General features: G+C 35.9%; 2 protein-coding genes, 1 non-coding gene and 2 pseudogenes across 3 annotated transcripts; 4 read left to right on the top strand and 1 right to left on the bottom strand.

Annotated features, from left to right (window-relative positions):
• Positions 1–14,143: 14,143 nt before the first annotated feature.
• NKAIN2 (sodium/potassium transporting ATPase interacting 2) lies at positions 14,144–960,515 on the top strand. The gene is made up of 7 exons (XM_090280635.1): positions 14,144–14,465; positions 457,758–457,895; positions 525,630–525,710; positions 799,895–800,095; positions 937,588–937,648; positions 955,995–956,076; positions 960,390–960,515. Exons 1-7 carry the CDS (start codon positions 14,412–14,414, stop codon positions 960,397–960,399), a joined length of 627 nt encoding a protein of 208 aa, XP_090136761.1. The 5' UTR covers positions 14,144–14,411; the 3' UTR covers positions 960,400–960,515.
• Positions 80,920–81,397, top strand: LOC150007711 (large ribosomal subunit protein eL30 pseudogene; annotated as a pseudogene).
• On the bottom strand, positions 456,226–456,359 carry LOC150007712 (small nucleolar RNA SNORA42/SNORA80 family). The gene has a single exon (XR_016512144.1). It is a non-coding gene; the product is annotated as a small nucleolar RNA SNORA42/SNORA80 family (small nucleolar RNA).
• Positions 681,174–681,334, top strand: LOC150007713 (U2 spliceosomal RNA; annotated as a pseudogene).
• Positions 960,516–999,795: 39,280 nt separating the features above from the next.
• On the top strand, positions 999,796–1,000,451 carry LOC150007714 (profilin-1). The gene has a single exon (XM_090280636.1). The coding sequence runs from the start codon at positions 999,918–999,920 to the stop codon at positions 1,000,338–1,000,340; it is 423 nt and encodes a 140-aa protein (XP_090136762.1). The 5' UTR covers positions 999,796–999,917; the 3' UTR covers positions 1,000,341–1,000,451.
• Positions 1,000,452–1,058,886: the final 58,435 nt, after the last annotated feature.

The raw sequence follows: 1,058,886 nt of genomic DNA on the forward strand, positions 1-1,058,886 counted from the left end.
TCGGTACCATCATGTTGACCCTGCTCTTTCTGGCCATTTTCTGTGTCTTATAGTTCTTCTTCAATATCTATTTACTTCACTTCTCTGTCACATGACTTTTACTGAATAAATCTTTTTTCACTACATAACCTGATTATGTAATCCATATTAGTTAGATCATGGACTTTTCCCAGTGTTTTTTATAGACAGATTTTGAACAACCCTCTGTGAACTTGCCCCTCCCCTACTCAAGTTATTGCAGAATGGTTAATTATTTAACTCTAGGCCAGTGGTTCTCAACGTTCTTAATGCCGCGACTCTTTAATACAGTTCCTCGTGTTTTGGTGACTCCCAACCATACAATTATTTTCATTGCTACTTCATAACTGTAATTTTGCTACTGTTATGAATCATAATGTAAATATCTGATATGCAGGATGTATTTTCATTGTTACAAACTGAACATAATTAAAGCATAGTGATTAATCACAAAAACAATATGTAATTATATATGTGTTTTCCGATGGTCTTAGGTGACCCATGTGAAAGAGTTGTTCGACCCCCAAAGAGGTCACGACCCATGGGTTGAGAACTGCTGCTCTAGACATGCATGATACCCATTGTTATCTCATCTTAATCCAATATCTAATGGGAGGAAAGCATGAGACAAGGATTATCAGCTAACCTTGGTCAGCTAAATACTAACGTGAAGACCCTGGAATTTCTGCTGAATTCCTCCAAGGCACTGACTACTCTATTTGAGTAAGGAGAGTGTCACTGGATGACTAAAATACTTTTAAAAATAATGTCTCTTTTAAGAGCACAGTGAATCCAGTATTTGTTGTTCCAGGCTCTAGGGACAAGCACACTGTTTAAAGTCAAGTGGGTTAATATGGCTACTTAAGTGTAAACTACTAACTATGTATCTCAGGAAAAATTCCAAGGTGTTGCAATACAAATAATAAGTGGTGTGTATGGTGGTCTCTCTAATATAGGCTGTCCATTTTTTCTGGATCTGGGTTTGAGCGCTGAAGCAGCAGCAGGATAAGTGATTCAGTGGCCTCTGGGGAAACTCGGAACCACAGACAGCACCAGCACCCGCTGGCAAAACAAGTTCCACCAGAAGGGATCCCATGTACTTACGTGGGTTCAGAAAAACATCACTTGTGTGCCTTCAGTCCACATTGTGCAGTAGGTGGTGGTTTAAATATGACCTTCTGCAAAGATTATAATATCATGAACATTTTTTGTAAGTTATGAGGCCATGTTTATTTGTTTATTATGGTGTGGTGTAGTTAGCATGCCAATACTGCCCCATAGCAATATGCAAACAATTACTACCCCCAGGTCTTAAAAATGTTTACATTAATATAATTTTTCAGACAATTATGTGATGTAATTACTATGTTATTTTTTCCATATTACAATAAACTTACACAGGGTTAGAAAAATTAAATGAGATGTCTACAGGAAAAGGACAAATTGAATGTAGTAGTAGCTGACTCCAAAGCCCATGTTATATATATTGGCTTACCTTGATATTTGTATTTTTTCTTAGAAATTCTGTGCTAGAATCAGAAAATTGGACTCTGAGTCCTACTCTGACCCTTCTAACTTCTTGATGTTCTTCAAATTGCTTATTTTTTTCAAGTTTCAGTTTCCTGGCATGTAGAATAGGGAAAATAATATTTATTTCAGATCCAAATATGAGGATATATATGAATAATTAGTTCAATACTTGAAACCTGATAAGCACTCAATAAATAGTAGTAGGAAGAAAAAAGGAAGAAAAGTAAAAATAAATTATAACACTTTGATGAGAGAAATTGATAAAATTAAATTCAAAGGTGTATTATGTTTATGAATTGTAAGAATTAATATTGTTAAAATGTCAACATTATTCAAACCCATCTATAGATTCAATATAATCCCTGTCAAAATTCCAATGGAATTTTTAACAGACATAGAAAAAGCAATACTAAAATTTGTATGAAACCACAAAGACTGCAAATAGTAAAAGCAATCCTGAGAAAAAACAAAGCTGGTGTCACACTTCTTCATTCCAAATTATATTATAAAGCTTGCAATCAAAACAATATGGAACTGGAATTAAAATAGAGACAAAGAAAGATCAATGGAACATAATCAAGAGCCAGAAATAAACCTGCACATATATGGTCAACTAATATTTGACAAGGAAGCCAAGAATACTCAATGGGGAAAGATGGTCTGTTCAATAAATGGTGTTGCAAAAACAAGAAAACCATACGCAGAAGAATGAAATTGGATCTTTCATTAAAGATGTTATCATAAAACCTGAAACCACATAATTCCTAGAAGAAAACATATGGAAAATGCTCCTTGATGTAGTTTTGACAATGACTTTTTTTTGGATAGGACACCAAAAAAAAAAAAAAAGCAAACAGCAAAGAAAAACAAACAAACAAACAAACAAGCTAAAAAGCTTCTGCACAACACAGGAAACATCAACAAAATGAAAAAGCAACCTCCTGAATGGAAAAAACATATTTTCAAATTATATGTCCAATATGGGATTAATACACGAGATATATAAAGAGTTCATACACATCAGAGGCAAAACAAACAAAAACAAAAAAAGGGAAGAGGAACTGAGAAAATATTTTTGTTTCAGGAAAGACATACAGATGGTCAATAAGTACATGAAAAGGTGCCAACAATATTAATCATCAGAAAAATGCAAATCAAAACCAAAATGAGACATTACTTCACACCTGTTCATATGGGTATGATCAAGAAAAGAAGAGACATGTGTTGATGAGAATGTGGAGAAAAGGAAAACTTTGTGCAGCATTGGTTGGAATTTAAACTGATACAGACACTATAGAAAACAGTAAGGAGGTTTGTCAAAAATTAAAAACTAAAACTACCATATGATCCAGCAACTTTACTACTGGAAATATATATTTAAAATGAAACCAGGATCTTGAAGAGGTACCTGTACTTCCATGATCATTACAGCATTATTCACAAAAGCCAAGATATATAAACAACCTACATACCTGTCAGTGGATGGAAAAATAATGTGGTATATATCTATAATGGAATATTATTCAACCATGAGAAGAAAGGAAATCTTCCCTTCCTTTTTTTGTGACACATACATGGATTTTGAGAATACCATATTAGGTGATAAGAGTCAGACAAAGACAAATACTGTGTGATATCACTTACATGTAGAATCTGTAAAAAAATCAAACTCATAAAACCAGAGTGGAATGGTGGTTACCAGGGGCTGAGGAATGGGAGAAATGGGGAGATGCTGGTCAAAGTGTACAAATTTTCAGTTACGTGATAAATAAGTTTTGGGGATGCAAAGTACAGCATGGTGATTATAGTTAGCAATACCATATTATATACTTAAAAGGTTGCTAAAAGAGTACATTTTAAATGTTCTCACTACAAAAAAGAAAATGTAACCATGTGGTAATAGAGGTGTTAGCTAATGCCATAGTCTTAATCTTTTAACAATATATAAATTTATCAAATCAACATGGTGCACAATTGAAACTTACACAATGTTATAGGTCAATTATATCTCAATAAAGCTGAAAAGGAAGGAAGAAAACAAGGAAGGAATGAAGGAACAAAGGAACAAAAAAGGAAGGGGAAGTACAGGAATGTTATAAATCAAATGATTTGATGCTAGGAGTTCATCATCTAGAGGAACTTTGCAGTAATATTATTTTTCTAAAACTATTATTACTACTTTGATTTAAAGACCAGAGTCTCACATTGCAACTTTTTGATTGTTTCTAGAGTACCCTATTAATTTTCCTTGTTGATTTATCTAACATGCCATTGTATTATTTAGATTCAGAACATGCAGAAAACTGGGAGACGCAATATCTTCTGTGATGTTGGGTATTTTTGATTTTGATGGTCACAGGTAATATATCCTGTTTTATTTTACAATATAATATTAAGCAGTGAAAGATGAAATGAGGGATGGTGATAGGAAAAAAAGGTGTACTCTGCATTCTATATGAACAGGGAAAGAAGTAAGATTTTGGTGTTCATAATCAAAGGATATGTCATAATAAAAATATGTGAAAAAGTTTTTAGTGTATGAATTTTGTTGTAAACTATATATTAAATAGTCAAAATAGTGAATATTTTGAGTAAATAATCTTGAAAATACTTAGCAACTTGTTGAGAACTATATATATAATATATATACATATATATTATCGTCGTCGGCAGCCGTCCGTCTCGAGAGACGATGGCGTAGCTTCCCGAGAGTCTATCTGCACCGCCGAGAATGGCTGTGCAGTCCGACTCGGGAGTGACAATCCCTGCCGCACTTGGTACAGGTGAAGGCAGATGGCTGTTGTTGCTGCTGTTGACGTTGCTTCCGCCTCGATCTTTTCTGGGCCGCCTCCTCGTTGCGCGCAGCCTCCGCACGTGACGTACCTTGCCTGACCGCGAGCCTCCAGGCTAGGCGGTCGTCTGCTTGAACTTCCCATGTGTTGAGATTGATGGAGCATTGTGTCATGTCCTTTTTGCAGATGTCTTTGAACCGCAGTTTTGGGCGCCCCGTCATCCTCTTGCCTTCTGCTAGCTCGCCGTAGAGGAGGTCTTTGGGGATATGGCCTGCATCCATTCTTTTGACATGGCCGAGCCACCTGAGGCGTCTCTCGCTAAGAACTGCATGCAAACTGCTCATATTGGCTCGCTTCAGCACCTCGGTGTTGGGGACCTACATATATATTATATATATATATACATATATATTATATATATACATATATATTATATATATACATATATATTATATATATATACATATATATTATATATATATACATATATATTATATATATATTTGCTAATCACTACCATCACCCACTTTTACTGACCACAAATGCCATTCTTCATTACAATTTTATCTATAAAAATATACATATAGTATGACTTTTTCTTGTACTTGAATATCGAAGGCATTTTACACTTTGTGATACTTTTCCCTTTAGCAAAGAAAAAAAAACTACAAAACTTGTTTTAACTTGTTTTAAGAGCTTTTTACTAAAATAGCTCTTCAGTTAAAAAGATTTCAAACATAAGACAACATGACAATTTGGTCACTAAGCAAATTGTGAAAACTGTAATTAACATAAAACATTTCACAAAAGTATGTGACAATATAAATGTCACTTGGGCAATCAAATCTTGAAATCCTGTAGGAGAAAGGAAAAAAGGCATTTAGTGTTCCATCTTCATAGTAACCAAGAGTCTATCATAATTTGGTATTACTACAATACTGCTAGAAAGAATACAATCAACTCTAAAAACTATGAACTCCAATAATTTTTATTGTATCTTAATTACACAAAAATGTTCCTGGCTTTGCTTTTTATTCCACACAACATAAACACATCCTCTAGTACATTATTTTAGAATGATACCCTTTAGTCCAACATTGATAGCTAATCATATATTTTTATTCAAAAAAAAACACACTTAATTTCTATCTTTTCATCCAAATAGTCACATTTTAATGGGAATATATTAAAAACACAGTATGTTACATGTTTAAGTATATTCATGTCTTAATTCATTTAAGCTTTAGGTACAATAAACTTGAAAGACAAAAATATAAGTTCCATGCTTTATTTAGAAATGAATCTCATGGTATATTTGTATCTGAGTATGGTGATACATATGTGACTATAACAACTGAAAAGAAAAGTGTGCCCTCTACTTTTTAGAATTCAAATATTAAAATATTTGCCAAAGGATGTTAGAAGCAAATCCATCATACACATTTACATTGGTAAAAAGTTGAAAAAATAAGCTACCTCTAATATATTAAGTAAAAATACAGTTCTAGATGTCTTGGCCTTAGTATACAGCATGGAGCAATAATGGCTCTAGTTTGGGGGATCCTACACCTACACTCCCTCCCTTTCAATCCATTTTATACACAGCTGTGAGGTGAATCTTCCTGAGGTATAGTGCTTGTAATTTCTCTGCTCAAGAACTATAATGGGTTCTTTATTGCTTGCTCATTGAAGTCCACATTCTTCAGATTGACATTCCAGCAGCACTGCTCCCTATCCTCCTTGAGTCTGCCTATGTTGCCACTAAACCAACTGACTGGCTGAGTCTGGATCTGTGATTTTTCTACCTCTAAGACTGGAGCCATCTTAAATACTCTGTTCCTGATTTACCCAGAGAGAGAAACTTCCTCTTATTAGAACTGCCACAGCCCACAGACCTCACCTCTATGAATATATGGCTCTTAATAATCTTCATTTTGCTATGATAATTTTTTGAATTTCTCCCCACCTTCCAGTTGTCTGTGTATCACTCACCTTGTAGCTGTTAACAGGTGTTAAGGACTTTGTTTCCTTTCTCTGGCTTGGCTGCTCTCTTCCTGTACCCCACTCTCTATTGTCATCCCCTCTTGGAGAAAAAAGATATTAATCAGAGGAGGGTGCTCACTAGACAGAGAGAAGAGAGGAAAACTTACCATTTTGTTCTTTTAAAAGATTTTATTTATTTATTTTTAGAGAGAGAGGAAGGGAGGGAGAAAGAGGAGAGAAACATCAATAGGTAGTTGCCTCTTGTGCACCCCCAACTGGGGACCTGGCCTGCAACCCAGGCATGTGCCCTGACTGGGAATCAAACCAGAGACCCTTTTGTTTTCAGGCCAGTGCTCAGTCCACTGAGCCACACCAACCAGGGCAAAACTCACCATTTTCAATCACTGGAAGGATGGTGGAAAGGAACGGAGGACCTGACAAAGGGGAAGGTGTTTCATTGTCTCTTCCCCACCTGCTCTGGTTGAGGCTACATTACTTGTGTGGTGAGAATAGATGGAGTACAAAGTCTAAAAGAAAGTTGTTGCTACATTTCCCACTGCAACCCTAACATAAGGCAACAACATCAAAGTAAAATTAACAAGGTGATGTGGTTGGACAGAGTGAAGGCCTGGTTAGCTTTTCAGTGTCCCCTGGACTCCTAAGAGATGAGCACAGTATCCAGAAATTTTCTGTGGCCCCAGAGAGGGTTCTTGAGTCAGGCTGGCAGGTTTGGAGGGAGGCTCACAACGACAATTTTGTGATGCCCAGGAAGCTGGCTATTAGGCTGAACAGCATTATGACTAATGAGAATTTTATTGGGATTCAGTTTGTACTTATGTGGTTTTGCCACAAAGACATAAGTGAAGACAAAAATATTATGGGAGGGTAAGATCATTGGCCATGTCCCATTCCCAAGACCATTTTCAGACAGTTTCAAAGAAACACCCATATTCACCACAAAGCACGCAGGGAAAGCTTCTTGGAAGTATCTCAGAATTAGTGTTCTTTACTGGACGTTGCAGTGTGGGCAACGGAGCCTGAACCTACAGGAGGTCATAGTTTCATACCCCAGCTCACAGCAGCAGAAGGTAAACTGAAATATCTTTCTCCTTCACCTACCTCCAGATTTAAAAATGACAACTTAAATTCAGTATCCCACTAAAGAATTCACTCCCTCTCTTTTTAAATGGGAAAACAAACATTTGATTAGAATACTATATTTATATTACTGAATGTCTTAACTATAAAAATGACACAACTGTGTTTAGATTTTATTTTTCTTAGCTCCAGAAGCTTAAAACATACCACTGTGTAAGGGTTTTTAAATTAATCCTATTATGAGTAAGTACACTACATCTCCTTTTCCTAACATTTCTCTTTGTCAGTTTCTTATATTCTATTAAATTGGTATTTATTAGGGTTGTCGAAGGATAAACTGGGGAAAGCACAGCAAATAAAGACATTTTACAGTAACTACATTATCTGGAAAGATACTTTGAAACTGTGTAATAAATCTTAATTACATCGAAAAAATGTAGAGTACATATTACATTTGCCTCACTAAAGACTAATCATTTGTTTAGTCGCATTCTATTGTATGGCTTAAATACTCTATTTCTCATCACATAATTGTAGAAAATGAATTCCAACTTTAACTTGCTCCTGAGAATGTGAAGTCATTTGAATGCAGAGAATATATACTCTCTATTTGCCTGGTCCACAGTATATGAAACCCAAAGTCAAATTGTTATTAATCAATACATATTGTAGTGAATGCAGAGCAACACTTTCTTTTATATGCAGTCATCTGATTCCACTGAGATATTAGTATAAAGGTAACTTTTTTATTGTGACACAATAACATTTATGTCTAATTTTAATATTTTACTTAATTTCCAGGAAAAGGCAAATTTTCTTTAATTATGCATCAATAGTTAGAAAAGAGGTTTGGAAACATGGTGCTCAACTTCTTTAGCATTCCTCCATTAACAAATGGGCATCTAGGTTTTCCTCCTTTCCAGCAGGATGGGATTGTGATTACCTTATTAGTTAATAGAATATGGTTGAAGGGGAGCTGGGTGACTTTTGGGGCTGGGTGATAAAAGACAGGGCAGTTTCTGCTTGGGTTGCTGTAGACTTATCCTTGGAACCTTCAGCTGCCAAGGTAAGAAGTCAGACCACTCCGAGGCAGCCATGTTGTGAGGAAGACAAATTACAGAGGAGAGTTGATCACGTGATCACGTCTCCACGTTTTTCTGGCCCATGTGCCAAACATGTGAGTAAATGTATCTTTAGGTAATCCCTGCCCCCAGCTACGAAGCCACCACAAGCCTTGGAGTCTTCCCAGCTGAAGTCCCAGACAGTGTGGTGCAGAGACATTTGCCACTGTGCCATCTTTGAATTCCTGATGCATAGAATCTGTGAGCATAATAAAATCATCGTTTGGAGTGGGTTGTTACACAAAAATAGCACCTAGAACACTAGGCTTATCTTATATTTATTTACTAATTCTTCATTTAAAAAAAAAAACAACAACAGCACAAATTAGAGGAAAACTAAAAAGATGAAATATGGCTTTTCTAATCTAATGAATGTTTTTAATCTGCAAATTACATTACTATATGAAATAACTTACAGCAATAATATTTATAACAGTCTTATATTTATAAAATAATTGTATCAATATAGTTTAGAACATCTCATATAAAATAAAATATGATTGAAATATTATAAATATTCAAGTCAATGTATGCAGCTGATCACCAGCAAGTACTGAGAGCCCAGCATATTCATGGTACTTTACTTGATATTCTATAAATTTTATATAAATTACAAATTAAAATAATTTAATTTAGAAGGATATAACTCAGAGGGTATTTAATATAAAATCATGATTGGTTAGGCATTGAGCATAACTACAGCTCTGGTCATTATCATGGCATAGTCTGTCTTCTTGGCTTATCATCATATCTTCAAAGTGTCCTCTGAAGGCCAGCATTTCTGTCAAATAGATAAAAAGACTTATATTGCTAAGGTTCTATGGATACTATCTATCATGGGATGATATTAATAGAAATGGAATTGAACTTTCAAGAGCTATCATCACAGAAAGGTGAGGGATAATATATGATAGTTAGAGACCTCAGTCCATCTTAGCACATTTAAATGGTCTCTAGTAAATAATTATTATATAAAAGAAATGCAAGTTAAAATGCAAGATGAAAAAATCTTTTAAAAATTTGATAATATCCATTCCTGATGTAGACATAGGGAAAATGGCAACCACAGTCTTTCTAAGTATAAACTGATTGATACAACACCTTGGAGGAAAATTGCTATCACTTATAAAAAGCATCATAATTTTGCTCATTCTTTGACTCCTAAGTGCACTTCTAGAAGTTTATTATAAGAAAGTATCAATACAGGCAAAAACATACCTACAGATTTAAATATTGTAATATTTATAACACTGAAACATTGGAGACAAACTGTATTGACTTGCTATTGCTACTATAACAAATTGCCGGGTATTCGGTGACTTAAAATGACACATTCATTATACTACAGTTCTATAGTTTAGAAGTCTGACATGGGTCTCAGTGGCTAACATCCAGCTGTGGGCATGAATACATTCTTTTTGAAGGCTATAGGAGAGACTCCATTTCCTTATGCTTTCGACTTCTGCATTCCTTGACTCAGGGCCTCCTTCCTTCATCTACAAACCCAGCAATGGCAGGCTGAATTTCTTCTCACCTTGCATCTCCCTGACCCTGCTTCCACTTCTGTTATCCTCTCCCCCACACTCCCAAGCTGGGAAAGGTTCTCTTTTTAGAGGCTCAAGTGATTAGATTGTTCCTACCTAGATAACCCAGACTACTCTCCCCATCTCAAGGTTCTTAATCACACATTCAAAGTCTCTTTTGCCATGTAAGATGCCATATTCACAGTGTCCCAGGATTGTACTTTAGCTATAATTGAGGGGCCATTTTTCTGTTCACCACAAAACCTGTATGTCTAAGAAAAATATCTAACTAAATAATTGTGATACACTCTTACATTAGAATGTTATATAGTTGTTAAATCTATATTATATGCAGAATAATGGTAACTAAGAATTGTAAAATGTTAACTATGTGCTAGGCACTCTTCTAAAAGCTTTACATATATTGACATTTCCTTAATCCTCCCAACAACCCTAATATATATACATTATTATTCCCAGTGCCCTGCTTTATAGCTTAAGAAAACTAAGATACAAGAGAACTAAATGATTTGTTCAAGGTTACATAGTCCCAAAACAGCAGAGCTTGGACTATAAAGTCAAGTTGGCTGCAGAGTCCATGAGCTTAATAGTTAATGAATTGGGCATATGTTCTTGATTTATTGTTAAGTGAAAAAAAGAAGACTAAAACTCATTCTATATAATTCCATTTTTGTACAAAATTGTGCAAAAATGAGATTAATCCAGGGTAAAAGATTATAAGTGGTAGTTTTCTTTTAAAAATATATTTGAAAATGCTATAATTTTGCAAACAAAAAACCACAAGTTTGTGTAAAATATTCAATGATTAAATTTGTTGGTTTTATAACTGTAAAGATAATTGCAGCCTTAGTGCTTTTAAACTATAATGAAGTAAAACTCAGAGTGAAATGATCAATGTTACTACAAACCCAGGCTTGAGCTTTTGCTCTTGCTGAAATGACAGTGTCCAGCAGATAGAATTTCACCTCGTGCCTGTGTACCTATTGCATTCCATGAGTTGTTCTGAGACATATATGATATAATAGGTGTGAAATAAACTTCAAAAGTCTTTTAAAGCAGGTTGCTAAGGTCAGTCAGATGGAGATGTGTATTATGTAACAGTGTCCCCATAGAAATAAGAAAATTAACAATACTTACATCAACAGATTAATAAACTAAAGTCATATAACTGAATAGTGTATGACTTCTCAATGAAAGTGCAATCAATATTCCAACTTGAGATCTCTCTCTTCTTCATGCACTTCTTTGTGACAATTGATAAGTCTCTTTATCATCTTTTCCACTAAGGCTCTAGGCTTAATACAAAATGGAACAAATAGGGCACAGCCACCTTAAGGAATGGCACTGAATTTCTAACTAGGGCACCTTTATATAAATCAGGTATTATTCACTCTTCTGAGGGGACCACTATGCCAATGACGCTAGGTCAGGAATAAAAGCATTGCAGATTGCCTGACATTGGTTTCTCAAGAGGCAGCTCTGCCACAAATATTTGAGTGAAGTGGTTTGTTTTGGAGGTGACCCCAGGAAGCACTGGCAGAGGAAAAGGGAAATAAAATAGGAAAGGAAGGAAACCAGTTGAGTGCATCAATGAGCAGGTTACCACCATGGGCAACCGTGGATTTGATGGGCTCAACCATGGTGCAGTGTTCCCATCTCTGGGTTGAGAAGCTGGGGTATTTATCCATCAACTCCTACCCATTATGGGGTGAGAGTTGTTCTCAGGGTTGTAACTTGACTCTTGAATGAAGCAGCTCTTATGGCTAGAAAAAGCCCATGGAGAGTCCCAAGTGATTGCAGAAAAAAAGATGGGCGTGTACTAAAATGCAAGTATCCAGGCAGTAGGGCAAGGCACTGAGAGTCAGCTATGGATAGCATTATGCTTCCCTTTTACCTATATAGCTTAGAGATCATTCAGGCTCTTGCTGGCAGCAGGGAAACTACGGCAGGATTATTGATGGATCCACATGAATGCATTGTTGCAATTATGAATTTACAAAGGTAATCATAGAATGCTTTTCACAATTGGCAGCAGCTTCTTCAATATTCAGCATCAATTTAGAGCTTTCTTTTTGTTGGGCAATACAAGATACCTGCATCCCCAGTAGCTACTAGACAGTTAACATGTGTAAAGATAGAACAACGAAAAGAAACACTTGCCACTAGATACCTCTGCCTTCAGTTTCACCAAGGGTTGTGGAGCAACTATTACCTGCCAGGTCCACAGTGGATAAGAGCATGTATTGGGCTTTTGTAATTTCATTAAACATTGAAAGGGATCTTTCAGAGAAAAGCGTTTACAAATGGGATGGTTGAAAACAGGCACTCATTATAGTAATAAAGTACCCGCATTCCATAAATTTAACAAGTCAAATTCCTTTTAGACTTTCTGTGTTTGACACAATATTTTTGAAAATTTAGTACCTGGCTTCTGGAGACTGGGGTCCCTAAGCCCTATTCGCTTCCTTTATGTTTGGTTATTCTGATGCGCCATAATATTTATTCAAAGGAAACCATCACTTGGAATCCTTATTTGTGATTCTTAGCATGATGTTATCCTACACAAGTAACATTTTCTCAATTTGGTCAAATCTCATTTACTATGGAAAGCTCTTTGCTTGATGTGGTTTCTGTTTTAATCTCTTGAAGGGGTGTGGGAGTTTCCTAAGCCGTTCTCTTTTCTTATCAATCTCGCATCTCGTTCCAAGGACTCGCCTCAGCAGATCTCACGCCTTCACTTCCTGGGATAGTTAGGAATGCTAGTTGCCCGGGGATATAAAGAAACTGGACCAGAGGCCGCACCCGGGACAGACTGCTTCGCTCTTCAGATTCAACCCGCAGGTGGCAGCAGCGGGCTCCGTAGCGTGTCTCTGCAGGTTACCGGAATCGCTGCCCAGCTTTTGGCTGGCGCTCATCAACTGGGGTTGCAGCATCGACCTCCAGAAATCCTCACCCGGCCAGGACGGTCCATAAGGCCGAAGTACTAGAGTGCTAAAATTGTTTTTGTTCCTTTCCTTTTTTGGGTAAAAACAACAACAGTTTGAAACAGCAACGGTAACTTTGCGTCCCCACTACCTCCGGTTCCCAATTTCCCTTCCAACTACTGCAGCAACCTGCTCCCTTTTCCAGAGCAGCGTGTGCTCCGTGACTCTCCACGCCCCGGCCTTGCAGTTCCTCGGGAACCGGGTGCTGGGCGGCTGCAGTGCGTCGGTTGCCGCGGAGCCCCTTTTCCTCCTAGGCTCCGACTCTCCCCACGCGGCTTTCTCCAGACGGTCGGGATGCTTCGGTTGCACCCGTTTCATCACCCCATCCCCCTTCACTAACCCTTCTCTTCGTCCCTTCTAGCCTGAACACACACACACACACACACACACACACACACACACACACACACACACACACACACACACACACACACACTTCGCTTGCTAATTAATAGTGCTCCAGGCTCGACTGTGGGCGCGGGACCTTCAACAAGCCCAGCAAGCCACGGACATGCCGCCTGAACTCTTCGCCCCTCGGACACCATCGCCGCAGCCGCCGTTTCTGTGCCTCTCCTCGCCTAGACACTGCTGCCAACGGCCCCCGCGGCGGCAGGCCGGCCGGGCTGGAAGAAGTTGACGTCTTAGGAGGGGGCGGCGGGGAGCAGGTTGAAGGATTTGTTGTATGAGGATTAACACATCTGGGCAAGGGGAGGGGCAGCTCCGCTGCAAGACGCGCTGCTGCAGGACGCGGCGCGGAACCCGCATCACTGTGCGCAGCAGCCACCGCCGCCGCCGCCGCCGCCTGGGACCGCGGATCCCGGACGCCCCCTCCCGGTCTGAGCCGCGACCCCCGCCCGCCTGGCCCCGCAGATCCCGGAGCACAGGAGCGGCGAGCGGCGCAAGGAGGCGGGCAGCCGCCCCCAGAGCCGGCGGGCGGAGAGCGTGTGGCTAGCGCGCGTTGGGCGGTGTGGAGCGAGCCGGCGCGAGGAGCGGCGGGGGCGAAACTTCGCGGCCAGATGCCCGTGGGCGCGGCGGCGCTGCGAGGCTATCGCTGCTGCCCCTGCGGGCCCTGGGCGCGTCTCCACGGGCGGCATTGCCCGCGGCGCGGCGTGTGCAGTGAGCAAGTGAAGGTATGTGTGGCGGGCGCGGCTGGAGCTGCCGCCGCCGCGGCGCCAGCAGGTCCTAATGCCTGTCACTTCCCAGGACGCTGGCAGCAGCAGCCCGGAGCCCCCGAGCCCTCGGCAGGTTTGCCTGTCCTTCCCGGCGATCTGATTGGATAAAGTGGGGGCTCGACGGTGGCCGACGTGGGACAGTTTGACTGTGGCTGGGGTCTCGGAAACCATGGGTTATTGCAATGGCAGGTGCACGCTTATCTTTATCTGTGGCATGCAACTGGTAAGTCACACTTGGGTCCTCTTATTCTGAATTGTGCCTTTGAGATAGTGGACAGGAGGGTTCAGTAAAGGGTCTGCCATTGATTAGAATGGAAGAAGAAGTAAAAGAGAAAAGGTGACAGATATATTGCCTATATTTAAAATTATTTCAGGGAGAGGCACTGTGGGGTACAGGAGAGGTGAGCCTTTCTGCCCCCACCTATTTCTACCCATATGAAGACAGTTTGGCGGGTGCGGGTTAAACTTGTCTTTAATTTGTTTAAGCAAAGCAAGATTTAGTCTTGTTCCTTTATACTTTGCATTCCTATTAATGTAACAACGTGATCGTCACATATAGTTTAGTATACAGGTGTTAAACGAGAAATATGGAATTTTTTACTTTTCTTTCATATACTAATTTTTGCAGTATCTTTGTTCATTGACACGAGTTATTTTTTCATGGAATATATTGTCTTATAAGTATAACACTGTAACAAACAACTATGTAGGGCAGATGGTATCCTTACAGCATTCTCATCTGTAAGCCACATTGAGTTTTAAAAGTATGTAGATTCAAGAGAAATACTTACATGAATTCACCAATACCATTGCCATGGACTGGACTAGTACCCTTCAAATCACAATTATTACAAACAATTCTAAGGAAAAAACATTCTGTCTTACATTATGTATGTAATTGCTCCTGAAATAGATACTGTTGTCTGATCCTATAGGATGGAGAATTACATGTACTTTTTGAAGAATGTTGTTCAGTTGTAAAGAGGCAAGGAGCCAATAATGCAACAACGTCATGTCTCTGAATTTAAATTCTCTAAGGGCAATAGAAAGAGGGGCTGAAGATACTTTCGAGGTGAAAAATATACCACTGCAAGTGGTTAATCTGAGGTAGAAGATACTTGCTCACCCCAGTTATCAAATAGCTTTTCCTGGAAAGTATATATTAAGCTGAATAGCCTCTTAAGTTTCCAACAACTGTTTCATAAAGGCTGAGAGGACTACAAGACTGAAGGAAATTTCTGAGAGCCCAATCAGTAAAGTGTTCAAAAGAACAAGAATTTGCTATTGAAACTGATAGAATTCCTTAAGTGTTCTTTGTTTATCAGTTGTCATGAGTGGTGGTTGCTGTTTAGCTGAAGTAGTTCTTTTTCTTGTATATTATCTCAGGATGTTTTTCTTTCCCTGGAAAGTTATCCGATACTGTATATATTTTAACCGTGAATTACTTGGTTTAGGAAAAAGAAAATAGACATGTAAATGTAATTTTAAGAATGTAGTATTTTCTTGATGATGTGTATACCACTTTATTTTTTCCTGCCATGTATTAATTTAAAATTTGCAATAAAGGATTTTTACTCAGAATGATAAAACTAATCAGAAGAATAAGCTAGCTTACTTTGTTAAACTACATTAGGTCAAGTATGCCAAATCGCATAAATATTTTCAAAACATTTTTATATTCACACATTATACAGAAAAGAATACGTTTGCTTATTCATTGTGTAAAAGCATGAAACTGAGAATGAGTGGGTGGGCAAAATAATTCATATGCTCATTTTAATTTTCAGTTTTAAAAATATGATTTAACTTTAATCATTTAACATAGCAGGGCTTTATTATGACAAATGTAGCCATTAGATCTATATGGTGTTTTGTGTGAATACAAACTCCTAAAGAGCTTAAACTGTTTTAGAAAAACATAAATAACAAATAAGGAAGCTAAATATAAAAGTAGCAGAGTAAGTCTAAAGCTTTCTGTGTATGTGTATGTGTGTGTGTGTTCATGTATACATACAATGGGGTGTTGGAGAGGTGCTACATCATTTATGAAACAGAAATTCTGAATTAGAGCTAAGTTCTCTAACCAAATAGAATTCCCTGCAATATTAGAGTGCTCAGTCTAAGCAAGTATATACATTTGAATTCCAAGGAATATTTTATGCTCCATAAGGATCATGAAGTTTTTCCTATTCAAATTTAGGTGCCACTAGGATAATATAATTAGCAGCCATGTTCATGCAGATGCCAAACAAAAAACAGGATGAAGAATACCACATTGGTTTGATAAGGTGAAACAATCACATTGAAAAGACGTTAGAGAATTCTGGTCATCATTGCTTCTTAAAAATATAGGATTTTATTTTAAATAAAAAAATATATTTTGCAAGTTAATAGGTGCAAAGCACTGAATTAAAAAATTAGGTGGGTGTATATATTTTCCTTTGCTCTTGATATACCTTTAAAAACTTTTTGTATCTTTGAGCTATTATGACTAATGATTGTTTTATAAGTATCCAGGTTTCCAGAAAAAGTTCTGACTCATGTACCCATGATTGACACAAAAGTTCACTTAGTTTTGTTTTCTTCTCAAGTGTGTGGGTTCTTGTAACATTTGGGTATAGTCTTATTGTAGCTGTGCATAAAATTTTTAGTTTATTAAAATTAATTGAACACTGATAGTCTAAGAAACTTTATTAATTTTTTACTAAGTAACTTTATTAAGTTTCTGAAAACATTTACCTTCAATTCTGTAAGTAGGGTATATTTTTATTTGACTTAAAGACATATTAATATCAACATAATCCTGCAACTCAATCTTAGCAGAAGATGAGGTCGCTTTTAGTATTGTGGAAATGGGAACTTCATTCTTTATTTTATTATCAGAGCAGACAGTGTTATGATCCTTCAACAAGCAGATGACATACTAGTCCTCTAGAAAAAGTTACCTGTCAAAGTCCTATATGTTTGCTTTTAATTATATTAAATATATTTTCAACTTACTGTTTGGCAGACTACAAGTGTGGATAGACATACATTCTTTTAAAAAACAGGAAATCAGCTTATAAGACAAGAAGTTAGGATTTTATACCATAGAGATTTAACACAAAACTTCCATTTCATGAAAAAGTGTTTCTGTATACATAAATCAAGGTATTCGAGCTGTATGGTTATTTCAACTTAAGATTTTAGGGTGATTCCTGCCAAAAGGGGTGTGATCTCTGGAATATGGTTTGCTGCATGTGCAGAATCAAGAGTTTAAGCTCATAAGCTCAAGAAGGTAATTTTCTTTTTATCATTTCTGTTCTTAATGCTCAGAAACTGAAGATTTCAGATAGTAACAAAAATCATGGCATTTGCGGTGGTGGATATAGTGGGTACAGGATAAGAACAATTTAACTTCTTATTTACAACTTGCAGTAGTTTGAAAGATTTTCAGCTTTTAAAAGAATGGTTGAATGAAAAAGTTCTTTATATAAATATGAAAAATATTACACAGATATTTCTCAGTGAAAAATTGCTCAGTTATAATAGGAAGAATATAACTTTGTTTTCAAGTAGGGAAGTTCAAAATTGCCCACATTTTTGTACACTGGGCTCCTATGTGGCACAAAGCAGCAGAGTTCTAAACTATTGAAAGGAAGTACAGATTTGCATTCAGCAGACTAACACTTGGAAATATCATTCTTGCCATGTGCTCTATGAAATATCGCTACCTTGGAGCAGGTGCAACTAACAATTAGGTTAGTACACATGTGTGTGCAGCTGTGTGAAGAAGTACATTTGAAACTTAATTAAGAATGATCAGTTACTTTTTACTGTACAGTTACTAAGCATTTTCAGAGGTACATAGATGGATTATATGCAGTATTCATACTTAAATGCTCTTTAATTACTACTTAGAAAATAAAGCATTATATACAATGCCTTGAAAAGTGCAAGTAGAATGTTTGATTTTCCCAGGATACTCTGCACAAGTTTTAAAATTCTACAGAAGTGTAGAACTTTACCTGTCAGAAACACTCCTGCTCAGAGAATTAAATGTTTTATATTCAAATGTCATTGATAATAAAATCTTGAGGTCATTAACCAGTCTGATTCCTGGAGAAGACTAAAAATTTCTGTGTGATCTTTTAGAAACTTATCATGTAAAAATATGCTCAGAATTTGCTAAGATGTAAAATAACTTTCTTCTCTTGAGGGGTTTTCTACATTTGCACACCAATATTTTGACACATATGTGTATATGTATATATATATGTGTGTAGGTATATATTTACTCTTTCATTGTAATTCAGCACTATTCTCCTCTAATGTTTGCCAAGGAAGATGGAGAAACTTATTCCAATGTCCAGCTCCAACTGGCAGCTTTTTTTTCATACACCCGAAGTTTCAAAGAGCCAATCTGTGCAGAGCTGTTTGTTTTTCTCAAATAAAATAAAGGCTTGGATGGGCAGCATCCCCTGTGCAGAATGCCAGAATCATCTCTGGCATGGGGCCCATATGTGGGCAATGGCCCAGAATTGAAAACAGGCATTGCCACCTCCTTTTCCCTCTGATACTGCTTTACTTTGGGGTCAAATTCTCTTCTTGCCCAGTCAAGAATTTCAGAATGGCAGCCAGGGACTCTTTAAAATAGGATGTTTTTATTTCTTGGTCTGTTTCTTTTTTATGCATGTGTGTTCTTGCCAAAAATAAAATCTGAGACAGAAGCACATTTTAACATTTCTGCATTTATACTGGATATAAAAATATTAATAAATATGGCATTCATTGCATTACATATTTGTATATATGACTAATGGCCAAAATTTAAAAGGATATGTTTCTGTTATTTAGCAGAATTCCAAGCAGCTCAGTGTAATTTTTCCAAAAGTATCTTTGAAACTAATATTGCTAATAATAGAAATTATCCTATTTCCATGCCTTATACCATGCAAATTTAAGAAATCAAGCACATGTGCAGGAGAAATATTTCTAGTCTGTTTTCTCATCTAGATAATGTACTCTTCCAATTTTGGTCCACTTTCTTTCCCATAGAAACTTGATAATTGTTTATTTTCAACATAACAAAATACATAGACCATCAAGGTTTGATATTTATCTAGGATTCTTTTGCTTCCCATAACAACAATAGAAATGAGTATTCTACTTACACTTACTTCATTTCATAGGGTGGAAATAACAGTGTATGAAATATTCGTTCTTACCTACCCCAAGAAATTGAAAGACATTTAAAAATTATATTGTTTTCTCTGTCCAGGTTGGGTGGAAAGTGAAATTTATAAACTGTTTTCTCTTCTTTTAATATTTCAGGTGTGTTTAGATTATAAAACTCTTACTATTTAAAGGTAATTACTTGCTCCATTTTCTTGAAAGCAGCATCCCCCCCGCCTCTTTTTGTTTACTTAAACTGGGTCTAACTGATAGAAATAGTTGTAACTTTTTAAATCTAATGCAAGTCATAAACTTTTTTTTCAACCTAGAGTAGGAGTAGTGTGACTTTAAATGCTACTAAATTTTACCTTTTAAATTACTTATGGATCACACACTTTGATCCCTCTAAAAACACTTCTTGAAAAGTTACAAATAAACTAACTTTTATATGCACTTTGAAAAATGTTATTTTTTATTTTATGTTTTCAAAATTTGTTATACTTCAATAATCTAGCTTGGTAAAATACTTAATGAAAACTGTTAGAATTTGTTGTTCTGGGCTAAATGCTAAACATGCTGTTTTCACTGATTGCTTTCTAATAATTATGTGAGGTAGGTAATCGATATTAATATCCCCATTTTACAGAGGATGAAATGGAGGCTCTGGAACTTTAAGGAACTTTCTTAAGTCACCCTCTTAGTAAGTGGGAGTGCTTGTACTTAAACTCAGGTCTGTCTGACTTTAAGACAGACTGAGTTTGTGCCACTGAGCTACACTGCATCCTTTCTATGTATTACAACAGCATCAAGTAGCCTACACTTGTTTTACTAATAAAAGCAGCATTTACCCACTAAATACTGGTTGACAAGTAGTCGACACAAGATTAAGCAGATTCAGGAGCACAGGAAGGGGTGGTTGATGCCAGGCTGCTATCCAAACCTGACTGGCCCAGGCGGGCTCAGGCTTCACAGCTATGAGCTGCTGTTGTGTGGACTGGAGAATAAAAGGAGAGACCTCCCCTTGTAGAATCCCCTTACTGTGTAAGTGTTAACACTGCAAAGCACTCCTATAGTTCTACTCTACAGAAGTCATCTCTGGTAATAGCTTGTGCTTCTGTTGTTTAAGGGTGGTTAGAAAAGCTACAGCTTCTATGCATTGCTGGCCAACTACTGAGAAATAACCACTCAGTAATGGCTTGGAAACCTTCATAGGTAAGCTTTAAAAAGATTCTATGGGAAGAGGAAATATATTCTTTTTTTTTTTTTTCAATTCCTGTTCTTTTTGAAATGAATCTCTGTTGAATAGTTAATGTAGAGTAATGTCATTTGCCTGTAACATGTCCCAAATCCTAAGTACATCAAGCCCACTATTGGTGAGATTATTACTTAAAGTTATTATTGTTGGAAATGACTTGGAGTAATAGGTTATTTAAATTATGCATTGAATATCTTACAACACTTCTGGAACTGGCGTGTGCATCAGAATCACCGGCAGGCCTTTTTCTACCCAATCATTGGGCACACACCAGAATTTTGGTTCAGTAGATGAAAGGTAGAGCTTAGACCTAGAATTTGCATTTCTAATGAGTTCACAGGAGACACTGATGATGCTGGTCAGGGGCCAGAACTCTTCTCCTAGAACATAGGTCTTCATTCAATGGTGTATGAATTCTTCAACTCAGCTACTGTATATATAATTCGCTCACTTCTTCATTTGGCCTCTTGCTTATGTGAAAGAAACAGGACCAAGTGCACCTATTTCTGACTTCTAGCTTAGTCCCTATTCAGAAGTTTAAATAAGGGGAAAGGAAGGTCTTTTCACAGCATTTGTTTCTCTGCAATAAATAGTGATATCGAAAAATCTGAAGGGGATTCAGTGTCTCTGTACCCTCTGTGCCTGGTGATGCTGGAGCGGAATTGGTTTTTCAGCTGCTGCTCTTTGCTAGCCTAGCCCCTCAATCTACATTTCTGGAGGAGCTTCTCACTGTGCCTGGGGCAGAGAGAGAGAAAGAGGAGGGACTATGCTGAGAAAGCACTGGACTAAGAGAGAAGGCAGATTTTTCTATGCCCGGTCTAGGGCTTTTACTCTGGACAAGTAAATAACTGTGACTTTGCTTACACCATTTATATTCCTGAGTGTCATTTCCTCATTTGAAAAATGGGGCAGATAATTCATGGCCTATTTACCCTACGGAACACTTAGGAGCATCTGGGGAGAAAACGTGCTTAAAGTTTACATGAAAGAACTTTACAGATGTAAGCCTTTGTTGTTGCGTTACTTCCAATTCCAGGAAAACCTTTGTAATTGTTAATAGTTTAATCTTCCAGAACTGTTCATCTAGCAAAGAACAGGAAAAGTTATAGGAGTGTTTATATATCATTTGACCAGTGGCCCTAGTTGCAGGAACTAATTTTGTGTAGAAACTTTTTTCTTTACTACATTGCTTTCGGGGGACTACATAAATAAGGATTTTAATACTAGGTACAAGTTGGTTAAATTGATAAACCAGTCAGCATGCGTTATCTTCAAGCCAGCAACTCTAAAACTGTGTTCCATGGGAGCTAGTTCTGCAAAATGTTCTACTGAACATAAGCTAGGAGATTAAATAAGTTCCCTAAGGCTGCGGCTGCAGGTTTATCCCCTCTTCTACCTTACCCCCCACTAAGGGTCATAATAGCAGCTTCAGGAAGTCCTAAATGAAAGAAACTCTTGCTTAATTCCATTTACCTCTGCAAATAGTGCTTACAATGAAACAAGAAACCTCTTTTTTTTTTTTTTTTTCTGATATTCCCCTATTAATCTTCCATGGAACTAATAACTTCAGAAACACTTTTCAGTGAAACTTTTCTCTAGGCCAATGATACAGTCTAAACAATATTTTCTAAACAATATTTAGAGGCTAAGCATTCAGTATAGAAACTCTCAACCCACTAAACAGGTATCTAACAAATAGTAATAAATGAAGTTGTTTAAGAATATTATTATCACATAGTTCAAGTAAATGAAGGAAACTTTGTTTTCAGGTACTGGGCTGTTATTTTTACATGTACTTCAGTTTCTTGAAGTTACGTTTCAGCCACAGAAATCGCAATTCTTAGCATTGAAATTAAGTCAAGTCCAGTTGCTGATGTTGCAAAGAAGATGACATGTCGTAATATTTCCAAAGATAGTTGGAACTTGAGAACACCTGGCAGAGGGCAACTGCAGAAGAACTTTATTTTAAAAGCAGTGGGTGAGGATTGTCTGTACCCTCCATCTAAAACCAAGCTCACTCTTCTAGCATCATATCCTAAATGTTTGCCCTTGCGGGCTGGGTGGTGAGGAGTGAGTCCTCATACTGGCTTTTGTTTTCTAATCAATGCCTACACTCTAAAACAGTAGCACATTTAAAAACCCCAACAATGTTTCATTCTTTGAAAACAAATGGGTCTTAGTTTGGAATGGAGGGATCAAATCTCTCCTGTTAACAGAAGTCTTTGTATACATCTGTATGATGCTAATCACACAACAGAATAAGGTGTTTCAAATCCCTTAACTGACAGCTGTGTGTCAAATGATGGAGAGTCGATGTTATGTCTGAAATGTCTAGTGATAGGGAATTCACATGAGCTTTATCTGTATGGGCTTCGAGTGTTACTTTTATAAATGACAGTCTCCGATGGCACTGGGGAACAAAAAATGGGGAGGGCTTCTACCAGCTCCAGGCAGAAGAGAACATTATAGCCTGGTGGTATGCTGCCTTCTTTGGTCTTGGCCCCTGGAGAAGGGGTCTGCTGATTTGCCTTGGCATTGAGCACCTCCTTTTTTGTCTGGCACCCACAGTCATGGGAGGCAGAGTGCTCCTGGAGGTCATCATTCATTTCTGTAGATATGGGGATTCTGACTTCATTCTCTTTATGAGATAAGGATCACGTATTCTAGAGGATATAGTGTATCTAGGCGCTACCTGTTTGTTCCACTTGATTACTCTGAGGTGCAGAGACAAGATTGGGTCAGTGAATGTGTTTAACTGTAGGTATTGGGAGCAGTGAGTGAGCTAAATATTTGAAAGCTCTAAAAGCTATTGTGAATTTGATATTACACAGGTAGTATATAAAGAGTCCTGGGTCTCTTTTATCCTTTCTTTTTAAATAAAGCTTGCTCACAAATTTGATGATAGTGAACCTGTAATTTATGATTTTCTAAAATATTGGAGCTGTGTTTTGGATTATTTTGTAATCCTATCAACAGGAGTTAATTTTTTAATAGAGGTTTCATTTTTTTGTCCCCTTTTCACATAATATGTTTCCTTTTCATTAGATCAAAGGAATGTGGTTAAATTCTAGCTGTTCAGTAACATTTACCAACCTGAGTTTTGCTTTGCTTTTGGCCTGATATTAAATTATCCCTCTTCCTCTACAGGATTGGAGGTCCAGTGGGGTTGGCTGGCCCCTGAATGTCTTAACAATTCAAAAGCAAGTAATCCTACTCTACTTAAAATGATGGATATTTTTTTAAAGGACATTCTAGAGAAGTCTGTGAAGTTGACTGTGAATTCATTAATGGTTTTCTTAAGAACATATTTCTGCTTTTATATACAACATTCCTGGGAAGTTCCACAGGCACTTGATATGTGGGACAGTGCTTTTCCTAGGATCTCAGATTAGATTTGTTTTTATACAAAAAAGCTGCCCTAAAAGTCAGGCAAATGGTGTTAAGTTCAGTTTACATTTAGTAACTATAAATCTTGTAACAGTGCTTGATGACCTTTAATGATGTATCTCTCTTATTTTAATCCTTAAGTAAAACCTGCTGGTTTTCATAAGAATGAAGTAGTGATGATGCCCATTACTGCACCTGCTTTGATGCCAGGGTTTTGTTAACTATCAAAATGGCTTAAAATGTTAGCTTATCGCTAATATTGAGAGAAATATACCCCCATGAGTATTTAAAAAAAGATTTAGATAGCAGTTTTATGTAGACTTCAAACACAAAAGAGTTCTGTTGTATGTTTGCTCCTGATAGGCCCATCTTTTAATTTAATCTTTCATAATGTGAATAAAAAGTTACATACTGAACTTTAATAGAAAACCATGGATGAAAAATGTTAGCAAATTTATTGACAGAGGCAGTGATCTCACTTTAGAGGAAGAGTGTCACCTTCATATTTAAAAAAAAATAATTCTGTGAGTTTAAAATGTCTTATTTACAAAACCCATCTCTCTGAACGCCCTTCTGACATAGTTTGGAGGCCACAGTGGGCGGGCCCATTACCAGTCATGTGCTGAGAGTCAGGTGGGGCCAGGGCCCTGCTTTGAGGTATTGGGAGATGGAGAAGGCCCAGAACAACTCCAAGTATCAACCAGGAGTTGATTCCTCACCTACAGTGCTATTATGATTGTTCTAAAATGAATGAATGAATTAATTAATTAATGAACTGTGAGAAGAAATTAAGTAAATACTAAGTCAACTTCATCAAGTAGGATTTATGAAATGTCTATCCATGAATAGCATAATCACATGTGCTGAATAAGTGTATGTTTCTACCCTTTTGTCAAGTAGGATATGATTTAACTGAAAATGTCAAACTGTGTTTCTATCATAAATTGATCTAATATCTAGTGGTTGTAGTAAGTGAAAATTGATTTAAATTGCAACTTTATTCTTATTATTTATTTACTTACTAGCCATAATACTTATTTAATATGATAGCAGCTAAAAGTGTTTTACTGTTCTCTGTTCATTATGTGTTATAAGATCACATTTAAGCTTAATATAAATAAAACCAGTGTTGGTGGAAATAAATGTTGATGTAATCTGGGCCATCATGGTCCATTTTTTTAAAATGTGAATTTATATAGTTTAAATTTGTATTATCTAGCTTTATTTAATACAACTGATACAACAGTATTTACACATTACAAAGGATATGTTAGATGTGAGTATAAATAATGAAGTGAATTCTGTTTTTATATTTCATATCTCCAGAGCAGTAGTTTTTAACTCTTTTGTGTGTGTGTCATGGGTGCTTTTCAGAATCTATTAAAATCTATAACTTTCTTACTAGATAACACTTTCTCACCAGAAAAATACTCATATAACTTGAGATTCACAAATTTCTTACCCTATCCATAAGGCAAAAACCCTTATAATTTTTCTCTTTCTTTCTTCTTCTTCTTTTTCTTTTTTTTTGGTCTATCACCTTATCAAGAATTTTAATTCAGTTACTTTGAATTTGGAAAACATTTGAAGAGATTATATATATATACATATATATATATTTATGTACATTATATTATATTGTAAAGATACATGTACATACATATATAAGAACATATATGTGTGTGTATCTATGTGTGTATAATGCAGGGTTTAAGAAGCAGAGTTCAACAGTGTAAACAAACTTGGCCTCTGTCAAGGAGAATAAACGATATCTGTAGATGCAGCATAATATAGAATCATAAGAACAGTAATAGAGGTAAGACTAAAGTACTACAGAGATATGGGAGAAGCTATGACTTATGTCTCCATAGGCTGATCACACAAGGTACTAAGGGCTAATATATGATGGGTACGATTTCTACAACTAAAGACTAGAGAAAAGAGAACTCCAGGAGGAAGAAAGGATGGTAGCACAATGATGAGAATGAAAGGGTATCTGTGTGGGACAACGAAGAGTCAGTTTGACTGGCCAGTGGGGGAAAGTTGGGAGATGAAGCAGGGAGTGGAAGGGGTAGGGGTGTAGTTTGTGGATGAACTTGAGAGCACCTATGGAGGGAGTTCAAACTTTATTGGACAGGCTATGCATTTTCGTAGTTGTTAATTCTCAAGATGAATAGCCCAGTTCCCCATAGTAGAAAAAGAAACATCATGAGGTGAAAGTGAGAGCTGGGGTTTGCAGCAAGCCCCGTGGGGACTGTGAAGGCAGAGCAGCAATGAAAGGATTGTTGAATTGCACCAGAGACCTCAGTGAAACTGGCTGGCATGTATTTGTAGGGGAACCAATTACTTCTCCATCGTTCTCCAACTTTCTAACAACTGGATTGGAAGAGCAGAAAATGGAAGTTCCATTGTTCTTAGATTGAACAAAACTGAGGATTTGTGAGAGCATTAATTATGGTGTCTTTGAGAATTAAATGTTTGGTCACAAGTAAGACAGGGTGGGAATGAATGATGTCAGTTAGGTTACTGAAATGCCATTGCAAACACTTGAGAATAGCAGGTGGGTACAGCAGAAGGGAAGTAATAGAAAAGGTGGGAGGTAAGATTGGTGAGAGATGAAAAGTACAGTTTAGATCTTGGAGAGACACACTGCTTGGGTGACGCAGAAGCCCTGACTGACCATATAATTGGGCAGAAGGCTTAGTGGAAGAGAAGGAAGAGAGGCAGTAAGGTCCAGCTGTTAGAGACATCTTTGTATATTTGAGCCTTATCAAAGATGATCAGAAATAAGGGGCTGAAGAAGAACACACCCAGGGGAGAATGCAAATTTGGGGACAGTTTGGTTTAAGTAGGTGATTAGAACTGGAAAAAAGAGGTGGTCAGGGACAGTCTGGATACCGCTGTGGCTGGGAGGTTGAATCGAGAGGAATGGAAATGTTTGTTTAATGCGTTGGTGAGTGGAGTGATTAAGGAAGAGGAAAGATAAGTTCAGGCAAAGCACTTTCTTCAACAATATTGCCAGTTTGGATTCAATAATTCTTTGTTATGGGGAGCTACTCTATGCATTACAGGATGTTTAGTGGCATCCCTGGTTTCTACACTCCAGATGCCAGTAGTATACTTCCAGATTTGGCAAACAAAAAATGTCTTTAGACATTACCAAGTTGCAAAATAGCTCCCCTTGTTGAGATCCATTGAGCTAAAGCAAGGTGCTAGAAAGATCACTTAGAAATAGCAGCAGGTTTTTTCATAACAGATTTGAGTTGTCCAGAGTACAGGGAGGTAGTCATGACAGGAAGACTAGCCTTGAGCCGGATCTTTGTGAAACTGTGAGAATAATGTCCTGCTCACCATAGGTCAGTATCATGAGGAGCTTTCTAAAAAGTCAACAACAGCACTTCTTCCTCCAGCCTCTTGACCCGTGGAAATAAAATCTTCAGGGAGGCAACCTAGGCATCTAGACATTTTGGAAACTCTCTAGATGATTTTATTGTGCTTCCAGGCAGGTAGTAAATGCAGGCTGATGGATTAGTGCTTATGAAGGCATAGGGAAAAGCAGAAGGAAAGAAAAAGGCGACTGGGTGGCAAGTTCACATACATTAGGGAGGGGGAGCACTTAGCAAGCATTTGTTGGAATATTAACTGGAGAAGCAATGTGGAATCTACATTTATTTGAAAGCTACTTCACTGGGGAATACAATTTTCATTTAGTTAGATCTCACACTTGTTTTTGACTAACTTTTGGCATCTGAATCCTAAAATGACCCCAGTTTTTTTCTGTCACGTCAGCTTTTTAAGGTACAGGATACCTTTGCTTTGTCCCAAAAATCATACAAAATGTACATACAAAGGAAAATAAAAAAAAATTACCTGAATAGACTGTTTATTTTGAGTTATTTTATTCATATAAAGGCTATGTATTGTTACTGTAAGTCAAATTGTGTACAAGTAGTAAAATTCTGCTACCAAACATACATATTAAGGTATTTTATGTTTTCAAACAACAGGCTAGGAAATGCCAAAATGAGATACTTGAAACAGTCTGCTTCAGTTGGCAAAGCTTTAACAAATTGCTTCATGAGACCCAGTTTTATGTGCAGAGGTGGGAATATAATGTTCTTTCTGTCAACAAGTGGCTCATGTAAATGTTTGTATCACCAGGTTTGAGGTCAGATCTTGGAGGCCAGTTCAACTCCACCCAGTGCTTCTCACGAGCTTTGCTGTTCCACATACACAGAAAACAGGGATACTTGGTGTATCCACGTTGCTGACCAAAAAGGAAGCAGACCATTTTAAGGTCAACACAGATGATCCAGTTGTGCTTGTGATATTGCAACAGATCAATGACTCTCTTTATGTCTTCACATTCTTTATGAAAACAAAGTGAATGGCCAATTGGGACTGCACCAAATAAATTGCCATTGTGGAGGAGGACACACTTCAAGCTCTGCTTTGAGTTATCCATGAACAGTCGCCATTCAGTTGCATTATAGATTGGAATTCCCAATTCCTCCATTAAGCTAGGTATGTTATGGCAATATACAAAGCCACTATCACTATGAAAGTACTGCAGAAATGCACTTTCTCTTGATTGAAAGTAGGATACCTTTGCTCCTTTTTCAAGCAAGTTTTTCTCATGCAGTCTTGATGCTAGGAGTTCTGAAGCCTTTTTTGGATAGTCCCAAATCTCATGTCAAATCATTCAACTCATGCTGATCAAATCCCTTACGAACTGAGTCATCTTCAACTTCAAAATCTTCATTGTTGCTGTCACTTAGTTCTTCACCACATTCCTGTTTTTTGAAAGAGGGTAGTTCAATGAAAACTGGCACTGGGCTTTCAGCTGAATGAGGCTTTGGGCGTATAGCTAATAGTAGACTAGGATACTGTATTTTACATTTGATTTTCTTGTTATATCCTGACATTTTCACTATACAAAAGTAATAGTCACTTGAATGATCTCTGACCTCTCGCCAAACCATAGGTATACCAAGTGGCAATTTATCACGTGTTTCCTTCGTCCACATCTGTAAATTCTCGACACACTGCTTGCATACCCTGTGAGGGCCCCAAGACTTAATTTGATCACCAAGTTTTACTTTAAAATATGCAAAATAGGCTTGCCTGACAAATGCACTGATGTTTGTCCTTTGACTGGGAATGGTGAAACTGCCACAAATATAACAAAATGAATCAGGGTTGTTTAGGCACTTACGACAAGAAATAGAGGCAAACATGACCTGAAGGAAAGGAAATAAGTACATATGTAAATAAAACAATAAATTTTGCTAACTCCTTGTATACAGACAAGAACTTGGACTATACTTCGGAATACGATTCACTATATAGAGCAGCACACAACCTCTCACCACACTGTCTCATGTGTAACTGAATAGCCTAGACAAGTATGGACCTGTTGCTGGTCTCCAAGGTCGTCCTGCGCCCCTCCTGACTAGAGGAAGGTTTGATCTCAGCCAATAGGAGAGCACTAGTGCTTCCCTCGATCCAGGCTAAATCCAGCCTAGAGTGGTAGCATTGAGATAAGCTGTACAGAGAAAACTTGATGTGATAGAAGAAAACTAACTGCAGTTTTGAAATCAACATGCATATTTAAGTTTAAAACAGCTGAAAATTTGAACTCAACAGGAATTATGTTAAAAATTGTTCTGTGCTTTTTATAGGCAGTCATGTGCTCATCCATGCCACTGTATTCTTGGCTGTTTTGCTCATTTCAGTTTGAGCCAGGTGGCTATTATCTAAGACTTGGTGAATGTCATGTTTCCTTTGGTGCCAGTAGACTCTCAATGAATATTTGACACTTTTAATTTCTTGTCTCCCAAATCCGATAATCTGCTAAAAAGTGCCATATGTGTGTAGCTTCATGAAATGTCTTAAGAAAGATTTCAGATAAGGAATACATGTTAATTATGAGATAGACATGTATTTATTTACATGAAGAGTGAGCTGTGAGAAGTTTTGGGTCAGATTGTGGGTTTTTAATTTAATAAAATATTTGGATAAGAGTTAATGACAATAAAATAAAAAGTGAACCTTTTTTTAAACACTTTAAAACATTTGGAAACCTTTTCTGACTCTTATGGAAACACACACACACAAACTTATAACAGTGCCTTTCAGAAACTTACAATTAAAAAAATACTTAATCAATTAATTTTCATAGGTGATCCCGCAAGCCCAAGAACATTCAACAGTATTTTAATATTTGATGCTCTGATTCACCAGAAGGCCAAGTTATTTCTAAAGGAGTATAGTAAAACAGCAGACATTAATCTTTTAAATTGTTCTGTCTTAAACTGTATAATTTCTCTTGGCCCAGCTTAACTCTTTTGGTAACTCAGTCTTTTGGTAGACTTTAATTTGCATGCATGGAGGGAGGGGAGTAAATTACATGACTTCTTGAAGGTCTTTTTAGTATTTTTTTTTATTAAATCTTGCATTTAACAATGTCTTTTTCTGGGAGATCCAGGCTAGAATACACTCTTCCAGCTCCATATTTGTAAAGAACTCAATTAATATATCACCTCATGCATATTTTTCTTGAACACAATACGGGACAAAATAGCAGTAAAAGAGGCCAAAAGAAAAGAAAACTTGAACAAACTTACAAAAAGATGCATATGAAGCTTTTTAAATTTGCAGTTACGTGTAGTCCTCCTAGAGATATACATGGGTCCTATGAAAGTTTAGGGGTGTGGAAGTGGTGTGTGTGTGTGTGTGTGTGTGTGTGTGTGTAATGGCAATAGTGGTGTCATATGGGATGAAGGGAAAAAAATTAAATGATGCTTTTCGTAGAAATTGACTTAGGTGTTCTGGATATATGTGAGAAGAAGGATATGGGTTTTCTTCTAATACACTGCACTTCTTAGTACATTGTTTTTCTGGATGTAGTAGGTTTTCAGTAGGTCTTCTTACCTCAATATCTGTAGTCCTCAGGGTGAAAAACAGGAGCCCTCATAAAACATCAATGGAGACTGAAATAGAGACAGGGAATGAAGAAGTCTACTGTATTCAGATGAAACCAGTGGAAGTTTACGTAAGCCAGATTGCTGAGATTCCCCCCCCCCTGGCATTTAGCCAAGGCACACATTAGTGCATGCTACGGTTCTGTCTAGCCTAATTAAAGGATTGTTGAGAACTAACAAAGTTGGCTGACTTGCAAAAGTCGGAGCTTGCTAAAATTTGTAAGTTGTAAGTGCTTAACAGTATGATCTTATTTTATGCTGGGTCATTTTATTAATTAAAGTTTTCTCATCATCTAATTATAAAATACAGTATTAACTGAACCTGGAGGATTCCCAGGCTTACTTGCTAATTTAAATAAAAGTAATGCAGTAGAAAGCTAGATTCTGGACATGCCTTTGGAGATGTCCCATACCCCTGGGGTAATTATTTAGGATGTACTTTCAGTAGAGACATTAAAGGCACACCAGTGAGTTAGCTTTTAAATGCAGAAATCTGTGCCAGACCCCAAATTAACTCTTGGACTAGAATATGAGTGCACACTGGAGAGCTGGAAGGCATGCCCAAACTACCGTTTTAAACTAAGCTGTTTGATCATTGATATTATGCCTTATTTTTCAGCTCAAATAGTACTTTGTCAAAATAGCAGAAAGAGAAGGCAAAGTCTGATATGATTTTAGATGATCATCTGATACTTAAAAACATCACTTCTCAGAAAAAGTGTAGGTGAAATATTCTATGTGTTTTCTACATGAAAGATCCTGTGAGATGTCATGTTTAAGTAATTAAAAGCTTGGACTTTAGTTGTTATCAGTTTCTTTATAATCACACCATGCTAAGAGTGGTGTTGTATCAAAAAAAAAAAAAAAAAGAGAGAAAGAGAGAGAGATAAAGATTTCAAAACATTTTATTAAACATCTGTATCTGACATCTACTGGACTAAGCAGAAAGTAGTAAAACAAGGAGAAAAAGGATGCAACCAATGAAACAGATACATGAGTCAGTGGATGTCTGGAAATTGAGTAATCATAGTTTCTCATTCTCCCTCTTTAGTAGCCAAAAATTCACTCACTACTTCTCTACAGGCATTGGAAAATAAAATATGGATATAAAGAGTACTTTTTAAAAAGAACTTATTTCTCATAACTGAACAAAAAGGATAGAAGGGAACTTTTAATTTGTGTTGGAAATGTTAAAATAAGCTGCCTGTATTCTAGGTAGTCTTGATCAGTTCTCTGTATATGAGTCTGTGGATCCATTTCCCCTTTGTGTGGCAGCAGCCAAGTGCAGCTTCGTGGGACACGCATGTTCCTTCTGTCTCTCCATGCTGACCATCCAGGTGCTTCACAGCTGAACAAATCATGTAGCATCCAGGTGGCTGTGCCAGGTCATAATCTCTCCATGACAGCCACTTTGTAGATTACAGGTGAAGATCATGGGTTGACCAGAGGTACAATATTTCTGTGTCTTATAGCTGAATTGAATTTAAAAAAAATTGATGCTTGCTTTGAAATGAATTGGGGTATTGCTATTCAGCCATACCCTCCCAACAAGTTTTGTTTTTTTAAAACCTAGAGAAAGACTCCACTTAATATTTAAAAGTAAAAATATAACATATACCCATTGTTGTATAAGATATTTTAAAATAATGCATGTTAAGTTGAAATTGCAGTTTTAGGCCTCACTCAAGAAGCAGACAGAATGACTATATCCCAAACCATGCAGGATAGAACTTCTTAGTTGTTTCACAGTGATTTGGCCTTAAAAACAAAGCAGCTAATGGTTTATACCAACGACATTGCTCAGGATTCATTTGGGCTCTTGCTACTGTGTTTTTGATAAGTAATATTACATGCTAGGCAGTCACATATTACTAGATCATTATATAATTGACAATATAGAAGAACATTAAAACACTACCTGAAAGCATATAAGGAATGTATTTATGTAGCCAATGGATATATATGTGTGTGTATATATATATATATATATATATATATATATATATATATATATATTTTACACACACACATATGCTTTGATATATATATTGATAAATCCATTTTTAATTGAAAAATTGAAATAATATTTTAATGAAACTTGGCCCCTTCATATTGTTCCTCACTATTTTAGATCAAGTGTCTTATTTTTAGTTTGGAGGATGAGAGCAGCTGGTTCAGGCCAGGGGCTGATAGTACTGATGTTGATGTAAGATACTGTTCAGATGGATAGTGTGAAGGGAATCATTGTCCCTTGATTTGATCATGCTGGCTCTAACATTTATTTTTTTGATCTGGCATTGGACTTAGCATTATACTGAGACTTGGAAATCACAAAGCTGTGCAGCTGCAGAATATATATATACACCCTGTAACATTACCTCACACATCCAGCACTCAATGTTAGCAGCCTTTGTAAATGGAAGATTCTGTCATGTAACAAAAGCCAGTTATTTTTCTTGTAACTGTAGAAGAGGCTTATAGTTTGAGCCCACTGTGGGTGTGAGAAGGGGATAATGGGTAGAGAATTGGGGCAAGGGATTGGGTTGTGGGAAGTTGGAGAGCCAGAAAGTTGATGAATACATTTTCTTATAGGATCTCCTTGGTCCTTGAATGTGTGTATGGATAAAGTGATTTTAGCATCTGATCAGATTTTTAGTATTGCTTTTAAAGCTGGTAAGAGTAAAGGGGTTGAACTAGGAGGTCTGTCCAAAAGGTATCCAGCCACGTAATATGAAAAATAGAGACACTTATTGAAGAAGATACAAGAAACATTGTACATAAGACAATGGTGCCTCTGTCCCCTTCAAAGTAGGCTCCTTTGGACCTCACACAGTTCTCCCAGTTGCCATCAGCTGCCCCATCATATTTTCCTGAATCTCATCCCTTTCAAATGTGATTTTAGTTTTGGGAAAAGGCAGAAGTCACAGGGTGCCAAATCTGGGCCATAGTGGGGTTAAGTCACTTGGGTGATTTGATGTTTCCCTGAATAACTCTGCAGAAGATGTGATGCATGAGCGGGTGTGTTGTTGTGATGAAACTGCCAATCACCAGTTACCCATAGCTGCGGCCTTCTGAATCATCTGAATAGTTTCTGTGGAAAATGTTCAAGCTTAATGCAAAATTGATATAGATTCATTCACTACTGGCTCAGTCATTTTGAATGTGAAGGCCACACAGTACACATGCTCACTCAACAGCATCTACCACCCCCACTGACTAGTACAGTGATGTCATCATTGTTCATGCATGTGCATTCCAGTCCACTCTCCTTGGCTGTCAGGTTACATTGATGTTACGCAAAGTGTTCTTGTATTCACAGTGTCTGGACTTTTTCCTGACAAACTTCATGTGTGAAAACAGATGTCAGTTATTTTGCATAGTTAATTGGATTGGAATACTTTTCCTGTCATGCTTTTTAAAAATTTGTTGATTTTTAATAGAGAAGATATAATTGAAATCAAATAACAATTTATTTAAGAAAAATTGTTTCAAAACTTACATGCAATTAAAAAATCAATACTTTGAAAAGTATTATTTTGCCCCCTGTTACCACATTGAATGAGATGATGATTCACCATATTTGGTAAATGCCATAATTCTCTGCAATAGCATAGCTGTGAAAAATTTCTTCCATGCTTCCGATAACTTATTTTTATGCCTCCATTGTCTCCAGATCTCTTCTTGCTTTCTAATTTTGGGCCTAGGTCTCTCTTGGCGGTATTTTAAAATTTGCCATTGGAACTATATATTCTTTTTAAAAAAATATGCTTTATTAATTATGCTGTTACGGTTGTCCTGATTTCTTTTCCCTTTGTTCCCCTCCACCCAGTGACATCCCCACCACCCAGTTGCCCCCCCCCTTAGTCCATGCCCATTGATTGTGCATATAATTCTTTTCAAAATCTTCCTGTCTACTCCACTCCCTCTTACTATGCTTCTTAATTCCTGTACCATCTCCCTCTCTTTCCCCCCTTTCCCCTCCTTGCTGACCTCCCCCCATATTGTTCCCCATACCTATAATTATTTCCCCACTCTCGTTCCTACTTAGTTTGCCTTTGTTTCAGTTCCCTAGCTTCTGTTGTTGGTTGTTATGATACATTTTTCATTTTAATGTTCATAGTTTTGATCCTCTTTCTCCTAAACAAGTCCCTTTAACATTTCATATAACAGTGGTTTGGATCTGATGAACTCCTTCAGTTTTACTTTGTCCTGGAAGCACTTTCTCTGCCCTTCTATTCTGAATGATAGCTTCGCTGGATAGAGTAATCATGGCTGTAAGTTTTTGCTTTTCATTCCTTTGAATATTTCTTGCCAGTCCCTTCTTGCCTGCAGAGTTTCTTTTGAGAAATCAGCTGATAGTCTTATTGGGGCCCTTTTGTACATAATTCTCTTCTTCTCTCTTGCACTTTTAAGATTCTCTCTTTATCCTTAATTTTTGACATTTTGATTATAATGTGTCTTGGTGTGGTTCTCCCTGGGTCCAGATTTTTGGGAACTCTCTGTGCTTCTTGGACCTGTAATTCTATTTCCTCTCCAAGTTAGGGAAGCTCTGCTTCATTATTTGTTCACATAATTTTTCAATTTCTAGTTCTTTTTCTTCACCTTCTGGCACTCCTATGATTTGGATGTTGGCCCACTTATAGCTGTCCCATAGGTTTCTGAGCCTCTCCTCATTTTCCTCACTTTTCGTTTCCTCTTTCTGCACTGGTTGACTGTTTGCTCCTTCCCTCTGTCCTGATTTATTGATTTGATCCCTGTTTTTTTTTTTTTCCCTCACCACTAGTTTCATATGTGTTTTTGTTCATTTCAGCAAGACTAGCCTTCATTCCTTCCCCATCTTGTTTAAGATCTGCTGTTCGGTCTGTAAGCATTTTTATAATGAAAGCTCTTAACTGTGCCTCAGAAAAATTTCCTGTCTGCTGCTTCATTGGATTAGATGTTTGCTGTCTGGTCAGCTGTGTCACAGGGATCTCTATCATGATCTGTGCCATCCTGACAGTTTTATGTTTACTTTTGCTTCCTGGGTGGGGCTATCACACCTCCTATCCTATAGGAGGTGAAGCCCTGTGCACTCGTCACAACCGGGTGACCCTTCTCACCATACTGTGGCATTTTCTGTGGGGGTGGGGGTCCAAGATGGATTCTTGCTGTTCACTCTTCGCTGAGAGACCAGGAGCCTCCTCCTCTCTCCCCACCCCTTCCTGGCCTCACATTCCAAGACAATAGGAGTCTGCCTTCCCTGGCGTTGTTATCACAAGCTGATAGGTTTAGTCTGCAGCTGGGGGTGCTCCCCAGGAGCTTCTCACCACCCCTTAAATACAGGTGTCTGTGCTTACACTGTCCCGCTGCCATTGCCACTGCTGCCGCCACCAGCACAGCTTGATCTCTCTGCCCCAGCTTCGCACCTCCTACCCATCTGGATGAGCACCACTTCTTTATAATTTTATACATTGGACTTCCATTTATTTTCTGGAACTTCTGATTATTTCTGGTTTTGCGGTAGTTATATTCCTTCTTAGTTGTGGAGAGAGATGGAGCGTGTCAGTCTAGGCCTCCATCTTGGCCAGAAGTCTCCTGTGTGTGTTTGCCTCTGTGTCTTAGGAAGAGCTGTCACTCCTGTTATGTTGTAAGGGGCAGAACCTTAAGGATTTGTCAGTACAGGGTGATCTGTTTCACCATGTTGTGGTGCTTTATGTGGGGGAGGGGTCTGAGAAGGAACAATGTCGCTTGCTCAGCACTCGCCTCTTTTCCAGCACTTCTCCCACTTCCTTATGGGACTTGCGCCTCTCTAGCTGTTTCCCTGGGTGTCGTTTCCAGAGTGGATAGGTCTGCGGATGTTCTAGGACTGTGGGGGCCCTTTAAACAAGCAGACTCTGCTGAGAGACTGGCAGTTTCTGCCTCCACCCCAGCCCCCACTGGTTTGCATAGTCAAAAGCAATGAGGCTTGATTTTCCCCAGTGCTGGGACAATGAGCTATGTGGTCTGGTGAGGAGCTGGGAACGCTCCCCAGGTGTCCCTTCTGACTTTTTAAAACGTGTCACTGTGCTTTCCGCTGACCTTCCACTGCCACTGCTGCCACTGCTGCCACCACCACACCACATCCTCTCCACCCTGGCTCTGCCCTTCCTATCTGTCTGAATGAGTATTTCTTCTTTTTATCTTTGTTTGCTGGACTTCCATGCAGTTTGATTTTCTGGAACTTTCTTGGTTGTTTCTAGCTTTGAGGTAGTTGTATTCCTTCTTAGTTGTGGAGGGAGATGCAGCATGTCTGTCTATGCCTCCATCTTGGCCAGAGGTGAGAATTATATATTCTTGAGTTGATAAATATGTTGGTCAATAAATATTGATTCAATATATACAATGGAAATTGTACTTTGCTTGACATTGTAGAATATGTAGAGGAGGAAAAAGATTTCCTCCACCCTCTTAGGATCCCTGGCTGGATTTCAAAACTAAATTGACACGCAGAATAATAGGAGAAAATCATACAAATTTATCTGCTATAAGTTTCATGAGAAATAAAAGCCTTCATAAGGAAATTAAGCCCTGAAGAAACAATTAGAACTGAATATATTTATGTTAGGTTCAATGACGTGTGGATAGCCATATAGAAATATGATAGATTAAGGAGTTTGAGGTATTTGTCGTAAACTGGGAGAATTTTGGCAAGGCCTGTGTATTAGGATTCTTCTAGGCATGCCTTTGTCTTCAGAGAGAAAGATAAGGATACTTCTTTGCTCCTGGTATACGGAAGGCACCTGCTACATGAGGGTTTTATGACATGTTTTAGGGAAGAAGTGTGAGGGGAAGGTCAGAGTGACCGTGCTTCTGTTGTTTCCTCAAACTCCTTCAGCTTAAAATATTCAATATGCCAACCTGACATACTTTGGGGGTAGCATGTTCTGATCCCCATCAAATAAAAGGAAGGAAGATAACAATATCGAACTTTCCGTCTTGTCAGCAATACTGGAATGGTTAGGCTGTGTTAGGGAATTTTCATTGATGTGGTAAGTCTAGTTCAGTGTTGAAGTTGGGGTAAAATTTAGATGATTTAGTTTGATAATAGTCCTATTCATTTATTTTTCCCTTTACATACCTTGCCTTTGGTGTCAGATTCATAAAATGTTCTCTTAAGACCATGGTTTATAAGTTTAGTCCCTATGTTTTCTTCTATGTAATTTATTGTTTCAGATTGTATATTTAGGCCTTTGATGCACTGTGAATTAAGTTTTGTACATGGAGACACGGTGTAATCTATTTTCATTCTTTTGCATGTGGTTTTCCATTTTCCAAGCACCATATATTGAAGGGGCTCTCTTTTCTCCATTGTATGTCTTTGACTCCTTTTTCAAAAAACATTTGCCCTTATACATGTGTTTTTTTAATTTTTATTTATTTATTTATTTTTTGTGGGCTCTCAGTTCTGTTCCATTGGTCTGTGTCTCTCTCTTTTTTTTTCTTCTCAATTCCATGTTGTTATTGTTTTTTTTAAAATAATTTATTTGTTTGTTTATTTATTTATTTCTAGAGAGAGGAGAAAGGAGAAAGAGAGGGAGAGAAACATCACTGTGTGGTTGCCTCTCACTCATGCCCCCAACTGGGGACCTGACGTGCAACCTAGTCATGTGCCCTGACTGGGAATCGAACCAGCGACACTTGGTTCACAGGACAATGCTTCCATGTTGTTTTGATTATCGTAGATCTGTAGTATAATTTGAAGTCAGGTCAGGTAGTATGACACCTTTGGCTTCAAATAGGAGGGAGATAATATTTTTAAACAACAACTCTAACAAGGGGTTAAAATCCAAAATATATAAAGAACTCAGACAACTCAACATCCAATTAAAAAATTCATAGATGACCTGAATAGATACCTCTCCCAAGAAGACATACAAATGGCCAACAGATATATGTAAAGGTGTTCAACTTCACTAGCTATTAAGGAGATGCCAATCAAAACTACAATGAGATACTACCTCACACCTGTTAGAATGGCTATTATCAACAAGATGGGTACTAACAAGTGTTGGAGAGGTTGTAGAGAAAAAGAAGCTCTGATTCACTGCTGGCGGAAATGTAAACTGGTACAGCCAGTATAGAAAACAGTAGAGCTATTCCTCAGAGAACAGAGTTACCATATGACCCAGTAACCCCTCTAATGGGAAATCTACCCAGAAAACTCAAAAACATTTATTCACAAAGATACATGCATCCCTATGTTCACTGCAGTGTTATTCATGGTGGCCAAGACATGGAGACACCCAAAGTGTCCTTCAGTAGATGACTGGATAAAGAAGGGGTATATATATCCAATGGGATACTATCAGCAATAAGAAAAGATGAAATACTGCCATTTGCAAGAACATGGATGGACCTTGAGAGTATTATACTAAGCAAAATAAGTCAGAAAAAGCTAAGAACCATGTGATTTAACTCATATGTGATATATAAAACTGAAACTCAGAGACACAGACAACAGTATTGTGGTTACCAGAGGGAATGGGGTGGGAGGGGTTAGTAAAGGATAAAGGGGGCCAATTATATGGTGATTAAACTATGGTTTGACTTTTGGTGGTGGGCATACAATGCAATGTACAGATCATGTATCACAGAACTATACACTTGAAATGCATATAATTATTCATCAATGTCACCCCAATAAATTTAATAGAAAAAGAGAAAAACATCAGAGTGAAAAAAGGAGGCATGAGGCTTGATTGATTGGAGACATGACTCCCTAATTTAAACTGAAATATTTATGTAAGTGTAGAGGAGGGTATGAATGTATAGTTAGACTTAGTTAAGGTCATGGATTTTTAGAGTATAATTTAGTTTTTAAGAGCTTAGCTACCGGTATCAGACTCTTAAATGGTGACTCTACAATACATGTCCATTGTACAAATTACCAAACCCCTCTGTGCCACTTTTCTCATTCTGTACAGTGATTATGATAATAGTATTTACCTCGTGCAGCTGTTGGAAAAATTAAAATACACATAAAATGGTTATAACAGTCACTGGCACCTGTTAAGCACTCAGTAAATGCAACTTTTGTCATGATGAAGAGTTTTGAAATCTAACCAAAGTGTTTAAATTTTATGTGATAAGTAATATACAGTCAGGAAAGTTTATTTTATAGTGACATGTTCAAAGTGACACTTAAAGAAAAATAGCTAGAAAATACAAGACCAATTCACACAGAGGAAGGTGCCACCAGGGAGACCACCTTTGAAGTTGTGGTAGATAATTTCCGGTTGTAAGCTGATGGGAGCTTAGATACAGCAACAACAATGATGATAGCAAAAACAAACGAAAAATACTTTTCTTTACAAAATAATTGGACCTAACGTTACCTCTAATGATACAACAATACCTCCAGTTCAGGTATGAAGAAAGGGAAGCTTGGTGCTGGCTTCCATCCTGTGGTAAAAGAGGGTAAAAAGCTGATATCAGAGGCTCCTGAGAGAAGTAATTGTTGGTATGGAATAACACAGGCTGGCTGGACAGTGGTTGTTAAGAGGACGCCAGGGAGGGAGGGGAGGAGTGATATTGTAGGGAGGTAATCATGTTGGGAGAGGAACTGGCTAAGTGAGAATGAACAGGAGGTTGCTTTTGAATTCTTCTGCAGGTAGTGACAGTAGTAAAAGGATGGTGCTGTCCCCCAGGCAGTGGCAGAATTTATTGAGAGGTCAAACAGTAAACCAGACTTGGTCTGTTCTGACTTCTGGGAAGCGAGAGGAGGGCTGGGGACTTTGTTTTTAAGAACGCCACTCACGGGTTTTGAAGAGAAAAGGAATTATTGAAGAACAGAAGAAGAGTTCCTTACTTGGAGTAGCAAGGCAAGGATCAGGTAGTGTATCATTACGGGGTGACACAGAGTAGGGAGGAGGCTCACCCGGAGGGGTAAAACCCTGGAGAGGAAGTAGAGGAAGAGGGCTGGGCTAGCATTTGGATTCAAAAGTCAGGAGACTTTTGATAAAATACTTTTGTTAGAATGGGGAAAAGCAACTTGAGGGATTTAGGAATAAATAACTGGTTAGGAAAAGAAGACAAAATACATACAATATTTCTTTAAGCAGTTAAAACATGCTGAACTGGGAGGCAGGATTCTTGGAGTTTAGCTCTGGATTTGCCATTAACTGCATGACCTTTGACACAGTGTAACTAATAGAATCTATCAGCACATAACTGAAAGCACTTATTTTGATATTTAGGAGGCACTTTTGACCCTTTTGATAGCCTTAATGGGTGCAATACTATAACGCATAGGATCCTGACAGGAAGTGAACAACGCCCCTGGGCATCCAGGCTGACCGATGTCATAAAGTCTATACATCAAAGCCCATGCACCCTACAAATAAGGGAGAATCACAGGCCTTCATGGTATTGCCTATGCGTAAGTTGAAACTAATATTCATGAATGTGATTATCTGGTGTCGTAAACTGCAACAGACCATTTTTAGGGGCAAGGTAAAGAAAGAGCTTAGTGGCAGGTACAGTGATGGCTATGACAATCACTTTACCTAGTAAAATCCTAACAGGGCAAAAGATAAGTCTAACAAATTAAAAAGTGTAGCAGTATGGGGACATTTGGGGGAGGGTACAGTCAGCTTCTTTTCACCTGACTTGCCTTTGAAAGGCATTGTTGTAGAAGCTTATAGTTTACAATTTAAAAGTTACTGTTCCATAACCCACTTAACAAGTGAAGAGTTTCCTTTTCAGGACTAGATCTGATATGGAATCAGGACAGCAGGCTGGCTGCCTTTCTGCTTTTCTGCCTGAAGGAAAAGTTTGGTTCAGAAGTCAAGAAAGTGCATGATATGCTTTTTGAAAGATTTCCAGTTAGTAAAGCTAATCAAAATTGATTTTTTAAGAGATAATCTTATATTTTCTGGGAAATAGCAACTGTATTCAAAAGTTGTTTTTAGCTCAGATTATTGATACTAGCTAATTGATACAATTTGTCTAAAATTCTGTTTTCAGAATATACTAACTTATTGACACCTATTTTGACACAGAAATGGGTACTAGTATAATATCATAATCCTAAATGGATCCTATGTCCCTCAGCCCCAATTTGCCAATTATTGCTTACCATTCTCATTGCTAACAATGGGTAATTTTTTTCTATTTTTCTCAGATACCATTCAAGGGATTTTTAGAGTATTCAGGATGGGTTGCATGGGCAGTCATTTGCCCTAGGGTAAAATCTGATGTTGAGGCTGGTTTTGAAAATCACTTAAACTGACTGTATAATCCAGTAATATCAGACCACTTTATTTTGTCGTCATTTAAAATCTCCCACAGTGTCTGTTTAAAGATTTCCTTTGCTTTACAAACAATGATAAAAACCCTTATCTGGCATTCAGAATGATATGTGTTTTCAAACAGCAGCCCAGCTCATTTCAAGAGATGGAATAAGTATCATTAAAATGGTAACTCAAATCAGTCAAAGCACTTTTCTGGAAGATTGAGATGAAAAGTGATTAAGAACTGCTGTGGTTTGCCAATAGACATTATTGTGTGTTACATTAATTTCCTCATTTAAAAATAGATGACTGCTCTCAGTGCTTTAGGAGAACATTTGGTATCCTCTGAAATGCGTAGGATTAGATGGTGATCCCATTATGTGGCATCTTTGGCCTGAAAAGGACAGTCCAGATAGAAGATGTTCCAGCAAGGTCTTTTTCTCAGCATCAGCAGATCCACGGTGAGGATTGCAGGGAGAGGAGAGGTTTGTTAGCTTGTGCCTCTAGATGGGCCAGGAGAAATCTGAAGAATAAACATGTAGAAAATAACTGAGCAGTCCCCAAATGTCACTTGAACAGAACCAGTTAGATGTTTCGCCTTGAGAAGTGCTAATAATCTTGGCAGGAGATCAGGCAAATTGAACAAATGGGTTTTATATCCAAATGTCTGCTTTGCTCTAGAAACTCTGGAATGACTTTGCCACTTTTATTCATTTGCTTAATCTAGGCTTGTTCTGGGGTATTTATTGTTCCTGTATTTACAGTTTATATAAAAAAGATAAAATTCAACTACTGGATAGATTTTATTCTTAATGAAGTTAGTGGTCAGAATTATCAAATTGCCCAGTTGATTAGATAACTATGTATTATTACTTTGCACATCATTTTTTTTAAAACAAATTTGATTTAGAAGAAGGTGGAATACGTAAAATTATTTATTTATATATACCTTTTCTTTTAACAAAGGTATCATTTGCATCTGAGCAATCTTTTTATGAGATGATGTTATGAGTAACATACTAGAAAGCAAAAATACTTTAAAATGTTTTCCAAGGTCTTTTATATTTCAAAAGGGCAAAGGCTAAATCTAAAGCAAGGAAATGAGAATGAAGAAAGAAAAGGGAAAAAAAAACAACAACAACTGTGTTTTCTATTAAAGTATTTGGGTTGTAGACTTAGGCTTTCAAAACATTACAGAATAGCGGCCTCCTGCATTTAAATTACAAAGATCCATTGGAATTGTTACAATTGTTACTAGAAATGAAGCTTAAGAGGAAAAGGATTAAATTACTAACTATTTAAAAGATTTTCTCATGTTTTAAAATATTGATAGTAACACACAGGAGCCTAATTAATTATGTGTGCTTTAGCTCCAAATGTTGGGAGACATTTCTGGTAAGACAGACACCAAGGTTCACCCTCTCATTGTGCTTGTGTTTACCTGACAAGTCCTAAATTTTGTTGTGCTTCTAGCAGGGCAGTGGGAGGTGTTGTGGGGCATGGAATTCGTAATCTGGAAGATGAGCTGAACATGTCCCGTCACAAATCTTTGGGACCTGGCAGTAAGGGTCAGCATATTCCAAGGATCCTTTCATCAGCTTTATATTCTGAATATCTATTGATTTCTCCGCAGTGCTTGGTAATTTGTAAGATATGGGAAAATCTAAGACAAGACAAGTTAAATATTCACTTCACTTAGTAGTGTATCAGCTGTATAAATGCCTGTGGGAAAAGCTTGGGAATGAAAGGGAACTTAGAAAAATGGCGTGCTCACTCTATGGCACCTCACCCAAACTACTCAGAACTTAATGACAAGTATATAGAGTAGATATTGTTAACTTTAGTAACTTGATTAACTCTGAGTCAGCCTTTTATCCTTTTTTCCTCCTAAATACCTATTAAGAAAATGAGTCAATACTTATGAATTTACTAATTAATATGATGTGAAGTCCTGATTATACATAAAAGATTACTTAGACCAACTCTCATTTTATGGTTAAAATTATGAGAACTCAGAGGGGTGAAGAAACTTCCCTGATAAGACCTTGTTCCTTTTATCCTTTATAATCTTATGAACAAACCAAATATGGCTACTGAAATTGATTCCGATGATGGAGTTTAATTTAGTGCAAGACTAAAATACTGAGAAGCAGCGTTTTTCCATAGCTCCTCTATAGACGTCTTGATCTAGCCACCGTGCGGTACGAGGGAGGTGACGTCATGCCCTGGGTCCTGGTGCTCCCTGTGGGAAAAGCTGACAGAAATGGGGATGTTTCCTCTTCAACTCAAAGCTTTGATGGCCCAGCCTTTCATTCCTAGGTAGAGATTTGAATCTAGAAGAAATTAAAACGTAATCTCCGTTTTTAAACAAATATTATTGAATTTACATTTGTAGGTTTTACTTTTTCCTCTGAACAGTTTGTGAAAACCATTTAAAGTTCATTTTACTAGTGGCTATTTGCTTCAAGAAGTTACATTTACAAGGAAAAGTAAAATTGTGAAGTCCTTTATTAGAACACAAGTCATTTCCCCTTTATTTGAAAATTAATTGCATTCAAATTTGTTAAACAATGCTATCACAGTAGAAAACTATCTAGCCAACGTGTAATGTAATGTGTTCTGTCTTGTGATGGAGATGTCATTAGGATGTTTTTGTAGAAATGTCCAGAACTTGTCTGTGAGCATAACTCTTTAGACTATTAAGTAAAAATGTTCTTTTAATGAACAAAAAGCTAAATGATTGCATGGGCGTTCTCAGCTAATTTTTAAACCAGCAGTAGAAGAAGCTCAACATTTTTCTAAATGATATATACTCTATCTCTTTTTTTGTTGCCTAAAAGGAAAGACTCTATCTAATCTTCTGCAGAGTTTAACATTGATACACGGGATAGGCTAGATGGGGCACTGGGTGCGCAAGGAGGAGGAGATAATTGTGCTGTGCTACTATGATTTATAATGGTATAAACTAAAAAACTTACAACTTCTCTTTTTCTTATTTATTTATTTTATTTAGAACAGCCTGCTTCCTTTTGTAAAAAATTCTGCTCAGGTAATCCCAGTGCAGCTACCCACCTATTTTAAGTAACTATTGGAAGCTTTCTCTTGTGCCTGTAAAACTGAAAAGATTCTGAAAGGCAAATGTAACTAATGGCCCATAAATATTCTGTTTTCACTGCCTTCTGAAGTTTAGAGCAATGGTGGTAAAACCTTTAGGCTTTTAAAACAATTTAAAATTAAGATATATTTGGACAGAACATATATACATATATATATATATGTGTGTGTGTGTGTGTGTGTGTGTGTGTCTGTATATATATATATATATATATATATATATATTTAATCTTCTACTTTACCTTCTGAATTTGCCATGGAACTCTAAACCAGAGATTTGTAAAAAAAAAAGTTTTTACCCCTGCAATAGTATTTACTAGTAAAAACTGCAACTTATTTTGCAGGTAACCCTCCAATCTACTTTAATTAAGTATTTTAGCATATGCTAAAATAATATGCTTGGATTACTTCAGTCAGTCTTTTACAGTTTCTCATTCTTTGAAATAACCCTTGATGTTTTTATATAGGTTCTTTTCTACCTTCCTTATTTGTCATTTTCCTGTCTTCAAGAACGAGGTAAATTATTTCTCTTTGTTCATTGTTTTTGAGCAGTCCATTTCTCCTTTACTGAGAGAGACCACTATTCTCCTGAGTAATAAAATGAAAAAAATTGAAAGTAATACTTATGTAATAAAGTTGCTTAGAACTATATAATTTTAATTTAGTTGCAGAAGAAGTTCAAAAATGTGTTCACATCAGACACTTGTAGAATCATGAAAGATAATTTTTTGAAGCCATTTTCCTGCCACCTTCAATAGGAACAGGATCATTCTACAGAATTTGTTATTACTTTCTTTACAGACACTTAGTTACCCTATTACTGTTTCATGGTTGCTATTGGAAGATATGAGACTTGTGGGTCAGAGATAGAGGAATCCATTATTCACAACACTCTAAGCAGCATGAGCTTTATTATGAGATTTAGATTCCCCTGCATCCAAGTCCTAGGGAGGGGATCGAGGGAGGTATGACTTCATGGACCCAGATGGATGCTATACAAGCAGTAAAACTCCCTTTCCCAGATTCCCTTTCATGTGGGAGGAATCCATGTGCTGGTTCTGACCAATGGGCTCTACAGGGAAGTAAGGTAGCTTCTCACCAAGGCAGGGTATGTGATGACAAAACAACAAAACAAAACAAACAAACAAAAAAAACACACACACACATGTTTTGAGATGCTGGTGACATAATAGAGAGAGACTGGGGGAAGAAATTGTTAAAACTTCGATTTCTAACTTCGATTTCAAATTACTTTAATTTCTTTTAATAGGAAATTTCTGTTTTGCATGACTTTGATCGTGTGTACATATATTAGTGATAAGACAAGGTAGACATTTAAGATATGAACTCAAATAGTTTTAATTGACAAGTATATGTGATAAAGACCATTTCGAAGACAGGAGGCTCAAAGAATGCTTTTTTTTGTAATTAAATGTATTTATTGAGTATCTATTATATGCTTTGCACTGATCTAGGTGTTTTAGTTACTTCAGTGAACAGGACAGATGAAGATTACTCTTGCACCTGCCTTAGTAATGGAACTTATTTACATGATAATCTGAAAAGATGGAATAAATAATAAACATGTATAAAATATATATTATATTAAAACTTAAGTGCTATGTTAGAGAAAACAGAGCAAGGTAAGAGAGATGAAGTTTGCTGTGTGTGTCATTTTATGAAGGGTTATCTGTATGCAAAATTCTTTGCCTGGCTTAAGAGATCATTCTAGAATCAACCTACCTATTCTATTCAGTGTTTACTCCCTTGTGATTGTTATGAAATTTTATTTCTCATCTGACTTTGCTTTTCTCTGACTCTGGAGTGCCACTCTCAAGCATCATTTGTTAAACTTCTGTTTAAGCATTACAGTCCTGCTCAAATATTGTCTCCTCTTTGAAGCCTTCCCTGAGGCTTCCATCTGACCTCTTCACTTATTGAGTAGTTAGCACTTATAATATTGGCTTATTGTTATTTTTCTCTCTACCTCTAAACAGTGAGCTACTTGAGGACAGGTGATGAGTGTAACTTTTCTCTGTATTACCTGATTCATTCAGTGTTTACTGAATGCACAGTGTTGAGTCATTAGATAAAGGTAATAAAGGGGCATAAAGAGCATTCCAAAATGTGTTGATGAAGTTCTGTAGAAGCTATAGTGACATTATGATGCTGACTGAAGAATATTTATATAGGTCATTTATACAATGCAGTTAAAAAGGAACCTCAAGCACTGGCATGCAAACCAAAAGGTTTCTGGTTCAATTCCCAGTCAGGGAACATACATTGGTTGTGAACCAGGTCCCCAGTTGGGGGCACGTGAGAGGCAACCACACATCTATGCGATGGTTCTCTTCTTCTTTTTCTCCCTTCTTTCCCCTCTCTTACTACAATAAATAAATAAATAAATAAATAAATAAATAAATAAATAAATAAAATCTTTAAAAGAAGGGGTTGGATCTCAGGTCTAACTCCAGTATATGGAGAAACTCACCCACACCAACAAGCAATTCTCAGACAACAGACACCAGCAGGTATCTGAGGAATTAGCTCAGTTCTGGCATTACCTATCCAGAAATAGAATCAGATTCCACAGGTAAATGGCTGAGTTCCAAAAGACTGCCTTCCACGTCCCAAGCCCCCGTTGTTACCTATACCTCTGACTGACGGGCTATGAATCAGATGTTTCCAGGACTCCCTCCTTGATAAATTTGTTCATAGAACTCAATAAAACCCATTTACTCACTGTATTACCTATTTATTACAAGGGATATTTAAGGAAAGAAACCAAAAGTCAGATGAGATACATAGGGTGAGGTCCTGAACAAAGGAGCTTCTGTCCTCGTGGAGCTTGGGGCCTGGCATGGTGGCACCAGGAAGTATTTTGGTTCCTTAATGTGGAAGCCTTTGAACAAAGGACCAATGAATGAACTGTCCTCCTCAGTTTTTATGGAGGCTTCATTACATATTCATAATTTACTAAGTCATTGGCCAATGGCAATTGAACTCAATCTCCGGCCCCTCTCCTGTCCATAGAGATCAGGGTGTATGTGGATGTGTGGGTGTGACTGAAAGTCCCAAACTTCTAATTGTGTGGCAACTGGCCCCTACTCTTGTGTGGTGTTCACACGTCACCTCATTAAGAGAACAAAATACACATCACTCAGAGTATTTAGGAAATCCAAAGGTTTTGAGACCTGTGAACCCAGAACTATAGATGAAGACCAAATATATTATAAATCACAATATCACAGCAGTATGATTGAAATAATAAAAGAAAGTTTAAGTTAACAATAATTTTTATGAAAGTGTTTGACACCTGGAGGAGTTTTCCCTTGGAAATAAAATACGGTACTTAGATTGTTAAATAGCTCATAAGAGTGCACTCTTAAAATTGCAAACATGAAACAAAATCTAGAGTGACTATTCTGTGCCCTTTCTTTGCTTAAAATCATCAAATTGTCTTTCATCACTTCTGATAAAGTCCAAAATTAGTAATATAGAACCTCAGGGTTCCTGAATGATCTGACTGCTACTTAACGTTTGGTCCTTCTTTCTCTGTTACCACATCATCACTCTTTCACTTCCTAAAATGTCTCAATGCTTGTCTACATTTTAAGAGTTTCGCACACTGTCCCCAGCCCAGGAATGGTCCACCTGCCTTCCTCACCCCAGCCAGCCTAAATCCTACTAAGCTTTTAGGCCTCAGCTGAAAAGATTCTCCACAAAGCTCTCTCTGAATTTCAGACCCAGTAGGGTCCACTGTTATAAGCTTTAATAGCAATCTTTTTGAGAAGTTGATAAACATTGCATTTGTGTGCCCAGACAATGCTTGGCATACAGTAGGTTCTCTATAACTATTCATGGAGTAAAAGCAAGAATGTAAGAAAGCTGCTTAATTATCATGGAGTAGATGATACTTCTGGATAGAAGTATTGATGTAAGAAATGTGCAAACCTGCAGAGAATTTCTATCAGTTTATTTGAGCTAAAACGATGACAATTGCCAGAAGCAGAATCTCAAGGGATTGAGAAAATGCTCTGGAAAATAGCAGTTTGCAGCTTTTTATATACATTAGAGTAAAAGGAGGAGAGGTAAGGAGGGCTACATGAAATCACTCATGGTAGATTAAATCATTGATACCAGGGCAAAGCAAAGTGAGGAAATCTCTGGAATTAGATAAACAAGCAAATAGAGAAACACATACTTTTTTTTACATTGGTGGCTACAAGATATTTAATAATTAACACTTACAGCATGTAGAGATGGCATGATGGGGCACAAAATAACAAGGAGGGGTTCTTTGGTCTCCTGCTTTTGTGCTAGTGGTTATGCCTTGAGGGGGTCTAGAAGAGATGACTCATATTTTAAAGGTATGCTATCTGAGATGCAAAAAGACAGTAGACAGGCTCACCTAAAGTAAAGACTGACCTTCGTCGAGGAAGCTACAGACCTAGAACTTGACTACCTGCAAAGACCCGCTTTTTATTAGGAATACTTATGTTTAGACAATCCTGTGTGGTTTCTTTTGGTCTCTGAATTTGTAAGACTGCTCAGGTTTAGTGTGTGTCCCCTTTTTCATCCATACCAGTAACCTCTACGCCTATAAGAAAATAACTTTATACTCTGTCCCTACATGAGTGAAATCTTTACCTTTGAACTATCTAAGAGTCTCTCACCTTCTACTGAATTTTCTCCTTAAGCAATTTCATCCATGTCAACAGCTTTAATTATCATCATTACCCAGTTGACTCTAAAATTAACATTTTCAGTGTTCTCCCTTGAGCTCTAGATGTATTTATTTAATCTACCTGACAGTTTCCTGTGGATGTCTCAAAGGCACAACAACCCCTACGCATTAGTTAGGTTATTGCTAGCTGTTGTAACAAACAGAGTGCAAAATTCCAGTGGTGTAGCCTAATAAAACTAGATTTCTTCCTCATGTAACAGCCCCATCCGGGTTTTTTTTTTGTTGGTGACAGCAGACTCCATCCTTCTTGTAGCTTTACTCTTTTAAGGTTTGCAGAATTTTGCATGAGTCCAGTGGATGGGGAATGGACAGATGGAGCAAACACTACCCACTTCTTAAGATGATGGCCCAGTACTGTTTATTGTCTGTACTCCATTAGTGGGAACCAGACCACTTGGTCCCAGCTAGATGTAAAGGAGCAGGGAGGCTAGGGAAATACAGTACTCCGTAGATCAGCAAATTTCCACAGTAATCCTCCACTATGAAATGTCAAGTGCAAATCTTTGGCTGAGAGCTCGTCATCTCTGACACATTCAACATGACCAAAATTTGTCTAATTCTTCAAAGTAGCCAAAGTATCCAACCAATCAAGCAAACAGACAGATGAATCCTTGTCTTCTTCCAGTGTTCCTTATTTCAAATAATGCCTCATTTCTACATGAGCCAGAGACATAGATGTTGCTTTTGACCTCCTCTCTTCCTCAACTCTTCTGTGAAAGAGGTCTATAATTTGCCTGCTGCTTCAATTAATGACCACAAATCTAAGGAAAAAAAAAAAAAAAAAGACTTTTATGGTCAGGGAAATGGGAGTCGAAAGCTCCAGAAGAGTCATCCCTGACTCTTCCCTCACCCCATGTGCTGTCATTATGAGGTCCTGTTGATTTTTCTCCCATGTGTGTATATTGACTGAGTGCATGTCTCTCCTGCTACCACCCTCCTCTTCAGGACTATGAAATAGCCTGTTCTTGTCCTCTGGCTCCTTTCTTGTCTTCTTTACACAGCAGCCAAAGTGAACATTTCAAATGCAGATCTAATCGCATTATCCCCCTGCTGTTAACACTTCAATGCTATCCTGCTGCTCTTGGCATAAAGGCAAAATTTCTTAACATGATTTACAACACACGCATAGCCTGGCTCCTACCTGGATCCCTCTCTGAACTGTTTTCTATCTTTTCTAGCTACACTATATTCCAGTGTTCATCATGCTGCCTTCTGCTATAGAGCCTCACCTTCAAATTATTTTCTCTTTTTCTCATCTAGTTAACACACACATACACACACACACTCCTTGATATCATTGTGGAGTGTCACTTCAGAAGGAAAGCTTTTCCTAATCACTTTAATCAGATCAACTTCACCCATTTAAAGCAACTTGTATTTCTATTTTGTTGCACTTACAAGAATGAAATTCTTACATTTATGTGTATGATTATTGGATTAATATCTGTCTGCCACTGGGTTTTATTTTCTCGGTGGGCAGGGAATGTGCTTTGCTCAGTTTTCTCTTTGGTGTCTGTATCACAGTGCCTGACAAACGATCAACATTTAATATGTTTTTTTGAATGAGTGAATCAGTGAATGACAAGTGAATGCATGAATTTTTATACCAGGTGTTGTCAGCTGATGAATGAAGGGTCATTATCTTCACAGGTATATAGATATATTGATTTTAGAATTTAAGCAATCCCTAATATTTTTGTAACTACATGGTTTTATGACTTGTATATTTAGGATTTTTAATGAAACTGCAAGTCTTGCAAAGGTTAGAGTGTAAGGCCAGACATGAGTTTGTTCTGCTTAGAGATTTACATCAAATCTTTACATTTCTTTTCTTCTACTTTTCACTGGGTTTCCTAGCAACATATGTTGCCATTATTGTAAGACATTCTATAGATAGTGATATCTTAGTGTCCTTCTGGAGTATTGCATTTATCTACCCTGAAATAATATACTCAGCAATTGCATTTCCTAAATGTTTATATCTAGCTATATGTATATATGCATATTTATGATATTTGAAAATAGTAGCATATGCATATTGTACAATTTAAATTTTTTTGTAGTTATGAGTCCCAAAAGTTTCCTTGGCAATAACATTTATTTTTAATTTCTGGGAAAAGTTACTCCAGTATCTAAATACTGAGATTTAACTTCCTCCCCCTACTCCTGTTTTTTCCTTTTCTGTTCTTTTTTATTTCTTTTTTTGTTTTGGCAAGATAGCCACACTTTGTTTTAACTATGGCAATTATAGGGTTAGATTTTCATCTCAAGTTCTCTGATTAGGTATTTGGATCCGAGGTCTTTATAAAGCATATTTGTGGTATCTTGGCCTTTAGACTACATTTCTATGCTGCCTCTTGGACTCCATAATAAAACAAAAAGTCTGTTTTTTTCTTAAGTCTGTTTAATCAATGTGGAGTTTAGAAAATACAGATTTTTAAAAATTATTATAACATATTTGACATCTATAGACTTTTTAATTGTCCATTCATTTTTCTTTAGATACACAAAGGAAATAAAGGCATGTGGAAGGTGATCACTTACCTTAACCTTGTCCCGAGAATTGATGTTATTCTTTCATTATGTGATTCTGAAAAAAAACAGTATTGCACATGAAAGCATGAATAGACTTTTTTATTAAAGTTTAAAAAGAAAACATTTTCAGCAAAGTGTAGGGATTCAGAATGAACTATAGTGCTTGTAAACTCTATGTTTTGGTTTCAGAATGTAAAAGTCTTTCCTTAAAGGTCATTCTATGCTATGTAGAAATACAATTAGAGCACTCTCTTTTGCTTCTGGTTCCCTGTATTCTGAACTAAGAGCATAGAGTATTGGTATTGCTTGCAGGTCTCCATACCTTGACGCTGTTCAATATCTCTGGAATGTCAGCCCTCCTGCTTACTGTACTCTTAGTAAACTGGGCCCAAACCTGTTCCCTTTACTTAAGGCATCACATAAACTGAGGTAAGGTTCTAAGGCAACTAATAGTTTATATTAAGATGTGTATAATAGTTTGGAATAAATGAAAGGTAAATATGTTTTACTGTTTTATGTGTTTTCTTGATTTCTACCCTTGTGATACAGTTTATTCTCAACACAGTAGCTTGAGTGATTTTATTAACAAAAAAGTCGTATCTTTTCTCCATTCAAAATCCTCCATTGGGTACTCTTATCATTCAGAATAACAACAAAGTTCTCACTACATTCTGCCATTTTTTCCTGAGTTTCTCACAATTTGTTGTTTATTTTAGTGTTGGACTTATTTTGTTGTTTATTTTAGTGTCTAACTTAGAAGATACCTGAGAGAGTTTTCAATACTGTTCCATCCTGAAACATTGTGCTTTGTGGAAAGTGATGTGAAAACTGCCTTTCAGTATATTTTTTCCTTAAGTTCCAGTGCATGGAAATAATGGCACTAACTGTGCGCAGTTTTGTAGGTGGAACTTGGCTTTGATTATGAGAAATAAGATAAGTTTATAAAAAAGGTATGCAACTGTTCCTGGTCAATAGCATCTTAAGAAAGATGCAAGACTTTGAAACAATGGCAGATGATAGAAGGAAAAGTATACCCTAAATAGTATTATCCAGCAAAGATTAGAAATCTAATACAAAAGTTTGTTTCATGAATGCAGAAGTGATTAAATGAATTTTAATTTTCCCTTTATCTCTGAGATAAATAGAACTAGATCAAGATACATATGATGTTCTAATAAATGATAAGTAGAAGCTAAAGACCTGAAGTCAACCTTTTTTTTCTAATATATATGAGAAATTAACTGACATGGATTTGAATCCTACTTTATGAACTCTCCTTTATGAATCTACATTTTTCAGCTTTTATTACCTCATAAATTCTGAAGGATGATTTATGTAATTTAACAATGTCCTTGTCCTTTCATTGTTGATCAAGAGAACACTAAGCCAGTCTTTGATATGAAAGTTTTCTTATTCATATCTGCTGCCATCTGAATGAAGGTAGTCATTTATTATTTGAGTTATGTCAAATTTCTACTCTTAGGAAAGTGTTTGAATTTATATTTGAGAAAAACACACTGTAAAATACCATTTGATAAGAAGTAACTAATATGTTTATTTCATTTTTTATATAGAGCAAAAATAAATATGCCTTAGGCAAAACAGTCTATCACCAGAAACACAGAAAGCAAACAAAGCACATGGAGGGAACATTATGTCAAAGAGTGTTTTTTATTACAATGATATTGAAGGGAGCTGGGGATCTGGGAATCTTTTTAAAGGGGTAATTTTCTTTTACATGTACATTTGAGGTCAAATGTTTTTCAAAGAATGTGAGATTTCACCCTATGTGCCAGAAAAAGGCAATTTACTTCCCAAGGTTAGAGAATTCATTCATTTTTTTGTTTGTATGCACAAAGATGCTGCTAGCAGTGTGCTTTCTTGCTATGATATGGATGAAGATCCTCTCTCACAATTTAACCTGCAGAACTTCTACTCATGCATGGCTTTCAGCTTCTTCAAGGCCAGAGAGCAGAGCAGCTCAGGAACTGAGGGCAGCAATCGTGCTGTCCTGCTTAGGTTCCCCTCTGCATGTCCTGTTTGCTCAACACAAGAGGCTGTCAGGACAGAGCGCGCCCTTGCATCTTAAATTTGCAGAAGGCAGAGTCATGACAGGTTATAATGCATCAAAACCCAAACGCACCCCCCCAAATTCAAAGAGTCCATCTCAAAGTAATTTTCCCAGTTGTAAAATTTATAATTGATATAATTTTTTAGTAATTTAAGAAAAACACAATGAAGTTATTTTAAATGCTTTATAGACTCCTCTCATGTAAAAGTTCTACTTTTATTTAGACTTGATTTAGAGTGTCTCCATTTATGAAAATGTTGATAGCAGACAACACTTAGATGCTTAAGTGTGTAAAGAGATTGCACTCCAGTCCTATCCTTTATATAGTATTACAGCTAAACTCTAAAAAATAAGCATATATCTCTTTGTTTTGTTTGATATTTTAAAAGTTTATGCAGTTTATTCTTACCATTGTTTTTCTCACTTTCAAGATTTATTTTCACATGCTGTTATATCTTTCCTCTGCCATGCTTTTTCTTCTCCTTTGCACTGTTGTTAGCTAATAATTCTAGTTTTAATAATTGAATGGTTAAAAGTAGTTGCAGTCTCACCCTGGCCGAGTGCTTCAGTTGTGTGAAGCATCATCCTGCACACCAAAAGCTTGTGGATTCAATTCTTGGTCAGGGCATATAATAGGTTGTGGGTCCGTTCCCCGGCCAGGGCACATATGGGAGGCAACCGCTGGATGTTTCTCTCACATCGATGCCTCTCTGCCTCTGTCTCTGTCTCTATCTCTCTGCCTTCTCTCTCCCCCTCTCTCCCTTCCTTTCTCTCTAAAATCAATGAAAAGCATGTTCTCAGGTGAGGATTTTTTAAAAAGTAGTTGTAGTTTCCTTTTTTATTTGCAAGGTATTCCTTGAATGCTTAATAACAGAGAATATAAGATTGACTATGAAAGAAGATGTTCCTATGCTCAAAATATCACCACTTAAAGGATAGAAGCAAATTTACTTGGAAAAATGTTTCAGGTATCAAGAAAAAAAAAAAAACACTAAGCATAACCTCCTTAAAAATAAATCAACCATTCAAAACTGTCCCTATAACTGGACATGATTAAAAACAAATTGGTTTGTTACATTTTACTGTTTTGTTTTCCATGGTTTTAATTAAGTAGATGTTATTATTTATGATATAAAATTGTGGATAACATAATAAACTGTAAAACTTTTTTCTTCCTTAGTTTCTTTACAATCTGTTGAATTCTTAAATATTGCAGGAACTAAAATTGACAAAAACTTTGTGCATGTCTAAGTATGTATGATTTTTGTGTGTTTAATTACTGCTATTATCCAACGAGTACTTAGGCAAATGCTGTATTCTTTATATGATTATATGATGGTTCTAAGACTATTTAGTTTTAAACTATTAAAGTTGTACTCATAAATTACCATATGAATTTTTTTTCTTACCTTGGCTGGTATGGCTCAGTGGACTGAGTACCGGCCTGCAAACTAAAGGGTCATCCGTTCGATTTCCAGTCAGGCATATGCCTGGGTTGAGGTCCGGATTCCCGGTTGGGAGCCAGATTCCCAGTTGGAGGCATGCGAGAGGCAACCACACATTGATGTTTCTCTCTCTCTCTTTCTCCATCCCTTCCTCTCTTTCTAAAAATAAATTTAAAAAATATTTTTTTTAAAATTATATCTCTTGTGCCAAGAAATTATCTAACACAGGAAGAAAATGAATCAAAGTTTTTCCTTTCACTTAGCGATGGATGTTCAAGCTTGCAAAACTGTAAGCAAAATAACGCACATAGTTATGCCAAACGTTATGTTAGATTGAGGGCAAACTTATAATTGTTTTAGCCTGATTATATTTTTATAATTCCAAGTAATTGTTTATATAATAATTGCCAATCTCAAAATAAAGAACAAAGGACTTATTGGTGTCAAAGATCTAAAATATATTTGAGGTACTTTTTCCAGTTTTGAAATACACACTATTAAACTTTTATCATACTTAGAAAAACATCACTGCATTTTATAGATATTTTTGAATATTCAAAGTGTACCCTGGTTTATGGGACCAAAAAGGTGAAAAAGGCATGCATAAAGGCTTTATTTTAGCATCCTGGGATTTGGATATGGTAGAAAGGACCCCTTCATTACTTTTATTTGGTGCTTTAATAATGTATATACCTCTTTTGAATGTTTCCTATATGGCTGTTAGAAAAATATTCAGGATATATTCTAGATAGGATTTTATAGCTTTATGTAAAATGAAAATGAATTATTCTTTTAGAAGTATTACTGTACTTTTCATTTCACTATTGGCTGAGGTTACAAAATAGTAGGACTTCCCTTTCTGTGTTTTAAGTGCAATGGTGAGTCAAATAAAAATCCTGAGATGCAGGTACTTTGGACTTTAGCACAACTGTTCTTTTGCATCTGTACTGAGAAAGATGCCTAGTTTGAGAGTTATGAGTAGAGCAGTGAATGTACACAATAAAAGAAGAAGCTTAAATTTCTTCCTTTTCTTTTTGGGCCATGTCTTTGGGAACTTTAACATAGCACTCTCATTGGGACCGATTTACAGGTAAGATCATCTTGTAACAAGGTGCTTTAGATATACTTAATTAAATTATTTTGGACAGAGTCCAAAATAAACTGGCCTAATACCAAACTCTACCCTATGGTGAATGTTGTGATAGTGAGATGTCAGAATAGTGTATTATTTCTAAGACACAATAATTAAATGTGGAGAAATAAGGCTGAAGGAAGTGACCTGTTTTATAATGCTATATGATGCAGCTCCTTTGGAAACTAGGCAGGCCTCTGCCCTTATAACTGCAGGAAAGACTTATTCAGTTTTGATGGTAATTCATACCTCAATAACTTTTTTTATGGCATCCATCCATCATTAACTGCAAGGCTATATACCATCTAAAGAGGTTTCCTAGATGTGACATTCTGGGTAGGGCTCCCATCTCCTGAAGACGGTAATGCAACCAAGAGCCAGAAGAACCACTTCACTTCAACAACTGCTGCGACAGTCCTAAATAACCCTCAATGCCCAGACTGCTGAAGATTTTTAGGACACTTCTGTCATTTTCATCAGCAAAAGGAAAAACAGCAGAGCTAACGGTAGCAATAGTCAAAGGATCCTTTATCATCATTAAGACCTTGGCTTGAGCTTTTTGGATCAGTTGTTGTATAACCCTGTCAGTCATATTTTTTGGAAGCAGCTGTAGCATGACTTTTACAGAAAGACAGATGCGTCGTGGACTCAGAAAGCCTCACTGTGAGCTCAATTTTATTGTCCACTAAACTGTTGGATACTGTTAGCAGATAATGGGTGAATTCCACAGCAGATGAAATGGAAGTGTTAGCTCGCTATGAGTTTGGGAGCACGAGGTCTGTCCAGAAAGTATCCATCCATGTGCTATAAAAATAGAGACATTGATGAAGAAGATACAGGATACAAGAAACATTGTACACCTCAGTCCCCTACAAAGTAGGCACCTTGGGACCTCCCACAGTTCTCCCAATCACCATCAACTCTCCCATTGTATTTTCCTGAATCTCATTGATGGTCTGAATCATCTTTCAAAGGTGATTTTAGTCTTCGGTAAAGCTAGAAGTTGCAGGGCACCAAATCTGGGCTGTAGTGGGGCTGAGTCATCTGAGTGATTTGATGTTTCACCAAAAAACTCTGCACAAGAGAGATGTGATACATGAGCTGGCATTTATCATGATGAAGCTGCGGCCTTCTGAATCAACTGAATAGTTTCTGCGGAGGATTGTTCAAACTTAATGCAAAATTTGATGCAGATTCATTGCTCTAGTCCCTCAGTCATTTTGAATGTGGCGGCCACACAGTACACATGCTCATTCAATGACGTCTACCGCCCCTACTGATGACTATATTGAAGTCGTCTTTGTTCATGCATGCACAGGCCAGTAATGATAAGAGTTTGGCTGCCAGCACAAACTGTTATCATTATAATAACAGTGGCTGGACTTTTTCTGGACAGAACTTGTATATGCGTTTTCATAATAGATGAAATAACTTTTAGGCCATGGAAGTGAAAATTAGAACCAGGACAGATGTATGAGGTAGAGGGGACAGGATCCAGTTGTACCTCATGGACATTAATGTGTTTGATCGTGAATGTCATTGTCTGAAGAAAGTTAGCATTCTAGATTTGATGGCAAAGTTTACATATTTATATATAGTACACTGGTGGTATTAAATTAATTACTGGAAGGGAGCTAAGAGATCATCTAATCCCTAACTTTGCTGTGCCAGACTAACAGATGTGATAATTTTTGAGGTAAAATTTTGAGTTCTTTCTATATCACCATATGGCTTCCATAGTTATACAGTGTTAGAGATACACTCTTCCTCAAGAATTATTTCTAGTGTGAAATTATTTGAGGAGATATTTGCTATTGTAGGCAGGCCTGTGGATAAATCTCAAAAATTGAAGCAAAACTAGATTACTTAGTTTGAGTGACAGAGAGAATATTAAAAAAAAAATTTCCAAGAAGAAATATGCAATAAGGGGTTAATTAGAAAACAGCTTTATTGTCCAAGTGAATAGATAATTTTTTTATTTTTAAAGGGTCATTTTAGATTTTTTAAATTTAAAAAAATTTTTTAAACAACTATTGAGTTTATTGGGGTGACATTGGTTAATAAAATTATATAGGTTTCAAGTGTGCAATTATATAATACATTGTCTGTATATTTTGTTGTGTGTTTACCACCCAAAGTCAAGTCTCCTTCCATCACCATTTATCCCTCCTTTACCATCTTCTACCTCCTCCCACATTTTTTAGGCTTTTGAGACTAAATGGATGTTGAAGTGGAGTATTCTGATTACCATTGCCCCTTGAACGATGTGGGAATTCAGAACACCAACACTTGCACAGTTGGAAATCTGTGTTTAACTTTCATTATTCCCCCCAAATTAACTACCAACAGCCCACTGTTGATTGGAAGCTTTACAGATAATAGAAGCACTTAACACATATTTATTATATGTATTATATACTGTATAATACATATAATAAAGTAAGCTAGAGAAAAGAAAATTTTATAAAGAAAACCAAAGAAGAAAAATACATCTACAATGTTTATTGAAAAAATGTGCATATGTGTGGATTAGAGCAGTTCAAACCCATATTGTTCAAGGGTCAAGTGTATATAGGTTTATATACTTAGAGTAAAATCAATATAGGTACTTTTTTTCTTTGCTGATAGTGTGCTACATTTCTGAATTAGATCTGAATACAAATACTGTCAACTGTGATATCTTCTATAACATACAACAATTCAATAATATAAAGAACCCAGTCATGTGTGATAGTTCAAGAAAGAGCATGAAATTCAAATAGCTTAAAAGTCTTTTGACAGAAATAAAATGTAATACTTTTTAAACATTCCATAAGTAGACATGTAGTTGTCAAAAACAATGATACAAAAGGGGCATGAAATGTAGAGATTTAACAATTTTTGTCTTATGTGATGTATTTTCCTTTTATACTTATGCCAAATATTGTATTATTTATCTCAAGTGACTTGCAAATTTTGTATTACTCTTCATTTTCTTAGTTTTATTATATACCTCATACTTCTTATAGTTAAAAGGCCATATCAGTGATGATAAAAGGTCCTAAATAAAAAGACTATTGACAATAATATAAAGTTTTGGTTTCTATGTTCAACTTATATATAAACCAGCTTTCTTTCTTTTTTCTTCAGCCTTTTCAAGTACTATCCATTCTTCTGTGAAAGCTTTACTAAGTCTCCCTGACTCATGCTAATCTCTCTTTTTGAATTCTTCCCATTCTAATTTCATAACTGTTCTTTTAGAAGCTTATAGTTTTACTTGAATGTTTCATATGTATCTTATATTTTTCTAAATAGAAACTCCTTTTTTTAGCCCTATTAATGTGCTGAACTTGGAGCAGAACTCAGTGTGTATATGCTGAGTTGGAATTAAGCTTTCAACCCTGTTATTTCTAGGTGTATGTAAATCTAGAGGTGGTAGAAAAGTCTGGGAAACTGGCTTGAACAAATTGGTTGCCTTGCTTACTTAATTCCTCCTTTTTCCATTCCAAAGCAGGGCCATGCTTTTATCTCACTGCTTAATAAGTGAACCCAGCACTTCTATTCTTGTCAGAACATGGGGTTAAGTAATGGAGAGATGTGTGTAGCAATGTGCTGTTCTTATTTGAAATTTCTACCCCATGAGCTTTCCTTGAAAATATCTCATCTAACTGGTAGACATCTGTAGCATAGATTTCTAGTCCTTTGTGTTCTATATTTTGCCTTTTAGTGGTGATATTATCTCAATTGTGATGAAATGAGAGATGTTAATAGGAACAAAATGATTCCATAGCAACATTGCTTCAAGGAAAATTTGATTGATACAAGATGTGAGAGCAGGAAATTTTTCAGAGGAAAAGGTAGCAAGCAGTATTTGCTCATGGATTTATCATTTCAATATTCTTTAAATCCTGGCTTCCTGGTGAGGATGTAAATGGAAAAATACCGTTGGATATCTCTTCCTTGAGGCATTCCCATTCTATTGCATGTGTGTGCATGTGCGTGCGCGCATACACACACACACACACACCTCTTGATTATTCTTTTTTTTTTTTGGTTCAGGTTCATATATTTATTTCCAAGCTAAGCCCTGCTGCCTTTATTTTTTTAAGTATATTTTATTGATTATATTGTTACAATAGTTCCAATTTTTTCCCCTTTGCTCCCCTCCACCCAGCACCCCCCCTACCCCAGCAATACCCCCCCAAGTCCGTGCCCATGGTTCATACATACAAGCTCTCCCACGTCACCCTTTCATATATTCTTCTTTTTTAATAAATAAATGATTAATTAATTATTTTAACAATAAAAAATAACAATCCCTCTCAGGTATTAAGACCCTTTATAATCTTATAAAGGACAATGGGTGAAGGTCTCAAGCTTCTCTAGCTGCTTCAAGCTGGACATGGTCATCGTCTTACCTACCCTTGGGTCCAGAAATCCCTAATAAGAGTGGGAGTGTGGAGGGGAGGGTGGCTGATTATTCTTTCATTCACAAATACATAGTGAGTACCCACTCTGTGCCAGGCACTGTACTGGAGGTAGGAATAGAAGGTTGAATATGCCCTTAGGGATTGTTCAGTATAGACTGTGTAGGATGGTTAAGAACTGACATTGTTGATTAGGTACAAATCTTTTGCCTTGGTGTTCTATATCTAATAATTCTCAAATGTGCTTACATCTCTTTTTAAATCAACCTGTGTTACCATTATCAATGCATTTGTATCCACCGTAGTAAATAAATATACACACATAATGAATACATATAGGGGAAACATAGTCTATAGTCTTCGAAGGTATTTTATCACAAGCTACTTGAGAGAATTCTTACTATATGAATGCCAATTTGCTGAAAGATGATGGAAAGGCATTAAATATTACAGTAATAATGATCTTCTTCTTAGCTAGCATTAAAACATTTCAGCCAAGCAGAAAAAGAAATTAATGTACACAGATGGTTGCACTATTAAGCAAAGGGGTCTGAAAGGTGTTATTTTTTTTTTTTATAGACCTGATCATTTAAGGCAGTTTTAAGTTCACAGCAAAATTGAGAGAAAGGTACAGAGATTTCCCGTATACGCCATGCCTATTATTAACATGCCCCACAGGAGTGGTACATTTGTTACAATTGATGACCTTACATTGACACATCATAGAACCCAAAGTTCATAGTTTACCTTGGAGTTTACTTGGTGTCATGCATTCTATGAATTTGCACAAAATTGTAATGACACCTACTCCCCAATATAGTATCATACAGAACAATTGAACTGCCCTAAACATCCTGTGTTCTCCAGCTATTCATCTTTCCCCTTCCATTAGGATATTATACTTTGAAGCCTCAAACCAAGCAGTATATTCCTTGACAGATGGAACTCTGTACCTGCAAATAGCAGTTGTGTCCTGGTTCTATTTATTATTCTACCACCTCACATACATCCCATGCATTTTCTTAGGATTTGTTTCCTCTTCTTTAAAATGATTTTAAAAAATACTAATTTTGTCTCACAGGGATGATGTTTGTGCGAATACTTTATAAGCAATAGGATGTATACAAATGTATCACTGTTTTTAACTGTTGGACCAACTGTCACCCCACACTCTCAATTTTTATATTAAAATTAATGTACCTCAGATTCAGACCTATCAATCTAAAGTATTGGTTACATTCGGAACCACCTAAAGAACCTGAAAAAAAAAAAAAAAACATTCCCTGGGTAATAGGTTTGGCTGGAGTGAGGGAGTTGGATTTTCTTTTTTTAACTCCCGGGTGATTCCCCTGTGCACTCAGCATGAGAATTGTTTGTTTAAATATCAAGTCCTTCAAATGTGCAAACCTGTTTAAATGGTCAAGCAACAACATTCCAGCCCCTAGAGCAGTGAACTCCATCTGTAGCCAAGAAATAAATAACAAATATTCTTTGTCAGAAAGCCATCGTAATAGTGGGCACTGTTAGATGAAGATAGAAATACCATCTCAGAGTAAGAATAACACTGTGGTCGTGGAGCCATATCCGTCAATGTCTGGAGTATTTTACTGTTATCTTGTGGCCTAAAGATGAAAGGTGCTTTAGAAACTGTACTAGGGCATATAGTTTGGGTTGATTAAATAGCCACACGTAACAATGGGGTACTAAGGAGAAAGACAAAAGGCATCCCCAGGCTAATGCCAACTTGCATATGACTTTAAAGTGTGAGTGTTTGCACACTGCCACAGTCCATTTAAGGACGAGCAATGATTTGACTGAGACCAGGGTGTATGCTCACTTCCAGAGTGCACCTGCATTTCAGAAGAGAAATAATTCTTATAGTGGGCAATATTTCTTCAATATACTTCATACCAGCATTCGTATTTGGAGAGAAAAGACTACAAAGCACAGCATCTCAGCTAATTTTGAAGAGACATTACATCCATAAAGAACAGAAAAGTAGCAATTAGTGATATTTTTACAGAATTATTCAATCTAAACTTTTAAAATTATATTACATGGATTCTTCTTAAAACCTTTCAAATGGAAAACCATTTTCTATCAGAGAAGGTACAGCCCATTTTCCTGGCACTGAAGACCCTTGATAAATTGGCAACTTTATTTCCCTTTACTTGCAATATAGCAGGTCCTTGAATAACGTAGTTTTGTGCAGTCAGTGTCATTTTGCTGGAATATTGGTGTGATGCTATAGGAACTTAGCACTCGTTTATAGCCTTTAGCCTGTGGTAAATTTGGCTTCGTTATATTTCATTTTGCCACAGTTCTAAGAACTGTTGATGACATTAAATGAGGATTTACCATACTTGCTCAATGATTCTTATCATTTTTGTATAACTTTTAGAAGTATTTCATTTATCTTTGTATTATTTTCCATCATCCTTAGTAATCATACATATAATACTATGAATAGTTACCTGTCTCCAGAAGCTCTCCCTGAGGTGGGATGTATGTAAGAGATTTCTTAGCAACTATTCCTAGAAAAATCTGTACAGGGTGGGGAAGCAGATGTGGAATGGTAAGAAGAGAAGCAGGGCAAGATATACAGGAAAATCTCACAGGGGGTGGGCTAGCATGGCTCAATCTTGCAGGATAGTTCTAGAAGCAGTATGAGCACAAGACATGTGGAACTGTTCCAATTAGGAGGCAAGAGGACTTGAGTATTCACATGTCTTTAGTCATTGGCTAAGGACTCAAGGTAGGAAGGTGACAGGAACTTCCTGGTGCTTACCATTCAGTGGATGTAGGCAAAGGCATTCTGATAGTCAGTGGCCAGCCTTCCAGTGAGGAGCTAGAGATGCTGGTGTTGGGCTGCGAGTGCCCTTGGAGCTGGCGTGCAGGAAGCTGGTAAAGGGATCCAAGGGGACACTTGGATTGGAAGTTCTTTAAAAGCAGATATGTTATGCCATTTCTTTGCTATCACTAACCACTACAACACCTTATCCAAAATACTTAAAAAAAGGTGGCTTTATAAATATGTATTCAGTGATTGAATGACTGATCCGTGATATACTTTTTTCCCTTTTCTTCAAATGTTTCTTTATATGTGTGCCGGTCCTGAACATCAAGCTGCAGAACATGTATACTGGGAATGCTATTGGATGTGATCAGAATTCCTTCATGGCTCTCATTACAGAACACCCCCCTGGGCCCAGTCAAACAGCAAGAATGGCAGAAATCTAGATTAGCTGTTATTTAGGGAGCTCATTTTAAGATGCCTCAGAATAAAAAGGACAAAATCGTGTTCCCCTACATAACAGGGGAAGACCAGAAAAAAATGCAGATAATAGCACCCAAAATGACATATATGTTGATCTAGAGCCAATGATGGGTCTACAAAGTAATGTCACCAACAGAGACAAGCACTTTGAATTTAGCCTTAAGCAATCAAAGGACTTTGTGCTCATACTCATTATGGGAACAATTTTTTAACTGCTGCTTGGTTTCTTTAACTCTTCTTTGCATGAAACAATCCCATGGTCTTTTACTAGAGAAGCTCCTTTTTCCAAGAGTTCACTTTGAATACTTTCTGTCTCTCTCATACACACTGTCATGGAAAACCCCTTAAGAAATTTTGCATATGTGTAGAATGGAAGTGTTTCTCCAAATAACTCTTTGGGATCAAGGAACAAGTCAAACCTGTTTCATGATATGGCACTAGTTACACTAAAAAAAACAAAACAAACAAAAAAACAGTTGCACCATCTTTTAGAAACTCAGATGGTAATACCAGCCATCTGTTTATACTATGTACCACACTGTACAAAAAATACAATTACATATTTTAATGTGAATGGCAAAATTTTGATCAGTTTTCTACAACTGTTAGTTTTAGTTTAAAAAATGTTTTTTATTATGATAGTCAGAATTTAGTAATTACCCTCTGAGAAAACTTTTTACTTTAAACTTACTCAACTTGAATGAACATGTGCCAAATTTTAGTAAAATGTAGTGCTCTTTTTATACATAATTCACAAATCTACAATAGAAAAACTCAATGATATCTTTAGCCTGTAGGCAGAGTATGTTAATAAAAATATTTCCAAGGAAGAATTTGCTCAATATTTCTCCAGTGAAATGGTCACAAAAATGAGAAAACCTATAATAAATTTAATATTAATCAAAAGAAAAGCAGAGAATTATATCTGACATTTCATTCATTTATTCCACAAACATTTATTACGCTATAATGAAATTTTGGTTATTGCATTATCAGTTAAGCAGAAACAAGGCGCTATGTTAGACACACTAGCCTTTCCATTATATTTATGAAAATATATGGAAAAATATACAGATGACACTCAGGTACTTCTAGTAATGACAAAAAGGAGAATATTCAGTAAAGAAATATCAAACTAATAAAATAATTCATTTGTGTGATTTCTAATGTTTATCTGCAGTTTGCCTTTGGATGGAATTGTAAAGGAGAATTTTCTATTGTTATTTTTCTCTTAGAGCAGGGTAGGGGGGTTTAAAGATGAACCATCAGAGAAATTTAATTTCAAAGATGTATGGCAATCAATGCTTTCAAAACAAAATATAATATACTTTGCCATGCCTTTTTATACTGTACAAAATACATCATTTATAAAGCTACTGATTCTGACAGTGCCTGTCTGCAAGAGGACATAACATAGAGCAATCAAAAGGCATTTTAATTTTTAAAATGCTCTCATCTGCTTTTTCCATTGCCTTTTGTAGCTATACAATTTTAGAACATATGCTACATGCCAAGTTGTCTGGCTTTATCTTCTCTATAGAGGAAAAAATGTCACCACAGCAATGCCTGACTGTTTGCTGGAAATAGAGATTATTCCATGGATCAAACTTATTGCAGATATTAAATACTAAGAATTATCATTACTAGCTAACAATTATTGCTACAATTAAATGCTTTTTATATGCTAAGCTTTTTATATGTGACATACTTTGTCACATTTTATCTTCAAAGCAACCTTACAAAGTAATCATCAATATCCACATTTTACGGACCAGGAAGGCATGACTCAGTGTGCACAAATCACTTGTGTGATGTCCATGATCTTAATAGAGGAAAGCTGAAGGTCCAAGCCCCTGGGAGGAGCTCCATCATCATGAGAGGGTGTGTGACTTCCTTGAACTTTTCTGGGATAGAATCATAAGGTCATTAACTTAATTGGATCTCCAGGCCTTTCAGAGAAGGATGATGAACACTGAGGCAGATCTAAAGTAGCTTTCGTTTTCTGGACCTTTCCTTGACTGGCACAGGACCTCAGCGTCTCCGACTCCCTGTTTTCATCTAGTCTAGACTTGTCTCTGAAACAGAAATGTTCTCTTTAATGTCTCTGGTGCAGCCTTCATACCTCTACTTTATCCAGAATGTCCCTAGTCTAAGATCAAAGTCAATCAGGTAGAGTTAAGTTTGGGAAGTGATAAAATGGAACATTATAGTAGGAAATGGTATAAATGTATCCCTTTACAGAAACAAATTTACTATCTTATGTGAAATTTGCATTATCTGAAATCCTTATTAATCACTCCATTGCCATAGGTTTTCAACTTAATACCATTTATGAATTTTCCTAATAGCATCTCATTTCTAATTTTGATGAATTAAAATATTATGAACAAATATTATTGCCCTTCTATCACAGTACATATGACTGAGGCAAACTTAGTGAAAACTATTCTTGGATCTTTTAAGTCTGACATTTAGAAACTGGGTGGCACGTATAAAATACTGCCAAGGTAACATCATATTTTCTACTGATTCTGGAAATCAATTCAAATAGCAAAAATTTAAATGTGTATTTTCATCTGAATGTTATTTAAGAGGTCTTTGACTACTGCAAATTAACCCAGGAGTGATACGTGAAAAATAATGTTGTCTTGCACTCATTTTTGTCTGCTTAGGCGTCTCCATACTTCTCAGATCACCATGCATGCCACCCGTTCTGGTCAGACTGTTGTAGACCAGCCAGGCTTACTCCTGTTTACTGTCATCCCCCTTTATTGTTCTTTATGTGCCATGACTGAACGTGACAGAATGAGACAGATGTGCTGTTGTTGTTGTTTCTTTTTTAATTAAGGAGGTTATTTGTGTACCAGGTATATAAATATTGCTTGATGATGTCTGAGTTCACATGAATTCACTGCAGAAAACCTGCATAAATGCCAGAGAATTAATTGTATTGCTTAAACTTATGGTGAAATGATTAAAATAATAGCTATATTTTTAAGAATCGTAGTTTGGCTTTATTAGTTGTACCCTGCAGGCTATAAATGCATGTTAGGTATTATCAGGGTAATATCATTTTGAAGTTATACAATTAAGTGAATTTTATCCTTCCACAATATATTTCAAAATTTTATAGTTTCAAATGACCTATTATTTCGATGTAAAATTGGAAATAATGGTTAAAATGTTACCTATATCCTTGATTTCTTATTCTTTCACTAATCATAATGAGCTGTCAAATTAATATGGCTTGTTTATTTTAGTCCTTGAAATAGACATGTAAAGCTAATTGAATGTTTGAGAATTAACTAGAAATCTCACAATTTTTCTGAAACCTTAGTGATCCTGTAACCCCAATATTATAGGGATGTAAAATATGTTCTTTTCTAAAAGTATATTTCATTGATGATGCTGTTACAGTTGTGCTAAATTTTCCCCTTGCTTCCCTTTACCCAGTACCCCCCTTCCCTCCAGAAATCTTTCCCTTTAATTCATGTCCATGGGCCATGCATATAAGTTCTTTGGCTTCATCTTTTCCTATATTATTCTTAACATCACCCGGTCTATTTTGTACCTACCAATTATGCTTTTTATTCCCTGTACATTTTCCCCCATTCTTCCCCTTCCCCCTCCCCACTGATAACCCTCCAAATGGTCTTCATATCTATGATTCTGTTCCTGTTATAGTTGTTTGCTTAGTTTCTTTTTGCTTTTGTATTTTAGATTCAGTTGTTGATAGTTGTGCATTTGTTGTCATTTTAATGTTCATAGTTTGGATCTTCTTTTTCTTAAATATGTCCCTTTAACATTTCATATAATAAAGGCTTGGTGATGATGAACTCCTTTAGTTTTACCTTGTCTGAGAAGCACTTTATCTGCCCTTCCATTCTAAATGATAGCTTTGCTAGATAGAGTAATCTTGGTTGTAGGTCCTTGATTTTCATCACTTTGAATACTTCTCACCAGTCCCTTCTGGCCTGCAAAGTTTCTTTTGAGAAATCAGCTGATAGTCTTATGAGAATTCTTTTGTAGGTAATGCTCTGCGTTTCTCTTGTTGCTTTTAAGATTCTCTCTTTATCTTTATCTTTTGGCATTTTAATTGTGATATGTCTTGGTGTGGTCTTCTTAGGGTCTAACTTGTGTGGGACTCTTTGTGGTATGTCTATTTCCTTCACCACATTTGGGAAATTTTCTTTCATGATTTTTTTTTTAAAGTAAGTTTTCAATTTCTTGCTCTTCTTCTCCTTCTGGCATCTCTGTGATTCATATGACAGTCCTTCTGGAGATGTTCCAGAGTCTTCTTATACTCTACTAATTATTTTGAATTTTTTTTCTTCATTCTGTTCTAGTTGAAAGTTTCTTTCTTTCTTCTCTTCCAAATTATTGATTTGAATCCTGGCTTTCTTCCCATCACTGTTGGTTCCCTGTGATTTTTCTTTATTTCACTTATGCTTTTCTTATGCTTTTGCTGTAGTTAGTGCGTGCTCTGAGCATCCTGATCACCAGTGTTTTTAACTCTGCATCTGGTAGGTTAGCTATCCCCATTTCATTTAGTTCTTTTGGGGGGGAGGTTGTTATGTCCTTTCATTTGGGCCATGTTTCTTTGTCTCCTCATTTTGGCAACCTCCCCGTGTTTGTTTCTATGTATTAGGTAGAGCTGCTATGACTCTGTGTCTTGGTAGTGTGGCCTAATGTAGTATGTGTCCTGTAAGGTCCAGTGACACAGCCTCTCCTATGACCCAAGCTTGGTACTCAGGGTACACCCTTTGTAGAGGCTGAGTACACCCTTCTCTTATAGTTGAGACTTGGTTGCTGTTGGCAGATCAATGTGAGGGATTTACCCAGTCCAGTCAGCTACAAGGACTGACTGTGACCACTGACCACCAACCTCCACCCTCTGTGGAAGATAAGCTGTGCAGGGGCAGGGCGGTGGTGCTCTGATGTGGTCTGTAGCTGTCCACTGGGTGCATTGGCCCTGGTGTTTCCTGGGTGGTACAGACCAAGGTCAATCCCCACCTGTGTTTTGCCTAGGGCATTCTGCCTGAGCTGTAAAGCAACTTGAGATGGCTGCTACTTGTGTTGGGCTTGGTGATTCCAGGAGAAGCCAAGCTGTTGAATCTAAGTTGGCTGCTTCTAGTGCCAGGCCTGGGGCTCACTGAAGATAGCTATTGCTTGTTTGGTAAGATTTAGGAGGTTGTCAAACATGAGCCAGGACCAGCCATTCTTATGGAAAAGCCATCTTGGGTGGGCCTGTAAATTGGGTGGGGAAGAGTCTCTGGAGATCTCCAAGGTGGATCAAACAGTACTATCCCGGTTGATGGAGGATCAGATATGGCACCAGCTTGCATGCTCCATTGGGGGAGGGTTTAGCACAAGGACAATGGCCTCTGCTTGCCTTCATGCCAGACACTTCAGTTTCTCCCTGTGTACCATTGGTGCCTTTCAAGTTGCTACCCCAGTGCTGGAGCTCAGAGGGAATGAGTCTAAGTAGGTGAGTCTGTGTGTGGGTTCTTTAAAAGGAACTGCTTGGGACTCCCAACAGTTTCTCCCACTGACTCAATTCCCACTGATTTTTGCATCCAGAAGTTGTGGGGACTTACCTTCCTGGCACTGAAATCCTGGGCTGGGGGGCCTGGTGTGGGGCTGGGACTCCTTGCTCTGAGATATTCCTTCCAAATTTGTATCCATCTCATGTGGGTTTGGGACCAGCCCATTCCATGTCTGCACTAGTCTAGATGGATGTGATTTCTCTAAGTCTGAAGTTGTCAGATTTACATTCAACTCGATTTTGTAGTTGTCAGACTTTCATTCCACTTAATTTCTGATGGTTCTGAGTGATGGTTGTTCTATATTTTTCATTGTAATCTTGATGTTGTGTGAAGAGGTGAGCCATGTCTAACTATGCCGCCATATTTGGGTGTTCCTAAAATATGTTCTTGTTAAACGGAGGCACAGCCTGAACTACAAAATACATTTTATTTATATTTTCCCCTTTAATCTCACAGTACATATAATCTAAAATTTGGATTATCTGGTTTTCACTCATTTCTGCCTTAGTGATTGATAGTTAATAAGATGACATTTGAGATTATCATTTGATATCATAAAAATTATTGAAGGTAGCATTGACATGTAAGTATTTTTTAATAGATTTATTTCATATTATAACATCTATAAAAACTTCAGTTGCTTTTTGGGAAAAAAATGCTAATAAACAGAATCTTGCTTCAGGGTGCCTGGATTACAAATTACAACATAGCCCAGATCATTGAAAGAGAAATTGTTACTGGATTGGAGGAATGCAGTGTTTCTCACCAGGTATTTTGCTGACTACTTATATCTGTAAACCCCTGTGCTTGTTAAGCAGGCAGATTCCTGGTTTCACCACAGTTCTGCAGAACCTCCTGAGTATAGTAAGCCCCGGATGACTGAGCAACACTTAAGTTTGAGTATAGCTGATATTTTTCAGTATCCTCCGCCTCTAATGGAGTAAGTTTTGTTACAATGGCAATATAAATAACTTTGTGATTTCTGAAAAAAAATATGGAAGGAGGAAGAGACAGATAGGTATATTGAAACACCTATTTTGCCTGACCACAATAATTATATCTCAGTTTAATTCTTTATCTTCTTACTAATATTTTTATTTTTTGTAGTTGAAGTATGGTACTCTCAATCTTTTATTTATGTTTTGATGGAGCCATATGATGGGTGCTTTAGCAGTCTAAGACAGCTTTGGAAGCACGGTTCAGTAAAATGCCTATCCCAGTTTTTGAATACAATGCCAGGGTTTAACAGAATACTTAGAGCTTACTTGATTTCTAATGGACCCGGTGTACATTATGCTAAATGAAATAAGCCAGTTAGAGAAAGACAAATACCATATGATTTCACTCATGTGTGGGATCTAATGAACAAACTGAACTAACAAGCAAAACAGAGACAGACTCATAGAGAGGGAGCAGGTTGATAACTATGGTGGGGGAGGTGAGGGGGTGGAGGTATCGAGCAAAAAGGAAAAAAGACTCATGGACGTGGACAACAGTGCGGTGATTGCTGGGGGGAGGGCGGTATCAGGGGGACTAAATTGTAATGGAAGAAAAATACAATAAAAATTTTAAAAAAGGAATCTTTATAGCAGTAGGACCTCCTAACCCATATTTAATATAAAACAGCCCTGTAATTTAGAGATTTATTTATTTGTTTTATATGTGATAATTGTTGGGCAATGTAACCAATAATTTTTCAATGTATATATTATTTACTTATAGGCTATAATGGATCCTAAGAAGCTATGAGCATGTAAAGTTATAATTATAGAATTTTAAAATTATACAGTTCTGCAGATATTTCATAAATGGTAGTAAAGTGTAAACATGTGATTATTTTTTTAAGTTATATTTATTCAATAGGCCATGGAAATTTCAAAAATTTATTTTTCCAGTTGTAAGAAAGACAACCCAGAGAAAATTTCACATTAAAGCAGAGCACACTGTCAAATCAATATGGATGTACCTTATAAGACATGATAAAATTTTACATTAAAAGACATTTTTTCAGTTCTTTTGGATATATACCCAGAAGTGGGGCTGCTGGGCCATATGGTAGTTCTATTTTTAATTTCATGAAGCATCTCCATACTAGAGTGGCTCTACCACTTTACATTCTCTCCAACAGTGAGCAGGAGCTGCTATTTCTCTTGAAGTGTCTAAAAGTGTCTCTTGGTACATTACTGTACTCTATTTGATATATTTAAAAAAAATCTGCCTCTGTATTCTCTAATTTTACATATGAGATTGATTTATATATTAATATTTGTATCACAATTATCAGGTTTTGATATTACATTTATGCTTACCTTAAAAATAATTTGTGGGTTTAAAAAATATTTTTCTCTGGTCTAGACACTTTAAATAATTTTGGAATTGTCTGACTTTTTAATGGTTACAATGGAATCCTTTTGATATTTAACACAGGACAAAACACACACTTATTCAATATAACTTTTCTGAAGTTTCAACATGCTTAATAGGGAGTTGTTTAACTAACTTTTTTTTTAAGGAAAAAAGTCCACATATAGTGAACAGAGATCTAGCTATCAGTTGTATTCATCAGATACACTATGTGCCAAAAGACCAAAGCTTCTCCTTTCATAATTCCATTTAATGTCTCCAAAATGTAGACAGCTGTTTCATATGCTAGTACAATCTTAGTTGAAGAGTGAGAACTACACAGATTATTGGCCTGATAAGGCTAACATGCTAAACAGACAATCAGATTTAACTGATGATTTAGAAAGATAGTGTGGATGTGTTGTTTCTTCTGTCAAGAGTGTATTAAGGAGATATTAAACTGATCAAGGAAAAGTATCTGCTCATGGGAAGAAAGGGATTTAAATGTATTGCATGTAGTATGGACTAAAATGTTCTTTCTAGGATTATCTTTTTACTTCTAAACCTGTTTTACAGATGAGGCTATTAAGGCCAGGAGTTTTAAGGGGCAGCATAATTTGCCCAAGTATATGTGTACATTTCAGGGAGAGGACAACATGGATTTATAGAGGAATGCAGGCTAGATCTCATTAAAGCATATAATATTGTGTTTAGAGCCATACAGATTCTTCTCTCTTGGCATTAGAACTCCAGATCCTAGGCTAATGGACTTCAAGTAAGACTGTGTGGATCAAAATCAGACCTTATTGGGCCAGTATCAGAAAATAGTGAGCAGAAAGTGAGTTCTACACACTATTGAAGACGGAAGGTTGTAGAGGCAGCTGAAGTCAGTATCAGGAAATTCAGGAAAATGGCGGGTGTTGTACCAGGAGCTTTAGTCGAGGTCAAGGCTCTGAGGATCCCAAAAGCTCAGATAGGCAAACTCATTTTTAAAAAGATATCCTTACCCAAAGGATAAGATTTTATTGATATCTCTTTATGAGCATAAACATATATATGTTGTATGATTATATATATGTGTGTGCATATATATAAATTATGATTACTTTTAGTTACTAGAAGGTTAATTTACTGTTTTAAATGAAGAAGCACCTCACAGGACACGATGTCACAGTTTAGTAAGAGCTCATTATTGTTGAGTGATGTAAGAAAGTAAATCACAGGCCGAAGTTATTCTTTTGAATCTCTGTAAGAATTCACGGTCACTGTGAACAGAAATAACAAATTCCATGTGATCAGTATGTTCTCTGTATAGATATACACACTGGAAAACACATTATAACTTAAAATGTATGTGATGTGTTGGATGCTTCAATGGGGCTGGTCATGACAGAAATACTCCAATGGACACACTGAGTTCAAAGACACAACAGCAAAAATTTCCTGGGACTCTTAAGTTGCAAGAACTCGTTTTCAAAGAGACAACTCAATTTGAGACTTGACAGTTTTCCCCAAATCTTGTTGAGCAGCATTTTTAAGAACATGTTGAGAAGAAATATTTTAGCAACTGGCTCACCATTGGTTTTGTCGTCTGCCCTCTGTATCATCTGCAGCACTCTCACATTCATCATGCTATGAGAACAGTAATTAGCCATATATTTGCCTGTCAGCTTTGGAGAAGAATTTACTGGCCAAAATGACCCCTTCTATTTAGTTAGTGAACTGATTTATCTTTAGTGCTGCACTGAACACCCTAGGAGGACATGGTGTCTAGTTCTCAGTATCTCACCAGACATCAGCAGAACATTTTCATGCCCTTATGCAGAAGCTAGAGAAAGATCCATGTGGTTAAAATGATGCACCATCTTCCTTGAACATATTTCTCAAAAAATGAAAAATATGCTCAGAGGTATCCAGACACACACACACACACAAACAGACACACATATATAGCTTCTAAAAAAGGTAAACATAAGGCTGATAGCATGAATTTGCTTGAGAACAAATGGAACCAATGAGTTTCAAAATTTTTATATAGTAGTATACCTAATAATTTCTAATGATAACCCCAGAGATTTCTATATATGAAACGTGATCTTTCTCTCCTGTCTCTCTCTCTCTCTCTCCTTTCTCTTTTGTACTTCTCTTCTTAATACAATATTTCTTTGTCTCTAATTAAATCTAATTTGGTGTCTGCCTCCTTGAGGAAGCTAATGGAAACAATATTAGTATTTTAGAGTGATCCTCACTGTTCCAGGTGCATTGCCAGGTGCCTTCCCAAAGTCTCTATTCCTCACCTAGCACTGCCAAGCAGGTATTCTTCACATATATCTAGTTGGGAATGGAGGATTAGAGAGGCTGGGTGGAGGCATCCTGACCAACTCCCAAATCTGTGTTCTTTCCACTGTATGTCAACCCCTGTGCCTATTAAAGTACTTAGGATAGATCTTGGGACTGATAATGGTTTTTGTATAAATGCTCAGTTCACAGTCACCATCAAAGCGTCTAAATCTGCGTCTTCTTTTAGTAAATACTTCTAATAAGTCATAACCAGAAGAAGGAAAATAAATGTAAACTGAAGCCAGAAACAAATAAGAGGAAGTCCATTTTATTTCAGCAGCATTTCTTAGTGGTCGTGGGCAGTATTCTGAGTTTCTGTTCAGGGTCTGATATTCTATTGTATGTTTCTCAAAATCAAATAAATCTATAAATGGCAGTTATGTAAAATACATTTCAAGTTAAAATTTATTATATGCCATAATGTGACATCTCATTAGCTTATAACCCTGGTGATACACTATTGGAAGACATTTGGTAGTGCTAAAATAAAGTCAGAAAATAAAGGCAGATTTCATAATTTCTTTATAGAAATAACCTGAAAGTAAAACAATTTCTTTGAAATGCTATCCATAGGTAACATTAAAACATGTTATTTTCTATCTCAAATTCTGTCATATTAGCAGAGATATCTAGAAAATGTCAAGTAACCTAATAGGTGATTCATTTCATTGTTTTAATTTATGTAGAAAACACCAGCATATTTCAGTACAGTATTCCCTTACTTATTGTGGGTATTACCTTCTAGACCCCCCCAGCGAAGTAGAAACCTTACTTCTGTAGTCCCTCTCTAAATCACAGTTCACTTATTTTGGCCTCACTGTATCACGGGATTTTTAAAAATATTATATTTATTTATCACGGATTTTTTGCTATATTGCGGGATTTTGAGGTACTGTATATGTATGTTGTTAAAGTTACATAGGTTTAAGAATGTAGAATAAATGTAAGGTTCCTGCTTTGAAGGGTGGTCTAGAATGTAATACCCATGCTAAGTGAGCGAATACTGTAAACATAACCTCTACGTTTTTTTTCCCTAGACTGTCCTCCTATCCCAATTTTGAGTATTGTTATATCACATATTTCTAATTAAATTTCCCTCTTTTTATTTTTTAAAATTTGTTAAGAACATTGATTTGCATCAAAATCTTATTTGTACTATAACATTTCCAATTAACTGTATATAACAGAAGTGAGGAAAATTAGATAAGGTTAATAGATTAAAAATGCATGCATTTGATGTCAATTATAAATCTGTATGTCTGGAAATAACCTTGAAATAAAAAATTATGGTTCTGTTATTAGTATTAGTATAACCATGCATGCCCTACTAGAAGTTATGATGTAATTAATCCAGATCCTAGCTTTGATACTTACTACAGTGGGAGTTGTCCATCTTCTCTAAGCCTCAATTTCCTTGCATGCAAAATGGGAGGATTGTTTTTCATTTGTTGTGTTGAGGAGTCAATAACATATATAAAGAGCCTAAGAAGGTGTGTAGTACTTTCGTCTCACTGAAACTCACTATCTCAGAATTGTCATTGATGTGCCCTTCTCCAGTGTGCCAGTAGCCAAACATTTGCAAATCCAGGTGTGTTGCTCTTGACCATTTTGATTATCATCACTTTATTCAGATCCTTATTATGGCTCGATTGGACTACGGTGATTGCATCCTAATGAGTCATTCTGTCTCCTCACTCCCCCATCTCAGTTCATCCTCATTGCTGTTAGATACCATTCATGATAAATAAGTACAGTAATACCTTTACCTTGTTTAGAATCTTTCTAATACTGACTTTTGCCTGAGTTCAAATGTAGCCTCTTAACATCCATGGCCTTCTACAATATGACCTCCCACTGTATCCACTGTTGCTCTACTGCATATACCCTGAGATCTTAAAACTGTACTTCTCTCTGTTCCTACTTATTCTTCCTTAGTCCTTACTTTTGCTTCTGTGGCTCTTTCTGACTACAATAGCCATTCTTACAATCCATTTCTCATAAATTAGTTTCATACTGGATTCCACAAATGCATACAATATCATCTTCTTTGAACCTTCAGATTCTTTGGCTTCCTTTCCCTTGTGGTATATATCTTATCTTTTTGTAGCATGTTTTATTATCAAACTTGTATCTGTCTTTTCCCTCTTACACTATTGTAAAATCTTTGTTGAGGAAAGACTTAGTTTTATTTACCATTGAGTCCCTGGGACCATTCAGGGCAGTACACACAGCAGGTGGCCAGTGACTAATTGTTTAATGAATAGCTATCTCTACCTCTTTCTTTGCCTGTTACTAGTTCTGTCAGTTTCTGTAGGTATACAAATCATCATCATCATCTTCATAAAAAGCTTTAAAAATAGTTCTTCTTTAATACCAGCTGGCCTCTACAGGGATCATGAAGGACAAAGCTATACGGTCAGAGTTCTTGGAGATGGAGCAGGAAACATTTATGTTGAAAGAGCTTCTGGGTGGAAGTATATATTAAAATTGAATATTATTTTATTTTCTAACTGAATTATTATAGTTTGGAGGCTGTCTGCAGTGATTAATATTTGTCCTAGTTAGGTTTACAGGTAACTGTAACAATTAATACCATGGTCGGAACTTCAAATTTGCTTAAATCCCTCACTTTTAGTTTTTAGAGAAGTTTTGTTTTGTACCTTATTTATACAGACAACATCTATGAACACTCCACTTGCACTAGCAAACTAGAAAATTAAGGTGCAGAATGTTGAAAAAGTCTCCTAACTTCTCTTCTTGGACTTTCCAGTGTATCATTAGTTAAGTTGTGATCAAATGATCTCACCCTGAGAAGACTGTTCATAGCTATAGCATTAATGACAGAAAAGCTGATTTGTGCTCAGGCTCTGACAGCCTATGGGCAATGCTTAGAGCAGAGCTGATACATTTCTTGGAGCCTTCATTGCCTGATGTTCCTTCTGGGCCTAGAAGAACACCTGTGACTATGCTTTGTCCTAAGGGCTCCCGTGCAGTGTGCTGAAGGTCAGAACTTGTCCCCATCTAATAAATGCATGCCTCATCTTCCTCTCCTGTTAACCTTGACTTTTTAAATCTCAGCTAAGGAAATGATGCTAATTCACCAAAGCCTAGGTATTCTGCCATATCAATAAAGCTATGTTATAAGTCAAATCATATAGTTACCATGAAAGGTATACTTAAATGAGAAGAGACAGTTTGTCATTACATTTGTACATACCTTTTTCCTTCTTTGAGCTATAAATATCAAAATATCATAGCACATATGATAATCCTTTGGAGACAGATATTGCCTTCTCCAGCCTGAGTTTTTATTCTGTATGTGTGTGTGTGTGTGTTTGTGTGTGTTTGCGTTCTCTTGTTACTGGTTTTCTTGTCTTGTTTTTCTTTTGCTTCTCTTGTTGAAAGCGTGAGGAATCTGTAAAATAGTTTCAGAATCTGTCAGTTAGCGTTTTTCAGATTGCTACAGTCTGCTTTAAATATACAGGAACTAGTGAGATTATAATTGGTTCCAGTATTATGAGCTTTATACTGTAAATAAACAGGCAGGACATCACGGGTAACTTAAAGAGTGGATTTCACTGATCCACACTCCTGTTTCAAGATCAAATAAATCACCCTTCATCTCTGGATTTTTAAATTCATTCATTCACAGATATTTATTGATTGTCTTCCACATACCAAATACTATTGTGGGAGCCAGAGATAGAGTAATAAACAAAACTAAGTCTCTACTCTAACGGAGCTGTCTTAGTCTGCTTGGGCTGTTTTTACAAAATACCATAGACTAGATGGCTTATAAATGATAGAAATTTATTCCTCACAATTTTGGATGCCAGGAAGTCCAAGTTCAAGGCTCCAGAAGATTAGATATCTGGTTAGGGCCTGCTTCCTAGTGGCCATCTTTTTGCTGTGTTCTCATATGATGGAAGGGACAATATTTGCTCCTGAAATTTAAAAATTGTGCCAGCTGAATCCAAGTTAACCTCCTAAAAATTAGTTAGTTATATAGAACAATTAGTAAAAGCATTATATCAACCTTTAATAATTAAACTTTCATACAGCAATACTCTGCTTAATTATCTTTGCTTTTGTTGAGACTTTATTGCATTTTTATGGTCATCTGTGCTCCATGAATATGTTCACATTTTTCTCTGTTCTTTTAAATTGAGTTAAATGAACTGTCCTAGAAAATACCAAGTATGCTTAGGAACTTTTTAGTCAAAAAAAATATTTATTAAAATTGTCAGTAGGTCAAACACAGCTTCTTTTCATGTGAGGAATGCATGTGTATTGACTAATACATGTCTGTTGTATCATTTATGAAATCAGTCTCTTGGAAATTTTGGTAATTTAACCCTGATGCTTGAATTTTTCTCAAAGCAATAAATATTGCAAGAGATTGAAGAAAGTCATTAAATGTTAATAAAAAGCTATATCTGATACTATATCAGGATAAAAGGTCTTTAATTTAGTTGATTCTGAGAGTGTCCTGATGGAAAGACAACTCTAGAATGGCATTTATTTCAGCACGAAAAATTTTATTATACACTGTCTATTTATTCTTTTGATTTAATCTTTATTGTATTATTTCCATTATCATTTAGCCCCTTATAACCCCTCACCCCCAGCAATCACCACACTGTTGTCCATGTCTGTGAGTCCTTTTTCCTTTTTAATCAATCCCTCCACCCCCTAACTTCCCCCTACTAACTGTCATCTGCTCTCCATCTATGAGTCTGTCTCTGTTTTGTATGTTAGTTCAGTTTGTTCATTAGATTCCACATATGAGCGAAATCATACAGTAGGAGCCTTCCTATATTTCACTTAGCATAATGTTTTCCAGGCCCATCCATACTGTTGCAAAGGTAGAATTTTCTTTTTTCTCACCAAGTAGAATTCCACTGTGTAAATGTTCCATAGTTGCTTTATCCACTTGTCTATTGATGGATACTTGGGCTGCTTCCATATCTTGGTGATTGTAAACAATGCTGAAATGAACAGAGGGATGCTTATGTTCTTTCAAATTATTGTTTTGGGTTCCTTTGGATATATTCCCAGAAGTGGGATTGCTGGGTCAAAAGGCAGATCCATTTTTAATTTTTAGACGTATCTCCATACTGCTTTTTACAGTGGCTGCATCAATCCACATTCTTACCAAGAGTGCAAAAGGGTTTGCCTTTCTCCACATCCTCACCAGCACGTGTGTTTGTTGATTTATTTACAATAGCCATTCTGACAGGTATGAGATAATATCTCATTTTAATTTTAATTTGCACTTCTCTGACGATTAGTGATGTTGAGAATGTTTTCATATGTCTATTGGCCATCTGTATGTCCTCTTTGGAGAAGTGTCTATTCGGTTCCTTTGCCCATTTTTTTATTGTGTTGTTTGTTCTTATGATGTTGAGTTTTGTAAGTACTTTATAAATGTTGGATATTAACCCCTTATCAGATGTATTGGTGAATATGTTCTCCCATGCTGTGGATCATTTTGTTGATGATTTTTTTATTTGCTGTGCAAAAGCATTTTAGTTTGATGTAGTCCCATTTGTTTATTTTTTCTTGTTTCCCTTCCCTGGGGAGATAAGTCTGATAAAAAAATTCTGCAAGCAATGTCCAAGATTTTCCTGCCTATGTTTCCTTCAAGGATTTTTATGGGGAATCCAAACTGGGCCATGAAGAGCTTTGCATTGTGGGAACTTCTTCCTTTCTGACTCCCCGGCCATCTTGGCTGCTGCGCTTGGTAGGGGTCCGTCCTGCATCTAAGGCAGGAAGATGGTGGCCGCAAAGAAGACGAAAAAGTCGCTGGAGTCGATCAACTCTAGGCTCCAACTTGTTATGAAAAGTGGGAAGTACGTGCTGGGGTACAAGCAGACGCAGAAGATGATCAGGCAAGGCAAAGCCAAACTGGTCATCCTTGCCAACAACTGTCCAACCTTGAGGAAATCTGAAATTGAGTACTATGTCATGTTGGCCAAGACTGGTGTCCATCACTACCGTGGCAATAATATTGAGTTGGGCACAGCGTGTGGAAAATACTACAGAGTATGCACACTGGCTATCATTGATCCAGGTGATTCTGATATCATTAGAAGCATGCCAGAACAGACTGGTGAAAAGTAAATCATGCAAAATTTTTCTTTAATAAAACTGTCCAGATCTTGGTTTAAAAAAAAAGGATTTTTATGGGTTTGGGTCTAATATTTCAGTCTTTGACCTATTTTGAATACTTGTGTGTGGTATAAGAAGGTGATCTAGTTTCATTTTTCTGCGTGTATCTGTCCAATTTTCCCAACACCATTTATTGAATAAGCTATGAAAATCTCTAACTCATCTCTTAACTCTTTCTTATAGCCATGCTTATTTTGAATTGCTTCTAAGGATACTAAGAAGGATTCTGTAATTGTTTCTGGAGCTTTTCTCTCTAGAATAAACCAACAATATGATTTATTACTTGAGTAAAACTGGCTTTTACTGTGACTGATATAGATTGCTACAGGTCAATTTCCCTTGATCATTTCACTCAAGGTTTTTGCTTATTCACTTTTCATTCTCTCCTGTAACCTCAATTTTTCCCCTCATATTAACATTGTTCTCTTCCCCTTCAACCTCTGCCCTCATTTTACTTTTATCTTGTCTCTCTCCTACCCTTGGCAGTCAAGTTTCTTAAAAGAATAATTTACACTCATCGTTTCATTTCTTTAAGTCCCTTTCTGTCTTCAACCTATTATAATCTCCTTCTTCCCAGACTCTCCAAAGGAAGGTTTTGAGGAAACAACTAGGATCTTAATTAGCAAACATGGTACATGCACTTGTACTTGCATCTCTTCTTGTCTGGGCAGCATTTGACAATGGACTTTTCGTAGTAAAAGTTTCTCGTATCCCATGGTTATTATACCCATTACTTTCTTTTTCCTGTTTGCTCCAGCCTTTCTGGGTTGCTACCTTTTATCTTAAAATAATTAGTTATTTTTCAGCCCCATAAATTTTCTATTTCTACAGATTTTACTTCTATCATCCCACCATCTCTCCTATTTATTAAATTGCCATGCTTTTATATGATGAGTTATTTTCATAGCTATACATCTCTTAATATTCAATACATATTTTTCTCTAGACTTTTCTTCTGAGTTCTAGAGTACCACCAACTTATTGCGCAGGCCATAACCCAGGGAGGTATCTCAGCTGTCTCTCTCACTATTCACACCTAATCAATTATGAAGTCTTTTTGATCTTACCTGTTGAAGCTCTCCTGATATTAGGTATTTCTCATTTTTCATCTCCATTGTTACCCTTGGGTCTTATTTGCTCTCACCTGGAATAGTATAGTAATTTTCCTTCAACATATATAATCCCCCACCTTAAAATTTGTTAGTGGCTACTTGTGTATTAGGAACAAGTCCATGCTCATCAGCAGAATATTATATCATTATTTCATCATGTTTATATCCTTTTCTTTAGTCACTTTATTTTTATTAACCTTAAGAAAATCCATTGTATTGTTGATCAGTTAAGAGCAAAAGTTGTGAAACCGTACTACTTGAGTTCAAGTCCAAATTATTTGTGAATTGCCCAAGTTATGTAGCCCTTTTGAACTTTTGTTTTCTATAAAAATATGAGAATGGAAACATTTACTTCACAATATCATTAAATGAATGATTATTTGTATGTTTGGTACATAAATAGGTACTCAAAAGTATTAACTATTGTTAATTATTTGTGATTTCCAGGTTCTTTTATACTATTTCAAATATTTATGCCTCTGCATAAACCATTCCCCATTCAAGAATATACTTTTTTACCTTCAGTTTATTATTCAAAATGTAGCTCAAGCATTTCCAATTCTCTCCAGTTTTCCCTAAGCACACTGTATCCCAGCCCCATTCCCCTGCCCCCCCATACTAGTTCAAATATAAGTTTTGGCGGCTTTGAGAATTCTTCTGTTATTCATCATACAAGGTTGGCAAAAGTAGATTTATTCTTGTAAGTATGAGAAACAGTTTGTTGTTGTATTATTATTTATTAATTAGTGTATTACTTTCCATATGAACAACTGTAAACCTACTTTTGCCCCACCATGTATACTGGGTTCTAACTGTTGGTTTACTCCAGTTTTCCTTTTGAAGTTGTGAGCTCCTTAGGGGTAGGGTTATGTCACATGCATCTCTTAACCTCCAGCATTGCTCAAAGTCTGCTGATACCAAATAGGTTCTCAATGAAGATTTGAAGAAAAAAATGGCTGTCTAATGGAATAAGTTAATGGAAATCTAGCAGATGATGTTAGGAAATGATGCTGAGAACGTTACAAGAACAAGCAACAGCTACAGAAAGATGCTTATAAACAAAGCCAAATTCACCATGTCATTCTATAAAAGATCTTTTTCCCACTGTTTGGCTTTTTTGTTGAAAGGATTTCTTCCATATTTGACAAGAGGAGATTTTACAGGATGTGAACATTTGCAAGAATGCTTGATGTCATCACCTAGCGTGATATTACTACAATTTACTAGTTGTGACTCATGGCCTAGATCAGTGATTTTCAACCTTCTTCATCTCATGGCACACATAAACTAATTACTAGAATTTTGTGGCACAACAAAAATACATTTTTTTTGCCAATCTTACAGAAAATAGGTAGAATTTTGATTCATTTACACTGTATGGATATTGTTTTGTATTGGCTGTCATCATTTTTTTTTAATTTGACAATGTAAGGGAAGAGAGGTCAGTGTCCCTGACTGAATAGTCAGGTATTGCATGTTTTAAAAACTCTTGTGGCACACCAGTGTTGAAAATCACTGGCATAGATTGTAAGCTCTTTCAGGGCAAGGCTCTTCTCCTGCACATCTTTATAATCCCCTACAGCAGATTTCAGTGTTTGTACTTGTAGGTACCTAATAAATGTAATATTTGATAAAATTAAAAAAATATATATATATATATATACAAATTAAGTTTAGCAGGTACATTTTTTCCTTGTTGGCTTGCCATTAGAAATAATTTTATTACTTATACTTGATTTTTAATATCAAACTGCTTGTGATATTTTTCTGAATGTTTAAAATGAAAGTAATCTATTCTTCTTAATTGTAAATAAGATGTAGTCCCAAACTGAGATTTTCTAGTAAAACATGCATAGTTCACTCATAATCACTTATTCGATTAATGTGAACAGACAAATAGAATGGTTTAGGAATTAATCAATTTCAAAATTAGTTGTAAATCTCTGCCTTTACTTTATATGACAATGGTGTAAGTAAATAAAGTTTTTACAAACCAAATCACCCCATTGGTTTATTCACTGAAGATCTTTCACATTTTATATAAACATAGTTACTTCACCATATGACCCACTCTGTCTTGTACTCAGAACTCTGAGTAATGTTAGAAAATAATAGTAATAATAATAGGTTGATGATAAAAAAAAAACCCTAGTCAGTTCTTGTTTGTATTTTGAAGATAAAGAATAGTTAAAAAACAACAAAGAATAAAAAGGATAAAAAGGAAAGTAAGGAAACTACCTACTAATATAACAGCTTATCAGGAGAAATTTTCTTGTTCCAAATAAAGCCCGTTATTGTTTCTTTAAATTTAATTTTTCAATTACAATTTACATTCAAAATTATTTTGTATTAATTTTAGGTGTATGTATAGTGGTTAGACAATCACATACTTTACAAATTGTCCCTTCAACCTTTCAGGTACCCAGCTCACACCATACGTAGTCATTACATTATTATTGACTCTATTCCCTGTGTTGTACCTTACATTTCCATGACCAGTTTGTAGTTCTTCACTGTTTTCACCCAACCCCTTAGACCCCTCCCCTCTGACAACCATCAGTCTGTTCTCTGTATATTCTTGTTTTAAATCTGAAATGTCCAAAGAATTAGAAGACCCTGCAGAGTTAGTTGGTTTTATCCTAAATTCAATGAACTTAAAGACTAATTAAAAAAAGAAAATAACCAGGAATATGTACTTTCAACAAAAAAACAAAACAAAACACCTTAGAAAAATGAAATTTGCTTTCAGTGGCTTTATTTGTAATTAAACTCAGTAATTGTATCTATTAAATACATAGTAAATACTGGATAAGATCCAGACTTGTACATTACCAGCCCTTAATTGACTCTTATCAGAAAGTGCTCAGTATGTTCGGGTATGAAAAGGTAATCTACTGAGGGTATTGCATGGACCATTAGCTCTTTACAGCTTTTTTATCTTTCCGTCTAACCAACAGAATGAGTAGGTCCCTGTCTTCAACACTTACATTCCCTTCCAGAATGCTAAGTTCAGGCAATTATGAATTGATTTGAAAGCTGAATTATTACCTCGTTAATCTTGCATCAATCCTGAGTTACAGTTTGTACACAGAAGGAATAGGAAAAACGTAATGATTCTCTTGTCATTAAGTGGGAGCTAAACAAATGCACAATTCAGGATCCACAGGGACACATTTTAAGTCACTCAAGTCAATTCATATCCACTTCTTGAATGACTGTGTGAATTCAGGTGCTTTCTCCTGGGAAGACTTTGGGGAACACATGCTTTTCCATTTAGTTACCTACGAAAACTTCCCCTCAACAGTGGAATTGTTCTCTACTTATGGCACCCACTTTCCACAACAAAGCATTCAGTAATAGCTGGTTATTAGAAAAAGTCAATACTTTGAAGGATAACCCTGGTGAGAGCAAAAGTAAGTTAACTTTTAAGACAGGGCTATAAGGCATTCTTTCACACAGTCTTTATGAACTAGTTTTAAGGCCTGGTTTTCCATAAAGGTGTTTTTATCTATATTGTCTTTTATGATACACTGAAAATTTTTTGACAAAACTTGATAATCTCTACAACATTTTACAATGAGTAGCTAGAATTGATGATATCATGTGGAAAAGAGCTCAGATTCTAGATTCATGGATTTTCAAGCAAACTCAACAATCTTTGACTCTATTAGGAGCACTGATGAAAACACAGATAAGAGGCAAAATTCTTGTTCTTATGGAGTTTACATCTAATTGATGAGATAGATAATAAACACTAAATGAATGAATGATGTTGTGTGTTAGATTAAGAAGTGCTGTGGATAAAAGAAAACACCCGTGAGTCAGAAAGTGCTGCTGCTGCTGTTGCTGTGTGTGTGTGTGTGTGTGCGTGTGTGTGTGTGTGTGTGCATGTTGGGAGGAAGAAAATTGGTTTCCATTTCACATAGGTTGGTCAGGAAAATTCTTCTAAGATGGTCATATTTGTTCACAGACCTGAAGGAGGTGAGACAGTGAGCCGTGTGGATTTCCAGAGAACAAAAATTCCCAGCAGAGAGAACAGAAATCTCACCACTGTTTCTTTTTGGGTGTGAGATTTCTGAGCAAAGACTAACATTTTCTAAAATGCAGTTAATTCCCTTCTCTATAATATGGGACAATTGTAGTACTTGACTCAAAGAGAAGCTGTGATAATTAATAAATAATATCTGCATTACAGAAACATAATAAACGCTGGATGAATGTTGGATATTATTATATTGGTATTTGGAAATAGTTTATTTTTCAAATCACTTTATTCAAAGCCTTTACATATTGATTAGTGCACTGTAGGATTCCTTATTTAAATTAATCAGCTATAATAGAAAATATTCTAGTCTTTTAGTGGATATAAATAACATTAAATGCTCAAGTGCTAGAAGAGAGAGAAATTGCTCAAAGTTGTTTTCTTCTTTTGAATTTTTCTTTTTGCCAGTTACATATGTACAAAAACACTAGTCTTTTTTCTTGCCTCTATAGTTAATTTTCTGATCTTTAGAGCTACTTTCAACTCTTTTAGCTATTTTAAAAAATTTTTGTCTTTGTACATTTAAAGAACATGTTTATGTTGCTGCTTCTTGATTTTAATTTTAAATATTATCTATCCGTTTTCCACTATAATTAGTGAGGGTTTGGCTCATTTACGCCATCATATATGTACACTTTTAGTCCCTCCATTCTACCAGTTTAGTTGTATCATAATTTTGGTTAGATAAGTATTCAGTCGTTATGGTATTGTGACTATGAAGTGCTATTCACAACTGCATAATGAATATTTTAACTTTCTTGTGTGATTTTTGTTTCCTTTAGTCAGTAATTGTCTTTTCTGTTATTAATTTTTCTCATTTGTTTACCACTTTACCCCCAAGTACTCCCTCAGAAATATAAATTTCCTTAAAATATGCCTGCATATTTTGGATATCTTCTCAATGCAGTCTTCTCAGAGGTTCTTTGCTTGCCCATTCCAACTAGCCATTTACTGGCCTGGCTGTTCTGTAACTTGGCTTCCGAGCCAATTTTTGTCACTATCATCTCCTGGAGACCCCCTTTGCCTCCTCTCTTTAGTTGGATCCTGTTTCTAGAATATCATATATTCCTTCTTGCTTTGTTCTCTTGTTTTAATGAAGTTCACACCTAAGAGCTTCCTGGGAAAAGGTGCATGAGAAACATTTTCTTGACACTTTTCACTCACAATTAATAGCTGGCATGAGTATAGAATTATATTATGGAAGTAATCCCTTAGGACTTTGAAAGTATTTCTTTTCTGACATTAACTTCTAATATTCTATTTAAATGTACGATGCCATTCAGATTTTAAAAAATTAACCTGAAAGCAATTTATTAGAAAATATTCTTAGGAGAAATTGGTAGAAAAGTGAAGAAGTGAGCCTAGAAAAGGAAAGAGGCCAAACAAGGATGTAATGTTGAGTGTAGTTCTACTGAGGAAGCTTTAGAGAAAGTGTATCACACATCCTAGAGTTATTCTTACCAGGACCGAGGGAGCTACATTGCTTATACTCCTGCACCCTACAGTCAGTGCTTAAGGCCAGCACCAGGAGGGCATAAGTCCCCAGGCTCTCTGTCAGCTGAGGCAAGGTGAGAGCCAGCAGCCTGAGGTAGTTCTCTCATGGACAAGATGAAGTGGTGATATTGGAACTGAAAGCACACTAGCAACTGATGTTCACAGAAATGATGTAGAGATCTGAGGGAACATGGGCAGACCTCTAACTCTGTCTGTCATATTATTTTATTAAAAAATAGCTGATAAAAAGCATTGGTCTGTGACTCTGGTACTCTGACACTAAGCTGACACTCATTAAGCATGCTGAAAGTGAAGTTATGTCAGGTTCGATCAGACATTCGTGGCCCTTAAATCACTTAACTCTTATATTCAATTATGGAGGAATAAAACAAACAAAAAGATGTTATTCAGTGCTGGCTACATAATCAAAATTGTCAAAAAAGGGAAGTGTAATTAGTTATGGGAGTCTATATTTTTAACTCTCTAAGAAATGAATCCTTATTATACCGCCTGAAATTGTTATTGGAGTCAGGTATTTTTCTGTTATATATGTTTTCTAAAACATCTTATACTTTCAAGTATTTGATTAGGACTTACCCTATGTTAGGCACTAATTTTGGTGCTGGAGTTAACAGTTTGAACACGATGAATAAGGCCTCAACTCTTAGGGTGCATACATTCAGATAAGGAGAGACAATGAGTAAGTAATAAGTGTAAGGAAGATACCAGATAATGATAAGAACTGTAAAGGAAATACAATGGAGCGAGGTGAAACTGGGGTACCAGAAACCTGTTTGGATGATCAAGAAAGACCCTTCTGAAGAAGTAGTATTTAAGTTAAGTCATGGTAATAAGAAGAGGCAACATGGAAACTCTGGGGAAAATTTACTCAGGGAAGAAGGAACTCAGGGGCACGGGGAGGAATGAGCGTGGTGTGTTAGAGAATCTGAAAGAAGATGTGTCTGGAGCATCAGAAAAAACAAAAGAAATAAGGTTTAAAGTTACATAGGGCCAAATCATGAATGGATTTTGCATTTTATTACTTTGTTTTAAAAGTCATAGAAGCCATTGGAGAATTTTAAGCAGGGAAGTGACACATCTGCTTTATATTTTTGAGATCTCCACTGAAAATGTTACGGACAATGGGGGTAAGAGTAGAGACAGGGAGAATGTGTTGGAGGGCACCTCTTTAGTCTAGACAATGAAGTTGGAGAGAAATAGGCAACTTCTGAAAATTATTTACCAATGGGGAATGGATATGGGGCTGAGGAAGGGTGAAGTAATATTGACTTCCTAGGTGTTTGGCTGGAGAGACTGAGGAGATGATGGTAAGATCATTTTCTGACTTTTTCTTATTTCTTTACTTATCAAGTATGTGTTCATAATAATGTTGCTTTACTCTTCTTCAGGCACAGAGTTTAACTGTAGGAAATTGTGACTATTCACCAAATCCTCTTTGTACTTCATAAATGATGATATTTTCCCCCTTTTCTTGGTTTTAAATGTTGAGTTAAAATAATTTTTTTGACATACAGGAAGGGCAAGAAAAGTTTTGCTCATATCATGCCATCTGTTTCTTTTTATTTCTTTTCAAGAAAATTCTCCAAGGAAATGCATTGTCTTTTTGATGCCAATTTTGTTGTCAGAGAGACTGTTACATCCAAGGTGTGAATACTGACTGGTTGTGTGGCCATCAGTACTGGCTTACTGGGTACTTCCTTTCAACCATGGGGAACATCTGGCTATGCATCATGCTGAGCCGTGAGAAAGATACTTTCCTTCCCTCTTCTGATGTGGTTAAAGTTGGGCTGAATTCCTAAATCCTAGTTTGTGATATAATTATATTGTATCTGTATCTTGGTAGATCTGTAAACTATTTCTGGTTTAAAAAATCACATTACAAATTTTCCTGATGACCTGGTTTATCTAAGTTATCTCTTGTTTTTGAATGCTGCATCCTAACTTCAGAAGCATGTTTACCTGTTTGCAATTCTGATTTGGAAAAGGCAAAATTAAGGGAAAGCAGAGCTTGTATACCATCATTACTGAATGCATCTCAGCAGTATGTGAATGAGCACAGTTCCTAATACAGAGCCTACAGGTGTACTACTTAAAATGATTTCTTAAAAATGAAAATATCAATGAAATTTAAAAATGTAACTATTTGCTCTAGAAATGTATTTTTTAAAATTATTGATTCTCATTACAATGAGATGCGGTATTACACTGAAAAAGGTTCATAAAAATTGAGTAGGTATATAAAAACATTTATTTTTATTATAAGATGTGTCTACTATAGAGAACTGAAGAAATATATATAAAGTTGTGAAAAAGAAAATAAAAACAACTTGTAAACCCACTGCCAGAGAACAACTACTGTAGCTGTTACTGGTTAATTCTTTGATATTTTCTCTCTATACATATGTGTCTGTATGTGTGCATACACACAAGTATCTGTATAAAACATAGGAAGAATATAATTATATAGAGAGTTCAAAAATTTGAGATCATTATGTTTACACTCTTTGTATCCCACTTTTCTATATAATGATGGGTATATATTCTACATACCATAATATACTTTACCTATCCCTCTATTTTGAGGACTTTTAAGTTGCTTTCATTATATTTAGGCATTGAGGTTGTTCAGTAATAAATTATGCTGAAATGAAATAGTTTTAAAAATATATATTTAACAGAATTTCTGATTTTTTAATAGTATAAATTCCTAAAATAAAATTTTTGGTTTAAATGTATGAACATGTTAACGGTTCTTTTTATAAACCATCAAATAACATCCTTTGTGTCTACAAACAATATATTTATTACATTTTGATAATTTGATATATTTTTAAATATAATTTGCTTATTTCAGTCTGCCTTTAATTATTGGTGAGGCTGAACATTTTATCTTATAAGCATATGCATTTTTTCCTGTGAATTTTACACCCATATTTTTATCCATTTTTCTTACTGGGTGGTGTTTTTATTGCGATAATACTTTATTTGTTGATTTGTCAGGAAAGCACACCTTTATTATATGTGTTTTAAGTTTTTTTCTAATCAAACCTTGCTTTAAATTTTGTTCAATACATTCTTGATATATATATAGATTTTAAGTTATATATAATTAAACCTATTTACCTTTTCTTTTGTAATTTTATTTCATATTTTTGTGTTTAGGAGACTTGAAAATATTTATCTGTCTTCTATAGTTTTATTGAAAATTTTAATTCATCTAGAATATTTCTGACTTAAAATTTGGGAGATGCAAAAACAGGATTTTACTACTTTGATTAACAAACTTTCCCAGGATTATTAGCTGGACAATCTAACCCACTGTGAAATTTCCTTTGGGAAATTGTTTTTATTGTTGTTGCTGTTATTATTGTTACTATTACCACATATCAAGTACATATATTACCCCCAGGAAGTTTCAGGGCAATTTCTTTAGTTCTCCTATTCTATTAATTCTTATGTGTTGTCATGTTGCTTTAATTGTTTCAGTGTGTGTATATATATCCTTTAGTCATTTTTATATGTTTAGCTATTTGTTAATTTAACCTAACAGATAAATATTGCTGAGATTCCTAATTATTTTTGTCACTAGAATTTCATTAGATTTCACTGAAAATTACTGTTATATTCTCAGAAGTCTGCCTGCTCATATCTGTTTTCCACCCTCAAATATAAGATATTTTTCCTTTTTTTTCAGAAAAATTTTAGTGTCCTCTATAAAATCCTATTGTATTTATCATATTCCTTTTTTTTTTTTTTTTTGCAGGAAAATTTTAGATCACTTACTAGTTTTATGGAGAAATTTTATTTCTTCATTTGTAAGAATGTAGGATGAACATTAATTTTTATAATTTTAACTTACTGTATTTTCTTACTGACTTTAATGCGTAAAGTTTTTCTCATGCATTTCCAGGCATAAAAATGATCTGGGAGTATCAGTAATGTTATCTTCTTATTTCTACTACTTCTTATTTCTATTTCATATCTGATAGCATTTGCTAAAATTTCTATAAAGTTATCAAATAATAATAAAATATTTTTGTTTTGTTTTTTATTTTATCAGAAATGCATATTTTGTTTTCTCTTTTAGCATGATATGTATGTAATATTATTTAAAATACAAGCATACCTCATTTTATTGTACTTTGCTTTATTATGCTTTGCAGATACTGTGTTTTTTACAAATTTATGGTAGGTGGCAATCTTGTGTCAAACAAGTCTATCAGTGCCATTTTTCCTATTGTATTTGCTCACTTTGTGTTTATTGCATTTTGGTAATTTTTGTAACATTTCAAACTCTTTTATAATTATATTTTTATGGTGAACTCTGATCAGTGACTTTTCATGTTACAATTATAATAATTTTAGGGCATCAGCAACTGTGCCCATAAAGGATGGCAAGCCTATTTGATAAATATGTGTATTTTGACTGTCCCAACAACTATTTTCCCATCTCTCTCCCTCTCCTCAGTCCTCTTATACCTGGAGATACAACAATATTGAAATTAGATTAATTAATAACGATGGCCTCAGAGTGTTCAAAGTGAAAGGAAGAGCCTCACATCTCTCACTTTAAATCAAAAACTACATATGATTAAGCTTTGTGAGGAAGGCGTGTTGAAATCCAAAACAGGCTGAAAGCTAGGCCTCTTGTTCCAAACAGCCAAGTTATGAAGGCAAAGGAAAAGTTCTTGAGAGAAGTTAAATCCAACACTCCAGTGAACACTCTAATGATAAGAAAGCAAAATACGGTTATTGCTGATATGGAGAAAGATTTAGTGGTCTGGATAGAAGATCATACCAACCACAACATTCCCTTAACTCACAAACCCAATCCTGAGCAAGGCCCTAACTCTCTTCAATTCTTTTACGGCAGAGAGGTGAGGATGCTGCAGAAGAAAAGTTTGAAGCTAGCAGAGGTTGGCTCCCGAGGTGCAAGGAAAGAAGCGGTCTCTGCACAGTGAAACAGCGGCTGCTGATATAGGAGCTGCAGTTAAGTTATCCAGGGGTGTAGCTAAGAGAATTAGTGAAGGTGGCTACACTAGACAACAGATTTTCAGTGTAGACAAAACTGTGGTCTCAGACTTTCATAGCTAGAGAGGGAGAAATCAATGACTAGCTACAGAGACACTCTTGTTAGTGGTTAATGAAGTTGGTGACTTTGAGTTTAAACTAATGGTCGTTTACCATTCCAAAAGTCCTAGGGTCCTCACTGATGATGGCAAATCTGCTTTGCCTGTGCTCTTTTGATAGAACAACAAAGCCTGATGACAGCACATAGGTTTGCAAAATGATTTACTGAATATTTTAAGCCTGTGTTGAGACCCGCTGCTTAGAAAAAAAAGATTCTTTCCAAAATACTACTGCTCAGTGACAATGCACCTGGTCACCCAAGAGCTCCGATGGAGATGTACATGAGATTCACGTTTTCTTCATGCCTGCTAACACAACATTCATTCTGCAGCCCATGCATCAAGAAGTAATTTCACCTTTCAAGTCTTGTTAAGATATACATTCTGTAAGGCTGTTGCTGCCATAGGTAGTGATTCCTCTAATAATCTGGGCCAAGTAAATTGAAAAACTTCTGTATATGATTCAGTATTCTAGATGGCATTAAGAACATATGTAATTCATGGAAGGCATCAAAATATTAATATTGACAGAAGTTTGGAAGAAGATTATTCCAACTATCACAGCTGACTTTTAGGGATTCAAGACTCCAGTAGAGGAAATAGTTGTAGATGTGGTGGAAATAGCTGCAGATAATAAGATAACTTGACTTTGAAGTGGAGCTTGAAGTTGTGACTGAATTGCTGCAATCTTATAATAAAACTTTCATGGGTGAGGACGTGCTTCTTAAAGATGAACTAAGAAAGTATTTTCTTGAGCTGGACTCTACCCCTGAAGAAGATGCTGTGAAGATTGTTGAAATGATGACAGAGGATTAAGAATTTTACATAAACTTAGTTGATAAAGCAGTGGAAGGGTTTGAGAAGATTGACTCCCATTTTTAAAGAAGTTCTACTGTGGGCAGAATGCCATCAGATAGCATGGCATGCTCCAGAGATGTAATCAGTGAAAGGAAGGGGCAGTCGATGAGGCACACTTTGTTGCTGTCCCATTTAAGAAACAGCCACCCCAAACTTCAGCACCCACACCTTGATCAGTCAGCAGCCATCAACATTAAGGCAAGACCCTCCCACCAGCAAAATGTATGACTCACTGAAGGCTCACATGATGGTTATCATTTTTAGCAAAACTTGCATACTAAATGAACTATAGTATAAGTAAATATAACTTTTATATGCACTAGGAAACCAAGAAAAAATTGTGTTTCGCTTTCTATGATATTTGCTTTATTGTGGTGGTCAAGAAAAAAATCCACAATATCTCTGTGGTATGCCTATACAATAAATTATTTGTTTTCTTTCTCTTTTCCTAAAAAGTGTGTTTAAAATCAAGAATACATATTAAGATTTATTAAATGTTTTTTTTTAATCCTATTGAATCTGTCACTTTTTCTTTGACTTTTTTTTTCTGTGTTATATTTGATTGGTAGATTTCTTAATGTTAAGCCATTCTTGTGTTACTGGAATATTCCTTATGAGGTCAGGGTAGCTGCTGATTTCACTATATTATTGAATTTGGATTGCTTGCATTTAATAAAACACATATTACTCTCTAATCAGAACTTAGATGTGCATATAGAGTTTATGAGAAATAGATTCCAGGCCAATTACAATTCATTTTCAGTGGCAAGACGTATTACTATGTTGAGAAATAAGAGGTTTCAGGTTCAATTCCATGTACTCTGTAGATAGTGATGGAATAGCCGTAGATTGTGGCAGGGTACTCTGTAGATTGAAGACTATTTTCCTCCTTTTCTCCTTCATGTCTTACCCTCCTCCTTATCTTTTTTCTCCTTCTCTTCCTTCATGTGGACCTGTAATGCTCTCCTCCATCCTTCTTCCACATAGCCCCCCACCCTCCCACCTCAAGTACACACTCATGTCATTGCCTACCTAGTAAACCATTATTCCAGACTTTATTCAAAAACAACTTCTCTGGAAGATTTTCTTGGCCTGACTAGTAGGGATAATGCTTCTCTCTTCCTTCTGGTATTGTGCCCCAATTCCTGTTTTCATTGTTGAAATTGTTTGAGTAGTTTACTTTTTTTCCCCTAGAAGATTCTGTTTTTTTCATCTTTTAAACTCTAAAGCTTAAAAAGCACCATAGTGTATGCATATAATTTTATTAAAAAATCATATTAAATGTATTCCTTTTCTAGGCATTGACTTGCTCTTGGGAACTGAGTTAGACTGTAGGTGCTATGAAGTCATCAAGAGTTCTACCACCAGTTCAAGATCAAATGGAACTCAACACAGATAATTCCAAAATTTTTTCTGAATGTATTATATGTCTGTTTCTCAGTTAGATGTATTGTCTACTTAAAAAGCATGATTATCTTTTAACAAATATGTAAAAACTATGGACTTAGTTGATCTAAAATGAAGAATTTTATATTTTCCTTCATGCTTTGTTCTATGCCATTTCATATTAGAGTGAAGGATGAGTTGCTATAACAAAGAAACCGTGAAATACAGTGCTTTAAGAACACATAAATTTTGTATTACTCATGTAATATTCTTGGGAGGAGCGGTTTAGGTTGTTGGCACAGCTCTGCCCCTTGTGGTCATTCAAGAACTCAGTTTCTTTCAGCTTCATCTTTCCAGCATCACTTGAAGGCATCGAGACAACTGGAGCATGAGCACTTGAATACTCTAGGGGGAATAGAAAAGAAAGAAAAGGGAGAACATTCAGGGCCCACATCACTTCTGCTTACATTTATTTGAGAAGATTTTAGTACCATGGGAATACCTGCAAGGGAGACGTGACAATATATCAGGGGAAGGTGTAGCAGCCTTACTGATGGAGGAGAGAGTGAGTGGGATTTAATGGTGCTCTAGCTCCCCTCCCCCTTAACACAGCTTTACTCAAAGCCTGCATATTTGAAAAGGGAAATTTGGGCCTCAATATATTAAAAAGAAACCTAAAAAGTTTATCACTGCTTTATCTAAAACTTGCAGTAAGAAAAATAATGCTTATATAATGTATGTCGGTATGTTTTTGTTGAATGACCTGGATACAATCAAAGGTTAAGGTTTTGGTTTTCAGAAGGTATAACCTTGGACAATAAAGATTAATTTTTTTATGTCATTTTGCATCTTTAACTCTGTTTTAACGTAAAAAGCTGTATTTGACAGAAGGATAAATATTTACTGAAAACATCAAATTTGAAGTGGTTCTTTAGTCAGCTTTAGTGTAAGTGACCAAAATTGCCAGATATGATTCTGAGATTTCCATCAAAGTCACATTAAAGGATAACAAAGCTGTGAACAAGAAAAACGCCCAACAGGGACTGCTAATAGTGTCCTGATTAGGCTATGGCCAAGGAGGGATCTCATTCCAAAGAATGAGTCAGAAAAATAGAAACAAGTGTGTGTGTATGAAGAATAGTTACACCTCTTCTGACCAGTGAATGGGAACCCAAGGAGGGCAGAAGGAGAAGTACTACAGTATGTGAAATGAAATGAGGCCAATTATAGCAAAACCTGATGTAGTGTTTCTAAGTGTCATAATTTGGATTGCTCAGTAGGGAACTAGCTTGGCTTAACCTGTAAGAAGAGATATTAGCCAACTGAATGCATAGAAAATGCATTATCTTTCTTAAGGAACTGTTTCCATAATCTGTCTTGTGTGTATGCCCATTTAAAATATTGTGCATTTTGTATATAATGCTTCGCTTGTGGTAATAAAAATAAATTGCAGTTCAAAGCATGAAATCCTATTAAGATAGTTACCTAGTGTCTAATATGATAGAAATATGAGACTGATTTTTTCTGTAAACCACTATCATGATATAGATATATATTTCTTTCACATACATCATATATATATATATATATATATATATATATATATATGAAAGAAAAACAGACATTTTATATTGACCTATCATACATAAAAGAACTGGAATGAGCAGGATACTTTTAGATGTATTCTGTAAATCTTTAGTAAGGTGTTGCCCTTAAATTAAAATAACTATTACTATTATTATACATGATATGATTGTCAAAATTCAATAGACCATATTACTAAAATAGAAGATGCCATATTTACAATTTTGTATTATCTTGTATTTGATAGATTTTATTTAACTTCACCTAAAAGATGAATAGACAAAATGTCTGAAATTTTTTGTAATTTAAAGAGATTGTTAAAAGATTGTTAAATCTTTTTAATATTGCTAAAGTATATAATTGGTAATTTTCATCATCTAAAAATTAATTCCTTATTATTTAATATTAGCATTTGTTTTAGTTTTTGCATAGTAAAGTATATCAATTATATATGTAAAATAAGTTTATATGTATTATACTGTCATTATTTTGGTAAACTCCAGGTATAAGGCATTAATTAAGGAAAAATATCACTACTTTGAATATAATGTTGAAATAAAGGACAGAGTGTTCTTTCCATTCTGAAAAAAAATTCTCTCAAACTACTTGAAAATAGAGGAAGTAATTTTATTATAGCTTTCAAGAATCATCTATGAGTCTTCATTTAAAATAAATAAAAGTAGTTTAAAGGTGTTATCAATGAAATTGAATGCAAAATATTTTGTATATGTACTGTTGTGAACTGACTACTAATAATATAGACCTTATTAAAATGGAATTTACCTTTTACTCAATATTAAGATCAGGGTGTGTGTGTGTGTGTGTGTTGTTTGGGGGACACCTTACTTTTATGTTAACAAAAATCTTCCCTCCAATAAAATAGTCCATTTCCTATCATGTTATTGAAGTAATTGTGAATTAAAGATTTGATAACTGGAACCTTATAGCACACATTTGTTGTTCATTAATCATGGTGATTTGTTTAACGATTTAAAAAGAGTGCTCTAGAGTCTTGTAAAAGTTAAAATTTAAAAAGCCACTGTTTAAAGAATAAGAAAATTGAAACAAAATATATTGGTATAGTTGCACTCCACATGCCTGTGTTTTATCATGTTTCATGAATTTAAAACACACCAAAATTTTTCAGAAACTAAGCTGTTAAAACTTGGTGGCTTTTTGTTTTGTCTGTATTGTGCTCTTGTGTGTGTTTATGAACACATAGTATGTATTCCATCCTTTTAAGGAAGCAAATATAGAAATGAAGTAATTGGTTTTTCAAACCAGTTGTGTGTGTGTGTTTGTGTGTATTCTTTATGCTTTGGGAAAATAACTTCTCTAAAGGAATTTCTTACACTTTTGCTTTTAGCTTAATTAATACTCTAATTATTTGGATTGTGTAAGAGAAATTTAGTAATTATAAAATTGGTTGGTTGCTATTTCTACATTTCTATAATTCTGATATTCTGTCCGGATACTTCCTAGGTTAACAATTCACAGGCAGTAAAAGTAACACATTACAAACAATTCATTCCTATTGGTCATAATAGCAGATAAAGCATTCATTCAACTCAGTGTAGAGACCAGTGGCTAAGTCTGTGACAAAAGGAACATGGTACAATATTGTACCTCAGATTGCTATTACAGCTGAGAACTGGCAGTGTCTTTATTTTGCCCTGATCATTTCAGTTGTTTTAACAAAGTCTATATTTCTATATAATTTACTGTATTAAATATACAGCCCATTCTATTCATTATCCATCCCTGTTCAATCTGTCCATTAGATTTCTCATTATCTCAGGTGCAAATAGGAAGCAATTTTAACATTTCACAAGGTTTGTTCAGTTTTAAGTGATAGAAGAAAGTGATTGATAATATATTTTTCAGTCATATTTTAAGTACCTTATTCGATTTTGGACCTTTTAATAGATTTATTCACATAGAAATATGTTAGGATTTTTCTTATGCATATTTACCCCCAAGCCCTGTATTCTGGATACCTTTCTTTCTGAACAATGTCAAGAGGTTCCAGTGTGATTTAACTTTTTAGTCAGGCTGCAGGGACAGTTGGCCTCTGATAGGATTACAGGATAACTTTGTATGAAATTTGCTTCTGATTAGCAGCTACACGACTTGGCCTCCTACAGCTTTTGTGTTTATCTTTTATTAGTTACTCTGATAGTCCCTGTACAATAACTGTATTTTCATCATTTCTGACACAATAAAAAGGGAGAAAAGGGATGTTTAGATTAAACATTTTCTTGTTAATCAGATTTTGTACGCTTAATTTTTGCTTGGAAATAGTTGATATTTAGCTTGAAAATACTCACGTATAAATAATTAACAATAGGAAAATAACAGTGGCTACAGAGGTTTAAGAGCAATTAACAATGAATCTCTAAATTCTAAATGAGAGGCAAATATATTGCCTGTGAATCATGAACAGCCGATGTTCTAAGGAAGTACAAGAGAGGGATGTTTAGATTGCTTTGCATTAGTTTTATAGACTACATTTGCCTGCCAAGTGAAGGTTTTTTAGTTCATTATTGCCTTTTATTTTGTACAAATGTTTCATTTTGTACACAAGGACAAGAAAAGCAACCACAAAATGGTACTTTTTGTTTGTTTGCTTGTTTGTTTTTAGTTCATCTAGGGCAGTGGTTCTCAACCTTCCTAATGCCATGACCCTTTAATACAGTTCCTCATGTTGTGATGACCCCCAACCATAAAATTATTTTCATTGCTACTTCACAACTGTAATTTTGCTATTGTTATGAATCATAATCATAAATCGTAATCATAAATATTTGATATGCAGGATGTATTTTCATTGTTACAAGTTTAACATAATTAAATCATAATGATTAATCACAAAAACAATATGTAATTATATATGTTTTCCGATGGTCTTAGGCGACCCTGTGAAAGGGTCGTTAGACCCCCAAAGGGGTCACGACCCACAGGCTGAGAACCGCTGGTCTAAGGCATAGTACTTTCCTATACTTTTACTTTATGGTGCTGTTTTCACATCAACTAATAAGCAGTGAAAAAAACAAAATGGCAAATATATGGACAGTTGAAAGAAGATGAAAATGTTTAAATTCACTCATAATAAGACAAGCGTATTAAGTCATTGTTACCTATAAGTTTAGCCATCACAAAAGCATACTTGTCATATATCATCTGGCAAAAGGAAATGTCCATACAACGTTCAAGTCAAGACTTTGGCAGATATTAATGCAATCTTTAAAACTGGTCATACTTTTTGATAAGGGTATTTTATTTTTAGAAACTTCTAAAGGAAGAGTATGGATGACAAGTTGTTTATAAATATAACTTAATAGAGTATTATGTTACTTTCACAAGACACTTTTTCTTTTGCAGGTATTAAACTATTTTGGAAGAATAGTAAAGAATTGGAATATGCTCAGTATATGATGATAAATAAGAAACAAAGACACCAAATATACATACATTACTATCTAAAGTCTGTAGAAATATATGTATATTGGAAAAAGTGTGGAAGGAAAATAGAGAATACTGTCAGGCGTGTGTTGTGCCTAGGGTTATGATGAATTTCGTACAACAAATCTGTGTTAATTCTAGTGTAATAATGGAAATTGCATATAAAAAGAAAATTGAAAACTAAACTCAAGCAAGTAAATAACCTTTGTTTCCACCTGGAACATGTTGAATAGAGAAAGGGAAGTATATAAAGTTAATTTTTAATGGACTTGTCCACAAAAGTAGCCAAACAGTTTTTTTAAAAAGGAAAATCAATCAGTTGGTCAATTCTTCAGAACAGTAAAATATTTTCTCAGTTGTTCCAATGAAATTGCTTTTTAATTGACTATGTTGACTAACTGTTTTGCAGTTATTTAGACATGTCTTTGGAGAAGAAACTATTGTTGAAAAACACTTAGTGAAACTTAATAACAGGACACAGTGGGAGATCATTAAAATGAATCTTCTTGCTTCATTGAGGTGATATATTGTAATGCAGATTGTATTGATTTACTGAAAATATCTGTATAAAATCAGTGTTTCTTAACATGAGCCTATATATTAATATCTGTCGATTATAAAAATCAGAATGCAAGTTTGGTTGATACTGTTATACCAAACAACCAAGCTAGTTAGATTATCATATTATTATTGGATCATCTTTAGATTTCTTTCTAGCATTACACATGAATTCATTAACTAATTACATTCTCTATTTTCTATCCCTAGTGGGCACTTAGAAGAATGGGCAATTCAGTACTTCTCCTCTAAGCTACTTGCAAAGATGTATTTGTGACATAATGGAAATATGTTATCCATTCATAGTTTGCCATGGTTAAGGAGCAGCTAATTCTTGTCTGCTCCAGCTTAAGTGTTTGGTTTATTTACGTATATCTTTACAGTAATCATTTTACATTTATCTTTACACTGAGCAGCCATTTTGAACATTAAAAACAGATGGAAAAGTCAGGACTAATTAGTGGGAAGCAATGGCAAAAAGTATTAATTTTAAGCAGGTTGTGCTGTATCCTTGTCTGTATATCTTCAGCACTTGGTGTCTTCAGCCTTTACACTCCCAGGTTTTTGGAACTCTGTTGCTGATGTTCTTAACTATTGTAAATATATTGAAGAGCAACAGTTCTCTGAATTATAGAATTTTATAAGAAGAGATCTTAATAAAGACCTTTCAATTCCTTAATGAAGAATAAGAGGTTCAGAGGATTTATGGAAATTGCCTAAGATCTGATGTAGTAAGTGACAAAATCAGAATTGTACTTTTGTTCTGTCAATTATTCATCATTTCCTTTTTCTTTGAGAGGCTGCAAACAATTCCTCTCAATAGCATGGCAATTAAGACCATAAACTCTGAAGCCAGACTCGATTTAAATTTTGGCCCTGTTCATTACTAGCATTGTAACTTTGGGAAAATCACTTCACCTTGCTGTCCATAAGTTTTCTTCTTTGTACAATGAAAATAAGAGTACTACTCATTTTATGGGGATTATTGTGATAAATGAGCTAGTATTTGTGAGGTGCATAAATAGCACCTTGGATAAATTAAGTGTATATGTTTCTTAATATAAATACCAAGAGGAAAAGAAATCTATACAAAGAGGACATATTATCCCATACATGCATATGTCACTTTTAATATTGTAGCTGATGTTTAATAACAATAACTTAATGCAAGAAAATATGGTCACTATTTAACATGAGTTGTAAAGATTAATAGAGGTCATGTATGTTAGCTTTACTTAATATCTTCAACCCATGTACTTTTCAAATACACTGTTTTGCTATTACATAGAAATATTGTTCAATTGGGCCTTTTTTTGAGTTGATAGTTTCTACTATGCACTTTTTGAAAACAAAGATAAAATGTTAAGCCTTACCAGAAAATGATCGGAGGGACCACAGTGGGAGAAAGTGCTGAGCTATATCTAACACTTCATAATGCTTAAGTTTGTTCCTTTATAAGTCAGCATTTGACAATATTGTATTTTTAATCTTCTGTATTTCCGTTTAATATTCTGTGAGAGATACTACTGACATGTTCTAGTAACAATATGCAATCAATATTAAAGTTCTTATACAATATCTTGAATGTGCCTAAGAATATTTTCCTTTGTTCAAATTAAGAAAAAAAAAAATACCGGTCTTTGTTTTCTTTGGTTTGAGTTCAGTCTTTCTAACTAGTTAGTGGCCAAGTAATTCCTCTATATTAACTATTTTTTAATGACCTCTACAGAGAATATTTTCGAGGGATGTTTTAACTATTTCTTTTAGGGACTGTCCAAACTGGAGAAAAATAGCCTCAGACTTAACATTTTCTACGCGTGTTTGAAATGATAAGTGCACCATCATGCAGGCTTCACATTCTTGAGCTATTTTCAGCTGTGGCTGCTTTTAAAGCAGAGTGGAGAGCGAAACAGCAGCTACAGAAGGGCGGGCTGGATCGTGCACTTTCAAGTCTAGACCTGGCCTTCAAGAACAATCTGCTGAATAGCATTAAAAGGATGAGACCCAGAAGAGATATTATTTTCTCTATTTTAATGCTTGCTGAGTGCCTTGAAAGTGATACTTGACCTATATATCATAAATTCAAGCCAGAACATTTTAGAAGAGTCATTTATATCTAGCTTTTCATTCTTCCATTGCATCCCCTGATAGTGCATATCATCATATTATTAGTTAGACTAAGTGCTTCTTAGGATGCACTGTGAGTTGACATATGTGGAGCTTGTTGATCTAAATGGCATATTCTAAAGGAGGTGTACCACTTAAGTGACTAAGAATGGTTTCAGGGTGACCATTATTGTTTGCCCCTTTCTACATCGGAATGATCTAAAACAGAAGATGACTGGGTTCATTCTCCTAGAGTGACTTCTTGCTCTGCCCAAATTTAGATTTGTTGGCATTTATTCCAAATACCAGAAGAGAGGATAGAAGAATCAACTGTGTGGTCTGTTTACTAATGGTGACAGGAGCAGGCTGTCTTTATGTGAACAAAAGATAGAGAATGCAACGAAGAAGAAAAGGGAAAAAAAAAGAATTTTGGGATGGTGGGGAAATACTCTTATCCTACACTTTACATGAATGTCCTATATACCTCAAGTAAAAAGGACTAGAAGAAAAGACTTATTTCAAGCTTCTCTTTGAAATACTAGTTTGCAAAAAAGAGAACATGATTAAATAAACATTGATTGAGTCGTTAAGTTTAAAATAAAGTTGAATCAACTCATGAATGCTGGGAATGTATTAGAGGTCAGGGGTCATATGAGTCACATTGCTAACCTCTATGTTATCACCTGTTTCAAAAATAATTCTGTTTCATCTTTGAATTTTTAAATAAACCCAGGACATAAAATTAATATTCTAGGTATTTTAGTTTCCTTTTAATTTGGAAGTTGATTCTTGCTATGTTTTCTTATTTGTAAGCTGCAAAGATGACATAATTTTTATGTTATATATGTATGGCTGTCATTCATGTATACATTTTCATTAATAAACATTTGTCACTCCTCTATCCAGCCCATTCTCTAGTCCATATTTAAAAGTGTCTTGCTGTGGTTACAGGTGATCAATTTGGATGCTTTTGGTCTCATATTCCAGAAACTCCATCAACAATGGCTTAAAAAATAGAATTTATTACATAAAAAGACATCCACAGGTAGAGTGCATTCTTTGGTTGACTAATTTTGGCTTGAGTACATCAAGGACTCATATTTTTTCTGTCTTTCTGCTTTGTCATCTTTGGAGTTTCAGTCTTGTCCTTAGGCTGGTTCTTCTTCTAGTTATAAGACAACTCAAGAGCACACAGGACAGCATGTTCTCTATTTATGGTGTTGGAGGAGGATGGTAAGGTAGAAAGAGAGATCAATTGTGGAACATCTTTTTAAGGCCCTTTAAAGCCTTTTTTGTCTGACTGCATCCATCTTGGACCAAAATCACTAATGGGGAATACTATGAGCCAAGTGACTGACTAATCAGCATCACCATCTGGGGCTGACAATGCAACTGATACTTTGGTATAATGAATTCTTTAGAAGGGGGGAGAAGAAATAGATGTTGGGTAAGTAAGTATTTATCAGTGTCTATCTTAATCATGTCTTATTTAAGAGACAATATAACCACTTTATATGATTACAATGACTGTTATAACAAAAGAAAATAGCTAGTGTTGGCAAGGATTTGAAGATATTGAAACCTTTGTGTATTACTGATGGGAATGTAGTGTAACCACTGTGGAATAGTTTGGAAGTTTTTCAGAAATGTTAAACATAGAATTACCATAACCCCACTCCTATGTATTTACCTGAAACAACTAAAAGCGGGGCTTAAACAGATACTTGTGAAGTCATGTTCATAGCAGTATTATTCACAATAGCTAAAAGAAGGAAATAACAAATGTCCATTAACATAGCTGAATGGATAAACAAAACATCATATATAACACAGTGGGTTATTATTCAGCCATAAAAAGGAATGAAGTTCTGATGCATGTTATGACATGGGTAAAACTTGAAAAAGTTATGCTAAATGAAATACATTACACACAAAAGAACAAATGCATGATTCTTCTTACATAAGCAACCTAGAATATAGGCAAATTCATGAATCAGAAAATAGGAAACTGAGTCATAACAGGCTTTTAGTGTTTTTCAGGATTCAAGAATAACTGAAGAAAGTCTAGACACCACTACCTTGGCAGTGAAAGAGAAGAAGCTGAAATGGCAGAGAAGAGCATGGGTTGTGAGATTAGAGAAGTTTATGTATGGTGCACAATGATTTAAAAGACTTGTGAAACCTGAGAAGCATTCAAGGAAGGGGATGAGGCAGAAGCTACAAGGAGAAGAAAAGCAGAGGGAGAAAAATGAAGAGATTCCACAAAGAGGAGGAGGAGTGAAGAAGGATAATCAATAAGAGGGGCAGCAGAAAAACAGGCTTTCTGAGCAGAGAAAACTCAGAATTCTGGAAAATGAGTCATTTATACCCCAGGGTTCTTAAAAGAATATCATGTCTCTACAATCTGGTATGTGGGGGGAGGGAGCAGGGAATGAAGGAAGAGATACACCCAAACTTTATCTCTAAGGTCCATCAAAACATGGCAAGCATCGCAATTCAACATATTATAAAACATGAACTTGATGAAGGCATTATAAGTTGTGTTTTAATGCCACTGTAATGTATCATTCAGGCTCAACTGATTGGAAGACAAAATATTGTCTTGATTTGTCTCAGGAAAAACGCACAGTGGATGTGGAGCTTTAAAAACCCTAGGGGCTCAGGGTATCTTTAGAAGTTAAAGTGTTTCTTGTTCACTGTTCACTACATCCTCCTCTCTGTATCGTTTCTGGTCCCTTCACATTTTGAAGTATATGTGACATTATTTCACCTATTAGCTCACTGCTGGCTGACATAGTTTCTTCATGTTTTCCTTTATGCACTTTGAAAACAAAGACACTAAATGACTTAGCTCACCCATTCAGATCTTCCCATAGGCTATGCCACATGCCAGAGTATAAAGCAGCTGTCCATTCTTCTGGTGCTGATTCTTGAGCCACTCACCTGAGGAGAGGACAGAGCCAGGGTGGGGTCACAGTCCTACGAAATGTGGATGCTTAGGCAAAAGACACTGGCATTGGGATGCAGAGTTAGCCAGTAGAGATCCTTTGACATCTCTTGTGCAGGCTTAAGCTCTAAAGTATTGTAAGAGAAAGGACACAAATGCAGTAAACAGACCTGTGTTCTACTATTGTAGAATGCAGTGTGGCACAATGCAGATCCCAGATCTCATTTGTAAAAGACAAGGCCAAATACATAAGAAAGTTGTTAGCTGTAAAAGAACAAACAAACGTTGAACTTGAGACGTTGATGAATCACTGTAACATTTGTTCAGCTCCCTTCTATGATACCAAATCTTAGAAAGGCAGCTGTTCACATTTTTTCTGGATGCCTGATAAATCATCTTAAGCTGCTGTAGATTCAATATTATGCATGTGACAAAATAAGGCAAGTCAACTGTGTTACATGAGTGGCTAATTTTGCCTGATGTTCTATTACATTTGTAGCTGCATCTGCATATCAGACACGTAACATTAACTGATGTTCATAATGATAACCCTGAGTCATTAAGAAAACGTTGTATTATGTCTGTTATAATGCAATTGAGAAGTAAAGGGAGGCAATGGAGAAAGACCTATAACCTAATGAATCCGTGTGAAATTGCAGACACAGGAAGATGATATGTTTTACATTTGTTTACCTGAAGCAACAAAATCCTATGATGCAAGTACACTTACACTCATTTTTCAAGTCACAGAACATATTCAGATAGGTTTAAGTAAATTGTCCAAAGTCAGGTTAGGAATCCAAGTCCATCTTATTCCAGAACTTGTGCTCTCCCCCTTAGACCTCAAAATTGTTCAGTTCTTTTTAATAAGAAGTTTTCCCTGGCTGCTGTAGCTCAATGGATTGAGCGTCGGCCTGCAAACCAAGTGTCTGTTGCTGGTTCGATTCCCAGTCAGGGCACATGACTAGGTTGCACATCAGGTCCCCCATTGGGGGCACATGAGAGGCAACCACACTGTGATATTTATTTCCCTCTCTTTCTCCTTTCTCCTCTCTCTAAAAATAAAAATAAATAAATAATAAAATTGTTAAAAAATTTTAAAAAGAAAATTTCAAGTCAGAATTTACTTGAGTAATTCTTAGCTAGTCCATGTCAGCTCATCAATTCCTCAGACCTGAAATATCCACAGGAAAGAAGAGAACTAACATTGAGTACATGACAATGTGTGAAGATTTACTACCCTGTGAGCTAGGTGTTGCTATCCCCCAAGTTATGCATTCAGGAAATTGAAGTTCATTGAGCCGAAGTGACTTGTCCAAGGCCACACACTTAGAGATTTGTGGCTTAGTCACATTTGCAAACTTCTCTCTCAAATCCACTACTTAAATTAGTTTTCTTATGTGAGTTCTGACTTCAGCCCTTTTTTCTTCTGCTTCAACATACCTTCTTAAAGGTAGTTTCAGATATAGTAAGTCCAAAATTTACAACTTTAGACCTCATCTCTCTCTCAGGTTCCCTACCTAACTTAGATACTTTGCTCTTTATATCTTTTGGGATATTCAAACTCAAATTATGCACTTTATTATTTTAGTTTCCAAATGTGCCTTGCATTCTACATCCCTTGTCTCAGTGAATAGCCCTCATTTATCAAGTAAAAATCTATGCAATATTCTGTTTGTGTCAATAATGCTGATCAGTAGTCTGGTTATCTTTGATATTAATCTTCTTTCTATTCCCATGCCATTTCTCTAGTTTAGAACAGTCCTATATAGTCGTAGTAGTCTTATTATCTTTCTCAATACCATTAGAGCGATCGTTCTTTTGAAAATGTTTGATAATCTCACTTTCTTGCTCACAGTTCTTCAGTGGCTCCCCAAAGCCCTAAGGATAGCATCCATACTTCTATGCATAGTACTCATAACCCTTCATGATCTGACTGTTTGCCTTCCTAATCTTGCCACCAACTCCAACCCTCATGGTGTAATTTAAAGATTCTTATGGTTCCCCAGACATACCAAATGTTGCAGTTTTCTGACTTCCGATGTTCTCCTCACTTGCTGGTTCACCTATTTGCCAAGCTTTATCTCAAATGCTATTTGATTTCTAATCCATTCCATTTTATTTCAGGGCCAATACTTCTCTTTATTATACTTTCAATATAGCAGGTGGATTGGTATGCTATAATTACATATGGACCTTTGCTCCCCTGACTGATAATACTGACCTGAGAAGCAGCATGTATTAGAGTGATCATACTGTTATTTGTGGTAGGCATCCTTTAGGATTGATTGGACATTTGTTCTGATTTGTCAGTGCTCATGCAAGACAGTTTTTAAATATTTTGAATATCAACTCCAGCTTACTATCGAGGAATGAGTGGCATAAAGAGGGTGATCAAAATACCTGTTTATTCTTGAATTATGAATGAGTGAATACTTGAGTTATGGCTGGCTCCAGGGCCCCACATCACCCCCTTTCTCTCAGTGCCTCTGGCTGTACTGCACTGAACCAGATGGGTTCCTGTAATATATCCACCTGAGTTGGCTCTGTTCTTAGCAAAGCAAAGAATTATTGTATCTTATGAGAAGTTTTCAATTATTTGAAGAAAGTTTGCAGGTCTCATTGAAGCTTTGTTGTTAAGCTAACATAGTCACTTCCCTCAGTTGTTTCTCATAGTTTTAAGTCCTCGTAGTATCTGTAGATTGTGCTCTAACCACCCAAATTTCTACTTACAGCACAGACACAAGAACTAAGAATAATAAATCATTGCAGGATGAAGTAAGATGATTGGTCCCGTTAGTTGCAAGGGTACTGGTTGACATTGGTGCAGACTTGATGACACTGGCTCCCTTCACATGAGTGAACTCATGATAACTAAAGCCCAGGGTTTTATTTTATGTTTTCCATATGAGTTGCTAAAAGGACAGACTACTCTACTCCTATACTTGTGCAATTGATTCTTAAAGTCTAAATGCAAGGCTTTAATTGTGTCCCTGCTTAACCTGCATGCATACTGCCCCTGTGCTCTCCATCCTGGTTTGGTATTATCTGCAGTGTGACAAGTGTGTTTTCTATATCATTCTTACAAATTGCTGATGAAAATACATAAACAAACAAAGTAATTCACAAAGCTCTAGATTACATCACTTTTTCTCCAACTTCAAGTAGACTTAATAATCAACATTGTTTGGGTGCAGAATGTTTGGATATAAATTACTGATTATTGGAGTGACCTTTATTTCCCCCTGTCTTATTCTCTACCTTGTCTATGATATAATTAGAGACATTAGAGACTTAACTAAATGTTTTATCTAGAATAATGAGCACCAGGTCTGAAAGTTTATTTTATCACTTAACTACCTTTATTGGAAACATATCATCATCATCATCATTATCATCATCTTTATCACCCATCCTTTGGAATCAATTTACATATGTAAAGCCCAGTCTTAGTTTTTAGATGGGCCCATGACCTATATTTTAGAGTGATTTTTAATTTAGATTAAGCTCCTGTTTCATGGTTAGCAGAGCACAAGTTCTCTCCAGGTGCTGTCATGTGTCCCTAAAGAGCTCACTCATCTGGCCTCCTTTGCCTCAGTCTCCTCTCAGCTGCCCCAGAAATTCAGATACAATCTAATTTCAATAGGCATTGTTGTTATTATTCTGAGATTTCTGTCATTGCCACAAATAATATTTTCTTATGGGTCAGAAATAAATTTATAGCAGGCATTTCCCTTCCTGCTGCCTCTACATATCAGTCATTTTCTGCAAAGAAAATGAAAATTTATTGAATGGGAAACTTTGAAACATAACCCAATTCTCTTTCTCTGTTGTGGGCATATTTTAAGTCTTTGAGTGGAGACTTTTGTTCATTCTCATTTTATGAACAATAAACTGTTGTTATAACTGGTCTAAATTGTATTCAAAGATATAATTAATTGATAAGTTTAGAGAATTGAGAAAAAAGGGATAAATTAATTTAGACTTGGGTACAATCCTTTCTTTACCCTGAGACTTGAAGAACTTGAGTAAGTTTAAATAAGGAGGCTGATACTAGTTTTCTTGGTATGCTTTTATTTTATTTTGGTTGGCTGCTAGACACATTTTGTGCAAATAAAACAGTCTATGATAGTCTTTGTCTCTATAGAAGCACAGCCTTACATTTAAAAGGGTGGTAGGTAATTTAAATAGTGATGGACACAATTTATCAAACGTAGGTCAGGTGCAAAATGGCCTTGTAAAAAGATGATTCTATTATAAAAGGACATAAGCCATTTAGTAAAGCTACATGGGTGGAAACAGATACGATTACATAAAACCACCTTACTTGGGACCAGAATGGATTTGGTGGTGGAAATGAGTGCCTCTTAGGAACGGAAGTCTTTGTGCTTATACTGCCTGTGTGCCTCAGAAGACAGTCTTACCCAACAAAACCAAAATGAAAAAGGCCACCGAAGATATTTCATTTTATTTTGCTTTAAAACAGGAATTCCTACATATAGTGTCAGCCAGGAGGCTCAACTACTTCAGTGTGTTCATTATTGATATTAATATATTGCATTACTATTTTTACATTAAATGGCACTCTAAAAATATGACCTTCCTAATATTGATATTGAAACAGCACTATTTCCAGTCATGCAATTAATCCTAATTAAACATTACTGCAAGACCTTGGTGATCAGGAAGTTTTTAGTGCTGTCTTGAATCTTATGATTGCAGAATTGGTTTAAGAACCCTGCCTGGAGATAAAACATTCCAAAAAAAGAGATTTAAAGAAACATCAATCTATTCAAAGGGGTTATATCTGCTTCATGTGCATTCTCCAGTGGTATTCAGGAAACAGATGTCAGATAAATTACATAAATACATGACAAACAGAACCAACTTATCTTTGTAATTGATTTTAATCTAGCTTCATCTAGGCAGCATAATGTTCTTCACTGATAGTGGATGAATGATATGTGTGCAATTACTAAGCAATTCACCACAACTTAAAAATACACAGAGCTTTCATCTATTGCTAATACAACCTAATGTCCAAAGTGGCAAATTATCAGTAAGAGCTTTTGAAGATCAACTGATAATTAGTCATGCTGCTTTGTTCAAGTTTAATTTCAAGAAACAAAGGAGGAGACTTGATTACTGGTAGTAATAGCAATGACTTATGGGAAATTGCAGCTGAAAAAATTATTGATTGATAGTGACTGAAAGTCATTATCTTCTGATGGCTGTTGGAACAGCTAATGTGAAACAAGGCAACTGATGTCGGTCACGAAACCCCTGCCATCGTAGCTCTTTCCTAATTGTTGCTTTTAGTCCTTGCAGCTGAAAATAGAAATTAGATGGAAAAGTCATGAATCTGTATTTATTTTTTTCCTGATGGAAAAAGTACATTTCAGTTTTAAATGCTTTTCAGAATGATAGAGAACAGGTTTTATTTCGTTACATGAAAAAATATTAAATACTAAATAATGAAGAATATCAAGGTTCCTCAGTCTCATGATGTGTTTTGTAATATTCAACATCAAAAGTTAGTGCAGGCTCTTCTATAAGTTGAGAGTGGCCCATGATTATTGCTAGCTCTCGTGTAAAAAGAGAGAAAGTTGACTCGTTGACTCTGACAGCTATTATTACTGGTTATTTATTTGTCTTTCAAACTTAGCCCTCTCTCTCACTTTATTGGCTGGATTTCTCTTGAATTTTGTATTGTTTACTGTGAGATGTCAGCAATACATAAGGTTTCTGGATAGGATTAATAGGAAAGACCCAATTATCTTGATATGCTATATATTGGAAATATGCAGAGGATATAATAAAAGTGTAGTAATGTCATTTATCTATTCAATTTTAGACATGGTTAGTAAACACTAGTTACATTGTATTAATGTGATGAAAACTCATTTCTTGAATATTGTCAACTGATGATTTTTATCAGTAAACTGTACAAAGCTATTCTAATTTATTATATGGAATTTTCTATAAAGACAACAAGAAGCAATTAATTAAATATATCTGATTTAGGAACTGAATATTGACAACTTTTATTTTCTAACAAATTTGGTTCATAATGAACATTTATCCAAATATCAAACAGTTATCAAGATGCAACAGCAGGTTACCTTTGTGTTCCTGTCATCTTCAAATTGATCAAATGTTTATTATCTGCCTGGTTTGTACACAGAACTTGACCAATATCATAAGCATATTACAGTAGGCTTACCCAATAGATCCAGTTGGTTGTTCTTGAGGTTACTATCCTCATACCCTTGCACCATTCAGCTTTGCTTTAACAATTCTCATAATACACAAGTGCATCTTAAATACAACACTGGACATTCGCCAAAAGGGTTATATATGGGAATGTATGGGGGAGAGTCTGTAATTGAGTAGTTAATAGGCTTATCATTTACTGAACATGTCCATAAGTCTGGTATGCATTTATTTTGACATCTCAGAAATGATATGCTAAGTGACCTCTTTTAGTTGTTGATTAGCAAGATTCCATCTAAAATTTTCAGTCAAACTTTTCTCCCCCTCTCTTGGATGTAAAATTAACTAGCTGAACTGAATGGAGATGAAAAGGAGAGAATGGGTTTGGTAGGGGCACCCTGGTTTGACCTATTTTGGGGGTATGCCCTGTAAATTTTAATCCATCTGAGCTCAATATCCAGTAATTATATTTTTTCAGAAATTATTTGTCCTGAAATTAATGATACAAATAATTACTGAAGGGGCCAGTTCCTATTTTATAATCTTCAAAACTAGAAAATGGAAAATTCTAGAAAAAAATTAATTCTTTTTATGAGAAGTGTTTGGTTCCTATTAAGAATGAGAAAGGTCTGAGAATTTATCCTACTTTCAGGCTAATGATTTCATCTGCAAGTTTCATGGCAGGTTCTGGCAGATGGCATGATATTCTTGGATCAGAGTTAAACATCTTATCTATTACAACACAGGAGGCAGCATGAACTTGATTATCTTTCCAAGTGCTTTCGGAATGGCATGGAGGGGACCAGAAGAATACTGTTTACACAGTGGGTCATTGTCACAGCTAAGGAACCTTGTATTTGGGAAACCCAAATCTTTTATAATGAACACTAGGCAAGTCTGCCTAAACTTTGTTCTGGAAAGAGCCATTATTTTGATTTTACTGGACAGTAAACAAATCTGCCCCCAGATCCCATAGGAAACACTATCTTCCAAAGCTGTTAACTCTAGGACAATTACTATCCTCTGCTCTCAATACATAGAGATATGAGAGACCTGTCGGTATCTAGCTTCTAATGTATCTCCTATGCACTAGAGATGATGCTAGTTTATGGTACGATGAGAGCTTGCATATGGTATATATTTCTGACTCATAAAATAAAGGGGATGTATGTAGGTGAATGTGAGCTAGTTTTACCAGTAAAATTTTCCAAATTTGGTAAGTTTACCAAAGACAAGAATACCTTCAACTCCAGATTTAATTAATATGCATTGTTATAAATAGAGTGTTACTTTTTAATTATGTATTTGAATACATATTTTTATCTCATATTGTTATTTTAACACATGTATCTCATATATAACAAATTAAGATTGGTTTTGGAATTGAGTTCTGCCATTTAAAATGATATAATTTAAAAAATAAATCCTGCTATACAAGGTTTTGATTGTCTTTTAACAGTCCATGTTAAAACTAAGTACTGAAATTCACACATTATTATGAGAGTCAGTCTAAACCATTTCTTTAATTATATAGTAATAAATAATATCTGTGTAAAATTTTCCTTGATCTCAGTTTTTAGATTATTTAAAAAATTGTTTGCCCTTCTATAACATTGTATAATCCTTCAATGGCTTTGGTAAATTATATTTTAGTGAAATTACCCACCTTAATTATCTCCAATTTCTAAGCATAAGTTAAAAAGCTTACCTTCACTGAAAATATCTCCATTACCACATTCCTTTAAACTCATCAGATTTTTATCACCTCCCATAGTAACTGTGTGTTAAATGAGGTTTAATAGTCAAATTTGATATATGTTCTTTGGTAGGTTATTATGGAATTTTTATCTGATAATAAGATTTTGCATCAAATTACTTTATAATAATTTCTCATTTACTTAAATAATTTCATAGTACTCAGGTTAAATAAGCATTTTAGTGAACTGAAAATTATCGATATTTATAGCACACCATTTATAATATCATAACAAACTTTTTAAAGGATCAAAGCCAAGTATGTTTTAAACTAAGGTTGTGATTTGATCTTTCTCTTCCATTTTATCTGTTCTTTTATCATGAATAATCATGATTTTTAAATAGTTAAAATATTTGACCACATTTTAATTTAATCCAGTATTTCATTTACTATTTGTTCCTTCCTCTTATTACTATGATTACCATCATGTTTTACTTTTAAAATTCTGAATAAAAAATTAATGGAAAAAATACTGGTTACTTCTATTTTATGTTTATTAGCATTTCAGATGTATAGGAATTTTAATGAACCAAGTTTTCCCATATATATTTTAATATAAATATGCTGCAAATATTTAAAATTAATAAAAATTTATAGTCATAGGATTAAACAATGGTCCAGCCCAACATCTTTGTTTTACAAGTGACCAAATTAGGGTTTAGATAAATTACTAGACTAACTACTGGTTTCTCAGATTATTATTTAAAGAGCTGAGACTAGAACTCTTCCATCTGTCAGTTCATTGCTCTCATAACCTTATTATACTGAATCTAATATGACATTAATTGTAATATGTACCATCATTTCACATAACACTAAGAAAGTAAAAAAGCACTTCCAATAAAATTATGACATTTTCATTAATGATAGTCCCACCCAACTCATGAATCTATCACATCTGTCCCTCATTGCTTTGAAACATTTTTTCATCAATTCTGAAGGACAGGGCAAATTGTCTTTTCTTCAACTTCACTGAATAGCACTAGAGACAATTTTTTTTGCACAAATATCAGTAACAAAATATAATAGCTTCATATTATTATAAATATGTTTCTTATGTTTCATAGAGCACATGTTTGTTGCTTTGCAGAAAATCAGAAATTGTGATCATCCCTCCAATGAAGAATACTTTACTAAGACCAAATTTATATCCTGTCATTTGTTGCCATGCATTTCAGGATAAACAATAAGTCTGTTTCAGTGATGAATCATGATATAAACATTTCGAAGATATTTTAAACAGCAGTCCAGCTAAACATGTATTGTATCAACAATGTACATGGCTCAGTCAGGAGAAGACAATTTGCTTTTCTATGGTCAAGAGCACGTAATAACAACCATATAGTGACTGTCCCTTATGTCTGTCTTTCCAGCATTGAAAGACACTATAAATTGTAAGAGGCATCTTGATTTCAGAAGTGTTAAAATGTAAAATAATAATAATAATAAAGTCAGAGTCTCATAATTGGTGAAATATGATACCTCCTGAAGATCTGCTAACATATGCCTCTGAATATTTCTTCTTGAATGTTATTTTTGCAGAATCCTATGATTATTTACCTATAAAAGTTTTTTTTTCTTGTTAGCACATCCAAACATCTGGTATTTTGATTTCATGTATACCCCATTATATTTTTATACTTTGCAAAATCTAATAGGTTGCTTAGTAATTGCTCCTAATACACATGTCCAAAGTCCTAACTTTTGTTTGGTAGGGTGCTCTTATTTTAGAAAACTTATTTACATGTAATGAATGCCATTAGTGACCGTGGACTTTTAAAATTGAGAGTGGTTTTATTCTTCATTATTCTTCAAAATTAAAATGTATTTCAAGTGAGCATGATTTCAACACCATTAAAACACTCAAAATATACTGTTTATCTGAATCATGTTATTGAATATTCAGTAATAAAGACTTTGATACATTTTTTTTGTTTGGTTTTTGAAAAAATACTTCAGTTCAGAATATACTGATTCCACATAGATGACAGGAATTTAATTTCAAGTAAGTGTTCAGACATTTTCTAGCTCACCAAGTCATAATTACTATTTTGACAGTTATGTCTCATAGACATTTATTTTAATTGCATATGTTAACAATTCATTTTGGCATGACAGTCTCTGCCATTGTTGTGTTGCTGAATTATGCTTACAGAAACTATGTCAGAAATTCAACATGTGGAGAACAGTAATTAACCTGAAACATCAATTAGCTTTTGTGAGTACAGCTGTCCTATGAATACACTCTAGTTGTTTTTTTTTCTTTTTAATTTAAGTAAAACCTCACTAATCTCTTCTCACCCCCTATTTCTAAGCCATCACTAAGGGTTCTTGACTTCTTTCCTAAATATGTTTTGGGCCTGTCCTCTTTTATTTCCATTATTATTACTCATTATGCTCATATATCTTAACATTAGTTCTCATTTGGGTTCTGCTTATAACCTGGTGTCTCCATACGCCCACTCTTGCCCCCTCCAATTCATTCTTCACATTGCAAAGAGAGGAATATTTATAAATGGTAGTTATGCCTTGTCAGACCCACTTGCATGAAATGACCCAGGAGTCTACCCCAAAGGAAAAAACTAACGTCTTTAAGAAGAAAGGTCACAAGGCTGAGCATAATCGATCCCACTGCCCTCTATGAGTCCTCCCATGGGATGCCATTTATGACCACTAGCCACGTTGGCCTGTATTCAGTACCTTGAGGGAGGACGCCATGCTTCCTCCTCCACAAGGCCCTTGCAGATATGTTTGTTTCCCCTGCCTAGGTTATTCTTTCCACCTGACCGACCTTTTCTAGGACAGCCTGCTCAGTTTGCACATCGAGTCACTTCAAACATTGCCTTCTCTAACCACTCAGACTAGATTAGGTCTTCTTTATGTGTTTCAGTAGAAATTTGAACCCATCCTACGTCACTCTCATCATAGTGCGTGAACATATATTTGTGTATTTATTTTAATATGGTGTCTGTGCTAGATTACAGTGAGCTTCAGAAGGTTAAGGACTCTGTCTATTTACCATAATAGGCCCAGCCAATTGGTACAGGAATTGGCAGATGGTATGTGTGTAATAGTTGCTTTTTAAATAAATAATAATGTTATTACAATAGAATGGATGGTTATTAAATCTGGGCTAAAGTGAAGTTAACCCTTAAAGAAAAATTTGCCATGAAAAATAACATGACCAATAACATGGTCCTTTTAATTGTCCTTTGAGGTCCTTTTAAATGGCCTTACCAAAACATTTAGAAATGCTCTTAATTAAAACAATGTATCTTATTTGTGAGTCAGAAACCTTATATATGTTTGTTTGAACAGTGATACTTCCTGACTATGTGAAAGTGAACAATTAATTGCCTTTCTGAATTTGCTTCCTGCTTTTCCTGCTCTAAATATTTCTCTGACTGTTGTAAAGAGAAAGCACTTGGGGGTGGGGTGTGAATGATAAAACACTGTTTATTATAAAGTTTAACAATTTAGCAGATTCACTGGCAGCCATTGACTTGGTTTTTGCAATGTCCTTCAAAATAACTTCTAAAATGCCTTTAAAATGTTATGCACTTCATATTGTGCACTAATTAAAATAAGCTTTCTTTAAAGTATTTTAAATTCTTACGTACTTTAGGATATCATATATATTTGTTTCATTAACCACCATTCATTTTGAAGAAATATGTTAAATATATGCTTTTAAATTTAGACATTTTACTTCATCTAAAGCAGAGCTTCTAATAAGTACAAAATAACTTCACATTTAAGCTTTTTTCTGCTGTCATATAAAAATCCTTATTAAACTTTCAGCTCTTTCTTGAAGCTAACAGGATGAGTAGTCATATAAATTACAGAGGATGTTATTAAACTTAGTCCAGTCGTCGGCAGCCGTCCGTCTCGAGAGACGATGGTGTAGCTTCTTAAGAGTCTATCTGCACCGCCGAGAATGGCTGTGCAGTCCGACTCGGGAGTGACACGGCATCTGTCTCCTCCCGTGTTGAATCGACATCTTGCGATGACGCTGGAGTGTCCTCTCCAGTGGAGCTGAAGCTACAGAGCCTGGGCAGGGTGATATGGAGGGTCCGCTGTTGCCCATGCAGCAGACCCCCCCTCTCTTCGCAGCTGAAGGGTCCAAGGGAAAGACGGAGTCAATACAGCTTGGCTTCAGGTGCGCCGCAGGAGTTGCCAGTGTTGACTACAACGTCAAACCGCCTTAGGGACTCCGGCTCCGGATTTTCTGTCGGGGTTTACTCCCTTAGCCTTTCCCCTGAAGAGGTATGCCGCAAGGCAGCGGAGGTTTTTTGGAGTCAGAGTTTTCCTTCTCTGATGTGCCCTGACTGGAAGATCGAACCAGCGACACTTAGCTCGCAGGCCGACGCTCAATCCACTGAGCTAAACCAGCCAGGGCTACACTTGGTGATGATGGCTGCTATAACTGAGACCATCATCATCCTCATCGTTATCATCAGGTTCAGAGAATGAAAAGAGGTCTTCAGCAAAACATTTCAATATCCACAGATTAAGAGCGGCAGCTCACAACCTAAAATTTGGTTTTCTCGTTCCTTTATCTTTCTGTTTCCTTGTCTCCCGGGCAACTTCTTCTCGAGGTGGCCTGACCACCAGCCCGCCATCGGGCGGCAGTATAGAAATGGATGTTAAAAACTCAGACAAGGAAACGGGAAAAGCTAGTAACAGGGAGGAGCTTGAAAACCAGACTGGCACGCCTGTGCTGGCATCTGATGAAATGGGTGAGTGCCCCCTGCTGCTTGTGTCCTCTGACATGGATCACACACTGAACCCTCCAGGGGGCCTGTGGAGGAGCAAGGGTCCAAGGCGGTGGCTTCCGGGAGCTGAGTGGTAACACTGCATCATTTGTCACATATAAAGATGGCACAATCCGTCCATAGTCACAAGCACAGAAGCCGTGGGGACCCCTGGAGACGGGTTTGCAATGATCCTGTCCCAAGCCTGACCACCCACCACACCCCGCATTTGTCCAAGAAGTGTGGCATCTGCTTGCAGATCATCTGGAGAAGTGAAAGGACAGTCAGTGACCTGAAATGGAGAGAGAGGCCGAGAGGGCCCAAGGGTGCAGCTTGGGCACCGCCAGCCTTTAGGGACTTGTGAGGGCTCACCCTGCGTTGAGCTTTTGATTCATCTGACATTATAATGCAGCTGGACGCCTCCAGCACAGGGCAGTGACTGGAAGTAACCGGAGGTGGCACTTAGTCCAGTGATTGTTTTAATAATGTATATGTATTCAGCCCAAATGCTGATTAGGCTTTTATCTAGATTAGCATGTTTGTATATTGTATACATATGTCCTATATTATATACCTATTTTTTAAAATATAGATATAAATGCAAGGGATATGTGTATACTTTTAAAACATTAAACAGTCTTGCAAATTTCTTTCTGACTCTGTCCATGCTATTATCTTATATACACATTTGGAGAAGTACTTGGAGTGCCTATTTGATTAATTAATCTTTATCTTTAGTGCTTTACAATGCTAGTTTACAGCAATAAGCACAGTCTTCTTACTTCTGTATTGCAATAAAATAGCTATGAAAATTAAATTGAATAAAATACTTTATATCTGAAATTAAAAATATCTTTCCTTGGTCAAAAATATTCTTGAGTGACATATAACACTAATGATTGGAATGTAGATATATTTTGCAATACATAATGGTTTATGTAGTTTGAAATTTGTATATATGTAATAATGTAATTTATAACACACTTTAGTAAAATCATAACATTTAATTCTGGCTCCATTTCAATTTGAGCTGAGTTACCAGTAAATTTTCAACCTAAATTGTGTTTGAAATGTATTTGCTTTACTCAAAAGATGATGTATTTTTGTTTTTGTTAAGGAATTGAGTTCAAAATTATCTCTTTTATCTAATATTGTATTGACTTTTGCACACTTTTTTTTATAAATATCTATTAAAGAAACTATTAACCACTGTGCTTTAGCTTAAAGCTACTTGTTGAGGAGGTTATATGTATATTTATTTTAATTATCCCTAAGTAGAAACCTGTAGGTTTCTTAGACATCCCAATCAAGGCTTCTGAAACTACTGAATCTGAAATTATAATACCTGCTAGAGCAGGTCAGTGTGCACACTCCATTCTGCATCATGACGGCTAATTTCATGAAAATATTTGTGAAAATATCACTGCAGAAGCTAGGGTTTGGGGAAACCTCACATCTTCACCCAGGTTAAATTGCTTCCTAAGTGACCTCCTAACATGCCAGGGGTGGGGGTGTTGAAAACAGGTGTGTTTAAAGGAATTGATTAAAACCAATGAAACCTGAAAATCAACCATTTGATTCAGAAATAATCAGAGAGCCATATTTTTATTGACCATGCTGTAGATAATTCAGGGAACACTTTGTTCTTTGACAGGTGGTTGGTATTGCTAAAAAAGGAAAAATAGTAGTTTTACTTCTTTCATAATATTGAAATTTTATGTGATTGTAGATTTATATCCATCTTCAAAATGAATATTTTGTAAGATATATATATATATATTTATATATAGTATTAGTCAACACTTAATATTTACTATATGCCTGAAACAATTCTAAATACTTTATATACAGGGTGGAGCAAAAGTAGATTTACAAATGTTCGTATGGAAAATAATACAATACTGAATGAATAATATAAGAATAAGCTGTGTTTTACATACTCACAAGTGTAAACCTACTGTTGTACAACCCTGTATATTATTTTATTTTATCTTTACAATAATGCTCTGTATTTCCTACTCTGGCTGCCATAGCAAAATACTGGGTGACTTAAAGAAGAGAAATGTATTTTCTCACAGTTCTGGAGGCTGGGAGTCTGAAACCAGAGTGCCAGCATGATTTGTCTCTCTTCTTGGCTTGCTGTCTTCTCGTTGTGTCATTGCACAGCCTTTTCTTTGTGCACACATGGAGAGAACAAGTTCTATAGAGTCACTTCTTTTTTAAAAAAAATTAATTATTTAGTTGTTTGTTGATTTATTTATTTACTTTTAGAGAGAGGAGAAAGGAGAGAGGGAGAGAAACATCACTGTGTGGTTGCCTCTCACTCGCACCCCCAACTGGGGACCTGACGTGCAACCCAGTTATGTGCCCTGTCTGGGAATCGAACTAGCGACACTTGGCTCACAGGCCGACACTCAATCCACTGAGCCGCAGCAGCCCGGGCTATAGTGCCACTTCTTTGAAGGACACTAATCTTATCAGGTTAGGGCCCCACAACTATTACCTTATTTACCCTTAATTACTTCCTTAGAAATCCCATCTCTAAATACAGCCACACTGTGGTTAGTTTCAACATGTGAATTTGGGGGAACTCAAACATTCATTCCAGAACACTCTCCAAAGCAGGTTCTGTTACAATCATCTTTAGTTTACAGAAGAGACAATTGAGACAACAGAGAGTTTAGTGATTTTCCAAGTGCCACACAGGAGCAAGTATAAGAGTTAGTATTTAAACCCAGGTAATCTCATTCAGGCCTCATGCCCTTAATTGTAACTCTGCCTCTGCTTTGCCTGAGATCACATAGAAAAGGTAAATGGAGAAAACATATTTTGTGATATGAATAAGAGATGAGAAATGGTACTTGAAGATTCATTCATATGTCCTACTTAAAGTAATAGAACTTGTGGAATTGCTCTAATCTAGAATGAATATTCACTTTCATCTATCTATTTATCTATTGATCTATCAGACTTTAAATTACTGAAACTGGTCATCTCAGAGATATAAACTTAAGATGTGATATTGATGTCATTGTCAGTGTTCCCTATAGCTTTTCTAAATTGTGAAGTTGCTGAACACAAGAAGGTCTAATACCCTGAAATGTGTGAAGAGCACTGTCATAAATTAGAACATGTGGAATTTTTATTTTTACTTTTAAGTTTGTTATTTTTATGAGTGTTCTTAGAATCTCTTCTTCTAAAAACAGATTTAGAAACTTTCTGTAAAGTTCTCCCCTATCCTAGGGGAAACAGAGGCAGCTGCCTTTATTGTAAAGTGTTTTTAAGAGACAAATTCTTTTAATAAATTCAATGAAAGCAAGTGAGCTTAGATTTCATCCCTTTTATTTTCCATTAGTAAAATATAACATACTTCAAAATTCTTATGTGCCTTAGGTTGTGACTATAAAGCTTGCATCCTCTGTAGGCTAATATAATTTTTTTGAAGTAGATATAAGTATATATCCTAAGAATGCTTTTCTCAAATTTGAGCTTGAAATCACAAACCTTTCGTAGAATGTGTACTTCTAAGCAAAAACTCTGAATTCTATACAAATGTTTACAGTAAAACTGAAACATTGAAATTCTTCAGTCTTTACATTCATGTCATAGCAATGTGTAACCATATATGAAAGGCCATCCTTAACCTAAATTTTCAGTTTGGCACATTTCAAGTCCATGAAAGATTCCTCGTGGGTCTATTTCCTTTTCCACTTGCATTTTTCCCCCAATATCCCTTCATATGTCTCCTCACTATCACGGTTCATCAAAGCCTGCCCTCAGGAAAGGATCTGATAGGCGAGTTCATTATGAGTGTTAATAACAGATAAGGCTGTGCACATTACAGGAGGAGTTCATTATATTTTATTAATGCGAATCCTTGATTCCAAGTGAATTAACTTCTTTTTGTACTAGCAATGATAGGGAATGGTAAAGCGGCAGTGACTTGCTGGAGCCAGTTTGTGCCAGCTCACAAAAACTTGCTTGTTAAATTTGTAGAAATTGTTGTGAGCTGGTTGTCAATACAGGTATTACAAAAAAATTATATAATCTAACAATTAAGTAAATCTTATTTTTTCTTTTTATTACATTTATTGGGGTGACATTGATTAGTAAAAGTATATAGGTTTGAAGTATACATTTCCATGATATATGATCTTCATGTTGCACTGTGAGCCCACCACCCAAAATGAAATCTTCTCTCACCGTATATGTGACTCTCTTTACCTTTGACTGCCTTCTCAGCCCCCATCCTTCTGATAACGACCATATGGTTGTCTGTGGTTGATGAGTTCTTTGTTTTTATTACTTGTTCATTTGTTGCTTTCAGTTTTATAGCCTACATATTAGTGCAATATGATTCTTAACTTTTCTTTCTGACATATTAGTATGATATTCTGAAGGTCCATCCATGTCATCCCAAATGGCAGTATTTCATCTTTTCTTAAGGCTGAGTAGTTTTCCATAGTATATACGCACCACTTCTTCTTTATCCAGTCATCTATTGAAGGACACTTCAGCTGTTTCTGTGTCTTGGCCACTGTGAATAATTCGGTGAACTTAAGGATACATATGTCTTTGCAGATAAATGTTTTCAAAATTTTTGGATAGATCCCAAGAAGAGGAGTCTTATTAAAAACAGAGATTCTACTGAAAGTTTTTTATGTGTTAATTATACTACCACTTTTTAATAGTATCTGTGCTTTTGAGGATAGTTCCTTTATTGGATCAGTGGGTTCTATAACAGCACATATTTTTCCTAACTTTGCACCAGTGACATATTGGTAGCTTGAAATTGGCAGTGGTAGGGGTATTTACACTATAGAAATTAGCAAATATTCCAAACTAGAATTTGGCTTATTATTTTGCTAATTATTTAGTCCTGGGTAAAATACAAATGATTCAGACTAAACTTAAAAGTGTGCTATAGCTATAGGTTTTACATTATTTAATAGCACAGAATTGAGAAAAATATTCTTTTTGTATTTGTAAACTGTTATCCAGTTCAGCAAAGAAATCACTTATGTCATTCTAAAACAAATTTTCTTCATTTCACTTTTGTAGTATTCACTAAGGTAAGAGGAAGTATCAACCAACATTCATGATGAAAATACCACGTTTGCCCATTGCAACCATAGGTTGGATATTGTCACAGTTAATTTCACATGTCAAATAGGCTGGATTATGATACCCAGATATTTGGTCAACCATTATTCTAGTGTTTCTGTGTAGTTATTATTTAGATTAAATTAACATTTAAATCAGTATATTTTGACTAAAGCCAATCAGATGTTCTTACTAAAAAAAAAAAAAAAAAAAGTGACCATTCAAAAGAATAGGGGATACTGCCACCCAACTAAGTTCAGACTGCAGCCTCAATTCTTCCCTGGGTCTCCAGCCTGCTGGTCTGCCTTCCAAATTTTGGATTTGCTAGCCAGCATCATTGTGTGAGCCAATCCCTTAAATAATTTAACATCTCTCTTTATCTGTCTCTTTTTAATATAACTCATGTATAGATCTTATATATCTTTCATATGTATGTGTACATATATATATCATATATATTCACACACACATACACAGACATACTTTTATATACATGCATTGGATCCATTTCTCCGGAAAATCCTGACTAGTACAGAGATAAGGTGCTAAGTATTCTGTAGTACACCACTGATAAGACTATATGTGAGTTCTTTAAATAAGATTATCTATGTGTGTGAGATTTACTAAAAAATTAGAGTTCCTTAAATTTTATATTTCTCCCAGTTTTTACCAAACATTTTAATACAGGGTAAAAAAAATTCTAATCCATTATTGCACATTAATTGAAAGACAGATGTGAAATTTGTATTTTCTAGATGTGGAAAAGCTAATGTTAACCATATCATCTCTTTTAATGCACAACTCTGAAAGAAGTTAATTATGGTTTAATAAGTATAATATTTTAACAGGCAATGCTGTCAGGATGGGATACTTTTGCAAAGGCAAAGTTTAGGTGTGAATACCTGCAGGTGTTCTGTTTTCAAAGCCTCTGAAAACACTTAAACACTGAAACCTACATGGTATTTTATCTCCTGAAGAGATATGTAGTTTGAGTGGATTCCACAGTTGTTTGAAGTATGTAGTTTCATAATGCCCCAGCATTTCACATTCAAAATTTAATAATCTCTCACCTGCCAAATCATCAAATGCCCTTTCATAATGGGATGCTGCAGTACCATTCATTTCGATGGCAGCCACGGCATAATATGGTCTCAAGCCATTGATATTGATAAAGAACCTGCGGAGCATGGCGGGGAGTGGGGGGAGGGAGAAAGACAGATCCAGCCTGGATTTAATATGTTTTTGCTCCTTCAAATGGCAGGAAAATATTAACTTTTATTTATTCAGTTACACATTTTTTCAACCTGTAGAATTATATAATGTGGAAAATAAAATAAAAAGGATATATATGCAAAATAGTAGTAAGCCCTTTGTATGAACAGTGCTTTCTTAATTTTCAGTTATTGATTTTCTTTGCGTGACTTGACTTTGCAATGAATATGATGGAAAGGCAAAATCAATGTGAAATAAAATTTACATAAGGGCTGTTTTTTGTAGGATACAGATTTTATGCATTTCCAGAGTATGTAGGTTTGTCTTTGCAAAGCAGTTTAAAAAGAAGTACACAAAGTCAGTGGCAAAAGCAATGTGACAGAATAAGTACTTTACTTCGAGAATGGTGGTGATAGACTTCTGCTTTATAATTACTCCTTTATAGCATCGACAGGTTTTAAATTGGGCTGATTTGGAGCACATACCCCTTTAACTATTCATGGACTTTAGCCCTATAGTTAAAGCCAGTGCTACTTGTTATTTGTATATAGTTATGAACAAAACATTTCCATTGCTATTTATTTTACATGCACAAAACCCTAAGATGCAGGAGAGGACAAATTGCTGCCACCATTCTTTAGTTTCCATGTGAGAATCTGGCATACAGGGATGTAATTTCAGGTCTCACACTAAAGTTTCTTTATTCATTGTCTTACCCTAGCCATCCAGTCTACATCATCACTGTTTGCTCCCCTATATCCCAACCAAGAGTAATGAAAACAACTTGGACTCCTTAAATCTTTATGTAATACTCACATTTCACATTTTGGCTACATCTATTCCATTGTGACAGATTCACATTGGACCATATTATTTAGCTTTATTAACCCCCACTGTCTATCAAGATGACTTTAATGAACAAAAACAGAAAATTAGCCACATCTTTGTCATTACTCGAATCATCATCTTTGAAGTCATAAAAATAAATGTGCCAGTATCGTAAAAGCAGAAAGAAAAAGAATATATATGTACATATGAATGGTGGCTGTAATATAAGAGCACTTTGGTCCTTTTCACTCCTGCTCACCAGGACCTGGATTGTGACTGTTGTGGAGCAGTAAGAATAAATGAATAAACAACTGGAGATTTGTTCTGTTGTAACAGTACTTGCGCATATGTGAGGATGGAAATAAGAATGGATTTTCAGGGCAGAGGGAAAACACCAGAAATTAGTAGCTTCAATGAGACACAAGAGCACACAACTAAGAAACTCAATGAGGGGAGGAAATCACAGCATCATAAGGATTTTTAAAAGTCAGCTAGACCAAATGCCCATCTGTGGAGTACTTCTTTCCGTAACAGCCAAGAAAAATGGGCATAGCTTTGGGGCACACTCGATCTTTAGAGCCAGCTTGTTCCACTATTGGACAGCTATAATTTGTAATTTTTTCATACATTAAAGCAAAATTTTGCCTTCCCATATCTTGTACATAATTCTGTGCGTCTAGAGTAGTTTTTTTGCTCTGGAAATTATCAAATGATCTGTATATTAATTGATTCATCCCTTTAGTGTTAGAGTCAATATTTCAGGAGTACTTACAATATGTAAGGCATAATGCCAGGTGCTGAATGTATTCAGCCCTTCTGTAGGAAAACCTTTCAAATATTTAAGTTCCTACCGCCCTGAAAATATTTATATTTCTCAGATGGCATAATTCTTTGTCTTTCACTGTTCTGGTCTCTCTCTTCTGCTTGCACCCAATTTGTCAGATGAAAATGGGAAGATGACAACTGGAGGCCACATAGTGTGTGTCACATATGAGAATTCAAATCTGGGTATTGTCACTTTGTGGCCATTATTCCATTGGTTTATTCAAAAATTGCCTAATTTGATGAATTTTAGTAGTGTATAAATTATTGAGTGCTTTTATTTTAAGATGTGTGACTGCTATTATGCAGCACCCATTAATATTCTTAGGATATCTGATCTTCAATCTTCATTACAGACACATCTGTCCAAATGTTTCCTCTTAAAAAAAAATCAGAGTGAACTTGTCCAGCAGCTTAATTCTCTTTCATTTCTCAAGAGGTTGCATGCATATTTGAAAATTTTAAATATTCTTAGTTGATAGGCAGCTTAAAATAGTTAAACAGGTTTCCAAACTTCTCAGCTATTGAGCATTATTTTATTTTAACTTCATGCTGTGTAGATTCTAAGAAAAAAATATCTGTGGGAATGAGAAATGGAAAGCTTATAGTCAGGCTATGAAAATAAATCCTTACCTGGTTAAGTGTCATCTGTATGTGTTATAAATCATTGGGGAGTGACTGTTGTACATATGACAATTCTGTTAGGCTTTACTAACTTCTTGGTGCATATTGATTTTTGTAGGACTATGTCCAGACCTGAAAACCCCTTAGATAGTAAACTGTTAGATTAATATTGTAAACTTCCTATAATTTTTTTCAGTCTTTTCTTTACCAGGTGCCTAGTTCTAGTATTTTCCTGTATACAGCTATTGGTCAGCTTGGGGGTGGGAGAAGAGCAATCCAGATTTAGAATAATATGCTATAGTCATTATATAAAGTGTCTGACTATAGCAATGATGGGGCTCACTTTTTTCAGTGTATATGGATTATAGTGCATAAGAATCCAGTTTATTTTCAGTTATATTTTTCAATTATTCTTTTGTTTTGAAAGTATGTATTAATAGAAGTGTTAGAAAACTAATATTTTATAGAATCAGTCTTTTCTTTATTAAAATATAAACCATAATTTTCTTCTAATATTTTATTACAGTTAGAACTCAGCTCATTTACCATCCACTTCTGATTAAATATTATATATATTATTTTAGTACATGGGTTTTTTCTTAGGCCATGCTTAGCTTCTTTCTGTAGGTAGTATTTAACTGGTGTGAAAGTATAGAGTTATGGCTAAATACATCGGCTCTAGTCAGACTTTCTGATTGTCTTCCCTCCTGGGTTAATGCCTTTGTATTTCATTTTCCTCTTCTGTTAATGGGGTCTATAAGAGTGATTTATGGGGTCACAGAGTTATTGATGGGGCTAACTGATATTATACATATAAATAGTCATGTTAGTGTTAGCTGCCATCGTTACTTTGAGGAAACAACTTATTAAATTTGCCCTCTTACTTTTGGTTCTAGGAAAAAAATAAAGTAGATGATTATGACAACTAAATAAAAGCTGTGTATGTTTTGGTTTGTATTACAGTTGACAGCTCTAACTTTTGACTATAAACTTAAGAATTTTTTTTTCACAACTGAAGTGAAAAATATAGTTAGCAATGATTTAAGCATCACTTGTGAGGGCAATTTGAAAGTATGCTCAACTGACTTATAAAATTCCATCAAGGACACAGTATCATTAAGTCTTTGCTTTCTGCCCTCATATTACTTCCATAGCTTGGTAGTGTAAACAGTCATCATCTATTTAATCTTGCATATATGTAGAATATCAGAAAGAGTTCTAACTTCACCACCTGTGGGAGTTTGAGTAAATCACTTAACCATTCTGAGTCTGTTTTCTGATCTATGGAAAAGAAATAATCTTTCTATTATCACATCTCATAGATTTTTATAGAAGAAATCAGAACTTTATAATTTATAAGGAGTGATGGGTTTATAAAACGATTTTATTTTATGAAACTTGTAATATTCTGCAGAATTCATTCATTGCCCCAATTTGTTTTTGTAAATGCGGCTTCAGCATACAGTAGAAAGAGAATAGAGATGGGATTAAGTAGGCCTGGAACATTTAGTTAAGTTTTGTGTCTTCATTTCTTAATCTCTTGAATGAATGGATTGGACTTGATAGTGACTAAAGATTCCATCTTTCTCTAAATTTTAACTACAATATAATTTTACAGTATTTTCTTAATTTGCTCCAGACATTGTTTCTTTTATAAAATCATAAAATGAAGGAAATGCTTTTGCTCTTCGTACATACTTCAAAAAAGAATGAAACTAGGAGATAACGTGTTACACTTGAAGATTGTAATATACCTATATAACTAATGTAAATGTCTCTTTATATATGAATAAACCATATAATTAGGCTTTATTAATAAGCAAAATATTATAATTATTTTATAATTGAAATAACTATAACTAAAGAAAATACATTTATGAAGAAAATATAAAATTTTGAAGTATGTTTTATTCAGTATTGAATTTTCTGATTTTCTAATTACTTGTCTAAGCGACCATAATTTTTTATTGTAGATGCTTCAATGGGTGTGTTTATTTCAAGTGCTCACTTTACTTATAAGTCGGTGTATATTTTTAAACAGTAAATTATTTGACTGCAGAAGAAGTCAGTTGCCCCATGTTTTTATACTTAACACAAATTTTGAATGTAAAACATTGTGTTATAAATAATTTGTGTTCAAGGAAAGATAGGATCAAGACCCAAATAAAAAAGCACTGGATCTAGAAACACTAGCAATATTTTAGAAACATCCAAAAGCTATACAACAAAGTGGATTTGACTAAAACTGTTTTCAATTTGCACTTGCCTCCTGGGTATCTGTTCAAACCTGCTTATGAATAGACTTTGACTGATCTGTGAAGGGGATTTGGGTTTTGTTCAGGAGCAGTGTGAAGCATTCCCTGCTTTGTTATACATTACGCTGCAATTTTTTTTCCTGTAAATGTATTAAAAAAGTCATAAAGCTATTGTAAAATGCCAACTGGTCTTTGTTGCTTTGGTTAGGTTTGCATATAAAATAGTTCCAAAGTCATTATTCTGACTGTATTAGTGAGGATTTAGGGGACATTTTTTGGTGAATATCTTTCTGCTCATAGCATTTCTGTGTTCTCTTCAAAACTATCCAACTGATTTCTTAGTTTTGTTCACTGATTCTTTGGGTTTTTTTTTTTCCTCTTCTCCAAGCACTGGCATTTTCACATACTACTTATCCTTCATTCCCTTTACTTCCTGCTCTGTTCTGCTCATAGTTTTAGCCATGGCTGTATGACATGCTAGCTCCCTCATGGATATCCAGGAACACATTACAGCTGTCTTTGGAACATTTTTATTTAAATAATCCACAGCTATCTTTATACATCTTGCCTAAGCCTGACTCTCAATTTACTTTCCCCCAAATTCCTGCTGCAGTGTTTTCTGTCTTGGTGTCTTAAACTCAAACCTCAAGTGAGCTTCACCACTTCCCTTTTTTCTACCCTCCACCAACACCCTTTTCATATTCTCTTTAGAGATATTGTCCACATTTCAGCCCTCCTCTCTATTTTCAAGGACACTGCTTTGCTCCAGACTATGTAAATGCTTCCTTATCTCAAATAGTGTCCTCCTAAAACCTTTCCTTAGCACCTGCTCATCTCCAGCCAGTCTTCGGGCATTCATTCAGAGCAATTATTACCTTGTTGCTTAAAATGTTTGTTTTGTCACTTAGTCTTTCAGATCCTTCATAATCTTCACCTTTAACCTTCATAACCTGACCCAAATTAATTTCTGATGTTCATTTTCCCTCTTCTGTTTGACTTCTCATTTATCCTAACATGGAAGAAGTTGCAAGGGGTTTACCCAAGTCCAATCTATTTTTCCTGGACACAAGGCAAGACTTGCAGCATTTTTGCAGTTAGAGGTGTGACAATGTGATTAAGTTCCTGGTAATGAAATGAGAAGCGATATGTCACACTTCTGGGTTTATATTCTAAGACATTGGATACATTTTCTTTAACCCCTTTCTTTCTTGCTGGGTAGATTGTGAGGCCACCATTTCTACCATGGAGAAGGTGACAATGGAAATAACCTAATTACCTCAATGATTTTTTGGAACTGAGCTGCCTCCTCCAAACTTGACTCTCTACCTTGGAATGATTATATAAAAGTGAAATAAACTCTCTTCCTTTTAATCATTAAATTCTTTATACTCTGAGTCGTCTAAACAGTATTTCATGATTTTTCATATAAACATTCTGTTTTTTCTCTGGGAATTCCAAATCTTTGCAACATGGAGATAAATCAAAAACCTCATGTTCGTCAATGAAACTGTCTCCAAGAATAGCAAATATATTTTGTAGATATGCTTACCTTATATTCCATATAAGGAATTACCTATATTTTCATGATAATAGAAACCATAACCTGGGGCCCTGAACTATTTTAGACATCTCCAGTTTCAGCTTTTGTATGTTAGGATATCATTTAGTATGTATGCAGAAACATGCACGTTAGCATATTATTTAAATTATTTTAACAAACCAAAAGAGATATGGTTAAGCAAGAGAGTTGTGTATTTATAGAGTAAAAATCTAAAACAATATAAGTAAATATGCAAAATTCAATAAAAAAATTCTCTTTTCAGTTAATGAGAAGGGAAGACAAAGTAGAGAACCAGCCATTGTTACTGAGACCATGACCTGTAACTTACAGAATAACTTCTTCCCAAATTCCATTGTTCAGAACTTAATCACATGGCCATACCTATCAACAAGGGAGGCTGGGAAATGTAATCTTTAATTCCAAGGCCACAAGCCCAGTTAAAACTTTGTTCATTCTATATCTAAAAAAAATATGAGGATGGGTATTGGAAAAAAGTACTGATATCTGACACACTGAATGACTCTAAAAAGCTATAATGTTAACTGCTAGATCATTCCTAAATGGAAAATGTTTTTCTTTATAATTTTCTTGATCTTGGCAAGCAGCATCAACATCCACTTAGTCAACAAAATAAAAAGCCCTGAACACTTCTTAATTTCTCTATTCACATCTAACCCATGGCACATCCTGTTGATTCTGTCTCATGTAGACATCATGTTTCCTCTTCCTTTCCTCTCTTCTGTAAAGATCGCAGTGTAAGTCATCATAATCATCACGCTCTTTGACTATTATAGTGGATCTGTAAACAGCTTTTAATATTGTTTCCCTCGAATTTGTCCTTTGAAACCATAATGATCTTTCTGAAATTCAAGTATGATCATTTTACTCCTCTGCTAAAAGCTCTTTGATAATTTCTTATTATCTATGAAATTAAATCCCAAATCCATTGCAGAGCATGTAAGACACTTTTTATTTTGCATTATTTATTACTTTTTATTTTGGATTATTTTCATCCTTATTGTTTATAATCTACATGTGTTGCACCACCCCCATCCCAGTTTTCTAAATGGTCTGCTAATAAAATCTTTGATGACTTTACTCACAATTTTTCTCTCCTGGGACAGTTTTTCCCTCCTTGGTATCCCTGGCAGAAAACTATCTTTTAAAGGCCAATCTTAATACTGTTACTTTTATGAAGAATTTTTTGACTCCTGTGTACATCTAGCTTTAGCAACTCACCCCTTAATATTTGTTGTCTCCTATATAGTTATTCACAGTGAAGATCAAGTCAATCACATACTTGCTATGGAGGCAGAAACAGGATTAAGATTGCACAGATATTTATATTATAATATATTTAGATTGATTTTTTTTTGCATTTAAAAAATATGTGTTACCTTTATTTGCCTGAAAAGTCCTCAAAAGAAGGTTCTGTCCCTTAGCCATATTTGCAGGCTCAGAAATTAACATGGTTTCTGGAATATAGTAAGTATACAATAAATGGTTCTTTAAAAACCTAAGAATATACTTTTTAAATGCTAATGGTGGAAAAGTGGATTGGTACAATCTGTAGAGCAGTCTGGCAGTGTTTACTAAAGTAAAACATAGTCTATTGTATGGCCCAGTAATTTCATTTCTAGTCATGTATCCAATATAAATGCATTAATAGATATGCCAAGAGACATGGACAAAAAATGTCCATAGCAACATTGTTTCTAAAAGCTGAAAAATGGAGACCAAAGCCCAGATGTTTATCAATATTATAATGAAGATATTGTGATATATTCATAAAATAGAATTTTATACAACAAAGGAAATAAATAAGTTACAGGTATATACATTAATTTGGGTGACTTTCCCGACAATAAAGCAGAAATAAAGAAAAAAACCTGAACTGTATGATCCCATTGGTATAAAATTATAAAACAGAAACTACAATCCCCTTGTCAGTACAGAAGGTACTGGTTCTGGTTTATGCAATGTTTTATATCCTGACCTGGAACTTGGTTGCCTGTTAACTTTGTGATAATTCATTGAACTGTGTTTTATACTTCAGCAAAAATGCTGAAAAATGAATAATTGAACGATTGATATTCTAGAGTTAAAAAGGATCCAGAATGGGTCAGATCTAATTTGGTGACATGATTTTTTTGAATGAGTGTGCTGATAAGTCCCTCTGAGCTTCACCTTCTCTTGCAGAGGGTAAGGAAGATTGATCTATGGTCCCCAATGTTCATTCCAGCTCTGGAATTTTATGCAGAAATTAAAGATGAAAGGTCTCTTTCTCATGTCTTTTCTGAGACTGCTTTATGTATTATCTCAGGTCAAATTGAAAGAAAAAAATTCCAACTTTTTGCTATGTGTTCATTCTTAAGTGAAGTCAGAGTTCTGAGACACCTTGATTGTGAGCAGCCTAAAAAATTAATTCATTATAAAATATTTGTACTGTTATTGGTGCTTTGATTATATTGCAGATCAAATAAATTTCTCATTTGACCTAGTGAAAAACGTGTAAGTCCTTCACTATAGCATATAGAGCACACATTGTATAGATAGATCTTTATCACTTACAGTTTGCAAGTGATTGTGGGGGTTTGTATAGTTAAAATCTACTATGAATAGGAATCATCAACCTCAGTAGTTTCAGTTCATTCAACATTTAAAACCAAGGTCAATGTACAAACTATCCAAAATTCAAGTGAAAGTGAAATAATTGTCATGTGAATCTGTGCAATAATGACAGTCAAAATTGTTAAATCATTTCCAAAATTCATACTTTTAAATACAAATTGAAATAATTTACTAATTAAGAAAAAATAGTCATTTATTGAATACTTCAGAAAAATCATTTTCCTCCAATTATTTGTATAATTCTTTTATTCATAACATTTTTAAATATAGATTTATCTCAATTACATAGTTATTTAATCTACTTTCTTCAACTTTTTTCTTCATCTTTAGTCCCCTTGATAGATTTGGGAATAAAATGTAGAATAATTAAGCTTTTAAAAAATTATACTCTATACTCAATCATTAGGCCTGTCTCTGCTGCTATAATCTAGAATATACTGTATCTTAAAGGATAATGTTCTATAAACTCTTGAAAGCTAGTGAGATAAAAAATTACTTTTAACTATGAAGTGTATATTTTGAGTTCTACAAACATTGCTTCTGTGATATCTTGTTTTCTACAAGTCATGTATTAGATACACAATTTAGTATATTAAATTGAGTGGAATCTATCCTTTCTATGTATTTGTAGTACTTCTCCCTCTTCTTTTAGTCAATTAGGAAGTCATTATTGTAAGACTACTTGCAGGTTCTTGGAAAGACACAAATTAAGAGTAGGGTATGTCTCCCTATCTTTCTTAACTTCTAGTCAGGCACATATAAGACTCAGGAAAAAAAAAATACACAAGAGAACTTAGTATAGACGAATGTATAGTAACATGTGGAACAAAGTATAAGGATAATGGTAATTCAGGAAAGTGGATGGTTAGTGTGTAAAGTTGCAATCTTAGGTGATTTCAACAGAAAAACAAGGTTAAAAAATAACTAGGTCTGTTTTGCCTGAGGTAAGGGGCTGGGTGTTCCAGGCTGTGTGAATACACAGTCAGTTAGAGCCTATTGATCTTTTCTTTATAGAGCCTTTCACAGATGTTTTTACCTTCTCTCTCAGCAGGTGAGGTTATCTCTTAACTCACTGAGACCATAAAAGCTTTTGGCCTGAGTTCTGTCATATAAAACAGTTCAATATAGCATCTACTAATTTGCATAGCTCTGTAGTTTCACTTGTTCTTTTTTATGCTGATCTTTGAAGAAGAGGTGTTAATATTTTAATTCTTGGTCCCTTTTCTCCCATTCTAACACAATCCTTGAGTAACCTTTTCAGATTCTTTCATTTCTCACTCTCCACTTAAATATTTACATGACACTTTAGGATTAAAAAATAATTTGGCTTTTTTATGTCTTCATTTTATTATGACCTTTACTAGATTATGCTTTGATATTTAGTTACAATGAAATTGTAAATATAACCCCTACTATAACTTTCTGGGGCAGCTCATGTAATTTCCTTCTTGCTTTTCCTCATGGTACCATGCATATGACAGATACATATTGTTGAATAAATAAGGGGCTACACATTTGTTCATGCTTCATCATATTTTTATTTTTATTTTCTTCTATTCATCCATGTTTTCCTTGATTATTACAGGACTGTAGATGGTGTACAAAAATAATGAAAACATTAAGTTAATGGTAAAAAATTACCATTAATAAAAACATATTCAAAATGTGTTAATTTACCTTGAAAGTTTTTACACTGGATTCTACTAACCTCAGTCACATTTCTTTTATTTAATTTTATGTTTATAAAATACATCTTAAAAACTAGCAGTCTAGGGAGGGGTCAAGATGGCTGTGTAGGAAGACCCTGAACTCACTTCTGTCATGGACACAACAAATACACATGTACATGTAGAGCAGTTCCTCCTGAAGAGCAGCTGAGAGGTGATTGCCATCTCTTGCGCAATGAATGAAAGATGAACCGCACAGAGAAGAGTAGGAGATTTTAAGATGTGGCAGCAGTGGGAAACGTGCAGTAGGTAGAGATATCACTGAGAGCTCATGCAGCACACTTCCTTGCTCAGAGGCACAGTGATAAAAAACAATGATTTAAAAGACACCTAGGTAATACCTAAAAAATCTATTCACTAACCCTAAGGCATCTGCCAAGTGGATGGGAAACTCTAGGAAACCCCTGGCATCTGTGGGAATTCTCCAGGGTCCAAGGTGCTGGCTGGCAAGAACTGTTGTTTACGTTACCCTACCACCTAGATAGCATGTGTGGGAGCTCAGTCCAAGCACTCTTTCTGCCTTAAAATACCTTTACAATGTGTCCTGGGTCTCCTCAGCTAGAGCCCAGGGCAACCCTGGCAAACTGGTACCTCAGGCCATCACAAGAGTTTTATGCCCTGGGCCACCTCAGCTAGAATCTGCTGAAGCTCTGGCCAGTAAATCCCCTGGGTATTGCCAGAGTGTCACACTTTGGGCTACCTTACTCCTGCAGACTGCAGCTTCAGCCAACTGGGCCACCAGGGTACACTAGGCACAATATGCACCTGCTTCAGCTTTAGTAGCTTGCCCAAACCACCTGGCATACACACTCTACACAGAGGAAGCTCCTACAGGGGTCCATTTGTTCAAGATTAAGAGAGATACTTTGTTGAGTTCATAGAAACAAACATGCATGCGCACACACAGAGAAGTTTGAAGAACATGTCCAAATGGGAGAACAAGGAAAAAACAAACAAACATGGTAGTCCTAAGAAATGGAGGTAAATAATTTGTTTGATAAAGAATTCAAAGAAAGGGTCATGAGCGTGATCCACAAACTTGAGAAGAGGGTAAAGGAACTCAGTGATAAAATTTCAATAAAGAGTTAGAAAGTGTCCTGGAAGCACTTTCTTTGTCCTGGAGAAAGTGCTTCCAGGACAAAGTAAAACTGAAGGAGTTCATTAGATCCAAACCACTATTATATGAGATGTTAAAGGGACTGATTTAGAAGAAGGAGGATCAAAATTATAAACATTAAAATGCAAACTGCATCACAACAATCAACAACAGAAGCTAGGGAACAGAAACAAAGGCAAATAAGTAGGCAACGAGAGTGGGGAAAGAATTATAGGTATGGGGAACATATTGGGGGGAGGTCAGCGGGGAGGGAGAAGGGGAAAAGTGAGGGAGATGGCGCAGGAATTAAGAATCATAGTAGGAGGGAATGGAGTAAAAAGGAAGAGGTTGAGAAGAACTATATGCACAAGCAATGGACATGGACTAAAAAGTGGGGACAACTGGAGGGAGGGGGGGTCACTGGGTGGAGGGGAGCAGAGTGAAGGGAAATTGGGACAACTGTAACAGTATAATCAGTAAAAGATATTTAAAAAATAATAACATATTACAGATTTTCAAAAAAGTTAGAAAATGTAATAAAGAAGCAATTAGAGCTGAAGAATACAATAACTAAAACAAACAAACAAAAAAAAATGCTAGAGGGGATCAACAGTAGATTAGATAATACAGAAGTACTGATTAGTGACTCAGAAGGCAGAATAGTGGCAATCACCTAATCAGAACAACAAAAGAAACAACAGATTAAAAAAAAAAAAAACAACATCAACAACAAAAAACAAGTATTATATATCCCTCGCCAGTGTTGCTCAGTTGGTTGGAGCATTGTCCCATAAACTGATGGTTGTGGGTATGATTCCCAGTCAGGACACATGCCTGTGTTGTGAATTCGGTCACAAGTTGAGGCACAAGCGAAAGCCAACTAGTCAAAGTTTCTGTCTCACGTTGCTATTTCTCTCCCTCTCATTTTCCCTCCTTTCTCCTCTCTCTAAAGTCAATAAGCATGGCCTCAGGTGAAGATTAAAGACAAAAATCAAGTATAATTGAAGGGACGTTGGGAATACCATCAAGCACACTATCATTTGCATTATAGGGACTGCAGGAAGAGAAGGAGATAAAGAGACTGAAAATTTTTGAAGAAAAACAACTAAAAACTTTTCTAGCCTAAGGAAGGAAACAAAAATCTAGGTCCGGGAAACAGAGATTTCCAAACTGAATGAACCCAAAGAGACCCTCACCAAAACATAGTCTAATTAAAATAGGAAAAGTTAAAGATAAAGAGAGAATCTTGAAGATGGTATGAAGAAGACATCTAATCATATACATAGGAGACCTCATAAGGCTTCAGCTAATATCTCAGCAGAAACTTTGTAGGTGAGAAGGAAGTGGCAGTATATATTTAAAGTGCTGAAAGGAAGGAACATACAATAGAATAATCTACATGGTAATGTCATCTTTCAGAGTTGAAACAGAGATAAAGAGTTTTCCAGATAAACAAAAACTAAGTGTTCATCACCACTAAACCAGCTTTACAAGAAATGTTAAAGGGTCATCTTTAAGTGGAAAATAACTTAAAAATTCCACAAACAGAAATTTAAGAATATATGAAAAATTCTCATGAGTATATACAATATATAGTAAAGGAATTAAATCAGCCACTTAAAAAGCTAGTATGAAGGTTAAAAGACAAAAGTAGCAAAACCAACATATGATGTCAGTAACATAAAATGTGGAGTGGGGAGTAAAAATATAGGGTTAAAAGATATTAGAAAAAATTAAAAAATATCTTGAGACAAATGAATGGACATACAACTATCCAAAATCTATGGGATACAGCCAAACAGTTCTAAGAGAGAAGTTCATAGATATTCAGACCTTCCTCAAGAAACAAGAAAAATCCTAAAAAAGCTATGTAAGTTTTTACCTAAAGGAGAAATAAGAACTAAAAGCTGCAAGTTAGTAGAAGGAAAGACATAATAAAGATCAGAGTGGAAATAAATGAAATAGAAACTTTAACAAAGCAATAGAGCCTTGGTTGGTTTGGTTCAGTTGTTTAGAACATTGTCCGGGACACCAAAACATCATGGATTCAATCCCCGGCAGGGGCACATACTTGTGTTGTGGATTTGATCCCTAGTCGGTGCGCTCAATGGTCAGGGCACATCCATGTTTTTCTTTCTCTCCCTCTTGCTCTCTCTCTCCCTCTCAGTCTCCCTCTCCCTCTCTTGGTCTCTCCCTCCCTCCCTTTCTTGCTCTCTAAAATCTATAAGCATGTCCTTGGGTGAGGATTGAAAAAAAGCCCTAGAGAAGATCAGTGAAACTAAAAGCTGGTTCTTTGAAAATATAAAATTGATAAACCTTTAGCCAGACTCATTAAGAAAAAAAGAGAAAGGGCCCAAATAAATAAAATCAGAGATAAAATAAGAAGTTGCAACCAACAACCTAGAAATAGGATTATAAGAGAACACTAAGAAAAATTATATGTTAATAAATTGGACCTAGAAGAAATGAATTCATTTCTGAAAACACACAACCTTCCAAGACTGAACCAGGAAGAAAGAAAATCTGAACAGACTAAATACTAGAAACAAAATGAAATCAGTAATTAAAAAAAATTTTTTTCTAACAAAAGTTCAGGACCATATGTATTCACAGGTGAATTCTACCAAACATTTCAAGAAGATTTAATATCTATCCTTCTTAAACTATTCTGAATATCTATGAGGACAGAATGATTCCTAAATCATTCTATAAAGCAAGCATTACCCTGATACAAAAACCAGACAAAGACACTACAAAAAATATAAAGAAAGAATGAAAATTACAGGCCGATATTTCTGGTGAACATAGGTACTAAAATTCTCATCAAAATGTAAACAAACTGAATTCAACAATATATTAAGAGCCACACACCATGAGCATGGGGGTTTATTTTAGTGGTGCAAGAATGGGTCAACATTCACAAATCAATTAACACGATACATCACATCAACAAAAACAAGGATAAAAATCATATGATCATCTCAATGCACGAAAGCATTTGACAACATTAAACATCCATGTTTAGTAAAAACTCAGTCAATAAATAAGTGTGGGTGATAGTGTGGAGAAATGGGAACTCTCATGCACTATTGGTGGGATTATAAATTCAAACTATGGTAAATGGTAGGAAAGTTTCTCAAAAAATTAAAAGTAGAACTACAATGCAACCCAACAATTTCATTTCTGGACATTTATCCAGAGAAAATGAAAACAATAATTCAAAAAGATATATGCACCCTTATGTTCATTCACTTAAAAGAGCTAAGAGAGGGAAGCACCGACGTGTCCATTGATACAAGAAAGAAAGAAGATGTTGTATATGTAGACAATAAAATATTATTTAGCAATAAAAAAGAATGAAATCTTGCCATTTGCAAAAACATGAATTGAGCTATTATGCTAAGTGAATTGAATTAAGTCAGACAGACAAATAATGTATGTGTGGAATCTGAAAATAAAATAAAAACAAGCAAACAAGACAGAATTGAGGTGGGGTGCACGATGGGTGGAAAAGGTAAAAGGCAGTAAGAGGTATAAACTTTGCTTTATAAAATAAATAAGTTATGGTGATATAATGTACAATAAGGTCATATGGTTAATAATATTGTATTAATTCTGTATGGTGACAGATGGTTACCAGAGTTATCATGGTGACCATATCCTAAGATATATAAAAGTTAAATAACTATGTTGTACACCTAAACTAATATAATGTTGTATGCAAGTATACCTTAAATTTTTTTTTTAAATGAGCAGCACAACTGCAGCTTGAATTTTATCACCACCCACTCAATCTTTAAACTCTCTAGTCTGATGGGTTTTGAAAAGTGACTCTCCTGAAAGCGCTTCCTCCAAGGTCAGTTATGAATATGTACTTAAAAATTCAAAACACTTTTTGTCATAGTCACTCTCTTTGTTCTGTGGCATACAACACTGTTCTGCTCTTTTTTCTTAAATGCATCATTATCTAGCTTGGTTCTCCTACGAGTTGCTACGCCAGCACTCCTGACATCTGTGGCTGCTCCATCTCTGTCACAAGTACAGGTTGCTCTTTTCTTCTTGCTTCCTAAGCAGTGGTATCATATAAGGCTTTGGCATCTGTGGCTTGCCTTCTCCCTCTACAATCTTCCTTCAATGGTTTTATGTAATTTCGTAGAGAATCTATATGTCCATAATAGCAGCCTGATTTCCCTTCAGTTCAAGTCACTGTCCAACGGGCCAATGGACAATTACTCTACAATACCTCTCTTTTATTTAAAAGTAAGAGTGTACGAAGTGGAAACTTTTGATTCTTTATTTCTTTTGACAGCACTGTTGTTAGCCAGTCACCGAGGTTTCAACATTTGGAGATACTTTTTTATTTCTCCCTTTTTTTCCTGCCATTTTGAGTCACCAGTGCTTTCTTTAGATTCCCCTTTTCCTTAATTGCTTTCTTCTCTCTTTCCTTTGCACTCACTTCAGTGTAGGTCTTTATTCCTCAACATTTTATTATAAACATCTCAGGTGGGTTTCTCTACATTTCTCTTACTTTAATCAGGACTCCACTGATTAAACCTCATGAAATAGCTGCCTTTTCAAAATTTTTTACTATCTCTCTATTACCTACACCAGCAGCCGTGATAATCACAGTTATTTATGCTGGGCTAATTTCATAATTTGCAGGACCCAGTGCAAAATGAGAATGTGGAACCCCTTGTTTAAAAATAAGTGCCATTACGGGACATAGACTATAAAATTTTTCTACTCTTTCAATGTTTCTCAGCTTGTCATGTCTTTTAAAGATTTTCTATTTAATGTCATGCTTAGTAAAGGAAAATTAATGATTTAAATTACTAGCATGATTTTTAGCATTTATATTGTACAGTGACAATTTTAAATGCAAATATCAAACCATTTCACTTATATGCAGAAATGTTGATGTTACACAATTTGTGTATTTTTTTCTTACCTGAACAGTGGACATGCTGCATAAAACAAATTGAAATGTTTTTATTCAACTTTGTGACACATTTACATTTTAGTAGCACTGTAATTTATCTTACAAGTGAAGAAGGAAGGACTGAATGTTAAAAGATAGTATGGTGATTGCCCATTTCTTCCACGTATCATTTTCAGAGCAAATGGTTGGCTAATGGGGAGAAGCAGTGCGAACAAGAAAGGATATGATCATTTCTGTTGCTTAGCGTGATTGCTTTTTTTCTGCCTTCAATGCAAATTTTATATATATTTTTTATTATTTTATTTTATTATTTGTTTTTAGAGAGAGGGGAAAGGAGAAAGAGAGAGAGAAACACCAATGTGTCATTGCCTCTCATGCATCCCCAACTGGGGACCTGGCATGCAACCTAGGCATATGCCCTGAATGGGAACTGAACCAGCGACACTTGGTTCATGGGCCAATGCTCAATCCACTGAGCCATACCAGCCAGGGCTCTTCAATGCAAATTTTTATTTTAGCAGAAAGTATTGTCTCTTTGCGACTGTCAGAACTCCCCGTTTACTCAGCAATAGAGGTAGTATGCTTACCTGGTATTCACTTTGAGTCTTACTTACTGAACTCTGCCCCCACTCCACACACACACATTTTGGGTCCAGTGTTATTCTGTGCTTGTGGGCCATTGTGAACACTATACATACTTGTGTTGACAAGGAATGACAGTAGATAAAAGATTAATGATAAAACTATTAAGAATTTCATGATGGCTACAGCAGAATATTCAGCTCAGTTTGGACCTTATGACCATGGGGCCTGCCCAGGTTGCATGCTGATAATGCTGGCCCTGTATTTGAGGATCCTTCTTAACGTTGTCACAGATCCCAACCTCTGGGAATCAGAACCTCTAGAGTGGGTTCTACGCATGCATATTTGAAGCTAGTAACAACCACAAGGACAAAAACAACAGCTTCATAAGTGGTTTTGTGAGTTAATGTAAGTCCATATATTCTTAGGATAGCATTGAAAAAATCTTTATATTCAATTTGTTAACTACTTACTTAATTTTATACTACTTAGTTTGAGCTCTTGTTTATGACCCAGTAGGACTATTTGATTATCCAGGTTACATTTCCTGTTTTTGTTTACCCTGTATCGCTCACATTGTTTGCCCCAATTCCTTTTTCTTAAACTCATATGAAAGCCGAACTTCTCTATAAAATATTTCTCTATGACTCCAGCTCATGGTGAACCCTCCTTTTCCCTAGTTTTTATAGACCTTATGTTCTAGGCCATTTATTTAATGTGCAATATTCTGCAGTGTGCTGTTACTTACCCTTTTATGTTCATGTTCTTTTTTTCCTCACGAGACTTAATGTTTCCTGAGAACCTGGTCTTCTACTGAGATTTGAAATGGCCATGTTAATATCTAAGAATTAGGAGTGTTCCTAGAAAATTTTAAAGAATAAATAACTTTAATATATAATCTGGTTTCTGTATCTAAATTTGGTAGGACTATAGTTTATACTTATCAGAAAGGAATTTCTATTCAGAATTTATTTTTGTCAGTTACCATAACAGCATCTTTAAATTAATTTTTTGTAATTTAGATAAAAATTCTTGAAATTCATCTGAAATGTGATGCCTTAGCTTTGTTGTCACATATCTCTATAAAAGTTGTTAAATCCATTTTTCTATCATTTCCCCCCTCAAAATGACACATGAGCAATTTTTCTAGAAGAATTTTGAAACAAAATTAAGAAGCTCTTTTTAATGAATTAAAAGGTGATTTTATCAGGCTTGTTTCTGTAAACTTGATTTGGAACCAGAAAGAAAGATATGTAATTGGAATAGTTTACTCTTATCTGTTTTTATCCCTGAAAATAATTGGCATTATAGAGGAATCTTATGCAATGATGTTTTTTCTGGAGAAGAAATGTGAAATTATAAGGCTGTACACAAGTGGTTGGCTTACAATTTCTGTGACTATTGTCAAAGCCATTTTTATAAAGTTAATTTAAGTAGTAAGGTATGTTCCCCACAAATAATCACACACAAACATGCATATCAAATTCTTATGATAAATTAATTAAAATTACCACATTTTTAATAAACTATCAGTATATATGGATAATTTCTAGATATTTTATGATTCTAAGATTGTTAATGTGTTTTTTTAAAGCTTAGTCCAAAGAAAGCATCATTACATATCATAAGAAGGAAGGTGTTTTTAAAGATAAATATATTCCATTATTATATCAAATTAGAAAAAAATAAGTTATGTATTTACATATCAGTTATCTAATGTCATTTAATAATATAATTAAAATGTCCCTGAGTTGTAGCATACGATCCTCTTCTAATTAAAATATTAAATTTAATTGTCTACCCATGTAAGCTGTGCTACATTTGTAATCATCAAAAGCATCCTGGAGGTTCATTTGTGCTTTTTTTCTTAGGCCATTTAGGGAGACTGATAGCCATCCTTTCTTTCCATGGCTATGCTTTTGTTCATCTTCTCTTTAGGAGGGGAAATAGACTAGAAAAAGAATAAAAAGAAATTCATCTTTGCCATGGCATTTCATGACATTTCTGCATTTGAACATCTGGAAAGCCTAGAGTGAAAGTGACAACGAAATTGACAAAGCTGCTGACTGCATCTAATATCACACACAAAAAGATATATAGGCACTAAAAGCACCACTTTAGTTCTGAAAAGCTCAATAGAGTCTCCCCCTTTTGGCCTTGAAGACAGAAAGAGAAGCCACATTTATTTTGAAGATGCATTCTGACTATTGTACATCACGCACTTTGGAAAACAACAGTTCCAAGGAAATGAACATGCATTATAGAAGAGAAGAGAGCAGCTGCAGAACCCGTGCTAATTGCAGATCCTGGGTGGAGTTGATAATCAAATGACTACTCTGCATAAACTAGAAGTAAAATAACAAAACATTGATTACTCCTATTATTGCTTTTAGATATTGAGATGTGGGACAAAATAACCGCACAAAACATTTTGAGAACAGAAATCTGAAGGAAAATAAAATTTCCATATTGAAATATCTGCAATGGTGATGAAAAGATATCACAGAAAGAAATGAGTCCTAAAATAAAATGCTGACAGAAATAAAATAAAAGTTACATATCTATAAGATGCTATCACTTAAGTTACAAAATGAGGGGAGGTAATAATATAAAGGTAATATGTTAAGTGATTGAAATAAAATGCTTACTGTGTATCTTAGTCTGTTTGAGCTGCTACAAAAACATAACACAAGTTAGGAAGCTTATAAACAACAGACATTTATTTCTCCCACTTCTAGTAGCTGGGAAGTCCCAGATCAGAGTGCCGGCATGATCGCCTTCTGGTGAGGACCCCCTTGCTTATCACCTTTTGTCCTCACATGATGGAATAGGCTAGGGAGGTCTGTGGGATCTCTTTTTATAAGAGCACTGATCCTACGCATGGGTGTTCCACCATCATGACCTAACGAATACCACCAACAGCCTCACTTTCTAACACTAAACATCACATTGGCTTTAACATTCCAACATGTGGATTTCAGTGGTATGTGGTGGGGGTCAGCACAAGCATTCTGACCATAACACAGTGAAATAATTTGGTTAATTGGCAGGAATTAAGCAAGACTTCTGTGGTGTTAGGGCTAATTATGCTGAAGTATTGTTACTTGTGTGCCAGTAAATTTTATGCTTTACCTCAATAAACTGTGCCTGAAATTGAAGGAGCTATGAGTCAGTAAGCAATGAATTAATGAATACAAATGAATCAATGTTATAAGCTATGATCTGTAATACTATTCTAGAGGAAAGAATTCCTTGATTTGCCAGTTTTTTTTTTTTTTCCTGAAATGAAAATCTCTTCATTAAAAATGGGCATTCTTCTATAGTAACTAGAATCTGGAGATGAGTTTTCAGTTAAGTTCTAGAGAAATCACAACTAGCTTAGTGACAACTATACACTACTACTGCTCCTATAGGCAGCCAATTCTATATGTTAAGGAGCAGTAAATCACCACCACCATCACTATTGTCACTACCACAAAAGGGAGATGTCTTCTGTTTTATTGATTCTTCGATAAGGATGTTTTAATATAATGGCCATATGGAAGCCACAATTCTAGTCCTTGCTCTGGACATTAGGAATCACCTCTTAAACCCTTTTAGAAGGTTAAAATCATTCTTTGAGCCAGAACAAATTTATCCTGAAATATAACTTAGCTCTCATTGGAACTGTTTTGTTTCCATAAAAGTTTTTGAATTCCGGAAAATGTTTTGATTTGTTCAGAATTTCTCCGTTGATAAGAAGCAGAATTTGATCTTCAATCTAGGTATTCTACTGCCGATATTTTGTTTATTTTTCTAGTTATTTAAACACTTTTTAAAAAAGAGCTGATGATGTAGACCACTCTTGGGGAATTAGTTATTCAAGTTTATATGATAAAAACACTGAGGATATACCATTATATATAAAAACAAAGATGACATTTTCTAAAAATTGTTTAGTTACCACCTAAGGGCTACAAAATGTTTGGTAGCACCTAACAGTTCACATTAAAAAGACTCAACTATTCATAAATATAGACAGAAAATATCTACATTCCTTGAACCATTGACTTTGTAGCTGAAGGTGATATTAAGTGATAAACTCTTAACTGATAACTTAATACTCATTTCCACTGTCATCATTCTTAATAGAACTCTATTGGTTTTGGATGGTAATAGCACAAGCAATGAATCGTTATCTATCTTACTTAACTTTGACAATTTTTTCTCTAATTTGTGCAGTCTTATTTGCAACTGAAGGTGTCCATGTAATCTAGCCTGCTTGCTTAATGGTTTCTTAAGAAGTGCTGTTTTCTAGATGAAAGGAGTCAGATGTAACCGGCAATGTCCTTTCCGCTCCCGTATCTTGTGCTTTGAGTGTAGGTCTGATGTACAGAGATTCACAAGGAAACAAGCATTGGGAAAGGACTAGAGAGTCCCAGAAATATTAGCCCTGATATTTTTGAGTTGCTGGACTTGTAACAGCAGCCATCTACCTCCACCTTGTCTTCTTTTGTGAGAAAAATATATCCTTATTTGTTTAAGCTACTGTTAGCTGAGTTTCCTGTTGCTTGTAGCCAAAAGCATTCCTAAGTAATATCACATGGCTTTGAATTAAATAAACTCATTTCTGACAACAGGGGAAGAGATAAAAGGGAAAGGATAAATGCAAGAAAAACACACTACAAAACTTGTTTTGATTTCTTTGAAGTTCATTTGAGCATTTTGTGCTTCACTGTGATTACCTTTACAATTCTTTTGTCAAGTGCCCAGAGATAGAACAATCTGCAATTGCCATAAAACTAGAACTCATTTGCAAGGGCAGTTCTTAAAAAATATAATTCCTATTCTTAAGCAGACTCAGAGAATGACCTGCATTTGCTGAGTATTGCAAGCCTACCACATACAAGAAGCTGGGAGGAAGTGTCCATATGGAATCATGGAAAGATAGGGTGGAAGTTGTTTTAACTTAGGCTCTGTCGGATATATTCAGAGTTCCTCAAGTTAGCAAAGTTAGTGAAGAAAAAGTGAACACTGGCTATGAAGAACTGACCCATATGGTGGGTTAGTTCTTGGAGGAGCAGTCATCAACGTTACAAGAATATCCAAAGAACATAGTAATTTCCAGGCTTTTCTTTTAGGAAATTAAATTTTGTTGGCTAGGATAAGGCAGAAGGAGTGCCCCGGAAGCAGGCAATGATTCTTGAGTACCAGGTAGGCATTATAGCTGTAGCTCATTTTCAGAGGAGATCACTAGGCAGACTTTGAAAGTTTAAACAAAGTTTCTGTGTGATGAGAGGAAGAGTCTGGAAGATTCTAGGCAGAATGCTAAAGCTTGAACCAAGAGAATTTGGGATCTCAATAAGTCTCCAGTCTTGATGAAGTCACGGAATGCTGATCAGAGTAATGAACCAGAACCCAAAGCCAAAATAAGCTAATAAGGATGGTGGTGGTGGCAGATCCAGGAAGTGCAGATCATTCTAAGAAGCACCAACAAACAATAGGAGTCACAAGAATGGGGAGACAGAGAAACAACCCCCCATCGAAAGGAAAGGTAGAGTCCCCAGAAAGAGTGCTAAATGAAATAGAGGGGAGCCAACTATCAGATACGGAATTGAAAGCATGGATTATGGAGAAACTCAATGAGCTCAGCGGAAACTACAAAGAACTCCAGGAAAGCTATAGTGAACTCCAGAAGAACTATAAGGAACTTACTGAGAATTATACCAGCATCAAAAAGGACATGGAAGCTATCAATAAGAGCCAGGAGGAAATGAAGAATACGATCTCTGAATTGAAAAAGACAGTAGAAGGAATTAAAAACAGGCTAGAGGAAGCAGAAGATCGGATCAGCGAGCTGGAGGACAATGTAGACAAAAACTCCCAGACAGTGCAACGAAACGAAAAAAGACTGAACAAGACTGAAGAGGCTCTAAGACAGCTAGCTGCAGGACAACATGAAACATAATAATATCCGTATCATAGGAATTCCAGAAGGAGAAGAAGAAGAGCAAGGGATAGAAAACCTCTTTGAAAAACTAATGACAGAAAACTTCCCTAACATGAGGAGAGAAAGAATCATGCAAATCCAGGAAGCACAGAGGGTCCCAATGAAGATGAACCCCAACAGGCCCACTTCAAGACACATCATAATTAAAATGCCAACATTCAAAGACAAAGAGAGAATCCTAAAAGCAGCAAGAGGGAAATAACTAATAACATACAAGGGAGCTCCAATAAGGCTATCATCAGATTTCTCAGCAGAAACACTACAAGCCAGACGGGAATGGCAAAAAATATTCCAAGCAATGAAAAACAAAGGCCTACAACCAAGAATATTCTACCCAGCAAGGCTCTCATTCAAAATGGAAGGTGAAATAAGGAGTTTCCAAGACAAAAGAAGGCTAAAAGAATACATCTCCACCAAACCAACATTGCAAGAGATGCTAAAGGGTCTGCTTTAAGAAGATGAAGAAACAGAGAGAGACAGAGAGGAACACGAGTACAAAGGGGAAAATGACAATGAATAAGTACTGAAAGAAAGAAGGAACTTCTACCATTTGCAACAACATGATTGGAACTAGAGAGAATTATGCTTAGCGAAATAAGCCAGGCAACAAAAGAAAATTACCTTATGCTATCACCTGTTACAGGAAACTAATGAACAACACAAACAAATGAGCAAAATTGAACCAGAGGTATGTAAACGAGGAATAAACTAACAGTAACAAAGGGGTAGATGGAAGGGAGAGAAGGGGTAAGAAGGGGAAGGGTCTAGTCAAAGAACATGTATAAATGACCCATGGACATGGACAACTGGGTGGAGACTGAATGTGGAAGAAGAGGGGGGCAGGGTGCAGGGAAGCAAGAGGGGGAAAAAAAGTGAGACAACTATAATGGAAAAACAAACAAACAGAAAAATTTTTAGTGGGGGGAAAAAATAAAAATATAAAGAATAGAAATGCAAGTTCAGTGAATATTATTAGAAGGACAAGGATTTTCCTTCTGATAAGACAGTCCTACAGATTTAAAGACTTGTATGTGGGTTATGTTACATAAATTAACATGTGTTTTCTGTTTTCAAAGGGCATAAGCCTACGATCTCATTACCTGAGTGATTGTATGTATAGGCCTCACTTAATCCTGTCTGCACCGCTGCCTCCTGAGACTCAATGGTTTGGCTGAACTAAGTGGCTGGGTTGGTGAAGAATGGGGTGGTCTGTGGGCTTCACTTTAAAACTGTTTTCTCTTTTCTATCCTAATGGCTTGGACAGAAAGAGCCCAGAGGCCTGAGAGGGGGGAAACCTAAAATATTTCCCTCAGTCCAAACTAAGTATAATGGGCAAAAGGGTTTTGGACAGGTGAGATGTACCTGGCACACCTTCCTCCAAAGAAGCCCTTATTTTCCCTAATGTGGGACATTGAAAAATTAATACCTGTCTTTTGTCATCTAGTGGTTACGGATTGAATGATGTCCTTTAACCCTGTTGCCCCCAGAATACAACAAGGATGCCAGCCTGTTAAACCAAGCATGCCGTTGTCCAGAGACAGCCAACCAACCTGGAGTCTGCACGATCCTTCCCCTTGTGGGAAGGCCACCCTCCCCTCCACACCTCCACTCTTATTAGGGATTTCTTGACCCACGGGTAGGTAGGACGACAACCATGTCCAGCTTGAAGCAGCTAGAGGAGCTCGAGACCTTCGTCCATTGTCCTTTATAAGATTGTAAAGGGTCTTAAGTCTGAGAGGGAGGGATTGTTATTTTTTACTGTTAAAATATTTAACTAATTAATTAATTATTTTTTTAAAAAGAAGAAGAAGAATATATGAAAGGGTGAGGCAGGAGAGCTTGTATATACGACCCATGGGCATGGACTTGGAGAGCGGATTGTTGGGGAAGGGGGGTGCTGGGCGGAGGGGAGCAAAGGGGAAAAAAATGGAACTATTGTAACAATATAATCAATAAAATATACTTAAAAAAAAAAAAAAGGATGGTGGTGGTGATGCTTGTGCACACAGGTGTCCAGTATTCAACAAAGTATAGACGATATGAGTCCCGAGAGGATAATAAATGTCTTACCACACACATTTCTCAAGTTGGAATTTGTACCAAAGCGGTCATTTCTGTGTTCTCATAGCCCTTTTTCCATGGAGAGTACATTTCATGAAATGAAGATGCCAACCTGAGCACTGCTTTGTGGTAGTTTGTGTTTATGATATTGGCTTTTACACAGTTTAAAATGTGACCAAGACTTGGCTGGTGTGGGTCAGTGGATTGAGTGATGGCCTACAAATGAAAGAGTTGCCAGTTTGATTCCCAGTCAGGGCACATGCCTGGACAAGAGGCAAACATAAATTGAGGTTTCTCTCCATCTCTTCTCCCTCCCTTCCCCTCTCTCTAAAAAATAAATAAATAAAAACCTTTAAAAAAATAAAATGTGACCCATGGTCAGACATTATATGACATAGACAGACATGAGAAGTGAAGAAAAAAATGGATGGTCAATAGTTAACTTTGTTGTTAATGGCACACTGTGATATTTTCATATTCAAATTTATCCTATTATTGCATGAAAAAAAAGATTTTGATCCACAAAGTAATTTCATGACCCAATAATAAGTCAGGTCCTATAGTTTGAAAAGTCTGGCTTAGTTCCCAGGAAGATTATGCCTAATATCCAGTTTTGATGTTCTCTAGTTCCTCAGTCAGAATCCCTCTGGCAGCAGTAAATTTCAGGTATCAGGGATGCTAGGGTTTCCGCAGCCTTCTGGGCTTCACAGAGTCAGTGGTGCCTATCATAATGCTGGAGACTTTCACCAGTCATGATCATCCTGAAGATCTTGACCTAGCGTTTTCTCAACCATTTTCTGGAAAAACCTTGAGCCATCTTAACAGTCATATTGACAGTCAGTGTTATGCGTTTCCTTTGTTTTCTGCTAGCAAATCTAGCCCATGTTTGTCAGTCATGATGGGCCAGAACTGTTTAACAGAACTTAAATTAAGTATCAGAAAAAGACACATAGTGAGAGAATCATACACTGATGAAAATACTGCACCCAGGATCAAGTTGGAGAGACCTACTGGCTGAGAGTATTAGCAGCCTGGTGCTCATGGACCAAAAGTTTTCAGTCAGGTTCATCATTGTTGGCTGAAATCATGCAAAAACAGTTAAAGTGCAAGAAATAGCCACTTTAGCTGTGAACTCCATGGATTACATTTATACATATATAGTTTTAAAAATATATATTTTATTGACTATACTATTACAGTTGTCCCAATTTTTTCCTCTTTGCCCTCCTCCACTCAGTACCCCCACTCCCTCCAACAATCACCCCCTTAGTTCATGACCATGGGTCATGCATATATGTTCTTTGGTATCTCTATTTCCTTTACTGTTCTTAATATCCCCCTGTCTATTTCATACCTACCGATTTGTGCTTCTTAATTCCTGCACCTTTTCCCACATTTTCCCTCCTTCCCCCTCCCAACTGATATCCCTCCAAATACTCTCCATACTTATGATTCTGTTCCTGTTCTGCTGGTTTGCTTAGTTTGTTATTTGGATTCAATTATTGATAGTTGTGAATTTATTGCCATTTTAATGTTCATTGTTTCATTCCTTTTCTTTTTCTTATATAATCCCCTTTCGCATTTCATCTAATGGCTTGATGATGATGAACTCCCTTAGTTTTACCTTCTCTGTGAAGCGCTTATCTGCCCTTCAATGCCAAATGATTGTTTTTTAGGAAGGTATTTCAGAGACAAACATTGTTAAAGTTAGCACAGCAGCATCAGGCCGAACGCTTATGTGATCTGCTCTGCTGCTACCTAACTTCTGGAAGCACCATTTCTTACTCCACTTCAAAGTTCAGAAAGAAGTCTAGATAAGGAAATGCTGTGAGGAGTTTCCTTGTGATTTTCTCCTTTCTGCCACATTGTGGGCTTGTGCCCATGCACTGTTGCCATGGTCCACCTCTTCTGTCCCCAAACCCTTCTTTGCAGACTCTACCTTTGGGCGTCAGCTCAGTTTGACTTTTCTTTACTCTGGTTCCACACACCAACTCCAAAGTGTCCGAGTAAGATGTTCACCATAAAACAGCTAGTTGACTTTTGCTAACATCATCGTTTTATGCATGTGTATAAAAGTAGATCACTTTATTTTTTTACATGTTACTGATGACTTCTTGGAATAATTGCTCCTATGGTTTCACTGAAATTTGTTACTAATTGGTCCATGAAAAATAATATTTTTGTTTATGAAATGAAATAAAACTGAGCATATTGGAACACAATGTTTATTTACCCTTTAATCAGGAATAACCAAAATAATAAGTAATTTTAAAAGAAAAAGATAATATTAATGAGATTTAATAACTAAGCGAAAACCACTGATAGAGTTTTTCTGCCTATACAGTAGTTCTAGAGAGTGCAAAATTCCTTTAAGAGCATGATAAAATAAGATTAAAATAAATATTGTAAAACTATTTGTCCCTGGAGTAAAGTTCTGAATTATACTAATGAGATACTGTTTAGGGATTTCATATTCTAAGTTATGTTCTTTGAGTTTTACTGTGACACAAGACTGAATTTTACCCTGGAGCTCAGTATTATTTTCCGCCATGTGTTAATTTCTTGCATGAATGCCTTATTTACCTTCATTTAGACTATGCTGCAGGTGGAACACGAGCAGTACTCATTGCTGATATTTCTGTTGGCCGTAGCTGAAGGACAGCTCAGGGTCTTGCACAGCTCTAGGGTTTTATGCCTCTGAAGACAATTTTGAGGTGTGATTTGTGATCATGGAAGAAGATTGGTTTCTCAAACATTATCCTTTGAGCCACAATTTAAATTAATATGTGTTCTCAATAGCTTCAGAACAGTCAGTGTCTGTTTTAAAGGCCCCACTTTTTATTTAAGACTTCATTGTAACAACAATTGAGTTCATTCCTGTAGGAGTGCTTATTTATATAATTGAGTCAAGTACTCTAGCAAACCATTGTTAGGTTTGAGCTGCTATATTAGAAGCTATTTTTTTCTCTCTGAAAGCAGCCAGCATTTACATGTTATTCAATCCCATGTGCATTACAAAACATATGGCCATAAATATTACAATGTGGTGTGCTTTAATTCGGTTGCATTTACTTTGGTAGTTTTAATAGTTACATTTTCATCAGGGATTCTTGGGAAAGAATACAGTTGACAAACCATTATAGTAGGTTCACATCTACTGGGCTTATAAAAGAACCTATTAGTTATCTATGAGCTGTGATTAGTAAGTATGTACAATACATCTAGATCTTTCAGAACTGCTTATCACCTATTAAATATGACATTATTTCCTTAAATGCTTGTAAATCAGTACAGATTCGTAGAGCTTCCTTTCATGCTAAATGGTAAAACAGTGCTTAAAAGGAATTTTATTTGACTTGAATTATTATTTGAGTCCTTCAGGAGCAATATTCATTAAACCATGTTTAACAATTCTAGTATTCCTCTGGAAGTGATTCTTACTCTGTCCCCTTGTGGAAAGGGGACATGCTTTGGAGTCAGGAATCTTGAGCTCAATTCTTTGTATCCTCCAGATTTATTGAGATGTAATTTATATATAATATTGTGTAAGTTTAAGGATTTAATTTGATGCATTTATATATTGCAAAATGATTACTGCCATATGTGAGCTAATAGTTGCAGCCTGTCACATAGTTACCATTTCTATTTTATAGTGAGGACATTTAAGATCTACTCTCTCCTGGTATTATTAGCTATAATCACTATGCTTTTATAGTCCCTGAACTTGTTAATCTTATAAGTGGAAGTTTGTACCCTTTGAGCAATATCCCCTACCCTCAAGCCCCTGGTAACCACCACTGTACTCTCTGTTTTTCTGAGTCTGGTTCATTTTGATTTCCACATATAATTGAGATCATACAATATTTGTCTTTCTCTTCCTGAATTATTTTAGTTAACATAATATCCTCAAGTTTCGGTCAAATTGCCCCAAATTGCAGGATTTCTTTTCTCTTGGCTGAATAATATTCCATTGTATATGTATAACACATTATCCATTCATCTTTGACAAACATTTAGGTTGTTTCAGTATCTTAGGTGTTGTGAATAATGCTGTGGTGGACATGCGGGTGCAGATATCCCTTTGAGATCCCGATTTCAATTGTTTTCAGTATATGTTCAGTTCAGTTCAGTTCTTGACTCTGCCTTTAAACTCAGCCTCAGTATTCCAGTTTGTAAAATGGAAATAATGTTCATCTCATCTGGTTGTTGGGAGATTTTAGGAGAAACATACATGGAGTAAAGTAACTGATCACAGTAGATATGTTATAATTGTTAGTTTTCCCTGTGAAAAAAGTTTGACTTTAATAGTCATCTCCACTTCATTAAAAATTAGATTTTAATGTAACTTGGACTCATTGGTTATTCCATTATTCTAAACATTGAGCTGAACTCAATAGTTGGAAGAAAAATTTAGAGATGCTTTAAGCAGGTCAGAATATTTTAGCTTGATAATACCATTTTCATTTATTTGTCAATGCTTAGTGATATAGTAATAGCTTTAAAAAACAAACACAAACACAAACACATGATCTGTTTACAGGCTGTGTTATTGGACCTCACTGAATCCAAGTATTTACCTGTCAAATATCTTTGAGTGACTTCTTACATAAATATTTGTAGGCACTAATTGATTCCAAAGGGATTCTCTGAAGTTTAATCTATAGTCCTGTGGGATAATTTTAGTTTCTTTCAAAATATGCTGGACCTGAAGCAAAAAAAATGGCAAGTGTCAGTCCTTCTTCTCCCCACACTTGTGCTTTCCTCTTGTTTATCACTTGTGGGGTGCCTTTTTCCCAAGTTTCTGATGCAAGCAGTGAATTATTAACCTTATCAGCAGCCCCCTTGTGAGCTCATCCACACTCTGGTAGAATTCAGAATTACATCATTTTTCCAGATGGTCGAACCCGTGGCTTACACTGCGAAGGTTGTAAGATTCCCCTTTTAATCCAAAATCAGATATTAGACCTTGAACCTCTACCTCAAAGGGTTACCTCCAAATCAGCTTTTTCCTTGAGTCTCTGCTCTGTCATTTTGATCCCCACCCCCTCCATGTAACTTTATGTTTTGGTTTCTTATTCCTCAGCTAGTTGAGGAAGTTACCTAGTATCATGTCTTCATGGTCACAAAGCCTTAGTGACCAGCCATTCTTGGAGCTAATATCACCCCCATTATTGTAGCCTTATTCCATGCCCTACTCTTACTCTTAGTCTTGCCTAACAAGAAACATAAGCCTACTCTACTTGTACTCCATCTCAGTGGCAAACACTTTGATGAGAAAACACATAAAACTTGAAAAATTATTCTCTTGTTTAATAGGATAACTTACTTTTGTATAAAATAAAACTATGAAACGATCACTTGAACTTTTGTTATGCAGATATAGTGCAGTAAATAGCAACTTCTCACAATGGTTTACCGTACCTCGGTGTTTTCAGAACTCCTTCACTGAACTCCCTAACTTAAGGTCTTATTTTAAGATGTGGATAGAATTTTGCTTTAGTTTGTTGGGTTTATGTCTATATATTTTCCACCCTGATATCTAAGGAATTAGAGTAATGCCAACTGTGTTTTAGGACCAGTCAAGTCACATACACAAATACACATACACACTGATATACATATATAAATTCTGTATGTGGAAAACTCAAGATTTATGAACCATAATTTAGATATTTGCACAAAATTACAAAGGAAGGGTAAAATAGAGGTTCTGCATAAATTATAGATGTTGTTAATGTTAAAAATGATAAAGTGCTGACTTTGAACTCTAGTTTTTTTCCCTCAGTATTTAGTCCTGGGTCAGAATAACTGCTTATATGTGAAAAAACAATTAATACGCTAAAACCCTTTGCTCTGATGGTTAGTACCATTAAACTTACTAATAATGGTATTTATGACAATATCCTAAAGCTAACCAAGTCTAGAACTTTATCTCCAATATCTGTTTTTCTTTGTTCCTGGGTTTACCAGGGCATCTCTGAGGTCAAAACTGGTCCAGCTACATTCATTGTTGAGGCTCCTGGTACATTAGAACATAAAGAAATGTCTAATACTCTCATTAAAATTTTGGTACATTGAACATTTTAACTGAATGAACACTTTTTTTGTTCAATTATTTCAGCATATCCCATATAGACATATCTTCAAAGTCTAAATCTGAGGTCCTTTGAGAAGGTGAGGTCCAGACTACATGGCCCTCATAGTCCCCTCGGTGTTCAGCCTGAGCTTCTCCCACAGTGATTGTGTAACTGTGAATATGTACCTTTTAGTCTCTGCCACTGTTCCCGAAATCTTCCTGTAGCTCTGTCACGAGGTTGGCAGCTGTGCACCTGCCACCATTGCTGGATGCACCCTGTTCTGTTGTGTTAGACTCACTCGCTTTTTCCCTCTCCTTGTGTTTTAGCAAGTAAACCTTTGTAACTTGTATTGCCATGAATTATCCTGGCAAGTGAAGTATTTCTAAACAACAATTGAATTTATGAGCTAATTAATCAATTGTGTCAAATTAATCATATATAATTCAAGTGAGATGGAACCATATTTAGTATGTTGAGCTCTGATTCCTGTTGGGTAAGTGAAAAAAAAAACCACTATGGATGACTGAGCCTGCAGCACAATTTCACCCTTAAATTATTAGACTGTGATTTATGATAACACCTGTTTCTGATACCATATCATTTCCTTAAATTGCATATTTTCCTTATGTCAAAATCAGGTTCATTTGATTTTTATTATGGTTTTGGAGAATAATGTATAATTAGTAACAGTTATTTCAAAATCTGTAACCACCTGTGTAGTCTTATTTGCATAATAAAAAGGTAGTAGGGTAATCAGCAGTGCAACAATGATTTTGTACTCTGGTAGGTTAATGGGGAATTTAGTTGGTGAGTACAGAAAAGTAAAGTCTTTTGGAATTAAAATAAACCTTGCATTTAAATAATGATTTTAAGAATGAACACCTATAATTTCAGTGTCACACATCACTAATTTTCTTGAAATTGTATTTATTGCCTATCACTTGGGACACCTATAATAGAATAAACAAAAATAAAAAATAAAATTAAAAGATACTCAGAATAATATAAGTTGTATAAATGAAGCATTAAATAAAATGCAGAGAAATTAAACAAAAAATATATTTTCTCCTTTAATGTTGATCATATAAAATATTATTAAAATATGTTTCTTTGAAATACCTTACTCTGATATGCATGTTAAGGTGGATGTGCCTTAAGTGAAAATTACAACTTAATTTTTAAATCTAATTTACATGGAACGTCAAAACTCCCACTGTGTTAATAAAATTATCGCCTTGGAAATTTTATGTTACCCTTAAGGAACTTGAAGTCGTTTCATCATTTTCAGATGATTTGCCTTATAAAAATTAATCATGTTACATTATGTTTGATGATTAAGCCATTGATTGTATTGTACAAAGGAAAAACAATTGGAATTGGAGGTAACCTGCTGAATTGCTGTTAGTTCTAAAGAACAAGCTAACTCTGATAGAGTAAAACCTGTAAATTCTGTAAGCCAATTTGTTTAGATTTCTAAGAAATCTATGTTGATTCTCTCCCCACACCCCTTCCTTGCTGTATGGTAAAGTGTAAAAGTAAAGACCAGTCGAACCTGTACTCTAATCAAAGGACTTCTTTCCTGCTGGAACTTTAACTAATCTGTTGTATATCTGGTCCCTCCAAACTTGTCTTCCTACATTGACCAACAGGATGGAGTCTCAGACATGTGAGTCACCTTTATCTGGACCACCATGCCTTCGGGGATCATCGCCCAAGTTGATGTGAAAAAGTGATAGAGCTGCAAAATTCTGTTATTCTAGCCCTTTGTTTTCTTTGTCAGAATTTTGATCAAGGAAGCATGTTATAGCTAATGTCTATCAAGGTTTACACATTTCTACTTTTTCTTGATCTGTGAGCCTGTCCAGCTTAAACTGAACATGTATGTCTCTCTTTTTCCAAGAAAATCAGAGATTTGGGGATTGGAGAATGAGATAATGGCATTTCAAATATATTTGTGAAAATTAACCCATGTTCATTTATCTCAAATACTCTTTCATGTTAGCCCCCGACCCCTTTGTATACTACTAGAATATCACTTAGATCCTATGGTGCAGAGAGCTTTAATTCAAGACATGGTTAAGGATTTAAGAGCATATATCTTGCACTGTAAACTTTTATCCTGAGAACCAAGGGCGATGGATTGCTGAGGTTTCAACAGCTCTTTATCCACTCCTGCTCATTCCCTTTCCCTATCTCCCTCAGCTGCCTCAGTCCCAGAACATCATAGCTGTTGAATCCAGGGTCTTCGGGCCCTCTCTCTGGCTTGTGTTCTTTGTTGGGTATCACACTGCCTTGTCCTTTTCTGACATTTCATCTCAGCATTTGAATACTCTGGTACCCAGGAACTGAACTTCCTGACCAGGGAATGAGGAGGGGGAGATGTGTTAAAAACATTTCCAGTGAAAGAGGCTGGAAGCAGAGAAGAAAAGAGTGATTCGGGGGAAGCCCTATCTAGGACCTTTGATCTTGATCTGTGGAGATGTATTTAGGGGAAAAGGTAATGAAAGTGGGGAGTAGGGGAGAAAGGGGTTGAGAGAGGGAGAAGGGGGGCATATATAGATAGAGCTGCAGCAAACATTTATCATATGACACATACATGGTTATAGAGTAGAATTGTGTATAGCTAACTCTCAAGGAGATAACTGAAGGGCTTGGAAAAACAAAAGTCAAAACTTCATTTGGCTATGTAAATTTAAAACTGATTATATTAATTAATGAGAATTGTTTATTATTTGTGGCTAATTGTCATAAACAGCTCATGATTATGGACATCATGAATGTTCTTATTTGACTGTTTTACTAAACTGTTGATATATGTAATTTACTTTAACTTTAATGCTTGATTGCTCAGAACACAAACGTGTAGGTCATTTGCATGAGCACTATTCATTCTTAAAATGCTTCATTACTAAAATAAATAGGAAAGCTTCAAAAATCAACTATATAGTCATGTTATCTCTTAGAATCGCTGTGGGGTTAAACATATATATATATGTATATATATATTTATTTATTTAAAGGCATTATTTTATTTATAAACTTGATTGTAATTAAATATAAAATGGTGTATGTATTTCTTTATACTGAGATGCTTGGCTTGGAAAGAAAGAAAGAAAACCAGTTTTTGACCTTTATTTCATAAATAATAACATCTGTCTGGAAGATTGGTGAGTTTTAACAGGGGACTATTCACTCCTTTGCTGCCTCTTCATTTTAATTCAGATGCATCAGATTCTCAGAATTTTCTGGGAGTAGACATGTTCCTGGCTCTTCTATCCAAGTCATAAGCTAAATCAGGAGAAAGAAAATACTATACTTCATATCTGATATGTTGTTTATTAGTGTTTTACTCAAGAGATAGAAGTACCCTCTCTGTAGGCCAATGCCAAAAGAATAAAAATAAATTTAGCTAAACACTTCTATGATTCTACTGTCAAGTCTCTGTTTAAAATCAATTATTTTTTAACACGTAAAACTTGGAGTCAAAATTGGCTGTAGATACATAGCATTCTATACAAAAAATATTATTAGGTTACAGAAAAATAATGTGAATTTAAATATTCCACCAGTACTCAACTGAAAAATAGATAAGTGACTATCACTATATTGAATTGCTAACTTGATCTCTCTTTTTGTATTTGAAACCTTTATTTCATTTTTATTTATTTTTTATTAAACTTTGGGGATAACATTGATTAATAGGATATCTTTTCAAAATATGTTACACTAAACCTTCTTCTTTGGGGCATGTCTGAGCCTTACTTTTTGTATCATCAGTACCTGCCACAGTTCTGGTTACATCATGAAAACTCAAGAAAAGTACACCGAATAAGTTAATGCAATAAGATAATATCTATCTATGTTTTTCAATAAATGGTATTTTCAATTAATGTTATGTTTAAGAGGTCTAGATCAAATTAATTAATTTTGAAAAATTCTTTAATTATAAGTGGTTATTATACACCTAAGTATTGTTAAGGTTCTCAATTCTAAGATCAGTTCTTATTTTCCTGATATATTTTTTGTTTTTAGTTTAGATGTTTACAACTGTATTCATGTAGTAGGAACTTGAACTACACAATGGATTTATCTACTTTGTGATACAATTTAGAGGGCTTGTATCTTTGCAATTGTTTAAGTTAATATACTGTTGAAATGATGACTTATTTCTTGATATAATTGAGAAGAAAAGAGGTTAAAATGCAATTTTAAAATTAAATTTCTTTACAGTAAACCTTACTGTTTTCATTACATGACTTTTTTTTCCTGTTACTGAAATTCTAGTCATTTAAAATATTCAATATGGGCATGACACTGTTATGGTTAGGTTATGTTTTATAGAAGGAAAATATATAGGTAATACTTGCAAAGTACAGTGAATCATGATACTGATAATATTTTTAGGAGTGGAAGGCATATTTGCTGCTAGTATGTCTTCCCTTAATCATAACTATTGTTTTTTAAACTTGGGACCCTGAAAAGGCAGAAAGAGGAGAGGTATTAGGGTCTCAGCTTCTCAATATCTTGTAAACTGGGTAATATAGGAAGATACCCTTAGGCCCTGTGGGTGCTGCTGTCCTTGTAACCTGGGAAGTTGAAAGAGAGCTTTTGTAGGATAAAGGTAATTTGTAACTCATCATAAGTCATGAGAAAAGGAAACAGGGTTACTAAATGGAACCTTATGCTATCCTGTCTCTAGTCCTCATTCCTATGAAAGCAATGGGCAATTTCAGTGAAGCAAGACACCCCAAGGACAGCAATATCTACTCTGTTCACCTGTCTTCTCAGGGAACCATCTGTCATGCCCTGGCCATCAGTGCCCAAGTAAAGTAGTTAATATCTGAGTCTACCTGAACTTTAGATTTCAAGTTCTTCAAGTTGGATATAAGTTGTTTCCCATTAGTTTCCTTCTCTGTTCAATTATCTTTCACTTTACACCACTTGATGTAGGATATGCCAGAGTTAAATACTTGCCCCATTGAAATTAGATTAAATTTAAATTTTCTTTTAGTATGGTTTGCAAGGATTTCCTTAGTCTGATCTTGCCCACAACTCCTTTCCCAATGCCATCTCCAATTCTACATCATGCCCCAGTAGGAAATAATTGAATACAAATAGAAAACCAACTACTATATTACATTATACAAACTTATTTGATGACAACTCTAAACCTTTTTCCTCTATTGATTAACATATCCTATTGGCTCTATATTCAAAATATTTTCCTGACTGCACTGCTGCTTTTTATGTGCATGGCTCTGATCTTAGTCCCATTCATTGTCATTGTCTCTGTGCTGGGCTTCTTCAGTAACCACTCTTTCATGCTCTGTTTCTACTGTCTGTCTTCCACCAAACATAACTAGTGATCTTTCAGAAACATAGTCTGATCATGCATTGGGTGAGAATCTCTTGGTGGCTTATTGTTACATATAACTCTTCTTTGTAGCCTATAAAATCTTAGGAGACTTTGCTTCTGTCTTCTGATTTCCCTTCGTATCACTTCCCGTCACTCACTCCTATCCAGCCAGGTGGTCTTGACCATTATTGCCATAAGAACTTTCCAATATTGTTCCTTTCAACTAGAATATCCTTACCCTAGACCTTCACTTTGAATCTATTCTTTGCTCAAATGTCTCCTCCTCTGAAAGTTTTCCCAAACCACTTTATCTAAAATAGCAGCCTGCATTGCCTATCCTATTTCACTTTACTTTAAAGCACTTACCACTGGCTGACATTATATATATATTTTTTCATCTTGGTGACTGTCTTAAATATAAACTTTGGGAAATCAGGGGTTGGCTGAATCAGGTACCTCATTCTCAGAATTTACAAGAGAGCTGGACGTGTAATCAGCACATCAGTAAATATTTGTGGAGTGAGTGAAAACTTATTCTTTATAAAATGAAAGAAATCTGTACAAATGAAAATAGAAATTCCAAATGGCCAGTAATTTCCTTAGCAGTTATTGGCCATTGTTTTTTTAATATGTGACTTACATTAATGAGGGCTTTTCCTTGAGACCAACCCCAGTGAAGCTTTTACTCTTAGGTAACTGGAAGGTTTACTCAAGTTATCAGTGTGAGCATTAGGGAGCTTGGGACTTAGAGGAGGAGATGATACAGGAAAGAAAGAGTTTATGAGAGAGAGTTTATATAGACAATAGGTCAATGGGTCTAGAAAATGAGCTATGTTTTGCCAAGTCTATATGGCAGTAGAATTAGAGAATGACATTCTCCCTTTGGGACCATTTAATACATTGACACGGTAAGGTCCTGAGTTTGCTGTAGCCCAAGGAGTGAACCTGTCTCTATAAATGCCTCCTTTAAGATTACTGAGACCTCATGGAGTTGTTTCCCCTGTAGCACTCAGTGGAGTCAGAAGGCACAGGGTCAGAGGCCCATGTCTTTCTGCATGTGGCAGGCCTGCCCTTCAGGTGACTGGGAGAAAAGAAGACAAATGAGAAATATAGATTTAATATTGGCAACCACTGTACTCATTTTACAATGCTTATTTTGAGAATGTGGTTATTGTAAAAACATTTTTAGACATCCTTGAACATAATATTCCTTTGGTTTCTCTTGTGATTGCCAAAGGGATATATTCATATTCCTTTCAAAATGAAGAAACAGATTCTCCAGCTCAAATTGGATTTTTTGTTTCTTAAAACTGTTAGCATCATGCATACAGTAGAAATATATTAACTGAACTATGAAAATACTTGCTAACTTGTTGTTCTGGTTCAAGATTACTAGGAAAATTATGTATTTAATTTTTTCCCCAAAGGACATATTATCAGTTCAGGCAACTAAATGAATATCATAAACTGGGTGGCCTATAAACAACAGACTTTATTTCTTACACTTTGGGACCCTGGGAAATCCAAGGTCAAAGTACCGGCTGATTTGCTTTCATCTTGGTTTACAGATGGCTGTCTCCTTGCTGGGTCCTTACATGGTGGAAAGGGCAAGGGGTCTCCTCCATCAGGGCACATGATCTCATTACTCCCAAAGGCCCCACCTGCTAATACTATCTCATTGAAAATTAGGATTTCAACATAGGATTGAGGGTAGGGAAACAAATATTTAGCACATACTTCTCTTGATCTATCTTTTCTCTCTTCCTTTTTATATTATAAACATGAAAAAAGCATAATTCATTGTCAGGAGTTGTGTAAATCTAGGAACTGAGAACTTGTGCATTTCTAATGAGCTAAACACTATGAGACCCAGCTGATTATTGTCATGTGGGTTTGCTGTTATGCAAGATGATATGATTTTTTTAATGAAGTGGAAATATTACATGAAAATTCTATGTATTAATATCTGCATCTCATTTACTTTTCATAAGAAAGCATTTGCAGGTCAGCAGTGGGCAACATACCCCACACTGAAGATACCAATGAGCTGCATTTTGGCTTATGGCCATGATCTTGCTGTCTCTCATTGAAATCTAATGGCATCCATCTCATGAGTTGGTCCCATCCACATCCCCACCACTGCATATGTGCCCAGCAAGCCCTTGCTATTGCCATTCACTTTGTGGAGGGACTACTCTTTCCCCTAGATTTTCTATATTCTTTCTCCCTGAAATATTTAGCCAAGTCTCTGTCACTAACAGACTTTTCTAAGAAGCTCTGACCTTCTATCCAGAGAATTCCTTATTCAGAGGGCTCAGCTGGATCTGGTGAGCAAAAATGGAAGCCCTGCCTCAGGTATATACCTCCTTGACCATTCTGAAATGAGTTCTGCACATACTTTCAACTCCGAGGTCCTCTTATGGGGTACCTTTTGAATAGATCTCCTTTCCGCTATAACCCCTTCATGTGTTCTCCCCTGCTCCTGTGCCTGGGCCACAGGTATTTGCCACATGTTTTCATTAGGTGGAAGCATAACCTCAGCCTTTCAAGGTGAAAATTCATATATGGTGAGAAGCCCACATTAGGCTCTAGACCCCCTTACTGTATAAACGTTCCTTAGACTCTCTTTCTAGATGAAAGAGAGCCCTAATGAAGGACCTCTCTGATAAGTGGTGGGAAGCAGCCCTTGTGTTTTTTCTTTCCAGGGATTACCAATCTAGGCAATAATATCAAGATGTTTTTGGACACCAGGCAGAGAGACATGCCTTCAACTCTAGTTCATATTCAAAAAACATAGTTGTGAGTGACATTTCCTAGCTTGCCTATCTTTTCCAAACACTGATACTGTGGTATTAGAGGCACATGCAGTGGCCGACGCAAAGCAGATGTGTGTGTGTCATTCCCGTCCCTTTCTGCAGTCTGCAGTTATAGCTATTGCGCTCAGTCATCAGAAATGCACGTTGGTGACTCTAAACCTAGAAGTGACATTCTAGTAAAGGAGACAAAGCAGAAGGAAAAGAAAAATAGTGTCATAAATGCAGTGAGTTTCCTCCTGTGTCCCATTTTCCATAACAACCCCAAAATAAGTCTTAAAACTGTACATAAAAGCTTTCTCATTGTATACTACTATTATTCTTGATTCATTAAATACTTTTGCTGCTGTAATCAAACTTGTTTAAAGTTCACATTGCTCTTGGGCTAGAAAAACACTTTAGAAGAAATGTGAACAATCATAGCACAATTGCCAGCATATCATTATTGGTGTTTTTCAGCATAATGCAGTTTCTGTTCTAGTCTACTCGCCTTTCTGCACATTTTATGTCTGTAGGCATATACGGATGCAAATCCTTAATATAATTCTTATTGTGTAAGCACTAGGACTATATTTAAGTGCCAGAATATTTATAATATTAGGTGTCTTGTAAAAACCTTTTTATTTTATGGTTGAGATTGTATTGGAGAAATGATGATGTAAACCAAGAACAACCACTACTACTTGCCATTTGTGGAATGGTAGATAATAGATAAGCACACATCTTTAACATCTAGTAATAAAACCTTTCCCCTTTCTGCAACTTCTTAAATTATACTGTTAATGTTGATAAACATTAGTGTTGAATTTCTTTAGTTTGACATAATACTTTACAAGCTTTAGCTTTACACCAACCCATCCTCTTATCCATCCTTACCACATGGTATCCCATCTTGTCCCATTCCCTTCCATTCTCTCTGCACACACACATGCACACACAAGAAATGCTGTTTGCATAATCATGAACCAAAATTTCTACAAGGTGAATTGTTCAAGAAGAAACTGGTTCTTAAATGATTACTTGAAACTAGGGACCCTATTTTGGTATACACTGGGTGAGACAAAAGTAGGTTTACATGTAAAATTTGTATGGAAAATAATACAATGGTTAATAATATAAACATGAACTCTTTGTTTCACATACTCATAACTATAAATGTACTTTTGCCTCATCCTGTATGTGATGCAAAGTAAAATTCAGTGTTTTTCAGCCAGCAGTAGAGAGGGGGCTTGAAAAAGTAAAAAAAAAAAAAAAAAAAAAAAATGCTAAATGTATATACGCACCAGTATTATGCACTAATGATTATAGACTTAGAGCACTTGTAAGTCCAAGAGGCAGTAGAAACTGGAAATATAAATAAGGCTATAAAGGACTCAGAAAAAAGTCATTGATTCTAAACACCTATGTACAGAGAGCTAAGGAAATAAGAAAAATATCTGATTTTGAAATGATGAAGGTCAAATGTGCTCTTCCAAAATTCATTAATCCTCTCGTTCAGAGACTTTACTTCAGACGATAATTCTAGACTAGATGATGAGTGGTGGGACTTCATGTAAAATATATTAATACACCACCATATGTTCTAAAATGACCGAGTGAACAACAACATAATCTTTCAGAGTAAATAAGATTTGGGAATAAATGCTAAGTATTTGATTTGTGTGATACTGTTAGAGCAGCAATTTTCAAATGTGTACCATGAGAATTTTTAAAACATGCAATACCTGACTATTTAGTCAGGGGTACTGACCTCTTTTCCCCTAAATTGTCAAATAAAAAAAAATGGCAACAGCCAACACAACAATAGTGGCCTGGTGTAAATGAATCCAAATTATACCTATTTTTTTGTTAGATCAGCAAAAAATATAATACATTTTTTTTGGTGTGCCACAGAATTTTAGTAATTAGTGTATGTGTGCCATGAGATGAAAAAGGTTGAAAATTGCTGTGTTAGACGTTTTCATTCAGATAAACTAAATAAAATGTTTATTTGCCAGTTGTCTTATGATTAATTATAAAATGGTTAGATTGTATATAAGAATAATTTTATCTTTTGGTTTTCATTAATGTACAGTATAAAAAGGGGATAAAGTAACAATGTGAATATCTAAGCTGTTTGATGTAGAGATTTAACTAGTTTACTTTTTAATTACTTTTTCCTGTCTCATTAAAATACTAATTTCAATAAAGCTTCTACTGGTATACTTCCACTATGTTATAAAATCATATATTAAACTCTTTTTCTCTATCCTGAAAATAACTGAATCTCCAGTCACCAACAGTTATGGAGTAATGCTAGTCAAATAATGGAGGCTTTAAACTATGTTTTGCTAAGTTACATATATACAGTATGCATGTGTATATACACATGTAACATGTCTCACATGCACACATGTGCATATTAGGTATAATAAGGCTTTGTGATTATATACAGGCGTTGGCCAAAGTAAGTTTATAGTTATGAGTACACGAATGCTTTTATTCTTGTATTTTTATTTATTAATTATTGTATTATTCATTTGTATCAGTATTGTCATTGTAAACCTACTTTTGCCCACCACTGTATATTGAAAACTATTACTCTTGCATTAAAACAAAGGGTATATTTATTTTTCCAGTAAAATAAGAAGTGCTTATACATATTGATTGTGCATGTGTTTATATGTGTGTATATACCATTGGTAGTCAGACCAAGTATATATCTTTTTCTTGCTACTTAGAAATTTGACATGTTTTTAAGAAAGTGGTTAATACAGACATTTAAATTGTATTTATGCTAATATAACTGTCTAACATTCATCATTATATGTTTTATATATATATGTTATTATTTTACAGGGTAAGACAAAAGTAGATTTAAAGCCATGGTACATGAAATGTAGTTTATTCTTGTATTATTATTTATAAATTATTGTACTGTTTTCCATACGAACAACTGTAAACCTACTTTTGCCACACCCTGTAATATTGAATAGCAATCACAATAGGAAAGTAAAAATTTAAATTAGTCCTGGGCCCCAAATCTTGTAGAGGTAAAGAAGGAATAGCAGGTTGTTCAGGTCTCAATGAAGACCACATTTTCTTATATTCTTTTCAGATGCATCCCGTGAGAATAATGTGCATATGTATATTGGCTCATTGTTACCATAAGCCTGGTGGTCAAAGCTTGCAGTGGTGGGTGAAAACATTGCTTCATTCAGGAAGATATTGTTTGTATAAGAAGAAAGACATTGTATGGGGAGGAAAATATTGATTTGACTGATGTTGTCGAAGCCACAGCTTCCTACAGCACCATCCTCATCAGGGCTGAGACCTTCTGCAGCATAAGCAACTGCATATTAGACAAACTATTTTTTCAAGATTTTCTGTATTTGTTCTTAGAGAGGGAGGGGAGGGGAGGGAGAAAAAAAGGGAGAGAAACATTGATCAGTTGCCCCTCATATGCACTTGACCCAGTACCGAACCTGCAACCCAGGCATGTGCTCTGACTGGGAATCAAATAGGTGAAATCTCACTTTTCAGGACAATGCCCTAACCAATGAGCCACATGGGCCAGGGCTGGACAAACTTTTTAAGTTGTCCTTTGATGATCCACTTTTACCTTCTAGGTAATATTTATTGTTTTTAGAGTGAGGAAGTAAAAAGGGAAGAGGTGAACTAGAGAACCAACGATAGGTAAAGCTTTTCCCTTCAAATCCCCACAAAAAAAGTTGAAGTGACTTTTTGAAATGAAAATCTCCACTTTGAACACAGCTCAAATGCCATTGGAATGCTTCTGCTTGTCACAGGGAAGTTTTGAGAGGAAAAGCACTTGTCCAGGGAAGTAGTGTAGTATAGTTGTTTGGATCCTGGTTTCAAAATCTGGCTCTATCCCATATTGCTGTGTGACTTTAAAAGTTGCTTCACTTCTCTCATTATAAAATGAGTGTAATAATTGCATCAATGTAATAGCATTGTTATGAGGGTTGAATAAATTAGTACCTATAAAATATAGATAGAAAAGGAGATAGATAGATATAAATAGAAAGTAAAAGTAAGAAAGCAGATATTCAAGCAAACGTCTGTCACATCTGTTTTCAAGTCCCAAAACTAACCTTCCAAAATTGTCCATCTGAATTCTAAAAAGACACTTAATATTGTTGATTAAATATTTAAATTATATTTATTATATCTCATATATCCATTTTTTGATAGGTAAGTCTTATGAGGCATCTAAGTTGTAATATTATGTGGGCTGTGTACAATTTTGCACTGCATTTGGGTCTGTTGTATAATCACCATGTACTGTTCATTTAAGCCTATTTTATAAGGAGTAGGAATATAATGATGATACTTTAAATTATTATATAGATCTAACATTGTTCTCTCTTTGCCTTTATAACATATTGTTGATTATATCTCTGATTTATTTGAAAATAAATCCTTGTTCAGGAACAAAATATGCAATTACAAAATTATTCCTAGGGGAAAATACAAGCTGTTTTATGGTATGATTTCCAAGAATGCATTGTGGTATAAAGTAGAAGCAATTTTTTAAATTTATTTGAAGACTATCTCTGCTTTCAATTTTACCTTCTTTGTTCTAGTAACCTATACTTTAGCAAGTCAGCATTTCATCACTCTAATACAAGTCTTTATTCATCCCTTGATCCTTCCGTTGCCTTTTCTTGAACCTTCTCTACTTTCATTAGATTTAATTAGTATCAATTTTCTGTGTCAGCAACATTGGATTGCTCTATAAGGCTGTATGAATTACCTCTGATGGTTTTAATGTAAATCCTAGTCATCCCAGCTCAGATGTAGAAAAAACTGTTTAAAAGTGGTCTCAGCTATACTACATAATTTCTCTCTCATCTTTATATCATTTCTCAGTTTCTTCATTTCATTACAGAAAGGGCATGGGGAGGTAGAAAGGACATCTATAAGAGTTCCAAAAATGATTAAAGGTTTGAAAAATAATTCTTAAGCAAAAACGTCAAATGGATTTTGGAGTGTTGCCCAGCCACTTGCCCAACTCACATTCATTCAGTATCCATGGCATCTTCCTTGCCCCATCTGGAAGCTCAGCTTCACTCCTGTTCCTGGCACCAGGCCAGCCCACATTGAAAACTAAATGAGCCCTTCATCCATTTCTTACCTAGCAGATTCAAGCTAAGCATGTTTCCCAGTCCTATTGTCTGGACTCTTCTTGTTTTGTTCCTTTGCTCATGTTCTCATCTTGTACCTGCCATCAATCTCCTATCTTTCTGTCTAAATTTGAGTCCTTGCTTAAATGTATTAACCAGGTAACCATTTTCTCCTGGATTTTCTTAACCAGGTAACCATTTTCTCCTGGATTTTCTTGTTGTTGTTACTGACTCTCTGTTTTGGGGGCCAACCTTCCTCAATCCTCCTTTTAGGCAGAATATCTGTGTGTTTAGCTTTCACTGCACTCAGTATTTAGAATGTCTTGATAGCACATGTGATCTGTTTTTGAGAGATAATATCCACCCCATTGCCACTGGCAGTCCCTGAAGTGAGATCCTCCCCAGTCAGCCATGTAGTTATTGAATGCAAGAACATCCTAAGACGGCCCGGGATGCCAAAATAAAAGCTGGACTCTGATATCTTGGATGTGGTTATCAAGAAGTAGACACAAGTTTGTCAGCAGTAGGTGACTTTTAGTTTACAGTGAAAGGGAAGGTTAGAAATATTCTTACGGTGTTTGGAGATTAGCTTTATTGAGAGGTTAGAACTGGAAATTTAGTTTTGGGGATGATCACACTTATTGTATCATATTAACCCCCTTACTCCAGGTTCAGAAACCTCAATTGTCTTCCAGTGCCACCAACATATTGCTCATAGTTCTTAATATTATTCAAGACTCTATAATCGGTATTCATTCTTTTGAATCCCTGCATGCTGCTTTCCCCTACTCATATCCTGCTATCTAATAAAACTAAACTACTTTATTTCCAAAATTCTTTACAATGGGCACTTTGGTGCTTTTGTTCATTTTTTTGCCTGTACTTGGAATTATCGCCCCATTTCCATCTATCAGAATACTATCTTTTGAAGGCAGATTCCAAATGCCACTCACAATAAAATGCAGTCTGATTAATTGGAGGGGCTCAACATTCTTAAATGCTAAAACACTTAAAATGTTAGCACACACTATTGAGAGATTAACACATTAACTCTAGGCAAGCTTGAGCAGCTAGTAGGAATGTTTCTTAAGGTAGGGCTGACCCCTAAAACCACCCCTCCGGTCTTGGCTGTAGTTTGGCGCCACCTGCTGGTCAGGATTGTAAAGGCTTGACTATCAGTGGGGATGATTCTGGGTCCTGTGGTTGGCTGAAACGTCTAGGACAATGGCGCCATTTCCAGGAATCTTCTTTTTGGTTAATGCTCCTTTTTTCAGTCTCACCCAGGGAATTCTGACTGGGAGAATACTGGACATGCAGGGGCACTTCTTTGCTTTCTTGTTTTCTGAAACTTAATTGCTTGACTAGTTCCAGTTCTGCCTGCTCTTCTTCCACTTCACGTGAACTGGTCACCCCCCAAGAAGAGAACTTTAATTCTAACTGTGTCCTCGCTGCACTATTTTGAGGAGGGAGCCCAGGTGGAGTGTAGAAGCCAACTGCCAGTTATTTAACATCCTTATTTGCATCACTGCCAACATACCTTTTCATAGAAATTTACTACATACATATTGTATTGCACCAGGGCAATGATGACCTTTGTTATCCATCAGCCAGGGGCATATTGTATTGATTGACTTTGTGCTCAATAGGTTGTTAACTTGAACCTGAGACTGAGCTCTCCCAGGAAGACAGTTGTAGATGGTGGATTTTCTTAGGAAAAGTTCCTGATATCAACAGAAGGAAGACACCACAGACCATTTTTTTGTGTAGCAAGAACACCCAATATAGTTAAGCAAATCACATAACTTGGAGACTCAAGATCATCATTTTTAAAATACTAACATTAATGCCTCCCACAGAAGACCATTTTTCACTTAACAAATATTTATTGATCATTTACCATGGGCCAAATATTAACAATAGTTAAGTGAAAACCACAGGTATAGTTCTAGATCTCATGGCATTCTGTAATCTGAAATAGGGATATTTAATGCTTTAACTATTAAAATATTAAAAACATGGTTTACATAAATATTATAAAAATCCCTCTAGTCCTACAGAATTAAAAAATTCTCTGACTTTCATGTAAGGGTATCTATACTTATATTCCCTTTCAGTAAGCTCCAAAAGTATTTGTCCAGCTGGAAGGAAACACAAAGCTTCTGTTAATATAAGTGTAATAGGCAACACTTCTGTTATGTTTTGAGAAGCACTGGAGTAGCTTCCTGATAATTTCCTTCTGAAACAGCCTTATCTACATATTCAAAGGCCACTTTCAGAGATACACTGTGCCTGTGCACATGTATAGGTCTCTATTTTAAGACATGTCAACTCCGAGAGTTTCATTCTAAATAGAAAATGCTCTGCAGGGAATAAAAACATTATCAGTTATAAATATAATTAGTTTCTTTGATGCTTCTCTTCATGGCACCTGCCTGAGATCACTGTAAAGCCAGCTAGCAATGCACTAAGCAAGCCCTGTTTCTGTAGTTAAGAGACTTAAAATGTATCTTTTTTGTACCCTACTACTCTATGTTAATTCTTTGTTGCCTTGTCCTATCTGTCATTTTAGTTCTTCATGTCCTCATTAATGATTGAAGTACACTTAATCAGAAATGGTGCTGGGAAAATCTGGCTTGTGGCTTTTCACCTCCACCTATGGGAAGCAGTCTATGTAGAATACAGAAGTGTAACATGGCCAATGTTTTATCACTTGGTGTTAAACACCATGACAAAAAATTCATATATGTGTTTATACATATATTTATGTCGTCGTCGTCGTCGTCGTCGGCAGCCGTCCGTCTCGAGAGACGATGGTGTAGCTTCTTAAGAGTCTATCTGCACCGCCGAGAATGGCTGTGCAGTCCGACTCGGGAGTGACACGGTATCTGTCTCCTCCCGTGTTGAATCGACATCTTGCGATGAAGCTACAGAGCCTGGGCAGGGTGATATGGAGGGTCTGCTGTTGCCCATGCAGCAGACCCCCCCTCTCTTCGCAGCTGAAGGATCCAAGGGAAAGACGGAGTCAATACAGCTTGGCTTCAGGTGCGCCGCAGGAGTTGCCGGTGTTGACTACAATGTCGAACCGCCTTAGGGACTCCGGCTCCGGATTTTCTGTCGGGGTTTACTCCCTTAGCCTTTCCCTGAAGAGGTATGCCGCAAGGCAGCGGAGGTTTTTTGGAATCAGAGTTTCCTTCTCTGATGTGCCCTGACTGGAAGATCGAACCAGCGACACTTAGCTCGCAGGCCGACGCTCAATCCACTGAGCCAAACCAGCCAGGACTATATATTTATGTATATGTGACATATTTGTGTATATATGTGTAGGTGTAATGTATACACACACATATTATTTCTTAGCACATACTTTCTCCTTAGAAGCAAAATAGCAAAATATAGAATTGGCATTCTTTTCTTTCACTGAGCCAACTTTGAATATGAGCAACCCACTCTGAGATACTGAAAGTGCTCTGAGGAACTGGTGTGCCTAATCTCCATGGTGTCACAACACAACTAATTGTGTCTATAAAGTAACACTCTGAGGGCTCCTTATGAAGAGAAGAGGGTTCAGGTGCCTCTCGGGATGTAAAGTGATGAATTCTGGATGCACATTTTCAACAGATGGACATGGCATTAAGGATGCAGCCACAAAAGGCAGCAGGTGGTGGAGGCAGCGGGAAAGTAATGCCACTTGCAGGAGCACTTGACATTAATTATACCTGTTGAAATTTGTGCCCAACCTTTTGTTTTAAAATGTGGTCTCAATATAATCACTGTGAGGGGGGAGGGCAAAGAAAAGAAGCTGAGAATTGTAGGCAGGAAATGGAGCACTAGTGCTGTAAGAACACGGTGAGAAGGGGTAGGTGGGGGGGTTTCTCTGGCTTATGTCCTCCAGTTAATCAAATGTGCAAAAAGAGAAGTCAGGCATGTGCTTACTTATGGTGATTCGGTAATTCCATCTTGGAGCTTAGCAGGACAATTTAGAAACTGAATGTTTAAAGTTGGAGTATGCATTAAGTTCTTCAGAAATTAAACATGTTCCTCTGTATGTGAAGAGATTAAATATACACATTTTTTATTTTGGATCATCTAAACACGTTTAAAAATACTTTTTTGTTGTTGTTGTTGTTTGTGTTTTTCTCTTAATGTTTAAGATTCTTCGTTCATTTATGCCTATAGAATTTGATCCAAATTTCCCCTAGGCTGTGCCCTTGTCAACCAGCACAGCCTGCATCTCCCACTTCCCTATGGCTCACACTGAGGTTCCATTCATAATATATCTTGACCATTGTCTGAAACTACCTGGGTGCTTCTTGTTTTTGCTTATGCCATTCTTTCTTTCTGGAAGGCCTTCATCTGCTTCTCAAATTTCTGCTCATCATTAAATGTCAACTCAAGTGTTAAATCTTCAGCAAAGATTTCAGTGCTTGTCCCAAGTAGACCCAAGTCTCCTATCCTCCCCAAAGTCATAGGACCTGCACATTCCTCTCTGGAGTATCTGGCACCGGGCAGTGTGCTGTCTCCCCCGCCCGCCCCCGGGGCTGAATTCCATGAGGAGAATCCACTTCTACTCTTCTGTGAGTCCCCTCTCTACCTCCTAGCTCAGAATCAGCCCTTGATTTACTTTCTGAGCTTATCCTTTTGTCCCTTAGTTTTCTCATTTGAGAGATTAGGATTTCATGTTAATTTATTTTTTCCACTATTTAACAATATTAGTCATTTTGTAATCAGATATGGTTTTTAAAACTTTACTGTTTGAATAATAAACCATGGTGATCATATTTTCTGTAAAGTAGCAAAATTACTTGTTTATTTAATTCCTATTTACTAAATACTTACTATATGCCAGAAGCTGTTTTATCATTGGAAATATAGTACAAAAGTGAACATCCTTCTTGGAATGAAAATAATATTCTAGTTGGGGGAGATTAATAATCAGTACTGTATATACATAATATATCAGTGGTGATAGATGCATAAAGAAAAATGTAGCACAATTAGAGAGTGCTTAGGACAGGGTGACAGGACAGCCAATATTACATTAGATAGATGAGTTTTCTCTCACAAGGACACATTTACCATGGAAAGAACATAAAAGTAAAATATCTGTCCTGAATGATTTATTATATATATATTACATCTAATATATATTCATTGTAATCATTTTAACTGCACTATATTTATTTTTTGAGATTTTATTTATTTATTTTTAGAGAGAGGGGAAGGAAAGGAGAAAGAGAGGGAAAGAAACATCAATTTGTGGTTGCCTCTCACGTGCCCCTAACTGGGGATCTGGCCCGCAGTCCAGGCATGTGCCCTGATTGGGATCAAACTGGTGATCCCTTGGTTCTCAGGCCGGCACTCAGTCCACTGAGCCACACCAGCCAGGGCTGACTGCGCCATATTTAAATACAGGGTTGTGTATGCTTCTCTCGCGTTTGCTCATTCTTACTGCACACACAGATCTCCTGGAAATACTCCTGTCCTGTTGAGATGGATACATTTCTTCCTTTCTAGTCCATCTCTTTGTGTTAGTTTGGATGCAAACCTGTGGTTTAATCCCTGCACATTTAACATTCTAGGCTGGTATTCCTGAAGTACTGTGGTAAAAGTATCTCCTTTAGACAGGCTCTTTGCCCTCTTCACATCTGTATTAAGCAGTCATCTGATACCGTGTTGGCTGGTGTTGGGAGGTTTCAGAGGATTTTCTTATCAGTTGTCTCCTGCCTCCTGGAGAAATGAAATGTAATAAGATCCAGATAGGTTATATGTCCATTTTCCACTTGAAAGCTAAGCTCTTGTGTATGAAGATTAATATGGAAGTTGATATATTCCTGAAAAGGCTTTAAAAAGGTAAAAACAGGGCTTTAAAAGTTAATTGTGTTCTGGAATGATCTGGTCTATATATATATGCTAGTATTCATATTTGGTCAGTGTGAATTTTTAATATGTCTTTGATTTTAGGTTATCAAAGAACTCCAGGGGTTCTTGTGACAAATAGCACAGTGGAAGGTTAATTGCAAAATGCAAAGGTCTTAATATACTGTGGAAATTGACAATAGGAACTAAGTTTTAGCCATCTCAGTAACCGAGAATACTGCCATTCGGCTCAGTGTCTGAAACATGGATATTATTGAATGACAGAAGGACAAAAATACATAATTAAACTGTGGGATTTTTGGATGTTGTAAAATGCTCCACAGATAGAAGAGACCATGTTATCTTGGATCCCTCTTGACCCATTAATATTGGCATGTCCTTGCTCCTACTCAGAAAATACCCACCATTGTTAAAACCCACAAATATTTTCATAAGCCTATAGTATTTTTTCTACATTTTTCCCTCAATCATTTACTCTTTGGTTTCTAGTTAAGGTCCCTTTTCCTTCTGTGCAGATCATAAGACTGTAGTTTTTGGCCTGTCATAGATGGATATGTGGTTGTTGTGTGGTCTACATAGATGATAGAAAATATATACTTTGCTTAGAATATTGCCTGATACATGGTAAGCACACAGTACTTGTAGATTTAATATTATTAATCAAATAAACCAGGGACTTAATACTATCAAAATCAGAGATCAAGGTATTTTATAACTTTTATGTTTGCTTCCAGATTTTCTTTGTTCTTCAGATACCAAAGCAAACATTGTGTTTGAACAATCTAACATTTAAAAAACTGACCCCAGAGAGTTCTGGCTTCATCTTAAGCAGTCTTCTCTGTGCCGTCATATCATCTGGGAGGAGGGCTGTTAGCTTCCAAATACTTTATTCCTGCTAGAAGCCATGAAGCCTATTTTCTCCATCAGACCTTACTGCCTTCTATCTCTACATGCTCAAGTTATACATACTCCTCAAAGCTAACAGCTTATTATTGATAGTTAAAGACAACAAGTTAAATAAAATATTCCTAAAGAATAAGAGGCAGCTTAGGACTTGAAGTATGAAGAGAATTTGGAGAGTGGAAGAAATTAGGGCAGATAGCAGGAGAGAGGGAAGAGATACCAAAAGGGCAAGGGAAGGTATCCAGCCTTATGTAGCCTACATCTTTCTTGTGTATGGAACGAGTTCTGGCCTGTTTTTTATAGAAGAGAAGAAAGTCACTGGTTATAAAAAAATGATTCAAATTGAAGATCTTACTACACTTCACATTCAAGGGTAAGAATCAGAATTTATCACCATAGCAGCAGGACTATAGTTTGCTTCCTAGGTTCCTATCTACTCATAATGCTAGGTTCACAGTTTTTATTCATGAAATACTATGGGCTGGTTTACCATAGTTATGAATCCTGCTATACTGTTAGATTCTTGGCCAGAATGTTTGAAGAATTATTAATGGATAGAACTCTTCTTGTGTAGCTTGGTGTTGTGCTAGATTCACAGCCCTAAAAATAAAATGAAATTATTTTAAAATAGAAGTCCCCTGCATTTTTTAAAAGGCTTAAAACCTGTAGTTAGAAAAAAACGTTCATGGAAATTTTTGATATTATGGTTAAAAGTCATGAAACTTTTTTACTGTAAGAAAAATGAAAAGTGAAAGTAGAAGTGCTTTACTATAAATGAGGAAAATGAGTCTATAATACCTATCTGTTCATCTATAGAGACTGTTATTAGATCAGAATGAGAACATCCTAACTAAGAAAGGAAATTGAAGAGATACGTTATGAAGCATCACAGGATGCACAGAAATGATTTGGGTCTTCCACAGCTGCCCAAGGTGAGCGCCATTATGACTCCCAAAATCAGTGAAGCTGTAATTCTTCTAAAAAAGGATATTTTATCTGAAAAATGAGAAAAAGTCAAGAAATACGGCCTTTTTTTTTTTTTTTTCAGATGAAACTTTGAAGTAAGGATAGCATTAGGTTTGATCAGTTCCTGCTGTGTTTCTTTTTCCTTTAGATTAAACCTATGTATGTTTAAAGGGAAATGGCTGTATCAGTTAAAATAAAAATTAGCATGGTCCTTGCAAGGATCTTTTTTTAATGACTTCAATAGAGGCTGTGAAGTTTTCAATACATACCATAGACTGTGTAAGGCTGTCCGCCTCCAATGCCCCGGCTTGGTGGGAAACTCCCTGTCCAGCAGAGGTTTTGGGATCATGCCGAGAGAACAAATTTACCCAGGACACTGTATTTTGTTTGTAGGGACAAGAGGTGGCAAATCTCTCTAGTGGAGAAGAGCGTGAAACGCTTTCTCCTGGTCCCTTTTATTAAGGAGGGGATTCGGGAGTTACAAGGTCAAGACTTATGAATCATCAATAAGCTTTCAGACGCTTGGGTTACAGTTGACAGTTGCTGATTATAGATATCAATGTAAAGAACACAGTGACCAGTCTGTGTCAGGGTCTGCTAAACATCCCAACGCCATGTGATATCAGGTGCAAGACTTCGTATGTTTTTAGCTACACACTGTTTATAGTTAACTAAGAAATAAGAAAAGCAGAGCAAGCACCAAAGCATAATATGCATTCTTTAAATCCAATTCCCATGGGACCCCTCTAAGTGGCCTTCAATCCTGTCTGCCCTTGCCTTCCTGGTGTTCCACTCGAGTCTGATGAGACCCCCAGCAGGAGCCTGGCTCATGGCTTCTGGGGTACAGTTCTCGAAACCGCACAGGACGGTCTCCTACAACTGTGCATATAAGTATCAGATTCTGTGAATAACTGGAGAAAAAACTCATGTCAGAATAAAAGCTTACTGCATCAGCATTTTGGTTTGAGCATTTTCAGCTTCTGTAAGCAAAAGGTTGGCTGTTGAATTGAGGAATGCGGTTTTTAGTATAATCAGTTTTTGCTAAGGAAAGGTCAGCTGATCCAGAGGTTAAGATTATGCAACTAAGGTGGAGCACATCAGTGGGGGCTGTTGAAAAGAGACTGATATTATGGCAGACGATATCTTTATTCAAGTTTTAACAGAAAATTTAATAGAACTTAGAGAAATCTAATGTTACTGCCTGCACACCTCTTATGAATATTTGTCTTCTTCTTGAGAGAGTGTGTCTTGCAGAAGGTAAGAGAAGATAAAGCACTTGTCATGCTTATAATAATGAAATGTTAGTGTGCTTGACCTCTGCAGCTACCCATCATTAAAGAATTAATTTTCTGGACCTGAATCCATTTATTTCCTCATTTTAGCTTATATTTAGTTATTAAGAGGAGCAAAGAGGAAAACTTTAAAAATGGAAGCAAAAAATAAAGTCATTAACCTATCTGGCTAACAACCCATTACAAGTAATACAGAAAATATTGAACTACTTGTTAGGTATTCTTTCTGTAAGGTTAAACAGATAAAATAAAATAATATGGTTCTAAAAAGTAACAAGTGGTGACTAAACTGGTTTTGAAGAAATATTATAATACATTTTTTAAGGGAATAGAAATACTCAGGGAATCCATACTCAATTTATGTTTCCCTTTTGTCTCCTGAATGTGAAAAAGGTACAGAATTTCTTATTTCCATGTGGGTAAGAGGCTGCATAAATGAATCACACCACACCTAAGATATTCTCCGGTTCAAGGAGAGCTTTCTGAATTACTATAACTCAATTATGAATAAAAATATTCCTCTATGGGAAAATTTTTAGAAAAGTTACTGGTCTATACACCATTTATTAGTCAGATTTTTCCAGTGAAAAGAAGCCAATAGGATATGTGTATAAAAATATATCAATATATAGAAAGGGATTCATTGTAAGGAATTGGCTCAGGTGATTATGGAGGCTGGTGAGTTCAAAATCTGCAGTGTGGGCTGGTAGGCTGAAGACCCAGGATAGCCAAGAGTCTACCTGACTATTTTCATCTGACTTTTTCCAGTTTAGAACAATCAAAAAATATGAGGGATATTAATATCCCATTCATAAATTTGTTTTAACATTAACATGATAAGTTTAGGAAGTCAGATTTCTATTACTGGTTTAAGAATTGAAAGAAGAAAACTTGTTCAGGCTTATAAGGACTCTATATAAGGTGTTGTAGTACTTTGTGGTCGAGGGCATGCAAGTAATTCCAGCAGACAGAATGTGGGACGGTCGGAGGGCTGCCACTCGCTCAGGCAGGACCAGCACTGAGCAGAGCAAGCACCTTCCTTTTATTGGATTTTGCAGATATGCTAACCAACAGGGAGGGTCCAGGAATGAGCTCACAGGCACATCCTGGGAATGACTACAATGTAATTGAAACTTAAAACAGAGGAGGATCAACTGAAGAGAACACTTCCTGACAAACAAGTCTACATAGCATCTATAGATTCAAAACCAGAAAAACAGAAATCCAATCACTTATTCTTCCAAGGCTAAGGAACGGATGCACTGTTCCTCAAACACCAACAGAAAGCAATCAAGGTTAAACACCATTTGTACTTAGTTTTGTTTGATTTCCTTATCAACATCAGGGAAGATGGAGTATTCAGCAAGATTCTTTTTAAGTCACAGGATGTCTTTAAGATCCTGAGGCCTGAGCAGTCAGAGACTGTTGGCACCAGGGAGTCCAGCTCGCTACTCGGATCCTTAAACACCTGGGCCGAGAGGCATGTAAACATACCTCAAATCAGAAGTCTTGATTTCCAGCATCAATAAGGACTATATATACTCGTATATAATTATTCTCGACCAAGAGGAAGTCTGTAACTCGGTAGTAGAGTTATGGGATATATCTTATTTAGGAAAAATATGCTAACTGACATGTAAGACAAATTTCTTTGCTAATTACTTATATCTTATCAAAGCCCTTTCTCCAATAGTTAACTTAATGAATGCAGAGCATCTTTGTTCTGTAATCTTGCTCATGTTCGCACTTCAGACTTTCTTGGGCAATTGGAGCAAGAATAATGATGGGTTATGCAGACATATTTTCTAAATTCAGAATGTACACCCCCTGGCATAGAAAAAAATTCATTATGCATATTTTTCTGTTAAGGAGTTGATTCATTTTCCTTCCTTCTATTTTAACTCCCATTGGATGAAAGCATATATAAGTATTTGTATTCAAATTTATTTGAACAAACCATCAAATTTCCCAGATAGACAATATGTTGTAAAGATTGTAGCTCATGTATTTTTGAGAGGCACTACATGATACTAGAAGGGCATGATAAGCAATGGAAAAAATGTGTGTATCGATTTAAAAATGTTAAAATGCTGCTTTTCACTTACAAATATTTACCATTTTTTTCTGTATTATCATTACAAATAGTTCTTCCCTTTCCTTAAACTTCCATTATACATTAATTAAAAAAACTTGTAAGAATTAATATTTTTTTGTTTGTGAATGTTAGATGCATATCAAATAAGGTCTTGAATGTACTTGTTCAATTGCAATTGCACGCTGCTGGATTTCTCACATTATATTTAGGTCAATAAAGTAAAGAGTCCCAGAGGTCTCCAGGAAGCCCGAGATGTGGTGGTTAAAATATAAATTAAAGAAATCACTAATATGTGTACCATATTCCCTCTTGAATTGGGAGTCTGTAAAAAGCATTAAAATTTGCAACTTTAAGTCATTTTACAGTTGTCAATTTAACTTCATCCTTGGGGATAAAATGTAAATAGAGTGTAGCCTGTTAACAATTATTAATATTATGCAGGGCAAATTAATCAACAATAATGACTGTTCATCTTAACTACCTGTGTTTATATATAGTGTTCAATATGCAACTTGTCTTTATCATAGTCAACCAGAAAGTGAATGTATCATTGAACAACTTAATTAAAAAATATATATAAATGTAACACTAAGGATTTTTTTGTTTGTTTTCTAATTTCTAAAGCTCAAATATGTATGTGTTTGTGTATGAGTAAGTAAGCACACACATATTACACATATGCATTATTAAGACTTGTCCTCAACTGATTGCCTTGCTTCTACAAGGCAGAATATATTGTCAATAAATCTAAGAATTCAATATTTATTAGGTCAATTAGCTTCATGGTTAAGTAGTTATGGACTGATTGCCTTCTCAATAAAAGATAACACATTTTCACTTTTTAAACTTCATCACAAAGCAAATGTATGTAACTGATTAGGACTTTATCTTATAGGTATGGAAAAGTGTTGCATTTAAGCAAGTTTGAATATGGATGAACTCCACACTCTGCTTAGGAGACATACTAAGACAGATCCTGTATAATTATTTATCACTAGCAAGCATAAATTCTGAGCAATTATGCTTTTTACTATTGCCTAGTATTACTACATAAACATTTCTTTTATTGCCTTCATCTCTCCCTATTCTCTGTTTTAAAGAAGTATCAGACATCAATTCTGACTTGAGCTAGGCAGTGCCTAACTCTAAGACAAGCTTATGTACTTTTTTTATCGTCACCCAAGGATATTTTTTCCATTGCTTGTCGAGATAGAGGAAGGGAGAGAGAAACACTGATGTGAGAGAGAAACATTTATTGGTTGCTTCCTGTAAGCACCTAGACACAGGATCGTACACACCCAGACTGGGAATCGAGCCTGCAACCAACTGAACCATGCTGGCCAGGGCAAGCCTATGCATTTTTAAAAATTATTATTTTAATACCTTGTCAGTAGAAAATCATCAATTTAAAATGTCTCTTAGTTGCTGGCAAGGTGATGACATTTATTATCAAATGATTGAGCTCCTCTTTCAGGACAATATGTATGTAGGGTGCGGGTGTACATGTGTGTGCACAAACATAATGCATTTCTGGCCTAAATTATCTACTGTACTTCTGGACTGTCACCAAGACTTCTTGGACTTCACCAGTATTCTGAGGTGTTTGAAAATCTTTCAATCTATTAGACACAAAATGATGTCAGAGCCCAAATCCTTCTTAAGTGCAGTAGTTTATGCCATCCAACATCCCAGAGAATTCTCTCTCCAGGTATTTATTTGGTTTACCTTTAAGAAGGCCCACTTACCTGACTAGGACAAAATATGAATGTTATTAAAAATAAAACCCCACTGCACTGCACTGCATTGTTTTGCTCTTCATCTGTACTGTGGGTTGACTTATGATCCTCATTGCCCCATTTCCTTTGGAAGGTTCACTTAACTCAGACATGCTTTACTGAATGAGGTTTTAGTTTTGGTATCTCCTCAATACCCTCCTGAGCTCCCCCTGGTTTGAATAAATAATGAGGACAAGACAGTGAAACCTGAGCAAAGGATATAGCTCTTGTTTGTCTTTGTTTTTCTCTTTGTACTTAAATGCCATCCAATTATCTCTTGCAACTATCTATAGAACTCTTAGTCAACATTATGATACAGGTATTAGTCATTTGTCTTATTAGTTTTGTGAATATTTGCATTTTCAGAGAGCTCTTAATAAATAAAAAATATTATTTAATTTGACGTCCTTATAGACTTTTTGAATCCTTGGGGACACTGATAATTGCTGTTAAGTTTTTGATATAGAAGCCAGAATACTTCTTGCTAATAATAACACATAGATAAACATTATTCTAGTCATACCACCAAGAGTAAAGCAGATTTTCTAAGCATCTCCTGAAATAAATGTCTTCTGAAGATTTCAGTCTGTGAAGCTGTTAATGAGATATGGAAGGGACATTTGTAAAAGTGACAAGTTATTTTAATCAAAAAGGTCATGCATGTCAGGTAGCATTATTGTTTCCTAAAGTGGCTTGACTTTGCTTAAGTCAGTGAGAATTAAGATTTCAATTATACATCACTAATAGCTAGGACAGAGCGTGAGTGAAGTAGAGGTTTAAAAGCTAAGCATCTGAAACGTTGTCTTGATTTACTGGTATCACTGTTAAGTACTCTGTAAATGCCAGAACTTTATACCATGTCACTAATACCCAAAAGTAATGCCATGTTAGAATTACAAAGCAGAAGGCATTCTGCAGTCAGGCAGCAGAGTTAACTTCCAGACCAGATCTGAATACTAAAGTGAATGCCATCTTTGAGAAGGACAGGCTTTCAAATCAGTCAGTTCTGTTTAATTGTTTAAGTGAGGCTTAGGGGATACTCACTCTCTCTAGAACTTCTGATCCCTTAGTGGACTTCCGTAGTGCTCAGTTGTGATCCAAAAGAATGGAATGAAAAAGAGATCCTGGAATTAAGTGGGGGAGTTCTCTGTTACTTTAAATTATCTATTTTGTTTGCTACTTCTTTCTTGTTGGGTGAACAGGGTACAGACTTTAATGAAGATGATCTCTTTATCACATGAGTCCAATAATATGTATGTAAATGTTTTAATTTACATAGATGGATTAACCAGTGCTAAAGGAATGGTGTCATCTAAGATTTATATCTAGACCAGAATAGCCCTGATCATTCAGAGCCTTTCTGACCAAGAAAAGTGAGACATTTTCCAGGTTGGCTCGTGTACTTCGGCATGCCCCACTGGCTCATGTACTTCAGCATGCCCCACAGGCTGAATTCTGCTTAGCATAGGTCCTCTGTAAACGCAGACCATCCTGTTTGCTACTCTCTGGTCCCAGTTACTTTGGCTCCAGAAATTAGAGAAATCAAACTTGATGCCCTCAGGAGACGGAGAACAAGTGTCCTCTGTTGTGCAGCTTCTGGTGTTTTATTTCTATTATAGGACTAGGCTGGTACTCCTTCTAATGGCAAAAGAACTAAAGTCACAGAAGGGTGAAATAGTGTCCAAATTACTTTACTGATAAAAAATTGCTGGGTGTTGAGAGAGTACTGAACCAATGAAGAGGGTTAAGTCCAAAACACTACAATTTTTCTGAGATGTGTCTGTGTTTGTGTGTGTGTGTGAAAGAGAGAGAGCATGGAGGCGGGGGTGGGAAGAGAGAGAGAAAGGGGGGAGGGCGAGAAAGAGAGAGATATTAAGCAGAGAAACAGAAAGTAGGGAGGAGATGTTTTTTTGGGTCCAGATCAGTATGTCTTACTAGGTTAGTATTTATTGACTTCGGTCAGTAACAGATTGTTCTGGGGGGTGCTGCTCAAATTTGAAGATCACTGGAGCACTGCAATGTTGTGTGAAGAGTCAAGTTAAAAATATATAACCCTTTCTAAAAGCTTAAACCATTTTCTTTAGGCTTATCAAAATGTTAATGTCATGCAGCTTAATTTTGTCTAGAACAAAATTTCCAGGTTACTGTGCACCAGGTAGCCTGACATTTACAGAGCTGTTGTTCACTCTGATACAGATATTGGAAGCACGTGAGAGGCAGGTCCTGGTCTGCCTTATGAGAAGCAGACACCCTAGGGAATTCTGGAATGTAAAATTGTGTGCCAGTATTAGTGATGTTCAGATTAAAATGAACACTGTCGTAGACTTCACATTTTGTGAACACACAAAGAGGATGGAGTTTCTTAATGGTGAGGGTGTCAAAGGAGGATTTGTAGAGGTGACTTTTAGGTTGACTTGCTAAGAAGAGATTTAGCCACATGGGGTTTATATAAGAAGGAATCGGGTTATGAGATTTCAATTTGTGAATACAGAACAAAGAATGGTGGCAAGAACCCTGAGTCCACTTCACCTGTGCCTTTGTCTGCCTTTGGTGTAGAGGGGAGTAGAGAAAGGATTGTGTTTGAGGTTGCCAGAGATGGGAACTATAAAAGAATACTAAGAACAGGATTTTAAGGCTCTAAATTAAGCTAGGGAGTTTGAACATGATTTATAAATAGTGGGATCCATTAAATATATATTTTATACAAGAGGTGACCATTACTATAAAAAATACTGTACAAGAATGATAAATTTAATGGTAGGGTGACAGTTTTGAGAGATGAGGGAATGGTGGACAGGTGGCAGGAGACAAGTTAGAAAGCTATTGCAATAACCCAATAAAAAAAAAATAGAAGTGCCTGTCCAAGGGTCATCAGTGTGGAAATACAGTAGAAACAGTCCATGCGGGCCTCTGTTTAAGCCCCAAATTGAAAGAAACTCCCTCCTTTTCCTCTACCTCTCCTATTCTTTCTCTTCTTCCCTTCCTCCTTTCTTTCCTTTTTTTTTTCCTTTTTCACTTACATATTGTTATTCAGTGCCCGCTGTGCCAGGTTGTGGGTGTGGAGAAGCCGGTGGATCAAAGATAATGCCAGAAGGTCTAGCTTGGTGAAGTAGGAGAGTGGTTAACTATGACAGGGAACATTTAGCAGAAGAAACAGTTTCACAGCAGGGAATAAAATGTTTTGAATTTGGACAGATTGATTGGGGAAAGCCTGTGGGACTGTCTCACTGAGATATCCAGCAAAGAGCTGAAAGTGCTCCCTGACATTATTGTGTGGAATAAACAGTCTGCCAGTGAGCCTTGAACTCCTGTCAGTAGGGAAAGACATAGCTTGGTCAAGTGGCCTTGGGTCAGGCTTATTACATGGAAGTCTGATGTAAGATTATCAGTGTACTTGATAGAGTGACCTTCTAATGATACAAGTCTGTAAGTCTGTATATGCAGTGTGTGTGTGTGTGTGTGTGTGTGTGTGTGAGAGAGAGAGAGAGAGAGAGAGAGAGAGAGAGAGAGAGAGAGAGAAAGAGAAACAGAGACAGAGTAGAAAGAGAGACAGAGAGACAGAGAGAGGGAGAGAGAGACCTTGATATATTTTCCTTATCTGTGACCCTATCTTTCTATCCTACTAAGAATATTCTAATACTTGCTATTTCCCCAGTAACCACTCACTTCTTGTCTAATTAGCAGATATTCATGGTATTTGCTGTAATCTAAATATGATTTGATATTTCATATTCTGAACCAAATTAGGGTCCATAGTTGAGGATATATTTTCTATTCATAAAATTAAGTGTTGAATATTCTATTATTAATTAAAATGGAAAAATTTACAGAGTATTATTCTCAATTATTTTCTTTTGTTCGTTAATTTTCTTTTTTGTAAATAAGGGTGAACCAATATTTTGTCAGAGACTGTTCTTTAAAGCGAAAGCTCAGATTGTATTATTATTATTAGTGTTGTTACTTCTATTAATTATTTAGTTCCCACTTTTTAAATGGTAACTTTACTTAATTTTTTACATGTACTTCTATGGACTTCCAAGGTTTTGGAAAAATGTGTGCAGTGGCATGGTATTTGTAACTTCAAAATATGTAAAAATACAATTAACATCTTATATAACAATCCAAAAGTGGGCATTGACCTACACTGTAATATCAAAATTTAAAAAATGGTATGCTATTGACCATCTTATTTTTAATTCATACATGTATTGCTGAAACTCTTTGCCTCCTACACATGAAAATTAATTTTATATTCTGTGAAATTAATCCAGTATTTTACTGTGTTAGATTTGGGGTAGAAAAGCAAATGCCTAAGAAAGCTGTTACTAGCATTCAGTCATCATTTATGAATTTAATAGATGAGTTAAGATTTAAAATTTTGGGCTAGAATGCTCTTTTGCACTAATCAATTTTCATCATTGTATGGTCATTATTGAATAATTCATAGAGGTTGATACATACATTCATTAACTTAAATATAAATTACTTTAATAATAAATAAAAGAAAATGGTAAGTATTAACATTTAATAAATAAAAGAAAAACTATTGACATTAAAATAATTCATATTGTTGATAGAAATATAAATTAGAAAAATATCTTGAAAAATGTGTCAAATTAAAATTATAAAATTTTGGACTCAGTGATCCTACCTAAAGTCCTCTGAGCAAATAAATGTACTGGTGACCATATATGTAAGTACAGTAGTCCCCCTTATATGCCAAGTATATGATCCAAGACCCTCAGTGGATGCCTGGATCCATGGATAGTACTGAACCTTATATTTACTATGTTTTTTTTTTTTCTATATATATGTGCCTTTTCACTTACAAGAAGCACTGTATGGCTTTTGTTTGACATATCCAAGTTGTCAGTATCAATACTCTTGTGCTTTGAAGCCATTACTAAGTAAAATAATGTTACCTGAACATAGGCATCAAGATACCAAGACAGTCTACCTGATAACTGAGACAATGCTAAGTAATAAATGGGTGAGTAGCCTACACAGCTTCAGTACGCTGGACAAAGGGGTGGTTTACACCGTGAGAGAGATGAGTAGGACAGATCATGCAAGATTTCATCATGCTACTCACATACAATTTAAATTTTATGAATTGCTTATTGCTGGAATTTTCCATTTAGTATTTTCAGACCACAGTTGACCATGGGTTGCTGACACTGTGGAAAGTGAAACTGCTAATGAAATGGGACTATTGTTCAAGGAATTGTACCATAAGTTCTACTGGTAAAAGATTCTATCAAGCTAATTGGTAAATACAGTAGAGTATAAGCAAAAATAATGGAGTTCTATGAAGTTAAAGAATGAGTTAGATCTACATGTACCAACTTGGAAACATTCATGACATCCTGTTGAACAAAAATTAAACACAACATACATTGTGTGATCCCATTTACAAATATATTTATATGCATTCAAAGTATGAAAAGATACATATTGCACTGTTAGCAATTTTTAACTCAATAAATATTTAATGAGTCCAGTTATGCACTAAGCACCTAAGAGATCTATTTAACAGTTAATTAAAATTGACCTTGATGAGTTATGGTTTGTTTGGGTTTTTTTAAATGTATTTCTTTTGTTCATATGCATTTTTATATGACTTGCTTTTTTTGAAAATAATTTATTGCTATGTGTACATATTGGTCTACTTTTTCTCCTTTTTATTGAATTTATTGAGGTGACATTAGTTAATAAAATTATATATAAGTTTCGGAGGTACAATTCTATAATACACCATCTGTATATTATAATGTGCTCACCACCCAAAACCAAATCTCCTTTCATCACTGTTTATGCCCCCTATACCTTCTCCTACCTACCTCTACCCCTCTTTCACTCGGGTTACATTATCATCTGTAACTCAGGGTCTCCTTGCAGGCTCATGTGCTTATGGCAGAGTTCAGTTTCTGGAAATGATAGAACTGAGATTTTTGTTGCCTTTCTGGTTATTAGCCAGGGCTGCTCTCAGCTTTTAGAGGCAACCTGCCTTCCTTGCCAGGTGGCCCTCTGCATCTTCAAAGCCAGTGACAGAGAACTTCCCTCTCATGCTTCAAGTCTCTAAGTTCCTCTCTCTCTCTCTTTCTCTGATGTCTATGTCTAGACTTAAAGGGCTCTTGTGATTGGACAGGGCTTACTGGAAATACGTACTGTCTTCTAGTCAGTTGTACCAAAATACCTAATCAGAGGAGTAATGGCCCATCATGTTCACAAGTATCTCTCACAACAAAGTTGGAAATGATTCTATAAGGATGTGTGTCACTGAGGATCAACTAAGAAGGCAACCTGCTCTTGCATAAAGGGTGTGTGGATAGTGTCCGCTGGTAAGGTGATCTTAAAGCAAGGAATGAGAAGAATATCACTACTTCACTTTATCAGTGAGTACCTATTCCATTTGGTATAGTGTATAAAGGTATTGTTGGAGAGGGGAGATCAGCCTTAAGTTAGTTCTTAAAGGAAAAATAGGGAATAAAAAGCATAGAAGGATATTAATTCACAAATAAATTATAAGCTTTATTTTGCTTTATGGTTTTAATGCCTAGCAAAGGCTATATGCTCTCTTATTTATCATTTTATTCCTTTTCATTCTTAATAAGTAAAATTTCTCATATAACTCAATTCCATGACAAACATGCTAAAAAGACAAAGAAGGAACAAACAAACAAAAAAGCAACCAACTTCCTAAAGGCGTTACATTTCAAAGAAAAAGGTTGACATGCACTTGTTTTTTGGAGGTTGTGATGTTTAATATAAGAATCCAACAATAGCTTGATGCACTCTCAGATGTACTAATTGTATATGGTTGTCTCCGTCTCATAGATTTACTGCAGAACAAGGAAAGTCTCCTAAAGCTGTAGTTTTACTCAGCACTTGCACTAAGTACATAGCTGCTTTCTTAATAATTCTCTGTAACTCTTTAAGAAATTTTAGTGTTCATAAGAAACATTGTTTAGGTTTGAGGCAATTTTCTATTTCTCAGCACGAAACTAAGGAAATACATCTAGTTGTTTTCCCATAAATTGAGTGGGCATTGCTAATAATGCAATGTCTTGTTTGGCTAATACAATCTTGCTGAAGAAAATAAAACAAATCCTGGCATTTGGGGGAAGAATTTTTGTGCATAATTTGTACTAAAACTGAATGCATTGCCATAAATATTTGAATCATTAATGAGGTGTGTAGGTGGGTATCTAGAGGATGTGAGTGTGTGTGTGTGTTTGCTAATGAAGATAGGAAGATCCTTGGGAGAGCTTTCCTTTAAAGGTATTTGATCCAGATTACTCTGTGCTCTGTTTTTACTTACTGTTATACTTTTTGGGAGACTGAACATATCCAAATGTAATACAAATTGCCACTATACTCTTGTGCAATGGACTTCAAACTGGAGTGTGCATATCCCTGGAGCTATATGAGGATTTTTCATAGACTCAGAGAGCTTTGAGGATACACACACACACACACACACACACACACACACACACACACACACAAATCAAAACGTGTGAAAGAAAAAGATAATTTGTTTGCTATAATATTGACAGATGAAATGACTCCAATGACTTGGTAACAAATCTATTTGCAAGTTTTGTGGTTTACAGTTCTCTACTTGAAGCAAAGTTACAGAAGGACCTAATTGAGTTGTCAGCTAATATATGATTAGAATAATTTTTGATGAAAGATCAATGACTTTTGGCATATAACTGAAAAGAAGTTCAAGGAATTGAGTGACATTGCTATAATGGAAGGAGTTTCTTTTATTCTCATCTATTTATTTATGTGAACAAAGAATCTTCACAGTTATATTAAGAAAAACATGAACAAAAAAATAATTGATTATGGGCCCTGTCTTCTTTTAGTAATGGTAATAGTAATAGTCACTATGGAATAAATGGGGAAAAAAAAAGCCAAATACATATATCTCAGTAAGAGATTCACTCCCAGTAATTGTGTGCTTTGTTTAATGATTATTTATCACAATTTTAATAATTGTTTTTGATAATTGTGCTCTTCAAATAATTTTAATTATAAGTCAGCCCAGAAGAAATTTTTTTTTTTTTACCCTTAGTGGTCAAATAGTCACAGGAAATGTTTTACAAGTCATGTTTAAATACCTATTTTTGTTGCAGCGAAATATCAGTAAAAAAACTTTCAAGCATAAAACTTATTACATTAGTATAAAATTCAGTGACGATGGAAATATGAATTCAAAAAAATAGGAATGAAGCAAAATTTCCAGCTGTAAAATAGATTTTGTTCATGTAATTCTCTTGAGTATTTGGATTAATTGTTTCATTAAAAAGTATGTATTTCATTACAAAACATGAATATTTTAGTATGCTACAGCTTCTGTCCCTTGCTATTTAAACTTATGAAAAAAATTAAATGTCAACTTCAAATTATGTGAGGGGCGTTCTAGAAAAGGAGATCGAAGACTAGTGCTGTTGTGGAACGTACTATCCATGCAACCATTGGCTTTCTCAATGCAGCAATAAGGGGTTTGGTATAGGGGCTAAGGTCCCTGGTGCCTGACATTGACAGTAAGTCCTTTCTGTGAACACCTGTGGCCTTCACAAATAATCTCAAACATTCAGTGCTTTTTAGGTTGCTGATGTTGACTCAACGTTTTGGTCATATGTTAGATTGAATAATGGCTACATTTGGGGCAAGCCTTTAATGCACAATCAAAATAATGTTGCAATTGGTTTCAATGAAATAATTAACCAGTTGGTTTTTAAATAGTAAAGTACATTTCATTAAATGTAATTACATATTGTCCTCTAAGTCATAAAACTAAGGTAATGATCATATATATCCAGAATGAGTTTATGTATATGCATATCATAAGTTTTAATAAGAGTGAAAATAGATGGCACAAGTAATAGTAGTAAAGAAATTAAGAAAAGTTCTTCATTTTTCTGAAAACATAAAAGATTAATTTGAGCTAGTGTTTATTTAAGGAATGTCAATTTGTTTTATTTAATGCAGTTTAAAAGCCTACAATTACAATTTTGATTAACAAATGCATAATGAGTAGTTAAATACTTGATCCTGTGTTCCCTGAAGAGATCTGCCTTTTAAAATCATCAGTCCTTCCATTTGAAGTCAATGACGCAGAGATGGCATTTGAAGTTACTGGCAGGAAGGGAATGGAGTAGGCAGGAAACATACTGTGAGAATAGAAGTGAGGTCCTCTGATATCAAATAATGCTGGGGAGAAGTGAAGTTTAGAAGGGTCCTGAGAAGTGCAGTTAGAGAACAAAACTTGGAGCATGTGGGGATTCCCAAACAGCAGGGAGAAGTAGTGCTATGGGATGCTTAGTGGTTAACATGAGGAATGAGGAATGAATATGTCCTCTGGATTTTTTTAACTTAAAATATTTCCAAGGGCATTTAAAAAAATGCAAAGGGTGAACAGAAAGCCTCATTTTCTGAAGGTTAGCTATATTTAGAAAAAAACTTGAGTGGTCTTTTGTGGTCAGTTTTGTCCTTTTATGTCATACTGCTAGTGAGAAAGAAAGCAAAGAGGTATTTTTTATGGTCTCTGGTATGAGAAGTGTCTCTGGGCTGGCAACTGAAGGAGTGGTGGAGGTGGAGAAGGTGTGGAACGCAGGGGTTTGGGGAAGAGGTAGAGATCTCCACTGACCTTGCTTCTGCATCCTTTTGTTTTTTTTCTCTTCTTCCAAGAGAGAGAACAATGCACATGAAAGAGGAGGGGAAACAGACCAGCCATAGGCAAAGGAATGGCAATTACACATCCTAACAGGAAGGAAGAAGGAATGGATAGCATGTAGTCATAGTGTGTAGGTAGAAGAAAGGTTTCTCTATCTGCTTATGAAAATAAATAGTTCTATTTTCTTATGGAATATAACCTGCTGGAAATGAAGGTGTGGGGGTGGGGCTGAGTCCCAATCATTGTCAGAGGTTGAAGACGGTAGAACTTTTGGGAGAACATGGGCAGAGTGGGAGAATGATTGGTCTGGTAATAGATTGGGGTTGTTGGACTTAGTGGATGAAAATATTAAAACATTAACCAAAATCTTGAGTCTTCCTTCAGAAGAAAGTAAATTAACATGAAGGTGTATACTAATAGTCAAATCAGTACAGCAGGTATTTGATGTTAAGACATATTGAATGTAATGATTTGAAGGATGAGATATAAACTTATGAATAGGTATGTAACAGAAAACACAAAGATTGCCTTTATGAATAGAAATTACTTAAAGCAGATTATTTGTAGAACAGTTAATGGCAGTCAGATTTGGAGCTGGAAGGACCAAAGCTGGGATGATCTTTATTAGGGAAGTTAAGTAGAATCACTTCTGGATATATTTACTGTCTCTTTTTGTTTTTCCCTTGTGATACCTAAATAAAGGCTTCTTGCTTTGTCTGCCTCTAAAATAAGCTATATAACAAAAATTGTTATGAGCTCATAATCTTAGTCATACTACACAGGTTTGAAAGCCAGCTCTACTACTTAGCAATTCGGAGAACACAGACAAATTACATGAACTCTCTAAGTCTGTTTTTCCTAAATAGAAAAACAGGAATAATATTACACCTACCTCATAGGTATGTTGTGAGAGTTAAATAGGATAAATCACACAAGCTTTGCATACTCTATAGCTTAAGAAAACTTACTCGATAGTTATCATTATTAACTTTCTTGATAGAGCTCTGAAGGCTCAAGGGTATTCACCTATCTCTGTTCATATCATTCTCTGTCATTGTTGTACTGTGCTAATTAATCTAATTCACTTCATTATAATTAATAAGTGATAATACAACTGGGGTATGAAAACCTCATATGGATAATTACAAGGGAATCAATATGGCAACAGCTATTCAGTTTTGCAGTCTGACCAATATTAGATGAAAATCAATAGCAGCCTATACATTTTAAAACTTGATAAACAGCATTAATATATTAAATGTTTTGTTTTTTAATGTACTGAAAGAACACTATTCATGTTTTAAGATACATATGGGCATAAGACATAAAATGTCTTTCATTGGTATATAATTTGCTGACTTACTATTCTTAAATAAAACATTTAAATGTTGACTCTTGCTGTTGACAATGACAATATCACAGATTAAATGAAAGCTAAGCAGATAGTTATTTTGACAGTCTAGGGTGAGCCACATCAAGTGTGCATTCTCCCCAGAGTTACATTACTTATAAATTTTATGATTCATATAAGCTTTATGTTCCAATATTTCTCCAAAGGACATCCTTTATGTCCATGTGCCTGCCCTCCATTACATGCGTGACTGTTCACTTTGTATTAAGGATTGCACTGAAAGTGGTCTTCATGATATTTCTAAATTATGAAAGAATTTTATTCCTTTTCCAATCATACTATGCTGCAGCTGAAATATATATTATGGATGTGCAGTAAGCTAATTGTAGAAAAAATAATAACTTGGGTGGCCTTCCATGATATTGGAATGGCTAATAAAACTCACTTATTCTTGGCTAACTGTGGATTTCAGGTGTAGTGCCAGATTCCCTACAGTCATCTATGCTATGACCCCAGACGAGTTCAAATTGTTGAAAAGTTTTCTATTTAGACTAGAATGTGTCGTTCCTTGGGCTGTAGTGGCTCTAAATTTGGTTGTTTTTCCCACAGGGCTTTTGAAGAAAGGAGAGGGGCAAAGAAACCAAAACAAAAAAATTTTTTTTCCAGGTTCTGTGATAGCAGCCACCAACCTGCTCAGTGTACCTCTGGACCCAGAATAGTGTAGAGAAAAGCTGTTTTGTTTTTGTTTGTTTTAAAATTTGATCTGGTCCTAAACTTCTTCAAATATTTACTACTAGGGGAGGAAGGAAGGAATTTTTTTTTCTGTCAATTTTGCCCTGGGGATAAAACATTTCCGTGCTCTCTCTAGCCCAAAAGGGAGAGTATGATTAGAGTGTCTGATCTAGACATAATTTACCACTTTATTGCAGATCATGCTCAGCTGATGTATAAGCAAATAGGCTCCTAGGACATTTTCCCCAGAAGTCAGTAAGCTCTCCACTTACACCAGGAAGAAAGCATGTGATTAAAAACTGCTGTCCTCTTACAACCTCCCCACTCCCCCTTCAATAGGTGGCACCCAAGCAAACTCCAGGTGTCTTTCCCTTCCTTATCTTGTTTTTATGCCTTAATTAAAATTAACACATTGAGTGTTTTTTTTTTAAGCATTAACAATAGATTTACTGTTAAATGTGAACTCCCTCTATGTAAAAGACCCACACACCTTTGTGTACCAGTGTTATAGTTGTAAAAATTATTTAAAACTGGTGAACTACATTACTCTGCTCTGTTATAACAAGGTCCCAGGAAACTTTATACTTGGCCAGTTGATAAAAAAGGACAAAACAAGCAAAATATTTGGAAATGGGAGACTATAACAGAAAAAAACTGGCCTTCAGAAACAATCCCTCCCGATGACTGAAGTATGAGCTTGTTTTCTGAACATTAAAAATAGTTAATAATTATTACATACTAAAGGATTTCCTGAGGGATAAATAAAATAATTTATGTAAGGCACCAAGCCAGGTACCTGGAGTTGCTCAAAAAGAGAAAATTTCCTTTTATTCTCTTCCACTAGCCCCTTAATAGTAACCTCACTATTTTAAAGATGATTAATTTAAATGTGATTAAAAAATGAATGAGTAGTCATATGATTTGGCACTATTTTGATGCAGTCAACTCCATCAGATAGAAGTCAAAAATAGCCATCTTCGTTATAAAGTTAAGGTATTAGAAATTGCTAACCCTCTTTAAAATCTACATAAATATTTTATTTAGAAGTCTCTCTTGAGTATTTTCTTGGTAGATGCTTGAATATTTACTCAATAATCCACAGATTGGTTATAAAAAAATTGAAAGTCTCCAATATGATCAGTTGGCTGAGTATACATTATGTCACTTATTGTTATTGTTTTCATTGTTATTTTAACAAAGCATTAATAAAATTTATGGCTGGAGTCAAGTACCAAACATACTCAAATGAATTTATTTTGATTTTTCAACAAATTAGCTTATAATCTTGATAAATGGGAAGGTTTCACTTTCAGTAACAATCTTCATGAATCAGTGAGATCTAGGTATAAAAATTTAAAAGCTTGCACCTTGACAATATCCAAAGCAATAGAAGGGTGTCTAAGAAGGGAAAGCAATCAAATATATAGATGATACCTTTTCTTAAATGTTGTTACTTTTAAGCCATCTTTCCTTCTTCTTTTCTTCCTTCTCTCTTTCTTCCTTGCCTGCATTGGCTTGTGTTCTCTACTGAAAAATAGAATAAATGCCAGGTCTTATAATAAGGGTAAACAGTAAACAACACTCCCCCCACCCCAAGAAGTTTCCCATGACTTGCTCATTAATATTTATGGTAGTCTACTATTCTCAACAAAATTCAAGTAAATATTTAGCCATTGTACTCTTAAATAATAGGTTATTTTCCATTTAAAAACACAGTTTCCTTGGTAGTTGGAAATTGGAAGTTAGCTAAAGTGCAAAGAAGAGCACATGATGACAAAATTTATATTTTAATTTGAAAACTTAAAGTTCAAAGGTGACATTTTGTTAAAGAATTTTAAATTACCAACTAGTAAACAAAGTCTTAAATATAACTTTATCATATTTAAGTGACAGATGCCTTGCCTTATTTATGCCTGGGGCATCTGAATATTCTTTGCTCTTATTGACAATATGGAGTATTGATTGTTTCTCTTTAATCCTAAACTCCTTGATTATTTGAGAGTAGAAGAGTGAGAAATATTTTAGTATGTATATCTTGTCAAACCTTGGAAACACTGTTTCTTGAAAGATGTTTATTTTGATTAAGGCGCCATTTGATCTTTGGTTCAGCACATACCTACTTAGTGAAAGATAATTTTGCCTTACTAAAATGGTAAAATACAATAGAATCTTTTATGAATAGAAACATATTTTATTAATAGTAGTGAATACCTTCCTTTTGATACTATCATTTGAAATAGTTGTTTATAAATACAGACCTGTATTTTTTCCAAATTATATATATATATTTTGCTATTTATATTTTATTGATTATGATGTTACAGTAGTTCCAATTTTTCCCCTTTGCTCCCCTCTCCCCAGTACCCCCCTTCCCTCCAGAAATCCCACCCCACTTAGTTCATGTCCATTGGTCGTGCATATAAGTTCTTTGGCTTCACCCTTTCCTAGGTTACCCTTAACCTCCCCCTGTCTATTTTGTACCAATCGATTATGCTTCTTAGTCCCTGCACCATTTCCCCATTTCTCTCCCATCTCTCTCCCAGCTGATAACCCTCCAATTCATCCCCATACCTATGATTCTGTTCCTATTTTGGTTTGCTTAGTTGGATTTTGTTTTTATTTTTTAGATTCAGTTGTTGATAGTTGTGAGTTTGTTGTCATTTTAGTGTTCATAGTTTTGATCTTCTTTTTCTTAAGTAAGTCCCTTTGACATTTCATATAATAATGGCTTGGCGATAATGGACTCCTTTAGCTTCACCTTGTCTGGGAAGCACTTCATCTGCTCTTCCATTCCAAACGATAGCTTTGCTGGATAGAGTAATCTAGGTTGTAGGTTGCTTTTCATCACATTGAACACTGCTTGCCAGTCCCTTCCCACCTGCAAAGTTTACGCTGAGAAATCAGCTGATAGTCCTATAGGCACTCCTTTGTAGGCAACTCTCCGCCTCTCTCTTGCTGCCTGCAGGACTCTCTCTTTATCTTTTATCTTTGGCATCTCAGTCATGATGCATCCTGGTGTGGTCCCCTCTGGGTCCAGCTTTCCCGGGACTCTTCGTGCTTCCTGGACCTGTATGTTCATCTCCTTTGCAAAATTTGGGATGTTTTACTCATTTTTTTCAATTCTTGTTTCCTCATTCTGCACTGGTTGACTGTTTTTTTCTTTCTTATGTTCCAAATCATTGATTTGAACCTGGTTTCCTTCCCTTCACTATTGGTTTTGTGTGGATTTTCCTTCGTTTCTCTTAACGTAGCCTTTACTTCTCTTACGCGTTTGCCGTACTCAAGCATATCTGTCAAGCCTGTGAGCATCTTTATCACCAGTGTTTTGAATTCTGTGTCTGTTAGGTTGTCTATCCCTTCATCTGTGAGGTTGGCTGTCTTCTTGTCGCTTAGTTCTCCCATTGGAACCTTGATCTGTTCCCCCTTTTGGGCCATACTTCTCTGTCTTCTCATTCTGACAGGCTCCCGGGTTTGTTTGCCTCTGCATCCCAGGTAGAGCTGTCACTACTGTTACATTGTAAGGGGCAGAGCCTTAGGGATACATCAGTACAGGGCGACCTGTTTCACCACGTTTTGGCGCTGTATGTGGGGGAGGGGTCTGAGATGGAACAATACTGCCTGCCCAGCACTTGCCCCTTTTTTAGGCACCTCCCCACTTCTGCACCAGACTGGTGCCCCACTAGCTGCCCTGGCTGTCGTTCTCAGAGTGGGTAGGTCTGCGAACATTCTAGGACCATGGGGGCCCTTTAAACAAGAAGACTCTGCTGAGACTGGCAGTTTCTGCCTCCACCCCAACCCCCACTGTTCTGCACAGTCAGAAGCAATGAGGCTTGGCTTTCCCTAGTGCTGGGACTGTGAGCTTCGAGGTCCGGTGAGGAGCTGGGAACACTCCCCAGGTACCCTTCCTGACTTTTTAAAATGTGTGACCACGCTTTCTGCCAGCCTGCTGCTGCCCCCACTGCTGCTGCCACCACACCCCATTCTATCCACCTCTGCTCCACCCCGGCTCCTCCCCTCCTGCCTGTCTGGATGAGTATTTCTTCTTTATATCCTTGTTTTCTGGACTTTCATGCAGTTTGATTTTCTAGAACTTTTGGTTATTTCTAGTTTTGAGGGAGTTGTATTCCTTCTTAGTTGTGGAGGGAGACACAGCGTGTCTGTCTACACCTCCATCTTGACCAGAAGTCCTCTTTTTTTCTTAAAAGAATGTTAGAGAGTAGATGTAATTGGGCTATGCCTATGTGATGGGTAGCACCCATTTGTCAACTGTCAGTAAATCTAATATAATGTATGAAGATAAAGGTATTGTATTACGGCATTTAAATAAACTTTTATTTATTTTAGGTTAATGTGTTTTTAATAACAAACTCTAGTTTTCATAGATCTCATGCATTAAGTACAATCTATTTCAAGCATTTTCTCATGTAATATTTCTGTGTCTGTTGTCCATAAACATAGCTAAATGGAACCGGCCTTTAAAATGTGTTTCATCTAATTCACTGCTACTCATTTATGGCTTTACCATGTAGTATGAATCGAGAAACATCAGGTCTGCCATTCCTGTAACAATCAAGTGGCCTCCAGGTGATAGGCTTGGCCAATTGTCTTGACCCAAGGTCAATTCACAATAGTCCGATCAACCAGGACCACTTAGCAAATTACTTTGAGGCACTGAATGATTCATGTGGAATAAGAAAGAATTTTGCAAAGTAGATATTTTTAGATTCTTTTATCTGTGAACCAGGATGTGTCACTAGCTGGAGTCTGCTGGTCTCTGTCGAAACAATAATTTGCTTTTTGGCCTCTCTTGGTTGTTTCAGGTGGAGTGCTGAAAATAGTTTTGTGCAGATCTCTTAGTCCTTTATTCCTGTTCCCTCTGCATTCCAAACCCATTAATTTTTTTTCTTGTTTGCTATTTATTTTTTGACCACATGCATTTTATGTTAATTAAAATTGTGGGTTTTACTTCTTAAATAACTTAAATTGGTTTGGCTTTGGTTCTTTGACATAACAAAGACAGACAGAAGGAAAAAAGGCACCTTACCAAAAGTATAATTCATTGATATAAACGTATTTTCATTCAGTTATATGTTCTCCTTTTACTTAGAAGAAATCCCCCAGAGGAAAAAATAAGTCTCTTTATATCCTTATTGAGACACATTATGTACTATATTAAATAATAAATATTAATAAGCATATATAGGCTATGTCAAATTAAACAATGAAAAATATGTCCTCCTTTTGTGGTGAAGTTTGACTCTTTTCAATTCAGTTCCCCGAAGCAATGAAAACTGGAGAAATCAATGCTGTGCTGCATGTTTTAAAATAAAATATCTGAAAAAAATGGAATCTTCAACAACTTCAAAATTAAAGGTGAATCTAGGACCTGAAATCAAAGGTTCTTCTAGGGTGTTGGCAATGGCACCTATTGGCAAATATCATAAGGAGATATGACTAAATTAGAGAGTTCTTGTCTGAGGAATTTATAGACAAAATATATAAACCATGGAAAGTATTTGTACTACAAGGCATTTATAATCAGAATTATAAAAAAATGCAAACAGGTATTGTCACTAGTTAAGCACCGTTTTAAAATATTCAGTTATACTGGCCTAAATCCTAGACTCTTTGAAGTAACATTGCTCCTGGTTGATGTAAGTTAATATTACAAGGCCTCCTGCCTCCTGAACTCCATGATGGTATAAGAATCAGACTATATTTTGGTGTGGGTGCACTGATAACATCAAGAAAGTGAAATTGGTGTCCCTCAATTATTTCTCCTCATCTTAAGTTTGACTTTAGCTTACATTTTTCAAAATTAAATACCACCATTTTTATACTTTCATTATTTAAGACTTTATAGCTTTAATTTTATTTTAATAAACTTAACCATTTGCTTGGTTTTTAGAGACAAGCTTAGGTTCCTAAATAAATAGTTCATTAATTTTTTTGTCAGCCTTGGTGCTATTTACATGCATACAAATGAAACTAAACTACCCCAGGGAACTTGTAAAGGGTAGGTTTCAAACTCATGAATTAATGCAAATGGTAAGGTTACATCATTTGGGTATAAGCAATAAGCTTCGGAGAATAGAGAATAAGCAACCAAGGTAAAATAGCTCTATAGCTTGCATTATTTATGAAAATGAGATCCTGGCATTTATATTCTAACATGCTGTTATAGGAGATAAAGCTACTTATTTGTGCAGGTGTGCGACAGAGGTTACTGTGACACGTGGGCAGGGAAATCACTCCGCTGCATCTCTATTAACAAGAAATCCACAGGGTTTTCATTTGACCTACTATATTTCTAATGGTCGTCGCTACCACATCTGAAATCCCTACAGCTTCACAGCAATTATATTTCATCCGTCCTAGAGTGTCATCAATTCAAAGATGTATTAGGTTCAATTTACCACTGAAAAAGGGATAGTACTTCCAATTAAAGTATGAGTTTTGATTAACTGAAGATCCATCCCCATTTTAATGCTGTGAACATGTAAAGAATAAAGAGTCACCTTCGCGTGGTTGAAATACATTACTGCATTTATTTTGTCACATGTGCTTGCTAGCTTGGAGGTAAAGCTTGAACATTTCTTTCAGAGGGCTGTCTGTGTTAGATACAGATATTATCTGCAGGGAATGTGAGGTCAGAGACTGCATCTCTCCCATTAGCACATTAGAGAGAGAAATGTGGGAATGTTAGGGTTTTATCTGATAGGGTGCTTACGATCTCGGCCTCTATCTCTGTCTTATATTTAATCACTGCCAGTGAGTTTTAGTATGACATAAATAGACATATGAACGCATAGACAAGTTCACATGCAATTTTTTACTTCTAAATTTTCTCAAAATAAAGAATGTAGACATTCTTCATAGAAAGCCATAATGAGATGTATTTCTAGTAACTTGGTTAATAAAACAAGCAAAACCCTGATCTTCCTCACATCTCGTTCTACTCCAAAAAGCCACTTTCTTAGCCTCATCAAAGTGACAACTGATGGAACAAAGAATAACTTCTGTTTTTAAGAGACCCAAAATTTCAATTCTACTACAAGTACTTTATTAATTAAAGCCAGACTCCTCAGACAAAAAGTAGCACTAGGAAATTGAATTCTAATGAATGCAAGTGAGCCAAAAGTGAGAATAAGCAGCTGAAGGTCTGGGACAGGATATTTGTATTTACCTTGATATTCATTAGCTTTTACTCAGAAGCCTGAGGGGTAATGATAAAAAGTATGAAATTATTCCAGGAGTTTGGCAACTAAGGAATATAGGTCATAGGTACTTAAGATTTTAGTATGGGAAAACAGTATACATTCCATGAAACCAGATGAGGAAAGAAGAGAGCCTTGTCATCATTTTTCCATTTTATTTCAATCCCCACCCCCGCCATGTGTTTTGGAATCTGGGTTCTTAAATTATCTCTTAAAAATACTCTGCGGGATTTATAGCCTTCACATAAAGATAGAAGTGAACATGTTATTCTCACCAGGTGATGGGTCACATCATTTTAACCCAAACAAAATCATACCCAAAGACAGCACAGTTATCAGTTAGTGGCAATGCTGTGAGGTGTCCCATCTTTCATCATGGTATGATTCCTTGGTTAATTGTCTTTCTGCTCCAGTAAACTGTACAGTTTATAAAGATAAACTCGTTGTTCATCATTGAGCTAAATGATAAATCCCTAGCATTTAGCACAGAGTCTGGAACATAGGTGATCAAAATATTAAAATATCATGTGACCTCGCTTCAGTAGCATTGAAGCATTGACATGTTATCATACATATTTTCAGAATGATCTAGACCAGCCAAATTGAAGATGCTATTTAGTGATGTTGAGAAACTCCCATTATAATCTCTTTTTGTTGTTGTTGTTGCTTTGGAGTAACTTTGTTTTGGAAATTTTACTTTTCCTTCACATCCATTCGCTAAGGGAATGGCTTTCAGTGTCAGATTATAAATTAGACTATTTAAAGAACTATTCAATTTTGAAAACTGTGACTGACTAAAAGTATATCTACATAGAGGGTGGAAAGAAGATGAGAAATTTTGAAGTAGACTTCAGCTTGTTTGACCAATAATACAAAAAATGCATTTATCCAGAACTATTAAGATAATTGATTTAACTTCTCATTTTTATATAAATACTTTCAACAATAGCATATAGAACAAAGCAACAAATTTCTTAAATTGATATCTGCCTACTCAGCAGAGCCTCACACACCGCTTTTCATTTATAAACCATTGATATTTCAACTAATATATATGTGTGTGTGTATATATCGTCGTTTGCCCTGGCTGGTTTAGCTCAGTGGATTGAGCGTCGGCCTGCGAGCTAAGTGTCGCTGGTTCGATCTTCCAGTCAGGGTACATCAGAGAAGGAAAACTCTGACTCCAAAAAACCTCCGCTGCCTTGCGGCATACCTCTTCAGGGGAAAGGCTAAGGGAGTAAACCCCGACAGAAAATCCGGAGCCGGAGTCCCTAAGGCGGTTTGACGTTGTAGTCAACACCGGCAACTCCTGCGGCGCACCTGAAGCCAAGCTGTATCGACTCCGTCTTTCCCTTGGACCCTTCAGCTGCGAAGAGAGGGGGGGTCTGCTGCATGGGCAACAGCAGACCCTCCATATATCGTCGTCAGCAGCCGTCCGTCTCGAGAGACGATGGTGTAGCTTCTTAAGAGTCTATCTGCACCGCCGAGAATGGCTGTGCAGTCCGACTCGGGAGCGACATGGTATCTGTCTCCTCCCGTGTTGAATCGACATCTTGCGATGACGCTGAAGCTACAGAGCCTAGGCAGGGTAATATGGAGGGTCTGCTGTTGCCCATGCAGCAGACCCCCCCCCCTCTCTTCGCAGCTGAAGGGTCCAAGGGAAAGACGGAGTCGATACAGCTTGGCTTCAGGTGCGCCGCAGGAGTTGCCGGTGTTGACTACAACATCAAACCGCCTTAGGGACTCCGGCTCCGGATTTTCTGTCGGGGTTTACTCCCTTAGCCTTTCCCCTGAAAAGGGATGCCGCAAGGCAGCAGAGGTTTTTTGGAATCAGAGTTTTATATATATAGTCTGTCCAGAATGTATCCAGCCATATAATATGAAAATATATACATTTATTGAAGAATATGCAGGATACAAGGAACATTGTACATAGGACAATGATGCCTCAGTCCCCTTCAAAGTAGATGCCTTGGGAACTCACACAGTTCTCCCAGTCACCATCAGCTGCCCTGTTGTATTCTCCTGAATCTCAATGGTCTGAAATATCTTTCCTTTCAAAGGTGATTTTAGTTTTGGGAAAAGCCATAAAGTCACAGGGCACCAAATCAGAGATATAAGGTTCTGAGTCACCTGGGTGATTTGATGTTTTGCCAAAAACTCTTCACGAGACATGATGCATGAGCAGGTGTGTTGTGATAAAGGTGCCAATCACCAGTTGCCCAGAGCTGTGACCTTCTGAATCATCTGGATAGTTTCTGTGGAAGAATGTTCAAGCTTAACGCAAAATTTGGTGCAAATTTGTTGCTGTACTCACTCAGTCATTTTTAATGTGAAGTCCATACAGTACTGTACACATCCTCATTCAACGGCATCTACTGCCCCCACTGACCAGTACAGTTAAGTCATCATTGTTTACAATATGCATTTCAGTCCACTCTTTTTGACTGCCGGCTTACTTCAATGTCACACAGACCTTTCTCAGCATATTAACAATGGCTGCACTACTTGGGGGATTGACCCTGTATGTTATGGAAATACGGAGTGTCAACTCTTTAATAAGGAATGAGAATTGGTTGGTGGTAAATTGAGAGATTTTAAGGAATTGTTGCTTAGAAAGGTGAACAATGAGTCATGCACATAAAAGTCTAGTGAATTCTATAAGAAAGTAGTGGTATACAGTATTTAAACTACTTTTTATAACAATGTGTAAGATGGTCTCTTAGGTTCTGATTATACATACAAGCATAAATGAACTGCAAATAAGTGTTACCCAAAGGAAAAACATCATTTGCCTTTTATTATGATAATGTTGGTATTTCTACACTGAATCATGATCACTGCTAGTTTGAATGCATTTTTTGCAATTTAGAGATTTAATATTTATTGAACCCAAGGACTGCATCAGAGTGCTACACCACAGTGAGAGAAAGACAAATTCATTCCTAAAAGAGTTCACTTAAAGGAGGGTATTTTATATTTGACTTCCAACAAAAAAAGTTAATATATAACAATAATAAGCAAGTTTTGTTTATCATAATTTGTACCTTTGCTTCTCAGGTGCTCTCTTGAGTTAAATGCTCCAGGTATATCTGAAGCTTCAATATTATGAACATCCAAGACTACAATATGATCAGGGATAGAGGGAAAACACTAAAAAAGGTAGTTAACAATATAAGTTTATCCTTATCCTCAGGTTCCCTTTCAATGGTCTCAGTTACCCATGGTCAACCTCAATCTGAAAATATTAAATAGAAAATTCTAGAAATATGCCATTCATAAGTTTTAACTTGCATGTTATTTTGACTAGCATGGTGAAATATTGCAAGGTACCACTCTATCCTCCTAGAACAAATCACCCTTTGTTGAGTGTATGCTATCTGCCTGTTCATCACTTAGAACTGTCTTAATGATCGGATCAACTGTGGTGGTACAGAAGTGCTTGAGTTCAAGTAACCCTTATAGTAGCTTGAAGCTACATCACAATGTTTACACCATTCACGTCACTTCATCTCATCACATAGGCATTGCATCACCTCACATTATCATCACCATAAGAAGGGTCAGTACAGTATAAGACATTTTGAGAGAGAGAGAGTACATATTCATATAACTTTTATTACAATACATTGTTATAATTGTTTTATTTTATTATAATTGTTAATCTCTTACTGTGGCTAATTGATAGATTAAATTTTATCATAGGTATGTGTGAATAGGAAAAAACAGTATATATAGGGTTAGGTACTGTGAGATTTTAGGCATCCACTGGGGGTACTTGGAATGTGTCACCCATGGATTAAGAGAGAATATTGTGTAAGGCAGAATAATTTGAGACAAATAAATGGCCTATGAACAAGTAGAAGAACTTTATGCTTGTGCTGGATCACTGAGGTAATTACAGAGAACAAAGTATTCCTTTTTTGTCTGTTTTTAAATTTACTTTTTAAAATTAAAGTTATTTGGGTGATATTGGTTATAAAATGATATAGGTTTCAAGTATATAATTCTATGATACATGACCTATGGAATGCATTGTGTGGCCGCCACCCACCATCAAATCTTCTTCTATCATCATATATTTGTACCCCTTTGCCCTTGACTAGCCCCCTACTCTCTTACCTCTGTAACCACCATGCAGTTATATGTCTGCGTTTTCCTGCCTGACCCTTACTTTTTTTTCTCCCTAATTCACCTAATTCAGACTTTTATTTTCTTTCTGAATTATTTTTTAAATTACTATCCTAAACCATAATCCACCCCACATATCATCACCAAAATAGTCTTTGATAAGTCAGCCTTCGCTCTCAAATATAAGCTCTACCTGCTTTTCTTTGGGATTTAAGGTACAGTAGTTCAAAACTTGGCCTGACTATAGTGCTCATTTTCGTTTGCCTTGGCTCTACTGAGAAGAAAGTGCTACATCTCTTTCCTGCTTACTGCAAAAAAGAATTAGAAGAGTAATCATGAAAACAATTTAGTGAGGGAGAATTGACAACCCTTGCAGTATTATATTCTATTTGAATTTTCAAATCCACTGAGAATGAGAAACGGCTCTGTGTGGATTATAAATAGACTTTGGCAAGCTTTGAACTGCCCACACTGTGTTCTAAGCTTTGAGCAAAGCTCTGCTGGCATGCTGAACCAACTTAAGCTCTGATGTGAGTTATAAAGACACAAGGATGAGTGGCTCCATTTGGAGCATTATGTTAGCCAAGTATGTAAATTCCACATCCACTTCATTCTCATAGGATAATTATGATATCCCTTCTTGACCCAAAGCAGATAAATTCTGCTATTCTTTATGAAAAGAATGCCTTACTATTTTAAATAACAATGTGAGGCACCAAGATGCATTTCATAGTCAGTCATCTATCAAAAAATGGTAACATCAGGGGTATAGAGATCCATAATTACATTTTCATAGATTTGCTAATTGATATAAGTTTGAATGAACACTTATACACCTTACATTTTTCTTAAAAAATAATGTTAATGTGTGATGATTTTATATATTCTATGTTAACATTATGCTCTCGCCATGATGATATATCCATAAAGATCATGTTAATATGTACTCATCATTAAAGAACCCAACTATCACCTTGGACAATTACCACCATTTCCTACCACTTGATGCTGTTGTCTTTGATACAACCAAACTTGTTCAGAATTTTCTGATGCAATGCAGTTGTTTACCAAACATTTTTCTGTGGTGCATTCCATGTGTTTGGTACTGTTTTACCAATTGGGTGTTCTGCCCCTAGGGACATTGATAAAACACAGGATTTTGTACACACCAAGACAGGGCAGGTGTGGCAAAGTGAATGAGAATGACCCAGACTATACCCTGAAGGGCTAAGCACATTTGGTGTTGGGGGAAGATAACTGCCCACAGTGCAGTCCCTGCGTGCTGACTGCACAGGTACAAAAGAGTAAATAACACAGTGTGCAAAGGGCACCACCTCCTCCAGGCAGCTGCACAGCTGCAGAAGCTCCAAATGCAGCAACAGGGGTCCCCACGGGTCAGGGGAGCTCAGCAATAGGTATCAGTGGGGCAGGTAGGTGATCACCATCAGGCTTTGGTCAGACCTCCAGTCTTCAAAGGGAGCATGAGGAAACTAGACCGAACATTGAGGCAGGAAATTCTAATACTGGAGGTGAAAATGCGTGGAGGAAGTGGATTTTTGTGTGCATGCCCATACTTTGTGTGGACTGAAATAGTAAGCTAATTCCAAAGTAGGTAATATTACCTGCTAATTATTCTCTTAGTGACTAACTTTTTCACATAAATGATTTTCCAAACTGGGGACATAAGCCACTTTTAATACATTGGAAAAACTTATTTGGATGCTACACCCCAGAGGAGACTTGAGATGGCTATAGCATCCAAATAAGTTTCTCCAATGTATTGTTCAATTGAATGAAGAACCAAACACAATAACGTTCTTTTATTCTAAAATATCTGCTTATTTGATTGATCTTCAGTGAAGAGCACTCACATATACATTTGTTAGAAATAAAAGAACTTATTAGTAACCACATGCCAGCAATGAAATTCCCAGAAAGAGGACAGTTCAAAAGAAAAAATAAATGAAGAAAAAATAAAAGGAAAGGCAGGCAGAAAAGAGACGGGAAATGAAAGAACTAAAATGTATCAACCACTTTGTTTTTTAAGGTAAACTTAAAGGTTGAAAAAATGTTCAGGAAAACAGAATAATGTATTTCCATTTATTATCTAATTCAGAAATACAAATTCTTTCCTAAATACCTAATTATCAATGCAAAAACATCTACGGGATGATTATGAATACTTGCAAATATTTAAAAAATACTACTATAAATGCATTCTTCTTAGAAACCAACTTAACACGTTTGAATTTTATTAAAGTGTATATGTGTATATCATAGAATGTTATAAATATATGCATTTTTATATATATCATGTGCCATGTCATAGTAATGTAATGAAGTATGTCCCCTAGATTTGACATACTTTATGCCTGTGTTTATGTCTCAAATATTATTACCCTTTTCATCTATTGTTTTTGCACCAATTCTAGCAAAGTGCCTACTTTATTTGGAGATAACACAGTCATTTAAATATCAAAAATAAAATCACAGTCCTATGTATTGCTATTGCCAACTCCATCCATTTGTTTCCTAAAATAATTTTAGTTCTGATAGTCTGGTATGATAGAACATGATTCATAAGAGTTAGTTTTTGCTACTGTATCTTTATGAAGCCACTTCAACCACTGGGGCAACCTGTCACCAATCTCATCTATCTCGCCAGAAGTTTAGAGGTTTCATTCCTAACTGTCCATCACTCTTTGAGGTGGGCCTTTGTCCTCTCACCATGGGATTTCTGTGATAGACTCCTACCGGTCCCTCTGCATCATCCTTTTTTCCCCCTGCTCATCATCCGTATACTCTAACAGGCTTAATCTGTTCAAAAACACTGCTGTTATACAGGAGTGGGCAAAAGTAGGTTTATAGTGGTTTGTATGGAAAAAGACATGCTGGTTACAATTAATAATAATATAAGAATAAACTCTGTTTCACATACTCACAACTGTAAACCTACATTTGCCAACCTCAGCATATTGTTTGTGTAGAATTTACTTTAACTAATCCTTCTGTCTGTATACTGTAAAAAAAACCTCACAGTGTTTAAGGAGGAAACTGAGGTGCTCCCGAGAGCAGGGATGCTGCAAAGATTTTAAAAAGAGCGTGCACTTTCCACAGGGTCTTTAAGAACAAGTAGAATTCACACAGGCATATATTCCAGGGATAAGCAATGTCATGAGCAAGATTTCAGCACTCCTGGCTATTTCAGACAATGCTGAGTAAAATCAGAGGCCCCAGCATTTGTGGGAGATAAACTTGTTGAGTCACGCTAATCCAGACTGTGCACAGAAGGGGCAGGGTGTCATGCCAAATTGGAATTTCATTTTACAAGGTGGGGGGAACCGGAATTTATTTATAAAAAGCGTGTATTTATTCTTACATGTTTAAACTTCAACACCTTCAAAGTACTCTCCATTTGATACAATACACCTATTGAGGCGTTTTTTTCCACTGCTCAAAATAGTTTTTGAACTTTTTTATTTTGATGACTTTGAGTGCTTCTGCCCCCTTTTTTTGTTTGTTTGTTTGTTTCACCTCTTCCACATCGATAAAATGTTTCCCTCAGATGACTTTTTTCATCTGGAGAAACCAAAAAAAAGTTGCTCAGGGCAAGATTGGGTGAATAAGGAGTGTGGGGCACAGAGCTCATGCCATTTTTGGTCAAAAACTGCTGAACATCCAGCAAGGTGTGGGCAGGTGTGCTCCTAAATCACCCACGATGAAATGGGTAAACGTGTTAAAAGTCTTCAAAAAAATTCATTGAAGCCAAATGTAGCCTCTCACAACACCACCAGCCAGTACATGGGTACAGTGGGGTTCCTAAAATATTCACCTAGTGAGGGAAGCCTGTCCAACAAGGCCCCTGCCATCCAGAAGATAATTCGGTTTTTTGAGGGTCCCTCCCTCATGAAATAAGTAATTCCAGGCATTTGTTAAGAGAATATCGTGAGTGAAATAACCGTGCTTAGCTGACCTAAGCAAATTTGGCCAATTAATAATAAAGTCTTCTGTGGTTAGGGACAACTGGACTCTATGCCTGCTGCCTTCACAACCTTGCCATTGTAACCAGTGGGCCTGCACACTGAAAGCAACACTCAGATTGCATTTTGGTAAATACACAAATATTTATTGTCAAACCAGAACAAAACAGTCCCACACAGTTCCTTCTCGTCGCTCAGGAATGGCTGTACTCTGCCCACAGGCACCTGCCTAGCACTCTGTATTGACGTTTACTGAGACAGATGCAGTGATACTTTTAAGGCAGGATTGGTTAAACCTTCTTGTTAGGTCAAGTGACAAAGTCTTTAATGTAGAGTGACACAGGAATAATGGGAATCTAGACCTCCACCTGCAGTGATGTTTGTTATAAGGGAGTTTGCCAGACTGATGGAAGGGCAGACCATTTTACCCAACCGCTTTCATTGAACACTTCTTAATACATCAATGAAATATGATTTTTTATATCCATTATACTTTCTGTTGTAGACTTTTTAGTTTTACTACCCTCGGGCCCAATCAAATGCTAACCACCCTGAGAATTTGGATTAGAGTTAATTAAAATATACAAATCTAAGTTTAAATCTATTTTTTTCAATTTGTCATTGGTTGATCATGATATCAGTTTTCTGGGTCATGACCATCTTTTAAAAAGTAAAATAAATATACAAAACAGAATTTTTTGGAATAATACATGTAACAAGTGTAAGGACTGTTTTGTGAAACTTTAGTTTCAAGTTTTAAAAATCTTATTTGTCATAAAGTATATTTTTGGTGGGCTGTTAAACAATGTTGCAAAAGCCACTAATTTAAATAATGTGGGTGTTTTGTTCTCCTACTTTGTTATTGGCACAGCTACTAGTTGGACTTTAGTAAATACTTATGTTTTAACACAGTTATTTTATGTGTTTTTTAAATGTTAGATTGGAATGTGTTTATATTATATCTGTAGGTTATTTTCACACAAAATGTATCTGATTTTGTCATAGAATAAGTGGAAAATTGAATTTGCTTAACAAAGTTATAATTAAAAGCACTTCTGCTGGAATGCACCTATTTTCTTTTCCTCTCTCATTCACTGTTCCTGTCCCTCTTTCCCTTCTTGCTTCTTTTTTTTTCTTTCTAATAATTATTGAATGCTAAGCACTTTATAAATATTATCTCATTTCATTTTCTCTTCCTGAGGCATTTAATATTGTCCACATTTTGCAAGTGGGATTATTAGGATTGAGAGACTTGATAGTACCTTTCCCAAGGTCACCAGTTAGTATATGAACCAGGCAGTTTGACTCCAGAGCCTGTTATTCTCATTCACATGTTTTTTCACAGTCAGAAGACCAATTTGGATCACTTATCAATGCCTTCTGTACCTACTTTCCCTGAACACAGGGAACACAGGAAAGAAAAGCTCTGGTGTCTCCATCCATTTAGCTCTACTATACTCTGCCAACTCCACAGCCTCATGTCTCCAGGGCTTTGTTAGAGTTTGGGGATTCCAAGTCCAAAGTCAAAGAAATGAACAGGGTTATAAAAGATTTATAGGTCCAAAGACAAAGAAATGAACAGGGATATGAAATATCAAAAGCAAGTTGTGCACCTGTTAATTCAAGAAAGCAAACAGACAGTGACGTATAAGACCATGTCCTTTTTAAAACCCACAATCTCTTGTTGGTCTTGCTGACTGCAATCACCCATTAAGTCCAGGGCAGAGGGTACAGTCATGAGAAAGAGTATCAAGGTTTGGTCTTTTTTGTTTGTTTGTTTTCGTTTTTTAAATTTGAGCTCTCCAATAGCTGTGCTTTGGTCAGATGTATTCAGTGGTGGCAAAAAGGGGAATGTGTTCTTTTCATCTCAACTGTTCTTATTTTTCTTTCATTTTGCATTCCCACCCTGGCAGTCAGGGTATATTTATATTTTCTTAACAACTAAAGAGTAGAACTGTTGTACAAACCAAACCAAATGCAAACACTTTTCTTCAAAGGGTAGCAGATAATCTTAGGTCATGACTTCTTTTATAAAAAAAATAGAACTGTGTATTATGTACAGCTCTTTGTAAAATATTTGAGAATTATTAGTTCAGTAAACGTGTAAATGTGAAATGCATTGTTGTGTCTTTTATTCCCTAAAGAATCAGTATGCCCTGGGAGCCCCTTGGGTAGGAGAGGAAATGGCATGTGTGAAGTAGTTCCAAGAGAATCAGAACAAATCCCATTATGCAGCCTTAGGGAAGACCAGCTTGAAGTTAGTAATCTAGAAGTAGTAGGGACTGTGGCAAACGTGTTTGCTTGGGTGAGTGTTCATGAAAACTTGTGTTGATCCCCTAGATTCCAAAGGACACATTCAATAGCTAGAAATTGAGTCAAGCTTTTATTTATTTATTTATTTGTTTGTTTGTTTGTTTGTTTATTTATTATTTTAAAGTATATTTTACTGACTGTGTTGTTACAGTAGTTCTAATTTTTTCCCCTTTGCTCCCCTCTGCCCAGTACTCCGCTTCCCTTCAGCAATCCCACCCCCCTTAGTTCATGTCCATGGGTCATGCATGTATGTTCTTTGGCTTCACCCTTTCCTATATTATTCTTAACTTCCCCCTCTCTATCTCATGCCAACCGATTATGCTTGTTAATCCCTGCACCATTTCCCCATTTTTTCCCCCTCCCCCCTCCCAGCTGATAACCCTCCAAATGATCCCCATACCTATGATGTCATTCCTATTCTGGTTTGCTTAGTTGGATTTTGTTTTTATTTTTTAGATTCAGTTGTTGATAGTTGTGAGTTTGTTGTCATTTTAGTGTTCATAGTTTTGATTTTCTTTTTTTTTTAAATAAGTCCCTTTAATATTTCAAATAATAATGGCTTGGTGATGGTTCCTAAGCTTCTCCTCATTTTTTTCAATTCTTGTTTCCTCATTCTGTATTGGTTGACTGATTTTGTCTTCCTATGTTCCAAATCATTGATTTGAACTCTGGTTTCCTTTCCTTCACCATTGGTTTTGTGTGGATTTCCCTTCATTTCATTTAGCATAGCCTTCACTTCTTCCCTTATGCATTTGCTGTACTCAAGCATATCTGTCAAGCCTGTGAGCATCTTTATCACCAATGTTTTGAATTTTGCGTCTTTTAGGTTGGATATCTCCTCATAGCTTAGTTCTCCCACTGGAACCTTGATTCATTCCATCTTTTGGACCATACTTCTCTGTCTCCTCATCTTGACGGGCTTCTGTGTTTGTTTGCTTCTGTGTCGTAGGTAGAGCTATTGCTCCTATTATGTTGTGAGGGGCAGAGGCTTAGGTATTCCTCAGTACAGGGTGACCGGTTTCACCACGTTGTGGTGCTGTATGTGGGGGAGGGGTCTGAGAGGGAACAATGCTGCTTGCTCAGCACTCGCCCCTTGCACTTTTCCCACTTCCATGTGGGACTGACTCCCCTTCAGCTGTTGCCCTGGCCGTCATTCCCAGAGTGGATGGGTCTATGGATGTTCTAGGACCATAGGGGCCCTTTAAACAAGTGGACTCTGCTGAGACCAGCAGTTTCTGCCTCCACTCCAACCCCTAGTGGTCTGCACAGTCAGAAGCAATGAGGCTTGATATTCCCTGGCGCTGGCATGGTGAACTGTGAGGTCTGGTCAGGAGCTAGGAATGCTCCCTAGGTGTCCATCCCAACTTTTTAAAATGTGTAACTGCTTTTTTTGCCAATTTGCTGCTGTCTGTCGTTGCTGCTACCACCACACCGTGTCCTCTCCACCCCATCTCTGCCCCTCCTACCTATCTGGATAAGTATTTCTTCTTTATATCTTTGTTTGTTGGACTTCCATGCAGCTTGATTTTCTGGAACTTCTGGTTGTCTCTAGTTTTGAGGTAGTTGTATTCCTTCTTAGTTGTGGAGGGAGACCCAGCTTGTCTGTCTAGGCCTCCATCTTGGCTGGAAGTCCCCTGAGTCAAGCCTTAAATCTCATGTTTGTCATAAAACATGACCCTGATAAATGGTTGTTGGCAACTGACAACATGTTAAGACTGACACTTGTTGGATCAGGGAAATTCTTAATGCAACCCAGGTGAACTGTAGCATTGTTGCTGCATGGATAAAGCCTCTGAGGGCTGATAAATGTAACTGAAGGAATTGACATGCTGCTAATCTCTGTGGTTTTTCTTGGACAAAAGGTGATACACTTCTCATGAGTTTGGGGCATGTGCTTTTAAAGACGGTTTTCTACATTTCTGCATATGAAGGAAAAATTTTCATTAGTTACAAAGACATAAGGTAGATTATTGGGCTCGGTTTGACATGTCAAAATTAATATTGATCATCACAACTTTATACTGAACTGTTGTAATCCTGAAATCTGTCCCTCCTCTGGTTGGTAATTCAAGGTGACTGATCCTCATATTCACTGTTTCTCTCTCTTCTGTCTCTGCCTCTCCTGCTTTCTCTCTGTTTTCTGTCTTTCTCCATCTGTCTCTCTGTATCTTTTTCCTCAATAAGCCTCTTATCTTGTCTCTTGTCTCTGTCACTTTTTATTTATGTCTCTGTCTCTCTTTTTCTTGTCTCTGTCTGCCTCTGTCTCTCTGAAGAAGATTGCCCAGTCTACATATTTATCTAGCTATCTAGCTGTCTCATATTTTTAACTGATACTGAGAACGTATACTTTGTAAGCATAATGGTAAGTAGTAATCAGAGCTGATTACTGCATTCTCAGGAAGTTCTACGTCTCGAGCAGTCAGCTTTATTGCTTACCTTTCCAAGAACAGAGCATTCCCTTTACATGCACAGAAATAATGCTGGGTGGTAGCTGGATAGCAGCAGAAGAGGACCAGCTGCGTCTGTCACTCCCTACACTGCAGTGTCCCATTCCTCTTCCTCACCATTGAGACCTATAGATTGTTCTTTTACAAAATGGGTAATAATGACTTTTACTGCTTGTATTTCCACGTGTGCCTTCATACCTCTGAAAACATAAATGAACTCTGGTTAGGTGTAATCACTTTATGTGCAGAGTTTTTTTAATTCTGAAGTTACTTGTTTTGAATTTTATAAAACAAGTAGTAGGAACATTATGAATGAATCAGGGCAATGGATGGTACTGAGTGGGTTTTAGAAACTTCCCACTAGTTTTTGGAAAGTGTCTGCTTTGCATGTGGTATCCCTTTGCCCCATTCCTCCTTCTTTCATGCTCTCTCTCACTCACATAGGGAGTGTTTTTCCATAAATCTGAAACTCTGTTTTTACTAGCAACAGTCCTAACATATACACATATGTAATTTGAAGGGGGATGGTGTGCCTTTTATTTTCTCCCTAATATTCAAGAATTTAAGATTAGAATATTAGTAGTACTCTGTAAAGGTATACTTATTTACTTGTTATTCTTGTCTTAACGGCATCTCTCAAACTATGATTTGTGAATCTTTCAAGGAGTCAAGAAGGTCAAACTGTTTTTCTAATAATACTGTGACATTATTTACCTTATTCATCTTGTTGACGTTTACGCTGATGGTGCAAAAGGTAATGATGTCACAGTCACCTCAGCATGAATCAAGGTGGTAACACTAAACTGTATGGTCACTGTGTTCTTCACTACCATGCACTCACAGTATAAAACAAGCAAACACAAAATCCTCAAAACTCTTGACGAAGCAGTAAAAATGATGAATTTTGTTCATCCTCCACCTCTGAGTGCGCACAGCACTGAAGTGCGATTGCTGTCTGGAGGAAAAGCACTGTGCTCTTGAGCTGTGAGCTGAACCAGATGCTTTTTCCATGTTTAACACCATTTTTACTTGAAAAACAATTGACGGATGAACTATGATTATTTACGATAGGTATTTTGAGAATGAACAAGTGAGATTGTCACTTCAAGGAAGACAACTGATAGTATTTTTTTTCAATGATAATATCCGAGTTTTCATTTTTTTCAAAAACTTTTAGAAAACCTGTCTATGCTATTGTGAGTTTTTCAACGTCCCAATACTTGAGGACTTTTCTTATGCAATGCATGGTTGATATTAATGAATATGACTTTTAAATATTATTTAATGAAGTTTATTAACTTTGGTAAATCTGAATCAGGAAACCATTATTTTCAAATTACCAGTGCAGGATATTACTAAATTATTCATGGGCAAAAAACCCATTCAAAGTGCGAGATATACCAATTGATTTTAATGATACAAAATATGAAAATTTTATTGGCATAGTTTCAGGTCCACATTGCAACATCCTTTAAAAGCCTATGACTTTCAACTGCTGGTGTACTATCAAAGAATATTGAAAGCCTAATATATTACTTTCCCCTTTTCCAACTATATATCTGTATGAAACTAGATTTTCTATATATTCTTCAACCAAAATGGCATATATGTTGAACCAATATCAGAATCATATTTTCATTAAAGCCTTCTATTTTTAAGTATGTAAAAAATATAAAAATAACAATTTTCTTACTTTTTAAAAATTTTGTGAATCAGTTCTTTCATAAATATATGTTTAAATTAAAACGGGTTTATTTTGTTATTATAAAACAAATACACATTTAAAAAAATTCTAATTTCTGATATGGTAGATATCAATATATATAACTTATATAAACCTCTTGGATCCTCAATAATGTTTTAACACTATAAACAGGTTCTAAAGCCAAACAATTTTGATAACAACTGGTATAATACATTCATATTGAAGTAATTGATTTTTATAACAATATTCAGAATTGTAAAGGAACATAATGGAGGTTACTCAATAAGCAAAGAAATTAAATTGATTTAACAGCATATGAAAAGTAAGGTAACCTTCTATAGAAAGTAATATCTTGCCATAGTCTATGTGAAATGTCTTGAAAAATTCTATCATCATCCAAGGTACAGCTTTGACCTTTTTTTTTTTTATGTTTTATTGATCATGCTGTTACAGTTGTCCCAATTTCTTTTCCCTTGTTACCCTCCACCCAGTGACACCCCTCTCTCCAACTGTCCCCTGACTTAGTCCATGCCCATTGGTTGTGCATATAGTTCTTCCCAACATTTTCCTATCTACTCCACTCCCTCCTAGTATGCTTCTTAATTCTTGTACCATCTCCCTCTCTTTCCCCCTCTCCGCTGACCTCCTCCCAATATGTTCCCCATTCCTATAATTCTTTTTCCACTTTCATTACCTACTTAGTTTCCCTTTTTTTCGATTCCCTAGCTTCTGTTGTTGATGGTTGTGATACAGTTTTCATTTAATGTTCATAGATTTGATCCTTTCTCCTAAACAAGTCCCTTTAACATTTCATGTAACAGTGGTTTGGATCTGATGAACTCCTTCAGTTTTACTTTGTCCTGGAAGCACTTTCTCTGTCCTTCTATTCTGAATGACAACTTTGCTGGATAGAGTAATCACAGCAGTAGGTTTTTCCTTTTCATTACTTTGGATATTTCTTGCCAGTCTCTTCTTGCCTGTGGAGTCTCCTTTGAGAAATCAGCTGATAGTCTAATTGGGACCCCTTTGTACATAATTCTCTTCTTCTCTCTTGCTTTTAAGATTCTCTCTTTATCCTTAATTTTTGACATTTTGATTATAACGTGTCTTGGTGTGGTCCTCCCTGGGTCCAGTTTTTTTGGAACTCTTTGTGCTTCCTGGACCTGTAATTCCATTTCATTTCCCAAGTTCGGGAAGTTCTGCTTCATTATTTTTTCACATAATTTTTCAATTTTTAGTTCTTCCTCTTCACCTTCTGGCAACCCTATGGTTCAGATGTTGGCCTGCTTATAGCTTTCCCATAGGTTTCTGAGCCTCTTCTCATTTTCCTCACTTTTTGTTTCCTCTTTCTGCACTGGTTGACTGTTCCTTCCCTATGTTCCGATTTGTTGACTTGATCCCTGATTTTCCTTCCCTCACCACTTGTTTTGTATGTGTTTTCATTCATTTCAGCAGGACTAGCCTTCATTCCTTCCCTGTCTTGTTTAAGATCCACTGTTAGGTCTGTAAGCATTCTTAAACTATAGCTCTGAAAGATTATCTATCTGCTGGTTCGAGAGGTCATCTATTTACTGTCTGATCAGCTGCGTGATTGGGATCTCTATCATGATCCCTGCCATCCTGACAGTTTTTTATTTCCTGGGTGGGGCTGTCACACCTCCTACTCTATAAGGGGTGGAGCCTCATGCACCTATCACTACTGGGAGATACTTCTCACCACACTGTGGCACTTTGTGTGGGGGCAAGGATTCAAGATGGATTCCTGCTATTCACTCTCTGCTGAGAGTCCAGGAGCCTCTTCTTCTGTCCCCACACCCTCCAGCCCTCACAGTCCAAGGCAATGGGGGTCTGCGTTCCCGGGCATTGAAATTGCGTGCTGACGGGTTTGGTCTGCTGCCATGGGTGCTCCCCAGGTGTTTCTGGCCTCCTCTTAAATACAGGTGTCTGTGCTTACTGCTGTCTTGCCGCCTGTTGCCACAACTGCTGCCGCCAGCACAGCTTGGCCTCTCCTCCCCGGCTTCGCTCCTCCTACCCATCCAGACGAGCACCGCTTGTTAATAACTTCATCCATTATACTTCCATGTAGCTTTATTTCCTGGAACTTCTGGTTACTTCTGGGTTTGTGGTAGTTGTAGTTCTTCTTAATTGTGGAGGGAGATGGAGCATGTTAGTCTAGGTCTCCATCTTGGCCGGAAGTCTAGCTTTGGCATCTTAATGCTAGTTCTTCCTCAGAGTACATCAAACACACACAATTGGCATCTGAAGGATACCAGGGTCTTTTAAATGATTGTTCCAAGTTTTGATTTAGCCTCTTACAGGGCCCAAACTATAAAATCCATTCCTTTTTAATTTTAAGGAAGTTCAGTTTCTATGGTGAGAGACAGACATTTCCCTTTGAACAGGATGGACCACTCTTACTTTAATTGAGAGGTTGCTGTCTGAAGAAATTAAAAATCAAAGTGACCTTGTAAGATGACATTACTCTCCCCTGAGTATAAATCAAAGTAGCCCTTGGTCTTTTTTTTTTTTTTTTTTTTTACTGATGAGGGTCTAACCTACTGTCAATACTGATGGTCAGTTAAAGTAGAAAAGTATGTAACAGTAACTGTATGATCATCACTCAGAAATTCAAAGTAATGGTGTTGATGAATTTTTACACTTTTTCCCTCCGTAGTTCAATTTTATAGGTAACATAATTATTTTGTATGCTTTCGTTCCAAATTTAAAAGATGATCCTGGAGTCATCTTGAAAAAGTTGGGGATGTGAAGCTAGATTCCTTTAGAGGCATAGTTACACCATAGTGTCATTGCTAACAGTAGAACCTAGGCTCAAACATTAGTTATTTCACTCATTAGTTGCTTAATCTTTCTTTGCCTCAGCTCCCTTATCTGGGAAATAGGGATGACAATAGTGTGAATATAAAAATAGCTCTATGAAGGTTAAAGTGCATGTGTGTGTGCTTACTTTAGTGACTAGAACATAATAAGAGATCAAGTAAGCTATTATAGTTATTGCTGTAGCAGAACATTTATGATGATACTTTCTGTTCTTAGACTTTGTGTTTAAAAAAACAACAGAATGGAAATTGGCTGGGATTTTTTTTTTTTCTGTTTTCTTTTATGCAGTTTTTAACCTTCAGAATGACATATACAGTTGTCCCTCTCTGTATCGCAGTTCATTTATTGTGGCCTCATGTATTGTGGGATTTAAAAAAATATTATATTTAGTTATTTATCGCGGATTTTTCACTATATCGTGGGATTTTGTGCTACTGTATATGTTGTTAAAGTTATGTAGGTTTAAGAGTGTAGAATATGTTTAAGAACATAAGTAGTGTTTATAAAAGTGGAAAAGGTTAATAAGGGGTGGAAAAGGTTAATAAGGGACTGGGAAAAGTTAATAAGGGACTGGGAATGGTTTATAAGTGTGTGGGAAGGGTTTCTAAAGCCTCAAAATATATATAAATACTAAAATAAATGTAAGGTTCCTATTTCACAGACTTTCACCTATCGCGGGGGCATCTAGAACGTAATACTTGTGATAAGTGAGGGAATACTGTATTCTTTCTTTACTTTCATAATTTTTATTGATCTACCCACTGATAAAATTTTAGGTAGTAATCCCTAATCACTGTCTCCACTTTTTGTTTTGTTTTTAACTCCATTTCATTGATTAAACTGCTTTTGACCAGATTCACTCCCAAGGCTGTGGCAACTTCCCTCACCAAGTTCTATAATGTCCATCTACTTGCTAAATCCAAAAACTGCTTCTTTATTTCATTTCATTTTATTTTAGTTGAAATATTTATTTTCTTTTTTATAAAGTACTTTTATTTTTGTTCTTTTACAGTTGTTGCAATTTCCCTATTGCTCTCCCCTGACCCACCCACCACTCCCACCTGTGCCCTCAAAGTTAATCCCCACCCTGTTGTCAATATCCTTGGGTCATTTATACTAGTTCCTTGATTCAACCCTTTTCCTTCTTCCCCCTCTCCCCTCCTCTCTAGTCACTGTCAGTCCATTCCTTGTTTCCATGCCTCTGGTTCTCTTTTGCTCATTTGTTTGTTTTCTTCATTAGGTTTATCTCATAGGTGAGAGCATATGGTATTTGTCTTTTGCCACCTGGCTTATTTCACTTAGTATAATATTCTCCAGTTCCATCCATGCTGTCACAAAAGGTAGGAGTTTCCTCTTTCTTTCTGCTGCAGAGTATTCCATTGCAAAAACTACTTTCATTTTGATTCACAACCTTTTGGCTTCCTGATCTATCCTGCTATTGTTAAGAATATTCCACCTTTGGTTCTCCTCTGTCTCTTTGGTGCTTCTTAGTGTTGGATAAAGTCTTTCTCCATACACAATCATCCAACCTTGATGAGAGTTTCTAGAGGCCCAACGGAATTCACCTTTTTTTTTTTTTTTTAATGTTTTATACACTCTGCTGGAGTGATACTGTGCATCTTTTTATTTTGAACTATTATAGTAAAGGTGCTTACTCCCCAATCTATATTTCTTGTCCCAAATTTATTTATTTAATTTATTTATTTATATTGTTGACACTATTACAAATGCCCCTGTTTTCCCCCATTTTGCCCACCTCCACCCAGTCCCCACCACCCTCCTTCCCTATGGCTATCACCACAGAGTTGTCTACGTTTATGGGTTATGCATATATGTTCTTTGCCTAATCTATTTAAGCTCTAGATTCATATTTCCAGCTGACTGCTAGTCTCTATCTGAATATCTTCCATGTACCTCATAGTCAACACGTCTAAACCTAAATCATCATCTTCATTGCTCAAACTTGTTTTTTATCTCAATCTCAGTAGCATCATCATACTGAGCTTCCCATACTTGGCTCATATTTTAGCCATACTCTTCAAATACCCTCACATTTAATGGTTGATCAATTCTTATAGACTGAGTTCTTACACTTTATGGGAATATCTCAAACCAGTTTCCCCCTCTTTTTCCATTAGTCCTGCTTAGCTTAGGCCTTTGTCAGATTTTAATTAAAGAACTATATAACAACGTGTTCCTGCCACCATACTCTAATCATTCAAGTTCAGAATCTGTACTGTTTGCCTTATGACCTTTTTCTTAGTGGTCTGATTAGATCACTCCCATTTTTCAATCTCAGTTGGCTCCCCATTATACACACAGAGCAGTATTCAAAATTGAAACAGTTTTTTATGACAATTTGAGTCTTAGTTTATCTGTTCTGCTTTATCAACTACTCTTCCTTCTATTCATACAAGCAACTTATCTTTTTTTTTCTGTATTAAAAATATTGAGCTATCATTAACATGAAATAACATGTACATAATTTAAGTATACTATATGATAAATTTTGGGATATGGATAAGCATGAACCCTTGACCATAATCAAAATAAGGAATATATCCATCACTTCTAAAAGTCCCTTTTTGCCCCATTGTTTTCCTGTCCTCTCATCTTTCAATCCTAATCTCAGATAGCAATTGATATCCTTTGGGCCACTATAGATTAGTTTTCATTTTCTAGAATTTTATGTAATTAGAATTATATAGTTTTACTTGTTCTTTTGTGTGGCTTTTTTCACTCAGCATAATTATTTCAGAACCATTATTTTACTGTTGTACATATGAATGGTTCATTGCACTCCACTGTGGAATAGTGTACTATTGATGGATATACAACCGTTTGTCTACCCTCTCATGTGATTATGGACATTTGGATTGTTTCCAGTTTGGGGATTTCAAAACATAAGCTTCTGTTAGTATTTGTGTTAACATTTTGTTGTCAAACACCTTGAGTTACATAAAAAGTTTTAGTATGACTATTTAACAAGCTATCATCACTATTTTATGTAATTACTTTGAAAGGCTACATACATATTATTGAGCCATATAAACATGTTATTGTTTAATACATCTGCTAATGGATACCTTTTTTCATTATTTTTGATTTTTAAATATCCCTGAAATCAGAAGTCTTATATGTATACTTTTTACATTGTATTTGATTATTATAATAAAAATTTTAGAGGTAAATTTCCTATTCCAATGGGATATGTAATTTGAAGAACTGCAATTCATATACCTGTATTTTCTTCAAGGAAATTTTAATGCAGATAATAAATGGCACAGCATGAAGGGAATATGCTGCCTGCCTGCTGTGGGGCATTTCTCCCATTTTCTTTACCTACAGAACACATACTGTACTTGGGTTTTGGCAGCTCAGGGAGAAGTATATTTTTCTTTTCTTAAGGGTAAATCTGATTGGTATAAGTCAACCATGGTTAATTCTCTTCCCTTAGTCGGTGAATTATTTAGCAATAGGACTATACCTTAATCTTGGCCAAAATCTTTTTTTAAAAAGGTTTCTTTGCTTCTCTTTCTCTCCCTAAATTATATTTATCAGTATTGCTGATAGTTTTCATAAGGTCTTAGTCTTAATTTCTTATTTCTTTACATTCTAAATTGAGTCATGGCTTCTTAAATCCAATCACTATGAAGTAAGTCACACAGTGCTCCTCATGCTTGATAGGATCTTACTGGATCATTTCATAGTTCATTAAAAGAACCACATTTTAAATGCTTCAGTTGAGAATAAAAACCACCATGAGGCATTGCAAAGCTGTTCTGTATGTTTAGCATAGCTACTTAGGCCTCTGGGTAGCCATAAAATCATTATCTGTGACTGGGTCATTAGTAATAACAACATCTCCATCTATAGTTACATCAGTCCAAAGAAGTTCTGTTCATTTACTCTATGCATCTTATATAGTCAGTATTTATATGGTCTTTTCTTGAGAAAATACCGTTCTAGTTTTCCTTTTAATCATCCCCTTAAGTACACTGGGAGATATTCCACGTCTTTAATGACAAGCACGATGGACTGGTATGACTATTGGATTTCTCTCTTGTAATACACCTTACATTGTCCCTCTCCCTCTAAATGTGCAATTTTGATCAGTCTATGCTGATGAATTTCCTATAGTTCACAGTTTGTACATTTCTAGTTGAGTAAACAATAAATCTAAGATTTTTTCTTTCCATCAAATATTTTCAATTTTGATCTGTGGATTCAGTGATCAAATTATAGAACAAGTTTCACATTTGAAAAGTTGCATGAAAACTATTTAGGTCTTTTCAGATATTTACACTTTAAATTTTACTTTAAATTTTATAACACAAAATTCAAGACACAAGTATTATTGAGCATTTAAGACATGGAGAAAAACTGCCAGTTTATGTTATATGTGTAAAAAAATGCAAATATTATTTTATAATTATTAATGAAGGCCAAGGAATCATGGTCAGGTTTTGTTATAAAACTTGCAAATTTAACTATTGAGGAACTTTGTTAAAGCCTCAAGAAAATGTACTCTCAAGGACTAGTTAATCATAAATAAAATAATATGAATTGCTGGATATAAAAAAAATGCATTTGCATTTATATGCACTGCCTGATGTACCTTGATGAACTTGGCAGTTCAGTGCATGCTTTCCCTGAAAGCAATGATCAGTTTTTGCTCAAAATAGATTAACTGCTGTATGAATTCATGCCACAGTCCACAATGCTAATCAGTTTCAAAGAAGCAGAAATTATGTTTTAAGTTGGCTTTGAAATAAAATTATTTTGCTTAGCTTTCTTCCCTCAAATAATTTCACTTTCTCAGAGGCTACTTCCCTGGACCACAGATCTCTTCTATCTCTATATATAAATTAGCCACCCAGCAACAGCATCAGCCTATCCCTCAACTATTGAGACAGCTTATTAGTCATCCATTTTCTTCCATGCACAGTTTTAAGTCCTTCACATCTTTTTTTTATTATAGTGCTTAAAGCTTTCATTATTTCTATCTTACAAACTAAGAAAAATAACCAAAGTACAGTGGCTTTAATTAGTTTGCCCACCTAAAGAATGCATTGGAGCCAGTGATTGAATTCAGGTCTGTGCTGCTACCAATGCCCAATGCTTGTGTTTGAGTCAGGTCACACTCCAGAACATCAATATGCCTATCAGAACATCACACCTACTCACTCTGGTATGGTTTCTCACCATGAAATTCAACCAGCTGGTTACATGTGTTGTTTTCTTAACATCCTCCCCTTAATGTGAAGTTTTTGAGCTACATAATTTAAAGTGAGATTGCCTTCATTTTTCAAAGCATGATCTCTACCTACCTCACTATCACAGTGGAAAGGAAGCATAATTGAAGTAAAGCAAGGTAATCATTGTCAGCTGAGTCATAAAAACCTTTAAAATTTTCTTGTTTTAAGGTCTTTGATACTAGTTTAATTTGAATTGAAAACATAAGATTTTTTTTTCTGAATCATTTTGAGTATTTTCCAGAGCAATAAACTCTTCTTGGTTGCCTGTACCTAATGTTCTCATTTTCTTTTTTTTTGTTGCTGGGTACAGTGAATTTTGTTGATGGTGCATGACAAGGTAGGGCTCCCTAAGCCCCTCTGCTCTTTAGGGGGCCTAGGATAGAAACTGGAGGTCAAGAAATTCTCAGAGTGTTTTGGGGATGGATTTGGGGTAAGGACTCCCCAGAAGCTGAAGGCCTCTCTTCCTGTTGCTGGGACTGGTGGTCCATGGGGCTCTTATTCCTTGGTGGCCATGTGGACCATAAGGTCCATCACCCTGTTGCTGTAGCCAAATTCATTGTCATACCAGGAAATGAGCTTGACAAAATGGTCATTGAGGGCAATGCCAGCCCCAGCATCAAAGGTAGAGGAGTGGATGTCAGTTGTTAAAGTCACAGGAGACAACCTGGTCCTCAGTATAGCCCAGTATGCACTTGAGGGGGCCCTCTGATGCCTGCTTCATTACCTTCTTGATGTCATCATATTTGGCAGTTTTCTCCAGGTGCAGGTCAGCTCCACAACCGACACATTGGGGGTGGGGTCAGAGAAGGCCATGCCAGTGAGCTTCTCATTCAGCTCAGGAATGACCTTGCCCACAGCCAGGGCAGAACCAGTAGAAGCAGGGATGATGTTCTTGGAATCTTCTTGGCCATCACACCACAGCTTTATAGAGGGGCCATCCACAGTTTTCTGAGTGGCACTGTTGGCATGGACTGTGGTCACGATTCCCTCTACAATACCAAAGTTGTCATGGATGACTTTGGCCAAGGGGTGCCAAGCAGTTGGTGGTGCAAGAGGCATTGCTGACAATCTTTGTGTAGTTGTCATACTTGTCATCATTCACACTTATCACAAACATGGGGGCATCAGCAGAAAGGGCAGAGATGATGACTCTCTTGGCTCCATCCCTCAAGCAAGCCCCAGCCTCCTTTATAGTAATGAAGAAATCAGTGGACTCTTCAACATATTCAGCACCAACATCACCCCTTTTGATGTTGGCAGGATCTTGTTCCTGGAAGATGGTGATAGACTTTCCATTGATGACAAGCTTCCTGTTCTTAGCGTTGTCTGTGCCTTTGAACTTGCCATGAGTAGAATCATACTAGAACATGTAGACCATGTTGTTGAGGTCAATGAAAGGGTCATTGATGGCAACAATATCCACTTTGCCAGAGTAAAAAGCAGCCCTGGTGACCAGGCACCCAACATGGCCAAATCTGTTCACTCCGACCTTCACCATTGTGTCTCAGGGTTAAGGCTGGCACTGTGCAAGAAGACAGGGCTTTCTGTCGAACAGGAGGAGCAGGGAGCTAATGTTATCATTTTTGTAGGGATAAAGAGAATCTCAGTAAAAATTTAGTTAATATCATAGATCATCTTATTAAAAAGATAAAGATTTTAGATCCATTTCAATATTTGGAAGGAAATGTGCATTTCAGGCTTGGAAATCTAGTTGTTTTGTTATCTGTATTTAGATAAATCATGAATTAGTATTATCAAAAACTGTCAAAAATTCTCAGCATGATCACAATTAAAAATCAATTACCTCCCTATCCCAGTTGGACATAACCACTTTTTCCCAGTATAACTAAACAGACTTTATTATTTTTTAATATTGAAGTCATTACACATAGAAACTCAATTATGATGAAAAACAGTGTTCAATGGAAGCTATTAAAACATATTTTATTAATTTTTTTAATAAACGTGAATCCTTTAGGTGCTGTAGAAGATGGGCATCTTATTTCATATTCATTTATTCATTTTAATATATATTGTTTACTTCAACATGGAATAGTATTACTTTGTGTGAGCTCTTTATTCTGCTTTAAAATAGTGGAACAGAGAGGGGAACAGGAAGCAGTGATGACTTTTCCTTGAGATGCTGTGAAGTGCTTAGATATACCTGTGCTGTTTTTATTTGTTCTTTGTTTTTCCAAAAGCTAATGTGAAAATGGGTCATTCTTTCTTGGTGAAAGAGTCATATTCTTTCTACAAAAAATAATGGATATGTCATTGATCAATATCCTTTGTATATTAATATTAGAATAGAGTTTTGACACTTTTTAAAATTGGACTCATTCTCTTAGCATTTTTTTCTTTCTATGCAAGTTATCCAAAATCGGTGATCAGCAATAACACTTCCTAGAGTTCTAACTTTAGTGTTTTTATCTTTAGAATAGGCTGAAATATAAATAATATAAATAAGAATTTCTTGCCCCAACTTCTCTATAGTTCAGGAAAAGATTTGCTAATCATTTGAAGGAAGAGAAAACACAACATAAGGGAATTTATCTTTTATTGCCTTTAAGTGAAATAATGAACCAAGGATTTTCATTCAGCCAATACTTGTTGAGCACCACTATGTTCTAGATACAGTTGTAAGCCCTGAAGATAGTCTGAAGAATTTTTTTAAAAAAGGTCTTTTCAGAAGCTTACCATCTAGTCAGAATTATTACCTATATCATTTCAATTTGTGTAACATATATTTCCTATATTACATCTCTGAATATTTTAAATACAATATGCTCTGAATACTATTCTCTAAAATCATTAGAAATTTTCCCTTCTAAAAGTGACTCATAAAGAAAGCCAAGTTTCATACACTTTTACCTTCACTTTTTATGGAATTTGAAATTGCATAAAGGTTTTTTTCTTAAAGCTACTTTTATTTTTAACTTTTGCTTTATGGGTTTGGGGTATAGGCATATATTTTGTATGTCTTTTCTGGGAAATTTATTCAGAAATTATCTTCTTCCTGTTTAATTACATAACTGGGTCTTCATGAGATTTCTTTAAAAGTTATAGTAACTAAATACATGTACAATCTAGTTATTTTATGACTGTACTCTTTAAATAGGTGGATATAAAAATTGAGTTCCAATTGTAGTGTGTCTAAATATTTTTGACCATTATTTTTGAGATGAAATAAAAGGAGGGTAAATGACAACTTTTCCCATTCTTTTCCAATTACAAGCAAGGGTTAGAAAAGCCAAGTTCAGTCAACTAAAGATGAGTTATCTACAAATGAGCCTACTTGGAAACAGATTAGCAATTTAAATGACTAAGTTAATAAGATCCAATTATAGTTAATTTGCCCATCCTTTTTTCCCTTTGCCCTCCCACAGGTTTCAGAGTGTGAGTACTTTGCATGAATTACTGGGAGCAGGGGTTGAGGAAATTTGTAGGACAGGAAATTTTGTAAGGAAAACTAACACAGTCACAGTTATTACACCTGTCGCAGCTAGCTCTGTAGGCTCTGCTGCCTATATATATATGTGTGTATATATTTATTTTAGTTAAACACACATATGTATTCATATACATATGTGTGTACATCTGTGTTATATAATGTGTATGTGTTCACATGTGTATATTATATAATGTGTATATGTGAGTTTATGAACAGGGTGGGGCAAAAGCAGCTTTTACATTTGTGAGTACACAAAGTATAGAGTTTATTCTTGTATTATTTTTATTAATTATTGTATTATTTTTGTATGAACAATTGTAAACCTACTTTTACCTCACCTTATATATGTATTATACAATGTATATACATGTGCATATTAAATAATGTGTATGCATACATGCAAACACACATGTATGTCCATGCTCCAAATGATACTCCGATTGTTGTTTTTCTTTATCACCTGTTGGTTCACCTTTTCCTAACTATTCCTTCAATTCACTTTTCCGAGTTTGTTGACATACTACCCACTTACCTTTATTTTTCAAAGCTTTTCCCCTTTTATTATTTAATTTAGTCATTTTTACTTATCCCACCTTACATTTCAATTACTAACTTTCCTTGCCTGTGCCTCAATTTTTTTTAAAGTACTTTTGTTCATTTTTACATCACCATATATTCATCTGAAAGGGTAGCTCATTGGTGTAACATTACTGTTATCTTATTTAAGAAATGCTGGTGTTATCAGTAACAATATATTTAAAAGAATGTGTGAGATTCTAGAGAATTTCTCATTATTTCAGGACAGATTAACTTTATATTGCTTTTCTCATTACCTCAGCTAAAATACAGATACAATCGTACTAAGCACTGTGTTGCTCAAAAAAGATAGTTATATGCTAGCATTAACATTTTTGAAATTGAAAAGCTATAGGATATAAAGCCAAATCATTGAAGGATTTGAGGTAAGCATTACCAAGGAAAACTAACAAATGTGGCTTCGAGGGTTTAGAAGTTACCTCTGTTTGTAGAGTAGCAGCCGGAATAAGGAAAACAAAAGACTGATACTGAAGAGCCAACTGAAATTGATGCTTAGAGATGCAATAGAACCAACTGTAATATCCCTAAGATATGTTAGGAAATCTTTAAAATGTGTTTCACGTTAAAAAATTTAAAAACAGGATTATGTGTTACAATTAGGTTTTTAAAATTGGATAGTAATGATTAGTCAATGGGAGAAACTAGGTCCTACACTAGAACAGTGTCCAGATGACTTCTGGTACAGGAAGAGAGTTTCACACTTTCTGATTGTTTTTAGCATGATAGACGATTTGTTTCTATCAGGAGGTTATATTCCCCTGATTTGGGAAGTGTTAAACATATTATTTAATGTGTATATTAAATCAAATCTATCTGATTAGCCCTCAAAAGTTTACTAATCTATACATCAAGATCACTTATATTTTAACATTACCCAGTGGCTTTTATAAAATGATATGTAGTTACTTAGAACACACAGAAAAAGAATTGTAGGAAAACTCACCTGCTGCATGTGGGGGTCCCAATGCTACATGGCACAGGCCAAACATGTCCTCTCACACTGGGGAATTCTAATTTTAAAAATAAGGAAAGGGAAAAATTAAATGAATATTTAATGCAAGAAGATATATGAAATAACATATGGATTTCTTTACTGTACACTCACTGACTTATTTTTATATTTAAATTATTGACTTTAGATAAAACAAGTTTTGAGATGATTAGTTGTTTGTGATATTATACGTGGTTATTGGACAATAATTATGAAAACTTAAAAAAAGAAAATTCACAACTCTGCCACTTCAACAGAGTGCTTTTCATAATTAAACCATTTAAGTATATTTTATGATAATTCATTACTAGGATGCATCCATTTCCTAAATGGCCTGTGTCAAAGATAAGCTGTCTCACTACTGTGTGTGTAGTAAATGCAAAGTACAGGGAAATACGTTTTTCATTAATTAACCCATGGCCGATTTCTTGGTATAGCTTTAATTCCCAACTCACTAATACATACCTATTATTTTTCTGTCTTTTCTCTTGTTACTGAGATTGAGTTTATTGAGGCAGCTGTTACTTTTTCCAGTACTCAACTCAGATCATCTTATGTATTGATTGGTTGGGATAAGTAATAGGAGATTCATATCCATGATACATGAGGATCTATTCTTGTCCCAATCCAATGTATCTATAATTCTAAAGAAACAATGATGTTTCAACAGTATTAAAAAAAAAACCCTCATAGTTTCTTAATAGCTAAGTCAAGAGAAGGGGTGATAAATTCATTTAAAAAACAGTATCAGAAAGAATAAATGTCCTAAATGAATGCCAGTGTTCTCTTTCTTCTCTAGCTTTTTTCAAAGTCCTTCAAACACATTGTTAATTAGGAAAACAATGCCTTGGTGTCCATATTTGTATTTCTCTGATGTGCTAGTAGCCAGTTTAGCAGATTCTAGGTTAGCCTATTTCTATAATAGCTCAGTTGATTGTTCACAGAAACTGCTTGATTACCTTGTTCTTCAGTTGTCCTTTCCTTTTCAGGAAGCCGTAATGTTTACCAGCAAGACCAGTATGCACCGCATCTGGGAATAACCCCAGACATTTGGAGTGAGCCTGTGAAGGAAAGGCAAATCTGTGCCACTATTCCCCTCGCTGCTTGTGGCAGACACTCATCATCAATCATTGCTTTTTTATAACCTTATTGAACTATACAGGTGCCACCGTTGTTCTTGACCTGTGTTCCAATAGCTACGACTGACCAATATTAGCAAGAAAAAAACCCACAAAGAAGACGCATTTTATATCTTTTCTGTAAACTTGTTAGACTTTCCATCCTAAAACAAAACCAAACCCTGACCCCACCTTGTACTTCAGCTATTTTCTCTTACCTCTCCTTTTGTTAGTTAAACTCCTTGAAAGAGTGTCTACACTAGCAGTCTCAGCTTCCTCCCTTCACAAGCACCGCTCAGCCCTGTGTGCCTACCTCCTCTGTCCTGTCCTCCACTGAATCTGTTGGCAAGCCTCAGGTAATACCGAGGCTGCCCTGCCATTCAGCCCTTGTCTTCCTGCTGCTGCCTTTATTCTCCAAACGCCTTCTTCCTCACCTCCCTCCTCCTGTCTCTTGTGTTTCTCTTTCTGCCTCGTAAGCTGCCCACTCCTTAACAGTTGTTTTTCTGGGATGTCCTTGACCCACTTTGGATCTTGTTCTCTATATCAACTCTCAGGGTTTAAATTATTTTACTTATACTGTGAAGACTCTTGAATCTGTATTCTCTACCATAGCCTCTTTTCAGATATTTATTTAGTCTTGTATATATTAAAACTCCCAGTGGCCATATCTCCTCAGGTAACCCATAAGAAACTCACATGTAACAAACATTTACACCTGCCAGAGACTCCTTTCTGAGGATATTATCATCATCTAGTCAAACCTGCTTTGCAGGACACAGACATTGGATAGAACTCATATATCAACTTCACCTCGACTGAATCAACTGCCGAGTTTCACATGATTTCCAAATAGTTCTTAATTCTTTTACCCTTCTCCATTTCTTGTCATCACCCCCCCTAAGTCAAGGGTCATCACCTCCTAACTAGTCTTTTAACTTCTCATTCTGTTGCCCTTATACTCTTACTGCAGGTAAAATAAATAAAAAGGTATATATACACCCTAAATGAAGATCCAGCCCTGCCATTCACCCAATGAAAGTCTTTAAATGCCTCCCTCATACCTATAGAAAAGGCCAACCTCCTTCATGTAGTACATTCAGCACTCCATGATCCAATTCTTATTTACTATATCTTTGGATCTTAGACTAGTGACACTGGAAGATGTTGGCGTTTCATGACATAATATCTTTATCCTTAGCACTATCTAGAATACTCTCTCCTTCTTTCTTGGCTGGCTAACTTATACATCCTTTAAGATTCTGTATATGTTCCATTAACTCTACAAATTCTTCACTGAGGTCTCAATCTATCCTTAAAGCCTCTTCTCTGAACCTCCATAGCATTTTTCAACATGCGGTGGGTTGCATCATACTCACATAACTTAAGGTGTCAATTTTAGAATCTAACTCCCAATAAGGAATGACACAGGATTTGACCTATAACAGCCAGTGTTCAAGAGCCTGAGAGTGATGGTTATTAAGTGAAGCCACGGTGGTACCAGTTTAGAAAGACAGAGAAGCATATGACCAGTTTTTCTCTGTGTTTTTCAAATGCAGATCTTATAAAGATTTGTTTCACATCCAGCAAATAATAATTGAATATCAACTGTATGCTACTTAAATTAGATACTATTGAATATGTTATCATGTTTTAAATCTCATAAAAACAAAAAAAGTCAACCTATGCTTAAAGAGGTGAAGTTCAATATTAAAAGATAATTTACTAAGCATGTAGGTAAGCAGGGATTTTTTAAAATTCTCTGCCATCTCCCCATTCACTTAATAAATCTTTTAGCTTTTTCATACTTATTTTATATTTTTTATCATTTTTTATTTTATTGTTCAATTATAGTTGTCCCAATTTCACTTATTAATTTAATTGGTATGAAAAGAAATGTTGACTATCCACTCATTTCTACAAAACTTGTTTTTGATTGTTGAATGAAAAATCATGCAGACATTGTTGGTGTGTAAAATGGTGTATAATGGATTTCATGGATGATTTAATGAACTTAAAGGGTAATTTTGTCTCTATATACCAAATGTGCTTTCTTTAGAAATGAATCTCACTTAAGATGAGATGTCAACTGTGACATAAATCCTTGGTGCCCATTTAGTGCCTGGAATGAATTAGGTGCTCAATAAATCTGTTCAACTGAACTAAACTGGGAATCAACACTACTAGTGCTTGAAATGGAAGAATGCCACCTGCTTCCTTTTAGTGATTATTAACTACAAAATGATTCTTGTGCTGTTTCTACTTGGGTGGCTCTTCTCAAGAAGAACCAACAAGGTTCTCTGGTGTGTGTGGTGGAAGAGCTGGAAGAGGCCCAGAAGAAAAGAAGAAGCACTTTTTAAATCATTTGCTGGAAGAGAGCAAAAATAAGAGATTAAGCTAAAATGTGGGTGGGATGGGGGTAAGTGGGTTTAAAGAAAGTACCAAAGACGGATGAAACACAACTATAATGCCAAATACTTAGGATACTAGATGACCACTATTACTATACTGATATGTATGTTTCAGTACAACAAGGGATGGCCACTGTGATCTTCACTATTCTGCCTCTAGAATGTTGAGCCCATCTTTTTAAAAGTCTTCAGGGAGAAATCAATGATTATCTGCCTGTGGAGTTTTAGAACTTCACCTAGTGAAAGCACCATCTCTTTATATACCTTTCAGTTTCTTGTTGTTGTCATTTTTACTATCTGAGAAAAGTAACTAGGTAGGTAGGCAGATAGCTAACTCGTTCATATTGGAACATTTATTAAAAGGCCAGCAAGAAAGGCATATTAAATACAAGGGCAGGGACTACGAAGGAATGTAAAAAACAATCAAGATGGCCATGTTGGTGTGATAATGAAATTATAACATTTTAAAAATAATTTGATATTTCCCCAATTAAAATAATAATAAAAATAATAAAAACTGCAAAAACAGAACATTCAAAAGCAAGAGGTTTTCTTTTCGTTTGTGTGATTTTTTTTTGTTTGTTTGTTTTCCTGAAAGATATATCTATTTATCTAGTCCTTCAGTGTATTGGCATGGCTGCAAACAAGTGAAGGTTAAATAGCAATAGTATAACATTATTTCCTTTCAGGTAATGTCTTTTTTGCTTAGTGCCCTATTTTTGCCTATAATACTTTGTGTTGGTTTGTTTCTAGGGAAAAAAAATCAATAAAATGCCATTGATTAACAACACCAAGTCTACATGTTTTAGTAAACTGAACCACTTTGCCTATTGCTGGAATGATAGACACTCTCTAATATAAAATGCTGAACCAAAGGAGAACAAGAATGTTCCTCTTTCTTTTAGCAAAAATGTAGAGAACACAGAAGCAAGTGATTTACAATATAAAAAGTTTTAGAAAATCATTGCAAATCACTTGATGCCTTAGCCATTTATGGCTATGCAGGAGTAGCATATTGTCTAGTTCTTGGGACTTAAAAAAGGACAAAGATTAGTGTTCTATTATGTAAAGTTAAATGTATTGCATTAATACCTTAAAATAACTTGGAAGATTATGTAAAAACCTGTTAAGTTTTTAAATACCTGTTAGAACATATCTCAGTGAATGATGTTTTTTTTTTTTCCTTTTGGGATTAGTTATACAATTTAAAAATTTATTTCAAATGAATTAGTGTTATACAAGTAGGTGGAAGAAAGCCAACCATTGTGTTTTATGCAGCTGCTTATCCAGAGTCCTTGGACATCAATTGTATCACAGTTGTAGTGTACTTTCTCACTAGCATCCTGTGTAAAATATTCTGATAATTGGTTAACAAAGCTTAAATCACATTTGGGACATTGGAAGAAAAAATTGATGAACAGATTGTTGATAGGTGATTCCATTCTCACTAAGAGAACAGCCCATCAAAAGAAAGAAAACCTCTTCATTATTTAAAGCCTGTTCTGTAACACTGTTGGGAATTTGGTTGGGTCATTAATGCTGGCAGGTTGTCAGGGAAACAGGAATAATGCAATTGAATACATAGTCTTCTTGCAAAATGGTTTAGCATTGCTACTTTGGATTGTCTAATGGCTGATCTGGAATTTCTAAAATTAACATTAATGAAGAAAACATATTTTCCAGTTTAATTGTATATACCTCTCTGTTGATATACTAGTAATAAAATATTTCTCTAGGTATAGATTATTCTTACAATCCATAAGGAAATAGTTCTCATGACTAAAGTTTGAAATCAGATAGTGATTAAGCTTTTTTTAGTAGTGATGTGAAGGTTTATGTTAAAGGCAGCCACATTCACATTCTCGTGACCCTTTTTCTAATCACTGCTGTTTAGAAAGAGGTCTTGGAGAGGCTATATCCAATGTATGTTCTCTGAGAAAAGCAGACTTCCTGATAGTTTGATCAGAACCCCAATTGGAACCACAAATACATGAAGATGAACATCTAATACTGTTATTCTCACGTATATTTAAAATGACTCAAATCTCCAGAAAGCAAGAAAATAAAGAAATTGGACCTCTCTTGCAAGAAACTAATAAAAACTGAAGTGGAGAAGATCTGTTAATTGTTCATAGATTAGGGTTTGATCTTTCCAAACCAAAACCAATAATTGAGTCATAATTAGTTAAATATTTATATTATAGGTCTAAGATCTTTGCACATGAGTTTAGAAAGCCTTGATATTAAATTAGAGTATATTTTGTGGATATATTTAGTTTATCTTGAAAAATACCTTTTTCATAAACTTGCTTAAATAAGCCACCTTTAATATCTCTTTAACATTGTGTTGGCCAAAAAGTCCATTTAGTTTTTTCCATAAAATAAAAGACATATTTTTCATTTTCACCAATAAATATTGATTTTGATATTTAAAGTATGTCGGCTATCTCCTGCAGGGTATATTGTTGATTGTTCTCAATTGTCTGCTGACCATGGAGCAGCATTGCCCAGTGAGAAGTCTCCAGCACAAAACTTCACAAACCACTTTTGAAATGTTTGATCAGTCATAGCATCTTCTCCATACACTACACAAAAAAAAAAAAAATGTTTTGCATTTCAGTTGGGTTCTTACCTTCTTGAAAAAAAAATGCGTAATATGATGAAAATGTGTATTTTATTCCATCTTCAATATTAAAATGGCTACAAAAATTCACCGATTTTGATTTTTTTTTAAATGCGCACTGATAGGACAGCTGTCACAATACAATCTAACAAAATTGTTTCAAAAGAAGTTAAAGACAAATGAAGTACTACTAGAGCCATCGGACAGAAAACAAACGAACAAAATTTTTGGCCTACCTCAACTTGTAGAATAAAAGGGTAACCTTCATTTTATCATGACATTCAGGACCTTGCATAAGCTCCCATCAAAACCATTCCCAGTTATTCCCCTTGTGTTTCCTAGTGGTGCCTTATTTCTTCAGATGTATGGTGGTCTTTCCTAGCTTCTTCACCAGCTGTGTAATTCTGTTCAAGTTATTTCATCATTATGTCCCTGTTTTGTCTACAAGTTGGTCTAAATAACCACAAATGTGCTTAATAACTACAAACCAATGTTTCTATTACTGTTCCCAACTATGTGATTGAATCATGCTGTATCTGCTGAAAGTGCTTCACATCCCTTTCACCACCATTGAAACACTCCCATGCTTTTAAGTAATAATAGGACACCTTTATGTAATATTGTGCAAAAGAAATTTAAGACATTGTCACTATAATTTAGTACTGCTTGTAAGCTGGACATAATGCGTGTGATGTTTCCCTGGGATAGCTGAAAGGGCAGGCCAACTGTCCCAAAGGAACTTGTCAATCAGGAGTATTGATGATAATACTAGGGGGAAAATAACAAGGATGCCAGAAATATGTTTTGAAAAACTTGCCACTGAGATAATGTATAAACAAATTAGAATTATGAGATATTAAAATAATAAACAATGGCCATTGTCTCTTCCTTAAGATTGATGTCATGTGGAGATTATATAATTAGAAATTCTGTATTATATCTCAGCCCACTCGTTATATCCATAATATCATTCCTCTGATAGCCACAAAACCCACATTGTTATCTGGTAGGTCGGGCTTTTCTCAAAGCCATACTTCCAATAGGAAATCTTTTACTATATTGATGTTGGGGACACGATCTTGACTTTACCTATTTTTCTCTTTACAAACTTGAATGGCCTTTGAATCTTGTATTTTAGTTTATTTGCTTGTTCTCCTCCCTGTCCCCACTTCCTTGCTGAAAATTGAGACTTTTAGATTCACCTGTTTGCCATTCCTATTTCAACTTCTCTGTAGTCTAGTCCAAATATTTTTATACTCTGTTTATTTAAAAGTGAAAATGGTGTCTTTACACCAAGCGTAAAGGGATAGTTTCTTTAAAAAAAATTTTTTTTATCTCCTTTTTCTCTCCGAATATAGCAGATACTTATCTTTTATTGAGGGAACTAAATGAACAGTTCATCAGCTAATCTCTTTCTTATATATCTATTTGGGTTCCTTTACAAACAGAATATTTTACAAGCCAAATAGCAGTTAAAGAAACTCCTGACCTTGCCTACTTTTTAGACTGGGAAGTTAAACTACACCCCATAGCAATCAGGCATCAGAATCATTTCTTTTCTACTTCAAAAGTGTGTATGTGGTTGTTTAAATTGCTAATGAAAGCATTACAAAGATTAGCTTTTGAAGTGGTGAGCAGCTTTCATTTATTTTCCTTCTGGTATTCCCTCTGCCTCAAGCTAAAATTTAGAACCTTAAAAATGTTGCTCTTTGTTGCTAAATTCAGTTGATATTCTATCAAAGTGCATTTGGATTATATAAAGCTTTGTTCTTATCTTGCAGCTCAGTGTTCCTGAGAGAACACTCGTCAGGTTAGAATTGACAAGCCCCTATTTGGTACTTTCAAACTAGTATGCGCTCCTGCCCCTACTGGGGGCATTGTTTGACTCTTCCTTCTGTTTCCATGCAGGGAGATGAGTGCCCACACTGTGATGATAAAGGAGGCAGTGTTCATTTGCAATAGACAAAAGAAAATCTTTGTTAATACGGCGATTTTCAACTGCTGTGCTGCAAGAATTTTTAAAACATGTACCTGGCATTTAGTCTGAGCACTGACCTCTTTTCCCTTAGATTGTCACATAAAAAGTGACAACAGCCAACACAACAATAGCCATCTGTTGTGAATGAGTAGATGAGTGGATAAAACAACTATGGGGCATTTACATAATGGAATACTATTTGGCCATAAAAAAGAATAAAATTTTACCCTTCATAACAGCATAAATGGACATAAAGAACATTGTGCTAAGTGAAATAAGCCAGCCGGAGAAAGACAAATGCCATATGATTTCACCTACATGTGGAATCCAAGTAAAACGACTGAACTAACAAGCAAAATAGAGAGAAACTCCTAGACAGCAGGATGACAGCTGTTGAGGGATTAGTGGGCAGAAGGATCGAGCAAAAAGGAAAAAGAGCTCTTGGACATGGACAACAGTGTGCTGATCTCAGGGGAAGCGGCATATATGGGCCTTAAATGGTAATGGAAAAGTATAATTAAGAAGTCTTAAAAATAAATAAACACATTATAAGTACAAAAATTATCCTATTTTTGTCAAATCAGCAAAAAATATATTTTTTGGTGTGCTTCACAATTTTAGTAATTAGTTTATGTGTGTCATGAGATGAAAAAGGTTGAAAATTGATGGCTTAAAACAATGGGAGAGAGTCACACAGGAGTTGCCAGTAGGGAGAGATATATGATGCTTTAAGTAGATGCATAAAACTCAGGAAATTGAGAAACTTTGGCTGCATTGTATTTTTCCCTGAAGAAAAAAGCCTGATTTTTCAGTTCCTTTAATGGCTTCTGAAATGAACACATTTGGATATTCCAATAGATATTTTATATCCATTGTCTTTCTCTTCTTAAATGTCATAAATTAACAACAGTAAAATTTGTTTATGTAATATTTTCCAGGTCTCATTCTTTTGAATTCGCATAACTACTGGCTCCTTAAAACTGGGGTAATTTGGGATTTCCTAGCATTTGTCTTCTTTTAAAAACTGAAACATATGAAATTTAATTATATATATCAGATTAAACTAGTATTATATCCCATGTGCACCAAATAATATCTTGAGGCAGATTTGGATGCTTCATAACCTTACTTTGTGGTTTTGTTGACCCTTGGGTGTTATATTATAGTAATATAATCCAAAATCTAGGCTTTGGAATCTGTAATTGTCTGGGATTATAAAATGGGTAAATTTCTGTAATGTGATGGGAGCAAAGGTCAACTTTTTAGGTGTGAAAACAGAGTGATAATATAAAAAAGAAAGTACCTAGCAGGAATCTTGTATTCAGTGAGCTTGGGAACACAGGAGTCAAAGACTGGCAGACATTAGAAGGGACAGCAAGAGCAAATGGAAACAGAGCTACTTTGTAGAAGTCAGGGTCTTGAATGAGTGTCACCTGGACGTGCTTTCCTGAACAGAGGGCAGTGAAGCTGGGGCTTAAGGAATCCCTCTCATTAAGATCTTGAAATGAGCCAGGCTGACTCAAAATTTCATGGTAATTTGCGTGAGGCCGAAACATGGTGGGCAGTTTACTGAGATGGCCCACAATTCAACTGATTTGGGAAGTTTCATTTTGACTTGGTTGTTGATCATTAAAGACCCAAGCTTTCACCTAGAACTGACCAGTACACTTAAACTTTGTACTCACAAGAGGAAATATGAGTCCCGAGAAGGACTGTGTCTAAATTTTGGCATATTTAATAACCTTATATTTGGTACTTTTTTGAGGTAAAGTATGAGAAATCACTAGTGGACACAGAATCCTGATTTTTATCATAACATATAGGTAAGAATTTTCTACTTTTCCACTTCTACTTTCTCCCCCACCTAGTCTTCCCCCCTCTTCTTCTCAAACAGACTCATTACCTCCTATAAATTTAGCTTATAGTTCCTATTCCAGAACTGGCTTAGATAAGAGAAAAATTAAAGGCAATTTCTGTGATTTATAACTTGGGTGAAATGTACCCAAGCAGTTTTATTTTAATGGGTAAGCACATGAGATCTTGAGACCTTTACTTAGGACTGTGTACACACTGACAATTTCTAGTTTCATCAAAAGCAAATTAACAGAAAAGTTCAACATTTTATGAGTTGCTGCACTTAGAATCAAAGGTATTTATTCAGCAGTGTTTTTCCTCTTTTAGGAAATCTCTGACAACTCTGATAATTTTAAATCAAAGACTCCTTTTGGACAAGTTCTTATGGTCATGGATAATAGTTGGGAGCCTTTTTATTCTCATTATATCCTGAACTTTTCATACAAAAACAATATTCTTTCATAAGTTTTTTTGATACCTGTTAAAAAAGTTTTTAAGTATTAATTGATACATGCTTATTTTAACATACAAAAGATTGCTAAATATTACCAATAAGATTTTTTAAAATAATTTGAAATGCTAGCACATAGAACTCTATACATATGTCAGTCCATAGGTTCTCTTGTAACACAGAATTATATTGTTTTAATGATTGTGCTTTCTATTATTACTTAATATATGACAGGGCACGTAGCCCTCACCAGTCTTCTATTTTAAATATCAGGTCTGACTTAGAATGTTTTAGGAGTTACAAAATAAACAATTTCTCTTTGATTACTGGATAATGTATTATATATTTAAATATGTATGCATATTTATATTATATATAATATTGAACTTGGTCATTCATTTATTCAGTTATGTTTTTACGTCTTCATTGGACTAGATAATTTTTTTCTTGTTAATGCTGTATATTTTATGTTTTAGATGACTATCATTAATTGAATATTATATATTTTTCCTATTTTTAGTCATTCACCTATTAGTTTATTCAATTACTCTCTATTGAATGCCTTTCAGAATTTAGGCACTTAAGCATAGAGAAGAGGTGAGTCTTCTTTTTAGTTTAAGAAAGTGATTGTTTTTCACATGTTAATTGTAAAACTTACCATTTTCTAAAATTACATCTTTTTAAATATAGATTTTTTTTGTTTATCTTCGGATTTATTTTATATACACTCACACTTCCTTAAAATGATAAATTTATTTTCTTTATTTTTTCATTCTATTATTTAATTTAAATTACTGATATTACCCAAACAGATATAATATTAGTGGACATCCTTACGTTAATAAGAATGTTTTCTGTAATTCACAAGTCATCACTTGGCTTTTGTTTTGAGATACATGTATTAGATATCTGCACCCTTACCCTCCCTGCAACACATATGCAGATAACACCATTGAATGCTTATGATCTGGATCAAGTATCCGTTTGTTCCTACATTGTAAGGGGTTTGTTTCTCCCCTTTATCAGGACCTTCCTGAGGCCTAACCTATTACTACATGTCATTCATTAACAATTTCATAATGAAAGATCATCTTTAAATTTTAATAATAAGCTTCATTTGATCACATTTTACTCTTTTAATATATTGTGTGATTTTATTAGTGTGATCTATTTTGTAGTTTAAAATTCCAAAGTTGAACACATTGTAGTTACTTTAATTCCAATTTGTTTAATAAATGTGTTTAAGGCTATCAATTTAGTATACTGCTTTACTTATATCTCATCGTTTTTTGTTGTTGTTGTTGTTGTTGTTTTGTATTGTAGTATTTCCTAGATTTTCTCTTTGTTAGAACAATTTCAAGACATAATTTTTATTTTGTAGACATTTCATTTTTTACTGTTTCTTTAGTGGGTTCCTGATTCTCTTCCTTGTCCTCTTTCCATCTCTTCCTTTCTTGCCCTCCCCCTCCAATATTATTATTATATTAGCATAAAAACAGATTTACCAAGTACCATAGTATGTGCTAAGCCTTTCCTTGATGATATTATTGAATGCTCTCAGACAACTATGGTGTAGGCGTTTTCAGATGGCAACACTGGACCACCCATATGGCATTGTCTCTTTAGCCTAAGTTTCCTGAGTTTAAATCTTTAAAGCCTTGTTACCAGCAACAAATTACTTAACATTTTTGGTCTTACTGTCCTCATCACTAGAAGAGGATGAGGGTGGTACTTTTATAATGAAATGAAAGCTAAATGATATAATGAAAGTAAGTAAACACCATAAAAACGATATGTCATTATTATTATTATGCCTTTACACTCTATATTATACAACTGCTGCTGCTCACCATTCCTAGTTTGCTATTTTTGTGTCCTTTCATTCATTTGGATAGTTCACAAATTAGGAGAGGAATTTGCAATTGTGAATTAGTAAATCCCCATTTTAGGAAGTTATGTGAACATTCTTTTGATTGAGCTATTGTAATAAGAACATTTTCTACTTTATTGTTATCGCAATATCTATTGTGTCTTCTTTAGCTTTCATAGGTGTAAGTGCCACCCCTATCAATATTATCAACTGAATGGCTTATGCTTTTAATAATTGTCTACATATTACCTCATACTATTGTGAGGCCTTTTCTGTCTTAATGGTTATAGAAACTGAAATAATAAAGGAGACTTCTGCCTTTCTTACTGTGTAGGATAAGCAGAAATCCTGAAAACTCAGGCCTGATTGAGTTTGTTCAAACTAATCACAAATACTTACATTTTGTTACTTTTATCTTACTGAAATTCTTTTGGATTTGTTATTCAACATTTTGGCATTGCTTTCCTGCTTTGAAACATAAACACTATTTCAAATATATTAGTCTTATACCAACTAAAATGATTAAGATTTTATTTGAAAATCACTATATTTGTGACTCAAGTTGGTTCATTTTAGTGTTTGTTATAAAATATTTACACTGAACAATAAAAGTAAATTTTTTGTTGCTATTAATGATATGAAATGTTGGTTCTCATATCTATGCACAGCATGAATGAAAGGGGAAAGAAAATACAGTGATACCTCAGCTAACAAGTGACACTGCTAATGAATTTTTCAGCTAACGAAGACTTTTTTTGCTATTTTCGCACTGGGCTAACGAATGTTTTAGTGGGTGCACGTGCTAATATAAAGCAGGAAACATGAACAGTCAGGCCATTCCAGGAGCTTATTTTTTTCTGTCTGTATGTGTGTGACCAAAAAAATGAGCTGACCACATCACATAGGGGAGACCCACCAACCCAACTGGGTTGTTTACGTTCGAGACAGTGAGAAGTCAGATGCCTGATAACATAAACTGCTTCGGATTTGATGACGATGTATATCAGAAGGTGAGACAGCGCCATCACTTTGACCTTCTAGAGAGGGGCTTCCAGAGTGCCACAAGAGAAACTATTCTCATACCAGTGTCAGTATGGTGCACGCTCTGTGGGCAGTATCCAGAACCAATTAAATGATTTTTCATAGAAACTTACGGGAAATCACGGTTAGGATAATGAAGATTTTGGCTAACAAAGATTTTGGCTAACAAATGTGATTCCGGGATGAACTATCTTTATTAGCTGAGATAGCACTGTAATTTATAAATATGTTCATTTTCAAATCACTAAATTGGGGTAAAGATGAGGTCATGGTAGCATAATGCTTTCAAATTTTTAAAATAAAATCATGTTAATTCTTAATTTAATTGCCAATTTATTCATTGACATGATACCACTAATGACTGATTTCTTTTCCGAAACTTGGCTTTTTTAATTGGTTAAATTATTTGCAAGAATAAATTAGGTGTCCATGCCTTTCCTCACTTGGAAAAACTGAAAAATATACTATTGCTACTTCTCAATTTTAAATAAACTGGAATAAATAAATAAATTCATTTGTTTTTGACATTTTAATGATGTTTTGGAATCCCATCGTGATAATGGCAGGAACTAGAGTTGATGACATGGGGCTTACTTATAGAAAGAAAGCCTGGATTTAAATCATGGCTGACTCATAGTGGGCCAGTGTGTCTGCTAAATGAAACAGAAAGGCACTTCACTTGTGCCCTAGTTTACTGTTACTATGTGCTCAGTAGCACAGGAGTCACTGCTCATCTGGTTGTTGGCCACAGTGCTTGAAGCCAGAATAGAAAGAAGCAAGCTCAGAGAAACTTACAAGAATGTTACTTAGCAGAGGTAGTAGTACCTCTCCTACTAGCCTGTGGTTCCCAATGTCTTAGAGCATATGACAACAGAGTCACATTATTGGGTGGCCTGTCAGCACCTGGGCAGGCCTCCAAAACATCACTACATTAATTAAAAAATAGCCCAGTTAACTCATATTTCATCATCCTACTTCTAAAGTGGTTTTAGTATTTACTTCACTCATGGTGGGGGAAAATTATAAACATATAAAAATCAGTTACGTTTGTATACACTAACAACATAGATTTTGAAAAAGAAATAAGTTGATTCCATTTACAATAGTGTCAAAACAATCAAATACTTAGGAATAAACTTAAGCAGATGAAAAGCTCTACTTTGGGGATTAAATGATAATGGGAAAAAACATTAAATAAACAAACAAACAAACAAACAAATAAATACAAGATATGAAAGAAATTGAAAAAAAAAAACCACAAATAAGTGGAAATGCATCTATGTATATGGATTTGAGAATTAACATTGTTAAAATGTCAAAATTACCCAAAGCCATTTACAGATTCAATGATATTTTTATCAACATTCCAAGACATTTTTACAGAAGTAGAAAAACACTCCTAAAATATATGTGGAACTACAGAAGACCCCAAAGAGCCACAGAAATCCTGAGAAAGAACAAAGGAGGAGGCACCATGCTTCCTGAATTTGTTATACTATAATATATTTCTATAGTCATCCAAAGAGTATATTACTTGTATAAAAATGGACATAGATCAATCGGTCAGAATCAAGAACCCAGAAATAATTTCTAGCATATATATTTTACAAGGAAGCCAAGAATACTCAATAGGGAAAAAGTAGTCTCTTCAATAAATGGTGCAGGGACAATTGAATCATGTAAAAGAAAAACACGGGACCTATATCTTACACCACTCATAAAAATAAACTTAAAGTGAATTAAAGACTTAAAATGTATCGCCTAAAACCATGAAGCTACTAGAGGGAAACAGAGGAGTAAAACTCTTTGACATAGATCTTGGCAATGCATTTTTAGATATGACACCTAAAGCACAGGTAACAAAATAAAATAAATAAGTGGGACTCCATCAAACTGAAAAGCTTCTACACAGCAAAAGAAATCATCGATAAAGTGAGAAGACAACCTATGGAATGGGAAAAAAATTGCAAACCCTATACCTGATAAAGTGTTAATATCCAAAATATATAAAGAATTCATATCACCCAATAGCACAAAAACAAATAACTCAATTTTTTTAAAAAAATGAGCAATGGACTTGAATAGACATTTCACCAAAGAAAATACAAAATGCCAAAAGATACAGGAAACACACTCAACATCACTAGTCATTAGGGAAATATGAATTAATACTACAATGAAATATACAATACCTCATGTCTGTTAGAGTAGCCATCACCAAAAGACAGAAAGTAGCAAATGTTTGCATGGATGTGGAGAAAAAGGAATTCTCATGCGCTGTTGGTAGGATTGTAAACTGGTGTAGCTACTATGGAATATATATATCCAAAGGCAATAAAAACACCAACTTGAAAATGTATTTGCACCCTTATATTTATAGCAGCATTATTTATAATAGCCAAGGCATGGGAAAAACCTAAGTGCCCATAAATGACTGAATGGATAAAGAATTTGTGGTATATATAATGGAATATTATTCATTCAAAAAAACCGAAATCTTACCATTAAAGACAACATGGATGGACTTTGAAGACATGAAGTTAAGACAGAGAAAGACAAATATTGTATGAAATCACTTATATGTGGAACCTAAACAAAAAGAAACAAAAACGTAGAAAAAAAGATCAAACTTGTTATCAGACGCAGAGGTTGGGGAGAAGGAATTGAAGGAAGGTGGTCAGAAGATACAAATTTATAGTTATAAGATAAATAAGTACTAGGGCTATAATGTACTATAGCTAACATGGATAAAGATATATAGGAAAGCTGTTAAGAGAGTAAACTTCAGAGTTCTCATCACAAGGAAAAAATATTTTTCTTTTTTCTTTTCCTTTTTATTGTAGTTATATGAGAAGGTGGATGTTAGCTAAACCTGTTGTGATAATCATTGCACAATATATGTCAATCATCATGCTGTAAGGCTAAACTTATACAGTGATGCATTTCAATTATTTCTTAATAAAACTGGGGATAAAAAGAGTTGTGGAGAAGAAAAAGCCCATCCAAAGAAATGGAAAAATTAGTTTGGATAATTTCATAAAGCAAGGGAAGTTGATTTGCTGTATCTACTATTAAGCTTTGTTATTATTGAGGTATACAGTAGTATTTAAAAATTGTTCAGTATTGCTACAGAGGCTGAAAAACAAATGAATGAAAAGAGATGGAAAACCAAGAATGTATCAATATATATGAGGTCTATCCAGAATAAGTTGAGCCATTGTTAATATAATGATTAGAGTTTGTGCAACATCAACATAACCTGGCAGCCAAAGAGAGTGGACTGGAATGCACATGTGTAAACAATGATGACTTCACTGTACTAGTCGGTGGGGACAGTAGATGACATTGAGTGAGCATGTGTACTGTGTGGCATTGCATTCAAAATGACTGAGCCAGTAAAGCAACGAATATGCATCAGATTTTGCCTTAAGCTTGAATATTCCTCCATGGAAACTATTCAGGTGATTCAGAAGGCCTAAGCTATGGGCAGATTGGCAGCTTCATCACAATGCACCTACTCATACATTACATCTTGTGCAAATATTGGGGGGGGGGAAACATCAAATCACCCAGGTGACTCAGCCACCCTACAGCCCAGATATGGCACCCTGTGACTTTTGGCTTTTCCCAAAACTAAAATAATCTTTGAAAGGGAAGAGACTTCAGACCTTCAGTGAGATTCAGGAAAATACAATGGGGCAGCTGATGGTGACTGGGGGAATTGTGTGAAGTCCTAATGCATCCACTTTGAAGGGGGCAGAGGCACCATTGCCCCATGTACAATGTTTCTTGTATATTCTTCAATAAATGTCTTTATTTTTTCTAGTACATAGCTGGGTACCTTCTAGACATACTTTGTATATTGGAATTTAGAGCATGTCAAAAATAGTATTTAAAATAGGAGAGAAAGGAATAAAGTAGCAAGTAAATGTTATTGGAATTAAAAAAATATATATCCACAGAGCTATCTCTGAAGAGTACATTTATTACCTGTTCATTTGTGCAAACTTTGTGGTGCTACTATAGGTCTTCCACTAATCCTGAGACAAGAAAATCCACAGGGAACTAAAGTTGACAGTTTTAGTCCACAGAAATCTTGTGCATGTTGTACAGCCAGGTAACAATTAAATTGTATGCTCAATTTTCTAGAATCTTAAACATTTAAAATACTATTGAGAATCAGAATACTTTTTTAAAAATGAACTCAAATAACTAGAGTGTCCAAGTGGGAGCTTAAAAAACAATATTTTGGAAAAAAAAGATTTTGCAATTACATCCATTAACCTTTTATTTTGAGAAAAATTTGTCATATTCTGGATGAACAGAAAATGTCTGTGAAATGAAGTTAACTCCAAGTAGAATAACTTGCTTTAATATATTAAGTACAGATAACAATTATTTTATTTTGATGGAGAATTAAACATTTTAAATATAAAAATCTGTTTTACCTCTATCCCTACTGAATTATCAAGCAAGTAACTTTAAAAGATATTTATTTGGAGGATTGCTAATTTAGAAACCTTTTCAACTGTCCACTAAGTTCTACCCTTTATGACAGCAAGCAATCTAAAATTTTTATTTTATACGTAGAGCAAAGCTCTTTTATTTTTATTTTTTAATGATTATTATTGTATTTTTTATTTACCGTTTAGTCCCCTTATAACCCCCCTCTCTCTGCCTCCCACTATTGCCACACTGTTATCTATGTCCGAGTCCTTTTTTTATTTTTACTCAAAGATCTTTTAAAAAGGCTACAAAATCCAATTTTACTTTGAAACTCACAATAAACAAAATGTTCTTTATTCATTTGGCAGTCAAAATACAATTGGAGATTATTTAAAATAATACCTCTTTAAACAGAACATGAGCATCAAAACAAAACTTACTAAAATGCCTGTCAGACCAAAGAACCAGATGGTAGCTGTGGTAGCTGAGATCATGTCTTTAGATTATAGCTCTAAATATTATGTAGTTTGAAGAAGATTTTAGCAGATTTTCTAATATCCCCAGAGACTCAACTCTCAGACAAACGTATTTGGAGTAGCTAGATACACAGGACATTTTATTGGGCACTGAGGATATATGGAGGAGTGGGGCGCTCTTTGCTTGAAGACCATGCATTTAGGGTGTTGTACAATTGTGTATCATACACATCATTAAACACCCACTTCCATGGTGAATAGAAAACAAGATAGCCTATAGTTGCTGCAAGAGGCAGGAAGTATAACTAGTTTCTGCTTTTTATTTATCTGGACAAGTATCCTACACATGAAACTCAAGTGAGTTGCAATAGCATGGTAGAGAGAAACTTGGATTTACAATCAAGACCCCACTTTAGTCCTTTATCTGCCACTTGTGATTTTAAACAAATTACTTAATGTGTTTTAAAGACTGAGTATCTTACCTCACAACGGAACGAATTAATACCTCTAGGGCTCCTTGTAAAACATTCAAGTTCTTGTTTTGTTGTTGTTGTTTTGTTTTATTTTACTTTATAACTGCATTAACCAGCACGGTTGCAACTCCTTATGATTACATAGTAGGAGTTTCCAAGATGGCCGAGGTATTTCAAGGAGTCCTCATTTAAGATGAAATTAGTTTTAGAACCAAAGTAAAAATAGTCATTTTCAACTGTAGGGAAGTTCTAAAGCTTCTGAAACAGAACTGAGAAAAATTCCCCAAGTGTTTCCTTCTGTAGAAGCGGTTTCCACATACATCGGCTCAGGACTGCTCTGAACTCACTCCTCATCGCTCTCCCATCACGGAAAATGTCCAGTTTACCTTGGGACCATCGAGGGCTGTCTTTTAAAGTAGTTGTCTCCTCAGTTATGGTTGCCAGTTGGCTATGGACCTTTCTTTGAGCACAGGAACCTTGGATATCAATCCCAAAGACTGGAAGTTCCCTAAGAGTGCTGGACCCATTCATCTCACTACTGTGTCTGATGCGCATCTGCTGATTCTGCACACACCGCAGGGCGCTCAGGCCCCTTTAGGAGACTCTCAATGCTCTTTCCTCAGTCTCTGCATTCAACAAGGTCCTTCACCTAGATAGAATTTAAATGGTACTTTTGACTTCCTACTTCGCAGGTCAATTGCTCTGACAGAATACTAACTTTTCTCCTGAGTGCAGAGTGGTTATCAGTATTTTCTGCAACATCCTCAAGTTATCATTGAAAGATGTTAAGGGTGGAATTTTCTAACCAGCAAAGAAACATGGAATCAGAAGAAAACTTCCTTTTGATGGGGAGAGCTGATGTTGAGTACACATAATCACTGTAAAGAAAAGATGTAAGTCTTTCACTCTTCACCCCACCTTGACACCCTCAAACAGCTTAAACTGGGTTTTCTGATTTTCTAGAAGATTAGAAGCTTTGCTTTCATGCTTGTAATTATCCAACCAAGCTAAATTTGTGAGCCTGTCAAAATGCTGTCTCTTCATTAATGAAGTTCTCTCTTTTACGGCACCATTCAGCTTTATATATAGTTATGTCTTTATAAGTCAAAACCATCTGATATAATATATATTATTATAGTGTATGTTTCTAATTCATTTTTGTTGTTGTTGTTCTCTAGTCTGGTATTATCTCACATATGATTGAAGCTGAATAAATACTGGTTGAATGGATGAGTAAATGAATGAATGAATGCATGGACCCTTGCCATGGAAAAATAAAAATATTTTGTGGAATTTATGTAATGCCATATAAAAAATATAACAATTTCTTGGTTTTCACTTACAGTTAATAACAAATACACTCATAAGGAGAAGAAATGTTTATATATGTGATTATAAATGCAGTTTTTACTTGTTTAGAAAACAATTTGTGTCAGCCCTTGTATAAGAGATTTGTGAAATCCTCAAAATTAAGTACTTAATGCTCATCAAATAGAAAACAAAGACTGTAGCCTAGTAACCTTTGTTTGCATCAAAGGATTAGAAATGAAGCTAAGTGATGATTCATGAAGATTATGATTATGTGTTTCAGCTTATTTCCATGTATAAATGACATTTAAACTATGTTCTGTAATTTGAAATTGATACATTTATAGTTTTAAAATGTTACTAATAATAATTCCTATCAATCTCTGACCCTTTCAGTAAATAACCAATGGTTAACCTAATAGCTTAATAACCTTTTGATATACGTAGTACTAGAGACATGTAGAAGTCTAAACTGAAATAATTATGAAATTCACAAATTTGATTTTAAAAATTGGGACTGTCTGGAAATGAAAACTTGCAAGCCTTTTGTGAGTTTCTGGTTAAGCCATCAAGTACAAAAGAAATTAACTAACTAACAGGCATTGTTTTAATAACTACCCAATTAAAGAGAGGGAAGAGAAAAATGTATTTTACAATGATATTTCTGTAGGTTTTGAATTTGGATTCAATAATAGTTCTAATAAAACCTGATTTCAGTTTTGGGCTTAAATATATTGGAGTAAATTATCTTAAAAACTAATCAATCTTTTTACAGATATATGCAGCATCCTAATATACAAATAATGCCTTTCTTTTTGAACTGACTTAAAAGAAAAATGATCCTACCTAGTTTTGGTCAGTCAGTTATCTGGGTCCTTGGGGAAATGATACTATATCACAATTGTATTCCCAAAACACTAGCGTTCCATCACAGAATCATTTAATAATAAAACAAGTTCTGTGAAAAATACTGTTACTGCTAGGAATTGGAGAGTCAGTTCACATTAGCTCACTTAATACACTAAGAATTTCTCCAATAAAGAAACTTTGCTTTGCTTTACACAGAATTGCCGAAACTTTCTAGAGCACTTGACCCTTCTTGATTCTGCATAAGCCTTATGACAGTACTTATTGCAGTAGATTTCAGAGGAGGGGAGTTCGAATTAAATGATAAAGAGTTCATCTTATATACTTGCTAGTTTGTTATTTTCTACACATTTGGTATAAAAAGGGTGCTTTGTTTTAAAGGCTATGTTTTTTAGAGTAGTTTTAGCTTTATAGCAAAAATGAGAGGAAGGTACAGAGATTTCCCATATACTCCCTTCTCCTCTTCACATTCATAGCCTCCCCCATTGTCAACATTCCTCACTGGTGTGTACACTTTTTTTACAGCTGATGAGCTTACATTGACATATCAGGATCATCCAGAGTCCACTGTTTACATTAAGGTTCACTCTTGGTGTTGTACATTCTTTGGGTTTGGACATACGAATAATGTCATGTATCCATCATTATAGCATACTAAGTATTTTCACTGACCTGAGAAGGGTGTTTTTTATTCAACTCTGTGCTATGAACACAGTTTCCAAACCAACAATATCTTATGGAAAGGGAGAGAGAAGAAAGAAAGAGGAAAGGAGGGAAGAAGAAATGGAAGTAAAATTAATACATGGGTCAGGCAGTTACTAAACTGTCTATAGCAATGCTTCTCATGATATGATCCCTTGGAGTAACAACATGAAAATCAACCGAGACCTTGTTAAAAATGCAAAATCCAAGACCTGCTGAATCAGAAACTCTGGAGGTGGTGAGCAGCAAGCTGTGGTTTAATCAGTTGTCCAGGTTATCCTAAGGGATACTAAATGCTGGAGACCACTGTCCTACAGGTGTAATGCTATGAGAAACAATTCTGCCACCTGAGCATGGGAATGCAGAGGCTGAGCTCTCAAGTCTCTCTCTGTGATGAGTGGGCTTTACAACCTGTCTCTGAAGTGCTCACTGAAGAGCTGTCAAAGAGGAGAGGAGAGTAGTTCTGTGGTATCTGTTATGATGACAGAGCATATATCAAGCTATTCAAAATGCCATTTCTGCTTTATAAAAACTCATTCTATATGTCAGACAAGACAGAGCTCATGGGAGCAATCTTAACTTTGGAGCAAAGGCCAATACTTGTATTTTATTTGTCCAAGAGATACTTTCTGGTTTCCCTTTACAGTCTGGTTACTGTCATGGAAGGTATTCAGAAACGTCCAATTTGTGAAGTGTGAGGTCTTTACATTTGCCTTGTGAAGTATTTTCCTCTGGAAAGACTGTGAACACAATGCTCAATGTGGAGCATCTCAGATCTCTGCCCTTCCTTAAAAACAGGCTGTATTTGCAACTAATAACTACATAAATAATCTACAAATCCCAAGTATTGGGTATTTTATTGATTGTCAATCTAAGCTTGATTTTCATGTATCTATCATAATGTGAAGAAAGCATAATATAGAACAGGATAAAGAAGTGGGGAAAAATGTACTCTTATAAATGTGTAATTACAGTGCAAGCCGCATGATTTTAATGAGGTAAGAGTGTTATCATGGGCCATACAGTATCACACTGAGTAAAACAATATAAGAAATTAAGCTTCTCCTCTGGCTTCCAAACTGCCTTTTAAAAGGCTCTCCTATAAATCCAGGCAACCCATTTGTCATCTACCCTTAAAGACTCAGTGAGTGATACCAGCTCTGGAGCCCAGGATATTTTGGATAGTGATCAATTCCTTCTTCAAGCAGAGAACAGGAGCAATTGTGTGATACCCAGCTAATTCTTGGCACTGGGTTTAACAAGGATAAAGAGACAGTGATGAACTTTGATCAGTCTGTCTTTTGGCATGCAGCAATATTTACCTTATTGCTATATAAATAATCAAAGCAGTGGCTTGAATAAGAAGGGGAGTTTATTTCCTATTTTGGTAGACACTAAACCACCTCCCCCAGTTCTCAGGATCCCAGGTGTGTGAATCAAATGCTAACCGGTTCCAGCTGGACTTAACTTTCTACTCTGAATGTGTTTGAACACTTTCATAATGATTTGGCCATGAGTATCATTATCAAGTATACTGCTTTAGTCTTGAGCATCGCCGATATTTTAGTAGGACTGAACATCAGACATTCTGACACACTTGTTTCCATGGCTTCCAGTGTCTTCTTCTACCCCTCCAGCTCCCATTAGAGCATTTCCACCTTATCCATCTATGGATGTCTTTCTCTTGCTTTTGAGTGGGGATAGTTCCCAAGATGCTCAAAAGAATATTAAGTCACACAGTCACTGTAGAAATCAAACTGTTTTGGGCCTATACATAGTTCTCAGTTTTGCCTCTTTTATTTTTATAAACAAACATGATGCTTGAATTACTTTTTTGTAGCCTTGAAGGAAATTTATTTTTTTGATTGTACTTTCATGGCCCAGAGATTACTACTGTTTGGTCTATATTTGTTTCATTTTTCTGTGTACACACACACACACACACACACACACACACAATGCATGTTTGATATTCAGATTGGTATTCTACTCATTCTGCTTAATATTATGCATTGTGTGTTTTCTCATATATTAAAAATCTTGGTGAATAGACTTTTAATGTCCCCATCATCTCCACCATATGGATAAATTTCACTGTTAATTGATGTTCTTAACAATGTCTCTGAAATGCTGAGTGACCCTAAAGAACCCAGTGAATTAGCAAAGAAAGATTAGATTATACTTAGTAATATTTTTCTTTATTAATTATTTCTTTTTAAATAACCAATTTATACATGGAATGTAAGCAATATTAAAAATACTAAATAGCATTTTTTATAACTAAACAATACGACTATATATAACTAGAGACTTGGCAGAATCATTGATTTCTATCAATGCCCAAGACATACCTAGGATTTATGCAAGTTTGGTGACAGTTTTGATTATGTCTCAAAGGTAAATATTTAACATAGTAATAAAAATTTTTATTTAAAAAGAATTAAGCACCATTTTGAAATTTTGTAACTCCAGAAAATAAAGTGATTTGCACTGAAGAAAAATATCTTAAGATCGACTAGAAATATTTCAAGCAAAATTTACATAACTAGTTTTTGTACTGATTGACATAGGCAAGGAAAAAGGACAATCTAAGACTGTGGTACCTAATACACTGATACTTTATAGGAAAAAACAGATGCAAATAAGTGTATACACTTAAATATAGATGCCTACTAATTAGTTAAACCCTCAATAAAAGTAATAAATATCCATTAGGTTATACAAACAAGAATAAATTGGGAATATATAGGTAGTAGTAGGAACACAAAGACTATTAGGTGTCTAAAATTTAAAAAGGCACCAAAAGAAGGATCAGAGAAGACATGAGCAATATTAAAATTGGACTTAAGAGTCCTTCTGTATCTGAATACATATTTCTATTACTTTTCTAATCTATTTTTGCAAAAATGAGATTTCTAAATCCAGGAAAATGTATTGGAACGGTCATTCAAAACACTCTTTACAGGTAACATAACTTAATTTGATTGAGCATTTGAGTTTTTGATATAACATGGATTGTCCCTTTCATTACTCCTTATACATTTTTTAAAATTAATGGACCCAATTTCCATTACAACTTTTTCTTCAAGTCTTTTTACTTTATGGTAGTTTAAAATTCACTGAGGAATGTTGAAAGTTTGTGAAAAATATATAAGAGGCAAGGGAGAAAATAGTATAGTTCAGTATATATCTTCTCAGATGAAGGAAACTGAAACTGAAGGTAAAAGAGAGCCCTGAATCAGGGTGTATGATAACTGAAAATTCTTATAGTATCTTGACAAAGAAATCTAACAGAAAAAGTGTCTATTTGAGTTACCAGTTCCATCTTGCTGTGATGGAGAGAAGACCCTCTTGGAAAAAGAAGCAACTCTTAAACATGAGCATGTGGTTGCCAGTTATATGGTTTGGGAGAAGACATTCCAGGAGGGGGCAATGCATGAGAGAAGCAGAGAGGCATGAGCAACCTGTGATTTACAGAAATTGAAGCAGTTGGAATATCTAAAATGGGGAATATAAAGTTGGCACAGTGGTTATGCCACAAAATATTGTGAGCTCAGATTACAAAGGCTTTGTGTGATATAATATTGAGTTTCAACTTTCCAATATTTAATGAGGATCTAGTGGAGGATTTTGAATAGAGAAAACATATGATCAGATTTATATTATAGGAATATTACTCGAATAAAATTATACAGGGAGGAGAAAGATATTTGGGCTAGAGTTACAGCATTGAACATAATCATTACCTAGCTGGGTGGCAGAGATGGTTCCATAAAGGTTCTAAATTAGAAGAGAGACAAGACAGAAGCCTAGATACTACCTCCTTTGTGTGTTCACAATTAAACAGGCTTCTACTTAATATATAACTGATATAAAAAGAATGAAGAAGATATAAGTATTTTAGGAAGAATTTTCTGAACTGACTACCGTTAAGTATCCGTAAACATTCCTTTCTGACTGATCAATATTTCCTTCAAGTAGTGGAAAATATGCCAGCATCTATACAAGACTGATGGTTATTTTGAGAACGTGCAAGAGAAAAAAATGCCTTCTGAGCTCCAAATTCTTGGAGATATGTTTGAGTCTCTGAGATGCTTATCAATTAATTAAAAGCTATTTTTATTTTTGATATAAAGAATTATTGAAAATTCAGCTGTCAATTGGATAGTAAAGAAAGAAAAGGCAAAAATAATTTTTTTTTTTTGGAAACACACAGCAAACTACTTAGTGCTATTGTGGTAATTTTTCTAAGTGCATCTCTCAATCACATTAGTTTTGTACTCTAGACTCATTGATCATTAAAAGCTAGAATGCTTAATGAGCTGAACACAACGAATAGTATGAATTTATGAAATGTTTTTGAAAAGAGATTGTAGAAAACATTTTTATTGTGCTATTGCTCAGACTCTAGTTCAATTTTTAAGATCACATCATTTTTAAAACATACTTTGTTATAGTCAATATTGATTTCTAACTTGCCATGGCCTTGGCAATTTCTGAGTCAAGTCTCTGCATTTTATTTTTATAATTACAGAAATTACAATATGTAAAATTTTATACATAACTCTATTTAAGTTATATACCTATTTGTACATGGCCTAGCATAGTTTCTTGCATGTAACATGTGTTAAAAAATGAATACTAAATGATTATAGAAAGTATGGCCTTATGCACTCTCAACTGAAAACAGTGTATGTAAATATTTTCCAATATGTACCCTAAGATGCGAGTGAGGCTCTGGAAGTTCCTGTGATCACTCCTATCTGATTCTTTCAGATCTCTCCCAGCCATTTCAGAGCTCCATTCAGCCTCTGAGAGTACCTGGAGGCAAGGTCGTTAAATCTATCCTCCATCTGCTCCTCATTTAGAATGTATTAAATGCCATGTCAAACAGTGTGCTAGTTGGGGACTGAAGAGTAAAATGTTATTCTTGACCCCATGAAGTTTATAGTTTTGTGAAGCATTCATACATTGAAGCAGTATGGATGCTGAGTCTTGCCAAAAAGAAGACATTCTTGGTGATAGTTTACTAATGGAACAAATGACAAAGGGATTTCAGTTAGTCTGAGTGATCAGATCATGGGATGCGGTTTCTACAGAAGAAGTAAAATATATAAACTTGCATTCAGTGAAGTTAATTAGAAAACCCTGGGTCCCATCATCCAGTTGCATAACAAGCAGGGTCAATCTCTCATCCTCCCAAGACTTAATATACGATGGAGTCTGTCTGAAAAAAGTCTAGCAATTAGTAATATAACGAGAACAGTTTGCATGACATTGATGTAACCTGGCAGCCAAGGAGAGTGGCAGATCAAATAGTGTTAGCCAGGTTGAAGGAGTCTCAGATACGGCACCAGCCGTATTATGTGTATATTTCTAAGCATTTTGCTTAAATAATTTCTAAATTTTCTGTTAGCCAAATTTCCTGGAGAGTAGCAATTAAACTTATATAAGACCTATATTAAATGATTAACCAAAATAAATTATAGTTACTTATAAAGAACAGCCTAATGCAAAAGTTACAAAAATTAATATGACATAACAAATTAATAAAATTCAACAATATAAGCTTTATAAAATAAGCTGTACAAAAATGATAAGCTATTTGTAGGCAGGACTGTAACAGATGGCAGAATTTGGTAAGTGCCCCAAATTATCTACTGAAAAGTATTTAGAGGTATTTACAGAATGGTAAAGACCATTTTCAGTTAACAGGAAGATGAGGAAAATCAAGAAAAATAAGTCTTATAATAGAAGGCATGTGTGAGAGAGGCCTTTATGTATGGGGCTTCAATCTGTTGTTTCATCTCTGACTCCAGTGGTCTGAATGTGGAAATAAAAATGGACAAGCAAGTGAAGATTCAGAAATTAGAATGGAGGCAAACTGAAAAGAAAGAGGGTAGAAGAAGGGATAGAGAGAAGGGGAGGAGTAACGTAGAAGGAGAGGGGCAGAGGATAGAATTGAGACACAGAGGGAGAATTTGAATGAATGAGGTAGGGAAAGGAGCAGAAATGATATACATTAAATAGGTAAAAAATACCAAACCAGAGGAGAAAGCTTGCAGCTCAAAACGTGAGAATATTTTTAGTCATACCTCTTTTCTTTTTCTCCAGCATCATTGCCATTAAACACCTCCTGCCCTAGACCAGAACCCTTGGCAAAGGGCTGTTAGCTACACCTGGATAGGTGTAGGCAGAATTGTTACATCGTTAAGCCCTAAAGCCCTTGACAAAGAATTTATGATCCTGGCAATTTTCCAAGGAGGGACAGTGTTGTTTCCTGTTTAAACCATATTCGCTGCTTGATCTTTTGTGTGTTCCTAATAAATAATGAAGATCACTTGTCTAAGCAGTGAATCTGATTACTAGATCATTTTTTATTTTCTCTATGGTGAAGTTTGAAATGTGTTCAGGGAGGAATATGTGAGTGTATCTAAAGGGTTTAAAGAGAAAAATATGTCTAAGAATCATAAAATTTAAAATCTGGATTAGTTGGGCAGTTATGAGATCAGAGAACAATGAGTTTAGTGTGTTAGAATTGTTATACTTCCATATTTCAAAATCCCCAAGGATGGAGAGAACAATAGTAAGATTGATGCTTACAAATGTAAGGGTGTTGGAAGACAGTACAATTCATTTATAAAGCAGAAAAAAAGTAGTACAATAAATTGATGGCATAAATAGAAATAATTAATATTTATATTTGGTAAGCATTTTAGATATATTATCTATGTTGTCTTCAAAGAGCACTCTAAAGAGAAGTTAAGCTAAGAAAATTTTTAGTATTTAAATAAAATCACAGACATGGTAGGGAGGTAGGTTTCTAGATACCAGTCTTCTGCATCAAAGTCTTGTTTTTCCTGTAACTTCACATTGCCTCTTAAGGAAAAGTTACTGAAAGAATACAGATGGGAGATCAAGTTAGGAATTTCAGCTATGTCATTGGAGTGCCGGACCAGCAGAGGAGTCCTGAGGTGTAATATAGAATAGAGCTAGATGAAAATAAGTAGCTGGAAATAGTAGGATTTGTCCCCAAGGTTATGATCACAGAGGACATCGGAAAAGTGCACTGAACATTAGACAAAGGGAACTTTGTAAGAGATGAGGAGTTATAAGTTTTACTCAGATAATAACCTATGAAAAATGGTGAATATATTGCAAGAGCATTCAGGGTTCTAATCATCTTCATAATGTTATTGGGATAGATGATCGAGCTAGAATAGCCAGCCTAGACATAAGAGAAACCTAAAATACCAATATCATCCACCTTTAGTCCAGAATAAGTGTCAGGTGGTGCTCTTCTCTGCCCAGGACTTCTGGGAATAGGACACTCCATGTTTTGAACAACCCATTCCCTTCCTCCTCACCATAGCTGAAGGGTTAGAATGGGAGATTTTGTATTTTAGCAAACCTGATTTCCTGTGACCCAGATTGCTGTTCACAGTGATTAACAAAGGAATCAGCTTTTCATCTCTAGTTAGCACCTCCTAGAAACACACACACACACACACACACACACACACACACACACACACACACACCTACCTGGCTTTAGTTTCTGCCTGTGAGAAGCAGGAGGATGGGAGATGAGGGGAAGGGATCCTAAATGCATTCGGGGCCCAGGGTCCTTGGTTCCAGTAGGCTGACTCCATCACTGCCCTTCCTATGTTTTGATTGGAGGAACCAAAAGTTTCCCCCATTTTTGTTGAATTTCTATCACTTGTAACTTAAAGTGCCCTAATATAATGACTGGAGGATTTTCTTGATGGAATATGTCAATATAATTCAAAGGTAAACAATCTTTATTAATTTGGTATTGGATATTAGTTTTCAGCTAGAAAGATAATTTACAGATTTGGCTTCAAGTCATTTGAAATGCATTTCAAATACTATTTTACCTAGTTTGTATTATATAGTGCTCCATTAAAAAAGTTATGCCACTTGAACAGAATTATAGTTTCTTTCATCATAGGGAAGTGACAGAAACAACTTGTATTCTAAATTCCACAAAGTTTTAAGTACCCCTTTACTACTAAATTATCACTGCATTTAATTCCTTTCTCATGAAATAACAAAAGAAGCATAAAGAGAATGCATAATTTATAATATAATAACACTATAGCACTATTGAATAAGTAATATTTTCTTTTCATTTACTAGTGCCCTGGGAATCTTTTAAATAAGAAAAACAATAATGGTGTCAAGACTGAGAAATTTATTAGTTTTACAATATCAAAGGTAAAAATGATCAGACGATTTGAATATTTAGTTGTGACTTGTTTTTTTCTAATTATCCACTGCCTTTTAAAACTCAGCAAGACAGTTTACCTTTGAATGAACTCTCTTTGTCCTCAGAGACTACACATTTAGGAAAACTAGGAACAAGGGTCCCCTTAATCAAGTCATGGCAGTTCTGGGTGGAATGCTTGATTACTGGATAATTATGGAACTCTAGAATAATACAGCACAGTTAATAACTATGACCTCCAGGCCCAGGAAGAATCTGAAAATTTTAGATTCTCTCATTTAGAATGACTTTAAAGACTCACTTTGCTATTGAGTCATTTGTTGAAATAAACAAAATTGTGCATCATTTTTATCTATTTTAAAATATAACTGAGAGGAAATGTGGTATTCAAAAAGGAATAGCTTCAAATACCTTATATGAGATGATCTAATATGTCAAGAATTGACTATTATGATTGAAATTTTCATTTTTCTGTAAAGTCATTTCCTCATTGATATTTTCCTCCTATTTGCAGGATAAGTGGGTAAATATAGCATTTGCTCTGCTCTGATTTTGCATGTATGTCCTACTGCTTTAAAAGCAGTAAGTGAGCTGATCCATTACCCAGGTTTCTCCAAGTATGCCACAGACCCTATGCCTAAACACAGCCTTGCAGTAGATTTGGCTGAGCAATGCAGGATAATAAAAGTAATGAGGCCATTGAAATCCCTTTAGCTTTGTGTTGCTGTCTGGAAACTGTCATTTATTTTGTAGTGCCTTTAATTGAGGGTTTGTTTTTTTTAATTCCACACAGTAATTGGTACTACAATTCTTTTTCTCATATTAAAAAAAAAATAACAATAAAGCTGTGTATCTTGATTCTTAAGCCTTGATAGTTTGATTTATGTAAAAAATTATTTTCATCCATTTATTATGGCACAGAAAACTTAAAGATACTCTTTGGTACAACCAAAGAGGAGACAAAGGCCAGTCCTTGTGAAATTTACATGCATACAAGGTTGAGAACTCACCTTCTTCAAGTGTTTCTTTTCCACTCTCGGGGCATAATAAAGACTTTCTGAATATAGGTGAATAATAAGTGTGCATCATTAATAATTAATAGGATTGTAAGAAAACACAGTATCAGCATAATCCTCTAAGACAGTGATGGGTACACATTGCCACTTTAAATAAAGACATGAAAGGCGGTGATGTTCTCCAGTATGGATTTGCCATAGCAAATGAGTTTATGTTACTGTATACATTTTGTTCTACATACCTAGTTATCAATAATCATCTTCATGCCTCTCAAAGGCCAGCACAAGCAGAAGAAGAATAATCGCCATTACTCATGGAGCCGGCTTATTGATGAGGTGGACACAGTAATATTTTCAGCCTGCCGGCTGTCCATCTGTAAGCAGTTTCCTGGAGCTGTCACTTCTCCTTTCTCTGGAAACTGTTATGGCTTTGTCTTCCCAAGAAAAATAATGAGATCCATCTATCAAGAAAAAAATAAACAATAAACCCTATACCTTTCAAGTAATTTGTTTTCACATATGATTACCTATGTGCATATGGTTAACTATCCATCATGTTATATGCATGTAAAGAAGTGCATTTTTCAAAAGGTTGAATCCATTAACCCTTTTTCTAACTAAATATATAGGTACCCCTTCCAGCTAAATCAAGGACTTGTAAAAATCAATTCTTTCACAGAGCTCATAAACACTTGCTTTCTTTCCTTTGCATGTCCAGTGTTGATGAATCTGCAAGCTTAATATAAACTAAACGGGTTGTTCTCATTCATCCTTCCAAATTACATGCATGTTTCTCCTTAAATGCATCTTTGATTTTAATGCCACCCTAACATTTTCAGAAATTGGTATGGAATGAGCAACTTAAATCAGCAACTTCAACTTGATAATTTTTTTTATTCGTTAACAACAATTTAGTGGAAAATGGTCGCATATATCAACATTCAAATGGAATCTTTTCAGTTCTCCCTTAAAAGGTATATATTTTTCCAAATAAAAGACACTAAGAAAATGACACGGGCAGTAATTTGTTCATAGGGTTTTTCTGACACTATTTGAGCTTTACTGCCACTGTATTGCTGGCACAGTACTTCAACAGTGAAAGTGGTTCTGAAATTATGTACTCTCCTCTTTTTTATCCATCTGTACTATCAAAATAGACAGCCACCATTAAATAAACACTCACCAAATACTTTAAAACCATAAAGAGAATACTGAAAACCCCCAACTTAAAAGCAACCTGTGCTCCAATAATTCATTTTTAAAGAGAGTTGTTTGAAATATAGAACCTATAATCCTAAACATGGGGGTAAAATTCCCAGTGTAATGCACTAAGACTATAGGGTATCATATATTAAAGAATGTGCAGTAACTTATTTGCATCTCTTTTAACTTGACACCATTTCATTACAGACATGAAGAAAGTGAGAGAGAATCTGGGATTTGCTCACAATGCAATTGCAAGGAAAACAACTGCTATCATCCTGGTTGTTATAAAAGAAATTCAATGAAAGTGGGTAATAGGTACATTTCTACCTAGAAAACGAGTGCTTAAGGAGAAAACACATTTCATTTGAGGAATATGAAAGCAATAATTATGTCTAGAAATTCTAAAAAACTTACAACTAGTTGGTGATTATACAGGTTGAAAGCACTGGTTCTTTATTCTGTGCACTCTAAGTTTTGGTTGTTGGTTCTAGGCGTGTAACTAGGTTATAATTATAATTTTGATAGAGGATGAGAAAGAAGGGCATGGAAAAGAAAGAAAGAGGGAGTAATGAAGGAAGAGAGAGTAAAATATGCAAGAATTAGAAAAAAAAAAAAAGAGAGAAACAACAGTGCCCATCAGGAGGGTGAGAGTGAAAGTACGTTAGTGTGGAGACCTTGAGTGAATTCCTTAGACTCATCTCTGTTTCTTCATTGCAAAACACATATAATAATACCAACTTTTACCTCACAGGCTTCCTATGACTATCACCTGGTGCATAATAACCCCTCAATAAGTGTTTGGTACTATAAGAGTCACCATCTAATTTATCATCTACATTGGAGATCAGGAAACTACAACCCATCTCGAAATCTATGAATTATTTATTTTGATGTTTTTAAATGATTGGGGAAAATCAAAAGAATAATATTTTGTGACATTAAAATTATATGAACTTCAATTTTGGTATCCATGAATAAAATTTTATTGAAACAGTCACGCTCATTAGTTTACATATTGTCTGTGGCTGCTTTTGTGCTGTGGGAGCAGAATTTACTTGTTGTCCAACCTGCAAAGCCTAAATTATTTACTCTTTGAACCTTGATGGAAAAAACTTCACCACCCTGGTCCTACTCAGAATACACTGGAGAGTGAATAGGGTAGTATTGATAACAACATGGGACAATGAAAGGGCGCTCACTGAGAAAAGCCAGTAAGTATTATCACCTTCAATATATTTATTATGCACAATAAGATATAAACAGTATTGTGGATCATGAAAAAAATGATGAAAGAGGTAGCATTTTATGCAAATAATTGCAACGAGGGTCATTTATTAGTATAAATCTTACTGTTACTGTCCTTTTATCAAATCCACCAGCCATTTCAAGTGCTAGTAGAGTATTATCTAAACTCATTCTATACAAGACCTTATGGAGTCCAACTCTTAACTACTTCTTGGACACCTCAAATAACTTTCATTTTATTTTCACTGTGCTCTCTCACTATATTCACTTTCTTGTTCTAGAAACATATCACTCTAGTCACTATCTTATGGATTATGCAAAGAAGAAATCAAAAGAATAGTATTTTGATTATTATACCTCTAGCTGGAAGGAATTCTCTTTCTCAGACTTGTGCAAGTCAGGTGCTTCATCCTTTCTAACCCCATCTAACCTGGCATCACCCTTCATGCTATTATTCAGTTTCATTAGCTCCTCAGCAGTGTCACTATAAGAAATCAATCCATGAAAGCAGGATTATTTTTCTATTGTCCTGGCCCTTTTTAGCTGGCTCCAGTGCCCACCACAGTATCTTACAGTAGTGGGCATTCAGTCTTTGTGAATGCATCTCCCTGAGTGTTATATTGTCACCTCTCCTTCTGTGCTGAGCTAGTAAGTGGATCTGCCCTCTGCTCTTCTCATCCTGCTCTTTCCAACAGGTTTTGGCTCTAGATGGGTAGTTTGGCATCCATACAAGTTTTAGTCTAAGTCTCTGGTATAGATGGACTCTCTGTGCATAGAAAATCTCTCCTTCCATTTTAAAATATTGCTTGATTATGTAGAGATCTAGCAGCCCTTTTCTATCAAGGTGCTTCCAGAGCCTGGCCTCGCTTATTCATTACTTACATTCCTCACAGAGCAAAGAGGAGAACAGTATCTTGCTAAACAAACAAACAAATAAAAAGCTTCCTTTGAGCTTATGCTACATCATTTTCACCTTTTAAAAATATTTCATTTATTTATTTTTAGAGCAAGGGGAAGGAAAGGAGAAAGAGATGGACAGAAACTCTGAGAGACCAAGAATCAATCCGGTGACCTTCCGCTTTGCGGATGATGTCCAACCAGCTGAGCCACACTGGTCAGGGCTTATTTTCACTTTTTTGGTCTATGAGAGTTTCCAAGTTTAGAAATAAGCTGCTTGTAGGCAGACACCATATATTTCTTTATATTCAACACTGCAGTGAAGGAGGCAGGGACCATGCCCAAGGAATAGTCATGAAGAGTATGGTTAACTTTCCATTATTGATTGGGCTAATGGGGTAAGCATCAGGAAAAAACAATCATAATAGCGGGTAATATTAAACTGATTTGCCTTACAGAAACATCCTTTGACCCTGCCACCCCTAGCCCTTATGCCAGTCACGGTTTTCTTTTATTTGCATTTTTTGTTAGTTTGGTGATAGAGTTGTATTATCAGAGCTCATGGAAGTCAGCCTTAGCAGTTCTTAGCAATCAACTGTGGAGCATAAGTCAAGAGAGGTACATAAAAAGTTATCTTCTGTTGGTTGGCTCACAAACTGGCCCCCTACATGGAAGGGAGGAAAATCACAAAGAAAGGCAGATTGCTTCAGATTGGTAGTAGGTGGCAGTTTTAACAAGCAATGGAACATACTTACCAGGCTTATCTTGGGTGATCTCAAGATGAGTAGATCTCCACACCTGCCGGTCAGAATCTTAAAAGTTTATATAGAGGCCTTACCCAGGTTTTGTTACATATGCCCTCCAGAGGGTGTCCAAAACACCTTATTCCCTCAAGAATATCTTTTTGGAACAGCTTCTAGTGTATGAATGGTGGGTGGAGTTTGCATTCCAAGAACAAGAGAAGGAGCAAGGAACCTCTGATTGGCTAGGTCCAGCTCCTCTCCATGACTTCCTCCAATTACTAATCTACCCATCTGTTCTTCAGATTGAAGCTACATAGGAAAGAGAAAAAGTAGAAAGAAAGGCAGGTTGGAACAGTGAAGTCTCCCTTCACTGTTCTAAGGCAAGAAGAAAGCCTTAGAAACACACCAAATTTTAGAATTTTCAAAAGAGAACCATAGGCTGTTCACCAGAATGAAAGTTGCATGAGAGAAAGTACATATGTCTGTCTGATTTAACATATTATTTTCTATAAATCTACTGCCTTGAACAGTAAGTAATAAACAAATATTTTTTGCATGAAAGAATGACTTTTGCCCTTTCTTGCTTACTTAATCATTTAGTAATGTTTACCAGACTATATAGGTAAAAAGTAAAATTTCATCTTCAATGAAATTTTATCTAATTATATAATGCATATGTAACTTGTAAAATATATTTAATTATAAACATTTTAAAAGAAGAGCTTTAAAGATATGAAATTTAACAATAGAAGAATTAGAAAATATGCAACATAAGGTTCTCTCTGGGATGTTGTCAAATGCTTTGGCATAAAACTATTTATCTACTACAAACAAAATATCATCCACCAATGGGAAAATACCACAATACAAAAAAATTTGAGTAGAAAAGAACATTGCTACAATGATTAATAAAAATACGGATTCTTATTGTAAGTACCTGCAATTTAGGAGAAAGCTTTCAGCACATATACATAACATGTTGAAAATCAAAGTTCATGCAATTTGATCAAAAAGCTCCAACCTTTGAAAGATAGTAAATAATACAGTATTTAGGAAATTGCTTTAAATATTTGTTTCTTTGATTGGCTAAGATCGCTTACAAATTGCTGCACATTATAGGTATTGAAAAACAAGTCTGAATAACACATTCATCTTGATGACTAGTAGGAATCTAACACCATTTTAATGCTAAGAAATGGGGGGAAAGTATTCTTCATAGTAATGACATTTTCGTGGGTGTTTTTCATTAACCTTCCTAGCTACTTTTTGGGAAGATATAAGCAAGACATTTTTTTTTCAAAACTTCATCAAAAAAGTCTTTAATCTTTCTCTCATTTCTCCTTTTGTCAAAAATTAGATAAATGCATGTGATTCTATAGTGGGTAACCCATTAACTGAGATGTAATTTAAATGATGAAAACCTTACATTATTAGTGTCTTTTATATAAAGATAAAGCTTGATATTCAAAGAAAGGAAATATAGAATTGTTAAAATATTCATTTCCTTCCCATTCTTTGGATTCTTTCATGTTTTATTAGTTTCTTTTAAAGGTGCTTTAAATATTGGGAGATATATTATATAAACGCTATCTACAAACTATCCAGCAACTTTAGACAAAAAGAGCTATTGCCAAATAAAAGATTTATTACAAAATTCTCAGAAGTCAATATACAAATGCTCAACATCAAAAGTTATTTTCAGACCCTTTACAAATAATGCTTATGCAGTTAAGGAAAATTTAGAAATGATGTCTGTAGTTAATCTCAGCTTTTCCTTTTTAAAAAATTGTTGTTCTATTAGTTGTCCTGATTTTCCTATTGCTTTTCCCTGCTCCCCCTACCCCCACTCCCACAGTCAATCACTGCCCTGTTGTTCACATCCATGAGTTATTTATACCTGTTCCTTGACTAGACCCTTCCTCCCTTTCCCCACCTTATCCCCCTCCCCCTTCCCCTCTGGTCGCTGCCAGTCTGTTTCTTGTTTTCATGCCTCTGAAAAAAAAAAGTTCTTCATTCGTTTATCAAGATTAAGTTGAGTGAAGTAGAGCTGGAAACAAGAGAGCAGAGAAAATAACAAAGTATGACAATATGTATGTCTCAATATAAACACTGCAAGTACTGGTACACCTTTGGCAATGGAAACAGTCACACTTATTCTAACTACCAAATAAAACCACCATTATAATTTTAAAACAGTTTCTTCCAATCTGTTACCCAAGGTATCTTTGTCCATCATGGTGATGTGGAAAAACAAATTAAAATATAAACATAAATATATATGTAAAATTTGCTTACCTCATTTTTTTTATTTAAGATTATGGCCTAAATTATTTTTTGTAATTTGCAAAGTCTTTAAGATAAAAACTTTAAGATCAAGATTAAATCAAGAGTAAGATCACTGTTAGTTTTAGCATATCTTTCTAATGAGGAAAATACTATATATTGTTACGTAATTTCTCTAGTGTAGGACATTTCTTTTTCCCCACCTTTATTATTATGATAGATATTGTTACAATTAATAGCTTTCTGTTTGTGCATGTGTATATTTATCAAAAATTTTTGTATATTTTACTTAGGATAGACTGACCTATTTTACGGGTCATGAAATGTAATTCCCATGTATATTCCAAAATATTTTTTGTCACAGTGTGGGAGAGTTAACACTTACTGGGTTCTTATGTACCAGGTACTCTCGTGAATAAACTTTTACATAAATTAGCATATTTAATTCTTACAACAGTCCTTAAGATATATGGTATTATTGTTCTCATTATACAAAAAGAAAATGAAGAATTGAATGTGAAGAAATAGTACCCCAGAAACATTAATTAACTTAACCAAGGATGCACAATTAATAAGTGATACTAAGAGTACTAGTTTCATATATTCTTTAATATTAGATAATATATAGTAAAATTTATTTTTGCTAAGATAATGGGCAAACAAGTAGCTTTATGTTATTTAAATATCATTTATTTGTCTAGTGATCACTATTGTTCTTTCTCGTTTCCCCACATCTCTTTTACCACTGGCTTAATTACCTATCTCATGGGATTATTGTGGGGAAAGAAATTAACATATGTGAAGGACTGCCAGTGTCCAGGATAGTCATAGCTGTTTGGTGGATGGTGGTTTTAATGTTATCTTTAGCTAGATACTGAGAGAATGAAGACAAAAATCCAGAACCATGTATCTATAACATATCAGATTCACTGGTTCTTCTGTTATACCACTGTTTTTTCTCATTAAAAGAAAATCAGTCTTTGTTCATATATTTGTTTTATATATAATTGCTCCTAAAAGTAAGGTAAACAAACATATAGCTAGATGTAATTTCTGGAATAGAATTGATTATTATAAACTTTTTTGATATCTCATCCCTGGCAATAAAATGTATTTTAGCACATCCACAAATATATGTATAGTTATTTACTGTACAAATATATTATATACTTATAAAACATAAATAATTGACATAAACAGATTATATATAGATATATATAATTTTGTATACGAAATATCTTAAATAATCATTTTATTTTATTTATAAATGTTATAAAATATTTGTTTCTGCTAAAAATATAAATATATTTTATAAAACTTAACATATATGATTAAATATAATTTTTACCTTGTAGTCACAGACATGGAACTCTGACCAGTGCTGTTTCTTTTTTATTTTTTTCACTTGCTTTAATTATATTAGTTTTTAATGTACTTATTTTCAGGAATCTTTTAGGCCTTTTTGTGGGGTGGGATTAGTAAAAACTATATAATCAAATCTCCAAATCCACTTTTCTCAGCATCAAAATTCTGAAAGGTGCCAAAAATTTTCCAGACCTTAAGAAATTTGCTCTCAAGATATCTCTTAGGTGTTGACATTTGACATTTGAACCAAGTGAGATTGCCAATTTAGATGAAATAATTAGACAAAAATAAATAAAATATAATTAAGTGTTACCATGGGAGACCATGGGAGAAATGTGTATTATTTAAATGCATGTAGTTTAATAAAGTTTATGTATACCTTTTCTCTTGAGTCTGAACACATGAGCATTAATATCTATATTGTTTGTTGGCAGGATCCTATGAATAGTCTGGGAGCCTGGGATGGGGCCACGTGCTTTGAATTAGATTAAGAGTTCATCAGTCCTTGGCAAACTATAGTGGCGGGGATGATGATGCAGATATGAAAGGACTGAGGACTTATGTCACCCGGTGGTCCTTAGGCATTTCACAGACCTAGGTTTCAGTCTAATTCCTATTATTTAGTATGTATTACCTTGGGGTCTTAAGCCTCAGTCTTTATATTTGAAAAAGTGAAGGTATTTTCTCATGGGGCTGCCAGAAAATATTAAGTTCTATAATTATATTGTTTAGACTAGATTCTAGTGCATGGTAAGTGCAGTGTAGTGTGGAGCCAGACCACTTGGAGTCATTCCCACTCACAAAGAATATTTGTGCACCTTGAGCACAGCACATAACTCCTTTATGCTTCATTTCCCTCACCAGTAAAATGGCAACAAAAATGATACCTACTTCACAGGGTTGTTATGAGGGTAAAATTCATTTAGTTATTTGAGTTAGGAGTGCTCAGAAGTGCCTGCCATTCACCTAGCAAACACTAAGTGTTTGATGTTATATTATTATTGTTTTAAATATTCACACTAGGACCTTGAAACAGCTCCCAGTGTTAGCAACCTTGGAAGAAACATGCTTTCTATTGTCTGGTTTATTATATTTTTTTCTCCCTCTCTCTCTTCTCCTCTCCTTTCTTTTCAGTGACCAGAAAAGTGAGACAGTTTTTGATAGTGAACCATGAAAATTCCACAGACTTACTTTGATGTGTTCTTATTTTCTGTCTTCCCTTAAACACTTTTACTCACAATATTACACAACATACAGCATTAATTACTTTTACAAAAGTAAAGATCTTCATAATATTTTATTTTTTAATATTTTATTCCACCTGCTTTTAAGTTCTTAAACTTTCAGTGCATAACTTTTTAATACTTTCATAGTTTCCATTAATATAATGAAGTGAATATGTATGCGTATGCATGTGATATACATGAACATACCTTTGTCCATATGTAACTACATATATGTACCTTCTAGCATTAGTGAAAGTGAAAGCATGATTGAATGTCTGCATAGGAGGAAAACAGTGTATCACTGAGGAAGAACATAACATAAGTCAAGTTTCACATGATTTGCACCATTTCAACTTCTTAACTCTTTCTTCAGGTCTCAGTACCCGGGAGTATGAAATATTTACCTAATGGACGACTATGCAGAAGGGTGTGATCTCTGACTTTGTCCTTGTCGCTTTATTACAATGTTATCTTTTTTCTGAATTACAGGTATATTTGGGGCCTGAAGATAATTAGGTTTATCTCTCTGTGTTCTGAGCCATGTGATTAGTGTGGCACCCTTTTGCTCTCCTCTGCCATGTGCCATGTCCCCCTCCTTGTTTGGCTGGAGCTCCTGATGGCCTGGCAGGAACATGCATAGCTTTAGCTAATTAATTGCTTCAGCAGAAGGTAAAATGTACTTACCTTGAGTGCACTTCTAACAGGTGTTAGTTTTATTAGAAAAAATTATGGATCTTGATTTATAGCTCATTTATGCATACACACATTAGAATTAGAATTGAGTAGAAACAGCAGAGCTTAATTTTAAAAATAAAATTATAAAATATGATTTAGCCATATGTGTTTATATGTAAAAAGCTTGATATTTAGAAGGGGTTTCCTTTTGCTTCTGTAACCACTACTAATAAGCAAGAAAGCATATAATCCTTGGAGTGCAGAGCATATTGTAAGGATCTTATTTCTTTTTCAAAACACATTGATGCAACTTGAAAATGTATTTCAACTGTACTGCATTATTGTTTGTGTTAAAAGCAGCAAACACTCAAATTCCCAGCTTGACAATATCTTAAATGCAATATGCCCTTTATTTGTCAATCTCAGTCAGCTTCCTTAGGCCAGATGAGAATATCCTTTCTTTGGCTGCTCTGTGAAATGTGGCAGAGGCATCTTGTAATGGGCATTTTCCAGGAGCAGCACATGACAGCTTTCTCTCAATATTTTTAATCAGTTTTCTTGTCATCTATTCCATTCCTTTCAACCTCTTCCAAGTTATTTTCTCTGGAGTCTGAGGCAGACCGACAGAGCAGGTTGGACTGCAGTGTGACAGCTGGGCATTCTTCCTAGAACAAACACAGCATGGATAATATTATTTTTGAATCACACATCTCTCATACGGAACCCTCTCTAAGGAAAACTTTGGTGTGGGAAGCATGATAGCTCACCATTTTGAGAAGACCATTCTCCTAAGTCTGTCTATATTTATGTCTTTTGTTCCTGCCCTTCCTTTTCACCCCATAGCCTTTCTTTCCTTTTTTTCAACCACAGTCCACTGTGAGAAACCCTGATTCTCATTATACTTTACTTGGATGTGCTCATTATAGCAACAGAACAAATGCTAGAAATAGAAGTCTGAGGATGAGATACCTAATTACCGAATTACAATGAAAATCTCTAAAATGAAACAGAACATAAAAACACTTTGTACTGAATGGTATTTGTTGGACCTTTTTCCAAGTGAACCTTCCATGCAGTACTTTTCTCAACAACAAGACCTTACATTATTATTATACCGAGTCTCCCTGTATGGTACAGTGGGAAAGAAAGCCTGGGCTATTGATTTCAAATCTCCATCCTGCTACTAACTAGTAGCTGCATTTCTTCTTGTTTATTTTTTGACATGTAACTTTGTGTTAGCTTAAGGTATACAACATAGGCTTTGATATATGTATATATTGTGAAATGATCACCACAAAAAGTTTAGTTAATATCCATCACCTTAGAAAGTTACAGAATTTTTTTCTTGTGATGAGAACTTTTAAGTTTTACTCTCCTAGCAAATTTCACATGTACAATACAGTATTGTTGTACAATACATCCCCAGAACTTATAACTGGAAGCTTGTACTTTTTGACCACTTACACCCATTTTTCCTACTTCCCACCCCTAACTCTGGCAACCAGCAATCTGTTGTTGTTGTTGTTGTTGTGTGTGTGTGTGTGTGTGTGTGTGTGTGTGTGTTTAGGTCCCCCGTATAAGTGAGTTAATACAGTATTTGTCTTTCTGTGTCTGACTTATTTCACTTAGCATAATGCCCTCAAGGTCCTTTCATGTTGTCATAAATGGCAGGATTTTCTTTTTTATAGTTGAATAATATTTCATTGTATCACATTTTCTTTATTCATTCATTCATTGATGGGCAGTTATGTAGTTTCCATGTCTTCACTATTGTAAAGAATGATGCAATGGATAAGGGTGCAGATATCTCTTTGAGATAGTGATTTTATTTCCTTTAGATACATACTCAGGAATGGGATTACTGGGGCTTATGGTAATTGTGTATTTAATTTGTTGAGGAGTCGCTATACTGTTTTCCATCTCAGTTTCTTCTTAAAGATGCAAATTCCTGTTATAGTTCAAAAATAATGATAATTATATCTTCTTTACAGAGATAGTGTGTGGATTAAATTAAATCTGTCCTCTTAAACTGAGATTTATTGGCACCTATTTTGTGGCAGGCATTTAAGAGTCAAAGGTAACAATCAGTAGTAAAACAAAATCTAGTTGAGGAAATGAGTATGTAAAGAGCTAATAATAGCAGTACATGCACATACTGTTCTAAAATTTTACATGTATTAATTATACAACCTGTAATAAAACTTTATAAAATGGGTACTATTATTATTCTCAATTTATATACAGGGAAACTGAGGCATATGGAATTTCATTGACTTATTCAAGGTTATCTTACCCTGGCTGGTTTGGCTCAGTGGATTGAGCGTCGGCCTGCGAGCTAAGTGTCGCTGGTTCGATCTTCCAGTCAGGGCACATCAGAGAAGGAAAACTCTGACTCCAAAAAACCTCCGCTGCCTTGCGGCATACCTCTTCAGGGGAAAGGCTAAGGGAGTAAACCCCGACAGAAAATCCGGAGCCGGAGTCCCTAAGGCGGTTTGACGTTGTAGTCAACACCGGCAACTCCTGCGGCGCACCTGAAGCCAAGCTGTATTGACTCCGTCTTTCCCTTGGACCCTTCAGCTGCGAAGAGAGGGGGGGTCTGCTGCATGGGCAACAGCAGACCCTCCATATCACCCTGCCCAGGCTCTGTAGCTTCAGCTTCACTGGAGAGGACACTCCAGCGTCATCGCAAGATGTCGATTCAACACGGGAGGAGACAGATACCGTGTCACTCCCGAGTCGGACTGCACAGCCATTCTCGGCGGTGCAGATAGACACTTAAGAAGCTACACCATCGTCTCTCGAGACGGACGGCTGCCGACGATTCAAGGTTATGTAGTTAATAAGTGGGAGATTAAGGATACAAGCTTAAAATGTGTTTTTCCCCGACCCAAATTTTTAAACACTCTAGCAGTAATAATTATACTAAAACAAAATGAATGAGAAAGACAGAGAAATGCAGGTTCTTACAGTAGCATGAGTGAGGGAAGATGATATAATTTACAAGATACATAGTATGTGTTCAATAGTTGTTACTCTTCTCCTGATTTTTGGTAGCTTGAGTTTGAAATTACATGCAACATTTGTTGTGTTGATGAAACTTTATTTTAAAATAATTTTGCCAACTCTGTCTCAGCTAGTGATTGTGAAAGACTATTCAATAAATGTGGCTTTCAGTCTTTTTCTAGTCCTCTTGGTTGCATTACACATTTCCATAGTGTACTCCAGGTGTGCTTGTGTTCCATTTGTTTGGAAGGGGGCATGTGGGAGAGCCTAAATGTGGCTAGATGGTACATATGGACAGCAGTAAATTTTTTTTTGCCTAAAGAATGTTTCTTGCCCACCAAGATTTTGCACTTATTTTGAAGGATAATTTAATTATAAATTTTTGGAAAACTGACTGACCCAACCAAGCCATTTCGTATTTTTTTCCGAGGGGCAACAGAGCTGGCAATCCAAGAAAAAGAAAGAGGAAGCATTTCATGAGAAAAGACCTTCTAACCCATGCCATCTGGTCCCATGGGCCTGGTTGAAGTGACACACTTGGAGTACCACAGAGTAGAATGACTAGTACGTTAGCCATGCTGTGCTATTGCAGTGACTCCTCAAAATAATTTTAACTCCTGTGAACAGGGACCGCAGCTTTTTCTTCTGTTTCCTTTTAAACTTATATTATACAGGTGTTTTGATTTCCTGGTTGGAAAGCTGCCTTTATGGAGGGCCAACTGAAGCTGTACCTGGTTTTTTGACTGTGTGGGTATACGGCTTCCCTAACTCCCGTGTTGTTCGAGGACCAGTCGTATATAGGGAGCACAACTATGTTTTGAAAGCTTTCTTGTCTGTTTCTTACATTTCAGGAATTCTGAGTAATCATTCTGCAAACACAGTGGGCCACCACATCCTCTGTCTCTGTTGCACTGCATGCAGAATGTCATCTTTATCACTCAGGTTTTATTCAATTTTATTGCCTCTTTTCAACATTTTCTCTTAGAAACTGCTCACAGTCAGCTCAATTTCATAGAACAATGACCTAGCAAAATTTGCACATGTGAACCTACCTTCATTAAAATTGTTGGCTAAAATCCCTGCACTTCAGGGGAATTTTGAATGAAAAGCTGTGATCCTGGCTGCCCAGCCATGGGAGTCGTCTGCTTGGGGCCGCTGGCCAGAGAGTCAGGCTGCTGTAGTCACTCCCGTTAAGAGCATTCTCAGTGAATCTGGAGCCAAGTCAGTCATTCAGGAGAGCAACCCCATTCCGTTCTCATAACTAGGTGTGAATTTTCAACTTTGACGTCCAGAGGAACACAAGGACGCTCTAGCACAGAAGCAGTTTCTGATTATCCAACTAGGTGACTTGCGGCACATCCCAAATTGGTGTGTGGTTTGCTCAGGTCCAGCTCTCCTGTGGAGACATGGCTCAGATGTTGGTGAATGGATGAGAGCCATGCATAGAGGTGATGTTGCTATTTTTTATTCTCTGAGTTCTGCTAGCAGGTGCCACCTGTCTCAACCGAGTGCATCACTGATGGCTGGGCTCGCTCACAACCAGCCAGGAGGTATCCATCCCCTTCTGGCACTCCTAGAAAATTCCAGATGGTCTCTAGTGAAGCTGACCTCTGATTCTATGCCAGGGGAAGCTGTGACCAGTCATTGCTGTGTCGGTTCGTTATGCATTTTCTACATACTTGTAAATTTCTTGATATTTCGTCAATCGACATCACCCCAATAAATTCAATAGAAAGAAAAAAATGGCATTGAGTTCTGGATTAAGAAACAGGAGAGCAATCGTTGATTTATTATTTTAACCTAACAAATCAGTATCTATTCACCTGTTTCCTTTAGTCATTCCATTGTTAGCACGTCTTTCCTTTGAGGCTAAAAGCCTTTATTTTACCTACATCTTGTCTCCTGTAGTAGCCACAATGCTCACTGCTTTGCTTCAGGTAGGCCCCTGTGAGCTTTTGTCCTATTGATTGTATACACACATTAGATAACTAATGAACTTGTTTTGGTCCAGAGCGTGACTTCCAGGACTTCATCTCTTTCTAATTCTCCCAACCTGTCATCTCTGGCTCTGAGCATGAGCCAGAGGTTGTATATAATCCCTTATACAATCACTGACTTCTAACCTGCCCTGAACTTCTTGAACTTGCTTTTATTCCTGCTTTTTATGCCTCAAACCTAATGTGTTTCTTCATTCTGGGTCTGAGTGTTCTCTGATAAAACATCACCAACCAGTACGGATTGGCCTTCCTCCCATTCCTCACCCTAGTCTGCAGTTAACCATACTGAGAACTCTTGGCATTTGTCTATGGCTTCCTGTCTCGAGTGACAATCCTGGGGGGGGGGGGGGTTACAACTGGAGAAGGCTCTCAAGTCATAATCCTAAGATTTGTCCACTCTTCTAAACCCAAGGTGAATATATCACACCTATGTTCCAACACCTACTAATAACTCCCATTCCCTATTAGAAAATTCATCTTCCTGTAGCATTCAGAAGACTCCACAATTTGGCCATTCTTCCTTTCCAGACATTTATTCCATTTTTCCCCCATCTATCCCTCTAGGTCATTCACTTTGTTCCCATTGTTCTTCCTGCCTGAATGGCAAAGGCTCACCCTATAAAAAATGTCAGTAATTTCTAGCTTTTCAAAGCATATTGCAAAAGATATCTTCTCTATGAAACATCTTTTTTATTTAGCAAACCAAGTTTTATTTCTTCCTCCTTGGAACTGTGTACTCCTGTTGTTATACTCTCCACCATGTATTTTGTAGGTTATTATTTGTTCATTTTTTTTTATTGATCCCAGGTTTCATGGAACAGACGTTCTTGCCCTACCTTGATTGCCAATTATATTATAGGTTATTTAAAAACTTGGACAATATGTACATCATTTTTAGTCCATCAATATTTACAGCTAGCTCATTTTGCCCAGGAAACACACTCTGAACTAGAGATTTGCTTGCAGGTAGATTATTGACTAGTCCTCTTGGAAAGAACACGAGTGAGAGAGCAAGGAAAGCAGAATCGAGCTAACAGAGAAGATGAACAGTGATGAAGTTGCAACAAAGGCTCAGACAATCCCCAAATCCAGGCTAGGAGGCTGGACTTTTCTACCCTGATCTTGGACATTCATTGGATGCAGCAGGCATCCAGGCAAGAGGTGTAACCTTGGGTAAAGCAGCTCTCTTTTGACCAGGCAGTTCCTAACAGGGACCCAGCCTTTAGCTGTCAGCAGCCAGCAGCTCAGTGGCAGCTGTGGGAATGAGCGCTTTAGTCTTGGAGAGAGGCTGGTGCAGCACAGCATCCCCTACGCTAGAACAGAGACTTATACATGGCCATGGTTCAGCAAATACTTTACCAAGCTGCATTAAATCTTACATTCCTAATAGAATTATTTCATCACTTCCTAAATAATAAAAGTGTTGATGTTATTATTTGTATTAGAAATTTTAACAAAAATGTATCCTGGGTTATTTTTCCTTCTTTCTCTTTCTATCCGTGGTGTTATTTCCTCATTGCTGGTGTGTCTTCACCAGGCACAGCACTGGAGCAAAGAAAGTCATCAAACCTCAAACTAGTCCATTTAGACAAAACTTAGTGGAACTGGGGAATGATTCTTCAGTATGAGGTAGAACTCATTAGCCATGTATATAATCTTCCATGTGAAAGTGTAAATTAGAGTTTTCCCCTCTGTGCTTGTGTGTGAAAGAGAAAGAGAGATGCATTTAATTTTTTAAGTATTTATAACCTTTGACAATAATGTGATCACTTGAAAAAATAATAGTGTTCTAATTTTCATATAGTCGAAGCAAGATATGGTTTGCTGACTTATAACCATGCTCATTTTTTACCTCTTTCTGCTTAGAAATTCCACTAAATCAGCATATAACTAGATAACAGGATATGTCCATGCAAAACTTCCTGTTCTGGGTGTGCCATTGATTTTGCTAATCCTATGGCACTGGGGAGTATTAATCAAGGCATAATTTACCCTAAAGTGACAGCCTCTTGAGACACAGGAAACCTGCCTTTCTGCTGTCAATGAGAAGAAAAGAAAATACTCAAGGCAAAATTAATGGGAGTGGACAGAGAAGAAATAATTGATATTCAGATGAAAAAAAGAAAAGAAAAAAGTGTTGCCCTCAGAGAGAAATAGTAGGAGGAATGGGATTACAGCACTAGGAAGGAAAGGAAGCTTTGACATCAAAGTGAAATATAGATGAACATCCATGGGGAATCTGATAGAAAAGCTGGTCCTGGGGGTTTGCTCAGCAGTATTCTGAGAGTCAGGCCCCCAGAGTGGTTCCCTGCACTCGGCATCTGATCTGAGACAACTTTGGCTGTTGTATTTTCCCATCTCCCCTTTGGATTCTACATCTGTACATTGAAGATACTATACGATTTTCTACAGACATTTGATAAATTCTGCAAGATCTTCCTTGAAAAACTGCCATGTTCCTAGAAGGTTAGGACTGGATTAGTTGGTCTCTTGTAATTTCTTCTATATCAATCAGTCTAAATCTACTCAAGTGATACTCTTCACTGTTTTACTTAAATACTCCCCATGGTCAGTAATATTTTTAAAAATTTGAACCTCACTTTTTACATTTTATTAAATACTTCGGTAGATCTTAAAATTTTGTTTTATCAGTTTCTAATTTGTGTTTAATGTGGACATAGACTTGGTGATTTTGTTTGTAATAATCTTTCAACAACCATATATATTACTTCCCTTGAGTTACTGTTATACCAAAAATTATTATATGAACATATTCCTCAATTAAAAAAAAAAGAAAGAGAAAGGAAGAACTACATTGAAGATAATTAGTGTATCTTAACTGTCCTCCTTGATTGGATCTAGGTCTGCACACAAGCTCATATACAACTACTAGCAACAAAATTATTTTTCCCAGCTCATTATAGGAGACCTTTTATATCCTTTTCTTTATTTTTTGTCTCTATAGATGAGAAAAATATTTTTGTAATAAACATTCTGGATATATGAATCTTTAACATTTTTTCTACTACTGTATTTCCATATATATCATATTGCCCCATCCTATTGCCAGAAACTTCAGAGAAATCAGGAGGCCTTGCAGACTACATTTTTTATCATAAACTAACTTACCTACATCATTGTAAATGCCACCATAGTAATAAAACTAGATTGCAGAGAAGTAGGTTTCAAGGATTTATTTATTCATTGGCATATGATGGCAAAGGTAAAATAAAATTTCCTAGTCTATAAAAAGAATCAGTCTGATATTAAAAGATTTGTATTGTATATTAACATTCCTATATGTAGTTTTTACTTGGCACCTCTATCTCAAGAATTTTGATCTCCCAAGGACCCCTTGATAACTGAGGAACTTATTTAATTTACCAGCATAACTAAAAATATATGTTATGGTGTTTCTGTATAGTAATAAAATCAATTTCATATGTGATTGGTGTAATCAAACAAGTTTTTTTCAAATAATGTTATATTACTAGTTTAATGGAACAATCGTATTTTATTTACTTAAGTTTTACATAAGATTTGCATTTGTTTTTAAACAGCATTCTGTTTCTATTCTTTACTTGAATTGAATGGTGTTATCTTTGAAGTATGTAAGTATAATCCTTATGTATAGAACTCAGTAATTACTCATACATTCTGCTTTCTCTTACAGATACATTTTGTAGAACGAACTTAAGGGAAAGAGAAAATTACTTGCTTATTATTTTTTGTAAAATATTCTATAATTTAGTAAACAAGTTGAATCTTCTAGGAGAGTCATAATATATACAGAAAAATATTATCAGTAAATACTATAATGGTTCTTGAAAATACTGAGTAAAGCCAATCTGAAGTATGAAACTATAGACTTTCAGGACCAGAATTTACTTGCAAAACTTCCGTTATAATGTCCTGTTACAGTTAAGGAAAATAAGGTCCAAAAACGTTAAATGACACTTTTGTTGGACGACAATACTTGTTGGAGAATATACAATTATATTTATGTTAAATATAATGAATAATTATCACTAAATCCACGATCTCACCTCTCCAGCACCTTGATCAGCTCCGTGAGGATCGCAGCTATGCAAACAGAGCACAGAGGCAAACGCGATCCTGCTCCTACCTCATGAGAGAGAGAAATAAAGCCAATGCCAAGTGTAAGAGTTTGGGAAAGGTGTTTTAAGAACACAAAGACAGAGGCAAATAACCAGCATTAGACATGGGGTTGCATGGCAGAATCCATGACCATCAGTGGTGAAAAGGAAACTGCAGCTGGATTTTTTATTTTGAATTGGTATCAAGGACTGGATCTGATTTAGCTTTTAGGCCTCTAACTCGGACACTAGTAATCTTTCCAATATATTCCTATGCCAAACATCAATAAAAATCAAACTGTTATCATTTTATAAGATGTTTACTAGATCCTTTTTTACCCCAGTTACTTAACATTACTAGCTACAATTTTCTTTAATTTCAGAATCATTTAAATGGAGACAGGTCCTGTTGTATGTGAGAACTTTAAAAGATGTGATAATTGGTTCCTAATATATACTTGTATACAGTTTAAATTAATGAATTCCTGGGATTTTGTTTGTTTTTCCCTTATGGAGTCCTTTAATTACCCATTCATTTAGAAATGGAAACTTGAATTAAAAAGCTATTTGATTAGAACTGAAAACATTTAGAAAAATAAAATAAGTTATATACCTACTCCAAATATTTGCTCTTAATAAATGCCAAATAAATAAATAAATAAATGCTCAATATAAAAATTTGAGATATTCACTAAAATTCTTCCAAGTTTAGAGAACTAGTGTCACGAATTTTAAATTGATTCTTCTTATTAGCCAGACTATTAGATTTTCTAAATGATATTTGCTTCTAAATAGAATCTTAAAAATAGAAATCAATATAATTTTGTTATGAATTGAAAAATTCACACATTCTCAGTACACAACTTATACATGCCTATTAACAAGTAGTTGGTATTTAGGCAAGTGAAATTACATGAAATTATTATTTAGCATTTATTATAGCAATAAATAATCATTACACCTTTTATATATATCAATCATTTATCTCAAAGAAAAGATCTTACAAATGTGAAAAACATATTTGGAAGAAAATTTTATTTTGATTCATAATAAACTTATACTAGAATATATAACTTTTTATGAGAACTTATATTCAAAAATGCAATTAATAGTATATATATTACCTACATAGAAATCATATATTACATGCACAGTGAATTCAGATTTTTTTAAATTACTAAATGTGCTACTAGTCCTTAACTCTAGGAGCGATTGTGGCAACAATCAGGTACCTGCAATTGACATGAGTGTAATGGCATTTTTATTAAAGGCCTCAAGGTAATAGAGAGCATGATGTTTTCACAGAATTGCAAATTGCAGCATGGCTGTATCCTAGAGTGAAAAGAGGGGCCAGATGCAACAAGGCCTTAGAAAATATAATAAAGCTTTTGACCTTAATTCTGAGAGCAACAGAGACTAACTGAAGGTTTTAAGTAATGAAATGACAAAATTAGATTTTCCATTTGGGAAGGTCGTTTTGACTGCCATGGGACACTGAAATAAAGGAGCAAGGATCCCAGTACATAGATTATTATAGTCATATAATGAGAAGGGATGAAAGCAAGGATTAAAGTGGTGACCATGAAGATATAGACTTGTTAGCTGGTTAGGTTAGTTATATCTGGAGTGATGTAGATGTAGTGGGTTTAGTTGAGTTCAGGTTTCTGGCCCGAGTGTCATGGTGGGTATACCCTATACTAGAGAGGAAAAGCATATGAACAAATTGAAGAAGATGAAAGATGTGAGCACCTTCAGTTTTGGACATTGTCTCTCAATATCTCAGACCTTAACTACTTTATAACTTTTGTGGACAGTATTAATCTTTTATTTCTACAAAGCCTGATAGTTTCCACAGTGCATTCTCATTTGCTACCTCATCTCATCCATGAGATACTATGAGAAAAGAGATAATGCTCTCCATCTGCTTATGGAAATCAAGGCTCAGAGATCAAACACACAAATTGGCATGTCTAGAACTGAAGTAAAAGTAATTGTACTATAATCACAGAAGAATCCTTTTGAGTCAAGAAGAATGCATACCTGAAGAGAATGTAGCAGGATTTAAAAGAATCTTCTGTCTTTGTAGAAAAAGAAAACTATCTCTATGCTTAAATTTTTGCTAATCTTGCTAAGAAACCCAAAACACATTTTTCACCAAAAGAGCAGTGCACAGCAGGTAAATGATATAATTGCTTAGAGTTTAAAAATTTGTTAAAAGAAGGTTCATACCTGGATCTTGAATGTCAATTTTCCCCATGCATTTTATAAATGAGTTACATATGCTGCGAATAGTGTATTTTGTGGTGAGAAACTGACAGTGTCATTCTCAATGATTGTGAAAGCAAACTCATGAAAAGTGTCAATTTGTAATAGATTACAAATGCCATTCAGCAAATTATTATGTGCTCATCAGTTTGAATTCACATTTATGTAGCGATGGTGTTTTTTAATGCAATTCGAATTAAAATTTCATAAATTTCCAGTGGTTTATTTTTGAAAGAACTTTAGGAACTATAATTTATGCTAGAGGTAATGAAATAACCCCAGTTTGGTGTTTAACAAAAATGTATTGAATAACAAGTTTAAAATCATTGTATCAAATTATACATACAGTATACATACTTGCAAAATATCTACATATATTTCTGTTGCAAAACTGGGTGAGGGAGTAGGCGAGTTTGCAGAATAGGCAGCAGGTGGCCTTTTACATCTGGCAGATGCAGATTTCGGTTTAAATCCTAGATATGATGAGGTTTGGCTTGGTATCCTTGGCACAGGGTTCACATTTGTTGGCTGCCATTTCTTCACATATATTCTGGGGATGGAAATACTTATTTTATATGATTTCAAGAGGACTAAATAAATGCAATACATTATTTATGCATGCTACAATCTATATTGGGGGACCACTATGCACCAGGCACCACTTTAGATGCTTATGATGCTCTTACCTCCCCCCACCAAGGAGATTGTATATATCAAGAGCTTCACAAGGTGTCTGGCATGAATGCTTAATAAATTTTAGTTGTAACTAAGAGGTTATGAAGATTTAGCCAATGTATGTTTACTTACATGTAGGGAAACAGTTATTTTTTAAAATTTCATCCCTTTCTTATATCTGTGAATTAAATATGGGTTTTTTTGCTTGTTTTCTTTTTCTTTCTTTCTATTTTTTTTTTTTTTTTTTGAGACAAGTACAAAACTAAAGGCATCATTTGTGTCCCTCTTGGGTAATCTGATTTCAAACTAAACCCTGTTATTGTTCCTACATATTAAAGGTGATATAACTTTTACATTTTTTAATTTTTTTTCAAATAGGATAAGGCTTTCATTATTATAGTTCACTGGTGTTATATTGATCAAATCGCCACTTTAGATTTAAAGAAAGATTCCATTCTCAAAAGGTTCAATAGATTTTAATTTCTCATTAGCATAGGTATTTTCACAGATGCTCCCCATGTTGTTTTACTTCTCTCTAGCATCCAGCTCATAAAAAAATTTCATGTTGATAATTAAAATTTTGTGACTGAAATATGACTGATTATTACACAAGGGAGTAATATGACTACATGAACTGTGTAAGTTTTGGATGATATTTGCTGGATCTATAGTCATGGGCTGGCTCCCTGATTTCTTTTGAAAAACCAGTGGTATTAAACACAACAGTGGTATTAAAACATATTGTAAGCCGTATGCTTTTTGGTATTGATAATTGTTTTCTCTTCTTGTTTTGTTTTATGTGAAATTATAGCTATTTTTCTTTTGTGTTTTGGGGGAACAATGACTAATACCAGTTGTACGGAGCACAATTTAAGCTCTTCAAAGTAATTCCAAGGAATTTAGTTAAAATACATTTGTTGGACATCAGTACAGATCCTATGGAAATTAAAAGAATAATAAAGGGATACTGTGAACAGTTCTGTGCCCACAAATTTGATAACCTAGATGCAATGTTTCAACCAACCTCTTGAAAAATATAATCTGTCAAAACTCACACAAAAAGAAAATAAACAACCTAAATAGGCTTTTATGTATAAAAGACATAAGAATAATTAGAACCCTTCAAAACAGAAAGTATTAATCTCTGATGGGTTCATTGGTGAATTCTATCAAATATTTGAGTAAGAAATTATGCTAATTCTTTACAATCTCATTCAGAAGACAGAAGCATAGGGAATACTACTTAACTCATTCTGTTTGACCAGCATCACTCCATAACTTAAAACCAAAGATATTACAGGAAAACTACAGATCAATATCTCTTTATAAATATAGATGCAGAAATCCTAGGCAAAATAATAGCAAATAAAACCCAACAGTGTATAGATAGAATCACACCATGGCCAAGTGAAATTTTTTCCTGTTATGTGATTTGGTTCAAAGTTGAAAACCAATTAATGCAATCAATACATTAACAGGCTAAAGTAGGGAAAAAAACACATAAGCATATCACTAGATGAAGAAAAGGCATTTGCTCATCTAACAGTCATTCAAAATAAAAACTCTTAGCAAATTAAGATTAGAGGGAAACTTCCTCAACTTAATAAAGGACATATAGAAAATCTTCCAGCCAATGTCATATTTAGTGTAAAAAACCTGAAGTTTTCCCATGAAGATCAGAAATGGGGCACAGGTGTATTCTCTTACCACTTCTCAACATTGTATTGAAAATCCTACCTAATGCATTAAAATAAGAAAATAAATATATACAGACTAGGAAGGAAGAAATAAAACTGTCTTTGTTTGCAAGTGACACAATTTTCTATGTAAAACTCCAAAAGAAGGGACAGAAATAAACACACTGGAACTAATAAGCAGTTATAGGAAGGATACAGGATACAATGCTCATATACAAAAGTTAATCACTTTTCTATATACCAAAAGTGAACAATTAGAATTTGAAATTAAAAACATAATACCATTTACATTAGCACCATCAAAAATGAAGTGCTTAGATATAAATCTAACAAAATATATACATTGATCTATATGAGGAAAACTACAGAACTGATTACAGAAATAAAAAAAATAAATGGAGAAATACTTAATGTTCATGGATAGGAACTGAATACTTGTTAAGAGATCAGTTCTTCCTAATTTGATCTAAAGGTTCAATACAATCTCAATAAAAATCTCAGCAAGTTACTTGTTTGGATTTCAGCATCTGATTTTAAAGTTTACATAGGCCCTGGCCAGGTAGCTCAATTAGAGCATTATCCCAATATGCCAAGGTTGTAGGTGCAATCCCCAGTCAGAGCACCTGAAGAAGCAACCAATGAATGCATAACTAAGTTGAACAACAAATTGATGTTTCTGTTTGTCTGTCTGTCTGTCTGTCTGTCTGTCTGTCTGTGTCTTTCTCTTCCTCTCCCTCTCTAAACAAAAATCAACCAATATAAAAAAAGTTTATATAGAGAGACAAAAGACCCAGAATAGCCAACATAAAATTGAAAAAGAACAGTTTAAGGACTGATGCTTATTTTAAAGGTTACTATAAAGCTATAATAATCAAGACTGATATTGGTGAAAGAATATAGAGATAGATCAATGGAACAGAAGAGACAAGGAATAGATCCCATAAATATAGTTACTGATCTTGATACAGAGTAAAAAAAATTTAAGGGAGAAAAAATTTTTTCAACAAGTGGTGCTGGAACAACAGGACATTTACATGCAAAATAAAATTAAGTTAAACACAGACCTTACACTCTTCACAAAAAGTAACTCAAACTAGATCATAAGGCTAAATGTAAAAACACAAAACTATAAAGCCCCTGGAAGAAAGCATAAGAGGAGTCTAATAACCTTGGAAGAATGATCAATTTTTAGAAACAATACCAAAGATAACATCCATTAAAAATGATTGATAGGCTGGACTTCATTAAAGTTAAAAATTTTTGCTCTGCAAAAAAAAGATACTGTGAAGACAATAAGAAGACAGGTCACAGATTGGGGGAACATATTTGCAAAGATATATCTGATAAAAAAAAAAAAAACTGTTACCCGAAATATAAAAGAACCCTTAAAACCCAAAGATAAGAAAATGAAAAACCTGATTAGAAAATGGGCCAAAAAGCTTAGCAGACACCTCACCAAAGGGAGTGGGACTGAGGACGAGGGGCTGCAGGGGGGTGGATACTGAGATAACTTTAATAGAACAATAAAATTTTAAAATGGTAAATCAATAAATAAAAATGTTCTGATTTAGTTTCTGTAGTGGAAGCTGTGGGTCCCACTGCATGTTTTATTTTTTTATACCAGCACTAAAGCTTGTGTGCTTTGTGTTTGGTTGTAAGTTTTTGCTAATTTTATGTTATCTTTTTGTAATATTGTCAATATTTTAATATGACCTTGAAAAAGGATAAAGTCAAATATGAATATAAAGAAATAGAAAACATGCCAAAGATCCTCCGCATCTTATGTCATCAGGGACATGCAAATGAAAACAACAGAAGACCCTACTATATGTCTGTTAAAATGACCAGTATCTGGGGCACTGACAACACCAAATCCTTGGGAGGATGTGTAGCAATAGGACTCTCATTCTCTGCTCGTGAGAATGCAAAATGATACAACAACTTTGGAAGAAAATGTTACAGTTTCTTATAAAACTAAACATATTCTTACCAGAGGGTCCAGACATCATACTCCTTGGTATTTATTTAAAGAAGTTAAAAATGTATGTCCACCCAAAAACTTGCACGTGAATGTTTACAGTGGCTTTATTTATAATTGCCAAAATTTGGAAGCAAGCAAGAGATATTCTTCAATAGGATAAATGTGGTGCATCCAGACAATGGGATATTTTTCAGTGTTAAAAAAGAAATGAATTATCAAGTCACGAAAGACATGTGGAAACCTTAAGTGCATATTACTACATGAAAAAAAAAAGCCATCTGAATAGACTACGTACTGCATGATTCCATTCATGACATCCTGGAAAAGGCAAAGTGAAAAGATCACTGGTTGCCAGGAATTAGGTGTTGGGATGAATGAATGGTTGGAACACAGAGAATTTTTAGGGCAGTGAAACTATTGTGTATGGTGTATGCATTCAGTTATACATTTGTTCAAACCCACAAAATGTGAAATGCTAAGAATGAACCCTAATATAAACCATGGGCTTTGGGTGACAATGATGTCAGTGAAGCTTCAGTGATTGTTACAAATGTGCCACTCTCGTAGAAGACATTAATAAGGGAAGGTGTTTGGGGGATAGTAGAGATACAGGAACTTTGTATTTCAGTTAGTTTTTGCTGTGAACCTAAAACTGCTCTAAAAATAGTCTATTAAAAAAAAGAAATAAAGAAAACATATTGCTTATGTAATAATAGTGAAGAAGTTTCACATAAAAAGCCTGTATACTGTATTTACAATGAATACTTTCCAAATTAGCATATCTTATTCTCAGTGGTAGATATGGAGAGTTGGCATACAACTTCCTTTGGGGAAAAATGTTTTAGCTATACTCCAAGAGTATACACAGCTTAAAATGCTAGTTAACACTCTTTGAAGGTTTTATTACAGTAGAACTCACTTAATTTTCATATCCCAGTGGAATCCAAAACTGTGCAGCTTAAGCATTTACTACAATTATTAGAGAGTGTTTATATTACATGCATTCTCATTTTCTCTTACATGATTTCAGAATAAGCAGTATATATTAGAGCCACACATTTTTAAAAGCAGTTGTAATAAAGCAGGAGAGTAACCAAGTCTCCAAAGGTCTGTAGACACAAAACTATGTTTTACAGAAAAATGAATTCAGTTATTTGCAAAAATAGTCTTCCAAATGCCTCTGCTACTGAAGTAGCAATTCAAAACATTGACAAGTTGCTCAACTTAAGGAAATAGAAAACTGGCATTGATCTTAGAACTATCTTTAGTTTCCACTTATCAATTTGGTTACTACAAAGTTTTTCATTATTCCTAAGAAATGATTCAGCTTTAACCTGCTCAATACAGTTATCTCTAGTACCATTGTGTTCTGTAGTACATAATGAAACAATCAAAACAGAAGTCCTAAAAAATACCCACTGTATTTAATAATTTAAGTAGAGATCATAGGAAGAAAATATTGGTGTATTGATTGGCCACAAAATATGGTGGGTTGATTTATATATGGTATATTATTTATTACCATTGGTTTGTGTTTAGCACAGGATATGGTAGTATTTATGTGCCAAATCTTCTGAACCCACATGTATAATATAATTGAGTTTATTATTATATTTGTCTATTTTGTACATTACCATTAAAAAACTTTGACTTAATTTTTACATGCTTTCATTATAGTTTAGTACTGGAAAATGTTGCTGTACATATTACCTATAGGATGTTTGCAAATTCTTTAAACAGTAAAAAATTATTCTTTACTTTCTCAAACAGTTGTGTAAAATCATGGTGAAAATGACTCAAGTTAAATATGACATAATAATTTTGACTGAGTATAAAACAAAGTCAATCAATTACCTTGACTTAATTGATATATATCATCTATTCCAGGACTAATCTCTTTTGAAATTGGATACTCAGGTTAATACTCTCAACTTAATTGGTAATGTGCACTATGCTTGATTAAATCAAATGCTGTGTGTAGTTGTAGCCTACTCTTCTAAATGGGCTATATATAATGATATGAATTACCTGAAATCATCATTGATTATATGTGCTAATGCAGAGGGACAGAGTTAATATATAACAGCATATTAATTTGAAGTAAATAGTGTGCTTTTTATTTAGAATTTTAGCAGAAATATAGGTTGCTTAACTTTCTGGGTGGAAAAGTTGAAATGAAAGAAACCTTCAAGCATTCATAAGAAATGTGTGAACTCTCTCCTACTTCAAATGGAGAGTATTTGAAAAAATGTCCATGACATATTCTATGTTAATCTAATAGAAGTGTTAATTACATACTTACCATAAAATTATAAAGTTAGTGGCAAAATTAATAAAATAGACACATACTGTTACCACTCACTTGGTGCTCACAGAATATATTCAGCAGGATATGTAAGTTAGAAGTTGTGGTAGTTGTCTTATTTTGCTTTCTCAATTCTATTCAACAAGTGTTTACTGAACATTTAATTTGAACAAACTACAATTTCACCTAGCAAATTAGTGCTTATACTATGAGTGGGCCCAAGAGTCATGATCATTCCCTTGAGTTGTTCAGCATCTAGAAACTTAGTTAACATTTGAGGATCCCTTCTGGCAAACATAGTTCTTTTCTTTCCTTTAGTTTGTTTGTATTTATGATCTGCCTCCTATACCACTTCTTTCGTTTACCTTTTTAACCCTACTCGTCGTCGGCAGCCGTCCGTCTCGAGAGACGATGGTGTAGCTTCTTAAGAGTCTATCTGCACCGCCGAGAATGGCTGTGCAGTCCGACTCGGGAGTGACACGGTATCTGTCTCCTCCCGTGTTGAATCGACATCTTACGATGACGCTGGAGTGTCCTCTCCAGTGAAGCTGAAGCTACAGAGCCTGGGCAGGGTGATATGGAGGGTCTGCTGTTGCCCATGCAGCAGACCCCCCCCTCTCTTCGCAGCTGAAAGATCCAAGGGAAAGACGAAGTCAATACAGCTTGGCTTCAGGTGCACCGCAGGAGTTGCCGGTGTTGACTACAACGTCAAACCGCCTTAGGGACTCCAGCTCCGGATTTTCTGTCGGGGTTTACTCCCTTAGCCTTTCCCCTGAAGAGGTATGCCGCAAGGCAGCGGAGGTTTTTTGGAGTCAGAGTTTTCCTTCTCTGATGTACCCTGACTGGAAGATCGAACCAGCGACACTTAGCTCGCAGGCCGACGCTCAATCCACTGAGCCAAGCCAGTCAGCCCCACACAGAGCCTACGTAAGGTTCTGTGAATGGGCAGAACTGTTTGCAACGCCCACTGCGTCAGATGACGCAGTCAGGGATATATAAGCAGCTGCAGGCATTTTAGCTCGGACTCTCTCAAGCTCTCGTTCGGGCTCTGGCTCTCACTGGCGCTCTGGCGCTCGGACTCTCTCTGGCTCTCGCTCGTGCTCTCTGAGACTCTCAGACTCTCTCGCTCTCTGACTTGGGCTCTCTCGCGCTCTGGCTCTGGCGCTCTGACTCTCTCTGGCTCTCGCTCATGCTCTCACTCTGGGACTCTCGCTCTCGGGCTCGCGCTCTCGCTCTCGGGCTCTCGCTCTCTCGCTCTCCCGTGTGCTCCCTCCACGTGGCTTGGTGAAGGGGCCTTCTCCATGTGGCTTGGAGAAGGGGTCTCCAGGCTGCTTTAAGAGGCTCTCGCCATGCGGTTTTGAGAAGGAAAGGAGATCCGTGCAGTTTGCAGGAAGAAGACAGTTTGCAAGGAGGCTGAGAATCCAGGTGGTTTCTGCATTGAGAGCTGGAGGGCACCACAGCACAGAAAGGACCTCCCCAATCAGATTGAATGATTGGCAGCTGCTGGTAAAGCTGAATTTAACCCTACTATTTAAACCTAAAACACTATGCTCTGCCATATTTAGCAACAACACTTCACTAGTGGATCATACATTTCCATTCCCCTCTGCTCTTGTGTAGATGGTTTCCTCCCCCCAAAATATAACTTTACTTCTTTCTCCAGACAACCAAATCAGGGTGCAGGACTGATCAAGGTAGAACTCTGAAAAGAATGTCTGGACACTAGCTGCCCACCTCTCTTCCCTAGAAAAAATAGACTAGACAGCTATCTGGGTTCCCATAGGACTTTATTTATACATATTTAGCACATTTCATGATAATAAAATTGATTAGCCAGCTGTAATTGTGAAGCACTAGCATTATCTTGGCTAATTCTCAATATCACATTATGCAGAAATATCCTTACCCCATTTTATGGATAGGAAATCTTCAATACAAAGAGTTTAAGTTTCAGTTTTATCCATCTAGTCAAGTGGCTGGGTCATCATTCAAGCCTAACTATTATTTTCAGTCTTCTCCCTAAACCAGCTTACTATTGTACATCTGCATACTGTATTATTGGTAGTTGTGTAAGTATGCACCATTACACGTTTTTCCTTCATCTCAATATTGATTTTTTTAAACTTCAGTGATATTTATATTCTTGGTATTCAAAATACTAACCAGTATATAATAGATGCTTCATAAATACTTTCACAGTGGTTGTTGAATGGACATATTACAAGTGTGCCATATCTTATAAGAATACTTTAGTAATCTTGTTTTGAAACCCTTATAAAATTATTTATTTTGCCTTCAGATCTTCTAAACATACCTCATTCTAGAACTTTTACCTGAAGTCAAAGTTTTTGTAGGAGTACAGAGAAAGAGGTCATAGGATCTCCAGTATGAAATAAAATGGCTTCAGGATATTAAATCTTAACAGCAAAATATTAGCATATGTGTATGGTGGGATATAAACATTTTGAGTGCAATCATTTTAATTTAATTGTATAATAGTTACAGAAATTTATAACACATCTCATAAATTAATAGCAGAGCTTTGTCCCTATCTCAGGTGGTCAGAAAATTATCCATCTGTAGACGGGAGTCAGATGAAGTGACAGTAGCTATAGTGGTTGAGACCAGAACTCACAAGTCAACATAAGTCTTACATCTAATCTCTGTTTTATAATCAGAAAGACACTTAACTTTTCTGAGCCAGGACCTGCCACTTATTAACTATGGAAATTATTTAACTGCTCTTCATCTCAGTAAAACCACAATAAAGATATAATCTATCTCAGTGTTTATTATTAAGGTTAAGTAACAGAATACTCATAAAATGCCCAGCGTATTTTTGCACATATTACTTGGTATACTATAATAATTATTTATATATTTGCCTATACAAAATAAATAATAATGATAATGCATACCCTGTAGAGTTACTTGAAGAATTAATGAGATAATGTACATAAGACATACTAACACTGTAGCTGGTGTGTAATAAACTACAAATAAATGGTAGTTATAAACCATTTTATTATCAGATAAACACCCATAAGTTCTTCCAGTTGTGCACTCCTTTCAATCATAAGTCTTAAATTTAATAGTCTATTATATTTTATTTTTTTTCCTGATTTAATGTGTTTTATTGATTAAAATATTACATTTGTGCCAATTTCCCTTCCCTCTGCTCCCCTCCACCCGGTGGCCCCCCTCCCTCCAGTTGTCCCCCCCTTTTAGATTATGTCCATTAGTTGTGCATACAGTTCCTCCCAACCTCTCTCCGTCTATTCCATTCCCTCCTACCATGATCCCCAATTCCTATATCATCTCCCTCCCTCTCCCCACTCCCCCTCCCTGTTGACCTCCCCCCAATATGCTTCCCGTACCCACAGTTCCTTTTCCACTCTCGTTGCCTGTTTAGTTTGCCTTTGTTTCATCTCCCTAGCTTCTGTTTTTTAAACCAGTCCCTTTAACATCCCATATAACAGTGGTTTGGATCTAATGAACTCTTTCAGTTTTATTTTGTCCTGGAAACACTTTCTCTGTCCTTCTATTCTGAATGACAATTTCGCTGGATAGAGTATTCGTGGTTGTAGGTTTTGGATTTTCATTACTTTGAATATTTCTTGCCAGTCCCTTCTTGCCTGTAGGGTCTCCCTTGAGAAGTCAGCTGATAGTCTAATTGGGACCCCTTTGTACATAATTCTTTTCTTCTCTCTTGCTGCTTTTAAGATTCTCTCTTTATCTTTAATTTTTGACATTTTGATTATAATGTGTCTTGGAGTGGTTCTCCCTGGGTCCAGTCTCTTGGGAACTCTCCTTGCTTCCTGGACCTGCAAGTCTATTCCCTTCCCCAAGTCTGGGAAGTTCTCCTTTATTATATTTTCACTCAATTTTTCAAGTTCTAGTTCATCTTCCTCACTCTCTGGCAAACCAATGATTCTTATGTTGGGCCTTTTATAGCTGTCCCAGAGGTTTCTGATCCTCTCATTGTTGCTTCCCATTTCCTCTCTCTGCATTGGTTGACTGCTTGTTCCTTCTCCATATTCCAGTTTGTTGAAATGAACTCTGGATTTTTTTTCCTCACCATCTGTCTCGTATGTGGTTTTGTTCCTTTCGTTATGAATGTTTTTCGCTTCTTTCTTATCTTTTTCCTGCTCTTTTGTGAATTCTGTAAGCCACCTGATAACAATGGCCCAGAACTGAGCCTCTGACAGGTTTCTTATCTGTTCATCTGTCAGGTTCTCTATCTGTTGCCTGGTGAGTTGTGTTACCGGTATTTCTATAGTTGCCTGCCTCATTTTGACAGATGCGTTTTGTTTTCTTGGGCCGGCTGTAAGGGGCAGTGCCTGTGTACGCGTCACAATTCAGCGACCGGCGCCTGTCCGCGACCTATTTCGCAGCCCTGTGGTGCTTTCTTTGGGGGCGGGGGTCCAAGATGGATTCACACAGTTATTCAGCTAGGAGACCGGGATCCGTCCTCCCGCCCCCCTGGGCCTCACTGTTCAAGGCGATGCGGTGGCTGCTTTCCCCAGCGCTGGGGTCGCGCATTGCCAGGGGCTTGACTGCAGCCGGGATTTTTCGCCACCCCGCCCGCTGTCCCAGGTGCGACCGCAAACAGCGCTGCCCCCTTTAACTCTTACCTGCCCAAATGGCGCCGCTGGTTTATAACTTCATATGTTGGGCTTCCGTGTAGTTTTATTTTCTGGAATTTCTAGTTATCCTTTGTTTTGAAGTAGTTGTATTCCTCTCTAGTTGTAGAGGGAGACCTAGCGTGTCCGTCTAAGCCTCCATCTTGGCCGGAAGTCTCGAGAGACAATTCAATAGTCTATTATATTTTAAATACACTTTTAAGTTGGATGTTAGTATAGTACATTACTATGATTGTTGACTTGTTCTATGTGACTAAACCTCAAAGTAAAAATAAAAAGGCTAACAAATTGAATGTGAAATAAACATTGAAAAGATTCTAAGTGAAGCTTAAGCAACACATTGTGAGGTCTAAGGAAGCTATATGCTATCAAGACCACATTTATAATCCACCACTGAAAAGAAGTAACCCAAGGCAATAAACTAAGAAGATTATTAAAGCAGGTACATGAACACTCAATGTCCTGGCTGGAATATATAATATCCCGTGACAATAATCTTCCTTTAATGATATGTTTTAATTTATCACATGTTTTTGTCTTTAAGTTTATACCAAAGAATGTAAATATTTAAGAGATGAGGTTTGAGAAAAATCAAATATAATTATTGCTATAACTGCTTATATAGAGAATGGGATAACAGTTCTGTATAGATACAGTCTTTATTGGTTTTCCAGCAGACAGAGGGGAATCAGAATTTTTTTTTTCAAATTGTTGAATGTTTAGAACAGAATATTATTACCAACTTTGGAATCATTTATCACAAGCCAGCCACCTTGCTACCTTACAGAGGAGCACCCGGCTGACACATTCCTTTCCCACTAAATAGTGTTCCACACTTTAGCCTCATCTCTGCAATCCAGTTAATATCAAAGTTGCTGCTTCTCACAAATAATGTTTATACAACCTTGTTTGTTTCCAGTGTTTCCATTTTTCATGCGCATTGAAGTCCATCTTTTCTACCTTTTGCACTCTTATCCCCTTAGTCTTTCTCATATCACAGCCAAATCTTTCATTCCTTTTCACCTTTACATTCTGCTTCAGTCAACAATTTCATATACAGACTTATTCAAAGCATCTTATTCCCTTCCATGTCACACTGTTCAATCTTTGCATTTTAATGGTCCTATCATTATGTGCCTTGTTAGTCTTAAACATCTTCATTATTTTGCTTTTTTGAATAGTTTAGTACTCTTTATGTCTGCATGTCATATGCCTTTTCACCCTAACTACTTTTGGAGGAGTCAAAATTTACAAACTTAAAATTCAGATTGTCCATATTTTATATTTTATGTCTTTCCCAGGGTATGGGAAATTGAGAGGACTATTTTGTAGTTGGTTTCAGTTCCAGATGTAATAAGAACATGAAGAGATAATCAGAATTTAAAAATTATAAAATGGATAATTTTCTGTAAAAGTATTTTAATAATCATAATTTACCATCTTTTATAATCTTTTAGCTGCTGATTTTCAAAGGGATTTAAAGGCAATATTAAAGAGATTGTTACGTGTATTCCTTTCTATTATGGGACACTAGGTGTTAGATTTTTAAAGTTATTATTTCACTATAGACTCTTCCACTATATAACTATCTTACTCAAACTTATATTAATCAACTTTAGAGTGACCTCAAGTAAGCTTAATTAACCTCTTTTGGTCTCAATTTTTCCTGATGGGTTTGAGTGATATCTAAATTTCTTTTTAGCTCTCAAATTTTGAGCCCATTTAGATAAAATTTTACATTTAGAGTTCATCTCATTCCTACCAGTCTACATATTCTTGGCTTACCAGAGTAAGTTATTAAGAACTGGAAAGACCACAAAAATTCACTTCAATAGGGCTGATCTCAGTAGATATAAAACTATTAACCATTTCCACATCATCAATCTCTGTTGTCTTAAGCACTTTGACTTGATTAAAGATTCCTCCCCACCCCACCTCCCACTGATTTTTCTCTCTAATCCACTTAAATTTGCATCATTTTGTTTTGTTTTCTCATCATTGCTTTCGGCTTCCTGCCAGTATGAATTTTAAAGTCTTAGAGTCCCCAATTCTCATCTGCTTGAATGTTGTAAATATTGTACAGATCTTAGCTGCATGATTCCTACTGGGCATTTTTTTTACAAAGCTTACTTAACACCATTGAATTCCCCCTTCAAATCTACAGATTCAAGTTTGATTTGGTATATATGTCTATGGAAACATGGATAGATGTAGGAATAGAAATACACATGTACAGTCTTAGATCAAGAAGAATTTGATCCCTATACAGTTTCTGATGAGCAACTTATTGTAATGATGCTGCAAAGACAATTGGGGCAAATATAATAGTGTAAGTGTATGTAAATCCACACTACCAAGGTTCATGTTCAGGACTGACTGCTTACTACTTGTATGACCTTGAACAAGATTCTTAATGTCTACCCCATGGGATTGTTATGAGGGTTAAATAAAGTGATGGTGGAGCAACTAAAGTAGCACCTAGTTCATAGTCAGCCCTACAGAAATGTTATTATTGTTGATGTGCTCAAAGATATCTTTAGTGTAATTCTTTAAGTAGACAATTGGAGGAAGAGAGAGATAGCATTCTTACTTTCACAAAGTTCAGAGAGAAAAAAAATATATATATATACATACACACATACTTTAGTATAGTGTTTAATATTAATGTTTAAGTAAATGAAGTTTCACATAAAAACCATGGTTCTAGTAAAATTTATAAGGTGAGTATATTGATTGTATTCTTTCTCTTAGTCTCTAAGCCCCCTAAGGAAGAGGGACATGCAGAACTATATAAAGAAGGTTGTGATAGCTGTTAAAATGAGAACTCCTACAGCCTCATTCCTGCTTCATTGAATAGAAGCAAGAACATCAAGAAGAAGGATTGTTTTTAGCATCATCTGTTTTCTTGTCTAAAAGAAAGGATTTGAACTAGCAAAATCAATGTTTATGTGATTTTAGGGACCTGACTTGAACTGACAAGGAAGTCACTTGATAAATGGAACTGGATTTTTATCACTCTCATGCTTTGCTCTGTCTGGACGGAGCTGCAGATGATTTCAGCCCATCCCAGAAAAACAATGATGCAAGTGTGTCAGGTTGTACCATTACCAACATAGCCTAAAGAAGTATTTACCCTCTCCTCCTGTGAATATTTACAGTACTTTTCATTTCTACTAATGTTCTACCACTTAGAACTCTAGCAGAGAGCAAGATACTTGTTTGCTAATTGTTTCAGATACTTAAGGTTCATTTCCTCATATAAATGAAAAAGTATTTGAGGGTCAGAGCCTTATTGTACCTCCCCCTTAAGCATCTCATTTCTTATCCCAGTTTTGGAATATTTTTTAGTTACTGTTTGATGTAAAACATTGGTCCAGTAATTATGATTTTAATGTTTCTTACATTCTAGAAATTTTCTTTGCATTAGTTCTTAGGACAATCATGGGATTAAAAATATATACAGAACTCTAAACATTGGGTGTTTTTATTTTTCATCTTTTGTTTTTTTCTCTTCTCATGAAGACAGAAAATGAGGCCAGGATGGTTAAAAAGCTCACAGATCAGATTTTAGATCTTTCTTAGTATTTGAGCTTTAATTGAATGGGAACCTTGGGGCAGGTTTCCAACCAGATACTTACATGTCTCATGTTTTTCCTTGTTTTGTCTTTAGTTATTCAGGCACCATAACTCGAAAGAACTTATTGACTCTATGTCCACCCAGCCAGTATATATCAACCTTGTTTACATTGTGACACAGTTAGGAGCTCAATTTGTGGACTCAAACAGACCTAGTCCAAAATTTTATAACTTCTTATACTCTTCAGTGGATGAACTAGTTTATTCCTCTATTACACAGTGATTGTTCTTTACTTGCTATACAATTATGAGCCTTATCTATTTTATAATAAATTTCATAAACTTTTTGTTACATAAAGTTGTAACTACTAAGTTTTGGACTGTCTCCACTTACTATTTGTGCAACTATGAACAGGGTACTTCACTGTCTTAAGTTTTAATTTACTACTATGTAGAATTGCGACATTAAAACCCTAATTAATAGCTGTCATATTCAGTTCAGGCTGCCATAACAGAATGCCATAGATTGGGTGGCTTAAACAACAAATGCTTATATTTTTAAAGGAGTCTGGGACACCAAGATCAGGGTGCCAGGTAATTTCTTAGTAGGGACCTTCTTTCTGGTTCATAGACAGCTGCTTTCTTGCTTTATAAATGGTGAAGAGAAAGAGGAAGAGAGTGAGAGAGAGAGAGAGAGAGAGAGAGAGAGAGAGAGAGAGAGAAGAGCAGAGGGGAGGGGAGATCTTTCTTTTGTCTTTCTTTCTCATCCCTTCATCCCCTTATATGGACACCAGTCCCATTGTGGGGCCTCCACCTTCATGACCATTCAAATGTAATTATTCCTCAACTCAAATTCCATTATATTGTGGACTAGGGCTTTAATTTATGATTTTTTTTATAACAGGTATGGTGACCAATTCAGACATTCTTCTTCAGGAATAGTCTCAGGTGATCAGTATGGTGGAAAAGCTACTGACCTGTAGGATGTCATGCCAACCCAGAAGAAACATGAAAAAAAGTCATCATATAGTAAATAAAAACATGTTGGCTAGATGATTCTGAACTTCTTAACCTGTTTAGATAATGTTTAGATGTAACAGTTTATTTAATCTAATTTTGTGAATGTTGAGTGTTTTCCTTATGACTGAAATCTATGCAGATCACAGTTGACCAGGGGCCTACATATAATCTTGTGATGCATTCTGAATCCACACAAGACTTATAGGTCTAATTTAAAATCATGTGTATTACTCAAATGTGTTTACTTTTGATTAAATGTTAGCTAATTATGTTATTTAAAAAATCTATACCACTTTTCAGAAATATACATATATAGAATCATTTTTACTGTAATGTAGATCTTGCTTCCCTTTGCAGCTTACTTTTAATATGACACATATTCAAGTTATATTTGAATGTATTTCATATTCTGCATAATTTTGATGGAAATGCTAGGCCTAGAATTTTTCTACTATTGTATTCCAGTTACCTTAGTAAGTATACAACCTCCTATGATATAAACTTTATACATTAAATATCTCCCTAGGGCCTCCTTTTTTACTTTATTGCTTTGCAATATAATATGAAGTGATCCTATTTTTCAACGAGCTGGTTTGCATTAAACATCAAGCTCACTCACTCCCCCAGGTACTTTTAAACATACTGTTATGACAGCTGGGCTAATGGTTGAAAATCAAAATCTGAAGTTGCATTGTTTTTGCATCCATCCATGTATGTGATAGTGTATATGTATATCTCCCTGGGCCCAGGGATCACTTTGCTGTGACTGATTTGGAAGAATATCTTATTAACCTAGGAATATCAGGCAAATTATTCCTCTGTGAATGGGGAGCAAAGAGTGGAAAACAGAACCACAGGAAAACTTTGGAAAAAGAAAACATTGACCTAACGAAGTGAATAATAGTTTTCACATAAATAAGTAATTTTAGCATCTACTTGCCACTTCTTGATTGCAAGAACTAAGGTGAAATATTGCAACTACAAAATTTCCATTGCATTATTATAAAGTGATATTCTTCAGAACTGTACAGGACATCCTAACATTATCAATAAAATTGAATTGTCAGAAGAATAACCATTTTCTTTTCTTCCTTCAGCTTGCTGAAATCTGTCTGGCCATGCTGTAACCTAATTGGCAAACTTTTCTCTCAAAATGATACACATCTGAAATCATGATATTATAATTAATGAGTCCATGAATTGTTCTACAGACCTCTCTGTTCTGAGATCTTCACTCCGTAGACTTAAGCTCTCCTAATTCTCAATTGTTTTTAGTTACACCGTGCTGTTCTGCAAGTTTGATCATATTATTTCTGAAGATATTTCTTTTGAAAAATTCTTACTGATCTTTTAAGCCTTACACCATATTCATCTTCCCCAGGAGTCCTCCGCTGAGCTCCACTGGCTGCAGACAAATTTTTTATTCTTTACATTTCACTTATATTATTAAAATGATCTATTATTATGTCCTTGCTTTCCTTACTAGGCTTTAAAGCCCAGCACATAGAGCATATTTTTTACTCATATTTAGACTTTCAGAAAATGTTTGTTGAACTAAATATGATTTAGGAAAACAGATGAAATCTTGACAAATAAGAAAACATTATATTTTATTGATAATTATACTTGAGATTATAGAAGCCTTCAAGATTGAGGACAACACACGATATTTCCGTAGAGTTATCTGTTGTTTTCTTCTAGAATATAAGCAATAACTTAACTTAAACATAAGCTGAAATGTAAATTTTATTTTTAGATTACCAACTAAAGAGTTCTCCAAATTAGCCTGTCACTTTTGCTTTTGCTGGAACTTAAGTTCATTTATAAGTGACCTGATTACTCAGTTATTTGTTAGCTATGCACAGTTGGTGTGGGTATCTCCTTAAAGCAGAATCATGGACAGTGATGCTAGGTGAGGTCAATAGCTGACTAAACTTTGGAACAAATGAGAAGTTAATAATTCTACACCTGGATATGCAGACCCAAAAATAATTCATAGCCATGTTCTTTGGATGCTAATTTTTCTAAACATTAACATATGTTTTTGCAAAATGTGTACAGGAAAACTATAGAGTGACGGGGACCTTACTATAGAAGGAACTAACTAGTCTGGTTTGCAAGATCAGGGAAGAATGTCTTGCAGAGCTAACATTTAAGCTGAGAACTGGTATCCTGGATATTACTTGGCAATGTCTCAGTCTGGCTGAGGATGGACTGTGTTATCATTTTTCCCCCTTGATTAGTCACATAGAAGTGAAAAATGATTAGATTGGGTCCATGAGTTATGGGGTAGATTGAGACCAAGGGGTTCTGGAGCATGTTAGCCTAGTGAAGGAAGAGGGGAATGTTTTATTGGGGTGGGAGTTCTGGCAATTGTATGCATTTATTAAAGCTTCATTTTTGTGATGCAAAGTAAGAATTACAAAGAATAATTGTTCATGTTATTTAATATGCAATAAGTACCATCCTTGAGGACAGGTATCGGCCATATTTGAATTTCCTATATGTGAGGAATGCCTCAACAGATTCAACAGTGTGTCCAATGAGATTCCTGTTGAAGTGTAATACTAAATAATATATTCCACTTTATGTCTAATTTATCTCAGTAATATACATTTCATTGGTTTCAAACAACTGCCTAAGAACCATGGGTTTCAGGATAGTTTTGTAAGAAATGACAGTCCAATTAATTCTTTAGTGAGATTTAAAAAGTTGTTTCAACAGAAAAATAAATAAAATATATTTTCCCCTTTATTATTATGTTTGGAAGGAATACAGCCAGATTCTTATAGATGAAGGATCAGATGTTAACAAAAGTTATGCTTACTCAGCTGCCTTGTTTCATTAGAAAGCAAACTAAATAAATGTAAAATTCAATGTTTAGAGAACCAGAGGATATTCCAAATAATAAAATTCTACTTTAATTTTTAAAAAGCTAAAAATGGTGCTATTTCAAAGAAAAAACAGAACACATATCATAAGTGATATTTTTGTACTTTTATGACTGTAAGCACAAGATAATAGATTATCTGATATGTGACATACCCTTTAGGGATGTTATCCCCTTCAGTTCCTACAATAATGCAAAGCAGAGATATTACTGTTATCTGCATTTTTAATATGAAGACTTGAGGTCTCAGGAATTTAAATAACAATCACAATTACACAGCTTCTATTGGTTAAAAATGAAATTTGAATTTAGGTTCCCTGACCCCAAAGTGCAGACATCCCTTTAATCACCCAATTACACTATCTCTAGATCAGAAGCAACCCAGATAACTTCCATGGCATTAAACGTAACACATTCCTTAGTTGTAGATACCAATATAAAGATATTGTTCTGCCTTTGCACCTATTTAATTTTTATAAACATTAAAAGTCAAACCTCTTCTTGCTTGATAACAGCTATATGAGGGAAATACCATTGTGAAGCAAGCTAGAAGAAAATGAGGTTAATGAGATTTAGAGTGGTTCCATGGGTGGGGGTGAATTTGGCCTTCAGGGGATATTTGACAGGGCTGGAAACATTATTGACAGTCGCAGTATGTGCGAAGGGAAAGGGAAAGGGGGGAGGAAAAGGGGAAAGGCAGGTGCTACTGGCATCGAGTGGGCAGAGCCCAGGGATGCTGTTATATACCCTACAATGTACAGGACAGGTCACAACAAGAATTATCCAAGCCACATGGCAATAGTGTTGACATGGCAAACTGCGTTAAAGCCTTTGTATGGACCCTTCACATTACTGGGTTACTTTTCCAGAAGCAAATTCTCATTTGTTTTGATTTGAATTTCAATTGGGTTACAAGATCAATTACTACCAGTATTTCTGCCTTCTAGAAGAAACATCTTAATTTTTAAAGAACTTTATTCCAGTGATTGGATTTTAAATCAAATGCAAGTTAAAGAAATGTTCTTTTACATGTTCAAGTTGAACACGTTCATTCCTTACTGTAAGAAGTTTCTTCTTCATTTACTACCTGACAAAGCCACTTATTGTTTCTCATAAGATTTCCTGATCCTTGAGACATAAAGGGATGCTTGAGTGCTTCCTTTGAATTAGCAGATTTTTGAGAGTGTGTGCAGGGCAAGTAATAAACATAGAAAGTAATTTAAATGTAAAAAGAATACTATTAGTGAAGTTTAGGTAGAAGGAAAATGGTTTCAAAGATACTGTTCTTCAGGAAAAAATACTTTTGTCATGTTTGAAAAGTAGACACAGATATATAAAATTTACTTTTGCCTTTCAAATATATATGTACAATTCCTATCACATATCTTGAATACACATCTATTGAATTTAACACTTATTTAATGCCAAGTGTTTACAAAGAGCCAACAGACACACATTTATCAACATTTTCAAATGGTAAAATATTCAGCAGGAAATAGAATTGTTAGTGTTAATATTAATATAACTTCATAACTAGAGACACAACTCTTTTTAATTTTGATTGTATCAATATAAGGACAAAAAAGAGGTTTTCTGTCATTTATTTACCTCATATTCTGTTTCTAAAAAAAAAAAAGAAAACAAAAATCTCCTGCTACGTGGATGTTGATATCATGACATGACAATTTAAATTAGACAGTTTTGCTTTTCTAGAAAGAACCAGTCAACTAAGGTGAGGGCTTCTGATAGGTGTGGGGCCCCTGGCCTTCTGACCTGTTCCTTGTCTTATAGAGTCTTTTCCCTCTCTCTAACTACCCTCATTAACACCATTCCCCCTAATACATGCACCCAGATGCACACACATACACATGCACCCTATTCTCTGGCATATTGATTGAAACTTTTGCTTTCTGCCCAGTATCACATTTCCTCCCTGAGGCAAGGGAACACAAAGAAGCAGGCTCCCATCTGGTTTTTGGGGTGGGGACAAAATACAGGAAGAATATGACAGATGTATATCTGAAAAAAATTATCCTGCCATCAGTAATATATTTACTGGTATAGTAGAATTGCTCAACTTTTATATCAGTTTTCCCCCATTGATATAATAAGGTCTATCCTGATATCATTTGATTATTGTGCAATATTCCAAAATGGATAGGAAAGCCATATGTATATATTTCAAAAAGCAATGAGCAGACAATGCCAAGTTGAAAGAGAACTAACCTAGTAGACTTTAGGGTTGACATTTTAGTTTCTCTATGGTGGCTACCTAGACTTTAAAGTCTGTGGGACTGATGCGGCCATTTGGAAGTCTGATAAAGTAATGGCGGTTACTTCTGCAAGTCCGTGATCTCTAAAGACCTGACAGAGGCCAGAGGAAGAGTCTTGGGAGGATCTGGCCTCAAGCTTAGGCCCAGGCAGGATGTATTGGTCACCATTCCATTTTAGGCAGCAAGTGGGCCAGAGGAAATACTGTCATTTAGGGATAATGGCTCCAAGAGGAAATCTTCCCCTAATCACAAATATCCAGCTAGCTAGATTATTGCTGGACAGAGAATACAGAGTTATTTCTATTAATTTCTCACTATACTTCTTGTCAAAGCGTAATTTTTTAAATCTACTTCATTGGAACTAACAGACCAACCTGCCTTTCAGTTCATTGTGAGTTAACTAAAATGTGTTTAAGTGTCATGAGATAAGAGCACTTGGGATGGGATGTAAACAAAGATGTAATGTAGTCTTCTAGAGCAATAACTTACACGTGGAAGCATGTATCAGAAGTAAATGACCCACTTAGCGTGAGTCTGGCTGACCTAGGTATAAGGTCTGCTGAGGCCTCAAGCACCGTTTCCAAATGTGGACAAGTAAGCTGGGAGAAAACCTCCTCACCAAAGCAAGGCGAAGACTAAAGAAAAATGAGTTGGCCACATAAACAGCCACCAGGAAGACTTGAAGTGAGTTCTGTAGGGCAACACTTCCTGAGTCTTCATTTCAGACACTGTCACTACCTAGAAGATATCAGAGAATATTCAGAGGATAGCTCAGCACTGAGGATAGAGACAGGTGGCGAAACTTGTACAAGTCTTGACACTTTTAGTATAGCATCCAACTTCAACAAAGAAAACTGGCATGTGCCAGGCTGACATGCACCTGGGAAGAGCAACTGGGTAGAGTGGAGAAGGAACAAACCTCTCAGAACCTAGGCATCGGAGCTGCTCAGGCACAGAATCAGAGAAACACAACAGGGAATGTGGGAGCGCTGCCCACAAGTGGTCTAGTCCATGCAGATCCCTAGCTTCCATGTTCCTGCTGGCCGTGGAGAAGCCTGGGTCTGTGCTTTATTTTCCAGTTGTCCTGGCTCAGCACCTTGTACCTAGGTTTATAAATCTAACTTCATTCAAAGCTCCAGCTCCCTTCAGAAATGAAGGGCCAGTTGTTTGGACATGGAGGATTTCAGAAGGTGTCAGCCTTTCCTGGACACTAGGAGTGGCATGATCCAAAAGGTGAATTAATGTGACATGCTAAAGGAGGTAGATCCTGGAGGTAGGTGTCTCTGGGTGAGTGGTGGCCAGATGCCCCATAAGGGAAGCCTGTGATTACAACACAAGGCACCTTCTTAAGCGGGTTGGCAGGCTTGTGTGTCTGTTTCAGATTCTTCTGCATTGATCTATGGTGATAGTCAAATGAAGCATGAGACTTTGTGCACAGGGCAATTCCCTGAAGCATGTCCTCTGTTGTAAATGCATTATGCTTCTTCAAAGAGCCTTTTATAACTTTCACATCACATTGATTTCTCCTTTTAAAACATCCTGTAATGCAGCTGGAAAAAAATGTAATCGAGCATTTAAACAGTCCTTGCTTAATAGTCTCTAATTATTTTAAGTACGTAACTTTTAGTTTCCTAGAACATTGTTGGGGCGGGGGTGGGGGGGCTGTCCTGTTGCTCTTGTTTTCCTGAGAAAAGACTTAACAGTGGTAGTCTAACTAAATGTGATCAAAGCATCTGTGTGTGTGTGTGTTTGTGTGTGTGTGTTTTGCTGTTAATCAATATTTGCAGAACTATGAAAATAATAGTTTGCAAATCTGTGGACTTAAGTTCTAATCCTGAAACTGTAAATTTGTGTGTGACTTGAACAAATGATGAGTATTAGGTTATCTATCTGTAAAATCAAAATGTTGTAAAGTGTTAGTGATCAAAATTGTTTATATATGTGAATGGGAGTGGGATTTGCCACCCCAAATATGCCACTTTGGCATATTGGTTGTTTTGAATTGAAGTTGCTTAAGAAACAGTCTCTGCAAGAAGAACATTCTAGCTTTTCTCTGTCCCCTTGAAAATAGGAAACGCATCTCTCAAGTGAACGTATCCTCTGTACACCCGGAGGGTAGAAGCCATCCTTATTGCCAGAGAGAGGGAATTCAAGGTCAAGAAGGCTGTATAAACAAGCTCTGTTAATAATTTGTTATTTGCTTCCCCAAGCCCAAATCCCTGTGTCTTTTCAAATCTTCACAAGTAATTGTTTGTCAAAAATATATAAAAACTGTCTGCTTTGGTCCCATCTTTGAGTCTCATATCTTTGAGACTCCTATTCATACAACATTAAATTTGTTTTTCTCTTGTTAATCTTTTTTATGTCAATGTAATTATTAGGCTAGGCAAAGAATGCTGAAGGGAAGAAGGGAAGTTTTCTTTTCTTACACATGAAAAAGAATTTATTCAGGTATGTAGCTAGACTGAATTGAAAGGAAATCAGAATTTGCTTCCTGGTTTCACTTTGAGTATATGTAATATAATATAATCTATGCAGCAGTTTGATTACATGCAAAATATATTGTGAATCAAAATAAAGGAATTTTTCTAAGTACTACCAATATATGGGATTTAATTTGAAGAGTTTATGCATGTTCACATTCATTTTTCCAGAAAAATAAGTGAAAGAGTGAACTATGTAGCCATCTCATGTAGTATGAATGAGTATAGCTGTATTATCTTCTAGGGTCTATTAATTTAATACTTCATAGCATTTTACTATCAGTATCTTTCGTATTCAATAATATAAGCTCATTAGAACTATCTGGGAAGTGTTATCATAGAGCTAATGAATGTTTGACCTTGTAATTCATGGAATTATTTTTCTAATAATGACTTCAAACTTATTTGAATGGCAGCTATTAAGTGGAATAATTGTAGAATTATAGAAATCATTACAGTATAATTTAAAATAATATTCATGAACTATGAGGCATAGAAATATTTTTCGTATTTTTAAAATTGAATAATAAAACAAAGTAGAAGAGACCTAAGCTACTTTCTCCTTTTTTAGTCATAACATAATTTTTTAAAAAAACCTAAACTCTATAACTTACCTGTTCACCCTCTAAGTACCCTCTCTTCATCAGGTATAGTAATACGAAGCATTAAAAAATGCTTTCACATTTGCCTAAGTTTTGGATTCACTATCTTCATGGCAAAAACTTTGAATTAAGCATGATCTCTGATGTCATTTCATATGGCCTGAGGTTTTGAGGAATGTTCTCTTTGTGTTGCTCAGGTTGTTTTTGATGATAATAATGATTTTTGGTGGCATAACAGTTAAAATTAAATGCTTATTTGAATTTTTTCTCATCAAGAATGGTATGTATTTATGTTTCTATAATTTTTCATCTCAGGTTAAGAGTGAAATATATTTTCTAATAATTATATATGCATTAGAAAATTGTGAGTATTTTACATGTTCTTCTTAAGATTTATATATTTTCTAAATTTTCACAATTCATAATATATGTCTATCTGTATGTAATATAGATACTTATTAATATTAAGAAAAATATAATTTACTTTCATATTTTAAAAGTCTCTAAAATAAAGAGAAGAAAATATAGTATTGAAGAGTTGTGACTAAATACAGTGCTCACACTAATTATCAGCCTGACAAAATAATTTTGTTCTAAGTGAGAGTATTTCCTATTTCTGCTAAGTTTTATAATTATTGTACAGCATTAATCTACAATAGGCAAGAGATGCTGCTGGCATTTTTTCTGTTGTAACAGGGTATCCTACTGGCTCTGAGCTCTGACCTGCAGCTAGTGTGCAGGGATAAGCAATACTTTCTTCTCAGAATCCACTTAGATGCAGTGATTAACATGGAGACCAAGACACCTCTGGCACTGGAGCAGAAACAACTTCTGTCTGCAGTTGAAGTGTGGATATGTACAAACATATTCAACGAACTGTGGTTGTGAGGTACCGTGGAAGAATCAAGGTTGCAGACAGGGAAACATTCTCTGTAAAGAATGAACTCTGACACAGTGAGCAGGATGGTGTAGCTGGTGTGTAGCCACAGGTACAGCAGCTCAAACAGGTATAAGTGTGCAGACAAAGAAGAAAAATCCCACACTTTCTGGGCATGAGTCCAAGCAAGCCTGCTTAACCATAGCACAGTGGCAGGAAGTGTTTGCTTTTCAAAGGAGATCTTCTGGTAGAAGATTGGTTGACAGCAGTGTTTGGTCTGATTGGTAGAGACCTGCTGAGCCACTGGGGCCAGTGAGGGCTCCTAGTTTGGTTAGAAGGGATAAAGATAGCATCAAGTGTTTTTGCATTAATAGTGCTGGAAGCCCAGCAGGGACAAGGGCCAATGCATTTGTGTTTCCCTGGCACTGTAGCTGGCAGGGAATGATCAGCAACTTTAATCAAGACTATACTGTGCCCAGTGTAGCTGGGTGTAGAGCCACATGGAAGGTATTTGAATCTCTGATCTCTAGATAAGCATGAGGTCTATTTTTTAAATTTAAAAAATCAATTAAAGTTTACATTTAATATTGTTTTTTATTAATTTCAGGTGTGCAGGGTAGTGGTTAGACAATCATGCGCTTTGCAAAGTGTTCCCCCCCAACATTTCCAGTACCCAACTGACACCATACATAGTTATTATAATAATATTGACTATTTCCTATGCTGTACTTTACATTCCTGTGACTATTTTGTAACTATAAATCTGTACTTCTCATTCCATTTACCTTTTTTATCCAGTTCCTCAACCACCCTCTTCTCTTGCAACTATTAGTCTGGTCTCTGTATCTATGAGTCTGTTTTTGTTTTGTTTGTTTATATTGTTCTTTTGTTTCCACATATAAGTGAAATCATATGGTATTTGTCTTTTTCTGACTGACTTATTTTGCACTTCAGGTCCATTCATGCAAATGGTAAGATTTTGTTCTTTTTTATGGGTAATATTCAATTGCATATATGTTCCATAACTTTTTTTATCAACTCATCTATTGATGCACACGCTTGGGTTGCTTCCATAGCTTAGCTATTGTAAGTAATACTGCAGTGAACATAGGGTGCATCAACTCTTTCTAATTAGCATGTGGGTTTCTTCAGATATATATCCAGAAGTGCAATCGCTGAGTCATAAGTCAGGACATTGTATTACAAGGTAGACTGATGCTTATTGAAAAGAGGGATTTCAGGTACTCACAGTCATACCTCTCCAGTATCAAAAGTAACAACCAAATATTTAATTCAATCATACACTTAAACACATCGAGTTATTTAGCTTATATATGCACAGAATTTGTCACTCCTGCAAAGGGGGATTTCTAAGGACAGAAAATATTATTGTGCTACTGCCTTTATAATCACATATAAGTCATAATAGCAAACACTACAGAATTATTTCACATTATGACCTCCATAACCTGTGAGGAAGGTATTATTGTCATCTATATTTTTTATATGAGGAAGTAAGTCAGAGGGAAGTTAAGGAAATTATTTTGTCCAAACTCCCACAGTTAGCAAATGATAGAAAAGGTATTTGAACTTAAGGAAGTATATACTTAATCACCACATTAAGCTCACAACTGGGAGCAATCAGTGACACTAGATCTTGTTGTATGACTATCAAAAGGCATATCTCTTTCAGCTTTAGTAACAAATATACTTGATCCTTGAATATGTTGAAGTGATTTGTTTAAATCAAGATTTCATCTGAATTTCCCTGGTATACCATTCTGGTGCAGAGTTGGTGACACTGGTTAACACGATGCAGCAGTTGGTGGTTTCTGTTAGTAGTGGATTGGTCACATGACAACCTGAAGTGAGAGGAAGAGTTAAAAATTCTGTTTGATAAAATCTCTTACTCATTTAATTGATTGTTTTGTTGTGGTGGTTGTTGGGGTAATACCTATATGTAACAGGATAAGATGCTTTAATTAAAGACCAAATTAAATCATTTGCAGTCTGCATCTAAATTATACTGAGTGGACAACAGCGAGAGAATGGACTGTGGGAGCGGGGGATGGGATGGGTGGAGAAGGGCAAAGGGGGAACATTGGGACAACTGTAGTAAATAACAATAAAAATGATGAAAAACAAACATAAAAGAAACTGATTTTTTAAATACCTGATCAATACTATTAAAAAAGAAAGATAAAAGGCTCTTAAAAAGTCCCTCAGAAATAAAATCACCCGGATCAGATAAAATAAATAAATAAATAAAATATACGGAAAAACATTTACTTATGGTATCAATTTGATACCATTTGTCCTAATTTGAAATTCCTACTTTGATTAAAAAAAACTTATATGATCAACTTTGTTATCCTAATAAAGACAGAATGATTTAAGCTTGCAAATAATTCCAAAACAAATGTCGATTAATCCATTTGGCTGAAGCTCAGGAATTTCTCTGGTATTACACTTTATGATTGCCCTTTACACTGTTGACCTCAGTATTTTAATACACAATGGAACAAGGATATTGGAGACAGAGTGATCATATTTACAGATCCACTCACTTATGCACTAATTCATGTTTACTGAGTACCTCTTATATGTCAGGCATTATTGTAGGCCATAGGATATAGCAGTGAACAAAATTCAAAAACATCATTACCTACATAATTTTTTACATTAAAGTGTGGGAACAGAGCTACCAAAAAATGAATAGTGATAGATACTATGAGAAAAACACAGAAAAAAAGTGAGAGAAAATGCTGAGGGTTGACAATTTTATGTGTAGTTGTCAGGTAAGGCCTTTAAAAATAAAACCAGGCCTCTATGGTCAACTAATATTTGATAAAGGAGGAAGGAACATAAAATGGAGAGAGAAGAGCCTCTTTAACAAATGGTGCTTGGAGAACTGGATAGGGACGTGCAAAAAAATGAAACTAGACCACCAACTTACACCACACACAAGAATAAACTCAAGATGGATCAAAGACTTAAATGTAAGCCATGACACCATAAAAGTCCTAGAGGAAAACATAGGCAAGAAAATATCAGATATCTCACGTAACAATTTCTTCACGGATACATCTCCTAAAGCAAGAGAAATAAAGGAAAAAATAAACAAATGGAATTACATCAAACTAAAGAGTTTCTGCTCAGCAAAAGAAAACATCAGCAAGATGAAAAGGAAACCAACCATATGGGAAAACATGTTTGCCAATGACATCACAGACAGGGGACTGATTTCCAAAATATATAAAGAGCTGATATGACTCAACATCAGGAAAACAAACAACCCAATTAAAAAATGGGCAAAGGACCTGAACAAACACTTCTCTGAAGAGGACATACAGAAGGTCCATAGACACATGAAAAAATGCTCAACATCATTAGCCATCAGGGAGGTGCAAATAAAAACCACGATGAGATACCATTTTACGCCAGTCAGAATGGCCATCATCAACAAATCAACAAGCAACAAGTGCTGGCGAGGATGTGGAGAAACGGGAACCCTACTGCACTGTTGGTGGGAATGCAGACTGGTGCAGCCACTATGGAGAACAGTATGGAATTACCTCAAAAGATTAAAAATGGAACCGCCTTTTGAACCAGCAATTCCACTACTAGGATTATACCCGAAGAATCTTGAAACACCAATTCAAAAGAACTTATGCACCCCTGTGTTCATTGCAGCACTGTTTACAATAGCTAAGTGCTGGAAACAACCTAAGTGCCCATCTGTAGATGAGTGGATCAAAAAACTGTGGTACATTTACACAATGGAATACTATGTAGCAGAAAGAAAGAAGGAACTCCTGCCATTTGCAACAACATGGATGGAACTAGAGAGAATTATGCTTAGTGAAATAAGCCAGGCAAAGAAAGAAAAATACCATATGATATCACCTAATACAGGAAACTAAAGAACAACACAAACAAAGGAACTAAATAGAACAAAGAGCAGAATAGCAGTCAATAGGGGGGAGGGGAGAGGAAGAAAGGGGGATAAGTAAGGGAAGGGTTTATTTAGTCAAAGAACCTGTATAAATGACTCATGGACATGGACAACGGGGAAGGATATGATTGTGGGAGAGGGGGTGGGTTGGGTGGGGGAGAGAAATTGTGGGAAAAGAGGACAACTGTAAGTGAAAAACCAAAAAAAAAAAAAAAAAATGCAAATGAGTGACAGAGAGAAATGCGACCTTGCATTTGTGCTTATTTATTTTAAAAGCTGTGATGCTTCAATGTTCTCAGCAGGCAGAGCTGCATTAAGGAGCAGGTCAGTCAAAGGGACTTACTTAAGAAAAAGAAGATCAAAACGATGAACACTAAAATGACAACAAACTCACAACTATCAACAACTGAATCTAAAAAATAACAACAAAATTCAAATAAGCAAACTAGAATAGGAACAGAATCATAGGTATGGGGATCATTTGGAGGGTTATCAGCTGGGAGGGGGGAGGGGGAGAAATGGGGCAGGGACTAAGAAGCATAATTGGTGTGTACAAAATAGGCAGCGGGAGTTAAGAATAATATAGGAAAGGGGAAAGCTAAAGAAATTGTATGCAAAACCCATGGAGGTGAACTAAGGGGGGTGGGATTGCTGGAGGGAATGGGGGTACTGGGCCGAGGGGAGCAAAGGGGAAAAAATTGGAACTAATGTAACCATATAATCAATAAAATATACTTTAAAAAAGTCCTTAAAACTATGAGGATGAAATGACGATAACTTAAGAGGTGTTCTAACCAGCTAAGGGAATGCAGGTCTCTTTTTCCTCAAGATACATACCACAGCTACAGCTCTTTTTTTTTTTTTTTTTTTTTTTTTTTTAAGCTGAGGTTTCTGTAGGGTCAGAGTATTTTCTTTCCTTCTTATTTTCTGGAGCTTTAAATTGAACTTTGGGGATAGGGCACGATGCAATTCTAGAAGTAGATTCCTGTGACCGGGGCAGAAGGTACATGCATCTTTTCTTTCAGGGCTTTTTCTACATAACTTATGCTCTCATTATCTATGTCCAATCTTGATTTTTAAAAACGAGGTACAGCTAAAATGATGCATGCATTGCAATAACATGAAGTGAATAAAGAAATCAGGAAAAAAGGAAACAAGACAAGGAAGCTAAAATGAAACCAAGGGTAGATTTAGTAAGTTGAAAGGTGTGTTCAGCAATATAAAAATATGTCAGTTTTAGCTTTACATTTTCTAGCTTCTAAAGGAGAGAGAAAACAGATTATTTACAAGACTTGGAGTCGTCATGCTATTAATGGCAATTGCCCATGAGAACCAAAAAAAGGACTACTTTTGGTCCTCCAACAATAGATGTATTTTTCTCATATAGAACACCATGATAAGGTTAATATCCTCAGCAAATACAGTAACAGTTACTGAAGGCATTTTTCTTATTGTCTATATTTTATCTACACTTAATGGGAATTTTCCAATGAGAAAAAGAGGGAACTCAGTACAAAGCAATTCCCTGAGGGGTCTGTAAAGAGTCCTCTCTAAGGACAAATGGCTTCAATTGTCTGATTTTGTTCTCAGGATTAAAAAAAAAAAATTAAGTTTGTAGAGCAGAAGTTGGCAAAGTTGTCCTGTACAGGCCAGAGTAAATATTTTTGTTCTTGCAGGTCATATAGTCTTCATTCAACAACCATTCAACTCTGCTGTGATGGCATAAAGCAGCTGTAGATAATATGTAAACAAACGGATGTAGTATGTATCAATGAAACTTGCTTTACAAAATCAGGCAGTGAGTGAGATTTGCTTTATGAACCACTTTGCCAACTTCTGATTTGAAGAAATAAAGATTTTATTCACTTTAGAGTTTCCTCTGTGTCTGTAATTCCTCAGAACAAACTTTTAATCAGTATTAGAAAGCAAGGTTTAGAAGATGTGTCAAAAATTATGTTATCATGTAAGGTACTATATGATATAGTTTCCCAACAGAGAGTTAAATTATCTGAATAGCAAATCCTTTAACAAGAGCTCAGTAAGAGCTCTGAGTAAGGAAGATGGAATCAATACAAGCAGTCAGTGTCAATATCCTACCCCACCCTCCAAAATTCCCCATCCTACAGAAGAACAAATAAATGTATGCTCATATGTGGGCCATGAAAGGTACCCTAATAAATAATGTGCACCCTGGAATAGTCAGGCATGGGTCTTGACTCTTTCACCTGCCAGATCTGTGAGTTGACCAAGTTATCTCACCTACCGCCACTTGATCTCCTTATCAGGAACTTGAGCATAGTAATTCCTACCTCATAGGGTTTCTATGAGTCTAGGCTCTGAAGTCTACCCCAGAAGTCTCAAATTGTTAGCCAGGGGACTACATCCGAAATGGAGAAAGGTATATAATATCCCTGCATAGCATGTGTAATATAATCATCTGAGATACAAATATGAAAAACAGATATGGTGACTGTATATGAAAATATGAGTCTTAGAGAAAAGAAAAAGAAATAGAAGCTTTGGCTCCAGACCTGCATTATTTAATGTAATCATCAGTTGCTCGTGTCAGCAGGGCATGTGGCCTCAGGTTTGCCCGGTTGCCACCAGTACATTTTGTCTCCCTGGTGCACTGCCTGTGCTCTGCTGCCGTTCATGATCCTGTTTGTCCTGCTGCTCTCTTTTTGTAGTTCCCAGATGAAACAGAGATCTTTCTTCATACCTAACATTTTTCTTTCCTATACCTGGTCTGCTTCATATTTATGTTACCTGCATGGAAATCATGGAAATCAAGAAGTTAATAGGAATTCTGTGATAAAAGAATTATATAGCTAAACATGCTTGGGGATGCTTTCCTGTGGGCTTCTCATTATTCTTTAATATATTAATGAGGAGTTCCAGTCTCCAAGTTAAGAATGCACTCTATAGATTTTTACAGAGAAAAAAAAATTACACAACCATTCTTTAGTTTAATGCTCCATGCACTTGTGGCCACTTAGCCATGAGCCACACTTGCCACATAGAACATGACTTGGGAAGCCCTGCCTTTAACATTCCAAAAATCCCCACAGATCTTGTAATTTTAAGATAAATATTATACACACACACACACACACACACACACACACACATATATATATATATATATATATATATATATATATGTTGCAAATTATTCACTGATACTATTTCAGGCAATTGTATTCAGTGGTTACTTGATGATTAAATCTACTTCATAAAATTGCTAAATAATAATATCAAGTGTAATATAGCTAAGATTTATCTAATACGTATAGGCAATGGGCAAGCATTATGCTGGGTTATCTCCTTAAATTCTTACAGAATTATGGTGAAGTGGTTTGCATTATCCCTGTTTTACAAGAGATGAAAATGAGGCAGAGAGAGGCTAAATAACTTGATGAAAGTCACACAGCTGCTAACTAAAGCAACTGACGTCCTTAGCCCTCACTCTTGCCTTGGACTCTACTGTCTTGTATATAAATGCAATGACAGAAGATAATCTATTATGTCTAAATTAGTGTGATCTTGGACCATTTTTCTTTCACTCAATATATATAAATTTCCTGTGGAGAATAACTCTACTTTTAAAGTATAAAACTTTAACAGAAATAGAAAAGTATATGTTATCTTTCATTTCCCCTTTTTCTCATGACATGCATCTGGCTAATTCAGTAGATACAGAGAATTGCAGTAAAATTTAAAAAGAAGAGGTCATGACACATCACTACCCTGCCGTTTCAAATGTTATATTATCTGATGAGATTGTTTCTAAAGACTGATATCCACGGAATTATTAAGGCACAGATTTCTTATATCAGTCCCTGAAGGCACTGATTAGCCCCAAACTGCTCCCTATTTTGAAGCAATAAAGGCCAAGAAAGACCAATAAGTGCTACACATAATTTAATGTTCCTAAATTCTCAGTAAGGTGGTAAAAATTCAGCAGTGCTTAATAAAGAAATAGATATGCCTAAAATCCATTTTTCTCCATGTCATCACTATTCACCTTTTCCTGAAGTCTTGTGTATAATTTTTCCTCAAGAGGTACTCACTTTCAATAATTTAAAAGAGAAATAGGACAGAGTGTTGGGATCATGTTCAATGAGGTCCAACAATGGTCAATAAGTTAGAAGATGTTTGTTATTTAGTATATTGATGAAGAACAAATACATTAAATATTTATAATAAAATATTACTGCTCATAACTAATTATTAATCCTACGTGTATAGATAAATATACCAGCATAAATACATACATGTATACATGCTACATTTTATTGATACCTAGATGATATTAATTATAGTATACACCACTGATGCAATCAAATCGTTTAACACAGAAGATAAACAATGTATTAAACATGCCAATTTTTGCAAGATAGATTCCTATTTCCAGAACTTTAAGAATTTAAGTATATTTTATTATGGTTTCTGGTGAGATAGAACTGACTGATATGATGGATTGTTGAGCAATCAGATGTGGTGATTGCTACCAACATGAGGGGAAAAAAGTTGAGGTTGGTTCTGAGTGGTTGGGTAAAGAGCACTGATTGGTGGATCTGGGAAGCAAATTCAGATTGTGGCATGCTGTGAAATTTATGAAGTTCTTAAAAATGTCAAATTCAAAGTCTTGTTGAAATAGTTGGGGTTGACTTTAAGTGGGTCACCCTCTAATCATGCCTTATTTGTCCCTCTGGTGTATTTACAGGTACTGAAGATGGATGGGCATCATTAGGTATCTCTTAATATATTGTCCCACAAATATCTTAACCGTGAGTTTTTCAGAGTAATCTTTTCCATTCATGTCTACAGGGTGATATCTATTTGAAGAATTCATGGCCATGCCTAAATGTTCATGTTTCATTGACATTATTACATTAAATCAAAATACTATTTTCTTCCAGGGGGGAAAATGCTCTTTTTTAAATAACATGTATTTTTGTTTTGAAAATGATTCATAATAATTGTAGACAATTTGGAAAATGTTGATCTAAAATAAGTGACTTAAAGTCACCTAAAATTACACACTTACCTATAATTACTTACTGTGCAATTTCTAGTCTTTCTTTTCTTTACTTCTTTACAATTTTTTCATATAAAATTTAGATCATGTGGTATATGTACTTTTAGTTCTTTTACTTTAAAATGGACACTGTGAATATGTCATTATTTTTTAAAAGATAAGAAAACATATTGAATAGTTTGAATCAATGAAATAATAATTATTTCATACAACTTAGACTATTATCATCCATGTTATTAAAATGACTTCAGAGACTTCAGAGAGGAGAGTTGTATAACCTATAGAAGGAAAATATATTGCTATATAGAACTCAGCAAGAGGAAAGAGGACCCAATTATTATACCTCTGACCTTCCACTAATATGATAATACCATGGGTTCAGGTGGCTCCAGATATTTGCACATTTGGACAAATTAGATCTTACAAATTATAATTGACAATAACACTTCAAATATCCATAGTATTTCTGGAAAAAAAAAACCTAGTGAATTTCCTATAATTTCAAATCAGTTTTAGATATTTTCCTTTTCTTATTGTTCTATTACAGTTTTCCCAATTTTCCCCATTGCTCTCCCATCCCGCCCCCTGCCCTGCTCCCACAGCCAATCCCCACCATGTTGTCCATGTCCATGGATAATTTACACTAGTTCCTTGACTAGACCCTTCCCCTTCTTTCCCCCCTTATTCTCCTCCCTCCTCCCCTCTGGTTGCTGGCAGTCTATTCCTTGTTTCTATGCCTCTGGTTCCCTTTTGCTCAGTTGTTTGTTTTGTTGTTCATTAGGTTGCTCTTATAAACGTTTTCTTTAACTTATGTTTCTAGACCATCTCTGACTTTTAATCATCCAGAAGAATATTCCAAATTGATAAAAATCTTCAAATCATAAATCTCTGCCCTTGATTGAAGAAGTTTTTAGAGCATCATAATTTCTTCTTCTCTTCCCAAAAGTATCTGATATCCACATTGTTGTTAAAGAAAACAAAATAATTGCACAAAACTTTTAGAAATAAATTTAATTCAAGTGATTTATAGTACTCATCTCTGGGCCCATGATTTTAAACTCATTTTGATAAATATAAGGCAACATGTTTCAAAATAAGCTACCTTTTCTTTCTGAGCTTGACCATTTGGAGTTATACCTAGTATAAATGTAAACTGTTGACTACTGGCTTATCAGGGTGCCTGGAAATCCACTGCCTTCAACCATTGCATTAATATATTAAAGGTCACCTTAAAATTTGTGGTGCTGGGCAAATAGTAGGTATCTGGTGAATACGTGACAGGCCACCTGCTGAAAAGCTGCTGTGACAAACTCTGAAAAGCAAGGGACATGTAGAGCATCGGAGGCTGAAAACACAGAGGGCTCTGAGGGCAGCTGGTGATGCTGGTGAGAGAAAAAGCAGCTGAGAACTAGGGAGCCTAATAAAGGAACCAGAAATACATTCTGGCATGAAAAATTAATTGTTGTTTTTTTTTTCCTAGAGAAAGTACTTTTTAAATACTCTTCTGTGATTTTCATCTCCTGATATTATACCTTAGACATAATATGGGAATCAAGACATTGTTACAGGGATTGGTATTAATTGCACATTTATAACAAAATCTAAGACTGTCATTTTGGAGATTATGTATCAGTCATGAAGCAGCTGAAGAGAAAATTTATCTCGGATCTATTTTTGTGATTGGATGGTGAAATATTAAAGGGAATATCTTTTCATTTTGGTTGTGATGATGACTTTGTGGCCCTTGTTATGTTATAAGGAAAACTTGTTCTCCTATTTTGTGTACTTCCTAATCGCAGGGTCTGGGCTCTTCAGGCTATGTTAGCTTTTCCTGTAAATAGTTGAAGAATCAAAACCACTCAAAATTGCAGGGAGATGCTGCTGCATTTTAAGACAAAATTGATCACCTAATCAATGTTAAAAGATGGTGAGACAGAGAAATCTGAGTCTTGGCTTCAGTTAATTGGATTGCCTGGTTGCTCTCGCGATGCAGGATACTGCTTCATCAATATCACTGGCCCCTTAGGATGAACTGTCGTGGCCCTCCCTGTGCGTTACTTTATTAACACCTTTCACATTTGCAGAATGCAGCTATGATGCTGCCATACTTACTGGGCATGAAAAGGTTCATGATTTATTGATTTATAAACTAGTGAAATCTATTAAATAGATTTATTATTTCTAATTGTAAAAACATGGATTTAATTAAAATATCTCCCTGGAAAAGGTGCTTTATTTTTGTTTATAATTGAGAAAGAAAAATTTTGTAATATCTCCATTTGTCTATCAATATATTCAGCTTCATAGTCTTTTCTTTATTTCAGTAGTTACATCAATAACTCACTAATTTTAATATCATTTATAGATTATACATTGCCACATTTCCAGTTATAAAGCAGAGCTAATGGCAAGCTGTTAAAGGAAACTTGAATCATCTAAAATATCCAGAATTTCAAAATGACAGATCTATTATTTATTATGAAAAATAATCCTACACTTTAATATAGCTAGAATTTATTTTGTAAAATGTAATCATTCAACCTGTTTCTTTGCATAGTGGAAGAGGAGATAAATGTTAACCAAGATAATAATGTAAATTTTCAAAGATTCCTTTTACTCACTTCTGTACATAGTTCATTCCTCAACCTGTGAATCATAATGAAAAATGGAACTGAAATAATTTTTATTTTGGTTTCTGTCTTTTGTTATTCATTTTTTTCTTCCTGAATTCCCTTATGCATCAACATGGTTTAGTAAATAATGTTCTTCCGAGTCAAGACATGCTGATGATATTTGATTTGGAAGTATTATTGAGGTAGATGAGTCTGAGTGTGTTTTTTATTGTTTTCTACTGTTTGCCATTTTTTTGGCGTCGCTATCACTTTTTCCTTTCTGTGGTTCCAATATAAGTAGAGCTAATATGGAGCCAGTTGTGCTGTTCAAACAGATGGTAGGCACCTTGTATTTATTCTGTTATGTTACTAAAACATCCGTTTTCATTTAGATTGATCTTTGAGACTAGGATTCTGTACTTATCTGAATATCACCTGTAGTTAAGTTATCTCACCTTTTGGCTATAACAATGTTCCACCTGCTATATTGTCCACTCTAAATACTTTAAAAGCATCAGCGACAGCATAAAATATAGAAAAAGGTCCTTTCCTTAAAGTGACAAATTAGGTATAAAAGTATGTTTGATTTTGAGAGTCTTACAACAGTTTTCTATGATTGAGTCACACCTCAGTTTTGTGTGTGGGTGTATATATGTGTGTGCGTGTGTGCACACATGCACATATATTTACATGTGTCCAAGTGTACACTGTGTGTATGGAGTATTTCACTTTGCCTTCACAATAGCATTTCCTACAGTGGCTCCTTTTCTGTTCCTCTTTATTCTCTTCTGTAAATCTCAAATTACTCTTTAATATGTGTTTATGAACTATCGATTTTTATTCCCTCCATATTTTAAAAGGGGAAACACAGTTAAGTCAAGATGACTAATGGGATTGTGACAAGAAATATGGGCTGATAAAGATTAAATAGGGAACAAATGATTCCCCTTCAGAGCTATTCTTTTACAAATTGCTGGTTATAATGAATTAAAAAAAAAAACAGCATTATTAAGCATTTCCTTTAATTAAATTTTATAATAAAGATTTTTCATCTTTGTACTCTCTAAGTCACATGTTATCTATAATATGTTTCACAGGCATTAACAACTTGGGAGAACATTTGAATTCTAGGAGCTTTTACAGAAATGTAGGAGTCTTATTTCATATTCTTTAAAGAGCTAGGTATAGTTTTTTACCAAAATATAAAGACAATGATGATCAAAGTGTATGTCTTCATCCTTTTCTGGAAACATTACTTTACCTTTCTGCTGTCCTCTGACAAGACTGCATTCTTAGGAGCAGCCATAAGTGATGGCTCGTTTTTCTGCAGCCTCTCACACTGCTTGGCTTCAAGTGGGCTGGTTTACTCCTTATCCTTCATCGCCATTGCCTCTGCCAGACCTTTCTCCCTCCCACTTTCACTAAAGCATACAGCTATAGGTTATATACCATCTTATGAAATGACCCATTATACTTCTTTTTCACCCCTCAGGACACAATCCCTGATAGACCATGCAGATTTTAGCTATTGGCTCACTGTGAGTCTCCAGCACTACACTTATCCTAATCATTGATTTTTAACATTCAAGTACATGATCTACCCAAAAATCAAGCTTTACCAATAGGCCTCAGTGACACCATCCCCTCCAGTCACCTGTCCTTCTCCTAACCTGGGCACTCACTCAGTGATTATATCCTGTAGTCCCTTCATACTCTCCATCCCAAACTTTCTAATTTCCAGCCACAAAACTATTTTTCCATCTTGCTTTCTCTAGAATGTTTAAATTATACCAGGAATCTGACCCTACCAACTTTGCTCTTCTCTTACTTTTCCCTGTTCTTATATCATTCTACTTGTTGCTTATTCAAGACATTTTTTTCCTGGATTTATTTCAAACCTCAACCATCTCTTTCTCCATCTACCCTCTCACTGGCTACCTTGGTTCTTGCCTCACTGAGAAAATTGAGGCTACCACAAACTTCCTCAAGTTACATCATCACATTTAAACACTTCTCTATGACTGAAGTTCAGCTACTATTGATGAATGATCCATGATGTCATGGACGACCAGTATCTCCAAATGTCTATAAGAACTTATCTTGCCTACTCAAGTACACTGCTTTAGCAATAACTTATTTCCCAGGCCTCCATTATAATAGACGAGTGGAATACAATACAGCATTATATTTTTAAAAATCACTATTTCTTTTCTACTCTGAAGAATGATATATGATATGTTTTTAAGTTAGAGGAATATGTATGTTATAAATGGAACAAAGAATATATATAGTAAATATTATATAAATTAATTCTGAGTTATATGTTATAGATATTTTCCATCATTAGTGATGTGATAACTATTCATACATAACTTTGGAAAGTTAAGAGTTGAACTCATTTTTTATGGAATGAGAGATATGGACATATGCAGAGAGAATTAAAGCAGCCGTTTCAGGCAGAGACACAGCATATGCAAATGTGCAGAGGTGCGAATGATCATGGTATAATCAGGGCTCAGGAAGGAAACCTAACTAATTATAATGGAGGCTTCATGAAAACGCTCAAAAAAAGATGACATTAATGGAAGCTTACATTCTGCTTAATGATGGCCTTGAATTTCAGGATGAATTAAATATGAGGTGATAGTAGAATGTCCCCATGGAAATATCTGCTAATAATTTATTTTTAATTTTTTAGCTGAGATTGGATAATAGGGTATACTTAGATTCGTGTCTCATTTTGTTTTCTATTTAATACCTTCCAAACTGTGTTAATGTAACATATCTCAGGATTAAGAGAAAAGACACATTGGCACTGTTGAGACAGGTGGCTTGGTTAACAGTGGGGAGAAACCTGGGCACATCAAAGTTCTACTCATTAAGTGAGAGACATGAGGGTCAGACCTGGTTACCATAAGAGGCTTTCCCAGTGAACAGGCCCAGAATTCTCCATGTTCAGTTTATATTTCTGCCTGCCTGGGCTTCAGGGTCCCAGGAAGATACAGGAGGTCTCCTGAGAAGGAACTAGGTTTTCTATTTTTTTTTTTTTTACTATTTTATGTATTTTTAGAGAGGGGGGAAGGCAAGAAGAAACAGAGGGAGAGAAACATTTGTTGCCTCTCACATGTGTCCCAACCGGGGACTGGCCAGCAACCCAGGCTTGTGCCCTGACCAGGAATTCAACCAGAGACCTTTCACTTCGTGGGACAATGCTCAACCAACTAAGCCACGCTGGTCAGGGTGGGACTAGGTCTTTAAAGTGAAGAGGTTGATGGTTGCTATTTCATGTGTTGATAGCATGAAGACCTGAGTCATATTTTACATAAACCAGGTCTTTTACCGCACTTTCTCATAAAAATTTTACAGCCTGGAGCACTGATGTCTGTTAGAACTTTCTCTGATAATAAAGATGTTCCAAAACCTATGTAGATATTGAGCACTTGAAATATAGTTAATGAAATATTTTAATTTATGGATATTTAAATCCCAATTGTCACATGTAGCTATTGGTTAGAATATGTTAAGGTAACTATAGAACTAAACTCTAGCTAACATTTAATGAGCATGTACAATATCATGTGCCTGGCCTAACCTAAAAACTTTGCCTGTACTAATTTATATAACCCCCATAGAAATCATAGGGAGTAGACATTCTTATTTTCCACATTACAGAAATGAGAGCATTGAGGCAGAGAAGGGTTTAGCATAGGGAAGAAATGACAAAATTGGGATTTAAGCCTAGGCAGTATAGTCACAGAGCTTAAACAGCTGTGTCTTATCTTTAAAGCATACATTACTCTTGTTTCTCTTCCTTTCTTACTTACATTCATTCATTTATTTGTGTATGTTATTACAATGTCTGTTTATTCATAAAATAATTTATTTATTCCTCTTGAGAGTTTATATTCTTCTCCCTCGCCACTGCTTCTAAATAGCGTAAACTTATTTCAAATGTGAATCATCGAATAACGTCCTGACCATTTAAAAGACTTAAATTTAAAGTACTGCTTCTGAAACTTCAGTGTGCAACCGAATCAGATGGAATATAGGTGGCTGTTTCTGATGCAGGAGGTCCCAATTGGGACCTGAGAATTAACATTTGTAATAAGTTTCCAGGTGATGTTAATACTGCTTTTTGGTCTGTAGGCCACACTTAAGCCTCATCGCCCTAAAATGCATTACAAGTCTGCTGCAAGACTAATTGATTTTAAAATAAAATTGTTAATGTGTGTCAAAATACAATTTTTCATCATTATTTTTTTGTCCGGTATGTTGCACAAATAATATATGTATTGTTCTATTGCCAAGAGATAAAACTCCAATGAAAAATAATAAAGCAAGTAAGAGAAAGAGGAAAGAAAGAAATGAGGGAGGGAAGTGGGAAGAGAATGGGAAGACAGCAAGAAACAAAAAGAAAAATCATTTATGTAACTGAAAGGCCACAAGTAGATCAAATCTCAAATCAAACCCTGAAGGATTCATGGAGAGATGGCCATCCAGGACCCATCAGGACAAATCTGTCCACAAAGCTGTTGTGATCAAAACAATATTTGGAAAGAAAAATCAAATTTAAATGCTCATGACTCAAGAATTCCTCCATTTTTTCATAACTCCACCAATTCATTTTGTTTTACTGGTATTGCTTTACACATTAACACCCTCTCCCCTCCAGTTAAAGCGTTTAAGTTTGTTACTCCAGATTTGGCACCCAAAAAAAAATGGCACCAAGGTTTAGTCACCTCCCCAGATCATGGAGTTTCCATCTTCAAAATCAGTTTTATTTTCGCTTAGGCTGTCTTAATATGGTGATGAAGATGGCCCTTGTCAGCTTCAGGCATGCATGAACTTTATTCCCTGCAATCTCAGTGGAAAGAGCATTACTTTTTCCCAATAGATGCAGCCAAGTTCCATGATTAGTTTTGATTGGCCCTGCTTTAGTCAGGTGCTCATCTGTTACCAGGGTGGCTGGGATTGAAGGAAAGGAGTAGACACTAGAGGGAGAGTGTGGGAAAGCTGGCTACCCAAAGTAGAATTGGGTGCTGTTACCCATGGATCAGGGATCCGACTCTTGACAAACAAATGCACCAGGTAGGATGTGAACCAAAACCGTGTTTTGAACTGTAACTTTTATAAGTCATTCTTTTTGCCTGAAATATGTATATTTATCTCATCATATACTTATCTATATATCTCAAAAACCTTATTCATAAAAACTGTTGTAACGCCCACCTGAAATAGTTTCTTATTTCTTCAGCTACTGGGATATCCTACTAAAATACTTCCTGTGTAGCAGATATAAAAATACCTTTATATCTATATATTTGCTCTCTTTCTTGTACTATTACCAAGCACTGATAAATAGTAAGAGTTTTAATGCATTACTCACGATATAGGTATGATACATGAATTAAATGTTTGGTTTTGTTTTCCATCCTATTTTTTGTAGAATATTGATATCTCCTGTGTAACTCTAACACCTAAGATCGTTGTTCTTGCCCATTTTTGCTTTCCTTGTATTAGTATTTGAGCACAATAATCATGTATCTTTCAGAATTATTTTAAAAACATTGTGATTACATTTATATAAAAATGTATAAAATAATTAGCTAAAGAACAGAAAACAGTTCAATGCATATGTTCTAGGTCGTGGTGATAAAATTATGTTACTCAGTATCCTTTGAGTAGGGAATCACATGATAACTCACTTTTATATATTAATATGTCTAGAAAATATGAACTCTGTATAGATCTTTAATTTGAAAACTATTCCCATTGCAGTTGATAAAAGTTCAAAATTAAATTTAATGCATAAATAAAATTAGCAAATTATTCTGAAATTTATGTATAAAATCTCTTTTATGATTTTTTTGTCAACAATTTAAAGGTCTGATTGTATTATTTTTTCTGAAAATTACCTCGAATCGTTTTCATCTCATTGTTTCTTAAATAGACAAGAATGAAGAAGAATGGGGAACTGCAGTGCTTAGGAGAAGCAAGGTATTTTCATTCCCTCACCTCCCTCATGCATAATACAAGTTGAGGCCTCAAGTAAAGTTTATTAAATTAAACATTTTCAGCCCGAACATGTGGCTTAATTTTAACATGTATCTCATAAAATGATACAATATCAGAAGTTAAGAGCCCAATAATTTTCATTTTATTCCTGGGAAAACAAACCTTGGAGAGTATTGGCTGTGAGCTGAAGCCAGCACTTAATAATTGGTATCACAATTCATTAAAATAAGAAGTAGAAACTTCAGAAGGAAACTGGCAACACAGAATTTTTTTAAACTGAGACTAGTTACAATAGAATATTAGAATGATGAAGCACAAAAAAGCATTACATGTTACTTTTACACATCAATCTTTACCCTTGAGGTCTTTCTTTTGCATACTCTAAAATGTTGCTATGGTTACAAATATGCTGTCTTTATTTTGGCGCCAAGAATAATGCAAAATACACAGTATGTAGGTTGTAAACTTAACGAGAGTTCTCTGAATGACTGAAAAGCATGAATTTATGATACGCTCTATATTTATTCATCATTTGAAAAATTGTTGACAATTCTATTGATGTGAGACAATTTAGTATCCATTACCAGATGCAGATAAAAACATTAAAAAGACATGATCTATGCAGTGGTTTTTATGAGCTCATTTATTGAGGTGCCACCTTCCTTTTCAAGAATGATCCAAACAGTGTGCTACTTTTTTCACTCCACCAGTTCCTACCTATAGTAGGATAATGGAAGGAACATTTGGGAATGACTGCTGTCTTCTTCAGTGACTAGCAAGCAGTGTGACATTAGGCCAGGACATTCTCTGGACCTTAATTAACTGACCCCTTAAATGAGGCATTTGAACCAGCTGATTATTAAATTCCCATCCAGCTTTAACAAAGTGTGTTTATTTTTGTTTTATATTAGTATTAGCAAATTTTATTGTACAAATTGTTTTCAATGACAAAAAAATATTTTAAAAAGAGGGGTATATCTATAGTTCATTTCTATAGTATAAGATGTTTTTATTTTATCACTATCCTTCTAGCTTGTCACGAACCATCAAGCATTCCTGTAATGAAATTGTATCTGCAAAGCAGAGACGCATCTCTAGTCATTAATAATATATGATTATGGCAGTTCAACCTGAGACTCTCAGACTTTATAACCGTTCCTACAGAGAAGATAATTCTTCAGTTAGAATAAAATCTTCAGTGACTACGGCTATGAGACACTGCTGCCAATGTTACACTGAGATGACTGAGCAAGAGATCACTGGAAATCAAACCACTAGGGAAAACATCCTTAGCATTTATCATTCAAAAATACCAGGAGCCATTTTCCCTTATTTAATCAGAAATTGTGGGTGGGGGGGTGTCAAAATGCATGACCTTAGTTTCCTGGGAATAGTGAAGATTGCTGTACTTATTTCTGGGGGATTTACCAAATAAATAAATAAATAAATAAATAAATAAATAAAGTATTTCCTACTCTAAATTTCTTAGACTGTTTACTTAAAATGTTTCAGCCAGTCTAGCCCAAGCAAAACAAATAAATGATCTTCATAAAAGTTTATTTTATTTTGTGGTGGATTTGAATTTTCTACAGATATAAACAATCCAAGTATAAAAATATAAAATTATTAACAGTTGAGAAGCAATTTAGCTTGTGTCTGCTTTTCTGCTCTGTGGAGGAAAGGTTCATCTTGCCATTGGTAGTAATTTAGTTGCTTTTGATTTTAAATTCAATTTTGGAGTAACATAGTCAGATTATATTCTACTTTGTTGACTGTTCTCCCCCACTCCCCACCCCCACCCCCTGCTCAGGAGCTTCTGGATTCAGGAGAGTTTTACAAAAGAGTCTAAGTGTGGGAACTGGGTTTGCAATTGAGACTTGGTAATCTTCTCTAATTGCAGAAATGGCTCACGCTGTTCCTGATGCACCTACTCATTCCTACCTGACATTCAATTTGCAGGTCTAAAATGCACTGTGCCTTCTTGGACTCAGTCTCAATGTCTCTCCAGATAATTTTTGTATCTCAACCGGTTTGCAACTCTCCTGACATTTCAAAATTCTCAGCCTCTTTCTCTATAGTATGTTGGCTTGTATAGGATGTAGTGAGGCTATGTTCATGCCCTGTCCAGGAACTTTCCTCAGACAATGAGTTTTCACCATGTACATATCATGTTAGTTGCAAATTTTCTCTAAGTCTCACACTATTTCACACAATATCCTGGACAACTCTTCTGCTCTGAGATTTCCCCAAAACGTACTGAGACATATACTGGAGTTTCAGTCATCCAGCCTCACCTCCGCATTGGGATTCTACAGTGGGAGGGTCCAAGGGACCCACCATCAGAAATTATCTGTATTCTGTAAACATCACTATTCTTTTTTCCTGTCTAGCCATGAAATTGGTATCACCTTTTTATAAGAAAACATCTCTCAGATAGTCATGAATTCTTTACCATATTTTAAGTCTTACAGGACTCAGAAAAAAATGAAATAAAAACAAAACATTTTTTTTCTCTCAAGTTATTTTCCTATAATTGAAAACAGTGGAATTCAAGAATATTTGTTACTCCTACTACATACTTTCCCAAGTCTTTTAAAGAGTAGAAAAGCCCAGAGTGTGATTATTTTTTTCACTTTATCAGCTCTTCCTGAATGAAGTATATTTATTGATAGAGGATGAGGGAAGGGAAAAATGAACTGGAAAAGGCACACAGTTGGATATCAAAACACTTTGCTGCTATAGTTAAATTTACATAGTCAATATATGTTTGAAAAAGCATCTTTGCATTTTATTTTTTTAATTCTCATAAAGGGTCTAGATTTTATTATTCTTATTTTCAAGAACAATAACATAATTTATTATGTTGTGCCTAAAGAAAGAAAGAAAAATAATTAGGTCATAAATTAGTGAGTGCCTATATTCTAATTATAGCAAATTTTATCACTTATAGAGTGTTCATTTTTCTCAATTACTATTTTTTCCATTTTATATGTATTATTGCAACAATATGTAATGTAGATAAAATTTACTTTTAATTATATTAATGAAATAATGAGGGGAGCGATGGAATTAGACAAGATGAAACAACAGATAATGGGAAAACAAGGATTTAAATCCAGGTCTCTTGATTCCAAAATCCATGCATTTAACAATTATTCTTTAGGTTGAGAAAATGACTTTAACCTCTTAATTTAATCTCATTACAAACTTTCCATGAATCCTTGGAGCACAAACGACATTTTACAACTTTAAATTCTCCAGAGCACTTATCAAAGTCATAAGCACATAAGAAATACCAATGTATTTGTGAGCAGTTCCAGTATGCAGTACTAAAGTATCAACAACCATTTGTGATTAAAGTATTCCATTAAAATAAATATGCTCCCACCAACATATATGAATCTGAGACAAAAAATGTCATTGAGCAAATATACAGATCAAAAATTATATTATGATTCCACGCCCCAAAGTTCAAAACTGCCAAAACTGAACATATATTATTTAGGAATCCATACATAAGTGAAAAGAAAATGACTGAGGAAAGGAAACAGTTAATTATAAATATCAGAAATGTGCTTTGGAGAAATGAAAAATGTGGTTGGGGAGGGAGAAAGCAGGGTTCTAAGGTTTTGTTAATGTTCCTTTTCTTCAGTTGGATGATGGTTACAGTCGCATTAGATTTATTTTTATTCTTGATGCCAAACATATATTGTATTTGTTCTTTTGCATAAATGATCTATTTAACAATATAAAGTACACTGTCCCTCAGTTGCATGTTTACTAGAAATGCCTTTCAAGATTTTGCAGAGTTCTTATTGCACTTGTAGTGTGGTCATTGCACTGGTGATGCTCTTGGGCTATAGTCTAAACTGGGGTTTCTCAGTCTCAGTGCTACTGGTATTTTGGGCTGGATATTTCTCTGTTGTGGGAGATTATCCTGTGCATTGCAGTATGCTTAGCAGCGCCTTTACACAGTAGGTGTTAGTAGCATCCCGCTCCCAGAAATATCTTCAGACATTGCCAAATAAGCCTTCGTGGAAGGAGTGAGCTGGGGCACAAAATCACCCCCAATTTTGAACCATTGCTTTAAAGTCTTGTCTCTCCTGGTAAGACTTGTATTTTCACTGATTTCAGTATACTTGTACCGTATTTTTTCACCCCTTTTATTCCATGATAGTTATTTATCAACCCAGGGTGCAACATGCTGGGGATTTTTTGAAAACTTTCTCTCCAGCCTTTTCCAGCACATTGTGCATTCATTCCAAATACGCTGAAAAGTGTGGCATGTGGATCTGTCATTATGAGTGTTCAGGTCATCCTCACTAACCTGAGAGCTGTAAACGACAACAGTGATTGCATCTATGAGTGGCTGTAGTTTCACTTTTGACCCGTGGAGGTGAAGGGTCACTTCTAGAGACAAGCTTCACTGTACATGAGCAAGCTGCAAATATGGAAATGGAAGCAAAAAAATAATAAAAATAAAAATCTACACAGCACAGTGATAAGATTCAATTCATTTCTAGAACAAGGAGATAAAAAGGCCAAATAAATGTTCAGATGAAAGGTTTACTTTTCTAAGTAAGATTCTTACAAAAATTTTGAGAGTTGATTACATACCTTATATATTTTGAGAATTAATTAGGTAATGTCTGAGAAGAAGAAAAAAAAGCTGAGCTCCCCAAAGAAAGATGCTATCAAAGTGACTTTTTTTTACTAACTCTGGTAATTTTGAAACATCTTCAGCTGATAGATGTTTGCTGTTGAAAGTTGTTCATTTTGCCTCCATAAGCTAGTTTCTTTTAAGCCTTCAGTTTAATTGGCCATTACTTGCACTAGTAAAGCTATCAGTAGGAAGATATTTTGAAGTAATGTAATACTTAAATTTCAGTTGTGTTTCTTTTTCATATAAAGAGCCGTGAATATTTACATTGATTAAAAATTTCTGCTTCTACCTCAGAATAAAAGCACATAGCCCAATGCATACACTCTGGACATAGCTTTTCTCCACTCTGTAGTTTCTATTACATATCACCTTGCATTAGCTAAGGTCCCAATATTTGATGTAGATATTCTATAATTATTCATTTTCAATTTAAAAATATGTATTTCTGCTCTGTCTGTATGCTCGTATATTTGAGTAAAGGCCTTAATTTGTACATTCATTCAAGGCCTTTAAACATTCTAAAGACCTTTATTAGACACCTACATTCTGCAAGGAATTATGACATGTAACAGAGAAATCACAGTTTTGTGATTAATATTTTTCATTTTAAATAAATTATTGAGATATAATTTGCATACCATACATTTCATTCCTTTGATTTATACAACTCAGTGGTTTTTAGTATATTGACAGAGTTGTGCAACCATCGCCATAATCTAAGTTTAGGACATCTTCGTCATACCTATATAAACCACATTTCCATTAGCATTCATTCCCCATTTTCCCTCTCCCACCCCCTGCAACCACTGATCTGCATTTCTGTCTATAGATTTGTCTATTCAGGACATTTCATAATAAGTGTAAGTATATATCTGCCCTTTAGGACTGCTTTCATTTACCACAATGCTTTTAAGCTTCATACATGTTATAGCATGTCTCAGTACTTCAATTCATTGTATTATAGAATGATATTTCATTGTATTAATGTGCCACATTTTGTTTATCCATTCATCAGCCGATGTACATTTTGGTTGTTTCCACTTTTTTAGCCATTATGAATAATACTGCTATGAGTGTTCATGCACAAGCTTTTTCTGCGGGTATGTTTTTCATTTCTTTGGCTATGTAAATTGATAACTATGTGTCTAATGATCTAAACTATTTTGCAAAGTTACTGCACCTTATTACATTCTCACCAGCAACATTCAGATTGAAGATTGTTGTTTTGCTACATCCTCACCAACACTTGTTATTATTATTTTGATTACAGCCATGCTAGTGCAGGAGAAGTGTTATTTTAGTGTTATTTTGATTTGCATTTCCCTGACCATAGATGTTAACAGTCCCTCCATGTTTTTGTTGATCATTTGTATGCCTTCTTTGGAAAAGTATTTAGATCCTTTCCACATTAAAAAAATTGGATGAGTTGTCTTTTTATTTTTAAGTTGTAATGGTTCTTTATATATTCTGCAAACAGTCTTTTTTCAGATATGCAATTTGCAAATATTTACTCCTATTCTGTGGGTTGTCTGTTCACTTTCAGGATTTCAGGGTGGTATTCTTTTATGCTTTTTTTTCTTTTCTTTTCTTTCTTTAGTTTTTTTTTTTTTTTTTTTTTTGTCACCGTGCTTTGTTCGTTATACCTAAAAAATCATTGCCTAACTTAAGGTCAATTAGGTTTGCTGCTATGCTTTATTCAAACAGATAATAATTTTAGCTCTTACATTTAGGTCTCTATCCATTTTTATTTTCTTTTTGTATGTAAGATGGGACATAGGGATCCAACTTCACTCTTTTTCATGTGGAGATCCAGTTATTCTAAGACTATTTATGAAAAAGACCCATTGAGTATTCTTGCCAAGAACAAAAGGGTTTATTTTGGACTCTTGAGTCTATGCCATTGATCTGTATGTCCATCCTTATGTCAGTACCATACCACATTGATTACTGTACTTTGTGGTAAATTTGGGAATTGGAATATGTGAATATTGCAATCTTTTTATTTTTCAAAAATATTTTGACTATCCTGGATTACTTATAGAGAAGTATTCTTTTATCAAAAAAAGTATAATGTATTAAAAAGCAAAAGATTCCTCATTCTAAAAGCACAGACATGCCTGTTCACCAGAAACTGTTACTGAGAGAAAAGGGAGTTCTTTCACGTGGTGCCTTGGTGTAAAACCCAACAACTAGTGATGAGGAAAACAGGTCTTTGTTTACAATATTCCAACCTGGGGAGGGCATGAGTACTTCAGCTCAGAGCCCTGTTCTCCTATGGGACTCAGTACTTCCCTTGCTCCCCAAAAGGCTAGAAGCCAAAAAAATTCCCAGAAGTTCCCCATCCCTTATCTGTCAGTTCTCTCCTTCCGGATCTGGGGTACAGTGTCATCAGCCTCCATATAACAGTCCAGCAAAACACATGCCATGTTGCACTGGGTCATGGTGAAGTCCCAAGTTTTAACAGATTCCTTTCCACCTGTCCTGAGTTCCAAGAGTCCAAAAGTCCAGGCTGTGGAGTCCACCGAAGTTGGCACAATTAGAGCAGCAGCAGGCCAGCTTTCTTACTAGCCCAGGCTGCATGGCCTCCCTTTACTTCTTTCAGACTGCATGGCTTGGCACCCTTTCACAACCACATGGTTCTCTCTTTTCCCTTCCAAAACCACATGGTTCTCTCTCTGCAAATGGCTACTGCCTTATTTTTAAATCCCTGACTGTGCCCTGTGATGCAGTAGATGTGGTAACCAGTTCTGACCATTCACAGAATCTTGCACAGGCCCCTTATGCTCTTTCCTCACCTCCTTGGGGCCCTGGAAGAACCAAAGCCATTTGCATGACTAAGATACCAGCTACCAGCCATCGATATGCAAAGGTATCTTGAAAGCTGTCCCCTTTCCCAATCTCCAAACTACAGGCTCTGGGGAATTTTGGGGCCCTGCTCTGTAACAAAACCACTAATAACAAGTGTATCATCACATATATTATAAATGCATATATTATTTTATAAATATTTTAGTGTTCAAAAATTTCTGTAGTTTGCTTTATGAGTTAACTGTATAAGCCAGGTCTCATGCTACAGTCTAATCACCCATCTATTTAAATAATTGCATATAATTCCATTATAATGATGAATTACACTTCATATAACCAGTGCTCTAATGATTGATATTTAGACTGATTATGTTTTGTTTCTGCTATTAGTCAATGCTGTAACAAACATGTTTTGTGCATGTATCTGTATATTTGTAAGATCTGTTCCTAGAAATTGAAATATATGAATATTTTATCATTTGCAGACAAATTAAATTCATACAAGATTTTAAAATCTATGAGTTTTTCTATATCTTTATTCTATATATTATCAAATTTTGTTGGTAATTGTAAATTGTTAACTGAAGCTATTGTTTTCTGTATATAACTGTAATAGTATATGAGACCAGGCCTTTTAAATATGTTTGTGTCATTTGTAAAAATTTGTGTGTGAAATACCTATTTTTGTTCTCTGTCTGTATTTCTATTGAGTTAATGGCACTATTAAATTGAAACTGTTTTTGTACTATTACTGAAATTAACCCTTAGTCAGGTGTTTCTTTTACTCATGAAAAATAATAATTAATAATTTTCTCCTCATAACAATGTTGTCAAGTAAATATTATCCTCATCCTATTAATAATGAGTGTCAACCTGCATATGTTGCTATCACTGAGGAAATCTATTAATAATCTAAGAATTCAGTAAATGTCTGAATTCCAAAGTAATATGTATGCTTTTACTTTCACAAACACTGTTATCATTTTTTACTTTTGAATTAGTTTGCTTTTTGTCAAGTCCTTATACCTTATATTTTTCTTAATTTATTGCATTGGCTTGGACCTGTAGCAATAATGTTAAATATATATGATGTGAGTGTGTATTCTTGTCTTATTTCCAACCTCAAGGAAAAAGCACTTATTATTTCATCATTAAATATGATGTTATCTATACATGTTTTTATAGATATCCTATATAATATTTAAGAACTTGCCTTGTATTTCTAGTTTTTTAATAGTTTTTAGCCTAATTGGGTGTTTCATTTTATCAAATGATTTTTCTGCACCTGTCAAAATAATCATATTATTTTTTCCTTTTACTCTATGGATGTGGTAACTTATGTTGATTTACAAATGTTAAACAAATTTTACAGTTGAGAAATAAGGGCCTCTTGGTCATAATGCATTATCCATCTCCAGCTAAGTTCCTCAAAACATCAAATATTTACTTCGATATTAAATAATAATTTCATTTGAATAATATCATTGGATATTCATTAAGTAAATGCCTCTCAAGTTATGAAACTGCAAAAATTCTGTTACTCAATTCTATATATACCCATGCTTACTTTCTTCTAATAAGCAAGTTGATTCTTATGCTCATTTTTAAGGTTTAAACTGACAATCAAAACTGACAAAGGTTTCTTGAGTATACAGGCACCGTGGAATTGCATACTTTGGACTTAATGCCAAATTCTAGGACCTGCTTGTAAATCACATCATTAACGGAAAAGATCATCTGGCAGATAATCATGTATAAAAAATAATATCTGTCAGATAATATAAAAATAGAAATATTCAAAAATAGAAATATTCTGTTATATATTCACATAAAGTGATATTTCAAATGATTTGTAAGAGTGGTCATAAAAATTAATTGGGAAGATTCATATAAATGTAAGTTTTACCAGAACTCTAAGTAATTTATACACAGTACCTGACCACATGGGAGGCAAGGGATTGTTTCAGACATTAAAAGAAAAGTGAAAATTGCATGATGAGTTGTGAAGTCTGGTGTTTAAAAGTTGCTCATTTTTCTAGATTAGAAGCCATTTTAATTTATGCCACTAGGACGTGAGGTGTTTTGAAAATATGGATTTGTTTTGCTTTGTTTTACTGTTTTGGCTCTCTCAATATCTAACAATGTGTTCAGAAGGTTTCTCAGGAAATGTTGAATAAAAGGATTCAAAGACCAATGAAAGAGAAGCTCAAAATTAATAATTGGGGAAATTAGGAAAGGACAATTATGAAGGTTTTATTCTAGATAAATTATGAAAGCATGCTGGGGTTTTTTTGCTATGTATTGTCAGAGGCAATTTTGGTATGATTTTACAATTGCATTAAATGAAAATAAAAAGCAAATTATGCTACTGACTTCTGAATTTGGGGAACTGACATGTGATGATAATGGAGAGATAGATAATTGATATATAGTGAGTGGAAGATTACTGGAATTGATATTTTTAGGTGTACTAAGAAACGGACATAATGAAAAGATAAAATGGTATGAACTCATTTAATATTCTCCTATCTGCCTTTGGTTCTAAGTGCACCTTAAGGTCCTTTGAATAAGGCCCCAGTAATAATGAGAAACCCAGAAATACAAATATTTGGAGGATAAGAAAGGGGAGAAAAAAATATATTAGGCACTATTTTTCTTAAACTTCACATCAAATCTGATGGGTAAGTGGAGTAAAGGGAGGTTGAGTTGTTTTTGCATAGCACCAGAAGTCTGTTTTTGACAAGAAGTGCAGTATGAGCTAAGGGTGCTTTCTATTTGGGAGCAATATGTGATTTTAGAATTTTAAAGGAACTAAGATAAGGACCAGAGAAGAGAAAATAGATCATTGGATACTGATGGATGAATAAGATATAAGGGAAAGCAATAATGGGGATGGACTTCATATTTGTTTCTAATATATGCAGTTTCTTCCAGAGAAGAAGAGGCAAGTTTTAGTGATGATATTTATGATTCATATATGTATACATTTTAATGGAATACCTTCTCTGTGCTAGGAACTGTTCTAGGTATCAGGATCTCAACAGTAAGGAAGACTCACAAAGCCTCTCATTCTATGCAGAGAAGAGAAAAAAAAAAAAAACTTTCAACACCAGTACATGAATAAGATAGTTTCTGAGAGTGAAAAATGCCATGAACAAAATAATAGGGTAATGCCATAGAGTCTGACAGTTAAGGACTACGTAAGTTTGGATACTCAAGGGAGTCTTTTCTGAAAATGTGACCTTTATGATAAAGCATGAGTAGTCAGACATATAGTCATCTGGAGGAAAATGTGCAAGGTAAAATAAATTAAATACATAAATACAAGCAAGTTCAAGAGCACTAATACATTCCTGAGGCACCAAAAGAAATCCAGTATAAAGTAGTCCTTCTCTATATCGTGGCTCACTTATCACAGCCTCACTATATCATGGGATTTTTAAAAATATTGTATTTAATTATTTATTGTGGATTTTTCACTATATCGCCAGATTTTGCGGTACTGTATACATATGTTGTTAAAGTTATGTAGGTTTAAGGGTGTAGAATATGTTTAAGAACTAAAGTAGTGTTTATAAAAGTGTGGAGAAGGTTAATAAGAGAGTGGGGAAGGTTAATAAGGGACTAGGAACGATTTATAAGTGTGTGGGAAGGGTTTATAAAGCCTTAAAATATACATAAATACTAAAATAAATGTAAGGTTTCTACATTGTGGATTTTCACCTATCGCGGAGGAGTCTAGAATGTAATACCCATGATAAGTGAGGGAATACTGTATCTGGCAAAGCATAGAGTGGAGGAATCAGCATGGCATGAGTTTGCAAGGTACAGTCACATACAGTAGGACATTGCAGACTGATAAAAGGAGTTGGAATTTTTCTTTTAACCAAAGAGAAAATTATTGGAAGGCTCTAAGCAAGAAAATGAAAAACATTCAATTTACATTTTTAAAGATTATCAGATTACCTTGTAGAGAATGCAGAAGTGGAATTCAGGAACACAGGTAATCACAGGAGTGCACATGAGAAATAATGATGCACTAACTAAAGCAGTCATAGCAAACATGCAGATATATCTGGGACATACGTTAGAGAAATAGCAACCAGGCATTGAATTGTTTAGGATGCAAGGTGGAAGGTGTGTCCAATAAGAAAAAAAAAAAAATATATATATATATATATATATATATATATACACACACACACACACACATATAAAACAAATATATTTTATATAATATATTGTATAATTAAATACATTTATTTAAATATATAAATGTATATAAATCTGTATTTTTTCAGGCATGTATATATCCCTGAGGCCAGCATGTATGTGTCTTTCTTTCACTAATCACATTATATGCATGTTTTAATCTACTGAGATTGATAGTTTCATTTATATTAAAAGTTTTCTACAGTTACTTAAGGACGTTAACCATCTAGTTTTAGTTGGCTTTTTCATTTTTGTGTTTGTAATAAAATTTTTGTCTGACATTGTCCATAAATAAAAGAAGTAATCCTTTAGGAAGTAGAATTATCTTTTCCTTTTGAAACATTGTTGAACTTGTTTTTACATTGAACTAGAGAGTCACTGTTAAGATTAAAAACTTCATTTTCTCATAACTGACATGTCTGTGAAGGACAAAGTATCACTGATATGTGATTGAATGACTTTATTATATATTTTCCATTTAGTGTCTTCTTTAGTTCATTCTTGATCATGTTTTTATGCTTTCACACTTTTCCCATTAGTGGCTCTAATACTCAAGCCTCTTGAGGTATATTTTAATTTTATTTTTATTTTTAACCATCTAGCTAAGTGTAGTTCTCTCAGATTATTTATGTTGAGCTCAATAATGTAACTGAATTAAACAATGGGTGTGTAGAAGATTGTTTGATTTCTTCTTAAACTGTGATTTTCTACCAGTAGTCACTTTTTTATGTTAATGCATACAACCTGCTTACCATTTTAGAGTGGGATATGCACTAAGAACAAATTTAATTAGAGACAAAAGTGATCCATTTGCAACCACATTTACTCAACCTTCCTACATTTATAGTTTTTTGCAAAAATGTGCATATCAAAATTCCTGTACATAATCTGATATGAAAAATCTATATAGCTATTTTTGTCTATTTGCATTAGTTTGACTGGGATTCCATAACAATATGCCACAGACTCGGTGACTTGAACCACGACATTTAATTTGTATTTTCTAACAGTTCTGAAGGTTCGAACTTCAAGATCAAGGTGCAGTCAGGGTTGGTTTCCTCTGAGGCTTCTCTTCTGGGCTTGCAGATGTCTACTGTTTTGCTGGTCTTTTCACCTGGCCTTTTTTCTGTGAACAGGTATCCCTGGTGTCTCTCTGTGTATCCCAATCTCTTTTTGTAAAGATGCTAGTCAAACTGGATTAGGTTCCTGCCCAACATCCTTATTTCTACTCAATCACCTCTTTAAAGGCTCTGTCTCCAAATACCATCATATTCTGAGATATGAGTGTTAGAGCTTTAATATATTTACTGTGTGAGGGGCACAATTATTCCATACCTGCTAAAAAGTGAAATGAAACAAGTTAAAATTGTGAGTGTGCAAGAAAATTCTGTTGAATCAAAATAAATGGCTCAGTCCCAGAATGCTATTTTTTATCTATATAATTAAAATCTCAAAAGTTCTGTGATGAATAGGGTGAAGTTAAGCATTCAAATTTAACTAATAACATTCACTATTTTATTCTTTCCCTATCCAGACATGGAGAGCACCTTGGGATTTAACCCTAAGACAGGCCCATTTGATATTTATGTCCTCTTGACTAATGAAGAGTGTGCACTATCCAACTGGACGTAATGAAACTTAATTTAATTCTGCTTTTATAGTCCAAAACCTTTTCATACTTGCCAAATTCTCATAGAACTAACCAATCAGATACAGCTTTAATAACTATTATAGTAAGTACCCAATGCTTTGGCCTGTTTTTGAAAGAGGCATGCTTTGGGGGTCAGAGAGATGTGAGTTTATACTCCAGCTGTGCTTGATGTTTGGCATCAATTTGGTCATCTGTGAAGTACAGTTATCTACAATATGTATCTCATCACATTTTGGTAGGATTAGTTGAGATAACATAGATGTCAATCCTGACATGCATGTGTATGCTCCACATAGTTTAGATTAATTAGAGTGCAAGGTTGTGGTAGATTGCTGTATTTTACTCAAATCACTTACTTGTAATGCAATTTCCCCTGTAGACATTTCCATATTTTTTTATTCATTAAAATTACACTAATATGAAAATGACCTCATATCTTTGCAAGAAAATATAACAGGTTTCATTCATTGCAACAGAGGCCTTCAGAATTTGATCTTTTAAGTTTATGCTAATTCCACTATATACAAAGACTGGTGGATTCACATCCTCATGTATTTACTAATACTATTGCCCTACCCAAAAGAAAATTTTCTTTACTGCATTAGGTTTTGGTAAAACCACTCAGGAACATTCAAACCCGAATTAACCAATACTTCTAGTAGTGGCTTATATTGTGCATTGCTTTTGCCCATTTTCAGCAATGCCTGCCATCAGAGAGCTGCACATAATTGGCAAAGAAAAAGGAAGGGTCATATCCAATTTGAATATTGAACTCACCTGTAGGTTTCAGAATAGTGGACTCTTCAGAATTGAGGTACTTAGGCTTGAAGTGACCTGAGAAATCCAAAAACAAGAGCTAGTTTTACCAGTCAAATTTTAGTTATTTAGATACGGCCAATACCAAATTATGCCTATGGAAAAAATACATATAAATAAGATCATGCAATACAGCTGACTAGAATTGAAGCTACCCATGCTAAACTAAACCAAGGCCTTGGCAGTGTGGGGAGAGTGTTCAGTGATCCACGGCCACCCAATTTTGCCCTCTCCCTTTTTCTCTCTTAGTACTTCTTTTTGAAGCCATCATGGGAATTGGAACTTGGCAAGAATGCTTATTCTGACTAAGCAATGAGGCTCATTTGGCAGAGGAAGGGGATAAACCATAAACACTAGCTTGCATATCCCATGAGTACGTTTAGGAAAAGTCTTCCTTCAAGATAATATACCTAGTGGGAAATCTGTTTAGTTGGGTGAGGTGATCTGTAGCAAAAAGAGGATAGAACTGTAGGGCAGGAAAAATAGCCCCTCACTTTATCTACACAGCAGTCTCTTCTCCTTCACATTAAATGCTAACCGCAGCAATCTATTCTCAATGACGCTCTCATGCTCAAGCCAAGACCCAATCACTCCCAAGAGCACTTGAATATTACAAGCTATCAAGAGGGTACAAGAGTAATTCTATCAGTAAAATGTATTCAAAATTCCTTTTGAAACAGCTATATTTGAGAACAACTCTATTTCCCACATTAAATATATGCATTGTTATATGTTTGATACTGTACATATGCATATCTATTAAACTTTAGCTCAAATACATGCCTGATTTATGTATAAGTTAAACTTTCATTTAAGACCTATGTTTTTGCATACAGCTCAGTTACTAGAATGACTATATTTGATAAGTTAAAACAAAATATTAGGAATTTTATTACATCTATTCTAAATTTTAGGGAAAAGATGATAAATGTAACTATGTCTATGCAAGTATTTTAATGTTTTTATAAAATTTTTGGAATATCTGAAACCCAAAATTTATAATCAGATGTCAGTGAAGTTTTAGTTTTGTGTATAAGGTTTCTGCTTTTCTTTATGAGTTTTTCATGAACAGTTAGAAATTCCCAGTTAGAAATTTCTTTTTTCTTTTTCTTTTTCTTTTCTTTCTTTCTTTCTTTCTTTCTTTCTTTCTTTCTTTCTTTCTTTCTTTCTTTCTTTCTTTCTTTCTTTCTGTCTTTCTTTCTGTCTTTCTTTCTTTCTGTCTTTCTTTCTTTCTGTCTTTCTTTCTTTCTGTCTTTCTTTCTTTCTTTCTGTCTTTCTTTCTTTCTTTCTTTCTTTTTTTTATTTGCATTTCAAGGTCCCATTATTCTCTGATAAAAGTCACTTAGTAAGGGCTTTCTTAAATACACAATTTCTTGATACTGATCATTAATTGAACTATTTTTATTTGCAGTTTTATCTTATACTAAATGGTATTGTCTTTGAAAGGACTATTGAAAATTGGCCCTATTAAGTACAAATCATGACATTAATAAAAATAAATCCAAAAGCAAGCTCACTTTATCTTTTAAACTTTCTGTAATGCCATGACATTGGAAACGGCAATGACACCAAGATGTCCCCTTTGTCAATTGGGTTCTAAACTTTATAATAATTGAAATGTTAAAAGTAAGCATGCATGGAGCACGTTATTTGGGAACATCAAATTTCAGGACATTTCTCTGTGATTTGTATTTTAAAATGCTTTGAAATTTAAAAGGGACTCCAAGTTTGTTGGGATAGCCTTAGAAAATAAAATTTCAATTATATTTTACATTTTTTATGGGAGGTCAGAGATATCTAGTTGTGCCTTTACTTGATTTCAATCAAGTCAGATAGTTCTTTAAGCATCAGTGTCCTTGGTGAACTAGTGACATCAGTCTATACTTTATAGGGTTATGTGGGGATTAGTTGGGGTCATATATATGTTAGTACTGACACACATAGCAAACATTCCATAGGAATAAGGAGAGTTGGAATGGAATGATGGAAAACTACTATTTTCTATCTGATTCATTATCTACTTATAATCTAATTTTCTCTGAATCTTTTTGTGACATCAAGTAAATACCCTTTGAATGAGATAGTATTAAACTTGAAATGATTTTTGTTTTTATCCCATTAAAGAGAAAAATCAGTACAGATGTATAATACAATACAGAGGAACTGAACTATGCATGTCTATAACAGAGGAAGGATGCCAATTGCAAATGACATCTCACTTTTCCACAATGCTCAGCCATTCCAGTTCCAGAATGTTTATGATACATGGAAACGTAGGCTGCATTTCAAAGGAGATTAGGCAATGGATGTTAATCATGAACTAAAAATTAAGAGAAGGAATCCTGGTGAAAGAAGCTATAGCAAGTGAAGGTCAAACACTGGGGGCCAGACACTGTGGCTTGCCAAAATATAACCCTGGTTGTAGCATTTAGGGATATTAGCAATACAGTACCCTTTTAAGAATTTCTTGTGTTTAAACAGTTAATACAGTAATACTTTCTCAGATGTAATAAAGTCCTTTTAGGTAAAGTTCTTGATGCATATTATTTACTATTTAAATAGTAACATTCTTGATCTAGTAGAAATTAATTTTGCTATACAAATCTGTGTTTCAGTTGCCCACTGTCTAACTTGTATCATCCTGTTTGTTTGTTTTTAACTCTACCCTTGTTACACTGTTGTTTTCTAAAATGTTGATCACATTTATATATCAAGCAAAGTAAGCTGCCTTCGATCTTTGCACTGTTAATATTGATGACACATCAATACCAGTTGATGCTTCAATATCACATACTCATTGCTACAAAATACTCACTAATCTATGGGAATTAGAATAAGCTCAAAATTTGACTCCTAAATATATTTATTGAAAAAACATGAAGGTGATTTTTGCCCCTGATTAAAGAAATATACTGTCGTTAGGAAACAAACAAGTATCAGAGTTCCTTGTAAACATACCTGAAGTATAAGGAAGAGTGCCACTTGATATTTGTAAATCTAAAATGTATCCATAAGAAATGTATTAAGCAATTAAGGTTGGTTTTGAAAAAGGCCAGCAAGCTGTCTCATTGACATTCTTTTTATTTACTAAATTTTTATGGCAGATATTTAAAAATGCAAGAATTTTCACAGCTATACTCTTAATCTGGGGTCCTGCAAAGTTTTTCCATTCGATTGTATCTAAACAGCAAAATATTCTGACATAAGAATTTTCCTATTTATAACCTGTATAAATCATCAGACATTTCATTAGCTTTCAAAAGTCTTTCATAGTCACGTTCTCACTAAATCTCAGAAAGGGTGTTCTAAATCTCATGTGTTCTATAATTTTACTATTATACTTAGTAAATTCTCTTGGAGGATCCATTGCATTGATGAAATTTAGTGATGTTAAAGGTAATCTAAAGAGGAGAAACAGAGATGAGTAAAAGAAGGATAAGTCGACTCTTTGAGTGAAGATCAAAAGGAAATAGGGTCATTTAGTTTAGAAAGAGGTAAATATAATCTTCAGTGATAGGATGACTTTAATATTGAAGAGGGAAGACAGTTAGTCTCCATTTGTACAAATGATGGATTTAAAGGAAAATGAACTGGAAATTAAAGGAAGACAAATGGAATGAGCAGACTATTGTAAACAACCCTGAAGTCATTTAGAATGAACTGAAATCTTTAGTCCTACTTCCTTGACTCAGTCATCATGGAGAGGTATTTGGATTTATTTTATATTCCTATCAGTCTATACTGTATGTAGTGTATGTAAAAAGTTTTGTAAAATGTGAAGGAGTTTTGTGGAAACTCCTCAATAGAGACAGAATTGTAGACAAGATTTTAACAGATATTTTTGTGCACTTATTTCAGTGCTTCAAGTGAATTTTTCAAGTAAACTGTTAAGTGAAAGGAAATTAGAAACCCTGGAGTAAAATGGCATGTGCCATGGTTCCCAAACTATGTGTTGAGGTAAACAGGACAACAAAGGAAACTCATGAGTCTCCATGATATTATTTTTAAATTTTTAAGGAAAACAATGATGCTCAACATTTCTTAGACATCAGCCTGCTACCTCCAAGTAGTTTACAGATTTAACATTAGAACACAATAATTTCTTTTGATGATGTCATAATTTTGAGAAGTTGTGTTTTTGGTCATTCCTGTGATGAAATACAAGAAACACAAGAAATCTATGTGGAATACAGTGTAAGGGTGATAGTGTCTAAAAGTTGCTTAGCTCCCAATAGACACACATACGCTATTAGTGAGTAATTGTGATTACTAAAATCAAAGTAAAATGTACATTTAACTTACATATTCCCAGTATACAGGGTGTTTGAAAATGCTATTAATAAACTGTAGCCTCCTACTCTGGAAATCAGTTCATGTGCTTGACTTCAATGCTGCATTACAGATTCATTTACTTTTATTTAATTAGTTGGCCTTTTTAATCTGAGTCATGAAACATTGCACTGTCATGTTTATCAAAGTACATGTGATAATCAAGATGTACTCCTAACCATTCACTTCTCTTCTGAGAATCCCCAGTCCCATATGATACTCAGAGAACAGTCAAGCATATATTCTGCCTCGGTGCCAAATTACCTATCATTACGTTTGAATCAGAGGTGAAAAGTTGGAAGCAAAATGTAAGTACTGTCTGTCCTGCCTCAAAATATTTTTGAAAATTTAACATTTAATATTTTAAATAATAATGCATAAGATCATATTCCATCATTGTCAGTTTGAATTATTATTGCTCTGTATGCTGGCCCTAACTCTGTAAGACCTGCTTGGGTAACTGGGGTGACTAATGACCGAAATAGGTCACATGCAGCTGACCAGTAAAGATGGTGTCAGAGTAATCATACTTTAAATTTCTCAAAGTGGTTTGGCACTTGTGATAGCAATAGAATATTTTTAACTCTAGTTTATTGTAGCTTAAATTATGTTGCAGAATTATATGACAGTGTAGGAAGAATACTGTTGTATGTATACAAATCTTAAAGAGAACTTTTGGGGCTATATATGAAATATTAAAAACTGTTAAAATTAAATCATATAGGAACTACAGATAATTTCCCTTATGTAACAAAATAAATGATAAATAATGTATTGGGTGGGCCAAAAAGTTTGTTTTGTTTTTCCATATGATGGCTTCTAATAGCACTCAGTTATCTTTAACTTCATTCAAAACACTTTTGTTAGATTTCATTGTGACAGCTGCCATATCAGTGTGCATTTAAAAAATACTTATCAAAATTGGTTAATTTTTATGTAGCCATTTTAATATTGAAGATGGAAGAAAATATGCAACATTTTTGGTATATTATTCTTTAATATTTCAAGAAAGGTAAAAATGCTACTGAAATGCAAAAAATGATTTGTGTAGTATATGGAGAAGGTGCTGTGACTGATCAAACAAGTCAAAAGTGATTTTGAAATTTCATGCTGGAGATTTCTTGCTGGACAATGCTCCATGGTTGGGTACACCAGTTGAAGTTGATAGCAATCAGATTGAGACATTAATTGAGAACAATCAACATTCCACCATGTGGAAGATAGCTGACATACTTAAAGTATCTAAACCAATGAAGTTATTGGTGAAAATGAAAAATGTGTCTTTTATTTTATGGAAAAAACCATAGTGACTTTTGGCCAACCCAATATACAACAGGAGTTAAAGTCTGTTATATTTGTTTTTATTCTCTCTCTTTTTTAATTTCTTTTAATTTTTGACTTTTCACTGGGAATTAGATATCTATCATAAATGATTCTTTGACAAATATGAAGTTGTTGAATAATTAAAGTTAAATGTATTTAGGTATTGTGAAATTAGCTCTGATACCAACATCTAATCTTGAAAGGAGAATATAGTGAAATAATCATGAGTAGTAAAAACTTCTTGTAAATTTTATTAATTGTATTCAAAATAATTGTCTTAGTAGCTCTGGGAGTGCAAAGAAAATAATAACTTTCCTCCTACCTTTTAAGTTCTTCTGGCTAGGCTAATATTCCAGTTAAAATGAGACAGATTGACAGGAGAAAATATGTACAATTTATTTTGGTGTACATGCTGTAGTGCCATAAGAATGAGACTAGTAGGCATTGGGCAGTTGAGGTTTATATACCATTCTAGAGTTAAGGAGAAAAGGGTGAGAGGGTTATGGTTTGGGGCTTCGAAGATCAGAAAGACAACTGACATGACCATGGAAAAGCAATGTTGGGTAAACAAATGTTTGCTGGGCCATCTCTAACAATGGGACACAGAGAGGACTTTGATCAAAGGGGTCTTTCTGGGTTCCTGTCTGTCACACTACTTTTATTAAACTATAGTTATCTGTGATGATATCTCCAATTTTGGACACATCCTCTAAATTTTTTAGGCAGTTAGGGGGAAGGTCAAAAGTTTTTCTTTTATCTTTTATTCCTTAATAATCAGTTTAGACTCAATATCCCAAAAGGTACAGATTGGGGTGAGAGGCTCTGTTTCCTTTCATAGTTCTACCCTCTAAGGGTTGAAGAGTGGACTGACTTCACAGAAGAATGGGAACTCACCCAAATTAGTTCCTAACTTCAGGCTCCTCCCTTTCTTCTTACAGAATCTCCCCTTCTGTAAATCCCCACCTGGTTTGAAGAGTCATTTAGTTCTCATCTCAGCCCAAATATGACCTTCCCTTGTCTTTCCATCCAGTGTTTCTACTCCCCTCTTTACCCTCCATCATCTTATACTTCTTTTTCCTCACAGCGCTATTTGAAAGTATTTAAAAGTGTCTTAGCTTGTTTTTCTACTCTGTGGTTATTCTTAATCTCCATGGAGATAGGAACTTTGTCTTGTTCAGCACACTTGGAATAGTACCTGGCATATAGGACTCATTCTAGAAATATTTGTTGAATGAATAATTAAAAGAAGATGCTCTGTCATTAGCTACTTTTTGTCTTGAGAGATAATTCTATTGTCAGAAACCCACTGAGATGTTTTTCACCTGGGTTCTGCTGTTCAGCATATTATTACAATTTTAAATTTTCAGACCTAGAGATTTTTATCTCTTTGTTTGATCATAGTAATTTGAAGTAAAATGGCAACATCTGATTTAAGAATAAAATACACAGGGTGGGCAATAGTTGGTTTACAGTTGTGAATATGCAAAGCAGTTTATTCTTGTATTATTATTTATTAATTATTGTATTATTTTCTGTATGAACAACTGTAGACCTACTATCCCTCACCCTATATATATGTTAGACTACTTATGTCTATAGTTTATTGAGAATAAATTTTCCTAATGTGATGGATTTTTAGGCAATTTGAAAAGTAAGATGTTTGCCATAATACTGATATAATTAAAACCATTTTATTTTTTCCTAAGAAAGGACTAATTTTGTTGGAGAAATTGAAAAGTCTTTTTTAAATATAGAACACAAACATTAAAATTGATTTAGTATTTTAGCTGTAGAATGTTTTAAATAATATATACAGTAGTCCCTCTCTATATCGTGATTCACTTTTTGCAGCCTCACTGTACCGTGGGATTTTAAGGTACTGTATACTTATGTTGTTAAAGTTACATAGGTTTAAGAGTGTAGAATAAATGTAAGGTTCCTACTTCGTGGGTGGGTCTAGAACATAATGCCCGTGATAAGTGAGGGAATACTGTACTATGTTTTTTTTTTAATTCTATAAAATCCATTACTGGATTTTGAAATAAATTAGATGTATCAAAATCTGTTTTTTTCTATGTGAAATGAAATGGAATAGGTTAGGACAGAACAGTAGAGAATACTGGAATAGCCTAAATAGAATAGGATATCCTGATTGCAATCTAAACTGTATTTCAAAAGTTCAAAAGCCTGTGAAAATCTGTGTAAGCTTGGAGAACCACAGCTTAGTTTCCTTTTGGTGCATTTAATTTGTCTTGAATTCAGTCCAAGTTTTCACTTTGAGAATTGAAATATATACATGTACATAAATTTGTTTTTACTTGTTAGAGTTTATGCCAATTATAACAATCTCTCTAACATTCAAAAGTCAGTTTCTGTTGTTAAATACGTAGTATAGAAATAATTTAGATACAGCAAAGATTGGCTGAACCCTTAACTCTTTATGTAATATGATTCTTCTAAATATACTTTTAAAATTATATCCATGTACTCTCAAAACTTTTCATTTAAATGGCTAAGTAATAATTATATTATTCAAACCATTAGTTGATTTTATAATTAAAGTGAAATAAGATTGGGACTTATCTAACATCTTTTCTAAAACTCAGTTTAAATTTTTTCCTAAATAATGACATATCACCTGTTTTCTAATTGCATGATATTAAATGCATACACAATTACTCATATATTAGGACTCGCTCTTATTTTTAAAAACATGACTAGCCTTTAAATATAGATCAAAAGTTATTGGGTTTGTTCTTAACACACATTAACATCAGCATTTTTTGCTGTGCATTTATCTTAACATACATTAACATAACATATGTAACATTCAGTTAATAATACAGTTGGCATGCAGTATGTATGTATTAGCATATGAGATTTGTCCAGAACATATCCAGTCATGTAATATGAAAAACAGGGACTTTTATTGAAGAAAATACAAGATACAAGAAACATTGTACACAGGAAAATGACACCTCAGTCCCCTTCAAAGTAGGCACCTTGGGACCTCACACAGTTCTCCCAATCTCCATCAGCTGCCCCATTGTATTTTCCTGAATCTCACTGAAGGTCTGAAATCACTTTCATTTCAAAGTTTATTTTAGTTTTGGGAAAAGCCAGAAGTCACAGGGCACCGTATCTGGGCTGTAGAGGAGCTAAGTCACTTGGGTGATTTGATGTTTCACAAAAAATATCTGCATGAGACATGATGCATGTAAGCAGGCACATTGTCATGATGAAGCTGCCAATCACCAGCTGCCTGTAGCTGTGGTCTTCTGAATCAATTGAATAGTTTCCACGGAGGAGTGTTCGACTTTAACACAAAATTTGATGCAGATTCGATTCTCTACGCAATTTGAATGCCATGGCCACACAGTACACATGCTCACTCAGCAGTATCTATGGCCTCCACTAACTAGTACAATGAAGTACTTCATCATTGTGCACGCACATTCCAGTCCCCTTTCCTTGGCTGCCAGGTTACATCGATGGTGTGCAAACTGTTCTTGTTATATTAACAATGGCTAGAGTTTTTCCAAGTGGACCTCAGTATATGACTTATGTTGCATATTACTTTTAACACATTGCATACATGTGGAGAGAATTCTCGTCATTTCTAGATGGCATTTAAATTCCCCGGTACACAATGTGTTAATATATGTCTGGGGGTTTTACTGGAAATGCTTCTGTCTTCCACTCTCTACCAACAGTAAGATAATATTTATAAAGTGAGCTAACTTATCTACACCTCAAAAACTACAGCTTATAAAGATTGTCATTTGAAAAAAATAAGCCTTAAAAAAGCAACAAAAAATGGTATGTATACAAGTACCAAGTTAATTCTTAGCAAAATATTTATAGATCCTTTTGAGCAATTTCAAATAAAAAGCTGCAAAGGGGCAAAAGGAGGAGGAAAATATATCTTATTAACACTGCTAAAAAACCAATTTTTTCTAAAATTATACTTAAAGTTGAATTTAAGTAAATGATAGCAAATATCATTTCATCTTGTTCTCTCTGAAAATATGTGGAGTTAAATGAATTGAAATTTTCCTTCCTTATGACATAATAATTAATTTTATTTTAGTATTTCATGTTTATTGCAATGGAATAGAACAAGCAATATTAACATAATAATTAATGGATGGTTCCCATTCCTCAGTTATTTAAATGTCACCTGAGAGTAATTTCTTGATAATTGATTATTGATTTCTATGGTGATATCTATTGTTTTGAAAATAAGGGATTAAGACTTTCAGACTGAAGATTTTGATTTTGTTTATATTTATTTCTAGTATGCTATAAGGATTTGTTTATGTGGCCATTTCATGGCAAGAAGGGATATTATGTTAAAGTGTCTATTTCTTATTTCTACATTTAGTATTATTTCAGTCTATTCTATATTAAACAAGGAAATTTAACATTTAAAAGACTTAAGAAATTTTCTAATGTGCAAAATGAAATCTATACTAAACAAATAAAATATGCTTAGAAAAGCTGTCATAGAAAATCTCCCACTATGGCCTGTTTTTCATGGTTCAGTGGATTGACCACTGGCCTGCAAATCAAAGGGTTGCTGGTTCAATTCTAAGTCAGGGCACATGCCTGGGTTGTGGGCCAGGTCCCTAGTTGGAGGCATGTAAGAGGCAACCACACATTGATATTTCTCTTCTCTTTCTCCCTCTCTTCCCCTCTCTCTAAAAATAAAGAAATAAAATCTTTTTAAAAAGTCTCCCAAAAAAGAGGTAATTGGAAACCTCAGCTCATGGAATGTCACAGAATCTTGGCTTTGGAAGGAAACACAGAGGTCGTCCATCCTAACTTCACACTAAAAGCAGATTTTAGCTCATAGGTTAATTGTCTTTCTAAATTATACTTCCAGTACTTCCTTAAATCCAAGTCACATCTCTAGATTCAGGGAAAACGAAGTAAAAAAGACACACCCCCTATATTATAGTAGTATACAGTATTGGTCAGGACAAGCTAACTACATGACAGGCAATCCCAAAATTTTAGTGACTTAATGCACTCAATGTATATTTCTTGTCACACTGCAGTGAGTATAGTACACTGCTCTGCAGAGTTGTTCTGGGGTCCTGCACTTTTCCCTATGCACAATACTCTTATATAATTCTTACAAGTCCTGACCTTCCAACTAGGGAAAGGACAAGAGAACAATGGGAGAATTGCATTAGGAGATATTATGGGCTAAGCCTAAAAGTTAGTACCACTTCTGCTCACTCACAGTTGATTATTCTCATATGATCATAGCAACTAACAAGGAAAGCAGATAGATGTAGTCAAGCTTGATGCCCAGGAGGAGAAAAAATGACTAATTAGTCTCTTCCACAGGTCTTTGCAGATTATTAGTATCACTGAAACATTATCCCTCTAGTTCCTTTTTGACCACTTACATATCATCCCTGAAGAGTAAAAAGCTATGTATGTGTAAATTTGCAATTAAATCAGAGGATTTTAATAAGAATTCCAATTAGTAGAATGATTCTTCTCTTTGTGAGTACCTGCATTTGACTTATTAAAATAGGTCATTTTCAGTTGAAGTAGTAAATAGAAAATTTTGTGTGTGTGTCATTTTAATTTGGGTTATTAAAATGTGGGTGCTGAATGGTATTAACACAATTTATTTTATTTGCACTTTGAATTCTATTCAGAAGCAGTTTTTGTTTGATGCTCATCTAATAATTAGGAAGTCCTTGTGTAAACCTTTAGCTCACCCTGGATAACAGATACACACTCACACATAGTAGATGGCACATCTGTAAAGAGGCACTATGATTTGTAGAAAAATAACAATACTATGCTTCATGGAAGAAATATTATAACAGCCAAAGTCAAACAGTCGAGATAATATTACAAAAAAATTTGCTTAATTCATCTGTCATAAACTTATATATTTGAACTCCCCAAAGATATTCAAAAGTTAAAGCAAGTGCTAAAATATGACAGGAGCTCCACATAATACAGACTGTGCCTAAAGTAACATTGAGAATTATATGCACTGGGATCTGATAGGTTCACACATTTCAATAACCACCCACTTAGTTGTTACACGTATTATTTATACTTGTATAGCATTACCTTTATATACTAGGAAGTTAATAAGTATCCATGCCTCCAGTTTTTCACTGTTTTCCTTCTGTTTATAGAATGAACTCCAAACTCTAGTTTGTTATTCTAGATGTTTTCCAATGTGGCTTTGCTGGGTTTCTAACATTATTTTCCAATTTGCTAAGCAAACTAAACTTTTTACTCTATAGAAACATTTCTCTGGCTAGGCTCTCTCTGTCTCTCTCTGTGTCTGTCTGTCTGTCTCTCTCTCTCTCTCTCTCTCTCTCTCTATCTCTCTTTCTCTCTCTCTCTCATTATTATTATCTGCTTTCTAAACTTTGTTTTAACTATTGAACCTACTCCTTCATGCTCCTCTCTCACCAGAAATTCTGCAGTCCGCAGTTTGAGTTTCAGGACTAGCCAATCATTATCAAGTGGGGTTTTTATATTTTATTTTATTTTATTGTGGATTCTTTGGAATTTACTACATATAGGATCATTTTTCAGAAGAAGGATTTTTTTAATTTTTTTATCTCTTCCATTCTAATTCAGGTACATTTTATTATTTTTCTTGCTTCACTGTTTTAGTTACACATTCCAGTACAATGTTGAATGTGATGGTGAGAACAGACTTTTTCTTGTTTTTGATCTTAAAGGAAAACATATAATGCTCTTAAATAGTGTAGTCAATAAAAGTGCTTTTCCTTCCTTGTTATAGATTTAGAATAAATAAATTATAGCAGCTTTATAGAAGACAGAATTAACATGAAGATTCTGGGTATGTTAATATATACATAATTTAAAGCAAAATAATATGTGTATTGCTATGAATGATAGAATAAAATGATGTTGCATTATAATTTAACTAAGATTTTGTTATTATTTAATATTTTCCAATCACAGTGTACATTTAATACTATATTATATAAGTTTCAGATGTACAACATAGTAGCTAGAAAATCATATACTTTACAGAGTGATCTTTCAAATACTTCAAGTACTCACCTGGCCCCACACATAGTTATTACAATATTATTGACTATATCCCATGTTCTGTAATTTACATTTCTGTGATTATTCTGTAACTACCAATTTTTACTTCTTTATCCCTTTCCTGTATGTATTATTTGGTCATTTTCTCACTCATATATTTGAACATTTTTTTGTATTTTTTTAATATTAAGGCTATTACTTTTGCTTGTTTTGTACCTTATAAATGTTTTGTAATATGGGTGATACTTCAGTTTTTTTATTTAATGCTTTTCTATGTAGTTTTTAAATTCATAACTTATCCTTAACTTTATTGTTTCAGCTTAACACCCTGTTTAAAAGTTCTAACTTGGTAAAATAAAAAGTAAATAATATCAGGTTGCTCTTCAGAATATTTCTGATAATTTAACAAACTCTTGATATCCCAATGAAAGAGAACTTTAGGCTAATTACAAGTCATACATTGGCAGCTATATTACTAAAAACCTGAGCAATTTTAGTGATCATTGGAAGAAAGTAAATTCAAGAAGACTAGGTAGATACAATGCAAATATTTTTCTTGCATATCAGTTTTGGACATTTCCTTATAAGGGAAAGAATAAATTATTGAGCATGAACTGGACAATGTGAGCTTAGATTATGGTAGTTCCTGACCCAATGTGATTTTCTTAAAAATGGCATTTCTGGTGTAATCCTGCAACAATTCTGAAGACAACTACTCTTGACATCTTTCCTTGTGGTTCTGATATTGAGTTTCAGAAAAGAATATCCTGAGAAAATGGGATATATAATGAAAAATAATTCTTGTTTAAAGATTGTTGGATACCATATATGATATTAAGTGTTTTACATACATTAGCTTCTTAATTGTCACATCATCCTTAAAAAGCAGTTACTATTTAATAGGCCCATATTATGGGTGAGGAAACTAAGGCACAGTGTGGTTCAGTAACTTTCTCAAGGTCACAGAGCTAGTCCATTAGAGAGACAGTGTTCACACCTGCTCAGAAAGAAAAGATTTAATTATGAATACAAAGATACAATTCAAATTTCTAAACACAGTACGAAGCCAAGATCCTTAAGTAACCTGTACCAAGTGTAGTACTATGTTTGGTGAGAGAATGTCCATTTACTTGAGATGTCAGTCACTGCCCTAACACAGTTGGTATACCATATTGGTACTACAACATGATTAATATTACCAAAGACCCTAATAGCATTGACTTGCAAATAAAAATACAATAAAATAAAAAAAATTGTGGATCAGAAATTCAAAACCAAGATGCATAATTAAGGTATTCATCTGTCAGGCTATATGTAAGAGTTGCGCCCAGCTATGATCAGATCTAAGCACAACTTAGTAAAGACTTGGAAATATCAGCAGGTGGGTGGGGGAAACTTCATTAATACAGGCTATGCAGACCTTTCCTCTCTCATTTAAAGTTGAAAATTTTGTCCATCTATCCCATGTGCAAATAGTGAGGGATTTGGAATTAAAAAGAGATGAACTCAAATGTAATAGCTTTAACTTAGCTAAGGTCTTAAAGTGTTATAGCACCTCTCTTATGTTGGATCAAATAAAATAAAAGCATGAGAAAACAATTGACAGAAACATAAAGCTCTATTTTAATTACTTTAGTAATTAAAGTTTAAATCAAGAACCAGAGAAGTTATAAGAGTACTGTTGAGAGGAGGGAGCAAGGAAATAGAAAGACAGTGAATAGAAAACAAGAACCAAGGTGTATTTTCTCTATTTCACCAATTACCCACAGGTAGGCCTGGATATTGGATCTTTTATTCACAGTATGACTTTCTGAGGGTGATTGTCACTATGACTGTTATATTTATGTCTTTTCCTGTGAAGCAATACGCAAACATTAAATACATGTCTTATTAGAATCAAAGTACTCCTCAATTGGCAACCTTCTTAAATAATGGATGGCACTAGAAGATGTCAGTTGTCATTTTAAATAATTAACTATGTCTAAATTTGGCAGTAACTGCACTTTTATTTTCTATGAATGTTTGACACACTATTTGATTTAGAGGAGCAAGACATTTAAATATTGCACAAAGCATAGAGCCACGAATTCTGATTAAACTTCCTACTGCCCTGTATGATACCCTTTCCCTATGTGTGTGTATATATGTGTGTGTGTGTGTGTCTGTGATTTAGTTGTATCTCAATCTAAGTAAAATATGAATATCCAATTTATTTTATAGTGATGAATCACTATAATTTCAAGTATTTAAGAAAATACTACTTCATTATAAATTAAGACAAATAACCTATAATTGTTACTGTACTATTCCATAGAAAGGGACTTGATCTTTTTAACTATGTATTATTTGAAGCTACCAATAAACTATTTTGAACATAGCAGATCTTCAATAAATATTTGCTGTACTGGACTGATATTTTTACTGTTATTATGCATGTTATTTTTCTGAAATTCAATTTATTTACATATTTGGAAATTTTCATTTCTATGTGGTTTTGTTTCCTAAGAAGCCAATGACTTACCCCCCAATTTGTTCCCTGTAAAGTAGGAGAGAAGATTTCTCTATATGCACATTTTATTATTTTGAACATGAAACTAATATGCCTGATTAAGAAAGTATCAGATGGTAGGTGGTTATTATATTTTATTTAACAAACATTTATAATTGACATCTATTTCAGGCACTGTTCTAAGTACTTTAAAAATTATATGGAAAATGTAAATCATGCAAATACATTTAGGAAAACATTTAGTTTATGAGAAGTCTGAAAATATATCCTATTATCTTAGTGTTTACAAAATATACCTATTAGTAGATTCAGTATTATTTATTATAAATGTGAAGCCTAGACATAACTGAAATATGTGAAAAATATATTTTTGCAGATGAGGAATTTATCATTATTATTTTAACACCAATCCACTTACTCATGACCATTATATGCCTTTGGAAACTGTAGATTGAGAGTTACAACTGTCTACCCTATGACAAGTGCCAAGGTAGAAAACTCATGAGTAGCTTTTCACATTGAAGTTAAGCAATTAGAGATCCTGTTTTTGCAGGTCTTTCCATAAAACAGGCTGAACAGGTATTTAACAATATAAGGAGGAAACAGACATTATAATTTAAAATTGCAAGCAAATTGTGAGTTAGGAGTAAAGTAGTAATTATATGGCCATGATCTTGTTTAAATACATACACACAAATATAAATTTGGGTTTATATTTACAGTATTCCCTCACTTATCATGTGTATTACATTCTAGACCCCCCCCCCGCGATAGGTGAAAATCTGCGAAGTAGGAATCTTACATTTATTTTAGTATTTATATATATCTAAGGCTTTATAAACCCTTCCCACACACTTATAAACAATTCCCAGTCCCTTATTTACCTTTCCCATTCCCTTATTAACCTTTCCACACTTTTATAAACACTACTTATGTTCTTAAACATATTCTACACTCTTAAACCTATGTAACTTTAACAACATATGTATACAGTACCACAAAATCCCGCGATATAGCAAAAAATCCACACTAAATAATTAAATATAATATTTTTAAAAATCCCACAATACAGTGAGGCCATGATAAGTGAACCGTGATATAGAGAGGAAGTACTGTATTACTAAGTTAGTGCTTGTATGTTTTGTTTATTATATACTTATGTTTTTACTAGTAAAGGAATAGCGACAAGTTAATATAAATTAGGTTCACAAGCTTCAGACATAATATAAGTGTAAGAGTAAATTACCTGAATATTAGCTTTGTATGGAGAATGTTATATTTGAAAATGTAATCCCTCAATATATTTCTTGCATGGCAGAATCAACTGCTAGTTCTAAAAAATAGTTTCATTATTCTCCAAAGATGTAAATTTATGTTTAACGAATAATGGATAATCATTAATTTTTGTGTTGTTTATTTAAAAATTACCCTAAAGTTTTTTTTCTTAAATATGGCCTCTTTTTCCTTTGAAATTGTTAATTACAATGTACCTTCTTTTGATGGTTTTCAAGAGTTTATTTTATATCCTTCCTAATTAACTGAGATGGTTAGGTTTCATCGAGGAAATTTCATGTCCTACAACTTTTTCACATAACTATAAAATATCAGAATATGATAGATTATTTCATTTTCAGATGCATATATCTCATTAGGAAACCCTGTTACTTTTTAGAGATTGAAATTTCACACTGTCACCTTCAGTACAGAAAATGTTTTTTAAAAAATGCATGTTTGATTGCCATTTAAAACTGCAGCAATAGTGATGAATAGAGACATCTGCCACCACACATACAGATTGATAATGACTTTATTTGTACTTTGGCCTAATGCATATCCTGTCAGATCATCAAAACAAGAAAAGGAAGATCTCATCAGACAGTAAGAAATAGCCAGATGCTCACCAAATGATGAAAAGTTCAAATTATGCAAAGAAGACCCTATTTCATTATAGATTTTAAAATGAATCTAACTTATCTAACTTAACTTTAGTGATTTGCCAAGCATCCTGATCACAAAATGTTTGTTTCTATTCAGCTTACGTGTTCATCCTTTCTTCTTTAATACCTGTCTTTCAACAAATCAGACAATATAGTATCCCTGTCTTGGAAGCTTAAATATCTCAAGGGCTCCCAAACCTTTTTGTAGCTATTTTCTATGTGCTATGCTTACAAATCTCTTCAATAAAGTTATATTTTCTAAACGTTCATTATGTTTTAGTCTATCCACTCCTAGCATCATTTTGTTTTTATCTCATATTGTACCTTATGATCGGCCAGTTAGCTTTGTTCTCACCAGCACCTGACTACTCCCTTGACCCCTTGGTCTTTTACCCCTAGTATCTTGGTAGAGAACTCTGACTTTCCTCCACTGTCCATATTCTGTCTCCTAGAGGGAGATTGCCTTCCTAGAGGTTTGAGAGAAATCAGAAGACTATATTGACAGACTGACCATAAAATTACCCATTTTCATAATTGGTTGATTTAATTCTGGAGGGGAGAAACAACTAGTAAAGGTTTATATTTTTAACAATCAAGCCTAACAATCAAGTACTAACCCTTTTGTTTAGTACTAAAATTAAAGGGATTGGGAAAACCTAATGTAAATTATTGTTAAATATAGACTTACAAATTATGTTTCTTCAACAATTGCTAACCGTGTAGTTTAACGTACAGAGTGATAGACTGGGAACAAGGGAATAAATTAGTAGAAAATTGAATTAATTATTACATAATGTATATCTATTCCTATCATTGGTTGGACAAACAAATGAAAGCATTCTTTTCATATTAAAATTTATGACAGGTTAATTCCCATATCTTGAAATACATCATTTACTCTGTTTGTGTTCATTAGCTTCCAATATAACAATTTAAGTGTAAAACATATTTATGTTTGGGCTATTTGAGGGCCCTTTGACTTCAGAAATGAAATTCATGGCAAAATGCTGCTATGTTTAGTATCTTTGACTTGAACTCTTTTACATTATGTAACTTTCTGATATATCATTATCTTATAATAATTTTGTGCCAGTGAATTACTCATTTTATTAATACTGTATCTAAAATAAAACATTTTCAATTTTTACATCATACGGTTTAAAATTATGAGCTCTGCTTCTTTGGGGCAAGTCTTCAAATGGTAGAAGTCACTGCCCTAACTGGTGTGGCTCAGTTAGTTGGACACTGTTTGCAAAGTGAAAGTTTACCAGTTTGATTCCCGGTCAGGACATATGCCTGGGTTGAGGGTTTGGTCCCTGGTCAGGGTGCATATAAGTGGCAACTGATCAATGTTTCTCTCTCACATTGATGTTTTGCTCCCTTTTTTTCCCTCTCCCTTCCCACTCTCTCTAAAAAAATAAATAAATAAAATCTTTTTTAAAAAAATGAAGTCACAGAAGTACTATGTGTCAGCTACAAAGCCCTAGGAATCTTAACAGAAAAAAAAAATCTCCCAATGAATCATAAAAGTAAATGCTGATACAAAGAATATCCTTTATGTTCAAAGAAAGATGAAGTTTATATCATGACCAATAAAAGATTGTATCTAATTTCTGTTTTATTTTTCTATGTTAATTGATGCTATAACATATCTGAAAAGTCTGATCTGTATGATTAGTTCATGAGCACATTTACTTAGGACGTTATTCTAGAAATTCAGAAATGTAGCCATTCTTCTCTATTCATGTATTTCAAAAATAGGCATTTTGAATGTGCAAATATACTTGTTATTTATATGCACTATATGAAAGCTCCTAATGATAGTCCGAAGTTGATAGTTGATAGTTGAACATAGCTGTTTGTTAATTGAAGCTCCTTTTGTTTGAATTAAATTTTGTAAGTTTCTTGTATGACAGTATTAGATATTTTAGAGAACTAGTACCAATATCAAATAATATGGGAAAACAATGTGGAAATGCAAATGAAAAAATTTCCCCTTAGATTATAATTTTATGTTGAAAGACAAGTAAAACTTACACTATGCTATTATTTAAAGAATTTGTTTGTTGTCTGTTTTTGAAGCTGATTTCTTTAATTCTTCTAGGATGTGATTTAAAAAACAAAGAATTTTGGCTGACAAGAAAAGTACTGGATGAAGTTATTTTTTTAATTGTTTTATTCTATTGTTGTTATTTAAACTGCCCTCATACAGTTACCAATGATACAATGTTTTCTTGGAGCTGTTTGTGGGATTCATCTGTTCTATACCTTTCCATGTAGATTTGTTGGGGCCCAGATGACTAGAAAAGCGTCGGCCTGCGAGCTAAGTGTCGCTGGTTCGATCTTCCAGTCAGAGTACATCAGAGAAGGAAAACTCTGACTCCAAAAAACCTCCGCTGCCTTGCGGCATACCTCTTCAGGGGAAAGGCTAAGGGAGTAAACCCCGACAGAAAATCCGGAGCCGGAGTCCCTAAGGCGGTTTGACGTTGTAGTCAACACCGGCAACTCCTGTGGCGCACCTGAACCCAAGCTGTATCGACTCCGTCTTTCCCTTGGACCCTTCAGCTGCGAAGAGAGGGGGGGTCTGCTGCATGGGCAACAGCAGACCCTCCATATTACCCTGCCCAGGCTCTGTAGCTTCAGCGTCATCACAAGATGTCGATTCAACACGGGAGGAGACAGATACCATGTCACTCCCGAGTCGGACTGCACAGCCATTCTCGGCGGTGCAGATACTCTTAAGAAGCTACACCATCGTCTCTCGAGACGGACGGCTGCCAACGAGAGATGACTTCATGACTTGTGTTGGCATTTTATTTTATATTTCACCTACTAGTTAATCATAGATGATTCAAATTAAAAAATAAACCATAATATTTAAATGCGCTGTTTTTACTCTGGATCCTCAAATATTGTGCCATTTTTAACTTACGGAGAGGAAAAACCATCTTGGCATTTCAGTAAGGGTTTACTCCATTCTATAGCTCTTGTTCGTTACAACTGCCATAATCCAAATGGGTTGACAGTGCAGTTTATCATGAGACCACAAAGTGTATTTCTAGGAAAGTGAAAGAATGTAAAAATAATGACTAAGAGTGATAACACTTGTATGAAATAAAGGTCAAAAAAATAAGTGCAATCTACATGTTTTTTCTTATAACCCAGATATAAAACCAGAGACTGTGATGCTGTGCTTCTTCAAGTATAATTATGGCACCACTTGCATCAGAATAATCAATGGCATTTGCTTAAAAATAGAATTTCTATGCCTCACTACAGGCATACTGAATCAGAGTATCTGAAGATCAAATCATCTTCTCCTCTTGACCCTCTTAAGAGTTTTTACTAAGCCATTTTAATTCTTGCTCTGTCAAGGAATATCCACATATTCTTAACTCTCACCTACTTGCTTTAGTTACGTCCTTTCCTTACCAAGGCATTATTCACAACAATGACACCATTTGCTCTGAAACGCATTCAACATGAAACTGCATATTCTTACCTGTTCCTGTGTCTGGAACCAATAGATATTCATGGCTGTCCTTGTCTCCTCACCATAGATTAGATAACCATATTCTTCAAATAAGATCTGGAAAATAAAGATACTCTATAACTTTAGAGCTAAGAGCTTATACTTTGCCTGAATTTTAGTCCTAGAGCCTTATGTTAGTTTTCAACCAGAGAACGAACCCAGTTGGAGAAATGTATTAAGAGATATATGGCCAAAAAATAGCTCACTCATTGCCATGGATTGTTAAGTAAGTCTGAAATCAGGAAGGACAGACTAGAGCTCTCAGGCATGGGCTGAAGCTTCTGTCCAGAGGGAAATTTTCTTTTCTTGAGGAATCCTCAGCTCTGCCTTTCAAGTGTTTGAATCTAGTTAACCCAGTTCATTCAAAATAATCTCCGTACTCAAAGTCAACTGCTTATGGACTTTAATAACATCTACGCAATACATTCCTGGAAACACCTAGATTAGTATTTGATTAACTGGGATTGTAGCTTAGCCAAGTTAACACATTAAAAAGACCATCAAAATAAACATGTTGATTTTTATTTATCTGACCTAGTGCTTTCTGTGTTGGTGTTTGTAGTAAATTATTTCCTAAGTAGAAGTTTTAATGCATTTGAGATACCTGCTTAAGTTTATCCCTTTCCTGGAAACTATACCCACAGGGAACATTGTAACCCTATGACATGCTGGTAAGCCTGTTGGTCAATAGATTGATAGAATTTATAGCTGTGTTTCCAGTCTTTTAATGGCTCTCTCAAGTCATCAAAATCTGTACTTAAATGCCATGTTCAGTATAATTAAATATTTAACAGTTATAGAAAATCTTTAAAGTTTTGTCTTGATCCCTCCCATAACAGCTTGATTAGGGGAAACACAGCTACTTACAAAGAGGTCTAGACAAATTTTAAAAGGCATTATTTCTGAAGTATTTGTAATACTTGAGAAAAACATTGTAACTCACCACCAGATTTCTTAGTATTTCATTGATTTACAGGACAGCCACATCATTTCTGTTGTCAACTAAAAACATACACCCTTAGGAATTCTTTTGCATTAAGGCACTTACATGAATGGGGGGGGGGCATATTTTATGCTATTAGAAATCACCCAAGACACAAACACGAGATTACTGAGTGGAATATAATAAACCACCAGTATATATATATATATATATATATATATATATATATATATATATACACACACACACACACACACATATATATATATATAAAATACAATTTTGGTGTGAAAATAGAGATGATTTTTGAAGTGTTGTGCTCTGAATCAGCTGTGTCCTTTGACAATTTAAGTAGAAACTCATAGAAGTGAAACTCCATATTAGATCAAGATGCTTTTTGCTTGTTAATATGGCAAAAACAATTGCTAACTGTACAAATGTGGTTATACATGTTAAAAAAGAATACAATACATTTGATACAGAACTGTCATGGGACAAATTAATGATAGCAAAGGGCCACAAACAAGTATGCCTCTCCTCTTCTGTGGTAACTACTGCCCTTTTGAGTGTGACAGAGAGAGGAGCTTTTCATCATTGTTCTCCCAACACAGACATAGTAAAACAGAATTTCAGGAACACAATGAGCCTTCACATTATGGACACTTGCTACATTGATGTCTATATTATCCTGTGGAGATTACTCCTTTTACTAAAAACAATGTGGATCAGAGGGCAGGTTTCCTAAAAGTGCTCATTATGCTAAACTTATTAACTATTGTCTCCTTGTTTCAAAACTCCCTTGAATGGACATAAACACATAAAAGTGTGTCTTTGTTGGAAATCATAAACAATTCAGACTTCTGTCTGTAGACACAATGTGGGCTGTTCCTCTGATAGCTTTCTCTTCAAGGAGACCATTTCCATTTTTGTGACTTAATGTGAAGTTAACAGGCCAACTTATTCATTCTAAACTTCAGTTTCTTTACTTAGGAATTAAGCTTAATTGTTAAATATCGCAGGGTTATCCTAAGGCTCAAATGAGATATGGTGTGTAAAGCATTCCGTGAATTATAAATCACCACAAAAATATTAGTAATTATTTTAGATGAGTTTAACCATTCAGACGAAAAATGAATCACTCACACTTGTATGTAGATGTCTGGCATCATGTAGAAAAACCATTGATCAAATTTCTAATTTGTCTTTCAAAACTTCACATCGCATAACTCTTCTGAACACTCTGGAACTATCATTTTTAAATAGTAACTAGTCTGGCAGGTTGTTTGCTGAAGACATTTGTTGGAAGAATAAGTTATTTTTACAGTGACTCTATAATTGACATTTTTGAATTCCCTCTTGCATTAAATATTTTTAGTATGACCATGTTTTTAGAGCAGCAATTTGTTAATAGGCATATACCCAGATTGTTAATAAGCACGTGCAATGGAAAATTCAACCAGTAAATATCCATCTTCTCAAATGACAGGGTGACAGACAAGAAAATTTACATGTAAGGTTAAGATGTTAAGAAAGTTCATTTCTTCTGCCACCACCTACCCTGCCAACTCCACTGCACTGTTTGTTAGGTATGTGGTCAATTTTAAAATTCTTCCTTAATGTATTTTATTTTTGAGAGCAGTTTTAATTTCACAGCAAAACTGAACAGAGAATAGAAAGAGATCCCACATACCTCTTTCCCTTTCACACGAACAGCTTCCTCTGCCATCAACCCCCCACACCAGCGGTATATTTTGTTACAGTTAGTGAACCAATTTTGATACATCATAGTTTAGATTAGCTCTTAGTCTTGGTGTTGTAAATTCTCTGAGGTTGGATAAAGGTATGATAACATTCATGCACTGTAAACATGTAATACAGAATATTTCCACTGCCCTACAAATCCTCTGTGTTCCACCTATTTATTCCTGCCTCCACCAAACCTCTGGTAACTGCTAATCTTTTTACTGTCTCCACAGCTTTGCCTTTTGCAGAATGTCATTTAGTTGGAATGATACTAGCTTTTTGGAATCACAGCCTTTTAGGACTGGCTTCTTTCACTAAATAATATGCAGCTAAGTTTCTCCCATGTATTTTCATGGCTTGAGAGCTCATTTAGTTTTAGAACTAAATAATATTCTATTTTCTGTTTGTACTATAGTTCATCCATTTACCTACTGAAGGACATGTAGGTTGTTTCAAATTTTTAGTAATTACAAGTGAAGCTACTATAAACATCCACATGCAGATTTTTGTGTGATTATAAGTTTTAAAGGCCTTTTAATTAATACCACAGAGTGTATTTGCTGGGTCCCATGGTAATAGTATGTTTAATATTTTAAGAAACTGCCATGCTGTTTTCTTAAGTGGCCATACCATTCTACGTCTCCACAATCAATGGATGAGTTCTTGTTCTTGGTAGCATTTGGGGGTTTCAGTGTTCTCGATTTGGGCCATTCTAATAGGTATGTAGTGTTATCTCCTTGTTTTAATTTTCATTCCCATGATGACATATGATGTAGAGCATTTTTTCATATGCCTTTTTGGCATCTTTATGTATTTTTCATGAGGTGTCTATTTAGATCATTAGGTCATTTTTAAAATTGGATTGCTTTCTTATTGTTGAGTTTAAGTTCTTTCATATTTTGGATAGCAGTCCTATTGCAAATATTTTTGCCCAGTCAGTGGCTTGTCTTTTTATTCTCTAGGCATTGTCTTTAACAGAGCAGAAATTAATGTTATTAATTTTTTATGGATCATGCCTTTGGTTGTTATATCTAAAAGTTATCACCAGACACAAGGTCATATAGTTTCTCCAATGTTATATTTCAGGATTTCTCTAGTTTTACATTTACATTTAGGCTTGCAAACAATATTCAGTTATTCTGTCCCAGAATCATTTGTTGTAAAGACAATTTTTCTCCATTGTATTGCCTCTGCTCTTTTGTCAAAAATCAGTTGACTCTATTTATGTGGATCTATTTCTGGGCTCTCTTCTGTTCCATTGATCTATTTGTCTAATCTTTCACCAATACCAGACAATCTTGGCTACTGTACTTATATAGTAAGTCTTAAAGTTGCACAATGTCAGTCCTTTAACTTTGTTCTTTTCCATCAATATTGTGTGGGCTAATCTGGGTCTTTTGCCTCTCCATATGTTATGATCTGAATGTTTCTGATCCCCTAAATCCATGTGTTGAAACTTAACACCCAAGTGATTGTATTAAGAGAGACACTTTGAGAGGTGATTAAATCATGAAGATGGAATCCTCATGAATGGAATTAGTACCCTTATAAAAGAGACCATAGAGCTGTCTCTTGCATGATCCACATGTGATGGTAAAAATAGTCTGCAACCCAGAAGAGAGACCTCATCTGGCTATGCTGATCTTGGATGACAAGCTTCCAGAACTATGAGAAATAGATTTATGTTATTTGTAAACCATCCAGTTTATGGTATTTTTTTATATCAGCCCAAAAGATCTGAGACACCATAAAAACATCAATATCATTTTGACTATACCCAGAAATCAACTTGTTGAGATTTTCTTGACTGGAATTGCACTGAATCTATAGGTTGATTGGGAAAAACTGAAATCTTTACAATAGTGAGTCTTCCTATCCATGAACATGAAATAGCTCTCCATTTCTTTAGTTCTCCAATTTCTCTAATTAACGTTTCATAGCTTCTCTCACATACATGTTGTAGTTGTGTTCAGTTTTAAAGTATGTATAAAAATTTCCAAAATTAAACTTTTGTCTAATTAAAAAACACTTAAAAGGTCATTTAATTTTCTGTATAATTAGACTTATATAAATCACTTATTTATTAAATTCTGAAGAACACGTAATGTTATACTTTTCCTTGAACATTCTGTTAAATGTATAAAATGAGCTTTTCAATTTCTTCCGGTCTGTGAGTATCTATATGTGTGTGTGTGTGTGTGGATGTGTCTGTGTATGATTATGTCATATTTATTTGAGGTTTTTCATCTAGGTGATTTCAACTAGTCTAAGTAATTTCTTCTTTTACTTTATTTTTTTGGGGGGAGGTCATTTTTAAAAATCGTTACCTCAAGGGCTGAAACATTGTGTTTTGTTTATATTTCATACATGGAATATCTAGATTAGAGGTTGAAGTTCTCCCTCCCTTATTGCAGGACCCTGAGATATTTATTGAAAATCAGTTGACTGTATAGCTGTAGGCTTATTTATGGGCTATTTATTTTTCTCTACTGATCTTATAGTTATCCTTGTGTCAATATTATATACTAGCATTATAGTAAGTCTCAAAGTCAGAAAGGATAAGTCCTCTAATATTTTTATCCATCAAAACTGTTTTGCCTATTTAAACTCCTTTGGAGTTTAAAATGAATTTTAGAATAAACTTACAGAAAAGCTTATGGTGATTATAATTGGACTTGCATAGGATATATAGTCTTCTCATCAATGAGCATAGTATGCATCTTTATTTATTTAGGTCTTTAAAAATTTCTTCCAGGAATGTTTTGTAGTTTTCTTAGTACAGGTTTTGCACATCTTTTCATAAGTTTATCATACTTAAGTTTTTTGCTATTATAAATTGTATTTTTATTAATTTAATGTAAATATTTTGTATTGTTCTTTTATAGAAAGACAGTCGTATTGTTCTCTTATAGAAAGACAGTTGTATTGTTCTTTTAATAGAAAGATAGTTGTTTTTCTCATGTTACTCTTGGATTCTGTGATCTTGTAAACTTACTTATTAATTCTAGTTATCTTTTTATTGCTTAGGCTTTAGAGGGATGGTTATGTCATCAGAGAATAGAGTTTTGTGTCTTACTTTCTAATAGTTATGGTTTGACCCTATGCCTTTACAACTCTGGCTAGGATCTCCAGTACAATATCAGATAGATGTTTTAAGAGCAGACATTCTTGTGTTGATCCCATGCATTCAATATTTTACTATTAAAATATATGAGGAGGGACCCCAAGGAAATGGAATTATTTTCTGGAGGGTGGGACTCTTGGAGTACAGGCTTCCCCTGCTAGGTTAGTGTTCTAGGAACCCATCTGTATCAGTATACCAGCTGGTATTGTTGTGAGAGGCTGTGTTCTGCTTCAGTGAGTTTTTTTAAGACTCTTTCATCGTGTTTGCCTATGGTGATTTATGGGTGATTTATGAGCACATCTCTCCACACAGTGCTGTGTTCAGCAGTTTTTGACCAAGAGGAGGATTATCTCCATGCTCCACCTTCCCGACCTTGCCCCAAGCGACTTTTTTGTTTGTTTGGTTCCCAGAATAAAAACATTCCTCAAAGGGAAATGTTTTGCCCTTGTAGAAGAGGTGAAGCGAAAACATGGCAGAAGCACTAAAAACCATCAAAATAGACAAGTTCAAAAACTGTTTAGAGCAGTGGAAAAAACATCTCAATAGGTGTATTGCATCAAATGGAGAGTGCTTTGAAGGTGACTGAAATTTAAACATGTAAGAATAAATACACAGTTTTTTTGTAAATAAATTCTGGGTTTTTTGGATCCCCCCCCACTTATATGGGTTCAGTCTTCCACTATTAAATGTAGGGTTAGCTCTTGGTTTCTCAGATGGCTTTTTAAAAATTTGAGTACTGCACATCTATTTATTCCTAGTTTACTGAAATGTTTTTTCATGTATTGTTTTAAATTTTGTCAAAGGCTTTTTTTTCTGAGCTAAAATAATTATATTATATTTCTGCTTCATTTTGCTGTTTTGGTAAATTGCACTGATATTTTTCTCAGTGTTGAGTCAACTTTGTATTCATAGACTAAACCATACTTGGGTGTGATATATTATTCTTTTTGAATATTGTGGGACTCATTTTGGAAACACTTTGTTGAGAATATTTGTGTCTATTTCATGAGGGCTATTGGTCTGTAGTTCTCTTTTCTTGTAATGTCTTAACAGGTTATGGTGTCAAGGTGAACCACCTCCTCTGTTTTCTGAAAAAGTTTATGTAAAAATTATTTTGTTTTTCCTTGTTACATAGTTTTCAAAAGAGAAACAACCTTCACCTTGAGTTTTCTTTGTGTGAAGATTTTATATTACAAATTAAATTTTTGTAATATATAAGGCTGACATTTCTTTTGTTTTTAAGTTTTGGTAATTTGTATTTTTCCCAGGTAATCTTTCATTATATGTGTTATCATATTTATAGGTCTAAAGTTATTCATAAAATGTTTTATTATCCTTTTTGATATCTGTAAGATCTGAAGTCCCTCCTTTCTTCTAATCTTTTCAGGTGAGTAATTATTTGTTTTAACTCTTTTCTTTATTTTCAAAGATTTTATTTATTTTAGAGAGAGGGGAAGAGAGGGACAAAGGAGAGAAACATCAATATGAGAGAGAAACATTGATTGGTTACTTCTTGTACACCCTAACCTGGAACTGAACATGCAGCCCAGGCATGTGCCCTGACTGTGAATTGAACCAGCAACCTTTTCCTTTGTGGGACGACACACAAACAACTGAGTCTTGCTAGAGGTTTATCAAGTTTATTAATATTTTCAAAGAATTAACTTTTACTATGTTAATTTTCTCTATTGTTTATTTGTTTTTTTATTTTATTTAGTTGTTTTTAATTATTTCTTTTGTCCACTTATTTGTCCTATTTGCTCTTCTTTTATTTTCATCTTAGAGAATAAAATATGGTTGCTCCTTTCCCACTAAGCACTACCTTCACAGCATCCTACAATTGTTGATATAGTTTTTATTATAAATTCATTGGATAGATATTTTAAATTTTCATTGTGATAGGCTATTTTTCAATATGTTATTTACCCATTGTATGATGGTTTTCTCAATACTTCATTAGTGAGTTTACCTAAATTGTTTTGCTCAAAGAATATATTCTATAAGATATCAGTGTTCTAAAATTTATTGCAGATTATTTTATGTCCAGGCATATTGTCTATTTTGGTGAATATTGTCTTTGTACTTGAAAAGGATGTGTATACTGATGTTGTTGCATGTAATGTTCTATAAAACTTAATTAGGTTGGCATGATTGATATTATTTTTTTCTTTTATTTTTTGGTTTTTCAATTACAGTTGTCCCATTTTTCCCTCATTGCTCCCCCCAACCCAGCCCATCCCTTCTCCCACAATCATATCCCTCCCCATTGTCCATGTCCATGAGTCATTTATACACGTTCCTTGAGTAGACCCTTCCTTTACTTATCCCCCTTCTCTCCCTCCCCCCTATTGACTACTATTCTATTCTTTGTCCTATTTAGTTCATTTGTTTGTGTTGTTCTTTAGTTTCCTGTATTAGGTGATATCATATAGTATTTTTCTTTCATTGCCTGGCTTATTTCACTAAGCATAATTCTCTCTAGTTCCATCCATGTTGTCGCAAATGGCAGGTGTTCCTTCTTTCTTTCTGCTACATAGTATTCTATTGTGTAAATGTACCACAGTTTTTTGATCCACTCATCTACAGATGGGCACTTAGGCTGTTTCCAGTACTTAGCTATTGTAAACAGGGCTGTATTGTTTAGATGTTATACATCTCTAGTTATTTTTGGTCAAATGCTGAGAGGGGAATTTTAGTATCTCCAAGAATAATTGTGACTTTCTGTATTTCTCTCACTAGTTCTACCAGTTTTCGCATAATGTGTTTTGAAGCTCTGTTATTAAGTATACACATATTTAAGATTATTATGTCTTGTTTAATTGACCCTTTTTCATTATTCCTTATTATTTCATAATATTTCTTGCCTTAATTTTATTTAAATATTAAGATAGTCATACCATTTTCTTACACTTACTACTTTTCATACTATTTTTTTCTTTATTTTCCTTTCAACATATTTGTTTCTTTGTATTTGATAGTCACTTCTTATTGGCAGCATACAGTTTTATGTTCTCTTTTATCTAATTTCAAAATATTTCTTTTTAATTAGAGTGTTGTTACATTTGTAATTAACTAATATGTTTAGATTTACTTATTATATAAATCTTCCTACTATTTGATTTTCATACATCCCCTCTGGATTTTTATTCTGTGTTCCCTTCCTGCCTTCATTTAGGTTAATCAGTATTTATTCATATTTCAATTTATATTTTCTGTATTCTAGGTCAAAATAGCTTAAGTATTGATTGAGACTTCCATCACACCATGTTATATTATATCTTTATATTTCTGCATGCACTACCTAAATCAAGTTAAAGGCTATATAGCTAATAGGCTCTCATTTTACTGCATGTGATGTGGAGGAGAAAAAGAGGGGTTAAGAATTACTTTCAAATTTTGATAAGCTCTCATGCTATTTACTAGAATACGGCACATTGAAGGATAAGAAGCAAAAATTTTTGGATTTATTATTATACATATACAGTTTGAGATGTCTGTAAAATATCCAAAATAATATTTTAAAAGGTACACTATACACAAGGCTATAGAAATTAGAAGTAAAAGTTCCATGTTATTTGTCTTTAATATTATTGCACTTTTTCATTTTAAACCTTTAAGTGTAATAATAAAAAAGATGTAATAAATTCTTATTATTCATGTTCTATTATCAAATATTGATAAATATTTATAAATTATAATTAATGGTAAGTGATAAATCTTTACTATACTTTTATAATCTCGTGAATAGCCATTTTACTTCATTTGAAAACATTTTTAAAGGTAAATCAGCTTCTCCAAATAATATGTCTCTCTTCTACAATGACCATTTAAATTGTGTACAGTTTTTTGAGATGTCATTAAAACTAGATCAACTTCCATAGACTGTAAGCATTCTAAAGATTACTTTGTCACACTTAAATATAACTAGTTTTAAGGAGTTAATACAGGTTGTTAACCCAATGAAGTGGATACAAGTTTGAGTCCCTTTACAATGAAAAAAGAAACTAGTGTTGAACCATCCTATTCTGTCTCTTGTCCAAACACTGCAGCAAATAATTGTGCCAGCACATACATACTGAGCATTTGACTAAACAATTCTATATGCAGATGTATATTTTTGAAAGAAATCTTGAAGACTTTTCATTTGCATATGAGTAAACTCATTCCCAAAGAGTTGAGTGATTTGGCAAGGACAGTAGAATCACCAATAGGGTGAGACTTGGGGTCAAGCAAAGTCTTTTCATTTTGCAGCTTCTATTTTATTTTCATAACAACTTCTCAATGAAAAGGTTAATTTTTTCATGAAATCAAAAGAAAATGATAATGGGTGCATAAGCTCTTGAAGGAGTAAATCAATAACTTTAAACAGTTAATGTCAGTGTGTGTGTTTTATATGAATTTCCCTTTCTTTTGCTCTCAACCACATTTCTTGCTACTACCAAATTGCTGCCTTGAGTACTTACTCTCTTCTCTTCTAATTTGCTTGAGAACCATAAATATTAACACAATCTTCTCCAATTTACAATTTACCTTTAACTTTATATCATAATTTTGTCAGTCTTTTATAAAAATATATACATATCTGTCACTAAAAATGATTATGGATTTAAGAAATGCTGCTGCCTTCTAACCAATGGGTTATTAAACTTCATTCCCAATTTGAGATTCCAGTCTTATTATATTCAAATGCATTTTTGACTACCTCTTTCTTGTTTATCAATTACTATTCAAGACAAGCAAAGACCAAATCAATAATTATCTGAGTAAGTGTAACTTGAAATACAAAATTTGAATGTCTGTCATCTATATGTTAGAAAATGGTAAATCATAAATAACACAACAATAGAAACAATTAGCATACCCTGAATGCTTTCCAGGTGATACATACATTATAACAACTCTCTAAACAAGAAAAGTATTATTCTATTACTCATTTTATAAATGTGGAAATTGATGCTTAAAGAGATTTTTTAAATTGCCAGTGTAACTCATATAGTAAATGATACACTCATCATTTAAATAGACTTGCTTTTATTCCTGAGTTTGAATTAGAGCCTCCAGCTTTCATGTTTTGCTGCCTATTAATTCTGAAATAGGTTTCAACTTATGTGTTTATGTACCCAATCTTTGCACCTTGTACAGACATACTTTTATTATTTGCTTTGCAATAACATTATCACACATTTGATTTTACATTAACTTTTAATAAGTGTTTTTACTATGCAACTTCACAAACCATTCAAAGGCATGCATTTTAATGTTAATTATTTTTGCAAACTTTATTGAACTCTCTATAGTATTGATGTTCAAACCGATACTGTAAAATAAAATATACATTGTCATGGTGATTTTTTGTTTATTTTGTAAAAGCTTTATTTATCAGTAGGTTTTTATCCTTACACTAAATAACTGGGCTAAAACGTGTGGACTTTCCTTAGTTTGTCCTGAACTCATTGCCATAAGACATAGGCATGACCAAGAAAAATATTTGATAATATTTTGTTTAAGCAAGTAAAAGAATTAATAAGGGTGTTATCTGTAACATAAGAAAGAAAAATATTTATTGACTGTGGTATCCTAGTCAATATTCTTTAAAACACTCTTTATCAATGTGTTTGTTTAAAACATAGAAAATATTTGAAAATTATTTGCCTTTTCACACTCACATTCTACACCAACATGTATTTTTGAATATTGTATTTATTTTTTACTAAATGCCTTTTGTCCAAAATTGAGAAATATTGCTATAGCTCCTTTTTATCTTCTTTCCTTTTCTCTTAATTCTATAGCTGCTCTTTCTCTCTCTTACTTCTTTATATAGCTTTGTGTGTACCATATTTTTGTACTCATTTTAAAGTCAAATTTATTGAGATGATTTTCATAAATAACCCTTTCATAAAGTTTCATAAATTCACACTTTACAGTGTACTATTCTATGAAATTTGATAATGTATACATTCATGTAAGTACCACCACAGTCAAGATAAAATATATATTACCATTACTTGAAAAAGTTTCTTCATGCCCCTTCGTAAATCAGTACACTCCCTCTTTACCAAACAAGGAAACCACTGATTAGTTATCCACACTTAGAATTTTGCCTTTTTTAGAATGATGTAGTCTGTTTTGCCTGACTTTTTCACTTAGTACCGTGCTTTTGAGATACACCATATTGCAACATTTATCTATACTTACTTGTTACTCTTGCTGGCATTCTGTTGTATGGCTGTAGAAACTCAATGGTGGTTGATGTAGGTGGTATTTACATCTCAGAATAGGCAAGTTTCAACATCTACCAGGCCACTAGTTAGGGGACTGAGTCACTCTGGTCAGGAGATGACTAGGTTTTAGTTTTGACATTGTTCTTTTCTGGTAGTACATGACAGGTTGGAAATTCTGGAGATGGACTGCCTTTAGGTTGTGCTATAGCTGGGATGTTAGAGGGTTTTTCTCTATCATCTCCACCTCCAACTTGCTATAAGCCCTGCAGGTCTGTGCCACCAGGGACTGGAAAGGATCTGTTAATATTCTTGCCCTTTTCCAACAGTAAACTGCTGTTGCTTGGTATCACATGATAGGCCTATGATCTCTATTGTACTGATCCAGCCACAGTTCAGAAACCTTGCATCCTGGGTTCTGCATGGGGAATTCTAAGCATGCCTGCTACTCCTCTGATTAGCAGTCATACTCTCTGCCCCTATCTGTTATTGTCCTTGACCTTACATGGCAGTTTCTGTTTCTCCCACAGTAATGGGAGATTGAGATTTGAGTCAGTATAGGATCATAGGTCCCAGATGGTTTTCTGACCTTCCCATAAACTCAAGCTTTTTTTTCTACCTTTCCTAAGTGACAATGCATCTCTTCTGCCTCTCCCCTGTGTTTTAAGGCTTTTTGCTTTGTGTAAAAGAAGGGTCTAGAGGATAGCAACATGGTTCACACCTGTACCCACAGCTGCCTGCCCATCTCCTTCAGATGCCTGCCCACCTAGGTGGCTCTGTTTAGGCTCCAGCCCTGCCCAGGGAAACACACAGCAGGGAGCATGCAAATGAGTTTTAAATCTTACAAATATATTCTAAGCAACGTTCTCTTATAACAGTGAAGTGGGGCATCCCACAATTTGTCTCATCAACATGCTGCTTTTAGATTTACTTTTAAAAGCCTCCTACTAAAATTTTAGTTAGGTGACAGTATTATACTTTGCACAAAATAACAATGACAATACTTCTCCTAAAAAGTGGCTGAACATAATCATTGTGAACTGAAAAAAAAAGAAAGAAAAGAAAGGAAGGATAGAAAAGAAATATCCATTCCATTAGTAATAGGTTTCCTTCCAAATGGGTTGATATGATGCGATCTTTTAAAGAATTATGAAAGGTAAATGTAAGACCTGGCTGTGGTCCCATGTCTTTGTCCCCACAGTAGATTTCTTGTCTGGAATCACACTGAGTTTATGCTTCAAGCATGGGCCATGATCAAGGCTCACCTTCATTCTCACTTTTAAATTATGTGATGTTTCCTTTTCTCATTTGACATCCGCGAAGTGCATAGTGACAGTGCCAGGGGAGCATGAAAATATAGTCAGTCCAAACAGCTGTCCTGGAAAACCCACACAAAGGTTGGTCTGGTCTTATCAGTGTAAAAAAATAAATGTAAGGGAAAAAGTGCATTTCTACTAAAGAATCTAATTTTCTTAATATTTTAGAGATCACATTTTATAAAATGTTATAATATGGAATGCCACTGTAGCATTTTAAATGAGGTAACTAAAAAATAAATGATTTGAAAATTAACTTGATGCTTTGAATATAGTGAAGTAATAGTTCTTTTAGGTTTAATTGCTGAGACATATTTTAGCATAGTACACCAAAATACATTTCATAAAACTAGTGATAATTTAACCTCACTTGGATGAACAGAACGCATATGTCTTCAAGGAGAAATAGAGTCTTGAAATACTAATTTTTAAATCATGTAAATATTATTTTTAACAGTCTGATATTATCTTTTAAGTGATTTTAGAATTTTAAATAGAAATAAAAAATAGGAGGAAAGTTAGTTAAAAAAAAATAGAGACCCTGTTCACAAATAACCAATATTTAAATGTTGTATATTTTATATATCTCTGCTAGGTTTTGATTATCCACATCCAGATGACAATGAAATAAGGTGAATTATAAAATAATTTTTCAATGAATATCTTCTTATTTAGTCAAACTTGCCTAAGGCAACCTATAGCAAAAGCTTCAGCAAATACCTACAGTCATTTCCTTAAACTCAAGAATATATTTTGTAAGAACATAAACATTTTAACTTTTTATAGCTGTTCATAGATTTTAGGGGGACTCCTATGTAGCTTGGGTATAGACTAATGAACAGGGAATATAATGCTCCAGGCTAGCTATTCCAACTCTGTTGTGTTCCGTATCAGTCCCTCATAGTGAAATATCCTTGTTCGAAATACTGTGAGTTCATTATCATCAGGTATTTCTATTCAAACCGAATCCTCATCATGCATTTCTAAAACAAGTATATATGTTATTTTCAGCTTGTCCTTTAAACCATGCTATAGTTATGTCAACAGCCAGTTCATAAATATATTAGATACATTTCACATGTAAATTTCCTTTTCCAAGAATTAAGAATCAAATTAGAACATCACAATAAATCGTGCCTCATCTTTTCTCAGTGAAGCCTGTCCCATTATTAGAGTGCACAGTACTTTGAAGTTCATAATCATTACCTTCTTTTGTATTCTAACTTTCAAAAGTGAGGACCTGATTATTGCCACATGACTTGTACAAATATTCCTCTTTGCAATATGTGCTGCATATAAATGTGCTGTTTGTATTGTAAGGGGTAAAATGGGCAGCCTCCCTGCCATCTGTGTGCTAATTAACCAGTGTCGAGCACAGTTTTGTCATAGGAAAAAGTCATCTTCATTTCTACAGGGTGCAAATTATGTTGCCAAGAAGATCACAGGACAGGGTCAAAGCTGGCTGTCAGCAATGGTTCTTGGTTTAGTTTGTGCTTTGTAAAGTTAAAGGATTTTTTTAAAAAACATAGACTAAATTACACTTCCCTATTTAATTTGTACACCTACATAATAAACTTGTAAGCATGAGACAAAATAAAGCAGTGTTTTCTTATACCTACTAAAACAGTTGTAACTAGATCTTTTTCTTTTGGTATCTTATTTACTCTAAGATTTAATTACTTGGAGAAGCTAAATTATTATATTTGATATACATGGGAACATAATTAAAATAAGTCTGCATTAATCATTCCATTACTTTTCAACACTGAAAAAAATATCTGAACCAAATGCTCAAATAGAGTTTACCTTTTTAGAAAAATTAGGCATTTTTCATTTTAAATATAGTGACCTATTACCTCTTTGGTAAGATAAAAAATAAAAGTTAAACAACTGAAAACATAGACTAGTTTTAATATTCAAGTCAGCTGCAATGAATCAAATTAGTAGAAATCCTAGCAGAAGGAGAAGTTAAGGAAAATCAGTTACCTATTGTTATTAAATATAATTTTAAAATTCAGCAATGCTTAACAACAGATTGTTAGCAAACACGAATGTATGCACATCTGTAACTTGTGTCCTACTCTGCCAATATTACTAAATAATTAAAAATGAAAGATCACAATATTTTGCATATTATGTCAACATAATTGCTCTCATAATTAAAATCTTGAAAAAAGTTAGAAGGATGACACTTTACTCATGTGGGCTTACATAGAGATATAATATTATTCTCACTTTCTTTCAAGCATGTGATAAAAAGTTGGGAAAAATAAAGGAATGATCATCTATTGGAATCTAAATGGTCTGCCTATATTCTTAAGTGATTTCTTTTTATCAAAACATTCTCAATTTGGAACTAAAAGTATATTGCCTTATTCTTCATAAAAGTGAGAGAATTACTTCTGTCTATAGAATAACAGGTTATTTTTTTTTCTGTATACCAGTTTTCCTTTAGTACTTTTTCTGGAAAAAATTGTCATTAACATTTGAGTTTTTAAAAGCATATTCTACACTTGGTTGTATTTTATCAACAAATAGGTTAGCTACAATTTTCATACTACCTGTAAAAAATATTCAAGGCTATTTTCACTCACAGCAGAATGGCAGTGGTATGACTGAAAAAAAATATGACCCTTTAATTTATAGTGTAATTATTTTGACTTTAGAGGCTCTGGAATGTCCCTACAAATAAGACTGTGGTATTTCCCAAAATTACATATTAATCCTTTAAGCCAATTGCAACCATCAGTATATTACTTTATTCTATAAATCTCTTGAGATATCAACTCTTCTGTGAAACTTTCCTTCTATACAAGATCTGCTAAGCTAGACCCTTCATGCTCCCACAGAAGTTGGACTACAGTCCTTTGAGGTCAGGGACCATGTCCAATTCTTTTTTGTATGCACTGGACCTAATAGAGTCCAGTACCTTAAATATATACAATAATGTTGAGTGAGTAAATAAAGGAACATGCACGCATTAGCCTGATATACTATCAATCTAACAGACAAATCCTTGTGGAAATTAGATTTAAGGCAACCTTTGGGTGGAAAATATTGTATATTGGTTTTGGACAGGTCTGATTTAGAATCCTGATTCTTTCATTTATTGTATGTATAACTTAACTCATGTTATACCTTTAGATCTTTGTTTTGTCATTATAAGGAATGGCACTAAATATGGTACCTTGCAAAACACTGTAAGAGTTGGACACCTTATTCCTAAAATGACTGCCAAAGCCTTCTTGCACAAAATAGATGCTCAATGAGTGATAGCTCTTTTTAAATCGTTGAGAAATACTTTCAGACCTAGAAAGAATCAAGAGAGCTTGATTAGAAGTGGTTATATATAGTATTCTTGTAGGCCTTATGTAGTTTTTTTTTTGTTTTTTTTTTTTTTGAGAGGAAGACATGGAAAGGAGTAACAATTGCTGGTGATTTTAGCACCTGCAAGAGGTCTACAGTGATAATTCTGTAGTGTAATCTCTAATTTAAAATACCATTGTTAGGCATGTGATATATTTGTTGGTTCAAGTTTTGAGGAAGCTTTGTCATATATTATAGTTCTGTCATGTAATGTATCCTGTTTCTTTAAATGTTAAAAACAAAATATGAGGAGGATTTTAGGTTTCATTTCGAATTTCCCTTCCACCTCCACTTGTCTGTTTGGTACCTTAAGAGTAATTAAAATATTTCCCTCACAGAATATGAATATTTATATCATATGATATTGTATGGATTGCTAATCTGGTCTCTTGAGGTTGTCAGATGCTATTGAAACATTATTTGTTACCCTGACCCTTACAACTATGAGATTATCAATGATATCCAATGTCTGATTTCATAATAAGGGATATCAAAGGAGGGAAAAGCCATGCATTGCTGTATTAGGCTCGTCTAATTGAGAGAGCCATGTTAAAACTCTGCTTTTACACTCTTTCATGGACATATTGCAAAGACCACCAAAGGCTCCAAAATGTCTCCCTGTAGTAGTATTCTTTAGGGGCTAACTCTCAAATGAGTTATTTTCACTGAACAATTCTAATTATCATAATTTTACTTCAGAATATTTTAAGGCAAATTTTTCCCATCTCAGCCCTGGTAGGTAAATATAAATAAGTATGCACGAATATAAATGGCATTAGAATGTAAGGGTAATGGGAGTGACTGAAGGAGTAGTTCCATTGTGACCATATCCTGGGAATTTCCTATTACAGAGAACATCTAAACTATGTCTGCTGACGACAGTGGGGCAGGTGTCTTCTGAAAAGGTCATGGTAAGAAATAGAGAGAGGACAGAGTTTCAAATCTTGGCAAATTATAACCACTCACAACATTACACATTTTTTTTTTTTGAAGTACCAGTTTAGTAACTTTGAGCACCATGAAGTAATAAATTGAGGCCGTTTTTAAGACAGTAATAAGAACATTTAATAGATGTGTAAAACTGCTAAATAATTGTGCAGGATTGCCTCACTTCTGAGTTAATCATAAACTCATAAGCAAGCATTCACCAGGAAATCAGTCTGTTTTTTGGTGTGCGTAAGATTACAGCACGCACTCTAACATAAAGATAAGTTCAGTGGGAACCAGGCATTTTCACTTTTCGGCCTCACATCCTTATTCCACTGCTGTTATTGCACCGAAAATACAGATCTCAACAATCTTGTGTCTGATTAAAGAAAAATCAGTTGCTGATGCACATATTACTTATATCTGCCTCAAGACTAATGAGAGCATTAGACTACAACACAACTTCTAAAGTAAAAGACATTCTGCATGTTGAAAAAGTTCACTGTAGCAAATCATGGAAATTTAGTATAGGCAAAAATCAGAAAAAAAGACAGATAAATGAAAATAACTTCATATTACAACATGATATGTTGGAGAAATTATTTTGGCAGAACATGTAAACAAATACTATTAAGTGTTATCTACCTTTATCTTTTCCATACTGATAATTTTTCCTCACTCAAGAGCAAATAGATCATTAAAATAAAAGTTAGCTTTAGTCGTCGTCAGCAGCCGTCCGTCTCGAGAGACGATGGTGTAGCTTCTTAAGAGTCTATCTGCACTGCCGAGAATGGTTGTGCAGTCCGACTCGGGAGTGACACAGTATCTGTCTCCTCCTGTGTTGAATCGACATCTTGCGATGACGCTGGAGTGTCCTCTCCAGTGAAGCTGAAGCTACAGAGCCTCGAGAGACGATGGTGTAGCTTCTTAAGAGTCTATCTGCACCGCCGAGAATGGCTGTGCAGTCCGACTCGGGAGTGACACGGTATCTGTCTCCTCCCGTGTTGAATCGACATCTTGCGATGACGCTGGAGTGTCCTCTCCAGTGAAGCTGAAGCTACAGAGCCTGGGCAGGGTGATATGGAGGGTCTGCTGTTGCCCATGCAGCAGACCCCCCCCCCCCACCTCTTCGCAGCTGAAGGGTCCAAGGGAAAGACGGAGTCAATACAGCTTGGCTTCAGGTGCACCACAGGAGTTGCCGGTGTTGACTACAACGTCAAACCGCCTTAGGGACTCCGGCTCCGGATTTTCTGTCGGGGTTTACTCCCTTAGCCTTTCCCCTGAAGAGGTATGCCGCAAGGCAGCGGAGGTTTTTTGGAGTCAGAGTTTTCCTTCTCTGATGTGCCCTGACTGGAAGATCGAACCAGCGACACTTAGCTCGCAGGCTAGCCGACGCTCAATCCATTGAGCCAAACTTTAGTAAAGTTTATAAAATAGATATACTTTCCAAGCTTATTAAAGAACAAAATAGAAAATATGTAGGAAAGAACAAGGAAGGCAAATAGATAAATTATTACCATTGATTAAGTAAATCCTGTTTACCAGCAAATATCAGCTTATTTAATATTTGCAATTGCCTGATTACATCCCTACTATTAGAAAACAAACACACGCAAAAAAAGAACAGAAAATAAGGTAAATTGAATAGACATCTCTGGTTATATATTTTTTTAATATTTAATAATTTTAGTGTATTTTTTTATTACTACTTAGTCCCCTTATACACTCCTCCTCCCCAGTAATTATCACTATTATCAGGTACATTCCCAGAAGTGGGATTGCTGAGTCAAAAGGCAGATACATTTTTAATTTTTTGAGGTATCTCTATACTGCTTTCCACAGTGGCTGCACCAATCTGCATTCCTACCAACAGTGCAAAAGGGTTCCCCTTCTTCCATCCTTGCCAGCACTTGTTGTTTTTTGATTTATGATGATAGCCATTCTGATAGGTGTGAGATGGTATCTCATGGTGGTATTAATTTGCACTTCTGATTAGTAAAAATCAAAGATTTACAGGATGGGTCAAAATATATGCTATTTATTATGACACATTAAAATGACAATTAAATGTTAAATATGAATGATCATATATGTATAGCAGGAAATAACAAACATAAAATGAAGGTAGTCATATTAATATCAGAAAACAGAATTTAAGAACAACAGTACTAAATGTATCAAAAAAGATATTTTGTATTGACAAAGTAACCATCTACATTGGAGAACCATTATGAATTTTTATATACTGAATAATATAGAATTGCAATATATACTTTTAAAATTGGATAGAAAATTTCAGAAGCATAATGGTAGAGGGACTTAAATGCTCTGTACTCAGATTTTGAAAGATCAAGTTGACAAAAAAAAAGAATTAAAAAATCCTTACAATTTTAAAAATATAACTAAGAAAACTGAATATAAAAATATATGTTAAACTTTGCACTTTAGAATGATATTTATGAAAAGTGTCAATGGAAAAAATACATTTTTTTGTCATATAAGAGCACCTCAAAAGATTCTGCAAAACAAAATTGTATAATGAATTCACTGACAATCATATATTAGAAATAAAAGTTAAAATGGATTTAAGATAAATACATCTAATAATTTAAAAGTAAAACACCACTTTATTAACTAATATTTATCTTCTAAATTTGTTGAAAAATAGCAAAACCTCTAATGTTGTTACACATTTTTACATGTCAAGCTTTGTCAATTATTTCCTAATACAATCTAACTTAATCCTAATTGGATAAATTTTTTAATATAAAATATTTTTTAAACACAGAAATATTTCCCCTAAGTAACATTACCTCATCAGAAACTCACCACTCAGATTTACACAGTGATATTTTGGCATATTTGCTTCAGGTAACTTTATTTTAAGAAATAAAAAATAATGGATACATCTAAAATTTCCTTCTTAATCTCTTTCATTTCCATTACTCCAAAAGTAAAAAAGAAGAGTGGTGTTGGCCCAAATGAACTAGCGATAGTTAATAACATCTAGAAATAAACCACTTACATATGGGGACCTGGGATATGGCAGATCCTTTAGGTTTTAAATCAGGTGGATACTTTTAATGGCTCACTTTAATGGCATAAATGATAAGAGAAATATTATATTTAACAAAAAGAAAAAAAACAAAGAATTTTCTATTTGAGACCATAGAAACCAACAGATTTTTGTTTCTTTTGAATAGCACATTAAGTGTAATTATCATTAAAAGTGGACAGTAATGACCAATGTTACACATACATGGTCCTAAAAACAGACCTGATTCTTGTTTTATTTATTTTGACGTTTAAGTGGTTGTATAAGAAATGGGACAAGTATAATAATAATGGGACAAGATGAAGTGCAGTTGTTAATAAGAAAGTATATCCTGTTCAATGTTACTTTGAAATTGTTCATGATTAGATTACCAGCATGTTCCAGTTATAAAAAAATAAATTTCTCTTGGACAAGGATGTTTTGGAAATCATGATATTTGAATTCAAGTTATATCCTATGCCTGCCAATTGCAACTAATGTGGAGTGTTTCTTTGGAAAATAGAGTCTCTTCGCCTAACAATACAAGAATACACAGAGCTTGCTAAATGCCTGTAGAAAATAATATGAAATAAATGTTTTATGTCATTACATTTACTCAAATCAAGTGCATCCAGTGTTTATCCTCCATGCCTAAAAATATACCTACATCGAGTTTTAGAACTTAAATTATTTTTATGGCATTATTTTAAACAAACAAACAAACAAAAAAAACTTCCCAGGTAACCATTTTATAATTACACACTGTATTTTATTAGTCAGCTTATTTGACTATTTACCAAAGGATATATTGAGTATAGACCAGAGGCTAGATACCATGCTAAATGAAGGTACTTATGAAGTTGAATAAGATACAGACAATATTATGAAGAAAGTCACAGTTTATCTGGATATATTCAGTGATTTGCTTTTACAGGAATTTTAAATGTTGGAAAGCAATTATAGAATGCTCTGGGTTATTCTGCACTGTTCTATTTCTAAGAAAGATCCTTTAATTGGCATCTCACTGGCAAAATCTTACATCATTCTTATGTAATGCTTTGCCAATTCTCTGTCTCATCTTTCTGTGTGTCACTCATGCATTTCAGAATTCTTATTCTGGTTGGACCCCAAGCCACTCACGTCATGTTTCTCTCTCCAAAATATCTCAAGTGTTTGATTTTTTTCTCAGTAATTCTTCCATTTCCTTTAACCCAGTCATCAAAACAAACTCTGCCTCTCAATTTTAGAGCCTATATATAAACCTACAAACCAAGTTGCTGATATAATTATTAAAAATGAGTGGCCACTGGCTTCATTTGTGAGTCTTCTAAAGATATTTGCATTTAAAGAGGGTTCTTTATGACATATCTTAATTCAAATGTATAAATCTCACAATAGGACGTAAAGAAGGAAAGTCATTTGGAAGATGGCATAGGGGTGAAGTCCCTGACAATCTCTTTAGAACAGTCCTCCTTCTTGAATAAATATATATTTGCTCTACAGATTCGTCTGTCATTTAAATATCTGCTCCGATTAACAAAAAGGGACTTCAATATCCCATACTTTTCTTTTTCTTTTTTTAAAGAACAGACTTAATGCTATCCAAAATTTACTTTAGTAAGCATTTTACAAAGAACACAAATGTTTACACTTGATCAAAACATACTACTTCCCTAACTCTGATCTTCCTGGGGTGCTTTATCATAACTGGTCATAGTCTAGAAACCTTTCTGGAAACACACACACGTGTGTGTGTACATGTCTGGAAACACACACACGTGTGTGTGTGCAAAAAAAAAAACGCTTCAGCTCTTTCCCAGCTTCAATAATTGGCAATACATTTCCAAGTGTGTCTGAGCACCTCTAGCACTCCTAACTCTGAGTGTCAAGTGTAGTCATTAGGAGTAGTTTTGTTTATCGCTCACTCTTCTTTAAGCACATGCACATGCCCAAGGAGTTAACCATATGCTGTGCTCATAGTTTCTTGGTGTATTTGTTTCTTTCTTTATATTTTTCTTAATACAGCCTATTTTGATCTTACTGTGGTAAAGAGCAAAACATATAAAGTAAAGTTTGAGAGTATGAAACAAGCTTGAAGTAGTTTCTTACTTAAAAAACACAGAGACTTTTATAAATCAGAAAGCTTTCCAGATGGTAAGAAACCAAGTCTCAAGAATGCAAATATAAGGGATTATTCAATATTAATAGGATCTGCCTATGTGTAGGATTGTTGTTTTGTAGGCTTCTAATATATTTCAAAAAAAGGTAAACATCATTGAGCATTATATTGTTTTTCTTTTTCAAACTTGAATCATCATTCACATAGCAGAAAAATTCATATACCTTATGTTCTTTTAAATCAGGGTTATATTGCTATTTCTGCTTATAATTCATATTTTTCTAATTTTAATGACTTCTTTTAAGTTATTTTTCTAACATACCATTTTAAAGGTGATAGTAAACAAAAATGATCCATAAAAAGAAGGTTAGACCAGTGACTAAAAAAATAGTCAATGGCCAGATTGGCTTCCAGCCTCAAAAATAGTAGATTAGATTTCTGTCTGCATGATATAGTGATAATATTTCCTTTATGCAGAAGATATGGGCTCAACATCTATCATCCTCACTCTTCATTAAGAAAAATGTGACTATTTGGGACTATTACTCAATGGGTTGGTCAAATATTTGTGGTCAGGGAGCATATTTCTTATTAAACCAAAAACATTAAATTATACATATAACATAGCTCACATCAGTGTCCAAAAAATGTTCTCTGAATAAATGAATTATCAAATATCACTTTAAAACAATAAAGAACTTTATTATAAATATGTTAAGGCAATCTATTAAGGCTTTGTCATCTCAAATTCTTCTTAATTTTAAGGATACTTAAACTTGGTTTGTTTAAAGAATCTACACTTGATTTGTTCCTTGAAAACTGGTAACCTTTTCAGCAAGCAAATAAAATATATGTTTCTGAACAATTTCATGCAGTTACACTATAAGCAGTTAGTCACATCCTCCTCAGTGTTGTCACATAATTTTTATATATTTACTATAGCCCTCATTTCATTGTTCCATTTATTTTCTTAAGAGTACTTTGCTTTGCCAGGAGCTTTATTTATTATGTTTTCTTTTTCATGCCTTGTACAGTGCTTGATACATTATGGTACTCAGCAAATATTTTAGGAATGAATGAGTAAATAAATTTAAAAATGATTTTCTTAATTGCATAATTTACCATTTGTTGAAAGACAATGATTAAAGGACTATCCTTTTATACTAAATAAAATAAATCTTATTTTGTTTTGATCATAGTAAAGTCTATAAATATTTATTTGTTACCAGGCCAATAAAGTAAGCAATATAATACAGAACACAGTACAAACAATCTACATGTTACTTGCCCAATTTTAGTTGTAAATCACGAAATATCAATTAGATTAAATATAACAATTGTGTAACAAGTATTAGAATTCCATACTTACTCACTGGAAAATGAGCATTAGATTTGCTTTGGATTCTTGCTTCAGGGTAATTTAATTAATTTATAGTTAAAATAACAGAAGAATCTTTTTAAAATTATTATCTTGTTGGCTCTTCCTCTGTTAACTGTGGAGTACACCAAGACAAGCAGGAGCTCAAGCTGTAGACTAAAACAGACTTGACTCAAATTCTTGCTCTATTACCAGTCTGCTTGCTGTGTGAACTTGTGTAGCTTATTTAGCATCTCAGACTCAATTTATTGGTCTGTCAAATTATAATATTAATAATACATACTTTATAAAGCAGTTGTGTGGGTCCATGGTTTAGTCCAGTGCCTGACCTGTATTAGCACCTAATGTAACTCAGCTAGTAGTGTAGTATTTGTTGTTAATGATTTAAAGTGTATTAGCAAACAATACCCCCACATTCTTTAATAAAATTTATTTTTTAATTGATTTTAGAGAGAGAGGAGGGAGGGAGGGAGAAGGAAGGGAGAGAGACAGATAGAGAGAAAGAGAGAGAGAGATTGATCTGTTGTTCCACTTATTCCTGTATTCCTGAATTCATTGGTTATTTCCTGTATGTTCCCTGACCAGGGATCAAACCTGCAACCTTGTCAAATAGGGATGATGCTCTAACCAACTGAGCTACCAGCCAGGGCTCTTTAATAAAAATTTTGATTATCCATGTGATGCCTACCGATACCATGAGATCTAAACAATGAAATATGTTATTATGTATATGCAAGAAAAATAAATTATTCATAACTTAAATAATCTTTATATACAGGGCATGGCAAAAGTAGGTTTATAGTAATAAGTATGCAAAACAGAATTTTTCCTTGTTATTATTTATTAATTTTGTATTAATTTCCATATGAAAAACTGTAAACCTACTTTTGCCCAACCCTGTATTGATGTGTTTACTCATGATTTTTTTCTCAGATTTCAACAATTTTATCAATGACTTAGTGACACGTGTATTTATATTATATATGGAAAGAGCTTATAAATTCTAGTTAATAGATAATTAAATTGCAACAAACCCAGATATATATTATACTGAATAGCAGCAACCCCAGAAACATGTTTATATCATACTATATTATATTTTATCCAACACAAAATTTCATTAAAGTATCTATTTTTATTATATATTTTGTGATTTTCTGAAAAATTTTATTTGAATAGAAACTTTGACATATATTATTCCCCTTAATACATTGGGAAAATAATTTAAAATATGCTTACAAGTGACATCTTGGTAAATATTAGTGGAAAAATATAAAGTTCAGAGGCTGATTAATATTTATTGTATTTTATTTGACTTTTCCCATTAAAAAATGTCAATAAAATTACCTGGTTTTTCACAGGATATAACATCCTCCTACATAGAACATATATTTTAAAGACCTTTGAGCACAGTAAATATTTTTTAAAACGTTACATAACTAAAATAGATTTGATCTTTTAAGTCATTACAATTTCTTCTAACAAATTCCTGATTTCCTGACCCTACAGAGTTCCATCTGGGCTAATAGAAATGATTGACACTTCAAAGCGCTTAGTATTTTCTAGACATTATCACACACTGGATTTGGTAGTGGGGAGATAAAAGTTTATTTTAAATGAATCTTTTAAAAAGTTTTAGTGGAATGATCCTCCTTGATCTTGGAAATGTCTAGGACTTCTTTGCCTTCTTGTACACATGACTGAGGGCTCCTTTGAGGTCTTGGTTTATACAATAACTGGCTGCCAAAAGAATGACTCACCAGCAAGCTGTTTAAAATTTGAATTTATATAGACAAAATATTTTCATGAAAAATATGCAGAAATCAGTTAAGTTGTGTGTTTTACTTAAATAATGCACAGTATACAAATGTTTTACCATTTCCAAATATCAATTTGATATATTCACTTCTTTTTATACAAATGGTATTGATCAACTACAGTGTTAGTCATGCTTAAAATTGCTGACATAATGGGCTTTTAATTTATGGAATATTTTGTGTTTGTTTATTCTTTTTTTAAGATTTACAGTTTAATAAATGAAAATAGAATATGAACGTTTTATTTTTATGCACGTATCTGTCCAATTTTCCTAACACCATTTATTGAATAAACTATCTTCATCTCATCATATGTGCTTGCTTCCTCTGTTAAATATTGACTATAAAGATGTGGATTTATTGCTGGGCTCTCTGTTCTGTTCCATGTGATCTATGTGTCTGTTTTTATGCCAGTACCATGCTGTTTTGATTACTATGGCCTTATAGTATATTTTGATATTAGGTAGCGTGATTCCTCTAGCTTTGTTCTTCTTTCTCAGGATCACTGTTGCTATGTGAGGTCATTTGTGGTTCCATATCAGTTTTTGAAATGTGTGTTCTAATTCTGTGAAATACATCATTGGAATCTTGATAGGAATTGTGTTGAATCTATAAATTGCTTTGGGTAGTATGTTGATTCTTCCTATCCATGAACATGGTATGTGCTCCCACTGATTTATATCTTCTTCAATTTCTTTCTTTAGTGTCTTATAATTTTTTGAGTACAGGTCTTTTACAGTCTTGGTTAAATTTAATTCTACATATTTTATTCTTTTTGAAGAAGTGTGAGGACAGGCTCATAGATGGAGAGCAGGATGACAGCTAAGGTAGAAGGGAGATGAGGGAGTGGAGGGATTAAGCATAAAGGAAAAAGGACTCATGGACATGAAAAATAGTGTGGTGATTTCTGGGGATGGGGGCAGAGAGTATAAGTGACTAAATGGAAGTGTTAAAAAAAAATACAGCAAAAATTAAATAAAAAATGTTATTAATAAAAGAATATGACTTTCTAATAAAATATGAAAAATAAACACGGGAATGCATTGCTTTTAAAAAGTACATGTAAAATCAAACGACTTTTAGACTATTGCCATTCTCTAGTGGCATTTGTAATAATTTGCCTAATTCATTTGTACTAATCACTTTGCCATTATTTGTGGGTAATTTTAAGTGAATTTTTTTAAAAAATTAATTCTGCTCACTTTTTTGTTTAACACGTAATGTTATTCTCTTTTGAAATTTTTTTAATGCTTTCAAATGAAATCTTTACATAAATGGAAGAAAAAGGGATGTCCTTAAAGTGCAGTAATGTTGAAGCCTACATAAACAATCATCATTATAGTTATTACTTAGTATAATTTGGTCTGGCTGGTTTGGCTCAGTGGATTGAGCGTCGGCCTGCGAGCTAAGTGTCGCTGGTTCGATCTTCCAGTCAGGGCACATCAGAGAAGGAAAACTCTGACTCCAAAAAACCTCCGCTGCCTTGCGGCATACTTCTTCAGGGGAAAGGCTAAGGGAGTAAACCCCGACAGAAAATCCGGAGCTGGAGTCCCTAAGGCGGTTTGACGTTGTAGTCAACACCGGCAACTCCTGCGGCGCACCTGAAGCCAAGCTGTATTGACTCCGTCTTTCCCTTGGACCCTTCAGCTGCGAAGAGAGGGGGGGTCTGCTGCATGGGCAACAGCAGACCCTCCATATCACCCTGCCCAGGCTCTGTAACTTCAGCTTCACTGGAGAGGACACTCCAGCGTCATCGCAAGATGTCGATTCAACACGGGAGGAGACAGATACCGTGTCACTCCCGAGTCGGACTGCACAACCATTCTCAGCGGTGCAGATAGACTCTTAAGAAGCTACACCATCGTCTCTCGAGACGGATGGCTGCCGACGATGAATTTGGTCAGTTTTGAATCACATCAGTAGTATTAGTTAATGAAGCATTAGAGTTTTGCTTTACAGCATCCTTGCCCAGAGGATGAGCCTCTGGCTGCTACTGGGAGGACAACATCAAGGTGAAGCCCTGGGAACATCTGTTTGGTCAAGAAAAAACACAGTTGATATATGTAACAAGTAATTTGTGTACTTTCATACACAACATTTTAGATACCCACAGTTCTAAATCAGAAAATCTTGTCTTGTTACATTATTACAGTTTAGAATTCAAATATATATTTTCAAAAGATCTAGTATTTTGTTATCGAATGAAAGTGGGGGTTCAGCGTCCCGTTGCCACCCATAGGCAAATTCTGAAATCAGAGGTTGGTGAGAAAAGAAAGAGGTCTTTATTCAAAAACTGCACAATCTGGGAGGAGGGGTGACTCCCCATCTCCAGGCTCATCTCTTCTACAAAACCCAGCCATTCCTCAAAAGACAAAAGCCTAAAACAATGCCCCAAATTTCTGCTCCATCCTTGGCTTTGGAGTCCGAGGAGGCTAACCGGACTGCTGCTGTCTGTCTTCAGGCTCCCTCCTGAAGTCTGCATGTAATGCTGGCACTGCGGTCAGCCACGTGGCTTCCAGGGCCAGCTGGTCACACAAGCACTGGCCTTCGTATCTGCGAAGTGGGTCCAAGAGAGTACCTGTCTCCCCATTTCCCTTTGTTTATATCTCCCAGCCCAGTCCCACCCACCACTCCCCCCTCCCTCCCGCAGCAACCAATCCCATCTTTTTCCCAGGCTAGACTGACTGACCTTTGTCTGGCACAGCACCTCCCTCTGCCACCATCCTCTGGTCCCACCTCCATCCAGGGACCAGAAGGGGAGCTTTTCACTTTGCCAGTTACCCTCCTTCCCTTGCACATGCTCACTGCAAGGCCTCCCCCAACCCTGTCTTGCCTGGGGATAGGGTGGTAATGAGGAGGAAGGGAGAATATGTCCTCATGCATCAGGCTAGCTTGGTTAGGGGGGTAACAATGAAAGAGTGCTCCCCTGCAGGCCCTCCCCTCTACTCCCACTCAAACTCCCGGCACTGGCGGGGTTATTGGTATCAGTATGAATATCGTCTCAAATTTTAACATTAGTTTTTCTGCCAAATCTCTTTTTCATATAATGATAAGTATTGGACCATGAATTAAAATTGCCCTTTCAGTGTTTAAAGTTATATACAATTTTCTGATAAGTTATTTTACTAAATTTTTATTTTAGTTATTAGATTCAAAATCATGGAACTTTAGCTTTTCTGTAGACTAGTCAAGACTTAAGGATCATCAAGGAAAGGAGAAAACAAAAATCAATTTATTAATAGTTCTCCTTTAGGCACATTCATGAAGGATATCTGACTGCTCAACATTTAATTCACTAGATGACCTTGCATACTTCTGTGCCTTTATTCACAATCCCTCACACCTCTTCTAGCAATAATGCATTCTGCCTGTGGGTCTTCTCCTGCCATATCCAAGTCCTACTTATCTTTTCAAATTTAGATCTTACATCACATCATCCTTAATGAGATGTTTAATGATCTCCCCAGCTGTCAATAACCACCTTCTCTGAGTTCCTCATGGCCCAGTATCTGTATTTCTTATGACATGTATCACTTTTTACCTTTCATTATAATAATTTACATACCTCTATCCTTTCTCTCTTTTGGATTTCTTGAGGGCAGATTCTTTGTTTTACAGATCTACTTGGGGTACTCAATAAATAGCTGTCAAGTAACTGAGTAAATGAATGAATGAGCTATGTTAAAATTAAATTGGCTATATGAATCTTAGTTAAATCTAGCTCTCTACAAATATTTTTTTATTTTTATCATCCCTCACAAATCTCCATTAAAATTAGAGGAAATAAATAAGAATTCTAACATCACACCCACCAGAACAAAGAGAATAGCTGAGAAGTAAGAGCAGATGAGAGAGACAAACACATTTTTGAACATGAAGTTTATAAAAATTGTAACATTATCAAAGAGGAAAAGCTTTGAATTAAGTTCCTATATTACTATAAAACATTGAACAGCTAGCTCTCTAAAAAATGTACACATATATATGTGTACTTAAGTTTTTGTCCATATAATTTATAAATAACATATAATAAATAATAAAATTATTTACACAATTATTTGTGTAAAATCCATATAGTGACTTGATTATTACATAATGTTTTTGTTGATTTTTGCCAATTCAGCTATCTATAGCAGTCTGTTGTTGCTAATGATGCACTCGTTATTTCTTTCATGAATGAGGTTGACATTTATGTTTACACAAATAAGTTAGATAAAAGCTAAATAACACATATGTAGGAACTTAAATGCTTGAACAATGATGTGAGAAGATTTGTTAAACTGGCCAATAGCTTTTTAAAATTAAATTTATGGGGTGACATTGGTTCACAAGATTATATAGGTTTCTATTGTACATTTCTGTGATACATAATGGGTATATCACTAAAGCTTTTGAATACTGGAAAATTGTTTCCTCAGTTTGTTGTACTATTCACCATGTGATGCTACAGAGATGCTAACATTTCATTTTAATTGGTATTATTAAAATTTTCTCCATTACATTCTTAAATTCAGACAATCAACAAAATAATAAATTAAGCCCTAGTTTGTAGAATTTGGCAATTTCCATGTTGTATATGCAATTACCAGGGCCAATTTGAGGCTACTGATGCAATGTCACTGAAAGGGAATTTGATAAAAGATATAGAAGGTAAAATAGCTCACTATTTTGTAGCATTTTCCACCACACTGATACGCAGATGTAAATAACAGTAGTAAAATGTTAATAATATGAAAAATTATGATTTTATAATATGTGCTTATCTTTAATACATGTATTTGTGTTTTAATATAATTTACTTAATGGTAAGCTATACAACTTACTTTTTAAATAATTGCCATGTTTAACAACAAATTCACATAATTCCTGAAAACTTAAAAATAGAATCTCAATAAAGATCAAAACTTGAACACATTTATTCTCACAGAAAATGGACTTGAAGTTGGGAAAGAAACAGACAGAGAAGTGGGTTGAAAGTGCTGTCTACGTTTTCTGCTCCTGCAGTCAGTCAGGCATTTACCCCTTCCCTCTCCTGCAGGTGCAGGCTGTTGCCTATGCCTAGGGAGTCCAATCAGTTTTAGGCAGCTTTTAAGAAAATCCTCCCATGTATGAACAGAAACAAAAATACAAAACAAACAAAGAAACAAACCTCACAGGTAGGATGAAGAAGTGAGAGGACTTGGAAACAAAATATAGGAAATGTTTGCATGACACAAGGTAATGATATTTTTGAAAAAGTAATAACCAGAGAATACAAACAATTAAGGACCATTTTTAATTACTAAGAACAGAGAAAAAAACATTTTGGAATTCAAACATGAAGGCCAATTATTTTTTAAAGATCAATAGATCATATGAAAAATAAACCTGATAAATATCTGGAAAATGTAATCAAATCAGATGAAATTAGGAGACTTAAAAAAATTAAAAGATCATGAAGAACCAACATTAAATTTATAGGAATTTTATAAGGATCAAATAAAACAAAGAAAAGTAATTTCCATATAAATGATACATAAAAGAAGTCCAAATTTGAAAAATAAGAGTCTCCAATATGAAGAATTCCATCTCCATGTGCTGCATATATACATTTAGAAAGTTTACAAACAGTACATCATCTTGTAACTCCAGAGCCACCAAATCTTAAAAATGTCTACATGGAAAAAATGAAGATAAAAACAAAAGCAGACATGAGTGGAAATAAGAATGCTAGATATCAACAAAACATTTTTAAATTGCTAAAGAAAAATTGTTTTCAGTACAGAATTTTATACCCAACTTAACCATCATTAGGAGAGGATAATAAAGATTTTCTCACATATTTAAGGTCTGTCTGAAATATTTTACCTATAAAGCATTCTTTCTTAGGAAGTCACTGACAAATCAGGTAAAAAGACAACATTAAGAAACTAGAGGCACACCCACAGTAGGATGGTTAAAGGTAGTCCCCTTACAACATTGGTAGCACCCAGTCTAGATAAAAGCATGATTGAGAATAGGGATGTTTAGGGATATGTGTACAAGTTTTACAGAATTAGGATGTGTAAAGAAAGTATAAAAAGAGCATTTAACTCCATGGGGGGGGGGGGCGAGGAGTAGTCCTGGAGGAAATACAAGCACAGTGCACCCTCATTACTCACTATTCTGTATTTGCAAATTTGCCTACTACTAAAATGTATTTGTAATGCCAAAATCGATACTCATGGTATATTTGTAGTCATTCACAGACATGTGCAGAGCAGCAAATTTAAGTCTCCTGACAAGTATATTCCAAGCTGAGGTCATACAAAGTGACATTCTGCCTTCTTGTTTCTGCTCTCATACGTTATGTGTCTTTTTCACTATTTGATGCCATATTTTTTGAATTAGTTTACTTTTTGCTGTGCTTTCCCTGGGCTTCAATTGTAGAGCTACGTGTTGTCTAGTGTTCTTATGTGCAAAAAGTTGACCTGGGCATCAAACATAAGCTGTAGTGCTGTTGGACATGATTTTCATGTTAACAATTAAGCAATATTGTTAAATAAGGTACCTTTAAACATAAACACACATAAAAGAAGTTTGTTTCCTGATAAACTGATGAATATGTTGTGACATGAGGCTGCAGGAGCCTAGCCCTGTATTTTACATGGTAGCAATGGTTCAGTATTCACTAATTCAGTGTTTGCAGCTCCTTTATGGAACATAACTATAGTGAGTGATAAGAATTAATTGTATATTATACTTCACTTGGCCTGGAAAATGGTCACTTTTTAAAAATTTATAAATTTAATAATAATATGGCTAAAAATTGTTATTTAACTATACTGAGAAAATGGTAGGAGGGGTGGCAAAATGGGAACTAAATAGGTAATATCTAACATTAATATCGGGAAATACTAGTGTAAGCATACTCTTATAATTATGTAGTTACATCAGGAGGAACAAAGACTTGAAAATGGTGGTTTATGGAAGGACACTAGGAATTGGGAAGGAGTGAAGTAGGAGAATGTTGTTTAGCATAAATTTTGATATTACATATGGTTTTTAAGTCATGATTAAGTATTTACTTGGGAGAAATCAATTAACATTTAAGAAATTAAAAGTGAAATATTTAATAATATGTATAATTAAAATGTAAAGCATAGCTACATGGTTTAACACTAAATTTTAAAGTAACATAGTTTTTGTTGTTTTGTTTGTTTTTTTAATCTGTGGTAGAAAATGTACTGTTTAGGGCTTTTGTCTCTGTGTGTGTGTGTGTGTGTTTGCAACAAAGCTATCTGTAAGATGTTACATGATTTCATTTTTATTTTATTGGAGATTAAATACTGATAAGAATACAAATTTCAGAATTTCTTATATTTGTTTTGTGTATTTATCTAAACGTATTTAGGCATTTGCTGCTGTGAAAGCATAATTAGCTAGGTCACTTTCTCATCCTAGAATTTCAATTTACAATACATTTTCAACAGCATGAATAATTCTACTGGATTTAGTCTTCTTTTGTGTCATGTATTACAAGGCTACGTTGTATCTTGGCAAAAATTCTGCTGACAGATACATATATAAGTTCAAATTTGCACTAAGGTAATCTTGCCAATAGTTTCTAAGATACACATAAAACTAAAATAACTGAGCTTCATATAATACTATTAACACTAACTATTTTTATGTGATAAGAATAGACTAATATCTTGGATGAAACTTCAGAAAGCAACATTTTCAGAAGAACAAAAGGAAAAACAAAAACTCTTCTAATAAAATTTAATTGGCAGAATGATATATAAAAATGGAAAAGTCATTATTGACTTGCAGAATGTTCTAAATATACTTCATTTAATAAGCACATCTTGCTAGTTGACAGACAATTATGTTAATGTAGTAAGAGCTGAAGAGTAATTTAAATATAATTAGGGCTTAAAAAATAAATGGCTTTAAACACGGGACTTGTGTTTCCTGTTTGTGGAGTATTTTTTAAAGTAAAATACAGAAATAAAAGTAATCTGTAAATAAAAATCTTTGTTCTATTTTCAATTTAGCATGAGTTTATAGTTGCATGGCTGATAAAGATGATGAAACAAGTGAGTTTTTGCATGTATATTAATTTTCTGGCAATGTCCAGAGCAGCATCTATTAAAAATTGAAACAACATTAAATAAAGGGAAATTTAGTCTACTGACCAGTAATAACAAAACAATAATATTAAAAAAATACTTTGGTTGATATATTATTTTCAGTGGATTTCCAGACCTTTTTGGGTAGGTGGCTTTAGAATGAATTATAGATATGAAAGCTAAAGAAATATTAAAAATAGAATATTATCCTTTGTTTCATTTAGTTTTGTTTCATAAGCATCTTTCCATGACTTTAGGTACGCAGAGCATCAGTTTTACTGGCTTCTAGTAAAATACTATTTTTTAAATTGGGGTATAAATGACATATAACTTTGTATTGGTTTCAGGTGTACAACACAATGATTCAATATTTGTATGCACTACAAAATGATCACCACACTGTCTTGTTACCTTCAGTTACTAACAAAATAACATTTTTAAAATCTTGTGATGAGAACTTTTAGGATTTACTATCATGGTAACTTTCAAGTATGTACTGCAATATTATTGACTATAATCACTCTACTGTACATTACATCCCCATGACTTACTTACTTTAAAATTAGTATTTTGTATATCTTGAGCCCTTCACTCATTTCACCCACTCTCCAAGCCCCTCTCCTCTAGCAACCACTGTTCCATTTTGTTTTATTTTTTTAGATCTAACACATAAGTAAAATCATACTGTATTTTCTTTTGCTATCTTATATAGTTCACTTAGCATAATTCCCTGAAGAAGTTCCATCTATGTTGGTGAGTCTAACTAAAGTTTGGTCAATTTTGTTTATCTTTTCAAAACAAAAATCCAAAAAAAATAACAGCTAATTGTTTAATTTATCTTGTCTATACTTTAGTCTTTTTTTTTTTTCATTTATTTCTACTCTGATCTTTGCTATTCCCATCTTTCTACTTATTTTGGTTTCATTTGTTCTTCTTTTTCTAGTTCCTTTAGTTGTAAAGTTAGATTTTTTATTGAGCTTTTCCTTGTTTCTTGAGATAGGCTTTTATCATATGAAATTTCTTCTTAGAACTGCTTTTGCTACATTCCATAGATTTTGTATGTTGTATATCTATTTTCATTTTTCTCAATGTATTTTTATGTTACTTTTGATTTCTTTATTGACCCATTGGTTGATCTCTAGTGTTTTGTTTAATCTCTAATATTGGTGTGTTTTTTTTTTTTTTTTTTTGTAATTGTTTTCTAGTTTCATAACATTATGAGCAGAAAAGATATTTGATACGATTTCAATCTTTTAAAGTTTATTGAGATTTGTTTTGAATCCTAACATGTGATCTGACCTAGAGAATGCTCCGTATGCGGTTGAAAAGAATAGGTATTGTGCTGCTTTGTGGGACAGAATGATCTGCATATATCTGTTAAGTGCATCTGTCTATTGAGTGGTTTAAGGCCAATGTTTTCTATTGATTTTCTGTCTGGATGATCTATTCATTGATGTAAATGTGGTATTTAAGACCCCTACTATTATTGTAATACTGTAAGTTTCTTTCTTTATGTCTGTTCGTATTTCCTTAATAGTTTTGGGTGCTCCTATGTAGGGTGCCTAAATATTTGCAAATGCTATATCATCTTGCTGTATTGACCCCTTTATCAATATATTGTAGCTTTCTTTGTCTTTTATCCCAGTCTTTGTTTTAAAGTCTACCCCAACTTTCTTTTGGTTTCCATTTGCATAGAATATCTTTTTTTCAAACCTTTACTATCTGTGTGTTCATATGATAGAGTCTTTTTGGGGTAGCAATAGATAGGCCTTGTTTTTTATCCACTTAATCAGATTGAGTGATTGGCAGCTGCTGGTAAAGCTGAACTGTGCCTAGGAAGTAGGGAAACGGTGTTTCTGACCCCCCTAAAACTGGTTAGGTTTGGTAGAGGGGAGGCAAGGATATGTGTAACTGTTAAATAAACAATTTTTCTTTCCACTCAAATATAATATTCAGAGTTGTAATTTTTGGCGGCGGGCAATCGGACCCCTAACTAAAGAGCCCGTGGGTTTGTTTTCAATTGGAGCAGCCCAGGGGTTCTGTAACAAGATCACTAATTTGTAAAAAGAAAACATAGGAAAGTATAAATCTCACTGGTAAAGGTACATACATATTTTACATAGTAGATTAATCACTTATACAGCTAGTATGAAGGTTAAAAGATAAAAGTAGTAAAAAGAACTATGTGATGGTAATATCTGTTTATTGCCTTATAGGGTTTCCCTAGTATTTAACAAGTTGTTTTTCTCTTACAGTTTTTACTGGTTTAACTTTTTTATTGTATTTTTCCCATTACCATCTATCTCCCTGATAGCCTCTTCTATATCCACCTACCCCTTCCACCCAAACAATCACCACTCTGTTGTCCATGTCCATGGGTCCTTTTTCTTTTTTTCTTGATCCCTCCACCCTAACCCCACACATACAGAGCTGTCAGCCTGCTCTCCATCTATGAGTCTGTCTCTATTTTTCTTGTTAGCAGCCCAGGTGTCCATGAGTAGGTAAGTGAATAAAAAAGTAAAAAATAAAAACTATGGTACATTTACACAATGGAATATTACTTGGCTGTAAAAAAGAAGAAGAAATGTTTATCCTTTGTGACAGCATGGTTGGACCTGAAGAACATTATGCTAAGTGGAATAAGCCAGTCAGAGGAAGGCAAATACTATATGATTTCTCACATATTTGGAATCTAATAAACAATCTCTTACTGTTTTGAAAAAGTCTTTCTTTATCTTTAACTATTCACATTTTAATTATAGTATGTTTTGGTGTGAATCTCTTTGGAATCATCATATTTGGAATTCTGTGGGCTTCTTGTATCTAGATTTATATTTTCTTCCCCAAGTTATAGAAGTTTTCGGCCAGTCTTTATTCAAATGAGTTTCCTGCTCCAGTCTCTCTTTTTTCTCCTTCTGGGCCCCCTGTAATGTGAATGTTAATACACCTGATGTTGTCCCATAGGTCCCTTAAGCTGTCCTGACGTTTTATTCTTTTTGCTCCTCTCTTTTGGGTGAGTTCTATTACCATTTACTAACTCACTGATTCTTTCTTCAGCTTCATATAGTCTGCTGTTGAATGGCTTTAGTGTTGTTTTTCGGTCAGTTATTGTATTCTTCAGCACTGTGATTTCTGTTTGGTACTTTTTAATATTTTCTCTCTATGTTTTGAAGTTCTCACTGTATCCATTCATTCTTTCCTGAAGTCTGGTGAGCATCTTTATGACTATCACTTAAAACTCTTCATCAGATAAATTACTTATCCTTATTTCATAAAGTTATTTTACTAAAGTTTTATCTGGCTCTTCTATTTGGAACATATTCCTTTGTTTTCACGTTTTGCTTGACTTTCTGTATTTGTTTCTATGTTTTAGATAAAACAACTACTTCTTGTTCTTGTGTAGGAGATGAATCCTGTCATTTAACTATGCCCTTGCTCTTGGTTGTCTCTTGAAACTTTGTGACTGTTTATGTAGGCTTGTGTATTATTGATGGGTGCCAGCTGATGAGGATGTACCAAACTCTGTCAGTGTTCCAAAGGGAGGGAATTTGGTTAGTACCCAGTTTAAGGCTGATTGGAAGCCAGGTCCACATGCCACAGCTTTTAAAGCATATAGATGTATACATTTTTGTGTGACTCTTATTGTGAACTCTGCTGGCCTCAAGACCAAGTGATTTGGAGGTGTCACTTGGGTAACACTTGCCAAAAACTGGTGCTTTGTGCAAATGTATAAGCTCCTTTCTTAAGGGTGCCAGCAAGTGGTAGCAAGTCTTGGGGAAAGCATAAAGATAACATCCCCTAGCCTATATTTCCTGAGAGCACCTTAGCCTCTAGATGTGTGACAACCTTGAAGACTGTTTCTGAGGTTGAAGCTTTAAGACTAGTAAAGAGGCCTTTTTTAAACAGGAAAACAGGGAGTATGTTTTAGTCTGCCTTCTGTGCAGTGTCCTGGGTGTGGGTGATAGCCTGCCGAGAACCATAGCTCCGACTGTTGCAGTCTCATGGACTCAGGAACACAAGCGCCCCATCCCCCGGCCACCAGAGCCAAGCAATCAAGGAGAGTCCGTGTACATCCACTGGCTTTCGCAAAGCTGCATGAGAGTGCAGGTGTGGGTGTGTCCACCAGCTTTAGCAGAGCAATCAGTGGTTGAGTTCAGGAGCCGCTTGTGTCTGCTGGCTTCAGCAGAGCAGCCGGACAGTGCAGGAACTGTGCTGGTCTGCCTGTGCTAGCAAAGTGGAAGGAGAGTGCATATGTGGCAGCTGCCAGCACCTTTGTCCAGGAGAGAGTCTCAACAGGCCCCTGCCCTTTGGCATTCTCTAAGATTAACAAATGAATCTCCTCCACAAATAGTCTAAGCACTCTTCAAACTGCCGCTTTTGCTCTGGTCCCAGGGCTAGTGAGTCTGTGTGCAGGTCCTTTAAAAGCGGGGGTCTCAATTTCTTACAGATTTTGGGGTTTTCTGTACCTTTACCTAATTGTTTTTCAGAGCTTGTCTCTCCATTGCGGGTCCCAAGGGTTGAATGCCTGCTGAGCAGTATGAACCCCTCGCTCCTCAGAGAGAAGCTGCTGCTTTGTGAGGTCCCTCTGGATTGTAGATAGCCATTTCAGGGGTGGGGGTTTTAGGGACACCATGTCTCTTCTCCTCCCACTGTACCGATGTGGCCCTTTTGTCCTTGGTTGTGGAATAGCTGCCCAATAGTTTTCAGGTCTTTTCCAGAGCAAATTGTTTTGCATGTATTTAATAACTGTGGACTTGATGTATTCATAGTAGGAGGTGTATTCAGGATCTTCTTATACTGCCATGTTGAATCACACCCCTGCCACACTTACTGCTCTTTTAAGTGAGCTTTTTGAAGTTTGATTGGCTTGCTTATAATGATGTCTTGCATTCTGAACTTCAGTGCCAACTTCTAATTAACTGGACAAAACCAAGCAGAAGACATCTTTTTTTTCCACAGCCCTAACCCCCTTTTGATGTGCCCAAGCTGAGCCCTCTAAATTTACCTGTGGACATGCCTGTGAGCATGGCTCCCTATGCTCCATTATCTGTGCTGTCTGATTTTGTATGCACCCTCATTTATTTTAACATCATTTTTTTGTTGGCCATGTAACTTATTTACAAAATTGCAGTAGTATAATTTTTGTTGTGGTGATTAACATATGAATATGTATGCATATGTATAATACATATTTTTGTGTGCATTCTTGAGATTTTCCTAAAATAAATTCATGGGCTTTTAATAACATCACCAAAATATGATCATGTTTGAGCCTCTTTATATGTATTTTGATGATTTGCTTCTAGTAAGTTTGTTTCAAATGATATAAAAAATAATTGTACCAATATATGTGTATGCTGATTATCTGATTTTCTATGTTTCCCACTAGAATGTGAACCTCATAATGATGGGAAGCATTGGTTTTATTCAAACAGGCCTAGAATAATTCCTGGAATATAGCAAGAGGTTCATAAATATTTATTTGATTAAATGAATGACTTTTCAAGGGAAGTAATTTTAATCCAAGCTGTCCACATATTTAGATTCAAAATCTAGCTGATCTATATAAAAGAATTCATCTTTCTTTGTGAGAAATCAAAATAATTAACACAAGCTTTATTTAAAGAAATGTATCTGGGTACACAGCTCCAGCCAAGTGCTAGGACTAGAAACTGATCCTAAGAAGAAAATCAGCTTTAAAACAAAAAGATAGGCAATTAAGATAGAAAGCTGACAAAAAGTTTTTGTTAACTAGAAAAACTGACTAGTATAGAGTGCTCTATATTCACATCAGAAAACAGTCTGTTGTGTGTAAAGAACCAGAAATAGTGCTAGAAATTGGATCACAGAATTCTGTGAACCTCAGTCGCATAAATGAAGAGGCTATAATTATCTGAAATTATGATGCCATCTTTATCTTTTTTGTTTTCTTTCATTAAGGTACTCATAAGAAGAATTCATTGTGTTGAAGATGCCTATTACAATAAATGCCGCTATACCTGGTTAGAATTAGATAGATTTTCACAGTCAGAAAAAGTGAGTAGTAACTCTAGCTTGTACTGGTCTGCGGTTATATTATTTGCTCAAAATTGTCTTTACATCACAAAATTGTTTTCTATGTAAAATAAACTTAGGGACAAGCATCAATCAGTATTATATACATTTCTTATTATTAAGAAATTACTATTTCCTTGAGCAATGTTTGTTCTATTTCTCTCTCTCTAAGTCTGGAAAGAAGACAATCTCAGTTTCTGATTTAGCATTATATATTTTCATCAGATGACTAACTTCTACCTGTTCCATAAAAAATTATACGGATAGTCAGATGGTATTGTATTAAGTCCATGATGTTGAAACTGTTAGAAAATCTGTGTTATTGTTACCGACCAGTAATGTGGGGTTCTGTTGCCTGCTACCCATAAATTTCAGAGGCACAGGTTTGGTAAGACAAAAAAAAAAGCGGGGGAGGGTTGTTTATTCAAAAGCTATACAATTCCCATTCCCTTTAAAATACCCAAAGACAAATAACCCCTCCACCCTTTACCAGACTAGTTCAAGGCTACACCTAGAATTCCTTCTCCCACTTAAAATAGCATCCTTGGGATAGACAGGTAGCTGTAGCATGATGATACAGGCCACTTAGCTGGTTTCTGGTCACAGTTTGGCTCCAGGCTCTTTTGGATTCTGTGCGCCCAGTGCACTCCTAGGAGTCTTACTTCTGCCTGGCCTTCTACTCTGCACACTGCCCAGCTCCTGCACCTCACGCCCCATCTGTTGACTCACCAGGGCACCGATGAACTTGGCTGAGCAGGACCATGCAGCACAACGCCAGTCACCAGCACTGCCCCGCTTGTCACACTGGGAGGGGACCCAGGGCTTGTTGCCTGGCCACAACACTCCCATGCCCCCTGCTGGACCAGGAACACCAGGGACCCCAACTGTGCAAACAATAGGACACCAGAAGAAGGGGCAAGTCTCTGGTGCCCTTCATTTAAATCTTCCGGCTTAAAACCCTGCACACTTCAGAAGTGTCCAACTTGCCAGCCACTTCCACCCTAGACTGGCAGGTCTGCACCTGCCCCCAACCTCTGGGGAGAGATTCTCCCTTCGTCGAATGCACTCGACAGTCCGCACAGCGCCTCTGCCCCAGTAGGGTATTGCCATGTTCTCCTGGACTGTACACGTATCTTGTAAACTTCTCAGCCCTCGAATATTCTGTGCAAACTGTGTTACAAGAGCTGTTAGTTGTTTACCTTTCCCCAGGGGCAGAGAAGTCTACCATGCAGTTTTGGTTAAGATTTCAATCCTACCACCTTTGGCAATCTCAGACTCCTCTCTGGGGCCCCTTCCCTCTGACCAGCTAGCTGTCCAGATTGCCCTGTTACATTATGATGCAGGAGGAACAAGCAAAGTCTTCTGGTTATTAAGGGTTGAATTCCTTACCAAAAAGCCAATACAGTTGCCTCAAGATAGCAATTTGCCATCCTACCAAAGTTAAAGAGCAGTTATGTCTTTGAGACAAATAAAGATGTTCTGCTTTTGTAATATATGAAAAACATGCTAAGTATAAAAGAATGGTTCCTGTTGATTGTCAAGGATTTTTTTTTTCTAATAAGGAAAAGACAAATATACTCTTCTGGTATGTCATTTGTGTTTTTGTTATATTTTCTTCTTTTGTTAAATTTAATATTGTTCCCTGTTGAAAGGCACAAGGACAAGTCTTATGTAGTACCCAAGATTAGGTGAGTAGTTATGGCATACTATGTTATCTCATTTCATTCATTATGAGTTGCATCAGTCAATAAAAAGAAATACAAAGTATTGTCATCATGGAGTTTACACTCTAGTTGGTGGAAAACAGAGAATTAACTAAATACTTGGTAATTCATTAACTAATTTATTAACTAAATACATACATATGTACATAACAAAAAGTGTTTCAGATGGTAATTAGTGCTACAGAGAGAAGTAAAATGGGGAAGAGTTGGGAGTGTTGGTGAGACTGGATACAAATTTAAACTGAGAGATCAGAAAACACCTGATGCAGACAGGGATATTTGGGTAAAGACCTGAAGGAATGGAAAGAATCAAGCAAATAAACACCTAGAAGAAATGTATTACAGGCAAAGGAAATTGTAAGACCATAGGCCTAGGTCAGGAGCTCTGTTCACTCCTACATTAAGAGGTCAAGTTGATGAAGGAAACCCAGCAAAGGAAACCAATTCAGAGAGGCCAGTGAGGTGGGAAGAGACCAGATGAGTGAGGGGTACAGACAGTCAGGTGAAAGAGGTGTTTCAAAGGCAGAAAGTCACTAAGTCACCTGTTGTTAAGTCATGTGATATATGGACTGTACTTGACCAGCTTGCTACATGGTAATCATTGTTGATCACAAAAGTACTTTTTGTTCCACTGTGGGAGTAAAAGCCAGACTTATATACATTCTAAAGAGAATTGGAAGAAAGAAATTGGAGAGAATTAATACAGACAATTATGAGAAGTTTTGTTCTATAGGAAAGAGAATAATAATGAATTTGTAATTGGAGGGGGAAATGGAAACAAGAGTGAGATTTTTGGTGGTTGTTGTTTTTTCTTTTAGGGGGAGTAATAAGGGCATGTTTGTATGCTAATGGGAAATACCCAGTAAAGAGAAAGACAATTGATGATGCAGGAGACAGGAGAAAATGGTAAAGCAAAGTCTCAGATTAAGCAAAAGGGAATAGAATCTAGGGTACAAATATTTCTACTAGTTGGATATTCTTTCGCCACCCTTGCTACACTTTTTTTTGTCCTATTATTTACGCAAGATATTACGGTTATAAAGACATGTGCAAGAATTTCATTAATTATTTTTTTCTGTAATTAGTTCTACCTAGGGCTTCATATTGACAGATAAAGAGACTTAAAACAATTTTCTATAATATATGGACCATTTTGAAGGTTCTATACAAAATATAAAGTTAACTTCAGTTATTTGTTTTGTTTCTTTTAGTAACTTGCATGGATAAATTGAACTCTATATTGTGTTATTTTTGTATGTTCCATTTAGACATTCTTCCCTACTGAGATTTAGTTAGACTGTTTGCTTTCAGTGAATCATCTGCTGACTTGGGGATAGTTAACACCTATCACTAGGTGACAAAGAAAATGAACTGATTGAGATCTGTAGAGTAATACCAAATGAGAGAATTTACTGCCTGGGTATATTTATGTCCAGAAAAGAATGCAGAGAGAAAACATTTAAAATGAGATGGTACCTGTGGAGGATATAGTTTTGTTATTCTAATTTGGTTATAAAACTATAATTTTAAGAGTGTGGAATTTTGGAGTTTATTTTAAATTGATACTCCAATCTGTTAACAGTCAATAAGATTAAGAGAATGCTAGGGGGTCAACACCTCTTTGTGGGTTTGTGTGTGTGTGTGTAGGTTTGCACACATACATACCTACATGCATGCATACACATGTTGCATAAATTCATATGTGTGCACATGCATGTATACATATTTGTATTTTGAGTAAGGAACTCCTGACTAATGCTTTTAGTTCAACTAATTCACTATACTTCTATGATAATGCTCAGTTCCATAAATGAAGCTGGTATTATATTGAACATGTCAGTTGTACCAAAGCATAGTCATAAATAAATGAATTATTTGATCCAAAGTTGCTATGACAATAGTTCAGCTAACATGTATGATAAACAACTCATTTAAATATATATTGATTAATAAAGGCTTCCTTTTTTTCTTTTTGAAACATTAGTAGGTAGCCTAAGACAATAAAATTCTCTCTCTGAGGACTATATATTTTCTCATTCTTGTGTTGTTGTTTCTAAGTGCTAGGAAGCAATCTGTAACTCCTAGAAATAGCCTAGATGCATCTACTTGGGAAATATTGTTCTGGAAAAAAATAATTGCAATTCTGATTGATGATCAGCATAGCAAGCCATCTTTCAGATATATCCCTTCTAGCCCAGAATAAATATAGCTATAAAATTATTTTTAATTCCTTTTCTGTCCAAAAGCTTTAGGAGTCCAGGTCTTTTCACATTATATAAAAATTGTTTCCCTAACACCTGGATCACTGGTATTAATAGAAGTGATATCTTTCCCACCTATCTGAAATCTCTGTAAACCTTGAAACCTTTTTGGATATATAGATTTGAACAACTTCTTTTTTTAATAGTTTATTTTGTATTGCATATTTTCCATTACCATTTATCCCCCCGTTACCCTCTTCCTCTTCCAAACACTCCCCTCTCCCCTGCAATTACCCCATTGTTGTCTCTGTTCATGAGTCCTTTACTTTTACTAGATCCCTCCACCCTCTAACCCCACCCCCCAACCACAGAGCTGTCAGCCTGCTCTCCATCTATGAACTGGTCTCTATTTTGCTTGTTAGTTCAGTTTGTTCATTAAACTCCACATATGAGTGAAATCATATGATATTCATCTTTCTCTACCTGGCTTATTTCACATCACATAATGTTATCCAGGTCCATCATGCTAACTCAAAAGGTAAAATTTTCTTCGTTGTTATGGCCAACAAGTGTTCCATTGTATAAATATACCCTAGTTGTTTTATCCACTAATTTACTGATAGACACTTGGGCTGCTTCCATATCTTGGCAATTGTAAATAACTCTGTAATGAACATAGGGGCACTTATATTCTTCCAAATTATTATTTTGTATATCTTCAGATGAATTCCCAGAATTGGAACCCTGGGTCAAAAGGCAGATTCATTTTTAATTTTTTGAGGTAACTCCATAATGCTTTCCACAGTGGCTGTGCCAATCTGTATTTCCACCAACAGTGCAAAAAGTCCCCCTTTCTCCATCTCCTCACCAGCACTTGCTGTTTGTTGATTTATTGATGATAGCCATTCTAACCAGAGTGAGGTAATATCACACTGTGGTTTTAATTGACATTTCTCTGATGATTAGTGAGGTTGAGCCTCTTTCCATATGTCTATTGGCCATCTGTGTGTCCTCTTTGGTGAGGTGTCTATTCAGGTCCTTTACCCATTTTAATTGGGTTCTTTTTTTTAATATTCTTATTTTTTTAATTAATTAATTATTTTTCATAACAATCAAAAATAACAGTTCCCCCGTCTCAGACTTGTGACCCTTTATAATCTTATAAAGGACAATGGTCAAAGGTCTTGTGCTCCTCTAGCTGCTTCAAGCTGGACATGGTTGTCGTACTACCTACCCTTGGGTCCAGAAATCCCTGATAAGAGTGGGGGTGTGGAGGGGAGGGTGGCCTTCCCACATGGGGAAGGATCATGCAGACTCCAGGTCAGTTGTCTGTCCCCAGACCACAGGCTGGCATTCTTATTGTATTCTGGAGGCAACAGATTTGGCAACAATGTTAAAAGGCATCATTCGATCCATAACCACTTGATGACAAAAAGCAGGGATTAATTTTTCAATGTCTTATATTAGGGGAGAAAAAAAAAAGGCTCTTTGGAAGAAGGTGTGCAATGCATGTCACACCTGTCCAAAACACTTTTGCCCACCATACTTAGTTTAGGCTGAGGGGAATATTTTAGGTTTCACCCCTCTCAGACCTCTGGGCCCTTTCTGTCCAAGCCTTTAGGATAGAAAAGAGAAACCAGTTTTAAAGCGAAGCCCAGAGACCACCCCATGCTTCACCAACCCAGCCACTTAGTTCAGCCAAACCATTGAGTCTCAGGAGGCAGCAATGCAAACAAGATTAAGTGAGACCTATATAGTATTCCCTCACTTATCGCAGGTATTATGTTCTAAACCTGCCCCCGCGATAGGTGAAAATTCGTGAAGTAGGAACCTTACATTTATTATAGTATTTATATATATTTCAAGGCTTTATAAACCCTTCTCACACTTATAAACTGTTCCCAGTCCCTTATTAACCTTTCCCACTCCCTTATTAACCTTTTCCGCACTTTTATAAACACTACTTATGTTCTTAAACATATTCCTTACTCTTAAACCTATGTAACTTTAACAACATACATATACAGTACCACAAAATCCCGCAATATAGCAAAAAATCCATGATAAATAATTAAATATAATATTTTTAAAATCCCACAATACAGTGAGGCCGCGATAAGTGAACTGCAATATAGAGAGGGACTACTGTACTATGAACAATCACTTAAGTAATGAGATCATAGGCTTATGCCCTATGAAAACAGAACACACATGTTAATTTAAACAACATAACCCACAAACCATCTCTATATGTGCAAGACTCTCTTATTGGAAAGACATCCAGTTGCGAGGCATTTGACATTCTTCCTGCCTATAAATTAAGCATCTTCGATGATGTCACAGACCTAGTTTAACTGTCAAATGGAAACAAACTTGAAATGAAAATAAACTTTAGACAGTTAGCTGCACTACTTTATAGTCTATCACTGAGCATTGTGGTTTTCCTTGAATCACAATTTTTCTCCTTAAGATTACCATCCTTGTCATTAAAGGGACCGCATTAAGTCCAGTTTTAATTTATCCTGTTCATTTGCATAAACACAACAAGAGCAGCAAGTGATCACATATGATCTTTACATCTGCTTTGCTGGAACTTACACAATGAAACTTTAGGGTGACTTTCAGTCTGCCCTTCAGGGCACAGGAGCTGAGCCACCTATCTGCCATTCAGCCTTGCCTGTAAACACCTGTCTTTTCCAAGTCCTTCAGATTTTCTATCGTGCTTTAAGCCACCTTTCAGGAAAGCAGCCTTCATTGCTTCCCTGGAAAGATTGCCATGGACCACACAACCAAACAAAGTACCAGGCCTTTTATCTCGTGGGCTTTTAATACCTTCACAAGTCAATCCCAGTTCCTCAGGGCTTTTTGGTAACAACCAGAGTCCAAGCATGTCTCCTTTAGGCATGACATTCCAGTCAAAGTCATGGTCAACAAAACCTCTATTAACAACTAGTCTTATTAGTTTTATGCAAAGAACCTTATGTCATTGCTTACTTCTTCAGAATGCCAAATTCTGGGGGGATCAGGTATGGAGAAAAATATACAATGTGAAGGAAAATCTTTGTCCTTCTAATATTCACTAAAACTGAGTTTCCAAAATTTACATTTTCTTCAGTTCACTATCCTACATGTGAGGTGTTTTTGTGTGTTGGGGGGGGGGCGGGTTGCTGGCTCATTTATTAATTTATTTTTCTTTAATTTTCCCCCCCACTAAAAAATTTTGTTTGTTTGTTTTTCTATTACAGTTGTCCCACTTTTTTCCCTATTGCTTCCCCGCACCCTGCCCACCCCTTATCCAACAGTCAGTCCCCACCCAGTTGTCCATGTCCATGGGTCATTTATACATGTTCTTTGACTAGACCCTTTCCCTTCTTACCCCCTTCTCTTCCTCTCCCTTCCCCACTTGTCACTGTTGGTCTACTCCTTGTTTACATACCTCTGGTTCAATTTTGCTCACTTATTTGTGTTGTTGATTAGTCTCCTGTAATAGGTGATTGAATAAGGCATTTTTCTTTCATTGCCTGGCTTATTTCACTAAGCATAATTTTCTGTAGTTCCATCCATGTTATTGCAAATGGTAGAAGTTCCTTCTTTCTTTCTGCTACATAATACTCCATTGTGTAAATGTACCACAGTTTTTTGATCCACTCATCTAAAGATGGGCACTTAGGTCATTTCAAACACTTCGCTATTGTAAATAGCGCTGTTATGAACATAGGGGTGCATAAGTTCTTTTGAACTGGAGTTTTAGGATTCTTCAGATATAATCCTATCAATGGAATCGCTGGTACAAAAGGCAGTTCCATTTTTAGTTTTCTGAAGAAACTCTATACTGTTTTCCATAGTGGCTGCACCAGTCTGCATTCCCAACAGCGGTGCATCAGGATTCACTTTTCGCCGCATCCTTGCCAGCACATGTTGTTTATTGATTTGTTGATGATGGCCATTCTGACTGGTGTGAAGTGGTATCTCATTGTGGTTTTTATTTGCATCTCTCTGATGGCTAGTGATGTTGAGCATTCTTTCATGTGTCTATGGACCCTCTATGTATCCTCCTTAGAGTCATATAAGTTCTTTATATATTTTGGAGATAAATACCTTGCCTGAGGTATCATTGGCAAATATGTTTTCCCATATGGTTGGTTTCCTTTTCATTTTGCTACCGTTTTCTTTTGCTGAGAAGAAACTCCTTAGTTTGATGTAGTCCCATTTGTTTATTCTTTCCTTTATTTCCCTTGCCTTAGGAGATATATCAGTGAAAATGTTGCTACGCAGGATATCTGAAATTTTTCTATTTATGTTTTCCTCTAGGACTTTTATGGTGCCACAGCTTACATTTAAGTCTTTGATCCATCTTGAGTGTATTCTGGTGTATGGTGTAAGTTGGTGGTCTAGTTTCATTTTTTTGCATGTCCCTGTCCAGTTCTCCCAACATCATTTGTCTAAGAGGCTCTTTTTACTCCATTTTATGTCCCTTCCCCCTTTGTCAAATATTAGTTGGCCATTATAGACCTGGGTTTATTTCAGGGCTCTCTCTTCTATTGCATTGATATATATGTCTGTTCTTATGCCGGTACTAGACTGTTTCGATTACCGTGGCCTTGTAGTACAGTTTGATATAAGGTATTGTGATTCCTCCTACTGTGTTCTTCTTCCTCAAGATTACTGTGGCTATTTGGGTTCTTTTTTTGGTTCAATAACATTTTTGAACTATTTGTTTTAGGTCTGTGAAATATGTCATTGGTATTTTAATAGGGATTGCATTGAATCTATAAATTGCTTTGGGTAGTATGGACATTTTAATGATGTTGAGTCTTCCCATCCATGAACGTGGTATATGCTTCCATTTATTTGTATCTTCCTTAATTTCTTTCTTCAGTGTTATGTAGTTTTCTGAGTACAGGTCTTTTATCTCCTTGGTTAAGTTTATTCCTAGGTACTTTATTTTTCTTGTTGTTATAGTAAATGAGATTTTTTTCTAGTTTCTATCTCTGATATTTAATTGTTGGTGTACAGAAATGCCTTCGATTTCTGAATATTGACTTTGTACCCTTCTATTTTGCCAAATTCACTTATTAGGTTGAGTAGTTTTTTAGTGAAGTCTATAGGGTTTTCTATGTACACTATCATGTCATCTGCAAATAATGACAGTTTTACTTCCTCTTTTCCAATTTGGATGCCTTTTATTTCTCTTTCTTGTCTGATTGCTGTGGCTAGAAATTCCCACACTATATTGAATAGGAGTGGAGATAGTGGACATCCTTGTCTTGCTCTTGATCTCAGGGGAAATGCTTTCAGTTTTTGTCCATTGAGTATAATGTTGGCTTCAGATTTCTTGTATATAGCCTTAATTATGTTGAGGTATGCTCCCTCTATTCCCATTTTGCTGAGAGTTTTCATAATAAATGGGAGTTGTACTTTATCAAATACTTTTTCTGCATCTATTGATATGATCATGTGGATTTTACCTTTCATTTTGTTTATGTGGTGTATTATGTTTATTGATTTGCAAATATTAAACCATCCTTGCATCCCTGGGATGAATCCCACTTGATCGTGGTGCATGATCTTTCTAATGTGTTGCTGAATCCGGTTTGCCAATATTTTGTTGAGGATTTTAGCATCTATGTTAATCAGCAATATTGGCCTGTAGTTTTCTTTCTTTGTTGTGACTTGACCTGGTTTTGGAATTAGGGTAATACTGGCTTCATAGAACAAGTTTGGGAGTCTTCCCACTTCTTGGATTTTTTGGAATATTGTGAGAAGGATAGATATTAGTTCTTTCCTAAATGTTTTGTAAAGTTCTCCTGTGAAGCCATCCAGTTGCAGGGCTTTTGTGTGCTGGGAGTTTTTTGATTACTGCTTCAATTTCACCCGTTTTTATTGGTTTGTTCGGGCTTTCTGCTTCTGCTTCTTCTTGATTCAGTTTTGAAAGATTATATGTTTCCAGAAATTTGTCCACTTCATTTAGGTTGTCAAATTTCTTGCCATATAGTTGTTCGTAATAATTTCTTATAATCCTTTGTATTTCTGTGGTATCGGTTGTGATTTGTCCTCTTTCATTTTTTATTTTATTTATTTGGGTACTCTTTATTTCTTGATGAACCTGGTTAAAGGCTTGTCAATTTTGTTTATCTTTTCAAAGATCTTTTGAAATGTTTGTTTAATCTCTATGGCCTTTACTTCTGCTCTGATCTTCCTTCTAGTAACTCTGGGCTTTGTTTGTTGTTGTTCCTCTAGTTCTTGTAGCTGTAGGGTTAGATTTTTTTATTAGAGATTCTTCCATCCTTTTCAGGTAGGCCAGTATTGCTATGAACTTTTCTCTCAGGACTGCTTTTGCTGTATTCCATAGGTTTTGTGCTATTGTGTGTTCATTATAATTTGTTTCCAGAAACACTTTGATTTCTTCCTTGATGTCATTTTTAACCCATTCATTATCTGATAGCATGTTATTCATTCTCCATGAATTTGAATATTTTTGAGTTTTTTTCTTGAGGTTAATTTCCAGTTGTAAGTCATTGTGATCTGAGAAGATGCTTGATTTAATTCCAATCTTCTTGAATTTGTTGAGGCTTGTTTTGTGTCCTACCATGTGGTCTATCTTTGAAAATGTTCCATGTGCTTTTGAAGAGAATGTATATTTTGCTTCTTTGGGGTGAACGGTCCTATATATATCAACTAAGTCCATTTGATCTAGAATGTTGTTCAATGCCTCAATATCTTTGGTGTTTCTTTGCTTTGAAGATCTGTCCATTGTTGACAAGGGACTGTTAAAATCCCCTACTATGAGTGTGTTGCTATCTATATCCTTCCTGAAGTCTTTCAAATTTTTCCTTACATATTTGGCTGCTCCTATATTGGGTGCATATATGTTTACAAGGGTTATATCTTCCTGATGGATTTTTCCCTTAAGTATTGTGAAATGTCCTTCTTTGTCTCTTTTTATGGCCAATGCTGTGAAATCTGTTTTGTCTAATATAAGTATTGCTACTCCAACTTTTTTTCATGCTCACTTGCTTGAAATACGTTTTTACATCCCTTCATTTTCAGTCTGTGTAGATCATTTGTCCTAAGATGGGTCTCTTGTAGACTGCATATATTGTGGGTCATGCTTTCTAACCATTCAGCTATCTTATGTCTCTTTATTGGTGCATTTAATCCATTTACATTTAAAGTTATTATCAATAAGTACTTATTCATTGTCATTTTTCCCATTTGTACTTGTGTTCCTCTCTGTCTCTCTCTGTTTCTTCATCTTCTTAAAGCAGACCCTTTAGCATCTCTTGCAATGCTGGTTTGGTAGAGATGTATTCTTTTAGCCTTCTTTTGTCTGGGAAACTCCTTATTTCACCTTCCATTTTGAATGAGAGCCTTGTTGGGTAGAGTATTCTTGGTTGTAGGCCTTGGAATACTTTTTGTCATTCCTATCTGGCTTGTAATATTTCTGCTGAGAAATCTGATGGTAGCCTTATTGGAGCTTCCTTGTATGTCCTTAGCTCTTTCTCCCTTGCTGCTTTTAGGATTCCCTCTTTATATTTGAATATTGCCATTTTAATTATGATGTGTCTTGAGGTGGGTCTGTTGGTGTTCATCTTCTTTGGGACCCTCTGTACTTCCTGGACTTGTGTGACTCTCTCATCAAGTAAGCGAAATTTTCTGTCATTCGTTTTTCAAACAGGTTTTCTATCTCTTGCTCCTCTTCTTCTCCTTCTGGTATTCCTATAATATGGATATTATTATGTTTCCTGTCCTGCAGCCCTCTTAAAACCTCTTCCTTCTTTTTCAGTCTTTTTAAATTTTTTTGCAATGTCTGGGAATTTTTTTCTATGTTGTCCTTCAGCTTGCTGATCCAATCTTCTGCTTCCTCCAACCTTCTTTTAATTCCTTCTACTGTGTTCTTCAATTCAGAAATTGTATTCTTCATTTCCTTCTGGCTTTTATTGATAGCTTCTGTGTCCTTTTTCATGCTGGTGTAATTCTCAGTAAGTTCCTTGTAGTTTCCTTGGAGTTCTTTGTAGTTTTCTTTGAGCTCACTGATCACATTGAGTTTCCCTATAATCCATCTTTTGAATTCCATGTTGATAGTTTGCTTCCCTCTATTTCATTTAGGACTCTCTCTGGGGATTCCTCCTTTCCTTTTGATGGGGGGTTGTTTCTCTGTCTCCCCATTTTGGTGACTCTTCTTGTTTGTTGCTGCTTCTTAGATTGATCTGCACTTTCTGGATCAGCCCCTAGTGGTGTCAGATCATGTACCAGTCTGGGCCTAGGCAGCCTGTTGGAGCCTACCAGAGATTTACTGCCTTTGTTTGTCTCCTTTAGTTGTTAATCTGTTCAATCTGTGATCAGCTGTCAGGTTTAAGGACGGAGGGTGGGGCAGATAATTCCTGTAGGCGGGGCTTTTGCTTCCCCTCAGGCTGACACCACGTGGAGGGGAATGGTCTGCCTGCAATATGGAGAATAAGTCTGCATTGGGGCCCGTTCAGCTGCTCCCTTAGTTCTCCCCTCAAAGCCACCATCTCAAATTCTCCCCAAGTGTCTCTAGTCCTCTCTGCCCTCACTCTGCTTGAGCCCAGGGTAAGTGGGTGCCAAAATATTTTCATATGTGACCTGTTTAAGAGCTCTTTTTCTCTAGCTGTTTCTCTCAGGCCAGCAAGAAACCCTGTGGCTTTCCACTTTTCACAGCTGGATACTATTTTACTTTCCGCTCTGTTCCTGTAGTCTGGGAAGCCCAGTTGGGGGTTTAGACCCTGCCTTTCTCAGGGAGAACCCCCAGCTGCTGAGCTGTTTCTCAGTTCCTTCAACTACCATCCATTGGAGCCCAGCCAGCCCTTTCGCATCTCTGCACTTCCTACCAGTCACGCTGTGATGAAATGGCCTTTTCTGTCTCTTTGTGACCATAAGACTTTCTCCAACTAGTGTTCAGTTGGTTATTCCAGATGATTACTCCACAATTAAGTTGCAGGTCCAGAGTGGTCCTGGGAGGAGGTTAGTGTAGCTTCCACTTACTCCTCCACCATCTTGGATCCCTGGGTTCTTTGTTTTTTTGGTATTCGGTTTTATAAGTTCTTTATAAATTTTAGTTAATCCCTTACCAGATGTATCAGTAAAAATGTTCTCCCACTAAATGTGTGTCTGTTTATTTTGTTGGTGGTTTCCTTTGCTGTGCAAAAACTTTCTAGTTTGATGTAGTCCCATTTGTTCATTTATTCTTTTGTTCCCCTTGCTTGGGGAGATACGTCAGGAAGAAATATTGCTACAAGCAATGTCTGAGATTTTACTGCTTATGTTTTTTTTTCTAGAATTTTTATAGTTTCCAGTTTAACATTTATCTTTAATCCAGTATGAATTTTTTGTGTTTGGCATAAGAAGAGGTCTAGTTTTATTTTTCTGCTTATATCTGTCCAAATTTCCCAAGACCATTTATTGAATAAACTATCTTTAGCTCATCATATATTCTTGCTTCCTCTGTCAAATATGAATTGACTATAAAAGTGTAGTTTAATTTCTGGGCTCTCTATTCTGTTCCATGTCATCTATGTGTCTGTTTTTATGCCAGTACCATGCTGTTTTGGTTACTATGGCCTTATAGTATAGTTTGATATTAGGTAGTGTGTTTCCTCCAACTTTATTCTTTCTCAAGATCACTGTTGCTCCTGGGTCTTTCGTGGTTCCATATGAACTTTTGAAATACTTGTTTTAGTTCTGTGAAATATGTCATAGGTCTCTTGATAGGAATTGTGTTGAATCTATAGAATGCTTTGGATGGTATGGATATTTTAATGATGTTAAGTCTTCCTATCCATGAACATGGTATGTGCTTCCACTTATTTGTATCTTTTTCAATTTCTCTCTTCAGTGTTTTATAATTTTTTGAGTACAGGATATTTATACATCCTTAAACATATTCTTAGGTATTTTATTATTTTTAAGCATTGTGAATGGGATTGTTTTCTTAATTTTCATTTCTGATAGTTCTGATAGTTCATAGTATATAAAAATGCAACTGATTTTTGGATATTAATTTTGTATTCTGCTACATTACTGAATTCATTTATCAGTTCTAGTGGTTTCTTGGTGGAATCTTTATTGTTCTCTCTATATAGTATCATTCACCTATGTTTTTAGTTTTTTGTGACTAATGGATGTGGTATTTGAGAATGTTGTTTCCTTTGAAAGGATTAAAGGTTTATGTGGGAGCATATGCTATTTTTCTCATGATAGTTAAATACTACAGTGGGCCTTGAAGTAACTAAAGAAGTAAAACTTACCCTAATCATTCATTCACTCTTTCACTCTATGTATGTTTATTGGACATTCAATATGGATTGCTTTGTGTTAAGGGATGTCTACTCTTAAAAAATTGGGATGAAATTATTGATCTCTGCTTTGATCAGTTTTATATTAATTAAAATTTAAAATTTTGAATACTTTTGATTTAGTTTTGGGAAACCAGTCTTTCTCAAAGAAGAACTGACAAATTTACCTTAATGGTACTTTAAGTTTTTAAGAATGGTATAAAATGGCAACAAAATTTTAATACCATATCTCTATTTATCTGTTTTTCTTTACTATCTGATAGCATGCCAATACAAGGTTCATTCTAAGCTATTCTTCATGATTAACTGAAAACATGATAAAGTTTCTGTCCTACTTGATTACTACCATCTGCCACCATTTTCTAAAATAATGTATTTTAAACTTTATTTTTAGCTCTAAGATATCCCTGCTATTCAGAGAAATTATTTTGGAATTATTTTAGATTTCATCTTGGCTTAAGGATCAGAAAATAAATTACTTCACTTTATAACTTATGACTTGTAACCTTTATGACATCGCAAAGCATCTGCTATGTCAAGCATAATAGTAATGTTTTGAAATAAAATTTGAATATGTAAAATGTACATCTAATATATAAAATTTAAGATAATAATTTATTAGTTATTTTGATATGTATTATCAACATATGTGGATATATGTTTTTTCATTTTGGTTGAAGAATTTCTTGTCCAGATGTGCAAATACCTCTGAGAGGCAGAAAGAGTTTTGTCACACCATCTAGAAAATCCTAACAAAACAAAGCTCTGTTCTCTGGTGGCATGAGGTATATGGTATAATGAGTGGTTCTATTTTCCTTTTTGTTCACTGATTATTCAAGCATAGGCCATTATTTAATGAAACAGATAAGGAAATATCAGTTATATTTTGTACCACTCTTTACTATAAAATGGCAGGAGACTTGGAAAGTGGAACTAAAAAAATTGAAGACATCAAAGAATAAGTCAAGTATAATAGAAGACAATGGGTATTATCAATTCCAGTAGAAACATTTTTTTAAATTACTTACAGCTTTGAACTACCTTTTAATATTTTTTTTAATATAAGCTGAAAATTTTATGAAATTCATTAGAATTTATTTTATATGAGTTTGACAGTTGACAGTCTTCTGGGAGTTGACTGTTAAATATAATGAAAATTTGTAAAAGAACCTCAACCCTCTTTGTATAGTAAAATCAGTGGAATTTAACATCCTTTATGATAAGCTTCTTTTTTGTTTTGTTCATAACAATTTACATAACGTACAAATTTCCAAGAAGTACAATTTCTTTAAAATGTTACTTTTCTGCAAAAGTATTCCTGAATATTTTTATTTTATTATTTTATGCATCTCCTTATTTAACAAAGAGTAGTATCAGAGTCTAGACTTTGGTAAGGCATAGGGCCAATCTCTTAACTCTGTTGACCACAAAAATGTGTGGTGTCTGCTTTAAACAAATGAGAATTGATTTCAGTAATTCTACTAAATCTTCCAGGTAAGATTTTAGGAGGTATTTGTGGGAGGTATTTCAATTTTATTTATTGTGTCATTACTTATGATGAATTTGGCACTTAAACACAAGTGTCTTTTTGTAAGAAGCACTTTACAAATAGCTCTGAATTCTCTCAATAACCCTATAAGAAATAGATATAAGGTATTTATAACCTCCATTTCACAGGTAAGCTACTGAAACTTCATGTTTTTATTCTTATACATTTAGGTCTTTGAGAAAAATGTCTAAGTTTGGAAGATTCATTATTGCTACTCTCCCAAAGGCCAAAAAACAGAGTCTAATAATACTCTGAGTTTGATGGCATGAACTCATACCTTCTTACTGAGTGTATTTATGGCCCTTAGAGGGACTTGATTACACATTTCTATTTGGATCCTTTTTGTGTTGATTGTGCACTGATTTTCCCACATTTTAGATCATGTGTAGCTTTTTCTATGAGATGGTTCATGTGTTTGACTACAAACAAACAAACAAACAAAAAAAAAGAGCTACAACCTTGCTGTTTTGCAAAATAATCTAATATTAAGGCTGACACTTTCATTTATATGCATTTTTCTAAGGATTTCAATGTCGGTGTGCTTCTGTAAGCTTTGTCACTATTTAATATTTTATCTGTTTTTATTGTAAAACATTCAGAATATTTGCAGATCTGAGCACCCTTAAATTAAAGGGGCTGTATTAATATTAATGTTATGATTTTAGACTTAGGGACCCTTCTTACATAGTCATAAGCCACTGACTTTTCCAAAGATGTCACATATTTTATTTGTATCTTCTTTTCATTAATGACTTCTGTTTTGGGTAGACTCCATTTCCATGCACGTTTATCAGTCCGTCCCTGTAGTGACCAACTCAGACTGTTACTACTTCTTAGATGATGGAAAATAACTCCTCAGAGTTGAAGAAAGATGGACCTTCTGGTCCAACATGGAACATATAAGTAATCCTGTTGTGGTGGGAGACAAATAAATAGGCCTAAGAAACATAGAAGACTAACCATGGTGGCCATTTACGTGGCTTCCATTTTCTTCAATTTGCACTCTAGTCTTTTACAAACCTGCTATATACTCGAGTACTCTATGGTGTGTGCACCTGCACTCTAGAAAGCAAGTCTCCTACCAACTTTTTGTGTGTTTTTATAGGTCTATTTTCAGCTTTTATTCTATTTTACTGAAATTAATATTGAATATGCAGCAAAGTAGTTTTAATATTAAATGGTATTTTAAAACTATTCACTAATTCAAGTAATATACAGTTGAAAGATATGCACAGTGTCTATTGTTCAGTATCATGCATTCTAACATAGTCAGCTTTTTTTTAAAAACATGTATAAATATATTCTCATAAACAAACCCTTAGAAGTGGAGAAACAGGGCAGAATTAAAAGTATGTTTTTGAGGCATGTTGAGTAGAAAGTTGGGAAAAGATATTACTGATCAAGTGATGTCCAGAACATTTCAAACTATTTTTGATACTAACCTAGCTCAGATAAGAATACTAAAAATTAGAAATATTTTGGCTGGCAGAGAAGATGGAATAAGAGTAGCAAAAGGTAGAAGAAATTGGGGAATGCAAACATGACACAAGTTAATAACTCATGAATAAAAATGGATTTAAATGAATGTGGCAGGCAGCTACTCAGTATCAAGGAAGTCCAAATAAACTGAAGATTCACTTTATCTAGTCTTCATAGTATAAGATGTACCTGTAGGACAATTTAGAGCCTGGGACTTAAAAGAAATATGTCATGAAGATGTTATCTCAGATAAAATCATACAACCTGTTTTTTAATAATATATTATGTTCACATTATTTCCAAGTATTTCTTAAAGATATGTACATATATATAAACATATATCTGGAAATAATAGTCAAAAGTACATAAAATAAAAGATGCTTATTCATTTCTTAGGCACTACCATTTTTATCTTCCCTCTTTTAACCTCCGTAATTACAACGTAACATTTTGATATCAAAATTTCTCAACTTCATTTTTGTAGATAAATATGATTTATACAAGAGCTTCTAAACATCTTTAAATCTGTCAACATTCAAATATTTGCTTCCCTTCCCTGCCTAATTTCTCAGCTTAGTATTAGACATGCCAACTGCAAGAACTTCAAATTTTCAGGCATGTTCCAAGCAGACTAGGAACCCAACTCTTCTTCTGAGTATGGGGAACTAGACTCCAGTGGGCAAATAGCACAAGTGTGTTTTATCGATAGGTTGCTCAGTGAACTATAAAATGGCCTTACCTGAAAAGATTTGTTGAATAAACTAAAACATGTCAAGGTAATGACATAGTTATTAATGGGAATTGAGATTTGAAAGGAAATACAGAGAGAAGAGATCTAATAGATCATAAGCCATAAAAAATCATGACAAACCTAAGTACTAAGGAAGACAGAACTACAAATAATCAGAATAGGTATTTGAGGTAAAGAAAAATATATAAATTTAGTGGAAAGAATAAGCTAATTGGAAATGAGAAATGAGCATATCCTTTAGAGAAGTTAAGGCACAATACAAAACAAATTATTCACATGTAGGAGAAGAGACACTAATCCTTAATCCGAGTCTATGTTATCCTTACATAGGAAGCTCTGTAAATCAAAATATTTCCATGTCTGTATTTCCCCTTTTCCTGACTAAATCTATGTCTTTTTCTCTGTAATTTACATATATAAAATATTCTTTAGTTATCACTGCTTATAATTACATGAATGGCATGATTTTTAAGGAAAAAATCTGATTAGAGGAGGCTAGAGCTACTATGTTTCAGTATGTTCTATTCCTCATAGTACTTCTTTCAATCTACTTATATAAATTAAAAAGTCACTTAGGCTCACAACCTTGTAACTAATTTTTGACAGTTTATATTATTTTGTAGACATTCAGAGATTACAGTCCTCCTATACTGATTCTTTAGAGAAGGAAAACACAAGAAATAGTCTAGGTGGTAGCTTTAAATAGGAAAGGGAAGAAGTCAGAGCTGCAGGGGTACTTAAGGAGCCAGTCTGGGACTGGGAAAGAGCTATTTGGTCTTAAGAGTTGGAAAACTCATGAACTCGCATAGTGTTAGCACATGTGTTCTTATATCAAAATATTTATTATTCATTGCTGTAATGTAATATTGATCCTGTAAATGATTCTCCTAAAGCTAATCTTAGAGGACAAATGTGTCCTCTTAAGAGAAAACAGAAGACATTCTATTCATATCCATATTTAAATCTTGAGAATTCTACACATATCATCATTATATCCCGTCAAAATTTTGTGCCCTAGTGTTGAAGCAACATTGGTTGGATCTGTTGCCTCGTTGACATTGCTATCTCCTACCTGTGAATCCAGGTGTCCCAGCTCTGCTATTCTGTTCCCTACAGTGAGTCCTGATGGCGACTAGCATGCTGCCAAGGCAAGATGACTAAAATCTTGCCTACGACCCACCTTCCCATTCCAAGGCTTTGGAATGGAGATAGGAATATGCTTGTTTGCTTTTTGTTGTCACTCTTTCCTCAAAGTTCACACTCACATATAAGAAAACACAGTGGAAATAGATCCAAACAAGCCATATTTATTGCCTTCAAATTTTAATATATGACATCCTTTGACTGTATAGATTTTATTCTCCATGTCTCTATAACCTTTTGTAAATCATTATTTTTATATTACATGTAATCTAAATGCCTAGAAAAAGTATGGGGACCTTCAAAAGTTCTGAAATAACATAAATGAGATATAAAATCCACCTATATATGTGCTAAATTATGCTTTCTCACTATACTATATGAACATCTCCAAATCTTTCAGGTAGTATCAACATTTGTTTTAAAATTATTTCTTTAAATTATTAATCAATACAAGTTTTGCTTTGAATAGTCAGTTCTTTTTTTTTTTTAAGTATATTTTATTGATTATGTTGTTACAGTAGTCCCATTTTTTTCCCTTTGCTCCCCTCTGCCCAGGACCCCTCCTTCTGTCCAACAATCCCACTCCCCTTAGCTCATGTCCACAGGTCATGCCTATAAGTTCTTTGGCTTCACCCTTTCCTAGGTTACCTTTAACCTCCCCCTGTCTATTTTGTACCAACCGATTGTGCTTCTTAGTCCCTAAACCATTTCCCCATTTCTCCCCTTCCCCCTCCCAGCTGATAACCCTGCAAATGATCCCCACAGCTGTGATTCTGTTCCTGTTCTGGTTGTTTGCTTCCTTGGATTTTGTTTTTATTTTTTAGATTCAGTTGTTGGCAGTTATGAGTTCATTGTCATTTTAATATTCATAGTTATGACCTTCTTTTTCTTTGACATTTCCTAGAGTAATTGCTTGGGGAAGATGAACTTTGGCTTTACTTTGTCTGGGAAGCACTTCATCTGCCCTTCCATTCTAAATGATAGCTTTGCTGGATAGAGTCATCTTGGTTGTACCTCCTTGTTTTTTCATCACATTGAATATCTCTTGCCAGTCCCTTCTTGCATCCAGAGTTTCTTCTGAGAAGTAAGCTGAGAGTCTTATAGGTACCCCTTTGTAGGTTAACTCACTTCTCTTGCTGCTTTTAAGATTCTCTCTTTATCTTGAACCTTTGGCATTTTAATGAGGTTGTGTCTCAGTGTGGTCCTCCTTGGGTCTAGCTTGTTTGGGGCTCTCTGTGCTTCCTGGACTTGTATGTCTATTTCCTTCACCAAATTTGAGAAATTTTCCTTCTTTATTTTTTTCAATTAAGTTTTCAGTTTCTCTCTCTTCCTCTTCTCCTTCTAGCATCCCTATGATTCTTGATTTTGGCACATTTAAAGTTGTCCCAGATGTTCCTAAGCCTCTTCTCAATTTTGTTTTTGTTTTTTCAATGCTTGTTTCCTCGTTCTGTACTTGTTGACTGTTTTTTTCTTCCTTTTTTTTCAATATGTTTTATTGATTATGCCATTACAGTTGTCCCAATTTCTTTTCCCTCTGCTCCCCTCCACCCAGTGACCCCCCAATTGCCCCCCTTAAGTCCATGTCCATTGGTTGTGCATATAGTTCTTCTCAACCTCTTCCTGTCTACTCCACTCCCTCCTACTATGCTTCTTAATTCCTGTATCATCTCTCTCTCTTTCCCCCTTCCCCCTCTCCACTGACCTCCCCCCAATATGTTCCCCATCCCTATCATTTTTTTCCACTCTCGTTGCCTACTTAGTTTGCCTTTGTTTCAATTCTCTAGCTTCTGTTGTTGGTTGTTGTGATACAGTTTTCATTTTAATGTTCATAGTTTCAATCCTCCTCCTTCTAAACAAGTCCCTTTAACATCTCATATAACAGTGGTTTGGATCTAATGAACTCCTTCAGTTTTACTTTGTCCTGGAAGCACTTTCTCTGCTCTTCTATTCTGAATGACAGCTTCTCTGGATAGAGTAATCATGGTTGTAGGTTTTTGCTTTTCATTACTTTGAATATTTCTTGCCAGTCCCTTCTTGCCTGCAGAGTGTCCTTTGAGAAATCAGCTGGTAGTCTAATTGGGACCCCTTTGTACATGATTCTTTTCTTCTCTCTTGCTGCTTTTAAGATTCTCTCTTTATCTTTCATTTTTGACATTTTGATTTGGCGTAGTTCTCCCTGGCTCCAGTTTTTCTGGAACTCTCTGTGCTTCCTGAACCTGTAAGTCTATTTCCTTCCCCAAGTTAGGGAGATTCTGCTTCATTATTTTTTCACATAATTTTTAAATTTCTAGTCCTTCTTTACCTTCTGGCAACCTTATAATTCTAATGTTTGTTCACTCATAGCTGTCCCAGAGGTTTCTGAGCCTCTCCTCATATTCCTCACTTTTTGTTTCCTCTTTCTGCACTGGTTAACTGTTTATTCCTTCCCTATGTTCCGATTTGTTGATTTTACCTCTGGTTTTCCTTTCCTTGATACTTGTATGTATTTTAGTTCATTCATTTCAGCGTGACTAGCTTTCATTCCTTCCCCATCTTGCTCAACATCTTTTGTTAATTCTGTAAGCTGCCTTATGACTATAGCTCCAAACTGAGCATCAGAAAGATTTTCTATTTGTTCATCGGTTAATTCCCATATCTGCTCTTTGGTTAGCTGCATGATTGGTATTTCAATCATTATTCTTGCCATCCTGACCGTTTTCATTTATCTTTCCTTCTTGGGCGGGGCTGTCACACCTCCTACGCTATAGTGGGCAGAGCCCCATGCACTCGTCACTACCGGGCAACCCTTCTCACCACACTGCAGTGCTTTGGGTGGGGTCAGGGGTCCAAGATGGATTCCTGCCGTTACTCTCTGCCAAGAGACCAGGAGCCTCTTCTTCCATCCCCACCCCCTCTGGGCCTCACAGTCCGAGGCAATGGGGGTCTGCCTTACCCAGCATTGGAATTGGGAGCTGACGGGTCTCTCTCGACTGCAGCTGGGACTACTCCCCTGGCATTTCTTGAAGTCCTGCCACCCATCGCTTCCGCCACCGCTGACAGCAGCACAGCACTATCTCTCCACCCCTGCTCCGCCCCTCCTACCCTTCCTGGTGAGCACCACCTGTTTATAACTTCATACGTTGGACTTTCATGTAGTTTCATTTCCTGGAACCTCTGGTTCTTTCTGGTTTTGCAGTAGTTGTAATCCTTCTTAGTTGTGGAGGGAGACAGAGTGTGTCAATCTAAGCCTCCATCTTGGCTGGAAGTCCCCTGTTTTTTTCTTCCTTATGTTTCAAATCATTGGTGTGAACCCCAATTTCCTTCCTTTTGTCATTGTTTTTGCATGGATTTTCCTTCATTTTATTTAGCATAGCTTTCGCTTTCCACTTATGCATTTGCTGTACTGAAGCATATCTGTCAAGCTTGTGAACCTCTTTATCATCAGTGTTTTTTTAACTCTACATCTGTTAGGTTGGTCATATCCTCATCTTTTAGGCTGGCTGGCTATCTCCTCGTCTCTTAGTTCTGCCATTCCCTGTTTTGGGCCATACCTCTCTGTCTCCTCATCTTGACAGGCTCCTGTGTTTGTTTGCCTCCTTGTCTTTGAATAGTCAGTTCTTAATATCATTTGCATCTTCCTCTATACCTTAGGCTTTATAGAGCATTTCCTTCATCAAAGTTATCCTGGAAATTAGGTCATATCAGTAAGTGCCCCGAACATCAACCAGCCAACATAACTTTCTCATCTTCTCTAGCTCTTCTTCCTGTCTGTTTTTATTTTTCTCTCTCAGAAGCCTTTGAAGACTGACTTTTCAGAATCATATTTGTCTAACTATTTCAGTCTTTAAAGCACCGTTGAATCTGAACATAACACTTTAATGATATAGTTACCTAAATCTTAGTTCTTCTTCCCTTTATGCAAATATTTTCTAAAATCCTATTCCAGTCACAGTCGTTTTTGAGTTAAATAATAATTAATTTCAATATAAATATATTAATCATCTTTTTTTATTCAGCACAATGCTAACTATGTCCTTAAAATAATCAATAATAATCAGGAGGACTGATCGGTAAAAAAGAATAATTCCTAATAAAACAGTTTGAGAGCTTAATTAGAGGTATATTATCAAGTACTAAATTATACTGTGAATATTATATATTCTATAGAAAAGTAAGTACTATATGTCCTTTGTCTCTCCCTCTTTAATCAATTGCCTATCATGACTCTAGTCTTATAGGCACTATGCAATATGGATGTAAAGCTTATTTCTGAATGTACTGATAAAATGTTAACTATTCACATATTTCATGTTCAATTTTGTTAAACATTTTCCTTCACCTTGCATCAATATTGTCTGCCTAAGGTAATAAACTTCTATGGTGTCAGGCTTTGTAAGCTTTTCTAACTGTACATTTAGCTCACTGGCTGCTACAATTTATAAATCATATTCTATAACTAACAAAAAAGTTATAAAGGTTTTATATTTTATTGAATAAATGAAGAATGTTAGATTGCCACTTTTTTATTGCAAGTGCAGTCCATATTTTTTATACTTATTATAAGCTTTAAGTATCATTAACTTCAAGAATAGTAGTTCTCCAGCAGTGCCATTTTTCCATCATGCAACTTAATAAGGTAGAGCTGTAATACTGGCTACCATTCAGATGGTGACAGCTGGTAGAGAAAGCACACAATGGAATTTTCCATCTGTTCTCTACTTTCTACTCAAGGCATAAAGGGCAAAGTGCATTTTGTTATACACTTCAAACATTTTTTCCATCTAAACACCATTTTTAAAATAAATTGTAGTTTAGCTACAGGAGGCTTAGAAATCTTGAAGCTTAAAACTATGTGCTCATCTCTCCTCACTTTTGTTGAGAAAGCACACTGGTATATTCCTTACAATCAGCTGAGTTCTAGCTTGGGCTTTACTCTTATTCTATGGAAAATATCTCACAGCTTTAAAAATATTTAACAGCTTTAAAAAAGCAGAACGTATGTATCCATAAAGAGTAATATAAGTGCATATGTAATTGGTATATTTCATACTCATTGAATTATTAGATGCATTAAAGACAGCCTCTTTTTAAAAATATTTTTTTTATTTATTCTTAGAAAGAGGGGAAGGGAGGGAGAAAGAGAAGGAGAGAACCATCAATGTGTGGTTGCCTCTCGTATACCTTCAACCAGGGACCTGGCCTGCAACCCAGGATGTGCCCTGCCCAGGAATCAAACCAGTAATACTTTGGTTCATAGGCCGATGCTCAATCCACTGAACCACACCAGCCAGGGCTGAAGACAGCCTCTTTTGTTATAATTAATAGTTTTGCAAGGTTTATATATTGGCAGTACTCATTATGGAAGCAAGATTATAATATTGATAAAGAAAATAACTTACAATACATGGAGTGCTGACAGTTTTAAATTTTTCATGCAGGGAAAATATTGCATATTTTGTATGAAAATGTTGAGTTTTGAATTAAAACTATTTTTTCTACTTAATTTTTATAAGTCATTTTTATATGACCTGTTCTGTGCAATTATAATTAAGAACCATAAAGTAGTTATGTCAGGTAATTGCCCTCTTTTTATTGAGAACTTGAGAAGTTTTCTGAATAGCAAATTGTAAAAAAGTATATTTTAATATGTTTAATTGTAAGTGACTTTACCTGAGTAAATGGGTTAAATCTAGAAATTCGATTTTTTCTTTAACAATTATTAAATATTTAATATATACAAGGCAATGTGCCACGTGCCATTTAATGTGAAAAGTTAAATAAGGCTCTGTATTTGAGCTGCTCACAGTTTCTAGAATGGAGAGATGAATAATGAAATAATGAACATAAGATTCCCAAACATGGATGCCTAGAGTAATCGTCTGGGAGCTTATTAAACACATGGATGTCTCGGTTTAGGCAAAGGCAACTTTAATTCTAAAAGCTGAGTTTGGATGGGGTTAGTTTTAAAGGTGGCATAGATGAGGTTTTGAGAGGTTCTGAATGCTCAGGGATCCATCTGGACAGAGGTATCTATGAGGTGCCTGTGATCACAGCTCTGACACTCAAAAGGGAAGGATTCGGATGACCCACATAAGCAGGCCAGTTTAAAACGTAGAAATGAATGCTCTTTGAAGGCCGCTGCAGAAGAAAATAAGTCAAATTAACAACTCTCAAACTATCTACATTATGAAGCAGAAGAGATTAATCTAAGAAACTAGATATATAGCAAAGCATAGAACCAGCAGGGAACTCCCATGGTGGGGGTAAGTCATGGAATTTAGGAAACTCAGTATAAGTGGCAAGATGAAATATGGCAGAACAATTGAGGAATGTGAGACTGAGAAAAGTTCAGACGTGTTGTGCTAGAAATTGGTGATAACTAGAGAAAGGACATTTTTCATTTCATGGTCTGGGACCAAGCAAGTTACAGTTAGTTAAGGAATGAGTGGGTAGTTAGCAAGTGGTGGCAGAAGTGTAGAAAATGTCCGTCTTTTGTTTCATTTTGTTGTGGAAGAAAGCAGTAGGGAAAGAAATTAGTACAATCCTCATGAGAGAAAACAACTGAGAACTATACTGAACAAGGCAAGATGTGTATGGTTTAGTGTGTTTATTTAAGGATAGTTTTCCAATGGGATAGCGTATTTGCAAAGTAGGAGGTACTGTATACTTCTTTCCACAAAAAACAGCAGTGAGTGGTGAAAGGAAATAAAAATACTTGAAAATGTGGCTAAAATGCATTAAACATCATGAGGCTTGGCTAACAGTATAGCAATGACCTGAATGTATGTGGCAAGAAGAGGATTTTGAGGTAACCCTGCTAGTTTGAGCTTGGTAACTAACTTATAGGTGATGCTATTTTAAGGATAAAGAACATAGAAGAAGGATCGCATTGAGGAGAAAGATGATGGTGATTGCCTTGGGTGTTGTGGTTTTCCAGGTGCCATGAAGGCTTCTATAAGATATTTCCCACAGACAAATACATAGCTCAAGAGAGCCAACATCCTTCCAGAGACTTATTAAAAAGTCATTTGCAAAGGCATGACAATTGAAGCTGGGGAGTAAGATAAAACAGAACAGATTTAAAAGTAGGGAAAAAGAAGGGGGCAGTAACTCCTTTTCCTTTTCTGATGTCTGAGGGGTAAATGGATGAAGGTTAGTCAGAGGAGAAATTGTGAAGGAAGAGGAATAGCAAAAAGAGGAAATTCTGAAATAAACAAGACAACTGAGAGAGGAGAGATTTCAAGGAGATGACAGTTTTTAATTATAACAAACATAACCAGGACATTAAAAATATAGGAAAATTTTAAAATATATACTCTCACAGCTTTTAATGCCACTGGATGCCTTTGTGAAAGCTATTTTAATTAAGTGGTAAAAAAAGAAATCGGACAAAAATAGATCAAAGGGTGAGTGTCAGGCAAATATTGAGTGTAGATGCTAATAAATTTATACTTTAAAAATTTTTTGAATTTGGAAAAATAGAAAGTAATACAAAATGGAAAGTTTTGAAATAAAATAAATACATAAGTTAAAATAGAGTTTCAAATATAGAGAAAAATCTCCAAAACCTTACTACTGCAATCACATGAAGATTATCACTCATCACATGAAGATAATTACGTCACTATTAAATGTTACATTTCCTTCATGTGTCATGTACATTTTCACTTATTTGGTAGAGGTTTTTTTTTTGTTTTGTTTTTTTTTTTTTTGCTTGTTTGTTTGTTTTTTAATGCTATTAAATAGATCTTACAAACGAAGGTATCTTACAATGAGAAATTTACAGTAATTTCTCCCATGTAAAGCTTTCCTCAAGTATAGGAAATATGGAAGGAAAAACTGACAGAAAAATAAGGAAGATAAAGGTGAGGAAAGAGACAAAGTACCCAGAGGGATTTGATGAGAGAGGTACAGAACAGAAGTGGGAGAAGTAGGCTTACTAATGATTGGGACATATTCCAAAACAAGAGGTAGAGAGGGGAGGAGAAGATGTAGAGGAAGATGTCAGAATTTAGAAATACAAGGAATCTGGCATCCAGGATGTTGGGAATGTCATCCGCATGGATCCTGAAATCACCAAGATATTGGTACCGTAGACTTTCATAAGTGTTGCTATTGTTTTATAATAAGTGTTTGTTTGAAGAATTGCATGAATCCTCTCAGCATTTGTTGATATGACTGTTCCCACAATTATTTGGCCACAAAACAGAATCCTAGATTATTGGATAAGGTTGAAGCTTTCAGCAATTTTAGCTTGGCAGATTGCTTATCTATCACCAGGTTATAAACGAGGAACTTTACAGCTGCATGCCAGATTTTGGTCCCAAAGTATTATTAAGAGGTCTTTTTATTTGTAAAAATCAACATATCTTGTTATTTATAATGTTTATAATATGAAAATAGTTTTAGTATACCATAAACATATCAATCACTCCCAAAAGTTTCCTTCCACACTACTTATTTATTATTTGTATGTGTGGTAAGATCATTTAATAGATATATGCTCTTAGTAAATTTCTAAATATCTAATACAGTATTGTTGCCTATAGGCTTTATGCAGTATACTAGATCTCTAGGACTTCTATAAGTGAAACATCTTTAACATTCAACTAATACATCCTCATTTTCTCTTCTTTCTCAGCCCCTAAAAATCGCCATTCTTCCCTCTGGTTCTATGAGGTGGAAAGCTTTGGATTTCTCAAATAAGTGGTCTTTCTTTTTCTGGCTTATTTTACTTAGCATAATGTCCTCCAGCCTCATCCATGTTGTTGCAAATGAAGAGATTTTCTTAATTTAAAGGTTAGATAATAATCCATTGGATGCATATATTATATTCTTTATCCATTATCCATTGATAGTCATTTAGTTTGTTTCAGTGTTTTGGCTATTGTGAGTAATACTACAATGAACATGGTAGTGCAAATCTCTCTTTGAGATACTGATTTAAATTTCTTTAGAAGCCAAGAAATAAATCTATGCATTAACGGTTAACTAATCTTCTACACAGTGCTAAGAACACAATGGAGAAAGGGCTGTCTCTCCAACAATCGGCATTGGAAGAACTGAATATCCACATATAAAAAATGAAATTGGACTTTTATCATATACTATATGCAAAAATCAACTCAAAATTTATTAAAGACTTAACTGTAACACTTGAAACTATAAAACTCCTAGAAGAAAACATAGAGGGAAATCTCCATGACATTAGTCTTGGCAATTATTTCTTGAAAAACAAAAGCACAAGCAAAAAAGCAAAAAAAAAAAAAAAAAGACAAATGGGACTGTAACAAATTAAAAAGCTTCTTCACAGCAAAATAAAATATCAACAGCATGAAAAGGCAACCTCTGGGAAGGGAGAAAATAATTGCAAACCATATGTCTGATAAAGAGTTAATATCCAAAATGCATAGGAAATTCCTAAAATTCTATAGTAAAAAGAAAAATAAAACAGCAATAACATCAAAAAACAAAACCTAATTTAAAATGATCAAATTAATTGAATACACATTTCTTGAAGGAGACATAAAAGTGACTTACAAGCTTATGGAAATGTATTCAACATCTCTAATATCAGGCAAATGCAAATCAAAATAATAGAGATATCATCTCACACACCTTTAGAATGGCTATAAGAAAAATAAAGTAAGTGTGGCCAAGATGTGGAGTAAAAGGAAGCCTTGTGTGCTCTTGGTGGAAGTGATAATTGGTACAGCCACTGTGGAAAGCAAAATTGAAAAAGAGAACTATTCAGTATTTTTTAAATCCACAGCTCAGCCACTCTAGATCCATTTCTGTTGCATGTTGGCTCCATCCTCAAAGTGTGTCTTAAGTGTGACATTCTCCTTTGTGGCATTAATTAGACAGAGTTAAGTTACTACATTTTTAGTTCCAAACACATTTAAAGTTATTTCTCATTTAAAGCTCTTGGTCAATGAAGTGACATTTTCTTATGTTCCTTTTTTTTCCCACCTAAGTGTTTTCCTCATGGAGTTAAAACCTGGTTGTATTTTGAGAGACACTTAATCCATATGGTTTACTTATTTACTTTTTTTACTAAAGTATTTTTATCTTTTAATATGCATAAAGGCCATATAGATACATACTAAATGAATAATAACGTCAATAGACATGAAGTTTCAAAGCTCATGCCCACTTTTTAGTTTTATGTAGTGTTATCCCCACCTTTGTTGTATTTTCTCCAATAACATTCATCACCTTTGTACCCTCTTCCACCTCCACCTACACCCCTCCCTCCCCACAATCACCACATTGTTGTCCAAGTCCATGAGTCACTTTTCCTTTTTGCTCAATTTCTTAATCCTCCCTACCTCCCCCACAGAGTGCTCTCTATCTATGAGTCTATCTTTATTTTACTTGTTAGTTAAGGTTGTCTCTTAGATTCGACATATGAGTGAAATCATATGGTATTTATCTTTCTCTGACTGGATTATTTCACTTAGCATAATGTCCTCCAGGTCCATATGGTTTATTACTTTAGCTCTTACACTTTCCATTTTATCACTTCAGTGTACTGTAAAAGTTCTTTGACCCAAAAGATACTAAGCAGCCAAGTGAGCATTCAAAGACTCTTATTATAAGACATAAAACTTGGTAATTTATGCCAATTCCATAACTTTAGCATTTTGATTTAATTTAGTATAGTTCAGAATTCATAGGAATGATATATATGTATTTATAATTTCATTAGCTTCAGATCTTACAGTTTAGCTACTACAAGTTGCTAGGCTGTATTATTTCCTAAGAATGTTGAAATTCTTATTATTCTTCATCTTGAATTTATTTTGCTTTCAGTTGCTATAATAACTGGAGTTAAATATCTTTGATGCCTTAGTAACTTATATTAAGAAAAATAACATTAACTTTCTTTGAAATCCAGAGCTTCACCAAAAAGTGTTACCACGTTGAGTCAGGAACTGGAAGAACATATTCATAACGTAATGATTGGAACTTTCAATTCAGAGAGATCTGAGTTTGAATCCAGTCTTTATTATTTACTAGTACTGCGATTATTAGCCTACTTTGTATCCTTTCTACACCTCAGTAGCAAGATATGTGAAAGGGGCATGTTAAGAGTACCTGTCTCATAAATTCACTGTGAAGAGAATTCATTCAGAACACAGTGCTTAAGGAATGTTTAGTACTGGCAAATTTATGTAAGCTGCACAAAGAATACTCACAAAATGATAATCGGTAGAAGTCTCAGATTAGGAAATGTCATTCCTCCACTGCCCTCCGCATTGAACACTCCTCTTCAAATCTGTTTTTTGGGTTTGGTTTGGTTTTCTTTGGTATCTCAAAACTGCTATTTTCTCTACCACAGCAATTGTTTCAGTTTTCTTTGCAGTTCATAGAAGCTGATAAGTTAGTGGTTTGGGGTTTCTTATTTATGTACTGTTCGTACTGTGATTCTTTCTCTGCAGTGCCACTAGGTTGATCGCTGTAATGCACTTGTTTGATAAGCCACATTCTTGTTCAAGAACCATTGATCCTCACAATTGTCTGCTGAATATAGTGCATATGTTTACCATGACATGAATTATCACTCAACCTGACTCAGGTCAGCATCACCTACAGATACTGCTGGTAGCTCAATACTCATTTTAAGGAAAGGTGTGGGGGTCTTGTCATATGAAATGTTTTATGCATGGTCGTTCCTGTTTCAGATTTTCTCACTAAGAACGTAGGAAGAGGCTTCCACTTTCCACTAGTATAATGGATTAGATATACTGAGCAACTCTTCTCATTGAATCAATAAGGTGCTATACAAAAATATTTCTAAAAATATGTTCAAAGACATTGCAGGGACAACACACACACACACACACACACACACGAAAGGATCCAATAAAATGTGACTTAAAACTATGGGGGTTGAGTGAGCACCAAGATTGCTTTCATCCTTAAGGTGTATGCTGAACTCTACTGATCTTGAGTTTCTCCTTTAGAGGCTGCCTGAGACACAGAGGACAGGAATTAAAACCTAGAACTCAACAAAAAGCTGGCAACCCAAAAGTCTCTCTCCTTCTACAAGGATGAATGAGGACCAAGATCTATCACACAGAAGGAGATAGAAGGAGATAGCAAAAAATAAAAATAAAAAGAAGCTTTTTACCTTGGCCTTGATTCAGAACAACGGAAACAGATGCACTTTAAGAAAAAAACATATTTTGTGTGGCTGAGAATTTGTAATCACACAAAGCTATATGTCACTTTTTAATTCATATAACATTACCTATTTAAAGGGAGGTGAATCTCAGGAGAGAATTTAATTTAAAGTTGCCCTTGGTTTGTTATTTTTCCAACCAACAAAATAAAATTATGTAGTATCTTTTGTAGGGGTTCAGCTTTATACAGCAAGTTACTTAGTTTCTCTGTGCTTCAGTATTCTTATCTTTAAATTAGGGATAATAGTACCTAATTCATGAGGCTGTTATGATGATTACATAAATTCATGCTTGTAAAGCACTCAGAACGATCCCTGACACAGAGCAAGTTAAATAATTTATGAAAGTAAATCCTTCTGCCTTCCTTCTGTGGTTATATATTTACTTCTCAGTATCTGTGGGATAGCAAAGATAGGGAAAATATCCACAGATATGTTGATTTTTTTGCATCGAATTTATGGTCAATTTAGGGAGAATTGTGTTGTGCAGTTCATGAACATGGTCTGTTTCTGTATTTATTTAGATTGGACATTTCTCTGTCATTTTTTTTTTTTTTGAATTTCAGTGTAGAGGTCTTATACAGTTTTCACTAAATTTATTTCTTTTTTTTTTAATTTCTAGATGTTTGATAAAGCCATTGCTATAAAAAATACATACCTCTTATCAAAATGTCATTTGTTTGTTGTTGCTGAATATAAATACCATTTGATTTTGCATACAGCAAATTTGCTACCTTCACATTCTAATTCTAGTAATTACCTGTAGATTCTTCTTTGTTCAATATTTTCTGCATAGAAAAATGTATCCTCTGCAACTAGTGATAATGTTATTTTTCTCCAAATAAAGGACTATAAAATAAGATAGGGAATGAGTTATATTTCTAGGGCACTCCTTGCAGAGTAAAGATTCAATATTAGCACATCCAGGGTAGTTTGTTAGTTTGGAGGCAGCTTTAACTCTTCTTTAATCTAACTGCACCCTTCTTATGTTGAGTGATGTATGTGTATGTGTTCATATCATTACTATTATTTACTCTGAGAGTCAACATCAGAGAAGGAAAACTCTGATTCCAAAAAACCTCTGCTGCCTTGCGGCATACCTCTTCAGGGGAAAGGCTAAGGGAGTAAACCCCAACAGAAAATCCAGAGCCGGAGTCCCTAAGGCGGTTTGATGTTGTAGTCAACACCGGCAACTCCTGCGGCGCACCTGAAGCCAAGCTGTATTGACTCCGTCTTTCCCTTGGACCCTTCAGCTGCGAAGAGAGGGGGTGTCTGCTGCATGGGCAACAGCAGACCCTCCATATCACCCTGCCCAGGCTCTGTAGCTTCAGCTTCACTGGAGAGGACACTCCAGCGTCATCGCAAGATGTCGATTCAACACGGGAGGAGACAGATACCGTGTCACTCCCGAGTCGGACTGCACAGCCATTCTCGGCGGTGCAGATAGACTCTTAAGAAGCTACACCATCGTCTCTCGAGACGGATGGCTGCCGACTCTGAGAGTCAGAACTGAGCTTTCTTTACTTCCTAATAGCATTTATGAAATTTGTATGACAAACCGTAGATGCCATTTGTAAAAGTGCAATAGCATCTGTGTTTTTTTTTTTCTAGCATGTGTTAACTCATTCTGTGACTCTGAAAATGTGTCTTTCTGGATCATCCTTTCTTTAGTATTTGTTTTTTATGTGCAGCTGTTTTATTAAGTGCTCTATTTTCAATTGAGGTAATTTTCCCAACTTAGCAAAATCTCACTCTTGTTCTGCTTTATATAGCTGATATTTGAGGGTATTCCTATGAGATGAACACATGCCAAATATTGTACTTAGTTTAACAAGGAGACTGTTTTTAAGAAATGGTGAATTGCTTTTCTTTTTGTAAGGAACTAGAGAGTCTAGCTATTTGTACTTCTTCCCTTTCTTGTGTGGTGGGTTCATTTGTTTCATTGAAAAAGCCAAAATAATGGCAGTTTTCAAAAAATGAGAGGCTATGGTAAGTATAGCTATGCTGCAACTCAAGATAATGATTTTGAATATGAAGAAGTTCTACACGAAGGACTTGGAAGTATTGTGACATTACTTCATCATTAAAAGGGCACTACAATTCAATGCAGTTTTTGGCTAAGTGCCGCTTCTCCATTCTTCAACTTAAATATTGATACTAAAAAGATTAAGAGCAGATAGTGAAATGCTTTAACAAAAAAAGCATTACAAACAAAAGTACAACCTACCGTATGCCTCATCTCTTCATGAACATTTCTGATTATTACTCTAATATAGTCACTTCTATTTATAGGCAGCTTTTTATTGTGCTTAATAGGCTTTCTTGTTAAGTCCCCCACTGTTTTAGTCCTCACACTGAATGGAATTCTCCTAAAATTGAGGCCAGGTGATGAATTAGGCCCCTTGGCTCTGATAGTGAACTGATAAGAGTCGTGTTGTCTAAATAGCTATTCCTGTTCAATTGCATCATTGTGTTTCCCTCTAGAGCCATAATTGCCCAGACCACATTGTGGCTTATTTCTTTATAATGCCTATAACAATGCTTTTTTCAAGGGAAGGAATTGCATATTTTAATGCTGTGATAAAATCCAAGAAGCATGCAGCTGTAATGTGGTTGGTCCCATCTTGTGTACAGCTATGAACATTCTTATTTATGACAGCCATTTCACACTAGTATATTTGGGAAATGGTGAAATGTTTATGCCCTCCTCTAACAGGATTTGTGAATTTTTCATAATCTACTGAGAATAAAGAATACTTGTCTAATTTCAAACATTTGTTTGAACAATGTCAACCTGGGGGTAAGAGGCAAAGTGCTTGTCTACCACCTCACTCTCTAAAGAAAATATGAATGTTAATTCATGCTTATATTTTCAATGAGGTGCATCTGCTGGATAACCATATGACTGTTCTGTCTCTCAGAGGGTGTTGCCTTTTCATGCAGCAGGTCATGGAGCAATATAAGAAAGCTTCCATTTTGTCAAGTTGTTGCAAACAGAGAATAGAGAAAGAGAGGCTCATCTGTGAGTAATAAATGAGAGAAAACCAGTCACAGTCAGTATTGCTCAATGATTCCCGAACAACATGGAACTGTATTTGCTCAAACCATAATTGAAACCATCCATAGGCAGTTATAGGATGCTTTGATTAAAATGTACTTGTACTTGTTCTTTGGTTTAAAAATCACAGTTTCTGTTCTGTTCTCCCTTTATCTACCCAAGCCATAGACACTCAGTGGTGCTGGTGTTTCCTGGGCATCGTTTCCTTGTTCAGTGAACTGCTCTTCAAAACCTTTAATAATTATAAAGGAGCAGAATCACTGTTTTTGGAATCTCCTCTCCATGGAACAAATGGATATGAAATAGAAAGTTCATTTTAGATATCATTAAATCACCTTTTGCAAGGCTAATTACACTTCGTATTGTTGGCATGCTACCTTACTCTCAGCCAGCTATTTGGCAAAAAGGAAACTGTAATCCTTGGCCTCTGAAATAGTCATCCGGGCAAAATACTTTGATGGTAGGAATATGTTGCTGCAACAAAAATCCAGAAGGTCTTCATGCAGAGACACAGGTCACAGGTTTATCGTAGGAAAAATGCATTTGTTTCTCATGAAGGGTGATTTTCTTTCACATATTTCTGTGAAAAATGAGATAGTACAGAGAGCCCTTACAACCCTAGGAATAATTCATGGCCTTGTTAAAAATGTGAGGCGGTCTGATTAATCTTAAATGTAAGCACTGACCTTTGCCATTTCACAGCGCATAGAATGGTAACCCACCAACTAGATGGAAACTAACAATCACTAAACTTCTTTGCAACTTCAACACCACTACCAGCAAAAGGATACAAATAAAAAGAGAAAATATGCAATTGTAAGTTTAACAGCCCATACCACAAACCTTTTCTCCTAGTAGTTTAGCATGACTCTAAAGAGTGTATATTATTAGAATTCAGAAATCTTGTTTCAAAGCTCTCCTCTAATGTTTGGTCTTGCGCAACCTGCTTAAAATATCTCTGCCTCAGTTTCTTCATCTGTGCAACAACATAATAGCCTACATCTTAGGATTCTTGAGGAAGTAGAATATTCCAGGTTCCTGTTATAACATACATTATAAGCACTAATAAACATTAGCAAATAGAATTTATGTGTTTGTATTTCAAAATGATAGAATTCATCTTCACTTTTTTTTCTAGAGCATCTTTCCTCCTGGGATAAACCATGTCTCAATTAGCATTATTTTCTTGATCAAAAGATAGATGAGAAAAAATGCACAACAACATTCAAAAGCAACATGTTCTTTTAGAAGTGATAAATAAATAAAATCTATGTGCCTGAGATTGCCATGACTTTTTCCTAGGCTATGTTACTGAATGGATTTCTTTCAGAGAGGATTGATTTTCACATCCCTCATCAGATTGGTTATCCAGAAACTACTCCATTGTCAAGATGGATGAAAGTAGATGACCAACGAAATTTGAGTTAATGTTTTTTTATTGCCTCCATTATGCTAGTCAACTAGCCTGAGGGTAAAACTCTCTGCTAATCTCTATGTTGAAGCCTTGGCCACTCTTGCATACTCTTTTTGAAAATGGTCCATTGATAGAGACCCCTAGCTGATGGAGCCAGATTCCAGGTCTGTGGTTTAAGATTTGCTTCAGAGATCAAGCTGCCCCGACTTTTCACAGCTCTTGTGGACTCAGACTATGGAATTTTCCCTGCCATTACCTAGAAGTAATTTATTCACCTACCTCTTTCAGAAGAGTAAATTTTCTCTTGGAGTATACTGTATTTAACTGGAGTCTTCATGATTATAAACTTAGAAAGTATTAGAGTACATACTAACTCCTTAATTTTCCTTAACCATTTAGGGAAATCCACTTGAAATACAACATGACAAAATGCCATTTACACAAGACTTAGAAAGTTCTACCATTATTTCCCATATATGAGAGAACATACAAATTTGAGATAGTGCCTACTTTAAAACCTAGACATTCTTTTTTTTTTTTTTCATTTAAGTGTACAATTTATTATTTTTTAATTTTTTGGTTTTTCAATTACAGTTGTCCCACTTTTTCCCCATTGCTCTCCCCACCCAGCCCACCCCTTCTCCCACAATCATATCCCTCCCCGTTGTCCATGTCCATAAGTCATTTTTATAGATTCCTTTACTAAACCCTTCCCTTTCTTATCCCGCTTCTTCCCCCTCCCCATTGACTGCTATTCTGCTCTTTGTCCTATTTAGTTCGTTTGTTTGTGTTGTTCTTTAGTTTACTGTATTAGGTGATTTCATATGGTATTTTTCTTTCTTTGCCTGGCTTATTTCACTAAGCATAATTCTTTCAAGTTCCATCCATGTTGTTGCAAATGCAGGAGTTCCTTCTTTCTCTCTGCTGCATAGTATTCCATTGTGTAAATGTACCACAGTTTTTTGATCCACTCATCTACAGATGGGCACTTAGGCTGTTTCCAGCACTTAGCTATTGTAAACAGAGCTGCTATGAACATAGGGGTGCATAAGTTCTTTTGAATTAGTGTTTTAGGATTTTTCGTGTATAATCCTAGCAGTGGAATCTTTGGTTCAAAAGGCAGTTCCATTTTTAGTTTTTTGAGGTAATTTCATACTGTTTTCCACAGTGGCTGCACCAGTCTGCATTCCCACCAACAGTGCAGTAGGGTTCCCGTTTCTCCACATCCTCGCCAGCCCTTGTTGTTTGTTGATTTGTTGATGATGGCCATTCTGACTGGTGTAAAATGGTATCTCATTGTGGTTTTTATATGCATCTCCCTGATGGCTAATGATGTTGAGCATTTTTTCATGTGTCTATGGACCTTCTGTATGTCCTCTTCAGAGAAGTGTTTGTTCAGGTCCTTTGCTCATTTCTTAATTGGGTTGTTCGTTTTCTTGATATTGAGTCATATAAGCTCTTTATATATTTTGGAGATCAGTCCCCTGTCTGTGATGTCATTGGCAAATATGTTTTCCCATATGGTTGGTAAAACCTAGACATTCTTTTAAAGCCCTGACTAGGTGCCAGCACTTTTTATGCACTTGCCATATGTTAACTCATTTCATTCTCAAACTGTCATATGATACTGTGATACTTTTATTTTAATGATTAAATAAAGTGACATATAGACAGAAACATCAAATTGAGTGGATTTGGAATTCAGGAAACATCACTACAGAGTTTGGTCTCACACAGCTCTGTACATTTGTATATTTGCATTATTTTGTTGTTTCACTATGAACTACTTCAAAAGTAAATGAAGTATCAGAAGCTGTATCATAGAGGATATCTTAATTTATTCACTCTTTCATTTTTTGTGCAAGCATTAAGTCAATGTAAAAAAATAATCCAGTGAATAAAGTCATAATTTTGTGAAAGGCTTTATTTTCTTAACTTCTTGTTTCAATACATCCAGGAAATGATAGAAAATAATATAGTAACTCAAAACTATGTAATATCTAATAATTTAATATTGTCCAGACTTGAAACTGTATGATGTAGCGATTAAGAACATTGGACACAGTCAGATCTTTAGGCACATTATCAACTAACCTTTCTGGGTACCATTTTTCTTTTCAACTATAAATGAGGGAAAATAGTTTTTTCCTACATAATATTGTTTCAAAGAGAAAATAGTACAGTACACATGTAGCAAATATAAATCTCAGGTGTACAAGAGATACATTCTTTACTTTCTACCAAAAACATCCTGTATTTTGTTTTAAGTTTTCATTCTTCTTCACTGGTAGAAAATTTAACCTTAGTCACTTGGAGAGTATTCCCCTCTATGCATTCTGGTCAAGGATGCAGAAAGTTACGTACTTCTGAGGCATTCTGACAGCAGTGGAAGTTCCTCTGATGGTGTTAAAAATTAGGATAATTGGATAATTTACATTTTCTCAATCATTTATAAAGTATTTTGCAAGTCCAGATTAAAGACCATTCATGTCTGAGATGGGATATTCTTTCTAGACACCTTTGTTTTCTTTCCTTTCATAATTCCTCACACTTATACACAAAAATAAAGTTTTATGGGGTCATTCTGTGAACAAGACATCCTAAGGGATTTGTGCCTTCTAGCAAAGTACAAGATAGATAAGATTAATGATTAACATTATTTATTGATTCTCATTGGTAATGATTTTGTTAAAGATAGTGGGCCAGCTTTAGTAATTATTATAAAACTAGTTAAAGTTAAAATAGCAACTATAGGTCACTATAGTAACAAGCTAATGCCCTTTCTAATGTTTAACACTTGCTCTTTAAAAAATATTATCATCATTGAGATTTATTCAGTTCTTCAGCAATATATATTGAGCACCTGCACTATGTCAAGCGCTGTCCTAGGCACTGAGTACATTACATACAGTAAAGTGAAGAGTAAATTCCTCGACCTCATTGAGCTCACTTTCCAGTGGGGGAGACAGGAGATAAGTAAGATAAGTAGTTAACGTACATAATTTGGTAAATGCTAAGGAGAAATAATAAAGCAAAAGTGGGAGGTTTGGAACTTGCGGTGGCAATGGGATTGCAAATTTAGATAAGGTGGCTAGAAAGATCTCAATGAAAAGATGAATTTTGAGTAAATACCTAAAGGAAATAAGGAGTGAACCACACAGGTATCTGGGAAAGAGTTTTCCAGGTAGAAAAGACATAACCTGTAAAAAAAAGCATGAAGGCAGGAAAAGCCAGCTGTGCTCAAAAATCAGCAAGGAGCTCAGTGTGCCTGTAGTGGAATGAGTTCAAGGAGAGTCACAGAAGATGAAGTCAGGGAGGTGAGAAGCAGATGGTGAGGCAGACAATGGAAGGATTCAGGCTAATACATGTATTCTGAGATGCAAAGCTATTGGAGAATTTTGAGCATAAGGGTGACAAGATCTGAGGATATTTTAAGAGGATCACACTGGCTTTTGTCTTGAAAATAGACTGCAAGGGAACAAGGGCATGTAGAAATTCTCTAATTTATGAGCTATTATAAAGAACATTTTAATGTAGTCAAGACCCATTGAAATCTAATTCTATAAATTCTCTTTTTATTTAATGCAATCTAAGAATTGCAGAGTGAAATTCTAACTTTTAAATTTGTAATTATTTCCATCCAACAGTCAGTAATTGTGCTGAGGGTATTATGTGTAAGATATAGCTCTGGGCACTGAGAACAATACCCTGGAGAATCAGAGAGAACTGCTTTCAAGAAATTCATGTTTCAGAAGCCATAATAGACCTGTAAATATGTAGTCTTTAAAACACCAGCAGAAAAGGAAAATATAAAGGGTTGGCTACAGTGCTGTAGTTGTTCAGGTCTCTGCCAAAAACTCTCAGGACAAAATGTCATCTACAAGATTTCAGGTATAAGAAATAACCAAGTCAATCTGTGGCCCAATAGGGTCTCCTTTTATTTATCCCTTTTCTATTTTTTCTTCTCCCTTCCTTCGTTCCTTCCTTCCTTCCTTCGTTCCTTCCTTCTTTCCTTCCTTCCTGATTATCAGGGAATGAACACTTCAACAGGACTAGTTACAACTGCTTTACCTCTTTGGATTCCCCAGATCATAACGGGACTACCTACGTAACAACCTAGTTGACAGAGTTATCAAGATGTGGGTGTATGCAGCTGCTAAGTGGACAGGATTCTATTTTATTAGTAATGGAGATTTAAATGTCCATTTTGGGGGATACAGCCTTAATAGTCACACTTTCTCCTTCTCTCTTCAGACTGGGCTAGTTGTCTCTCCTCTGAGGTTATCTAACACCCCATGCATAACCATGTTAGTAGAATGTATCAAAATTTTAACTGGGAATATGTCAGTTCCACTCTGCTGCCTCTTTGAAGGCAGGGCCATGTGTTGTTCACACCTGTTCCTACCCACCATATGCCTTACAGATGTTAATAATCCCTAAATGTTTATTGAATTATACTGTTGAACTTGCCGCTAATATGGCACTTAAATGATTTTCATATGAAAAACAACTAGACATTAATAATGCTTTCAAGTGCCAAATATTTGCCAGATATCAGGCACTTATCACCCAAGGCTACATCAAACTCCATTCTCATCTGAAGGAGCTAATAGTCCAGTAAGCGAGAGAGAATTGAAAACTCAGAGGTGTGACACAACAGGGTGTGACTATAACAAGTTAATCTGGGAGGTAGGCATGCCTACTCCACTCTTACTTTTGAAACGGACAGGATTCATGGGAGAACTTTGTTGATAGGGATCTTGAAAAGTGAATATTGTTTGTCTGCTAAAGAGTAGGAAGTTCATTCCAGGAAGTATATACTAGATACAGAAAGATATAGAAGTATGAGAAAAAGTGTGTTGTCAATTTTAAGATAAAGTTTAGGCTGTGTTTGAGAGCTTATGGGGTGAGGGGGATGAGGATATCTTCAGATATGAGAATGAATTTGAATGTATGCATTTAGTGAAAATGCATTAAAGTTATAAAGTAATAATGAGTTAGGGTTGTATTTCAGAAAGGTAATTTTGGTAGCATATGGAGGATGGATTAGAAAGGGAAAATACGAAGGACTAGAAGACCAGTTAAGTTAATAACAAGCTATGGTGAGATGTCACACAGTGCAATGTATCAGTTGGAAATGTGGACTCTCAATCCAGACTAACTGGGTTTGACCTCTGGTCTCCATGGGCTTCTCTAGGTTAATTAACTCCTCAGTGCTTTGGTTTCCTCATCTGTAAAATGGACATAATAATAAAACTCATATATAAGGGTGTTATAAGTATTAAATTAAGTAATGAATATAAAATTAATGATACATAGTAATCACTTAATGTGTTGTTTACCTTTAATATCTCATCCAAAGAGCATAAAAACTATGAGGGAGATGAAATGTTTATAGCCATTTTACAGATATGAATACTAAGGTTTCTAGGCTTTAAGTAACTATGATGACTAATCATTGCATTTCATATATTTACATATACAATATACATACAGCTGATTGTAAGACAATGGGTGGAATAAGGGCTTACTATCTATTAATGGATTTTGAACTTGATAGACTCATTAAAGACATACAATTATGAAGCTTCCATTTTCTTTGGTTTTGCTATGAATTCAGATTGGGAAGGCACTGAAGCAACCAAATGGCATATCCAGAAAATGACATTTGGCACTTTAAAGCTGAAAAGTATAGGCTATAAATGATAGCATTTTTCATTGGCTTTGCTCTGCAGAGACAACCCTCATCTGCCTGACTCCATACCTATAATTCACCTGCCAATTGAAGAGGCACTCTGTAGACTCTTAGTTTCAAAATATGGTCATGTTTATACATTTTACAAAGTTGAGTTTGTTGTCAAGAAGAAAATAAAATTCATCATGTAGTTAATTCCTAGCCTTCTGCCAAACTAACAGCACAGATAAGGTCAACATTACAACTGGTTTATAAATCATATTATCCATCCTGCAGTGCCTGTTTGTTTTTTCTTTTGTTTATAATAACAGGTGACAACACCATCTGCCAGCTTAACGAATGTTGTATGTGCCCCATGGTTCTTTAAGACATGTAGCTCCATGCCATACTTCTCAGATGTGCACAATATCACTTGGTCAATAACAAATTCAAATTTTAGAAGCATCTATACTTTATCAAGTGGTTCATGCTGGGTGAGGCTTGTTGTTTCTAATGTGCATGCAATGGGAAATGGCAATTTTGAAGCAGCTATCATATGCATTTTTCAGGAATGTTAAGAAGGAGCTGGTAAAAGTCTATCTTCCTTGTAGAGGATGAAGGAACTATATCACCCTGTGGAGAGGACCTAACTACCTATTAATACTTCTCCTATCCTTTGAAGTTCTAAGTTCAATATGTTGCATTTCCTCAACTCACATGGGTTCAATGCAGAACATCTTCACAGAGTAAAAATTTCTATTAATTTTTAGAATATTGATTTATGTTTATAGCATGGGAAGTGGACTGAGAACCTATTCAGAATTGGAGAATTATATTAAAAATTGCAGTTCAAATTTTACTTAATAGCAACTTGTTGGAAGTCTTTTTTATTATTATAAATTTCATAGCTTCTGGGATGCAGACACTTCATCTCAGCAACCACTTCTATATCACCCATACCACTGGCCTCTGTCAAGGCCCAATCTGGAAGATCTCATATTCCAGTCAGGCTTTAAAACATTACCTGCCAGTGTGTAGAACAATAAGCCATGGTGGGAATACAAACATCAAACTTTTAATATTGATTAGAGATGATTAACTTTTTCTTATATACTTCCAAATTTTAGTTTGATTTGCGAGGGCAATCATAAGTTACTTTTCTGAGTAAGTCTAATATAGAAAAAAAATCTATACTTAATTATTCCAACCAACCAGTTACTCCTGATGAAATTGCTCTATAAAATAGATATCAAGCCACCTATATCACTAAATCTCAATTACACTGTTGTCGTGAGCATATGTTCACAATATAGTCTTTCCTATAAATCAGCTGGACAACTGCTCAGCTGCCTACCGAGCAACCCAGCACCAAGGAATAGACAAGAGTCACACAACATAATCATGCTATTCACTCAGCTTTTATTGAACGCAAGTTCACTCAAAGTAGGACATTAATATACATTAATACCCTACTCACACTCTAACAATCTAAGAGAAATATAGCACACACACAGAGCGATCAACGGGGAACAACAAACCCGAGTCCCAGAGTCTCAGTCTGCAGCTCTGGGAGACAGCACAGTGGGCAAGGGTGTTCATAAGCACCTTACAAGGAAGGATCGCCGGAACCAACCTGGCAGCAGCGTAGACAAAGGTCTCAGTCCAATAGAGCAGAGCCTCTAGCAGCCTATGCCAAGGGATATCAACGTGGCATGGACCAACATTCTGGTGTGTGGAGCTCAATTGTCTCAGCAGTAGCCTGAAGCCTGCCTCAGTTATACCTTGAAAGTGGCATACTCCACCCTTTTAGGTCTCTTGATAAGTGTCTTGGCACCCCTGATGGCAAGAGGGGGATTTCCCCAGGAGCCTATCTATGGGTGGTCCCACTCTGCAGACACGGCTGTTCTGGTCATGTGTGCAGATATGTTAAGTGTGTCTCCTTCCTACATGTGTCTATTGTGACTAAGGTAGTTTCCTTCTTGAACCAAAGTGTCATGGCTCACTGGTAGCCATCTTGGTTGACATGAGTGATTAATTTAGTTTTATATACAAGGTCTGTCTGGAACAAGTTAATATAATGAGAATGATTTGTGTGACATTGACATAACATTGCTAGCCAAGGAGAGTCAATTGGAATGTGCATGTGTGAAAAATGACAACTTCACTCTACTAGTCAGAGGGGGCAGTAGATGCCATTGAGTGAGCATGTGTATTGTGTGATCCTCACATTTAAAATGATTGAGCAAGTAGAGCAACAGATCTACATCAGGTTTTGCATTAAGCTTGAACATTCCTCCACAGAAACTATTCAGATGATTCAGAAGGCTGCAGCTATGGTCAACTGGTGATTGGCAGCTTTATCATGACAATATGCCCACTCATGAATCACATCTCCTGCATTTTTTTGGCAAAATATTCAATCACCCAGGTGAATCAGCTCTCATACAGCTCAGATTTGGCACCTGTGACTTCTGCCTTTTCCCCAAACTAAAATCATCTTTGAGAGGGAAGAGATTTCCAACCATCAGTGAGACTCAGGAAAACACGATTAGACAGCTGATGGTGACCGGGAAAACTATGTGGGGTCCCAAGGTGCCTACTTTGAAGGAGACTGAGATGTCTTTGTCCTGTGTGCAATGTTTCTTGTATCTTCTTCAATAAATGTCTATTTTTCATAACACGGCTGGATACTTTCTGAACAAACCTTGTACTTTATCTTATATTGACCAGACCAATGCCATTTTATTGGTTCTGCTCTCCACAACTGTGAAATGTGAAGATGAACATTACTCAGTAATCTTAGAATAAGATCGAATCTCCAGTAAAAACACACACTCAATAGCCAGTTGGAATGACGTACTATTTTTGTATCTATTGAGTGCTGACAAATTCTTTTTATTTTATTCCATATATATTGGGGTATGATTGAAATAATATGCATATCTTTAAAGTGAATAATGTGACATTTTATCTAAGTATGCCTTGAACAATTATTACCACAGTCAAGCTAATAAGCATATCCATTGCCTCACATAGTTACCATTTGGTAAATTCTTGAATAGGTTCAACATCAAAGTATAGTTTTCAATTTTCAGTTGAATTTCTCTATCATGTTGATTAATGTAAATAATGTTTGGACTTTTGTGTGCTAGCTATTTAAATTGATGAATAAAGCACTATTCCAACCCTTAATATATTTAGAGTCTAGATATAACTCATGTCATAATGTATATTTTATCATATATGTGATCTGTCTGTTGATAAAAGTCACTGCATAAATGTCACAATTTTATGCAGACAGTTCCACATCCAAAATATCAGGATATATAAATTGCATGCATATTATATACATAAGTAGATATAAACATAGACTCATCGTCATCATCGGCAGCCGTCCGTCTCGAGAGACGATGGCGTAGCTTCCTGAGAGTCTATCTGCACCGCCGAGAATGGCTGTGCAGTCCGACTCGGGAGTGACACGGTATCTGTCTCCTCCCGTGTTGAATCGACATCTTGCGATGACGCTGGAGTGTCCTCTCCAGTGAAGCTGAAGCTACAGAGCCTGGGCAGGGTGATATGGAGGGTCTGCTGTTGCCCATGCAGCAGATCCCCCTCTCTTCGCAGCTGAAGGGTCCAAGGGAAAGACGGAGTCAATACAGCTTGGCTTCAGGTGCGCCGCAGGAGTTGCCGGTGTTGACTACAGCGTCAAACCGCCTTAGGGACTCCGGCTCCGGATTTTCTGTCGGGGTTTACTCCCTTAGCCTTTCCCCTGAAGAGGTATGCCGCAAGGCAGCGGAGGTTTTTTGGAGTCAGAGTTTTCCTTCTCTGGTGTGCCCTGACTGGAAGATCGAACCAGCGACACTTAGCTCGCAGGCCGACGCTCAATCCACTGAGCCAAACCAGCCAGGGGGACCTACAGCTATAGCAAACAGTAAACAGCCTAACTCCAAGCCAGATAAACAAACATAAAGCCTTACACTAACGGCATATTTACCTCAGTTTCTTTTACATAGTACGTTATGTCTGGATTCAGCATAAAGCTACAAGGCACACTAGAAGACAACACAGCTTGGACACAGCAAATGTCAGGACCAGATTCGGACATGGCAAAGATGTTAGAATTGACCAGGCTTGGAATTTAAAACAACTGGTTAAAATGCTCAAGGGCTCTAATGGAAAAAGTGAACAACGTGCAAGAATAGATGGGTAATGTAAGCAGAGAGAAACTCTTAAGAAATGATCAAAAGGAAATGCTAGAAATAAAGAACACTAACAGAAATGAAGAACGCATTTGATGCAGGTATCAGTAGACTGGACATGGCCGAGAAAAGAATCAGGGAGCTTGAGCATAAGTCAATAGTAACCTCCAAAACTGATGATGATGATGATGATGATGATGCCTAATTTTAAAGTATAATTAAGACTTAGAACTTTGAGAATGGATACATTGAAACAGCCTAAAATTGCTAATTTATTTTGAATAAGATAACATAAGGCAGTTGAGGCAATTTTATTTGTTTTTATCAAAAGGCCCATGATTATTTTCTTCCAGAAAAAACCATCAGTGCAAGTAATTAGTAGATTGTGCTTTATTGACCAGACTGATTCCTAATTCCCACCATGATGCTGCTTGATTCTCAATGCATTTATAGGACTATAATTACATATGAGGGTTTAGACTTTGCTTGGCCAGCAAGGAGATCAACGATCTCAGAACAGCTAAGAATGGGAAAGTAGCAGGAGAGTGCAGCCCTCAGTGATGTCAAGCCAGTACAAGGCTGCTTGACTAATGTTGGACTTGGCAGAGCAAAACACGTGCCTAGGGACTGGGGTCTGAGACTGACATTGTTTCCTTCAAAGCAAAATGTGAAGTGTGATTGTCAGTGAAGCAAATAAAGCCAGCTGAGAGAAATAAAGAAACAGACAGAAAAATAAACAACAGTAACCTCAAGCCCTGAGATTAAAAAGACAAAGCAGGAAACACCACTATTTTGAAATTTTACAAAAATTTGTATTGGGATTCTTGTTTTGTAGACTTGATTGTTCACATGTGAAGCAAAATATATTCTGCATAATTTAATGTAATATATTTTTGGAATCTGTGACCCACAATATAATACTCATAATGCCACTTTATGTAAAGAAACAGTTTAGGCCTGGCTGCTGTGGCTCAGTGGATTGAGCATCGGCCTGCGAACCATGTCACTGGTTCGACTCCCAGTCAGGGCACATAACTAGGTTGCATGTCAGGTCCCCAGTTGGGGAAACGTGAGAGGAAACCACTCAGTGATGTTCCTCTCCCTCTCTCCTTTCCCCTCTCTCTAAAAATAAATAAATAAATAAATAAATAAATAAATAAATAAAAATATTTTTAAAAAAGAAAAAAGAAAGAAACAGTTTAAATATTCCCTTTGGCAAATGATCCCTCATAAATTTTCTCTAACATTTTGAGTGATCTGTTAAGTAAAACAACATATGTGGCTGGGATATGGCTGGCTTCTCATAGCATTCATGTAAGGGATGCTCTATGTTTATATTTATATCCATGTCCATACACATATCCATATCTATACCTCTCCATACATGTACATACACACACACTTTGTTTTTAGTTACCCTAATATTCCCCAAACTCTGTTAAATTTGATGGCTTTAGACTGTTTTTTTTTCAAGGCTTTAAAATATACAACAGCCCTGGCTGGTGTGGCTCAGTGGATTGAGTGCCGGACTGCAAACCAGGGGAGTCACTGGTTTGATTTTGCCAGTCAGAGCACATGCCTGGGTTGCAGGCCAGGTCCCCAGTTGGAGGTGCATGAGAGGCAACCACACACACACACAAACACACACACACACACACACACAGGAAAGGAAAACTAAAATAAAATATGCAACAAATTTGAATTTTTTGCCTATGATATTTTACTGCATTTAACCTCTCCCCACTACATGTAACTTGTTTGAAACAGAAATAGATAACATCTCAAAGATATCAAAGATGTTTATACAGACCCAAGTTACTTAAACATTGTTTAGCATATTGAAGATGTATGTCATAAGGAAGAGAAGATGGGCTTCAGTTTTCAGATGTAGCTTCAAAAGCTACCTATGTCTTGTTCCTGATTTTGGGCAAAAGCGTTTAGTTTTTGCCTGTTGAGTATGATGTTGGCTGTAAGTTTCTCATATATAGCCTTATTTTCTGAGGTATGCCTCCTCTATTCCCACTTTGCTGAGCATTTTTGTCATGAATAGGAGCTGTACCCTATCAAATGCTTTTTCAGCATCTATTGATATGATCATATGATTTTTGTCTTTCATTTTGTTTCTTTGATGTATTACATCTATTGACTTGTGAATATTATACCAACCTTGCATCCTTGAATCCCACTTGATCATGGTACATGTTCTTTTTAATGTATTTCTGGATCTGGTTTGCCAATATTTTGTTGAAAACTTTAGGAGTTATGTTCATCAGTGATATTGGCTTGTAGTTTCCTTTCTTTGTTGTGTCTTTACCTGGTTTTGGAATTAAAGTAATACTGGTCTCATAGAAGGAGTTTGGGAGTCTTTCACTGCTGGGAATATACTCTAAGAATCCTGAAACACCAATTCAAAAGAACCTATGCACCACTACGGTCATAGCAGTGCTATTTACAATAGCCAAGTGCTGGAAACAGCCTAAGTGCTCATCAATAAATGAGTGGATCAAAAACTGTGTTACATTTACACAATGGAATACTACACAGCAGGGAGAAAGAAGGAACTCCTACCTTTTATGACAGTGTATATGGAACTAAGATAATTATGCTTAGCAAAATAAGCCAGGCAATGAAACAAAAATAGCATATGATATCATGTAATACACAAAACTAATGAACAACACAAACAAATGAGCAAAATTGAACCAGAGGCATATAAACAAGGAACAGAGTAACAGTTACCAGGGGTAAGGGAAGGGTTTAGTAAAGGAACTAGTATAAATGATCCATAAACATGTACAATGAGTTGGGGATTGACTGTCGGAGAAGGGGTGGGCTGAGTAGGTGGGTGAGCAATGGGGGAAAAAGTGGGACAACTTTAATAGAAAAACAACAAAAAAATAAAAAATAAAAAGTTAGTTAACATTCTAAATCTCTCCCAGATAGTAGTATAACTTCAGAGATATTGTCTAAGATATTTCCTATTTCTAGTGGAATTAAACTGCATATCACTGGGAGATACAAGACAAAATGTTGCTTCAATGTTGAACCATTATGAGGGTCACATACAGTAGAAAAAAACCTCATTACTTTAAAGGAAAATTTCAGGTGATATTTTTTATGGTTTCATCAACTTATTATTAAACTCACTGAAAACAGAAATAATATGATGAGTTCATGAAACTAAAAAGAAAAAATCAATCTTGAAACAAAATATAACAAAATATGTATATATACATTTGTATCTATGGCATACATACAATATATATACATATATTCTATAAATGCATATATTATATACATACATATATTTTTCATAGCACCTGGGAAGTGATATAGTTATGGTTCAAAACTTAGACTTTAGACAAATTATCTTCATCAATTAATAGCTGTATAACGTGGGGCAATTAATCTCTCTTTCTGCCTTAGTTTTCTCATCTTTAAAATAGAAATAATATTTCCTATCTCATTAAATAAGCTCCTGTCTGTAAAATGTTTGGAATAGTGCTGTAAGTAGTAGTAGTATACATAAGATATGTGTGCATGCAGACAGATAAACCATGTGTATGATTTGGGAGTACTTGTAATACTTCGACTTTTCAAGCATAAGGTATGAAATACAATTCATAGCTTGACAGAATTTATCATTTTGAGCCTGTTCCAGTTATCTATGCTACATTAATGGAGTCTGTGGTAGAACCCCTAAAGCTGATAGAGAACATCATCTCTTATTATATTCACCCATGGACAGCCACAGACACCTTGTGTCAACAGGAAAACATTATGACTGCCTCTTTTCAAAACAGAATCTCCATATCTGTGTTAAATTCAATAATATGGTTACTTTAAAGGGCACAGCAGACATGGTATTTATAATGCCAAAAATAATGTACCTCACAACAAATTCTAAAATGTGTCTGTAGCTATCTAAAATGGCATTCTCTTGTATTTCTACTTGCAATTTCTCTTATAACCCACTGCCACAGTGACTGCCAGTACATGGTAGTGATCTTGATAACATTTGTGTTTCATTTCAACTCTTGATTGGCCTTTAGCAGTCAGAGTAAGTGAGGCTGCCATTCCATCTTCCATCCTTATGAAATTGAATTTTATCGAAGAGACATAACCCAGAGTTTGAGAGATTTGATTGACATCTTCCATATGGCTGCCTTGCTTTAGACACAGACAACAGCACCCTGAAACTGCTGCTGGTGCTTCGTTTAAGTAGGGGAAGAGCAGATGGGAGAGAAGAAAGACTGGGAAGATACCAGGGTTCAGGACAGTGTGACATCCACTTCTGTTCCCTGCGACAGTATGCATGCTTCTTACTCCAATCCTATTAAATATATTGCATTTGCTAAACAGGGAACACCAATGATGGTAATTAGATTATTAACTCAGTGCCTCAAGTGGGGAGAGGACAGGAGTATTAGAGTGGCATTTTACCTTGTTTTCAATTCACAAAATAAAAATCCATACCAACACACACACATATTTATTAAGACTAAGACTGAAAGCAATGTAGACATTGCTTCTCTGGTGATAATATATGCAGCATGTTTTTGGACTCTTTATCAGCTTTTCAGAAAAAATACATCTGCAATTTTACCTAGTTGACAAATTTCAAATTCTCCAGATGGCAGCCTTAATATGTTTAATATAATTGGGCTGTTAAAAAGATAGCCATAGAGTTATCTCTACAGAAAGTCATTTGCTATGAGAAAACAATAACATATGATACATGAAAATAAGAACATTGCAAGCCAGTTTTGCTATTCAGCTTTAACTGAGCTCTCAATTAATAGTCAGTATGGAACAAATGAATGATGCAAATGATGAACGTAATGACTTATTCTACCCAATTCCTAAAGTCCTTTGTTAAATATAATCAACCCATTCCTCATCTGCTTTTTCGTGTATTGGTAATATTGGACACATCACGATGTTTTTGTTTGTGTGTCCTTGCTACGTGAATAGTAGGAGATTGGGAAGTAGATCAGAACCAAATATAAAAATCTATACTGAGGGTGTCATTTGAAAAACTACACTTGGGCCCTGTTGAGAATTTTGAGAATTTCTTCTCTATGAACCATATCAGATATAAGCATATCCCATAATATAAAACTAATTCTTTCAGATAACATAAAAGTTGTCTGATTCATCTCATCACCTATTTCCTATCCCACATACTCACTAAAATCTCAGCTACACTTTGTGTTACTCAATACTTACAATACATCATCATTACTTGTAGAATCCATGGTTTATTAGTCTATAGCTATGGTATTCTGAATATTAGACACTTCTTCCTACATTATAAATATTTAAACTATTTGGGTATTAGCTTGGTCTCAGATCAGTTAAGACTTTGTTGTGGAGAGACTGGAAATTCAAGGTCAAAAGGACACATTAAACTTCCTAACTTGTGCTTGTCACGTGCTTTGTATGAGCTCTGAAAACTACCTAAAACGGTTGTCACTTTGATGTGTTCTCATTCTTCTGGGAAGTTAGATTTCCACTGAATAAAATTATAGAATCTGTGGAAAAATCATAACAATGTTCCATCTACCAAGAGAACCTGAGCTATGATCTTTTTAGCTTACTTTACATAAGTACAGGAAGACTTAAAACTTAATAAATGAGAGTTTGGCTGTTAAGGTACAAAATCATTTTATAGCACAAGTCTTGATAAATGTCATTTTTGTTGAGACTTAGCAGAATTATTAGTCTATTAACTGCATATATAGTACAAACTTTTAGTTTTTTTTCAAAGGGGTTCTGTCCTAACTGTAAATTTGTCTATAGAGTGAATTGAAGAAATTGTAGTAATAGAGTTATAGTAATAATAAATATTATTTTATGAGGTTATCAAAATAATTATGTAAGATTTCAACCCACAGAACTATATAAAAATAGTAATTAGTATATCTTTTTGATATTTTATTTTGTACTGAGAACAAAAGACCTCATGTTTATTTACTTATTGAATTAAGAAAGCATTTGGTAATAAAGCTTAATCAGTACCCTTAAAAATTTTTAAAGAAACACCATAAGGTCCTACTAGTAAATTAATTGTAAATGATTTGTGGTTCAAAACATGGACATTGAAGTTAGAATGACAAGTGTTTGATTCCAGCTCTATAATTGTGATCAATCATGGCATCAATTTCCTTATCTTTACAATTAAGGTACTGGTAGATAATCCTTGTAGAATGCATTAACTTAACATTTTAAAGTGCTTAACATAGTGCCTGGGATATGGTAAGTACTCAATTGATTTTTTAAAATAATTATTATATCAGAATCCAGACTTACTATCTACTCAGAAGGCAGAGATTTGTGTTATAGTAAAGAGGTATTAAATTTAAATCTCTCCTGCCAAAAATCAAATAATATTTAACATTATACACACACAAACATAATTTGGCATAGGAACACATAGATCAAACAATCATATGACTTGCTACTTCAGTTCAACAACAGTCAAACAATATTTTATTTGTACATTAGTGTTAACTTATCATGCTACATTTTAGAAGACTTTTTTATTTTTTCAACATATTATAATATGCTAGTCATCAAGTTGCCTTTTCATAGCATGAGTGTTAGCTATGAAATGATTGTAAATTGCTCTGCAAAATCAACAGCTGAGAGGAATGATAAATGATTCTGGTGTGACAACAACTAGATATTAGCTGACATATTTAGAATTTTATAGAATTGGCATTATTATACAAAATAGTAGGAAAATTCCTAAAATATACTATTTGACTCTTATGTGGGTCAATTAAATAACCTTATTAATTTAACCTCAGAAATATGTCACTGACTCTGTAGTTTAATAAAGTTCTCTTAAGATATATCATGTACTATGTGTCTGGGTTCTGAACTACTGTGACATGTTGATTTCTATTATAATCAGAGCCATTAGGGCCAGATCTCTTTTTGGTAGTGTTTTGTTGTTGTTATAGTTTATTTCTTTGTTTTGCTTTTAAAAAGAAGAAATTATGAGGAAAAAGATAGAAAATCCTTGATTTAATTGAATAAAAATTAATTGTTATTTGTCAACCATCTTTACCAAAAACCTTACAATTATTTTGTTCCTTTAGTGAACCACATGCACACAAGCATGTGCATGTGCATGCTCGCCCATGTGCACATACATATGTACACATACACTTGAATATCTCTAGTTACTCAAAAGAAAATAAAACTTTTCAAGTAAAGTCATGTGCTTGGCTTTGTCCATACCTTGTATATATAATCATTGTAGACCCTACTTCAAGTTTAGTCTTTTTATTTCATATCTGAATAACTCCTCTTGGTAAGATGAAAACAAATTGTCTCTAGTATATCACCTGCATGTCATATTTTTAAAGACAGAATGTATGTTATCATATTTATTTTGTCCACTATGAACAACACAGAGAATCTTAAGTTGGGGTCATTAAAGACCTCAGCAGCTCAGCAATATTGGAAAGACCTAAAATACCTCTAAAGTTTTTACAGCTTTTCAGGGGATTAGTTTAAAAATAACAGAAGACAACATGGTGCATACTTTTTGATTCTGGAGCCAGACAGGTCCAGAATATGTTCAAGATTAAAATTCACAGTCTTTAACAAAGTGAGCAGACAGCAAAGGAACAGAAAATGCTGAACCAGCGAATCAAGTATAGGAGAAAATTGAATACAAGGCAAGATCACTGACTGGAATGTTTCAGTGAAGAAGCAGTCATATATGGATCAAGGAGACAGTACTAGAACTGATTTCTTATCTACTTCACTGGAAATGATAAATTGAGCATTCTGACTGGAATGTAGAAACAAAGGTCAGCAGCAATTTCTCTTGGCTAAATTCTGACAAACAGATGGCCATACTGTGGGTCTGCCTGGAAGTTTGCCTAAACTTCCATGGTCCCAATGAATGAAATAAGAATTTCAGACCCATTTTGGGAACTCTTTTGCCCATTTCAATTTTCATCTTGACTTTCCCCAGTAGTTCCTACTTTTTATGCTATAACAATGCTAATTTCGCTTGTTAGGTAACTAATCTTATGCAAGCAACTAAAATGCAAATCATTTCTTTATTAATTCTTGAAATCCCACAATGTATATTTTATTAACATTTGACAAGCTTTGTCATTTCCCTGCAGTGCACTTGGACAATGACGACGGACCTTGATGGGAGCACTTGGCTAGCTTGGCATTTGAATATGAGTCTATTTTACATCTTTCCTCAGAGACTTGAATATTGAGACAATCTGAAAGCTCAAGTTCCTGAAGGAGAGTAAAGATACTGAAAAGGGGAGGGGACAGGAGGATAACAAATATCCCCATAGATAATTGCATTTTATAATTTAGCACTAAAATTTTAATTCATTTTCTAGCCTTTAATAACACTTTCATGTTTTCAAAATCAAGAAATCCATGTTCCACAATGATAGAATAAAAAACCTATTTTTCTCTCAAAGGCCACGTATAAGATTTATTTTACATTATTTATGTCACAAATTAAATTTTAAAGATTTTAGAAAATTATAGTAATATTGGGAGGAAGATTCATTAATAAATCTTAGTTATTATTAGCAAAATGCAGTATCTCAAGGAAATTCATTTTTGCTTTCACCAGTTGAAAACAATCAACTATAAATGCAGTATTTGAGTTTTAAAATTTTTTAATATGTTTGTTCATGTACATGTGATTTTTTTTTTAAATAAAGTTAAATGGCAACAGCTAACTAGGAAATACTGAAGTTTCCCACTGCCATACAAACATTTGAAGCAAACTTGTTGCAGACTGAATTCTCTTCTATTACCACATCAAACTTAGTTTAAAAAATGATTACTTTAATTGGGCCCCATTTTCTCAGGTATAAATTGGGGAGTAGGGAGTCTCTTCCAGTTTGAAAAGTCAATACATTTATTTATCTCAACAATTCACAGGAGCTTGTTATGAATTTTTTTTTGTCTTTTATGGTAAGATCAACTTTGCTTAATGCTACTTATTAGATTTTTGAAAACTTTTTTTAACTTAAGACTATTCTACTAGATGAACAATGACTATTAGAATTCACATTTACTATAATGCAAAAGTGAATTAAAAATCACGGTTACTATGATGCAAAAAAGTTAATTTCATATTTTACCAGTACATATGTATATAACAGCAAAGAAGAATTAATAACAGTTGTTATACTATTTAATATTATGCCATCAAAATTTGACCTAGTGTTTCTACTTTGTGGGATTTAGCCTGTGGTTGTATCAACATACATATATAAGGTTGTTTAATGAACTCATGTGTGTTATAACCAAAAATTGGAAAAAGAATTAAATATGTGTTAACATTGAATGTTTAAGTAAGGGAGTAATAAGATAGATCTATTTAGTTGCAGGATGTGCTAATGTAGGGAAACCTCCATTACACATTACTAGGTGAAAAGTGGAAGGTGAAAAGCCATATTTATGTACAATCTTATTTATGTAAATAAAATGATGTGAAAATAATTTACATATACATACAGGGTGGAGTAAAAGCAAGTTTACAGTTGTGAGTACACAAAACAGTTTATTCTTGTACTATTATTTGTTAATTATTGTTTTTTTTTTCATATAAACAACTGCAAACGTACTTTTCCCCCACTGTTTATATAAGCCTATATGCTGGCAATTCCATACAATATTTTTTTTGAAAAGTTATGCACTGAACAGTGCTTCCGCAAATTGACAAAGGTTGCTTTTGGGGAAAGGAAATAAAATTAGATGGTTTATCTGAAGTTTAATTATTTAAATAAATGTTTTGTCTTACTTAAGTTTTACGGCTGGAGCAATTTTTAAACAGAGTCAGAGAAAGAGAGAAAAAGAAAATTGAATTACAGGTTAGTTTGTTGATACAAAGCTGCCAAATAAAATTTTATCTAACCCAAACTGAAACTGTGATGAAAATATTTCAAGTAGAGATTTTTCTCAGAGAGAAAGTCAAAGTTGAACATGACAAAAACTAACAATATAATAAATTATATTAATGATCTAAAAGAAGAGAATGGAGTAATTATGTCAGTAGACACAGGAATAATTGTTAAAGATTAGCCTCTATTTTTATTTAAAAAATCAAAACCTCATAAGAGATAATAACAGAAGGGAACAGAATTCTTTGTAGAAAGCAACAAGTTACAAATTTATAATAGACTAATGTGCAGAAACCAAACACACACACACACACACAAAAAATTATGTAAAGTAAAATAGACAAGCCTGAAAGAGACTTATTCCATAAGGAATTGTATATGAAAATCACACACACTCAATAGCAGTATATGTTTTTTAAGGCCATGTATGTATATTTGTAAGTCAGGTGATTGAAAGGACATCAAGTCTGTATATTACAGAGGGTACAATAAGAGAAAGGAGAGTAACACTGAGAATATGGGTTGAAAGAGGCAAGTAAGAAAATGAAATGAACAAAACAAAATAAAGAGCTTTGCCTTGACCAATGATGATATAATCTCATGATCTGTCCAGTGTGATCAGAGAGATGCTCTACACTTAAAACATAAGGCAAAAATGTAACATATATTCTATAATGAAAGTGTTTTGTTTTGGAACTTGATGTGGCTGGAGTCCAAAAATAGGGACAGAGCACAGGGAGACCTACATATCTGTTCTGCCACTTACCACTTCTCAGACCTCAGCGGAATCACTTAGCCACACCACCTTTATATTTATTAATCTGAAAAATAAGACAATAATATTTACCTCCCTGGGTTTTATGCAAAATCAATGAGATAATATATCAATTATGAAGAGTGTAAATGCCCAGCACATAATGTTTTAACAAATATTTGTTGTCTTTCCTCCAAACCTGTATCAACTCCCCACCAGTAATTTCACAGTTGATGCACATCTTGTTGGAAGGGATTATTAGAGAAAACTGTGACTACTTCTATAAATTATTATTCCCTTCATACTTACTGAATTTTTCAGAAAATGTTCCATTTTTCAGTCCTATCTCAAAATTACACAATCTGTGATAAAGCTACTTGTGATGGCTAATAGGGCCAGTCAAAAAGAAGGGAAATGCAGAACTATTGTAAGTGAAGACAGCACATTAACTTATTCAGTCTGCATAAATTTGTAATTAATGTTTGATGAAATTGTCAGTTCTGTCATAAAAATTAGGCTGATAAATGTTGATGTAACTTCATTTTAACTCGGCAGTTGTAGCAAGTATATTATCTATATATTTTTATAATTAATGATGATACTGATATTTTCTTCCATAATTGAACATTTATTGGAAGATTGCCCTCTGTTTGGCTGATGTACTTCATCCTTCTTATTTTTTCCCTGTTGCGTCCCCACAATTATGATGCTCAAAATGTATAGAGTTTAGATTCTTCTTGCTGATGTTTTACATTCCTGCTTACTGTTTATTCATAGGATAAGATAAAAGAAATTTCTGTTAAAATGAGCTTTTACAAAGATGATTAGCAATGGTGCTCTGAGAATAACCACCTATTTCTGATGGTATTGATGCATTCCAACAAGGCACATGCAATACTGCCTAACATCACAGTGGGTCTCCTTTATATGACGTATTGACTGCATGGTAACAGTTGAAGGAATGTTTCATCAGAAGGCAGTTCAAGGCTTAGGAGTCTGGGGTTATGTGCAAGTTCTATGACGGTCTGTTTATTAATCAATCAGAACATTGCATTTCATTGTTGGGACTCTGTTGGGAATTGTGTATTTAGAGTAGAACAGACTTAGATTCTCTTTTGTAACCACCACCATGACTAAGTGAAAATGAATATTTTTTCCACTCACTGTGTAACCTACTTTATGCTTGCAGCCTATGGGCAGATGCCCAGGCAATGGTTCAAAGCCACAGTTTGCTCTGGCATGGGGCACTATGAGAGACCCAGGAGGACAGGCCTGACAGAAATCCAAACCCATGCATTGAAAATTAAGATTTGACTAGGCAGGACTGTTACTGTTAACAACTGTTACAATGGTACCCAGTGTGCCTTAGGAAATAGAGTTGTTGTGCAAATAAGTTGTCAAGAGCTTATTTTCTCTTTCAATGCCTGATGGAAAAATGTGCTGTTAGCTAAAGAAAGGCAATGGGAATGACAATTATTCAAGAAGTCTTCAAACTGAGCTACACCTATTTAATTTAAAAGCACACTGTGTGTTTCAAGAGCTGGCATGACCTTCCGACAAGAAATAACTTTAAAGCATGATGTTAGTAAATTAGGAGTTTTAAAATAATTTTCCTTTAAAACTTGAGTAGGAAAAATTGTTGAATCTTAGTTTGGAACATCAAGTCCTTTCACAATGTTTTACTCTGAGCTAACAGTTTACTATCATGCCACCTAAGGGCAGGCAGGAAGAATAAAGCTGGGTTTAACCCACACCAGCCCTGTCCGCTTCATTAGAGCTGAAGAGAGACTTGCCAGCTATCCAGGTTTCACTTTTCAATATGAAATGGCACTTTCTTAGTATACACCAACCTTAGTTTTATTTTTTACTTTTTGGCCACTTGGTTGGTTCTCTTCTCACTGCTTAGATTTTTACATATGTCTTAATTATAAAATTGTAAGCATGGACAAATGTGGGAGAATTTGAAATGATTTAGGTTCCTTGCTTTTACAACAGTGTTTTATTTTTATTTTATTTTTATTGGAATGGAGATATAATGCTATTTTTAATTTTCTTTTAGAGCCTTCCTTTTATCTGGTTACTACAGGTTACTGAATATGACAAAAACTCATGTTTGATTTATAATCCATTACTCTTGGGGTTAGTAGTACCCTAGATATTAATTGGAGTCCTGCATTTTATAAATGAACAACCAGACCTCTAGAGAAGGGAAATGACTTACCTAGGGCAATGCAGCTGCTTAGTGGCAGATCTACATGCAGAATCCATGTCTTTTGACTTCAATGGTTCTTTTTCTACTATATCAATCCTATTTGTTCTCTTCCCTTATATAATGCCATTGAGCAGATAGTAACAACAAAGCTGTCATGTGGACTTCCTGAACTTTCTGGTTGATGAGTTTAACTTTTTGACAGTGAGTATGACAATATCATTTATCCTGTGACTGCACAGATGATGTCCTGTAAATACTGCTTGATACCTCCACAAACTCATCCCTGAGAGGACTGTGTCTATGGATCCACAGCTTCCATAGTCAGTCTTCATTTGAAATATGCCTGAAAATGTCATTCTCACTGTTAAAGAGAAATGTCAGATACGGTAACACAGTTATAATTGCTAACTATGGTGTCAATGTATTCCTCTTTTTTCTCTCATCAATGTGCTCATCTATATATCCTATTTTCTTATTCTAGGTCTGTGTGCTGGAGAGGCAAATATTTGACTTCCTTGGATATCAGTGGGCACCTATCCTGGCAAATTTTGTACATATTATTATCGTCATTCTTGGCTTATTTGGAACTATTCAGTATAGACCTCGTTACATAAAAGGAGTAAGTACTCTTCCTGCCTTTTTAAAATGTTATTGAAATAGAGAAAGATATTAAAATGTCTTGAAAATGTATATGTACACCCTCTCCTTGAAGTACAATGTGCTTGCTTTCATAGTTTCAGATTACATCTACAATAATTTAAAATGCCATGTTCAAAGCACTTTACAGTGAATGTAGTCAAACTGTTTTCATCAATTGTACTTTCAATAAATTTTCTTTTGTAATTAAAAGTAGAACTATGCTCCTGTATTTCCACATTATAAAGTCTTAGCCTCTGATTTAATAGACTTAATGGGAATGTTTCCCATTTTATATAATCATATTTTAAATTGAATAAAGATAGTTTAAAATTAATATAAATAAATATAGTTTCAGTGTGAAAATATTAATACATATTAGTGTTAATATTTGACATACTTGAAAGCCAGAAGAGTCTGGACCAATATCTTTATGTTCTCCATGATTTTCTTTTTGGCTTGAAGGAAGTATTTTGCATTCCCACTCAACATACTTACTTACATAAAAGTGAAATCCAACTGTGTTACAGTTGCTATGGGAACCATAATTTAGGAATTTTTACTTTTGTATGTGCCTCAGATCTCAGATATAGCTTTTCATTAATGTTGATTTTTTTCAGTCTTATAATTTTTTCTATTCCCTCTATTTTTAAAAATGAAAAAGTCTATATGCATTTATTTAAAATTATAAAATATGTTTGTGGTAAAGTCAAACATAGAAGATAGCACAGGTAAAGCTCTGTCTAATTCAACAGAAACCAGCAGGTTGCCCCAGGTTTCACGAAGTCCCCCTCACATAAAAGAGTCCATGATGACCTTTTGTCTTTGTCATCTGGGCCCCAAATAATGCTCCTTGGTTCAGAAATAAGCAATATGATGGCAGCTGGGACCCAGGGATTCACTCTCTTGCTAAGGATGAGTGAAAAGTTCAGAGTCTCCTCCTCTAAAGTACACACCCAGAAAAAGTGCATGTCATCTTTAAGGGTATGTAGCCATGTAAATCTTATAAAAAGATGAATGTGTTCTACTGCAGAGTGAAGTTTTTCAGTGCACAAGATATTGAGAGTATTCTTCATTTTCTTATATAAATTGTAATTTGATCCAATGTAATCACAATATTACAGGGTTTGGGGGTGCATCTTCTGAAGTCATAATACTTAGGTTGAGATCTTCCATCTGCCAAACTCAGTGTGGTTTTAGACAGCATAACCTCACTGATCCTTACTGTTCATGTCTTTAAAATGAAAGCAATAATTACATTCATTCATATACTTTAATTACTTGATGACTTATATGCCATTATATGAAAGATTCTTAATTTAACTTTACTTTTATTAGACTTTGAAGCTTCTCCATGGTTTTATTCTTATAAACGATGCCACTCTGATCACCAAACAGATAGATATATCATCTCCGTTTCTGATAAGGTTCTTGGGGTAAAAGTTTAGATGTGGATCAAAATCTTTGTACAGTTTAAAAACAGAGAGGTTTGTTTTGAGGAATGAATAAGATATTCTATAAAATATCCTTAGCACAAAGTTTGGTGTTTAAGAATTGATCAATAAATGTTAGCTATATTTTTCTCATTGTTTGAAAATAATACTAAATGGTATAGACTGGCAATAGGCTGATAAGCAACTTAAAATAGAATAAGGTATTCCAAGCTGTTATTGAAACTATTTCTGTCCCTTTAATTCCAAACTGCTACGACTCTTAAAATTTTTTACTTGATTTCTGTGTGTCAAATTATAATTCCATTCCTATCGAAAGGGTAACATACATACCCACAAATCATTTCAAGACTGAATGTTCTCTCTATCATGAAAGGTAAAAATGCATGCTATGAGATGTCTTTAAGATTGTTAGAACTTTTATATAGCTCAGAAAGTCTCTGAAATCTTTCTGAGGGCTTAACAATGTGTCTTAGAGCTACATCATTCATTTGATCTTGACTTGCAGACAGCATTCTGAATTTAATCTTTTCCTAGAGACAATGTCTTAACTAGGGAAATCTTTTGCCTGCTGACAATATTGTAAATGTGAAACTTTTATTTTCTAAATCAGCATTTCCTGAGTTGGAAATACATCCTCTAAATTACACTTGAAAAATGAACTGTTCTTTCTTTAGCTCAGTTTTCTCTTCAATATAATGATATACGTGGTTAAAAGATGACAAGTAACATTGTCAATTGTTTGCTTGAAAATCCCCTTAGCCAGATCCACAAGTTTATAGGTATATTTTCTATCTTCCCAGTTATTGCAGGCTGTGTAGTCAGGCTAAGTGTTGTGACAATAATTACGTGAGCTCTCTTGTCTCTGGACTGCCCAAACAACTTCCTTTCCCTTGTGTCTGTCTCCCCCAACAGTCTCTTTGCTGTCCTTCTGTCCTCCACCTGCCATTTTGTCTCAAAACCAATGCTGTGTGTTTTGACTTTATGTGACTGTACCACTCATTTTTAGTACCAATTTCTGTTCTAGTTATCTATTTCAGTGTAATTTCTTGTAAAAAACCTGTTTCTGTATAATTAAATTCATGGAATCTAGTGGCTGTGACATCATGTTGAAGGTCAAAAGTTCCCTAAGGAATACAGAAAATTTACCATAAAATGGAATTAAGATTTTGTAATTTCCCTAAAGATGGCAAAAAACAAAATTAAAAGAAATTATAATGGAATCATAGAAGACAGAAATTTTGGTCAATGAAGGATCTGAGTTTAACAGAAAACTTCATAATTGGGAACAAGATGCAGCTAACTATAATGTATTTCCGGAGTTGAGAAATTTCCACTGGTTCTCTGTGCAATGGTGGTTTAGATATTAAAGGTAAATTTTTCACCCTCTCCTCTAAAAATGTCGGCCTTTATCATTTCTACATTTGCCATTTTATATTTTGAATTATAAAACAATTTAGCATAAAAGTAGAGATAAACAAATACTTTAATAATTTCATGACTGAAAATTATTCATTTTAGCTTATTTCATTTATTATATGCAAATGAAACATCTAATTATGTTGCCTATTCAAATGTCTTAAATTCTTTGTTTAATATTTTATCAGTTTCAAAATTTATATGACTGTGTCATTGTTTATTTAAGTATTTACACTATTGTAATATATTATGTTATATAACATAATATAATATATATATAGTGTATTATGCTACTCCATGTTTTTTGTATAAATAGTTTCCTATAATCTCCATTAAAAGTCCTCATCTTAATTTACAATTTAATTTCTTAGGAGGAATTTCTTAGGTATAATGAAATAATACAAACAATTTATGTCTCTTAGTATGTAATTGACAGTTACCTATCTTAAATTATTTTACTGAATTTTCCTTCCACCAGTGTTCAGCAGAGACTATTTCACTGCACTCTTGCTAGCCCTGAATATTATCTGTTCTCATTTTTGTTAAGCTGATAAAAGAAAAAAGTTATGTTTTTATTGCATTTCTTATTTTTACTGAGTTAGACTTTTTTTCATATGTTTATTAACCATTTTACTTCTTTTGGGGGATTATCTTTTAGTGTTCATTGTTAAATTTTTCCCTAGAGTCTTAGTGTATGTGTGTGTCACATTATAAAAATATTCGTCGTCGGCAGCCGTCCGTCTCGAGAGACGATGGTGTAGCTTCTTAAGAGTCTATCTGCACCGCCGAGAATGGCTGTGCAGTCCGACTCGGGAGTGACACGGTATCTGTCTCCTCCTGTGTTGAATCGACATCTTGTGATGACGCTGAAGCTACAGAGCCTGGGCAGGGTGATATGGAGGGTCTGCTGTTGCCCATGCAGCAGACCCCCCCTCTCTTTGCAGCTGAAGGGTCCAAGGGAAAGACGGAGTCAATACAGCTTGGCTTCAGGTGCGCCGCAGGAGTTGCCGGTGTTGACTACAACGTCAAACCGCCTTAGGGACTCCGGCTCCGGATTTTCTGTCGGGGTTTACTCCCTTAGCCTTTCCCCTGAAGAGGTATGCCGCAAGGCAGCAGAGGTTTTTTGGAGTCAGAGTTTTCCTTCTCTGATGTACCCTGACTGGAAGATCGAACCAGCGACACAGCTCGCAGGCCGACGCTCAATCCACTGAGCTAAACCAGCCAGTATAAAAATATTAATTCTTCAAATATTATAAATTTTCATTTTGATGTTTATTGTTTTTCTCTCACTAAATTAACTTCCTTTTTCTTTGTGGTGTCTTCTTTTACTTTAAACATCATAAAATCTATATATCATTTGAAAAGTGTAATGTTAAGTCTTCATTATCTTTAGGTCTAAATTTACTAAAACAAGAAAGCAGATGCCCTGAAGTAGAGTCTAAGGAAATATGTCCCTTTACACATTTGCTGTTTGTTTAGAGTTTCATTTATTGATAGGACACTTTATTCTATTTAATTGAAGAAAAATGTCCCCCAAAGGATGTGACCATCATCTGAAACACTGAGTACAATAGCAACAAATAAAATTCTGAGAGTATTTTTAATTTAAATAATAAAGAGGAAAAATTAAATTAAAAAAGTGAATTGTATAAATAACTCATTAGTACACTTTGAAGGCCTCTGGCTTTCAAGGAACATAATATGTTAAAGGAAAATAAAATAAAAATTATTGATTCCAAGCAAAAACAATCTGAAGCCAAAAATCAAAGAAAGTATCTCTATGTGTAATTCTCAACAGCATCAGTCCAATAAAGATGTCCCAATTAACTCCAGTACAATATTCATAAGTAAATACATACAGTGGCTACCATGAAACCATTACCTTATGTCATAATAGAATTGTCCAAAACATCTTCATTTGGGCCTAAGGCAAGCAAAATGTGATTTGGGATATTTAGTGTTTATTAGTTAATGACAAGAAAATGTTAATGAGTGCACTGCTTTAAATTTTCTAAAATAATCTGAGGAGTTTGTAGGTTTCTAATTGCTAATGGAATTGCAATTTTCTTGGTGATAGCACAAAAGGACATGTTCATGTTGCCATAATGGTCAATAATATTTCTACTTTTCCTTCTTCCTTCTTTCCCTTCCTTTTCCCTTCTTTCTTATTCTCCTCCTTCCTTCTCTCTCTCTCTCTCTCTCTCTCTCTCTCTCTCTCTCTCTCTCTCTCTCTCACTTTCTTTGCTTCTTTCTATTTAACAAAATTATTTTAAGTTATGGGCTCACTGGCTTGATCAAAGAAACCTAGTTCCAAAACTAGAAATAAATTTAAAACAGCTAAAAATTCATTATTCAACTTTCACCAAAACAGAGTACAGCATACCAAAATCACAGTAATATTTGTAAGAATCATATATTTTTTTTGTTACCCTTTACCTAGATATTTCTCTACAAGTCCCATAAAGCTCACCTGAACTTCACAAAAATTTTGCCCAAACTCATGAGTAGGAAATAGTAGAGTTAGGATGTGGACCCTGGTCCTTCTAACTGCCAGACCCATGCTCTTAACCACTGTCTTGAACTGTTCCTCTGTTAGAGAGGGAAACCCTGTATTTTCTCTAGAAAAAAACTAGGACCCTGCTGTTGTGCTTCATTAGTCTCCCTGTGTGCCAAGGTGGGTGGTTTTATTGTCAGATACAAGTCTTCTCTGGCTCCTCAGCTTTCTGGTATCATTCCAACTGCCAGCTGACTGCCTGTAAAAGCTCTTAGACCTCCAGTTAACCAGATTAGAGACTATCTGCATTCCTGGTATTTTTTAGTAAAACATCAAAATCACTGCTTCTCAATACACACCAAAGTTCAGTTAAAAATGTGGTTTTTATGAAGAACTGACTAAAGGATAAGTGCGCCATATATTCTCTCTATAACCTATTCTATACAAACAGTACTTCATACCTGTACTCTATCAGTTTAGTTCTTCCAGGGTATTTTTACTCATGAATTTCATTTTAGCAATATGTCAATTAACCTACATTAAATGATTTTATAAGAAATAGATGTATGACATTTATTTATTTTAAAATTTTGTTGAAAATATCGCTTTAGACACTCACAAGAAAAATCTATCTTTTGTCTCAATCCTCAGAATACTGATACTTCTTTTATGTTTTATCTTAAGGACCCAATTATTTTACAAAAAAGCTTTGTAGATTTGTTTTCTGATAAAATTTATACTAAATTATTTTACTGTACAATATTTCTTTCGCATTTACTGTGTGCTACATGCTCTCCTAGGCACTGTGATTTCAGCATTGAAATATCCAAACCCTAAGCTGTTATGAGGAATACAGATAACACATCGGCAATAAGTCACAGGATAATGGTGCACCATAAAAGTTTTATGTGTGTGTGTGGGTGTGTATGTGTGTACACACACACTCTTTGATACTTTATATACATAGTATATTCTCTTTATTGAGCTCACAATTACTCCACCTTTACATTTGAATAATAACAATTGATAGAAGTAATTGTCACTAACCTGGAGAAGACTGAAAAACAATAAGGGCATTTAAGTACAGAAAAAAATCGAGAAAGGTATAAAAATGAAAATAAAATATTTAAAGCCCTAATTATCTGAGATAATTACATTATTATTTTTAAAAATACATTTCCTATTCTTTTAATATCCACATACTTTTTAAAAACTAGTATAATGTTATATATGCTACTTTGCTTCCTGTTTTACACTTACCATGAACTCCTTACATTTAATTTTATATTCATTAATTTCTCTTTGAAGATATTAAATTAATTTACAATTTATAAAATATCCAAATCTTTGCCCATTTTTTTGGTGCTTATTATTTTCTGGTTAGTTTGTATTTATAACTAATTAACCTGTTTTAATATTATAGAAATTAATTTGACTTCTTAAATATATGATAAAAATATCTCCAAATCTCTCATGTTATGTGTTTTTATTTTGGTCACTTTGGCCAAAATAATTTTTATTTTAATTTTTATCCAATTTATAATTTCTGAGTTTCCTACACTTTCTTCTAAGTGTAGGAAAAATAATCTCCTACACTTTCTTCTAAGATAAGTATCATTTGATCTTTTTATAGTAAAATTTTAACTACTCTGTAATGTATTTTAGTACTTAATAAGACATTGATACTATTTTCTTTCACGTTGGGTATTCATTTGGGTCACCATTTGTTTACTCAAATAATTGAAATATCTTACCTGTTTATATTAAAATACGATCTATTCTCTTTTTTCCCCAATTATCTATTCTGTTCCACTGATTCATTTGTATCCTTTGTCACTGCCTAATTGGTGATTACAATGGGTTTAAAGTATGTTCTGACAGATGGTGAAACAAATATGCACAGTATTTCACTTGTTCATACTTTCCTTGGCTATTCTCCAGCATTTTTTTAAGGGGTTTTATTTTTTTACTTATTTTTATTATTTATTTATCTTTAGAGAGTGGGGAAGGGAGGGAGAAAGAGAAGGAGAGAAACATCAATGTGTGGTTGCCTCTGGAGCACCCTCAACTGGGGCCCTGGCGTGCAACCCAGTCATTTATCCTGACTGGGAATTGAACCAGTGACCCTTTGGTTTGCAGGCTGGCACTCAGTCCATTGAGCCAGGACTCCAGCATTATTCTTTAATGCTAAATTTAAAATCATTATATTCAATTAAAAATAACAAAATATTATAATTATAATTGAGACTGCTATTTTAAAACAATTAATTTGAAGAAAGGGATACTTTTTGAAGTTTAGGGGCCCCATTAAAAAATTTGCTCATTCCATTATAATCTCCCTTGTTTTATTTTTATCTTTATTAAGACTATATAGACTTTTTCATATAGATTTTGCACTTTTCTTATTATATTAGTTCTTATATGTTTTGCAACTTTCGTAACAACTGTGAATGGAAAATTTTTTTTCTTTGTAAGTACTTATTAAAATGGAGAAAATGTGTTCTTTTGGCACATTCTTCATATTGGAATTCCCTTGTTATGAAGTTTTTCTAACATTTGACCCTTTAGATGACAGGTAAACAGTTTTCATTGCAGAATGCCTTTTGATTGCCCAGCTGTCTCCTTACTAAAATAGTTGCCATTTTTTCTGGTCATTTCTATATTTATCTGTGGACATCTTGTCAGTGGTTTTGAAAATGTTGAGTCATCTGGGAACTCCATGCACAAGAACATGTTATCTAACCTTAACAGTTAAACCTCTGTCTGCCTAGACCTGTCGTTTTCTGGAACACAATGGGATCAATTTTTTTCTCTTAACCCCCCTTTTTTGGAGGTACCAGCTATGTTTAAGGAATCCGTAAAAGAAATGTTTTACTATATGTACTGAACACACTTAGTCTAGAATTTATTTCTTTATTGGGGTGTCATGGATTGTAAATTGGTATGTGTGTGCAAAAGATATCCCCTTGTTAGGTAATGTCAGCAGCCATGGTTAAAATATTTTTTCTCCTTTTTAGAATTTTACTGATCCATGTATACTTATGTGTGGATTATAACTTGGGCTAGTACTTTAATTTCTTTGAGTTTCTAATTTGTAAATTGGGGATGCTAACGCTTACTCTATCTACCATAAGTAAGCCAAAAAATATTTATAAAATAGGTCTGCTGCATGGGCAACAGCAGACCCTCCATATTACCCTGCCCAGGCTCTGTAGCTTCAGCGTCATCGCAAGATGTCGATTCAACACGGGAGGAGACAGATACTACCATGTCACTCCCGAGTCGAACTGCACAGCCATTCTCGGCTGTGCAGATAGACTCTTAAGAAGCTACACCATCGTCTCTCGAGACGGACGGCTGCCGACGACGATTTATAAAATATAAAACACAAATACTTGGAATGATACCATCTGGTGGCTATGCTAGTGTGATTTTGTAGAGAAGAAAAGCTCTCCCTTCTTCCTTCTATGTTCTTTGGCTTCCCTAATAACTAAATTAACATAAGATATATTAACAGGAGAAAAACATACTTTAATGTCATATGTAAAGGAGTTTATAGAAATATGAGACTCAAAGAAGAGACCAAAACTAGCTACATGCACACACACACACACACACACGTTTGTGAAGAATTGACAACACAATGAAGTTTGGACTTGAGGCAGTAAATTAGTAAAGTAATAAAGGTTGTTTATGCAGCCTTCTTAGTCTTGAACTCCCTTTGGTGAGAAGGATGTCTCTTTACCTTTCAGTACTGCATATTTGCACTGGCTGTTTATTAAGTAATGTTAATACAAAACCATCAATTTGCCAAAGTGGCACATTTTGGTGCAGCCTGCCATGGATCCTGTCAATTTGTAAATGTCATGCCTAGAAGGGATAAATGTGATGGAAAAAATAAAAATAAAAATGTTTTTACCTGCATAATCAATTTCGGTAAATGAACCAACAATTTTCTAGAGTGAGAACTTGAAAATGTAGCTAAACGACTAACCAAGGAATTATTTTAAACTCCAGGTATTGTTTTGGTTTGATATTCAAAATGCAATTGAAGAACTTAAGACATTATTTTCTTCAGTGTATTCCATGTAGTAAAGGTTGTTTCCTGCACTTCAGCCACTCTGTTGTACCGTCTGCACATTTTCAATTTTTATTAAAGTTGAAGGGTTGCAAGGTTGATTAAAACATGAAAGACTTAAGTGTCGATCGGTGGGGCTCAACCTTCCTATTGCTGTGACCCTTTAATACAGTTCCTCATGTTGTGGTGACCCCCAACCATAACTAAAGCATAGTGATTAATCACAAAAACAATATGTAATTATATATGTGTTTTCCGATGGTTTTAGGTGACCCTTGTGAAAGGGTCGTTCGACCCCCAAAGGGGTCGCGACCCACAGGTTGAGAACCGCTGGTGTAGATTCTGTTATAACCCTCATACACATTAACCCCTTATTCTTCTATTTTGTGAATAGTCTTTTCTTTTAACGTTTGTCTTCATTTATATCACACTAATATATTTGGTGCCACAATTTATTTTTACTGTTTCTGCAGCCTGTTGTTAATAATTGAAAAGTTATAGGTTTTTGTAATTATATTCTTACTTTGAGAAGAATAATTTTATAAAGCACATCCTACAAGTTCTTTTATAAAGGTATGTAGAAATATAAGGCTCACACGCATCAAATGTATTCAAGAATTTGGGAAATAATGATATTGATACTAAATTGGCTATAGATTCACATATCAGCATAGTGATAGGTATGGTATCTGTACAAAGAAAGCCATAATAAAAAAAGAAGAAAGAAATAGAGATCCTTTGTAGAAGAATTAGGATAGATGAGTAAGCTTTTAAATGTTGTATATAATATATTTTTCTTCTTTCATTAATACATATTTTCTCAAAACGAACTCAATGGATGTGTTTTCCAAAGTTTGTCTTAATATTAGGTTATAGCATAATAAAGAGTTAGGGTGGTAACTTTTGTTAAAAGTAAAATCAGATTATGATTTCTGAGGTGTACATATTTTAAAAATTATTTTGGAAGTAAAAATTCTAAATATGTCAAGTGACTTGTTATGTAATATAATAAAGTTTCAGAATTTAGAAAGTTTTATATAAAACTACTTTAATATTTAGATTATTTTTAATAATGTAAAGTTTTATTCATGAGATATTGGTAACAAGCTAATTGTTAAGAATATGAAAGCATGAATGGTTCCTACTGCTTTTGTCTTTTTAATAATGAGCAGTCAAGAAAATCTTTAGTTTTCTCTTATTGTACTTTGATTTTAATCTAGCTAGCCTCTCCTTCATTCATTTCTGATTGTGATATATAGTGAATATGAACTTTTAATTTTAATTCAGTCTCATATTTCAGGCAACAACCAAGTCAAAATACACATTTTCTTGGAAGAGATAGTCTACCAGTTTATCAGCATACAAACACTAAAGCATTAGTTCTTTCTAATTTTAGTCCCTTTCTTCCCTAAAGATACCTGGCAAGACTTTTCCTTAATCATCATTCTCATCTTCATCATCTAGCAGATCCCTTATAACCACAATACCAAGTTTAATTTCAGAGTAGTTAATCTCCTAGGCAATGATCTTCCTATCATTTTCAGGGCTCTTGTATTTGCTTTCTTCTCTGTCTTTGTAAGGTGTAGGTCTGTGTCTTTCTTAATTTCATGGTAAAACAAGATGTTAAATGTGTGGCATGGAAAAGGAGTGCAAATAAATGAATGCCAATTTTTTATTTAGGAAAAATTTAAGTTTCTGAACAAGGTAATTTAATAGTAAACCTTTTTTTTTTCTGTTTCTATAATTTCTATTTTTTTTCCTTCAAGTTATTTTATACTTCTAATTTCTTCCAAATCCAACATTGCTTTTGGTATTTATTTATGCATCTATAAATTTATTTGTACCCTCACTCTATTCCAAAAATTTTAAGTTGACTTTCAATGTACAAATCGATCTTTTCAATTAACTTGCCCTCTTTGTATCCTTGTTAGAATAGGAACATGTGCAGACCATGAAAGACAAACCTTTTTTAAGTAATTGGCTCTTAGGCATTCAGCTAACAAATAATGACTCAATATATGAGTCATGTGTTTCTAACATATTTTTCCTAATTCTTAAAATTGCTGGACAGGATTATCATTCCTCAAATAAAGGATTCTTTAAAACAGTGAATTTCAAAGCATCCCCAGGCAATGTTAGAAATACAAATATCTATCAGCTCCACCTGCTGAATTAGTAGCTGGGAGTGGGGTCAGCTTTGAAACATGTCCTCCAGAAAACATAATAGGTGAAGATGTGTTAACTGAATTTTTTGTAGGATATCTTAAAAAAATAGTTTTTGTTTGTTTGCTTTGCTGCGCTTTGCTTTGTTTCCTTGCAGTGTAATTCAGAAAAAGAGTTTTTTTAAATCTGTAAATTGTTCAATCATTTGGTTATCTTGATAATGGTTATAATGGTTATACTCTTTTAGGAGTATTGGCTAAAAGTAAGGCTCTTAGCATTTTTAGAATTCACACAATGAGTATCTTCTCTCTTCTGCTAATTAGGAAAGCAGGAGAGGAGATGGTTTTGCTGCTGTCACATGGGACCATCCCTTTAGGGTCATCACCATAGAAGTAGGTTATAAATAAAAACAGCTAGCTTGTAATATATTTGATTTTTCTGTTTAAACATTTAGTGTCATCACAAACAAAAGTTCAGTTCTGCGAATTCAAATTAAGTAAAAATGAATAGGTATCTTGAAAATTTTGGAAGGCATCGATGTTCATTGCTATGCCACCAACACACTGATATTGATAAATTTGAAGGACCAAAGAGAAGGAAAGCCTTCAGATGAAGCCATTTGCTACCAGCCTGGAAGGCTAAAAGTCTTCCTGTGTTTTTCTCGCAGCCCCTTAGGCCTGTGGGATGTCCAGGTCCTGGTGATAAGCTGTTGCTCCTTCATTTAGAATTTCAGTTATAATTTAGCCAAATTCAGTAGATCATGGTGACCCTGACTTTGATAATTTGTTTTTTACTTTTTTTAAAAAAAGCAACACATTACTCTCTGTGACAGCTTTTCTCATTCATTTTTTGGGGGGTATGTTATCTGATTTATTTATTTTAATAGTTTTATTAAATTTATTGGGGTGACATTGGTTAATAGGTTTCAAGTGCACATTTCTATGATACTAGATATGCATATTGCACCATGTGCCTATCACCTAATATTAAACCATATTTAGTAAAGTGTCCTTTGATAGAGGATTGAATTAAAAAATGTAGTATATTACACAATGGAATACTATTCAGATCCTCTCATTCTAACTCTATAGTCAGACAACATATTTTCTGTTTTAAGGAAAATAAAAGTACAAAATTTAAATGTAGTGACTGTTAACATTTCCATAGCAAAAAAAAACCAATGTTTGTTTTATTATTTAAATTGACACCTATTGATATTTTGATTTGCTCTTTGTCACTAGGATTTGTAATTTAAATCATAATGTGAATATTCTGAAAAATAGAGAGTTTACTATGTCACTGTAACATTGGAAGGCTAGTCCTTCAATCACTTTAATCTTCACATGTGGAACAAGAACAATAATTTGTAACTGGCAATTCAGAGGAATAATTTATTGAGACATTGGTACATCAGAAAAATTAATCTATGTGAAAGTTTATATAAAAATATTCATTGCTTTTGGCTATGTCTCTAAACGTGATCCAGGTTGTGGGGATATACTAAACAGGAAGGTGAGTATCTGTCTTGATTCTCTCTACTGATCTCATTTCTTAAATATTGGTGATGAATGTTAGAGATACACTTCTAGTAATATTATTTTCAACTTGGTTTGAAAATCAATTTTTGTTACTTATTTCCTTGCACTCAAAACAAATCATGCTGAATTAAATTTTATTATAACAATGCAGCTTGTAGGGTTGTCATAATCCTTTAAAAATGGAATGCTCCTGGTACGTCTGCCACTATCCAATGAACAGAATTACCATAGCTTCATATGTACTTACTGGAAATTAGAACGTAGAAGTCCCCAGGTCTCATCAGCTGTCAACACGATAAATATCCAAATTAAAAGACTCCAAGTTTACATCTTTCCAAAGTAACATAATGTGCAATTTCTTCTACTTCATCACCCCCTTGCATGTTATGTCGCAGTCTGCCCAGGGCTGTTTATTCATGTCCAAGAAGCTGGTCTTGATTATTTTACCTTGCTGATGAAGTCAGTACTCAAATACACTTCCACAGAGTTGAAGGGACCACACAATTCCTACCAAAAAATGCTGGCTGCTTCATAAAATCCACCACCTGCTGCAGTATAGCAACTGCACACAGATAGTCTGGTTAATTTGCCCTTTTCCATTGTTTCTGCTACCATATCTACTATGGGTCAGAGATTAGTATCCCTAATGCTTTCTGTCACAGTATTACTCCAGATCTTCACAGACACTCTCTGCTGACTGGTTCAGGCTTTGATGGCATCCCATCCTCACAGCACCTCTTCCAGCTCTGCCATGCCCAGTCTGTGCTGGACTGATCATGTGCCTTCCCCCAGTGTTACAACAGTTGTCATTCACTGTGCTCCCTAAAGCTCCTCTAGACCACCTGGTTTAGTAGGGTTAGAATATCAGTTATAGCTTATTCTTACACCCAGCCCTTCCTTCTGATTTCCTAAGCTCTAGGATTACCCTTGGATCACTAGTCCACGTTGTACTATGTTGAGATTCCTCATGGGACTTGTTTTTTAGAATTACTTGTGACTATCCCAGGAATCAGACCTAGTGAAACAATGTTGATCCTCAAATGGAAAAAGAATGGGCTGTGGACCATTTCAATTTTATATCACAGGAATTGCTTTAGTCTATGCCAATGGAAAGGTTCTTACTGAATCCTAGAGGAGGGGTTTTGAATAATCTGCTTGCCAGCCAACAACATGCAAGTACCTGCCTTTGCCCGACCAAACTAATCTTGTTAGAATTGCACTTTCTCCAATGGCCTTGTGAGCTTAAATGGGTGCTTGCCTTACGTAATGAAAAAACAGTGTCAGCAGAATTACTGGAATGTCTGCACCAATGGTATGAAAAAGACCTCTCCTCCCTGAAAATAGCAATTTTCATTGTTCATCAATTCTAATGCCTGGCCTCCCCTGGGTAGACTACAACACAGTGAAGAGATACAGCAGAATATTTGACTCTAACCACACACCTACTGCAAAGACTTTTATTGATCAGTAATATTTAAAGCCACGACTTTATTCCCACTATTATATGGGACAATGTTGAACACTTGGTTGAAAATTGTCAGTTGCTCATAATTTATATAATTTTTCCTCTAAAAATTATAAAATTTGTTAATAGTCAAGGTTCTGGAATCTAAGGATAAGGATCTTGCACTATTATTTTTGAAATGTGTTGACCTGTCCATTCTTATTTAAGTCAAATAAACTATTTTTGCTTTGGTTTTATCTTCACACCAGTTATGAGTTGTTGCAATTACAGAATAGAAGAATAATATAAAATATTGAGCATAGAACTGGCATAAGTAGGCTCTTAAATGCTCATCTGTTGCATTAAAAATTTTGACTTTTTTGTCAATTTCAACATCGTCTTCTGTAACAAAATTATAAGTAACAACAGACCTGCTTTTCTTCTCTCTTTCCCTTTTTAATGTTTCCATTATGATTTTCAACTTTCAAAGCTCAGCAGAAAAAGGGCTACTTCTTTTTCAAATCTTGCTCATTGTCATGAGAACCATTACCAGGAATGAAACATTTTCAGTCTGACACTAAAAAGCAAAATAAATAACATATATGGTTGTAAGTTGCTGCACTAAAGATGTTCCAAAATCCCCATTGCTCACTATTCCTATAATTCACCTGTCAACAGCTCTATTTATTTGGGGATTGTTTTTATGGGTTATTGTCTATATGTAGGCATAGATGATAAGGCCACACACATTCATCTGGGATAAACAGAACTATAAATTATATATAATTTTAAATAAAGTGATAAAGAACCTAGAAAAGCAGCTTCTCATTTTGCAAACTCAGCAGATCATGAATGAATTGATAATGCTTGAAAGTATCCAAGACCATGAAACAATGCGCCTGTTATCAGTAGAGGTGCTGTCATTAAACCATTTTAGAATGCTCCAGCAAATGGTTTCCTGTAATGCAGTAGTAAGGGCTGCCACAGGAGGTCTGTGACGTCCTCAGAGAGTGATGTGGTTTTAGCATACCCATGGCTAATGTTGGATCAAGGTTCTCTCCGGTATGGTAGCTTATAAAAGGCCCTTGTGATCAGTAAAGAAACAATCTTCCCAGTTGCTAAATTCAAGGACTAAGGCATCTCAATTCACTTAAATGTTTTAGATTTAATTGATTTTGAAGGCACAAAGAGGCAAAGGCACTTTTTTACATTTGGAATATGCTTACAGAGAGTCTGCTGCCATTTGGGGAATACACGGCACTTTCTGTGAAGTGTTTTGATTATAATAATCATAATAAATAAAAAACAACAATAATAATAGAACTCTGAATATCAATTTCTAGAAGACATGGATGAGGAAATTAGGGAAACAAAATTGTAATATATTCAATTTCTAAAATTCCTTTTGGGAATTACATAGATTTATATGCATTACCTATCACCTTTAATTTGGGTAATGAAACTGATAAAATACACACCTTTTAAATAGTTACAAGATTCTAGAGCATTTTTTCTATATATATTTTTCCTACATTTTCTTCAAATCAGATCATTCCTCTGAAAAGAAAAATGACAATTTATCAAAGGGTGAATTATTAAATGTAACATTTCCAAGGATAATTCATGATGTATATAGTATTTTGACAATAGTGAAGGCAAGTAAAATGCAGAAAAACATTATTTTTATGTTATAGAATTGAGATTATCTTTGATATCAGCGTGAACATATTCAAAATTCCTCGCCTCTTCTTAAACTTTTCTCCCACAAGTGTACATCACCATTTATTTTCTAGTTCTATGTCTCTATTGTATTATTCCATATCTTCTTGTTCTTAATAAGGACTGAAGTTAATTGGGTTAAATGTAATTATTAACTGAAAAGTTTCTTAAAGTTGTCTATTAAAATCTATAAGAAATGTACAATATAAAAGTGTAACTGAACAATTAAGAAGTTCATACTTTGTTAAATGATTTGTTTCACATTTTTTTTTCACAATATGTTTGGCATTTGTCATTATTTCACAGGAGAAAATTTGACACCTGTTCTGATATCACTCTATACATGACTGTGGTATTTCTCAGTTCAGGAGACCTAGCATGATCTGGGTGTTCGTGGACAGAATTGCAGGATAGAATTTACACACTGGCAGGATGGTTGAAAGAGATACTTAATATTCCTTCCAGTCTCCAAATGTTTTGATTTCTAGATTTCTAGTCTTTAGAGTGGCTTTTTACAAGTATTGAATATTTCCTCCCATTACAGAGATAGTAGATTGTAAATATTTTAATGAAGACTTGTCTGTTAATCATTCCTAACTGTTATTATTGTTTTTATAATTTTTGAATATGTTGACATGTCAATAAGGGTGATGTTTTAAAAAGTTGCCTTTTATGTAGGATAGCCATGTCATTCAAACTAAAGAACTCTATCTTTATTTTTTTTGCATATTCTCTACTGTTATCATCAAGTAAAAATTTATTAAAGTAAAACAAAAATGATTGTCAACCATATTTCAGGCATATACTTCAGTATAAACATCTTAGGCTATATCCAAAATATTATTTTCAACTTCAAGGAGCTCTCACCATATTAGAGAAATGTACAAAGAAGAAACATTCATATCTGTATGAAGGGGTTAATGAAGCTAAAATTCTGGATGAAAGTAGGCGAACACATAGTTTTTTGCCAGGCAAAAAATAATCTAAGCAGGGCATCAGAATATTCAGAAACAAAGAGACAAGAAAGAGCTTATCAAATTCGCAAGATTAAAAGAGTTCCTATGCTCCAGGACTTATGAATTAAAATAGCGGGGGTTCTGTCCACTCTCCTTTGTTTTTCTCTCTTCTCCTTCCCTTCCTTTCTTAAATCATCCCTTAGTAATCCTTGCCTCACTGAGAAAACCAGACTGTGCATCTGCCAAGCCTGCGTACTCAGCACTCTCCTCTATGGCAGCGAGACGTGGACCACCTACGCAAGGCACGAAAGGAAACTCAACAGCTTCCACATGAGGTGCCTGCGACGCGTCCTGCATGTCGCCTGGCAGGATAAGGTTCCCAACACCGAGGTGCTGAAGCGAGCCAACATGAGCAGTTTGCATGCAGTTCTTAGCGAAAGACGCCTCAGGTGGCTCGGCCATGTCAAAAGAATGGATGCAGGCCGTATCCCCAAAGACCTCCTCTACGGCGAGCTAGCAGAAGGCAAGAGGATGACAGGGCGCCCAAAACTGCGGTTCAAAGACATCTGCAAAAAGGACATGACACAATGCTCCATCAATCTCAACACATGGGAAGTTCAAGCAGACGACCGCCTAGCCTGGAGGCTCGCAGTCAGGCAAGGTACGTCACGTGCAGAGGCTGCGCGCAACGAGGAGGCGGTCCAGAAAAGATCGAGGCGGAAGCAGCGTCAGCAGCAGCAACAACAGCCATCTGCCTTCACCTGTAACAAGTGTGGCAGGGATTGTCACTCCCGAGTCGGACTGCACAGCCATTCTCGGCGGTGCAGATAGACTCTCGAGAAGCTACGCCATCGTCTCTCGAGACGGACGGCTGCCGACGACGAGTAATCCTTGGCATTCTGTTTTATAGTTTGTCCCAATTGCCCTTGCTCTTCAGGGTAGTAATAGATTATTTCTACCATCGCTACCCTTACCACCACCACTACTATCACTATCAATTCTAGATTATCTTACTTGATTTTCAAAATCAAAATCCACAATAATTTATTGAGCAGGAGCATTTTTGAAATAGATTACTTTTTCAGTAAGGTGGTCTCTGTAGTCTTCTAATGTGGTAAATCATTCTTTATAACTAGAAACTGGATAGACAAGAAATTTAGCAGGGAGGCTTTGTAAAATTAATGTCTGCTCTGTGGTGGCTTCCAAGTTTCACTTTTCAAAGATCCAGGAGATACTAGGTGAATATGTAACATTTCAATAGACTTTATAACTATGAATTGCAAAAAGGCTTAATAATTCACTTCTAAGTAAAGATATATTTGATCTCTATAAGAGAAGCATTGTAGAAATGATGAAAACTCTTCACCATCTAAGAAAACAAAGGCATGGACCTTAATTCCTCATGTTTAAACTAGCTGTTTCAGGAATGTTAATGTGAGCAAGCATTATTTCAATCCAAGAAACTGATGATTAAAAAAAAAGTCTGCCATGACACAGCACTTTTATTAATCAGTCTATTACCAAGCCTTTGAAATTTATAATATATGCTGAAGGTTTAAATGTGCAAATGAAGTAGGTACCAGATTACTGTAATACCCAGCCATGCTATATTAATTCTTTAATATTGTTATTATTAATTATCATCACTTTCATTTATTCCAGCTTAACAAGTGTTAGGAGTATGAGGTAGGCCATAACATTCTAACTTCTGTTAAACATAGGAACTGATACCCTCTGATTTTAAGTAACTAGCTCAAAGTTATAGGATTAATGAACACTGATTATGATTATAAATATTAGAACAAGTCATTGTTTAATCAAGATATTTGTGAAAATGAGAGACTCATGACATTGTTTAAGTAAAGGTTTTGTTACCGAGCAAAGCAGGGTTTGTTCATGTGGTGTCCTGGTGTAAGACCCAGCAATTAATGTTGAGAAATACAAGTTTTTTATTTATAATATTCCAACCTCGGGAGCATTTCAGCTTGGAGCTCTGTTCCCCCACAAGGCCCAGCACTTCCCTTGCTCCCCAAAAGGTTATTAACCAACCTCAAACCCAATAGTTCCCCATCTCTCTGTCAGCTCCATCTCTCCTTCAGGATCTGGAGTATGTTGTCTTTAGCTTTTATATAATAGTCCAGGAAAGCATGTACAGTGTTACACTGGATCATGGTGAAGTCCAGGAAAAGCACAAGTTCTAGGAGTGTTCTCTCCATATGCTCTGAGTTCCAAGAATCCAGATAGAGTCCAGGTCTGCAAGCCAGAGTCCTTGGTGGCTTTGGGGTCAATTGGAGCAGTCACAATTAAAGCAGTAACAAGCCTGCTTTCCTACTAGCCCAGGCTGCACTACCGAATCCTGACTACAAACCACCTGACTGCTTGCAGCTTCCATGGCAGGTACAACATCCTCCTACATCAGGGCACCCCTCCATCATACTTCTCTCTTCCCAAGGCTGCCCGCCCTTCCTTTTAAATCCTGAAAGTCAGTACACCTTTTGCCCTGGGGCAGTAGCATAGCTATTATCTAGCTATCAGCTTGACATAGATATGCAAAGTATCTTAAAAGCTGTTTTATTTTCTTTCCCCATCCCCCCAAACCTTGGACTGTGGGGAAGATCTGTGCCATTTCAGTTTGTTTAGTGCCAGGGTATTTAACCACTACAAGAGATTATTTTGAGTTATCTGATAGCAAGGAATGCATTCTGATCTTAACCCAAGTTCAAGTCCATGTCATGATGTAGTTGAACTTTTATGAGGAGTACTTTTTATCCTTGTCTTATTCATCTTTGGGTATCAATTTATATTTAAAAATATATGAGTGAATAAATTACATATATTTACATGAGTATATGTACACATGTAGTAATATACATATGTATGTCAAACTTTTGCTGCTAAATATAGTTAAATCTAATCTTTGTCATTAAATAGAAAATAAAAATCAATAATTCCTGTTTTGTTTCCAAAGGTCCAACAAATAGAGGCCCGCTATATGAAAATTGTTTTTCTGATATAAATTCAGAAAAAGGAGAAAAGGCAAATGAGTAAATTCTGCCCATGTTTATTGTAAGGCAGCCAACAGATATTTTAGCAATTCACTAATAAAAGTAAGCTATAAAATGTTTTTGCTAAATAAAGGTAAAGAACAGAATAATTTCTTGAACAACCTATTTGTATCAGGATATGAAATGTAATTAATATGTGTTTCAAGTTTTGTTCAGTGTATTCCTTATTCCACAAGGAACTATTTCTAGAAACCTCTGGGGGAGAGCAGTAGGTATGTGAATGGGAGTAGATGTTGTTAATGGTTGTTTAATCGTTTGAAGATTTGATGAGCTCGAATTGAAATATTTATATTTACGGGAGAAGAAACCATTAATCTATCCTGTACAAATAGCTTACAGTCAATAGCTATGTGTATCCTGTGGTCTTCTCTGATGGAAGTGGAAAGCTTTTAATATACATAACAGTTGACAATTACAATTGAATTCTTGCTCTTTATTACCGTGATCCATAGGAAAATATCCTTTTAAAGCGATGTAAATTACTGTATCTTGGAATTATTTATTAAAATATGCTAGTTTTGTTGTACTTTTAAAAATGAATGCACCAGATAAATTATTCAAAATAAGCATTTCTCAGACATGTTGTATTACTCTTTAACAAATTTAAAAAGTCTGTTGGAACTAAATATAGGTAAATTTTAAATATTATAATAAATTACCAGCACTTGTCATTTAAGCATATAAAATGTGAGGCATAGTAGAAACATGTATTTATAACTGTAAATGAAAACAATAAACAACTTGTTCACCATACATTAATGTTACACCATTGTATATTACTTGATGGAGGATTGAACAAACCTCATAACCACAATTTGTTTATGTCTAAAGAATGACATTTATATTATCTGATAAAGATACATCAGGTTTACATGAGATCTCAATATAATCAAAATTAACATTTAATAAACATATATAAAAGCTTAAAGCTGGAATATTTCCTAAATAATTGAGCTAAGTTGTTTCCCCCAAACAATAAACATTGGAATGAAAAATGAAATATTGTTCTATATTAAGAGGAGATTCAGATTTAATTATGTAATCGCAGTACTTCTTTGCCTACTTTGAAAAACATCTACATTCTCTTTTGAAATATTTTCACCCATTTTATGGTCATTACTGGGTATTATCATAATCTGGCACATATTTAATATGTATATGTAGATTAATATGTGGTTGAAATGATGCAAAAATAAATTTAGAGTCAAAACCTTCTATCAAAGAAAAGACCATATTTGAATTTTTTATTCAAATCACAAGGGATTTAACATATGGTACAACTGAACTCAATATATCAACATATCCTTTTATTTGGAGAGTTGAACAGAAAATTATTACAGAATAATAACACCTTTTGACTTGAAAAATGGATGACATTAGGGAAACTGAGAAAAAACATCATTAATATTATATTTTAGCTTTGAAATTTGACTTTTTCCTTTTTGGAAAGAAGAAATGTATTAAATCTGGAAGAACATAAAGCTTACTTACATAGTAATTTAATTTACAGTAAGTTAGAATGGACAGGGGATTTAGGTTTCCTAAATTGAAACTGCTAATTTTTAATGAATTACTGTAAGCTGAGAAAGGGTTAAACATTTGCTGGATGTTATACAGGTCTTGTAAAAGATTCAAGCCTTGAATTAGGTCTCATAGTTTTTCAATCACACCATGCTATTTGAAGTTATAAGTCATACCAACAGGATTTTCTAAATTAAAAAGCTGTTTTAACTAATGTATTGATTTGAAGTAATAGCATGTTTATCTCTTTGACCAAGATGGTGTTCTAAATGAGTGATGAAATTATAACTTTATGTTGTAAACACTTCTGTTACTGGGGCTTTAAATAACCTGTACTTGCTTTTTGTTGTTGTTGTTAAGGCTTTCAACTATTATTCTGACAGCTTTCTTTTGTATTTTTATTTAAATAATTTACTTTTATTTTCTATTTCTCTCTTTGTATTTCTTGATTTTTCAGTCAAAAATCCTAGACTAGACACCAAGACTTTAGAGTTTCCAGCTCTGCTATTTAGTGACTATAACCTCAGACAAGACAACTGTTCTCAGGGACCCTGTTCTCGCAATTGTAGATAGATTGAACTGGGCAGTGTGATTCTATAGATTCATTTCATTCACAATATTCTACACAATATTTGATCATTTTTTGGCACTTTTATGGGACTCTTTTAATGATATGCACTCATCTTCCTTGATCCATACATCTTACCCCAGAATATTGATCAAAGAATAGCCTGGGTTTTTTTTTTTCTGAGTTTATCTTTTGTTCCTTCTTTTTCCTTTTTCTCTTTTTGACTGTGTTTGGGACCCTCTTCTCTCCTTCATTCTCACTCTTGAGATTTACAATCTTAAAAAATAGCAAAAGAGGACAACCTACTTAGGTAAGCTTATTTGGATACATGTGTCAGACTTAAAATACATGTGTTTCACGGAAACCTAAGTTCTTTCAGATAAATAGGGCTTGGTGTAAAGAGGTATTTCCAATGTGTTCATTACAGAAGCATGTCGGCAGCCGTCCGTCTCGAGAGACGATGGTGTAGCTTCTTAAGAGTCTATCTGCACCGCCGAGAATGGCTGTGCAGTCCGACTCGGGAGTGACACGGTATCTGTCTCCTCCCGTGTTGAATCGACATCTTGCGATGACGCTGGAGTGTCCTCTCCAGTGAAGCTGAAGCTACAGAGCCTGGGCAGGGTGATATGGAGGGTCTGCTGTTGCCCATGCAGCAGACCCCCCCTCTCTTCGCAGCTGAAGGGTCCAAGGGAAAGACGGAGTCAATACAGCTTGGCTTCAGGTGCGCCGTAAGAGTCGCCGGTGTTGACTACAACGTCAAACCGCCTTAGGGACTCCGGCTCCGGATTTTCTGTCGGGGTTTACTCCCTTAGCCTTTCCCCTGAAGAGGTATGCCACAAGGCAGCGGAGGTTTTTTGGAATCAGAGTTTTCCTTCTCTGATGTGCCCTGACTGGAAGATCGAAGCAGTGACACTTAGCTCGCAGGCCGACGCTCAATCCACTGAGCCAAACCAGCCAGGGTTTTACAGAAGCATACAACCAATTAAATACTAAAATGAGTTCAAACAACTGAGCCAAATGAACAAAATTCATTGAAAGGCACAAATCTGTTTCACTGGGGTTAACATGGGATTAGAAGGTGATTTACATAGTTAACATTTTTATTTATGTAGATAATTTCCATTGTGATTTAATTTCATTATTTGTGCAACTGCATTGAAAGTGCCTTAAATTGCCATCCCTGCTCATAATGGTATTGCAGACACATTACTAGTGAAGACTTGAATTTCATAAGACAAATACTTTATACTTTTTCTAAAATTGTGATTAGAAAGTTAATAGTTGAAATGCATTCGATGTTTTAGCAAGCAGAATGTGGGCTATAGATTTTTTTCTGGTTATATCTACAAGTTACAAATCACCAAATATATCTCACTGAGTTGTAATTTGTTAGGATTGACTACAAATATTGTCTTTTAGAAGATATTGTGAACTTAGATAGTTATATAATTCTCATAGGATGAGTAGATTCATTAGAAAATTGAATGAAAGCTGGAAGTAGCTATTCTATCAAACATAGTCAAAATCTACACTGAAAATAGAGGTGATTTTATTAAGCAACTATGACCATGTTTCCTAGATTTAATGGGAATACCTTTCTTGATTATTTTACCTAAAAATATTCAGAATTCCAGGCCTTAGAAGTTAGTTAGTGATACTAACAATTAGTAGCAAAAGGGAGGCTATGTGGAAAGTTCAAGCACCTTCACCTGAAATTGAAATGACTTGGTCCTGGTGTTGATCATATCACAACATTTGTAATTGAATTCTTTAAACAAATAGCTCATTCACTATCAAACCAAAACTAAATATGTTTTCTCATTTCTAAAATAAAGTTGTATGATAATAACACTTCAAATGCCCTTCTGTAAAAGTTTAAACAGTTGATTCCCTTTTTCATCAACTTATTAAAAGAAATTTTCATACATAGAGAGCCAAGAAAAGTGGAGATACTCAAGTGAAAGCTGAGGGACTATTGTGACCAACCCCCACCCCACCCAATCTGTCCATACCAATAACATAGCATATCACCTCTGCAGACTCCAAGAATACTGGGAAGCCCTCATTTTGGACAAGGTCCCAGATAAAACTATATCCTGCTTGAAAATATATACATAAAATGATACAAACTCTCCATAGAAATCTACTGCAATAAGATTAAAGGCCCAGCAAAAAGATTTCCCACTCATACAAGCATTCTGCTGTCACTATGTGCCCTCAGACTCCCAATGTGGATACCCTTCTGGGCTGACCTGGGAATGTTTATAGAACCGCTGACAGAAGGGGAGATCATGTTTTACAAATGGGAACTCAGAAATTAGCCAGCTTCCAAACACATCTACTGCATTAACTTATGTGAAAACAAATAGAAACAGGAAGCAAGAAGTAAATAGGGAGAACATGAACATGAACCGCTATGGAGTTAATAGTGTCTGACCATTGCCTGACTAATAAATCTAGTTTCTTGACTTTATTTTTCTGTTTTTAAAAAATATATACATACATTTTACTTTTAAAAGTTAAATGTATGTGTTACAAACAATGCAAATAATACAGAAAAAGCAAAAATTCATTCTCACTTTCCTCCCAAGTAACTTTAGTAACCAATTTTAACCAATGATAACCTGTAGTTTTAAGCTTTGGAGAGAAGAGATACATAAATATAGAAAACATTCCAAAGCATGCACTTTTTATTTGCATGCACCAAGGCTAAGTGCATCCATAACCATGCAAATATAAGAAAATTTTGAAATAAAAATAAAGATGCACACCTAACAATTTATTTAGTAAACAGAAATTTTGTACCTTAGTATATCTTGTCAAGTAGGCAGTAAACTTCTAAATTAAATCAATCATCTTCAATGAAGTTGACTAATATTTCTCTCATATTTACAGAAATGAAATATAACTAGTTCTTGAACATTCTTAACTAGTGGATGGATATATAATTTCCTCTAATGATTACCTTTGACTGTGCTGTGTCTTATCTCTATTTCCTGTTACATAAAAACACCTCAGACAGATCTCATAGACTCTCAAACTCTTTAAGATATTAATACTCTATCTCAGTCCAGTATAAAATGTTAATCATTCATCCAGTTTATCATTTATCCTCCTCATTAGTCTCCTTTTCTGATTCAAGGACATGAACTAGAAAAAAGCCAAGGCTTGCTTTTCTCCCTCTTCTTTGGGATTCTTTCTTCTCAATATATTGGTGATCAGAGAAGAACTGAGGGAAAAGCAGTAGGTATCTTTTACTTAATTGATGTTGTTAAAGTTCTCTTGTGTTGATTATTGAAATTTTTCAAATTAGACTCTGTGTGTCCAGTGCCTGCGTGCTGGCTTTTTAAGAGTATGTGGCATTTCTTTGAAGGATCCTTCAGTAGTCTCATCATGACAATATCAATCTTCAATGCAGAAAATCCACTCTGGTTCAACTTCTTTTAACTTCTCCTCCATCATCCCCCCAACTTCAAGGCACTCAGGGCCCAGCAGTAATTCTGTCACCAGGATGTCCTATTGAATGAGAACCCAACCTCTCTCCTCTTTGCAATATCTCAGATCATTACAAGGATTCTCTTGGAACTTTCAGGGGAGGTGGAAGTTTGGAGAAAACTATGGAAGAATCTAACTAGACCAAGGCTTGCTATTCATGCCTTTCAGTTTCTGCTTAAATAGGCAAGAATGGAAAGCCCGAGTTGAAGTAAGGCTGAGGGAGCTGAGGTGGATTGGCTGCCAGGGGTGTAAAAACCCATTGCTTTTATCTTGTTTAAAATGTGAGGTACTTTCTTTGCATCTTTGTTTCCTAGCAGTGACAGACAATTTAAACTATTGGAAAAATCTTCCTTAATATCCATTAGCAGAAGTTAAAGAAAATCACAGAAGGATTTGCCTTACTTTTTACACAGAACAAATTTCAGTAGTCCCTCTCTATATCACGGTTCACTTATCGCAACCTCACTGTATCATGGGATTTTTAAAAATATTATATTTAATTATTTATCGCGGATTTTTCACTATATCGTGTAATTTGGTGGTACTGTATATGTATGTTGTTAAAGTTACATAGGTTTAAGAGTGTAGAATATGTTTAAGAACATAAGTAGTGTTTATAAAAGTATGGAAAGGGTTAATAAGGGAGTGGGAAAGGTTATTAAGGGACTAGAAACAGTTTATAAGTGTGTGGGAAGGGTTTATTTATAAAGCCTTAAAATAATATTTAAATACTAAAATAAATGTAAGGTTCCACTTCGCGAATGTTCACCTATTACGGGGTCGTCTAGAACGTAATACCTGCCATAAGTGAAGGAATACTGTAACGGAAAATGAACGAAACATTCAGGACCTTTTGTTTGGCACTTTGTGTTTGGTGCTGTCTTTGAACTAATTTCCTAAATAGTATTCCTATGAAGTGTTGCAAACAAAAGGTTTACAAGTTTCCTTCTCTTGGGTTAAAGCAAACACACTATGAGATACACTTTGAGATGACAAATCGCGAGGTGACCTGGAAGACACACCCACAAGGAAGTGAGGGAAGTTGGATAGGAAGAAGCTGCAATGTTATTGCAAATGAAGCCTTTGCTCAGCCTACAAAGATTTCTGGAGCAGGCATAGACCTTCAGAGGTGTTCCAGGCAGTGCTGCAATTGGGGCAATCCTCTCCTCACTTCAGCCAGTCACTAGCTGAATCATGTTCCCTGGAGAGGGATACAGCCATGGGCAAGGCAGTTCCCTGAAGTCAGGAGCAATGGCCAGTAAGAAACCCAGCTGTGAGCCTTCAGTCTTCACAGGAGCTGGGGCTGGGTTCCTCCACCTAAAGAGAGTATATGGAAGAGCACTATCACAGGATCCCTTGTGGAAATCATGTGAATTCATTCTAATAATCCATTCAAGTAAGTTGCTTCTGTTTGAACATACATTAATCAGATATTCTATCTCATGAGTGCCTGGCACGATGTATGAATATTTCAATCTATATAGAGGAATTGCCTCAGTTTCTCTAAATATAAAATGAAAATTCTAATGTGGAATATTTAATATAATAATCATGTAAGTTTTTTATGTGACATATGATTAACATAGGCTTTAAGTGTTGATGTATATATTACATTCGGTTTATTATTATGAATGAAAATCCCTAGAATTTAGATTTGGGGAAAATCTGCATTTCTCTTTTAGATGATAAGGTAGATGTATTTACATTTATAAGCACTTTAGCACATGCAGAATCAACTTGTCTGGCATCTTGTGGTTTGAACTAATCAACAAAGCCATCCAAACTTCCCAGGAACATGACTATGAAGTGACAGGAATTCACAGACAAAGCTATGGATTTTTTCCAGTAGGATATTACAAAAAGCAAATGAGCAGATATCATTTATAGAAGGAAAGATTTACAATGTCAGGGAAGGTAATAAGAGCACTAAAAATTATTTCTCTCGGGATAGCAGCACAAAAAGAAAACCTCATAAAACTGAAGAAACTCTTACAATTTTGGAAGCAATTGACATGTGTAAAATTATTCATGGATCAAAAGTTGCTAAGAGCCTAAAATCTTTTCTAGTTTCTAGAAAATCAACATATTGAAGACATGCTTTTAATTGTAAAGACTTAGCATATGAATAGAATTGGCAGAGGATTAATTTTCCGAAGCGTTGAATCTCCAAATATAAATTATACTCCATTGGCTCTTTGTTCACTAAATGCAGAGGAGAAAAGACACTATCCTGCTCCACGTCCTTGTTTTTGCTTCCAGAAATGCACATCTAGAGCAATGTCCAGTCCTTTTTGTATTCCAGTGAGAAATGAAAAAATATACAGATATATTATCATTGATTCGTATGTGCTTATATTTCTTCTTATTTAAATCATCTCATTTTCCTTTTAAAATAAAAACAGCTATTGAAAACTCAGAGACTATTTCTATTCTCATAATATTTCTGTTACAAAATGGGTGAATTTTTTTCCTAAAACTTTGCATCTTGCAGACTCAGAATCATGATAGAAATATCAACAGAATAAATTATAATCAAATAGTCACTAAATTTTGTATTCACTCTTATAACTATGTATATCTGTGTGAGACAGAAATGAACATCAACATATAGAAAGAGATGATTGATGGATAGATAGACTCAGGGTAATCAGTGTAAATAAAGCAGACTATGATGTATACCATCTGTCTCATTAACATACATAATAATTTGCATAGTTATATTTTATGTACTCAGTCTCTGACAGTCATAAGGATAGAGAAGTAATTTTATGATATAATAGTGATGAAAATGAAATGAAAATAGAGAAAAGGACACTAATGAGTTTGTTAAAATTACAAGAGAAAGATAACAAAAAATGTTGTGAATTCCAGATTAAACCTATTTTCAAATAGGTTTTCAATTTCTTGCTTCTATCAGCACCTCTGTGATACTAATGTTGGTACACTTGAAGTTTTCCCAGAGGCTCCTTGCACTATTCTCATTTTTATTATGCTCTTTTCTTTTTGCTGTTCTGATTGGGTGTTTTCTGCTTCTTTAGATTCCAAATCACTGATCTGATTCTCTGCTTCATCTTCTCTACTGTTGATTCCCTGTAATTTATTCTTCATTTTACTTAATGTATTTTTCATTTCTGGCTGTTCTTTATGGTTTCCATGTTCCTTTTTATGCTGTTGAATTCTCACTAAGCTCCTTGAGCATCTTTATAACCATTGTTTTGAACTCTGCATGTAATTGTTTCCTTGCCTCTATTTCATTTAGTGCTTTTTCTGAAGAGTACTCTTGTTCATTGTTTGTGATCCATTTCTTTGTCTTCTCATTTTGGTTTCTTCCCTGTGTTTATTTTTATGCAATAGGTAGAACTGCTCTGTCTCCCAGATTTGGTAGAGTGGCCTTATGTAGTATAGATGTTCTATAGGACACACTGGTGCAGCTTTCCCAGTCACCTGAGCTGGGCAGCCCAGGTGTGTCCCCTGTGTGGGCTGTGTGCACTGTCCTGTTGTAGTTGAACTTTGATTGTTATTGAAAGATTGACACCTAGGCCAGTTTGCTGTGGGGACTGGCTGTGACTAGAGCAGAGCTGCTGTGCAGGAACCAACCCTATGGAGCAGGACTTACTTCAATGGGGTTTTGGTGCTCACCAAGTCCCTCCCTTGGGTGTCTCACTTGTGGATGTGGCATGGTTACAATACGGCATGGTCTGAAGCTGTCCACTGGGTGCATTGACACTGGGGCCTCCTAGGATGGGCAAAGTCAGCCAGTACCTGCCTGGAGCCATGTGGCACAAGCTATGGAGTGATCTGAAGATGGCTGCTACTGGTGCTGGACTTTGAGCTTCCCAGGAGAGGCCAAGCTGCAAACCAAGGCCAACTGCCACTAGTGCCAGGCCTGGGGGCTCTTAGCAAGAGGTATGCAGAACACAGAAGCCAGATGCTGCTTATTTGAGAGATTTTAGGAAAGTCTGAAGCATGAGTCAAGAGAGGCCATTTGTATGGAAAAGCCATTGGACATCGTTTGGGCAGGCCAACAAGTTGGGTGAGGCAGGGTCTCAGGGAATCACCAATGCAGGGCAAACATTGTGAGTCATGTTGATGAAGTCTCAGATATGGCACCCACCTACCAGTCCTATGGGGCAGGTCTCAGCAAAGGAAGAATGGCTCTGGCAGCACTTCTGTCTGCGAGAAACCTGCCCCTCCATTCCTCACTCTGAGGCCAGATAATTCAGTTCTTTCCCTTATGTCACTGGTGCTTTTTGAGGTGCTTCCCACTTGTTGGGGCTCGGAATGAGTGAGTCAGAGCAAGTCCATGCTCATGCCCTTTAAGAGGATCACCTGGGACTCCAAAGCCCTCTGTCTCACTGAGCCACAATCCCTGCTGGTTTTTACTGCCTGGAGTTATGGGGACTACTCTTGCTGGTACCAGAATTCAGGGCTGGGGCTTCTGATATGGGGCCAGGACCCTACAATCCTTAGGGTGGACCTCTGTAGCTGAGCTATCCCTCCTGATTTTTAATCATCACATGTGGGTATAGCAGTAGCCCATTTAGTGTCTTCTCCCCTCCTACCAGTCTTCATGTGGTTTCTTCTTTATGTCTTTAGTTGTAGGACTTCTATTCAGTTAGATTTCAGGCAGTTTTGATGGTTGTTCCATAATTTAGTTGTAATTTTTATGCAGTTACAAGTTGTAGGAGGTTACAAGTACTGTGTTTACCTATGCTGCCATCTTCACCAGAACCCTGATAAATTTTCTTAAGTTACAGATCTCTAAAATATATTTGTTCATGCTCAGAAAAAGACTACAGCAGAATGTTCCTTTAATTATTTTGATTATCAAACAATTAGGTTATTCACAATTTGTGGAAATTCAGTTGAAGAATTTTCCAACATTTTCTGCTCACAATGAAATTCAGCATGTTTATAACTCCACCAAATATGCCTAATATCTAGACCCATTTCTTATAACACTAATAAATAGTGTCTTTTCTTTTCCTGTAACTTTCTTGGCTAATGAATTTTTCTGGTTGGATTTGTTCTGATCATCCTTAAATCCTTCCATGCTGGCAGTTTTAATTAAAAGAAAAAAATTCCAATCACTTCTCTAATGCCAGAGAAATGCTAAGTACAAATCACTTATATTCAGAATTTCAATACCATCTCCTCTGATAAAGCCTCATGAAATAGTTTTGGCATTTATAGAGTTTTTCATAGACTGCATAGTAAATGTGAGCAATATTACTTTACTTCTTATAAAAAAATTACACAGGGCCAGCATAAAGAGATTATAAATGTAGTATAAATTAGTAATCATGTTCTGATGTTTTATTTTTATTATAAGATCCCTCCCAATTTTGAAATTTTATTAGATTTTCCATGCTTTCCCTGAGCAATTCAAACAATTCTTTATCTTGCTTTTGGAGTTATATGTTTGTTTCTGACATTCATTTCAAATCATCTATGGAGAAAATGAAGCAAATTATATATTTTCATTTTAGCAACATTTTCCTTATCTAAATTATTATTGATAATTCATAAGACAAAATGCTCTCCTGACAGACTTTTGGGTTTCTTAAATTCTGATAATATCTTAGCATTATTACTCATCCCTTTGTATCATTGATTTTTTTTTTAATTTCCTACTGTCCATTTCACATGTATGTTCTTTATTTACATTTAGTTACTTTTCTTTGACTTACAACTTTTCAGTTTATATGTGAATCTGAATACCCAATAAAAAGAAATACATATTTCTGGGTCAGATAAGAAAGTTAAGCTGAGACTAAAATGTCAGAATGATGATGCTAAATGTAGAAACATAGCATGTAGCCCCCTCAGGGGATAAGTAGGTTAGCCTTGGATGATCAAACTCTGACCATATAATAACAAAGCATTTTTTTTTTCTCATAACCAACTCAAGTTGTTTATTTAAGCCATCTCCTTCCATAAGCAAAAGGATGGAAAAACCTGAGTAGTGGGCCAGATTCTCTTCATTCATTTTCATATCTGGTTGGAAGCAGATGCACATGAACCCCAGGGAAAGGGCTTGGACATGATGGGGAGACTGGGGCAAGCGATGAACTTGGGTCTCTCATGCTGTCGTCTGTGGTGTGACTTCAGGAAGACATCTGGAATGCTCATTCCCACCTCAGGGAATATGCCAAAGTAGTTGAGGGTCTTCCACATGCAACTGAGCCCTCCTCACCATGGGTGCCACTAAACATAGTCTGAGACAGCTGTGGCCAGGCCAACCTGGCAGTCCAGAAATTCCACCATGCGTGACCCAGGCCACAGGACAACTTGATGACTTTCATTCCCAGACTCTAGGGGAAAGAGAATCTAAAGCTCACTGAGTAAACAGCTCTGGGGCTTACACAGAGCCACGAGGCAGTCTTGAACATTTTCCTCCTTAGAGTTTATTCTCATTTACTACAATTATATTATTTAACACAGAATTGTGGTTACAGGTGCTTTGCTTGTTTACTTTGAGCAATGGTAGGTTATCTAGACTATTTGTGGGCTACAGTTTTTATTTAGCCCTTAGTGTCTGATTGAGTTAACATATGAAGATAAAGTCATGGCCTGCCTTCCCAGTCCTCAGAAAGGAAGTGATAAGCCTTCATAAACCATTTTACAAATAGGAAAACTGTGACCTGGAGAATTTGTGACTCACCAAAAATTATGAAAATAGTACATAGAAGAGAACATATTTAAATCAAAAACTAACTTCAAGCCATACTTTTATTTATAGTCATAACTAATATTTTAGCATGTTCCATTTTTATATTCAAATGGTGATTCCATACACACTTTGTCCCCCAAAATACAGGGATATATTTTAATAACTAACAAATCAGAGAGGTCTAGTTACCTCTTTACTCAGCAATAGAAGTTTCTGAAGACTTCAAAGACATGTAGAGAACCCTTACAACATTTCATTGGTTATAGGATCATTTCTGTGAGAATTTATTTAATGCTCCTGAAGTACAGAAATATAATTGTGCTATTATATTTGCTATAAATGTCTTCATTACTTAGAAAATTATTCTGTTCTTTTTCAACCCCAGGTATTTTTATTTGTTTTTCATGACCTCTAGGAACTGAGTGTGCTAAAATGTTATTATGCATGCTGGGCAAATAAATATGTCCATTCATTTTAAGTATCTTGCCCTTTAATTTCATTGAGTTTGTCCCCTTAGTCTCTCATTATGCATCAGGGTACAAGGGCAGAACAAATTCATTTTCATTCTGCCCTTTGTTATTTTGAAAAATCAAAGTCAAGGTTTTTATTTTCTATTTTTCTGATTGACAGTTCTATATTTTTCACATTTCATTTTAAGTTTTTAATTAGCAACAGCCAGATCATCAGGTAGGGAAATTAGCAGCCATAAATTAAGACACAATTTAAAAATGGGCTTTAAAAAGTATGTTGAAAGATGACCAGATAGAATGTGTTACATTTTCACTGTGGACTTTGTAGAGGATCCATTTGGCTTGTGATCCTTCTGCCCTTGAATTGAAACCTGGGTTAATTGAGGCAAAGCTGAACTTGCTCTTTTGTGAAATGTGTGGAAGAGCACTACTGTTTTAATTGCTAAAATCATCAGTACTCTTTTGACATTTGGATATATTCCCATTTTATTTAAACTATCAGCTGTTAGCTCATATATTTAGTTACCTCTTGCACTATCAGGTTTTTGTTTTTCCCATGATGTGCAAATTAATGGTTTATACAGAGCATGGGAGTAAATGGACAGATAGTGGGGAGTCAGCTACTAAAATGCTAAATTTTATCAGAGTCTATGAAGTGATGACAGCAATGTCACAAAGATCAAAGTAAAATAACACAAAAAAAGTACAGGCAGCCCCATACTGTACTACTTAATGAATGCTGAGAAATGTGTGACAGTCAGATATCTGAAAATTGAATAAGGTTTACACACCAGAAGGACAATTTTTTCTCCAATGAGCTAAAAGATAATATTTGGAAATCACTAATCATGGTTATGGTAGAGTTTCCCTCTGGCCTATGTAACCAGCTAAGCAGATGAGCTTCTTGTATGGGTATCATGGGAAGCTACTGTTAGCACGTTGCACTTTATCCATTCCTGGTCACTCCAGAAGTTGAGCAAATTGAGCCCCCAACATACTTTCTATGTGCCCACTTATGCCCCTCTTTCCTTCTTCCAGGGAAGCCTCCATTCTTTAAATTACTGCCTAAAGCAGCCCTCAGTATGGAGCAAAAGGAAAGGAGATTGAGGTGTGTGTTTATCCTATAATGGCAGTGTAAGCTAAACAGAGCCTCGAACCAGCCTCTCAGCCTGTACCCTACCCACCTGAGACTCCTGCACTCCCTTGAGAGAGGTCTCCACAAAAACCTTGCCAAACACCCAGGTGTTTCATGGGAGTCTAGCCTTTTCCCCCAGCGCCAATAGCTGTCAGGCAGGGCCACCATACAATAGCTTCAAATGGCCCCTCCTTCCAGGATGAGTGAAAGATTGAATTCAGATGTGAATAGTGGAGGTGGGATGGAGTCATGGTATAATAGGCAAAAATATGGGCTCTGTAGAAGTAGTGAGTTATCTTCAGGAGGAAGGGAATGTCTATGGAAATGCTTCGATCCACTTGCTTATTCACTCAAGAGCAGCTCTGTTTTGTTGAGGATGTTTTTCTGTCTCATCACACCTCTGTCCCTGTGAACAACAGAGGGGCATGGCCAACTTCTGCTACAACCAGGCTCTTCACATAGGGTGGGACACTCCTGGCTCTAGAATCTCCATATAAATATCCCCTTAACAGAATAACGACCCTTCAGAGCCATCCACAGATGGCCTACCACAGAGCCAGAGTAGTCTTGCAGCTTCCAGGATCCTAGTTTCCACCCAGATGCCCAGAAACTGAAGTACTCAGATCTGGCCTGCATCAGGGGACTTTATTCTGGGTCATTTCGAGAATGACAAGTAGTTCCCTGCCTTTTGGATTTTATGGACTGGTAAATATTCAAAAACTATTTTAATGACCCATGTAAAATTGATGCCTCTTTTTATTCTCAAGTAAATACATGTGACTAGTGTTTCTGTGAAGTTGTATTTCATAGTCATGCTGTCATTTTTTTGTTTTTGTTCTCTTTCTTTTTTACTAAATTTATTAGGGTAACACTGGTAAATAGAATTATATAGGTTTCAGGTGTATAATTCTATAATACATCATCTGTCTATTGTATTGTGTGTTCACCACTCCAAGGCAAGTCTCCTTGCATCACCATTAAAAGCTCATATATTTAGTTGTCTCTTCTCTATCAGGTTTCTTATTGAAGTTTTTATCCAAAATGGCATTCATCTCTAATGTTATAAGAAATAGATTCTTGTAACTGTAGTCTAGTTCCACAAAACCAAGAGCCCAGCTCAAAAGAGAAAAATTTTAAAATGTGTTTCCTTTTCAGAATGTCTTTAAAATAAAAAGAAACAAAAAACATTTGAGTAATGATATTTTGCTATCCTCTGAGAATTCCCAAGGATAAGATTTATCCCAAACTAATAGTTACTCCCTTTATTCCCCATAACATGTTTTCACATATGAAAATCATTCATGCCCCTGCCTATCTCCCCCAGTAGACTGAGATCTTTAAAGGCAAACTGTGTATTATTTATTGCTATATCTGAAGCTCCCAGCCTAGTTTATGGGCTCAGTAAATGTTTGTTATCAGAATAAACATTTAGCCAGAATGGTGAGAATGTAACAAAAGTAGTTGACCATTTTGATTTAAAAGGTTTCATCTATGGTATTCAATGAATACACCAAGGTACAGTGATTGCCTTATTCTTTGTTTGAAGTGGTGGACTTGATGGAGCTGTCAAGACTTTTAGGATGCTTGTCGGTTTTAAACCAGCTAATAGTGTCTTCTATAAAGCTTAAATGCTTTCATACAGAGAATGACAAATGAGGACATTAAAGGCAGCTTTAGCTATGAAATACATAGAAATTGCTTAGCTTGCTGACTTTAGAGGCGACCCGAGTCTTTCCTTGTGCAGCAAGGCAAAGTTAGGGCACTGACAAGTGTTACTTGAGAAAGCATTAATGGCACTAATTAAATAATGACATTAATGACTAAATAATCTGTAACCAGCTGTCATTCCCATGCCTTTTGTTGACTGTGAGCCAATGAGAACAAGCAAAGCAAGGTGTTTCATCTCAACGTTTGTGCCTCCCAGCGTGTCTGACACAAATAAATGTTCAATGAGTTCATATTTCTTGGGCACTTCATGAAGTAGAAAGTGATTGGAATAGGTATTTCCTTCGAAATCATCCAAACCATATCAATCTTGCCTTCCTTTATCACTTGTTCATCTCTCTCTCTCTTTTTTTTTTTACTGCTTACTTTAAATTTTATATGACCCTTTTATCCTTTTCCTTAGAAACCCAAAAGAATGCCTTGCCACTCCCCTAAACATTTGGATAAATAGTTGTACTTAAAAAAGTTTTGTTAAAATCATAAATAAAGCATTCCACTTACAAGTAAGTGGTTAATGGGAGGAATCTTTTTGACATGTTGAATATCTTCGTTTTACATAAGGATGCATTTCTGCAAGCTCCCAGTTCTTCAGCAGATATTATGTTTACAACAAACATCACTGAAGAGTCAGGATAGAGTGTGTCATATTGCCTTCACTCAATGAAAGAACAGCCTGAGCTGCAATTGCTAAGTGATTCACTCAGAAGCGTGCAGATCATCATTAAATTGCGGGACCACTCCCTGCAAATATTGTGGCGCAGACACTCAGAAGTGATGAAAATGTTGACATGGCTGCTCAGAAAATGCTGTACTAAAGTGTTACAAGCAAAGCAGTTTATCTGATATTATTCATATGCACTTAACATTTTAACTACTGCTTGAAATGGAAACAAACAGAAAATGTGCAGAAATACAATACATTTTGCTTTTAAATGCTGACTTTAATATTTACTTCTACATTATGGGAGTGCTATAATTTTTACAGTCATCTAAACTAGTCATCTCATGATAAAGTAGTATTTCATATAGACCCATATCCTGATAATTCCAACCAAGAGATAAGCACTTTATATCTGAACAAAGGCATAATGTACTTAAAAACTTTGTAAATCACATTTATTAGAATACACTTATCTCTTTGCTTAATAAGATGAAAATGCTTTATTTAAAAATAAAATTAAGGGTGCTCATTTAAAAATAATAATTTTAGCTATAATGAGTAAGGATCCCTGACTTTCTAAAAAGATGATAAAATAGATTTAACTTCATATTTTGAATAGTTATAGATTCAAGTAAGTTGCTAAAATAGTCCAGGGATTCCTGCCACCCTTCACCCAGTTTCCAAAGCTATAGTACAATGTCAAAAACAAGAAATTGACAATGGCACGATGTGTGTAGTTTTATGCTATTTTACTACATGTGCCGGTTTGTGTAACCACTATAGTAATTAAGATGCAGAACCAGTCCATCACCATAAAAATCTCCCTAGTTCTCACACTTATAAGCATGCCCACTGGCTTGTCTCCACCATCCTTTAGCCTACAGCAATACTAATTTGATCTTCATCTCTATAATTGTATTATTTCTAGAGTATTGTATTATTAGATTCATATACTGTGTCACCTCTTGATACTGACTTTTTTTTACTCAGCATAATACCTTTGAGATCTATTCAAGTAGTTGGGTGTATCAATAATTTGTTCCTTTATATTACTGAGTAATATCCCATGGCATGCATGTACCACAATTTGTTTAACCATTCAACCATCATAGGACATTTAGGTTCATTCCAATTTCAGGCTGTTATAAATAAAGTTGCTATGAACAATCATATACATGTTTTTGTCTGGACATAGTTATTATTTATTTGGGATGATGTATCAGGGGTCTTATTGTTGAATAATATGGTAAACAGATTTTTTTTTGTTTGTGTTTTTATAAACATTGCCAAACTACTTTTCATAAGGGCTGTACAATTTCATGTTCCCAATAGCAATGTATGACAGATCCAGGTGTTCCAGATCCTCACCAGCATTTGGCATGGCCTTGATATTTTTTTAAAAATTTTAGCTGTTCTAATAGATATGTAGTGATATTTTGTATTTTTCTTAATTTATAGTTTCTTAACACCCAGCGATGTTGGGGCTTTTCCATGTGCTTTTTTGTTATTCGTATATTCTTTTAGATGAAGTGTCACTTCATGTCTTTTCCCCTTTTTGTCATTGTATTGTTAGTTTTGTAAATATTGTGTTTTGAGGGTAGTTTGTATATCCGAAATATAAGTTCTTTGTCAGATAAGTGGTTTGCAAATACTCACTCTGCAATATGTCTTTTCATTCTTTTGGCAGGGTCTTTCACAGAACAAAATATGAAGTTCTGATGAAATCTATTTTTTTTTTGTTTTATAGATCATGCGTTTAATATCATCCAAGAACTCTTTGCCAAGTCTTTCTTCACAAAGATTTTTTCCTACAATATCTTCTACAAGTTTTATGGAAATGAATCTATGATTCATTTCGAAAAATTTTCGTATAATATATTAAGCTTTGGTGAAGGTTTATTTTTTGCCTATGAATATTCAATTGCCCCATAACATTTGTTGAAAAGGTCCCCCCCATATTCAATTGATTTTTATCTTAGTCAAAAATTAATTGGGCATATTTGTGTGGAACTATTTCTGAGTTCATTTTTATGATCCATTGATATATGTCTGTTTCTCTGTCAATACTACACTATCCTGATTACTGTAGCTATAATATTGGTAGTCACCTCACTCACTTTATTTTTTAAAGGTTAACTTAGGTATTTTGATTACTTTACCTTCTAATATTATTTTTAGAATAGTTTTGTCTATAGCCACAGAAAAAATTTGCTAGGATTTGGATGGTAAAAGCTTTACACTTGTATTTTAATTTGGGGATTAAATCTTCCAATCCATGAACATGGTATATCTGTCAATTTATTTAGATCATTTTTTATTTCTTTCATCAGCATTATGTAGTTTTCACCATTAAAAGTATGTGCATGTTTTTCTAGATTTACACCTGAGTATTTTGGAGTTTTTGAGTGATTATACATGGTATTATATTTTAATTTGTGTGTTTATTGCTAATATATAGAAATACAGTTTGTTGATCTTATACATTGTAACCTATCTTAACTCAGTCATCAGTTCTAGAAGGATTTTTATAGATTCCTTGTGAGTTTTGCATATATAATTAGGTCATCTACAAATAGGGGCAATTGTCTTCATTCCTTTATCTGTATGCCTCCCAGTATTATGTTTAATAGAAATGGTGGAAGCAAACATTCTTGCCATGTTCCCAATTTTAGGGGAAAAGCATTCAGTCTTTCACTTCTAAGTACGATTTTAGTTGTACTTAAATGTTCTTGATCACATTCAGGAAGTTCACTGCTATTCTAATTTTTCCAAGATTTTTGAAATTATAAATTAGTGTTGAATTTTCTCAAATGATTTTCTACATTAATATAATGATCTGATTACTTTCTTCTTAAGTCTACTTTAATGCCATACTCTATGATCCACCAATCCAACCAAGAGAAATTGAAAATGTAGGTCCACAAAATAGTTATACATAAATGTTAATAACAGTTTTATTTATAATAGCTAAAAGGCAAGAAAAAAAGCAAAAATATCCATCAATAGATGAATAGGTAAACACATTGGGTATTCATAAAATTTAATTCAATAGAAGAGAACAAGCTACAGACACATGCAATAACATTAATTAATTTCAGAAACACTGAAGTGAAAGAAGCCAGACACTGTACACTTTATGGCTCCATATACATTAAACTCTAGAAAAAGATGAACTATGATATATTGATAAAACCAAAACAGTAGTCACTTTATGTTTGAGGTAATTATTGGGGTGCTATAAATGTTCTCTATTTTTATTGGAATGCTGCTTACATGGGTTTATACAATAAAAACTATTACAACTAAACACTTAAAATTTAAGCATTTTATTATATATAAATTTTACTGTAATTAAAAAAAATCAAGACTTTCCTGGAATATAAGATCTATCCAGAAGCTATCCAGCCATGTATTATGAAAAATAGATACATTTATTGAAGAAGATACAAGATACAAGAAACGTTGTTCAAAGGACAATGACACCTCAGTCCCCTTCAAAGTAGGCACCTTGAGCCCTCACACAATTCTCCCAATCATCATCAGCTGCCTGAATCTCATCGATGGCCTGATCTCTTCCCTTTCAAAGGTAATTTTAGTTTTGGGGAAAACCGTAAGTTGTAGGGTGAAAAAATCTGGGCTTTAGGGGGGCTGAGTCACCTGGGTGATTTGATATTTCACAAAAAAAGGCTACATAAGACATGATGTATGAGCAGGCGCATTGTCATGATGAAGCTGCCAATCACCAGTTAGTTACCCATAGCTGTGGCCTTCTGAATCATCTGAATAGTTTCTGTAGAAGAATGTTCAAGCTTAACACAGAATCTGATGCATATTTGTTGCTCTACTCAGTCACTTTGAATATGATAGGCACACAGTACACACGTTCACTTAATGACATTTTCCAGCTCTGTGAACTCATCATTGTTGAGACATGCACATTTCAGTCCACTCTCTTTGGCTGCCAGGTTACATTGAGGTCATGCAAACTGTTCGTGTATTAACCATGGCTGGCCATTTTCCAGACAGACTTCATATGCTTCCTTTATGTTTTAAGTGATTTTATTTTTTAATATGCAGAATTAAGTTCTCTTTTATTTCAAGAAATTTTAGTTGAATTTGGGGTTTAAATATTTTTGTTTCATTTTTATTTCATTCCTTGGTGATTCCTGTTCTCTGTGCATACATAAAATACATATGTATGTGTCATATTTTCCTGAATCCACTTTACATATTTTCTTATTTCTATATTATCTTTTATACTTTTTGTACACCATTTATTCACCTACAATTTATTTTCTTCGGTTATACATCTTTTGATTTAATTATAATTTCTTGTGATTTGTTTTTCTAAATCTTTCTTAAGTACTGTCCATTCTTTTTCTTATCTTTACATTGTCTAGTCACTTCATTTCTAAGTTTTTGTATTTCTAACCTTTTTGTTGTGCTTTCTTAATTTCTTTTAGCTTATTTTGAAACATTAGAATTCAGTTTTCATCTTTTGTGACCACATTTTTTGTAGTGATTTTATTTTTATCATTTTTTTTTCTTAGATAGAATAAAGTAGAATTCACAGACTTGTAAAAAGATAATTTTTTTTTTTTGAGAAAGCAGAAATGGATCAAAATAGCTTTAGCTACATCAGCACTCCAGGGGGACCTCCCTTCCTATTACCATGAATGACTCAATTGATGGCCTCTCTGTGCCCTAATCCAATAAGCTTACCTACTTGGTCTGGTGTTTCAAGACAGTGTTCTCATATTTGGAAGATATATTTTGCAGTTACAGGACTTCCTAGGATCTGTTGACTCTGGACTCATTCCCTATAGTATTTATCTTTTCCTTACCCACAATGTTCTTGCTCTGTTCATTTTTGTTTGACTTCCAGTTGTGTTCCTTCAGGGTGAGGCTCTATACTTCCAAATACTTCTGAGATCCTGTAAAGTTGCCAGATAAAATAGCAAGATGTGCTATAGTTTGATTTTTCAATAAACAACAAATATATATTTTTAGTGTGAATGGTTGCATAGAATATTTTTTATTTGCTGTATCAGATAATGCTACCTGGAGTGTGTATATGACCACAACTGTGTCCATATTCTCCATCTGCTCCCCTCCTACTACTTAGTGACCTGAGCCAGTTTTTTGTTGGTTTGTCTGTGTTTCTTTTTTTATTATTTATTTTATTGTTGTTCAATTATAGTTGTCCCAATAAGCCACTTGTTTTTTTCATGCTCAGATGACTGTTTTCGCTTACTGCCCTGTCTAAGAATCTGAAGCCAGGATTCTGTTAAATGGAAGGTCCTTGCCTTTCAGAAATGATATATTTATGATGTAGTGGGTCTATGGCTCAGAGGACTCATCAGAAATTTCTTTTCATTTCCTGTAGCATCCATTGCTGAGGTCTGTTAGGTTTGTTGGTGATTGCTTATCAACAAGTATTACCAAAGATAGTTGTGTTTTTCTTTTCCTATCTTGGTAATAGGTTTGTTTGTTTTTTAAATGAGGAAGAAAGGTAAAACTTGTATGGCTACATCTCAAGGGTATGCCAGAGCCCCCAAACCAATAATTTTAATTTTATTTCCCTGCTATTTTTCCTTGTGTATAGGAATACAATTGATTTTACATATTGACCTTCCCTCATTGTCAAACTCTTAATTAATTCTAATAATTGTCTGCCAATTCTCTTGTAAATAATTATATCATCAATGAATAATGAAAGTTTAATTTCTTTCACACTTTTATTTTTTGCATTCTCCTCTGCTGTCTAGTATATCTAGTGTAATGTTGAATAGAAGAGATGATAACAAGTATTCTAGTCTTGTGTCTATCTATCTAATTTTATAATGGGAATAATAATATCTACTTGATAGGATTGTTTGATGATAGAATAAAACAATCATATAACATTATTTTAGCAATGACTAGTGCATATTGAGTTGGTAATGTGATAGCTATTATTATTTTTAAATGTCAATAAAACCATTTCATGTTATATTCATTGAAGTATAAAGTAGGGGAAATAAATTAAAGAGCATAGGAAAAAATAATTAGAATATGAATAGGGACACATTCATAAATAACTATATTATTTGCAGCTAGTCTGCACTGTTTGGAATAAAAATATAGATATATAAGCCCTGGCTGCTGTGGCTCAGTAGATTGAGTGTCAACCTGCGAATCAAGTGTCACTGGTTCAATTGCCAGTAAGGGCACATGCCTAGGTTGCATGCCAGGTCCCCAGTTGGGGGCGCATGAGAGACAACCACACATAGATGTTTCTCCTCTTCTCTTTCTCCTTTCCCTTCTCTCTAAAAGTAAATAAATAAAATAAAATAATAAAAATATTTTTTTAAATTATATAGATATATAGTGATTCTTTAATGGATATGTTTTTCTATATCATTTTATTCAAAAATAAAAAAGCTAGCCACATTTATATATTTAAAACAATAACTAATTGTAAAACATAGTCTATTACCATTTCCCATACATAGTGGGAAAGCATTAGATTTTGTAGGTGAGGATGAGGAGTGAAAGATCAGGAAAGGGGAAAAATAAATCTAAATAGAAAAGGAGACTCAGCTGGAGAAGCCAAAAGTGAATGCAAGGATATATTATATAAGAACTGTCTCTGTGTACTACACTCTGGGGCCAGCTTTATTGAAATTATGGTACAGCCATTATTGGTATATTGTCAGACATTTGGACTATATAATTTTTAAAACAGTCATAACCTATATGATTTTTAATGTAATATATTTATAAAATAATAGAGTTTTTAGATATTGATCCTGGTTTGTAAATTTGCACATGTAATTGATCCCTGCTCTTGCTTGTTTCTTATGGTGTTATTTTATTTATGCTTATGGTATTTTCATCAAAGTGGTATATGAAATATCATTTTTTGCTGAATAAATTCAGCAGGCTTTTCCTTTGCTATATACTATAGTGATTTCCATATAGAGTCAGCTTTCCTGGGATACCAACTCTGAGACATATTTACACACAGCAAGTTTATTGGCATATGCTCTTAAGAAAATAGGGTTGAGCTGATTAAAAATTAAAACTTCACTGCAGTTGCAGCACAGGTACTATTTGGTGTTATGAGGCTCTCTTATGCTATGATAACCTTTTGTATATGTCCCAAATTGAGGGTATGATGAGCCAGCCTTTATATTCCCTCATAGACCTATCATTGGGTATAGGCTGCCTGCCGGAGTATGACATCACCTTGAGTGAGGCAACTTGCTTTGACCAGGGGGCAATTCCTTGAGAAGGACTCAACTGTGAGAAAGTAATAGGACTCAGTGGAAAAATAAGTTCTTAATGTTAAAGGGGAAATCTGGATGGCACACCATAGGGTACTTTAAATTCCATACCTTGTCTTCCTCAATCCAGTTGCTTCATATAATACTGTCATCTCATCTGGAAACAGCCCCTAGAGGTTAGTATTTGATTTCTTTTTAAGGTGAATTTGCAGGATTAGTGGAACAAACCACAACCCCACTTTTGCAGTTGGTCTTGGGACAACAATTAATACATCGGGTTGGCCAAAATTTTATCTGTTGGCTCTAGTAGCACTAGGTTGTCTTCAGCATCATTCAAAACAATTTTCATAGATTGTATTGTGACAGCTGTCATATCAGTATACATTTAAAAAAACTTATCAAAATTGGTGAATTTTCATGTAGCCATTTTAATATTGAAGATAGAAGAAAATGTACAGCATTTTTAGCACATTATGCTCTATTTATTTCAAGAAAAGTAAAAAGGCAACTGAAACGCAAAATAAAGATTTGTGCTGTGACTATTCAAATGTGTCAAAAGTGGCTTATGAAGTTTCATGCTAGAGATTTCTTGCTGGACAATTCTTCATGGTCAGGTAGACCAGCTGAAGTTGATAGCGATCAAATTGGGACCTTAATTGAGAACAATCAACATTATACCACATGGGAGATAGCCAACATACTCACAAATATCCTAATCAATAAATTATTGATGAAAATGAAAAGACTTTTTTTTCTTTTTTAAAAATTAATTTATTTTTTAATATGTTTTATTGATTATGCTGTTACAGTTGTCCCAATTTCTTTTTCCTTTGTTCCCCTCCACCCAGTGACCCCCCTCCCTTCAGTTGTCCCCTGCTTTAGTCTATGTCCATTTGTTGTACATATAGTTCTTCTCAAGATCTCCCTGTCTACTCCACTCCCTCCTACTATGCTTCTTAATTCCTATACCATCTGCCTCCCTTTCCCCCTTCCCCCTCTCTTCTGACCTCCCCCCATAACGTTCCCCATACTTAAAATTCTTTTCCCACTCTCATTGCCTACTTAGTTTGCCTTTGTTTCAGTTCCCTAGCTTCTGTTGTTGGTTGTTGTGATACTGTTTTCATTCTAATGTTCATAGTTTTGATCCTCTTTCTTCTAAACAAGTCCCTTTAACATTTCATATAACAGTGGTTTGGATCTGATGAACTCCTTTAGTTTTACTTTGTCCTGGAAGTACTTTCTCTGTTTTTCTATTCCGAATGACAGCTTTGCTAGATAGAATAATTGTGGTTGTAGGTTTTTGCTTTTCATTACTTTGAATATTTCTTGCCAGTCCCTTCTTGCCTGCAGAGTTTCTTTTGAGAAATCAGCTGATAGTCTTATTGGGACTCCTTTGTATGTAATTCTCTTCTTCTCTCTTGCTGCTTTTAAGATTCTCTGTTTATCCTTAATTTTTGACATTTTGATTATAATGTCTCTTGGTGTGGTTCTCCCTGGATCCAGTTTTTTTGGAACTCTCTGTGCTTCCTGGACCTGTAAGTCTATTTCCTTCCCTAAGTTAGGGAAGTTCTGCTTCATTATTTTTTCATATAATTCTCTATTTCTAGTTCTTCTTCTTCACTTTTTGCAACCCTATGATTCAGATATTGGCCCACTCATAGCTGTCCCATAGGTTTCTGAGCCTCTCCTCATTTTCCTCACTTTTTGTTTCCTCTTTCTGCACTGGTTGACTGTTTGTTCCTTTCCTGTGTTCCAATTTGTTGATTTGATCCCTGGTTTTCCTTCCCTCACCACTAGTTTTGTATGTGTCTTTGTTCATTTCAGCAGGACTGGCCTTCATTCCTTTCCTGTCTTGTTTAAAATCTGCTGTTAGGTCTGTAAGCATTTTTATAACCAAAGCTCTTAACTGTGCCTCAGAAAGATTTACTATCTGTTGCTTTGTTAGATTAGATATTTGCTGTCTGGTCAGCTGCATCACTGGGACCTCTGTCATGAATTGTTCCATCCTGAAAATTTTGTGTTTACCCTTGCTTCCTGGGTGGGGCTGTCACACCTCCTACATGATAGGGGGCAGAGCCCTGTGCACTTGTCACAACCAGGCAACCCTTCTCACCATGCTGTGGCATTTTCTGTGGGGGTGGGGGTCCAAGATGGATTCCTGTCATTCACTCTCTGCTGAGAGACTAGGAGCCTCCTTCTCTATCCCCATCCCCTCTGAGCCTCACAGTCCAAGGCAATGGAAGTCTGCCTTCCCTGACATTGGAATCATGTGTGTTCCCCAGGTGCTTCTCGCCTCTCCTTAAATACAGATGTCTGTGTTATTGCCATCCTGCTTCCATCATCGCTGCTGCCACCACGGCCAGCACAGCTTGATCTCTCTGCCCCAGCTTTGCCCCTCCTACCTGTCCGTACAAGCACCACTTCTTTAACTTCATACATTGGACTTCCACTTATTTTATGGAACTTCTGGTTATTTCTGGTTTTGCAGTAGTTGTATTCCTTCTTAGTTGTGGAGGGAGATGGAGTGTGTCAATCTTGGCCTCCATCTTGGCCGGAAGTCTCCTCCTGTGTCTTATTTTATGGGAAAACATACACACACACATATATTTTTTGGCCACCAAATACTTTGTCTTCATTCTCTGCTATTCATTTTATTTATATTCTCTGGACTCTTAGTGATGCTTTACATACTTAGGCCCATCTTGCTTGTAAAATGAGGCTACTCCTCTGATGCATTGCCATAAAAACTGGGTAGAGAATTAGCAAAAGATTTCCCACTGTTTCACGTGGATGTCAAATATATTCTTCCCTGGTCCCACTGACAATCAAGGTTTATTACCCCAGCCAGGAGCATGACTCCTTTTCCTCACAGTTGGTCTCTTGCATCAAAATATCTAATGACACTGGGTGGCAGAATAGCTAAAAATTAGTGGAACTCTTGCTTTATCCCTTTATAGAAGCATTACCCTCTGTAACCCAGTATCCTGGATACACAGAACTTGATTTGTAAGAGCAGGAAGAACAATTCCTCAAATACATCACTTGGAATGATGGCAAGCAGAGCTGCTCCTGCCTACATTGCTCTACTCTCAGGCCTATTTATTCTGCTAGAGAATTAGGATTATAAATAGACACCCATATAGGGCATTTACTGCATCATGGACGAAGACACTTAGCCTTGCACAGTGTCCTCTCCGAGGTAGCACCTCGTTTGCATATTTAAAGCCAGAAGAGTCTATAAGACTGAGAGCTTCTAAGTGCCTTGTGACTGATAGATCCCCTAGGCATTTGTTGACTCTCCTTCCTGAACTATAAAGAGGGTCCTTTGTACCAATGCAGTGCATTATGGGATCTTATGCTGGTGAACCAAACATACTTTAAGCCCTCAGTTAATGGCTCTTCCAAAGCCTATAAACAGGAAAGGCAATCCATATTCAGAATGTTTCGTTTTCTTCCCAGATGAATCACCCCACCTTAGGGTAAAGGAGGTCCAATGTAATTATCTGTTATGGATTGGACTTTGGTCTTCTTAAGGCATGGTTTCATATTGGGGAATCAGTGTTACTTTGATGCTTGCAGATTAGTTCATTGGCTGTGGTTGAATAAGCTTTCCTAGTTCACCACCAGTAAAAATATTGTTTCAAGGCTACTACAAACCAAGAGCTATCATTACAACATCTATTCCAATGATGAGGCCCTTTTTAACATTTGCTTTTCAGGACCACTCCTATTTTTAATGCTTATTAAATTCCTCTGGTAGTAAATTCTTAAGATGCACATGCAGGTCATTAATAGGGGAATGTTCTCAGGACCATCTCAAATGGAGTGAGGTGGAGGTCAGGAAGACTGGTCAGAAATTGAACTGTAGTGCAGCAGCACCAGCAGCTCAGCTGATCACATGTAGAGCCCTGAAGCTGAGCTGGGCTTTCATATATGTCATGAATTGAGAATAGGGCCTGGAAGCTTTGTAGTTCAGTATCAACCAGGCATGAGATGAGGGTGGCCCCTGGAGGTGAGCATAATCATGAGCAAGGCCATTCTCTATGACTGAGGGCAATTCCTACAAGCGCCTTGCTATGAGCTATCAACAGGCAGCACTTCTGGCAGCTGGATAATAATCAGTGCCTCAGTCCTAAAGGGGCACCTTGGCAGTGGCCACAGCATTCACTGAATGAATGCTTTAGTTGAATTTTATTTATTCAAAATACATGTTTATCACCCTGAAATTGTGTACAGAAATAAATTTGTACTGAAATAAACTAATAAATGTTTTCAATTTACATGTAGGATCTATTACAAAATATGTAATTTCCACATGAATATGACACTATTAATGTGCCAACAGTAAATAAGACACATGGTTTTGTAAGTTTTTGCAATAGATTTTTCCCATTTGTTACATTCACTTACCTTGTAATACCTTGTAGCCTTGTATTTGCAAGGCATGTCTCTGCTGAGACTTATGTTTTATAGTCATTGACCAGGAAAAACTCTAAGGAGACCACATGGATGTCCAATTCAAGACCATTAGTACTCTAAATACCTGGGCTAAATAGTTGCAGACTTGCACAGTAATTTGATGAAGATACAATAACTATTTGATGAAGACAAAATATACAATCCAAATATAATATAAAACTTGATTTATTATGCTGATTTGAGCTAAATGCAATTTTACTCTTAAGTAAGAGAAACATTTTTAAGAGGAAGATAATTTTTAAACTTTTTAATCCTTGAATTTTGTGCTTAAGCTAAGAATTAGAAATTTTAGCCTTAAAGTGATTTTTTTTAATTGGAAGAAATTAATATGCTTCATGAAACATAACTATTACTGGTACTTGCAAATCATCATTACTTGACCTTTTTTTTTAATCTTTTGGAAAAGTTAATACATATTAAGCTCTCGTTCAAAGGTCATTTTTATACTAAATGTACATAAAAATTTATCAAATTTTTGTCATAATTTTAGCCTATTCTCCAAGGCTCTATCTACTGACAGCACCGCATTTGATCAAATAGTACCAGCCTTACAAATAATATGACTACTTATGGCCAATAAAGATCTGATGAATTTTCTCAAGATATATTCCTTAAGAAATAATGAATTCATCTTTTATAAAAGAGTTCCTGTACAATAATACAAAAAGTGTTTGCCAGTGCTAATAACTTTTGGTTAACACCACTCTACAATCATTATTTCCAATAAAAATGATGGACTAAGTGGCTGACATGAGGAGTAAAATATTCTATTTATTGCTATTACCATTGTTGGACTAGCCCATAGGCACTGCAGCTAAGGCTTGTTGTGTGAGAAAGAATATAATTCTCCAGAAAAATATTAACAACAATAAAATCACCTTGCTTTCACCCAAGAATGTTAATTTTGAAAGTAGATATAAATACTAATATTTTCCAGATTATAAAGGTAGATTCATTACAGAGTTAGGATTTACAACTGGGTCTACAAACTTTTCAATATGACTTTCTGTTAAATAATTAATTTAGTTAAATGATTTTAATAACTATATTTATAAAAACCTTTATAGGCAAATTAAGGTAATATATCAAAATATCTTAGAATTCAAAAGAAAATGCATATAACAAAAGTTAGCCTGAAATTCTATTAAATCCAATGTACTCAATATACAATGTATTTATAACACTTGGCTCTTTGGAGAAATTACTTGACCATGAATTTTTTTTTTTTGCCTTTTAATATATTTTTTAACTTTATTTTTATTGTTGACATTACTACAGATGTCCCCATTCTCTCCCTTTTCCCACCTCCATCCAGCACCTCCACTCTCTTCCCTCTGACCATCACCACACTGTAGTCTGCTGAAAGCCTCTATATTAATATATTAGCTTTATATTGTCATCAGAGAAGGAAAACTCTGACTCCAAAAAACCTCCGCTGCCTTGCGGCATACCTCTTCAGGGGAAAGGCTAAGGGAGTAAACCCCGAAAGAAAATCCGGAGCCGGAGTCCCTAAGGCGATTTGACGTTGTAGTCAACACCGGCAACTCCTGCAGCGCACCTGAAGCCAAGCTGTATTGACTCCGTCTTTCCCTTGGATCCTTCAGCTGCGAAGAGAGGGGGGGTCTGCTGCATGGGCAACAGCAGACCCTCCATATCACCCTGCCCAGGCTCTGTAGCTTCAGCTCCACTGGAGAGGACACTCCAGCGTCATCGCAAGATGTCGATTCAACATGGGAGGAGACAGATACCGTGTCACTCCCGAGTCGGACTGCACAACCATTCTCGGCGGTGCAGATAGACTCTTAAGAAGCTACACCATCGTCTCTCGAGACGGACGGCTGCCGACGACGACGACGGATATTGTCATATAACAAATTACTACAAACTTAGAGGCTTAAAATAACAACCATTTATTCTCTCCTAGTTCCTTATAACAGAAGTCCAGGTGGGCTTGGCTGAGTACTGTGCTTAGTATGGGTCTAATAAGACAAAAATCAAGATAGTGACTGTCGTGTGTACTTGTCTGGGGCCCAAGAGGTGTGGGTAGGGAGGGGGGGACCATTGGGGCTATTGGCTGAACTCAGTTCCATTTGATTATAATGTAACTGAGCAAACCAGGGCTCAGCCACTTAGCACCTTGACACATTACCCAACAATTAGTGTTGAAAGAAACAAGTTTTTGTTAACAGGGTTTCAACCTCTGGGGGGCTGAAAACATTCCTGCTCAGAGCCCTCCTCTCCCATGAGACCCAGCACTTCCCTTGCTCCCCAAAAGGCTATATGCCAAAGCCATGAAGAGAAGTTCCACATATCCTTATCTGTTCATAAGCCAGACACACAAACAGATCCCCATCCCCCCTGGAATGTGCACTCATGGGTTGCAGAGTTGCCTTCCTCTTGAAGCAACTCTCTCCTTCAGGATCTGGTGTACGCTGTCCTCAGCCTCCGTGTAGTGGTTCAGGAAACCACGTGCTGCGTTGCACTGGATCATGGTAGAGTCCAGGGGGGCACACGTTCCAAGACAGTGGCTTCTCCATACATCTATCAGCAGAGCAGAAGTAGCTCCTTTCTCACTAGAGACTGCATGGCTTCTCCATTTCTCTTTCAGCCCACCCTCATTTAAATGCTCAGCCTGGAACTTTCTATGTGACCTCATATCCGGCACCTCCTATGATGGGCCATTTTTTGCCAGTTCCCCTGTATCTTTTACTTTCTTTCAGCTGCCATCTTTAGTCAGGGCAAGTGTTCCCAGTGACACGGGGGCATCTGGGGTAGGCATCCACCTCCCCTGTCTATATCATGAGTCTCTATATGCTCTTAAGGTCACATATACCTTTTGCCCTGGGTGGTAGTCCTCTTTTCTTCAGGAAAGGCATGGCTATTAACTTGCCACTCTTATGCAGAGTATCTTAAATGCCATACCAGCTACCCCCTCTTTGCCCCAATCAAGGACTGTGGGGAATATGCTTTGCTATTTTCAGGGGACCCACACTCTACACCATGTTACAATAGGACTGATGTCCTCATTTCCTTGTTATCTGTCAGCCTGGGATGGTTTTCAGCCTCAAGTGCTTTTTATGTCTGACTTCTCCTTCTGCCACCAGCCAGAAAATGTTACCTGCTTTAAGACTCTAAGACTTGTGTGGTTAGATTAGGCTCACCTGGATAATACCCCTGTTTTAGGTCAACCTGTATAATGTCCCTGTTTTATGTCTATGGCATAACACAATCACAAAAGTGATTGATTTCTCACTACATTCACAGGTTTTAGGGATGCATGGGACATTTAGGGGGTAATCATTCTGCCTACCACAATTAATAAATAAATTAAATGAATTTAAGAAAACTGCTTAAGTGATTATTGTAAACATTGGTTGATTAATATTTCACTTTATTAATCAAAATTTGCACTTAAAACCAAGGGCCTTAATTAATAAGGGAAGCCTATAACTTTACTTTTTTTCCTCAAAAACTATGAGACTTCCGGCCAAGATGGAGGCTTAGACGGACACGCTAGGTCTCCCTCTACAACTATAGAGGAATACAACTACTTCAAAACAAAGGATAACTAGAAATTCCAGAAAATAAAACTACACGGAAGTCCAACATATGAAGTTATAAACCAGCGGTGCCATTTGGGCAGGTAAGAGTTAAAGTGGGCAGTGCTGTTTGCGGTCGCACCCGGAGCGGCGGGCGGCGAGGAATCCCGGCTGCGCAAGCCCCTGGCGGTGCGGGACCCCGGCGAGGAGTCCCGGCTACGCAAGCCCCTGGCGGTGCGCGACTCCGGAGCTGGGGAGAGCGGCCGCCGCATCACCTTGAACAGTGAGGCCCAGGGGGGTGGGAGGACGGATCCCGGTCTCCTAGCTGAATAACTGTGGGAATCCATCTTGGACCCCCGCCCCCAAAGAAAGCACCACAGGGCTGCGAAATAGGTCGCGGACAGGCAGGCGCCGGTCGCCAATTTGTGACGCGTACACAGGCACTGCCCCCGACAGCCAGCCCAAGAAAACAAAACGCATCTGTCAAAATGAGGCAGGCAACTTTAGAAATACCGGTGACACAACTCACCAGGCAGCAGATAGAGAACCTGACAGATGAACAGATAAGAAACCTGTCAGAGGCTCAGTTCTGGGCCATTGTTATCAGGTGGCTTACAGAATTCACAAAAGAGCAGGAAAAAGATATGAAAGAAGCGAAAAACTTTCATAACGAAAGGAACAAAACCGCATACGAGACAGAAGGAAAGGAAATAAAATCCAGAGTTCATTTCAACAAACTGGAATATGGAGAAGGAACAAGCAGTCAACCAATGCAGCGAGAGGAAATGGGAAGCAACAATGAAAGGATCAGAAACCTCTGGGACAGCTATAAAAGGCCCAACATAAGAATCATTGGTTTGCCAGAGAATGAGGAAGATGAACTAGAACTTGAAAAATTGAGTGAAAATATAATAAAGGAGAACTTCCCAGACTTGGGGAAGGGAATAGACCTGCAGGTCCAGGAAGCAAGGAGAGTTCCCAAGAGACTGGACCCAGGGAGAACCACTCCAAGACACATTATAATCAAAATGTCAAAAATTAAAGATAAAGAGAGAATCTTAAAAGCAGCAAGAGAGAAGAAAAGAATTATGTACAAAGGGGTCCCAATTAGACTATCAGCTGACTTCTCAAGGGAAACCCTACAGGCAAGAAGAGACTGGCAAGAAATATTCAAAGTAATGAAAATCCAAAACCTACAACCACGAATACTCTATCCAGCGAAATTGTCATTCAGAATAGAAGGACAGAGAAAGTGTTTCCAGGACAAAATAAAACTGAAAGAGTTCATTAGATCCAAACCACTGTTATATGAGATGTTAAAGGGACTGGTTTAAAAAAAAAAAACAGAAGCTAGGGAGATGAAACAAAGGCAAACTAAATAGGCAACGAGAGTGGAAGAGGAACTGTGGGTACGGGAAGCATATTGGGGGGAGGTCAACAGGGAGGGGGAATGGGGAAAGGGAGGGAGATGATATAGGAATTGGTGATCAAGGTAGGAGGGAATGGAATAGACGGAGAGAGGTTGGGAGGAACTGTATGCACAACTAATGGACATAATCTAAAAGGGGGGGACAACTGGAGGGAGGGGGGCCACCGGGTGGAGGGGAGCAGAGGGAAGGGAAATTGGCACAAATGTAATAATTTAATCAATAAAACACATTAAATCTGAAAAAAAAAACTATAAGTGAAATCAAAATGAGATTTTATAGGTCAATATTACTGGTTTTAGAATATTTTGCATAGCCAAAAGATGCATAGTTTTAAACTGAATTATGTTCTGTATTAGACCAGGTACTCGTAAGATTTTTTCCCTTTTAAACGGATTAAAAATAAAATAATTCCTATGTTCCATGATGATCTATTTTAACTCTTTTGAAGGTAAGTTTTCTATATCTAGTGCTTCTTTCTTATGTAGTATGTCTTTAAATACTGATATTCAATTAATTAAAAGTCTGATAATTTTAAGTTTTTCTCTAAGATTGAGTTGTTAACATTTAGTTTTGAATATATGGTTATCTTTTAAGAGGTATCATTTCTCTGGGCTTCTTAGCACATCAGAACATTTGAGCTCAAAATACCAGTATAGCAAGCAGTATTCACCAGATAGAGTATGGCTAAGCTTTTACTATTGATGGTATCCAACCAAGAAGATAGGTATTCAGAAGACAGATATCACATGAAATACTGGTAAATGTCTACACTGTTACAAATGTAGAGAGAAACAAAATCACCTAGTAAAAATTTCGATGGAAATATTATTCAGAAATAAGCTAGGAAATTATATTGTAGCAGTTTTAAATGTCCGAGAGAACTTTATACTCAGCCCACACTTACAATCTAATATCATACAAAAGACCCAAAAGGCATGAAGTTTACTTAATGTGTCAGTCTAAGTAAAACAAGATGTGTTTTGACCTGCATCTGTATTTGGATATTTTTAAACCAAACAAGTAGACATTTTTAAAAGTTATGTTGATAGATTTACTATATCCCCCAATTAGGATAATTTATGTACACAAAAGACTGTTTACTTGGTAGAATTGCTTTGAATCTAAGATGAAAGCGAGGGGTGTAGGAAAACTAAGAAGAGATTAAACCTTTCTGTAAAGGAAGCCAGTTATTTTTCTAATTACAAAAGGAAAAAAAATAGACTATGCTAACTCAATCAAAATTCTCAATCACCAAACATCTGCCATATCACAGTGAAGCATACTTACACAAGTTTTGAAAACGTCATTGTTAACTTTCTACTTTTGACCTTTCAAAAGTACACATTTTTCTTATTTTAATATTCTTAATATTTCCATAATATTTTTTCTTTTTTACCCAGACATAGATGTTTTACATTTCCAATGAGATGTCTAACACAATGTATATTTTTCTTCTTTGTATAATCCTTACATTGAATCTTGCAGATTGTAAGACACACCATCTGATTCAGGCTCTTCCTCCATGGATCATCAGAAATCTTTTACTTACTTTCAATATAATACTAAATTACTCTTCTATTTAGTTCAATATGGAAAAAATTTTGGTATATCTCTAGGATAAAAAGAGACTCATAAGAAAGGCTAGCAATTATTTATATTTACATATTAAAGGAAACAAAGTATTAGGATGGGCATAGGTTGCAGTGGCAGATGACCCTCCCCTACATATAATCTCTACTAACAGAATCCCAATTTTGTTCAGGTATTTGGATGGTCAGCAATTCACTCTGGGGGGGTCTGATCCTCTCTCAGGTCCAGGGGATGAATTACAATTGCTTTACAACAACCACAATAATCCTAATTCTCTTTGTTAGTGATTGAGTTCAGAAGAGTAGGCATGAGACACAATTTTGCCTAATGAGATGCAAGAAAGTCTGCTGAGTGTTTCTGGGATTTTCTTCTCCCCGCCCCACCCCAGAAGAATAAAATGTTGCGGAAGGAAGAGACTTTTTCTGCTCAGCACCTCTCTGCCTGCAGGTGTGGTAACTGAGGATTTGAAAGAAAATCCCACAAATATAGATTGAGAGCCATGGCAGCATGAAGCCATTGAGCCAACAGTAGCCCACAACCAGATTTCATGTATGAGAAAAGATTTAAAAAACCCTGTATGTAAACTACAATATTGTTACTTGCAGAGAAATCAATTCGAACTGAAACAGTGTTTGTTTCACTTTCATTTTTATCTAATTTACCAAAAGTAATCCTGAGTTTAGTAGATCTGCTTTTGAGATAGTAAATGAAAGCTGTTTAGTAAATTGAAGGTGGAGGTAGATAATGCTTCAAAGATGGGAAAAAACCATATAGTTTTAATTAATTACTAAACATGTACAGGTGTATTAGCATGTCTAAATGAATATTTGCAACCTATAAAGTACTAAAGCACCTAGTTTAGAATACTGTAGGAAAAATATATAGTTATGCTTACATGTGGCCACTGAGTTGAACTTTGCCTCATAGATTCGTCCATATTAGCTAATACTGCTCTTTTCAGTGGAATCCCCTTGGCTTTAGGGCTATAAGACTATAAATATCTTCATACAAAATATTTTGCATCAGTGAAAAAGAAAGAATTCATCATATACGGGTATCTTCATGTTGAATGAGTATCATTGTTTTTTCAAAGGGAATTACATCAAGAAGAAATACCTTTGGGGATTCTGTTTTTATTTGGACTTGCATAAAATTTTATAGGCATGTTTATATGTTCATTAAAATCATGCCCCTTGAATATTCTAACATTTAAAGTCTGTCTTAAAATAGTCTATTTAACAAACTGTATTAAGGTATGATTTACTATGTCAAACTAACCATGAACATTTCTAAACATAATTCAGATGCTGTATGTAGGAATTGATCAAAATAGAATAGTAAAGAAAAGCACAAAAAAAGTTAAACAATAGAGAATTAGTTGAATAATTCATAATGCATCATTGAATTGACATATATGTTGCAAATACTCAGAGAGTTTTTAAATTTAATCTTTATTGTACTTTTTCCATTATTATTTAGTTCCCTTATACCCCTCCCTCAGCAATCACTGCAGTCTTGTCCATGTCCTTGAGTCCTTTTTCCTTTTTGCTCAATCCCTCCACTCCCTAACTTTCCCCCAGCTGTCATCCTGCTCTCCATCTATGAGCTTGTCCCTATTTTCCTTAGTTAGGTTGTTCATTAGATTTTATATATGAGTGCAATCATATGGTATTTGTCATTCCATGACTGGTGTATTTTACTTAGCATAATATTCTCCAGGTCAGTTCATACTGTCACAAAGGTTAAATTTTTCTTCTTTTCTTAAAAGATTTTATTTATTTATTTTTAGGGAGAGGGGAAGAGGGTTAGAAAGAGAGGGAGAGAAACATCAATATGTGTTGTCTCTCACATGTCCCAGCTGGGGACCTGGCCACTACCCAGGCATGTGCTCTGACTGGGAGTCGAACTGGTGACCCTTTGGTTTGCAGGTCAGCACTCAATCCACTGAGCCACACTAGCCAGGGCAAAATTGTCCTCTTTTTTACAGCTGAGTAGTATTCAATTATGTGAATGTCACATAGTTGTTTTATCCTCTCATCTACTGATGGATACTTGGGCTGCTTCCATATCTTGGCGACTGTAAATAATGCTGCAGTGAACATAGGGGTGCTTATGTTCTTTAGAATTAGTGTTTTGGGTTCTTTTGGAAATATTCCCAGAAGTGGGATAGTTGGGTCAAAGGCAGATTATTTTTAAATTTTTGAGGTATTTCCATACTGCTTTCCACAGTGGCTGCACCAATTTGCATTCCCACCCACAGTGCATAATGGTTCCCCTTTCTTTACATCTTCACCGGCACTTGTAATTTGTCAATTTATTCATGATAGCCATTCTGACAGGTGTGAGGTAATATCACATTGTGGTTTGAATTTGAATTTCTCTGATAACTAACGATGCTGAGCATATTTTATATGCCTGTTGGTCATCTGTATGTCCTCTTTGGAGAAGTGTCTATTCAGGTTTTTTGCCCATTTTTTAATTGGGTTGTTTGTTTTTTTTTAGTGTTGAGTTTTGTAAGTTCTCTATAAACTTTGGATATCAACCACTTATCAGATGTATCGGTGAACATGTTCTCCCATTCAGTCGGTTGGCTTTTTATTTTGTTGATGATTTCCTTTGCTATGCAAAAAGTTTTTAGTTTTATGTAGTCCCATTTGTTCATTTTGTTCGTTTGTTTCCCTTTCTTGGGGGCACATATCCGATAAAATATTGCTACGAGCAGTGTCCAAGACTTTGCTGACAGTATTTTGTTTTATGATTTTTATGGTTTCAAGTCTAACATTTAAGTCTTTGATCCATTTTGAATTTATTCTTATGTGTGGTGTAAGAAGGTGGTCTAGTTTCGTATCTCCATGTATCTGTCCAATTTTCTCAAGAGTATTTATTAAATGAACTATCTTTAGCCCATTGTATGTACTTGCTTTCTCTCTCAAATATTAATTGACTATAAAGATGTGGGTTTATTTCTGGGCTTTTATTCTGTTCCATTGAGCTGTGCATCTGCTTTTATGCCAGTACTATGCTATTTTGATTACTATGGTCTTGTAGTTCAGTTTGACATTAGCTAATGTGATTCCTCCAACTTTGCTCTTCTTTCTCAGATTGCTGTTGCTATGCAGGGATGTTTGTGGTTCCTTTCTTTTTCTTTTTAATAATTGTTCTAGTTCTGTGAAATATGGCATTGTAATCCTGAAGGGAATTGTGGTGTGGATATTTTAATATTAATTCTTCTGTCCATGAACATGGTATGTACTTCCTTTTATTTGTGTCTTCTTCAATTTCTTTCTTCAGTGTCTTGTAACTTTCTGAGTATAGGTCTTTTACATCCTTGATTAGATTTATTCCTAGGTATTTTATTCTTTTTGTAGCAATTGTGAATGGGATTATTTTATTAATTTTTCTTTCTGTTAGTTCATAATTGCCAAATAAAAATGCAACTGATTTCTGGATATTAATTTTGTTTCCTGCTAATTTGCTGAATTCATTTATCAGTTTTAGTAGTTTCTTGGTGGATTCTTGAGGTTCTCTATGTACAGTATCCTGTCACCTGAAAATAATGACAGTTTTACTTTTCCTTTCCAGTTTGAATGTCTTTTATTTCTTCTTCTAGTCTGATTGCTATGGCTAAGTCTTCCAGAACTATGTGGAATCAGAGAGGTGAAAGCAGACATCCTTGTCTTGTTCCCGATCTTAAGAGGAACACTTGTAGTTTTTGCCTGTTGAATATGATGCTGTCACTGGGTTTGCCATATATGACCTTTATTATGTCTAAGTATGTTCCCTCTAATCCCACTTTGCTGAGAGTTTTTATCATAAATAGGTGCTGGATTTTATCAAAAGCTTTTTCAGCATCTATTTATATGATCATGTGGTTTTTAGCCTTCATTTTGTTTATGTGGTGAGTCACATTTATTGATTCATAAATATTGTGTTGATCTTGCATTCCCAGAATAAATCCAACTTGTTCATGGTGTATGATGTTTTTTGATGCATTGCCATTTTCAGTGTTGAGGATTTTAGTATTTATGTCCATCAGGGATATTGGCCTATAATTTTCTTTCTTTGTGGTGTCTTTATCTGATTTTGAAATTAGGATAATCCTGGCCTCATAAAATGAGTTTGGGAGCCTTCCCTCCTCTTGAATTTTATGAAATAGTTTGAGGAGATGTGTTAGTTCTTCTTTGAATGTTTGGTAAAATTCACCTGTGAAGCCATCCAGTCCAGGGCTTTTGTTTGTTAGGAGTTTTTTTTTTATTACTTCTTAAATTTCACTAGGTGTAATGTCTATTCATATTCTCTGATTCTTCCTGATTTAATTTTAATTTTGGAAGATTGTATGTTTCTAGGAATTTATCCATTTCATCCAGGTTGTCCAGTTTGTTGGTATATTGTTGTTTATATTTTCTCACAATCCTTTGTATTTTTTTTTTTTTTTTTTTTTGGTGTCAATTGTTATTTCTCTTCTTTCATTTCTGATACTATTTATTTGGGTCCTTTCTCTTTTTTTCTCAATAAGTCTGGTTAAAGACTTGTCAATTTTTTTTATCTTCTCAATGAACCAGCTCTTGGATTTGTTGATCTTTTGTGTGTTTTTTAGACTATTTCATTTATTGCTGCTCTGATCTTTATTATTTCATTCCTTCTACTCACTTTGGGTTTTGTTTCTTGTTCTTTTTCAAGTTCCTGTAAGTGTAAAGTTAGATTGTTTATTTGAACTTTTTCTTGTGTGGTTGGGTTATTTTTGATTTTTTTTTGTTGTTGTTTGCTTGTTTGTTTTTTTGTTTGTTTGTTTTTAAAGAATGGCCTGTAATGCTATAAATATCCCTCTTAGGATTGCTTTCCCAGTGTCCCACAGATTTCATATTATTATATCCTCATTTTCATTTGTTTGAAGATATCCTTCTATTTCTTCTTTGATCTCTTTGTTTGACCCATTCATTGTTTAATAATGTTATTTAGCTTCCATATCATTGCATGTTTTTCAGTGTTCTTGTGATCAATTTCTAGTTTCATAGCATTATGGTTGGAGAAAATGCTTGATATGATTTCAATCTTCTTAAATTTATGGAGACTTATTTTGTGTCCTAACATGTGGTCTATCCTAGGAAACATTCCATATACACTTGAAGAGTATATATATTCTACTGCTTTGGGTGAAATACTCTGAAGATACTTATTCAATCCATTTGACCTAACGTGTCATTTAAGGCCACTGTTTCCTTATTGATTTTCTGTCTAGAAGATCTATCCATTGAAGTCAATGGCATGTTAAAATCCCTGACTATGACTGTATGTCTGTCGATCACTCCCTTTATATCCATCAAGATTTGCTCCACATATTTAGGTGTTCCTATTTTGGGTGCATAAATGTTTACTGGGGTTATATCCTCTTGTTTGATTGTTTCCTTTATTATGATGTAGTGTCCTTCTTTGTCTCATACTATAGTCTTAGTTTTAAAGTCTATTTTTGAGATGTAAGTACTATAACCCCAGCCTTTTTTCCTTTCCATTTTATAAAATATCTTTTTTCATCCCTTTACTTTTAGTCTGTGTGTCTTTTTCAATCTGAGATGTGTCTCTTGGAGGCAGCATATATATGGGTCTTGTTTTCTAATCCATTCAGCTACATGGAACAGAATATACATACTTTTCAAGTGCACATGGAGCATTTAAGCCATTTGCATTTAAAGTGATTATTGACAGATACATATTTAGTGCCATTTTATTGTTAAACTATTTTCCTGTGGGTATTTTTTCTCCTTCTCCTCCTCCTCCTCCTTCTTCTTTCTTCTTCTTCTTCTTCTTCTTCTTCTTCTTCTTCTTCTTCTTCTTCTTCTTCTTCTTCTTCTTCTTCTTCTTCTTCTTCTTCTTCTTCTTCTCCTTCTTCTTCTTCTTCTCTCTTCTTCTTCTAGCAATCCCTTTAACATTTGGTGCAGCACTGCTTTGTTGATAACAAACCCCTTTAGCTTTTTCTTGTCTGGGAAGATCCTTATTGCTCCTTCATTTTTAAATGTTAGCCTTACTGAGTAATGTTGCTTTGGTTGTAGTTCCTTGTTTTTAATTACCTTGAATATTTCATATCGCTCCTTTCCAGCTTGAAATGTTTCTGTTGAGAAATCAGATAACAGTCTAATTGATGCTCTTTTGTAGATACCTGCTTTTCTCTTGTGGCTTTTAGGATTCTCTCCTTGTCTTTAAGCCTTGTCATGTTAATTATGATGTGTGTTGGTATAGGTTTTTGTGGTCCAACTTGTTTGCGACTCTCTGAGTTTCCTGAACTTGTGTATGTGTTTTCTTTCACCAGGTTAGGGAAGTTTTTGGTCATTATTTCTTAGAATTAAGTTCTCAATTCCTTGTTCACTCTCTTCTCCTTCTGGTATTCCCATGTTGTGGATGTTGTCCAAAATGTTTCTTAAGCTCTCCTCATTTTTTAAAATGCTTTTTTTTTGTGCTTTGCTTGGGTGTTTGTTTGTTTTTTTTACCTTGACTTCCAAATCACTGATTCAGTCCTCTGCTTCATCTAACCCACTGTTTATTCCTTCTGGTATATTATTTATTTCAGCTATTGCATTCTTTATTTATGACTGGTCTTTTTTGATGATTTCTATCTCTTTTCCATGGTGTTGAGTATTCTTATAATCATGACTCCAAACTCTATCTGTTAAAGCATTTGCCTCCATTTCATCTAGTTCTTCTTCTGGATAATCTCTTTTTCTTTCCTTTGGAGTCTGTTTCTTTTTCTTCCCATTTTGGTATTTGTTCCTATATATTAAGAAGATCTTCAAAGACTGGTGTAGGCCTTTGTCAGACACTGCTTGTTACTAGCCCTGGTCAACCATTTTGAAGCTATCAGCGATCCACAGTGTATAGCTCCCTCTGCTGGTCCTGTTTGTGTGCAGAAAGAACCAGGCAATGCACCAAGGCTGGTTTTTATCATAACTGGTCCCTGGGGTGGGTCAGCTGAAGTCTCATAGAGCTCCCAGAGATCTGCCTTAGTTGTTAAACTAAGCAGTGATTTAACCTGAAGGTGTAGCTCCACAGCTAAGGGGCAGAATAATTCCTGCAGGCGGGGCTATTGCTTCCCCTCAAACTGATGCCATACAGAGAAGAGTGCTCTGTTTTGAAAAGATGGCTTCTGCAGTATGGGGAATAAGTCAACACAGGGATCCTGGCACAGCGATCCAGATCATCCTTAGTCAAACTGGAAGTTGTTAATAGTGTATTTTTATGGGTATTTCTTTAAAGGGAAAAAGGTTTATACATGAAGTCAATGTAACAGGATCTATAAATAGAAGATAGGATTTAAATAATAAGGCAGACTGCCATAAAATGATCAAGAATTGGGAAATAAGCTGCTTTATTTGGGCCATTTTCTTTCTTTCTTTCTTTCTTTCTTTCTTTCTTTCTTTCTTTCTTTCTTTCTTTCTTTTTCTTATCATAACAGTGGATGAGTAATCTGATGTGAAAGCAGATTAAATGATACTGCTGTTCCAGTTGGGAAAATTGAGCTAAAATATAATTAACTTTTAGCAAAAGATAAATATAGTCCAATAATTTTGAGCAGGGATATTTGTTTTATAGGTATACATTTATATCTATTAAAATACCTTCATTGTTAATATTAAAATATCTCATTGTTAACAATTCTAAACTGTTGCTCAGTGAGGCTGTTTTAAGACATGACTTGCTAACCCAACACTTCTTAGGAATGCTTCTATCAGAGTTATTAGAACTGATTACATTATTTTGTATATTAAAAATATAGCAGTGATATTGGTGACCTGATACCAGTGTTGCTCCTAGTTAAAAAAATCATACTTGAACACATTTCTATATATTGCACTGAATACATTTCAATGATAAATATAAATCATTTGGGGGAATAAGTGACATAGTTATATCCTGTATTGTTTTTCTCACTTGCATTCTTCTGGTGCTTAAGAAATGTGAACCAACTCACTGGTCCAACTCTTTTTCTAATTAAGCACTTATGAAACCTTGTGGCCTGTGTTTGAATTATACTACCTTCTTTCATCTTCTAATAATTATGGTAATATTATTGAAAAATAGGTTTCTAAATTGTAGTGGTGTTTAAGAGAAAATCACTAATACAATTCAGGTCATTTATATATATATGAATATTTATGTATTCTCTCTCTCTCTGTCTCTGTCTCTATTTTTTCTTCTGAAATTGATTTTAGAATCATTGTGAATTAGTATGAAAGATAGGAAAATTGATTTGTCTTAAATGATAGCCTTTCTTCTCTTAGAATCTTTCTAAAAGAAAATATTTTGCTAATATAATGCCATAAAGATTGGAGCTTTCCCCTAATTAATTTAAAAATTGAATGTAATTTGAATAAAATGGAAAAGCTGTATCTGTGTATATGAAAATCTGATATTAAGATTTATGTGTTTTGTGTATGTTAACTGTAATTTATACCAAAAAGAAAAAAAATAGACTTTCATTTTGGGCAGCTTTATTGTAACAGAAAGGAATAGAAAAGCCCTGGCAGTATTGTTAAGGTGTGACATTATTTTCCAACCAGATGTTTATCATCCTTTTGATCTGAGGCACTACCTTTCTAGTTATTGCAGAACCATGACATATAATATCACTTTGGCTCTGGATCTGGCCAATAGTTTGGCCTATCATGATTGACAGCCTTAACTAATTTTTATCTTACACAGCTAATTTTTTTTCATCATTACAGCCACAAATACAATATGGAACCCATGATGATTCAATTACCGTTTTCAGCTGATAATGTTAACCATTTAGCTGGAGACACAAGTTAAATCAACTTCTTAAATGGTCCATGTAGACCTGAAGAAATCAATTCTTAAAGAATGAATTTTATCATACAATGGATTTGTCTATCATTACAGATATTTCATCATTTTAACCTGAAACATAAAATATATGATTTTTTTTTCACAAGAAAAGGTGCAGCTAAAGAAAAATTAGTTTTGTAGCAGAAACTGTAAGTTGGGTGCTATCTGGCAAGCTTGAAACTTTGTATCCTGTTAAGTCATTTCTCCTGGGCAGTATATCATTTTCAATTACATTCAAACTGAGCAATAGTCAGTTATATCTCAACTAGCTGTAGAAACTTGGAAGAAGTTAGTACTCATTTTTAGACTCAAATAATTATGATAAGTACTTTTTTCAACAGTGTGAACAATAGGATTTATTGACAAAAATTTTTCATAGGCAAATTACAAGGGAATGCAAAATATTCAATATTTAGGCAATATTTAGATAAAATCTAGTTAGAAAAAAATTGATTCAGATAAATGCCAGTTACTAAAATGAGAAAAACAAGAATGAGAAAGAATAATAAAAAAAGAGGAGAATGAAGGAAGACAGTATAAGAAGTTAAATGAGAGAAAGTTAATGAGGAAAGTTAAATAAGACAGTGGAATTAGGTAAAGCCCTGCCTTGGTATAATTATGCAAATGAAGGATTACCCTCTGTAGCAATGTGTGAGTTTCTCTGTTTATTAGTGTTGCCACACCTCCAATGGTGACAATTCTCCATAAATCTTTAATGAAAAAGAATGCATGTGAGCTAACTGGTTTGTCATGAAGTATACAATAAAATTAAAATATCCTTCTGGCTTACTCTAAGAGACAAAGGATAAAAAAGAAAACAAAACAAAACCATTACTAATTCTTACTATAAAAAAGCAACTCTTAAAATATTATATAGAAGATGCTTTATAATTTTGTAGTATGGCAAATCAGAAATAATAAATTACCACTTAATTAAACCAAAAGAAAAAATGTTTGTTATATAAAATGTCACTTGTCAGTATTGGCATTAATATGTCAAGAAAGAAAACTTATTATAGGGAAAAATATGTTGCATTAGGTAAACAAGTCTAGACTGCAAGTTCAATTGATGGAAAAATGTTTATGTAAGTTTATATAGAATGTATATTTTTAATATCCTAAACAGATAAAAATTTGGTAATTATTGCTGTATTGTTTACACAAGATGTGATGATGTAATGTAGTAGTCATAATAAAATGACAACCTGTAGTGAGAACTCAAATATTGACTATTTTAAACATTCTATCATTTTATCCCCACTTAAACCCTTCTGAGTTTACTACCGTTGCTTAGACTATTTTACAGTGGAGAAAACTGAAGAGTAGGGAGATCATATGATTTGACATATCCACAGAGCTCTTAAGCAACTAAACTAAACTTGAGGGCCCAAGTTCTTAATCTCTATATGCTCTTTCTTTGCATGTGACCCATTATCTTACCTATTCTTCTTTAAAAATATTATTTTTGATGGCACAGACATAATTTTTTCAGCTTGATTTTCTAAGTATAATTTACATTTGCATACAAGTGTAAGTAATTAAGTGTAAGTGATATCTAAATTCATCTGAATGAAGTTTCCAAATACTTTATATTTTCAACATTTAATGAGCTTAAAATATAATTTCAGTTGTAAAATAGAAAAGCGTCAGTGTCTACATTCTCTTGCCTCATCAGGAAGCATCCTTACCAATGACAAATTTTCAGAAAAATTTAGTATATGTAATACAGTGTGTTTCATCAGCTCTTATCAATATTTTATTTATATTATTTTTCTTTTCTTTCTTTCTTTCTTTCTTTTTTTTTTTTTTTGGCTCTTAGTAAATAGCGCTTATTTAGCTGTCCACTATTAGTAAGGTGGGGAAAGTATGTCATCATGAACAAAAGACATGATAAAACATTTTCTTCAGTCATTATTTTTTTCTTAGTCACTCAAACCAAGTCACAGGAACCTCTAGGAACTTTTTTTTCCCACCTTCTTACCCTTAAATTAGGACCCAGAATTTCACTGTATTTCTAAAATTAAAATCCAAATTTTCAAGGTAGTTGAATAAGTTTAGATTTTTTTTAATTTTGTCAGATGAATTTGCACTTCAGAATACTGAGCAAACTGATGTCTCATGAGATCTCTGTGCTAAAACTGAGATCTTTGCTGCAGACAGCCACTTCCTTACCTTATTTCTAGACCCCAGCCCTCAAGCCACACAGCCTTTCATACCCCTTCTTTTGTCTTAGACCATTTAGTTTTGCCCTTACTTTAGTCTCACTGAGCATTGCACTTGTCCAGCAGTTAGATGGACCCATCACCTGGAAATCAATTGACTCATTAATATTTATTAGGTCAACTCATCATGGAGGCTTCTCAGTTCTCAAGCAACATGAGTAATCATAGTTAACTCATAAAAACCAGGCCTGAGAGGGAAGAAGAGGTTCTGAATCTGAAAATAACAAGGTATTTTTCCATATTGCTCTTCATTCATTCATCGATTTACAAAATATTTTCATTAGCACCTATTTTGTACAAAGTAGTAAGTTAATAAATTAGAGATGTAAACATAAAGTTTTAAATGGTCCCTTTTCTCAACAAACTTATGCAAATAGATATAAGGCATTTGGAATGAAATTAGGCCAAGTAAGATCTTACTGGAGCACTAAGCAGGACTAAGCCAATTCCAATTGGATATCATTCAGGAGTTGATCTTTAAACTGACCTTTGAAGAAAAATAAAAATATTGATAGGGGATAAGAGAAGTTCCTAGGGGATAATAAATTATTAAAGCATAAAGGAATAACAAATAAAAAAGCACAGCGTTGACAAATAGCTTTCCATGTGTTTGAAATAGCAGGTAATTCAATGTGTTTGAAATGCATGATGACTTGAGAGAGTAAATGAAATGTGTCTGAAAAATATAACATGGTACAAGATCATAGAGATTCTTTAACTATAAAATAAATATTGTATAACTCATTATATAGAGAATGGAGCCATTGGTGCTTATCAGAGAAATTACCTGATATCCTCTTGTTCCACTTTTTTCAATTCACATCAACTGTTTTCCTCTTTTTTACAGCACCTCCCACCATAATCCCCAACAATTATATTAGATAAAGTTAATAAGTTCACTTGATTCACTGCTCACGGAAGGTGTTTCACCTCTTCTCTTGATCTTTGCAAAACTAGTTTTTCTTAGAATGTTATACATGTCTCCCATCTTCCTTGCTTGTGCTCAGACTATTTTTTATGATTTTTGTATAATAATCATCTTTTTTATCTACCTTCACCACTTGACTTGGTTTCAGGGAGAATTTATCATTGGTCTTTGGATCCTCAATATCTTTCTAGCATGTTGCTTTCTAGATACTTAAAAATTTTTAGTTGACTAACTGATCAGAACTATGTTTTCATAAGAAAAATCCATCCTCAGTGAAGATGGCACAGTCAATAGAAAACAGAATAAAATTAAGGATAATAGCTAGATGGTCATTATAATGGGAAATTGTGACAGGATATAATAAGGAGGTGAAGAAGGAAATGAAAAGAAGAGAAAGCTGATTAGATGGGACAGAATTAGAAGAACTATTTGTTGATGACCCAAAATAATTTGGAGAAAAGTTGTATGTTATACACGGTTTCATTTTGCTAAAGAAAGATATGAGTTCCCTTCGATGGGTTGTATTTGATACTTCTATTGGAATCTCTAATTCTTAACTATATAGAAGTCATAATCATTGCCTCTTAAAACAGAATGTGGATTATTATTTCTTTTATCTAAGAACCTAAGCTTAGTCTTAAGCATAGTATTATAATACTATGAGTCCATAACAGTGAGAAAATATCAAGAGATGAATATGAGTCTCATCCTGTTCCCTAGAAAGAAACAATGTCTAATATTTCCACTAATCTTAAAATTGGAGTATTCAAAATTTCAAGTTCTATTTAAATTTTACTCAGCTGATTCAAAATTAATTATATGTTTTTTTTCTTTCTCTTGCTTTTCTACAGTATGCTGTTTGGCTAGTCCTCTGGGTTACATGGAATGTGTTTGTTATCTGCTTCTATTTGGAGGCTGGGGACCTCTCAAAGGTAATTTGCTATCTGGTTTTCCTGAGTCCTCGGTAGTGTGTTAATAAGCCTTTTCCTAAGTAAGGCAGAGTCTCACCCTTTTCTTGTCACTTATATGCACTTTAAAAGAAGGTAAATTGAAAGCTGTCCTGGTTTATATCTGCATTTCTATCATCCAGAAATGCTTTAGTGTGTCACAAAAATGTATTTTCATTTTTAAGCAAAATGGATGTGAAATATTGATTATTATAGTGACCATTGCATAGAGTTCTAAAACAGACTGATGAGAGATTCCTGAAGCAGAGTAGGAAATTTTTAGAGATAAAATATTAAAGATTAAGTTACTTAGTTTGCTTATTGCTCTTCTAAAGATTTTCTTGATTGGGTCCAAATAGCAATGCAATAATTTGAACAATTAATGAATTATAGTTGAGTAAAATTGTTACCAGAGGTATATAATTTATTATTTAAATGAATAGCAGTTTATTCTAAAATAATCTACAAAAGACTTATCATACTTGCTTTTTCATTAAGGTCCCTTATTTTGTGTTGTTCTTGTATGAGTATGTGTATGCTTGTTTTTGAGTCCCTGTGTTATGATCTATTTTCTCCATGAATTCCTTTACTACTAAAATAATGTGGTCTTTAAATCTCTAAAACCAGCATCCTCCTTTTATTGGAATGCAATTAACACCAGGTAAGTCAAATGAGATAGTCTGTTCAAAGTAGTGGTGTATCTTGCTTGAGACACTTGAGAAAGTTGCGTACTTGTCCTTCTTCATATTAACTTTGAGAGACAGATTGTAAAGTGTTCTTTTCCCTATCCCTTATTAGAATAGGAAGACCCTGCAAAAATGTTGACATTTTAAAAACCCAGAGATGATAGACTGCTTTAAAAGGGGAAAAAAAGAGTTGTAAAGTCACCAGGAATTGCCTTTGCGGGGCTATATATTTTCGGGGTGCGTGATGGGGGTAGTAGTAACATACATTGATAGTCTAGCATACAGGAGTTTTACAAAGCACTCTGAGCACTTTCAAGGATGCTTATCTGACCTGGTAGAGGCATTTCTGTGATTCCTGTAGTGCATTGTCCTCCACACTCTGGGCAGCAGGCAGTCCTTTCTGAAGATGCTGTGACCAATGAAAAGGAATTGTTCAGGTGGCTCTAGGAAGGACATAGACAAGACTGCTGCTGTGCATGTGCCAGAAAAGTAATACACTTTCAAAGGACTTGAATTCCTTACCCAATTTATATATCTCCACTGCTCTATAATCCACTTTATTCAAAGAAATTCCACACTAGAATGACATTTAATGATATTTTTAATTTTAAATAATCTCCTTAAAAATTGGAAGGCATTTATTCACGCATATTGGTTGAATAAAATGATCTAGCAGATCAGTTTGTTTAATATAAGAGGGCAGAAAAGAGAGAGAGAGATTTGAGCTAAGCAGCCGGCACAAATGTTCAATAATTGTGTTCACTGCTCCACGTGATAACTGCAGGCACAAAATAAAGCTTGTGATCTCATGACCTTGGACATGGGCACTAAAACCACAGCGAGGGTACATCCGAAAACATCAGTTTAAGACAGCTGCAACCCAAATGGCTAAGAATTCTTTTAATGCACCCAGGCAGGTAATGACTATCCCTTGGCAAGGCAGCAGTTAATAATATTTCTTTTCTTTTCATCTTATAAACCAATGCCAGGCTCTGCAGAGCACATGAAAATTTAATATTTTTTAACAAATAATCTAAAAAAAAACCATAAAAGGCAATGTTATAATAGTTATCTGTACCAGGTTTTTCCTTCCTTTTCTATGCAAAGGGTTTGAGAAAGACGTATTTATACCATTTAATTCTTTCACTTCTGCAACTGCCTCACATTCTTCAAATAACACAGTGACAGGAGGAAGCAGTGGTGATTGAAAAATGTACAGATATATGAAAACTCAAAATTGGACTCCTGAAACTGCTGATCATACTTAGATTACAGAATATAAACAATTTTTCTTAACCCACTAAAAATATAAAACAGTTTGACCATATGAATGGGTCAGTTTGCTTGAGGTTAAGGGAGAAAAAGAGGAAATTGAATCAGGAAGAAAATTCTATGCTTATATATCTGTAAAAGAAGTGTTTATTTTCATAAAATATTTTGTAAATCACAATTCCTTCATAATGAATATTGGCAAAAATATCAAAGCAATTTTTAGTTACCAGTTTAGAATATTGTGTGGTCATTTTCCAGTGTCTTTTCTGGTTTTGTTTTGCTTTGTTTTTCTAAACTATTTACCTTGTACTAATGAGCAAAACAGAGATTAGAGTAATTAACCAACCCAGTGTGTACATTCAGTGATGAAATGGCTTAATTACAATGATATGACACACAGGACTGATCTGTTTGATCTTCAGTTTTCTTTGTACCCACAGCTATGTAGTTAACATATTTTTAAAGCTCTGTAAATCAAACATTATTAAATTATCAATGAATATATACTTAATTATCCCAATAACATTTAATAAAAATGAAACTAATCCACCAGAGAAACTGCTTTAAAATTTTTTATCTCAGTTAAATTAATGGAAATGTAGTATAAAACAGTGATAGCAACAGATGATAGCAACAAATAAACATATACATTGTATGATGATTTCCACATTGTTTACATTAATTATTTAGATATTAGTGTTATAAGTAAATATTATACTGCATCATATAGTGTGTTACATCTTTGGCTAATATTTTAATAGATCTCCTGTTAAGGATACATAGTTGACATTAGTTTGTAACAAAGTTATCTGCTAACTTTGTAGACAGTTTACCTTTGAGCATTCAATATCTATTGAATTAATAGTTATGAGAATTCTTCATGTAAATAGTTTTATTGTTCTCATGATTTGGGTACTCATGATTCTCTTGCTCACATGTCAAATAGAAAGAAATGGGAACTAATTCCATTTATCAACTGAACTGAGTTATTTTGCAGAGAGAAAATCTGTTATTTGTTCTGTAGTAAATTTTAACATCAAAGTGCATAGTAGTTAGAAGGAAAACACATATAAGGTGGTAATTCACCTATTGGGTTCATCACCCGGGACATGAAATTTATTAAATAATTTTTGAATAGCAATTTACAGGAAAAAATGTAGTGGTCTTCTGTATCTGTAAAAACCTGTATTTTATTGGATATGATAGAATTGTAAATTACTCTTAGACTAAAATTATATCCTAACTCTTTATATGGCTATTTTGAGATCTCAGATTCTAGTTTTGTAATTTATGGGGCAGCATTAGAGAACGATGCACCTATCATTAGAAAGAAAACAATAAATTTACAGAGCATAGAGGAGTAATGAAGGGTTGATTTTACACTTAATCAATTTGTTTTTAACCCCTTGAGACTAAGAATGTAGGTAGTGTTCTTCAGGCTTGATGATATCATCAGAAACTTATCTAGTTAAACACAGCCTAAAGCAATTAATTATACCTAGTAATATGTATATTTCATAATGAGCGCATTTTAATAGCTACTTCTAGAAAGCTCCCATTTTTTAATAATTTGAATAATTGTTCCTATGATCTAGGTATAAATTTTTATTTTAAAAAATTGATATATAATGAAGTCATGTGAGAATGTGACTTATTTGAGCTTTGGGGACTAAAATTGCTGTCTTGCAAAAGGTAGAAAGAAGATAAAACCTGTCATTCACTCGAGTGATAGGGAACAAATCCTGAAAACCAGACATGAGTGCTATGGTGCAACCATGTCCTAATGCAACAGTCCCTGCTTTGTTCATTCTATTTTTTTTTAAAAAGCACTCATTTAAAGAGGTATCTGATATTTGGATATTTTCTGCTCAATGAAATCAATATTAGTATAAAAATCTGTTTTTATGATTTCATATGAAAAAGGTAGTATGGAGAGAAATCATCTTTTATTAATTTTTTTAAAAATTTGAATTAGTGTTATTCTTTCAGAAGTGAACAAAATCTAAACAATTACTAATAAACAAAGAATTCTTCTGATTATTGATTTAAACTAAATTGAACAAATATCAAGAGGACAATTTTTTGAATTCATATTTATTTTGCTTTTTTTTTACTGTAAAATGTATATACTTGAAGAAAACTTTAATTGTTACTAAACTAACAAGAAAATTTTTATTTTCTAACAATCAAAGTAGATTTTGCTTTAGGATCTAGAATAAAATATTCTACATGTTATTAGGAACTAAGTATGCTATTTATTTTCCAAAATAGAAATGAACCACCTGTTACAATTTGGTTAAGAGTTGCTGCCCTTCTTCTCTTGTTTCCTTTAATAGCTCATTGAATTAAATTGATTGTTGTCTTCTCCAATTCTCTTTCTTTGCTTACTTTTCCTACTTCCTTTTAATATCCCTAAAGTGAGTAATAGAGCCTTTGAAATTTTCTACTTCTCTTTCTGCATATTTTACTTGTGATTCCATCCGCTGTCATAATTTAAGCTATTATTCTACACATCTACTGGACTTATATCTTCAGTCCTGATCTTATTGCTAACGTCAAGTCTCACATCTCCAACTTTCTGCTGGTGTCATATCAATTTCATTGTCACTTAAATTCTACATGTAAAGGGAAATTTATTGTCACCCCCAAAGAACCCAACTTCCTTAATTCAGTTCAGAATAAAAGAAAAGCCAACTTTATTTTGAAAAATGAATTAAAAAGGAAAAAAGAATCATGCTGGAGGGGCTACAGAAACCTTTATAGACTGACTTAGATGAAGCAAAAAATAGATTTTTAAAAATATGCGTTTATGTGAGTGTATAATAAACCTCAGATGCAAAAAATCCAAAAACAGTCAGAGAAGTGCTGAAGTAATATACTCTGGAAAGGTAAATGCCCCAAAGAGATGAGCTGACCCTTTAAAGATGCCATATCCTGGAGGCACTTGCAGATTCTGCCTGGGGCAGGAGGCTAAGAATCCAGGCTTTGAACACATAGAAAGGTATTTCTGGGCTATGTATAAATTAGCATAGCTTTGAGGAAGAAGGCCTCAAGCCCATGGGCAATTTTCTTGTAAGAATATTTGGGAAAGACTAAAAAATAGTGTTAAAAAATGGCAGTGTTGCAAAATAGGCACTGTAGATAGTAAAGAAGGTCTACAGAATAAGCTATACTTACAACGAGAAACCTGAAGATTGAGCCAGGGGCAAACACACAGTAAACATTATCATAGCTAAAATCCAGGTTCAACTCAGCACAGTCCTTTCCTGAAATAAGCTGATCAGACATTGCTTTATCTGTACAGTTGAAAAAAAGTAAAAGAATTACAACTCAAGAGAAATAGAGCATTGCCTTAGATCTTTATAGATTTTTTTCTGTGCATAATATCAGGCAATGGAATGTTTCTATACATCCTAAAGAGAGGATTTCATTACTAAAAGTGAAGAAAAGAATGAACAATTGAGACAGACCAACATATCATTCAGGTACAGTAGTCCCTCTCTATATTGCAGTTCACTTATCGCAGCCTCACTGTATCGCGGGATTTTAAAAAATATATATTTAATTATTTATCGTGGATTTTTCGCTATATCACAGGATTTTGCAGTACTGTATACGTATGTTGTTAAAGTTACATAGGTTTAAGAGGGTAGAATAAATGTAAGCTTCCTACTTCACAGGGGAGTCTAGAATGTAATACCCGCCGTAAGTGAGGGAATACTGTATTGTAACAACTTTTAATTATGATAAGGATTATTTAAAAAGAATATGTTGAAGAAAATAATGGGAAATATTGAAGATAATATATTGAAAGATAAAGAATTTACCCTCTTAAAGTTGGGATCCATAGAAACAATAAATGAAAAATTCAGACCTGAAACTTTAATAATTAAAGGTAAGAATTCATTAGTTGTGTTTGATCATAGATTTTAAAGATAAGAAGACAAGATTTGTGAACTGGAGGACTGGTCAATAGAAAATATTCAAACCGAAGGACAGAAATTAACACACACACACCCACACAACAGAAGAATTAAAAAAATAGGAAAGAATGTCAGAAACATATAGGATTCTGCCAAAGGTTCAATATACAAATAACTGAATTTCCAGAAGGAGAAAAGAGACGGAATGGTACAGAAGCAATATCTGAAGTGATAATGACAGAGATTTTTCAAACCTGGTTAAATATATCAACCCACCGATTCAAGAGGACTTTCAGATCTCAAGTGGAATACATACCAAGAAAATTACATCCAAGTATAAACTAGTAGCACTTTTAAAAATCAAAATCAAGAGAAAATCTTAAAAGCCATGATAAGTAAAATACCCATTGTGTTTAAAGTAACAACAAAATGAGTGACAATTGACCTTTCAACAGAAACAGTAAATCTAGAAGGCAATTGAATGTCAACTTTAAAGTGCTCTAAAGTTGCAACCTGGAATTCTGTGCTCTGCAAAAATGTTCTTCAACAGTAAAGGTGAACAAGAACTAAGATGATTCATTACTAACATGAACTGAAAGAAATACTACCAGAAGTCCGTCAGGAAGAAGGGAAAACAAATCCCTGAGAGAAAAATTAAATTCCAAGAAAGAAAAGATAGATATATGAGTAAAAAACAAAACAAAATTATAATAGTAAAGTCTTTTGGAATTTAAGTGTATGTAGAACTAAAATGCATGGAAACAATAACATAAAAGGCAGAAAATACTCAGAACATTCTAAGTTTCTAGCATCATCATGGAAATGGGAAAGATAATATTTATAATAGATTATAATATTTCAAGGATTAATAATTTCTTGAGTAATGATTAAAGGAAAGCCTATCTACCAAAACCCAACTATAGATAAAAAATTAAATAACAGAAATAATTGGTTAATCCAAATAAAACTAAGAAATGAGGAAACTAACAAAAACAGTACTGTAACAAGAAAAAGAATATCAAGATGGATGCTATAATCCAACATATATTGATAACTACATTAAATATAAATAAACTAAATATTTCAGTTAAAAAATTAAGATTTTCAGTCTAAAGAAAAAACACTCAACTATGTATTGTTTATAAGAGATACACCTTAAATATAAATATTTAAATTTAAAAGTTAAAATAAGAACGATCTGACATGTAAACACACACCAAAAAATGATGCAATAATTCTAATATCAGACAAGGTAGTGTTTAAAGCAAGAAACATTACTAAAGATAAATGAGTTAATGGTCAATCTACTTGAAGATATTGCAATTAGTATTAACTGAATAAAATATTTCAGCTTCAAAATATATGAAGTAAAAATAGAATTAAATGGAGAAATAACCAATCACAGTGAAAGATTTTTAATACTCTTCTTTGAATACATCAATCAGATCAAAATTATAAAAGGATATAGAGTATCAGTTTAATACAATTAACAAACTTAACTTAATTGACATATTAGAACACTGCACCAAAAAATAAAAGTACACATATTTTCAAAGGTATATAGAAAGTTCAATTATACAATGATTCCAAACAAAATTCTCAAAGTATAGATGATTTGTAATTATTTGCAAGTATCCTCTGACAACTGAAATTAAGCTATAAACAAACAAATATTTGACTGCTTGTAAATTAAGCAAAATACTTCTAAATAACCTATAGGTCCAAAAGGTTGGAATGGAGATTAGAAAATATTTTGTACTGAAAAAACATTTGGGGCAGAAATCTAAATCAGTTTCAGAGTGAAATGTATGACTTTACATAGAGATATTAAAGGAAAAGAAATACTGAAAAAGTAATGATCTAAACTTTCATATCCAGAAGCTAGTAACAAAATAGCAAATGAAAGCTCCAGAAGTAGAAAGATTAAAATAATGATGATAGCCCTGGCTGGTGTGGCTCAGTGAATTGAGAGCTGACCTGTGAACCAAGGGGTCACCAGTTCAATTCCCAGTCAGGGTACATGTTTGGGTTGCAGGCCAGGTCCCCAGTTGGGGGTGTGCGAGAGGCAACCACACATTGATGTTTCTTTTCCTCTCTTCCTCCTTCCCTGCCCTCTCTATAAAAATAAATAAACAAAGTTAAAAAAATAAAAATAAAAAATAAAACAATGAAGATTATAGAAGAACTCAGTGAACATAAAAAAGGAAATAAAGTTAAGTTGTTTCTTGAAAAATGTTAAGTTTTAAAAACCTATTAAGAAAGAAGGGAAAAAATAAGTAATAACATACTTTGGTAATATTATAAAGGACTCTACAGATGAGCTACCAAGAAAGAGTATTTTGTGAATAAGGTTAAGCCAATGTATTTGATGATCAGGATGAAATGAGCAAATTTGTTGGAAAATACACAACTTGAAATAAAACTTGAACACTTTTATACATTGAAGAAATTAAATTATTAATCAAAACCTTTGGAAAAAATAAACAACAAACCTTCATGTTTACATGACTTCATCACTGGATTCTTAAAAACATTTAAGAATGTTGTAATACCAACTTTACATAAACTCTTTCAAGAAATATAGTAGAAAGTTCATCTATTTTTACTTATAAGGCCAAAATGCATTACTTATTAGATATAGATATAATTGTCAGATGACCTACCCATTACTGAATTAAAATGTAATGATGTAAAAAAAAATAAAGAAAATTATAAATATCTTCCCATAAATTCATAAATAATTATATATTATTTTTCACACTGTAGTATATTTACATATCTTCTAGTAAACTTTAACTTTCTAAAAAGCTATATTTCATCATTGTCTTTCAGGAGAATGTCTGCCCTTGAGGTACCTACCACACAGCAGTGAGGAATTATTGAATCAATTAAGAGCATTTTAGATGTTTATAAATAAGCCTATTTAATATATCATAAAATAAATACAAGTTGCTCTTATTAATATATTTTAATTATATGTTTACTTAACTGTCTCTCCTTCCATAGAGGAATTATTTTACATTCATCCTCAGGATCAAAGGAAATGCCAGACATGAAAAATGCTCATTGGAACTATATTAAATGGTAATGGAATGGATTTCAGTAACTGCCTACTTCCAGCAAATAAAGCAGCTGGAGGTGTTCCCTTCTATTCTACCCTTGTGTAGATATGGTATCAACGTCTCTCATGGCTCACACAGTGCTCTGTGGTGATAGCAAGCACAGGGAAAAAATTTTGAGCAGCAGGCCACCAAGATCAGTATTTCTCAAGACTAAAAAGCACATAAATTACCTCATATCTTTTTAAACTACATACTGATTATTTTGGAATGATGCCTGAGTTACTTCACCCCTAACCAACTCCTACATGATCACCTTCTTATTTATACATTAAACATACTTTGATTTGTAAATATTAGATTACCTGGAACTTTTAAATGGAGCTCAAGGGAGTTTTTTTGACTTCTGGCTGTTCTTTGAAGCAAGGATCCCAGTGTATATCTTGATATATGTGCAAATGAAAATTTATTACCTGATTTATTACTTAATACTGGCTCTAACCGAGGTACCAAGTAAAGCAACAAAACAGATTATCCAAATCTCTGGGGAGAATTTATGATTACGTCCACCTTTTAACACCCAAGTCATATGTATCCTTTCTTCATGAGGAAAAATTCTTTTCAGAATCTTCCCCATAACTTTCTCCATGGTGGAGCTGACTAGACCATGAATGGCCATGTCTCTAACTTTACCTTGTTTACATAAATTTACTTTTATTATAAGATAAGGATCCTTACTCTAAGAGTAACAAAGCTACTATATGCTAAGTGCGGCTCTGGTTAAGAAATATAGCTATAGCTGAGAGTTCCTACTTAGATTCCAGTCCTTTTTTAAAGGTTAAAACAATGTAAACCCTTTCACAATTGCACTGCTTCTCATGGTAAGTCACTTTCTCTCTCCACAAGGACTAGATGGCATATTTAATTTCTATGACTCTAGTAAATTAACCCTGGCTGGTTTGGCTCAGTGGATTGAGCGTCGGCCTGCGAGCTAAGTGTCGCTGGTTCGATCTTCCAGTCAGGGCACATCAGAGAAGGAAAACTCTGACTCCAAAAAACCTCCGCTGCCTTGCGGCATACCTCTTCAGGGGAAAGGCTAAGGGAGTAAACCCCGACAGAAAATCCGGAGCCGGAGTCCCTAAGGCGGTTTGACGTTGTAGTCAACACCGGCAACTCCTGCGGCGCACCTGAAGCCAAGCTGTATTGACTCCGTCTTTCCCTTGGACCTTTCAGCTGCGAAGAGAGGGGGGGTCTGCTGCATGGGCAACAGCTGGCCCTCCATATCACCCTGCCCAGGCTTTGTAGCTTCACTGGAGAGGACACTCTAGCGTCATCGCAAGATGTCGACTCAACACGGGAGGAGACAGATACCGTGTCACTCCCGAGTCGGACTGCACAGCCATTCTCGGCGGTGCAGATAGACTCTTAAGAAGCTACACCATCGTCTCTCGAGACGGACGGCTGCCGACGAGTAAATTAACTGCTTTCATTTTACTTCCTTACTTTGATGTCTTTCCTTCTTGCTAATTGACCCTCCAAATGCCCTTGTGGGTGTCCAACACCTCATCTTTTCTTTTGTGGTCTAAAACTGTTTTGGATTTTAAGGAAGTACCTCCCACATTACAAGATCCCCATGACCACTAGCAAAACCTTGGGGTATGAGCAAGCGTTATTATGTCTGTGGTGTGATTCATGGGCATCACATACACTAAATTTTTTGGTAGAGGACCCACTCAGAGAACAATGAAAACAGGCAACCTGAGCTTTGCCCTAAAATAGCAGAATGGTCTCCAGGTATTGTTTTGGCTCCGCTGAGGTTCCATGCTGCTGGTGAAGTTCAGGGCGACAGTCTCAGAATACTGACTCAGTAGCTCTCTACATTGTCTAGTATCTGCTGCTCATTCAAAGAAACAACCTGTCCCACTACCCCAGTGCCTATTTCTTTCTCTCTAAAAATGAGCTTCACGGTCATATCTATTCTTTTTCCAATTTCTTGTTAAGAAATATGCTATGTACAGTTTTTCTTATCCAGCCTTTCTCATATGTGTGTGTATGTATATATATGCTTGTGTATGCTTATATATAAGTGAAATTAATGAAAGCAATGATACAAGGGATAAAAAAGAGAAATCAGAATTACTTTGTTAATATAGGAAACACACTATACATGAAATGGCATAGGGTTATTTGAAAATGGACTTGGATTTCTTGTAAATGTTAACTGCAAACTTTAGGGAAACCACTAAAATTTTTAAATTAAATTTATTGCGGTGTCATTGGTTAAAAGAATTATATAGGTTTCAGGTGTACAATTCTATAATACATCATCTGTACATAGTATTGTGTGTTTAGTATCCTAATTCAACTTTCCTTCTATTACCATTTATGCCCCTTTACCCTCGTCTACCTTGCCCTGGCCCTTTCTCTCTGACCATCACCATACTGTTTCTGTCTACGAGTTTTGTTTTTGTTTTTTGCTTAATTCCTTCAACTTTTTTACCCAGCCCTATAACTCCCCTCAACTCTGACAGTGGTCAATCTGTCCTCTGTGTCTATGAGTCTGTTTCTATTTTGTTTGTTAGTTCAGTTTGTTCCTTAGATTCCACATGTAAGTGAAATTATATGGTATTTGTCTTTCTCTGACTGGCTTATTTCACTTAGCATAATAAATTCCATGTCTATCCATGCTGTCTCAAAAGGTAAGATTTCCTTTTTTTACAGCCGAGAAGGACTCCATTGTGTAAATGTATTGCAGGTTTTTTATCCAGTCATCTAATGGTGAGCACTTGGTCAAAACTAGTATTTCTGAGGTGGACTTCGAGAGTCTCTTTTGGATGTCAAAAATATTAAGTACAAACCATTTCTTTCCATTCTGCCTTCCTACTAAACAATGATAGTTCTCTTTAAGGTAGTGAAAATGTCACTAACTCACTAGGGAAAGTTTTTAAAGTGTAAGTATTAAAAATAAAAGCATAGAGATTAGCATCCTAAGAAAGTACCATGCTGGAAATAAAAATAAAACAGGTACAAACATGGCCTAAGCAACTGATATCCTCGTTTGTATCTAAAGCCCAGTTTATAGAGATCATTGTAGAACAGGATAGTTTATTCTGTGTCAAAAATTAAAACAGCTATATTTTATAGGTTTATTATTTACAGAGCTATGTAAAATATTAGAATATGTTTGAATTAACAACCTCATAGCTTTAAATTTAGAAAAAAAATTAAAAAAATTTAAAAGTACTACAATTCTTCTAAAAATCTTGGCGTAATTAGTCCATGTTAAATGATCTTATAGTAAGTGGGCCCTTAGGTGCTGAAATAGTTGCAGAACTTACTTGAAAATTATGTCCAATTCAGCAAAGTCCCCAAGGTCCTAGTGTGCTCTCAGGCTGTGATACCCTTATCAAGATCACCCATTCACTGTAAACCATCATCTTAACATGACCCCTGGAATTTATTTCTAAATTAGACTAGAATTGACAGTTGCCAAATTAGCTTTGGAGGGCAAAGTGTCAATTTCTATGTCTGTGGATTCACTCAGGGACAATTGATGCTTGATGAACTGTGGGAAGTACAACCCAAGGAATATTAAATAGTGAAATACATTTAAAAATTTTGTGTTTCTAATATTCAGAGATTTTTAAGCAGAAAGAGCAAGTAAGAGACTACTTTTCATGCCTTTTATATGGTAACAAAACTACTCTACTTCTGTTCTGTACTTAAAATTTACATTGAAAATACAGTTGCATTTTGAATTAGTAGTTGCACTTTGGATTAATACAGGTAACCAGGGAGCAATGTTCAGTAAATACTGTTATTAGATGTAAAGCAATACAAAGAAAATGAGATTATTTAAACATCTTTTCTGATTGAAAATTGTATGGAGAAAATTTGAAACATTTTAGATGTTTTACATACCAACACTGCACTTCAAGTGTTACTTCACCTTCTTGTGGTTAAAGACTTATTTTTGACATTTTATAAGCAAAATGTGTACCAAGCCTGATGCAAACAGGAAAACAGCTTACAAGGTTAAGAAGAAAAGGATAGCACATTAATAAACAGCCATTTAGAGAGTTATAATTAGTTTTCATCCCCTTCATTAAGGCATGTAGTCTGTTAGAGAAATGAGTCTAATGGAAATGCAGGACTCCAGGGTTTCACACTCATAGGTAGAATAATACATAAAGCTGAAGTAATTAAGAGGTATTTCAAGAAATGTCATCTTTTTCATAGTGTAAAACTAGGCATTTTGTAGTGAAGTAGCTGCATTGATACCATAGGGACACTCTGTCCCTTTTCCACTCTGACAGAAAAATCTCTAGTGACAGGTCCTTAAATCTTACTTGAATTACAAGTGAGAATGAGTTTGGTACTCTCAATTAGTCCCGAGAGGGGAACTAATACACACAATTTGGCACACTCTGCAATTGCTTCTGGAGAGATCTGTAGCTTGCCAGACACTAGGAAGGGCTCTGACCCTCCTGGGGGTACATCCCACACACTAGCTTTGTCAGGCAGCCTGCAAAACGGGTGGACTTCAGCTTTTGTGCTCCGATTTTATGAGCACTGAAATTAATCCATTAAGCATTTTGTGTATCCAGACCCCCTGCTACTTACTTTTTAACGCATTTATATGGTAAGTTAACTGTGGCATCATAGTGTGCAGCATAATGAGTTGAATTCTTCTTGTTGTTTTGCTTTCTGTTTCCTTCTTCTCAATGAAAAATAAAAAGAAAGAAAGAAAACAAGATAGCTAAGCTTAATACTGCCAAATAGCCAAATAATTAGTACTGCCGGATATGTTTTCTCTTTTTTCCCTTAGAAAGTATAGCAGAATATTATCTAAAAGAAATAATAAATGTAAATGTACAGTGCAAAACTGTAAAATATTAATTGCTTATAAAATAATGAGATAAGAGTATTTTATTATAGTCTTCTAACGGAAAGATGGGTCCTCAGTCTGTGATGAATTCCGACATTTATTAAGAACCCAAGTTGTAACAGTTTTATGGGTTTCTTTAAAAAAGTGCAAAAAACAGGTACACCACAATGTAAATGTTTAGACCACCTTCTTTGTGATAAGCATTTTATTTTCTGAATCATTCCATTCTGTTGAGTATTTCTTAAGAGCAAAATCTCTCTAAGGGGCACAAGTGACATGATCTCATTTGGAAAACGTTATCAAAGACTCAAGCTAAAATGCAAATGGGACACAAACCTTAGGATTTTCCTCAACAACTATGGAATTACTAAATCTGAAGACATATGAAGATAGGAATAAGAGGAGGATAAAATAATTGCATATTCAGAGAAAAGGAAGAACTGGTATGGTTTGGATGATACATGTATTGGCACAACCAGAAGCACTTGTAACAAATTATTGTAAGTAACCCTGCAAAGTATTATTAATGGAAAAAATATGGCTTCGGAATTGCATATTCTCAAAGGATATTTTGTAATCTAAATTATTACTTTACCATGTTTTGGGCCAAAGTTCAAGTTTTATTTTCCTCAGAATGTGTTAAAAGCAAAAACAACATGAAAAGGCAATGTTTTGAATAGCCCATGCAGGCTTTCTGCCTGTGACATCTATCACCCCTCAGTTCTCCAGGGTCTGTTCGATCTGTGTTTATTTTTCCAGAAGTTATCCACTCACTTGAGGAGGTTCCTTTTCCAGAGAGAGGAAATCCAATCTTCAAGCTCACTAGAATTGCTCTCGTCAGAATTTTTAATGATTTTTTGTTTGTGTATCATAATTGATAAACTGCCTTATAAGAGAGAAACTCAAGTTTACCTCAATCTGAAACATTCTCTTTAGAAGAACACACTTACACATTTTAGGAAATGTTTTAAAAATTATGTTAACATGAGTTTTTAAATATCACCCTATGTGATGACTTTACATTGAATTTTTCTGACTTTTCAGAGTATAACCTCTGTTTATGTGTCAATATTACATACATCTCAATCAGTGGCACATACTATCCATTATCATTATGCTACTTTTTGATCAGTTTTTGAATTTCTACAACTTATTAATATAATTTACTAAAAAAAACTGAGTAGATATTTGTTTAAAATATTTGAACATTATAGGTTTATTTTAAACTTACAATGAACTTAAAACAACTTCTAAATTTTCTCAGATTTCTGAGAAATGCATACAGTTTGGACATTACTTTAAGAGTGATGATTTAAATTTTGAATAGGGTAAGAATAATATGATCTGTTTATAAAATATCACCATACTATTGTGAACATATTCCATGAGGGAGGCAAGAGTAGCAAGAAGACAAGTAGTTTGGATTCTTTCATGTCTAAGTTATAGGTGCTTTTTTTTGGCTTGGATTGAGGAAAGAGCAAGGGAAATAGTAAACATTATGTATGTGAATGCCACTTAAGATTATATCTAGTTATAGTCTCAATATTGGATGAGATTAGGGCAACAGGATTTGTTAATGTCCTGGATGCAGGGTATAGGAAGAAAATGATCAGGGTTGACATACAGACTTACAACCTAAGCCATTAGGAGAATTAGGTGTTTCCATTATTGAGCTGGAGGCAGACAGGGGCAAGTTCAGGAAAGGAGGAGTATGTGTGCAGAACGAGTTGCTCTATTTTGTCCTCATTATATCTGAGCTGTCCATTAGACATCCCAGAGCAGTACTGTCAAGTAAACAGATGGATTTGTGAGTACTGCATTTAAAAGAGGTTTTGAATGGGAAACATAAATATGAGGCATCAGTATAAAGTAGAAGTTAAAGGCACACAAAACAATAAGATCTCTTAGGGAAGACACATAAAGAAGGGAAGAGAGTTAAGGTCAATGCTTTGGTACTCTATAGCTCAGTCTGGAAAAGGAGGACCCAGAAAAGGAGGTGGAAGGAAGTAGACAGGGAAGGAGGAAGAAAGCAAGGAGATTAGTGTCCTACAACTTAAGTTAAAACAAAACAAATAACATGGAGGGATGATCAATTGTGACAAGAATAAGGATTGAAAATAATACCAGATATGGCAAAGTGGAAGTGATTGCCACATTTGATAAAAAGATGATTTCAGTAGAGAAATAGTAAAGAAAACCTTATTAAATGAACTGAAATGAAAAAATTAAGACAGTGAATAAGGTCAACTTCTTCAAGGACTGTGGCTATAAGACGCAGAGAAATAGGAAAGACTTAAGACAGTCTAGGGAAGTCTGTTTGCTTTCATATGTTTTGTTGAAAGCAGCTTTTGGAGCATGTTTTTAGGCTGATGGAAAAATCTCTAGTAAAAGGAAGAAACTGATGATGTAGGAGCTGTGTTCTTGAGTAGCTGAGAAAAGACAGGATCCAGTGCTGAAGTGGAAGGTTTGACCTTAGAAAGGAAAGGGATGGGACATTTATTACACAGAGAAAATGCAGAGTCGATGAATGTAGATGCAGAATGACTAGTAGATTTGGTAGTGAGACAATTAAGAAATTCTCTTTTAATTACTTCAGTGTGCTTCAGTAAAATCAGGGGCAAGAATCATCGATCCGAGTGATAAAGGAGTGGAGAGTCAGGGTTTTAAAAAATGGGAAATTGTATATGAATGGAATGACCCACAAGATTGGACTTACCATTGATTTTTCTAAATAATAATTATAGGATATGCTGAGTAATCAACATAGTTCCCAAGCATTCCTTATGTACTATGAAACTAATGCATACCTGCTAGTTAGGCTGAGCAGCAATACTATAAGCCAGCACAGCCATTTGCCTGTAACTATTACAGCATTGGTATTATGTTATTTTGAACCAATTAAGCAAATTAGATTCAGAGAACTGACTAGTGAATAAGCTTATTTAATATCAATTTTATGTATTTGGTCCTTACATGCAGGTTTTAAGTTTTGTTTTTAAAGAAACTATGAGTAGTTAAAGGCAACTTTAAAGTATCCTGTTATAGATATAATTAGAAGTTGGGACAAAGCAGTATGTGCAAATATGTAAAAGCATTTGTGTATTTGGGGAAAATATATAGTAACAATTGATATATCCAACAGTAAGAGAAGGGATAAATAAGATGTAATATACCCTTATGTAGCTTACTCTACAGTTTTTTTTAATCAGAAAAATAATTCCAAAACTATACTAAAGGTAATTATATAGAAACGCATTTAATACAACAGCACTGTCAGAAACGACTTCTCCCAGGCTCTCCAGCCCTTCCTGCACCTTCACCTTGCAGACTCCTTTCCAGCATGCTCCCTTCTGCTATTTCTCATTCCTCTGAGCACATTTTTGTCTCAGTTCCTTATTACATGTTATTCCCTCTGCCGAGAGCCTTGTTTCTCAGACCTCCTCATACCTCACAACTCCTTTTATTTATATAGGTCTCCATTTAAGGGTCATCTCCTCAGAAATATCTTCTAGATTAATATACCTGAAAAAGCTGCTCCACCTCTATCAACAGAGCATGACTCCCACACTTCCAACAAGAACCTTATGGTATTTTAGGACTTCTGGTCAAGATGGAGGCATAGGTAGGCACACTTCTCCTTGCACAATCAAGAAAGAATTACAACCAGATTTCAAAAACAACAACCAGAACCATCAGAAACTCAAGCTATATAGAAGTCTGACACCCAAGGATTTAAAGAAACCATAATAATCCAGAAAGGTAGGAAAGGTCAAGTCACAGAGAGGTGGTATGGCTTGGACCAGCAGTGGCAATGGTGATGGTAGGATGGACGGTCCCATATTCACATGTGGTGGGTAAAAATCAGGAGGGATTCCCTGGGAGCAAGTGATCCCAGCCCCACGACAGACCACACAGCCCAGGGTTCTAGAACTGGGAAGATAAAACCCTTTACCTCTGGCTGTAAAAACCAGTGGAGGATGGGGCAGCAGAAGAAACTACCAGATTTTCACTGCTTAAAAGGCCCACATGGTCTTAGAACATATGCAAACCCCAGGACAGCAACTGGAAGAGCACCAATAACATATGGGAAATGGGTGAGGTGACTGGAAACAGGGTGAGTGCCGGGAAAAATCACCAGAAGCAAGGCAGTGGAATTGTCCCCTCTCCAACCCCCCCACCACAAACAGTGCCACAAAGCAGTGAAGCAGGTGGCCCTGCCCTGATAATTACCTAAGGCTCTGCCCCATATAATTTACAGGAGCCTTTGCTACCTAGGCCACACTACTAAGACAGAAATTAAAAGCAGTTCTACCTAATACACAGAAACAAACACAGGGAAGCTACCAAATTGAGGAGGCAAAGAAATATGGCTCAAATGAAAGACTAGGACCAGAACCCAGAAAAAGAACTAAATGAAACAGAGATAGCCAACCTATCAGATGCAGAGTTCAAAACACTGGTGATAAGGTTGCTCAGAGAAGTCATAGAATATGGTAAAAAAATAAAGGAAGAAATGAAGGTTACACAAAATGAAATAAAGAAAAATATACAGGGAACTGACAGTGAAGGTAAGGAAGCCAGGATTCAAGTCAATTATTTGAAAAAAAAGGAATAAAGAGGCATTCAACCAGAACAGAAAAAACAAGAATGCCAAAAAATGAGGAGAGGTTTAGGAATCTCTGGGTCAACTTTAAATGTACCAACATCTGAATCATAGAGGTGCCAGAAGGAGAAGAGGAAGAGCAAGAAATTGAAAACCTATTTGAAAAAATAATGAAAGAAAACTTCCCTAATCTGGCAAAAGAAATAGACATATAAGGCCAGGAAGCACAGAGAGTCCCAAACAATTTGGACTCAAAGAGGACCACACCAAGATACATCATAATTAAGATGCCAAAGGCCAAAGATAAGAGAGAATTTTAAAAGCAGCAAAAGAAAAACAGAGAGTTACCTACAAATGGATGCCTATAAGACTATCAGCTGATTTCTCAAAAGAAACTTTGTAGGACAGAAAGGACTGGCAAGAAGTACTCAAGTTGATGAAAAGCAAGATTACTCTATCCAGCAAAAGTATCATTTAGAATGGAAGGGCAGATAAAGTGCTTCCCAGACTTATTTAAGAAAAAGAAACCATGAGCATTAAAATGACAACAAACTCACAACTATCAACAACTGAATAAAAAAAAAAAAATCACCCACTAAGCAAACAACCAGAACAGGAACAGAATCACAGAAGACATGGAGATCATTTGGAAGGTTTCCAGTTGGGAGGGGCAAGAGGGAGAGAATGTGGGAAATGGTGCTGGGATTAGAAAGCATAACTGGTAAGAACAAAATAGACTGGGGGATGTTAAGAATAGTATAGGAAATGGAAAAGCCAAAGAACTTATATGCACAACCCAAGGACATGTACTAAGTGGGGGTGATTGCTGGAGAGAATGGAGGTACAAGGCAGAGGGGGCAAAGGGGGCAAAGGGGAGAGATTGGGACAACTGTAACAGCAAAATCAATTATATAAAGTTTTTAAAAAACTTATGGCTTAAAAACTGGAGCCTAGTGTGTCTTACATTATATTTTAGCATTTAATCTCCAGCTTAAGCCTTTGCTCTTGGTTCAAACATAGACTGCCAAGATACATAACATCTGAGAGGTCCTGTGTGTAGTTTACACTGGAGTATTGATGTAGAGTGTAAGGAAATATTCCCATTGTAGGGAACAGTAAAGACCATGGGAGTGATGAACAGTTTGGAATTTTGAACTGTGTGTGTGGAGAGGAAGTTGCAGAGGAACTGAGATTCCAGAACCCCCTAACTGGAGCTATAAGGCTGCTTAAAGGTTACATATTCACATTTCTGACTAAGACCCATCTTGCTAAATCATTTACTGAATCCACTTTCTCTTAGCCACAAGCAAAGATGGATAAAATGATTTCTTTTCATCCAAGTGTGATTAAAAGTGATTTGGAAAATGGCTGCTTGGTGAGACTAGTATAATGCACTTGAATCAATAATTTTGGAGGCAAGAACATAAGTTTTTGTTATCTACTATTTACTTTTTTAGTTTGAATAATGCAAAATGCTTTTATTTTTAAAAAATGGATAAATCCTAAGCAGACATAACCCTGAAGTGTGAAATAGATTAGTACATTAAAAGATTGTATTAAATATCTCCTACAAGGATAATTAGCCCTAATATATGCACTATATATTTTTCTCAAGCCAAATTTTATTTGGCCCCTATTTCAAAATTTAAAAGTCTTCTCTATTAAATCAGAGAAGATATGATGGGAATAAAGTGATGCATATCAGTGCCTCTGTATATTCCACATTTAAATGTTCTCCTCATATCCAGCCCCAATCTTTTCAACACAATGCGATACAGAATAATGTGATGGTTCTTAAAAATATGTGTTTTTGTAAAAACATTTTACTAATATTAGTAACTATCATTTATCTTACTTTGATTTTCAGTCCTTCTTTGGAAAATGACATAAAAATCTGTGCTGTTAATGATATTGGTTTTTATCTAGAGGTATCCTAATTTATAAAAGTAGACATGTTGCCTTTAAAATTAATCTCTTGGTTAAATTTGACCATACTTCCCTACAAATTAACTTTCTGATCAACAAATTGTTCTTAGTGAAGGAACATTGGTATTGTCAGCACCACTGATGGATGCTTAGTAAACAACATTATATTGTGTCATCTATTTATTATGAATTTTAGGTTACAAATAAAGTTTCCTGATCTATTGAGCCAGCAAAATGTTCTCTAGCAAGGAATTTAATATCACTAGAAAAAGGCATTCAATGTCAGTGCATCTTTGATATTGCACACTTGGAAATAATATTCTAAAAATCTTCAGATCTTGTCATTGAGCCATATTCTATCATTGCAGTCCTTCCTTCCTTCCTTCCTCCCTTCCTTGCTTCCTTCCTTCTTTCCTTGTTCCATTCTTTTCAATAAATATGTCTGAGCATCAATTATCTGCCCTGGGCCCAAGAGTCATGGCACTGAACAATCCAGACCCAGGTCTTCTGTACATATTTTCTAAAGTCTAGCAAAGAGACTAAAATCTCATGGCACTGCTGTGTGATGAGTATAATAACAGATCATGTACAAGATGGATACAGCTTAGGAACCTCACTGAAGCTCATGAAAGAACTCTAAGATTCTCTCCTGTGAGACTCCTCTCCCTTACATGTATGATGTCTCCAGTGCCTTCTAGAATCTCAAGAGAGAAGAGGCAGACTTCCTTGAACCCTGCATATGTGTCCACTATGCTGACTGATAAGATATGATCTGGATCCCAGAAGCTGGGTGAAATTTCAAGTCCCTCTGTACACTACCAGTGCCAATGTGACCCCTTGCTCCATGAGCAGTTACACTTACTAAAGGGCACCCAGCCACATTGGCCAGGAACGTTGGGATAATTTTTAAAACATAACCAAACTTTTTGAACCACCACTGCACCCTCCATGATGGAGGGGCTGGAAATGGCAAAACAGTTACCGTTTTGAGTGTGGTGCTAAAAAGCTGTGAGGTTTTTAAATTCTATTTGGTTAAAGACTGAGGTAGAGATGAGCCTGTCCAACCAAGGGTGAAAGCTATGGGGAAGTAAGGCATATTTAATTAGGTGAGAGGGCTTATGACTTCTTTCTGGGAAGTGTGAACCCCTTCATGTACCCAGTTGCAGCTGAGTCACTGATTTAGCCTAAGTTCGGGGAAGGAATACGTTACCCATTCTGGCTGGACTACTGGGAAGGGCAATACTGAAGTGTGCTGGGGAAGGCTGAGGTCTCTGGACTGGCTGCACTGGTTCTATAGAGAAAGCAATATCTCAGCCATGCTTGGTGGAAATTCCTCATGCTATAAATGGCCCAAGACCCAAACACTATAGAGGCTGGACTCAAAGGTCTAGATTTCACCACTTCTGTTGCTCAGATTTACTTCCTCCATTTTTTCTTTTTACTGTGTGTTCCTTTTTTCTGTCCTCATAGAATTTTATGTCAATAGCCCTGTATTCTCTGCTGACCACTTGGCATTGACGGGACTCATGCTGGCCTACCCTGACAAGTCTCTGGTCATTCAGTCTCTACCACTAGGAGTAGAATCCTGGGATATTTGTGCTCTGCTCTAAATCAAAAGAGAGCTGGCCCATTCAGGTTCTGTGTCATCTGGCTTCTCTCTAAGTTTAGCCAGTGACAGGTACTTTCCAGATTGATAGAAAATTGGCAAAAAGAAGTAAGAAGCCAGTTATTTCTTTTCTTCTCCCTTTACGCCAGAGATCCCACCATTGCTACATCTCCTCTGTGTCCTGCTGGTTGACTGGCTGTGATTCCAGATTCTAACAACGGCCTCCAGCCGAGGCTTTGATAGCTCTAGCTCCGTTTCCCATCTCCAGCCTAGGACTCAGGATTGCTCTCTGCTGCTGCTAGTCTCTGCTTTTTCTCAGTATCCTCAGTTCACCTTCTCAGTTCTTTCATCATGTGTGGAATCAGTTCCTTGCCTTATCAATTCGGTTTCCTATTCCTAAAGTGCTTTCTGTGTTTCTGATCAGACCCTAACTGATGCAGGTTCTATATACATAAAGATAATGGCACAACAGTTCTGTGTAGAAAAAAGGCAGGATATTAAAACAGGCTTGGAAAAAGTCTAAGGATATAGAAGCTTAATTCTCTGATTCCAGAATCAGTACTATACTTCATTATTCTTTTTATAATGAGATCTCTAACCGAAGCAAGTATGTCATATAGGTCCTCTTGAAAAATTCATCAAGATGTCCAGTGTTAGAGCAACAATGTCAGTTGTACATTAGAAAAACATTATGAAAGGAACTTGGCTTATCTTTGTTAAATATTATTGTAGCCATTTTATCCTATAAAATTCCACTGTCCCTTACCAGAATCTCTATTAGTCTTTTTTTTTTTAATCTAAATAAGTAAATAAAAATTTTGGAATAAAATGCTAGAATATTTCAATGAGTTTAACAAGGGGAAGAGCAGGGGACCAGATACTGCAAGGGAGGGAGAATTTTACTTTTCAATTTATATGTTTCTTGAAACTATTTTACACATTTTTACTATATGCACATATTACTTTTCTAATAAAGCTGCAAGAAAGACTCTGAGAAACCTTTCCATCATTGGGTGATTAATGAAAGGATGAACAGAAACAAGGTGCAGTTACTGTAGCTACTTGCAGCCCAGTGATTCAGGGACGCAGCTGAATTATGGCTGTATCCCATTTGTGATGACCTAACTTCTCTTTTTTCACCATTTAGAAGTTCCTTAAGAAGTAAGTATGGGCTTGTCAAGCAGCTGAAGTTAAAAGAAATTCTCCTGCAGTCCAACACATATACAGCTATAATATGAGAACATTTTAGCAACAAGATAATAAGGTATACCCCAAGGGCTACTTTTCCCTGCTTCCCTCTCTTGGATCTAGATGTGACCATGTAAACGGCTTACACTAGTGGAATACAAGCAGAAATAATGTATGTCATTTCAGGGAAATAGATTTTAAGAATCAAGTATAGTATCTAGCCTCTTTCTCTTTCTATTGGCTAGATTTAGCAAAATGATGAGTTCTTGAGGATAGTGAAACCGTAAGCTAGAAGGAGCCAGGATTTATGAATCATTGTATGAAGCAGTGGTGTCTGAAGTATTATGGGATTCCTGGGAGATCTGGAGACCCTTAGAGTAGGTCTGGAACTATTTTCATAACAACACTGAATAAAATATCAGTGACATTAGTAAATGTGACTTTCTGATATTACATAATGAAGTAAGTTAACATTTGGGAGATCTGCATAATTCAACAAACCAATAATTTCCAAATGACCCACACATGTTACAAATCATCAAGGGGTAAAAAAAATCCATTCAAAGAACAAGACACACAATTGGATTTTAATATGAGCCATGAAAGTTTATTGGTATGGTCCTAATTCCACATTGCAACTAACCTTTAAAAAAAACTGCCATTTGTTGAGTCTGGGTATAGTATCAAAAAAGACTATCCACTATTATTTGAAATGCTTATGAAAATCTGAAAAGGCTATGAAATTGCTCTTTGTTTAGTACATTTCATCATGAGACTACATATACTTTTAACTATGTTACAGCCAAAACAATACGTCACGAGATTAAATGAGGAAGACAGTTTGGAGTCCAGCTGTCTTCTGTTAAGCCAAACATTACAGAGATGTTTTACAAAAATGTAAAACAATGTCACTTTCCAAAAATTTTGGGGGAAAATATGTTTTTCTTCATAAAAATATTTTATTTATAGTAACATGTAGTAGGTTTATTATTATGTTAAAATGAAATAATACATATTTTTAACTTCATCACTTTTAGTTTTTACTTATGTAAATATTGATAGATATAAAATACCTCATGTAAACAAAAGTTCTTTAGGGCTCTTAGTAATAATTCAGAGGGTACACAGGTCTTGAGATAAAAAATTTCAAGAACTACTGTTGTGGAAGAAAGCTACCTGCTTATCAGGAGCTATTATGGTGCAAGAAATAAACTCAACTGAGTTTGAGGCATCATGTATTTGGGGTCTACATGTTTCATCACTTAACTATATTCTAACTAATGCACACCCTTAAGATCTACACCCAAGAATGAGATATCACATATTTAACTGAACGTTTTTGTAGCACTGAATTGATACAGATTTGAATATCTACCATTAAGAGGGGGAGTTTGATGGTTGCCAAATAATAAAGATCAGCCAAACATAAAAGGTTTTGAGAACTTTTAAAAATGCTAGTCACTTGTATTCTTCAGGGACAAAAATAATTAAATTTCTACTTAACACTGGTCAGGAATCTTCATCTGTAAATGTTACTTTTAAGACAGAGATGAGTATTTGCATATGTTAACATTTGCATTATTTGACTTTAACCTTCTTAGTGCTTTAGTATGAAAGCACACATTTTCTGTTTATCAACCTAACTGTAAGGCTATAAAAATATCTTCTCTTTGTTTTCAGATACATCAAATTAATTGATCACTTGATTTACAATAGTAAATAGTGCAACCAAAAAAGGGTATTTGTTGTTCGAGGAATCTTCAAGTGTAGATAGTTTTTAGCAACAGTATTTCTTTTTCTCTATTTGTTAGATTTATGATTGAGGTAACGCAGTTACCTAATTCTCTTTGCATTCATATAAAAGGTATAAGACAAATGCTTTACTGTAATCCTATATTCAATCAATACATTATTTAAAAGATTACTTACTGTGGAAAGAAGAAAGTGCAGTTTATATTGTTGATATTCATGATACATGCTTCCTGTCCAAGAGGGAAAAAAATTAATTTATGGGCAATTTATATTTTATTCATTTTCCAACTTTTCTCTTTCTATCAGTTGTAACTGATATCACCAGGAGACAGGCACCTAGCCAAATGGAAACAAATGTGGGCTAAAATTGCTCTGTCTGATGGGTCCACCCCAGTCTGGTACAGTTCTGTATAATGTGCTCCTGGCTTAGAAGATTTATCCTGAAGATCTTCCTTAATAGGTCTTTTCAAGTCTGCTCAAGCTACACGGTATTGAGGCAGTTCATATTGTGTGATTCTCTGTCAGAAGCTCATAGCCGATGGAAGTTAAGTAAAACAGGGAAATTTGGTGGCACTATGAGATTTCTCCATCCTCAACTATACCCCACATACAGAGTAAACAGAAGAAAACAGTGCCCTAATATGATCAAAGGGACTAAAAAATCCTATGTAATGCAATGTCCCAAGGAGAACAACAGCATTTATTTCCTGTTACACATTTCCAGTTTCTCTGTTTGAAGCATATCGCCAACTTCAGTGTGTTTGGGTGATAATTATGTCTATTTGATATCCTTAACCATTGTGAAGGAAAGCAGATGAGCAACATTATGTACAATCAGTTGTTCATGACATTAAAATAGTTAATGGTTTCCTGGTGTGTGTCCAGAGTTGTCCTAAAGGACTTAGTATTTTATTACAATTCAAAGGCATTGTGCAGATGAGGAAACTGAAGCCTCACACTTAGCCTGAGGTCCTTCAGCCAGTTCTGTTGTTCTCAAACAGTATTGCTGATCTGCCAGCCTCTCCAACCAGAGAATTCACTGATTTCTCTCCCAAGCTTTCTTTCCCTTCAGTCACCAAGTCATATTAATTTTGCGCCCCTAAATCATTACTAGAGATAATGTCCATCCTACAGTTATCAACTTTTGACTGACTGGCCGATAAACTTTCCCAATTGTTTTCCTGGCTGCCTGTCTGACTCTCTCCAATCCACTTTTAACACTGGCAGCAGAGTGATCTTTCTAAAAGGGCAAATCGTATAAGGTCATATACCTGCTTGAAACACTTCAGTGGCTCCGTGTTAGCTACAAAATAAAATAAAACTCTCTAGTGTGATATACAAGGCACTCCACAATTTGACCTCTGCCTATCTTGATTTTTATTAATCCCCATCCCCCACCCCACCTTTCGCAGCTCCTCGGACTTGCACTCCCGTCCCACTGGCTCTGATGGGCATGGCCTTGCTCCCACACACGTGCTGTTCCCTCTGCCTGCGCTCCTCTCTGTTTTTATTTCTCTTGCCTAAATTCTATTTAACCCCACACTTGGCTTCAGTGTCAGTCTCCAGAAAGCTTTTCTGATCCTTCTCTCTTCTGTTTCTACCCCTCTCCACCTCTATACTTCTCGGGTATTTTGTTTTCATCTCTCTGTCTGCCATGCTTGAACTTGCATGACAAGCCTGAAACATCAGCTAGCTTGACTCTAAGTCTTCCCATCCCCTTAGTACCTGAATGGCCTTAAACAAGTTAGTCTATTTCTCTCACTTTGAGTCTCTCCATCCATAAAATAGGAATGTTCATTACATTAACATCAGAGAGTTCGTGTAAATATGAGATGATTTTATGGGAGTAAAATTTGTATGTTAATATGTTAAGCGTCTGTCTCCTGAGACCTAGAAATGAACATTTATGAGAACGGCGAACCTGGCAAACTTGTTCACTATTGTAATCTTATCTCTCAGCATTCCATCATCAAGCAATATATGTTAGTTTAATCAATTAAAAAAAATAGAATATGGTGCAACCTAAAAAAGCTGACATGAGCCGGAAATTGAGAAGTATTTAAGTAGAATTAATGACACATTCAAATATTGCACAGAATTACTCTTGGTCAACTTCACCAAAAGTGAATGGTGCTTTATGAGACTATATAGGATTATATCAATAATTTGATGTCACTTTATTAAATCGTGTGCCTTTTTATCAAGGTACAATCAATAATCTGTGCTAATCACTAAAATTATTGAGATGAACAATCACTAATGTGTAAGGGTAGTATTGCTTTGGGATACATAATTGCTTACAGTTATTTGACTTTTTTACTCACTTTTTAAATTCCCCTTAATCTGATTTCTAACTATAAGCCATTGATATTACTAAATGGCCAAGACTCATCAATTTAACTTTTGCTGACCATTTAAAAATACTGTCCCTGAAATTTCAAGAATAGAACCCAAAAGAGGCAACTACTTATAAAACATAACATTACAGTGCCAAATTTCTGGTCAAGTGAGGTTTGGGTCACAAGTGGAAAAGGCTCAACACATGAATGTTTTCTCAAACCCAGCTAGGAGGTATAAAAGGTTCTGTTGCACATTTTTAAAGATCGACTGTAGACAAGTCCATCGGCAGGACTGGGCATGTCAGGTAAATGGACGAGGTACTTTGAGAAACTGTGAAAAGAAACATAGGAGCTTCTTAGCCACTAACAACCCTCTCACAATTCCTTGAGGCTGTTTATTGACCTGTTGGGGGGTTTCCTCTCTCTAACACTGCTCTGTACCAGTGCAGCCAGTCTCTGTCTCAGCAATGCATAATTATAACCACTCTTGGATCTTTTTAAACATAAATATTCCCATGCTTCTGGCCAGCCTCATTAAATCACTACCTCCTAATACTGTGAATTTGAATTTTTAAATCTCTATAGCTAAAGTGATCATAAATCCTTGTTTGTCCAGGCCAGCCTTTATATGCCTTTGTTATTCTACTGTAATTCACTCTAAAAATATCCTAGTTTGGTCAATAAATTATATGTTCGACCCATGTATAGGTAATTCTCTTGAGAGGCAAAGATCATGACTTCTTCTTAAGTACTGTTTCTTATATTTATGCTCTATATATGGAACTCTCTTTGATATATATACACACACACAATATGTGTGTATGTGTGTGTGTGCACATACATACATACATACAGAGTGTGGCAAAAGTAGGTTTACAGTTGTTAGCATGGAAAATAATTAATAAATAACAATAAAAAAAATAAACTCCATGTTCCAGGTGCTCACAACTGTAAACATACTTTTGCCACACCCTGGACATACATGCATGTATACATGCATGCATACAGACAGACAGACATATTTTTTTAGAATTAGATTTTACCGTAGAGAAATGATAAACCATCAGTTACAGCCTGAGTCCTCAGTTTTTTATTCTGTAAAATAAAGTTTTGGCCTAATTAAAGTTTTCTTCAACCACTGCAGTTCTCTCAAAGTATGTAAAATGATTTGCTTGCTGCTTGCATGGAAATGCATATATGAGCTGAAGTGCTTCAGAATGTTTATCACTACCCCTAGTCATTTAAAGCCTCAGACCCAGAGGCAAAGGAATAGCATGCCAGAGTCTGCCTGACTACCTCCAGTTCTATTCACACCTTTGCTTTGTGTTCAGTGATGACAAGCATTAGCTGAAGCTTGAAATGACAAACAGACCACACAAAAGCCAAAGTGTATCAGTAACAAAGTTCCAGTATAACATTTGTGGACAGTTCTGTGCTTTCAAAATTGGATTTTTCTCACATCCAGAATGCAAACAACTAAATCTCTCAGTTGATGGCTTAAATCTATATAAAATCGGAATAAGAACATTTATTCCCCACCTTTTAAATATGGATCAATTGATTTCTAAAATTTAAGACCTCAGGAAAAAGTAAACATAAACTGTGTTTTGTTTATTTCTGCCTGTCTACTTCAAGCTCAGGTTGCGACCTAATTGGTGGTTAATAAATACTAGCTGAATTAAGATGAATAAATTATTGACAATAAACAGATCAAAACAACACTACTCTAGGTCAGTAGTTCTCAAGTAGGGGCAATCTTGCCTCCCAGGAGATATCTGGTAATATCTGGAGACATTTTTCATTGTCACAATTAAAGGGAGGTATGACTAGCATCAAGTGGGTAGAGTCCTGTGATCCTGCTGAATATCCCATAATGCGTAGAATACCTCCTACAACACAAAAATTTCCAGCCCAAGATGTCAATAGTGCCAAGGTAGAGAGATTCTGCTTTAGGCCTTTAAACCTCAATTATCTATTTTACAAACTTGTTTTCCTTCTGTAAAGCAAAAAAAAAAAAAAAAACAAATACAAAAACAAATTTCAGCTTATTAGTTTTGGATAATGACCAATTTATTGACTTGGCCACCAGGTTACTGAAAAATTATATTATATTCTACCTCCATACCTACCTTCTTACCTATGCTTATTTCCAATTACTACTCTTCAGCTCGAGCCACCTACAGTGGTAGTTCTCTGTACTGCAGTGGCCTGGATGTCCTGTTGAGTCCTGTCCCCAGAGATTTTGATTTAGCAGGTCTGGGATGGAGCCCAAGAATCTGCATTTCTAACAGGCCTTCTGGTTGTGCTGGTGCTGCTGATCTAAGTACCACACTTTGAAAAACACTGATCCACAGCAACATGAGCCACTTCTGTACAAATTCCCAAAATAACTGTGCTCTTTTCCTCTCCCAGGTTTTTCAAAATGATGATCATGTGCTCTCTTATAAATACAATCAATGTCATTATTAATGTGTTCCATATTTTCTAATTTTTCTACTTGCTAAATTTTTTTTAGAATCCCAAAATTAATGCTCATAGTGTTTTCATGATTATTCATGCACAGGCACAGAGCAGCAAAATATTTGAGTCACCCACCCAATGCACACATTCTTAGCTGGGGCTGCACGAGGCGATGCTCTGCCTTCTTGTTTCAGCTCTTTCTGTAAACAAATGTCCTTTCCTAGTCTATTTCGTGCTACATTCCCGTGTTTGTCTGCTTTCTGTTGCTGATTTTACTGGTCAAAATGGTTCCCAAACATAGTGCTGAAATGCTGACTAATGTTTCTCATTACCAGAAGGCTGTGATGTTCCTTATGAAGAAAATGTGTTTGTTATGTATGCTTCTTTTAGGCATGAGTTATAGTGCTGTACAACATAATTTCAATGATAATGGATAAAAATAGGCATTACCTAAGGTGCTTTTAAACATAAATACACATAAAACAGACTATGTATTGATGGGTTGATGAAAATGTTTTGACCAGAAGCTCAAAGGGACCTAATTCTATTTTTCTTATAGAAGTAATGATTCTATACTCATCAACTCAGTGTTTGTGCAACGTTATAGAACATAACTATCACAGGTAACAAGACTCCACTGTGAATAGATCCTCTTACCACCTTCCCCACCACTTTTCCCAACTGCCCTCTACATATAGAACTTCCTTTCTTTGCATTCAAATAGCTTCTCCTATCTCCAAAACACTTTAAGGAATAAAACACTGTATTTCAACAATACTGCTATGATTTTATATTGCCCTGCTGGGCTGGGTTTGTATTTTATATCCTTTGGTTTCTCCTTTGTTAAGCATACTGCTGGGTGCTTTATGTGTGTTTACTAAATATTGCAAAATAAATTAATTCAAATGCAAATATGTTGCCTCTGTGGACATGGATTAGTTTGCTGGAACCTAATAAAGAGACACCTCACAAGTCAATATTAAGAAAATAATAAGTTACAGAATTACTTCTTAGAGGGTAAAAGACCAAATCCATTACATCCTATTTCACTCTTTGTGTGTGTATGTCAGTGGATTTGAATCAATTATTATGGTTCAACTGAATTGTTTTTGTACCCATGAACATAAGAAGGAAAATAAAAGTCCATTTATTGGCATGTCAGAAAAAGAGGTGGGAGATGACATGACACTAATTACCAAACAAGGCATGTATTTCTAGATCATGGACTCTATTGGAGCCTCATTTTTTGGCACCAAAGGAGAAAACTCTCATGGGTGGATATTGCTTACGGAAGCAGTCATGGTAATGGCTATCCCCAGACTATGGATAAGCTACATGTCAGTCCCCATCTTTTATCTCTTGATGACATATGAATGCTTAGGCTATAATAGCATGAGCCAGACAGGATTGATATAAGGGCAATTGTGGTAGGACTGGAAGATATCCCAAAGCTCTATGAATTTTTAATCTTCTTTCATCTTTGCCACCAGTTCAATGTTGTTTTTTCTTTCATAGTCCTTTCCCCTAAAGGCTTTCATATAAAAAACTTAGAGGTGAGTGGGTACGGGATTACGGTATCTTTCAATAGCTTATCCTCACCTAAGACTAAAACAGTTTTAACGAATTTTCCTTATTTGAAATAGATTTAATATTCAAAACACATAATTATGGGTGTTTCTAGAGCACAAACCAGTCAGAACTGAAGCCAACCATAGCATGAGCAGTGTCTCGGAAACCCTTTGTTCCACTAAGTGTGAAATAGTAGTTGCCGGGTCTTCAACAGGACAGGTAGGGGCTTTCTTGGGAGAGGAGCCAGGACAGTGGGATGGCACCCAGGGAGCTTGGAGCAGTGCTACTTACTAACTCTTGGAAGTATTTCAATATTCTAGTAATTAGACAGGCTGAAGCAAACAGGCTGGAGATGAACTATGAGGGCAATTTTATAGAATTAGAACATTATTCTGTCTGAGAAGTGTTAACCAGAAGAAGACTGACTTAATTTTTAAAATGCTATTGGAACACTAAATTTGGCTCCGTCTTTCACACAGGGAGAAATACCATCTGTAGATGAAAATTTTCTAATACAGGTAGAAACCTGCTTCATATTTTCTATCCTAGTCCCAAGGTTAGACATCCATAAACACAACTTCAGACATATTCACTACAGAATAGACCAGAAAGGAAGCCAGGGAATGTGGCAAAGACCACTGCAAACACTGTAAGGAACTAGGAAGAGAAATGAGAAAACATTTGAAAATTTTGTTAAAAGGCCAAACTTCTGGGACTGTTTGGGTATTTTGATGGGACATTCTTCTTAACTGATGCAATATATCTAAAGGAAATTTTCACTTTCTCATCCTAGTTTCCATGAAATGAATAACTATCCTGCAGTGACTCAGCATTGTGTTATGCATAGGTGCAGCTGATCAATAAATATGCATTGAGTGATTAAAGCCTTGCTCTCCAGGTTAAAACCATCCAAGCATGAATGCTTGCTTACTGAGGAGTATCAGTTAAAGCTACAGGTTAGACACGGATTGCAATGAGGATTGAAGTTCCGAAAATTATTCTTGTCACGAACATACCTGTCAGCTGATGATGTGATGTTTACATGTGTGGGCAAAAGGGGTTAGCAGGTATCTGTAATCATTCTGTCCTTTTGGACTTATTGTTTTCTTAATCTGTCAATGGCAATTTGGCATGATGTGACCTTTTAAAGTTCCGAACTGTGCCTGTCTTGTTCACCCGTGCCTGACACAGAGTAGCTACTCAGTAAATATTTGTTCAGTGAATGAGGAGTCCTTTAACAGTTAGGAGCATAAACCTGTGCAGAGCATCAGACTAAACCCACTCTGAAATCTCTTCTGCTTTCCAGCCTCTTCACATTCAAAAGAGTAAAAACACATAAAGAGGACTCTCCGAGTAAAAACTTCCCACTGACTACAGAGTCTAAGGTTAAATATGATTTTTTTCAAGTTGTCTTCTAGGATTCAGAGATCTTAGTTTCAACTCAGTTGAAGTTCAAAGAACAAGGGGAAAATGTGAAAAGACTGAATCTATTTATAAATTACTTTTGTGCTATATAGAACTGGTCAAAACGTGCACTTCCTGTGATCTTATGAACCTTCCAACCTCCCTGTTCCCAACCCCACTATCCTTCTCCCTACCTAAGTCAGAGAATACATTTAGTGGATTCTGTTAGTCACTCATCTCTATTTAGCAATCCAGCACTTGTGGGTATTTCTATGAAACAAGAGTCTCCAGGTAAAAAGTAATTTATCTGGTTCCTTGATGCCAAACAACCAATTCACCTCATATATACAGTTCATTGAATATCTGTGCTTCTTTCTATCAGCAAAATTCAGGCAGTGTGTCTCCTATAGGAGAGGTATTTGTGTCTCCTTTTCTAATATTACTATTCTTTTCTTTCTGAATTGAAAATACTTTAAAAACTGAAAAATACACTTTGGCATCTTTAAAATTTCTAATTACTTTTAAAATAGACGCCACAGCAACTGAATTCTTAGGATGATAATTCACACAGACTGTAAGCTCTTGTGAGGCTCCTGTTCTTTTGGTTTACCATAGCATCCAGCACCTAATACAATGCTGTGTGCACAGTAGTTACTTTGCAAGTATTTGCTAAATTAACAAATTAATGTTCTTTATGATGCTTTTCATTTCCTCAGTTACTTTTTAGCTACAGACACAGAAGAATAAATTGGCCAGAAGTGACCTGTAAAGTTTTGAAATCAGACACAAAACAGATTCATTTTTCAGTCCTAGAAAGATCAGGTGAGGGCTTTGCGAGCAGAGGGCATTGTGAGAAATACTTCTTTTGCCCTGAGCTGAAGTGTTTTAAAGCTATGCTTGACCGTATCAGCCAACAAGGAAAAACTGTCAAAGCATGCTCACTGTAGTTGGTTGTTTCACGGCTTTGTTCCAATCACATAGAAAAAGAATATTTATGATGGGGGATAATACAATTCTTCCTTCTATTGATTTTTGAAGGGTAGAACAATCTAAAAGATGCTATATTTGAGAAATGTCAGAAACTTAGCAGAATTTTCAAATTATTCAGTGAAAGCCTGGAGGTCTTATCCTACGCTATACAGATTCTTTTGTCTATGGTTAATCGCCTTATTATGAACAATGCTCCTAGTCTTTCTTTATTTCCTCCTTCTCTGCAAAGTTTGATCTGTGTACCTTTTCTTTTAGACCTTGCTTCCTGTCAGATTGTCAATAAGTAAGTAACACTGAAAAGTTGGAAACAACTGTGGCTTAGTAAAAGATAATTGGGGCTAAAATTAATGAAATCCAGGTTTAGTTTGACTCTCTCACTTGAGCAATAGGAAAAACTTAAGTTAAGGCATGTGAAATTAACTTACACCTTTAAAATGTCTTGTACCTCTAAAGCAGTACACAGATATTTACTAGCATCATTTTTACATAATGGTCCAATACATGGGATACAACTGTGAATTGATGAGAATAACTCTTTATCTCACTTCTAGGGTACTTTTACTTCTTTATGAACATATCTCATGTGATTGCTCTTAAATGATGCTTATATATTAATAGGACTGTGGGTAATGGCAAGAGTTGAAATCAGAATACCTGGTTTCTAATCTCAACTATACCATTTGCTATGTTTATAATATGGACAAGTCATTTTTCTTTCTAATGTTACACACTCCTTTATAAAATTAAAACAAAATAATACACAGAGCATTGCTAAAATTTCAAATATGAAACTGAGTAATGGTTGAAAAGAATTCCATTACTATAAATAATTAAAAGAATGCATCATAATGAAATGTCACACACTCACAGAAACTGGTGAGAAGACAAGTCTCCAAACCTCACCAAACTACAAGCACTCCACACCCAGCAGTTAGTTCCTGTCAGTTCCATCTGGAGCCAGTGTTAGTCACACAGCTATAATAGCTCTACAAATATAGCTGTATAACAACAAGAGGGACCATGCTCGGTGTGCCATTAAATGCCGCTCAGTGAGAATTGTATGCATTCTCTCATTAATTCTCAAAAGACACCCCCAAAGTAGATGTTTTCCCCCACCTTGGAAGTGAAAAATGAAGGCCAAAAGAGATAAAGTCTGTTTGACTGAAGTCATACAACTTTTAGGCAGCAGAGAAGGCAATTAAGCTCAGGATTGTTAAATCTAAGTCTGTGCTAGTACACTCAGGGCCGAAGCACCTAAGTACGCCTGGGAAGACCTAGATATAATGTTCTGGGCACCACACTTACTTACATCACTTAATTTTCAAGAACTATATTTTTAATGTCTAAGTTTCCTCTTTATTTTTTCTCTATTTTAATGATTCATTACTCTGCACATGTGACTTTGAACAAATTATATTGGTAAGGGAATTTTATAAGCACACTTTCTCGATTTCTTCATTGTTTTACTTGGCTTCCTTTAACAATTTTAAATCATAACGTCAAAAGAAAAAAAAGTAAAATATGACCTTCTAATAATAAATGCCCCTGCATTAGTCAGGGTTCACTTGAGAAACAGAACTATTAAGAAATATACCTTTATGTATTTTGATATGCTATAGCTGTGTCTGTAGATCTATCTGCTGGAAATATCCTGATGGTGCCTTTTTTGGGTCTGGAAGACTTAGTCCCAACTCTTCCTTTGACAAACATTCATTCTAGTGTGAAAGGAAACTTCATAACATAGGGGGAAATCATAAAGGCTCCAGAGTCAACCTGCCTGGGTTCAAATCCTGGCTCTGCCTCTTCTGTGACCTCAGATAAGTTACCTAACTCTTTTGAATCTAAATTTCTCATTTGTAAACTAGGGTTATAATAGTACCTTTGTCTTCTGTTGTTTCTGGATTGATTAGATGATCCATGTGAAGTTTAGCACAGAACCTAACAGTGCTTAAGAAATCTTAGTTGTTACATACTCAGCCTCTACTCTCCACCCCACTTCACTTTTACTAAGAATAAATTAGTAACAAGGCCAACACTTGAATCCTTCTGCCTCTTAGCCATCATCTTGTCCATCTGCCACAGGATGTTATTGTTTGGAGAAATTATTTACTCATAAGTGGGTCCCACATTTTTATTGTTTTCATTTGCATCAAACTGGACCTGCTTTCCTGAGGGACTACCCAGAAGGTACCCTGGCTGGTTTGGCTCAGTGGATTGAGCGTCGGCCTGAGAGCTAAGTGTCACTGGTTCGATCTTCCAGTCAGGGCACATCAGAGAAGGAAAACTCTGACTCCAAAAAACCTCCGCTGCCTTGCGGCATACCTCTTCAGGGGAAAGGCTAAGGGAGTAATCCCCGACAGAAAATCCGGAGCCGGAGTCCCTAAGGCGGTTTGACGTTGTAGTCAACACCGGCAACTCCTGCGGCGCACCTGAAGCCAAGCTGTATCGACTCCGTCTTTCCCTTGGACCCTTCAGCTGCGAAGAGAGGGGGGGTCTGCTGCATGGGCAACAGCAGACCCTCCATATCACCCTGCCCAGGCTCTGTAGCTTCAGCTTCACTGGAGAGGACACTCCAGCGTCATCGCAAGATGTCGATTCAACACGGGAGGAGACAGATACCGTGTCACTCCCGAGTCGGACTGCACAGCCATTCTCGGCGGTGCAGATAGACTCTTAAGAAGCTACACCATCGTCTCTCGAGACGGACGGCTGCCGCCGACGAGATCTATCTGTTTATCTACCTCAAAAGAGATTTATTATAAGGGATTGGCCCATGAAATTATGGAGTCCAAAGTTCTAGGATCTGAGGCTGGCAAAATGGAGACCCAGGAGAGCTTATAAGTAGTTCCAGTTTGAGTCCAGAGGTCTGGGAACCAGAGAGTTTATGGTGTAAATTTTAGGACACACACCAGGATCTTGAACCCCATAGAAAAGCCAATGTTTTATTTGAGTCCAAAGACCAGAAAGCATAAATGTCACAGCTCAACTATCAGTCAGGAGTCCCCTCTCACTCTTTTTTTTTTTTTTAATTCAGGTCTTCAATTGTTTAGATGAGCCCCGTCCACAATAAGGAAGGCAATCTACTTTACTCGGTCTATTTTTTCAAATGTTTCTCTCATCCAGAAACACTCTCACAGAAATACTCAGAATAATGTTTGACCAAATGTCTGGGCACCTTGTAGCACAGTCAAGTTGACACATAAAATTAACCATCATGACCCTGGAATGCCGTGCTCTGGCCATGGCTTTGAAGCCATCAGGAAGAAGAGTGTCAGTATGGGTTTGAATTTCCTGAACATCAATTTGATCTCTCCAACTTCTCTCCAGTAATCCAAAATAATACAGTTAAGGGAACTAACATTAAAGGAAATGCTTAACTCCTCTTCGTTATGTAATTAGAAATAAAAACAATGCTAAACATAAAATAAGTCCAAAGGAAATGTAAGACACCTGATCTTCTCATGAAGATTATTTCAGTGAGGGCGCCCGATTTTGCTAATGTGCCAATACTCTTGGTCTGTCCATTTGGTAGGCAACACACACCTCTGTTCTCACAGAATGATCCCAGGTGCAATTCAAGTCATAGGTGATTTGAGTTTGAGACAAAAATCTTTGTGAAATGCTTCTATCTGTCATTTACTGAACTTTGTATTTTTCATGAAAAAATATTTATCTTTTTAGCAAATAGTATATGCTTCATTTGGGGTTGAAAACTAATATGTCTACAATTTATTTCCAGTAAGTTCCTAACAACATTAAACCCCACAATTTCACCGGACGTAGTAATTGAACATATAATGTTTCATTCTAATTTTCTGAAAAAGAAAAAAAAAAGTTAATAAAAGCCCAGTTCGCATAGATGTCTCTAATACAATCTGACTTGGAAAGATAAACATATTGGCCATAATGGATACTTGGCATATGACTTATAGGAATGTAAAATTAAGTCTTCTCTCAAACCTTCAAGGTAATCGTCCTCTAGATAAAGCAACACCAGTGATTTTTTTTTCATTAGATATTTTTTTAATTACTCCTAATTTTGGGTCCCTCCAAAGTTCATATATTGAAATCTAATCCCCAGTGCGGTGGGGCCTTTGGGAGGTGATTAAGTCATGAGGTCAGAGCGCTCATAAATGAGCTTAGTGCTTTTGTAAAGGAGACCCTAGAAAACTTTCTTGTCCCATTTACTATGTGAAGGCACAGCAGCAGTCAGCCATCTATGAACAAGACATTGATTCCAGACCCTTGATCTTGGACTTCCCAGCCTTTAGAACTGTTTGAAATAAATTGCTGTTGCATATAAGCCCCCAGACTATGATGGATCAACCTGAGAAGATTAACATAATTACTTTCATGTATAGAATATGTGGAATGTAGAAGTACTTGGATAAATAGTTGCTGAGCTCGCATCATAAGAAATAGGTATAATTTCATTTAATGCTGAGAATATTGTTATATGTTCTCCACAGAGTCTCTGCATAGTAAATATGGATCAATTCTGTGGATATGTTGATTTATTCATTCAGTGTAGTCAGCTAATATTTATCATGTGACTCCTATATGCTATTCCTCCAGGCTCTTCAGCTATAGCAGAGAACAGAATGGATAAAACTTCTGCCCTCAGGAGCTTATGTTCTGGCTAGCTTCCATGATACTTTGTATTTACAAACATCTCCCAGTGTTCCCAGTCCAGGCAGAAGGTACTACTATTTTGCTGCTCTCTAGAACTTTATCTTCTTAAGCATAGAAAATTAGAGATACTCTATCATTCTAAAGAAAACAATGTATATATCACAATACTTTTTAAGATATGCCATATGCACCATGTAGGGGCTAGAGGAACATTAAAAACAAATTGCAAATACTAGAAGGGAAAGTGATAAAGGGAGAGAGAATACTAGGGCAGGAAGAATATTTTTGGAGCAAAGAGAGTAGCTGGGGAATGAAGAAGACTGGGGAAGAAGGATGTAATGAAAAACATTGAGGTTTGGATAAGGTTTGTTATCTGAATTTAAAGGAAGGGTGTTGACTGAGTAGTGGAGGGATTTAAGGAGAAGAGTTTTAATAAAATACAATAGTGAATCAGAAATGTGATTTCAGTCCTGTCATTTTCGCTTAGTTAGAAGGGAGAATGGAGAAGATTTAGAAGTAGAGCTGCTGCTGATAATGGATATGTTTCAGTGATTCGGGTGATGGATTATTAAGAATTTATAGAGATAGAAAGGAAGAAATAACTATTAGAGATATTGTCGAATTAGAATTATATGGGGGAGAAGATAACTTAGAAAGTTGCTCTGCTTAGGGATACGAGAGATGATTGCATCTCCCACAGTGATGGAAATGTTACATAGAAGAAAAAGAAACTTAATTTTTTGAAATTTACTTTTAACTTTAATAGAGCCAGGTATCATTTGCATTTTTTATGGAGACGTATTTGTTGTCATTAGATCTTTACTTTTTCTATAAATTGTAGTGAAAATACTGAAATGCATGATACAATAATTTCATTCCTTATCTAGACTAAGAGCAGTCGACCACATTAAATGTGTTGGTAGATACTTCAATAGGTCTAGTAAAATAAATAGGACTCTTTACTTTTAATTCATTTCTATGGGATAATTACATAACTTTTTCCTAAATATAATTCTAAGTAAGCACAGTAAAGAAAACTATATGATGGTTTTATTATTTATAGCATAGTGTTCCTCCTTTGGAATTTTCTTCAAGGGAATTAGAAATATTTTGATAAACTGCATTATAATTTAAATAATATAAATAGTTTTAACTGTAATTTTCAGCAGCTAATAATAATTATTTACTTTTCTCTAAAGCACTTGATGGTATAATTCAATTCAAACATTATTCAGTGCTTTATAATAATAAACTCCAAGAACAACAATGATAAAGAATGGCTCTTAATAATAGCTAACAACTGTTGAGGATTTACTGTGTAACTGGGCTAAGTGCTTTGTCCAATTTAATGATAGATACCATTATAGTCTCTGTTTTATGGATTGAGGTACTGAAACATAGACAGGTTATTTTGTGTGCCTAGGTTTGTACTGGAACCAGGTTCTGAACCCAAGGATTTAAATCACTGTGTTATATAATACTAGGCTAGGTGCTGAAATTAGGAGGAAAAGCATAGAACAACCAGAGTTGTATACATTTCAAATTGTTTTCTCATGGAATTTTTTTTTTTTATTGATCAATATAATAAGTATGTCAGCTAGACAGGTGTTATCTCCCTCTCAAATCAGAAAACTTGGCTTAGGAAGATTAATGAATTGTCAAAGTCAAAACTTTTTAAGTGGCAGAGTCAGAATTTAAGTTTTCTTTGCTTTTTTAAAAAATTTTAAATTAGATTAACTTTATTGGTAGAAGAAAGATGTGACCTGCTCCTAAAGCTAGGGGAACATTAAAAATACCTGGGCCGCACCCAGGAACAGCTTAATTTAATTAGTCTGAGCTACATATAAGCCATGGGTTTTTTTATTTCTAAGTTAGCTGATTTTAATATGCATCCAGGGCTGAGAACCACTGAGAGAGGTATATGTCAGCACTTCAAGGCTCACTGGATATAAAAGTATGCTTTTCATAAAACTGTGATTCTTCTAAGTATGGAGAAAAATGCATAGTAAGAATGAAAAATTGGGAAATGAACTGCATTATAATTTTTTTTACATGTAAGATTCCATAAGTTGTTTTGATGTAATCATAGGAGAAGGAAAAAATATTGACATGTTGTGGATTTGACCCAGGCTACAATTCAGTAAACTGGTTTTTTTTTAACTATTTTATTTTAAAATAGAGCACTGAAACAAAAATGGGCATCTGTGCAAAAAACAAAGCAAATTCTTGTGCAAACATCATCTAGGTCAATAAAAAGAATATAGCCCATACACCAAACAAAGGGTTGTGAGTTTTATTCCCATCAGGGCACAGACTTAGGTTGTGAGTTCAGTCTCTGGTCAGGGTGCGTATGGGAGGCAACAAATCTATGTTTCTCTCACATCAATGTTTCTCTCTCTCTTTTCCCTTTCTCTTTCGCTCAAATCAATAAACATATTAAAATTAAAAATTAAAAAAGAATGGATATAGCATCTCAGAATGCTTCTATATGCCTTCTCTCAATCTTACACCAATATCCTGACTTTTATAACACTTCCTTTTACTAATGTTTTATATGAACTAAGTATTGCTAAACACTATAGTTTTGGTAAGCACTATAGTTTTTCTAAACACATTTATATACTTTTATTTAATTTTTTCAAGTATAAAATATAGGTTTTTGATAACAGCTTATAAAAAATTAAATGAAAGAGAAAAATATGTTCTCTTTTCTGTCTGGTTTCTTTCAAATATCATTATGCTTTTTTAGTTAACTCATTGGTACATTCTATTTTTGTTGCTATAAAATATTCTTTTTTTAATACATTACAGTTATGTGTATACCTTTTGTTATCAATAGATGCATGATATATTTCTATTTCTTTTCATTACCAAAAATGAGGCAATAAGTTTTTCTATCTACCTCTCAATTTGTCTGATTACATTTCTAAGAAGTGTGTAACCTAAGAGTGAAATGCTGTCGGTGGCAGCTTTTGTGGTGCAGCAGCAGAGCTGAGTACTCTGTGACAGTGATCACACGGCCTGCAATACCTGAAATGCTTACAAGCCCTCCCTTTACAGCAAGAGTTTGCTGACAACTGTCTACATTTGTGGTCACTCTTGGTATTTTCAGGAGTTTCCATTTTGCCAGTTCTGGTGAATGTAGAATTCCCTTTCAATTAATCTGCATTTTCCTGATGACTAGTGATTCTGATTTTTTTTTTAATCTTCCTTGGTCATTTGTATATCTTCATTTTGTGAAGTCTTTTGATCATTTTTCTATTGTTTGCCATTTATTTATTGAGTTCTTTATAAAATCTGGTGATGAGCCCCTTGCTGGTTAGACTGCTGTTATTGTCTCCCATTCTGTAGCTTGCCTATTTACTTTCTTGTGATGTCTTTTGATGAACAGAATCTCATAGTCAAATTTAACAGTTTTTATTTTTGGTTAGAGCACTTTTAGTCTGGTTTAAGAAGTTGTTTTTAATCCTAAATAATACATCTCCAAGAATCATAGTTCTCAACCAAAGACAATTTTGCACCAGGGAACGTTTGTCAATATCTGAAGAAATTTTTGGTTGTCTCAACTCAGGGTGTTCTACTGGCATCCAGTGCAGAGTCCTGTGATCATGCTAAACGTAACGCAGTGTGCAGCACACCCCCTCAAAGAAAGACTTTTTTGGCCCAAATAATAATAGTGTTGCTATTGTGAAACCTGTTCCTAAAAGATGTATTGATTTACCTTTCACATTAAGATCTATAATCTAATTGGGAATTGATTTTATGAATGATGTGAAGTATGGTTCAAGTTTTACTATTTTCCATATGCATATCTGACTGCCCAGCTGCATTTATCAAATGACTCTTCTTTCCTCTCTTATCAGCTTTGTGATCATCAAGTGTCCACGTACACAAAGTTCCCCAGGTTTGCCATGTTATTGCATTGATCTGTTTTTCTATCCTTGTATCTAAAACTTCTCTTAAATATTGCAACTTTGTATAAAGCCCTGATATAAGTAGGACATTTACTCTCAATCTGTTCTTTCTTTTTGAGCATTTATTTAACATATTTCCATTTTTACACCTTTCTGTTTAGTAGTCTACACATCTATTTTCAATTTTTTTCACAGATATTTTACATTTTGATGTTATTTTATCTCTTTTAAAATTGTATCTCCTAATTACTTATAGTATAAATATATAAATTTGATTTTTGTGTGTATTGACCTTAAATCCAGCAACTTTCTAAATTCACTTTCTCATTCTAATAATTTATATGTAGACCATTTAGTGTAACATACATTCACAATCATGTTACCTTTGAATAACAACAGTGGTGCATTGATTGATCTCTCCCTCCCTTTCCCTCCCTCCCTCTCTCCACTTACCTCTAACCCCCTTCCTCTCTTCCTCCCTCACTAATTCTCTCTCTCACTAAAAGGAAATACCTTTTTATCTCCTTTTTCTTCTTTTTTTCACTGAATTATTCTAGAAAATTATTTTAGTATATTATTAGCACACACTGCCAAGAGTATCGCAGTGTCAATTGTTACAGAAATGAACTTTTCTGAACAAATGTTTGTTACATCCAGCAATTTTTTAATGAGTATTCACTAGGTTCTAAGAATTCTAGCAGCACCAGTGAAATGGCAGCGAACAAGACATGCTCCTGGGACTTTGGGAAGTGGCATTAAAGTGGGAGGAGATAGACTAAAAATACACAGAAAATAAATTGCTTCAATCTCTATATATTTTTGTTTTAGATTTTAATTTGCTGATTTTTATTTACCATATTTTTCACACTATAAGACACACTTGACCATAAGACGCACCTAGGTTTAGAGGAAAAAAACAAGAAAAAAATATTCTGAACCAAATGATGTACTAAAATATTTAATGATAACAGAATAATATTTCAACCATATAAAGTGAACAGCAGTCAACAGCAGATTAAGAACCATCATCACTGTCATTAACAAATGAGACTTTAAGGTTCAAGTACTCTTCTAGTTTTCTGGGAACCCCAAGAACTCATCATAGCTAGTGTCAGAATTTAAGAAGCTCAGTTGCTCACAATCACTGATAACACTTTCTTCGATAGCTTCATAATGACTAGATGCCCTGAGATTCAGCAGTAAAGTCGGACATTTAAGCGTCCCCAGGGGTTTCGCTTGGTCCTATGGCTTCCTCTTCTAACAGCTGTCGCCACCGCTGACAGGTCAGGTAATAAGCATCATGGTCTGTGATGCAATATTTGCTCCATACGATGCACAGACACCACCACCCCCACTTTTTGGGGGGGAAAAAGTACATCTTATGGAGCAAAAAATACAGTATATTGTATATACTCTGGTCTTAAAGATAGTTTTTAAGTTTTTAAGTTTGGTAACTGTATTTTCAGTTTTATAGTTTTAATTTGGTTCTTTTCACATGTATGCTGTCATTTCCATTATACTTTGTATTTCCTTGCCAAATTCTTAATACTGTATTTTACTTCTTGAATTAATGTAAAGCGTGTATAACTTTATTTCAACATCTAGGGCAACAATGGGTGTGATTTTATTTTCTATTGTTTCTACAGATATCCCCCATATAACACAGTACTTCTATAGCATGGTTTCGCTCTAACACAGTTAGAGAATTGGGGAAAACTCCCATATAACACAAAATTAGGGAAATCCCCATATAGTACTGAACATGATAAAATTTTGGACTGTATTAATCCAATAAACTCATCCATCAAAGAAATAAAACCGATAACATTAAATGCTTGTTGGAAAAATATATGGCCAGAGTCAATTCAAAATAAAAATCTAATCAAGCCAGCAGAAAACAAGATGGATGCAATAGTAGAACTTGCTAAGTCTTTAGGAGGGGAAAGTTTGGGTGATATGACTGTAGAAAATATCCAAGAATTGCTGGTAGAAGAATAAACTGATGAAGCAATTTTGGTGGAAATGACACCTGGAATTTGCCAAGATAACTTAGGGGACGATAGCACTGATGAAAACGAAGAAGTTAAATAGTTTACTCTAGAAAGCATAAAGAAAGGCCTAGACTTAGCTGAACAGTTAGAGTCATATTTCTTAAATGAAGATCCTTGCACTGAAAGGAGCACAAAGTTTAAGAGAGAACTTCAGAAGTGCTTAGCACCGTATAATGAAATTTAGAAAGATCTCTCAGCTAAAAGTAAGCAATCTAAAGTAACAGATTTTTTTTTGGCAAAAAGTAGAGCATAGAGCATAGAAATCAAGATAATGCTGAAGAAAGTTCAGAGGATGAGGTTATCTTGTCAAAAAGAAAACACATTCAGTTAGTGGAGCTTAGTAGTGATAATGAAAAAAATTACTTAATTCATATTAATATGTAATACTTTTGCTGAAAATTGCTTTTATAAAGATATTTCTCTTAATTATAAAAATATAATAGTATGTTTTTTTAACTTTTGGAACATAAACCCCCTTTTTGTACTAGTTCTTTGTTTCATATAACACAGATTTGCATAACACGGCATTTGTTAGGAACCTAACAACCATGTTATACGGGGGTTACCTGTATTAATTTGTGTTTGCCTCCCTATGTATTTGTGTACGTTTTTAAATTTTTTACTTAGACTTTACTTTTTTATAGCAGTTTTAGTTTCACAGCAAAATTAAAGAGGAAGTACAGAGATTCCCCATATACTCCTTTCCCCCAAACGAGCACATCCTTCCCCATTATCAACAGTCCCCACAAGAGTGGTACATTTGTTACAATTGGTGAACCACGTTGATACATCATAATCACTCAAAGTCCATAATTTAGATTATGGTTTATGCCTTGTGCACATACTATGGGTCTGGATAAATATATAATGATATGTATCCATCATTGTAATATCACATCTGGTTGTTTTTAATGTATACCAGACATTATATCTGGAAATATTTTGTAGAAATAAATTAGGATTTTGAATGATTTTATTATCCTCTACAGAGAATTCATCTTCTGTTATTTGCCCAGGCACTAGCAATCCTTTATCACCTTTATCCACTTTCAGGAATGGAGATAATGGGAAGGTAAGTTGCTGTACCTGTGAGGATTTCTCTACTTCTGGTTAACTTTTGTCCCTGGACAGAAATCCTTGGTGGTCCCAACCCAAAGGGTAGAGGGTTCACCAGGGAAACACTTCTTGATGACTTCTGAACATCATCCACTGGATCCCAGCCAAGAGAGGCTGTCAACATTTTCCTTACCAATCTTCTCAGCAATGAGCAAAAACCCCCAAAGGAACAGTGGTACCACCTCTGTGAGTCTTTTTTCTTCTCCACATCTCTAATTCCTTCCTTCAAATGATTTTCCAACTCATTCCACTTTTCTGGATGTAGTTAGTAGAAGAGTTGGTTGGAATTAGTTCCCTAGAAGGGAATTCTTCAAGAATTATTTGTTTATGTAAAAGACTAAAGAGTGATGGAATTAAAATTTCTCAAAAAGCTTAATTTCTAAAAATTTTATGTATACTTCCAAAAAGTTACAAGTATTTACATATACATATTTAACCTTGTTAAATTTACATTGATTTAAATTAGAATTTAAGATATATTTACTTTACTATTTAATTAAAATGTAAATCCTGTATCTTCAATTTATCAAGAGGGACTTTTCATTAATTTTATTCCTAAAATGAAATATACTTAGTACAGAAAAAAATTGTTATTTAATCTATATCCTCCCATTGCAATGTTAATGCCATGAAGCCCAAGATCATGTCTTTCTTGTTGATCCTGATACCCCAGTAGCTAGTGAAATGCCTGCTTCACATTGGAAATGCAAATGTATATTTGTCAAATAAGTGAATGCTGTGTTCAAACTATTTGTTTCTATAATCATGTCCACTGCAATACTTTTGACAGGTTGCATACATGATAAAAATGGCTGATGATCACCCTGGAAGAATTTTTTTAACATAAATTATACACATTCTTGAATATAAGGCCATTTTTCAGATTTATTGGTTTCTAAATTTATGTAAATATATATATTTAGCCTAAGTTTTACAAAGTATAGTAAAAACTACATGTAATCTTCATAATATTTGGATTATTAATAGAAAATAACAAAAATGTTTCCATAAAATTGATGGATATTTATCATGAATCTAAAGAACCCAGGGAAATGGTACACAGTTTTGTGGGACAATTTTCAGACCTTAGAACATATTTTCTTCTTCATCCGATATGCGTGGAGGAATATTTATTTTTAAAGCCTCCACATACAAACTGTTTTTGTTGGTGATATTTTGAAAGTATTGTTAATTTATAATGTCAAGATAAATGTAGAAATGTTTTTATTCTAAAACATTAAGAAACCCAGGTTAATTATCCCACTAATGTAAGAGTATAGAATCTCTCTTCAGTTGTTTTTTTAAATCCAAACAATATAAGAATTAATACATTTTGCAGTGTCAAGACTGAGAATTTTAAGTTTACAAAATAAGGCAAGATAACAACAGGGAAAAAAAGTATAACATTACTTAATTGTTATGGGTTTGAATGAAATTCTAGTGTATAAAATTAGTGCTTTCCTTAAATTGAATTTAAAGTAGGCCAGCCTTAAACTGGCTGGATTCATTGTACACCTGTACTTTTTACCTTAGTGTCACTCATTACTGTCACAGTGTGTGTGTGTGAACTTCCATGTAAGTGGATTAGGTTTTTATTAAAGACTGAAGCATAATTAACATGCAATAAGCTGCCATATTTAAAGTGTATAATTTGATAAGTTTTGACATATGTATAGACCTTAGAAACCTTCACCACAATCAAGATAATAAATACATCCATCACCACTGAAAAGCTTCCACATACCCCTTTGTAATCCTTCTCTCTCGTTCCTTCCCACACCACCTGAGCTGTCCCAAAGTAATCATTAATCTTTCTCCTGTCACTACAAATTAGTTTGCATTTTACATAATGTTATGTAAATTAAATCATACAGTATGTACTCTTTTATTTTTCCTGGCTTCATTGATTCAGCATATTTATTTGAGACTTATCCATGTTGAAGCACATGCCAATATTTAATTTCTTTTTTATTTCTCATTAGATTTCCACTGTATAGATAAATTACAATTTGTTTATCCATTCATCTGTTGAGGAATTTGAGTGGCTTCCATGGCGAAAAGATAAGTTCATACAAAGACTTGAACACAAAGTTGCTAAAAATGTGTGCACAGGTGATATGCTTTCATTTCTTTTGGGTTAATTTCTAGGAATGGAATGGCTGGATTATATGAATTATTGTGTGTTTAGTTTTTGATAAAACTGCCAAATAGTTTTGCAATAACGGTTATACCATTTTACATTCCCACAGTAGTGTATAAGAATTAAATTTCCTCTGCATCCTTTCTTCTGTCATACTTGTTATGGTTCATCTTTTTCACATCCTCTATTTTACTTCTTCCTCAAATGCTCCTACGTGGTTGTCTGATAGGTAGCTGAGAATTAAAAGACATTCATATGGACAACAGCCAGATTTCGCTTCCTTATTCTCAGTTGTTTTTGGAGGAAATGCAGAATGGTTATTAAGGGAATGAGATTCAGAATCAGACAGTCAGGGTTTAAATTCCACCAATCCTAATTTCTAATTGTGACATTGGAAAAGGTACTTAATTGCTTGCTTATGACCCAGTTTCCCCATAGAGAGCAGTTTAAAAAAGAGAGAGGCATATTAGTAATTTTATAAATGTCAGTTCCCTTTTCTGTCTTATGAAAAAAAACAAAAAACAAAAATGTCATAAACGGAAAAAATCAAAATAAATTGTAGGAAAACCATATTGAAACCAGGGTAAAACAAAATTTGCATAGTTTTTCTTTCTTTAAAAATGAAATGATACTTTTTTATAAAAAAAAATACAGGTAGGCTCTTCCAAGACTATTTTTATGCCCTCAATACGTGGGACTTTCTGAGGATAATAGAGCATTTTTTTAGAGCAACTGAATTCATTACTAGAGTTTTACCATTTTCTCAGAGTAATTTTCAAATGGGAAATACATGCATTACAGTATAGTTAACTTTGGCATATAATATACAACAAACTAGAAATAGTATGTAGTTCATGCCAGTATTAACTTGTGCTTTCTCCTCATTCAGAAACTAAACAGATTTCTTATCCCTGTGTCCAAGATAATGAGGTATCTGTTTCTTTGAACTCACTCTAATGATGTATTATCCCAGTACTGATCACTGATGTGCCCTTAGAACTCTTACCCATTTTGTCCTGAGCTAGTATGATGGATTATTTGATTGGTTCTCTTACTGGTGCTTACTCTTTGGCATATGTGATTCACATTATACATAGTCTACATCAATTTGTTTCTGAGGAGGTGTTATGTCTTGTATGCTTTGCAAAATTCTTCCTCTGTATTTTTGTTTTAACCAAGGAATGATCCCTTCTGAAATGAGAATTTTTTATCTGTGTCTGCTTTCCATTCTGTGATTAGCACTCTCTTTCCATTTCACTGTTTCTGTCAGACAAACTGGGACAAAGTAAATTTAACCCTCTCCCTTTGAAAGCACCTGCGTCTCATGAAGGCATACAACATACAACCAATCCTCTCTCTCTCTCTCTCTCTCTCCCCACCCCAGCTTTTCTCTGTGTATCTACTATATTCTTCTTTGCCTCTCTGCATAACCCGATGTTCACTGCTTTTGACTGTTTTTCAAGTTGCGACTATTAGACAAACTGCTGGTATATAAGCAATGCCTTTGAAGTCACATTTGATCACCTGTCATAGTGTTTTACACCTCTAATACCAGATCAGGGCCAGGAGGAAAAAATATTCCTCTACCCTCTTATCTTCTGAATGAAGGAACGTGTTTATTTAATGAACAAAGGATACTAACAGGAAAAGGGGCACAAATTTCTATTAATATTTATATGCATGGGAGTTCACAGAAAAAATGAAACTCAAATAAATGGATAGACTCTGGGCTTATATATCCATTTAACAAAGGAAGGAGGGTTTGGGCTTCAAAGGAGGATAAATTGTGGGGAAGTCACTAGAAAATATATGGGAGAACTAATGGAAAATAAGGGTTATTTTAGCAAGTTATGTTTATGCAAACTCATGTTGTCTCAACTCCCTGTCTTCAGCAAAAGTCACTCTTCTCTCCTTCATATAAGGGAAGTTACACCCTGCTTTCAGGAAGATAATGGAAGAGTAGAGAATTCTTCCTGCCTTCAGCTCAAAAAATTCTTATACCAAAGTGGCATATTTGGGGGTAGCATAATCTGGTCCCCTCCATCAGTCATGATAAGTTCCCTAAAATTCCAGTGTGAAATAAAACTCAGTACCAAAGGGACTTTGTTGAATTGGTTTGGTTAGAACCAAGGTACTCTGATTGCAGTTAGGGAGGGGGAGCTGTGTTTGGTTCAGTTACACACACACTGAACATTGCAAACATGAAGTTTCCTAAGGGTGAAGCAATGAAATTCCAAGTTTTATGCAGAAAAATTCACGTATAGTATAGATGAAGAGATTTCTATCTCTTTCTGTAATCTAGATTAACAGTAATTGTTAACTCAAAAAGCAACAAGATCATAGTTCTAAAATGACCCATTCATTCAGCAACAGTGGAGGACATAAGATAATAGTTTATTGCAAATAGTGATCTACATTCCCTATGTGTTCCTTCCTGAATTACTTTCTAAGTCTGTCAATGCCTTAACCTTTCTGTGGTACAAGTTAGTTTTAAAAAGTTCAACATCTCAAGAGTGAGAGGAGCAGAAATGACTGTAATTGTGACCTCCCTGTATTTATAATATCTTTAATTGCAAATACAAGATTCAGAAGCACTGCTGATAGTGTAAAAAGGTTGCACAGTGTCTTCTCAGTAAGATTTCTCCCTTTGTCCTAATTATTCTGGAATATTACCATTTGAAAAGAGTGCCCCTATGAAGAGAAGATGAATTGAAAAAGAAGAAACAGAAAACCACCACTATTAATTTAGCCAGACTGAATTAAAGATTATTAAACTTTGTAGTACACTGTTTTTAAAAAAAAGAAAAAGAAAAATCAAACAATAACTTCAGAGTAATAGTTATTTGAAAAGACAGGCTTTTGATGATAGCTTATGAAAAATTAAATCAAATCACTAGTTCTGTGGCCATTAATGCATTACGAAGGAATTCCTTTTGTTCTTACAGTTGAAGTAGGGACCTGTTTCCTTTGTCTTGGCCTTAGTCTCTGTATCGTTACTTAGAAATCCAGTCTCTTAGAGGTATTTTCCCAGCAAAGTGTGGTTAAGGTAACATCTTTGGTTTTCAGATGGAGATGATTAGAAAGAAGTGAAGTGAGGTTAGGTTAAACAAAATGAGATTTTCGTTGATGGATACATAGAGCTTAAAATTACATCAGCTCAATTTAAATACAGAATTGAGTAGAATTACAAAGAGAAGAATAAAGCCATAGGGTAATTTCTTTAAGACAATAAAAAATATACATTTCTCACCAATTAAAATTATAAAAGGAACCATGTGTAGAAGCTCATTATCTGCACAGTAAAACAATTAACAATTGACAGTGTGCCAAGCACTTTACCTTTGACTGTTCCAACATTACCCCAGATCAATTCAGATTTGCCAATCATATTTTTAATCCAAATGTTTTGTAGGGTCACAACAATGACACCCAAAGAGTCTGAGCAAATGATGAGGTTATGTTTATATGTAGATTATTTTATATTATTTCTGCTGTACTTGGTTTTCATATAGTTTTATCTTCTTTCCAATAATATAGAATTAAGAATAAAGCACTGTGAAAATAAATTTATAACTACAAGTGTTGTTGCCTTATATTTCCAAGAGAAAAAAAAAAAGTAGATGCTTACAGCTACTATTTCTATTTCACCACATACATACAAACATAATATTATATGTACTTCTTGTATTCATCCCACATCTGAGTTTTAGGCACTACATATCATTTTTAAAAATTTAAAGGACCTGACAATGGCTGCCACTTTCAAAACCCAAAAAGATATACTCTCTCTTAATTGTTCCATTATTCCTGAGTGGTTAGTTTATGTCGGTCTTCTCTTCAGAAGGCAAGCATTTACCTACTTCTTCCAACTGAACTGCTGCTCCCATGCTTCACTCTTGAGAGCTCTTGCTATGCTGGTGACCAAAACCATAGTGACCATAAGAATATTAAACGTTGAAATTGCCCTCAAAGTTTCAGAAAGGAAGATAGTGTTTACTTCAAACAAGTAGTGTATATCGAGATCCAAGTAGGGCATTAATAGTGATTGAATATACAGATGACTTCTGAGAGTTATCTAAACTCCACCCATGTGGAAGTGCTTCTGTGGTGCATTGCTTTGTATGCCATCCATGTACGGCAGAAGTATTTTAATTTCTCCTAAAATTCTTTGTGTTGAATTGTACAGCTTTATGAAGAAAAATAACAATTCCCAAGTACCTTAGGACCTACTGATTTCAATATCTGCTGAATAGGGAAAGCTGAAGTGTGTAGCAAAATTGTCTCTGAGTTTTCCTTTCCTTCCTCAGTAGCTGACTCAGTGGTTAGCTTTATATACAAAGTTAATTGTTTCACAGGACTATATGTCATGAAACCAGTCATCTTTGTCCTGGTTATAATTATACAAAGAAATCCCCATATTTACTTTACATTTTGATTTACTATCATCTTAGGGAACATATGTAAGTAAAAATAAAAAGCAATTCTTTATTCCCAAAGTTAAGAAACACCTAGAAGGAAATTCAAGCAAGTATTCTAATCATGAAGTAGTATACTAAGGCAACGGATGCCTTTCTGGCTGTAAATAACAACAAAGCATTTTAAAATGATGACTGAATTAATGTCAGATATACTCTTAAATGACATCTAACATACAGAGTTTCACTCAATTTGGAGAGCTTCTGGGTTGGTGAACATGAGGAGGTGGTGGGAAAGGGGTGTGCGCCACCAAGAGATGGCATAGAAGCTCCGCACCTTTCCCCATGCTGTGCCCTGTGCATCTCTTCCATCTGGCTGTTCCTGCATTCAGCTATTGACATAAGAATACCCTCGTCTCCTTCTCTCCTCCTTTGCACATCCACTTTCTTATTCATTAAACCCTCAAGGCAATTAGGTTCTGGTCAGCATCAGTCTTAGGGATAAAGCCTCAAGTCTTAACGACCTGACCATATTTCTTTTTGTATTTTTTGCAACTTCCCCAAATCCCCAGAAAGACCATATTTGCTCATTCTTTGATTCAGTGATTCTAATCTGGCACTATGTAGATAGAATCATAGCATTTTTCTTAATTCAGGCAAAACTAGTTGTGGATTTAGATGTTGCCTATTTCTTTCAAGTGACTCTATAATGTTCTTTGGTTAACAGTGAATTAACAGAGCTTTTAGCCATTCTTTCCTTTACAAATCCCTTATTAATAGCAATACAACAGCCAGATGAAGAGATTCATAGGGTGAGGTCTTGAACAAAGAGCTTCTGTTGTCTTGGAGCTTGGGGCCCTGGCATGCTGGCATGTGAAAGCATTCTGAGTTCTCCTCTTACAACTTATTGCTTTTCTCTATAAACTTGAGTATAACAGCAAATGGGAATTATAAATAAACTATAATAAAAGTGACATTGACAATGAAAAAATTATTTGTGTTGAATCTAACTGTATTGCATTTACTCTGACAAGGATTTAACTATAGCATTTTTAATAGATGTGGTAGTAAATGGGTTGCTGTTATCTTCTGTTCATTGCTATATGCTAGTAGGGATGATTGCTTATGATTCTGTGTTGTAATGCATATCATGGTTAAAAATGTGCTGTGAATGTGCAACATGAGTTCACTTTAATGGGCTATCATTTGTCATCCTTCACGTAGATGTCTTTTACTTTGTAATATGAAGTCTTAGCTATCATCCCTTATCAGATATTTTCTCCAATGCAAAACTGAGTAAACACATGCAACTCAGAAAACATTTCCTTAGTCACAGAGATGGAATTGGTAGATCAAAAGATAATATGCTAGCAATAGTCAAACAGGATTATTTACTGCATAATGGAAACTGTGGATTATGATTAACACAATGTCTGGCACATTCATTTTTTTAAAATAAATGAATGAATTTAGGGAAATTGGAACGATATACAAATAAAGTAGCCTACAGAGCAATAGGAAAAACAAAAGTATGATTTCATGTAGTAGGTTAAATAGTTAATTATATCAAATATTAGATAATATTGTGATGTATTATTAATTTAGTTTTCTTTGATTCTGTTATTTGACTCAGGACACTCGTTTAAATTAAGCTTTTTATATAATGGCAGCTGAATGAAGGACATACTGATGATTGGCTTCTTTGTGAGCTGTCTTAAAGATATCTTACCAAATTAAAAAGACAACAATAAATATACTTGTAGGGTCCAAAATAAAAGGATTGTGAAAACTTAGAATGTATTTCTAAAGATAGGAGATACAAAGAAAGCTATATATCATCACCTGCATAGCCTAACCAAGGTTAGCTTATTTAGCAATTAATTTTCTTGTTCAAATTATTGCTATATGCTACCTCAGAAATACTAGGTTTTTTTTCTTCGTTTTTGATTTGATTTTATAAATGAAATTAGCATACTCAAGTTTGGCTTAATAGGTATTCATGTTTAACTAATAAATAAGCTGGAATTTGTCTTTGGCCTTTGCCAGCAAAGAACCCCCCTCCCCCCAAAAATAACAACAATGACAAACACAAACAACAACAATAAAGCAGCTCCCTTGAAACCTGGATCAAATATCCTCTTTATTTCATTATTCTCAGCAGGGTTGGAATTGCACTGAGCCAAGACATCACAGTGCTGTGTTGAAGTTGTTTGTCTTTTAAGGTTCAGTGAAAATCCTATGAGGTTCTGACCTTTCCTATAGATGGTATGTGTTTAGGGCTGTTTCAGTATTTGCTATGTGTTCCTCAGGATCCTGTTATAAATGGCTGAGTAAATCCCTAAACCTTCAATTTTACGATGTACAAAAGAAAATTATTTTCAAAATCATAAATAATCCCCAAGATGAACATAATAAATCACATATTTTTACAAATGAGCCAAGAAAGATAGTTGGATATAAATTCATTTTTTTAGCAAATCCAAATAGTTTGAACATTTTTGTTGCTGATATTGATGGTCAAATATGAATACACACCTGTACTGTCTTTCTGTGAGCATTCAAAGTGATGAAGCAGTGCTGGAGACAAAACATTTTTCCTTTTTCATTTTCTAGTGACTAAAGTCATTAACTGGATGAACTATTAATATGGATGTTAGTTGGTAAATAATAAAAAGGAGAATTTGCAAGCATTGATCCTATAGCCAGTTAAGTATAGTGGGGAAAGTGGCGGCTTTGTTGTCAGAAAGACCTAGACCTTGAACTGAGTTCCATTATTAGTTATGTGAATTTGGACAATATATGTAACCCTTTTGAGACTCAGGCTCCCATATGTAAAATGTACAAAATATTAATACCTACGTCATAAAATTTTCAAAGAAAGACATATATAACTACTTAGCACAAGCTAGGGACTCAAAAATTCTATTTAATTTAATATCACAATAAAGACAAAAAATTAAACTCTGTAATAGGTATTATTCTTTGTAAACACTTTTGACTTATCTACAACATTGTTGTTATCATGCTTTTATAATTTTTCCTTTTATGTAATTTATATTTATTTACATACTTCTATAACTAACAAGGACAAGATTGCCCAGACCAAATATACCATGAATACTTGTGACCAAATGTAATTATCAATTTTCAGTGCTCATCTAACCTAGGCTCTCTGTAATAATTAGCACTTAGAACATGTTTTTCTTTTATTTTTAAATGTGTATCCTTCCTTGGACTATGTGGCAGATCGTATTTTCCAAAAATCATTGTAACAATAGCAACCATCCCTCAGGCCTCCTTTATGCTATGGCTTTATATTCATGCCATGGAGAGGTGGTGTCTATGCTCCTTTCCTTGGAATGGAGAGGGCTATTGTGATTGTATTGATCAACAGAGTATAGCAGTATATGCTCTGTGATTTCCAAGGCAATATAGCTTCCACCTTGCTCTATGGAATAAGTGATCTTAAAGCTATCAGCCAAGATTTATACCATGGCTCACCTAAAACTGTCATACTATGTAGAAACTTCAATGAGCCCATGTGGAGAAGCTATGTGAAAAGGCTATGAATTAGTTGAAAAGAGGGACTCAGAGAGCCACAGCTATTTCAACTCCCAGCAGTGCTGGCTCCAGCTTCTGTCTGACTATAGCTGCATGAGATATACTATACTACAACCACACAGCTCATCCCTTCCTGAATTCTTGAAACACAGAAACTTATATAAGAAATTGTAAAAGAATTTTGTTGCTTTAAGCCACTGTTTGGAATGATATGTTTTTGCAAAAATATATAACCAGAACAGACTATTCGTAGACTATTTGCAATAGGAGCTGTTGCTTTCCTCCTGTCCTTGCATTCCTTCTTCATCACCATCACAAGCTCCATTTCCTCCTGCTGCCCATTAGGTTATTGATGCCCATTCTGCTTCTATTCACTGCTACTATCTCTCTGCTTTCTACATATTCTGCAGATATTTTGTTTGCTGTCATGATTGCAAATATTGCCTTCATTTTATTGAGTAACAAAAAAGGAGGAGAAAGAGCAGTCAGAAAAATTACTTAAATAAATCATGGGAGAAAATTTTTCAACCTTGATGAAAACTGTAAGTCCACAGATCCTCAAATATCAGTAACATGAAACATAAAGCAAAAACACATGAATGAAACTATACCAAAATACATCATAATTACATTGTGTAAAATGAGTGATTAAAAGAAAATCTTAAAGTAGCCACAGACAAAAGACATGTTAGACATACAGAAAAAAAAATAAGTGTGGTAGTAATTTCCTCATTGGAAACAATGCAGATGAGAGGCGGGGCCCACTTTTAAAGTACAAAAAGAAGAAAACCGGTCAACCTAGATTGTCAACCCAGTGAAAATGTCTTTGAAAACGGATGGCAAATTAAGTAGTAAAAAATTAGAAAGCTAAAAGAATTAATTACTTAGCAAGAAATGTTAGAGCGAGACCTTCAGGCCAAACTAAAATTATTTCACAAGGAAATCTGGATTTACACAAAGGACTGGAGTGAACTGGAAATGTTTAACTACAAGGATAACTATAAAATAATTTTTCACTATTTTTCACATCTCTTTAAAATATCATTAATTATCTAAAGCATAAATGATAACAAAATACTATGGAGTTTATGGTATATTTGAAGTCAAATGACAGCTTCTAATACACAGGCTGGAAGCTACCCCAGGATAATGTACAGTTCCTATAGCATATGTAAAGTGCACAACATGGCATAAAGATAGAATATGCTAGGTAAGTGCCTGCCATAATCCCTAGAGCAAACTGGAGAGGCTTTGTTAATATTTACTGAATTTTATTTCAGAGCAAAAAATAATATTACCATGAATAAAAAGGATAGTTTCATAATGATAAAGGGGTCAGTTCATCAGGAGAATCTAAAAATCATGAATACTTATAGATTTAATAAAAACATTTCAAAATACATAAAGCAAAAATCATTAACACTGAAAAGATAAAAATAAAAATCCACAGATATATTCTGAGATTTCAGTGCTCATCTCTTAATAGTATTAAGAACATTAGTAATGATACAGACTTAACAACCCTATTAAACACTTCACCTAATTGATATTTATGTAAATACCAGCCAGCAATAGCAAGATACAAATTATTTTTAGTTACACATGGAACATTTATCAAGACAGACCATTTATGGACTATAAAAATTCTTAATAAATTAAAAAACACTTAAATCACATAAAGCATTCTCAAGGATTCTGAGTACAATGGAATTGAATCAGCTATAAATATCAGAAAGATATTTGAAAAAACCTCAAATATTTGAAAGCTATATAATACACTTTGGGAACAGATAAAGATGATCTATGAAGAAAAACTGACAGCTGACAGCATGTTTATTATAAAAGACTGATTGCTCTCTCACTAAGATCAAGAACAAAGCATAGCTGGCTGGTCTTACTTCCCATGTTCAAGCAGTGCATCTGATCTATACAAGAGACTGAAGAGCACCAAAAATGGTAAGTACACTAAGCAAGATTTTTTTTAAATATGCAGAGAAGAAGTAAAAATATTTACATTTGCACATGACAAATCTATGTAGAAAGTCCTGTGGAATCTACAAAAAGCTACTGGAACTAGTAAGTGTATTTAGCAAGGTTATAGGATACAAAAATGATCCACATAATCAAGGGTATTTTGTATACTAGTAACAAACAACCAGGAAGTGAAAATTTTAAAACAATATTTTTTTAAGTAGCTAAAATTATGAAATAATCTCACAACAGATGCTAAATATTTTTATACACTGAAAGACAAAAGTATTGATGAAGGAAATTAAAGAGACCATAGTAAATAGAGGGATATATAAGTTCATGATTGAAGCTATACAACATGTTAAAATGTGAGTTATCCCAAATTTACCTTTAAGTGCAACACTATTTTAATCAAAATCTTAAGTTGTTTCCTTTTTAAAGAAATTGAGAAGTTTCTTCTAAAATATATGGAAATGCAAAGGACCTAGCAAACAAAACAATTTTTAAAGAAGTATGTTGAATGTGTTCTGGAATAATCAGTATCCATATGCAAAAATACCCAACTTCAATCTATGCGTCATATACCATGTAGGAATTATTTTAAAATGGATCTTAGACTAAATGTAAAACCTGAAACTACAAAATTTCTAGAGGAAAACTATGGAACTTATAGAAAACTTCCAATTTTTCTAAAGAGAGTACATGTTGTGATGTTAAATTAGGGGGAAATTTTTTTGATGACACTAAAAGCATGGCCCACAAAAAGGAATTGGTAAATCTGACCTTATTAATATTAAAACATTTGTTCTTCAAAAGAGACTATTAATAAAATAAAAATATAATCTATGGAATGAGAGAAAATATTTGCCAATCATATGTCTAAGTGGCTTGTACCCAGAATAATATTTGTTTTACTTCTCAAAATTCAAGAATTTAAAAAAAAAGAAAAAGAGGTTTGAACAGACTCTCTTCAAAAGTAGATATACAGATGGAAAACAACCCAAGTTAGTCTTTAGAAAAATACACTATCCACACTGAGATGCCAGTATACATGGCTGAAAAGAAAAGAGAGAAGAGAAAAAGTGACCACACTGAGGGCTGGTGCAGATGTACAGGAACTGGGCTCATCATACACTTCTGGTGAGACTATAAAGTAGTACAGTGATTTCAAGAAACTATCCATTGGTTTTTATAAAAGTTAAATACATGCCTACATTTTAACATAGCTATTTCACTCCTAGATATTTACCCAAGTGAAATGAAAGCCTTGGTCAATACAAAGAGTTTTAATGGGTGTTATTAGAATTTTATTTGTAATAAGCAATACAGGAAAGGATCAAGAAGTCCATCAACATATGAATGGACAAATTGTGCTTTATCTATATAATAATCTTTAGTAATAAAAAGAATGAATGATTGATGCACACAAAAACATAGGTAAATCCTAAAATAATTATCCTGAGTGAAATAAGCCAAAGGATTCCAGAGGGTTACAGAAGACCACAGGTAGGTGGTGGATATGGTGGATATGTCCATTATCTTGGTTATGGTGATGATTTCACACTTGTATAAATAAATGCACCAAAACTTATCAAATTGTATACATTAAATATGATCATTATCATGTATCAATTATACCCTAGAAACTCTGTTTTATAAAGGAAAGCAAAACATTCTTGGAGAGTTACATTCTGATACGCCACCTAATTAACTCTGACTTTTTAGCAGTTTATTTAATATCTGTCTGTTTACTTACCTGTAAGTTGGTGTCAACTACATAGATTGTTGTTGTATGTTTTAGTATTTATTAAACAAGCTAGTTTCTTAAACCCTTTAGGGTGCCTGGAACATAATATAAATTAGTTACTAGCTATGCTTAATATGTTGGAAGAGGTAATAGGTTCCAACTGATTTCTTGGACCACATCTTTACTGATTTAATAGAAGTCCATTTCTTCCTTCTTCCAATGCCAAGAAACAAAGAAACGGGATCATCTTGGGCTACTGGAATTTGTATCCGGCCTAGATTCATGCTTGCAATTTAAGAAATTATTTAGAACTACATATTATTTAGCTTTTACCGTAAGAAAATGGAATGCTAAAGGCAGGTTTTTCTAATCCTTCTGAAGACATTTTCTCACTTCCTGCCTAGATTCTGTGCCAGTATAGTGCTTTTTAGCTCAACAGAATGCCTCCTCTCTACCCCTACAAATAGTAAACCCAGCAGTTATTCCATTGCTGGTTTTCCCTCAGAAATTTTATTGATTTAAAAAATCTTTCATTCTGGAATTCTTTTCACTTCTACCATCTCCTAAGTACCATAAACTATGTTGTAAACATAAATTTCTTTGGAGTAAGTTCTTCTTGCAAAACAAAAAAATACCATCAGAGAGCTGTAGGCATGTTTAACCCCAACCTCCAATTGCTGGCAATACTTTGGATTTCTCCATACCATACACATCTCTTTATTAACAACATCATGGGGCTGAGATGCCATAGCTGAGAGAGCAAACTCAGTATGCTTGGTTTTTTATTTACTCAGACTGAAAGCAGCTGCATTTCTGTTTGAATTGCTCCCTGAGCTCTCCTGCAAATATATAAAAGGACGTTATAAATAAGTTAGGGGTTGATGATTCTCATTTGTCAGTGAGGGCAGCCTCAGTGAAAGCTGCAGCAGGAAAGAATGGAGGCAAATACTCGGAAATCCTTCACAATAGTAGAGTTAATCCTTCAAAGGATATTCTCAGGCAATCTGAGGACATATTTGAGGGCAAGAATCATATCTCTTCTTCGGAAAAGGTAGAAAGGAGGAGATACATCTTTTCCAAGATTAGGCATAAGATTTTATAACTTGAATCTTGGCTATTAGTTAATCAATTTTAACACTAAATGACACTTTAAGCCTAAAATATGTGTACCTGTGAGTGTGTATTTGCATACTTGTCAGCCCATGTGGGGTTATATGTTATATAATGGTGGACAATATGCATTGTATACAAGGCTTTTTCCTTTCGGCCCTGACCTCTTGTTCCAGAACATGGCTCAATCTTCTGTACCCTTCAGAAGCCCTTCAGTTTCAGCAGAATCAGCTATTTTCTATTTTCTGAGCATGAATCTTGACATCTATCTTGTTCTCATGCATGTGAACTCATATTCTCCTTTCTTTAATTTTCATTTTTTTATTTAATTATGAATTCCAGTGTTATATTATTTAAGACATCTCCAGTCTTCCCAGGTTTACATAAGAACTCCCTCCTCTGTGTTCCCATAGCACTTCAGGCAGAATTTTGTTGTGGCCAGACATTCATCAAAATCACTGAGGTTGGCTCTTTTCGTAAAGCAGCTTTTGAAGACACTGGTCATATTTTATGTTTCTTTATATCATTGGTGCTAAGCCAGTATTTGGCATTGTACTTGGTGTTCTTTATAGGCTTGTGAAATAAGTGGCTAAGTAAATAAATGAACAATCCTGAGACCTCAAGAGTCAGAGGACAAGTGCGATACTCTAAGGGGCTTTAATGAGCTGGCAGTGGCCCTGGTGCCACAGATGTGGGTTTAGCAGCCTGGTCTCTGGCAGCTACTACCGCCCTCGCTGCCAGGCCTCCTTGTGTCCCTTGGCCAACCCTGAATTATTGGGGAGTCTGGCTAGGTAAACATTAGAAAATGCCAAAAAAAAAGTACTTGACACTAGAAAGAATCAGTAACAGGAACTGAACTGAAATAAAACGATGTGATTGGTCCAAGAGATATTAAAATCAGGTATAAGAAGTAAGGCAATGAAAAATTCAAAGGGAAACATGTAAGAAAGATTTCAAAATGAAAGGCTATGCAATAAAGACAAAATATTTCCATAATTTAGAAAATCCAAGAGGTAAAATATATAACGTAGGTTACTGAGTTCAATTATTTGAAAGGATAATAAAGTATTAGAGGAATTCTTTGATGAAATTTACCATATAGACAATTCATTCATTCAGGTTAAGAAAAGCCTTTTTTCTATATTTCAGAAAATAGTCTAAGTTATTTTGAAAAATGTAAGTTTCTCTGAAAATATATGAATATGATAGAGTCATTCTCACTTGATAACGTGAAATCACGTGTCCCCATTATCTATTTCTGTATAGCAAACTACCCCAAGTTTCAGTGGTTTAGTGACATACAAAACAGCAATTATTTTATTATTGTCTCTTCTGGAAGTTGACTGGACTTAGGAAGGCTGTTCTCACGGGTATTTTCATGCGGTTGCAGTCACAGGGTGGCTGAGACTGCAATCTTGTAAGGCACACTCACTCAATCACATCTGGCACGTGAGCTGAGGGTTAGAATAACCTGGGCCATCCTGCGCCTCTTTCTGGCTCTTTGTAGTATCTCTATGTAGTACCTTGACCATGGTGGCTTCAGGTGATATTCCTACATGGTGGTTCAGAACTCCAAAGTTGTGCATCCCAAAATACTTGCAAGCATCCAGTGTCACTTCCACCACATCTGTTTACCAAGACCATCACAAAGACTCTCAGCTTTAAGGGGGTGTGGCATAGATTCCACCTCTTGATGGATGGACATGTTAAGCCATCACATTTTCACATTTTCAAGTACTGACTAACTCCTTCACACACACACACACACACACACACACACACACACACACGCCCTCACCACCACCCCCATTCTTTACAAGTTTTTATTTACTTGGGTGTCATGGATTTTCAATATGCTTTTACAACTGTTCATATCTCACTAATATTCATTACCCCATAGACAAACCTAAATGAAACTTTACTGAGTGAAATGACAATAAATTAGAATGAGATAATAACTTCTTCATTGACTATTTTTAAAGACTAATTCCTCGAGAGATTTTATAAAGTGCTTATGATTGCGTTGGGATTGAGATACTCGTTCTGACACTCCATCACAAGCAAAGGTTGCTTAGGAAACAGAAACTGCCAACTGTTTGGCACCCAGGGGTTTATTTGATGGGATAACTGATTTTTCTTGGTCCCTGTTCTCTATTTACTCACTGCAATATCTCTGGCTACATTCCCCCATGTGAATTTTGTGTTTAAGCCTTATTTTTTGGTTCTCTTCAGAAAAATGAGTGAGGCTATTATCACTCCACTGTAGGTCAAAATGATGTAGTTACTTCCATGCTACCAATCCACCACCCATGGTGTAGTCATAAGGAGCCTCTTTCCAGGTCAGAACATTCATGATGAACTATTAGCAAAGGATAGTTTAGTCTAGACATTCCCTCTCATGCAAGGAATGTGATCTCTGGCATGTGATTGTCCAACCACATGTGTGTAGTGTTTCCTGTCCCATAAGTACAGTGTATAGATGTGTGATATTATAGATCCTTGATCTAGAAATATAGACATGTTCAATCTTATGTTTCCTGAGCACTTTTTGGAGGGCTCTATTTAATGCTATAAAGTTTGAGTGAACCATTGAGGAGAGAAGGACATGCTTAGATTAAAATAAAGGTGAAATAAACTGTCTAGACTTGCGGACTCTATGGCCACTACTAAGAGAGTTACTGGTTCACTTGGTGGAAACACTTAATCCCTCCTCTGTGTCTCAAATGTGCCAATGTCCTGCACATGCAGCTCCTGTAGGAACCATCTTCCTTATTGCTTTGCCTTACTGGAACCCCACACACACTTCTGAGACTGGGATCCGTTAAATTGTCAGGGCATCTGTGTTGTTTCTGTACCCCTAGTTTGCCGAAGAACGATACATTTGTAAAATATTTTGGAAAAAAAGGAAGGCATACCGGCAGGGTATTCCAAATTAATTTAACAGAGTTTCTTCAGAACAAACTTGGTAGGGCCTCACTATCAGCTCCTGACACTGACCATTCTCACTCAGAAGACACCAGCACTGAAATTAGGTAGTAGAAGCAGTAAAGTGGAACTGGATCACTTTTCCTTGCTTGATAGAACAAAGGCATAACTCCATTCTATAACTCCACTCTCCCTCTCTTTGCCATGCAGAAAACTCTGGAAGAAAGAAAGCTGATGCAGTGCCAGTCTGTCAAAGGGGAGAGAATTTGTACTTAGTTGAGTCCCTGTTGTATTTTTATGGTCATATTAGTGGCTTTGGAGGGGCAATCCTCCTCAGCTACAGGGTAGAACTTGTCTCATTTTCTATCACTAGCCCTATGACTTCATACAGAATTCCCAAATTCTCATAAACTGTCATGTGGAAAAAATGATGAAGTGATTTATGTTCAATTTTGCTGGAAGGGAGAAACGCAAGGGCTGTCAGTCTGAGTCTTGAGAACAAATGAGTTACAGTTCATGAGGCAGCTCAATAAGGCTATCATTTCCCATCAGCGTGCATCACTGACAGCCAAGATTTACTGGCTGGAGAATAGGAAGGGGGCTGAGGTTGGGTGCCAGGTGAATCACTGCTATTATTCTATCAACCAGGCTCATATAGACAAGAGGTTACCATGAATATTTGATGGTATTGTCTTCCCAGAAATGCTTGTGAAACATAGCATTACTTTTCTTCCATTTGTAGGAAGCCTCTCCACTCTATCCACACACATGTGCATCTTTTTGAAAAATGACCACTTGTAAACCACAAAGGCATTTGGGATTGTTTGTTTTTGTTGCTGCAGCTGGTGGCATGTTCCTCTTGGCAGTCAGTGCATGCAGTACCCTAATTCATTCTCCTCTGTCCTCAAAGGATGAACTGAAAAATCCCTCATCTACCGTGATTCTATATACATTACATCTATCATTATCCATCTGACACAGTGGCAGAGAGCAGACAGCCTCAAGCCCCCTATGTGCTCAGAGAAAACAGACTTTGATCTATGGCATTTGCTGTGTTCTCCAGGCAAATGAAAGGTAGATAGGTGGCAGTGGATTTAGATTAGCCCTGAAAATAGTTCTTGTTGAATTTCTTGGAAGTAGAATTACATAACTTTGTAAATCCTAAACTAGTATAGGCCTCTCTTTTCCTTGAGACATTAGTTTCAGTGGGAGAGGGTCTTACCTCAATACATTTTAGATGGGTTGGGCTAGTTTTACAAGAAAACACATTTAACCTTGCTCTCTGGAGCAAGGGAAATGTATTTCTAAAATCTCTAGAAGGAAGCTTTAGTGTTTGTTATGTATTCAAAATCAGCTCATGATGATTTCAAATAAGACTTATCTATTTCATCATTTCCCAATGTAATCTTTGGTTCGTTAGTTTAAAATAATAACAGGTGTTGTGTGAATATATAGGGGACTGGGGGCTTACAACAAGGGGGAAGTTTTTGAGCTGCTGGATATTTTGCTTGTCTTCATGAAACCATAACTTCTCTTAAGAAATTATTTTAACATGGAGTCAAATGAAATATCAAATATATTCCTCTATATCAGCGAATTCCAACCAGTGTGCTGTAAGAATTTTTAAAGCATGCAATACCTGACTGTTTAGTCAGAGGCACTAACCTCTTTTCCCTTAGATTGTCAAATTAAAAAATGACAACAGCCAATACAATAAAAGCCATTCAGTATGAATGAATCAAAATTATATCTAATTTTTTGGCCAAATTGGCAAAAAATGTAATCTTTTTTGGTGTGCTACAGAATTTTAGTAATTATGTGTGTCATGAGACAAAAAAGGTTGAAAATCACTATAATGCCAGTTGCTGAACACCAGTCATTCCTGCACTATGAGTTGTAGACATAAGAATTCTATAGAGAATTTTTATAAGTGCTTATTTGAGCTAAACTGATGACATATGCCAGGTAGCAAGATCTCAGATGCTCTGGAGAATAACTGTTTTTGCAACTTCTTTTATGTATTTGAGATTAAGGAGGGATCATAAAGAAGATTACATGGAGGTAGGAGCAAAGTGGGCACTAGATTATAGGATAGTTAACAAGATTATGTGTCCTCTTCAGGGTGGTAATGGCTTATATCAAAGGTGTGTTAACCTAGGTGCACAGAAACAATGGACATGACTCCCTTAAAGCAAATATTAACCTTTTACTAAAAAGTTATATGCCTGGAGCATGACTACCTACCATGACCTGCCCAGTTAGGAATTTATGATCCAATCATCCTGTGAGGTTACTTTCCAAAGAACCACAGAATTCTTCAATCTCTTCGCAGCACAAGTCTGAGGCTGGAAGAGCCAGGCACTTCCCTGGGGCAGTGGTACAGCATGGTGAGACTGCAAGTCGAGTCAAGTTGCAAAGGACGGGCAGACATTTATTTTTAAGTTAAAGAGACAAAAAATTTGAGTTTTAACTTGTCTGTTCATTCATTCAGCAACTATTATATATAGGAAGTGTTCTTGTTACTTTAAATAGTTTTGAGCTCTGTGGCTTGCAAGTTAATTGAGAGAGACAGAAATAAAAACATGTTATCAAAAAGTCACGCATTTTTTTTTATAATTTCTTTTATTTTTTGGTTTTCCAATTACAGTTGTCCCATTTTTTCCCCATTGCTCCCCCCACCCAGCCCATCCCTTCTCCCGCAATCATATTCCTCCCCGTTGTCCATGTCCATGAGTCATTTATACCCATTCCTTGAAGTCACGCATTTTTTGAGAGAACTAATCAGAGTGAGATTAAAAAAGAATGACTGATTCTTGATTTTAGTTTGGGAGTCAAGAACATATCTCTGAGGCAAAGAAATTTAAACTGTAATCTGAATGACTAGAAGGAATATGGCCTCCCAAGGTCTCAAGGAGGAGCATTCTCTGGGGAGAAAATAACTAATATGATAGCTCTTAAATAGTAACTGATTAGCATGTTTGAGAAGTAAAATAACAGCTGAAGGCCAGACCATTGAGATCTTGGTAAGCCATTAAGTTGGTCTAGACTGGAAGCCCTTAAGTTCTCTTTCTGGCCTCAGGGAATCAAATATACATAATAAGATATTTTTTTTAAGGAAAAGAAACATTCTGGTAATGAATATTCTTAACAACCATTATAGCTAATGTTAAATGAGTTTTTATTGTGTACCAAACATGGTTCTAAGTGCTTCACAGGTAGTAAATATTTTAATCCTCACAACAGCTGTGTAAGGTCAGATTTTTATTAACCCTTTTGCTATTATTAAAAAACAAAATTCAACAAAGTAAATTTGGAAACCTATATAGCCTTATTAAGCTATTCATGTATCAGGCAGCAACCCAACTAGCAACTTGAAGGGTGATCCAAGGGATTATACAAAGTGGAAGGTTTTTCTAGGACTAGAGGTAGGACAGGAGGTTATTAACAAAAGAAAAGAAAGGATTATTTTGGGCTAGAACAAAAGAAAGGGTTTTTATCATGTGGATTGCCTCTTATTTATGGGGAGGACCCATGTGACAGATAACCTTACTTGACTAGAAAATTCCAGACTGGTTGATTAAGATTACATTTCTGGGGGAGATTAAATCTAGATTTGGTTTCCTGGGCTTTTAGCCTGAGTGATGGCATGGGAGCCTGTGGTTTTCTCTTTAAAGCTCTCTATACAGCAGGAAACAGTGTCAATTGTTCCTTCCCATCAGATTAGTTCAGATGCCTTTCTCAACCTTCTTTTCTAAAGCTCAACGAAGAAATACCAGAAAGAAGGAATTTTCCAATTAAAGAAAATCTGTCACCTTCACAAATGCTTTTCTCCCATCACAATATCACACAATACAGTATATTTTTAATTCATTAAATCTAGTACTGAACTAATTCATAGCAGTCAATAGGTGGAAATAAAACAGGATTCAGGTTTGTGTTCACTCATATAAACATATTATTGCCTTTGAAAAACATAGACATAAATGAATAAAACTTTCATTCACAGAATGGGGATTCAGGAGGAGTGCAATTTCTCTTGGTGCCTCTTTCTCCCACAGCCCACTTCAATCCACCATCAGAGTATGCTTAGAATCACACCCATCTCCCACCCCCACTGCTGTCACTCTAGTCCAGGCCCGCATTATCTCCTGCCTAGCCTCCCACTGACCCTTGCTTCTCTTCTCAATGCAGCAGCCAAAGTTATCCTTTTAACGTATAACCTGGATCATCTCACTCTTCTGCTAAACACCCTCAAGTGGTTTCCATGGCCCTGAAGTAAAAGTCTACAATGATTGCAAGCCTCTCCATGATCTGCTGCAACTCTCCTTCATGATTATTGCCTTATCTCATTATGTCACCAAGCAGCCCAGGGCTCAGCCACATGGCGCCTTGACCCAACAATTAGTGGTGAAAGAAACCGGTTTTTATTAACAGGGTTCCACCCTTGGAGGGGCTGAGAGCACTCCTGCTAAGAGCCTTCCTCTCCCATGAGACCCAGCATTTCCCTTGCTCCCCAAAAGGCTACGAGACAAAACCATGCCCAGAAGTCCCCCATATCCTTATCTGTTCTTAAGCCTGCTGTGCAAACAGATCTCCATCCTCTTTGGAATGTGTATTTGTGGGTTTCAGAGTCACCATCCTCTCACAGCAGCTCTCTCCTTCGGGATCTGGGGTATGCCGTTCTCAGCCTCCATGTAGTGGTTCAGGAAACCATGTGCCATGTTACACTAGATCATGGTGGAGTCCAGGGATGCACATGTGCCAAGAGAGTGGCTTCTCCATACATCCTTCAGAGAAGCAGAAGTCTGCAATTCAGCATTCCTGGTCACAGTTAAGCTCCAAGCATCTCCCACAAATCTGTGTTTGGTAAGGCAGGTCCCCCCCACACAGCTCCATCAGCTCTGCTGTGGTTTTCTCCAGGCAGGCTTCCCAGTGGGCCTCCTCTTTCCCACTCTGGACCCTGTGGCATGCTCTTACTCCAAACTGCATGGCTTCCCCTTACACACAAGACCTCATGGCAGACTCTCTTCTCTCTCAGCCTGCCCTCATTTTAAATGCTCAGCCCCGAACTTCCTATGTGACCTCATATCCGGCCCCTCCTATAGTGTGTTAGTGTCTGCCATTTTTGCCACTTATCCAGTATCTTTTACCTTCTTTTGGCTGCTATTTTCAGTCAGGGCAAAAGTTCCCAATGACACAAGGACATCCATGGTGGGCATCCACCTCCCCTGGCTAAGTCATGAGTCACTGCAGGCTCTTAAAGTCACATATACCTTTCACTCTGAGCAGTAGACCTGTTCCCTTTAGGAAAGGCATGGCTATTGACTTGCCATTGTTATGCAAAGCATCTTAAATGCCCTGTCATTCACTTCTCTCTTCACGCAACCAAGGGTTATGAGGAATATGCTCTGCTATTTTCAGGGGAACTTGGCTCTACACCCCATTACACTTATGCTCTTCCCTAATTTGTGGACTATTTTCTATTTTCTAGCAGATTAAATATTTGACAGTGGTAGTAACTAAATAAACTTTGTGAATAAGAGGCTATGCTCTTGTATAACCGAACAAAAAATGGAGGTCCAGCTGCCTGTCCCCACAAAAGCCAATCTCATGAGGCAGGTGCTGGTGCAAAAGGAAAGAGGTTTATTCAGATGCTGCAAACTGGGAAAATAGTGGACCCCAATCTCAAAGTCCATCTCCTTTGTCTGATGTGGAAAAAGTATGGCTGTCTTCAGCAAGGCCAAGACAAAAACCACTACCCAGCATTCCTTCTCCATTTTAAAGTATAGTCATTTGGAGCCCTCAGGGTGCTGCTAAGCAGCCTTAGTTCACATTCAGTGGGTTCCCAACCGCTGTCCAATTCAGGCTCCCTTCTGGAGCCTGCCTGTGGAACCCACACAGCTGCTCGAGCTGCATGGTCATGTACTCCTGGGAGAGAGCACAAAGCTGTGATGGCGAGTGTGTCACCAGGTGGGGGAGAGAGAGAGAGGCTTCCTCTGGAGGCCATGGCCATGTGGCTGCTAAGGCCACATGGTTCTTAAGGCCATGTGGCCCATCAGACAACAGGCAAGTACACCATGCAAGTGTAGGTCATGAGCAAGAGAACGAACTTCTTTGTTCCCCTGGGCTTATATTAGCTTTAGTGTGGCATGGACCAGGTGCTTTCTCAGAATGACCAATTAACGTCTCAAACTCTCAAGCTCTTTGGGTGGGTCCACCTCTCAACAAATCCTTCCTTTTTCAAGTCTAGACTGACAGGTCTTTATGGTCAGTACACCCCCCTGTGCCATGTTGACTTTTATGGCACATGTGCCTGCCTTTCCTTGGTTGTACTCCCAATCCAGTACTGGAGGGAGGGAGGGCATTTTTCCTCTATCCAATTATCTTCCTTAGCTTTTCATGTGCTCAGTGTAAGAACCTCTCCCTGCTGCCATCTTGGCTGATGGATAAGACTTCTGACTGTTTTACAGTAACACCTAGGCCCATGTGTAGCTTCTACTCCTGTCTCCAAGGCTACATCATCTATGCATATAAGACCAGCGCTTGGAATGCTGATGCTGAGTCATTCTGCTTACTCAGCGGATACTGTCTGGTGGTATTGATAGCCATAAAAGATCTTTACATATTGTGTCTATTCCCATATATTCATCCACATTCCTGTATCCTTAACCTCCTCATCCCTCACCATCCAATCTTTCTCCTTTCAGAACCCCAATCAGGCAACCAAGACATTTTTCACAGCTCCTAAGTCAGTATATGTTCGCACCCCAAACCCTTTTGATTTCCAAAAAAGGTATACTGCAAAAGGTTTAATGATGGGAGTTTCCCCTTGCCCTTGTGTTTGACAGTCAACCCCAAGTGGGCTCTAATGTAGTCAATACTCATTTTTGTTTTGTACTCATATACTGACCCATTCATGATCCAAGACTGACATTCCCATTCAGTCATATAAACTGAGAGGTGGATGGCTCTGGGGTCTGGGATACCTGCTCCTGCATCTTATTTGTAACCTCTGGCCTTACTGATGCCCAGTTCCTGAATTGCCACTTCCTTCTCACAATAAACCCTTAAAATGAAAAAACAGTTAATTAGTAATCGATATATAGTATGAATTGACTGAATTATTTGCTATATTTTTGATTGAATGAATGGTGTCCATATTAGAAATATTCCACATATTTTTTGCCAAATTCATGTTTAACTAGCTTGAATAGCATAAAGCCACTTACATGCCTAAGTGGGATGGTTGTACTATAATGGTTGAGGCGTTCAAGCCTTTAGCCATAAGACACCTATATAAGAACATTTAAGGGAAATTGGAGTAATCATGTTATGCCTGCTGTGAAATCATTCATTAGGTCAGTGTATTCATTTTTGTTTAGTATTACCTAATTTAATATAAACTACCAAACTTTTTCCTAAATTAAGCATTATATTCTTGAATTGGGCTTTCATTGTATACAGTTGTCTCTCAGTCTCCACAGATAATTGGTTCCAGGAACTCTCACAGACACTAAAATCAAAAGTTTTGGAAGTCTCTTTATAAATGGTATAGTATTTACATATCACCTGTGCACATTCTCCTGTGTACTTTAATCATCACTGGACTATTTATAGTACCTAATATGATGTAAATGCTATGTAAATAATTGTTATATTGTATTGTTTAGGGAATAAACTTTCTGGAAAGTTATACAAAGATATTGTTAATATTTCATGGAGAAAGGAATTAGAAGTTGGAAGGGAGAGCATACCACTCCCTTTTTATTTTCTGACCTTGAGTTTGATCTTGTATATATGATTTTTATTGTAAAAATTAGTTTTTAAAATACATTTTTATTATTCCATTACCTCAAGAAATAAAAATTTTAATATAAACATCCCTATAAGTGTTAAGGGATAAGATTCTAGAGTGTTACATAAAAATACTTATAATTTTATATTTTGTTTCTCAGGTCATTCATATTTGATATCCCCTGGAAGAGCAACTTTCCAAAAGAATCTATAAGACTTCACCATTATTTCAATATTAAACATGCATCCAAAACTTCCCCTATTCTCATAGCACTATTTGGTCAGCTTTTAGAATCTCATGCAACAACATTCTGCCTGTGATTAACACCTATAATCTCTTACCATGGCAATAATAATATATCAAATGCTGGAGGAAGCTTGACTGAAAACCAAATATTATTGCCAAGTGGTGGGGCTTTAAACAAATAAAACAAAAAACCGGTTAGCGACTACCCAGGCTTGACATACGTGGAAGGCTGTTATGTGCCCTATTCACTGCCTTTGCAATAAACATACATGATTGCCAGTGGCTAATTATTGCTGTTCATATCAGTATATATTTTTTGCTTGGTAAGATTTTATCAAAATCAAAACAAGAAGTATCATTTTATTGAATTTTGTATGCATTTAAAATACAGTAGAAAATAAAACCTGGCACAATACATGTGTTTACCTAATTGCAGAGTAACTGCACAGTGTTGGCCTTGCTGGGTGTCTTCCTCTGCCAGGGATGCTGCTCACTAAGATGCACTCTAAAAGTAATGGGAAATCTGTGACATCTTGGCATCTCATTTACTATATATGGGATAACATATATTCTTGTGCATGGCATATGTGACCTTGGTGATTTAACTTCGACCAACTGCCCAGCAATTTTCAGCTAAGTTTCATTCTGCCCACTGGGAGACATATGGAAAAGTCTGGAGACATCTTTATTCTCACAGTTATGGTGGTAGTATGTGCTACTGGAATCTAGTGGGTGGACACCAAGGACTCTGCTAAACATCTGTGAAGAATGCACAGGATGGTCCCAACAACAAAGTCACCAGGTCTGAAGTGTCAGTAGTACCAGGGTTGAGATATCCTGGGCTACTTTTAACTCCTGCTAATTTTCACATCTCATTCAGCCCCCTTTCCACACAAAACCACTTGCCATTCCCATGGAAACTTCCTCTTTCAACAATGCCCTTTTCCCCTTGACCACATGATCACTTATGTTTACTTACTTTTGAGTGACTCTTCATCAGTTTTTGCACAAAACTCTATTGTGAATGGCTCCTTTGTAATATTTGGCTATATTTACCATCATATATACCTTGCCCACCAGATTTGGAGCTCCTTAGGAGCTACCGAAACCCTATTATCTGATGTAGATGGTAGCCACTCAATAACTTAGTTGAATGCTAGCTGAATAAAGACAAACTTTTAAAGGTTAAAATATATTTGGATTTTAGTGAATGTTTTCATGACAGAAGGATGAAAATGCCTTAAGCCAGCTGTACTTGTAATGGATGCAGGAAGTTGACTATTATGAATTTGGGGGGGAAATAAAATTTCAATCACAACAAAGAAGTACTCTGTGAGTTAAAGCAGCACTATGCATTTGCAGGTGTTTTCATTATGCAATAGATGTAAAATGCAGCGATTGAATGGCGCTTTAGTAGCACAGACATGAAACAACAAGTCATAGAATCTTAATTGCCTTCAAGCCTTTCAAGCATTCTACTACCTTGTATCATTGCAGCCCAACTTCTGCTTAATTGTCTCCCATCTCTGCAGGGCACAGGAACCCTGGGAGCTCTTCTAGGACTGAAAGTTTTTAAATATCAATGAAGCTATGCAGGTATAATTGAAATTCATTCTCCCTATTTCTCATGCCTCTCCCCCCATGCATCAACACTATGATCCTCAGTTTCCACATTGCTCAGTGAAGTGCTGTCAGCTCTTCAAACCATTTGGTTGCCCTTTGCGCTTGAGTAAATTCACTCATAGGATGTGTGTAGTGATGAAGTACAACAGTCTCCAGTTTCTCCAGCTCAGGGATCTATTTTCACTTTCCACTGCAATACTGTGAACATTGGACTTGTTAGAACACTTGTCTGATTTCAGGCTTAGCTGTTTGTCAACTGAATGGCTCTTTGCGTATCATGTGCTACCTTGGGCTTCAGTTTCATTCCCTGGAAAGTGAGGCATTGGGATAAATGATCTCTAAGGTTACTCAAAGGTCCGACCTTTAATTCTATGATTAGTACTGATAGAGGAAATCTCTGCTCAAATTTTGCACATGTACATAAGGGTTTGATCATGGCATGACTCCAAGTCTTGATCTTCAAACAATTCATTGTCAAACCTTTCTGGGAACAAGGCTAATTTCTTTGTAATAAATTTTTGTTGTTAAATGAATTCCCATAATGTTAGAGCTATTTTTTTTTATTTAAGAGACTCCTTGTACACGTAAACAAATTTGCATTCCTTTAGTGACATGCACCAAGAGGCACTTGTCAATTCCCTTTGATAACCAATCAAAAAACACCTTCATTTACTAAGAACAAATTTACCCTATATCTAGTCCCTATAATCCACATTCAGGGAGACTGGTTAATCAACAAAGGAACTCTGCCCACCCTTGCCTGAATAGTTAATAAATTCAAACTCCATATAAGTCAGTTTGGGGCTTTGATTATACTTCCACAGCATAGGGTTAGGTAATATTAAGCTCAATCATAGAAAGCTATGCATTTCCTATATGAGGACATTAGTAATCCATCATTAACCTTTTATTCTCTTATAACTGTCCTAACTTAAAGGAACAGTAAACTCTGGGAGCAGAATTGGAGCTCCTTGGCATAGATTCTAACCTGAGGTTAAATGTTTATAAAAGAAAATGCCTGTCAATTGTCCCTATTGTATAGAATTCATGATCAGAATTTAAAATATCCATACTTCTCCCTACCTGCTCTCTTGATTTGTATAAAAAGGCATTTGGCCTATTTAAATTTAAAAATTAATTGATGGCTTATCCCTTAAGTCATGCCTGGTCAAGCTTTCCATATATACATACCTAAATATACATAACATAACCACTTTTGAGGGATAACAAATTATTCATTAAATGACATCTTAAATAATTAAAAATAGATACATAAGGCTATCTTTCTGAATGTGCTCTGTAATATGTATTCAAAGGCAGCCACATAAATATTTAATAATCTCTTTTAAAGAATATTATTACATTTAGGTTAGGCTCCTTAAAAAACTCATAAGAATTCAAATAAGAGACCTAGTTTTAATATGCAAAATATCTGAGTGTTTTTAGTGGTAATTTGTAGTTTTATGAAGTAGCTATCTACCAAAGATATACTTTCCAATATTGTTTTTCAGCAAATGTAATTTAATGTGACTTCAATATTTTCCTGTTTCCATAATGGCTATATTTTAAGAAGCAATTATTTGAGACAAAAAGTCACATCTAATTAGGAATCAGTAAGCATCTTTAAGGCTGAGCAACATGCACCAGCCAGAGCACAGAATATCTTTCAGATGTAACTAGCTAATATTGTGAAAAAGTAAAAAGTAATAGAGAAGATGCATCATTTCTACACATGACCAAAAAGAAAGATGAATGACAGATCCAGATATCAGAAAGTCAACAGGTCATCTTTCAAGCCAGGAAAAGATGTATACAAACTAGTCCTGAGGAAGATTAAGTATTGAAGATTAAGTATTGTGGGGATCAGAAAGACAATTTCATGCTTAGACCTTGTCAACAATGCATACCTCGATTTTAAAAAATTTACATTTACATTCACACATCAAATTTATAAGCTGTGAATCATTTTGAAGTTTTATGAGGATATCCAATATATTGTAACTAAAAGAGCTGCTGGTCTAGTCATAATAGTTTAGAATACCTCTATGACCAGATATGTGGAGCAGCAGAACAAACCAAGAAATGCTGTTTGGCTCTGGGCTGTAAATTGTCTGTAAGTGCCAGATTGATTATATGATGTTATTTTTTGGTTACTTGTTCTATTTCTTTGTTTTTTGATTCAGTATACAAAGACTGAAGTAAATTAAATTGAGTAAATTTGACTTTAAATAGATACAATCAGCAAATAATAACCTCCAGAATGAGTCTTAGTTTGCAATGCTAATTTTGATTTTTTATTGCAATTAAAGGGAAAAGTAGCATCTTCAAATATGAAGAAACAAAGATATTTCCCTATATCAACTGTATAGTTGTAATCGTTTTCTTCCTTTCATGTTTATACTCATTATCACATTCTCTAAATATGACATTAAGTTTTTATGATCCACTGAACCAGCTAGTGGGAAGACTACAAATATTAATAAAATAAATTTATAACCTAATTTTATTTTTCATATCATCCTATATATCACATGGAAAACTTTAGAATGTGTGTGTATATATACATAATTTTTGAGGGAGTACATTTGCAATTGTTAAAACTTTGCTTATTTTAATTTTTAAACTCCTTTCTTATGTGTGTATAGTGAGTATGATAAATTTTTGATGTCCAAGTTTTGTACGATTAAAAGTATATTATTCATTAATTAATAACTGAATATTAATAATCCATATAACGCTGCCATATAAAAAGACATGTATAATTTTAGCTCTATAAGGATGATGACTTTTTTCATAATGAAAATGAATTATTCAATATTGAAAGCAAAATAATAGACACTTCCATTTAATAGACTCTGCATATCTTGATGTTCAAACATTTAAATACAGTAAAAATATCAATCTACCCATTTATTCCTCACATTTGAACCTGAGATTGTTAGATGACTGAGATTTTTTTTACAGAGCATTATTTTAATTTAAAGTTAATTTTGACCAAAATAACATTTTCACTCAAGGAATGATTTTTTTGTTTGAATTTTACCAGGTACTTGCCTCCATGTAGTTTAAAAATTTAAACATATATGATTCAAACTGTTCAAGGTTTATACATTTGCTACCTAGGGAGATAATGTAAAATTCAATAATGAGGCATAAAAAATACTTAACCCAGCTATGCAGGAATACAAAAAATTGGCTGCAACATATATCAGTGAAACCCGAAATGGAAAGAATCAGTTAAAATAATGTAACCTTTTAGCTCAGGCACACTTTCTGAAAGTAATTTTAACATGATTATTCCTGGTCCCTCCCCATGAAATAACTTATCTATATTCATTGAAAGAAAAGCCAACTGCATTATCTGTAGGGCCCTAGTGGATTCATATTTATTTTTCCATTTTATTTTTAGGCCTATTGATCTTTTTTGTTCCTTGCAAGTGTGCTTTGTTAATAACATAACACAGGAGATATTTAAAATGCGACATTATGATGCAATGAGTTTGCTGTTTGCCTTTAAAACTCATGAATACAAATAATTATATTTCCAAATAAAGCTGTTTGCCTAATTTAGCTGTATAAAATGAGTCATTGATCAATGGAGGTTATACTCATTCTCTAATTCCAGAATGGTCAGACCCCATGTAGAGTATTACTTGTATCTCTTGGTTTTGCATTTTCATATAGATATTCATAAGCTAGGGCTGCTAAGAGTAAAAAGAATGGGAGCAATTGTGACTTAGAAAACATGCCTCATGAGATCCAGGAAGTGCAGATCATTCTAAGAAGCACCAACAAACAATAGGAGTCACAAAAATGGGGAGACAGAGAAACAACACCCCATCGAAAGGAAAGGTAGAGTCCCCAGAAAGAATGCTAAATGAAATAGAGGGGAGCCAACTATCAGATATGGAATTGAAAACATGTATTATGGAGAAGCTCAATGAGCTCAGCAGAAACTACAAAGAACTCCAGAAAAACTACAGTGAACTCCAGAAGAACTATAAGAAACTTACTGAGAATTATACCAGCATCAAAAAGGACATGGAAGCTATCAATAAGAGCCAGGAGGAAATGAAGAATACGATCTCTGAATTGAAGAACACAGTAGAAGGAATTAAAAACAGGCTAGAGGAAGCAGAAGATCGGATCAGCGAGCTGGAGGACAACATACACAAAAACTCACAGACAGTGCAACAAAATGAAAAAAGGCTGAACAAGACTGAAGAGGCTCTAAGACAGCTGCAGGACAACATGAAATGTAATAATATCCATATCATAGGAATTCCAGAAGGAGAAGAAGAAGAGCAAGGGATAGAAAACCTCTTTGAAAAACTAATGACAGAAAACTTCCCTAACATGAAGAGAGAAAGAATCATGCAAGTCCAGGAAGCACAGAGGGTCCCAATGAAGATGAACCCCAACAGGCCCACTTCAAGACACATCATAATTAAAATGGCAACATTCAAAGACAAAGAGAGAATCCTAAAAGCAGCAAGAGAGAAACAACTAATAACATACAAGGGAGCTCCAATAAGGCTATCACCAGATTTCTCAGCAGAAACACTACAAGCCAGAAGGGAATGGCAAAATATATTCCAAGTAATGAAAAACAAAGGCCTACAACCAAGAATACTCTACCCAGCAAGACTCTCATTCAAAATGGAAGGTGAAATAAGGAGTTTCCAAGACAAAAGAAGGTTAAAAGAATACATCTCCACCAAACCAGTATTGCAAGAGATGCTAAAGGGTCTGCTTTAAGAAGATGAAGAAACAGAGAGAGACAGAGAGGAACACGAGTACAAAGGGGGAAAATGACAATGAATAAATACTGAAAGAAAGAAGGAACTTCTACCATTTGCAACAACATGATTGGAACTAGAGAGAATTATGCTTAGCGAAATAAGCCAGGCAACAAAAGAAAATTACCTTATGCTATCACCTGTTACAGGAAACTAATGAACAACACAAACAAATGAGCAAAATTGAACCAGAGGTATGTAAACGAGGAATAAACTAACAGTAACAAAGGGGGAGATGGGAGGGAGAGAAGTGGTAAGAAGGGGAAGGGTCTAGTCAAAGAACATGTATAAATGGCCCATGGACATGGACAGCTGGGTGGGGACTGAATGTGGGAGAAGGGAGGGACAGGGTGCAGAGAAGCAAGAGGGGGAAAAAAGTGAGACAACTGTAATGGAAAAACAAACAAACAGAAAAATTTCTAGTGGGGGAAAAAATAAAAATATCAAGAATAGAAATGCAAGTTCAGTGAATATTAGAAGGACAAGGTTTTTCCTTCACACTGTATATATTTTCTCCCTAACTGATCCCTCCAGAATTTGGCATTCTAAAGAAGTAAGTAATGACCTAAGTTTCTTTGCATAAAACTAATAAGACCAGTTGTTAATAACGATTTTTTTGACTAAGACTTTGACTGGAATATCATGCCTAAAGGAGACATGCTTGGGCTTTAGTTGTTACCAAAAAGCCCTGAGCAACTGGGACTGACTTTCAAAGGTAATAAAAGTCCACGAGATAAAAGGCCTGGTACCTTGGATGGATGAGCGGTCCATAGCAATCTTTCCAGGGAAGGAACGAAGGTTGTTTTCCTGAAAGATGGCTAGAAGGGACCTTAAGGCACAATGGAAAACCAGGAGGACCTGGAAAAGACAGGTGTTTACAGGCAAGGCTGAATGCCAGGTATGTGGCTCAGCTTCTGTGCCCTGAAGGGCAGACTGAAGGTCACCCTAACTGTTCCTTGCGTAAGTTCCAGCAAAGCAGAACTAAAGATCATAAGTGATCATTTGCTGCTCTTGTTGTGTTTATGCAAATGAACAGGATAAATTAAAAATGGACTTAATGCAGTCCCTTTAATGACAAGGAGGGTAATCTTAGGGAGAAAAATCAAGATTCAAGGGAGATCACAATGCCCAGTGGTAGACTATAAAGTAGTGCAGCTAACCGTCTTTAAAGTTTCTTTTCATTTAAAATTTGTTTTCATTTGAAAGTTAAACTATGTCTGTGGCATTATCAAAGATGTTTAATTTACAGGCAAGAAGAATGTCAAATGCCTTGCAACTGGATGTCTTTCCGATAAGACAGTCCTACAGATCTATAAACTTGTGTGTGGGTTATGTTACATAAATTAATATGTGTTTTCTGTTTTCAAAGAGCATAAGCCTACGATCTCATTACCTGAGTGATTGTCTGTACGTATAGGCCTCACTTAATCCTGTCTGCATTGCTGCCTCCTGAGACTCAATGATTTGGCTGAACTAAGTGGCTGGGTTGGTGAAGAACGGGGTGGTCTGTGGGCTTCACTTTAAAACTGGTTTCTCTTTTCTATCCTAATGGCTTGGACAGAAAGGGCCCAGAGGCCTGAGAGGGGGGAAACCTAAAATATTTCCCTCAGTCCAAACTAAGTATAATGGGCAAAAGGGTTTTGGACAGGTGAGATATACCTGGCATACCTTCCTCCAAAGAAGCCCTTCTTTTCCCTAATGTGGGACATTGAAAAATTAATACCTGTCTTTTGTCATCTAGTGGTTACGGATTGAATGATGTCCTTTAACCCTGTTGCCCCCAGAATACAACAAGGATGCCAGCCTGTTAAACCAAGCATGCCGTTGTCCAGAGACAGCCAACCAACCTGGAGTTTGCACGATCCTTCCCCTTGTAGGAAGGCTACCCTCCCCTCCACATCCCCACTCTTATTAGGGATTTCTTGACCCAAGGGTAGGTAGGACAACGACCATGTCCAGCTTGAAGCAGCTAGAGGAGCTCGAGACCTTCGTCCATTGTCCTTTATAAGATTGTAAAGGGTCTTAAGTCTGAGAGGGAGGGATTGTTATTTTTTATTGTTAAAATATTTAACTAATTAATTAATTATTTTTTTTAAAAAAGAAGAAGAATATATGAAAGGGTGAGGCATGGGCATGGACTTGGGGAGGGGATTGTCGGGGAAGGGGGTTGCTGGGCGGAGGGGAGCAAAGGGGAAAAAATTGGAACTATTGTAACAATATAATCAATAAAATATATTTAAAAAAAAAAACTCTAGATAAAAAAGAAAACATGCCTCATAAAGAATGGTTAAAGCAAGTGAATTTGTGCACCTTGGAGATAATATCAATAAGAGGAGACTTAGATACATTTCTTTAAATATGAGAAAGGCTACCATGGAACAGAGTGAACAAATTTCTTTGTCAGTTATCAAACCTGTGATTGCTAAATGGACATAGACAGTATAACAATGAATATTCTAACAGTGGTGTCCAAGAAGAAGGGTACTTCAAGGGAAGGGATGGATTTGTTTTTGTGTCTGTTTATGTGTTTTCCCCTAACTTTATTGAGCTACAATTGACAAATAAAGTTGTATGTATTTACTGTGTACAATGTAAATTTTGATATATGTATACATTGTGAAATGATTATACCACCAAGTTAATTAGCATATCTATCACCTCACAAAGTTATCATTATTGTGTTTATTGTGTGTGTAAGATTTACTTTCTTAGAAAATTTCAAGTATATGTTGCAGTAGTTTTTTTATACTGAATTTCTGCTATAGATAGGAGAAAGTGTATTTCCTAGATGAACCCTTTACCAACTTTTAATTTTATACATTTAGAATTGTATTGAGATATAAAAATAAGTGTGTGCTCAATTGCTTCTTTTACAAGCCTCAATTTGTTGACCAAAGCCTTGGCCTACAAAGAGAAGTGAGCCCACCCCAAGGAGTATGCAATACAACCCTTGGGACAAAGCAAGAAAACATTAGAACTCCAACTCATGTTTATTTTACCAACTTTTATACTTTTATATATTTTAATGATCAATATAATATTAACACAGTTATACATAATTATAATTTATAAGTGTTTAAAGTTTCTAAATATCAAATATAAATAGAAATGTTTGTTGATAAGTGTGTGTTATAAAAGAAAACATTTGGGCCCAGTGAAATGAAGGTATGGAGTATGTAGAGGAAAGTTAGTTTAGAATAAGCACACTGGAATTTCATGTATCTATGCCAAAAGTAGAGTACAACTCAAAGACAACCTTTGGATTCAAGTTTATGCAAACAAGGCTAGACTCAGATTAAAAAAAAAACTGAGAGTATACTGAAAAGAAAGGGCTTGTTAGCTATATTAATTTTAATAAGTCTATATATTGTGACAAAATTAATTAGGTATGTAAATTGGAATACAGTAATAATGGAATCATAGATGAAGCACCAAACTCTCACAGCTCGGGTTATTCTACATTTAACCCAAGGTTTTAACCACAATTATTTTAGTGGTTTTGGGTTATTACCTGCTAGGCATCAGTTCTCCAAATCACCTAATTTATCACAATTAGGCTTAATTGGCTATCTTAGTCTGTGTTCAGTAGATGCCAAGAACAGGGACAGCTTGGACAACAATTCTCATCTCAGTACCCAAAAAGGACAGTTTTAGGTCATTTCCTGCCAAATTATGTGATGGATGTGATTTAATTTTACTCTAAAGTACTCAAACAGAGGGCATCCATACCTTATTTACTATTTCTAACAACTCTGTCAAGAGCTCTCAATTTGAAAACTAAAAATGATTGTTTTTTTTTTCTTCTTTTAGTAGTCTCTAGATGAAGATGCTAAATATTGGAAAGGATATTTTGGAAATAATTAGATAGAAATGTTCATTGCTTTTTTTATCTTTACCATATAGAAATTATTTCAGCATCCAATATAAAGCCAGGAGTGACACTTATTTATGTAAATCATGGATCACACTGCTGTAGTTATATTCCTTTTTTTATATTCATTGATTGAATGGAGTCTCCTGACTGACATCGGAAACTCTGTGTGTGTGTATTTGTGTGTGTGTGTGTGTGTGTGTGTGTGAGAGAGAGAGAGAGAGAGAGAGAGAGAGAGAGAATAAGAAAGGAGGGGGGAAGAGGAGGAGGGGATAATAGTGGTGGAGAAGGATGAGGCAGAAAAAATCTGGGGTAAGAAAAAGTACTGTGATCTACAGTGAAAATGGGGCTGAAATCTTTACTACCTTTACGATTACCAAGTTCTAGAGAAACTTAAAATCAAAAGGAAAACAAAAAACAAAACAAATTATTAGATAAGATCAATGGGTTTTCCTCATCCACAGGGAAACAGATTTTTTATTTTTAAGTCACTCATCAATTAATAGATCTACCACCATCATAGTTGAAGAAGCTGTTGATTTCTCCTTCAGGCATACATGAAACAAAATGCTAACACTAAGTGTATAAAAGTAAATTTATTGGGAATAAGCTGAGGGGAAAAGATGTCAAAATAACGTAAAAGCCAGAAAATCAGAATGACACCATTGAATAAATAAGTTATCCAGTGGCTTTTACAATGATTGTTCCTAAACAAGAATAATTATGTTAAAACACTTAGCTCTTTGATTGTTCCATTTTATTTGTTTATGTGCTGACTTTTGTGGATACATGTAGACTAGACTGTAACAAAGAACTAGATTACATTGAGATCTGTATGTACTGAGGACAATGATTATATTCAAAGGCTATTTGTATCTAATTTCTATCAGAAAATAAGTTTTATTCACTTGTGGTTTTAATTTAGACTTCAGCTCTCTGACTATAAAATGAAAATGATATAAATAAGAATATAGAGCATGAAATGAATTGGCAAATGTAATGTCACATACAGAAAGTGTTATTGCAAGCACTAAGTTTTCCTGTGGTTGTGCTATAAAATATAAGCATGTAAGAGTCTTAATTTAATATATGTGATAATTTTAAATTACTTAAGGTGAATGACATTATGTAGGTAAACAAAGAACCATGATTGTTTGTTGTAGTTTCAAAGCTGAGAAGTTATTCATATAGGTTAAAATGAATGGTCTCCTTTTTAAGACTAAAAATCTTGGGAGTGGCAATACATTTTTTTCCTGTTAGATAAAAATCAGTGTAGTGAGAATCTTGTTTTATTAAAACATGCTCAGAGAGTTACTGAATTATTTTTATTGTGTTGTTCTTCTAGTAGTACTAATGAGCACATGAGTAGAAGGAGGGGTGTGTTTTGTCATGATTTGGAATATAGAACTAAAACTGATAGTTTATTACAATTCAGTGTATGTCAGGACTACTTACAAATGATATTCTCTGTAATTACTGGATATAGCATATAAGTATCTCCATAAATATAATAATTCCACTGACAACCCACAAATTACCAAGATAATGAAACATAGGCAATCTGATTTTGTTTATGTATCAATCTACCTCTGTCGACCAACCTGTACCTATTTATTATAGATTTTTTTTAAATATAAAAATTCAACATATATGGTCATCTTAGCACTAGCATGTGTATTGAAATGCAGTTTATAAAGTTTTGAACTTTATCTCTGCAGGTTACTCAGTCATGCCCTGAAACATGTACTATGATATTCATATTGGTCACATTGAGAAACAATGAATATTTAATTTTAATAAGCATGAATGTCCTTGTTGTCTGGAAATAACCACTATAAAGATGTTGGGTGCCTGCAAATTGGCTTGATTTTTTAATATGAGCTGCCCAGCCACTCACATATGGGTACTGGCACTTGTCAGTTAAAAAGAGAATTTTAGATGAAATACTTGAAACAAAGGTACTGCCGGCTGAAGTGTAAACACATTCAAAATACAAATATCATTTTTCTAGTTTTTAAAATGATATTGAGCACTTAGATAAAATAAGTGGAGAATGAATAGCGTATGGTTACCTCACTTATACTTCAGAGAAGGCTTGACAATTATAGAGTGTTTATAAAATAAAAAGCACATCAGTAGAAAACCACTATGATGGCATTAAAGTTCCTTAGTTCCCTTTTAGTATTTTTGGTTTTATTCTCTTGGAAATTAGCCATATTTCTGTTACTTAGAAAAGCAAGGCTGATTATAAACGAAGAATAAAGAAAAAGTACCTGCTGAAAACTTCAGAATTAATAATGTTAAGTTGGTCAGTATTCTTGCAAATATTTGTATATATCTACAAGGTCTGTCCAGAAGATATCCAGCCATGTAATGTGAAAAATAGAGAACATTTATTGAAGAAGATACAAGAAACATTGCACATAGGACACTGATGCTTCAGTCCCCTTCAAAGTAGGCACCTTGGGACATTGCACAGTTCTCCCAGTCGCCATCAGCTTGGCCCTTCATCTTTTCCTGAATCTTATCGATGGTCTGAAATCTCTTCCCTTTCAAAGGTAATTTTAGTTTTGGGAAAAGCCAGAAGTCACAAGAACAAATCTTGACTGTAGCAGGACTCAGTCACCTGGGTTATTTGATGTTTCACTAAAAAATTTTCCATGAGATGTGATGCCGGAACAGGCACGTTGTTGTAACGAAGCTGCCAGCATAAGTTGCCCATAGCAGCGGCCTTCTGAATCATCTGAATAGTTTCTGCAGAGGAATGTTCAAGCATAGCACAAAATGTGATGCAGCCCAGCCACTCTGATGCTACAGTCACGCAGTACACGTGCTCACTCAATGGTATCTACTGCCTCCACTGACTATATCGTGAGGTCATCATTGTTCACGCATGTGCATTCCAGTCCACTCTCCTTGGCTGCCAAGTTACATTAATGTCTCACAAACCATTCTCCTTATATTAACAATGAATGAACTTTTTCCTGAATAGACCGTTTATACAAATATATGTGCAAGCATATAAATAAACCTTTAGTGTAACAGACATCCCTTCAGCCTAACAGGCCCCTTGGCTAAAGGCCTTCTGAGATTGCCTTAATAATCTAAAAATAAAATTAAAGCCCCGTTTCCTATAATGAAGTCTGGACAGACTCATTGCCACATTTTTTTATGTGAGGTTCAGCATGGTGAGATAGCAGAGAGCCATGAAGGGGTGGAGACACTGTAACAAAAGCAGCATCAGGGGTTATTTTCAGTGACAAAGGTTTGTTTTTGTTTTTGTTGTCCTTTCAAGTATACACATACATATACACACAGTTTTAAAATTATATTGCTTATCTATTCTGGTTTTTTGCTTAATACCCTTAATACATTTTGGATAATTTTAATGTCAATACACATAAAGCTCTTTTCCTCTCTCACTTATGTATAGTATTCCATTTGCCTTGATGTACCAAAACTGATTTTTACATTTCCCTTTTGATGATCATTCCATTATTCCTGGACTTTTGTTTTTGAATACAACTCTTTACCAACTCACTCTTCCACCTGTAGAATTTGGCTGTCATGGAATATGCACAACTTAAATATTTTTAGGTAAGAAGAGTGCCATTTCTGTGTGCACTTGCCAACACTCAATTTTGTCAGTTTGGTTGATCTAATACATGGATATTTTAGTGTTATTTTAGAATTCTTAGTGAATAACTTTGCGTATGGTAACTGACCATTTGCTTACTGGTATTCTTGCCCATTTCTCCTGTAGTTTATTTGTTTTATTGATTTGTAGAACTATTACATATATTTTTCATATTAGATATTTGATTCTAAATATTGTTGTTTGATTTTAACCTCAATATTTTTACTATAAATTTTGTGATACATTATACATTTATGTTTAGACATGTACTCTCCACGTAAATATTATAGAAAGATTTCTTCTCTGTTCTGATAGTACTTAATTGGTTTATTAGTTATATCTTAGATCTTTAATCTCTTTTATTTGTTGTGGTAGATGGTATAAAAAGGGCTATTTTGGGGGTCAATACATATAAAGCATTTAGAAAAATATCTGGGATATTGGAAGCTCTCAGAGTATTTTCTTTAATTTTATTTACCTGTTGAATTAGGTTAAGTTTCAAGTCCTTGTAGTACCACTCTGCATACACTGTCTCCACTGGGCATAGGGCTGTATAGTAGAATGAACAGTGACTGAAAATAAGCACCTAGATTCCAGATCTTTCTGGGCCCCTTTATAGTTAATTATTAACCCTGCTAAAGTAACTGGATATTCTCAGTATCCTGCCTGAGAAGCAGAGAACCAACCTCCATGTCATTTTTCAAACTGTTTTTTTAAGTGTTAGTTACATGAGGGGTTTATTTATTTTAAGAATAAGTGAAATAAGTCAAAGAAATGCTAGGTTAAAGAAAGATAAACAAGTGGGCATGTGTGAGAGAGAGTTTTAACACAGGCAACCCAAAAACATTATGATTTCATGTGTTCCAAATCTATACCACATACCCACTTTTTTTCCTCATAGAATTTCACAAAAAATAATATTTTGTGAAAGTCTGGGTTATATGATTCCTGAGTCCCCTTTCTTCTCTTTGTTCTAAAATGTCAGATATTCTGAGACTAAACTGTTCTATGATATGAAAACTTGAATTCTCAAGTTGTACATTATCAACACCCAGTTTGAACAATTACCGTGTTTCTTTGTTTCTTGCTATGGCCGTAGATACTCATGTATTAATTAATAGTGTTAATTACTTCCATCATTAAATGCCAAGCAAGATGATAAGCAAATATATATGTAAGACCTGGTGCCTTTGTTTGAACCCCTAGAAAACCTACAATATGTGAGAAGCACAAGTTATTCAATAATTTTATGTTTTTAATAATGATTTTATTTTATTTTTAAGTATATTTTATTGATTGTGCTATTACAGTTGTCCCAATTTATTTTCCTTTAGCTCCCCTCTGCCTGGTACCCCACTTCTCTCTAGCAATCCCACCACCTTAGTTTATGTCCATGGGTCATGAATATAAGTTCTTTGGCTTCTCCCTTTCCTATACTATTCTTAACATCCCCCTGTCTGTTTTGTACCTATCAATTATGCTTCTTAATCCCTGGGCCTTTTTCCCCATTCTTCCCCTTCCCCTTTCCCTTCTCTTTCCCTTTCCCCGCTGATAATTGTGTATATGATCTCCATATCTATGATTCTGTTCATATTCTAGTTGTTTGCTTAGTTTGATTTTATTTTTTTATTTTTTTTTTTTTTAGGTTCAGTTGTTGATACTTGTGAGTCTGTTGTCACTTTACTATTCATAGTTTTCATCTTCTTATTTTTCTTAAATAAGTCCCTTTAATATTTCATATAATAAGGGCTTGGTCATGATGAATTCCTTTAGCTTTACGTTGTCTGGGAAGTAGTTTATCTCCCCTTCCGTACTAAAAGGTGGCTTTGGCAGATAGCGTAATCTTGGTTGCAGGTCCTTGATTTCATCACTTTGAATACTTCTTGCCAGTCCCTTCTTGCCTGCAGTTGCTTTTGAAAAATCAGCTGATTGTCTTCTGGGAACTCCTTGGTAGGTAACTCTCTTCTTTTCTGTTGCTGCTTTTAAGATTCTCTCTTTATCTTTAACTTTTTGCATTTTGTCTTGATATGATCCTCTTTGGATCCAATGTGTTTGGGACTCTCTGTGCTTCCTGGATTTGTATGTCTATTTCCTTTACCAAATTAGGGAAGTTTTCTTTCATTAATTCTTTTTAAATAAATTTTTGATTCCTTGCTCCTTTTCTCCTTCTGGCATCCCTATGATTTTGATTCTGATGTTGGCACTTTTGGAGATAGTCCACAGTATTCTTATTCTCTCTCTCTCTCTCTCTCTCTCTCTCTCTCTCTCTCTCTCTCTCTCTTTAAATTATTATTTCTTCATTCTGTACTGATTGACTGTTTATTTCTTCCTTTTTATTCCAATTCATTGACTTGAACACTGGTTCCCTTCCCTTCACTATTGGTTCCCTAGGGATTTTTCTTTATTTCACTTATGTAACCTTAATTTCTTCCCTTATGTATTTGCCATACTCAATGAGTTCTCTAGGCATTCATATCACCAGTGTTTTGAACTCTGCATATTATAAGTTGGATATCTCCATTTCACTTAGTTCTTTATCTGGAGTTTTCATCTATGCTTTCATTTGGATGACATTTCTTTGTCTCCTCACTTTGCCCCCTGGTGTTTGTTTCTGTGTATTAGGTAGAACTGCTCTGACTCCCTGTCTTACACATCTGTTACACTATAAGAGACAGAGCCTTTGGTGTTCACCAGGGCAGGGTGACCCATTGCACTGCTTTGTGGTATTGTATATGGGAGATGGGCCAGAGAAGAAACAATGTTGCTTGCTTGGCCCTCACCCCATTTCCAGTCAGTTCATTCACTTCCCATATGTGACTGATGCTCTGCTAGCTGTTGCCCTGGTAGTGGTTCCCAGAGTGAGTAGGTTTGCATACTTTCTATGACCATGGGTGCCCTCTAAAAAGACTTTCCTGAGAAATGGAAAGTTTCTTCCACTGCCCCAACTGCACTGGTTTTCACAGCTAGAAGCTCTGAGGCTTTATTTTCTAGGTGCTGGAACCCTGGGCTGTGTGGTCTGGCTTGGGGCTGGGGTCACTCCGCAGGTTTCCCTCCTGGCTTTTATCCACCACACATGAATGTGCAACTGCCCCTTCCACCAGCTGCCACCGCTGCCTTGCCACCACCACCTTGCTCTGCCACATCATGTCCTCTCCACCCCGGCTCCCTGGCCACCCACCTCCTACCTGTCTAAATGAATATTTATTCTTTAAATTCTTGGTTGCTTGGCTCTATACAGTTCAATTTTCTGGCAGTTCTGCTTCTTTTTTGTTTTGAGGTTAGTTGTGAGCCTTCTTACAAATGTATGAGGACGTGAAGCACATCTACCTATGCCTCCATCTTGGCCAGAAGTCCCTCTAGCCCCAAAGTAACATGAAAGGCTCTCATTTATTAATTTTATAACAAATCTACTTTGTTAGATCAGTTATTCAATAACTTATGTACATGAAAGTTGCATAATCTTTATTATTTCAAAATATTAAAGATATCAGCTCTGTTGCTTTTTAGAAAATTACTTATTTTACTGTGTAAAAGCTATGCTTTTGATGGCCTTTAAATTGGGACATTAAGTTTATTCTATGTCATATTTGCTTAAAAGAATTCTATATTCAGAACTCTGTATTTGGTATGGCTTATGTAGATTTATTGTATACATTCCTAAAGGGAATTTATTGCAACATAAAAGCATACAATTTATTTAAATATTAGTCATTTAAAAATTAAGTAAGCCATATAATCAAGGAACCATTCTATAAAGCTATTCTGTGACTAAAGTATTTTAAGATAGAATATAAAATAACCAAAGAAAATCTAAATAAATGGGTGCAACAAGTTGTTGTGGAAACTCTAGCCGGATACTTAACAGTTTTAGAAGTTGAAAAGTGTACCACTCACAGTTGTGTGCATTCTCAGAAGAAGCTGAAGCAGTGTTTCAGATGGAAGGAGTAGCTGGAGGACTTCAGCTCTTAATCTGCTGTGGGGTCTGTGTATCATTCATTGCAAACCACATGAGCCGTTGAGGAAATTCATACACATCTGTACCATACCCATTGTCATTAAAGGGATTTAAATGTGCTTACATTTAAAGTAAACTACTCTGCAGGAAGAAACATAGAAATAAATAGAAACAAATAAATACAGTTTAGAATCCTGATACTGTCAGGTAGCATGAGAAAAAAACTATAGAACTGTAATATTTTAAAGTGATCTTCTATTAACACTATACCTTGACATCACAATATAGCATTTAAAACTGAGGTTGGTCACTCCAACCTCAAAGATTAGGACTAGAAACAAATGTGTAAACTTGATCCTCACAACTGCCTATAATAACATATTTTGAAAACCTGAGCACAGTCTCAGTGATCAAATGCTTATAAAGGGCCAAGCAGAGCCTCCATTCTTGCCCTAAGTTTCTTACCATTGTAGGGACTGAATGAGTTCTTTCTATAAGCCCTTGTGACTTCTGACTCAGTTCTATGGGGTCTCTACAATTTAATTATCTGTAGTAAATTTTGACTAACATTCTAATTTTTGATCACCAAATGCAAGTATAATATGAAAAATTAATATTTCTTGCTAATATTTTTAAAAGTTATTCTAAACTGCTTTCTAGGCCACTGAAATGGAAGGAGAAGGAGCTCTCAGAGACAAGTAAAGTTTAAATCAACCTAGACCTTGATAGACTAATTGGCTCATACAGTGATTTCAATAGTCTGAACAAAGTCCACAAAAGAGCTAGTACCTGGTTCCATGGCTTACATGTGTCCTTGAACAAAGCAACTTGCTGATGCATTGTAAGGTGAATTGCATTAGCACATTTATATTAAAATGTGACATGATATCAAAAGATTATGAGATTGCAAATCTTTGGCATTCAATCTGGGAAAAAACTGGGGATAAGTGTCATGTTAAAAATCTTGTTCTGCCTTGGTTATAAGTACAGCAGTAATTGCAGATGACAGCTTAAAAAGGATAGTAAAAATATCTTGACACTGAAACGATGATGTAGTTATCTATATTCTGAGTAATTTTACTTACAACAGGAATCACCCTGTAACTTTTTTTATGATCCATGTTTTTATTATGAAATGATATTCAAGTTCAATTTTATATTTCTTGAGATTTATTTACCCTGATGTAAATATTGCTTCATCAGCTTTTATACAATTGGTATGTTACAACATTTTCATTTCTTTGATGTAAAATTCCCTAGATCATTGTGCTAAAGTATATCTTCTACAAAATAGTATGTAGTTGAATTTTATATCATTGTTTTAAAGAATCTCCATCTTTCAAGAGGCAAGTTCAGGAGCTATGTATTCTATCTAGTCTTGCCAGGTTTACTATTAACATGTTGACTTAATAGAACTGCGGTATATCAGTATCATTCTGTTTCTACCAAGTAATATGAGAAACATAGAGTTTTCTAACCTTAACTTTCTCATATACAACCTTATGTTATTATTTTGGTTTCTAGTTTCCTTTTTAAAACATCTCTCATGTTAGTCAATGCTTGTTTTTCAATGTATGTTTATTTACCTTAATAAATAAGTAGAATGATTTCATTGCTTAACTTGCTTTGTGCATCCTCTTCTTTCATTCTGAGTTTAACTTCTTACTAAAGTACATCTTTTAAAAGTTTCTTAAGCACAGGTCTGTATGAAGTGATAACATGTTTTTGTCTTTGAACATGTTTTTTGTTAGTCTTCTTTTTTCCAGTGCTAGTTGTGCAGGGTATGGAAGTCAGAATTGATAGGTTAAAAGCTCTTTCACTTGACAGTATAAAAACATTATTTTATTGCATTTTTATTGCTGATGAGAAACCTGCTATTCATATGTTCATCATATCTTTTGTTGTTTATTTCTTTATAGATAATGTATTTTTTCTTTAAGAGTTTTCTTATGTTCTAAAATTTTACTATGATTCTCTCTAAAAGTGATTTATTTTGTAATCTTGCTTGAAACTGGGCATTTTAGCTGAAACTCATGTATTTCTTTAACTTTGGAAAATGATTGTACTCTCTGTAGAATTACCGTCTCCTCTTATCCTATCTGTTCTCACAGTCTGAAATTCCTATTAGATGTATATTGATCCAATTTTTATACTTCTTTTTCACTTTACCACACTTATGTATTCTCTTTCCCTTTAATTTTTCTTGCTGCATTTTGGGTGATTCTTTAGGGTTTCTATTCTTGGAAGTTTTCCATTCTTTCTCAGCAATGTGTAGTTTAAATTTTTACAAATTATATTCAGTATTTCTAGGTACTGTTTATGAAGGGGGCCGTTTATATTAGCTCAGTTTGCTATGATGCTAGATTTAGTTGAATTCTCTATCATAAGTACTCATACAAGATATGATCTCATGCCATGCTGAGACAATGTCCAAAGGTTCTGAGAAACAGCAAAAACACTGCTGATTCCTTTATCCACCAAAATCCACCTGACTTAGAAAAATATTGAAAGTATAAGATGACCCTACAAAATTACTGGGCACATATAGAATTTTCTCTTTGGTGTAGCTTGAGTTGTGTGTGTGTCTCTATGTATATGTGTGTGCAGAAGCAGTCATGCATATAGAAAGCTTCATTTCCTTCCAAGTTTCCTGTCAATAGAGAAATACATATTATGCTGCTTTATCTTGCTACTTATCTTATGGACATTTTACTTTCCCTTAACATTAGATTCAAAGCAGTTAACCTTCTTTTTAATTTATTTTGTGTTTTATCTCTTCTGAATTACTTTTAGAAAATCCCTTTCCTCACTCCCTGTTTTTCCATCTTCTTTCAAGTTATATGAAGTAATTTTCCTAAACTATAGCTATTTGTAGTTAAAAATTATATATATATATATATATTTTAAAACTATCACTTTTTAATTATAATCATAAAAATGCATTTATTGAAAGAAGGCCTAGTTTCACTGAAGCATTTTATCAGGAGCTGTGGGAAAAGTAAAAACAAAATTTGAAATGCTACCTGGTATTTAGTACTTTACAAACTAATATGAAAATTAGTATTAAAAATAAAACCATGAGTTTGAAGTGAAAATATGAGAAAAATTATATAGATATCACCAATATTTACTCATAAAATGCTCTCAAGTCCCCTTTGCTTTTACAAAGTATTTCTTGGTTCTTCATCCCTCATTAACTTCAGTAATTTGAATTCAAAACTTTTTGAGTTTTTCTTACATTTTGTTTTATTTAGCTGCTAGTGTTACTCAAATATTAAATTCTATCAAACAGGCTACAGTGTAAGTTTTATAGGTTCTCAGTATACTCTTGGGGAAAATTATGTCACTTACAATCTTAGTTCCTTAAGAAAAAACATTCTGACTTCTAAAATTTTACTTTTTAAAGTTTGGAACATAATGAGAAATTGAAAGAAAAGTGCAAGGGGAAAGAAGGAAGGAGAGAGGATACAGGGCGGGGCAAAATAGGCTTACTGTCTTGAGTACACGAAACAGCATTTACTTTTGCATTCTTATTTATTAATTATTATATTATTTTCCATACCAACTGTTAACCTATATTCGCCCCACCCCTCTATATGTGAAAAAAAAAAAACAATATCGTGTTCAAAGAGACTAAAAGCACATAATTCCAATAAATTCTGTCTTTTAATCATTTAAGCTTAATTATAGAGAGTAGTCTTAGTCTGAAGAAAATTTGTTTGAGTTTTTAACCAATAGATTTACTAATTTAAATATTAGTACTTAGCAAAAAAAGAAATATTTAATAGACTAGCACCATTTACTTCAAGGTATATATCTCTCAGCCTTTTCCAAGTTAAAATCTTTCCCGTAGTACAAAATGCATCACATTCCCCATGTAAGATCCTTAATTTATATTTCTTGTTCACAGCTTTACATTAGTGCTCCCAAAACTAGAAACAGACACACACAACAGGAAATACCAGTTTTATATAACTCAGGTTGACTGAGTCCAGTAATCTAGAACAAGCAAATTGATAGTTTAACATTAGAATCTTCCTTTCATATCAAATTTTTGAAATATTCCTTTGACTTTTTAATATTGTATACTTATTTAGGACTCTAGAGAAGAGGACTGTATTTACAAAACATTTCTTAAGAAGTGTTTGCCATATTTAAATGTGTACCTTTACATATACATCTATGTATATCTTTACTCAGTAGCACACCAAAGGAAATATACAATACAAATACTATAACTTGCATGAATTACAAAATACTCTGACTTATGATTGAAATCTTCCTAATAGAAGTAAAGTGAACCTTGAGAAGAAAATCTTGAGCATTTATTCTACAACTCTGCAAGAGTTTCTCGCTGAACCTCTGAGCCAGAAGTGTGAGAAAAGAAGTGATTGAGGCCTGTCAGCAAAGAAAATCAGCCAGCGGACTGAAGATTCCCCACACAAAAGAATTGAAACAAGTATCTAGACTGGATTAAACCTAAATCAGTTACCATTCCAAAGAATGGAGTTTTGGAATAAGGCTGAGATGTAAATGAATAAAATAAAAATATTGATATGTGTGCACACATGTTTCATTTACTTACCTAATAACCTAAATTTAAAGAATGCCTCAAAGACTGAGTATGAAAAAAAGAGAATGTTTAATTATTACCACTACTACAAAGAAATATTGCAATTTATTTCTTCCTATTATGTGCATATACATATACACATTTTGGTGAAACAGGCAAGGTCTTGGTGTGTTTGCTTGTTTGTTTGTTTGTTGGTTTGTTTTTTGGCTTCTCTAATGCTTCCAAGTTCTAAACCTTCTAACCTGACAATAAAGTTGTCTATCGGTCCTATTTCCTATCTGGTCCTATTACATTGCTCCAACCTTGTCTCCTAGTTATTCCCTACCACAAAAAAACCTGCTCCAGCCACCACTTTTCCATGCTGTCCCTTAAATTTTCTACCATCTTCTATCTCCATATGCTTAGGCACCCCTGCACCCATCCCCCTGTTAGGTCTGGCAAAGCTTTCCCCTTTCTTCAGCATTTATCTGAGTCTTTCCAATTCTGTGAAGAGAACTTTGTGTTATATCTCTGTATGATGCCTTTTTCAACCTGTTCTGCCCAAAATTAACATCACTTTTTACAAACCCCCATAGCAATTAACTATAAAATTATACATGTACATACTGTGGGGGAAAAATAGGTTTACAGCTGATCATATGGAAAATAATATAACTGTAAACCTAATTTGTCCACCCTGATTTTAGAGCTATTATTAAATGCATTATTTAAGAACTGCTTTGTGCTTCCATTGCTGTTTAAAATGTTATGGCATTTCTAAGCCATTTCAACATAGTTATTTTCATTGTGCTTGAATCCTCAAAAGTTTCAATTCAAAATGCAATATTTATAAATGTATAAAACATCTAGTTAGCGATTTGTAACCTCCAAAGATAGTAAGGTATGATACAGGAAATAATTTCAAAGGTACCTTTAACTGAACAATCTCAGAGCTCTTGACAAAAGTCTCATTTTTTATTACATATCCAGAATGGTTTTAAGAATTCATATCACCATTCTTTACTTTTATGGAAAAAATATTACTGAACTATAAGCTTTTTAAAAACCTCAACTGTTATATAGTGAAAGTGCAGATGATGACCCTGAATTTATAATTCTTTCTTCCCACTGAGGTATAATTATCCCCAAATTGATTTAATGTCCATTGTATATATTTTAACTCTATTAGTTTATTAATTTATTAGCTAATAAAAAGTTTGTAATTGTAAAAATTATTTATCCTCAGGAAATTTATTTGACATTTATGATTCTCAGTTTCCTTGTCTATAAAAATTGTTCTACAGAAACTACATAGTTACATCCATTTCCAAGTTACTATAATGCTATTATTCAATAAACTCTGTATAATTAAAAGGATATTTGCCTAATTATGAAAAGGTTATGTGCAAAAGAACAACACATTGCTTCAATAGGTAGATTATCTTATAAAAAATTTCATTAAAATAGTGTTTATAATTTTGTACATAGATGAATCAATGAAATTCTAAATATGTGATTTGCTAAAAAAAATATTTCATCTGCCCTTTAGTTCAGACAAGACTTTTATGAAAACAAACTCACAGATAAAGACACAGCAATATTTCTTATACATTCTCTTTATTTTTAAATCATAACTCATGTTTCTTTAATAGTTCTGAAATTTTTATTGATAGGATCAGTGTAATGTTTCACTCAATGTTTGGCTGGCAGTAATTGGCAATTGGATTAATAATCCGAATTCAAGCACAAATCCTTGGATGGCAACAGGAAACCCTGATTCATGCTCTAATGCAAATGAAATCTTCTCCAGGTTTTATAGAAGGGGGTCACTTATAAACAAACCATGATATTCTAATACTCATAGTACCATTTTCAGTGAGAGAACAAGCTGCTCTGTGTGGTAAAGGGCTGAAGCTGCAGAGTTTTACATAAAATGCAAGCTTCTTTTAGTAAGCAGTAGTCACAAGGAACTTGAAAAATAATTCAGTAATTCAGTTTTAAGATCATACTGTTCACTCGTTAAAAGGTCACCTGCCCTTGACATCATTTTAACTTAATTGGGACAGGTTAATCTTCTTTTCTGTTTTTCTTTCAATTTGGAATGAAACTGGGATCTCTGTTAGAACTCCTCATCCATCAAATCCTGTGACCTTGAAAGAAGACGGCAGCTCTCTTCTCAGGAGAGAGTCTGAAAATGAGAATTAAAATAGGTCTTCTCAGTGGAGACCCACAGCAACATGTAATAAGACACGTAAAAAAAGATCCTATCACTGCAGGCATTCTGTAATATTTCTCGAAGTAACATATGGAATAAAAAAGAGAATTCATTTAAGCTCAGAATTTAAAAAAAGAAATTAATAAAAGATGTTAAATCTTCTAAAATTCAACTGTGAAAAATTTTAATGGGAGTCAACCATTTTATAATTTGTTTCCATGCAGTGCTAATGAAAAGCTCCACACTTTAAAATGTCATTTTTAACTGTAACTCTCTAGAAAGCATTCCCCAAAAGAAGAACAATAATAATTGCAAAAGGTATGGGTAGTGATATAATTTTCCATTAGTATAAAAATATTATTTTTTTTATTTTTAAAAGTAACAAGACATTTTTAAGTAACCACAGGGTGGGCTACTTTTATGATAAATGCAAAATTAAGATAAATATATAATGAGCACTGCTGCAACAGTGATTGATATTCATTATACAAGAGTCAACATGACATCACTATTTTCAGTGTACTCAGGAAAATTATCATGATCCCAGACTCCTACAAAAAGTTTAAGAAAGTATCAGGTGTAACATTTCCTTTTAATTTCACAATAAGTAACCCGTATAAGAGTGCATACAAATCACCTGGTAAATTTCCACTGTTGTTCCAGAATTATTCAAGAAAACAATATCAGAATACAAATAAGTGTGATGAACCTAAGACTAACATACTTTTGACACGATTCAGGACTACAGAGATTTTAGTCCAAAAGAGCAAAATTATTTTCTATACTATTGTATTCTTATTTAATGCCAACTTATGCAAGACCATTATTTGTAAATAAAAGACTCCACTGCTGGTACGTGTTTTCCATGCTTCTTGTAACTAAAGCCATGCATTAGAATGCCCACATCTCCAAATGCAGTGCTGTTGCTTATTTACAGATTGCTTCAAGAAAAAGCCAGATAATGCTCTCTAAAAATGACTGAAAGTCCAGAGCTATTTAATGATCACCCATTGCAAATTTTCTATATTTACATTAATATTTAGGGTCACCAATATCATATACACTAACTTATTAATAACTAAAATTATCTATGAAAAAAACTATACTCTTAAAATATGATACAAATAAAACATTAAGTGAATAGTAATTATAATATTCATGTTTTATTCATTTTAAAATAAAATATCTACTTTGGAAATCTCATTGAAAATTTAGTGACCAAAGCTCAGATTTAGTCAATTCAGAAAGACTCAGTGTTCCACTTTCACTGTTTTTTGGATGGTGACCTTGGGGAAATTATTTAACCTCATTAAGCTTTGTTTTCCTCATGTATAAGCTTGGGATAATAGAGCCCATTCATCATCAGACTTTTGTAGAGATTAAATGAGAAATACTCTTTGGTTAATAGAAATAACATAGTGTTAGATATGTAGTAAATGCTCAATAAATATAACATAAAACTGTTCCAATTTTATTTGACACCTGCATGGATTAACATGAGTATGTCTTATAAATTCGATATAGAGATTAAATATTGTTCAGTATTGATGAAGAAAACACCTGTATTGTATCAAAGTGTCAATAGAATCAAGCAGGATGATATAGTAATACTGAATAATTAAATGTTGTAGATATTTACCAAAGGAAATGTAAGGATAGCAAAATTTTTGAAATCTTGATTTATAAGGTCTTCCAATGTCAGAACGGCTATCATCAATAAATCCACAAATGGCAACTATTGGCAAGGATATGTGGAAAAGGGACCCTCTTCGTACAGTTGGTGCTGCCACTTTAGAAAACAATACAGAGTTTCCTCAAAAAGTTAAAAATGTATCTGTCTGATTACTCAGTAATTCCACTTATGGGGGTTTATCCAAAGAAACCCAAAACATTAATTCAAAAGAATATATGTGCCCCTGTTATTTGTGCAGTGTTATTTACAATAGCCAAGCTATAGAAACAACCCAAGTGCCCATTGATAGATGAGTGAATAAAAAAAGCTGGAATATTACTTGACCATAAAAAATGAATGAAATCTACCATTTGCAACAGCATGGATGAACTTACAGGGTATTATGCTCATAAAATAAGTCAATAAGCAAATGACAAATACCATATGATTTCACTGATAGGTGGACTCTAAAAATCAAAATAAATGAACAAAGAAAATTGAAACAAACTCATAAACACAGAGAGAGAACTGGTGGCTGCCAGAAGGGAGGGATGTTGGAAGATTGGGTGAAAGTAAGGAACGGAGTGAAAAGAAAGGGTGAAAAAGGTGAAGGGGTTAAGAAATACATTTTGTTTTATTTTATTCATTGATTTATATAGAGTAAGACTGACTTTTTGTTCACATATTTATGCATACATTGGTTAGTTGATTCTTATACGTTCCCTAACCAGGGATCAAACCTGCAGCCTTAAAGAAGTACAAATTGTTAGGTATAGAATAGTTATAAAAATGTAAAGTACATCATAGGAGATCTAGTCAGTAATATTGTGATAACTATGTATGGTGTCAGATGGGTACTAGATTTATCAGAGTAATCATTTAGTAAGTTATACAATATACAATCACTGGACTATATGCCTAAAACTAATATAATGTTGTATGTCAATTATAATAAAAAATAAATGTTTATTAAATAAATAAAAGATCTTCCAACTAGCAGAAATTACCTTGATTGTGAAAGAAAAAGGGCTTGAGTAGGGCAATGGTAAACATTGTAAACCAGACTTAAGGTAATGATAACAAATAACTAAATTTATTGAACAATTATACTATTCTCCAGGAATTGAGCTAAATGGCTTACACATATTATCTCATTTAATCCTTCCAATAATACTGCTTTTATTTCAGAGGAAAATAACTTTAGGTATTTAAATTATGCTTTTACAAGGGAATTATTTGTTTTTAATTAAAGTATATTTGATAATATAACATTGTGTAAATTTAAGACATACAACATGTTAACTTGATACATTTATATTATGTACTACAATTGTCATTGCCATAATAATTAGCACTTCTATTATGTTATATAGTTGTTGGGTTATTTTTTTTTTTTTTAGTGGTCGGAATGATTAAATTTTAGTCTCTTCACAAGTTTGTTCTATATATTCACTATACTGTGCATTAGATTCCTAAGTGTCATTTACTACTTATTACAAGTTTCTACCTTTAAACTTAACATCTGTCCTGTTCTCTTAACTCCCCACCACTAGGTAAGCACCATTTTACTCTCTGGTTTTATAAATTTGGCTTTTAAACTTCCCACACATAAGTGATATCATATAGTAATCATCTTTATCTGACTTATCTCATTTAGCATAATGTGATCCATTTTTACCTATGTAGTTAAAAATGGCAGGATGCCTTTCTTTCTTATGGCTGAATAATATTCCATTGTATAAAACTTTCTGTACAGAAAAAAAAAAAAACATTTTACAGAAAGAAAATACAATCAACAGCATGGGGGAAACTTTAGTAAACCATGTATTAGATAAAGGATTAATATCTGGGATTAATATCCAAAATATATAAATAATTCATACAATTTAAAAATGGGCAGAGGAACTATGTAAACATTTTTCCAAGAGGACATCCAGATGGTCAACAGGTACATAAAAAGATGCTGAACATCACTGACCATCAGGGAAATTAAAATCTAAATCACAATGCAATATCACCTCACACCTGTTAGAATAACTAACATCAGGAATAGATAACAAGTATTGGTAAGGACATAGAGAAAAGGGAACCCTTGTACCCTGTTAGTGGGGATGTAAATTGGTTCAACCATTTTTGAAAAACAATATAGAGGTTCCTTAAAAAAATTAAAAATAGATCTACCATATGATTTACTTCTGGGTATACACCCAAAGGAAATGAAAACAGGACAGCAAAAATAGATTTGCTTTCCCATATTTATTGCAGCATTATTCAAAATAGCCAAAATATGGAAACAATTCAAGGGGAATTCTCATGCAGATTAATTTAACATACATTTATTGAGAGCCTAATGTGAACCAGATACCCAGTTAGATGTTAAAATGAGTTCATATCACTGTTGATCTACATGGCACTAATGACCCAGCCCTCAATAATGAAGTCTATAATATTATGTTCACCTTAGCTAATGTTTGCAATTTAAATTCTTCTGACATGTTTTTTCTACAGGTTTGCTTCTCTACATTCATGGAGAAATATGATAGGAAAACAGAATGCCTTAACTGAAGTTGTTTTTAGCTCACATTGCATAAAATTTCCATTACCCACAATTATTACTTAACCTCCTTAATCTGTATATATTTACAGATGCACTTATATTCAGACTTTTGCTTCACTTACTTTATTAGTTGACAGAAATAAAAAATGTGATAGCTCTACTAATTATTTAATTCTGCATTATTTCTACCAAGTGGTGGAAAAAAAGAACTGTAAGAGTCATTGGTCAATAAAACATATGTAGGCAAAATTGTTGGAGAGTGGAGCTTCTATCTTGAAACTGAGTACAATTATACTGTAGTAAACAAGTACATTTGCATTTTGAACCAAACTAAAAATGAGACCAGAAAATATTATGACATAGGAGCAATAGTTTTAGTGAAGTTCCTGTGAAAGGTAGCTTATTTTTCTTTCAGTAATTTAATATGTATCTTGTAACTATGTACAAGTTCAAGATAGAGCTCTGTTTTATTCTACAGCATTGATCTAACCTATTAATAAAAATTTATTGGGTGGTGGGCACATAATGCAATATACAGATCATGTATCATAGGAATGTGCACTTGAAACCTGTATGACCCTATTAACCAATGTCACCCTGATAAATTTAATAAAAGCAAGAAAAACAAAAAAAAATTCTGTCCTTTAAGGCTACCCACATTGGGACCAGTCTTCCCAGGTTATACCATGAGAAAGTGTCCCTAGAATTCCTCAGTGTAGCAGTCCTGTTGGTGTCTAGGTGTTCTGAATGCTTGATTAAATTGTTTCCATCAAGTGTAGTCTTTGTTATTTCTCAGAGTAACCATTGCTTACAAAGCATTCCCTTAGGTGAATTTTTCTATTCTTTATTTTTTGATGGAGCAGTGTGCAAAGGTATGGTGTTACTAAGTTGTAACATTGTGGCAATAACTTTTAGGACAAAAAAACAACAACATAAGACTCAACTAACCTATGAAAAACAATTCTTAGCAAGGTTTTCTTTTTTCCAGATATCCAAGAACTTCATGGAATGGATATATTAATAGAGCACGGTAGATATAATTATATGACTCTTTAAAGAAACCAAGCTATCTCTTCCAAATAGTTCATTTTAATTGAAACATACATTTTTCTTCTTGCATGTTTGGTACTTTACTCAAAGACCAGATGGTGAACTTTGTGACTGCTGCCAAAATGTAAGATGAATGTGTGCGTGTGTATGTAGGGATGAATATCTTCAATCTGTAAATATTCAGGACATGAGAAACAATCTCTTTGATTGTAATTCATGTCAGTTTTATCCAGTGTTATCTTGATAATCTCTACACGTAACAGAGGCCTATTATGGTTCTTTTTAATATTTTGGCTAATGTAAACTATGATAATATAATACTACATTCCTACTTATACATGTTTAAAATTGAGCATGTTTTATTTTAAAACAGAAAAATCACACTCAATTCAATCTTCCTACAGAACCCTTCTTATAGATTTTGTCAGTTTTTATAATTAAACCTATTAAGGTAATATTGGTTAATAACATTATAGAAGTTTTAGGTGTACAATTATATTATACATCATCTGTATGTGTCATTGTGTACTTACCACCCAAAATCTAGTTTCCTTCCTCTACCATATATTTGACCTTTTTTACTCTCATTATTCTTCCCCAACACCTCTCCCCTCTGGTAACCATGATACTGTTGTCTGGTAACCACCATGCTGCTGTTTGTTTTGTTTTGTTTGCTGCTTTCTGTTTTATATCCCACATATGAGTGAAATCATGTGGTTCTCATCCTTTTCCATCTGGCTTATTTTACTTAGAATGATATTCTAAAGACCCATCCATGTCATCACAAATGGCAGTATTTCATCCTTTCTTATGGCTCAGTAGTATATCACATCTTCTTTATCCAATCATCTGTTGAAGATCACCTAGGTTGTTTCTGTGTCTTGGCTACCACAATTAATGCTTCAGTAAACATGGGGCTGCATATATCCATACAAATGAATGTTTCCAAAGTTTGGGGGTAGAAGTGCAGAAGAGGGATTGATGGATCATATAGTAGTTTTATTCTTAACTTTCTAAGGAACCTATATATTGTTTTTCATACTGCCTGTACCAATTTACATTGTCCACATCAGTGTGCAAGGTTTTATTTTCTCCACATCCTTTCCAATACTTACTTCTCATCTTATTGAAAATAGCCATTCTGAGCTGTGAGGTGGTATTTTATTGTGGTTTTGATTTGCATTTCCCTTATAGCTAGTGAAGTTGAGCATATTTTCATATGTGTGTTGGCCATTTGTATGTCTTCTAGTGGAAAGTGTTGCATCAGGTTCTCTGCCCATTTTTTAATTGGATCGTTTACTTTTGTTGTTGTTGAGTTGTGTGAGTTCATATTGTATTTTTGGATATTAACCCCTTCTCAGAGGTATCATTTGCAAAAATCTTGTCCCATTTTGTTTATTGCCTTTTGTTATGTTGATGGTTTCCTATAACATGCAGAAGCTTCTTTAGTTTGATATAGTTGTATCTCTGGCTTTGTTCTTTTTCTCAGGGTTAAGTTGGCTATGCAGGGACTTTTGTAGTTCCATACAAATTTAATGATTTTTTTTGTTCTATTCTTTAAATGTCTTTAGAATTTTGTTTGGGATTTCATTAAATCTGTATATTGCTTTAGGTAATATGACCATTTTAACTACATCGATGCTTACAATCCATAAACATGTAATATCATTCTATGACTTTGTGTCTTCTTCAATTACTTTCAACAATGTCTCATAGTCTATAGGTCCTTCACTTCCTTTGTAAGTTTATTCCTATGTATTTTATATTTTTTATTGCTATTTCAAATGGGATCATTTTCACTTCTTTCTGATATTTATTGTTAGGATATAAGAATGCAGTGGATTTTGTACATTGATTTTGTATCCTGCAACTTTACTGTATTTGTTTATTGTTTATAATAGCTTTTTGGTGGACTCCTTCTGTGTTTTATATATAGTTTAATGTCATCTGCAAATAGTGACACTTTGAGTTCTTTATTCTCAGTCTGGATGGCATTTATTTCTTTGGCCCAGCTACTCTGGCTAGTACTACCAGTAATATGTTGAATAACAGCAGTGAGAATGGGCATTCTTGTCCTCTTCCTGATCTTAAAGGAAAATCTTTCAGTTTTTCACCATTTAGTATGATATTAGTGGAAGGTTTGTCACATGGTCTTTATTATGTTGAGGTATTTCCCTCCCATATCCATTTTATTGAGTGTTTTAATTATAAATGGATCTTGCATCTTGTAGGATACTATTTTTGTATTCATTGATATGATTATATGACTTTTATCTTCATTTTGTTAATATGATAAAACACATTGACTTATTTGCATATGTTGAACCATCCTTGCATTCTGGAATGAACCCCACTTGATCATGATGAATTATATTTTTAAAGAATTGTTGCATTTTATTTGTTAATAAATTTTTTAGGACTTTTGTATCTATGTTTATCAGATATATTGACCTGTTATTGTGTGTGTGTGTACATGTGCATGCATGTGTGTGTGTTTCTTGCCAGATTTTGGTATCAGGGTAATGTTGGCCTCCTAAAATGAGTTAGAGAATGTTCCCACTTGTTCAATTTATTGGAAGACTTTGAGAAGGATTAGTATTAACTATTTTTGAATGTTTGGTGGAATTTACCAGTGAAACCATTTAGTCTTGGAATTTGGTTTTTGTGGAGCTTTTTGATTAGTTTCAGTTTTCTTACTGTGGATCATTCTATTTAGGTTTTCCAATTTCTTATAATTCAGTCAAGAATGTTATATATTTCTAAGAATTTGTTTATTTCTTTTATGTTATCTATCAAATTTGGTACCATATAACCTTTCAGAGTTTTTTTGTAGAACCCTTTGTATTTCTGGGGTGTCCATTATAACTTCCCTTCTTTCATTTATGATTTTATTTATTTGAGAGTTTTGTCTTTTTTCCTTAATGAGTTCAGTCAGATGTTTGTCAACTTTATATTTTTCAAAGAACCAGCTCTTTGTTTCATTATTTTTTTTCTACTGTCTTCTTGTTCTCTGTTTTGTTTAATTCTGTTCTCATTTTAATTTTATTTTCTCTACTGACTTTGGGCTTTATTTGTTCTTTTCAAGTTCTTTAAGGTGAAATGTCAGATTTTTTAACTGAGAGATTTTGTTTGTTTGTTAAAGTAGACATGTAAAGCTATATACTTCCTTTTCAGTACCACTTTTGCTGCATTCCCAAAAAATTTGGTATGTTTTATTGACATGTTATTTGTTCATACATCTTTTGATCACTTTTTTTTTTCTTCTTTAACCCAGGAGTTGTTAAGTGGCATGTCACTTAACCTCCACATGTTTGTAGTTTTTCAAGTTGTTGTTGTTTTGTTTTTGTTTTTTTGTTTTTTTTTTCATAATTTCCAGGTTCATAGTGTCATTGTCAAAGAATATGGCTGAGATAATTTCAACCTTCTACAGTTAATAAGACTCATATGTTTTATCCTTGAGGATGTTTCATGTGCACTTTTGAAGAATGTATATTCTGTTGTTTGAGGATGGAATACTCTGTAAATAGTATGTCTATTTAACCTAATGTAATTTAAGGCCAATATTTCCTTATTGATTTTATGTAAGGATGGTCTACCCATTGCTGTCTATGGGGCATTTAGGTCCCTAATTCTAATGGTATTTTTGTCAGTTTATACTTTTAAGATCTGTTAGAAATTGTTTTATATGTTTTGATGATCTCAGATTGGGTGCCTATATGTATTGAAAAGTGTTATATTTTATGGATGTATTATTCCTTTTATCATTATAAAATGTTTTTTGTTTCTTATTACCTTTTTTATATTGAAATACATTTTATTTGATATAAGTACAGCTAAACCCACCCTTCTCTGGATGCCATTTTCTCGGAGTATTATCTTCCACTCCTACACTTTGAGTCTGTATTTATCTTTGTAAGTAAGATGGGTCTCCTGGAGGCAACATATAGTTGGGTCCTGTTTTTAATCTTTTTCACTACTCTGTGGCTTTTAATGCTTAGTTCAGTACATTGACTTTTGGGGTGTGTATTGATATATGAGAACTTGATATCATCATTTTCTCCTTTGTTTTCTGGTTGCAAGATATCTACATCATTTTTCGTCCTCTTTGTTTCTGTCTACTAATACAGTGATATTCTATGATTTTTTTCTTCTATTTTATCTTTTTTGTATATGCTTCAGTTTTAGTTATTTGTTTTCTGCTTATCATTATGAAAAAAGTTTTATATGTACAACAGTTCCTTTTCTTCTGAATGTGTGTTATTTCCATTCACCTGTGTAAGTTCAGTCATTTTCCCCTCCTATTTTATGTTTTTGTTGTCACAAATTATCCCTTTTTGTGTTCTGTGTCTATTTACAAATTGTAGAAGCTATAGTCATAGTCCTTTACCCCTTTAGCCTTTTAAGGTTACATAAATAACTTTTAATACCCTATTCTGAATAAATAACTTTTAATATCCTATTGTGAAAAAGAATTGCAGTTTCCTGCTTCTGGCTGTAAATTTACAGATTTGTATTCATTTGTCTTTGTTTCAGGTAGAAGAACTCCTTTCAACATTTATTGTATTGCAAGAGTTTTGGGGGTAAATCATTCAACTTTTGTTTTTCTAGAAAAGCCTTTATTTTTCCTTCATGTCAAAAGTATAATGTCAATGGATATATTATTCTTGGTTGGTGATTTCTCTCTTTCAATATTTTGAATATATGATTTCATTCTCTCATAGCTTATGTGGTTTCCACTAAAAAGTCCAATGATAATCTAATTGGGTTTCTTTTTTTTAAAGTATATTTTATTGATTATGTTATTACAGTAGTTCCATTTTTTCCCTTTGCTCCCCTCTGTCCAGTACCCCCCCTTCCCTCCACCAACCCCACTTCCCTTAGTTCATGTCCATGCGTCATCCATATAAGTTCTTTGGCTTCACCATTTCCTATATTATTCTTAACTTCCCCTTGTGTATTTTGTACCAACTTATTATGCTTCTTAATCCCTGCACCATTTCCCCATTTCTTCCCCTTCCCCCTCCCAGCTGATAACCCTCCAAATGATCCCCATACCTATGATTCTGTTCCCATTCTGGTTTGCTTAGTTGGATTTTGTTTTTATTTTTTAGATTCAGTTGATAGTTGTGAGTTTGTTGTCATTTTAGTGTTCATAGTTTTGATCTTCTTTTTCTTAAGTAAGTCCCTTTGACATTTCATATAATAATGACTTGGTGACAATGAGCTTCTTTAAGCTTTACCTTGTCTGGGAAGCACTTCATCTGCCCTTCCATTCTAAATGATAGCTTTGCTGGATAGAGTAATCTTGGTTGTAGGTCCTTACTTTTCATCACATTGAACACTGCTTGCTAGTCCCTTCTTGCCTGCAAAGTGTCTTTTGAGAAATCAGTTGATAGTCTTACAGGCACCCCTTTGTAGGCAACTCTCTGCTTCTCTCTTGCTGTTTTTAGGATTCTTTCTTTATCTTTCACCTTTGGCATTTTAATCATGATGTGTCTTGGTGTGATCCCCTCCAGGTCCAGCTCGCCCAGGACTCTCTGTGCTTCCTGGACTTGTATGTCTATTTCCTTCACAAAATTTGGGAAGTTTTCCTCCATTATTTTTTCACATAACTTTTCAGTTTCTTGCTCTTCCTCTTCTCCTTCTGGCACCACTATGATTTGGACGTTGGCATTTTTAAAGTTGTCCCAGAAGTTCCAAAGCCTCTCCTCATTTTTTTCAGTTTTTATTTCCTCATTCTGTAATGGTTGACTGTTTTTTTTCTTCCTTATGTTCCAAATTATTGATTTGAACTCCAGTTTTCTTTCCTTCACCATTAGTTTTGTGTGCATTTTCCTTCGTTTCACTTATCACAGCCTTCACTTCTTCTCTTATGCATTTGCCATACTCAAGAATATCTGTCAAGCTTGTGAGCATCTTTATCACTAGTGTTTGGAATTCTGCATCTGTTAGGTCAGCTGTCTCCTCATCATTTAGTTCTCCCACTGAAACCTTGATCCATCCCCCTTTTGGACCATACTTCTCTGTCTCCTCATCTTGACAGGCTCCTGTGTTTGTTTGTCTCTGTGTCTTAAGTAGAGCTGTCACTCCTGTTATGTTGTAAGGGGCAGAGCCTTAGGGATCTGTCAGTACAGGGCGATCTGTTTCACCATGTTGTGGCACCGTATGTGCGGGAGGGGTCTGAGAGGGAACAATGCCACTTGCCCAGCACCCACTTCTTTTCCAGGCACTTCTCCCACTTCCATATGGGACCGGTGCCCCTCTAGTTGTTGCCCTGGCCATTGTTCTCAGAGCGGTGGGTCTGTGGTTGTTCTAGGACCATGGGGCCCTTTAGAGAAGCAGACTCTGCTGAGAGACCAGCAGTTTCTGCCTCTGTCCCAACCCCCACTGATTTGCATAGTCAAAAGCAATGAGGCTTAATTTTCCCCCCGGTGCTGGGACTGTGAGCTTCGCCGTCTGGTGAGGACCAGGGAACACTCTCCAGGTGTCCCTTCTGACTTTTTAAAACATGTAACTGTGCTTTCCGCCAACCTGCCATTGCTGCCACTGCTGCCACCACCACACCACATCCTCTCCGCCCCAGCTCTGCCCCTCCTACCTGTCTGGATAAGTATTTCTTTTTTATATCTTTGTTTGTTGGACTTCCATGCAGTTTGATTTTCTGGAACTTCTGGTTGTTTCTAGTTTTGAGGCAGTTGTATTCCTTCTTAGTTGTGGAGGGAGATGCAGTGTGTCTGTCTACACCTCCATCTTGGCCGGAAGTCTCTAATTGGGTTTCCTATACAGGAGACAGTCCTCTTTCCCTAGTTGCCTTGAGAATTCTTTCTCTGTTAATAACTTTTGACAGCTTTAATATAATGTACCTTGAAGAAAGTTATTTTGCAGCGAGATAATTAGCTATTCTATTAGCTTTTTGGATTCAGAGGTCTAGATCTTTCTATCAGTTTGGGAAGTCCTCATCAATTGTTTGTATAGGCTCACTGTTCCCTTCTCCCTCTCCTCTCCTTCTGCTGTACCATTTTTCTTATATTGCTGTTTCTAATGGAATCATACTCCTTTTCTAGAGTTCTTTTATTTATTCATTTTTTTACTCTCAAATCTCTTCTTCCACCTGAGTCATTTCTAGATTTCTGTCTTCAAGATCACCAATTCTTTCTTCCATCTGATCTGTTGTATTTCCTAAGGTCTCTGACTCATTTATTGAGTTCTCCAGCTCCAGAATTTATGTTTGGGCTTTGCTTATAGTTATAATCTCTTTTGTAAAGTTCTCCTTTTGTTTGATGATTTTATTCCTGAGATCATTGAAAGGCTTTTCTGAGTTTTCTTGCATTTGTTGAATTTTTTAGAATTACAGTCTTGAACTCTACCAGTTAAATCACAATTTACATGTCTTTGAGTTTATTTTCTGGAAAATTATAATTTTATTTCTAAACAACCTTGTTACTTTGGTTATTGCTGATACTTGATGGATAATTTCTCTGCCTGGGCATTATAGGAAATAAAATATTTTGTAAGTATTATGTTGCTTTTAACCATTTAGCGGTTGATGAGTAGGGGTCTTCCTTTCATTTTCCAACAGATGGTGCTATGGCACAAGTATTTGTTTTATCTCACCTATCTACCAATGAACACAGGTGGTACCTGTATGATTGGGCTGCCTCAGTCTGAGAGCATCACATCTGTGATTATATATAACAGGCACTGGAGCTCTGGGCCTGTAAGTTCCTGTGCTGCTACTCTAAAAACAGAGGTTGCCAGCTGTGCTGTACTGTCTGCGGTATCCCAGCTGCCTTTACATGTTTCCACCATGATGGAGACGTCAGGGGGGAGGTGAGTTCATGCTTCTGCATTTTTTGATTTTCCACTTGGTTTACCCACAATGAGTGCAGGCTACTTAGTCTGGAATGTCACTTCTGCCCCTTTGTTACCTGTCCAGCGATGGTTGTAACTGGACACCTCCACTGCTGTGTATCTGCTGGAGCCAGGAAGGCTATTGAAGGGTGGGGATGATGAATTTGAGTATCTACTGCTTTATTTTTTTCCCTGGAGATGGTGACTGCTCATAACAACCACCACCCTTTGCACTATTTCTTCACTTGCCATTGGGCTCAGCCTCAGTGGGTACATGTTACTCAGGCCAGAATGCTGCCTCCAGTCTCCAGACCTCTCTGGGCTGCCAAGTGGGGGTTGCAACCAGAAGCTCCATTGCTGGTGCATCCCTGCTGGGACTTTACAGTGCCACACTGAATCTAGGTCTCTTGTATTCATCTTTCCTCACCTCCTGCCTCCCCTGCTCACTCTGATATGCCAGCTTCAGAGGTCTCAATATGTGGATTTCTCAGATGTGGTTGCATGTTGAGCAGGGACTTCTTTGTGGAATTATAGTTGTCCGACTTGTAACTTTATGGGGAGAGACTAAAAGGTTTTTCTCACTCTGCCATGATGCTTTTATTTTACTTTTTACTGTTCCTATAAATAAAGGACCCCAGAAACCCACAACAGGACATAAAGTATAGGCTTAAAATGAGAAACAGGAGTGGTCCACAGTTCTTATTCCCTTATTATGGACTCTGAACTTACCTCGAATTACTTGTTGATTTGATGTCCTGTTCTCTGTCACCCTTTCTTACCCCTCTGAAGATAACCCCATACTTGTGTGTTCTTGAGAGTTGGTATATCCTTAGGGCCTTGGGTACATCACCATAGTCCAGCCTTAATGATGAAAAGAGAGTCCAGGCTTGAGCTAGTCAGTGAAGTGAGGGAAGGATTTATGGGGAAAATGAAGAAGGTAAGCCTAAAGAATGAGTAGAAAGTCACTAGTTAAGAGGAGTGGGGAAGACTGTTCCAGGAAGAACAGCATAGGCAAATGTCCCATGATGGCAGTGACTATGACTAATATGAAGAACCAAGAGCCAGCCACTGTGACCAAGATCTAGAGCATGAAAATGCACAGGTGAGAGACCAGAGAGGAAAGATTACAGGAACTTGGCCAGGAAGAGCTGTGGGAGCCTCATGAACAATGTTATTTTATATATTGACTTAAGGAAAATTTTAAGCAGTGTGGCTCTGCCTTTTGATAGTAACACTAGAGCTGCAGTGTCCAAGGGAAAATGCTGATGGGTTCCAAACTGGGGACTTTGCAGGAGTTGAGACAAGAGACGATGGAGGTGAAAAAAGTAAGAGCTCTTTAGCAAGTACATCAGCAAGAGGACTGCACTACATAGGAAGGGTGAAGGAGGTGTCAAGAATAACTTCCAGGTCTTATTGTAATTGCAATTAAGATAGATAATTGGGTCAATATATTGAACACACATACACACAGGGAAATAGAAAATCTTTTCTCTTGTTAGAAAATGGTCATCCAGATGATCATTATATTTGTAATTAAGAACTTGGAAAGTCCCTAAGTTTAAAGAAAAGTGAAGATATTTTTTACACTACATAGCAAGTATTCTGATAATTTTAAGTTCTTAGGATAATATTAGTCTAAGAAAGAAACAGGCAATTTTTTCATTGTAAAACACTACCTCTCAAATCAATTTAAGCTCATTCATTTAGTTTTACTAAACTAATATTTCTCTTGTCCTTTAGTTATATATTTTTTTCCATTTAAAACAGGAGTTGATGAAATATAGACCAAGGGTCAAATCTGGTCCTCAGTCTGTTTTTGTAAATAAAGTTTTATTGGAACACAGCCACACCCATTCATTCGCCTCTTATCTATAGCTTCTCTGAACTACAAAAGCAGAATGGAATAGTTACAACACAAACTGGATGACACACAAAGTCTAAACTATTTGACCTTTTGCACAGAGCCTCAAAACACTAAATTCTAAATATATAATAGCAAAGTATATTTTTGAAAACCTATATCTTCTGCCTTATATGAATACAAAAATAATTTTATGTATAATTTTGGGGCCCTGGAATAATATTATTCTAGTCCATCATTCTTAAATTATGCTTTTTGTTCTTTATCTCTTTTTCTACTATATACCTCATTAGTGAATCTCTGGTATATTCAAAAGCAGGTATAGTCCCATGACAATTATAACTCTCAATTTTTACTGCATACATTATTTGTCAATGCATCAACTGCTTTATTAAAACATTTGTAAAATATTCATACACAAAAATGTGTGCTAAGTCTAAAGACTTAACTGAGGAATATATAAAAGGTTTCACCTCAAAGGTAATAATAAAGCATTGATACTGTTGAGAGCCTATAAGTTATACAAAGCCATCTGATATGGATTTAAGAAGGCAAATGAGAACTTCTACTTAGTAATTTAAATATTATTACTTATGCATAGGTAAACTCATATGTATGTTTTTCTATTTTGTTCTTTGTGTATGTTATATTTTCATACAATTACTTTTGTAAGTAACCCTGGCTGGTTTGGCTCAGTGGATTGAGCGTCGGCCTGCGAGTTAAGTGTCGCTGGTTCGATCTTCCAGTCAGGGCACATCAGAGAAGGAAAACTCTGACTCCAAGAAACCTCCGCTGCCTTGCGGCATACCTCTTCAGGGGAAAGAAAGGCTAAGGGAGTAAACCCCGACAGAAAATCCGGAGCCGGAGTCCCTAAGGCGGTTTGACGTTGTAGTCAACACCGGCAACTCCTGCGGCGCACCTGAAGCCAAGCTGTATTGACTCCGTCTTTCCCTTGGACCCTTCAGCTGCGAAGAGAGGGGGGGGTCTGCTGCATGGGCAACAGCAGACCCTCCATATCACCCTGCCCAGGCTCTGTAGCTTCAGCTTCACTGGAGAGGACACTCCAGCATCATCGCAAGATGTCGATTCAACACGGGAGGAGACAGATACCGTGTCACTCCCGAGTCAGACTGCACAACCATTCTCGGCGGTGCAGATAGACTCTTAAGAAGCTACACCATCGTCTCTCGAGACGGACGGCTGCCGATACGATACGATACTTTTGTAAGTCAGTACAGAGTTACTAGGGGAAAGTAATCAAAATGAAACATAATTTTACGTTTTTGAGAACTTTTAATGGACAAGTTTAGTTATTATTTTAAAATTATTCTCCCTACCTAAAACTTTATTAATAATCAAATAGTTTATAGAGTAAATTTCACCATGTAGAATGATCTATAGTCAATAATGAAGATTACTTCTTTTCATCATTTTGATATATTTAGAGCATCCAATGAATAGTAAATTAGAAGAACATTTCCTTATATAAATCCTCCACAAAGACATATCTTATCATTGCCATATTTTACTAATTAACTTATACACGATTCACTAATAACATGCCAAAATATCTATAACAAACAAATAAGACTTGCTTAAGATCTAAAACTAAAAGCCTTCCTGAGAGAACGCATTAAACCAATCTTGGTTAAAAAACAAAATCTGAAAAATTTATTTATTCACAAATGATTTGTTTAGCACCTAATTTGAATAAAGCATAATGATGGTATTCAAGATATTAAAATAAGAAGATATAATCTTCTCCTCAGTATATAGGCAACATATAACTTAAGGTTAAGAAAGAGTTGTAGGATGACTGCAAACAATGTCATCATAGTGTAAAGAATGCTACAAATTATCTGCTTACAGTAGACACATTATTTTGGGAACAGAGATGAGGAGCATAAATAGGGAAGAATTCAGGGAGCTGAGACTTGGAGGATCAGAGGAAATTTCCCGTGCAAATAAGGATTGGGACCAAGGACAGGTAACAGCATGATCAATGATGTAGACCTCAGCAAACATAAGATAGTTTAGAAAATAGCATCTAGTTTACTATGATTATTGTGAGAAAGGAAGAAAGAGAAGATGATGGGTAGGTAAAAATACTAGATTATGAAGCACCTTTTATTATTTTTTAAAGGCTAGATTTTTTAGATTATTTTAATTTTCAGATTACATTGAGTCTAATGAATATATATACATATACATAATAGGTACATATGTGTGTATATATGCGTGTGTATATATATATATATACACACGCATATATACAGAAAAAGAGAGAATATGAATGTCTTACCGGGAAGCACAAGTAAGATTTTTTAAAATACAGCTGTGTGATGAATTGAATGAGTTGGGTTTGGAATTCCATACACTCTGCCTCTTCTCCCTGTTTCAGCCCTTTTGAGCAAACAGGACTCTCTCACCAGTGATGCTCCTATATACATCAAACAACAAGACTTGGATTCTAAAAAACAGATGGAAATCCTGTTAGGGAACTCACCAATTGAAACACCCAATTCTAAAATTATGCTATTAAAATAACTAATATCTGTTAGCACAGGATGATTTGTACTAAAGTAATTTGTAATAAAAGGCCCAAGGATTATTGATTAATTTAATGACTGTTCAGTTTTATTTTTTGCGGGTTACTGTTCTAAAACACTAACACTGTCTATTAGTGGTGCTCATTAGAATTCTTTGGTTTAATAAGGGTGAATGGGAGTTGACCAGGAAGACGAATAGGATGGGGTGGCCAGGCTTCCTCTAGAGCAGTTTCCCCAGGTAAAACAGTAAAGCAGGCTTCTTTGTAAGACTGATTCTGAAATAAAGTACTCCTTTTCTTTAAAATTTGAAAAGCACTAGTAAGATATACACATTGTAGTCTTAAATTCGAAAACATTTGTGGCTTTGGGATTTATTTCATTCATTGTAGTAACCAGAGTTTTGTTGTTGCTGTTGTTGTAGGCAAAGTTTTATAAGAGTAGATTCTTGTATTTGTTGGAACATATTTAGTATGAGATCATCCTCTATATAAATGCTCCACAACTGTACTAGACTAAATAAAAACCACAGAAGTCCACTGAAAGTGTCCTGTGACAATTTCATGATCTACTTTTGCTCCAGTGCTGAAGAATAAGGTTGCTCTTGATAAAAAGAGACTCTCTAGACCTTATGTCTCAGGCTGTGTAACTTGTGAGATACCGATTCATCATCATCCTCACATCCAAAAACTCATCTGTAGCTCATTGAGTGTATGGGTTCCATATCAGCTCTGCTAAGCCATGTGTCAAAACCTGGGGAAAAAAATAAAACAAAACAAACACTCCCCAAGACACAGTGTGCAAATAAAGCTATTAAAAGCAGCTATTGTAGCCACAAGTAAAAATGACAATCTTCATTTTTTTTACTCTTTGCATAAACGTGAGAAAACATTAAGGTCAGCATTATTTTCTTCTAATACAAATCATTGTTGCATATCAGTGGGAGACAAAGTATAATATCAGTAAATATCCATGTTTTAGATTTTCTTAAAGTTGTATTCATTATTTTAAAGTTCTCCTTTCCCCTTTGTAAGCTATTTTAAGTTTTTATCACAAAGGAAAAACAAATAAACAGAAATTGGGCAAAATCAACACAGGCTAGGTGAAACAAATAGCCTCCGAGGTTGCTTCAACTGGTATTTAGATATGGATGCCATGCACATTTATTAATGCATCACTTGTTCCATTTTAGAAAAAAAAATAGTAATTCTTCAGAAATGCCTCTTATGATTGTGCTCAGAATATTTGTTCTAACAGTGTGTGTATGTGTGTGTGCATGCAAACACACTTTAAATACACATATATACTTTCAGTTAAAAATAAATAAAAAATAAAGAATTTAAGGAAAGCAAGAAAGATACCCTGACTAGTATGTGCTAAGTACTAAATATTTGATAAATGTTGCAAGTGTAGAAGTAACTTTCTTTGACATAAGTTTTGTCAATAGCCATGCCTACAAATTATAGGCAATAGAACTAGTTTGGGGCCTCCCTATAATAAATATTTCCTACACCTATCTAGAAGATTTTATTATCCTTGATCATATGTATAATTTCCTCAAGATTAGTTCCATGGCTCTTTTCACCCAAATGGATATCAATAATACATTGGTCTAGACCAGAACACCCTAGAGCTATCCCGGTAGAAGTTCTTGAAAAGTCTGTGGTCTCAAGCATTAAGAAGTAGGTATTAGACATGTAACTCAACTGACTTTAATGTGACCATAAATCACCCAAATTGGAAGGTGGATTTCAGTTAACATATGCACTCCTCTTTGTGGGCCTGAGCAAGGTAGCTTCACTTCGTCTCTAATTATGAGTCGCTTTCAGAACCAGTCATTTAGAGCACATATCTCTAGTTTATGCTAAAATCAGATTAACACTTAACATTTTGGTACTTATGCTACAGCAAAATTACCACTTTCTACAACAACATAACATTTTTTTCCAGTCAAGAAAAATGGTTTAGCTTGAAAATCTAACAAAACCTAAAGACAGAACATGTAAAAGACCTGTAGGTTTTCTTCCATGAATAGATGTAAACGCTAATAAAATGTTTCTGAAACACATTTATCTTAAACCATGAGCCTCCTTCAGTGATTATATGAAGGTTCAAGAGGGACTGAAAATGAAACTGCCATTACGATAAGACAGAGTACCAGTGCGCGGATGCGCCACATTCACGCCTCAACAACTAAGCTGAACGTAGTGTTTCTTTTCTTGCATATTAATAATAACAGGTGGTGCCAGAGATAATTTTAACCAGATTATGTGAGCTGTAGTTCTGATTCAAAGACTTTCTTCACTGCTTTGCTTGAATAGAGTATGACTGAACACACTTTAAAGTTTACTTCTTTCCCAAAAGCATTTGAAGGTTTTTTTGTGAGAGAAGTGATGAAGTATCTGCTTTTTTCAGAAATAAATAAATATATACATATATTTTTGAAAAACTGAAAGCACAGGATTTTCTTAAAGGCTCTTCACACATTTATATGCTGATAGCTTTCTCTAATTCCTGAATATAAAGATGCCTGTTCACAGAGCTTCCAAATGTTGAAATGTGTGTATATAAGAATACACAGAAAATGAACTTCTCATCCTTGGACTTTAAACAAAGCTTCTCCTAATGGGCAAGATATGGAAAACATTTCAATCGAGAAGGAAATGCTTGTATCCCTTTGGTGTTTATATATTAAAAGCAAAAGATTTTTTTTCTAAGTAAGATAACTTTTGACTATATTTTGCCTTTTGGTCAAATTCTGATGCATTTGGATCTCATCAAAAGCCTTGAATGAAGTTTTAAATCAGTCAAACGTATTCCTTTTACTTAATTTAGGGTTGTGTGTGTGTGTGTGTGGTTTGAGACCATAGAAGAAAAATATACTTATCTGATTTTTGACAGCCATGTTTAAGGCATAGTCTCATTTACTAAAACTACCACAAACAAAAGATATAATCAAAATTCTCACATACCAAATTTAGAAACCAATTAAATGTGGTCAGTGTTGAGATTTCAAATTGCCAAGTTTCCTTTTCTATAGCAATGCTATATTCATTGTGATAACAAAGGAAGTGTATCTGAAGAGAGTACAAAATCATTATAGCACAAATAATTTATTGTTATTCTTAAGTCACTAATATCATCCTTACTATATTCTACCTCTTTGCAAATATGAACTCACTTAATCCCCTTAACAATACTATGAGCTGGAATCTGTGTGCTTACATGACCATACTCAACAGCCTTGATCAGAGCGTCATGCTTTGAATTGAAAGCACTTTATAAATACTTGGTCTTGGACTTCCAACCACAATTAGATCATCCTGAAGAAGAAAAGAGAAAGCTATGTCACTTGGTTTAATTTTTTTCTGTCAGGTATCCCAAGTACTTTAAAAACATTCCTTCTAAAGCTCTCTCAGTAGTGGATTTGCTTTAATCTTTCAGCAGAGTAAGGATAATATAAAAGGCTTGCTGGGATGAGTCTTAGTCGACAATTGCAAATAAGCTAGAAATATGCGTTAGTGCTCGATAGCTCAACCTAGTTTGTAACTCTGAACTTCCCTTTATGGCTTCACACCAGGTTTCTGCTCAATCCTGTCTTTCTCAGTGTCAGGACATTGGGGAGGAGGGGGCAGATGGGCCTTCTGCTTTAGTCAGTGGCACACACAGGTTACCAATGAGATGACTTTCCAGTTTTGAAGCCCTCTTCTGATCCTGTCATCTTTCTGTGAGAGCCAAGAATCTTTTGCAAGTGTGCATATAATCCTGCCCTGTCCATTTGGATCTACCTCTCTGAAGCTTCTACGATAATGCTATCCCTGCCTAATTCTCCAAAATAATCTTTCTCTCCCCATCTCTGTCAATATTTAAGAGAGAATTGCAGGATTCTCTACCATGATCTGGTCAGAACTTCTTGTAAATTCAAATAAATATACTTTTTAAATGAGCTTCAGTGCTTTGAACACAAACCCATAGAGACTGGCAGGTTATTTTGGGATTTTACCCTGCCACACTTCTCCCTTAGACAATGAACACAAAGTCAATTATCTGCTAGCAAGTGTGACAGGTAAAGAGAAAAATTCTAATGCAGGCACATAAGTTTCCTCTTACAAATATTATGCTCAACTCGGAATGATTGCCCTTTCAGGCATTAAGTTGAATGTATTCTGCATTAACAAGTATAAAGAAAGGGCTCTTAAAAGAAGAATATTTATCTTAATATTAGTTGTGCTGTGAAATTAGGAAATACTGTTTTAAAATGACTATAGTTATCAAGTAAGAATTAACTAGTACATTCATCATGCAGACCTATTTTTTAAATACTATTGCCAAATAAAAGAAACCAGAGCTCCTTGGAGAAATAATTGATTCCGGGACTACAGTAGGCAACATACAAGATGAGCCTGGTACACCTGGTAGCACCAGAAAGTAAGAAAGTGATAAAACACCCACACAGTGATGGTGGTTTGTCAAAGGGACATAGGACCCAGCAGAAATAGCTTCAAATGGCAAAATCTGGAACAATTTGAACAAGATAAATACCATAGCATTGGTGACTTATAACCCAAAGTATGAAGTAAATATCTATGATTTTATTCAGATAGAAAAAAATGATTAAGTAGATTAGAGAGAATAGACCAATCTTTGCAGAAGAATTCCAAATACTATTTGTAGATACCCTGCCCTCAGGGAGGTAAGAGCATAATTATCCATCCCTTAAGTGTAGGCTGCCCAGGGGGACTTCCTGCCAGAGAATACAATATGGAAACAGGGGAAAAAGTAACTTTACACTGGAAAAACCTGACAAACATCATCTCAGTCAGGTGCTCATGATTAATATCAACTGTGATCTCTCATGATGGTAACATGTACCCTTCCTATGATGTGATGAGAATGGCACTTTTCCTCTGTAATCTTTCTCTCAAAAATATTGCTCCAGTCTAATCATAAGAAAAATGCACAAACACATTCTACAGAATGCCTGCCCAGTACTCCTCAAAACCACCAATACCATCAAAAGCAAGGGAAGTCTTAGCAACTGTCACAGGTTAGAGTCTAAACTAGAAATAATGTGGTCCCTTGGGTGAGATCCTGGAACAGAAAGAGGGTATTGGGTACAAACTAAGGATATCTGAATAAAGTATGGGTATTGGTTTATAATAATGCATCAATATCCATTCATTTGTTGTGACATTCACTATTTTAAGAGCTAAAAGCTGCATATATATATATATATATACATATATATTCTCTGGAAGAAGAAGGGCAGTGAATCATTTGCCATGAAGCCATTAACTGTTCTGGTAATTAGTATGAACCATACTAATGTAAAACGTTAACAATAGGAGAATTAGTTATGGGGTAGATAAAACTCTGTACTGTCTTCACAGTCTTTCTGTAAATCTAAAACATTTCTTACACAACATGTTTATGTTAAGAATTTGAATGGTAACCAATATACAGAATGGAATGAGTTGTTCATTGCTTCTCTGCCATGTTACCTCAGCAAAGGCAGGCCCCTCTGCACAGTGATGGGACAAAAAGACTTATGTCAGTGGCCAAAATCATGACATAGGAGAGGGTTAAAAGTTGAAAGCATTAAATTTTTAATTTTCTTATTGAATCATTTGATTGCTCAAAACAATATATGGGAAGAAATTTAAAAAGAAAATATAGAAGCAGCATATTTTCTTAAATTGTAATTTTGTTTCTTAACTTTTTATTTACTTGAGATTCTGTAGTCAAATATAGTTTGAGAGCTTATGGAGAAATTGTAACTACAGTTAATGTATCTTTTTTTCAATTCAGATATGTAAAGAGATACTGTTATGCAGTTATTTTGAAAAAAGAAAGAAAAACAAACAGGGGGATAAAAAGAAAAATCAGTAGCAGGTTAAATTTAGGTAAAGGTACTAAGCCCAATTAGAAAGAACATTTAAAAATAAAAAACAACAGAAGAAAAATAAACATAAGAAAAGCATTACTCTCCTTACATGGAATCACAGCTGTGCAATGCTGAGACATTAATGCATTCTGCATCAAACAGATTGCATAGGGAAATATATTCTTATTTTAGATGCAATTCAGATTTTGGTACCATCTCCCAGTTTCGGGGTCACTTGCTTTTTTTGTTCATTATAATGCATAGATGTAGTTCATACCTTGTTTAAGGCAGACTCGGTGTATCAGTATAAGTGAGGTAATGAAGTTCTTTCTTTAAATGTCTATACAGCATTTTGAGAAGCTTTTCATCAGGAATTAAAATATTTAGTGAGCAGGTTGCTGACTGCCAGCTACAATTTACCACTCATCAGCTATAAAGAGAAAAAAAACTATAAAGAGTTCACCATCAGCTACTCTTACATCGCCTTCAGGTCAAGGTTGATAAGTTTGCAAGTACATTAGAGAAAGTCTACAATGAGTGAAAGTAAAAGCATGTGAGATATGAAGGAGCAGAAATTTTAAAGATATATGCTTATAACTTTACTTTTATTGATTATTTTTAAAAATTATATTATTTTCTAACTGCAAAAGCAACTCTAGACTCACCCTACTTCCAAGATATTGAGATATTATTATTGTTTTTAAATCATAAGTTTCAATAGGAGTAATACTTTGATGTCCTCTATTTGAACATGCTTTGAAAAATTGACTCGAGATATGTTTTTTCTTAAGATTTATTTGGCATTTTTCTAGTTATTATTGTTGACATGTTAATAGAAACCGCTTGTAGTATGTGAAATGGTTATCAATAACTAATTTCTGAAACCCAGTAAGCAAAAAGAAAGAAGCTTTATATTCCCTTATAAATCGTGAATTGAAGTTAGAGTCATACATATCAAAAAAGATACTATGCAACCCAAGAGACTTGACAGATGCTTGCAAACTCTTATTAAAATTGATACTGGACACCTAGAAGGATCATTGTCTTGATCCTGAATACATAGATCTGGATTCCTGAATTACATGTTAAGTTTTATTGCATGTTATTATAAAAAACACTGTTCAAGGAATAGGGGGAAATTATTGTTTATTAGTGGTTTATTTCCTGACAGGTGTGAGTTACTGATTATTTGTAGAGTTGGCCATCTCAACAGAAAGAAACTACCTTAAGATTTATGACAAATACTCCAGGCTAGGAAAAATAAAATCCTATTCTCTGATTTGAGCTGGCACTAAATGATTCTGGTAATATCTGTGGGTCTCAGAGTCTACCTCATTTTAAAAGAATTGGGAAAGAATGAGCTACAAGATCTCTTCCAATTCCAAAATTATCTTATCCTACGAGCACAGATAGTCATCTTATTTTTTACAAAATAATCAGTATTATATATCATTCTGGAGAAGTCTGTCAAAGAATAGTTTAATCACCATATACCATTATCAAATAGAAAATTGCAATTTGCTTAATCTGTGACAGTGTTATCATAATCAGCCTGTTAATCAATTGTTCTTGATTCTATTTTCAAAATCTTTGATACAGAGTTTTATCAGGTACAAAGTATTTTACTAGTGTTTTATATCAAAGCAAGTCATAACTGAACTTGTATGTTTATATAATATAGTCTCACTTTCAGAAATGCTTTTACATCTTCATTAATAAATAGAAAAATTTCAAAATCTGTGTATTCTAAGAAACCTGTAGTGTTTCTATAGATCATGCATGTTCAATGGGTGTGATATTTTCTCCCAAGAGAGCAACAGGTTTTTTTTGTTGTTGTTTGTTTGTTTGTTTTTTGCTATTGTTGTTGTTGTTGTTTTTTGAGGAGGGGGAGGATGAAAAAAATTGGCCATGACTGTGGTTTGGCATCTTCCAAAGAACCTTTGTACATAAACAGATATATCAATGTTATTAAAATTCTATGTGGAATGATTAGGAAAAAATACCTAGAACAGTTTTCCTTAGGGGCAATAATGAAGAAAAGATCAAATCACTGAAAAGTCAAAGCAGTTTAAATGTGTATATTTTTAAACTCTCAAAAACTTATCTGGGTTAGAAAGCAAAGTGCCAAGTCTCTTCCCAAAGCAAATTAAGCTGGCTGAGTTATAAACCTTTCAAAAATTAGACTTATAATGAGCATGCAGACAGATTTTTAACTGCAGCATTTCCTTCAAGGACTGAACTACTCTAATATACTTCATGAGCCTAATTGAAACTGATTATGGATGGCATTTCATAATACACTTTAGTTTAAGTGATTTTTTTGGCTCCAAAATCATTTTTGGTCCTTGTATTTCTAAAATATACAATAAAGTTCCTTTATAATTTAATTAAGATAGTGACATCTAAAATGTTGACTTTCTGAAAATATGTCCAACTGCCTTTTAAAACACAAACATGAACTAAACCAAACTGCAGAACAGATTAGGCAAATTTCTTCACATTCACTTTGTGCTTGTGTGGACTAGTGAATGCTTACAGGGGGTTCTTTCTGATGGACTAAATCTTTGAGAGTACCTGTTTAAGAAAAATCTAGGTGAAAATATCAGTTGCCATCCTCAGAACCGATTACATTTTTTAAGTCTGTTCAAGAAAATTAAGGATTTCCTGTAAGTAAAAACTACTTTCTGAGATTCATAATTACCAAGGAAGAGACATACCTTTGATATAATATTTGATTCTGTTGAAAATACATGTGTGAGGTAAATGATCAAATAGTTTCAGATGGCAATAGTTTACCTTTATGTTATTTTACATGTTTTCTAATAACAGTGGTAATCATGCTATCATAAATGCAGAATGTAAATTATAATATCAATCATACTAACAAAGTGTAAATTATAACTGTATAATTATAAAAATGATTTCACCGTAGTTTAGATCATGAAAATTCTTTTTTGCCAACATCACTTCATATGCTATAACCATGAAAGAATAAAAGGAAAGAAAATATATTTTGCCTCTGTGTGTCATGCATTTCACTAAGAGATAATCACATCCAAACACTATGGGAACTGAGTCACAAAACAGTAAGTGCGGGTAGTAGGTCACATCGAATGAGAAAAAATGGTGAAAATAGTTTCACAGCTTATTTTTCAAACTCTAAGCATTAAGATATATTTCAACACTCTTACACTGCTAATTTAAGTGGAAGTGAGTATAATTTAATCTTTTGACCTCTTAATTTAGACCTTGACAAAAAAGGAAACTGTTGAGTCTGTGCTCATAACTAGAAAAAAATGGCATGTAGAAGAATAAAGAAAACAAATGAATGTGAATAATAAGATAAACTATGTTAAGAATATAGATGCTATAGTCTATCAGTTTATAAAAATTAGATTTTAAATCTATGTAAGGACAGAGCTAGAAACCACATGAGAATCTTGATACTTTAGAATCTCCAAGGAAATAAAAATTGTACACATCAAAAAATATTACAATATTACAAGTAAATGATTTTATAAAATATTATAAATAGTGTTTTATATAATTTAACTAAAATTAGATAAGGTGAGGTTTTAGTATTTTAACAAGTAGCCATGATTTAAAAAGCAAAATAATAATTAAAAATGAATTAATTCACTAGCAATTCGCTATGAAATCTTCAGCAGTACAATGACTTAGCATGGCTAATAGCAGTTATAGGTGAGAAGTCAACATGGGTCCTGATAAGAACACCAATGTCACTGGGCATAAGTGCACTTGTTAACTATCTCGGTGATGTCTCTGGGCACATTTTGTTGTGTTGTTTTTGGTTTTGTTGTTGTTGTTGTTGTTATTAAGGAGGAAATTGGACTAGGTACATATTTCCAATTTTTTTTAAAATATTTATTGTATTTTTTCCATTACCATTTAGTCCCCTTATACTCCCTTCCCACCACCATCACCACATTGTTGTCCACGTCCATGAGCCCTTTTTCCTTTTTGCTCAGTCCCTCCACCCCTCACCTCCCCAGCTCTTCTAGTTGTTATCCTGCTTTCTATCTATACATCTGTCCCTATTTTGTTTGTTAGTTCAGTTTGTTCATTAGATTCTACATATGAGTGAAATCATATGGCATTTGTCTTTCTCTGACTGGCTTATTTCGCTTAACATAATGTTTTCCAGGTTCGTCCATACTGGTGCAAAGGTAAATTTTTCTTTTTCTTTTATGGTTGAGTAGTATTTTATTGTGTTGATGTCCTATAGTTGTTTTATCCACTCATCTACTGATGGACACTTGGACTACTTTCATATCTTGGCGACTGTAAATAGCACTGCAATGAACATAGGGGTGCTTATGTTCTTTTGAATTAGTGTTTTAAGTTCTTTCAGATATTTTTTCAGAAGTGGGATAGCTGGGTCAAAAAGCAGATTCACTTTTAATTTTTTAAGGTATCTCCATACTGTTTTCTACAGTGACTGCACCAGTCTACATTCCCACCAATGGTGCAGAAGGGTTACCATTTCTCCACATTTTCACCAGCACATGTTGTTTGTTGGTTTATGGATGAAAGCCAGTCTTATTGATGTGAGATGGAATCTCATTGTGGTTTTAATTTGCATTTCTCGGATGATTAGTGACATTGAGCATCTTTTTGCATGTCTATTGACCATCAGTATGTCCTCTTATGTAAAAGATCTGTACTTGGAAAATTATAAGACACTGAAGAAAGAAATCGAAGAAGATGCAAATAAGTGAAAGCACATGCCCTGTTCATGGACAGGAAGAATTAACATCAGTAAAATGCCTATACTACTAAAAGCAATCTATAGATTTAATGCAATTACTGTCAAGATTCCAATGATATATTTGACAGAACGAGGACAAACATTTCAAAAGTTTATATAGAACCACAAAAGGCTCCCACACAGCAGCAGAGATCCTGAGAAAGAAGAACAAAGTTGGGAAATCATGCTACCTAATATCAAAATACATTATAAGGCCATAGTGATCAAAACAGCATCTACTGGCATAAAAACAAACACATAAATCAGAGAAGCAGAATAGAGAGCCCAGAAATAAACCCATACCTTTATAGTCAATTAATATTTGATGGAGGAAGCAAGCACATACAATGGGCTGAAGGTAGTCTATTCAATAAATGGTGTTGGGAAAATTGGACAGGTATATGCAGAAAAATGAAACTAAACCACCTTGTTACACCACATACAAGAATAAATTCAAAATGGATTAAAGACTTAAATGTTAAACTCAAAACCATAAAAATCCTTGAAGAAAACATAGGCAGTAAAATCTCAGACATTGCTCAGCAATATTTTATCTGATATTTCTCCCCAGGCAAGGGAAACAAACAAAAAAATAAATAAATGGGATTACATCAACCTAAAAAGTTTTTACACAGCAAAGAAAATCATCAACAAAATAAAAAGACAACCCACAGAATGGGAGAACATATTTACCAATATATCTGATAAGGGGTTAATATCCAAATTTATAAAGAACTTTCAAAACTTAAAATGAAAAAAACAAACAACTAAATATTTAAAAATGGGCAAAGAACCTATTTCCAAAATTTTTAGATTATGGTATACTTTGAGAAAAAGTTAAAAGCTATGGAATAGCTCCTCAGAATAATCCACATGTTCCAAAATATTTCCATTTCAGGAGGATCCTGTATGTCCTTGAAGCAACTTTATGGAAACCTCAGAACCCATGATTTCATGAACTCAGGGGTCAGGAGCTTTGAAATTATATTAGTTTAAAGATTAGTTTTATCAATATTTTTGGCCCTGGCTGGTGTGGCTCAGTAAGTGAGCACTGGCCTGAGAATCAAAGGGTTGCTGGTTCAATTCCCAATCAGGGCACATGCCTGGGTTGCAGGCCAGGTCCCCAACAGGGGCACACAAAAAGCAATGACACATTGATGTTTCTCTCTCTCTCTTTCTCCCTCCCCCATCTCTGAAAATAAATAAAATCTTTTAAAAAATAATATTTATGGTCTGTGTTTCTAAACCAAGTCAATTCTAAGTGTCATCAGTTGTCTGAACTTATATTTTGAAGCAGAAATCAAATAGAATCTTAATTCATTTATGGAATAGAAATAGGTTCAAGCTTACTCAAGGACAAGTCAACCAACAAAATTTAAGGGGAAATCTGTTCCTAAATTATTCACTAATATAATCCAGGTTATTATTTTTTTTTAATTTTATCTTTTGGTTTTTCAATTACAGTTGTCCCATTTTTCCCCCATTGCTCTCCCCCACCCAGCCCACCCCTTCTCCCACAATCATATCCCTTCCCGTTGTCCATGTCCATGAGTCATTTATACACGTTCCTTGACTAAACCCTTCCCTTAATAATTCCCCTTCTCTCCCTCCCCCCTCCCCCCTATTGACTGTTATTCTGCTCCTAATTCAGGTTATTGTTTACTGTTCTTTTTGTTGTCTCTATCCCTTCTTTAGAATCTCTGGGCTTCCAACTCCCTCATGGAGGTGAAAAAGAAAAAGTACTAATATCTGGCAGCAAAAACTTAGAAGGTAGTAAGAAAAGGAATTTTGTGGCAGTCAGACATTGAGCAGAATTACATTGTTTCCTTTTACTGGTTGCATAATTTCTGGCTCCAAACATTCATTTTCTTTACTTGTAAAAAAAGAGTATAAAACCTCTAAGGCTAGATTTTTGTTTATATGTATGTATGAAAACCCTCCCAAACAGGATTTTTCAGAGTTAAGAGAACAGATGCATAAATACATATGTACATGCATGCACATATGTGCACATGTGTTCTTTGTGTGTTTGTTCTAGCAAGGGCCAGCATATAGAGAAGTGCCCTAAACAAGACAGCTTCTCTTGTTTTCAGCAAGGCCCCTGCTAATATAAAGCACCTGTGCACAATAAGAAAGGCGCTTCTTCTGGATTCCTGTTCCTCCTGGCTAATACAAGCCAGTACTGGGGCTCAGGATTGGATTTCAGCCATTACCCATGCCTTGAACTGAGCATCAGAAATGACTCTACTAGACATTAAGTTGCTCTCACTCTGGTCCTTAATATTCCCTATACCGATAATTCTTAAAGGACAGTCCCCAAACCAGCAGTAGCATCTCTTGGGAACAGGTTAGAAATATGCATTCTCAGGCTCCATCCCATACCTACTGAATCAGAAGCTCTTGGAAAGAGCCCAGCAATCCATGTTTAAGCAGCCCTCCAAGGGTTCAGGCACTTACTAAAGTTTGAGAACCACTGCTCTACATCACATCTCACTCCCCATTCCACCAGCAAGTGATAAGAAGTCGGTGAGAATAGCCTCCTACCTCCCTTTCTTCCTGTTCCTCCTCCTCCCTTTACTTCTCAGTCAAAGAGACATTTCCGTAAAATACTGAAGAGATGTGAGGACATTAATGTTTTATAAACAATAAAAAGTTTTCTTACCCTATGTTATATGTTTTATTCTAAGTGTTACATGTCCTCCTGACTACATCCAAGTAGTGACTTCAAGTTATGCTTTCATGCGGTTTACTCGGGAGACCTCTGTGTGTTATCTCTATTTGCTTTTGCTTGAGTCCTCCTCTGATAAAGCCCTACCTGTCAAAAGGTTAAGTTATTCAAGCTCCCAATTAGAGACTGAGGCATTCAGGTGGGGCCATATCTTCAATTCCACGTTAAAGCTCTGCTTTCATGATCTTGTGTCCTGTGAGTTGTACAGGCAACTAGGTTAATGTCATGAAGACCCACGAGAGGCATAGTTACCAGGATGGTGACTTTGACTCCAAGTCTTAAAAGTGTGGATCTTTCCATAAAGCTGAATGTGGAAGAGCTGCCTCAGTTACTGATTCTGACCCACCTTTCTCCTTAACAAACCGGATCTAAAGATTGCTGAATTTCCATTATTTTTCTTGATGGTAGGGCTTAATCCAGGATTCTTCTCACTCATCCCTTATATTTTACAAGGAATACAGAATAATAAGAGGGTAGATGTCAATAATGAAAAATGAAATAGATTGAAGCACAGGGAGTGTGCTATTTCCTAAAACTGTTTTGCTAGTCAGTTGAAAGAAATATGAAGATTATCTCAACATCAGAATTTCATAAGAACTCACTTATGAAATATTTTGTATAATAAAGAAGAGATAGTTTATAAACTAGAAATAGAAATGGGAAGTAGATAAGTATCTCCAATAGGAAAATAATGGAAAGAGTTTTTACTCTTTATTTTGAATGTGTGCAATGTATCTAGTTTTATTTGTTTTCATTTATTTATTTATTTTTGGTTTTACTTGTTTTTAGTAAGTTTATTTTACATTGATTTGTTCTTCTGTATGTTTGAATACTGATCTTGGCTTTACCAATTCTCTCTACTGATTTACACAAAAATAACATTTTTAAAGCCAGGCAATACAATGATGTGAGCTACAAATCTCTAGGTTAAGTGTGGTACATTCTAAATATTGTCTAACATTCTAGAAATTTCTGATGCTTTTTATTGCTATACTCATTAAAATTCTGTCTGGAAGTATTTGAAGACCTGTTCTTATGGAATGTAAGAAAGCAAAGTTTATTCTTAGTTTCACCACCTTTCCTATTGCCCAATATACCCATCTCCTCATGTCTTCCTTAGTTCCTCAGAAAACCAATTATGGTAACTCACTGGATATGGTCTTCAAGTCCACCCCTTGCTTTAACCTAGTCCAACTATCTGAAGCTACCATTTCCTTAGTCTTTGTATATTTTTCTTATCCTGTGTGTATCCTGTATGACTATTATGATAATATAATTTAAGCTAAGATAGTGGTTTAAATGTATCAATTTTCCTAAGGTGATGTCTTTTGTAGATTAAGTGTTAAGTCAGCTCAAGACTAGAATCAAAGTAAGCATTAACAGGTTTACTGAGTTCCTCCAAGTAACTTCCAAGTACTGTGTCTTATAACTTTGGAATTGGAGTCAGTGCTAAATTATTTGATAAAATAAATCATCGTAGAAAAAAATAATGTTACTTCTCATTAATAAACTGTATTATTGATCAGCATGCTCAGAGGCGTTTAAATTTCTTATTCTTGATATATTTTAAGGCTGATGCTCTCTTTCCAATGATTCTGTTCACTCAGGGTCTCTACTGTAGTTGCTGATAGTCTTCTTATTTACCAAGGTCCCTTTGATGCATGACAACTGTAATACTGTGTAAGAATATGAAATTCCAATCTTATTAATATAGTCTTTATTTGATATGGAGACAGCCATTTGTCCAAGAAAATCCTTCTAGAAAATTTATGAATTATTTAAATATTGCCACTCTTAAAATTCCACCAGCTTAATTTACTAAGAACATTAACATATTTGTATTTGCAAATGACATCGCCTTTTAACAAGGAATTCCAGAGGAGTGACTAATATGAGAATTGCAGACCATGTGTCAATTCCACAAGGGACATCTGTTTTAATAGTTGCTCAATTTCCAAGATTCACAACATTAATTATTAGAAAAAAATATTTATTTATTTTTATTGTCGACACTATTATAGATGTCCCCATTTTCCCTCCTTTTACCTACCTCTACACAGCCCCCACCCCACTTCCCTCTGACCATAACCACACTGTTTTCTGTGTCTATGTGTGTATATATATATTTTTGGCTGATCCCTTCATCTTCTTTCATCCAATTCCTCTCCCCGCTCCCCTCTGACAGCTGTCAGTCTATTCCATGTATCCTGCATCTGTTTCTATTTTGTTTGTCAGTTTGTTTTGTTCATTAGATTCCACATAAAAGTGAGATCATAAGGTATTTGTCTTTGACTGGCTTATTTTACTTAGTGTAATATATCTTTTTATAAACGAGAAATAGCAGTACCCTTGTATATCAGAGATCATACTCTTCTCATCTTTATATTTGTATTTCATATTTAGAAGCAAGTGAGAGATTCTTTCTATAAGATAATGCCTTCATAGTGTTCAGAGTAATAAGGCTAACAGAGAGCTCTCAGAATATCTGTTCCAAGACTATTAATACCTAGAAAGTGTACTTGCCCAAAGTTTGAGAGGAAATTAAGACTGTGCCAACATTAAGACATCTCAATATGTCCAGTTCTCTCATAAATGTAACACCTTTCATGTTTTACTGCATAAAAATGAAAAGCCAAATTATTTTGTTTTTCTGTCTTCCAAGAGTTATGCAGAGTGGTGTTTGTTTATATTCTTGGTTGTAATGACAATGTCATCTAATACACTGGAAATTTCCAGAAGTAACGTGGCAGCCATCTCTGTGGCATTATACATCACTTAAATTGAGAGAAAAGCATGACTAATGCAGCATGCATCAAAATTAGTTCTGTTGTGAACTACTCTGTATGAGTCATTGAAGCCACAAGACTGTATTTAGAATAATAAGACAAGGAATAATGGCATCCTAAAATTTAATGAGGTAGTTTAGTTTAAACGTACATTGTTAGTTTATGTCAACCTACTGCCCACTGTAAGCAGCACATTTTTTTAACAACCTTGTGCAATGGGGCTGTAAATTACTATAATTAAATTAAGCTATAACCTTATCCAGGAAATATGAGGTATTTGTACTTTGTTTCTGTAATCATATTATCTTCTCAGAACAGAAGCCACAGTGGGAAAAAAGTCAAACAGCATGATCAATCATGTCATTTTTAAGTTTTCAAATGGAAAATAAGGCTACTTGGGATTATCTACCCATTTTCCAGGCATGTCTGTCACAAATTCCTTGATTTAAGTAATTATAATTTAATGCATCTTTGTTAAATGGTTGGTAGATTTAAAAGCAGGGTACAGTATAGAATAAAGATGTTTGCTTAAATAAGCATATCTACCTGCCTTTAGGTTTGTTTCCAATCTCATTTTAAGAGGATGGGAAGACAGTGAGAGAATACTAATTTGATTTCATAGGATGGTAGAAATTCTAATCGTGACAACCAGGAATCCTGGAAGCAATAGAATAAAATTAGCTTTGGGGGGTTATTATACTATTACACTTTTCATAAAAATGTGTAGTGTTCTGGGACTATTTTGTGTGGATTCTTTTATTGGGTATGTACTGGCTTCCCCTGGGCATGGTAACTAAAGTTAAAAGATGTTTGTTAATAAAATAGGAAGAGGTATTAAACATTTGCTTCTCTCTTTTCCTTCAATCATTTGTAATATCTGATAGAACTTGTGATATATTATAACCAATATTGTTTTCAGGTCTGACTTCCCACTACAATAAGTTCTTTGAAATCAGAACCATGATTTATTTCAAGCTGTATCAAGTGCCTAGCATAATACATGATACAAACTACGTGCTCAAAAAATTGGTTTATGAAAGAATAAAAATTAATTAAAAGGATGATATGTGTTTTGTTCATATATTATGGTTTACAAAATCTAAACTTTTTTTTCACTGGTAAGTTCTCTGAACACTTTCTTTTATGGGATAAAAGACTAAGTAATGGGAATCAGGCAGTCATGAGGATGTTATATTATTTGTAGTTTCCACAGTTCCTTTTAGTGTGAAGAAAGTTTGGATTTAAAATGATCACTTTCTAGCTATGGTTTCTGACTTCATCATTGTTGCCTTGTCTAATTTACTCATAGACCCAAAATATTTTTTTTTAATGTGGATGGAAGGGTCACCAAATATATCATAACATATTTACATTTCTTTATCATAGAATACAACTGTGTTTATCATAAGGTGTTCATGATACTAGACCTTTTATGACCTCACAGTCATGGCACTTCACCCCTTTAAAGCTACAGTAGACTTAAAATCATACAGAAACTAGAATGGACAGAATAAATATGAGACCACAGGTGTTTCTTGAAATATACTAATGTATGTGTATGGGATTGTGACTTTTTTTGATCCATTAAGTTATGCTGCTCAAAGGCCAAAATTAGATTGAATTTGTTCATTGGCTGGGTACATCTTGACCTGGCTCATTGGAATTTGAAATTCATAACACTGGGGAACACAATTTTTGTCGAGTTAGATCTGACACCTGTTTTTTACTAACTTTTCGAGTCTGAATCAAAAAATGACTGCAGTTTTTCTCTATCATGTCAACTTTTTAAGGGATAAGATATCCTCCCTTTGTCCCAAAAATCACAAAATATACATACAAAAGAGAATAAAGAAAAAATTACCTGAATATACTGTATATTTAGAATTAATTTATTCACATAAAGGCTATATATTGTTACTGTAAGTAAAATTGTGTACTAGTCATAAAGTTCTGCTATCAAACATACATATTAAGGAATTCTATCTTTTCAAATGATAGGCTAGGAAATGACAAAATGAGATATTTGAAACAGTCTCCTTCAGTTGGCAAAGCTTTACCAAATTGATTCGTGAGACCCAGTTTTATATGCAGAGGTGGGAATAGAATGTTCTTTCTGTCAACAAGTGGCTCATGTAAATGTTTGAATCACCAGGTTTGAGGTCAGATCTTGGAGGCCAATTCAACTCCACCCAATGCTTCTCACGAGCTCTGCTGTTCCACATACACAGAACACAGGGATATTTGGTGTATCCGTGTTGCTGACCAAGAAGAAGCAGATGATTTTAAGGTCAACACAGCTGATCCAATTGTGCTTGTGATATTGCAACAGATCAATGACTCGCTTTATGTCTTCATATTCTTCATGAAAACACACTGAATGGCCAATTGGGACTGCACCAAATAAATTGCCATTGTGGAGGAGGACAGACTTCAAGCTCCGCTTTGAGCTATCGATGAACAATTGCCATTCAATTGTGTTATAGACTGGAATTCCCAATTCTTCCATTAAACCATGTATGTTATAGCATATACAATGCCACTGTCACTTCAAAAGTACTGCAGAAGTGCACTTTCTCTTGATCAAAAGTAGGATACCTTCACTCCTTTTTCAAGTAAGTTTTTCTCATGCAGTCTTGATGCTAGGAGTTCTGAAGCTTTTTTGGATGGTCCCAAATCTTGTGCCAAATCATTCAACTCATGCTGATCAAATCCCTTATGAACTGAGTCATCTTCAATTTAAAAATCTTCATCATTGCTGTCACTTAGTTCTTCACCATATTCCTGTTTTTTGAAAGCAGGTAGTTCAATGAAAACTGGCACTGAGATTTCAGCTGAATGAGGCACTGGGCATATAGCTGATGGTAGACTAGGATACTCTATTATACATTGATTTCTCTTGTTATATCCTGACCTTTTCACTATACAAAAGGAACAGTCACTTGAATGATCTCTGGGCTCTCGCCAAACCATAGGTATGCCAAATGGCAATTTATAATGTGTTCCCCTTGTCCATATTCGTAAACTCTTGACACACTGCACACTTTGTGAGTTGCCCAAGACTTATCTTGATCATCATGTTTTACTTTAAAATATGCAAAATAGGCTTGCCTGACAAATGCGCTGATGTTTGTCCTTTGACTAGGAATGATGAAACTGCCACAGATATAACAAAACAAATCAGGGTTGTTTGGGCACTTATGATGAGAAATAGCAGAGGCAGACATGATCTGATGGAAAGAAAATAAGTATGTATGTAAATTAAAATATTAATTCTTCTAATTCCTTGTATACAGACAAGAACTCGGACCACACTGTGGAATACGATTCACTCTATAGAGCAGCACACAGCCTCTCACTACACTGTCTCATGTGTAACTGAATAGCTTAGACAAGTACGAACCTGTTGCTGGTCTCCAAGATCATCCCGCATCCCCCCACTTGAGGGAGGTTTGCTCTCAGCCAATAGGAGAGCACTAGTGCTTCCCTCAATCTAGGCTCGATCCAGCCTAGAGTGGTCACATTAAGATATGCTATACAGAAAAAAACTTGACATATAGAAGAAAAGCAACTGCAGTTTTGAAATCAGCATGCCTATTTCAGTCTAAAACAGCTGAAAAATCTAACTCAACAGAAATTATGTTAAAAACTGTTCCCCTGTGTAATGTTGGTTGTTTAAACAGAAGCCAGAGTATAAGTCAATCAAGTTTCTTGGAGCATCTAGCACAAAAGAAAAAAAGCTAGTTTCCAATAGAGTATGAGTTAACATGTCATCATTACCAGTGAGAGAGAATGAAGCCAGGTGCCTAGCAAAGGATCGTGGAATTCACCTCCAAGGAAAAGAGAAATATACAATCATAGATTTAAAAAGAAACAAATTTTTCATTAGCTCACTGTTTTCTTGTTATCACATTAATAATTAATGGTTTAAAATGTGAAAAAAATGCGTTAAACATAACCAAATGCAGTTATGTGGAGTTATGTTGCTCTGAGTATTATCCTCCTATGTGGTAAAAGAACAAGTATCAATACCATTAATTTCAGGCACGTGAGTTTAAATGAATCCTAATGTATTATTCGTTTATCTTGTCACTTGGTATGTCAAGCAGGAGGCCAATTACAGTATTTCCCTCACTTATCGCGGGTATTGCATTCCAGACCCTCCTGTGAAGTAGGAACCTTACATTTATCCTACACTCTTAAACCTATGTCACTTTAGCAACAAACGTATACAGTACCACAAAATCCCATGATATAGCAAAAAATCCATGATAAATAATTAAATATAATGTTTTTAAAAATCCCGCGATATAGTGAGGCCGCGATAAATGAACCGCGATATAGTGATGGACTACTGTAGTTTGAAAATCTCATTTAGAATATCTTCTACGTTATAATCCCTGAATTTGAAAACCACCAGTATTTAGTAAAAGAGAAAAAAAATGCAACCAATTTTTTAAAAATGTGTTTTTATAATTATCTCCCAGTAAATAAGAGCAAAGAACCAGCATCCATTTTGTCTAATTGCTGTATTATTCAAAATTTATGTTTTCTAAGTCCTGAAAATCATATCTGGTATTTAGCTGAAGCTCTAGGATGGAAGATAAATTCTAGTAAGAACTCATTTGAAAAGCAATTTACTTATTTTTCTATTGTTATCCATTGGTATATGAGAACTTGCAAAACATAGTTTCCTATATTTAGAAATTTCTGATAGTAATGTTGAGATTCAAATTTCTTCAAACTTATATCTTCAGATAAAATAAATATCAATTTTTAGAAAATGATGAACCCTCATTAGTGAGTCAAGCACTTGATAACTGCTACATATGTATTAATTTTTCATTTTTTAAAATAACGTATAAGTAGTTACAATTATGCCCATTTTACAGATGAGGAGATCTGAGTGAGTGGTAGGGAAGGGATTCAAACTCAGTATGGACTCAAGAATTTGAGCATGCTCTATTACAATATAATTTATTCCTGAGTTTTAGTTTTGTTCTCAAACATTCTGCCAATTTATTCTCTGAGCAATTTTTAATCTCTGTGACTTTCAATTGTCTGATTGATAACACAGATATCTATTTTAACTCTGACCACTTCAGTAAATAAATTCTATTAAGTATTGCTGAGAATACTGTGAAAAAATTACTATGATATACTACTACATTTGGACTGCAAATGAGCACAATCTTTTTAAAGAGCAATTTGAAAATACAAATCAAGGGCCTTAAAAGGTTTTGTACACTTTTTTACCCTGTATTTTCATTTCTAGTAACATCCAAAAGGAATAATCAGAGGTGAGGATAATGATTTATGTCTATCCTGTAACTGTCTTGGAAGGGAATTCTGAATAGTACTTATACATTTGAAATGTTTAAATTACCAGATAAGTTAATGTAACAGAGACTGTTCTCAATTCCAAACATGAAATAAATAAAGTCTGTAATTGAACTTAGTGACAACATATGAAAGTCAAAAAGCATTGAATATTTTGATTGGTTGTATCCAGGAAACATAAAGTGTTACTTTAAAGAACAAAAATAAAAGAGTAGCATCTGCATAAAGACATGCTCACATTTGCCTGAGAAAATACTGTAGAAATTAGACTAAATTTATAATAGAGAAGTAGCAGCCAAGAGTCATGGTGTCTGAGGTCCATAGAAACCAGTAATAATGATGTATTTTTAAAATGATTAGATTCACATCATTAAAATATAGGAGGATAAGAGTGAAGAATTTGATTGCAATAGCTAACCTGTTACTGACATTTATTTACAAAACTTCAAAATAATTTTATGATCTTCACACAATGTTGTGCTGTTGGCATTATCTCTAAGAGAATGATTTGATTAGAGCCATTGGGATTTTTAAGAACTAAATAAATTTAATTGGTAAATAATATGTTAGTTCATATGCCTTGCTATAGATTTTAAATGAATTTATTATATATAATTCCTTTGATCCTTACAATGGGTTGTCCTTATAATCTATGTGATATTTAAGGTAAAATAAACATATTTCATAGATGCTAGATTGAAATAATTTAAGAAATATCTTAACATACAAAGACACACATACACACATTAACTGTAACTTGAAACTTTTAAACAGATTAACTTGAATAAAGCCAAACACTGAAAAATTTCCCTCTGGTTAATTCCTGAAATTTGATTTCCCTGGTTTATTGGGAACAATACACCACAGTGGCCAAGAGGCAGACTTGCATACCAGGTATATAGTTCAGACAAGAAACTAGCCTTTGGAAGTCTATTTCTTCTACAACAAAATGATTTTAATTATGTTCCTATTTATAGGATTATATGGTGATTAAGTTAGAAAATAAATGCAAAGGATTTATCACTCTACCTAACACACAGTGAGAACTCTCATAAAAATATTAACAATTATTATTATTATTGAGAAAATTTGAGGGAGAATTGAATCAATCACACATCATTTCATTACAGTAGGGATTTACTAAAGCATAATGAGCTAAATCAGAAAGACATAAAAATATTTAGCTTAAGTATAATGTGTGACACATATTAAGCTTTCAGATGAACTAAATAAGTCAGTGAATATGACAATTTAAGTCTATAGAAATGTCATAGAGTTATTTCTGCATTATAGAAATATAATAGGAACAAATACACTGAGCATTATCTCAGTTGGGAAATACTCCTGTGGATTCAGAGTAATATAAATTGAAATAAATTTTGTCACAAACATCCAAACCACATTAGACATGCTATCATATAATTGACTAATAATAATCAAGAAGTATGTCCTCTGTGTTAGCCTGCTAACATTACTTGGACTCGTTTCTGTAGTTAATAGCTAAATGGTACCTGGAAAAAATATTTTCTCTATACTTCTTGGAAATCCCTTGACCATTACATATAGGGACTATTATTTCATATATCTTCACCTCTCCACCTTATACTATTGCCTATGCTAGATGTGTCCTCTCCCTCTCCCTACCCCACTCCCACCACATAAACTCTAGCATTACCAGTCATGTGCATGTTCCTGGAGACAACCTTGCTACCTCCATCCCAAAATCACTAGCCACAAACAATCCTTGGTTGACCCAGCCCCTTTCTTCAGTGGGAACCAACACAAGAGCCTTCCCTGAGACCAGGCTGAAATTTTTCTCCATCCAAGACCTCCCACTCTACTTTTGTCATTCATCTTCCCCTGAGAAATGTAGAAACCACTTTCTCAACCATCCCTGTCTCAGACTCTGCTTTCAGAAAACCCAACCTATGACAGCTTTCTTGATTTCTCCAGACCAGTCCTCAGACACCAGCTTCCATCATAAACATGCCTGTTCCATTTCCTGTGTTGTAAGTCAGAATTTGTTTAGCTGTCTTTTGTCCCTACAAGACTGATCACTTTGAGAGAAGAGATAATTGTCTTACTCTCTTTGTCTTAAAACCTTGCATAGAGTCAGGTACATATAAGTTGCTAAATAAATGTATTGAATGGACAACTCAGAATACGATCTTTTGTAATAGTGTTATAATTGAATCTTCTTAATGGACTCATTCAAATGCACAAGAGTATTCACAAAAAAGTGCCTTTAATATAAGCATCACTGGTTTCAGTATAATAAGATTCTAATTTTCTTAAAAATATTTTAAACTGCATCTTAAAATCAGATCATTTGATTTTATTAAACCTGTGACCTTCTTAAATGATATTCATGAACTTAGTGTGATTTTTAATAGGAGAATTCCACACATACAATTTGATAAACTATAACATGTAAAGCTCTGTAAATATATCTAAAAAATTGACAGACAAATCATAATGAAGTGCATTATGGATTCCACCTAGATCCAAATATATCAAATAAACCAAATATCCTTACTTTTCATTTGAACTCCAAACAACACAATGTTAGTACTCAAAAGTCATTTGATTGTCAGACACTTTTGAATACTTTAAGTATTCAAAGTATTTATTTGTATGAGTGTTGCTTTGATTGAGGAAAAAACCTGATTTTTAATCAGTATTTAAATGTGTATCAAAAAATAAATAAAAATAAGCATTAGTGTTACTAATATAGGAAAGCAGGAAATTCATCATCTGAATATTATCCAAAGCCATTTTGTTACTAATATTATAAAAAACACTATACATAAGATTGCAGATATTTCTCTATAAATGCAACAAAATTAATAATCTGCAATTATTGGTTAATTCTATGCTTTATGATAATGTTATTAAAATGCCTACTAACAATGATTGTTTAGAAAGGAGCAGGCAACCAGAATGTTATGATTAACTCGGGGTGTTCTGAGCAAGTCCTTATATGTTTTTAGTACTTCTGAATCCAGATGACAACTTTTTTGGAAAAGGAAATAAAACACATTAATTATCACAATCAATATCTTAGAGTAAGGGAGTTTTTTCCTTAGTTTTAAAAGACATTTTCAAACTAAAAATATTAGATTAATTGAATTTGAAATTTTGCTTCTATATTTTTTAAACCTTTTCTAATCACAATGAAACACAAAAATTATTGGATTTTTTCTTGACCATCTCCTGTGTAACAGCTGTGCCTCTCAAAGCCTAATGGGAGTAGGAACCACCTAGGATCCTGTTGAAGTTAAGACTCTAATTGTTAAGTGTGGACGTAGGCTGAGAGTCTACATTTCTAAGTAGCCCAGGCTGGTGCCAAGACTGCTGATCTAGTCCCAGACTTAGTCTTTATTTTAATTCTTTCCAAATAAAGGAAATTTTGAATGATTCCCAGATATGTTGCCTCTTCCGTGTTACTAGCTTAGAACTTTATACCAGACGGTCAGCATCAGCACTTTAGAATCCATCTGTGAGTCGTTTGACTTTCCACCAGGAATGGTACCCAAACCGTAGACAACTTCAGCAGTGACACTCTAACACACTGGCACACAGCAGGGACTTTATCCAACTCTGCTGACATTTTCTGGCTACCAAGAAAGTGGAGCTGGCACAACATATAGAAACTTTGCTGTGACCAGACGGCACGATAGTGACAGTTTGACAAGTCTCTCTGCATGGAAGCAAATGAGGACGCCTTGACAGCTCTGATAAAGCTGTTCTCTTTGGCATTTTACTTCTTCCACTGTTCCTCAAGCATGATCTCAATTTCTTGTAAAACTACACGTATAGCCCAGGAACTTCTTTAGTAGCCGAGTCACACCTTGGAGTTCTGTCAGATGTGAATAACCCTCAAGGATTTTTATTCTCTTGTCAAATATGTCTGTATAGCTTTCCACCATCCAGCCTTGCATTTCAATAAAACTTTTAGTTTCCCAAGGCTTTCACATCTCTGATCTTATATCATCTTATCTTCCTACTGAATAAAATAGTATAGATAACTTTTTTTTCAATTCATTGACACAATAAACATTAACTAAATTCCTGCTACAGGCAAGGATAAGTAGGTATTAAGTAAGATATAAAGATTAATGAATCATGACACTGCCCTCAGAGAACCTATAATGTAGCAGAGAGATAAAAACATGGGCATGAATTGTGAGGCAGAAAGGGATAAGTGCTTCAGTGAGTTATAGATCACACACTGGGAGAATTTATCAAGGCATGCGATGATTTCCAGCCCAGAGCAGTGCATGGAGGCTGCAGGTGGCACCACAGCACAGTGGCTTTATAGCCGGAGTGGAATTTTGTGGTGGGGATGAGGGAAGAAGCTATAGCAACACGTTATGGAGTTGGGAAACTTAAGGATGCTGCTTGGGAATAGATAGGGGGTCATCATTTTGTTCTGGTTGTGGCCATTGTCCTTAAAGTACTACAAAGAAAGTAGATGGAATATGGAAGATTTATATTAGAAAGATGAGGATTTAGACTTGTACTCACATCGCCAAAAATCTTCTTCACAGCTGAATAAAATGAGGTACAAGAAGCGGAGATGACTGATATAGAGCCGAAAGCATGAGAAGAAGCAGTACTGTGTTTTCAACTTCCTGTCTGGGCTCCCGTTTCTACCCTCGAAGTTAATGACATGTTGCTGTCCCAGTGCCATCCCTTCACTGCAGCCAGAAGGCCCCTAGCTCCTCCTGGGGGCTTGGAGGGAGGGAGAGAGAATTGCTTCCTGCTCCAGGGACAGGAGGGTAAATGGCAAGATGTTTTGTCTGAAAAACAGATAAAAGGTGTAATTTAATACTCATTTGCTTTTGCTTTAGGACTTTTTCCACTAAAATAGCTGGATTTTATGCACCCCTTCTTATGTATTTTTATTTTTGTAAAACTATAAACTTTTGTTTTCTCTGCTCATGCTTCAAGTGTATTCCTTTGTACAAGATCTAAGTTGCCACCAAAAAATACAAATGGGTAAATTGCATGTGGTTAGCCATCATATTTAGTTTTCTTTTTAAACTGTGTTATTACCTCCTAGGCACTTTCTGCAGCACATTTGTTCAAAATAGATAATTCATCACAGTGGCCTTTTACAGCGAAGAAGGGGATTTTAATGAAAATGCCACTTTTAATAAGAAACCTCAATAATGTGCTCTTGGTTGTTCGAGCTGAGATATTAGTATCTAACGCTTTTTTTCCCTAAAATTCAGTAAGAAAAAGGTGGAAGGAGTTTGCTTTGAAACATAGTGCTAAACAAGATGAAAAATAATTATCTTGAGATAGGAATATAGTGTATGTAAAATAAATTCTCAACATTTACTGCATGCTATATACTTTATTTTCTAAGTGTTTTTTTTTTTTTTATTGCTACCAAGTAAAAAAAGAAAGAAAGGAAGGAAGAAAAGAAGGAAGGAAGGAAGGAAGGAAGGAAGGAAGGAAGGAAGGAAGGAAGAAAGAAAGAAAGAAAGAAAGAAAGAAAGAAAGAAAGAAAGAAAGAAAGAAAGAAAGAAAGAAAAAGAAAGAGAAAGAAAGGATAGAGGGAGGAAGGAAGGAAGGGGAGAGAAAGAGGGAGAAATTGACTCTATTTCTACATTTTCAAATTTTATGTATTTGTTTCTAGAAAATGGGAAAAATATAGACAAAATATTTAAAACCTTAAGTATTTTGTTCTAAAGAGGTTTGTCCTCACACTAAGAGAAACCTGGACATCTTTAAATTTACATATAAAAATTTCAATCAGTCTATTTTTCCATATTCTTTTCTTCCCAAACCAACAAAGTGACCATATCAGTTCTTCAGGGAGAATATATATAGTTGAGAAGGAGTTGAAAAGTCTAAACAAGAAAGAAAAGCAAAAAGTTTGAAGTGAGGGAAAGTTACAAGAAGAGTAATTTATTCATTCATATAATATTGATAAATTGGGTAACAATACTGTGTATCACATAATGTGTAGCAAGAAGATGAGATGAAAAGACTGGCAGGGGCCATGCATGAAGAGTCTTGTCACCAAGCAAGCAGACTAAACTGTGATCTTAGTCTAGAGTTCTCAGAGTACAGAAATGCCCTTGACTCTATTTGTGAAGGAAAGGACCTGGCAGGAAAGGATGAGGCAGATGTGAACATGGACATGATGCACATGTAAAGAAGGAACAGACTAAGTGTTACCAGGGTGGAAGGGGGAGGGAGAGAAGGAGGATAAGTAGGGGAAGGGTCTAGTAAAGGAACTAGTATAAATAACCCATGGACAAGTACAACGAGGTGGGGATTGACTGTGGGAGAAAGGTGGGCTAGGTGGGAGGGAGCAATGGGGGGAAAAGTGGGACAACTGTAATAGAAAAACAATAAATAAATCAAAATTTTTTAAAAAAAACTAGCAAAACAAGCACAAGGCTCAGTGGGTGGATAACATGCTAATTGTTGGCCTATAGAAAGATTGTGAGTTTCACAGGATAGAGACTATGTTTGTTTGACTTACTGTTGCCCCTTCCCAGGGAAGAAGGTGGTATCTGGCATTCAGTAGGCATTCCTTATTCATTGAATACCCCAACTCTCAACTTAATAACTGGCTAATGATCATTCTGAAGCTTTTTACAAACTTTATACAAAAACTTTTTAAATTCCTTGTTAAACATACTTTGTGATACATTTGATGGTGGTTAGTACCAATTGTAAATGAGTTATACTAAATAACTACTGAATTACATCAATTAAAACAGATCCAGGCAGTTCTGGCTGGTGTGGCTCAGTGGATTGACAATTGACTTATGAACCAAAAGGTTGCAGGTTCGATTACCGGTCAGGACACATGCCTGGGTTGCAGGCCAGGTCCCCAGTTTGGGGAGTGTGAGAGGCAACCAATTGATGTATCTCTCACACATCAATGTTTCTCTTACTTTATTTCTCCCTCCCTTCTTCTCTATCTAAAAATTAAGTAAATATAATCTTAAAAAATAAAACTGAAACAGGCAAAGCTTTTAGAAGAAGAAAGCAAGTAGGAAGTCTAATACTATATCCATAAAAGTCACACATCATAAATTCTTAAAAACATATCTCTTCTAGGAGAGCAGGAGTAAGATTGTTTTAAACAATAGAAGTTATAATCATCTCAACATAGTGACCCAGAAAAAGGAATAATTATATTGACTGGAATATGATAAAACCCTTGAAAGTGCATTGAACCAAATACATACAAAGTGAAACATAGATCACTGTATATTAGAGCTGTGATACTGAAAGCATAAATTTTTCATCAAGATGAAAAGCAAAAAAATCTGAATGTTTTCTTAAGAAAATATTTTTCTAGCATCTATCCTTATTCCTCTCTTTTCACTGTATGTTGGTGGTACACATGGTCTGCGAACCAGTATTTTACATGCTGTGGGGAAGTACTTTTACAATATGTATTATAAAATCATTTTTTTATCAAAATACTGCCAAACCATTGTTATTAAAAGAGTATTACAAAACAACAAGGAAAACAAGATTTACACCGTGTCATTAAGTAAAATCTTCACATAAAAAGACTCTGAACTAGATATTGCTATAAGTCTTTTTAGATGTAACATTTTTGTAATCCTAGTCATTAATATGTATATTTTATTAATAAGCCGTTTTAGAATGTTTGGCTTTCCAGTTGTAAAGGTAGATATATGCCCCTAAAGCTTGTAGACAGGCATGATTGGAAACTGTGAATCTTGTAGCCAATACAAAGATAAAACAGAAATTTAAAAGTTCACAGGTTTTGATAGTTCCATATCCTAAATAGCCCTTCTGGTCTTAACAAAATCAAGAGTTGATAAATTATTAAATTACCAAGTTATTGAAATTATTTTTCCCTATTATTATTCCAGCTATATGATTTATCTTGTGTTTCTGGCTAAAGAGCACATTCTCTTTTGGGCAGCTCATCAAAGAAACTTTGGACGACTCACACCTATTAGAGATAATAGTTGTGTCTATTGCTGAAAGGTGGACAACTCAGCTAATGCCTAACAAAAAACCTTGTGCCCCTTCACAAGGCTTTGAGAGCATAGAGGATAAAAAGGTTAAAAAAATGGTAGTTAGACTTAAGAGTCTTTGTGATCATATCCAAGACTTGGTGAAGGATTTATGTGTCATTACATATATGGAAGCAAGAAAGACTCTCTGAGCCAAGAATTCCCAATAGTTAAATGTATTTAAATATGTAATCTGCTTTCAAGTCTGGGAGCATTAATGATTCTCCACATCTACTTACTTGGACTTGGACAGAAAAAGAGTATACAAATAGAAATCATAATCTAAGTGTCTTCACAAATGTATCTGAATGAACTTTTTCAAGCTATCTTTCTGAAAGCAGCAGTGTTCCAGGAGATATAAGCAGTACTGAATAAGATGCTGTATGGAAAACGCTTAATGTGGTATCCAAAATATAGTCTATGCGCGATGACTTTTACTCATCTTTATTGCTACTGTTCTATTGTGCTTTTAAGGTGGTGAGGGAAACCAAATACAATTTAGTCTATCTTCCACTTCTTTATTATCATATAAAAGTTTCTGAAAAAACTTTTTAAATTGAACTATATTTTCCTCAAATGTAAACTGACCTTTTCCATGGAATTTGTTGGTAATCAACTTTGGGAAATATCATTCTAGACATAGTTTATGAGTAATGACATTTCAGTTAACTGTGTATGTACTGACTTCCTAAGGTGTGACCAGTGTTCATACTGCCCTAAGGGATGCAGCAAATATGGAAAAATGAAACAGAGGTGCTAATTTAAACACACACACACACACACACACACACACACACACACACACACACACATAGGGAAATTGGATAAATAGACACAAAATTAGTAAAGATAGCATATAATCTCATTCTAGAATGACTCATACTAAACGCAGTAGTTGGTGGGAATTGGAAGAAAGGATATTAGACTCCAAGTCTAACTTTCATGATTTTATGAAAAAGGGGGTCTTGTATGAGAGGTTGAGTTTGAGTATGTCTGAAAGACTGGGAGACCCACCATAAACAAAGAATGGACATAGGAAAGACGTTAAATAACTAAAAGCTTCAGTGATGAGCAGTAAAAAGCAGAAAAGCTGCAAGCTGATGAAACCAGTACTTTATGCAGATAACTTTGGAAAGAGTGAGGTTATTTGGGATGAAATTGGAAGTCAGGGTAGCCAGAGAAGACCTTCAAACTGGCATCACAGAAGTCCTGGCCCATGAAGAACCTCTGCAACTTAGTCGTGATGTGGAGTGGTCTGGACCCAAGTGCTGGTTCATACTCCACTTCCTTCATGTACTCTGTGAACCTGGATATGTTTCAGAATCTTCAGTGACAGTTTTCCATCCATAAAATGGACTTAGGAATGTTATTTATGCCATGAGGTTGTGAAACTATGATAGAACAGTGTGTGCCACATAATTAGTATGCAGTAAATGTTGGCTCTAATTAGCTGTGATGGAAGGGAAAGAAAGGAAAAATGTTTCAAGGTGTTAATTAAACAGACTCTGGAACCTACTGTAGTGTGGGAGATAGCCCAGTCCACCATCTAGCAGCCCCTCACTGCCTCTGATACAGCCGCCTCCCCTCCCTGTCCATATACTCATTTTCCACACCACAGACAGTTATCTTTCTAAAATTCAAATCAGATGACTGCATTCCCTTTTCAGTTGCTCTCTACAGCCCCCAGGATCAAGTCCAACCCTCTTGACATGGATTACAGAGCCCTGCCTGCCCTAAATCACCTCTCTCCCCCTTTTTCTCCCAATCCCTTACCCAGAATCTGCATTCCTCCAAATGCCAAGAGCTCCCACCTCTGAGGCAGCTCACATGCAGAAATATCCAATCTCCTTCTCTTCTTGGTCGGGTTGTACATATTAACATAAAGCAAATAATGTAAATTTAGAGATGTGGAAACCTTTGTAGTCATGTGTGAAGACAAGAAAAGGCAGCTTGAAAGATGGTGGTGCATATCAGCATGCCAAGAAAGAAAAAAAATTTTTCACACCTATGTTGTCTTGGTTACACAGCACGTTAAAGATGTAATCATTACAGACTATCTCAGGGTTATATGTGTATTTTCCCTTATGCTACATTCTTCTTAAATAATAACTGATGTATAGTGAAAGACTAAATGGACATATGGTGAAAAGCCTCTCTACCACCTGTGAGTGTCCTGCAGCCACATCAGTTTATTATGAATTCTTCCAGATATACTTTATGCATTTTGAGAGAACTCTATGAAAGGTCTCCACGTACAGAAATGTGGACCTTGTGACACTATCAAATTTGTCAATATTTTTTGCATTCTGTTTCATGATTGGACTTTACTTACTCCAAGTTTATAGAGAAAAAAGTTTGACTTAAGCTAGTACACTTATGGGATATTTTATAACTACATTTTTAATAGTTGGTGTGTACCATATGAGATGTTGATCTAACCTAATTTTTATAAGTTATTATTTCTTTAATAATCCATCATTTGCTACTGATTTGAAATGCTCTCTGAATATCAAACTTTAAACTTCTATAGACTTTAGTTGCTCTTATATTGATCTGTTTATCTATTTATGAGCATCATCATTTTTATGGTTTATTCATTATAAAATGTTGCAATATCTCCTTATTGCCAACGTTCCAGAATTTTCCTGGTACATTTTGCTTCTTATCTTTCTATATAAATTTTAGAGTCATCTTGCCTGAATTAGAAAAAACCCTATGGCATTATTCAAATGGCATGGATTAATCTTGGAACAGTCAACACATGTGTGATGCTGTCTTCCTAAAAAAAAAAAAAAGTCTTCCTATCTTTTTAGTGTTCAATTAAAGTTTTCTACATAAAGATGTTGCACATACTTAGATAGTATGTCATGTTATTGATTTTAATGAGGCATTTAATCAATTATAACTTTTAACTAATGTTTATATATTACATTGAATTCTCTAATCCTGCTCCAAAAGCAACCAATCAAGCAAAGTCCAAAAGGAAAATTACAGGCATTCAGTTCAAGAATGCCATTTTCAGAAAGTATCTTGGAAAAATTTCCTCCAGATACATTCCTAGAGACCTTTCAGGCTATGATTTCTGTTTGGTACACTCTTTTTTTTCATAATGTAAATGAAAGTGATAAGGTTATGTGTGCTGAGGTGAAAATAGCTTGAAGTAACCCCAAAATAATTTCTACTTACACAATATTGAGTCATGCAAGAATTTTCACAAAATAAGTTGCAGATATGTGAAGCAGTCTGTTGAGATAAAAAGTAATATTAAATAAGAAGCAGTACACTAATATTCAGATATCCTCCTGTATAGTTTTATGTCAATCAGAGTCCCCTTCACCCCTGTATGAATTCAGAGTTCTTCACCAATGAAGTATTCATTAAGTACCTATTATATACCAGTCACTGTCCTAGGTGCTAAAGACACAAAAATACATATGTTTTAACTATTGCTCATGAACATTTCATATTATTAAGAACAGTAGTCTATGTCTTGGAAATTAGGCTAAATGATTTCTATATGCCCTTTGAACATCATAGTAGAGTGTTCTGGCTGAGGAAAATTTGATACTCTAAATAGGAAGATAATTTTGTTTGATTCACTATTTACTGCTCATTAATCAGAACACAGACTCTATAAATTACACACTAATTTGAGATGATTGATAAATGGTAAATGATGTCTAAATGAATTATAGAGGTTGTGGTGTTATTGGTCTGTATAAAATTAACCTATTTTATATTTAACTTACCAAGTTACTCCAGCACTCTTTATTTTCCAATGAATAAATACAATTATATGTAAACATAATATACATTTTACAAAACTATATGCATTTATAAATGTATATATACATATATATACACAACATATACCAATATGTGAGTTATTACCTGTGTTTCCTCTCCCTCTTTGAGCCAGTTTTATCATTCTACTATTTCCATCATCAATAAACTGAAAAACCTTTGATGTGCTTTCATTATAGTTTTCCACAGGAGTTCTATTTTTAGCTTTATTAAAATTATACTTTAACAATATCAATAAACCCTCATATTTTTTTCTTTTCATACTTGGGCTCATTTCCAGTGCCATTGTGAGAGCATGATGGCACTTTATTTGAAAAAAATTTGAATTTAACTTTGCTTAATAATGATTATAAATTGCTTTAAACTTTTTTCACTGCTTTTGAATACAAATAGAACTATATCTCATCAACATCATATTCATATTATTGTTTCTCAATGCTGAATTATCAATTTTCAAACAAAAACATTTAAAAATTTTTAGCACAAGCCAGTGATTTTTTTAAGTAGCTACGCCTTATTATATTAGAATAGAAAAAATAGAAATGAAGTAAATTGAACTGAAAATATCAGGAGGCAGTCCTCACAGCAAGAATAAGGATATTTATCTACAGTATACATGAGATCTTATATACTGGTATTACAAATCAAAAGAGTTCGAAAACCCACAGTGGTTTAAACATCCTGTGTCCCAGGCTACTGCAAGGTCATTGACTTTAAGCATGTGAGTTGACTCTGAAAGGTATTAACTAAATGATCATGTCTAGTATTTACAGGAACTAGATAGCTGAAATAGCAGCTGAGGCAGTTGTACTTTCGCCTACCTCCTTATATATCCTTTATGCCAACATATTTCAGTACAGCATGAACATATTACTGATGGACTTGCCCACCAACTCAGCTTTCCAACTCTGTTAGTTATGATGCAATGATTATGGAAATGGAAGGAAAAGTTTATAAATCCATCTCTAAACTATATTATTAGGTGTCAGAATATAACACATATAACATGACAATTAGATCTGAACTGAAAATGAAACCTTTGCCAAAGGGATCTGAAATAAGCATTAGAGAAGTATAAACTAAAAGAAATACAATTTCATGTTTGAGATTTAAAAATCGCTTGTGCTTATCTATATGGTATACTCAATGAGTGTAGTTGGAGTACTCTTCCATAATTCATTCTGCTAATGCATCCTTGAAGTTCAAGTGGCGTTTTCCTGTCTTCAATATGGAAAGCTCTGTGTAGAGTGTCTAACAAATTCAATGTATTTAAATGAAAATGTAAAGCCAACCAGGAGAAAGACATCAAAGATATTTTAACATCAAAATTTATTTAGCCCTGGCTGCTGTGGCTCAGTAGATTGAGCGTCGGCCTGCAAACCAAGTGTCGCTGGTTCAACTCCCAGTCAGGGCACATGACTAGGTTGCATGTCAGGTCCCCAGCTGGGGGTGCGAGTGAGAGGCAACCACACAGTGATGTTTCTCTCCCTCTCTTTCTCCTTTCCCCTTGCTCTAAAAATAAATAAATAAATAAATTATAAAAAATTTTAATTAATCAAATTGCCATTCATAATTGTGGCACAGAATTTTGGTTCTCTGTAGAAAGAAGAAGACTTTGTTGAAATAATTTCATGCTGAGACAACTCTTTAGTTGGAAATTCCTACTAAATTAGACAATGTGTTCAAAGGCCAAGACAAGGTCCAGGTTGGTAAATAACCTGGTTTTTGTTTGTTTGTTTTTGTGACAAAGCTCTATCATCATATTGCATCTATCGAATATCTTTAAATCCAAAAAAGAAAGGCATAAATTTGGATGCTCTTTTAACAAAAAATATAGTTTTATTTTCTTCAGTTGTCACTCTCTGGAATAGGACTTGGGACCCACAGAGAGTGTTGTGGGTGCAAGTGGATAGAGCACATTTCCAAATCTGTTGAGGTACTTTTTAAAACTGTTCTGGCCTTCCTCCAGCATTTGTGCAGGCTCTTCCTTTAATTGTCTGGTGCTGACACTCATCACCTCTAAGGAAAGCCTTAGTGAGCCACTGTGGAGGTGTTACTCTCAGGTATGTTTAGGAATAAAGCAGTCAAAACCTTTCATTTTTGTAGTATGGAGAGTGTTGTATTCAAAGGTTATTTTTGCTTTTTTTATATTGTCTTATATCTGAACTATATCCTTTTCAAGATCAAATTTGGAGGTGGTCAGAGGAAGTGTTCTATGAAGTTTTGCTGTTCAGAGTGCAGAGCAGTAAGGGCTGATCAAGTGCACCTTAATGTGTGATCGCTCCACAGGAACGGTAGTGAATTTGGCTTATCCTGAAAGGGTCAGCAAATTGAAGAGCTATTAAATTTGCCAGAATGGCCCCAGTTGAGCTTTTCATATCTTTCTCCTCTCTCAGACAGTAGAGCTTAACTCAATGATGGCAGCCAGGTTTAAGAATGTTTTTAGGGCAATTGCAAGTGGAAACTTTCCCAGGGCAAAGAAATAATGAGCTCTAAAGCCCAAGAGACATTGTTTTAGTGGAACTATTTTTCTCTGTAAACTACTGATATCAGAGTTTCATGTAGAAGGAAGAAAGAGGGAAAAGGTTAAGAAATAAATGTACTTCACTAGCCATTTAGACTTCATGTGTATGTGTACATTTGTGTCTAAAGATGTAACTTGGGCCTTTGCAGGATATTTTTGGCAATGATCTAAAATGCATTGCTACTCACCTTTGGCTAAATTCATAGACATCGCCTGGGAGCTGGCCCCACCCCAAGTCTCCTGAATTAGAATCTGCAATCTTAGTAAGATTTCCAGGTAACTTGTGTGCACATTAACACCTGAAAAATTATGGCCAAAGTCATGATACTCTTTTGTTACTAGAATACTCACTAAGGTTAATAGCTACAAAGATATAACTAAAGAAGAAAGGATAAGAATTACAAAAGTTCTTTGCACACATTTCTGGGCTGTTCCTCAGAAAGGTCTTACCAATTTTTATTTGCACCAGCAGAGAATGAGTAGGTCCTTTCAATTATAGTCCTGTCATTATTGTGCAATATTAAATAGTAAAATTTGCATATTTATTCCATATGATATGGTATGACATAAGGATGTAGCTTCTATAATTCTTAAATAGTCAACCAGTTTTTCCAGAATTAGTAAATGACCAAATCTCCCTTCATATGTTGAACTGAAATGCTACCTTTATTTTATGTATTTAATACAGAGCCTTTGAACTTTGTATTTTTCCCATAGATCTGCCTTTCTAGTCTGACATCAGGGCCATGATATTTTAATGATACCGCATTCCCTCACTTATTGCGAGTATTATATTCTAGACGCCCCTGCCCCCCGCGACAGGTGAAAATCCGGGAAGTAGGAACCTTACTTTTATTTTAGTACTTATATATATTTTAAGGCTTTATAAACCCTTCCTTCCCACACACTTATAAACCATTCCCAGTCCCTTATTAACCCTTCCCACTCCCTTATTAACCTTTTCCACACTTTTATAAACACTGCTTATGTTCTTAAACATTCTACACTCTTAAACCTACATAACTTTAGCAACATACATATATGGTACTGCAAAATACCGCGATATAGTGAAAAATCCGTGATAAATAATTCAATATAATATTTTTTAAAATCCCACGATACAGTGAGGCCATGATAAGTGAACCATGTTAAAGAGAGGGACTACTGTAGTCCCTCACATTCTCAACTATAATATAAATCCCTACAACATTCTATGGATATTTTCATAATAACTATAGATGTAAAAGAAATTAAGCTTTTCATAGTGCTTATTTTATGGGCATGTAGTAAGAAAAGAGGAGTTGATCTTAATGCTCAAGATATCAGCATTTTTCTCTCATTCTACTATATGCTGATTTCCTTCATCACATTTTAAAATATGAGGTTTATTAAGACAACAAAATATATTGAATCTCTGCATTCAACATGGTACCAAGCCTAGTGGCATGGTAAAAAGGGATTTAAAGTAAGAAAATAGAATTCATGGGCATCACTCTTAGGAAGATTGCAATAACTGAGAATTTAAGTTAGGTGTAAGATACAGACTCAGATACATGTAAAGTACCCAATGAGAAAAAATATAAATGAACTTGAATTAATGTTCTAAGGCTTTGGTAACAAAGAATCAGAAGTTTAAACAACAGAAAATTATTCTTGTACAGTTCTAGAAATTAGAAGTCTAAAATCAAGGTGTTGAGAGAGCCCTGTTTTCTCTCTCAGCTTCTAGATGTCACAGGCAACCCTTGGTGTTCTTTACCTTGCAGTTTATACAACTCCAGTTGCTATCTTCATCATCACATGATTGTCTTCTCTGCATGTCTGTGTCAAGTGTTCTCTCTGTGCCTCTTCTCTTTTTATAAGGACATCAGTCTTATTGGACTAAGGGGCCAGCCTGCTCAAGTATAACATCATCTTTACTAATGATATCTGCAATGACTATATTTCTAAGTAAGGTCACATTCTCAGGTACTCGGTATTTGTAATACAACATATCTTTTTGTGAGATACAACTAACCCATAACAGAACTCTTTAAAGCAAAGGGATAGCTCAAATGGGATTAACATTGGTAGTCACTTACAGATGCCTTAATAGGAAAATCACACACCCTTGCTACTGGTAAACAACACAAGGAAAACTGTGTAAGCATTTTCCCACACTTCCCAACCCCAGCAGGTAAGTGCACATTTTACTTAATGATAGGGTATCTTTCACTCAGTGATCAGCTTGGAGACATTCCACTGGTGATTAAGATTCAGGAGAATATGCTATTAAGAACCAGAATTAGACATGGTGGTGGAAGGAAAAAGTTTATGAATGATCGTAAAGTTTATGATCCTAGAAAATTGAAAGAAAAGCAGGCAACTACATGGGTGAGTAGTAAACATTACCCAGGACTTTTGCTGGATATATGTTTTGTTTTGTTTTCTTATCAGTATAATTAACAGACTGCCTTATTATAGGTCATTGTTAAGCTATTGTTAATTATTTTTTCTCTCATTTATTTGCTAGTTAAATCTCTGTTTTGTTCCACTTCAACCCTTGCATTTCTGAACAAAAGTGTTTTCTGAGCCCATGACTCGTCTAACCATCTGCCACTCACTCAGGAAATGACTGCATTTAGACATATATCCACTCAGTAATTTGTGAATAAGGATCCAAGGTGTTTGTTCAAAGTAATTAATTTTCTTACATTATCCTTAAAATCAGCAAGATGCAGAACCAGGTGGTTTAGCTGATTTCCTCTAAATCTACCTTTACTTATTTTGTTGGTTTTCATCATGTGATTGAACACAACTGTAAAAGGCAGCATATTAAAAAGGCTACATCATTTTAAAAGTGGGCTCTAAGAGATATAGTGAAATATAGACATAAGTTTTATGCTCATTTCAAAGTGAAGATCCAAGTAAATGGAGACTTGAGATTTGAAATAATTGTTTAGAACTAATGTCCAAGGAAACATTACCTAACTACTGAGACATACGTAAAGGAAAGTTATTCTAATGTATTCACACCAAAGCCTCTTTAACACATGAACAATTTATTTAAGCTCTCTCATTTTGCAGTTGTTTCCTAACTAGGGACAATGTCCTCAGAAGAATAATCACTATGGTTTTTGAAATTTGCTAAAATTATAATATTTATAATTGCATGAAATGTTGGACCTCATAGAAATTTGGAAATGACTAAGTCTAACACTTAATTTTAAAATTGTGGGACCAAGTTCTTCAATCTATCTTAAAAAATATAATTTCACTTGTTTTCTAGGAGAATTTGGACAGGATCTTATTTACCATGCTATTTTAAATTACTTTGAGAAGTCCTTTGAGTCTTTTCTTTAACCAAGAACCTTTAGCATTTTGGTAGAATCTGATGTAAAACATTTTGGCATCCATATAATTGACTACAAGGGGTCCAGTATAATGTTGAAATTCATGCTTCCTCATAAGTGTTAGTAGTGGCTTAATTTTCCCAAGTCTGCCTGCCACTATCTTTATAAAATTAAAAGATGCATGCTGTCTTTTATGCATTTGATATTTACAGTTGAAAGGCCTGTATCCTAAGCAATCTGGTTCACAGTTAGGTGTTAAACTTGACATTTTATAAAGCATGGACTTTTTGAATTCTCAATTCTTTCAGCTTGTTTTGAGCTAATTGTAAATTAAATGGTGTATGTGGAGGCTATGCATATTTAATTAACAGCTTTTCTTGTTATAATCATTTTATCTGACTACTCAAAAAATAGATTTTATTGAATGATTTTGGGGGAGGCGTAAGCAATGGGTTTATTTAGGGGGATAAAGGGGGAAGTGGGAGGGGAGAGGCAGCTCCCAGACAAACTCAAGGGCCCATACGAGCAAGGGGAATGGGGAGCGGGGAATGGGGACTCCCAGTCCTCCTTGTAGGCTCATAGGAGTCCCTTGAATGATATTTTTAATTTACCCATATCTACAGAATATCTCAGCTAATTCCTTCCCACAAAATATTGAGGGAAAATTCCAGCTACATTTTTAGCATTACCTATTAGTAAATACATATAAGATATGTTTCAAAATATACATTTTTGTTTGATGATAAAGCAATAACTTCATCTCAAAATACATATAAAGTGTTTTTGGAAGACCTGTAAGCAAACTGCAACATATATTCTGAAAACTATATGTTGCCAAGGACAGAACTGACAGTACTATTTTCACATGAGTCACACCAGCATTGATAAGATTGAAAAAACAGACACCAATTTCATATCATAAGTACTCAGAAAGAAAGATGTAGTTGACTTATGGGTAATTTCAGACCAGAAATTGGTTTCAAAAACCTGCAAATTTATATTTATTACATATACTGAGTATCTTAGTTCAGAGATTATAAGCACTGCTTTAGATCAAATAAAAACAGGCTAAAGCCATTTTTTAACCTTAAGTCTTTTAAAATTATGATGAGTTCTACTTTAGAGCAGTTCTGAGAGCTGACTGTGCCATGAGTTTGGAATGTTTTTCTTCAAATAGGACAGAAAATCATAGGTCACTTTGTACCTTCTTACAGAGATTGCTCACACATGAGAGCTCAAGGCAATTAAAAATAGAAAAAAAATAATTTCCTTCATCCAGTTTGTGTGTATTTCACTCAATTTCTCCTTTTTGGAGAGAGCCAAACCTTCCCCAGTCAAACCTGAATTTATATTTTCTTTAGCTACTATTTCTGTAAAAATTGTTTTCAGAAAATATCTGACAAAAATAATTCAAGACTAATAATAATATCAACAACTAAATTACTAAAAACAATTCAAAATAATATATAAATGAGTCATCACCTTTCTAGGTGGTTCTTTAATAAGAGTAAATCTTGAAAGATTTCAAGCATTAGCATTCCAATCGAGGAAATATTTGGGTTGATTAGTGATTTAGATTCCAGTGCTTCCTAGATCCCACTAAATTAATTTACTTGTCAAAAAATGCAACAGGCAAGAAATTGGGTCACCAAATCTCACCTTGCTGTACCCTTTTTCCAAGTTTCTGTCCCTCATATCCCAACAGCCAAGTTCAATTCAAGTAAAGGTGAAAAATAATTTCCTCATTTAACAAATGTGGTATGTTAACCCATGCACCTTTGCTAACCCTCAAAAAGGCTCACCGACTCTGAAATAATTCTTTGAATGTATTTTTAAAACCATTCATATATATGAAAAAGCATAGAGTTTGAAAATAATTTCTTTTTGCTCTCCCCACTGATTTATTCTTGAATTTACTCTAAAGATGAGGTATGCCAATTTCTCCTTTAATTTAAATGTGCACTGGGTGATCCCTTGGCTAACACAGCTACATGAAAGCATTTTGTATACAGATCCATTACTGTAGTCATCCTTTGGAGAATAATGGAAAGGATATAGATTTGACAACATCCTCAAATCATACCACATATTGCAGCTATACAAGAAACAGAATTGCCCTGAAACACATCATGGGGTTATGATCCTCCTATTTCATCTCTCCAACAGGCTCCCCTTTCTTTCATGAGTTTTTCAAAAGTCTGTCTCTTGTGGGCAGATCAGAGAAAAATTTAAGCAAGGATGCATGTTCTTTCTATTCCACTAAGACTAAAAAGAAATGCAAATGGATGAGAGGTGAGGCCCACATAAACGTATATTGAATGACTCCCAGTTGCTTAAATTATCTGAACTTTAGGAAGTAGTCAGAAAAAAAAAAAAAGAACAGACAGCCAATAGTGAGTCACAGAGAAGCAGCCATGAAGAAAATTTAAATAGCTCTAAGAACATAAACAGTAGAAGAGCATCCTTCCAGCGAGTAACAGGTGCAGGACTCAACACAGAGAAGTCAGCCTGCTGCCATATGGCCTGTCTGATTGGCAGCCCTGCAGCACAGTTCATAGCCACCTGCATCCAACCTCTAAAGAAAATATAGTCTGTGTCTCATTTGGGGGAGAGAATGGTAAAAATCCATGGGAGAGCTGTCGACAAAGCAACGAAAGTTGGTAGGCCACTTCAAGAATTTTACTGCAGTTTGTATGCTGTTGTTACTGGTAGGAGGGACAGTTAGTTAGCAGTGCAAGATAAACACTAGTTCCAGACTTGTAAATCTATGATGTTTAATACAATTCAATCGCTTCTCGGCCTTTTGGCTAAGATCAAGTGTAATACAATTCAAGTTATCCTAAAAAAAAAAGAAAACATTTATGGCATCCTGAGTCTATTGATAAAATTGGCAAAATATCAATCTGTTTTCTCAGCCATGGCTCATCACCTGCGAAGGCAGCAACATCCTCCAGGAGACAAGAGCAATATGGATTAGGGGAACAGAATTGAGATTCTTTATTGTGGTATTGGGGCCACATAAACTTTTTGTCAATAACCAAAGAATTATGAAAAATATTAAACTGCAATTCTTTGCAAATTTGTAAATATATGACTATATGTACAATGATTCACATTTATAGAGGTATAATGTTATTGATCTCATGTTATTGTTATTTGCATATCCTAGTATTGGAAAAATATAGAATTTTTACTGGACAAAAATCCTCTCCTGAATTTTTCTTTTCAACATACTTATGTGAGAAAGTGACTAATTTGGCAAATGCAAAAATATATAGCAAGTAACAAAGCCTCACCCTTGCATATACTTCCATGTAGTGGCAATATTATATCAAGAGCTATTTTATTGATAATGTCTTCTGTGGAAATTATGCTCTTCCATGGGATAATGAGGAAAGCATTCCAAGGACACACACACAGGAGATTATGGTGCAGCAACAAGGTTTATTCGTGTGGAAGGCTGACCCTGGGTTTCCAATTCCCAATTTCCCTCCATCCCATCATGGCAAAAGTACAATTATGTCCTCAGCAAGGCCAAAACAAAAGCCAGTGTTCAGAGTTTCTACTTCAGAGGAAAGCTTAGTTTTTTTGGAACCCACACAGTCTACTGCAGGCCCCAGTAGCTGCTAAACCCTCAGGGTCACGTGCTCCCAGACAAGCGTGCACAGACCGTTGGGCAAGTGTGTTACTGGGTGGGCAAGAGAGGGAAAGAGCTCCTTTGTTCCCCTGGGATATATTAACTTGGGTTTGGGATGGACCAGGTGCTTTTTTAAAACCACCAATCAACTTCCCAAGTTTTCACAGGTTTTTGATAAGTTTACACTCCTGAGTTGGAATAATAGGGCTCTGTGGTCCAGCACCTCCCCCTGTAACTCCCAACGATCTAGCACTGGAGTGGGGAAGGGAGGATGTTATCCTCCTTTGCAGAGAAATGCTGTGGTCCCCTGGAATGTGAAGCTATAGCCTCCTGGTGAAGCAAACAGGCTTATCCTCCTCAATGTCTAATTCCCTTTGCTTCCCATTATTTTATTAATAACTCGTTAACTATCGACAGTAACAGTGTCACTGGGAGCTGCTTAGCCAAAGAGAGATTTCTTTCTTTTTTTTTTCTGTTTGAAGTAATGGTTTTATTCAAGACCATTCCAGTGTTAAACAGAACTGTTATCTCATACAGGTCAGGGAACATAGAACCACACAATGATATATTTAGGCAAACCACTTCATCTCCCCATCAAATATCTTTTTTCAAGTATATTTTATTGATTATGTTGTTACAGTAGTCCCATTTTTTCCCCTTTGCTCCCCTCTGCCAAGTATCCCCCTTCCCTCCAGGAATCCCACCCCCCTTAGTTCAAGTCAGTGGGTCATGCATATAAGTTCCTTGGCTTCACCCTTTCCTATATTATTCTTAACACCACCCTGTCTATTTTGTACCAACCGATTATGCTTCTTAGTTCCTGCACCATTTCCTCATTTCTCTGCCTCCCCACTCCCAGCTGATAACCCTCCAAATGATCCTCAAACCTATGATTCTGTTCCCATTCTGGTTTGCTTAGTTGAATTTTGTTTTTATTTTTTAGATTCAGTTGTTGACAGTTCTGAGTTTGTTGTCATTTTAGTGTTCATAGTTTTGATCTTCTTGTTCTTAAGTAAATCCCTTTGACATTTCATATAAAATGGCTTGGTGATGATAAGCTCCTTTAGCTTCACCTTGTCTGAGAAGCACTTCATCTGCCCTTCCATTCCAAATGATAGCTTTACTGGATAGAGCAATCTTGGTTGCAGGTTTTCTTTCATCACATTGAATACTGCTTGCCAGTCCCTTCCTGCCTGCAAAGTGTCCTCTAAGAAATCAGCTGATAGTCCTATAGGCACCCGCCTGTAAGCAACTCTCTGCCTAAGGCTCTGCCCCTTACAATGTAACAGGAGAGACTGCTCTACCTGGGACATGGAGGCAAACAAATACAGGATCCTGTCAGAATCCTGTATTTCAAGGTTCCAGTGGGAGGACTAAGCGATGCCCCCAGGACTCTCTCTTCATCTTTCACCTTTGGCATCTCAGTCATCATGCATCCTGGTGCAGTTCCCTCTGGGTCCAGCTCGCCCAGGACCCTCAGTGCTTCCTGGACCTGTCTGTCCATCTCCTTCACAAATTTGGGAAGCTTTCCTCATTTTTTTCAATTCTTGCTCCCTCATTCTGCACTGGTTGACTGTTTTTTTCTTCCTTATGTTCCAAATCATTGATTTGAACTCCAGTTTCCTTCCCTTCACCATTGGTTTTGATTGGATTTTCCTTCGTTTCACTTAGCATAGCCTTCACTTCTTCTCTTATGCATTTGCTGTACTCAAGCATATGTGTCCAGCCTGTGGGCATCTTAATCACCAGTGTTTTGAATTCTGCATCTGTTAGGTTGGCTATCTCCTCGTCGCTTAGTTCTCCCACTGGAATCTTGATCCATTCCCCCTTTTGGGCCATACTTCTCTCTCTCCTCATTCTGACAGGCTCCTGTATTTGTTTGCCTCCACATCCCAGATAGAGCTGTCACTGCTGTTACGTTATAAGGAGCAGAGCCTTAGAGATTCATCAGTACAGGGTGATCTGTTTCACCATGCTGTGGCACTGTATGTGGGGGAGGGGTCTGAGAGGGAACAACGCCACCTGTTCAGTACTCGCCCCTTTTCCAGGCACCTCTCCCTTCTGCACCAGACTGGTGCCCCACTAGCTGCTGCCCTGGCCGTCATTCCCAGAGTGGGTGGGTCTCCAGACGTTCTAGGACCGTGGGGGCCCTTTAAACAAGCGGACTCTGGTGAGACCAGCTGTTTCTACCTCCACCCTAACCCCCACTGGTCTGCGCAGTCAGGAGCAATGAGGCTCAATTTTTCCCCATGCTGACATCATGAGCTGCGAGGTCCAGTGAGGAGCTGGGAACGCTCCCCAAGTGTCCCTCTTGACTTTTTAAAATGTGTGACTGTGCTTTCCGCCAGCCCTCCATTGCTGCCATCACTGATGCCACCACACCACGTCCTCTCCGCCCTGGCTCCGCCCCTCCTACCTGTCTGGATGAATATTTCTTCTTTATATCTTTGTTTGCTGGACTTCCATGCAGTTCGATTTTCTGGAACTTCTGGTTGTTTCTAGTTTTGAGGTAGCTGTATTCTTTCTTAGTTGTGGAGGGAGGTGCAGCATGTCTGTCTATGCCTCCATCTTGGCCGGAAGTCCCACTCCCTCAAATATCTTCATGTGGGTTAAAAAAAAAAAAGCAATTAAATAAATATTTAATAGAAATAGAATCACAAAGGGCCAATCTGGGGGTTGTGTAGAAAGCTAAAAACAATTTTGACTTGGTAAGCTATTGAGTTTATTAAACAGTTCTTGTTTTAACCAGTGCTAGTTCTATATTCTATTACCTTACCAGCTTCCACATGGAATCATAACATAAAATGTAGGAACTATGGATATTGCCATAAAAAAATCTGTAGACTTATAATGTGTGCTTGATATTCTGTTAGGTGGGATTTTTGAAGATGAATGTGGCAGACCCTGTTCCAAGCAATGTGAATTCTAGCAAAAGTCAGGGCAAGTAACTATACTTTGTCGTATTTGTGAAGTGCCTAATAAACCAAATGTTATCAAAACAGAGAAAGGATGAGTGATCAGAGATATATCATAAAAAGTTTGAAGCATATCATACATGTGCATGTTGTTGACATTTTGGTTACACACAGAGGACTGAAGACTGTTCTAGCCTATGCTTCTTTCAAAGCACTCATCACCTGGGCCATCCCTGAAGATATGAGTCACCAAGAATTTTGAGATATCAGTTCTTGAGATTCAGTGGAGATCCAGAATAAGAAAGTTGCCATGGAAATATGATACTAACCCCCAGAAGGCCTGATGAACTCTATCCCAAAATGTTCTTTTTCTAAGGCAATGGCTTTTAATATTTTTTATTTTATTCTTTTTTATTACCATTTAGTCCTTTTATATTCCCCACCATAATCCTTACACTGATGTCCATGTCTATGAGTCCCTTTTCCTTTATGTTCAGTCCCTCCACCCCCTAACCACACCCCTTAGCTGTCATCTTGCTCTCTATGAGTCTGTCTTTATTTTCCTTGTTAGTTCAGTTTCTTCATTAGATTTCACATATGAGTGAAATCATATGGTATTTGTCTTTCTCTGAATAGTATTCCATTTGCAGATGAATAACCTCATTACAAAGAAAATTTTCAGGCTCCACCCTAGACCTATTGAATCAGAATCTTCATATGTGAGGCACAGGAATTCACATTTTAATAAGAGGTCCAGGTGATTCTAAGGTCTGTTCAAGTTAGAGACACACTGCTAGTATTTCCTTTTATAGCCTTAGTTTGGGGGAGATGGCAGGTTAGTTAGCCTCCAGGCTCAGAAGATTCTCCAGCAAATGGAGTTTCAAGGATTTACAAACATTCATGCAATAAGTCAGTAAATAGAGGTATTGGAATCACCTCAGAGGCTTAGAAAAAACAGCCATGCCTGGACCTTACCACCAGATTATTCAATGTTTTTAGCTTTCTTTTTTTTATTTTTTTTATTATTATTATTTTTTTTTTTGCTCAATTACAGTTGTCCCAATTTTTTCCCTGTTGCTCTCCCTTGCGCTGCACACCCTCCCCCACTATTCCCACAGTCAGTCCCTACCCTGTTATCCATGTCCATGGGTCCTTTATATTTGTTCCTTAACTAAACCCAAACCCTTCTTTCCTCCACTTTCCCCCTTCCCTTTCCTCTATGGTCACTGTCAGGATGTTCCTTATTTCCATGTCTTTGTTTCTATTTTGCTCATTTGTTTGTTCTTTTCATTGGGTTCCACTTATAGGTGAGATCATATGGTATTTGTCTTTCACCAGCTGGGTTATTTCATTTAGCATAATACTCTCCATTCCCATCCATGCTGCCAGAAAGGGTAAGAGTTCCTTCTTTCTTTCTGCTGTATAGTATTCCATCATGTAAATGTACGGCAGTTTTTTTGATCCACTCATCTACAGATGGGCACTTAGGCTGTTTCCAGTGCTTGGCTACTGTAAATAGCACTGCTATGAACATAGTGGTGCATAGGTTCTTTTGAATTGGGGTTTCAGGATTCTTCAGGTATAATCCAAGCAGTGGGACCACTGGATCAAGAGACAGTCCTATTTTTAGTTATTATTTAGAAATTCCATACTGTTTTCCATAGTGGCTGCACCAGTCTGCATTCCCACCAACAGTATATTAGGGTTCCCTTTTCTCCACATCCTTGTCAACACTTGTTGATGGTTGATTTGTTGATGATGGCCATTCTGACCAGTGTGAGGTGGTATCTCATTGTGGTTTTAATTTGCATCTCTCTGATGGCTAGTGATGTTGAGCATCTTTTCATATGCCTATGGGCCCTCTATATGCCCTCCTTGGAGAAGTGTCTGTTCAGGTCCTTTCCCCATTTTTTTAATTGGATTGTTTTTCTTCCTGGTGTTGAGTCATAAGTGTTCTTTATGTATTTTGGAGATCAAACCCTTGTCTGAAGTATCACTGGCAAGTATGTTTTCAGATTTCTCATTTAATTTGTTGGGCACTTTTAGAAGCTTGCCGGATCATTCTGATCTGCAGTCAAGGTTGAAAATACTGCATCTGGAAGTGGTTCACAAACTTTTCCCACTAAGAGTCTAAGGGAGCTGGCAAAGAAAACAGTTTTGATAGAGAAAAAAAACCTAAGGGAAATACATTTTTTAAATATATCAAACTTTATTCTTGGGTTGTATAGCATTTTTGAGACTTCCGTCTAGAAAGAAAGACATTTTAAAAAATTTTATGCTGCAGTGACTGAGTAGCATAGATATTTCAGGCAGATTAAAGGTCACAATGTAGGATCATTATTCACATCATATTGAAGTATATCAAAACCTTAAAGCCTCTAATTAAAATGTTCTCTTTTCTTCAAGACATTTCTACTTTTCCTTTTCTTCACTTTCTTCTTATTCATCTGTTCCTATTTTCCAACCACTAATTGTTTCCTGCTTCACTTTCAGCCATCACAGAATGATTTCTTTGAGTCTTCAGGATTCAATCATGACACTTAAATATTTACATGGCAATTCCTTGGGAGTCATAGTAGTTTCCATAATTATGTAATGATTAGTTCCAATTACTGCAAAATTTTTCATTGTGGTTCTACTACATTCTAGGTACTGTTCAAGGTACTTTGAACCCATCAGGAAACAAAACATCCAAAAATCTTACTTTGAGTGATCTTAATTCTAATGAGCCAAGTGCAAACAATAAACAATATACTTGACAGTATATAGTATGCTACAAAGTATGGACTATGGTAAGTGATATTTAAAAAGAAGGAACAGAGTAAGGGAAGTTGATTATGTGGGCATAGGAATAATAATTTTAAACATGGTGGTTATGGAAAGTCTCATAGGGAAACCTAATATAATACTATAATACATTGGCCATGGTTGAATGAAAAACAAAAAAACGTGAAGGAATTTCAATTATATAAGAGAAGAACATATCAGGCAATATGTATGCTTCATGAAATACTGGACAACAAAATTTTAGAGGATTTGGTTTTCTCTTTACAGTAATGAAAAAAAGTACTTCTTCCCTAGTCATGCTGGACTTCTCCACTCTCATCTATCAACCTGTTCCATGCAAATAGATGTTTTAAGCTAATGATTAATTCCTGTCTTTGGATATTCATTTCTGTTCAGTTTCCATGGAGAACTATGAAATCACAAAGTTCACATGGTTATTACTGTGTTGTCAGAGACAGTAAGTTGGCAGTCATTTACCTTTGCCTTTCACCAAACACATTTATATTCATCAGCATCCCAAGGTTGTGTGTATTTGTGTCTCTGTGTCTGTTTTAGTCACACACACTGCTGTGCAACCTAATGAGACCTGTATCACCTGTAGCACAATTGCACTGAGCCCCAAATGTTCTTTTCCTTTGCTCATTACAAAGTTCAAACCAAATCACCTTACATCAAGTTAATGCAGTTTTTGACTAGAATCTCATAGTTGCATGTGTTTTACTCTTCGGCTTAAACCAATTTTTTTAAACGTTGCGTACATAAAAACATCTGCAAAGCCCTGGCTGCTGTGGCTTAGTGGATTGAGCGTCGGCCTGCGAGCCAAGTGTCGCTGGTTCGATTCCCAGTCAGGGCACATGACTAGGTTGCTTGTCAGGTCCCCAGTTGGGGGCGCGAGTGAGAGGCAACCACACAGTGATGTTTCTCTCCCTCTCTTTCTCCTTTCCCCTCTCTCTAAAAATAAATAAACAAACAAATTAAAAAATCTTCAAACAAAACTTAATTAATTAATCCCACAAACATCAGACATATATTGATTCTAGTTTGTGAGGGGCATTTTGCTAGATTTTGCCAGCACAGAGAAGGAAAACTCTGACTCCAAAAAACCTCCGCTGCCTTGAGGCATACCTCTTCAGGGGAAAGGCTAAGGGAGTAAACCCCAACAGAAAATCCGGAGCCGGAGTCCCTAAGGCGGTTTGACGTTGTAGTCAACACCGGCAACTCCTGCGGCGCACCTGAAGCCAAGCTGTATTGACTTTGTCTTTCCCTTAGACCCTTCAGCTGCGAAGAGAGGGGGGGTCTGCTGCATGGGCAACAGCAGACCCTCCATATCACCCTGCCCAGGCTCTGTAGCTTCAGTTTCACTGGAGAGGACACTCCAGCGTCATCGCAAGATGTCGACTCAACACGGGAGGAGACAGATACCGGTTATAAGCTCATCCGATTGGCGAAGGAAACGAGCGCCAGGGGTCTCCTCTGACGGTGGGAGAGGTCATCGCACCTCACTGGACAGCTACCGTCTCGCCATGGCTCGCCTGCCCCACTGGGTGCATGGGGATCAGAGAGGCGCCTCTCGAAAAGTGGGCCACAAAACACCCGCACCAGTTAATTCCAAGCAAACAACAAGAAAGAAGCCTCCGGCTCTTCGCCTCGCTAGCTGGAACATCAGGACCATGTGCCCCGGACTTACTGCAGACCTTCCGTGGATCAAGGGTGCCAGGAAAACCGCTGTCATCGATAGGGAACTGGCACTAAACATCGACATTGCGGCTCTACAGGAGACCCGGTTGGCCGACAATGGAACTATCAGAGAAACCAACTACACCTTCTACTGGCAAGGGAAGTCTCCGGACCAACCAAGACAGCACGGTGTTGGGTTCGCTGTGAAGAACACGCTTGTTAACTCCATAGAGCCACCCACAGGAGGCACAGAGAGATTACTTACCCTCCGATTGTCAACAACTTTCGGCCCAGTCAGCATTCTTAGCATGTATGCCCCAACCCTCTGCGCCACCACCGAAGAGAAAGAACAGTTCTACCATGCACTGGACGAAGCGTTATCCAAGATTCCCAGAAGTAACGCTCTCTATCTCCTTGGAGACTTCAACGCAAGAGTAGGAGCCGACCACATGGCCTGGCCCACCTGCCTTGGAAACTTTGGGAGAGGAAAGATCAATGAGAATGGTCAGCGACTGCTTGAGCTTTTGTGTCACCACGGCCTGTGCGTGACAAACACATTCTTCAAGTGCAAAGAGATCCACCAGGTGTCATGGAGGCACCCCCGCTCCCGCCATTGGCACCAGCTTGACCTCGTCATCACCAGAAGAACGGATATTGGCAGCACCCTCCTCACCCGCAGCTACCACAGTGCAGACTGCGACACGGACCATGCCCTCGTGGTAAGCAAGGTGCGCATAATGCCGAAGAGGTTGCACCACTCCAAGATGAAGGGTCGCCCACGCATCAACACCAGTTGTGCCAGCAACCCAGTTAAGACCCAGCAATTAATTCATCAACAAGATGGAAGATGCACTCGGCGAGGGAGTGGCGGCAGATGACATTATCGAATCCAATTGGCCACGTCTCCGCGACGCCATATACAACTCCGCCATTATTGCTTACGGGAAGAAAGAGCGGAAGAACGCTGACTGGTACGAGGCTCACTGGGAAGAAATGGAACCCGTGATCGAGGCTAAGAGGAAGGCCCTACTGGCTTACAAGGTCACGCCCACTCCCAGTACACTTCAAGCTCTACGGGCTGCCAGGAACAAAGTCCAGAAGACCGCCCGCCACTGTGCCAACACCTATTGGCTAAACCTGTGCAGAAGCATTCAGGAAGCCGCCGATATAGGCAACGCACGAGGAATGTATGAGGGTATCAAGAAGGCAACAGGCCCAATCCCCTCCAAGATCGCCCCCCTTAAGTCCAAGACAGGTGAGGTCATCACTGACCAGGAACAGCAAATGCGGCGGTGGACCGAGCACTACCTCGAGCTGTACGCGACGAAGAACACCGTAACAGACACTGCTCTTAAAGCCATCCCAGACCTACCAGTCATGGAGGAGCTAGACACTCCACCTACTGCGGCAGAGCTCGGCAAAGCCATCGACCGCCTTGCTTGCGGGAAAGCACCAGGAAGCGACGGAATCCCTCCAGAAATCCTAAAGAGCGGGAAACCAGTCCTGCTACAGCCGCTCCACCATCTACTCTGTCTCTGCTGGAAGGAGGGTTACATCCCCCAGGATATGAGAGACGCCAACATTATCACCATGTACAAGAACAAAGGAGACCGCAGCGACTGCAACAACTACCGGGGCATCTCTCTCCTCAGCGTCGTCGGCAAAGTATTCGCCCGGGTCGCTCTTGCCCGCCTGCAGACCCTTGCTTCCCGCGTCTACCCAGAGTCCCAGTGTGGCTTCAGAGCTGGCCGATCAACAGTGGACATGATCTTCTCCCTACGCCAGCTGCAGGAGAAGTGTCACGAGCAGCATAAACCACTCTACCTTGCCTTTATCGACCTCACGAAGGCATTTGATCTGGTCAGTCGAAGCGGACTCTTCAGCTTGCTATGGAAGATTGGCTGTCCACCACATCTGCTTGCTGTGGTCATGTCCTTTCACGACAACATGCACAGCACGGTGTCCTACAACGGCGCAACCTCTGAGGCCTTCCCAGTCAGCAGCGGAGTAAAGCAGGGCTGCGTCCTCGCGCCTACGCTGTTCGGAATCTTCTTCTCCATGCTCCTCCAATACGCCTTTAAGGACTGCAGCGAGGGTGTCTTCATTCACACCAGATCCGATGGCAAGCTCTACAACCTGGCCCGTCTACGAGCCAAGACCAAAGTCAAAGAGGTGCTCATCCGTGAGATGCTCTTCGCCGACGACGCAGCCTTGACATCACACTCCGAAGAGGGACTCCAGCAGCTAGTCACTTGCCTTTCCCACGCATGCAAGGAGTTCGGACTAGCCATCAGCCTGACGAAGACGAATGTTATGGCTCAAGGCACGGGGACTCCCCCATGCATCACCATCGACGGATACACCCTGGAGGTTGTCAACGACTTCACTTACCTCGGGTCCACCATCTCGAGCTCTCTGTCAGTCGACTTGGAGGTCAACCGGAGAATCGCCAGGGCAGCCACAGTTATGGCCAGACTGAACCGGCGAGCGTGGAACAATTCCAGCCTCACTGAGAAAACCAGACTGCGCATCTACCAAGCCTGCGTACTCAGCACTCTCCTCTATGACAGCGAGACGTGGACCACCTACGCAAGGCACGAAAGGAAACTCAACAGCTTCCACATGAGGTGCCTGCGACGCGTCCTGCATGTCGCCTGGCAGGATAAGGTCCCCAACACCGAGGTGCTGAAGCGAGCCAATATGAGCAGTTTGCATGCAGTTCTTAGCGAGAGACGCCTCAGGTGGCTCGGCCATGTCAAAAGAATGGATGCAGGCCGTATTCCCAAAGACCTCCTCTACGGCGAGCTAGCAGAAGGCAAGAGGATGACAGGGCGCCCAAAACTGCGGTTCAAAGACATCTGCAAAAAGGACATGACACAATGCTCCATCAATCTCAACACATGGGAAGTTCAAGCAGACGACCGCCTAGCCTGGAGGCTCGCGGTCAGGCAAGGTACGTCACGTGCAGAGGCTGCGCGCAACGAGGAGGCGGTCCAGAAAAGATCGAGGCGGAAGCAGCGTCAGCAGCAGCAACAACGGCCATCTGCCTTCGCCTGTACCAAGTGTGGCAGGGATTGTCACTCCCGAATCGGACTGCACAGCCATTCTCGGCGGTGCAGATAGACTCTCAGGAAGCTACGCCATCGTCTCTCGAGACGGACGGCTGCCGACGACGACGACGACGGCCAGCACAGAAGATACAATCTGTATTAGAGTTACTTGACATGTACAGTAGTCCCTCTCTATATCGCAGTTAACTTATCGTGGCCTCACTGTATCGCAAAATTTTTTTTAATATATTTAGTTATCGCGAACTTTTCGCTATATCGCGGGATTTTGCAGTACTGTATACATATGTTGTTAAAGTTATGTAGGTGTTAGAGTGTAGAATATGTTTAAGAACATAAGTAGTATTTATAAAAGTGTGGGAACGGTTAATAAGGCAGTGGGAAAGGTTAATAAGGGACTAGGAATGGTTTATAAGTGTGTGGGAAGGGTTTATAAAGCCTTAAAATATATATAAATACTAAAATAAATGTAAGGTTCCCAGTTTGCAGATTTTCACCTATCGTGGGGGGAGGGGGTCTAGAACATAATACCCGTGATAAGTAAGGGAATACTGTACTCTAAGAACAGCTCCCACTCTTGGTTTCAGATGTATCATTGGGAGGCCTATTGTGATTAGTTTTTCACACTGAATTTTTGTGGTAATTATATGTTAAAGCCTTTAAGTTCAACTGAAATTCATAGAAATCACAGGTGATGCAACCAACATTCAGAGTAAGTCTTGTTATAGATTCAGTAATTAAAAGTTGTCCTTTAGGGAGTCGCTACAAAACTAAAGAGGGAGCAATAATATAAGATCATTTTTATGGAGGAAGAATAGTTTAATTTATAGCTGTTTTTACATTTTGATAGAGTAAATGATGAGCTCCAAGTCTCATGTATAGAAAATTCTGATCTTTATTTTTAGAACTGACTTATTTTTTTGTTTCCTAGATTTATCCCCAAAACACTCCAAGTGATGACTTCCATAGTAATGTTCTTCAATGGAGCTAAATAGTTACGTCATTAAAGCTTTGAGGCAGACTTGCTGGTGGCAAAGCACATGGGATGAGCAAGGCTAGGCCAAACCCCTTCCCCTCAGTCATCCTGTCCTTTGTTTCCTGGACAACCTTAACTTACTTTGCAGTGTTTACCCAAAGAGGTTATGTAATTGTGAAGTTCTAAAAAGCAAATATTCAGATGGATAAATAATCATATGGAATTTTATTCTGGATCTTAAATACAACATGTTACAGTAACTCTGATTTATTATTTTTTGTTGTATTTACAAGAGAGATAATTCTAATAATTACTATCTTCCATTTATTTTTTATTTTACATAAGACTTTCCAGGAGATGCAACCAATGCTTGAGTTGAAATAATTTAAACCTCCTTGTTTGATCAACCACATTTTTACATTGTTAAATATATTAAAAAAGGAATATAGAGACAAATACACTCAGACAAATTTTACTTTAGATTTTCAATGAATATCTAAAATACACAGTTTAGATTTTTTCTTTACAAAAAGTTATTATGTTGTGAAAGATTTTTTAGCAGCCATTTATTTTACTATACTACATTTATTACACTCTCTGTGAAAGCAGACAAAAATTATCTGTGCATGTTTTGTTGAGCTGACCATATTTATATCATTGGCAATATAAGAATCATAAAGCTTAGATCATTACTATAGTGGTCAATACAGACTCCAGTAAAAAAAGAAAAGAAAGGAAAAAAGAAGCTCTGTACTTTAGAGTCTAATGTAAATAAAACTGAGGTTATCCCCAGCAGTGTTAAGCAAGCCACTGATCATCTTGACAGTATTGATCCATCTGAAGGCGGAGGAAAAAGACCAAGGGGACATTGAGAGATTATCACTTGACTTGATAGATATAATGATATGTACATCTTTATGATCTTAGGTACTTTAGAACATGTTCTTTGTAGAACACTATTTATTTAACAAATATAGAAAATCCTAAAAGAAAGTGAATTCTTTTTTCACCAAGAGTAAACAGAAGACTCAGGCTAGAATTAGGAAATGAGCAGAAGAGGTTATGAAGACAAATGTGGGCACACTGGAAATCAAGCTGGGAAATACATCAGGGTGTACTTGATGTGAGATCAGTGAAACAAAATCAGAAAACTAATACAATTTTTTGAAAGCTAGAAATGGGGCAAAAACAAACCATCAAAAATAAACAAACTAAACACAACAAAGAAAAGAAAGCAAGCAAAAATAAGAATATAAGAGAAGCAGAACCAGACCAAAAATAGGTATGGAAAAGAACCAATGAAAATATAAGAGTAATTGTACATTTTTTTGGTGGATGAATAAGGAAGACAATCATCCCTGAAGAGTTTGAAGCTTAATGAAAGTTTGCAGAGTCTGATTTAAATTAAGAATGACTACAATGTTGAAGAATTAATAAGTGCCTATACATAGGGTGAATTCCATACAGTGTTTAGGGATTTGAAAGAAACTTAAGCAGCAGATTTTAAAGTGAGAAATTAAGTTCACAAAGACATATGAGAATAGATCTACATTTATACCTTTATATTTACATATCCTAACACTTATATGAGGTCATCAAAAGAGGATAAATAATATATGAAATATTTTGAGCTTTTAATATACCAGGTCTTCCCAGAAGGTATCCAGCCATGTAATATGAAACATAGAGACATTTATTGAAGAAGACACAAGATACAAGAAAAAAGGTAATAGGACAATGATTCCTCAGCCCTCTTCAAAGTAGGCAGCTTGAGATCTTACACAGTTCTCCCATTCACCATCAGCTGTTCCTTGTATTTTCCTGAATCTCATTAATGACCTGAAATTTCTTCCCTTTTGAATATTATTTTAATTTGGGGAAAAGCCAGAAATTGGAGGGCACCAAATCTAGACTGTAAGGGGCTGAGTCACCTGGGTAATTTGATGTTTCACCAAAATACTCTGCACAAAAGAGATGTGATGCATGAGTGGGCACATTGTCATAATGAAACTGCCAGTCACCAGTTGTCCATAGCTGCAGACTTCTGAATCATCCAGATAGTTTCCATGGATGAATGTTCAAGCTTAATGCAAAATTTGATGAAGGTTAGTTGCTCTCCCCACTCAGTCATTTTGAATGTGAGGTCCACACAGTACACATGCTCACTCAACAGCATCTACTACTCCTACTGACTAACACAATGAAGTTGTCATTGTTCACACATGTACATTCCAGTCCCATCTCCTTGGCTGCCAGATTACATTGACATCATCAAACAAACCATTCTCATTATAATAACAGTGGTTGGACTTTTTCTGGACAGACCTCATATACTCAATACTAGACCAAGTTCTTAAAGGAAATGAATTCATTTAATCCATACAAACATTCTACTGGAGTAACTATTACTACACATTTTAGGGATGAGAAAACTGAGGCTAGATAGAATGTTTAAGCAAGATCACAGAGGCAAGCCTGCCTGGGCTTTAGGATTTAGGCTTTTAATTACTAGTTAACCCGTCTAGCCAGACAGAAAAAAAAAACAGAAAGTCCAGCAAAAAAAAGAAGCTTCCTTGTGTATTCTCAAAATGTACAATTTTGTTTCTAGGAAGGAATAGAAAAAGAGGCTAAAAGGTAGAGTGAGCCCTTTCTCATTTTTGTTTATATGTTTTTTTCTCAGTGATGCTTGTGATCTTGTTAATGTCATCCTTGACTAAAATGTTTCATCTAATGTTGTTTGTATTCAGTGAAAGATAAATTTGCTTACATTGACTTTTGAGAGGCCCTGAAAAGACACTGCACAGAGAATTTTCTTTTAAATTATGAGTAGACTATTAATAATATCTAGTAATTATAAAGTTGTTTAACATTTATAACACGGAAGGTTTTATTTTTAATTGCAAGACTTTTATCATGCTAATAACCACTTTCACAATTACTTTTAAAGGATTACAGTGGAGAAGATTTAAAATATTTTACACTTCACTTGTGCATCAGAATATTGGCTAACATTAACAAGGACCATAATCAGGGGAAATATTTCAAATAAGAGAGGCTCAAAAGAGACACAATTATAGTCTAGGTTCTGGCACTAGTTTTGTGGGTTTGCTAAGTCACTTCATCTCTCCTAATTTTTATTCATTACTTACATAAATGGAAATTTCTTCCTGTTCCAATTCCTGTCGCTTATCATATTTATATATAAAAGGAAGCTGGAAATTACATAGTCTGATCTATGAAGATGCACTTTTATTGATTTGATTATATCAAAATTATTTCAAGTTCTCAGGAGAGATACATGGATTCTTTAACCCCAGACTCTTTAATATTCAATTTCCAATTTTTCATTACTAGCATATAGAAAAAAGTTGATTTTTTTAATATTGAATTTGTGTTCTAGGTTCTTGCTCAACTACTTGTTTATCTGTAGTAGCCTTTTTGAGGATTTCCATATAGACAAATAATGGAGTCTGCAAATTGAGTTTTACTTTATTTCCAATCTCTATAACTTTTATTTGTTTATCTTGCCTTATTACACTGGCTAGGAACACTATTACACTGTCAAGCAGGAGTGATGAGAGCAGACATACTTGCCTTTTTGCTGATCTCATCCTTCTCTTGTTCTTCTTAAGAGAAAAACAGGTAGTGTTTTATCTTTAAGTATGATGTTGGCTGTAGGTTTTTACTAGATATTCTTTATTAGTTTAAGGAATTTTTCTTCTATTTCTAGTTTGCAGTGAATTATTTTTATGAAGGATGTAAATTTTGTCAAATTCCTTTTTCTGCATTTATTGAGAAGATCATTTGGTTTTTATTCTTTAGTCATCACATTGTATTTTAATTATTGATTCATATTCATCTCCCTCATACTCCATTTTTACTTACCCTAGTATTTAGTGCAGTACCTGGAATATAGTATGTAATTAATACATACCTATATAATGGTGTCACTGTGCTAGGTGCTCACAATTTCCTGTGTTATATGCTTTGCATCTTTTCTTTTGTAAGTACAATTCTTTTCTTTTGCAATACAGTACATTTTGGATTACAAATAAAAAGGATTAATTATGCTTATGAGTAATTAATGATGTGATTTTCTCCTTATAACATGAAAATCAACTCCAGGCAAAATACTTTGTACATGAGCCAAGTTGTCTCCTGAAAATTTTCAGTTATAAAAGAAGAATTATGGAGACTGTATGTCACCATACTAAAAGCTACACATGCACAGAGCTATAGTTCTCTTTTTTAGCAAATTAATTATTTATAAATATGTGTACATGTATGTGTCTCAATGTATGTATATACGTTTTCCTATGCTTAAAATCATTTTTACCCTCTTCAGTGAGCCACCTTAAGTCTAGTTTCCTAATGACTAACAGAAACTGAAAATATATCATACTTAGTGATCCTTTCCCAATACTAATCTCACTAGATATTTCAGCTGCTTCTTGTACTTCTAATCTCTCTGTTTTTCTCTCTCCCATATGACTCACTTGTTTATGGTGGCTTTTAAAAAATATTTTACTTACTTTTAGAGAGAGGGGAGAAGAGGGAGAAAGAGAGCAAGAGAAACATGATGTGTGAGAGAACGGTTAAGGGTTGCATTTCTTACACCTCTAACTTGGAACCTGGCCTACAACCCATGCGTGCGCCCCAGACTGGGAATTGAACTCGCAAACTTTCAGTCTGCAGTCTGGCATTCAATCCACTGAGCCACACCAGCCAGGGCTTATGGTGGCTTTTAAATACTAAGAATAATGCATTGTTTTGCAGAACTGTTGAAAAACCTTAAATGATACTTTTCTGACCCAGAGTTCAGTGCATAAAGGCATTGTCATGTGTAATGGAGGATTTACAAAGTTATGTTATATTTTCTAATAAGAATGATGCTAAAGTAATATAAAATTGCTTCCTTATAATATAGAATATAAGATATTTCTACTCAGTCACATATATGCTCTTCATCATCTATGGCATGATATTTAGTGTTGTTGTAAGGGTTTTATAGGAGAACTTGGAGAAACGTATACTAAAATTCTGAGCTTCCTTCTAGGGTGAATATAGTAATAATATGGTTTGGGATGAGACAGTACATGGGAATAAATATAAAATACTTTGGTGAATGGAGTATTGCCATTGACTTTGCTCTCTAACTGGGTACTATGATTTCCTTGTCAGCGTATAAAGTTACCTGCTTAAGTGACAAAAAAAAAAAAAAACCTGTGGTTTCCTCTTATTTTCTACTACAGATAGAAACCTAGTAAAACATGCATTATCCACATATTTTCATCTTGTGTGTAAATTTACAGTCCTATAGGAGCTCTATTGTTGATCCATGTGCAAATTCCCTCTTAGTCCAGCTAATTTAAAATGCATGCTTTTGTTTAATAAAACTTTTTCTGTTACTATTCAGGGAAGAAGAACATAGTTTTATGAGGCTTTTTGTAGGTTAACAAAAAATAATTTTGAAGTGAACATTTGTTTTTTACTATCTCACCTTTTTTCCCATAACCCTCTCTTTCATTAAGAATAACCAGCCTTCATGTCACAAAACAAGTTCAGGATTATGTTTATATACTTTTTCTGCCCCATAGAAATGAATAATGGTATGGTTTCTCCTATACTGTCTGGTACATGAAAATGATTATCATTATACACACATTGTGTCTTAAACTATGATTTTTTGGCAATAGTGTTGTCTTTAGAGAAAGCCATATTGAGTGTGGCTATACCTAATCGGGGATTTTTCTGTGAAAGATATTATTCCCATACTTTTCCCCAAGGATTCACTGGTAATGAGAGTCATAATAAAAAGTTGGAAAACAAATGAAATAACTATATTGCTATTTAATCACCTTATCAATGCAAGTTACCTATGGTTATTTGGAACTTCATAGGATTAAAAACATTTTAATAAAACTTGATCATTTTGACATACAAAAGAGAGGCTGCCATGGGGACATATGTGGAGAGGAGTGACTCTACTTTTGTTCTCTCTGCGCAAAACCTGGCCAACGAACAAACTCTGTCCAGAAAAGAACAGGAAAATAAGAGGAGGAAATCAATGTGTCTGAGGTTTGAAGCATGGGTTATGGACGTATTATCTTGATTAGGTCTTCAAAAAAGACGCAAATCTTCATTCATTGCTTGTGTTTAATAAACTTCTAATGTAGTGAAATCTGTAATATTTTAAGCCATAGCAAAGAGCAGAGAGCAGACAATAGGTTATTAGTGGTTTAATTCTCAACTCCTTAATAAACTGTCTAGAATAAGTATAACAAATAGAATTGTATGTATTGAAAGTCTAGGAATGAAATGCTTTGTTTGGAACATTACATAAATGCTACTTATTTAAAAAGAGCTTAATATTTTTCCACTCAGAAGTTACTATTTTTTTCACATGTTGTTACTGAGAGTCTGTCTTGAAAATGTGCTATTGATCTGGATGAAAAAAGGTCAATAGATATTATAGTTGCTCAGTGACCAGGTTATTAGAAAAACAAATTTGGAATATATTATTAGCAAATCAGCAAAAATTTTACAGGAAATGCTCAAATTTATTTATACATTATTGCCTTCTTTTTTCAACAGTTAGCTTTTCTTTTCTTTTTAAGTATTTCTTCTTATTGTTGTTCTATTACAGTTATCCCAATTTTCCCCCATTGCTCTCCACTGCCCCCCCCCACAGTCAATCCCCACCCTGTTGTCCAAGTCCATGGGTCATTTATACTAGTTCCTTGACTAATTATTGCATCCTTATTGTTTCTTTACAAACACAGATAACCATTTTTTAAAAGATTTTATTTATTTATTTTTAGAGAGAGGGGAAGGGAGAGAGGGAGAGAAACATTAGTGTGTGGTTGCCTCTTGTGTGCCCCCAACCAGGGACCTGGCCTGCAACCCAGGCACGTGCCCTGACTGGGAATCAAACCAGCGACCCTTTGGTTCGCAGATCAGCACTCAATCCATTGAGCCACACCAGCCAGGCCCAGATAACCATTTCTTAATGTTGTAAAATTTATTTATCAAATGCTAGAATTATGTATTTGCTTGGCAAAATTTTACTACAAACATGTCTCTATATACATATAGACTTTTTCTAATATTTTTTATATGCATTGTTGATTTGTGCCCCAGAAATTTTTCAATTAAAAAATAGGGCATGTGTACTCATGCAATGAGTACATTTGAGTGACAAAAACTCAAGAGAATTCCTCAAACTGACAGAGAGACTTCATGACAAAAGTAGACCTCTGATTCAATTTCTTAAATTTGCATGTGCTGTCAGACTCACTAGCTTTTAACTTATCCCTTTTACCCAAGTTGGTTCTCTGTGCTTAATTGAATAAGTATGCTGGTTTCATGTAGCAGTGATCACTACAGGCCATTTTAACATTATTGCAGGTGGTCTGTTGTGTAAGATGAAAAAGAACTGGAATCTGAGGCTCCAACACTGAGAAACTTCCAAAGGTAGTATGCCTACCCCCAACCCACATATACTCCATACACGATATAATCCCCATGGAAGCGAGACTGTTGCAGTGAACACCAGCACAGCTGGCAAACATTCCTCAGAGTGGAGTTTGCAAGCTTTCTAGATGTGAAAGATGAAAACTGTAGTTAAAAGACATAATTGGTTCCTGAAGAAAAAGGCTGAGTTGCTATGAAGCTCTGTGGATATCTTTTGTAGCCCAGTGAACCATTAACAGAAAATGAGACAATAGCTAAGAGAGAGACAAGGACGGAAAATGTGAAGGGAATATCTGAAAGGTCACCAACAAGACCTTATACTTTGTATGTGTGGCTCTCTGGATTCAGACTTGATTTTTTATTAATTAGAACTGTCTATCTCATATATGCAGTGGAAGTTTAACTTTTTTTTCTTATATGAGGTAAAATAACTTCAAATGAGGTATTTTCTGATACAATGGTTATCTATTATTAGTGGTGGAAAAGGGTTTTGAGTTTTTTATATATTATATAGTAAACAAACTAACACTAGAATCTAACCAGCAGTAAAATTAGCTATTGTACAACTTTTAATTTACTGATTCTAGCAAGTTTATGTGAGCCATAATAATTTGGTGAGAAGCAGAAAGAGCAATCAATGGAAAGAGACTTACATGGCCCAGGACATTCTCCTTTACATAATACAGCTTTTAAAACATGGGTTAGGATGTTATCTTTTGTCATAAAAATGAATAACTGCATTTAATTTTAATTTGTTTACCGTAATGTAGAGGTAGAGAAGGAATATAACTCAGAGTTTTTATTATTGTTTTGTTTTAGAGTATTAATTTACATATGCATAAAATATAGGGTTAAGAGTAAGGACTTTAGCAAAAACTATTATTAGAGGTGCTTTGAGGGTGAAAGATGTTGAGAATCTGGAATCTGGCTGTGAGGAGCTTTTGCAACAGGTATATTGGGGAGAGAAAATAAACAGGAAATGGCTTAAGAAAACTTACCAAGTTTTGTATCATCAAATGCAAGTCAACATAGCACAAAATGAATTCCAGGGTGCTCAGAGCATACAGAGATACAGCAACTTAAAAAAGAAAAGATTGATGATAAGGTGGATCAGACCTTAAAGAAGTAAATTTCAATTCAAATTTTGAGGTAAGTGATGCATATGCAGGAGAATGTGTAGTGGGCGCATTCTAGGTAGAAAGAATGATAACATGTATAAAGGTGCAAATATATACAAAGGTCATTGTAAGGAATGTGAATGAGATCATCAAGAGAAGCTGAGACAGAAGCATGGTTCTGAGAAAGAGGTTAAAACTCCATAGAGCATGTGCATTTTGAAGGACCAGAGATGGGAAGAATAGCAGCAGATGATATTGTAGCTAAGGTGAGGAGTTTAGAGTTAATGTGAGAGGCAAAAGGGAGCCCTAGCAGAGCCTGAAACATGACAATTACATGGGTTAAATATATTTTACAGCTTAAAAAAAATAGTACTGGAGAAACTGAGGACCATGAGGTTATTTCTTTTGCCAAATGGAAGTGGTGAATGCCTCCAGGCCTTTTATATAATAATTGCTGCTGGGGTATAAGAGGCCTCAAAAGAAATAGAAAGAGATGTATTTCAGAGACATTCCCAGGAAAAAAAATAATAGAACATAATAATGGGTTATTTCTGATAGAGTCAGATAAAAGAGAACCGTTTAAAAAAAAAATGAATCCATGATTTTTGAGCCCAGGGAACTAGAAGGAAGCTGCAACTGAAAGACTCTCAATTAATCAGTTTTTATTAAGCATCGGCTTGTAGACGGCACAGCTCTAATCTTTATGCATGAGTCAGAGAAAAGTAAGGGCTAGTTCCATTTTCTTGCATGACCATTGGGTCAGTGGATGAAGGGTTTTGTGTGTGTGATGAGTTTGTATGTTAATGTGTAACACTAAACTCTCAGTATAATAGCCAAAATGATACATTTTCAGGACCAGGCTTCTAGTCTGATTTTTTTCCTTATTAACTTCAGCTATTGTAGGAATAGGTTTTGTACTTTGCATCTTGAATTAATAGCCACATAACTACTTTCTTACTGAGAAATCTAGAAACTAATACTATAACATTTCTTCCTTTAGAAAACTGGAAATAAGCACCTTACCCAGAGCTATTATATAACCTACACTTTAATGTAATTAGAATAAATAGACAAATCGATACAAGGTCTTGTATTTACAAAATCACTAGATGCTTAGTCAATATGGTTTCATATGGAATAAGGGCAGGCCACGATGACTTTTTAGTTAGATTTTTTATTAAAACTTGACTTACTATTCTTTCATGCTTACTGTGGCAAAACATCTCATAACATTTAAGAATGTCATAAAAAATATGATTTTCTCCTTACCGTGTGTTCTTATTCTAAGGCCTGTTCAAAACAACGGCTCAGAAATAACTGAAGTGTCTAAAGTGTCTACTCTCAGCAACCTGGTATATTTTTCCTGAAGTTCTCTAAATGACAAACATTTCTAAAAATGTATCATTAAGATTAAAATTTTTCCTGAGTTTTGTTTCATACTATATACTTTTTATTGTGGGGGTCAAAATGATGGATTTCGCATTCATTTGTTCTATGAACAACTTCATAAAAATTAAACTACTCATTCAGATAAATTTAGCTAATCGTTTTTGAGCACATAAAATATTATAATACATAGTCTTGTGGTTATTTGGGGAAGGCAAACATGATAGAGCAGAATTAATATTATAATTTGGATCAATGGAGAGCTATTGGGGCACTAACAGAGGTGCAGATCACCCAGCTGGAGTGTAGCAGGGTGGGTAAGAACATGCCAGGAAAGGCCTAACATACCCCTAAACTGGGTCGTGCAGGATAAGTGGAGGTTGCACCAGTGAAAGGAGTTGGAAAGCCTTTACACGCAATTAGTGAAGTTGGAGAGTTCAACAGCCACCAGATTATTAACCACATTGTATCCCATGCCAAGGAGTTTAAACTTCACCCAAAGGAGACTTGGTAAGGAGGAGTATGACATGGTTAGCTTCACACTGGGGAAGATCAGCAGCAATGTGAGATTCATTTGGAAGGAATAGAGGCTAGAGGAGCAAGATCCACTAAGAAGCTGTGAAAGCAACCCAACCCATAGACAGCTGCCGATAGCCTGAGTGAGGATAGTCCCACTGGATGGAGACAGAAAGATGTATTAAACAGCTGTGAAGAAATGAGAACCAAAGGGAGCCAAATGTTTCTGCTACAGAAAGCATGAAGTTCTTCATTTTACCTCAGCATTTTGTTTTGCCCTCTATTTACATGAGATGCTTTTATATATGCAGGTGGCCATGTTTTCTGTTTTTATTGAACAATGGGTCATATACTGTAGTATAGCATTTTGTCTTTCTAAGTAAACGTTCCCTGGGGGCTTTGACACCTTGCACAAATGTGTTAAATGTTTGCTTACATAGGCAGTTTCTTAAAAGTAACTGTCATTGGATCATTTTAGCCCATTGTTCTAAAAAACCTGCTACTCTGTAATAGTTTTACTAACTGAGAATACCACATATAGAGAAATATTATCAAGTCTTGGTCTAGTAATTTTCTTCAAAACCAGTGACTAGGGGAATATGAAACTATCTAATTTTGGGAGGATTAATAACTTTCTGTATCCTTTAAAGAAACCAAGTATGTAGAAATCCTCAAAGGGAAACAATAAATTAGAAAAAAATATCTTTTCAACTATACCTGCTACTTAATCAAGTAAAAAGATAAGCTATTCTTCAATATGCAGAGCCTAGTAATAAAAACCAACAGTAAAAATGTATTATTTTTAAAGCAATTAAGATATGCCATAGAGGATAAACCAAAATTAGGGGCCAACTGGATCTAGGGGCTGAAATAGTGTCACCAAGATCCACCTCTCTTCTCTTTATCTTACTGCATTGGCTTTGCTCTCAGGCAGGTTTTCATGGAGTCAATCAGCTCAGTAGCTGAGCAAATAAAAGCCAGCTTTGTTTGTCCCATAGTGACAGACAACACTCAGAATTTGGTGTCATTGAACTCCCTGGGGACACTAGAGTCAGATTGAATTTTCCTTTAGCCCTTACTCAACCCTTCCTGCATAGTAGTGCTGTGTCTAAAGGAAGGACAGCTCTGATTGGCCAGGCCTGGATGACAGGCATACACTCCTGGGCAGCAGATTTGCACCACCTGTCCTGAGGCTGACAAAAAGTCGGTTTCCTGGGGGGAAATAGTGGTGGTCTTAGCAGACAAAAGAGTCATGGATAATGGTCAAGTGAAAACATCAGATGTTCTCTACACTGCAATTTTGTGATTCACTTTCTTCCTTATCTTTCTTTACCTCTCTGACAACTCTTATCAAACTAAGCCTCAAAATAAGCTTTTGTTGGTTAGGTCTTTTTTACCTAATAAAAATTATTCCTTTTTGGAAACTGTCCCTCTTGTTCTAATCCATATGGGTGTTTCTATTTTGTTCTACATGCAATCCCCATATCCTTGGGTAGTCATATTTGGAGATCCTTAGAGACATCATAAAAGAGTGTAGAGGCATCATGGGGTAATGGACAGAATACTGATTCAAATTCCAGACACCAGAATGCTAGTTCTGACCGTCACCACCATGGGATTGCTTTTACCCATAATGAGGAATCTGATGGTACCATATCTCTTCCAGCTCTGATGCTTCATGATTCCTGCAGAGAAGATAGGCTTGCTTCTGTGATGTAAGAGTTGGAATAGTACTAGGTTTTTGCATTGGTGTGAGTATCCCTTACCCATGGCCTGATTGCTTCTCTCATACTTCACTTTCCCTTCTGTGGTCCTTTCTTGCATGGTGCTCAGCCTGCTCCCCTCAAATGCAGGAAATAAACAAAGACATAGGTAGGTAGTTATTTGGAAAGTGACCCCAGAGAGCAAGAATGAGGGACCAGGAAAGTGAAACAGAGAAGGAGAAAAGCTCATAAGAGGGTGCATTATTGAGTTCACAGGGCAACTGGGGCTAGATTTCACCAAGACCTTTTGAGGATCTATAGAATGACTAAGAATGACAGGGAGAAGTATGTCCCTATGGGTACCCCCACATTGTAGAGGGCTTTCCTTTGAGGCACAGATATTTCTTCTCACCCAAAAGACCCCAAGACAGAAAGCAAGACAGTGATGTATGATTGAGGCAAGATGACGTCAACATAAACTGAAGCCTGATTAGAACTGTTTATTGCAGCCAGGGCTGGAGTCACAAATGCGGCCAAAAGGATGTGAGGAGGAGAAAAGAGTTATCTGGTATACCTGCCTTGCTGCCTGTTTGTTTGCCTTGTTTTTGTATTCTTTTTCAAAGCTCTCCCTCACATGCATAAAGATCTAGTGCAGAGTGTCTACTATGCTGCAACATGTCCCTGACCCTGGACACTTAGCTCTTTAGCGACTGGCCTGCCTCTGGCCTTATTGCCTTGTTTTGCTGCTTATCTTTTTACAGTTTTTCTCTAGCTTAGTTTATACCCAATCCCTTGCACTTAAAATTTGATCCTGGTCTTGAAACATCTGACTTGTCCCAAGCAAGTGAATAAATACCCTCTACTTTGTTTAGTTACTTGTAGTATGGGATAGTTACTGGGTTATTTGTAGTCTACCGGTAATCATGATTATTCTAGTAAAATGCCATATAAACATTATATGCACATATCCTCTTCTGCTTCCATTTGTCTTCCCACTTAAATGCCTGTCTCCAACAACTCTCCAAATCAACCACATCCTTTAGAGCTTACGCCATAGAAGTTTTTCTCACCTATTGGAACCAATATTGCTTTTCTGAGTTCCTTTACAATCTCTTGCTTGCTCTCGTGACTAATATATATTTATCAATATCTTCTTCACGTGTTCATTTTAACTCAGGTATACCCTTTGGTGGAATACCTGCTTCAGGAAGCTTTCTTTTTCCCAAGTCTTCTCCACATTTCTCAACTCTTATTGCATTTGAAAATCTTACATAACATTTGGCTCTTATCTTTTTCTCTAAGACTTTTCCTGTACTAACTGTTTCTTTCCAACTAGATTTTAAGCTGTTTCAGGGCAAAGATCACACCCAGTCCATTCATTATCTAGGGCAGGATAGTAGTTAGTACACTGCTGAGTTCACAGGAGGCTCTGAGAAAAAGATTGGCTGGTTTACTAATTAAATGACATTGAATTTCTAAATGTGTACTTCGGCTTACTACTTTATTGCTATCCAGTACTCAAGTCAGAAGTTATCTTTTGCAAGGCTGTACCACTGGCCTTTAAAGCATGAAAGTTATGTTACAGAATGTCAGTTGAGGTATGGAATCTCTGAATCGTTTGCTGAAATGAAAAAGTAAACAAAGCTAACAGTTCCCCTAATTAGAAAGAAAGCCTTTGAAATTATAGTGCATGAATCACCAGGTTGCCCTGAGCAATACTGGATCTGTCTCTCTTAAATGCTCCAAAACCAATACTTCATTAGACTTACTGTCACTTCCACGTGCCTGTTTACAGTGAAGAACCCAATGATAACACCAGTGACCTGAAATAATTGCCTGGAATAATTGCCATGTAAGTTTGTTTCTGATGAAAGTTCAATTTTTGCTGAAAGATGCCTAGAGCTCAAATTGCTGCGCTTGACAGCAGTCTGCAAGCTTCTCTTTTTCTGGCCCAGTAAAGGCAAGAGCAGTTCCGCCAGAAAGACCTGGAATTCCCTCCCTTCCTCCTTGCTGCTTCCCTCAGACATGAAGCAATAGTTCGGGCTTAAGGAAGAAATGAATCATTATTTTACTTTTGTGATAAGGCATAAGATACTGATAGGCAATAGTCAGGGCAGGTCAGAGAGACTCCAAGGGGAGACTGCCCTTCCATGGAGCGAAGTACACAGGGGAACACTGGACTTTGCAAGTGGAGGAAAACTATTGAACTAGAAATCACTCAATAAAAAATTCATACTCCCAGTAATGACTATCAAATGCAAGAAACACATAAGATACAAGGGTAGACATGAAATGGATTCTCTTTAGCAAGGCTTCTTAAATATTTTCTGCCCTGGGGCTCTTTGCAACTGTATCTTTATTGTGTATGATTTATTTATTTGTTTACACCTTCAGCAGGCCAGCCCTGAGCAAAACTCATCATGTCCACTGTCTTCCCCAGGTCCTCTAGCTGGCCTCATCTTAAGTCTCCTTGGTGATCTCTGCCACCCATTGAATGTCCAAGTCCAGCCTGGGAATGTGCCATAGATGTGCAGGCATCTCAGTGCTCTGAACTTTCCCACCTCCTGACCCCTCACAAGCAAGTCAGCCCCTTCCCTTTTGAACTTTGCTTGAATTGGTTAGCACTCTCCCCATTGCTACTGACAGAAAAATGCATGAGCCAGCTCACCCAAAAGCAAAATCTATCATAGGGATGCAGGGGTGTTTCATGCACTTCAAGGGCTGGGAAGCTGCTGGGCTTCAAAGGCTGGAATTGCAGATTATCAGGTTCCTTTGCTGCTTCTCATGGGCTTTATTTTTTTTCTTTACCTGCATGAAATATTTTCCTCTACAGGATCTATATGGCAAACAAACAAAAAAGCAAAACAAATATGAAACAAAAGGAAATAAAAATGACTCAGAGCAAAGTGTGCAACATAGGTAGCAACGTGAGGGAGGGGAGGCATTCCCTCATTTCAAACGTATTTCCTGTTAAACTAGACTTATTTATGCTTAGTTTCTTTTTATTCAGTTACTGTACTTTCACTTTCAACTATTTAATTGCATATTTCATCAATTTTTCTTGTTTTATCCCTGCTTGTTTTTGTTTTATATAACTCTTTTTTAAATAAAAATTATTCCTTCGTTCATCACATGAAGCTTCTTAAACATAGTTTACATAATCTCAGTCTTGTTCATGAAATTAATTTCATTTGTAATTAATGGTAAAACAAGGGTCATATCTTATATCTCTACATTTCCGATGCATGTCACATGTTAGGCACTTAGTAGAGAAACAGAAAAAATGTTTACTTAATAAATATATCAATGTTCTACTTTTGTATAATCAGAGATATTTAAGAGATGTTTAAGAGAATACGTAATTCACTACTACTCTTGTCCAATGATGCAAGAACTGAAACTCAGGATCACCTCATCACTTTTAGGTTAAACAACCATCTGAGTTAGAGCAGCAAGTGTCTCTCCAAATCCCTGTGTTCTGTGCTGCCTTTTTGCTCAGTCACTACTTTATTCATGCATGTATGTAGGTTTTCTTTCATTTTTCAGATTTTCCTTTTGCAAGTATGCTAATTAATCAAATTAATTATCTAGAATAAATTTTCCACACAAGATCATATTTCATAACATGATTTAAATCTAGATAATGTGTTTATTACTTTAAAATAAGTATCTTGCTGTAATTCAGCAAGAAAAATTTTAATTAAGTTTTAATTGATTTATTCCGTTGTGTTAATAAATTTTAAATAGTTATTAAGTAACAAAAATGGCAAGATCCATTATGGATTTTCAAGCCACATTCTAGTCAAACTTAAATTTGTTATTGAAAAACCAAAGTTTTAAATGTTTATGCATTAAATATGCTCAGTGTCTTCTGTAGCAGAAAGGATGCGGGTTTTACATTTGATTTCTAAGCAAATTAATGATGTAGCATAGCAGGATATAGTGGGCTAAAATGAAATCAATTTAGTAATTTGTGCAAATACTTAAAAGTTTTGTGGATTAAATTAGAGGCAAATTTCCTGTGACAAGACAACTTCCTCACAGAGTACATACTGCCCCAGTCATATTGATGTACAGACAGGCAATTAAAAAATTCAAATTAAGAAATTAAGACTCATTGGTCTAAATCAGCTGACTTATAATTTCCTCTTTTCTTTGAAAACGGTCTTCTTTAATCAAATATGCCGGCACTTAATAAAGCTGTCTTTTTTCTCCCTGTGATCACTCAAAGATTTTTGCACTTCTGTAATGATCCATGTTCCTTTTCTTTTTAAGAAACTACAGTTCACTAGAATGATTAAGACAAACTATTTCAGTCAGCAGAACTAGGTTTCAATCCTAGCTAGCAGAGTACTAGCTATGCAGAAGCATGAAGTTACACTGCTCCTCTAAGCCTCAGTTTACAGGTCTGGGAGACTGGAATAAGAATATATACTCCATAATGTTTTTATGAAGAGAAAGTGAGATCATGTGTTATAAAGTACTTAGTACTTATTAAATGTTCCCTAATTCTTTCTAGACTTATTTCCACTTTTACACACACATACACACAAACACACAAACACACACAAAAAGACACTTTGTATTAACCTCTAATACATATTTCTAATATATGTATTACTAACGATTATTTAAAATATTTTGTCTTACTCATTAAAATGCTTCCTATAAGAGAGAGCTATGCAATATTTAGCATGGCAGGCAGTATATGATAGAGGTTAACAGCTTGCTTATTTCAATCAGACAAATAACGGTAGTAAGGTAGCATGAGCAACAAACTTAATTTCCCTAAGTCCCAATATCCTCATTCTCACGAGGGAAAGATAATGGAGCTATATAAGTTGTTGAGTAGGTTCATGACTATAAAGGGCTAGCCCAGTGTGTGGAACATATTAAGTACTCATTTAACATAACCTTCTATAATTATAACCATTATTACAAAATATACTTTCAAGAATGTACATAGAAAGATGCCTTTGTGAGAAAGTGTGTGTTTTCCTTTGTGTTAGAGCTAATACATTGGCAAATGTCCTTAACACTGAGACATTCAACTGTGAAAATCAATTATTACACAATTAGAAGCCTCCTCAATTAGGGAAAGATTAGGTCATGTTTTTAAAACACCCACCAATATAGTTTGCCAATCCCATCGGTGATGCAAATTAAAGAGACCCCAGTTAGCAGTTGTTTAAGTCCTTTTCCTAACACTGGCATCCATCTCCTTGGAGATATCCACGAGACTTGTGTTAACATCTTTCAAGTTGCATCTGGATAGGACCAATATGTGATCAGACTCTTGCTACATTTCATTCACAGACAATACAACATTTGCTTTTCATTCTATTTTCATGCTTTTTTGTAATAAATGACTGCTTCATGAGATATATGCCCATCTTTAAAAATGACATAACCATAAGGTCTGAGCATGCTGATTATCTAAAAAGGAGACCACTGTGTATTTAGCAGTTTATCTTCTTCTGGGTAACCCTGGCTGGTTTGGCTCAGTGGATTGAGCGTCGGCCTGCGAGCTAAGTGTCGCTGGTTCGATCTTCCAGTCAGGGCACATCAGAGAAGGAAAACTCTGACTCCAAAAAACCTCCGCTGCCTTGCGGCATACCTCTTCAGGGGAAAGGCTAAGGGAGTAAACCCCGACAGAAAATCCGGAGCCGGAGTCCCTAAGGCGGTTTGACGTTGTAGTCAACACCAGCAACTCCTGCGGCGCACCTGAAGCCAAGCTGTATTGACTCCGTCTTTCCCTTGGACCCTTCAGCTGCGAAGAGAGGGGGGGTCTGCTGCATGGGCAACAGCAGACCCTCCATATCACCCTGCCCAGGCTCTGTAGCTTCAGCTTCACTGGAGAGGACACTCCAGCGTCATCGCAAGATGTCGATTCAACACGGGAGGAGACAGATACCGTGTCACTCCTGAGTCGGACTGCACAGCCATTCTCGGCGGTGCAGATAGACTCTTAAGAAGCTACACCATCGTCTCTCGAGACGGACGGCTGCCGATACGATACGATAGATACTTCTTCTGGGTATAAGAAATTTATTGAAAAATTAAATTTTAGTTATAAATAAAAGTAATTATGAATTTCAAAAAATAAGAAAAGCATAAGTACTGTGATGTAAATTTAAAGTAAAAGGAAAATGGGATGTTTTAAAAAATATTACCTGTTTTTAAGAAGCAGCCTTATTTTTATAATTTACAAAATAGCATGTTGTAGCTACACTATTAATTTTTGATTAAATAAAACTGAGATTCAGAAGTCAAGATACTCTAGAATCTCCTGTTGTCTCTGAGGTTCAAAGAAGAGAAGGTATGGTGATATGTGTGGGAAAAATAAAAATACTTAGCATTGGTATATAATTTTGTAGTTTTTGTAAAAATTATTTTCTGTCTCTGAAAGTTTGGTACTTGAAGCATCATTTAAATGAAGAAACAGGGGCTCAGATATATGCCCTGGCCAAGTGATAAAACAGAGTAGAAACACAAACTCAGGTCTTCTGATACCAAGTTTCATTTGAAGACCTTCATAACTGCCTAATGAAAATGAAAAACAAGATACATACTGTAAATTTAGATTAGATAAAATTACTTTTCCATCTTAAATTTCTTAGTGAAAAAACAACATTGCTTGTTTAGCACAGCAAAAGATTGGATAACCTCAAAAGCAACTTTATAGACCCAGGATCAAATATAGTAGCCCCTTAGCTTCAACTTCATTTATCATAACTTTATGGTCAATAATTTAATGCAATAGTTACTAAAATTCTCTTCTTGACTAATCAATAAACTAAAGAAAAGTAGGCTGTAAAATCATATGTTAATAATTTTCAAACTTTTAAAAGAAGAATGAAATAACTAATAAAAAAGGAAAAAAATACATGTTCACCAAACATTTTGATGAGCAGATAGTCTGAGTTTTAAATACAATGATACTAGATTTTCCCCTTTTCTGAGTACTTCACAACACTTAGTAAACATTAAATTAGATCTTTGCTCAGCATGGCTGCTTAGTGAATATTAAATAATAATAAAAATAATGAAACCACCACTGTGAAGTCAAAGGAATATTTCTTTTTACTAGATATTTTCCCCACATTTAAACTTTAATATAATTTAAATGTTATACACCATGCATACCAACTGTTCTGAAAATTAAGAAATGTGGGTGACATTTTGTCATCTTAATCAAAATTTGAATTCTATTTACCTTGGGAAACTCTACATGCTATTATACAACTAATTCTTTTACTACCTAACCAAATAATTAATACCTTTATAAGCACATCATAAAATATAGATTAGTAAATAACTCATTATGCACTTAATTTCAGTACTAATTGCATACAGGCTTAATGAGCTCTTCATTGGAATAAGAAACTGATGATAATTTTTATTAAATGTAACTTCAAAACAAAACACATTTTACCAATATATGACCCAATTTGATGTTTAATAAAAATTCTTCAGGGGAAAGTTATGCCATTGATTAGTGTTAGATGATTTTAAATAAATATTGTGTAATGGAGTGTTAAATTACAAATTTTGACTTATTCACCAAAAGATGCTGGATTCTGAAATGGTACAAGATTATCTGTAGAGTTGACAAAAGAAGTACAAAACGTCTAGTTCACATTAAGTGGATAGAGGATGAGATGATGAGAATTGAGAGCAAACAATAAGGGAATTTTAAGCAGAGAGCTACAGGTAGGAGGAAAGTCCCATTCTCACAAGGGAAGGGGTGTGGTACTCCTGAAGAAAAGAAGAGCTCTAATGGAATATGAACTATGCCTATGAACTCTGCAGTTAGCAGACACATTGTACTAGTATCTGATCCATGCCTAGAAATCTGTAAGGTAAAGACAAGCCCATTAGTGCCAAACAAGGAGTGAGAAGAGTTGCCGCCTCGTTGGGATCAGTCTGTTCTCAGTGTTTGCTGAAGTAAAAATGCATGCTTGTTTTCTCAGGAGTAGACACAGGCCACCCCTGGGAGGGAGGGCCAGCAGAGGGTCACATTAGATTCTGTCAAACAAATGAGACACCTAGAGGTTACCAGTTCTTGGTAGAGCAGGAACTGCAAGTAGGCCATTAGAAACCTGGGGTGCGACAGAGTGCATTTGCCCTGGTCATGTAAACTGCATTGTGACAGAACCAGCATGGATTGGGGGCCTTGCAGAAACCCCAGGGACTCATTCAGCTGTGAAAAACTATCAGACAAGGAAAGCCAGAAACCAGCCAGTGACGCTACAGTCAAGTAAACTTTTCAGCTTTCCCTATTTCTTATCTTCCCACTCCTTGCCACACAACTAGATACCCAACCTCAGATGGGTCAAAAATCTCTGTTGCAAGATGTGGCATAGAGACCTGTTAGACAGAGAATTACCAACCCCCCACCTGCCCCTCACCAGCCCCAGGTTCTCTCCCTTACCGGGTACAGCTATGGAAAGCATAAGCAACAGCACTTTGGGATATATATGAAGCTTTTGAAAATTATACGGAACTGAACCTTCTAAATACAGAACTTCATTTGTATTTAATGCTTAGAGTGAGTTTTTTAGTAATGAACAGAAAGTAGAAATTCCACCGAGCAACCTGTGTTTGATCCAGGGGGAGGGAATATTTACTTCACCTCGACGAATTTGAAGTGACAGTAGGAGGAAAAAAACTAGATGGTATCTGACTAAATTCAGTGAGTGCTGCTTGTTCAATCTACCAGTCACAATTGTTTTATTTAAATTAAAAATAGGTTACTGATAACTTCAAAACTTCCTGAAACTCAAGATCCCTAGTTTTTAAAGAATAAGATGATAGAGTCAGCATTTTTAAATGTTTAAATCTAATACTCTCCAAAAGTTTTTTTTTTTTTTTTTTTTTTGTATCTCTCAATAAAGATGAAAAGAATTTGAGGATAAAGAGTAGATCCCTTTAAATCTGTAATTTATAAGTCAGGCAAAGCATGGAAGAATCAATAATTCTCCTTCTCTGGGCAGTGACTTAAAACTCTTCTATTAGGATAGGATAAGGTCTTCTCACTTCATTTAAGAAGGAGAGCAAATGTATTCCAATTTCACATCAACTGTATTGCCACCAGAGGTTTAGAGCTGAATTCTATTTAACAAGGCACATCTTGAGTATGCAGAATTGTATCAATGCCTGCCCTGAAAACAGCTTAACTTTGAGTCACTTGCTCTTTAAATGGAAGATGGAGGCTGTTAGACTTGAACATGATCTCAAAGGTTTAGGAAGGAAAACGAGCTTCTTTTCTTTGGAAACAATGAAAAATAATTTGAGAATGCCTGTTCTCTTCTCTCCACTAAAACTATAACCCTTTTCAATAAAGACAAGCAATGGATTAAATCCATGCAAGAGAAAAAATTATTGGTGGGGTAGTATCAAATATATTTCAGCAACACAGCTAGTTTATATCAGAAATCTTATGGTGAGATTCTTTAAATGACTGAGACAATTTGTAGCACAAGTAATTTTGTCCTTTCTAAGCATTTATTATTTGAAAAACATAATTTTAATTCAACTTACTTAACTATTATTTTCTCTATTTCAAAGCTTACAATAAATAATATGGAAAATTATAACTCTAGGAATACACACACACACACATATATATACATATCATATACACATATATATATAATTATCTTTATTATTAGAACTGATTTTCTACATTGTATACACCCATCAAATAGTACTTTACTTGATAGCACTGACATAGCTGTTTATGTGCACTGTACTAAATGATGGCAATATAATTGATAAAATTGGCTTTTGCTTACCCACAAAACAACTACAAAATGAAATGACACAAACATTAGTCTCAGGAATTCTGCCATGAAATTTGATTATTTGCTTCTGTGTTAGTGACAGATACTGTATACTCTAATGATGCATTAGAAGTAAATAGTAACATCCAATGACTGCTATCTCTTCAACTATTTTCAATGTTCTATTTTTAAACAAGCTCTCCCAGGAAAAAAAAATCACAGTGAAGAAAAGCACCAATTTGTTGCTTCCTGATCTCTTTTTAATCCTCATTTCTGATCAAAGTCCTGGTGTTATGTTACAAATGAAAGAATAGTAGAATGGTATAGATAAAGAACAGGATATGGATCAAGATACAGGTGATATTGTTAAAAACATACACATGCATCAAATTTCTAATTTATTGAGACAGAAATGCAGAGCTTAATAAAAGCAAGGATAATAGATAAAGCAGGAGCAGAGAAACATGTTAGTGTGGTTTTTTGTTCCATTACTTTATTGTCTCAGTGTCGCAACATGGTTCCTTAGGTCCCAAACATGGCAAGCAGTTACTGGTGATACTGTTCATATACATATTTAAGAAAACTGCTGAAAACTTGTCGAATAACTAATCATAGTACATCACCAGCAAGGCCATGCCCTCAAACAAATCAATACTCAGGTGTTTCTGGCGTTATGTATACATTCAGATATATTCATCTCATCTCACCTAATGAAATCTGAGTCTGTCTTTATTTATTTAACCTGTTGGGAGACTACGAAGATGCAATAGAAGTGTACATATGACCCTGCCTTGTCTTACTTCAAGCTGCTTTAACAAATATTGTATACCATAGATTGGGTGGCTTAAAAACAAACATTTGCATCTCATAGTCATGGAAGATGAAAATTTCAAGATCAAGGTGTTGGAACCCATTGAGGCTTGAGAATTAAAGTAAATTACTAATGAGTAGATTATGTTTAAAGTGGACTTTAAAGAAGAAATAATGATTTTGATTGAGAAAATGGGAATGGGAATAGAGACAGGGGAGGCAACAGTGAGTAGAAGAACATTCCAGGTAGAAAACCGAGCAAAGAGAAGGTAAGTGACTAATTTCAAAAACATCTAAAGGCATGTTCTTGGCATCACAGTTCTGATATGTGGAACACTGAGGTTTCTGAATGTAAACTGCACAGTAACCATTGCTAATGGACAAGTCAGATAACACAGAATTTCTGAATATCAACAAATTGCTGGCAAGTTATAGAATTATTGTATATAAACATCAAGATTTTGTTCCACATTTTCTTTTGGACACGGACTATATGGTTCTTTTTAGAATTAAATATGTGAAGGATGTAAATTTTTACATTTTAAAAAGAAACAAAGTAAGAAATTATTATTTTCTTGTTAATGATATTAGAGAAAACTAAATGCCTAAAATACATTTGGACAAGGAAACCATAAACTGCTAAAATATGACCAGTTTTATTTTCCCTCTGGTAAAATCCTTGATTTATTATTAGTTCAATAAAGTAAGAAAAGAGAATTTTATAGCTTTTTGATGGAACTATCTAATATACACAAACTAATTGAATGGTATGAAATATTCAGGGTCTCTAAATTATGTTTTACTATAACATTTTATATACATAATAACATTTACAAGACTTGACCATTCAGTTATAAATGCATACAGAAATTAGGTTAAAGTCTAGAGTATTACAATTAATTTTACATTTGTTCAGCGAATACCTTTAGAACAAACCAAATTGGAACAGCTAGAGCCTAAAACTGACATTTGTAATTAATACACAGAGGCAGTAGTTTATAAATTCTACTTAAAGAAACCCCTGTAACATGCTATTTTTTAATCAATTATCCTGTTATGTTTTTATTGACTGAAAATATGGTTTAACATTTTTCTTTAATTATGTAGTTTAAGCACAGGTGGGTGGTAAGAATGAGGTCTAATACATCTAGAACATCTGTCCCTTTCTTTTTATTTACAGTGCTACTAGTCTAACACTATTGCCTGAACTAAAGCATAGTAGCTTAACTAATTACTTCTCCTTCCTTTCCACACTACCTGCAGCCTTTTCTCTATGTTCATCAACACACGCAAAGTGTTAGCCAGGTTCAGGTCAGTGAAAAAGCGTGAATTTCTTTTTGATAATGTTCCAAATCTATGCCTAATACTTCTTGAATTTAGCATGATTGTTATGTGAAACTTGCAGTGAAATCTCAAAAATGAACTCTCAAAGGTTTATAATGTTGACCATCTGATATTTCCTTTTTCTCTAAGCAGAGGATAATTAACATGTTGACAAGTTTTCTAAGCAAAACGTGCCAAGAAATTGATTCAGTCCACTCTTTATTATATCTGTAAATCATCACTTGGGGAATAAAGTATAAATAATCTAATCTATGAAGAATAGAAATTCATTTGTATAACTTTTGCTTTTAGTATGTGTTGCCTCAAATATATTAGGAAGGAAATTGTTTCTTTGAATTACAAATGAAGCAATAGGAAGCAATAAAGGGAATGGATTGGATAGTGAATATACAGTAATTAAGCTGTTCCAATGGCATGTGATATTTACCCTAAAAAATATTGAAAAGCTCAGAGCTCCCCTTCCTTTTTACTGAAGGGGAAACTTGTCAAATATTCCACAGATAGAACCTAAAAACTCAATTTCCCCTATTCCCTTACCCAGCCCTCATTGCTGAAGAAGAATGCCAGGATTCTTCACGCAATCAAAGACTGTCATCTTCAGATAGGGAGAGGAAAGTTCAGGGCTGAAGATATAGGCATCTTTATAACCATTGAAACAATTGGAGTGGATAAATAATAGAGGAAGAGAGCACAGAGAAGAGAAGATAGCTGGGGACTAAATTTTGGAGACTCCTACATTTACAGAGACAGAGAATGAATCTGAGGAGATGGAGAAGAAACACACAGTAAATCACATAGAAAACCGGGAATGTGCAGTGACATGAAAGTCGAGAGTACATAATGTTTCAAGGTGAAGGTATTGCCAACTTTGTAAACTACTCCAGCTAAGAGATGGAGGTAGTTAGGGAAGAGAAGGCACTGTCAGTTTTGCCAAGATAGAAATATTGGTGACAGCTTTAGTCAGTGATCCATGTAAAGCCCAAGTGAACGGGTGTGGAAAATGGAAGGTAAGGAGATATAATTGGGTGCAACAAACCACTCTTTTAAGAAGCTTTGGCCCAAAAGTCCATTTGGTTTTTTCCATAAAATAAAGGACACATTTTTCATTTCCACCAATAACTTTATTGATTTGGATATTTTGAGTATGTCAGCTATTTCCCATGTGGTAGAATGCTGATTGGTCTGACTTAATGTCTTGATTTGATTGCTATCAACTTCACTGGTCTACCCAACCATGGAGCATCATCCAGCATGAAACTTCACAAAGCACTTCTGACAGGTTTGATCAGTCACGGCACCTTCTCCATACACTGCACAAATCTTGTTTGTGTTTCAGTTGCATTTTTACCTTTCTTGAAATAATAAAGCATAATATGCCAGAAAAAAAAAGAAGAAGAAGCTTTGCTGAAATGGTAACTAGAAGTTTCATTAGGTCAAAGATGATTCTTTTTAATTTTTATTTTGAGATAATTTTAGACATATAGAAGAACAGAGTTCCCACTTACCCTTCACCCATCTTCCTCTTTTGTTACTATCTGATACAACTATAGAGCATCCATTAATACTAAAAAAGTACCATAAAAAATCACCCTTGGTACAATACTATTAACTAAACTACAGAACTTTAGTGTTTCCACTGATGTCTTTTGTTTCTCTTCCAGGATCAAATTCAGGATCCCACAATGCATTTAGCAGCCATGCCTCCTTCTTAGTCTCTTCCAGTCTGGGGCAGAGAGTTCCTCAGTCTTTCCTTGCTTTCATGACCTTGACACTTTTGAAGAGGACAAATTGGTTATTTTGTAGAATGTACTTCAGTTTCAGTTAGATGTTTTCTCATGATGAGACTGAGGGTATATGTTATTGCAAAGGATACCATGAAGGTGTTGTGCCCTTCTCAGTGCTCCAAGTCAGGGAAAGCATTGTGTCTAACTGAATTGTTAGTTATGTTGACCATGATTTCTTGCTGAAGGTGGTGTCTTCCATGATTTTCTTTGTTAAGTTACTATTCTTTTCTTTTGCAATTGCTAGATGTTTTGGGAGAGATATTTTGAGGTCAAGCAAAAATCATGCTTTTCCTTAAACTTTCATAAATTTTAGCACCATCAATAGACCTTGCCTGTGGCAAATATTACTGTGGTGTTCTAGTGGCAATTTCTATTTTCTTCATTTAGCCTAGATTTATTATTTGGAATTCTTCTCTCAGTGAGTAATGTCACCCCTTCCCCATTTATTTAGACAGCTTGTCAGTTATTCAGTTGTTTATATCAGTATGAACTCTTAGGTAATTATTGTATTGTTTAGTTTATTATTCAATGCTATTGTTACTTATTATGTTGCTCAGGTTTTTAAAAATCTATCCATCAGAGATTTCTTCAGATTATCTTCTATGACCTATATGTATATGCCAATCTTTTCATTTTTCTTTTTCTTTTTAACTTATTTTATTTTATCAGTGTGTTTTTGTGTACTTATATATGTGTACATTTTCTTACTTTCTGGCACCACTGGATGCTTATTATAAACTTTCCCTATCTCTGCCTTGTTCCTTTTATTGAAAAATAATATTTAGAAACTTCCAGCTGGCCCTAAGTATGCTCAATGTTACTATGGTGTCATTACTTCTAGCCTCAAGAGTGACTTTTAAGATGAATGATAAGAGTTTCTGTGTGTATCTTGTTTATCCAAAAGAAAATGATAAATTGATTATGCAAGAGTAGTATTAAGTTCCTTGAGAAGAAAATAGTGAGGAGTTACAAGTGAAGGGCTTGGCCTTTGGTAAAAACTGGGACATATTTATTGTAAGGGAATGAAAGAGAGAACATGTGTTCAGGTTCAAATAGATTTCTATTTTGGTAGAAAATTATGAAGTTCCTATTTGTTTTCCTGGTGTTAGTAATGTCTAAGGCGAAATCATTAGCTAACTGTGAAGGAGAAAAGTGACGGGATTTTGAGGAGAGAGAAGGTGTTTCAGAGCATGAACCCTAATATATTCAGGAATTAAAGTACAATCATAGAGTATCATGGATTGTCATTTTGGGATCTGTGGTCATGAATACAATATGTCACAGCATGGTTATCTAATGTAGGCATGGAGTAGGCAGGTAAATTTGATTAACCTAAAATTAAGTTTTTTCCTAGTGATTATAATTGAAAAGGAAGTGGGCAAAAGAGGTAGAGATATTTGTGAGTCAGCTTTTCCGTGTTGTAATAGAGGGCCATGGAAATGATAAACGAATTAAGGTGATAAAATGGTCTGTTTTTATAAGAAAAACATTCAGTTTTGTTTATAGCTATAAATTAATTTACATATTTTAGTTGGGGACTATGTAACAAAAACTGAGACATGTGGAGAATTTCTACCAGGTTTTTTCCTGGAGTTCACACCAGCAATGCTACCATCTTCCCTGAGTTCTCATTCCTTGATCTTGTTAGTTGAACTCCTATCTCTTATATGCCTTAGTCTCTGAAACGTCTCTCTCTCATCACCATTTTATACCAGATCTCAATGTTTCAGCATCATTTATCTGGTCAGAACACAATTATTTCCTAAGCAGATGAAGCAAGCAAAAAAAGAAAAGAGAAAAAAAGAAATGCCACTGCTTTCAAAGTCACAGACATATCACCCAAGCTTTTGTCAGGGAAAGGTGATATTTAGCTTGGGGGATTATGGTGAGCTTCCACAAGGTCGCTAGAATAACAAGTTTGAGAGTCACTGACAGCATCATTGCCAGTATTCTGTCTGAAAACATTTCCTCTATCCCAATCAAGGTCATATAAATGAAGCCAAAAAAGTAAAAATAAAACCTATTCTGTAGGAGACTCCATTAACTGATCTGAAAACAAATTGATGAGAGGATGTGGTATAATTTTTCACTGGTCAGAGTCATTACTTTGTGAGACATGTTTGGTCACCTTTGATGTGTCAGCTAAATGGCTGCTTCTAAAATTACTTTGACCATTATTCATGAGAGTGTTAGTAATTACTCAGTGGTTAATGAAGTTGGTTTTCCAGTTGATGATCGTTAGAAATTGAGCGTGACCCATTGCACAACAGCATACTGAGCAAAGTCTCAGATTTATCCACCCTGTGCTCCCTCGCTTGGTTTTGACCTGAATACACTATTAATAGCGCTGAAAAGAGGACATTTTCTAAAAGAAATATTCCTTGATATGCAGAAACCCCAATTTCTATTATCTACTAGTGATACTACTGGTAATATTCTGATGCTCTGTGCTCTAACTAAATTATATATGTACTTTAGGGTATGTATTAGTTTTATATCTGCCTTTCTCAACTAAACTTCAAAATCCATGAGGTGTGGAGGAGACTGTTTGCCTTTAATTCCAAGAGCCTGGCAAATACTGGAAGAGAAGTCGGCACTCCAGTCAGAATGTGTCAGGGAAGCACTTCTCTGATATCCAAACTTAGAGAAGTTGGATCAGTCTTTTAGCTCACGTCCTTTTTAATCTAACTTACCAACTCAGACCACCTCTTTATACACACAGATAGATCTACAAAAATTTATAGTATTTTAGATATGAAAGAAACATTGAAGACCATATCATCTGAGATATTCTTTTATTTAAACAAATAAAAAATTATCCAAAAGGGTTAAATTAATTTTCCAATACAACACAGCCAGTGTAGCAAGCCAATGAAGCCACTGAATTAAATATTTAAGGGAAAATTTTTTTCTGATGTTCACTTGGCCAACAGAAAGAAAGAGGATCTCAGAATCAGGGTCTAGGGTCACTTATTCCTCAACCATTTCCCATTTATTTCCTAGTTCGGAACCTGAACATCTCAGTGGTTTAAGTTTAGTCATAAACTTGGTCCTTAATTGTATTTATGCAACTAGAAATTTATAAACATTTAAAAGAAATGCTGCTCTGGTGCCATTATTTAAATAATTTTATATTTCATTTTTAGTTACTTCAAACTACTCAATTAAAAGAGTACTTTAGAAGGAAAAAAGAAAAGGACTCTTCAAAAACCCGGTTCTTTTCCTCTACTTGATTGAATGACAAAAACAAAAACTTTTCTTTGGAATTACTTAGGAAATGTACATGTCTGTTTAACTTCTAGTCCTTTCTTTGAGCTCAGAAATATTTAATAACAAGTGAAGGAAACTTTCAAAATCAGAGCTCCTTTGGCAAAATATTTTTAAATTCAGCAATGAGTCCTTATCGGGCAAAACCTCAAACAGTTTTAGATTTGTTGTCAGGATTATGTTGTGATCCCTAGGTTATAATGGGGACAAAATTATCACTTACTGAACACCTACTATGTGCCAAAAACTTACAGGTTTTATATACTTACTTCATTGGATCTTTACAGAAACACAAGGAAATATATATTTTTGGAACACTCACGCCATTTTTCAGCTGCATTGATGTTAGAGAAGTAATTTGACCAATGCCATGTAAGAGGATTAATTCAATCCCTAGTCTGTCCAACTCCAAAGGTTTTTACCTGTGTCTGGTAATGAATATTTGGATTTGGCAAACTTTATTTTCCTGGGGTGGAGAGGGGTCATATCTTGACAGATACTTCCTAAAACATTATTCCATTAAATTATCCAAAGCCCATCTTCTCTTTATCACATAGTTACTAGATAAACTGGTATTTTTTAATGAGACTTATGCCCTTTTACAACAGGAATATGGGAAGTTAAGTTTTCTCCTTATAACAATGACAAAACTTGACTATCATAAACCAGGAGCATACTCCAGAAGCAGTTTTAGTATATAGCTGCAGACTGAAATGATAGCTCAACTTTAATTATGTCAAAACTAAAATTACTGTCTTTGCTAAATTTTCTTCAAAATGCAATTGGTCAGTTCCAAATAACTCTATCAAGCAAGTGAACTTACTCCCTTTCCTGGGGCTACATTTCACAGCTAACTGCTCCTGGCAGGCACACTGAGAATCAATGCTGCTCCAGACTAGCTTTTCTGCTGCCAACATGGGGGACTGTTCTCCCTCTGTGAAGCGGTTTTAAGCCAAAACCATTTCTTTTGTGTTCTCTGGTGTGAGCGTAGGGTTTCAGTCAAATATCTGCTCTGAGCCCGAATGGATCTAAACTTCCTCATGGGGAAGGAGCCTGGTTATGTGCTGTGTACACAGGGACATCACAATCCAGAACCACTGTTTCGTCGTCTGGAGTTCTCTGAGTCGAAGTTTTAGCCATACAAACCAGATGTTGTAAGCAAATATAAATGTATTCTCTCCACAACCAATGTTAGTTTTCCCTCATGAGCCCACCACAATGGGAAGGAAAGTCCATTTAAAATCACCAGTTAAGATTGTCTTTTATGGTTAAAAATAGTTTAGATTTGGTACAATTTGAGTCAATTCACCATTCAACTCAGGATGAGCTCTGTTTCCTCTTTCTTCTTTCCAAGTTGGTTTCTGAGCTCTAGAAAGGAGCAGCGCAAATTTCTCAGGCACACAGGCAGCATGTGGGGAGTCTGGTTTTGCACTGCTCAGTGTGCTGGTCTCATCTGCACAGTGAGGTATGGTCTTTCTGTGAATCCTGCAGGCATCCGCTGCTGGGTTCCCCAGCTGGTGTAACTCAGAGGCTAGTCTCTGCCTTCAGGGACTTTCAAAAGCAACTGACTTTAGATGCCCCTGAGTCTGATTCTGATTAGGCCCCTTCAGCCTGCACAGTAAAATCTTCAGACTCAATCCTACTGTTTTTGAGCCCCCCCCACCCCCCGCCCATTCTCCACCTCTAGATCACTTTTCTGTGGGCACAGACTGTTGGCACAGGGCTACCCCAGGAAGAATGGCATTGGTCCCTGGACACTAAACAAAGAACATGCCAAAAGTCCTCCTGCTTTTAGCTTTCTATTAAGCCTGTCAAACACCTATTACCTCTGAGACTTTGGACGTGATGACAGCCTGTCTCTCCTGCCTATGTTTCACAATCCCCAGAGCTGAAGAAGTGGACTTGATCCCCTACACTGTGTGACAGGACTTACCAAAATTCTCTAAACTTTGACAGGCAGTAAAATTCTGTGATGTAGCCTCTATTTCTGCCATGTAAAATTCTATGATGTACTTGGCAAGTCCCAGAAACAGATTATTTTTAAAAATAGAATATTATATCCTCTTTCCCTAAATCAAAGATTTCAAAACTATGTATTCCTCTGACTCAAGAAATCTCTTTTGTATATCAAACTCATACTTCCGTGTCTTTGTTTTTCTTTGCACTTCTGCTTCTAGTATCCTAATTTTCCCAAAAGCAAATGATGATCCTGTTTGAATAGAAAGCAAATGAGTCAAAAAACAAAAAATTATTGTGATGTTTAAAAAAATATTACACTAGATAATCCAGGCAACCGTATCTTACCTGGTTTCCAAATTATACTAATTATATAGACCAATCTATTCTTATTAAAAAACAAGAGGAAATAAAGGAACGAAAATTGTCTTCTATTTAGTGTTGTCAAAACCAGACCAAGAAAGGAACTCTTTATCAGAGTTAAGTGAAGCTTTTTGTCACCATGTCTCTACTCTTCGTTCTATGTGTTAAAGTAAATTGCCGGCAAGTTGAACACTCAGTCTGACCTTCAGTGAGTTGTTTAAATGGTGCTTGCTCTTATCTTTTATCAATAGAAGAGTCATATAAAAACTTCATTCAATTTTGTATCAATTATTTGTCCTTTATATCATTGACTTTTCTCTGTGAATATATAGACTCTAATAATAGGAAAAAGTCTGTATCTTTGAGGAAATTAACCTACTTGTATCTTATTTCCTCCTCATTCTGTTAGTCTGTGTATTTCTTCTTATTTATACTTTTATCCTGACTTGAAGAAAACTCAAAGACCAATGTGATACTTAATCATTTCCACCTTTCTTTCTTAGGAAGACTTTTTAATATTATTCCACCTGTGTCCCTCTTAACCACTGCAAACTTTTGAAATATAGGTAGAGTATATTTAATATAAAATTAACCTCCACAAACATCCATGAGTTAGGTATTATACGTTTTACAGATGAGGAAACTAAAATTTACAAAGTTTTATAATTTGTTAAGGTCCTGTAGCTGATAATTTATAAGGATAGGGTTAAGAATCCAGCTTTCAGACTCTATATCAAGTGATTCTTCAGCTTCACCAAGAATGTTTTAATTTTAAAAGAAACACAATTCCCTATTTAATGACCCAAACCCTAGCTCTTCAATTTGTCATATAAATATATGTGATTGAGAAATTGATTTGCAAAAATGCTTACATATGGTTGTTTTTTAATGTATTATTTCTTTACCCTTATTTCAAAGCATTTTGCATGATGTAACACTGTCTAAACCAATGTAGTGGTTAACAATCAGCTTTGATAAAGACACCAGAGAAGGATCTGTCTACTATTGCTTCAGACACTGCTACCACATGCTTATTATTACATAGTAAGATGCAAAAGATTTACCCATAACATTAACATAGGCAAATTTTGATGATTTTTCTTGTAGTATTATATATTAGCTCCAAAAATCATGGTGAGGACAGTCCCATTATGGAGAAATGCCTCTACTCCTTGATTCATCAAACAGAACATAATGGAAATAGATTTTAACATCTGAGGATTTAATATTCAGAGTACAAAGAAGAAGAGATTTTTCTAAAGATGGCTTGCTTTTCCATAGAAAAAAACCTCTTTGGGTTACATGTTGCTTTATAGCTCTATATTAAAAAGGCACAGCTTTCTTTTTCAAGATAATCCTACTTTTCCAATTGTGTTTGTGGACTAAAGCTCCCCTTTGATTCAAGCAACTGTGTTGATTAAGGAAAACAAAACAGAACAAAACAAAAACCCCAAACTTCTATAACTGAGTTTTTAACAAATTAGTACTGTCTCTCTAGACAACAGAAACCCTGATAGGAAAACAAAGAGGAATTAAGTAGCACTACCGGTGGCTTTTTCCCACCTTGGGATTTTCTGCAGGATTCAGTGTAATCTGAGCTTATTAATGTTTATTTTGCTTCTCCTCTGAGATAATTCTTCTCTACTTGAGGTCAGACATGAAGCATAATTTATGATGCCTGACTGCTTTAAGAAAACTAGAAGCTTCCTACATCATTCTTTTATGTATGATTGGCTTAAAGAAAAAGCTTTCCTATTAGAAAGGCTTTTCCCCCTGTTATTAACAATGTATCACTTTGGCTTAATACTATTAGATTTCTAAAGTGACTCATTCTGTTGGAAAATAAAGGTGCTGTGATTTTTAAATTATCAAAGAAATATGAGTTTAAATATTAGTAGTTACCCCTAAATTCGCACATAACCTGATAACCTAGGTATTACATGACATAAAATGCATTGCTTTTCAGATCAAACCAAAAAGACATTGTGTTATTCTTTGTGCTTCAAAATCCATTAACTTTTCTCTCCCAGGAGAACGTAGTCTAAATTTGAACCTTTCTTTGTTCAGTTTATGATGGTGATGAGTACCGGATGGGATAAAAGCAACAGATAATGGTACTGCAGTGCTATTTAAAGAATAATGTTTTGTTTTGGTCTGGTTTGTTTTTTTTTGTTTGTTTTGCTTTTGAATTAGGTTCATACTTGTTCCTGATTTATGTGTGGTTCATAGTCCTCACAAGGTATTCATACCAGGATGGATACAAAATACATAATCAAGGCATAATAGAAGATTCTTGGTCAAATAGGTGAATATAAGCTAAGACTCATGACAATTATAAATTCCAAATTAGTCATCGCACCTCCAGACTCTACTTTCTATTCCTTTTTTTTTTCTTTCATTGGCTTTTCCTTCCCCTTAAAAGGTCATCCTCTGACTTTTAAGTCTCTGTCCCTATCATACCAGGAAAAGAATCACTTTGATTATAATCCATGTCAATAAGGTAAGTCTCCCAAATATTTACATTGTTAGCTCTATTTGTGGAATGAAAGTCCTGGTCTCTCTTTCAGGACACCTTAAGGGTTGGTGAGAAGGGAGGAGAAAGCTTTCACTTTGCCTCAAAAATCATGCTAGGGTTTATACTGGCTGACTGAGAGGTTGGATCTGTTTAATCATGTAGGGAACTTCAGTAAAACTGACTCAAAAGGTCACTGCATGCCAGGAAAGATTTGTATTCTTGTTTACCCTTCCTACCTTAACACATTATTGGTTTAATAAATATTTATTGGGATGAATTGAGTCTTGAAATATCGGGGTAGGGTTGAGAATGGTCCAATACAGCAATGAACAATACAAATTCATTCTCTGCCTTCATGAAGCTTATATAAAGTCTTATGCAGAAGAGAATACATAATGACAAATACAATGAGCGATATGAAAGAGGAAGCCAGTGTACAGCAGGACTTCTAACCTAGTTTTGAGCGGTCTTAAAAGTTGTCCTGGGACTTCTGGCCAAGATGGAGGCATAGACAGACACACTGCATCTCCCTCAACAACTAGGAAGGAGTGCAACTGCCTCCAGGCTAGAAACCACCAGAGGTTCCAGAGGGTCAAGCTGCATGGAAGTCCAGAGGACAAAGATATGGGGAAGAGATGCTCATCCAGACAGGTGGGAGGGGCAGGGAGGGGGCAGAAAAGATGTGGTGTGGTGGTGGCAGCAGTTGCAGATGCAGCCGTGGTGGTGGCTGGCCAGCAGAGAGTGCAGTCACATGTTTTGGAGGGTCAAGAAGGACACCTGGTGAGCGTTTCCAGCTCCTCACTGGACCTCGGGGCTCACGGTCCTAGCACTGGGGAAAATTGGGCCTCATTGCTTCTGACTGTGCAGAAGACCAGTGGGGATTGGGATGGAGGTGGAAACTGCTGGTCTTGGTGGAGTCCACTTGTTTAAAGGATCCCCACGGTCATATAATGTCCACAGACCCACCCACTCTGGGAACAACAGCCAGGACAGCAGATGGAGAGGTGCCAGTCCAGTACGGAGGTAGGAGAGGTTCCTGGAGGGCGGGGATGAGTGCTGGGCAGGCAGCATTGTCCCCTCTCAGACCCCTCCCCCACATATAGTGCCACAACATGGTGAAACAGGTCACCCTGTACTGACAAATCCCTAAGGCTCCACCCCTTAAAACATAACAGGAGCAACAGCTCTGCTTAAGGCACAGAGGCAAACAAACACATGAGCCTGTCAGAATGAGGAGACAGAGAAGTATGGCCCAAAGGGAGAAACAGATCAATATTCCAGTGGGAGAACTAAGCAACAAGGAGCTAGCCAACCTAACAGATGGGGAGATAGACAACCTAATAGATGAAGAATTCAAAACACTGGTGATAAAGATGCTCACAGGCTTGACAGCTATGCTTGAGTATTGCAAATGCATAAGAGAAGAAGTGAAAGCTATTCTAAGTGAAACAAAGGAAAAGCTACACAAAACCAATGCTGAAGGGTAGGAAACCGGGGTTCAAATAAATGATTTGGAACATAAGAAAGAAAAAAACACTCAACCAGTGCAGAATGAGGAAACAAGAATTGAAAAAAATGAGGAAAACTTCCCAAATTTTGAGAAAGAGGTGAACATACAGGTCTGGGAGCAAGGAGAGTCCTGGGCAAGCTGGACCCAGAGGGGACCACACCAGGACGCATCATGATTGAGATGCCAAAGGTGGAAGATAAAGACAGAGTCCTGGGGGCAGCAAGGGAGAGGCAGAAAGTTGCCATAGGACTATCAGCTGATTTCTCAGAGGTCACTTTGCAGGCAGAAAGGGACTGGCAAGAAGTAGTCAATGTGATGAAAAGCAACCTACAACCAAGATTACTCTATCCAGCAAAACTATCATTTGGAATGGAAAGGCAGATGAAGTGCATCCCAGACAAGGTGCAGCTAAAGGAGTTCATCATCACCAAGCCATTATTATATGAAATGTCAAAGGGACTTTACTTAAGAAAAAGAAAATCAAAACTATGAACACTAAAATGACAACAAACTCACAACTATCAACTGAATCTAAAAAATAAAAACAAAATTCAACTAAGCAAACCAGAATAGGAACAGAATCATAGGTATGGGGATCATTTGAAGGGTTATCAGCTGGGAGGAGGAAGGGGGAGAATTGGGAAAATGGTTCAGGGACTAAGAAACATAATCAGTTGGTACAAAATAGACAGTGGGATGTTAAAAATAATATAGAAAAGGGTGAAGCCAGAGAACTTATATGCATGACCCATGGACATGAACTAAGGGGGGTGGGATTGCTGGGGTGAGGGGGGGTACTGGGCAGAGGGGAGCAAAGGGGAAAAAACTGTAACTACTGTAACAACATAATCAATAAAATATACTTAAAAAAAAAAGTTGGCCCAAAAAAGTTACAAGCTGAGTTAAGATGACTCAGGTCTCCGGCCCTTAATGAGAGACTAGCTCTTTCTGTGTCCTTTTGCCACTCCTCAACATGGTGACTCTGCTGTGATAGTCTTTAGGACTGTTTACATACATCCCAAATTTCTCTCTTCTCAGCACATAAAGGGATTATACGTCCCCCTCAGAGTTAAAGCAGTGGGGTAAGGTGGTTTTAATAGGACAATAAAATGTGAGGAAAGATGACATACATCACCTCTAGGCAGAAGCTTTAATGGTTGGCAAATACATTGTCACATTCTTCCCTCACTAATGCTACAATGGAATGGATGCCAAGCCTTGGTTCAATCTGAGTTTTGGTTTGAGGACAATGACAATGTAGAGCAGAGCCCCCAGGCAGCCTATGATGGACATGGAACATGAGTAAGAGATAATAAATCTTTGTTTCTTTAAACCATCAAGATTAATGGGCTGTGTGTTACTACCACATCACCTAGTCTATTCTGACTAATAGATTTGCCTAACATCAGTTTGAGTCTCAGAGTCCTCAACATTAGCATACATTCAAAGAAATTTAGGTGAGAAAATGAGATTAGTAACTATATATGATATTACAAATGTGACATTGTGTTACTAAGTTATTTATTGGCAAGGCAGAATAGCATTATAATTAAAAGCATGTATTCTTTGCCAGCCTGGATTTGAATCCTGAATTTCATACTTACTAGTTGTGTGACCTTGGTAAAGTTATTTGGTACCTCTGTATCTTAGCTTCCTGATGTTTAAAATGAATATAACAATGAGGCTACCTTTGTGTATGTTATAAGGATTAAATGAAAACAGTGCCTGACACATAGTATCACTATATAAGGAGTTGCTATTATTATCATAACACTGAATTTTACAAGGTAAACAACTACTAAGTGTAAAATGTTGTAGTGATTTTTGTTGCTTATCACACTTTGTCTCAGAGAAAAAATGGAATATTTTCTGAATATTGTTTTTTGTTTAAATCAAGAACTGAAAAACGACAAACAGTGAATATACCATCTAATGCCAAGATCACTTGGGCATTTCCACATCCTGAATGTGACTGCCTACTGGAAGACACCTCAGAAGTAGGCAGATGATTAAGGCATCAAGCATTTTAACTAGGCTCTGTGACCTTCTAAATTCATAGGTGACAGGAAAGCAAGCACTTCTGGGCAGGTCACCTAGGAGCAGAGGCTCGGTTCTCTGCAGTGCCCTCATCAGCCTTGATATGAGTCACTGTCTTGCTTCAGGGCACAGAGCAACAGAGATACTAGAAGAGTGATTACTGGAGAAAAGTCCAGAGTAAGAGAAACCATGCGACCCCAGGAAACCTTAGGATTCCAGATATCTACAATACAAAAAGCCATTTTGGGTCCAGATCTGTAACTAAAATAATTGGCTTTAACATATCCTTCAAGCAGTTTAGCCAACATATCTATATAGTGTATATAAATATCCCATAGCCATTCATCATCTCTTTCCTGTGACATTTGTAATCTCATGTTATATGCAACCAACTATTATGTTAAACCTAGCAAAGTCTGCGTTTAGGTGGCATTGTCAAGTATCATAGCCTTTGATGGAAGGCTAAGGCTATAAATTGCAACCTGGTCTGTGGGGAAAAAATTATTTTAAATAACATTAAATTTCTTTTTGTTGCTTAGCACTCTCTGTCTCTCTCTGTCTCTCTCTCTTCCTCTCTCTCTCTCTGCCTTCTCTCCCTCCCTCCCTTCTCTATCATTCTCTATATAACAAGACAATGAGGAAAAAGCAAGATCACAGTAATTAAAATGTATTGTTTTGTGTTTTTCTTAATCTCTGACTGCAAAAAGAAAAGAAACATTAACCCTAACAAGCTGGGACAGGTGGCAGACAGTTTTATTTGTGTGTGTATGTGTGTAATTCTATTGCATCATTTTCATGGTAAATATATCCTAAAAGATAACTCTTATTCTGTTTTCTGCTGAAATAGCCCATGTTTTTAAAATACAGTGGGTGCTTCCTTTGCACTCTGGACTGTTAGCAGCAAGAAGATCCATCCATAACTGTCAGCTCTCTGAATAGCAGTCAACAAATGCAAGACCATGAATTCTTCATATAATAAGTCAAAGCATGCACACAGTGCCTTACATTCAAGTGAACTGACTTCAAACTGGGCAGATCTCATAGTTTACCGCTATGCTGTTTTAGTGTCTGTCATTGCGGAGAAATTTACCATTAAGATTTAAATTTCTGAGATCTGGCGCCTTTATGAATTCTGAAAGCTTAGCTCATAGACATGTAAATGTGTAGTGACTTTTCAAGTTTCTTCTGAGAGTGTAACAATCAACATAAATTCTTTTAAATTTCAGTACTTGGAAATTCACATAATATTGTGGAATGGATGCTGGATATGCTAAGTCATCAAAAAGAGAAATTTGCCTTTGTAGAAAGACTAAAAATTTTTTCCTCCACACTGGTGCCATTGAGACACCATCTCATTCAAATAAAAAAAATGTAGTGAAATTCACCAGTACCTTCAGACCCTCTTAGATCAACAGTCTCAGCCCACAACAGCTAAGGCACACAAATGAAACTTGTTTTTTTCCCAAGATTTAGTTTATTTCAGATAGAAGAAAATAAATAGGTAGTGTTAAATATTGAAAGCTGTACCTGACTGGACTGGAGGTTCTCAAATTATTTTTATCTCAAGACTTCTTTATTATCTTAAAAATCATCCAGGACCTCATAGGGCTTTAGTTTATTGAGGCATTAATTACCACATTAACAATTAAAACTAAAAATGTTTTAAACTTTTATCTATCAAGATATTTACAAAGAACATAAATAAACCCACCAGAGTTTACTATAAGTAACATATTTTCATGAAAAATGATTATTTTTAAAACAAAAAAGTATATGAAAAATGTGGCATTGTTTTACCTTTCTTTACTGTCTGGTCTAATAGAAGACTGTTAATTTTAATATCTGCTGCATTTAATTTTTTGTAATATCATATATCAGGTAGTTTCTAGAAGACTCTACCATACTCTCAGGGGAGAACAATAAAAAGCAAATGAAGTCTGAGTATTATTATGAAAATAGTTTTTCAGAAAGGGTCCAGGGATTACCCTTTGAGACCTCTGCACTAGACTCTGTAGAGTTTTCCAAAAAGAGTTGAACCCTTAGATATTTTGTGAACTTTAGTATTATTTTGATTAGTTGTAAACTGAGACCTAAAACAATACTAGCACTAATCAAGTCCCTTGAAATAAAATATTTCTAATTTTAAAATAAATTTGCATTCAAATTTCTACTGCTACTGTCTTTATACTTCACCTCTCTGAACCTCCTCTTGGGTTATATTTTCTCTGATTCACAACCTCCTCTCACCCAGCTCAGGATGAAAGCAAGGTTGGTGTGTTTATAATTACCAAAGTAGTTTCAAAAAGACAAGATGTAAATCTTCTTAGAGACTGATTCTCCACTTTAAATATATGTGAAGTAAATAAGACCCAAATATTTTTACTCCAGTTACTGCTTCCAACCCATCCAGTTTTTTCAAACTGACTTTTGTTGTTTAGTGAATTATACAGACTTCTCACATTTCACTACCCAAATCTCACCAATCTCTATAAAAGCTTCTACCTTTTCCATATTTTCAACTCTTGCTATTAGAGCAAGAGATTTATCTGGAATTGGGGGGTGGGATGTGTCCATAAACTTAGGGCATCTCACAGGGCAGTCAAGGAACCATAGCCAAGGTTCTGACCTCCACTTCACATGTGCAGAAACTTAATTATTTGAGTGCAAGTAGAATTGACCAAACTCAATTCAATATTTGATATTAACCTCCCCAAAGAGATTGAACATAAACCAAAATGCCAATGCATGGCATTTTAGTGAGTAATATGACTTCCAAAAAGACTTAAATAATTGCATTAAGTGGTTAGTACATCCATTCACCTTAATACAATCTATATGAGAAGCCAACATTAAATACAATCAAAGTTTAGGAAATCAGTGGGATTGTCTAAATGGATGTTTCACTAAATTGCTGTAATCTGATGAGTCCATTGGCATTATAAAAGGATATTTATCTCAATGTGTGATTAAGACCCAATTCTCCCTGGATACTGCGACCCATTTAATCTCTCCCTCTATAGATTTACTTCTTTCTTCATTATGTGTGAAACCACTTAGGGTTCCTTGCATTTGTAGTGCTATTTCATGCCTCAGAATCTTTAAAGAATTTATTAAGCACTGATCCCACATAATTTGTCCTTGTATATGTTTCTTTGGGGTGGGTTTGAGTAGTGGATTAAGAAGACTGAGGTGAGACAGGAAATCTTTCTAACAATGGCTGGATATAGTATTTCAATGGGAAATTTTTGGAGCCTTGATTCCAAAAGGTAAACACTTCAGATCTTACAAAAGTATGGTGAATGTCTGCAATATGTTTTAGACAATCTTGAATACCATTAATTTCACTAGTGAGAGCCTTTTCTCAATTTCCTCAAAACCATTCATTCTGCAATAAAAACAGATTTGCTGTGCTAAGCAGCAGAGCCTACAGTCTTGATCAAGATCTAAATAATGAAAGACTAATACCACATCTGGAGTGTAGTCTTTCCAATAAAATGCTAACCACCACTAGAGAGAGGATGCTCACCAATCTTAATTGCCCCCACAATTAAAACTTAAGTCAACTAGTAATTATTATCCTTGTGTGTGTTCGAGTCTTTTTTTTTTTATTATTACAAATATGGCAACCCAATTTTAACTCCTCCTAAAAGCATTTTCTTATTCTTCATTCAGCCCCACCTGCTCCAAACACCAAGTTCAGTAAAGACTTTGGTCCTTTTCCTGGAAAGAATTCAGCATTGGCCTTTATTAGGATTTATATTCCACATGATAACTCTTCAGTTTGTTAGTTTGTGCCTCTGTCTCTTTACTTGAATGGTGGGTAAAGGCAATGTTGCATTCCTTTTGCTCTATGTTGACTGTTATGTAGCAGATGCTCAGATAATGTCCAAGGCATGACTCAGTGAGTAAATTGCTCTGGGGCTCTTCTTTTTGACTCCATTAATTCTCTTTTCCTCATTCTGACTCACTATTTCCTCAGATATGCTAATACAATTGATTTGCTGACACCATTGTTTACTAAACTGTTTTCCTTGGCAGGATATTAATGAGCATTAAGTAGTAAAAGATTTTGGTAGGCAAAAACAGTCTTCAAAATGCTGAGTTAAACCAAGTTTTACAAGACTCTTCACTGCAGGACTTCCTAGAATTAATATACTAATATGTTTTTAAATCTCTAAGAATTAAACTGGGGTAAACTCTCAGGGAGGCATAATTGGATATAAAGAAAGTCATAATTTAGAATTTCACACACAAACAAAATTTTTCCAAGAAATATTATTATGTAATGTTCAGAAAGAAAGGAAACAAAAAAAGAGGAAGGAAAAGGGAAGGGAGAGTGGAGGGAGGGAGGGAGGGAAGGGAAAGGAAGAACTAAGTATGTTTATATAACATATATTTCACAGTCTTTAATGCAAACATGCATTCTGACTATAAACTTTTGTTCTTTTGGCTTCATTGTGAGCCACAGTAAAGCAACCTGTTCTCTAAATTCTTTGGTATCTAAAAGCCTAGCCCTCTCTTGGGGATCAGATTCCATTCTTATTTCAGTAACTCTTGACAACACACCAAGTTCTCATACCTTGTTATCACACCCTGCTTATAAATCTCAGTCTTAGAGGAAACCAATAATGTGCTTTGGACCTCCTCCCACCAAAGAGCTTAACAATGGGCTACAGGACAGATGGGTGTCTCTCTAAACTCATGATCATCTGTTAGTTGGGCATTCAATGCTGTCCAGTAATCCTACTATGCAGTTCTAATTATTTTACTCTCCTTATGTTTCAGTGACTATTTTAAATACCCTCTTCTATTTCAAACCTCCAGTCTATCTCCCATATCTCAGTTCATAACATAATTTAATTTACCATAATATAATTTATCAAATTTTATATTGTATATTTATACTTGTCATTATTTAATAGCTCTTTGTCTCCTTAACCAAAATGTTAGCTCTGTGAGGATAAGCACCATGAGTGTTTTCATTTTGATCACTTAACTTTTGTCACAATAATGCTGCAAAACAATTACAAGCATTTACTTCTCTCGTGACTGGAAGTTGGTAGGTCCAGCTCTACTAATTGCAGTGGGGCTCACTCATGGTTTGCTGGTTAGTTTGATATTGGTGATCTAGACCAAGGGTCAGCAAACATTTTTTTTTTGAGGTTAGATAGTAAATATATTAGACTTCAAAAGTCATATATGATTTCTGTAACATTTTTAAAAGAAGTTTGGGGTGTGTTTTTTGTTTTTTTTTTTTAAATACAATAACCATTCTTAGCTTTCGAGCCGTACAAAAACAAGCCACAGGCTGGATTTGACTCTGAGACATGTTTGCCATCCTCTGATTTAGACAGTGTTCGGGCACCTCTGTTTCACATTGTATGTTTAGTTGAGCTTGAATATTTGCTGCAGGCGGGGCTCTGGTCTGCTTCATAGGTGTGTATTCTAGGGCCCAGGGGATGCTCTTTCTCATGGTCATGTTGAACGCAGAAGTGAGCAAGTAAAAATACATGATACCTATTAAGGCTTAGGCTTGGAACTGGCTCACTAAAACATCAGCCACATTCTATCAGCCAAAGCAGGTCACTCAGTTGAGCCCAAAGTCTCAGTGTGGGGAGGTTCACTTTGCCTTTAATAGGAGAACAGAAAAACATGTAGCGAAAGTTATAGATACAGGCAGTGGTAAAGAATTGGGGCTAAGAATTCAATCGCCACATCATTGTACATTGTATATTGGTTATTTAGAATAGTGATTGACACACAGTAGGTCCTTAACAAGAATTTAACAGATGAAGAAATGAATTCTTCAATAAATACAAAACTACCTATGGGTAAGATACAGAGAACATGTTCTTATTTCCAGAAACCATCATAAATATTTTATATGTATTAACTTATCTGATTGGATAATAACTGTTTTGAGATAGCTAATATTATTTTCACTTACAGGTGGAAAATATTAATTCTCAGATCAATTAACATTAAGTTAGTTTCTGTTCACTTTCCAAAATCTGGGTTTAGTTATTCTATACCTTGATATACTGAATTTATCATTGCCAATACATATTAGTTCCATCATGAAATCAGTGTGTATGGTCCATTACAAATGCAGGGTGGTCATCTAGTGGTGAAAGAGAGATTCTGTATGATATCTACTAAAGAAAAAGCTAACAAAAAGATTGAAAAAAGATCTTTGTTTAGCTTTTATTTTCTATTATTATTGACAAAAGTGTATTGTGGCAAAAAAAGGAGGAATTACCTGGAAAGTCCTTATTAAAATAAACCCATAAATATTTAAGTACTTTTAAAGGGTTGAATAAACACCCATCACTCAATATTTTTGATCACATGTTTTTAATCTTTTATCTCTTCCATTTTCCAACATTTATGCCATTTTCCATTTGGCCTTCCTCCCATCTCTATCAAGTCTGGAAACCGGGTTTAATCCTCTCAATACTGCCCTCACTCGCAGTGTGGAGTCTCAGTCATTTGATCATTCTCTTTAGTTTGTACTATACACCAGAATGACAAAAGGTGTTAGAGAATGTCAATAAATTATATCTGAGTCCACAAATAATTCACATGGACTACTTACATTGACCCACATTGTTGGTTTTCATCTTATACTTCTTTTCTCATTGATTCTTTATAACACTCCCTTTCTGCTCATTTAAACCTTGGATTCCTCAGCCTCCAATTCCACCCCAACAACTCCACATTAGGGGATGGCTTTTCTCCTAATTTATTGAGATAAATGTCCTGTGATGCCAGCTTTCATAGATTTCTTTCTACATATATACCAGAAGAAAGTTTTTATTCCCTATTTATCTTTATTTTGACTTTTTAAAAACTTTCCCTCTTCCCTATCGTAATATATGTCCTCCTTCCATCTTTCCAAGTATAATCTTATCTCCTTCTCTCCAGACCTACTACTTTCTATCTATTATCCATTTTCCATTTTTCTTATTTTATTCTTTCTACTTTAGCACCTTTTCTTTTGCCTTTAAACATATACACATAATCTTAATTTAGAATAGATCAATTCCCAGCCTCATAACTTCCACAAGCTGATTCATAATTTCTCTTCTAACCATATGTCTCAAAGAAAGTTTATCCATCAACTCCTTTTTCTTCCTTGTCTCCCACTCACTCTGCCCTTGCAACTTGGTTCCTGTCTCCATAACTCTATTTGATCTGCTACTTTGAAAGTGATTAATGCCCACCCCATTGCTAAATCCAGGGATATTTTTCTAGTCCTCATCTTCCTACAACACTCATTTCTCTCTTTGGGTTTTCAATTTTCACCCTTTTCATCTCTTGATTTTTTGCACTATCCTGGTTTTTCTGTTACCTTCCAGGACTCTTTGCTCTATCTCTGGCTGTTCTTCTTCCTCCCGAAGTAGAAGCATTTTCTCTTGTCTTCTCTCTGAACACTTTCTTTCAGTAATGCATAGTGATTTTCAATGGAGCACTATCTGTTGAGGACATATTGTGTGCTAGCCACTGGATACAATAGTGAACAGATTACCCCGACCCTGGCAAACTCACAATCTGGCAGTAGTGACAAAAATGTAAACAACTACTGAATTCCACTCAGTAACTGCTGTAAAATAATATGTAACACACCAAACATGGAGGAAGTGCAAATAAATACATAGGGGATAGGAGTAGCACAGTTAGGAAAAGAGGAGTTTGAAGTGAAGAATTTCCAGGGAAAGTTTCTCAAGAGATGATCAAGAAATGGATAAGTTTCAGTAATGTGACTGTGTGGAAGACATGGATTCTAAAATATAACTGTATTTGTCTGCCCCATTGCAGAGTCTTGAAAGGTAAATAGTCATTTATCTCCCAAATATGTGCCAGAGAGAGGCATTCCGGTTGGCATCTTTACCTTATAAAGTTCTCCTTCTTATTTATCTTTGTTGCCTGAACTTTCTGACTCTTAAGATATGCATTTAGGCCTTATTTTGGCAGAAGACTCGGCTTTCCATTTCTGATTGCCTTCCTACCCTGCTGCAAGCTCACTGATTCAGGGGGCACTCCTGCAATACTAATGGGAATCCTGACTTTTGGTCTAGATTGCATTGAGTAGGCAAGCTTTTAACCTTTCACGTACCCTTCCATCCTCCTTATAGGGACTAAATATGTTAGAATCAGATTCCACATAAGGGAAGCAATTCTTGATCTCACAAATACTTGGAACATGAAAACAAAAATAGTCAATGATATCTAGAATGTAAAACTTAATCTTTTTTATAATTTATTTATTTGTTTGTTAGTTTGTTTATTTATTTATTTTTGAGAGAGGGGAAAGGAGAACGAGAGGGAGAGAAACATCACTGTGTGGTTGTCTCTCATTCATGCCCCCAACTGGGGACCTGATGTGCAACCTAGTCATGTGCCCTGACTGGGAATCAAACCAGCGACATTTGGTTCTCAGGCCAACACTCAATCCACTGAGCCACAGCAGCCAGGGTCAAAACTTAATCTTTAAATGAGGTTTTCTGGTCCCAGAATAAATAAAGACTAGAATAAGGGTAGTGGACTAGAGAATGCAAAATAGTTAAATTCTTCAGTTTCCATAAATGAAATGCTTAAGTTATTGTTTCATTTTCAAATTTAGAGTTAAATGAATGTTGAGTTAATGAGATTTATTAACATAACAAGTTAACACCTAGTAATTTTTCAAAAGATTATATAATTTTCAAATCATTGAAGAACAAAGGAGAAGTAACATACATTGTAAATTCTCGGGAAAAAATGATATTTCTACAATGCAAACATACTCATTTTTCTTCTTCTTGTAAATTTTTTAAATCTTTCTGTGTTTATTCTATAGCTTCACACAAAAGTTTTTGAAGATTTATTTTAAGGCAGTGCAATCCCCCTCTCAGATGTGAAGCTGAGCCCTGGCATTGTATGTAGAGCATACAGCATAATATAACATACACTAAATATATGGCTGATGCACAGCACAGTATGTGATATGTAGAAGGTGGTGCACTCAGGTTAAATTCTCCTTTTAGGTAGACTGCTGAAACTCAAATCCTTCTGGCAGTGTAACTAATTTTATTCAGAGCCAAGTGAGTGGAAGAGTCATTTGTGTATCCAGTTTGGATAACAAAAGGGTAGAGAATTATTTGCCCTACCAACAGGCTTTGCACTCATGCGCAGTTAGAGCAAAAAAGGTGGATATAACCAGAAACACTTCCTTCAACTTGGGTATTAGTGGGAAAAGCTCTATGCATTGGCATGAACAATCTTAGGAACCAGGGGAAATTTAAGAAAAGAACAGAGACAGGGAGAGGCGCAAACAGCAAATACAGATATTGAACTCAAGACAGCACACAGTGTAGGCAGAACAGTAGGGCAGCTGTTTCCATCTAGAAGTGCATGAGGTTCTTCAAATATGGATGTTGGTGCTGCATGAGGAGCTTTAACATTTTAGTGTTCTTAAAGTTTTTAAAATTTTTCCAAAACAAATAAAAACTATTGAAAAACACTCGTAAAATGGATAGTCTATGGACTTTAGAGTCTGAGAGACCAGGGTTTATTCCATGTTCCAATGGCCATTGCTATCTTGGGCTACTCAGACTCTTGAAGCTCGAGTTTCTTCATCTATAAAATTCAACACTTATCTCATGCGGTTTCAGAGGTTACTAAATTTTTTTAATACAAAAATGTACTAGTATATAGTGAAAGGTAGATTAATGCTAGTTTGCACTGCTGCTCAAACTGTCACCATTGTAAGACACACTGAGTTACAAATTTATCCTGAATGTCTCCGAAGAGCAGAAGAATTAGGTTTTTTTCTGTGAAAACCACAGTATGGAAGTACCTCAATATCAGCATATAAAATCTGCCATAGGTTTGTATTAGACATACAGGGTATAAATGCCAAAATATTTACATGTTTAACTTTAACTCATCTAGAGTTAAACAGCAATTTTTTTTTTTCTGAAAAGAATGAAGGTATACAACGTGTTTTTGTAAGCTTCTTGTTTAAAACTGGGCTCCTCCGCCTTCAGGGAGCTGGCAGTCCTGAATTTTTCCTGAGGCCCTCACAGTCCTGGGAGAGTTAAACCCCAACCCTTTCATCGCATGTTTTCTTAGATGTCTGAACATTTCATCCCTTTCTCAATGTATGTGATTTTAGATGTGCACGCCTACTAACCTTTGATTTAAAAAATTAATTCATCCATGCAAACCATCTTCTCTCTCAGAGTAGCATTTGCAGAATTGTGCCTAATTCCAATGTTTAGAAACCAGGAACAGTGGGAGCCCTGGCGCTCAGGCCACTGCTAAGATGTTTGTCCTGCCTTATGAAACCTCCTGACTTCTTGTTTTCCTTCTCAGCTGAGAACGCCTGACACTCTGCTTCTGCACTGAGTGTGCAGGCTGTCTAGTGATGTCTAGTGACACAGCTCTGCTATCTCTTAGAAACAGGCAACTTCAGTCTGTGCTCCCAGACCTGCTTGCCTTGCCCTGCTAGGGAATTGTTCATACCTGTGGAAGTTGCCTCCTAAGGAAGGGTCGTTCTTCATATACATGCATTTTAGTAGAAGCCTGAAAGGAAGCTGCAGTTGATGTTTCTAAAGCAGGTGCTGCTTCTCTCCATCTCCTTGCCTTTTCAATGTCCTAGGACAGTAGTTCTCAAGTATAGTCCATGGGCCCCTGGGAATCCTTGAGACCCGTTAGGGAGCTCATGAGGTACAAAAGCATATTTTCTTTATAATGCTGAGTTATTATTTACCTTTTTCACAATGTAGACAGTGTTGATGGTGCAAAAGCAATGGTAAATCGAATTGCTGGTACCTTAACACAAAAATACAGTAATGTTAAACTGTACCAGCAGAAATTATGTTCTTTACCAATGTGCATTCACAGAAAGAAAGAAAAAAGCCAATTTTGCTCAGTAATTTCCTTGCTCAAGTAGTAAAAACTATATAATTTAATTAAATTTTAACCCTTGATAACACTGCTTTTTAATATTTTGTGTGACAAAATGGGAAGTGTGCATAAAGCACTCCCAACGCAAACTGAAACATGATGTTTGCCTGGAAAGAAAAGCATTTGTGTGATTGAGTTGGTAACTGAACTAGCCACTTTTTTTATAGATGATATTTACTTTAAAGACAACTGACAGATAAGATATGATTAAATTAAGTATTTGGCAGGCCTTTTTGTGAAAATTAACAAATGCAACTTAATTTGATGCCAATGATAGCATTTGAACTTTCAAGCAAAAATTCAAATTTTTGGAATTTATATCCACCACAGTGAGCTTAACAGCTTGCAAATTATAAATATAAAGATATTTTTGATGAGATTCTTGGTAATATTAAAATATATGTTCTTTTGATATTTTGTAATGAAGTGTGTCAACATTTGGAAAATCTACATAGCTCAGTGAGCAAATATTTTCCAAATGAGCAGTACAAGATTTCATAAAATTATGCATGGGTAAAAGCTTCATGTAAAGTATAAGATATACCAATAAATTTTATTGTGAGAAGCAATGAAAACTTCATTGATGAGGTTGCAAATATTTGCACATTTCAAGTAACCTTTAAGAAACTAATATTATTGAATGAAAGAAGATCTGTTCCTCAAACCATATACAAAAATTAAGTAAAAATGGATCATAGACCTAAGTGTAAAACCTAAAATTATAAAACTGCTAGGTGAAAACCTTTATGATCTTTGATTATGCAAAGATTTCTTTTATCAGATGCCAAAGCCAATTCATAAAAGATAATTATGCATATGATAAATTGAACACTGTCGAAACTTAAACCTCTGTTCTTCCTCAGATACAGGTAAACAAGTAAAAAGAAAAATATTTTCAAGTCATATATCTGATAAGGGACTTATAGCCAGGTTATGTCAAGAATTCACAACATTGAAAAATGCCAAGTTTTAAAAAAAGTGCAAAATTTAGTTAAGATTTTATTGACTTATTTTCAGAGAAAGGGGAAAGGACCAAGAAGGAGAAGAGAAGGAGAGAAACATCAATGTGTGGCTGCCTCTCACGTGCCCCTAACCAGGGACCCGGCCTGCAACCCAGGCATATGCCCTGACTGATAATCAAACCAGCAACACCTGAGTTCGCAGGTCAGCGCTCAATCCACTGAACCATGCTGGCCAGGGAAGGAGCAAAATATTTGATCAGAAACTTGGTCACACAGAAGATATACATGTGGGAAATTAGCATATGAAAAGTATCCAAAATGATAAATTACTGGGAAATACTAATTAAAAACACAGTAAGTTATCACTCTATTCTTATTAAGATAGCTAAAATGCTTACAACAGGAAAGGAAACCAATAACATTAAGTACTCACAAATATGCAAAGTGAATGGAGCTCTCACATATTGCTGGTTAGAATACAATTAGCACAGCCACTTTGGAACACAGTTTGGCAATTTCTAACAAACTTCAGTGTATAGTTACCATAAGACCCAGCAATCCCACTCATAGATGTTTACCTCAGTGAAATAGAAAATATGGTTACACAAAAATCTGTATGTAACTCTTTGTAGCAGCTTTATTCATAATCATCTAAAACTAGGAAAACCCAAATTTCCTTTAACTGGTGGATGAATAAATTATGATATGATCATACAATGGAATACTACTCAGCAATAAGATGGGACAGAGTACTGGCATACTGGCATCTGCCACAACATAGATGACTCTCAAATGTATGTTCCTGAGGGAAAGAAGCCACACTAAAAATGGTACAATTTTATTGCTATTATTCCATTTATATAACATTATCAGAAAAATGCCACAGCAGAGGCAGAAACAGGTCCATGGTGTCCAGCAGCTAGCAGGGAGGACCGGACGGCAGTGAAATTTGCAGGGATGATGAAACTCTTCTATCTATTGACTTGACTACTGTATGCACTTATCAAAACTCACAGAATTGTAAACTTTAAGAAAGGCAAACATTTGCTTCTGGCCAAGATGGAGGCTTAGACTGACATTCTCTGTCTCCCTCCACAACTAAGAAGGAATACAACTACCTCAAAACCAAAAATAACCAGAAATTCAAGAAAATAAAACTAAATGGAAGTCTAACGTATAAAGTTATAAACCAGTGGTGCTCATCTGGACAGGTAGGAGGGGTGAAACCAGGATGGAAAAGTTGGGCTGTGCTGTCTGTGGTAGCAGCAGGGATAGTGGCCGGACTTTGAGAAACGCCAGGGGAGCAGTCCTGGCAGCAGTCGAGACCTGTCAGCTTGAGATTCTAATGCTGGGGAAAGCAGACCCCAGTTGCCTCAGCCTGTGAGGCCCAGAGGGCATGGGGACGGAAGAAGAGGCTCCCAGTCTCTCAGTGGAGAGTAACAGCAGGAATCCATCTTGCACCCCACCCCTACACAAAGTGCCACAGTGTGGTGAAAAAGGTCACTGGGTTGTGACAAGTGCTCAGGGCGCTGCACCCAATAGCATAGAAGGTGTGACAGCCCCACCCAAGAAGGAAAGATAAATGAAAATAGTCAGAATGGCAGAAATAATGATTGAAATACCATTCATGAAGCTAACAAAAAAGCAGATGAAGGAATCAACCAATGAACAAATAAAAAAACTTTCTGAGGCTCAGTTCAGAGCTATAGTCATAAGGCAGTTTACAGAATTAACAAAAGGTATGGAACACGACGGGGAAGGAATGAAGGCTAGCCCTGCTGAAATGAATGAAAACACATAAGAGACAAGGGGTGAGGAAATGAAAACCAGAGACCAAATCAACAAATTGGAACATAGGGAAGGAACAAACAGTCAACCAGTGCAGAAAGAGGAAACAAAAAGGGAAGAATATGAGGAGAAGCTCAGAAACCTCTGGGACAGCTGTAAGCGATCGAACATTCGAATTATAGGATTGCCAGAAGGTGAAGAAGTACTAGAAATTGAAAAATTATGTGAAAAAAATAATGAAACAGAACTTCCCAAACTTGGGGAAGGTAGTAGACTTACAGGTCCAGGAAGCACAGAGAGTTCCAGAAAAACTGGACCCAGGGAGAACCACTCCAAGACACATTATAATCAAAGTGTCAAAAATTAAAGATAAAGAGAGACTCTTAAAATCAGCAAGAGAGAAGAAAAGAATTATGTACAAAGGGGTCCCAATTAGACTATCAGCTGACTTCTCAAGGGAGATCCTGCAGGCAAGAGGGAACTGGCAAGAAAAATTCAAAGTAATGAAAAGCATAAAACCTACAACCACAATTACTCTATCCAGTGAAGCTGTGATTCAGAATAGAAGGGCAGAGAAAGTGCTTCCAGGACAAAATAAAACTGAAGGAGTTCATTAGATCAAAACCACTGATATATGAGATGTTAAAGGGACTGGTTTAGAAGAAGGAGGATCAAAACTATGAACATTAAAATAAAAATTGTATCACAACAACCAACAACAGAAGCTAGGGAATTGAAACAAAGGCAAACTAAGTAGGCAACGAGAGTGGAAAAAGAATTATAGGTCGGCGGCAGCCGTCCGTCTCGAGAGACGATGGTGTAGCTTCTTAAGTGTCTATCTGCACCGCCAAGAATGGCTGTGCAGTCCAACTCGGGAGTGACACGGCATCTGTCTCCTCCCGTGTTGAATTGACATCTTGCGATGACGCTGGAGTGTCCTCTCCAGTGGAGCTGAAGCTACAGAGCCTGGGCAGGGTGATATGGAGGGTCTGCTGTTGCCCATGCAGCAGACCCCCCCTCTCTTCGCAGCTGAAGGGTCCAAGGGAAAGACGGAGTCGATACAGCTTGGCTTCAGGTGCGCCGCAGGAGTTGCCGGTGTTGACTACAACGTCAAACCGCCTTAGGGACTCCGGCTCCGGATTTTCTGTCGGGGTTTACTCCCTTAGCCTTTCCCCAGAAGAGGTATGCCGCAAGGCAGCGGAGGTTTTTTGGAGTCAGAGTTTTCCTTCTCTGATGTACCCTGACTGGAAGATCGAACCAGCGACACTTAGCTCGCAGGCCGACGCTCAATCCACTGAGCTAACATATTGGGGGGATGTCAGCAGAGAGGGGGAAGGGGGGAAAAGGGAGGGAGATGATGCAAGAATTAAGCATAGTAGGAGGGAATGGAGTAGACAGGAAGAGGTTGAGAAGCACTATATACACAACCAGTGGACATGGACTAAAAGGGGGGACAATGAGAGGGAGGGGGGTTACTGGGTGGAGGGGAGCAGGGGGAAAAGAAGTAGGGACAACTGTAACAGCATAATCAATAAAGCATACTTTTAAAAAAAGAAAAGCAAACATTTATGTGTGTACATACGTATGCATCTAATTCTTGCCATTATCATCATCATCAAAGGGAACAAAAGGTTTAAAAAGGCGGGGGGATAAGATAGAGGGAAGATCCAGCCCCACTTCCTCTTTTATTACTGCTAAAGTTGATATCACAAAATGTAGTGTTCATCTCTGGGCAAGTTACCGAAGTCACAGGCTGTGGCCAATACAAGGAGGTTTGACACCCACAGCCACCAAGTAAGCTCATTGAATAATTGAGACTAGTCAGAGCACATGCTCTCTTCAGGTAACACCAACGAGAAGGGTGGGGATGGATGGAAGCTGAGCTTCAGGTGCCTTGGTCTTTTCCCAGACCTCCATTAGGCAGCTCATTCTGCCTCCATTGGGAGAGTGTGGGGTTGAGAAAGAGGCTGGATTGCTTTATGAAAAATTTCCTCTTGTAGAAAACAGAAATGGGAAAGAAAGCTACTCTGCTCATATTGCCAATCAACTTCTTTTATGAAAATTTAAACATATGAGAACCTAACAAACCATAACTAGCAAGGCATTTAAAAATAACATTTTAATAGCAAATGCCCAATCCTATTAATAACACTATCTCTAGAAAACTTTTTCTTGCCAAAAATCACTAAACAAGCATGCTCCATTGCTTATACATAGCCCAAGTAACTTATGTGGGTTCCATTGCATTATCTATTTGACTAAATGTCATTTAAGTCTCAGTGATTTCTCATAGGTACAAGTATTATAGCAGCCAGAAATCATGTCTGTTTAATTACCAATAAATAGTGCCTAACACAGGAACAGATAGATCATTAATTAAAGATTTCTTCTATTAAAATGATGGTGTGTACTAGAGCTGTAAGTATGAATTTTCTGTAATTTGGTTTTCTTTACCCATCATGTCCGTCTGCTTCCAAAAATTTGCAAAGGTTCTTTACCAAGATTATCATGATTTAAGAAAATATTTTATTTTAAAAATATTCATGGCCAATTACAACAAACTATTGATCATAAGAATTTAAAAATCTATGACCTGCATTAATAATTGTTATAATAATCATGTACACTCATTTACTGAATGTGTTTTCTTTGGATTCAATATTTTTTAATTTTTGCCACCATTTTACTGATATATTATATTCTAAAATAAACCTGTAGGATGCATCAGCTCAATAAATGAAATTCACTTTCTAGTTCATGTACTGATAATTGGGTGAGCTATGGTAAGGTATTTGGGACTTTTGACCCATATATTTTTCTCAAGAAAGTGAACCCAGAGACAGTCAGAGGTGCTACCAATTTGGGGTTGTAATGACGCTCTTGATTCTATTACAAGCATCACAGACTTGTAGTGTACCCCCAGCTGAAATCTCCTTTAAAATAAGCCTTGGGGACCATGGCGAGATTGATCACTTATCTGAAATAAGGTTATTTCTGTGGTCCAGTCTGTTTGTGCAACCTCTGGAAAATGTTTCCTCTCTTGACTTATAATAAAAAAGTGTGGTTAACAATTGGGAGCATCTACTTCAGTGACCTGTTTTGGGTATTTTCTCATTATGGGAAATAATATATTCTACTTTTTAATGTTTTCTTATAATGATACTGTGTTTCTTATTCATCTGTATATAGAATAGATATATATCTCTAGTATATAATCATGTAAAAGCAAAAGGCTAAAGATAAATTTGTGAATCAGAGAAATATATATTTATGTAGTTAAATATAGCATGCTAATATTTTATAAATCAATATTAAAGGGACAGAAATTACCTGTGCAACTTGCTTTAACAGAATATAGGTCATTTTACAGAGTGTTTTCTTTTCGCTTGTTAAAGTTGAACAAACACTGAAGCAATAGGTATTTCCAGCATAAAGCCTTATTTTTTTTCTGCTGCTGCCACTGCTGCTGGAGAATTGAACAAGTGAATTTTTCAGATAACTGAACTACAGTTTCAAAAATTTTCCATACTAGTTATTTAAACATTTCCCCCCTGTGGAAGATATTCTAATATTTATTAAATATTGTAAGATCTTTCTAAGTAAAAAAACTTTGAATACAATTTAAACTCTTAATAAGTTAGGGTCATTATGGTGCCACACTTCCTTCATTATGACTTCTTTATATTATATTAGGAAGTCCCATTGTTGCAAAAACAAGTCTTCTAGGAAAAATAAGGTAAATATTAAATATGCTCATTGACAAGATTCATGCATGCCAATTTCAAAACTATAAAATGTGTGAAGGAACAGTACATCTTTGATTGTACAAACTGTGTATTAATTTTTAAAATGTTTCCCAATATGCTGCAAAGTACTATTGCTTTTTGTCCTCTCTTCACAACACACCAGATTCTCTGTTGTCATTTCTCACCTGTATTACCTTCAGAATGAACTCACGTTCATTCTCTTCTATGTTGCTACTCCTCTAGCTGTTGGCTGTGACATTCAGACTGCAAACTAATAAATAATTACGTGCTAAATTGTACCAGTCAATTTCCTCGCTGAGACCCTAAGGCCATGCTTCAATGACGACGTTTTGTGACAATTGCTTCTGTGCTCAGAGGCTTTGCATCATATTCAGTGTCAGGACTGTGTTCCAATGAACTAGAATTGCCAGGCACTTGCACTTTGGATGAAAGGCATATTAACTGCATTGGGAATTTTGTAATGCATTTATGTAGAAGCCTGCCCAATCCTGTGCTCTCATTTCTTGAAAAATATACGTGAAATGTTGACATGATATATCTTCATTTTAGAGTTGACTCTCAGGAGATACACTGGGATCTCAGGGACCAGTCATGTGGGAAACTAGAACTTGGGAGTAGGGGGGCTGCTACTTCACCCTGCTTTCAAGACCAGTGGCCTTGAGGCTCCTCGCACAGTGTCCCATATCTGTAGCAAGCATTATGGTGGTATTTCCAGGGAATGGAAGAGAGTTAAGAATTAAGTCACAGGGGAAATTCAAGCCTTGGGTGACTCTCAAAGCCATGAAGAAAGCATCAGCATGGGTTATTCATAACAGGACTTCAGCCAGTGGCTTCCAGAAGGTTTAAGAAAGGTGGGAACACAATGCAAGATACAGATCATGTATCATAGAATCTACACTTAAAATCTATATAACAAAAAATGAAAGGAAGGAAGAAACAACTTCCATCAATGCAGGGGAAATAAATAACACAAAGTTGACCAAGGTCTTCAAGCTCCAGAAAAGCCGGTTGAGTTCTACTTAGGTGACAAGGATTCAGGTGACAATTGGGTGTCTGAAAGGAAACTTTAGAAAGACACAGATTTTTCCAATTATATCTATAAAAGAAGAGTATAAAATACAATTATGCAAGGGGTCTATGGTATTTGGATTTCTCCTTTCTATGAGAGATACACCAGGTATATCAGCAACTAAGAGCAATCCTAGCCATCACTAATGGGGGAAGAGGGAGTAGGATCCCTAATTTGCTTTATGCTAAGGAGCTGATGAATTTGAGCCTGAAGATCACGGACACTGTGTCCTTCCTTTGTGAAAACATGAAAAATTCTAGAGAAGTCAAGAAACAACAAGCACATGATTGTTTTCAAAGTTGGTGTCACAAATTGGAAAGTATCATTTAGTTAAAAGTGTATTTATAAGTCAATTATTTACAACACTGGACTTTTCTGACCTGGGGCAAGAAACTCTTGAGAGAAGGAGGACAGAAATGTCCATGTGACAGGAAAAGAACTAATCTGACAGAGTGCAAGGGGCAGAGAAGAAAACTCTAGAGAAAGCTTGAAACTGAAATGAGAAGGACAGAAAGATGAAGAATGAAGAACTTTGAGAGATAAGCACTCAAGCAAGTATGTTTTTATGGGGATGTTCCACTGCCTTGAGCCATTTCTACCTATACGGTGTCTTTTCTGCTACTAAGCTTGGTTTATCTGTTCCCTTTCCCTATTAATATTCAATAATTGCTACTGACCATTGCACATACATTTTTCTGCCTCTCTTCTGTTACCAAAACAATTTGAAAAGGTATTATTGTTCTTGTTTTTGATACTGTTAAGGGTATCAATAAAAATAGTAGTGAACCAGATAGATGATAAAAATTTATTTTTCTTTACCTCCCCTCCACCACTGTATATCTCACTGCTGTTTCATGTATTCTGTGAGTGAGGAACTCTGCCAAGCTCTGAGACTAAAAAAGGGAGAAGTAATCACAGTGTCCTCTTGGAGCATACAATCTAGAGGAGAGACATGCACAGACTCACAATGAAAATGCATAGCTGTTACAATATTAAATAAGTTTCAAGTACATCAGAAATCCCTAAGAAAGAGCACTAGTCAAGGACAGGGAATCAGCCAAGTGTTCACAGAAAAAGAAATTCTTAGATGAAAAACAAAACAAAGCAAGCAAACAAAAATCCCCACCATCACCATCAGCAACACAAACAACAAAACAAGACTAGGAATGCAACAAGTGTCTTAGGTCAAGTTCCACAGAAGTAGAGTTGGGACAAGGATTTGATGTGTGGGATTTATTGGGGGAGTACACTTCAAGAAAACCTGTCACAAAGGGAATGAAGCAGCAGAGGGAAGGGCCAAGAACTGAGCAAGGGTGTGGTCTCAGGTAAAGTTCTAACCACTTAATAGATTACAGTTTCAAATTTCAGTAAGCTTCCTAAGATCACATAGGGAATAAAGAATAAAGATAAGCCTAAGTTTTGATTAATAAAAAAAAATCCATACAATTGTCACTGTACCAACATTTCTTCAACAGTAATTATACTCAGAAGAGTCAACATTTTATGTTTGCTCAAATTTGTTGAGGATGAAGAAAGGCCACACTAATGAAAATGTCCTTGAGTAGAGAGTTTGAGCTAAATTTGGAGTCTGATAGAAGTTATATTTATTAGCCTAGAGGTCAAACAAAACAACAAAAATGCTTTTGACATTTTCAGAATTTTAGATAGTTGTTTTGTATGATCATGTTCCAATACATATAACGTTCTCTTTACTGGTGTCTGTTACCTACAAGAAAGTGTTTCAGTGAAAGTTTACATTAATACTTGGATAAAGTCCATGAAATGCTGGAATCAGGGAACCTTTTAACTGTGGAAATATACAAGTAACTGTCTAAAAATAAACTCATTTTGCATAATCTCTTACATAATTATTTTGATTCCTAACTCTTAACTGTTGAAAGGGCATAGACTGAGGAAAGCTAAAGTTGGCCTGAGCTATAAAGCTTCGAAAACCTCTATTTATAGAATTTTGAAGAGATCTAATTCACCTTCTTTCACCCAGAGTTAAGTAGTAGAGGCAATGAAAATATTTATTCACCAATACTGGGGACCAAACCATGTGAGCAAGATGCTCACCTCACAAAGCAGTTCTCTTATCATGTATTGTTTAAGTTTACACCTGGAGCTACCACTTAATAGCTGTGTGATTTTAAGCATGTTCCTCTGCTTTAGTATTCTCACGTGTAAAATGAAAGCAGAATAATCTATGTAAACTAAAATACCCAAGCACCCCAGTCTAACCCCTCTTGAAAATCCAAAAAAAAAGGAAACACAACTATTTTATGAACAAGTGATCACCAACCCTGGTTCAGTGAAACCCCAGGGTGTCTCTAGATATTTCAGAAAACTTCTTGGAATTTTTTTTCAACACAATGAAAAATGTACTTTAACATATACAAGGTCTATCCAGAAGGTATCCAGTCATGCAATATGAAAAATAAACATAAGATATTTATTGAAAAAGATACAAGAAACATTGTACATAGGACAATGGCACTCAATCTCCTTCAAAGTAGGCACCTTGGGACCTCACACAGTTCTCCCAATCACCATCAGCCGCCCCATCGTATTTTTCCTGAACCTCATTGATGGTCTGAAATCTCTTCCCTTTCAAAGGTGATATTAGTTTTGGGAAAAGCCAAAAGCCACAGGGTGCCAAATTTGGGCTGTAGGGGGACTGAATCACCCGTTTTGCCAAAAAACTCTGCATGAGACATGATGCGTGAGCAAGCATGTTGCTGCGGGGAAGCTGCTAATCACCAGTTGCCCATAGCTGCGGCCTTCTGAATCATCCGAATAGTTTCTGCAGAAGAATGTTCAAGCTTAATGCAAAATTTGATGCAGATTCATTACTCTACTTGCTCAGTCATTTTGAATGCAACAACCATACAATACACATGCTCACTCAGTGGTGTCTACCACCCCCACTGACTAGTACAGTAAAGTTCTCATTGTTTATGCATGTGCATTCCAGTCCACTCTCCTTGGACGCAAGATTACATTGATGTCAAGAAAACAGTTCTCATTATATTAACAGTGATTGGACTTCTTCTGGACAGACTTTGCATACTTTGGGAAATAGGAAGGGAAATTTAAAAAAATTAAATATTAACATGGAATTCAACTTCCATATAATATAGCCTCTTTTTGCTAATAGGATATTGCGTGCTACTTATTAACATCTTTCCTACTTAGATTAGTAGTAGTGAGTAGTGCAGAGATTATGGAAAAACTTCAGGAATGATGTTTTTTAGTTCTCCAGGGCCATTTTTACATAGGCCTATTTCTTAATGTATGATTGCCAGGGTTCCCAACAACTAGAGAGACTGAACTGATTTGGCAGCTCTGATCACACAGATTTAGGGTGGCGTGAGGGGGAAGGGAAGAGAGTGTGAAGAGTTCTCAATTTGGGAGAGGACAATATCCATGAAAAGTGGCTCTCCTCTCACATGACCCCCTAGAGGCTGGACTAGTTGTTCTCCTTGGAGAAAAACAAAACTGTGAAATGGAACTCTAACATAATTATTGAGCATGTTTAGTGTCTTCAAGAGGGAAGGATTGATGCCTTATTCTTCCAATTGATGTCTGCTTAACCTGGGCCTTAATGACTTACCCAGGTAATGTCTGAACATGGGGAAGAATATTGGTAAGGTAGGTGGAGGACATCAGTATTATGCCCTAGAGTCTCCAGTACCTAAAGTGTGTGCGAGGCAAATATTGCTAGTTTGCCCAGCATTGGGTCTTACAGTGTGGATGAGATTGAGAGTTGCAGGCTTGCAGCACGTGGAGAAAGGCTCACACATCAGAGGAATGCTATGTGAGAACTTCAGGAGATAGTCAGCTGCTAGTGTGGCTGAGGGTCAGAAGAGACAGCCTATGCTTCAGAAAGTTGCTTGAGACTGAGTCCTCCCAGCAGCAGAAAATAGTGAGGTGTCCACCCACCCACAACAAGTCCACACACAATAAGCCAGATCAGTAGAGCAGATCAACAGATAGCACAGCAACTTTTCTATAGCCAGTTATATAAAGAGTGGGTATTTCTTCTTTCTTCTTCCCATTTATATTAGTTAGCATTCTCCAGGGAAACAGAACCAATAGAATGTGTAGATAGATAGATAGATAGATAGATAGATAGATAGATAGATAGATAGATAGATGATAGATAGATTTATTATAAGGAATTGGTTCACACGAATATGGAGACTGGTAAGTTCAGTGTCAGGAGAGCCACCAATGTTATAGTTTCAGTCTGAGTGCACAGGCCTGAAAATAAGAAAAAAACATGCTATAAGCTTCCAGTCCAAGTTCGAGATTGATGACCCAGCTTAAAGACAGGTATGAGCAAATTCTCCTGTACTCAGCTTTTTGGTTCTATTCAGGATTTCAACACATTGCCTGAGGCCCACCCGCATTGGGGAGGGCAACCTGCTTTATCCAGTATACTCTTTCAAATGGTAATGTCTTCCAGAAACACTGTCACAGAGAAACCCAGAAGTGATGTTTAACCAAATAGCTGGGCACCTTTTGTCCCAGTCAAGGTGACATATAAAATTAACCATCACATTATCCCAATATCAGCAGTTTAAAAATGAATAGAATTTGTTTTTTTATTTAGATTAAGACTCATTTAATAATCAGATTAAGATATTAAGGGAGCAATTAAGTATTTGGGACATGCTTAACATTAAAATATTATTTATTACTTATCTAAATATTGAATTTAAATAGACATCCTCTATTTTATCTGGCAACCCTACTACCATCCCCTATACCTAATGAGTAATCATTTGGGTTAGAAAGCTAGACAGGAATGCTCATTTTATTTATTTGACACTCTATATATAAAAAATAAATTATACTTATTTTGTTTGTTGCAGTGGAAATGCATTAGGAATAGCAACAAATAATTCATGTTGTTAATGTGTTAACATTTGAAAAGGAAGTTATAAGCTTATTCAATTTTCCACCTCAGAGCCACCCCCGGAATTTTAATAGGCTTTTGATACTCAGACTTCAGTTAATAGTGAAATAACAGAAATTCTGGCTTCTGTAACCCTGAAAAAAATGATTTGAGCTCATAAAATCATAGCATTTTAGAGCTATAAGGGATATTAGGGATCATCATTTGATTAAAACTACTCTCATGCTTTTAAATGAAAAATTTCTTGTTTTAAAGAAGAGAAGTTATTCGCATGATCTTTCAGCTCAGCTGCCTGACATTCAATAAAGCAGAACATCTAAGTCTTACAATCAAACAGCTATAACCCTGCTGTCAAGTATGACTTTTTAAACCTGTCAAACAGTCATTAGTTCTCACTTCTTAAAACATCTAACTTTGAAGCTGTCTAACCTTTTCTGAGAAACTTCAAAGCATACAATCATTTTGTGAAAAATTACCTGGAGTGACTTTTTTGTTAAAATAGTACTTCTGAGAAACTACAATTGAACATTTCAATTATTTCATTTCCAGGAAAAACTAGTTGTGAATCTTGCTGATTGGAATGCCTCAATGTTTATCAGTTATATCACCCTAAATAATTGAATGTTTAAAATTATAATCAACTTTCTCTTTCATAAAGAATCAAGAACATAAAACTTTGGTTTTATCATGATTCATAAAAGTGTCAACTCTACATCACTTCATGAATTAAGACACACCCAAACTACCAGCAGATTTAAAATTCATGAAACAAATGGGTTTTGTTGGCATCTTTTCTCTCATAGTCAACATTCCCTTACTGGGGTATATGGTTGTTGCTGCAGAGAAAAAGAGTGTAATGGCAGAACCATGTGAAGGGTCTTAAAATTTCTGCTTGGATGTGGTGTATGTCACTTATACTCACATCTCATTGCCCAAAGCAAGTTCATAGCTGGGCCTGACATCAATACAGTGGAGGTATTCTGTATGCCAAAGAAGGGCACTAAGGAGAGCCCTGTATTGTTGAGAAGTGCAGTGAATATTTTGGAACAAAAGTATTATTTGTCATAGGAAACTAAAGCCCAAGCTGTTCAGGGACTAAGCCAAGTTCACAAGTTGGTTACTAACGCAGCGAGGATTGGAACACAGCCTCTTCATATACCATTCATAGATTTTTTTTTTTTTTTTTGGTCATTTGTATTTGAGCCCCATCCTATGAATGTATGTACACATGCTCCTAAATACAATAGCTTCTTAAGTTCCTTTCTCAGAGGTTTTAGCCCCATTCTATGTTCACAAAGAGCTTGAATCAAATATTTCTAGAGTCACTTTCAGAGATCTCATAATCAGATTCATAAGTAAGAGAAATGGGTTACACAAATCTGTTTTCTCTCTTACAACCTAATATCCCAGCATAGATCTTTCAGCCTAAAACTCAGCAGGAGTGCAAATAGCTTCTTGCCAAGCAGCAATCTCTTTTTGGAAAACCTAATAATTACTTCCCATGTTTGCCTCCCTCCAAACCCCTATGGGTTTGGATGCTTCATCCTGTATATTTTGTTTTAGCTTAATGCAGATAATTTTTAAAAATGATAACTTGAGAAAAAAAGGTAATGAGAAGTAAGAAAAAATAAATTGGTGCATGAAAGATAAGAACTGATTTTGAAACATGGAGATTCTTTGTAGAAAAAATTATCTGTTTATAGTTTGAAGTTAGTGTGAATTTTAGCAAAACATTCCTAATCGGAGCAAGACATCTGAGTTCTATTTGGTCTTTTCTCTTAGCTTCACTATGAAATTCCACAGAAATCACCTGCTGAAAAAGAGCATGTTACCTCAGCTCCACATAGTCAGAAATTACTTTTAATCCACGTGTGAGGGCAGAGACAGCCATAAACTGGTACCCTGAGTACCCTTCAGAACTGATCATCTTTCTAAAAATATGGTAGATACTTCTTGAATGAGGGCTAGAAGTAAGAAAAGACAGGGTAGTTGAAATGTCATCTTTGTAAAAGGTGCCCTTTGCTCTTCTTTGAATATCACTGAATGGCTAAGAATGGTCCACAATGTGTCAAGAAACTTTCTTGTGCAACCAAAAGGGAGCCCACCTGTGAATGACAGAGCACATCCACCTGCCCTGTTCTTTCAGCTCTGCATGACCAAGGATGATGATAAGTGACATCTCTGAGGTATGATGAAATAGAACACAAGTCTCTGGAGTGTGTGAGCCTCACTGTGTTTGTGCCAGAGGCTCTGTCTAAATGAAAAGTGGTGCAGAGCTGCAAAATCATCATTAAGGGGTCTGGCTGTCTGGCTTCGCAAATCTATGCTGGTTAAGGTTTCCAGGGCTCCGAAAAGGATTTCAATATCTTGGGGATTACACATGAAAGGAGGAAGATGGGGCCACTATTTGAATCAGAATCATGTTACAGTGAGTAAATGAGAGTGTTAACATTCGCTTCAACAAACCAAGCAGCTGTGATGGGACTGCACATCGTCATTGCAGTTATGGGTGTTGTTTATAGAAGGATGTAAGAAGTGACTGCTTATGGACACCCACACATATATTAAACACTCAGAGGTTAGCATCTGGCTAAGTTCCAAATGCCATCCGCATATGTAGCTTTTTCAAGTGGAAACAACTGTTTTTCACTACAAACCATAAAAGCATCTGATACTAATGGCATATTTATGTGCTCTTATAACATAAAAGCAGTCAACCTGATTGAAACTAAATTTTTTAAAAAGAAAATTTATTTTTGAATCATGATTTATGTCATATTAAACATTTTCTATGACTGCAAGTTGCCTCAGAACCCTACTAAACATATTTATCTTCAGGAATACATCTTTACAATTCATTTTTTGCCTGTTTATGTTTGTGTTTAGTCCTTTGAAAGAAGATAATTTATGTACTTTAAACTTATTTTAGTTTTTGAGGAATCCATGGGTAGCAGCAAATAGAATCCAAAGAGTTCAATTTATCTAGCATGTATTTGATATTTGACTTTTTACAATTGCAGGATATTATGATTAAGTCTCTTTTAATTTTTCACAGAAAAAAAATTTTTAGGTGAACGCTCTGTAGATAACAATTATGTTACACTTTTTATAAAACAAATATTTTTATAGGTGGAAGAGTAGGAAGTATTCTGTCCACTTTGACCAAGAATATGTTTTCAATAAATAATAATATCTTACACTTAATAGGTCTTTTCTATATTTTTAGTTAATTGATGAAGAAGAATCATCAGACAAAATAATGATCTAATTATAATCTCCCAAATAGTATATAAATCATACACTGCAAGTATTGCCTTCCTGCTGTAAGTGGTATTTTTTAAGTCCCCAGTAAGTTCCACTTTGAAAGTACAAACCATTATCATATAGGCAGGGAAGATAATATGGTACTCAGTTTACACAAGAGGAAACAGAAAAAATTTAAGTCCCTCTGATCAATTCAAGCTCTATGCATAATGCTCTGTCAATAGCTGCACCATGAGGCAGCTCCAGTTGAATGCTAATCCTTCCATTTTCAAAAGGTTACATGGCATGTTAGCTTCATGACTTCCATTAAAACCAATGGGAGTTACACCATTACCATGCTTTGGAAAGAATGCCCTCTAATGCTATTGATTTTGATCTTTTGAACTGAAGCTCTGATGCCTGTGTCCATTGACAACTACCCTGCATAGTTCTTAGAGAATTCTGTGCTACTGAAGTGCTGGATTAGCAAGTAAGCTCCTTTTTCAAATTAATCAGCTTGTCTATCTGAGACAAATGTTCTTATCCTAATACTCTCAGAAATGCAACATATCAAGCTTATTTCTAATAGTTACAGAAGTGCCAACCATTGATTTTGTTGAAGTAAACAGAAGACCCAGCCCAGGTAGAGGAGAACCACTGTGAGTGACAATGGTCAGATTTTTACTGTGGGAAGTGCATTGTGTTTTCAGAGTAGATTTTAATTAGAGAATGTGGGTGACATGGGGAAGATAGAAAGCAGAGGTACCAGTCAGAAGGTTGCTGAGGATATCCAGCCTGCAGATAATGACACCCTGGACTAGGGTGTGGGCAATGGCGATGCAGGGGATGTGAAAGAATACCGGTGACAATGAGGTTGGAGAATTGTCATGGGCCAGGCTTGCAGATCAAATGTGAAAAGGGTGTCATTAACAGATAATGTGGATTGGTGGGATCAATAATAACAGAAGAGCCCAACCAATAAGGACAGTAGTGACTCCCTTTAGGAGTTTAGACCAGTGCTATCAATCCTCCCAATTGAAAAATCAGTGTACATTTGAATAGTGGTGTGAATATGCCTATTTTTAGGTAACAGGACCATTGTGCAGACACCATAGTACATGCCTGGAAGCAAAATCTATCCATGAGCTGCCATTTGGGGTCCTCTAGTTTTCTTCCCTAGCACATGATTAGAACTCAATAAACCTGACTCTACAGTGGATAGATAGTGAATAAATGAATAAATGGAGTAGAGTGACTCTGAGGTTTCGTGTGGTCTCAGATATTTGTAATTTTATAACTGAGTTTATATCAATGCATGTTTCATACTAACTGTATTAAAGGAAAAATTCCTATTTGACTGTGTGAAGGTTAAGTAGTCTTAGGTTTTCTTTGCATGAAAATTATGTTTGTATTTTATATTTCACATCTTTTTATTCTGGTTCATTTATGCAGTTTTCTACTTCTAACCAGTATAAGTGATGATTACTTAACAGCTAATAACACAGTTCTCTTAGAAGTAACTCTTTTGATAACACATTATAAGCCACTTTTAGATAAATTTTGAGGATTAAAATAAAGGCATAAAATGCTCTGCATTTAAAAAGAAAGAGAGGAATACTGTATATGAGACAGAAAAAGAAAAGAAAGCCAAAGAAAAGGCCAGAAACTATTAAACATTATGAAGGATTTTTTTGTTGTTTTTGCTTTATTTTCTTCAGAATTACAGTTTTGTTCTTTATTCTGATTTCAATTCCCTACTTTGGAACTCAGGCGTTGTTGATCCATATTTCTTTTTCTAATATATTTATTTTTTAAAATACTTCTTTGCCTGCATCACTCACCTTCTGATATGTAGGACTTCCATTGTCCTGTTAGAAAGCCCTTTTGCAACTCCTCTCTCTCCAGTGTCCTTATTATGTAATAATTGTTTGCTGCTAATTATATTTGATCTAAAATTAGTACACCTAAAGAGAAACTTCAGCTACTGTCATATCTCATTGAAGAGTCTCATTTAATGACAAAAGTATGAACAACACATACAATAGAGTATGAAAATGAAATAGACTCGTGCGATATAACCAGAATTTATAGATCATTTACAATATATGCTACTTGAGTTCACCCTTAATATTTAATCATCACAATGACCTTGTTAGGAGATATGATCCCCATTATACTGTAGAACAAAAGGGCAGTCGCGGAGATTAAATGAACATAAACCCACAAAAGCCACACACTTTAATTCCATAAGATCTAACAACTCCATGTATCCTGATAGGTCCCCTTTTCTCTGCTTCTGAAAATAATTCTGCATGGTAATATGTCATGTCATGTCTATCTTCCTAGCAAAGTGGTGCTCTTATCGAAACACACACACACACGCACACGCATACTCATATTACTACTGTCATTTGAAATTGTATTGTTCATCATTAATTTTGATACTAGTTTTCATTAATTTCTGCATCACCATTTTCATGACATAATTTTCAGTTAACAATGTTTAATTCTCTTCAGAGTATAAATCAATAATTGATTGTTTCAACTATTTTGTGTATATAAAATTAACAAATTACTTCATCAATTTAACTCTTTGTGTTTGTACGTCAGTTCGAAATTATGAGATAAAAAATCTTAGAATATTTGATCAACTAAGCTGCATCAAAACTGAATAGTCCTCATTGAGTTGTTCTATAAATTAAGGTTTTCATAGTTTCAGATTTTTATCCCTTTCTGCTATATTTATGTAAGGTTGAGCATATAATTTTTTGTCCCCATTGTTAGCTCTGACAAGAGACCAAAAAAGTGAGACCACAGGGCTAAACAGACTGTCCTGGGAAAATCAGCATGTGTGGTCCCCCTAGAGAGAGGTCATAATACACCAAATGAATATGATCATTTTCCTTTTCTAAACTCAAAAGGATCAATCCAAGATTTCATCAATGTTGGTCCCAAGAAATGAAGTGTCACAAAACTGTAACTTTATAGAAGTTCAGGCACTTTTTCAAAACAGTCTCAGCTATTTGGGTTCGATGTTATTGGAGGATGGCAATGTCACAATTGTAGTTCTAAGAAATAAAGAGTATAAAGGACACATTTCTCTTTAAGAATCAAATTAATAACTTTAACTTTCACCCCAAGGGCTATACCAAAGCAAGGTAGCAGGCTTTTTTTTTTTTTTTTTTTTTTTTAGGTATCATAGCTGAGGACCCTTGGATGATTTCCAGACCCCACCCCAGATCCACTGAATTAGAAACTTCAGGACAAGGTTCAACAACATGAAATTTTAACCATATCCATTAGGGATTTATATTTATACTACATTTTGAGAATCACCGATTTAAATTAAATATTGATACAAACACTAAAATAACATAATTCCAAAACACTACCTTGTTAGCCCTTTCCTTGGCTTGTTTGCCATCTTAACAACTGTTAAAACCCTCCACCAATTTGCATTTTATTCATAAATTTGAGTTGAATTTTCAGGATTTCTAAAATTCTTTTCCAGTATCTCTGTCTCTTCCTTTTATTTTTTGTTCTTTTATTTGCTTTTCTGTCTTCTTCCTCTTCTTATAAGAAATAGGTGAATCATCACTATATCTTTCTCTCCATGTCTGATAATTTTTCCTCAATATCTTCACTGAAAAAATATAAAATATGTTTTATGAATGTTAATATTTAATTAAAGTTTAATAAAAATAAACAATGGAAAAATGACAATATCTACTCCTTTTCCAACTAAAAAGGACACCTTAAGCATTTTTTCTGAGTTGAAAAATGAAGTCTTCTCTCCCAGTTACTTTATTCATTTGCATGTAATACTATAAGAAATCCATCTGTTACAGATTTCAGGGCTCTAGGCTCAGTGGCCTTACACATGGTTTTGACTGTATTCCTTACAACAAAGCATCATAAGACATGAAGGCAAAATCTCTGCTGATTCATTGTTGTATCCAGAACAGCTGCTAGCGAATGTCTTGTACAGGGAAGACACCCATTAATATTTTTCAAATGAATGAACAGAGGGAAAGAAAAAACCTGGCTTCCTCTTAACTTGTCACACACTGGGCTTGTGTGTGACTCAAAAACATAAAGAGACCCTTTTGTGGTATGAATGAAAATAGTAACCTCTGCTCTCTGTGACTTTGTAACAGTATTTACCAATGAAGTTCTATCTTGTAGGTGGTTATGACTTTGATAAAAGTGAGTGTTTTGTAGGAATAAATAATTTGAAATATTGCTAGGAAACATGGACTAGTTGTTGTTACTTTTATTCCCTGAGTCTGTGAGAACATTGGTGGTATAGTTATGGAGATTTGAGAGGCATGATTAACAAGCATTTATTGAGCCCTTGCTGTTTGCATGGTACAATTTTTAAATGGCCTAGCTAATTTCAACATTTAGGTTTAAAATTCTTTTTGTTCTCAATTTTAAATCTTCCCAAAGTAGTAGTACAGCTCCTAAAATTTCACAACTCTGTATTCACAAATATCCTATTTCTTGTAAATACCTTGATCTCAAAACAAAGAAAAGCAGATAGCATCCCGAGACTGACTTCCCCCAGAAGACTCTTGCTTTTTAATTTTTTTTAATTTTCATACTAACCTCATTTTCTGTCCAAAGTAGTTATTATTACAGAGAGAAAGAGCAGAAGGAAAAGGTAGAATGAGTTCAAAATCACACCTCTCTTTGCTCTTTGCATTTAGTTAGTAATATCTCAGTGCTATAGTCTTCTATACTGTAGTTTTTTTTAAATAGAACTGTGAAGGGAATTTTCTACTGAAGTATTGAACAGCTTCATAAAATGTATCAACAGCTTCTTTAATTGTACACCTATTTGCAATATCCAAATGGAAGAAGATTTTTGATTGATGGAGAAAATTAAAAATTCACAATGTCTGCATTTAATTTAAGTGATAAATGCATACTAGCAGAAATAATAATATATCCTTTAAAAATCACCTTAGTAGTAAGATGGATGGAATGAGGAAATGTGGAGAAATAAGGCAGAAGAGAACTTATCACAGTTTTATCTTCATGAAGTAACTCAGAAATGGTACTAGTAAATCAGTTATAGTGATAATAAATAGGATTAGCGATAGTAAAACACTGATTCTTGTCGTCTGTGTCATTCAGTACACATCACTCGCATCATTTTTGTTCCTTCCGAAGGGCTTTGGAATCCATACTTACAATTTTGAATTGCATTTCAAGAAGGACACTGATTAAGTTGGTTAACAATTAAATACATCAGTTGGCTCACATACATGGGTCACTCCTATGCACCTATGCACCTAAGCAGATGGCACTGTCAGGTCCCTCATCAATGTGAGCAGAGATGAACCATCAGCAATGGAGCAAAGTGAAATCATTGAAATTTGTTGGACTTAGAATTGTCTCTGGAAAACACAAATGAAATGTGATAGAGAGAAATGAACTTGGAATGCTATAAAAACCTATTGTAACTTGCAATTTATTTTAATTTTAGAATAATTTAGTTTCTGTAAAATCATTAGACCCTAATGCTCAATTTAAGTGCTGATAAAGTATGATTTTACTATATATCTATGTTCCTCAACTTACTACTATCCTACTGGATTATAAAATTTAATTTTGTTATACATATACATATATGTATAACATACACACACACATATATATAGACAGAAAGTTTATAGATATAGATGTCTTTCTTTCATGCATTACCTAAAGAGGGATCCAGTTGTGATAACATTCATGTTTTTATCACCAAATGAATTTAAATTTTTGGCTTTACCATGACTTTTTGTCAATGTTTGTTTTACTTCTACCATTACTCTATAAGCTCTTTCAGGGTAAAGACTTCATTTTACTCGTATCAATTCCTAATATCCCAGCACTGGCACAAACCAGATACTCAGTAAATGTTTCATAAATTGAACTGAATTGTCTTCCTTATCTTCCCCTTCAATAAAATGGAGGTAATAAATGGTAGTATATTGGGGAGGGGTACCACCCGAAAAAGCATAAAAACAGAGAACAATAATTCAGATATCTGCTAGAGCCAGACAGGCACCCTAGTCATGAAAAGGGTGGTAATGAGAGTGAAGTGAGTGTGCCCTCTCTGAAGGGGACTATGGCCTTTTCATTTTTTAATTTTTATATTATTTTACTTTTTAAACATTTTAATTATATTTTATTGATTGTGCTATTACAGTTGTCCCAATTTTTTCCTCTTTGCTTTCCTCCAACCAGCACCCACCACTCCCTCAAGCAATACCCCACCATTGTTCATCCATGGATCATGCATAGGTTCTCTGGCTACTCCATTTCCTGTACTGTACTATACATCCCCATGGCTATTCTGTTACTGCCTGTTTGTACTTCTTGATCCCCTCCCACCTGGCAACCATCAAAATGTTCTCTGTATCCATGATTCCGTCTCTGTTTCTGTTTGCTTAGTTTGTTTTTTTAGATTTAATTGTTGATAGATATGTATTTATTGCCATTTCATTATTCATAGTTTTGACTTTCTTCTTTTTCTTAAATTAGTCCCTTTAACATTTCATATAATAAGGGTTTGGTGATGATGAACTCCTTTAGTTTTTTTCTTTTCTGGGAAGCTCTTTATCTGCCCTTTGATTCTAAATGATAGCTTTGCTGGGTAGAGCAATCTTGGCTGTAGGTGACTGCTTTTCATCATTTTGAATGTTTCTTGCCAATCCTTTCTAGTCTGCAAAGTTTCTTTTGAAAAATCAGCCAACAGTCTTATGGAAATTTCCTTGTAGGTGACTAACCACTTTTCTCTTGCTGCTTTTAAAATTCTCTCTTTATCTTTGCCATTTTAATTATGATGGGTTTTGGAGTGGGCCTCTTTGGGTCCAACTTGTTTGGGACTCTGTGATTCCTGGACTTGCATATCTATTTCCTTCAGCAGATTAGGGAAGTATTCTTTCTTTATTTCTTCAAATAAATTTCCAGTTTCTTACACTTTCTCTTCTCCTTCTGGCACCACTATTATGTGAATGTTGGATCACTTGAGGTTGATCCAGAGGCTGCTTACACTATCCTCATTTTTTTGGATTCCATTTTTCTTCTTGTTGTTCTGATTGGTTGACTTTTGCTTCCTTATGTCCTAAATCACTGATTTGATTATCAGCTTCATCCATTCTACTGTTGTTTCTCTGTAAATAATTTTTCATTTCAATTAATGTATCCTTCATTTCTGACTGGATCTTTTTTATGTTATTGAGGTCCTCTCTAAGTTCCTTGAACATCCTTATAACCAGTGTTTTGAGCTCTGCATCTGATAGATTGCTTATCTCCATTCTGTTTAGTTCTTTTTCTGAAGTTTTGATCTGTTATTTCACTTTGGTATTGTTCCTTTGTCTATTCATCTTAGCAGCCTCCAAGTGTTTGTTTTTATGTATTGTTTCTAGGAAGAGCTGCTATGACTCTTTGTCTTGGTATCATGAACTAGCATAGTAGGTGTCATGTAGGGTCCAGTGGCACAGCCTCCCCTATCACCCAAGCTAGTTACTCGAGGTGCACCCTTCATGTGGGCTGAATAGTTGTGCCTTGATTACTCTTGGCAGGTCAATGGGAGCTACTTACCAAGGCCAGTCAACTGCAAGGACCAGCTGTGGCCACTGACCACCAACCTCCACCCTCTATAGAGAATCAACTGTATGGGGACAGGGTGGTGATGCTCTGACTTTGTCTATAGTTTTCAAGTGAGTGTGTAGGCTCTCGGGTTTCCCAGATGATACAGGGCAAGGTCAGCACCCATCTGTGTTTTTCCCAGGGCCACTCTGCCTGAGCTATAAAGGAACCTGATATGGCTGTTACTCGTGCTGCACTTGCAAATTTCCAGGTTAAGCCAAGCTGTGAATCTAGGATGGTTGCTGATAATGCAGAGCTTGGGGCCTCTTAGCAAGAGGTATGGGGGCTGGGAACTCACTGAGGCTGGCTGTTGCTTGTTTGAGAGAATTTAGGAAGTTGTGAAGCATGAACCAATACCAGCATTCATATGGAAAAGTAGCTTTGGTGGGCCCATAAGTTGGGTGAGGCAAAATCTCTGGGGATCTCCAGGGTGGAGCAATGTTACCCAGGTTGATGGAGTCTCAGATATGATACCAGCTTGCCAGTCAGTTGCTCTGTTGGGAATGGGTTCAGAAAAGGGACAATGGCCACTGTTTCTCTTTTTGTGTGGGAGAAAGTGTCCCGCTGCTCTAGCCTTGATGTGAGAAACTTCAGTTTCTCCCTATATGCCACTGGTGCCTTTCAAGCTACTATCCTGGTGTTGAAGCACAGAGGAAGCAAGTCTGTCTGATTAAGTCTGTGTATGGGTTCTTTGGGAGGAACTGTTTGGGACTCTAGAACTTTCTTCCACTGATTCAATCTCTGCTGGGTTTTGCAAGCAGAAGTTATGGGAACTTATCTTCCTGGCACTGGAACCCTGGGCTGGGGGCCCTGTTGTGGGGCTAAGACTCCTCAATCCTAAGATATTTCTCCTGAAATTTTATTCACCACATGTTGGTGTGGGACCAGTCTGTTCGATGTCTCCACCCTCCTACTGGTCTGGATGGATGTGATATCTTTAATTTCATAGTTGTTAGATTTCCATTAAACTTGATTTCTGAGTGATGGTTGTTCTATATTTTAGTTATAATTTTGATGTGGTTATATGATGAGGCGAGCCATGTCTACTTATGCCGCCATCGTGACTGGAAGTCACCTCTCTGTTTCCATTGATTTCCTACCCAACCTTATGTTTCCAAATCTTTCAGTTTTCCAAAGAAGCTAGACATTCCAATAGTTACATGGAAACTTCTAGTTTTTAAAATGTTGGCAATTTGCAATATTTTTAAAAACACTGCCTTTGACAAACAAAAGATTTCCGTGGCTCACATTCAGCCCTGGGCTGACAGTTTTCAACATCACTTAGGGAGATGGAAAAGCTGACCAAGAGGGTCAACATGTTCATTAGGCAATACTGCTGGCTACAGGCAAGTGCCTATAGACTGTAATTCTTTACCTCACTGTCACCTGTCTCCAGGGTATTAGTGTTAACAACATTTGAGCTAGGAAATTCACATATGTCTATAAAGTTTTGTCAATCGCTGATATATTCTCATAATGAGTGAAAATCAGCTGTCTTATTTGTTGTGGTTCATCTGGTGAAATTCTGGGTTTGGGAGTATTTGTGGTTTAAAAGCTTGGAAACCTCAATGTAAGTGAACATAGAGGGATTGTTCAGGAAGGAGATAGATGGGTGAGGAAGAAAACAAGAATGTCACCTCTGATTTCAGTAGTTGTCTGGAATGCAAACAATGCTCCTGGTTACCTGACCAACATTTCCCCTTAATTTAAATGATTTGCTGAAGAAAATAAATACTGTTTCTCACTGCTCCAAGAAAAAGCAAAAATCCTCTCATGGCCATATTTGGAAAGTAAACTTTTTAAAAAGAAGAAAAGAAAGGGATGACAGCCAAAATAATCATTACAATGCTTGTGGCTAAAGTCCCTTTTACTATATTCTTTTGTCATTTACCCTAGCATGGTTTTAATGGCTGTTTTTGGAAGATTCTGAAATGAAGAGAAATCTTAGACTCTTCAAATGTTAAGAATTGTTTAATAGAATATTTATAAAACTCATGTTGTTGTTGGCCCCCTAGAAGTCATGATAGATGAGAAATTTAAAAAGACATCAGGAATGTTCATCATGGGGCGGGGGGGGGGCAGTTGGTGAGAGAAGAAGATGACATGAGTCTCCAGTTCTGGGCTTACTTTATGGGAAAGATTAAAGAAAAAAATTATTCCAAAGATGAAGTTACCATCATAAAGAATACAGGGGAAATCTCTGTAATGTCCTTCAGTCAGCAGAGAATGGGGGAGGCTGAAAGTCAGTGGACCCTGACTTCAGTTTCTACTGTGTACAACTTACATATTCTATGGCTTAAAAAAATCTATGGAGAAAAAAAGATCTATGGAGAAGCACTTTCCTCTCCTAAAGAAGAAACTATTGAGTGAGATGATCTTTATGGTAACTTTCAAGGTTAATGAAAATATGGATCAGAAGAAAAAATTCCAGATAAGATATAATCATAATACCCCCAAAGTAGACATCTTAAAAAGCATATAGCTCCAAATTGTTTCCAAGTATGTATCTGCAGTAATGATTACTGAATTGGTTACTATCTATTATTTGCATGGGGGAGTGTGGAGAACATCTGACTTTTGGAGAACCAGCTACAAAAATGAAGGAAATAGGATAATCTTTTAGGAATTACACTGCCAAAGCAACGTGTTTGAGAGGTGAGAAATACAAAGTCACTTATGAGAGAGCAGGCGGCTGTCCTACCAGCAGGGCTGGAATGTAACTTTTTGAACATTTCAATATATCCAAAGCATGAATGTGTAGTAGTAGAATTAATCAGCTGTGGAAGAGGAGAAAAAGGAGAGTTAGTGCACAAAGGGTGGCAGGGCCCATGCAAGCATCATCCAGTGGCAAGTGAGAATGAGTGCTTTAAGATTCTCATGTTAATAACAAGACCACTGTGAGATGACTACACCAGGTTATCTTACTGTAATGCTATTAGACCTTTCATTCATCTGACTACCCTTGTTCTGACTTTCTGCTCACCAAGCTACTTTCTGATTATAATCTAGCATTTCATGGAAGTCTGCCTGCAGGGAGAAAGTGCACTGAGAATACACACTTCAACTATTTTCTGTCCCTATCACAGTGACTTCTTGTGGAAATTGTGATGGGTTTCTGATGATGATTTGACTTCCCATGAGCTTGATCACAGGGAGAATATCATGCCAATGTGACTATTCCTGTCTGTATAGCTCTATTTCTCATTATACATTAATAAATAAGTACTCTAATCTTATATGGCATGTTAACATAAATTGGCATGCAGTGCATGAAAAGCCTTGAGTGTCAAGAAATGCCAGGTGATTCAAAGCAGAGGGCCAGATGATCAGATGAGGCAATTAATCAAGGCACTACCCAGTGAGTTCTTAAGTAACACTCCATTCATCAACCTATCTATAAATGCAGAGAAATTCCACCAAGAGAATCTAAATAATCTTGTCTTCTATAGGTCAGTGCCCGGTCAATTTTAGAAAGATGCCCAAATATAATGGTACATTAAATATCTTTTAAGCTATATTGACCCAGGATATGTACAGACTTCTTAGTAGAGTGCCTGAAACTTAGAGGATGCCATAAAAGGCATTCGGAATAAATAAGTGGGGCTTCTTCACTCTTGTTACCACTTTTTTTAACTTCATTGCTGTGCTAATTTTAAGCAGGTAATCTCAGTTCTATGTCTCTGATGCAAAGTTTGTCATGGGAAACTTTCTCTTTATCTGTCATTTTTTAGCAACTTATCTAGAAGTGCCTATATATGATATTCCTAGTATTTTTCCTGCTTGAATTTGTATGTCTTTCCCTAGGTTTTTGGAAATTTTCAGCTATAATTTCTTCAATGTCTTTTTCTGACACACTTTTTTTCATTTTAGGATTGTACTTACATGGATATTACCTTTTAATTTTATAATACAAATGTATAAAGGTTTAGTCATTTTTCTATTTTAATTATTTCTGTTCTTCAGATTAGATACATTTTATTGCTCTGTCATCATAGTCACTGACTCATTCTTCTGCCATCTTCAATCTGCTATTTTTAATCCTATCCAGTCGGTATTTTTTCCCCTACAAATTGTATATTTTGGTTCTAGAATTTCCTTTTGGAAATTCTTTTTTTATCTACATAGTTTCTACTTCTCTGCTGAAATTTTCTATTTTTTATTCATCATGAACATATTTTTATTTCCATTATTAATCATGGTTATAACAGCTGCTTTAAAACCCTGTCTGCTAATTCCAACATCTGAGTTACTCAGGGTTAATTTTAGTTTATTATTTTTTTCTTTAGAATGAGTAATTTTTCTTTAATCTACATATATGAATTTGTTATGCATGTTAACCTAGATCTTGTCATTTTTACTTTGTGTAGACTCAAGATTCTATTATCTTACTCTGACGAGTGTTAACTTTTCATTTGTTTATTAATTTTAGTAGGCAATTGATTTGGTGGATTTAAACTGTGAATCAAATTCTGTCCCTTGAGCAATAGCTCACATCTCCATTTGGTTATTCAATTCAACTTAAGGCCTGTAGTCTGTCCTATGCATATGTGGTTCTGGGAACAGCCAGAGGTTTGGGCAGATTTATACACATAATTTGGGACTATTCCTCTCTGGCTATTTCCTTTTTTGTATTCTCTTCTTATTTTCAAGCATCTGTGTTTACCCTGAATTCCCTCCTCTAGTTCTTCTGGCCAGAAACTCTGTGAGTTTTCATTAGAACTATATATACTGCATGCAGTATGCCATTCCCTTCTTTCAAGTGTCAACTCTTCTTCACTTATGACTGCTGTTTTTCACTCTCCATTGCCTTTGGGCTTTTTGCATTTAACCTAAAGTGTATAGTTGTTATTTTCAGGAGTGTTAGTCTGGCAGGAGCTTACTTTGCTATATTAGAAACCAAAATCTATCTCTGTTATTTTAATCAAAAACACTCAGTGCACGTGATCTTTCTCTCTTGTAAATATCTTCAGCATAATCTTGTATTTCTTATGTTCCTATCAGGTTCTAGCTCATACTGTAGTACTTTCTAAGCATATATTAGCTGCCTTATTTGCTGAATTATCAGCTTATTCAGTGCAAGGACTCATTCATGTGTAATACTTATGCTAGATAATTGACAAAGAGAATATATACTGCTTATAAAAATTGTGACTAGGATTATGAATTCTCAAACCATATTGTTGTCATGGAAATGGGAACTATGCTATGATTTGAGTGCCACATATTAGAAAAATTGTATTAAGGATGTAACCCAGCAAAGTGAGACCCATGCGTGTGGTACCTTGGTGCATGACCCAACAATTAGTATTGAGAATAACAGGTTCGTATTTACAGGGGTGAAACCGTGGGGGATGCTGAGGGCACTGTAGCTCAGAGCCCTGTTCTCCCATGAGAGTTAGCACCAGGCTATAAGCCAAAACCAAGCCCAATAGTTCCCTATATGCTTATCTTAAGATGGCTATGCAAACAGTTCTCCAGTCCCTCCAGAAGGTACAGTTGTAAGTTTCAAAGTCACCATCCTCTTCCAGCAGTTCTCTCTTTCAAGATCTGGGGTATATTGTCTTCAGCCTCCATGTAATAGTCCAGGAATACATGTACCCTGTTTCACTGGATCATGGTGAAGTCCAGGAAGACACAAGTCCTAAGAGAGTGGCCTCTCCATATGTCCTGAGTCCCAAAAGTCCATATAGAGTCCGGGTCTGCAAGACAGCAAGTCAGCATCTTATAAGACAGAGTTCTTGGTGGCTGGTGGCTTCAGAGTCAGCTAGAGCAGGCACAATCAGAGCAGCAGCATGTCTCCTTCCTTACTACACCAGATTGCATGATGGAATCCTGACTACAAACTACATAGCTACTTGCTTACTTCTCACTTCTCATGGCAAGACCAGCTTCACTACAAACTGCATAGCTGCTACTTCACTACAAGCAGCATTGCTGAATCCCCTCCTGGCTCATGGCTCCTTCCTCAAGGCTCCTCTTCCTCGTTCTTATCTACACTCACTCCACCCACATGGCCTCTCCTATGGCACATGAGCTCACCTACAACCTACCTAGCTGCTACAACATGGCTCTCTCTCCTCATAGCTGCCCACCCTTATTTAAATCCTGACCCAAAGCTTCCCATGTGACCTCCTACTTGGCTCCTCCCACAATGAGCTACATTTGCCAGTTTCCCAAGTATTCTACCTGTTCTAGGCTGCCATCCTTAACCAGGGCAAGAGTGATTCAGTGACTCAGAGGCCTCTGCTTCCCTTCCTCTCAAGTAGACACTATAGAAACTCCTTAGACCTTGTCATGAGTCACTGAATGCTCTCAGAGTCACAGGCCTTTTGCCCAGGGCAGTAACTCAGCTATTAACTAACTATCAGCTTGTCATAGATATGAAAAGCATCTTAACAGCAGTATCATCTGCCCTCTCTTCCTCCATCCTGCAACCATGTGCTATGGGGATTTTCGGAACCCCCAGCTCTCCACCCTGTTACAGAGACAGGCATATTAATAAATATGGCTGTAATAAAAGATTAGAGTGTCTTAATAGTTATAACTATCTATGGATGATTCAAATGGCCAGCTGAACCTGGACATTCCAATGGGAAAATTCTAAAAGATACTTGGACTTAAATAAAAGTTAAGTCAGAAGGCCACCCTCCCCTCCACAACCCCACTCTTATTAGGGATTTCTGGACCCAAGGGTAGGTAGGATGACGACCATGTGAAGTCTGAAGCAGCTAGAGGAGCTTGAGACCTTCGCCCATTGTCCTTTATAAGATTATAAAGGGTCTTAAGTCTGAGAGGGAGGGATTTTTTTTTTATTGTTAAAATAATTAATTAATCATTTATTTATTTTTTAAAAAAAGAACAAGAATATATGAAAGGGTGAAGCAGGAGAGCTTGTATGTACGACCCATGGGCATGGACTTGGGGCAGGATTGCTGGGGGAAAGGGGGTGCTGGATGGAGGGGAGCAAAGGGGAAAAAATTGGAACTATTGTAACAACATAATCAATAAAATATACTTAAAAATAAAAAATAAAAAATAAGTTCAAAAAAGTTAATTAAAACAACACTGGAGTGGGTAAGCAAGGGATAAAAGGTTTGCTATTTGCAATTGGACAAATGAATGAAAAAGCAAATACTTTATTGAAAATATTGTGCAGACAAGAGCTAATAAAGCTGAAATCCTCTTAATAGGGTATCTAAATTTTGAAAGAAACAATACATGCTAATTTTCAAAGACAAAGATGTTTAGAAGAAGGAGAAATATGGTGATATGAAAAGCAATTGATTGATTATTTTTTTAATGCCTTCATGAGTGGAGAGAAAAAACAGCTAATGAGAAGATGGTTTTGAGACTGTGGCATGTCAAGATTGTAGGCTCACTAAATGTGAAGGAAGCAGAGATAAAAGTGGTTTATAAATTATTTGCATAAACCATTTATTCTGAATAGTTTGTTGTGACATTGTTGATATGTTACTCATCTTTGAGGCCAGGTGTTTCTTTGTAAATGAGTTTCTTAAATAACAAACTAGTTTCCTTTGGATGGATTTAAAATAAGAAGGTTATAGCTACTATTTCTAGAATCTTTTTAAATAGGCAAAAACTTCCTCTTTTTCTAAAAGTTCCTGGAAATGTTTCCATGATAATCATCACATTAAAAGTAGAGAATATATTGTATACTTAGAACATGGAGACTAAATTATTTTCTATTTTTATTTATTATCTGAGGATTAAATAGACATAAATGGTACCTGAGCTAAGGAGTAGGGGTGGAAGGCAGGAGAAGGGTATTTCCTTAGATTTGCAAAGATTATCTGCCTGTGTCATATTAGCATTATAATTCTATTCCCATCAAAATGGAAGAGGAGGTTTTCTACCAAATTAATTACTTTTCTATACTCTTTGGAAGTCATGGGACAATTTGGGAGTTGTGAAGAAATTACTTGTGATATGTTTCTTCAATTTCTGCAAACTTCTAAGCCTCAAATATATTTTTTTGTGAAACTGAGGTAATAAAATATTGCATTTTCACAACATGGCCTCTAAAACATATTTAATAGATATTGAAAACAAGCATTCAGTTTTTTGACTTGGTAATTCCACTTCACTTGAGGGGGAAAATATCCAAAATTCCTAAAAGAAACATTTATACTCAGAAACTAGAATGCATACATTTTGTACAATTTTGTCCTTTTACAGAGGCCAGTGCCTCTGAAAAGCACTACACTTTGGTGCCAAGAGCATCAAAGAGATGCTAAGACACAAACTAAAATCTTTTTTTTTTTCCAGATTTAATGTGTTTTATTGATTAAAATATTACATTTGTGCCACTTTCCTTCCCTCTGCTCCCCTCCACCCGGTGGCCCCCTCCCTCCAGTTGTCCCCCCCTTTTAGATTATGTCCATTAGTTGTGCTTACAGTTCCTCCCAACCTCTCTCCGTCTATTCCATTCCCTCCTACCATGATCCCCAATTCCTATATTATCTCCCTCCCTCTCCCCACTCCCCCTCCCTGTTGGCCTCCCCCCACTATGTTTCCCTTACCCACAGTTCCTTTTCCACTCTCGTTGCCTGTTTCGTTTGCCTTTGTTTCATCTCCCTAGCTTCTGTTTTTTAAACCAGTCCCTTTAACTTCTCATATAATAGTGGTTTGGATCTAATGAATTCTTTCAGTTTTATTTTGTCCTGGAAACACTTTCTCTGTCCTTCTATTCTGAATGACAATTTCGCTGGATAGAGTATTCGTGGTTGTAGGTTTTGGATTTTCATTACTTTGAATATTTCTTGCCAGTCCCTTCTTGCCTGTAGGGTCTCCCTTGAGAAGTCAGCTGATAGTCTAATTGGGACCCCTTTGTACATAATTCTTTTCTTCTCTCTTGCTGCTTTTAAGATTCTCTCTTTATCTTTAATTTTTGACATTTTGATTATAATGTGTCTTGGAGTGGTTCTCCCTGGGTCCAGTCTCTTGGGAACTCTCCTTGCTTCCTGGACCTGCAAGTCTATTCCCTTCCCCAAGTCTGGGAAGTTCTCCTTTATTATATTTTCACTCAATTTTTCAAGTTCTAGTTCATCTTCCTCATTCTCTGGCAAACCAATGATTCTTATGTTGGGCCTTTTATAGCTGTCCCAGAGGTTTCTGATCCTCTCATTGTTGCTTGCCATTTCCTCTCGCTGCATTGGTTGACTGCTTGTTCCTTCTCCATATTCCAGTTTGTTGAAATGGACTCTGGATTCCTCACCATCTGTCTCGTATGTGGTTTTGTTCCTTTCGTTATGAAAGTTTTTCGCTTCTTTCATATCTTTTTCCTGCTCTTTTGTGAATTCTGTAAGCCACCTGATAACAATGGCCCAGAACTGAGCCTCTGACAGGTTTCTTATCTGTTCATCTGTCAGGTTCTCTATCTGCTGTCTGGTAAGTTGTGTCACCGGGATCTCTATATTTGTCTGCCACATTTTGACAGATGTGTTTTGTTTTCCTGGGCCGGCTGTCGGGGGCGGTGCCTGTGTACGCGTCACAAATCAGCGACCGCCGGCGCCTGCCTGTCCGCGACCTATTTCGCAGCCCTGTGGTGCTTTCTGTGGGGGCGGGGGTCCAAGATGAATTCACACAGTTATTCAGCTAGGAGACCGGGATCCGTCCTCCCGCCCCCCTGGGCCCCACTGCTCAAGGCGATGCCGCGGCTGCTCCCCAGCGCCGGAGTTGGGCACGCCAGGGGCTTGATTGGAGTCGCGCACTGCCAGGGGCCTGATTGCCTCCAGGATTTTTCGCCGCCCCGCCCCGCCGCTCCGCAAACAGCTTTGCCTTCTTTAACTCTTACCTGCCCAAATGGCACCGCTGGTTTATAACTTCATATGTTGGGCTTCCGTGTAGCTTTATTTTCTGGAATTTCTAGTTATCCTTTGTTTTGAAGTAGTTGTATTCCACTGTAGTTGTAGAGGGAGACCTAGCGTGTCCGTCTAAGCCTCCATCTTCACAAACTAAAATCTGACAAATGGTTTGCTAGGGAAACAGGGAATCTGCATCAGCCCATTTCCTACATTAAATTGTACCTTTCAAACTTGCAGTATAAAAAATAATTGGTAAAAAAGGGGTTGATAATTGTCAGTGTTTCCTATCCCTTTTGAGATGTAAAACTGTCTTTCCTCTAGAACTAGATATCAGTGTGACATCATTGCACACATTGGCTCTGCCATTTATTTGCTATATAATCTTACAGTTCTTAACATCCCTCGGACCTTGGGTTCCTCACCTGTTTTCCTTTCTTTCTTTCTTTCTTTCTTAATGATTTATTAATTTTTTATTGACTTTTTTAAAGAGAAACAGAGAGGAAAACCTCAATTTGTTGTTCCACTTACTTATGCATTTACTGGTTGCTTCTTTTATGTGTCCTAACTGGGGATCAAACTTGTAAACTTGGTGTGTCAGGATGGCACTATAATCAACTGAACTACCCAGCCAGGCCATCACTTGCTTGTGAGGATTAAATGAGACAGTCTGGTACATATCAGGTACTCAATTAAATGATGCTGAACTAATAAACAATGTTTTAAAACTGCCTGGCTGGTACTCAATTAAATAATGCTGAACTAATAAATAATGTTTTAAAACTGCCTGGTTCATAATAGGTGCCTACAAATATTGGAGCCTTTTTTCCTTTGATGTAACTGACATTGAACAGAAACAAATGACACAATACCATAGACCCAAATGACTTCTTCAGGGTTCTGATTCTTCTCTGATCCATGAGACACAACTTTTTTGGATAAGTATCACAGTATTTATTGAAACAACTTTATTCTTCATGTGTCACCTTAGTGCATGACCCAACAATCAGTGTTGAGGGAAACTGGTTTTTATTTACCAGATTCCAACCTTGGCGGTGCTGGGAGCACTCATTATTGGAGCTTTGATCTCCCCACAAGACCCAGCGCTTCCCTTGCTCCCCACTAGGCTATAAGGCAAAACCAAGCCTAAAAGTTCCCCATATTCTTATCTGTTCTTAAGCCAGCTGTTCTAACCGTTCACCATTCCCTCTGGGAGGTGCACTTGTGGGTTTCAGAGTTGCCATCCTCTCTCAGCAGCTCTCTCCTTCAGGATCTGGGGTATGTTGTCCTCAGCCTCCATGTAATAGCCCAGGAATACATGTGCCATGCTTCACTGGATCATGGTGAAGTCCAAGAAGACACAAATCCCAAGAGAGTGACCTCTCCATATCTCCTGAGGCCCAAGAATTAAAATGGAGTCTGGGTCTACAAGGCAAGGCAGCAGGTCAATGTCTTGCCAGACAGAGTTCTTGGTGGCTTCAGAGCCAGCTAGAGCCAGCACAATCAGAGCAGCAGCGTGCCTGCTTCCTTACTAAACCAGGCTGCGTGATGGAATCCTGAGTACAAACTGCATAGGTGCTTGCTTACTTCTCCCTTCTCACAGCAGACAAGCTCTCCTACAAACTGCCTACCTGCTATATCATGGCTCTCTCTCTCTCTCTCTCTCTCTCTCTCTCTCTCTCTCTCTCTCTCTCCCCCCCACCCTTATTTAAATCTTGACTGGAGCTTCCTATATTACCTCCTACTCAGCTCCTCCCATGGTGAGCTACATTTGCCACTTTCTCGTATCTTCTGCCTTCTAGAGGCCGCCATCTTTAGTCAGGGCAAGAGTGACTCATGACACAGAGCTCTCTGCCACCACGCCTCTTGCACTGGCACTACAGAAGCTCCCCAGCCATGTCATGAGTCACTGAATGCTTTCAAAGTCACATAAGCCTTTTTGCCCGAGGCGTTAGTACAGCTATTACTAGCTACCAACTTGCCAGAGATTTGCAAAGTATCTTAAGCCATATCATCTGCTTCTCCCCTTCTCCCAACCATGGGCTGTAGGGGAGCATGTCTATTTGGGGGACTTATCACTCTGTACTCCATTTCAAAATCATATAAGCAAAACTCACATATATAGTAATCCTATATTTCCAAAAAATCTAATTTATATTTTATTCTTATATTTTGGTTTACAAACCTTATGCATGCAACTGACTGAAATTTATGTATCCTTTAAGATTTATAGGTGAAATATTGTTCACATCATTTTAAAAATGAGAAGAACTGAAACTCAGAATGGCAAACACAGCTACTAAGTGGTAAAAAGATTTGTTTTATTACTTAAAAATCCAGTGCTTTTCTTTTACCACATACTAGCTTCAAAGTCCCACTGTTCTAGAAGTTTCCAAATTGTATTGTAAGTGATGTTCAGCATTATATGCTCATAAAGGCTGTCACCTAAAATATCCATAATTTGCACACAATTTAACATCAGTATTATAACATTAATACCTTTTATAAGCTAAGCTGAAGGGTTTAAAGATAATACAGTCTATCTGCTTGTCTCATATGGAACACTAAGCTTTCTAGCAATGTGTACAGTCAAGTTACATTTATGGCTCCCTAATAAAATAACAAGCCCAAAAACCTGGGGGAGAGGAGGTTTCATAGAATAAAAATAAATGAGCATAGCCTACTGAAGCTAAAAAGATATCCTCTTAACCCCTGCTAAATAAAACTAGCAACAATTTGCCAAAGGGAACACAAACAAGATTAGAAGCTGTCTCCATAGAGGTAGTGAACTCCAAATGCTGAACACAATAAATAGGCAATAGTTAAGGTTGCTATTTAAAGTAAAAGCCTTCCTTTTCCCCCCTTTCCTACAAATCTTGTTTGTGAGTTAGCCATAAAAACAGTGGTTCTCAGCTTTTGGCTGCACAGCAAAATCACCTGGGGAGTTCTAAGAGCACAGCAAGGCCTGAGCATCACCCTCAGTGACTCTCCCATAATCTTTATGGACCCTACTGGGCATCGGGGTGTTTTAAAAGCTGTTCAGGTGATCCTAATGGGCAGCCAGGGTTGAAAAACCACTACTCTAAGGCAATTTCTCTGGGAGTACATCAAAGGAATTCCAGGCTAAGAAGATATTAGTATTTATAGTGTATTTTCTACATTTCAAGAATTCTATTAAGTGGCTTTACATAGTATATCAACATTCTTTGGATTAAGTGTCTTGGACACGATGTAATTTATTGGGTATTGTAACTAAAAAGTCTGGAGAAAACAACAGAGCTCAATTTGAAATCTTAAATCAAATAACCAATGCCTGACTTGTCTCCCAATCTCAGCTTCAATTTTTCTGGTTGGCTCCATTCTACGACTAGATGTCCCTTCAGAGCCAGAAGATAAATCAGCAACTCTCAGCACTACATTCTTCTCACATTTGAATCCATAAGAAGAGAGAACAAGGGCTTCTTTCTCAGCCTCTGATCAGAAGTCTAATTTGCTCCTATTGGATCAGAGACTGTTCAAATCCCAGAGCTGAGGCTGAAGGTGTAATTTGCACTCAGACCTGTTTTATTACAGCTTTATACACCGCTTGCTGTATATATCCCTGCCTCAAGAAAATGTGACCAGTATGATTGGAAGAAAATGTTTCTCTCCTAATGAAGAATTTGAGAAGTAAAGAGATTTCTGCATAAGGCTGCTCATATGTGAAAACTTCTCCCAGTTCTGTGTGGCTGGAAGCACTTTCTCTCCTCTCTGCTTTGCATCCAATTGGCTTTCCCTGTTCTTATTCTAGAGCCAAGTCTCTCCAAGGGCAGGCCAAAGCCATGTCCCAGGCTGGGGCCTCAGTGACAAAAATAACAGACTATACTATCACTGGTTCTGAAATAATGGATTTTCACAATTATCTTTTCTTATAATGTCTGTATTTGTTTCCTGTGGCTGCTATTAACACACACACACACACACACACACACACACACAGCAGAAATTTATTCTCTCAGGTTCTAGAGGTCAGAAATCTGAAATCAAGGTATGGGCATGACCACGCTCCCTCTGGGGCTCTGGAAAAGAATCCTTCCTTCCCACGCATTGGCTACAGACTTTCTTTAGCTTGTCGAAGCAAAATTTCAATTTCTGTCTTCGTCCTCACTTGGTCTTCTTCTCTGTGTCTGGACATTTGTCATTGGGTTTAGAGTGGACCCTGGTAAACCAGGATAATCTCATTTTGAGATCCTTAATTACATCTGCAAAGATCCTCTTTTCCAAATAAGGCCCCATTCACAGGTTCTGGGAGTCCAGATGTGGATACATTTGTGGTGTGGGGAGAGAGGCTCCACTGCGATGCACATTGCCATTTTATCCAGGAAGTAAAACATGTTTTAGGTTCTCACTTTAGAACTTTTCTTTGGCTAGTCAAATGCATGAGTGGGCTGCAAAGGAAGGGGTAGTAGGGACATGTCATTTGGTGAGAAAGAGAACACTCCATTGTGAGAAGTAAGCCCCCTAAGCATGTACAGCTTATCGGTGGAAGACTAAAAGCAATTCCTTGGGACACATCACACATTACTGAACTTTAAAATATAGTAGAAAATGAAATACAAAAAAGAGGCATAGATCTACTAAATCTTAAAGTTGTAAAAAAATAACAAGTACAATTAGCTATGGAAAACTTGAGGATGCAAATAAAGAATAATATTGTATTAAAATTATCTAAACCTAAGGGACAGGAGCCCAACTTAAGCTGGTTTAAGAGAAAAATAATTAAAGTATTAGCTCATGAACTGGAAACTCTAGCAATCACAGAATCCAAGGGTACAAGAGATATGAACTTATCAGAAGCCTCTTTTCATTGTTTCATTGTTTTTATTATTCGTTTTCTTCTGTGTTATTGCTTCACTCCCAGATGTGCTTTCTAATGTTATAAGAAAGATGGCACTAGGCCTCAACAGGTTTTCTCAGTCTTTAGCAAATTGTTTCTCGGAAACAGTGTCTCTTCTGAAGTCCATTCCAGTCCCCAAATGGACTCTGAGCATCCCTACTTGAAACAGGGCTTTTCCCTTTTATGAATCAGTGTGCTTAGGAAGAAGAAGTACTATGATTGGTTAGCTTTACATCATGTGGAAAGGCAGTTGCCAAATCAAAGTAGTATTCCTGTTATCAAAAGACGGTAAAAAAGGTGTCAGGCATGTAATAATTAACATTGGTAGTTACATGCTCTTAAGAAGACAAAACCTCCTGGACTCTTAGGTTAAGTGGACATCAGTCTAAGGGATCAACAGAAGTACTTACGGAGTATACTCTCAGATAGAAAATTCCAGGTGTTGAGGAAAGAGAAAATGGAGAGCATTTTTGCTTAAATGATGATCTCTGTAAAGTGAATAGGATAAGTGTGCATAATATGTCCACTCTAGAAGAATAAAAAGCATAAAAAGGAACATTGGAATATGATTTAGGAGATTTGGGACTTCCATCTAGTTCTGCTACTTAAAGGCAGATAATATAATTTTTGAGGTCCTTTGTGGCTTTGAGACTGTAAAGATTACAGAAATCAAAGAAGATGGAAATTAAGTGAGCTCCATTCTAATGCTTAAATATCGATCAGTTTTCTCATCCTTTCATGAGATGATGGAATGGTCCGAAGTGAATGAATATGAGTTAGTAAAGTACCATCTCACAGGCATGCCTTCATTTTTTTTTTTCACTATCCCAATTCTGAGGAAGCATTACAAATTATGTCCAGAATAGTATTTATTTTCTGCTCTTTGCCAAAAGCAGGGAACAGAACTATACTTTTTTAAGATAAGACCTTTAATTCTGGCAATATGTTATCCTCAGGAAGTTTGAGTCTATTTGTGGTATGTGTTGGTCTTGAATCAGGGTATATACCTGTTAAAATTATAGGTTTGAATATGAAAATATCACTAGAGCAAATGGTTATGTTATTTGAATAAAAATAAGATCCATCATAGTATTTGCTCATTGGGTTCTTTTAAATAGACTAAAGTTGCTGGGTCCTTTTCTAATGCTTAGCTTCTTAAAATGTTCCACCTTAACTTACAGCTTTCTCAACCCATCTTTCCTATATTTATTTTGTTCTAACTAAGAAAATTCAATTGCTAAGATGCATCATTCATATATCAAAAATACCAAGTAGGAAGAAAAGTCATTTCCTTGAGCATCCTCCACAATATTGATTTGTGTTTGCCTCCTCTGTCTTCCTGACACTAGAGTTTCCTCATTCCACTTACACACTGAATACAATGATCAGAGAGAGTCTAAACATAAATTGCAGAGCCACAGCTGAGTGTAATTTCTTTCTTTCCCTGGGACATATCTTCTCTTAAAAATCTAATTTTTAAATTACACAGTCAGCAGTTGGAAGGGAGACTTGACTACATGTTGGTTTCACACAGGGAAACTAGGTGACCAGAGCAGACGCTGCTCTTTAATAAGGCTGTGATCCTAGTGACCAAGGAAAGAAAATGCTAGATCTTATGATTCGGGAATGTGAAACCATAGTCATTTGTTTTACTTTATTATCTGGGGAGGGGGAGTTTCTTGAAATGATAGTTTAATAATACCAACTAATACCAAAGAGCTGGATATGAACCAGTGGTATATCAAAAATACTTTTCAAAAATCTTGAATAGCTTTTCTCACTTCACTTTTTACAACTTAAAGTTATTATGAAAGGAGAAAAAAAAAATATTTTCATTGAGTACTTTGTGCTGCTGATGCTTTGTGTGTTTTGGTCTCACAGAATAATTTAAAAGTATTACCTACATTTTAAAGAGGAAGACAGAAAGGTTAATTAACTTGGCTAAGGTTACATAGTTAGAAACTATCATATGCCGGATTCAAAGTGTGTCTTTTTTCCAAAATCTCTACTCTTTCTGCTGTAACATGTTGTCTTCCTTTTAAAAAAATGTAACTAGGTTTACTTAATTTGTGCTGCCACCTGAAAATGGAAAAAAAGGATATTCTTTGCTTGTTGCATGAATACCTAAAGAGGAAGTAATTGCCAAGACCTGAAAGGGGCATGGAAACTTGAAAGCAGAGGTGAAAGGCCAGATTCCAAAAGTCCTACTCGAAAAGCTCTCTCCTGAGTTTGTGGGAGCATGAGATCAGCTCTGAATTGATGAAATTTTGAAACTCCTGAAAAATACACAATAAATGAATCATGAAGTCAGAATATAATTGTGTTAAGGGGCAGTCATGGAATACCTGAGCTGTTATCATTAACTTCATGGAGATTCATGAACCAAAGGAGCGAAATTTACATATCCAAGTATGTAAATCCATCTATTTAACACACATTTAAAGATACATTAAACATCCAGGAAATCCATTATGTGAAGTGACTCATGCCTCATTAAATGTCTTCCGTCTGTAAGTAGTAGACTAAAAAGAAGAATTTACAGATATCAAGACAACTGACAGTCCCCATCTTAGTCCATGAAATGCAATATTTCCGAAAGCATGCTAGCCTGTTTAAGAAGGTACATAGCCCGGCAGGTTTTTTGTCTTTGTTTTTTTTCAATTTAACAGGTACGCTCAGCATCACCACAAAATGTTGTGCACTTGAGCCCTGTCCCCAAAAGCCCCTGCCTGAATGGGTAAGTGGAGGCTGAAATACAATCATAATCTTGCTTACCAAGTCCTGTGTCTTTAAATCATGCTAAGTTAGGCCAGAGTCCTTGAGGTGGAGGGTTTGGAGAAGGTATCTTTTTTATTACAAAAGACACCCAATTTGCTAGCTAGAGGATACCATGTTATATAAGAATTCTTAATTTGTATTAGAAAAGCATAACCAGCAGATCAAAGAGTAATATGAATTTCCTTTCAAAATAGATTAATTAAATTATAAGTTTAAGTTCATTACAAAAGCAATACTAAGAAACTAGAATAGTGATAATAAGACAAACCAAGAAAGATAATGCAAATAATGAAAATTTGGAAATCAGTGGTAATGGGGGGAAACCATGAGCTTTGAATGGTATGAATTCAAAGTCCAAGTATTTGTGGCTATCATACTCAAAAAGATGCTCCATTGGTTCCTAGGTACTCATTGTAGCTGTTTACTATAGTGCCTCATGATTCTCATCTTACATTACACCCCACTTGTTGCCTCACTACCCCTACAGTGACTGTCCTGGGGGACATGTGTGTGTGCGCGCACACACACACACACATGCTCAATGCTCACACATCTTTACACACTCATGCTTGCTCACACTCACATTTATACACTCATCCTGACATCAACTCATATACTCATACCCATTCACATACATATAACATGTACAAAAGCAAGCCACTTTAGCCCCATAGACCAACTAACCATTTCTTAAGTATTTCTTTTCTAAATTCTTTTGCTCACTTTGTACCTTTGCCCACATTACCCTCTTAGATCTTTTCCTACTTAAATCTCCTTTGTTCTTTAAGGCCTTGTTAAAATATCCACTCCACTATTAAACCTTTCATAACTCAACCAGATGTGACCTTTATTTCAAAAGTATTTATTTATCTTTCTTAAGTTTATAGCCATGTTTTACCTTATGACCTTATGATGTAATTACCTATGTTGTTTAACAGGTTATCAGATTGTACAGTCTTTGAAGCCTACATCATGTCTTATTTATATTATATCCTTCGCAATGATGACCTTCATTATCTTGAAGAAAAATAATCTTAGTTAATTTTCATAAAATAGGTCCTTTCAGTTTCCTACTTTAGGTTTTGAATTGAGACATATTTAGAATACCTGAAATTAGTTAGGGATGAATATTTTAATGATATTTCGCTAATTTTATCTGAATATATTATATTCACCTTGAGCAAGAGACAGACCTCATTAGTTCTGTTGATATTTGTCTATATAAAGTTTATATTCATTATCCAGTTAGCTGTGTACAGAGATTTTGGGTCACAAATTCAGTATTCCTCACAAGTGGACTATGGGATGTAAGGTCTTCTGAGTGTTACACACTTCTCTCCAGTAACTTCCTTGGGCTTCCTGTTTCCATGCCCTGTTCTTCAGTTTAGTATCATTAAGCTTTTGGGCATACATTCAGTTGAGCTGCATGTTTTTATGAAGGATAACCATAAAAAATATTAATATATCTTTATAAAATATCCATATGAACATATCTTTATAAAATATTCATATGAATATCACTACAAAGAAGATATAGCATGTGCCTCTGATTTTACCCCATGGAATTATAAATATTGTGTGCATTCTGCTGATAAGCTTTCTCCAAATAAGAGAGGTCTGACTGAGCTGAGCATGCTCACTCCCTTTGCCACATTTATTTATCAAATAAGTCACCCTTCATGGAGGTGATGGGGATAAGAGAGAAAAGAGACATAGGAGATAAATTTCACCCATCTTGTTCCCAGAGGAGAAATATATAAATTCTTTTTCATTTCTGAAAACTTGAAGAGCGGTAAATAAGTACTTTTTCTTTTCTCCTAATCTACTGAGTCTAAGAAACAAGCCCCAGAAATATGCAGAAGGGAGAGGATCAGGAGTCACCTAGAACAGTCCTCCCGTTTTCAAGGGACTTTTGCCCCTAAAACTGTTGAAATTTCAGGTGTTTTTTCAGATGCTGATAGGCAGTTCATCTTTTGCATCTGAAGGCTCTGAAATGATATCCCTCAGACTAGCCCCAAAATTCACACTCAATCCTATTTCCTATCTCAAATTATGCCCCCAAAACGCCAGTGTATCATGATTTTTTTTCTTACTTATTTTGGCCCATGGGAAGAAATAATTTACCCATGTGCACAGGAAAAATAGTGTTTTCTCTTTACATTGTGGAAGAAAATAAGTTCCCTGGAGCTTAAGAGAAAAAAAAACAGTACCTACTGTGATCATTTATCTAATTGAACATGAGTGTCTTATTCATTTATTTTAGCATCTTTGTTTATGGTTTAAATATGATAAATATCAAGATTTTTTCAATATTAAGATATTGAAAAAAATTATGTGTTTTCCAGAAAGCCATTTTTGTCAAAAAGTAAGTTAAACTAATGATAGAGATATACCTCAGGTGACCACAACAATATTCATTGTAAGTATATACAACCTCTTGACTCAATAAATGTCAATTCAAAAGCTGTGCTAGTCGCTTGTCATATTCAAGGGATATAGATGCCAGTAATTAGTTAGTGAGTATATTGAGACTCTAGGTTCTATGCTGATGTGTCTTTTGTTTCGGAAAGTAGTCAGGTACAGAAGCACAGCAAAGTCCAGTATCTGAATTCAAACCACACTGGCAGGAAGTTACAGGCAGGAATACTGCCAGCATAGGGAGGTGTCACCAAGTTAGAAAAAGAGTCAGAAGTGTTAGGTTGGAGTGGAGAGAAGGTTTAGAGCAGGGCAGGTAAGCCAATATTGTGTTTAGAACTATACACAGGCAAATGTAGGCTTTCTACACCTAGGTAGAGTTTAGGATAGGGGGTGGTAAGAAGTACTGTGGACAAAGTGACGAAGTCGGGTGGCCAGGGCGTAGGGTCTGGGCACAAATATTGTGAAAGCATGCTAAGCCTGCCCTTTGCAAGTGATATGAAAAGGTTCTCAAGTGCCAATCTGCAGTTAAAGGTAGGATTCTACAAATGAAAATGGTTAATTATTACAAATTGTCAGAAATCTCTTTATGTCAGCATCCTACAAAGCTTTGCCACTAAGACCAAATTCATCCTCATTCAAGGTAACAGTTCCTATTATATTTCTCTGGTACTCAATTACCTGGAAAAAATGGTCATTATCTCCCCTGTATTACAGAATAAGAAAGTAATATAGAGAATGATACTCTGGTCATGAGCTCAAGTCTTCTCTTTCACAGTGTTTTACCTTTCCCACAAGCCCTACTATCTTAGCTTCCACCGGCAAACAGAACAGAGAAGTTATATAATTACCTGGATAATTTAGTCCAGAAAAAAAAAAAAAAGATTGCAATGAATTACATGAGCTCTTTCAAAATTTTACTAAACAGGAAATATTCTTACTCTTTCCTTATTCTCAGTGATCTCTGGCACGTACATCTCTCTTTATGAAGAAGGATTAACATGGACTTCACTAGGGAAAAATCCAATTATACAGTTAATAAAAACTAAAGCTTCATTCCATATTATGTGACAATGTAGCACCGGGGAAAATTAATTACTGCATTTTAGAGTGGAGGGAGCTGGACATGTCAGGTTTGAATTTAGTGAGCCTTAGGATCTACAATATCTTTCAGTTCTTTTGTGACTGAATATTTTAAAGTACAGTCAAGTGCCACATAACCGTATTTTGGCCAGCCGCTGGCCAAATATACAACAGTGGTCCCCTAAGATTATAATAGCAATGAAAACTTCTTATCACCTAGTGACACTGTAGCTGTTGTAATATTACAGCAAAATGTATTACGTGTTAATGTTGATGCTGGTGTGAACAAACCTACTGCACTACCAGTCATACAAAAGTATAGCACACACAATTAAGTACATTATGCTTCAGAATGATACTAAACAACTATGTTACTGGCTTATGTACTAACTATGCTAAACTTTTTATCCTTAGTTTAGAGTGTACTTTTCTACTTTTAAAAACATTTGTTGTAAACCATAATGTATGTTATGGTGGCAGCATCTTCATACATCTCATATTTACCATGTCTCTTGATGCATCATTTTCTCTTAGGCTTGATTTAATCTCAAAGGCTTGTAGCCCAGGAGCAATAGACTCTACCATATAGCCTAGGTGTGTAGTAGGCTATACCATCAAGGTTTGTGTAAGTGCCCTCTATGATGTCCCAACAAGCATGAAATTTGCCTAAAAATACATTTCCCAATGTATTTTCATCATTAATCGGTGCATAACTGGTAAAAATTACTCAAAATCATGTAACCCTACTTTATAAAAAGTAGTGAACTTTTAAATATTCTAAGTAGATGGAATTCTTAAAATGCTTGAATTTTTGTAGTAATCTTTTCAGATTTAATGTGTAAATTCAAGTTGTTCCCTTGCCTCTAGCTGTGACTAATCAGTGATTGGTGAAAATGTACTAAAATTGCCCCTTTTCACAAGAGTGTTTAAGTGATTTTGATACTCCTAAAGAGATTTTCTAAGTACTCTGGTGCTGAGAATTTATATATAATCATTGTCAAATACAGCATAGTGCAGTATTTAATAGCTAAAATGAATAGTTGTCCATGGAAACAGGTTATTAACATTTGAGCATAAACTAGCCTTTTGTAGACTTTAAATTATAGTGTTTTTTTTCTAAGTTATTTTATCTGAACTAGATAGAGTGATATCCTCAGAAGTTTACATTACCCTATGTATTTAAGTGGTAATGAATAAACCTAGGCAACAGAAAATCCCATCATATGAGATATTTAATCTCTCTCTATTCCTATAATCACAGAATCATTGTGAGGGAAGCAATTGTACAAGTTTTGAGTGCAGCCTTCACTCCTAAATGACCATCCAACCTTTGCTTGGGTATGACTAGCTACAGGAATTCATTATTCAGAATACCACCCATTCCTTTTGAAAGCATTTCTATTCCTTTGGTTTGCCATATATTCCAGATAAATTCATTAGCTTGAGTCTTTCTGGAGTTAACTATAAATAATTAGTCTCATCCCTCTGAATTTTTGTATTTCTTTAAATATTTCAGGGCAATTATGAAGATCCTTCTGATCACTTTCTTTTCCAAACCAGTCAACCCAAATTCTCTTATGGTTCCTCCTATAGTGTGGATTTTAGATCCCACAACCACCCTGGACCCAGAGTCAGGATGCAATTTTATCAATGCCTGTCAAACACTAAAACATTCTGAGAAAAGACTGTAAGATCCTTTAGGTGCGTGAGAAGATTATACGTCACACAAATCCTGTGTTCACTGCAAGAAAATAGCTGGTTACTTTATTATTCCTTTATTGAGGTAGCTTAACAAAGCCTATCTATACCTTAAAATCACACCACCATGTTTTTCTCTATGTGATTTCAATTTCATATTGGATGTGCTAACATCTATGGTATAAATTCAATGGCTCCTTGGCTTATGGCTATGAACAACCACCTTGGATGGAGAATTATTAAGCTATTCCTTTTCATCAGACTTCTCATGTTTCACACTCTTAAGAAGAGAATCATCAGTTTAAAAAATATTTTAATAGATAATGATGCTTTTCTAAGAAAAAGAGAGAGTTGGAAGGAAGCACATCTTTTAAATAAGAAGGAATAAGTTATAGCTGATGTTGCTACAATATCAGTGCCTTCTCTAGAATGAACTACTACCCTGCCCATCACCCCATCTTTCTACCATTGCAACAATATGACTTAATTAATTATTCCTTTTGCATATTTGTGCCCTCAACTTTCACTTCTGCCCGCCCTTATACTTCTGGGGAGAATATTCCCTTTTCCTAAAGAAGACTAAGGAACTAAGTACTTACCAATATAAAAATTACTATTTTTCTGTTTCTTAATATTTTATTCTAGACAGTGACCTTTTGACCAGTAGCCTTTTGGCTTTGTATGTTACAAAAGCTGCAAAGTGCTCTTAGGAAGCAACCCAAATGAAATAGGTACATGTACTTAAAGGTATTGTATTTAGACTTAGAGGTTTATTTATATTTGTCTCCAAAAATTCTAAGCAATATTGATCTATGTACTTGCTAGGATAAAATAAGACATGAGACAAAAGTCACCACTTAAAAAAATTATCTCATGAGAATAAAATACAACTAAAACACCTTTAAAAACTTCTTCATTTAAATGCATGGCAAATATAATTCCACTGTAAATTCAGGGTACAATGAATTTTGGATTAGATTTGGCAAACCATCTAAGAGGACATATCAAGTCTTAGAATGCTGAGTAAGTTTCTGAACAGCATCTGGAACTTTCTGAAATACATTGTATGAATTTTGTGTCCATCACTTTTTATTTTAGTACATTCTCCTAAAGAAAACCAAATAGGGTATTTTGGCAATGATTGATTAGGTAGCCAAGATAATTTCTTGAAAAGGCAACAAGGTCCAGTAAGAAAGCATGAAATCAGAAAAAATAAATAAATTTGAAACTTAGTTTCATCTTTAATAAATATAACTTGTTGCAGATATATATCCACACTCAGCCTCATTTTTTCTTCTATTAAATAAGTACAATAATCCCTACTTCTAAATGTTGTTGTAGCATTTATTAGGTAATGAATACGTACATTTTATTTCTTTCCTTTTTTGAAGTATATTTTGCTGCAAATTTACCAATAAGTTGCAGAACTCATAATGCACCAAGAGAAACACTTATTTTCAAAATGAAAGATTTATAGAGATTTTACAGAGAAATTTTCTGTTAATTAGCATTTGATTTCATCTTCAGTTATGGCCATTCTCAATAAGTGAAAAATGACCATGAAATCCTCCAATAACATTAACACTTGGCTCAGCTCTGTCTTGGTACCATTTTTTGGTCATTTTTCAATAGACTGTTATCTTCCAGAGAATGAATAAAGAAAGAAAGAAAGAAAGGACATAAAACATTATTAGCATCTCTGGTAACAAATTAGCCAATATGCATTTTGAACTATGAATCCAAATGAGATTGGGGTCCCAGTTTAATTCTGTTGACAAGTTAAAATTCTTGAGGACAAGCACAGATGCTATCCAAGTCAGAGTTTCTGACTCTGGAGAAATTATGTCAGTACCAGCAGTGGTTTGCCTATGTAGGGGGGTTAATGACTGGTAGTAATAGTGGGGAACTACTCAGGAGAACATTTCATTGTTCCTTCAATGTCTCCAAGCCTTCCATATCAGTACCTTTGTGCCTCCATGCCAATTAAAAATCCACATAAATGTGCTTTATACAAATAAAATGGTGGTCTTTCAGTGAGTGCTAAAATGGCACTAACTTCTCTTGAAAGAGCTAATGTATTCTTTGCCTCCCTAAGTCCCCAGAGTGAATGCAGATCACTTTTGAAAGCTCTTAGGCAGGAAAGGAACACTCACAAGACAAAAAAATTACCTGCAGGGAGGGAACACATGGAAGGTGAGAAAATAGCAGGGAAAGCTGCCTGGAGAGGTTTCAGTACATTGAAAACTATAAAGTCAGTAAGAAGTTGATCTTTCATTATTGTAACCTGCTGAGAAAATTCTGCCTCTAGCATCTGCTTGTAAGGATTTGAAAGAGAGAAGAGACTCATTTTGCCAAACTTAGATCCCACTCATAGATGATGGGTCCTTTCATTAGAAGTAAAAAAAAAAAAAAAAAGACTTTTGAGCCTGGAGGTTCAATTAACTTTAACATTGTATCCCATCTTCTTTCTTAAATTTTTTTCTTTTCCTTTCTTTCTTTTCATTTTATCCTCCCACCTTCCCTTCTTTCTTTTCTTTTTTCTCTTTTAGAACATTGCAAGTATCATCCTAAAACAAAATTTTTTATATTTCAGATGCAGACTTTCTTCTCCAGCTAAGTTAATATGAATTTCTTGATCCAAAACAGTGACTATATTGGGGCTTATCATATTCCTTTTCCAATAAGAGAACAATTGACCAGGATAATATAATATTGCCATATCTATCTATCTATCCATAGATATAGATATAGATATAATCAGGTACAGCATTGTGAGATTAATCAGGGAAATCTATTTAGAAGGAATATCCCAAAGTATTAATTATAATGCAGAGAGATATAAAAGATGTTAATAGGAAGTATTGAGAATTTCATGAAAATGAAATTTTAGCAACAATGCTCAGGATAAAGGCAGTGAAGACCAAATGTACAATAACATAAAACATTTATCTCAACTAAGAAGGAAGTCAGGATAAGATTTACAATAGAAGAGTGAAATACTGGCCTTTTTTGGAACACAGGCAAGAAAAACCTGTTTTCAGGCTAGAAACAATAAAAACATAATATCAATAAACTTTAAATATTTTATACTAAATTTTTAGTGAATCTTTCTGTCTAATGGGAAGAAACACATTTTGTTTTTAAAAGTCTAGCTTTTAAAAATCTATACCATTGTAATTTTCTCACCTGTTTTTAGAACAATAATTGTTATGTTTTCCATGAGCCGATAAATGTTTTCTTAAAGCTCTTTTTGAATAACGACACAAACTAACATTAGCAATAGTGTCATATTGAATTTATGATCCATAATCAGCCAAATCTTAGTTATCTATAGTTGAATATTCTAGAAGAAAAATGGTTCAGAAATGTACATTTTAGACTCCATATACTTCTTTTGTAAGTTTGTCATATTGTAAGATGAATCATGTCTTTGCATTTTAGAGCTGGTAGTTATGTACTTTCCTATGTTCTGGGCTACATTTCTATATATGCAACATTCATCCAACCTGTTAAAGTGCATTTGTAATTTTGCTTATCTTTTTAAAACTGCATTTTCTCAGCTCCTTCTTTCTGGCATCTTGAACAATATAATTTGCTTTCACTGATTCATATGTTACCAGGATAAATTTAACACTGGGATTTTTATATGTATAAGCAGATTTGCATAGATCTGTGAATGTATTAATAGGGGGGAAAAGCTTATATTTAGGGTTAGAATAATAAGTTCACCATCTAGAAATAAGCCATGAATGATGATAATTTTAAAGAATTTTTCAGGATTTCCTATGAATTGATATCCACATATAGATATTCGCAATGAGATATAACACAATGCTTTATGATGATATTTTAAACTTTAACCCAGTGTACATTGGTTGTAAACAAATAAGAGTTTATTTAAAATTAGTGATTTTGGGTGTCAAACAAAGCCTTCCCCACTATCCCAACTCCCGCTTCCTCAGCTAATTATAGAATATCTTTCAATTACAGTCTCCTAACTATTTCTCTGCATCCTAATAACTAAATACATACGTCTTACTAATATAAATGTTTTGACCCACCCCTCCCCAGAGTATTTTTGTTGTTAAAAGTCGCTTCTTTCCATTGAATGTGTTTGCTTGGCATTCCTTTCATGTTATCACCAGCAGAGGCAGGCAGCCTAGTGGCACAGGGACTTCCCTGTGAAGTGCAGTTTGTGAGAGACCCCTGCACAGACATGGCTACCAAGCTCTGCTTTTTGTTTTTGCTTTTGCTTTCATTTGAGCCCACGTAGCCACCAGATGCCCTTCTTAGTCCTCAGGTGTTCACAACATGCACATACACACAGACTTTTATAAGTGAAAACATAAGGTTATGCCAGGAATCACCAACTTAATGATTGCTGGTTGAAGATAGGCACTTACATTCCATTCTGAATTTTCTCCAAATGATATTAAAGAATAAAAACTGGTAAACTCACAGTAAAACAAAACTAGAAAAAGGGGAAAATGGACAAAAGAGGTGTCAATAGTTTTTGAAAGATAAATAGTAGACGGAGGACTGGCAAGTGACTTAGTAATATGAAAAAAGCCTAGAAACTATATACATGCGGAGGACGGTTCCAGTGTACAGATTCGACCTATAAAACCCTTGCAAAGTCAGCACTTAACACTGGAAGGATTAGAGGACTGGGATACAGGACTGAAAAGGGGAATGGATTGAATATCTGTTCAAGGAATAGACTGTCCCAGGCTCTTTCTTTAGTCTATACAACCAGGCTTCTCCTCTGGGTGGGTGAGACTCTCGTAGCACAAGCAGGCACAGCTAAGATTCTGATAACATGAGGATTGAATTAAAAATACTGCATACTGAAAAGAAATCTGCATACCATGTAACAAGGCCACCACCAACTCAGTTTAGCCCAAGGATGCTGCAGTCTGGTATCTATCTCATAAGTAAACTAGAAGACCCAGAACAGTTTACAGATTCTGACAGATCTAGCACATAGGAGGCACTGCTAGTCATCATATGTGAAGGATACCAGCTGACCAGCCCATTAATACATTACAAATACTACCAATCAAGTTTTAGCTTCTCTTCTTTGATATGAAACAACAACCACTGATCACCAGGCTTTGAAGGAAAGGCTCCAACAATAAGGTCAGAGACAAAAACAAACATAAAATAATATATTCAGGGCGTTCCACTCACTGTTCCCTCTGCTGGAAATGCTCTTCCACATGTTTGCTCTTTTCCTACACTTTTACCTGGACTCATTCAAATACAGATTCATAAGAGTTATCTTTCCTTACCATTATATTGAAAACTTGCATTCGCCCCATCACCCAATTTTTTGTTATTCTGTTTCTTACTTGAACTTATAAGGTATTTTTATATTCTAATATATTTGTTGTCAATTTCCTCTACCTTAAAATAAATACGCATAGGGTAGAAGTATTTTTTTTTTGACATGTAGCAGATCCTTGATAATTGTTTTAATATTATTTATTTATCTACTTTTTATATAGTAAAAATAAGTAACTTTGGTAAAGCAAAACAAGGTAGGAAACAAAATTTAAAAACAATACTAATTCAAAGAATTAAGGAAACTTACAGCTAAGAAACAATTCAAAAATATCAGCTATGCAAAAAGAAGGATTCGAAAAGAATAATTAATCATAGGGTTTCAAAATATTAAAAATTAAAGATTTAGTTCAATGTAAGATGGGAAGACTTAATAAAGAAAATCTCCAAGAGAGTAAAGAGAAATATAAAATATAAACAATAGGAAAGAAGAGATAAGAAAGCAAGAGATTAAGTGTAGAAGTCAAATGCCTGACTTACAGGAACTCTTATATTATTAGTAGTAGAGGGGAGCGAACAATTAAAGATGTGATGCAAAATGTTTTCTAAAATGGAAGGAAAGGTCTGGATGGAGAGGCTCTCCAGGTACTCTACAGACACAATGAAAAGGAAAATCATCAAGGTACTGTCTTACAGAATTTCAGAACTGGAAACTAAAATGAAGATTTTTCTTATAAATAATCCTCAAAACTATAATATAAAATCAAAATAAGTTATAGAGTATATATACATTTTAAAACTTAAAATCATTTTATATTATTAATGAATATGTAAATATCCAGTAAAACTACAAAAAGGCTGTAATTAGAATAATAATACCAAAACCATGGTAGTAATTATCTGTGAAGAGGGAGAGAAGGAAATAATATTTAAGAATACAGAGAAAATATCATTTATATGTACAAAATTCTGTTTTAAAAACTGCCTACAGCAAATATAGCATAAGATTTCATGAAGCTGAGAAGTGGGTATAATGATATTATTATAATGGCTTCTATAGTTTTTGATGTTTTTGAATTTATCACTATTTAAAGCAAAACAATACAAGAAAACAGAAGAAAGAGAATAAGTTACACAAAAAATTGCAGGAAACAAGATAACAAATTTCTTAATTGTATTAATGGAAACTAGAAGATAATAGAAACATGTCCGCTCAGTTATGGTAGAAAATAATATTTAACCAAGGAGCATATATCCAGGTAAAACATCAGTCAATTAATATAAAAGTGGGCCCTGACTGATGTGACTCAGTGAATTCAGTGCCTGCCTGCAAACCAAAGGGGGTCAGATCAATTCCCAGTCAGGGCACATGCCTGGGTTGCAGGCCAGGTCCCTAGTTGGGGGCGTGCAAGAGGTAACCACACATTGATGTTTCTCTCCCTCTCTTTCTCCCTCCCTTTCACACTCTCTAAAAATAAATAAATAAAATCTTTGGAGAAAATAGTGGGATGAAAATACTTGAGACTTGAAATTATTCACCTATTCTTAAAACATAGTGAATTATGTACTCTGTGAAACAAGAAAGCAAACCAAGGGAAAAAAAGATATGAGATCTGTTAAGAAAAAGTTAAACTGAACACTTGCTAAAAATGGCAAGACAGATTTTATTTTAACTACTGCAGTAGGAAAGAGAGATTTCAGTATAGAACTGAGCTCAACTCCAAGTTAAACAGGCAAGGATTTCATTCAAGATTTTATTCAAGATTGTTGCAATGGAGGAGTGAAATTAAACTTCTCTCCTCTGAAGCAAAAGTTGGGAAGATTTTTAATACCTGCCTTCGCTAATGGAAAAGTATTAGAGGACCATTGGTGTGGGGGCTGAGAGGGTGTTAGTCAATACTATTAGGCCATCTGTATTTGCTGTCACTTCTCAAGAGTAGGCTTCTATTCACTCATAATTACATTTCAAAGGGATGGCTCCGAGGACCTTGAGAATGACATTCCTAAGTTCTGAAAATTCATATGTCCGAAGAACAAGGAAGAATTTATAATTGCAAGTTTTCTAAAGTACATGTTCTACAGAAAATGAAGTCAAAGGCCTACACTCAGGAAAAATCATGTTTAGTCAAGCAGAGAGGGCTGTTAAGTCATCTTAGTCAGATTCAGGAAACTGAGGATCCACCATAGGAGAGAAATAATGATGTTAATTGAAGTCCCATGTACAATTTTATGCATGGCACCTAATGGAAGGAAAAACCTGTAGGATTACAGTCAGAGGTCCCAGCAAAAAGACAAACAAACAGAAGAAGAATTGATTGGCCCTGAAGTGTTAGAACATGTAGAAATTAATATTGAATGAATTCTCACAGTTCTATGAGTCACTTTAAAAAGAATTAGTGATAGATATACTACAGACAGTGAAAAACATACCACGAAAAATGTCAAGAAATCAATAACAGACAGATAAATGAAAAATTCCAAGACACTTGGAGATTAAACAACACATTTCCAAACAGCACATGGGTCGAAAAAAAATCTCAAGAGAAACTAATAAATATTCTGAACTAAATGAAAAATGAAAACAAAATATCATTCTTTGTGGGATACAGTGAAAGCAGTGCTTAGAAGGACATTTATAGAATTGAGTGCATGTACTTAAAAAGAAGAAAGACCTAAAATCAATAACCTAAGCTTACACCCAAAGATACTAAAAAAAAAAAAAAGAAGAAATAGCATTTTAAATTTAAAGCAAGCAAAAGAAAATAAATAAAAATTAGAGCAGCAATACAAAATTGAAAATAGAAAATCAATTATTAATTATTAATAAACTCAAAACTAGTTCTTTGACAATATTAATAAAATGAAGAAGCCTTTAACCAAGCTAAGAAAAAATTAGAAAAGACACAAATTACTGGTATCCCAAATGAAAGAGGGACCATTACTATAGACCCCTTGGGCATTAAAAGGATAATGAAGGAACACTAACAACTATATGCTCACAAATTGCTAATCTAGATGAAATAGACAAATTCCTTTAAAGATATAATCTGCCAAGACACACACAAGATGAAACTATTTAAATAGGGCCATATCTATTAAAGAAATTTAATTAATAACTTTCCCAAGCAAAAAGCACCAGACCCAGATGTGTTCACTGGTGAATTCTACCAAACATTTAAGAAATAAGTGGCATTAGTTTTCTACAATCTCTTCCAGGAGATGGAAGTAGATAGAAAACTTTGTAACTCATTCTATGAGGCAAACATTAACCTAATAACAAAACTGAAGAAAGACATTGCAAGAAAACTACAGATAAATACCTCTTATGAATGTGAATGAAAATATCCTCAACAAAATAACAAAATGAATCCAACAATATACAAAAACAGTTACATACCACACCAAGTTGGATTTATCTCAGATATAAAAGACTGGTTCAACATTCAAAAATCAATTAATGTAATCAAAAAGTGTAGGAGCTTTTTTTTTTTTTTTTTTTTTGGTTGACCACTTAGCAGGTAGCTCTAGCCACAGGCTTTATTTTTATTTTAAAATATATCATGCCTGAGTCAGAAACTAGCCTTCTGTATCTCCCAAGTTCCAAGGATACCTTGAAGCCTCTCTCACTTGGGCTTGAAAGAAAGAGAAGTTACTCTCCACCCCCTACCACGTTATGGAGGTGATGAGACTCATAATTCATCTCTCTCCAAAGGAATCCCTTTTCTAACCTCCAAAATTACTGTTCACTTTAGCTCAACCCTTTCACAAGTTCAGTATGAGTGGTTCAAGGTCACAAAACCTAATTTAAGATATATTTTTCTTTTTCCTTTTTTATTGAATTTATTGGGGTGACATTGGTTCACAAAATTATACAGGTTTCAGGTGCACAGTTCTGCAAGACATCATCTGTACACTGTATTGAGTGTTTGCCACCCCAAGTCAAGTTTCCTTGTTACCGAGCAAACCAGAACTTGTTCACATGGTGCCAAGGTGTATGACCCAACAAAACAATTAATTTATTTATAATATGCCAACCTTGGCAGGGGGATGCACTGTGAGCGCTTCAGCTTGGAGCCCTGTTTTCCCTCAACACCCAGCACTTCCCTTGCTCCTCAAAAGGCTATAAACCAAAGCCAAGCCCAGTATCTGTCAGCTTTCACCTTCAGGATCTGGAGTCTGTTGTCCTCAGCCTCCATATAACAGTCCAAGAAAGCATGTGCAGTGTTACACTGGATCATGGTGAAGCCCAGGAAAGGCACAAGTCCAGAGAGTGTCCTCTCCATGTGTCCCAAGTTCTAAGAGTCCAGATTTAGTCCAGGTCTGCAAGGCAGAGTCCTTGGTGGCTTTGGAGTCAGCAGGAGCAGGCACAATCAAAGCAGCAGCATGCCTGCTCTCTTACTAGCCCAGGCCGCATGGCCAAATCCTGACTACAGACTGCACAGCTGCTTGCTGCTGCCCACACGGCTGCTACAGTCTCCTCGCACATCATGGCGCCCACTTCCACCATGTGCTCCTTCTCTCAAGGCTGCCTGTCCTTCCTTTTAAATCCTGAAAGTCAGTACAGTGTTCCCTCACTTGTCGTGGGTGTTACATTCTAGACCGCCCGCAATAGGTGAAAACCTGCAAAGTAGGAACCTTACATTTATTTCAGTATTTTTATATCTTTTAAGGCTTTATGAACCCTTCCCACACACTTATAAACCGTTCCCAGTCCCATATTAACCTTTACGACTCCTTTATTAACCTTTTCCACACTTTTATAAACACTACTTATGTTCTTAAACATATTCTACACTCTTAAACCCACATAACTTTAACAACGTATGTATACAGTACCGCAAATTCCCACGATACTGCAAAAAATCCACAATGAATAATTAAATATAATATTTTTAAAAATCCCGTGATACAGTCGTCGTCAGCAGCCGTCCGTCTCGAGAGACGATGGTGTAGCTTCTTAAAAGTCTATCTGCACCGCCGAGAATGGCTGTGCAGTCCAACTCGGGAGTGACATGGTATCTGTCTCCTCCCGTGTTGAATCGACATCTTGCGATGACGCTGGAGTGTCCTCTCCAGTGAAGCTGAAGCTACAGAGCCTGGGCAGGGTGATATGGAGGGTCTGCTGTTGCCCATGCAGCAGACCCCCCCTCTCTTCACAGCTGAAGGGTCCAAGGGAAAGATGAAGTCAATACAGCTTGGCTTCAGGTGCGCCGCAGGAGTTGCCGGTGTTGACTACAACGTCAAACTGCCTTAGGGACTCCGGCTCCGGATTTTCTGTCGGGGTTTACTCCCTTAGCCTTTCCCCTGAAGAGGTATGCCGCAAGGCAGCGGAGGTTTTTTGGAGTCAGAGTTTTCCTTCTCTGATGTGCCCTGACTGGAAGATCGAACCAGCGACACTTAGCTCGCAGGCCGACGCTCAATCCACTGAGCCAAACCAGCCAGGAATCGTGATACAGTGAGGCTGTGATAAATGAACCACGATATAGAGAGCGACGACTGTACACCTTTTGCCCTGGGGTGTTAGCCCAGCTATTATCTAGCTATCAGCTTGCCATAGATATGCAAAGTACCTCAAAAGCTATATTATTTCCTTGCCCCATCCCACAAACCTTGGGCTGTGGGGAATTTTTGTACCTTGTTTCATCTTTTCATCACCATTTATTTTCTATGTAAGATCTACCTAGTCAATCTAGCTCTACCACTGAGACTCAGATAATCCCTTTTTCTCACCACTGACCCTCTCTGTTAGAATTTATCTTCCCTTGTGACTTGCTGAGTAATAGAATGTATTTGATGCATTTCTTTTCATCATTTTTTTTTTCATGGAAAACATTTATCCATGTGTTATCTATAGTTCCATGTTTGTATATGTGATTATAAGCTAAATACAAAACCTATGCCTTTTGTTGCACTTATAGCTGCACGTGAACATGCTGAACTTCAGCTAAAGAGTTGACTCATTTTCTTCACCCTGCCAGAGTTTGCTAATGACACAGTGTTTCTTAAGAAATGTTATGATTAATTTGTACTGCAAGTAGACAAGATTGAAAAGACTCTGGAAAAAAAGAAGAGGAAGGAAAACAAGCAGCATTGTTTTCTTAAGTAAAGGTCTTACCAAAGTTTAGTATTAGCCACAACATTACGTTAAATTTTGCTGAATTGAAGTACCACTTTAATATTTAAAATGGGCAAAAGGTGAATATTCTAAGGGAAAGGAAAATAGATTTAAAATAAGATGAACTTCACTTGACAAATAAATTATACCTTTTGTAATATTTGTAAGTCCTAAGAAGTAAGGACTTTTTAGTTTTACAATTGATGTAACCCATTGATAATTTTACTAATAAATATTTTTATTTATATAATTGTAGCCAGGTAAACTTTCATAAGTAGAACCTGTGGATACATAATTTTCAGGTAGAACTGATAGTTTTACTTTTAGATGCTTTTTTTCTATCTATAAAATACTATAAGAGGAAGGAGGGATCATACTTCCAGATAGAAAACTCAGAACAGGTCAGTCCAAATAAGCTAACTAACATTTATAAAGTAATTCTCATCCTTCTAAATTGCCTTCTTGCAGGAAACAGACCTTATCCTGACTTTTAATATTTCAATGCACCGGTCTTGGTGGATGGAGAATGGGCCAGGATGTACGGTGACATCAGTGACGCCTGCCCCAGACTGGGCCCCAGAAGACCATCGCTACATCACGGTCTCAGGGTGTCTTCTGGAGTACCAGTACATAGAAGTGGCTCATAGTTCCCTCCAGATTGTCCTCGCAGTAAGTGTTCACCTCCAACCGCTCTTTTTAGTCCTTCCAGAATTGTCTTATTCCTGTGCAGTCTCAGTGCACGTAAATGGAAGATGCGGGGAATGTGTGGTTATTTGCTTTTTCCTAAGTAATGCAACTTTTATTTTAATAGGGATTTTGAGGTGAAGCCTTGCCCTGGACTGAGCATGCTGATTATTTCCTATAATCACAAAATAGACATTGGCATCTTCAGCATTTTATATAAGAAATCCAACTAGTTAAGGTGTGATTATTTGGCTTTCAGTAGACTTTTCCAAAGATTCAGAAGAGAAGATCAGAGACTTTTCACATCTAACATGCTGTAATACCCAAAAGTATAAGGTCTCAGTGGATATTCCCCCCCACCCATGCTGTGCTTCTTTCTGTGTGTACTGTTACTTTCGAAACGCCTTTTGCATTTGCCCTAGCTTCTTATTCTTAAGTTTCTCCCAAGTTTCACCCATCACCTTTTAGCTCTCTCTCTCTTTCAAAATAATTCAGCTTTTCTATACATTTTAGGTCTAGGACAATCATGCCCTCCTTTTTCACAGTATTATACTGATAAAGAACCCTCCAAGCTGCTTTTTATTTGTGTATTTGTAGAACACATTTGTATAGCACATGTTTATGTTACATAAAATATATCATTTTATATTGTATCACTATGATAAAGATAAGAGAAATAACATACTTCTTTCTCAGGAAAACTTTTACTAAGGCTAAATAAATGATTTTATGGTATTTATAAAATTAAGGCAACTTTATTATACATGTCTCAATTTATTTGTTAGAGATCTAAATGTGCCAATCCACATATATTTTTCTGACTCCATATAGATCTGCAATCATGTGCATAGTTAAAATTATTAACAACAAATAATACCAATATGACATTGCTGTTTACCTTTTTCTTCAGTTAATCACTAGGAGAATGATATTATATGTACATATAAATTACAATAGGCTAAGTATGCTGTGGTTGGAAACACTTTCCAAATCTCTATGGCTAAAAACCACAAAAGTTTATTTTTCTGAGTCAGCAGGAAGTTCTACCATTACTGTTACTAAGGAAACAAGGCAGCGGAGCAGCCACCATCTGAGTCATCATGGGTTGCCATGGCAGAGAGCAAAAATAAATCTGGGGGGAAAAAAAATACTCCTTCATGGGAGGAGGAGCTCATTGTTCACACTTCCTTATTCAGAGCTAGTCTGGCCCAAAATGGCCAGAGAGAAGGGGGAGCTATAACTGTTTACAAACCAGCATAAATCATTTCCAGAATATCTGAATTGTGTTCTTAGCTAAAGTGCTGAGTGATTTCCCTCAAAACGTTCAACCTGAGACACTTCTTAATAAACAAACCACTCTATAATATGTTTAACCTCTATGACTATTCATTTTGATTATTTTGAAATAAAGATAAGTTAGATTTGATAGGATAGAAGTAGTCATTTCATTACTTAAAATCCATTTAGATGAAGTATTAATTCTCTCATGGATAATTAAAATATTTCTTGTTTTAGGAGACAGATAAACACCTTCATATATGTGTTGGAGAGCAGTTGTACATAAAATATTCCTTCAACTGAAACTTCCTTTTGTACTGTATCCAAACATTTTAGAAAGCTTCCATTTATGTGTCAAGGATGCTATAGAATTTATATGCGTGGATAGTTATATATGACTATTTTAGAGTGTTAGTTAAAATACTGTGTATATGTATAATAAACAGATTGATTAAACCCCATGTAAAATTTTGGCACACATGTCATTTTCTAAAAAATACATTTGAACAGGGAAACATATGCAGAGGCTGACATACTGCCCAAAGAAAAAGTATTTTTGCATAAGTAAAAACCATCTGTACAGGCAAAGTGGCTACAGTACAAAGAAGATGGCTGGAGTGTCCATAAGAGCAGATATAACTGATATTTTAAGCTTCTGGCTCTCAATTCTGTCTACGTTGCCCCCAACTGAGTAGAAAAAATTGTTTGAACAAGCTATTGCAGGAGGTAGTATTTTTACATCTCCTGGTTCCACCTGTTTTTCTATCCACGGGGCATTTTTCCTTTGCAGTGCTGACTGTGGATCCCCCTTAAAATAATTTAGTAAGACCGGACGGGCCCAAGTTGGTTGCTTGGAAAAGTTTCAACTTTCTTTCTGTCGTTGGGTTTGCTTTTGTCTCGTCAGCCTAAGCTGAAAGTATCTGTTGTGCAGAAAATTTAGCAAATCTTAACTGGTTTTAGAATGCAAATCACAAGGGGGCTTGTCTTGAACATTTGGCTTCACCTAGATGGAAGGCTTCCAACTACATTTTCCTGCTCATTCTGATCACTTTGCTATCATGATTAACAGTTGCAATAGTGTCTTGAATCTCTGCTCCTCCCATTTTTGTGTTACCCAAATCATCTCCCTGACAATCTAACATTCAGTTCAGTCCAGTCCAATAAACACTACCTGAGTGCTTGGCCTCCGCTGACAACTAGAGAAACAAATGACAGATCCCTGACCTTGAGGATTCATAGTCAAAAACGAAGTGAGGTCCCTAAGGATTCAAAACAAGTGCAAATAGGCACTTCTCGGGGATGTGACAGACAGAAAATACAGTTTGTGCAGTTTGTGGCATGATCTTGGCTTCTTCATTCCATCCTGCTTTTTGTAAAGTCAGCTAAACTCTCGCTCTCCTTGTTTTCACCAGTCTTTGAAGCTGCCTTCTCTTCCAGGATATCTGGCTTAGATCTGCTTTCATAAATTGCTGCTGTTCCAGCTACCGCTCTTGATTAACTCCAAATCTCTCTAGTTCTTTTTCTGCACTTTCACTAAGCCTTTCTTTCACAGATTCCTGACCCCTGGCACGCCTGTCACCCCATTGTTCGGTTTTCTGCCAATCAACTCCTAGCCGATTTTGAAATTAGCATTCACAAAGCCCTCATTTGCATTGCACGTGCATAGGATATTTCTTGTCTACAGCCAAAGGAAGAGGAGTTATCCATATAATTGGGAAGAGGGGCTATTAATCACACAGCTTCCAGCCGAGCAGAAAGCACTGCCAGAACACCATAATGATGAGCCAGGTGGGAGAGTTTGAGCTCTCCTGCAGCCGAATTTTCTTCTAGTTAGGATCAGATAATGCATTCAAAAGGAATGCAGGTGTGCACAGTTTTAATAAAATCAGGAATAAAAAATAACCCACAGTCATAAAACAGATCAAATAAATATGTATGGGGAGAGCCAGGGAGGAAATCAACTAGAGAGATGGTGTGGTTCACCCTACAAAAAAATTGAGCCAATTTCTTCAAATGTGTGATCACAACAGCCTGGTTTACAAAATGTGTTCCCGGGAATTAAGTCCATTAACTTGTGTAGCAGTCCTGTGAGGGCCACAGAACAGGTTAAAAGCCTTTCTTAAAAATTTCTTAGCTAGTAAATAGGGAGGATAGACATGCTGACTTAAGTTTTTCTCTCTCTCCAAAGATAGGAAAAAGGTTTCAACCTGCATGCCAGCACCAGCTAATGGATAATAGGTTCCTGAGACCCCCCCCAAATTCCTAGTTCTTTAGTGGCAAAAAAAAATGCCATGATTGGTTGGCTATGTCTGCAACTGGTAAGGGCAATGGAGGTATTTATGCCTCATATTTGTTATGCACACACTGTAACTCACTTCCTGTAACCAACACAATGACAAGAGAGCTGGTTTTACAAATAAATGTAAATACATGAAGCTTTCAGGAAAACTTTTCTTGCAATACCTGAAATTAGTTTATATTTTAAAATATATGTGAAGATTTCAAATAATTAATTGGAAGAAAACAAAAAGAAATATTTAATCCCTCTTTTTTTCTAGCTACCTCCTCAGGACCAATATCTCTAATTTGTATTTTTGTTTTGTTTTTACTTCTCCAACCAAAATTGCTAGGAGTGTTTCCCTTTATTGCCTTGATTTCTTTTACTTCTAACACACTTCTAAGTTCCTATTGTTTTAATCAGATTGAGTATTAATATTTATAGGACACCAGCAGAGGATATTGATAAAAATATAAATAAGCTCACTATTTCCCACAGATATTAAAATTGGTTTAGAAACCAGAAATGAATTAGCGAGGAAGTCATAGAAGATGTTAGAATAAATTCTAATACAGGATGCTGTCCATAGGTTAACTACCGAGTTCATCTTTCAGTTATATATATCCCCTGCCCAGAAAAATGTGTACCTTTTAGAGTTTAAGAAATTATGGGAATCGTTATTTAAAAGATAGTGATAAAATTTTTTGAAGATAAAATATATGTCTTTAGATGGATGGAGTCACAGATCTTTCCAATTATTCCCAGTAAATGATAAATATTTGCCATTTGGCCTGCTAAGACTTGCCTAAGAATACCATTGGTGAAGCAATTTTCAAAACCTTGTCTTCTGGCACTGCAGGCTCTAGCCAGTCACATAACTAGACTGTCAAACACTGCATCTGTGTTTCTGTACTGTGTCTACTGTATCTCCACACTAAAGAGTGAGGTGGTTTAGAGCTGGAACTGAAAATTGAGTCTTTTGGCTCCTAGTTCAGTGTCTAGACTGTACAATTTTCTTCCTAAGACAAAACTACTTGCTGCCCGTGATGGAAATGGACAAAGTGACAAACACTCTGATTCTTTCCTAGCTCTGGTGATGGTTCAATAGCTTTACTGTTTAGCTTCAAATATTATACACACTGCACCAACTCTAGTTTTCCTGGGTACTGAGATGCATAGACATAGTTGTCAAAAGGCAATAACCCAGTAAATGAAATAAATGTGACTTGTCTGTAACATCAGAATAGTTTATGTAAATATTCACAAAAATATGGGAAAAGAACCAAACCACAGTTGTGAACAGGGGATTTTTCCAATGAAACAGGAGAATGAAAGAGGCAAATAGAAACTGGAAAGTATATTTCTTGGCACAACTGAGTACTGCAAAACATATAAACAGAGTTCCACAAACTAATTTCACAAACTCATTGGATTTACCCCTCAATAGTAAAAAATCATCAAGACCCATTGATACTTCTAAAATGGGCATGTATTTAACTTTATAACCATTCTCAGTTCCTCTAGACAATGACACAGTCATTTCAGAAAATAATACCCTGATGTCTTATCCATAGATGTCAACCAAGTTTTGGTAAAAAATAAGCCCTGAATAATCAGTTATCATGTTCTTTTTTTATTTTGATTCATTCCTGAAATGTGCCCTTATACATTGCTGAGTATTTCTGTGAGTTCATGAACAAGCAAGCAGAATGCAAGAACTTGAATAACCTGTAAAGACAAATTAAGTTAAAGATTTCTTTTTTCTTTTTTTTTTGCCTTTAATGTTCTCTTGTATTCCCTGCATGCAAATTCAAATATATATTGTAAAATATTCACAGTCAGGGAGTCACAACCCTTAAATCTTACACTCAGCTGTATAATAAACTATTTTGTAATTATGAGCTAAATGAGATAATGTTTAAGAAATTGCCTTGAAAACAATAAAGATGGTATTATTTATCTTCTTCTTAACTCAATCTCTTGCACTGCTCATTGAGAATACTATTACTTTTTCAGGCTAACTCACTGTGATGTGCAAAAATGAACTAAATCCTACTGACTTTACTTAGTCCCCAGATAGAACTGTGATTGTTAGAGTCAGTGTGTTACTATTTAGTGTACCAATGCACTAGCCTACACAGGGGCAAGTTTATCCCATGTCAACCATTACCCATCAGTGTACAGTATCTGCTTATGTATATGTAATGTTCAAAGTACTTTCTTACTCCAAAGCATAATATTGCTTGATATATAAGAATGCCTGGAAATATGGGATAAAAATACCAATACATTTACAGTGGTAGCAAAGATTATAGGCTGCAAAAAATCACCAATAATTAGGGTTTTCTTAATAATATGAGATTTAAATTGAAATTTTCTGCATAGGGTATTGCTCAATAGACCATATACAATTCTATTTATCATATTTAATTTTATAACTATGAATCTGATTCAAAATAAAACAGTAAATATGTTAAATCATAAGTTATTTCAAAAAAATAATTATATAGATATATTGAAATAGAGTATTTTTTGAAAAACATAAGCTCTTGGCTTTAAACAAAATGTTACCATCTTTCTTTCTCATATATAAGATCTTGTATTTTGGGATATCTTTTCGGTCATGATCAATTATTATGATAAAAATTTTTAGAAAATAAGTCTTTGTTAGCAATTTCTTTTTTTTATTTTATTTCTTATTCATTGTTTATTCTATTACACTTGTCCCAATTTTTCCCCCTTTGCCTTCCTCTGCCCAGCCCACCCCTCTCCACTCCCACATCAATCCCCACCCCATTGTCCATGTCTATGGTCATTCATACATCTTCTTAGACTAGTCCCTTCCCCTTTTTCCACCATTATCCCCTGCCCCTCTCCACTCTGGCTGCTGTCAGTATGTAACACAGTGATACTTGTGATAATGATAGAATATGCCTGCATTTTCACATAATAGCAAGGCATTCTAAAAGGAAGGGTGTAAAGATGATTTATAATGACAGCTACAATATGAGGGATAATTTATCGTTTAGCATGTTATACTTGAGTGAAAAAGAATTACAATATGGGCAAACATACTTAAGCTAAATAGTGTTTACACAGTAGAAGAAGAGCCATCTGTAATATTCCTTCTGTACCTTTTGCTTGTACCAATCTTATGAATAGGATTTTAAACTACTGTTCTCAACCCACCCACTCTTCTACACAGCTTGGTACATGATACCTAATCTTCATTATTCTCTTTCATGTTCCTGTCCTTGTGGTATCATAGGTACATTTTTCCAGACTCTGCCATTTACTTTCTGACTTTTGTCCTGATTCCTACAGTTAAATTCCTCTCAAGCAGTAACCTCAGAGTCAAGGCTCCATTATCTTACCATCATATGTTTATCACTTCTAATCTTCTCTGAACTTCTCTGAACAGAATATTAAATTTTATTGTACTTAATCAGGCAGCTATTTGTCACATAATTATTTTGGTTAATGCTAATTGCAAATATGGCTCCAAAGTCAAGGACTGAAACAGAGAGTGTCATAGGTCCAAGAATGTTCTGAAATGTTTGCATTGCACTGTTCTCTTTATTGATTCTCAGTCTCTCCACCTTAAGTTTGATCTGCTTCTTATCAGCAACCTGATTTATTTTACCTCTCAATATCCAGTGTCTTCCAGTCCTTCATCTTTCCTTTTCCTATTCCCTCCTCCATATTTTATTGATATCTATTGTACATCATAAAATTGTGGGTAGATTTTCACTCTTTTTAATTTCTCAATTTTGCAAATAATATTTACTGTAGTTTCATCTCACCCTAGCCATCCTATTAGTCACATGCCATGTTTAAGTTGACTTAGTTCTAATATACTATGTATATTACAATGAAAATCAATTTTTAAGAGAAATTATACTGTGAAATATAGAAAAGTTTCATATCAGTGATTCAGTAGTTGTTCATGCATTTATTTCAGTAATGCACTTATTTCACAAACTTAGGAGAAAATGTTTCGGCCACTCCTTAATTATTGTCCCTTAATTATAAGTCTGAGATCTGAATTGAGATATGAATTGTAATGACATAGTTATATGGTGTTCACCCTTTCTTTGGTACAAACTTATGATCTTAAAAGCTTCAGGGTATCTGTGGTATTTTATCTGGAATTCAGTGGGAGAAACCATATCACTGAAGTGGAATGGATTTATCTCCTGCCAAAACATGGTGATTATATGATAGGATATCCATAACTTATTGCCAAGATAGCATGTGAAGTAATGGGTCATAATTGCTATCTTCTAATGCATTCAGGAGCTTCATTAGAAACTGGATTTAGTGTGATCAACAGTCCTGAGGAAACCCAGATGGCTAGTCATCTACATGTTCTTAAAATTCTATTTCTTTCCTTGTAGATCAAATTGAGCTGTATGCAGAATATACCACTCCTTCAGTTATTAACCCTGCACACGTATTTCATTTATATGGAATTTACACATAGACTAATGCCCATAGATAATGTTAATTTCCTTTTCTTATTTCAGTTCATTAATTGTTGGGTTCTGTATTGCAGGCCAAGGATCTTTCCTTGGACCTACTGCTCCTGGGAGAGAGGCCAAATTGTAATGAGACAAAGCCAAACTAATCATTCAATTAAAAAAATACAATCAGTGATGCAGTTAAATCTGTTAGACACCAACACTTACCAGTAGGTGGAAGTTTGTAGTTTTTTAATGGTAGTTTAAGATTGTATCAATTCAATCAAAGACTCAGATTTAAAACAATTTTATTCCTCTGTACTGTTTAACTGCCTGCAGTTAGAAACAGCTTTGCATTCATTCAATCACTAAACAAATATTTGCTGAATCCTCTTCCTGCTCTCATGGAATCTCATGGAATTTAAATTTATATTCATATACATATATGCTGCCCCACACAGCTGCTGAAAAAATAAAGCAATACAAGGTAAAATTGCTGCTGGAGGGTGGTCAAGGAAGGCAACTCTGATAGGCAGTTTTTGAGCCAAGTTCTAAGTATAATGGGAGCTGGGCCATGTAAATATTTGGAAAGAAGAACATTATAGGTATCGGATAGCCCTGGCTGGTTTGGCTCAGTGGATTGAGCGTCGGCCTGCGAGCTAAGTGTCGCTGGTTCGATCTTCCAGTCAGGGCACATCAGAGAAGGAAAACTCTGATTCCAAAAAACCTCCGCTGCCTTGCGGCATACCTCTTCAGGGGAAAGGCTAAGGGAGTAAACCCCGACAGAAAATCCGGAGCCGGAGTCCCTAAGGCGGTTTGGCGTTGTAGTCAACACCGGCAACTCCTGCGGCGCACCTGAAGCCAAGCTGTATTGACTTCATCTTTCCCTTGGATCCCTCAGCTGCGAAGAGAGGGGGGGTCTGCTGCATGGGCAACAGCAGACCCTCCATATCACCCCGCCCAGGCTCTGTAGCTTCAGCTTCACTGGAGAGGACACTCCAGCGTCATCGCAAGATGTCGATTCAACACGGGAGGAGACAGATACCGTGTCACTCCCGAGTCGGACTGCACAACCATTCTCGGCGGTACAGATAGACACTTAAGAAGCTACACCGTCGTCTCTCAAGACGGACGGCTGCCGATGATGATAAGTATCGGATAAGTAAGAGCAAACAGCTCTCCTCATGAAGGTGTATCTGCAGCTCTCTCCATTTGTAATACAGTCACCAGCCTGCAATCAGTAAATGCAGCACCATTCTTGAAAGTCCACTTGCCTCTATCTCTCTTCTTTCCTCTCTCTACCTTCAGTCCACTTAAATTCTCCTCTTTCTTTAAAATACTCAACACTTTCCTTCAGAATCTGGTCATTCTCCCACAGCTTATTTCCCACATTTCAATCAGTCTTAAATTTATTTTTGAACTTTCTTTAATTCACTTTGCCTTCTTCCATTTATCTGTTTCTCTCTGCCTGTCATGCCAGATGGTGAGCTTGTTACTCCCCTTACCAAGCCTTTGGCTGTCTGTCCTTCTCTCCATCACTGTCATGATAAACAACATGATTCCTGTTTTTGAAGGTTGAAATCATGACATAATCTTCACTCTTCTGATGCCATCTCTCCTCCCATGTTACTAATCCAGTGGTTCTCAACCTTCCTAATGCCACAACCCTTTAATACAGTTCCTCATGTTGTGGTGACCCCCAACCATAAAATTGTTTTCATTGTTACTTCATAACTAATTTTGCTACTGTTATGAATCATAATGTAAATATCTGATATGCAGGATGTATTTTCATTGTTATAAATTGAACTTAATTAAAGCATAGTGATTAATCACAAAAACAATATGTAATTATATATGTGTTTTCCGATGGTCTTAGGCGACCACTGTGAAAGGGTCATTCGACCCCCAAAGGGGTCGTGACCCACAGGTTGAGAACCTTTGTGCTAATCCAAGTGCATTTCTATGGCACTGAATTTTAGAGAAGCATTCATTATTTGCTGGCTAGAGGCCAATATTTTTCAAGGTTTTTCTAGAAAATTCCTTCATGTTGCATTTTACTTATTCATATATTAGATTATAAAATCTATTTATCACAATCTCATTATACTTAAGTAAGCGTTTTACAATAATCAATGCCTTGCCAAAGGTTAATTGGCATGACTCATTATCATCAGTGTTTCCCCTCGGTACCAATTAGTTCATAGAAACCTTGAAATTTGGTGGAGTGTGTTCTTAAAGGACATTCAATGAGAAAGTCTAGAAAAATAATAATGAAAATATAATTTTCTATATCATTATTGTAATTATAGTGTTTAAAGCATTTTTACACATAAGTTATTGTTTTTTATTCAACAATTCTGTGAGACAAAAAGAGTTAACTGAGGGCCCTGCCAGGTAGTCTGGAAAATTATTTGATCATTTAAGTTTAAATTTTTAAAAATCATTGAAAGTTCTATTTAAGTATACCTGCATCAACAGTTATGTGAGATTAATCTTCACTTTTCTTTTCTTTTTGTGATTCATTTTGGATTCTTTTTCCCTTTAAACCCCATATGCTTACAGATGTTAATCTCCAGAGAAGTGTAATGATTCTCCCCACAAAGGCAGTTTGTTGCTTGGCTTTGCCTTTGCTGAAACCCAGTAAGAGACTCTGATGACAGATAGTCTGCTTGTCAGCTTTGCCTCATGAATCCAAAGAAAATGGAACTTATCAGGAGCTGAGCCTCAAGCACTGCCTGTGCCTCTTATTTGGGCCATTTCCTGCTAGGCTTGGCGGAGGCCTTAGTCTTCCATCATTTAGTTCTCTGACAGACAAGGAAGGGAGCTGTTGCACTTTTAGGTACCACTCTGCAGACTGCTATATTGCAAAATAAACAAACAATATATTTTTAGGGCACCACCTGCAGCAAGCAGCTGTACCAAACAGAGCAGAACCATGAAGGATGTGATTTGTTCCATTTAACATGAAGCCTCGAGGTCTGAGAGGAGAGGGAGGAGAAGGTTCTATGTATACAACCCACACATCCACGATTGAAATTGAAGCTGATTTTCTTTCTTTCATAGATTAGAATTGAGGTATCATTATATCTCTCCTCTTTCCCCACCCCACAAGTTCTGATTGAAAACAATTCTATTATTGGGGTTATATCTGTTAACTGAGAAAATCATTTTTCTCTGCCAATAAACTTCCTTTTCCATTCAAGGGCAATTTTCTCTCATAGCAACCTATACTTAAATGCCAACATCTGCTATATCTCAGCTGCATATAAAATGGTGTCTGGCATTTACATGATGCCAACGACATGATTAGAGAAATTCATACACTTAGCTTACATAATATTTTCTTCTTATCATATAGCTATCGTCCATTTCAGTCTGCCTCAGGACCTGCCTGCCTCTCTAAATGTGCCACAGAAGTCCAACATTCTGAAAGTTGAACTAATTTTAGCTCTTTGATTGATAATCAGTTCTTGCATTAACTCCTACCTTTCCAAACACTAAAGCTGTATACTGCATTATGATAAAATCCCACCATATCTGCATTGTCTGAGCACCTAGAATTGTGAGGCCAAGACAAAGGATATTCTAAGGACTTGCTTTTTTCCATTGATTTAAAAATCTCATTCTCTTAATAGCTATCAACTCTTACCTCACAAACCAAAGGCAGCATTTCATTTTGAGTTCTCCTAGGTGAGCTGGGATAGATGTAATTAATTTATACATGACTCTGGAGGTGATTCAAGTAGCTACAAATTGAGGACATTTTAAATACAGAAAGGGACAGTTACCTTTCATATTTGATTGGCCACCAAGTATGATAAAACATTTTGCCTTTTCTTGACAATGAACATTTTAAAAAGAGAGAAAACTGGTTTAAATATTTAAAAGGTATACAACAATGTCATTCTTAATATCTATACCACTCACTAAATTTTTAGTCTGAAGGAGGAAAGTTCTTTGACCATCTTTTTGTGCCTCATTAACACTTTTTGGGGGGGACTTTTGCTCTCAGACTCAGAGAGGAGAGATGAAGAAATTAAAAATCTGCAATGATGCATGCCTCCAGTGAATAAAGGAAATCAAATCCTTTGAGCCAGGGAACCAAGTTTCCTCCATTATTTTCACCTTCATCATTAAGATGATGGTTTCTAAGAAACAAAATAAATTCTTGCTAAAGTAGTCTCCAGGAGTATTGAATGTGAGAATTGCTTTCATCTCTTTCATCTTTCTAACATTTTAAAAGAAATTTTCTGTAAAAAGCTTCCCGACTTGGTTTTGCTAAGTTATACTTGTTTCTTATTCCTTGTCAATCAGTCACATTTGTACTTTATGACTGTGGGACAGTACCTCTTAACTGTATATCATTGTAACTTTGGAAAAAGGAAGGGGAATGTCTTTAGTTCCAAGGAATAAAGGAGGACCTTCAGTCAGAGCATCATGTTCCAAAAAAATGAGTCCATTAGATTGCTCTTTAATGATTAGTTACAGTATACTGAATATTCTTCAGGATTCTCTGGGATATATTAAAAATAAGAGAGAGTAAGTCTTTGACCATGAGGACTAGTGAGTGTGGAATAGGGAGAGGACTGAGTAAGAAAGGTGTAACTGGATAATGAAGAAGGTTTTAAAAAGTGGGTGGCAAGGAGAGGATTCACCACTTCAAATGATTGAAACTGTGTTTAAAGGGCACAGAGAAAAACAAGCATCTTCTCTAAGCCTCAGTTTTCTCATCTTCAATAGTTGTAACAATAATATCTTCCTCATTTTTGTATGTGGTGAAAACAAATAACATGAAATCGACCTTCTTAACAACCTTTTAACTATACAACACAATATTTTAAACTGTTTGTACATGGTTGTACAAGAGATTTCTGGAACTCTTTCATCTTGCTTGACTAAAAGTTCATACCTACTGAACAGTGACTTCAGGTTTTTCCCCCTCCCAAGCACTTGGCAACACCCTTCTTCTTTATGTTCTATCAGTTCGGCTGTTTTAGGTACCTTAAAAAAGGGAAATCTATCAGCATTTGTATTTTTGTGACTACTTATTTATATCACTTAGCATAATGTCCTTAAGGTTCATTTCTGTCACATATGACAGGATTTTCTTCTTTTTTAAAGCTGAGTAATATTCCAGAATGTGTGTGTGTCTCTCTGTGTGTGTGTGTGTGTGTGTGTGTGTGTGTGTGTGTGTGTGTGTGTGTGTCCTTTTCTTAATCCATACATCTGCCCATGGGCGTTTTTGTTGTTTCCGCCTCTTGACTGTTGTGAACACAGAATGGCAAATATATCTTAGAAATCCTGTTTTAAACTCTTTGGAGTGACTAGCCAGAAGTGGGATTTCTGGATAGTGTGATAGTTCTATTTTTAACTTTTTAAGAAACTTTCATACTGTGTTTCATTATGGCTGTATCATTTTACATTTTCTTTTTTCTCTTTCCATTTTACATTTTCAATGGCAGAACAAAAGGATTCCAATTTATCCGCACCTTTATCAATACTTGATCTTTAAATTTTTTGTTAACCATACTGACAGTTAGGAGGTGATAGCTTATTCTGCTTTTAAATTACATTTCCTTAATGATTAGTGACACTGAGCATTTTTTCATATTCCTGTTAGTCACTTGTACGTCTTCTTTAAAGAAATGTCTATTCAAATTTTTCACTCATTTTTAATTGGGTTATTAGTTGTTTTTTGTTTTTGTCTTTTTTTATTTTTATTTATTTATTTATTTATTTATTTATTTATTTTTGCTATTGAGTTGTTGGTGTTCCTGTATATTTTAGAAATTAACCCCTTGCCAAATGCTGTTCTGCTTACTTTGTATCTGGCCAAAGTAAATGCATCGTTTATGTGCTCTGTTGCAATTGATAGGAATAAAGAGTGGAGATTGAGTTGTATGGGGACAGAGAAAATAAATGCTTGGAAAATCTATAATTGAATATAATTTAGGACCTTTCTAATTTTCTTTACATATGAGAAAAACCTTCTGTGTTTCTTATAATTCTATCCTTCACCTAGAAACAGGTGAGAAACCAGAAACAGAAATAAAGACTTGAGAGATCATTTAAATTCAGACATTGTGTTGTGAGCACCAGTGAAGCAGACAAACTTATGGGAAAGAGAAATTAGTGAGAGAAAGGAACAGAGGCAGGAGAATAATGACGTAGGAAAAGCAAGGGAAATGGAGAAAGGTAAAGAGGAGAGCAAACACTAAAAAAGAATGTAACATGCATATTCCTCCAAGAACCTAAGACTTACTTCAAATTCTAAATCCATATATATCATCAGTGACATATATATAAAATCAATGACACACCTAAATAAAATGCTGAACAGATTCAGAGAGCAAATTATTATGAAATGGCTAATCACTAAAGACGCAGAGAACTATGATGACTGATATTAAAGGGCCAGATACTTAATGAGTAGTATCCTGTGTAGGATGGAAAACATTATAATCATAAGTAAGAAAACGTCAGAGGCTATTTGAAAGGCATGCTGACACCATACAATTGAAAGTGGTCACAGTATTAATTTGTTTATGACTTATAAAAGGGTCACGATATTTGACTGGAGGCATAAACATCAAAAATCTTTTATTAGCTAAAATGTTAACTTTTAGATTATGTGATATGCAGTTCTTATAATAAAGGCCAATAACTTTGTAAGAACTCATAACCATAGGGTGTTATTATGTCAGCTCTGTATTAAGTCTCAAGAAGAATTGTGTATGCAAAATAGTATTTAAACTCACTGCAGTCCAGATAAAAAAATACTCTCACTACCTGTGATAAAAATGCAAAGTGTGTTGGTATGGATATCATTTTTCTTCTTGATATACATCTTAAGGACAGTATAAATAAATGTTCTGTAATATACGTATATTTCAGCTTCAAACCATGAACATCAGAACCATACACTGAATAAAACAATGCTTTCAAAAAAATTTTATGAGGCAAGATTAACGCAACCTCCCACTATCACTGTGCACATGTAAGTCCCAACTAAAAGGATTAGCTCTGCTTTACTGGGGCCTGCACTTGACATACCAAACCACATCTGCCGAGGAAGCAGCTCCTACGGAGCTATCCTGTTGAGCTTCCAACGTTTGTGGTGGTGATAAGTTTTGACTGTGCAGCTAGCATATGTCATGATAAATTTTCAACTCTCTAGGTAAAGAGAATACACACTGTTCTCTGATCAAAATTAAGCTTGATTTCCCACCCATCCTCTTCTTCAAACACATTTTCGAACAAACATAAGTAAATACTTGACAGGTGAAATATAACCCGTGTCAGTCATTGAAAGGGAATGAACCATAAGTAGAAAGCATTAATTCACTACTGCAGTCACATCCCATTAGCAGAATAAAAGGTTCACATGTTTCCATTCCTTTTAATGTAGCCACAGAAAACAGAAACTTCTGTTCATGTGGGCGATTGAAGAAGCCTAGATATTTCAACATGTCCCAATGGGGATGTTTTAATTAGATGTCCTTATAATCTCCCTGTGTTTTCTATTGGCTATGCTTGACTAAATTTTCTATTTATCAAGACTTGAATCCCTTTGCCATTTTGTGCTGCCCACATATCAATATCTCCTCCACTCAGAGAAGCTACTTTTCTTGCATAGAGTTTACTGGAAAAGGGGGGTTTGGTAATGCATCTGCCAAGTAGATTCCACAAGAAAGGCTCAAAGAGATAGGGGTCCCACATAGAGAACAGTCTAGGGGTGGGGTCTGGGCTGCAGCATATCACACATTGTAATCAGCCTCGTGAGTGGGTGGCTGACCAATGTGCACGCAACAAATTGATCCCCCTCCTGCTTTAAGCACATGAAGAGCCAACACCACCAGACTGTTCAATCATTCAAGCATATGCACTAGCTTCAAAAGCAGAGACAAAAAGGCCAGCTGTTCTTATTCAGAGCAAGTGGGAAAAAGTCACTATGCAGAGAGATCAGATCCGGGACTTAGCAATAAATGGTAAAGCCCATGTAGTTCTGGCTAGTGTACATGGGATTATGAGAGTATTGTGGAAACTCTGGGCTCCCTGTAACCTAATAAAAATCACTGCATTTATAAAGGAGAATGGATTCTTTTCATGTGACTCCATGTTTGGTACCATTAAGTTTCAAAACAATATAAACATAAAGCCTAACAAATTAGGAGTGAGCATTTATACCATAAAATATTTTCCTCCCTTGAGTATTTAATTAAAGGTTTGTTTCCTTAGTGATGTAAAGTGATTCAACCTATGAATCAGCTTTCAGGAATGTAATTCCATAAAATTAGTTATGCCTGTAACTTTGACATCATCAAAGGCATTAAGAAAATAACTATCTCTACTTGAAATTTTGTGTTTGCATGAATCTGTTGAAAGTATTTTACATTATTAAAAATATAAAACAGCATTCAGTAATAGCCTAAGTGCTTGTAATGGAGATTCCTTAGCACTGGGTTTCTCAAAGTGTGGTTCCTGGGCCAGAAGCAACAGCAGCACCAGGGAACTTGTTACAAATGCTAATTCTCAGGCCCTGCTCCAGGCTAGTGAACAGAAACTTTGTGATGGGACCCAGCAATCAGACTCCAATGTAGACTGAAGTGTGGCAACCACTGCCTTAACTAGCAAAAGTAAAATTGTGATAATAAGCCCCATCAAATATCACTTTAAAACATTTGAAGAAAGGGTGAATAATGAGAAATTTCCTAAAGCAAATAAAAGAACCCATTGAAAAGAATCCAAAATGAAAATTGGACATATTTAATCATTGCAATGGGTTTCTTTCAACCAAGAGGAGTAAAATGTAAGTTCATTAGTCTAATACACAAGGTTCTTCATGGTATGTTCTCATTTATGTCTCCAGCCATGTTCATTAGTGAACCAGTCACTTAAATGTTTACTGCATTGTTGTTACAGTTGGATGTGAGTTAGTAAATAGAAGAAGACAAATAATGATATCCAACTGCCATAACCCCAGAGGACATTGGATCCAGCTCCATGAGTCCCACTCCCTGTCCTCTGGTGATTCTGAAACTTGAACAAGCTTTATTCCACTTCTCCTCCTTCTTCTCTATCAAGCATATTCTTCACTGTCCTACCTAAAAGAGCCAGTCCAAACAGATCAAGTCTTTTCTGACTTGCTCAGATAAGGTTGGTTACTGGTTACTTCTTGTTCTGGGCTCTTACAGAAATGTATTTTATTTTTTATTTTGTAGTTACCATATAATATTGCAATTTATGTGTTTATAGGTTTAAAATCCACTAGTTTGGGGGTTTATGGAGATGAGAAACTGGCAAATTAATCAAATAATTAAGTACTTGGGATATTTCTCTTATGTCACACAAGTGACTTAAAGTAAACATGTGAAAGGTTACTACAGAGACCTGAGCAACATTTCATTTTTGCCTATTTTAGGTCCTGTGGAGAGATAAGGAGTTCTAATTTACACACAAAAAGGCAGAAAACATTATAGTTAGTAGTAAACGATACATTAACTATGAAATGTGATTGCTTAATGCAGTGATTTCTCGATGCGGTGATTTCTCAAAGTTTGATACAGTTTTCATTGTTCAAAACTCACTGAAAAATTGCCAACTTTATTGTATATGAGATTGTTGACAAGAAGTTGTGCAAAGCCAATTATCCTAGTCATGACATAAACTTAGAACATAGAAACTGAAAGTGACTTTAGAGAATTTTCTGGCCAACCCACTATGAAAGTGAGGTGACTTTAGAAAGGATGCTTTTCAAAAAAAAAAAGCCAAAATAAGGAGATCAAACACAAAACCAAGATATTGTAAAGAGTTACTAGATCCTTGATCAAAAAAATACTAGAAATTGGTACAGGAGATAAAGACATGCATGATTTTACATTTGTATCCTTCTACTCTAAGTCTGAGGGTATGTTCTTGAGCCATACCATTTTCTCCGGTATTTTTAACCTTAAGAGAACATTTTTCCTGTCCATTTTCTCCAGGTGGGTTCCTCTTATCTGTTCTTTTTCCATAGTGCATCTCAGGTTGAGGCTCCCTGCCTATTGCCAATCACTGCTGTCTCCACATTTCTCTCATGGGTGGTGGTAATAGCTTTCTCCTTGGACATACTGACTTCACCTTCTCCCTCTTCTGCTATGTTGTTTGATACATTTACTTTTCTTTCTAAACACTGTGTGCATATTGTCACATGACTTCCTTTGGCCTGTCATCAAATATTTAAGACCCCCTATCCACTCCCTCATCCTGCTCTCCTACCTTCTCACTGTGCCTAGAGTAGGTTTCTAACATGATTTGGAGGAAGGAAGGAAGAAAGGAAGAAAGGAAGGAAAGAAGGAGGGAAGGAAGGAAGGAAGGAAGGAAGGAAGGAAGGAAGGAAGGAAGGAAGGAAGGAAGGAAGGAAGAAAGGAAGGGAGGGAGGGAGGGAGGGAGGGAGGGAGGGAAGGAGGGAGAGAGGGAGGGAAGGCGGGACGGGGGAAGGGACAGACAGAAAGGATGCAAGAAAAGCAGCAAGTAAAGCTGTAACTTTTTTATATTTCTCTTTAAATCCTTCTCTTTCCAAATTTCACTATAAGAAACATTACTTTTATTCCAAGCATGGAATTAAGCTTGTCTTTATCTCCCTATCTTCTTGTGCTACATTCAGATTGTCCAAAAATCCTAGATCACTTCTGCCAAAAGGTCTCTGGAAATCACCTCTGCATCCCCAATGACCAGATGGTGATCTCTGCTCTCATCACTACACTCATGGACACTTCAGCTTCATTTCCATTTAACCTCGCTGCTCTCAATCTATCTCCTTTCCAATCAGCACAAAACACTGCTGCCAAAGCCTGCATTATTGCCTGCCAGTCCTCTGAACTCTGGGTTTGCCCACTGTCACTCTTGTGTAAAATTCAAATTCTTCACAGCTGATTTTTCTGGCCTTTTACATGAGCATCTTTGCTGAGAATTCAGGCAAACTAAAGTCCTGGCCTCTTATGTTGCTTCCATCCATGTCCCGTGTTTTGAAGTTTTATAGGAACTGGTTCCTGTGTCAATTCACAACTTTACATTTCTCTCTTCTGCATTATCCAAGCTTACTTCTCATGTCTACTCCTTCAGGAAGTTCACCCTGACCAAATGAGGAGGGGGAAAAGTCCTACACCCAGCATTATCCAGAGAAATGTTTGACGTATTTGGTTTTTCAACTCCAAAATATATACCCCATTGGTAACAGATGAGGCCTCCCTCAAGCCACCTTCTCGTATAACACAGAACAAGTTCAGTTAGGAAACACACTGGAAAGAACAGATGGTAACAAATACAAGTGCTTTACAGTTTCTCTTTTGAATATAGGTCTCAAAGGACTCAGATCACTGCTTCTAACCTCTTCTCTGCTTCTAGTTTTCTATGATTGCCTTGGAATCATCAGATGATTAAAATGCACTTAGTTATATTTTGATACTTAATGGTACAGGACAAAGATCTGGAATGTGATATTTGTATAAAACTGAGTATTTAGCTATCATTCATTACAGGGACCTAAAACCATCTCTAGTATAAACTGTACTACCACCTTTGCTAATACATTTTGCCTTTCTTTGAAATACTGCCCTAACTCATATTGTAATGAGTAAGTTATAATTCATCAATGGAGCAGAGAAATAAGTTTCCATGCTAGTTTTCCTTTTAATATTTCCATGAGGCATAAAAGTAGGGTGGAAAGAATAAACCAAAATATCTTCACTATTTTTCTCAGAGCTTTCTATAAATGACATCAGGGTTTGTAGATGACAATAATTACTGAGTTAAAATATTCCCGTTCTCATATGGTGCTATTTGCCCCTCCCCCACATCACAGCCTTAAACAGAAAGCTAAGGAGATAAGTAAGCACTGAAATATTTTTAAAACTAAGGAGGTTATTTTTCTCATTGAAACTAAGATATTTATGATTATTATGGAGACTCTTGGGTCCCACAGACCATATTCACTTCCAAGAACGTTACATGGTGCAGGCTCCAGTGTTCACACAATGAATTCGACATGGGGACCGTGTTGTTTTATGGTTTTAGGTTCCCAGCCTATTTGTAGAGCAATCAGTATCATTCGAACTCATTACAGCGGGCAGCCCATGTCACAGTGCGGGTGACAGAGATCCGTGATCTAGCCTATACCCTACACTAGTATACACTTCATGTCTCTCAAGCCATGTTTTAGAAAGTATTCATTTAGAGGACTTCTAAGTCAGGGCAGCATAATTTTGTATACAAATTTCCTGCCGTCGAGAGTATAGTCCAAGTTGAAGACAAATACATATGGTAAGAGGATGTGACATGTAGTATTACAGAAAAAAAAAAAAACAGATAATAGGAGAACTCAGATAAGGAACACTTAACCATGTGGGGAGATTAGGAAAGCCAGGGTGGAGATGAGGTACCCCTGGCTCAGTCTTGAAGGATGAGGAGTTATCCAGGAGCAGTAGACGGAAGGGAAAAGAGAAAAAGCAGGCATCTGTGTGTCTGGAGAAGCCAAAGAGGTTCAGAAATGCTGGACATGGACACGTGAGCGCACTCTCCCTTATAACCTCCATTAATTTTTTATACACTTCCTGTCCAAGGACCTGTGGGAAAGGACTCTAAGAATCCAAGGGGACCTACTATGAGAAATGAAGTCCCTGAGTTGCATCTGTTTTAGTCCTACCTACTTACTTGTAAACTGTAAGAAAAAAAAAGACATTTTTAAAACAGTTCTAAAACATGTTTTCAAAAAATAAAAAACAGATACCATTACCATAAAATCAGTAACCCAAAGCAATTAACAATAAATCTGCATCTCATACACACCATTCCAATAAGTGTTTTAGGCATTTGCTTAAAACCACTTCTGTTTATATGCACAAACATTTAATATATGGTATGTAGCTAAACAAGTATATGTATGTATATATCTATATATGTGTATATGTATAGACAGATATACATACATATATATCTTTATTGAGCATTATCTTTCATAAAAAAATAATGGAATGTTCTGTACCGTGGCATCTGCAATTCTGATGTCCTGGCACATAGGTGAGTAGGAATAGTATTTGAGGCTCACTCGTGCCATCTTTTTAACGAAACCATCACTGTCAGGCTCTCTGCAAGGCAGTATTCTATTCTGCCTGTTAAATATCTCCCCCATCCCTTTCAACTCTGCATAAATTGCAGAGATAGTGTTATTTACCAATTGGAGCTGGCAGCATTAAATTAGCACCGGCTGATTACTAGACTTTTGCCCAGTGAACTTTATGTTCCCCCATTGAATCCATTTATTGTTGCTCTTCCTGCTTTGGCACATGACTTCCCTAGAAAGCTTTTCTTCATTCAGCCTCTGTGTGGAAACAGACAACAGCTTGAAGCCAGCAGCTGCTCTTGAACAAAGCAGGTAGAGAGGCAAGAAAAGCTGCTGAAGCTATAACAATAAGCACATCATGATATAATTACAGTAAATCTCCAGAGTGACCTGCACACATTTAATACCATATGGTTATTTTTGGTGCTGGAAACATGGCGACAAGAGCCATAGTTTAATCTAGCCACTTTCCACAGTATTCCAGCTAGCATGAAATTGATTTTTTATCCACAAAATTAACATGAATATTTATTGACAAAAGTGAAGACTATATTTGCACAGTGTGCCACTAGATTTAATAAAAATATTTGAATTTTGTCTCACCTGAAGTATATGAATAGGTGAATAGAAGTTTTGTTTTCTTTTTGTGTGTTCGGAGTTAGGTGTTTTTTATTTTTTTTGTTTTTACTCTAATAATACTTTTAAAATATGCAATATATGCTATTCAACCTCCTCTCCCTCCCCCTCCCCCATTTCCAGACACTAGTTTTTCAGGGGTGCATTGAAGGACTGTTCTATCTCTTAATGTGTTCCTTTGACTTTGACTGGGTTAATAAGAATTCCTGCTACTATAGCCTGCCCAGGAAAAGCAGATTGTCAATATGGACAAACCTGTGGTCTATCAGAAATTAATAAACTGCCCTCTCTGTCCCTGCTTCTGAAATTAATTTATTCTAAAAAAGATTTAGCTACATGCATATGTCAGAGAGCTGGACCAGCTCAGAATCCCAACTTCTTAAACTGACTGAGGGGTTTCTTGGGGTAAGTCTAGCTTACCTGGAAAATGAAATGAATCTCAGAGAAACATAAATATTCCATCACTCTCTTGTGCATACTTTTGGAGCAGTTCCACTTATTCACTTGATTTTTAAGACTTTAAAAGGGTTAAATATGGTTCTGTGCATTCACAAAGTACAGTGGTCTCATCTTGATAACTGAATCTCAAATACCCAAATCCTATTTCATGTCCCTCCTAAACCGAGACCCCAAAAGATTCTAGGAACCTGCCTTGTGACTTGAGAAGGAATTTATTTCCCGAAGACTATGATGCATTAAAATACTCCATTTTAGAATCACAACAAAAGAAAAAGGGAATTGAGGACAAATTCTGCCAAAGTGGGAAGGCTCATAGAACAGATAAGTTCAAGTAGAATGAGGGTCAATTACAAAGTGGTTTGACTTCAGAGTTTTCTCCATGCTCCATGTCCTAGCCATGCCCTGAGACCTGGGATTTTGAAAATATGTCCCCATATATACTCTTTTCTTGGGTAGATGATAGGAGTTCCCCTCTCCTGCCTGAAAGTGTTTTATAGCAGACCTTTTTTTATGCTATTATCACATGAAACCAAAAAAAATCCCCAATAACCAAAATAAACTCTTAATTCTCTGTTCACCTCAATAAGTTAAATTGCCAAAACTATAACCACTTTTAGGTCTCCTTTTGAGAATCAAAGAAACTAACATTTTGTCATGTACAAAAGAGTAAAAGGATCTATTTCATACAAGAAAATATCTAGCAGTAGCAGCATGGGTCAAGAAGATTGAAATAAAATCATTTAGGGAACTTGTTCAGCAGCTGGCGCAACCAGGACTAATTTAGGCCATTGTTATTTCTTTGTCACTTTTATGAATATGGGTTTCAAATGAGCTCACATGGGACTTAGTAAGTGCCTCAGTAAGCAAAGAAAACTAAAAAAAAAGTGGGGGAGATCTTTTTTATTGACTCACTGCACGACCTTCACTGAATTATTTTCACATCATCTCTGTCACTTCTATTATAAACTAGAAATCATTATATTAATCAGTTTTCTCCCAGAGTTTTCTTGTCTTAAACTTTTTCAAGAGCAGTACAGTAAAAATCACAAAAAGACTAATAGTCAGAACTCATATTCTCACTTCTGCAGAATCCTTAGGCCTTACAGGGGCCAAAACAAATTATCTAGATTTTCCGAATGCAAAGGTAACTAGTCAAAGGCAATAAATATGGCAAAAATAATGGCAGAAGAGGTGTGAGAATCAGATGAAGAATAAAGAAAAAGTGTTTCTTGTGGATATACTTAAATTAATTAGATGGTAGTGTTTCTGGCTTAATCCTTGACTACTTAATAGATTTTTAATCTAGTGGCTCATTAAACACCTAATACTTAACATAGATCCTGAGTTTTTTACTCATAATTTGTTTCATCATATGAAATATTTATTTTTTTATACTGCAGTTTGTAAGTACACTTATGTGTCTTTATTACACTAGAGCTCTCCTAAACGGTAAATATGACTCTGTAATACTTACTCTGCATAAGCAATGCTTTTATGAACTCCAGTAGAAACCACAGCAGGATTTCAAGTCCACAAAATAAATGTAAGTTAAGAGGCATTTGTTATTTATATTAGTTAAGCTAACTTTTCCTACCTATATTGTTTCTACTTCAAATTGCTACCTTTTATTGCTCCTATAAAGCAAACAGATAAAACTATTTCTATGGTATGGTAACAGAGATCAGTAAATAAATATTTTCAAGAGCACTTCCTCTAGGAAGAACCCAGGTCTTTATTTAGCCCTACACTTAAAATTCCTGCATCTCACACACTGGTAGTGCATAGATTTGCAACCTATCTCTGCAGCTGTGACTCCATATCCAGACATGCTATGCATGGATCCTACTCTCAGAAGCCTTAGTTTGGTAGGATTCTGCCATCTCAGACTTGATTGAAAGTACACCTGTGACCAAACAGATAAAGAAACATGAAGCAAATACACAGAAACAGATGGACTAAGACTGCCATAATTGTAGTTTTACTCAATTACAATTTTCACAAGCTCCAGGTGACTTCTGTTTTTTTATAGCTTCACTTCTCCCAGGACGTCCCAGTGGACCTTGAAACAGAAGAAAGAGATGCATCTGGTTTTTGTCTAGGCCAGTTTGTAATGTGCGCACTTCGGAGATTTAGACTATGAAAAAGCAATTAGCTTCTCGAGTCTAGGGTGCCATTTAGGATATCTAAACTACTGTGCTTCATCATTAATTTTTTATGTTGGAAATTTCCAGTGAAAGTGTTAGCATAAAAAGTATAGCTCCCAGGAATATATGAAAGGCACGGGAAGGAGTCATGAAAGGCTGTGCTACCCTGAAGGAAAGTCGAAATCATCTCCACTCTGATATAATAAATACCGTGTCACGGTGTACCCTGTGCCTAATTTTTAAATAATTGCTGTCATTAGGTAACATAACAAAGACAGAGCAACACCAGAGCTCTGTGAGAAATGGGCAGGCAGTGTATCTTAGATTTACAGCCAACTTACAGTCATGCAGGATAATTGCTTTGTTCCCTGGAAAAAAGGTCCTTTGCTCATTATTTCTGTCATTCCCATGTTGTAATCATCTTAATGTGATTGTAATTTATGTACTGTATTTTTCAAAGCTGGATCAGATGTGGCATTCTAATTTCCCTGTCCAACTCCAATGTTTCAGCAGGAAAAAAAAAAAGTGTCTTATAAATAGAACAAAAAAAAAAAAAGGAAGGGAAGTTGTTTAGGAACAGAAGAATAGAATTACCACAGAAGGTCATCAGAGTCATCCGTGCGGTCCACAGTTCTGTCACTGCCAGTAGCAACACAGCAGGTTGTTTAGAAAAGTGTAGGGATGTGGAGGGTAAAGGTTGAGTTAAATTACCTATGTTCCAGTCCCAGCAATTCCACTTAGTAGCTGGATGACATTAGGCAAATATTTTAACCTTTTGGTTCTTCTGCATCCCTATCTGTAGAACAGGAATGCCATCTAGTTAGTTATGGTTGTGCATCGACCCCAAAGCTTAGTGGCTTTAATTTCGATAGCATTACCTCTCAGGGTTTTATGGGTTGACTGAACTTAGCTACATGGTTCTGGCTTGGGGAGCTCAATCAAATGATGGTTGGGCCTTGGCTAGAGTCATCTGGGCTGGGTAATAGAGGTCACTGCAAACATATTTGGAAAATAACATCTACCCTAGGCTAACAATTATAGTATCTACCTCATAAAGCTTGGGGGAGAATCATATGAGTTCACAATACTGGGCAAATATTTAGAACAGTACCTGGCGTATTTTGAACTCTCAGTAAATGTTGGATAGCAATATTGTCCTCCAAAAGCTCGAATATTACACACTGTTCAGAATTTTTTATTCTCTCTACTATTAGTAACTGTGATCATTTTTCTTTTCAGTACATCAAAATTAAAATTTCAGCCTGTACCTACTTTTACAAATAGGGAAGAATAAATGTTTGCTAATTTTTCAGGCTTGGATGAATAGGTAATTATTCATTCTGTTACTATTCTTCATAGTTAAAGGGTTGTGGAAGGTTTCCTCTTATAGAATAGCCTTTTCAATATATTTCTTCTGTGCCCCTTCCTTATTACTCTATTGCCACTACCTGTGATGACTGGTTATGGCATGTGGAATCTCCAGTCTTTAATAGGTCAGTTCCAGTGGTAAATAAAATCTTACCTAGTGATGAAAAATGATCACATTTGAAAAATTAAAACAGTTCTCTGGGCAAAATATCTTGAACTTTACATTGCTAGAAAAAGAACTCAATTTAATATGCAAAATCTTATTATTACTACCAAAAATGCTGCAAAAAATTAAAAAGATCAACAGTGTTGATAAAGTACAGTTTTATTCATGTCATATCTAAAGACAAATGAAGTGAAAATTATTTTCTTCTTCTTGCATTGTGCAAGTTAAGTAGGCTTTGGAATCTGACAGAATTCTTTGGTCACAGCAAATACTAAAAGAAATATGTGTTTTTGAAGATGATTCAGTTATATGATCCTAAATTCACATTTTGATGACTTCCAACATTACTAATATTCAGAATAACTTACTTTTACTCTTTAAGTGAGTGACTCTACTCATTGTTCTATGGATGAATATTATGATATTTAGATGAAAAATCAGGCAAAATCATGAAAGTCACAAGCGAAAGTAATCCATGCATTAAATACTTTGATAGGATCTCACCAAGATGTGGGAAAGAATATTTTAAAATATACTTCCCTGTGAATTGATTAGTATTACTTTTGTTTACTCAGAAGCTCACTAATAAAATCCAAGGTACTGAGTTTCATTAGTAACTGTCTTCTAAAAGCAAGCGGTTCATCATAACTGAGAACTTAAATTATAATCACAAGGTAGAAGAACTCTATGTCCAAAACATAGTGTGGCCCCTTGTGAATTCCAACTTGGGCCTTCATTTGCAAATGAATAGTGTAATTTTATTTTTACCAGGCTTCTCCAAAGATGACCTTATAATTAAACTAAATAATAGCAGCCATCACTGACCAAAAATTTAAAGATTACCCCCCAAAACAATCACAAGTCAGTTCATTTACATTTACCTAGAAGCTGATTTACAGTATTTAGAACATGCAACACATAAAACACCTGACAGATACAGAGAAAAAAATGCACCTAAAAAAACTGGGTGCCCTAACACAGAGCTCATTTCTCATCCTCAGACAACATAATATGAGCGTGCTTTCCTCGTATTCCCCCCAAAAGGAATATACACCATGCTCTTCCTGTAGAAATCTTCTTTTTCTTGATGTATAAGTTTCGGTTCTCAAAATTAATTTGTTTCAAAAAGTTGTTTAAGAACCGAATTATTCAAGATCGGAAACATTCAGGAACCAAGATTCGCACTGATATTAGAACATTTTTAAATAATGCTTTAGAATTTTGAGACTATGGAGACTAAATCCTAAAAGCTTTCAGAATTTATCATATTGTAAATTTATTTATTTATTCAATACTGTCATCTAGAAATTTTAGCATACAAAATAGAACCTTGCTTGATAAAACTAAGGATATATAAATCAGACTATATATATTGGAAAAAATGGGCCACAAGTTTGGAATTTTGTTGTTTTTTTAATATCATGTTTTACCATTTTTTTCTTTGCTCATTTCTGTTGCAATACTGTAACTATGAGAAAGGACATAAAACTATGTGATCTTATGAAGTATTTCTTAGGAACAATTCATTGACCATGACTTTCTTTGTTTGAACTGCTCAACCTCAAACATTTGTCCATATGAGTTTTATATATACATTATTGGAAAACGAGTAAAAAGATCAGTTATGCATGTATTTACTTATTATTTTTCTCTACTAAAATTTTGAGACATCTTTATAAGGTAAACAATGTATCATAAGAAAATTTAAAAAAACAGAAAACAATGTGTTAAAGAAATTAGAGAAGTAAGTAGATGTTATCAGTTAACTATAACTCCTTACCTATAACATTGAATAATAATAGTTTCTCAGGGCAAAGAAAAACCCCATGGCTATAAATATAAACAAAATTTTCTTGTTCTGAACAGCAGTAACGTGCATTTACATATGTTGTTTTTCTTTGTGTCATTACCAAACTTGAGTATTTGTATTTTTTACATTAAGAATCTAGAAGAATCTACATTTGGAATCGCTCTTGGTCATCACCAGGTCTGCCATGGGGACCAATCATTTAGTTTTATATATTTACCAGAATTGTTGCATAACACAATAGAATATGTCTTAATAAAGATGTCACACAGTTTTAGGATTTTGGAAGGAGATTAGCTCTGTCCTGCCATCTCAAACTGGGTTAGGGATTTGTACTGACCTCTAGACGTACAATGAGCCCACATAGGACATCTATGGAGGTTCAGAGACCTTGGACAGACAATGTGATCTATATGTATTTTTAAAACATTCCTCTTCAGAGAATAGTTTAAAATTGAGTTATATTTAACTGACAAGTACAAATAAATGCAAATACTGATATAGGTTCTTGTTTGCCTATATACTAAATATACATGATGGAAATGGCATAAAATATCAAAATCAGATGAATAGAGCATTCTAAACTCTTTAGAATCCTTTCTGGATATTTAGTTTCTCTATACCATGTTTTAAATTTTATGGAATCTCCAACTTACAAATCATAGGTAAGAAAGTTCACCTTTGGAGTGTGACATTGTTGCACTTCAATGTATAAGGACAAACAACAAAAAGATTATTCACGTTGACTTGAATGATCATTAGTAAGCTTTCATGAACCTCTAATCTGGCTAATATAAACAACCAGCAAATTATTGCCAACATTGATTTCATTTTTTTCTCAATGGGGTTTCTTTATTTCAGAGTTTAAGTAATGTGTCAAAAAAAAAGGCTATTTGTGACCAAAAAAGAAAATGTGGAGGAGGGGGAGAAAAACATATACCCATGATGCTTCTTTCCAGCTTGGGCGTATTCATTACACTTCAGGTCCATGTGCCTTAATGCTGCTACTCTCATTATCCTGTTCAATCAACGATGCTCGTTACCTTTCTGGGAACAGCAGAATGTAAAATTTTAAAAGCCAAACTGATAGCACAAATGCCCTGCATTGGGTGTAATACCTCTGTGCCCCCAAAACTGTCAGTCTCTTTAGTCATTAAAAATGGAAACATGGCACTGAAAATACAGTGAGATTATCTCAATGCTATGTGGGTAATTTTTCAAATCAAATATATCCTTTAAATGTATGGTATCATAAAATTAAATTTGGTTCACTGCTTTACTCGCTTGATAACATTTTTATTTAAAAACGAATTAAAAATAAGCTCTGTGGGTTTAGAAGTCATCTTGAGTTCATGTTCTTAACAGTAAATGTTGCATGCAAGAAAAGGACATTACTGCTTGTTTCCCTTATTCTTCTGGGTGTATTTAAATTCATATTCAGTCAGTCTGTGTCTCTCCAGAAAGTATAAACCTTTCACAACTGTATTGTCTCCAAAAGACAAAAACTGTGATCTGGAAAAAAACAATGATCCCTGAAGACTACCTCAGATGGGTTTACTGTGGAATCTCCCAAGGTAGATATACACACTCTTTAAAATAAAAAAGTGACTGAAAAAAAGAAAGAAGAAAAAGCATACTGTGTGGAAAATTTTTTTCCAGACCTCAACAAAGCAGATCTCAGAAAAATGAGCATAATCACTGAACCACCAGCACTGATTACTTCTTAACTATCCTTTTCTTTCTCGGGGAATTTTGGAAGTTGTTTGCCTATGATGACTTTTATAGCAGAAAATCCTGCTATTTTGTTGGGTTACTTAATCCACACATTTCTTTAATTTTTATGTGGTGCTTGAATAACTACATTATTCATGCATTCAACTGTATTTTATTTTATGATACTGTAAGCAAGAGAAAAAACTAGAAGGTTGTACAATGTAAAAACTGGCATCTCTGAGAAGTGTATGGAAATAGTTGATGGTCCCAGTAGCACAACACTGCTCATGAGGATTAGTGCCTTAACTAAGGACCAAGCAAGTGACCCTACAGCTCTGACATTTCTGCTAGGAAATAAGCTATCTTGCCAGAATACAAATCTGAGACATCATTGAGAATGTGCCAAGAAGTATAAAATTCACTAACAAATATTTACTTCTGATAGTTTGTGGGTGAATCTGGAATAGGTCAAAAGAGATCTAGATACATGTTTAGTAAACTCAATGTCATGGAGGAAATAAAAAAGCTTTGGAGCACATATGTGCAATTTTTATCTCTACCATTTGAAAGTAGTATATCTGGAAAATAAATAAATAAACAAACAAACAAGGAGAAATAAAGAACTGACTATGTAAATGGTGCTAGAGAGTGGTATATGTTGTTTTTCTAGACTATGATTGCAGATACCAAAATGGGTGTTCCTGGAAAATATTGGTGTAGATCATGAGGATGGCCCAAAAGGCATTTATAATGACAAAGGGAATGTTGTGAGACAAGACTCACTAAAGCACTGAAAAGAATTTGAGAGAGAAAAAGACAACCCCTCCTTGAAGTAAAACCAGTGAGAAATGTGTCAGAAATTAAGCATAAAAATTAATAATATATTCATTCAAACATTTATAAAACTAATCCTATATAGCAGACACTGTATTAGGAACTTCCCAGAAAATGTTAGGAAAAAGATCAGAAAAGATTATAGGAAAAAGTAAAGAGCATTGGTAATAAATGCTGTGAGCACACTATCTATATTCCAGTTCATGGAAATTAAATAAACAATGTAATTAAAATTTAAATACAAGGTTACAAATATAATCTCTTAGTGTTATCAGTGGAAGAAGAGTTCTTGGGGTGTCATGAGGAAAAGAATTTCCTGAGAATCACAGAGGAGGATGGGGTTCTGGGGTAAACTTTATTGATGATGTAAAATTAAACAAGTCTTTCTCCTGACTTCCCAAAGTCCTATCTCTCTCTGTTCATATCACCATGGAAAAGGCCCAATCTTGTCTTAAGTAGGACCAGAATTAAGACCACTGCCCAGAGTTTCTGATTCATATTAAAGTACAGTTCAGTCCAGCATCTGATTTGTTTAGCCCCTGTTTTAAGCTGCAGTACATTGCTATGCTGCAGTATTCAGGCTCTTTCTTAGAGTCTTTGTGTGGAGTCTGCAGGGCCATAGGCCATGCAGCTGCTAGGGACACATGGACATAGAGAGAACAGGCAAGTATGCGTCATCAGATGAGAGAGAAAGAGAGAGAGAGAGGGAGAGAGAGAGAGAGTGTGTGTGTGTGTGTGTGTGATTATATTGGGTGCAGGATGGACCAGGTGCTTTATCAAAATAACCAATTAATTCCCCAAGTTTTCATGCACTTTTGATAGGTCCACTCCCTAGTTAGAGTGACAGGCCCTTTTGGTCAACCGCCTCCCCTGTGTCCCCCAATAATCAGTACTGGAGTGGGGAAGAGAATAGTGTTAATCCCCTTGGTGGAGCAAAGCTATAATTCCCTGTAGTTTCCTGGCTAACCAAGCAGGCTCATGATGCCCATTTTATTAAGCTCAATGTCTAAGTCCAGTTTCTTCCTTTTATTTTATTAATAATTAGCTAAATACTGATGGTAATGTTAGGTATACCCCAGATTGATCAGAATAACTTGCAATTTATGACAATGAAAGGCTAACTTATTCTCCCAAAAATTATCATGGAGAGGTAAATAAGAGTATGTCACAAAAATATGAGGTCTATCCAGAAGGTATCCAGCCAATGTGACATGAAAAATTGAGACATTCATTGAAGATACAAGACATAAGAAATATTACACATAGGACAATGACACCTTAGTACTTCAAAGTAGGGACCTTGGGACCTCACACAGTTCTCCCAATAGCTGTCAGCTGCCCTGTCATATTTTCCTGAATTTCATTGACAGTCTGAAATCTCTCCCCTTTCAAAGGTAATTTTAGTTTTAGAAAAGCCAGTAGTCACAGGGCACCAAATCTGGTCTGCAGTCACCTGGGTGATTTCATGTTTCACACAAAACCTATGCATGAGACAAGATGCATAAGTGGGTACGTTGTCATGATGAAGCTGCCAATCACCAGATGCCCGTAGCTGTGGCCTTCTGAATCATCTTAATAGTTTCCATGGAGGAATGTTAAAGCTTAATGCAAAATTTGATGCAGATTCATTGCTCTTCTCACTCAGTCATTTTGAATGCAAAGGCCACACAGTACACATGCTCACTAAATGGTGTCTACCACCCCCACTGTCTAGTACAGTGAAGTTGTCATTGTTCACGCATGTGCATCCCAGTCCACTCTCCTTGCTTGCTAGGTTGTATCAATGTTGCGCAAACTGTTCTCTTAATGTTAACAATGGCTGGACTTTTTCTGGACTGTGAATCCTACTGTGAGAAGAATGACGAACAACATTTGGTGACTGGTAATAAAAGGTAAGAGAGATATAAAGCGAGGGGAAAGGGGAAGTGAACCCACATTGGAAGTATATTATATTTTTCCTCATTAGGTGGTAAAAGTCTCCTAATACCAGTTGTAAGAAAATTTTTTCATTTTCTGGAAGCTGTTATATTTTATATCCTCTCAGAGCTATAGCATCTAATACATTCCCAACCTAGGTCCTTGAGTAGGAGAGAAGAGGAAGCAGGGTGGGGGGGTATTATTTGCACTTAATTCTGACCACCCAAGAAGAACCAATAAGCAGTAAAATGGAAGCTCTGTGCATATGATAATATTATCTTAATATTTATAATAACCATGGGAAGACGTGCTTGATTTACTCGCAAATATATGCTCTGCTCTTTAAAAAGTTTCTGCTGAAAGATAGATATAAGCCAATAGCCCAAAGCCCTAAGAGGAATATTGCTCAGAAAGAAACTAGGTGCTCCTCAGAACAAAATCTGGTAATACAAAGACAAATTTGATAAATACTAGGAAGCATTAACTAAATAGATGAATGAAGCTGGATGCAGAGTTTTCTATTAGCTCTCATGAAAAGAAATACATGTAAAAGATTGGAAGTCCTTCAGTTACTATTAAGAGGCCTTTGGAAAATAAACAGAATAATTAAAATGATTTTTTCTAGTATGTTCAGAACAAGACACAACCATGAGAGAATGAATATGCTATTAATATGGTTGACAAATATATCAGATGACATGGTAAATGCAGAAATTCCCAGCTGTGTTCTTGTTTTTTGTTGTTGTTGTTTTTGTCATAGAGTGGTGTGAGAAGAGAAAACATTGGTAAGAATGAATTTAATCCTAAATAGAGAAAAGAGAAATGCCCAGAAACTCTACAAGGATTTGATCTCTTGCTAAAAATTGCATCTTAAGGTATTGAAAAGCTTTGTGAATAAGATTACTGAGATGCTATCAGTAGCACTTGGGAAATTATAAAGACATAGACATTTGGAGACCAGAAATAGGCAAATTATGTACTGATTTTCAAAAGCTAAAAAAGAAAAAGATTTCTGAAGAAAAAAAAAAGACAAATAAGCTTTTCAGAGTAAAATCATAAGATGTACCATTAAACTCAGAACTTTGAACAACTAATGGAGATGGTGACTATTAAGTCTTAAAATAGCAAGAGCTAGAATAAAGCTTATGGAAAAATTTAATTATGCATGCATTTTGTATAAGAAAAATATCAAAGAAATAGCATTAAAAATGTGAAGCAACTGAGGACAGCTTAAAGAGTGTGAGGACTCAGTAAATTAACGTACCCACAGGTTCCCCCACAGATACTGTTTTGATCATTGAATTATTAGAGAGAGTGATAGTAGTGACAACAAAGACAAGGCAATGTAGACCATGATGATGATGATGACAATGATGATGATGATAGGGCCCCCAACCTATAATCTCCCATGGTATGGAACCATTTTTGTCTTGTCCATGGTATGGTACAGTACCTAATACCTAGTGGGATATAAATTGAATAGTAGCCAATGAGAACCCTGATCAAGAACTGTCTAAACATCTTACAATGCTTTATTTCACTCCATCATTACAACAAGCCTATAAGATCCTGTGATAGCCCTGTTTTACAGATGAAGAAATAGGGCTTAGGCAGGTCCTTAGCCAAGGTCACCCCTAAAAAGTGAGGAAGTTCTAATTCAAAAGTAAACCTGTCTGATTCAAAGCCTTAAGCTCTTAACCATTTGTATTATATCTTATATGATAATAACAACATTTCGTTCTGACTGAAGCCTAATTCTATAGCAGCTACAATACTTTTCTTTGCTCCATACAGGTCCTAAGCAAAAAAGAGTGAATGGCAGGAAGTCCAGGGAGAGATGTCAGAAAATCTGGAAATTCTAGTGAACAAAATTAATAAACTGACAAGGTCAAAGGAATTCAGACTAGAGAGTCTGTATACAGGAACAGGGCTAGTAGAATCAGGCAGGAAAGTATCAATATAAACAAATGGCCAAAGAGCATCAAGGTATTCAATGTGGCAACACAGCCACATGGTACCAGGTCTTCATCTGACCCTCGCACTTTGCCTGGAATATAATGAGTGCCCAGCTGAAAACATTGTATTAAATTACATTACATTAAAGTAAAATAATAAAAATGACTGAACATATTAAAATATTTTTATACCTGACTTTATTTTAAGAAGTTCTACTTGTTAAACAGAATAAAATTACATCTAACTACAGAAGAAGAGTTATTGAGTTCCATAGTAGGTAATGAAAAAAGGCTTAAGTTTCAAATTATGGTGTTTGGACTTTTTTGTGTATGTGTCTCGTTTATATTTAACATATTTATCTCTGCCTTAGATAAAGATAGTAGATAAAGGAGGAAAAAAACAATGTAATGCATGACAGAGTTAACATTTATAGCAATAACAATAGTGTACGTTTATGGAGTGATTCTTATATATCAAGCACTCCAAGGAACCAGTTTGTAAAACTCATTTAATCCTCAAAGCAATCCTTTGAGATAGGTGTTATTATTATCCTGCCATATTGATAAGAAAGTGGAGACTAAGCAAAATTAAGTTTCTTGTACTTGGTAATAACTATTAAGTAGAGGAGCAAACTTTCAAGTTTGCTGGCATTCAGCTTTGTTTCTTCTTCAGAAACCCTGTAAGAATATCCTCAAATAGAGTACAAGGTAGAGTATATATATATATATTGTTTAATCACAAGAGATCACAAGAAAAAGCCTGAGAGTTTTAGGTGACAACCAGCCTAACAGAAGTCAGCAATGTACTGAAGCTTTCAAATAAAGACAAAACAGGCTTAAGTTGCATTAAAAGATCTCAGAATTTCAAACAATGGAGGCAGGTAAAGCTCACCCCTGCACATTTGGACTGTTGTGGCCACCATGTGTTAGGTGAAACTTTAGGAAATGGAAATGCATCCAAATAATGAAGACATGGAAAGGTTTTAGAGCCATCATGTATGAAAACTCATATTCTTGAGCTGAGTAAGCTCAGGATATTAGGTGGCTGTTTTTGAATATTAAAAAGTTGTCACCTAGAAGGGATGCAAAATTTCCTCTGTGTAGAGGGCTAGGAGGCAAAATTTTCCAGTGAATAAGAATTTTGCCTCCTACCCCTCAAACTACTCAGAGTAAAACTTACACCTCTGTGGTACATTTTACACAATGGAATACTACCCAGCTGTAAAAGAATAAGAAAGAGAAGGAAAAGAAGAAGGAGGAGAAGGAGAAAGAGGAAGAGGAGATCTTAGCTTTTGCAGTGTCATGGATGGACCTGGGGAGCACTATGCTACGTTAAATAAGCCAGTCAGAGAAAGACGAGTACCATATGATTTCACTCATATGTGGAATCTAATGAACAAAATAAACTAACAAAATAGAAACAGACACATAGATACAGAGAACAGACTGACAGCTCTCAGAAGGGAGGGGGATTGGGGACTGGATGAAAAAGGTGAAAGGATTAAGCAAAGAAAGAAAACTCATAAACACAGATAACAGTATGGTGATGGCCAGATGGAAACAGGGGTGAGGGGAGGTAGGAGAAGGTAGAAGAGGGTAAATGGTGAAGGAAGGAGACTTGACTTGGGGTGATGAGCACACAATACAACATACACACAATGTGTTATAGACTTGTACACTCAAAACCTATATAATTTTATTAACCAATGTTACCCCAATAAATTCAATAAATATTTTTTAAAAGAAATAATTCTAATAATCAAAGCCTTTCCAAAATATAATGGAAGTGAGCACTCCCTCAATACAGTTATGCAGCACTTTTCAACAAGGATACATTTTATGAAATGAATTTTGTTACTGTGCGAACATCATAGAGAGTACATACACAAACTTCGATGTTATAGCACCTAGGCTATTGCTTCTAGGCTACTAGCTTGTACAGCATGTTACTGTACAAACCAGCACAAGGTTAAATCAAGCACAAGAGAAAATGAGGCAAGCAAGAGAGGCAGTAAACGTGAGATGTTTGAGGCTGCTGCTGATGTAACGTGGCATACTGTTTACAGCAAAAAAATTGCTTAATAAACATAAAGAATACTATAAAAAACAATAAAAGCATACTGAAAACATAAACCAATAACATAGTTGTTTACTATTGTTATCAAGTATTATCGTATATACTGTTCATAACTGTATGTGCTGCACTTTTATACGACCGACAGCACAGTAGGTTTGTTGGCACCAGCATCACCACAAATACATGAGTAATGCATTGCCCTAGGATGTTGTGATGACTACAGTGTCGCTAGGTGATAGAAACTTTTCATCTCCATGTTAATCTTATAGGGCTACCGTGGTCTAGGCAGCCCATCCTCACCCAAAACATCATTATGCTGTTCATGACTGTGTAAGGATTCAAGGAGATGTTGTCTGGCCACCTGTCAGAGGTGTAGAGTGAGAGAGTTAGTGACCCTGAGTAGTTTATATTTCTGTTTGCTTATTTAGCAACTTTAAAATTGGCCTGGACAGGTCTAGTTGTTCCTGAGGCCCAGCTGCAGTATCCTCAAGACAGTTTCCTAAATATATCCTTTCTGTCAAGGTAATTTCTTCTACTGGAGAATGCATACCTGAACCCAACAAACTGTGTCCATCCCTTTTAAACGTCTGCTTTATGATTCCCTTCTATTGCTGTAGTGACTTCAACTTCAAGAGACTGAGATGTAATCTATATATCTACTGAAACTGGGGATCTATATTAAGTTAAAGCCTCTTGTTTTCCTTTAAAAAGCAGCCCAGAGTTCTGAATAGAGCCATAAGCACAGTCATGAGTTATTCAATGAGAGGTGGCTCTTTGATTGATAAATCAATTTGCAGGAATATATTAAATGATTAATGAATGTGTCATATCAACTAGGACACCAGCTAATTGTTTTCAAGGTTCCAATAAATGTAATGGCAATTAATTGCACCTGCTATAATCCACTTGGTTTGCAGCTGGTGTGGAAGTTTGACTTTCATTTTTACTAGCGAAAAGCCTTTTGTCTATTCTGGGGCTTTCTCCACACCTGTTTGATACAGGAAAACAATATTTATGTTAGGCAGAATCCTGCTTATTAATGGCTATAAATTTAAAGCCCTTACAGCCCTCTCTACAAATGAGAAGTTTTGCAAGCCGCACAGAAAAGAAAGTGGTGTACTTACAAATCTAATTTTCATCTGACTATAGTCTAGTGTGGTTCCCTGAGGCAGGCCTTGATATCACAAAAGCAATTTCTGGCAGATTGGAAAGACTTTTTCCTTCTGGGTTTCCAGCATCTGACAGGAGATCAGAGTGGGGGGCCCATTCTCAGGGGACTTGCAGCTTCATGAAGCAGGTGGGACCTGACAGGCTATTTCCAAGAAACGGAGGCTCTGAAGCAGGAAGCAGGCATGCCTGACTGAGTAATAGGAGCCTCCTCGTTTAAACCAGGAGAGTCAGAGCCCAGTGGTGGCAGACAGAACTTATTCATGTCAGAGAAGCGTTGCCAGCCATCCCAGGAACCACAAGAAGACAGATGATTCAGAGTGCTGAGCACCGGGCTACGGAATTCATCAGGCAATTCAACACTATTAATGCCATCCGCTTCCTGAAAATTCTGTGAAAAACTAGATTTTGCTTCATGGCTCTTGATCCTGAAACTCTCAAGAGGATGGAAATTCTCCATTTTCTCTTCTCCTAGCCAGATCATATTTAATTTCCCCCAATTTGTAGCCTCTGAGAAATGAGAATTGGCTGGCTGTCAAGTCTCCCTCAACATTACAGAACAAGGTGTGACAGAGCTTGGCATTGGGGTCGCATGGCTGCCTCCCGAAACATGGATGCTTGCCCACCTCTTTGAGGAAGGGGGTGGGACGGAAGATGAAAGATGAAAGGTGAAGGGGTTCTTCGCCACCATTCTCATTCTCCCCTTTTATCTTCACATCCCTTCCTCTCAACCCTCCCTTTCCTGCCAGAGCTGAAGGGACTATTGCCATGAGCTCCCAACTCCTCACCCCCCATCCCAACAACCACCATCTGTTACTCTGTGGGCAGATCTAAATTGAATCCAGAAAAGGCCTGGGCTTGGGGATTTGGCTGTTTTTTTGTTTGTTTGTTTGTTTTTTTCACCATTGGCAACCCCATCCAAGGCAGCCAGCAGCATGACCAGGTAGGAGTCACTGAGTGCAACAGCTGAGAGAATCAAGTCACAATATGTATTCCTAGTGGCCTATGCTGACTACAGGTCATCCCAGTCACCCCTGGCTTCTTGTCACTGCTTCCACCAAACACCACAAACCGGACACCTGGTTGCCTTTCCTCTCTTCTGTCTTCCTCACACTTCCTCCCCCCGACTAACATACACCAACTAAAGGGAAAATAGAATAGCGATATTCTGGCTGAGCTATTGTTCTAGTGCTACATACTAGACTAGGGTTAAGGAAGTGAGGTTGTTGGAGGAGGTGTGCCCTGAAATAATTCCACCACACATTTCCTCCTAGAATAAGAGCAATGGCTATAAGTAAGGCCCTTTGGGGTGCTGTTCCTTGGTATTTTGACAAAGTGGCTTTTTAGTTTGTTTTTGATTGTTTGTTTTTGGTGTTTCTTTTCATGGCAATAGGCTCTGAAACAAGGCATCTGAAGTCTGTTGGCAAACAAAAGTTAGTAAAATACACAGAGATAGCAGGAGATGCTAAAAGAATCAGGAGACCTATGTAATTAACATCTTATCTTGCTTTGTGATCAGGGTTCAAGATTCAGGACATAATTTTTAGATAACAGACACTCCTCTCACTTCACCCACTTCTACTGCACCTACCAGATATAGGAGTTACGAGGTAGTTTCCACCGTAGGCTCCTTACATTTCTAAATGACCTTTTATCTACTCTGTCTAGCAGCACCCAGAGAAACTTGGGAGAGCTTTATGAAGGGGCAAAGTGAGAGACACCTAGGTCCAAGATGTGCCATAGAGTAGTGAGATAGATGGTTAAGAATGATGCCCTTGTTACACTTCAGTCTAAACCCAGCAGCACTATGATCCTTTTAAAACATAAATTTCATTACATCACTTCTCTTTTTAAAAGCTTACAATGGCTTCCCACATCACTTAGTTAAAGCTAAATTCAATATTTTGTCTATGTCTTCTTCAGCTGATCCCTCTTATCTCCCTGACTACTTACTTCTTGAATACTCCAGTCTTAGAGCTTAGCACTTACTATGCCATCTGCCTAGAACTCTTCTCTAATTATTCCATATGGCTTTCTCTGCACCTCTTGCTTTTTTTCTCCATAGCACTTATACCATATCACATACAATATAATTTGCTAATTTTTCTTACTTATGGTCATTTTCCCCACTAGGGGATAAACTCCATGAGGGCAGTGACTTTTGTATCCTTTTGTTTTCCACTGAATTCTGAGCACCTAGAAGAGGCTCATAATAGGCCTGCAATAAACACTTGTAGAATAAGGAATGAATGAATGAATGAATGAATGAGTACCATCATATATGGATAGGTGAACCTAAACTTGTCTTAAAATTATAGTGTAAAATGACATCCTAATTAAAAAGAATTGTCCAGAATGATTGTACAGTCACTTCTCACTATTTCTATAATTTTATCACATTCTATTAAAAGGAGATTTTTTTAATCTTGCAAAGTTTTTCTAAGGATTTTTTGAAATAAATTATATAAAATAATTTAGTAGTTTGTAGTGGAAGTAAATAGCCATTACTCTTCTCTTCATTAATGTCATCTTACATCGCAATACATTTTCCCAGTGCCTAAAGAAATCATTGATACCCAATGAATATATGTAAAATGCTAGATGAATTACACAGCAATTACTCAAAATAATTTGAAATCCTTCTTTTGCAGAAGCCAGATAGATATTGATTTTAGAACCCCAGTGATACTTTTTAATGAGATTACCGGTCGTATTCATTTGCTTTTATTTCAAATAACTTGGTGTATCTCAAATATAAAATTTAGCCCTGGCTGGTGTGGCTTAGGGGATTGAGTGCTGACCTGTGAACCAAAAGGTCACTGGCTCAACTGCTGGTCAGGGTACATGCCTGGATTGCGGGCCAGGTCACCGATTGAGGACATGCAAGAGGCAACCAATCACACCCACCGATATTTCTCTCCCTCTCTTTTGCCCTCCCTTCCCCTCTCTCTAAAAATAAATAAGTAAAATCTTTAAAAATAAATAAATAAGATAGAATTTAGTATCATTAAAGGCCTATTTCTATGAATTAACAGGGTGTTCTGGGGATTCATAAGCATGCAACTTGAGCATACTTCTGTTCTGGTCTTTGGTGGGGCACTCTGCCTGCTCTCCTGGAGGAAGGTCAACCTTGGATTACTTCCTCTATATCAAAAGTATAAAGGGGAATGAGGAGGGATGCTGACCTTTCCGAATTCTATTAAGAGTAGAGGTGTGACTCTCACGCAGATTAGCAAGTGATCTCTGAGTTACATGATTTCATCTCTAAGAGCCTTCTACTTGATATTGTAAAATTAGGAAGCAGCGTGGAATTGTGGTGGCATGTTATAACTGAATTGTCTTTTATAACATCATATTGAGATACAATGCACACACCATAAAATGTATCCATTTAAGGAATACAATTCAATGATTTTTAGTATAATCAGAGTTGTACAACCATCACAATCTAAGTTTAGAACATTTTTTATCTCTCCAAAAAGAAGCCCCATGACCATTAACAGGCACTCCCCATCCCTGCCTCTCTCAGCCCCTGGGAGCCTAAGACTGTTCTCTATCTCTATAGATTGGCCCATTCTAAAAATTTTATGTAAGTGTAATTTTAACAATATGTGATCTTTTGTGACTGACTTCGTTTACTTTGAATAATGTTTTTAAGATTCATCCATCTTGTAGCATGCATCTTATTTCGTTCATTTTTCTTGTCAAATAAGCTTCACTGTATGAATGTGTCACATTTGGTTAACCAGTCATCAGATGATGGATATTTGGGTGTTCCCATTTTTGGGCTACTATGAATAATGAGACTGTAAAAATATTTGTGTACAACTTTTGCTCATTGTATTTTTTATTAAATTTACTGGGGTGACATTAGTTAATAGGATCATATAGGTTTCAAGGATCCATTTCTATGATACAAGAGATGTATATTTATTGCACTGTGTACCCATCACCCAAAGTCAAACTATCTTCCATCACCATATATTAGGCCCCCTCCATACCCCATGGAAATTCACAAATTTTGCAACTCCACGGGCTAACACTCAAACCCCAAATTGCTGTGTGATTTTGCATGTATGTTTAACTTCTCTCAGCCTCTGTTTCCTAATCTACCTGGCAAAAAGTAAGTACACAAAAGTGATGTTTATACAGAAAACTCAAAAAAAATCCCAACATTCTCTTTTGTGCCTGTTTTTACAACAACCTTACAAGACAGCTGGCTAGGAAGTGCTCCCTCTCTGAGTCAATTTAAATAATCTAAAGTTTGCAGGTAAAATTTGAGAAATAAAAAATAAGCTGCTAACTATAACATTTGTTAATAGAGTAAAAACTCAATTTAATATATCATTTTTGGTGACTAAAAATGACTGACTAGTAAAGAAAATTTAAAATACTTATGAGTTGAAATATTATTTTAGTAACTCTTTGTGTGTGCCAGTTTATCAATATAAAAGGAAAAAGGAGAAATAGTAGTATGCTTTAATCACCTATCATTAATCAGACTATTTTTCAATAACATTCTTAGTATAAATTGATAATTTCCATTTTCTGTAAAAATCAGTTTTTATATAACTGTCTTGGTCTCAACTATTCCATAAAACTGGAATTTATTGTATTCAAGTGTTGACAATCATTCAAACTTTTATAAGAGAATATATGGAGAACATTTCTCTTTTTTTCTGACTATGGTACATTAAATCTCCAGAGGGGGCAAATGATTAGCAATATATTACTTATCAGTATGTGACTGTGCTAGAATCCAAGTCAGAAATGTCTTTTGTAATCAGCAATGACTTTTTTTCTGAACTACACCTACCAGGCAGTTGTGAGCAAATTCTGTACCTTTAGAGACAATCTGTAGACAAGTAGTTTTCTTTATTTATGGTTTGTTTTACAAAGGTAAAATCAGCCCAAGAGGACTTTTATTACTTTTCCAAGGACATGACCATTTTTTTCTCCTTTATACTCTGAACAGCTCTCTCTTCCTAGAAAGTAAAAACCTAAGCACCACAGTTGACCTATAACCAGATATTCCTCTTCATTAAACTTATCCTCCTAATCCAAAAAAAATAGGGAAGTTTGTGTGCACAGGCATAGTATTAATGGTTGGACTCATTTCTGCTTGTTCGTATTGTAATGAAATTTTTTCCCTAGGGTCCATTCATCACTTTAAAAAATTAAGCCAATTTAGAAATATAATTTGAATGTATAATTGAATTTGTCAGTTGATCTTAGCCTTTACAAGTTAATGAAATAATAGAGACTTAAGGACATTTCCCACACATGCTCCTGTTCATGGGCAGCCAATCATCCCCTAAAGACAGTGTCTGGGTGTTTCAGGATTTTTGTTGATTAGATCCTCATTCTTTCTTTAGAGGACTGAATCTTTTTTTTTTTTTTTCCCTAGCAATCAAGATTCATGCTATCAGTCAAACTGAAAGGAATAAAATGGCATAATTTTAGCTCAAATACGGGAAATGACAAATAAGTGAAATATGTTAACTGAAGTGGAAAAGAAATGTGTAATTAAGCAGCACAATGACCATATGTCAAAGTCTTCTGTAGTAATAGATAGGAGGAGAGTTTAGATGTTTTGCAAAGACCAAAAAAGCTGCCAGGCAATTTTAGTCCCCTTTATGATTCACTGGACTCGTTGGGATATCTCACTTCAACCAACAACTGACAAGTTAGTTTGTTTTTGTTTTTGTTTCATTAAGTATATAGGAGGGTAGATCAATTACTTGTAAGTTATGACAAACTAAGTGAAGCACGTTATAATGGGAAAAAGATATATGCATGCTTTAAATGATTTAAATACATGCAAAATAGGTTTATTTGGAATCTTAAAATATCTGAGTCACTACTTTTTAATCCTCCTCAGCCTTGTGTCAAGCACGTTTTGAAATTTTTAGTGAAAATCTGTGCAACATTTAAAATAGCACCTGCTTCACAGTGTTCCAGTTATGCTCTAGGTAGAGAGCCCTCTTTAGATTGTTCTATAAAAAGCTGGGGGCTGGACATTCAGATTACTAAAGGGATTTGTGGCCCTGCACTGTATGGGCATAGTACCTGAGCACCAAGTGACCTCACCTTTCCAAAGCCCACAGAAGCCCAACAGCTAGACTGTTCATTTGGCAAAAGAGAATGGCAGGATCTATAAGCTCCAATACGCAAATATTTCTAAACTCTGAAGGAGATATAATTAAATGTATGTTCCATTATTGGAATTCATATTCTTTATCCTCATCAGAATAGTGAGATTGCCAAGATTATTATGTTTTTAAACACCAGTACCATTTTTCTCATAGGATCAGTATCATTAACTCATTTCAGAAACAGGAGTGTCCAGTGAAAGAACAATGAATTGAAGTTCCTTCTACCTTTGGCATTTCTGAAACTCATAATAAAATATTCAGTATTTCAATGCTAGTGTGGTTCCAGCTGGTTAAGTAGGAAAGACTTTTAACCATGATACCTACCCACTTTCACTAACATCTTAGATATATGGAAAATTAGAGTCCCTCAAACATTTTACCTGATTCAGTTTCTTATACAAAGTATACATGGAAAGATTCAGGATATTGAAAGCCTACCAGGTGTCAAGTTTTCCTTGTGAATTGCAAATATATTTCACATATATTAATTTCCTTGCATTATCAACAGTTCTCTCTTCACTGAGTTCTTTCCTTCAGTTCACCGTCTTTTTCAAGACTCTTTCACTCAAAGAAATAAACTTTTTTATTTCAGTTCTCCTTCAAACTGATGCCCATCTTGCTTTCTCTTCACGGCCAATATAACATAAAATTCACTGTCTTAACCACTTTTAAGAGTACAGCTCAGTAGTGTTAAGTACATTCAGACCATTGTGCAACCAATCTCCAAAACTCTTTGATCTGTAAAACTGAAACTCTATACCCAATAAACAACAGCTCTCCATTCTCCTCCCAATCACCATCCCCTGGCAACCACCATTCTATTTTCTGTGTGTATGAATTTGACTACTCTAGGTACCATATATAATTGAAGTGTAATCACATATTTATTTGTCTGTCTGGCTGTTTCACTTAGCATAATTTCTCCAAGGTTCATGCACGTTTTAGCATGTGCCAGAATCTCCTTTCTTTCAGGACTGAATAATATTTCTTTTAAATATATATATTTGCCTCGTTGCTGTGGCTCAGTGGATTGAGCATCGGCCTGTGAACCAAGTGTTGCTGGTTCGATTCCCATGACTAGGTTGCACGTCAGGTCCCCAGTTGGGGGTGTGAGTGAGAGGCAACCACACAGTGATGTTTCTCTCCCTCTTTTTCTCCTTTCCCGTCTATCTAAAAATAAATAAACAAACAAATAAATAAATAAATTATTTTAAAAACTAAAAAATATATATTTGTATATGTATTATATATGTATAACAAGATTTGCTTATACATTTATCCATTTAATTGTCTATGGACACTAGACTTGCTTTTACCATTTGGCTTTTATGACTAATGCTGCTATGAACATGTGTGTACAGATATCTGTTCAAGACCCCACTGTCAATTCTTATAAACATATACCTAAAATTGTAAATGCTAAAGCATATGGTAATTCTATTAAAAAATTTTTTAACCACCATATCGTTTTTTATACCAGCTGTATCATTTTACATTCTCACCAACAATGTACAAGAGTTTCCATTTCTCCACATCCTTCCTAACACTTATTTTCTTTGTTTTTACATCCTAATAGGTATGAAGCAGGAGCTCACTTGTAAACCTAAAATTTTAGACAGTCTTTCAAAATGGGAGTTGCAAATGACATATATTAGAATCATATCATTAACATATTAAAAACATCCAGATTCCTGAATCCAATCTCTGAGGAGTTAGCCTAAGCAATAATTTAACAAGTTGCTCAAATTATTCTTGTGAGGACTTTTAACATATAATTTACCATTTTGGATGGAAGTGATGTGAATGTGCCCCTGAGTCAGAAAGAAAACACGCAGCCAATCCTATAAATACTGTGTAGAATAGAATACTTGCTATAAAAACTCTCATTTTCAAAAATCTGGGTGAATAAATTGAGATCACGGAGAAACAACTAACAATTTGTTACCTCTTGATGTGTAATTTTGCAAATGTAACTAAGTCCTTGAGCCACACAATGACCCTTTACAGTGTGTTGCTGGATGTTACTGTTATCATCACTGAATTGATGGGAAACTATAAGCACTTTCATTACGTTCATTTGTGTGTGTGTGTGACTTACATAATGATCTCTGACTTACTGCTATCCTGACAAGATTTTTATTTTTATTCATTTTCCTTCTTTTGAGCACTAAAAGTCAGGGTTGACATTTCATTTCGTTTAGGATTATTTGAGTCCTTCACACTGATTACTGTGCTAGGTACTATTTATTTTATACAAACAGGGTAGGCAATGTCTTAGACCTTAGCTATTTATGATGAGAAAAGACCTTAGGGACCAAAATGAAATTGTATTCAAAGTGACAGTGGGTAGGAACATGAGATGAAGGGGAATTAAGTTAGTTTTCACTCTTAGTGAAGAAAAAGTTAAAAGGTGCATAACGTCAAGATTTGAACTAAGAAGATTTAGTTTATGCCAGATAATTTTTAAAAATTTAAACTACTGGTAATGATTTTGCACCAGGAAAATTACATTTATAAAATCATGTATAAGCAGACCTTTTAGTTCCAAAATACTGGGCATTTGTCCAAACAGAGTTTGTAGATTTATTATGTTTTCTATAGCTCTGTACTGTGCTTCTGAAACCCTGTCTGCCTTCAGCAATTAATAAAAATATTATGGGTTTTGATTTGCATCACTGCAGCATATGACCTAAATTACTTTTCATCTGCAGGTTTAAAGCAGAATAAAACTCTTTGTGATAAAGTTTCATACTGTTCAGATATGAGTCGCTGAACCGTGGAATCCAATGAGCCAATTCGAAGGCAGCCAGGAAGAGTGGCTGCATTTTTGTTCCAGTTTATATCATTCCAGCTAAATAGTCTGCTGTTCTAGGAGGTTTTAAATGCTAAGCCCCTGTGTGGCTTTTAAAAATTGATGAATAGTTCTCTGACCAAAGCAACCACTGTGCTAAACCAAAGCATGGCATCAGATGGCACCCTAAGTTGTCCATCATGGCTTAACAATTACAGGTGCCAATTCAGTGCTGAAAATTTTGCTCTCAGAGGTTTTTAAAGAACAAATATTGTAAGTGATTATATCTTTACTAGAATGTATTTGACATTCACTGTTCAATGCCGCCACCCAAGGATAAAAATCTAAATTATTTCTCCTTCTGCTGATTACTCTGTGTGTACCTGCCTTTCTCCATTGCTTCTTCCCTTTGGTTCATTCCACCATGTAAGAAGTATAGTTTATGCAGGTAGTGTACTCAGTTATTTTTCACTATAGTGTAAAGAAATTTATATATATATGCCTATATATACAGGGAGGGGCAAAAGTAGGTTTACAGTTGTTTGTATGGAAAATAATACAATGATTGATAAATAACAGTATAAGAATAAACTCCGGATTCTGCATTCTCACAACTGTAAACCTACTTTTGCCCAACCCTGTACTCTAGAATGAAGAATGGTGTTGAGTATTATTTAGATAATAATTATATCATTACAACAATAAGGAGTAGTTTATTAATAACATTAAGAATAAGAATTATGTTTATTTATATACATATCATATACTATATGTTTATTTATATGCAAATATTTATATTTGTTGCCTGTAATAAAGAATCAAACTCTAAATGCATAAGTTAATTAGGCAGAGTTTGTTGAGTTAGTTTTGTCCGGGTGTAAATAATCCCATTTGGTCCTTAAATTCTTCCACAAACATTGCCCTTAGCTTTTTTGCTCTTCCGGATAAACTACCCCAAATTCCTCCAGACCAAGGTTGGTTCAGCGACTCCTTTTTAATAACTATTTTATTCTCTTAGTTTGGAGGAGGAGCTCTTATAAAACTGCAATGATTTTTCTGTGAACCAGTCTCACCAACTCTACTACAATTTGCATGAAGTCCACTAGGAATTGTCTTCTCCCTTTCCTCTTTTTACAGCTTTTGATTAGATCTATTTTCTGCTATATGCATTTTTTCCCAAATGAACCAAATGTTAAGTAGCATGTCCTCCCATTCCCACTACAACACATTCTCTGCTCTTAGGTCACTATTTGTATTCTGGAAAACTGGCTTTTTTGCCTTTGTGTTAGACTATGTTTGCGGACTTGCCCTAACGTGGGTGTCATCATCCTAGAGTGTTTCTGTTCCCTACTCTATTTCTAGTTCCCTTTGAAGAAAGGACTTCTAGTTTTTTCTATATTTCTCTGGATATCATATGCCCAAGTTGTTTTCCTTTTATTACCCAAGCCTGGCTATTACACTTCCTTTAAAGCAAGAGTTTTCCAAAAGGTAAAATTGGGTTGTATTCTGAAAGTTTAATCAGTTGTTCACTTTTTCTTTTTAATAATTTACTTTCATTGTTTAATTAGAGTTATCATACAATATTATATTAGGTTCAAGTGTACAACATAGTCATTAGACATTTATATGACTTAAGAAATTATCACCACAAGTCTAGTACCCACATGACACCATACTTAATTATGGCAATATTACTGACTCTATTTCCTATGCTGTACTTTACATCCCATAACTGCTTTTATAGCTGGTAATTTGCATATCTTAATCCCTTCTCCTTTTTCACTCATTCACCAACCCCCTCCCATTTGGCAACCATCAGAATGTTCTCTGTATCTCTAAGTTTGTTTTTATCTTGCTTGTTCAATTATTTTGTTTCTTTTGACTCCACATGTAAGTGAAATCATATGGTATTTGTTTTTCTCTGTCTGATTTATTTTACTTAGTATACTGCCCTCTAGGTTCATCCATGTTGTTGCAGGTGGCAAGATTTTATTCTTTTTTATGGATGAGTAATATTCCATTGTATATATGCCCCATTTCCCCTTTATCTATTTGTCTATAGATGCACACCTGGGCTGCTTCTGTATCTTGGCTATTATAAATAATGCTGTAATGAATATAAGGATACATATGTCTTTTCAAATTAGAGTTTTGAGTTTCTTCAGATAAACAACCAGAAGTGGAACTGCTGGATCCTTCTTTGTCTCTTGTTAGAGCATCTGTTTTGTCTGGTGTAAGTATTGCTATGTTAGCTTCTTAAAATTTTTCCATTTATATGAACTTTTTCCATTCCTTTGCTTTCAGTCTCTGTGTGACTTCTGATCTGAAGTGGGTCTCTTGTAGGCAACATGTGAATGGGTCTTATTTTCTTATACATTCAACCACTATGTCTTCTGAGTAAAGCATTTAATCCATTTACATTTAAAGTAATCATTGAGGACTTCCGGCCAAGACAGAGGCTTAGATGGACATGCTCAGTGTCCCTCTACAACTTGAAAGGAATACAACTACCTCAAAACAAAAGATAATCAGAAATTCCAGAAATAAAACTACACGGAAGCCCAACGTACAAAGTTATAAACCAGCGATGCTTGCCTGGACGGGTGGGAGGGGTGAAATCGGAATCAGGATGGAAAGGCCAGGCTGAGCTGTCCGCGGTAGGAGCGGGAATAGCGGCAGGACTGCAAGAAATGCCAGGGGAGCAATCCTGGATCCAGTGGAGCCCCGGCAGTTTGAGACCCCAATGCGGGAAAAGGCAACCCCCCATTGCATCAGACGGTGAGGCCCAGAGGGCAGGAGGATGGATCCTGGTCTCCCAGCAGAGAATAATGGTAGGAATCCATCTTGGACCCCCGCCCCTACACAAAGCACTACAGCTCAGCGAAAAAGGTCGGGATTGCCGCTGGTCTCCGAGTAGTGACAAGTACATGGGGCTCTGCCTCCCACAGCCTGCCCAGGAAGCAAAGCAAAACACAAATCTGTCAAAATGAAGCAGACAACAATTGAAATCCTGGTGACGCAGCTCACCAGGCAGCAGATGAAGAACCTGACAAACAAATAAGAAACCTTTCAGAGGCTCAGTTCAGAGCTATTGTTATAAGGTGGCTTACAGAATTAACAAAAGATTTGGAACAGGACAGGGAAGGAAAGAAAGCCATTCATACTGAAAAGAATGAAAACACATATGAGACAAGTGGTGAAGAAATAAAATCCAGAGATCAAATCAACAAACCAGAACATAGAGAAGGAACAAACAGTCAACCAGTGAAGAAAGAGGAAACAAAAAGTAAGGAAAGTGAGGAGAGGATCAGAAACCAATGCTACAGCTCTAAGAGATCGAACATTTGGATTATAGGATTGCGAGAGGGCGAAGAAGATAGAAATAGAAAAATTATGTGAAAAAATAATGAAGCAGAACTTGCCTAACTTGGGGAAGAAAATAGACTTACAGGTCCAGGAAGCACAGAGAGTTCCAGAAAAACTGGACCCAGGGAGAACCACTCCAAGACATTATAATCAAATTGTCAAAAATTAAAGATAAAGAGAGAATCTTAAAAGCAGCAAGAGAGAAGAAAAGAATCATGTACAAAGGGGTCCCAATTAGACTATCAGCTGATTTCTCAAAAGAAACTCTGCAGGCAAGAAGGGACTGGCAAGAAATATTCAAAGTAATGAAAAACAAAAACCTACAGCCACGAATACTCTATCCATTCAGAATAGAAAGGCAGAGAAAGTGCTTCCAGGACAAAATAAAACTGAAGGAGTTCATCAGATCCAAACCACTGTTATATGAGATGTTAAAGGGACTGGTTTAGAAGAAGGAGGATCAAAACTATGAACATTAAAATGAAAACTGCATCACAAGAACCAACAACAGAAACTAGGGAATCGAAACAAAGGCAAACTAAATAGGCAATGAGAGTGGAAAAAGAACTATAAGTATTGGGAACATACTGGGGGAAGGTCAGCAGGGAGGAGGAAAGGGGAGAGGGAGGGAGATGGTATAGGAATTAAGAAGCATAGTAGGAGGGAATGGAATAGACAGAAAGAGGTTGAGAAGAACTATATGCACAACCAATGGACTAAAAGGGGGGGACAACTGGAGGGAGGGGAGCCACCGGGTGGAGGGGAGCAGAGGGAAGGGAAATTGGGACCACTGTAACAGCATAATCAATAAAACATTTTTTTAATTAAAAAATAAAAATAAAAATTAGATTTTAGCTTCAGAAAAAAAAATAGAAATAACAATCCTCTATTTTTAAAAGAAACTTTGGATCTTATTTTTTCCTAATAAAAATAGCAGTATTTTTGGCAAAAAAAAATAAGTAAAATAATCACTGATAGGTATGTAGTTATTGCCACTTCATTATTCATATTTTTATGTACTTTTTCCTCTTATTTAATACGTCCTTTTAACATTTCTTGAAATACTAGGTTGAAGGTAATGAACTTCTTTAGCTTTTTCTTGTCTAGGAAGCTGTTTATCTATTCTTCTATTCTAAAGGATAGCTTTGCTAGGTAAAGTAATCTTGGCTGTAGGATTTTGTTTTTCATTACTTTGAAGATTTCATGTCAATCCCTTCTGGCCTGAAGAGTTTCTGTTGAGAAATAAGCTGACAGTCTTGTGGGAGTTCCCTTGTGTATAACTAATTGCTGCATTCTTACTGTTTTTAAGATTTTCTCTTTGTCTTTAACCTTTTATATTTTAATTATGTTGTATCTTGCTGTGGACTTCTTTGAGTTCATCTTATTTGAGACTCTCTGCACTTCCTGGACTTGTATGTCTATTTTTTTTACCAGGTTAGGGAAGTTGTCATTATTTCTTTCAATGAGTTTTTGATTTCTTGCTCTCTTTTCTTCATCTTCTGGTACTCCCATGATGCAAATGTTGGCAAACTTGATGTCCCAGAGGCCCCTTATATTGTCCTCTTTTTTTTTTTCTTTTTGCTATTCAGTTTGTATATTTTTTTGCTACCTTGTCTTCTAAATCACTGATTCAGTCATCTGCTTCATTTAATCTACTGTTGATTCCTTCTAATGTCTTCATCAATTTAATATTATATTCTTCATTTCTGACTGACTCTTTTTTTATGTTTTCTATATCATTTTTAAAGTTATCACTGAGTTCATTGAGCATCCTTATAACCAGTGTTTTAAAGTCTGATCTGATAGATTTCTCATCTCCATTTTTTTTTTTTGTTTTGTTTTTTGCCTAGAGTTTTGTACTTTTCTTTTATTTGGGACATGTTTCTTTGTCTCCTCATTTTGGCTGCCTCCCTGTGTTTTTTTCTATGTATCAGGTTGAGCTGTTACATCTCCCAGTCTTGATAGAGTAGCCTTCTATATATAGTAAATAGCCTATAGAGCACAGTGGTGCACTCTCCCTTGTCTCGTGATCTGTATGCTCCAGGTGTACCCTTTGTGTGGGTTTACATTAAGCTTTGATTGCTATTGGCATGTCAGTGGGAGAAATTGATCCTCATGCTGATTGGCTGTGAGGACTGTCCATGACTACAGTGGAAGAGATTAGTGCAATTGTTGACTCCATGGAGCATCTTCCCTTTAATAGGGCTCTGGTGCCAACCTAGTTTGCTCTTTGGGTGTGTACTTTGTGGAGGTGGATGGGTGGTGCTCTAGTGTGGTCTGAAGCTGGCCACTAGGTGTGTTGGGTCTGGGGTCTTTTGGACGGGACATTGTGTAGGCCAAGTTCAACCACTGCCTGTGCTGCCTGGGGCCACCTAGTATGAGCTACAAAATGATCTGCAGAAGGTTGCCAGTTGTGCTGGACTTAGAGGCTAAGCTGAGAACTGAGGCTTGGCTGCCACTAGTGCCAGGCTTGGGCAAGAAGTGCAAAGCATGTCTAGGCCAGGTGCTGCTTATTTGGGCTTTGTAAACCTTTGAGGAATTTTAGGAAAGTAAAAGACACAGCCAAGATAGGCCATTTGGATGGAAAAACCACTGAAAATTGTTTGGGTGGAATAGTGGTGAGCCCAGGGTGGGGTGAACTGTGTTAGCTAGGTTGATGGAGACTCAGATATGACACCTGCCTGTGCCTTCAGGAAGAGGACTCAGCAAAAAACAATGGCTTCTGCCAGCACTTCTGCCTAAGAGAAATCTACCCCTCCAGCCCTTGCCCTGAGCCAGACAATTTAGTTCCCCTCCTTATGTCCCTCGTGCATTTCAAGCTGCTGCTCCAGTGTTGGAGCTCAGAGTGAGTCCATTAGTAGCCATAACCATGTACAGGATGTGCAGGGCCTTTAAGAATGATTCCTGGGACTCCAGCAGCCCTCCACCTACTCAGCCACAATGCCCAATGGTTTTAACAGCCAGAAAGTCTAGGGATTTCTCCTAGTAGCACTGGAATCCTGTACTGGGGAACCCAGTGTGGGCCTGGCTCTTCTGGAGAAACTGCCACAGCTGTGATTTTTCTCCTAATTTTTAACTGCTACACGTGGGTGTGGGAGCAATTCCTTCTGTATCTCTGCTCCTTCTACCAGTCTTGATGTGGCTTCTACTGTGTATTCTTAGTTAGAGGATTTCTGCTCAACTCAACTTCAGGCTCTTCTCAATGACAGTTTTTCTGTGATTTAGTTGTCATTCTAATGTGGCCATGGGATAAAGGGAACGCAGTATTTAACTAGTTTGTCATCTTGACCCTAATCAGTTGTGTAAACCCCAGAACACTATTCCAAATAAACACTAAGGTGGGAGCTCCATGAGGAAAGGCAGGTTTTTACTCACATTATTTGAGCTATTGCTCATCATCTGCTTGCCTTTCTTATAGAAAGCTATCTCAAGTCACTCAGTTTACCCTAAGCTTATATAACAGTATCAATATAACAATAGGTAGTGTCTATATAATTATAAGTAGGGTTTACACAACAGTGTCTATAAAGTTCATATAAAATAAAAACACAGTAAGTACTAAATTAACATTTTGTGTTAGAATGAGTATAATAACTGTATCTCGGGCAACACTTTAAGGGCCTACTTTGCCCACATATGGATGAAATATCATTCTCATAGTACGGTGTCATAGTACAGTCTAACCTCTATTTATAAAAGCATTTCTCATGAAAATTCTGTATAACTTCAAAATAGGGAAATACACATTTTTCTCTGCTACAACTTCAGTACAATGTGGCTCCATCTTCTCCAATCCTCTCTTTGCCTTTTGGGTGGGAATACCCTGCCTTAGTTGTAGTTCATCTCTGGAGTTTCTACACAGGAAGGGACCATTGGAATATATTAGGTACCATGAAAAAAAAAAAGTGGAGATTTAGCCTTTTGTAGAGAGAGGAGAAATAGAGCAGAGTTTTGTGAAATGAGAAATAGGAGGACATTTAAACAGAAAGCTAAGGCCAGGAAGAGAGTAAAAACAGAGGATTGAGCAAGGTAATGGAATAGAATGGAAGATTTGAATTTTTACTATGTGCAGAGAATGTGGTAAGCATTCTACATGATTAGCTCATTTAATCCTTATAAGAGCCTAGAAAAGTTTGTACTATTATTTCCCATTTTATAGATGAGAAGACTGACTCAAATTTTTCATTTTTCTGTAGTCCCCCATTAAAAAATAATGGCACAGCCCTGGCTGATGTAGCTTAGTAGGTTGGAACATTTCCTATAAACCAAAAGTCATGGGTTTGATTACCAGACAGGGTACATGCCTAGGTTGTGGGTTCTACCAGGGCACATACCAGAGGCAGCTGATCAATGTTTCTCTCTCACATCAATGTTTCTCACTCTTCTATTCCCTCTCCCTAAAATCAATAAGCATGACCATGGGCGACAGTGAAAAAACAATAATGACATAAATAAGTACCAGTGAAACTATCAAAATCTGAATAGGGATAAGTAGATGATATTAATGTCAATATCCTGGTTGTGATATTTTACTATAGTTTTGCAAGATGTTACCTTTGGGAGAAACTGTAGAAAGGAAACTCTCAAATCGTAGTAATTCTTTATATTACAAATATTAGCCCTTTGTCTGTCATATATTTTGTTAATGTTTTCACCTAGTTTTTCACTTGCTTTTTCTTTTTTTATAGTTTTGGGTTAATACCTTTGTGTATCCAAAGGTATTAATCTGTTTTTATTTTTACTTATAAAATTTGAGACATAGAAAGCTTTTCTTTATACCTATATTAAAAAGCAATTTACCTTTTTTTTTTTTCATTACCTCTATTGTTTCATTTCTTATGTTTAGATACCTAAATCCATTTTCAGACTACAGAGCAAGTCTGGTCCCTTAGGAAAAACTGCTAAGAGATTGAAGATGATATTTTTTTTACTCATTAGTCATAAAGGTTTTCTTAGCACATTGATCTATTCACATTTTTTCTCTGCTTGATAACTACCAGATAACTAATGGCATTTGATTATTGTTCCTGCAGTACTTCCACAGAAGAATGTAATCAGGAACATACTTTCAATGAAAAGTAAAACTGTCACTACCCGAGACTCGATTTTTATCTGAACTGTTCCTGTTAGAATGGTGTTTTAAATGTACATGAATTTCTAATGCAGACAAAAGAATTTATCAACTGGCTTCTTTTTTTAAATCCTGAGGAATTTCTACACTAGAAGTATGGATTATACTATCTATCAGTATTTTGAGTACTTTGCTTCATATTATGAAGAATATAATGGTCATGGCAAAGCAGACCATAATAACGTCTAGAGTCTGTGCACACCCAGTAAGGGTTTGGCTCACCTTGGATGAACAGTCAGTGTTTTGTAGCTAATTCTCATTCTCATTACTGGTTTCTACTTGGTAAAGTATATTGCCAGCAATATATATTGTCACTCTATATAAAGCATTTTTTAAAGATTCCATATTATTTACTACCACTTTCAGATGTGTGGAACAACACTTACTTATGACAATAGATCCAGGCAATCCATATATTAGTGAATTGTCTTTATTTAAATCATACCTCTCTCAGAAAGAAAAACAATATAATGAGGTAAAGGTAAGGGACTAAGCTGAAGTAGAAATAAAACACCATAAATTAAGAGCATAAGTTAAAATCTATTTCAATTTCTTATACATCATCATCTGGGATCTTCTAACTTTAATACCTGACTTGCTATTCAAAATTAGTAGTACTGAATTTAATGAAATAATATTTATATTAGTTTGCTGCTCTCTTTGAAGTTTGTATTGTATAACAGTGAAGATTTACTTCAGGAATAATATTATTAATATTATTTTAATTTTAAAATACTTATATATATTTAAATCACATTTAATAGAATCTTACATTTCCATTATCTTAGATTTTAAGAATACAAGGATGCTGATGAAGTGGTCAAAACACTTCTATCTTCAACTATAATTAAAACAGTATAATGTAAAATTATTTTTATCATAAACAGAGAGATAGTTCTTAAAAGACACTAATATGTTTTCACAATAATAATGTAAGTTTTTAGCATGTAGTTTATTTTCATAAGAGATCCACCATAACCAATTCCTGCTTCTTGCAGAGTGTAGTATTTTTAGAAGCTATTTAATTCAAGGTAGTTTCTTGTTTCTTTTAATTAATTCATTATTTGTTTTGTGTGTGGACTGATTTTTTTAAATTGTTGTTCTGTTACGGTTGTCTCATTTTCCCCCTATTGCTCTCCCCTGTCCTGCCTCCCCCCTTTCTCCCAAAGTCAATCCTCACCCTGTTGTTTATGTCCATGGGTCATTTATACTAGTTCTTTGAATAGCCCCTTCCTGTTCTTCCCCCCTTCTTCCCCCTTTTCCCCAATTCCCCCCTCCCCTCTGGTCATTGTCAGTCTGCCCCTTGTTTCCATGCCTCTGGTTCTATTGTACTTGTTTGTTTGTGTTGTTAATTAGTTTCCTGTATTAGGTGATATCATATGATATTTGTCTTTCACAAACTGGCTTATTTCATTTAGCATAATCCTCTCCAATTCCATCCATGCTGTCACAAAAGAGAAGAGTTCCTTCTTTCATTCTGCTGCATAGTATTCCACTGTGTAAATGCATCACAGTTTTTTTATCCACTCATCCACTGATGGGCACTTAGGCTGTTTCCAGCACTTGGCTATTGTAAATAGCGCTGCTATGAACATAGGGGTGCATAGGTTCTTTTGAATTGGTGTTTCAAGGTCCTTTGGGTATAATCCCAGCAGTGGAGTCACTGGATCAAAAGGCAGTTCCATTTTTAGTTTTTTGAGGAAATTCCATACTGTTTTCCACAGTGGCTGCACCAGTCTGCGTTCTTACCAGCAGTGCACTAGGGTTCCCTTTTCTCCACAACCTCACCAGCACTTGTTGGTCATTGATTTATTAGTGATGGCCATTCTGACTGGTGTGAGGTGGTATCTCCTTGTGGTTTTAATGTACATCTCTCTCATAGCTATTGATGTTCAGCATCCTTTCATATGCCTATTGGCCCTCCGTGTGTCCTCCTTGGAGAAGTGTCTGTTCAGGTCCTTTGCCCATTTTTTAATTGGATTGTCTGTCTTCCTGTTGTTGAGTTGTATAAGCTCTTTATATACTTTGGAGATCAAGTCATTGTCTGAGGTATCATTGGCAAATATGTTTTCACATACAGTTAGTTCCCTTTTTATCTTCCTGATGTTTTCTTTAGTTGAGCAGAAACTTTCTATATTGATACAATTCCATTTGTTTATTCTCTCCTTTATTTCTCTTGCCCTAGGAGATGTATCAGCAAAGATTTCAATATGTGGAATATCTGAGATTTTTCTGCCTATGCTTTCTTCTGAGACTTTTGTGGTGCCATGGATTACATTTAAGTCTTTCATCCATCTTGAGTTTATTCTGGTGTATGGTGTAAATTGGTGGCCTAGTTTCATTTTTTTGCACGTTCCTGTCCAGTTCTCCCAACGCCATTTGTTGAGGGCTATTTTTACTCCATCTTATTCTCCTGCCCCCTTTGTCAAATATTAAGTGACCGTAGAGACCTGGATTTATTTCTATAGTGCAGGAGTTCAGCTTCACGCAGGTTTAGTTTGGATTCAGCAAAACCATAAAAAAACAGTGGAGCATGGGAGAGGGAATTCCTACCAGTTTAATCTCACTCCTGTGGGTGAGAACAGGAACAACATGCCTCTTCAGTTTTTGTGGTGGCAAGCAAGAACAGGTGAGTCACAGGAGCCAAAATCATCTAGTCTTGTACTGTGGCAATGGTCAAGGACTTAAGGAGCCAATATCATTTGTACCCCTTGAACAGCAGGGGCCTTTATATATGCATGAAGTTAATAAAGGTGGCACCCAGCCAGTCTGAGCTCTGTAGCTTATGCAGAAAGAATTGTTTTAGATAGGGGGACCTAGGAAAATGAAAATACATGCATGTGGAGACTAGGATCTTGGCTACGCTCACCCTGATACAAGTTTCTGAGCTCTCTATTGTGTTCCATTGATCTGTGTGTCTGTTATTATTGCCACCATCAGACTCTTGATTACAGTGGCCTTGTAGTATGGTTTGATGTCAGGTATTGTGATTCCTCCTATTGAGTTCTTCTATCTCAAGATTGCTGTGGCTATTCAGGGTCTCTTTTGGTTCCATATAAATTTTTGAAGTACTTGTTCTAGGTCTGGGAAATATGTCACTGGTATTTTAATAGGGATTGCATTGAACCTATAAGTTGCTTTGGGTAGTATTGTCATTTTAATGATGTTAATACTTCCAATCCATGGACATGGTATATGCTTCCATTTATTTGTATCTTCCTTAATTTCTTTCTTCAGTGTTCCATAGTTTTCCAAGTACATGTCTTTTACCTCCTCGGTTAAGTTTATTCCTAAGATTTTATTTTTCTTGTTGCTATAGTAAATGGGATTTTTTTTTAGTTTTTATCTCTGATATTTTATTATTGGTATACAAAATTCCCTTCAATTACTGAATATTGAGTTTGTATAACTCTGTTTTGTCAAATTCACTTATTAGGTCAAGTAGTTTATTGGTGGAGCCTATAGGGTTTTTGATGTATACTATCATGTCATCTGCAAATAACAACAGTTTTACTTATTTCTTTCCAATTTGGATGCCTTTTATTTCTTCTTTTTTTTTTTTTTTTTTTTTTTTGTCTCCTCACTGTTGCTAGAACTTCCAAAACGATATTGAATAGAAGTGGAGAGAGTGAATAACCTTGTCCTCTTTCTGATCTTAAGGGGATAGCTTTCAGTTTTTGCCCATTGAGTATGATGTAGGCTGCAGGTTTCTCATATATGACCTTTACTATATTGAGATATGCTCCCCTTATTCCCACTTTGCTGAGTGTTTTTATCATAAACGGGTGCTGTACTTTATCAAATGTTCTTTCAGCATCTATTGATATGACAACGTGATTTGTTTAAGTGATGTATTACATTTATCGACTTGAAAATATTATACCATCCTTGCACCCCTGGAATGAATCCTACTTGATCGTGGTATATGATCTTTTCAATGTATTGCTGGATCCAGTTTGCCAATATTTGTTGAGGATTTTAGCACCTATGTTCATCAGTGATATTGGTCTGTAGTTTTTGTTCTTTGTTGTGTCTTGACCTGTTTTGGAATTAGGGTAATACTGGCCTCATAGAAAGAATTTGAGAGTCTTTTCTCTTCTTGGGTTTTTTTGGAATAGTTTGAGAAGAATAGGAATTAGTTCTTCCCTAAATGTTTCATCAAATTTGCCTCTAAAACCATCCAGTCCAGGGCTTTTGTGTCCCAGGAGTTTTTTGATTACTGTTTCAATTTCACTAGTTATTATCAGTTTATTCAGGTTCTCTGCTTCTTCTTGATTCAGTTTCAGAAAATTAAATGTTTCCAGAAATGTGTCCATTTCACCCAGGTTGTCAAATTTCTTGTCATATAATTGTTCATAGTAATTTCCTAAAATTCTTTGTTTTTCTGTGGTATCAGTTGTGATTTCTCCTCTTTTATTTCTGATTTTATTTATTTGGGTCTTCTCTCTTTTTTCTTGATGAGTGGATAAAGGCTTGTTGATTTTGCTTATCTTTTCAAAGAACAAGCTCCTGGATTTATTGATCCTTTGAATTATTCTTTTAGTCTCTATGTCATTAAATTATGCTCTGATCGTGATTATTTCCTTCCTTCTACCTGCTCTGGGCTTTATTTGTTGTTGATTCTCTGGTTCTTGTAAATGTAGAGTTAGATTGTTTATCTGAGATTTTTCTATCCTTTCTAGGTAGGCCTGTATTGCTATGATATTCCATCTCAGGACTGCCTTTACTGTGTCCCATAGGTTTTGGGCTGTTGTGTGTTAATTTTCATTTGTTTCCAGAAACTTTTTGATTTCTTCCTTGATGTCAATGTTAACCCATTCATTGTCTAATAGCAAGTTATTCAGTCTCTATGAATTTGAATGATTTTGGGTTTTTTCTTTGAGGTTGATTTCTAGTTTCAAGTCATTGTGATCTGAGCAGATGCTTGATAAATTTCAATTTTCATGAATTTGTTGAGGCTTGTTTTGTGTCCTGCCATGTCGTATATCTTTAAAAATGTTCCATGTGCATTTGAAAAAGATGTATATTTTCCTCCTTTGGGGTGAAAGTTTCTGTATATATCTATTAAGTCCATTTGATCTAGAGTGTCATCCAATGCCACAATTTCCTTGTTGTTTCTTTGCTTGGAAGATATGTCCATTGTTGAAACAATGTCTGGTTGTACCTGGGTTTTGGTTGTTGTTGTGTTGCTCTTTGGTGGGTCCTTCTCTCTAGCTAACTGACTGAGAGTCACTCCACCCACCACATCATGTATACTGTTGTAGAGGTGCACTTTCTTTACTTCCTGGATCTGTCCCTGGTGATGTCAGATCATGTCCCAGTCTGGGCCTAGGTAACCTGTTCAAGACTACCAGAGATCCACTGTCTTTGTCTGTCTCCTTCAGTTATTTTTCTCTTCAATCTGTGATCAGCAGTCAGATTAAGCACTGCTGGGTGGGACAGATTAATTCCTGTTGGTAGGGCTATTTCGTCCCCTCAGACTGACACTACTTGGAGGGGAGTAGTCTGCCTGCAGTATGATGGATGTGTCAGGACTGAGATCCTGTCAGTTGCTTCCTCAGTTCTCTCCTCAAAGCCACCACCCCATACTCTCCTTAAGCATCTCTAGTCCACTCTGCCTTCCCTCTGCTAAAGCCCAGGATAAGTGGGTGCCAATATATTTTCATGCATGGTCCTTTTAAGAATCTCTCTGTGTCTCTAGCTGTCTCAGGCTATCCAAAACCCATAAGCTTTTCACTTTTCACAATTGGGTGCTCTTTTATTCTCAACTCTGTTACTGTAGGCTGGAAAGCTTAGCTGGGGGTTTAGACCCCACCCTTCTCAGGGGGAACCTCTGGCTGCTGAGATGTTTCTCTGTCCCTTTAGCTGCCACCCGTGGGAGCCCAGCAAACCCTCTTACATCTCTGCATTTCCTACCAGTTACATTGTGATGAAGTGGCCTCTTCTGTCTGTGATTATATGCTTTTCTCTAGCTAGTGTTCAGATGGTTATCCCTGATGATTTCTCCACAATTAAGTTGTAATTCCAGATTGATCCTGGGAGGAGGTTAGTGTAGCTTCCCCTTACTCCTCCACCATCTTGGATCTCCCCAAGGTACTTCCTACAACCATCACTCCATCTCCTCCTATTAGTTAATATGTAGAAAGAATGTAAAAAACTATTTTAATTTTGCCTGAACTTGAAGCTACACAATGCCAGATCAGAAAGTTAAAGACAAAAGTAGTAATTTAAATTAATCATGCAAATTTAGTATAGATTAAGTATAGATTAGTTAGTATCAATTAGTATAGATTAAAAACTCATAATACAAAATTGAACCCCTATCTACTCAGTTGTTTTGGTAATATAGCTATGACTCTTAATTACAATAGTAAATTCGCTATTACAAAACACATTATACAATGCATTCAAAAGGCAAACAATTCATGTTTAGATTATCCACCTTTAAATTATTTATGTTACTGACCCCATACATAAGTATGTTTAATTAACCTTTGGATATAAACTTTTAATATTGTTGGTAATTTGCTTTATCACAAAAAGAAACTTTAGATTGAGTTTACAAAAATCCTGAAAACTACTGGATATAACTTAAAGTGCTATAAAATTAAATGTACTGATTTTTTTTTTTAAGCCCACAATGTTGGAGTATGGTAAAAATCCCAAGAGTCAACTATAAATGGCCAAATTTGGAATATGTGTGCAATAAAATAGAGTATTTGTTTTTATTTTCTCTGGCTGCTGTGGCTTAAACAACAGAAATTTATTTTTCACAGTCCAGGGGGCTGGTTTCCAGCACACTCAGATTTTGATGACAGTTCTTTTTCTGGCTTACAGATAGTCAGCTGTGTTATCACATTGCTGTTTTCACATCACTTTTCTTCAGTGTGTGATGCATACTAAGAAAGAGGAAGCTCTCTGGTGTCTCTTTTACAAGGACACTAATCCCATCAGACCAGGTTCTTACCCTCATGATCTCATCTAATGCTATACTTCCTCCAAGCCCCATCTCCAAATCGCCTGGGAGTTAGAACATCAATATATGGGATGCGGGACACAATACTTAGGTAGAGGTAGGACACAAACTTTCAAACTTTCAGTTCATAACAATAGTATTGGATTGTGAACCTCATTCCCCTGTCTTAGGCCTATACTTTATACTTTGCACTATACAAAGCCACCAGGCTTCTCTTCTGTTTAAAATCCTCAAATGGTTCCTCACTACCCAAATTCCTTAGTGTGACCCTTTGTAATCTAACTTCAGATTATCTTACCAATATTTTCCACCATTTCTCCCTGATAGAACCCAGACATATAATAAATAGATTATATCCAAAGGAAACTTCCAGACAAGGCCTTCTAATAGAACTTAACTGACATTCTAAGAGTAGGTAGTGAAAGGAAATGAGGAAAGCTGGTGGAATGTGAAGAAAATTAGTTGCAGACAAATGAGAGATACCACCTAGTTCAGAGCACAGAGGAAATGAGTAATGTTCCATAAATATTTATGGAACAGACCTGAAATCAGTCCAAAAAAGACAGATAACAAATACAAAGTCACTACTATTTATGTCACCTTTCATTGAAAAAGATGTAATAATTTATTTTACACATAGAATGTGCTTTATACATTTTTAATTAAAATTCCCTTTCAGACTTTTGAAAATACTTGACATTATGTATTTATAATATCTGTGATGTTTCCTCCATCCTTATTTCTCTTGCCTTTACTGTTCTGGAAAGCATGAATAGCGCACTAGTACAGTGCAGAGTTTAATCCAATGGCTGACATAATGCTTAAGAAATAAAAAGTTTAGCAACATTTTTAAATGGAGGATTTACATTTAAATTTGGGTTTCTAGCTACCCTTGAAAAATAAGAGCTCTGCAGCAAAATTTATTGAGAACAGAGTGACACTTGCAGATGACCAAATCCACCCAAACACTTACCTCTGTAACCTCTGTGGGCATTTGAGTTTGAGACAGACAGACTTTTATGAGCATTGCTTCTGGCAGTTACCAAAAAGGTGTACCTAAGCAGATTATAAAAACTCTATGTACCCCCACTATCTTCAGCTGTTAAGTTGGTATAATAATAATCTATCAACAACAGGATTATTGTGAAGAATAAGTGAAATAATTTCTGCAAAGCACTTTAGCACATAATAATCACCCTATAAATTTTAGCTATTTAAAAATAATGTCATTGTCCTTTAGTTTTGTTAATACAAAATTAAGAGTAAAAGTAATGAGATGCTGGGAGAAGCAAATAGTAGATTAGTTTTTCTTGGGATCATGGTTTTCCTGTTAATATCAGATGTAAATTAGGAAAAAAGGACAGAAAGCCTAAAACACCTTCTTTTCTTATGAAGAAAAAATTTTCCTATGATTTTCTTCATGATAATTTACCATTCTTGTTCTAATACCTGTATAGGCACTTTCTTATCTCATTTGATGGAACTACTTACTTCCTCCACATGTACCCTAAATATTAATACATCATAACAATGTTGTCCTGGAACCAGATTATAATAGCTCACAAGAAGTCAATTATTAAATTCTTATTAATTTTTCAAACCAGTGACATCATGTAGCTAGCTTGAAATCATCACCCATGATAGAAATATTTACACTGTGGAAATCGACAAATGTTGCAAGTTAGAGCGTTTTAAATTTTTTCTTGAAAAGTGTTGTTAAACATTTATTAGCAGACCAGTGACCCAAATCTTGATTCTTTTTCTAAGTTTCTTTATTCAGAAACTCACTGACTCTCATTCTCTTACTTAAAATTAGACCTCTCCCACATTTCAAACTAAAAATTGTATTAACATCAAAGAAAACAAACAACAAAAGGCAACCTACAAAATGGAAGAAAATATTTCAACTCACATATCTGACAAGTGGTTAATATCCAAAATACATAAGGAACTCAAACAACTCAATAGCAAAAACAAAACAAAAAAACCCTCCAAAGAATTCACTTAAAAATGAGCAAATGGCCTGAAAAAACATTTCTTCAAAGATGACATACAAATGGCCAAAAGATACATAAAAAGGTGTTTATCATCAATAATCATCAGGAAAATCAAATTGAAGCCATAATGAGCTATTACCCATGTCTATTTTTAAAAAAGTGTTGGCAAGGATGTGGAGTAAAGGGAACCCTTGGACACTACTCACAGTGAACACTAGTTGGGAACCCTTAACATTTTAAGTGGTACAGCCATTATAGAAACAGTATGAAGGTTCCTTTAAAAATCAAAAATATAACTTTTCTATGACCCAGTAATCCTACTTCTGGGTATATATATCCAAAGGAATTGAAATTAGCATATCACTCCCATGTTCACTACAACATTATTCACAATGTGCTATATATATAGTTAAATATTATTTATCCTTTAAAACAAAGGAAATTCTGACATTCAACATGTATAGACCTGGAGGACATTATGCTAAGTAAAGTAAGTCTGACACAGAAAGACAAATACTGTATGATCTCATTTATACATGGAGGCTAAAATTGTCAAACTCTGAGAATCACAGAGTAGAATGATAGTTACCAGGGACTGGAAGGGAGAGGGAAATTGTGAGATGAAGATGAGAGATGAGAAAGGATACAAAGTTTCAATTGTGCAAGACAAATGTACGATTTAGTGCTTATAGCTTGCAATCCAATATTGTATACTTAAAATTTTCTAAGATGATAGATCTATGTTAAGTGTTCTTACCACATACACATTCACAAAAGAAAATAATAATGATAATAATAAAATGAGTGGGAGAAAACTTTTGGAAGTAATAGATATGTCTATGGCCTTGATGATGTGTGCCAATCCAGTAGTGGTTCAAGAAAAAATCTAGACCACTTCTTAGCTCCACTATTGTTGCTAATTACCTGGTAAGTATTTTCATACAATCATCCTGCTATAATTTCAGGATCAGTATTCCTGTATTAGTTTTTAGGGCTACTGTAATCAAGTGCAAGACCTAGAATTGCTTAAAACAACAGCAAAAAGTTTATTCCCTCACAGTTTTAGAGACCAGAAATCTGAAATCAAAAAGACATCAAGGCTGTACTCCCTCTTAAATCTATAGAGTAGAATCCTTCCTGCCCTCATCTTAGCTTCTGGTGCCGGCTGTCAATTTGTTACACTCCTTGGCGTGCAGCTGCATCATCTGATCTCTGCTTCTTCATCACATAGCATTCTCATCTCTATCCAAATTTTCTTCTTCCAAGGACATCAATTGCATTGGCTTAGAACCCACCCTAGTGACCTCTTCTTGACTTGATTACATATGCAAAACCTATTTCCTAACAAGGTTTTAAATATGTGTGGCACTTGGTTTCCTATTCATTCACTTGGCTCCTGTAACATACAACAATTTATTTATTTTTATTATTTATTCTCTCTTTCCCCAGACAAAACTGTAAGAGCTTTAAGGCAAGGACTTTGTTCCTTTACCCTGGCAAACTTTGTTGCTCTTGGTAAACATTTCATAGGTGCTTATTGATTCTGGTATCAAGATTTTGTCAAAGAGGATGTTAGTGGGAGATTAAAGAGGGGATATTAAGATAAAAAAGTTAAGTGACCTATGGGATACCATAACTAGTTTAAAATGACAAGCTTGAGTATTGCTAAAATGCCATAATGTAAGTGATTTTTTAAGTATATTTTATTGATTATATTGTTACAATAGTTCCAATTTTTTCCCTTTTGCTCCCTTCCACCCAGGGCCCCCCTTCCTCCAGCAATACCACCACCCCCCCTTAGTTCATGTCCATGGATCGTGCATATAAGTCCTCTGGCTTTACCCTTTCCTATATTATTCTTTTTTTAATTAATTAATTAATTAAGTTGTATAACAGTGAAAAATAACATTCTCCCCCCTCAGACTTAAGATCTTTTATAATCTTATAAAAAACAATGGGCAAGAGTCTCATACTCCTCTACCTTCTTCAAGCTGGTCATGGTATTGTCCTACTTATACTTGGGTCCAGAAATCCCTAATAAGAGTGAGGGTGTGGAGGAGAGGGTGGCCTTCCCACATGGTGAAGGATCGTGCAGACTCCAGGTCAGTTGGCTGTCCCCAGACAACAGCGTGCTTAATTTAACAGGCTGATATCTTCGTTGTATTCTCTGGTTCAATTTTGCTCGTTTGTTTGTTTTGTTCCTTCGTCTCCTGTATTAGGTGATATCATACGGTGCTTTTCTTTCTTTGCCTGGCTTATTTCACTAAGCATAATTCTCTCTAGTTCCATCCATGTTGTTGCAAATGGTAGAAGTTCCTTCTTTCTTTCTGCTACATAGTACTCCATTGTGTAACTGTACCACAGTTTTTTGATCCACTCATCTACAGATGGGCATTCAGGTTGTTTCCAGCACTTGGCTATTGTAAATAGTGCTGCTATGAACATGGGGGCACATAGGTTCTTTTGAATTGGTGTTTCAGGATTCTTCGGATGCAGTCCTACCTATGGAATTGTTGGTTCAAAAGGCAATTCCATTTTTACTTTTTTGAGGAAATTCCATACTGTTTTCCATAGTGGCTGCACCAGTCTGCATTCCCACCAACAGTGCAGTAGGGTTCCCTTTTCTCCTCATCCTTGCCAGCACTTGTTGTTTTTTGATTTGTTATGATAGCCATTCTGACTGGTGTGAGGTGGCATCACATTGTGGTTTTTATTTGCATCTCTCTGATGGCTAGTGATGTTGAGCATTCTTTCACATGCCTATGGACTCTGCGTTCTCTATTCTGTTCCATTGATCTATGGGTCTGTTCTTATGCCAGTACCAGACTGTTTTGATTACCATGGCCTTGTAGCATAGTTTGGTATCAGATATCGTGATTCCTCCAACTGTGTTCTTCTTCCTCAAGATTGCTGTGGCTATTCAGGATCTTTTTTGATTCCATATAAATTTTTGAAGTATTTGTTCTAGGTCTGTGAAATATGTCGTTGGTATTTTAATAAGGATTGCATTGAATTTATAAATTGCTTTGGGTAGTATGGACATTTTAATGATGTTGATTCTTCCCATCCATGAACATGGTATATGCTTCCATTTATCTGCATCTTCCTTAATTTCTTTCTTCAGTGTTATGTAGTTTTCTGAGTAAAGGTCTTTTACCTCCTTGGTTAAGTTTATTCCTAGGTACTTTATTTTTCTTGTTGCTATAGTAAATGGGATTTTTTTTCTAGTATCTATCTCTGATATTTTATTCTTGGTGTACAGAAATGCCTTCGATTTCTCAATATTATCTTTGTACCCTGCTATTTTGCCAAATTCACTTATTAGGTCAAGTAGTTTTTTTGTGGAGTCTATAGAGTTTTCTATGTACACTATCATGTCATCTGCAAATAATGACAATTTTACTTCCTCTTTTCCAATTTAGATGCCTTTTATTTCTCTTTCTTGTCTGATTGCTGTAGCTAGAACTTCCAAGACTATGTTGAATAGGAATGGAGAGAGTGGACAACCTTGTCTTATTTCTTACCTCAGTGGAAATGCTTTCAGTTTTTGCCCAATGAGTATAATGTTGGTTTCGGGTTTCTCATACATGGCCTTTATTATATTGAGATATGCCACCTCTATTCCAATTTTTCTGTGTGTTTTCATCATAAATGGGTGTTGTACTTTATCAAATGCTTTTTCAGCATCTATTGATATGATCATGTGGTTTTTGTCTTTCATTTTGTTTATGTGGTGTATTATGTTTATTGATTTGCAAATATTAAACCATCTTTGCATCCCTGGGATGAATCCCACTTGATCGTGGTGTATGATCTTTCTAATGTGTTGCTGGATCCAGTTTGCCATATTTTGTTGAGGATTTTAGCATCTATGTTCATCAGCGATATTGGCCTGTAGTTTTCTTTCTTTGTTGTGTCTTGGCCTGGTTTTGGAATTAGAGTAATACTGGCTTCATAGGAAGAGTTTGGGAGTCTTCCCGCTTCCTGGATTTTTTGGAATAGTTTGAGAAGGATAGGAGTTGGTTCTTTCCTACATGTTTTTTTTTTTTTTTTTTAATTCAGCTGTGAAGCCATCCAGTCCAGGGATTTTATGTGCTGGGAGTTTTTTGATTACTGCTTCAATTTCACTAGTTGTTATTGGTCTGGTCAGGCTTTCTGCTTCTTCTTGATTCAATTTTGGAAGATTATATGTTTCCAGAAATTTGTCCATTTCATCTAGTTTGTCAAATTTCTTGTGATACAGTTGTTTGTAATAATTTCTTACAATTCTTTGTATTTCTTTGGTATTGGTTATGATTTCTCCTCTTTCATTTCTGATTTTATTTATTTGGATCCTCTTCCTTTTTTTCTTGATTAGCCTGGTTAAAGGCTTGTCAATTTTGTTTATCTTTTCAGAGAACCAGCTCCTGGTTTTATTGATCTTTTGAATTGTTTGTTCACTCTCTATGTCATTTAATTCTGCTCTGATCTTTTTTTTTTTTTAGTATATTTTATTGATTATGTTGTTACAGTAGTCCCAATTTATTTCCCCTTTGCTTCCCTCCACCCAGTACCCTCCTTCCCTCCGGCAATCCCACCCCCCTTAGTTCATGTCCATGGGTCATGCATATAAGTTCTTTGGCTTCACCCTTTCCTATATTATTCTTATCTTCCCCATGTCTATTTCGTACCAACTGATTATGCTTCTTAATCCCTGCACCATATTCCCATTTCTCCACCTTCCCCCTCCCAGCTGAAAACCCTCCAAATGATTCCCATATCTATGATTCTGTTCCTATCCTGGTTTGCTTAGTTGGATTTTGTTTTTATTTTTAGATTCAGTTGTTGATAGTTGTGAGTTTGTTGTCATTTTAGTGTTCATAGTTTTGATCTTCTTGTTCTTAAGTAAGGCCCTTTGACATTTTATATAATAATGGCTTGGTGATAATGAACTCCTTTAGCTCACCTTTTCTGGGAAGCACTTCATCTGCCTTTCCATTCCAAATGATAGCTTTTCTGGATAGAGTAATCCTGGTTGCAGGTTGCCTTTTATCACATCGAATACTGGTTCCTAGTCCCTTCCTGCCTGCAAAGTATCCTCTGAGAAATCAGCTGATAGTCCTATAGGCACCCCACTGTAGGCAACTCTCCACCTCTCTCTTGCTGCCCCCAGGACTCTGTCTTTGTCTTTCACCTTTGGCATCTTAATTATGATGCGTCCTGGTGTGGTCTCCTCCGAGCACAGCTCCGCCGGGACCCTCCATGCTTCCTGGACCTGTATGTCCTTCTCTTTCACAAAATTTGGGAAGTTTTTCTCATTTTTTTCAATTCTTGCTTCCTCATTTTGCACTGGTTGACTGTTTTTTTCTTCCTTATGTTTCAAATAATTGATTTGTACCCCAGTTTCCATCCCTTCATCATTGGTTTTGTGTAGATTTTCCTATGTTTCACTTAGCATAGCCTTCACTTCTCCTATGCATTTGCCGTACCCAAGCATATGTGTCAAGCCTGTGAGCATCTTAATCACCAATGTTTTGAATTCTGTATCTGTTAGGTTGTCTGTCTCCTCATCTGTTAGGTTGGCTATCTCCTCATCACTTAGTTCTCCCACTGGAACCTTGATCCATTCCCCATTTTGGGCCATACTTCTCTGTCTCCTCATTCTGACAGGCTCCTGTGTTTGTTTGCCTCCACATCCCACATAGAGCTGTCGCTCCTGTTATGTTGTAAGGGGCGGAGCCTTAAGGTGAAACGGGGCAACCTGTTTCACCATGTTGTGGCACTGTATTTGGGGAAGGGGTCCGAGAACGAGCAATGCCGCCTGCCCAGCACTCGCCCCTTTTCCAGGCACCTCTCCCACTTCTGCACCAGACTGACACCCCTCTAGCTGCTGCTCTGGCTGTCGTTCCCAGAGTGGGTGGGTCTGTGGACATTATAGGACTATGGGGGGCCTTTAATCAAGCAGACTCTGCTGGAAGACTGGCGGTTTCTGCCTCCACTCCAACCTACACTGGTCTGCACAGTCAGAAGCAGTGAGGCTTGATGTTCCCTGGTGCTGAGACATTGAGCTACAAGGTCTGGTAAGGAGCTGGGAACGCTCCCCAAGTGTCCCTCCTGACTTTTTTAAACGTGACTATGCATTCTGCTGGCCTGCCACTGCTGCCGCTGCTGCTGCCACCACACCACGTCCTCTCCACCCTGGCTCCGCCCCTCCTACCTGTCTGGATGAATATTTCTTCTTTATATCTTTGTTTGCTGGACTTCCGTGCAGTTTGATTTTCTGGAACTTCTGGTTGTTTCTAGTTTTGAGGTAGTTTCATTCCTTCTTAGTTATGGAAGGAGACACAGCATGTCTGTCTATGCCTCCATCTTGGCTGGAAGTCTCAATTCTGCTCTTGATTTCCTTCCTTCTACTCGCTCTGGGCTTTGTTTGTTGTAGTTCCTCTAGTTCTTGTAGCTGTAGGGTTAGGTCTTTTATTAGAGATTCTTCTATATTTTTTAGGTAAGCCTGTATTGCTATGTACCTTCCTCTCAGAACTGCTTTCACTGCATCCCATAGGTTTTGGGTCGTTGTGTGTTCATTGTCATTTTTTTCCAGAAACTTTTTGATTTCTTCCTTGGTGTCATTGTTAACCCATTCATTATTTAATAGCATGTTATTCATTCTCCATGAGTTTGAATGTTTTTGAGTTTTTTCCTTGAGGTTGAATTCCAGTTTAAAGCCATTGTGATCTGAGAAGATACTTGATATAATTTCAATTTTCATGAATTTGTTGAGGCTTGTTTTGTGTCCTACCATGTAATCTATCTTTGAAAATGTTCCATGTGCATTTGAAAAGAATGTATATTTTGCTTCTTTGGGGTGAAAAGTTCTATATATATCAACTAAGTCCATTTGATCTAGGGTATTGTTCAATGCCTCAGTATCCTTGGTGTTTCTTTGCTTTAAAGATCTGTCCATTGATGACAGTGGGGTATTAAAGTCCCCTACTATTAGTATGTTGCTGTCTATATCTTTCCAGAAGTATTTCAAAATTTTTCTTACATTTTTGGGTGCTCCTGTATTGGGCGCATAAATGTTTACAAGGGTTATATTTTTTCATGGGTTCTTCCCATAAGTATTATGAAATTTCCTTCTTTGTCTCTTTTTATGGCCTCTGTTGTAAAATCTATTCTGTCTGATATAAGCATTGCTACCCCAGCTTCTTTTTTCATATCCATTTGCTTGAAATATTTTTTTCCATCCCTTCACTTTCAGTCTGTGTATATCTTTTGTTCTAATGTGGGTCTCTTGTAGACAGCATATATGTGGGTCATGCTTTCTAACCATTCAGCTACTCTATGTCTTTTGATTGGTGCATTTAATCCATTTACATTTAAGGTTGTTATTGATAGGTACTTATTCATTGTCATTTTCCCTCTTTGTACTTCCTCTCTGTCTCTCTCTGTTTCTTCACCTTCTTAAAGCAGACCCTTTAGCATCTCTTGCAATGCTGGTTTGGTGAAGATGTATTCTTTTAGCCTTCTTTTGTCTGGGAAGCTTCTTATTTCACCTTCCATTTTCAATGAGAGTCTTTCTGGGTCGAGTATTCTTGGTCGTAAGCCTTTGTTTTTCATTGCTTGGAATATTTTTTGTCATTCCCTTCTGGCTTGTAGTGTTTTTATTGAGAAATCTGATGATAGTCTTATTGGAGCTCCCTTGTGTGTTATTAGCTATTTCTCTCTTGCTGCTTTTGGGATTCTCTCTTTGTCTTTCAATGTTGCCATTTTAATTATGATGTGTCTTGAACTGGGTCTGGTGGGGTTCATCTTCATTGGGACCCTCTGCGCTTCCTGGACTTATGTGGCTTTTTCTCTCATCAAGTTAGGGAAGTTTTCTGTCATTAGTTTTTCAAAGAGGTTTTCTATTCCTTGCTCCTCTTCTTCTCCTTCTGGTATTCCTATGATATGGATATTATTAGGCTTCATGTTGTCCTGCAGCTCTCTTAAAACCTCTTCATTCTTTTTCAGTCTTTTTTTCATTTTGTTGCACTGTCTGGGAATTTTTTTCTACATTGTCCTCCAGCTCATTGATCCAATCTTCTGCTTCCTCTAGCCTGCTTTTAATTCTTTCTACTATGTTCTTCAATTCAAAAGTTGTATTCTTCTTTTCCTCCTGGCTCTTATTGATAGCTTCTATGTCCTTTTTCATGCTGATGTAATTCTCAGCAAGTTCCTTGTAGTTTCCCTGGAGTTCCTTTTAGTTTCCCTTGAGTTCTTTGTAGTTTTCTTTGAGCTCTCTGATCTCATTGAGCTTCCCTATAATCCATGTTTGAATTCCATGTCTGATAGTTTGCTTACCTCTATTTCATTTAGCACTCTTTCTGGGGATTCATCCTTTCCTTTCAGTGGAGGGTTGTTTTTCTGTCTCCCCATTTTGGTGACTCTTCTTGTTTGTTGCTGATTCTTAGATTGATCTGCACTTCCTGGGTCTGCCCCTGGTAGCATAAGGTTGTGTACCAGTCTGAGCCTGGGGAGACTGTTGGAGACTACCAGAGATCTACTTCCTTTGTCTGTCTCCTTTAGTTGTTAGTCTATTCAATCTGTGATCAGCCATCAGGCTTAAGCACCAAGGGTGGAGCAGATTAATTCCTGTGGGCAGGGCTTTTGCTTCCCCTCAGACTGAGCCACTTGGAGGCGAATTGTCTGCCTACAGCACGGGGAAAGAGTCAGCACTGGGATCCAGCTGGCTGCTCCCTCAGTTCTCTTCTCCAAGCCACCACCCCGAATTCTCCCCAAGCAACTCCAGTCCTCTCTATCCTCCCTCTGCTTGAGCCCAGGCTAAGTGGGTGTCAGAATATTTTTGTATGTGATCCGCTTAAGAGCTCTTTTTCTCCAGCTGTTTCTTCCAGGTCAGCAAATAAACGTGTGGCTTTTTGCTTTTCACAGCTGGATGCTATTTTACTTTCCACTTTGTTGCTATAGGCTGGGAAGACCAGCTAGGGGTTTAGACTCTGCCCTTCTCAGGGGGAACCCCCAGCTGCTGAGCTGTTTCTCAGTCCCTCCAACTGCCACTCATGGTAGCCCAGCCAGCCCTTTCACATCTCCGCACTTCCTACCAGTCACGTTGTGATTAAGCAGCCTTTCTGTCTCTCCATGGTTATAAGACTTCTATCCAGCTAGTGTTCAGTTGGTTATTCCAGATGATTTCTCTACAATTAAGTTGTAAATCCAGATTGGTCCTTGTACGTGATTTTTTAAAGGTAAGATTAAGTTGCTAATCAAAGCTAATCATTCATCATTCTTTCCCTAAACCTTTATTTTTCCTGCTATGTGCGTGGTACTACATTAAATAACAGGAATATTGCATGCATCTTTCTCTCAATTAGAGAAGGATTTACATATGCATATACAAAATATATATGTGTATATATGTGTGTTTGTATATTTGTACAGGTGACTTATTTACATGTTTATATGCATATGTATATATATTACATATAAGCACACAGAGGGAGAGATTTTGTTATTAATTTTTTAGTGAAGAAGATAAGATATATTGCTCTTTTATATAATGAATGCAAATGCTATATAGCACTCTTAGAAATATAGGCAAATAAAATTTTACAAAAAAATCAAATCATAAGCTGCACTGTTGACAATATTGCAATTTATAAGAGAATAAACTTGTGAGATTCATATTTTAGTTCTTCCCTTCTTAAGAAAAAATAGACAAACATTTCATTGTACTTCAGAGAAAAATACCCCATTTGTGATGAAAATGATCTAAATTCACAAGCACAATGAAAGTAAAGCATAAGATTCCCTTGTAAAAGTCCTAGAAGAACTCTTAAAGCACAATAGTAACACGTTTTTAGAGTACATAATTCAGGATATACCTGCAGAGAGGTTATTAAAAGTGAACAAAAAAATTATAAAAGTGCAAATGTCCTGCGCAGGAAGTATTCACAGAGCATAAAACATACATTGCTACAGAAACTTAACAACTGTATAAACATGTAAGTTATATAGTGCATTATATTAAAGAAAAATCCTAGTATAACAAAGTCAAAACAGAAAATTAGATCCGCAGCATACAGCCTTCCAACAGCCATCAGCTCTGTACATAAATTTAGGGAGCATGCATACCAATGCCATAAGGACATGAGCCCAGGAGCCAAGGTCATATTCCTTTACTACAAAACATGAGTTAGATAGGTTGGCCTTAAACTAACAGCTTTCTGTACCCCCTGTAGTAAAATTCTTATTTTTAACAGTACCCACATTTTGAGAGAGACTCAATTACTAATTTTCTCAGACCTAAAAAAAAAAAAAAAAACCCACAAAACTTTATATATGCAACCTGACTTACCTAATTTAATTAACTCATAATAGAGCTGAGAAAACCAAAGCCAAGAAAAGTCAGATGACTTGCCTAAAATCACAGGGCTATTAGTCACATAGCTAAAAAGATATGATGACTGAATACGCTCTGTAAAATGAGAGAGAGAGAGAGAGAGAGAGAGAGAGAGAGAAATTGGATTACCTTTAAGTGTGTATATGAGATAATGAATGTAAATAACACAAAACAGAGTTAGTACACAATTATATAACATGGCTTAAAAGCTGTACTCAGAAAAATATAGTGACAATATATATTTTTATGTCTAAATATCCATCTTTTTTTAACCACTGTACTTCTCTCTCACTTTTTCTTTTGTGTCTTATTTGTGTACATATCATATCATCCAGCATTAAAATAATTATTTTCTTAAATAAAATAATTATTTTTTTGAAACTTGGCTGTTATTTTTTTAAGTATAGTTTATTGATTATATTGTTACAATAGTTCCAATTTTTTCTAAACTTGGCTGTTATTTTAATTTGCCATGGTTGAGAGTTGGAAGCAGGAAGTACAGGTTCTTCCCCAATGAGGTTTCACTAATTCTGGTTATCCCTTTCCACTAACTACTTGTCAGAGGTTGTGCAGATGTGAGATTGTGCAGAGAATAGCTGCAAATGCCTGGCACCTGTTTTAGTCTGGAAAGCCTTCTGCATCTGCTTTCTATGCTCTTTCATCTTTATTCAGTTTTGCTCTGACCTGCAAGGGGGACCAGCTACCTAATTTGTGAGGCCCTGTGCACCATGCAAACATGAATCTCCTTGTTCAAAAATTATCAAAAATTTCAAGATAGAGACAGCAGCACATTAAGCCAAGTACTGGGTCTTTCTGCGCATGAGGTTCTGAGTGACTGCATGAATTTCATTCCCATGAAGCCAGGCCTGCCTGCAAGGATGAGTGGTAGGATTTTACTGTTGTTATGACTTCTGGCAGAAATAGAACTGCTTCCAAACTAAAGACAGCCTACTGTGCAGAAGTCGTTGACTGAATGATGCTTCCTGTCTCGCCCTATTGCACATCCCCCCTGGCTGGCCTGCCATCTGGGTATTGCTCTTTAACTGTTTTCTGTGCATTTCTACATAAGCTTCTTGGGGAATAGAACTGAGGTGGCCAGAATAATTCCATGTGCTTTTCAACTCTATTACCTTTCTCCTGATTTTTCTTGACCTTGAGATAGTATCTGTGAATGTTTCTACCAGTCCTTGGAATGGTAGAGATACTCAGTGTGATATTTTTATTAAAATACAGGCTCATAGGCAGAGTTTAAAGAGACCTAAACCAATTTCATCATTTCCCAGAAAAATAGAGATGAATCACAGATAAAGTTGCTCAAGATCAAAAAGAGTTACTGGCACAGCACCTTTCCATTCTCTGTCCCTTTGCCAAATGCCCACTTTCTGGGAATTCTGTCCTGCTTGATGCTATGCTGGTAGTTTTCTTATCCAAATTCTAAACCCATCCTGTTTGGAAGTATGAGAAGCTTATTTTCTTTTCCATCATTACTTGACTCTCTTCAACATAAGAAGCAAACTATAATTTCATTTACTCAACGGTGGTAACTGAGCAATTACTAAGCATTGTGCTAAGTGCATGAAAAATATAAAAAGGGTTCATGATCTTCAGAAGAATAATCTAAACATGAAGCAGCTAAGTAACCTTGGAAGGTAGGTGATAATTGCATGTCAAATGCTTTTTAGAGAAATTTACAATGGTTCATTAATGGTGAGAACACATTAGGTGAGATTGGCTGAGGAGGATCTTATGGGTTCCCCAAAACCAGCAAATACAGGACAAGGGAGAGAGGGAGGTGCTAGTTACATGACTAGGGACCTGAAGACAGATTTAGCATGATTTTTCCATTGGCAGTGAAACTGCTTAGCATTATTCTCCCATTAAGCTTAAATGTACTTTACAAACAAGGATAGCGAAGTACTAAAATAAATCAAAATCTTTTGAAGAAAGCAGAATTAAAAAATTCAATACTAAAGGGCTCCATAACATATGTTTTCAGTTTTTGAGTCCTAAGAAATTGCTACCTGCCAGTCTCGGTGAAAGTTAACCAAACACATCATTAACCTTGGTGAGAAGCACCCAAAACTGTATACCAGCACTTTCACAAATGTCTTTTCTCAAAAATTCAAGTGTTGCAAGAATTCTGCGAAAATGTATAAGAAAGAGCAGGTAAGAGGTGCCCTCCTGAGAAAAGAATTCTTATTTTCAACTATAACCCACATTTATAACAGCAGCAAGCCAATTGTTTGTGCTTAACAGCATGACACATTCTCAGTTACACTTATCCACACTCATCAGCCCATGATAGTTTCTCTGTCAGATACTATCTTCTAATCTAGATTAGCTAGGAAGTGATTTTAATGTATCATTTTATCATAGTTAAAAATAAACCCTTGAAATTTAGAATTTCATACAGTTTGTCAGATATATTTAACTGAGTTAAAGAAACCATTCCACAGGTCAAATCCCAATGACATTACAATAATATAATAAGAAACAATATGCACAAACATAGAGGAAGTGCGGAGTAATGGAAATATATGAGGTTGTAAATACTTCAAGAGAAAATAGTAACACTAAAATAAAATATGATTTAAGATTCAAATGGTTTATGAGGTCTAATGAGTGCTAAACAAATGTGGTCCAATCCTGAGCTTGGATCCTGTAGAAGAATAATCCTGGTTCTATATTTATCTCCATCCATATCTTATTTGATATTCACATTAGATCAGTTAGCATCAAACTTTGAATATTAAAAATTTAGCAGCAATATTGGCAATAATAAACAGAAAGCTCAACCATTTTATATAGGTTTGCTATGTTTGGCAAAATGCCTACCATTTAAAAAGTTGTCACATGGCCTTGGCCAGGTAGTGCCGTTGCTTAGAGCATTACCCCAACAGGCCAATGTTGTAGGTTCAATCCCCAGTCAGGATGCATACACTGGAACAACAAATCAATGTTTCTCTCTCTCTAAAATCAATTTTTTAAAAAATTTGTCCCTCAAGCAATCCAATTCAATAAGCCAAGATAGTATAAACATAGTTCTTTCCCTTGGATAATAAAATATAACAAGGAAGAAAATGAAAATAACTGTAAAAATAAAATAATTTTTAAATGTCCAAGGGGTGGTTCAATAATATATAACTCCTTTTTAAAAATGTATTTCTTATTTTTATTCTACAAAGCTAAATTATAATATTACCTTGTAAATGTAATTTTTTATATCTAAAAATGGAAAAACAATGGAAATTGCTGCTGCACTACTTAGCAATATTTTATACTGTTCTTAATTATCAATCACGAATAATATGCATGCAACTTCTCTTTACCTAGACTGTGCATCTGTGAAAAGCAGTTACCAAAATACCTTGATTGGGGTGCTGGTTCTGAAAATAATTTTGGAAAAATCACTTAATCTCTTTTGATCTCATTTTTTTATCATAAAATAGAGCTCAACATCTCTCTTATAGCAGTAAGAAATAAAAGATAAATTGTATGAGAAAATTATCTGCAACTTGCAATGTATATGCACCTTAGGGATTATTATATTTCTTTGTTTATTTTTAATGAATTATTTTCCCCAATGAGTCCCAATGAGTTTTAACCCAAATGAATGTCTATTACTTCCAGATTTTGTATGTAGTTCATTTAATACATTTTCTTAAATTTATATTTTTATATAATTCTTATACCTACCAAAAATAAGTATTGAAAAAATGTATAAAGAATTATCACCTCTCCAGATTTTGATTCTTGAGGCAATGGTAACCATGATCAGCATAGGCAAAATTTAATCATAGTCATTTTTGAGACTGTATTTTCTTCCATGTGTGTATGCACATGCATGTGTGTGTGTATGGTGTCTACCACTCTTCACAGATAATTAGGAAGTAACTTGTGATAGTCGCTTATGTACCATTGTGGCTCCTCTATACTGTAATCCTTGAGAGACATTACTGGTAATTGTTGGAGCCAGTTCAGGACTACACTTTTCATTGTCATCATAGCATGTTTCTGGGAATGATAGTGGGGAGTAGGAGGCATGTGGCTCAGCTGACTCTATTGAGAGCATGGAAAGAAACACAGAGGGATCATATACATCTTGAAGATGTGTTAAACTTATGACATTTTCAACTAGGTCACCAATGAAATTGAAGGGTGTGCTCTTCAAGCAACCCAAATTATTCACATAAAAAGAGAAATCATAAATAACTCCTAAATGGACAATAGTTGAATAGTGTTGCTTTTTACTGAGATGAAGGAGATATAAGGGACTGAAATCAAAAGAGTAATTCTGTACTGAACATATCAAGCTAGAGATGTACTATACAACCAAGCAAAGATGCTGAGCGGGCGAGTGGGTCTAGTAATCTGAGTTCAGCAAAGAAGTCAGTGCTGGAAATAAGAATTTGGGATTTATCACTCTTTAGATGTTACTTAGATCCATGAGACTGAATATTAAGATAATGACTCAACTTTTTTTTTCATTAAAACCATTTGAAAGTAGAAATCTTGTAGAAATTGTTCTCTGATTTCACAAGAATTATAAGTCATGGTTTTTAAGTATTGAAGATGAATGCTGAAAATAATATCAGTGTGAATCACAAATACAACACTATTCAAGTTCTGACTAATCTGTTCTCAGAATGCAAGGCCACTCAGATAGAACTACAAGGTCTGCTTGACTCTGACTAAAAATACTGAGTCAGGTGAGAGTAGAAAATGAGGAGCTGAATGCCCACTAAATCTCAGCGCAAAAGCAGCTAAAGCCTGTTATTGTTATTATTCTTAGTGATTATGATTCTGTATTGTACCCTCATTTTGCAATTTGTGAGGGCAAACTGCTTTATAATTGATTTTACTATCCATCACAGCCTACTTGTTTATATGTGTTTTGGTCTTTTTTATTGCCTTAACATGTAAGCTACTTTGATCCTCCTTAGAATACAAACCATAAAAACAAATGTTTTATAATTAGCAAGCTGAGTCAATTAATAGGTAAATGGATAAGTTCAACTTCATCAGTGAGGAGCAGAGGCAAAGGGATATCCATTGACTTGACCTGTGTCATCCAGCAAGTCAACAAGAGCAGAATGCTCATATTCCAACAGAGTCAATGTCAAGGCTGGGATGTTGCTCTCATTGACTCCTCATGTTTCATACCCCAAGCCATTGCTACCCTCTGAAATGGAGTCCACAATACCCTTTCTTGATTACATGTGCCTCTTGCTCTAATTTTGTCATGTAGGTAGATAGCCTTTACCTGACTCCTTCTATCACAAACTCACTGTCTTCAGGAAACGCACCCTTCCAGTACTCACTGATGATCCTCAGTGAATGCCTTTTCACCCACACCATCACACACCCTCAGCCAGGACACCATCCCAGCCCTGGGCCTGTGTATGCCTGTTATTATGCTTCCTGAAATGTGGTCAGATTTTAAAAGCATGAGGCTATTATTCTCAAAACACATGATGAAAATGTTATAACATAACATAATCAAAACATTAAAATTATAACTGATTCAAAAATTAATTCCTTCAGAATTCAGATGTGTTAGCCTGAGGCCTCAGGAGTAGAGATCTTGTCAGTTTTGTTCACTACTTCATTCTTTGCAACTGGTATCATGGTCAGTGCATAATAGGCCATTAATAAATGAAACCATGTCATCATAGAGGCAGGGCATAGTGGCTAAAGCTACAGACTATGGTGTCAGGTGCACTGGGACAGGTTATACCTCTACCCCTTACTGGCTATGTGAACTTAGCAAATTACTTGACCCTTCTAAACCTCTACATCCTGATCTATGAAAACAGATAGTACCTGACCAGATTTGTGTGAGGTTCAATAAACCACTACACAAGTATAACTTAGAATTTAATAAGCCCTCAGTATGTTTTAGATATTGGTGATGATTTATTTAAGAATTGAGAATGGTGTGTATATATGAGTTAAAATCCATGCCTTGGCAGTTATTTCATCATTTAAAATGGTGCATGTGTGCAAAGATTTAGGCAGCTGCTCTGCCCTCTTTCCTGTTTCTCCCATTCAATGAAGTTCATGACCCTTAGAGAAGGTGTTGAAATGAGAAAAGTTAGAGGTATTGATGGTAAGTTCATTGTCCCCTAACCCAAACAAGGGCATATAATCTGTTATCATCACAGTCTACTATTTAGCTCAGGCTTCAAGTTTCCCAGACAGTCAAGTTTGCCAGTGAAAATCAGGGTCAGGAGACTCATTAAATTCATTTGATATAGACCATAGCCAAAGAGTCAGCTATGTAACCAATAGTAATATGTTAATTTATGAAAATGTTCATAATGACCAATATATTTATTTATAATGAAAAGTAAAACTATCCAGCAGACAAGATAGTGATCAATTTTATTAGGAAAATCTACATTAAAAAGCAAGTAATAGCAAGAAAAAAATGTTATTTTTTCAGTTTTACTTTCTTTGAGGATGAGATTGGAAACAGTACAGTGGTTACTTTGATTAATGGCTCATGGAATTAAAACAGGGTAGCTTGATACATCCCTTGTTAATGTAAGAATAACAAAGGATATTTTTAGTTCCAGTGCACATACATTCACCTGGTTTGTGTACAGAGGAACATAGACAAATCTTCACTCTCTGACCTTTTATTTTTATTTGGTGGGGAGAAGAGAGGATCTGTATTACAAGAAGACCATCTGAGTCATTTATGCTGTGATTATGTGTAACATGTCTAGTTACTCATATTTCATCCAAATGACTTTGATTGAACTTGTGACTTCCCAAATTTCCTCTGCTACTCTGTTTTAAAAAAGTTAGTAAGTCTCCATCTATTTTTTTTTCTCTCAAACTTTGTGGGGCAAGGTGTGTGAGGGTTATTTAATACCCGCATAGTAACCATCAGACATTTCCAGAAGGCTTATAATTTAGAAATTAGTTTCTAACCATTTTGAAAACAAGTAGCATTACAACTATTGTGTTTTGTGCATTTGGGGTCACATAGGGACCCCATAAACTGATTAAATGGTGATGCAAACCCTCTCTACTAAGTTATCAATGGTCATAGTTGAGGAATACACTGATTTTAGCAGAGATGTTTTTCAACACATCTTTCTATCAGCACTTTCCTATAAGCACTAAAGAGAAAGAGCCTGTCCACTTAGAAGCATAAAACTAAAATGTTTTCCAAGAAGCATCCTTAAGATGGTAAAGTTCAAACAGCGAGATGTCATCCTTAGTTACATGTTAACTCCATTTTCCAGTAAAGGGCAAATGTCTCACACAATTAACAAAGATTCCATCAGCCTGTAAATTGCCTGGCTTGAATACCAACCACTTATATATTGATGAGGGATCTTTGGATTCCTTTCTGATCTTTTTCCCAATTAATTTTCTTCAGACACCTAAAACTATAGTGGAGAAGATAAATTAGTCTAATGTAGGATACTGTAAAATGTTCAGTTACTGCAAAAGATATGGCCAGTTCCCAAAGGAAGAATTTAATTGAAACTAGATCAAAATGGGAAAGTGAATGACAGAATATGTAAATATTCTCACATACTTAAAATTAAAGATGGCTTTACAAAAAAAGACTTTATAAATGAATGTGTGAGACTAGATGTACAAACACTTAGAAGCATTCAATTTGTCCATCACCTGGTAGAATTTTACATTTAATACAATAGAATTTCTGAGAGAAATTTAAAGATAAATCTAATATTCAGGAGAGTTCTCATTATTGGAAATTTTGTAAATATAAGAATTTTCTCCAAAAATAATCCTTATAAATTGAAATGTTAATCTGTAATAATTTTTAAGTTGTCTTTATTTTTCAAAAATCTTATGAAATAAACACATACAATAACACTACAAATTTTCAATTTACACATCCTTTTTTAGATATTATTTTAAAAACTTCACAGAGATCAGTGACTAAATACAAATTTAGAACAATTATAGATAATGAAATAAGAAAAACTTCATGTCTCCAAAAAGAATAGCAATGGTACTGTTATTTCTTAATTGTATTTCTGTATATTCTTTATGTAGACATTGCTGTGTTCTAAAAATAAAACAAATAATTACACATAAGTCCATGTAAATATTCTTTTTCTATAAGATTGCCCAAGTATTAAAATAATAATAATAATAGTAATAATAAGTGTGTTATTAAGTTGTTCATTAATCTTGAGACAGCTTATGGCATAAATCAAAAAGAAAACTTAGGAGTTATTAACTACATATCAATCTCAAGATTCAATAGCATGGAGATGTTGTCAGTTCCAACTATCAAAAAGGATAAAAATGAAAAATAGAAAATATAGGATAATGATTTCCTAGTTATCCCTTGTGAGAATAATTTGCTAGTTGTATTATAAAATTTTCATTAGCTATCCAGCAATTTGTGCATATGTCTACTTTTTAGATCTTGACCATATATAAAAACAGTGTAGTGCCATTAGAAAGAGCTAGGTTTTGGTATGATATGCTTGTCAATGACAGGTCTGTCTCTAACAGCTGTGTGATCTCAGATAGTTAATCCATAATTCAGCCCACGATAATGAAACCAAATGCAGGTTCTGCTGTCTGCCACAACAAAAGCCACTCATGAGACAGGTGCTGGTAAGAAGGACAGTAGTTTATTCAAGTGCCAGTCACCTGAAAAGTTGGTGGAATCTTGTCCCAAAGCCCATCTTAATATCTCAGTAACCTCAGTAATCTCAGTACAGAGGTTTACATAAAGAGGGAGAAGGAAAACATAACAAAGACATCAAAGGGAGGGGGTTGAGAGTTTTCCATTGAGGACACTACATGTAGACCAGCACAGCCTATTCTGATAAGGACCTCGAAACTGGTCAAGCGATGGTCTGGTGTGAGGCGTCCTGGTTTTACAGTTGAATGTCAGCAAATCTCCTGGACCTGGATTGCCTGAAGGTTGGAATCTGTATCTTTTGAAGTTAGTTCTTACAATTCTTATTCAAACACAATATTCATCTAAAAGCTACATATTAGTCAGAGTCAGCATTTACAGAAACACTGTCAAAAGAATGTTAGGGTGTATTACAATTCCCCACTGTTACAGTAAGAGCTGACATTAAAAAGGATGACCCTGAATCATAATAAAAATTAAAATATTTTAATACTCTATTTATGAATGAAGGAGATAAGAGAACTAGTGTCCTTAATAGATAATGAACATTTATAAATCACCAAGAAAGAATGATATATGATCAAAAATAGGAAAAACTGACAAAAGAAAAGAGAAAGCACACTAGTTTAAAAAGAAGTACAAGGAGTTCAAAGTCTCCTCTTCACTAATGACCAAAGATAGTTATGCTTACTGGACCATGCTGATAAATTCAGTTACTGAAAACACGGCCTAGAGAATTTTTAAACTATAACAAAAAGGGTTTTGACATATTAATATTGAATGAAAGAGGACACCAAGTTATGCTATTAAATATTAAATCCCAATGTTGTAGGAAAAATGTGTATCTATAGCTATATACCGTGAGAAATTATTAAGAATCTTTATCTCTGAAATGTGGAATTATGCAGGATTTTAATTTATTTTTATACCTTTTGAATGTCTCAAGTTTTCTGCAATGAGTTTATTACTTTTGTAATCACACAAAGAAAATTTTCAAGGCCAAAAAACAGGAAAACTTTTAGACTTGGTTCTAACTTTAATAAGCTAAGTGACCTAGGGGAAGTCTTTAATCTCATTGAGTTTCAGATTTCTTGTCCATAAGATTTTCTCATTTTATAATGAAAAAATTGAACTAGATCATGTCCTAAGGTCACTTTCACTTCTATAATTCTATGAAGCTGTAATGTATTACTAATTCTCTGATATCCAAAGAAAACAGAGGCTAATGAAGTGTTAGTAGCAACAAAGGTTATTGCATATGCATTAAGCCTAATAGGCATTTGTAGGAAAGCAAAACTCATGCTTATTTCCCTCTACAAATAATACTTCAGATCTAATTATAACAATATCAAATTTTTAAACAACTTCAAAGATAATATTTAATACTTTTAATAGTCCCATAAGATTTGTAGGACGAAGGCACCCATGGTGGGAAGATACTGCATAAAGTCGGAGCTGGAGAAGCACATGTTTCCTAATCGCTGACCTCCATCCGGCCTTTCCCACTTCTTAAAATCCTTCAAGTTGTGTTGAATTTTTATTGAGCCATTTTCATAACCAGTTAATCACAGAACACTGTTTTTCTATAATTTGGGGGGTTCTTCCAGTAATGACTCTGCAGCCATAATTAAGAAATATGTTAAACCTTCTGTCAATTAACATAACTGATATGAAAATCGGACTGGTCCAGAGAGTGATGGATTTCACTAGCTGCACTTTATCAGAAAACAGCTTAGTGTGAAGGAGAGAAGTTATGCTGCAGTCAGAGCTGTAAGAGTGCCAGGAAAATTAGCACAGGCTCCTAATACAGAGGGCGAAGAGGAAAAGGCATTCACAGCTAGTGTGGGGTGTTGTGTAAACAGTTGGGAATTATTTCAAAGTCTTAAATTGTTGGGATGAATTGTTGTGCAAATCTTTGCTTTCTGAAAGTCTCTCCAAAGACCTGGGCCAACAGGAGAAATGGAAGAGGGGACCTATAGGCCAACAGAGGAGGGGTATTCCTTCTGCAGAAATATTCCTTATATTTTCCATAATGTGGCCTGACTTAAACCAAAGTTACAGTGAAGCAGGACACCCCTGACTTGTCTAGCTTCCCTCTATTTTCATCCAGTATAGTCTTGACACCTCCTTTAAGTTCTAGACCAGTGCTTCTTAAACTGTTTTTTCCCTATCCAGTCAGTGAATGTCTTGATAAAGTATAGGAAAAATAAATTATTACAAACAATAAATTTAAAATATAAAATAAACCCATTTTATTATTAGATTCAACAGACATAAAATCACTCTGTTAATTTGCTATACAGTTTATTAACATTTAACTCTGCACATTATCATCAAAGACCAATAATGCACAACTCCCAGGCAGGCACTTTGGAATAGCTCTGTGGTCAACAATTACCCTGCAAGCACTTCTCTCTGCTTTTTCAACACTGCAACTATTTGTAGTTCTATACACCTCACTTCACTGGGAATTCTGTAAAGGGACAGCCAGCACCTAACTCTCAAAGATGCTCAGTAAATATTTATTGGGTGAATGAATGAATAAATGAATGAAGTGCAAAAGGACATATGATTTCTGCTAACACATATGGGCATCTTTCTAACATCTAGAGTAGCACCCATGCTTCCCTCACTTCTTTTAAAAGATTCCAGAATAAAGCATTGACTTGGTCTCTTGGTTCCTGCTGTTGGGAGAATAAAAGCACTGGGATTCTGTACCTTTATTTTGGGGATTTCTCTATTTTCCCCACTTGGTATACTGCATCTTTGTGAAAATATTTATTAAATCTTTCTCTGGAGCCATGTGCTGCTTCCCTCAGCTCTGATATAAGTGTGTATATTTATTTATTTATTTATTTATTTATTTATTTATTTATTTATTTATTATTGCTATAATGAACTGCCATAAACTTAGCAGTTTAAAACAATGAAAATGTATTATCTCACAATTTCTGTAGGTCGGAAGTCCAATATAGTCTCACTGAGCTGATATCATAGTATCATCAGGGCTTCATTCTTTTCTAGAAGTTCTGGGGAAGAACTTGTGTCTCTTCTTCAGGTTGTTAGAAGAATTCAGTTCTTTGAGGTTGCATGACTGAGGTCCCCATTTGCTTGTTCTCAGCCCATAAAGCCCACAAGTTCTGTTGACTTTTAGCCTCCTTCCCCCTTTTTCAAACCCAGCAGTGGTGGGGGCATCCTTCTCATGCCACATCTTTCTGACCCTCGCTTAGAAATCTTCTCTGTTGTAAAGGGCTCATGTGATTAAACTGGGCCCACCTGATCATTACAGGCTACTCTCCCCATCTCAAGATCTGTAACCTTAAAAAAATCTGCAAAGATCCTTTAGGCATGTAATGTAACATGTTCACAAGTTCCAAGGACTAGGAGATGACATATTTAGAAACCTTACTCTGCCTACCACAAAAAGAAATCCATGAATTTATGCAGGATAAATAAAATTAAAAATACATTATTAACTTTACATTTTTGGATAAGGTTCTCATTATATGACAATTCCCAATAAGATTCCAAGAGCCTTTATGGTGGGGTCTTATGCTATGTTCATCTTTGTTCATCTGCTCTATTGAATGGTTCCCCAAATATTCTCCCAGTTCCAATGCAACCTCCAGATAACTATAATAGTTAACTCAGGCCCTTGTCCTCTGCCTACAATTCTTTGTTGTAAATCCAAATTTCACACAATGAAATCTAATTTATTTTGTTTGGCAAATCTGAGTCTTCAGAAGTTGGGACCGCCCTACTGTACAGCCCCACTTCTCACAGTTGCCTACTCATTGCCAAAATACCAAAATACTTCCACAATTCCATGACATTTTGTGCTTCTCTCTGCAACATGCTCTTTTTGCCTGATGGAACTTCTTCTACCCTTCTCTTTGTAGTCATGTGGTGTAATCAAAAGAGAGTAAGCTTGGAAGCCACTTTGATCTGAATTTGCTACTTCAGGAAGTAGCCACTCTGTGACTTACTAAACCTGAAACTTCCAGATGCCTCTCTGACCTGGGGAGTAAAATGAGATTATTAAAATCTACTTTTCAGGGATGTTTTGAGACTTTGAAATAACATACATAAAAGCATATAACACAATGTTTGTCATATGATAGACCTAAGCTAAATGTTATTATTTTGCCCTAGAGAACCTAATTTTTCCTTCAGGCCTCAGCTCACCATTTCTCCTTTCAAGTTGTTTCTAGCCTGTCAGTTTTAGTTAAGCTCAAGATTTAGTATTGGGTTGGCCAAAAAGTCCATATGGTTTTTTCCATAAAATAAAAGACACAATTTTCATTTTCACCAATAACTTTAGATTTTGATATTTCGACTATGTCAGCTATATCCCATGTAGCATAATGCTGATTGTTCTCAATGTCTCAATTTGATTGCTATCAACTTCAATGGTTCTACATGACTGTGGAGCATCATCCAGCAAGAAATCTCCAGCATGAACCTTTCCAAATCACTTTTGACATATTTGATCAGTCATAGTACCTCCTCCATACACTGCACAAATTTTTTTTGTGTTTCAGTTGCATGTTTTACTTTCCTTAAAATAATAAAGTATAATATGCTGAAAAATGTTTCATATTTTCTTCCATCATCAATATTAAAGTAGCAACACAAAAATTCACCAATTTTGGTAATTTTTTTTAGTGCATGAACATATGACAGCTGTCACAACACAATCTAACAAAACTGTTTCAAACGAAGTTAAAGACAGCTAAACACTTTTGGTAAGATGGAGGTGTAGATAAACACCACTCACCTCCTCACACAACCACATCAAAATTACAGCTCAACTATAGAACAGTCATCACTCAGAACCATCATAAATCAGGATGAATGGAAGTCCCACAACTACAGAATTATTAAAGAAACCACATCCATCCAGACTGATCGAAGGGATGGAGAGCAGAATGGGCTAGTCCCACACTATGTGTGGTGAATGACAATTCACGAGTATTGGCTTTGTATCCTTCTATTTTGCCAAATTCATTTGTTAGGTTGAGTAGTTTTTTGGTGGAGCCTATGTGGTTTTCTATGTGCACTATCATATCATCTGCAAATAAAGACAGTTTTACTTCTTCCTTTCCAATTTGGATGCCTTTTGTCTTTTTCTTGTCTGATCGCTATGGCTAGAACTTTCAATACTATGTTGAATAAAAGTGGTGAAAGAAGGCTGCCTTGTCTTGTTCCTGATCTTAGGGCTACAGGTTTCTCATATATGGCCTCTATTATGTTGAGGTATGTTCCCTCCTTTGCCACTTTGCTGAGCATTTTTGTCATAAATACATAAACAATACGGTGGGGATTGACTATGGGAGTAGGTGGTGGGCGGGGGCAGGGGAGAGCAACAGGGGAAAATTGGGACAACTATAATAGAACAATAAATAAATAAATAAAATTTTAAAAAATTGGGAGGGATGTCTCAGGAGCAAGGAATCTCAGCCCAACACCAGGACCCCCAGACCAGGGTTCCAGTGCCAGGAAGATAAGTCCATGTAACTTCTGGCTGTAAAAAGCAGTGGGGATTGAGTCTGTGGAAAAAACTTCTGGAGACCCAAGCAGTTCCTCTTAAAAAATCCACACACAGACTTACTCAGACTCACTCACTCTGAACTCTAGCATTGGGGTAGCAGCTTAAAAGGCACCAATGGCATACAGGGAGGAACTGAAGTGTCGAGCATCAAGGTGAGAGCTGGGGGATAGCTTTCTCTCACACAGAACGGGGAACAGAGGCCATTGTCCCTTTTCTGAACCCTCCCCCAACAGAGTCACAGAGCCAGCAGGCAGGTGCCATATATGAGACTCCATCAACCTGGCTCATAGTTTACCCTGCCCTGGAGAACACTTGAGACTCTATTCCACTCAAAATATGGGCCCACCCAATCTGTTAACAGAGACTTTTCCATATGAATAGCTGATCTTGGCTCATGCTTCACAACTTCCTGCTTCCTCTCAAACAAGCAACAGATGGCTTCAGTGAGCCCCCAACCCCCATACCTCTTGCTAAGTGGCCCCAGGCACAGCACTAGCAGCAGCCAGCCAAGTTTGCATCTTGGCTTCACTTGGGAACCTCCAAGCCCAGCACAAGCAGCAGTGACCTGCAGATTGCTTTATAGCTCATGCAGAGTGGCCATGGGAAAAACACAGGTTGGGGCTGAGCTTGGCTTGCACCACCTGGGAAACCCCAAAGCTTGTGAAACCAGTGGATAACAACAGACTACATTGGAACACCATCACCCTTCCCCTGCAGAGCTGATCCTCCACAGAGGATGGAGGTTGGTGGTCAGTGGTCACAGCCAGTCTTTGCAGCTGACTGGCCTGGGTAAATCCCTCCCATTGACCTGCCAACAGCCGTAAAAGCTCAACTACAAGAGGAGATTGTATTCAGACCACATGACAAGTGCACCCCAAGTACCCAGCTTGGGTGATAAGAGAGGCTCTGCCACTGACTCTACAGGGCACCTTCTACATTAGGTCACGCTACCAAGACAGGGAGTCATAGCAACTCTACATAATACAGGAAAACAAACACAGGGAGGCTGTCAAAATAGGAGACAAAATAACATGGCCCAAATGAAAGAACAGATAAAAACTCTAGAAAAAAAAAACTAAATAAAATAGAGGTAAGCAATCTTTCAGATGCAGAATTAAAAACACTGGTTATAAGAATGCTCAAGGAATTTTGTGAGGACCTCAACAACATAAAAAAGATCCAGTCAGAAATGAAGGATACGCTAATTGAAATAAATCAATTTACAGGGAAACAACAGTAGGGTGGATGAAGCTGAATCAATGATTTAGAACATAAGGAAGCAAAAAACAACCAATCAGAACAAGAAGAAAAAAAAACTAAGGAAGTGTAATGAGCCTCTGGGAAAACTTCAAGTGTTCCAACATTCACATCATAAAGATGCCAGAAGGAGAAGAGGAAGAAAAAAGAAATTGGAAATCTATTTGAAAAAATAATGAAAGAAAACTTCCCTAATTTGGTGAAGGAAATAGACATGCAAGTCCAGGAAGCACAGAGTCCCAAACAAGTTGGACCCAAAGAGGCGCACTCCAAGACACATCATAATTACAATGCCAAAGGTTAAGAACAAAGAATCTTAAAAGCAGCAAGAGAAAAGCAGTTAGTTACCTACAGGGGAATCCCTATAAGACTGTCAGCTGATTTCTCAAAAGAAACTTTGAAGGCTCGAAGGAATCGGCAAGAAATATTTAAAGTAATGAAAAGCAGGGACCTACAGCCAAGATGCTCTACCCAGAAAAGCTATCATTTAGAATAGAATGGCAGATAAAGAGCTTCCCAGACAAGAAAAAATTAAAGGAGTTCATCATCACCAAATTCTTATTATATGAAATGTTAAAGGAACTTATTTAAGAAAAAGATGATCAAAACTATAAATGATAAAATGGCAATAAATAAATATCTATCTATCAACAATTGAATCTAAAAAAAAACTAAGCAAAGAAGAACAGAGACAGAATCATGGATACAAAGAACATTTTGATAGTTGCCAGATGGGAGAAGGGTGTGGGGAAATGGGTGAAGAAGTAAGGGTACTAGAAGTACAAACTGGTAGTTACAGGACAGGCATGAGGATATAAAGTACAGTATAGGAAATGGAGTAGCAAAAATATTCATACACATGACCCATGGACATGAACAGCAGTGTGGGGATTGCCTGAGGAAGTCAGGGCTGCTGGGTGGAGGGGGGCAATGGAGGAAAAAATTGGGACAACTGTAATAGCATAATCAATAAAATATAATTTTTTAAAAGGCAACAAAGTGCTACTAGAGCCATTTTATGAGGAAAAAAACAAATTTTTCAGCCAACCCAAAATTCAGTAGTGTTAATTTTAGGAGTAATGTGTACACCTATGTATGCCCTTTAGTATATTATGAGCTCCTTGAGTACAAGCATATCTTAGTTATTATTTTATTTGTACCACTTAAAAGATACAAATTAGTAATTTATAAAAGGCTTGGATAGATATAAGGATGGATGGATGGATGGACGATGAGTGGGTGAATGGAAGAATTAATGGAGAACATAACATAGTAAATAACACATAGTATATACTTAATAACTAGATGCTGAATCAAAACTAAATATACCTGTCTCTTAAGTATACCATTCTGACTGTTTGTGATTTTATCTTTTTATCTCTTTAGCAGCCTTGCTCATTAAATGGCAACGTCTTTGTGTTTGCATTTTCATCTCTGTAACCACAATAAATTCCTCTAAGGCTGTGTCTGTCCTTCATTTCCTTGTTACCTTTTTTCAAGCAAGGCTCTGTGTTCTCTACATAGTGAATGTTCAGTGCAGTTTGACAGAATGTTCAAAGAGACATTACAATTTAAAAAACTAATATTTGGGGTTTTTAGATGGACAGGAGCTGATTCTTAGAAAGGCAAATGTGTACACAGGAAAGCTTCAACAGCTGACCTAGTCACAGTAAATATTTGGAGACTCCCTAGTACCTTATCCAAAGGAAAAGTGAACTTTCTAGTATTGACACGACAGGAGCTGTATGACTTGGAGAAAGGTGCCCAATGAAGTTAAGCTCCTCTCTTCCCACAGAACCTTGGAGAGAGGAGTGCTCTCTTTCTTGATTATTAGGATTTCAAAGGGATGGCTCCCAGGATCCTGAAAAAGATGCTCCTTGGTTGTAAAACCCACAAGAAGCTTTTTAGAAGATTTACATCCCAAAGGAACAGAGAAAGAATTTACAAATAACTTTTTACTAAAATAAGTGCTCTAAGGAAAGGGAGGTCAGGGAAGAGTCTGAAAGAAGTGTGTCTAAAGTTTAGTCAAGCCCTGGGGGAACTTTCAAGTCCTACTGGTGTTTTGGAAGTTAACTGGTCATTTGGAAGCTAATTGTGTATTTCAGGAGGGATGAGTATGAAATGTCCCTTGAAAACCAGGACACACATGGGTGAATAAATTCCTTAATGGGATTTATCAATCATGCTGCACCCCAGCAGGTCTATTGACATGCATATTGAACCTAGCAAGCCCTTTGTTGCATAGAGTAAGTATATGCCCAAATCCTGAGATGTAAAGGCATACTTGGGTTAAAAAATAGAGATTTAAACTTGACTTCATATGAACGTATATATAGACTTGTCCATATTCCAAAAAAAAATTATTGCTTTAAAAATATTGTATAGCTTTGCTCTTCAACTCCCATTTTTTAAATTAGAAGGCAGCAGGTGTCACAACCCCAGTATAGGACCCACATCTTCACTTCATTCCTATTCTTCTAATTACAGAAGAGGATGGTGTAGAAGTGGAAGCTCAGCCACCAGGGGCAGATCCAGGAAGTGCAGATCATTCTAAAGCACCAACAAACAATAGGAGTCACAAAAATGGGGAGACAGAGAAACAACTCCCCATCGAAAGGAAAGGTAGAATCCCCAGAAAGAGTGCTAAATGAAATAGAGGGGAGCAAATTATCAGATATGGAATTCAAAACATGGATTATGGAGAAGCTCAATGAGCTCAGCGGAAACTACAAGAAACTCCAGAAAAACTACAAGGAACTTACTGAGAATTACACCAGCATGTAAAAGGATATATAAGCTATCAATAAGAGCCAGGGGGAAATGAAGAATACGATCTTTGAATTGAAGAACACAGTAGAAAGAATTAAAAGCAGGCTAGAGGAAGCAGAAGATTGGATCAGCGAGCTGGAAGACAATGTAGACAAAAACTCCCAGACAGTGCAACAAAATGAAAAAAGACTGAACAAGACTGAAGAAGCTCTAAGACAGCTGCAGGACAACATGAAACATAATAATATCTGTATCATAGGAATTTCAGAAGGAGAAGAAGAAGAGCAAGGAATAGAAAACCTCTATGAAAAACTAATGACAGAAAACTTCCCTAACATGAGGAGAGAAAGAGTCATGCAAGTCCAGGAAGCACAGAGGGTCCCAATGAAGATGAACCCCAACAGGCCCACTTCAAGACACATCATAATTAAAATGGCAACATTCAAAGACAAAGAGAGAATCCTAAAAGCAGCAAGAGAGAAACAATTAATAACATAGGGAGCTCCAATAAGGCTATCCTCAGATTTCTCAGCAGAAATACTACAAGCCAGAAGGGAATGGCAAAAAAAATTCCAAGCAATGAAAAACAAAGGCCTACAACCAAGAATACTCTACCCAGCAAGGTTCTCATTCAAAATGGAAGGTGAAATAAGGAGTTTCCAAGACAAAAGAAGGCTAAGAGAATACATCTCCACCAAACCAGCATTGCAAGAGATGCTAAAGGGTCTGCTTTAAGAAAATGAAAGAAACAGAGAGAGACAGAGAGGAACACGAATACAAGGGGGGAAAATGACAATGAATAAGTACTGAAAGAAAGAAGGAACTTCTATCATTTGCAACAACATGGATGGGACTAGAGAGAATTATGCTTAGTGAAATAAGCCAGACAATGAAAGTAAAATATCTTATGCTATCACCTATCACAGGAAACTAATGAACAACACAAACAAATGAGCAAAATTTAACCAGAGGTATGTAAACAAGGAATAAACTAACAGTAACAAAGGGGGATATGGGAGAGAGAGAAAGGGGTAAGAAGGGGAAGGGTCTAGTCACAGAACATGTATAAATGACCCATGGACATGGACAACTGGGTGGGGACTGAATGTGGGAGAAGGAGGGGGCAGGATTCAGGGAAGCAAGAGGGGGGAAAAGTGGGACAACTGTAATGGAAAAAAAAATTTAGTGGGAGAAAAAATGAAAATATAAAGAATGAAAATGCAAGTTCAGTGAATATTATAAGGACAAGGATTTTCCTCCACACTGTATATTTTTCTCCCTATCTGATCCTTCCAGAGTTTGGCATTCTAAAGAAGTAAGTAATGACATAAGTTTCTTTGCATAAAACTAATAAGACCAGTTGTTAATAACGATTTTTTTAACTAAGACTTTGACTGGAATGTCATGCCTAAAGGAGACATGCTTGGGCTCTGGTTGTTACCAAAAAGCCCTGAGGAACTGGGATTGACTTTCAAAGGTAATAAAAGCCCATGAGGTAAAAGGCCTGGTACCTTGGTTGGATGCGTGGTCCATGGCAATCTTTCCCCGGAAGGAATGAAGGTTGTTTTCCTGAAAGATAGCTAGAAGGGATCTTAAGGCAAAATGGAAAACCACAAGGATTTGGAAAAGACAAGTGTGTACAGGCAAGGCTGAATGCCAGGTATGTGGTTCTGCTTCTGTGCCCTGAAGGGCAAACTGAAGGTCACCCTAAATGTTCTTTGCATAAGTTCCAGCAAAGCAGAACTAAAGATCATAAGTGATCATTTGCTGTTCTTGTTGTGTTTATGCAAATGAACAGGATAAATTAAAAATGGACTTAATGCAGTCCCTTTAATGACAAAGAGGGTAATCTTAGGGAGAAAAATCAAGATTCAAGGAAAATCACAATGCTCAGTGGTAGACTATAAAGTAGTGCAGCTAACCGTCTTTAAAGGTTCTTTTCATTTAAAATATGTTTTCATTTGAAAGTTAAACTATGTCTGTGGTATTATCAAAGATGTTTAATTTATGAGCAAGAAGAATGTCAAATGCCTTGCAACTGGATGTCTTTCCGATAAGACAGTCCTACAGATTTAGAGACTTGTATGTGGGTTATGTTACATAAATTAACATGTGTTTTCTGTTTTCAAAGGGCATAAGCCTATGATCTCATTACCTGAGTGATTCTCTGTACGTATAGGCCTCACTTAATCCTGTCTGCATTGCTGCCTCCTGAGACTCAATGGTTTTGCTGAACTAAGTGGCTGGGTTGGTGAAGAATGGGGTGGTCTGTGGGCTTCACTTTAAAACTGGTTTCTCTTTTCTGTCCTAATAGCTTGGACAGAAAGAGCCCAGTGGTCTGAGAGGGGGGAAACCTAAAATATTTCCCTCAGCCCAAACTAAGTATAATGGGCAAAAGGGTTTTGGACAGGTGAGATGTGCCAGGCACACCTTCCTCCAAAGAAGCCCTTCTTTTTCCCTAATGTGGGACATTGAAAAATTAAAACCTGCCTTTTGTCATCCGGTGCTTATGGATTGAATGATGCCTTCTAACCCTGTTGCCAAATCTGTTGCCGCCAGAATACAACAAGGATGCCAGCCTGTTAAACCAAGCACGCTGTTGTCCAGGAACAGCCAACTGATCTGGAGTCTGCACGATCCTTCCCCATGTGGGAAGGCCACCCTCCCCTCCACACCCCCATTCTTATTAGGAATTTCTGGACCCAAGGGTAGGTAGGACGACGACCATGTCCAGCTTGAAGCAGCTAGAGGAGCTTGAGACCTTCTCCCATTGTCCTTTATAAGATTATAAAGGGTTGTTAAGTCTGAGAGGGAAGGATTGTTATTTTTTATTGTTAAAATAATTAATTGATTAATTAATTTTTAAAAAAGAAGAAGAATATATGAAAGGGTGAGGCAGGAGAGCTTGTATGTATGACCCATGGGCATGGACTTGGGGGGGGGGGTTGTTGAGGGAGAGAGAGTGCTGGGCGGAGGGGAGCAAAGGAAAAGAAATTGGAACTATTGTAACAATATAATCAATAAAATATACTTTAAAAAAAGAAAGAAAAATAAAGAAGGGGAAGCTCAGATACTGTTCTTAGGAAAGCTTGTGATTAACCTCAGGCATCTTCAAGAGGAGTTTTAAAAACCTAGTATTTTAGGCATATATTCCCCTTTACTCTTCACATTTACCCAAAGCTCTTGATTCTGCAATTCCCTATGCATACTCTGGGTATTATGTAAAAAGTGAGAAGTAATGGAAGAAAAGTTATTTACTTCTCTTCTTTCCAGTGTATCTAACTTTCTACAGGTTTTCTTTTATTTTTCTCTTCATTCTTATTCCCATTTATGCCTTGTTATATCCTCCTTTCTAAAGATGACCAAACCTGGTTATCTGAATTATATACTGTTACTTGTGTGTGCATGTACATGTGTATGCATGCTTTTATTTTTGGAGTGTGTGAAGGTTTATAATAATGAAGCAATTTTATCTCACAGTTATCTGGCAGAGCTCGGCTGGAGTTCTGGTTAGGTCAGTGGAGCTCATCTATGCATTCCTATACTATTGATACAACAGCAGGTTAAATGAAGACTGTATCTAAGTACACAGTCTGTGGAGGTAGAAATTAATTCTGCTTATGAGATGAATGAATTGTATTCATTAAATAAATTATATTTATCAAGTTAAACTTGTGGAATAAATTTGACATAAATACTAAAAATATTTTAAGTGTCTCATAGATCATGCATAAGCAAAAGAAACAAAAAATATTCAAGTTTTGGATTACTTTTCCTTTTCCTCCTTGTCCTTTTGGGTCTTAATGCTCATGTTCAGGGATAATTTTTAAGCACTTCTTTAGCCAGTTTTTATTAAAGAGGTCAGGTCAGGTTGGAGTCTTTCTAGTTGTCGGCAGCCGTCCGTCTCGAGAGACGATGGTGTAGCTTCTTAAGAGTCTATCTGCACCGCCGAGAATGGCTGTGCAGTCCGACTCGGGAGTGACATGGTATCTGTCTCCTCCCGTGTTGAATCGACATCTTGTGATGACGCTGAAGCTACAGAGCCTGGGCAGGGTAATATGGAGGGTCTGCTGTTGCCCATGCAGCAGACCCCCCCTCTCTTCGCAGCTGAAGGATCCAAGGGAAAGACGGAGTCGATACAGCTTGGGTTCAGGTGCGCCGCAGGAGTTGCCGGTGTTGACTACAACGTCAAACCGCCTTAGGGACTCCGGCTCCGGATTTTCTGTCGGGGTTTACTCCCTTAGCCTTTCCCCTGAAGAGGTATGCCGCAAGGCAGCGGAGGTTTTTTGGAGTCAGAGTTTTCCTTCTCTGATGTACCCTGACTGGAAGATCGAACCAGCGACACTTAGCTCGCAGGCCGACGCTCAATCCACTGAGCTAAACCAGCCAGGGCTAAGTCTTTCTAGTAATTCACACTCTATCCGTATAGAATTCTGTCATACTTGTCATTTCTCAGTTAATTATGCTGTATATCACCTAAGAGATCTTTCTTATATGAAATTGGAAACTGGCTTCATGTTAGTGAATGTACTAAAATAGGCTCTAGAATGTAAAAGTCTGTAATCCTCTTTTAAAAGGACAAGTGTTTCATGTCACCTTGTCTGTAAAGCAAAATCTCTTTCTGAATGAAGGATGCAGCTTTGCTAAACTGCACACTCTGATTATAAATCAACCAGTACAATAACAGTACTACAGACACAACTTCCTAAGATAATCTCTTTAGCACAGAATTGTATTCAGAAAGATGAAAATCCTAACAAGAATGTGATTTCTGTCAGTGTAGCTTTACATGCATGCCATTTACACTAAGAATTTTTTCACACTGCTGTTACCCGTTCAACCTGGAGAAAAATGGTTTATTATATGAACAGAGTTCATATGCATAGACCAGAATAGGTATAAAGCATTTGAGGATTTATATCAAGAGTCAAAATTCCTAGAGATTAGAGAGCATGCAAAGAAAGGAAATAAAAGTGATTAGAAGGTCACAATTGGCTCATGAACAGAGTACAGGAACTGAGGTGCACAGCTGGACTACATCTATCATGACAGGAAGGAATGAGAAATCTCTGAAGAGTGAAACTTCAGAGAAGAAGCTGAAATTGTTTATTGTTTCCCCAGGGAGGTGTAATTGGGGTTAATGGGATGAAATTAAGCAAAAAAAAATTCAGGATGTATATCAGAAAACATATCTTAATAATGAGGTCTTTTATAATATTGTCCCAATGGAAGTATTAGAAACCTTTTGTTTGAGTCGTTCAAACTTCAAGTAGGAAAATACATGGAAAAAAAGGCTACAAAAGACAATCTTATACCAGTCCTCAAGAGAGGAACTGCATAACACAATCAGATCTTTCTCAGCTCTAATTTCCATGACTCTTTCAGTAACTTCCTCAAAGGTTTAATTTTCGAAAATGCTTGTTCAATTGTTTCTACTATACACCTGCATCGGTAGCAGGTTCCAATTAATTGTGGTTGCAGTTGTGCACTGTAACTATTGAGAGGTTTGCCTGAGAACCTTGGAAACGTGAAGTCATCTGGGAGGATCTCAGGCAATGTTTATGGTTGTGAATGTAGTTAATATAAAACCAAGTATAATAAACAAAGTTCTGAAGAATGCTACCAGCAAACTGAATTAATTGCTACATTGAATTTCTTGTCTCATTTGATTTCTCATCACATTCTTTATTCATTAAATTAGAATTTATTCAGAATCTCCTATTTCTGGGTCACTGAGTAAATGCTAGGGGTAAAAAAATAAAAATATCAAATAAGGTTTGATTTTCCATCCTTTTTGAAATGTATTCTGGCTAAAAATTGTGTCATTTCTGCCATTGCATGCCCTGATGCATAAGCCAATGTCTGGTCTGACGCATATATATTTATTTACTGATGAATTAATTAATTAATTAATTAACAAATGAATGAATAGCCACACTCAAGACTAACATCTGTTTCCATAAGCTCATTTTGTGCCTTTCCTTCAACGTACTCATTACCAAAGATACATATTTTTAAATTAAATAAAATTGATTGATTGATTGATTGATAAGTAAGCGAAAGAAGTGGTGGTTTAGGCATGTTACCCAAGAACTTGTATTCCAAAGGTTCTGGATAAAAAGCCCAAAATAACTAAAAACTAAGACTACTTGCCTGAGGTCAATTTCTCATCCTTAAGTGTGAGACTGAGGCAGTACTTTGAGGAAAGCTTCCTTCTTCTGTTTTAAACACTGGCCTTCTTAAGGAAGCTGGAGTAAACCCATTTGTGTTTTCTTTGGAAAAGAGGGAAAACTTGCTACTTGAGACTTTCCCTGTTCTGCCAGTATAACCAGCTTCTGAAAATGACCAAACCCAAGAGTGCTAGTCCCCTATACCAGTAGGTACTAAAAAATATTTAAATGGAGAAAAGGCAACTTACACTAAAGCATGAAATTTGTAGTACATTAGAGAGGTAGCATTGTTGCGCCATGAGCTCTGGTGATTTTCAGACTATTGGAAGCCTTTCTTTCCTTTTCTTTTGTTATCTTTGATTCCTTTCATGTCACTGGTCTTCCTTCATGTTGTGTATTATAAAAAGCATCTTATTTATTTTTATTTATTTGATCTTTGGTTGCAAAACATGCTTAAATGTTTTTAAGTAATTGCTTTTTTTTTACTTTACTATATACTATTTTATTATTTATTATTTAACTTAATGTGGCTCTCATATAGTTTTCAATCTTTTTTTGTAGATGTTCAAAATAAATTATTTGCTTCATTTTTCCTACTTTGCATCTATATTTTGTATGAAATCAATATGAAGAAAACTTTAGTGACTTTGTGAGAACTGTATATACTGCATGTCTTTTTCTATTCCTTCTGCCCTCTCCCTTTTTATTAACAACACTGCTTCTAATATACTAAAATTTTATATTAGAGGTCATTTCATTCCTTACTATTTTTAAAATATGTATTTGAAACATAATATATTTATCTGGCTTCCAAGGTGATATTCCTCTCTTTTTCCACATTTGTTTCTCCTGCATTTCATTTTGTTAAACAGAACATAGATTTGTTTGGCAATTTAGAGACCTCATTTGCCTTGCCATAATTTTACTCCGCACACCACAAATTCCTGTCACTATCATATATTGGTTCATTTGTTATCTGCTGGGATCTCTGTTCTCATTTTTTCCCCATATGTCAAAGATGCAAGTACCATAGGAAGTATTCACAAGATACCATTTATATTTTATTCAACTAAACATGACTAGAAATCAAACCAGATATATCCACTTATAAAATTGTAGTTTATTTGACAAGAATAAGTATGACAGTGATAGGATGCTTCATCTAAGTTTAGACCAACCTATATATTGATGCATGTCTGTAGAATTAAAACAGCCTTCTCTGGGATGCATGTTACATTTTCCAAAGCAATAAAGCATGACAGGATGTAGTCATTAAAAGGTAATCATTCCTGTGGAGGTGGAGCATCCTGAGACACACAAGTTTATCTAGGATCATCCAGAATGAGCTAATCTGATGAGGAGTGACTCATCATCTTGGAAATATAAGATATGTCAGCACACTAAATTTAATAGAACCAAATAGTTTTTAAAAGCATGGGCTTAATTTTTAATGCTATTGAGATTATGCATTAAATAACCACACTTCAATATCAGTGTCAAACCATATTTATTGTTTTTAACAAATAAGGTGTTACTGCTTTATGAGATTCTCTTTGTAAAGGAAAGATGAAAAATATGAAAGAGAACGAAGTGTTCTCTACAGCCTCTGAATTCCTAATTATTGGAGGCATTCCAATTCAGTAAGTTAAATTGGTAAAGGAACGTTAGGGTAATATCCCAAAATTTTGTTTGTTGTGTTAGCAATGTGTAATGTAGGGCTCAGTTGTTTTTAATATTTGGAAAAAAGGCTCAGCTTCCGACTGCAGTTGTAAGTGCTCAGTATCCAAATGTCTATCAGTAGCTCCACCTAACAACGCCCCCTTCCCACCATTGCACACTGGCCTCCCTTCTGACTTTCTTGTTACCAACCAAGTCATTCCAGAAGCTTCCCCTAGATTAGGCCCCCATACCTGCTTGCACCCCCATGGAAGAGGCTCACTGCCTCTGTGTGTGTGTGTAGTTGAGATGTTTTTCTTCTTTTGTTTTGTTCAGTGGCTGCTTAACAGATGTTATCTCCCCTTCCACCTCTGCCTCACCTTCCTATTCAACTTGTCTCTAGACTTCTCCCTTTCCATTTTGAAAATGTCATTGTGATAAACCACTACTTATTGAAAATGATTGAGAAGGAAAATATTCTCTTCCATAACCCTTAAGTCTTGGTTTTTCAGATGGTGCTTACAGGACTAACGGATCTTCATTATGTACTGTAGGTGGCTAAAATTGGTATACTTAGACTGAATTGGCCATATGTCACTAATTAAGTAGCTGTCACTGATTAATCTCTGTCCCCTGCAGCAGCCAACCTGCCAAAGAATTCTGGTTAAATTGCAGCTCAGTTGGCTTATTTTCCTTTCTTTTCAAAAATGTTGAATGGCTCCCAATTTCTGATGAATTAACTACAAATTCCTCAACCCAGAATTCAAAGCCATATATAATATGGTTTCAACTTACCTCCTCAGTTTATCACTTTCTAGTCTCTGACTCAAACCCTATATTTCAGTAAAGTTGAACATCTTGTATTTTCTCATATTTTCTACTACTTTTCTCCTCTGGGGTACTGTTTTTATTTTCCTGTCAGAAAAGTGTCCATAACATGTTTTTAAATATTATCTACTGTAAAAACAACTTTTCTACTTTTTCAATCATGTATTATATCCCACTTCTTTAACACACTGATCATTTATTTTCCTCCTGTATCATACTTTTATAATGGTTTTTTATTTGCCATGTCCCTGGCGTTAGCCTTCCTACTCTGGGAGAGCAGGGACAGCATTTAACTCATAGACAATATCTCCTGCAGCAACCAGGGCAGTCCCAGTCACACAGTGGCTGATCATTTATTTATTCCCATATTCAACAAAGATTTAAGTTTTCAAAATCTACAGCCACTTCACTTCTGATGTTACAATAGACTTTCTTAAGTAATGTCAAAAACTTCTTCAGTCTTCCAACATTCTTTGGAAAAAAGTTTTTCTACATCACCAATTCCTACCAAGGGCTTATAAAGTTATTTTAATTTAATAAAAGTCACTGAAAATATAATCTATAAGTATATTATATAAAATATGAATGTATAATTAGTATTTCAAATGTTCTATGCCTGGTATATTCATCCTTATCACAGAAATTGCCTTGGTTCTCTGTTCACTTCCTTCAGGTCTTCATCCAAGTGACATTTTCTCAGTGAGGTCTGCTCTAGACACCCTACGTAATCTTACAACACACACACACATGCACACACGCACACATACACACATACAGAAATGTACTATAGTCCTTTCCTTGTTTATTTTCCTCTTTAGCACTTATCACTAATTAATATGTAAATATTTTACTTATGTATGTTTTTATTGTCTATTTTCCACACTAGAATGTAAATTCCATGAGAACAGTTTTATTTGAAGAGTATATGAATATTTACACAACCACTGCACCTTAGTAAATGTAAAATAGTGCTTATTAAAGAGATTTTACAAGCAGATAAATGACAAAATACACATGATCCCTCATTACCCCACTAAGAGGCAAGTGAATCTGGTCTGGATGCCCTGGGGCCATTTTACCTAATCCTGGGGAACACGGAGGGACCAGAACACTTAGTTGAGTCTGTTAACAGTGAGAACTTCCTGGTCAGAGAATGGCCCTGTTATAAATGGGTGGCTTCCATTGAGCCATATTTCTATTACATACTGAAAAGGAGATAGTTTTCTTTTTAGTTATAAGTTCTTAATGTGGAGTTCTTGAAGACAAATGAGAAAGTAATTACATATCTTATTTCCACTGACTTCTAAGTGAAATATAACAGTTCTTTCTACAATGAATTCAGTCACATGTCACTTAATGACAGTCATATGTTCTGAGAAATGCATCATTAGGTGTATTTGCTATTGCACATGCACCATAGATTGTACTTACACAGCCTAGATGATACAGCATAATACATACCTAGGCTATATAGTACAGCCTACTGCTCCTAAGCTACAAACATGTACAGCATGTTATTGCACTAAATACTGTAGGCAATTAGAACACAACAGTAAGCGTTTGTGTATCTAAACATAACTAAATATAGAAAGTCAACAGCAAAAAGTACAATATAAAGACTAAAATGGTTCACCTGTAGAGGGCACTTAACCATGAATAAAGCTTGCAGGACTAGAAGTTGCTCTGGGTGAGTCAGTGAGTCAAAAAATGAGTAAATGGGATGGCCTAGGACATTCCCACACACTACGGTAGACTTTATCAACACTGTAGACTTGGGATGTTCTAAATTTATAAAAACAACCTGAGATTAAATCAAGCACAGAAGAAAATGATGCAATCAAGAGACACGATAAACACCCGATGCATGAGGCTGCTGTCCCCATAACACGGCCCATTGCTTCACAGCCAACATCTCTTTTATAAGTAGAGAAAGTATACTCTAAAATAACAATGAGACTTCCGGCCAAGATGGAGGCTTAGACGGACACGCTAGGTCTCCCTCTACAACTAGAGAGGAATACAACTACTTCAAAACAAAGGATAACTAGAAATTCCAGAAAATAAAACTACACGGAAGCCCAACATATGAAGTTATAAACCAGCGGTGCCATTTGGGCAGGTAAGACTTAAAGAGGGCAGTGCTGTTTGCGGTCGCACCTGGAGAGGTGGGGCAGCGAGGAATCCCGGCTGCGGTCAAGCCCCTGGCGGTGCGAGACCCCGGCGAGGAGTCCCGGCTGCGCAAGCCCCTGGCGGTGCGAGACCCCGGCGAGGAGTCCCGGCGGCCAAGCCCCTGGCGGTGCGCGACTCCGGAGCTGGGGAGAGCGGCCGCCGCATCGCCTTGAACAGTGAGGCCCAGGGGGGCGGGAGGACGGATCCCGGTCTCCTAGCTGAATAACTGTGTGAATCCATCTTGGACCCCCGCCCCCAAAGAAAGCACCACAGGGCTGCGAAATAGGTCGCGGACAGGCAGGCGCCGGTCGCTGATTTGTGACGCGTACACAGGCACTGCCCCGGACAGCCGGCCCAAGAAAACAAAACGCATCTGTCAAAATGAGGCAGGCAACTATAGAAATCCCGGTGACACAACTCACCAGACAGCAGATAGAGAACCTGACAGATGAACAGATAAGAAACCTGTCAGAGGCTCAGTTCTGGGCCATTGTTATCAGGTGGCTTACAGAATTCACAAAAGAGCAGGAAAAAGATAAGAAAGAAGCGAAAAACATTCATAACGAAAGGAACAAAACCACATACGAGACAGATGGTGAGGAAAAAAAATCCAGAGTTCATTTCAACAAACTGGAATATGGAGAAGGAACAAGCAGTCAACCAATGCAGCGAGAGGAAATGGCAAGCAACAATGAGAGGATCAGAAACCTCTGGGACAGCTATAAAAGGCCCAACATAAGAATCATTGGTTTGCCAGAGAGCGAGGAAGATGAACTAGAACTTGAAAAATTGAGTGAAAATATAATAAAGGAGAACTTCCCAGACTTGGGGAAGGGAATAGACTTGCAGGTCCAGGAAGCAAGGAGAGTTCCCAAGAGACTGGACCCAGGGAGAACCACTCCAAGACACATTATAATCAAAATGTCAAAAATTAAAGATAAAGAGAGAATCTTAAAAGCAGCAAGAGAGAAGAAAAGAATTATGTACAAAGGGGTCCCAATTAGACTATCAGCTGACTTCTCAAGAGAGACCCTACAGGCAAGAAGGGACTGGCAAGAAATATTCAAAGTAATGAAAATCCAAAACCTACAACCACGAATACTCTATCCAGCGAAATTGTCATTCAGAATAGAAGGACAGAGAAAGTGTTTCCAGGACAAAATAAAACTGAAAGAGTTCATTAGATCCAAACCACTGTTATATGAGATGTTAAAGGGACTGGTTTAAAAAACAGAAGCTAGGGAGATGAAACAAAGGCAAACTAAACAGGCAACGAGAGTGGAAAAGGAACTGTGGGTACGGGAAGCATATTGGGGGGAGGTCAACAGGGAGGGGGAGTGGGGAGAGGGAGGGAGATGATATAGGAATTGGGGATCATGGTAGGAGGGAATGGAATAGACGGAGAGAGGTTGGGAGGAACTGTATGCACAACTAATGGACATAATCTAAAAGGGGGGGACAACTGGAGGGAGGGGGGCCACCGGGTGGAGGGGAGCAGAGGGAAGGGAAATTGGCACAAATGTAATATTTTAATCAATAAAACACAGTAAATCTGAAAAAATAAATAAATAAAATAAAATAAAATAACAATGAAAAGTATAGTATGGTAAATATGCAAACCAGTAACATAGTCATTTACTACCATTATCGGGTATTGTGTCCTGTACCTAACTGTATATCTTATACTCCTATACAGCTGGCAGCGCAAGTTTGTTTACACCAGCATCACCACAAACACACAGGTAATGCATTACACTAGGATGTTATAATGGCTACACCATCACTAGATGATATGAACTTTTCAGCTCCATTATAATTTCATGGGAACATCATCATAGATGACGTTCATTTTTGACCAAAACATTGTTATGCTGTGCATGACTGTACTGGCAAGAAAACAGGCAAATATTTTTATAGGAAATTACAATTATTGTGAAAATCTTTAATATTTTTAAACCTGTCTAATTCAAAATTACAGGAGTTATCAAACCTGATGCAAGATCTTATTATTTATTGTGTTAATATAGATGTACCTTTGTACCCTGACTGGTTTAGCTCAGTGGATTGAGCGTCGGCCTGCGAGCTAAGTGTCGCTGGTTCGATCTTCCAGTCAGGGCACATCAGAGAAGGAAAACTCTGACTCCAAAAAACCTCCGCTGCCTTGCGGCATACCTCTTCAGGGGAAAGGCTAAGGGAGTAAACCCCGACAGAAAATCCGGAGCCAGAGTCCCTAAGGCGGTTTGACGTTGTAGTCAACACCGGCAACTCCTGCGGCGCACCTGAAGCCAAGCTGTATTGACTCCGTCTTTCCCTTGGACCCTTCAGCTGCGAAGAGAGGGGGGGTCTGCTGCATGGGCAACAGCAGACCCTCCATATCACCCTGCCCAGGCTCTGTAGCTTCAGCGTCATCGCAAGATGTCGATTCAACACGGGAGGAGACAGATACGATGTCACTCCCGAGTCGGACTGCACAGCCATTCTCGGCGGTGCAGATAGACTCTTAAGAAGCTACACCATCGTCTCTCGAGACGGACGGCTGCCGACGACGACCTTTGTTAGATATGATTTTTGAGTATTTTGGTTGCTATAATTATGTATAATTAATTTTTACTCTAAGCCTTTAAGTTTAATTTTTAGGCATTTAAAAATTACTCTGGAAAAAAGGTTGATAGTTTACACCAGACTGCCAAAGTAGTTTATGGGATAAAAATGGTTAAGAATCCATGTTTCAGAAGGAGTGTATAAATTACTCAAATATGGAAAGAACTACCTTGTATTGTTGCTCCCCCTTGCTGTAAGAAACCTGTATTTAGGTTTTGCTTTGACTACTGAATCATCTTTTTCTGTATTTATCAGACTTTTTTGAGTCAATACCTCTGGGCCTTCCTAGACAGCTTCTTATCACTTGAAAGTTGACTATAAATGGATTCTTTTATTGGGTTTACCCTGGAGTCAGAACAGGCAGGAAGAAATCAGGTTGAAAAGATTAAAGCATACTAAGGAAAATTCTATCAATTAAGTGTTAATGCAAAAAACGTTATTCTCTTGATTTGTATTACTTCAGGGTGAAATTCAGAATATTGAATGAACTTATCGCAAGTTGCCTAAATGCTTGCAACTTTTTGGCACACTCTTTCACCAAGTTCCACTAGGAATAAAATGTAAATAAATAGTTTCCACTTAACCAACCTCCAGATAAGATTTTTAAAGGTAATGCAATAACGTCTGAGCTCCTCAGATGGAAGCTGCTGTATAAGTACAAACTACAATCTTCATTATTCTTATAAATATTTGGATATTCGGATCTCACTGAAACATTTAACATTCTTTTCAAATGATTTGTGTATAGGAAAATGCAATCAAAGCATGTTGCACTGGAAATACCTGCCCCTCCTCCTTTCCGTGGCAAGTAATAGACTCTCAGTGAATATCCTGCTGAAACTCCATTGGCTTTATCAAATGAGACCCCAACCAGTTTTGTCCAACAATATTTAAAACCTCCCTTAGTGATTTCACTGCATTTACAGAGAGACCGCCACAATCAAGAAGGAAATGTGTGTTTTGCTATTTCTTGGCTCACATTAGTGCCTGGTTTTATCAAGCTGCTGCACAGCACTTCTGTCCTGAAAGACATCTATCTGTGTGACTTAGATACCATTTCATAGAGTCACACTGGATCCTCTTATGTCTCGCCAATTAAATTATCTTCTCCAGCCTTTATTCCTGCCAAAGAGGTTCAAGCTGAGATTAGGTCACACTCCTCTTAAGTTGTTCTTTGAAATAGTGTGGCAGGCCCCATGGAGAGAGAGGATGAGCGTGCACAAACATTAATGCCTAGTCTTCCCAGCCTCCAACCTCCGTGGCAGGATTTCTTTGCAAAAGTTCCTCCTGTTGTATACCACCACCTGAATCTCTAAAAACCGAAGAGTCCTCTTTAATCTTATGAAATACATTATAGCACTGCCAAAAACTCGTAGTGAATGTGTGGGATTTGACTATCACTGTGCCAATTGAATTACAGATCAGGCATTTATAGAAGGCGAAAGGGGGTTCTTAAATTGGTCTCCTTAGGGGGTTCTGGGAACCAAAAAAAGGTTCTATCTTGTGTTTTTATAAAACTTCCTATCCTGTTCCACATCTAAAATAAATTAATTTTATGAGCTATCTAGATATTTGCTACTTTGCATGTTTAACATCCTGTCCTTTGCCTCCACTGTTTCTTTCCCCACCAGAATGTTTCATAAGACACAACTAAGATAATGGCATTTATTTTAAAGAAAACATAGGTATAAAATAGAGCTTTTAGTGGATTTCTTGTTATCACCAAGGTACTAGCTTTCCAGCTGCAACCCCAAGCTCTAGATTTGCAAGGAGAGCCTTTTATAAAATACCTGTTTAAAGTACCTCTTAAGACTGTTGAGGTGGTCAAGATAAATTTCACTTTTGCTGCCCAAAATGAGAGAAAGAAGACCTCAGGCTGCCTTGTAAAAGTGGGCACAAGGACAAGAAGTCCTGAGGGTGTGGTGCCCAGTTCCACTCTGCAACATACCAACTTCTGAAACCTAATTATTCTCAGCCACTTGTCCCTCCCAGACATCCCCTCCTCTGTCTACAAACAAAATCATAGTCATGTATTGTCCAAGTGCCTACGTCACTTTCTCTTTCTCTTTCTGCTGATATTCCTTGAGACCCCTAGTGTTCTGCCGTGCCTGCATGTGACTTCACTGAAAACACATGGTCCATATTGCAGAGAATGGAAAAGCACAGGCAGCCCTTGCTTTAAATGTTTGCTTACACAATTGCTGGTGTGGTAGAATATTAACAGGAGGAAAAGATGACATGACTTTTCCAAAACTGGCTCTCTCTCTTAGGTGTTCTCAATCCAAAGAATTGTTTTAATAGATTTAAGAGAATAAAGGGTTGAAAATTTTTAGGCAACTAAATTTATCAGGGTGATCATTTCACGAAGCATACAAATGTCTAATCACTATACTGTACACCTGGAACTGATATAATAGTGTATGTCAATTGTAATTAAAAAATAAAATTTAAAAACTCAAATATTAAAAGATTTTTAAAAAGAAAACTTTCAGGAAAGGAATTGAAAACAAACATGATTTGAGGCACTTTCCTCATCTTTGAGTATTGTCCTTTGAAATGTCTGTTTTATTTGAAGTACAGGACACACGATGTTTCGTGTGCCTCGAACTGTGCTCCGTGGTGCCAGCTTCTGGTGTTACTTCAAATATTAATGAGGGGAAAGGAAAAGAAAAAGAAAAAGAAGCAACACAGTTCTCTTTCCTGCTTCTTTAAATAATTGTTTAAATTTTTCAATTACAGTTGACATACAATACTACATAGTTTCAGTGATTTAACATTTATGTAACTTATGAAGTGATCACCCCAATAAATCTAGTATTTATTTGACACCAAACATAGTTATTACAATATTATTGACTATATTCCCTATACTGTACTTTACATCCCATGACTGTTTTTATAACTTGCAATTTGTACTTCTTAATGTCTTCCTCTTTTTACCCTTCCACCAACCTCCCTCCCACCTGGCAACCATCAAAATGTTCTCAGTATCCATGAGTTTGTTTCTGTATTATTTATTTGTTTGTTTGTTTGTTTGTTTTGTTTTATAGATTCCACATATAAGTAAAATCATATGGTATTTTGCTTTCTCTGTCTGATATACTTCACTTACCACGCTAGTCTCTAGGCTTATCCATGTTGTTTCAGATGGCAAAATTGTATTCTTTTTTATGGCTGAATAATATTCTATTGTATATATGCATCATTTCTCCTTTATTCATTCATCTACAGATGGACACTTAGGCTGCTTCCATACCTTTGCTATAGTAAATAATGCTGCAATGAACATAAGTATACATAAGTCTTTTCAAAGTAGTGTTTTGGGTTTCTTTGGGTAAGTACCTAGAAGTGGAATTGCTGGGTCTTTCTTTGTCTTCTGGTATAGCCTTTGTTTTAAAGTTTCTTTTGTCTAATACAAGTATTGCTATCCAGCTTTTTTAAAATTTCCATTTGCATGAAATATCTTTGTCTTTCAACCCAAAGTGGGTCTCTTATAGGCAGCATATATATGGGTCTTTTTTTTGTTATCCACTTGGTTACTCTATGTCTTTTTATTGGAGCATTAAATTCATTTACACTTAGAGAATTACTGACAATTATGTAGCTATTGGCACTTGGTTATTCATATTTTTTAATCTTTTTACTTTCTTCTTAAATAAGTTCCTTCAGCATTTTTGTAATACTGGTTTGATGATAGTGAATTCCTTTAGCTTTTTTGGAGGGAGGGGGTCACTTTCCTATTTTTTGACAATGATGTTCCAAAACATTTCTCCATGTAAAACAGATTTTGCTTTGCGATTCCATAAGCTCTTATCCATAAAGGAAATACTCATGGCAAGAAGGCAATGGAATCTGCTCTTGCTTTCACAATTGAAGATACTGACATATTCAAATTACACACACAAAATGTTTGTTTTACATTTAAGTATTGGAGGAGGAGTATGTAAGATGTCAAGTGCTCAAAATGCTTCCTTATTTCCCTTGCCAGTGCCCGCACATACTCACAAGCACGCACCCCTCTTGTAAATAATTTTGCAATTTTTTTTTACCATCCAGTTCCTCTCAAGCCCCATCTTTCTGCCATATGCTCCATTTTCTTGCCTTCTCCATCATTTCTCTATTTTTTTGGCCATTTTAGCCAAATATACAACTTTACAAAATACTTTCTTATATAGGTTTTATAAGTTTATTTGTTAGTTTTAATTATACTATATAAAAATAAGTTAGTGAAACCTTAGCTGTTTCATATATGTACAAAATTGATTGCCAATGCTAACAGAACTAAGTACTGATGTTCTCATATGTTTTTGAAATGGCATTGTAAATTCATATTCTTTTAATTATTTTTTTTTCAAATTTCTAACTGGTTCCTGCCTACATATTTAACCTCAGCTACCACCTCAATTACACTAGCTCGAGAAGTTCTAACCCCACTTATTTTCTTTCTGGTATCCAAATAATGACAGACATTTCCTACCTTGGGATCTTTGCATTTGCTGGGCCCCTGTACCTAGAAAGCTCTGTCACCAGATCTTTACATGACTCATTCCTTTTTACCAATTAGGTCTCAGTTCAAATGCTCCCTTCTCAGGAAAGTCTTTAGTAATACCCAACCTAAATCTAGTTCTCACTCATGCAGGGGGCAATTTGATAAAGATTGGTTATATGAGTGAGAAGATTTCTGTACTTTAAAATGATATTTGATTGTCTTCTAGCTTCCATTGTTTCTGGTGAAAAGTCAAAATATTTTTTAATTGAGGTATAATTTACATAAAGTAAATAATTTGTCAGACTATAATTCTATATCCAAAGAAACTTTTTTCAATAAAAAGGTGATAAGTTCTGAGTTAAATATTTGCCAGCAGATGTGCACTATTAGAAATATTACAAGAGTTCTTTCCGTTGAAGAGAAATGATACTGGGATATGCGTTAAAGAAAGAACACTGTAAATGTTAAACATATTATCCTTTAAAAGACAATTGATTGACACGTGCAGAGCAATGAAATAAGACCCTTATCTTAATCACTCACAAAATAACATGAAATGTATCAAAGACTTAAACATAAGGCCTAATATTATGAAAATCTTCAAAGAAAACAGGAAAAAGCTGCTTGACATTGTTCTTAGTAGATTTTTTTGGATGACACCAAAATCATAAATAACAAAAACAAAAATCATTAGCCTGCCACCAGAAGCAACCATGGTTCTTATCTTTATTAGTATTACTTAGGTTGCCAGTGTTAACACCTTGATATATATGGAGTCATGAAATATGTATTTTTTCAAGAAATAATTACTTGACTATTAACATTTTACATTATATCATATGACAATGGACTTTTGTTAGCTAAAATTATAAGCACATTAATCTTTGAAATACCATTATAAGTAAAATAAACAGAATGATTGTGTCCCCATGCTACATATAGAAAAAAAGTCCATAACATTTAAAATAAAAATGATAATAATTTATACTTAAGAGAATATATTTTAAAACTATGTGCATTTATATTATTTGAGGTGGTATATTACTATAATATGTAAACATATTGAATATAACAGACCATGATTAAATTAACTTTTTAGTAAAGTTCTATATCCAACCTGATTGCAGAGGAAAACATGTACAAACTCTACATTTCTATCAGTATGAAGAAATAAAATTTCCCTCCAAGGATGCCAAACAGCCATCTCAGCTAAGTTCTTTGCTCTCCATCAAGACAGCAATCTAATCTGTCATCTCCGCAGCACTCACTGGCCATTCTGTGAAACATCCCTCCTTCTTAGCCATTTGAGAACCCAGACTCCTAACCTTTGCTATCAGAAAAACAACAAATCAGACTGCCCTGATCTGACGGTGCTTCTTCAGCTAGAAAAGCAATAACAAAACCTTCATATGCAAGGCTTTTGAGATAACTATAAACAGATGCCAATCACCAAATACACCTCCATCATTTTCCAGGTATAGGAATGGTCTAATTACCCTTACTGAAAATGTATTTCTACCAACAGGAAAAAAAACCTTCTATATGATATTTCTCTGCCTTATTCCCAGTATTTTAATAATTGGCATGGTACATGAAATTAAAGTTTCTACCTTGTCTTTTATTGGGTTGTGCTTGTTTCCAGAGGAGAAATATTGAGGCAAGTGCCATTTAAATACTCATTTTATAGTATCACATTAACGAAGATGTTTTGGGTTGCTGCAATCATTGGAATTCACTCACCCCTCAGAAAATATTTCATTCTGTTCTTCATATCACATTTTTCTCCTCATGCAAAATGAACAACCTATAGTCATATGTTGTTTCTTTCTTCTAGCCACAGTTTCTAAATTGAGTGTCTAGCATTTATAATCAACTGCTTTATTTAATTCAGGTCGATTTTAAATGCTAGGCATTCATTTGGCAGGCTGTGAGTGGCCTGTGGTTTTGTTAGATCTACAGCATGAAGAAACAATTTTTCTTATCCTGATCCTATAGCTGTCTGGGGAAGGTGACACACGGTGAGACATGATGATAAGAAAGGCTATAGAAGCCCTTGGCAGTCAGATACCAAAACCAGATGATTAAACAATTCTGTAGCATTCTCCCAAGAAAAAGCAGGAGAAAATGTTTCAAATGGTGAACACTAAAAAAATTAAAATCTCTGAAACAGAACTCACACCAGCTGTATGTGTCTTCGTCCCTTGAAACCCCACCCTCTGCCTCTATAATTCCTCCTACTAATAAAGAATTCAGAAAGGGAGGAATGATCATTTTTAATACCTTTTTTACTAGGAATTCTTCAGCTGTTTTGTGAAAATATCAACTAGATTAACTTGAAAAACATTATTAAAGGGCTTAGAATTTTTTACATATCCCTGTGACAAAGATTTTCATACTTTGAAGCAACAGACCTAAAAGACCTTAATCCTAAATCTCATGTGAAGATTCATAACTTGGGTAGATCATTCTTAGGTCCCTGGAACATGCTCTGTATTGACACTCCTGTTTCAGGTAGGAAAGCAGGGAAGAAAGAAGAAAGAAGAATGGTGTATATAGCTTCATATCACACCTTCTGGAAATTCAGGAGTTAACTCCTTTGCTTTATTATCTTCAACTTGGTTGAAGGCAGGTAGCAGCTCTCTCTAGAGACATTCTGTCAGCACTTCAATAGCTCCCTCAAATGAGAACAGTCACATTCAATAGCAGTTAGAGAAAATAGAGGACACATTTGCTTTAACAGAAGAGGAAAACATTAACAAACTAAACATGCTATTTTAAATATATGAAAACATCACATTTTAAAGTTAAAAATGCCTTAACTAAATCTTGCAATATGATGTGCATTATCACCTGTACCTAGACACAACCCCTGCCCCTCTCCTACTGGGATCAGCTTCTCTCTTGCCAGCCTTCCCCTTGGGAATTTCCAGTTTCCTGCGTATTGGTCTCCATTCACACCTTCAAACTCATTTCAGTCTTTTTGAAAAAGGAGGTGATAAAACTTCACTAACCTCTTAGCAAAATTCTAGCTGTGTATTCATGAGCAGTGTGCTGATAAATATCTTACAATCCCGACCCATTTCCCTGCAGAACTGAGCCTCCTGGAGTGAGGTATTAAGGGGGTTTGTTTTCCTGTTCCAGGATAACAACATCTTTTATTTTAACTGCCTCTGCATGTCATCTATTTCAAATTTTCATTATGCAATTTATACATTTAAATTCCCTTCCTCTTTTTCTTCCCCCTCCTTTTCTTTACTGTCTAAAGTCTTCCTTCTCTTGTTAACTGCTCTCTGACTCATTATTTTACCTTTTATTATCTAACTATTTTAAGTTCACCAGAAGCTACTTAAAAAACTATTAAACCTCCAGAGGACTGATTGGTACTCTCATATTAGCTCAGTGATTCTCACTTAATTTTTCTCTGATACCCTCATTAGGGCTATTTCCAAGCATACCCAATATTTTACCTATTCTTAAAATAATATCAGCAACATCCACAGTTTTTTATCTTCCTTTTGCTAATAATACTTCACAAGCAGGATCAAGTTGTGAAGAAAAAAGAGCAAGAGGAAGCCTAGAATTACTCATCCCACCATTAGTTAACAGCCACTGGTTATTTCAAGTTTCTGTTGTCAAAACAGAACTCCCTCCAAGGCTCCCCCAAAGATCCCGACTGTGTGAACACCTTGGCCAGTCCAACAGCCCTGGCTCTTCATTTAATCAAGAACCAAAAGAAAAATGAGTGTTGTCTTCAACCATTTCTTGACCATAGGCCTTTTAGAAAAGTTTTATATTTTATCTAGTTTAAGCTATATTTAAAATAAAGTCTAAAATTATTTATAGAAGGATTAAATAACATTTTGCAAAATGTGTAAAATTTATTAAAGTGTCCAAGCCAACAATTCCATTCTGAATATGCCCCAAAGAAATAATTTGATAATTTAACCAATATGTATATTCTAAAGGATGTCTTTAATAGAAAATAAATTCAAGCTGCCTGAAAATAATAGGGGATTGAGCAACATATACTGCTTCTATAATGGAATACATAACCATTACAAAAAAAAGACTAGAAATTCTATTTATTATCATTAAAAGGTTATTATGATATTTTGCTGAGAGAAAAGAGTGATTTCAAACAAAATATATATGATAGTATTTAACATTGTTGTAAAATTGTGCTTTTATGTGTGTTTTATAGATACACATTACTAGATATATAGGTGATAGGATAGACAAGAATATGTTACCAGAGATTAAGTGGCAGAACTATCAGCAATTTCTATGTCTCTCTTTCTAGTTTCTTATAAGTGAGCATAGCCTAATTGTGAACTTAATGAAATTTAAATTCAATTTTAAAAAGTAGGTTTGACTCATAGAGTAAGGACCCTAAACAAGGAACGAGGAGGTGACATCTAAGATAAGTTTTGAAGAAACAGGAATAGTTCTCAAGGTGAATGCAATATCTCCCGTTCAGGCAGAAGGGACAGGAGGGCAAAGGCGGTTAGATGTTGGGGGACTTGTTAGAAAGAATGCCATTTATTAACAACTGCAAGTAGTTCATTGTGGCTAGAACATCCAGTGCAATGGAAAGAAAGTCGGCGTGACAGGCAGGAGACAAATCTGAAACACCACATATGCCCAGTGAAAGAGTTTGAATTTTGTTCTGAAAGAATGTAAAGAACTTTTTTAAAAAAAAGAAGACTGACATGATAGGATTGCATTTTTAGAAAGATCACTCTGGCAGCTCTGTAGAAAATAAATTGGCAACCTATTACAGTAACCTCTGCAAGAAATACTAAGTTTCCAGATATAAGCAGCGGCAATGTGTTTACAAAAAAGAAAGCAGAATTTATAGATCCTTAGCAAGTAGAAACTCAGGACTTACTAGGTTGGAGGCAAGGGTGCCGGTGTCAATGATAGCCTCTGGGATTCAAGCTAACGCATATGGAATAAGTAACAGCGGTATTCACTGAGAGAGGGAGCAAGAGAGGAGAGCCAGAGCTGAGGGCAAATAGGTTTCAGTGCTGAACAGACTGAACCTGAAATACCTACCCCCAACTCACCCAAGTGATGATGCCCATGGGCAGCTGCACATTAGAGTGTGTGTACTGGAGGGGCAACTGGGCAGCGGATGTGAATTTGGGAGTCTTTTTCTCATTTGCAACCAGGTTTTTGAAGAATTTAGTCTATACTTGCTCTTCATATGACTTTTATGCCATGATCCAGAACCATGAGGATTCCATATTTTTCTCTGTATAACACTGTTTTTATTAAAATTACATCCAGTGGGCTTCAGGATGCTGAGTCCATTTACAGTGCAAGTTGTGAGAGTGAAATAGAAGTTTGTAAAGCGAGAAATGAAGAAGGCCCAGGAGACAACTTTGAAACAGTACTTAATGTCCCATTAAAAGAAAAAGAACCCAGAAAGAAGTCTGAAATTTATCAATAGGTAGAAGAAGGACCAGAAGAGACTATTGTCAGTAAGGTTAAGGGATGTGAGAATTTCAAGATGCTATGGGATTTTTAATGGTGTCAGAAATGAAACCAAGTTAAGTAAAATAAGGTCTGAATGTTGTCCATGGACTTAGTATCCTCAAAGTCATTTGGATAGCATCTTAGCGAGAACAGCTTTAATATAGAGGAGAAAGTAGAAACTTAATCTGGGTTGTGGAATGAAAGACATTGAAGAGCAGTATATGAAATAATCCTTCAAAAAATCTGGTTGCAAATGGATAGTGGAGAGAGGAAGAGGTGTGTGTGTGTGTGAGAGAGAGAGAGAGAGAGACAGAGACAGAGAGAGAGAGAGAGAGGGAGAGAGAGAGAGAGGCTGGTGTCAACAGAAGGCTTTTTAACATTTCTGTGTTCTTTTGCTGAGGGGAAAGAAAAGACAGGAGAGTGGGAATATTTCGGGGTAGAGGTGGGTGTAAAGGTGGTTGATGAAGGAAAAAAGCAGGAAGGTGCAGCATCTAAACCATAATGAAGAGATCAATTATGGCCCAGAGGATGAAGATCCCACCCTTGGAAATAGAATCATAGGCCTTCAGGATGGATAGAAATGGAGGTAAGTTTGAATATAGAAGAAACTTGAGGGGGATTTCTCTAAGTAGGATAATAGGAACAAATTACAATTCTTTCCATTTCCCTAAAAGGGACCAGACCTAGCAATTTCTACCCAAATTATCCATGCCAGAATAACCTAGACTAACCACACAAATAACTTTCAAAATGGAATTAAAAGGACTTGTACATAAATCAGATGAAATTACTGTAGAAAAATACTAGAGCAGAGTTCAAGGTACTGAGAGTGCCAAGGAAGGTGCAATTTAAAACAGGGCTGTCCAGATAAGCCTCTTTAAGAAGGTGGCATTTGGACAAAACTTAAAAAGAGATACACAGAGAATAACCAATGCATTAAGCCTACCATTGGCCTTTTTTTCAAGTAATAGCAAGACATCTTCATGGTGGTTAGAAAAGAGTGAGCAAAGGGGAAAATAAGAAAGGATCATGTCAGCAAGATTATGTCTCTTTCGGAGGCCATTCTAATAACTTTGGCATTTACTCTAAGGACTTAAACTGGAGAGGCCAGAGGGTTTTGAGCAAAGGGCTGACATGATCTGACTTATACAGTAGTCTTACATGACCACTCTGGCTGCTATACTGCAAGTGGATTGTGGATGGAAGGGACTGACTGGAAGTGTGGAGATGGGTTAGGAAGGTATGCAGCAATCCAGGTGAGAGAAATGAGAACTCAGACCTGGGAGAAAGTAGTGGTTAAAACTGGTCAGATTTTGGATATCCTGACAGGTTGGTTCTGTGGTCTGATGGAATCATCTAAAATGAGACTGTGGGCTTTTAACATCTAGAAGGATGACATTGTCATAACCTGAAAGAGAAAGGCTGTGGTACAATGAGGAGGAACAGCAAGAGTTTGGTTTCAGGCATAGTAAGTTTGCAATGTCTACTAAGACTTTCAAGGGGAGATGCCTGGTGGGCAGTTGGAAACACAAGTATATAACTCCAGAGATAGCCTCAAGGAATTTGATGACTATTTTAAAAGGTAAACTTACCAATTCTAAAGGGAACAGAAAAGAAAGCTTTTATTTCCTGACCTCTCAATCCTTTGCACTCCCACTACACTAAGGCAGAGCATGTGGAAGGGATTCAGTCAATATTCGATAATCAAGTAATGTGAGCACAGTCTTCCATGAAGGGAAAATGCTTCATCTCTTCTAGCTACAGGATTTTGGAATATTAGATACTCAGTGAATTGAGTTGTAAAGGCAAGAACAGGTATTCAGACAATTTTTGAGACCAGTAAAAATAGAGCTCAGAAGTGAGTTCTGCATCTGCCAATTTCACAGAACACTAATTGGGCCAAGTCATTCTGAACCTTCTTATGCAGTTTGTTGGGATGAAGCAAGCCTTTAATCTTCTTAGAGGAATTTCTATTTTCACCTGTTGGATTAATAGTTTTACCTTAGAAGTTGGTACCGGACAGATTTTTTTTTTTAAGGAAAAAACTACATTATAAATTGAAGTCATCTCCACACAATATATTCAAGTTCTAAAATATTTAAGAAACTTTGACCACCATAAAAGCATGACATTGTTTCTGTTTATGTAATTCCATTTCATTTCCCCCAAACAGCTCTTAGAATAGACTATAGTTGTATATAGATAGAACTTTGCAATCTATCATGAGAAAAAACATAATTCTATGTGAACATACAGAGAATATTATCTCTGAAGTAAAAAGATTCCCAGAGCTCTGATCTTTGATATAACTTGAGCAGTGACCCACCATTTTAGATAGGATAACTCTGCAAGGAACCAAACTGTATCAATCAGGGTTATTACACTGGGCAGCTTCCAAACACTCTTGACACTGGTTTAATTGAAATACAGATTTTTTTCTTTTACTATCTTGAACATTTCTGTTCTTTTAGTGAGGTCAAGCTGCTGAGGTACCAATAGTAACTAAAGAATCAGAGTCAAAGGGTCAAAACAAATTTGAAGTGGTCCAGCCAAGGAAGATTAAGGAATATGGCCCCATTTTTGCCAGCTTCAATACGCTGTTCCTTTTGACTGAGGCTGGCATCTCAAGCAGAAAGAAAGCCCTCATCCCCCTTATTTCATCTGCAGTTTGGTTTAGGGGTATTTTTGTTCTGAAATGATATGCAGAGATATCTGTACACACTCAGTTCAGCCTTTGAGAACCGATTAAACCTAATTTGCCTTAGTTGCTCATTAAGCCTTTATAGGTATTTTTGCCTAACTATGGACTTTATATTTCTACTCAACAGAACAGCACTGGATTTTCTCTGATAATGCCTGAACCATACACTATACCCTCCACTCGATTTTTACTGAAAGCATCATACTTGAGACTGACGTTATTGAGTTTGAAAAAGAGCAGAAATTCCAGGCAAGAGGAACTTAGAAAGAAAGTGTATTGTTTCACTCTCATATTCATCTGCCCTCCAATCACTCACTAGTCTCCCATAGCGGGGAAAGGAATTGTGGCCACAAAAAGTTAGTAAAAAAGTGCAGTCATTCCAGTTCTTTATTCCATCTGACTCAAGTCGTATCATGAGGTGAATGTGTGTGTGTGTGTGTGTGTGTGTGTGTGTCTTTTCTTGTCTTCCAAATAGTGTATGCTCTTGAAGGTGGGACTATACATTTTATTTCTATGATAGTCTGTATTCCTCTGCCTTTCCACTTTAATGGAGCCTAAACTGTTATTACACATTTTAATCTTTATGACATCTTTCTACTATATATTTCCTAAAAGATAACATTTTTTTTTATTTCTCCAACAATAGCTAGAGTACCAAGCTTCAAATTATAGCAACTTTATAATGACAATTTTTCATGTATTTTTGGGCAAAATGATTTTTTTCAGTTTTCTTGCCCTTAGGAAAATTTTTCTTACTGTTGTGTGTCTATATTTCACTTTCCTTATTGATATACAAGTTAAGTTAAAGACTTAGGTATTTCACTAATTGTCATTAATAAATAGAAGTAGTTGATGTGAGCTTGAAATTTTTACCTCTAAAAATGAAATGCAATCAGGAAATATATGGTCATGTGGTCAGATTTTTTTAATTTCCTGAAGATTTAAATATAAGAAAAGTTATTCTTTATAATTCAAATATTTAATAAATAATACAATGTTAAAGCCCAGAAGAAAAGACTTTCTTTTTGGTATTTATTTATGTTTGTTTTCCTAAACAGCTGCATTTCAATACAGAAATTTTAGTTCATGAGGTAAATATTCTAAAAAGCCTAGTGCCAGGGAGAATGCAGGTAGACGGTGGGTGGAGGAGAACGGTAGAAGTGGGGAGTGAGTTAGAGGATATGCAGCAGTCTAAGGCAAGAGAAATGAAAACTCAAACCCGTGTTGATGGCGTGGTGGAGGGGCTGGGAGAATGGACTCTGGAGCCAGACAGCCTGGATTTGGATCTATTATTTACCGATGGGTGACTGCAAATAAGTCATTTAACTTCTAACTTCTCTATGCTCCAAATTCCTCATCTATAAAGAAGGTATGCTTATTAAACCAACCTCATAAAGTGATTTTGAGGAATAAAAGAATTTATGTATGAACGGTGCCTGGCGCAGAGTACTATATAAATGTAAAGCATTGTTCACTAATACTCTCAGATTGGCTGTGTTTCTCAGAGATGAGGAACAGCAAAGTCTACTTACTTTTCAGGGAGCTGTGTAGATTGAATATGGCATGTGGTCTGGATAGTGAAGTTTCTAATAGTTGAGAATCAAAAGGAAGGGGTTTAGAAGGAATTATACTTAGTCACAATCAAATTCTACATGGGAATTTTCAAAGTGGAGGGGGCAGTTAAGCATAGAGAAAAAAATCTCTGAAACTGTCTTAATTTTAGAGAATTGATGTGTAGAAGCAGACCAGGGATGACTTTAGAACTCAGTCAACTTTCATAAAAGACCATGAAAATCACGTATTATTTCTTGCTCCCTCAAAACTCACCTCCGAGCGCACGCACGCACGCATGCACGCACTCACATAGGCATTCAGCAATGACATTTAGTAATGAGGTTTCAAAAATGTTGAAGTCATTAAGGTAAAATGAGGAAATAGATTGTCAACAAACCTTACTTTTCTGAGAGAAAACTCATAATTATAACATCTCTAAAGACAAGAAAAAAGCAGATTGCCTTCTCTCCCTGAGAGTTCTGACACTCAGGTTATAAAAGACATGCTACTTTGTATATTTTCAAATGTAATGAAATATGTATAACTGAGTGGAGAACATACTTCCCAGGAATTGGGGCAGGAGGACTGCAAGTCAGTGTTAATATTAATATGCTGAGTTAAAGGAATAAAAATTTGGTTCTTAGAGTATCTGGATCACAATTTTAAAATAATGAAAAAAAAAATTCTTTAATCTTTGCACAGGAGGCTATTCTCAGCAATCCACCCCACTCAAGATTTTACTTATTTATTTTAAAAGAGTGGGGAAGGGAGGGAGGAAAAGAGACAGAGAGAGATTGATGTGAGAGAGAAACGTTGATCAGTTGCCTCTCATACATGCCCCAGCCAAGGACCAAACGTGCAACCCAGGCATGTGCCCTGATCCAGAATCAAACCGGTGAACTTTCACTTTGCAGAATGACACCCAACCAATCAGGACTCTCTCTTTTTAAAACTATTTTTAAAAACTTATCAAATGCTTTTGTTTTCTCCTCTCCTCTCGTTTCTTTAATGGAGTAATCAATGTTATATTCTCCTTGATAATTTTTGACAAGTTTATACTGAAAAAAATTTAATGATATAGTAATTAAGAGAAAATAAGAATAGATAATGTGGATAGAATTAATTTGACATAATATAGAAAGAGAGCTCATATATGTGAATAATATGTACTAATAAAGAATATGTGAATATTTTTAAAGTATTTTTTAAATTTTGGATTAAGGGAAACAATTTGAAACAGCATGTTTTTAAACTTTAATTTTAAAATATATTTCCATTAAAAAATCTCTAACTTAGCTGACAGTTTTCAACTTCTATACCCTTACAGGAAAAAAATAAAGAAACAAACCACTTGAGCCACTCACTACATTTTGGGGACAAAAAGGAAATTAAAAACTACCTTCAACCTTGTGGTAATGACTGAATAGGTTAAGTCTGGTGAACTTTTATAGAGAAGGATAATCATTACAAGACATAATGTTTCTCCAAGGAGCTCAAAGTACATTCATTCGTAGTTAGGATTTCACTGATCTTCACATTGACCTGTAAACAATATGAAACACCTTCTGTGTCACTATTTAATCATGAAATCTTGAAGTCTAATTATTTGAATGAGCTAGCCAAAGATTGAGAGTAATTGAAAACAGGAACTAGTTCATCCTTGAGAGCCTACTAAGTGTTAGGCACTATGATTATTCATTTAACAGTTAAAGCCTTCAATCAATGAGATAAACTTGTTCTTTAGAGTTAAAAAGTAGTCAAAACTTCCATCCCATCTACAATATATTCTGCACTGTCACTGGGAAATAATTGGGGCCTTTCTTTTTTTTTTTTTTTTCTAATTGAGGCCTTTCTTAAAACTCTTCATTCTTTCTGTTGAATTTTATATTGCCTCTTTTTTTATTATTTATTTATTTGTTTGGTTGGTTTTTTTGTTTTTGGGTTTTTGTTTTGTTTTGTTTTTTTTTTGAGAGAGAGAGGGGAAAGGAGAAAGAGAGGGAGAGAAACATCCCTGTGTGGTTGCCTCTCACTCGCACCTCTAACTGGGGACCTGACGTGCAACCTAGTCATGTGCCCTGACAGGGAATCAAACCAGCAACACTTGGCTCACAGGTTGATGCTCTATCCACTGAGCCACAGCAGCCAGGGCTCTATATTGCCTCTTTACATCTCATCTTATACATTATCTTGATTCCTTCAGTTCACCAAAGTACTGCTCAGATAAGAATGCATAGCAAACCTTTTTGAAGTTTAGGCTATAATGGAATGTTGGGGAAATGATCACATTGTGCAACATACCAAAAAACTAAAAATAATAATAAAATTTGGATAATAGCAATCCATATTCTTAAGGAGTCCACTGCTTATATTCTCTGCTAAATATTTACAGAGGCCAAGACCACTTTCATCCAGCCAAGCTCCTACTCTGCAATGACCCAGCAATTCCTCTAATAAGTATTGCATTAAGAGAAATAAAAATATATATTCACAAAAAGATCTATAGGAAATGTTTAGGGCAGTCTTATTCATAGTAGCCCAAACCTGGAAGGAACCCTAATGGCCTTCAACAGAAGAATACATGAATAAATTGTGGTGTCATGGGAGACTTTTCCTGTAATGAACACCCAGGCATTTTGACATTGCGATTATAGTAAAAATAACCAAAAAAGAGACTTAAAAGTTAAGCCTACTATTACTGCTCTTGGAACCTGCCACATCAATGTGAATCAAAACTGCCCTGATGAACAATTAAATATGTGGTCATTTGTTCTCATCACCTCAACTAACAATCGGCCAAACCTGAGGGAAAGATCTGCCTATATGATTGATAGCCAACCACAGATGCATGAGAGAAGTCGACTGTGTCTAGCAAAAGAACTGCCCATCTGAACTCAGCCCAAATTGCCAACCCACAGAGTAATGAGCAAAAACTGAATGATTGCTGTTTCAAACCCTAAATTTTGGGGTGGTTTGTTATGTAGCAAAAATTGACATAATAAATATTCATACAATGGAATGCCAGTGGAAAATAAAACAGAATAAATTTCTGGTAGTACATGCACAATCTTGGATTAATCTCAAAAATAGTATATTTGACAAAAGAAGCCAGACACAAAACAGTATGATTCTATTTGTATAAATTTTGAGAACCAGCAAAGTTATTTTATGGTGATTTAAATCAGAACAATTGCCTGGTAGGTGATGTGGGGATGGAATGGGAGGAATAGTGACAAGAAAGGGTCAAGAGAGAACTTTCTGTAGTAATGGGAATGTTCTTGGGAGTCTTGAGAATTCTCATATGAATTATAATAAAATGAATTAAGTTGTATAATTAGATATTTAATAGGGTGCTATAGTAACAGCAAGTAGTGCATACCTCTGCCTTTTGGCATTTAGAAAATACTTCCCTGAAAAGTAGTCTTGAAGTAGTTCATATTGCATACATATGCTCACTATATGATGTTCAACTGTGTTTCTTAGATAGTGAAATGACATATTCAAAAGTGCAAAGGTATCACACAGTAAGTATGGCATGCATATTGGGGGAACTGCCCAGAGATTCAATATGGAAAAAAAGAAGGGGAGCCATAAGTTGGAGCTAGAAGCGTAGGCTTGAGACAAATCAAGTATGTTCTTAAACTCTTTGCTATTAGTTCTTTATCTAATGAGCAAGGAGAACCATTGATGAAGTTTTCCTGCCCTAGAACCATACCACCTAATGTGAGGCTGGCCTTGCTCACCAGCAGTAAGCGGAAGGTAATTAGTGGCTCACCAATACGTTTCTTAATTAGAAGCCCACTGTGGTGTGTAGAAGCATGTATAAACAAATCAGAGGAGGACTATAAAATCATAATGAGTTGGAACCACTGAAAGAGAACTGAAATGGTAATTAAATGAGTGGGAGGAACACTCCAGTTCTCCTAGATACTCCAGGTTTCCCACCAGTGACATTAAAGTCCTCTGTGGTTTGTCTGGTAGCTGAGCCAGTTTGTTTCTTGTTGATTTCTAAGCTCTGCTAACCCAAAACTCAATACTATTCTCTGTGTCAATTTCCAACTTGGAAAACTAGGCAAACTTCATTTTAAGGATTTTTTTTTTTTTTCGGAATTTGAGTTTACACTGATTTTTGCAATCTTTTGTTCCCTTCATTTGAAGGTGTAGTCAGTTTTACCTGTTGGATAAGTTAACAATACTGTGTTAAGAGGGAAAGACATAGGATTTCAGGTTGGTAGACATAAATTCAAGTCCTCTCCTTACTATTTCTTAATCTTGGGACATTATTTAATTTCACTAAGCCTCAGTTATCTCATTTATAAATAATTGGTGATGAGTTGGGGTTCTGGAAAGGATAGATAGAACAATAGTTATAAGGATATTAGGTTATGCTCTGAGTATAGTGAGAACTCCAACAATACTAGCTATTAGATTTAATATTAATCATTAATCACTACCTTTTTCTTTTCTACCTCCCAGTCATTACTATGATGTGAAAGTTTAGTTAGGTGATTGGTGGCTTTGAGCCTTAAACATTGAAAAAAAATTAAAACATACAAACACAGTAGCAGTTTTCCCTAGTTTATATAACCCTAAATTGTAATTATTGTGTTACCAGTAATTATTGAAATCCTTTCATTATGATGTAGTTGACACCATATCTTTCACCCTCATATTCCTATGAGTCATGTGAGAATAAGATAATCTAGGATTTATGTTGAAAATAAGGGAACTCAGATGGAAATGAAAAAGGGTCTGTGAACAACACTGATCATAACCAAGTTCTGGCTCCAGAGTTATTACACATAGAGTTGACAAGCCTTTTAAGTGACACTTTGATTCTGTTTTGTGCCTTTTAAAATGGTTTTGAAAAAACTGGTCTTCAAATTTGTGTCTTCTCCAATCCATATCTTACTCCCCTTGGGTTTTATTTTTCTGTTTCTGCTTACACTGCCATTCATCTTCCCCTGCTGCATATTGTAGCACCTAGTACTTTTCTTCAGAAGCAACCTTTATTGAATGCTGCATACAATATCTTTTCATAGAGTATAAGCATATTTCCAAGCATTTCAAGGAAAAACCAGGTCTTCTAAGGTTTCTATTTACCTATATTTTCAAACCCTTAATAATGCATCTAAGTTTACTATTATATTTTTTAATATGCTTTATGGATTATGTTGTTACAGTTGCCCCAATTTCTTTTCCCTTTGCTCCCCTCCACCCAGTGACCCCCCTCCTTCCCATTGCCCCCCACCTTAGTCCATACCCATTGGTTGTATATATAGTTCTTCTCAACATCTTCCTATCTACTCTACTCCCTCCTACTATGCTTCTTAATTCTTGTACCATCTTCCTCCCTTTCCCCCTTTCCCCTTTCAGCTGACCTCCCCACAATATGCTTCCCATACCTATGATTCTTTTCCCGTTCTTGTTGCCTTCTTAGTTTGCCTTTGTTTGGGTTCCCTAGCTTCTGTTGTTGCTTACTGTGATAGTTTTCATTTTAATGTTCAGTTTTTATCCTTTTTCTCCTAAACAAGTCCCTTTAACATTTCATATAACAGTGGTTTGGATCTGATGAACTCCTTCAGTTTTACTTTGTCCTGGAAGCACTTTCTCTGCCCTTCTATTCTGAATGACAGCTTCGCTGGATGAAATAATCATGGCTGTAGGTTTTTGCTTTTCATTACTTTGAATATTTCTTGCCAGTCCCTTCTTGCCTGCCTAGTTTTTTTTTGAGAAATCAGCTGATAGTCTTATTGGGACCCTTTTGTACATAATTTTCTTCTTCTCTCTTGCTGCTTTTAAGATTCTCTCTTTATCCTTAATTTCTGACATTTTGATTATAATGTGTCTTGATGTGGTTCTCCCTGGGTCCAGTTTTTTTGGAACTCTCTGTGCTTCCTCGACCTGTGAGTCTATTTCCTTCCCCAAGTTAGGAAAGTTATGCTTCATTATATTTTTACATAATTTTTCAATTTCTTGTTTTCTTCTTCACCTTCTGGCAACCCTACAATTCAGGTGTTGGCCCGCTATAGCTGTACCACAGGTTTCTGAGCCTCTCCTAATTTTCCTCACTTTTCGTTTCCTCTTTCTGCACTGGTTGACTGTTTGTTCCTTCCCTATGTTCCAATTTGTTGATTTGATCCCTGGTTTTCCTTCCCTCACCACTTGTTTTGTATGTGTTTTTGTTCATTTCAGCAGGACTAGCCTTCATTCCTTCCCTGTCTTGTTTAAGATCTGCTATTATATCTGTAAGCATTCTTATAACCAAAGCTCTGAACTGTGCCTCAGAAAGGTTTCCTATCTACTGATTCGTTAGATCAGATATTTGCTGTCTGGTTAGCTGCATCATTGGGATCTCTATCATGATCTCTGCCACCCTGACAGTTTTGTGTTTAACTTTGCTTCTTGTGCAGGGCTGTCACACCTCCTATGCTATAGGATATGGAGCCCCATGCACTCATCAGTACCGGGTGACCCCTCTCACCACGCTGTGGTGTTTTGCATGGGGGCAGGGGTCCAAGATGGATTCCTGCTGCTCACTCTCCTCTGAGAGACCAGGAGCTTCTTCTTCTATCCCCATCCCTTCCAGCCTTCACAGTCCGAGGCAATGGGGGTCTGCCTTCCCTGGCATTGGAATCATGAGCTGATAGGTCTGGTCTGCAGCCAGGGGTGCTCCCCAGGTGTTTCTCACCTCTTTTTAAATATCTCACCTCTTTTTAAATACAGGTGTCTGTGCTTACCACTGTCCTGCCACCATCACTGCAGCTATCGCCACCAGCACAACTTGACCTCTCCACCCTGGCTTCACCCCTCCTACCTATCCGGACGAGCATCACTTTTTTATAACTTCATATGTTGTACTTCCATGTAGCTTTATTTTCTGGAACTTCTGGTTATTTCTGGTTTTGTGGTAGAGGTATTCCTTCTTAGTTGTGGAAGGAGATGGAGCATGTCAATCTAGGTCTCCATCTTGGCCAGAAGCCCTACTATAACATTTTGAAGCAACTTTTCTCTCTAGCTGGTATCTCCTTTTTATTTAGTTTTTTTGTTTGTTTGTTTGTTTTGTTTTTAGTTCAGTGAGAGCACTATTCTTGTTGACACCATTTTTATATAATGTCAAACGGTAAATTATTTTTGTTAATGCTGAACTTGTTATGCATCACCTCTTCTGGCACTTATTTGCCAAAAGAAAAAATGTCTTATTAAGATTCATCAAAGTTGGGCAGCATTAAGTGTTTCTTATAGCCAGCCACATAATCAATCACCCTGGGCCAAAGATTCTGGACTATGAGAGGATAGGCTGTGTTTCCAAGCTTTGCCCAAGCCAGAACATCCATAAGCCAGCAAAGAGTTGGAGGTGAATGTGTAGTTTGCCTAATAAGATTTGATTCTCATCTGTACTTCTGTAAAGAAATACTTAACTGGAAATCAAATTTTAGTTAAGAAGATGACAACTGGTCAATCCCTAAAAAGTCTCTAATGGGTTCTTTCAAAAGAACCAATCAATTTCCCAAGCTTTCACAGGCTTTTTGATGGGTCTACCAACTAGTTAGACTTACAAACCTCTAAGGTCAGGCACCTACCCCTGTACCCCCAAAAAATCCCGTACCAGAGCAGGGAAGGAAGGAGTGTTAATCTCCTTAGTGGAGCAATGGTATGATCTCCTGTGTGTGAAGTTGTAGCTTCCTGGTATAGTAAACAGGCTTATGTTCCCCAGTTTATTATGCTCAATGTCTAATTCACTTTGCTCTGTTTTCTTATTAATAATTAATTAACCTCCTACAGTAACATCATCATTGGAACATCCCACTTTGTCTAGTGAAATACACTGAACTTTTTAACCTTGTTTTTTTTTTATTCCAAAATAAGGAGTTTATTTAAAATGGCAAATATTCAATACCATTTCTCTCTATTTTGCACACTATAAGCAAACAAGATAAAATAAATTTTTAAAAATTAGCTTTTACTCTACACATTTTTCAATATCTATTTCTGTGTAGGTTTTATAATTTGCATAATATATCAATACAGTAGCCTTGTCTATTACTGTTGACATACCTAAAATGTGCTAATTTATTTTGCATATATCTTACTAGTAGAATTAATTTTGTTTTAGCTTCCCTATTAATGCTGAAAAAAATTATTTGTAACATTTACTCACAGAGGAATTATGTACCTATTTGTTGAAAATTTCTGCCCAGCAGTATTGATTGTTTACATTCAACAGAACATTTTAAAATTGCATTTTCTCAAATGCTTCATTATAAATAAATGAGAGTCCCTGTTATATGTGACATTTATACAATCCTACTTAGTTTTTCTCCTAAAAGAGTGGGATGTTGTTGATCGGTTGCTTTTTACAATACATTTCCCATTTTTTAAATTCTGATATAATTAACATATAACATTGTATTAGTTTTAAGAGTACAACATAATGCTAGTTATTTTCAATGAACAGCTTTAGTTAAGAACTCCCATTATGGCTTCTACCTCAATAACTGAAGGCATCTTGTGACAGTTCTATTGAACTAGATAAGCCATTTCTTTTATCACCTCTCAACTATTGTATGTGTAGAATGGTTGGCCTAGTACCCTCAATACAGTTTTCAAAGTATTAACCATGGTGACATTTGACTTTCATAAGTTATCTTTCACCCTGCCTGAGAATCTTCCACTCTATCAATTTTACTAAGATATTAGGCTCATTTGAACCCGGGTAACTATTTGGTAAGTTTGTTCTGAAAAAAATCTACCATTTTTCAGAGGCCAATTTATAATGAGAAATTATGGTTAAGCCAGTTTTGGCATTTGGTTCAGTCCATTTCCCAGCCTTAAGTAGATAATACAAGTTTCCACGTATGTCTACTTTTATTTAATCTTTTAAAAAGTGTTTAATACAGTCATGCTTGATGATGCAGCACAATGCTTAAAGGCTGGTATTAAGATATGTTTCTGATCCTCTAAAAAGCTTTTCTGACTCAGTAGGCTGTGAACGTTCACAATAGCCCTAAAGGCAATCTTCCATGAGTTATTGTAGGTTGATACCAGCACCTGGATTATTTGTAGCAAAACTTGCAGCATGCTTCCTAACGGTCCAGCCAGTAGAATACCATGGGATAAGAATCACCTGTTGGACAAGAGGGAGGATACACCAGCCCACACTTAAAATTTTATATAAAAGACTATCATTAATAGCATTGATATGATCATATTGAAATCCTTTGCTGAAGCAATCTCAAATTGTTTAAATGGAGAAAGATGAAAAAAGCAGGTATTTACAACTTAAAAGTGTATTCGGTGAGGGCATAAGGTCCTTCTGTTCTAATTCATATTACAAAAAGCATGAGTTTGTAGAATCTGAATTATGAATTTAGAACAAAAATAGATTATTTAATTTCAGTGAATTATAGAACTAATATATCTGAGAATGAAATAATTGTAGATTAAAAGAATAGTTTTTGCCAGCCCTGATCTGCACTCTCAGTCAAAAAGTGTTGGATAATGATTAGATATTGTATCAACATCAAAAACTATTGTAAACTCCAATTTTGTTTAATGGCTCAGAATTAAAATATCTTAATACTTAAGAAAATAATTATATTCACCTTGTTTAAGTATACTTGAATTTTTTTAAATTATAACACAAACTTTTTTAACATAAATGATAGTACCTTAAAATGTATTGTATTTAAATTAAACTTTTTATCTGAGATAATTGTAGATCAGAACAATTATATGAAAAAGTACAGTGAGATCCTATATACCCTTTACCCAGTTTCCCCCAGTGGAAACATCTTGCAAACTATAGTGCAGTACTAGTGCTGGGATACTGACATCGATGCAGTCAAGGTGCTGAACAGTTCCTCACTGCAAGAACCCCTCAGGTTGCCTTTTTAGGGTCATATTCACTTTGCTGTGATCCTCCACCTATCTTAGCAACCATAAATCTGTTCCTCATTTCTACAATTTTTTTATGTCAAGAATATTATATATAAATAGAACCATATAACATATAACCTTTGGGGTTGCCTTTTCCACTAAGCAGAAGTCTAAGGAAATTCATGCAGGTTGTTGCATGTGTGGGTAGTCACTTCCTTTTATTGCTTAGTATCCCATGATATGGGTATACCACTGTTTGCTTAATCGCTCACCACTGAAGGACACCGGTTTGTGCCTAGTTTTTAGCTTTTGTGGGCAAAGCTGCTATAAACATCAGTGTACATGTTTCTGCATGCACATGTCTTCATATGCCTGGGATAAAAGGCCAGGAGTAAAATTGCTGAGTCTTTTTGTAGTTGTGTGTTTAGTTTTTAAAGACACCTCCAAACTGTTTCTCAGAGTAACCACATATATCTGTTTTCTTCTTTCTGCTTTCAAAGTTTTTGTCTCTATTTTTCCACAATCTGACTATGAATTTCTTTGGGTTTATTCTGTTTGAGCTTCAGTCAACTGGGCTTCATCCAACTTTTGGAATATGAAAGTTTGACAAATTTAGGAAGTTTTCATTTCTTCAAGTACTTTTTCAGTCCTGGTCCCTGTTTGCTTTCCCGACTGCAATGACACAAATGTTAGATGTTTTATTATAGTCCCATGGGATCCCAGAGGGCCACAAATTCCTCTGAACTGGGGCCATTTGCTCCTCCCTGAATATAATTTACATCTTCCCAGAGGTTTTCTGAGTTCTGCTTGGAAGATGTCTGTCTTCTCCTTTCCCCTCTTTATTCCTCTCAAATCCTTTCCATCTCTTGAGGTTTATCTCCAAAGTGTCAACCTTACACTTACCTTGATAATGAATTGTCAGCTCTTGGAGGAGACATTTTAATTCATTCTGAAAAGTACAATACTGGGGAATGGTCTGCCTGCAGCGCTGGGGATGAGTCAGTACTGGGACCCAGTCAGCTGCTCCCCTAGTTCTCCCCTCGAGACCACCACGCCAAACTCTCCTCAAGTATCTCCAATCCTCTCTGCCCTCCCTCTGCTTGAGCCCAGGACAGGTCACTGAAAGGTTGACTGTCCATCGGCCTCTAACCAAGGGACTATCCGCCTACCCCACCAGTGGATCTGAAAGCTAACCTGTGGTTCCAGACATCCTCGGACTTTCCAATGCCTGATGGGGCACAGGGTCAAAAGCCCCACCTTTCACCATCACAGCTGCAGGACCCAGGGTAAACATATTGGTGGTAGACCTTTCAGATATCAACCCATGGCAAGAGATGACCCCGAGCCGGCAGTCAATCCCCTCTCATCGCCCTAACTCCACAGAAAGTTGTTATAGAAGAGAGAGATTCAATGACCCCTCTCCCAATCAGTCTCTGCCACCCCCAAAAAAACACACCCCACCCCTCACCTCCTTTTATTAAAACAAAAAGGCTAGAATTACAGCCTTGGTTCCCATGCCCTTCCCCTCTCCCACGCCCACCTGCAGGTGTTTGGGAGTTTCCTGTGATCACAGAATGTGCCAAATTGAACCACGTTCAGCCTTGATCAGCCAGCAGAGAGATTAACGACTAAATTCAATAGTGCCTCTTTTCTTCCTCCTATAAAATAATCCCCTCCTTCCCTAGGAGCCCAGAGTCAGAGCCATTCATGGCACAGCTTCCTCCCCACTTGCTAATTCCCTCAATAAACTTCTTTCTTTCTGCTGAAAAAGAAAAAAAAGTACAATACTAAACAGGGAGAGAAGGGAGGAGGTATAGGGCATTCACATACTTGGTTGGCAGAATGGGTTAATAAGTAACCTATATTGGTTTACTTCTATTATTCTATTTTCAAGTTCACTGATTTCTTTGCCTCCTCCATTATGCAGGAGGTTTTTTTCTTCTTTGGTTATTGCATTAAGTTCTAAATTTTCAATTTAAGTCTTCCTTATACCTTATACTTCTTTGATTTCACTATCTTTTTATTTATTTAAAGCATGCTTATAATTGCTTGTTGAAGCATTTTTGTGATACCTACTTTAAAATATTTGCCAGATAATTCTAACATCTCCATGATCCAGCTCTCTGTTGGCTTCATTGTTATTTTTTCCATTCAGGTTGAGAACCTCATCCCTATTGGACAAATAATTTTAAATTGAAACATGGACATTTTTTGCATTATGTTATGAAACTCTAGATCTTTCATAAACCTTCTGTTTTAGCTGGCTTCCTCTGATACCTCTTTGGCAGGGGAAGGAGGAGGGACACTGACTCACTACTGCCCAGCGGGAGTTAGAAGTCCAGTGTCTCCACTCAGACTCTACTGCAGCCCAAGGGAACAGGGCTTCTCATTAAGGCTGGGAAGCAGGGGAAGGCCCTGCTCTCTACTCAGCCTTCACTGATACCTTCATGGCTAACAGGGGAAGAAGTGACTTGTTACTGCTTCCAGATGGCTTCAACAGACACCATAAGGGCAGGGAATTGGCCTCGTTACTATGGGGCATCAGTGGAAGTTCTAATTCTTTAATAGATCTCTTCTGACACCTCTCCAGTTGGGAAGGGAAGGGTGTTTCTTTACTACAGAGTAAGGCTAGATGTCTCAATTCGCAATGTGGTCACTACTGACACTAGGGAGGAGGACCTTTCTCCTTCCCAGAAGGAGTGAAAGTCCAAGCTCCCTACCTGGCTTCTCAGACACCACAGCCTGGCCAGGATGAAAAATCTTGGCTCCCTGCTCTTTGCTGCTATGGTTGAAGAGTGGGATCACACTTTTCTCTGAGGCGTTCACTGAAGAAGATCTGCTATTCTCCTAATATTGTTCTGTCTTGCTAGGCTCTTTCCTGGTTCCCTGGCTGGAGAGAGCAGGCTTTTTTTTTTGTCTGTGTCCATTGGCATTTCTGGGTAATGGGTACTCATATATATATTGAGTACTCATTTGCATGCCCTGGCTGGTTTGGCTCAGTGGATTGAGCGTCGGCCTGCGAGCTAAGTGTTGCTGGTTCGATCTTCCAGTCAGGGCACATCAGAGAAGGAAAACTCTGACTCCAAAAAACCTCCGCTGCCTTGCGGCATACCTCTTCAGGGGAAAGGCTAAGGGAGTAAACCCCGACAGAAAATCCGGAGCCGGAGTCCCTAAGGCGGTTTGACGTTGTAGTCAACACCGGCAACTCCTGCGGCGCACCTGAAGCCAAGCTGTATTGACTCCGTCTTTCCCTTGGACCCTTCAGCTGCGAAGAGAGGGGGGGTCTGCTGCATGGGCAACAGCAGACCCTCCATATCACCCTGCCCAGGCTCTGTAGCTTCAGCTTCACTGGAGAGGACACTCCAGCGTCATCGCAAGATGTCGATCCAACACGGGAGGAGACAGATACCGTGTCACTCCCGAGTCGGACTGCACAGCCATTCTCGGCGGTGCAGATAGACTCTTAAGAAGCTACACCATCGTCTCTCGAGACGGACGGCTGCCGATACGATATGATACTCATTCGCATGTCCTTCCTTGCATCCCAAGATTCCTAGGCAACCTACCTTCTTTCCACCTTTTATATTCCTTTTATGTTTGTAACATATAATGTCCAGAGGTTTTAGTTCTATGTAGTGGGGGAGTTACAGAAAAGTACATCTATTCCAACTTCCTGGAAACAGAAGTCCAAATGATAGTATTTTAAACACTAAGGTTGTTACACTTTCCATTGCTACAATTGAATTTTTTTAATGCTGAAAGGCATTGATTTCCTCTTAACTATTAGCTTCTAAGTGAATTTCTGGGATATACCATCATAACTTGGTTTGTAGATTTTTAAAAAAAGTTTAACCTGATTTAGTTATAAAGAGAAAATATTTTCTCTCAGGCAGTAATGATATTAAGATAATGCATAATTCCCTATAAGGTGAATTAAAAGTGAACAAATCATATTAGATGTATCAAGGTGAAAAGCTGAATGAAAATAAACAGATTTAGGCTTAGCTCTGGTTTGACGGCCAAAGACCAAAACAACTGGGGTATTTTGGGTTTTTACAAGTGGATAATTGTATGTTTGTCTAGTATATCACTGGTATCTTTCATTGTTATTCTAGCCATCTTTTTTAAAAAAACAAAATAAAATAATCATAATGTAATTCCAGGTACTCAGATTTAATATGACAACATAGGCCACTGCTCTCTGCTTTCGGCATCAACACTCCACTTCACATGCCCACACTCATCTGAACTGTGGCCATTTGCTCCTTCCTGAATATAATTTACATCGTCCCGGAGCTTTTCTGAGTTCTGCTTGGAAAATGTCTTCTCCTTTTCCCTCATTTATTCCTCTCAAAGCCCTTCTATCTCTTGAGGTTTATCTCCAAAGTGTCAACCTACACTTACCCTGATAATTAATTGTCAGCTCTTGGAGGAGACACTTTAATTCATTCCTAAAGGTACAAGGCTGAACAGGGAGAGAAGGGAAGAGGTATAGAGCATTCACATGCGTGGTTGGCAGAATGGGTTAATGAGTTAGAGAGCAGGAAAACCACCAGATGCATTTCGGCAAACCACCAACACCTTACTAACTGGCATCAATTTTGAGACTAGGAGAGGTGGGAAATGAGGCTAGAAAGAGAGCTAAGTATCACATGAGGAAGGAGTTGTATTACATGAAAAAAAATTTTTTTTCAGTAATCACTTAGTAGACATTCAGAGTTTTGTTTGTTTGTCACTTAGTAGACATTCAATTTCCTTCCTTCCAACACTTATCTTAATTTAATTCAAATTACAATTACATTTGTATCCTTGCTACAAGATTGCAAATTCCTTTAGGATAGGATTGTATCTAACTGTGGGCAATTTTATCCACTTAAGGAACATATGACAATGTCTGCTGACATTTTTAATTGTCCCAATTGTCAACTGTCTTGATAGTAGGATGTTACTAGTTAAGTGTCTTATAATGCACAACAGACCTCACAAAAAAGATTTCTCAACCCAAAATGTCAATGATGCTGAAGTTGAGAAACCTTGGCTTACTTCATCTTTGCAGTGCAGGTAGCAATTAGCAGAGTTGCACATTATAGGTGACAGTCAGAGTTGTTAGAAATGATTTGAAACCCCTTTTCTGTAGGCTGACTTTTATAAATTGCTATAAGGGATTAAAACTTAAATTAGAAATTTATATGGTGTAGGAAAACTAGAAGTAACAGAAGTTCATGAATCTTGATTAATTTGGGGAAACAATTTTTCATTTGTATTTAAAGGTGACCAATTTAAAAGTTAAAGTTCTCTTAATCAGCAAGTTTTTGTAATGAAATGCAGCAAGATTTACTTTTATATCAAAAGAGCTCCACTGATAATTAAAAAATGCAACCAAATACAATGAAAAGACCACTGGTAAGCAGAATACGGTGCCTTCCCTGCATTCTGGGAGAGTAGTACAGTTAATAATTGAGGATCGAGTGGCACCTTCATAAAAAATTTAAACTTATTGGCCCTGTATCTCAGAATTTATCAGTGGTGTTTACCTACATTTTTACTCCCAAAATAATGAAATGATGAATAAGAATCAAAACAAAAAAATTGTGATTTTGTTTAAAAAATATTGTTTATAGATAACTCAAGTAACAAGTACTGAACATTGAAAAGAAGAGATAAATTATTGATAAATCTGTAGCATTTAGCCGTGAATAGTAAGAACTTCATGTGGAAGATGGGGAGAAACTATAGACTTACCCAGGGTATGTAATCAAACCCATTGTCTCTTTACCTAGCAACAGTCATATCCAAGTACCAATGACAGAGTATCCACAGGACTGAGTCACTCAAGGATTAGAGCATTTGTATGAGTTCTGGTGGATTAAAGATTAAGAGTCAGTATAATCTATTTTTTCAGTACCCATGAAAATTCTCAAACCACCATGTGATTTTGTTTGGCCAAATCAAAATCTTTACTAAAACCAAATGGGAGACATTGGTTTTTAATAGTATCCTGTACTTGAAAGATAAGTCCCGTAAAAATGTTTCTGATGATTCTGTTATATAAGGAAATAGTTTTTACTATCACTATTTTACTGCCAATAACAACATATAATTCAAAAAGAAAAATGTTGATTTGATGATTTTTTGAAGATTTGTTTAAAAAAAAGAAAACTGACTCTGCTAATATAACATCAGTGGTATCCTTATTTAACAGCCTGTTAAGTGTAACTAGCTCAGATACTACATTTGGGGGTTGAAGGCAGGGGCACACATTCCCTCTGATCCAGGATGTGGAAACAAAAGCCCTTGAAGAATATGTTGTACAGGTCTTCTTTCCCATCCATTCCGCCCCAGAACAGAGTCAGTACTTCCGTACCAGGAGAGCTGCTGTTTCGTCCCATGCCATTTCTCTTAGGAAGAAAACATGCTTTCTCCCTCAAACCCAAATAAGGGACTTTCTAAAGTTTCTTTTTACTAGACCCCCCTTTGTCTCCAGATAGATCTGTGCTCATTAAATAGCTATTGATTGGTGTCCTCTCTGACTTAAAATGTTCCACTCACGGCTTCCAGAAGGATCGCTGTGAACTAATAAAAAAACTTCCTTAGGCTTATCACAGCAGCCCTGTTTCTTAGCTTCCTGATGGAAGACGGCAGCCTATTCTAACATTCCCTACCCCACACCAAATACTGCCATGGAGGGTCAACATTCAGCCGGGTCAATGCCTTTCTAAAATGTCATCATGAATAATCTTCATCACTGTTCTGAGGACATGCTTTTAAAGATTCCCCCAAGCTGGATTATTTTGGGTAACAATTTTTCCACTTCTCAGGAAATTATATTAGCTTGCTTCCTTTCACCAGTGCTCATAATTTGACAAAATAAATATTATGCTAATAGGAGGAGATACAAAACCATTTAATATGAGGGAATAGATGTCAAAGGACTTTGCTGTGCTCCTTTACTGGCAACAGGAAGTGAAGACTTGCCCGACCATAGGGACCTTTTTGTAGTAAGTTTCAGAAAAGACAATGTGATGTGTGCAATCCTGAATTTAATGCACTGTGATACCCATTACCTTTAGGTGCCCACCTCATGGTTTCCCTGTAACATATTATCCCAATTACACTTGGTTTGCCAGGTTCCTGTTTCAGGTCTAAATAAGAGGTCATTTTACTAGTAAAGTGTTCATGCAACACACCATGAAATCTCCTTAATATTTTTCTCTGAAAAGTTTTTTATGATAGTCCGTGGCTAATGTAAGTAAATTAGAAGTTTATGGGCACAAATGCAAATGTTATTGTGTTAATAAAAGGCCATAATTATTTTTTCTCTTTCTGCACTTAACTTGTTTTAGATTGCCTGGCAATTAACAAATCTTATACTTAATTGCAGGTCAGAGAAAAATATTTACTTACAAGAAAGATAGATATCATTTGAATGAAGAATCCACACTGGACCAAGATCCAGTCTGATGAACCATTTTGGAAAACTAAATCTAGTTGTAAATCATATGCCTTTGAAAATTCATTTCCCCAGCGAGATCCAGTTCTGTTGCCTTTGCCTCCCGTCTAAAGCATCTTTGTTTTGTTTCAGCTGGCAGGGTTCATCTATGCCTGTTATGTTGTGAAATGTATAACTGAAGAAGAGGACAGCTGTAAGTATTAAAGCTCTATTCTGTTTCTTTCAAGTTCAAAGCATCTTCTTTACTGCCTCCTACCTAGTCTTACCAGTTCTCCAACAATACCCACCCCAACACATCGTTAGAACAGGAAATAAGCTTTTTGTATCCACAGGGATAAAGTATTTTCATAAAAATATGCAGGATATTGAAAAATTGGGAAAGGATTTATTTTGAAAACATTTTTTTTATTGAAAGGTACTTTTAAGATATGCTTCTTTTATAACAATTCAAATAGGGAATATAGAAGGGAAACTAGAAATGGAAGTGATTTTTAAATGTGGTTAACTTGACCATTCTCTTTCTATAAATCATTTATTAGGTATTGATAACTAATAACTAATCAGGTTTACCCAGGACTACAAAGCTTAACAATCAACAATTTACAGTAGCTCTTAAAGCCATTACAAGAACTGGCTTCATATTAAGTCAAGAAATCTGTCTTCAAGAAACCAAATTTTTATATTTCCTTTTTGTTTCTACACTTTGATACAAATGGCTAGAACTCTCTGTCTGAGTCTCAGCACTGAGTCCTATTGCTTGGTCCAGAGTTGAGACAGTGTCCCTTTCTATAAGCCTCTGAGTGGCTCCACCATCCTCTGTTCCTCTAAATACGTAAAAATGGCCGGTAAAATATTTGACTCATTCTTTGCCTCTTGAAAGGATCTGAGACAGGAGGACTGGAAAAAGTACTTCTAGTTTGTCTGAGTACTATCATGGATATTTGCTCATGCAGCTATATATTTACTCTGAGAAAAAATCAAAAATGGGAATCATCTTTTTTGGTTTCCAAAAATAATAATGACTGGGACAGAGGCAAAAATGATGAGAATTCACTGCTCTGTTACAGGATGATTTGAATAAAAAGTCCAGAGAGAAATATGTGTTTCTTCTTTGCTTTCCAATCATATTAGACAGGAGGAAGTAGTATCAGGTGGTTAATTTAGAGGAGGCACTTTTTCAGTCATGCTAATATATGATCAAAGCAGGAACACACCGTACATAGTTTATATTATTTTGTGTGTGAAGGAAAACGATGGCCCTTTTGCTAAAAAAGCATTTGTAAAATGGTTTTCAGCATATCAAGTGATCTGTCAGGCTTTGGAGATTTTAAGATTAGTAACACACAATCTTTTACCTCTAGGAATTTACCATCTAGTAGGAAAAAAACAAGCATGTGGACAAAGAGGTATAATAAAACCCTCTATTGTATGTTGTGGGGGAAGATAAGAAAGGGACCAGGAAATGCTTCATAGAGGATATGCTTGAGTTTGGTCTTGAAAGATGAGTGGATGAAAGATTATTAGAGCAGCCAATGTGGAAATAAGGTGATTCCTGGTAAAAAGTGGAAAAGCACCAAGGTGTATCCCAGCTGGTCATGTTGACAGCAGAGAAACCAGATTAATGTAACTGGATTGTATCCTTTGCTAGGGGAAAGCATTCAGAGAAAACTAGAAGAGACAATAGAAAAATTGTATGACAGAGTAAGGAATATGGACTTTATTTTATATAGTATAATGGCAAGTCAATTAGCAGGTAGTTTATAAAAACAGAATAACATAATGAAAATGTACTTTAGAAAAATCACAGTGGTATGAGTATGAAGGAACAACTTGGTGTGGGGGGGGCAATGGGGCAGATTAGGGAAAAAGGAGACCAATTAGACACTGTAACAATGACTGAGAAACAAGATGATGAGGGTCTGGACTAAGACTAATGTTGGAGATGGAGAAGGTAGATATGACATGACACTTGCTGAAATGAAGTGATTAATGGACAATGGGTGGTACTGTGTAAGGGACATTGAAAAGACTGATAGGTTCCTGGGTTTCTGGCCTAAGTGGGTGGGCATATGGAGGCATTACTTGAGGAAGGTGGAATGTGAATGTGAAAACTGGTTCAGTCTGAACAGGTTGATGTTAAGGTGCCTAATGAAGACATACAAGAGAAGACATCTAGTACATACTTGTCTTATACACAAAGGATGTATTGAAAATTCAAGATTTATGGATTTTTCAAATGTACAGACTCCATGAACTGTGTAAGTGCATTCAGATGTTACCATTCAGTATTTTTGTGCAAAATCTTTGATGAAGGGAAAGTCTAAGGTTAAATTTCATATGAGAGTTGAGTTCCTTAGACTATACTGATTGATTTAATTTCACAATGATGCCCGTGCATTTTCATCTTCAAAAAATACTGGCACACCAAACCTCCTAGACAGGTCATCAGTATCTCTCTAGTGCTTCCCAGAGGGGATCCCAAAATACTGGTTCCATAAGATATAGTGCTCAAAATAGATCTCATAACCAAATAACTTGGACTCTGAAAATTTAGAATGCATATTTACATATTAACATCTTTGTGACTACTGCAATACAGAAGTATATTTGATATTTTTCTTAATTCACATTTTTATTTTAACCATGTTACAGTGGGTGAGCTATAGTGAGGCCAAATGCAGATCAAAGACAAAAGGCACAAATAGTTTTTCAGTTTTATTATACTCATAGTTCCTTGTGCACACAAATTGCACCAGGGTAGGTTACAAGGCAGAGAGAGAGAGAGAGAGCAGAACTGTGGACAAGCACATTTATTGCAGTTTCTTTCCATCTAAAGAAATAGGCAAGGCAGGCTAAGCAGGGTTAGCATCAGCTAGCTAAGTTTAAAGTGGCACCTTGTGAAATTCATGTTCACTGTGACTCTTAGAGAATATAGTTTGGTGCTATCTAAAGTCTCCTTATGTTTTAGGTGAGCTAGGGCTTACTTAGGATCAGCCATTGGTCATTTTGTAGATGTTAAGCCATCAATTTAAAAAAATTAAAAATGTAGTATTCCAAACATCTGAACACAAAATACTGTTTTGTAAGAAAATTTAATATTCCAGAGACTTAGAATTCCAGAAAACTCATTTTAAGGAATTCTTCCCTAGAGTAAATTTTGGCCAAAGCCAAATATCTTTTGGAAAATTGGGTTTATCTTCCAACATCTAATAAATTATTTTCCAAAAGACTCTAAAATAACGCCCATGTCTTTATCTGTATCTTGACCACAATACCTTATAAGCCTTTATTAATCCAACTTCTTATAGACACGTTTTATAATTTTTGTCGTTTTGCTCAGTGAACAAGATATGCATGTGTGCACATGCATGCACACGCGGGCCATGCATGCGCTCTCAGAAAGTAAGCCCTGATGTATGGAAAATGTTTAACGTTGATGTAAACAGAGAAGGGATGAATCTCTGTCTATTCTTAACTGCTGTGGATTTGCAATGAGGCTTCCTAATAGAAGTGCCGTGAAGGAGGAGGTGATAGCTACCTGCCTGACAAATTAGTTAAGTTTCCATTCCTAAGAGACTCCTCAGGAACAGAGGTCAGTTTGTGTTCTGGAACTGTGCTGAGATAACAGCCCAATTACGGCAACTGGAAGATTAAAGTATTCTTGGTGTCAGTATGAAGCTGACCAGCCCTGTGCCCGTTTTTGACTCATCAGACCTCAGCAGCAAGCATAGCTGGGGGGCCTCAGAGGCAGAGGCCTCTGGGAGCTATGGGGAAGGTTCAGGCTTCAGGAGCAAAGACTCAAACTTAGATGCCACAAAATAGCAATGAATTATCATCGAACTACAGGGAGTGAGATTGTGGGCTCATCAAATGTTTGAAAATGTTGTTTTCCTAACTTCTCCTTTTAAACAGTATCTCATTTGCTTTCTAGAACCCGTTGGGTTAATATGTATGTGGACATTTTAATGCAAAGTTGTTGCTTAGCCCTATGATAAGGCCTGGACCTGGAAGTTCACATCTCTGACCCTTTCCTTATCTGAGACAGAGCCACAGTGAGACAGGCTGGCTGACTGTGCAAGCTCACAGGACACCACTGCCATCTGCTGTGCCTCACAGGTGTTAACAACCACCCTGGGAGCACAGACATCAAACAGGAAGATTGGGACACACTCCTGCCCCCATGGATTTAGTCACCTGGGTCATAATAGCAAAATACAAAAACTGGGTGGCGTAAACAACAGAAATTTATTTTTGCGTAGCTCATAAAGCTAGAAGCCAAAAATCAAGGTGTCGGCAAATTTGGTTTCTTCTGATGCCTCTTCCCTTGGCTTATAGATGACTGACTTCATGATTTGTCCTCACATGGACTTTCTTCTCTGTGTGTACATGACCTTGGTGTCTCTTTAACTTCTTATAAGGACACCAGACCTATTGAATTGGGGCCTCACCCTTATGAATTCATTTAATCTTAATTGCCACTTTAAAGGCCTCATCTCCAAATACAATAACACAGGAGGTTAGATCTTCAATATAAAAATTTGGAAGGGAACACAACTCAGTTACAACATCCCATATCCAAACACACACACACACACACACACACACACACACACAGCTCCTGGATATTTGAAAATATCTATGGAGTACAGAGTGGGACTAGCTTGACTCACTGGCCCATCAACCACCTGTGGGTAAGAGGGTCCAGGCTGAAATGCTACCATCCTCCTGGGCTCCATGCTCCCTGCCTCCAGGCAGGAGTATACTGTCAGCATCTTCTGCTCTGGGTCACAGTGATCTGCCTTCAGAGGAGTAGCTCCTCACCAGAAAAAAAGCTGAACCCTGCTCCACAGGGTGTGCCTGGACACTTGAACCTTATTAGAGTGGGGCAACCATCACAACGTACTTTTATATATTTGTTCATGAAAAGGCAGCAATGTGTCTTAGGAGAAAAGGCTTTCTCCAGGAGTGCAGACATCCCTTGCTGAGCTGTCTTTGTGGCTGGCTCTTCACTGTACAATACCATCTGTTACCAGCTGTGTTGAGTTTTCCTTATGACCTCCAGTCTTTTCTGTTCCCCTCTACTTGTTCTCTTTTACAATAGTGTGAGAAAGAAATAAAATGTTCTGAGATTCCTGGTCTGATGCGTCTTTTATTATATACAGGGTAGGGCAAAAGTAGGTTTACAGCTGTTTCTATGGAAAGTAATACAATGATAATAATAATACAAGAATAAACTCTGTGTTTCACGTACTCGCAACTGTAAACCTACTTTGCCTCACTCTGTATGGAGTTCCTCTCTCATTTCATCCTCAGCTCTTCTGCACCAGTCAGATGCCTACCTGCAGTGATATAACAAAAATTATGTCTCTGCTTCATTAGCATTGTTAGGTGAAAAATATCACTAACCTATATAAAAAGAATCATCATTTGATTTCTCAATTTTTATTCTCTTTTTCCTATAAACCTTTTGCTTAATACTTAAGCTAAAACTGAACATCAGTCCTCTAAAAAAAGGGTCCATTTTTCTAAATAGATACTATTTTTTTGCAACTGTTATTAAATATTCAAATAATCTAGAGAAATTTATGAATGTCTTAAAACCACACTCTAGGGGACTTGTTTCGGGGAAAATGTTGAAAATTTTTGAATTCTAGATGTTGAAGCACGCAGATGCACACACACATGCAGGAACCCACCCACCAAGCACACATTCATAAAAACCTGTCCTGAGTTCTTTAAAATTAACTGGCTTGGGGAGAAAAGTCACAATCTGTTTATAAACTCTTGCATTTGAAAAGCAAACCACAGGAAATTATTCACTTCTCTGAGGCTAATAATTTTCTGTTATTTTTGTTTGATTTTTTCCTCTGAAGCCCGCTGGCCTGTGTGTGTGCATGTATTGAACTCCATTCTGTATGTTTTGATCATTTCTCCAGTTTGTCAAGATCATTGTGTTTGGATACAATTCTCTGAGCACAATCACACACTCTCCCACCTATAGGGGAGTTTAGAGTGGGAAGCAGGGAGGACTATTTCCCCATCAAAAAAAAATAGTTTCTTCCTGTTTATTAAAAAATGTATGTTGACTGAAGAATGTATAGAAAATACAGATATAAAAAATAGAATGACCCTACAATTCTGAATTCTGGCTCTCAGTTAACATTTTGGCATATTATATGTCTCCTGTTCTTTGTTCTTCCGCCCTTCCTTCTATCTACCTATCTATCTACCCATCCCGCTATTTATTGTCTTTTTATCTATCTGGTTGTTAGTGGCACACTATACATCTCTTTGGTAATCTGAGCTTTCTTTTTTGTTATTTATAAATCCCTCTACAAACATAACCTAAGGGGCAGGCAATTAGCAGTTTTAAAAAGGTGCCAACTTCTTGGGTGTCAGGTTGACAGAGTTACGAAAATTATAGTCTATTTTATTTTTCAAATATACTCAAACAACAAAATGAAAGAGTAGTATATTATTGTTTTATCATCTCTTTATAACATGTGTTTTGTAATTCTGAAGGTGACTAAGAGAAATGATGTTGTCCATATCTGCCAGCCTCCCCTCCAAAACAAAACTTGCCGTTATTTTCCCCATCTCAGAACAGAATCACATATTATTAGAGCCTGGAACCCCAAACTTTGAATGCTGCTAATCTCTAGCCATACTATTCAGAACTGTAGTACTAAGACAAGGTAGAATGGTCACCTTGCTCCTTCTGCAATTCCCCAAAGCATAGGAGCTCTGTATTTATTTAATTTTATATCTTTTTGTTCTGCTTTAAATTTCTTTTAGACTACAGGGGTTTTAAATGATGGAAAACTATTGCCTATGGCTCTATTTTAACACTTTAATTTTATAGACCCATAAGGATTAAATGATGTGCCCAAGGACACTGAGCATATTCATGAATTTTTGACACCAATACAGCACATATTGACTCCTTCGGGATAAGAGAGTATAAGAGGATGCCATTGGCGACCACACCTGTCTTGACTATCACTATATCCTGAGCATCTAACATTATCCCCAACCTAGAGCAGGACTCAATAAGGATCTGGGAAATAAATAAATGAATCATTCAGCTCTCTTCAAGCATTTCCTGGACTCTATGGAAACTGCTAAGGAAATGTGACATTTCCTTAGACCTCAGTTTGCTGTAGTTAAGTGAATAAGCAATGACAATAAAGCACCTTTAGTCACTTTCTAAACAAATAAAAACAAAAACAAAAACATGCTGTCATATGTAAAAGACTGAAGTAAGTGATCACCACCTGAAACAAATGCCTACATACACATATGCCTCCCGTCAATCACATGCAAGTTTCTGTTGGTGACAACATCATTCCCTGACAGTGAGACACAATGATTTCTACAATAAGTCTCCCATACTTTAGTATTGGTCTCCTTTTTCAGTCTACTGTTAAATTGCTCTCTCTTGTGGTCATTGAAGAGAAAATATATGAGCTCTATTTTTCAATTTGGATATTCAGGTCAAAGTTGAGTCTAATTCTTCAACGATTACTTCTTTCTTTCTCCCTTTTCTCAGGTCTCCTCCATTATACTGTACTGCTTTTTAGACATACATACACACATACACATAAACACACACACACATTTTCACATGCACTTTTGCACTATGATCATTTTTAAATGAATTTTATGTTCCCAATTCAAAATTATGAGGGAACTAGATTGATTCATTTTTTATCTTTTGTTGATTCAAAACAATCAAGACTTTATTTCTAACTTTAGTTTTTGTGCTACAGAAGCCAGCACTGATGCCCTTGTTTCTAAAAAAATCAGTGTTGAGGTGACAACATTCAGACTAGCAAAGGAGGACATTTAACTGAGGTGTAATAAAGGAGGTATTTTATTCAGAACACTAAACTTATCCAGTAGTTGAGTAATATCCAAGTTTTTTGTTTGTTTGGTTTTTGGTTTTTGGTTTTTTGTCAGCCTCAACAGAAAAGAAAGCCAGAGCATATGAGTGGAAGAAGTGGTAATATTTACAGAAATGATTACAAGAAAAATCTCCCATTCTAATTATTCTGCTGCTTTTTCCAGTTTTCCAAAACCCAGCCCCCTTCTGTACTTATTTTCCCACCATCTCTCTAAATGTGTGTTGATAATGACCTGAGAAAGCAAGCAGCTGAGTGGCAGGGGAAAAAAGGATGCTTTTAGCACCAGATGTAGATATACACGCTCACAAAATAAAGTTGCTGTGTCCCTTAGTCCCTTCTCGAAAGAACAAATGAGAACAAGACAAAGTGCTGGCACAGGAAACTGAACTCTGAAGCCCCTGAAGCTGAGACGTGCCGAGAAAGAAGAACGCACTTTCAAAGTTCGTCTTGTGATAAATGATGCTGGCGGGGGTGCCCACTTCATTATGCTCAGTTACGCTTTCCTTTTGGAAGTGGCAGCTAATGAAAACAGAAGGCTGGGCTTAGCTATTTCCTTTCTAACAGCAGGAGGACTGAAAAATACTGCCTCTCTAAGGATGGCCAGCAGGTACGTTGAACGGAAACGAGCGCAGCAGCCTACACGCAGCGCTGAAAGAGCGCCTTGTAAGTTAGCGAGCTTAGGGCAAACCCTCAACCCCGAGTGACATTTACATGAGGCTGTTCTAGCCCTGGAGACTCGGGGAGGCCTCCGCTAGGACTGGTTGGCATTGCGTGGCAAGGAGTGAGGGAGAAACAATCGAAGCTCACAGGAGGTGAGGTTTGTTTAAATAATAGAAAGTAATTAGGCTGAAGACAAAAATCAGCGATGGCATTTTATAATTACAATTAATTTAAAGGTTAATTTCCTTTGGTGCTAAAATCTTATTTAAAACATTTACCAGGAAAGGAAATTAGGATGTTACTATCAAGAGGCATAGAGTGCTTCTGGGAATCGGTGCCTATTATCACTTGAAATTAGGTTAGGCTCAAAGTGGGAATTTCAGTTCATATCTGTGTAATAATAGATGGTGGTCAGGGCTCAGAGTCAGCAGGGTTGGCTGGGGCAGGCAGTGCAAAATTTCCATTTTTGGTTTGTTGGTTTATAGGATTAATTGCAAATGTTTCCAACAAAGAAGGCTGGTTTATACATGAACAGCCTGACACAAAAAGAAAATTGGATATGGATTGCTGCCTTTGTAACTAATGAAGTTGATGTTAAAGGAATTCCCAAGAGCAGAAAGGCAAAAGGAGGCTCGTAGTCACACATCCATACACTTAACATCACCGAAATAAATCGAAGGGGGCGACGGTATTTCTGCTGGTTCCAAACCTGTCAATCCTATTCCCCTCTCCCAGGACCCACCTTTGCCATCACTATGTTTTCCAAATGGGAATTGTCATGTCTCAGGTTCCAAATGCCATGTGTATGTATATACCCTATTCAGCAGACCACCTCCCTGGACACTTGACTAAGGAAATCAATGCATAATAGTAGTAACAGCCAGAGGGAATTAACTCTTCTGTACTAATTTTCCCATTCAAAATGCCTTTTGCAGATTTGCTCTTTTGAAATATTTTATTAATACTGTTGGTATGTAAACCAGTCCCACCAATACGGAATTGTGCAGAATCCTAGAGCTGCGAACATTAACAGCCGCCTACTTTTAATCCCCTAATTTTTACGGTTGAGGAAAGAAAAACTCAAATTGACTTTCTTCAAATCAAAAAATCATTTGGAGGCAGAACTGGGAGCAGAATTTAAGTTTCTTGATTCTATGTACATTTTCCACATCACTTCAAGGTGATAGTCAAAATAGATTCTATCAACACATAGTTCTCGAGAACTGCCCTCTGGTAGGCTGTAGGTTAGTCACTGGGGATGAGGCAGGAAACCAAACAGATACTGTCTTTGCCTTCATGGTGCTTACAGTCCAGCACACAGTTCACGTGAGGAATTACACTGAGGCAGAATGAGAGATTGGACGAGGGGTCTAGGGAGTGCCGTGGGATGCACCCCGGGGGCACCTGGTCCAGTTAAGAAAATGAGATTTCCTCCCTGAGGAAGTAACATGTCAACTGAAACCTAAAAGATAAATCAGAGGGCTATGCAGAATTTAGCAAAAATAACTGTGCCTTTTTTAAAAAAGACTATGTGTTTGATCTACATTGACCAAATGTACACCATAATTCACACAGGAGTAATCTTAAATGTTTTTAATGAGCTCTATATAGCAAATCTAGTTTCAGCTTTACTGAATATCAATAAAATGATAGAATAAGCAACTGCTGGACATTCTCTTTCCTGAAACTGCAACTGTCGTTCAAAAAAGATGATTAATTTAGGCTCAGGAACTTTGTGATTTTCCTTCCTGGAGGCTGCAAAATAATCCAAAGATTGTGTTAGCAAAAAAAAAAAAAAAAAAAAAAAAATTCAAGGCAAGAAGTATTGCTCTGTTGGATTATTATAGCATGCATCCTTTATTATTTCCCTGATATACACACATTAATGTGCCCACACCCAATTAAAACCACTGCATTTAAATAGGCTGTGCATTCTAAATATATTCTGGATGTCAGCTGAGAAGACATACCCAAGCATGTCTAACTAGCTCACCTATAGCTTGTAATAACTGGTCTCAATTTCAACTGAAAGGCATGTCATATATACTCGAAAGTAATTCTAACAGGCAAGAACAAAACACTGGTGAATCTAATCCACCCAAACCACATGGCACACAGCAAGCCCAGGTACCTTTAAGATGCTTAGTTATTTCATTGTATTCTGCACACTTCTCCATATTTATTGGAAGTATTAAAGATATCTGGATACATAATTTTCTGACTCTAGCTTTACAGATATTGACCTTCTTACCTTTTACCACCCTCATCACCATTCATGTCATCTACTCCCTTGATTTCCTTCATCGGGGACGCTAATTTGGATCACCTTCATTGTGGAGAATGAGGGGTTCTTCAAAATCACCAATTTCAAAATTCTCTGCCTATGTTTTCTCCGACCTTGTTCCCCTGCCTCCCTCCTGGAGGAATCTTTATCTTTATTTAGAAGCTTCCTTGCACTGGAACCTTTGTTTTTCTCATGCTTTGGACCTTTCTAGTCATCATCTAGCTCCAGGATCAGTAATAACAGTGACGCTCTCCTTAGCTCCCTTGGCTTCCTTCTTTCCTTTCCACACCCATGCCTGATAAGGCTTGGATTCAGTTCTCCACTTTTAATGCTGGGTCTCTGCACGTTACTGGAGAAAATGACAAACACAGCTGGATGCTTGCTCCTGCGCAACAATGCTGTCACTCCTCTGCGGCTGACAGTGCCTTCACTCCTGGTTGACTCGCCACAGGAGGTTCCAAACCCTTCCAAGTGCCTTAAGCCTAGGACCCAAATCTGATAAAATCAATGCTATGAAACATAAAATCCTCATTTTCCCTCCAGAACCTCAACCACACTCTATACCAGCAATTATCCTTTTGTTTCCTTGCAGCCTTGGCCAAACATGAGAATAGTTAAGCTTTTTCTCCCAAAATAATCCTTTCGCCAAGCATTGACATCATCGCTTCATCCTAATCCAGAAGTTTTAAACTATTTCTAATTAAAGAAATGTTTCATTTACTATGATGCTATTGTAGTGATTGCTTTTTCACTTTCATTTTTTAGCATATGTAAATGTGTTAACACATCTAAAATATTGATGAAGACCTGATTTTGATACAATTGAGAGAGAAACATAGAAAATAGGACCCTAAAACCCCAAGAAAATATATTTGCTGAACAGGGTTAGGAAGTGAAGCATCTGCAGTGATGTAGCTAATAAGTCTCATTTCATTCAATGCATGCTTCACCTACCAGAAGCGCTCTCTAGCATAACACCTTAGTGACCTTTCAGGCAACAACAGGATAAAGCACCCCCACAAAGGGTTGTGTTTTCCCAATCAGAGAAAAAGAAAAAGAAAAGCTCAGATGCTACTCGTGGATATTAGCCCAGACCGAACACCTCAAGCTCACACAGTAAGTCTGCATGGAAGAAAGGTGGGTTTTGTTTTGTTTTTAAATTTAGACTATGGTTGGTTATGTTCTAAATTTTTTTGTATGACCTTTGAAATTCTTACCTGCAGAGATAATAGATACACACTCTATTTTCATAGGCCCACACAAATTCTTTAATGTCTTTCAATGTGTTCTTCTAAATATTTTGGTTTAGCTTTCTGTGGACTGCCTTTTAAAATTTCCCTTCATGGTCTTTTCCAGCTCTCTATCCAAAAGAGAGAATATTGACTAGTGGCTTTGTCATTAATAACCAAGGTGCAATTTTATATTACAATACCTCACTGCCAACGTGTATTTAAAAATGCAGTTTTAGGTTTGCTGAACTCAGTGTTTATGATTAAAAGGCTTAAATAAAAGGAAATCTCACAACAGGGTATATATTTTATAAAGATTATTAATTCAGAAAGTATTTTTCTCTTGGTAATTTCTAAATTCTACTCTTATTAATGCTACTAAATCATAGTTATTAAACTGATATGGCACTTTACTAATATAAAATAATTGGACCTCCTTGTGCCTCCATATTGCAGATAGGAAAACTAAGGCAAAGAGAATAGTCTGTAACAATTGCAAAGAAAATAGTAACAGTTTTGAGTTGTCTTCGTAATTCCCAAGGCAGATTCCTCCAAAGAGGCAAAGATTAAGCAAGTACACATTTTATTTTCTCACCTTCTATCCAATTGTATACCTCTGTTTAGATTGTTATAAACTGGTCAGAAAGGGAACTGTGTTTTTTTCTACCAATTCTCAACATTTGTATCACTTGGTAGCATTCATTAATGAATGACCTCTCACCCTTGTTATTCTGATGCTAAAGGATGTCCTTGCCTCTTCCTTTCCACTCCTCTCGGCCAGAGAGACTCCAGTGGTGGCTTCTCCCCTTTGGTATCTAAAAAGCTTCTTTAATTTTATAGGACCCTGCAACAATTCATATTCTAGATCCTCAATAAAAGGTCCTCTCTTTATTATTATTCAAGGCCTTATGAGATAAAGGGTAACAGTACTCAGGTAAATTCCACTTATAAATTTTGTCAATATCTCTCATAGTCTCATTGCCTTATCTTTCTTTACAGTTTATTCAGTAAATACAATATCCAGGGTCTTGCATGAGCCATACTGTGTTCTGGATTCTGGGTCTGTAGTTAGCAGTAGTAAACTGTCCATTTCATGCAGTTACATTATAGTGGTGAAATCAACAAATAAACAAGTAGATTTACAACATGTCAGGTGAAGATATGTTGCAATGAAGCAAAATAAAGCCAAGTAAGTAGAAAAAAATTCATGACTTATGGGGGTGGGGATCACTTCGTAACTTTTACAAGTGTCTAACCACTATGTTATACACCTGAAACTAATATAATATTGAATGTCAACTGTAATTTTTTTAATATTTTTTTAAATACCAGCAAGTCTCCAATTCACCTTGCACCAATTACAGTTACATTTGTTTCCCAAGTGTTTCCTGGTCCTTGCAAATTATATATGCCACTTATCTATTAAATACTACATTTCCAAATGAAGCCAAACACCAACTTATTCTTCACATCCTTTTTTATCCTGGTAAAGGCAGCAACATTCTTCTAGCCAACTAATTTCTAAGAGTCAGCTTTGAATCTTGCCTTTTTCTTTCCTTCTCTCATATTTAAAAATGTGGCATGTCCTAGGTTTTCTACCCCTTTCTCCATTTCTTTTGCACTCATTGTCATATTTTCTTCCTATTCTCCTAATTTTAATTCAGGCAGGCCTTCAATAATTCCTCTGTCTTTCACATTTTCTGATAAGCACTGTAATAACTGACAGTTGGTCAAGTGGCTATAAGAAAAACATCTCTCCTTACTTTGATAAACATCACTGTAATCAGAGTTACACAAGATGGGGCTAAGAATATAGATAATTTCCGGAAGGAAGGACTGCTTAAATGTTTATATGATGTCTGCACAAGTTATCAGACACAAAGGAAATGAACTGAACCTTGAAAGATGTTTGCTGTATCTCCTCTTAAAGATACATGACAGAAAATGAAAACACATTTGTAACAATCACTGGCAAACATAGCACGGGTGGTTTTTCTTTGATTATTGTTCACATCAGAATAATCTGAGAATATTATAGTTGGAGAAAAGATGAGGAGTAAATTTTCTAGAAAGAACAGAGGAAAAATGCCAGAGAATAAATAACAAAATGAGATATCTACACCCATAGAGGACTCAAAGAAAGAACTCTAAAACTTTTATTAAATGAATAAAAAAGGAAAAGCCTAGATATTTTAAATTTCATCCAAAAGGTGATACAAAATCTTTGTTAACCTTCTAGGAATTTTCTGGAATGGTATGAGTAAAAAACAGAAATCACTTTTTCAATATACTTAGTAAGGAAACTGAATACCTGGCTTCTAGTCCCATTTCCAGCTAGTGTGTGGCCCCAAGCAGTCAAATAAATCTGTATTTATCTGTAAGATAAAAGTAATTATTCTTACCCACTCCACAGTGATATTGAAATTATAATGATATCACCTGAAATGGCTTTAGAAATTACTAAGTATTTTGCTGTTGTTGGGAGTTCATTTTATTTTTAGAAATTAAGGAGATTCCTACTTAATAAAAGATGCTTTTTTTCTAAATAATGCAGAGTTATGCTCTCAGGCAAACATCTCAATGCCATCACAATTTCTTGGAGAAAGACCTGTCAGATGTTTTATGACTCCTATGGCCCAGGAAAGGTGTACAGTTTCCAGTAGCCTCTTCAGAGCCTGAATAAATGTTATTATACAAAAGAAATTGAAAACAGACTGAAGTGGTATTAAGGGTAGTCTAAAATGTCAGCTAGTCCCAGTAATTATTTTGAGAAAAAAATGAGAGTTTCTTCTACCTTTGTTCTCCACTCATGCATACCCCAAAGAGTTCCAGGCATGACTGAAGCATCATGCTCCAAAAGGTGCAAGATACCGAGTCTGCCTACACTGCCCTCCATAATATTAACAGCAGTGATGAGTTGGATCCCATTTATTCCTATTCATCTCCCTCAGTTATTTAGGAAGACAACCAAACAATTACTCAGAGTGAATACATGTGGAAAATGACCCTACATCACTTCATTGGCTGTGAACACAGGCATGCATATAAAATGAAGTACAGAAAATATGCCCTTCAACTCTGGTTTAAATTTGACAACCCTCCCCACCCCCACCCCATGAGTGAAATGGTAAAAATCCATCCTGGTTACATTCAGATCCTCTTTTCTTTTTTTTGTTCTGAATCATCTGCTATTAGAACCTCTTCCATGGCCCCAACTGATCTGAATAATCAGACCATTCACAACACTTCCATCAGAGCTTTAGTGCTTGCTATTCTCCCCAGTTGAGTAGCTGTTGGCTCACTCTACCATCCACACACCAGACAGATCATGGCTAATAAGAGCAAGCCACAGACACTCAAGCTCCACTTGCAAGACATGCTGAAGACATACTTCATGTCCCTTCTGGCCCTTGCTCATGTCTTAGGAAGGGACATTGTTCCAGTCTCAAGCTTTGTTTCCCATTTTTAATTCTGATTATATCCACTGAACTTGCAGATTCACCTTGGCTTCTTCAGGTTACCCCTTGGTTCACTCCATGATCTTTAGCTTATAAATATCATCTGTTTTTTTTCTGCCATTCATCTGAAATCCCTGAGAAAAAGCTAAGGAAATATCTAGAAACAAAATAAATAAATAAATAACAATAACAGCACATAAACTTGAGCTTAACTTGGATCTCAATATTAGTGGAGGAGACCTTACTATTTACATCTGCCCTGATCTTAAACTATTCTAATCCACTCTATTCTCCAGCACCAAGGTAAGGGTGGGGGTGGGGCTGAGGTGGTGGGGAAGGGTGGGGGAGCATCCTACTGAAAGGGAACTCAAAGAAAGGAAACTTTAATGTGAATACCTCTCAGCAAACCATTCCTCAAGGAAGTCTCAGCGTTCACAAGGTGAACCCAAATAAAAGAGGATTTAGTTGCTATCTGCAGCAAGTCCCCAGTTATCTACAATAGTTTCTCAAAATACAAACTTTAAATATAGTCGCCATTCAATTATTACTTAGCCTTCTGGTACTGTTTATATTAGCTAATGTACAAGTGTGGGCAATTCAGAAAACAAATGAGGTTCATTCTCTTTTATTTCACCTCCTATAAAATACTTGGTAGAGTTTCTTAGCTACTCCCAAATTAAACATTTTGTCTTTCTTTTTCCTACACTCCATAGGCTTAGACTGAGTCCTAAATTTTTTCAGGGGCTTTTAATTTTCTTTTTCCACACTGTATGTCTCGCCCTGGGCTTTACATTCCTTATCTTATTTCATCCTCATGCTAATTGTATGAAACAAGAATTATAATTCCTATTTTAAGAGCGTTTAGGTGATTTGTCTAAGGTCACCCAGCTGGCAAGTGGTCAAAGTAGTATTTGAACCCTGGTCCTTCTACATCAGATCTCTGCTTTTTTCATTATACTATTTCAATTTTGATTAGAAGAGAAATTCTACCTTGAAAAAGAAAGTTTTTACAGTAAAAAGAAATGAGATATTCAACCAGAAAAAGACATAAAGGCACTTCACATGTGTATTACTAAGTGAAAGAAGTCAATCAGATAAGGATGCACATTGTATGTGTATATGGCCTTCTACAAAAGCCAAAACTACAAAGACAGGTAAAACATCAGTGGTTGCTAGAGATTAGGGAAGAGGCAGAGATAAAAAAGCAGAGCACAGAGGATTTTTAGGGCAGTGTAACTATTCTATATGAAGCATATCATTACATATTTGCCAAAACCTATAGGCTATAAAACACTGAGAGTGAACCCTAATGTAAACTCTAGACTCTGGGTGAAAATGATGGGTCAATGTAGATTTGTCAATTGTACCAAATGCACCACTCTGGTGGGGATGTTCATAGCATGTGTGTGGGACAGGAGGTATATAAGAACTCTGTATTTTCTGCTCAGTTTTGCTGGAAATCTAAAACTGCTCTAAAATATAAAATCTATTTTTGCAAAAGCATTTCCCCACTAAACAGAGAAATAGACAACATAGACTTTATGTTACATCACACTTGCCTCCGATCTCTACCTATAACACTTAAGATATAAAGAGAACCAAAATTAGTTAAAACCAAGATACTAGAAAAAGTAAACATAGCCAAGGGCATTGTACTTTAGCCTGTTTTTCCCTTTCTTCCTCCTTCTTGTCATCTATTTTGTCATCCTTTTTGTTGTTTTCACCTTTTGTTGCCACTACACAACTTCTACATCCATGGAATGGAAAAGAGAGAAAACATAACTTTGTCACAGTATTCTTAGTATGTACTGTTCCAGTTACTATTGCTGCTAAAACGCAGTGTGTAAAACGATCATTTATTATGCTAATAGATTCCACAGGTTAAACATTCAGACAGGGCACATGGAGGATGGCTTTTCTGACTTGAAATATGAGGGACCTCAGCTGGCAAGGTTTCAGGACTGGGCTGACTCAGCAGCTCGGGGCTGGAATCATTTGGAGGCATTTTTTCCTCACGTATCTGGATGTTGATGCTGCCTCTCGGCTGGGACCTCAGCTGGGACCTCTGCTATCCTATCAGCTGAAACACATCTACATGGGTTCTCCGCTGGTCTCTCCATGTGGATTAGTTTGGGCATGGTGACTGTGTTCCAAAAGATAGCATTCCAAAAGAACAAGAGGGAAGTATATGACATTCTTATGATCTAGCCTTGAAAGTCATATAGTGTCCCTTGTAGTGTACTCTGTTGTTCAAAGTGGTCACAAAGGTCTACCCAGGTTCAAGAGGAAGGAACATAGACCCAAACTACTGGATGGTAGGTATGTCAAGATTACATTGTAAGCACATATGGAATAGGAGATATTGTTTTTGGCATTTTGGAAAATATGCCCCAATAGCTCTTGTTATATTTTATTGTACCTTAAATATCAGGTATGTGTTTCATTTAAATGTTTGGTTAGACATTGCTACACATCTTTATTTGTGATTGTCTGTTTCAGATTATAAACCACATGATGGCAGGGACAGCCATGTTAATTAATTTTTATGAGCTACAGCATAGCACCTTGTACTTAACAATCACATTATGTAGTGATATCACTAGTGCTGCAATTGCTGATAGATGCATGCCCTGGAACCATCATTTTTTTTTTTTTACATGCGCAATGTGTTGTAGAAGATCTATACTCTAACTGAAAAGACATATAACATCTTTAATATGTGAGTAGATTTTGTTACAACAATTAAGTCTTGATAGCTTGAGAGGAGTAATTAAATTCTTCTTCCAAGTGAATAGATTCCTGTAAAGTAACAATTGTATCTCACAGGTTGGGGGCGGGGAAAATCATTGCCTTGGGGCAACTACTTTTTTTTCCCTCCACAATTAGTCACTTTTGGTTTACTAGATGATTAAAAGGTTTATATGATGAATCATTTTGAGACCTTGATCATGAATGTTTCTCTCTTCTGAAAAGTGAATTAATGAAGGCAATTGTCCCTCTTCAGTTGATTTCATAGGTGGCTTTGATTCTTATGGCTATCAAGGGCCTCAGAAGACATCTCATTTACAACTACAGCCTATGTACATGTAAGTACTTTGCTTGGGAGGTCTTCTTCTGGGATACTAAAAGATGGTTAAGTAAGCATTCTTGTGGCACAAAAGAGATGGCATGCAACTTTCCTTCAGTTATATGCTTTAGTATTTTCTCTCCTTTTCATATTGTTTTGACTGGGAAAAATTCTAATAACATTTTATTCATAATTATTTAAAAATCTAACTTATTAGAAGTGCTATATCTAAAGTTACCTTTAGTCTTACATAAGTGTCAACTACATGGCTAAAAAATACTATATAATATACTAATATTTTTAATTACCCAAAAGTTGTATATATTTAAAATGATATAATATTGTAGGTAGTTATCTGTAACTATGTATAAACCATATGTTTTGGTTTTCCCAGGAGAGTCTCAGTTTACATGGTTGTTATGGTATAAGCATTACCAGCACCCTCGATTACTCTCAGCAGTGTTTTCATTTGGATGATAAATGATAGGTTATCACTCTAGTTATATAAAGTATGAAATAATCAAAAACTGAGCAATACTTTATCATTTTTCTGATGTGAAAAGTGAAAATGAAAGCGGAATATTAGCACTAAAACTTATCAGACCCTTAACTCTAGCACTCAAGAGAGCAGATATACAATCAGAGCCTGATTTTTATATCTGTGTTTAGGCAAATTCCCTTGGATAACAACTGATAACAAATTCTATATATCAGCATCAAGTGATATGCTGAATTGCAAGCGAAGATCAAAATAGAAAGTAAGATTCCAATTCATTTCCAAATGTGAGCTTCTCTCTTTGAAGATATGTGTTTGTTGTCGTTGTCCTCCACCTTTGAATCATTTTACCTTTTAATATTGTTAGTGTGTAGGATAATAAATGGGTATTTGGAGTATTTCTCCAGAGAGATTAATCTTTATACATACATTTTAAGGTTGTCTTTAAAAAGGGAATGCATCGTGCCTCCGTTTTTCTTTGTGTCCCTTGTAGTTCCCTGGAAACATTTAGTAACACCACTCCTAGCGAGTCTTTATCAGTTCAGATATCAGGCAATTACTACGTGTTATTCAAAGCATTTGTCCTGTAACCGGAACACCACATATCCCCTCTCTTACCTCCCCATAACCACTGCCCTAATTCTGGCATTCATGACCTTAAGTTTTCCATTCTCTTTTTTATTTTAGAACCCCTATCCCATCTTTCATGTGGCCTCCAAATTAACCTTCCTGAAGTACCACTCTGATCACTTTACTCCCAGCACCCAAACTATCAATGACTCCCTGTTACTTACTGAACGAAGTCCAAGCTCCTTACCATAATCTGGAAGTCTACTCTGATCTGACCCTAAGGTTTTTTGTTTTTGAAACATTATCTCTTCTCCTCAACCCTTCATAACCTTTAAGTCCCGACCATATGCAGGTGATGTTGGAACAGACTAGGAAAATGTAATGATAAGTAAGAATTGACTCTGTCCACCAGAAGTTTATAATCTTTTGAGAGCATGAACAGTCTGACAGCTCCCCTTAACTGCTTTTTTGCAGTCAGACTAGAACCTTTGCCTTCTGCATCTATAACATGTACTTTTCCAATTGTTCATGATGTCCATGCTGTCCTCTTTACACATTTTTCCCCCAAATTCCACTCTTTGAGACCCCACTAACTTTTAAATTATATCTTAAAATACAGTTCTTTTGTGAAACATATCTTAATTGTTTTTCCTCTTTAATTCTATTTTTCTTTGCCCCCTACTACAGTTGTTCTTTATTTATACCATACCTTCCCTATCCTTCCGGAAATACTTGACAGCTAACACACACACACACACATGCACACACACGCACAAAATGAAATGATAAATTTTCTAAATACTTTGACATTCTCCTCAATATTGTATCATAGCCTTATGTAAAGTATTTTATTAAAAAATAAAGACAAAATAATAAGGAATAGTGGTTAGGATGACCTATTGAAGATAGATGACCTGAAATAAAATTCCTTGTGACCTTGACATATAACTTTATTTGAACCACTTTATTTATTTTCACCAAGCCTAAGTTTCCTCACCTGAAAAATAAAGATGATAACTACATCTCATGACTATTCTGAATTTATATAAAATAATTCATGTAAAGCAGATAAAACATAGGACATGTCACACAGTAATTACTTAATACACAAAATTTATTAGTAGAGAGAACAATGATAATGTTAACTAATATTACTCATGAAAAGATTTTATCAAGCCACAAATTAATATATACTGCATTTCATTCCCAAAAGATTTCTTCTGTAAACAATGTATCTCATATAATACCAGTCCCAGTAATATGTAACAATACATTTGTGCTCAAGAGTAAACCAGGACATCTACAAGGCTTGCTATTGCTTGCTTCTGACAATAGCATATAACATTTTTAGCACACAGCATTTTATTGTGTGGTCAATAGGAATTATCAATAAAAATGATCAAGCTACAATAAATTAGAAATAATCACTCATGTAAGGATCTGCTATACTAATGCATTAAGAACACTAATTATACATAACCAATTATATATTTCAAATCAAGTATTTATAATGTTATTATCTTTAAACAGAGGACTCCGCAAATTTTTTATCCAGCATTAAATTCCTTGAGGACAAAAGTTCCTGTGATTTTATTAAGTAGAATACTTTAAATGCTAAACCAAAAATAATAAAAATATTGTTTTCTTTCTTACGTCCAAGGAATAGTAAAATTATATGAGCTTTCATGTTTCACTGCTGGCAAAAGAAGTTAAATGTTTAATGAAATCAAATTTAGGAAGTTAGCAATAGTTAGAATATATAACAACACACCAGTCAAAATATGTCTACCATCCCTTCCATAAACATCCTTTAGTGGCCTCAAATATTAGAACATGAAGATTTTATTTTACAGGTGAGGAAACCGAGTCAAGTGGAAGGAAAACAAGATCACACAGCTTATCAGTTGTGCAGTTCCAATTACCAACCAGTTTTCCAGCCCCCTTAGTTGTTCTTTCCAAATTCATAGATGGACTGCGAGTTTGCTCAGGCATTCCATTCCCTGATTCTTAATGTACTTATTTCTACCTCTTCACACTAACTTAGCTGTCATACTTCCATTCATGCCTGCACCCTCCCCCCTTTTCTGTGTCTCCTTTATTCCCTTTTGATTCCACATTATACAGTGTTGATGAAGGAGGGCTTTTTCATCTTTGTAGACCTCAAAATCAATCACTGGAGAGCCACTGTCTACTGAAATCCTATAAAAAAATAAATAAATAAATTTTTTAAAAAAGAAAGAAAAAAGAAACAAAAAACTGATTCACACATAAACCTTATCCCCTGCTGAGTGCAGAGACCCGAGCGGCTTCTATATCTTCGTCCTTCAGGGAGTACCTTCTCCTGTCAACCCGCCATAAATAAGTCTCGTAAAGTAAGAGTAATTTAACATCATGGGCCAGTTCAAGCACCCTAACAATATTATATAGCAACTGAAAATAAAAGCTGGCCCTTAGAAGGAGAGCAAATGCTTAAAAGCAATGTGCACTTTTAGCTGTGGGGCTTCCATTGTCCCCAGCAAATCTTCTGTGGTGGGGAGCTGGGGCAGAGCTTTAAAAACACTGCCTGCCTGACTTCCATGCACAGCCGTGGGCCTCCCCCTCCTCGGTCGTCAATGAATAGACAGGCCCCTTTTTATTTCTTCTGTTACATTCTTGACCTGTAATTCTTCAGATTATCTATAATCCATCTAAAAAGGAAAGTTTTCTTTTTCTTATAATTTAGGAAGCCTCTTTGATGCCAACACTAGCTATGAAGTTGCTGCACAGAAACATTACCATGTGCACAGGTTAATTTTCTAACAGAGTAGCGGCTTGACTACCAGTGACCCATGTGCCATAAAGAGCAGAGATCCGCTCGGGTCCCTGCAGTATCAGCTGTGAGCAAGTCCCACGGTCTATTAGACAACATTTGAAAACATTGCAGTCTTTCTGGCAGCCTAATTGTATAGCAATACATATTCATTTTATTTGTCCCCAGAAATGGATTTTAAATTACATAAGTAGCCTCTCTATCTAGTAAATTACCATAAGTAACCTCTATCTAAGAGGCTGCACGAAGAAAAAAGGAGAGGAAAACTGTCTATGTATATAGCATAATTGGGCTTGGACTTTTTTTTTTTTTTTTGGCTTGCTCTTGTGCTTGGAGGGGTGACAAAAGGTGCTGCACTTTCCCCCTTAATTAAAAACAATCTCTCCCTCTCTCTCTCCCTCTCTCTCTCTCTCTCTCTCTCTCTCTCTCTCTCTCTCTCTCTCTCTCTCTCTCTCAGGTCGAAATAATACAGATGGCTTCATCATGTCAACTCCTGGACCTTACAAAAAACTTGTTTCGCAGTGGCCTCCTGCATTTTATGAACAGCAAGAAGCAATGAGTTTAAATACATATACCTGTTAACAAAACACAAAGCCTCGCATACACTGGAACACACACACACAAACAGTCACTGAGGCACACGCCAGTTCCACTTGGCCTCCTCCTTCTAACTGAAATGGACCAATGTGCAGGACATGGCCATCTTGGATTTCCGGAAAGCAGGCTTCTTTCGCCCTGGCCTTTGGAAAGTTCGAAAGGAGACGTGTTGGTGCCATCTGCTGGCCGTCACTAACTCCTCTGCTACTCAGCCGGGGGGGCCTCTGCAAGCTGGGAACTCATCCAGGGCATGGTAGCTTCAGAGTCCTGTCTTCTGCGCTCCACAGGTCTCGATAGCACCATGGCTATGTAGGCAACAAAATTGCAGAAACAAACAAACAAAATGTGCCAGGGTGACCTTGTAACCCAAGGCTGAGATGGCAGGTTGTTTGCCCTAAAGGCTGTACCGTACATACTTGCCTTAACCCACCTAAGTTGTGCGCCCAAGAATCTCAGTGCAGACGTCCCCAAGTCACTTCCTTTAGGCTAACACACTGCTGTTCATTCTGAATGAGTTCGAGTTTGTGTGTTTTATGTCAAGAAACAATGCTGAATAGCCCAGCAGCTCCAATGTGTCTGTGTAGGAAAACTGCCAGCTGTCAGTGAAGTGCTTTACCATTGAGCCTCCATGGTGGCCAAAAAGAGACAAGTAACACTAATAACAACAATAATTGTCATCTTTATAGTTCTTAAATATGGTCTTCTGATGGGGTTGGGTGGGACAAAGTAAAACTTAATAATCTACTAATGTCAATCTACTGGAAGCAGAAAGCAGAATGGCATAACACTGATTTTATTTATCGCACTCTAGGTGCTTTTATAAGTAACTACAAATGTCTTTTACTAACACAGAAACAGCTGTGGATTTCTATCAACAGAGGCCAACTGAATATGTATTAGCTATGTTTACTCTTTTATATCTAATTCAAATGGAAGACCCTATGTAGGTGAACTTTTTTTCCTAACTTCAGCGTATGAGATTATTTTTTGGGTGGGCGGGGGGACCAGTAGTTATCTTGGTGAAATATTTGAGATCTTTGTGGTGACTGGGGGATCTGTTGTGTGTTAGAGTGTATTTTAATCCTCCTGTATTATTGTGGCAGAAAAACTGTGCTGTTAACGTAGTTGGCAACAAGATGCCTTTGGAAACTTAATAGTAGGTCAATGTGTTTATGGAATATTCTGAATTTCTAGGAAATTTTGTTCTATATATTCAAGCATTATTTGGTTTTCATTAGTGGAAAACATAATTAGTGCAGGCTTGTCAGGAACTCAGATGAGACATGTTTTTTTTTCTTGGATCCACCTGAGACATTAAAATCAATCTTTTAAACGAATATACCATCTTTAAATGCAGTGAAATTCAGACTCAAAAGTTGCTATGAAGCAACTTTTTCTCCTGGTTTCCATGAAGGTTCAGTTATGGGTTAACCTACTTTGGACCTTATCCCATCCAGAACTACATAAACCAGTCCTATTACTGGGTTGTGTGAATATCTATGATATACAAGCATATACATTTGAAAATGATAAAGAAACAAAGGTTACTATTGGAACATGAGCTACAAAGAATAGTTCCAACACTTGTGCTTAAAGTTTCTTCGTGGCTTGTGTATGTTTGTCCATATATACATGTATAAAACACACAATTACAGACATGTCAGTGAAACCTCATCTAATGATTTTATAGTGACATGCATGTTTAATATATGAGAAAAATATTTACCAATGTATTGTTCTTTGATTCTTAAAATAGAAATACTATACATGCCAGAACCTACTCTAATGTAACTATTAATGTGACTATTAAAATGAGGTTTCACTGTACATTCATACTGTGATCAAATTCCACCTTCTAGGACATACAAATGGATTGGAATTGAGATACACAGAGCATATGCCCTCATAGTCCCGCTTTAAGTTGCAGCTAACATATCACCTAATCACTACTATCATCACCGCCAAAATTTTGAAAAACAGTTGTTGACTACTAAAAAGTAATCAGTGGACAGGTTGTTTTTGGGAGCAGTGAGCACAGTAGTGTGATTCTATCTGGAAAAATATCTAAGTTGTACAGCTGTATCCTCCTCAAACTCCAGTGAAGAATGCTATTTTTCTAGGCTGAGCTTTTGTTATAAACCTAATATTCAGAAGGCAAGAGGTACAATCCTGATGTGTCTTTTTCTTTTCCTTTTTTGCATTTGTTAATTCTGAATGTATTTTTAACAGAGTGATTTTTTTGACTTACTAGTGTAATTTGCATTTTAAAAATAAATGGAAAAACAACTAAGTTTCCGAGCCATCCCTGCAAGCCCCTGCTCCTTCTCACAGTCCATGTGACTAGGTCATTGACAGGAAAAGCCTATGAAATTCACATAAAGGCAATGCTGATGTCTGCCGCAAGCCATGCCGGGATGTGTCAAAAGTAAAAGAAAATGCTGGGTCACGACACCATTTTAGCTCAGTAATATAGGTAACATGTACTTACATTATCTCCTGTCACTAAATTTTTTTTTCCCAAGACTGCCTGAAATAGACTCACGGTCATTTGGAGAGCTTTTTCCCCCACTTCTCTCTGGAATTTAGAGTTAGCATCAGGCTATTATCTGACAGAGGTGTTAGGGCACTATATTAAAAACCTCTGGTTAACACAGGTAGGGTTTTTTTCTTTGAGCACTCTTTTGTACACAAATAATTTGAAATAACTTAAAATGCTCATTTATTGCCCATTTGATGACATAGTCTTTGATGGCTACTCTAGCGAAGCATATTGTGGGAGTGGGAGGGTGGGCTGGGTGGTGGAAGGCAAAGAAAAGGTTAACCCCTGGCATTGTGATTGCCTAACAGTAATTTCAGCTGAGGTTCACTATACAAGCTGAAGAGACAGCAGCAGCCGATTTGGGCTCCTAGTGAGGGTGTGTCCTTTTGCTCATGGCACACAGACACTCACCAACCCTCAGACACCAAGGTACCAAAAATGATTGAAAACAAGGAAAGCTTTGAGGCAGCACTCCAAGAAGCTGAAGATCAACTTGTATGCAGTACCTAACTTTTCGGCCACATGGTGAGAGCCTTGTAAAGACCAAGCCTGTTTTCACTTTTGCTGCCTGTTGTGAAAAGCATGCTGATGTGGGTTCATGGAAGTACATGTAGATGACTCTCAGGTTGTTGCTGCACACTGTGAGGTCAAATGCACATGACACCTCAGTTGGATATAAAGAGACAAAAGTTAATAGAGCAAATATATATATATATATGTATATATATATATATATATATATATTTTAATAGTTACCAAATGAAGATCTTGGTAGTAGTATTTACTGAATGCACACACTCTTTAACTGAGAACTCCAGAAGAAGGAATCTTTTTTTTAGGATATATATATATGCATTCAGTAAATACTACTACCAAGATCTTCATTTGGTAACTATTAAAATACATGATCCCTGATACAGAGAAGCAAAAACATAACATCCCACTGTACTATAATGAGTGAACCTCAGAAATGCAAATTTATTTAAAGTATGGCACATTGTAGAACACACTTTTGAGAGCCAACCCATTTATCATAGAGACAATAAACTAAGGCCCATAGATGTTATGAAATTACTCAAGGTTACCATTTATCTTGAAAATGCAAGTGACTCTCTATTCTACAACAAATCCTAAAATATGTGTACTCTGTTCAGAATAGAATAAAACAAATCCCAGACACTGCCAACTGACCCTGGACTCTGTAAATCAGAATGAACCCTGATAAAGAAGACTCTTAGATAGTATAAGACCATAAAATGCTTCTGAATTATTGTGTACTAGGTTCAGCATAGTCTCAACATTATTTTATTATGTTGTAGTTTTTTAAAAAACAATAATGTATGCCTATATGTAAATTTACTCGTATGTGTACATATATATATGTATGTATATATATATATATATGCATATATATATATGCATATATATATATATTAGGCAACTTTTATATTCACTTTAATGGTCAGAAATTTTCCTAGTATTCCTTTTATATCACATTTATGAATAGCTAATATTAGAGACATTAAGCTTACTTAAACTTTACCATCTTGAATACTTCCTGTGATTCTCAAGATAATCTTCCTTCAGACATTTTATCTGTCTAGGTGAGTTTTTGGCACTCAACACTTGTACTCGGGAAGTTTTGATATCAAGATCCTTACATCATAAAAAAAATAACCCTCAGTTATTCTCATCCCATGCGAATCTTTGCTTAGGATTCATGTTCAATTCTCTTTTCATTGTACTACATCTACCTTCCACCTGCTCTCAGGAAAGGAAAAACAAAATCCTGTGTTGATGTGTTCTCTCCAATTTTAAACATACAGTATCTTGAAACAATCACTTTTGAGAGCAAAATCTTTCTAAGACATTTATGTACTCTGTGCCTTTTAACGCAACAAAAATTTGAATTAGATAATACATTCAAGGGTCTCATTTACCACTGAAACCTGCACAAGTGTCGTGAGATATGAGTCCCGGTGACAACAAAGAAAACAAAGGTGAGTTCCTCCTAAAGGGGATAGAAGTGTATCTTTTTATACTCTTTAGAATTTTAAAGAAGGTTGGTTTCTTTTTTAAGCCTTAAACATTATGGAGTTTAGAAACAAATGAGCTTAAAATCTTGATGGGTAATGAAAGTTGATTTCTGTAAGATAAATTCAGAGAAGAGCCACATGTGGATGCTCTGACACAATCTAAACCGTTACTAAAATTAATGTAAGCCTTCTCTCAAATGAGAGCACGGAACTGTGGCACCTTAGTCATAAAACAAGTATATTTTTTTAACCTCTTGTTCTACCCTCAGATGAATTTAAGCTATAACAGCAATGGAATAAAACAACTCCCCAAAAGATTGCAAATGGATGCTGTCACCCCAAGGATGATGGATTGATTCAATTAATCAGTAAGTCTTTTCTAAGAGTCCTTCAGGGAGTTATTTACCAGAGGCATACCCTGTTTATTCCTCTCCTGTGCGCTTGTCATTTTTCTTCATTATTCTTCTGGTTTTACTCGTTATACCCTTTGGGGATATGTTGATCTCCATGTGCAGAGAGGTTTTGCACACAGCTGTCTCGACATAAATCTTCCAGGCCTCCAACTGGAGGCCACCTGAACACCTGTGCCTCTTGCCGTTGTTATCTCAGGCTGAGCAAGACTCTCGGGGTGAAGTCAGGCAAATGGAGACTGAGTTACAAATGATGAGTCACTGGGAAAGTATCAAACTGAGTGAAGACTATGAAAAATCTTCCATTGGTAAAGATGTAACAACTTTGTGCTTCACACACTACAGGAGGAGCCTTCCCTTCTCCAGTAGCAGGTAGGTGGGGAAGAGAGAGGACTGAGAGGCCAGGGCCTATGTTTGGATCCATGGAAAAGCAAAACATACTCAGTGATTGTGTTGTTTTGAGTGATGAAAGGTAAATATTCTCAAAGAAGAAATATTTTCATTTCTAATGCACGGTCATCTGTCAGTTCAAGTTGTTAAGAGTACAGATTCAGGAAGATGTCAGGTTGACCTCAAGGGTAAATCTAGCTATCAGGCTTGACTCCATAGCTTGTGGGGCCCCATGCAAAGTGACAATGTAGGGACCCTTGTTCAAAGAGTACCCTTGTTTTAACAGTGCTAAAATATAAAGGTTTTTTCTTTAAAATTATTTTATCTTCAATCATTATAAATGAATGTGATATCAGTCACTCTTGGCAAATGCATCAAAACTGATTTTTTTATAATTTTTAACTTTGAAAGGAATCTTCCTGCTGATATAACTATTATCAGAGCTATAAAGAATATTTTATTTTATAAATGATAACAAAATTAGGATAAATTTCTAATAATTTTTTTGAAGTATAAATACATTTTTGCCACTTTAATTAATGGTTCACACACTAATTTTTCTAAAAAGATTTAAATCTCTATAAAAGTTTGATAAAAATCTGAATTTAATTTTAAATAAAAGTTATATAGTAGCATTTTAGTATTTTCCCTGCCATTTCCTGTAACTTGTAGAGGTTGTTCAAGAAGCCAAAATGGCTCCATGATTTCTGTATAATTAAAAATACTTACTTGTGTATTTTATTGCTGTTTCTTCAATTACAAGAAAAATAATTTTAAGAACTACCTTATTAATAACTTGTTCATCTGAAGCATCATGTGAAAATAGAGTTCTTTTCGGTTTACTACTAATGCTACAATCTTTAAGTTTTACTTCTATGTATAAGCCTGTGGATATTTGTTTTCAAAACCAGAGACTCTAAACTCTGAATAATTGTAATAACTCTATTAATTCTAATAACTTTGATATGCTGTATTGCAATGTCCATGTGTATGCTTTCATCTGGTAACAATTTCCTGACAAAGTTTGCTGCCTGAGCAGCAGTGATTTCTGCCCCGGTGCTAAGCCACGGTTAATGTGCAGGCAGAAGCTGCAGGGACAGGCTGGTCTCCCACCGCTCCCAGGGCTGCCCAGGGCCCCTGCTTTCCCCCAAGGTATAGCTGCCACTTCATCCTGCTGCTGTTATCACCACTGTCACCACTGCCAATCTCATCCCAGTCTCTCTGCCAGCCCAGTGGCTCCTCCGACTGCCCTGAGGCCAGCCAGGCCAATTGCTCTGCAAACTGCATCCTGTGCCCCAGGGGCTGAGCCACTGTCCTCGGGTACTGATGCTGGATCACAAACACTCCCAAGGCTGTCCCTCCGAGGCATCTCCTCTGCTCACCGCATGCTAAAATGACATATTAAGAATTTCATGAAGACAATACTAGAGCATTAAACCAAACACCAGACTCCTCTGAGCATGGCAACCGTTATGTGATGGCACAGGTTACATGCCGGTAAAGCTAGCCCTGCTTTCTACACAAGCCAAAGGTAAAAATTCTCCTCTCTCTACCCCAACTTCAAACTTACCCCCATTTTGTTACTGGAATAAAATCAGTGTATCAGTTTCCTATTGCTGCTATAACAAATTACCACAATGTGGTGACTGAAAATAACAAAAATGTATTAAAATAATCGTATGGAAATCAGGAGTTCAAAATGGGTTTCACTAGGCTAAAATTAAGGTTTCAGCCGGATTTTGTTCTTTCTGGAGGCTCCAAAGAAGAATCCATTTTTTTGCCTTTTCTGGATTCTAGAGGCTGCCTGCATTCCTTGGCTAGAGACCCTTTTGTTCATCTTCAAAGTCAGAAGTATAGCATCTCCAAATCTCTGTCTGACTCTATGACCGGTCTCATCCTCACATCTCCATCTGTGACACAGACCCTCTTGCCTCCCTCTTCCAAATGACCGTTGTGATTACATAGGATAACCTAACAACATTCCCATTTCAAAATTCTTAAATTAATTACATCTACAAAAGGGACTACAAAAACCCCTTTGTTATGTAAAATAAGATATATGTATAAGTTTTCAAAATTATGATATGGACAAGTTTGGAAGGCCATTTCTATAGACCTCAATCACCTAAGTCTCTACTTAGGTACTTACTACCCCTAATTTCAGATGGTCCTCCTGAGAGTCAGCATTCCTAATTACTGATGTATAATATCATGTAGGATATTTTTAAATCTTTAAAGTTCAGAGAGCTACTTAAATTAACATCAAAGCTTCTATTTTCTAGCAATATGAGAATCCAGGAATTCTAAAGTAGGACAGTCTTAAAGATGAGCTAGTCACCTTCTTTTAACACAGGAAATTGTTGTGTCTTAGGCTGAAGGTGCCCAAAAAGGGGAAGAGCCACAGTGACACTCTCAGGCCACTGCTCTTTCCACTGCATTGTATTGCTGCAAATAACTTGTAAAATCAAGCTCATTTTTAGTAAATCATTTCTAAAGACTAAGCATGGAAAAAGTCTCTAGAATAGATTAGCTGCTATGTATCTACTTGTGAAACTTTCACAGGAGTTTTCTATAATATATAACATCCCTTTGGATTCACATCAACTTAAGAAAATATGAAATATAATATTGAACATTTCTCATGAAAGTATAATATAAATTGACTTTTAGTTATTCATTAACTAAACAATATCTACACACATTCATATATAAATATTAAAAATTTTATTAAATGACAAGCAAAAGTCATCCACCTGTAGATTCACCCTATTTTCCCTCCCATTTTATGAGTGTCCTTCCAGAAAAGAATACTGGCATATAGCATAGCATATGTACATAATGTTCCTTGTGTGAGCTTTAAACAATGTCCAGAAATGAACCTTTGCACATACTGCACTTCATTTTTCTCCTCTAATTTCCCTATGCCTCTCTACCACTCTCCTTATGAGATGTAGAGTATATCCCATTATTTCCGTTATATGGAGCACCGTAATTTATCAGCTACTCCTCGATCGGCAAACCTTACATGGAGTCAATGGTTTTGTGTGTGCATGTTCTTTTAGTCACAAGGGCTCTTTACATTTTATTATTTTTATTTATTTCAGAATAGGTAATACATGCACATAGTTCAAAATCAACAAGTTCTCTCTCCCACCCCTCTTTTGACACCGGACTCCTATTTTAAAGGCAACCATAGTTATACATTTTGTGGGTGCACCTTGGTTTGTTTTACTCAACAGAATACCGTGGAGATCTTTCCATAGCAGCACTCACAGTCTTCAGTGAAATCTATTCTACATTCTTTAATTATCACCAGCTCTGGGAAGAACTGAGGCCTTTTAAAGACGTTTTAGATGGGAATTTTGAGGGTTTTCTTTTTCAAAATATCGAAAATGTACATTTGTTTATGGATCATTCAGATCTTATTAAGACAAGGAAGATTTATCCTACTGAGGCCAACCTACCACCTATATCTCTGGCTAAAGGGCCAAACACAACTCACACTGAGAACTCCTGTATGTGTCCTAAGTGCACTCACCAGCCACTTAGGCCTGTTGACGACTGCTTTGTCTTCAGTGAAGACAGGATTGCTGCTCATCACTCCAAAAATGGTGACTAAAAACTTGGTTTTCACTTGTTTCTTAGTGTTTCAAAATAACCCCAGACTTAGATACAGCATTTCAAAACATTTGTAACAAGAAACACTTACATCCATAAAAAGGACCCCTACATGGGTCCTTTCTAGAACAGGACCTGCCAAAGAGGGACGCAGTCCCTGACAGGCAGTATATGGTCAGCTGTGGTCAGTAAAGGAGAGAACAGCAGCTCTGTTCTCATCATAAGAAGAAAAGTGACAAAGGAGGGTCTCCGGATATGGTATACGCACTCCAACTGCAATAAAGATTGTAGTTAATCACCATGTTTGGTTTCAAAAAGAATTTATAGCATTTTTTTTCTCAGACCTTAGAAAATGCTTAAGTGCAATTTTTATAAAGACAAGCTTTGAACTATATCGCTATTCTTTTTAAATTTCCCATTGCATAAATAACTACCCACTTTTCAGAAATAATTTTTTGCTAGAATATTCTCACATCATGCACCAGACATTTCGCTTCTAAATGTTCATTAGCTTACCCAAGTGTAGTTGAACAGATCTCAAATTTTCCAACTGGGATTATTAATGAACTTGAACCTAACCTCTCTTTCACTGCTGTATAAATCAAGTCATATATATAGAGGATCTACTATGTACTATAAATTCTGATAAAAAGGAGTTTTAAGACTAAGCTATCTGCTTCAATGAACATAAAGGATTAATAATGCATGTTAAATGTGCACTGAGTATGACAGACATATGTGCTGATTGGAACCACTTATGGCTAAAAAGAATAGTCTAAATTTCAATGATTTATTTTTCATGCATAGCACTAAGATTTCACGAAGCAAATTAGAATGACTAAATGGTTTCAGTGAGGAAAAACGAAATATCTCTGATGATGACAGGCACTTGTACTGTGAAGAACTTACAAATTGTTTAGAATCTGGTATAGTTAAGAACAAAGCGGTCAACTGAAGAAAATGTATAACTGATTTTCCTCTCATTTTCTTCTATCCCATCTTACTTACTAAGTCTATTAAAAAGAGAGAGAATGAGACACCAAAATAATTTGCAATTATGAAAAATTGTACTACCTTTTTGTATTGTACTTCCTTACTTTCAAGATTGTTGAACAATCAGAAACCACTGTCCTGGTTCTAAGTGTATAGTTCAAGTGTATGTGATCTAACTGTCCTAGAGAACTTAGGACAAGAAGGCTTAAAATTAAAAGTGAAATGTTCCCTATTTTAAGTAACAGGAAAAATACGAATGTTAGACACATAAGAAAAATGAAACTCTGAGAAGCTAAATTGCATGTTTTTCTTCAGGTAGTAAAAGCAGCAACTTTGATTTAGGGCTACAACAGTCCCCCCTTATGCAGGGAGAGGGACAGATATGTTCCAAGACCCTCAGGGGACACCATGACAGCCTATCCCATAATCCAGGCTGCTACTAAGTGACTAATGGGCTGGACAAAGGGATGATTCACATCTTGGGCAGGACAGCATGAGTTTTGATCACATTACTCAGAAGAATGAAGAAACTTATGAATTTTCATTTCTGAAATTTCCATTTAGTGTTTTTGGACACAATGGACTGCTGTTGACCATGGGTAACTAAAACCAAGGCAAATGAAACTGGACACGGCCAGACTACTGCACTGTAATTAGCCCTAGGTGGGAGCTAGTAGATCTACAATTATGTCTGAATCATGAGTAAGGTGTGTTTTCACCACAAGGTGCTGTTTTATTTTCATTTGAATTATTTCAGACACATGGCCTCTAATGGTGGTTACTGAGATTCTTCTGATGCACCTTTGCTCCAAGTCCACCCTCCCACAGCCAACCCTGAGTTCAGATGCTGAATATCTGATGTCCTGCTGATTTTGAGATTGATGACTCAATTCAATCTCAAATCCCACTCCCCTTCCTCTCTCCTAAATCCACCCAGTGTACACTTTGGAAACTGCAAGTCTATCATAAGCGAACTCTTCTACATCCTTAAACGTTTCTACAAACATGCTCATCAGCCTCCTGCTCTGTATTGCAGTTTTCAAATACTGGGGTCATAAGCATCACCCGGAATGCTGGAGAAAGCTGCAGCAGCCTCTTCTTCAGCCACCCCTTTGCCTCCAGACTTCTCAGAGGTCCACAACTGCCTAACAGGGAGCCTGGGGCTGCTGGATCAGGCAGCTACCATGGGCTCCATGTCCAACCAGCAGTTTGTAGCTGGCAGCAAAGAGGGAGGTGCTGGAGGACGAGGTCCTGGCAGCACAAGAGCCCCAGCTGCAGCACTGTGGAAGCATCTACGACAGGGTCACCTTGCACAGGGGTCAGCTTCCTGGTCACGACCTATAGCCCAGAGGTCACACTGGACCCTCAGTTGGATACCTTTGTGCCCCAGAGCAAACTGCACATGGGGGACTTCCCAGGCATGAAGGTGGGTGAGGTAGTGCAGATCACCTTTAAGAAGTCCTCCTAGGGACTGGAACCTCTTAGTGTCACCAGCCCTGGTGGATGTTCTATATTATGAGTGAGGGGCAGATGAAATAGAGGAACATGCAGAAGCACAGATCAAAGGAAAGCAGGTGCTATAACTGTGGAGGTCTAGACCATGTAGCCATGGAATGCAGACCCCAGAAGTGCCTTTCTGCCAGAGAGCATCAGCTACAAGATGGTCTCATGTTCACTGAAGGTTTTGAAGGCCCCCAGGTCACAGAAAAGTCAGCTTACTTTCCAAGGAGGAAGAAGAAATCCATCGCTCTGCCTGTTGCCAGAGGCTCAGAATTGAGCCACAGTGGGTGGGAGCTATTCTTTTGCCATCAGAAAGTTTCAAGGGGCAGGCACCAATCAGCAGAGTGGAAAAAGTGGGGTAAGGTGGGTAAGGGCAGCTGGCGTGGCCATGCATCTCGGGCCAGACTCACACCATCAGTCCCTTCTATCTCTGGGCACTGTTGGGTGAGGCAAAGGAACTCTAACCACACTCTGTGAAAATGCCCACAAGGGCTTAGGGGGAAATTCCTCTTAGAATACGTGTGCTGTATCAGAGTCTCCATCACCAGAATCTCTTGATTTGGGAAGGAGATAAGTAAGTTGCCTTCCTTTTAAAGAAGAATATAGCAATACAATAATATTTCCCATGCTGGAGTAAAATAAATAAATAAATAAGGCCCTACATTCTGTAAGAGAGAATCTCTTAAGAGTAAAGCAGGGTTTTTGCAAATCCTGTCTCCTCATAACCCACTCTTCACATAGGGTGCCAGGAACTATCCCCCAAAATGGGTTGAAATGATGGACAAAAGGGGTAGTTGAAGAACCACTGCAGACCTGCTACTCTTAAGCTCACTCCCACCCATATGCATTCTGGGCCAGTGTGATTTTATTTACTCCCTTGGATAACTGCAACTTGGACCCCACTTTCTGAGGACATCAACTGCCCTAGCCCTGTAAAAATGGGCTATCCTGTGCATTTTTTTCTTAATATAAATATAATGATTTTGTAATTTTTAATATTTTAATCTAAGGTCCTCATTTCTGCTCTGTGTCCTCACATACATGAGCAATCTTTGGATTAAGTAAAAAGCAGTTCGAGGTCTGCCCAGCAGAAATAGTTCTTGTTACTGTTTATTACTACAGGGAACAACCATTTGGAGTGCATAAACTATTGAACTATCTCATTTTTACCAATGAGAGCTGGATTTTCTGCCACAGTAACCTCTTGAAACTCCTTTACCTTCAATGTTTCATGGGAGACTAGGTTTTAACTGTGTTGCTGAATGCCTGGTCTCCTTCTACTAGAAGGCTGGAAATTGGTCCGAACAGGAAAAGATTATGCAGAGAGGTTAGGAGAGGCTGGGCCATGTGAAAAGCATGGAAAGAAAGCCAAGACTAGGTGAGGGTTGCCTAATAAGTGATAAAAGTTTCCTGTTCCAGACTTCCAATCACCATGTAACCCACTCCACCATTCTTTTGACATTGTTTCTGCAAATGCTAACTCTGACTAATATGTAGCTTGTAGATAAACAGCATGTTTGCATAAAAATCCTAGAACTAACCTCAAAAGATACAGACTCTGACCTTCAGTCATCTCAGCTCTGGGATATTTGCTGATCTTCAACCATAAATGAGGGTGATGTAAAACCACGGTGAGGCACATAAAACCATCATTTGATCATTTTTGAGGTTCTTATCAGAATGGACTGTGCTGGTCTGCACAGAGGGAGCTTTTCAAAATCTTCCCCTAGATCTCTTTGTTCTGCTTTCCCTCTCCCTCCTTATAAAAACCTCTGCTTGCATTGAGATGTTAAGATGGGCTTTGGGATGAGAGTCCTCCATCTTCTCAGGTGGCTGTCTTTTGAATAAACTTATTTCCTTCTCACCGGCACCTCTCCCACGAGTTAGGCTTTCAATGCAGCCTACAGCCAAACCTGAGTTTAGTTGTATCAGGGTACAACATTCGCTTTACACTCTAAATCCATCCTTCACCCTGTTGTACATGATAGGCCTGGCTACCATGCACAAAAGGGTGTATGTGTATGTTTTTGTAAAAAATGTGATTTGGTAAGAACAGGTTTTAAGAGTAATACTTCTGTACCCATCTTTTCATGCCCATAGGTGTATATATGAAGAAAGGGTTAAAATTCTTAACCTTTACAAATTCAGGGCTCTTCCCACTTGGATTCCAGAAAGACAAACAATAGCTCCTTTGTGGTGGTGCATGGATCCTGTGTCCTGCCCTGCTGCAGCAGGAATACATGTCCTGATAGCTAAAGGAGAACAGGATTTTCCTTTACCATGACCTCATCCCTCAGTCCTCTCAGTTTTGTACACTCTGTGCCAGTCACACTGGCCTCTTTGTTATTCTTTAAATATGTTAGGAATCTTTTCTCTGTTTACTGTTGTGTTTTCTGCCTGAAATGTTCTTCTTCCATATATCCACATGGTTGTCTTCCATACTTCTTTTATGTCTTTATACAAGAGTGGAATCTTCCTACAATGTTTCAGATCCCCCTACCCTCTTCATTTACTTTTTATCACGTGTAATATACATACTATAATTCTACTTTTTATCTCGTTTCTCATCTACTTCCCAACTAGAATGTAAACTTCTTTAGGTCAAATATCTTTATCTGTTTCATTTATTACTTTACCTCCAGAGCCTAGAACAGCGGCCTAGAATATCATTGGTATTAAATTAAAAATTTGTTAAATGAATAAGCAAATCCTTTTATGTTAAAGCGATTTAATCATTAACAGTATTAATGAAGAGAATTCATGTTCTGAAATATTATTTCCCTTCAAATATTAAATAAGTACATTTAATATTATTAAATATTAAAATAATTTGAAAAACAAGATGAATAAAGACTGAGTCAAGAAAACTAATTAAAATACTCAGTTTTGTGCCAATGTGAGGTAATTTTGATTAGAATCATGAGAGCTAGCAAAGAGATTAGAACAGAAAAGGAAAACTTGGTTTCACTGTGGGAGATGATGAGATGGGATAGAAGGAAGGCAGAGTCAGGACTGAGATAACACTTTGAATTTTGGTTACTAAGAAAATGACCAAATTAGGAAGTTCCTAAGTGGCAAAGAAGTTGAATTCCAAGCAGGCATTTAAGGTTGTGGAGCTGAAACTAAAGGAAAAATACACAATAAAGAGGAGAAGTTGAGGATTGTTTACTTAGGGATACAAGCTGAAATCATGAGAAAAACTAAAAACTCTCTAGAAATCAAAGCAAAGAGAATACATAAGATCAGCCATGGTCTTTATGATATATTTACATGTTTATGAGGAAAGAAGAAGAGGAGAATGGGACATAGGTAAGGAGCATTCAAGAGGTAGATGGAGATGACAAGACTGCAATATCAAAGAAGCCAGGAGAGTGCTTTAAGAAGAGGACAATGGCCAGCAGTGATGAAAGGCTTAGAGAGATAATAAAAAATAAGGTATAAGACAGCTAGCTGGATTTTTCAACTTAACGTTCAGGAGTCAGTTTTAAAACATTAAGATATAAAAAGGAAATGGATTCTTTTGACAGTTAATAGATGATAGATAATAGATAGATATGCTATAATCAGCTTTCTTTCTATTGCATTTACAAATATAGATAAACTTATAACACACTAGTTCATTAACACTACTGGGAATGGTATATTTAATGTTAATGAACTAATGGTTTGGTTGTTAATACATAACCCACTTTAGGGGAAATAATGCAACTTTATTCCTTTAGAAAAGAGCTAAGGAAAACCTATTAAATTATTTCAGTGTTTACATAAATTTCATTAGGAGAAATTAACCTCAACTCCAAACCAAACTTGAGCAAAAAGAAACAAAACTGCTAAAGTACTCTCCTTCATTCCTTTCTTCCTGTGGAATAGCTCTTATTACCCAGTGAGGTTTATTGCTCCAAGAAAACACTAACCTCTCAAATACTGAAAATGTGATAGCTTCAAAATGAAAATTTTAGTAGTTCTCTCATTTCCTACTCATTTATAAAAAGGAAAGGATTTTGAACTCTCCTTTCCAATCATCTCACTACCTAGCTACCACCAAGATTTAGACAAAGCATCAGCAAAACATTCTTTTTTAAAGACTAGAGAAATAAAGATTTTAGGCTTGCTTGCTATACAATCTTTATTACAACTACTCAACTTTGCTATTGCAGGTTGAAAACCAACGTAGACATGGTAAAAATAAATGGGTACAGCTGTGTTTCAATAAAACTTAGTTATAAAAAACAGGCAGCTGGCTGGATTTAGCCCATGGGCTGTAGTTTGCTGACTCCTGATGAGACTAAAAGTATACTGGAAGAGGGAAATATGACCTTGTAATGTTGTCTATATAAATACAGAACCATAACTTTTTGTAAACATAGAAGAAAACACCTTCCTTAATTTTCTCCAAGAGTCTCTGGTTGTTGCATATTTTATTTTAAATATAAGCATACACCTAAGGCCAAAATATTAAGAGTTCAAATAAACAGGAAGAGAAAAAATATGCTCTGACCCTCAGATCAAAGTGTTTATTCATTCATTAATTTATTTGACACCTATTTGTAGGTTGCCTATGGTGCATAAGCCACTGTGCCTGATATTATAAGGGATGTAAATATGGATAAGATTTTGACTCTTTCATTAGTAAGTTAAGAGCCCAACAGGTGAAATAGCACATTCATAAATATATATAATACAAGGTAAACAAGGAAATGTGTCACAGAAGAAATAAAGATATATTTTCTCTAGATGAGGGAGAAATTACTCTTGACTGGTTTAAGGAAATACTGAGGTTTGGAAGAGTGTTCAGAGTCCCTTTTGTGAAGGAAATGATTTATAAACCAGGTCCTGTAGATCAAGGCAAGTAGAAATTAGAAAGGCAATACCAAGAGAAGGGGCAAAAAAGAAAAAAGAAAAAGAAAAAACTAAAGAAAACAACATAAATAAAGGTCTTATAATTTTTTCTTAAAGCATAAACAAGGTGGAGTAAAAATGAGTAATTTCTTTTTAGAGGGCAAGATGAAAACCTGCATATAGATAAAGCCAGGGAGTTAAATAGGAGCATGATATCGGGTGTGAAACCTGCTGACAACTCTGTGAGTGGGTGATGTCCATAATGTCCCCCGCTCGCTCTGTAGACTCTTGCCTATGGTTTCTTTTCTGGACCCAGTTCATCTCATATTTGGTCCTCCTCTTTTCCTACTTCCTTATATTTTTCTTAACATACTGTCTTTTCAACAACAACAAAAAAACACCCCGATCTTCTCATGATGTTCCTGAAGTAGGGCACAAGACATTAGCAGGAATTAAAAGGGGTTGAAGCAAAGAAGATCCAGGTCCAGGATTGTGCAGTCTGAAGCTTACAGTTGCTTGGAGCCCTATTTAATAAAACTAATTTGAAAACTTACATATAAAATGAATATGTATCAGGAATGAGAAAAGAAGTCACAAACAAATTAGAAACTTTTAAAAGCAGAGAAATACTACAAATATCACAAAATCCAGAAACTATGGGAACACTTGGATTCCATTACTATTTTACTCACTGCTCCCTGTTGACCAGAAACACTCTCCAATCACATCTCCATATAACAAGGAAGAAAACTAAGCTTTTACTCTAGCATAATTGATCCAAATTTGTTTATTATCAATAGTGCACAAAAGTTTCTTTCAGTTTCACAAAATATTATAGATAATGAATCAACTTTTAGAATTGCTATCAAATCCAGGACCCTTTAAATTAGGAACTATCAGCATACCAAGTATTCTGCGCAGTGACTAATTATAAATATTCTTTAGATTGATGATCAGTCATGAATCACTGATGTCCTCATGTAGTGGCATATCATTAGTTTCATACTTTCTTTGTAGGAGGAAATACTTTGTGTCAAGAATTTAAATCTTTTATCATTGTGTTCATCTGAATCATGTCTCATCATTAATTGAATTATCTAATAATTCAAAAGCCAATTCATTGTTTTCTTTTGCAACATATTTCTTTCTGTTAGTGAACTTATGGGACAGCAACTTCAGATGGTGAAGAAGCCTTTGGTAAGGCAATATGTGTGGGTCACTGAAATAACACTTTGAATAATTTTAATTATGAATTATGCTTTTCTACAGTTTGGTAATCTTATTACCTATTTCAACAATCAGTTGTACTGGTAGCACTTAAACTGTTTTAAATGTTTAAAAAATATAAATAAAGCAATGTGCTATCTCACACGTTCATAAAATCATGAATGTTTTTTCCTGATAAATAACAATTTATCGTGATGTATTTTAGTGCCATCTAGTGTTTAAAAGACTTCATAGACAAATAACAAATTTAGTTTTAATTTTTTGTCAACATATATTCCTTGGTTCCACATCTCAGTGATTTCTTCTACGATTTTCCATCAAATAGTAATAATAAAATGATTAATTATAAGCCTATACAAGCTTGCAGAAATTAACTTAAGTTACTTCTTATGCAATAAGATGAATTAAATTATCCTTCACTATTCTTAGAGATGTCTGGCAGGACCTCAGCAACCATAAAACAAAGAGGCTAGTTCTCATTAAAATGTAAAGTCAGAATGTTTTCATAGGTTTTTAGGTCTGGAAGGATATGTTTGATTCAAACCATGTTAAACTTAAGTTGTTCATAATACTTTTTAAAAATTTTTTTATTTTATTATAAGCTGTATAGTTATATTAAAAGGAAAAATTTTATTTAGCAAATCAATAGATTTTTTTTCACAATCACCAAAAACAGATTTTTCAGTTCCTTAATTTTATAAAAATAACAAAGCTTGCTTGGTTTTTCTACTTTTATCTTATAACAAACAATACTAAGTTAACAAAACAAAAGTGTATTTAAATTATATTATTTGTGAAATATAAAACTAAAAGTGGAAAAACTTCTGCAAAGTCAACATGAGAAATAACAAAGTTTAGGCAACAAATTCGTTCTTTCTCCTCCTTTTAGTATTAATTCATTGACTATATAAAAGAGTTGAGTTTACATACTATTAAAGTCATATTGCTCTTATATTTGGACAATTTAGATTGAGAAACAAAGTCAAAACAAGTTACATATTTTTAAAAAGTAATGCATACTACAAATACGACAAGATCTTTAAAATACCATACTATTTTTATGTGTTTTAAATCTAGGCTAACTTGTTAAAACTCCAAGTAGCAAACTGCACTCCCTTTGTTTCACAAAGACATTTGTAAGGCCACACAGTGACGACCCTCCCTCACTGGACACTGGCCTTCTAAGTGGAGGTGCATGACCATTCCTCGGTCCTGAGGACACTCAGCCCCACAGTCACCCACTCTCAGTTTGCCTGCCTCTGCCAGGGTCACCATCCCCGGACTGCCCGGTCTGCTCCAGGCCTGCACAGACCAGGAGCTACTACACCAGGCATTACAGGACTAAATCGTTCTAGTCCACCAGGAAGTCGTAAGTTCTCAGTCAGCAGTGTGGCATTCTAAACCCTAGTCAATCTCAGGGAAAGAGAAGAGAAAGCCAAGTGAATAGTGGCTCACTGGAAATTCCCTTGATTAAAACAGAGCCTTGGATAGCAGCAGTAGCAGTAGGTGTGGGGGCATTGTATATGAGAATCTGTGTATAGTGACAAGTGACACAGGCCTGTCTGACTGGGAGCCCAATACAGTGCATTTTGCTGTGAATTCATCTCTGATCCATACACATACATCTTTTCTCTCTACTATATTCTATACCTTCTAAATACTCAGTAGATACACTCTGAGTGATTTCTCCCTTTAAAAGGGCTAGTGCAAATGAGAAAACTTTTTGTATATAGAGAAGCAATTAGTTTCTGTTCAATACAGGCTCTATTAAATTCCGCCTACTAATTAAAGTTGCAATGTTAAAAGAGCGCCCCCAAAATGTTTCTTGAATTATTCATTTTTAACCTTAAAATTTATTCTGGCTGGCAATTCTTACTTAGAGTTAATTAGAACACTAATCCTTGGGCTGAATACAAAGACAACAAAAAGAAAAAGAATTATACATTTGACTTGCTATTGTGTTTTGCTTTAAACAGTTCATTAAAAATTGCTTCAAATGTGACATAATGGTATGATATAAGCAATACTTTTTATCATTGCAACATTTTCAAATCACATATTATGTATCTTTCTATTTTTCCAAATTTAATTTCTAGGAAAGTCACATGCATATCTTTTATTTGTAAAGATTATTTTTATTTAGCCCATCTATTCTAGCTTCTTTTTCACATAGAATCACAATTAAGTAGTTGCAGGCAGATGAAAAGTTATTTTTAGAAGTCCCAACCACAGCTACCTTCATTAATCCATTTCAATATTTCACAATTTTCTCTATACAGAAATTTTTTTTAACAAATAACTATGCTGCTCTTGAATGTTTATAATTAATACCCAGGATAACTTTCTGAGGTCCTGTGTTCAAAGAAAATCAATATTAGTGCATCATTCCCTTTCATGTACATGAAAAATATCTTAAAAGATGCCTTGTGCGATTTTCCTCTATGAAGAAACAAATTATCTTTTTTTTTAGGTCTTCACTGAAAACCCTCTAAGAAAAGTAGTTTATCTACTTAAAAATTCATTTGTTTGTTTATTCATTTAATATTGAATTATTTTTAATTACCAAAAAACGTTTGAAGCAGTTTACAGATTTAAAGGACAGTTTTTAGAATGAAGCACAAAAGAAGTCAAAGGCAGGTAAAATATTTAAATATTAAATAAACAAGGGTCACTACAAGAGTAGGAGAAAATGCCTCCCACTCTGTTCATCTGCTCTGAAGCTATACAGCCCCTCACTCACCTCTCACAGAAACTGGGATCTTTTTTTTTTCTCTATTAGAATGTTCTTCCTCCTCATTCCATCTCACCTCTTCTTTCTTTTTATTTAATTTATTTTTATTTTATCTTTCAATTACACTTGACATTCAATATTAATTTATATTACTTTTAGGTGTACAGCATCGCGATTAGACAATTATATAATTTACCAAGTGATCCCCCTGATACCACCTTGGTACCATACATAGTTATTACAATATTATTGACTGCATTCCCTGTGTCGTATCTTACATCCCAAGAGTATTTTGTAACTACCAATCTGTACCTCTCAATCCTTTTGCCTTTTTCAACCATCCCCCATCACCTCCTTTTTCTTAGTTCAGCTAATTTCTACTCATTCTTCAGGCCTGTGGTGAGTTGTCTTCTACAAAAATGGCCATAATAATACTTCCTATCATGAGCTTTCCCAGAAACTTGCCTTTCTCCTGTTAAAAGGCAGAATCTATTTCCCCTTCCCTTACATTTGGGCTGACCTTTGTTAACTACTATAGCTCCTGTCTGGCTCTTTCTTTCTCAGGTTGCTTGGATCTGGAAGCCAGTCATTCTGCTATGAGGACGACCAGGCTTTCTGAAGAGGCCCCTGTGGCTGCTCTGGCCAAGAATCCCAACTGAGGTCCCAGCCTATAGCCAGCTGACTGACTAAGCACTCAGATGATTCCAGTTTCCAGCCTTATAATTCACTCATTCCACCCCATCTTCCTCCTCTCCCCTGCCACAGACACACACACATACACACACACACACACACACACACACCCCAATCTTCCATCTGAGACTACAGACATCATGGATCAGAGACAAAACATTTCTATGTTGTGGCCAAATTCATGACCCACAGAACTTATTAAAATAATAAATGGCTGTTTTATGCCACCAAATTAAGCCAATTTCTTTTGCAACAGTATATAAGAAAGAGATCTCACTCAAAGTTCCCTTTCTAAATGAAGCTTCCACTAGCTAAGACAGAACTCGCTCCATTACAGAAAAATTTTATGTTTATTTTATGTCAGTCTAAGACTCTCTGTCCATTCCTGGAAGCTGCTTTAATATAAGCCCAAGCTCAAATGAAATTCTAGGTTATATCTGATAATTAAAATGTGAGAATGTAGTCAATTTCAGAAGGATCAAATCAAGGGGCAGCAGCAGCAAGACCTTAGGCTTAGAACAAGTATGTCTCAGGAAACAGGGAGATATGACACAGAAATGTTGTATTCCAAGCTCACTCATAGTAACCCACAGAACTTCAGTGAAGTGGAACTAAAATCTCCAAGGTTCTGGTCCACAGTTTTCTCTACAAATTAGTTCTTTGTTTGGGCAGACCTGTGCTGAGTTTATTCTCACATGCTCATAATGTCTCACTGAGCACCCTAATAAGGGACAACATGAAGATCCACAAGAAAAGAAAACCACTACGTATAGCATTAAAACAAAAGGCTATAGCCCTGGCTGGTGTGGCTCAGTGGATTGAGTGCCGACTGCAAACCAAAAGACTGCCAGTTCAATTCCCAGTCAAGGCACATGCCTGGGTTGCAGGCCAGGTCCCAGTTGAGGGCAAGCCAGAGGCAACCACACAGTGATGTTTCTCTCCCTCTCTTTCTCCCTCCTTTCCCTACTCTCAAATAAATAAATAAATAAAATATTTATTTTTAAAAAGGCTACAGTTCTAAATCTAGATTTTAAATTCATTAACCTAATTAAATACCTTCCTTTAAATGCAGAGCCAATGGCATATCACTCACCTTTCTCAAACCTGGCATCCTTCTGCCTCATTAGAACAGGGGGATTTTCAGCAAGATTTGCACGTCCAACCTAGAATGCAACCACAGACAATAAACCTGCAGATCACATCTCTTTAGGGCCACACCCCCAGGCAAGACAAGATGGCTTAATGTAGCAAGTATCCTCTTATAAAATAAAACCAAAGGCAAAGCGAAGACCCTTTCTATTCATTTGCATTTCCAGGGTCTGTTAAATGCTAGCAAATATAGCTGTCATCTGTACTTTCACTTACCTCCCTTTATGCAAGGTGACTTCTTTCCAGGGGCAAGAAGTATTACTACCCGGCCACCAGCCACCCCCACTTGAAGGCTTTCTGTGGCAGATTGCTTGAGGGTCCTGATTCCCAACCAATTAGGAAGGGAAGGAGGATGCAGGTGGGGTCACTTGCAAATATATCTGTCCTACTAAGAGGAGATGAGAAATAACAGCCTGGTGCTTGATTCCCTGAACTGCCCTTTTGGAGGGCACTGCTGCTGACCCTTTGGCACTGAAGTTTTGGTGGAACATATAAACATGCCCAAGCTGAAGATGTCTCTCAACAGTAAAAGGCGATTGTGTTTCAAGGTTTACTGCAGGGCTAGTTTCAAAGATGAAAATCTCTGCCAAACTATATGGCACCTTCTGATCATATTCATGTCTTAAATCTTGCAGCCCCAGTCTAAATAGGGCCTAAGTAGCATGCAGCTCACAGGGGAGAAGAGAGTTCGGTTCTATTATGACTGGTAAACTTTGGCATAAGACGTACTCAAGTTCCCAGTCTGCCCTGGTATAGCAGTCAGAAAAGCTCTCAGAACAAATCAAGTTGTAATTTGTTTTTCCTTCACTATAAAGCACTGACATAAAACCCAAATCATTTTTCAGACTTTCAATTTTTCTGAGAGCATTTCTTTTTGGAGGTCGGGAAAAGGCATGCCCTAGTGCTAAGTGCCCTTTCTAGTGTATATGGCTAGTAAGGGACAATTTTTAAGATCCACTGATTCAAAATAATGCCCCTTAAAACAAGGCAATCTGTTCAAGTTCCAAACACCTTCCCATTAAATAAAGAAGATCTCAAGGGTCAAAGGATATTTGGTTTGGGGAAATCCTAAACTTGTGAAACTTGTTCTGAAGTTGTATATCAGGAAAAAGAATTACATTCAAATTTTATATACTTGGAGATTAAGACTCATCTCATTAACCTCACTTATCCTGTTACTTTGACTGCAAAATGAAGCCAACAAAAAAATCTCTACAAAAAGTACTACCAGTGAAATGTTCTGTTCTCTGCATATTATATAACGCTCTGTGTACTGTATATCATAGATCATTCCATAGGTAATTGACTGACAATAATTACTTAATGGGGGACTCTGGCGTGGTTTATATCTTGAGAGGACTAACAACCATTGATGCAGTCTCCCCCAGCTCCAACCTTCCTGCAAGGGGTATAGCATGCTGGGCAAGTTCTGCTTACCTTGGTGACGCTGCCTTCAGCCAGGCTGGAGAGACTAAAGCGGGCTTCCCTTCCTCAGTCTTGAATTTCTTAGAATCTGGTCCCTCTTCATGCCTGGAAGAGAAATACGTGGGTTTTCCCCCCTTAAAACAGAACCAGCAATACAAAACCCAAAATTACTGATGTGAAAAGTACAACTTTATTAGTCAGGTGTCAAAAATAAAGAGCCACCCTTAGACGCCCTTTACAGGACCTGCCTCCCTTGTTCGGCCTCAGAGCTCTGGCCAGCCTATGTTCCAGCCACACAGAGACCACAAGTGCTGTTGCATCCCAAAGGCCTCTCAAAGGATGACGCAGCAGGCACAGGTCATGGAGACAATATTTCAGTAAGAAATCCATTACCCTTCAGATACTATTTGCTGGGTTTTGTCTCTGAATTAATAGCTATTAGCTTTCCATGCACATAGAAGAACATGTGTCTGATAATCCATCTTTTCCAGCGTGTATGTCAGATGTTTGATGCTTCCACTTACAGCTTCAAAACTTACTAGGCAATTCTTGATTAAATATACAAGAGATTGCGCTTACAGAAGTCAAACAATAAAATTTAAAAAAAAAAACACTTTCAAAGAAAACGTTTTATTTGTTCTTTTATAAACCTAGTTCTGTTTTGGGCAATATGCTAACAAAGACCAATAGCATCTGTGTGGTAAGGGGAAAGATGCCTCCAAGGAAACGTATCAAACATCTCGCTTCAAGTAACATGCTGGCTTTAATAGCCTGTCTCGAAGTCAGGAGAAGGTCAAGTTAATTGCAAAAGGAGAAGCAAATCAAATCCAAAGGCTCTGCTCATAATCTCCCTTAAGATACTGAACATAAAGAGATGAAGGTTTTTCTCCCGGACAAATAATCAATCTGGGGCAAAGGCAGCTGCCACAAAATGGCTGAACAAGATGGAAAATTACTAAGATATAATATTTCTAAAAGTGACATGTTTGTGTTCAAAAGCCCAACCTTCAGACAATGAAGCATGAAGAAAAGGTTATCCTAAAAATAAAGCAAGGAATAATAAGGCAAAAGCTGGCTTATTCAAAGATATTTCAATAATGAATCTCCTCTGATAGCTAGATGGACTAAAGTAACCACGGAGTCTTACAAAAACATGGATTAAAAGTTTTATTACTTGACATCTTTCCCATTCATCATTTGCCTTTGTTCCTTTGAGAAGCAAAGAAAAGTAGAAGACAGGAAGATGGGGACCAGGAAACATTAAAAGGGGTGAATCATCCTGAGCTCTTTCCTTCAAATAAATAGAATAAAAAATAAACACACAAAACCTTGATGGCAAAAATGGAGGGAAAATGCATAAATCCAAGGAAGCATGAAATCCCATCAGAGTCTGAGTCCATTACACAACCATTTCAGTTAAACTTTGCTAGCTGTTGCCCCAAGACAGATAACATGGTACTGATGATGATTTGGAGACAGAAGAGCTGGATTCTAGTCTCAGTTTTGCTACTCCCTCACCCTGGAATCTCACACCTTCTAAAAAATATTGATTTTGTATTAATTTAGTTTATGTAAAGTTTAGAGTCTAGTAAGGTACTATCCTCTGATCTTCAGTTTTCTCTTCGGGGAAACACTATGATAAAAAGTATCATGAATATATCAACAATTTACCTACTCTCTTCCAAAAATAAAAATTAACGCATATAGTGGTATTAAGGACCATTAAACACACAAAGCACTATGCTAAGTTCTGTGAGAATACAAGATTGAATGACACAGAGAATTTCTTAAACCTTCTAAGGTAAAATTCTAGGGAAAAAAGGATAAGAAGACATATATATATATATATATATCTATATATATATAGATATATAGATATATAGATATAGATATAGATATATACCAATTCTCTAAAACTGGGCAGGCAAAGACAGGCACAGGAATGAGCAGAAAGTAGTAAAAATGTAATATGACTAATATTCTCAAGATTAAGTCATTTAATAGCATTAGTAGGAATTCTACATATATTAAACTCATACTGGTTATTTGAAGTGGGGAAGGGCAATAGCTCTCATCCCCAAATTATCTGTGAAGGAGTTGAGCCCTGAAAATTTCCATGCAAGATCACAGTAGACAGATAAATGTTAAGAGCTGCTGCATGTGCATGTGAGGACCATAGGTAATTTGTTGTTTATTTCTCCTTTTTTTTCATAAATATGTATACATTTTGTAATTTGCTTATGTCAACAAAAGTTTACCTGATATTTTGTGTTAGCTGCTATGCTGGGCTCTAGACTCTAAACATACAAAAATTAAGGTACAATCAACACCTTTAAGGTGGTCAGAGAAATTTTTCAAAAAGATAAATACATCAACATGCAATTAACAAAACATTGTGGCCAGCAGCATATCCCTGTGAGAGGACAGCAAGCAGCTGTATCAGGCTGGAGCAAGAGGTGCATGTCGGGAAGTAGTGAGAGATGAAGACAGAAAATATCTAAATTACAGACATGGAAACTGTGAGGGAGGAAGCTGGTTCTCTAAGCAGTTGGATTATGGATAAGTACTTCTTTTCTTTCTGACAATCGGAGTTTTCTCATTCGTGTAACAGAGTTTGCTCTTACACTGACGCTCATGGGAAGCCATTAAAGTAAAGGTCTTTTTTAATCAGGGATCCAAGGATGGCATTGAGAAATGTGTGAACCCTCTGAAAATATATGTAAAACTTAGTATGTTAGTGTATTTTCCTGGGGAGAGGATTCATAGTTTTGTTTTTTAACCAGATTATCAGAAGGGTCAATCACACACACACACACACACACACATAGAAAGAGAAAGACAGAGAGAGAAAGAGATTAAGAATCATTACTTTAAAGAATTTTAGCAAGGGAATAATGCAATCAGATTTGTTTCTTAAAAAACCATTCAGATAGCAGAATGCAGAATGGACTAGAAGGCATAAGGCTGGAATGAAGGAAATCACTTAAGGAGTTATCTCAGTAAAGCAGATGCTAAACTGTGGTCTAGATAAAAGCAATGGCAGTAGGTGAGGATAATAAAAGTTAGCCTTTTTTAAATGCTTAGCATGTGTTAGTCACTATGCTAAGCATATTTAAAATATGTCAGTTAAACTTTACAGCAACCCTATGAGTTAGTTATTATTATTGTTCTTTTACAAATGAGCAAGCCAAGGTTCAAAAGGGCCTGACCTTATCTAACACATGGTTAGTAAGAAGTCCACAGCTAATCCCAAACTCTTATTAAACATTTGCCTATGTAGCCTCCTAAAAGGCAGCTATTTGTTAAGACGACTTGGCACAGAGCAGCTTGTCACTTTAACCACTATTAAAGGGAAATGCTTCAATTTGATCCAAATTTATCTGATTCCAAAATCAATGCTACTAGTCACTATACTAACTAAAGTAAAAGGAGTGGACTTGAGGTAAATCTAATATATCTTGGTAAACCAACTAGATATGGAAAGTAGAAAAGTCATGACTTCTGGAAATTAGGTGTCATTCACTGAAATAGAGAATAACAGGGAAGGAGAAAGAAGATGACAAAGTCATTTCTGGACGTATTAAACTTGAAGTCACAACAGAGACTTAAGACATCCAGTGGATAGGATGAAGATACAAGGTATATCTAGAAAAAAATTCAGTCATTGTTAATATGGTCGGCAGCCGTCCGTCTCAAGAGACGATGGTGTAGCTTCTCAAGAGTCTATCTGCACCGCCGAGAATGGCTGTGCAGTCCGACTCGGGAGTGACACGGTATCTGTCTCCTCCCGTGTTGAATCGACATCTTGCGATGACGCTGGAGTGTCCTCTCCAGTGAAGCTGAAGCTACAGAGCCTGGGCAGGGTGATATGGAGGGTCTGCTGTTGCCCATGCAGCAGACCCCCCCTCTCTTCGCAGCTGAAGGATCCAAGGGAAAGACTGAGTCAATACAGCTTGGCTTCAGGTGCGCCACAGGAGTTGCCGGTGTTGACTACAACGTCAAACCGCCTTAGGGACTCCGGCTCTGGATTTTCTGTCGGGGTTTACTCCCTTAGCCTTTCCCCTGAAGAGGTATGCCGCAAGGCAGCGGAGGTTTTTTGGAATCAGAGTTTTCCTTCTCTGATGTGCCCTGACTGGAAGATCGAACCAGCGACACTTAGCTTGCAGGCCGACGCTCAATCCACTGAGCCAAACCAGCCAGGGCTGGTTTGTTAATATAATGAGCATGATTTGGACGACAGCAATGTAACTTGGCAGGCAAAGATGGTGAACTAGAATGTGCATGTGTGAACAGTGACTACTTCACTGTACTAGTCAGTGGGGGTGGTAGATGCCCGTTGAGTGAGCATGTGTATTTTATGACTGTCGCATTCAAAATGACTGAGCAAGGAGAGCAACAAATCTGCATCAAATTTTGGATTAAGCTTGAACGTTCCTCCACAGAAATTATTAGGATGATTCAGAAGGCCACATCTATGGGCAAATGGTGACTGGCAGCTTCATCACAGCAACACAACCACTCGTGTATCACATCTCATGCAGTTTTTTGGCAAAACATCAAATCACCCAGGTGACTCAGCCCTTGTACAGCCCAGATCTGGTGCCTGCAACTTCTGGCTTTTCCCAAAACTAAAATCACCATTCAAAAGGAAGAGATTTCAGACCTTTGACAAGATTCAGGAAAATACAACAGGGCAGCTGATGACAATTGAGAGAACTGTGTGAGGTCCCAAGGTGCCTACTTTGAAGGGGACTGAGGCCACACTGTCCTGGGTACAATGTTTCTTGTATCTTATATCTTTTTCAATAAGTGTCTCTATTTTTCATATTACATGGCTGGATACTTTCTGGACGGATCTCATATGTTAGGATGGACAAGTATTTAGTAGTTTTTGAAGACTTGAATGTGAAATAAGCAAAGGTCTTAGAACATGCAAGGCTAAGGCAATGGGCCATAATGCTTGAGAGTGCAAGCTCTGGCATCAGACTGCTTACTCCAACAGGTAACCAGCTGTGATCTTTGTCAAATTTCCAATCTTCTTTAAGATTCAGTCTCCTACTTCACAGGATGGCCAAAAGGATCCAAAAAGATAATACATGTAAAGCAAAGCACTCGGCACATACCTACATCCAATAAATGTCAGCTTTGCCTGAGAAGAGTCCTATAGAACATCAACATTTAAAGTTAGTAGGGCAAGGAAAGCAGGCCCAGAGGAATCTGAGCAGGAGCTATCAAAGGTTTAGACAGGATAAACCTACAGAAGTTGAATTTAAGGAAGATACATAAGTTCCAAGAGGCAAAAAGTAATTGACAATGCCAAGTGCCACAAAGAGACCAAGAAAGAATAGAGCTGTCAAAATGAAGTAAATTTAAGCAGGCAGTGTCTTTTGGAAGACCAGTCAGGGAAGCAGTGGGGACAGAGCCCAAGACAGTGAGGGCTGGAAAAAGAAGCAGGGTAAACTAGACTTCCAATTAGGCTGGCTTATGGAAGGAAAGAAAATGACAGGTAGTAACGGAGGAAGTAAGAGGATTGTTTTATTTTGTTGTAGAGAAAAGAAATGATGTGCTAGAGTGTAGAGAGGACGGAGCTGGCACAGAGGGAGAAGCTGAAAATACAGAAGGAGGGAAGAAATTAGTATTAGACTAAGGTACCAGAGGAGACAGAAAATCTCATCTCAGGACATAGGTGAACGGATTCGCTTGAGACAGGATGGCATACTCTCTTCCACTGAGACAGGAAAGAAGGAAATAAAGGTAGAAGCAACACAGATACATTTTACATAAGATGGGCCAAAAAAACTCAGGCGTTTCCACCCACTGGTCTCTATTTTCTCTATAAAATTACAGTCATTACTGCTGTAGTCATCATAAATGTGCCAGGGACATGACTAGGATTTTGCAAATCATTTCCTTACAAATACTGTAGGCGTACTATGTGTTAGGCACTGTGCTGGTCCTAGAAATACAACAGTGAATAGCATATATTGCTCAATTAAGGCTCATGACACCTCTCTCAGACAGATATTCCTATTATCTCTATTTACTCATGAGAAAATTGAGGCTTATCAAGGATAAGCAACTTGCGCTTAAGGTCACCCTGCAGAACAAGGGGACCAAATCAAACCATCTGACTCTGAAGTCTGCCATCTTAATAAGTAACCAGGTGAGGCTGGCCCCTGAAAGGAAATGACAGGGAGTCTTAGGGGACTTGAAAAAGAAAATTTTAAACTATCTGCACAGAGACGAAAAGGAATTAAGTTTACATATGAGTACAAGTAGAATTAGACCTCAGATGTCCTAATTCTCATGCAACTTCCCTGTTCAAGAGATGACATTTTCATTTTATGTAATATTAAGGGAAGCAATATTTTTATATAATAAAGATAATATTTAGCACTTTTGAACTACAATGTCAGATGGTCTTACCATCTTGAAATGAAAATACCACTTCTAACACTAGGGTTCCAACAGGTTCATTCAGCAGAAATAGATCTTCTCAAATGTTCAATGTTTTTATTAATAAGAATACTATTATTGCTTTGGATTTTTGACTATTGCTTTTCCTCCAAATAGTTCAAAATGTTTTAATATCTGTAATTTTATTGTTATAATATCTCTTGAGATGAGGCTGTTTTAAGGTAAAGAAACTCTCACAAAGGTAAAATTATTTAACTAAAATCAGATAAAGAGTTCAAAGCTGGAATGAAAACTAGTGATTCCCAGCTCAGGGCTCTTTGTCTTGACCTCTCGCCCCTACACTGGAAATACCCTGGAAGCTGAATATAGACAAAAATATAACTAGCTGTTAGCAGTTTTTTTCTCCTTGGGGAGACCAACTCTAAAGCTGATGATGCCTTACCATAAAAATTAAGGGTTTTAAGAACCTTGTAGAAGGGACTGAATCCTTCTTAAATACTGGAAGTACTCAATAAATATTTGTTAAATGTGTCATTTCTTCAGTTCTTAAAAACTCGGATTTCTGAAGGAAGGGTAGAGAATGGGAGTGTGAGTAGGTGTGTATGAGCCAGATAATTCTCAGGCCCCAGGCAGGCAACTGGGCTAAGTCAGACCAGGAGGGGAGCAAAGAACAAGAAGCCAGCACATTGAAGCTTCCAGAAAGAGAGTGGTAGGATTAGAGCTGAAGGTGTCACCACAGCAGGGGTCAAATCACAGAAAAACAGCCTTCTGTGTTGTTTTCACCAACTAATTTACATTCCAATGAATGGAAGAAGGGAAAATAACCCCTTTCTTTCCCATAACAGCAGAAGGTAATCAGATCATGAATTGGAGCTCTAATAACAGACAGAAAATACCCAGATGACTGCAGTGAGACTATAGCAAGGCTGCCTTGGGAAGAAAGGACTCAACGTTTTATTAAACTGTTCTAAAATACTAATCCAGAGGGATATAGGAAGATGAGGATAGCAGAGGGAAAATAGGTTTTTAGTGATGGCCTACCTATCTAGAAGGTGGGATGCCAGACTAAAGAGACACTAAAACTCTCCAGAATATGTTAGAAATGCACATGATAGAATCTATCAATCCCATAATCTTTCTCTTTTTCAATTCTAACAAAGCTAGGGATACCAACCTCTAAAAAAACCACAGAAAGCATAAGGCTTTCTATTCAGCTTGGAAGACAATTCATTGAACTAACAATTTAGAGAATTCTGTGAAGGTTTCTGGAAATTACTCAATTCTCCTGAATGGTTTATTTACAAATAATAAGCTTTACTTTATCACTGAATTTAGAGACATGGGAAGAATATCAAAGGGGAAAAACAAATGTGGTCTAAACCTGGATCTCAGAATATAAGCTAAAGATATGAATATATTGTTTTGATTAGGGGGAAAAGTCACCAATAATCAAACCTAAATCTGGTAAAAGTCAATGTTATATACCCAAATAATTTTGGATAATCAAAAACAATTTCTTCTGGTTTGTTTTTGTTTTCTTTTGACTGGAAATTGATGCAGATAATGAAAAGAATTTGGTGAGGGAAAACAAAAACTCAATAGCTACCGGAAACTTGATTTGGTTTGAGAATTATATGAAAAGCATTTTGCTCTCTTTAAAGTACAGGTAACTTACTGATGGTAAAGCCAAGTGCATCACTGACATAAGGCCAGGTGTTTCGCTCTCCTTCTCATTCTTCCTCCAAAAACCTCACTGACATTCTCCTGACACCTAATCTCCCAACCAAAAATCCGTATGACTTTGCCCCTCTTCTCTTCTATCCCCAGCACTCTATTTTTAAAAATGGGAAAATTTAGTCTTAGTCAAAAACTATTTAGCTTTCCTTTATATACAATTCACCAAGAATTTGGTGCTCATCAAAACGTCAACAGCCCAGAAGGTAGCTCTACATTCCAGACAAATAGCAAGAATAAAATAGATCTACAATGGGCAGAAATGAGAAACCAGTATTTTCAATGCAAGGGTCAAATATCAAAAGGTTACTTTCCTCCACTATTGTGATTCCACAAACCCACATGCAACCTTTAGTCCCAGAGCCCCAGTCTGTGACTAGCACCAGTCCTACACAGTCCAGTGTCAAATGCAACCACATCGAGTTCTTACTTGTCTTGAAAAATGTTCCAAGCAGTCACTTGATCCTTTCTCTTGCTGATATCACTCAGAGGGAATAGAGTCTTCTTAGAGAGAAATGACATTTAGTTGTCACCTCGGTGGGAAGATCCAGCACATTCAGCACATGCTGCTGAGTTGGGGGCAGATGCTCCTGGGGATGGAAAGCTCTGTGCAGCAGACACTGTAGGAATAATATAAGGATCTTAAGACGCAGATGTAGACATCATATACGGCTTCACTGCACTTTCTGACCAGGGATCCTCCACCTTTCATTTGGGAGGACTATGTCCTTCCTACCATATAAAGAAGAGAACAACGAGAGGGGGCCCAGAACCACCTTGGTTAGCAGGATGTGGATCACATCTAATACCAGCTATAAAACAGATCCAAGCACAGCAGCGCTGTCTGCCTGAGCCCTCCTGGAAAAGAGCTTCATCCTATGAGAAGAGGCTGATACTTTTACTACTTGGAAATAGGAGGTACCCTAAAACACGTAATTCCAAAGACCTCTGACAATGTGGGATTCTGATGTTTTTATTATAGTCCTTCACCTCCCTTCACACATTGTGCTTTCTCCCTTGCTTAATCTTAGAAAATGATGTGTAGCAGATGAAACAGGTGGCTAAAGGGGCGTTGCCCTGCTCAGCGAGTCCCAGGAAGAGGTCTGTGGCAGAGATGAGAATTGGTCCATGCCAAACCTTCGTAGAATGCTGAGTCTAGGCTATTCTGCACAAGTCCCTTCCTTCACTTCGATCCGTCTCCACCACCACCACGCTGTCCAGGCCCCTTCACCTCTCACGTGGGCCTTCGCAATCTCTTTCCAACTGGTCTACCTGCGTCCACTCCACTGTTCTACTGCAGCTAACTGAAGTCATCTCACAGCTAGCTCCTTTCCATCCTGAAGTCATTGTCACATCGTCCCTGCACACCGCCCTTATCATGTCACCTGCCACCCTCTTCCTCACAGCAACCCCGCTAGCCTGTGCTGTTCCTGTTTCACTCTAATTATAATGGGGTGCAGAGCAGGGGTCCACTGAAAATGGGAGCATATTCTCCACAACCCTTGGTGGGGGAAGGGGGAAGTGGATGATATGGCATTTAAGATATTTTACATAACAATGGCAAGTTAATAGCTGTGCCTTTCTTGAAGGGAAGGAGACTGCCACCCAGGGTGGAAGGTACACATGACTTTAAGAGTGTATAGTGACTCATGACATAGTAGGGGAGGTAGATGACTCTGAGTCACAGGGAACTCTTGCCCTGACTAAAGATGACAGCCAAAAGAAGGTATGGGGGAACTAGCAAAAGTAGCACCTCGTAGGACGGGCTGGATATGAGGTCACATAGGATTTCCAGGCCGAGCATTTAAAATAAGGGCGGGCTGAGAGAGAAGGAGGTAGAAACCATGTGAGCCAAAAGGGTATAAGGAGCCACGTGGTCTGAAAGGCTGTAGATGAGAGTCATCTACGAGGTCTGGGGCAAGAAGAAGACTATGGCAGAGCTGATGGAGCTGTACGGGGATCCGCCTAACCAAGCACAGATCTGTGGGAGATGCTTGGAGCTGTACTGTGACCGGGAATGCTGAGCTGCAGATTTCTGCTTCTCTGACAGATGTACAGAGTATCCACTGTCTTGGGACGTGTGCCTCCCTGGACTTCACCCTGATCCAGTGTAATACAGCACATGTTTTTCTGAACCAATACATGGAGGCTAAGAACAACATACCCCAGATCCTAAAGGAGAGAGCTGCTGAGAGAATGGAGACTGAAACCTACAAGTGCACATTCGAAAGAGGATAGAGATGTGTTTGTGCAGCCAGCTTAAGAATGGACAAGGATTTGAACTAGCGATTCCACTGCTAGGATTATACCCAAAAAATCCTAAAACCCTAATTCAAAAGAACATATGCACCCCTATGTTCATAGCAGCACTGTTTATAATAGCTAAGTGCTCATCGTCGTCGGCAGCCGTCCATCTCGAGAGACGATGGTGTAGCTTCTTAAGTGTCTATCTGCACCGCCGAGAATGGTTGTGCAGTCCGACTCGGGAGTGACACGGTATCTGTCTCCTCCCGTGTTAAATCGACATCTTGCGATGACGCTGAAGTGTCCTCTCCAGTGAAGCTGAAGCTACAGAGCCTGGGCAGGGTGATATGGAGGGTCTGCTGTTGCCCATGCAGCAGACCCCCCCCTCTCTTCGCAGCTGAAGGATCCAAGGGAAAGACGGAGTCAATACAGCTTGGCTTCAGGTGCGCCGCAGGAGTTGCCGGTGTTGACTACAACGTCAAACCGCCTTAGGGACTCCGGCTCCGGATTTTCTGTCGGGGTTTACTCCCTTAGCCTTTCCCCTGAAGAGGTATGCCGCAAGGCAGCGGAGGTTTTTTGGAGTCAGAGTTTTCCTTCTCTGATGTGCCCTGACTGGAAGATCGAACCAACAACACTTAGCTCGCAGGCCGACGCTCAATCCACTGAGCCAAACCAGCCAGGGACACTGAAAATAGTACCTAGCAAATAACAAACATCTAACACATAGATATTGGTTGAAGCAATAACAAGAATTGGGCCAAAACCAAGGCCAGGGGTGATTCTCCATCGCTCACAGGAGTGGAAATCTTGACAGCAAAACTTTTCCTTTCAACCATCTGTACTGCTTTCAGCTTACCAGGCCTTGGCAGTACTGTTATCTGTCCAAAAAAGTTAATACTCCAAAAGGAGTACAAAAAGGTAAGCATGCACTGGCTGGGATCGCTCAGTAGATTGAGCGCCAGCCTGTGAACCAAAAGGTCACCTGTTCGATTCCCAGTGAGGGCACATGCCTGGATTGTGGGCCAGGTCACCAGCTAGGGGCATTTGAGAGGCGTCTGATTGATGTATCTCTCACACACTGATGTTTTTCTCCCTCTCTTTTGCAGTCCCTTTCCTTCTCTCTAAAAGTAAATAAATAAAATCTTTTAGAAAAAAAATGAGCAGGCCTGAGATGTTCCATAGGCAGAAGAAAAAAAAAAAAAAAGTAAGTAAAAGGATGGAATACCCTTAAGAAAGGGAAAAAGTTACACTATCAATTCATTGACATTTTCCTTTGATTGCTAGAGAATCACTTCCAAGATTAGGTTGGCAAAAAAGGTTCCTACTATTTGTACCTTTAAACAACTTGTACTTTAGTAATTTTGAAGAAAAACCAGGGAGCTGAATATCTCCTGTAATTTCAAAATACTATTTTCTACCATAAGGTATATGATTTATACCACCCCATGAACTATTTTCCTACCCTGCAGAAATGTAAGTTAGAAGTCTCCAGTCTAAGAAATAAAAGATACATTGGCTTAAATAGTAAATATCATCCAAAAGTCAATGTCCTCCAAAAGTCAGAAACCCTGAGGTAGGAGTTAAGTACCAATTTCCACTAAGAATTTTAAGTGCTGCTCCCTTGTTTCAATACTCCAAACACCAGTCTTGCTTCTCCATAGCATATCCATTTGTTTCACAGTTTGACTTGTTTTCTCTCTCGTAATTACTTGACTTTCCCTTGAGCATCAACAACATGATGCCTATGTAATGTAAAGCAAAAGGGGAAACCAAAATTATCCCAGCCCTTGTGACTCTACCACCAACCTTCTTGTGCATAATTCTTAATTCATAGTGCTCTCTCAGGTCACTAAAGTACTTAAAACAGCTTGCAAAGGCCTTAAAGATGTAAGCAGTAATCAAACACCCAACATAGCAGATTACTTTCATGCTCTGGAAGATTCTATTTGTCATATTCAATTGACATTTTTTGGAAAAGAATTAGAAGAGACAATGGACAAAGACCCTACCCAGGCTCCCTAATGAACAGCATTCCAGATTTTCAGTATGAACTCTAGGCAATTCTTTAAAATAGTGTCATCATCCACAAGCCAGTAATAAAGGAGGTAGAAGAGAATAGAGGAGCTAAAGCATCAACTTCTCATTTTCTTAAAGGTTACATTTTAGATAAAGCTAAGTGGGATACTTATAAAATTCACTCAATCAAAAAATCCCAATTCATTTTTTAAAAATGAGATTATAAGGTCCTGACGAGCTTGCTCAGTGGGTTGGGTATCATACTGAAAACTGAAGGGTCACTGGGTCAATTCCCGATCAGAGTGCACGCCTGGGCTGTGGACCAGGTCCCCATCCGAGGGGTGTAGAAAGGCAACATTGATGTTTCTCTCCCTCTCTTTCTCCCTCCCTTCCCTCTTCTCTAAAAGTAAATAAAAATAAAACCTTTAAAGGCAGTTCTAACTGTCGGCGGCGGCGGCGGCGGCAGCCGTCCGTCTCGAGAGACGATGGTGTAGCTTTTTAAGAGTCTATCTGCACCGCCGAGAATGGCTGTGCAGTCCGACTCGGGAGTGACACGGTATCTGTCTCCTCCCGTGTTGAATCGACATCTTGCGATGACGCTGGAGTGTCCTCTCCAGTGAAGCTGAAGCTACAGAGCCTGGGCAGGGTGATATGGAGGGTCTGCTGTTGCCCATGCAGCAGACCCCCCCCTCTCTTCGCAGCTGAAGGGTCCAAGGGAAAGACGGAGTCAATACAGCTTGGCTTCAGGTGCGCCGCAGGAGTTGCCGGTGTTGACTACAACGTCAAACCGCCTTAGGGACTCCGGCTCCGGATTTTCTGTCGGGGTTTACTCCCTTAGCCTTTCCCCTGAAGAGGTATGCCGCAAGGCAGCGGAGGTTTTTTGGAGTCAGAGTTTTCCTTCTCTGATGTGCCCTGACTGGAAGATCGAACCAGCGACACTTAGCTCGCAGGCCGACGCTCAATCCACTGAGCCAAACCAGCCACTTGAGAAAAGATGTATTTTCAACATTTCTTTCCAAAACTAGAATTAAGTTAACTCTTGCCAACACATTGATTATTAATCTGTTCCTCCTTCTGACTCCTGCTCCCAGCTCATTTACCCTGGTTATATTTCATTTAAAAAGGAAAAGAAAATCTTCCTGAGTCCCACATCCTCCTGTGGCTTACTAGGTCCTCTCTCTCTGTTCTCTTTCATCAGTAAATCTTTCTCCTCCAGCACTGAAGCCTGGCTCCCTCCCTCCCCATTACTCTGCAGACACTGGGCCTTCAAAGTCATTAAACACTTAACTACAAACCCCAAGGCCCTTGGCCATGCTGCCCTGGACTCACCAACATTCAAGCATCTGAGTTGATACTTTCCTTCTGGACATTCTCCTCTTCCTGTGCCTCCTAAGGCACCTGTTTCTCCCAGTGCTTTCTACTTCTCACCTTTTTTGTGGTTGGGGGTGGGGGTGGGAGATATCTTTTTTTAACAGCTCTTCATTATTATGTTGATGTTCAGGACTTTGTTTCTTTTCTTCTCCCTCCAAATGCTCTCCCTGATGACTTCACTTCTTTTTCTACCTGAATGAGGAGGACTCTCAATTTTATGTAGTCCCGAATGCTCTCATAGGCTCTGCATCCCAATTTTTAACTTCCCACTGAGTGTCTATACAGGGATAGTCAACAGATATCAAAATTTAACACTTGCAAAAACAAACCAATTACCTTTTATGTCTATTCATTCTATATGCCTTATCACAGCAATTTTCAACCTTTTTTTAAATCTTATTGCACACATAAACTAATTACTAAAATTCTACAGCACACACAAAATATATTTTTGCCAAACTGACAAATGAAATAGGCATAATTTTGATTCATTCACACTGGATGGCTATTGTTGTGTTAGTTGTTGTCATTTTTTCATTTGACAATCCAAGGGAAAAGAGGTCATTGTTCAGGACTAAATAGTCAGGTATTGCATCTTTTAAAAATTCTTGTGGATCATCAGTTGAAAAACACCGTCTTATCACAATTCATGGTGACTGATACCATTCTTCCACTCATCCAAGCTAGGATCTTATTATCTTCAATTCCTGTTTACCTCTTATCAACTACCATCTATTCCCTTAAATCCTATCTACTCTACCTTCTAAATTTTCTCCTCTCCACTCTCTGTCACTGCTTTAATTCAAGCCCTCATGTGGACCGCTGCAGGTTCCCAAACCAGTCTCCAATCCATCTCCTAGCCACCACCAGACCTGTTTTCTAAAAATCATGTCACCCACCTGCTAACAAAATCCTTCTGTGATTGCCCACTGCCTACAGAATAAAGTCCAAATGCTATTTACCTCCCCTGCCACTTTTTCCATCATTTTCCCATAGAGCCAATTCTCCAGCCCAATGGAACTATCTGTGGATACCCCTCCAATACATCACTCTTCCTCATGCATTCATGCTGTGCATGCCTCCCCTTTTTCCTCAGTGAAGCCCTCCCAAGGTCACTCACTGGCAAGAGTCTCTGTTTCCTCTTATTCCCACAGCAGTTTTGTACCCACCACCATTATAACTATTGGCTTTATATTTCTATATCCTCTCACTTCTCTGGAGCAGTCCTTTCAAATATTGAACCTACAGTACCTTTAGCACATAGCACATTGTTAGTACTCAATGAATCATTGTTGTTTTCTTAAGTGAATTAAATTTATAAATGCCCTATTGATGATATTTCTTTATACAGATAAGTCATATCAAATACTCTACCCCGCAAAAGAAAACAAAGTTGATAAGTTGTAAAAATCAAAGTTGCCAGTTCTTAATAGCTCTGAAACATACCAATAGCTGTGTTCATGGCTTATGTCTATTCATTAATCCAACAAACACTGAAGTGAAACAGAAAGCACCCAAGGTAAATCTGCCAAGTAGTCAAAGTTTCTATTTTTCAACATAGTGACCTGTTTTTGCAAGCTTTCCACACCAACTGGTCGGATCTCCCTTCCCTACAAATGGCCAAAGCCATCTTGAAGTCCAGTTGTCAAACACACCAAAGAATTTTATACAAGTAATTTATACTTGATTATACTTAGAATACTACAGCAGTCACTGAGTCAGGTCTTTACATGTTAAGCTTCATAGTTCTCATTTTAGAACAAAAGTTATTTTTTTCCCACTACTTAAAGGAATTGCAAGCATATTAAAAAAAAAAAAAAAAAAAAAAAAAAAACAGGCAATTTCTCTTCTGTAGAAGAACCTCAAAATCTTGACTAGCCCTAAGACACACCTGAGTTACTTAAGGATGCTTTCAGAAGTGAGTCAAACACAGCTAGCAGAGCCGCGGTCCGGACGGCAGCGCGTGCCCCGAGCTCTCCGTCTACCCCCGCCCGCCAGCCCGAGCCCAGCCCGTGGTCCCAGCAGCAGCGCCGAGAGCAGCCCCAGTAGCAGCGCCATGGCCGGGTGGAACGCCTACATCGACAACCTCATGGCGGACGGGACCTGTCAGGACGCGGCCATCGTGGGCTATAAGGATTCGCCCTCTGTCTGGGCCGCCGTCCCCGGGAAAACCTTCGTCAACATCACGCCAGCCGAGGTTGCTGTCCTAGTTGGCAAAGACCGGTCAAGTTTTTTCGTGAATGGGCTGACACTTGGGGGCCAGAAATGTTCTGTGATCCGGGACTCACTGCTACAGGATGGGGAATTTACCATGGATCTTCGTACCAAGAGCACCGGGGGAGCTCCCACCTTCAACATAACTGTCACCATGACTGCCAAGACGCTAGTCCTGCTGATGGGCAAAGAAGGTGTCCATGGTGGTATGATCAACAAGAAATGTTATGAAATGGCCTCCCATCTGCGGCGTTCCCAGTACTGACCTCGTCTTTCCCTTCCCCCATCCCCCACTGCTTTTGCACCCCTCTCCTTCCCATACACACATACACCATTTTTATTTTTTGGGCCATTACCCTACACTCCTTTGTTGCTGCCAAAACCACATGGGCTGGGGATCGGGGCTGGATGGACAGACACCTCCCCCTACCCATACCCCTCCTGTGTGTGGTTGGAAAATTTTTTTTGTCATTGCTGGTTTTTTGTTTGTTTTTTGGTTTTTTTTTTTTGTTTTTTTTTTTTTTCTGAATAAAAAAGATTCTACTAACAAAAAAAAAAAAAAAAAAGAAGTGAGTCAAGAGGGCCACGCAATGGTCTCTTCATCATGCAGGCCCCTCAGAAACAGGCCCTCCGCTGCTCCATAGGGAAAATTTGCTTCTGGGGAAGAGAAGCCTGTGTCCCACCGTCACCCAGGGGATCCAGGGCTGGCGCACTCTTCCCTCTGACCCTTGTCTGCTCCTCCTCTTCCTCAGGACAAGTCAGCGCTCTGTTGGCTTCCTCAGTTCCCCATAATCCAAGCTCCACCTTTCAGTTCCTTTGGCCCAAGCTTCAGAAATTTGTATTTTATGTTTTCCAGTAATTTTAGCTACTTTTTAAATAATTTCAAACTATAACTTCTTTATCTGACCCCTATGCTACCTTTAATTATGAGATTTTTAGCAAATGTGTCACTGGAACACTTCTCTCCTATTAGTGATTATTATATAGCTCATAAAACTCTATTATTTAGTTACTTAAAAAAAAAGTCTCATTCACATAAAATAGAGGAGAAAAGCCTGGAAAAAGCATAAAAGAGGAATCAGCTTTTTATGAAGCCCTCCTGAAAAAACAATAACCTTTCTCTAGAAAAAAAAGAAAAAAAAAAAAAAAGCAAGCATCCCCACTTGATGTTCCTTCCTAAAAGCTCATAATATTTTTCTCTTGTAGTAGAAAGAAGGTAGCATCCTTCTATTAAATTGGAGGATAAAGACATTTGTTTGTGACTAGCCAATCACTCTGATTTTTCACTCAGTTCCCTTGCATTTAAAAAATATATATACATGATTTGTTCATCGTTCCTTTCTCACCTGAAATAATCTCTGAAATTGAGGATTTGGGATTTTGGTGGTTGGAAATAAGCCTTCAATGGTGTCCTCCTCTTCATCCTTCTTTGCCAAGCTCACAGAGTCATCAAAGCATTGACACCACTCAACTGGGCTTCTAAAACAGGGATATACAAAGAAGCAGACAGAAAAAAATGACTACCTCCATTATTTTCCACTAAAACAAGTGCTTTCTGTTCACAGTTGTACGTAGCAACATTGGCAGGTTGTACAGCCCTGGCTCTGCCAAGAGTAGTCTCTAGTTACGCAAACCATTTATGTGGTTCCTGGTTTCCTTATTTGTAAAAAAAAATTAGAGTAGCTGGTCTCTTAGGTCCTCTCCAGCTCTACCATTCAGTGAACTTTTTTTTTTTTTAAATATTTTATGTATTTATTATTAGAGAGAAAGGAAGGAAAGGAGGAAGAGGGGGAGAGAAACGTTGAGATCAGTTGCCTATCATATGCCCCCAACTGGCCACATGGCCCGCAACCCAGCCATGTGCCCTGTCCAGGAACCCAATCTGTGACCTTTCAGTTTGCATGATGATGCCCATTTCACTAAGCTATCAGTCAGGGCTCAGTGAACTTTTGACAATGGAATATCATACAAAAGCAAAAGTTTGTTCCAGAGGACTGCACCACAGCCATACAAAACCCAACTTGCATATGACAATTCAAAATATTCAGAATCCAATGAATTGATATTTAAAAGAAAGTAGTAATTAGTTAAAGGAGAAAAAGTTTTTTTTTTTTAAAAGAAAACCTCTTTGGTAATTAAGAATTAACTTTATAAAGATTAAATATAACTCATATCAGTGTATAAGAACTTAACATGAAGACACCATTGGGCCAGGTGAACAGATTCCATCACAATCTCCTCAAGTCAGAATGAGCTCTTTCCTCTCACAAACTTCATGGCACTAAGGACAGACTACTTATATGCACACCTGTGGACATGTCTTAGCCCATCCCACTCAAAGGCTAAATATCCTTTTTTTAAAAAAGTTTTATTTATGTATTTTTAGAGAGAGGATAAGGGAGGAAGAGAAGGAGAGAAACCTAGATGTGTGATAGATACATCAATTGGTTGCTTCCCGTAACCCCTGACTGGGGACCAAACCCACAACCCAGGCATGTGCCCTGACAAAGAATCGAACTGGAGACCTTTTGCTTTGTAGAACCACATCCAACCAGGTGAGCCACACCAGTTAGGGCTCTAACTAAATAGCCTTAAGAGCTCTTTATGTCTCTCCTAATACCTAAAAGAAAGCAAAGGCCCCTCAGTAAAAAATCTACCCTAGACGACAAAAATGACACCACCCAAAGCAACATGGATGAAAGGCAACTCTCCCCAAAATGCTTCTCCGTTAACTCCCATGTGTAACTTTCATTCTGCTGATTCATATAGCAGTTCAGCTTCTCAAAGCTGAGGTGCTATTTCTGGGTCCTTCACAGTAACTAGGCAAAAGGTAGAAAAGAATAAGTAGTCCCTAAAACACCCATTATGCTTCCATTCATCACCTTTTCAAACTTCCCTTTTGAGCAGCTACTACAAAATGAAAGAGCATAAAGATATTTATCATGAAACCCTTCTATCCCATTGCTGGACCTTTTAGGGGAGGCCACAGGCACTGTCATAGTCGTCACCATCTGAAGCTGACTGCGGCAGGGTGCACCTGGCCATAGCGGTAGGCGATTCCTGTGTGTGAACTTTTAGTGATCTCCATTTGCCATTGCAAGCTAGTACCAAGCCAGGTCACTCTAGCACTGCACACCCCTATGGCAATGTCAGCTTGGGAAATATGCCAGGCAGTTTTAATAATACACTTTTCTAATGGAGAAAATGCAAACAAAAGTATGTCAACTCACAGAAAATAAATCAACAGATCAAGATATGTTTAATATTTTAGGTCCTGAGTGAAAGGTGTATGTTCATCATCTCTTAATCAAGTTCTTTTTTTTTAAATGTTCTACTCATTTAAAGTTGGGAGAGGCAGAGATAGAATACTCTAACACACTGGCAGCTTCTGCACATTAAAGTCCATCTCTGGCTCCACCATGATGCAGAGGGGCCGCTTTCCAGAAGAAGGTAAAGATCTGAGCTTTAGAAGCCCATTTGTTTCTTGGCTTTTCTCTTGCATGGTTCTCCCACACAATCTAACCAAAGACACATACAGAAAGAATGCAGTTTTGAGACTCACTTTTCAATTCCCTAATCCTACATTGATGCAAATATAAACTTGTAAACTAAAATATCTACTCATCATTTTGTGCTCTTTTTGGTATGTTCTCTACATTTGGCCCACTATTATATTTTATTACAACTGTCTTCAACACCTTGAGCTCTCTGGAAGACAGGATCTGCATCTGTGAGAGAATCATAATGGGTAGCACCCTGACATTTGCAGCCAGATGCTTAATAAAGGCCTTTCCTCATCAAGCTCAAAGTAACTCCTGGATATCAGGAACAATGCAACTGGAACTGTTACTGTAAACTACAAAGAAAGGGCAAAGAGAAAAGGTAGTTTCCAGAACTACTGCTTTTCAAGCCAAAGTTACAACATATTTTACGTAGGACACTAAAGTCCCAGGTTTGATACTGTATGCCCACTCACTTCAGCAGAGGGAATACTTGCTCTCAAATGCACATCTATTTCTAACAAGCTGCTCCCTAGATATGGCTCTAAGTCAGAAGGGGGTACCTGGAGAGCGCGGGGAGAGTTTAGGACAAACCTATCCCTATTGCTGGAAAAACACATGATGAGCCACCTTCATCCTTATTGTGAGTGATGTCACTTGGATGTTTAGAGCCAATTAGTGAACAAAATGCTTATAATTTTTCAAGGATGAAAACATGTATTGCTGCAAGTCTTTAATGAAAGGCAGCTGCACATGCACTAAGCACTAATGAGAAAGAAAGGAGGTAAAAGCAAAAGCAACCAAATTAGCAGAGAAATACAAAACTGGCCCCAAATGCTGGGAAAGTGATGCCACAAAAGGATTTGGAAAATCAGACAGCTTAGTGCCGGTACATGGAAAGTAAAGTGTTTTGACGTTCATTATTAGCTGTACACAGCTGCAGACAGTACAGAGACTATGAAAGATAAAGGACCTGCTTCAAAGAAAGACTATCAAAGAATACCTGCAAAAGGTATGACCTCTACAACAAATGAGAAGAGTCAATGTGACTGGAAGGCTGATGCGCAAGTCGAGATAGATATCTGTGGTCTCTTCCAGTTATGCCACAGTAAGTTCTTTGAGAAACAGGAAATAGATCACTCCTCCCCCTTTTGGCTAAGATCAAGTGGAGAAATAGGTAATGGTAAGAAATATAGACCACTATTCTAAATAAGAGAGCCCTAAATAAAATGAATTTCACAAAGATCACAACAAAATCACACCCTCAACCTTTATGCATAGTACATAAAGACTGTTGAAAAAATAGAGGTAAGCCTGGCTGGTGTGGCTCAGTGGATTGAGCGTCAGCCTGAGAACCAAGTGTCGCTGGTTCGATTCCCAGTCAGGGCACATAACTAGGTTGCATGTCAGGTCCCCAGTTGGGGGCGCAAGTGAGAGGCAACCACACATGATGTTTCTCTCCCTCTCTTTCTCCTTTCTCTTCTCTCTAAAAATAAATAAATAAACAAACAAACAAAGAAATTGTTTTTTTAAAAAAAATAGAAGTAATCTCTATTCCCATTAGGTTCTGGGACTTCAAAGAGGATGAGAACCAAGAGAAAGTCACTGGACTGGGCAAACAGGAGGCCATGGTGAACCTCTACTGATATGATTAAAAGGTCCTTTGCATACTTATATTAATTTTGTTCTTTCATAACAACTTTCATTACTTAGGAGATTATGAGAAATGAGAACCCCACACCCTACCCCAGACTTACAGAATCAGAACCCTCATTTTAACAAGCTCCCTCAAGTGATCCCCACATACATTAACAGTTGAGAAACACTTTGTAGAATAAAGAATCTGAAGAGAAAAAAAAAACATGAATGAAAGACCTGTGGGCTTTACCTCACAGTTGTCCTTGATACAAGGAAGAGCCACCCCAACTTAAGGATTAGCTCTATTATAAGCATAGAGAGAACTCTGGCCACCATGTCAAATTCACCCAAAGCATGAACCAGGGAGGAAAGGACCACTTCTGCTCCCTGGTAAAAAAGATGTTTGCATTCACACACATCCGACACAGGAGAAATTCCACAACAGAATCACATACTCCTAAAACCATGTTCCACTTCCTCCCTGTTTCAGATTTTTTTCAAAAGTACCCCTCAACCCACTCTGTACCCCTTTGCATTTGACCGTGTTTATAGTACATCTTCTGGAACTTTACCTCATTATCTAAATCCTCTCTCTTATCGCTTCAATCTTCTTTTTCCCTTGAATTCATACCTGCAGCCTGTAAATAAACTCAAGTCTCAGCCTTCCTAAACAAAGTCTTTTTATCTCTCTCTCCCCCAAAATTACTATCCGTATGTGTCTTTCCTTTCACCTCTAAATTCCATGAAATAATTGTCTTGCTGTCGTCGCTGCTTAGAACACAATTATTCTTCAATCTAATCCAGCTACTGACCAGACTGTCTCACTGAAATTATCCCCTGAAGTCACCCATGGCCTCCTAATTGCTAAACCCTTGGTTCCCATTCTATTTGACCTCTCAGCGGCATCTGACCATCCCTTTTTTGACACTTTCTCCATCTTCGGCTTCAGAAACAACAGTCTCCTCTGATTGTTATACCTCAGGAGTCACTCCTCCTCTGGTTCTTCTCTTCTTCCAACTAATCTTGGAATTCTGTTCTTGACCTTCACCTCCTCTTCTTCCTCTAAAACTCTACTTAGGGATTATTTTATCCAGTCTCATGAGTCTTCTGAAGAATCTAAAGTCTGTGCATTCAGCTTTAAAACTCTCCTAAGATCCGGACTTGTATGCGTAAGGTATCTCAGTTGGTTACACCTCACGTGCCTCGAACTGTTCTGGCTTTGAGTAAAAGGAGAAGGACACGCACCTTTGCTCCTAGAAACTAAGAAGCTGTATGTGTGAGGCAGAGTCTGTGACCCAGTATTTATTTGTTCTTGTCAATATGTTTATGTCATGTATTTAATTTTCAAAAATATATCCTACTTTTGTATATGTCTTTTTTAAAAATTCCAATAAAAAATTAACATGGTAACGTATGGCACGTGATTAAGAGTGTTATAGAAACCAAATGTTTTTCTAAGTTTTCTGTCATCGGACACGGTCTTACTTGAATCATTTAATAGTAATTTGAAAATTCTAATGAAAACTGTCCTTATTTTTTAATTCATCTATTAAAAGGGTAAATCAATAATTCCTTCATGCATGGCAAAAACTATAGAATAGACTATAGCATAGGACAGTATTCCTTTGCCCACACATACTAGGACTTCTGTCTAAGAAAGAGAACTCTACTTATTTGGACATAAAGAGTGAAAGTCAAGCAAAGGGATAATATGTGAGTAACTGCAAAAAGTTTAAGAGAGAAAAGTTGCACGTCTATGCTCTTTGAACTTAAACCATTTTTAACTATTCCCACTCCATTGTTCCATCAATAAATTTCCTTTTTGCCTAAGATAAACAGAGCTGAGCAGTTTTATTGTTTGTCTTGTTTTGTTTTGCTTGTAACCAAAAGAATTGGCATCCTCAACTCTAATCTCTTCTCCTTCTAATCTATCTTACACCCAACTGTCAAATTAACCTTCTTAAAACACAGCCCAATGACATTGTACTCCACAAAACTGTAAGTGACTCCATGTTACTTTCAAAATTAAGGACAAACTCTTCAGCCTATCATTCAAAGCCCTTCCTAATTCAGAATAGCATGTAAAATCACAGATTCTGAAGTAAGACAGCCCTGGGTTCAAGTTCTGCTAGTTGCTAGCTGTACAACTTTGTTTTATTTCTTATTTTTTAATTTATTTTTTAGAGAGCAGGGAAAGGAGGGAGAAAGAGAAGGAGAGAGACACCAATGTGAGAAACTTCAATCGTAGCCTCTTGTACGTGCCCCGACCAGAGACCGAACCCACAGCCTACGCATGTGCCCTGACCAGGAATTGAACCAGCAACCTTTCTCTTTTCAAGAGGACACCAACCAACTGAGCCACACCAGTCAGAGCAGCTGTGTGACTTTGAATACACTAATGGAAGTCTTTCAGCCACAATTCCCTTACCTATATTATTAAAATAACAAGAATGCCTACTTCATTACATTGTTGTGAAGATTAAAAGAGAAAATACAGGTTATCTATTAGATACAGCCCTCCAGTACGAATCTGTGTATGACCAATACACCAACCCAACCACAGGATATTATGAGAAGGCCCTCTCCTTTCTTGGTCTCATACCTTTCATCATGCTATTCTTCCTCCCATGGGTGGGTTATAGGATCAAATGATTCTCAAGTGATGCAGTCATCGTTATAACCCAGGTCTGACTCTAAAATTCATGCCCTTAAATTAACTACATCATTCTGCTAAATTGAATTAAAGAATTAGGAGAAGTGATATGTCATTGATTACATTCTACACATAATCCATCAGGAGAAAGAAAGAAACTTTAACCACCACCACCACCTTTAACCCCCATTGTCCTTACAGCATATACCAATATCCAAAAACACCTGCAATACAGTGCCACAGATGAAAGGCATTTTTTCAAGGCTTGCAAACTAAAACCATGCAGGGTAGCACATAGTCTGACAATAAATCTATATAGAGACCCTGGTTTCTAACTTAACCACCATTTGTTATCTACTAATTTTAGCTCTTGAAACTTCAGACACTCTCAGCTAGTTTCTATGCTTCCTGGATAGAATCGAAGCCATCTAGACATACTATACAGATCAAATGGGTGTAGTAAAAGAAATGACAGCTATAAAGATCCTAGTGAACATAAAGTGATATAACAAACACAAATCACTTTTCTTATCCCCTAAATTTCCTTAAGAGAGCATACTTGGCACTTAAAAATTATCTAAAATTGGCACGCAGAAAAATAACCACCATGGAAGTAAAAAATAAAGTAGAATACATTTAAAAACTTGTCTTGGACACATTGATACAAGCATTTTCCTAGTTAGTAAGTTTCCAACTTTAAAACAAAGCCAAGTATCAAGTCTTGTTATATAAGACATTTAAAACTCAGAGAGATGGAATACCCAATTGCACTCAGGGAGTCACCCTGCCTCACACCCAACAGATGAATGAAAGGACCTGGTGTCTCCTAATAAAGAAAAATATACAATGAAAGCAACCATTTAAAAAATGTTAATAGTGATGAAATGATGTGCTTAGCTTTCTAGAATGAGACGTGAACTGTTGTTGATCATAAGAAGAGGTAGAACAGGGGATGGTGGGAATGTGACAATCCCAGGTTGGGAGAGAGCCAGGATCCGACTGAGTTGTCTCAGGAAGAAGCAGTTGAATTACTTTACAGATGAAAATGGTAAAGTTATTGTTTAACCTGGTCAAAACTTGGGTCTGATAGAGGACTATGGAACGGGCAGAATATTAAATAAAGATAATACAGCCTTTCAGCGTTATAAGATCTTTTGGATACGACTCAGTAAAGCACTGGATGGTGATCTCTCTACACAGCAACAAAAATGCAGCCATTAAAAAAAGCTGTTAGCATTCATGAGCAGTGGCTTCTGCAAGATCTGTGTTTCATTTTGAAAATGGAATTATAGTTTATGTGTAAAGTTGAATCACAGTTATGATTTAGCCTATAAAGCCTGAAAGATAAGCAATACATCATATGCCTTGATAGGCAAAGGAGAGTCAAAAAGACCTTGAAGAAATTCTGAAGATGTTGCAACAGATGAAACTGTGGCCCAGTAAGATGAGTGTGAACTTTAGGGTCAGGCAGAATAATCTCCTAGTCCTTACTTGGCAATTTATAAGCTGGTCACCTTGGGCAAGTTGCTTATCTTCCCTTGGTCTTTGTTTCTGCAAGTATAAAGTATGGATGATTATAATAGAAGGATATGTTGTTCAAACTGAGATGTTTTGAAGAGTGAAAGGGGACACTATTAATAATTACCTCAAGACAACAGGAGTTAGCCAAGATTGTCTGGAAGCCAGGAAGTATGGTTATTCTTTCAGGATAATTTAAAAAATCAATGTCTAACATCATGGGGCTGTTCACACAATATAACTAATAAAAACAAAATACATAAAACAAGTTAGCCTATAATAAACAATAGGCAAAAGCCAGTGTCATTCTAGCCTTTCCTTCTCTTCCTTTCCCCCTCCTCTGAGAGATTAGAAAAACACAATTTATTTTGTGTTTTTTTAAAAAGGGATCAGAAGGACACAATTTGTTAGTACTTATTACTAGGTGATGAAGAGACTGTCTTATGTCTAACAGTATTTATACTCTATCTTCCCACTAAAATATTATAAATTACAATATGTCCTCTTTTAGCACTATGTACTCTACAACGCACAAATGTAATCATGTTTATTAAAGGAGTACTTGAATAAATGAGTCACGGGCACTTCTTTGTCATACATCATTCTTTTTCTGCTTTGTCTCTACATTTTATCATGTGTTAGTGGAGAGAAGACAGGATTTGGGATGAAGAAGAACTTGATACCTGGCCCTACCACTTAAACTCTTTATACCTCAATTTCTTTTTTGTTAAACCAGCAAGCATTGGAATCTTTAAGATGATGGCAAGCAAATACCTAGTACCTCACCAGACATATAATAAGTGCTGCATTACATCAGTTTTCTTCCTTCTTTCTTCTTCTTCCCTTATGGTGTACCATTTGACCCCTAAGATGGGGTCAAAGCATCTTGGTCCCAGATGTAAGCTCCTTAGCGGCTCCTGGTGTGTACAAACGATTCTTGTCAACATGCTGCATTTCAGTAAACTGGCAAGTCGCAAACTATACAAACTAGTGATTTACAGTCACATTTCAGAAATTTAATTATGAAAATATGGAAAGAAATTCTGGCACAAATCTTGGAATCCATTCATGAAATTCAGAATTCCTTATACCTACCAGTAACCAGAAGAGGGCGCTCTAAACTTAGAATAAAACTCTAGCCTTCTTAAACTAAAATTGTCAAATTTTCAATTAGCAAACTCTGAACCAAAATTACCTAAATTATATAATAAATCCAGAAAGACAGCATAAACTTAGTCTTTATCCAGAGATTTAAATATGGAATAATTTATCGTTTTTCTAAATACAATATAAACTCATTTTATTAACATGAAATGCTTTACTTGAATGCATGTTATAAAACAGCATGTCAACTCATTTATGAGAACATATACAAGTATTTCAAAGGCTTTGCAGCATACCATGATGTGTCATTTTTTATATTTAAAAATGTTAGGGAGGGTGGGGTTATTTTCCTTTATGTTACATTCTTCTTCTAGCTTAATTTATCCTGGTTCTTAAAAGTTTAAGGCCACATTCCTAAGGTTTTACAAATGCCCAAGTTTTGTGAATCTCAGAAAAACTGGGTTTCTTATCTGGTTATGGTCAACCCTAACTGGCTTTTATTTTTCCTGGTAGTTACATCTACCTATCCATCTTTGTACACAATTACAGTTTCATCAGTCAACACCTTGCAGCTATATACAGTCGTCGTCGGCAGCCGTCCGTCTCGAGAGACGATGGTGTAGCTTCTTAAGAGTCTATCTGCACCGCCGAGAATGGCTGTGCAGTCCGACTCAGGAGTGACACGGTATCTGTCTCCTCCCGTGTTGAATCGACATCTTACGATGACGCTGGAGTGTCCTCTCCAGTGAAGCTGAAGCTACAGAGCCTGGGCAGGGTGATATGGAGGGTCTGCTGTTGCCCATGCAGCAGACCCCCCCTCTCTTCGCAGCTGAAGGATCCAAGGGAAAGACGGAGTCAATACAGCTTGGCTTCAGGTGCGCCGCAGGAGTTGCCGGTGTTGACTACAACGTCAAACCGCCTTAGGGACTCCGGCTCCGGATTTTCTGTCGGGGTTTACTCCCTTAGCCTTTCCCCTGAAGAGGTATGCCGCAAGGCAGCGGAGGTTTTTTGGAGTCAGAGTTTTCCTTCTCTGATAGCTATATACAGTATTCTCTCACTTATTGTGGGTATTACGTTCTAGACCCCCCCCCATGATAGGTGAAAATCCGTGAAGTAGGAACCTTACATTTAGTATTTATATATATAAACCCTTCCCACACACTTATAAACCATTCCCAGACCCTCATTAACCTTTCCCACTCCCTTATTAACCCTTTCCACACTTTTATAAACACTACTTATGTTCTTAAACATATTCTACACTCTTACACCTACGTAACTTTGACATCATACGTATACAGCACCACAAAATCCCGCGATAGAGCAAAAAATCTGCGATAAATAATTAAATATAATATTTTTTAAAATCCTGAGATACAGTGAGGCCATGATAAGTGAACCACGATATAGAGGGGAACTACTGTATTGGCAATTTATCAGAGATCAAACAGACACTATGAAAACCATAATTACTTCACAAGTTATTTCCAGCACAGTTACATACACAACAGCAGAAGTAGATCAGGTCACGAACTTCTTCCATCAGTTGAACTATCTGAAACATCGCATCAAAAAGAAGAAAAGTTCATCTCCATTCAAACAGTATTATGGCTTAACCACATTTTCTATGAGAAGGTAAGAATAAGGGATTGGGGGATATAAACTTGATTGTGCCACTATCTGTATGGCTCTTGAAACAGGAGATTTCTCCTATCTCAATTCTGAAATGAAAAGAGTAATTACCATTCTGCAAGGCTGTTGTGTAGACTAAATGAGATAACATATGTGAAAGTTCCTCATACTGGCGCCTGTAACACAGAAGGTCAATGTAAATGGCCTTCTTCTGTTCTAATTTCACAAGTCCTCCATCATTAAAGTTTTTACACCAAACACATCCAGAAAACTCTACTAATCAGATTTCCATAGCAAAGCTTTCTCATGTACAGAATAATTAATTATATAATAACAGCATTAAGGCAATGTCAAATTCTAATAAAGCCTGACACTTCTGTGAGCAGTTTATCAGGCATTGAGCTAGAGTTAACTCACTCATCAGAAATCTTTTGAGCGAGACCCTCTCACAGTCATCCTCTTCCCCCTGAAGGCATGGAGAGGCTACATAATTTACTCAGAACCACACAACTAGTGATCAGCAGTTTGAACACAAAAGCCAGAATATTTAACTGTTGCCCTTGACTGTTCAAGAATATTCAGGAACAGACAATTTGCTTATTCATTATTGGCAGTAGAGTTTCAACACTAATACAGTTTAACAAATTGGTAAACAAATTGATTGTATACATGAACCAACTCTGCTAATTTGATTAATCTAAACATCACAATTGCCAACCCCATTTTCTCAGACAGAGGTCTCTATATAATCATTACAATTGTGTACTAGAAAACAGGAAATCTAACGAACAAGTAAATTAAAAGTAAAGTTATAAGTTTATTGACACTGACACAGTAGTTATTATAAATGAGTAAGGACAGCCTCTTTATTCATTACTGATTAAAATTCAACAGATATTATTTGCAAAAATAACCCATTTTGTTGTGCAATATTAAAAAACTATGTTGAGCAGTAATTGCTTCCCTGCAATCAATCATCATTAACTCACTGATGGTTTCAAGCTCACTGATGTTTTAAGAAACATGGCTGTTTTAGTCAAATGTCTTTACGTTTTGGACCATAAATGTCCTTCTGCATCACTGAAGTCCACTGAAATGACAGCCAGGCTTAGACCTGATCCTCACCTGCTCCTTTGGAAAGCCTCTCATCTGGCTTTTCATGCTCTCCACCTTCTGCTTTATATTATGATTTCACCAACACCTATTTATAACACATCATGTATGCCATTCTCGGCGGTGCAGATAGACTCTTAAGAAGCTACACCATCGTCTCTCCAGACGGACGGCTGCCGACGATTCTCATTATACGTAATGACTTCGTGAGGGGTGTATTTTTACCATCCCCATTTTACAGCTGGGAAAATGGAGCCAGGAGTACATTAACTTGTCCTAAACTAATAACTAACTAATAAATAACTGAGGCAAGAGTTTAACCCAAAGGTCTAGCTCCAGACATCATCCTTTTAACCACTATCTTATCATTCACACTACCTTCCAAGCTGATTTCCTAAAATGCAGATCGAATTACAGAAAATTAAATCAACTTTCTTGTCTTCCTTCCCATGCAAGTTCCTCCACAGTCTGTCTTTAACAACCTGCCCCCACTTCTTTGACTACTGCTTCCCCACCTCCACTTTATCGGAAGCCTCATCCAAGGTTTTGGCCACTCTGCACTTCTAGGTCACGAATATCCTATGGATCAAGTCTTTGCAAATCTGTCTCCACTGACTAAAAAGACCCCTTTCATTTCCTTTGTCTGGCTCCCATTTGTCAAGTCTGGAGTCAAAACTTCCCTTCTCTAGGAAGTTTTGTTGGAGTATTGTTGATGAAGTTAATCACATTCCTCTTAAGCACTTGTATTTATTTATTTATTTATTTATTTATTTATTTATTATCACACAGTTGCATTATGATTTGTTTATTTCAATGCTGGGAGTGTTGCTGCTTGAGAGTAAAGTCAATATCTTTTCTCCGTTAGTGTCACTGTTACCTATCCCACATATTAATTTCACACAATACAAATAATTGGCAACTTTGAGTAGAGTACTTACAATGTGCAGCAATTTTATTGTTTTTATATGCATTTTAAAAAATATTACTAACCTTTCAAAAGGTAAATATTATCTCCATTTTACTCGTGAGAAAATGATGGTCAAAAAAAGACACATAATACTTAAGCTCTAGAGACAAAATAAATATGCACAGGGGAAAACTTTTAATGTCCATGTAAAAGAAGTTCAGTGATAAGGAACTTCTGTAAATGCTCTGAGCATCCTTATCTACAGAAAGAAATCAAAGAGCTGTTTATACTAAGTGGAAATACTATCATAACTGTCTTTGAAAGTATGTATTATTCAGTTCAACAATAATACTAATAGAACACCAAGGCCATATAAGGAATTAAAATTGAAGGAAACCCCCAAATAAAAAACAATGATGCAAACCACAAAGTCTAACTTCTTTGAATCTTGGGAACAGCATAAGAGAGTACTTTCCAGGGAATACTGGTGTATCTCTGCCATTGGAAGGACTGAGGACTTGAGCTAGCCATCAGAATCAGTCACTGTTAAGGAAATGACTTGAGGGTAGAGACCTCTCTAAAGCATGCAACATCCATTTTGTTATCAAAGGTAAGATAAAAAGAAATAGCTGGGAGAGTTGGCTCAGTATTCTTCCTTCTTCTTCCCAGAATAACAAAAGCTCCTCCTGAAAGTCTGCAGTTTATTCATTTGCTTATTCCTTCATTCATGCTTTTCTTCAATAAACATTAGTAGTTCCCACTTCATGTCAGGCACTGTCCTATCTGCTTGAGGTACAGGGAGAACAAGGCAAACAGCATCCTGGCTTATGCAGCATGCCTGTGTCCTATTCTTTAGAGGGAAAATCTCCTGTAGGAGAAGTTCATCACATTAAGATATTTGTTTATCCTACTTTTGATTTTGCTTAATGAAAATTTTTATTAGTTGATAAAAGAATTTAACTGAGTTCCAATCTTAAAATGTCCTGCTCACATTTTCTAAAGTGACAAAAGCAGCAAGCTTGAGAAACAGCTATAGAAAAAAAAAAAAAAAAATCTGATCAGGGGAATGCAAAGTGTGCTTTCTTTACAAACAAAAGGAATGTGAGAATTCTCAGAGTAGTATTTGAATACCCAATAACCAGCAGAGACAAACATATATAACATGAAAAGCATGTTTTTTTAATCTGTGAATTACAATGATAGTGCTTTCTTTCAAATAAAATAACAATTTTCTGCAGCAATGGATTCAGCTTCCTAATTCTCCCTTCCAAGGTAGTAATAAATGGGCCCATCCATCCCAAGGACGGAATGTGTTGTAGGTAAAGCACAAAGGGTTAAAAGTTATTTCAGAAGAGCTATGCCTCTGGATCCCATTTATAGACCTGGCCCACCGTGTATCCTTTGACACACCGGATCATTTCCTTATTTATAACATGGGGTTCACAGAACTTGTTAGTAAAAATGTGTCAACCCTCAAGTAAAATTAGTACATGACACCTCATACTCAGAGTTATCGCATTATTACCCAAATGGGAATTGGCTTTGTGACAAATTTCAAATACCAGAATCCTGCAAAACAACTGTCGCAAGTCTGTACATTCCTAGCAAACCTGCGAAGACATTTCAAAGTATTGGTGCATCTGGTTTCCCCTAGGGCAGCAGCTGCAGCTACTCACATTGCTGTGGGGTCTGAGGTGACAGCCCCCTCCCGGCTGGCAGTGTTACTGTCATTCAGAAAAGAGATCGCAGGGCCTAGCCTTTGTGTCTTTGAGGAGCAGCTTGCAGCCATCTTACCTGATAGCGTATCAGGCAAGAGATGAGAAACCTGCAAAGCAGGAATGCCTTCTCCTGCACATCGAGATTCAACCATCCTGTTGGGACTGGATGGACCCAAGAATGAGAGAAAAATGCATCTGAAATCCCCACCTCCTTAGGTTTTAATTAACCGGAGACCAGCAAACCCAGAGAGAGAGAGAGAGAGAGAGAGAGAGAGAGAGAGAGAGAGAGAGAGAGAGAGAGAGAGAGAGTGAGACCTTACTTGAAACAGCTCTGGGGTGGGCAGGGGAAGTTTGAGGAAACCTAAGCAGACTACATTTTCCCCTTTTCTCCTCCTTCTTCCGCAGCTTTTCTCTGCACGGGATTTCCTGTTCACATCACGAGGACCATGCAAACCTTCCCCCTTTGACTTAGTGGCAAGAATCATTTCCTGTCTGGTCCTTTCAAGGAAGATAAAAAGACCCCTCCCAAAACAGCCAAAAATGGAAAGGTAAAAATTGTCGTATGAAATTCAATCATGAAACTTTTTTAAGACAGACAAGCATTATTCTACGATTCATTCTATACATCTTTGCATTTGTTTTGTATTTGTCTTTTGGTCAAATACACTACTTACATTATAAAATACACTGGTATTTCCATTTTGTAATCATTGTTCAAACTCACTCCTTGAAAGATTTAGCCCAGGGTTAACTTTTTTTGTCCTCTGTGAAAGAATAAAATCTTCAGTGTAGTTTAAGAAACAAAAATGTTCTAAAATATTTTTCCATCCCAGAAGAGAAAAAAAAAATGAATTCATGGAACTAGATAAGTCATTTGCCTTCTAATCTAAATGAATCTCCCCCCCTGCACCCCCATCTTTGCTCTCTTGCTCTTATTCCCTATATTTAACTTACAACATTTAATACTTTCACATCAGTGCTATTCAAATCCTTTCAACAGTAGCTGGAAGGTCTCAGCTATTTCTGCCTACTTGAAGTGTTCTTGGAATTTTTCTAGCTCGAAAATTCCTTACAATTGTTCAGTTGTTCACTGCTTGCCTAAGCAAATGGTCTTTCTCTCGCAATATATGTAAGTGGTACTACTGCTTAATGAAACACTCCTTGGGAAATGCTGTTCTAAATTAAGGGCTTTATAAGAATTTAGTTCCCTATAACTACCCACATATTATACCAGTTATAACATTTTGTTATAAGCAAATATGTGTATTAACGTTAAGTGTCCAGACTCTAGCTTCTCACTTTTGCTAACAAGGCCAAGAATGAGTATCTCACAGGATCATGCAATGTCAGCTTGCTTACTTTTTTGGTTTTTCTTTTAATTCAGGAGAAGATAAAAAAGTAAATGCCTCTGATATTTACATTCAGACGAACATCAACATAAGTAAGAGCTTTGCAGATACTCAAGTGCTAAAGTCGAAATGTTTGTGTCCCCCCCCAAGATTGAGACACTTTGCTGAAATCCTAATCCCCAAAGATGATGGTATAAGGAGGTGGGAACTTGGGTGGTGTACTTGGGTCTTCAAAGCTGAACCTTCATGAGTGGGTTAACACTTTATAAAACAGGCTCCTGCGAGCTCCCTGGTGCTTCCACCACGTGAGGACATGGCAGGAAGGTGCAGGCTATGAAGCCAGGGAAAGAGCCTGCACCAGAATGGGCCCAGGCTGGCACCATGACCTTAGGCTTTCCATCCTCCAGAACTGTGAGAAATAAATCTCTGTAGTTTATAAACTACCCAGTCTATGGTATTTTGTTATAACAGCCAAATGTACTAAAATTTCAAGTCATAAAGAAAGCGAAAGAGAAAGAGGTCTGTTGTGAAGAAAACTTAAAACTACAGTATGCCACATGCAGGTCTTAGGGATTTATAGCGTATCATCAGGTAGTGAACTACTTCCATTCGTATTAACCCAACGTTTCCCAAAGTTCACAGTGAAACTTTAAAAAAAAACTTAACATCCTACACCTTTTAGAAATCACAAATTTAGGACATCTATAAACTGCACTAGAAGAAAACTTATAATAGAATTAAAAGAATTTGGCATTAATTGTCAAAATAAAAAAATTATAGTTTTCCCCAACTAGCCACTGCATTAGGCTGCTATGCTACGATTACTGTAACACTTGTCACTACTTTAAATTATGTTTGCAAGTTCAACCCAAAAGACTTTATTGTTCTTCCATGCACATTCTTCCACTGAAGAGGCTAAATGATTTTACCACTACCATAGATGCCTACTTCAACTGGTCCAAAACTGAAGGCCTATGCTCTATCAGAGACTGAGACACTAATTCATACCCCACTAAATCCAAACTCTTCATTAAATCAATTACACATGAGCTATTTTAAAATGGAGACACTAGAGTAAAATTTTCAGACATCAAGATGGCTTGTTAACTAACCATTTCTCAACCCAGCTCACACCTTAACCCCTTTCTAATTCACCCAACTCCTATCACACAGCCATGATTCTCTTCAGTAAACGCTTAGTTTATAAAACAAATGATGTTTGGTATTAAAATATTTTGTGACTGTCACTTAGCCACGAAGATTATTTAAGACAGGATTCTTGGCCTCAGTGAGCTCAAAACCTGGAGGTGAAGAGAGTGTAAACAAACAATGACTGAAGAGAGTAAAAAATATTGTACAGGCATACTTCAGAGATATTGTTGGTTCGGCTCCAGGTGACCACAGCAAAGCGAGTGTGGCAATAAGGTTAGTTGTAATTTTTTGCTGGTGGAGGATCTTGCCTTCAATTTGTAAAAAACACAACATCTGTGAAGTGCAGTAAAGCCAAGTTCAACAGTAAGGGTCTGTAGGAAGCTGTGTGTGAGCACAGTGGGGAGTGACTCAGCCTAAGGTAGTTCTGAGAGATTCTCAGAGGAGATGAAGTGTGAGGCGGATCTCGAAGACAGAAGCATAAAGCATGAGTATGTATTTGGGATTGTCTGCGGTTGAGAGGCAGAGCATAGGTTAAAACTAAGGAAATGTCAGGGGTACAGATGAGAACACCCTCTGCCAAGCTCAGAGGTCTAGGCTCTCCTTTGAAAGAGTTAAGAGCCTCGGGGAAGCTTTAACCAGAGAAATGACATGATGAGGTGCTGTTCATCTTCTTTAAACTGTTCCTCAAAGATAATTAAAGGTTTTCCTTTAGTCTTCAAAAAAAAAAAAGGTTAAATGAGACTTATTGCCTCTGACTCTGACATGCTCATATGCACAAAGCAGAAACAAATAAAAAGTGCAAGTCTCTGATCCATGTCTCTAATGGGAGCGAACTCCTTTTGATTAAAGCTATAGAATAAGAATTGCTGTCCTATTTTGCTCTGAAAAAATATATACTTTTAACAGTTTTATGTAGAAACTACTAGTAAGGTATAGCTTTGCCTACACACAGGTTTCCTTTTGATCCCAAATCCTCTCGCTATCAGCAGGGGTCCAAACTCTTCCCCTCCTTCTACGACAAAACCACCTCACTAAGATGAGAAAGCCACAAAACCTACACTGGGCATAAGGTGCTTTTAATAGGTTTCAGCCAAAATATAAACCAATTTCGTGACACAGAAATGCACGCAGGAAAGCACCCTTGAAAAGTCTTTTCTTCCTATTCTTTCCTGGTCAAAAGCAAACTCTTAAAGCACTACATAGTCCAAAGGCAATTAGATTTCAGGCAGCAAGATTTGCTGGCAGATTCAAAGGGACAGACAGGTGGAACCTGGTCATCTTTCAAAAGGAAACATGTTACAAAGCCATGAAGTGCATGCAGCCTTAAGAATGTGAATAGAAGTCAGAGAACCATAAAAGATAGAAATGATTATCCCAAATAAATTTTTCTCCTTATCTCAATTCTTTCACTCTCCATACATGAAACGGGAGTGAGAGTAGTGTCTTCTACATGGGATGCATGTTGGAGCTGAAATGAAATAATTGCTCAAGAAAAGAACTCTGGAAAAAGTATCATGTTTTACAGGTTTTAGTTCTTCTTGCTGAATAACCATAAACATAGTCTCAGCTCTTTTAAACACTGGCTTACAGGACCACACCCCCTCGGCTGTTGTCCCATGAATCAGCATGTATGTCTTCCTTGCAATGGCAAGTCCTGATTCTAGAATTTTCTATGTCCCTCATGCCCTGGAACCATGTAAAATTCTTTCTTTGAATGATACGGGTTTTCAGTGATGTAATTATCAGTAAAGTTCTATTAATTTTCTATTCTAATCTCAGTTTTTTCTACTTGTGATTGCCCATCCCATTTCTTTTCCCTAAAATCTTCCTGCTGGCTCTGACAATTGTCTCTGTCTGGACTCTTCACCCTTACTGACCATGTCCTTTTGGCATTGCTTTTCCTTCCTCTCACTGAGTAGAGTGCCCTCCAAACAAGGATTGTTGCTTATTTTCTTCCTTCCTTGAAAAGCCCATCTGTTTCATGTCTTTTAGCCACCGTTTTTCTGTGAATGATTTACCCACTGACCTCTGTCCCCATCAAGTCCCACATTTCTTCCTGTTTTCTGATGGTGACACCTTCTGACCACCCTCTCAAATTGAAAAAGGTAAACACTAAAGTCTCCACTTCCTCCCGAGACTTGCCTGTTCTCACAAACAGGACCTTCTCAGTTGCACTATCTCTGTAGAGCCGTCCTTCTTTCTCTCCAGTCTCTTGGGAGCTTTTCCCCATCACATTTAACCAGTTGCCAGTTCTGTTGCTATTTCCTCTGTGTTATCTCAGAGATCTGCTCCTTCCTCTCAATAATGCAGACAAATACCTGAATCAGATTTTCTTATCTTTGACTAAATTGGCTCATTACTCTGTGTCCCACAGTTCTCAGTTTCAAATTCTTGAATTAAAAAAAATTATCAGCTAGTATCACCTTTTCTACCCACTTAATTTTTCACATTTTCCTCCAGACTTTTCTTTTCACTTTGCATTCAGTTCTATGTCATCTGTTTGAAGAACTTCATCTAAAGCAGTCTACAAACATTATCTCTCTTCCTCACATTCCTATTTTTCACAATCCAGTTAAAAAACTTACAAACTTCATAACTGATTTGTAGTCTACAGATAACATCACTGTCTGTACTTCCAGGGCTGAGACTGGCCTAGGTCAGTACTGTCCAATAAAACTTTCTGATGATGAAAATGTTCTATACCTGTATTATTGAGTGGTAGCCAGTAAGCAGTGACTATTGGATGCCTGAAATGTGTCTAGTGCATTTGAGGAATTGAATTGTAGGTTTTACTTAATTTTAATTTAAATAGACATGTGTGGTTAATGACTACTATATTGAACGACACAGTCTCTAAATCTAGGTCCTAGGCTATAAAATGATACTTCGAGAGTTCAACCCATTAAAACACAATACACTTCTCAAGAACACAAAGAAATATGAGATCTGAAAAAATACTAATACAAAATAACAAACTTCAAAATTAAAATGAATAAATGTTTAAATTTGCCAGGTTTAAAAAATTATTTAAGAACTCAAAAATTGCATTATTTCCAAATAACTTGTTTATATTTTTCCTCTTCACAGGAGATTCAAATATATATAAATACAAGAAACTGAATCACAGCCAGTTACAAATGAAATGAGTTTCTCATGGCTACATTCTGTCATATATATATATATATATATATATATATATATATATATATCCCTATAAATTTTACAGCAAAAATTAACATATAACATGTACATTTTTTATGTTTTATATAAAGTGAGATAGAGCCTCTGCAAGATTGCCTCGTCCATGTTCAGATGTAACCTACTAATCTACCTAACTTAAAGTAAGTTTAAAAGCACACATCCAGTCCCTCTCTCCCTTTACTCAGGCCATCTTTATCATTAACAGGACAAGGGAGACTATTAATAGAGCCTTCTTCCCCATACCTACCTTCCTTTCCATTCCACTTCATCCAAGAAAGGCTTCGTGCTCATACCTATGAATGTTCAGTCCAGCCTCCTTGCTTCCAGAAATCATCCTAGGAAGGTACACAATTGTGGTTCATCCTTTCCTTTAGATTGCAAACACCATTAAAAGTGGAAGATTCTGTAATTGTTAATTTGGGGTGGCCATGACCCTTGGCCCCAGAGACTCCTTGCTCTGTGGACAGAGGTGTGGCTGAAGGACACAGTGCAGTCTTTTAAAGTATGAGGCCTGGACTCCCCTCAGCTGATTTCTCAAAAGAAACTTAGCAAATAAGAAGTATTCGAATGATGAAAAGCAATGACCTACAACCTAGATTACCCATCAAAGCTATCATTTAGAATGGAAGGACAGATAAAGTGTTTCCCAGACAAGGTAAAGCTAAAGGAGTTCATCATCACCAAGCCATTATTATATGAAATGTTATTAAAGGAACGCATTTAAGAAAAAAATCAAAGCTATGAATAGTAAAAGGATAGCAAATTCACAACTGAATCTAAACCAAAACAAACTGAGCAAACAATTGGAATAACAATAGGATCATAGATATGGATACCATGTAGAGCAGTGGTTTTCAACCTTCCTAATGCTGTGACCTTTTAATATAGTTCCTCATGTTGTGGTGACCCCCAACTATAAAATTATTTTCGTTGCTATTTCATAACTGTAATTTTGCTACTGTTATGAATCGTAATGTAAATATCTGATATGCAGGATGTATTTTCATTGTTACAAATTGAACATAATTAAATCATAGTGATTAATCATAAAAACAATATGTAATTATATATGCATTTTTCATTGGTCTTAGGCGACCCCTGTGAAAGGGTCATTCGACCCTCAAAGGGGTCACGACCCACAGGTTGAGAACCACTGATGTAGAGGGTTATCGGGACGGAGAGAGAAGGGGGAGAATGGGGGAAAAGGTGCAGGAATTAAGAAACATAATTGGTAGGAACAAAATAGACAGGGGGATGTTAAGAATAGTAAAGGAAATGGAGAAGCCAAAGAACTTATATGCACGACCCACAGACATGAACTAAGGGGATGGGATTGCTGGAGGGAAGGGAGTTACTGGGTAGAAAGGTGCAAAGGAAAAAAATTGGGACAACAATAATAGCAAAATCAATAAAATATACTTTAAAAATATTCTTACATTTGTTTTGTATCTAGTTTTTTTAAATATTGCTACCACTGTATTAAGAGCAGGCTTTTCCTTTAATGATACCTGAAATAATAGGAATCCTGATGATAGAATAGCATCTGGCTTTGAGCAGATATTAAGTAAATTTTTGCTGGAAAAACAATTTTTTTTCACATAAATTTCATGTGAAAGAATGGCATTATATTGGAAAGAATATTGGTTAATTTAAATTGAATTCCCTCTCACAATTATTAGCCATGACCTAGATTGGTGGGGATAAAACTAAAATCTATTCAATAATATTTCCTTCGTTTTCTCCAAAGTTCTTTCTTTTTTTTAATTTAGGAAAATTTAGTGTGTTCTCTGTGCCAAAATTGTGGTTAGCCACCTTTTAGTGGGTTATGAAACAATTCAGCATTGCAGCTCCCCAAGTGTGGTTTGTGGAAACCTGGGTGATATCAAGATATTTTCAGGGGACTCATGAGCCTCATGAAGTCAAAACTACTTTCCTAATAATACTAAGAGGTGATTTGCTTGTCCCACTGTGATGACATTCACAACACAGTGCATGATATTCCAAACCATGGTGTAGAAGGTGTTGTAGATGAAACTGCAGGCCCTTAGCAAAAATCCAGCCAGTAGCACAAAGCTGCACTAGTAGGCACTATATTCTTCACTGTAATACACTCAGCTTCAAAAAATGCTCATTTCACTTAGGAATGCCCTTGATAAAACAGTAAAAGTATTCATTTTATTAAATTTCAACCTTAAGTATACATCTTTTCAATATACTCTGACAACATGGGAATAGTTTTCTCATGAAAAATTCTTGTGCAATTGAGTTACAAAATGAACTACATACTTTTAAAATGACCCACCATTTTTACTTGAAAGAACAACTCAGAAACTACTGTTATTCAAGCTAACATATTTGGCCAACACTTTCTTAACTATGAACAAAGTAAGTATATACCATCATTGCCATTATAAAGTTCAGGATGTCCAGCAAAAATAGGAATTTTTGAAAACTGTATCCACCGTTGTGAGCTGGACAACTTCCCAACACTTAATGAGTTTTTTAATGAGATGGATGGTGATATTAACAAAAGCAATTTTTGATATTACATAATACAGTATATAAACATTTTAAAAATTCTTATAATTGGTAAGCTGGTATTTTCCAAATGACCAATGCATAATATCCTCAAATCATGCATAGGTAAAAGAACCATTCAAAGTGCAAGACAAACCAAGGGAGTTTAATAAAAATGTACTAAGAGCTTATTGACATATTGTATAATCTGGGTCAATAAACTTTTCATACATTTTTATTATATATGTGTGTATATATACAATGGAATGTTATGCAACAATAAAATAGAATGAAATTTTGTACTTGGCAACAGCATGCATTACCTAGAGGATATTATGCTACAGGAAATAAGTCAGACAGAGAAAGACAAATACCATATCATTTCATTTATATGTAGAATCTAAAGAAAACAAAACAAAACAAATGAACAAACAAAACAAGACAAAAGATTCATAAAAATAGAGATCAAAGGGATGGTTACCAGAGTTGGAGGGGTTGGGGCAATGGGTGAGAAAGCTGGAGCAGAATATAGACAATAATATTATGATAAAGCATAGTGACGTGACAGGTGATTACTGAAATTAGTGGGGTGATCACATTGTAAGGTGAAAAAAGTCAAATCATTTTTATACCTTACTAATATAACTAAATCGTATTGAATACCAACTATGCAGAAATAAAAGGTAATAAAATAAAAAGCCAACCTCATTTTTAAAAAATGTTCATTGACATAGTTTCAGATTTAATGATGCAAGTAACCTTTGAGAAACTATCACTCATTGAATTTTGGTGTAGTAACAGAATATCTACCATTACCTTCAAAAGATTCTTAATATACTTCTCCCTTTTCTAACTGCATATCTGTGTAAGGCCAGACCTTTTCATGTTCTTCAATTAAAATAATATACCTCAACAGACCGAACGGAGGAGAATGGAAGAGAATCTAGCTGTCTTATACAATAAGGGGATTTGCAAAAATGTAAACAATGTCTCTTTTCACTAATTTTTGCAAGTTTTCTTAAGAGTATTTTTCATCAAAAATAAGTTTATGTTAACATATACTGGGTTTATTATTGTCATTTGTAGATAAATATTTTTAGTTACCCTTTTTAGCTTATACAATGGTAAATATCAGTATGTATATGCCACATAAACAAAAGCTTTTTAGGGTCTTTAATAATTTCTAAGAGTATAAAGAGTTCCAGAGACCAAAATGTTTAAGTACCACTGACTTATTAGTTTTTGATGAAAATTTTTTAATAAAATAGAATATAAAACAACAATGTATTTTATTACTAAAATCACATTTTATATTAATTTTATGTTTTATGTGATATGGGTAAATATAGCTTCTTAAAACCTTTGTTTCAGTTATGCAGATATATGTACATGCAAACTGTGTCACAAGGTAAAATTTACTTTTTATTGTTGCAGTAAAAAATTTTGAAAAAGTCTACATTACGTCATCTGCTCCTTAAGAGCCAGAACTGTGCTTTTTTATCTTTCTAAGCCAAGATACCTAGTACAATATCTGACACATATACTGACTCAATAAGTATAAAATGTATCCTCTTTCTCTCAATTTCCACATCCTATAGATCTGCAAATCTTGTGGGCACCACTTTCAAAATCTACCCAGAACCCGACCACTTACCACTACCTGTTCACCCTTGATTCAACCTTTTTGTCTAAAGTCCATTCTGAGCACAGACTCCAAAATAATCAGTTCCCATCTCTGATGTCAGTTCCTGTTATTCTTTTCCTTTGCTCATTCCCCTCGTGCTACCCTGGCCTCCTCCCTGTTCCTAGAACTGCAGTTCTAACACTAAGACTTAGATGTCATCATCATAAATTCTCCATTTGAATCAAGGATAATCAATTAGCACACTGTCCGTGGTTGCTTCTTGACACCTGCTTCCCTACATCACATTTCCCATATTGTTAGATGAGTTTTCCCATTGTTCTCTGGAATCCTACATTGCCAATTGCACTCACCCTCTTAGGACTGAGTAAACAATAACGCCTGTGATTTTCACTCAATCACCCTAACTAAATGCTAATGAAAGTCTAGTAAAAAAAAAAGCAGTTGAGAAAGTAGCAGCCCTTGTCTCTGGATGTCGCCCATGAATCAGATGTCAACATACACTAAAAGGGAAGCTGAAGTGAGATAATGTAAAATTTAGTAATAATTCAAAAAATTTTTTTTCTTTCTTTTTTTTTGCAGGGGGAGAAGCAAAATCTTCACAAGGACCAGTTCTAAAATAGATAATAGGAAAGTTAGAAAACATAAATGTGAACTGATATCTTCAGGAAGGAACTTTAATAAATTAATCTGTGTCTGAATTAAGAGAGGGCTATGAGCCTATAGATAAGTGACATTAGAGTAAGACCGTTGACTAGGAACACAGAGCTGCTGACTCTCTACCCTTTACTTCCCATCAACCACATTCTTTAACTTCTTCTTATTTTAAAAGTAACTTAGAGTTTAAATGTTAAATCGTTTGACCAACTCGAGTTTTAGAAATTTTCTATTTAATTATACTTCTGTACTTTTTGAACATTCAAAATTCTCTGTCAAATGACTATAGTAATTTTTCCTAAAAGTAATATATGTGTAATTTCTGTGATAATTATAATCCCTTTTATCTGGGGGGTGGGAGGAGTAGTAAGAAAAACAAAGAGAACAGTAGACATAGTAGTTATTTCCCTGACATTAGGAAATAAAATTTTTCTTCTATACATGATTATAAATTACATCACATCAGATTTCTGCAACATTCCTTTCATAAAGTAATTGTACTTTGTGAATATTCTTATAGTGTTTGAGGGACATAAAATAATGCTAGAAGAAATTTTTAGCTTATTTATGATAAAGAAAATGACCAAAAACTGAAAGTGAGGAGCAAAATATATATATCAACCATCAAATATAAATGAATGTAAAATAGTTTATCAGTTAAGATGGCTAAAGAAAAAAAAAGAAAGGAAGTTCATGATAGAAAGATAAAGCAAATTGGCAGCATTTTCATACGAGTCCTGACGGCAGTCTGACACTCACTGATGTCACCTTAAGCATGTGATCTAGTCCTGCATGCTTAGTAAATATGTTGTTTCCACTCTGGTGTGTCCCCAAGCTGCTCCTGTCCCAACTTCAATCCCTGGGATAACTCAGAATATTCTTAATCAACACAGGATACAAGATTGTGGTTAGGATTAATTATTTCTGTATAAGAGAGATAATGAGCCTAGAGTTAAAAAATGCCCAGTAGTGTGACATTATTACCTTAACTAATTTTTTTAAATAAAAAAACATAAGCAAAATAATAGTACCTAAAAATACATGGGAAATATACAATAAAAATAATCAATCAAGGCTGAATCAATATTAATGAGCAATGAACAGGCAATTTGTCATTTTTCTATTCATTCTTTTACTTATTTAATCATTCAACAGTCATCTATTGTGTGCCTACAACTACTGTTGGGGAAGCATAAATGAGACAATGTTCTTTCCCTTAAAGATCTTACAGCTTACTATCTGGTTGTACCTACAAACCTCAAGGTACCATAGCCAGTAAGTTTCTAATAACCATAAATGATTATGAATGTTTGCTATTTAATACTTAACTCTTTCAAATACTGTAGTGAATATCTAAGAATAATATCTCCTATCTTAATTTTCCAGACATTTGAGGCAGCAATTTGCTCAAAAAAATCTATCAATAATAAAGAAAAAATGGAGACTATAGCACAACAACTTTATAGTTTCAGGGTTGTGATATCATAGCCATTCTATGAATTTGGGTTGCTGTATTTTTTAGAATAAAGGATTCAGAAACAAGAGAATAATTCTGCAGAAGCTGGCTCTGAAGATCGCAAATCTAATTCCGTCCTTAGTTTAGCATAAGCCAGAGAGTGGCGACTATGACAACCTTTTGAGATTTCCTGAACTTTTACTCCTCCTCAATGTGGTAATTTGTTTTGCTAGAGAATACCAACAAAACCCTTCAAATGAAGAGGTCCTTGCATGCTCTTTTAGTGACACCAGGAAAGGAGGATCTGAAAGATGATGCCTTCTGGCATGGATGCCTGGCTAAGAGGAGACAGGAGCCACAGGGCATTCTTGACATCGGTGAAGGTAAGGAAGCTGCTGATACCTGAGGTTGCCCTGAAGTCTCCAGAAGAAAAGAATTAGTTTAAAGGAGTCCCTAGGGCTTTACCCAGTGTTCCAATTCCCATGCTCCTGCGTATTTCCCTTTAAATATGTCTCAGCTTGGCCTTCCAGGGGAAAATATTTTTCATGCTTATGTTCTGATAAATTTCTGAAAAGCATGCAGAAGAAAAACAACAAGCTCATTCTTCTTTATGGAACAGATAACTTTGGATTTTATATAGCAAAAGTTAACATTGGTAGAGTGTATATTCCATGCCAGACACTCTAAATGCACTGTTCCATTTAATCTTATAGCAGCTCTGTAATGAATGCCCTTCAGTTAAACTCAATCACAGCGGAAGAAACTGAGCAGGCTAGTGTCCTTGGTCATGCAACTACTGAGTGCTGTGACTAGGCCTCAGAGGTTCTGAAATGTTAAAAGGCACTGCCTGAAGCTTCTCTGAGCCCTTTTCTAATCTTTTTTTTTTTTCAATAGCTGTCATGTTTACTGAATTTTTAGCTCTTTGTTTTCCTGGCTAATATGATTTATACCACAAGTACCTCACAGCCTGTGAACCTCCTGACTTCTGTTAAAGGTGTAATGTCCCTGGGCCCATAGCATCAGAGTACAGCTGTGGCATCTCCTCTAGTCATGAAATCTTCCCAGGTCTCAGTCTCTTTGTAAAATTCAGGAGTTAGATTTGATTATCTTTGAGCTGAAAGATTCTGTTGCTGATTTTCCATTCTCGGAAAAATTATAGACGTCACAGATGCCTCCAGAGTATAATTGATTAAATCTCACTAGCTCACTTTTGTTCAAGAATAAGATCCAGGAAGATGCTAGTGAACATAAAAATAAGCAGAAAAAAAAGGGCTCTTTATTCCCCATCAAAGCTACTTTTCTATAGCTAGGAAAATAAAAAAGCTGAACAGAAAAATATCAGGTTGTTATGTGTTGACCAGTTTTAAGTGTATATAGTTCTGTTGCATTAAGTACATTCATATTGTACTGATAACAATCATCACCACCAACCATCTTCCATGTTTTCCCCCAACTGAAACTCTTTACCCATTGGACATTAACTCTCATGCCTCACAGCCCCTGGTAAGCATCATTCAACTTTCTGTCTCTGAATTTGACTACCTTAGGAACCTCATATAAGTGAAATTATACATTATTTGTCATTTCATGACTGGTTTTATCATGTTTTCAAGGTTTGTCCATGTTGTAGAATGTGTTAGAATTTCCTTCCATTTTAAGACAGAACACTATCACGTTGTATGTGTGTACTACATTTTGTTAATCCATTCATCTGGTGATGAACATTTAGGTTGCTTTCACCTTTTGGCTATTGTGAATAACAGTGCTATGAATATGAGTATACAAATATCACTTTGGGTCCCTGCTTTTACTTTGAGGGTCTATACCCAGAAGTGTGATTACTAGATCATATACCAATTCTGTGTTTAATTTGTTAAGAACTGCTGTCCTGTTTTCCACAGCAACCACACCCTTTTATATTACCACCAGCAACAAAGATTCTAATTTCTCCACATCCTCCCAAACACTTGTTACTTTCTGTTTTTGTTTTTTTTTTCACAATGTTATCCTAATAGATGTAAAGTGGTGTCTCGTAGTGGTTTTGATTTGCAGTGCCTCTAATTACTAGAGATGTTGCACATCTTTTCATGGGCTTATTGTCTATTTGTATCTATTTTTCAAAAAATGCCTATTCAGGTTTTTTGTCCAATTTTTTAATCAGGTTGTTTTTTGTTATTGTTGAGTTGTAGGCATTCTTTATATTGTATATTCTGGATCCCAATACTTTATCAGCTATAGGACTTGCAAATTTTTTCTTTCATTCGGTGTGTTGTGTTTTTACTCTGCTGCTAGTGTCATCTGATACACAAGCTTTTAATTATGATGAGGGAATATCTATTTTTTCCTATGCTTTCAATGTCATGTCCAAGAATTATTGCCAAATCCAATGTCATGAAACTTTTTCCATTTTATTCCAAGAGTTTTATAATTTAGCTGTGATATTTAGGTCTTTAATCCACTCTGAGTAAATTTTTGTGCATGGTGTTAAGTAAGAGTCCAACTTCATTTTTTTTTTTTTTTGCATGTATCGATCATTTTCTTAACATCATTTGTTGAAAAAACTGTCCTTCTTATTAAGTAATTTTGACTCTCTTATAGAAAATCTTTTGGCCAAACACACAAGGGTTTACTCCTGGACTCTCTACTCTATGCCATTGGTCTTATGTCTGTCTTTATACCAGTACCATACTGTTTTGATTACTGTAGCTTTGCAGTAAGCTTTAAAGTGAGAAACTGTGAGATTTCTAACTTTGTTCTTCTCTTTAAAGATTATTTTGGCTATTCAAGAAAACTAATATTTTAATGCACAAGTAAATGCACTTAATGTTAAGAAAAGCATTTTGTCATAGACATGCATAAAATACTATATTAATGATGGGAGCTAGTTCTGTGGAGGGGAAGATGTGTTCTAAATTAGATACAAAGTTCAATACAAAAAATGAATAACTAAGCAGATTTCAGATAAGTAAGAAATTATTTCAGGTGAAGGTTAACAAAAAAAGATTTCCTTGACAAACTACCATTGAACTAAGTCTAAAAAATAGGAGACCAAGATGAAGAAGGGCATATTTGTTGATTAATTGGTTCTTCTGCCTTCTAATTCTACTTTGGTTCTATACATAACACAGGATATTTCCAACCTACTCTTACATTATTTTTAAAACTCTGGTTAAAAATAGAACCCAAAAATAACTGCTTAGATAATATTCTCTACTTTGTCTCATCATGTACTTTCCCAACTCTGAGGAAGGAACACATAAATTTTTTCAGTATACTTTCAGAATTTAAAAAATTTTTTTTAAATAATATTTTTAAAGGTCTGTTTTCTCACAAATCCCCCAGACATCCCCCAAACTCCTCTCCCATTTGGCAACCATCAGTTTGTTCTTTGGAACATCAGGAAGAAAAAAACAGTCAACCAGTACAGAATGAGGAAATAAGAATTGAAAAAAAATGAGGAGAGGCTAACGAACCTCTGGAACAACTTTTAACATGCCAACATCCGAACTATAAAAGTGCCAGAGGGAGAAGAGGAAGAGCAAGAAATCGAAAGCTTATGTGAAAAAAATAATGAAGGAAAACTCCCCAAATTTGGTGAAGGAACTAGACATACAAGTCCAGGAAGCACAGAGAGTCCCAAACAAGCTAGACCCAAAGAGGACCACACCAAGACACATCATAATTAAAATGCCAAAGGTTCAAGATAAAAAAAGAATCTTAAAAGCAGCAGAGAAAAGCAGAGAGTTACCTACGAAGGGGTTCCTATAAGACTATCAGCTTATTTCTCAAAAGAAACTTTGCAGGCAAGAAGGGACTGGCAAGAAGTATTCAATGTGATGAAAAGCAAGGACCTACAACCAAAATTACTCTATCCAGCAAAGCTATCATTTAGAATGGAAGGGCAGATAAAGTTCTTCCCAGACAAGGTAAAGCTAAAGGAGCTCATCATCACCAAGCTATTATTATATGAAATGTCAAAGGGACTTAAGAAAAAGAAAATCAAAACTATGAACACTAAAATGACAACAAACTCACAGCTATCAACAACTGAATCTAAAAAATAAAAACAAAATCCAACTAGGCAAACAAGAATAGACACAGAATTATAGGTATGGGGATCATTTAGAGGGTTCTTGGCTGAGGGGGGAAGGGGGCGAAATGGGGAAATGTTGCAGGGATTAAGAAGCATAATTGGTTGGTACAAAATAGACAGAAGGAAGTTAAGAATAATATAGGAGGGGGTGAAGCCAAAGAACTTATATGCATGACCCATGAACATGAACTAACAGAGGTGGGATTGCTGGAGGGAGGGGGAGGGACTGGCAGAGGGGAGCAAAGGATCTGGATTTGGACTACTGTAACAACATAATCAATAAAATATGCTTTAAAAAACTTTTTAAAAAATAATATTTTTAAACATCTGTTTTCTCACTCATCCCCCAGACATCCCCCAAACCCCTCTCCCATTTGGCAACCATCAGATTGTTCTTGGGGTGAAAAATGGAAAAGAAAATAAGATGTGCAAATTTCCAATTATAAAAACAGTTACAAGGATGTAAAATACAGCTAGGGAATATAGTTAGTATCGTATCAGCAGCCGTTCGTCTCGAGAGACGATGGTGTAGCTTCTTAAGAGTCTATCTGCACCACTGAGAATGGTTGTGCAGTCCGACTCGGGAGTGACACGGTATCTGTCTCCTCCCGTGTTGAATCGACATCTTGCGATGACGCTGGAGTGTCCTCTCCAGTGAAGCTGAAGCTACAGAGCCTGGGCAGGGTGATATGGAGGGTCTGCTGTTGCCCATGCAGCAGACCCCCCCCTCTCTTCGCAGCTGAAGGGTCCAAGGGAAAGACGGAGTCAATACAGCTTGGCTTCAGGTGCGCCACAGGAGTTGCCGGTGTTGACTACAACGTCAAACCGCCTTAGGGACTCCGGCTCTGGATTTTCTGTCGGGGTTTACTCCCTTAGCCTTTCCCCTGAAGAGGTATGCCGCAAGGCAGCGGAGGTTTTTTGGAGTCAGAGTTTTCCTTCTCTGATGTGCCCTGACTGGAAGATCGAACCAGCGACACTTAGCTCGCAGGCCGACGCTCAATCCACTGAGCCAAACCAGCCAGGGTACAATATAGTTAGTAATATTGGAATAACTATGTACGTTGTCAAATGGGTACTAGACTTATCAGGGTGATCATTTTGTGAGTTATATAAATGACTAATCACTATGTCATACACCTGAAATTAATATAATTAATATAATTAATATAATTTTGTATGTCAACTACAACTGAAAAAATTTTAATAAAATAAATAAATAAAATATTCTGTTTTAAAACATCATCAAAGAAGATATACAGATGGCAAATAAGCATGTAAAACATGCCCCACATCATATGTCATCAGGAAAATGCAAATTTAAACAGGGTACCATCATACACCTATTAGAATAGCTAAAATCCCAAATATTGATAATACCAAATGCTGGTGAGAACATGAAGCAGGAATTTTCATTCATTGCCAGCAGGAATGCAAAATAGTATGGCCACTTTGGAAGATAGTTTGTCAAAATTTTACACAACTAAACATACTCCTACTGTGTGATTTCTCAATCATATTCCTTGGCATTTACACAAAGTAGCTGATAACATATGTCCACACAAAAACCTTCACAGGGATGTTTATAGAAACTTTATTCATAATTACCAAAATTTGGAAGCAATCAGGATATCCTTAAGTAAATGAATAAATAAATAAACTGTGGGTACATCCAGACAATGGAATATTATTCAGCACTAAAAAGAAATGAACAGTCAGACCATGAAAAAACATAAAGGGATTTTAAATGTATATTACTAGGTAAAAGAAACCAATCTAAAAAGGCTACACACTATATAATTCGAACTATGACATTCTAGAAAAGCAAACCTCCGAACACGGTAAAAAGGTCAGTGGTTTTGCCAGAGGTTAGAAGGAAGGAAGAATGAATAGGCAGAGCACAGAGATAAGTTTTAGTGCAGTGAATCCATAAAACGTATAGCACCATGAGTGAATTTTAATGTAAACTGTGAATTCTGTTGATAATAGTGTGTCAGTGTATATTCATTAGTTGTAATAAGTGTTCCTCTATGGTGGGGGATGTGATAATGGAAGGAGCTATGCATGTGGTGGGGTACTGAGGTATGGGAAATCTCTGTATCATCCACTTGATTTTACTATGAACCTAAAACTGCTCTTACAAAGATGATTTTTTTTTTTCAGAAGGAGGCCTATTTTGAGTTTCTGTTTGAGATAATGAAAAAGGTCAGGAGCTAGATGATGATATTATACAATATTATGAATGTACTTAATTCCACTGAACTGTACACTTAAAATGGTTAAAATGGCAAATTTTATTATGTATATTTTACTATATTTTTAAAGGCTTGTCTATTGCCTCAGACATAATTATATTTTACTAAATGAAAATTTGTACCGATGTTATTGAGGACAAAATAAATATTACTTGTAAGCAAGGGTCTGTGGGAAATATGGAGCCTATGAGAAGAGATGCAGAAGTATTGGTCATTACTTCTTATACAAGTGGATCTATGCTCCAGAGTAGGTAAACTTACATGTGGCACTATGAAGAAGCTAAAGGGCTTCCAGGAAATTCTGGAAAGTCAACTGGAAATTTTTAACTTGAATGACATATTGAAAAGTAATTAAAGGGGAAGATGATGATCTAATTTCTCACACTAAATCCTAGTGGATATAAACTTGAACAGGAAAGTCAAGTTACTGGAGCAATTTTTGACATGACAATAAGAGATAGCACTTGGTGCCCAGTCAAGATTTTTTCCTCCAGGAACCCAGAGATGTGACAGAGAGTACTCACTCCAAACTTGGGGATCAACCAGGCAGGACCCAGAGACCTTGGGCTTTTTCTCAACTGTAAGGAATCTTGTCTCCCTTGTGGTTTCTCTCAAAGATGAATCATGAGTCTGGGCACCAGCTCCACCTTTCATAGTAGTCCCAACATTCTTGATCCAATATTTCATAAGAAGCTACAGTAAAGGAATATTTGATGTTTTAAAATGATGACAGCCTGCCTGAAAGAAATGATTCAGTGAGCCTCTCTTTCTACCCCAGAGTGGGCTTTTTTTAACTTCCTTCTCACTGAGCAATGATTAGCTCTGGGCTTGGCTACCTCAGGAGAATGCCTATATGTTTACCAAGTGTCAGTTAAGATCACTTTGCATAATAAAGGGCAGAAAATGGATAGGAAAAGGAGGCCACTGTCTTCAAGGAACTTTCAGCCTAAAAGGAACTTGACATTATCTCTGCAAAGCAGCTCAATATGTACTAGGCTAGCGGTGTATTCCTTCACTTAGTAATTCTCGATTAAACACCTTCCATGAGCTGTGACTAGTTCTCAGATTCAGGATCATATAGATGAGTAATGTGCACTTGTGCAGCCGTGGAACCTGGAAGTGATGTGCAAACAGGAGAAGAAAGTGAGCAAGATCTTGGATAGCATTCAGCATTTATAGAGCCCTTTCCATATTTCAGTCTCTCTGCCAAGCACTTTGCTTTTCTTAAGTCAATAATCCTCAACACACTTCTTTGAAATAGAAATGAACATCCCCATTTTAAAGCTGAGGATGCTAAGGCTTAGAGAGTTTAAGTAATTATGCAATTTTCAATAAAAATATTTCTTTCAGCTAAATGAAATTCCTTTTTTGTTGAAAAAAATAGCACCAACATGAGAGAAAAAAATAAGTATAGAAAAGAGTCCCTATTGACATTGTAAATATGGTTCCCTCTGTTGAAAGAGAAAAAGAAATTATAAATTTTTACTCCATATTTATTAGATGTAGTTTGTGGTTTGAATATTTCCATTACAACAGCCATGCATTATTTTGTAGCAAAAAAATGTTTTGCTTTCAAAAAAACAAAAAGTTCTCTAAAGTCATAGAAGAGTAATTCAAACCCTGAGTTCTCTTACTGCAAATAATATACCCTTAGGCATCATATTGTTTTGGATTCCAACTTCAGTTTAAAATATGTAGAAGTCTTTACCCCTATATCTCATTTTGACTAATTCATCAGAAAAAGGTCTTGAGCCCCTGTTTAACCATAATGAAACCCTATTATTGAAAGAAAAGTAAGTTTCCTAGTTGTATTTAGTCATGTCAAAGGCTCCTACTGAGCCTTCCAAGACTGGTGGTGCTCAAGGCCCCTACAGCCATAGATTGCGTGGGAAATCTTGCCTGGTGGTGGACGCCGTGGGAAATTAAGCCCTGAGAGCGCCCAAGCAGAAGGTCTGCATCACCCTTTTGCTGTTTGTTTGGTTTTATTTTCTTGACAATTGGAAGTAGTTCATCTATACAATTCTCTGGGAATTATTTACTACCACTTCAATAATAAAAAAGACCTAGGAATATAAAAAGCAAATATGGCGAGTCTTTACAGTTGTAGAATTTTCTCTTTACAAACTCAGAAAGCTCTGTTCCAGCTAAGTTAGGTAAGAATTATCTTCCCTTATAAATAGATATAGTAGGTGAGAAAGAAAACATTTGGCATACAATTAAAGAGGAAAAAATGCATGAATATTAAATTTGGGAAACCCATTCACTAGTTTCAACCGTAAGTCATTCTCTTATTTAGTTGTCAGAAGTGGGACTTTTATGAGACACACATTTTTGTTTAGGAAAAGGAAAAAAGGTGTGGTGTTTTTTTTTTTTACAGAAAAGGCCAAACTAGAGGTTCCAAAGAATTGGGGTGTGAGTCTAAAATAACAAAAATGATAGTTCGTAAATGATAGACTTTTAATGCATTAATATAGTTTTAGAATATTACTGTCTAACTTGCTTTGAGGGTCCTTGTTCTGCTTAAGTAAAAGCCAGCATCACCGGGTCCATTTTCCTTTTCCCTCAAGCTTGCCTTCCCTAATTAAAGGAGATAGTAATGGCCCTTAGATTTCATCTAATCTGGCTTTAGGTAATTATGGCTCATTGTAGCAATTACAAGTTACATTATAATGAACAATAAAGGGGAAAACCCTTCAAATTCAGTTTATTAGACTTTGAAAACCTGCTATAGAATGAGAAGTCAAGATATATTTACAGGGCAATCAAATATTTTAGTGAGAATGTCAAATTAAGTCTGAGAAATTCATACCAAAAACTCTATAAACTATAACTCAAAACCTATTTCCTCCACAATTCTGTTCTAATTTACCCCAGAATAACACTGCCATTCCAATGCTTTCTCAGCATTGTATGGATAACTCACTGTACTAAATCACTTTATCCACAAAATGTAGTTTTTAAAAATATTTCAAGAGATTTTTTCTGTGTGTGTAGGCTCTCATTTATATGTATTAATACGTTTCAGGAGGGCAGAAATCACCATCTCTGTTTCTTTTGTTTCTTTCTGCAACTTCTATGCAAAGTCCTCTCTTGTCCGTGTTTTTCATTTAAATTCTTTCACTGTGAGAGCTCCTGGGTCTTTTCAAGACCCAGCTGGAACCACATTTCTTTTCAGGAGTCTTTTGACCATCCTAAAACTAGATCCTCCTCTCTGCTAATCCCCTACAATATTTCTCACATCTGGATTTCCTTGACCTCTGTAGTATATATTACATACTATTAAGGATTGTTAGTTCCTTAAAAAGAAAAATTGGATTATCTACCTATCATGTATTATCAAGCCTTGTCCATGAATTCAAAGAGTAATCATTAATAAATTACCATACAGAACAATAACTTTTATAAGTCTATTTGTCAAAATATTGCCGCTTTTTAGACAATTTATGTACATCTTCAAATTTTCTACCTGTAATTGGAAGATTTAGTTATATGAGTGATTTTTACTAAGTTGTCTCTAAGTCCTGATATTTTAAATAAGTTTTTGAGTTGTAATTGTAAACTCTAAATGAAGCATATATTAATAGAAGTTCCTTTGAATATTTCTTCCATTATTTTTTGGATGTCTCTTGTACACGATATGGTACTTTCAAATGTATTCTACTAAATATATTATTCAGTATATTCAAGTCATTGTTTTTCTATCATGAGAAAGTATACGTTAGTAAATTGTGTTTCTGCAATGTGTTCTCATGCTAAGATATTCTGTTTGTCTGTATTAGGTCCCATCTATTTGGAACAAAAATTATCTGGCTAGAATCTTGGTATTTGAAAATAAGATAATTACCATCTTTTTCTACCCTCACAAGCCAAAAACGCACTAAAATCTTCTCTTGGTATAAAGGCTTTTACCACTTTTCAAAGATGTTAAATAAATATTTAAGTACAATAGTTTTGTTATGGCAGCTGGTTATAGAGCTAAATTGAACATTCTCAAATAATAAAAAAAAGCAATTGGTTCATAATTATTCTGACTTTTTAATCCTTGCAATGCATCTGTCTTTTGGGAAAAACCACTTAATACTAAATTAATATTTTTGATACATCTACATAAGGCCTAATATTGATGTGAGTAAGACCACAGTCTATTCTGTAGAAAGGAGTGTTATCACAAGGTCCTAATGTCTCTTAGAAATACAATGCTGGGTTCAGGATAATCTCTCTGTTGGCTATGTTCATGGCCTTGCTAAGGGAATCTGCCTGGCTAGCAGCCTTTAATGTTAAAGCAGTTCCTGACCAGCCATGTATTTGTTTTGCTACCCTCCAGACGCACCTTCAAATGTCCTATGTTCACTCTCTTCTTCATACATTCTTTTACATGTTTAGGGTACTGCAGACACAATCCCAGAAACTTGACAAATGAAATGTACCTTTCCAAATATTTAATTCCCAACTTATCTGGGCTCTAAAGCAAGTTAATAGTGTGAAAATTTTTACAAATGGATCAGGGAGAACATTTTTTCTTCCTAGTTCTAGGTAGAGTCTCCCACTTTCTTCCTGTCTGAGAGGAAAAATTTGTAGCAATAAACAATCTCAACTTGTTCTTTTTCACTTAGGACTTTTTTACTCTTAAATTAGTGCTTCGAACACTAAGTATTTAGGTTTGAAAATAGCTTGATGGTTCTGGATGAAGATGGCGATAAAGGATGACCCTCAACTCACCTCCTCCCAAGTGAATCTATAACTATATATGGAACAACTTTCTCTGAGGAAAAAACGGGAAAACTCACCCATTTTATTTGGTAAATGAGAAGGAAACCACATTGAAGCAGCTGCTGCCAAGGGACACCTCTCCATTGCCTACCTCTGGTGGCCAGCCAGCGCTTACACCCACGGGTCCGACAAGACTGCAACCAACCAATAGAGAGAGAGTTCTTCAACAGCTACCAGCCCCAAGTCAAGAGGCAACAGACCCAGAGTTTAGTCTTTCTGTGAAAGCAGCCTCTTAGCTTATCACCAGAGCTGCAGCCTGAGGGACAGGCTTCTGATTAAGCCTACATCTAAGAATTTACAGCAACCCTCTGCTGGGACCTTGGAGGGCAGAGCCTGTCATGGTAGTCTCTCTGCCGCAGCCAGAGCATCAGCATCTCTCAAAGGGGAGCTCTCGCACACTTCTGGTGCCCCAGTTCTTATGTATGGTGCCTCTTTATGGCATCTGCTTTCCAACAGACATCCCTTGATCACCCAGCTCTGGTAACCTGAGTCTCTTACATTCTTGGGTTCCATGAGACTGTAAACAATCAGATAGTTCTTGACTGGCTACCACCCCCAGGGCACTGCACAGGCAGCAGACTGAAACACACTCCAGCCTGTCTGTGACACAGGCCTGCCTACTTGCTTGTCCTGGAGCTTTGGCCTTTGGGGAAGGTTTGAGGTTTGGCACGCTTGTGATTATGGAACTACCCTCAGGGAACACAGACTGAGAGATGCTATCTTTGTACTCTGTCTTTCCCTTACTGCGGCTCACCAAAATCTTCCATAAAGGAGCTAATATACTCGTCTGGAGCACCAACTTTTGCAGCTGCTGCCCAGGAGACACCTCCAGATTGCCTGGTTCTGGTGGCCAGTGAGGCTTAAGCTTGTCATCCCACAGGACAACATATATTTGCATTGTTTAAGAGCTGCTGTCTGGTTTCCAATCAGCCTAAATATTTGGTTCACTGACTGGTCTTGGCTTTCAACTACTGCGAGCTACTAAAAATCAACTAGGCTATTTGGACAGTCACAAAAGTTTGAGAGAAACCCAAGAGTTAGGCCAGGGTTGAATGACAAGTGTCACTGTCACAGAAACAGGGGAGTCCAAAAACAAACCCCAGAGTTTGCGGCTGGGAGATAGGGAAAAGGAAGCAGCTTTCAGGATGCCCTTGCATGCCTGGGGCTAGTGGCTGGAAACATTGTTGCACAAAGATCCCGCCTTACTTCCAAGGCTCAGGAAGATGGGAGGGACCTTGGACTGTGGGATGGTACAGAAGAAGCAGACAGAGCCTGCGTAAGGTTCTGTGAATGGTCAGAACTGCTTGGAAGACTCACTGTGTCAGAGGACACAGTCAGGGATATTTAAACAGCTGCGGACATTTTAGCTCTCTCTCGCTCGCTGGCTCTCGTGCTCCAGCTCTCTGGCCCTGGCTCTTGTCGGCTCCCTCCATGTGGCTTGGAGGAGAAGCAGTCGCCAGGCTGCTTAAAGAAGAAGCTCTCACCATGAGGTTTTGAGAAGGAGAGGAGATCCATGCGATTTACAGGAAGAAGGCAGTTTACAAGGAGGCTGAGAATCAAGGCAGTTCTGCATTGAGAGCTGGAGGGCACCACAGCACAGAAAGGACCTCCCCAATCAGAATTGAGTGATTGGCAGCTACTGGTAAAGCTGAACTGTGTCTAGGAAGTAGGGAAACGGTGTTTCTGACTTTCCTAAGATTGACCATGTCTGGGAGGGGAGGCAGAACTATGTGCAAATAAACAATTCTTTTTCTTTTCACCAAACTCTGGTATTGAAGAGTTATAATTCTGGCAGCGGGCAATCAGGCTCCTAACTAAACAGCCCGTGGGTTCTGTTTCAATCGGAGCAGCCCAAGGGTTCTGTTACATCACCTCTTACAGAAGGCCAACCCTTCAAGACTGGAAAAGGAGGGGAGTAAAAGTGCAGAGCTTTAGAATGTGCTCAAATATAAGTCATTTACAACTTAAAATGGACTTATAAATATAAATTGTTATATGTAAGGTTCATGGTAATCACAAAGCAAATACCTATAGTAGATACACAAAAGATAATAAGAAAGTTAATCAAAGTATACCACTAAAGTAAATCACCAAACTGTTGCAGAGCAAAAGGGGGTTCTTTCACGTGGTGCCTTGGTGTAAAACCCAACAACTACTGTTGAGGAAAACAGGTCTTTATTTACAATATTTCAACCTGGGAAGGACAGTGAGCACTTCAGCTCAGAGCCCTGTTCTCCCACGGGACCCAGCATTTCCCTTGCTCCCCAAAAAGCTAGAAGCCAAAAAATGCCCAGAAATTCCCCATCCCTTATCTGTCAGCTGTCTCCTTCAGGATCTGGGGTACGATCTCATCAGCCTCCGTGTAACAGTCCAGGAAAACATGCGCCGTGATGCACTGGACCACGTGCCCTTTCAAAACCGCATGATATTCTCCCTTCTCAAAACTGCATGGAGAACTTCTCACCTCAAAACCGCATGGAGAACTTCCTTCTCAAAACCACATGGAGAGCCCCTCTGCCCTCCTTGCAAACTGCATGGAGAACTTAACTAAAAATGTCTGTTGCCTATTTTTAAACCCCTGATTGTGTTCTCTGACCATTCTGACCATTCACAGAACCCTGCGCAGGCCCTGTGTGCTTTCTGTACCATTCCCTGGTCCAAAAACTCCTCCCGTCTTCTTGGTGCCTTGAAAGTATCAAAGCCATTTGTGTAATAAAGACACTAGCCACTAGCCACAGGCCTGTGAAGGCATCTTAAAAGCTTTTTCCTTTTCCCCATCCCCCAACCCACAGGAGCTGGGGATTTTTGGACACCCCCACTGTGTAACAAAAGCACAAAGAAAAAGAGCAAGAGGAAAAGAAACAGAGGAAGTACAAAACAGTAGAAAACAATTAACAAAATGAGAAGTATATACTTGTCAATAATTACTTTAAATGTAAATGGAGTAAATTCTCCAATCAAAAGACAGAGTTGCTGAATGCATGGAAAACACAAAATCTATCTATGTGCCGCCTACAAGAGATTTACTGTACTTCAGGTATAGGAACACACACAGACTGAAAGTGAAGGAACGAAAAAAGATATTCCATGCAAATGGGAAAAAAAAAAAAACACTGGATTAGCTGTATTTATATAAGACAAAATAGACTTTAAAGTAAATGCTAAAAGAGACAAAGGACATTATATAATGATAAAGGTATCAAGCCAACAAGAAGATATAACCCTTGTAAACATTTATACAGCCAACATTGGAGCACATAAAAAGAGGTGGGGCAAAAGTAGGTTTATAGTTATGAATACACAAAATACAAATTTTATTCTTGTATTATTATTTATTAATTATTGTATTAATTTACATACAAACAACTGTAAACCTACTTGTGTCCCAGCCTGTATATAAAGCAAATATAAACAGACCTAAAGGGAGAAGTAGACAGCATTACAATGATAGTAGGGGACTTTAATACCCCACTTACATCAATGGCTAGATCATACAGACAGAAATCAATAAGGAAATGTTGGCCTTAAATGACACATTAGACCAAAAGGAAAAGAGCTTGATTTTTCTAATATTAAAGTGGCAGAAGCAAAATTAAGAGCTCCTGAAGAGTAACACAAACATGTTCTATCCCATTCAACTCCAACAATGCAGTTAATTACGGTAATTGTTTGTAACAACGGGTGTGATATAACTCCAATAGGCCTCACTTGATAAGCAAATTATGTTAAAGGACACAAATAAGTGACTTTAATAAATGCAGCATCCTTCAAAGCTTTTCATTACTCATGAAATTTAAGTCTGAAAGCAATAAAATTATAACCAAAACACATGGCAGTTTAGCTCACCCTTCTGCTTTCAGAGAAATAAAATAGTTAAATCATACCTACTTCACAAAACAATGCTTTCTGTTTGTTGTCTTTCTACCTAAAATCCTTCAGTTTTAGGGTTGCAAGCAATTATCCCAAGGGACCTAAACACATTTCTCCAATAACTATCATTTTACTTATATCAGTGTTAATAGTGTGGAGAATCATTATTTAAAGGCCTGGTTCTGGTCCTACATGAAGGGTCACTAACTCAAAGGGTATGGCTCAATCTTGACCATTCCATCCTTTTCTTTATCTTCAATGTTTCCCATGAAGTAAGGTCCCCAGGAGCAGGCATTAGTCATATTATTCGCTCATGTGCACCTTGCTGGATATTGGCACACACTCTACTCTGGAAGACAGTCCAGGTTCCTTAAAACCCCATCTTATCTAACTTGGGACACCCTATATAAAACACCTAAATATTCATTTAAGTCCATTGGCTTTGTAATTTCATTTAAAAGAAATGGATTTGAGACCTTTAAAACAAAGGGTGCCCTCAGTAAATGCTGTAGAAATAAAATAAATGTGTCACACACTTCATTGACTGCATGCTACAATGTGGAGCAGTGAAGGAGAGTATTTCTGGCAATGCTCAGGTACAGTAAAGCTCACAATAGGGTTTCTTTTGAAAATGTGTGGGCTGCTTTTAGCATTGCTCTCCAAAATCCCTGCAGAAGGTCAGGATTTAACTTGCCAGCCTTCTATTTCAGGGTAATTTGAAGTATGCTTCTTACAGCTCTCCCCACCCCAATAGATGAAATTTAGTCCATGAAGCATATTTCCACAAGAAAGAGACATCTGTAGTTCTACCATTACACAGGCATTCCTTTCTACCAACCAAAAACTTTGAAAAAGGGTTTCATTTAATCTCCTTTTAGATGTAACCTAGTATGTGTTCACAAATGGGAGATTTTCTCAAATGTGGCATTCATAACCGTCTGTGCGCGTTTATGTGGCATGAGTAAATCAAACAGGGAACCTCACCGTTTTGACAGTCTGACTTAACTGGACTGTTTTAAAGCACCGTGAACAGCAAGAGCAAATACAGACAAACCAGCCAAGGAATCTTTAAGCCAGTCCGATTGACCACATGTTTATACACACAGACAACCTCAATCACCTGAAAAATTCTGAATTTAATTACATTCCATGATTTAAGGGGTTTTATTAGAGATTTGTAAAGACAAGAATCACTCTATGTCTCACAAAAAGAAATAGCTGTGGTCAGCAGAGATGTGCCTGCATGGTCTAGCTCTCTGTCACGCCCGCTCTTAATTACTACATCATCTACCCAAAAACCCCTGAGAGCATGTTTGGGCCAGTACTAGATATAATTGTTTGATTAATTCCATAGGAAGCCTGATTCACTGAACTTAATTTGAGCCAGTCTATGCTCGGTTTCCTATTTAAGCACCAAAAGGCAAATAAGCCAGTTGCATTTCATGTAGAAAAATTAACCTCTGACCTGAGCATTTAAACAGAAGACTTAAGTCAGCTTTGATCAGTTTTGACTAGACTTATTCAAACAAAATTGATTCGACTTCTACCCCAGTCCTATAATTTAGTGACTTTGGTAGTTGATACTGCGGTCCTTGTGTTTCCAGGACTTAGTCTTCTGTAGATGAACACCAGGACACTTGAGAGTCTCAAAGAGGTAACCAAATCAACATGCTCACTCCAGAAAACAGGAATTACTCGGCTGCTTCAGAGATAAGAGAAATTCTTAGACACCTTCAGCCAGCTTTAAGGCTTCATGGTTTATGTAAAGGGAGGAATTAGTTACAAAGCAAGCAAGGGATCTCTACTGCCAATAGAGCAGGATAAATGCTATATTAGGTAGAAAGATATTGATAACAAAGATGAGTTATGAGAAGAAACACAGATCTATTGTTTTCTCAACTCCACAAAAACACTCACCAAAAAAAACTCTGTTCAGAAAAATTAAGTACAGGTTAAAAGAGGAAATAATTTGTTTGATGAAAAGGACTAAAAGAAAAATCTACCCCAGGAATATTTAATTTATCAAGAGAGTCCCTATCTGATATTTTAGGTATTAACCTCGATGAAACAGAAAACCAAGGCATGAGATCTTAAAATGTTGTCCACTTCTAACAACCCATAATTCTATATTCAAACATGATGGTATCTTTGACTTGATAATAGTACAAACATGTTTTCTGCATTATGTAAGCAAATATTTTTTAAGAGCTTAGTGTTTAGTTCTGCTTATCTCAGATGATGTAATACAGTTTTTAGTGGTCTATGTAAAAATTCTCTTTATGATTTTATTGCCTGAGAGTCACTATACCTACATTCTGCTTTTGTGTTATCATTTTATATATGAGCGATTATGTCACCTATCTACCATGAACCCCATTTATTTTATTGTTTTCAGCTTAGAGTTTAAAGCCAAAAGTATCTAAGTTTGAACCTGTTCCAAATATTTACTATCTACGTGACATAAGGCAAAATTTTAATTTTGCTACCTACAAATGATGATGATAATATTTTTCTAACAAACTTATTATGAAGATAAAATTAAATGAGAGAATTAATGTAAAGGAGTTATAGTGCAGGAATTGAAGTAATGCAAAAAGAAATCTTACTCTTCTTATATAGGCAAAAGTATATACATTGGTCATAAAGTATAAGTTTCTGCCCTTAGGAAGGTTATAGTCTCATGGGAGAGACAAGCAATAGATGACTGAATTTCAGGTAGTGAGTGATAAGTGCTAGGCAGCAAAATAAAACAGGATAAAGACGTCAGAGTGATATGTGGGAAGGATGTTCCTGATAGGGAATTTGCCTCTTCAAGGGCAACATCTGTAAAGAGATCAAACGGGCGTGCAGGAATCAGCCATGCTGATATCTGGGGTCAACGCACAAAAGGCAACAGGAGGGGAAGCACACAGGTCCTGAGGAGGAAATGACTGTGGGGTAAAAGAGCCAAGGTGTCCACAGTGGAGCAGGAGGAGAGAGAGGTCACCTGAGAGGAAGCAGACTGACCTTACAGGCCGTGATAAGAACTTTTTGTTTTACTTGGCTTCAGAAAGCCAATGACCAATTTTGAGCACAAGCAAGATTTGATCTAATTTGTTTTTTAAGAATCAGTCCAATGACTTCCTTTAACTACTTGATTACCAGGAATAACTATATGTATTTTTGTTTTCTTTCTTTCTAATGTTCCTATACCTTTATGCCCCTTTTCCCAAGCACCTATCTTCTTCCTGAAAAGATACCTGTTGCTGTCTCAGAACACTTTCAAGAGACAATAAATTCATATTTCTGACGAGAAAATAGTCCGAGCTTCATCTTGGGATGAAATGGCATATTTGCAACTGAATATACTACATTAACATTTTAAAATAAAAGCAATTACTTTAGTTATGCCAGTAAAGTTTTTATGTGTTTTCTTCCTATTATTATCAATATGTATAAGTTTGCTCAAATTGTCATATGAATGTATTGATTGGGATGTTATTGGAAGCTAATTAGTATAATCATACAGGTAAAAATGTGTTTTCTAATCAAAATAGTGCAAACAGATAACTACTTATCAACATTATTGGTTAAAGAATTTGTTTTTATTGTATAATTTTTTATTATCTGGTTTACTTAATATAAGATCAGGACTCAGGGACTCATTTCAATAATGTCAGCTGTGTGACAGCAAGTGAACCTCTTACCTATTTCTTTTAAATTCTCAGTAGAAAAATACACCTTAAACGAGTCTCTGGGAAATGATATAATGATATTATATTAGCATTAAATAAACAAATTTTTCCTGAATTTAACATTTTATTTATATACTGTATTATATACCCTAACCCTGGCTGGTTTGGCTTAGTGGATTGAGCGTCGGCCTGCGAGCTAAGTGTCGCTGGTTCGATCTTCCAGTCAGGGCACATCAGAGAAGGAAAACTCTGACTCCAAAAAACCTCCGCTGCCTTGCGGCATACCTCTTCAGGGGAAAGGCTAAGGGAGTAAACCCCGACAGAAAATCCGGAGCCGGAGTCCCTAAGGCGGTTTGACGTTGTAGTCAACACCGGCAACTCCTGCGGCGCACCTGAAGCCAAGCTGTATTGACTCCGTCTTTCCCTTGGACCCTTCAGCTGCGAAGAGAGGGGGGGTCTGCTGCATGGGCAACAGCAGACCCTCCATATCACCCTGCCCAGGCTCTGTAGCTTCAGCTCCACTGGAGAGGACACTCCAGTGTCATCGCAAGATGTCGATTCAACACGGGAGGAGACAGATACCGTGTCACTCCCGAGTCTGACTGCACAGCCATTCTCGGCGGTGCGGATAGACTCCTAAGAAGCTACACCATCGTCTCTCGAGACGGACGGCTGCCGACGACGATACCCAACCAAAGTGTTCTTTATTTCAAATTGCAAAAGGTCTTGAATTTTAAAGTTAAAACTTATTTTAACTACTTGTATTATAAGCACATATTGAACATCTAAATAAGGTGTCTTGAAATCTTGTGCCTGGAAAATTCTTACTGCTGACTCTTTCTCCTGGAAATCTGGCCTTGATTTGCATTGAATTTCAATGACTTCCTTAAGCAAATACCTGGAGGTCCTCCAGTCTAATGGAAATATGGGTCCACAGACACAATTCTGTTAAAACAGTGAGCTCTTTGGCAGTTTTAGAAAGGTTGAAGATTGGCCATTGTCCAGACCTCAAGCTGTTCACACTGTGATTCCAGACAGGCCATGCAGGCAAGATACAATATTACCCTTGCTTGAGGGAAACTATTCCAGCTCAGATATTGCTGAAAACTGATACCTGTACAGTGGAGCAGTTTCATAGTCATGATGAGTCATGGTCATGACTCACGAAGCCCCTACACACTGGTTTTGGACCTCTGCCAAGCCTCCCAGCCCCAAAATGACACCTCCCCCCACCCTGAATCTAGACCATATGGATGGCCTAGATTCTAGACTATGTCAAGAATGAAAAAGGAAAGCATACCCGCAAACACTGCTGAGTCTCTCCATCCCTATCCTAGGAGCCTAGATTCAAGGATTTCTTAATTTCCCTCTACCTTTATTATAAACCAACTACAAAAGCTGGAATAAGTCCAAAGATAAGCAATCATTGGTAGTGGATTTAGAAAAAGAAGAATTAAAAAGGCTGACAGCTCAACAGCAACAAAAGAGAGGAAATGAAGCCAAAGTCACAACGTGTCTGGAAAATATTAAATGACGTAGGACAATAGGAAATTTAGGTAGATTATAAAAGCATGAATCAGGAGAAAAGGAAATGGACATATAAGCAGATTAGATTTAGGAGAGTATTTCTCAACAATGACACATTGTGTCTCATGGTGTTACTGAGAAACTAAAGGGCTTTGTGGACATTTTTATACGTGGAAAAATTATTTCTGTTGGAAATGAAGATACATAGTATTACAATGTGAACATTTAGATGAGTAGATTTGAGGGGGAAAAAAAAGAGATAAAGCTGGCTCTAAAGAAAAGATAAGAGAGTATGTTGTCAAGGCCAACTGGTGTTAAATAAAAACAATGTATTTACAAGGATAGCCAAGACATTTGCTTTGTGAGTATATGACAGAGCTAGAGCAGTAAAGAGTTTTTCTCAAAGGCATAGTTCAGAAAACCACCAAATAAATAATGTTGTTTCTGTATAGATGCTTTTCTAAAATATGTGAGATCTTACATGCAGAATGGTTTTACTGTAAATTTTGCTGATTTGTTTTGAGTGCTGTAAATGTTCCAAATTTTCAACATTTTTGCATTCAAAAGTTATCTCAGTACAAAAAGTTTGTGGAGCTATGCCCCAGAAAAGTGATTTAATTTGGGTGGGAGATAAGCATTACCCAGTCCTAGTTTCTAACTCCCTCAGTGGCCGGGTCACCAAGACCCTCCTCAGAATTGTTAACACTTCTGGAGAAAAAAAAAATTTTTGAGAAAAATCTAATCTAAAAATGATTTCTAACATTGTGATTAATTTGTTAATACCTGGCTAATTTTTTAAGGCATCATTGAATTATTTGAAATGAAATGAAAAGAAACTATAAACTATATTTCCTGTGTATTAAGCTAGTGAGTTCATAAACTACATTTTTCCTTATTATTCAAAGATAATTTAATTTTTGAATTTAGTTTTATCATGAGACATTAACTTTAAATTTATTAAAATTCAGCTTCATTATTGAGGATATGTACTATGATTAACAGAGATTTGCATAATAGAGTAATTTCTTTAGGAAACATTATATGAAGTCAGATATGATAAAGGAAGTTTTATTTCATCTACTAATGTAAGTATAAGGTTTTTCTTTTTAAAATGTAATTCTGAAATTTTAGCCTGAAGGAGAAATGTAATTAAGTGGCAAATTTTATCTATTCCATGTAGAAATATTTACTTGCTTAATTAGATTATTTTCTAGAATACTTTTAAATTATTAATATTGTGAAACTCATACTCTGAATGATGGAATGGGTTTTGTAATATGACTACTCCAAATAAAATTTTAAGTATATTTTATTGGCTATTACAGTTGTCCCAATTTTCCCCCTTTATCCGCTCTGCCCAGTACCCCCCCTTCCCTCTGGAAATCTCCTGGTTCATGTCCACGGTTCATGCATATATGGTGAGCTCTTTGCCTTCTCTATTTCCTATGCTATTCTTAACACCCCCTGTCTATTTTATTCCCACCAATTATGCCTCTTAATCCCTGCCCCATTTCCCCCATTCTTCCCTTTACCCCTCCCAGCTGATAACCCTCCAAATGATCTCCGTACCTATGATTCTGTTCCTGTTCTCTTTGTTTGCTTAGCTTGTTTTTTAGATTCAGTTGTTGCTAGTTGTGAATTTGTTGCCTTTTTAATGGTCATGATTTTGATCTTCTTCTTCTTAAATAATTCCCTTTGACATTTCCTGTAATAATGGCTTGGTGATGATGAACTTCTTTAGCTTTATCTTGTCTGGGAAGCACTTTATCTGCCCTTCCATTCTAAATGATAGCTTTGCTGGATAGCATAATCTATGTTGTAGGTTGCTTTTCATCACTTTGAATACTTCTTGCCAGTCCCTTCTTGCATGCAAAGTTGCTTTTGAGAAATCAGCTGATAGTCTTATGGGAACTCCTTTGTAGAGAACTCTCTGCTTTTCTCTTGCTGCTTTTAAGATCCTCTCTTTATCTTTAGACTTGTATGTCTATTTCCTTCACCAAATTAAAGAAGTTTTCTTTCATTATTTTTTAAAATAAGTTTTCAATGTCTTGCTCTTCATTTTCTCCTCTGGCAACCCTATGATTTAGATGTTTGCATGTTTGGAGATGTTCCAGATGTTCCTAAGCCTGTCCTTGTTTCTTTTTTTTTAATTCTTATTTCTTCTTTCTGTTATGGTTGAATGTTTATTTCTTCCTTATGTTCCAAATATTTAGTTGGATCCTGGCTTCTTTCCCTTCACTGTTGGATCCCTGTGGATTTTTCATTATTTCACTTAGTGTAATCTTTATTTCTTCCTTTATGTTTTTGTCATATTCAGTGAGTTCTATGAGCATCCTGATCACCAGTGTTTCGAACTGTGCATCTGATAGATTGTTATCTCTGTTCTGTTTAGTTCTTTCTCTGGGGCTTTTTTTGTTCTTCTATTTCGGCCATATTTCTTTGTCTCTTTAATTTGGCAGCCTCTCTGTGTTTGTTTCTATGTATTAGGTAGAGCTGCTTTTACTCCCTGTCTTAGTAGCATGGCCTATATAGAAAAAACACCTGTAAATTGTGTGGGGCAGAGCCTTAGGTAATTGCCAAGGAAGGGCAACCTGCTTCACTGCTTTGTGGATGTGTGGGGTGGGAGGGCTCAGAAAGAGGACAGTGCTGCTGCCTGGCTTCTGGAGGTTTTCCTGGCACTCGTCCCATTTCCCATCACTTCTCCCACTCCCTGTATGGAATTGGCACCCTTCCAGCTGCTGCCCTGGTGGTTAAATCCAGAGTGGGTGGGTTTGCATAAGGTCTAAGTTTGTGAAAGCTTTTAAGCAGTGAAAATCTGGCAGTTTCTTCTGCCCTCCCCCAATCCCCACTAGTTTTTACAGCCATAGGTAATGGGGATTTATTTTCCTGGTGCTGGAACCCTGGGCTGTGAGGTCTAGCCTGGGGCTGGGATCACTTGCTCTGAGGTATCCCTCCTGATTTTTATGCACTATATGTGAAAGTAGGACCATCTGTTTTGCTACCCTTGCTGTTATCTCTCTGCGCCACACTGCCTCTCTATCCATCTCCACCACTCCACCTCTTCTACCCATCTGAACGAATGGGACTTCTTGATTTTCTGATGGTTCTGGGTGTTGTTAATTTTGAGATCTGGTTGTAATTCTTTCTATGGTTGTGTGAGGAGGCAAAGCATGTCTAACTATGCCTCCATCTTGACCAGAAGTTGCCTTCGTTTTTTACAAATGTTCAGTGCTTAATAATGCTTCAAGTAAGAAAATACAAAATAGAGAAAATGATGAACCATTCTGTTGAGAATTATACAATCTAATTTGGATAATACAGTGATTTAATTTTAGCTTATTCCAACATTCACTTGTAAATTAGAATGAACAGCTGATTAATTTAATAATTTCTATTATAATCCATTTGCTTCTTGGTTATAGTTTTTGTCTGCTTATTGTTCATCATGTAAAACTATGGAAATATTTAACTCTTAATTTTAATATAACATAAAAACTATTACCCAGTGTTTCTTTCTTTATGAAACAAAAAATTAGTCTTAGTATGTGGATTCTTCTCATATGATTGCAACTCTCAGTAAATTATATGATCATTTTAGACTTTTCCAAATGCCTTTGCCAAGAACATAAAATTAGGCAAAGTATTAATTCTGATTCCATAATTCTAGTTCTAAAACTATGCTCTCATTTTAGTGAAATATTTTACTTGTGAAATAAAATCAAAATAAGCTATCAATTGTTTTTTGCCTTTATTGCCAAAAAAATGGTTCTTCTCTTTACTTTTTTCAGGTCTTTGTTAAAATACTGGCACTTTTAATACTTCTAAATTCTTGAAAGTTAAAGTCCCGCATGCTGGAAAGCATATACAGAGTAAGTTTAACCTATCAAAAATTATGATTTAAGAAGGGACCATGAGGCATACAGAAGCAGTAGAGGCCAGTTAATTGGATTATCAACAAAAGTACTGTGCTGTAATCCTAGCAGTCCAAGTTAGTAATGGGATACTTTGAAAACTATAGCTTTTTAGAAGTTGCATATGAGAACTTCAGAGATATTTTCTATGACTATTGACCTAAAGCTGGTATCTGATTTGTTGCACCAATAAAACTATAGGTGTCAATAGGAAACAATTGTTAAATAAAATAAAATGTTAATCTACAAAACAAGTCAATTTATCTATAATAGACAATAGGTTAATAACTTTAGTATATAAATCAATTAATACAAAAATGGCCAAAGATGATAGAACTACAAATAGTGAATAAAGATATGTTAATATATTCAATGTTACTAATAATCAAAGAATTGCAAGCTAGCTGGGAAAGAGAGGAAAGGTTTAGTAAATTTAAAAGGTAGAATATTCTCTCATGGTTTATAGGCCTAAACAGAAGGAACCTGTGTCTTTCTATAAAATGCTACATTATTCATGGAAATAACATTTTCTCCTTTCCTTATAGGAATCAAAATCATTGCCTAGATTCTTCTTTTTGTTTTGATTGTGAAGATATGTTTTTTAACAATAAAAATGACTTTGAAATAAAGTGACTTGGGAACTTTTAATTTGACATTCATCTTCTCTTTTAGTGTTTAAGGATTTTTATTAGTGTGGTATATATTTTATTTATCTGGCAGTAAAGAGAAAAAGTATAAAATTTCTCATTGAAAATAATTCAGAAATTTAAAAATAATGATTAAGGGATCTAAAAATATAGAAACTAAAAACAGAAAGATTATTCAGTGTATTCTATACCTACACAAGAAAGCTAACAGGCTAATATTCCCTTTTACTTATTTTTATTATTTATTTTGTCATATTCAAACTTTCTTCTCTAAAAAATCACAAAATGTTATGTCTGAATGAGACCTTGGAAATCACTTCGTCCAACCCATTTCACTCAAATGTGAAAACTGAAGAGATGAAAGCTGAACAACTTGTCTAAATCGTATAACCAGTTCATGGCAGATCTGATACTAGAACACCTTGGTCTTTCCACTAGTGTGATGGGTCTTTCCAACCCAACTTGATTGGACTGACAAATTAATTGCTTTGAAAAGAGATACAATTCTATGCATTTTTTCCACAATTCTTCCAAGGGTATGTTTCTTGAAAGCTTTTCTCCCCTCCTGGTCACTTTCTCAAGGGTGTCTCGGTGACACAGCCTTCTTCCTTCTTAAGGTGAGAGTGGGTCTACACTATTTATTATATCTTCAAAATTTCCCAAAGAGCTACCAACCCCACTGGGCATTTTTAAATGATTTTGAAAATGGTGTAGAGGCAAGACTATAGCAAAAGGGAAGGCAATAAAAAATATGAGTTTATCAAGAAAGAAAATGAATAAAGCTCAGATAAATGGGGAAAATCCAGATGCGATTACATTCAGAACCAATAAATCTAAGGCAATAGAAATACATTTGTATAGATGTTCCTTCTGGAAAATCAGGTCAGACAACTTAGTCCTTTAAATCACAATAATGTATTCAATATTTTGCTTGCTAAGGAAGTAAAGAAGGAATTCTAATGCCAAATACATGACTAATCACTCATCCTCTTCCTGAACAATTCATAATCATGTTTTGATCCCACAGCTTCAGTGAAACTATTTCATCTAGACAGATCTACTACTCTCAATCACTCCTTAAAATTTTTGCCCTCCTTTCTACCCTCCTTCACCACTCCCACCCTCCTCTCTCCACTAAGTAGGTATGCTCTTGTTTTTCTTCCTGTTGTACAAAGTTTCTAGCTAGGCTTCTCTGCGCTTTCCCCTCTGATCTCAGATGTCCACGAGAGTGTTACAGGTAAAAGGAGGTTCTCTCACGTGGTGCCTTGGTGTAAAACCCAACAACTACTGTTGAGGAAAACAGGTCTTTATTTACAATATTCCAACCTGGGGCAGGGGGCGACAGTGAGCACTTCAGCTCAGAGCCCTGTTCTCCTACGGAACCCAGCACTTCCCTTGCTCCCCAAAAGGCTATAAGCCAAAAACATGCCCAGAAATTCCCCATCTGTTATCTGTCAGCTGTCTCCTTCAGGATCTGGGGTAAAATGTCATCAGTCTCCATATAAGAGTCCAGGAAAACATATGCCATGTTGCACTGGATCACACATCGTTCTCTTTTTGCCCTTTTAAAGATGCATGGTATCCTCTGCCCTCTTTGCAAACTGCTTGGATCTCCTCTCCTCTTTCCTCTAAAAATGGTTGCTGTTTTATTTTTAAATCCCTGACTGCGTCCTATGATGCAGTGGGTGTGGTAACCAGTTCTGACCATTTGCAGAACCTTGCGCAGGCTCTGTATGCTCTTTCCGCTCCATTCCATGGTCAAAACCCCTCCCATCTCCTTGGGGCCTTGGAAGAACCAAAGGTATTTGCATAAGGAAGACACTAGCAACCAGCTATAGTTATGCAAAGGTATCTTAAAAGCTGTTCCCTTCTCCCCAGCCCCCAACCCACAGGCTCTGGGGATTTTGGGGACCCCCACTCTGTAACAATAGCTTAATCCCTACAATGATGAATCCCAATTTAAATGCTGTTTCTTACTTCAGGGTACTTACACATTTCCAGCTGTCCAGTGGGCATCTCTCTTGACATGAACAACCATCAAATAATTAATATTCATTTACTACTGAGGAGACAAAAGTGTAGAATTACAAAGAATGATAAAAAGAGCCCTAACTCCAAAGTAATTATAATTAGCCAGAGATCACAATGAACAGACTAGCAGAGAAGCTGAGAATTACTTGAAGAGGTTAGTGGGTGTTAAAACTTGATGTTCCTAGGACTCCAAAAATCAGTTTAGCTCCCAGCAAGTGATGGGGGGAAACAGACTGTCTCTTATCTTTAAAATGTCATTAAAACATTTTGTCAAGGCCTACTTTTTGTCAGGTACTCTTCTAAGCACTGCCGATGAAGAAATTATGCAAGGTCCTAGCTTTTATGGAGCGTACATTCAAATGGAAAAGTCGATGAATAAATAAAATAAATAAAAAAGATGATTTCTTTGGTAGTAAGTGCTATGAAGAAAATGACTCTGGGTAATGTAATAGAGAATAACCGAGGAAGTTACATTTGGGCTGAGACTTTAACATGGAGAAGGAATAGCCAGGCATAGATGGGGATTGAGAGAGGGGCGTACATACTCAGCAAAGGAATAGCAAGTGCAAAAGCCCCAAGGCAGGAATAGGCTTGGAATATTGAGTGAATTTAAGGCCCATAAGTGTGGGAAAAAGAGAATGTTATGAGATGAAGTTTAAAAGTGGACAAGAGCCAGACCACATGGGTCTTTTATGCCAAAATAAGAGATTTGAGTATTTATTCTAATTGTTCATGACAACAATATATTAATGACACTTCATTCCACAATATAAACACATTCACTGAATGTGCCATTACAAATGGGATAAGTAGCAAAAACCACACAATCAGAAACTCATGTCTGTCAATATTTAACCAGTATTATTTAGGGTCAGAGACAATGAATCTAGGAGACATGAAAATGGTCTAGAAAAATGTATTCTTGGCAGATTAGGGATGCTTCAACAGAGGTTAGATTAAATATATACCTAAGCCATCATTTGATTGACGCTTCTACTTTTCCAGATACCTTGATACTGGGAAGGGAGGTGACCTAGAAAGAGACTTCAGCAAATTGATGCGTGAGATAAGGCCTCCTGGAATTTTATCTTTGGATCAGTTTACTTTGTTTTCCTTTTTTGTAACTCTACTTTGAATTTTCTCAGCTTTAATTCATCATGTAAGAGCCTAGTTAAATCTGAGTGAATCTAGAAACTGAATTCATTTATTCATCAACAAACATTTCTGACTTTCTGACTATCTAACTGATATATAAGTGATGGGAATATAAGATGCATACGATGCATAAGTGATGGGAATATGAGACCCTACCTTCAAGAAGTTTAGGGTCTGATGGGGAAGAGAGATGAGCAAACAATAATTAGAAGATTGTGAGATAACTGTTGTGTTAGAAGTAAGCAATGAATGATGAATATGAACTTTGTTACAACTCAAGAATAACTCCAAACAAGACAAAGAGGACAGAAAAAAATGAAAGAACTCCTCATAGTTAAAGACACGTGGTTCTGTTGATAAATAATAAAATGTAATATAATACAATTAATTTTTTTATTGGAAATATATATTTGGAGAAAAATATCTAAAATCAGTAGCATCATGATGAAAGTTAGAATTACTTGAAATATTTCACTGAAAATATTCCATGAGAAAGGCCACGTATATCCTGTGATTGCTCAGGCAGAGGAGAACTGTGGCAGGTTGATGCCATCTGTTTAGTAGAACATTTATTGTCTTCCAGGTCAAGGGTCATTTAAGATGGTTTAGTGACAGCTGAAAAATCCCTTTTCAAAGTGGTCAAAGGAACTGCACAGATGCAATCATTAGAACATTTATATCTTAAAAAAAAACACACACACACAGAAGATATTTCATGCTTTCATGTCCCAAGTCCTGTAGACAGCCAAATAGAGCAAGAAGGCATTTGTTCCTAGATAATGCCTTTTAGGTACTCTGAGCTTTCCCTTCATATGAGAATATGGCCACATTTCTCCCAGAGCCCAGGTTCTCAAATTTTCACTCTGGATTAAATCTGAATTTCTATAACAAATAATTAAGCATAGTGTCTTAGTGTTCAGTCTACTATAACAAAATACCATAGATGGGGTGGCTTTTTGACAATAGAAATAAATTTCTCACATTTCTGGAGGCTGAGAAGTCCAAGATTATGTGTCAGCAGATTTTGTATCTGGTGAGGGCCTGCTTCTTAGTTCATAGACAGCTTATTGTAATCTGACATGCTGGAAAGGGTAGGGAAGCTCCCAGGGGTCTCTTTTATAAGTGTACTAATCCCATTCATAAGGACTCCCAAAAACTTCATCTCCAAATACCAACACTTTAGGGCAACAGATTTCAACATATGAATTTTGGGAAAACATAAATATGCAGTCTGCATCACCTTGTTAGTACTTTCCTCTTCCTTTCATAAAGAAACATTTATAAATGAAACTATGATCAATTGTGTAGAATTACTGGGTCATCAGAGAGGTATATGTTTAGTGTTACAGCAATTTACAACTCTTTTCATGAAGTAGTTATACCCTTTCACAATACCAAGAAGTATGTATGGGGATTTAACTTGCTCAACTTCCTCAGAAACACTTGATATTATTAGTCTTTTTAATTCTAGCCATTCTGATTGTTGTATAGAGGTAAACCCTTGAGATTTTAATCTGCGTTTTCCTGACAACGAATGACGTACACACTTTTTCTTGTGCTTATTTGTCATTAATATATCTTCTTTTTAAACATTTTCTCTTCAAATTCTTTGCCAATTTTTTAATTGGATTTTTTGACTGTCTTATTATCAACATATAGAAGTATTAATACAACTTGAATACCAGTCTTCTATTATCAGATACGTTTTAAAAATATTTTCTCCCAGACTTCAATTTGATGGTTTTGCATGTCTTTTGAGGAACAGTTTTAAAGTTTGATAAATTGATAATTTACAATTTGTTTTTTATAGTTATTGTTTTTCCTCATCTTGCAAAGAAAACTTTGCCTATGTTCAAGTCACAAAAGTATTCTCCTATGATTTCCTTCAAAGCCCAGTGATTAAGGTTTTTACAGTTAGGCCTAACAGTTATCTCCAATCAACTATTATATATGGTCTGAGAGGAGGAGTATCAGAACTATTATGTAAGGGAGGGTCAGTTCAATGGCCAGTACATGGCCATTGAAGCAGAACTTGATTGGCAGTTTTTGAAATTTGGAAAACACACAGAACTGTTAAATCTCTATAAGAAAATGTTCAATTTTATTATCTAACTTGTAGAAAAGTAGGTATGTATTTTGAAAACTTGTATTTTTTATTGAATTTAATCCTAGTTTACTTTCATAGTCTTAGGAGAGGCAAAACCATGATACAATCCCCTTGTGATATTTTACTATCTTACCTGTTGATATACTTTGGACCTGGAAGACTGTAATAATTTATAGTTTGGCTAGTAATGGCATTTTAGGCTTATAGCCCTTAGAGATGGAATACATTCAAGAGATTCATGTAATCTCTCAAATTTTGCAGATTAAGAAATTGAAGACCAAATGATTATGTGATTTAAAATTAACACAGATGAGAATTAGCCAAAGTTTTCTGATGTTACCTATCCAATAACAGCTACTTGGACCATGTCTTAGGAATTTTACTTCTGTAGTTTAACACTACATATTGTTAATTTTATTCTATTGTTCTGTTAGATGTCTTTAGGGCCACATTATTTTATGACCTACTAATGATCACAGAGGGTTCTTGAATAGGTGATATACATAGGACACTATTATTTCTCACTATATATTGAGAACTAAGTAAGGTAATGTATATGAAAACAACATCCTCGAGTTCTTGGTACAAAGCAAATATCCAATTAGTACTCAATTTTTATCTTCTTCCTCCTTATCATCCTTTTTATTATTAATTGTTCATACTCTGAGGATACATTTGAATTCAGAAAGAACAAGGGAAAGTAGCACTCTTATTTTGGGATCTTCTATTCACATTCTTCTAAAATAATGCAACTCTCTATACTCCCATCCTTTCCTCCCCCCTTGTCTTATTCATCCCTACCATTCCATTGCTTTCTCCCTACTGCAGCTTCAAAGAAACAGATACATAAGTACTGTAAGGTGAGCAGGGTCTCAGGCTATGGTTAGTGAGAAGGAAGTAATTATTCTCATTCCATTATAAGAAAAAAGAAGTTGAGAGCAAGAGAAAGAGAATTCAGGAATAGGGAAACTTCACCTGTAAAGAGTCATATAGTAAATATTTTCTGTTTTTTAGCAG

The sequence above is a fragment of the Furipterus horrens genome, unplaced genomic scaffold, assembly GCF_987537825.1.
Source record: "Furipterus horrens unplaced genomic scaffold, mFurHor1.1.pri manual_scaffold_6, whole genome shotgun sequence".
In the NCBI taxonomy this organism is placed as follows: domain Eukaryota; kingdom Metazoa; phylum Chordata; class Mammalia; order Chiroptera; family Furipteridae; genus Furipterus; species Furipterus horrens.

Bases quoted from the DNA above. Each gene is read 5' to 3' on its own strand.
- NKAIN2 (XM_090280635.1), top strand. From the start codon at position 14,412: ATGGGTTATTGCAATGGCAGGTGCACGCTTATCTTTATCTGTGGCATG. The intron at 457,896-525,629 runs GTAAGTACTCTT...GCTTTTCTACAG, and splicing joins GACCTCGTTACATAAAAGGA to TATGCTGTTTGGCTAGTCCT. The intron at 800,096-937,587 runs GTAAGTGTTCAC...GTTTTGTTTCAG, and splicing joins CCCTCCAGATTGTCCTCGCA to CTGGCAGGGTTCATCTATGC.
- LOC150007714 (XM_090280636.1), top strand. From the start codon at position 999,918: ATGGCCGGGTGGAACGCCTACATCGACAACCTCATGGCGGACGGGACC.